At 46.2% G+C, this 1,153,433-nt stretch overlaps 1 protein-coding gene across 1 annotated transcript; it reads right to left on the bottom strand.

The window, feature by feature from the left end:
* Positions 1-277,529: 277,529 nt before the first annotated feature.
* Positions 277,530-1,116,857, bottom strand: LOC138481016 (sodium- and chloride-dependent neutral and basic amino acid transporter B(0+)-like). The gene is made up of 14 exons (XM_069612864.1): positions 1,116,675-1,116,857; positions 1,042,759-1,042,897; positions 890,637-890,768; positions 796,280-796,441; positions 600,853-600,988; positions 597,229-597,361; positions 511,208-511,348; positions 510,870-511,098; positions 459,675-459,800; positions 452,046-452,164; positions 429,801-429,900; positions 362,116-362,225; positions 299,393-299,560; positions 277,530-277,805 (listed from the first exon to the last, which is right to left on the bottom strand). Exons 1-14 carry the CDS (start codon positions 1,116,741-1,116,743, stop codon positions 277,638-277,640), a joined length of 1,932 nt encoding a protein of 643 aa, XP_069468965.1. The 5' UTR covers positions 1,116,744-1,116,857; the 3' UTR covers positions 277,530-277,637.
* Positions 1,116,858-1,153,433: the final 36,576 nt, after the last annotated feature.

Here is a 1,153,433-nt window from a genome sequence, read left to right as displayed (position 1 = left end):
ACTTACATTTGTGTAGTATTTTCCACAATCTTTGTGTCTGTTTTTGAAAAATTTTTTGTAAAGGTTTCGGTATTGACACAGATGTTCTCTTACGTTTTCCACCTAGCTACATTTTGCCGTATTGTGTGTGCCACGGTTTTCAGATGCCGAGTGACGGCTTCTTTCCATGCCAGATGCAACTGCTGGTGACCGGGTGCCTGTCCATTATAATGTTATGGGATGACAGGCCAGGGCGCTCTGTCCCTATGCTGAACTAGTCACAAGGAGCGACTTAATATCATTTATGGTGGTGTAAAACAACGGTGATGCCGCCGCGTTGGAAATACCTGTGCAAACAAATCGAGTGCTTCAACAGAAAGGCATACTTTGTGTACGCGAAATTAACTGCATGTGTCTCTACATGAAAATTTTCAATGTTGGCCTTAGAGTCATTGCTACAAATTATTTGGAAATGGAATTAGTCCGTTCATCTCTGACAGTTGTTTGTTAAATAAAAGTACTTGCCAAATTCCAAAATGTTACCATTTTGTTTTAAAATCATGTGTATCATTTCAAAATATAAAGTACCACATTATACGTCACTGTATGTTTATTTACATATTCAGCGTCACGGTACATACTGTTGCTTTTTCCTTGCTGTCATGGAAAGCGAAGAGGGGCTATGTATGGGACAACCGCCTTTCCTTTCGATGGTGGCCATCTTGAAAAAGGATTTTGTATTGTAATCCGGCCCTCGGCGGGTCGGATTATAACCAGAAATCCTATTTTTCCGTAGCATACGTTAATGCTTTGCACATCTATACTATTATTGTCAAATCTTATTGCGTCTATGTCCTTTACTGTGAAAGGTGGTTCTTAACGCAACATTTACTTTGTTAACGGATGTTTTTCTTTTTTGGTAGAATAGCTAATAAGGCCATTTGTGACCGGAAATGAGGAAAGACGCATCAAACAGTGATAAGGGGGAGTGGGTGTCCGGTGCAAAAATATTGTGCGTTTGTTATTTCTAAGGTTGGGGCAGTGTTTGTCATGCTCCTTCATTACAGTAGTGCTGCTGTTTCTTGGGGAGGAGGGATGGCCTTAGCTGATGTCATTTGTAGATAACTAAAACTTTTGCTGAAAGTATGCAATGTGTACTACATTGTCAATGGCTAACTACCAATACGTGGTTGCGCTGTGCAAGGCAAATGTTGCAGGTGGACGTTCCTAGATCAATGTAAAATCTGTTTCCACATTGTTGACGACACAAACATTTTACTGTTAAGTGTTTACGGATTCAGGGACACGTTACCGTGCTGTACACCAGCATATTGTCAAGTGGTGTTCTCCGCAAGGTGTTTAAATAAGTCAGAAGTTGCTTTACATTATGGTTACGTGGCACTACTGTAAACCGATCATCTTTAGCAAAATGCTTTGCAAAAGGGACGGTATGGTTAAGGTGCTCTACTAAAAGCCTGTACAATTCACTAGAAAAAATTGAGTAAAAAAAAACTTTGTTAAAGGGACGTTTTGGTTAATTTGGCCTACTAAAAACCCATATAATTCACTAGAAAAGAACTTTGTTAGAGGGACGTTATGGTTAAGTTGCACTACTAAAAAAACTTCACAAACGTGACATTATGGTTCAAAGTACAATCGAAAAACCCCTGAAATTCGACAGTTATGGTAGGCTAAGCACCATAACTGCCCGCACCACTGTGCACTGCTAACACTAACACCCAGGACATCAAAGATGACATCACAAATGTCATTGATGACATCACTGATGACATCACATGTGTAGCCCCTTCATTTTTGTTCACTGCCATATCTAGGCCAGGTGGGTTTATTTACTGACAGTCAGAAACTTCACTTTCAAAAGGTATTACATTTATTAATGTTGCTATTCTCACATGTTTTTACAGTACTTTCTTTAGAATTTAATCGCAGCGTTTGATGTACATATACAGTGGAAAAGGCAGGCCTGAAACACAACAATCATTTTTGTGCGTGAATCCAATCATGTAGATTATACACAGTTGCTAATGATACTGCCTCTTGTATGCTTACTTTACTCTCCATATATAAGCCCCACCTTTGTATACATTGTAGTCTATTTATGTTTTGTGTGTAGTACTAGATATATGTAGTAAGTGATGCATTATTAGCAACTTAGTACATGTTTCACAGACACCTCTGTGGTGTATGCTGCAGCCAATACCTACATTTCTGTATGAGTAGGTTCCTGTACTAGAAAGAACACTGCAATGGAATTTTCTTTACAACACTACATTGCGTGATGAAGTATGTACTTTATTACACATGTCCCGATATTCCCTGATATTTTGTTTGCTAAAATTACATTTACAACCACTCGTCTGAAAAGTAAATGCACATGTGATGTCATCAGTGATGTCATCAATGACATATGTGATGTCATCTTTGATGGCCTGGGTGTTAGTGTTAGTTTTTTTGTGAATTTCACAGGTTTTTAGTAGTGCAACTGAACCATAATGTCCCTCTAACTAATTTTTTTCTAGTGAATATATATCTATATATATAATGCTTGGGTATGTTGCCGTACTCAGCTGATGCAATTTCTCAGTGTTAGGTTTCCCTCTGCTGTCCAAATGGCAACGTGCACTGACGAAAATTCTCATAAATGAGCTAATTCCCTTCACCTTAGAGACCCCCAGCAACTTTGTTGGATTTTGAGGTCTTGATTTTTTTTCCAGGAAAGAGTGTGAGCCTTTTTTCCCACTCTTTCATGTATTTGATGTGTGTTTTACATTTATGTTCTTTGATTATGTAGTTTTAGATAACTCCATAGGCATCATCTTTTCATGTGTGTTACACAACACCCTCAGTGCAGTGACACATGAATGTCTTTTTAGACTTCCCACAGGTTTAAATACCTTCTCTGGGATAAACTAAAGAATGTAAAGTGAAATTGTCTTTACTAGTCTTTCCAAATTCCTAGACCCAGCACACCCCATCTTACAATGGAGTTCTTTAGGGGTTATATAGTATCCCCTGCGTCTAAATACTCATGTAGCAGTCAAATACTACCCTTTCCTATTGAAAAGGCTGGTGGCAGTGGTTTTACAATGAACTACCATGATTTGTCCTGAGAGCGAACATCGGTAGCTAAAGATCACGGGAGCCATGTTTTTCAAGATGGCGCCTTAAGCCCCTTTGTTGAAATGGGCCCGGTCTTCTTTTTTTGACAATTCTTTTTGGAAATGTCCTTCTAGTGTCTCTGCGCGCCAAACCAGGTTTGGTCCCTTTGTTCGTGTGCCTTTGGCAGGCTTCAGGACTCAAGACTGCCTCTGGCATCTGAGTGTCTGGGTTGACCAGGAAGTGAGAGAGATGCCCGCAACTCTCCCAGAAGACCCAAATGCACTCTGGTGTGATTGGCAAGCAGACTCTCCGGCAAGGACAGCCACCCTGCTGGGTGATTGACAGCTAGGCTGGAATGAAAGGGAGACAACTGTTTAAAAGGAATGTCTCCAGGACTGAAAGGCAGAGTCGACCACTGGAACGAAAGAACTGAAGACGAGCTAGAAGAGGACGGCTGCTGCAACTCCTAGACCCTTGGTTTGCCCGGTGAAGCCCTGCTGAAGGTCTGAATTGCCAAACTCCATTCGACAGAGAAGTTCCTTCAAGGACGGCTTCTTCCTTTGAGTTGGTGGGACCAATCAACTCATAAGACACCTGGATACCATTCTCAAGGCTGGTTAGGATTAACCAGGGAGAGGGACAAAAGTTTGTGTTCTTGAATCAGCAGCTACTGGAACTGAAGTGACTCCATCTTGTTTGCTTTCTTCAACAATCCTGTGCATTGCAGGAGTCCCCCAACGCCCTCCCTCTTGTCCCCACAACTGAGGCTCAGAAACAGCAAGATCTGCAGGACCTGTCAGAAACCACGACTTTAGCAGCATTTGTTTCTTCAGACAAAAGGTACTGTGCCAACCCGATTGAGAGAACGTCACTCTCGCAGTGAAAGTTTGTGAAACTTTCCCAATTTACAGGCCTAATCAGCTTGTGAACCGACATATGATTCTTTTTCGCCTAAACTACTTCTAAGAAATTTTGCAAAAACTTTACTGTTTGATACCAGAGCTGCTCTTCCCTAGGCAGAACACTAAGCCATTGATTTTGGCCTGGCCTATTGACTTGAATCAAACTCTTCTGGTGAACTGAAACTATTTGCACTGCCTAGAAAGTATATGTGATCTATTGTACTTACTTTTGTCCTTTTTGCTCACTGCTAAGTAACTGAACTGCCATTTTGCTCCTATTTCAGGGGAGCTCAAACTGTCTCAAAAGCTTACAGTTTTATATTGAAGTGTATGGGTATATAATATTAAGTTTCTTTCTGCTATTGAAATGTTTCCTAAATATTGAATACATTTCTAAGTGTTCTACCAAGAAACCTCAAGTATAATTGTTTACTCGAATTATTGTAATTGAAAGTCCTCTGTGTAACTACTTGTACTGCTCACATTCACCCTTGAGATAAGCCTGGCTGCTCAGCTCGCTACCAAAAACTGTGTGGTACAGACTTATAGCAAAGGTTGGTTTGGCTAACACCTGTAGTCCTAATTGTGTGTAGTGGTCCCAGGGGGTACTGCATGCAAATCTGCCTAACACTGGTGTACCGCAGTGAGGATACACTATAGTTATTACATTGAGAGTGCTGCTATTACTTTTGCTCAAATAACCTTCACAAGCTATGCATCACTAGAGAAGCAATTGTTTTATAATGCCAGATATGGATAACTTCAAACAGGAAGCCCTGATCATTCTAACAGTAGGTCAACTGAAAAATATGTGTAAAATCAGGTCTCTCTCTGTTAAGGCAAGAAAAATGAATTGATTGTGAAATTGTTGAATCATCAAAGACTGGGAGGTCGAGCTATAACCCCTATCCCCCCAGCAAATGTGGATAATGTTGATGAGGATGATAATGATTCAGAGTCAGGCTCAGATGTTATTGATGAGTTAGGAGAGTCAGAGGAGTCTCAGGATTTGAGCCCCACTGCACCTCTACTTGCTTTAGGTCCTTAAGCTATAACCAGATGGACCCTACCAGGGCCAGTACTGAGTCCAGAATGTGTCTCTCTTGAAAAAATGAGACTTGAGTTAGAGTTCAAAATAATTCAAATGCAAAGTGAAAGTAAACATCAAGAACTCAGGCTCAGAGAAATGGAACTTCATGAACTTGAAATGAAGAAATTGTCTCTTGAAAATGGTTCTCTCCCAGAGTCTTCTAGGTCTTCCAGTCCTAAGTGGCCTTGCATGCCTAAAAAAATGCGAGTATGTATGAGATGAGACTTGATATTTAGACTGGTTGGCTGTTTTTGAATATAACTATGGGATTCAGGGTTTCACAGGGAATCAGTTGATTCCTTGGCTTTTGTCTAGGCTCCCCAGGTTGCAACTGATGCTTTGATGGAGGTGGGGGAACTTGAAAGATTGGAGTATGAAAATGTGAAACTAGTTTTGATAGCTAGATTTGGGAAAACTCCTTCCCAGTACCTTAAGAGGTTTAGGACCCTCTAAAAGCATGATGGTATCCCTTGGGCTACGTGGGTGTGTGAATGTTTGAAAAACTTAGATGGTTGGGTAAAGGGTTACATTGTTAAAACGTTTGAAGGAATGAAAAATCTATTTTTGTTGGAATCTATTTTTGATGCCTGCTCTCCTGAGCTGAGACAGCACTTGGATGACTCTAAGTAAATTGATCCAAAGAAGTTAGCAAAGGCTGCTGACTTGTGGGTTGCCAACAGGGCCACTCACAAGGATTCTGGGGCAACTCAGAAGAAGGATGAGGGGAAGCAGCAAAAGAAAGATGACAAAGAAAATTCTAATACCTCCAATCCAAAAGAGGGCCCCAAACATAAGAAGGGTCAGCCACCATGGAAACTGAATCTGGGTAGTGAAACCTCTGGTGCCAAACCAGAAGAATAAGTACATTTGACATGTGGTAACTTTCAAGTACTGGCGGAAGACCCCATTGGAGTCTCTGCCAGTGTTTCTTTAGTGTCCCTGGGTCTGTGAGAACAGCAGAATTTAGATATCTACAATTCGTTTCCAGATAACACCAAAGAATATTACAAGGACAGTGTACTTGTAAATGGTCTGGAGACCCCTGTCATTAGAGACACTGGGCCAGCATTACTGTAGTGGATGCATCTTTTTTCAAGTCTGAGGATTTTGCTAAAACACCCAAAAGTCTCACTAAGCTTGCTGGAGGCCCTGTCTAAATGTTTCCTAGACTACAAGCTCTCATACAGTGCAACATTACTGTCAAGATAACTGTTAGTGTACAGACAGAGGTGCCTGGGAGAGTCCTGTTGGGGAATGACTTAAAAACTCTTGGAGTTGTATCAAGCACCCCCAAGCCTCCCAGCAAAAGGAAACAGGAACAGACAAGGAGGGCCATGGAGAGTACCTTAAATGGCTCCCCAGAGGATGTTACAGAAGAATCTATAACACCTAGCCCACAGGAGCTACTAACTGCTATTTCAAGGAAGAATGAGACAAAGGGGAAACCCAATATCTCAAGAAAAGAAAATCAGAAAGCACTACTGTGCTACCAAGAAGGAAATCCCAGAGAGGACTGTCCATGGTCACACCTGTGACTACTCCACCGGCTGAGGCTGAGTGTGAGGAACAACCAGGAAAGGTTGAATCAGCTGCTGAAGATTCAGAGCTGGAAGAAGACCTGACCCCTGTTGAAGATCTGGATCCTAAAGACCATCCTGAGCTGCAGTCTTTACTGGCAGAATGTGACCTCTGTAGGGTAGAGTTCAGCAGAGGCCAGAAAGAGTGTCCTACTCTTGAGGATCTTCACCAACAGGCAGCTTCCCTGCTGGACGAGCAGGAGCCAGGGAAGCATAGGTTGTACTGAGAAGATGGCCTCTTCTACAGTGAACCAACTCAGTCTATCCCAGGGGACTACAGAAGGCTTATATTGCCTCTAGAGACAAGACACCAGTTCCTACAGTTAGCCCACAAGATTCCTTTGGCTGGTCACTTGAGCTTCAATAAGACCAAGGAAAGGCTTTCTCTGTATTTCTACTGGCCTAAGTACGGGTCTGATGTAGGTAAATTCTGTAGGAGCTGTCCCACTTGTTAGATCTCTGGCAAGACTGGAGCCATGAATGTGGCACCTTTGGTCCCCCTCCCAGTAGTGGGGGTCCCTTTTGAGAGGGTGTGAATCAACATTGTTGCTCCCTTAGACCCTCCAACCTCTTCAGGCAATCAATTTATATTGGTTGTAGTAGACCATGCTACTAGGTAGCCTGAAGCCTTACCTATGAAGACTGTTACAGCTCAGGCTGTTGCTAAGGCCCTACTTGGTTTTTTACCAGGGTAGGTTTCCTAAGGAAGTCATCTCTGACAGGGGATCAAACTTTATGTCCCACTACATGCCGGCGATGTGGAAAAACTGTGGAGTAATTTACACGTTCTCAACTGCGTACCATCCACAGACAAATGGACTGGTAGAGAGGTTTAACCATACTATGAAGAGCATGATAGGTGCTTTAGAGGAGCCCCTTAGAAGAAAGTGGACCTTCTACTGCCATGCCTTCTATTTGCTTATAGAGAAGTCCCTCATGATGGAGTTGGATTTAGTCCCTTTGAGCTTCTCTATGGTCATCTAGTTAGAGGCTAATTGGCCCTAATTAAGGAGGGGTTGGATAGTGCTCCTTCCCCCAAGCCAGTGAGAGTCACTGACTATGTGTTAGGTCTCCGTAGGAGGATGACACACTTGATGATAGAAGCATCTGATAACTTAAAAGCAGGTCAGACTCTGGTGAAGCATTGGCATGACCAGAAGGCCAACATGGTTGAGTTTACTAAAGACCAGCAAGTTTTAGTTATGGACCCTACAAGGCAGAGGGCCTTACAGGACAAATGGATAGGACCCTTCAAGGTTGTGGGAAAACTTGGAGTGGTCAACTATCAAGTGGATTTAGGCAATCCCAAGGAGGCCCCCACAGTCTTTCACACCAACCGTCTAAAAGCTTATGTCACCAGACCAGAAGTGGGAGATTTGCTTCTAGCTTCAGCTCAAGAGGAGGAAGAGAGTGAACCTCTACCTGATCTCCTCAGGGGATAACCTTTGAATGAGAAAATAGAAGGAGTTAATCTCTCTTCTAAACTGACACTGGAACAAAAGGAGGAGTGCAAGTTTCTGTTAAATCAGTTTGCCTCCCTGGTTTCTCTATCACCAGGCTTGACCCCTTGGGGCCAGCATGATATTCTCACTGGTGACTATTTACTTGTTAAAAGCAGAGGTTACAGGATTTCAGATAATGTCAGAGGTCAACAAGATGCTTGATCTCGGGGGTAATAGAACCCTCTACCAATCCATCGTCTAGTCCAGTTGTGCTAGTGCCAAAGGCAGGATCCAAGGAGTTGAGATTCTGTGTGGACTATAGAGCTCTAAATGCAGTCACTAAGACTGATGCCCATCATTTACCTAGGACAGATGATCTGGTGGACAAACGTGGTTCAGCCAAGTGAGTCCGCTCGATGAGAAAGGTAGGAGCACCCCATCTGCTTCATCAGAAAAAAGCTTAAGGAACCAGAAACAAGGTGGCCAACCTTTGAAAGAGAATATTTTGCTATTGTGTGGTCACTGAAGATGTTTAGGGCATACTTGTATGGATCTAATTTTGTGATTCAGACTGACCACCAACCCTTGAGATGGTTAATGCAGATGAAGGGGGAAAATCCTAAATTGTTAAGGTAGTCAATCAGCCTACATGGGTTTCATTTTACCATTGACCACAGGTCAGGGTCTAATCACCAAATGCTGATGGTCTCTCCAGAATGTTTGACCGACTGGAGTAAGGATATTCATCCAGGGGTGGATAAAATCCTCCTGTCCCTCCTGTCCCTTAGTCTGGGGGGGGACGAGTGTTAGGGAAAATTCTCATAGATGTGCTAATTCCCTTCACCTTAGAGACCCCCCACCAACTTCTTCGAGGACTTGATTTCTTTCCTGGAAAGACTGTGAGCCTTTTTTCCCACTCTTTCTTGTATTTTGATATGTGTTTTACATTTGTGTTATTTGATTATAGATAACTCCATAGGCATCATCTTTTCATGTGTGTTACACAGCACCCTCAGTTCAGTGACACAGGGTTTGTATTTTTAGACTTCTCACAGGTTTAAATACCTTCTCTGGGATAAACCTCTGTACCCCAGAGAATGTAAAGTGAAATTGACTTTACTAGTCTTTCCAAATTCCTAGACCCAGCACACACCATCTTACAATGGAATGCTGGAGGGGTTACATAGTATCCCCTGTGTCTAAATACTCATGTAGCAGTAAAATGCTAACCTCCCCACTGACAAGTCTGGTGGCAGTGGTTTTACAATGAACTACCATGATTTTTCCCGACCGCAAACACTGGTAGCTAAAAATCACGGGAGCCATGTTTTTCAAGATGGCACCTTAAGCCCTTTGTTTAAACAGGTACCAATCTTCTTTTTTCGCCGTTTGTTTTTGGAAAGGTCTTCTAGTGTTTGTCTCTGCACGCCAAACCAGGTTTGGTCCCTTTGTTTGTGTGCCTTTAGCAGGCTTCAGGACTGAAGACCACCTCTGACGTCTGAGTTTCTGGGGTGGGCAGGAAGTGAGGGAGGTGACCGAAACTCCCTGTGCTTAGTCTCCTAGGAGACCGAAATCGCCTCTGGCGTGATTGGATGGCTGACTGTCCAGCAAGAACAACCACCCTGCTGGGTGAGTGACAGCTAGGCTGGAATTAAAGGGAGAAAACTGTTTAAAAGGCGAGTCTCCAAGACTCTGAAAGGCAGAGTTGACCACTGGAACGAAAGAACCGAAGATGAGCTAGAAGAGGACAGCCGCTGCAACGCCTGGAGCATTGGTTTGCTCGGTGAAGCCCTGCTGCAGGTCCGAATTACCAAACTCCATCCGACAGAGAAGCTCCTTCAAGGACTGCTTCTTCCTTTGAGTTGGTGGGACCAATCAACTCATAAGACATCTGGATACCATTCTCAAGGCTGGTTAGATTCAACCACGGAGAGGGACACCAGTTTGTGTTCTTGAATCTACAGCTACTGGAACTGAAGTGACTCCATCTTTTTTGCTTTCTTCAATGATCCTTTGCAGTCCAGGAGTCCCTCTTGTACCCATGACTGAGGCTCAGGAATAGCGAGATCTGCAGGACCTGCCAGGAAACACGACTTCAGCAGCATTTGTTTCTTCATACAAAAGGTACTGTGCCAACCCGATTGAGAGAATGCCACTCTTGCAGTGAAAGTTTTTGAAACTTTCCAACTTACAGACCTAATCAGCTTGTGACCCGACATATGATTCTTTTTCACCTAAACTACTTCTAAGAACTTTCGCAAAGACTTTACCGTTTGATACCAGAACTGCTCTTTCTTATCCAGAACACTAGCCCATTGACTTTGGCCTGGCCCTTTTGACTTGAATCAAACTCTTCTGGTGAACTGAAACTATTTGCACTGCCTAGAAAGTATATGTGATCTATTGTACTTACTTTTGACTTTTTTGCTCACTGCTAAGTAACTGAACTGCCATTTTGCTCCTATTTCAGGGGTGCTCAAACTGTCTCAAAAGCTTACAGTTGTGTATTTAAGTGTATGGGTCTATAATATTAAGTTGCCTTCTGCTAATGAAATGTTTTCTAAATGATTGTGTAATACATTACTAAGGTCCTCATTACGAGGTATGCCGGTAAGTCAAAAACGATGCCGGTATGGTAATACCGGCTTCGTTACCGTCCCGTCGCATTCTGACACGCAAACCCGGTATTAGCGGCACACTAAACAACGGTCCCGCCAATAGCGGCATAGGCGCGTACGCGCAACCCTTCAGGGAGCAAATACCGGCATGCCGGTAATAGGGGGTAATTCCAACCCACGTATACATACAAATACCGGCATCGCGAAGCCAGTAATCACGGCTGCACGATGCCGGCCATACAGGCATCGCGGACCACCCGCAAACAGCAAGCAGGATACAAGGCAGCTGCTACAGGTGCACACAATCCCCACAGGTGGAGTCAATGGAGGCTGTGCCAGTATAAACTGAGCACACCCACACACCACAACCCCCCCACAGGTGTAGGCAATGTTGGGTGGCCCAGTACAAAAGGAGCACACCTACACACCACCCCCCTTCCTACACCAAAATGCTACCACTAGCGGTTGCAATCATGGCGCTGGAACACATGCCTATACTGCTACAACTACAGCAACAACAGCAACAACAACAACAACTACAGCAGCAACAACAGGCAGCACAGATGAGACGCAGGAGGAGAAGGAGGTTGAGACAGGCCCAGCAATTACCACCAGCGCAGCCACCAGTGCCTCGTAGGCAGCCAACAATCCTCGCACCAGACCCAGCCCATTCAACCTAACCCCTGAGCAGATCCACACCCTGTACCGGTTGGACCGTGACACCATCACCACCATAGTGGACATGATACAGAACGACATTGCCAGCCACATAGAAATACGCACTGCCATCCCCCCACTACTAAAGGTGGTGTCTGTGCTACACTTCCTGGCCCAGGCACCTACCAACACACAGTGGGCCAGCTGCATGGCATTTCACAACCATTATTCTCACGCATGCTGGACCACATGCCTGGCTGCTCGGTGAGTTGCACAACAGGCCCATGGCCATGCTGTGGGGTACTGATGTGTGCAGATGCAGAAGGGGGGGCTACTGTACCCGGGTGGGAAAGGGGGGGGATAGTGCACCTGGGTGGCAATAGCCAGTGATTGGAGAATGCATGCAGATCTAAACATACCTCACCTGAACCAGCCAAACGGAACATGACACATTACTGGGCCACATATCACAAATAATGCATATGGATGACAACAAGTAAGTGGCACAACCAGGGCACCATGGTGATGGCAAGTAATGCATGACTGAATAGGATGGCAACTGTTGCAATGCGGCTAGTGTGCCCATGCATAGTAAAGAATATACAGCATGAATTGGAGGCTAAACATTGTTGCACTACCACAGCACATCTGCCTCAGCATGCATGATTACACCCTGCATCATCTATTGAACCCCATCCAGTGTACCGCACCTCTTTACAGTATACATTGCATATAGGTGACTATTTTGTACACATACTGGGACATTTGCATGCCCACACCAAATAGCTGCTGCCATGACTGTGCTCCCTGAAGGCGGCAGTTCAGAGTGACACACACCTATTTGTATCTGCTTGCAGGTGATGGAGGATATCCCTTGAGGCCGTGGCTACTTACCCCTGTGTGGAACCCGCAGAACAGCCATGAAGAGGAGTACAATCATGTGTACACTCATACCCGTGTTGTGAATGAGCAGACCTTTGGCCTGTTGAAGGCGTGGTTCCGCTGCCTAAGCAGGTCTGGTGGGGCACTCCTATATAGGCCTGAGAAGGTGGCGAAGATCACCATGGCCTGTGTCATGCTGCACAACATGTGCATCCAAAGGAATGTACCACTGCCACCTGACATTGACATGCATGGGCCGGGTGAGGATGAAGGGGATGGAGACGGAGGCGAAGGAGCCCCCTGCCAGTACATGATGCATGGGATGGCCATGCTGTACGCCAAGCACTAATTGACAAATACTTTTGAAATGCAGGGACCATGAAAGTAACGTGCCTGTGACACACTGGCTGCATGTGGACAGGCACACTTGTTTTGTCAGAAGTGCCCCACTGTACACCATCACACATCAAATGTACATGCACAAAAAGAAGTATGTCCAGCCAATGATTTTCTTGCACACAACGGGTGTGTTTTCCAGACACGTGATAATGGGAACATAATCCCCTCACAACCCCCAGTGAACTCCCTCATCCACCCTACAAACCCCAAAAATACCCAAGTAAACTCCCTCACCCACCGTACAAACCCCAAAAATACTCAAGTAAACTCCCTCACCCACCCTACAAACCCCAAATGTCCCCATATGTACAACAAACACTGGTCCCTTGACCAACGTACATTTTCCAAATGTCATTGTCTGCCCTCTCTATTTCTTTGCTATTTTGGGATCCGGGGGTGCCATGGTCAAGCGCCGTGCACTCCTCCCCGTCAACCGCACGGGGCTTGATTGGGCCGAGGTAGAAGGGGTTGTGGCAGTGGAGGTGTCGATGGCCAGTCCCATGCCTGCCCCAAGGTGTGGGTGCTGCATATGAGGCAGGTTTGCAAGCAGGGCCTGCGTAAGTGCCTCCAGACACTCCCTCATGGCACTTGTGGATGCCTCAACAGCAGCAGTGTTGGCTGCGATGGCTGTGGCAATGGCCTTCATGGACTCATTTCCATCTGATATTTGTTGCCGCATCAGTTCAAGCATCGACTCCTCTTGTGCCTCAACCCTTGACAGGCGTGCCTCGAAGGAGTCGTTGGCTGCAGGAGTGCTGGTGACCGGGGTGGTGGTAGGAAGGGTGGTGGTAGGCAGGGTGGTGGTAGGCAGGGCGGTGGTCGGCAGGCTGGTGGATGGCACTTGTGTGGTGTCCACGTCCAGGGCACACTCCTCCTCAAAGAGGCATATGTCTGACTCATCAAGGTCCCAGTCGTGGAGGCAGGGATTGTAGATGCTCTCTGCCTCTGTAGGGGTTGGGATGCTGGTAATGGGGATTGGGGTGGGTGTGCCGGACATGAAGGCACCCTCATTCTCCACCTCTGCATCCACAATGTCTGCGGTGATTGGCGGAGCAGGAATAGAAACGCCTCCCACTATTATGGGTGGCTGCTGCTGGACAGTGGGTGCAGGTGTCTCCTGCAGGGTTACTTCCCGGTGTGGCACACTGCCTGTTGCTCTGGGCAGTTTCTTGGGCTTGGGGGTGGTGGTGGCTCTGGTCCCTTGCCGTGCAGTGGATGAACTTGCACCCCTGTCCTGCATGCCATCTTCCTCATCGGTGCCTGGGGGATAGAAGAGATGCAGGTCATCAGTGATGGTGTCACATGGCAGCAATAATACATTGCGCTGTGATATGGTCATACATTCATACATCTAATTATTGTAGGGGTGTGGCCGTTGGTGTTATGAGGTGGCATGTGGGCAATCAATGCATGGCTGGTGGCATGGCATTGGTATGGTGGATGTGTGGTGAGTTCCATGGGCACGGTTGGGTCATGTTGCACTTGTGTTGCGATTGGGATTGGCACTCAGCATGCATGTGTAGCAGGGTGTGGCACACATTCCTGACTGGATATGTTGATGTGGGCCTGGGACATGCATTGCCTTGGCTAGTCTCACTTACACGTCACTTGTGCCACATCATGGTTTAGCCTACACGGATGTGATGGGTCACTCACCTTCTTCTGTGGATGTTGTGGCGCCCACCTCCTGGTCTCCGATTCCCTTTATGGATTCAGGATCTATAAAGGTACTTGCTGTCTCCTCCCATGCTGTCAACTTCACAGGGCAGTGTGGGCCCCCGCCTGTCGCCATTGCGGCCCTCCTGTTGTCCGCCAGGATCTTCCTCACCCTGAGGCGGAGGTCATCCCATTGCTTCCGACAGTCGCGCACACTCGTTGGGGTGGTTCCCACTGCCGATACCCTCTGTGCGACCTTCTGCCAGACTTCTTTTTTTTTGGTTTGGGCCGCATGCTTCATGTCGGTGCTCCTGATCGTGTTCGTATGCTGGGCCAGGGTGTCAGCGAGCATACTTAGCTCAGAGTCTGAAAAACGCTGTTTTCGCTTCCTGGGGGTCGCCTTCCTGGTAGCCTTGGACATCCTGCTTCTATTCTGCCACAGAACAACACAAAAGAACTGGTGGTTGTGGAGGGTGGCAATGGATTGTGTTTTTAAAGATGGCCGCCGGCCTATTTCCCGTTCCTGTGCGATGACGTAATTTCCGGGTCCGTTTTTTGCAAACACGGTAATACCGTGCCGGTATTACCATGTCGGTATTTAGGGGCTGGTATGAGGCGGTAACACTATGGGTGGGCCCCGCAATGCCGGTATAGGGGGGTTGGTGGCCCTTTACCGGCATGGCGGTATTGCCACTACCGGCATGGGGGAATGCGCGTGCTCGTGCACTCGTAATCACCCGCTGTTAGCGGGTTCATATGAGCACGGACCCGCTCATTTCGGCATGCCGGTAATGAACCCGCTTTTACTGGGCAACTCGTAATGAGGGCCTAAGTGTTTTTACCAAGAAACCTTGAGTATAAGTGTTTACTCAAATTATTGTAATTGAAAGTCCTCTGTGTAACTACTTGCACTGCTCACATTCACTCTTGAGATGAGCCTGGCTGCTCAGCTAGATACCAAAAACTGTGTGGTACAGGCTTGTACCAAAGGTTGGTTTGGCTAACACCTGTAGTCCTAATTGTGTGTAGTGGTCCCACAGTGTACTGCATGCAATTCTGCCTAACATGCACCCCCTTCAACAACAGCTATTGTTTCAACATACGGAAGCCATTTCTCATGGTTAGGTTGCCCTCTGCTGTCCAAATGTCAAAGTGCACCCACTTCAACAACAGCTACCATTTCAACAAACAGAATGAGCATGGTTCTACACGGTCACCTTCATCTTCCACTATCGCAAACATTCAGAAGTTGCTTCTTTCCACCCCCACTTCTCATCACACAGGGCACGGCGGTTCCAGTGTCAATGAACAGCTAATCACTGGATCAACTTTTCAGAGCGAAACACTGTAGGACAAGTGCCTCCTCACAAGCTAAAACTGAAAGTAGGTGCTGTAATTATGCTACTACGCAATCTTATGCCATCACAGGGACTCTGCAATGGAACAAATTTGACAATTACGCATCTACAAAGACACAACATAGAGGCCTGTGTGATAGATGGAAATTAGATACTGTTCTTATACTGCACATACCTCTCATTCCATCTGGTACGTTTAGCCTTTTCAATTAACATTAATAAGTCACAGGGACCTACCTTCCACACCACAGGCACTGGCTTCCTGGAAGCGATCAGTGGTGATTCTGATATTTAAGAAGGGGGACAGAAGTGACCCTATGAATTACCGACCAATATTGACATTTAAGATATGCTAGAACGGCGTATGTTATGCCATGAACAGAAAGTATTATGCTAAATGTTAAGTGCCTGTCTGCCTTTTTTCTTTGTTGTTTGCTGCTGCTTGCCCTATTATTTTCCCTGCTCCTATGAATTTTTCCTGTCTCCTTTGTCACCCTCTATTTAGCTGCTCCCACTCTCTGTCTTAAAAAAAAGGGTTGTGCTTGTTTGTCTGTATTCTTTCTCGGTTTATTTGCAGCATTTCCCTCTTTTTCCCTGCTTTTGTGACTGCTTCTTTCCTCCTTTCTGTGGTTTCTTCACATCACTGCATTTCAAACTCTGTGTGTTGTGCTTGTTTATTTGCATTTCGTCTCAGATTTATGCTGCTTTGTTCCATCTTTTTCCTGCTCCTGCTGCTTGCCTCCTTTCCCTTTCTCCACATGCTTCCTCATATCCCTGCCCTTAAAACCCTGCTCACCAGACTGTCCCTTGTCCCAGCATCCTGAGCAAATGGCAGAAGTATAAAAGAGCTTCCACCAGTACGAAACCTGTGTTGTCCTTTTAGGGCCTTTAAAGGGTCAAGTGCCACTAGCCAGCAAGACATTACTTTTTAAATGTATTTCTTTATATACAGGAGAAACAATGGTCTATAGATCACAAAGAACGTACAATAGATAAGAAATAAGATTTGATGGGAAGCAGTGAGCTTCTTACATTGGGATAAGTTTGGGGGACATCTGACCAGGTCGTGGAGGGGAGGAAATGGAAAATTCATCAGGGACAATACATACGTGGACATACATAGATTAAGGACAAACAACATTAGACATTTTTAAGTGCAGGTAGGTGGTATGACCAACTGCACTTAACCTAATAGGCCTACCACCATGTGCATCGCACCATATACATCTCAGCTTATCCCCACCATATCTATCACATGCAAACACTCAGGATGCACCATGCATCATCCTTGCTCTACCCCATACAACTTCATTAACATGCCACTCAAAACCAACCAACGTACTCGACCGCAACACACACACAACCATGTACTCATCAATAACCCCTCTCTTGTACTCTGCACTACGAACATTGCTGTGCTCACCACCATGCAAAGTGTCGACACAGTATGCATAACATACAAATGGCTTACCTCCACCTCCTCCCACACCTGGATGTTAGTGAACCTTCTAACTACATCATCCAGCATGTTAACTGTACAGAACAGTATGGTGGGGCCGGGCAAAAAGGACGCTCAAGAATCAATCAACTCTTAAATCTATGGAGCCTGGACCTTCTGACATGTAACTTTCCTTTCTTGTGTTTTTCACACATATGTGTTTCCAGAGTTAAGGTTCTCATACAGTTCTCTGATTTCTCAGTAACAGGCGTGTTTATGCATGTAAACATATCTTACGTTTACTTTTGAGACTGTGTTAAGCTTTTGCCATATTATCCTAACTGCAGGTTATATCTCTGATATACTGCAGTTGAAGTTTTGTGTAAAGGTACTGTAAATCATGAACTCCTTGAATTTGGCTCATTACAACATCCATCGAAGCGTCAGCATACACAGTATTTATTTGTGAAGCACAAGTTTGAACGTGTCTGCTCAGTTGGCAAGTTCTTTAGGTACAGGTTAATCAGGACGTGTGTGAGTTCACAGGCTTGGCTACACGCTTCGGGGTAAGTGCCCATCCTAGTCCCAGATTATTTCTCAATTATTTAATGTATCACCAGTGCTTTATGTGGGCCGGGGCCTGCCGGGGCTGGGCCCCGCCAGTCTCCAAAAAGTGGGGCTGAGCCGGGGCCCTGCCGGGGCCCCCGTCCCACCACGCCATGGCAGGACGCATTATCCCGCCACGGCCGCAGCCGCGACGGGAGATGCGCCCGCCAGTGTAACGTTAGGCAAGTGGGCAGAAGTGCCAGCCAGCCACAGCGTCCTGAGGCTGGCTGGCACTTCTGTCAGTCACTGTAACTTCCCTGATGACCCCCCATCTGAGGGGTCATCAGGGAAGTTACAGTTCCTTTGTTTGCCCTCGCCAGGTCACTGACCCTCTGTGAACCTGCAGGCTCCATGATCTAATATGTAGATTATATCACGGAGCCCGCGGGTTCCCAGAGGGTGAAAGACGCCTCGGGCTCTGTGATCTCTGCTCAGAGCAGTGATCACTGAGCCCGAGGTGCCTGTCTCCTTTGGCAAATCTTTATAAAAGATGCCTTGAAATGTGTACGTTTCAAGCCATCTTTTATAAACGTAGAAATATTTCTACGTTTATAACAGACGGCTTGAAACGTACACAATTCAAGGCATTTTTTATAAAGCTTTGTCGACGGACAAAACCACCTTGGGTTTTGTCCGTCCTCAACTCTTTATAAAAGATGGCTTGTACGTTTCAAGCCGTCTTTTATGAACATAGAAATATGTTACAAATGTCTATGTTTATAAAAGGTGGCTTGAAAGTGTAAAAACCATAGTAAGTTACGCACACAAGTGTTCGTAACTTACTATGGTTTGTACACTTTCACACAAGTGTGCGTAACTTACTATGGTTTGTACACTTTCAAGCCACCTTTTATAAACATAGAAATATGTAACATTGCTATGTTTATAAAAGAAGGCTTGAAAAATACACAAACCATACTAGTACGCATACAAATATATAAATGCTCTACTACATTTATATATTTGTTTGCGCACCCTACTATGATTTGTGCACTTTTAGGTTATGCCCACAGCGGATGCCACGCCCCCAAACGAGGGCCCCCCCTCAATTTCTTACCCCACTTAAAGCACTGTGTATCACTCATCAAGCTGTTGATTGTTATTGCCGCAGTTTTCTATTCTGAAAGAAATACATTGACCATGTTTTATGGGAGTACCACGATCCCACTAATCCCCCCTAAAGGTATTAGTAAAATGTAAGCAAACTTTTGCCCCACTTATCTCATTATTCTCATTTGTTTCTTTCTTATCTTAGAGACATCATGCAATGCCCTCACTTCACTGATATTAGTGTGATACTGCCTTATGTTTCTTATTTTTGTAGACATGTGGTTGACCCAACTTCTCCTAAATTATATCCCTAATTATTGGGGACTTAAGTTGAAAATGCATATCTTTGGCAGCTCTCAAGACACACATTTTCCAGCATATTATTTACTTATTTAATTTATATTATTTAGATGTTTTTATAATATGAGAAGCTTCCCCATAGGCAGCGAAATGCAGAACATTACATCAAGAACAACAGAGAGAAAACAATATATAAAATGAACAATTGAGCACCACTAAAACGATTTATTAATTTAGTGGGAAACAGAAACTCTAATATTATGTAAACAAACAGCTGCCATTTTGAATATACATGGCACTCACCTTTATCTGTAAGATGGTGTACAATGGAACAGTCCATCAATAAGGGGACTCTGTCAGAACACTGGACTTTGTGTACTGAACTTTTGACCCCTGCCTGGCAGAGCAATTCACCCCGGGCAACTAGGGAAAAGTGGAACTGGACACTACATTTGAAGGGGAAAGAGATCAGCCTGTGAGACAGAGAGACAGTTGAGAGGATGTGAAGCCCTCAGGGGCTCCAGAGGTCTGCCGATGGCCTATGTTGTAGCCCAAGTCTGTTTCTACCACACCCTGCCCTGTGAGTTCTTAGGGTGGAGAGTGGATGATGCATGAGCAGAGAGAGAGAGCCTGAGGATCACCCTTTCCAGCTCGAAAGTGAAACTGCCTGCACAGGCCCGGTTTATCTCAAAAGCCCTCCGTTGTTATCGTTTGGATGGGAGTCAAGTGAAAACAAAAACATAATATAAATCAATTCCCTGTGTGAAGACAGGAAGTGAGAGACATGTTACGTAGCGACTGTATTAACCCAAGCGTTTTTGTGACTTTGACAAAAACCCACGCTGGGGCTCGTGTTTCCTTCACTTTGCAGTTAATCATTTTAGAGAACCACTAAAAGTAAACCCTTCCTCACCTCGCATATGATTTTACTGGCTGTACATTGCAGGGGTGCTTGAAGGAAGAAGGCTTCTACGCTTCTCAAGGTGCTTAATCCGACGTGGCTAGGGAGAGAAAAGAGCCCACATGCATTTCTGTCCTTCCTGCAGAGGAGGGTGCATAAGTGAAATCAGAGCTGGTATTCATGCCCACGATTGGGGGAAATGTCGAATTGAAGAAAGTCATTGGGCCTCATTCAGCCCTGCCGGTCCAGAAACAACAGTGCCGGTAATCTTACCGGCACTGTTGTATACGGACTGGCATATTACAGGTCTGGCTGCCAGAGCCACCATGCCCAACAGGTCTGACACTGCCGGGCACAGCGGCCACGGTAGGCAGACCATTCACGGAAGCACCGGCACCTTCAGCAACTGGGCCAGTGCTTCTGTGGTCCCCACTCGCACATGGGACTCTATGGGAATGGGGACTTACAATTTTCCCGGCGCCTGACTTTCCGGGCCACCAGGGTTTTAATCCCCTGGTGGCAGCGCAAAGTCAGGTGCCGGTAAATATTTACGGGTCTGGCGGCAACCCACCAGTAGCACAGGCATGGGGCCTTATCACGAGTTGGGCGCTATCCCTATTGGGATACCGCCCAGCTGTATTTGCGTTACCACCCAACCCTCTGGCGGTATTACTGCCAGGTCATGGGTTGGGCGGTAACTGTAATTCCCCATTTCCCCATTGGATCCAATGGGAAATTTTCAGCGCAACTAGCGTGCGCTTACTGCGCCCGAAAATGGGCATTTTTCCAGTGCGTTTTACCCCAACTCTGAGCTGGAAGTAAACACGCCAGACCCATGTTTGGGCAGACCCTTAAATGCGGCGGTAATAGCGTTACAGCCGCATTTAAGGGCTACCACCCATCTCGTGATGAGGCGCTATGTTTATTGTGTTAAAGCTTGCCCATTCTACCCTTACATATAAAAGACAACATTAAAAAAGAGAAAACAGCCTATTTTTCCACCTGCAGCCTATGAAGGAGAAAAAAGGAGAAAGAGTATGAAGAAAAAATAAAAACCTAATTTTACTCAGAGAGAGGCCCGTCTATGCTAATGAAAAGCATTAGGCACCAATTTAAGGAAGGAAATGTGAAATGTAACTTGTTGAATGCATCCCAAGTGCTATAAATAAAGCAAAGACATACAATGAAATGTGGAAGATATGATGCAAGACTAAGCTAATTATCCATGGTGTGTTTGTATTGACAATATAGGAATAGAAGGAAGTGGAGGAGCCTGCTCTGGGCTCCTGCAGCACTTCTTAGGCAGCAAAAAAGTAAAGAAAGAGATTAGACCATAAACATCCAATGAATCCTAATGTGTCCCAATGCCACCTGCTGTTTGCAGGGGCAGCAAGAAAATAAAGGAAATAAAGGAAACAGAAAGAGTAGAGTTAATATAATAGAAAAGGATAGACAAACCCAAATCCACGTGCGGTTTATGGGGATAAATCCAAAATAATCTGTGGCCCATGGCTGCTTCCCCCAAAATAAAGCAACCCAGTATGAGTTCTTCTGCCACCACAGAGGGAGACCCCAGGATACTCCTCGCTGACCACTGCAAGGGGTATCCAACCAAGTAAAGACATTTACAATTCTTTTTTCTTCCTCTCCCCCTCAGGAAGACCTGTTTCTAGGCCCACCCTCACAAGAGCCTGCGAAAAACTCTATCAAAGCCATCTGTGGTCTGCGGGTGTCCTTATTCAAAAGAAACCTTACTTAAGTTGAACATCTCCCACTCATATTTTTCTTCTTTTCTTGGCGGACTGCAGCTGCAATGGGTTTGTTGCATTATTTCAGTCAAGTAGGGAAAACACTCACATTGGCCCTCATTACGACCCTGGCGGAAATGGGAAAACGATGGCGGAAATGCAATACCGCCATCGAATAGCGCTCGGTGCGACTATGACCCGTCACCGCAAAGTCCGAAGCCATTAGCGACACCGTAGTGAACGCCAACGCTAACTGCACTAAGCACGCGCGCGCGCGCCATGCCAAACCGCAAACACCACCATGGTGCAACGGTACGCCAATTCCGACCCTAGCGGACATGTACCTAACGCCATCAGGCATGGCGGAATGGACCATTCCGCCATGGTGAGAAGTACGGCATCGCGAATCAACCGTAAACGGCCCCACTGAGTGCCTGTACACCGCTCCCTGCCCACAAAGTACAACTCCCTGTAGGTGCAAAGAAGTCACAATGCAACCATTGAAAAGTACAAAGCACCCATGCATGCCAACGAACAAAAGCAACACAAGAGGTGCCAATGGGAGCTGCAGGGCACAGATGGCACGAATACAGAAGCCATCCCAATGGACATGACCACAGTCCCCCACCAAGAAACGCACGCAAACACAGGCACCTGTGCCCAGCAACAATCCGAAAACACATCATTCCACCAGTCCACCTGGCTGACCGGCATCTGTTACACAAAACCCAATCCCCCGCCCCTGAGCATGACAACATTCAAACTGTCACATTGGCAGCCCCCATCCCTGACCTCACAGGCTCAGTAGGCAAACGCGCCCAGTACAGTACCACGCAACTAAACCCCGAAGCAGGAACCCAATGCAGATCTCCTCACAATACATCGCCCCACAAATAGGCACATGCCACATCACTTGCAAAGAAAAACGCTACACGGGCCAAATCCGATCAGAAATTTAATGCACAACTAAATCACCAAGCCCATACAGCCATCAGGCCACGAACTCAAAAACACATTCCACCATTGAGGGCTGCATTCGCAAGAAATGACCATCCACCACTTGTGTGACGCCCTGTTCCAGCATGGTACACAGAGCCACATTCACGTACGAAAAGGCTACATGGAAGCGCACACAACCGCAGGGCCGTCCCAATGTGGAGGCACTAGTCCAGCTGAAAGGCCGAAATGTTGCTCCGAGCCACCAGTACTGCGTAAGGGCATGTGGGCCACTGGCGATCGTCCCATAAGATCGTAATGCTGCTCCACCGATTAACACGAAGCAGCAGGTGTTGGGAGTAAAATCCATCTGCAGGAGTGGCATACAGATGGCAGTGGCAAAAGGGGAGGAGATACCTGTCAACCAAAAGAAAAGAACAAGAACAGAATGGCCATCAGAACCACATACGAACAACTCACTTCAATGAGCACACGAAATCCACAGCCATATGCATGCTAGCCCACTCCAAAGGATCATCACCACCCCAAAACCACTTGCGACTTATAACTCTCTATATCGAGGTGTAAACACCATCACAAACGAGTGTACCTGTGCATGCGTCTGCCATAACAGAATCCATCAGAGGGGAATGTTAACGTGCATGGACACAAGTGGCTGAGTGCGCGTCGAGACAGGGAGGGCTCAACAAGGCCAGATAGACGATGGGCCCACTATGGCAGCCCTGCATCACATAGCGTAGGGGAGGCGGATAGACCCCAAGAAGCCCTGTACAAGGGAAACTCTGCATCAAATCACCTGCCCATGCATCCATTCATCATACCCTCATCCAGGAATCAAAACGCCTGAATAATTACTCACATGACATTAGAAACATCCATTGAGTCTGTGCGTAATGCAGCCTGCTAAATCCACAGTGCCCCAGCCCGTAAATCCAGTGTTGTGAAGTAACATGTATTTGGGAATGCCCGGCCTCATCGCCCACGTAGCTATTGCGCATCCCAAACTATTCATATCAATCATTGCTCCCTCGCCATGGGCCCTGTCTCAAGGACATAGAACAAAAGAACGTTATATTTGCAGACAGACCTGTGGGCATCTCCTCGCCGCTAGCTGGAAACCGAAAGCGCCGCCCTTCGAATTCCTCATTTGCAACATCACGTCGAAAAGGCATCTGTGGCCGTTTGAAATCACTAATTATTCCATCGAGTGCGGCTGTGCGTGAAAATGGCAACTGCCTTCACCCACGAATGGGAAGCCACGCCCGTCGTTGCAACTCGGTACAGTGATGCATGAGGGCCCACCGTTACTCGAGTACTACGTTCCACTGACCCTTCACAAGTCCGTTCGCGACTGCACAGATAGTATGGGAAACAATGGGACCACAGCAGAATGAACATATCAACCAATCTTACACGGCCATCGGGTACAAATACATGAATGCAATAGCAAGATACAAATACCCGATTAGCAGCGTCGTGCGCGGGACATGCTCGGCCAAAGGGGAGAGCAGTTGGCACAGGTGGAATCAATCACCACAGGTGGAGGCCATACAGCCTGGAAACACATAAATTGCACAGCCAGTCTCCTCCCACAACCACAGCGAAATGCTACCGGCAGGACTCGCGATGTTGGCCCTGGGGGACCTGATAGCACTGCAAGTGCTCCGACTCCAAGAGGAAGACGAACATCAACTACAACCAGCCGCACGGAGGAGACGCAGGAGGAGGAGGAGGCCAAGGCAGGGCCAGCAAGGCCCACCAGCACAGCCACTACCACCACGCAGGCAGCCCGCAATACCACGCCTCCGAGCACATCCGTTCAACCTCACTGATGAGCAGATCCACACCCTCTACCGTCTGGACCGGGACACCATAGCCGCCATTGTGGACATGACACAGGCTGACCTAGTCAGCATGATAGATAGCCCAACCGCCATCCCACCCCTACTGAAGGTGGTGTCTGTACTACACTTCCTGGCCACTGGCACCTACCAGCACACAGTCGGACAGTTGCATGGCATTTCTCAGCCACTGTTCTCACGGACACTATTCCAAGTGCTCGATGCCCTCCTGCAGCACGCAGACGACTACATCTCTCTACCACGCTCGGAGCAGGAAATAACCAACACAAAAGTGGGATTCCATGCACTTGCCGGCATACCGGGTTGCATTGGTGCCATCGACTGCACCCATGTTGAATTGGTCGTCCCACATGCCATGGAGGCCCAGTACCGCAACCGAAAACAATTTCATTCCCTGAATGTACAAATGGTGTGTGACTCCAACAGGATCATTACGCATTGTTGTGCCCGATTCCCTGGATCAACCCATGATTCCATGGTCTTGAGGAACTCTACCATACCACGCTACATGGAGCGACACGCAGGGAACAGATCCTGGCTACTCGGTGAGTCTCATTGCATGCATGATGATGTGGGGTATGTGATTTGGCAATGTACTGGCAGGAAGGGGGGGGGTGTGCGTACGTATCAATGGCATTCCACATCCTACGTTTCTCGTCCACATACAGGTGATGCTGGATATCCACTGAAGAGATGGCTCCTCACACCAGTCCGGAACCCATGGGACCAGCATGAGGAGGACTACAACCATGCCCACTCACGTACCCGTGTAGTCATAGAACAGGCATTCGGCCTACTGAAGACTCGTTTCCGCTGCCTGAGCAGGTCTGGCGGGGCACTCCTGTACCGCCATGAGAAGGTTGCAAAGATGGTCATGGCATGTGTCATGCTCCACAACATGTGCGTACGTAGAAATGTGCCCATGCCCCCTGACGCAGAACTGCAAGCACCTGATGATGGTCATGATGAGGGTGGGGATGTGGCAGCACCTCATGGAGTCTGCGAGGCACCGGAGGCCCGTGACATCCGTCAGGATCTCATTGATGTATGCTTCTAGCACTCATGCCTGGTGGCTGATACATGGACACGGGACTCGTGGCACTGTGTGTGTCTGGAACATGCACGAAATGGACTGTACGCCTATGATGGCCTAGTACACAAAGATCAATGTCCACACATCTCATTGGTTGATCGTGCACTGTTTATGGCATATGTGATATCATGTTGTACACCCTATCGACCCGCCACCCAAGTGAGCCCAACACACCCCCTCCACCCTCCTACCTCCCCCCCGAACACCAGTGTTCAAAGATGCTCATTGTCAGTGGGCTGTCGCTATTGCATGCCCCCTCTGCGGGTATCAGGGGCACCCCTGCCTGTGGAGCGCCGGGTCCTCCCAGATCTACGTTGGGGGCTGCCCTGGACGGAACTTGCAATGGATGATGTGTCTGCCTGATCACGTCCATGCATGTCCCTAAGGGTTTGCGAGAGCTCAGTGAGCACACGGCGCACTGCGGCAAGTTCGGCACATACGTCTTTGGACGTCGCATGCAGTTCCCCCCTCAGGCTCTCGGTGCTTCTCTCCATTTGGACTCTCAGGCTCTCGGTGCTACTCTCCGTTTGGACTCTCAGGCTCTCGGTGCTACTCTCGATTTGTGCCCTTAGCGTCTCAGTACCTCTCTCCATTTCTGCCCTAAGTGTCTCTGTTGATGTTTCTATGTCTGCCTTGGTGCCCCCACATTCATCGGCATGGCCCTTGAGGAGTGTGGCCATTTGCTGCTGTTGGACGATTAACTTGTCGAGGGACTGTTGCCTCTGCTGGGCCATGGCCATTTGCGGTGGTGTCACAGAGGGGCTGTTGTCCTCATGTTGCCTTGCCACAGGGCTTGGGGGGGATGGCCAGTCGTCGTCTTGTGGGTGCCCCTGCGTGGTATCCTCATGTTGTACGGGATGGGACAGACAGGGGGATTGGGACAGGTCATGGATGGATCTGACTTCGACATCCCCGTTTTCTGTGTCCGAGCATGCTGCCATCAATGGGGTGTCACCTATGGTGCTGCTGCCACCAGAGGCAGTGCCTTCTGTGGCATCCATTGGGGGGACCTGTGGTGGTGGTGTTGTGGGCATGCTGGCTGCTGGGGTGCCTGTTGATGTTCCCTCCTCTGTGCTGCCACCTGATTTGTGCTGCTGCCGTGTCTTGATGCGTGCAGCTGAGGTGGAGGGTCTCTGGCCGTTGGTCTTGGCCCTCTTTGCAGGTGTGCTGGTAGGGGTGTCCTGTAGCTCGTCGTTTGGATCGGACCCTGTGGTGGAGTAAAGGAGGGCGAGGGTTATTGATGGGTCTGTGGGAATTGGAATGGCATTGTATCACATGCTTTGGGGTGGTACCTGAGGGTGATTTGGGTCGGGGACTTGGGGGTGCTTTGATTTGTGTGTGGAGTGAGGGTGCAGTTGTTTGGCAGCCTGCAGTTTGGGTGTGCCTGCTGCACGTGTAGTGCGTGTATTAGGGGTTTTTAATTATTTATGTATTTATTGTGGATTTTAACGTGCGCTATCAGGCCGATGTGTGTGGACGTTCTCCTGGACATGTGTTTCTGTTGCACTATGTGGACGCATGGTACTTCACATGGATGGACTGTGTGGATTGTTATATCTGGCCCACCTACCTGAATCTTCGGATGTCTGCACTCCTTTCTCCATCCCTCCGACTCCCTCAATGCTCTCCATTCCGATGGTGGAGGCACAGATTTCTTCCCAGGGGGTCAACTTGATGGGTGATTCAGGACCTCCCCCGGTGGCTGTGGCAATGTTGCGGTTGGCGGAGAGTATGCTGCGGACGCGTATCCGCAGGTCGTCCCATCGCTTGCGGCATTGCTGTGGGGTGCGGGGTGCGGTCCCCACCGCACTTACACGCTGTGCCACCAGAGCCCATATGGCCTTCTTGTTTGCAAGTGCCGTCCTGGTCATTTGCGTGCTGAAGACGACGGCAGCATTCTCCTGTAGGGTCTCTGTTAGCACGGTGAGTTCCTCGCGGGAGAAGTGGACCTGCCGCTTGCGATCGCACGCTTTCTTCGCTACTTTTCCCATTTTTCTTGGTTTCGCTAGGGTGGTTGACGGGGTGGGGTGTGTCTCAGGGTAGTGTTTTTAGTGGTTGTGTGGTTTTAGTGTATTTATAGGTGTACGCCGGGATGTTTCCCGTTCCGGCCCCGTGTTTTGACTTCCGTTTCCGTATATTTCCGGCCACCGTACTTTCCGGTAGGCGCACACTGCGGTGACCGCTAAGAGGGGTGGCGGTATTGCACCTGGGGCGCCGTACGGCGGCGGTGTGGGCCGTTTTGGGGTCATTTCCGCCATCGCGGACTTTGCACTTCCGCCATGCCGTGGTGCTCGTGCTCGATGGGTCGGAATGGGCCGCAGTTTGCTCCTTCGTGCTATGGCGGAAACGCTATTTACGCTGTGGCGGTCCGGTCAGTCGCTTTCCGCAAGGGTCGTAATGAGGGCCATTATGTTTTGAATTGACTCAGTATCAATGATTCTAAAGGCTGTATATTCAACACAGATTTTTTTTCATACAAAGTCCTTTATTAATGGGAGGTTGTTTGGGAAAGTTAGTTATGATGAAGATAGAGTGATTTTTCTCATGTAAATATTCCTGTTTGAGGTCTAATACTGTTGGTTTATATGCAAAATACAATTTGGAGTTGTCAAAATCTGCATGTGTTATTAGTATTATTTGCATCGGTGTCTCTGCCTTGCTGTTGGTTTAATCTTTCTTTAATTTTCGGTGGAGCTGTAGCTTATATTTACATCAATTATCTTGAGGTTTTCCAACTGTTATTGGTGCAGAATGTTACTTTTCTTTAGTGCTGCATTTTGCCCACGGTCACACAAGTGACAGCCACACCTATAGAAAGAACTCATGTACGCAACTACAGTTGCGGTTTAGCCGCCTCTTGCAGATCACACAGGTTGCTTAAAAATGGTTTCTATCACACGTCTTTCCTGTGAGCTTTAACTCTAAAAAGCACATACTACTTCTCAGATTAATCTTTAATTTCCTATTCGCCCATTCATGCCTACAGAGCATGCTATGCAGCAAGTTAAATGAGAAAAGGCTTACACATATTAGCACAATAGAACTATTACTATTATGTAAAACATCAAGAAAGACGGCCAAAACCATACTGAAAGTCTAATGAGAAATAAACATATGTAGCTATTAACCACATCACTAGAATGCTATATGGCAACAGTCATAGGGTACCACTTTCAGTAATCAAAGGCATCCCTTTAAAAAATGATAGTCGTTTTTGTTCAGACGTTATTAGTTTATTTATTTATTTATTGGGTATTTATTATGCGCCTATACATCAAATGGTGTTTCAAAGCACACCAAGACAAAGAGCGGGGGCTGAGGGGGGCAGGGATGAAGGAAACAAGAACGGTCCTACAAGGCCTTGTGTCATTTGGATCGTGCAAGTGCAGTAACAAGAAGTGCAGGGGAGTTGGGAGGGGGAAAGTGCCGGTCAGAGCGGAAGACGCTAGTGCTAGGGAGTGAAAGGAAGTGCAGGTTGGAGTGGTGAACGCGCAATAGCAGGGGGATAATGGGGGAAAAGGGCCCATGGGTTAGACGAGTGCTAAGGGGAGATCAGGTGGAGAGGTGGCAGAGCCTGCAGAGAGTGCAGGGGAAAGAAGGTCCATGAGCTAAGTGCGAGGAAAAGGTCTGGATGGGCTCAAGAGGTGCAGGCACAGCAGGCTAGTGCAGGGGGAGGGAGCCTGGTAGGGCAAGTGCAAGTAAGGCAGGGGTCAGGGGAGACCAAGAGCAAGGGTAGACTGGTCGTGAAGGGCCTGGTGCCCTATATGAATCTGATGGAACCAAGCAGCCAGTCAATATGAGGCAGTGGGGACATTAGCAGGGGAGAGGGAAGTAGGAAGAGAAAAGGAGGGTCTTGAGAGGCTTACAGAACTTAAGGAGAACCGGGTCAAGTCTGAGAGGGGCACGGAGGCCATTCCTGAAGGAGGCACCTGCGGAAGAGAGAGATATACCCCCAATCTTTGCTTTGAAAAGCGTCTGATCTGCAGAGAGTTGGAGCTAGAAGACCGAAGGCGCTAGCAGGGAGGTATTTAGGGAGCAGGTCCCAGGCCCCAGAAAGCCTTGTGGATGATGCAAAGGGTCTTGAACTTGATCCTCTCAGCAACCGGGAGCCAGTGGAGAGATTTCAGGGCTGCAGAGTTGTGGTCCCTGGGCTTGAGACCAAGGATACGTCTTGCAGTACTATTCTGGATTAGTTGAAGGGGGCGAAGGGAAGATTTAGGTAGATTGAGGAAGAGGCTATTGCAGTAGTTCAGCCTAGAGAGCAGCAGAGCTATGGAGACTTTGTGCTTCTGGGGGATGTTGAGGAAAGGGAGAATGCCTCTGAGGAAGTGCAGCTGTAAGTGGGCTTTCTTGGCATGGTTTGTGATGTGTGGAGAGAAGGAGAGAGAGAGGAGTAGAAGATGACACCAATGTTTTTTGCCTCACAGAAGGGTGAAAGGGTGGCCCATGGAGGGCGGCCAGAGAGTAGGAGGGAAGGAGGGAGCTGGGGTCCCAATGAGAAGGATCTCAGTCTTACTGGCATTAAGGTAGAGATTGTTAGCAGCACACAGCGTCTGTATAGCAGTCAGACAGTCAGGAATGAGAGAGGAAGAAGAGGAGGCAGTGAAGGGAAGCTTAACAGAGAGCTGTGTGTCATCCGCATAGCACTGGAAGTGAAGAGAGAAGGCAGAGATCAAATGGGCTAGAGGGACAAGGTAGATGTTGAAGAGCCACGGTGAGAGGCTAGAGCCATGGGCGATGCAGCAGGTGGAGAGGGTAACAGAGGAGATAAAAGGGCCCAATTGAAACTGGGATGGTCAGTCAAAGAGGAAGAAGGTCAACCAGTCCAGAGCCAGGTCCATGATGCCAAGAGTATCATGGAGCCGGTTTATAAGAGTGGCATGATTGACCATATCAAAGGCAGAGGAAAGGTCAAGAATTATAAGAATAGAAGGAGAGTTGGAATTGAGATTTGAGAGCAAGTCGTCACAAGTGTTCAGGAGTGCAGCTTCCATGCCTCTGGCTGCTGTGAAGTCAGACTGGTGGTCATGGAGGCAGCCAGCAGATTCAGTGTGGTGGATCAGCTGGGAGATGACCATCTTCTCCACAGGTTTGCCCAGTAAGGGGGTAATGGAGATAGGGCAGTAATTAGCCGGACAGGAGGTGGTTGGCTGATGGATTTTTGCGGAGAGGGTGCACAAGGGAGTGCTTGAGGAGGGGTGGGAAAGAGCCAGTGGCAAATGATTGATTGTAGAACTCAGCCAAGGCTGCAGTAAGGGAGGCAATGTTGTCATTGATAGTTCTGCAGGTGCAAGGGACCACCTGTTTGGAGAGACAGGGCCAAGGGAGGCCTGAAAGAGGGAGAGGGAGAAGGGAGCGTTGTAGAGGAGAGTGAGTACAGGATGTCCTGAGTTTTGATAAAGAAGTGAGAGGCCAGTGCAGTGCAGAGGATCAGTGATGGCAGAGGAGAAGTGGAGACTGCAGTAGGATTGGCGTGTTACTTGCAGATTTTGAACAATTCAGCCGTGTTGTTAGTGGCCGCAGAGATGCAAGCTTAGATAAAGGCTTTCTTCTTAGAGTGGAGAGTCTGTATTGCCTTTGGAGCACGAAGCATGCCAGTTTGTCAGAGGATGTGCTCTATGCCTGCCACTTATGCTCATCGGCTCTTCACTTGCGCTTCAGAGAGGCTAGGTCAGAATCATATCAAGTGTTGCGCTTGGCGACGGGCTTCATGCGGATCCTCATGACAGGGGTAAGGATGTCCAGAATGTTGGAGATTGAGAGGTGGAGGTTAGCAAGGGATGTGTCAGTGAGAGAGTCAGTGGCCGGAGTGGGAGGGGGAATGAAAGTAGTGGCAAAAGCAGCAACTGTCCGGTAGATGGTGGCAAGAGTCAGCGAGAGGATTGGAGAGACACCAAGCCTGCAGACGAGGCATTCAAAGGAAGAGTAAGACTGAGTGGGCATGATAGTTGCAGGGACCCATTCAGAGAAGATCAGGGGCATTCCGCCCACAGACCGGTTATGCTTGGGTTTAGATAGGATCTTGTACCCCTCCGGGAGGAGTGTGTCAAAGGTAGTGACAGAACTGGCTGTGAACCACGTCTTGGTGAGAGTGAGGACTGCAAGTTTGAAGTCTTAAAGGAGCTGGCAGATGTCAGGGGAGGGTTTAATGGCAGAATATTGAGGGTAGCTAAGTGGAGTTGATTGACACTTTTGAAGGTCTTCCGAGGAGGGTTAAATTAATGTGGTAGACCGGTTGGTGGTGACAAAGGGATCAGAGGGGTGGAAGAAGGAGGAGTTGGAGGAGAATGGAGGAAGTTGATGAGACACGGAAGACACCCACCATGATGGTGCCATTTTGATATACATCAATGGTGCCCCTAGAGGATGGGACATATGCAAAAGAGAACTTCCTATCGGGTTCCACCATTAATGGGTGAAGAAGAGAAAGGGGAGAGTACTGAGACCATATGAGAAGTCCAAAGGTCCACCTAGGGAATAACAAAAAGAGAATGTCAGTGACAGTCTGCCTGGAAGAAGGGTTAACATAGGAGTCAGCAATGGGCAGGCCTGGAGTGGAGACCAGGAGATCCTTCTTGAACTGTTTCCTTCCAGACTTAAGATGAGGGATAGGATAGGTGATAGAGTAGCAATTAAAGAAGCTAGGGGATATGGAAAGCACCATGGAGGGAGAGAGCAGATAGATAGAACGAGGAGAAAGAGAGGGAGGGAGAAACTGCACAATGTACAATGAACACACCAGGTGGCCTAGCAGGAAGCCACGGAAAAAAGCCTAAACTTCAAACACAACAGCAATGTAAAACTCCTAAATTCAATATTCCTTGCTAGAGGGGGAAAAGGCCAAATCTCAAGACATAACAGCCAATTTCAAAACACCAAGATTCAATTTTCCTAGATAGATTGAAAAAGCCTAACTCTAAAAAAATACACAGCAAATGCAGCACCGCCCAGATTCGGTTTTCCTGGATAGACGGAAAAAAGCCCACATATCAAGACACCCCAGCCAATGCAGAACCAACCTGATTTAATTTTCCTAGATAGAGGGAGGAAAGCCTGAATCTCAGAAAACACAACAGCAATACAGAAAACACCCAGGATCGAGATTTCTTGATAGAGACCTAACTACCAGAAATGGCTAAGATAAAGGCCTAAATACCCAATGCAGAAAACATACATTATGAACGACGTGCAGCAGACTAAAAGCTTTTTGCTGATAGGAGTAATAAGAGAGATGGGAGCGTTTAATAGGGTGCATTGATGGGTGTTTCCCCTGTTCCACCTTGCGTACCTTGTCAGTCGCTACTGGTTGATGGCTGTACTAAAGGCCCACCAGTGAACACTGGCAAACACAATCTGGAGCTGATATGCAGGAGCTGCCCTTTGCCTTGGGGCCCACAGCGGGCTGCAAGGGCAGTGGGGCTGCCCTGCTGGGTTCAATTAAGTGGGGCAGCACACCCAATCAGTGGTAAGGGGTGGAGTGGGAGGCGAGAGGGAAGGAGGAACAGGGAGGCATCTGGCTCAAAAGGCTATGAAGTGGCAAAATGCACAATTAGTTCACCAACACAAGGAACTTACTTTAAAAATGTTGAGCGGGAGCGCAAAGATGTTGAATTACTCACCTGAAGCACATCCTGAAACGAATAAGCCACGCAGAGCGTTGGCTAAGCTACATCCTCACCCGTGTTCAAACAGAAGGCTGCATGCCCAATCAGGGGTTAGGGCAGGGTGGGAGGCGGGTGGGAAGGAGGAAGAGGAAGAGGAAGGGATCAGGCTCAACAGGTCATGAAGCAGCGAAATGCACATTTAATTCACAAACATAAGGACATTACTTTAAACTTTTTCAGCGGGAGCAAAAAGATGTTGATTCACTCACCCCAAGCACATCCTGAAAGGCAGAAGATGCGCTGAGCATCTGCTAAGCATCTGCTAAGCTGCACCCTCACCGGTGTTCAAACAGAGGGCAGCATGCCCAAACTGGGATCAGGAAGGGTGGGAGGCGGGGGGAAGGAGGAACAGGAAGAGATCAGGCTCAACAGGTCATAAAGCGACGATTATACATGCAGTAAATATTTATCCATTCATGAAGCTACAAGGACATGCACTAGTTTATTGCATATAGGCACACAGCACATGCTTATAACCCACTTAGGCAGAGGATGAACACACATACATATCTCTATATTCAGTGAAAAAACTTTGTCAAAGGGACGTTATGGTTCCAAGTAAACCCGAAAAACCCCTGAAATTCACCAGTTATGGTATGCATGTGTGATGTCACTTTGATGTCCTGGGTGTTAGTCTTAGCAGTGCACAGTGTTGGTGCAAGCTATGGTTGCTTAGCATACCATAACTGGTGAATTTCAGGGGTTTTTCAGTTTTACTTGGAACCATAACGTCCCTTTAAAACGTTTTTTTACTGAATTTCATAGGTTTTTAATGGCGCAATTTAACCACAACCTTCCTTTACCAGAGTTTTTTTTTACTGAATATAGATAAACATAGTGTGAATTTGATAGGTGTTTACTAGGATTCTCTTAGTTTATATACATGTAACATAGAACATAGTGAACCCCTAGCTAGTTATGTTGATGTCCGCGGACTGTGCATACGTCCACGGACGGACGCGGTCAACATCAACACTACCCAAAAACTCAAGGGGTATCTTACATTGGTGTATCATGCAATATAAGCACTGAGCAAGTTAAAAAAGCAGCACATGAACACATTATATGTAATAATAAGTAAGAAGTGGAACCTATATATGTAAGACATCAACCGTCCATTTAAATTTCATAGGCACCAGAATGGAATATACCCCAAAACAATATATATATATGCCTCCAACATAATTCCCTCATAGAAACTGCACAGCAAAAAGCAACAGCAGACCTACACAACAGTAACAACAAAACGTACCAAAAACTAGTAAGTAACTTCATTTTTCTTATATATTTCTAAACTTTCTGTATTAGGTACACTAAAAGTAATATATTTTTTTCACACAGAAATGGCCAGTACTTTGGAATGTATTGAAGAAAATTTCCCACGTGATGAAATGAGTTACGGCAGTGATACTAATGGTAGACACAACACTTCTCTATATAAGCCAATTAATAACCATTACTTTATGTGTACTTAACACATTATTTTTTTTTAACAGACCATAGAAACAGTGAAAATAATATACCAAGAGAGACATTAGAAAATGCTCTACAGCGAATGGAACAAAAAATGGATATGCTAATGAAAAATGTCAATCTTTTAAAATATTTTGTGTAGACCCACATAAAAGAAAACATTAAATATCACTGTCCCACATGTACCTGTTCCCCCTCTCCATGTCCCAGTCAACTATCCCTAAACCCTCACCACCAAGAAAAATGTTATGATGAGACTTCCATCCCTTTATCCCCTCCCATCCATCATCTCCAAACCCCTAATTCCCCTGCATTTGTGTGAGTTTCTGCTTCCCCCTCTCTTTCATAAATTTTATATTTGTATATAATAATAAAATATTATGTGTGTTGTTACTTTATTCCTCTGTGTCTTATTTCTTTAAAAAGGCAGTTAAGGTGTCCGTGGACAGTGCGGGTGTCCGGAATGTCTGCAATTAACCAAAATGGAGGTGTCCTAAGAACACTATACCTGTCCGTATTGCCCGCAATCAAAATGGAACTGTTCTTAGAACACAATCTATGTCTGGGATGTCCATGATTAACCAAAATGCAGGTGTCCTAAGAGCACTGTACCTGTCTGTACAGTCTGCAATAAAAATGGAACTGTCCTTAGAACACACTCAATGTCCGGGATGTCTGCAATTAACCAAAATGGAGGTGTCCTAAGAACACTATACCTGTCCGATCTGTCTGCAATCAAGATGGAACTGTTCTTAGAACGCACCCGGTGTCCGGGATGTCCACAATTAACCAAAATGGAGGTGTCCTAAGGACACTATCCCTGTCCATATTGTCTGAAACCAAAATGGAACTGTTCTTAGAACATACTCTATGTCCGGGATGTCCATAATTAACAAACATGGAGGTGTCCTAAGGACACAATACCTCTTCGTACTGTTCGTAATTAAAATGGGAGTGGCCACAGAACACGATAATTGTTCGCATGTCCGTAATTATTTAAATTAAAGTGTCCTAAGAACATACCCCTATTCGCAAATGTCCGCAACCAGAATTAACATGTCTGTAGAGCACTTAACCCATCCGCCTGTCCACAATGTTATGACACACATTCATTTTATTTGGGGTCTTCCACACTGTCCGTAGAACATCTACCCACATGCGCACCATACCTATGGGTCCTACGAACATCGCACCTGTCCCTAACTGTCCGTCGCACATGTATCACACTTTACATTAGTTTGGGGACTATAAAACTGTCCGTAGAACACACGCATGCATGCACACAACTGAACATGCACATTTGGTGTCCTACGGACAGCCTCCCCATTTGCGAACATGTCCTCAATGTCATCATGTGACCGCACCCACGCTGAGCGTGTGTCCTTATTTGCGGACACTGTCCGGGTCCCCGAACATTTTTAAAGTACTTTTCTGAACAATCCATGGTATTTTACAGTAAAGGATCACCATTGCACATGTCCCAGACAATGTCCCTGGCGATCTACATACTTTTTGAGCCTTTTTTTGGTGTTCGATCTGTCCGTGGACAGCGCGGCTGTCCGCGAAGCACGCACCAGCACCCCTATAAAGGGCCACACCCTAGAAATGCTCCTCTTTGTGCTTCTGGCTACAAGACAGAGCATTGCTTCTGACCTGAATTCACTGCATTGCTGCTGACTTCTGCCTGCTGTCCTCCAGATGGCAACCATGGCTGCTTCAGCTTCATCACCACCACCACCTTCCCAAGGGCATGCAGAGGGGAACAGGCGTGAGGATGCAGAGGAGAGTGATTAAGAGGATGAAGAGGATGAGGTAGTGGAAGTCCCTACTACCAGCGCTTGCCGTGAGTCTTGGGTGTGGCGGTTATTTACCAATCTTGATGGAGTGCCAAAAGCTTATGCGAATAAGGTGATCTACAATCCATGCCACATGGTGCTAAGTCGTGGAAGGCCTGGTTCGTATAGCTTTGATACGACAACAATGAAGTGACACCTGAGGTCGTTCCACGGTGGGGCTATTCGTAAGGTTGTACCTTGCAATAAATGTAGTAGGTTGAGTTCCTCTGCAGCATCCTCTGTTTCCGCTCCTGCCACCACAAGAGACACTCCTGTGGGAGAGCGCATCCCTCCAGCTGCCTCGCAGGCCATTGATGATGCTGTTGACCCTTATCTTTTGAGGGTCACAATATTGAGCATGTACTTGGATGCAGTACTCTGCAGGGGGAGAATCTTTGAAGTGCTTTTGAAACTGGGGTGAAGGATCACGAGAAGAACTGCCCACTACCTGAATAAGGCCCACCTACATCTTCCTCTCTCCACCTGCCCTTTCTTATCCCTGTGGTTGGTGTCCCTTCCTTACCCGCCTTTCCCCTCTTTTCCTTGTGTGCCGTGTTTAAAAAAAACAAAAAAAATAAAACAACAAAAAACAAAAAAAGGCTCTTTTCAGAGCCGCCTTTCAAGGTCTAAAAATAGAAGTACCAAATAAATGGTGCAGGGCCCTGTGCATTTTTTAAAGTCTGCGGACAGTCTGCAGACTTTACTTTTTTTGGGGGTGCTGCCCTATCAGAACCATTGCACTTTTCTATGGGAAGAAGGGGTGGTTCTGAAAAGAGCCTTTTGGTGGTGTTTTTTGTGTTTCAAAAACTTCAAATAATTAACACCTACTGCAAAATGTATTAATGTAATTACAAAAAAGGGTTCAATGCATTTTGTATATTTCGCAGAAATATCTGATTGCCAGCATAAGATGCACTCCATCTTTGCAAAAAATGTATATGCTACGAAACATGCCAACATCTCTTAAAAAGCTTGCTTTCTCCATTTGTGGACCAAATGAAGAAGTACGCAGCCACATTTGTCTCTGCACAATATGGGAAAAAATTACTTGGGAATTTGGAAACATGTCCATGACCTTCCGAAGTCCTTCTTTCATTGCAAATTGCAAAGAAATTCCAGACACATGTCCTAAACTGTTCCCTCCACAATGAATAATAATAATGTCTGGATGATGCTGTGTCACCAAACTAGCACAAAGAGGTACCAAATCCAGCCACTTCATTCCACGCACTCCATGCCAGTGCACTTCCACATGAGGGAATCCAAGATGTGCAGACACTCCACAACGTACTGCATGCACCTCAAACCAATTTATCAATGAGTCTCCCAAAATCCAGATAATCTGTTTTCTGAAACACACAGCCATACCTATCTGTTCTTCTCTCAGGAAAAACATTTCTGACAAACTCTCTCCTTACACAACACACCCAGTAAACCTTATTGACCAATCCCTTGCTCTGCTCAGTCTCATTTGCATGCCTCTCAACCCCAAAATCCCTGTGTGTAATACGTGTTGTCCACAGACAACTGTGGTGTCCGCGGACAAATCGAAAAATCTGAACGTGGTGAATGTAAATTAAATAGTTGCCCCGTTTCCCCTTTGAGGTTGGCTCTGAAAATAGCCTTTTTTGCAGCTGCTTGAGAGACACCTTTTATTTTTAAATTTTTTTGGTTTTTCTTCTTCTTATTTTACTCCTAAAATCTTCATATTAGCTTCTCCAAGCAACCCTTATGTTCCAAAACAGCATGGCATTTCCCATAAAAGATAAATAAATGCCCTCTTCTTTAAAATAAACAGCATTACCAGAATCAATGTTCTCATTATTACAAAAGAACATACGAGCTCTAAGCATGGACGCATACATGCCTCGGTTGATTGCACACCTAGTAACGTTTTGCTGAGGACAAAAAACAGAACTATTGTCCCATATTGCCCTGGGTACTGAACCAGAAAAAAATAACTTTGGCATTTTGAAGGACTTTCATTACTGCTTGAACCAAGTGTTCCAAATGTGCCAACAAAGTAGGGGCACTGACATAGCCCAAATACAAAGCACCACAGTGCAAAACCACACATGGGGACTGTTCATCCTGCCCATATCTTCACAAACTTGTACAATTCCCTGCACATTGAAATCAGGCACAGTGCTCTATACCGCCTCCACTCCTTTAACATCAAAATTGTTTGCCACATTCCTGCATTTAGCATACTGCTCCAAACCATGCACAAACATATCTCCAACCACCAACACCCTGACTTTCTCCACCTCTGCCATCTTCACTACACACAGACTCTTTCAACACAAATCCACAACCTCAACACCTGATTGGCTAATCCCTACAGTCCCCTTTCCATGCTGGATTTTGCTGAAAAACCCTAGATGTGGCATGTCACGGTGTCCGCGGAGTACGTAACTCTTAGGCAGTCTACCCTTTCCACTTCACTCACTGTACCATTCCCTCATTGGCTACAGCTAAGCAGTCACACAACCATCCACCAATCACATCCAATAACTCTACATCTAACGCCATCATCATAGTTCAGCACTTCAGATGTACTGTTGATCACTCTGAGTACAATTCTCGTGTCATTGGAAAGCACCTACTACAAAAACCACTGTACAAGTCTCCAAGATTTCTACTTGTAGCTTCAAGCATAACCACATGCATGAATACAAACGCCAGGCATGGATATTTTCTGCACAGCACATGTACAGATCTTGTATAAATGCATATAAACAGGGTAACTGCCACTTAACCTGTATAACCTACAAAATGAACTTACTGTCATTTTTTCCATATGCTATAATCAACTGTCACTTGCAAACCTGTCTGCTCTCCAATTTATCTTTTTTTACACACACAGCTATCTAGAAAAGTGTACTTTTATATTAAAAGATGGGAGAAATAACAGTATAATTGTGGAAAAACACTTTCTAGTGTATTATAAAATTACACGTAGCCAGGATAAGTTCATGCATCTTTATACACTCACACAGATAGACAATATCATTAGAAAGGGTCCCAGCTGAAACAACACCACTACCTTTACATCACATCCTTTGGCTTTTTTACCCACACCTTCACAAATGCATACATTCCATGCTTTGCTATACAGTTTCTGCCATTTAACCTATAAAAATAGCAAAACAAGTACATGATTATCTCCTAACAGCCAATAATACTGCTTTAAGAAACCAAGTGAGTTTCATAGGCTTAGTATTATGCTCATTTGCAAAGCATGTTCAACTAACAGATTCTAAGTAAAATATACAGGCTGCACATAGGCAAAGGAAACTGCATGTACATACTATGTTCAGTTATCAAAAAACACTACTACTACAAAAACATAAAAATCAATGTCTAAATTAACAACAGGGCTATAAGCATACAAAATAACTAACCTCTTTCCTTTACAATTGCAGTGAAGTCCTTTCTCCTGAAAAGCAGCAGCCTTTGAAGTACGAACAACAAATCAGACGAAACCTACTCTTTCCATCCAAAAAAGTAAGTACAATACTACCATAATGTTCTAACTGTTACTCAAACACACTAGAATGTTAGTATTGCAGAACAAAGAACTGTTTTAATTCTATACCATTGGATTTAGTGTTAGTGTTTCGCTTCACCACTAGCTTGCTTTGTATTGTCATCTGAACCCCAGTATAATAACACACAAATACAAGAATAGCCTTCCCAACTTGTTGTAGCTGGCTATTGCACAATCACACACCTCCACATACATCCTTACCATCATATTCAGACAATCATGCACACAGCACACATACATTGTACAACAGCCCAACCCATACTTTCTTTTTTTTCCCAACAGACCCCAAAGAATGCCTACCAAAAAGCAACTCCATAGAAAGAAACTTAGAAGTAGAGCAAATCAAAATAAAAGTGTCCAAAATAAGCATCCATCTCTAGCAGAATGTGTACAAAAAGTTCAAACAAAACAGCTAATACAGTCATTAAGCAAAACAAAACAAGCTTCCAGTACAGAAACTTTGCCTCCTCTTTCAAAATGTAAAACGAAACAGAAAGTGATTAACAAGAATTCAGCTACCACTACTGCTAACACTGCTCCTATAAATCTTGATGTAGTGGCAAGTAACCATACCAAAAAAAGTATTTTACAAAAAATGTTCTGCCACAGAGTCCTTCAGAATCTTATAAAAACAGGAGAGAAATCATGCACAACCCTTAAAATTAATCTTAGAAGCTCTCATAGACAGTGCAATACTTCTCAAAAGGAAGTTATTTATTTTAGTTTTAAACAGAATGAAACCACAAACAAAACTAACTACTAAACTACAAAAAGCCTTCTCAATAAACGGAATGTCAACAAAAATAACTTCTTAAATATCTGTGGAGGTGAAAGGAGTCACACCACAAGCACAGAGAGATATTTTAATGAAGAAGCATACAAACAAAAGAAAACAAACACAATTGTCATACATTGCAGTGGACGAGGGTATGAAAAACTTAATAATACCATAATGGAACAAGAAATGCTGCTTACAAAAATATCCCCAGAAAACTCAGTATCACCTATCCATTCCACTGAACCAAAACATCCAGTGTATAAATGGCTGTGCACGTCAACGTTTAACATTGCCAAAAAATCTTTTAAATCTTTACGCCAGTTCCCCAATCAGTATGTGAAAGGCAAAGCCACATTCAAAATGAAAGTACTACAAAATATGGATACGTATCCAGTGCGCAAATACACAGGACTACAAGGACATTCATTAGCCTGCATTTCAGGACCTATTTGCAAAAGCACCTTCCATCATATCAAAATGATATCAACACATCATTCAACTATAAGAAATCTGGTCCTTAAATTCTACTATGGTAAGAGTCCTGCTTTCGCTCTAGCCAATTTAAATAACAATCGTCTACATGATACAGACAAAGAACTACTCGAAGAAATAGAGCATATCCAGAGAAAATATTTTTGAAGTGAAAGCCACTTACAAAATGCAATAGCTTTACAACAGACTAGCAACAATTCTACAGATGGCAACCTTCTACTACACAAATACAAACAAGAAATACTAAAAGTACCAAACCATGTGAGTGTGTGTTGTCGCAGAACTTTTTTATAAAAGTAGCACAAAAACTGTAGACATAACATAGACAATAGAAGACAATGAAGATTCCAAATGGTTTGAATTACCTCTCTACATTATAGCAGAAAACAAATACGAAATGACTTACCCCTTAATACTTTGCCGTTACTGCACTGCAAAACTTGACAACAACCAAACTACTTTACGTGCTATCACAAATAACTTGGAATTATTCCCACATCCAAAAGCCGTGCAACAACTCAATTTATATGAGAGCATCATAATTCAAACAAGGCACCCATTTCAAGCAATAATACGCCTTCAACCAAAAACAGCAAAATTACCTCCCTCAGAATTAGTGAAAGGCATTTGTGGCAAAGTAGTTTATTTACCATTAGATCTGAAAGAAAATGTACACACTGTAGGAGTGCAACATCCAATAGAGCAATCTTTAATTGTCTTAGTAAATGGTGTACCTACAAAAGACAAAACAAAATTGGCAACAGCTCATAGACTTACATAAAGTTAGACAAGCCTTGCAATATCTAAAAGACAATAATGAATACTAAAAAGAAATTAATATTGAAGAAAAACTGAGGAAAACCACTGAAATAATTCAAGAGTCACAAGTATCCAATATTTTAGACCATTGTACAATTCATCCATTACACTCTAAAAACACCATAGATGATACAATGGAAACATACCAAATGCGACAAACCAAAGGATCACCAATCAGCATATGGGAAAAAAGTATAGAAGCACGTGCACGAGGAAGGTACGATGATAGACCCACTCAGATAACAGCATCAGAATAACGGTCTTTACGAATGTATTCTGAAGATCCCAGATTTAGACAAAATGTGGAATACATATTCCAATTACTCTTTGAAAGTGAACTAGCATCTCTATGCTACAGAGTTGCACACACATTGAAATCAGGTACCCATTTTCAATGTAGATTAGCTACGCAATTACTACAAAAAGTGCAAGAAAAAGATGAGGTTCTACAATCAAGCAATACAAATCTGTTTGGAAACATGCGTGGTACAAGAGAATACTGGTTCCAACGTCACGGAGATGTACTTTGTATGATAAGAAACCTTGGCCCACCCACTTGGTTTGTTACATTAAGTTGTGCAGAATATGCATTGGAAGATTTACTTGATTTCCAACGCATAGCAAACAAAAACAAAACAAACATAGATATACTAACGCTTGGAGAACTCTGCTTTCTAGATCCTGTTAATGTTTCAAGATAGTTCCATCATCACTTCATTGCTATGCTACACTTTATTTGTAATAAAACTGTTCCCCCCTCGGAGAAGTGCAGCACTTCTTTTGGAGTAAAGAATACCAAGCCAGAGGACCACCACATATCCACATGCTTTCGTTGATTAAAGATTCTCCTAAATTTGGTCAAGACAGTGATACCACTGTTTTACATTTTATTGAAAAATATGTCACTTGTGAAATTCCTTCACAAACAACAAATAGTGACCGTCATGCACAAATTTTACAATTTCAAAGACAAAAATGCGGGACACATTGTCGTCATAAATATAAAAACAAAGGGAAATCCTACACCAAATGCCATTTTTGGTTTCCCTAGACCAGTTACAACAACAGGTCAAGTAAACAACTTCATATCTTCAGTTAGACATAGTGTCAAAGGTAAATCACCTAAGAACACATATTACAAAAAAGGACAGAAGAAGAAAAATATATCAATGATTACAATACAATCATTGCCCTCTTATGTAATGCAAGCATAAATGTGCAGTACATTGCAGACAATTCCACTGCAGTTGCACAATATGTCACAGCCTACTTAACTAAAACAGAAAAAAAACAGAGTTTCAAGACCTCTTATCATCTGACAAAACACTGTCACAGAAATTGTATAGCAATGGCATAAAAATGTTCTCTCATAGAGAATGTGGCTGCTATGAAGCTGCAGACCATTTAAACGGCACTGATTTGTATGGAAAATCTGAAAATATAGTATGGCTAAGTCTTGGTCCTGCTAAATGTAGAAAAAGAGTTCTCAAATTGTATGAGGACATAGAAGTAATAGCCAAAAATGATCCCAATAGCCAAGACATTTTGAAAAACAATTTACTAGACACATACTACCCAATCAGGAGTACCACTTTGGAAACCATGTGTCTATACCACATAGCCCAAAACTTCACATACAAAAATAATATAAAACCAGATGAAAACAAAGGTAGATACAGAGTGACAAACTGTGAACCCAGCTTAGTGAAACTTACCAAAAGAAGCTAAATTAATCATATCAAATTGTCATTAAAAACTCCTCAAAATAAAGAACTATATTACATGTCCCTGCTACAACTTTTTAAACCATGGAGAAATGAAGAAGAGTTACTAGATATCTATGACTCCTATGAAGACGCTTTCAAACCAAATGAAAGTACTATAACAGATATAAACTTTACACAGAACAAAACAATGTTGTACCATGAACAGCAGCACAGAGAAGAACTCCAGGCTCAACTAGATGAGGACACTCCCGACAGTAGTCAACCTTCTGTAACAGGAAGCCAAGAACCACTGGGGCAGCCACTAATAGCAAATGTGGCAGAATTAGCAATGACAGAAGTAGAAAACACCCTGTGTCACTGTGAACAAGATACATAAGACTTCACTGTACTGAAATTAAAGCTGAACAATGAGCAGCGTAGCATTTTCCAAGAAGTAACAAAACAAATTGAACATAGTGTACACCATGAAAATAAAAACTGTACCTGCCAAAACTACAAACCTATACTGCTATACGTCAGTAGTCAAGCTGGTTCAGGAAAAACATTCTTAATCAAAATCATCAGCAAGTTCCTTCAACAATTGACAAACAAAAAACGATCAGCTGTTGTAACTGCCTGCACTGGGTTAGCTGCCTACAACATAGGAAGTGTCACTTTACACTGATTACTACTCCTTCCAGTAGAACACCAAAACAAATTAGATAATTACAAACTTTCTGCAGAAGCTGCAATGGAACTACACAGAGTTTTTAAACAAAATACAATGCTACTAATAGATGAAGTGAGCATGGTCTCCAACCTAATGTTGGCTTTGATTCACCTCAGATTACAAGAGTTAATCAAAACAGACTATGAAGAGCTCTTTGGAGGAAAACACATTATTGTTTTCAGAGATCTTCTTCAATTAGCACCAGTGAAAGGTGAACCTATTTTTAAAACCTTATGGCACAAACTCTTCTGTAAAACTGTTGGCAGCATAGGAAATGTCAACCTTTGGAAACATTTCCAATACAGAGAATTAACAGAAAACATCCGCCAGTCTAAAGACCTCAACTGCCCCAACATTTTAATAAGTATTAGAGTTGGTGTGCTATCTCAAGAAGAACAATCAATAATAAAAACCTGGCACATCCATGTATTCTATGGCCATAACTCATGTGCTACTGATGTCATGGAAAAATTAGCACACAAAAATGTCAATTGTATGTCCTTGATGCCAACTCTTGCAAGCTTTTCAAAATTCAATGAAACAATGTTGAAAAAAGAAATGCAACCAATAATTGAAATTTGCTCCACAGACAAACTGGACGTACATGGTATGACACTACCCATGTGTCAACAAGCCACAACAAGACTAAATACCATAGAAAACTCTATCTCCAACACAGCTGGTTTGGAGAAAATATTAAAATTATCTTTAAACTGTAGAGCAATGCTTAAACGTAACCTTGACGTGGAACAAGGACTAGTTAATGGAGCACTTGGTACAATTGTTGGCTTTCAAACATACCCACGTGACAACAACATTCAGTTTGTCAATATTCTCTTTGACAAACTATCAGAAGTTAAAAGGATAGTTTGCTCAACAGCCCGATTCCTTCTTTTCAAAGACATGTATGTACGCAGAGAACAATTTTCTCTAACCCTAGCATACACAGTCACCATTCACAAATCACTAGGTCTTACCCTTGATAAAGCATTGATAGATATTGGTAGCACAGTCTTTGAAGACGGCATGCGCTATGTAGCAGTATCATGCTTACGTACACTTGACATATTATTTCTAATCAACTTTGATGTAAGTAAAGTAAATGCTGATATTCCTTGCATTCTATAATACAATAGACTACTTTCACTGTACACCCCCATCTAAAAACCTATCCTGTTCCACAAAAAGGAAAACGTTGTCACAGAAAACTACTTCAAACAGAAACGATACAGGATCTCACTGCAATTCCTCCAAAGAAAGTAATAGAAGCTAATACTTCATCAATTACTACAACCAAAGAAGAATCTACTGCTCAAAGGAACTCAAGTACTTCTTCAAAGAAGCAACACACACTCTGAACAAATGACTTGGACACAGAACTATCAGATCCATTCAAATGTTCAAATATAACTGGTGTAAATTGCTACGCAAATGTAGCAATAAATATTCTATTCCAATTGTCACCAATTATTGACAACATTTACTTACAAAATACAGACCAATTGTGTTTGCAAATGTTGGTCCTTCATAGAAATGCAACCAACGATCCTGACAACTCCTACAGTGTTCATTGAATAAGACAAGAATTGGACTACTGTGCTGGGATGGTCAAATTCACTATAAACTCACAAGAAGATCCACAAGAATTTCTAATGTACTTACTACAAGTACTGGAAAACAAACAACATACCTATAAATGAAATCTTTCAGATTTCATACATGTGGAAACATACATGCACTCTCTGCAACCATGTGGCACAGGAGCAAATCCCTAATGAACGCTTTGTGTATGTATCCATACCTAACTCTGAATCCATTCCATTTCAGCAACTTGTACAAAATGCAAACCATGGCAGATTATGTACTACCTGCAATTCAGGTAATTGTTCCACCTTACAAATACAGAGGTATAGTAAATACTTAATAGTAATGCTTTTATGTTACAATGCAGATGGTACCAAAAACAACTGCAAGCAGACTGGATTCACACATGGTCAAGTAACATTTGGTAAGAAAACCTTCACAACAATAGTTATAATTTACCACGCAGGAGCCACAACCAATGCAGGTCACTACACTGCATATATAAAAAAGAATTGTGGATGGTTGGTTCTCTAAAACAGAGTTGGTTCTCTAAAACAAATCTTGTAAACGCTTGCTTAATATTCTTAAAACCAAAATTGTATAACTAATGTGTGTATGAACATAAAGAAAACTTGAACTTCAAAACTATGACAGTTAGAATACGCCAACAGGTGTCTAACTGCCCCAAGATTCCGCAACAAGCAAACAGATAAATGAATACCATTAAAATGAAACAAGAAATAAACAGTTAGAATACGCCAACAGGTATCTAACTGCCCCAAAAATCTGCAACAATCCAACAGATAGATGAATACCACTAAAATGGAACAAGAAATAAAGAAATAGAATACACCAACTGCTATCTAATTGCAACAATAGAACACCACTTTCAAATCAAAAACCATACACCTATTCAATTCCTCCTACTGAAATCAATGAAAGAAATATATTGTACCACAACATAGAAAGGTTTTATTTAATCCAGCATGGATTTTTTTTCCCACAAACCCAATGATTTAATCAACAAACACAGGAACTGAGCAAATTGCACGGTACACTGGTTTGAACTATAGTACTTCTAAAGTACTAACTATGAGGGTCGACAAAATACAGAAATGTCTACTATGCAATGCAATACTCATTATAAACTTCCTACACTAACATGTGATTTTTTCTTTTATCACAGTGATAAAAGAAAATGTACCTCCAACTACCCATGTCATGAAAAAACTATGTACAACCACAAAAAGTCAAACAGTAAGCATATAATAATTGGACTCACAAACACCACAGCATAACACACCCATTCAAGCAAACACCTGACCATAAACCACAATCCAAAATGTTTGCTTCCATGGGTATCTGCTGCAATGCTTGTTGACAAATACTACAATCTTGACTGCATGGTCTGGCCAAAACTCTTCATACAGCCTCAACAAAAGAAACAGTAAGTATATAATAATTAAACTCACAAAGACCGCAACATATCACAGCCATGCAAAAAAAATACCTCACCAATAAATACAATCCAAAATGCCTAGAGTCTTCAATACCAACATTCTGAACACAATCAAACAAACTAACACACATCATCTCACTATCCCATAAACACTATTACACTACTACCAATCAGTACTCATATTTTTGAAAACATATCCCCTAAGCAGCCCACATACCACAGTCAGAATCTTTGCTAACATGGGTGTGTTGTGCTGCAGTGGTTGTAGCCAGGGCCTAGAGTTTTGGGTGCATGGCCAGAAGGCCTACGGCACTTCGACCATGCACCCAAGACTCTAGGCCCTGGCCACAACCACTGCAGCATAACACACCCATAGAATCAAGCATTTTAATTGTGGTATATGGGCTACTTATACAGGATATTAATTACAATCAATGCTCTACTAACAACCCAAAACCAATATCATACTAAAGTAAAATAGCCAGTAGTGCATTTTTTATGACCACAGACATGATGAACACATCAGGGACACCTAAACAAATACAGCATTTGACACATCTCTTACTCCCCCACCCTCCCCAAGCACTCTCACACACCAACACACTCCCCAAAATAGTATTTTTCCCCAGTTCGATGCCGCACTCTCTGCGGATATCCATAGATCCAAGATGGTGGGCGTATCAAAACAATGTGACGCACCTCACACTTCGCCCCAGCCAATCAGTGAACGGACATAGATATCACTAATTTTTTGAGACCTACTTTTTGGTTGTTTTAAAAGAAAAACTAACAAACAAAAGCAGGGTTTTGGGACCAAGCCACTGCTCCTGCCACAAATTTGGTGCAAATTCATCCAGGGGTTTGAGCTGTAGGCATGAGCAAAGTTTTTTCCTCATTCACTCTATGGGAAAAAAATACATTTTGGGACCCCCTTATAACATTGCCCCCCCTGAACCAAACCTCACTAATCTTTTCAGAAAAAAATCAGAGTGGGCCATATATTTTTTTTTCCAAAATTTGGTGAGAATTCATCCAGGGAGAGCGAAGTTATAAGCCACCCAAAAAGTGTTCTTCCCATGGGATTAGCAATTTAACCATAACTACATGGCCACTACCGTGAGCCATGTAATTCATATCTTTCGCCAAAGCAGAAACCGCAAGATGCAAAGAAACCATACATTTCACTTGCACATGATCGACTGACACTGACATTGAGAAACCATAAGGAACGCTATAGATGTTGTAGGCCTCTGAAACTAGCAGGAAAGGAGAGGAAAATTCTGGAAACACAGACAAGCTGACATGATCGCCACAGCTTGAGGCAAGCAGAAACAGGACACCTAGCCGAGGACAAAGTGGAAGCAGGGAAAATCCAGCTACCGAGATAGTGAGCCACCTGCAGAAATGCCAGCTAAAATCCTCAAAATTATAGACGAGAAGGCTTCATTTCATGCCCCAGATGGAGAAAACTGTTACCAGAGAACCAGATGGAAGAAGATACAAGTGTTGCCCATGATTTGTTATCTTACTGCACCCTCACAGGCTTGGGTGATCAGAGAATAGCAACATTAAAGAATGCTTCGCACCTCCATGTTCTTTCTCATTACCTTGAAGAGGTACATTCAGTCTGAAAACTGTTCATGGTCCATGGGCTTGGAGGACTCATTCTACCCAATACAAAGTCACCTTTCACGTGGGGATATCACTTGTTGCAAGGGCCAATGGTCTTTCTGCGTCCCTGCAACATTGTAGATGGGTGCTAGTCGAGGTGTTCTTCGGAGGAGCCACTGAATATGGCTAACTAATTACAAATCTAACCTATAGATTCTTTATATATGACTCACCCAAACTGACCAATGCAAATGTCTGATAGGTTTCTGGGACAGAGCCTGGATTTGTGACATCACACCATCATAAAACTGTGTGACACATGCTTAGAAGTTGAGAGCTCTAGTTAAAGCTTGTTTTCCTGGTGTGATCCCTGTTATGTTTATTTGCTACAGAAACTTTGCTCCATGGCTGAGTCTTTTGTTCTTGTGGCTGGGAGGTTTTGAGGGGCCCAAGTGTACTCTGGTGATAATGAAGATTGCCCATGCTGAGGGCACTGGACAGTCTTGATTCTATTAAAGACAAGAAGGCAAGCATTATACTTTTCTTTCTTTATTACTGCCAAAACAGCAATTTCAAATTCAAACATTGTAACACTTTTGTTAAACTTAACAACATGTTTTTGTTTGCTTTTGCACCACCTCGCAGGCTTGCAACTAAAAAGGGGGTGTTAGTTTCTTTCAACTTAAAATGTTTTACAAAACTACAAAACCCCACACCTCTCTGTCTTCCTATAGTTCAGTCTTATCCTGTGTGGCCAATCAGGTCCTGTCCATGCCAAATGTAGTCCTCCTTGCCAGTACCCTTCCTCTTTCTTTGGAAGCAGATGTCTGTACAACTTATAACTTCAAGGGGGTAATTCATAGAATGGAGCGCACAAGTGGCGCACGCGGCTGGCGCACAGTGTGCGCATGCGAATCCCTGTGCCAGCCGCATGCGCTAAAATCCATTTCCGCGCACAGCGTATTCATGGATTCCAGCCACCAAAACCAGCCGTGGCGCACAGTGGCGCGGCGACCCTGCAGCAGCGCCAGTTACGCCCCCAAGAACGCCTCTCGCGCAGGGAAAAGCTATCAAAATCCCCAATCCAGCGCAAAGGGCTGCGCTAACCCTGTACCAGCATGGTAAGCGGGCTACGTGTATCACTGGGGTGCGCGGGAAGTACCTCACGTGATGGGCCCCGTGCGAGCAGGGTACGCGTATTTCAGGGGTGTGCGGGAAGTTCCACACGCGATTGCCGCAGGGTACGTGTATTTCAGGGGTGCGTGGGAAGTTCCACACGCGATTTCAGCAGGGTACGTGTATTTCAGGGGTGCGCTGGAAGTTCCACACGCGATTGGCCCCGTGCAAGCAGGGTACGCGTATTTCAGGGGTGCGCGGGAAGTTCCACACGCGATTCCAGCAGGGTACGTGTATTTCAGGGGTGCGCAGGAATTTACACACGTGATTTCAGCAGGGTACGCGTATTTCAGGGGTGCGCGGGAAGTTCCACACGCGATTTCAGCAGGGTACGTGTATTTCAGGGGTGCGCGGGAAGTTCCACACACGATTCCAGCAGGGTACGCGTATTTCAGGGGTGCGCGGGAAGTTCCACACGCGATTCCAGCAGGGTACGTGTATTTCAGGGGTGCGCGGGAAGTTCCACATGCGATTTCAGCAGGGTACGCGTATTTCAGGGGTGCACGGGAAGTTTCACACACGACATCAACAGGGAACGTGCATATCAGGGGTGCACGGGAAGTTCCACACGCAATTCCATCAGGGTACGTGTACTTCGGGGTGCGGGGGAAGTATCACACGCAACATCAGCAGGGTACGTGTATTCCAGGGGTGCGCGGGAAGTTCCACACGCGATTCCAGCAGGGTACGTGTATTACAGGGGTGTGCGGGGAGCACCACACATGAATTGCACGTGTGGGTCCTCCCAGGTGTTCCCTCTACACCCTCCACGGCCCCTGCAGGTGGCTCACACCACAGGGGCCTACCCTGCACATCTCCTGCAGCCACCCCATCCACCATGGCCATGCCCCCCAGCCAACCCACATGCCAATTTGCACTACTGCCCACCAATGCACGTCCCCCTGCACCCCCAGCCACCAGGGGCACCCTCCACCAGGCCCCCACCCATGTCTCCCACCCCCCACCCCCCAGCACCGTGGGGCACCTGCCAGCAGGCCCCCACCCATGTCCAACTCATGTTCCCCACCACCCCCCACCCCCCAGCAGTGCAGGGGCACCTGCCAGCAGGCCCCCACCCATGCCCAACTCATGTCTCCCACCCCCCCCACCCCCCAGCACTGTGGGGCACCTGCCAGCAGGCCAACTCATGTTCCCCACCACGCCCACCCCCCAGCACTGTGGGGCACCTGCCAGCAGGCCCCCACCCATGTCCAACTCATGTTCCCCACCACCCCCACCCCCCAGCACTGTGGGGCACCTGCCAGCAGGCCCCCACCCATGTCCAACTCAGGTTCCCCACCCCCCCACCCCCCAGCACTGTGGGGCACCTGCCAGCAGGCCCCCACGGATGTCCAACTCATGTTCCCCACCCCCCCACCCCCCAGCAGTGCAGGGGCACCTGCCAGCAGGCCCCCACCCATGTCTCCCACCCCCCTGACCCCCCAGCACTGTGGGACACCCTCCACCAGGCCCCCACCCATGTCATACACCCCCCACCCCCCAGCACTGTGGGGCACCCTCCACCAGGCCCCCACCCATGTCTCCCACCCCCCCACCCCCCAGCACTGTGGGGCACCCTCCACCAGGCCCCCACCCATGTCTCCCACCCCCCCACCCCCCAGCACTGTGGGGCACCTGCCAGCAGGCCCCCACCCATGTCCAAATCATGTTCCCCACCACCCCCACCCCTCAGCACTGTGGGGCACCTGCCAGCAGGCCCCCACCCATGTCCAACTCATGATCCCCACCCCACCCACCCCCCAGCAGTGCAGGGGCACCTGCCAGCAGGCCCCCACCCATGTCTCCCCCCCACCCCCCAGCACTGTGGGGCACCTGCCAGCAGGCCCCCACCCATGTCCAACTCATGTTCCCAAACCCCCCCCACCCCCCCACCCCCCAGCACTGTGGGGCACCTGCCAGCAGGCCCCCACCCATGTCAACTCATGTTCCCCACCCCCCCACCCCCCAGCACTGTGGGGCACCTGCCAGCAGGCCCCCACCCATGTCCAACTCATGTTCCCCACCACCCCCACCCCCCAGCACTGTGGGGCACCTGCCAGCAGGCCCCCACCCATGTCCAACTCATGTTCACCACCCCCCCACCCCCAGCACTGTGGGGCACGTGCCAGCAGGCCCCCACCCATGTCCAACTCATGTTCCCCACCCCCCCCACCCCCCAGCACTGTGGGGCACTTGCCAGCAGGCCCCCACCCATGTCCAACTCATGTTCCCCACCCCCCACCCCCCAGCACTGTGGGGCACCTGCCAGCAGGCCCCCACCCATGTCCAACTCATGTTCCCCACCACCCCCACCCCCCACCACTGTGGGGCACCTGCCAGCAGGCCCCCACCCATGTCCGACTCATGTTCCCCACGCCCCCACCCCCCAGCACTGTGGGGGACCTGCCAGCAGGCCCCCACCCATGTCCAACTCATGTTCCCCACCCCCCCTCCACCCCCCAGCAGTGCAGGGGCACCTGCCAGCAGGCCCCCACCCATGTCTTCCAACCCCCCACCCCCCAGCACTGTGGGGCACCCTCCACCAGGCCCCCACCCATGTCTCCCACCCCCCACCCCCCAGCACTGTGGGGCACCCTCCACCAGGCCCCCACCCATGTCTCCCACCCCCCCACCCCCCAGCACTGTGGGGCACCTGCCAGCAGGCCCCCACCCATGTCCAAATCATGTTCCCCACCACCCCCACCCCTCAGCACTGTGGGGCACCTGCCAGCAGGCCCCCACTCATGTCCAACTCATGATCCCCACCCCACCCACCCCCCAGCAGTGCAGGGGCACCTGCCAGCAGGCCCCCACCCATGTCTCCCCCCCCAGCACTGTGGGGCACTTGCCAGCAGGCCCCCACCCATGTCCAACTCATGTTCACCCCCCCCCACCCCCCCGAACCCCCAGCGCTGTGGGGCACCTGCCAGCAGGCCCCCACCCATGTCAACTCATGTTCCCCACCCCCCCACCCCCCAGCACTATGGGGCACCTGCCAGCAGGCCCCCACCCATGTCCAACTCATGTTCCCCACCACCCCCACCCCCCAGCACTGTGGGGCACCTGCCAGCAGGCCCCCACCCATGTCCAACTCATGTTCACCACCCCCCCACCCCCAGCACTGTGGGGCACGTGCCAGCAGGCCCCCACCCATGTCCAACTCATGTTCCCCACCCCCCCCACCCCCCAGCACTGTGGGGCACCTGCCAGCAGGCCCCCACCCATGTCCAACTCATGTTCCCCACCCCCCCACCCCCCAGCACTGTGGGGCACCTGCCAGCAGGCCCCCACCCATGTCCAACTCATGTTCCCCACCACCCCCACCCCCCACCACTGTGGGGCACCTGCCAGCAGGCCCCCACCCATGTCCGACTCATGTTCCCCACGCCCCCCACCCCCCAGCACTGTGGGGCACCTGCCAGCAGGCCCCCACCCATGTCCAACTCATGTTCCCCACCCCCCCCACCCCCCAGCACTGTGGGGCACCTGCCAGCAGGCCCCCACCCATGTCCAACTCATGTTCCCCACCCCCCCACCCCCCAGCACTGTGGGGCACCTGCCAGCAGGCCCCCACCCATGTCAAACTCATGTTCCCCACCACCCCCACCCCCCAGCACTGTGGGGCACCCTCCACCAGGCCCCCACCCATGTCTCCCACCCCCCCACCCGCCAGCACTGTGGGGCACCCCCCACCAGGCCCCCACCCATGTCTCCCATCCCCCCACCCCCCAGCACTGTGGGGCACCTGCCAGCAGGCCCCCACCCATGTCCAACTCATGTTCCCCACCACCCCCACCCCCCAGCACTGTGGGGCACCTGCCAGCAGGCCCCCACCCATGTCCAACTCATGTTCCCCACCCCCCCTCCACCCCCCAGGAGTGCAGGGGCACCTGCCAGCAGGCCCCCACCCATGTCTTCCAACCCCCCACCCCCCAGCACTGTGGGGCACCCTCCACCAGGCTCCCACCCATGTCTCCCACCCCCCAGCCCCCAGCACTGTGGGGCACCCTCCACCAGGCCCCCACCCATGTCTGCCACCCCCCCACCCCCCAGCACTGTGGGGCACCCTCCACCAGGCCCCCACCCATGTCTCCCACCCCCCCACCCCCCAGCACTGTGGGGCACCCTCCACCAGGCCCCCACCCATGCTCCCACCCCCCCACCCCCCAGCACTGTGGGGCACCTGCCAGCAGGCCCCCACCCATGTCCAACTCATTTTCCCCACCACCCCCACCCCCAGCACTCTGGGGAACCTGCCAGCAGGCCCCCACCCATGTCCAACTCATGTTCCCCACCCCCCCACCCCCCAGCAGTGCAGGGGCACCTGCCAGCAGGCCCCACCCATGTCTGCCACCCCCCCACCCCCCAGCACTGTGGGGCACCCTCCACCAGGCCCCCACCCATGTCCAACTCATGTTCCCCACCCCCCCACCCCCCAGCACTGTGGGGCACCTGCCAGCAGGCCCCCACCCATGTCCAACTCATGTTCCCCAGCCAACATGTCATCACAATCTAGATCCCTGGTCCCTATGGTCAGCCTCCAAATGCAAAACACCCACCCGAGTATTGCATCCACCCACTCATAATTGGCAATTACATGACAGAACACCAATTGCAAGTTCCGAAACAAACACATTTCCCTCACATACACCCAATGGGTGTCAGTGAATCTCAAAACCCATATCATGATATGCATGAAACCAATGAGATGATACTACACATTGAAGTTTGATAAAAAAAATGTATTAAAGGAAACATAAATAGAATCAAAAATAAAGAAACATAAATGGGAATGTACAAAAATGAAAAGAAGCATGTCCGTGAAAAAAAGCAAAACCAAAAATTAAAATCCAAAGTAATGGTGTCCAAAGTCACTGTCCACAAAACAAAATCCAATGGGAAATAAAAAAGAAAGCCATTGCTCCATGGTTAAAATGTGAAAGAAAAATACAATCCAACAGTGAACTATGTACATACTAAAAAGCCAGGGTCCATTATCAGAACAAAAGAAAGGAAACCTATCTAACTACACTAACTAATAAAATTAACTATATACAAAAATGTGGCCAATGTCCAAAAGGTCCAAAATAAATCCCCAAAAAAATGAAACCTAACACTACCTACATAACTATGTACAAGGGCAGCAGGCTAGTTTGACGGCTCACTTTTGGATGTCCCGGGCCAGGGCATCATCGAACTCCTGCTCAATGTCCCGGAGGCTGTCCTCCTCCATGGCACGAGGGTCTGCAGGGCCCTCGCCGTGTCCACCTCCAAACCCCTGCGGATTGCCTCGAGGCACTCGGCCCGCCTCAGGGCCCTCCGCATTGAGTTCTCCGCCCTGACCATTGTGAGCCGTGCCTCTTCCGCCCGCTGCTGCTCCGCATCTATGGCGTGGCCCAACCGCTGCCACACGGAAGACACTCTCTGTCCTGGGTCCTCCTGCCCTCCGGCCGATGCCTGCCCCTCCGATGTTGAAGGCCCCGAGCCTTCATGGCTCCCACCACGTTGCTGCTGCTGCTGTGCCTCTGCCCGTGCACTGCCTCCTGCTGCCTGCACATCCTCCGCCGGCTGGGGTGCAGTCGTTGATGTGGCCACCCCTGCTGGACGTCTGACTCCCGACTGTGGCAGGGATGCCTCCTCCACCAGCCTGGGCGCACCGTCAGAGGCAGCTCCACAGGGCACCCAGGTGACTGATGGGTGGGAAGATGGCACGGAGGACGACTGGCGCGTAGGGGGTTCAGTTGAGGAGGGGGTCGTAGCAAGCCCCATCATACGGAGGAATCCGGCCTGGGTGACCTGTCCCAGCAGGCTGACATGGTCAACGAGCCATTCGAGATGACGTGCAGTCTGCTCATGAAAAGACTGCAGGTCACCTTGCATGGCCCGTTGACGCAATGCCACACAAGTCAGAACAGGCTCAACCCGGACCCGGATAGCCACGTCCGCAGGCAGAGGAAGGCCAGTTGTCGTGAGCTCATCCCCTGCCTGAAAACGGGTCTGGACGTAGGCATCCCTGCTGGTGCAAGATGATGCAGGGACAGGATCAGGGATAGGATTGCACACAGGCACCTCCGCGGGGCCTGTGCTGCCTCCTGTCCCTGGTCCTGCACTGCACCACTAGCACCAGTGGGATCCCCACCTCCAGACCCCGTCTCTGGTGCTTGCACGGCCTCCTCCTCCACCAAACCCCCCACCAACCTGGATGACTCTGTGCCATCTTCCCCTGTTGGGCCCTGTGGGGTCCCAGCTGCCCCTTCGGCTGCTGAGGAGTCCAACTCCAACCTCCGACTCTTGGACCTCCCCCCGGCAGCTGCAGCTTGGGACGCGGCACCGGACTCCTCACTCCCCGACGAGATGACAACATGGGAGGGGAGCCGGGCCTTGCGTCTCCGGCTGGCGGTGGGATCGCCGCCGCTGTGCTCCACAGCACCTTCTCCGCCCTCTTCATCAGTTGACGCTGCAGACAGGGAGAAATAAAACACAGGCATCAGGGCACTGTACAATGGACACATACACACATGACAGTTGTACATGAGTGGCATTGGCAAACCTCAGACATGGCATCACAATCCCCAGCACACATGTCATTTCAACTCGCACACATGAGCCATACCACAGCCATATCGCTACTGCCAGCACCATCCATACACATACAACAGCATGAGCAGGCAAAGGTGAGCCAGACATCACATGCAACACAGGAAGTGCACCACACACACCACCACACTTGCATGCATGTGTACACCTCTGCCAAGTGTCGCAGTGTTCAGATGGGCATCCATGTCACATCTGCCGATCAGGCTTCCACATACCGCTGTCACATGCATCCATGTCGCATCACTGTTGCACCCTTGTCAAATACACACAGATGCACATGTACACAGTGCTGATACATGCAGCTGAAAACAACATACATGCGTGACATCACGGACATGTCTACTTACATACACATTCATCCAAACATGTGTGCCCACACAACTGCATTTGGAATGCAAGCCTACACACACAAGCACCATCCATGTCTCACACATTACAGCCCTCGTATGTGTTAGCCCCACGGCCCTGTACACCCCCACCCATACTCGACCCCATACAAACAGATGTGCAACCTGCACACTACTGAAAATTCACCACACACACATCTCACAATCAGGAAGCATGTACACTTACCGCTCGACTCCAGACGGGTCTGCCTCTCAAGGACCTGGACGTGGAGGGCTGGGGATATGCGTTCCAGGACCCTCATCTGTTCTTCCGACAAGTGGCCCCAGCGCCCCTTGGCATCCGCTGCCTTCAAGAGGCGCCAGGCCTTGTTCAGGGTCCTGGACCTGAAGTCCTCCCAGCGCTTCTTGACATGTTGAAAGTGGCGGACTGCCACCCCCTCCGCGTTGATGGCAGTCACGATGTCAATCCAGATCCGAGTCCGTCCTTCCTTGTCGGCGCGGGAACTTCCGAAGAGGGCATCATACTGCCCCAGGACTTGCTCCACCAGGACACCAACTTCGGTGGCGCTGAAGCTGGTGCCCCTCTGCCTCTCTGGCCGGGGGTTGTCAGTGGTCTCAGATGGTGTTTGCCCCGACATGACAACCCCAGAGGCAGGAGTGGGTGGGCTACTGGGTCCTGGGGCTGGGCTGTGGAGCGATGGAATCCCAGTCGGGAGTCTTCGGTTCCAGCAGGGGTGGTCACAGCAACAGCACCCCTGGCTGATGTGCAGACAGCAAATGGCAGGGCACGTGGGCAGCAGGCAGTCAGGCAGCAGCAGATGGCAGGTGGGAGCGTGCTCGGGGCTCTGGGGGGCAGTAGTTCGGCCTTCTGGGCAGGAGCGTGGTCTTCCATGTGCTTACGCGTGGCCAGCTTAATACGGAGTGATTTGGCACGTGAAAAACCGGCACGTCAGCGTGTAATTCGAGGAAAGGTCCTTAGCGCGTAAGCGCGTCTGCACGCATATGCATTTTCATTGGACAGAAGGCCCCTTAAGCGCAAGCGCCCCTGTGACTTGACGGGTACAGGCGTGCATGGGCATTTCAGCGCGCGTGAAAAACTGCACGTCCGCGTGTAATACGAGGAAAGGACCCATGCGCGTAAGTGACGTGACGCGCGCATGCGTTTCCCTCAGCACGGGTTAAAGGTGAGCAGGCCCAGCAGTTCGCTGTACGTGCCTTTCGTGGAGACCGACGTGTGTTGCTGCTTCCTGTTGTTTCGCGCGCCATCACAACTTCAGAGCTATCAAGGACGCATCTCTTCTTTTGGCGGGGGTATTGGCTACGCATGTTTTTCTGCATCGCGCTAGTCAGACGGTGAGTCGCACACGCTCTTTTTGCCACTGCGGGTGCCCCTGTGTATCGCACCCATTTTCGATGTCATAGTAGCCTGCGTGTCCCACGCGTACGCGTTATTCGTGTTACTGGGTGCCACCGCGTACTGCGGGAGGTTGAATCCACGCACGTAGGCTGCAGGGTTGCGTGCACGGTTTTACTGCAGTTTCGGGGTGCCTGAGCATTGCGTGACCCGTCACCACATCACCGGGGTCACATACAGCCTTGCAGGTGCAGGGGGGCTGTTAACATCTTGCTTCCCACCCCCTTCAACCCAATTGCCCAGGTCAATTGTGGTGTACACCTCCCATTGGCACCACTCCATCTGTGCCAGCACTTCTACATCAGTGCCATGGTTGGGAGGCCACCAAAGGTGAGGGGCGCCTCAGCTGGGTGTCCTCCTCGTGGTGGGCGTGGTCGGGGACGTGGCCGTGGTGACCAGGGAGTAGGGGACTCCAGGGTGTCCAGGGCAGCCACAGAGGGGGAAGAGGCAGGGGTGCGCCACTTGAGCACAATGTTGTGCCATGTGTCGGTGCAGTCATGCCATCACCCCCTGTGGTTCTGGGGGATGCAGCTCCTGCATCTGGCACTGGCACCTGTTCGACCCGGCAGTCCGTTCCATCGACTGCCACGGGCCCAAGGGTAGTGGTAGCTGCAGGTGCAGCTGTGGACACCGCCACCCAGGCTCAGGGTCTGCCAGCGCAGGCTGCGTTGGCACTTGAAGAGCCCTTGGTAGATCTCCAACAGGCCAGGGGGGAAACCATAGGGGCAGGCCGGGCTGCTCAGACCAAGACACGTGTCCCTGGGGCAGTCATGTCATCTGCTGCCCCGAACAGCCGGGTGTTGGCAAGTGCAGGGGCAGATGCACCCAACAGCACCCCGGTTGTGAGTCTGCCAACCAGGACCGTTGCGGTCAATGACCCTGCCACAGCTTATGTTGCTGCGCAGGGTTCATTAGTGGGCACCCAGCTGCCACTGACACAAGTCAGGCCTTTGGTCATCCCTCCACCTGCCACTCCCTTGGCTCATTCCAGCGAACCCGCTGGCCATACTGCTCAGGGCGGCATTAGCCAGCCAGGGTCTGCGCCACAGTCCAAGAGGAGGAAGGTTGCACCTGCAGCACAGGCTGGGACCCCACACACAGCCATGACCTCCTGCATGTCGAGGAAGAAGTCTTTCTGTAAGCAGGAACTGGACTTCCTTGTGGACTACATGCGGGGCCACAGCCGTGACATGCTAGTGGGTGCCAATAGTCAGACTACGGCTGGCCAACATGACACCCACTGGAAGCATGTTGCAGAACATGTCAGTTCATTCGGCCATGAGGTGCGCACGGCGCAAGTGTGCAAAAAGTGTTGGAATGACATCAAGCGCAGCACTAAGGCTAAGCGTGCCTCTAATTACAACTTGACTATGGTGACTGGCGGTGGGCCTGCACCAGAGGAGGAAGAGCTCACTCAGCATGAGGCTCTCGTTGCGGAGTTCATACCACCTGAATTGGTCGAAGTAGTGGGAGAGATGCTGGACATTGATGCGCAGTCCAGTGAGTGTTGATGCGTGTTTGTTGAGGACGTGTGTCTTTCACTTGTGGGATGTGTTGTGCATTATTGCTGCTACATGTGACGTGTACATGGTTCTGATGTGTAAGTAATGCAATGCTTCCGTCATGCATGTCTCCTCTGCCTGCATGCGGGACTCCATGTAGGCATGCTCCCTTGCCCCTCCTCCGCCACTCTGCACCCCAGTTCCACCTTTGCACTGGTCTGCTTCAATCTTGCCAATGTGTAGTTTCTTGTTCATGTGTCCTGTGTAGATGCTAACTTCCAGCGTAGAATCTGCCAGACATATGCCGTGTGGTACAGCCTTAGTACTCGATGCAGGGTATCTCACTTGTACTGTGCATGGGTCAGATGTCCCGCAGGGACATGAGTGCCCATTCATGCTCCATGTGCATTGCACGCATGCCCCTATGTGTCCTTCACTGGATGATCGCTGTAATATAAGTCCTTGGTTACATACATTGCCTGCCATCTCATCAGCCTTCCCATGTCAACTGTGGCTCAGTCCAGCGTTGCACACATGTTTAGGCTCTGACAATCTGTGTGGCTCACAGGCCTCAGCCTGTTCAATGGCCAATGACTCTGTCCAACTCTTGTTGTGTCTTCTTCACACGTGGGCGGCCTCCGGAGTTTTCATCATGTGTCCTGCCTACTGTCCCAGCATCATTTGCAGTGTTGAATCACATTAAGCTGTTGATGCCAGTGAACACTGCCTGTCAATACACAGGTGTATGGTCAGCCTTTTGATACCATGCTAGGCATCCCTGCTTTGGTACTGGGGTGGAGGGGTGCTTGGCTTCTAGATATGGTACACATTGAATGCACAATGCACGTGATGTCTGAATTTGACATTGCACTGCCTTCACAATTCGTGGTATGTAGTGCTTGTACATGTAGGTAGTGAGTGGCGTACACATTTTCTGCACTGCATAGACCCACTTCCATGGAAACTGCCACCTTTCAACAGGTCTGATCACAGAAGCTATTCAAAGTTGACCCAGCATGCATGCCAGGTTATATGTTGTGTGTCACATGTCTGCCGGATGCGTTTGCTCTCGGTGTGTGTGTGTGTGCTTCTGACATGTGTAGTGACCTTTTTTCTCTCTATTTTTCAGGTGATGACGCAATGGAGGCGGAGGATGGTGTTGTCATGCCAGGCACAGGGTTGGTAACACCACATCAACCCGGCACTAGTGGGGGACGTGGGGTGGTAGGCCATGAAACCCCCCAAGTGCTGCAGTCCATCTTGTCTCTGGCTGCCTATGAGTCCAGCCTTGATGACGACCTTGACGTCCATGTGGAGTTGGATGAGCATCAAGTCCATGTGTCAGGGGTGAGTGATTCTGATGTGGACACTCCTCTGTCTGCGACCCCTGCACTGAGGGATCAGACAGTCTTGGTTCCTCCGCCCGTGGTGGATCGGGACGCAGGGTCACCCTCCACACCAGTCACTGATGTGCCTGGGACATCACGTCGACGGGGGCATGTAGTCGTGCAGCCGCGGGCGGTGCCAACACAGCGAGGACCCCCGGTGCTTGGGTCCCGCAGGGGTCAAGCCGGGCAACGCGGTCGCCGCGTGCAACCGCTGTATACTGAGTGGGAGCAAGACATGACTGCCAATTCAGAAAGGCAGGGGGCAGCAATGGAGAATATTGCTGAGAGCATGGAGCGTGTGGCCCGATCTGTGCTCCTCCCCCCTGCTAGGCAGGTGCTTCTCCAGCAGCAGGCGGCACGGTCCACGGCCCGCTCGCTCAGGCTGGGCATGGCGGCCTCAGACAGGGCACGCCAGGCTGAAATGTCTCTGCGTCAAGCAATTGCTGCTCACGCAGAGGCGCACATGGATGCCCTGAGGGAGGAGTATGCTTCCCTCAGATCCACTCTGGGTGTCCTTATGATGTCCCAGAGGCAGCAGGCAGAGCAGAGGTTTGCACAGCTTGAGCGTACCATCTCGGCTGAGCTACAGGCTTGCCGGGAGGTGCAGCGGTTGTCCAGCCAGGCCTTGCAGGAGGAACTCTGTGTTACACGTGCTACCTTGCAAGAGGAAGCACGTGTATCACGTGAGGTTCTGCATGCAGACCTATGTCACATCGCCACACAGAACCAGGCTCATTCGTCCGGCAGACTTGCTGCTGACGAGGGGCAAGCTGATGCTAGGCGTGGCCAGGCTACTGTGCCACGTCCTCCTTTCCAGGATGAGCCAGACTCGGACGACCATCTATCTCCCACATAGGTCGGGCTGTGCAGGCGTTGAGCCCATGGAGGTTTTTTTTTGGGCTCAGCATCATCGCATGTGGATGTTGAGCAGCACCCTGTACCTCCCCCCTCCTGGGTGCCTCCCCTCCCCCCCAGGTCGTATGTGGCCATTTTTGATTTTTCTTTTAGTTTAGTTAGTTTCTGTTTGATAGTTAGTTTAATTAGGTAATGTAGGTTTTCCATTGTTAGTGTAATTAGTTAATAGTTGATTTAGTTTAAAATTGCTAGTCTATTGTGCTTTCATGTGACGGTGCGGTGCTTTGTGGCTTTTGAAGGGATCCACTGTCTGTTCCAGCTGGGCCCTTCAGGCTTGTCTTGTGTATGTGTTTGCTGCTTGGGGTCCTTGACTCACATATGTCACTCCTGCCTCCCTTATCCATGGGCTTGCAAGGATGGTTCGGTGTTACAGAATATTACACAAGGGCTTTGGACTGTCATATCTGTGGCATGTCTGGTGCTGTGTGACTTGTGTTGACACCCCTAGTGGGGATGATTTTGGTGTTATTGTCCACTGTTCAGCTTTTGCTAGATGGGGTGTGTCATGAGTAATGTGTACATTGATTGCTATGCATTGTGTAGTATGTTTCATATCTTTCCTGTACACGTGCTTGTTGCAATTCATGCTGTAGATAGTGTTCCACACTTTGGATGTGAAAGAAGGACTGATGGTGTGATTTGTGATGTGACTCTCTGACATGGTCAAGTAATGAGATGCCTGATGAGACACACACACATGACTTTGAAGCATTAATCATGTGTTTCATGCCCTTTCTGCAGGGGGATGAGCCTCCAGAGCACCTTTGCCAGCAGACATGGGCCATTGGACGACGGAATTCTGGACCTGTTTGTTGGTGCCCACATGCACATTTGTGCACAAGCAGAGGCACAGGGATTGCAGACCCACATCCTAGAACTGCTGACATGTTCCAAGGAACTCCAGGCAAGGTGAGCAGCACAGGGGGGCCACGACACAGCAAAGCTTGCACCAGGTGAGTTGCACATTCAGGCTTAGTCGGAGCACTGAGGGTGAGCTTAGAAGAATATTGGTGTTGAAGCACACAATGCAGCTCAGATGTGTCGGTGGACTGATGGCTGTTGATAGTAGGGTTGTCTGGGACACATGCAGGGGCAGTGGCACATACCCTCCGGTACACCAAGGTCCATTGAGGCACTTGTATCAACCATGTAGCCTTCCGAGACATGGAAAGGGGCAGCTCACAGGGACATACAGCAAGGGACATACTCGGGTGCAGTGTATGTCTTTTCCAAATGCACTGCCAACTTTGTTTCGGTCATGGTGGTACGCAACTTGCTCTGAAGTCTTGGCTTGCTATATGTGTCTGTCTGCTTACCCAGGGAACATTGCATGTTGTGTGAATTGTGACACATTGGTGTTCCATTTGCCACGCACCCACCAGCGGCTGACTTACTGCATTGACTGTGTATGACCCATCACAGGGGTGATGTTATATATGGGTACGAAGCATCTACACCAGGTTGTCTGTTTGTAGAGTAGTTTGTTGCTATGGGGCATGTTTGGTGTTGTGTTTTTGTGTAATTGGCACATACAGGTTGTTGACTGTGGCTCTCTTTGCAGCATTGCAGTGCTCCTGTAACCAGACCTGAGAGTGCGCAGGCAGGAGGCCAGCACTCAAAACCAGAGCTAAGTATCTTGTTGTTTTTCTTTCGAACTGCTCTGCATAGGCTTGCTGGGGAGTGTACTAATGCATGGATGTATGTGTGGTTCAGTTTGGTATGTTTTTTCTCCCTAATCACCCGTGATCCTATGAAATTTTGAACCCTGTACCCTCTACCCGGTGTTCCTGCTTCCCGTACCTATCCAAGCAACGTTCCCTGACCCTCTTTCCCCGCTGGGGTTGCGGATGCCTGTGTAAGCCCCGAACTTGCAGGCGCCAAAACCCTAGAGGGGGTGGTTGGTTCGTACCACTCCTGAGCCTGGACTACAGAAGGCCCTGACAATGATGTCCAAGTTTGTTTGGATTGTGTATGTGTTCATGCAGGTAGTACATTTTCGTGCATTCCCTAGTTTCATGTGTCATTCCTCCTCCCCTCTCCTGCCACTCATTGCAGTCATCCAGTGTGTCAACACCTGTCCGGACTGCATATCCCTGAACCTCCTTCCCCACCAGGGTCTCAGGGGCCTGTGTGAGTTTGACCTTGCAAGCACCCGGGACATGGTGGGGTTGGTTGTTTCGTGACACTCCCGCGCCTGTACAGGGGACCTGTGACAGTACACATCCGTTCATGGTACATCATCCTATGTCATGTACCACACATGTTTCACATCCTGTTGTGACATTGTTTTGCTGTGCTACCTTGGTTGTTGCATCATTGTGGTAGTACTTGGCCTTTGTGAGATACTGATACGTCAAGTCATTTACTGGAGGGTGTTCTGGTTCGTTTTTCTGGCTTGGATTTTGTGATTTTGGACATTGATTATGAGGGTGCAGGCACCTTTTTACACACAAGGTGGGAGATGGTGACGAAGGGTAAAGGTGATCCTGTGGCATGGTGGAATTGAGGTTTGAAGGCTCCATGACCCAGGTGCAGTTGTTCAGTGGGTCATGGTCATTTGTGAGGGAGGGGGGGGTTGTTGTTGATAGTTGCCTTGCCCTGCAGTGTGATGGGAACTCTGACATTGTAATGGTGGTATCCTATGTGCATGTTGTGTTCTGCTGATCAATGCCTGTTCATGTGTTGTGTTTACCTTTCAGGTGCGAGGGGATAGTTGTGGTTTGACATGCTGGGGTGTACACATGGTGAATGTTCACATGTGATGTGTAGAGAACATTAATGGTCACTTGAGTGCACATGCATATGTGGAGTGCATGTCCTTGCAGAACCACACACTTGCACCCTGATGCACTACATGTACTCCCACCCTTGCATATCCATGTGTACACTGTTTGCCTTCTGGTGCCCACTGTGTCCCTGCAGCACATGTTCTGTGACCGATTATGGATCCTGTACATGCCTAATTTGCTGTTTGATGTGGTCTGTCACTTAGATGTGATACTCAGGGTGTGCATCACACACAATGGCTGTTCACTGTGCTGTGCGCTGAGCAGTGTGTTGCAGGAGTAGGATACTGCACACATGAGCTGCAGTGTTGATTTTGCAATGCACAATGTGCATGTAGACAGGCATTCATTGTTATGTTACATCTACGACTCTTGTAATGCATTTGGAAATGACTTATTTTGGGTGGGAGATTTTGTTGGTCAGTCATTTCATCTGATTCCGGGTCAGGCATCATTGTCTGATGCCACTGTACATTTAGGACATGGCAATGTGTACCTTATCGTTACTGTGTTGGTGTATGGGTATTGCTTGCCATGTCATGTTGTGGTTTGGGAGGGTTTGAGTGACATGGCAGTGATGGCCATGGCCTGTTTTGCAGATGTGTGTGATGCACACCTTGCATGTCAGGGTCATCCGCTTCTCAGAGCAACCAGCTGGGGGTAGATCTCTCTCCGCGGCAGGGCCCTCCCTCTGGAACAGCCTTCCTGCCTCACTTGAACTTGAGGGGAACCATCTCCAGTTCTGGAAGCACCTCAAGACCTTCCTCTTTGCTTCTGCTTTCTCTTTGCCTCTCCCTTGCAGAATTCTTCACTGGAACTGCACTGGAGCTGCAACTGGGCCACTCTCACCGACCTCGGTCCCTGGCCCAGCCACTCTCCACTTGCACTGCCTCCCTGGCAACCCCTGCACTGCGGTACTGTCTCTCTATCCCTACAGCCCACCCTTCCCAGCACTTGTCAGCACTTACCTTTGCAGTTGCCACCAGCCGACCTATGTATATCTTTTTTGGGCTACTTCCCCTGTACTGCACTCCCCCCTTCCCCTTGCACTTTTCCCTTCCCCCTACCCCTGCACTTGCACAATCTCAATGACACCTGGCCTAGTAGTACCGTTGTCTGTCTTCCCTTGTTCCTCCCTCCCTGCCTCATCGCACCTTGAAATACTTGTGTATAGGCCATATCATGTCATATGTCATATGTGTGCCTTTTGGTCACACAGGATACCTTGTGTTTAAGTAGCTAGGGATGCAGACGATGTGGCACTTCCATGGCAACTATCTCAGGGTGGTAGGGTTGTGACAGTTGACTGTCTCTTTGTCATCATCGATTGTCACCTGGTATGTGCCAGGCCTGTGTGCACTCCGCAGGGGTGGGAGTTTAGGTGAAAAATGTGGCCACAAGCTGGGTCCGGGCTTCCTCGCCACGTGCCCTGTCCCCTCCCATGGGCAGCGCCTGTGCCTGTGGTTGGGGATGTGGGGGCACCACCATGTCCACCGGGACGCCCTGCCGTGTTGCAACATTGTGCAGGACACATGCTGCCACAATGATCCTGCACACTACTAGTGGTGCATAGAGTAGTTGATCACCAGAGCGGTCAAGGGAGCGGAAACGTGACTTGAGCACTCCGAATTTGCGCTCCACTATGGCCCTGGTTGCAATATGGGCGGCGTTGTATCTTACCTGGGGTGGTGTGGTGGGGTTCCGGATTGGCGTCATCATGTGGTTGCTCAGAGGGTAGGCACTGTCCCCTGGGGAGGTGATAATAGTTGAGATTATTAGGGTTTGGATATTTGTCTGTGTGTGACTTGCATGCAAGTGCAAGGGCATTTATACTGACCCAGGAGCCATATGTCGCCATGCTGCCCAGCTTCCAGGGCCCGGCTCAGGGCGGACATTCTGTATATGAAACTGTCATGGGTGGAGCCAGGATAGTTTGCATAGACAGAGGTGATGATTCCCTTTGCATCGCATACCACCTGTACATTGATGGAATGCCAGTGCTTGCGGTTTCGGTAGATGTGCTCAGGGGCCCTAGGTGGACGTAGGGCCACATGGGTGCAATCTATGGCACCGAGCACTTTGGGGAAGTGTGCCACCCTGAAAAAATCCAGGACAACGGCCTGCCTTTCTGCGGGTGTTCTGGGCATGTATATGTGCCTGCCGACTGAGGGGCGCGCTGTCATGATTGCCAGTACCTGGTGTAGGCAGCGTGACTGCGTGGCCTGTGAGACCCCCCCCACTATGGCAGTGGTCCGCTGAAATGACCCAGTGGCCAAAAAATGCAGGACATTGAGCAGCTTCTCCAAGGGGCTCAATGCTTGGGAGCAAAGGGTGGGGGATGTAAGGTCATCTTCCCACTCCCTGACCAGGTCTAGGATGATATGGGGTGGAAACCTATACCTGCCATAGACCTGGTCATCAGGCATCCCAAAAAGGCTTGTCCGTGGTGCGAAAATGCGTGCCCTGGCTATTCTCCTCCTCCTGCGGTGTCCCACGATCAGTGCTGCGACAAATGGGGCATTCATCGTAGCTGTATATACGCGTTTGTTGTTTGCGCGCACTTTTATGCTGTGCGCGGGGATGCTTCCGCCTGCCTTCGTGTGGCGGACACGTTGTCGCCTGTGCGCGTCTTTTGCCGTGCGCGGTTTTCCCGTATTCGGATCCATGAATACGGGTTGTTCGTGTGCATGTGGGCGTTCCGTGTAGTTCCCTGCAGTACTTCCCCAGTTACGCCTTCTTTTTCACGCGTTGTTCCCCATTCCGCGTGTTACGCCCTCTGTTTCGCCCACTTTGATTGTGTGCGCCGCGCTATGTGCGCTTTTGCTGTGCGCGTAGCGCACGCCGTGTATGCCTGCGTGCGCCATGGCTGGATTGGGCGCACAGACAGCGGGAAACACGCGCAGCGTCTTCCTTGAATTCTCACGCTTGCGCTTCCTTGCGCCTGCTTGCGCATGGATTTTCGGCGCACGTTTGTTCCATGAATCGGCCCCCAAATGTCAACTTTTCAACCAATGGAAACTGGGACGCTCCTCTTTGTCTTCTTATTGATTCAACAGACTTTCCAAACTGTATATACTGGCTGCCAAGTCACTCAGCTCAAGTTGCTTTCTGGTCCTCTCCTACAAACAATGGAGACACAAATATCAGGGCGGGTTCGTAATTCTTATATGCGACAGAACAGTTTATAGTAGCATGTTTTGCATATCCCTGGGTGCGATATAATGCTTGCCTCCTTTTCTTTAATAGAATCAAGACTGTCCAGCACTCTCAGCATGGGCAATCTTCATTCTATGTCGAGACAGGAGGCAAGCATTATGCTTGTTCAAAGCTGTCAATCACTCTATTCGCTATCTGGGAGATAGGTTTGAAATAAGGTTTTGAATGTGCATTTATTCTACAAATCAACAGCCATTATGTCTTGCAATGGGATGCCTGCAGAAAACGCTCTAGAAGCCATTGCGCCCCTTATTGAATGCGCGCCAAACAATGATAAATCAATGCCAGCCCAGTGCATTACCTCTCTAACCCATCTGGCGATCGAGGCCATAGCTACTGCGCGAAAAGGCTTTCTACGCACAATTAAAAGCTGAGTGACCCCTCTCGGCCTAATCTCTGCTGTGACTGCGTCGTAATCTTTAATGCATTGCACCACGCATAATTAGCTATTATTGGGAAAATATGGGTAAGAAATAATTGTAGAATCTGACTTCATCCTATTAGCTACATTAAAGGCTACTCCTTCCGGGTAAAATAAATTCCTGTCCACTTGTAAAGCCTTCAGGTCGGAGACTCTCCTGCAAGCTATAAGGCATAGAAGCAGGGCCAGCTTCACTGAGAGCTGTGATAGGGAAAGGTCTCTATTATCGGGCCAGGCCAGAAACAATAAAAAAACTGCCTGTACATCCCAAAGATTAGAATACTTGGGTTCATGCGGTTTAATTCCTTTCAGTAGCCGCAATATAGGTGGATTCTCCCCCACTGGTCTATCGTCTACCTTCTTGTGGCCCGTCAAGATCGTGCACCTGTACACTCCTATCGTCCTGTAGGCGCCACCCTTTGCAAATCGTTCTGCTAAGAAGTTTATCTGCACTACAGGTGCTGAAATTTGATCCACACGAACTCCTGCGCAGTATGTGCTCCAGCGCTTCCACGCTGCACCATAGCTCCTGATGGTAGAAGGTGCCCAGGAGTCTCTAATGCACTCGGAAGGGAGCTTTGAAATGCCTGGCAGCTGCCATCTTTGCACAAAACTCTGCATGCCATCAGGCGCAGCGTGCCTTCCACTACTAGTGGATGGACTTGCCAGCTCAGGCCCCGAAGGATGTTGATCCTGTGAGGAATCACTGTCAGGAAATCCGTAGAAAGTTCCATCACTACTGGAAACCATGGCTGGGACGTCCACATCGGAACTACTAGCACTAATTCCGTTTGCCCCCTGCAGTCTTTCACTAGCACCCTTGTCAGCATGATGAACAGGGCAAAAGCATAGTGGACCGTGCCTTTCCACTGCTGAAGAAATGTATCTGTTCCTGCTGCCACTGGGTCTATTCTCCAGCTGAAAAACATGGGGATCTGCGTGTTCAGTCCGGATGCAAATAGGTTGGTGTCTAGGGGCCCCACGTGTTCTGCAATTGGTCGAAGATGTCTGATCGGAGTCTCCAGTTGCTGGAGTCTACCAAATATCGCGAATTCCAGTCCGCTACCACATTCTAGGTTTACCTTTGTCTAGGATGTTGGCGATTTCATTTTTTAAGTCTAGAAGGGCGGTTTCCGTTCAGTGTCCCTTACGGAACCCGGATTGTCTTTTACCAAGGATTGCATTAGATTCAATGAATAGTTGAATCTGTTTGTGGGCGGCCTTGTCGAGTAGTTTCAGGAGGAAAGGGACTGTGGTTATGGGTCGGTAATTGTTGGGGTTAGCAGGGTCAAGTGATGGTTTTTTTAGGAGAGGGCGTACCCAAGCCTCTTTAAGGCTGTCTGGGACAATGCCCGTTTTGAAGGAGGCATTGATGAAGGCGGTGAGAAGAGGTGCGAGTGTTTCTCCGCAATCTTTGATGATTATAGGGGGGCATATATCACCCTTACATTGAGAAGGTTTGAGGTGTCTGAGAATGTCAGTGACCTCTGTTTCAGAGATTTCAGTAAATGCAAATTTGGGCACATTTTTTACATTTGCATTAGGTCTTATCTGTGCATTGGCACTTTGCTTTGGTAGTGTGTTGAAGTGATGGGATATTTTGTTTTGGAGGAGGTTTATTTTTGTAAGCATGGCTGATTGAATGCTTGTACACCATGCCTCATCTTTGACAATCTCATCAGGGCATGAAAGAGGTACAGTTAGCTCTTTGAATATTTTGAAGAGTTCTTTAGAGTGGGAGTTGGCATTAGCGATGCGATGGTTGTAGGCTTCAGATTTGGCAAGGAAGATTGCGTTTTTGTATTTTATTGCTAAGGATTTGAAGTTAGCTTTTGTGGTATCGCATGGGTTACGCTGCCAGTTTTTTAGGGCTAAGCGTTTCTCTTTGCGGAGTGTCTGTAGTTCCTCTGTGAACCATGAGTTGGAGTGGAAGGATTTTTTTTCTTTTTTGTTTTCCAATGGAGCAACAGTGTTGACAGCCATAGTGATAGTGTCTTTGAATATTTCTGCGAGGGTGTTAGGGTCATCGGAGAATGGGGGTGCTAGGCAAGGTAGGTTGAGGAGTGCACTGATGTTGTCTGCGGTGAGTTTTTTGGCACTTCTGGCTATGGTCGCAGGTGCTTTAGTAGGCACTTTAACGCCTATTGAGACAGGGATGTCAAATAGGAGAAGGTTATGGTCAGTCCATGGGAGGCTGGTATTTGAGGTGATGGCTGTGTTACAGTTGTGATCTGCAATCCAATCTAGGATGCGTCCTTTAGCATGAGTAGGCGATGTGCTTTTTTGAGAGAAACCTAGGTCCCGGAGGTCTTTGGTTAGGGAGATAGCGGTTTTGTCCTTAGGATCGTTGAACCCCAGGTGGAAGTCACCTATAAGTAGTGTTTTTGTGGATTTTTTTAGGTTGTTTCCTATGAGGTGGTTGATTTGATTTAAGAAATTAACTGTTGGGCCTGGTGGACGGTAAATGGTATGAATATTTATTGTGCTGTTTGGAGAGAGTGCTAATTTGACTGATAGGATGTCAATATTCTCTTCCTCTTGGTGGGGTACGGTTCTGATAGAGAGAGAGTCTTTGTAGATAATGGCTACTCCCCCTCCTGTTCTAGCTGTCCTATCTTGTCTAAGGATGGCATATCCTTGAGGTAGGGCTAGTGAGATGGCTGAGCCGGAAGCTTCTTTGAGCCATGTCTCTGTGATTGCGAGTAGGTCTAAGTTTTGCGTAGTTATTAGGTCATTTAGTTCTAATGCGTGGGCATTGAGAGATCGTACATTGATTAATGCACATTTGCATAGTGCAGGGCGAAGGCAAGGGATTTTTGTGGGTATAGTATGAGCGTCTATTTTATGTGCGGTAGTAACTTGAGGGTAGGGGTTTCCGTTCTGTGTTGTACGAGTGGGTTGAAGTATGTTGCGTGTGGAGGTATTATCACAGTGGTGAGGTGTGTGCACTTTGGGTGTGCGTGAGCTGAGTCTGCAGTTTCTGAGTAGTAAGTGTGCAGGTGATGCTGGGTGGTGTATATGAATGGTGCGGATTCTGAGTCTGTCTAGTCTGAGGCGGAGGTTGGGTATTAGTGTAGTGTTATTTGGAATGTGTGATGGCACGGGCAGGAGGCCCATCGTGTGAGTTCGATGACGCAGGCTGATTTGATGGTGGGGGCTGCGTTTTGATATAGAAGGGTGTAGTGTGGTCATGAGTGTGAGTAGTGTGCTAAATAAGCATGTGAGGACGGGTAGCGAGTACATAGCAAGTGCAATTGCAGTATGCCTAGGTTGCACTGTGAGGAAATGGTGCAGTAGAATGCAGTGTTTGGCAGTGGACTATGGTCAGTGACCAAGGCAGTGATCATACGACACAACACAGTCTAAAAAGTGGTCTGCTAGTGACCATAAAGCACAACACAGTGGTCTGCTAGTGACCATAAGGCACAGCACAGTCTGAAAGTGGTGGTCTGCTAGTGACCATAAGGCACAACACAGTCTGAAAGTGGTGGTCTGCTAGTGACCATAAGGCACAACACCAAGAGTGGTCTGCTAGTGACCATAAGGCACAACACAGTGGTCTGCTAGTGACCATAAGGCACAACACAGTCTGAAAGTGGTGGTCTGCTAGTGACCATAAGGCACAACACAGTCTAAAAAGTGGTCTGCTAGTGACCATAAGGCACAACACAGTCTGAAAGTGGTGGTCTGCTAGTGACCATAAGGCACAACACAGTCTAAAAAGTGGTCTGCTAGTGACCATAAGGCACAACACAGTGGTCTGCTAGTGACCATAAGGCACAACACAGTCTGAAAGTGGTGGTCTGCTAGTGACCATAAGGCACAACACAGTGGTCTGCTAGTGACCATAAGGCACAACACAGTGGTCTGCTAGTGACCATAAGGCGCAACACGCTAAAAACATCACCACACGCAACCTACTGTATGCAGCTCCACCATGAAAAGAATCTGTGGTAAAACACGTTGGGCAAACAGGCACCCACGAGCACAATATGTCGGATTCACCAGCACCATTCACGGATGGTGCTTGTGCATCTGGCTTCCCCATTCCCATTGAACCCTATGGGATTGGGAATGGGGAAGAATTTTTTATAGCACCTGGAATGGGCATTTACCGAGTCTGCAAGGTTGTAATACCCCAGAAATTGCCCATTACAGGCCGCCGGAAAGAAAACAACTCCGGCGGAAGCTGCGCCTGTATTACAGGTTTGGCTGTCTGCCAGGGTCGTAATGAGGCCCACTGGCATTGAGGACTAGCCATTAACCAGTGTCTGGTGTGCATAAACAGGCCACAGGTGCCCCAAATCCACCCAGGTGTCCAACATGAGCATGGAAAAAGCACAAAAGGACCACTCCCTCACCCCACTCCCCTTCCAACACTACCATGCAAGCAGCAGCAGTAATGGAGCTGGAGGCCCTTCATGCAGGGCTACAACTTGAAGAGGCAGAGAGGCAGTGCAGGCGTCGGAGGCGCAGGAAGAAAACAAGGACCATCATGGTCATGCAAAACAACAATGGCCAGCAGGATGCACCCTGCAGGCAGCCACCCAAACAACGCATAAGGCCCACACCCTTCAACCTGAGCCAAACACAGATCCAAACCCTGTACCGGCTAGACAGGGACACCATCACATCCATAGTGGACCTGACCCACGGTGACCTTTTTAGCCTCATCGAGCTCTGTACTGCCACCCCCCCCTTTGTCAGGGTAGTGTCTGTGCTACACTTCCTTGCCACCGACAACTACCAACACACTGTTGGTGAACTGCATGGGCTACTGCAACCCTGCTTTTTGCAGGTCCTCTTTCAGGTTATTGATACACTCCTGCAGCGCGCGTCAGATCGCACTGGACTACCAAGAACACCAGACCAGCTTAATGCCACAAAAAATTGCATTCCATGCCCTTGCCGGCATGCCCAATGTGATTGGTGCATTGGACTGCACACATGTGGAGCTGGTGGCCCGGCATACCTTTGAGGCATTGTACAGCAACCGTAAATTATACCACTCCCTCAATGTGCAGCTCGTGAGTGATGCATGCCACCTCATCAAGATTTCCTGAATCAACCCATGAGTCCATGGTGCTGCCAGGATACTTGGCACGTCACATCGGAGAACATAGCTGGCTGTTGGATGAGTGTCATTACCAAAGCATGTGCACTGTAGAATTGGGGTGCATAATGCACCCCAGTGTACCTGGCTGTTGGGTGAATGCCATTACCAAAGCATGTGTACTGTGGATTTGGTGGGGGGAGGAACAAGTATATGCATTGCATGTGTGCAGTGCAATGTGAGACACACAAATAGCATACCTGAGGTGAAGGGCATGACTGCCATGTGTCAAATGACCATACAGAGCATGCACATGCTTAATAACATCAAAGCTGGAATGCAACTTAAAATGCACTACAGGTACCAGAATGCTTCATACCAATGCCCCACATCCCTTACAAAACACACTGAGCACAACCCACACCATCTGTAGCAAAGTCTAATCATTCTTATGTGAACAACACCCCACCTCCAAACCACTAGCGTACCCCACAGCCGGTGGCCAGTTCTCCTGCCTATTCCAAGTGCAAATACACATACGCATGTTACATGAATGTCAACAAAATAGCTAGAAATATGGATGGATGGGTGATATGACCATCACAGGAGATGCAAATTGACACCAGATCACAACACACATTAGTCTGAGTTGTGGGTGTCGCAGTCAAAGGTTAATAGGGCAAGGTGGTTGTGAATGGCTGATTGGAAAGGGACAGCAAACCACCCATCCACCATGCATTGGGACAAAGCATATTGGCTACTTGGCAATCATTAGCCTGTCATTGCCTTCAAAAGCATATGAATTCCTTCTATGCTACCTCTCTGTGTATACATCCACATCCATCATTTTGCCAGATTCATTGATGCGCGTCAACCACTCACACACAGCACATCATGCACATCAAAAAGCAAGTATGCTTTCACGCATGTACTCATTATGTAAATATGATCCAATGTAATTGTTTGCACGTAAAGGAACGTTATCACCTGTAACAGCTCTGCCTAACAGGTGTGAGGCCCCCGGCAGGGTCTGACCTGTCAGGCACACTGGCTGTGGCAGGCAGATTTTAAATTTCCAGGCCCAATAACAAGCCACCTGGTAATGCCACTGGTCCACTTTCACCCTGACAAGCCAAATTTGCTGTTAGCCTGTGTCATTCCATTGACATTGATACATGCAGACACAAATCCGTAAGATCATTGATTCTCTGCAAAACTGTAAGTAAAATGCATGCACATACATTTTCATTGACAATGCACATGTTACCAGGCTCATCATGACATTTGCTATGTCTTGTGCAAATCGCATGTAATGACTTGCATCAGTACGTGAATAATATACAGTCTGTACCAACATGATACAGGCCCCACAATGATTTTTCCACCTTTCTGTCCCTCCCGTCCAGGTGATGATGGATACCCCTGGATGGCGTGGTTGATGACCCCCATGAGGCAACCACAGAACCAGCACAAACTGGGATACCACCATGCTCACATCAGGATACGTTGTACGATTGAGCAGACATTTGGGCTGTTGAAGGCAAGGTTCTGTTGCCTGAGTAGATCGGGGAGGGGCACTGATGTACAGCCCTGTAAAGGTGGGCAAGATAGTCCTGGCGTGTGCCATGTTGCACAACATGTGTATCAGTCGCAACATCCCACTGCTCTCGGACATGGACATGCACCAACCTGATGCTGAGGATGAGAATGACAGTGTTGAGGAACTGCCATTAGTGCATCCCAGGGATGCCATGGATAGCCGTGAGGCAGGAAATGCACTGTTTAACCACTATTTCTCAGAACATCACACAAGCACATGGCCTAGGACAGCTAACGCAATCTGCACTGCACATGAACTAAATCACTCAGTGACACTAAATATTAATGTCCAGTCATGATTTCAATGCAACACCAAGTGTAGTGTATATAATTGAATGAATAACAACTGTGGAACTACACCAACTACCCAAGCTATCCCCCCCTCTGCTTCCCCAACGATCCCTCCCCATTTCCCCTCCCCAACTATCCCTCCCCACTCTACAACTATCCTCCCCACTTTCCCTCCCCAACTATCCCTCCACAACTCCTGCCATGTTGTCCAAGTAGTCCTTGCAGAAGACACATAGAGGGCACATGTTTGTTGTGGGGCTCTTTGCGTCCCAGATTGCTATCTATTATGCGAATGTGTAAGAGGTGGACAGGCGCATTTAACATCACTTAGGAGGCGTGGAACCTGTGGATAGTGTGTGGGCCTGCTCAGTGGGCCAGCTGTAGAGGAAGGCCTGATGGCACATTGCCATTGTCTCGGCAATGGTGGACATGACACTATTGTCCTTGCGTACCCGCCTGGGCATCTGGATCATGGCAGTTGTGCAACATCCAAGTGCACATGCATTTCGCCACCCATTGGCCTGGACCTTCTCCCGCATCAACTGCGCCTCCTGGAGGTGCTGCTGCACTAGGACAGTTAAGGCATCCTGGCGTTCCTCGATGCGCCGGAGTCTGCCATCCATTTCCCTGACACTGGGGAAGGGGAGGGGGGCGTTGTGGACTCATTGGGTCCTTTGGGCTGAAAACTAAAGGCTCATAGCTGCTGTGGTCCCTGGTCTCCCCTCTGTCGACTCCACTATTGTCAGCTATGTCCTCTGCACTTGATAGATGGGCACATGCATGTGACTGCTCTGCACGTGGTGGTAGTACTGCAGCAGCTGGGGCTGGCGGGATAGCGGCAGCTGTGGTGACCGTGATAGTAGGGGCTGGTGGGATGGCGGCAGCTGTGGTGACCAAGACGGTATGGGCTGGCGAGATGACAGCAGCTATAGTGACCATGATGGTAGGGGCTGGAGGGATGGCTGCAGCTGTGGTGACCCGGATGGTAGTGGATGGTGTTAGGCAGAATCCTGTGCAGTGCTCTTCGGGACCACAATACACAATTAAGACTACAGGTGGCAATACAAGTTTTACCTTTGGTACAAGCCTGTACTACTATGATAAACTGGTAGCAGTAGCAGAGCAGCCAGGCTTATCTCAAGAGTATATGAGCAGTAGCAGAGATTACACAAAGGGACCACAATTACTGTGACTCAAGCAAACACTGACTCAAGGTTTCAGGTAGAAAAATATAAGTAATTTATTTTTAAACCATTTGTTATAAACACAAGACTTCTATTAAATTCAAAACCACACGAAAAATATACTATGACTAACCAATTCACTTTGTACGGTATGACTCAAGGTAAGTACCCTGTGTTTGAATGGACCGGTGTTATGAAACAAGACACGTTACCATGAATATGATTGCGAGCACTTTTTGACAGTTCGATCTACTAAATAAACGCGTATCCGTGACAAGAAATGCTACCGGGTGAAAAAAAACACACTTAGCACCTGAGATACCCAGAGGGAGTTGGAGGCATAAATCATAGGCAATATTATAGTTAGGCAGACAGAATCGAAGAACACTCATAGACAGGAATTCAAGAGTCAAAGGGCTGGAGCCAGGGTCAGGTGACACCGGGTGCCTGTTGTCAAGGATCACACAGTGGGACAGTTCACGATTCAACGTAGCCAAGAGTACTTTGATATTGTCAATGTTCGGAAGCAAAAGTTATAAGAAGGAGGGAAGACAAGGGCAAGCCTTGGAGATGAAGAAAAGGGATTCACCCTAATTCCTCAAGCAGAACACAGTACCTTATTCAATGGAGAAGCTGGTGCCATGGCAGTTGTTCCTGTTGGTTTCCCGCAGATCCACGGTTCCTGGAGCTTCGATGTGAAGGAGGACGACTAGAGGGGTCTGCACCACACAGGGATGAAGCTGGAAACAGTGACAATGAATAAAATGTGCGCTCCTTAAAAACAGGAGAGGCTCTTCAGACGGTTATCTGGACCACTACAGCAGTGTGCAGCGATTTCGACCAAGAAGAAGATCCTCTGGCTGCGGAAAATGAGCTGGTTATCCCCACCAAGCTCAAGGGAAGAAGACCCCGGACTGGATCTTCTCTGGTCGTTGAAGGGTAGATAGCTCTGGACTGCAGCAGGGCTTCACCGGGATGGGGTAGTTGCAGCAGTCGACTTCTTCTCCACTTCTCTTTGCTTCCTTGTAGTTCCAGTGGCGACACAGCCTGGCTGTCAATCACGCAGCAGGGGGGTTGTCCAGCCCGGACAACCACCTCAGCCAATCATGGCAAAGTGCGACTTGGGTTTCCTAGGATACCCTATGCAGGCGTGACTACACCCCCCCCCTCACCACATTCAGCCCACCTAGACACCCAGGCCCCTGGAGAAGGGCTTCTGAGCAGATGCCTGCCAAAAGACGGTGAACAAAGGAGGCAAACCTGGTTTGCCGTGCAAAGTAAGACACAAGAAGGGCTTTAACAAAATGAAATGGTGAATAAACCCGACCGGCCCAAAAGAAAATGTATTTGGTCAAGCGGGTTTAAGTTCGAGGGTAATATAATAGCCTAAAACAATACAATGTTTATCTAATATAATCATGGTAGAATAGTTACGGTATATACCACTGCCACCAGCCAAGTCTAAGTTTCAAAGAAAAGAAAGCAAAAGAAGGTTAGTGTCCTGGTCACTATATTATGTTGTTTTTCACTGTTAATAGTTCAATACTGTAAGTTGTGTTTAAACTGAACATCCCTTTTCCAATCTGTCCTCTAGTTGCGAGTGGGTGTACGAACTAGATCTACACAGACAGTGAAGCGAACGAGAGATGTTGCTTGTCAAACCTTTTGGCAGGGACTTGAGACTGGAGATGCATCGTGCCAATGGGAAGAATATGAAGTGATTGACAACAGAGCTATACCACATCCAGCCATTGATAGTGAATGTCCTCCTGGTAGTTCGGATGCAGTCGGAGATCAATTCACAGAATCCACACCCGCAAAAGCTAAGACCGCGAGAAAGTTGAAGAAATTGTTTTATTCACCCATCGCCGGAGAAGGAACAGATGTTGCAATGGAAGAGAATGAAGTGGACGACAATGAAACACCATCAATATCACTGAACATAGCGGAAGACGATATCAGAGATTCTACCTTTCATGTGAGTGACATGTCCTCATCGTTACAGGCCGAACCAGCTGGGATGCAGAGTGACAGTATAAGGAAAGAGGCCAAATTCATTGTATTCTATAGTTGTTTGATTGATATTATTATTCGGATGAAATGTGGGCATTCGGTTGGTGGGGAAGTATGTGGGGAGCCATTGATTAATGTGACTCGTGCAATTCGAGGCACTAACCTTATAATACATGCCACCTGTACAAAATATCATCCTTTCTCATGGTCTGCACAACCCATGCTGGGGCAACTGCCAGCAGGCAATCTACTTTGTGCAGCAGCTGCACTTTTTAGTGGTTCAAGTTTTAAAAAGTTAGAGTCTTTCTTTCAGTTTGTGGGAATCCATTTCATTGCGAAAACTCAGTTCTACAAATACCAAACCGATTATCTATTTCCAGCCATTAGCGAAGCTTGGAGAATGGAAAAAATGTCTATTGATAGTACATTCGCGGGCAAACGGTTCAGGCTAGCCGGTGATGGACAGTGCGACAGCCCAGGATTTTCAGCCAAGTACTGCACCTACCACTTTCAGGACATGGAAAGTAAGAAAATTGTGAGTTCGGTGGTCGTGCAGGTGTCACAAAGTACATCCTCAGTGGCCATGGAGAAAGTTGGCTTTGTAGCATCATTGCAAGAACTACAATCGCGGGGAATGGTGATCGACCTGATAGCCACGGACAGACACGTTTCAATTGCCAAGACAATGAGAGAAGAGTACAAAAATATAAATCACCAATTTGACGTTTGGCATCTTGCAAAAACAATCAATAAAAAAATGTCGGCTGCAGGTAAAAAAAAAGATATGCAAGGTATTTCACAGTGGTCCAAGTCAATCAGCAATCATCTTTGGTGGAGCTCAAAAACATGTGGAGGGTCGTTGGAAATTCTACTGGAAAAATGGCGGTCAGTAATGCTACACTGTACCAACGTTCACCGTTGGAACACAAACCAACATTTCCACAATTGTGAACATGGCCATTTGTCCACAGAGGAGGCACGGAAGAAGAAGTGGTTGATTCCTTCATCACCCACTCACAAAGCCATTGAAAAGATTGTATTTGATAAAACTATAACAAGAGATTTGAGGGGACTCACGGAATTCTGCCACACAGGAGATTTGGAGGTGTTCCACAATATGTGCCTAAAGTACAGGCCAAAACGATTGCATTTTGGCATGGAGGGCATGATAATTCGGACTCTTCTAGCGGTCTTGGCACATAACCATAATGTTGGCCGTCAACAAAGTAGGACGACCGGAACTTTAGGGACGCTTCACTACAATAAGGCCTTCACTAAAAGAAGTAAACAATGGGTGATCAAACCAGTGTTTGAGTATATGCAATATGAGTTTATTGAGAGACTTATTGTTGACGTCCTAGATAGGCACATAAATGGAGTTGTGAACGAACCTGTGCAGGGGACAACTGCATTGCTACCCAACATTGCCTCTGTTCCATGTCCACCTAAAGAAGAGCTCATTGAGAAATACACATCACGGTTTAAATGATTGTAATTTGATTGTCTGTTCTCTCGAGTCTCCTCATGTCGCAGGCCCATTGAATATGTGTATCTATGTAATGTGTAAATAAAAGTGATTGCTCAGTGTACATGCAATGTGTCTCTCCACCCTTGCCCCTCCCTTCACCGTGCAGTAGTGCGAACCACCCGGGTGTCACCTGTGACTTTGCTCTCGAGTCTCCTCATGTCGCAGGCCCATTGAATATGTGTAGCTATGTATTGAGTAAATAAAAGTGATTGCTCAGTGTACATGCAATGTGTCTATCCAACCTTGTTCATTTGCGCATTAAATTAAACCAAACAGTAATATAAATCATTTTTCAAAAAATATAGAATGTCTCCGTATTTATGGTTCTCTGGGGCTGCAAAGCACGCAGACAAAATGCAAAGATCGAGTGTAAATTTCAAGTCCTGTGAGATGGCCTTACACTGAATGTAGCTAACTAGGAATGTGTGCTCGTTCAAAGTGAAGGTCAGCTGCTTTGATTTTTTGCTCGGGTGCCGGAATGGCCCACGACTCAGTATAAGGTTCTATTGTTATTTGACCTTGACAGGCCGGGACCATCCCGAAAGACTTCTTTTTGGGGGTGTGGTGCAATAACGTAAGAAACGATAATGAATAAAATTTCAGAAACGATAGCCATTTAATGTTCGTTCATTAGAAGAAATAACGTCGGCATAGAAGGAGTGGTATTTCGGGGCTGCCCTACGCACAGAAACAATGGAAAATGCAAATATAATGTAAGTAAATCTTTAGATGAGTTTATACCGCAATTTAAACTTGTTCGTTCTATGTGGCATATTGTTTTGTACCGCGCACTATCTTGAGGAGAACCATCTCCTTTTACGGAAGCACCTCAAAACCTTCCTCTTTGCTTCTGCTTTCTCTCTCTCTCTCCCCTGCTACAACTGGTCCACTGTCTGCGACCTCGGTCCTGGGCCCTTCCACTCTCCACCTGCACTGCCTCCCTGTCAACCCCTGCACTGGGGGACTGTCTCAGTATCCTACAGCCCCCCCTTGACGTATAATACCCAGTTGCACTGTCCTAGCTATGAAATATTTTCCCGACCGAATATATAAAATGGGTTTTTCAACCACCAGTTGCTTCTCCGCGTGAACAACGTTACCACCCTGACCATTTTATGGGACGATCGCCAAGTACAAGTATGCCCTTACGCGGTACTAACGGCTAGATGCAACATACAGACCGTTGTGGTGGCCTAGTGCCTCGTTGTTGGAACAGCCATGCGATTATCAGTGTGACCGAAGAGCTTATTTTATCGTAAACCAACACCCTGTGTACTGCACACGAACATCGCTTGCCTCAAGACGAACTATTTTGGATCGAGAGCAAAGAATAATGCAAATCGCTGAATATTCACTAAACATTTGATGTCCAATAAATGTACTTTGCCAAATGTACAATCTTGCCGTTTGCTTTTAAACCACAGTTTCATATTCCGAATTGTGGCGCTGTATTGTGAGATGATCTAAGACCCTGTGTACAGCAAAGGAACATCGCGTGCCTCAAAACAAACTTTTTGGAACGTGAGCAAATAAAAATGCAAATCGCTGAATATTCTCAAAACATTTGATGTCAAATAAATGTACTTTACCAAATTTACAATCTTGCGGTTTAATTTAAAAGTACAGTTTCATATTCCCAATTGTGGCGCGCTGTGTTGTGTGAGCTCATCTGTGTTGATTTCCGGGTTCTGTGTGGAGTCGCGTAGAAGACGCCTGGGCGCGTTTGCCTACGCAGCTCAGTCACGTCACGGATAGAGGCGGGGAATATGAATGTTTTGATAAAGTCTGTTTCAGGGGCGGGGGATTTTATTTAGTGCCGCAAAAGCAGGTGAGCCAGGGAGATGGGGGGAAATGATAGGATTATCAGAAAATGGCGGCTGATTTCGAGTGCGTTAATGGACGAAAAGTCGGGTAAGGTCCATAGGAAAGTTTTCTACGATCTACCGAGTTATGCTTAAAAACACATGGCCGAACCGTAGGGACAATAAAAAAAAAGTCCCGGAACTATCCTTTAAATGAAGAAGAAGGCTGTAGCTGAGGCAGACGTTTCTGGCAGGTCCTGCAGGCTCACGGTTCCTGAAGCAACTGTCAACTGACACGAAGTAGGAATACTGGCAGCAGAGCAAAGCAACAAATAAAAGGTACGCTCCTTAAAACCCAAGCAGGGTCCGGTCCTCCTGGCTATCCAGTTCACTGGAGCTGCGCACAGCAAAATCGACCAGAGGAGGGAGGCCTGGCTTGCAGTTTGGCAAACTGGTTGGTCCCACCAGCTCAAGAGGAGAAGATTCCTTGCAGATCTTCCGTGTTGTCGAAGTTTGGACAATCGGACCCCCAGCAGGGCTTCACCGGGAGGTTCAGTCGTGGTAGAGGTCCTCTTCTGTCAGCTTCTCTTCGGTTCTCTCGATCCAGTGGCAACACTGTCTTCCGAGTCCCAGAGACCTGCTTTTTATGCAGTTTTACCCCATTCACACAGCCTGGCTGTCAATCACACAGTGGGTGGCTGTCCTTGTGGGACAGTCACCTAGCCAATCAAACAGGAGTGTGACTTGGGTTACCAAGGGAACCCATGGCAGGGGTCGTAACAACTCTCCCTCAAATCCACCCTACCCAGACTTTCAGGCGCCTAAGGAGGGCTTCTGTGCAGGAGCCTGCCAAAGGACGGCGGACAAAGGAACCAAACCTGGTTTGGCACGCAGAGTAAAACACGATAAAGGCCTTACAAAAAGAAATGGCGAAGAAACCCAGCCGGAACCAAATAAAAGTAAATGGGGTCCAACGGATTTAATTTTGAGGCATCTAAGATGGCCTAAAACAATGCCAAGGCAATTTAAAATAACCGTGGTAGCAAAAATAGGGTAGATACCACTGCCACAAGCCAAATCTCAATGAAAAGGGAATGAAACAATGTTCCATGAGAGCCAGACAAAAAGGGATAGCTAGTAACCCTTTCCAGAACTCTATGTAAGATAGTTTGTACTGGGTCTGTGGTTTTAAAAAGACTAATAAAGTCAATGGCAACTTTACAGGTTCTGGGAGACAGTAGTCAGTCCCAGAATATGGATTTTGAAGTGGGAAGTCTGAAAAAGACAACCCTGTGTCACTGCACTAAAGGGCCTGTGTAACACTGTAAAAAGATGATGCCTATGTAGTAGGTGAGGCTCCACAGTCTATGAACACAAAAATGTTAAACAGACAATAGCAAAACACTCACGCTCTATGGTTGCCCACCTTGTTTCTGGTTCCTTCAGTTTCCTACTGATGAAGCAAATGGGGTGCTCTTTACCTTTATCATCCAGTTGACTAAGGAATGCATCTATACTTGCATTGGATGCATCTGTCTGCACAATGAAAGGTTGGTGATAATCAGGAGCTTTTAGGACTCAAGCTTGACAAAGGGCTTTCTTCAGGTTTTCAAAGGCTTGAGTGCACTCCTCATTCCATTTAAACATTTTAGGGAATTTTGGAGAGGAAATTATATTCAAAGAGGAAGCTATGGCCCACAATTCTCAAGGAAATTCCTGTAGTACCGTGTGAGACCTAGGAAGACTCTCACTTGGGTTTGAGTAGTAGGGGTGGCCCAGTTTTGTACAGCTTGTACTTTGCTAGGCAATGGCATTATTTCACCTCCTCCTACCTCATGGCCAAGCTAGACCACTTTACTCTGACCAATTTTACATTTGCTTGCCTTTATGGTCAGATGGGCCTGCTCAAGAGCCTGCGAAACATATCCTAAGTGATCAACATGTTCTTTCCAAGTAGGGCTGAACACTGCAATGTCATCCAAGCATGCCATGCAGAAGTCCTCCATCCCATTCAGAACTTGATTGACCATCCTTTGGGATGTAGCACGTGCAGGTAATCCAAAAGGCATAACCTTAAACTGGTAGAGGCCTGCTGGAGTTGAGAATGCAGTTTTCTCCTTGGCATGGTCTGTCAGGGCTATTTGCCAATAGCCTGACGTTAGATAAAATGTACTGAGGTACTCGGCTGCACCAAGTTTATCCAGCAGTTCATCTGTCCTGGGCAAAGGATGGGCATCAGTCTTAGTGACTGCATTTAGAGCTCTGTAGTCCACACAGAATCCTAACTCCTTGGATCCTGCCTTTGGTACTAGAACAAGTGGACTAGATCATGGACTTGTAGAGGGCTCTATAACCCCGAGTTCAAGCATCTTGTTGACCTCTCCTTTGATGTGGGATCTCACATTTTGTGAAATTCTGCAACCTCTGTTTTTCACAGGTAAACAGTCACCAGTGAGAATATCATGCTGTCCCCAAGGGGTCAAGCATGGTTAAAGTGAAAATAGCGAAGCAAACTGGTCCAACAGAAACTTGCACTCATCCTGCTGTTCAGATGTCAGACTAGAAGAGAGATTGACTCCTTCTATGTTCTCATCCAAAGGTTGGCCTCTGAGTTAGTCAGGTAGATGTTCACTCTCCTCCTCCTCTTGAGCTGAAGCTAGAAGCAATGCTCCCACTTCTGGTCTCAAGACATATGCCTTCAAACGGTTGGTGTGAAAGACTCTGGGAGCCTCCTTAGGTCTGCCTAAGTCCACCAGATAGTTCACCTCTCCAGGTTTGTATTTGTATTTGTATTTGTTTTATTTGTAACGCGCACCATCAGGTCCGGAGGCATCAGGGCTCAATTTAGACATGGTTACATAAGCATGCAATTAAATATATTCAAAACATTATCTGGGATGGAATCATAGACATCTAAATTCTGTTGTTCCCACAAGCCGATGGACACTAAAGAAACACTAGCTGAGACTCTCATGAGTTCTTCAGCCAGTAGGTGAAAGTTTCCACTTGCCATAGGTACTTCTTCCTCTGGGGAGAAGATTAAGGAGACAGTGTGGACCCCTGAAGGTTTACCCTTACATCTGGGATCCCCTTTCACATGGTCAGTTGACCCACAAACATAACATTTCTCAAATGATTTGATGAATGGGTTTTTTTTTCTGACCTCCTCTGGTTTGGGTCCAGATGGTACACTAGCCTGATTCGGTTTCCCTTGTGGCTTACCCTTATGTTGCTTTTTGGGGCCCTCTTTTGGATTGGAGGTATTAGAATTATCCTTGTTATCTTTCTTTGGCTGCTTTCCCTCATCTTTATTCTGAGTTGCCCCAGAATCATTGTGAGTAGCCCTGTTGGCAATCCACAAGTCAGCAGCCTTAGCTAACTTCTTTGAATCTATCTCCTTAGAATCAACCAAGTGCTGTCTGAGCTCAGGAGAGCAAGCATCATAAATTGACTCCAACATAACAAGATTTATCATACCTTCAGAAGTGTTTACTCTGTAACCCTTAACCCAACCATCTAAGTTTTTCAAACATTCACAGACCCAGGTAGCCCAAGGGGCATCATCATGCTTTTTGAGGGTCGTAAACCTCTTAAGGTACTGGGAAGGGGTCTTCCCAAATCTAGCAATTAAAGCTAGATTCAAACACTCATAACCCATCCTGTCCACCTCCCTCAACTCCATCAGAACATCAGATGCAACAGTGGGTAGCCTAGAGAAGAGCCAAGGAAGCAACTGATTCCCTGTACTGTCTTGAATCCCATGCTTATATTCAAACATTGCCAACCAATCCAAAATATCAAGCTTAGCCTCATACATACCAACCATTTCTTTAGACATATGGGGTCTCTTAGGACTGGAAGACCTAGAGGACTCTGGGAGAGAAGCATTTTCTAAAGACAACTTTTTAATTTCTATGGCATGATTCAGCTTCAGTTCCTGATGCTTTTGTTCAGTGTGAGCATTTATACGTTTAAATTCCAATTCAAACCTCATCTTTTCTAGAGCAATGAATTCAGGACTGAGTGCAGGACCTGTAGGGGTCCCAGTGGACACAGGTTGAGGTTGCTGAGCAGGCAGAGGAGCAGTGATGCCTACATTGTGAGACACATCTGCCTCATCTAACTCATCAAAAACAGACACATTATCATCCTCATCATTTTCCACATTTGCTGTGGGGTTAGGTATTTCAGACCCACCCTCCAGACTTTGTTTCTCTAACAACCTTTCAATCAATTCTGACTTTTTGCCCTTAACAGAGAGATTCCTATATCTACACAGATTTTTCAGATAATACACAGTGTAACTAAGGAGAGTCTCCTGACTGTAGCTTTCCATATCAGACATGATTAATATTGCTTTTTAGTGATGTTTAGCATTGTGGTTAGTTGATCCAAGGTAATAGCAGCATGCTAAGTGTAATTACTATTCTTGATCCTCACAGCTGTACACCAGTGTTAGGAAGAATCATATGCAGTACCCTTTGGGAACACCATACACAATACACAATTAAGACTACAAGTGACAGTTCACCTTTGGTACAAGCCTGTACTACACAGTAAAGTGGTCGCGACTTATCTCAAGAGTAAAGTGAGCAGTAGCAATGGTTACACAAAGGACAACAATTGTTATGGTTCAAATAAACACTGACTCAAGGTTTCTGAGTAAAAGAATATACATTTATTTACACATCAGTTGGAAAAAATTCACTAAAGTAAAGCAGTAGAAAAATCACACTCTCAATACACTACACACCACCCAATAGATTCTGGACAGGTTGAGCTCAAAATGAAGTGTGAGCAAAATGGCACTCCAGCAATTTAAAAGGGAGGGAAAGACAAGATTAGACAAATGTAGAGCAGCACCAACAAGTAAGTAAGCATGGCAATCTAGAAATGGCAACTACGGTGAGGAAATCGAATCAACGGGCCTGGGCCAAAGTGAATGGACCAAAGTCTTTGCAGAGGGTCACACAGTTCAGAGTAGTTTGCGGTTCAGAATGAAGTTGGTCAGATGAAAAGTTAATTTAAAGAATAGAGAAGGACAAGCTAGGAAGGCGAAATATTTCAAACACTTTCACTGCGGTCGGACGGAACGAACAACCGGGTTTGAACAGTACCTTAAAGGAAGAAGAAGGCTGTAGCTGAGGCAGACGTTCCTGGCAGGTCCTGCAGGCTCACGGTTCCTGAAGCGACTGTCGGACTGACACGAATTAGGAAATCTTGAGGGTCCTGCACTGCCCAGGGAAGAAACCAGCAGCAGAGCAAAGCAATGAATAAAAGGTGCGCTCCTTAAAACCCAAGCAGGGTCTGGTCCTCCTGGCTATCCGGTTCACTGTAGCTGTGCACAGCAAATTCGACCAGAGGAGGAAGGCCTGGCTTAAAGTTTGGTGAACATGAGGTGATATAGTCGATATGACCTAACAAACACTCTGGCATTGCTTCAGTCAGGTATACATACGCAGGGACAGAGACAGGCAAATGTTTGGGTCTCCGAGCAAAAAGTAAAAGTTAAAAAAAACTGTTCCTGTACTTATCCCAGCCTAAAAGAACATACAACCACCCCCAAAATAAGTGACTACCATTTCCCAGTTTCTCCCTGGATGTCTGTTTTTGTTGACTCATCTGTTACTTGTGTTGGCTGTTCATGTAGTGTTTTTTATAGGAGTATAGTTTATACTGGTATACAAGTATTGTGGTAGTATGATCTGTTTGCATGTTCTAATCTTGAGGTAGAGCTTGGGGTTGATTTGGTTTGACAGTTTTGGTATCCCAGGTGTGTTTCATTGCCTTGAGAGGATAGCTTAGGGGCAACACGCTCGTCTTGGAAGCAAGACAGCGTGGAGCAACACAGGTTCAATCCCCGGGTCCGCGCTTAGAATCCTCTGGTTGTTAAGCGCATTATAAATAACCAATTATAATCACATGTTCCCTTTCACTAGTAATTTGTGGTTATGTAGTCATGGCATGCCTGTGACACTGGTAGGTACACTGGTAGGTAAGAGGAAAGGGGGTGGTGGACGAGGAGGGACGAGGAGGAGAAAGAGCAGTGTTTCCCCTATGATAGTTGACAGGGGTGATCTTCTGCCTTGTTGTTGGTGCCGGTTTATAGCAAAACAAAAGGGTGATGGCTGGAAGGTTTACATTAACTCTAAACCTCTGGCATTGCTCTGGGCAATCCTCCACACCATCATCCTTCACCTGCAAGACATTACAAAAGGGGAAAAACCATGGGGAAATCAGGCTTGTTCCTACCACAAAAGGGGCAGCCCAGCCCAAACTGCCTGGTCACATCCCTTCTGCATGAGAACAAAACCATCCCCAAATATGTTTTGGTGGGCCTCATCAGTGAGGAGGAGCTTGGGTCTCTAGGCTCAGCAGGCACTGAACCCATTTCTACGCAGACCCATCCCACTCAGGGTGACTAGCTGGAAGGTTTAGAATAAATCTTAACTTCTGGCATTGCTTCTGGCATTGCTCTGGGCAACCCTCCAGACCATCGTTCTTTGCCTGCCAAGCAATAAAAAATGAGGAAAAAAAAATGCAAATCAGGCTTGGTCACACCCGAAAAGGGGCAGTACAGCCCGAGCTGCTTGGTCATATCCCTTTTGCACGAGATCACAAGCATCCCCAAACATGTTTCAGCATTGTTGGGGCTCATCACTGAGGAGTAGCTTGGGTGTCTAGGCTTAGGAGGCAAGGGACCCACATCTGAGCATACCCGTCTGACTCGGAGTCTGTAGCAAAATAAAAGGGTGATGGCTGGAAGGTTTAAAATAACCCTTAACCTCTGGCATTGCTCTGGGCGACCATCCAGACCATCATCCTACACCTGCAAGACATTACAAAAGGGGTACAATCATATGCAAATTAGGCTTGGTCCTTCCCAAAAGGGGCAGTCCATCCTGAACTGCTTGTTTAGTTACTTTAGTTTAGTTTATTTACTTATATAGCACGCCTAACCAAAGGGTATCTGGGCCACATCCCTTCTGCATGAAACCAGAAGCATCCCCAAATATGTTTCATCCTTGTTGGGCCTCATCAGGGGGAGCTTGGGTCTCTAGGCTCAGCAGGCACTGGACCCATGTCTGGGCAGACCCGTCCCAATCGGGGTGACTGGCAGGAAGGTTTAGAATAACTCTTAGCCTCTGGCATTGCTCTGGGCAACCCTCCAGAGCATCAATCTTTGCCTGCCAAGCAATAAAAAAAGAGGGAAAAAACATATGCAAATCAGGCTTGGTCCCACCAGAAAAAGGGCAGTACAGCCCAAACTGCTTGTTCATATCCCTTTTGCACGAGATCACACGCATCCCCAAACATGTTTTGCCATTGTTGGGGCTCATCAGTGAGGAGCAGCTTGGGTGTCTAAGTTCATCAGGCAAGGGACCCACATCTGGGCATCCCCTTCTGACTCGGGGTGACTGTAGCAAAACAAAAGGGTGATGGCTGGAAGGTTTAGAATAAATCTTAACCTCTGGAATTGCTCTGGGAAAGCCTCCAGACCATTGTTTTTTGCCTAACAAGCCATTACAAAAGGGGAAAACCCATATGCAAATCAGGCTTGGTCCCCCCCAAAAAGGGGCAGTACAGCCCAAATTGCTTGGTCACATCTTCTGCACAAGACCACAAGCATCCCCAAACATGCTTGAGCCATTCAGCATCACTGATCCTTTGATTTACCAGGGAGCATGAAGCATTGCTCGTGGCCTCAGGAGACAGAGTGCAAGAGGAGGCACAGCCATCAGAGAAGTCACTGACTGATAGCATGGAGGCACCAGCCTACAATGGATGGCCCCATGGAGGCAGAGCCAGTTGAGGCGCAGGCAGGCATATTTCTCACATGGATGTAGGAGTTTGCTTTACTGAGCACAGAGAAGGAACACTATGCAGTGTCTTCTGTCTGGATTGTGGGGCATCGACAAGGATGTTTTCTCCACACAGCTGGGAAAGGGTGCCAAGCAGGAAAGGGTGTAGTTAAATGTGAATGGATATACAACTTTAAGTGTTACTTTGTGTTCAGGTTGATGCATGTTAGATTTGCACATGTGTAGCAAGATTAAATGCCAAAACCATTAAATTAAATATTAAACAAGATCCAGATATGGTATGCTTGAAAGTGCGTAGAATCCGGCAACAAGGAGTTTCATAATATGCCTGTAAGGAAGGGGGCTAGTCATAGAGAACCCACTGTGAAGAAAATATGACAGTTATTAAACATGTATGCACACTGAGACATACACAGGGAATTTATAAATTTACAATGGGGTTTCTTATAAATGGATTAAACATCAGCTGTCAGTGTTTCACAAGATGAATTTTAAGTGACTTTGAGAAACTGATTTATAAGAGTTTCCGAGGCCAGAGGAAGGGTAAATGAGTAACTACAACTTCAGCGGATGGTCAGCTCAGCTAATAAACCGGCAAGGGTTTATGGCCTGGCAGTATCGCGGAAAAGAAGATCTAATCTCTTCTAAGTGCATGAGAGCTTGCAGAAGAGGTCTGTGCATTTATTTCTGACTAACAATAAACGTGAAGTGAAGGACGCCTGAGGCCAGGGTTGACTGAAGCTCCATGTGTTGTAATTGCTTTCAGGATGTGCCGTACGTGCTGAAATGGTAGTCGTTAGAATAGATTTTTTTTCAATGATGCCAAAGCAGGAGTGGGTGAGATAGTTATTGACAGTTCAAAGGGAACCTGTTTATTCTGCTCTCTCTCATGTCATTTGAAGTATCTGTGAAAACCATGTGCGAATGATTAATGTTTATATGTGAATGTATAACTGTATGATGATGTCATGATATACCACGGACAAATCCTAAAAACAGGTGAGTTCTACACATGAGCTGAAGATAGTAGTTAAGATAACGGCGACCAATGTGAATGGGGGAATCGGAGAAAGATGGGATTTCTTTGTGTGGGTTTCAACCAATCATCTGTGGGTGCAGATTGTAGTAAAATAGATGGGAGTGTTTTAACTGTTCAGCAATATATATAATATGCCAACTTGTGTGGTTCAGGGAGACTTGGGTTAGTTTGACTCCATAGGATTATCTAGCTCCTTGCACTTGCTTCTTCAGAGGTGGGTCTGCTCTGGGTTAAGGTGTTTGGAGTCCCGCCCCTACATTATTGGCGACCATGATGGAACACCAGGCTTTCTGAGACTTTGGGGGTCTCCAGTCCGTACAACTCGGCAGCAGCACCTCTCTGCAGGGATCAGTCTTCCGTGCACAGTAAAAAAGAGAGGTGTATGTGTGCCATATTGGTTAAAGGCATATCTTCTTTCTGGAGGCATGGTACGTGGTCCAGCTGTGCAGGATGAATTGACGGAGCACCACATTGCAGTGCTTCAGGTTCACGTCTGTGCACATTTGGGCTAAAGCAAGAGAGGAAATAGGGTAAAAAGAGAGTTTTTCTTTTATTTAAGGAGCTTGGCAAGGGTAGAATTTTAGAGGTGGAAGGTGGTATCCTACCCAGCACCTCTATTGTGAAGTTTGTCCTGATACCCTTCTTGTCTGGTTTGCTGGAGCCCTCACCTAGAGGTGAGGTGGTATCTTACAGAAAGTCCTCCCGTAAATACATTCCTGGATTATACCCTTGGCATTTTTCATTGTCTGTTGACTCTGCGGGTAGAGCCCTCACCTCGCTTTTCTTGGTTAGTCAAAGTAGTGAAGAGGTATTTTCTTGTAGTCAGGAAAAGATGGTGTTGTAGTAGAGAATACTTTACTAGTGATAAAGATAGTGAGCGAAGCTGTGTTGTAGTGGAAAACATTGGGCTCCTTCTATGTTGTGTTAATGTTAAAGGACATTTATACTGCGCACTATCACCACTGGAGTTGTCCCCTGGCGCTCTGGCATATGTGAAAGGTAAGATGGTAGGGAGGGTTAGTGGGGTGAAGAGGGATAAAGGTAGGGTGAGATTAGTGATGTCCTGTTGGCAGCTTCAGTTCGGTTAACACTGTTCGCTGAGCATAGGTGTGGTTTACGGATTGGTAGTCTCCATGTGCTGTTGTGCAAGATTATGGGGCTCATTACGAGTTTGGAGGCAGCCATGGTGCTATTAGCACCATGGCTGCCTCCAAACCGTGCTCCATGACCGGGTTCCTACAATGCAGACTTACCGGGTCATTACGACATAGGAGGACCCGGTAATTCCTCCTTGCAGGAACCATTCCCCATTCCCATTTGAGCCCCCATAGGGCTCAATGGGAATGGGGAGGGAGGTAACAATGGGCACATTACAAGTGTCCCGTTGTTACCTCCCTCTTCCCCTCGCGGGACCCAGAAAAGACATCTGGTTTTACCAGATGTCTGATCCGGGTCCCGCAAAGGGAACCTCGTAATCGGCGCTGACGGAATGAAGCGGGCCGGTCCCGTACCAGCCCCCATCATTCCGTGAGCGCCAGGGTCATAATGAGGCCCTTTGGGCCTCATTACAACTTTGGAGGTAGCCCATTTTGTCCAATTTTAACTCCAGACCATAGGTCAGTTTCGGTATGATTTTCCCTTAAAAAAACATTAGGGCAGGTTTAAGGAAGAATCTGCCGTATTTATGGTTGTTCTTAATAATCTGATCTTCCAGAAGTTTGGCCTTATGAAGGAGGGCCTCAGTAGCTATATTGGACCCTTTATAAGTGGCAAAATTGAAGTCCAGATATCTCACACTTTCAGAAAGTTTCAAGGGCACTCCACCAACAGTACCAACGTGCCCGGTGATTTACATCCTCGCTTTTCTGAAGGAAAGAGTTTTAGTTTTGTTAGGGTTAATGATGAGCCCATTATTTTGGCATAGCTCTCAAAGTTATTTAATAACCTCAGCAGACTGACCCTGGTTAGGTCGAAGATCAAGAGATCGTCTGCATATGCAAGTCAAATGATAGATCAAACTCTCTGGGTAAATCACCCTTTTGACTAAGGCGGATTTGAATCCCACAATTCTCGTAGACTCCACTAATAAGTCTCAAGGGCCCCCCTGGCAGGCCCCACTCAGTCAATTTAGCTCATAATCAACACTGCAATGTCATCCAAGCATGCCATGCAGAAGTCCTCCATCCCATTCAGAACTTGATTGACCATCCTTTGGGATGTAGCACGTGCAGGTAATCCAAAAGGCATAACCTTAAACTGGTAGAGGCCTGCTGGAGTTGAGAATGCAGTTTTCTCCTTGGCATGGTCTGTCAGGGCTATTTGCCAATAGCCTGACGTTAGATAAAATGTACTGAGGTACTCGGCTGCACCAAGTTTATCCAGCAGTTCATCTGTCCTGGGCAAAGGATGGGCATCAGTCTTAGTGACTGCATTTAGAGCTCTGTAGTCCACACAGAATCCTAACTCCTTGGATCCTGCCTTTGGTACTAGAACAAGTGGACTAGATCATGGACTTGTAGAGGGCTCTATAACCCCGAGTTCAAGCATCTTGTTGACCTCTCCTTTGATGTGGGATCTCACATTTTGTGAAATTCTGCAACCTCTGTTTTTCACAGGTAAACAGTCACCAGTGAGAATATCATGCTGTCCCCAAGGGGTCAAGCATGGTTAAAGTGAAAATAGCGAAGCAAACTGGTCCAACAGAAACTTGCACTCATCCTGCTGTTCAGATGTCAGACTAGAAGAGAGATTGACTCCTTCTATGTTCTCATCCAAAGGTTGGCCTCTGAGTTAGTCAGGTAGATGTTCACTCTCCTCCTCCTCTTGAGCTGAAGCTAGAAGCAATGCTCCCACTTCTGGTCTCAAGACATATGCCTTCAAACGGTTGGTGTGAAAGACTCTGGGAGCCTCCTTAGGTCTGCCTAAGTCCACCAGATAGTTCACCTCTCCAGGTTTGTATTTGTATTTGTATTTGTTTTATTTGTAACGCGCACCATCAGGTCCGGAGGCATCAGGGCTCAATTTAGACATGGTTACATAAGCATGCAATTAAATATATTCAAAACATTATCTGGGATGGAATCATAGACATCTAAATTCTGTTGTTCCCACAAGCCGATGGACACTAAAGAAACACTAGCTGAGACTCTCATGAGTTCTTCAGCCAGTAGGTGAAAGTTTCCACTTGCCATAGGTACTTCTTCCTCTGGGGAGAAGATTAAGGAGACAGTGTGGACCCCTGAAGGTTTACCCTTACATCTGGGATCCCCTTTCACATGGTCAGTTGACCCACAAACATAACATTTCTCAAATGATTTGATGAATGGGTTTTTTTTTCTGACCTCCTCTGGTTTGGGTCCAGATGGTACACTAGCCTGATTCGGTTTCCCTTGTGGCTTACCCTTATGTTGCTTTTTGGGGCCCTCTTTTGGATTGGAGGTATTAGAATTATCCTTGTTATCTTTCTTTGGCTGCTTTCCCTCATCTTTATTCTGAGTTGCCCCAGAATCATTGTGAGTAGCCCTGTTGGCAATCCACAAGTCAGCAGCCTTAGCTAACTTCTTTGAATCTATCTCCTTAGAATCAACCAAGTGCTGTCTGAGCTCAGGAGAGCAAGCATCATAAATTGACTCCAACATAACAAGATTTATCATACCTTCAGAAGTGTTTACTCTGTAACCCTTAACCCAACCATCTAAGTTTTTCAAACATTCACAGACCCAGGTAGCCCAAGGGGCATCATCATGCTTTTTGAGGGTCGTAAACATCTTAAGGTACTGGGAAGGGGTCTTCCCAAATCTAGCAATTAAAGCTAGATTCAAACACTCATAACCCATCCTGTCCACCTCCCTCAACTCCATCAGAACATCAGATGCAACAGTGGGTAGCCTAGAGAAGAGCCAAGGAAGCAACTGATTCCCTGTACTGTCTTGAATCCCATGCTTATATTCAAACATTGCCAACCAATCCAAAATATCAAGCTTAGCCTCATACATACCAACCATTTCTTTAGACATATGGGGTCTCTTAGGACTGGAAGACCTAGAGGACTCTGGGAGAGAAGCATTTTCTAAAGACAACTTTTTAATTTCTATGGCATGATTCAGCTTCAGTTCCTGATGCTTTTGTTCAGTGTGAGCATTTATACGTTTAAATTCCAATTCAAACCTCATCTTTTCTAGACCAATGAATTCAGGACTGAGTGCAGGACCTGTAGGGGTCCCAGTGGACACAGGTTGAGGTTGCTGAGCAGGCAGAGGAGCAGTGATGCCTACATTGTGAGACACATCTGCCTCATCTAACTCATCAAAAACAGACACATTATCATCCTCATCATTTTCCACATTTGCTGTGGGGTTAGGTATTTCAGACCCACCCTCCAGACTTTGTTTCTCTAACAACCTTTCAATCAATTCTGACTTTTTGCCCTTAACAGAGAGATTCCTATATCTACACAGATTTTTCAGATAATACACAGTGTAACTAAGGAGAGTCTCCTGACTGTAGCTTTCCATATCAGACATGATTAATATTGCTTTTTAGTGATGTTTAGCATTGTGGTTAGTTGATCCAAGGTAATAGCAGCATGCTAAGTGTAATTACTATTCTTGATCCTCACAGCTGTACACCAGTGTTAGGAAGAATCATATGCAGTACCCTTTGGGAACACCATACACAATACACAATTAAGACTACAAGTGACAGTTCACCTTTGGTAAAAGCCTGTACTACACAGTAAAGTGGTCGCGACTTATCTCAAGAGTAAAGTGAGCAGTAGCAATGGTTACACAAAGGACAACAATTGTTATGGTTCAAATAAACACTGACTCAAGGTTTCTGAGTAAAAGAATATACATTTATTTACACATCAGTTGGAAAAAATTCACTAAAGTAAAGCAGTAGAAAAATCACACTCTCAATACACTACAAACCACCCAATAGATTCTGGACAGGTTGAGCTCAAAATGAAGTGTGAGCAAAATGGCACTCCAGCAATTTAAAAGGGAGGGAAAGACAAGATTAGACAAAAGTAGAGCAGCACCAACAAGTAAGTAAGCATGGCAATCTAGAAATGGCAACTACGGTGAGGAAATCGAATCAACGGGCCTGGGCCAAAGTGAATGGACCAAAGTCTTTGCAGAGGGTCACACAGTTCAGAGTAGTTTGCGGTTCAGAATGAAGTTGGTCAGATGAAAAGTTAATTTAAAGAATAGAGAAGGACAAGCTAGGAATGGCGAAATATTTCAAACACTTTCACTGCGGTCGGACGGAACGAACAACCGGGTTTGAACAGTACCTTAAAGGAAGAAGAAGGCTGTAGCTGAGGCAGACGTTCCTGGCAGGTCCTGCAGGCTCACGGTTCCTGAAGCGACTGTCGGACTGACACGAATTAGGAAATCTTGAGGGTCCTGCACTGCCCAGGGAAGAAACCAGCAGCAGAGCAAAGCAATGAATAAAAGGTGCGCTCCTTAAAACCCAAGCAGGGTCTGGTCCTCCTGGCTATCCGGTTCACTGTAGCTGTGCACAGCAAATTCGACCAGAGGAGGAAGGCCTGGCTTAAAGTTTGGTGAACATGAGGTGATATAGTCGATATGACCTAACAAACACTCTGGCATTGCTTCAGTCAGGTATACATACGCAGGGACAGAGACAGGCAAATGTTTGGGTCTCCGAGCAAAAAGTAAAAGTTAAAAAAAACTGTTCCTGTACTTATCCCAGCCTAAAAGAACATACAACCACCCCCAAAATAAGTGACTACCATTTCCCAGTTTCTCCCTGGATGTCTGTTTTTGTTGACTCATCTGTTGCTTGTGTTGGCTGTTCATGTAGTGTTTTTTATAGGAGTATAGTTTATACTGGTATACAAGTATTGTGGTAGTATGATCTGTTTGCATGTTCTAATCTTGAGGTAGAGCTTGGGGTTGATTTGGTTTGACAGTTTTGGTATCCCAGGTGTGTTTCATTGCCTTGAGAGGATAGCTTAGGGGCAACACGCTCGTCTTGGAAGCAAGACAGCGTGGAGCAACACAGGTTCAATCCCCGGGTCCGCGCTTAGAATCCTCTGGTTGTTAAGCGCATTATAAATAACCAATTATAATCACATGTTCCCTTTCACTAGTAATTTGTGGTTATGTAGTCATGGCATGCCTGTGACACTGGTAGGTACACTGGTAGGTAAGAGGAAAGGGGGTGGTGGACGAGGAGGGAGGAGGAGGAGAAAGAGCAGTGTTTCCCCTATGATAGTTGACAGGGGTGATCTTCTGCCTTGTTGTTGGTGCCGGTTTATAGCAAAACAAAAGGGTGATGGCTGGAAGGTTTACATTAACTCTAAACCTCTGGCATTGCTCTGGGCAATCCTCCACACCATCATCCTTCACCTGCAAGACATTACAAAAGGGGAAAAACCATGGGGAAATCAGGCTTGTTCCTACCACAAAAGGGGCAGCCCAGCCCAAACTGCCTGGTCACATCCCTTCTGCATGAGAACAAAACCATCCCCAAATATGTTTTGGTGGGCCTCATCAGTGAGGAGGAGCTTGGGTCTCTAGGCTCAGCAGGCACTGAACCCATTTCTACGCAGACCCATCCCACTCAGGGTGACTAGCTGGAAGGTTTAGAATAAATCTTAACTTCTGGCATTGCTTCTGGCATTGCTCTGGGCAACCCTCCAGACCATCGTTCTTTGCCTGCCAAGCAATAAAAAATGAGGAAAAAAAAATGCAAATCAGGCTTGGTCACACCCGAAAAGGGGCAGTACAGCCCGAGCTGCTTGGTCATATCCCTTTTGCACGAGATCACAAGCATCCCCAAACATGTTTCAGCATTGTTGGGGCTCATCACTGAGGAGTAGCTTGGGTGTCTAGGCTTAGGAGGCAAGGGACCCACATCTGAGCATACCCGTCTGACTCGGAGTCTGTAGCAAAATAAAAGGGTGATGGCTGGAAGGTTTAAAATAACCCTTAACCTCTGGCATTGCTCTGGGCGACCATCCAGACCATCATCCTACACCTGCAAGACATTACAAAAGGGGAACAATCATATGCAAATTAGGCTTGGTCCTTCCCAAAAGGGGCAGTCCATCCTGAACTGCTTGTTTAGTTACTTTAGTTTAGTTTATTTACTTATATAGCACGCCTAACCAAAGGGTATCTGGGCCACATCCCTTCTGCATGAAACCAGAAGCATCCCCAAATATGTTTCATCCTTGTTGGGCCTCATCAGGGGGAGCTTGGGTCTCTAGGCTCAGCAGGCACTGGACCCATGTCTGGGCAGACCCGTCCCAATCGGGGTGACTGGCAGGAAGGTTTAGAATAACTCTTAGCCTCTGGCATTGCTCTGGGCAACCCTCCAGAGCATCAATCTTTGCCTGCCAAGCAATAAAAAAAGAGGGAAAAAACATATGCAAATAAGGCTTGGTCCCACCCGAAAAAGGGCAGTACAGCCCAAACTGCTTGTTCATATCCCTTTTGCACGAGATCACACGCATCCCCAAACATGTTTTGCCATTGTTGGGGCTCATCAGTGAGGAGCAGCTTGGGTGTCTAAGTTCATCAGGCAAGGGACCCACATCTGGGCATCCCCTTCTGACTCGGGGTGACTGTAGCAAAACAAAAGGGTGATGGCTGGAAGGTTTAGAATAAATCTTAACCTCTGGAATTGCTCTGGGAAAGCCTCCAGACCATTGTTTTTTGCCTAACAAGCCATTACAAAAGGGGAAAACCCATATGCAAATCAGGCTTGGTCCCCCCCAAAAAGGGGCAGTACAGCCCAAATTGCTTGGTCACATCTTCTGCACAAGACCACAAGCATCCCCAAACATGCTTGAGCCATTCAACATCACTGATCCTTTGATTTACCAGGGAGCATGAAGCATTGCTCGTGGCCTCAGGAGACAGAGTGCAAGAGGAGGCACAGCCATCAGAGAAGTCACTGACTGATAGCATGGAGGCACCAGCCTACAATGGATGGCCCCATGGAGGCAGAGCCAGTTGAGGCGCAGGCAGGCATATTTCTCACATGGATGTAGGAGTTTGCTTTACTGAGCACAGAGAAGGAACACTATGCAGTGTCTTCTGTCTGGATTGTGGGGCATCGACAAGGATGTTTTCTCCACACAGCTGGGAAAGGGTGCCAAGCAGGAAAGGGTGTAGTTAAATGTGAATGGATATACAACTTTAAGTGTTACTTTGTGTTCAGGTTGATGCATGTTAGATTTGCACATGTGTAGCAAGATTAAATGCCAAAACCATTAAATTAAATATTAAACAAGATCCAGATATGGTATGCTTGAAAGTGCGTAGAATCCGGCAACAAGGAGTTTCATAATATGCCTGTAAGGAAGGGGGCTAGTCATAGAGAACCCACTGTGAAGAAAATATGACAGTTATTAAACATGTATGCACACTGATACATACACAGGGAATTTATAAATTTACAATGGGGTTTCTTATAAATGGATTAAACATCAGCTGTCAGTGTTTCACAAGATGAATTTTAAGTGACTTTGAGAAACTGATTTATAAGAGTTTCCGAGGCCAGAGGAAGGGTAAATGAGTAACTACAACTTCAGCGGATGGTCAGCTCAGCTAATAAACCGGCAAGGGTTTATGGCCTGGCAGTATCGCGGAAAAGAAGATCTAATCTCTTCTAAGTGCATGAGAGCTTGCAGAAGAGGTCTGTGCATTTATTTCTGACTAACAATAAACGTGAAGTGAAGGACGCCTGAGGCCAGGGTTGACTGAAGCTCCATGTGTTGTAATTGCTTTCAGGATGTGCCGTAGGTGCTGAAATGGTAGTCGTTAGAATAGATTTTTTTTCAATGATGCCAAAGCAGGAGTGGGTGAGATAGTTATTGACAGTTCAAAGGAACCTGTTTATTCTGCTCTCTCTCATGTCATTTGAAGTATCTGTGAAAACCATGTGCGAATGATTAATGTTTATATGTGAATGTATAACTGTATGATGATGTCATGATATACCACGGACAAATCCTAAAAACAGGTGAGTTCTACATATGAGCTGAAGATAGTAGTTAAGATAACGGCGACCAATGTGAATGGGGGAATCGGAGAAAGATGGGATTTCTTTGTGTGGGTTTCAACCAATCATCTGTGGGTGCAGATTGTAGTAAAATAGATGGGAGTGTTTTAACTGTTCAGCAATATATATAATATGCCAACTTGTGTGGTTCAGGGAGACTTGGGTTAGTTTGACTCCATAGGATTATCTAGCTCCTTGCACTTGCTTCTTCAGAGGTGGGTCTGCTCTGGGTTAAGGTGTTTGGAGTCCCGCCCCTACATTATTGGCGACCATGATGGAACACCAGGCTTTCTGAGACTTTGGGGGTCTCCAGTCCGTACAACTCGGCAGCAGCACCTCTCTGCAGGGATCAGTCTTCCGTGCACAGTAAAAAAGAGAGGTGTATGTGTGCCATATTGGTTAAAGGCATATCTTCTTTCTGGAGGCATGGTACATGGTCCAGCTGTGCAGGATGAATTGACGGAGCACCACATTGCAGTGCTTCAGGTTCACGTCTGTGCACATTTGGGCTAAAGCAAGAGAGGAAATAGGGTAAAAAGAGAGTTTTTCTTTTATTTAAGGAGCTTGGCAAGGGTAGAATTTTAGAGGTGGAAGGTGGTATCCTACCCAGCACCTCTATTGTGAAGTTTGTCCTGATACCCTTCTTGTCTGGTTTGCTGGAGCCCTCACCTAGAGGTGAGGTGGTATCTTACAGAAAGTCCTCCCGTAAATACATTCCTGGATTATACCCTTGGCATTTTTCATTGTCTGTTGACTCTGCGGGTAGAGCCCTCACCTCGCTTTTCTTGGTTAGTCAAAGTAGTGAAGAGGTATTTTCTTGTAGTCAGGAAAAGATGGTGTTGTAGTAGAGAATACTTTACTAGTGATAAAGATAGTGAGAGAAGCTGTGTTGTAGTGGAAAACATTGGGCTCCTTCTATGTTGTGTTAATGTTAAAGGACATTTATACTGCGCACTATCACCACTGGAGTTGTCCCCTGGCGCTCTGGCATATGTGAAAGGTAAGATGGTAGGGAGGGTTAGTGGGGTGAAGAGGGATAAAGGTAGGGTGAGATTAGTGATGTCCTGTTGGCAGCTTCAGTTCGGTTAACACTGTTCGCTGAGCATAGGTGTGGTTTACGGATTGGTAGTCTCCATATGCTGTTGTGCAAGATTATGGGGCTCATTACGAGTTTGGAGGCAGCCATGGTGCTATTAGCACCATGGCTGCCTCCAAACCGTGCTCCATGACCGGGTTCCTACAATGCAGACTTACCGGGTCATTACGACATAGGAGGACCCGGTAATTCCTCCTTGCAGGAACCATTCCCCATTCCCATTTGAGCCCCCATAGGGCTCAATGGGAATGGGGAGGGAGGTAACAATGGGCACATTACAAGTGTCCCGTTGTTACCTCCCTCTTCCCCTCGCGGGACCCAGAAAAGACATCTGGTTTTACCAGATGTCTGATCCGGGTCCCGCAAAGGGAACCTCGTAATCGGCGCTGACGGAATGAAGCGGGCCGGTCCCGTACCAGCCCCCATCATTCCGTGAGCGCCAGGGTCATAATGAGGCCCTTTGGGCCTCATTACAACTTTGGAGGTAGCCATGCCCTTAATAAGGGCATGGCTGCCTCCAAAATCGGGTCCGGGTTCCCTGAATGGGGAATTACCGGGCCATTCCGAGTTTGGAGGACCCGGTAATTCCTCCTTCAGGGAACCCGGGCCCGGACCTACTCCATTCCCATTTGAGCCCCCATAGGATTACGACCGGCCAGTTGTTAGCTCCCAGGTCACCTCGCGGGACCTGCTGTGGATGTCTGGTAAAACCAGACGTCCACATTGGGTCCCGCGAGGGAACCTCGTAATAGTGCGGAATGCGTTTAACGGCCCCGGCACCATTATCGGCACCGTTAAACGCATTCCACACAGGTCGTAATGAGGCCCTATGTGTGTTTTTTTTTGTTTTATTATAGTGAAGCGCGTGCAGTTTGCTTTGCTATAAAGTGGCTGTGTTTGTTTAGGGAGTAAGAGGTGCACACAGAGAGTTGAGGTTTTTTAGCAGATGGGGTAGTGGGGTTACCTTGTTTATTTTTTAAAACATTTTTTATTGCAATTGGTTTAATTAAACCTTTACAAATACACAAAAGTAAAAGAATCAGAACAAATATAAAAACACAATCATATGAAAAAACATAGTAATTTTTTAAAAGGGAAAAAAAAGAGAAAGACTCACTTAACCATTACATGTGGAATAATAAGAACAATGGTAATATTAAAAATTCCAACCAAGGCAGTGAGGCAATAATACAGTACCAATTAGAGGTACATTACAATCAGTGAAAATACACTAAGGAACTAGTATATTGAAGACCAAGTAGTACAAATATAGCAAATAGTATAGTTTGGCCCCTACCACACCTAAAGTGAGGAGGGGATAAAAGATATCAACAATTAAACGACGGTGTCTTAGAGCATTTTAATTTCCATGTACACAGTTTATCATTTAGGTCATTATCTCTACATATTTACAGGGCTAGGATTACAAACTAATGAAGCAGACCAACATTTAGTCCTTCGCAGGTCCTTCACAGATGCCCTCAATAACACAGAGTCTACAATTTCAGACTTTTAATAAAGCCACAAAGAGCCAGACCCTCATGTACACTACAAATACTGAGGCATTGCTGCCAGGCCTCCTCTTCATTCAAGCATAGAGCGTTTACATTAAGCGGTGCAAGACATTTAGCTCTAAGGCCCTGTAGTGGGGCACATTCCAGAACTAGGTGCCGTAGAGTCTCTAATTTCCCCATACAGAACCGGCAACTAGAAGGCATCATTCATTATTTGCAACCTCCATAGTTGGATTTCCCTAGTTAGTAGGAGGTTCATTGTGCCCTATGTAAGATTCTCCGGTAGTATTTATTCGGGAATTGAGCCAGAATCTTAGATAAAGAGCCTCTACATCTCTGTTTATGCACCACATGGTTCAGAGAAGGATGGGAATGGAAGTCATCAGTAGTCTGAATTCAGTCAAAATCAAGTAGGGACTTTTTTGACCTTCATAGGATTGCAGACCAAGGTCTCCAGATTCACACCAATGTCACAGAGAATGAGCTCTGATCTTTCCCTTAGGGAAGTTAACACAGTAGAGTAAGTCACGGTTCTCCCCATTAGTGGTACAAAGAGTCAGCGATAGGAGCATCATTTTTGAGAATAAAGTCAGACAGGCCATTGTGCCCTTACCCAGAGGGATGCAACACATAATTCAAATCATATGGCTGGTAACGGGACTGCATTAGGGACACCGAGGATTCTTCACCACATTCTGCCCTCGATTTTGGCCAAGGTTTTATGCATTTTGTCCAATTTTAACTCCAGACCATAGGTCAGTTTCGGTATGATTTTCCCTTAAAAAAACATTAGGGCAGGTTTAAGGAAGAATCTGCCGTATTTATGGTTGTTCTTAATAATCTGATCTTCCAGAAGTTTGGCCTTATGAAGGAGGGCCTCAGTAGCTATCTTGGACCCTTTATAAGTGGCAAAATTGAAGTCCAGATATCTCACACTTTCAGAAAGTTTCAAGGGCACTCCACCAACAGTACCAACGTGCCCGGTGATTTACATCCTCGCTTTTCTGAAGGAAAGAGTTTTAGTTTTGTTAGGGTTAATGATGAGCCCATTATTTTGGCATAGCTCTCAAAGTTATTTAATAACCTCAGCAGACTGACCCTGGTTAGGTCGAAGATCAAGAGATCGTCTGCATATGCAAGTCAAATGATAGATCAAACTCTCTGGGTAAATCACCCTTTTGACTAAGGCGGATTTGAATCCCACAATTCTCGTAGACTCCACTAATAAGTCTCAAGGGCCCCCCTGGCAGGCCCCACTCAGTCAATTTAGCTCATAATCAACCCCGGTCCACACAATCAAATGCGGCTGAAAGATCAATCGAGGCCACATAGGTCCAGCCCTTAGGTGACCTCCAAGCCTCCTCCTGCACGCACTTGAGAACAAGACCATTGATGATGATGAAATGGCCCTTCCTAAATCTGGTCTGAATTGATTAAGAGGATGGGCCATTCTAGCCCACTCTTCAAGATGTGAGAGGATGAAAGCCGAACCTCGTTGTTTCAGATATCTGTGTTGGGTGTCTCTGCCCTTGCTCTGTAAGAGCGTTCTTTTGGTGGTTCATTCATTTGGTTCTGCGCAAGGCGGTGGCATGTCTCTGTGACTGTCTATTGATCTGTAGGCGCTCAAGTGAAGGAGATATCTCAGAGATAATGGCTGGGGTGTGTTTTTTTGCCTAAAATGCTCTCTTCTGTGCAAGAGTAAGAAATATATTTAAAGTGGATAGCTAAATGAGGTGATTCTGGTGAATGCGAGCAAGGTGAGTGATTGTGGGGTAGGCTCAGAAACCAGAAAGGGGTAAAAAGGGAGCTCTTTTGCTGGACATTTTTGTACCACAGATTCCACTTGGGTGCTATCTTTTGTGAAATTATTTTGGGTTGTTTGGGTTGGAGTATGGAGACTCTGCTGTATCGTTTGTGTCAGGCACTTTCTGGTAATTAGGTGAAGATTCTAAAATACCACAGAGAATCGCTGCAGGAAACTAAGGGTAAAATGGTAATTTCATGGCCTACTGAGGAGACCTATGATGAGGGTATATTGGAAAACCTGTATACGTTTTCAACTACAATGTACAAGGGCTCAAAGTTAGAGAAGGGGTTAAACATCTTAGAGCTATGTAAGATGTATGAAAACGGTGGGTAAGCACACAATGTTAAACTCTCAGAGGAGGGTACAGAGTGTAGAGGAGAAGCCAAATGCCTCTACCGGAAGTCCCACCCCCATTTTGCCAATATATTGGAAGCCGGAAATTGCAACATGCTCCTATACCGCAAAGAATTCTTGAAACAAGGTATCCTTTGAGAAAGCCCTCTATGATGTACCCGCAGAGAAATGACAGTCTCTTAAAGGAGGTTCCAGAAGAAGTGTCAAGATGAATGTAAGAGAAGAATGTGGACGTCACATGAAACAGAAATGACACACCGAGAAGAGATTCTGAAGAAGAAAGTATATGGACCTTATAGAATCTGATGACACAGTAAATAGTTGAGTAACATTTCATGTGCAGGAATGAAGATTGCACATGCGAAGAGTACTGAAGAAAATGCAAATCACTTTATAACTGTACAGATGCTGTAACGCAAGAAGACTAATTAATCATATGGCTGGCTATACATAGTGAATAGACTGCAGGCTGTGCCACCTGTTGTATCCTCACCCCGGAGGGTCGGGTGAGGGATCCGCACTCACTCCTGCATGCACGCACGCACACCTGACACACATGCAAGGACGACACGGGACGCGTTGTTGCCTGGTCCGCGTCCCGGCGGGAACTGCCGCAAGGGCGCCGTTTATTCCTATGCGCATGCGCGGGCGGGAACGAGGCTCGCGCATGCGCTGCACACTACGGGGACGTCACACCACCAATATATATAAATATGCACAGAATCTAGATGTATCACGTCGTGTTTTAAGAAAACTAGGACCCCATGAAGAGAAGGGCTGAAAGTGTGCCGCAGTAGAAGAAAACAGCTGACGATGATGGAAGATTCGAGAAAGCTTGTCTGGCCCAATGTCAAGGGTTGGGCCGCCAAAAAACTGGCAGTCTGTTCGAGAAGATAAAATTGAATTTGAGAAGCTAGGCAAGCTCCTGTAGAGCTGTAATTGATAATCACTACAGGTGCCAGGTTTTATTAATTTAATAGTGTTAAATACTGATACATGTTCAGGATGAAAATAGATTTTGGTCAAGCTACACCGAGACTTGAAGATAAGACCATACTCACACTGCCATCTATTCTGAGGTGCAGTGATACTTGCAAGGCCAAGTTCAAAGTAAATTTGAATGGCAGACAGCAGGAGTGATGATGGATGATGGATGGGGTACCAGCTTGCCTGCTGCTAGCGAGTGGAATATTCCAGAAAGGTACACGCATGCCAACCAATCATAGAGGGCCACATAGGGAAGAGCCCTATAGTTTGAGACCCAATGAAACGTTATGTATTTTATGACACGGAAGATGACTTGCACTAGGGGTGGGTATAGCTGTCCACCTGAATTTAGAGACCCAATCACAATGCTGTCCCCATAGAAAGTATACCTAGATGTTCTCATGAAGCCTATCACAACCATAAGTAGGTTTTTATTATTTTGCCAGGTAGTATGATGTCAGTGATGACAAATGTTTGCTATATCACTGTCATTTTTTATGAAAAGTATTGATGACTCTTGAGAGAGATTTGAGCGAACGTCCATTGATGTCCATTGTACTCCCTATTTTAGATAATTTCAATTAAAACAGTTGTTTTTGCCAACTTCCAGAGTCGGTCTTATTATTAGTGTAAGAGTAAGAGCTGCATGCCCATCCATCCCATATAGCGCTACGTCGCTTTAAGGGCCTACGGGTTCAAGGATTTTCTTCTTCACCGCACCATATGGGGGCTATCCTTTATCGCCCACACAGCAGTATAAAGACCCTGAGTTCAAACCTCCATTTTCTTCAGCAGCCACTCCAGCGATTGCGAGGCAGACACAGGTAAACGGCTCCATCAGCTGCAATTCCTAGAAAATGGGATATTGAGGAAAGTGGAATGGTAACTCATTCAATGGTTAGGGCAGAAGAAAAGCAGCTAGAAGAGCAGATGAAGGGTTGAGAATGAGGGAGAAAGAGGAGATTATGCCATTTACAGCTAGGAAAGAGGATAGGTTGCAAATGGCAGTAGAGACATAGGGGCAGGAAAAATTGGAAGAAGCACTGCACTGCGGCCAGTGGAGAAAGAGGTGGTACTGTTATGGCTGCAGAGAAATGAAGGGTGGGAAGAAATGAATAGACAGGCAACGGGAAGGAAGGTGGAGGCATGAGCAAGTTTGTGTTGGATAAATTGATCATCAAAGAGGTCAATATGTGCCTGTAGAACTGGAATATTGCTATGGGTACAGGATTTGAGCTGGCGCCCTATGGTAGTGATGAGTATGCTTCCATGCCTGTAGAAGTATCAGGGGAAGTAAAAACAGGAATAGGAGATGGATGGGAATGTGGACCGGATGTATAGAGAGTACACCATGGGGTCTTAGGATGCACCATGTTACTTTTCATGGACGTAGTAAGTAGCATGGGCCGAGATGGGGGAAGCTCCAGCAAAGCAGCTGTAAATCAGTTTCCATTGTTCCAGAAGGGTCTGGTAAAGGTGTTTAAATATCCCATGGTCACACATGGACCAGAATAATTTGATGAAGACACTCCCTTTGCTCACTGCAGGGCTGGGGAAGTGGATTTATGTTTTAGGGAAACACACCAGTGGTGTCTTGTTAGCCATGGGGAACATGAAAAGCTAATTCACATTGAAGCTATCAGACAAGCTTTGGAGGAGACTGGAGGTCCTGGGAAAGAATAAAATAAACACAGTTCCTTTGCTTAACCACAATAGGCTTTTGCTCATTTTTACATTACATAGAGAGTGGCCTGTAGGGTATCATGAGCTTGGGCCTCAATGGGTAACCAGCATCACCTCTGTGGAGAAGGGCATGAATGGTGTCAGTGCTCCTTGGGTGTTCCTTTGTGTGTGGTGTTGCATTATGCGAGTTGACTTTGTGTGGACCCAGTAATGGCATGAACATGTTGCAATGGCCATGTGCCAGTGCACCTGTGTGTAGATGCATGGATGTGTGTGTGTGGAGGAAGGTGGTGGGAGGTATAGTACTTACCTATCACACACATGTCCTCATTGTGGCCGGTTTCCAACTTCCCATATATGCTGGAGACCCAAAATATGTGGCAGTCGTGGACAGAGCCCAGGAAATTGGCATACATATCCATGAAAAGCCCACTGGTGTTGATGGAGTGCCCGAGGTTCCAGTTCCGGTACATGTGTGTTCAGTTCTGGGGGGGAGAGCATTGTGTGATATGGATGCAGACGATGACACTGATGACCTGGGGGTATAAAATGTGTGTGCCACTTGTCTTTGTCCTGGTTTTGAGGGCATTTGGACATAGCATCGGCTGCACAATATGATGCACGCCATGACCTTGAGCAGGTTGAATGACTATGTTGCCTTGGAGATGTCTGCAGTAATGCCTCTGGTCCTCTTGAAGGAGACAGTGGTGAAGAAGTGCAGGGTGGCCAGGTGCTACAAATGCATCACCCGATGGCATGTGACTGCACGGTGGTGGGCTGCAAATCACCCTCCCACTCCTGCAGTATGTCCATGATTGCATGCATAGCAAAGCAATAACTCCATGTCGACATGCCAAAGAGGTTGACACAGGTGCGGAAGATCCGCTCCCTCCATCTCCTCCTTGTCGGCTGGGGTGCGGCAGCAGCTGCGACAGTGGCATCATGCCATTGCTGCACGCAGAGTGCTATCGCCAAATCACAGGGATACATTCCCTGGGATGGGAGCGTGAAGTGGCACTATATGCCTTACTATCGGGATGTATGATGTCATGTTGTGCGTGCTAATATGAAACGTCACTGTGGTGGTTGGTTTGTTCTTGGTTGTGTGGGATGTCCTGCAGCTGTGTGTGGGGGGGGTTCAGTTGTTTCTTGCTTTCTAGCATTGTGTGTTGGTTGCACGTATGTTGAGGCATTATGTCTGTGTGATGTGTTCTGTGGTGTGTTATGGGACATGTGTTGGGTTTTGTGGTGATTGTGGTTGTTGGGAATCATCTGGTAATTGATTAGCTGAAATATAGATTTTTATAGGTAATTTGGTTTATTTATGTATTTTTGTCTTTACATAACTTCCACCTTTGATGGGAGCTCCACTTTAATGTACACTGTTTTCCTTATCTTCCGCCTTTCTGGATTTTAGTCAAATGTTCTTTTTGTGAATTTCTGTAAGTTAGTTCCACATAAGTTCTGACTCAATATGGGTTTAACTTTGAGTTAACTTTGAATCGTATCTTCTTTAGTAAATTGGACACTAATAAATTTAGTTTTATTTACACTATTTTTTGGAGCTTATTGAATCAGCCCAAACCAATATATATGGGGCTGATTTACTAAGCTAAAATATTGTGTAAGTTAGACTTGTACCGAAAAATGGCTTTAAGTTCTACTTGCACTTTTTTTTTAAGCTTAGTAAATTTAGTCTGACTTAACTTAGTAAATCAGCCCATGCATATTTGTTGTGTTGCTGCATTATTCATTTCACGTGATTATACGTATCAGTGCAGCATTATTACAGTGTATATGCGCACAATGTTTGTTTCTGGAATTGTGCTATTGTACGTTAGTCATGGGTGCACATATGTTGTTTTTTATGTAGGACAATTATTGTAGTTTATGCTTAGCATGCGTGTGTATATCTCTATGCATGCAATTATTGATGTATTATGCATTTGTTTTTATGTGTATTTTTAACGTGGGTGTGGTTATTGCAACCATTTTTTTTAAATGTAGTTAAAAACATTGTTTGATGTTGAAGATTTACGGGTCCATTGCCTGGAGTATTACATATGGCGAGTGCTAACTGTTCCACCATTTGGTGATGGCAAGGTGGAATGGCTTGCTTATTGAGGTGGCAAATGGCAAGACATTGTTGATAAACCTTTTGTTAATTGTGATAGTGTTGCCAAGCCGCCAGATTTTAGTTTAATCCATGCTGGTGGGAAGGATATTGCCCATGAAAGAGGAACGTAAATGTTTTTAATGTTAAGTCTGATCTGCTACTAATAGCAACATTATTTCCAGCAAGAAAAAGTGTTTTTTCGTGTTTGACAGTATGTAAGGTGTTGATGCGGGGAAGTACGAATCGCAGAAATAGTCTCAATAGTGTACATATACATTTTCAGTTGAAGATGAACTACATTTTGTTTTTCACACGAACATTGAGAGCCAAATTGATCATATTTTGTACATGGATGGAGCACTTTCGACAAATGAGGAAATCATTTTTTTAGGCAATATTCTTGAAGGCTTAAGGTATGTTTCACAGTAATGTCCGGCTTCAGTTTATTTTTTATAGCAAATGAATTATGTGTTTCCTTGGCTAAATTATATACTTCCTTGTGTAAGTGTATGTTATTATGTGTACACAGTGGGGGTGTGCATGCTGTGTCTGGTTATGGTAAGGTTGGCTGAATATTGTTACTGGAATTATGTGTTTTGTTGATTGAGTGTGTGTTGGACTGTGTACGCTGTGGGAGTTGAGTACATGTTTGTAATGTGTATGAGGTTGGATTGTGCGTATGCTGTGTGTGGTTATGCTAATGTTGGCTGAATATTATTCCAGGGATGATGTGGTTTCTTGCTTAAGTGTATCTTGTGATGCTTAGTTAGTGTGTGTTTGTTTGTAATTTGTACAAAGTGGGGGATAGTGTGTGTTTGTTTGTAATTTGTACAATGTGGGGGATAGTGTGTATGCTGTATGTGGTTATGCTAATGTTGGCTGAATATTGTTCCTGGAATTATGTGATTTCTTGCTTGAGTGTTTGTTGTGATGCATACTTAGTGGGGGTAAGTGTGTATGCTTTGTGTGCTTATGGTAATGTCGGCTGAATATTGTTACTGGAATTATGTGTTTTGTTGTTTTAGTGTATGTTGCAATGTGTATGCTGCAGTGGTTGAGTGTATGTTTGTCATGTGTATGAGGTGGGGGTCATGTGTATGCTGTGTGTGGTTATGCTAATGTTGGCTGAATATTGTTTCTGGAATTATGTGGTTTCTTGCTTGAGTATATCTTTTGATCCATATCCAGTGGGGATAAGTGCATATGCTGTATGTGAATATGGTAATGTTGGCTGAGTAATGTTACTGGAACGATGTGTTTTGTTTGAGTGTATGTTGGAATGCGTACGCTGTGGGGGTTGAGAGTTTATTTGCAATATGAACGCAGTGGTGACTGGGGATGTCTTCCTATGCTGGGTGTGGTTATAGCTGCGGTGTACGGGTGGCGTGGTTGCTGAGTGTATGTTGCCATATATTTTTAACTTATTGAGTATATGTTGGCAATATGTTTTAAGTAGGAGTGTGTATGAATTTTGTGTGTGGTCCCCATGTTGGCTAAATATTGTTGCTTAAAATGTATTTTATTGCGTGTGTGTATGCATGAAATATGTACACAGTGGAGGTGAGTGCGTACATGTTGGATGTGGTTATAGCTGCTGTGCATATGAGTGGTGTGTTTGCCGAGTGTGTGGTGGCATGTATTTTTCACTTATTTCATATTTTCTTACTGGAAATCTTGTTTGTCAGAGCTCATGCTTCATATAAAGATACATTTTGGGCCCTTAAAGGATAGTTCCAGGACTTTTTTTTTATTGTCCCTACGGTTCGGCCATGTGTTTTTAAGCATAACTCGGTAGATCGTAGAAAACTTTCCTATGGACCTTACCCGACTTTTCGTCCATTAACGCACTCGAAATCAGCCGCTATTTTCTGATAATCTTATCATTACCACCCATCGCCCTGGCTCACCTGCTTTTGCGGCACTAAATCAAATCCCCCGCCCCTGAGCCTGACATCAGCAGACGCGTACCGCCCATTTCCCAACGCCAAAGCACGTTTCGTGTCAACAATCGCTGCGCCTCAGCTAATGAAGTGTCGCCATGGAAATGGCAGGACGCCTCTTTCCTCAATAAGTATAAACACACCGTTTCGCAATACACAGCAGCAGATTGTCGATTCCATTACTCTCTCTGTGTTACTTTGAGTATTCTGTGACTCGTTTCTGTGCTCTGGTCAGCTACCTTCGCCGCTTCTAGGCCTTGTGAACACCTGTACCATCTCTGTAAATTATTTTACTTTCTTTACCACACAATGGCTACAATAATGCCGTATATGTACGAGCCCGAGTACACCGAGCAAGAACTACTGGAAAGGCAAGCACGCGAAAACGATGGGGATTCGGACGGCAGTTGGGAGGACCAGTCAACGGATGAAGAGCCTGGACCATGTCGCATGGACGGCGTCTCCACCTGGTGCACGTGCAATCGGTGCGAGCTAATGCCAACTGAGGAGGAGAACTGCTGCTGCCGTGAAAATTCCGGGTGCTTGGCCTAAATTTCGGAAGGCGAGCCAAGTCCGCAATGCATCACCGAGCTGCCAGAGTTCAGGGAAGCCTGCCTCTCACGGACCGTGTTGAGGATGATGATGGTGCTTATGCACGAACTTCGCGGCACTGTTCGTCCGCGTAATCCGAGTAACGAGTAAGTATACTCTGGTTTTGATGTCAGTGATGCCACTACTATGTCATGGTCGTCTCCCACATATAAAATTACATCTACATATCATTCGAATGCATGTAAATTGGTTCCATATTGTGCATTTTCTAGATAGAATTTTTTTCAAAGCAGAATGACATTTTTTTACCTGAATCGACAGTGATAAGAAAGTTTTGTCATTTTAATACAGTTTGCATCTTTCATTTTCACAGGTGGTACAGGCTGGTGGCCTATCGTTGCTTCACTTGGTGGCTTCACGGGAGGCTCGGACACCGCGTTCGGAGAGTAATACCTGCCTGTGCGGTACTTGCCATTAGACAACATTTCCCCAGCGACAGTGGACAATACCGCAGATTTTCCCTGGATGTGCTGCAACCGCAACTTTACATTGTGTAATGTTTATTATTTATGTTCAATTGAAATTAAGATCTAAAATAAAACCCAACATATATTTTAACAATGGTTGTTTTGATTTTTTAAATGAATCTAGTGTGTCTCCATTGAATAGTCTTCCTGTGCCTTGTCTTGTCACACCACATGTCTCCGGCCAGCATCCTCCCTCACGCTGGCCGCCCACCTTCAATCCACATAACCGTTGAACCCATATGCAGCAGACATACATATGTTATTTTGCGGGTTGGCATCAAGCCTCCCGGCCTTGCCTCCTCCCCCAAAAATACTTACCACACCACTTTGTTCAAGCGTTGGCAATAAAAGGAAGGCCGTTGGATTTTATTGATACAAAACATGGTTATAGGTAAATAATCAATATGGTTGATCATAATAAATCATCCTTTTGGGCACCGGGTACAGAGATGACCACCTCTGGCCCGTGCCGCCTTGCCACCACAGGCCAGCCTGCTGCTGACTAACTGCCTAGGCATCCAGGGTCTCCAGGGTGAACTGCACCCATATATTCTCCTGGGAGGGTGAGGTATTTATAAACTCACCCCCCTGCCTTCCATGTACTAGATCCTGCAGCCTGCCTCTTACATGCAGTTAGATGGCCTCTCCTTGGTGAGGCCCTGCGGCAAACGAGTCTTGTCTGCACGACCACCGCCCTAATCCACACCCCCCCGCCCTATCAAAGGCAGTTCGCACCGGGGTACTTGTGCTGCCAAGTGGAGCTGTCAGGGAGCGATAAAGGCCAAGAGGTGCCAAAGACCATGTACACTTCAAAGTGGTCTATAGAGCATGGGTTGTTGTTCCCATGTCTACCTCCAGACCCCGTGTCTCCTGCCAAGCATCCCCCCTCACGCTGGACGGCCCCCTGCAATCCACATACGTGTTTCTCCATTCACGAGTCTTCCTGTGTCTTGTCTGCACGACCACCGCCCCAATCCACCCCCCGCCCTATCAAAGGCAGTTCGCACCGGGGTACTTGTGCTGCCAAGTGGAGCTGTCAGGGAGCGATAAAGGCCAAGAGGTGCCAAAGACCATGTACACTTCAAAGTGGTCTATAGAGCATGGGTTGTTGTTCCCATGTCTACCTCCAGACCCCGTGTCTCCTGCCAAGCATCCCCCCTCACGCTGGGTGGCCCCCTGCAATCCACATACGTGTTTCTCCATTCACGAGTCTTCCTGTGTCTTGTCTGCACGACCACCGCCCCAATCCACCCCCCGCCCTATCAAAGGCAGTTCGCACCGGGGTACTTGTGCTGCCAAGTGGAGCTGTCAGGGAGCGATAAAGGCCAAGAGGTGCCAAAGACCATGTACACTTCAAAGTGGTCTATAGAGCATGGGTTGTTGTTCCCATGTCTACCTCCAGACCCCGTGTCTCCTGCCAAGCATCCCCCCTCACGCTGGGCGGCCCCCTGCAATCCACATAAGTGTTTCTCCATTCACGAGTCTTCCTGTGTCTTGTCTGCACGACCACCGCCCCAATCCACCCCCTGCCCTATCAAAGGCAGTTCGCACCGGGGTACTTGTGCTGCCAAGTGGAGCTGTCAGGGAGCGATAAAGGCCAAGAGGTGCCAAAGACCATGTACACTTCAAAGTGGTCTATAGAGCATGGGTTGTTGTTCCCATGTCTACCTCCAGACCCCGTGTCTCCTGCCAAGCATCCCCCCTCACGCTGGGCGGCCCCCTGCAAACCGCATAATGCCACGACATATACACGTCATTCATTCACAAACACACCCCTGTTTCGAATTATTTATAACCCACTTCATATTTCTAATGTGAACTTCTTTGCGCTTTGCTATTCAACCCGTGAAGGTGCTGGTTATCTGCTCTTCGTCTCTGTGAACTTCTGTGACCACTTCGAGGAAACTCGTCAGTTTGCAACCTGTGAACTGCTCCCTGTTCTACGACAAGAAACTACTCTGATCCCTGCATCTAACTGTTTGTTCGTCAAGGTAAGGCCATGTACCATAATCATTTTGCGTCCAATTTCTTTTCGTTCAAGACAGTACATGCAAGGAACTAGTCACATGTTCTGAGTTTACATTGGTATTCATAGAGAATTGTTGATCTTTACTTTTCAGAACTTTCCACAATGCCTGCCTGTTCCATTGGCGGTTGCCCTTCGAAGACCCATAATAAATCTGAAGGTACTATAATGCACGTTTTCCCTAAGACAATAGATCAGATAAGAGAATGGGTCCGATATTGCGGATACCACCGTCTGAGCTTGAAAGTAGAGTCCTAGAAGTCTTTGCGGACAAGAGGGGTGATCGATACCGCATCTGCAGCAGGCACTTTAGCTCAGACATGTACTCCACATCATTGCTAATAAAGAAGAACACACCGCGAGCGAGGCGAAAATTGCTCTCAACCGCTATTCCCACTCTATTCGTCCACATCCCTCCACTGGTGAGTCAAGTTTACGTATTTATCTCTCGGCCTTGCGGTAGTGTGTAGCATTAGCTAACAATAATTTCCCCATTTATGTATCCACTCAATATGAAGGCGGAAGATTCTCCATCCGTGTCGTTATTGCAGTCATCAGCCACTTCAAGCGCCTATCGGGTAATCTTACTTAGCTATTCTGCCACTGACTTGTTTTAGGCATGTAAATCAATAGTTTTAATTTATCGTGTAATTATTTTACCTAATGGTACACCCTTGTACTCGTCCTCTAGTCTTTGTTTTCAGTTATAATTATTGTTATCCAAAATAATGCAAGTACTGTCTTTCAGGGAGATGCTGAGGAGTCCAACGTATTGACGACAACCGTTGATGTCACTCAGATGCTCGAGGTACGTTTCCGGACAGTTCCATCGATGGAGATCATCAGATCTTGCATTCTTGTAGCGTGATTGTTACACACAATGGGCCTCATTACGACCCTGGCGGAGTGGGTTTACGCCAGCGGTATTCGCGGCGGACCCGTCCGCCCTACTACGAGTTCCCGTAGCGCCATGGAGCCGTTTTCCGCCTGGTTTTTCCGGGCGGAGAAATCCATGGCGCTACGGGACCTTGTTGTTAATTACGCCACCGTATTTTACGGTGGCGTAATTAACGCCTTCCCCACTCCCATTATACCCTATGGGGCAAAAATGGGAATGGGGAAGGGTAAAATGGGGAATGGGGATTTACCGCCCCGCCAAGGTCGGAATGGGGCGGTAAATCCGCCAACCCCCATGGCGGTATCGGCAGCTTTCCGCCGTGCTCCATGGTGCATTTTGCACCGCGATCTCCGCCAGGGTCGTAATGAGGGCCAATGTTTCTTTCATTTTTAGCCATTAATATGTCCTTCTGTCGTCGCCCTCCTATGTGTTTTCTTTTTTCAATATTGTGTTCATTACTAATGAAAGTCCTATGTTTCAGGGAGTCGATGGAGCATTAGTCCAAGAAGAAGGGGGAGCATGCAGTTACGGGTCGGCGCAACAGCTTGCAGAAGTGTGCACCGCAGTTACATCGTCCCTTGATGTTCTTATGCATTTCGAGGTATGGATACTGACAGTTCGATCAAGCGAAATCATATGACGTGATTACATCCGCTATACTTCCTTCTTTATTAACGCAAGTACTATGTTTCAGGGAGATGACGGAGCTTCTTCTACAAGAACATCACCCCTAGTAGTTGATGCAGATCTCTGGGTGGTGACACTTCCAACGATCGAGCAAATCGAATCATATTTACATATCCATTATTTATTTTAGACAACTGATCATTTGTGCAGGTCTATTTAGATGAGCCGTTGACGCCTGCACAAAGTTTATGTTCTTTTTAACAAAATAGAAAACCATACTAATGCAATTACTGTGTTTCAGGGAGTTACTGAAGCATCATCTTCAATAATATCATCAATGGAAGTCTATGAGGAGCCCGAGGTATGGATCTTGACAGTTCCATCTAACTAGATCAACAATGCGTGAATAATTGTCGTTTGAATGTTCTACACAAAGCGTTCATTCGTGTTTTGCTATTGAGATGTACGTGGGTATTGGTCCCCAAGTACATTTTGTGTTTTCGATATTATTATACATACTAATGAAAGTTCTATGTTTCAGGGAGTCGATGGAGCGTCAGTGCGTGATGGATGTGCTTATCATGAAAATATAGTCGTTGCAGCGCAAGAGGAAGTGGAGACATGCACACACGAGTCGGAGCAACAGCGTCCTGATGTTGAAGTTCGAGGCAAGAAAGTTTCAAAGAAAAGAAAGCAAAAGAAGGTTAGTGTCCTGGTCACTATATTATGTTGTTTTTCACTGTTAATAGTTCAATACTGTAAGTTGTGTTTAAACTGAACATCCCTTTTCCAATCTGTCCTCTAGTTGCGAGTGGGTGTACGAACTAGATCTACACAGACAGTGAAGCGAACGAGAGATGTTGCTTGTCAAACCTTTTGGCAGGGACTTGAGACTGGAGATGCATCGTGCCAATGGGAAGAATATGAAGTGATTGACAACAGAGCTATACCACATCCAGCCATTGATAGTGAATGTCCTCCTGGTAGTTCGGATGCAGTCGGAGATCAATTCACAGAATCCACACCCGCAAAAGCTAAGACCGCGAGAAAGTTGAAGAAATTGTTTTATTCACCCATCGCCGGAGAAGGAACAGATGTTGCAATGGAAGAGAATGAAGTGGACGACAATGAAACACCATCAATATCACTGAACATAGCGGAAGACGATATCAGAGATTCTACCTTTCATGTGAGTGACATGTCCTCAACGTTACAGGCCGAACCAGCTGGGATGCAGAGTGACAGTATAAGGAAAGAGGCCAAATTCATTGTATTCTATAGTTGTTTGATTGATATTATTATTCGGATGAAATGTGGGCATTCGGTTGGTGGGGAAGTATGTGGGGAGCCATTGATTAATGTGACTCGTGCAATTCGAGGCACTAACCTTAAAATACATGCCACCTGTACAAAATATCATCCTTTCTCATGGTCTGCACAACCCATGCTGGGGCAACTGCCAGCAGGCAATCTACTTTGTGCAGCGGCTGCACTTTTTAGTGGTTCAAGTTTTAAAAAGTTAGAGTCTTTCTTTCAGTTTGTGGGAATCCATTTCATTGCGAAAACTCAGTTCTACAAATACCAAACCGATTATCTATTTCCAGCCATTAGCGAAGCTTGGAGAATGGAAAAAATGTCTATTGATAGTACATTCGCGGGCAAACGGTTCAGGCTAGCCGGTGATGGACAGTGCGACAGCCCAGGATTTTCAGCCAAGTACTGCACCTACCACTTTCAGGACATGGAAAGTAAGAAAATTGTGAGTTCGGTGGTCGTGCAGGTGTCACAAAGTACATCCTCAGTGGCCATGGAGAAAGTTGGCTTTGTAGCATCATTGCAAGAACTACAATCGCGGGGAATGGTGATCGACCTGATAGCCATGGACAGACACGTTTCAATTGCCAAGACAATGAGAGAAGAGTACAAAAATATAAATCACCAATTTGACGTTTGGCATCTTGCAAAAACAATCAATAAAAAAATGTCGGCTGCAGGTAAAAAAAAAGATATGCAAGGTATTTCACAGTGGTCCAAGTCAATCAGCAACCATCTTTGGTGGAGCTCCAAAACATGTGGAGGGTCGTTGGAAATTCTACTGGAAAAATGGCGGTCAGTAATGCTACACTGTACCAATGTTCACCGTTGGAACACAAACCAACATTTCCACAATTGTGAACATGGCCATTTGTCCACAGAGGAGGCACGGAAGAAGATGTGGTTGATTCCTTCATCACCCACTCACAAAGCCATTGAAAAGATTGTATTTGATAAAACTATAACAAGAGATTTGAGGGGACTCACGGAATTCTGCCACACAGGAGATTTGGAGGTGTTCCACAATATGTGCCTAAAGTACAGGCCAAAACGATTGCATTTTGGCATGGAGGGCATGATAAATCGGACTCTTCTAGCGGTCTTGGCACATAACCATAATGTTGGCCGTCAACAAAGTAGGACGACCGGAACTTTAGGGACGCTTCGCTACAATAAGGCCTTCACTAAAAGAAGTAAACAATGGGTGATCAAACCAGTGTTTGAGGATATGCAATATGAGTTTATTGAGAGACTTATTGTTGATGTCCTAGATAGGCACATAAATGGAGTTGTGAACGAACCTGTGCAGGGGACAACTGCATTGCCACCCAACATTGCCTCTGTTCCATGTCCACCTAAAGAAGAGCTCATTGAGAAATACACATCACGGTTTAAATGATTGTAATTTGATTGTCTGTTCTCTCGAATCTCCTCATGTCGCAGGCCCATTGAATATGTGTATCTATGTAATGTGTAAATAAAAGTGATTGCTCAGTGTACATGCAATGTGTCTCTCCACCCTTGCCCCTCCCATCACCGTGCAGTAGTGCGAACCACCCGGGTGTCACCTGTGACTTTGCTCTCGAGTCTCCTCATGTCGCAGGCCCATTGAATATGTGTAGCTATGTATTGTGTAAATAAAAGTGATTGCTCAGTGTACATGCAATGTGTCTATCCAACCTTGTTCATTTGCGCATTAAATTAAACCAAACAGTAATATAAATCATTTTTCAAAAAATATAGAATGTCTCCGTATTTATGGTTCTCTGGGGCTGCAAAGCACGCAGACAAAATGCAAAGATCGAGTGTAAATTTCAAGTCCTGTGAGATGGCCTTACACTGAATGTAGCTAACTAGGAATGTGTGCTCGTTCAAAGTGAAGGTCAGCTGCTTTGATTTTTTGCTCGGGTGCCGGAATGCCCCACGACTCAGTATAAGGTTCTATTGTTATTTGACCTTGACAGGCCGGGACCATCCCGAAAGACTTCTTTTTGGGGGTGTGGTGCAATAACGTAAGAAACGATAATGAATAAAATTTCAGAAACGATAGCCATTTAATGTTCGTTCATTAGAAGAAATAACGTCGGCATAGAAGGAGTGGTATTTCGGGGCTGCCCTACGCACAGAAACAATGGAAAATGCAAATATAATGTAAGTAACTCTTTAGATGAGTTTATACCGCAATTTAAACTTGTTCGTTCTATGTGGCATATTGTTTTGTACTGCGCACTATCTTGAGGAGAACCATCTCCTTTTACGGAAGCACCTCAAAACCTTCCTCTTTGCTTCTGCTTTCTCTCTCCCTCTCCCCTGCTACAACTGGTCCACTGTCTGCGACCTCGGTCCTGGGCCCTTCCACTCTCCACCTGCACTGCCTCCCTGTCAACCCCTGCACTGGGGGACTGTCTCAGTATCCTACAGCCCCCCCTTGACGTATAATACCCAGTTGCACTGTCCTAGCTATGAAATAATTTCCCGACCGAATATATAAAATGAATAATTTTAATAAAGATCTGATGGTGAGACTAATTTCATTTTTTATGTTTTTCAAACAGGTACATCGTTCATTATTGCATGTGTCACGAGTACCAGACACCGGCGGATGGGTTTTTCAACCACCAGTTGCTTCTCCGCGTGAACAACGTTACCACCCTGACCATTTTATGGGACGATCGCCAAGTACAAGTATGCCCTTACGCGGTACTAACGGCTAGATGCAACATACAGACCGTTGTGGTGGCCTAGTGCCTCGTTGTTGGAACAGCCATGCGATTATCAGTGCGACCGAAGAGCTTATTTTATCGTAAACCAACACCCTGTGTACTGCACACGAACATCGCTTGCCTCAAGACGAACTATTTTGGATCGAGAGCAAAGAATAATGCAAATCGCTGAATATTCACTAAACATTTCATGTCCAATAAATGTACTTTGCCAAATGTACAATCTTGCCGTTTGCTTTTAAACCACAGTTTCATATTCCGAATTGTGGCGCTGTATTGTGAGATGATCTAAGACCCTGTGTACAGCAAAGGAACATTGCGTGCCTCAAAACGAACTTTTTGGAACGTGAGCAAATAAAAATGCAAATCGCTGAATATTCTCAAAACATTTGATGTCAAATAAATGTACTTTACCAAATTTACAATCTTGCGGTTTAATTTAAAAGTACAGTTTCATATTCCCAATTGTGGCGCGCTGTGTTGTGTGAGCTCATCTGTGTTGATTTCCGGGTTCTGTGTGGAGTCGCGTAGAAGACGCCTGGGCGCGTTTGCCTACGCAGCTCAGTCACGTCACGGATAGAGGCGGGGAATATGAATGTTTTGATAAAGTCTGTTTCAGGGGCGGGGATTTGATTTAGTGCCGCAAAAGCAGGTGAGCCAGGGAGATGGGGGGAAATGATAGGATTATCAGAAAATGGCGGCTGATTTTGAGTGCGTTAATGGACGAAAAGTCGGGTAAGGTCCATAGGAAAGTTTTCTACGATCTACCGAGTTATGCTTAAAAACACATGGCCGAACCGTAGGGACAATAAAAAAAAAGTCCCGGAACTATCCTTTAATATTTCAACATTGGCCAATCTGAAGATATTTGGGCCAAAGAAATATTTCTTTTCCTATGAGAAAACCCCAAAGGTAAAAGCTGTTCAAAGCATGATCAAAGTAAACACATTTCTTACTATGAAGACCTTAATGTAGAAAGTGATGTTTTTCAACAGCCACAGCGTAAAAACTGCTTGGCAGATTTTGACTAAATAAGAAACAACTTAGGCACAAAACTTTGGCTTAATTTCTTTGGTTTTGGGTAAATCCATCCAGTAGATTCTAAAATATTTGACAGAGAAGTGGGTGGCCCATGCTCCTTAAAATATTTGGTACTTTTTACAGCAGAGAGGCTGAGAGAGACTGATAACGTTTGATTTGCTAGACGAATTCGATGACAAACCAAAGGTTTGTTGAATGCCCTCAAACTGGAAGGTTTGGGAACACTTCATCAAAAAATGAAAAAGTTATTAAGAATACATAAAACACAGTTTTCAGGCTACTTCCATTTGAACTTTCCTATAGAGAAAAGGTGCAGTTTTGATCAGCCGTAGCGCGAATCCTCCTGTGCTGATTGTTAGGGAGAATTCTCATTCTATGCCTAATTTCCCTCACCTAGTGAGTCCACCAGCAGCTTTGCTGGATTTCTGGAGTTTATTTTTTCCACCTGGTAAGAGTGTGAGCTTTTTCCCCACTCTTACCTGTGTTTTGCCATGTGTATTTTGACTGTTTTTGTGATTGTGGACTCTGGAGTATACCACTTCAGTAGCCCCACTATCTTGTGTGTTACACAGCACCTTCCGCGCAGTAACACAGGGTTGTCTCTTAGGCTTCCCACTGACTCCATTTTTGGGGCTGACTACTGTCCCCCAGAAAAGGGTAAAGTTGCCATTAACTTTACATAGTCACTTTTAACCACGGATCCAGTACACCCCATCTTATATGGAGTATTGGAAAGGGTTAATTATTAGCCCTTTTTATGTGTGCCTCTTGGAGCATTGTTTTGCTCCCTTAACATTAAGACTTGGCTGGTGGCAGTTGTACCTACCCTAATTTTCCAACCGCGGTTATATTATATAAAACGTGGTAACGTTTTAGGCTATTTTAGTAGCCTCGAACTATAAACCTGCTTGCCCAAATACTTTTTATTTCAGCTCTGGTTGGGTTTAGTCACCATTTCCTTTTGTTAACATCCTTCTTGTGTCCTTCTTTGCACGGCAAACCAGGTTTGCCTCCTTTGTTCGCTGACCTTTGGCGGGCTTCTGACCAGAAGCCCTCCTTTGGCGTCTGGGTGTCTATGTGGGCTGAGTGTGAGGAAGGGGTGTAGTCACCCCCTGCACAGGGTCTCCTTGTAGACCCAAGTCGCACTTTGTTTTGATTGGCTGAGGTGGTTGTCCGGGCTGGACATCCCCCCTGCTGAGTGATTGACAGCCAGGCTGTGTGAATGGGGGATTTTGGCATAAAAGGCAGGACTCTTCGGCTGGAAGTCAGAGTCACCACTGGAACTGCAAGGAACCGAAGACAAGTAGAGAAGAAGACGGCTGCTGCAACCCCGGATCCCGGTGAAGCCCTGATGCAGTCCTGAGCTATCGACCCTTCAACGACAAGAGAAGATCCAGTACGGAGTCTTCTTCCCTTGAATCTGGTGTGATCAACCAGCTCACCCTTTCTTCAGTCAGAGCATCACCTCCTGGTTCGAAATCACTGCTGTGCTGTAGTCGTCTGGATAGCCATCAGAAGAGCGCTCTCCTGATTTAAAGGTGTGCACCTTTTATTCATCGTTGTCTTTTTCGCTGCTGCTGGCCTCATCCCTGGGTAGTGCAGATCGCTACAGACATCCTCCTTCTTGTCCCCATGACTGAAACCGCAGGAACCGTGAGTCTGCAGGAACTACCAGGAACAACAGCTGTGGCACCAGCATTTATCCAACAGAATAAGGTGCTGTGCACATTTGGTCGTTCGCTCCGACTGACCATCCGGAATCGGGGTGAACCCTTTTCCTCCATGAAGATTTATACTTTCTTCCCTCCCTCTTAAAACTTTTCCTTCCATCTGACAATAACTAAGTACTTTTGGCATCTCCAATCTCGAACTGTTCAATCGTGTGATCCTCTGCAACTGAGCATCTGCTCCATTGACGACTCGCTTGCCTAGACAAAAGTATTGCCTGTGATTTTATCCCCCTTTTCCTTGTTTGAAATTCTAAAGTACAAAGTGTGTTTTAACTTTGTGAGCATTTCTATCTGCGGGTACGCGTTTGTATCGCAACACTGGTCTGTCAAATCCTAATGTACTTACCTTGAATTTGCTGGAACAAGTGGAAGTGGTTGTGTGTGGTGTATTTTACATGTGGTTTTGAATGTATAGAAGTGAAGTGTTTTATGAACAGATGGTTTTAAATAAATGTCCTTATATTTTTTTACCTGAAACCTTGAGTCAGTGTTTGCTTGAGTCACAGTAATTGTGGTCCTTTGTGTAATCCCTAGTACTGCTCATTTACTCTTGAGATAAGTCTGGCTGCTCCGCTACTGCTACCACTTTAACAGTGTAGTACAGGCTTGTACCAAAGGTGAACTTATATTACCACTTGTAGTCTTAATTGTGTATAGCGGTCCCTATGGGCACTGCACAGAATTCTGCCTAACACTGGTGTACCTCAGTGAGGATTTGGAAGTATAGTGATTACACTTAGAGTGCTGCTATTGCTTGGGTTCAACTAACCACAAGGCTAAACACCACTAATTCTATTAACTGAGAAATCATGTGAAATATGGAAAGCTACACTGAGGAGCGTCTCTTAAACTACACTGCTGAGGTTTTGAGAACCATGTGTAGGGCAAGGAGTCTCTCTGGTAAAGGAAAACAACCTGAACTGGTTGCTAAATTAGTGGGAAAACAAAGTCTGGAGAGTGGGTCAGAAGGACTTACCCCTTCAGAAAATGTGTATACTGATGTTTCTGATTCTGAGAGTGTTGAAGAAGAAGTAGATAGCCCTTTGTTAGGAGTTCCTACCAACCCCTTGCCTGCTCAGCAACCACAACCTCTGTCCACAGGGGCCCAACAGGTCCTACACTCAACTTCTGAGTTTATTGCACTAGAGAAAATGAGACTTGAATTAGAAGTGAAACATATTGAAGCACAAACTGCCATGAAACACCAAGAATTAAGGCTCAGAGAAATGGAGATGGCTCATGCTCTAGACATGAAGAAATTGTCTTTGGAAAATCTTTCTCTCCCAGGGTCTTCTAGGTCTTCCAGCCCTAAGAGACCCTGTATGCCAAAGGAAATGATTGGCATGTATGAGACTAAACTTGATGTTTTGGATTGGTTAGCAATGTTTGAGTACAATCATGGGAACCAGAGTATCTCAGGGAATCAGTTGATTCCTTGGCTTTTTCTAGGCTTCCCCCTGTTGCAAGCAATGCTGTAATGGAGTTGGCGGAGGAGGATAAGCAGGATTATGAGTGTGTGAAGCTAGCTTTAATAGGTAGATTTGGGAAGACCCCTTCCCAGTGAACACTTATGAATGTTTGAGGAATCTTGTTATGTTGGAGTCTATTTATGATGCCTGCTCTTCTGAGCTTAGACGGCATTTGGCTGATTCAAAGGAGATAGATCCTAATAAACTTGATAAGGCTGCTGACTTGTGGATTGCTAACAGGGCTACTCATAAGGATTTGGGGGCAACTCAAAAGAAGGATGAGGGGAAGCAGCTAAAGAAAGATAACAAGGAGAATTCCAATAATTCCCATCCACAAGAGGTCCCCAAACATAACCAGGGTAAGCCACAAGGGAAACCAAATAGGGCTAGTGTAACTCCTGGTGCCAAACCAGAGCTAGGTCAGGACAGACCCCATTCCAGAGAGCATTTGGTAAATGCTTTAGTTGTGGGTCAACTGACCACACGAGAGGAGATCTCAGATGCCAGGGTAACCCTGCAGGGGACAGCACTACTGCCTTAGCCTTCAACCCAGAGGGAGAAGTACAGATGGCTAGTGCCCTCTTTCACCTGTTTGCTGAAGAACCTTTGGCTCTTCAAGCAACTGTATCCTTAAAGTATGAGGGTCTGGGTAAGAAACCACATAGTGATGTGTATGACTCAATTCCTGAAAACTCTAGGGAGTATTATGTGGACAGTGTTCTTGTCAATTGCCAGGCCACCCCTGCCATGAGAGACACTGGGGCCAGCAGAACAGTTGTGGAAAAAAGATTGATCAGGCCGGAGTATGTTGCTAAGGCCCCCAAAGGTCCCACCAAACATGCTGGCGGACCTGTCCAAATGGTTCCTATTCTGCCAGCTCTCATTCAGTGCAACAACATGACAGTAAGGATCCCTGTCAGTATTCAGAGTGAGGTGCCTGGGAGAGTCCTGTTGGGGAATGATCTAAAAACTCTAGGTGTAGTATCCAGTACCCCCAGGTCTCCCAGTATGGAGAAGCAGAACCAAACCAAATTGGCTAGAAAGGCCACCTTAAGGGACCCCTCTGAGCCTGTGGGAACCTCTACAGAGAACCCCACTACAAGCCCTGGTGTTAGTAAATTGACCTCTAACCCAGACAAATTTCAGGCTAGTATGTTAGGGAAATGGGAGCCCATACCAAGCTCCATCATTGTTCCCCCAGTTCTAAAGTCTCTGACTCCCCCTGATTCTGAGAAAGAGGTGGATAGACCAACTGGACCCCTCTCTAGGCCTAAGAGAGCTGGTAATTCTCAGTGCTGGTGGAAAAGCAGAAAAGAAAAGTCTAAGGCCATAAACCTTCAGACTGTTGGACCTTCTAAAGAAGACTACAACCCAAATCCTAATGTTAGGAGAAAAACTCCTACAGTAGGTAAGGTTAGATCTAGGAGGAAGGGGAAGCATGTACCTTGCTTATCCCCAGCCCCTCCAACCAAGATACCTGAGACCCAAACTGCTCCCGAAAGAGAGATGGTGAGGAATCCTGGAGGCCCCTCTAGATCTAAGGGAATCCTTTATAAGGACCCCTTGAAAAAGCCTATCACAGGTTTAGGAGTTGTACCAACTTCTGAGGGACTGGTCAACTAGATCCCCTATAGATTTAAAAAGAAAGATGTTTCTCAAAGGGTGTGTAGGTCATATAGCTTACAAAGGAAAACCTTTGAGCAGAGAGCAGGAAGTCACCACCCAAATGCTGGTGGTCTCTCTAGGATGTTTATAACCGATTAGAGGTATGAGATCCATCCAGGAGTGGATTCAATCCTCCTGTCCCTTAATCTGGGGGGGGGGGGACGAGTGTTAGGGAGAATTCTCATTCTATGGCTAATTTCCCTTACCTAGTGAGTCCCACATCAGCTTTTCTGGATTTCTGGAGGTTATTTATTCCAACTGGTAAGAGTGTGAGCTTTCCCCCACTCTTACCTGTTTTTGCCATGTGTATTTTGACTGTTTTTGTGATTGTGGACTCTGGAGTACACCACTTCAGTAGCCCCACTCTCTTGTGTGTTATACAGCACCTTCCATGCAGTAACACAGGGTTGTCTCTTAGGCTTCCCACCGACTCCATTTTTGGGGCTGACTACTGTCCCCCAGAAAAGGGTAAAGTTGCCATTAACTTTACATAGTCATTTTTAACCACAGATCCAGTACACCCCATCTTATATGGAGTATTGGAAAGGGTTTAATTCTTAGCCCTTTTTATATGTGCCTCTTGGAGCATTGTTTCACTCCCTTAACATTAAGACATGGCTGGTGGCAGTGGTACCTACGCTAGTTTTCCTACCGCGGTTATATTATATAACGTGGTAACGTTTTAGGCTATTTTAGTAGCCTCGAATTTTAAACCTGCTTGCCCAAATACTTATTATTTTGGCTCCAGTTTGGTTTAGTCAGCATTTCTTTTTGTTAACATCCTTCTTGGGTCTTTCTTTGCACGGCAAACCAAGTTTGCCTCCTTTGTTCACCGAGCTTTGGCGGGCTTCTGACCAGAAGCCCTCCTTTGGCGTCTGGGTGTCTAGGTGAGCTGAGTGTGAGGGAGGGGTGTAGTCACCCCCTGCACAGGGTCTCCTTAGAGACCCTAGTCGCACATTGTGTTGATTGGCTGAAGTGGTTGTCCCGGCTGGACTCTTGAGCTGAAAATCAGAGTCACCACTGGAACTGCAAGGAACCGAAGAGAAGCAGAGAAGAAGATGGCTGCTGCAACCCTGGATCCCGATGAAGCCCTCCTGCAGTCCTGACCTATCTATCCTTCAACGACAAGAGAAGATCCAGTCTGGAGTCTCCTTCCCTTGAGCCTGGTGGGATCAACCAGCTCACCCTTTCTTCAGTCAGTGCCTCCTCTCCTGGGTCGAAATAACTGTTGTGCTGCAGTGGTCCGGATAGCCAACAGAAGAGCACTCTCCTGATTTAAAGGAGCGCACCTTTTATTCATCCCTCGGTAGTGCAGATCGCTACAGACATCCTCCTTCTTGTCCCCATGACTGAAGCCACAGGAACCGTGAGTCTGCAGGAACTATCAGGGACAACTGCAGTGGCACCGGCTTTTCTCCAACAGATTAAGGTACTGTGCACATTTGGTCGTTCTCTCCAACTGACCATCTGGAATCGGGGTGAACCCTTTTCCTCCATGAAGATTTATACTTTCTTCCCTCCCTCTTATAACTTTTCCTTCCATCTAACAATAACTAAGTACTCTTGGCATCTCGAATCTCGAACTGTTCAAACGTGTGATCCTCGGCAACTGCGCATCTGCTCCACTGTAACTGCCGCAGGCCTATTGACTTTAATCTGTATCTTTGAACAAGTCCTCCGACTCGCTTGCCTAGACAAAAGTATTGCCTGTGATTTTATCCCCTTTTTCCTTGTTTGAAATTCTAAAGTACAAAGTGTGTTTTAACTTTGTGAGCAATTCTATCCACGGGTACTTGTTAGTATCGCAACACCGGTCTGTCAAATCCTAATGTACTTAACTTGAATTTACTGGAATAAGTGGAAGTGGTTGTTGTGGTGTATTTTACGTGTGGTTTTTGAATTATGAAGTGTTTTATGAACAGATGGTTTTGAATAAATGTCCTTATATTTTTTACCTGAAACCTTGAGTGAGTGTTTGCTTGAGTCACAGTAATTGCGGTCCTTTGTGTAATCCCTACTACTGCTCATTTACTCTTGAGATAAGTCTGGCTGCTCCACTACTGCTACCACTTTAACAGTGTAGTACAGGTGTACCAAAGGTGAACTTGTATTACCACTTGTAGTCTTAATTGTGTGTAGTGGTCCCTAAGGGCACTGCACAGGATTCTGCCTAACACAGATTTGGACCAAATTTGGAATGAACTCCCCCATGACCTTAGAGAGTCTAATAATATTCTGGACATCAGAAAGAAACTCAAAACTCTTGTGTTTATATGTGATACAGTTTTATACAAACATAGAAAACTTTACACATAATAACATCAAACAATAGTGATCTAAAAATTGTATTAGATATACAAAATATAAAACCGTTATACATAATAATAATAGTATCACAACAGATCAATCCAGACAGAACAGATAAAATCATCTCCTTAATAGTACTGTTAAATGATCATGTGCATTTACATATATTTCATCCATATGATAAGAAGAGAAGGAGAGGGAGAAAAACAACCTTGTGTTCCTACCAGTATACTTAATCATCTTCCCTACTTGCGTTGCCCATCCTTTTACTAAAGGAAGGCACCTCTATACTTCAAAGGGGCCACCCTTGTACTTGTTTTCATGCAGGTGACAGCCTCACGCCACACCTGAAAAAGTGCTAAGTGCAGTTTAGGGTTTAAGGTATTAACACCTTGATACCAAAAGTCTACCTGTTCCATATATTCGATATTGTGGACAAACTCACCAAGATATTTTATGTACAATGCTCTCACCCTACAACATTTTGTAAGCACATGACAAGCCGTCTCCAGATCCACTGGATGTTCACATATCCTACAATATCTTTCTGCTGCTTCCAGACCCATCTCTGAACCACGGACCGCCAGGACGGGTAAGTGATTGAAGCGTAATAGTAAAATAAAGCGCCTCAATTGATCCGATGGGCAGAGATTTAGGTATGGTTGCGCCTTCATGTAGGTATAGAGTATAAAATTAATAAAACTGTAACTTTTCAGGTTACTCAGATGCATAAAATTAATCTGCCAATCCCAAAGATTTAGGTGTCTGCACATGCTGTAAACAGATATTCATTATCCCTGCCCCACTCAGGTGACTAATTGATTTCTTCGAGCACAGTATTAATCTGGGTTTCTAGTTTTACCTGTCTACCCGCCACAGTATCCTCTTTGATGGTCATGAGGAGCCTGTTTGTAGGTCTGTTGTTAAACCTGATGTAAAATTCCACCCTTTTCCTTAAAACCATGGCCTTAAGGGATGAAATACCTAGCTCTAGCCTAATTATGGCCATGGGGATACATTGAGGAAGGCCGAGAATTTTTCTCCAAAACGTACCCTCCACAATTTGTAGCCATCATAGATTCATATTGATCAGGGGGTCTAAACCGTATGTGATCATAGGTGCCAGACATTGAATGTACAACTGACGTGCTGCCCATTTTGAAAAACCACATTGTTCACGCGTGAACTTGTATATTAGTGCTGTAAGTTGGGCAGCTTTTGTTCTGCGCTCCTGGATACATGTGAGGTAATTTCCTTTATGGTCAAATTCAACACCTAGGTATTTGTACGTAAAAGTATATTCAATTTCAATCAGACCCACCGTCATGCGAGGCCTAGCTACTTTACCTGCAGTATATAATAGTAGGTTGGTTTTATTGTGGTTAATGACAAGTTCATTATTCTCTGCATATCGACATAGCTGGTTAGCGGACCTTAGGATCCCACTGAAGGTGTGATCCAAGATCACCAAATCGTCCGCATATGCCAGTATGGGACAATGGCAGGTGCCTATTTTAGGGGGACAGTTGTTAATTCCAACCAGGCATTTGGGTATATCGGACACAAACAAGTTGTAAAGGGTGGGGGCCGTCACACATCCCTGCTTTACCCCTCGCATCAGAGGATTTGGTTTGGTTACAGCACCTTGATTGTCTAATCTTACTTGTACCGTATTATTGGTGTGAAGAAGCTCAAGGAGGTATAGCAAAGATTCCGGGCAGCCCAGTTTCCTCAGTTTGTTCCATAAAAGAGAGCGGTTTACCGAGTCGAAGGCTGCCCTGAAGTCTACATAAAGAGCATATAGTGGAGGGTTGGCATGGACCAGAGCCTTGCTTCTCAACGCATTCATAACGAACAGATTATGTGAGGTAGAATAACCAGCTCTGAAACCACTTTGGAATTGATCTAGTATACCCGCACCCTCAGTCCATTTTTGTAATTCCTTGAGGATGAGAGCAGCAAACAGCTTCCCAGAGCAGTCCAACATAGATAAGAGCCGATAATTCTCTGGTTCAGTTCTGTTGCCCTTTTTAAATACTGGTATGATGATGGCGACCTGCCAAGATAAAGGAATACGCCCCTTGTACAGTATTTTGTCAAACAGAATTTTAAGGAGACTGGCCCAGAACAGTGGGTTATTTTTCATCACTACATTAGAAAGGCCATTCGCCCCTGGAACTTGAGAGGTGTTTAATTGCTTAATTCTATCTTGTAGGTCCTCAATAGAAACATAGAACGGGGGAAAAGGGGTTTAGAGCAGGTCGGGATGTAGGTCTTATTATTAATCCCCACATTCCGTTTTTCCATATGGGCAATCCATTCAGCACTGCCTATAGGGTTCACCATATTAGAAATCTTCTTCCCTTTCACCTCTCCCCTATTACAGACCAAATATTGCGGGTGTTTTTGCTACATAATGTTCTAACCGTATGCTGCCATCTCTCCAATTTCCTGTATTTTTTATGTATTTTTAGCCATTTTTGATAATCTGCCTTCAACTTTCTTGTTTTGGAGGCTGTAACCTCTCTGGAGTGCACCCCCATTCTGACAAATCAAATGTCACCTCTGAGCTTACGCTTCCTATCTCTAATTGCGCGATCATATGTTACCTCTTGAGGCACCTTCCCCACCATTGATCGTACTTTACAGGAACCGTGTATACCAGAGAAATTACTAATCCATCTCTCGATTTCATCGGGTGACATCTGCATAAACAAATTTGACTGTTCGATCCCCCATTCGCCAGAAACTTTAGAGGCCTTCAGCACATTTTTCACCGACCAGGAGATATGATTTAAAGAGTGGTTAGTTATAAGATCACCCAAATTGGCCACATTCACCCTGGGGGTACAAGACCTCAGCTTCAGTGTCAAGGGGTCATGGTCACTCCATTCACATTCCCGCACCTCCATGTCATGGACAATAGTTGAAATCTCAGCACTGGTAAAGATATAATCGAGAGTGCTCCCACTTCTCCCATTTTTCCACGTATGCTTTCCAGGCCTATCGCTTCTTGTACGCCCATTAATTATTTCGAGGTCCCAGCAATCAAAAAAGCCCCTCCAGCACTCCCCTTCGCTATCTGTGAATGCTTGTTTCCGGAGACTATTATTAGACAGATGCTGATTATCACTAGTACCTCCCCCACAATTAATTCGGCAATTTAGATCCCCAGCCACAATGACATAGTATTTATCATTGGTTAGCTTCCAATTGCTCATGAAATCATGCAGGGCATCTTGTATATGCTTTCTGTGCGTTGCACCAGGAGGATTATATATATTAATTAACAGCATTTCTTCCCATATAGCTTTTACTCTGAAGGGCATTGCAGCCGCACATATGTAATTGCTCTCCACTGGGATCACTTTACTGTTGATCTTATTCGACACTCCGATAGCTAAACCCCCATAGGGCCGTCCCCTCTCTCCCTTCCTAGCCAAGGTATGGTAGATAGAATAACCATCTATGGCAGTCAGATGCAACAGCCAGGTTTCTTGCAGTAGAAAAATGGGATAGTTGTTAATAAATGCAAGGGAGCCCTTATCTGTGAGAAAATGTTGATGGCCATGAGTATTATCCAGCTTAACAAAGAATAATCTCATGGTTGATGTAAAACCCTGGGTAGCGAGTCCGCCAACCATTTCAGAGTATTTTGGATGTCCACCAACTGTACTTTCTCTCCCAATGGTTGGTCAGGCCTGCCACCCTTATTCTGAGATGCAGCGTAGTCAGCACTCGGAAGAGAGGGGTCCTCCTTCTCTTTACAGGCATCTACCTCTATACCCACTTGCATAAGACATTTTCTATGAGTACGAATCAGTTGGGATGATGCCATGACACAACAATGGAGGGCAGTGACATTGGGGTTACATACATTAAGTAGTTCCACAAATGAGAAATCTTCCGTACGTATAACACGTAGCTGTGGAATCAGATGTAATTTAGTCAAGACCTCAGATCTTGTCAACCACTTGTCCCTTTTCTTCTGGTTTAAGTTTTTAATAATGCAGATTTTACTTGCATTAGGGTCATCAAATTCCGTTGACTCCAGGGAGTTGAACTGCTCCTCTTCCTCAACTCTCCCATCCCTGCATTGAGTTGAGTATTTTATAGATTCATCATTTGTACTAGATGAGAGAACAGATTCCGGATCTTCCAGGATCGTGCTAGTGGCTTCCTGCGTTATATCAGGTATAATCCAGCTTGTTAGAGTCCCTGCTCCCTTTTTAGTGTGCTTCTTTGTTTTCCGGCCCCTTTTTTTTGCTTTTTTAGATCGAGCGGCCGGAACATTGGTGGCTGGTAAAGGGGAGGCAATTTCAACTGCCACATTTTTGGCAGCCTCACGTCTTAGTTGCTGGCATTGTTTCTTAGTCAAAGGTGCTTTCTTACCAGTCTCCTCAGGTTCCTCCAAGTTACCCGTAGCTAACGGGGCTGCTATATCCCGATCCCCCTTAGGGGCCTGCGGTATTTGCAGCACTTGGTCCATGTCCTCTATAGGGTTAGGAAGCCCTAGCTGTATTATAGAGTTGGTATGGATCCTCCCACACAGTTTTAATAGAATTTTCAAGGCAAATTGGACCAAGGTCATTGAGGCTTGCAATTCAGAAATTGCCGCATAGTTTGAGCCCTCTCTGTCACCACTCACTCCCCTATCAGTGTGCTCCAATTTGTCAGGCTCAATATAAAGGTTTGGAGAAGCCGATAATCGTCCAGCTGTTGGAGCCACCGGTGAAATAGGGGTGGGTTGAATGGGATGAATGCCAGACAGGTTTGAGGTTGAATTTCCTGTTTGTTTGTGGCTAGTTGATTCCCTGGAGTTCTGCTGGTCATTCTGAGCAGCATTCAAAACTTGTGCTTCTACCATTATTGGTCCGTTCTTTCGTGGTGTGAGGGGTTTATTCAGAGATGCCATCGATTTTTGAATTGATAAGCACAGGTCGAGAAGTGAATTATTATCAATATCATTGAAATTGGTGGATTCAAGGGCATCACTGATATTGTGAAGGGGCAGGGGTGCAAAATGAATATCCTCAGTTGCTGTTTTATCAATAGTAGGAGTTACTTTTGGTGGAATTTTCCCAAACATTGCTGGAATAGTGCCTTTATCTGTAGCACGACCCGCCCCATTTGGGGTTCCATTCTTTGTCCCTTTGGATGATGGATTATCCGTGTTCCCGGCCTTGCCTTTACGCAAGTCATACTGGGATTTCACAGACTTTGTTTTTGCCATTATGTTGGATCAGCACTGCAATACAACCACTCCTATAAAGATGCCGTGAACTTAACAAATGCTGATAACAACACACTATTATACTGTCTCACCTGTACGTAAAAGGTGCTCACTCAAAACCCTTATCAGTTTTCGCTGGTACACAGAGCGACCAGAGGGGATCAAAGAGGATTAACCTCTGCAGTCTCCCGTCCAATAATAGTGCCACCAGCGCCAAACAGCCGCACAACAGCCGGCGCCCTTCACTCCTGTCGGGCTTAACGCCGCAAGGGAGGTAGCCTCCGTCCTACGAGGCAGCCCAGAGTCACGTGATCGGGTCACGAGTGCGCCGTAGCCCCGCCTCCTCCAGGAAGCCCATTGGTTCTGCGTTGCCGGCAAGAGCCTTAGTTAGCTCGCAATGCCAGGTGGGGAGAGCAGCTTCTGCTGCTAACGAAGATTCATTTTTCAAGATGCACAATACACTGGGCGGGCGGCAGCCTCCATCCTATGAGGCAGCCCAGAGTCACGTGATCGGGTCATGAGTGCGCTGCAGCCCCGCCTCCTCCAGGAAGCTCGTTGGTTCTGCGTTGCCGGCAAGAGCCTTAGTTAGCTCGCAATGCCAGGTAGTGAGAGCAGCTTCTGCTGCTAACGAAGATTTGTTTTTCAAGATGCACAATACACTGGGCGGGCGGCAGCCTCCGTCCTATGAGGCAGCCCAGAGTCACGTGATCGGATCACGAGTGTGCCGTAGCCCCGCCTCCTCCAGGAAGCGCGTTGGTTCTGCGTTGCCGGCAAGAGCCTTAGTTAGCTTGCAATGCCAGGTAGGGAGAGCAGCTTCTGCTGCTAACGAAGATTCGTTTTTCAAGATGCACAATACCTGTGTTTATGTACTCACTCTTAGGGGAACACTGATTTTGAATGTCACTGCTTATATGGCCTAGCCGTAGGCGCTATGTAAATATGAATACCCATAGCTATAGCAATCACATCAGGCTAGCGGTCGGGAGTGGAAAAGAATACAGCATGTGAAGCTGGGGATTTTGGCTTTGGTTGGGGAGCCATTTACAGGTAGAAAATGTTCAGTTTATCAGGGGAAGACCACGTAAATCTCACAATATTACAGCTGCAATGCGGCAAGATGTTCTCAGAAAGAAATGTGCCTCGCATGAAGCAATGAGTTATAGGGGGTAATGGGAGAGTGTTAGGGAGGAAAAAAACAATTGAGGGGAGTGAGGGGACCTGGAAAAAAGAAGGGGGACACCTGTTAAATGCCTATGAAGATGTTTAAGACTTTTTAATTCTGAGCAGTTTTTTTCCATTATCACAGAAATCGGTGAACCACCACTCTACTGCATGAATTTCTGTTTTTGGAAATGATTACTGTGAAATTAACACAGGAATAACGAGATTAAAAAAAGGTTGAACATCTACAGTGCCTACATCTACTGGGTAGGTGGAAATAGGTGCTTGGTTTCAAATTAATGGTGTGACATGGCTAGCACCATGGCCAGTAGGCCCAAAGGATCGAGATTGGTGCAACATGCAGAGGCCACAGCCGAAGGTCACAGCTAGTGAGACCTCAAAAAATGATACAACATGTTCGGTTGTGGCCACTGGCCATATCTATAGTCCATGGTTAGTGGTCCCAAAAGAAAACAAACTATTGCTTCAACAATTACAGTGGCCACAACACATGCCTAGTGGGCCCAGAGGAAACTCAGTTATAGCAAACCCCTTGAAATTCAGTGAATAACCATTTGTTAAGAGAGAGTTAAGGTGATCAGATTTAACGCAACAAAACCCCTGAAATTCAGCACTCTAATTTTATTCAAGTTCACTCAGAGAAGAAAATGCATCGTAGGAACCCAACAGAGAAAGGGGGTAATCGTCATGAGTATATCCCGTGGTTTCAATGACAGTAATTACTTTGAGGTAATTTACTTAGAAGTGACTGCTTAGAAATTGCTTCAAATAACAGGTATTTGTGGATTAAGGGGTAAAAAGGGGCTGGGGAGGGGTTTGGTGTAGGTGTAGTAATGAAGAGGAAGGGGTGGCATGGGGGATACCCCCAATTTTCAAAATAAAACAATTGAAGTAACATCTCAAAGTAATGACTTTGTAGTAAATTGGCTCAGTGTAATTAATGTCAGCAAAATGACATAGAACCGTCCAGGACCAGCTGGCACCATTTGCCACCAGCGTTTTATACTTTTGTAAGTGCTTCCCTATTGAGGTTTAAGTTCTGTGAAATAAACAACAACTCTGGCATTATATGTCTAATATTTAGGGAAGGATTGCATTTGAGCATCAGGTATTCACCTAACAGGAGTTCTTTCTATTTATCTTTGTTTAGTAAGTGCTTCAATGTTAGGGGAGCAATGTTGCAATATCTCCATGACAGAAAACCATCTCTGTGTGCTTTTAAAATCTTCATTGGACATGTTCAGAAAAGAGCGGGAAAATGTGGGAGGAGCTACTTAATGGTTTGGTGCCTTGAGGGACATTCAACGGATAAGAAGGCTTGCACTTCTCCCATAATGCCCATACCAGGAACAGCCTCAGATTTGAAAAGTGATGCAGACCCACTGGCTGAACATTGCAGTTTGAACGTTTATTCACCTTCCCCTCTGCTTCTCTGCTCTTTTCACTGTTTTTATTCTATTCTCTTCTCCTCTCCCTTCCCCTTCTCTCTCTCTCTCCTCCCCCTCCCCTACTTCTTTCTGTGAACTTACTCTATCAGAATTGTCCCTGGAACTAGTATGATACTAAGAAATGTTTGTCTCCCCACCTTACCTGTCATCTCCCCCTCCCCCTCCAGCACTATCTGAACTGTCTGCAGGCCTAGTATGATAGTCGCTTGTTTTGTTTCTCTCCCTTCCCCTCTCCCTCACCTTGTGTAATTCTCCGGCTCTATCAGAAATGTTGTCAGGCCTAGTACGGTAGTCGCCTGTCTGTTCCCATTTCCTTCCTATCTGTGTCTTAGCACTTGCACTATCTCAAATGTCGCTAGGCCGAGTACAAGAGTTAATTTCACATTCTTGTTGTTCATGGCCTGTAAGAATGTTTTGTATTTTCCCTTGTTCCCTCCCTTGTCGTGAAGCGCTTTGAAACACATTGTGTATAGGCGCTATATAAATAAACAATCATATTATATCAGGAGATGGCGAGGAAGGAACAATGCAATTTATGGGTCTGGGGGTCCATTGGAAGAGGAGGAGGCACTTAGTGAGTGCCCTTGAGGACAGGGAAGAGTTTTGGATTTTCAAGCATTATTGGGGGAATACTGGGGGAATGCAAAGGGGAAAAAGGAGAGAGTGGAATAAAAAAGTAATGTTCTCCTAGTCAGGGGGCAATGGGTCTCTAAGCCGAAAGTCGTGGCTAGCGGGCCCCAATGAAACTATAATACCTGTGAAATTGAGTGAGTCAGTGTTGAACAGACCCTGATGAAGGATACAATATCTGAAACGCGTAGCCCATTAATTGATTGTTTTGACTCTGACTAAAACCATTATTGGTCATGTTTTTATTTTAAGGAAAAGGAAACTTGATGTCATAGAAGTTTAAAAATCGTTGGAATAATGTTTCAAATTAGAAACATTGAGCACACAATGATTTTGATTGAATCTTTTAGATGGTGTATTGAACCATCATTATTGAAAGTGTCACTTTGAGATTATGTTTTGAATCTGAGTAAACTTTACTTTATGAAAATCGGAGCACTGTTGCACTGTGTCTGTTATCTGTGCAGCGAAAGATATCTCCAGTTTGATAATCTACTTAACACGGAAATTTTATTTAATATGTTTTTTACTAATTATGTAAATTGGGAGGTTCATTTGACCCCATGGGAATGCATAGGGGTTGCCTGTTGGTGACAATAGGTTATATGGGTATATTGTTATAGATAGATCTCCAAGGGCCAGGAGTCAATACCCCATTGCACCTGAAATAACCCAATTATACATTACACGAATACATGAACACACATTAACATTTAATGTTTTAACCAGTTCTTAAAAGAACAGGAGTGCCCCTCTACGTATCATTACGTTATATTTTTTCTGGACATCACATATGACACCACTCCTCTGTAACAATCCTGATGGAAAGTACCTACATGGGGTTCTGTTTAGAGTATTGCTAGCAACAATTGAAGACTGATTGTGGGACATCTCATGAACTACTTTTTTTTTTATTTTATTTTTTTAATTTTTTTATTTGATTTATATTTCAGGTGAACCTGTAATTTTATCAAAGAAAGTCTTGAGAATTTGTTTTTGAAATATTTTCCTTTTTCAGATTCTTCTACCAAAGGTGTCTAGGTTCTTTCTAAAAAGGCTTTCCACAGATCAAACACTAGGTGGATATTGAGGTCGTCGCGCGATTTGGCCAATTAGCTTGCTGCAAGAAAGTTGCCTGATTTAACGGATGGTCTCGTTGATCTGTGTGAAAGCCAGTTCAACAAGGGTCGCCATGGCCACCGTCCACCGTGCGGATTCTCCAGAGATTAATCTTTTCCACATATCGTCTTCCTGGGCCAACAGGGGGTTCGTAATCAGTGGTAGCAGATAAATGATTCTGTTTTGTTTGGTGCAGGGACACGTTAGCACCAGGTGCCTGAGAGTTTCCACGCTCTCCGTGTGTTTACATAGTCGGCAGGTTTGGTTTTCCACCATGCCTCGAATTGCGAGTATTTCTTTTGTCTGCAGTATGTTGAGTCTCGCTTTCATGAACAGCACTCTTTTTTTCTTTTCTGGGAATTTGCTGACATACTTGATTGGCACTTTCAGTTTATTGAACGTGGGCGGCAGGTGTTGTAACAGTTTGTTGTCAGCTTCTGCCTGCAACGTCATGATCCAGTCCCTTTCTTCAAGTTTGCGTTTGATTTTATCTGGATTTTCTTTTAGATCTGTTTCTGTACATGATATATCCGATAGACTTTCTTCTCTGATTTTGGCCCAGTTTTTGAAGGCGGTGCAGTTACCAAACTCTAGTTCTTCTTTGATCGAAGCGTATAATGGCAGGTAGTCGGCTAAGATGATTTTTCTGAATAGTCTCATTGCACCGAACTCAGCTATCGATGCCAATGATAGCAGTCCCAGCTCTCTTCTGATAGCCGCAATTGCCGTTGATTTAGGTAGCCCTAAAGCGGCTTTCCAGATCATACCTTCTATCTTGTTCCATATCGTCTGAGGCATGCTAAGTGAAGCCTCTGTTCCAAAGATTAGCGTCGGCACAACTTTCGATTTGTAAAAGTTAATTGCTGGGCTTAGTGAAAATTTGCCAAATTTCCTATCCAATGTTCTCATTTGCGCTACCAGTCTCTTCGCTTTGTCCCAGATTGCTGCTTGCATTGCCTGATAAGTTTTTGAATTGTCTAGGTCAAACCCTAGATATCTGATCTCTTTGACTTTTTCAATTTTGATGTCGTCTAAGTGCCATGACTCTGCTCTTGTTGGTTTTTTCGATTTTTTCTCAAGTGTCATGATTTTTGTTTTATTTTTGTTAATCTCTAGATGATTTGTCGCAATGTATTCTGTGAGATTTGTTAGTTTCCTTTGCAGTCCCACCTTAGCCTGGTCAATCAAAATTACGTCATCAGCATATAGTAGGCGGGGGATGGTGGTTTTCCCTATTTTGGCGGATATGTTCTGATGTTTTCTTCAGCATATTGCAGGTCACCGAGAAAGGCGATAAAGAGCGCTGGCGCAAACAGGCAGCCCTGTTTTACACCTCTTTTTACCTGGATTTCGTCCGATAAGGTGCCCTCTTGATTTAGCTTCACTCTTACAGTTCTGTGCGAGTGTAGTGCGATTAGAGGGTCGAGCACTGATTTGGGGCAATCCCAGGTTTCCAATTTTTTCCATAACAGGTTTCTGTCTATTTTGTCAAAAGCTTTTGACAGATCAACAAACGCCAGATAGATCTTGGGTGCTCCTTCTTTTACTTTGGCTTTTAAGATGTTAATTATCAAGGTGTTGATAGCTGTTGATCCATTTTTTTGGAAGCCGGTTTGCAGATTGTCTTTACACTTTGCTGATTTTTCCCAAATCCTCCACTGGTCCAGAATGATCGAAGAGAAAATCTTTCCCATAATGTCTAGTAATGCGATTGGTCTATAGTTTACTGGGTCTTCCTGACAACCCTTCTTATGAATCGGGACGATAACTGCTTTTAGCCAGGACTCTGGGATTTGTTGCGTTCTTTCGCATTCCTCGAAGATTCTTCCAATCAGTTCTGCCCATTCTTTTGGAAATTGCTTGAGGGTGGTGTTTGTTAATCCATCTGGACCTGGAGCTCTCGATGATTTCAATTTTCTGATTTTTAATTCGATAACTTCTGGGTTTGAGGTAGATATCCAGGTCGTGCTTGCAGTTGTTTTAGTCTGTTCTACTGATTCCTTGGGTTCTTCAAACTCCTTTGATAGGTACTCGATACATTTCGCTTCTGGGACAGCATTTATCGGAGCCGAGTTTGATGTTAGGCTGCTTTTTTTGATTAGTGACCAGAAGTTGCTGGATTTGTTTGTTGCCAGTGTTCTCAGCATTTCTTCAGCGTCTAGTTGGTATTGCGCTGCTCTAGTTTCTTTCTGCCAATTTGCGTATCTTTTTACTTCAGTTTTCCACTCCCGCCAGTCTTGTTCTTTTTTTGAGTTTTTTGCCCTTCTTTTTATTTTGCGCCCTAATTTTCTTTGTTCGAGCAGCTCTTTGTTCTATGCGTGGGCCGTGTGTGGGTGGGGCATCCTTCTGGCTCCTGCCGGTTTCTTGTATGGCAGCAGCAGAGCAAGATAGTTTGGTCTCTCTTTATTCTTGCTTAGTTGGTTAGCTGATGTTTTTTCCTCCCAGACCGATTTTATTTGTTTGAGGTTTGTTTCCGTTAGACATAGACGTGTTTGCTGGGCGTTCGTTCCCACCGTGGCCGAGAAGACCGGTTTCCTTGGTTTCCACCCAGGCCAAGTGCATGTGAGTAGGTTGTGGTCGCTATTAGCCGTTTTTATGACTTCAAATCTTGTTATGTTTGTTGCTATGGCCGCGGAGATGAAGATGTAATCTAACGTCGCTTTAGAGGCCCCTCGTTCCCAAGTTGGAATGTTCAATTGGCTGGGGAATAGGGCAGCTGTATTTTGTAGGTTTCTCGAGCTGATTAATTCCATCCAGGCTTTCCCACGTTCCCAAGCTGCGTCTGACCACAGCCCCTGATTTTCTTTGCTGCACTTTGCATTGAGGTCCCCACATACCATTATCTCTATTTCATCAAACTCTTCATATAGTTGATCGATGGTCGAACTCATCGTTGAGCAGAACTCTTTTACGGTTGTTCGTTGGGGATTCCAGTAGCAATTTATAATTGCCAAAGTGTTGCGTTTTATCCTCTTGGCGTTCTGGGTGGAAGGGGACCATGTGGTAAGGGTCACTAACATTTCATATGATTCTCTCCATTTCTTCGGCATTTCGAGACCCAGACCGTTTTTTATCGCCGTTAGCAGCCCAGATGATGGTCTTCCTAGGGGTCCCCTCGTTGCTGCTGCGATTTCCAAGCAGAATCCATCTAAGGTGGGTTTCTCAAGCAGCCATGTCTCTTGTAGACATATAATGTCGAAGAAACCCAAGTTCACATCTCCCGGCGTAGTTAGGTGATTGTGTCCTCTGGTGTTCCAGGATCCAAGGATCCTTGTCGGGCCGTTTCTCGATGGTCGACGTTATTCCCACTGTTTCGAGACCCGGCTCTGCTTGCTGCTATTTCGTAGTTTTCTTAGACCAGGTAGATGTAAACCAGTCCCACGGGCCTCTTGAAGGTCTGAAGGTCTTTGTTTTTTGGGGGCTCTTCTGGTCGTTCACTTTTGCGATGGAAAGTCTAGTTGGCTGTAGTGTTTGATTTTCTTTTCCACTCCTTCCGCTTGGTCCAATTTCGTGTTGATGACGATTATCATCCACGTTACTTCTTTTGCGCGAGTTTTGGTCTGCGTGGTTCAAGGACCCTCTCTGGTCTCGTGAGTCGTCTCTGCGATATTGTTTGAATTCTTCATGTGCATTTTCTTTGTCTTTCGTCTTGTTCCATCGGTTGTGCGCATAAAGATCTTCTGTTTTTGAGTGATAGTGCGCTTTGTAATTTTTGAGTTTTGTTATTTTCCAGTCTTGCTCCTCTCGTTTGGTCTTGGTCATTTCAGTCAGCTGCAGTCCCATTGCTGCCATTTCCTCAAACGCTGCTTTGTCCATGTGGATGATGCTCTCAGCCTTTACATGTAAATAGGCTTTCGCCGTCCTGCCCCTGTGATAAGGCTCTACCAACTCGATGTCTCTTGACCTCACGTCCCTTAGGGTTTTTGATTTTTTCATGATCTGAAGGATGGTTGGTCGATTTAGGATTAAGTACTACTTTGTGCTAACTTGTTGTTCGAGTTTAAATAAGCGGGTGTAACTCTTGTTTGTCGTTTCCTTTTTCCTCTTTTCTCCCACGGGAGATTTGAGTCTCGGATTACTTCTATCTCTCACACTCTCTTTCCGTCTTGAAGGTATGTTTGCTTTCAGATACGTACCGGTGGACATGATTGCGTCGCCCTTCTTTCCGGATTTGTCCTTTTGTTCCGATTCTTCCCATTTGGCCTTTTCCTCACACGAGGGTCCTTTTTCTTCACTAATGGTTTCTACTTCCCTTGTTTTTTTGGCTGTTACGTTGGAAGTTACGTCTTGTTTTCTGTTATCCGGGTCAGTAGATTCCTGGTGCTGTGAAACATTCATTAGCGGCGAGTCTGTCATAAATTCTTCCACTGTTCGTGGAGATCTTTGGGTGGTGTTCTTCGGGGAGCAGGGATCATCCAGGGTTACGATCTCCTCTGTTTTCCCATCTCTTTTTTTTAGAGTTGTGACCAATTGTTCTGATAGTAGTTTAGTGACTCCAGGGGGTTTGCCGGATGTACTCGCTCTTATTTTTTTTTTTTTGTTTATACAGAGGTTTGTCTGGATCTTTTCTGTTTTGTCTTCTGGGCCTTTTATCCCAATGAGCACTTTCTGGATTCGGGCTTCCGGGCCTGTTGTTCCACTGTGCAGCTTCTGTGTTTGGAGTTCTAGAGGCTTTCCCAAGTTTGCACCTTGAGGTGGTGTAGGGTTTCTAGTTTGTTGTTCTAGTCGTTCAATTTTTCGTTCAAGCGCCTCGATTTTTCTTTCCCAGTTTATTTCCTGGATACTTTTCTGTGTTTCTATGGCCGTTATATAGCTTTCTACATGGTCCATTTTTGCGCTCATATTTCCGAGGATTGCTGTATTGTCCTGTATTTCATTTTTGAATGCTTCATATAGTTTGCAGAAAGGCGCTAGTACAATTGACATTGCCGACATGGTTGCTATCATGTCCGGTTTCTGGTGTGAGGTGTCTTTGTGAATGGCCGCGGCAATATCGCTTAGCCGGCGCTTTTTAGGTGAGATTTGGGTTTTCTCCGCTCTTTTTGACATACTTATACTGTGTGGGCCCCGGTGTTCTATTTGTGGAGTCGGGTCCTGACTTGTTGACGTTCTCCCTGCCTGTAGCTTCCGAGGTGTCCGTTGGAGTTCCCAGTTCCTTGTGGATGGTAAGGCCGCTGTTTGTAGTTCCGTGACCAAGTGCGGCTTCGTCCATACAGGCCGTTGTGCACTGTCATCTGTTAGGTCCACGGGTCTATGGGTTTCCTCCGAGGACAGGCTTGCTATGTGATCTTCTACGGTTGCCTTTGTCCTTTCGTCCTTGTTTGTCATTGGGGTTTTTTGTTTCTTTTTCGGCTCCGAGTTTGAGGTTTCAATGTCCGACGGGATCTTGGGATTGGGGGATTCCATTTGTCTTTCCCAAGGGTGATCCTCTTCCCCACTCTTGGACTGGGCTTTGGTTTCTCTTTTATTGCTATTTTCTGTGCAGGCTGCACCGTTTGTTTTTTTCCCCATCTGTATGGCGAATTTGGTTTGGGTATCGTCTGTTTTTCTTAGTTTTGATCCTGGCGTGATTTCTTTCACTATTTCGAGCATCTCTGTATCTGATACCTCTGAGACCACTGTTAGTTTGCGTTTGTACTGTTGGGTAAAGAATGTTTTTAGGGGGCAGGATAGTAGCGGTGCCGGAAGTTTTGATGGTTTTTTTCTTTTAGACCACTTTCCTTCTTCTCTACTTTTTGGGGTCTGGTCTGTTGTACCCCTTATTTTTTTTTGAGTTGAGGGTGCTTTCTGAGGTGTTTGGTTTCTTTTAGATTTGAGTTTTTTCTTTTTTTGTTGATTTACACCGATTTTTGCACTTTCGTCCTCTGTTTCCTTGGTTGAGTCCTCTTGGTCGCTTGCTCTGTATGCGTCCCCTCGTTTGTTATCTTCTTCAAAGACTTCATCACTATCTCTATCTCTATCTGAGGACGATTCACCGGAACTGATTTCAACTGGTTCCTTGTGTTCCTTTACCTATTTTGTATACACAACTGTTGTGTTTCTCTGGTCTGTGTCTTTGCTCTTATGGTCTGCGTGGATCATTGCCTTAATGTTCAACGTTTTCTTAGGGCAGTCCATATTTTTTGCTGTTCCCCCTGGGGAAAACGATGTCTTTTTTAGTCCTTTCTCCACGTTATTTTGGATCTGTGTATTTGCCTCCACTGGGGCTTGGCTGCCGGGGAGGTTGAAGCCTTTCTCGCAGGGGGTGTTACATGTAAAGGGGGTCCACCCGCTGGCTGCTACATCATCGTTGTTGTGGATCGGGTTACCCACTAGCACCTCCAAACTCCGGCTCTTCCGGACGTCGTCCGCCTCTTCACTCCGCCCTTCACCGCCCGCCCCACAGCCAGAGCCCTGCAAAGGTGGTGACGCCGGTCGTCCTCCGACGACCCTGACGCCACCACCACTCGTTCGTCTGTGGGACGGTTGCTAGGGCCCCTGCTGCGTCGCGGACGATTGGGACGACAACTGGGTCAGGTATGCTCTTTTTCTCTCTCCCGCCCGGCCCGGCGTGGCAGGGGCTCTTTACTACTTCTTCCACCTCCGTCTCCATCTCCGTCTCTGTCTCCACCGACTGGTTTCCTCGCACTCCGCGCTCTGCGGGTGCTGCGTCGGCAGGGGCTGGGGGGGATATGACGGGAGGACTCGAACTCACAATTTCAGGCGCGTTTGCCGCAGCCCACAAAGCAGGTAAGCTTGTTTGTGCTTGCCTCTGATGCGATTTCCTTATAGGCTTACCTCTGGGAGTTCTTACTTTTTCCGCTTTCTTGGCCACTTCCCCCGCGCCCGCGGCCTCCGGTGCACTCATTTTCTGTGTTGGTTTAGACGTTGATTCTCCGCGTTCCTCCGATTCCCAGTAGGTCATCTTGGCCTTTCCCACTGGGGGTGTGGGAGGACGCACTTCAGACTCCATCGCGCTTTTACTCTGCGTCTGCAGCGGACTGCTGCAGACTGCTCTCACCTCGGCTCGCAGCTCCGCTCACCGCTCTGCGGTGTACTGGGCTAGATAAGCACTTCCTGGCACAACGATGTGGTCGGACTACAGGACTGCTGCAGACTGCTCTCACCTCGGCTCGCAGCTCCGCTCACCGCTCCACGGTGTACTGGGCTAGATAAGCACTTCCTGGCACAACGATGTGGTCGGACTACAGGACTGCTGCAGACTGCTCTCACCTCGGCTCGCAGCTCCGCTCACCGCTCCGCGGTGTACTGGGCTAGATAACCACTTCCTGGCACAACGATGTGGTCGGACTACAGGACTGCTGCAGACTGCTCTCACCTCGGCTCGCAGCTCCGCTCACCGCTCCGCTCACCGCTCCGCGGTGTACTGGGCTAGATAACCACTTCCTGGCACAACGATGTGGTCGGACTACAGGACTGCTGCAGACTGCTCTCACCTCGGCTCGCAGCTACTTTATGTATCACACGATGTACTTGTTGAAACAAAAATATTCTACTGAAGTTTTTTTGTTCATACAGCAATCTAATAATACATACTCCTTTGCAATGCCTACAGCATGCACCATAGTGTGCTCTAGCACTTTGAAACATCTCATGTGCAAGATGGAATTACCAATAATGAATGATCCTGGATCCAAATAACCGACTCAAAGAAAATGGCAAAGTTCTACTTTATTATTAGCAAAAAAATAAACTAGGGCAATCTGGCGGGTAATAGGCACTCACAGACAAGTGTGACTATACAAAGGTTTTATACCTCTATAGGTGTCATCTATGATGTCATCCTACATGGCAAACTAAAAATTATTGAAGGGAAGGATTGGTTAATTGAACATATGTACCTATAGTATATACAACTGTTAATAGCTTCATTGGCTTCCCCTTATTTGGTGGGCATGCCTTGAACAACCTCTTAATACATATAATACTGATTATAGCAGACAGAAAAATGGCATCCGGTTGGGCTTTACAACATTGCCTAGCATGTTGCGACATAGACCCCCTGATTGGTTGGCATGCGTTCCCAAACTTGGACTTTCGGCTCATTGGCAGCACGTAAGCAAAACAAAACAGGTGCCGAAAGTAACATCAGACTACTCCTCTCTTTCCCAATTAACCCATTGGCCCTCATTACGACCCTTGCGGAAATCGAAAAACGATGGCGGAAATGCAATACCGCCATCGAATAGCGCTCGGTGCGACTATGACCCGTCACCGCAAAGTACGATGCCATTAGCGACACCGTAGTGAACGCCAACGCTAACTGCACCAAGTACGCGCGCGCGCGCCATGCCAAACCGTAAATACCACCATGGCGCAAGGGTACGCGAATTCCGACCCTAGCGGACATGTACCTAACGCCATCAAGCACGGCGGAAAGTACCATTCCGCCATGGTGAGAAGTACGGCATCGCGAATCAACCGTAAACGGCCCTACTGAGTGCCCGTACACCACTCCCTGGCCACATAGTACAACTCCCCGTAGGTGCAATGAAGTCACAATGCAACCAGTGAAATGTACAAGTCACCCATGCATGCCAACGAACAAAAGAATCACAAGAGGGGCCAATGGGAGCTGCAGGGCACAGATGGCACGAATACAGAAGCCATTCCAATGGACATGACCACAGTCCCCCACCAAGAAACGCACGCAAACACAGGCACCTGTGACCAGCAATATTCCGAAAATCACATCATTCCACCAGTCCACCTGGCTGACCGGCATCTGTTACACAAAACCTAATCCCCCGCCCCTGAGCATGACATCATTCAAACAGTCATATTGGCAGCCCTCATCCCTGACCTCACTGGGCTGCGTAGGCAAACGCGCCCAGCACAGTACCACGCAACTATACTCCGAAGCTGGAACCCAATGCAGATCTCCTCACAATACATCGCTCCCCAAATAGGAATATGCCACATCACTTGCAAAGAAGAACGCTACACGGCCCATATCAGAATAGAAATTTAATGCACAACAAAATCACCAAGCCCATACAGCCATTAGGCCATGAACTCCAAAACACATTTCACCATTGTGGGCTGCATCCGCAAGAAATGACCAGCTACTTCTTATGTGACGCCCTGTTCCATCATGGTACACAGAGCCACATTCACGTACGAAAAGGCAACATGGAAGTGCACAGAACCGCAGGGCCGTCCCAATGGGGAGGCACTAGTCCAGCTGAAAGGCCGAAATGTTGCTCCGAGCCACTAGTACTGCGTAAGGGCATGTGGCCCATTGGCGATCGTCCCATAAGATCGTAATGCTGCTCCACTGATTAACACGAAGCAGCAGGTGTCGGGAGTAAAAGCCATCTGCAGGAGTGGCATACAGATGGCAGTGGCAAAAGGGGAGGAGATACCTGTCAACCAAAAGAAAAGAAAAAGAACAGAATGGCCATCAGAACTACAATCGAACAACTCACTTCAATGATCACACTAAATCCACAGCCATATGCATGCTAGCCCACTCCAAAGGATCATCACCACCCCAAAACCACTTGCGACTCATAACTATCTATATCGAGGTGTAAACACCATCACAAACGAGTGTACCTGTGCATGCGTCTGTGAAAACAGAATCCATCAGATGGGATTGGTAACGTGCATGGACACAAGTGTCTGAAGGCGCGTCGAGACAGGGAGGGCTCAACAAGGCCAGATAGACGATGGTTCCACTATGGCAGCCCTGCATCACATAGCGCAGGGGAGGCGGATAGATTCCAAGAAGCCCTGTACATGGCAAACACTGTATCAAATCATCTGTCCATGCATCCATTCATCATTCCCTCATCCCGGTATAAAAACGCCTGAATATTTACTCACATAACATTAGAAATATCCATTGAGTCTGTGCGTTATGCAGCCTGCAAAATCCACAGTGCCCCAGCCCGTAATTCCAGTGTTGTGAAGTAACATGTATTTGGGAACGTCCGGCCTCATCGTCCACTTCGCTATTGCGCATCCCAAACTATTCATATCAATCATTGCATCCTCGCCATGGCCCCTGTCTCAAGGACATTGAACAATAGAACGTTATATTTGCAGTCAGACCTGTGGGCATCTCCTCGCCGCTAGCTGATAACCGAAAGCGCCGCCCTTCGAATTCCTCATTTGCAACATCACGTCGAAAAGGCATCTGTGGCCGCTTGAAATCACAAATTAATCCATCTAGTGCGGCTGTGTGTGAAAATGGCAACTGCCTTCACTCACAAATGGGACGCCCCGCCCGTCGTTGCAACTCGGTACAGTGATGCATGAGGGCCCACCGTTACTCGAGTACTACGTTCCACTGACCCTTCACAAGTCTGTTCGCGACTGCAAAGATTGTATGTGAAACAATGGGACCATAGCCGAATGAACATATCAACCAATGTTACACGGCCATCGGGTACAAATACATGATTGCAATAGCAAGATGCCATTCCTCGAATTGCAGCGTTGTGTGCGGGACGTGCTCGGCCAAAGGGGAGAGCAGCTTGCACAGGTGGAATGAATCACCACAGGTGGAGGCCATACAGCCTGAAAACACATAAATTGCACACCCAGTCTCCTCCCACAACCACACCCACTCCGAAATGCTACCGGCAGGACTCGCGATGTTGGCCCTGGGGGACCTGATAGCACTGCAAGTACTCCAACTCCAAGAAGAAGACGAACACCAACTACAACCGGCCGCACGGAGGAGTCGCAGGAGGAGGAGGAGGGCAAGGCAGGGCCAGCAAGGGCCGCCAGCACAGCCACTACCACCACGCAGGCAGCCCGCAATCCCACGCCTCCGAGCACATCCGTTCAACCTCACTGATGAGCAGATCCACACCCTCTACCGTTTGGACCGGGACACCATAGCCGCCATTGTGGACATGACACAGGCTGACCTTGTCAGCATGATAGATAGCCCAACCGCCATCCCACCCCTACTGAAGGTGGTGTCTGTACTCCACTTCCTGGCCACAGGCACCTACCAGCACACAGTCGGACAGTTGCATGGCATTTCTCAGCCACTGTTCTCACGGACACTATTGCAAGTGCTCGATGCCCTCCTGCAGCACGCAGACGACTACATCTCTCTACCACGCTCGGAGCAGGAAATTACCAACACAAAAGTGGGATTCCATGCACTTGCCGGCATACCGGGTTGCCTTGGTGCCATCGACTGCACCCATGTGGAATTGGTCGTCCCACATGCCATGGAGGCCCAGTACCGCAACCGAAAACAATTTCATTCTCTGAATGTACAAATGGTGTGTGACTCCAACAGGATCATTACACATTGTTGTGCCCGATTCCCTGGATCAACCCATGATTCTATGGTCTTGAGGAACTCTACAATACCACGCTACATGGAGCGACACGCAGGGAACAGATCCTGGCTACTCGGTGAGTCTCATTTCATGCATGATGATGTGGGGTATGTGATGCGGCAATGACCTGGCAGGAAGGGGGGGGGGTGTGTGCGTACGTAGCAATGGCATTCCACATTATTCGTTTATCGTCCACATACAGGTGATGCTGGATATCCACTGAAGAGATGGCTCCTCACACCAGTCCGGAACCCACGGGACCAGCATGAGGAGGACTACAACCATGCCCACTCACGTACCCGTGTAGTCATTGAACAGGCATTCGGCCTACTGAAGACTCGTTTCCGCTGCCTCAGCAGGTCTGGCGGGGCACTCCTGTACCGCCATGAGAAGGTTGCAAAGATGGTCATGGCATGTGTCATGCTCCACAACATGTGCGTACGTAGAAATGTGCCCATGCCCCCTGACGCAGAACTGCAAGCACCTGAAGATGGTCATGATGAGGGTGGGGATGTGGCAGCACCTCAAGGAGTCTGCGAGGCACAGGAGGGCCGTGACATTCGTCAGCATCTCATTGATGCATGCTTCTAGCACTCACCCCTGGTGGCTGATACATGGACACGGTACTCGTGGCACTGTGTGTGTCTGGTACATGCACAATATGGACTGTACGCCTATGATGGCCTAGTACACAAAGATCATTGTCCACACATCTCATTGGTTGATCGTGCATTGTTTATGGCATATGTGATATCATGTTAAACACCCTATCGACCCGCCACCCAAGTGAGCCCAACACACCCCCTCCACCCTCCTACCTCCCCCCCGAACACCAGTGTCCAAAGATGCTCATTGTCAGTGGGCAGTCGCTATTGCAAGCCCCCTCTGCGGGTATCAGGGGCACCCCTGCCTGTGGAGCGCAGGTTCCTCCCAGATCTACGTTGGGGGCTGCCCTGGACGGAACTTGCAACGGATGATGTCTCTGCCTGCTCACGTCCATGCATGTCCCTAAGGGTTTGTGAGAGCTCAGTGAGCACACGGCGCACTGCGGCAAGTTCGGCACATACGTCTTTGGACGTTGCATGCAGTTCCCCCCTCAGGCTCTCGGTGCTTCTCTCCATTTGGACTCTCAGGCTCTCGGTGCTTCTCTCCATTTGGACTCTCAGGCTCTCGGTGCTACTCTCCATTTGGACTCTCAGGCTCTCGGTGCTACTCTCCATTTGTGCCCTTAGTGTCTCTGTACTTCTCTCCATTTCTGCCCTAAGTGTCTCAGTTGATGTTTCCATGTCTGCCTTAGTGCCCCCACATTCATCGGCATGGTCCTTAAGGAGCGTGGCCAGTTGCTGCTGTTGCACGATTAACTGGTCGAGGGACTGTTGCCTCTGCTGGGCCATGGCCATTTGCGGTGGTGTCACAGAGTGGCTGTTCGCCTCATGTTGCCCTGCCACAGGGCTTGTGGGGGATGGCCAGTCGTCGTCTTGTGGGTGCCCCTGCGTGGTATCCTCATGGTGTACGGGATGGGACAGACAGGGGGATTGGGACAGGTCATGGATGGATCTGACTTCGACATCCCCGTCTTCTGTGTCGGAGCATGCTGCCATTAATGGGGTGTCACCTATGGTGCTGCTGCCACCAGAGGCAGTGCCTTCTGTGGCATCCATTGGGGGGACCTGTGGTGCTGCTGTTGTGGGCATGCTGGCTGCTGGGGTGCCTGTTGATGTTCCCTCCTCTGTGCTGCCACCTGATTTGTGCTGCTGCCGTGTCTTGATGCGTGCAGCTGAGGTGGAGGGTCTTTGGCCGTTGGTCTTGGCCCTCTTTGCAGGTGTGCTGGTAGGGGTGTCCTGAAGCTCGTCGTTTGGATCGGACCCTGTGGTGGAGTAAAGGAGGGCGAGGGTTATTAATGGGTCTGTGGGAATTGGAATGGCATTGTATCACATGCATTGGGGTGGTACCTGAGGGTGATTTGGGTCGGGGCCTTGGAGGTGCTTTCATTTGTGTGTGGAGTGAGGGTGCAGTTGTTTGGCAGCCTGCAGTTAGGGTGTGCCTGCTGCACGTGTAGTGGGTGTTTTTGGGGTTTTTAATTATTTATGTATTTATTGTGTGTTTTAAAGTGCGCTATCAGGCAAATGTGTGTGGACGTTCTCCTGGCCATGTGTTTCTGTTGCACTATGTGGACACATGGTACTTCACATGATTGGACATTGTGGATTTGGCATTGTTTTATTTGGGCCACCTACCTGATTCTTCGGATGTCTGCACTCCTTTCTCCATCCCTCCGACTCCCTCTATACTCTCCATTCCAATGGTGGAGGCACAGATTTCTTCCCAGGGGGTCAACTTGATGGGTGATTCCGATCCTCCCCCGGTAGCTGTGGCAATGTTTCGGTTGGCAGTAAGTATGCTACGGACGCGTATCCGCAGGTCGTCCCATCACTTTCTGCATTGCTGTGGGTTGCGGGGTGCGGTCCCCACCACACTTACCCGCTGTGCCACCAGAGCCCATATGGCCTTCTTGTTCGCAAGTGCCGTCCTGGTCATTTGCGTGGAGAAGACGGCGGCGGCATTCTCCTGGAGGGTCTCTGTTAGCACGGTGAGTTCCTCACGGGAGAAGTGGACCTGCCGCTTGCGGTCGCACGCTTTCTTCGCTACTTTTCCCATTTTTCTTGGTTTCGCTAGGGTGGATGACGGGTTGGGGTGTGTCTCAGGGTAGTGTTTTTAGTGGTTGTGTGGATTTTGTGGTTTTATAGGTGTACGGCGGGATGTTTCCCGTTCCGGGCCCATGTTTTTACTTCCGTTTCCGTATATTTCCGGTCACCGTACTTTCCGGTTGGCGCTCACTGCGGTGTCCGCTAAGATGGGTGGCGGTATTGCACCTAGGGCGCCGTACGGCGGCGGTGTGGGCCGTTTTGGGGTCATTTCCGCCATCGCGGACTTTGCACTTCCGCCATGCCGTGGTGCTCGTGCCCGATGGGTCGGAATGGGCCGCACTTTGCTCCATCGTGCAATGGCGGAAACGCTATTTACGCTGTGGCGGTCGGGTCAGTCACTTTCCGCCAGGGTCGTAATGAGGGCCATTGTCTCTCATCGATCAGGCTAAGTCAAGGCTTCTCCTGTGTAGTTGACCTCCAAGCTTGTTCTCTGTTCTGGGACAACCAAGGAAGTGTAGGCACACCATTATCTTTGTTTTGGTTTAATGGATCGCCCTTGTTTTCAACTTCTGAATCACATTTGAGGACACCAAAAATGTATCCATCTCGACATTTGAGTCACTGCTATGTGATTCAATTGAGTTAGCTGTTAGTACCCTTCTTGGCCTCTGGAGACTTCCTCACGCCATCTTACATAGGTTTTCCGCATATGTTTTACGTAATATGTCTTACGTACATGGCTTCCCTTGTGGCTTGCAATTATTCCTTGAATTGGCATCCTTGATCCCAGGCCAACAGACTGCTCTTTATTCCTCACACACAGCTGCTTTTCCAATGTCTCCTGATTCTGCAGGCCTGGTCTGTCTCTGAGTTAGCTTGCTTGATTTTAATATAAGTCTGACGTCCATCTTTCCATCATGGCCACTCTAGCCATGTTATGTTTTCCTCTGCAGCACGCTTATATCTACCTTGCGTTTCTGCGTTAATGCATTTCTACATTTATTAGTCAGCAGGTTCTTTGCATGTATGATTACTTCATATTTGATTACATGTTTCTCTTGTTACTTCAGTTACATCCTTATTCTTTGAGACTTTGCATATAGTTTCAGTGATTCTCAGTAACTTTCCTCTATGATGTCACTCTGTTCTTGTCAGATTTCACTTATAGCTCTATGATGTCCAATGGTGTGTGCAGGCATCCTTCCAACCTCTCAGTGCGAGGGCACTTTCAATATGATTGTCTGAGTGCATATCGTCTCTCATACATTCAATCTAGTAATTGAATGTATGAGAGACGATATGCTGCTAACATTTCTCTGCTAAAAGCAGCCCAACATGCTGCAGCACATCTTATTACAAGTGAATGGAAATTTGACTGAATCACCTCTGTCCTACGAAAACTACATTGGCATCCTCTCCAGGATAAGATACTGCTCAAGACTCCATGTACCATCTACAAAGCAGTCGCACGCAGCAAACTAATGTACATGTCAGCTAAATTACACATATCTGGTGGCACACCCTCCTCGTGCAGCAAATTGGCCAACCTACTTGAATCACAACCCGTCTGCAAAGAGAGAACCTGCAAACAATCCTTCTCTTGTCCACACCCACCCTCTGGCACTCGATCCCAGTGCCAGCTTGGAATATCGTCACAATTCTCCAATTTCACAAATCTCTTAAACATTGCTTTTTCAACACCTGACTATGGACTAATTCCAGTGGAGGCATAGACCCGATCTCACAGTACAGTACTACTGTTAAAAGCCTAAATGCTGGCTAGCCACATTCAATACATGCTGTTCCCGGGCTAGGTCTGTGCTTTAAACAAAATAAAATGGCTCACAATATTTAATACCCAGTTGGTGTTTTGGTACAGCTTACTGCTATGTGTGCCATGTGAGAGGGGTCCAAGGGCAGTTAGAGTCACTGAGTTAGACTTCTGCAAGAAACAATCATGAATTCTGGACACTGACCTGAATGCCTGATAAACACCTAGGATTTTGCCTCTGTGAAACAGATCATATTGAAATCCCTGTGCATCTGATGTTATTTTGCACAAGGTCCACAGAAACAGGTACCTCTTGCTTACCTCAAACAAATGTGTCTTCATCAAGAATGCAATATATCTTAAAGGAAGAATGTGCTGGGCTAGGTCCATGTCTACAATTACAACATGTATTTATATCGTATTCGGTCTATAACATCTAATTTTCTACTGAATTCAGCAATAGCAATTCTGTATGTGTTTTTAAGAAGAGGTTTAGTGATTTTTTTTATTGTTGTACCTTTATGTGCATTTATTTTGTTTGTGTATTTACCTTCATGTTAATTGTATAATCATTAAATTAATGCAGGAGTATTCAAATATTTATAAAGGTGTAATGTTTCAATACGTTTATGATTATTATCTTCTGTAATGTAACACTTATCTGATCTTCACTCATTTGCAGGAAAAGAGCTACTTTAGTTGTTCTTAAGAATGTACTCTAGTTGTCAAGCACTCTGATAGTATATGGCCTTTACAACTGAGTAACAAAATAAAAGTAATTCAAATTAAGTACAATTAAACTCTTACAGTGCAATGGATGTCCTTCCATAGAAGGTTGTGCTCAAGGTTATTTAGTCATAAAATAAGACCGTGGTGAATCACTAATCAGAGTGGTGAAACACTGCTCATTGTTGTAAGTGCCAAGCACAGACCTGTAGCTGTTTTTCCCATCTGCAAAGCTGTCACCAAGTGCGATTGCGCTCCTCCGGGTGTCAGTCGATAAAATAGCGATTTAGGTTGAGCAGAAGATGTTCACATTTGGTACACCCATACCACAAGACAGTGTGATTACTTTCTGCTCAGAAGTGGCATACCAGAGCAAACGTCTCTGCTCATTGTAAAAGACAGGCATAACTTGTACACATATATACCTAAACCTAGACCCATTGTAAACCAGTATTCAGGGGTGTGACCTAGTAATTAAATTGGTGGTGGTGTGTTTCTGAGAATTTCCTAACAAGGTATGTGGCTCAGCTTAATGAAAAGGAGAGTGTGGTGAGTTGGCATCGTTACTTTATTTTGTACTTTTAAAATGAACTGAATCTATATTTTATTTTGACTGGTGTGTCTTAATAACCTCCATTATGATGCCCTACATGTACAAGATGTATCTCAGTCATAATCACCTTCTTTAAAGTCTCTGACCCTCAGTTGTGCATCAACTCAGCAACAAAGAGAGCAAACCACTGATGAGGAAAAAGGTGATTCCTTAAAGTTCCCCACTTGTCACTTCGACAGAAAGAGATGGGATATGACAAAGATTATGATTCATCACCTTATTTAAGATCCAGACTCTGACACCTCAACTTTGATGATATCAGAGACAACCAGGGAGACCAAGTGAAAGAACAGGAGGGTGCAGCTATTGACAACTCCATGCAATTGACAACTGCCAGCACAGTAAACAGAAGGAAAACTTCAGCCACTCGCCATGCAGCAGTGTATGGTCTTCTGGAAAACGGTTTCAAAAACATATGATAGAAGTAGTACACTGTTGCAATCAGAAAAAGAAAGGGTTTGCTCTCAAACTGCGCACACACATAGAATAATAAGCACAATGCAATTTAAATGAGTGGTTTTAATCAGAGCTGGTGCAGCCTGACACGTGTTTCGAGCTTCCCGCTCTTCTACTGAGGCTGCTTGTGCAAAATTATAAAACATTGATGTACAACAAAAACATATGTTGAGCATGATTCAATAATAAAACAAACAAGCCCCCAGACCCAGGGCAAGTAAGGCAGTTAAGGTATACCAAACCAACACATTGAGTATGTGGTTAAAGTAACAGACAGTTACACCGAATGCACATTTCAAATCAACCCAGTTCAGAGAAAGGAAATTAAAATCACAGAAAGTGCTTAATTCGGTGGAAAAGACATATCACATTGTAAAAAATAATAAGGAGAGGGGGGGAAAAGAGAAAAAAGAAAAAACAACACAATTATTCAGTGAGAGAAGATGCTCATGGTAATCAGCCAGAAATACATGTATAGGGCCACTGACTATTAAAATTATACCTTGATCTTGGCTTGTGTAAAGTCTGGGTACTAGAGAAAAATGCAAAATTAAATTAATTATATCGAGGGGCAAATTTATAAATCGAATACGGTAAAAAAGGTCGGCAATTGTGTTGCAACATAAAAATTGTTTTAATATATATATAATTATACCCCGCTTATCATTGATAGAGGTTGAATAATCTGACAAAGTTAGACGTGGGCTCCCTATAAAACAAAGAAGGGATGGCTATTTGTATAGAATTCTGACTAACTAGATTTCCACCTAGCTCCCTAGACAAGTTCGGGTGGCACAAAGGGAACGTTTCGTAGAGTGGAAAAGCAAAAGAGTCCCTGGGGTAGAGTCCCTCACCAGTCTGGCTTGTTGTATGTGGTAGGGTTGTCATAGGAATTCAGCAGGCCCACTGCCAACAGAATGGTTGAAGCCTATGTTCTCTGCACTTGCCTTCTGGGTAGTGATGAGCATCTGCTGGAATTCTGGTCTGGCAAACAGACAGTGACGTCTTAGCAATGTTGTTTTTTTTTGTCTCCGGCCACCAGAGCTGCCTCAATGATACACATGTAAGATGGCTGACTTTTATTTACACAAAAAGAAATGTGCATCTTATAGTGGAGACTAAGAGAAAACACCAGCTAAAACAGATTCCTCAGATGATGGCTTGCCTATGAGCCAGCTCCAGTCATGCAGATAGTGTGGCATTGGGAAGGTGGATGTAGACCTCACTCTGAAACAAGTGCCTGCATGCATTGCAGATGTTCCTTCATCCTGACTGGTTTTGGCATGACCAACCAGCACAGCCACTCTACAAGTCTTAGTACTATGCCGACAAACCTGAGGATCTTCCTCAATTTCTTTGGCTTTACCAAACAGCGGAACCACTCTCTAATTTCTGTCTCAATTTATTTGCCTCATCTATTCATTTTTAGAAGTAAATCATGAAAGTAACAAAAGGACAACCGTCTGTGATATATACTGATTGCAATCATTTGCTTCATTCCAAATGCATTCACCCACCAAGTGCTGTTGAACAGGTTAACAGACCGTCATTTACTACAAATTAAGCAAATAATTTGAGACAAATTCTATGATAAAAACCTTTTATAATCAGCATGCCAAAATTTCACTTAAATGTTAAAGTACAATATTAATTAGAATTGCAATATCTTTAAACATGATCCCTTAACACCAACACTTTTTACACCTCCACATTTCTTTGCTCATTGAAAGCATAGCTCCTTTCGAGATATCTTTGCAATGTGTATCTCAGGTGATTAGCCATAGACCTAAAAGGTAAGGTACATTTCCGTACTTGTCATGCACAAGTTGTAGCAACTTAACTTAAGGGAATACATTGAGACATCTGAAGATTGTCCATTTCTGGGCATAGACGCTTGTGTATTACATACTATATTGGCATTACTACAAAAGTGGTAAGAACTGCAGGGAGTTCTGTACCCCCAAGTTCATCTTTCACCTGTACATCCGAGATTTGATTGCTAGAACATTAGTTCAGATTAAACCTTATTTTATCCTTGATAGTTCAAATAATAAACCAATGCAAATTAAAAAATAACACAAGCAGGGCCTCATTTGAAATTTTTTTACCGTGGCGCAAAGTGCATTCGATTAGTAGAAGTGCCTTTGCTTAGTAAAAGTACACTTCGCACTGCAATAAAAAACAATTTCTGATACAAAGATATGACTTTGCGCCTTGCACAGGAGATGTAGGAAAGGCCAGCGCATAGAATACGAAGAGGCAGAACATTCAAAATCCTCATTAAACAGGGAAACTGAGGAAGAACATGGGTGTTGGGAGGGAGGCACTGTGCAATTGCCTTGACTCCAAAGGAGAATGATTAACCGGCAACCTTACCACCACCCGTTAACATTCGCAAAGCGCAAGGTGCAATGTTAAGCCCATGCAAGAAAGCGCAAAGCAACCCCAATGAACGTACGATTTCCACAATGCAGGATCCTGCATTGCTAGCATTGATATTGTTAAATGGATGTAGGAGGAGGAGGATGAGCAAGAGGGCCAGAATATTACATCCACAAACAACATTATTTGGGATGACAGACGATGAAGTCTATGGAAGATACCAATCTCCCTTCCATGTCATCCGAGACCTGATCAGGGAGCGGAAGAATGACCTGGTACCACCCACCATGTGCTCACAGGCTGTGCCACCTCTGGTCAAAGTGCTATCAGCCGTACACTTCCTGACCACAGGAATATTCCAGCATAGCACAGCCATTGTGGGGGGTATATCACAGCCCACACAATTGAGGTGTCTTCACTAGATCTTGTTCTGCATCCTAGCTCATGTGCATAGGCACATTCACATTCCATGCACACTGCAGATGAAGGCAGAGAGTGTGCCAAGAATACTATGCATTTGGACACTTTCCCTGGGTACTGGAGACATCAACAGCAGCGCAGCAACCCCATGTCCCCGAGACACAGAGCACACTTATCACAACAGAAAGCATTTGCATTCCAACAATGTGCAGGTGATCTGTAATGCCAAAGGACATATCATGCATGTCAGTGCCAATTACCCAGGATGCACGCATGATAGCCTCATCTTCTGGCATTTCCCCATATACTAGGCCCTTGCATCGGGAGCCTTTGGAAACAGCTTGTGGCTTGTGAGTTTCAACTATCATGCACACACAAGTTGTCATATGACACACAGAAACACAAGAAATGACAAGACATGCAATTAACTACCATTCAGGGGGCAGTGCCTACCCGCTGTCACCATTCCTGTTGACATCCATCAATAATCCAGCCACTCTAGGTGAGGCGCTCTACAAAGCAGCCCACATAGCCACTAGGGGTATTGTCGAGCGAACTTTCAGAGTGCTTAATTCACACTTCCACTCCCTTGACCACTCAGGTGGCGTATTCCTATGTCCCCCGCCTGTATTATGCAAAATCATTGTGGCATGTTGTGTCCTCCACACTATGGCCATATGTCGTGGCATAGCAATCGAAGTGCAGGAGGGCATCTGCCCTCAGCCACAGGCACTACCCATGCCCTTAGCAGGCCGAAGGTCACAGGGACAGGACACATGCAACCAGGTAGTACAAACCTACTTCTTATGAATGACAACTCCTGTGGAACACACACAGTGAAGCCACCTACCTAATGGCCTTCAATGATGCAATCGGCCAACCCAGCTTGCCCATAGCAGCGCCCTGAGAATACACCTCTTGGATTGCCAAACTGAGTGTGCCCCATAAACAAAAATTGTATACTGCAACCTCATTGATATTCTTGACATTAAGTGCACAAACCACATCCACACTTATGTCAAGTTGGCAGAAAATTGTCCATGACACATGGCCCAAAATACCAGAAATTTAAAGACTTCAGCAGGATTGCTCCATCACATGTGTACACCTGAGTCCCATGCGTCAAGGGAAAAAGATTTTTCACCTGACTTACTTTCTGAAGCTGTGTCCCTCTGCACCATTGCAGCTGGTTCTGCTCACCACCACTCACCACTGCTATGTGCGTGCTCTTGCAATGAAGGAAATCAACAGCTGCTCACCCACCCCCTCTTCACAAATGTCTCCCATGCCCCAACTTCTCCCTTGTCCCATCATGAATATTCACATAAACTCTCCCAGAAAGATTTGTAGCTACTCACAGGATATTCAAATATTTAAAATAAATGTAAATAAATGCAAGGTTACAGATCCCTCACCATCAACAGCCCTTGATCATATCAACAAAGCAGAAACATTACACATGACACATGAGAAGACATTTGGGCCTACCAGAGATGCTCCTCACCAGCAATGCAATGCATGCTTTCACACATCACCCACATGCATACTTGACAACTGGATCATCCAAATAGTTGGAAAGTGAGAGTCAGGTGTGTTGCATGTCCATGCGAAATGGACAGGAGTGGACAGCGAACCAAAATAGGGCAGAGAAATTATTCTTCAAGAGGACCCATATCCCACTCCCCTAACAAGCCCAATCCTTTTTGCATGAGAAAACTTAGCAGTGCCACAAAAAAGAGGCCCACGATGCACAAGCCTACCGTGAAATCACCAGACTTCCCTATATACCAGTCCACTCCTGATCTAGAGTGGCTAATCAACATGACACGTCAGGAGTGCAAATGAATTGCCACATGAGAAAGAAGCTACTGCATCAGCCCTCACCAAAAACATGTGCAGAGGAACATTCTGAGGAGAATGACTCCGGGCAGCAAGTTGTGGATGTGCAACCAGTACCACAAATCACATTCATAGCTGATCAAGGAGACATGCACACATCCAAATGTGTAGGAAAATTCACATCTTCAGTGACAGTGACCCAATCATCACCATATTACATCACTCATGCAAATCCTACATGCAAATCCTACATGTGCCACATCAAGCCTTTAAGCAGTGTGTGAGTTTGTGGAAAATATTTTGACTGAGGATTTGCTTTAATCGGAAACATGTTGGGATTGCGTAGAAGTATTCAGTCATTTATTTAATTATTAAGTACTCATTTGCTCACCTACCTTATATTCCTGCGAACTCATAGAATGCGCTGTTTCGGCTTGGTTGTCTGGTTGTCTGATTCTCTTGCCTTGTTGTATTTTATGTGAAAATTGGATTTTTATTGTAATTGAAGTTTATTTATAAACTAATTGTTACAATTAAAAAAAAAAAAAAAAAAAAAAAAAAAACATGTGCCACATCAAGCCTTTATAGGCATGCATATATCGCCAACCAGGAAAATAAATGACAGTACAACCTTATCTGGTGGTACAACTGTGAATCTCTCATCACCTCCACCTAACGCTGAGCCTCTGCATTGGTACTAGGAGGGCTAGTGTCCAGCAGAAAGAATGGGGACTTGGGTGGAAATAGGGTGCTGGAGGGTCCTCTCAGGCACTATGGCCAGCAGATGGGCAAGGTACCTGAAATTACATTGGACATTTATTTGGAACAGCTAATGTAGTGTGTCTGACAGACTGCACATACACATTAATGTAGAAGGGAATGTTCAGCTGTATTTGGGAGGCTGTAGCAGTCCAAAACACCATGTCAGTTGACTCCACTAAGCATGGTCGTATGTCCAGTCCCCAGCTCAAAAATGTGCCCAATACAATGAGCAGTTGTCTCACTGCCCTCGAGAGCACAATGGCCCTGACTTGAGGACAAAAAAAGAATAATACAGTCCAATCTGGATGAGGACAAAAGAAGAATTACACAGTCCATCCTGGAAGAGGAACAGTATCCAATCCACAATGGATGGGGGAAAAATCAAATACAGTCCACCTTGGACGGGGGAACATTCAAATACAGTCCAACCTGTACAGGTGGGGAGAGAAAAAAGCCTGTCCACCTTAAAGGGGAGGGACAAATGGTTAACATCCATGCCCCCTTATTCGGCCCATTACCACCAGGGTGCATGAAGAAAGGGTGGTGGTGGCAAGAGGATAGGGGTGTGTGGGGACATGGCCAATGGCATCACCTGCATGGTTCAAATGGAACCCCCCTCCTGTGGTGGATCCTGGGACAGTGCACTCTCACCATGCAATGCCAAAGCCTGGTCCTCATTGGCTACAGCGTATCGTGAGAGGGATGCATGCATGAGGGATGCAGGAATTGTCTCAAAGCTGAACCATCATCGCAAATTCCTGCCTCAGCTGTTGCATTTCTTCTCTCCTCTCCTGCCACAATAGACAGAGTTCGGCAGTGTGTTAAGCATTTGAAGAGATTACATTTTTGGCCAGGCGATGGATGTCTGACCCGTTGGGCACTTGCATGGAGCAGCTCCTCCTCCCACTCTGAGTTTCCATCAGGCACACATCCACCACGTGTTGGGCATACTAAGCCGAGATGCCGAAGCCCAGGCCATCTCAGTGAGTGTGCTGTCATTGGCTGGTGGTATACAACACTCCAACGGACAACAGCCTCTGTAGCTGGCTCCAGGATGAGCAAAGGCAATTGTGCAGACACTGAAACCACCATTGATGCAGGACCAGGGACTCCTGTCTCTCCTATTCTGACTAAGCAGTATCCAGGAACTCAAGGAGCTCCATGGCATCCAAACTACTAAGTGGCCCTGCGCAATGTCCCTCAGAATGCCCGCCACATCAGATTCAGCAGCATCATCGAAAGAGTTGGCAGGCCTGCTGATAATGCATGGCCTGCAACACATGAACATTCTCACCAGGCACAAAACCCCAGTGAATGGTTGTGCCTTCTCCTCATCCTCATCCACTGACATCTTCTACGTCGGAAGCTGCAAAACGTTAGACAACAATATTCAGAGGCCTACCTTCATGGCTGAACATGCACATGTGAATTATAATGCATACAGACACAATAGTGCCGGCCACACATACATTACACATTGAAACTGACACTTTGAAATGTAAAAGGCACAGATGACAGTCATTTAATGATCTGTGCAATCATGCTTGTGCACATTAGCCCCTGCATCAAGCCAGAGATTGGAGGAGCATGTGACCTTTCATAATTGCAGACATGTATGAGAGTGGAACGTCTAACGGTAGATGGATGGAGGTCTGTGCTTCATTGCTGAGTCCCTGTTCTACTTCAAACATGTCTACTTGCAACATGTTTTAGTACCACATATACATCTGCTGACCAAATCTTCATGCAGGCCTTTGTTTTGCCAAAATCCCCGTCATCCCCTTTGCCACATTGCCCAAGGCCAGATTTGTGGTCACCCATGTTCAGATGCATCTCAACTATGTGCAAGTGCAACATGGACATGACCAGTGTGTACTTGCAAGACCAGTGAACTATTGACACTCCAAATGTGGAATGGACATCACTCAAACCTTTATTGACCAACCACAGCAACTCCTGCCTGGAACACACCCTCATGCGACTTTGGACTGACATTGTCGGGGATCCATGTCCAGTGGCCGCCAAAGCCAGTCAATGGATAACTCTTACGTTTCCTCTGCTTGGTGTCATTCCATGTGAGTCATTATTTGTGTTTACAGTTCACTAACTTAAAGCATGACACGTCTTGCTGGCTATTGCCCCATATAGGTATATTGGCATCAATAAACAATTCTGTATCCAACATTCTTGGATGCACAGCATTTAATGGAAGTGACCATGGAAGCATAACTGTAGAACTCATGGATGGGCGAGAAGGACGCCGGCTGACTGAAACACAACATTTGGCAGCATATCATGTGTATCATGTGTAAATGAAAGCATATATGGCATACACACATGGCACTCTGACATGTATTTTCAATGTTTAGCGTATGTCTGATCATAATTCCAAGCTTTATAGTTATATTTCTTAAATGCGAGCATCATTTGAAATGCATTTGAATTATATTCAGGCAGGCAATGCAAAGAAATTCACAACTCCTGTAACAGCGCTGTGATGCCCCCGGGCTGCTTGTGCACTTTATAAATGTAAAAAAATAAATAAAAATAAAAATAAAAAAACTAGAACAGAGAATTACGTTCAGTTTGGTTTTCCGGGCTGTATGCCAATTATGTCTTTGTTATTGCTAAGGAACACTGTGAACAAAACATAAGCAATGTTTCTGGTACGCACTCCATACAGTCTGGGGAGTGCGCCATGTGCCTTGGCTAATAATGGTAAACAAAAATGACATGTTCTAGTTAATAATAACAATCTTTCAATGAACTACAATATTTCCCGACATAGCCTTTAAGGAAGACAATGGATGTATGTAGGCTGTAGGCTAGAGGTTATTTAGCAAATAACCGTGACACAATAAGGAAGCATCTCATCTTGTAATTAGGTGAAAGGTTCAAGCAAGTTACTGTTGGACTTGCTTTAGACATAAACAAGCAACGCACTCCTGCAAAATACTGACAGTATGATAATGACCTTAGCAGAATTTTGCTCCTGACGCTGATAGGTAGAATATTGCCTCAGCAGACGTCCTGCTCCTTACGCTTTTGGTGGAAAGTGAGGTAAGCAGTGGGCTGTGAGTATGAAATAGGCTGGCGCTGGGAAAGAGGAAGGCTGTTCTTACCGGAGGTGGCGACACACAGCCGGCATATAAACAAAGTCAGGAGGCCACCCAGAAGCAGACTGAAGTCTCCCTTCATGCAAATCAATGCAGAGGGGGGAGGCTCAGGAGGTAAGGGTGATAAGAATCACATCAACTCACCTGATGAGGCTGCATAGGTGTCCATGCCTCCCATGTCAACCACTTGCTCGCTGATGATGAGTCCACAGGTGACCTCTTCAAATGGAGTCAGCTCATCCACATGTGTTGATCGACCCCAGTAGACTAGGCAGAGGCCACACTGCTGCCAAGCTTCTCCTTGGTCTGTCACATGTGGTCCCCCATCCTCTTGTAGACCTCTTCCGCAGTGTGCCTCTCTATAGCATAGGCATTTATCTGATCAATGACCTCCTGCCACATCCTCCACCGCTGGGTCAAAGGAAGGGTACTGTCAGCCCACGTGTAAAGGTCAACCTGGTGTTTGTGGATGTAACCAGTGAGGATTATCAGTTCTGCATCTGTAAATCTCCTCTTCCTTGGTGGCCCCTTTTCCTTGCTTCATCGTGTGGAGCTGCGTCTTACTGCTCTGCAGGCTGGCCCCTCTTGGCCCTAGTGGTCTGTGATGGCACAGCAGCAACACCACGTTTAGAATGTGGACTCTTCTTCTGCCTTCTTCCCCATCCTCATCCTCTCCATCTCTGCCGTGGCCTCCCACTCATGGTGCAAGCAGCATTCACAGCAAGGTACCCGCAAATCTCAACGCCAAATCCATATTATTCCCACTGGATATTGCTGACTCCGTACATGCCTGTCATGATTCCTGCCCCGCATGTCCCCAGCCCTCCAAGATGTCAGGCTGGAGCCAGGCCACAATCACCTACATGGCCCTCAAGGGCCTCTCCATCCCTCCAAAGACCCAATTGGAGTCAAACTTGGTGCTTGCGGCACCAGACTCACTGACTCCCATAGGATAACATTGGGGACTGGACTTGTAGTGCATTGATGGGGACAAGATGGATGCCCCCACGTATTTCGGTTCCCAGAACTGCATGTGTGGTCTAGTCTTTTGGGTGTGGTTCAGCCCAGAGACACCTGGGATACCCAGAGAGTATTTAAGCCAAACCCAGGCTGAGAAACATGCTTTGCGTTTTCTGCACCTGCAGCGTGACAGTCACCATGTTCGGATCGGTCTCCAGTAGGCCTGCATCTTTCTTCTGCGCTCAGCTCCTGCAAGAACAAGAACACCGTTAGGAACAGACTTACCTTGCAGCGCTTCTGCCCATCATTCATCGCTCCTTCTGTTCTGCGGGCATCTTCGGCGGTGTAATTCCCATCGCGGCACGCCGCTTCCTAAGGAAAAGGGAAAAGAACAGAAAAAAGGCATTATTAAGCATTCTGCAAATCTTTGCTTATTTTTAAATACTGTACGAGCTTCAAATGCTTACCTGAATCCCAGACACTCTGAGGGAACTCTGTCTCCGGAACTTCTCATCCATCTGCAAGCGGGAAAAGACACTCCAGGTTAGCGTGGAAACATCTAGATGCCGCATGCCGCGCTTACCCACCGCATTTGTTCTTCATAACCGGCATCCATGCTGAAAACGTTGTGGCCCCTAAAAGACACAGAAAAAGAACTCAGTTCAATGCAAATACGAAAGGGGTGCATTGCGCATCGTGCTCTCACTCACCTTTAGCGCTACTCATCTCAGCAGCACGCCGCCATCCCAGGACACCGGCCATCATCTAAGGAAGGAAAGGAACAAAGTTAGAGAACTGTTCAAAAGACTCATTATACTTACCTGTCGGACTCTTGCCAGTGAAGTAACTAGGCAGCAATGAGCCCGCATCAATCAACGCACCCCTGCGCTGAAAGCAGAATGGAGAGCACACTATCCAAGAAAACAAGGTGAGCTGTGGATCAAAGGGAAGGGTTGGACCCCGGGGAAGAAGGGGTTCAAGCACACAGGGACAATAGGGAGTTACACTCTACCAATCCTGTGTTTCAGGCCCAGTCTCCAGTCGAATAGCCTCCAGGGAAGGGTTCAAGGTCGTAAGATGTCAGAACAGGCTGAGTGACGTCCCCGTGGATACCAGGTGAGCGTTACAATGCCAGGTGATCTGCTTTGTTCCCCCTAGATATCACTGACTCCTCACATGCCGAGGATTACACGTTGTACCCCCTAAATATCCTCACTGCTGTGCATGCAAGGGAGGGAACATCAAATACATCATTACATGCAAGACACGCATTGGACACTTCCTCTGATTTTGTCACTGTTACTACATGTGTGGAGTGTAGATATCTGTGCCTTGCTGTAGCTCCTGCCTTCTGCCATTTCTTACCTCCATTCCTTTAACATGTTCAGCTGCCTTGTAGTGTATATTAAGATGGATTTCTAAACTCTGACCTGATGGGCAGAAGTTTAGGAGGCTACCCTAGTTTAGTGGAACTGGGGAACCTTCTGGACAAGCCAGACCAATCACGGTAGCTTGGCAGGCGGTCAAGACTAAGTCTCAGGAGGGGTGAGTGTGATCGGAAGCCCACAGTGACCACACACAGTAAAACAATACATATAGACAAGTGTATATAAAAAATACATATACATTTATTATGGGCCTCAATAATTAAACACAAATAAACCACAGTAAGATAAAACAGTTACCGCACGCGCCTTTTACTATTTAACATATACAGTTACGTTTCTCCTATTGCTGTAAAGGGGAAAACACAGCCACAACCTGCAACAGAAGAGTGGTTAACACAAATATAGCATTAGGCAGTTCTTCAGAATCGATCCCTAACTTAAGCAGTCCTGTTCTACGAAGTGGGGACCTTATGCTCAAAAGTACATTAGTGCATTGAAAACGTGGGATCGTGCATAAAGAGAGAAAGCGGGTCCTCTTCAGGGAGCAGTAGCAGTTCAGTTATGTGATGAAGAACAGTGTCCCACTATAAGAGGAGGATCTACACTTGCAGGCAGAGCAACCTTCGAGTTTTGGGAATAGCTATGGAGCGCAGGCTAGCCCAGTTAAGGAGAGTATCTTTTTAGGAATTCTCGTGCTTAAAGAACAATGGCTGTGCCGGGGGCCACCAGCAAGTGAGGCAAGTACTCACTGACCCTCGACACAGTCCGGGCCAAACTTTGCCAGTCTAGGCCAGGTCACTTGTAGGTTCACCCTCTGCAGTTATATGTTGCTCTGGCTCTCCGCGGCTGCTGGATGGTATGATCGTCCATGGACGGACAGTTTCCTTTTCTCAGCTCTCGATGAAGAAAAGAGAACAGTCCCAGTGCAGCATGTCTCAGGCTACAGGGGGGCAGGCAGGCAAGGCTACCACAACGACCATCACCACAGAAGGGCAACACAGGGACTGCAAATACTTGCGGGGTGGCACGCTCTCTTAAATCATGACCCAGAGGAGCTAGGGCTATGACCATAAGCTGGAGAGTCCCTAAGTCTTGCGTGGGAACTCGGGATGATGGTTCTCCTATACGATACACTGGGTTCGATCTGGCCAGTTCGCTGGTTGGCCAAGGAACAATTCTGATGAGGCTCTGTGGGAGGGTAATCAGGAGGTGCGCATAGTAGTTGTTCCCACTACTCCAAAGGGTCGAAGTGCCCTTGCAGGCCTTCAGTGATCAATGCAAAAACAGGAGTCTGATGGGACAACAGTGGGTTCAGGGTGCCAAACCTTCCAGCACATCTCCGGTGGTTCGACGGGTTTGGTTTAGCATTTCAGGATACTTGGCTCCTTCTGTTGTTTTGAGTGAACTTCAGGTGATCGACTTGGAATGGATGCAGAGTCCCATCTCTTATCAAAGATTAATTTCATGGTCAAATCTGGGATAGCCAATCGAAGATCTTTTCTCTTGCTTGCATGCCAGATGTGGATCAATTGTGGTCCATGGTGGTCCCAGTCATTCAGGCATACCAAACATACTGGCACCAGTGGTGTGGATTGTGACCAGACAGTTCCAATCCTCTTCCTGGGGACTAGCGCACGTGACATGCAGGAGAAAGTGAAAACTGTGGTTTTTCTGGGAGACTGCATGCCCAAATAAGGAATTCCCAGGACTGCTCGACCAGGGGGAAGGCATAGGGACAAAATGGCCAAAGGACAGAATACAAGACAGTTCATCCTAAGCACCGTAGGCACACTTGTCCAATGACCAAAAAATCTGCAGTGGCTGTCTAGGGCCTTAAATGAAGGGGCACCTATGCGCGGTACTGTAAGGTACTTGGCACATAGGTAAAAAGTTCCCAAGAAATGGCAACATGGTCAAAGACTAAGGGAAACAAAGTTTCACAGTACTGACAGTCTGAATGACGGGTCAGTTTCCCCATAACAGATGAACAAAAGCCCAGAGAAGCAGAGCTGAATGCTGTGCTCCACTGGAAAAAGTCAGGTTAGGTTAGCCAAACAAAAGCAAAAGGTTTTGGGGGGGGTCGAAAAATTGAGGGAAAATTGCACCTAAGGGAAATATTTCCTAACAGTGTGTCACTGGGTGCCGACCACTGGCACTGCCTTTCAGTGCCTGGAATTCCTTCACAGCGGAGGTTCTTCTGTGCCTCTCCTATCGGGCTCTGTTCTCACATCATCTGCCATATTAGAAATTCTAAGCCTCTACACCACCACTACGGCTCCACAGTATGCATAGTCATGGCCCAACGTCACCCCACCAGCCTCAGGTGCACCATGTCTGGAACATCGACCAGCACCCAGAAGGCAAGGCTGAGGGCTGTCAACTTCTCAACTGCAGACCTTGGCATAATGGGTGAGCAGGTCCAGCTAATTATGATGCCTTCTTTGTTCCGGAGAAGCAGCTTGGAACGTGTGAACATGGCTGTCATCAATGTGAAGGGGGGCAGTCTGTTCAGTGGGCCACGCAAAAAAGTGCTCAGATGACCTCAGGATCCCGGAGCTAGGTGAAGGCAATGGCCACCCTTGGTTTAGTTGCGTGCATGGAGGTACGCCTTGCAGATCACCATTGGGTGTCGCTCCTCCTACTTTGAATCCTGTATAAGATAAACCCATGCCCAGGTCCTTGACCTGAAGGCACACATCCAAGCTGCTGGTGAGTACTCACAGGCTAAACATGTCCACAGACATTTGTATCTCCTGCATGGGTGTGTTTGACTTCAGCTAGTTAATGTTTTTTACAGCGTGTGTGTTGCACACTAGTTCACTGGCATGCTGGCTCTTGCTGACAATAAAGGTATGAGATGGCACACATCTCTGAAGTGGACAGATGCAAGCATGTGCACTGTCAGCTTTTGGGGACAAAATGTACTTGTAGGCATGCACTGTGTGATGCTGGCAACAAGGCCTCAGCCAGGAACGGGTGCCAGATTGAGACGTTGAGGCGATGTGAGGCACATTCATGCATGCTCCTCTATGGGTTATTCAATTGGGTGTGATGATGGTATAATCTACAGTTAGCAGTTGAGACTGCCACATGGGCCTGAATGTGTGGTCATGTCATTTCAGTTCATCTAACTATCCACATCCACACTGGGCCCTGTCAGGCCACTGAATGAGGGGACATACTTCCATGTTGGATTGTCTGTGGCACATGTTGATGGATGTCGTTTGATATGTATGTGGATATGTTTCTATGGACACATGTGGTCAGGTGGCCTTTCCGTGGCCAGGCCTGCAGGATACACTTGGGTCACTGCTTCATTTTGATGGTGATGTGAAATGAGTTGTTGTGATGTGTATGTGACCACACATCGATGTGCTATGTTCACATGTACAAGACTCATCATTGTGACTTCTCATTTTGCTTTCACCTGTGAGTCTGGATTGCATGATTTTTCAGAGCATGGGTCTGTGTATGTGAGACAGTTGCTTGTTGATTAATGAGAGCATGATCATTATCAAATTGAAGGTAATACACATGTATTGGCATTGCTGATTGATGCCTATTTCCTTTGTTCAATTTTCAACAGTTGCAGCGGTGGAAGAATATAAGGGTATGGCCAGTGTTGTGGAGATGCATCCCAGGGGCAAGGCCACTAGATGCAAGCGCATCTCACGGTCATGCCCTATTGTGTCCACCGCCTCTGACGGTGATGTGCCTGGGGGAAAACCTCATTCTAATGGCACTGCTGCTGAGGAATAGTGCCAGGGTGCCATTGTCATGGTGAGCATCTTAGCAGCAGGGGGATAGGGTGGTGGTGCTGACATTAATATTCTGGAGCCTCAAAGAATGGAAACTTCATTGGAGTTATCTGTGATGATGGAGGGGGAGAAGGTGGATGAGGTCATTGCAGGCCTGCCCATCGTGTCGGGTGGTGGTACAGAGGTGGATGTGAAGACTACACACCTGGCCCTGAGACAGGAGGCTGTGGCGCCCACTGTTGAGGGGTCAGCACAGCTTCTTGTCCCAGGGCCATCTGCTGCAGCACTGCTCACCTTCACTGATGCCTTCACCCAGATGAGCCCGCACTTTTGGCTGATGTGGCCATCTGGGATGTAGTGCTGCCCCTGCTGATGGGTGGCTTGAAGCTGCAGGCGTCTATGCATGATGCTGTGCAAGGAGCTCATGGGTTGCTTGTAGAGCATCACAGCCAACTGGCAGCTGCACTGATTTCCAGTGGACACTTTGGACATGCCACTGCAATGTCTCGCTCCTCCTCCTACTCCTGTGTGCCCCAGTCAACCTGAACTGAGTCCTCTCTGCCAGATGCCACCAAGACCTCCTGTGTCCCTGTCCCACCTTGGGCTAATCTGGGTGTGCCTGTACCGCTGGTGGAGGTTGTTAGGAAAGATTTCTCTGTAGTGCACCTTTCCTTCCATCTTTATGGAACCCCCACCTATTTTGCTTGAATATTTTATCAGACCTGTACTTTTTACAGTGCAGCGAAGCTTTAAGCTTCACTCCACTGGCATTTGCTCATATGTCATGGGGAAAAAGACATGTTCTATAGGCTATCAGTACTGGCAAACATTGTTTCTCATAGTCGTTTTACTGTGTTACTACTTTTGGTTACTTTTGTATCACTTGTGTTAACTTTTTATGATTGTACAATGCAGCTTACACTGCAGTACAATGCAGTACAATTTTGTTTTGCCCTAGACTAACACTCAGAGGGTTTTTGGTTACTCTAGGTGTGCTAAAAGGATAAACTGGTGACAGCAGTGACTTTTTCCATTTTTTGAGAATTTTCATTTTAGCCTTACCATGTTTCCCACATTTGGCTACTAACTGTGGCTGCTGGTCATACATGGCTGTGCCACAATATTTTTCCCTTGTCTTTTTGCCATCTTGTTCTTTAGCCTTCTTCCTGGTCTGAGAGGCCAGCAAAATCCTTATAAGGAATTCCAGTGCCCGGGAAGCAGAGCTTTTGGCAGGCTACTGAAGGGCTCTGTGTGTTTGCTGACAGAATGTGAGCTGGGTCTGTCTGGTCCCAATCCACAAAGTGGTTTCAGTATGTCCCAGGAGGATAGATCAGCGGCAAAGTGATGACAACATGACACAAAGCTACACAGATTCGATCCTCGGGTCCACACTCTGGGTATTTAAGCCCATTATAAATATGCAACTAAGAAAATAAAAAAAAAAATTAAGCAAATAAAAAACAAACAATTCCTGTAACAGCGCCTCAATGTCTGCGGGCTGTGTGATCGCTTTAAAAATGCAAAATAAATAAATAAATGTCTCTGCCAGTGGTTCTGATTGGACCACTGCCGGGGGTTGTGTGTGGGCTAGTCCTGCTATTGTCTAGTGAGGGCAGCAGCTCTTACCTGGGTTTTAGGATAGGAAAATTATCTCTGCACCCATTCTTCAGAGATCCTGGAGAAACCTGAAGGAGCCAAGTATCCTGTCTAGCTGTGAGACCCACGAAGAAACTTGAGACCTGACTGAAGGAGACCTGGCAACCAACTTCTGCTGCTGTCCTGGAGGAGCCCTGTCTTGCTTGTGATCTTTAGCAGTCCTGTGAAGGAGCTACGACCCTTGGAGTGGAGGGACCATCCATTCCTGATGTCTGATCGGTGCCCGGAACCGTCCTGTGGCTGACCAGCTTTGATTTTGGTCTACCGTTCTGCCGGCCTCACCGTTCCAAGTTTTTGGCCTGAAACTTGGGTAACCCTCAGCTGGCCCTACGAGACTAACCTCTGTGAAATATTGGCATCCTAGCTTTGAGGGGACCTAAGATAGGAGTGAAAGTCAGACCACAGCTGCTGAGTCATTTTGTGTTGCCGTGCTGAGATGACCATCATCTGAAATTGATTACCTGACCAGAGCCCAGTCCTGAGAGGAGTCCTGAATTGATTTCTGCTTCATTTTTTAATTGAGATTCCTTGCAACAGTGAAAGACACCAACCGGAGATCAGCTCGAACCTGTAACCGCTGAGAATCGAGGACTGCGACTTTCAATGGGAAAAAACAAGCTCAGACCCTGTTCCTTTGTCCTGCCAAGTCTGGGGAAGGATTGAAGTACGGGGGTAAGTCACAGAACTTCTAACCTATCCCTATACTCCCATTATGAGTCAATGGGCTTATAATAAAGCTTAATTCTAACAATATTGGCTTTGTCATTGCTTGCTTGTGCAAGACCTCTGAAAGTTGGGGTTACTTTTGATAGTCATTTTTACTTGGTCCCTAACCCTAAAAACACTTCACTGGACCACAGAGATTGGAGGTGGGGAGCATGGTTGCACCGGCACCGTTGATAACGGTGCTGGTGCAATCACTAGTTCTGCTCGCGGGTGCCTCACAGCCCGCCAGGTCAGACCAGGTACCCGCGAGCAGAACACGTAATCCGGCGGTACAGTATGAACGGTGCCGTTGTCTTACCGGCCCCATTCATACCGTAACCACCAAAATTATAATGAGGCCCAATGTTACGACCCTGTTATCTTCTGATGAACAGCTGATCTTGTCTGTGGTAAAAGCATGACCTATGGGAACGGTAGTGAAATACCTTTCAGAAGTTATGCTTACTATTAATTGTAGGGGATTGGTAATAATGCTGAGCTAGGACGCTGGGGCTCTATGGCTAGAGAGACAGGCCTGCTTTGTCGGCAGAATGACCTTGGACGGGTCTGCATTCAGGCTGCTCTCGTCAGAAGAATGTCTTGCCCAGGAACAGCATTTTCAACACATCCATGCTGATTGATGAAAGGCCAGTTTCCCACTGAAAACCATCAAGTCCCACAATCAAACAAACCCCAAATAGCCAAAGATCACCCCCATCCCATTTCCTGCAAGTAGTCTAATTTCAAATATCCCCCATTTCCTTTATTTGAAAACAGCCCCACTGACTCTATGCATGAGCACATCACATCCTGCGGCAAACAACTGCCTCTCTTTTTTGAGAGCACCCTTTTTCTTGAGTGGCGTGCAAATTGGTTGTGCAGTTTTATGTTCACCACCACTTGATGACACAGGCATGAATTCACGCACCCCCACCCTGTTCGGTGGGCGTGCACTGTAGCAGGACTGTGCAAGTCTCAGGCCCTCTAATGGGTAGTTGCAATGAAGTGCCTGCTTTGGCCACACCTTTGTCTGCTATGTAATTTGCAAGCACTTGGATGCACTATTAAATGTTATCATCTATGTAGTTTTGCTTAAGGCATTCTGCCTAAAACACAATTTTGCCACATAGCCAATCAATAACATCCTAACAATTATGCCTAATTTTACTCATGCACATATCCATTCATGTTAGGGTCTTCAGCACAACTTATTTTATTTATTTATTTGTATTTATTTATTCATTTTCTCATTTGTAGCCGCATACAAACGCTGAGGCATCCAGGCACTAGTTACAGTTGCACAAAATGTGCATGAGGAAAGACATTGCAAATCAATTTTATACTATTGAACGAGACAAACCCCAACTTGCTAGGTATGTGGTAGTCAAGGTCGGCATGCGGGAACACAGCAAGGCATGCGTGGGGAACAGTAGGCTTAATGGTGTGAAGTATCCAAAAAACGTATATAGGGACGCTAGTTACAGACGCTGGCAATGTTACAATGAGGAATGACCTAGCAAATCACTCTTGTCACATGCATCAAGACAAACCCCCACTTGCTGGATCCATATAAAGGCACGGTTGGTGTGTGGGATCACAACAAGCATATTTGGGGAACAATCGAGCTGTGGTTGACGCTCTGATAATGAAGGTGTAAGATGTTGGAAATCATGCAATGAGGAGGGCCATAACAACGCATGCTGACTAAGCACACCCAAAGTGACTGGGGGTTACATGAGCTGTGCAGGGTTTTGGCGGCAGAGTAATCTTTGCGTCCACCTCGGTCAATGAAAAGTGCATGGAGGCACAGTACAGCATGCGCCGGGAGCTCAGCGAAGGTAACAATGGCAAATCTACTCTGGCACCCACATCCATCACCAACAGGAGGAGGGCAAGGAGGAATTTGGTGGGCAGTGGGGAGGGGATAGTAATGATGCTGAAGAGACTGGTTTGAAGAATTAGGTGGCAGTAGATTGTCTTACCTGCCAAGAGGAGCGTCGACAGGGGAAAAGGTTTCTGTCATGGCTAAACTTCGACTCCAATGGTAGAAGGTAGCTGCAAAGAGGATGAAAGCACCTCCATGCCCAGACAGGCCAAGGCAGGGGTTCATGGTCTTAAATTGAGGCCTTACTCAAGACTGGCTCCGCCTTCTGGGATCAAGCTGTCCAATCCTATTACTTATAGCTGTTAACCAATAGGATTGGAGTGGGAATGTGCCTGCTGGCCTAGTAAGCCCCTTCAGACAGCGATGTGGCCATCTTTAGATGCAGTCTTGGTTCATCCGAGTGCATTGGAATAGCAGGTGTTGGTCAACTCACTGACAATCTCAGCCAAGCCTCCATCACTAAATAATTGATGGGCCCAGCGGGGCAATGCTCTCCTCAGCATCAGGTCCTCCTCAGGTCCTTGCCGATAGACTCATGACTGGTCTCATATAACCTCTTCTGAAAAAAACAATCTTAGATCCAGATCACCTGTCCAACTACAGGCCCATCACGAACCTCCTGTTTATTGGCAACATATTGGTAAAAGTAGTTGCTAGACCAATACTCGCCATAATCAAACTTCACTTCCTAAAGGACTATCAGTCAGGGTTCTGTCCCAAGAGAAACATTGAAGAAGACACCATCCAAATGGTGGATGATACCCTCCAAATCGTGGCTAAGGACGCCTCATGCTTCCTTGTCCTCCTTGACCTGTAGGCTGCATTTATCACCTTCAACCACTGCATATTCCTCTCTCTCCTTGCCAACAGGATGGAATTATCTGGCCTGAATTGGTTTACCTCCTAGCTCTTGGGCAGATACTTGTTATGCTCTAACCAGCTCCAGGTCTCCTGTGGTGTCCCCCAAGGTTTCATCCTATCACCAATCCTCTTTAACCTTTACATGGAGCCTTTGGGCACTTTCCTCAATTATCCAAAAATAGTCATCCACTAATAAGCGGGGGATACTCAGTTGTGCATGAGAGTAGGTAAGGCAGAGGACATCATTCGTCTCTAGTCATCATACCTAGTCATCATACAGACCTCAGATGTCAACTGCCTTCCTCAAACTAAACCCATTCCCATCGGTCTGTTCACTAAACAACAACTTGTCCAAAAATGGTTCAATTACATGCACCTAGAAGGATTTGAACCACAACTCTCTGACTCAACAACATCCTTAGGCTTCCCCATTGACAGCAGCCTGTCCTTCTAGAAACACATAGCCAAGAAGGCCCAAACAGCCTGTTCCGCATCTCCACCCTTCACAAAATCAAACCCTTCATCCTGCAACTGAACCTCTGAGCAGTAGGGCGGGCCCTTCTGGTCTCGCACATCGATGGGGGACATGTCTTCCTGATGGGGCTCACAGCTGCTCGCTTGTCTCCCCTAAAAGCAGTCCACCGTCCTGCAGCTCGTCTTATTACAGGTGCATGGACATTTGACCGATTCACCCCTGTCCTATGCACATTACCTTGGCTTCCTCTCCAAACCAGGATACTGTTCAAGACTGCACTTACCATTCACAAAGCAGTTATGAGTAGCACACCAGTGTACCTGGCAGCTAAACTACACGCCTGGTTGCACACACTCCTCACACAGCAAATCTGCCAACCGGTTTGAATCACAAATCGTCCGCAAATAAGGAAGCCTGCAAACACTCCTTCTCTTGTCACACCCACCCTCTGGCACTGGATCCCGGTGTCGGCTCGAAATGCCCCCGCAATTCCCCAATTTTGCAAATCTCTTAAAACATGCCGTATTCAACAACAACTGACTAATGGGTAATTCCAATGGATGCGTATAGCGATGCACAGACACCAACTGCCAGGCAAAATACTGGATAACCACAATCTGCACAGCACTCAGTTGCACTTGGGCTACGTCTGCTCATATTGTCTGATGGGCATTTCCCTGATAGGCAGAAGCACCAGCCAGCAAGTGCTACAGCATACTGTACCAGAGCATGTTTTGGAGAGGTTTGAGATGCCAATCAGCCTGACAATCAACATTTTAAGGAGGTTGATCTGTCTTGTAGCTCTTTCTCTGAACGAAAAATACATGCCTCTCATATACTATAACAGATCCTTTGAGGAAATGAGTGGAATCCCCACATCATATCCGACCTCACTTGCCATACCCTGATCCTTTTATACATGGTTTGAAATGTATGTATTTGAAAGTGAGTGAGAAGGAGAACGAGAGAGACGGAGAGAGAAAGAGACAGAGACAGATAGAGAGAAACACATAGAGAGACCGAGAGAGATAGTGAGAAGGGAGGAAGTGCGGATTTGAAAGTCACAAGGTTTGGGAGCAGCCTACATAGATCAGTGGAGAAGGCCATGTTGTGCCTTGTTATGCTTTAAAATTGATTGGTATGCCATGTTGTGCCTTGCTTTATGTGGTTTATGTATCATTTGCCTCATAAACCTGCCCACATTCTAGTTCCACTTTACTTTGCACCTATTGTCTGTGACTCACACACTGCAGGCGACATGCATTAGTACACTCTTCACTGCACACACTAACACCATCTGAACACAACACTACTACAACCGGTTTGCCAAACATGGCCAATCCTCCAACAACCGCGGACCTATCTTTTTGCAGAATGTGGACCTCATTAGTAGCAGAATTACCAGGATATCAACACCTGCTGCTTTCTTCTGGATACACGTACCACAACTCACCTAAAATTATAGCAGCACCAGGAGTCCAGTTCTTTCTAATCTGCACCTATCGACACAAAAGCAAAGCAATCATCCACTGCTCCTATTGTTCCTACTGAAGAAAACCAAACCAATTTCCTATAGGTCGCACATTGTCGACAGACCATGAAAAAGAATGCATTGTGGACCAAACATAGCGTCCAAGACAATGAGTCAGACATTGTGTCGTACAGTTGATTTGCTTAGCTCTAAATTTCATTTATAATGATTTCTGGGTCTAGAAATGGTTCCCTCTTGTTAATAGTTCTTAATTCAAGACATTCTATGCAAGTGTTACCTCTTATTAAAACACTTGTGTCAAAGACTTCGTGGACCAACATTACAAGGTGTATTCACGATATGTCTATTCTTTATAATGCTTGTACAAATGCACTAAAGCAATTTTAACACCTACGTTTGAAGATGCCAGGGACCCATCATCTCTCAGGGCATGCATCCCTTTCGTGACTAGTTCAGATTGTGAACCTTATTTGGATTATATCACAGCACCTTTCATTAGAGGGTTGGTCAAAAGGGTTATGTTTATCCAGCTGGAGACAACTGATTTGCTCCTCTGATGGTCAGAATCTGGCACAGAGCTAGGATTTTGCCTCTGTGAAAAGATGATATTGAAATCCCTGTGCATCTGATATTATTTTGCACAAGGTCCACAGAAGCAGGTACCTCTTGTTTGCCCTGCAACAACCTCTTGTTTGCCTTGCAACAATGTGGCTTCATCTAGTACCGAATATATGTTCACAATTGCTGCATGTATTTAGATCTGATTCGATATACACAATCTATCTTCTTTTTTTTATGTTATTAGGCACTGAATTGAGTTATAGCATTTCTATGTGTGTTTTTTTAGTTAATTGATTTTTTCTTTGTTTTTACCTTTGGGTATGTATATTTATTTTGAGTTTGTATTTGCCTTCATTGCATAATCAGTAAATTAATGCAATAGTATTTAATTCATTATTAAGGTTTACGGTGTATGCAATAAAATGAATAAACCTGATTGATTGAATACCATTCTTAATGTTTCAATCCTTTTACGATTATTCTATTTTTTATGTAATACGTATGGTCAATTGCACATAGAAAATGTAATGGACTTGAGTGAAGGAGCTTTGGAGAGTGCCTTGACAAAATCACTGCAATTCATGCTAACACCCAGAGCAAAGGACACTTTGTATGAGTGCATGACACACGTTGTCCCTTCTAGGCCCTAATGCTGGAAAATATATTATGCAGTCCATGAGAATTGTCTCCTGGAAAGTGGCTGGCCGTAAAGGAATTGTTTGGTCAGAAAATATTATTGTCCCTATGGTTCGGCCATGTGTTTTTAAGTCGATCGATCGTACAAACATTTCCTATGCACCATACCGGAGTTTTTGTCTCTTGAACACAAGCGAAATCAGGCAGCAGGGCACGGCCATCTTGTGATAATCTTATCACTTGCCGCATCGCCCTGGGTGACCTGCCTTTGCAGCACTAAATCATATCCCCCGCCCCTGAGCCTGACAACTCTAGACGCGTACCGCCCATTTCACAATACCAAAGCACGTCTCGTGTCAACATTCTCTGCGCTTCAGCTAATGACGTGTCGCCATGGAAATGGCAGGACGCCTCTTTCCTCAATAAGTATAAACAGACTGTTTCACAACACACAACAGCAGATTTTCTATTCTATTCCTCTCATTGTATTTCTTTGAGTATTCTGTGACTCGTTTCTGTGCTCTGGTCAGCTATCTTCGTTGCTTGTATCCCGTGTGAACAGATACCAGTACCATTGCTATAAATTATTTTCGTTTGTTTACCACACAATGGCAACAATAATGCTCTACCAGTACGAGCTCGAGTATTCCGAGGAGGAATTACTGGAAAGAGAAAGATGCGGAAACGATGGGGCTTCGGATGACAGTTGGGTGGACGATTCAACAGATGAAGAGCCTGAGCCTAGTCGCATGGACAGTGTTTCCACCTGGTGTACCTGCAATCGGTGCACGCTAATGCCATCCGAGGAGGAGAACTGCTGCTGCCGAGAAAACTCTGGATGCTTGCCCTACATATCGCGAGGCGAGCCACGGCTGCAATGCGTTACCGAGCTGCCAGACTTCAGGGCAGCCTGCCTCACACGGTCAGTGTTTGAGGATTTTGATGGTGCTTATGCATGAACTTTGCGCAACAGTTCGCCCTCGTAATCCAAGTAATGAGTAAGTATACTCTGGTTGTGATGTCAGTTAGGCCACTACTATTTCATGGTTGTCTTCTATATTCTCGTAACTTCAATATATCATTGTCATATCAATTTAGTCTGGCAATTCTCTAGTAATAGTCATATAAAAGTCATTCAATATTGTGCAGTGTCTAGTTAGCATTTGTTCTGGCAAAAATGCCATTGCATACAAGAATTGTTGTTGACAACTAAGGTTTAATACACTTATCTTGGTAATTTAAAAACAGTTTGTATCTTTCTCTTTCACAGGTGGTACCAGCTGGTGGCCTATCGTTCTTTTACATGGTGGCTTCATGGGAGGCTTGGACACCGGGTTCGTTGAGTGATACCCGCCTGTGTCGTTGGTGCCATTAGAGAAACTTTCCCCAGTGACAGCGGTCAGTACAGAGGATTTTCCCTCGCTGTGCTGCAACCAGACCTTTACAATGTGCAGTAGTTTTGTGCCATCAAAATAAGAAACAAAATAAAACACAACATATTTTTTATCAATGGTTGTTTCAGTTTTTAAGTGAATCAAGTGTATCTCCATTCAGCAGTGTTCCGGTGCCTTGTCTGCATGCCCCATCCTCCATCCACTATCAAAGGCAGTTCTCACCAGTGGATGTGCGCTGCCAAGGGGTGCTGTCAGGGGTTTGAACGGCAAAGGTGGCAAAGACCATGTACACTTCAAAGCTATCTTTCGCGCAGGGGTCATTGTTCACAAGGTCTCCTCAGACTCTGTGTCTCCAAGCAGGATCCACATGAAGCAGGCCGCTCCCCTGCAATCCACATAAGTGTGTCTCCATTCAGCAGTGTTCCGGTGCCTTGTCTGCATGCCCCAGGCCCATCCATCCCCCCTCCACTATCAAAGGCAGTTTTCACCAGTGGATGTGCGCTGCCAAGGGGTGCTGTCAGGTGCGCGAACGACCAAGGTGCCAAAGACCATGTACACTTCAAAGCTATCTTTCACGCAGGGGTCATTGTTAACAAGGCCCCTCAGACCCCGTGTCTCCAGACAATCTCCCCATGAAGCAGGCCGTGCCCCTTCAATCCACATAATACCAAGACATATACACGTCATTCATTCACAAACACACCCCTTTTTGTAATTCTTTATAAACCACTTGATATTTATCATGAGAACATCTTTGAGCACTGCAAGTCAACTCGTGAACGTGCTACCTGAGAACCCCGGTGACCGATGCTAATCTGCTTGTCGTCGTGCTATCTGTGAACTTCTGTGACCGCTTCGAGTCAACTTGTCAGTGTGTTAGCTGTGAACATCTCCCTGTTCTCCTGCCACTAACTACTCTGCCTGCTGAATCCAACTGTTTGTTGGTCAAGGTAAAGGCATGTATCCTAAACATATCTTCTTCATTTGCAAATTTCTATCTATTTCAAAGTAACGTACTCAGTGGTGCTATGTTCATTGGTCTCATTGCTATTGACTTGAGTTTCATTTGTTAAGTTATCGATATATCAATTTTCATCAGTGTCAATTGGCATCGAATTGCATCCTTCACGAACCGTGTCTATAATATAAGCATGTTTCCTTTTCATGCACGATAGTACATTCAAGGGACGAGTAACGTTCTGATTTTGTCAATGAATTGTTTGTGAAAGTTATCCTAAAATATAGCCGCCCACGCTGCACTGGTTTTGCCGTGGTGCCCAAAAGAAAGCGTGCATTGAACAATGTATGGTCTAATTCCTTCTTTCTCACATTTTTATTCAAAATACATTTCGAATAATGTTCACCTTTATTTTGCAGAATTTACAACAATGCCTGCATGTTCAATTTTTGGTTGCCCTTCGAAGACCCATGACAAATCTGAAGGCACTACAATGCATGTATTCCCTAAGCCTGTTCATCGAATAAGAGAATGGGTCAGATATTGCGGATATCCAGCGGAAGAGCTTGAAAGTAGAGTCAAAAAAGTCGTGGAGGACAAGAGGGGTGATCAATACCACATCTGCAGCCTGCACTTTACCCCGACACATCCTTGTACACAAAGAAGAATCAACTGAGATTGACTCGAAAATTGCTCCCAAACGCTATTCCGACTTTATTCATTCTCATGCCGCCACAGGTGCGTCACGCTTCCGGATTTAGCTTTAGGCCTTGCAGTAATGTGCAGGTAACCAAATGGATTGATTGGTATTTTAGGTGTAAATGTCACTTATAATACTTTCGATATTTATATGATTGTATAGCTTTTTAAATAATGACCATTTTGCTAAACATCAGTCCTTGTTTTTAAAACCCTCATTGAAAATTGATTTATGGGCACATATAACTATGCTATATTATGCATTTACATAAGCATAATTTTCTCGTATTCAGTCTTCTTAAATGCCATTTTTTAATATTAGCTTTTCTAAATCAAATAATACTTTCACTTTACAACTCCGTGACTATCCACAGAATATGAAGCAACAAGATTATGCCTGGACCCATCAACCACTTTGAATGCGTATCAGGTAATCTTACTTAGCTATTCTGTTCCAGACTTGTTTTATGCATGGAATTTGAGATAATGTAATCATAATTACGTATTGTGTAATTCTATTATGAAATGTTTCATTCGTGGTTTGCTATTGATATGTACCTTTGTCGTCTTTCCAAAGTGTGTGTTCAATTTTGTCGGATGTTTCAACACACGCATCCAAGCCCTGCAACATCACTGTGCATTACTGGCAGTGGAAACATCATAATGGCCACCGGAAAGCATGCTGCTGGCCAGAAATCACCAGAAAGTGCGCAGGGAAACATGAAAAATAGGCTGCCATCCATTTTTGCCTATGTCAGTGAGCACAGAAGATCACTGGCTAAAACCACCATGCAGATTCAACCTTCTTGTATGGTGTTCCACATTACTTTACTGCAAGAATCCACATCAGTACAATATCAGCAAGAATCCTATGCTATCAAGCTAAATCCCCTTTGTAAAGATATTAATTCAAGACAGCTGTCAAATATAGATGCAGTACCGGTGCTGGCCACCGACCGGCGCTGGCGATCTAAATTCTGACAGGAGACCTGTGTTTCAGAGGCTAGATATGCCAAGCAACAGAATTCCATCAGAATGCCATATAGAGTGCCACACATTGATTTAATGTGGAAAGAGACTTGATTAAAGATATGTTGCTTATTTTCAGTTTATAATGTTATATTTTTTCCATAAGGAACTCCATTGCAATTGATCAGAACAGTAACCTGATGTAGCTAAGACTTCAAAAGGCTTGCTGTCCTCGGGAATCCTTCACACCTGAGGACTCCACACCAGAAGGCAGGATATCACATGGTCCTGTTGATTAAGAGGGAGGAGATTTTGCCTGCAGCCTGGAGGAATGAACAATGGGGGCTTTGGGATGAATAGAATATGCTAATTTGAGGTGTAACTGTCAACACTGCTCAGGGAGAAAAAAGAAGGTGGGTGAGGTCCTGGTCAATTAAACCTGTTGCAAAAAATAAGTAGCTGGGTCACATCCCAAAATGGACAAATATTCACAGGGTTAGATCCCTTCTGCTGCAAATCAGGTACTCAGTATTAACAGGGTTAGATCCCTCAGCTGCAATTCTGTGGTCTGTAGTTGTTCTCCTCCTAGCGCTTTCTTATCTCAAATTATCATCAGGGAGGCTGTTGAGTAGGTGTGTCTAATTAGACTCAGAGGATTCTGGTAGCTGTAGTGAAAAAGTATTTTTTTGTTCAGGTGACCAGCAACCGACAGCCCTCCAAAGCAAAAGTCCTTTCCAAATTTTGGGGAGGGGAGAGAACCATCTTTATGATTCTCCAAAGTGGGGCACAGTCACCTTGTGGCGCTGCCTCTGGAGCCCGGGACTCCCATAGCATTCAGTACAAAAAAGAAGGTGGGTGAGGTGTGCACTCCCGGTCCTGGTCAATTAAACCTGTTGCAAATGATAAGTAGCTGGGTCACATCCCAAAATGGACAAATATTCACAGGGTTAGATCCCTTCTGCTGCAAATTGGCTACTCAGTATTAACAGGGTTAGATCCCTCAGCTGCAGTTCTGTGGTCTGTAGTTATTCTCCTCCTAGTGCTTTCCTATCTCAAATAATCATCAGGGAGGCTGTTGAGCAGGTGTGTCTAATTAGACTCAAAGGATTCTGGTAGCTGTAGTGAAATGTTTTTTTCTGTTCAGGTGACCAGCAACCGACACCCCTCCAAAGCACAAGTCCTTCCCAAATTTGGGGGAGGGGAGAGTAACATCTTTATGATTCTCCAAAGTGGGGCACAGTCGCCCCGTGGCGCTGTCTTTGGAGCCTGAGACTCCCATAGCATTCAGTACAAGAAAGAAGGTGGGTGAGGTGCGCACTCCCGGTCCTGGTCAATTAAACCTGTTGCAAAAAATAAGTAGCTGGGTCACATCCCAAATTGGACAAATATTCACAGTGTTAGATCCCTTCTGCTGCAAATCAGGTACTCAGTATTAACAGGGTTAGATCCCTTGCTGCAAATCAGGTACTCAGTATTAACAAGGTTAGATCCCTCAGCTGCAGTTCTGTGGTCTGTAGTTATTCTCCTCCTAGTGCTTTTTTCATCTCAAATAATCATCAGGGAGGCTGTTGAGTAGGTGTGTCTAATTAGACTCAGAGGATTCTGGTAGCTGTAGTGAAAAAGTATTTTTCTGTTCAGGTGACCAGCAACCGACACCCCTCCAAAGCACAAGTCCTTCCCAAATTTGGGGGAGGGGAGAGAACCATCTTTATGATTCTCCAAAGTGGGGCACATTCACCCCGTGGCGCTGCCTCTGGAGCCCGGGACTCCCATAGCATTCAGTACAAAAAAGAAGGTGGGTGAGGCGTGCACTCCCGGTCCTGGTCAATTAAACCTGTTGCAAAAAATAAGTAGCTCGGTCACATCCCAAAATGGATAAATATTCACAGGGTTAGATCCCTTCTGCTGCAAATCGGGTACTCAGTATTAACAGGGTTAGATCCCTTGCTGCAAATCAGGTACTCAGTATTAACAGGGTTAGATCCCTCAGCTGCAGTTCTGTGGTCTGTAGTTGTTCTCCTCCTAGCGCTTTCTTATCTCAAATAATCATCAGGGAGGCTGTTGAGCAGGTGTGTCTAATTTGACTCAAAGGATTCTGGTAGCTGTAGTGAAAAAGTGTTTTCCTGTTCAGGTGACCAGCAACCGACACCCCTCCAAAGCACAAGTCCTTCCCAAATTTGGGGGAGGGGAGAGAACCATCTTTATGGTTCTCCAAAGTGGGCCACAGTCACCCCATGGCGCTGCCTCTGGAGCCCGGGACACCCATAGCATTCAGTACAAAAAAGAAGGTGGGTGAGGCGCGCACTCCCGGTCCTGGTCAATTAAACCTGTTGCAAAAAATAAGTAGCTGGGTCACATCCCAAAATGGACAAATATTCACCGGGTTAGATCCCTTCTGCTGCAAAACAGGTACTCAGTATTAACAGGGTTAGATCCCTTGCTGCAAATCAGGTACTCAGTATTAACAGGGTTAGATCCCTCAGCTGTAGTTCTGTGGTCTGTAGTTGTTCTCCTCCTAGCGCTTTCCTATCTCAAATAATCATCCGGGAGGCTGTTGAGCAGGTGTGTCTAATTAGACTCAACAGATTCTGGTAGCTGTAGTGAAATGTTTTTTTCTGTTCAGGTGACCAGCAACCGACACCCCTCCAAAGCACAAGTCCTTCCCAAATTTGGGGGAGGGGAGAGAACCATCTTTAAGATTCTCCAAAGTGGGGCACAGTCACCCCGTGGCGCAGCCTCTGGAGCCCGGGACTCCCATAGCTTTCAGTACAAAAAAGAAGGTGGGTGAGGCGCGCACTCCCGGTCCTGGTCAATTAAACCTGTTGCAAAAATAAGTAGCTGGGTCACATCCCAAAATGGACAAATATTCAAAGGGTTAGATCCCTTGCTGCAAATCAGGTACTCAGCATTAACAGGGTTAGATCCCTCAGCTGCAGTTCTGTGGTCTGTAGTTGTTCTCCTCCTAGCGCTTTCTTATCTTAAATAATCATCAGGGAGGCTGTTGAGCAGGTGTGTCTAATTAGACTCAAAGGATTCAGGTAGCTGTAGTGAAAAAGTTTTTTTCTGTTCAGGTGACCAGCAACCGACACCCCTCCAAAGCACAAGTCCTTCCCAAATTTGGGGGAGGGGAGAGAACCATCTTTATGATTCTCCAAAGTGGGGCACAGTCACCCCGTGGCGCTGCCTCTGGAGCCCGGGACTCCCATAGCATTCAGTACAAAAAAGAAGGTGGGTGAGGCGCGCACTCCTGGTCCTGGTCAATTAAACCTGTTGCAAAAAATAAGTAGCTGGGTCACATCCCAAAATGGACAAATATTCACAGGGTTAGATGGCCTTCTGCTGCAAATCAGGTACTCAGTATTAACATGGTTAGATCCCTTGCTGCAAATCAGGTACTCAGCATTAACAGGGTTAGATCCCTCAGCTGCAGTTCTGTGGTCTGTAGTTGTCCTCCTCCTAGCACTTACTTATCTCAAATAATCATCAGGGAGGCTGTTGAGCAGGTGTGTCTAATTAGACTCAAAGGATTCTGGTAGCTGTAGTGAAAAAGTTTTATTCTGTTCAGGTGACCAGCAACCGACACCCCTCCAAAGCACAAGTCCTTACCAAATTTGGAGGAGGGGAGAGAACCATCTTTATGATTCTCCAATGTGGGGCACAGTCACACCGTGACGCTGCCTCTGGAACCCGGGACTCCCATAGCATTCAGTACAAAAAAGAAGGTGGGTGAGGCGTGCACTCCCGGTCCCGGTCAATTAAACCTGTTGCAAAAAATAAGTAGCTGTGTCGCATCCCAAAATGGACAAATATTCACAGGGTTAGGTCCCTTCTGCTGCAAATCAGGTACTCAGTATTAACAGGGTTAGATCCCTTGCTGCAAATCAGGTACTCAGTATTAACAGGGTTAGATCCCTCAGCTGTAGTTCTGTGGTCTGTAGTTGTTCTTATCAGGATCCTCAGAGGGTTCGGCATAGAAAGTCAGCCTCCACACCCCCTTTGAGAACACATAAAAAGAGACTGCTGAGACCCAGATAGACACACTCATTTTTCCAATACTCATCGATTCCTGCGCAGCACGCTGCCCGACCATAACCAGACAAAGATTCCAGACTCCTGAGACTCCTGATTCCAGACAGACTCCAGAATCAAAATTCTAGAACCCAAACTCTAGAACATTGGAGAAGCTGAGGCCTAATCCACAAGCTGAACTCCTCTCAGTAGGCCTCAGGATACAGCAACCTAACTAAACTATTCAACAGCCGGGTGAGCTGTTTTGCTTCTGGCTTGACCCCTGTGCCAGAACCAGATTCGGGCCCAGAAAGCAGAAGCTATATCCAGAACCCATCAGACCCAGACCAGACCGCTGTGCAGTGCCGATAGCAGACCAGAGAGCATGCTTTGAGCAGAACCTAGAGTGCCTGGGACCGTCCGGTGGTGAGTGAAGTCCAAACCTGACCAGATCAGCGAGAGTGCAGTCCATTTCCTTTCCAGTCCAAAACTAGGAGTGAGTATCCAGCCTAGAACTGTACAGAACTAATCTCTTAGTTTAAAATAATCTTATTTAAACCATTTCAAACTGACCAGAACTGCATAGAAATCGTGTGTCCATTCTGTGATTTCAAATCTGTAAATGCGCCATCTGTCATTCTGAAAATCCACCTCCACAAAAACGTCCGTATCTTTTAAACCACACATCCTAGAAGAAATATAACTGTCATTTTAAAGCTAAGATCCTCAGCTTACAAGCAAACCTAAAACGACATTCCAACTCCTTATAGTTTTTCCGTAATCGCAATATATACATGATAAAAAAGTGCCACGAATTTAAAAAATAGCTCCATTTCCCCACCTGTCAAAATTGCTGTCGTTTGCTTGCAACTGCTGAATTTCGTTTTCAATCTGACAATCATTCATGAATCATTGCTAGTGTTGACCTGTACCAAGCTAAAGTAACTATCACCTACCCTGAGTCTCCTTTAGCAAATTAAAATCATTTTAGCATATTTTTCACTTCATTGCATTCACATTTAAAAGTATTTTGCCTGTTTAAAATCATACCGGTTTTCTCTAAACTTATTGGGGGGAACTGGAACTGAACTGCATTTGATTGTATTCTGGAAACCTGTGTGCCCTCCTTTCCATCTCTTCATATTGCATAGGGGGGGAGTGAGTTGTCACAAGGGAAAAAGTGATCATATTATCTCTTGTTCAAATCATATCAAGTTTATTTCTGTGTTGCATTCTTTCATACCTTGCATTTCCTTGAAACCATAAAAGTATTCTCTGCTACCTTATCCTTTCTATACCAACTCCTCATTGATTAAAGAGAGTGTGCTATTGTAATATCACCCATTGTTGATCACTATTATATTCATAAGTGTGCTATCAATATTAATTTATTCATAAAAGTGTGATATATACATTGTTTAATTCTTCAAATAAATCTTTTAATTTGCAAAACAAACCTACTTCTTGGCTCAGTGAGGTCAGGGGGATTCAAAGGGAGGGGCGTTATATAAGGGTTCATCATCCAGATTTAAGAACTTGACATAAAAATATATAAATAAGGGCTTCCATTGGGCATCCCTGATTAGGCATTGATTTAGTTGGATTGCTGGATTGAAGTCACTTACAGAGTGGGGGCTCGTCCGGGATGGCTGGATTAGAACTACCACTTGTGCAGCTTAATACAGTGTGCTAACTGATAGGATACATAAATCCTGTTGGATCACCACGCTGTGTTACGCTGTAAAAGCACCCCTCAAAAAAGGAACACTCTCAGGAAACGGTCTGTTTTGAAAGATAAAATACAAACTTCTGTAAGTCAGGAAGGAAATCAATTTCCAGAATGACGACATTGGTAGATATCAAAATAGCCAGAGAGCACCTCTTACATAAGCTATTTGTGAGAGGCGAATGGACGGATCAGGACCAGAATGTGTGGTTGCAGGCAATCACACAACAGTGCACTGCAACTGAGTTCGATGTCTGGAGAGATCAGGGTCCCTTACATGTGGCCCTGAGTGAGCTATACATGGCCCCTAAGGCCAAGGATGAGCACAACAGGATTATCAGGATAGCGCATATCTATATTTATATATGGGAGCCATACAGGACAAATGTGCTGAAGGCCAAGATCTGGCAAGTAGGCAGCTGATGGCATTAGAGAAGGCCCAATATGACCTGGACTCTTCTGAGCAGTGACTGCACAGGAGCCAGGAGTCAGAAAATAATAGTAGACAGTATATCATTAAAATAAAAGAGGACATGGGTATCCTGCAACAGGAAAGGGCAGACCAGGATACCAGAATTCTGGCCTTGCAGAAGGAGCATTAAGAAGGTTTGGACTCCCTATTGCAGAGCCAGACAAAGCTGGAGCAACAGATAGATTTCAACAGGGCATGCACAAAGCAGGTAGCCATCCTGCAAAGCCAATTGTATAGAGAAAAAGAGGAGAGCAATACATTGATTTTGAAAGACCTGGATACCCAGGCAGAGTTTGATGAAGAGCGCCAGAAAGCTGGTGCCCTTCAAAGGCAGAGGGACGACCTGGCAGCACAGATGCAGGATTTTACTCAGGAAAGGGATACCTTAGGCCAGGAAGTCTGCCACTTAAAAAGGAAAAAGGAAAAAAAATCACCTGGCCCTCCAGGGACTGGGTGACCTCCAAAACGAGCATCAGACCTTGTTAGAGCACACCAGGAGGGTGGAAGATGCTTTGGCAAGAAAGGAGCAGGCCAGTAAGGATGGGATCAGGAGGTTACCATCCTGCAGCAAAGTCTGGCCCAGTACTCCAGGACTAACCAGGAAGCACAGAGAGAGAATGGAGCTCTCTGCCAGCACAATGATAGGCTCCAGCAACAGTTAGCCATGCAGGAGAGACTGATAGAGTCTAATAAGGCCTTGATTGAGGAACTGAAAGCACAGGCTCTGGCAGGGCAACAGGAAGCAGGGGCTGATAGAGATGAGGTTCTCTGGGAAAGGGAAAAACCTGAGCATAACCTCAGGAGCCCTAGATTACTATCCAGTCAGAAATATGGGGCTCATAGGCCAGTACACCCCAGGAATGGATGGGTGGCATCTGGGTATGGGCACCCAAGTACAGTGCAATTTAGTGGGGAACCCCGGGAGAGTAGGCCCCCTAAGGGCATTCTGAAAACCTCTGCCCAGTTAGGTCAGTGGGGGGGGTACCCATCAAATCCTGGGAGCAAGGAGGAATCAGAAGACTCCTCTGAGCATCCCAGGACACAGGAGACTAGGTCCCCACATTCTGCCGGGCATTCCTAGGCTCGCAGAATCCGGGAAAACCTGGAAGATCAGACGGGCACCTCTGGGATCAGTGCTTCTGAGTCAGAGGATGAATGGAACAGGGTTACCCAAACCAAGAAGGCCAACAAGGCAAAAAGGGCCTTGCTTAAGGACCCCTTAAAACAGATCAAAGCAATAAGGAGCGTCATCACTCTTTATCATAAGAACTCCAAGTATTGTGTTTGGGAACACTTGGAGCTCTTTGAGCAAATGATGGAGACTTTCCATTTGAAAGACAGCAGTAGCTGCTTTCAGAACGTAAAATGGACATTCTCCCCAGAATACTCCAGTTTCTTTGCGGGGCTGGAGGACCAAAACCATTCAAGATGATCCACATATAGGGCGGCCATCTTGAAACACTTTTCTGTTCACCGAAATCCCCAAGAGGCTCGCAAGGCAGCCTACAATTTGCAATGTGGGGAGGATCAGGCCCCACAAGAATTTGTGCAGAAGCTGAAGTATGCCTTTGTGCAGACTACCAAAAGGGTGCACACAAATGGGGTCCCTCACTCCCCTGACTATGTAAGTCCCCGCTACAAGGGAAACCGTCCCATCCTGGGTTATGTGTGGACTCCTCCAGCCCAAGGGGGGGGGGCAGCCAAGCACCTAACCCAGGGAACTTCCCTCCTAACTTCCCACAGGAGGGCAGAAATTCACCAAATCCTGGCAGATTTTTGTTCCCAGGTATTCACCCAGCTTCCAACCCCAAAATCATCCATCCTTCTTTCCCCACTTCCCTGAGCCCAGACCACCTAATCTGTGAGAGGGGAGGCCAAGGGAGGAGGGGTACCCAAATCTTCCCAAGATCTCAAATAGCTACCCTTCCCCGGATCAGCCCAGGGGAGAAAACAGAGCCCGTATCAGCCTGAGTGGGTTTCACAGTTAGAGCGCCAGGTCCAAAATATGGCACAGGAGCTGAATCGAGGGCTCAGCAGAACCCTCAGATGGGCATGCCGGTGCAGAATGCCCCAAACTCTGGGCCTGGTGCTCCAGAACAATGACGCGGGCAGCACCCCGATAACCCACTGGTTCCCAGGGAGGAGGCACAAGGGGAAGGGGGGTGTAAAGCCTCGGAGGAAGCTTCCTTCCCCACTTGTGAACAGCCCCTGGAAACCCAGGAACCAGAAACAAAATCTCCTACCCCTGAAAGTCTGCCACTCAAGGAGCAGAGAGGAGGTAGGAGAAACAAAGGACCCAAACAGACCCACTTTGAGGAGGAGGTACAGATCTTCCAATTTGAGGGAGAGGGATCCTCAGAGGATCCTGGGAAAAGGATCTTCTCCTTCAGAGATTGGGGAACTCCTCCCAAAGAAAAATGGGTCGAAAGGGATTCACATCCAGACTGGGTAGATGTGGGGACTGAGCTAGCGGCGCCCATCATCTCATCCCAGAACCAACAGCATCAAAATCCCCTGATTCAAACCCATTCTGGTGACTGCCTCCAAAAAGGGGGGGGGGGCGGCCCAGAACCGGAACCAGGGGAACCCAAAACTTCTCAAATCTCTAGTTGCCAACTTTTTCTTTCAGATTCCCAAGAATCTCCACAGAATTCTTCCCAAACCTCTTCTCTTTCACTGTCCAAAACCAGAAAATTAGCCCACCAGTTGTCCAAAAATGTGCATTATCTGTGCCCCCTTGATGAGAAGGAGGGTAGATACTATGCCCCGGTACAAGTACATGGGCAGGGTACAATTTTGGCACTGGTGGACACATGTCCCAAGCTACCCTTCTGTCCAAAAAGGCTTTCGATGAGCTAAATTCAGGAAGGGGGGAGAACTACCAAATTCCTCTCACCTCTCTTCCTGGATAACTTCAGAACTTTGACGGGAAGGAAATTCCCATTGCGGGGACTGTGGATTTGGACATTAGAAATGGGTAACACAAGTTGAAACACCCGGTCATAGTAGTGACTCCAGAGGGCACCCATTGTTTACTAGGGAATGACCTCCTGAGAAGGTTGTCACCCCTAATAGATTGCGTAAACAAGGTCCTCTGGACCCAGACTAGCCGACCACTAAAATTAAAACAGAGTGTCAACCATGTTAGTTTAAACAGCACGTGCCACATGGTTGAACAAAAATCTGACCAAGTATAATTTCACTTCCAGAAAAACCAAATTCCAGACGTGACAGTAATATCAGTAGGACAACAGACTGGTGATGGGGGGTCCTCTCTATTTCTGCAAATCAACCTTCCTTCCAGTTTAAGGTGGTATTCCACACTGGAAGGAAACACTCTGAAATTCTTTACCAATCCACAATGCGATATTCCGATATTCCCATTCCAATAGTCCAGAAATAAGTGAAATCAGCTCAGAGCCTGGCTGATATTCAGCAAATTGGAGAGCAGTTGTTCATCACTGTTCAGTTAAATGATGGGAAGGACTCTGTTCTCGCCCGAGTGTGTGTGAACAACGGTAAGAGCTTCGTCAGCGAAGCCATGTTCCTCCAACTCCCAAAAGATCCAGCCATTCCCACATTCAAACTGATAGACAAATGGGAAATGGATCTGGAAACACCCAATTCCAAACATCTCCTGCCAAGCAGGTGTATGCTCAAAATCTCCATTGGCAACAAGAGCATAGTCCATAATTGTTGGGTCGTGCGAGACGTCACTGCCACCTTTTACTTAGGCAGTGACATCCTCAATCGCTTTGCCATTAGTTTGCACCTAATAAACTTCAAAGCTTGGTCCCGATTAGCGGATAATCCCATGGGCTTTGATGATCCAGAGAAAGCATTTAGGTCAGCTCAATTGCTACATTATGCAGTTGAAATTCAGATTAAAGAGGAAGTCACCATCCCAGAAAGGACCCGACAATTCTCCCTGGAAGTGAAAGTTAAAAGAGGAAAAAAATTTAAAAACCCTGATGCTTATATTCATCCAAATGCTTCTCTCCAACAGCAAGGGTTGGGGGTAAACCCAACACCATTAGTCAACATAGAACATGACACCATTCCAATAGAGGTGGATAACAGCGACTTAAAGAGTATCACTCTAGCCGCAGGCACCATTATTGGAATGGCGGTTGATGACCAACATTTTTCCATTGATTTAGGAAATGAACTGTTAGGACCAATCCCTAAGGACTGTTTTGACAGTGACAGTGATGACAAAACAACACCAGACCAGATCTTCACCCGGCATGGGGGGAACTTCCTGGTGTACACTTCCTGCCCTTATGGTAATGAAGATGTGACTCGTGACTTCAGGAGGGATGAGGTGATTTTCCAGGTCCATGTGGGCTGCCTCTCCCACCTGCAGCCACCAGTCCAAATCAGCACTCTGACCAGGTACTTCTCCACCCAGTTGGAGGAGGCCGCTGAGATAGCGAAACCAGAAGTCTTTCCATGCTTCAGGCAGATGGTTGAAGGGAGAGTGAACCTAGCTGATGCCTGTGTGACTCTGGAGCAGAAGCAAAAGTTGAAACAAGTTTTCTTGGATTTTCAAGATCTCTTTGCGGTGGACTCATATGACTGTGGTCGCACCGACATCCACACGACAACAATTCCCACGGACCCTGCCATGACTCCAGTGTTGTGAAGCAATATCGCTTGCCTCTCGCATCCATGGAATCCCTTACTGAAATAATTAGAACCTTGAGTCCCGGGGGATAATCCGTCCAGTACACAGCACCTTCAATAATCTGGTGCTGGGAATATTGAAGCCAAACGGCCAGTGGAGACTCTGCGCTGACCTTAGGGAGCTCAACAAACGGGTCCATACTTCCCGATAGCCTCTTCTCTACATTGACCAAGGGCTGGCCCAGATCGAGGGGTCACAGGTATTCACTGCAATAGACCTGACCAATGGATACTGGACTGTGCCTGTCAGTAGAGAGGACTAATACAAGCTGGCTTTTACCTTTGGGGGCCAGCAGTACACATGGACCCAGATTCCCTTGGGATACCTCAACTCCGGCAATAAATTCAACATTTTCCTACACAAGGCCATGCCCGACCTGGGTGCGAGGGGTAACCTGGCTTATGTAGATGATGTCCTCATCAAAAGTTCAACTGTGGAGGAACACATAGAGGAGATCCGTTATGTTCTGACACAGTTGAGGGCCGCCAGAGCAAAACTTTCCTTTCAGAAAGCACAGTGGTGTAGAACCCGTGTTAATTTCTTGGGGCATGAGATTACTCCTCAGGGTCTATGTCCCCAGGAAAAGAAAGTGGAAGCACTTCAGAAACTGAAAGACCCCACAACTCTGCGGGAACTAAGGAGCCTCCTTGGACTGACTAATTACAGCAGAACGTTCATTGAGGGCTACGCAGAGATCACTAGACTCCTGATTCATCTTTTGAGGGGGGGTCAAATGGGAATGGGGTCCAGAACAAGCCGAGGCAGTAAGACAACTCAAAAAAAGCGCCCTGCCTTGCTTACCCTGTCAGAAACAAGGAGTTTTTCTTGGAGACAGGGTTCTCTAATACATGCTTGACTGCAGTATTATATCAAAAGCGTGACAAGGTCAATAAAGTAATCTCCTATGCGAGCAAAACGTTATCCTCTGTGGAGGACAAATTCAACGATTGTGAGAAGGCACTCCTGGCAACGGTTTGGGCATTGAAGAATTACCGCCCGTTTATCCAGGGGAAACACATCATAGTGGAGACTCCACACCAGCCTCTGCAATATCTCCAAAGTGACAGAATCCGGGCCGGAAATGTGAGTAATTCCCGAATTACTTCCTGGATTCTGTCAATGTAAGGCTTTCCTGTGGAGGTCAGATATGGCCAAAACACGAAGAGTCCCCTTGCGCAAGGTCTGGCTGACTTGCATGATTGCGCTAGAGAAAACTGTCTCAAGGATGAAAGTATAAAAATCAAGGACAACATGGAGGCATACCTTAAATCCCCACACAAAGTCTTTGAAGAAGATAAGTATGAGGGAATGCCCACTGTCTATGTGTATGGATGCTCTTACCATGTTGACAACAACGGGGAGAAAGAACTTGTGGCCGGCGTAGGGAATGCATGGGTGAATGAGTCCCGAGAACCCTCCACTGAGTACAAGATTGGTCCCCGAAGTAGTCAGGTGGCAGAGTTGATGGCTGTGCATCAAGCCATCCTCACTGTTGTCCAAAATCAACTCCACGAACTGGTCATAATCACAGATTCAGATTATGTACGGAACGGGTTCGTGGAGCACCTGGTTAATTGGAAAACCAGAGGCATGCTATGTGCTAATAACAAGCCCTTGAAACATGGGAAGTTAATCCAAAATATTGATGATCTGGTCACCTCGAATGGATGACCATCTACTGGAAAAAGATCAAGGGTCATTCCAAAGTAGAGGGACCAGACAAAACTGGAAATGACTTAGCTGATCAGCTGGCCAAAACTGGGGCCATCGAAGGGGATCTAATAGAAATTGAGTCCCTGTTGGGGGAAATCCAGGTCACTGGCATCACTAGGTCCCAGACAAATGCTCACAATGATCTTTCAACTGCACAATGGGGTAAGGAGACTCCAGATGCTGATTTGATTACGGCTCAGAAGGGGGATCCAATAATTGGTAAGTTTTACCAACACATTGAGGACCCTGAGAACTTTCCCCTGACGGATACCGATTACATTGGGAAAGAGGACCTCAGACTGTTGATGAAATGTCCAAAAAATGTTCTGAATCCAAGACGGTTTGTTGGTAAGGAAATCCCAAGCTTGTCATGATTAGTGGGTGGTTCCTACCTCATTCCGAAGCCTGATGTTAAGTCACACCCATGATGCGGCCACAGCCGGTCAAAGGGGGTTTCAGACAACACTTGAAATCTTAAGAGAGGTTGCATACTGGCCACACATGGGGCAGGACCTCGACCAATACTTGAAGGGGTGTCTTGTGTGTGCACAATTACAGCCAACATCCCACACACACCGAGCTCCTCTCCAAAAGAGGGGGATGACACTGCCATGGTCAGATTTACAAGTCGACTTTAACAGACCTGTGATTCACTCCTCTAAGGGGAATAAGTACATGTTGACGGTGACATGCTTATTTACTAAATGGGTGGAATGTGTCCCGGCCCCAAACTGCAAGGCAGAAACAGCAGCTGCCCTGATGATCAATCACATCTTTTCGCGTTTTGGACTTCCCAAAAGGATTGAGTCAGACAGACAGAGGTAGCCATTTCACCAGTGAAGTAATGACAAAGATGTGGGAGATACTGGGGGTTAAAAGGAAGCTACACATTACTTACCAGACAGCCTCTTCTGGTGCAGTAGAACGTTACAACAAAACCATTGTGAGCATCTTAAAAAAGTTTGTGGCAGATTCTGGGCCAAGTTGGGATATTCGATTACCTCTCGTCCTAATGGCCATCAGATCTACCCCTTCATCTGCAACTAAAATGTCACCATTTGAGTTGATGACTGGACGCAGGATGGTGCTTCCCCAGCATCTGTTATACAGGACCCAAGAGCAGACATTGATCAATGCCTCCACAACTCATGAGTATGTTGAGAATTTAAGGAAACACCTTCAACATGCTTTTCCTATGCTCAGCGAAATCTAGAAAGATGAGCCGATAGCATGAAGACCCACTATGATCTGAAGACCACGAGAAAGGAATACAATGTAGGAGACCAGGTTTATCTGTACAATTAGTTGTTTTTATCTGAAAAATAGTTGACACGAACGGAGTCTGCATTACGGTCTGCATTACGCCAAGAGAATGGAAATGCAGAATATAACGTAAGTTTCCCTTTAGAAGATTTTATACCAGAACTAGTCGAAATACAATAGCTGATCGTTATTACTGGGTTACATTGTACTTGTTCGTTCTGTGTGGCATATTGCAATGAAGTGCTAGTACAACCTTTGTGTGTTGGTCTTTCTACCGGGCACATGGGCCGTCCAGCATCAACACACATGTAGACCACCACTTGTTTCCCCTGTTTCTACGCTAATAAATCATTACATTGTGTGTGCACCTCGAATTGTTGCCTCAGTTTACGCATTACGTTTAGAGCTAAACATACTCCATTGCACTATCCTCGGAAGCAAATAGCAGCGTACTTTGATATTCCACGTTGTATTCTCTTGGTTCACATTGTGTCACCTCTTCGTTAATAAATAACATTATTAATTGTAATAAAGATCGGCTCCTGAGACACATTTCTATTTTTATGTTTTACAAACAGGTACATCCTGCCATTCTGCGATTGTCATCTATTCCAGACCCCAACTGATGGATTCTTCAACCGCCAGCAGCAGCTACATGTCAATCACTGGATTTATTTGACTATTTTTTGGGAAGATCGACAAGGGCCAATATGGCCTACGCTGCACCAGCGATTAGGAGCAACATAACAACCTTTACAGTGGTCTAGTGCCAAGTTGAGGCACCAGCCTTGCAATTCACTCTGCGACCAAAGTGCTTCATTTACCCAAAACGAACATCCTGTGTACCAAAAAGGAACAGCGCATGACTCACGATAAACATTTGCGGATTCGTGGATCGAGAGCAATGAAAAAAAGTTCAAGTTTGATTGAATATGTCAGATGCCGAATGTTCTCAAAATATTTAATGTGAAATAAATGTACGTTACCAACTGTACAGTCCTGCTCTTTCCTTTTAAAGTACAGTTTCATATTCCTAATTGTGATGCGCTGTGCTGTGAGACGATGTGTGTTGTTTTCCGGGTTCTGCATCAAGTCACGTAGGTGACAACTGGGTGCGATTGGCTACGCTGCCCAGTAACGGTACGGAGAGAGGCAGAGAATATCAATGATTTGGTGATGTCAGGCTCAGGGCAGGGGATATGATTTAGTGCCGCAAAGGCAGGTCACCCAGGGCAATGCGGCAAGTGATAAGATTATCATAATATGGCCGCACCCTGCTGCGTGATTTCGCTTGTGTTCAAGAGACGAAAACTCTGGTAAGGTGTATAGGAAATGTTTGTATGATCAATCAACATATGGTTAAAAACACATGGCCGAACCATAGGGACAGTAATATTTCTGACCGCACCATTCCTTTAAAACAAGGCTCAGAGACTCTGATTTTATCATTTTTGTAGACGATATGGATATCTTACTACTCCCGGAGACATGTGCATTGGACACAATACATTTGACAGGTTTTGAGGCTTACACAGACAAAGCAGCAAAGTCTGCTCGCGGCAGGAGCCGTGGAGGTTTCACAATATACTGGCACATTCGCTAAAATTGAAGGAGCATCGGTTTCTCTATACCTACCCAACTCTGCTGATAGTAGATGTGGTAGTAGCAGATTGTAATGCCTGGTGCATAGACAATTTCGATAATGCAATTGGTGATAGCAATACCCAGGGACTGCCCAAAGCTTTGCTGGAGGTCTTAGAGGATGTCAGGAGCCACAAAGATCGTTCCCTAAATATTAGATTTGTGATAGGTGGCATTTTTAACCTAAAAATAGGAAATTACGCAGGGACCACTGATAGTACTTTAGATGAGGACATGGCATTTTGTATCTACCCACCATGCCTGATAGAGGCTACCACAGACACTGTGGGCAGACAGTGTATGGTCATGCAGATCAGGATGGGATTCAGAGCAGTGAATGGGATATTTGTGTCTGATACCCCGGGTAAACACACTTTTGTGAAAAAGAAATATCACTTTACAATCAATTACATCATCCTGGGTGCAGAGGACAGGCACTGGATAAGGGATTTCCAGATAGTCCCTAGGGTTGAAATCGCTCATGACCCGCCTCTTCTAGCACTAGGGCTAGGGAATGTGAGACAAATTACTTGGGTGAAATCACCAGACACAGCTATGTATAAAACGTTTCAGTGGGGTATGGTGGACCCCGATTATTTAGTATCCAGGGCAAGGTAGTCAGCGATAGATAATTTGACAAAATGCTTGAGTCCAGAGACCCCTATGAAGAGTAAATGGTCAGCTTGGGCAGACATAATGACCTGCATATCTGTAACGCTCACTTGATTCCCGCAGAGGCGCCGGTCTTGACTAGGCGAATACCGTATCTTCAAAGGTGATGTGTAACACACGGTTGGCTCTTTGGGCTGGACCTCTGTGCACTGTATGTCTGACTCGAAGAGTAAGATGTCTGCAGATAGAAAATATGGGATTAATGAACTGGGGTTATTGGGTGTCTCTCTCTTCTTCCCTTTCTCTCCTCCTGTAGAACCCCAAAGGTTAACGCTCTCACCTTAGGTAAGTGAACGCCGAGCTCTCCATCTGCCTCGGGGCAGGGTGCCGTAACCAGTTTCTTCACTGGATAAGGGTGCAGGCCTCTTGACCTCAGAGGACTGCTGTCCGTCGTTTACTGCACGAACGGTAAGTTCCGAGTATTTCAAATGTCTTTAAAAGTCTTTTGTAATGATGTCTCTTGTTTTGCAGGGTTCCGGCGATGGCGGATGATGGGCTGAAGTGAGTTGAGGATGGAACCCGTGTAAGGAATAGAAGCGCCTGGAAGCACGTAAGTGAGCGCTTGTTGCCTGCTTCACGATGCGCACTAACTGTCCTTTTATCTTGCAGGTACAAGTTCGGAGCTGCTGAAGGGTGCCGGAATACCCACTGGGTTCGGCGTGGGAAGGAGTAATGGCACGTGAGTAATAAAGTTACCCAATGTCTTTAAACGCACCTTCTTTTGTCTTTCAGATGCGGGATGCAGCGCCGAAGGCCTCCGGAGCGTGCGAAGAGTTGGTAAGCCTTTGTCTTTCAGATGCCGGAATGCAGCGCGAGGCGTTGGTGACAGCCGATGGACCAGGTAAGAGAAGCGCTGTCACTGAAGACCATAGTGCTAACCTGTTCTTTCTTGTCTTTATAGGTGTTGCTGAAGACTGGATTCAGGATGGTAAGCCTTTTTCCCTTAGGCCCAGGATCAGATGCAGAAGACACGATGAGCGTTCTGCTGCAGAGGATGCAGAATAACGCAAAGCAAGATTCATCCATCGGGTGTGGTTTAAATAGCCTCCTGTAGTGCTTAGGTGTCTCCTTCCACAGCCTCACCTAGGTAAGAAAAGAGTTCCTGCTTTCCAGAAGAGTTCCAGTGTTCTGAACCTAGGGAGTGGCTCCTGCCCCACCCAACAGGAAAAGTAGTCCCAAACAGAAGAGGATTAGAGGCTCAACTGGCAGGTAAGTAAGCAGCATGGTCTGCTGCAGGTAAGTCCACCCAAGCATTATGAGCCCGGCGCTTCCAGCGCTGGGACTGGGCATATTTATGAGCCTGGTGCCACTGGCGCCAGGACAGGGTCCAAAAGGTCCCAATTGGGACTGGTTGGCACTCGGAACCTGGGTTATGGGTCTGCTTCCAAGGGAGTTGGGTAAGTCCTGACCTTTTGGAAGCAGAGATCATGACAGCACCCCCCCTCAAGGCCCCTCCCAAACCGGGCTTCTCTGGGGGTTTGGGCTTGTCAGGAAATGTTCGATGAAATCTTTTGATTAGACGAGGAGCGTGGACATATTCTGCAGGTTCCCAGGATCTTTCTTGGGGGCCGTAGCCTTTCCAGTCAATTAGGTAAAATAGTTTAGATTTGGAGATCTTGGAGTCCAGGATGCTTTTGACTTCAAACTCGAGTTCTCCATCAACTAGGATAGGTTTTGGAGATTTAGTTAGTCGGGTTTGAGGTTGCACGGGTTTTAATAGAGAGACGTGGAAGACCGGATGTATCTTCATGTGAGGGGGCAAGTCCAACTTGACCGCTACTGGGTTTACTATGGTAGAGATGGAATAGGGACCAAGGTATCTTGGGTTGAATGTGCGTGGTCCTTTTAGAGGTAGATATTTGGTGGATAACCAGACTTGATCTCCTACTTGATATTGGGGGGCTTCCTTCCGATGTTGATCTGCTCCTTTCTTGTATTGTTCCTTAGCCCTTTGAAGGTGAGAAACGGCTTCCGTAAAGGCTTGGGTGATTGTAGAATGCAGGTAGTCTACTGTTGGTGTTCCAAGATCTTGGAGTGGATCCAACTCCGAGGTTCGAGGGTGACTGCCGTATAGAAGAAAAAACGGGGTTTTCCCAGTTCCCGAGTGGACAGAGTTATTGTAAGCATATTCAGCTATCCAAAGGATATCTTTCCAAGTTTTTTCAGTTTGTTGCAGCATGCAGCGTAAATACTGTTCCAGAGTTTGATTGGTCCTCTCGGTTTGTCCGTCGGTTTGAGGGTGGTGACTGGTCGATAGTCTCACATCAATTTGAGCCAACCGACAGCAACTTCGCCAAAAATGAGAAATAAATTGACTACCTCGATCCGAAATTAGAAATGAAGGAAAACCGTGCAGTCGGACGATGTTTTTGAGAAATTCTCGGGCCAGAGTTGTTGCTGTTGGCAAGCCTTTGAGTGGAATGAAATGCGCCATCTTGGAGAATAAGTCCACGATTACTAGGATCGTATTGTATCCGGAGCATGGAGGTAGATCGGTGATGAAGTCCATAGAAAGCGTATGCCAAGGGCGAGGTGGGATGTCAATAGGGCGTAAGAGGCCGGCTAGTTTTTCCTTTTGACTCTTGTTTTGGGCGCATACTCCACAGGACATTATAAAGTCTCTGATATCTTTTCTCCAAGACGGCCACCAGAAGTAGCACTTGATCTTTTCTGAGGTTTTGGCCATACCGGGATGTCCTTCCATTAAGGAATCGTGATAACAAGAGATTACCTTTTTCTGTAAATCTGTGCTGGGCAGGTATAATCGTTCTTGGAAATACAATAAGTTGTCCTTCACTGCAAAGTCCTTTCCCTGCAGATGCCAATTCTGTATGTCTGCTGGAGTTACAAGTTGCCTGGCTTTATCCTTAACTTCCTCTATGGATTGTGTGGCGATTACACCCAGAATTCTTTGTTCGGGAATGATAGGTACAGGTTTAGGGTTGATCAAGTGTTCTTCCACTCCCATCCGAGAAAGGGCATCAGCTTTACCGTTTTTTGTACCAGGTCGATAGGTAATTATGAAGTCAAACTCGGCAAAGAATAGTGCCCAACGGAGTTGTCTAGAGGATTGGGCTTTTGCGGTTTTCAAATATTGCAGGTTTCGGTGATCCGTAATCACAGTAACGGTGTGTCGGGCCCCCAGAGGATAATGCCACCAAGCCTTAAAGGCAGACTTGATAGCCAGAAATTCCTTGTCAGTAATAGTGTAATTGATTTCAGGAGGCGAGAATTTGCGGGACCAAAATGCCACGGGATCCAACTGATTGGTTACTGGGTCCTTTTGTGATAGAACTGCCCCCATGGCAAGGCTCGAAGCATCAGTTTCAACGATGTAGGGGAGTTCGGGGGGAGGATGTTTTAAAATTGGTGCAGAGCTACATTTAGTCTTCAAATTCTGGAAAGCTTGCTCCGCCTCGGTAGACCATTCAAAACGTTTGTTTTTCTTTAACAAGGCGGTGATGGGCTGGACTATTCGAGAGAATTCGGGGATAAACCTGCGGTAAAAGTTAGCGAAGCCTAACATGCTTTGAACACCTTTTACGGAGGATGGTGATGGCCATTTGAGAATTGCATCGACCTTCTTTGAATCCATACGCACTCCGCTAGGTGATAATATGAATCCCAAGAACTCAACTTCAGTCACGTTGAAAACACATTTTTCCAACTTGGCGAAAAGTTTGTGTTGACGCAATCTCTCGAGGACCATTTTCACATGTTTCCGATGTTCAGATTCCGATGAATAATAAACGAGGATGTCGTCAATGTAAACAACAACACACACATCTATGAGCTCTCTGAGGACATCGTTCATAAAATATTGAAAGGCGGCCGGGGCATTGCAAAGTCCGAAGGGCATGACCTGATATTCAAATAGCCCATACTTGGTGCGGAAGGCCGTCTTCCATTCATCGCCCTCTTTTACTCGTACCAAGTGGTAGGCTACTCTAAGATCCAGCCAATATACTCTAAGATCCAGCTTTGTATATATGCTTTTCTGACTTGGTCCAGGAGTTCAGGGATCAAAGGTAACGGATATCTATTCTTAACGGTGATCTGGTTCAGGGCGCGATAATCTATACAAGTTCTAAGGTCCCCTTCTTTTTTTGGAACGAAGAACAAAGCTGAAGAAGCAGGGGACTTGGAAGGACGAATAAACCCATTCGCTAGGTATTGATCCAGGTATTGTCGGAGGTGAAGGTTCTCAGGCTCGGTGAGGGCATAAATTCTACTACAAGGAGGAGTAGATCCAGGTATCAGGTCTATCTGGCAGTCATAAGACCTATGAGGAGGTAGAGAGTTAGCCTGATCCTTCCGGAAAACATCTTGGAATTCTAGGTATTCGGGAGGTAACTGGGGAGTCTCCGAAGAAATTGCTGCCAGTGCAACACCAGGTGGAGGGTGACAAGTAGAGACACATTCTGGAAACTGAACCGTTCTTGCTCGCCAATCAATCTGAGGATTGTGTTTCTCTAACCAAGGTATTCCTAGAATAATCTGGAACTGAGGGGCCTTGATCACATCGAACACGATCTTCTCATGGTGTCCATCTTCACTTACTAGCGTCACTTCTTGAGTGGTATGCGTTACTGGTCCGGAGGCTATCTCCGTACCATCCACCGTAGTAATGACGTCCTTTACAGCCTTGGGACAAAGAGTAAGATTCATCCTCAAAACCATTTCATGATCCACATAATTGCCGATGGCACCGCTGTCGACGTAAGCTTCAATCGCATGTAATCGATCCGGATGATCAGGGCTAATGAGGACCATAGGTATCACGAAATGCGAGGTCACGGAACTGGTTTTAACGCTCGGCAAGAGGACCTCTATTCTTGTCGGGCGAGGTTGTTTCCCTGCTCAGAGTTTGTGACCTTGGTAACTGCAGCTCCTACTGCCTTCTTGGCTGGTTTCACCGGACAGTCTCGAAGAAAGTGCCCTGAGTTTCCGCAATAGAGGCCTAATTGCAACTGTTTTCTCCTTTCCCGCTCCTTTTGTGTTAGTGGTCCTTTCAGGCCCCGTATTTGCATGGGTTCCCCAGAGTCTACTCCTTTGGAAGAAGTTGGTGGTTTGGAAAATACTCGAGCATCAAACTTGGAACGATCGGCCTTCCTGTTCTGCAGTCTGTGATCTATTTGAACGACTAAGTCTATATAGTCCGAACAGTCTTGCGGGGGATTCACTACTTGGGCTAACACATCTTTGAGCTCTCCACGTAGACCTCTATAAAACAGCGTAATCCTTTTGTCCTCAGGCCATTGAGTTTCCACTATCAGTCTGTTGAAAGACGCAATATAAGCCAAAAGGTCTTGATTACCCTGTCGCAATGAAAGAAGCTCATTATCCAAGGCCTGCCCCTGTGAATGTCTTGCGAACAGTTTTTCCATACTGAGCTGAAAAGGTTGAAAATCATGGAGAACCGGATCATCTTGATTAACTAGAGGGATCGACCAGTCTGCCGCATTGCCACTAAGGTACGAAAGCACGAAAGCTACTTTAGCTTGATCAGTTGGAAAGGCTGCTGTCCGGCATAAGAAATGCAACCGGCACTGATTAATAAATACTGCAAACCTCTTTGGGTCACCAGAAAATCGTTCGGGCGGAGCCAGAGGTACATTCCCAGGTAGGTTGATTTGCACTGGATTCATAGAGGATGTTGAAGGAAGATTTGCCCCTGATGCGGGTAATGGGGTCTGTCCGGCTTGTGACTGTAGCAATTGTCTAGCGAGATCGTCTGTTCGCTCCTTGGAAATAATCAGTTCCCTTCTTAGAGCGTTCGTTTCCTGACGGGCTGCATGCACTTCTGCTCTTAGTTCCCCAAGTAACTGGGCTAGCTGGTCGGTATCCGAGGTTTCCATAGCGCCTGGGCGGGAGTTTTGCGGTAGGCTTTGCGTTCTGTAACGCTCACCTGATTCCCGCAGAGGCGCCGGTCTTGACTGGGCGAATACCGTATCTTCAAAGGTGATGTGTAACACACGGTTGGCTCTTTGGGCTGGACCTCTGTGCACTGTATGTCTGACTCGAAGAGTAAGATGTCTGCAGATAGAAAATATGGGATTAATGAACTGGGGTTATTGGGTGTCTCTCTCTTCTTCCCTTTCTCTCCTCCTGTAGAACCCCAAAGGTTAACGCTCTCACCTTAGGTAAGTGAACGCCGAGCTCTCCATCTGCCTCGGGGCAGGGTGCCGTAACCAGTTTCTTCACTGGATAAGGGTGCAGGCCTCTTGACCTCAGAGGACTGCTGTCCGTCGTTTACTGCACGAACGGTAAGTTCCGAGTATTTCAAATGTCTTTAAAAGTCTTTTGTAATGATGTCTCTTGTTTTGCAGGGTTCCGGCGATGGCGGATGACGGGCTGAAGTGAGTTGAGGATGGAACCCGTGTAAGGAATAGAAGCGCCTGGAAGCACGTAAGTGAGCGCTTGTTGCCTGCTTCACGATGCGCACTAACTGTCCTTTTATCTTGCAGGTACAAGTTCGGAGCTGCTGAAGGGTGCCGGAATACCCACTGGGTTCGGCGTGGGAAGGAGTAATGGCACGTGAGTAATAAAGTTACCCAATGTCTTTAAACGCACCTTCTTTTGTCTTTCAGATGCGGGATGCAGCGCCGAAGGCCTCCGGAGCGTGCAAAGAGTTGGTAAGCTTTTGTCTTTCAGATGCCGGAATGCAGTGCGAAGACCTCCGGAGCACGCAAAGAGTGGGTAAGCCTTTGTCTTTCAGATGCCTGAATGCAGCGCGAGGCATTGGTGACAGCCGATGGACCAGGTAAGAGAAGCGCTGTCACTGAAGACCGTAGTGCTAACCTGTTCTTTCTTGTCTTTATAGGTGTTGCTGAAGACTGGATTCAGGATGGTAAGCCTTTTTCCCTTAGGCCCAGGATCGGATGCAGAAGACACGATGAGCGTTCTGCTGCAGAGGATGCAGAATAACGCAAAGCAAGATTCATCCATCGGGTGTGGTTTAAATAGCCTCCTGTAGTGCTTAGGTGTCTCCTTCCACAGCCTCGCCTAGGTAAGAAAAGAGTTCCTGCTTTCCAGAAGAGTTCCAGTGTTCTGAACCTAGGGAGTGGCTCCTGCCCCACCCAACAGGAAAAGTAGTCCCAAACAGAAGAGGATTAGAGGCTCAACTGGCAGGTAAGTAAGCAGCATGGTCTGCTGCAGGTAAGTCCACCCAAGCATTATGAGCCCGGTGCTTCCAGCGCTGGGACTGGGCATATTTATGAGCCTGGTGCCACTGGCGCCAGGACAGGGTCCAAAAGGTCCCAATTGGGACTGGTTGGCACTCGGAACCTGGGTTATGGGTCTGCTTCCAAGGGAGTTGGGTAAGTCCTGACCTTTTGGAAGCAGAGATCATGACAATATCCCAGTAAATTAGAAAATCTGTTGTGGCCAGGAAACCCGGTCCAAAATGTTCAGCATGGTTTAACGGTAAATGCAAGCTGGCAAAAAAACAGCACTCTTAAAGGCACTAAGGTGCCAAAACAGTTCCCCTGTACATATAACCGAAGCCAGGGCATTGTATAAGTGCACATGCGAAACACTTGTATATAGGCGCGTTACAAATTCCATATCATCATATCACATTAAAATCCAGAAATTCAGAGCAAGTGGAGCTTGCCTGGCTTAAAATTGAGAGGGCTGCTTTGTCGGGCAATACAAGGGACTAGTGGAAGGTAATTGTAGATGGCCTGCGTCCCAAGAACACACCAGCAAAGGGGCATGTTGAACAGGTGGGCAAAGCAAGGTGAATTGAGCATTTCTCTGCATTATACGAAAATCGTGACCTCAATAAGGTCGATTGCACAAGAGGCAGAGTGGCCCCCTGTAACATTCATAATGCGAGCCCAAGTATGGTGGTGTCAATGGACGAGGTTGGGATGGCTTTCGCTGGATCTGCAAGTGGCATAGCGGCAGGATGGGATTCTGTTCCAATAGAATTCTTTAAACATGAGAAGGTGATTTGGGTGCCGACTGCTACCTTGGTATTTCACATAATACTGCACTTGAAGATTTTCCCACACTCATGGAAGGAGCCGGTCATTGTTCCAATTTTCAAAAAGGTAGACAGAGCTGACCCAGCCTGTTACTGCCCAATTTCAATTATTGACATCTCAGGCAAGTGGTTTGGGTGGCTCAACATCAAAAGATTATGACTTATGTCGCTGAGAATCAGTTCCTCTCAGAGTACCAATATGGTTCAGAGAGAGAATTTGAACAGTTGACCAGATAGTAAATCTATTTTTGGTTTTTGATGAGTATGGATGCGCCCACAAAGGCACTATCGACTTAGCTTTTATGGACCTCTTGTCTGCTTTCGATTGTGTCAACCAGGGTAAGCTCTGAAGCAGTGGAGTAACTTTGCTGAAAATGTTGAGGGGGACATGACGTCGGAAGAAAAGGTGCCCCAACCTAAAGAATGGGGACAAAATGGTCTGCCATGAAAGTTGGGGGGGACAAATACCCCTGTCCCCCCTAAAATTACGCCCATGCTCTGAAGCGTGTTGCATTCCATTGGAATGCTAGGCGAGCTGATAAAGATCTTGGTTCACATGCACACCAGTATGACAGCAAAATTAAGGATGGGAAATCAAGGCCAAGAATGAAAGGCATTTAAGATCTCTCGTGGAGTGTGACATGGTTGTGTCCTGGTCAATCTTTGCATACATTCATTACCGAATGTCTTAGGTGACTTGGTGAGTGATGCCTCGAGGATAGCTAACAAAAGGGTGTGTGCATTCCTGTATGCGGATGACGCAGTCCTGGTGGCAAGGACTAAACACACCGTTTAGAGATTGATACATGGATTTAATGACTACATGAAAGAGCAAGGTCTGGCAATCAACGTAGGGAAATCAAAGGTGACATGTAAAGCATCAAGCCATAAAGGCATCTCAAATTAACGGCTCAATCCTGAGATTCGGTACGAAATTGGGGGGCCTGTCCATGGATCACACCCTTTGAATTTACACAGCAAAATCAATACCTCTGCTGACACGTGGTGCGGCTGTGTGGGGTCAATATCAAACAATAAAACCTGGATAACCGAACATGTGTTCCTTTGGAATATCAGGGGTGTACCACAGGACTGCCCAGGGCACTTGCTGCATAAAGAACTTGAAGTAGATTACGTGGGAGATCTCATAGCAATGCAGCCTTTAATCTAGTGGCTGCGTCTATGGGAGAGGCCCTAATTGTCAATAACCAGAGCCCCGGAGAGGGATCTCATGGTCACAAATTCTTGTGCTGCTTCGACTTGGCTGAAATATATCAAATCATCTTTACACGAGTTTGGTTATGGGCATTTGTTCTGTGATGAACTGCGAACAGGTAAGGGGTATAGGGGAGAGTTAATAGATCACCTTCTCTGCTAATAGAGCGAGAATAAGGAGTAAGAGTGAATTTCAAGAACAAAGCGTACAATTTTATTACTGCAATCTGAACCCCAAAATTGTAAGGCCAGCCTACGTCCAATGGTTCTTCACCCCAAGGAAGAGGACAGTGATTATGGCTTTTAGAGCAAATCTTTTATTCACTGGGGAAAGGTTTTTTTTCCACCAATAAATTGCACTGAGAGGACGAGTTGCCCTTGCTGTGAGAGTGGCAGAAATGATCTGCTGAACGTTTTGTTTCTCTGCCCTACTTTAGCAAAGCTATAATCCCAGCATTAAGAGTGTCAAAGCTTAGACACAGGCAATTACCACTCAGATTTGCATTGTCAGTCCCAGACCAGCTGACAGCCCATAATGTATATTTATATATTGAACGGGCTCTTATGTTACGTATTCAATTTTTATGCTTTGATGAATGATTTTAGCTTACTTTTGTAGATCACAAGATTATGATCGTATCTAAATGAATTTTAATATCGTATTGTATGTTATTGTTTGTTCTTTGATGTGATTTTTTTTATTTCCGAACAAAGATTTTATCCACTACTAATACTTATCTTATTTTCACTCATTTGCTGGAAAAGTGCTACTTTAGTTGTTCTTAAGACTGTACTGTATTTCTCAGTTATGTTTGTCATGTTTCAAGTCTGTCCATCCATCACACCCTCTGATGTCTGCAGTGGTATTTGGCCCAAGACACCGAGTAACAATAACAAATAACAAAATAAAATTAATTACAATGATGTACAATAAAACTCTTGCATTTCAAATGATGTCCTTCCATAGAAAGATGTGCTCAACGTAATTTAACCATATTATAACACAGTGATGATTTTTTCAATTAAGTGCCAAGCACAGACCTTTGCCTAGACAGTAAGTGTTTCCCATCAGCACAGCTGTCACCGAGTACAATTGAGCGCACCCGGGTGTTAGTTGCTAATGTAGCGATTTAGGCTGAGCAGAAGTCGTTCATATTTGGTACAGTCATAACACAGGACAGCGTGCTTCCTTTCTGCTCAGAAGTGGCAAACCACAGCAAACTTGTAATGGACAGGCATAACTTTAATGCACAAATATTCCTTCACCTAGACCTATTCCCTACCTGTATTGAAGCGTGTGATTTAGCCATTAATCTTGGTGATGGTGTGCTTCTGAGATTTTCCTAACAAAGTATGTGGCACAGCTTAGTGAAAAGGCGATTGTAGGCTAGGTGGCATCATTACTTTATTTTGTACTTTAAAAAAAAACTGCATCTATATTTTATTTTGACTGCTGGGCCTTAATAACTTCCATTATAGTGCCCTAAATGTATACGATGTATCTCAGTCATAATCACCTTCTTTAATGTCTCTGACCATCAGCTCTGCATCAGCTCAGCAAAAAAGAGAGTAATCCACTGATGAGGAAAAAGGTGATTCCTTAAAGATCCCCGCCTGCCACTTCCTCAGAAACAGATGACTATGACAAAGATTATGATCCATCCACTTATAAGATCTCGACTCCGACACCTCAACTTTCATGATATCAGAGACAATGAGGGGGACCAAGTGACAGAACAGGAGTGTGCAGACATTGACAACCCCATGCAATTGCCAACTGCAAGCCCAGTAGACAGAAGGCAAGCTTCAGCCACTCGCCATGCAGCAGTGTATGGTCTTCTGCAAAAATGATTTGATTGATTGATTGATATTTTATTTCTATCGCGCTCGTACACAAGTGTTTCAGAGCGCAACAAGGCAAGGGAGGGGAACAGGGGAGAACACAAGCTCTCCTAAACATCTGTGAAGATCTGCTCACCAACCTTGACTCTAACATTCCATCTGTCCTCATCCTCCTCGATCTCTCTTCTGCCTTCGACATGGTCAACCATACCATCCTGCTCAACCGTCTCTGTGAAAACCTGGGTATCACTGATCAGGCTCTGGCCTGGCTGACCTCTTTCCTCTCAGATCGACCCTCCCAGGTCCAACTTGGGTCCTTCCTTTCATCTATCTTCCTCTCTACCTGTGGTGTTCCCCAGGGGTCTAACCTTTCGCCCTGGCTTTTCAACCAATACCTGGACACTGCATTGCCATTTTCTGCTCAAATTTCCAGTGCTACGCTGACGACACTCAACTCATTTTCAAGCTGCCCTCCCCCACCTCCTCTCCCTCTCTCATTTCTGATTGCCTAACTGCCATTCAAGATTGGTGTGCCACCAATGATCTTTGTCTGAATGCCAGCAAGACGGAGATCCTCCTCATCGGCACACCTTCACCATCCTTTCCCCTCACTCTCTGGCCGGCCTCCCTTGGCCCTCCTCCTACCCCCACCTGCGAGGCTAAGAACCTCGGGGTCATCTTTGACTCCACCCTTTCCTTCTCCGCCCACATCTCTGAGGTCACTAAAAAGTCAAATTTCCGACTGCACCTCCTCAGAGGTACTCTGCCTTTCCTCTCCTTCCCCCAGAAGCTCATGGTATCTCAAGCTCTGGTTCTCTCTAGCTTGGACTATTGTAACAGCCTCTTTCTAAATCTACCTGCCTCTACTCTCCGCCCTCTGCAACTAATCCAGAACAGGACTGCGAGACTTGTCCTAGGCCTCAAGCCCTGGGATCGTATCTCACCAGCTCTGAAATTTCTCCACTGGCTCCCAGTGGATGCAAGAATTAAATTCAAAACCCTCTGCATTGTCCACAAGGCTTTCCTGAGCCTGAGTCCAAAATATCTTCAGCTATCCCTCCGCAAATACCTCTCCTCTTGAGCTCTTCGCTCCTCTACCTCCAACTCACTCAGGGTCAGTCGTTTTTCTAAGAAACGAGCTGGGGGTAGATCTCTGTCTTCGGCTAGGGCCTCCCTCTGGAACAGCCTCCCTGCCACTCTGAAACTTGAGGAGTGCCATCTCCGGTTCCGGAAGCACCTCAAGACCTTCCTCTTTTCTTCTGCCTTCACTCCCCCTCTCCCCTGCTGATCTGTTCTCTGTTGGCACCGTGCACCTGGCCACCCTCTGTCTTTTGGGCCCAGGTACCTGCTCATCCTGCCACCCTCCCGCACTGCCTCCGGGCCACCCCTTACACTGGGGTCTGTATCTGTACCCATGCAGCCCCCCCTTTTTCTTCCTACACTTATCAGACCTACCCTGTGTGCTGCCTTAAACCTAGCACTTGCAAAATGCTGGCTGCATTACCACTGTTTGTTGCCTTTATTATTTATTGTTATTTATCTGTCTCTCCTCTGCTTCGCACTTTCCACCTCTGCCCCCTTCCATGCACTTTTCCCCTCCCCCTCTCCCATGCACTTGCGCATTCTCAATGTCACTGGGCCTAATAAGGTCGCTGTTTTGTTTCAAAAACATATGCTAGAAGTAGCACACTGTTGCAATCAGTCACATCAAGAGCAAAACACCCTTCACTCAAGAGCACCCATACATCATCCACTGCAAAGTACACTGAGCAGACCCCAAAAAGGAGGAGAGGTAAGGTCATGTCAGAGCCCCCAAAGAAATCCTGAATGTGGAGTCATTTTATGTCAGACAAGCAACAGTGCCATCTGGCCATCCGACATATATGCAAGAACAGTGTCCTATGAGTAAAGCCAGCTACCCATTTGGACACTGCCTCCCTCGTGCTGGGCAAACGAAATAGGGGCAGAACATCCTCCGAGCATCTCTTCACTGCAGGCAATAGGCACATTTGTATCACCATCCCGTGCCACTGCACTGGAGGATCTTGTGAGTACACATTCTTTCCCAAACGCTGACGTTACACTATCTGTTCTTTTTTTCGTTCAATGCACATATCCACTGTTGTTGAGGCTTTTATATGTGTCAAGGAATATCACAAAAGAAAAAAAACGATCTATTCATCGAAAATCTTGGTGTAATTTTGGACATAGTAAATCTTGGGCTTTAGACAGCACCTTGACCTCGTTGATCCCCAATGGTGGGAAATTCTGAGTCACCGCTATTTCCTGCAAACTTAAGTACCAAGCAGCTATGTGTAAGTTTTGGAAGCAGCTGGAATGGCACTGAACCACTGTGAGGAAAGGAAGTACACCTAACAATGAACGTGTGGCCCAGTGCCCAGGGCACCGAGTTAGTGGCCATCTCAGGGGACGGGATCACTTACCCCATACCTCTCCCCAGCAAACCCCTGGAGAGCAGTTAACACATTCCATTTGCCAGCCGGCCACATTGTGTGTGGAAGGATTTGACAGCAGCTCCCACAGGGGAGTTGATATTTGAGAGAAAGTAAAGGAGGCCGTGGCACATTGGCTCACTCCTCGTAATTTGCACATCTAATGCTGTAGCTGCTCTGAGAACAGGAAAAACCACGCACATGCCTTGCTTTTCCCATGTCCTGCTCATAAGTGTGTCTCAGAAAGTCTGCACCCTCTTTAGGCCTTCCTACAGTGTTACGAATATGTTAGGGAAGCTGCAATCACACCACCTGCTGGAACCTGGCATCACTGTTTTGGTGACTTGCGGAAATGCAACCTTCCATAAACTGGAGCATATGAATAAACAGTGCAATGCATTGACCAACGACTGCAATAGCCAAAACCAGCAACTAAACCATGCCTACCTAACAGCTACGCAGTAGCAAATGTGGGGAAACGTTGTTTTTCTTTCTACAGCCACTTGAAAAAGTCCCCAAGAAGTTTTAACGTCTATGCTAACTCACTCAGCAAGGTGCTGCCGCTGGTGCACCTGTTGGAATTAGTACTCTCCAATACAGTATATGCATGTGAACTGTCTGCCAATGCAGAAGCAAAGCATCTGGCTGTGAATCTGACCTCAGCATTCCAACAGCACGCAAGCATTTTTGGGATCAAGTGGATTGAGGAGATTCTCCTGGAATTGTTTTGCCACGGCTTTGAAGTCAAGGTGGCAAGTTTTAAACACGCTGTCTTAGCCATTTGTAAGAATGAACTAAGTAGATGTTTAAAAACCTTGCTTCAATAAGAGAGAGACAATCCATTACAGGATTTCACCATTGCAAGAAGTTTATCGGACAGTGTACGCTCATTCTCCACAGCTCCCGACACCAGTTTAGGAGGCACAAAGGGGACCTTTCGGAGAGGTATATGATATGATATGATGTGGCATTTGAAAAGTGGAGTCCTTCCCCAGCCTGGCTTGTTGTATGTGGAAAGGTTCTCATGAGTAGTCAGCAGACCCACTGCCAACCGGATGGTTGATGCCTGTTCTCTGCACTTGCCAACCACGTAGTGATGAAGATCCGCTGCAATTCTGGTCTGGGAAATGGGCACTGCAGTCATATGTACATTTTCAATCAGACGTGGAAAGCCCTGGCTGCCTCCCAGATAGAATGCAGGGTGAATGGGTTTTTAGCATTGTTCTATTTTTTTTGTCTCAGTCCACCAGAGCTGCCTCAATGATACATGAGTAACATGGTTCACTTACCAAAAATGAATTAGCTTCTTGTAGGTGGACATACAAGAGATTTATCAGACGATGGCGTACCTATAAGCCAGCTGCAGTCATGCAGATAGTGTGGCGTGGGGAAGGGTGATGGAGACTTTGACCTTGACAGTAGTGCTTGTGTGCATTCCAAATATTTCCTTCATCCTTAATGATTTTGTCTACCGACCAATAGATCTACTCTACAAGTATTAGTACTGTGCTCAGAAACTTGAGATCCTCCCTCAATTTCTTTTGCTTTACCAACCAACGGATCCACTCTGCATGTTCTGTCTCAATGTATTAGCCTCCTCTATTCATTTGTTAGATGTAAATTTTGAAATGAAAAAAATAAAATCACCTCAACTCTTTGTGAAATATACTAATTGAAATATTTTACATCATAGCAAATGATTTCACCCACCAAGTGCTGTTGAACGGTCACTATACAGTAATTTGCTACAAATTGAGCCCAACATTTCTGACGTATTCAATGATAAAACCCTTTTGAAATCAGCAGGACAATACTCCACCTTAGACTTGTACAAACTTGTTGAAACTTAAATCAGGAATGTATCACCTAGTTTGGTGTACCTATCTTTTCTTTTAAAACAAAGTCAAAAGATTAAGTCCAATATTAATTAGAATTGTACTATCTTTAAACACTATTCCTTAACAGTAACACTGTTTGCATACCCACCAACCATCTACCTTTGCTTATCAAAATCATGGCTCCTTTAGAGATATCAATGTTTATTTCAGGTGATTAGCTATAGACATAGACCTGAGAAGTGTCGTACATTTCCGTTCTTGTCATGCCAACATTGTAGTAACTTAATTAGAGGGAATACATTGAGACATCTGAATACAGGAAAATGGTAGTATTGAGTGTCTCTCAGCAAATACAGGTATGTAGAGATGGCACTAGAGGCACGTGGGTACAAAAGGAAAGTGTCTTTATTAAGTTGCAAGGCAAGTTAAGAAAGGGAGGCAGGAGCTAGGTAATATACATCCTCTCCAGTCAGATCTCCGCTCCTGAGTCCCTGTCAGTCCTGGAACCTTGATGTACTGTGCGGTTCCAGGCTACCTCATCACATTCTATGACCTGCATTGGTGCACACAAGGCAAGACACATACTACAAAAACATACATTTATCAGTGCAATTTGTGATTTGAAGAGTTTCATTTATGGGCATAGATGCTCATGGGTACTATACTATATTGGCATTGCTAGAAACATTGCTAAGAACTGTAAGGAGTTCTTTATCGCCAAGTACATCTACTTTGGGGCCTTTCAGACGTACACCCGAGATTCCTTGGTCCTTTGAGATTGGAACAGTGAAGATACGTTTCTTCCAACTTCCTTTCCCTGTTACAGCATCCCATCCATGTGTGTCTTGTCATTGCTATGTGTCTGCTCAATGAAGACTTTCCTGGCTCACGATAAATGCCTCTATTTCAGATGTTCTCTCTCATGATTTAACAATGCAAGCGCACAGTTGTTTTAGAACATCAGAATTGATTTGAAGGATGTTGGCATTTCTTTTATTTAAAAACGCGCCCACTGACTCTATGAATGTTCACATCACAACCTCAGGCAAGCAACTAGCTATCTTTTTTGAGAGCACCCTCTTTCTTGAGTGGCATGCAAATTGGTTGTGCAGTTTTGTGTTCAGTACCACTCGACGAAACAGGCATGAACTCAAGCACCTCCACCGTGTTCGGTGTAAGTGCACTCTAGCAGGACTGTGTGAGTCTCCAGCCCTCGAATGGGTAGTTGTAATGATGTGCCTGCTTTGGCCACACCTTTGTCTGCTATGTAACATGTGTGCACACGTATTCACTATTAAATGTTAGCATCTTTGTAGGTTTGCTTACGCCATTCTTCCTAAAATGCAGTTTTGCCCCATGATCCATTAATAATGTTAACATCGTAACCATAATGCAAAATTGTACTCATGCATACATCTTCATGTTAGGGTCTTCAGCCTAACGTTACCACACACGTAGTTAAGATACTCATTTGAGCACTCTAACTAAATAGAACCATTCTATTCATATAAAATATTATTTGGGAGACTGCCCTTTACCCTGGTTAACGTGCCTGCAACTAAGATGCATTTTCCAATAACACTTTTTGAACATCAGCACACATACTTTGACATCTCCAGTGGTCACATGTTGTTACCGAGCACCATCATATTATAGCTCACCTTTACAGGCCGATTCATGGAATTAATGTGCGCCGAACATTCCGGCGCAGAGGTGCCAAAACGTGCGAATCGCAGTGCAAGTGCGAAAATCGCAGGGAAACCAGCGAACATCGATTCATGGAAGTCCGTGATCGAGAAAAACATTGGATGTGCGCTGAAAAAGTGCGCGGCGCATGCCGGCGCACAGGTCATCCAATGGCATGCGCCACGGCCACAGCGAAATTGCGCATAGCGCGGCGCACATATCAAAAGTAGGCGGAACATGCGGCGTAACACTCGGAATGGGGAACAACGCGTGAAAATATGGGCGTCACGGGGGAAGTACAGGAGGCAAGTGCGCGGAACGCCCACCCGCTCGCCGACAACTCGTATTCATGGAATCGAATAGGACAAACCAGCGCACGGGCAAAGACGCGCACAGGGCCAAAAAAGTCTGCCACAAGAAAGCAGGCGGCAGCGTCCCTGCGCCTGAAATAAATGTGCGCTAACAAAACGCACCTATATATAGCTATGATGAATGATCCATACTGTGGCCCTCTAGGACAAATGAGGTGCAACGGGGTACCGACAAACACGGACACCCGCTGTGTGAAAAATAGCATGTGCATGTATTTCGGGGTGCGCGGGAAGTTCCACACGTGATTGGACTGGATACGTGTATTTCGGGGTGCGCGGGAAGTTCCACATGCGATTGTCCTTGGTACATGTATTTCGGGGTGCGCGTGAAGTTTCACACGCGATTTCAGCAGGGTACGTGTATTCCAAGGTGTGCGGGAAGTTTCACACGTGAATTTGCAGGGTACGTGTATTTCGGGGTGCGCGGGAAGTTCCACAGGCGAATCCAGCAGCCTACATGTATTTCGGGGGTGCCGGGGAGTACTACACGTGAATTGGCCGTGTGGGTCCTCCCAGGTGTTCCCTCTACACCCTCCACGGCCCCTGCAGGCGGCCCACACCACAGGGGACTACCTTGCACCCCTGCACATGTCCCGCAGGCAGCCCATCCACCATGGCCATGACCCCAGCCAACCCACATGTCACCTTGCACTACTGCCCATCAACGCATGTCTCCCAGCACCCCCACCCCCCAGCATCCAGGGGCACCCTCCACCAGGCAAACACTCATGTCTCCCTGCACCACCCGCCCCCCAGCATCCAGGGGCACCCTCCACCAGGCCCTCACTCATGTCTCCCTGCACCCCCACCCCCCAGCATCCAGGGGCACCCTCCACCAGGCCCCCACTCATGTTCAACTCATGTCCCCCTGCACGCCCACCCCCCAGCACTGTGGGGCACCCTCCACCAGGCCCCCACTCATGTCTCCCAGCACCCCCACCCCCCAGCATCCAGGGGCACCCTCCACCAGGCCCCCACTCATGTCCAACTCATGTCCCCCTGCACCCCCACCCCCCAGCACTGTGGGGCACCCTCCACCAGGCCCCCACTCATGTCTCCCTGCACCCCCACCCCTCAGCATCCAGGGGCACCGTCCACCAGGCCCCACTCATGTCTCCCAGCACCCCCACCCCCCAGCATCCAGGGGCACCCTCCACTAGGCACCCCCTCATGTCCAACTCATGTCTCCCTGCACCCCCACCACCCAGCAGTCAGGGGCACCCTCCACTAGGCCCCCACTCATGTCTCCCTGCACCCCCACCCCCCAGCATCCAGGGGAACCCTCCACCAGGCCCCCAACCATGTCTCCCTGCACCCCCACCCCCCCAGCATCCAGGGGCACCCTCCACCAGGCCCCCACTCATGTCCAACCCATGTCTCCCTGCACCCCCACCCCCCAGCATCCAGGGGCACCCTCCACCAGGCCCCCACTCATGTCTCCCTGCACCCCCACCCCCCAGCATCCAGGGGCACCCTCCACCAGACCCCCACTCATGTCCAACTCATGTCTCCCTGCACCCCCACCCCCTAGCAGTCAGGGTCACCCTCCACCAGGCCCCCAATCATGTCTCCCAGCACCCCCACCCCCCAGCATCCGGGGGCACCCTCCACCAGGCCCCCACTCATGTCCAACTCATGTCCCCCTGCACCCCACCCCCCAGCACTGTGGGGCACCCTCCACCAGGCCCCCACTCATGTCTCCCTGCACCCCCACCCCCCAGTATCCAGGGGCACCCTCCACCAGGCCCCACTCATGTCTCCCAGCACCCCCACCTCCCAGAATCCAGGGGCACCCTCCACAAGGCCCCCACTCATGTCCAACTCATGTCTCCCTGCACCCCCACCACCCAGCAGTCAGCAGTCAGGGGCACCCTCCACCAGGCCCCCACTCATGTCTCCCTGCACCCCCACCCCCCAGCATCCAGGGGAACCCTCCACCAGGCCCCCAACCATGTCTCCCAGCACCCCCACCCCCCAGCATCCAGGGGCACCCTCCACCAGGCCCCCACACATGTCTCCCTGCACCCCCACCCCCCAGCATCCAGGGGCACCCTCCACCAGACCCCCACTCATGTCCAACTCATGTCTCCCTGCACCCCCACCCCCTAGCAGTCAGGGTCACCCTCCACCAGGCCCCCAATCATGTCTCCCTGCACCCCCACCCCCCAGCATCCAGGTGCACCCTCCACCAGGCCCCTACTCATGTCCAACTCATGTCCCCCTGCACCCCCACCCCCCAGCACTGTGGGGCACCCTCCACTAGGCCCCCACTCATGTCTCCCACCCCCCACCCCCAGCAGTCAAGGGCACCCTCCACCAGGCCCCCACTCATGTCTCCCTGCACCCCCACTCCCAGCATCCAGGGGCACCCTCCACCAGGCCCCCACTCATGTCTCCCAGCACCCCCACCCCCCAGCATCCTGGGGCACCCTCCACCAGGCCCCCACTCATGTCCAGCTCATGTCTCCCTGCACCCCCCCCCAGCAGTCAGGGGCACCCTCCACCAGGCCCCCACTCATGTCTCCCTGCACACCCCCCAGCATCCAGGGGCACCCTCCACCAGGCCCCCACTCATGTCCAACTCATGTCTCCCTGCACCCCCACCCTCCAGCAGTCAGGGGCACTCTCTACCAGGCCCCCACTCATGTCCAACTCATGTCTCCCTGCGCCCCCACCCCCCAGCAGTCAGGGGCACCCTCCACCAGGCCTCCACTCATGTCTCCCTGCACCCCCACCCCGCAGCATCCAGGGGCACCCTCCACCAGGCCCCCACTCATGTCTCCCTGCACACCCCCCAGCATCCAGGGGCACCCTCCACCAGGCCCCCACTCATGTCCAACTCATGTCTCCCTGCACCCCCACCCTCCAGCAGTCAGGGGCACCCTCCACCAGGCCCCCACTTATGTCTCCCAGCACCCCCACCCCCCAGCATCCAGGGTCACCCTCCACCAGGCCCCCACTCATGTCCAACTCATGTCCCCCTGCACCCCCACCCCCCAGCACTGTGGGGCACCCTCCACCAGGCCCCCACTCATGTCTCCCACCTCCCCCCCACCTCCCAGCAGTCAGGGGCACCCTCCACCAGGCCCCCACTCATGTCTCCCTGCACCCCCACCCCCCAGCATCCAGGGGCACCCTCCACCAGGCCCCCACTCATGTCTTCCAGCACCCCCACCCTCCAGCATCCAGGGGCACCCTCCACCAGGCCCGCACTCATGTTCAACTCATGTCTCCCTGCACCCCCACCCCCCAGCAGTCACGGGCACCCTCCACCAGGCCCCCACTCATATCTCTCTGCACCCCCACCCCCCAGCATCCAGGGGCACCCTCCAACAGGCCCCCACTCATGTCCAACTCATGTCTCCCTGCACCCCCACCCCCCAGCAGTCAGGGCACCCTCTACTAGGCCCCCACTCATGTCTCCCTGCACCCCCACCCCCCAGCATCCAGGGGCACCCTCCACCAGGCCCCCACTCATGTCTCCCTGCACCCCCACCCCCCAGCATCCAGGGGCACCCTCCACCAGGCCCCCACTCATGTCCAACTCATGTCTCCCTGCACCCCCACCCCCCAGCAGTCAGGGGCACCCTCCACCAGGCCCCCACTCATGTCTCCCAGCACCCCCACCCCCCAGCATCCAGGGGCACCCTCCACCAGGCCCCCACTCATGTCCAACTCATGTCCCCTGCACCCCCACCCCCCAGCACTGTGGGGCACCCTCCACCAGGCCCCCACTCATGTCTCCCACCCCCCACCCCCCAGCAGTCAGGGGCACCCTCCACCAGGCCCCCACTCATGTCTCCCTGCACCCCCACCCCCCAGCATCCAGGGGCACCCTCCACCAGGCCCCCGCTCATGTCTCCCAGCACCCCCACCCCCCAGCATCCAGGGGCACCCTCCACCAGGCCCTCACTCATGTCCAACTCATGTCTCCCAGCACCTCCACCCCCCAGCAGTCAGGGGCACACTCCACCAGGCCCCCACTCATGTCTCCCTGCAAACCCACCCCCCCAGCATCCAGGGGCACCCTCCACCAGGCCCCCACTCATGTCCAACTCATGTCTCCCTGCACCCCCACCCCCCAGCAGTCAGGGGCACCCTCCACCATGCCCCCACTCATGTCTCCCAGCACCCCCACCCCCCAGCATCCAGGGGCACCCTCCACCAGGCCCCCACTCATGTCCAACTCATGTCCCCCTGCACCCCCACCCCCCAGCACTGTGGGGCACCCTTCACCAGGCCCCCACTCATGTCTCCCACCCCTCCACCCACCAGCAGTCAGGGGCTCCCTCCACCAGGCCCCCACTCATGTCTCCCAGCACCCCCACCCCCCAGCATCCAGGGGCACCCTCCACCAGGCCCCCACTCATGTCTCCCTGCACCCCCACCCCCCAGCATCCAGGGGCACCCTCCACCAGGCCCCCACTCATGTCCAACTCATGTCCCCCTGCACCCCCACCCCCCAGCACTGTGGGGCACCCTCCACCAGGCCCCCACTCATGTCTCCCTTCACCCCCACCCCCCAGCATCCAGGGGCACCCTCCACCAGGCCCCACTCATGTCTCCCAGCACCCCCACCCCCAGCATCCAGGGGCACCCTCCACCAGGCCCCACTCATGTCTCCCTGCACCCCCACCACCCAACAGTCAGGGGCACCCTCCACCAGGCCCCCACTCATGTCTCCCTGCACTCCCACCCCCCAGCATCCAGGGGAACCCTCCACCAGGCCCCCAACCATGTCTCCCAGCACCCCCACCCCCCAGCATCCAGGGGCACCCTCCACCAGGCCCCCACTCATGTCCAATTCATGTCTCCCTGCACCCCCACCCCCCAGCATCCAGGGGCACCCTCCACCAGGCCCCCACTCATGTCTCCCTGCACCCCCACCCCCCAGCATCCAGGGGCACCCTCCACCAGACCCCCACTCATGTCCAACTCATGTCTCCCTGCACCCCCACCCCCTAGCAGTCAGGGTCACCCTCCACCAGGCCCCCAATCATGTCTCCCAGCACCCCCACCCCCTAGCATCCAGGTGCACCCTCCACCAGGCCCCCACTCATCTCCAACTCATGTCCCCCTGCACCCCACCCCCCAGCACTGTGGGGCACCCTCCACCAGGCCTCCACTCATGTCTCCCTGCACCCCCACCCCGCAGCATCCAGGGGCACCCTCCACCAGGCCCCCACTCATGTCTCCCTGCACACCCCCCAGCATCCAGGGGCACCTTCCACCAGGCCCCCACTCATGTCCAACTCATGTCTCCCTGCACCCCCACCCCCCAGCAGTCAGGGGCACCCTCCACCAGGCCCCCACTTATGTCTCCCAGCACCCCCACCCCCCAGCATCCAGGGTCACCCTCCACCAGGCCCCCACTCATGTCCAACTCATGTCCCCCTGCACCCCCACCCCCCAGCACTTTGGGGAACCCTCCACCAGGCCCCCACTCATGTCTCCCACCTCCCTCCCCACCCCCCAGCAGTCAGGGGCACCCTCCACCAGGCCCCCACACATTTCTCCCTGCACCCCCACCCCCCAGCATCCAGGGGCACCCTCCACCAGGCCCCCACTCATGTCTTCCAGCACCCCCACCCTCCAGCATCCAGGGGCACCCTCCACCAGGCCCGCACTCATGTCCAACTCATGTCTCCCTGCACCCCCACCCCCCAGCAGTCACGGGCACCCTCCACCAGGCCCCCACTCATGTCTCCCTGCACCCCCACCCCCCAGCATCCAGGGGCACCCTCCACCAGCCCCCAACTCATGTCCAACTCATGTCTCCCTGCACCCCCACCCCCCAGCAGTCAGGGGCACCCTCCACCAGGCCCCCACTCATGTCTCCCTGCACCCCCACCCCCCAGCATCCAGTGGCACCCTCCACCAGGCCCCCACTCATGTCTCCCTGCACCCCCACCCCCCAGCATCCGGGGGCACCCTCCACCAGGCCCCCACTCATGTCCAACTCATGTCTTCCTGCACCCCCAACCCCCAGCAGTCAGGGGCACCCTCCACCAGGCCCCCACTCATGTCTCCCAGCACCCCCACCCCCCAGCATCCAGGGGCACCCTCCACCAGGCCCCCACTCATGTCCAACTCATGTCCCCCTGCACACCCACCCCCCAGCACTGTGGGGCACCCTCCACCAGGCCCCCACTCATGTCTCCCAACCCCCACCCCCCAGCAGTCAGGGGCACCCTCCACCAGGCCCCCACTCATGTCTCCCTGCACCCCCACCCCTCAGCATCCAGGGGCACCCTCCACCAGGCCCCCACTCATGTCTCCCAGCACCCCAACCCCCCAGCATCCAGGGGCACCCTCCACCAGGCCCCCACTCATGTCCAACTCATGTCTCCCTGCACCCCCACCCCCCAGCAGTCAGGGGCACCCTCCACCATGCCCCGCTCATGTCTCCCAGCACCCCCACCCCCCAGCATCCAGGGGCACCCTCCACCAGGCCCCCACTCATGTCCAACTCATGTCCCCCTGCACCCCCACCCCCCAGCACTGTGGGGCACCCTCCACCAGGCCCCCACTCATGTCCAACTCATGTCCCCCTGCACCCCCACCCCCCAGCACTGTGGGGCACCCTCCACCAGGCCCCCACTCATGTCTCCCAGCACCCCCACCCCCCAGCATCCATGGGCACCCTCCACCAGGCCCCCACTCATGTCTCCCTGCACCCCCACCCCCCAGCAGTCAGGGGCACCCTCCACCAGGCCCCCACTCATATCCCCCTGCACCCCCACCCCCCAGCACTGTGGGGCACCCTCCACCAGGCCCCCACTCATGTCTCCCACCCCCCAGCAGTCAGGGGTACCCTCCACCAGGCCCCACTCTTGTCTTCCTGCACCCCCATCCCCCAGCAGTCAGGGGCACCCTCCACCAGGCCCCCACTCATGTCTCCCAGCACCCCCACCCTCCAGCATCCAGGGGCACCTCCACCAGCCCCCACACATATCCAACTCATGTCTCCCTGCACCCCCACCCCCCAGCAGTCAGGGGCACCCTCCACCAGGCCCCCACTCATGTCTCCCAGCACCCCCACCCCCCAGCAGTGCAATTGGCCTGGGCACGTGTATTTCAGGGGTGCGCGGGTAGTCTTACATGCGATTTCAGCAAGGTATGTGTATTACGGGTCCGCGTGAACTTCCACACGCGATATCAGCAGGGTACGTGTATTACGGGTCCGCGTGAACTTCCACACGCGATATCAGCAGGGTACGTGTATTACGGGTCCACGTGAACTTCCACACGCAATATCAGCAGGGTACGTGTATTACGGGTCCGCGTGAACTTCCACACGCGATATCAGCAGGGTACGTGTATTACGGGTCTTGCATAAACTTCCACACGCGACTGGGCCTGGGAGAGTGGGGTACGTGTATTCCTGGGGTGGGCGGGAATATTTACACGCGACTGGGCCTGGGAGAGCGCGTTACGTGTATTCCTGGGGTGGGCGGGAAGATTTACATGGACGCCTACAACGCGCCAAAAAAAAAGGTCCAATCCGGAAACACGTATGCCAGCATGAAGCAGGCGCACGTCCGGCGCAGCATAAAAGTGTGCGCAAACAACAAACAAGCTCAGACGCCAGGACAAATATACCGTTCCTAGCAGCAGTGGCCGTGGGATACCGCAAGAGGAGGAGGAGGATAGTCAGGGCCAGAAACTTTACACCCAGAACCAGCCTTTTTGGTATGCCTGATGACCAGGTGTATGGGAGGTACAGGTTTCCACTTCACATAATACTCGACCTGGTCAGTGAGTGGGTGGATGACCTCACATCACCCACGTTGTGCTCCCAAGCACTCAGCCCCCTGGAGAAGGTCCTCAATGTCCTGCACTTCTTGGCTACCGGATCATTTCAGCGGACAAGTGCCATAGTGGGGGGGGTGTCACAGGCCACACAGTCACGGTGCCTACACCAGGTGTTGGCCATCATCACTGCACGCCCATCAGTCCGCAGGCACATATACCTGCTCAGAACACCTGCAGAAAGGCAGGCTGTCAGCCAGGATTTCTACGGGGTGGCACAATTCCCCAAAGTGCTAGATGCCATTGATTGCACCCATGTGGCTCTACGTCCCCCCAGGGCATCTGAGCACATCTATAGAAACCGCAAGCACTGGCATTCCATCAACGTCCAGGTAGTATGTGATGCCAAGGGAATCATCACCTCAGTATATGCCAACTATCCAGGGTCCAGCCACGACAGCTTCATTTACAGGATGTCAACCCTAAACCGGGACATGGAAGCTGGGCGGCATGGCGATGCATGGCTGCTTGGTGAGTATAAATGCCACAGCACACGCATGCATGACAGATACAGAGTAATGTCACTACCCCACTAATGATCCCCATCACCACCTCCCCAGGTGACAGTGCCTACCCTCTGAGCACCCACATGATGACGCCAATTCGGAACCCCATCACGCCTCCCGAGGTAAGATACAACACAGCCCATATTGCAACCCGGGGCATAGTGGAGCGCACATTCGGAGTGCTCAAGTCACTCTTTCACTCCCTTGACCGTTCTGGCAGGCAGCTGTTATACGCTCCCCCAGTAGTGTGCAGGATCATAGTGGCAGCATGTGTCCTGCACAATGTTGTAACACGCCAGGCCTGGCTGTGGACATGGTGGTGCCCCACATCCCCAACCACATGCACGCCCGCTGCGCATGGGAGGGGAAAGGGCACGGGGTGAGGCAGCCCATACGCAGCTGGTGGCCAATTACTTCACATAGAAATCACAGCCCTGTGGAGTGCGCACAGCCCTGGCACATACCATCTGACAATCAATGATGACTCAAGCTGACAATTATGATGAATGAAGGGACAGTCAACTGTCAGAACCATAGCAGCCTGAGATTGTTCACCTGGAAGTGTCACAATGTGTGCATCCCTACCTACAAAAAACACCACCAATGCAGTTTCATCAAAAGACACACTTCTATGCAGCAAAAATGAATACCCACTTGCAAAATACAACATGAGAACAGTGCCATGTCACCCAACCCCTCCCCGGCACCGCCACACAACACACCATGGCATGTCATGCTATGTGAGAGCAAACAAATTAATCCCCACAGCATGACACAAGTGTCACAAAGTACAGTGTCCCTAATGGAAACTGGCCACACATGAAATGCTGACAGTAATGCAGGACCAACAACACATATTACCAAATATTTAGCAATAATACTAATCACCTACACAACCTCCAACCTACCATAAACATGACAGTACGGATTTAAAAAATTAGTAGTCTCACTACCTGATAATGCCAGCACTTCGACTACTTCCAACTGTACAGTGTTAGCGCTGCGCAAAAGTGTAGGTGCACTGCTTACAGCATGGACTCCATTTCCAAAGTAGACCGCCTTGTGAAGACATGAGGAATGGACCTGCAAATTAGGAGGATGAGATGGATGCAGAGGCACATATCAATACACCATGCAGTGTACAATACAACAACTATATGCACTAGGAATGCATACACAGTATTGACTACAGACTGCCCACACATCAAATGGGAGTCCAACATCACTGTGTAAGTCAATGTCACTTGGGCACACCCTTTGCAAGCCCATGGAAACGGGAAGCAGGAGGGGTGTGTGTCACACAAACCCAAGCATCTAACCCAAATTCAGGACAAGCCTGCATGTGCCCAGCCACAATATAGCGTATGCCCATGGGAGCCACACAAGGCAACACAATGTAACAAAAATCAAAAATCAAAAATCAAAAATCAAAAATCAAAAATCAAAAATCAAAAATGGCCATGTATGGGCCATGGGGGGTGGGGGAGGCCACCCAGGAGGTCCGAGGACAGGGTGCACACCAAAACCCACCTGTGTGGATTTTGGGAAAGAAAAACACCTCCATGGCTCATGGCCTGCACGGCTACCCTATTGTGAGAGAATCGCTGCTGTCGCTCTCTTCAACCTCTGCAGCTGCATCAGGAGGTGGTGGCACTATGGGAGGCAGCCCATGCAAAGCCCTAGTCTGGTCCTCCATGGCAGCAAGCATGCGGGTGTGGAAGGTCTGGTTCTGGAGGATAATCGTGCGGAGGTCCCCATGCAACAACTCACGGGATGCCCGGACCTCCTCCCTAGTTGCCTGCATCTCAGCTGAGAGCGTACGTGTGAGCCGCTCCAGCTGCTGTTCTGTCCTCGTTTCAGTTGAAGCCTCAAGCTCAACAAGAGTCACCCTGAGCTGATGGAGTTCCACCCTCAGGGCTTCCCTGTGGCCCTGGGAATCAATAGAAATGGCTTCCCGCTGAGTCTCCAGTGCCGCCCGTCTGTCCCTGTTGAACGCCAACATGTCCTCCCTGTGTGACTGGCAAATGGAGTCTGTTGCCTGCTGTAGTTGTTCCATCAGCCTTTCTTGGGGGACAATGGAAGTGGCCACCCTATCCATGGCCTGAGCCATCATCTCAGATGATGCTGCCTGTTGGTTTGCCATACCGTATATGGATTGCTCCCATGCGGTATTGCCAGGTGGCGTACGGCCACCGCATCTGTGGGCACCACACCTGTCTGGGGCAAGGCGAACTGCGCCTTGCTGTGCCGGCACTGCCTGAGGCTGCAGGACTGCATTCCCCCTCTGATCTGCTCGCCCAGGAACAGGATCAGATGTTTCCGAGTGTGACCATGCATCCGTAACCACCAAAGGCGGACCTACCAACACTGACATCCCCATTGAGGGTTCTACCCCTGGTGCAGGTGGGTTGGACAGTACAGAATCCCTCCCAGAAACACTTACCTGCGACCGCACATAGGTCTCATCATCCGAATCGACAACTGAATAGAGCTCGGGGGAGGTGCACCCAGAGACACCCCTTGAGCTAATGGTCTGCAGCAAGTGTGGGTTCTCACCCACCACCACACCACGTCCCTCACTGGTGCCCGGTCGGGCCTGAGACCCCTCCTGGGTCTGCACCATCTCCACAACCCCAGCAGTATCAGGTGCGTCATCCCCTGCAAAGACATGAAAGAAACGAAATGGGATCTGGCAATAGCACAATGGCACACAATTAGGGCTGAGAAGCAACAGAACCAGTACTTCATTGACACATGTCCCACATGACTATAACCCTCCCATGCATGCACCGTCACTGCGTATGAAGGGGAGGCAAATGGCACACATGGATGACACCAAGATGGAAGACCAACACATTTGCTGCATGCTGGCTAGCAGTGCCATCACACATTGGCCTGTGATTGGCATGTCCAATAAACATACATGATACATGCCATCACACAGATGGCATGTACCCTAGCCATGTCACACATTTGACAATAGGACTGAGAAATGCCTAGTGAAAGTGGTGGAATGCAAACAATCAGCCTAAATGAACACAGAATAATACGCAACAATGTTGTGGCAAGGTGACACTTCAAGGGCAACTGGTGTGAGCTTGGGCTAAATGTCTACTGTTGCCAGAAGGGATACTGCAATACCCAAATCCTGGTGCGCAGAATGTATTGGATGAAGCACATGGGTGACCCAAACCACTCAGGCACACACACCCTCACCTGGCATTCAATCAGAAGCCCTCACACACACACCATGCACATGGATGACACACACATGCATGTGCACTCACCGGACAATGCCTCGTAATCTGGCAGGTCTCCCACGTCTTGGATCTGTCCCTCCGTGACGTAGGTCCCAGCAACATACTCATGTGGAGTGAGTTCAATGTCCTCTGCTGGAGACCCACCTCCAGTCACTAGAGTAGCGGCATGACTTGAGGCCAGCTTTTTCTTTTCCCTGCGCTTCAGGTCATTCCAGCGCTTGTAGCAATCATTAGCTGTGCGCCTCACGAATCCAAGGGCACTTATGATGTCCGCGATGGTCTGCCAGTGTGCCAGACGTTGTGCAGGTGTGGTCTTGCATCCTGCAGTAATCACCATTTCGCTGTCATGTGCGGACACATACTCCACAAGTGCATCAAGTTCGGCCTGATTGAAGCTGGGCTTCCTTGGCGGGCCGGACTGTGTAGCCGTGTCTGGGGCATCAGCCTGTACTGGACAAGCACTCTTCCTCTTCCGCTTGGAAGGTGGTGGGGATCCTGAGTGTCCTACGCCGCTCTGGACACTAGGGGCAGGAGCACTGGTGGACTGTGGACTAGGAGTGTGGGAATCAACACTCACCATGGGACTTGGTGCAGGCATTAGCTGAAGTGTGATGTAGTCAGCGGGAACGTCAGCAGGATGGACTGGGACCAACACTGTCCTGGCTGGGAGACTCAGATGTGGGGTGGATGGAGCCGCAGCTGCCCCTACAGCCTCCCCACCCTGCCTACTCGGGGCAGCAGATGACATTTATTTATTTATTTATTTATTACATTTATATAGCGCGCACGGCAGCCCAGGGGCATTGTGGCGCTGTTACTTGTAGATGCGCTTAGTTACAATGAGTACAGGTTGTGCCTTGGGTTACAGTGAGGCAGGATCCTGTGTTCAGCGATAGGAGGTATCATACATCATACATGAGAGCTTGAACATATGGTGTTGGTTAGGTGAACAAGGAAGTTTTCAGGGCTTTGCGGAAAGCAGTCAGTGAAGGTTCAGATCGCAGAGAGGTGGGAAGGATGACTGGAAAACTGGTCTTGGGCAGTGATGTGGGTGAGCTATTACTCAGAAAGTATATAGAATTGATATTTGGCAACACAAAGAGGATCCTAGAGTTGGAGCGGAGTAAATATTGTGTGATGTCATCTTTGCTGATAATAATGCCTTCACCTCCGTAGAGGTAGCGGAAAAAAGTAACTTCTTTAGGGATAACTTCACCCGCACTTGGCCTTTGGGGGACACACAATCTCCCTATGGCCTCTTAGTGGCCCTGTTATAGAAAAAAAACATCTGACAATTCTTGCCAGTGATGACAGAGGATAGTAATATGTGCACAACTTGCTAATTCTAGGGTTTCTAAGATAATATACTGCATCCCAGCACCAACTGGCACCAGTTCAGAAGCAAAGACCTTTGGAATAGATGGGACGCATGCTTTTGGAGAAAACAAGCTGTGGGAACGTGAGCATGTCACGGTATAGGATCTGGCCCATGTCAGAATCCCGGCTCTGCGCGGCATCACCTTTCCTCTTTGATCTCCTCCTGCGCCTCCTTTTGGATTTGCATTTCAGCTGGTTACTGGTGCCACCAGGAGACCTGCTCCCCAGAGCCGATGCCATCGACCCTCTCCCGCGGAGCCAAGAGTTTCTCTTGTGTGGGTGAATGCAGGCAGCAGCGCGGGTCCCCTCCGTTCGCTGCCGCGGGTCCCTCCGCTCAGATTTGCGCCGTTACTGAAGGCACTTGGCTCTCCGCCGTTACTGTAGGCACTTGGCTCTGATGAGTGCTGAGCCCGGGAGCTCGTCGGCTGGCACGCTGGGCGTGCACGCTCGCCATGGGGGGTTGCAGAAATGCACCGTGCACCACCACCGCACAGCCACACGCTGCCCAAGTGTCTGCCAGCTCCCAGCGAGGCGGCTTCCCTCGCGCAGGGCTGCGAATGCACCACGTGGCCTGATCCACGTGGCCTGATGACACCAACGTGCACCGCCACACGTGGCCTAGACCTGCTGACCTGGAAGTCAGCCATGGAGCCACCCTGTGCCAGGTCTGGTGCCACAATGGGCTGGTCCAACAAGGGCTGAGCAGGGATGGTGTCAGCCACGTTACCCTCAACCAGGGGGGGGGGGCATGGGTGTCCCTGACTGGTCACCCACACGTGGGGGGCTAGGGACACCCTGCAAGTCCTGGCCACGTCCCCTATCGTATCCACCATGGCCACCTCTTGAGGCTCGGCCACCTTTGCCACCCTTACCGCGTGCTCGCCTCCCAACCATGGCACTGATGTTGTTGTGCGTATGGGAGTTGCAGTAAACTATTGTCCTGGGCAATTGGGGGTCAAAGGGGTAGGGTACTAGATGGAATTCGTACCCCAGTGCTCTAGCAACGCTGTATGTTACCCCTGGGGGAAGATGACGGGTCATGCAACTCATAGGCACCCCAAAAAAAGGAGATAATGTGCACGCAACCCCTCCTAGACAACGTGCGTGGAAAAATAAACCTGCACTACGCTGTGGCACCCAGAAACACAAAAATGAACGTATGCGTGTCACACGCTGCCTAGAATGACCTCTGAAGGGGTACACAACACACGGGGCAAGCACAGATGTTAAATATGTGCGCAACTCACCGTCTGCCTGGAAAAATAGCATGAAAAAGACGCACATGTGCGCGTTGGCAACACCCCCGCCAAAAGAAGAATTGTACGCTGTCTGAGGAGACAGGACAACAGAAGAAGTGAACGCTGTTTGAGGAAACAGGCCCAGGAAAAAGACAAAAAGAGAAAAAGCTGTCAGAGGTAACAGGGAGTACGAACTTGGAACGCCGTGAAGTAAATCGTGTGTGAACCGTCAAGAAGTACAGATTTCACCCACTCGCTCTCCACGAAAAGCACGTACAAGGAAATGGCGTTCTACACGTACCTTTTAAACATGCCCACACGTCCAGCGTCACTTCCGCGTGTACGCGCTAGGGCCCTATCCTCCAATTACACGAGCTGACACTCTGACGTGCAGTCATTGGACGTGTAACATGCACCCGTGTACAGGGAAACGCCCGCGCAATGACGTCACAGACGTGCATACGCGCTGAGGCCCTTTCCACCAATCACACGCTATGACACTCTAACGTGCTAATTTTTTCTACGTGTCATGGAAAACGCACATGCGCGTTACGTCATAGACGCGCCTACACGCTGGGGGCCTTTGGGCCAATGAATTCGCGTACGTGTGCTGACGCGCTTACGCGCTAAGGCCCTTTTCTCGAATTACACGCAGACGTGCTGGATTTTCACGTGCCAAATCACTCTGTATCAAGCTGGCCACGCGTAAGCACACGGAAGACCACGCTCCTGCCCAGAAGGCCGAATTACTGCCCCCCAGAGCCCTGAGCACGCTTCCACCTGCCATCTGCTGCTGCCTGATTGCCTACTGCCCATGTGCCCTGCCATTTGCTGCCTGCAAATCAGCCAGGGGTGCTGTTGCTGTGACCACCCCTGCTGGAACTGAAGACTCCCGACTGGGATTCCATCGCTCCACAGACCAGCCCCAGGACCCAGTTGCCCACCCACTCCTGCCTCTGGGGTTGTCATGTCAGGCACTGCAACATCTGGCACCACTGGCAACCCCCGGCCAGAGAGGCAGAGGGGCACCAGCTTCACTGCCACCGGAATTGGTGTCCTGGTGGAGCAAGTCCTGGGGCAGTATGATGCCCTCTTCGGAAATTTGCGCGCCGACAAGGAAGGATGGACTCGGATCTGGACGGACATCATGACTGCCATCAACGCGGAGGGGGTGGCAGTCCGACTATTCCATCATGTCAAGAAGCGCTGGGAGGACTTCAGGTCCAGGACCCTCAACAAGGCCCGGCGCCTCTTGAAGGCAGCGGATGCTAAGGGGCCCCGGGGCCACTTGTCGGAAGATCAGATGAGGGTCCTGGAATGCATATCCCCAGTGCTCCACGTCCAGGTCCTTGAGAGGCAGACCCGTCTGGAGTCGAGTGGTAAGTGTACATGCGTCCTGATTGTAAGCTGTGCATGTGGTGGTATGCCAGTAGTGTGCAGGTTGCACATGTGTTTTAATGGGGCCAAGTAGGGGGGGGTGTACAGGGCCGTGAGGCTAACACATGCGAGGGCTCTCATGTGTGAGACATGGATGGTGCTTGTGTGTGTAGGCTTGCATGCCAAATGCAGATGTGTGGGCACACATGTTTGAATGAATGTGTATGTAAGTAGGCATGTTCGTGATGTCACACATGGATGTTGGTTTCAGCTACATGTATCTGCACTGTGTACATGTGCATGTGTGTGTATTTGACAAGGGGGCAACAGCGATGCAACATGGATGCATGTGACACCAGTATGTGGAAGACTGATTGGCAGATGTGACATGGATGCCGATATCAACACTGCAACAGTTGGCAGAGGTGTACACATGCATGCAAGTGTGGTGGTGTGTGTGCATGTGTAGTGCACTCCCTGTGTTGCATGTGATGTCTGGCTCACCTTTGCCTGCTCATGCTGTTGTATGTGTATGGATGGTGCTGGCTGTTGCGATATGGCTGTGGTATGGCTCATGTGTGCGAGTTGAAATGACATGTGTGTTGGCGATTGTGACGCCATGTCTGAGGTTTGCCAATTCCACTCATGTACAACTGTCTTGTGTGTATGTGTCCATTGTACAGTGCCCTGATGCCTTGTGTTTTATTTCTCCCTGTCTGCAGCGTCAACTGATGAAGAGGGCGAAGAAGGTGCTGTGGAGCACAGCGGCGGGGATTGCACCGCCAGCCGGAGACGCAAGGCCCGGCTCCCTTCCCAGGTTGTCATCTCATCGGGGAGTAAGGAGTCCGGTGCCGCATCCCAGGCCGCAGCTGCCGGGGGGAGGTCCAAGAGGCGGAGGTCGGAGTTGGACTCCTCGGCAGCAGAAGGGGCAGCTGGGACCCCACAGGGCCCAACGGGGGAAGATGGCACAGAGTCATCCAGGTTGGTGGGGGGTTTGGTGGAGGAGGAGGCCGTGCAAGCGACAGAGACGGGGTCTGGAGGTGGGGATTCCACTGGTGCTAGTGGTGCAGTGCAGGACCAGGGACAGGAGGCAGCACCGGCTGCCGTGGATGTGCCTGTGTGCAATCCTGTCCCTGATCCTGTCACTGCATCATCTTGCACCAGCAGGGATGCCTATGTCCAGACCCGTTTTCAGGCAGGGGATGAGCTTACAACAACTGGCCTTCCTCTGCCTGCGGACGTGGCTATCCAGGTACGGGTTGAGCCTGTCCTGACTGGTGTGGCGTTGCGTCAATGGGCCATGCGAGGTGAGCTGCAGTCTTTTCATGAGGAAACTGCACGTCATTTCGAATGGCTCGTTGACCACGTCGGCCTACTGGGACAGGTCACCCAGGCCGGATTCCTCCGTTTGCTGGATCTTGTTCCGACCCCCTCCTCAACTGAACACCCTATGCGCCAGTCATCCTCCGTGCCATCTTTCCACTCATTTGTCACCTGGGTGCCTGTGGAGCTGCCTCTGACGGTGCGGCCAGGCTGGTGGAGGACACAACCCTGCCACAGTCGTGAGTCGGGCGTCCAGCAGGGGTGCCCACATCAACAACTGCACCCCGGCCGGTGGAGGATGTGCAGGCAGCAGGAGCCAGGGCACGGGCACAGGCACAGCAGCAGCAGCAACGAGGTGGGAGCCATGATGGCTTGGGGCCTTCGACATCGGAGGAGCAGGCATCGGCCGGAGGGCAGGAGGACCCAGGACAGGAAGTGTCTTCCGCGTGGCAGCTGTTGGGCCATGCCATAAATGCGGAGCGGCAGCGGGCGGAAGAGGCACGGCTCACGATGGTCAGGGCGGAGAACTCCATACGGAGGGCCCTGAGGCGGGCCGAGTGCCTCGAGGCAATCCGCAGGGAGTTGGAGGAGAACATGTCGTCATCCCTGCGGACCCTCGGGGCCATGGAAGAGGACCGCCTCCGGGACATTGAGCAGGAGTTCGATGATGCCCTGGCCCGGAACATCCAGAAGTGAGCCGTCGGACAAGCCCGTAAATAGTTCTTTAGTGTTAAGTTTCCTTTCGGTTTTGTTTTGTTTTGGGGCGCTTGGACAATGCCCCAACTTCTTGTATATAGTTCTTCATTAGGTAGGATTTTATTTTATACGTTTCATTTAAAGGATAGGGCACATGGACCCTGGATGTTCACTTTGTGCATAGTTTGACAATGGATTTGGATTGTTGATTTTTTTTTTCCATGGATCAATGTTTTTTTATTATTTTTGCACCTTGGATTTATTTTCTCAGACTGACACTTTGGAGACTTGCTTTTGGATTGCTTTTCATTTGGATTTCATGCGTCTTTTTCATTTAAGGGACATGCTGGATTTCATTTATTATTTCCATTTTCTTCTGTTCCATTTCATTGCCTTGCTTTTCTGTTTAATACATTATCATTTGGTACTTCAATGTGTGGTATTCTCTCTTTGGTGTCATGCATGTCGCAATGTGTGTTTTTTTATTCACATGCTGTCATTGTGTGGGTTTGACGGATATATGTTGATGTGCAGACTAGCCATTTGGGATGCATCATGTGCTGGTGATTTCTTTGTGGGGTGGATGTCATACCTGGTGGTGTGTTCGGACTGGGGTGGCGTGGGCAGTGTATTGAGGGGGGATGGGGGCCATGATTATGGATCATCATGAGGTGTTGGGGGGACATGTATGGGGGCCTGCTGGCAGCTGCCCTGCACTGCTGGGCGGTGGTGATGCAGGGGGACATGTGTGGGGGCCTAGTGGAGGGTGCCCTGCACTGCTGGGGGGTAGGGGTGCAGGGGGACATGAGTGGGGGCCTGGTGGAGGGTGCCCCGCAATGATGGGGGGTGGGAGTGCAGGGGGACATGAGTTGGACATGAGTGGGGGCCTGGTGGAGGGTGCCCCTGGATGCTGGGGGGTGGGGGTGATGGGAGACATGAGTGGGGGCCTGGTGGAGGGTGCCCCTGGATGCTGGGGAGTGGCGGTGCTGGGAGACATGAGTGGGGTCCTGGTGGAGGGTGCCCTGCAGTGCTGGGGGATGGGGGTGCTGGGAGACATGAGTGGGGGCCTGGTGGAGGGTGCCCTGCACTGCTGGGGGGTGGGGATACAGGGGGACATGAGTTGGACATGAGTGGGGGCCTGGTGGAGGGTGCCCCTGGATGCTGGCGGGGTGGTGCAGGGGGACATGAGTGGGGGCCTGCTGGCAGGTGCCCCACAGTGCTGGGGGGTGGGGGTGCTGGGAGACATGCGTTGTTGATCAGTAGTGCAGGGTGACATGTGGCTTGGCTGGGGGGAATGCCCATGGTGGATGGGCTGCCTGCGGGACATGAGCAGGGGTGCAGGGTAGTCCCCTGTGGTGTGGGCTGCCTGCAGGGGCCGTGGAGGGTGTAGAGGGAACACCTGGGAGGACCCACACAGCCAATTCACGTGTAGTACTCCCCGGAACCCCTGAAATACACGTACCCTGCTGAATTTGCGTGTGAAACTTCCCACGCACCCCTAAATGACATGCAAAGGGGTACGCGACACCCGCTGTGTGAATAATAGCGTGTGCGTGTATTTCGTGGGTGCGCGGGAAGTTCAAAAAGCGATTGGGCCTGGGGGAGCGGGGTATGTGTATTTCAGGGGCTCGCGGGAAGTTTAACACGCGATCAGGCCTGGGGGAGCGGGGCACGTGTATTTCAGGGGCTCGCAGGAAGTTTAACACGCGATCGGGCCTGGGGGAGCGGGGTACGTGTATTTCAGGGGCTCGCGGGTAGTTTAACACACGATCGGGCCTGGGGGAGCAGGGTACTACTCACTGTCTGCCTTGCGTGTAGAAGAACGCGTAGCCAACACCCACCCGCTGTGAAGTAATAGCGTGTGAACCCCAATGCCTGCAGAACACACGCACCGCACCCCGCGAAAAGCACGTACAGAGCAATGGAAATCCACGTGGGATCTTCAAGCCCTGCCAGGGCAACGCCCATGCACGATACGTTACAGACACGCTTATGCGCTAAGGGCCTTTGGTCCAATGGAATCGCATATGCGTGCTGACGGGCTTACGCGCTAAGGGCCTTTCCTCGAATTACACGCTGACGTGCAGAATTTTCACGTGCCAAATCACTCTGTATCAAGCTGGCCACGCGTAAGCACATGGAAGACCACGCTCCTGCCCAAAAGGCCGAATTACTGCCCCCCAGAGCCCTGAGCAGCCTCCCACGAGCCATCTGCTGCTGCCTGCTTGCCTGCCGCCACCATGCCCTGCCATTTGGTGCCTGCACATCAGCCATCTGCAGGGGTCCAGTTGCTGTGTCCACCCCTGCTGGAACAGAAGACTCCCGACTGGGATACCATTGCTCCACAGCCCAGCCCCAGGACCCAGTTGCCCACCCACGCCTGCCTCGGGGGTGTCTATGTCGGGCCAAACACCATCCGAGACCAATGGCGACCCCCAGCCAGAGGGGCAGAGGGCCACCAGCTTCAGTCAGAAGGAAGTTGGTGTCCTGGTGGAGCTTGTCCTGGGGCATTATGATGCCCTCTTCGAATCATCACGCGCCGACAAGGAAGGACGGGACAGGATCTGGACGGACATCGTGACTGCCATCAACGCGGAGGGGGTGGCAGTCCGACTATTCCATCATGTCAAGAAGCGCTGGGAGGACTTCAGGTCCAGGACCCTCAACAAGGCCCAGTACCTCTTGAAGGCAGTGGATGCTAAGGGGCGCCGGGGCCACTTGTCGGAAGATCAGATGAGGGACCTGGAATGCATATCCCCAGCGCTCCACGTCCAGGTCCTTGAGAGGCAGACCCGTCTGGAGTCGAGCGGTAAGTGGCCAAGCATTGCTGTGTGAGACAGGGCATGTTGCAGTGTGCTGGTTGTCTGATACTTGCCTGTATGTGTGACATAGGCCATGTATGCGTGTGTGTGTGTGTGCATGGACATCATGGTCATGCATGTGAGACCAGTAATGTGTGAAGCACACGGTTGGTGTATGTGTTTAAATGCAACATGGGGAGCCCTATGCGGAATGGACACATGAGAGCATGCCAGTCTCTGTTCCTGGACATGGGTGGGGGTGAGGGATGGGTGCTGATGCCATGTACATGTATTGTGTCCATGTCTGTGTGTCTGACCTGCGTGTCTGTGACTTGTGAATGCCATGGATGCATGACACATGTCTGTGACAATGTTCAGAATCACTGATGCAGCCTAGTTATCCTTGCATCCACTGTGTCTGGGGTGTACGAGTACAGATGGATGAAAGTACAGTGAAGTGTGTGCATGTGATAGGCATGACCCATGATGCATGTGAGTTCAAAAACAACATTGTATGTTTCAAGAGTCCCTTGGACATGTTTGCTAATGTCCATAGCATGCGCCATGCCTGTTACTGCATGTGTTTTGCCTGCACTGACCCATGTGTTGTGGAGGGACATGATGGAAGTGATCTTTGACAGTGCCACTCATCTGCTATTGCTTCCTGTCTAGGGGACCATTGTACAGTACCCTGATGCTTGTGTTCTATGTCTCCCTCTACACAGCGCAAAGTGAAGAAGAGGGCGGAGACGGCGCTGTGGAGCAAAGCGGCGGGGATGCCCCCATGGATGCAGCGGAAGGGGTGGGTGAGCCCCCACTGGGGCTTGCAATGGCGGAAGACGGGGTGGAGCCATCCAGGTTGGTGGTTTGCACAGAGGAGGAGGAGGCCGCTACTGAGCCGCACATGGGGCCTGGTGGGGGGCATCCCTGCTGGTGCAAGTGTTGCAGTCCAGGGGCAGGGGCAGGAGGCAGCACAGGTCGCCGTGGAGGTGCCTGTGCATGTCACTGTCCCTGACACTGTGACTGCACCACCATGCACCAGCAGGGATGCCCCATCCCAGGCCCGTCCGCAGGTAGGGGGGATTTCCATGTCATCTGACTCCCCTCCACCTGCGGACGAGGGGAACCCTGGCCGTATGGAGAAGGTCCTGATTGGTGTCGCGTTGCGCATGGGTGTCATTAGTGATGAGGTCCGTGCTTCCCGGGGGGAGCATGCACGTCATCATGAAGAGCAGCGTGCTAACGTGGCCCAGTTGGGAGCGGCCATGGTCGGGGGTTTCGTACATGTGTAGGGCACTCTGGCGACCCTCTCCTCCTCTGTGGAGGCTATGCGCCAGTCGTTCTCCATGCCGTCTTCCAGCCCAGATGCCACCAGGGCCCCCTGTGGACCTGCCCCGACCAATGCAGCCAACTCGGTGTGGATCCCATCCCTGCCACAGTCGGGAGTCGGAGGTCCAGCAGGGGTGGACACACCAGCAACTGGACCCCAGCAGATGGAGGATGTGACGGCATCATCGGGCAGGGCACGTGCACAACGGCGTCGGTGGATTCCATCAGCCTGGATGCCGTCGTGCTGGCACAGGCAGTTGCGTCGGAGGCAGCGGCAGGCTCGACGTCGGAGGCATCATGGCTCGGGGCCATCAATATCAGGGGGGCAGGCATCGGCTGGAGGGCAGGAGAACCCTGGAATGGGAGTGTCTTCCGTGTGGGAGCGGTTGGGCCAGCAGATGAGTGCGGAGCGGCAGCGGGCAGAGGAGGAACGGCTCACAATGGTCGGGGCGCTGAGGCGGGCTGAGTGCCTCGAGGGTATTCACAGGGATTATGAGCTGGACACTGCATTATCCCTGCGAGACCTCGGGGCCAGGGAACATGCCCGCCTCCAAGCCATTGAACAGGAGTTCGATGATGCCCTGGCCCATGACAACAACCAGTGAGCCGTCGGACTAGCCCCCTGCCCTTGTAAATAGTTATGTAGTTAGTGTTAGGTTTCCTTTGGTTTTTTATTTTTTTTGGACCTTTTGGACAATGGACCACATTTTTGTATATAGTTTTTTTATTAGGTAGTATTATTAGATAGGTTTCATTTCTTCAGTTGGGATCATGGACCCTGGATTGTTTATCTGTATATAGTTGACTGTTGGATTTTATTTTTTTATTTGGAATTTACCCATGGAGCAATGGTTTTCAGTTTTGTTTTTCCATTGGATTTACTTTTTTGAACTGTGACTTTGGACACCTTTCCTTTGGATTATGATTTGTGGTTTTTCATTATTGTACGGACATGCTGCTTTTGGTTTTTAATTCCCATTGTCGTTTGTTTATTTTTGATTCCATTTATGTTGCTTTTAATACATTTTTTTCATCAAACTTCAATGTGTAGTATCATCTCATTGGTTTCATGCATATCCTGATATGGGTTTTGACATTCACTGACACCCATTGTGTGTATGTGAGGGACATGTGTTCATTTACATACTTGCCATTGGGGTTGTATCATGTAATTGGCATTTCTAAGTGTGTGGATGCAATACTTGGGTGGGCGTTTGGCATGTGGAGGCTGCCCATAAGGGCCAGGGATCTAGATTGTGATGACGTGTTGGCTGGGGGACATGAGTGGGGGCCTGCTGGCAGGTGCCCCGCAATGCTGGGGGGTAGGGGTGCAGGGGGACATGAGTGGGGGCCTGCTGGCAGGTGCCCCGCAATGCTGGGGGATGGGGGGGCAGGGAGACATGTGTGGGGGCCTGGTGGAGGGTGCCCTGCACTGCTGGGGGGTGGGGGTGCAGGGGGACATGAGTTGGACATGAGTGGGGGCCTGCTGGCAGGTGCCCCACAGTGCTGGGGGGTGGGGGTGCTGGGAGACATGAGTGGGGGTCTGGTGGAGGGTGCCCTGCACTGCTGGGGGGTGGGGGTGTAGGGAGACATGCGTGGGGGCCTGGTTGAGGGTGCCCCTGACTGCTGGGGGGTGGGGGTTCAGGGGGACATGAGTTGGACAAGAGTGGGGGCCTGGTGGAGGGTGCCCCAGGATGCTGGGGGTGGGGGTGCTGGGAGACATGAGTGGGGGCCTGGTGGAGGGTGCCCCTGACTGCTGGGGGCTGGGGGTGCAGGGGGACATGAGTTGGACATGAGTGGGGGCCTGGTGGAGGGTGCCCCTGGATGCTGGGGGGTGGGGGTGCTGGGGGACATGAGTGGGGGCCTGGTGGAGGCGGCCCCTGACTGCTGGGGGTTGGGGGTTCAGGGGGACATGAGTTGGACATCAGTGGGGGCCTGGTGGAGGGTGCCCCTGGATGCTGGGGGGTGGGGGTGCTGGGAGACATGAGTGCGTGCCTGGTGGAGGGTGCCCCTGACTGCTGGGGGGTGGGGGTGCAGGGGGACATGAGTTGGACATGAGTGGGGGCCTGGTGGAGGGTGCCTCTGGATGCTGGGGGGTGGGGGTGCTGGGAGACATGAATGGGGGCCTGGTGGAGGGTGCCCCTGACTGCTGGGGGGTGGGGGTGCAGGGGGAAATGAGTTGGACATGAGTGGGGGCCTGGTGGAGGGTGCCCCTGGGTGCTGGGGGGTGGGGGTGCTGGGAGACATGTGTGGGGGCCTGGTGGAGGGTGCCCCTGGATGCTGGGGGATGGGGGTGCTGGGAGACATGTGTGGGGGCCTGGTGGAGGGTGCCCTGCAATGCTGGAGGGTGGGGGTGCTGGGAGACATGAGTGGGGGCCTGCTGGCAGGTGCCCTGCACTGCTGGGGGGTGGAAGTGCAGGGGGACAGGAGAGGGGGCCTGGTGGAGGGTGCTCCTGACTGCTGGGGGGTGGGGGTGCTGGGAGACATGAGTGGGGGCCTGCTGGCAGGTGGCCCGCAATGCTGGGGGGTGGGGGTGCAGGGGGACATGAGTGGGACATGAGTGGGGGCCTGCTGGCAGGTGCCCCGCAATGCTGGGGGGTGTGGGTGCAGGGGGACATGTGTGGGGGCCTGGTGGAGGGTGCCCCTGACTGCTGGGGGGTGGGGGTGCTGGGAGACATGTGTGGGGGCCTGGTGGAGGGTGCCCTGCACTGCTGGGGGGTGGGGGTGCAGGGAGACATGTGTGGGGGCCTGGTGGAGGGTGCCCTGCACTGCTGGGGTGTGGGGGTGCAGGGGGACATGAGTTGGACATGAGTGGGGGCCTGCTGGCAGGTGCCCCACAGTGCTGGGGGGTGCGGGTGCTGGGAGACATGTGTGGGGGCCTGGTGGAGGGTGCCCTGCACTGCTGGGGGGTGGGGGTGCAGGGAGACATGTGTGGGGGCCTGGTGGAGGGTGCCCTGCACTGCTGGGGGATGGGGGTGCAGGGAGAAATGTGTGGGGGCCTGGTTGAGGGTAACCCTAACTGCTGGGGGGTGGGGGTGCAGGGGGACATGAGTTGGATATGAGTGGGGGCCTGCTGACAGGTGCCCCACAGTGCTGGGGGGTGGCGGTGCTGGGAGACATGCGTTGTTGATCAGTAGTGCAAGGTGACATGTGGCTTGGCTGGGGGGCATGCTCATGGTGGTTGGGCTGCCTGTGGGACATGAGCAGGGGTGCAGGGTAGTCCCCTGTGGTGTGGGCTGCCTGCAGGGGCCGTGGAGGGTGTAGAGGGAACACCTGGGAGGACCCACACGGCCATTTCACATATAGTACCCCCGGAACCCCTGAAATACACGTACCCTGCTGAAATCTCGTGTGAGACTTCCTGCGCACCCCGAAATACACGTACCCAGGACATTCGCATGTGGAATTTCCCGCGCACCCCTGAAATACACGTACTATGCTGAATTCACGTGTGAAACTTCCCGCGCACAGCGAAATACACGTACCCTGCAGGATTCGCGTGTGAAACTTCACGTGCAACCCGAAATACACGTACCCAGGACAATCGCGTGTGGAACTTCCCGCGCACCCCTGAAATACACGTGCCATGATGGAATCCCGTGTGAAACTTCACGCGCACCCCTGGAATACACGTACCCAGGACAATCGCGTGTGGAACTTTCCGCGCACCCCTGAAATACACGTACCCTGTTGAATTTGCGTGTGAAACTTCCTGCGCACCCCAAAAATACACGTACCCTGCAGGATTCACGTGTGAAACTTCACGCGCACCCCGAAATACACGTACCCAGGAGAATCGCGTGTAGAACTTCCCATGCACCCCTGAAATACACGTGCCCTGATGGAATCGCGTGTGAAACTTCACGTGCACCCCTGGAATACACGTACCCAGGACAATCGCGTGTGGAACTTCCCGCGCACCCCTGAAATACACATACCCTGCTGAATTTGCTTGTGAAACTTCCCGTGCACCCCAAAATATATGTACCCTGCAGGATTCGCGTGTGAAACTTCACACGCACCCAGAAATACACATACCCAGGACAATCGCGTGTGGAACTTCCCGCGCACCCCTGAAATACACGTGCCCTGATGGAATCGCGTGTGAAACTTCACACGCACCCCTGAATTACACGTACCCAGGACAATTGCGTGTGAAACTTCCTGCGAACCCCTGAAATACACGTTCCCTGCTTGGCGTTTGCTGTTTGGCAGCCCTATGAACTGGTCCAGGGTTAGCGCAGACATTTGCGATGAATTGGGGGTTTTGATGGCTTTTCCTTGCGCAAGGGCGTTCTTGGGGGCGTAACTGGCGCTGCTGCAGGGTCGCTGCGCCACTCTGCGCCACGGCTGGTTTTGGAGGCTAAAATCCATGAATACGCTGTGTGATGAAATGGATTTTTTCGCACGCGGCTGGCGCAGTGTATTGCACGGGAACACTGTGCGCCAGCCGCGTGCTCCACTTTTATGCGAAATTCTATGAATTACCCTGTTAGTGTGTCATTCTTGAAGTTCTCATTAATGCCATCACGATGTTGGGATATGCAAAAAAAACATGTATTACACCATGAATGCATTAGGGATGATGAAGTGTCTATATAATTTCGGGCACATATGTGGAAGGAACTTGATCTATGATGTTTCAGTTGATGAATTTAGCGTTATGTTTTTTCATCCCATTAATTCCCAGTAGTATAGTTATTCTAATGTGTAGACTTATATGTTAATACATTGTCATAGTTACTATTACATTGGCTTAATTTGCAGCTATGTTTTCTTATTATGTTTTGTGTACATTTCTGATTATAGAATGCTAGACAAAGAAAGAGAATATATTATCCTAATGCATAAATAATATTACATTTATATTTTCAGAGTGGTTTACATATCCATTTGAACTTATTTACATTTTACATATGATGTAGGGCGTGACTGCACACACTCTATATTAATATTACAATGTATCAAATGCTTCTTGAAAGGGCAGTATCTCAGAGGATTTGCAATCAAAACCACTTTATATCGTTTGTAACTTCGATTTGGTTATTTTCCCTTATTGTGTAAGTTGTATTGCACTTCAATTAATGTACTTTAATTATTACCATCATTACTCATTGATTACTATATGAGGTGTCGAATTATCATATTTGTATTCGTTTTAATGTACAATTTTGATTCAAATGTCCCTTTTTTAATAATGTGTTATTTAAGCAATACGCCCTGAGCGGCGGGAGCATGACCGACTCAGGTAATGCCCCAGGGCCCATAGTTATAGGCCCAAGCGAAGCGAGGGCCTTAACGAAGGCCCCAGGGCATTGCCAGAGTCGATAATGCCCCCGCCACAAGGGGCATATAGCTATTAGTACCCCAGCCCACAAAAATTGTGTGACCGGGGCACTAAAAGCTTTTTTTTTGTCCCAAAACGCTGCAGCGTTTCTGGAAAAAAAAACAAAAAAGACATCAAAGAAAATGGCCGCCATGGAAAGGAAAAACGGAGTCATTTTTTCCCTTTCCATGGCGGCCATCGGGAGCGGACACGCTGGCAACAGAAGCGTTTCCAGCGCGTCCGTTCCCGAAAAAAAAGAAGGTAAGTGTGGTTGGTAGAGTGGAAGGGAGGGGAAGGTAAAAAAAAATAAAAAAACGTACCTGGGTACCCGTCGGGGGATGAGGGGATGATATGAGCCTCCAGCCGTGTGGAGGCTCGGAACGGGGATGGCCCCGCTCCAAGTCTCCACACGGCAGGAGGCTGCCATCATCCCCCACGGGGATCAAAGGATAGAAGGTAAGTGGGGTGGTGAGGGCAGGGAGGTGGGAGGAGGGAGGGAGGAAAAAAAAAAAGCCAAAGCTTTACCTGAGTGCCCGGCGGGGGGCGAAGCCAGCCTCTCAGCCGTGGGGAGGCTCTGAGCGAGGATGGCCCGGCTTCGAGCATCCTCATTGGCTGAGGGGCGTCCACGCCCCCCGCCAGGGACAAAGGCCTTGGAAACCCAGACAGGGTTTCCCGGCCTGGTAATGACTCGGCAAGGGCCAATCAGAATGGCTCTTTCATTCTGATTGCGCCCTCGCCGGGTACTAATTATATTTATTTAATGGATTTTTTAATACAGTTGCTTAGTTCTACAATAACATAGACTTACATCTACAGCCAGGGTTCCGTCACTTTAATTTAGTTCCAAAATTGTTCCAACCTGTTCGTAACTGTCTTTAGTAATTTTGTAGTCTATGTGTTTCTCCCGTGACGCATGTGTGGAACACTGTGAATAGTCAAGTGCTCAGATTTTCATAGAAAGAAGATGCAGAGAGGTGCTAAATTTAGCTCTATTATGCAGTGCTGAGAAACACCTTCAAGCAGACATCTTTATCATATCAGATATTTTTCTATTTTACAAAAAATCCTTTTTGTCATTTCATAATAATCAAAAATATGTTGTTCCTATGTGGAATTGACATTTATACTATATAGAACTTTTTATTTCTTTGGCACTTTATTTGAACAAATCTGTTCCATTCTGGGCACGTTATTTTATATTATTTTCTTTCTCAATTATGGAGGTATTTTTCATAATCAATCTATATAGATTTGTTGATTAAAATCACATTTACCTATTTTGATATTCCCATTTCCGCTTTAAGAGTAAAGTAAATATAAGTACTCTTGATTTATGACAGGCTAGGCCTGTCTATGAATACACACTTTTACTCTGATGTACTATATTATTCGTATTCTAATACTAAATTGAGTGATTTTATTGATAATAAATAATCATGGTATTTTCTTTAACTAATTTGTTTTCTTGACTTTTGAAGGTTACACTATTTTGAACCATGCATCTGTATGGATATTTGGTTCCTCCATGACTAATTGATCTGATAAGCCCTTGCATTTAGTAAGCATGCTCAAGTTAATACATTGTTGGGTGATTTTCTTTCCTATAATCCTACTCCAAAGTTGCTATAACTAAATAGTAAACATATTCCTTTCATTAATCAATAGTAGCTAAGGTGTATTGTCTCAAGCAGAAGGATCAGATAGATCTGAAATGTTTTGTGATATCATGTTATTTCCGTAAGAATTTCCCTGACATATTGAGCATCTGAAGACACCCCCAGAATAATATTTTTTGTTAACTTGTGATGTCCTTTCTGTACAACTTTTTGATATGACATTTTTGCTTGAACTTACTTTGAATACCTGATACAAATTGCAAGCTTGAAAATATTTAGAATTACCCTGTGAGGGTTCAATCAGAAAGAAACAACCATTCTGATTGGCCACTGCAGAGGCATTACCTGGCCGGGAATCCCTTGGCTGGGATTCTGCTGCCATTGTACCCGGCGGGGGGCGTGGTAGCCCTTCAGCCAATGAGGAGGCCTGAAGCGGGGCCATCCCCGCTCTGAGCCTCCCCACGGCTGAGAGGCTGCCTTCGCCCCATACCGGGGACTCAGTTAAGGCTTTTTTTGTTTGTTTTCCCTTACCTCCCTCCTGCCTGCCCTCCCCACCCCTCCCCACTTACCTTCTGCCTCCTTTGTCCCCGGTGGGGGACGATGGGAGCCTCCAGCCATGTGGAGGCTCGGAGCGGGACCATCCCAGCTCTGCGCCTCCACACGGCTGGAGGCTTCCATCGTCCCCCGCCGGGAATGCAGGTACGTTTTTATTTATTTATTCATTTATTTCCCACTCCCTCCCTTCCTTCCGCCCAACCCCACTTACCTTTTTTATGGGAGTGGACACGCTGGGAACACTTCTGTTTCCAGCGCATCCGCTCCTGAAGAGCGCCATGGAAAGGGAAAACAAACTCTGCTTTTCCTTTCTCGGTAGGCATTTTCTTGGTCGTTTATGTTTTTTTGTTTCTGTCCGGGACAGAAAAAAATGCTTTTAGTGCCCCGGTCAAGCAAATCTTGCGGGCCAGGGTACTAAAGGTAATATGACCCTCGCAACAGGGGCATTAATGTTAGGAAAGATTTCATAATTGTATGTCATTTTCCCTCCATGTGGCAACCCCCAAACTTTTTGCTGTTGTTTTACACCCTGATCTAGACTTTGCCAGAGAAGCGCAGTCTTCTGCCGCACTCCTCTGGGCTTTCGCTCAATTCTTATGGGGAAACTGACATGCCCTTAAGACAGTCAGTACTGGGAGACTTAATTTCTCTTAGTCCTTTCCTCATGTTGCAGCTTTTGTGCAACATGAAACAAGAGTGCACGGTAACTTACATTACCGCGCTCTTGAGTCTCTAGTCATTCCAAAGGCCCTAGAAACTCTCGCTGGACTTATTATGAGCTGTGCAAGCGTGTCACGGACGGGACTGGTGGCAGCTATCATTTCTCTTGTGTTTTGAACCCTTTTTCACCATGTTATCCGCGCTTACTGCGTTTGGCACAAATGAGTGGCCTGACTCCAAAATGGCCATGCCACGAGGTTCTTTGTCCTGTCCGCTGACTGTCTTGCCCATTCACCTCCCCCCAGGTTGAGCGGACCCGGGGCAGTCCTTATTTGGTCATGCACTTTCCCGCTAAACCCCAAAGCTTTCGCGGGCTTCTGCATGCCTTGTGTGTGCCTCCAGGATGTGGGCTGGGATGTCTGGTCCCAATACACAACAGAGTCTGGAGTGTCCTGAATGCCTGGGACCACCGTGGTCCGTGATAGGTCCACGTATGGTGTGAGTGTTTGTGAGCAGATCTCCCATTGGGGCTCTCTGTTTTGGCACGAAGGGAACTTTGGATAAGAGGAGGCTGAAAACACCACTGCCATGTCGATCTCCTGCGTTCACACCGAACAAGGGATAAGGAGCCAAGTATCCTGCAACAAGAAGCTGAGTCAAGGAACCGCTAGTGACCCGCTGAAGGTTTGGCATCCTGAACTGCTGTCATCCTGCGAGACCCCTTTGCATCTGATCGTCCTAGAAGGTCTGTGAAGGCGCTTCCACCCATTGGAATAGTGGGATCAACTATTCCCGGCACCTTCATCAAACCCTGCAAGTAAGCCTCTTCGGAAGTGTCCCTGGGCCAACCAGTGTGCTGACCAGTTTACGCAGGATGCTTTGCTCTGTCACCGCCGCCGTTTTGGGGAAGCCCTCGAAACTTGGTTTACTGCTTGCTCTGCCTCCACGGCACCCTCACACTGAATTTTGCACACTTGGCATTCCCAGGACTGAAGTGAGACGAGTGCGCCCGGACCAGAGTAAACGCGGTTGCCGTGTTGCCCTGCTGTGGTAACAACCTGGGCATGTCCGCTGCATTTGGGACACCCTCGACCCTGCATCCTGCTACGCAGAATCTACACGGTGTCGAGACGTCCGGATCATCGCAGGTGAACCTGCCCGCAACATGAACTGAACTGGAGAAGTCTGGTCTGTCTGTGTCGGGGACTGGTGAGTAGTCCATACCCCAACCGGTGGCCCCTTGCGCAGGAGCCCATTTATTTTCTACCGCTGTTGCGAAATAGCGACTCTATCCCCCACTCTCACCATACCTCTGCCCACAAGTGTAGGCCTTGCTTGAGTAGTGGGGACTTGTTCTGCATCGCTTCATTCACCTTCCTGAACTGCCTGATATCCTTGAAGCAGCCCTCTTTTGTCCATTGGCACCAGAGCGCGCAGGTACTTTTGAGCATAAGGCTCCTCTCTTCGCAGGGCTCGGATTTCCTCCTAGTTAGGTGTATTTCAGATGTCGAACTGGGTCTAATGATTACGTGCACTGCCTGTTCTCCTCCCCATCTTGGTTTTTACATATTATGTGCTCCTAACGCCTTAGACCCCTCGGTCTTGTATATATATTGTATTGATTGTGATGTGTTGGTTTACTTTAGTATTATTGTGATTCTTTGCTATGGTCGATGCTACAAAGGCCTTGTAATAAATGTGTCTATATTTTTAATATAACACCTGTCTGGAGTAATTTGTAAGTGTCCTTGCTTTGGGCGCTCATTGCAGGCTTTCAGTCACCCTCACCCCTCTTGAGACTTAGTCTTGACCGCCGCCATCGCTAGCCTGATTGGTGTGGCTTGTCCAGAGGTTACCCTGTTCCAAGAATCTAGGCTGGCCTTCTGAACCTCTGCCCCTCCAGGTCCGAGTTCAGAAATCCATCTTAGCAAATTGGTGTACAGCGGTGGGATACGACTGAAGGTATCCAGTTTTGCGCACGAGCAAAGGCATCTCAACTTATTCCTACCAGGACACATAGTGAATTGTCGTAGTATAACTTTTTAAAGGCCATAGCCTTGTCTAACAGTATGGAAACAAGTACCTTGTTAAATGCAAATGCTTCTAAATCCGAAACATTGAAAAAGATGTGTGCTGAGAGAGGTGTCTCCTCTCAAGGCACCAAAATGGAAATGATCCAAAGAATCATGGTGTGGCAAGAAGCTCAGCTTAGCGCTATAGCTTCAGAGGACAGTGCAGAAGGAGGTGGTGCTGCTCTCACTGGTAGAATGACAGTTCTGCCGCTGCACTGATCCACAGCGACAATGAGGACAGGGAGGATGAAATGTCCAATGTTTCCTCTGCCAGTGCTGATGGGGAAGCCATACTTGAATTCAAGAAGCAAGAGCTGCTGTTTAGGCAGAAGGAGCTTGAGGTCAATATGGCAAAACTCCAGGAAGAGCTTGAGTTGAATAGGGCCAAGCTAAAGATCGAACAGGCAGAAAAACAGAAAGACAGGGATCAACAGTTGGAACTGGCCAAGCTCCAAGTTGCCAATGGATCCAAGGGTCCTGGACATGGGTCTGGGGCCTCCTCTCATCCAAGGTTTCCAAAAGATCTGCTCAGTGTGTATGAGGAAAATAATGACATTATGGACTGGCTGAATACATTTGAGTATGCATGTGAAGTTCAACAAGTTGACAATGCTGATAAAATTGCCTGGTTATTTAGCAGACTGCCCCATTCTGGCTGCAATGCCATTATGGAAATGTCGAAAGCTGAGAGAGCACATTTTGCAATGTTGAAGCAGACTCTCATTTTAAAGTTTGCAAAGACTCCTGCCCAATACTTAAAAAGTTTCAGAGAGTATAAGAAAAAAGAAGGTGGTACTTGGGTATTTTATGTAAATGAATCCTTAAAAAACTTGACTGGCTGGGTCGAAGGTTATAACGTTTCTAACTTTAAAGGTATGATAAGTCTTGTCATGCTGGAACATATTTTTGCATCTTCTTCCCCTGAGCTTAAGCAGCATTTGGCAGATTCAAAGGAGATAGATCCTAAGAAGCTTTTCATTGCAGCAGATTTATGGGTGTCACATCGAGTGTCCCATAAGGACAAGACTCATCCTGGTAAGCAGGAGGAAGGGAAAAAGTCCAAAGATAAGGAGGGTGGGGAAACTGATAAATCTTCTTCCCAAAAGGGCCAAAAAAAGAAAAATAAGTGTAAGACACAAGAGAACTCACAGGGTAGTGGAGGTCAGCCTCCAAAACAGAACTCTAGTTATAATAAGCCTCCCTATGTAAACAGACCCAATGGATCTTGTTTTGCTTATGGAGCAACTGACCATGTGAAGGGGATCCCAGATGTAAGGTCAAAACCTTGGGCGTCGACTCTGCTAATCTGGCCTTCTCCTCCTACGAGGAAGAAGAGATTACCGGAGCATCCTTCTCCTCCGACTCCTTCCCCAGTGGGCTAGAAGCTGAGGTCGTTTTAGTTTCCCTGGGTTCCTGGGAGCCTAAAGTTGCAGAGGCTTATGCTAGGATTCCAGATAACACCAAGCACTACTTTAAAGACAGTGTGCTGATCAATGGAGTAGATACTCCAGCTCTTAGGGATAGTGGGTGCAGTCAAACTGTAGTGGGTTCTACCTTGGTAGACTCAGAGGAAGTTGCCAGAGCTACTCTGATGCCCTCTAAAATTGGCTGACGGACCACCTCTCATGTTCCCAGTAATACCTGTAAATCTTACTATCAATGGTACAGCAGTCAGGATTCCAGTGAGCATTCAGAAAGTGTCCCAGGAAAGGTCTTGTTGGGCAGTGATCTCACAGATTTAGGGCTTGTGGGAGATACTGCTGACAGACCCTGCACAAGGTCTCAAACGAGGGCAGCACTGGCCAAGACCAATGCTCTGCCTCAGCCAAAGGGTAAACCCAAGGCTAAAGGAGTCAAGAAACCAAAAAGAGGGAAAGAAAATATTCCCCCTAACTCGCCTAACACTGCGCTGGAGGTAGTTGATCAATCACCCGGACCTGGCAAGGTGGTGATGATGCCTGAAGTATTTGACCCCAATGACCATCCTGAACTAAACAATTTGTTAGTAGAAGGTGGTCCTGACAGGGAAGAATTTAGTAAAGGCCAACGTGAGTGACCATCTCTGGAAGGCCTAAGGAGACAGACCTGCTCCCAGCTTGAGGGTGAACCTCCTGGGAAGCATCGGATTTATTGGGAAGGTGGACTCCTGTATAGTGAGCCCACAGAGTCTACAGAAGGAGACCATAGGAGGTTGGTGGTTCCCCTTGCTGTAAGATCCTTCCTCCTGCAGCTGGCACATGAAGTGCCCCTTGCTGGTCACCTTGGTATTAAGAGGACCAAGCAAAGTTTATCCATGCACTTCTACTGGCCCAAGATGGGGGTGCAAGTAGAAAGTCACTGCAGGAGTTGTGCCTCCTGCCAATTATCTGGCAAGAGTGGTTCAACAATCCAAGCTCTATTGGTACCACTCCCAGTTGTGGGAGTACCATTCGAGAGGGTAGGGATTGACATTGTTTTTTTTTTTTGACCAAAGATTTTATTGATTTTCAGCTTACAACAACATTACATTCATCTCTCGACGTTGACATTGTTGGTCCCCTTCACCCCCAAACACCCTCAGGCAATAGGTTTATCCTGTTATTGGTCGACCATGCCACCAGATATCCTGAGGCCATCCCATTGAAGACTGTGACTGCCAAGTCAGTCGCAAAAGCTTTACTCAGCATCTTTACTAGGGTTGGCTTCCCTAAAGAAGTTGTGACAGAGGCAGCAACTTTATGTCAAAGTATATGCAGGCTACGTGGAAAGAATGTGGGGTCACCTACAAGCTCTCTCCCGCATACCACCCCCAGACCAATGGTCTGGTGGAACGGTTTAACAGAACGTTAAAAAGTATGATTGGGGCTCTGGAAGAACCTCAGAGAAGAAAATGGGATCTTCTTTTACCATGCTTACTGTTTGCCTACCGAGAGGTACCAGAGGAGGGTGTTGGCTTCAGCCCCTTCGAACTTCTGTTTGATCACCCTGTGCGGGGACCCTTAGCCATAGTCAAGGAGGGATGGGAGTAGCCCACTCCCCCTATTACTATCAACGTAGTAGACTATGTGTTAGGGCTCAGAAAAAGGATGGTACTCCTGATGGGTCTGGCTAGTGACAAGTTGAAGGCAGGACAAGCCCTGGTGAAAAATTGGTATGACCAGAAAGCTTCCCTCATCAACTTCACACCTGGTCAGCAAGTCCTGATCATGAATCCCATAAGGCCTAGAGCTTTACAGAATAAATGGTCAGGCCCTTACACAGTGGTGGAGCCCCTGGGTGAGGTCAACTATTTAGTGGACCTTGGAAGGCCTGGACTGGCTCCAAAAGTGTTCCACATAAATAGGCTGAAGGCTTTCATCCCAAGAGTTGAAATCACAGCACTGCTATTGGCTTCAGATGTTGAGGAAGAGGAGCCTGAACCTCTCCCTGACTTGTTTCAAAGCAGTCCTTCAGATAGCTCCTTTGAGGGTGTCCGAGTGGCCCCTCACCTGACTTCTGATCAGCACGCTGAGGTGAAAAGTTTGTTTAGGCAATTTTCCCCCTGTTTTCACAGTCCCCTGGTTTGACACATCGGTGCAAACATAACATAGACACAGGAGACAGTGTACCTACCAAAAGTAGGGGATACAGGATGTCAGACAAAGTCCGGTCTTACATTAAGACGGAGGTCAACAAAATGTTAGATCTTGGGGTGATTGAACCCTCTAGTAGTCCTTGGTCCAGCCCTGTGGTTTTGGTTCCAAAAGCAGGTACTTCCGAATTGAGGTTCTGTGTGGATTACAGGGCTCTGAATTCTGTCACCAAGACAGATGCCCACACCTTGCCTCGAAAAGATGAGCTGGTGGATACCTTGGGTGCCTCCAAGTACCTCAGCACGTTTGACCTCACTGCAGGCTATTGGCAAATAGCCCTCGCAGAACATGCCTAGGAGAAGACAGCATTCTCAACTCTGGAAGGTCTTTATCAGATCAGGGTAATGCCTTTTGGGTTGAAGAATGCACCTGCTACTATCCAGAGGCTTGTGAATCATGTGTTGAATGGGTTGGATGAATTCTGTCTTGCATATCTGGATGATATAGCAGTTTTCATTGCCACCAAGGAAGACCATGTGAAACACCTTGGGATTGTGTTACAGGCTATTCAGAAAGCCCACTTGACCATAAAGGCCAGTAAATGCCAGATTGGACAAGGCTCAGTGGTTTACCTTGGACATGAAGTAGGTGGAGGGAGGATACACCCTCTATCCAGTAAAGTACAAGCAGTACAAGACTGGCCTACCCCCACCACACAGACCCAAGTGAGAGCCTTCTTAGGACTCACTGGGTATTACAGAAATTTCATGGCCGACTATGGCACCATAGCTGCCCCTCTGACTGCTCTCACCACTCCGAAGAAACCCAAGAAGGTAACTTGGACTGAACAGTGTGAGAAGGCCTTCAATGGCTTAAAAGACTCCTTGTGCCAGGCCCCTGCACTCAGGGCCCCTGATTACCAAAGACCTTTTATTGTGCAGAAAGATGCCTCTGACACTGGGATAGGAGCTGTACTATCACAAGTAGATGAGAAGGGTAAGGAACACCCGATTGGCTTCATTAGTCACCAGCTTAAGGACAGAGAGCTCAGATGGTCCACAGTAGAGTAAGAATGTTTCTCTGTTGTGTGGGCCCTACGGAAGCTGAGGCCCTACCTCTATGGGACCCACTTCACTGTGCAAACTGACCATAAGCCCTTAAAGTGGCTGATGAACATGAAGGGAGAGAATACAAAGTTGCTTAGGTGGTCCATAAGTCTACAAGGCTTCGACTTCACTATTGAGCATGGGCCAGGTGTCCAACATAGCAATGCTGATGGGTTGCCCAGAATGTTTAACTGACCTGAACAAGAAACTCATCCAGGGGTGGATTAGTTCCCCCTGTCCTTAGTCTGGGAGGGGCGAGTGTTAGGAAAGATTTCATAATTGAATGTAATTTTCCCTCCATGTGGCAACAACCCAAACTTTTTGCTGTTGTTTTACACCCTGATCTAGACTTTGCCAGAGAAGCGCAGTCTTCCGCCGCACTTAAGGCAGTCAGTACTGGGAGACTTTGCTTCCCTTAGTCCTTTCCCCATGTTGCAGCTTTTGTGCAACATGAAACAAGAGTGCACCGTAACTTACATTACCACGCTCTTGGGTCTCTAGTCATTCCAAAAGCCCTAGAAACTCTCGTTGGAATTATTATGAACTGTGCAAGTGTGTCACGGACGGGACTGGTGGCAGCTATCGTTTCGCTTGTGTTTTGAACCCTTTTTCACCATGTTATCCACGCTTACCGCGTTCGGCACAAATGAGTGGCCTGGCTCCAAAATGGCCATGCCACGAGGTTCTTTGTCCTGTCCGCTGACCGTCTTGCCCCTTCACCTTCGCCCAGGTTGAGCCGACCCGGGGCAGTCCTTATTTGGTCATGCACTTTCCCGCGCACCCCTGAAATACACGTACCCTGTTGAATTTGCGTGTGAAACTTCCTGCGCACCCCGAAATACACGTACCCTGCAGGATTCACGTGTGAAACTTCACGCGCACCCCGAAATACACGTACCCAGGAGAATCGCGTGTAGAACTTCCCGCGCACCCCTGAAATACACGTGCCCTAATGGAATCGCGTGTGAAACTTCACATGCACCCCTGAATTACACGTACCCAGGACAATTGCGTGTGAAACTTCCCGCGAACCCCTGAAATACACGTTCCCCGCTTGGCGTTTGCTGTTTGGCAGCCCTGTGAACTGGTCCAGGGTTAGCACAGACATTTGCGATGAATTGGGGGTTTTGATGGCTTTTCCTTGCGCAAGGGCGTTCTTGGGGGCGTAACTGGCGCTGCTGCAGGGTCGCTGCGCCACTCTGCGCCACGGCTGGTTTTGGAAGCTAAAATCCATGAATACGCTGTGTGATAAAATGGATTTTTTCGCACGCGGCTGGCGCAGTGTATTGCACGGGAACACTGTGCGCCAGCCGCGTGCTCCACTTTTATGCGAATTTCTATGAATTACCCTGTTAGTGTGTCATTCTTGAAGTTCTCATTAATGCCATCACGATGTTGGGATATGCAAAAAAAACATGTATTACACCATGAATGCATTAGGGATGATGAAGTGTCTATATAATTTCGGGCAGATATGTGGAAGGAACTTGATCTATGATGTTTCAGTTGATGAATTTAGCGTTATGTTTTTTCATCCCATTAATTCCCAGTAGTATAGTTATTCTAATGTGTAGACTTATATGTTAATACATTGTCATAGTTACTATTACATTGGCTTAATTTGCAGCTATGTTTTCTTATTATGTTTTGTGTACATTTCTGATTATAGAATGCTAGACAAAGAAAGAGAATATATTATCCTAATGCATAAATAATATTACATTTATATTTTCAGAGTGGTTTACATATCCATTTGAACTTATTTACATTTTACATATGATGTAGGGCGTGACTGCACACACTCTATATTAATATTACAATGTATCAAATGCTTCTTGAAAGGGCAGTATCTCAGAGGATTTGCAATCAAAACCACTTTATATCGTTTGTAACTTCGATTTGGTTATTTTCACTTATTGTGTAAATTGTATTGCACTTCAATTAATGTACTTTAATTATTACCATCATTACTCATTGATTACTATATGAGGTGTCGAATTATATTTGTATTCGTTTTAATGTACAATTTTGATTCAAATGTCCCTTTTTTAATAATGTGTTATTTAAGCAAAACGCCCTGAGCGGCGGGAGCATGAGCGACTCAGGTAATGCCCCAGGGCCCATAGTTATAGGCCCAAGCGAAGCGAGGGCCTTAACGAAGGCCCCAGGGCATTGCCAGAGTCGATAATGCCCCCGCCACAAGGGGCATATAGCTATTAGTACCCCGGCCCACAAAAATTGTGTGACCGGGGCACTAAAAGCTTTATTTTTGTCGCAAAACGCTGCAGCGTTTCTGGAAAAAAAAACAAAAAAGACATCAAAGAAAATGGCCGCCATGGAAAGGAAAAACGGAGTCCGTTTTCCCTTTCCATGGCGGCCATCGGGAGCGGACACGCTGGAAATAGAAGCGCTTCCAGCGCGTCCGTTCCCGAAAAAAAGAAGGTAAGTGTGGTTGGTAGAGTGGAAGGGAGGGGAAGGTAAAAAAAAATAAAAAAATGTACCTGGGTACCCGCGGGGGATGATGGGATGATATGAGCCTCCAGCCGTGTGGAGGCTCGGAAAGGGGATGGCCCCGCTCCGAGTCTCCACACGGCAGGAGGCTGCCATCATCCCCCACGGGGGACAAAGGATAGAAGGTAAGTGGGGTGGTGAGGGCAGGGAGGTGGGAGGAGGGAAGGAGGAAAAAAAAAGCCAAAGCTTTACCTGAGTGCCCGGCGATGGGGCGAAGCCAGCCTCTCAGCCGTGGGGAGGCTCGGAGCGAGGATGGCCCGGCTTCGAGCATCCTCATTGGCTGAGGGGCGTCCACGCCCCCCGCCAGGGACAAAGGCCTTGGAATCCCGACAGAGGGTTTCCCGGCCTGGTAATGACTCGGCAAGGGCCAATCAGAATGGCTCTTTCATTCTGATTGCGCCCTCGCCGGGTACTAATTACATTTATTTAATGGATTTTTTAATACAGTTGCTTAGTTCTACAATAACATAGACTTACATCTACAGCCAGGGTTCCGTCACTTTTATTTAGTTCTAAAATTGTTTCCAACCTGTTCGTAACTGTCTTTAGTAATTTTGTAGGCTATGTGTTTCTCCCGTGACGCATGTGTGGAACACTGTGACTAGTCAAGTGCTCAGATTTTCATAGAAAGAAGATGCAGAGAGGTGCTAAGTTTAGCTCTATTATGCAGTGCTGAGTAACACCTTCAAGCAGACATCTTTATCATATCAGATATTTTTCTATTTTACAAGAAATCCTTTTTGTCATTTCATAATAATCACAAAATATGTTGTTCCTATGTGGAATTGACATTTATACTATATAGAATTTTTTATTTCTTTGGCACTTTATTTGAACAAATCTGTTCCATTCTGGGCACGTTATTTTATATTATTTTCTTTCTCGATTATGGAGGTATTTTTCATAATCAATCTATATAGATTTGTTGATTAAAATCACATTTACCCATTTTGATATTCCCATTTCTGCTTTAAGAGTAAATTAAATATAGGTACTCTTGATTTATGACAGGCTAGGCCTGTCTATGAATACACACTTTTACTCTGATGTACTATATTATTCGTATTCTAATACTAAATTGAGTGATTTTATTGATAATAAATAATCATGGTATTTTCTTTAACTAATTTGTTTTCTTGACTTTTGAAGGTTACACTATTTTGAACATGCATCTGTATGGATATTTGGTTCCTCCATGACTAATTGATCTGATAAGCCCTTGCATTTAGTAAGCATGCTCAAGTTAATACATTGTTGGGTGATTTTCTTTCCTATAATCCTACTCCAAAGTTGCTATAACTAAATAGTAAACATATTCCTTTCATTAATCAATAGTAGCTAAGGTGTATTGTCTCAAGCAGAAGGATCAGATAGATCTGAAATGTTTTGTGATATCATGTTATTTCCGTAAGAATTTCCCTGACATATTGAGCATCTGAAGACACCCCCAGAATAATATTTTTTGTTAACTTGTGATGTCCTTTCTGTACAACTTTTTGATATGACATTTTTGCTTGAACTTACTTTGAATACCTGATACAAATTGCAAGCTTGAAAATATTTAGAATTAGTATCCTGTGAGGGTTCAATCAGAAAGAAACAACCATTCTGATTGGCCACTGCAGAGGCATTACCTGGCCGGGAATCCCTTGGCTGGGATTCCGCGGCCATTGTACCCGGCGGGGGGCGTGGTAGCCCTTCAGCCAACGAGGAGGCCCGAAGCGGGGCCATCCCCGCTCTGAGCCTTCCCACGGCTGAGAGGCTGCCTTCGCCCCATACCGGGGACTCAGGTAAGGCTTTTTTTTGTTTGTTTTCCCTTTCCTCCCTCCTGCCTGCCCTCCCCACCCCACCCCACTTACCTTCTGCCTCCTTTGTCCCCGGTGGGGGACGATGGGAGCCTCCAGCCATGTGGAGGCTCGGAGCGGGACCATCCCAGCTCTGCGCCTCCACACGGCTGGAGGCTTCCATCGTCCCCCGCCGGGAATGCAGGTACGTTTTTATTTATTTATTCATTTATTTCCCACTCCCTCCCTTCCTTCCGCCCAACCCCACTTACCTTCTCCTTTTTTATGGGAGTGGACACGCTGGGAACACTTCTGTTTCCAGCGCATCCGCTCCCGAAGAGCGCCATGGAAAGGGAAAACAAACTCTGCTTTTCCTTTCTCGGTGGGCATTTTCTTGGTCGTTTATTTTTTTTTTGTTTCTGTCCGGGACAGAAAAAAATGCTTTTAGTGCCCCGGTCAAGCAAATCTTGCGGGCCAGGGTACTTAAGGTAATATGACCCTCGCAACAGGGGCATTACTGTTAGGAAAGATTTCATAATTGTATGTCATTTTCCCTCCATGTGGCAACCCCCAAACTTTTTGCTGTTGTTTTACACCCTGATCTAGACTTTGCCAGAGAAGCGCAGTCTTCTGCCGCACTCCTCTGGGCTTTCGCTCAATTCGTATGGGGAAACTGACATGCCCTTAAGACAGTCAGTACTGGGAGACTTCATTTCTCTTAGTCCTTTCCTCATGTTGCAGCTTTTGTGCAACATGAAACAAGAGTGCACGGTAACTTACATTACCGCGCTCTTGAGTCTCTAGTCATTCCAAAGGCCCTAGAAACTCTCGCTGGACTTATTATGAGCTGTGCAAGCGTGTCGCAGACGGGACTGGTGACAGCTATCATTTCTCTTGTGTTTTGAACCCTTTTTCGCCATGTTATCCGCGCTTACTGCGTTTGGCACAAATGAGTGGCCTGACTCCAAAATGGCCATGCCACGAGGTTCTTTGTCCTGTCCGCTGACTGTCTTGCCCATTCACCTCCCCCCAGGTCGAGCCGACCCGGGGCAGTCCTTATTTGGTCATGCACTTTCCCGCTAAACCCCAAAGCTTTCGCGGGCTTCTGCATGCCTTGTGTGTGCCTCCAGGATGTGGGCTGGGATGTCTGGTCCCAATACACAACAGAGTCTGGAGTGTCCTGAATGCCTGGGACCACCGTGGTCCGTGATAGGTCCACGTATGGTGTGAGTGTTTGTGAGCAGATCTCCCATTGGGTCCTCTCTGATTTGGCGCGAAGGGAACTTTGGATAAGAGGAGGCTGAAAACACCACTGCCATGCCGATCTCCTGCGTTCACACCGAACAAGGGATAAGGAGCCAAGTATCCTGCAACAAGAAGCTGAGTCAAGGAACCGCTGGTGACCCGCTGAAGGTTTGGCATCCTGGACTGCTGTCATCCTGCGAGGCCCCTCTGCATCTGATCGTCCTAGAAGGTCTGTGAAGGCACTTCCACCCATTGGAATAGTGGGATCAACTATTCCCGGCACCTTCATCAAACCCTGCAAGTAAGCCTCTTCGGAAGTGTCCCTGGGCCAACCAGTGTACTGACCAGTTTACGCAGGATGCTTTGCTCTGTCACCGCCGCCGTTTCGGGGAAGCCCTCGAAACTTGGTTTACTGCTTGCTCTGCCTCCACGGCACCCTCACACTGAATTTTGCACACTTGGCATTCCCAGGTCTGAAGTGAGACGAGTGCGCCCGGACCAGAGTAAACGCGGTTGCCGTGTTGCCCTGCTGTGGTAACAACCTGGGCACGTCCGCTGCATTTGGGACACCCTCGACCCTGCATCCTGCTACGCAGCATCTACACGGTGTCAAGACGTCCGGATCATCGCAGCTGAACCTACCCGCAACATGAACTGATTTGGAGAAGTCTGGTCTGTCTGTGTCAGGGACTGGTGAGTAGTCCATACCCCAACCGGTGGCACCTTGCGCAGGAGCCCATATATTTTCTACCGCTGTTGCGAAATAGCGACTCTATCCCCCACTCTCACCATGCCTCTGCCCACAAGTGGAGGCCTTGCTTGAGTAGTGGGGACTTGTTCTGCATCGCTTCATTCACCTTCCTGAACTGCCTGATATCCTTGAAGCGGCCCTCTTTTGTCCATTGGCACCATAGCGCGCAGGTACTTTTGAGCATAAGGCTCCTCTCTTCGCAGGGCTCGGACTTCCTCCTAGTTAGGTGTATTTCAGATGTCGAACTGGGTCTAATGATTACGTGCACTGCCTGTTCTCCTCCCCATCTTGGTTTTTACATATTACGTGCTCCTAACGCCTTAGACCCCTCGGTCTTGTATATATATTGTATTGATTGTGATGTGTTGGTTTACTTTAGTATTATTGTGATTCTTTGCTATGGTCGATGCTACAAAGGCCTTGTAATAAATGTGTCTATATTTTTAATATAACACCTGTCTGGAGTAATTTGTAAGTGCCCTTGCTTTGGGCGCTCACTGCAGGCTTTCAGTCACCCTCACCCCTCTTGAGACTTAGTCTTGACCGCCGCCATCGCTAGCCTGATTGGTGTGGCTTGTCCAGAGGTTACCCTGTTCCAAGAAACTAGGCTGGCCTTCTGAACCTCTGCCCCTCCAGTCCGAGTTCAGAAATCCATCTTAACAAATTGGTGTACAGCGGTGGGATATGACTGAAGGTATCCAGTGTTGCGCACGAGCAAAGGCATCTCAAGTTATTCCTACCAGGACACATAGTGAATTGTCGTAGTATAACTTTTTAAAGGCCATAGTCTTGTCTAACAGTATGGAAACAAGTACCTTGTTAACTGCAAATGCTTCTAAATCCGAAACATTGAAAAAGATGTGTGCTGAGAGAGGTGTCTCCTCTCAAGGCACCAAAATGGAAATGATCCAAAGAATCATGGTGTGGCAAGAAGCTCAGTTTAGCGCTATAGCTTCAGAGGACAGTGCAGAAGGAGGTGGGGCTGCTCTCACTGGTAGAATGACAGTTCTGCCGCTGCACTGATCCACAGCGACAATGAGGACAGGGAGGATGAAATGTCCAATGTTTCCTCTGCCAGTGCTGATGGGGAAGCCATACTTGAATTCAAGAAGCAAGAGCTGCTGTTTAGGCAGAAGGAGCTTGAGTTCAATATGGCAAAACTCCAGGAAGAGCTTGAGTTGAATAGGGCCAAGCTAAAGATTGAACAGGTAGAAAAACAGAAAGACAGGGATCAACAGTTGGAACTGGCCAAGCTCCAAGTTGCCAATGGATCCAAGGGTCCTGGACATGGGTCTGGGGCCTCCTCTCATCCAAGGTTTCCAAAAGATCTGCTCAGTGTGTATGAGGAAAAGAATGACATTATGGACTCGCTGAATACATTTGAGTATGCATGTGAAGTTCAACAAGTTGACAATGTTGATAAAATTGCCTGGTTACTTAGCAGACTGCCCCATTCTGGCTGCAATGCCATTATGGAAATGTCGAAAGCTGAGAGAGCACATTTTGCAATGTTGAAGCAGACTCTCATTTTAAAGTTTGCAAAGACTCCTGCCCAATACTTAAAAAGTTTCAGAGAGTATAAGAAAAAAGAAGGTGGTACTTGGGTATTTTATGTAAATGAATCCTTAAAAAACTTGACTGGCTGGGTCGAAGGTTATAACGTTTCTAACTTTAAAGGTATGATAAGTCTTGTCATGCTGGAACATATTTTTGCATCTTCTTCCCCTGAGCTTAAGCAGCATTTGGCAGATTCAAAGGAGATAGATCCTAAGAAGCTTTTCATTGCAGCAGATTTATGGGTGTCACATCGAGTGTCCCATAAGGACAAGACTCATCCTGGTAAGCAGGAGGAAGGGAAAAAGTCCAAAGATAAGGAGGGTGGGGAAACTGATAAATCTTCTTCCCAAAAGGGCCAAAAAAAGAAAAATAAGTGTAAGACACAAGAGAACTCACAGGGTAGTGGAGGTCAGCCTCCAAAACAGAACTCTGGTTATAATAAGCCTCCCTATGTAAACAGACCCAATGGATCTTGTTTTGCTTATGGAGCAACTGACCATGTGAAGGGGATCCCAGATGTAAGGTCAAAACCTTGGGCGTCGACTCTGCTAATCTGGCCTTCTCCTCCTACGAGGAAGAAGAGATTACCGGAGCATCCTTCTCCTCCGACTCCTTCCCCAGTGGGCTAGAAGCTGAGGTCGTTTTAGTTTCCCTGGGTTCCTGGGAGCCTAAAGTTGCAGAGGCTTATGCTAGGATTCCAGATAACACCAAGCACTACTTTAAAGACAGTTTGCTGATCAATGGAGTAGATACTCCAGCTCTTAGGGATAGTGGGTGCAGTCAAACTGTAGTGGGTTCTACCTTGGTAGACTCAGAGGAAGTTGCCAGAGCTACTCTGATGCCCTCTAAAATTGGCTGACGGACCACCTCTCATGTTCCCAGTAATACCTGTAAATCTTACTATCAATGGTACAGCAGTCAGGATTCCAGTGAGCATTCAGAGGAGTGTCCCAGGAAAGGTCTTGTTGGGCAGTGATCTCAGAGATTTAGGGCTTGTCGGAGATACTGCTGACAGACCCTGCACAAGGTCTCAAACGAGGGCAGCACTGGCCAAGACCAATGCTCTGCCTCAGCCAAAGGGTAAACCCAAGGCTAAAGGAGTCAAGAAACCAAAAAGAGGGAAAGAAAATATTCCCCCTAACTCGCCTAACACTGCGGTGGAGGTAGTTGGTCAATCACCCGGACCTGGCAAGGTGGTGATGATGCCTGAAGTATTTGACCCGAATGACCATCCTGAACTAAACAATTTGTTAGTAGAAGGTGGTCCTGACAGGGAAGAATTTAGTAAAGGCCAACGTGAGTGCCCATCTCTGGAAGACCTAAGGAGACAGACCTGCTCCCAGCTTGAGGGTGAACCTCCTGGGAAGCATCGGATTTATTGGGAAGGTGGACTCCTGTATCGTGAGCCCACAGAGTCTACAGACGGAGACCATAGGAGGTTGGTGGTTCCCCTTCCTGTAAGATCCTTCCTCCTGCAGCTGGCGCATGAAGTGCCCCTTGCTGGTCACCTTGGTATTAAGAGGACCAAGCAAAGTTTATCCATGCACTTCTACTGGCCCAAGATGGGGGTGCAAGTAGAAAGTCACTGCAGGAGTTGTGCCTCCTGCCAATTATCTGGCAAGAGTGGTTCAACAATCCAAGCTCTATTGGTACCACTCCCAGTTGTGGTAGTACCATTCGAGAGGGTAGGGATTGACATTGTTTTTTTTTTTTTTGACCAAAGATTTTATTGATTTTCAGTTTACAACAACATTACATTCATCTCTCGACGTTGACATTGTTGGTCCCCTTCACCCCCAAACATCCTCAGGCAATAGGTTTATGCTGTTATTGGTCGACCATGCCACCAGATATCCTGAGGCCATCCCATTGAAGACTGTGACTGCAAAGTCAGTCGCAAAAGCTTTACTCAGCATCTTTACTAGGGTTGGCTTCCCTAAAGAAGTTGTGTCTGACAGAGGCAGCAACTTTATGTCGAAGTATATGCAGGCTACGTGGAAAGAATGTGGGGTCACCTACAAGTTCTCTCCCGCATACCACCCCCAGACCAATGGTCTGGTGGAACGGTTTAACAGAACGTTAAAAAGTATGATTGGGGCTCTGGAAGAACCTCAGAGAAGAAAATGGGATCTTCTTTTACCATGCTTACTGTTTGCCTACCGAGAGGTACCAGAGGAGGGTGTTGGCTTCAGCCCCTTCGAACTTCTGTTTGGTCACCCTGTGCGGGGACCCTTAGCCATAGTCAAGGAGGGATGGGAGTAGCCCACTCCCCCTATTACTACCAACGTAGTAGACTATGCGTTAGGGCTCAGAAAAAGGATGGTACTCCTGATGGGTCTGGCTAGTGACAAGTTGAAGGCAGGACAAGCCCTGGTGAAAAATTGGTATGACCAGAAAGCTTCCCTCATCAACTTCACACCTGGTCAGCAAGTCCTGATCATGAATCCCATAAGGCCTAGAGCTTTACAGAATAAATGGTCAGGCCCTTACACAGTGGTGGAGCCCCTGGGTGAGGTCAACTATTTAGTGGACCTTGGAAGGCCTGGACTGGCTCCAAAAGCGTTCCACATAAATAGGCTGAAGGCTTTCATCCCAAGAGTTGAAATCACAGCACTGCTATTGGCTTCAGATGTTGAGGAAGAGGAGCCTGAATCTCTCCCTGACCTGTTTCAAAGCAGTCCTTCAGATAGCTCCTTTGAGGGTGTCCGAGTGGCCCCTCACCTGACTTCTGATCAGCAGGCTGAGGTGAAAAGTTTGTTTAGGCAATTTTCCCCCTGTTTTCACAGTCCCCTGGTTTGACACATCGGTGCAAACATAACATAGACACAGGAGACAGTGTACCTACCAAAAGTAGGGGATACAGGATGTCAGACAAAGTCCGGTCTTACATTAAGACGGAGGTCAACAAAATGTTAGATCTTGGGGTGATTGAACCCTCTAGTAGTCCTTGGTCCAGCACTGTGGTTTTGGTTCCAAAAGCAGGTACTTCCGAATTGAGGTTCTGTGTGGATTACAGGGCTCTGAATTCTGTCACCAAGACAGATGCCCACCCCTTGCCTCGAAAAGATGAGCTGGTGGATACCTTGGGTGCCTCCAAGTACCTCAGCATGTTTGACCTCACTGCAGGCTATTGGCAAATAGCCCTCGCAGAACATGCCTAGGAGAAGACAGCATTCTCAACTCTGGAAGGTCTTTATCAGTTCAGGGTAATGCCTTTTGGGTTGAAGAATGCACCTGCCACTATCCAGAGGCTTGTGAATCATGTGTTGAATGGGTTGGATGAATTCTGTCTTGCATATCTGGATGATATAGCAGTTTTCAGTGCCACCAAGGAAGACCATGTGAAACACCTTGGGATTGTGTTACAGGCTATTCAGAAAACCCACTTGACCATAAAGGCCAGTAAATGCCAGATTGGACAAGGCTCAGTGGTTTACCTTGGACATGAAGTAGGTGGAGGGAGGATACACCCTCTATCCAGTAAAGTACAAGCAGTACAAGACTGGCCTACCCCCACCACACAGACCCAAGTGAGAGCCTTCTTAGGACTCACTGGGTATTACAGAAATTTCATGGCAGACTATGGCACCATAGCTGCCCCTCTGACTGCTCTCACCACTCTGAAGAAACCCAAGAAGGTAACTTGGACTGAACAGTCTGAGAAGGCCTTCAATGGCTTAAAAGACTCCTTGGGCCCCTGATTACCAAAGACCTTTTATTGTGCAGAAAGATGCCTCTGAGACTGGGATAGGAGCTGTACTATCACATGTAGATGAGAAGGGTAAGGAACACCCGATTGGCTTCATTAGTCACCAGCTTAAGGACAGAGAGCTCAGATGGTCCACAGTAGAGTAAGAATGTTTCTCTGTTGTGTGGGCCCTACGGAAGCTGAGGCCCTGCCTCTATGGGACCCACTTCACTGTGAAAACTGACCATAAGCCCTTAAAGTGGCTGATGAACATGAAGGGAGAGAATCCAAAGTTGCTTAGGTGGTCCATAAGTCTACAAGGCTTCGACTTCACTATTGAGCATAGGCCAGGTGTCCAACATAGCAATGAGGATGGGTTGCCCAGAATGTTTAACTGACCTGAACAAGAAACTCATCCAGGGGTGGATTAGTTCCCCCTGTCCTTAGTCTGGGAGGGGCGAGTGTTAGGAAAGATTTCATAATTGAATGTAATTTTCCCTCCATGTGGCAACAACCCAAACTTTTTGCTGTTGTTTTACACCCTGATCTAGACTTTGCCAGAGAAGCGCAGCCTTCCGCCGCACTTAAGACAGTCAGTACTGGGAGACTTTGTTTCCCTTAGTCCTTTCCCCATGTTGCAGCTTTTGTGCAACATGAAACAAGAGTGCACCGTAACTTACATTACCACGCTCTTGGGTCTCTAGTCATTCCAAAAGCCCTAGAAACTCTCGTTGGAATTATTATGAACTGTGCAAGTGTGTCACGGACGGGACTGGTGGCAGCTATCGTTTCGCTTGTGTTTTGAACCCTTTTTCACCATGTTATCCGCGCTTACCGCGTTTGGCACAAATGAGTGGCCTGGCTCCAAAATGGCCATGCCACGAGGTTCTTTGTCCTGTCTGCTGACTGTCTTGCCCCTTCACCTTCCCCCAGGTTGAGCCGACCCGGGGCAGTCCTTATTTGGTCATGCACTTTCCCACAAAACCCCAAAGCTTTCGCGGGCTTCTGCATGCCTTGTGTGTGCCTCCAGGATGTGGGCTGGGATGTCTGGTCCCAATACACATCCTGGGTGCCAGAGAGTCTGGAGTGTCCTGAATGTCTGGGAACACCGTGGTCCGTGATAGGTCCACGTATGGTGTGAGTGTTTGTGAGCAGATCTCCCATTGGGTCCTCTCCGTTTTGGCGCGAAGGGAACTTTGGATAAGAGGATGCTGAAAACACCACTACCATGTCGATCTCCTGAGTTCACACCGAACAAGGGAGGAGGAGCCAAGTATCCTGCAACAAGAAGCTGAGTCGAGGAACCGCTGGTAACCCGCTGAAGGTTTGGCACCCTGAACTGCTTTCGTTCTGCGAGACCCCTCTGCATCTGATCGTCCTAGAAGGTCTGCAAAAACGCTTTGACCCATTGGAATAGTGGGATGAACTATTCCCGGCACCTTCATCAAACCCTGCAAGCAAGCCTCTTCGTAAGTGTCCCTGGGCCAACCAGTGGGCTGACGAGCTTACGCAGGATGCTTTTCTCTGTCACCTCCGCCGTTTCGGGGAAACCCTTGAAACTTGGTTTACTGCTTGCTCTGCATCCACGGCACCCTCACACCGAATTTTGTACACTTGGCATTCCCAGGTCTGAAGAGAGACGAGTGCGCCCGGACCAGAGTAAACGCGGTTGCCGTGTTGCCCTGCTGTGGTAATAACCTGTGCACGTCCGCTGCATTTGGGCCACCCTCAACCCTGCATCCTGCTACGCAGAATCTATACGGTGTCAAGACATCCGGATCATCGCAGCTGAACCTGCCAGCAATGTGAACTGAACTGGAGAAGTCTGGGTCTGTCTGCGTCGGGGACCGGTGAGTAGTCCATACCCCAACCGGTGGCCCCTCGCGCAGGAGCCGTTCCTTTTCTACCACTGTTGCAAAATAGCGACTCTATCCCGCACTCTCACCCTGCCTCTGCCCACAAGTGGAGGCTTTGCTTGAGTAGTGGGGACTTGTTCTGCATCGCTTCATTCACCTTCCTGAACGGCCTGATATCATTGAAGAGGCCCTCTTTTGTTCATTGGCACCAGCGCATGCAGGTACTTTTGATTATAAGGCTCCTCTCTTCGTAGGGCTCAGACTTCCTCCTAGTTAGGTGTATTTCAGATGTCGAACTGGGTCTAATGATTACTTGCACTGCCTGTTTTCCTCCCCATCTAGGTGGTTTACATATTACGTGCTCCTAACTCCTTAGACCCCTCGGTCTTGTATATATATTGTATTGATTGTGATGTGTTGGTTTACTTTAGTATTATTGTGATTCTTTGCCATGGTCGATGTTACAAAGGCCTTGTGATAAATGTGTCTATATTTTTAACATAACACCTGTCTGGAGTAATTTGTAAGTGTCCTTGCTTTGTGTGCTCATTGCGGGCTTTCAGTCACCCTCACCCCTCTTGAGACTTAGTCTTGACCGCCACCATCGCTACCCTGATTGGTGTGGCTTGTCCAGAGGTTACCCTGTTCCAAGAAACTAGGCTGGCCTTCTGAACCTCTGCCCCATTCAGGCCGAGTTCAGAAATACATCTTAACAATTACCGACACAGGTTAATTCGCTCAGGCTATAATTATGGGCCCTGGGGCATTAACTGAGTCGGTAATGTCCCCGCCGCTCAGGTCACATTGCTTAACTATGTGTTACGAATCACATGATTGATGCCATTAAATATCAATAATCCTTGATGTATTGTATATATATTCCAATGTTAGACTAACAATTTTGAAATATCTGTTGAATATTTTGCCATGGTGGGCGCAACACTGTTCTTACGTATGTTCTGTAAAACATTACATATAATATACCAATCAATGGAACCACACAACAACCTCTGCATAGAGCTACATTCTTGACTTCTTCAGTCCGGTTAACACTAATATGGATTCAGCAGTTTTTCTTCTTCATTTTTTTAGGCTCTACCAACCAGCATAGCTACTAATGCCTTGTTGCAGTGTCCTGCGGCCCCCTTTCACTACCTTCTTGCCTAGTCAATTAGAAGAAAGTAAAGTGGTTCAGGAGCTTATGCCTCTACATTACACCTTCAAAAGCTAATTAGTAATCTCACACCAACTGTATGTGCCTATATTCCTCATTGCTTTGTCACATGTGATCTACCTAAATTCCACCATACCCTAAATTCTACCACCACCAGCAGGAATTTAGACTGATAGTGGTGGTAAATTGGCCCCACAAGTCAATGGTATCACTGGCACAAGATGTGCTGGAATAGGCATAATGGGTTGCTGAGTTGGTTTGCTGGCCAAGGGACAGTGGAAATGGATGTCCCTTTGCACGAAAATGTCCAGGGGTGAGCAGGACTGTCACCTGACTCTCATTTCTGGCCACTGTCATTGCTGCAGGAGGGTATTGTACTAACTGCATTGGTCACACATCATGTGCGTTCCTTGAAAACATCACAAAGCGACAGCGACAGCATATAGTGCTTGCACATTGAGGAGGTGTCGAAAGAACTCTAACTTGGGTTTCCTCTATGAGATCTCCCCAGGAAGAGGTAGCATTTTACACTGCCTGTACTCCCCACAGGCACAGCCTGCAGCAAGTTGAAGTAGTCCCACACCTATGACCAGATGGGCAGTTATGTCATGGATGTGGATGTCTTCTGACCTTACTTCACCCTCTTGAAGAAGGATTAAGCCCAATGAACCCCCCTGGATGAGCAGGCAATGCTGCAGTAGCCCCAGTCTTGTCCTCTTAAGGCTATGTGTGTGACCATCTCAGGTTCCTCTGTCTAATGCTTTGCGGTCTTCTCCCGCACCACTACTTCCTCTCCCTTCTTCCCTCATGTGGTTACCGCCACATTTTGAAAATGGAGTATCTCCTCCTCCCAGCCATCACCAATGCCAATGGGCCTCATTAGGACCCAGGTGGTAAGGGGTTTACGGCGGCGTAAACAGCGCCGACCCTTACCGCCTGATTCCAAGGTCCCTTAGCGCCATGGAGGATTTAACACCTGCTTTTAGCAGGTGTTAAAATCCATGGCGCTAAGGGACCTTGTTGTTAATTACGCCACCGTAATTTACGGTGGCGTAATTAACGCCTTCCCCCCTCCCATTATGCCCTATGGGGCAAAAATGGGAATGGGGAAGGGTAAATGGGGATTGGGGACTTACCGCCCCGCCAACCTCGGAATGGGGCGGTAAGTCCGCCAACCACCATGGCGTAAACATAGTTTACGCCATGGTGGTAAAGGTACGACCCAGGCGGTAACTTACCGCCTGGGTCGTAATGAGGCCCAATGTGCTTGTATTTGTATTTTGTATTTTGTTTATTTATATAGCGCGCCTGTCCCAAAGGCATCTGGGAGCATTTCTTGAGGTTACAGTGACATAGTATACAGCAAACATATAACAACAAACATTTCAATTACTTACAAGATAATTACCAGATATTCACAAGGTGTTAGTCAAAACGACAAAGCCTAGCAACGCCAAGCAGCAGAAAAGCACTGTGGGTTCTTATGGTCAATGTGACAGGTGGAGGATTTGAGGGTCCTGCGCTATGAGCCACATTTTATCTTTACTCTTGAAAGAGTGGAAGGAGGATTCAGCTCTGAGTGGATTGGGTAGCGAGTTCCACAACTTAGTGGTGAGGAGCGGGAAACTCCCCCCCGCCCCCCTGCTTTCTGAAGCTTGAACTTCAGTAGTGAAAGACGGTGTGCTTGGGCTGCTCTATGTGGGCGGATGTAGGTGTGGAGTGTGAAACGGTTCACCTGGGTATTTTAGAGCCTGGGTGGCCAGGGATTTGTGTGTGAGTGTGAGAGTTTTGAGGGAGATTATTTGGGAGACCGAAAGCCAGTGTAGGCTTCGTCTGGTGTCAGAGATATGCTGATTCCTCTGAATATTTAGTGCTGCCCTGATAGCGTTGTTTTGAGTTACCTGTAACTTGCTTAGGTTCCATTGACTAGTCCCTAGATAAAGCCCATTGCAATAGTCGGGTTTCGACATGATGAGGGTTCTGGCAAGTATGGTGCAGTTGGCCATGGTAAGGAAAGGTCGACATGCTGTAATAAGTTTACATGTGTAGGCTGTTGATGAGATTACTGCATTGGTTTGTCTTGTAAGAGATAGGGTTGAATCAAGATAAATGCCTAGGGTTTTTTCGAGTCATTGGATACCTTAATAGTATTGCCAGCACATAGGTGTGTGAAAAGGAGTAAGGATAAAAAGGAGAGACCCAGAAATAAGGTAAACAGGAATTTAACTCAGAAAAAAGATCACACATGCAACACAATAACCTTGAAAGTGGGTTTGTTGAACACGCGATCACTAAACAAACTTGCAGACAATGATCTTGACCTTGTCAAAGACAAGAATTTAGACCTCATGTGCATTACGGAAACATGGTTGAAGGACCCCATTGATCCAACCGGTTTAAATGCTGTGCCAGAAGGTTACGTGTTGCATAACAAAAATAGAGAAAACGGACTAGGGGGTGGAGTAGCTATAATAGCTAGAGAGTCACTAAAACTCTTTAAAGCTAATTTTGAATTCACGGGGTGTGAGTCCATCCGTTTGAAGCTGACTCACACACCAAATAACTGTATAAACATTATTGTGGTATACAGACCCCCTTCCTTAGTCTCTGACTTTGACAAAAAAGTCTCCTCACAAGTAAGCAAGCTTGTTTCTAACAACACATATACCTTACTAGTGGGGGATATGAATCGAAGGAAGGGGAATACAGCTGATAAAGAAGCCACAGTATTGGAAAATACCATAAAAAACATGGGATTCCAAGTAATAAACAATGAACCCACTACCCAGCAGGGGAACCAGCTGGACTGGGTGTGCAACAATAACTTACTATCCTCAAGGGTAAAAATAGAGCCTTGTATCTGGTCTGACCACAGCCTGATCACATTCGAGATACAGCTAAACCCTCCCAGCAAACAACAAGAGAATCCGTATATGGAAGTGTGGAGCAGAAATTTTTAAAAAATAGGGTCAGAGCAATTGAAACCATTCCTACAGCAGATCATCGAGTCATTCACTGATAATGATGACTGAGCTAAATGGTATAACGAGGAAACTAACAAACTTAAACAGGCAAAACGAGCCAAAGAAAGAACATGGCGCCAGAATCTGACCCAGGAAAACACAGAGAACCGGAAACGCTCTGATCAATCTTCTAGGAAGGGAGTTAAGGAAGCAAAAACAAACTATTACAATAAAGAAATTGAAGCGGCCCCTAACTCGACCAGCAAATTATTAGATATTCTTAAGGGCATCGAAAAACCCAAGCTGCTCTCACCACCGCACAATCCCACCAAGGAAGATTGTGGAAGGGTGCAAGAAGCTTTTGCCGCTAAAATCTTAAAAAGCCAGAAATAATATATCAGCAAGGGCAGCTACTAGCTTAGAAATCCCATTGGGAGAATTCCCTACACAGGAAAATAAAGAGAAATTTACTTTCTCAACGGGTTCAGAGGAGGAACTATTCCTGGTAATGTCTAAAATGAAGCCCACATCATGTGCGGAAAACATTCCACCTACAAAGATCATCCTGGAGCATAAAGAACGTTTTGTGCCCATTTTTACCAGGATAGTTAACTGATCCTTCAGTGAGGGAGTAGTTCCCAAAGCAATCAAGGAGGTCACGATAACTCCTTTGGATAAAAAGGCAGGTTTAGACCCAAAATAACCCAGCAATTTATGTCCCATCACAAATTCCAACTTCATCCTGAAGATCTTGAATAAAATTGCAACTAACCAACTGCAAAAACACGTGGACTCTGGAGATACTACATGAGCAACAATCAGGCTTTTGGGCAGCCCACAGTTCTGAGTCAGCTATGCTCGATTTACAGACCCATATGTTGGAACTGATTGATAAAGGCAAATCCGGGATACTTATGCTGCTCGACCTTAGCGCAGCTTTCGACTTGGTTGACCATCAGCTACTCCAATCAGCGCTTGACAAAATAGCCGGCTGTTCTACTACAGCGCTGGAATGGCTAGCCTCTTTTTTAAAGGATAGGGAAGCAAGAATACATTGGGGCGGTAAATTCTCGGAGGCAGGTCTGATTATGTTTGGAGTTCTTCAGGGAGCCAGTTTATCCCCATTATTATTCAATCTATACATGAGAAGTCTTTGTGATTTGCTAGAAAACATCAGTATATTTTTCACAAATTATGCAGATGACACTCAGCTTATTTTCAAATTGAGTGGAGACCATGGCAGCGACAGCACCAAAATAGCGGAAGTCTGCAATGTTATTGACATCTTTGTGCCAAAACATTGGATGTACCTTAACAACACTAAGACAGAATTTATGATCTTCGGGTCTCGCCAGGCAAGATCCAAACTTGGAGTTGAGTACAAAGCTTTGTCCATTAAAGAAGCCATCATTCCGGTATTGCCCCAAGTAAAAATGCTGGGGATGATGGTAGAAGCGTCAGTTGGCTCGGAAGCACAGGTCAACTACCTGCACAAAAATAATGCATATTACCTGCGTCTATTAAGAGCTATAAGACTATTCATCAATGAAGAAAACACTGCAACGATTGCGAAAGCAATTATAATGTCACGCTTGGACTAAGGAAATGCCTTGTTGCTTGGAGCCACTAAGAGAGAGCTTAAAAGGTTCCAAGTAATGCAAAATGACGCAGTCCGCAGTGTAAAGAGAATTAAAAATAGAGACCATATATTGGCAGGAACAAAGGAGCTTCATTGGCTCAGAATAGAAGACAGAGTCAAGTTCAAGGCTATGACGACAGTCCATAGATGCCTCTTTTGGAGAGGCACCAAGCTATTTTAAAAAACAATTCTCATTGCATGTTCCCCAGAGATGCTTGAGATCAGCAGATGCAGGTCTTTTGAATATACCCGGCGTAAAGTTGGTGTCAGGACGTGGCAGATTTTCCCAGTCCAGGCCGCAAAATGTTGGAACAAGCTACCAGCTGCCCTGAGACAAGAGGATAACTATCTCAGCTTCAGGAAAGCATTGAAAACATTCCTAGTCCAATAAACCGTCAACTTCCAAAGTAATACTCGCGGCCTTGCTAGGTCAGCGAGATTTTTGTGGTGCTAACTGTAAATTATGCATTACCGGTTCTGCCGCGCCCTGATGCCTGTGGACTGGCGAGGATTCAGCGGAGGCTGAAGGGGAGAAGACACTCATTGATCTGTTTGACAGGAAGGATCTAATCCATGTAGTGGTTTGTGAGAAAAGTCGGCTCCAGATTTTAGATGATGGCAAAGAATTTGATGGCTAACCAGATCAAATGCTGCCGATAAGTCTAGCAGTAGTAAGAGGGCCAGCTTGCCGTTATCTTTAAGGTCCTCAATTTCAGTTTTTAAGTTGATAATGGCTATTTCTGTTCCATGCCTCGGTCGGAAGCCCGATTGTTTGAGGCCGAGGAGTTTATTGGATTCTAGATATTCCTGGATCTGCATATAGGCAGCTCGGTCCAGGATTTTAAGTAAGAAGGGGACGGTGGTGATGGGCATGTAATTAGTATGGGTGCTCGGGTCTAAGGACGTTTTTTTGAGTAGGGGATAACCCATGCGTCCTTCAGGTTATCCGGTACAATGCCTGTGTTTAAAGAAGAGTTTATGAGGGCGATGATGAAAGGAGCTAATTCATATGCAGCCACCTTGATGATGGTGCCACGGGCACGTGTCACCCTGGCAGTTGGATGGTTTGAGTTTACTGATGTTTTCTACTTCTTTAATAGATAGTGACGAAGAGGTAAAAGGTTTATGGGTGTCAGGAGGGGAAGGACGTTTTTTTCAGTAGGATTACTATACTGTTAGTCAATCAGTAAACTGCTTTTTTGGCATTGATTTTGGTTTGTAGTGTGATGATTTTGTCGAGGAGCGCTTTTTGTATATTGGAGCACCATGTACTATCTTTGCTATAGGTGTCAGGTGGTGATGATGATTCTAGTTCTTTAAGTATCTTAATGATCTCTTTGATGTTTGATTCCGCTTGCAAAATTTGCTTGTTATAAGTTTTTGCCATGGAAAATTGCCTCTGTAATTAAGGGCTGCTATGATAAGGCTGTCCTTATTTGCGACTTAAGGAAGGCTTTTCCAGTGGGCCTCAGCGTTTCTCTTTTCCTTGCGTAGTGCTCTCAGGTGTGGCATGAACCATGTGTTGAGGTATGCACAAGGTTTGGGTTTCCGATGTTTTTTTGGGGCAATAGTATTCATGGCTTTAAGTATGGGTTGATTGAAGGTATCAACTAGGACTGTGGGGTCTGCGCACAACACCGAGGCATTGTTTAGTATAGGTAAGATTAGTGGGAGCAGTTTCTCCCTTGTTATGTCCCTTTTGTTTCTCGTGCTGATGGATGGTGCAATGTTCTGTCTAGAACATTGGTTGTTGGCTTTGATGTTAAAGGTTATCATATGGTGATCTGATCAGGCGCAAGGTGTGTTTTACACTATGTTGATGTCGCAGTTCAGATCGCCCGGCCAATCCAGGGTTCTCCCTTTGTTGTGAGTGGGTTCCTGAATGCGATGGGAAAAAACCAAATCAGTTAGGGTACTGGCAATGTCCAAGGCTTTATGGTCATTGGGATCTTGGAAGCCAAGATGGAAATCACCTAGTAAGATAATTTGTGAGTTGGGCTTGGTGTTAGCTGCTAGGAGGGAGGTGATGTCATCTGCAAAGGAGGAAACAGGTCCTGGTGGCCTATAGATAAGGTGCAGGGTGATGGTTTGGTTAGGTGAGATAGGCAGTTTGATGGACAGTAACTCTGCTTAAGGAATATGCTGATTAGGGTTGAGTCTAAGGCCAAGGGAGATTCTGAAAATGAAGACGACACCTCCACCTTTGGATTGGTTAGTATTTCGGTTGCATCTAATGATGGAATGACCATTAGGGATGGCGAGCGAGAGTAGTGGTCCAGCTGCTGCGTGTAACCAGGTCTGCGTAATGGCTAGGAAATCTAGATCTTGGGCTGCGATGAAATCTGAAATATCCAGCGCATGGGCAAGGAGGGACCTGGCATTGACAAGGACACACATAAGCATGGTACCTTTGACAGTGGTAGGATTAGTATTGTTGATGTTTGAAACTTTGAGAGGGCGTTCTTGATACCTATTAACTTCGGTCTTTGTGTGTGATTGCCAAGTATTGAGGGATTTGGCAGTAGTAGTGAGAGGGTGTGATCGACGGGCTGCGGGAGGGAATCTGGAGCCTAGTCTGAGGTTCCTGAAATGCAAAGCGCAAGGTTGATTCGGGGTAGGTTTGGCCACAAAATGTTCCAACCATAAGGCAGGTGAGTTCAGGTATGGGTTGCTGGGTAATACAGTGATCATGGTGCTGATGATGTGCTGTAGGCAAGGGGGCAAGAAGGTGGAAGGGGGAATGCTCTCTGACAGTGGCGGACTAGAGCTAGTAGTGCGTGCTGAGCACAACATAGTGAGACTAAATTTCACAGTGATGGTGGGCTGGATTGATATAACCCTGCTGATGTCAGGGAAAGATCAGGCCAGTGTTAGTGTGGTGTAGAGTAGCAAAGGTGTGCAACATATTAGATAAGGCATGTACATAGAGAGATAGGATCTTGGCATGTGGGCAGATCAATTTAGGTCAAGTGGGAAGCGCCACATGCAGACAACATATAAAGTAAAATCATGAGAGGTACAATCATGCATCCGCCAGTCAATTAGGTGCACAAAGGGCCTACAAATGCAGTGGGGGCGGATAAATATAGAGCAAATAGGGCACACCATAGTAGTGGATCGGGAACAATAGAACAAATAGGATCAGATAAGGCATACAGATACTATGGAACACATCAAATACGTTCTGCTAGTAGAACATAATAGGTCAAAAATGCTCAGATAGGGTGTACTGATACAATGGAACACATCAAGTACGTTCTGCTAGGGCATGCAATAGGTCAAGTTGGCTCAAATGGGGCATACAGATACAAAGGAGCAGAACAATTAGTTCAGCTGGGACATACAGTATGCAATGTGACAGATCAAATTCGTTAAGCTAGGGAACGCAATGTGCTGAGGGACAGTTCAGCACAGTTCAATGGGACATGACAATGGGGAACATCTTTCAAATGTCTATGAGTTAGGAATTTTGGGGTTAAACATGGATGTCACAACGGAGCGGGTAATTTGTCGATGTCACCTATTACACGGGCTTGCGGGCTGCAGTGGAAAGTAAAAAGTCACCGGAACCGGAAGCAAAACAGGAAGGATTGAGCGCTGTAGGATGCAGGGGCTCTCGCGGTGTGCTGGGTACTGTAGGTATAGGAGCCTACATTCCGTGGGCTAAGCGCAGTAAGCCTAGCTCCTCCAGAGCAGGAGATAGTGCGCAAGCAGTTGCCTTGTGGAAGGTGCAGGCAAGGTGATAATGCACACGAGGGTGGGGTTGTTAAGATGGATGGACGCTCACCTTTAAAATATAGAATGGTGGCTGGCGGCTTACTGCGGCAAACAGGTGCAAACAGGGCCTTTTTCTGGCCTTGTTTAGTGGCCGGCGCTTCCATCTGCCGGCAGAACCTGCTACTTAATATGCAGCCAGGTTGCTAAGGAACGAGGTAAACAGAGCCTCGCTTTGGCGCCGCAAAGCGCCCGACTTTTTGAGATTAAGTAACAAAGGGCTGATGTGTTTCACAACGAGCTGGACATGCTGATGGTGCGTGATGGGAGCAAGCAGGCTTCAGAACTCAATAAAAAGGACAATATAGCTCCGGTTTGCCTCACCATCGGTGTAGATGCTAGGAGGTCAGCAAAGGTACTTGGAGTGCAGCAGAATTCCATGGTGCTGTTGCATGCAACGAGAGTGGCACTCCAGAAGGGGTGGGGGGCTCCTGCTCTCTCCACCTCACGATGAAGGTGAATCTGTGGGTCCGGGGGTAACGGGGTCTTTTTCTGTCCTTGTTCACTGGACGGCGTTTCTGCCTGCCGGCGGAACATGCTACTTAATATGCAGCCAGGTTGCTAATGAACAAGGTAAACAGAGCCTCGTTTTGGCGCTGCATCGCGCCCAACATTTTGGGATTCAGTAAAAAAGGGCTTATGTGTTTCAGAACGAGCTGGACACACCGATGGTGCATGATGGAAGCCAGCAGGCTTGAGAACTCAATAAAAAAGGGCAATATTGCTCAGGTTTGCCTCATCATCCGTGTAGATGCTAGGAGGTCAGCAAAGGTACTTGGAGTGCAGCAGAATTCCACAGTGCCATTGCATGCGACGAGGGTAGCGCTCCAGAAGGAGTGGGGGCTCCTTCCCTCTCCACCTCACGATGAAGGTGAGTCTGCTTACTCACCTTCTGCAGGTACTGCCCAAGTGACTCTGCCTTTACCACAACCTCCTCGAGATTGGTAGACATATTATCCTAAATGCTCCATATCCCTCCTCCTAAGCCACCATCCACCCTACCTCAAGCACTTGCTCCCTTTTCTCAACCACTTACTCCTACTCCTGAACCACTGCCTCCCCCACTTCATCTCAACCTTTGTCTCCCCTTTCGTCTCCGGGCCTGTCGCCCCTGCGGGCTGGCATCCTTAATGTCTGTATTGGAGGTTAAGGAATACAAAACACAAATGCACCTAAGATCTCAATGTGGAAAACACAAAACAAGTGACAAAGCCAAACAAAAGAATTCTTGTAAGACTCACAGGATGGGAAAGGTTTCTTGATACACACAAACATTAGCTAAGGTGACTGGGATGTGGAACTAGAATGCAATCACTTGGCCAAACAAAGGAGGTCAGGAGACATTCCTTTTTCTGGCTGTCATCTATTTTAGCGAGCAACCACAATTTTTAAGCCTGTCCAATATAGAAACGTAACATTTTAATGAGGCAGAATTCAAGAGGAAGTACCTTAAATCTAGACAACTGACCATTTCTGTGATTTACAGCACCATAAAAACTGCAGAATTCAATCTTTAGATGTACAGTTCTATTTATTGAAACACTTGTATTTACAATAACGTCTTATTTTCAGCCTAAATGCAGAATGTAAAGTAATAATAGCATAGTAATAACATGTATGTTAAAAATATGCCTGGTTGTCATAGACAACTAACGAACAGTTGTTAACTTGTACGATTTCCACTGGCTTGTCCTTCTCCTCATCCACCATGTGCTTGTACCTTTCACCACGGTTGCATTGTAGTGCAGGACCCCACTTGTCAGTTGGTGAAATGCACTGTGACAGGCGCTAAAATGATGGGGAAAAAAGTTGTTAGATTACATTCAAATAGCTTTGTCTATTGTGCAAATCACATAGCGTAAAAGTGGTTGGCTGATGGTCAGTGTGAACATAAAAAGTTGCTGCTTTAAGAACATCTCCAGTCGTGCTCATAGTGGTTTGGGGACTCTCCTTCACTCTAAATCTGACAAGAGCCATGTTAAAAACAAGATACGCAGAGTTGTAGAAAAACTACATTTCATATGTCTCGTTTAATGGGCAGACAAGAAAAAACATCAGGCATAATGCAAATTCATTTTTTTTCTAAAGAAATAAAAGGCATACGTCAATAATCATACAGGCAATGAATAATAACAGTGCTGACTCTCATACTTTCACTTAATGGAACTTGTACCACTTCATTTACCCACTAGAGATACTATACCACTGTAGCGGGCTAGATAAGGTACATCCGGGGTTGCTGTTAGTTGGCCAGCCGAAGGTGTAGCAGGAGAGCTTTCAGAAAGTCCCTGGTTCCACTTAGAGGGTTTAACGCAGCTTCCCATTATGCAATCGTAATTACTATTGCGTGATTCTGCTCTGATAACTGGTAGGTTTACCACTTACGCAATGCCAACCAATCAGTCATTCAATGTGGTACACCAGTGTCCTAAAATCCACTAACCATTTTCGATAACATGGCTCCTAGTGAGTGTTAGGGAGAATTCTCATAAATGTGCTAATTCCCGTCACCTTAGAGACCCCCAGCAACTTTGCTTGATTTTGAGGACTTGATTTCTTTACCTGGAAAGAGTGTGATCCTTCTTTCCCACTCTTTCATGTATTTTGATGTGTGTTTTACTCTTGTGTTCTTTGATTATGGAGTTTTAAGATAACTCTATAGGTTTCTTTTCATGTGTGTTACACAGCACCCTCAGTGCAGTGACACAGGGATGTCCTTTTGGACTTCCCGAAGGTTTAAATACCTTCTACTGTTTCCCAGAGAATGCTAGGTAAATTGACTTTACTGGTCTTTTTAAATTCCTAGACCCAGCACACAATATCTTCCTATAGAGGGCTGGAGGGGCTTACTTGTATCCCCTGTGTTTAGAAACTCATGTCGCAGTCAAATGCTACCAGTTTCTATCAAAATGGCTGGTGGCAGTGGTTTTACAATGAACTATCATGATTTTTCTCAATCCACGAACAGCGGTAGCTAGAAATCGCGGGAGCCATGGTTTTCAAGATGGCGCCTTAAGCCCCTTTGTTAAACGGGTCCCGGTCTTCTTTTTTCGTCATTTCTTTTTGGGAAGGTCCTTCTAGAGTTTGTCTGTGCGCGCCACACTAGGTTTGGTCCCTTTGTTTCTATGCCTTTGGCGGGCTTCAGGACTGAAGACCGCCTCTGTCGTCCGAGTGTCTGGGGTGGGCAGGAAGTGAGGGAGGTGCCCGAAACTCCCTCTGCTTAGTCTCCTAGGAGATCCAAATGCCCTTTGGCGTGATTGGCTGTCTGACTGTCTTGCAAGGACAGCCACCCTGCTGGATGAGTGGCAGCTAGGCTGGAATGAATGGGAGAAACTGTTTAAAAGGTGAGTCTCTTGGACTGGAAGCCAGAGTCGACCACTGGCACTAAAGAACCGAAGACTAGCTGTCAGATGACGGCTGCTGCAACTCCTAGACCGTTGGTTTGCCCGGTGAAGCCCTGCTGCAGGTCCAAATTGCCAAGTTCATCTCGACAGAAAAGCCCCTTCAAGTATGACTTCTTCCTTTGCGTTGGTGGGGCCAATCAACTCGTAAGTCACCTGGATAACATTCTCTGAGCTGGTTAGGATTAACCAGGGGGAAGGACACAAGCTTGTGTGCTTGATGACAGCTACTCAAACCGAAGGGACTCCATTTTGTCAGTGTTTTCCAATGATCCCGTGCAGTGCTGGAGTCCCCCGATGTCCTCCCTTTTGTCCCCACGACTGAGGCTCAGAAACAGTGAGATCTGCAGTAACTGCCAGGAACCAACTTCTTCAGCTGCATCGTTTGCTTCATATTAAGGTACTGTTCCAACCCGATTGAGAGAACGCCTCTCTCGCAGTGAAAGATTGTGGAACTTTCCCAACTTGCAGGCCTAATCAGCTTGTGACCCAACATATGATTCTTTTTCATAAAAACTACTTCTGAGAACATTGGCAAAGACTTTGCTGTTAACTACAAGAACTGCAGTTTCCTATCCAAGACACTAGTTCACTGACTTTGGCCTAGGCCTATTGAACTGAATCGAGTCCTCTAGTGAACTAGAACTATTTGGACTGCCTAAGAAAGTATTTGTGATCTATTCTGTAAACTTGTGCCTTTTCATTCCCATTGAAAGTAAATTAAATGCCATTTTGCTCCTATTTCAGGAGAGCTTAATTTACTCAGAAACGTATTGGTTTGGTATTGAAGTATATTTGTGTATGATATTAAGTTGCCTCCTTCTAGTGAATGTTTTCTAAATGATTGTGTAATAGATTAATAAGTGTTTTACCAATAAACCTTGAGTGTAAGTGTTTACTTGAAACACTGTGATTGTAAGACCTCGCTACCACAAACTGTGTAGTACAGACTTATACCAAAGGTTGGATTTTGCTTACACCTGTAGTCCTAATTGTATGTGGTGGTCTCAGAGGGTACTACATGCAATTCTGCCTAACACTGGTGGCAAGCAGTGAGGATGAAGTATAGTTGTTACATTGAGAGTGCTGCTCTTACTTTTGTTCAAATAACCTTCACAAGGCTAAGCACCACTAGAAAAGCAATTGTTTTAAAATGCCAAATATGGATAATTTCAAACAGGAAGCCATGATCATTCTAACAGTAGATCAACTGAAAGATTTGTGTACAGTGAGGTCTCTCTCTGTTAAAGGCATGAAAAATGAATTGATTGAGAAATTGTTGAATCATAAAATACTGGGAGGTAGAGCTATAACCCCTACCCCCTCAGCAAATATGGATAGTCTTGATGAGGATGATAATGATTCAGAGTCTAACTCTAATGTTATTGATGAGCTAGAAGAGTCAAAGGAGTCTCAGGATGTGAGCCCCATTGCACCTCTACCTGCTTTAGGCCCTCAAGCTATAGCCACAAGGACCCTACCAGGTCCAGTAATGAGTCCATAATTTGTCTCTCCTGAAAAAATGAGACTTGAGTTAGAGTTCAAAAGGCTCCAAATGCAAACTGAAAGTAAACATCAATAAATCAGACTCAGAGAAATGGAAATTTATCATGCTCTTGAAATGAAGAAAGTGTCTCTTGAAAATGTTTCTATACAAGAGTCTTCTAGGTCTTCAAGTCCTAAGAGGTCTCGCATGCCTAAAGAAGCTGTGAGTATTTAATAGGTGAGACTTGATATTTTGGATTGGTTGGCTGCTTTTGAATATAACTATGGGATTCAGGGTTTCACAGGGAATCAGTTGATTCCTTGGCTTTTGTCTAGGCTCCCGCAGGATGCAACTGATTCTGTAATGGAGGTGGGGGAACTTGAAAGATTGAAGTATGAAAATGTGAAGCTAGCTTTAATAGTTAGATTTGGGAAAACTCTTTCCCAGTACCTTAAGAGGTTTAGGACCCTCAAAAAGTATGATGGTACCCCTTGGGCTACCTGGGTGTGTGAATGTTTGAAGAACTTAGATGGTTGGGTAAAGAGTTACAGAGTTATCACTTTTGAAGGAATGAAAGGAATGAGAAATCTATTTTTGTTAGGATCTATTTTTGATGCCTGCTCTCCTGAGCTGAGACAGCACTTGGCTGACTCTAAGGAAATTGATCCAAAGAAGTTAGCAAAGGCTGCTTACTTGTGAGTTGCCAACAGGGCTACTCACACGGATTCTGGGGCAACTCAGAAGAAGAATGAGAGGAAGCAGCAAAAGAAAGATGGCAACGATAATTCTAATACCTCCAATCCAAAAGAGGGCCCCAAAGAGAGAAAGGGTGTACCACAAGGCAAACTGAATCAGGCTAGTGAAACTTCTGGTGCCAGACCAGAGGGAAGTCAGCAGACACCCCCATTTGTCAAAACATTTGGAAAATGTTATGCTTGTGGGTCTACTGACCATGTAAACGGGGATCCCAGATGTAAGGGTAAACCTTCAGGAGTCCACACTGTCTCCTTAGAATTTTCTCCAGAGGGAGAAGTACAAATGGCAAGTGGAAACTTTCAATTACTGGCTGAAGATCCCTTTAGAGTCTCTGCCAGTGTTTCTTTAGTGTCCCTGGGTCTGTGGGAACAGCAACATTTAGATGTCTATAATTCAATTCCAGATAACACAAAAGAATATTACAAGGACAGTGTACTTGTGAATGGTCAGGAGACCACTGCCATTAAATACACTGGGGCCAGCATTACAGTGGTGGATGAATCTTTTTTCAAACCTGAGGATGTTGCTAAGGCACCCAAAGGCCTCACTAAGCTTGCTGGAGGACCTGTCCAAATGCTTCCTAGACTACCAGCTCTCATCCAGTGCAACAACATGACTGTCAAGATACCTGTTAGTGTACAATGTGAGGAGCCTGGGAGAGTCCTGTTGGGGAATGACTTAAAAACTCTTGGAGTTGTAACAAGCACACCCAGGCCTCCCAGTAAAAGGAAACAGGAGCAGACAAGGAAGGCCAGAGAGATTACCTTAACTGACTCACTAGTGGATGTTACAGAGGAATATCTAACACCCAGTCCACAGGAATTACTAACTGCTATTTCAAAGAAGGCTGAGACAAAGGGGAAACCCAAGATCTCAAAGAAAAAGTCAGAAAGCACTCCTGTGCTACCAACAAGGACATCCCCAAGAGGACTATCCAAAGTCACACCTGTGACTACTCCACCAGCTGAGGCTGAACGTGAGGAACAACCTAGAAAGGTTGAATCAGCTGCTGAAGATTTAGAGCTCGAAGAAGACCTTAGCCCTGTTGGAGATCCAGATCCTAAAGACCATCCCGAGCTGCAGTCGTTACTGGCAGAAGGTGGCCCCTGTAGGGAAGTCTTCAGCAGAGGTCAAAGAGAGTGCCCTACTCTTGAAGGTCTTTGCCAACAGGCAGCTTCCAAGCTGGACAGGCAAGGGCAAGGGAAGCATAGGTTGTACTGGAAAGATGGCCTCTTCTACAGTGAACCAACCTAGTCTATCCGAGGGGACTACATGAGACTTATAGTGCCTCTAGAGACAAGACACCAGTTCCCACAGTTAGCCGATGAGATTCCTTTGGCTGGTCACTTGAGCGTCAAGAAGAACAAGGAAAGGCTTCCTCTATATTTCTACTGGCCTAAGTTGGGGTCTGATGTAGATAAATTCTGTAGGAGCTGTCGCACTTGTCAGATCTCTGGGAAGAGTGGAGCCAAGAATGTGAACCTTTAGTGCCTCTCCCAGTGGTGGGATTCACTTTTGACAGGGTAGGAATCGATATTGTTGGTCCCTTAGTCCCTCCAACCTCTTCAGGCAATCCATTTATATTGGTTGTAGTAGACTATGATACTAGGTATCCTGAAGCCATACCTATGAGGATTGTTACAGCTCAGGCTGTTGCTAAGGCCCTACTTGGTATTTTTACCAGGGTAGGTTTTCCTAAGGAAGCTATCTGACAGGGGGTCCAATTTTATGTCCCACTACATGCAGGCCATGAGGAAAAAATGTGGAGTGACTTACAGGTTCTCAACTGCGTACCATCCCCAGATGAATGGATTGGTAGATAGGTTTAACCGTACTACGAAGAGCATGATAGGTGCTTTAGAGGAACCCCTAGAAGAAAGTGGGACCTTCTACTGTCTTGCCTTCTATCTGCTTATAGAGAAGTCCCTCAGGAGGGAGTTGGATTTAGTCCCTTTGAGCTTCTTTATGGTCATCCAGTTAGAGGTCCATTGGCCCTATCTAAGGTAGGGTTGGAGAGTACTCCTTCTCCCTAGCCAGTGAGAGACACTGACTATGTGTTAGGTCTCCGGAGGAGAATAACACACATGATTAGAGAAGCATCTGATAACTTAAATGCAGGCCAGGCTCTGAAGAAGCATTGGCATTGCCAGAAGGCCAACATGGTTGAGTTTACTCAAGACCAGCAAGTTTTAGTTATGGTACCTACAAGGCAGAGGGCCTTACAGGACAAACGCATGGGACCATTCAAGGTTGTGGGAAAACTTGGAGAGGTCAATTGTCTGGTGGACTGAGGCAATCCTAAGGAGGCCCCCAGGGTCTTTCACACCAACCGTCTAAAAGCCTATGGCTCGACACCAGAAGTGTGAGCTTTGCTTCTAGCTTCAGCTCAAGAGGAGGAAGAGCGTGAACCTCTACCTTATCTCCTTAGGTGACAACCTTTAGATGAGAAAATAGAAGGAGTTAATCTCTCTTCTAATCTCACACTGGAACAACAGGAGGAGTGGAAGTTTCTGTTAAATCAGTTTTCCTCCCTGTTTTCACTATCACCAGGCTTGACCCCTTGGGGCCAGCATGATAGTCTCACTGGTGACTGTTTACCTGTTAAAAGCATAGGTTACAGGATGTCAGATCATGTAAGAACCCACATAAAGGAAGAGGTCAACAAGATGCTTGATATCGGGGTAATAGAACCCTCTACCAGTCCATGGTCTAGTCCACTTGTGCTAGTGCCAAAGGCAGGCTCCAAGGAGTTGAGATTCTGTGCGGACTATAGAGCTCTAAGTGCAGTCACTAAGACCGATGCCCATCCTTTACCTAGGACAGATGAGCTGGTGGACAAGCTTGGTTCAGCCAAGTACCTCTGTACATTTGACCTAACGTCAGGCTATTGGCAAATAGCCCTGCCAGACCATGCCAAGGAGAAAACTGCATTTTCAATGCCAGCAGGCCTCTACCAGTTTAAGGTAATGCCGTTTGTATTAAAGACTGCCAGCATTCTACACACTACGATCACTGAGACACATTCTGCCATTTATTGCAAATGAGGATAGAGCAGTGGTTGTAGGGACACTTGTAAATGCGCGACTAGATTACAGTAACGCATTGTTGTCAGGAATACCCGCATTGTTGTCAGGAATACCAGCGTTCCAGCTGCGCGGTTTGCAGGTGGCCCAAAATGCTGCGGTTAGATTAGTGGGCAACGTATCAAAAAGTGCACCTATCACTAATTTGAGAAAATCCTTACACTAGCTAGCGGTGAAAGAGCGAATAGAGTTTAAAACTCTCTGCCTGGTTTTTAAATGTGTAAATACATTTGCGCCAGGTTATCTATCCAACAACATTAAGACCTATACTCCTAGCCAGCAGCTACGCTCAGGGGAAAAGAATTTACTCCAATTTCTGCAGTCAAGATATGTGAGCAAAGGAGACCGTAGATTTGGGGTCTATGGACCTAGACTATGGAATAAGCTTCCGGGATATATCAGAGAGGATACGACACTTATGACATTCCATAAGGCCTTCAAAACCCATTTGTTCTGTTGAGATTTCCCATGGTAAATAGTTTTAGGGGCAATTTACTTACTATATCGGAGAAAGGCACTGCAAAGGCTAAAGTTTCCATCCGCGCCCAAATACGATTCAGTTTGTCCGGTGTGCGATACAAATGTTTCAAAATTCAAAAATTCAAATTCAAAATTCAGAATGCATCTGCAACATTCCAAAGGATGGTTAATCAAGTTCTGAATGGGATGGTGGACTTCGGCATGGCATACTTGGATGACATTGCAGTGTTCAGCTCTGCTTGAAAAGAACATGTTGACCACTTAGGATATGTTCTGCAGGCTCTAGAGCACACCTACCCGACCATAAAGGCAAGTAAATTTCAAATTGGTCAGAGCAGAGTGGTCTACCTTGGACATGAGGTAGGAGGAGGTGAAATAAGGCCACCGCTTAGCAAAGTACAAGCTGTAAAAGAATGGGCCACCCGATTACTCAAACACAAGTGAGAGCCTTCTTAGGTCTCACTGGTTATTATAGGAACTTCATAGAGAACATTGAGCCCGTAGCTTCTTCATTGAAAGTGGTCTCCTCATCCAAATTTCCTAAAAAGGTCAGGTGGAATGAGGAGTGCACCAAGGCATTTAAAGTACTTAAGAAAGCCCTCTGTCATGTTCCAGTCTTAAGAGCTCCTGACTATAGCCAAACCTTCATTGGACAAACAGATGCTTTCAATACAGGTATAGGTGCAGTTCTGAGTCAGCTGGATGAGAAAGGTAGGGAGCACCCCATCTGCTTCATCATCAGAAAGCTGAAGGAACAAGAAACAAGGTGGGCAACCATTTAAAGAGAATGTTTTGCTATTGTGTGGTCACTGAAGAAGTTTAGGCCATACTTGAATGGATCTACTTTTGTGATTCAGACTGACCACCAACCCTTGAGATGGTTAATGCAGATGAAGGGGGAGAATCCTAAATTGTTAAGATGGTCAATTAGCCTAAATGGGTTTGATTTTACCATTGAACACAGGTCAAGGTGTATTCACCAAAATGCTGATGGTCTCTCCAGAATGTTTGACCGACTGGAGTAAGGAGATTGGGAGTCAAAAGACAGCTGCATCTGGCTGTTCTGCATCAGATGTTTCTGTATCGGACATCATATGCACTATTCTGTGAAGGGAAACTGTGGCGGATTGACACTGGGCATATGTTGTTCATTTATATTTATGTATTTGTCCTTTTTATTTAGTCAGTGTGCAGAAATGAAAGCAGCAATCCCTTTCCCGTTGCCACTATTGCATCACAGTAGCTTTGTGGAAGTAAGAGGTGAACCACAAAGAAATGCGCAGAACCGGAGTAATGTGCATCTGCTTTACTGTCTTAGAAAGGGGTCAATCTCTATGTTAAAGAGACTTTTTTGAAGAACTGTTATTATTGATAATAACACCTTAGGGCTTCTGCTGAGCACTGCTCTTTTACTTTGATGTGGGGCAGTCTGTGGGACATTGGATGACACCTTTTTCCACCTCCTTTTCATATTGTGTCCCCTCTGTGTAATGTCTCCCAAATAAACCACTTACAGAGTGCCAGTGTCACTTTAGCCTGTGATCATGGCATACACTAGCCTCTGTTCTTGGCACTCTGATAGGACACACCTCCCTTGTACCGGATGCTAATGTGGGGCATAGAAATGGGAGATGCTGATGAATTTCCACCCATTAACACAAAGCCTGTATTCCTAGTTCTATTGCAATTTATACTTTTTCAGGTTGGAAAGGTTTTACCATCCCTTCCCCGGAATGTTAGCTAATATAACATCACTGATTTCTTGTTTATCACATATTGTGGGATATTTCAACTCATGCCAATGCTCCACATTACATCCCTTTGCAAAAGGGGGAAAGAAAACTGCCAAAATGGAGGCAAAACTGCGCATGGTTCAGAAATCACAAAGAGGCTGCACCACCTTGCCATACACAGGCAAAGTTGATGCCAAAGCAAGAATTCCCTGCAAGAGAATGCCAGTGGGTGTTGTTACCTTTCACATGAATCAAGGCCACAAAAGTGGGCTAAAATCCCAAAATGCCCTTAAATAGAGCTTCCTACTCAATGGCAACCTTCAAAGTGCTGTTTTGGCACTAAATTCAGTCCTTTTCCCAGTGAGCTATTGAATGGAAAAGTTGCTGAAATCACAGATTCTACTGGTGGCTCAGAGAAAGCCGGGCCTCCCTGCCTGACAGCTGCTTAAGGAAATTAGCTGTCAAACCCAGCTTAAAGTTGTTCTTTTTCTAGAAGAAATTGCAAAATCAGCCTATTTAAAGCATTTTTGTGAAGGGCTAATTCTTTTAAATGTCTGAATCCCTTATAAACTGTGCTTATACTTTATGTGGGTGAAATTAAAAGACTTTAATTTAAAGGAAGCCAGTCTGGAGTTAATCAACTATTTAATTCTAATCTGACAGCCCAGCCTGGGAAAGATTCACATTTCAGTTTGACAACCCCTTGCTACAGGAAGGCTAATGGCTGCTTAATGGTTCCCGCATATTGACAACAAGGAGCACAATGAGACTTCATTAGACATTTGTCTTGTGGCTGAGCCAAGAACAAAGGACAGGCCCTGCAGGGGAGGGACAGGATGATTCCTCTACACCCCACCCTGATCAAAAGGATCTGACAGCTGTTGTTTGTTGAAAGGAAAAAAAAAACCTCTGAACTTCTTGTTGTTTACATCTGTATTTGTGATTAAGTTTGAAACTATTTAACTGTGCAACTTTAAGGAGTATAAATCTATAAATTGGTAGATGTTAACCTAATTTTAGGCCAATGCTTTTAAGACATTGATAAAATCTGTACCACTTAAGGAACCAAAGTTACGAAAAAATCCTTATGGTAGCAGAACTATTAATGTTGCAAGCCTAAGATTGTATGTACATGATCCACTGATAAGTGCCCAGAGTTGTACCGAATTAAAAATTATGAATCCAAACTGTTATGATTAAAATTGATGAAATCCCATAGAATGAGAAAGACAGCTCTCACCGAGATGGGAAGTGGACACCAGGATATACCATAGAAAATGTAATGCATGTGTCTGATTTTAGTAGAGGGCATAATTGTAAAAATGTGTATTTATGGGAAAGCTAAATTGTGGTCAAAATCAATGTGGGAGTTCCTAAATCGCATCATAAAGATTACAGCTCTGTTCAGACCGCCAACCAGGACAAGGCAAGTGCCTGTGGCCACTCACAGCCATGGGGCGTGTTTTGAAATTCCGCCCACACCATAAATTTAGGTGATGGCATTTGATAGTATAAATACAGGAATTCCACAACACATAGGACACACTGCTTCCAGAACCCATCCAGATTTCCACGCAGCACCTTGTTCCAGAATTCTTCATCTTGTAGCGGACTCCAGACTTCTTTGATGAGATCCAGATTTCCTTGCAGAATCTAGACTTTAGCATTGCTGAACTATTGCTAGCTAAACCCAATTTCAAAACATCCAAAACTTAAAAGAATAATTCTGATTCAGATTGGCTTGCTACCATTAAGGCCTGCCCGCTGAAACTTGCATCCTGTCATCTGCTGTGTCCAGTGACCAGAAGGGCCCATCCAAATCCAGTCTGAGGCGCAGTCAAAAAATTGCACAGAACCGCGTCGCTGATCCAATCCCTCCAGAGGTGCCCTGCTGCCGGTAGACCTGATCCGATCCAATGACCAGAGCTGACAGTCCAATTTAATTACAAAGGACTGTAAGTATTAACAAGAAGAACAGTGACCCATAGTATATGTGCACTGTATTATCCCAATCTCCACCCATCCCATATTTAAATTCAGAACCCTAGTTCGAATCCTTCTTGTGCTGATTTTTCTCATCTGTGTTACAAAACCTAACTCCTGAGTGATTTTGAGTAACTAAAGTAAATCCCAGAACGAAATCGAGTATCCACCACGTGAATGGTTGCGCTGGCCACGTAAATGTGAAGATTCATGTGTGGCCTCCTCTTTTTCATAGTCATTAATATAGTGTAATAAAACGTATCTGTCATTTTTAAAACCAAATTCCTGTTCCATTTTTGCACCTATTTTGCAAAAACGCGTCTCCTAAAACCTCTATAACTTCTTCAATTTTAAAGATAGAACGACATTTCAACTCTCACTGATACCTAAGACCCTTAGCTACATCCACAACTAACAACTGCATATTTGACACGTTTTTCTCCAATATCCCATAGTAAAAGTTTCCTGCGAATTTGCAGTTTTCAAAAGTTTACACGTGTCTTTTTCCCACTTCAAAGCGCTTCTTCCATTCCATCTTGATATAAAGTGTGACCTGTTGTTTATATTATAGCTTATGTGTGTTAGGAACTGTTTAGTGTTGCTTTCCTTTGCATTTTTCTCCATTTAAGCATTTTTGCACCCTTTTGCATTATTTTACAAAGCGATTGTCACCTGTCAGTTTAAAAGTGTCACTTTCCAAAAACGGTTTTCTCTCTTGTTTGGGGCGGGAAGATTGCATTTAAGCTCTAGATATTGTCTTTCACTCCTGAATACCTGCCGATTACTCACATTGCGTAGGTTTGCTCATTTGTACTTCCGTACTTTGCAGGGAGATCTATTAACTTAAACGCTATCTGTGCACAAAACAAAACTGTTCTTTTTCTGTGTTTTCTACTCTGCATCATTATAAGTGAATTAAATTGCTTTGTTTATATTTTTTTATTGTATTGTCACCGGCAGGTGATTGCTGTCCCATATATATATCAAACTTATGTGTGATTTGAATATTAAATAAAAAAATAAATATTTACCTTTACAAACTAGCCTGATTCCTGGTTCAGTGTGACCTGGGGGTATTTTGAGAAGGGTGTGATATGAGTAGTATGTCATTCAGAATATTGAACTTATAGTAGACACAAATAAATAAGGGTTGAATTGCGCACTATATGCTAGGTGAGACCTGGGTGTGTGCCTGATTGAAATCCCTTACAATATGTTTGATCATTTTCAATATCCTCTTTAAGTATGCATCGCAAATCTTCTGTTTTAGGATTAGCTCTTTGGATTCAGTTAGTCTGTGTAGCTTTTCATGAAACTTACACTACTACAGCTCATTACAAGTGATACATCGGGAAAATAATTGATTTAGGTTAATATATAAAGCTTCTTTCAAGGTTTCTAACATTCAGCCAGCTACAGAAGAATACATCTTACAAAATGTAAGTAAAAGTCACTGAACATATGTTGTCAGCAACTGAACGAAATACCCAAATGAATACATTCCGAGGGGATTCCATTCTTTGGGCACCAGCAAAGCTTTCATAACTGAGCATCCAAATTGTTGAGGTTTGCATTTTCCTATGGAAAATAAATACCTACCCTATATTGAATGGAAACATATTGCCCTTAATTAACGTCAAAGGGGTTTACAAAGTACATCTCACGTATTTATTAAGGGATTTCATGACAGAAAATGACAAAGTGTGCCTGTAGCTTTTTCTCCTGTGCCTAATTTTCCTCTAGCCTCCAATAGAAAGCCCAAGTACATGGTTTTCTCTGCCTTATCGAGGAGGCACAGTTATAGGCCCATTAGAATGTGCTGCAAGCACCCCCACTATCATCACCTGTACTCACCATAGTACTTGTTTTTTTAATTATTTCTGTAACAGTACAGTGATTAATTAGACGTATAGAAGAGTTTATGGGTGCAATTTAAGAGCCTGACACCACATCATTATTATTATTATAATAATAATAATAATTATTATTATTATTACTACTACTACAGCAGCAGAAGCATACAACCACTAAAGTCAGTCAACAAAGTGGATTGTAATATAAACCTTTTCAAATTAGCAATTATAAGAAATATAATCAATCCTATGTCTTCTTTGTGTATTTGATTGGGTGGGATTTTCTTTGGTGAAGGACTGTTCCTAACCCAAGAATTGTTTACAGGATGTCAAAGAAGCATTTCAATGAAACCACTTCAATTTGAAACTAGCCCACCAGGGGTGCTCATGCTCAATTGCTGAGACAAACACTGTAGCTTTGGTCCTTCCCCAACCTACGGCCTGTTCCATGCCTCTAGTAATTATCCAAGTACAGAATCTTCAAACCCGATGCGAGGAAGAGGTTGGCATCGAAGTGAACTCTCATCTCCCATTCTGGGCCTGTCAATTTCGTATAAACACAGAAACTGGGCCTCATTACATGGACGGCGGTAAGGGTTTACCGGTACCGGTAAGGGTACCAGTGTCGGTAAACCCATTCCGCCTTACTACGAGATCCCTTTGTGGGACCCTACCTTAACGGCTGGTTTTACCAGCCGTTAAGACGGGACCCGCAAAGGGACCTAGGAGGTAATTACGGTACCGCAATTTGCAGTACCGTAATTACCACCTTCCCCATTCCCATTGAGCCCTATGAAGGCAAAAATGGGAATGGGAAAGGGCCATGGTGAATGGGGAATTACCGCTCCCACACACCTTGGAATAGGGCAGTAATTCCGCCATTCACCATGGCGGACTCGGTAAAATACCGGCGGCAACCATGGCGCTAACAGCGCCATGGTTACCGCCGTCTGTGTAATGAGGCCCACTATGTTTTATGGATAGTGAAAGTGAAACCTGGGCTCATGGGAACATTATGGCAGTTGACACATCTAACATGCCTTGAGGAGCACCTTTACAGTTTGTACATGTCAGCCACTGAGCAATTCGACATAGGTGAGACATGTACAATTTGCTATATCACAACATATTTGTCTTTGCTACCGCAATCTTTTTACCTCTTGTCCATCTTAATTGATGGCAAGGTCTTGCTATTTTCAATGGGTATCCAAGTCACAGATTACACACACACACACACACACACTTGCATTTTTAACATGAGAGAGGCTAGTTGTGCCAGGCCGGCCTGCAGAGAGTACACTATAATACATTTTGATTTAAACTAATGCATGATAAAATAAAGTCATGACAGCAGAGAGTCAGTAGTGTAAGAATGTGAATGTACTGGTTTAGTTTCACATACTTTGCCTGAAGAAAGATTTTGTATTAATCTTGACAAGCCATAAGCTTTGGAATTACTTTGTTTGATAATTATTCTCCCTGACATTCCACAGAAATAAACCTTTTTGCTAAGAGAAGAAAATTAAGACATCCATGTGAATAGCAAGAGAAGAACTGTATTTCTATTTGATCACCCACTGCCACCACCATATCAGGGATTGCAGCCTGCTGAGTGGGCTGCTCAGCTTGCTTAAGAATCAGATTTGGCCGTTGTCAGTTGGAAGCAGAGCCACGAAAGTCCAATGTTGGTGTAACATTTGCCCAAAATGATCCAGAGAAGGAAACCATTTTCCAAATATGACTAGAGATATTGGTATATAGTGTACAGATGGATTTCACAATTCTGGCCTGGTGGACAGATTTCAGAAGGCCACATTTATTGTGGTGGACAGGGGAACTCTGTGAGTTTAGCCAAACCCAATCAGGACAAGCGTGGAGAGTGGTCAAGGGTAACTCTCAAGAAATGTGAGTGGGGTGAGTGGTTCACAATGAGACCACACACTGAAAAACACAATGGGCCTCATTACGAGTGTGCCGGTCTGGTAACAACGGTGCCGGTAGGCCTACCAGCACCGTTGTTACTGGACCTGCACACTCCGAGTCTGAGGGTGGCTGCCGTCCCACACACCAGTCCTGGCCTGGTGGGCGGGACGGCAGGTGCCCGCAGACTTTCCGGAAAGTACCAGCACCATTATCAGCGGTGCCAGTGATTCCATCACCCCATTCCCATTCAGTCCAAGAGGACTCAATGGGAATGGAGATTAACATTTTTCCACTGCCTGACTTCCAGGAACACCGCCGTCCCACACACCCGTCCTGGCCTGGTGGGCGGGACGGCAGGTGCCCGCAGACTTTCCGGGAAGTACCAGCACCATTATCAGCGGTGTCAGTGATTCCATCACCCCCATTCCCATTCAGTCCAAGAGGACTGAATGGGAATGGAGATTAACATTTTTCCACTGCCTGACTTCCAGGAACACCAGGGTCATAATACCCCAGTGTTTCCGTGGAGCCAGACGCTGGAAAATTGCATGAGTCCAGCAGTAGCCTGACGGTTTTACCGGCACGGCTACCGCCAGAATCGTAATGAGGCCCAATGATTCTACTTAGACAGGTATGTACAAATACACTATATTTATTATAGCCCCCAAAACACAATAGGAAAATGAATAAAGCAGGTAATGTTATCACACAACATATATACAGTCACCTTTGGTTATGGAAATGCACTCAATTCACCTAAACATCTGAAAGGGAAGGTAAGTAGTTATGCAAGGAGAGAACAAGTACACATGAATAGAAGCCCTAATTTTACGAGTCCATTTTATTTATTTAATACTTATATAGCGCCAGACACAAACAACCCAATGGGCATCAGGGAGCTAACGAAACACAAACAAGACACATAACACTATTCTTCAATTCAGTAATACGAAAATGGCAGATCATGTTTTGACAAAGCCTAAAACATGCTCAGGAAAATAGATCGGTATTCAAGGCATACTGGAAAAAGGTCTGTGATTTACACCCCCTTAGATCCGATGGCAGAGCATTCCAGAGTTTAGGTGCTATACAGTGGAAAGCAATTTGGCCAGTCACAGTTAATTTCAGGGATCACTGCGGGGTGTACTCAAGCATGTACACCAGACTTACTGGCACCAATTTGTGGATTGTGATCAGACAGCCCCAACCCACTTTCTGGGTCCACACACAAATGGCATGCACTTGCCCACAAAGTCAACACGTTTCCTGGGCCATATTAGGGATTTCCTGATCTGGGAGGGCAGGAAGAAGGCCAAACAACACTATGGCCAAAGAACAAGTGAAAAAGCTCATGACAAGGCCATCTTTGGACACTAGTCACTGTTAGTAGCCAAACGGGGTAAACGTGAATGTGCATACTAAACATATAGCAACAAATAGTAAAAATGTATCTGCTAGCACCATCTTGTCTTAAGGCACATTTAAAAGTAACCAATTAACCAAAAATCCCACAGTGAAACGGATAGGGTGATACAAAAGTAACCCCATTGCACGGATTTCAAAGATGCTGTGTTCAATGTTAAAAAGTAATCAAAGAAGGTAAAAAGTAAAAGACAAAAGGGAAACATAGTATCCCAGTACTGACAGTCTGAAGGACTAGTCAGTTTCCCCATGACAACATTAGCAATAAGGCCATGGAAGTGAAGCTGAAGGCCTCACTTCTCTGTAAAGAGTCAGGACAGGTAAAAAACAAAGGCAAAATGTTTAGGCGGTCAATAGAACATGGAGGAAAAATTGCCTTAAAGAGCTATCTTTCCTAACATAAGTAGCAGAAATAATGTGTTTCCAGGATTAACATAGTAAACACTACGTCAGAGATAGACCGGTTTATAATGATAGTATCGAATGCAAAAGCATAGAATGCAAAAGCCTAAAAAAAATGTATTGAAAAAACTACATGGACGGCGGTAAAATGGGGGTGTCCCCCAACCCCTGTTTTTTTTACCCGTTAAAACCAATTATAATAAAAAAAAACCTTTACTTACGAAAAAAATGCATTTTTTCGAGGCTTTTGCATTCAATGCTTTTGCATTCGATGCATTGTGTTCGATGGAATCAACAGATAGCAGATAGACCAATTAATTTCTTAACAGGCTTGAAACCCCACCAATTAGCTTGGGGGATGGGGAGTTGCTTTAATAGTCCAAGCTGTGAACACTTGTTGTAGTCAAGACCCCTGTCAAGGTTTAGATATGTTTATTTTTGTCTGTCCTATAAGGACTGGAGATTTCTCTCGAGCAGGGCTACCCGCTATTTGACTATGGATGGATTATTGAAGGAGAACTATTATTTAACTGCGCACCTGTAGGTTTGCTACTACTTGAAAAACAACTTGATGAAATGTTTAAAACTGTGTACATTCAATTTTAGTGTTTCATAAGGAAATGAAGCACAAACTGTTGATATGAAATTAAAGAAGGGATTAAGTTATATCTGCTGGTCGAACAACCTATATTTTGATTTTTATTGCAAGTGAAACAGACTTAAGTTGATTTTTTCTCTTTTACATTTAACAGTATATATCCCATGCAGCATTGCATTCTTGTTAACTTTAGTTGTCCCGAATTCATGTGTTCATGCGGCACTATTGATTAGTAAAGCTCCGGTAAAGAGAACATCTCCACACCCCATTAATATTCCAACTACATCAATGAATCAAAATAAGTAGAGCTGCTGAGTTTACCTAAGAAAATGTGCGTTGTTTTGAAACTCCAAACATAATACTAAATGCAAACATTATATTGGCAATTCAGGCCAAACTATCGTCTTGTTTTTGTAAGCTAATTTGAAAGAAGATTCTTACAGTGATTTATCTGTATCTGCATCAACTGTAAAGTGCAACTTCAAAATAAGCAGATAGCCACAAAGGTCCTTGAACTGTGACATTGGAATGCATTATGGTACAGAGAAAGAATGTGTGTCGAGTCTGTGAGGCTTTGGAACTTAAGAATAGATTGCAAACTCATGCTTTCATCAAATGAAACTACATTTAAAGAGATAATACTGCCAAACTCATAATGACGCCCCAGTTTGTAAATCTGAAAGAACTATTGGTGTGATTAAAAGCAACTCATGCAAAATGTATGTAGACATTTATTTATTTATTTATTGTGCATTTGTAAGGCGCTTAAACATCAAGTAAATTGTGTTTCAAAGCGCCCCAAATAACAATATGAAGGTCTGCAATGATCATTGCATGAGAGTATCAATTTATCCAAAAATAGTTGTTCTGGTAGTGCACAGTGCTGATTCAGTGGCTAAACTCTCTGATCCAACTTCTGGTAGTGTCTTTCTGCTCAACAATTTTCTACATCTTGAACATTCTTCAGAATGATCAGCGACTATGCTTATCTGAGATCAGGCTTTGTTTCCTTGAGTACTTTACACCGAATCCTAGGGTTTCGGTAAACATGACATACACGAGGAAACCAAAAAAGATGAGGTTTTATCCTTGCTTTTCAGGTATCTTTCGTAAACTTGGCAAATTTGGATTCTGACATACAAAACCTCCTAAATGTTGTTGGGGGGGGGGGCTAGGAAAGTAAGTGGAAAGGCTTTGCTGTCTGGGTTTTCTTGGGCATGCCTTCAACATGCTCAGGCTCACCATGACACTGGTTCCTGGTCCCAAAGAAAACACAAATAATTCGGTAACCATGGCATTACTGAGTAAACCCCCCCAAACAAATCAAAGCTGTTTTGGTCACTTTTCAGGGAGCTGTTGCAAGAAAATAGGCAAATTCGAATTAATGACATATAACCTCTCCCGAACATTGTTGGGGGGCAAGGTAAGTAAGCAGAAGGGATTTTCCAGCTGTATTTTCTTGGTAGGGCTTTAACATGTCCAGGCTTACCATTGCACTGTAGAAGACTCAAATGTCGGACCAACATGCTGTGGGTCCTTAAGCAATCTGCTCAGAAACACAAGCCTAGGGTTTGGTCAAGTGAAATGCATTCAATTATTTAAACAAAAGAAAGAATCTCCATTTATGGAAGCAACCAGTTGCTTCAAAATATGATCTATTACCCTCCCACCAAAAAGCACCCAGATGTTCCTCCCTCTGGACAATAGCGATAACACATCTTAATAAAAAGAGGACTGGCTGCTCTTAATGAAAGGAAACAGACGTTTGCCCCAGGACAGAGCGAATGAAGCATGTGAGATATGAAGTCCCTTGGCTTTGAAGACCCAGCAGATTGGCCTACAAAGAGTAGACATTTTATTTTGAAATCAGTCAACCCAAGAGCAGCCAAAGGTGAGAGAGAGACTTACGCCCTGCCCTGCTTTGAAATGCAATACTGAATTAGGTTTGGCATGCAACACTGTGTCCTGTTTTAAGCTGTAGGAAACATGCTGGAAATGTCTTCCTCTTCTTGTATCAGTGTGTTATTTTCCCAAAGCTAAATGCCTGTTAACTGCAATCTACCTAAGTGCTATTGTATGTACTCACTCACTCCTTTGGGGGAAGGTGGAGAATATGATGTCAGTTTACTTTTGTGCTCGCTGATTTCTTCATGTTATATTATGTTGAGGTTTCATTATAATGTTCTTTGAAGCGCATTTGAAGCAGACAAAAAACTGCAGGCAGCAACCCTCTAAACACACAAAAACAACAGGCAGTAGACCTGGAAATATAATCTGTTACCTGGACCATAAACCCCTGTTTTGATCCAAAATTTGCATGATGCCCTTTATTAACAGTACAAGGTAACTGTAGCCCACGGTGAAAAGGCTAGTCAAAGGCTGGGATATCTAATGTAACACTGATAAGCGCCCATCCTCAGCATAAGAGGATTCCTGCCTCACACACCAATATAACTATTACCTTAAAGGACCTTGTAGGGCTCAGGAACCCCAAGGAAGGCTAGACTGGGATTCTGATTTTAAGGAAGCTGTGGTTGAAATCCCACTCTCAGTAAAATGTGCCCCTATTTCCTTCCTGTTTTCCCATTCATAGATCCTGGCCAATCATGGCCGTTCAGGGCTTAGGGGGGTAAGTAGAGGGGATTTCCATGCTGCACTTTCTGGGCATTGTTTTCACATGCCTTGGCTCGGAAGTCTGTCCATAGACACGTGTTGGGTCCTTAAGCACTTTACAATCAAGCCTAGGGTTTTGGTAAGCATGAAATAAATGAGGAAACCAAAAAAGGTGTTTTTTTGCTTGCTGTTCAGGAAGCTTTTGCAAATTTGGCAAATTTGCATTTTTGACATACAACCCCTCCAAAATGTTGCTGGGCACCTAACGAAGTAAGTGGAAGAGCTTTGTCGTCTGTGTTTTCTTGGTCATGGCTTCAACATGCTCAAGCTCACCATTCAGCAAGTAAATTCCAGAAATCTCCCCCTCACCCCCACCAGCGCAGCAAACACCTCCTCTTCAGCTATGCCTCCTCTTGGCAATTTGTCCCATAGTATACAGTTGAGTCCCTTGCCAGATTCAGTCCAATTGTACACATACCTATTACATATTTTCCTTCTCAGGCCTTCCTGTGCATCTTACCTATCCCTTGCCCTCATCTGAACTAACTACCCAACCTTTCTTCTCCCTACCACTGCTGAATGTTACATCATACTCCTCCTTTGGCTCTGAAAGGCAAAGCACTTCAACGCCATGAACTATGGCAGGAGGTGCTATACAAATGCAAGATAATATAACGCAACATAACATGTGCCATCTCCAGGCACTACCAGCGTATTCCACTCGGGAGAACATCTTTTTGTCTTTTATTCTGCACTTAAGAGCAGCTTTAATTCGGGTCCCCATCAAGCATGTCCACTGCTGTTGAATTTTGGATGTTGCTTACATTCTGAGCCTTCTTGACTAAACTCATTTCTGCAATACCTTCATAGAATTGTATGGTCTGCCAAAATCCTACTAAAAACATGGCAGCCCATTCTAGCCCTTAATTCAGTAGCAGGCAGAGTAGAACTTCTTAACATTTTCTTTCCATAGATTTCAATTGACTGTTTATATGCAATGACCAATGGAATGTTTATTCGATATATCTATTTTCACTTTAAATCATGAGTTGCAATTCATTTCTACATGGTTTCAATGGCATCTTACCTTTTATGTGGGCCTTCATTTGTTTAATGTCCCAATTGCCTTGGACCTTTATTTCTTGCATATCCCAGCAAAGAGTTTTGATTTATCTGTGTGTGTGTTGTTTGCATTAACAGGGAGGGATGTTGTCAAAGTTTCTGTACAGAACATGAAGTACATACCTTCTCTATTGATCTATACCCACAGTGACTTCTTCACTGTTAATGTTTAGATGGTTTTGTTATTTTTGCAGCTAAAACCATTTTTGTTTCTTAAAACTGGCAGGTTTATTCAAGGACTATATATTTCTAAATGGAGATGGTAATTCCAAAGGATCCACATCAGACAAATTATTGCTAGGTAGACATTTTCCTAAAGCAAGAGAAAGTTCAACTCTATAATCCAGGTGCTCATACTTTCTCATACTAGGGCCAACAGACCTGCTACAAGACCCTTCTGTTCAACCACCGGACATGATTACTTAACTTTACACTAAGGGGTTTTGGCATACACGAGCTATTATCCCCTTTCAGAAATTACAGCTTTTATAAGCATTTACCTTTTATTTCTCAAACTCACCTGACACAGGTCTCCATCACTTGTAGCAATGGTTGTGACGACACATATGGGGATGGGGAGGAGGCAGAAAGCAATAATGGACCAACCCATCGCTGTTCCCCAGGTCGGGTATTCAGTGGATCCGTATTTGGGTGTTTTAAACGTGACCAGAGACCAGAGTAAAATTATCTGTTGAAAATGTAAGAACTATCAATAACTGTAGACAGTACATAACACATTTCAGAATGTATGTTAAGCAAATATGTTCTCTTTCATAGAGGACAATTTCATTTTGCAGAACATAAAGAAAAGAGTGTTACAAATTAATCAATAGTTGACATTTGCACAGTTGGCCCAGATAATGTAAACGTGACCATGTGACAAATTGACTTCTGCTCTGCATGAGCACAAGGATGAGTACAGGCTAAAGCGCCCACCTAGCCCTCACACTTCGACAAACCAAAACCCAAACCCAATTATAACAGTAAAACAGGCATACTTAAGAGATATACCTCCCTTGCTTTTTGTGGTAATGTGGGCCAAGGGAAGGCAATACTCTCAATAGGGGTGTGATTGTGGTTCAGTTGCAACCTAAACAAAGTATAGCTATAACAGTCCAAAATAAAGGAATGCCCAATCACGGTTCTATACAAATATATTCTTTATTTAAACACATCGTACACAATAACTAACTAGAAAACACTGACAAAACCCACCCCTGTATAAAGATCACAGAATATGCAAGATAGGAAATTACAGCACTCTAGGTAATGAGACGGGAGAAAAAGCATTAAAAAGTCACATTGTTCAAAGGATATGTTCTTGAGTTGCAAGAAGGGAATAATGTGACCTGGCCAGTCTTCAGGGCCGAAAAGGACTAGGGAGGAGGGCAGTTATCATCAAATAATATCTTTTTCATTGTCTTGGTGGTTTAGCAACGGCAAATGAGGCTTCTCAGTGCTGCTTGCCAAGGACGTCATTTCACCGAAATGCCAGGGGTAGTGGAAGTGACATCACACAACCTATGATGACATCACAGGAAGTGATGTCATTTGACCTCACCCCAAAGTGACATCACTGGACGAGATGGAACATAACTTTCACCCATCAACAAAACTGTAAGTGGCATCACATAGCATTATTTCTAAGTACACTACGAAAAATATGGTTACGATATCACTGTAAAGTGATATACAGTTTATACAAGAATGGATTGCCATATGTATTGTTCATATCAGTGCGTATAGGACCATATTACCAAATCACTGTGAATGCAAGCAGACGTCCAATGCCAAATGATAATGATGTGTTATTATATAGCACTTACTCTTGAGCGCTTCATATAGAACAAATATACATTCATTATCACCCTAACTGTGTTGGTACTCATTTATCAATCTCAGCAGGATGAAAGGCTGAGTTGACCTTGCTGGGAGTCGAACCTGCAATCTGCAGATCACACACACATTGCTGCAGTCAGCGCTCAACCCACTGAGCTATTTTACGGGCTATAGCTATCATAAAACCAGCCACTCCAAAAGCAAAGAGCCATATGCTGCTGGCCACAGCCCATGAGCCTCAATTAAAAAAAATATATGTCATTTTTTTGCATTATTTTAGGGGTAGCAAGTAATACCACAGGGGTAGGAAGGGAGATTGGCAACCCCTGATTGACGTCCATGCTGCTTGGTGATTTGCATTAGTTTGGAATGCAGCAGTCACGGTAATCCAGCAGTGAGCCGGCCTCTAAGTGGGTCGAACTCGAAGAAGGCTCAAGCAGTGCGGATCATGGTGGTCAGCAGGTTCAGCTTGACTGCTGAGCTTTGATGGCGGACGGGCTGATGACGGGATGCGCAGCAAGGCATTTTGATGTGAATCAAAGCATGCCGTTTTGCATGAACACCAACAGCAGTTTGGTAGTCAACTCGATTGGTGATGAAGAGACTGGTGGTACAAATGGCATTTGGAGCAATACAGTAGCACTTCTCTCTACGAGGCAAGGCAATGATGTGCTTTAGATGGTGGTGTGCAGCGGCAAACTTGTTTGAATGGGAAAAGTATGCTTCAAAATGTGATGTGTGCCAAAGGCAACTCTGGAGAGTCCTTGTGGTTCGAACTGGGTAGAAATAACAGGATTCACATCACACAGCAGTTTCACAACTAAATGGCAGGAATCCTTCCTTTCCTGACTCTCAGGAGCTGTGAGTCCCAACTGCAGAGTCTCAGGGACAGGATGAGTCCTTTTCTGAAGCTCCCAAACATGGATGAGTCTGGCACACACCTTTGAGGGGTCCTTCAACATGGTGAGGACCTGGGCAGCAGTTTAGCTATCGCAGTTGCAGGTATTGATCCAGCAGCAGGTTCACACCAAATGGTCGCTGGGGAGGGTTAGGGGACAGAGATTGTCTCTGCCTTGGAACATCTGTATTAAACTGAAAAATTGCAAGACTTTGGAAAGAACTGCTCTCTCAAAAGTGACAAACATAATTTCTTTCAAGGGTTTAAAGGATAGTTCCGGGACTTTTTTTTTATTGTTCCTATGGTTCGGCCATGTGTTTTTAAGCATAAATCGGTAGATCGTAGAAAACTTTCCTATGGACCTTACCCGACTTTTCGTCCATTAACGCACTCGAAATCAGCCGCCATTTTCTGATAATCCTATCATTTCCCCCCATCGCCCTGGCTCACCTGCTTTTGCGGCACTAAATCAAATCCCCCGCCCCTGAGCCTGACATCAGCAGACGCGTACCGCCCATTTCCCAACGCCAAAGCACGTTTCGTGTCAACAATCGCTGCGCCTCAGCTAATGAAGTGTCACCATGGAAATGGCAGGACGCCTCTTTCCTCAATAAGTATAAACACACCGTTTCACAACACACAGCAGCAGATTTTCGATTCCATTCCTCTCTCTGTGTTACTTTGAGTATTCTGTGACTCGTTTCTGTGCTCTGGTCAGCTACCTTCGCCGCTTCTAGGCCTTGTGTACACCTGTACCATCTCTGTAAATTATTTTACTTTCTTTACCACACAATGGCTACAATAATGCCGTATATGTACGAGCCCGAGTACACCGAGGAGGAACTACTGGAAAGGCAAGCACGCGGAAACGATGGGGATTCGGACGGCAGTTGGGAGGACCAGTCAACGGATGAAGAGCCTGGACCATGTTGCATGGACGGCGTCTCCACCTGGTGCACGTGCAATCGGTGCGAGCTAATGCCAACTGAGGAGGAGAACTGCTGCTGCCGTGAAAATTCCGGGTGCTTGGCCTACATTTCGGAAGGCGAGCCAAGTCCGCAATGCATCACCGAGCTGCCAGAGTTCAGGGAAGCCTGCCTCTCACGGACCGTGTTGAGGATGATGATGGTGCTTATGCACGAACTTCGCGGCACTGTTCGTCCGCGTAATCCGAGTAACGAGTAAGTATACTCTGGTTGTGATGTCAGTGATGCCACTACTATGTCATGGTCGTCTCCCACATATAAAATTACATCTACATATCATTCGAATGCATGTAAATTGGTTCCATATTGTGCATTTTCTAGATAGAATTTTTTTCAAAGCAGAATGACATTTTTTACCTGAATCGACAGTGATAAGAAAGTTTTGTCATTTTAATACAGTTTGCATCTTTCATTTTCACAGGTGGTACAGGCTGGTGGCCTATCGTTGCTTCACTTGGTGGCTTCACGGGAGGCTCGGACACCGCGTTCAGAGAGTAATACCTGCCTGTGCGGTACTTGCCATTAGACAACATTTCCCCAGCGAAAGTGGACAATACCGCGGATTTTCCCTGGATGTGCTGCAACCGGAACTTTACAATGTGTAATGTTTATTATTTATGTTTAATTGAAATTAAGATCTAAAATAAAACCCAACATATATTTTAACAATGGTTGTTTTGATTTTTTAAATGAATCTAGTGTGTCTCCATTGAATAGTCTTCCTGTGCCTTGTCTTGTCACACCACATGTCTCCGGCCCTGGGAGGGTGAGGTATTTATAAACTCACCCCCTGCCTTCCATGTACTAGATCCTGCAGCCTGCCTCTTACATGCAGTTAGATGGCCTCTCCTTGGTGAGGCCCTGCGGCAAACGAGTCTTGTCTGCACGACCACCACCCCAATCCACACCCCCCCGCCCTATCAAAGGCAGTTCGCACCGGGGTACTTGCGCTGGCAAGTGGAGCTGTCAGGGAGCGATAAAGGCCAAGAGGTGCCAAAGACCATGTACACTTCAAAGTGGTCTATAGAGCATGGGTTGTTGTTCCCATGTCTACCTCCAGACCCCGTGTCTCCTGCCAAGCATCCCCCCTCACGCTGGACGCCCCCTGCAATCCACATAAGTGTGTCTCCATTCACAAGTCTTCCTGTGTCTTGTCTGCACGACCACCGCCCCAATCCACCCCCCGCCCTATCAAAGGCAGTTCGCACCGGGGTACTTGTGCTGGCAAGTGGAGCTGTCAGGGAGCGATAAAGGCCAAGAGGTGCCAAAGACCATGTACACTTCAAAGTGGTCTATAGAGCATGGGTTGTTGTTCCCATGTCTACCTCCAGACCCCGTGTCTCCTGCCAAGCATCCCCCCTCACGCTGGACGCCCCCCTGCAATCCACATAAGTGTGTCTCCATTCACGAGTCTTCCTGTGTCTTGTCTGCACGACCACCGCCCCAATCCACCCCCCGCCCTATCAAAGGCAGTTCGCACCGGGGTACTTGTGCTGGCAAGTGGAGCTGTCAGGGAGCGATAAAGGCCAAGAGGTGCCAAAGACCATGTACACTTCAAAGTGGTCTATAGAGCATGGGTTGTTGTTCCCATGTCTACCTCCAGACCCCGTGTCTCCTGCCAAGCATCCCCCCTCACGCTGGACGCCCCCCTGCAAACCGCATAATGCCACGACATATACACGTCATTCATTCACAAACACACCCCTGTTTCGAATTCTTTATAACCCACTTCATATTTCTAATGAGCACTTCTTTGCGCTTTGCTAGTCAACCCGTGAAGGTGCTGGTTATCTGCTCTTCGTAAAAGTGAACTTCCGTGGCCACTTCGAGGAAACTCCTCAGTTTGCAACCTGTGAACTGCTCCCTGTTCTACGACAAGAAACTACTCTGATCCCTGCATCTAACTGTTTGTTCGTCAAGGTAAGGCCATGTACCATAATCATTTTGCGTCCAATTTCTTTTCGTTCAAGACAGTACATGCAAGGAACTAGTCACATGTTCTGAGTTTACATTGGTATTCATAGAGAATTGTTGATCTTTACTTTTCAGAACTTTCCACAATGCCTGCCTGTTCCATTGGCGGTTGCCCTTCGAAGACCCATAATAAATCTGAAGGTACTATAATGCATGTTTTCCCTAAGACAATAGATCAGATAAGAGAATGGGTCCGATATTGCGGATATCCACCGTCTGAACTTGAAAGTAGAGTCCTAGAAGTCTTTGCGGACAAGAGGGGTGATCGATACCGCATCTGCAGCAGGCACTTTACCTCTGACATGTACTCCACATCATTGCTAATAAAGAAGAACACACCGCGAGCGAGGCGAAAATTGCTCTCAACCGCTATTCCCACTCTATTCGTCCACATCCCTCCACTGGTGAGTCAAGTTTACGTATTTATCTCTCGGCCTTGCGGTAGTGTGTAGCATTAGCTAACAATAATTTCCCCATTTATGTATCCACTCAATATGAAGGCGGAAAATTCTCCATCCGTGTCGTTATTGCAGTCATCAGCCACTTCAAGCGCCTATCGGGTAATCTTACTTGGCTATTCTGCCACTGACTTGTTTTAGGCATGTAAATCAATAGTTTTAATTTATCGTGTAATTATTTTACCTAATGGTACACCCTTGTACTCGTCCTCTAGTCTTTGTTTTCAGTTATAATTATTGTTATCCAAAATAATGCAAGTACTGTCTTTCAGGGAGATGCTGAGGAGTCCAACGTATTGACGACTACCGTTGATGTCACTCAGATGCTCGAGGTACGTTTCCGGACAGTTCCATCGATGGAGATCATCAGATCTTGCATTCTTGTAGCGTGATTGTTACACACAATGTTTCTTTCGTTTTTAGCCATTGATATGTCCTTCTGTCGTCGCCCTCCTATGTGTCTTCTTTTTTCAATATTGTGTTCATTACTAATGAAAGTCCTATGTTTCAGGGAGTCGATGGAGCATTAGTCCAAGAAGAAGGGGGAGCATGCAGTTACGGGTCGGCGCAACAGCTTGCAGAAGTGTGCACCGCAGTTACATCGTCCCTTGATGTTCTTATGCATTTCGAGGTATGGATACTGACAGTTCGATCAAGCGAAATCATATGACGTGATTACATCCGCTATACTTCCTTCTTTATTAACGCAAGTACTATGTTTCAGGGAGATGACGGACCTTCTTCTACAAGAACATCACCCCTAGTAGTTGATGCAGATCTCTGGGTGGTGACACTTCCAACGATCGAGCAAATCGAATCATATTTACATATCCATTATTTATTTTAGACAACTGATCATTTTTGCAGGTCTATTTAGATGAGCCGTTGACGCCTGCACAAAGTTTCTGTTCTTTTTATCAAAATAGAAAACCATACTAATGCAATTACTGTGTTTCAGGGAGTTACTGAAGCATCATCTTCAATAATATCATCAATGGAAGTCTATGAGGAGCACAAGGTATGGATCTTGACAGTTCCATCTAACTAGATCAACTATGCGTGAATAATTGTCGTTTGAATGTTCTACACAAAGCGTTCATTCGTGTTTTGCTATTGAGATGTACGTGGGTATTGGTCCCCAAGTACATTTTGTGTTTTCGATATTATTATACATACTAATGAAAGTTCTATGTTTCAGGGAGTCGATGGAGCGTCAGTGCGTGACGGATGTGCTTATCATGAAAATATAGTCGTTGCAGCGCAAGAGGAAGTGGAGACATGCACACACGAGTCGGAGCAACAGCGTCCTGATGTTGAAGTTCGAGGCAAGAAAGTTTCAAAGAAAAGAAAGCAAAAGAAGGTTAGTGTCCTGGTCACTATATTATGTTGTTTTTCACTGTTAATAGTTCAATACTGTAAGTTGTGTTTAAACTGAACATCCCTTTTCCAATCTGTCCTCTAGTTGTGAGTGGGTGTACGAACTAGATCTACACAGACAGTGAAGCGAACGAGAGATGTTGCTTGTCAAACCTTTTGGCAGGGACTTGAGACTGGAGATGCATCGTGCCAATGGGAAGAATATGAAGTGATTGACAACGGAGCTATACCACCACCAGCCATTGATAGTGAATGTCCTCCTGGTAGTTCGGATGCAGTCGGAGATCAGTTCACAGAATCCACACCCGCAAAAACTAAGACCGCAAGAAAGTTGAAGAAATTGTCTTATTCACCCATCGCCGGAGAAGGAACAGATGTTGCAATGGAAGAGAATGAAGTGGACTACAATGAAACACCATCAATATCACTGAACATAGCGGAAGACGATATCAGAGATTCTACCTTTCATGTGAGTGACATGTCCTCAACGTTACAGGCCGAACCAGCTGGGATGCAGAGTGACAGTATAAGGAAAGAGGCCAAATTCATTGTATTCGATAGTTGTTTGATTGATATTATTATTCGGTTGAAATGTGGGCATTCGGTAGGTGGGGAAGTATGTGGGGAGCCATTGATTAATGTGACTCGTGCAATTCGAGGCACTAACCTTAAAATACATGCCACCTGTACAAAATATCATCCTTTCTCATGGTCTGCACAACCCATGCTGGGACAACTGCCAGCAGGCAATCTACTTTGTGCAGCGGCTGCACTTTTTAGTGGTTCAAGTTTTAAAAAGTTAGAGTCTTTCTTTCAGTTTGTGGGAATCCATTTCATTGCGAAAACTCAGTTCTACAAATACCAAACCGATTATCTATTTCCAGCCATTAGCGAAGCTTGGAGAATGGAAAAAATGTCTATTGAAAGTACATTCGCGGGCAAACGGTTCAGGCTAGCCGGTGATGGACAGTGCGACAGCCCAGGATTTTCAGCCAAGTACTGCACCTACCACTTTCAGGACATGGAAAGTAAGAAAATTGTGAGTTCGGTGGTCGTGCAGGTGTCACAAAGTACATCCTCAGTGGCCATGGAGAAAGTTGGCTTTGTAGCATCATTGCAAGAACTACAATCGCTGGGAATGGTGATCGACCTGATAGCCACGGACAGACACGTTTCAATTGCCAAGACAATGAGAGAAGAGTACAAAAATATAAATCACCAATTTGACGTTTGGCATCTTGCAAAAACAATCAATAAAAAAATGTCGGCTGCAGGTAAAAAAAAAGAAATGCAAGGTATTTCACAGTGGTCCAAGTCAATCAGCAACCATCTTTGGTGGAGCTCAAAAACATGTGGAGGGTCGTTGGAAATTCTACTGGAAAAATGGGGGTCAGTAATGCTACACTGTACCAACGTTCACCGTTGGAACACAAACCAACATTTCCACAATTGTGAACATGGCCATTTGTCCACAGAGGAGGCACGGAAGAAGAAGTGGTTGATTCCTTCATCACCCACTCACAAAGCCATTGAAAAGATTGTATTTGATAAAACTATAACAAGAGATTTGAGGGGACTCACGGAATTCTGCCACACAGGAGATTTGGAGGTGTTCCACAATATGTGCCTAAAGTACAGGCCAAAACGATTGCATTTTGGCATGGAGGGCATGATAAATCGGACTCTTCTAGCGGTCTTGGCACATAACCATAATGTTGGCCGTCAACAAAGTAGGACGACCGGAACTTTAGGGACGCTTCGCTACAATAAGGCCTTCACTAAAAGAAGTAAACAATGGGTGATCAAACCAGTGTTTGAGGATATGCAATATGAGTTTATTGAGAGACTTATTGTTGATGTCCTAGATAGGCACATAAATGGAGTTGTGAACGAACCTGTGCAGGGGACAACTGCATTGCCACCCAACATTGCCTCTGTTCCATGTCCACCTAAAGAAGAGCTCATTGAGAAATACACATCACGGTTTAAATGATTGTAATTTGATTGTCTGTTCTCTCGAGTCTCCTCATGTCGCAGGCCCATTGAATATGTGTATCTATGTAATGTGTAAATAAAAGTGATTGCTCAGTGTACATGCAATGTGTCTATCCAACCTTGTTCATTTGCGCATTAAATCAAACCAAACAGTATTATAAATCATTTTTCAAAAAATATAGAATGTCTCCGTATTTATGGTTCTCTGGGGCTGCAAAGCACGCAGACAAAATGCAAAGATGGAGTGTAAATTTCAAGTCCTGTGAGATGGCCTTACACTGAATGTAGCTAACTAGGAATGTGTGCTCGTTCAAAGTGAAGGTCAGCTGCTTTGATTTTTTGCTTGGGTGCCGGAATGGCCCACGACTCAGTACAAGGTTCTATTGTTATTTGACCTTGACAGGCCGGGACCATCCCGAAAGACTTCTTTTTGGGGGTGTGGGGCAATAACGTAAGAAACGATAATGAATATAATTTCAGAAACGAAAGCCATTTCATGTTCGTTAATTAGAAGAAATAACGTCGGCATAGAAGGAGTGGTATTTCGGGGCTGCCCTACGCACAGACACAATGGAAAATGCAAATATAATGTAAATAACTCTTTAGATGAGTTTATACCGCAATTTAATTACTATACAGTAGCTTTAAAGACGGGTTAAGTTGTACTTGTTCGTACTATGTGGCATATTGTTTTGTACCGCGCACTATCTTGAGGAGAACCATCTCCTTTTACGGAAGCACCTCAAAACCTTCCTCTTTGCTTCTGCTTTCTCTCTCCCTCTCCCCTGCTACAACTGGTCCACTGTCTGCGACCTCGGTCCTGGGCCCTTCCACTCTCCACCTGCACTGCCTCCCTGTCAACCCCTGCACTGGGGGACTGTCTCAGTATCCTACAGCCCCCCCTTGACGTATAATACCCAGTTGCACTGTCCTAGCTATGAAATAATTTCCCGACCTAATATATAAAATGAATAATTTTAATAAAGATCTGATGGTTAGACTAATTTCATTTTTTATGTTTTTCAAACAGGTACATCATCCATTATTGTCTGTGTCACGAGTACCAGACACCGGCGGATGGGTTTTTCAACCGCCAGTTGCTTCTCCGCGTTAACAACGTTACCACCCTGACCATTTAATGGGACGATCGCCAAGTACAAGTATGCCCTTACGCGGTACTAACGGCTAGATGCAACATACAGACCGTTGTGGTGGCCTAGTGCCTCATTGTTGGAACAGCCATGCGATTATCAGTGCGACCGAAGAGCTTATTTTATTGTAGACCAACACCCTGTGTACTGCACACGAACATCGCTTGCCTCAAGACGAACTATTTTGGATCGAGAGCAAATAAAAATGCAAATCGCTGAATATTCTCAAAACATTTGATGTCAAATAAATGTACTTTGCCAAATGTACAATCTTGCCGTTTGCTTTTAAACCACAGTTTCATATTCCGAATTGTGGCGCTGTATTGTGAGATGATCTAAGACCCTGTGTACAGCAAAGGAACATTGTGTGCCTCAAAACGAACTTTTTGGAACGTGAGCAAATAAAAATGCAAATCGCTGAATATTCTCAGAACATTTGATGTCAAATAAATGTACTTTACCAAATTTACAATCTTGCGGTTTAATTTAAAAGTACAGTTTCATATTCCCAATTGTGGCGCGCTGTGTTGTGTGAGCTCATCTGTGTTGATTTCCTGGTTCTGTGTGGAGTCGCGTAGAAGACGCCTGGGCGCTTTTGCCTACGCAGCTCAGTCACGTCACGGATAGAGGCGGGGAATATGAATGTTTTGATCAAGTCTGTTTCAGGGGCGGGGGATTTGATTTAGTGCCGCAAAAGCAGGTGAGCCAGGGCGATGGGGGGAAATGATAGGATTATCAGAAAATGGCGGCTGATTTCGAGTACGTTAATGGACGAAAAGTCGGGTAAGGTCCATAGCAAAGTTTTCTACGATCTACCGATTTATGCTTAAAAACACATGGCCGAACCATAGGAACAATAAAAAAAAAGTCCCGGAACTATCCTTTAAGTCCAACTGATGATTCAAAGAAGTGGTAGGAAACTACGTCTTTTAAAATAAAAATACCTCATGTGATTGGGCTAAAGTTAGCCTGATTTAGGGGTCCAATCCCTATTCTTGGAACAAGTTAACCTTGCCTTCAGACATCACACTGTAAGTGTTTTGTGCTACAAGAAGTGGTGGGGACAGGAAAGACAAATAGAACCATAGAGAAATAAGATGGTAGAGCCTTCCTTCAGCTGTAAAGAGCCCCCCTCTCTACACTAAACTCCCCAGATCCTTCTAAATAGAATCAAAGGCTTTTGATATGCAGCACTCTGGTGTGAGGCCTTGAGGCAAAAGACACATTTTGTCTTTTAAGTGATGACATGTAGGTACATTTGCAACTAATGACCTGCTCCTATATAATGCTCTACCTCCATATCTGGGGACCACTGTAAACTATATGGATCCAATGGTCTTTGACTGTCTCAAACAGCACACACTGTGGATGTTAAAGATATATTCCATTAAAAACTAGTATCCCACTGGTACTATTCGATCCTGCTGAAAGAAATTACAAATGTGTCCATTTGCATAACTTAATTAACATTTTGAAATAAAAGACTACCATATTCAAATTTAGCCAATATTAAAGATTGTGCAACTTAAATTGAGCCACCAAGTGTTCCTTAAGAAATTCTGTAGTCAGTACCTGCTATTACACAGACTGGTCTGGGTGGGGAGCACAGCACTCACTGTACTGCACCTAAATCCTACCACTCGTATTACCTTACATAGCATAGCACACTGACATTATCCAGCTGGTAAGGAATTCCAATCAGTGCTGTGTCCCATGTGAAGGTGGTTCCCCATCTGCTGCTCTATCTCAAATGGAGGTATTTTCCCACTTAACAGGTATCTCAAATCTAAGTGTTATGTACTCACTGCTTAGCTCTAATGTAGGATTTTCTTCCCACTTTCCAGGTATCATTCTAAGGGTCTTGTACTCACTGTTGTTTCCCAAATGTAGGCGTTTTCCCACTTAACAGGTATATCAAATCTCAGTGTTTTGTACTCACTGCAGTATCTCAAATTTCGGATTTTATTCCCACTTGCCAGGTATCATTCTAAGTGTCTTGTACTTACTGCTGTATGTTAAATGTAGGTTTTCCCCACTTAACAGGTATCTCAAATCTAAATGTTTTGTACTCACGGTTTGTACTCACTAAATGTTTTGTCCCGGGAGGATAGCTTAGGGGCAGCATGCTCGCCTTGGAAGCAAAACAACACAGAGCAACACAGGTTCGATCCACGGGCCCGCACTTAGAAACCTCTGGGTATTAAGCGTGTTATAAATAACCCATCATAACATATCATATCACTGCTGTGTCTCAAATTTGTGCATTTTCCCACTTAACAGGTATTTCAAATATAGGTGTTTGGTACTCACTGCTGTGTCTCAAATGTGGGTGTTATTTCCACTGGACAGGTATCTCAAATCCAAGAGCTTTCTACTTGCTGCTGTGTCTCAAACTTGGATGTTCTTCCCACTTAGGCTATTGGTGTTTTGTACTTGCTGCTGTATCTCAAATTGGGTCACCTTTACCCACTTGCCGGCTGTCTCAAGTCTGGGTGTTTCTACCTACTCCTGTGCCTCGGATTCTGGCGTTCATTTCCACTTAAGTCTAGTTGCACCCACATCCTCCAACTAGTCCTTTAAACTCCAGGTATTGCTGCCTAGTTGTGCACTCATGATCAGACCTCCTCTACCTGCCCCTTCCCTATGCCAGCGGCACCGTCCATATGTGTGTTAACTCTCAATTAAGGGGCATCCTACACACAAGTTAGATACCACGCCCCACAACGTCCAAATGAGAGCTGCACGCTGGTGAGCCAGTAGGCCTAACGATGCACATTCCACCCAACACCAACCCTCCTTCACACACAGCAAAACCTCCCCAACCTCCATCACATCAAGCTGTCCCTTCCCCTCTCCTCTACATTGTCCAACTGCTCCATTTCTCCCCTGCTTCAACCTCCACTTAGATCTTGCTCGACCCAAACCAGAGACGCACGTTGGAGACCTAGAACTGAACACATTGACCCTCTGAGCATCTTGCACCGGTCACCTCCACAGTCCAGCCAAACCTCTCACTCCAACCCAGCCATACCTCTTTGTGCCTGCACACACATCTCACCTCTCTCGAACAACATTGCCCCTCCCCCAATTCTCACTTTCTTCTCTTAGTGCAGCATGACCAGCCCCCCATGCTCACCCACACCCTTAGGACACCAGAAAGACAAGAAATGGCCTAGGCCCCTGTGACCGCAAGCCCTACTTAGCATCACCTGTGCTCCACCCCAGATCTCTATCCTTGCCCCCCTTGCTATAGTACCCAATCTATCCCTCATGCTCCCAACACAGTTTTAGCACTATTCCCCTACTCCCCTCTCCTGTCTACCTCCACCCCCATACGCTCCTCTGGCCCCGCACCCATCACGCGCCACTACCACGCCCCTGCCATCCCTACTCCTTCAACAACCCCAACTACAACGATCTGGGCAAGCGCATGCCCTCAAGTACAGCCCATTTCTTCAGCAAACACGCCACTTCTTCCTCTGCTACAAGAAACACCTGCCCCCCACTACATCCCACCAAATCTCCTACATTCTCATCAACGCCGGGCCGGTCTCTAAAAACAAATTTAACTTTGTTGATCTTATCTTGGATGGATGAGAACCCAGACATCTATTTCATCACAGAGACCTGGTTTGCTATAGACTATGAATCCATTGCTCACAAGGCCTTCCCCCCTGGCTACAACCTGACTGTTCAGAACTGATCCAGAAAAGGTGGGAGACTAGAAATGCTATACAAACAACACATTTGAGTAAGGACACCTTAGCCAGCACCACAGATTATGAATCCCCACTTGTAAAATGCCAACTCTCACCCTTCACATCCCAGATTTTCCTACTCATTTATAGACCCTGTTCCTAAAAAATAAACTTTACAGACACACTCAGCAATGCTCTGTCAACTACCTTCAACCTAATTCCAACACTCACCATTCTAGGTGACTTCAAAATGTGGTTTGACTCTGCTTGAAACCGAATGACCCACTTTCTCACAGGTAACCTTTTTTCTACCCACCTTCACTGCAGGTCACACCCTTGATGCAGTCTTCAGCTCCACAACCATCATATCCAGTCTGCCTCCATGCCCCCTAACATAGACAGATCACTCAGCAATCTTCTTCTCCACTGGCCCGCTCCCAAGGCCACGCCCGCCCTTCAACTTCCTCCACCCCGCTGACCTCACTCAACAAAACTGCCCCATCAATACTAACAAGGGCCTACAGATCGGAAATCATAAAAAACATAAAAGCATTTCATGGGAACAGAATCTTGAACTCTTGCAACCCAAGATAGGAAGTGCACAGAATCATCTCTGAATTCAAATCGTCAGATAGCACACACCCACCTTCACTTAACTCCCAATCCCTATGCGATGCCTTTTTCAAACATGTTCACAACATCTCTGTCGACAGACACACTACCATCATCTGCAAAATAGCAATAATGCTCCTGCCCGTTCCATGCCCACCTCCAGTTCGTGGTCCCAACTCCCTCCCGATCCAATACTTCATCTCTTTCACCCCAATCTCAAATAATGAGTTCCTCTGACTCCTAACACAATGTTGACTGTCAGGATCTCCTGAGGACCCTTGGCCACCCACTCTCCTCAACAACATCCTAACTTCAACCTAATCAGGTAGTATTGCACGATCAATCCTTAACCAATCCCTCACATTGGGAATCTTCCGGGAAGCCTTCAAGACCTCCTATATCAAACTGCTCCTCAAAAAACCTATGCTCTACCCCCTCATTCCCCAGAACTACCAGCCCATTTCTAACACCAGTTTCATGGCCAACTCATTGACCACACAGCATACAAGCAACTCTGCAATTTCACTGAAGCCAACAACCTTCTTGACCCTGCCCAATTAGCTTCAGGCCCCTCAGAGAACTGAGTCCTCTGTTGAATCCATGTGGGATGACCTAAAAAGAACAGCCGGCATGGAAGGATGTGCTGTACTCATTCTCCTTGAGCTCTGTGCTGCCTTCAACACTATTGACAACTTCATTCTGCTACATCGGTTACACTCACCAGGAATCAAAGACACTGCCCTCACATGGATCTTCTCCTTCAGCTCTAATCATTCCCAAATCTTGCTCCTTCAAATTTTCACCTCTGCATCCCACCCAATGCTGAAAGGGGTCCCACAGGGAGCATCCCTATTCCCCCTCCTCTTCAATATCTATCTCAGCCTACTCTCGCAGTCATCTGTTCCCACAATTTCACCTGCTACAATTGCGTAGCCGGTACCCAGATTATCCTTAAAATCCCAAAATCGCCAGTCTCCACCCGTCCAGATCTGTCATCATGCCTCTCAAATAACAACCACTGGACGACGACCAACCATCTCATCCTCAACTCGGGAAGACATAAATCTTAGTCAGTGGGAAAACCGCACTCCTTGCTGAACCTATCCCCTGTCCTCACTCTCTATGCCCCCACTGCCCGGCAACCTCCACTTCAGTGAAAAACCTTGGATGCACGCTGGAAATGGATTTATCCGTTTCCCACCACATCAACTCCACATCCAGAACCTGTTTCCTCTCCCTACTCATCCTCAGGCATATCTTCCCTTCTCACCTATCCTCAGCAAATCTCTGCCATCCTCACCATCATCCTCTCCCGCTTAGTTTATGCAAACTGCCTTTATCTAGGGGCACCATTGTTCCAAATAAGGTAACTGCAAATAATCCAAAACACTTGTGCCCACAAGCTCATTGGCGCCCTCCCAGAGAACACATCAGCTCCACACTGAGAGTCCTCCACTGACTCCCTGTTGGTTGATGAACTACCTTTAAAGCCATGTGCATTGATCACCAAGTCATGCACAACACAGGCCCAGAATTCCTCCAAGACAAACGTACACACTACCAACCCTCCAGGACACTCAGATCCAGCACAGCCTTTCTCCTGGTTATCCCCAATATAACTACACAAGACTGGGCGAATCCTCCTTCTCTGTCCAATCTCCCACCATCTGGAACTCTCTGCCCCTCCAAATCCGGAGCATTGCCATTCACCTCGAATTCAGAAAGGCCCTCAAAACCTGGCCTTTTCCTTCGGCCTCTTGAAACTCTCCCATTCTATGCTGTGATTGCCCCTCGCACACAAGTACTAAACACCTATTCTTCCAAACCATTGCAGATACCAGCAACATTTGCAATGGCACACCTTGAGAAACCTGCACTCTCTTCTCACCCCCACACAGATGATCATACATCACCCCATATCTCTCTGAGCCATACTCCTATCCCTGCCTGAACCCCTAACTCTATAACCGATACAAACTGCTTACCAAACAATGCTGGTAAAGCTGATGCACCTTAGATGTGTCCACTTAAAGCTGCAGGGACAGAAAGCTCATTCAAACGGACCACTTGGGATAGCAACGGTAGCAGGACCAGTTTGAACTGGTGACAGCTATGGTCGTACACTCAGCTTGAAGCCCCAACCTAATTATCCAGGGACTTACTCAAGTGCACAGAACGTTCAACCCATAAGTGGCACAGGTAGTATGGAGGAAATGTGCCAGTTCAATTGAGGCTACTGGGCACGGAACACACTTTAATAGCTTCAGAGATAAGAATAGAGGGTTCCATATGTTAAAATTGCAACAAAAATGGCCGTGGATGCAAAATACTGTGTCAAAAAGGCTGTGGTTTTGCCTCCGCAATCCATGTAAAGGAAGCGGGGGACACCGCAGCAAACCCCACACCCATTATACCATTTAAGGGAAGCAGGGGACACCCCCGTAACCCTCACAACCCTTAAATGGAATAGTTGGGTATATCTTTACTGGGTCAAACCACAGCATTTTCGACGCAATTTTTTGCACATGCAACATTGTTACTGCACTATTATCACTGCATACCGAATAGAGATGAACTTAATCGAATCTTTCAGTTGGGAAAGGGAATGATACTATTGGTCTTAGCCGTAAGTGACAAAATCTATTAAAATGTAATTTAATTGATTTCCTATTGCACCCAAAGAAGGCCACGAGCCAGGTCCTCCACAAAAGGTAGTATGCTAACCCCACCAAAAGATGCACTTGAATGATCAATCTATCATGCTGAGAGACCTAAGAAAACAACACACAAGGAAAATCTGTACGAGACTAAGGTATGTATAAAACGCACAATGTCTGTGGACACATGCTGCAGGCATGGCTCCCCATCTATCCACTTCAGAATGCAGCTATGACTATGCAAATTTGGTCTAGCAGCTTGCATAGCCGTCCACACTGAAACCCCTGATGTGCCTAAACACCTCTGTCATTACAGCGACAACCTATGTAAACATGTGGTCTACCTGGGCACCCATCGAGTCTTCTGCACTAGCACTCTATCCTGAAACTGCCAGCAGCACCTGCCCATGTGCCTGACCTCTGGGCTGTTTACTGGGGCCCAGGCAGCCCTTCTGAGTCCTAAACTGGCAAAATGCACATACGCATCTTAAAGTTAACTCCTAGAATCTCCCATACATTGACTTCGGTCCCTGAGGGCGTTCCAACCACAAAGCGCATTGAGGCCATATACATGGGGAAATGGCGCTATATAAATGACGACTGCAATACGATGCAAGCATTTGTTGCAAAAGATTGCCTCATTTTGGGGTGAGGGTTCTTGATGGGCAAACAAGCGGATGCTAACAGACATCAATGGTACACCTTGTCTTACTGTTTAGTAAGAAGGATGAAGTTCAACACAAAAAAATATATAAAATTCCACACCTGTCTGGATCTCGGTGTGTTGTATTGTGCGGTGCTTAAAAACCTAGCCTTTTTGTCCCCCTTTTCGAAAAGTCAAATCAGGGTGTGTTGTATTGTGCTGTGCTTGAAAGCGTCGCCTTTTCCCCCTTGTAGGAAAGTCGAATCTGGATGTGATGTGTTGTATTGTGCTGTGCTTGTGAACAGCATTTTTCCCCCTTTTGTAAAATTTGAATCCGTATGTGTTGTATTGTGCTGTGCTCAAATACTTAGCCCACAACTTGGAGCATGCAACTTGGCCGCGTGCGCTTCCTTGCTTCTCTAGCCACGTGCTCTCCCTTGCATAGTAGGTCCCCGCATCCTGTTCTGTTCCCCCCTCCGGCATTTCTCTTCCTTCCTCTCGCATCTTAACCCTTCCCTCTTCGATATATTGTGTACTATTCTCACACTGTCTCGTGCTCCCCTGTTTTTCTGGCATTACTTTGCATTGCCTGCATTATTTTTCTAGGTTTCTGTTGTGCTCTGTGCCTTGTTGACTGTATTGACTTTGTGTTTGTTCTCTAGGTTTCTTGATATTGTGATGCTATCCATGGTTTGTGGCATGACATTGCAATTGCCTGCATTCTTCACTCCTAGGTTCCTTGTTGCCCTCTGTGTTTTGCTTTTGGTCCTGTATTGTATCTATTTTCTTTACTTCCAGGTTCCCTATTGTGCTGTGCGCTTTGCCTTAGTTCTGTACTACATCTGCATTCTCTACTTCTAAGTCCCCTGTTGTGCTCTTTTCTTTCTGATGGTTCTGTTCTGCATCTGATTTGTAGGTCTGCTGTTCTTGTTCTTTGTTGTGCCCACCACATCAGTACTTTCTGCTCCAATTTTCAATGTTATGCATATGTCACTTAGCTCTCTTTCAAGCTCCCTTCAGCCACCTCTGCTTCTTCTCTTATACCAAACTGTCTGGTCGCATTTCAGGAATTGTGTGCTGCCAATGATCTCTGCCTTAATGCCAGTAAGACTGAGATCCTCCTCATTGGGACACTCGCTCCCTCCTTTCCTCTATCTCTATGGGTGCCCACTCTGGATCCTCTTCCTGCTCCTTCCTGTGAGGCTAAGAACCTTGGTGTCATCTTCGGCTCCGCCCTCTCCTTCTCTCCTCTCATCTCTGATGTAAGAAGTCAAACTATCAGCTGCAACTCTGCCGAGGTATTCTTCCTTTTCTCACTTTCCCCCAGAAGCTCACTGTCTCCAGAGTTCTGGTCCTCTCTAGGTTGCACTATTGCAACAACCTCTTTCTAAATCTTCCTGTCTCTACTCTTCAACCTTTACAACTTATCCAGAACAGGACTGAAAGATGTGTCCTTGGCCTCAAGCGCAGGGATCATATCTCTCCAGCTCTGAAATCTCTTCACTGGCTCCCCTTGTCTGCAAGGATCAAGTTCAAGACCCTTTGCATCGTCCACAAGACTTTTTGGGGCCTGGGTCCACTTTACCTCCAACTTTCTCTTCCAAAACATCTTCATTCTGAAGCTCTCTGTGCTCATTTACCTCCAACTCTCTGATGGGCAGAAGCTTCTCCAAGGAGTGAGATGGGGCAGATCTATCTCCTCGGCTGGAGCCTCCCTCTGGAACAGCCTACCTGCCTCTCTCAAACGTGTAATGTGTAATAGGTTATTTATAACATGCTAAATACCCAGAGGTTTCTGAACACGGACCCGGGGATCGAACATGTGTTGCTCTACCTTGTCTTGCTTCCAAGGCGAGCACATTGCCACTGAGCTATCCTCTCAAGACAGACTTGAGCAGAACCACCTCTGGTTCCAGAAGCAACTCAAGACCTTGCTTTTTGCTTCCGCTTTCTCTCTTCCCTGTCCCTTGCTTATGCACCTGACTGTTCTGCGCACTGGTCACCTGGTGACCCTCGGAACATTGGCCCAGGCTATTGCATGTCCATTCGTGCTCGCACTGCCTCCGGGCTGCCCAGCACTTAAGGGTCTGCATCTGTAACCCTAGAGTCCCTTCTCTCTGCACTTATGAGCCACCCACTGGCTGCACTTGTGAGTTAACTGCACTTCCCCCTTCCCCCTGGCACTTCTCCCTTTCCCTCTTCTCCGCACGTGCATGATCTGAATGACACAAGGCCTATTAAGATCATTATGTTGGTCCCTGTTTGTTTCCACCTCCTTGTCTTATTATACCTAGAAACTCTTGTGTACAGGTGCATTATTAATGCTGCATCATGTCATATCATATCACCAATGGTAGGGGGTGTCTGCCAGAAATGCAAATTTGCAATGTTCAGAACTCCTGCAAGAAATAGCTACATTTTCATCCTTTATGGATCAGATGTTTCATTATACAGGCAGCTATCTAGGCTTGATTGTTTATGCAAAATGTTTAAGGACAAAGAGCAATGTCTTTGCCTCAGCAGTGGCCAAGCCTTTCAATCTTCCAGAGTGTCATTGCGAGTCTGGCATGTTGAAACTATCCTAAAAAAAACAGGCAGTCAGAGCCCTTCTGCTTACCCCTAGGCAGATGAATTGTCAGATTCTGTAGACAGAACACCAGGAAGAAAATATGGGCATTTTAAATGAAGGTGGGTTGTAAACTATGGGTGCTCTGGGAGTAAAGTCCCAGACTGGACTTCCTGCAGGCCATTTATGGGGATGGTTATAGTGGTGTGTGAGGAAGGACTTCTCTTATGCTGAGGGTCAGCTCTTATGGGAGTTAATCTGCATAATCCAGATTTTATATAACCCTCTCGACTTGGACTCCAGTTACCATGTCCTGTTAATAGAGGGCAGCGTGTGCACCTTAGGATAAAATGAGGGTGCAGAATCTGATACTCGAAGGGGCTTTGACAGACAGTTACGCAAAATGGCATAATTAATATTATGACAGAATATGTAGTGACTAGCAAAAAGACAGTGAAATTAATATGAGAGAATTCAATTAGAGTGTATAATTAGAGTGTGTAGGTATATTGTATTTGTATATATATATATATATTCAGTAAAAAAAACTTTGTAAAAGGGACGTTATGGTTAAGTTGCACTACTAAAAACCTATGAAATTCAGTGAAAATAACGTTGTTTAAGAGACGTTATGGTTCCAACTAAAACCGAAAACATCCTGAAATTCGCCAGTTATGGTAAGCTAAGCAACCATAACTCACGCGACCACCGTGCACTGCTAAGACTAACACCCAGGACATCAAAGATGACATCACAAATGTAATTGATGACATCACTGATGACATCACATGTCTGGCTCCCTCTTTTTTCCTTTACTGACATATCTAGGCCAGTAACAGTCAGGAACTAAACATTCGAAAAGTACTATATTTGTAGTCATTCACTTGGGGTTCACTCATATGAAACATATAAATGGGGGAAACACAGACTTGGAAGACAGCAATGCTTTCTATGTATGAACATGATCAGTGAGGTTATGAACACTTTTATAGTCCTGCTGTTTTTTTATTGCTGTACTTTCCCTGGATATGCTCATATTTGTATACATTGTACTCGCACTACTTTCCGTAGGGTCCAGTCACATTATGTGATAGTGTTAGATAGGGAAGTAGTAGTTTTGAAGCAGAGCAATCATTTCTGTGCATGAAGATAATCAGTTAGGTTATGACGATTGTCTGGTGATACTGCTGTTCTTTTGTTTACTTCATTTTTCATGTATATGATCATATTTGTATGTGTTGTCTGCAATAATGCAATTATGTACTAAGTGGGTTTTATTAGGTACTTATTACATGTTTACAGTATGCAGAACTCTAATAAGAAAGCATTTATAATTTTAGTATTTAACATAGCAATATTATTAATATTGCACCTCCATCATGTCTGCTGCATGCTATACCTATGTTTCTACATATGCACCTTAGTATACTGGTAAAAACTTTGTAATAGAATACTGTTTGGATTAATGCATTGCTTAATGCACTACGTACCTCATGATATTTATTCCAATGATCCTTGACACTTTTTTTATTAACATTACAATAAGAATCCCTTGTACAGGCTTTTCATGAAAAGTAAATGCACATGTGATGTCATCAGTGATGTCATCAATGACATTTGTGATGTCAACTTTGATGTCCTGGGTGTTAGTGCATGGTGGTGGTACGAGTTATGGTTGCTTAGCTTACCATAACTGGTGAATTTCGGGGGTTTTCGGTTTTACTTGGAACCATAACTTCTCTTTAACAAATTTTTTTCACTGAATTTCATCGATTTTTAGTAGTGCAACTTAACTGTAACGTTTCTGTAACAACGTTTTTTCACTGAATATTGATATAGATAATATACATTTGATGAATGTTAACTAGGATTCCCTTAGGTTATAAACATATAACATAGAACATGCTGAACCCCCTACCTGCGCTAGTGGTTCTGATGCCTGCGGACCATGCGCATGTCCGCGGGCGGACGTGGTCAACAGCAACACTATCCAAAAACTTAGGGGGTATCTTACATTGTTGTATCATGGAATAAACACACTCAACATGTTCAAAAAGCAGCGCATAAATACAATACATTCAATAATAAATAAGAAGTGCAAACTGTATATGTAAGAAAACAACCGTCCAATTACATAGCATATGCAATATAATGAAATATACCAAAACAAAATAAATATGCTTCCAACAGAATTACCTCACAGAATCTGCACAACAAAAAGTAACAGCACAACTACGCAGCAGTAACCGCACAACTTAGCAAGAAACTAGTGGGTATACTACATTTATTGTATATAAATATATACACTTTTTGTATTAAGTACACTAAAATTAATATTTTTTTATTTTTACACAGAAATCTCTAGTACTTTGGAATGGCTGGAAGAACATTTTCCTCTGGATGAAATGAGTGAAGACAGTGATACTAATGGTAGACTGTCATGATCTCTGCTTCCAAAAGGTCAGGGTTTTCCCAACTCCCTTGGAAGCAGATCCACAACCCAGGTTCCGAGTGCCAACCTGTCCCAATTGGGACCTTTTGGACCCAGTCCTGGCGCCAGTGGCACCAGGCTCATAAATATGCCCAGTCCCAGCGCTGGAAGCGCCGGGCTCATAATGCTTGGGTGGACTTACCTGCAGCAGACCATGCTGCTTACTTGCCTGCCAGTTGAGCCTCTGATCCTCTTCTGTTTGGAACTACTTTTCCTGTTGGGTGGGGCAGGAGCCACTCCCTAGATTCAGAACACTGGAACTCTTCTGGAAAGCAGGAACTCTTTTCTTACCTAGGCGTGGCTGTGGAAGGAGACACCTAAGCGCTACAGGAGGCTATTTAAACCACACCCGATGGATGAATCTTGCTTTGCGTTATTCTGCATCCTCTGCAGCAGAACGCTCATCGTGTCTTCTGCATCTGATCCTGGGCCTAAGGAAAAAGGCTTACCATCCTGAATCCAGTCTTCAGCAACACCTATAAAGACAAGAAAGAACAGGTTAGCATTACGGTCTTCAGTGACAGCTTTTCACTTACCTGGTCCATCGGCTGTCACCAACGCCTCGCGCTGCATTCCGGCATCTGAAAGACAAAGGCTTACCTACTCTTTGTGTGCTCCGGAGGTCTTCACACTGCATTCCGGCATCTGAAAGACAAAAGCTTACCAACTCTTCGCACGCTCCGGAGGCCTTCGGCGCTGCATCCCGCATCTGAAAGACAAAACAAGGTGCGTTTAAAGACATTGGGGAACTTTAATACTCATGTGCCATTACTCCTTTCCACATCTAACCCAGTGGGTATTCCGGCACCCTGCAGCCGCTCCGAACTTGTACCTGCAAAATAAAAAGACAGTTAGAGCGCATCGTGAAGCAGGCAACAAGCGCTTACTTAAGTGCTTCCAGGCGCTTCTATTCATCACACGGGCTCCATCTTCAACTCACTTCAGCCCGTCATCCGCCATCGCCGGAACACTGTAAAACAAGAAACATCATTACTAAAGACTTTAAAGACATTAGAATTACTCGAAACTTACCGTTCGTGCAGTAAACGACGGACAGCAGTCCTTTGAAGTCAAGAGGCCTGCTCCCCTTATCCAGTGAAGAAACTGGTTACAGCACCCTGCCCCGAGGCAGATGGAGAGCACGGCGTTCACTTACCTAAGGTGAGAGCGTTAACCTTTGGGGTTCTACAGGAGAAGAGAAAGGGAAGAAGAGAGAGACATTCAATAACCCAGTTCCTTAATCCCATATTTTCTATCTGCAGACATCTTACCCTTCGAGTCAGACATACAGTGCACAGAGGTCCAGCCCAAAGAGCCAGCCGTGTGTTACACATCACCTTTGAAGATACGGTATACGCCCAGTCAAGACCGGCGCCTCTACGGGAATCAGGTGAGCATTACAGAACGCAAAGCCTACCACAAAACTCCCGTCCAGGCGCTATGGAGACCTCGGATACCGACCAGCTAGCCCAGTTACTTGGGGAACTAAGGGCAGAAGTGCATGCAGCCCGTCAGGAAACGAATGCTCTAAGAAGGGAACTGATTATTTCCAAGGAGCGAACAGATGATCTCGCTAGACAATTGCTACAGTCACAAGCCGGACAGACCCCGTTACCCGCATCTGGGGGAAATCTTCCTTCTACATCCTCTATTAATCCAGTGCAGATCAACCTACCTGGGAATGTACCTCTGGCTCTGCCCGAACGATTTTCTGGTGACCCAAAGAGGTTTGCAGTATTTATCAATCAGTGCCGGTTGCATTTCTTATGCCGGCCAGCAGCCTTTCCAACTGATCAAGCTAAAGTAGCTTTCATGCTTTCGTACCTTAGTGGCAATGCAGCAGACTGGTCGATCCCTCTAGTAAATCAAGATGATCCGGTCCTCCATGATTTTCAAGCTTTTCAGCTCAGTATGGAAAAACTGTTCGCAAGACATTCACAGGGGCAGGCCTTGGACAATGAGCTTCTTTCGTTGCGACAAGGTAATCAAGACCTTTTGGCTTATATTGCGTCTTTCAACAGACTGATAGTGGAAACTCAATGGCCTGAGGTCAAAAGGATTACGCTGTTTTAAAGAGGTCTACGTGGAGAGCTCAAAGATGTGTTAGCCCAAGTAGTGAATCCCCCACAAGATTGTTCGGACTATATAGACTTTGTCGTTCAAATAGATCACAGACTGCAGAACAGGAAGGCCGATCGTTCCAAGTTTGATGCTCGAGTATTTTCCAAACCGCCAACTCCTTCCAAAGGAGTAGACTCCGGGGAACCCATGCAAATAGGGGGTCTGAAAGGTCCTCTAACACAAAAGGAGCGGGAAAGGAGAAAACAGTTGCAATTATGCCTCTATTGCGGAAACTCCAGGCACTTTCTTCGAGACTGTCCGGTGAAACCTGCCAAGAAGGCAGTAGGAGCTACAGTTACCAAAGTTACAAACTCTGAGCAGGGAAACGACCTCGCCCGACAAGAATAGAGGTCCTCTTGCCGAGCGTGAAAACCAGTTCCGTGACCTCGCATTTCGTGATACCTATGGTCCTCATTAGCCCTGATAATCCGGATCGATTCCATGCAATTGAAGCTTACGTCGACAGCGGTGCATCGGCAACTATGTGGATCATGAAATGGTTTTGAGGATGAATCTAACTCTTTGTCCCAAGGCTGTAAAGGACGTCATTACTACGGTGGATGGTACGGAGATAGCCTCCGGGCCAGTAACGCATACCACTCAAGAGGTGACGCTAGTAAGTCAAGATGGACACCATGAGAAGATTCTGTTCGATGTGATCAAGGCCCCTCAGTTTCAGATTATTCTAGGAATACCTTGGTTAGAGAAACACAATTCTCTGATCGATTGGCGAGCAAGAACGGTCCAGTTTCCAGAATGTGTCTCTACTTGTCACCCCCTCCACCTGGTGTTGCACTGGCAGCAATTTCTTCAGAGACTCCCCAGTTACCTCCCGAATACCTAGAATACCAAGATGTTTTCCGGAAGGATCAGGCTAACTCTCTACCTCCTCATAGGTCTTATGACTGCCAGATAGACCTGATACCTGGATCTACTCCTCCTTGTAGTAGAATTTATGCCCTCACCGAGCCTGAGAACCTTCACCTTCGACAATACCTGGATCAATACCTGGCAAATGGGTTTATTCGTCCTTCCAAGTCCCCTGCTTCTTCAGCTTTGTTCTTCGTTCCAAAAAAGGAAGGAGACCTTAGAACTTGTATAGATTATCGCTCCCTGAACCAGATCACCGTTAAGAATAGATATCCGTTACCTTTGATCCCTGAACTCCTGGACCAAGTCAGAAAAGCATGCATATATACAAAGCTGGATCTTAGAGGAGCTTACCACTTGGTATGAGTAAAAGAGGGCGATGAATGGAAGACGGCCTTCCGCACCAAGTATGGGCTATTTGAATATCAGGTCATGCCCTTCGGACTTTGCAATGCCCCGGCCGCCTTTCAATATTTTATGAACGATGTCCTCAGAGAGCTCATAGATGTTTGTGTTGTTGTTTACATTGACGACATCCTCGTTTATTCTTCATCGGAATCTGAACATCGGAAACACGTGAAAATGGTCCTCGAAAGATTGCGTCAACACAAACTTTTCGCTAAGTTGGAAAAATGTGTTTTCAACGTGACTGAAATTGAATTCTTGGGATTCATATTATCACCTGGCGGAGTGCGTATGGATTCAAAGAAGGTCGATGCAGTTCTCAAATGGCCATCACCATCCTCCGTAAAAGGTGTGCAAAGCATGTTAGGCTTCGCTAACTTTTACCGCAGGTTTATCCCCGAATTCTCTCGAATAGTCCAGCCCATCACTGCCTTGTTAAAGAAAAACAAACGTTTTGAATGGTCTACCGAGGCGGAACAAGCTTTCCAGGATTTGAAGACTAAATTTATCTCTGCACCAATCTTAAAACACCCTCGCCCCGAACTCCCCTACATCGTGGAAACTGATGCTTCAAGCCTTGCCATGGGGGCAGTTCTATCACAAAAGGACCCGGTAACCAATCAGTTGCATCCCGTGGCATTTTGGTCCCGCAAATTCTCGCCTCCTGAAATCAATTACACGATTACTGACAAGGAACTTCTGGCTATCAAGTCTGCCTTTAAGGCTTGGCGGCATTATCTGCTGGGTGCCCGACACACCGTTACTGTGATTACGGATCACCGAAACCTGCAATATTTGAAAACCGCAAAAGCCCAATCCTCTAGACAACTCCGTTGGGCATTATTCTTTGCCGAGTTTGACTTCATAATTACCTATCGACCTGGTACAAAGAATGGTAAAGCTGATGCCCTTTCTCGGATGGGAGTGGAAGAACACTTGATCAACCCTAAACCTGTACCAATCATTCCCGAACAAAGAATTCTGGGTGTAATCGCCACAGAATCCATAGAGGAAGTTAAGGATAAAGCCAGGCAACTTGTAACTCCAGCAGACATACAGAATTGGCATCTGCAGGGAAAGGATTTTGCAGTAAAGGACAACTTACTGGATTTCCAAGAACGATTATACCTACCCAGCACAGATTTACAGAAAAAAGTAATCTCTTGTTATCACGATTCTTTAATGGAAGGACATCCCGGTATGGCCAAGACCTCAGAAAAGATCAAGAGCTACTTCTGGTGGCCGTCTTGGAAAAAAGATATCAGAGACTTTATAATGTCCTGTGGAGTATGCGCCCAAAACAAGAGTCAAAAGGAAAGACCAGCAGGCCTCTTACGCCCTATTGACATCCCACCTCGCCCTTGGCATACGCTTTCTATGGACTTCATCACCAATCTACCTCCATGCTCCGGATACAATACGATTCTAGTAATCATGGACTTATTCTCCAAGATGGCGCATTTCATTCCGCTCAAAGGCTTGCCAACAGCAGCAACTCTGGCCCGAGAATTTCTCGAAAACATCGTCCGACTGCACGGTTTTCCTTCGGTTCTAATTTCGGATCGAGGTAGTCAATTTATTTCTCATTTTTGGCGAAGTTGCTGTCGGTCGGCTCAAATTGATGTGAGACTATCGACCAGTCACCACCCTCAGACCGACGGACAAACCGAGAGGACCAATCAAACTCTGGAACAGTATTTACGCTGCATGCTGCAACAAACTGAAAAAACTTGGAAAGACATCCTTTGGATAGCCGAATATGCCTACAATAACTCTGTCCATTCGGGAACTGGGAAAACCACGTTTTTTCTTTTGTACGGCAGTCACCCTCGAACCTCGGAGTTGGATCCCCTCCAAGATCTTGAAACACCAGCAGTAGACTACCTGCATTCTACAATCACCCAAGCCTTTAAGGAAGCTGTTTCTCACCTTCAAAGGGCTAAAGAACAATACAAGAAAGGAGCAGATCAACATCGGAAGGAAGCCCCTCAATATCAAGTAGGGGATCAAGTCTGGTTATCCACCAAATATCTACCTCTAAAGGGCCACGCACATTCAACCCAAGATACCTTGGTCCCTCTTCCATCACTACCATAGTAAACCCAGTAGCGGTCAAGTTGGACTTGCCCCCGCACATGAAGATACATCCGGTCTTCCACGTCTCTCTATTAAAACCCGTGCAACCTCAAACCCGACTAACTAAATCTCCAAAACCTATCCTAGTTGATGGAGAACTCGAGTTTGAAGTCAAAAGCATTCTGGACTCCAAGATCTCCAAATCTAAACTATTTTACCTAATTGACTGGAAAGGCTACGGCCCCCAAGAGAGATCCTGGGAACCTGCTGAATATGTCCACGCTCCTCGCCTAATCAAAAGATTTCACCGAACATTTCCTGACAAGCCAAAACCCCCGGAGAAGCCCTGTTTGGGAGGGGCCTTGATGGGGGGGTACTGTCATGATCTCTGCTTCCAAAAGGTCAGGGTTTTCCCAACTCCCTTGGAAGCAGATCCATAACCCAGGTCCCGAGTGCCAACCTGTCCCAATTGGGACCTTTTGGACCCAGTCCTGGCGCCAGTGGCACCAGGCTCATAAATATGCCCAGTCCCAGCGCTGGAAGCGCCGGGCTCATAATGCTTGGGTGGACTTACCTGCAGCAGACCATGCTGCTTACTTGCCTGCCAGTTTAGCCTCTGATCCTCTTCTGTTTGGAACTACTTTTCCTGTTGGGTGGGGCAGGAGCCACTCCCTAGATTCAGAACACTGGAACTCTTCTGGAAAGCAGGAACTCTTTTCTTACCTAGGCGTGGCTGTGGAAGGAGACACCTAAGCACTACAGGAGGCTATTTAAACCACACCCGATGGATGAATCTTGCTTTGCGTTATTCTGCATCCTCTGCAGCAGAACGCTCATTGTGTCTGCTGCATCTGATCCTGGGCCTAAGGAAAAAGGCTTACCATCCTGAATCCAGTCTTCAGCAACACCTATAAAGACAAGAAAGAACAGGTTAGCATTACGGTCTTCAGTGACAGCTCTTCACTTACCTGGTCCATCGGCTGTCACCAACGCTTTGCGTTATTCTGCATCCTCTGCAGCAGAACGCTCATTGTGTCTGCTGCATCTGATCCTGGGCCTAAGGAAAAAGGCTTACCATCCTGAATCCAGTCTTCAGCAACACCTATAAAGACAAGAAAGAACAGGTTAGCATTACGGTCTTCAGTGACAGCTCTTCACTTACCTGGTCCATCGGCTGTCACCAACGCCTCGCGCTGCATTCCGGCATCTGAAAGACAAAGGCTTACCTACTCTTCGTGCGCTCCGGAGGTCTTCACACTGCATTCCGGCATCTGAAAGACAAAAGCTTACCAACTCTTTGCACGCTCCGGAGGCCTTCGGCGCTGCATCCCGCATCTGAAAGACAAAACAAGGTGCGTTTAAAGACATTGGGGAACTTTAATACTCACGTGCCATTACTCCTTTCCACATCTAACCCAGTGGGTATTCCGGCACCCTGCAGCCGCTCCGAACTTGTACCTGCAAAATAAAAAGACAGTTAGAGCGCATCGTGAAGCAGGCAACAAGCGCTTACTTACGTGCTTCCAGGCGCTTCTATTCATCACACGGGCTACATCTTCAACTCACTTCAGCCCGTCATCCGCCATCGCCAGAACCCTGCAAAACAAGAAACATCATTACTAAAGACTTTAAAGACATTAGAATTACTCAAAACTTACCGTTCGTGCAGTAAACGACAGACAGCAGTCCTCTGAAGTCAAGAGGCCTGCTCCCCTTATCCAGTGAAGAAACTGGTTACAGCACCCTGCCCCGAGGCAGATGGAGAGCACGGCGTTCACTTACCTAAGGTGAGAGCGTTAACCTTTGGGGTTCTACAGGAGAAGAGAAAGGGAAGAAGAGAGAGACATTCAATAACCCAGTTCCTTAATCCCATATTTTCTATCTGCAGACATCTTACCCTTCGAGTCAGACATACAGTGCACAGAGGTCCAGCCCAAAGAGCCAGCCGTGTGTTACACATCACCTTTGAAGATACGGTATACGCCCAGTCAAGACCGGCGCCTCTACGGGAATCAGGTGAGCGTTACATAGACAATGCACTTCTCTATATAAACCACTTATTATCCATTACTTTATGTGTACTTAACCATTAACCATTTTTTTTACCGGCCATACAGGCATTCCATATACAGAAACAGAGACCTTAGGAAATCATCTGCAGCAATTGGAGCAAGAAATTGATGTATTAATGTCAAATTTCATTCTTTTAAAACACTTTATGGAGGACCATATAAAAGAAAAAAATAAATATCACTGTCCCACATGTACCTGTACCCCTTCTCCATGTCCCACCCAACCATCCCCAAAAACTCCCCAGCAAGAAAAAAGTTAAGATGAGACTTCAATCCCTTCCTCTCCTACCACCATCATGTACAAACCCCTAATTCCCCTGTATTTGTTTCAGTTTCTGCTTCCCCTCTATTTCATATTTGTTATACTTTTATGAAATAATGAAATATATTAAGTGTATTGTTACCATATTCCTCTTTGTCTTATTATTTTTAAAAGGCAGTTAGGGTGTCCGGGATGTCCGTAATTAGCCAAAATGGGGCTGTCCTAAGCACATGATACCTGTTTGCACTGTCCTCAATCAAGATGGAAGTGTCCTTAGGACACAAAAGATGTCCGCCTGCCCGTAATTAAGCAAAATGGGGGTGTCCTAAGGACATTTTACCTGTTTGAGCTCTCCGTAGTCAAAATGGGGGTGTCTGCAGAACACTAAAGACGTCCGCATGTTCGTAACTAGGCAAATTAAAGTGTCCTAAGAACATTCATGACGGAATCTAAGATGTACAGCCACTCCACAGCGATCTGCATGCACCTCCAACCAATTTATCCACAAATCTCCCAAAATCCAGACAATCTGCTTTCTGAAACACACAGCCATAGCTATCTGCTCTCCTCTCAGGAAAAAGACTTTCTGACTAAGTCTCCGCTCACACATAGCACCCAGTAAAACCTTTTGACCAATCCCTTGCTCTGGTAAGTCTCATTTGCATGCCTCTCAACCTCAAAAAAACTGTATGTAATACGAGCTGTGTGCGGACAACTGCAGTGTCCGCGGACAAATCGAAAAATCTGAGCGTGGGGAATTAAAATTGAAATAGTGTGCCCCATTTCCTCTTTGAGGTTGGCTCTGAAAAGAGCCTTTTGTTGGGTTTTTTTTTGCAGATGCTTCACAGATACCTTTTATTTTGTTTATTATTTTTTTTCTTATTTTCCTCCAAAAGTCTTCACATTAGCTTCTCCAAAGCAACCCTTAAATTCCAAAACAGCATGGCATTTCCCATAAAAGATAAAGACATGCCATCTTTTTTAAAGTAATCAACATTACCAAAGTCAATGCTGTCATTGTTGTAAAAGAACATGCCAGCTCTAAGCATACAAGGAAGCATGCCTCGGTTGATTAAGCACCTAGCAATATTTTGCTGAGGACAAACAACAGAACTATTGTCCCATATTGCCCTAGGTACCAAACCGGAAAAAATTACCTTGGCATTTGGAAGTAGTTTTATTACTGCCTGAAACACGTTTTCTAAGTCTTTAACAAAGTAGGGGCACTGACATAGCCCAAATGCAAAGCACCACAGTACAGAACAACCACATGTTGACTATTAACCCTAGCCCTATCTTCACAAACTTCTAACATTGCCTGCAAATTGAACCCAGGCACAGTGCTCCACACCACCTCCACTCCTTTTACATCACAATTGTTAGCCACATTCCAACATTTAGCATACTGCTCCAAACCATTCACAAACATATCTCCAAGCACCAACATCCTGACTTTCTCCACCTCTGCCATCTTCACTACACACAGCCTCTCTCAATACAAAGCAGAACCTCAATACCTGATTAGCTAATCCGTAAAGTCCTATTTCCATTGCAGATATGTTGAGAAGCCCCGTATGTGGCACGCCATGTCCACAAACAGCCACGTTGTCCATGCAGCGCGTAACACTGGGACAGCCCTTCTACACTTTCCACTTCACTCTCTACACCATTCCCTCATTGGCTACTCTTAAACAGTCACACAACCATCCACCAATCACATCTAATAAATCTACATCTAACTCCATCATCACAATTCATCATTTTAGATGTACTGTTGATCACTCTGAGTACAATTGCGCTGTTACTGCAAAGCACCTACAGCAACTACTACTAAACTCTCCATCATTTCTTTTTGCAGATTCATGCACATCCACATGCATGAACATAAACTACAGGTATGAAAATGTTCTGCACAGTACATGTACATTTCTTGTATAAATGCACATACATGCCAACATTCAGAGCCACCTGGCAGGGAGATTTCCACAGGGAAATCGGGAGACCTACATTTCCCCATAGAAATGCATTGGGGCTACAGTAATTTTACATGGGAGAATGTGAAAAATAACTATATTTTTCACCGAAAAATTGGGAGTCTCCCACCTAAATCGGGAGGTTTGGCATGTATGAATGCATATAAACAGAGTAACTACCACTTACCCTGTATAACCTGTAAAACAAGCTTACTGTCATTTCTCCCTTCTGCTCTGATCAACTGTCACTTGCAAAGTTGTCTGCTCTCCAAATTTGTATTTACACATATTATTAACTGCAATGTGCAAACTGTTAATTTCTTCATTCATTCTATCATTTGTGTACTCACTGCCACCTATTTATCCACATTTCAACCGTAATAGCATTTAATGCAGTATAGTGCATAATATGTACAAACAATTTTCTTTCTATACATTCTGTATATTTAACATATATTCTATCATTTCAACTTCCTTTGCAAATGATTATAATACTAATCAAACACAACACACACAGCTATCTAACAAAGTGTCATTTCATGTTAAAAGATGAATGAAATAACAGTATAATTATGGAAAAAGGCTTTCCAGTGTGTTATAAAATGAAACTCACCCAGGATGAGTACATGCATCTTTATTTATGCACACAGATATCCAATATCATTTGAAAGGCTCTCAGCTGAAACAACACCACTGCCTCTACAACTGTTCTTCCAATTTAGACAGCTCTCTCATTCCAGCTGGTTGCCCATTCCGTTCTAGAATTTACAACAGCATTCCAACTATGCACAGGTGCATTCATGTCTATCACATCATCTACAACTATGTACACTGTTGTGAAGCAACACATACAACATCTCCCCCATTCCCTTCAGTCTGCAACACAAGCACCAGATCCTTCCTTGCAACCCTTACTTTATTTCAGACTCTCCCAACTCCAAGCACCACAGAATCACCCAGCACTTTGGTAATGACCTACTAAGTAATAAGCTGTTGACCCAATCAAATCCTTCTGCTTTATTTCCCAGACTTTCACAAATGCATACATTGCATACTTTTCCGTACACTTCCTGCCATTTACCCTGTAAAAATAGCAAACCTAGCATACAATTATTTCTTCTATCTCCTAACATCCAATAACATCACCTGTGCTCTGCACACTTACTATTGCACTCATTTCTGAAGCACATTCAACTAACAGATTCTAAATGAAATATATAGAATGCACATAGGCAAAGGAAAGTGCATGCACATGCTATGCAGAGTTATCAGAAAGCACTACTACTGCAAAAACAAAGAAATACATGTCTACATTAACAACAGTACTATTAACACATATATATACTAAATTCTTTCTTTCACAATTGCACTGAAGACCACTGCCCTGAAAAGCAACAGAGTCTGAAGTATGAAGGAGAACTCTTAAGAAACCTACTCTTTCCATCCAAAAAAGTAAGTGCAATACTGCCATAATGATCTAACTGTTACTCAAACACTGTAGAATTCTAGTATTCTAGAACAAACAATTGTACTAACCCTGCAACATTAGATTCAGTATTAGTGCTTCCCCTCACCAGCTCCCTACTTTGTATTGCAATCTGAACAGCAGTATATTAACACACAAATACAATAATAGCCTTCCCAAACTGATGTAGCATCCCATTGCACAATCACACACCTCTACATACATCCTTACCATCATACTCAAACACTCATGTACAAAGCACTCATACACTGCACAAGATCTCAACCCACACTTCTTTTTTTCTCCAACAGACCCCAAAGAATTCCTACCAAAAAGCAAATCGTACAAAGCAATGCAAATGTAAACGAAATCAAACTAAAACCCTCCAAAATAAGCATCCACCTGTAGCAGAATGTGTACAAAAAGTTCAAACAAAACATCTGATACAGTCATTAAGCGAAACAAAACAAGCTTCCAGTACAGAAACTTTGCCGCCTCTTTCAAAATGTAAAACGGAACAGAAAGTGATTAACAACACTGCAGCTACCACCAGTGCTAACACTGCACCTATAAATCTTGGTGTACCGCCAAGTAAGCATACCAAAAAAAAAATCTTTTACAAAAGCTTTTCCGCCACTGAGTCCTTCAGAACCTCATAAAAACAGGAGCGAAATCACGCCAACCCTGAAAACCTACCGTAGAAAATGAATCCTAGAAGCTCTGATAGACAGTGCAATCCTTCTCAAAAGGAAATTATTAATTTTAGTTTTAAACAGAATGAAACCACTAACAAAACTAAGTACTGAACTACAAAAAAGACTTTTCAATAAACGGAATATCAACAAAGAAAGCTTCACAAACATCTGTGGAGGTGAATGGAGTCACACCATGAGCACAGAACCATATTTCAATGAAGAAGCATACAAACAAATGCAAATAAACCCAATTGCCATACATAGCAGTGGAAGACGGTATGAACAACTTTATAATACCATTATGGAACAAGAAACACTGCTCACAAAAATATCCCCAGAAAACTAAGTATCAACTCTCAATTCCACTGAACCAATACATCCAGTCTACAAATGGCCGTGCACATCAATGTGTAACATAGCCAAAAAATCTTTCAAATCTTTACGCCAGTTCCTCAATCAGTATGTGAAAGGCAAAGACAAAATCATAATGAAACTATTACAATATATGGACTCCTGTCCAGTGCGCAAATACACAGGACTTCAAGGACATTCATTAGCCTGCATTTGTGGACCTATTTGTAAAAACACCTCCCACCATATCAAAATGATATCAACACATCATTTAACTATAAGATATCTGGTCTGTAAACTGTACTACGTCAAAATTCCTGCTTTAGGACTAGCCAATTTAAATAACAATCTTCTACATGATACAGTCAAACAACTACTCGAAGAAATAGAGCATATCCAGAGAAAATATTTTGGAACTGAATGCCACAGACTAGCAACAACTGTACAGATGGCAACCTTCTTTTACATACATACAAAAAGAAATATTAAAGTTTAAAAGTACATCTGCTGAAGTACCAGACCAAATAGTACAAAAACTGTAGACATAATGTACAATCTAGAAGATAATGAAGATTCTAAATGGTTCCAATTAGATCTCTATTTCATAGCAGAAAACAAATACAAGATTACTGACCCCTTAATACTTTGCAGTTACTGCACTGCAAAACTTGACAACAACTAAACACCTTCACGTGCTATCACGAATAACTTGGAATTATTCCCATTACCAAAACCCCAGCAATATCTCAACTTATATGAGAGCATTATAATTCAAACAGTGCACCCATTTCAAGCAATAATATGCCTTCAACTAAAAACAGTAAAACTATCTCGCTCTGAATTAGTGAAAGGCATTTGTGGCAAAGTAGTTTATTTGCCATTAGATCTCAAAGAAAATGTACACACTCTAGGAGTGCAACGTCCAATAGATCAATCTTTAATTATCTTAGTAAATGGCGTACCTACAAAAGACAAAATAATTTGGCAACAACTCATGGACTTACATAAAGTTAGACAAGCCCTGCAATATCTAAAAGACAAAAATGAATACTACAGAGAAATGAATATTGAAGAAAACCTGAGGGAAACCACTGTATTCAAGAGTCATCAGAAACTGGTTAATTTCAACTCTAGATCCTGCTACAGAATCCAATATTTTAGACCATTATACAACTCATCCATTACACTCTAAAGACACCATAGATGATGCACTGGAAACGTACCAAATGTGACAAGCCAAAGGATCTCCAATCAGCATATGAGCAGAAAGTATAGAAGCATGTGCCTTTCCTCTACTCTTTCCTACTGGGAAAGAAGGAAGGTACGATGATAGACCCACACAAATAACAGCATCAGAATGCCGCTCTTTACGAATGTATTCTGAAAACCCAGGATTCAGACAACGTGAAATACATATTCCACCTTCTCTTTGAAAGTGAACTAGCAACTCTATGCTACGGAGTTGCACACAAATTGAAACCAGGTACCCATTTTCAAAATATATCAGCTACGGAATTACTACAAAAAGTGCAAGCAAAAGATGAGATTTTACAGTCAAGCATTACAAATCTTTTAGCAAACATGCGTGGTACAAAATAATACTGGTTCAGACGTCACAGAGATGTACGCTCTATGATAAGAAACCTTGGACCACCCACTTGGTTTGTGACATTAAGTTGTGCAGAATATGCGTGGGAAGATTTACACGATTTCCTACACATAGCAAACAAACACAAAACAAGCATAGATATAAAAACACCAGGAACACTCTGCTCTCTAAATCCTGTAAATGTATCAAGATATTTCCATCATCGCTTCATTGTTATGCTACACTTCTTTTGTAATAAAACTGTTCCTCCCCTCTGAGAAGTGCAACACTTCTTTTGGAGAAAAGAATACCAAGTCAGAGGAGCACCACACAGGCACATACTTTTGTGGATTAAAGATGCTCCTAAATTCGGTCAAGACAGTGATGCCACTGTTTTGCACTTCATCCAAAAATATGTCACTTGTGAAATCCCTTCACAAGCAACACATAGTGACCTTCATGCACACATTTTACAATTTCAAACAGACAAGTGTGGGAAATATTGTCATTGTAAATATAAAAACAAAGGGAAATACTAAACCAAATGCCGCTTTGCTTTCCCTAGACCAGTTTCAACAACAGGTCAAGTAAACAACTTCATGTCTTCAGTTAGACATAGTGTCAAAGGTAAATCACCTAAGAACACATATTACATAAAAAGAACACAAGAATCAAAATACATCAATGATTACAATGCAATCATTGCCCTTCTATGGAATGCAAACCTAGATGTGCAGTACATTGAAGACAATTCCACTGAAGTTGCACAATATGTCTCAGCCTACCTAACCAAAGCAGAGAAAACTGAGCTTCAGGACCTCTGGGATGACATATCATCTGACATGACATATCATCTGACAGAACACTATCACAAAAATTGTACAGCTTTGGCATAAAAATGTTCTCTCATAGAGAATGTGGCTCCTATGAAGCTGCAGACCGTTTAACCGGTACTGCCTTGTATGGAAAATCTGAAAATATAGTATGGTTAAGTCTTGGTCCTACTAAATCTAGAAAAAGAGTTCTCAAATCATATGAGGACAGAGAAACAACAGCCACAATTTATCCCAACAGACAAGACATTTTGAAAAACAATTTACTGGACACATACTACCCAAACCTGAAAACCATGTCTCTATACCACATAGCCCAAAACTTCACATACAAAAATAATATTAAACCAGATGAAAAGAAAGGTAGATATGTAGTGGCAGATTGTGAAGGCAGCTTAGTGAAACCTACCAAGCGCAGCTTAATTAATCTTATCAAATTGTCATTAAAAACTCCTCAACATAAAGAACTGTATAACATGTCCCTGCAACAACTTTTTACTAGATACCTATGACTCCTATGAAGACACTTTCAAAGCAAATGAAAGCACTATAACAGATGTAAACTTTACGCAGCACCAAACAATGTTGTACAATGAACAGCAACACGAAGAGGAATTCCAGGCCCAACTAGATGTGGACACTCCTGACAGTAGTCAACCTTCTGTAACAGGAAGCCAAGAACCACTTGGACAGCCACTAATAGCAAATCAGGCAGAATTAGCCATGACAGAAATAGGAAACACCATGTGTCAGTGTGAGCAATCTACAGAAGACTTTTCTGTACTGAAATCACAACTAAACAATGAGCAGCATAGCATTTTCCAAGAAGTAACAAAACAGATTCAACATGGTGTGCAACATGAAAATAAAAACTTTACCTGCCAAGACCACAAACCTATACTACTATGCGTGACTGTTCAAGCTGGTTAAGGCAAAACATTCTTAATCAAAATCATCAGTAAGTCCTCCAAAAATTGACAAACAACAAACTGTTAGCTGTTGTAACTGCCCCCACAGGTTTAGCTGCCTCCAACATAGGCGGTGTATCTTTACACCGATTACTTCTCATTCCAGACTATTACAAACTTTCTCCAGAAGCTGCAGTGGAACTATGCAAAGTTTTCAAACAAATGAAAATGCTGCTAATAGATGAAGTGAGCATGGTCTCCAACCTAATGTTGCCTTTGATTCACCTTACATTACAAGAGGTTCTCAAAACAGACTACGAAGAGCTCTTTGGAGGAAAACCCATAGTTTTTTCGGAGATCTTCTTTAATTAACACCAGTGACAGGTGAACCTATTTTTAAAACCTTAGGGAACAAATTGTCCAGTAAAACTCTTGGCAGCATAGTAAATGTCAACCTTTGGCAACATTTCTAATACAGAGAATTAACTGAAAACATGCGTCAGTCTGCAGACCTCACATAGGCCAACATTTTAAAAAGTATTAGAGTTGGTGCACTATCTCAAGAAGCACAATCTATATTAAAAATCAGGCACATCCATGTACTCTATGGCCATACGCATGTGCTAATGATGTCATGGAACAATTAGCCCACAAAAATATCAATTGTATGTCCTTGATGCCAACTCTTGCAAGCTGGTCAAAATTAAATGAAACAATGTTAAAAAAATAAGAAATGCAACCAATAGTTCAAATTAGCTCCACAGACAAACTGGACGTACATGATATGACACTACCCATGTGTCAACAAGCCACAACAAGGCTAAACACCTTGGAAAACTCTATCTCTAACGCAGCTGGTTTGGAGAAAATATTAAAATTATCTTTAAAATGTAGAGTAATGCTTAAACATAACCTTGACTTGGACCAAGGACTAGTTAATGGGTTGTTGGCTTTCATACATACCCACGTAACAACAACATTCAATTTGTCAATATTCTCTTTGACAAACTATCCGAAGTTAAAAAGATAGGACGCTCAACAGCCCGCTTCCTTCTTTGAAAAGACATGAATGTATGCAGAGAACTATTTTATCTAATTCTAGCATACACAGTCACCATTCACAAATCACAAGGTCTTACCATAGATAAAGCTTTGATAGATATTGGTAGCACAGTCTTTAAAGAAGGCATGAGATATGTAGCACTATCACGCTTACGTACACTTGATTGACTATTTCTAATCAACTTTGATTCAAGTAAAGTAAATGCTGATATTTCTTGCATTCTAGAATACAATAGACTGCGTTCACTCTACAACCCCCATCTAAAAACCTATCCTGTTCCGAAAAAAGCAAAACATTGTATAAGAAAACTACTTCAGAGTCAAACTATGCACGATCTCACAGCAATTCCTCCAAAGAAAGTAAAATAAGCTAATACTTCATCAAGGACCACAAGGAAAGAAGAATCTACTGCTCAAATTAACTCAACTACCTCTTCAAAGAAGCAACGCACACTCTGAACAAATGACTTGGGCACAGAACTGTCAGGTCCATTCAAATTTTCAAATACAACTGGTGTAAATTGCTATGCAAATGTAGCAATCAATATTCTATTCCAATTGTCATCAATTATTGGCAACATTTACTTACACGGTACAGACCAATTGTGTTTGCAAATGTCAGTCCTTCATAGAAATGCAACCAACAATCCTGACAACACTTACAGTGTTTCTGGAATAAGGCAGGAATTGGACTACTTTGCTGGAATGGTCAAATTCACTATAAACCCACAAGAAGATCCACAAGAATTTCTAACGTACTTACTACAAGTACTAGAAAACAAAAACATACCTATAAATGAAATCTTCTAGATTTCATACATGTGGAAACACACATGCACTCTTTGCAGGCATGTAGTACAAGAAGACGTTCCTAATGAACACTTTGTGTGTGTATCCATACCTAACTGTGAATCCATTCGATTTCAGCAACTTGTACAAAATGCAAACCATGGCAGATTATGTATTACCTGCAAATCTGATAATCGTTGCACCTTACAAATACAGACACATAGGCCCTCATTACGACCCACGCGGTAAGTAATCGAAATTACCGCCATGGCGTAATGAGCGTTAACGCCATGGTCCGATGGCGATAAGAGCGCCATATTACGACCCATCGCGCACGAGCATTATGCCATGGCGGTAATGTAAACTGCGCCATGGCGTTAATGCCCCCAAAACGGCACCTACCGGCATCGTATGCCGCGCAAGGTGCACCACCGCCACCCCGACCACCGTTCATAGCGGTGACCGTAGTTAGCGGTCACCGCAATTAGCGGTGACCGTAGATAAGTGGAACCGGAAGTAGCGTCACCGCGGCGGAACGGGAAAGAGCACGGCGGCCATCTTTAAAAACACAATCCATTGCCATCCTCCGCAACCACTGGACATCCGAGCCTGGGACCCGGCAAATACCATCATCAACCTTCTTCCTGCAAGAAAATGCCTAAAGTGGTTAAAAAAGCCTGTGACCGCCAGCGGCAAGACCGCTTCACCAGAGAGGAGCTCACCATGCTTGCGGAGACCCTCCAGGAGAACGCCGCAGTGGTATTCTCCAACCAAATGACCAGACCGGCCATAGCCAAGAAGAAGGCCATATGGGCACTGGTAGCTCAGCGGGTTAGTGCCGTGGGAACAACACCCCGCAATGTGAGACAGTGCCGCAAGCGGTGGGACGATCTCCGGCTCAGAGTCAGGAGCATACTATCGGCAAACAGGAACCTGGCCACGGCAACCGGGGAGGATCGGAGTCCCCTATTAAATTGCAGCCCTGGGAGGAAATCTGTGCCTCCACCATCGGAATGGAGAGCATAGAAGGAGTAGGAGGAATGGAGAGAGGAGCCCCGACATCAGGCGATGCAGGTAGGTGGCTCAAATCAAGCCATGCAAAATTCACCAAAGTCCATTCATGTGAAGTACAATGTTGCCCCATAGTGTAAATGCAACACATCAGCAGGAGACTGCCCACAGATACATCCGATCTCCACCCTGTACACATGCAGTATGCACACCCTAACTGCAGGCACCCACATACCTCCATGCTACTTCCACACAAAAGGGAGACAACCTGTTTTCCCCTGCCTCAAATGTGCCGCATGTACTAACTGATAAGATGTCAGTCGTCACAATGCCCGCCCAATGTCCACAGACCCATCAATAACACTTTCCCTCCTTTGCTCCACCACAGGCTCAAATTCCGACCTTGAGGATGAGGACACCTTGAGGATGAGGACACCCACCAAGAGGGCCAGGACAACTGTGCCAACACCACAACCCTCCACCTCTGCCGTCCCGAGGAAAACCCCACAGCAGCCAAAATCCATGCCAGGAAAACAGGACAGGGCACTGACAGCCACCCCAGCAGGCAGCACAGAAGCAGCAGCAGCAGCAGACATTACCCAAATCGTGCCCACAGAAGGGACAGGCTCTGCTGCAAGCAGCACTATTGGGGAAACTGCTGCCATCGCAGCCTCCTCCGATAGCGAAGCAGGGATCATTGAGGAGTTTGATGTCGGAAGCCCCACTGCCCACCCTCATTCCCCCTACCTGTCCCTAAGCAGCCAGCATGCGGGTGCTACACAGGGGCAGTCAGAGGATGACAATTGGCCAGGCTCTCCATCCCCGCTGCAGGAGGTGAGCAGCCCAATGGGAATACCACTGCCATTAGCTATGGGCCAGAAAGAACAACTAAGCCTGGAGGAGATCGTCACCCGGCAGCAGCAACTATCCTCGCTCCTCAATGAGCATGTTGCAGAATGTGGGGGGTCAACGGCAGCAATGGAGAAATGTGCGGAGACAGTGAAGGCTGCTATAGAGTCCTCCACAAAGGACATCTGCGCAGAACTCGCCGCTGTGCGGCACGTCATCACTGAACTTGTGCAGACAATTCGGGACATGCGTCCAAATGAGCAGGCAGGAACCTCCTCGGCTGCCAGCTCGACACCAAGCAGCCCCATCCGCCGATCGGGGAGGAACCTGCGCAGCACAGGCAGGGGTGCCCCGGGGGCCAGGGGAGGGGGCTGCCAATAGTGGCCGGACAGTGGAGAAATCCTACATCAGACACTGCTGCACAGACTTACTCACACCTTTGTAGGGATTCCAGGGGGGAGCGTGGAGGGGGGAGTGGGTGTGTTGGGGAGTTCAGGGGGGAGGGGGGAGTGGGTGTGTTGGGGAGTTCAGGGGGGAGGGGGGAGTGGGCGTGTTGGGGAGTTCAGGGGGGAGGGGGGAGTGGGCGTGTTGGGGAGTTCAGGGGGGAGGGGGGAGTGGGCGTGTTGGGGAGTTCAGGGGGGAGGGGGGAGTGGGCGTGTTGGGGAGTTCAGGGGGGAGGGGGGAGTGGGTGTGTTCAACAAAATCACTTTCACAATACACTTTTCATATTTGCACAAATCAGATGTGTTGACATTGCTCATTGCGTATGTGTGATTTATTGGTAAACAGTCCCCAGTGTCCATATAACAGACGCACACAGTGCCACAATCGTCATCTCCAGGTGACACCCCCCATTCGCGTGTGCTAGAATAATTGGTTGATCAGAGTACTATGCATTTCACGCCCCTCCTGTGCATCGCCGCCTCCATGAGGTGCTGCCGAATCCCCACCTTCATCATCCTCATCGACAGGTGGTTGCAGTTCAGCATCAGGGGGCAGGGGCACATTGCGTCTGACGCACATATTGTGTAGCATGACACATGCCATGACGATCTTTGCCATCTTCTCATGGCGGTACAGGAGTGCCCCACCAGACCTGCTGAGGCAGCGAAACCGTGCCTTCAATAGGCCAAATGCCTGCTCAATCACCACACGGGTACGTGTATGTGCACGGTTGGAGTCCTCCTCGTGCTGGTTCTGTGGGTTCCGGACTGGTGTAAGGAGCCACCTCTTCAGGGGATAGCCTGCATCACCTGTATGTGGGCGAGAATGTATGTGTCAGTCATGACGTCTATTTCAAAACATGACGTGCCACCATGGCTTGCATCCAACTGTTACTTCGGACCTCTTTTGAATGCACTAATTGATTCACACTATGCGACCAGTATATGCTCATGGCTCCTATGGAATGTGGTGCATGCCATCAACCAATGTATGCAGGGGGGTCAAGTGCCTTGTGAGTGTCCATCCACTGTGTTCGTTCATGCCGTTTGTTTTGGTGGCCTGGCACGTGTCCTGTGAGGTCAACGCTCACATCATTGCAACATTGCTGTCAGCATCATCATGACCCCAGTGAGCAATACTGATGTTGATAGGGACATTTTGTGGGCCTTGCTGTCTGTGTGATGGTGTGTTGATGTTTCTGTCCGTCATATGCCTCATTCGTGCACAGTTATGGGGACAGGCCTTTCAGTGGATGGTGTCTGGTGACGTGCATGTAGGTGCATTTCGTTGAGGTCATTGTGGTGTGAATTGGTACAATGCACTTGCAGATGGTTGTGTCAATGTTGGGGCACACCTTCATTCACGTGGTGGGGCTGCATACATCGGGCATTAGGTTTAGTGGTGTCAGCTGAGGTTTGTGCTGCTTTAGAGTATGATCTGGCTCCGTTGTCTCTGCTACTCACAGCCAGGTGGGGTATTCAGTAGGGGTGGGATGGCGGTTGGTGTTTCTATCATGCTGTTTGTGTATCATGTATACGATGGTGTTGATGGTGTCCCGGTCCAAACGGTACAGGGTGTGGATCTGCTCAGCGGTGAGGTTGAATGGACTGGCTCTGATGCGTGGGATTGTGGGCTGCCTGCGTGGTGCCACTGGCTGTGCTGGTGGGGCTTGCTGGCCCTGCCTTGCCCTCCTTCTCCTCCTGCGTCTCCTCTGTGCAGCCTATTGTTGTTGTTGTAGTTGAAGTTGTAGCACTTGCATTGCTATCAGGTCCTCCAGCCCCAACATTGCTAGTCCTATTGGAATCATTGTGGAGTGTGACTGGGTCTGGGAAGGGGTTGGGTGTGCTCTTTTTGTACTTCCTGACTCTGTATTGCCTCCACCTGTGCTGATTCTGTGCGCCTGTGGCAGCTGGATTCACTGCACAAGGCCCTTTACGGTTGGTTTGCGATGGCGTAATTAGCACCATGGTGGTAAGGTACTTAACGGGCTGGGTGATGGCGTTAGGTGCATGTCCGCTTGGGTCGGCATTCGCGTACCTTTACGCCATGGCGCTAAGTACGGTGTGGGAGGTCGCGTGCGCGCGCCATTGGCGCAGTTAGCGGCAGCGTTAACTACGATGCCGCTAATGGCATCGTAGTTAACGGTCACGGGTCATGATAGGACCTAGCAGAAAACGATGGCGGTAACCATTTACCGCCATCGTTTTTCACTTAGCGCCAGGGTCGTAATGAGGGCCATAGTAAATACTTAATAGTAATGCTTTTACGTTATAATGCAGATGGTACCAACACAACTGCAAGCTGACTGGATTCACACATGGACAAGTGTCACTTGGTAAGAAAACCTTCAAAACAGTAGGTATAATCTACCACGCAGGAGCCACAACCAATGCAGGTCACTACACTGCATATATAAAATAGAATTGTGGATGGTTCGAATTTAATGATACTACCATTACTCTAAAACAGAGATCACCAGCAAATATTGTAAACGCTTACTTAATATTCTTAAAACCAAAAATTAATAACTAATCTGTGTATGAACATAAACAAAACTTGAACTTCAAAACTATGACCAGTTAGAATACGGAAACAGGTATCTAACTGCCCCACGATTCTGCAACAAGCAAACAGATAAATGAATACCATTAAAATAAAACAATAAATAAACAGAATACGCCAACAGGTATCGACTGCCCCAAAAATCTTTAACAAGCCAACAGATAGATGAATACCACTAAAATGGAAAAAGAAATAAACAAATAGAATACACCAACTGCTATCTAATTGCAACAATAGTACCACCACTTCCAAATCAAAAACCATACACCTGTTCAATTCCTCCTACTGAAATCAATGAAAGGAATATATTTTACCACTACATAGAAAGGTTTTTTTTAATCCAGCATGGATTTATTTCCCACAGACCCAATGATTTAATCAACAAACACAGGAACTGAGCAAATGGCACAGTACACTGGTTTGAACTATAGTACTTCTAAAGTACTAACTTTGAGGGTCGATAAAATACAAAAATGTCTACTATGCAATGCAATACTCATTATAAACTACCTACACTAACATGTGATTTTTTCTTTTATTACAGTGATTCAAAAAATGTTTGCTCCAACTACCCATGTCATGAAAAACCTGCATACCACCACAAAAAGTGAAACAGTAATTATATAATAATTGGACTCACAAACACCACATCATAACACACCCATTCAAGCAAACACCTGACCATAAACCACAATCCAAAATGTTTGCTCCATGGGTATTTTATGCTGCAGCACTTGTTGCCAAACACTACAATCTTGACTGCATGGCCTGGCCAAAACTCTTCATAAAGCCTCAACAAAAGAAACAGTGGACCTCATTGCGAGTTTGGAACTAGCCATGCCCTTAAAAAGGGCATGGCTACCCCCAAACTCGAGTCCGGGTCTCGGTTCCCTGAATGGGGAAAAACTGTGCCATTCCGACCTTGGAGGATCCGGTATTTCCCCATTCAGGGAACCCATACATGGTCCATCCCCCTTCCCATTTGAGCCCCCATATGGCTCAATGGGAATGGGGAGCATGCTAACAATGGGCCTGTTAATGACGGGCCCATTGTTAGCATGCTGGGCCGCTCACGGACCCGCTTAGGACGTCTGGTAAACCAGGCATCCTGAGCGGGTCCCGGGAGCGGCCCTCGTAATAGGGCAGTAAGGGATTAATGGCTCTGGCACCTTTACCAGTTCTGTTAACCCCTTACTGCCCTCCTCGTAATGAGGCCCAGTAAGCATACAATTATTAAACTCACAGACAGCAACATAACACAGCCATGCAAATGAACACCTCACCAATAAATACAACCCAAAATGCCTAGAGTATTCAATACCAACATTCTGAACACAATCCAACAAACAAACTAACACACATCATCTCACTATCCCATAAACACTTTTACACAACTGCCAAATAGTACTCACATTTTTGAAAACATATCCCCTAAGCAGCCCACATACCACAGTCAAAATCTTTGCTAACATGGGTGTGTTATGCTGCAGTGGTTGTAGCCAGGGCGTAGAGTCTTGGGTGCATGGCCGAAGGCCTACGGCACTTCGGCCATGCACCCAAGACTCTAGGCCCTGGCCACAACCACTGCAGCATAACACACCCATAGAAGCAAACACCTACCAAATGACCACAACCCAAAAACATAACACATCCACCTCAAAACCTATCCACTTCAATTAACATTCTAAAATAATAATTACAACCAACGCACAAACTCTTCAATATATACTCTCTTCACCCAATGATCTACTAACGACCCAAAACCAACATCATAGTAAAGTAAAATAGCCACTAGTGCGCCCAGTGTTAGTATGTCCGCGGACAACTGCGGTGACCACGGACACCGCAAACACATCAAGGCCTTCTCCCACCTAAACAAATACAGCATTTGACCTATCTCTTACTCCCCCACCCTCTCCAAGCATTCATACACACCAACACACTTCCCAAAATTGGATTTATGCTCACTTCCACGCTGCGCTGTCCGCGGATCCAAAATGGCGGGCACATTGAAACAATATGACGCACCTCACTCCTCATCCCAGCCAATCAGAGAACACGTCGCGTGTTTATGGACATGACACAAGCTGATTAGCCTATCGGTGTTCTGTCCGCGGAGCGGACATAGATATCACAATTTTTTTTTTCTAACGTTTTGCTCGTTTAATAAAAAAAAGGATGGATTTACACCAAATTAACAAAAGCACACTTTCGGGACTAAGCCGCCGCTCCTTCCATAAATTTGGTGAAAATCCATCCAGTGGTTTCGGCTGTAGGCGCGACAGAATTTTTTTCCCATTATGTCTATGAGGAAAAAAGACATTTTGGGACCGCCTCTATAACTTTGCCCCCCCCTTGACCAAACCTCACCAAACTTTGCAAACAAGAGTGGGCCATATACATCTTTTGCAAAGTTTGGTGAGGATTCGTCGAGGGAGAGCAAAGTTATAAGCCACCCAAAAAGTGCTCTTCCTATGGGTTTAGCAACTTAACCATAACTACATGGCCGCTACCGCCGGCCATGTAATTCATTGAAAAACTTTGTTAAAGGGACGTTAGTTATGGGTACAAGTAAAAGCGAAAAACCTCAGTAATTTTCCAGTTATGGTAAGCTAAGCAACCATAACTCGCGCCACCACCGTGCACTGCTAAGACTAATACCCAGGACATCAAAGATGACATTATGGCAAAAACACCAATTTCTTTGCTTCTTGCAGCCATGTCCCATCCCATCCTCATCACCCCTCACCTCCCCTGAGATTATTTGATAGGTTTCACAAGTGCAGTGTTGTGTTTTTTAATAAGTTTTTACTGTGATGTCCACGGACACCGGCCATTGTCCGTGAATCCAAGATGGCGGGCGTTTCCAAAAATCTGACAGACATCATGCTTTTCACCATCCAATCAGTGGACGCGTCAGATGTCCACGGACACCATGTTTCCTCCTAAGCCAATTGGAGCACTGTCTGCGGACCGAACAGGGAACTGGGTCCGCAAACCGAACCAAGATATCACACATTTTTTTGGATCTACTTTTTCGTCATTTTTAAAAAAAATACCAGACGGATTTACGAAGGTACACTTTCGGGACCAAGCCGCCACTCCTGCTGCAAATTTGATGAAAATCCGTCCATCGGTTTGGGCTGTATGCATAAGCAAAGTTTTTCTCAATTCAGTCTATGGAGAAAAAAAAAGACATTGGCTCCCCCCTATAACCTTGCCCCCCCACCCCCCGTGACGAAACCTCACCAAACTTTGTGAAACAATTCAGAGCGGGCCATATACTGATTTTGCAAAGTTTGGTGAGGATTTGCCCAGGGCGGCAAAGTTATAGGGGGGACCCAATTCTTTTTGGGAAGTTATAAGCCACCCAAAAAGTGCTCTTCCTATGAGATGAGCAACTTAACCATAACTTTGCTCATGCATAATATATGTATTTGTATACAAGTGGTGAGGGTTAGGCTTTAAATTGGACCTTGTAGATGCAGAATCCTTGAGCTCATCACAAATAATCCAGTAGGAAACCAGACAGCAAATGTATAGACAAGGTTTATTTGCATACAGCGGTGTAGCTGTCATGAACCAATGCCAGGATAGGTACACCCCCACCTGTACTTCAAAGGATATAAATCGAAGGTCAGACATCAAAAGGATACGTTATGAAGATATCCAAATCTGTGGATATCTGAGCCCAGACTCTGAGGGTCTACTACGGAGAGACTTGATCAATATCAGACCTTCCAATTGATAAAACCCTCTGCCTGATATGAGTTACAGGCAGAGCGAGTGATCAATGGAAAGGGCAAGGAACAGGCGTAACCACCAGGCTGTGAGAAACTAAAAAACACTATGAGAATGATGTGTGTGCAGTTCAATCCATTAACACCCCATCTCACCCCACACTAACCTGTTGGTGTAGTCCAGATAGCATCCACGTAGAACTCCAAGTAATCCTTATCGGAAATCAACGTCAAGGAAGGGAAGGTTAGTGAGGGATCCATCCTGAACGGAACGAGGGTCATGCTAGTGCCAGTTTGGTGCACCCCTGGATAGTGTCCCAAATGTCATGTGCACTATAGGTATAACAAGAGAACAAAGTCCAGAGTGGAATGAGTTCTAATCCTCCCTTGGAGAATCATTCACCATCTGAGTAGGAAGTTCCAATGCCCTTGAAGAAATTAATCCTTGAATCCAATACCAAAATTATTTTAGGCACGACCCCAATACTGCTTGTGGAAGAATGCCAACAAGGATGCCAAAAAGAAACAGAATACATCAGGCACAACCCAATACTGCTTGAGGAAACTGCTGGAGCAGAAGGCCAACACGTGCAGCTGCTGGTTCGGCTCCTTCCCAAATAATGAACAACAAAGGCAGCGATCCAAATGCTGCCCATGGAATGCTTACTTGATGATTCTGGTCGGGATACCAACTCGGGATACACGTTCGAGGAAGAGGCAGTGCACAGAACACTGCTGGGAAGAATGTGAGCAGGAACGTCCAGCTTGAACTGGAAATAGACAGGAGAGGGTTTCCAACGAGTCCCTGTCCACGGCAAATAGAAAGAAATCCGGAAAGGCTGAAGGCTAAGGGAATGACTCTACGAGCCAAGGCTTCAATGTAAAGCCAAACGAAACAACAATCAGAAGCAGTGATCAGCTGAAGTCGTACGCCTAAGTATGTGTGACGACAAAGTCATGTGATCGGAACAGAATCACATTATTTTAGCAGCGTATCCACTGCTGATGCTGCCGCCTACTAGAAAGTGCATCGAAGAGACGCCAGTGGGAGTAGAATGGTCTAGCCGTTCTATGTGCTACGTGCATAGTTTGTTGACAGGTAAGCGCTGGAGCTGCACAAACTTATGCTGAAATCAAATGAAAGGGGTGGGATGTCCCAATGTCATGTAACCAGTAATATCTGGAGGGTCCTAAAAGGTGACTGTGCAAAACTGTATGCAGATTGGTGAAACAGTGTGGAATTATATAGGGAATATATGCGAAGCCACAAACCCACAAGCCAAGAGACTATGCTGACATCTGGGGAACGGGGTGGTGTGTCCAAATGACATGTAGCCAGTAATGTCTGGAGGGTCCTAACAGGTGACTGTGGAACATTTGGTGCAGATTGGTGAAACAGTGTGGAATTGTATAGGGAACATGCGCCAAGCCACAAACCCATAAACCCACACCGAAATTTTGACTTTTGCTGAAATCCGGGGAAAGGGGTAGGATGTCCTGATGTCATGTAGACAGTAATGTCCGGAGGGTCCTAACAGGTGACTGTGCACAACTTGATGTAGATTGGTGAAACAGTGGGGAACTGAATTCAGAACATACCCAAAGCCACAAAGGCACAAACCCAGAGGCTTTTGCTGAAATCTGGGCAAAGGGGTTGTGTGTCCAAATGTCATGTAGCCAGTAATGTCCTGAGGGTCCTAACAGGTGACTGTGCAAACTTTGGTGCAGATTGGTGAAATGGTGCAGAATGGTATAGGGAACATACGTGAAGCCACAAACCCACACCAAAATGTTCACTTTTGATGAAATCTGGGGAAAGGGGTGGGGTGTATTGGTGCAGATTGGTATAATGGTGTGGAATTGTATAGGGAACATACGCAAAGCTACAAACCCGACAAATCCACAAATGTTTACTTATATATATATATATATATATATATATATATTGATTGATAAAGAAATGTTCATATGACACATTTAGTCTACGAACAATAAACATACTATCAGTACACCCTTAGCTTTGGAGAGCAAGCATATACACTATGATTCAGGATTTGTACAATTACAGAAGTCCTACTTATGCTATGTAATCCCTGACTGTAACAGTCTCTTCATTATACATAATAAAGCCTGATTTGGCACCAGGTGCCCACTTGACTCTTTTTCCATTTCTCAGGTGGTGTGGGCCTGCTTCAATGATGACATTGAGCCAGAAATGGGGCCTACCTTCACCCTGTACTGAGCCCTATTTAACAGTTGTATGTCCTTATGGACTCCCACTTGCATGCCAACCAATTAACTTAATCGCTGTGCCACACCCCTAAAGTTAGCTGTCGATGCTGTTGTGTCATCTAGTATTATGGCTGTGGCTTTGCTCCGTCCATGGCTCATGTACGTCCATGGCTAATGCAAAAATAAAATGCTATCAGCTTTCACACAGACTTTTCTTCGGTGTTGTGTTTGTGTAAGAACAGAAAAGTAAGAGCGCTTGTCTACTGAAAGAGCTGCTTTGCCAGTTAAATTGGAGGCAAAGCTGGAGGCCCCCTGGGTAAAGAGAACACTAAAGAAGAGTACACCAGTGTTTCTGGTGGAAATATTTTACTTGAGGCAGTTTTATAGTGTAAACAGTTTTCTAATTTTGTTTTATTTCACTGTTTCCAAGGAATTGAGGATCCTTACCTTACCCTGCCATCCTGCTTCCATTATTTCCTGCACCTACCCTCCAGCTATCCCTCAGCACAACTCCTTAGCAGTCCGAGAACACAGCAACAGCTGAATCCAGGAGAGGCAGGTATGAGGTGGTGTAATGCTTAGCTTATACCCTGCGGAAGCGTCCAGGTCTCTCATTGTGTGTTCCAAACCTCTCTCCACCCAAAAGCCTATGCAGTGCAGTAAGGTGACACTCTGCCGTGTTTAGGGTAGGAGGGGCTGGAAGTACGGTTGTAGTCTGAACCCCAGGTTGTGGTAGCATCAGCAGTGGACTGGACCCCTTGGATGGAGGAGATGATGAAAACTATGGCTGCTAGCTTTCTCGACTAGAACCAAAAGCACAATTATATCCCTGCTATTAAACCTCTCACTACCCCTTAGCCCTACGTTCCCTAGGGCAAGGCTAGACTCAGGGTTACGCTTTCTTAAGTGCTAGGCTCTTCTGCTTGCACTAGTTGTCAGTTACCTCACTGGTTGTTGCTGGCCCAGGCCTACAGTGGCTGCTAGGTGCTTGAGGTGAGCTCTTTTAATGTGCAAGGAATGTCTGTGGCTATTGTCTTTAGCACTTTCCGGTTTCACTGTGCTGTTCAGTTAATTGTGTTTCTTTCTTTTGCTGTTTGCGCTTTCCTTGTGTTTGTGCTGTGCTTTCTCTAAGAATGTCTGTGCCTATTGTATTTAGTGCTTTCTGCTCTCCTTGTACTGTTCAGCTTGTTTTAATTTCCACCTTTTGCTATCTGAGCTTTGCTGGAGCTGGGTTTACTCTAATGGCTGTTATGTTCCCTTGCAGCGTGAACACTTATGAACTCCGTCTCATGCTGTGAGCGTGGACTATATGTCTTGTGCTTAAATGTTGCTAAATAGTACAGAGTTGAATAATACCTCTTTTTGTCTTTGAAGGTGGTGGTGAGCGCAAGCAGTTGAGACAAACCAACTGGGATTGCGGATGGGACCAACCAGCTGGAATGCTTGCGGTAGCCAGTAAGTATGAAGTCTTCTGCCCAGGATTAACAGTCTTTTCTCCTTTTTCCTTGCGGGTGCCGGCCACGGCTGAAATCAGAACCGGTCTTGTTGCAGGAGCACAGTAAGTGTAGTGCTGCTCAGGAACAGATGTAACATGGAGCAAAGGGCGAGCGCCCCAGGGTGTGGCTTTTATAGCCAAAGATCAATTCCCTGGGAACGGGAGCACATCATGTGGATACTGGCTGTGGGGACACTTGCCAGCCATATTGAAAGTCTGGCAGAGTCTGAATAGTGCGTTCCTCTTGGAGGGGTGTCAAGCATCTTGTATTAGAATGCTGTGCACATAAACAGTCCAGTAGTGCATCACACGGCTCCTCCTGTGCAGGAGAATTTATGGATGTCATATGTGGCAGGAGTCCACATTAGGGTAATGAGAGTCCTGGAGGGAGCCCTGGACTCAGTAATAATGACAGCACTCCCTGTTAAAGCACCCTCAATTGTTTTACTGCAGGGTCTTGGTTTCTCTGGATGATTTAGATGAAAGCGGGCTATCAGCCGTGACGCATGTACATTTGAATCGAGTTCCCAAGTTCTATCTAAGACCCCATGCCCTTTCAAATCGACCAGTTAGTACAATGTTGTGTCACATGTTTCGAATCCAATATATCACATACTTTGTGCTCAGGGTCATTATTTCCAGATTGTATTGAGGTGGCTGTGTCATAAAATTGCGGGTCCCCGGCTGCACTGGTTTTAGCAGGGAGACATGAAGCACCGGGTGTATGCGTAAAGATGGCAGTAATGACAATTTAACTGCCACTGGGCAAATCCGTGTAACAAAGGGGTAGAGGCCTATATTTCTTGAGTGGAATTTCTTTGTGCCCTTAAGTTGCATGCTCTTGGATGCTAACCATTCCCTATCTCCCACTTCATATACAGGGCTACTTTCTCTTTTTTATCTGCAAACCTTTTGTAGGAGTACTTAGCCTTCTGCAAGTGTGTAGCAGCCTATTTGAATGTGCGATAGACAGTGTCATGTAGAGACGTGATTGCTAGCATTTGCTAGGGCTTCAGGTGGGTAATATGTGGAAGTTTTTGAATGACTACCGTGAACTACAAAGAACGTTGAAAACTCAGTTGATGTGCACAGTGTTGTTGATAAATGCGTATTCCACTACCTATAAGCGATCAACCCAGTTCTTATCTCTGAATGCTAACATGCAACAGTCTCTAGGTGGGTACGTCTCAAGCAAATATCAAGAAGCTCCTGGTAACACAGAATGGAGCGGTGCGCGGTATCTGCGGACTTAGCCGCCGTTCACAGGTCTCTGAATCCTGCAGAAAATTGCACAGACTCCCAGTTGAGCACTGTATCTGGTTCAAGGTTTCTGTCCTAGTGTTTAAATGCTTGGCAGGTGAAGCCCCGCTATACCTTTCCTCTAGAATGAAAAGAACTCCTTTCCGATGGACTCTCCGTTCAAACAATAGGATAACTCTAGATCAACCACGTGTCATCTTAAAACAGATTGGTGTGACTGGTTTCAATGCCTGGGCTCCCACTCTTTGGAGTGTATCTATATTTCACTTTTAAAAAATGCATAAAAACATTTCTCTTTGATTGAAAGTCTGACTAATATAGGCACATGACCGCAGGTTTCCTTAAGGGTTTTCCCCTTAAATTTCATGGTTTAACTCACGCATTTCTTTTTTATGTCTTTATGTTTGTCAGTTTTGTGAGCACCCTGAGTCCTTCTAGCGAGAGGCGCTATACAAAAAACCTTTAGATAGATAGAACAATAACTAAGATTTTAGTTCTGAATTGACACCAGCAGCAAGACATGGGCACCCCATTACTAGCTAAAACTGGTGGCCCCTACCATCAGATAACTTACTCAAACTACTTAGAGCCTTGTTACCATTTACAGTGTGACTGCCGTTTGCCAGTCATGTTAAAAGACTACAACCACAGCTGCTGAGGTGAGTACTAACATGCAACACCCACACTCATCAGTTGATGTTAAGATATTTTCTTTGACTTTGAACTTTTGTAGGGATGTCATGTATAGCATGTCTGAATGCTACAGGCTGCTGTTGGTGCCCACACACACATGCACTCAGGAGCAAGTTATGCCTTCCTTCATTGCTCGCAAATAAGAGTCTCCTCCCCTGCGCTTTGGCGGAAAAGATCCAGCGGCAAAATGAACCATTGGTTGCCATGTGTTTTCTTTTGCCGGGCTTGTTGACCCATGTACAGCATTGCAGAACAATGAAACAGTGTGGGAGCGGATGGTCCAAATTATTGTGGTGCAGTGTTCAATTTACAAGCACAAGCATAGTTGCCATGGGCAGGAAGGTTTAAAAGCCAGCATTTCCGTAGTAAGCTGTTTTATGTTATTAAAATGTAAAGGGTGGGTTACTGTTAACACTGCACCGAGCGACTATGAGAGATAAGGAGAGCAATGCAGCATATGAACAAGACACTGAAAATAACAGCAGATACACATATGAAACGCAGGTTATATTTAAAAAAAAACATGATCATGCTGCCAAAACCGAGAGAGCCGTTACATATGGAGTGGGAGGCTGACTTCAGTCCGATGCAACACAAACCATGTGTGATGTCACTGCGAAATGGTGAGCTAGCACACGCCAGGATCAGTAACCCCAAAACCGCAGAAGTCTGGACCTCTCAAAGCTATGCCTGCGGACCGCCGGGAGCTGGCACATATAACTGTGTCCTGGAACTCAGGGACTAGACAGCTAAAAGGCATGATGGAATGGACAATGGTAAGTTGTTAGCAGAGAGTGAGGAAGGTGAACCAACAGTTGGAACGCTGATAGGTGTGGGCTGGACTGACACCATGTATGTCATTGTCACAGAGGGGATCTTGACCATGCTTCTGATGTAGGGAGAGAGAGGTGCTACCAGTTTTTATGAGGTGAGCTGCACAAATGTGACAGAGTGTGGCTGGAGGGAAGAAAGGTGCCTTGAGTACATGGCTAGGCCGAGCACAGCACACCAGCAAGTACTGGTTGGTGAAGAGTATCTGGTATCATGGGGCAACAAAGAAAATCCCAATAAAAATTGTGGCGGGTAATTGGCATGTTGGCAATACATCGTTAAAGCACAGGTCAAAGCAACAAGCATGGTGGTCCGTGAGGAGTACAACAGCCTGCTACGGCTGGGAACTGGAGAGTGGAGGTGGTGGAGGTGATCCTTGCAACCCAGTGTTGCAGTGGAATTCTGGTCTGGGCGCCTGAGCGCTGGCATGACCAAGTGCGGTTAACAACTCTGCAGGAAAGAGAGGCTGCAGCAGCCACCATTTGCCGGGGCTGGGGCATCACTATAGTGGTAGCGCTTGGCCTTCTCCAGGCGGCTCATTTAACATATCATTGAGTCCCTGGCCTGCATGATCAATGAGGGCATTGAGCGGCCCGTGACAGAGATCCATTTCAAGTGGTTAGACCATGATGCAAGTGAAGACTGAAGACCGAATGCGAGAGGCTGCGTTTGCCAAGGGCTGGATGTCTCTAGGATGTCTCTAAAAGAGGTGGTGCGAGACCGCTGCAACACGGGGAAATGAGGAAAACTTTGGACTGTGGTTCTACCCAGGGGCTGTGCCTGTGAGGACGTCTGGCAACAAGCGAACCTGCTAACATGTGTGACACCCGATAAAATAAATGTCAATTAGTGCACACCTGATACATTTATAGAATATCTACAAAAAAGTCAATTGTTTAGTGGATATATGTCTGACACAAAGCCGTAACTAAATATAAAACATGTAGTGTCCAATCTATGAACACTCCGGTCCCCTGCAAACCTTAGTGCTGATGTATTAGCCAAATGTATATTTTCAGTTAGCAAAATTAAAGTCAATACTAAACATTTCCAATAATCAGAATTTCATCCATATTTTCCAATTTTCATTAATCATCATTCTTTTAACTTTCAACTAATAGCCAGTAGTACTCAATTCGTTTGGGGATGTGTTCCCCTTCTTCAGGAGAAAAAAAACTGCAGAAGAAAACACAAACAGACCCAATCTCGTATGTATAGCCTTTCTTATGTACATATTTTTGCATATTGCCATGATGATAGTCATCCACCACATTATAAATCCACATTGTCAACATGCCAAAAGGTTTACAAAGTCCAGCGATATACCATGAGCATGCCTCCTAAGATTTGTAAATACTTGTGCAGAACCAAATATCAGTGACAACAGAAACTAACAGCCGGCTACACTGTGTCCCTGGTATATTTAGAACCTTCTACTGTTCACCATCCAAATCAGTGCGGGGGAGAGGCAGAACCTTAGAGCGTACCTGGCCTAATTAACTGTTTCAAGCCGGTCTTGGAATTCAATAGAAGCAAACTAATTAATGAAAAATGTAATCAAATGGTCAACCAAAGCAATAACACCTAGGTAGTGTTCAAACGTACAATATTAATGTAGAATCAAAGCTCACCTGAGCCTTCAAGGAAGTTCCCATAGACTCAGACCATAACTGCTGTGGATGCTCAGTCCCAGAGTTCTCAATAATCCCAGCACACAGATAGGTTACCTGAGATGTGATTTCTACAACAAGAACAAAAAATGTTGTACTGTTTAGAAATCCGACCTAAGCCTACTAGCCTAGCATCGTCCAACTGCCACAATTTATATAGATCAAATCGTGATAGTTCCATATAAAACTCTATGTTCTCTCCCTCTCACCTTCGATCATAAGATCAACAGTGGATATCGCTGCCGCTATTCGTGTGTTCCAGTAACACTCGAGTTCCACTGACGCTTGCAAAGAAAATATGTCTATTTCATCTTGACATTCAATGCAATCTACATAGGTTTGGTTATACAATACATAATATGTAGAATCCACTCTGGTTTAGTTGAAATTCAACATCTACTTTGTTTAAAAATGGCTACCACATTAGTAAATGATGGAAAACACGACTAGAATTATGGACTCACATGACTTGTGTAGGCTCACATGACTGTTCTAGGAAGTACTTTCTCTGCAAGTGTCAGTGGAACTCGGGCGTTATTATCCTACCTCTCTCTCGAAGCCTGAAAGGAAAAAGTTCAAAATAATGGCTGGTCGCCATTCCAGACCTATCCATATCTGACACCTATGTCATTGCTTCTTCCAGGCTGACTGTCTCTTTGTCGTTCCCTCTCCGGACCTATGGACTCCCTACATGGTCTCGGTCCTCTTGCTTTCTCTTCATCGCACATTAATGGTGGCACCAGATGGGAAGTACTCTGGGCATTTTTCACATCCTTTAGGTGCATCATTAATGTCTATCAGAATGGCACTGTCATGGCCCAAGGTTCTCAGCTCAACCTCTTCCATCTCTCTTCAATGTCCTTCCTTCTCCTGCCACTCCTCTGTCTGCCTCCCCTTTTGCCCCTTCTCCATCACCGATGGGTGTGCCACATGTATCCTGTACACCACCATGGAAGACCCTCAAATGTGGCAACCAGCTTCCCCTAGCTACCTTCAACTCTTGCACTGCTGTTAAACACTCCTCTGATATCTGTCGCATTTTGAAGACTTTGACCTTGATGTTCTCGCTCTCACTGAGACGTGGTTCACTGCCAGTTCTGTCACTGTTTTTGACACACTCCTCCATGAGGTATACACAATCCTCTCTAAGGCCAGGCCTAACTGGTCCGGAGAAGGAGTGGCCCTGATCTTCCCTGAATAAGTCCTTGCTGCTATCATTCCCACTCAGAGCTACTCTCCTTCAAATGCTTCATCTGCAGGTTTGGTGTCTCTCCAACCATTTTGTTGACTCTCGCCACCATCGACAGGACTCCCGGTCCAGTGTCCCTCTTCATCTCAAAGTGGTTGGAACTCACCTCTTATCTTCTTGTCTCCACCTCCAAGCTCTCCTCCTCAGAGACTTCAATATTCACTTTGACTCTCCTGACTCAGCCAATGGAATCTTCTGCAGCATCTGTGGCTTTCTTTCCCTTACCATTCATCCCTCCGATGGACCTATCTTTGATGCTCTCATCTCAGCAGAAATCCCCATCTCCAAACCTCTCACTGCAACTCTCTTCTAGTCTGACCATGCTCTCATGTCCTCTCAACTAGATCTCTCAGGTCTCCCAGCTAAGCCTCTACCTGCACTACCAGTCTCCTTCTCCATCATTCGACAGAAGCGAGTGTCAGTTGCTGCTTTTGCCGCCACTTTCATTCCCCGCCCCATCCCTGCCATTGAATCCCACACTAACTCTGCCCTTGCTAATCTTCACCTCTCTATCACCAATACCCTGGACATCCATGCCCCTGTCATGAGGATCAGCATGAAGCCTGCCTCCATGTACAATGCCTGGTATGACTCCGACCTAGCCTCTCTGAAATGCAAGTGCAGAGTTGCTGATTGGATGTGGCAGCCATCAGGCACATCCTCTGACAGATTGGCCTGCCACCTGCTCCATAGGCAATACAACCACTTGAAGAAGAGGACCCATATCCAAGCCCGCATCTCTGGGGCCACTAACAAGGAGGGTGAACAGTTTAAAATATGAAAGGAACTACACTGGCCTCCCACTTCATAACCAAATCTCAGGACATCCTGTCCTCTCTGTCTCCTACTCACCTCCCTCATCCCTCCCCTGTTTTCAGATCTCCCTTGGCCCCCCTATCCTCTTCCCTCCTATACTACACTCCTCTTTCTCACGCATAGCACTGGATGCGGTCCATAGACAAGTCCTCTCTAAGAAAGTCTCCTCCAAATTGGTGCTCCTCTGCCCCTCCTATCAAGGAGAACATTATCTCCCTTGTGCCAGCCTTGGCCGATTGCATCCTCTCCTCAGAAAGCCCTCTGCTGACCCCTCCTGCCTGGCCAACTACTGCCCTATCTACATGTTCACCTTCATGGGCAAACTCCTGGAGAATCTGGTCATCTCCCAACAGATCCAACACTCTGAATATGTTGGATGTCTCCAGGACCACCAGTCTGGCTTCAGAGCTGCCAGAGGTATGGAAATTGCTCTACTGAACACTTGTGATGACCTGCTCCCAAATATAGATTCCAACACTCCATCCATTCTGATTGTTCCAGATCTTTCATCAGTCTTCGACATGGTCAAACATGCCACCTTGACAAATTGGCTCTGTGACACCCTTGGCATTACAATCCTGGCACTGGAGTGGTTGACCTAATTCCTCCCTGACTGACCTACCCAGGTCCAACTGGGCCCTTTTTTCTCCCCTATCACACTCTCCACCTGCAGCGTGCCTCAAGGCTCATTGCCCTCGCTTTGGCTCTTCAACATCTACCTCGCCCCTCTGGCGCACCTGATCTCCTCCTTCTCTCTTCACTTCCAGTGTTATGCAGATTACACATAGCTCTCATTCAAGCTTCCCTCTGCTGCCTTCTCTTCCTCCACTCTCACCCCTGACTGTCTGACTGCTATTCAGGCATGGTGGTGCTGTCAATGATCACTGTCTTGTGGGGTGCATTTACAGGGCCTAAATAGAAATCCCTGTCACCTGAAAAGCTACATTAAACATTGCCACCAAAAACGGCTGTGCCTTGCTTTCACTGGCACATGTATGGCAAGCATTTCAACACTGCAAACCAGAAGAAGGCCCTGTGTTTGCTTCCATGCCATCTGGATGACAAAAAGTAAAACATTGCACCAATAACTGCTCTGCATTTGCTTTTATTCCCATTGAATGACAAAAAGTTAAACATTTCCCCAAGAACGGCCCTGTGTTTGTTTTATTCGATCTGAATGCCAAAAGGTTATGCACTACATCAAAAAATGGCCTTGTCTTACTGTTAATTCACATGAGGGGCAAGGATCTTAACATTGCAACCCGACACAGCTTTGTTTTCCCTTTCATGTGAACAGCAGTGCTCTAAACACTGCAAATGAAAAACGGCTTGGCTTTTTCTTCTATTCAGTGTCCATTTAAAGAACCCAGTGGAGGGGGAATACCCCCCTGTGTCCATGGACCAACAGCAAATGCAAACCCTCTCAAAGGGACAGATTAAAGAAGCCCATAACCTTCAGAACAGCATTTCAACCATTAGATGAAAAATATGGCTTGCACACATGTGAAAAAGAAGAAAATGACTTCAAAAGCCACTGTGAAAGGATAGCTCTTCTCGCACAGAAATGTCAGTGAAAGATTCTGTGAATGGGGTGTTGACTAAAGCCATGTACATTATGTTTTCTTCCACAAGACTTCAATCACCTTGGAAGAGGCTCAGAGGACCGGAAAAACAGTATTTTGGCTCTGGAAACTTCTCAATTGAAAGCCTTGTCTCCCACTGGAAGTCACACCTATACGTGAACTATTCCACAATGACATATGATGTAGCTGAGGGGGCTATAATTCCCTGCTCTGCCAGACTGATGGGAGGACAAAGAAAGCAAGTGTGACTAGAGCTTCACCAAGAAGTGTGAGTTCCTCCTGCACCTCCTACCAAGGACCAAGTGACAAAACTTCAAAGGGTGCAATAAAAATCGTTGGTCACCGGATAGGCCAGGGGGAGACAGTTGGCTGTGGGGGATGAAGCACCGCTCTCCCATATCTGACAGATCCTCCAAATTGATATTAAAAGATTTATTCATTTTAGGCATTTTTCCCAGCACTCAGAATAAGAAATCATTTTGTTGTATGCTATTTTTCTATGTAATTTCCAGGGGGTTATGAAGAGACTAAGTGCATGTTCCTAAGACTTTGTGGACTGAAATGGCTAGTAAAGAATTGTTTCCGGTAGATTTAAAAATTGGGGAAAATATGAAAATTGGTATAAAGATGGAAAATGAGATTATGAACATGCTTAATCATTTGCAGAGTTATAACTGTTATGGATTTCATGGAAAGGACAACAATGTGCCAAAGGGCCATGCACGGAGTCGTCGATCTACTTGCCTAATTCCCTATGACCCACTTAAACCGCATACCTATTTCTTATGGTGGTGGCTAGTATAAGTTTGAAGTTATGATACAGAGCTCAGTTTTACTAAAAAGCAGACCTGAGAACAAAGAACTGTATTAAATGACAAACATGCAGATGGTGCTCTCTCCCCTTGAACCAATAAGGCCAGGGCGCGGATAGAGGAATGGTGAACTGTCCTATCCCACGGTAGGAGTAATTCTAGAGTACTCTCCCTAGATTGCAAAGTGAATGATGTAATTTGGTTTATATACGGGGGACTGTACTAGACAGAGGGACACAGACAGAAGTTTATGGGGAGACAGGAGAAGGAGGACGGAGAGGAGGCAGCAGATCCCATCCAACAGAGTGCAGAGACCAGACCCCTTGCTTAGCTGTCCAGAGTGTCCTGAGATGCAGCTGGCTTTCCAGAATCCCATCCAGGCAGAGCGCAGAGACCAGACCCCTTTCCCTAGCTGTCCAGAGTGGCCTGAGATCCAGCTGGCTGTCCAGAATCCCAAACCAAGTCTTACTTTGTAAGTAGCAAATAACCCCAGCCCTAAGTTGCATAAGCCCTTCCTTTTATAGCATTGCATCCCATTGAAACCCCATTGAAAATCCCATTGAAATTTCAAAATTGTTGCCAGTATAATTCATTCAAGTTCCGATAGTAGAATCTGTATTAGCCTGTGTATGTTAGTGTATTCCCTGTGATAAATCTCTCAGTTGTCTGTATAAATCCTTAGCATTATTTTGAAGTAAATCAATTAATTCCCTATTGAAATTCAACGTACCAGTTGGTTAAAATTCAAAATTAACCCCCTTGTGCCTGGTTTATTTCTTTCATAACTATACTCATTAAGTATAGCCTCAACAGAATTAGTTTCTGTGTAACTGAAAACCGAACTTGCTGGCTGCACTACCACTGTTTGTTGCTTTTTATTATTATTTTTTATTTTTTTATTTTTTTCCTTTGCTCAGAACTTTCCACTTCTCTGCCCCTCCCATGCACTTTCCCCTTTCCCTCTCCCATGCACTTGCCCATTCTCAATGTCACTGGGCCTAGTAAGATAGTTGTTTTGCTCTCCCTTGTACCCCTCCCTTCCCTTGCCTCATTGTTCTCTGAATTACTTGTATACAAGCGCAATACAAATAAAATGTCAATATCAATACCAATACATGCTTATGTGGTTGGAAAGCGGCAGTACATTTCTATAAAACATAACACGCAATCAGATAACTTACAGCTAAAAGTAAAGGAGAAATGATGAACCAGCATGCTCTCCACCACAGCCAGAACATCCAGTGTTTCTTTCCAATCATCATCTCTAGATCTCCAATAAATCGATTTCCACCTGCAGAAAGAACCAGTTGGTACATTTATAGGGTGTGGTGTAGTTCGTCTTATAACTTGGATTTCATTATATGCAATTCAATGTATGCTTGATAGGAAGGAAGAACCTGTACCCAAAGTGAGTCAACCAAGTGAACTACAGTAAACACATTGATTATTTCTTTACACGCCCAGACTATTAATATGGATGCTTTAATGAAACATTGAGATATAGTTAAGGAACTGAGGAAGAAAGATAAAAGAACAACGCACCTTTTTGGCAGGTTTAGTGCAGGAGTCGTCAACCTTTCTGTAATGAGAGCTACTCTGCATTAATTACTATGTTCCTAAAATACTTGTCTAAATGAAACACAAAGGGTTCTACTGATCTCTTTAGCTAGCATAAGTCTGGTCTTTCTATTAGCTTTGGCATAATTTCTCTTTCATAGCTTGTAATAGGCAAAAATGTGCGATTTTCATTAGATCAGACTTGTTTTGAGTAACATGTGAACAAATGCAACATAGTAACCAATTGATAAATTGTCTTCTTGATCTTTCTTTGTTCACATATGATTCACACATTTTACACTACATATTTATTAAAAAGAGTGACAAGAAATAACTTTCAACATTTGAAACTGCACTTAATGATTGTTTGTGAAATGTATGAACAGCAAAAAAGTAAACAAAACAAATAACACTTTAATTCAGTAATATTTCATCAAAGACAAATTGGATGTCCATTGGTTTCATCTCCATAATATTGGACACGGTAACTTTGGCCGTGACATTTTGATTGTTGCGATTATATTTCAGAGCTTTCAAGTTTCTTGTCACCATGCTTTGAATTCTGTGACTTGTAGTTTTCCTAAATTTGAAATAGGAAATTAAAAACTACAAGTCCCAGAATCCAAATAGAAAAAACCGGGACTGGTTGGACTTCTCACACATGGTTATAGAAAAATTGAGGGCCTATACGTAAGCATATAGGTATATATAATGATGACAGCAGTATGTAAGGGTAGTGGGATAAGGGGGCAAGGGGGTACATTTTTAGGGGAGGCGTAGGGGAACACCCTCATTTAAAAAACACCCACTTTCAAAATTCGGTAGGTGAAACAACATAGAGATGACTAATTCTCTCGAGGGCCAGGAACCAACAAGTCTGTTAAAAATTGGTTAATAATATTTTTGATAGAGTACCCCTTACCGTAAGTTATAAGAATATTGAAAGCCACAGAAGAGTTCATTTATATGGCCACAGAACTTCGAGGTGTCTTGCAATATCCTTTTTACACAGAGTAGGGATATTTTATTTATTATACTACATAGCCATACAATGTCATCATCTTTTATAACTGGCAACTTGCTTATTGTATTGTAATATATCCTCCAGCTGCTGATACTTGTAATCCATGTAGAATTTGTCTTTGGATTAGACAAAAAAAACAAGTAATATCCAGCTTCTAATATGTTTGAAAAATTGTTTAGACAGTTTAACAAAATGCATCTAGAGGGGCGTGGCCAGCAGCAGAGCTATGTAGCTCCTGCAGCCACGGCAAATATCCTGTGGAAACAGCCTGCTACGAGTGGCAATCCTGAAGAAAACATATATTTTCCAGAAGATAAACACATTGGGCACAACCAGACGAAATTCCGGCTCAAATCATAAGCTCCTGGGTGAGTTCAGAGCCGAGTAAAGCAAACTACGCGGCCGCGGCCACACCGGCTGTGGAGCACCTCCAGCCAACAGAGCGAACCAGGCGGGAACCCGCCGAGCACCACGGAGAGCTGGCCTAACAACCCGCCACACACATACAAGGGGAACCAACCTGTCATCCCGATAACGTCTGCTGGAAGAAGCGGAACTGTGCTTTATCCGCATGAGAAGTGTGGCGTTCCCACTGGGGTGTGGAATCCTGTGCACTGCCTTGCCTCCAGACAACATTAATTCAGGACGGAAGCAGAAGACCAGAACGGAAACAACATCCAGAAAGCTACTCCAAAATGGCCGCCCACCATGCCTTTTCTTGTTTCCTGGTACTCCACCTCTGAGATCAGTGGATGTAACGCGGATTGGCTGTCCACTGTCTCTTATAGCCAATAGTGAGCCGGCAGGCTCAAGCCGGCCCACCTTCCAAAGGCACACCGCCCAAGGCTACTCTTCCTGTCGTGAGCCTGCCTGGAGCCGCAGGAGCCCAGGGCCAAGATCACTGCACCCCCTCCCCAGGGACTGCCTGCAGTTGCTGCCACACCTTGAGCTCTCTAGACTCTTTCTGCTTGCCTCACCTCGCTTCCAACTGCACCTGGCGGACCTCAATGCCAAACAATGTAAGACTCTATAAATTACTGCCTCAAATAGCATGTGACCTGCCCCATGCATATATCTTTCTCCTGTGGGGTCTTAGATCAACACTTGTTTGCCAAAATCCTGTAGCACTGCTCATAGGCTCCTTGTTCCACTCTTTGTGCATAGTAGACATTAGGAAATTGAAATTAAACATCATAATCACTGCTCTCCAGTTTAAGCGCTACTGCAGCAGATCTTACCTATCTGTACAGACCGCCAGTATAGTCAAACCTTGATGTCATAGCTGCTCTTACATGTATACTGTATCTCAGTATTTTGGTATCCTTGCCCAGGCTGTGAATTTCGAAATTAGACAGATTGCATAGTTGCGCACACATGTTTGCATATTGTGTTTTTGCCCTGGTTGTGAATTTTGAAATTAGACAGACTGCCTAGTTGCTCACACATGCCTGCATATTGTGCTTTTGTCCTGGTTGTGAATTTCGAAATTAGACAGATTGCATAGTTTCTCACACGTGCCTGCATATTGTGCTTTTGTCCTGGTTGTGAATTTCGAATTTAGACAGATTGCATAGTTGCGCACACATGCCTGCATATTGTGCTTTTGCCCTGGTTGTAAATTTCGAATTTAGACAGATTGCATAGTTGCTCACATATGCCTGCATATTGTGTCTTTGCCCTGGTTGTGAATTCCGAATCTAGAAAGATTGCATAGTTGCTCACACATGCTTGCACATTGTACTTCCCCAGGTTGTGATATCCGAACGTTGTCCAGCAACTACCCAACCCTATGCTATGTTATGTATTTTAACTACTGCCCATTCGTGCCTCGCAGATTTGTGCCTTACTAGTGAATGGCATCCGGACTGTATAGATTCTGCCACACTTGGTAAAATGCACCTAGCATTTTAACGTGCCTGCTCTTAGTCATATAGTTATCCAACACCCAATAACTTAGACTGCCTGAAATCTTAGTCTGCTCACACTAAGTGGCATCAATAGTCACTAGGGATAGCTCTGCACTATGTCAAGCTTACTTAACATCTATGTTATATTGTTCATGGCCACGTTTCATGCCCCCAGTACCCAGAAGTGCCATACTGAAGCTCCCCTTTGCAAATCAATTCTCGCGCATCCGCTCCTACCCACCACTCCTAAGGTATTCAACTACTATGGCCATAACAGCCCTTTGCACCAAGCCATACCAGCCTATACCTCTCAGCCCACTCCAACTTACGAGAGAAACCTCAAATTACGCGCCAGACTTAATAAACTTTATGAACCACTTAGAAGATCCCTTTCTGCTATAAAGCGTACAATGAAAGGCCAGCATACCAGGATATGTATTGGTCCCAATCCCTCCCATTCTTTACCAGCGAGCATAAGTACCCAAACTTTCAAGCTTAAGACAAATATCAACTCATCAAATTCTGCCCTAACTAAAATGGACCCTGAAGGACATTCCCTCAAGGGAGCACTCCTTAATGCAAAATCCCTAGTGGCACACGCCATCAACCTAGCTGACCTAATTACAGAAGCCAATCTAGACTTTATTGCTATAACCGAGACCTGGTTACACAGCGCAGCAGGTCCTTCACTCATGCTGGCCATTCCCGACGGTTATACCATATCTAGGCAAGACCGAGAAGGCTCCCGTGGAGGTGGTATCGCCATTATATCCAAAATAAACCTATCATTACGGCTAGCCCCTGCCACAATCATGCAATCCTGTGAAACCCTCACTGCGAAAATCCCCATACACAATACCCAAACTCTATCTATTCACCTAATTTACAGACCACCGGGTCCACTTGGAACCTTCGAGGAGGATCTGCACAGACTTCTGTCCAACAACACCAAAACTACCTCACAATTGCTGATACTAGGGGACTTTAACCTTGGCTTCAATGACCAAGCAGATGCTCATGCATCAACTATTGCCAACACCCTTAACACCTTAGGACTAACCCAAAAAGTCAACACCCCTACCCATGTGAAGGGCAGAATACTTGACTGGATCACTGACGCCAACTGCTCAGCCATAGTCTCCTCTATTATGTCCCTATCTTGGACTGACCACTCCCTGGTGTCCTTTAACCTACTAACCACTAAACCAGCCAGTTCAGTCCTACAGGTGGCTCCACCCTGCCCCACTAGAAACAAAAAGAACATTGCAGTGGACAATATTATTCCCCTGATTCTTCCAACCTTAAATGCACTACCAGACAACCTCGACCCTAGTGCATTGGTCAACGAATACAACAATATCATGCGTACCACTATGGACAAAGTCGCCGCACTTAAAATGAGAACAAGTAAACCCAAGACACATTTAAACAAGTGGTTCATGCCAGAACTTAAGGCCCTTCGCCTAACCAAAGAAAATGCGAATCAGACTGGAAACTATGCCCAACCGAGGAGAACAAAGTTAATTTAACTAACATTTCCCGCCACTACAAAAATGAAATCTGCCTAGCAAAGCGTAACTCTTACAATGTTCGCTTTGCCAATTCTAACCCAAGCATGAAGGAACTTTTCTTCATCCTGAAAGAACTTGAGTCTGCCATTGCCACGCCAGATACCTGTATTAAGGACCAAACCTGGTGTACAGATATCCAAACTGCCTTAGCAAATAAAATTACCACGCTGCAAAACAAAATACAACTAAAAAAAGAATCCTTAAACCTCCCAAATAAGCCGTCACTCAACAACACCACCAACGACCCTACCAACAAATTCTCCTTCACTAAAACTACCACCTTAGAGGTAGAAAAACCATCCTTTCCCTTAAACCTTCGAATTGCAAAGGTGACATCTGCCCAGCACAACTAATAAAAGACGCTGCCAGAGACCTCTCACCGTTCATTTCCAAACTGATAAACGCCTCCTTCGCCACAGGTAACATCCCGGCTAACCTAAAACAATCATGGGTGCTCCCGCTTCTCAAGAAGCAGACTCTAGACCCCCTCATCCCCACCAATTATCGGCCCATTACTACGGTACCTTTCTTACTGAAAATACTAGACAAGGTTGCCTATACGCAAATTCAAAGACATCTTGAATTACATAATCTGTTGGGAGCTAGACAATCTGGTTTCCGTCCACTACACGGAACTGAAACAGCCCTCATTGATTTAAAGACCCAAATAGACGAATAGATAGATCAAGGTAAGACAGCACTCCTCCTTCTACTTGATCTCTCAGCTGCCTTCGATTTGGTGGACCACAAGGTCCTCTGCAAACACTTGGACACTGCTGCACACTTCTCCACCTATGCCACTAAATGGATTGAATCCTTTTTGAGTGAGAGAACAATGAGAGTCTTCTCCCCTTCGGCAGCAGCTGACCCTTCACCAATCACGTGCGCAGTCCCTCAAGGATCCTGTGTCTCACCGACCTTATACAACATATTCACTAAACCCCTCTTCGATGATCTGGACCTTCTAGGTATCACCTATACTAATTATGCAGATGATACACAGATTCTCCTCCCGCTTTCTGGGGATCATAGCAAGGACAGGGAGTTGGTGAATAGGGTGTACCTCATTATTCAGGCATGGATGGCCTCCCATGGCCTCTGCCTGAACGTTGATAAGACTGAGTTGATTATCCTGGGCACGCAAGCCAATATCAACAAGTTAGGCAAGGACTACTCCATGTTTAACATAGACGGCAATAGCATTAAGGTTTTGAGAGAAGTAAAAACACTAGGTTTCTATCTCGATTCCACTATGTCTTTCACCAAACAAGTGAACTCCTTAGCTTCCAATACAGTTTACACCTGTAAATTAATAAGAGCAGGTAAACCCTTCTTATCCAACGATAGCTGTATGATCCTAGCGAGAGCCTTAATATTATCCCGACTTGATTACTGCAATGGCCTTTACAGTGGTGCTAATAAAACTTTCATCAAAAGGCTACAAATCTTACAAAATAATGCCCTCAGAGCTGCTCTAGGCATAAATAAAAGGGAACATATCTCCTCTATCAGACACCAATAGAAATGGCTCTCCGCCGACAATAAAATCTATCTAAAAATGTCCTCCTTGACGTACAAAGCCCTCAATAACGCTGCTCCTAGCTACCTGATGGACAAAATAAAAAGAAAAATCTCCAGTAGGCCCACAAGAACACCTAACTCCAACTGCTTGGCAATTCCTAGATTCAAACTTGCTAAAATTGGCAGCACCAGTTTCCCTGTGCTAGCAGCTAAATGGTGGAATGCCCTGCCACATAACTTGAGAACAGACCAACCATTCTCACACTTTAGAATCAATCTGATCAAACACCTCAATGACAAAAATATGTAAGGTACCGACAGACATTTGTGTTAGGATACGTTATCTGAATGTATATGTATTATTAGAGATATCACAATTGTAAATAATTCTAGTAACACTTCATATAACTGACCGCTTCGCTTGATCAGATATGCTCCCTGTTAAGTCTGTACATACCTTTCTCTTTATCACTGTAAATTATGTAACACTGCAACTCTATGTAGCATTGTAATGATTTGTAACACTGTAATTTTTGTAACACTGTAAGTTTTGCATATTCTCTTCACTGCGCCCGGTTACCCTTGGGTCTGGCGCGCATTACAAATAAACAAACAAACAAACAAACCAGGGTGACACCCAGACGTTCCCTGCACCTGCAAAGGCCCCTTACCCGTGGGCCCGCGGTTTGGCAGAAAAGAGTGGACCCGGCGAAAATTGTGGGCTAGCAGACGCACCTTGCAGGGGTCCTCCCCCATCCCCCATGCTCATAAAGGGCCTGCAGGAGAGGGAGTGCAGGCGGCGCACAGAACCACGAACAAAGAGAGGAGCAGCCCGGTAGGTGCATGACTCATGCTCTGTTTGCTGAAGCCCATATAAACTATCCTGGGGAGCGCCATAGACCTCTCCGAGACTGCGGCCTGTGGGTACACGTGACCAGGATCCGTACCTGCGTGGGCCTGCAGTACAAACAGTGCAGACATCTTGCGGTGGGGGCATATCTGCCTGCCAGCCTATGCATCTGGCAATTGCCTGGTGAAGCTGAAGTTACAAACCAATATCTACCATAGGGAGCCGAACACTCCCCATAGCAATTACACCGCAGTTACACCGGGTAAGAACAACCCACCCGACGATCCAGTCAGAAAAGGTAGAGAAAAGACCATGACACCAAGCTAAAGGCACTGGAACACTGAAAGGGGGTCCAGGCACTACCCTTGCAAAACGGTAATCCACACTACTCCTGATACACTAGAGCAAGACAAGGAGACAAGTGACCGCACGGCCCTAATCCGAAGGAACATTTGCACAACCTGCTCCAGGCTTGAGGGCACCACCGACCCAAGAAGGCACAAAAGAGATATCACGCAAGCCGGCCTTAATACCAAAACAGCGCGACCGTCCAGTCAGAAGCATCTCACCACGGACAAGGACAAACCCAGAAAACTAATCTCCCAGAGCAGGATAGACCAATTTACAACGCCGGCAACAAATAGCCAGTTTGAACAAGACCAACCAGACATCATGGCAGAAGCAGAGAGCACAATATCACTAAAAGACATTTGGCGGCCATAGCAGACTTGCGTGCCTCTATGGAGCAAAAAATAGATGGCATCAGCATGGACACCTCCTGCCTCCGGCACGATCTCCAGAAACTGACATCTCGTACTGGAGAGGCAGAGCAATGCATATCTGGGACGGAAGACGGGCTACGGAATGTAGAACAACAGTTGGAGAGAGTTGCGACCCACCTAAAAACCATGGAGGAGAGGGTGGATGGGAGTGAGGCAAGATCCAGGCGTAATAATGTAAGGATCCTGGGATTGCCAGAGAAAGCAGAGGGCCCGAACATGGAATTATTCCTGGAGAAGTGGCTCACAGACATGTTTGAAGCAGAAACATTTTCCAACTTTTTCTCAATTGAACAAGCCCACAGTTTGCTGACGTCAGCCCAGCACCAGGTGCCCCCCCACGCACGGTGATAGCTAAGCTATTGAATTATCAAGACCGCGATGCACTGCTCCAGAGGGCACGGGCAAAAGGCACCCTCACATACAACAGATCGAAAATAGCATTTTTTCCAGATTACACCAAGGAAGTGCAAAAAGCAAGGCAATCGTTTGATCAACTAAAAAACAGCTGCAAACCCTGAATGTGAAATATGGCCTACTATTTCCAGCCCAACTTAAAATATACTATAAAGGCACGGCGGTCCACTTCACTGACCCTAAAGATGCGTGGAAGTGGAAGTGCAAAACAGCACATTGAAGGAGATTGGACTATGGCAGGAGGCAACAAAAACAGAGCCCCCCAAGCCCGGCCAAGATATGAACCGCCAGACCAACAACCACCAGCACCAGCACCAGACAACGTTCCACAACCGCAAGAGGGGGAGGACTGACACTTGAAGCATGAACAATCGAGAACCCTCGAGGCCCCGATGCGCGGGGTGTAAGGTACTGTACATTGTCGAATTCTCACTTACACGACCATAATAGCCACAAAGAGACACATAGATAAGCGGCCAGCCCAGGTGGAAGCCCTCCCTTCCCCCTGGAAGGTCCCCCGCGCCTTTGCACCGGAGTGCGGTGGGAACTTACACGCGAAAGGCTGCTAGTGATTGGTTCTTGTTTAACTTGTATTTGAGTTACAATGGGGCGACAGATGCTTCAGTTGGGGTAAAGTATAGGGAGGGGGGAGTTGGGTATATGTTTAGATTTTTAAAGGATGGACAAACTCAATGGAACACCAAATCCCTCGGGAAACAGGCTTTGTTAACATACAGGCCATTGTTCCCTACCATGGTGCGAATGAAAGCAGTGCCCCTATCCCGGAGAGCATTGCTGTTATCTACAGTCATGAAGGCCTAAATGACTTCGCAAGACACTAAGACTCGAGCTTTAAAGCTCCTTACCTGGAATGTGAATGGTCTAGGAAACAGTCTGGAGAGAAAACTAGTGCAACAGTTCCTGAATAGGCACAGCCCAGACATAGCCTTCCTAACTGAAACCCACCTAGCAGGAACAACCAATGCACTATTCAAACGCTCCAACTACTGCACAGCAATACAGGCAGGCTTCAAGATGGGAGCCAGAGGAGTAATAATAATGATACACAAAAGGCTTCCTTTCACCCTTACAAAAGCAACACAGGACACTGGGGGCAGATTCACGTATGTCGCAGGTACATTCTGGAACAAAACAATCTCCCTATTGGCGATCTATGCCCCATCCACACTGCAAGCCATGCTAATAGAAGACATCACGCCTTTGATGGTTAATGACACTTCAAATATCTTTATCCTGGGGGGAGACTTCAATGATGTAATGGACAACATACAAGATCACACACACCTACGCAGTAGGGACCCTAATCGCCGAACTAACCTAGCCACATTTGCCAAAGCTTTTGGTATTAGGGACGTGTGGCGGGACCTACATCCTGGGGAAAAGGAATACTCCTATCACTCTGGGGTACATGCATCACTGTCGCTCCTAGACTACTTCTTTATAATGGCACTAATAATACACACGGCGACACAGGCAGAGTACCTCCCAAGAGGCATCTCAGATCACCCCCCCCTACTCATGTCAATCACGACGTATAAACCAATCCCGCCACCGGTATGGAGACTGAATAATTACCATCTAGGCTCCCTGGAATTGATAGAACGTCTACAAAACGCTAGCACAACATACTTCGAGCTAAATGAGGGAACGGTAGACTCCCCTATTACCCTATGGGTAGCTTACAAACCCATGATTCGCAGAGAATCATCTCCTGGACTGCAGCACAAAGGAAAGCACACCTGGAATCATTAAGAGAGGCAGAGGCAAATGTTAAACTGGCAGAGGAGACACACCTAATCCAGGATAGTCCCGATACAAACAGAGCTTTGATCCTGGCTCAGAAAAAGTTACAAAACATTGCATTAGACAATGCCAAACAGGCACACAGGGCGATGAGAGCCATAATTTATGAAACAGGCGATAAAGCCGGGAAGATGCTAGTGTGGCTTGAGTGTAGAGATGAGGGACACAATCAAGTAAGAGATATCACACACCAAAATGCTGAATCGTGACTAACAGATGCAGATATCGCATCTGTTAGTTGCAAAATATTATGAAAGGCTATACAGGGCATCTGAAGCTCCCCCTGAAGTCTCCATATTGGAAGAGATTACCCTTCCCTCTCTAAACGCTGAACAAGTTGCAGGGCTAGAAATGGAAATCACAGAAGATGAGATAATAGCAGCCATGATGCAGCTCCAATCCGGGAAGACACCTGGACCGAATGGCTTTCCCATAGAAACCTGGAAAAAGATAGGTGGGAATGAACTGGCCCCACATCTACTCAAAATGTACCAACAGGCCTAAGGCAAGGGTAGACTACCAGTGGATTTAAGGAAGGCAACAATAATTGTAATACCTAAAGCAGACAAACCTCCAGATAAATGTAGCTCATAAAGACCAATATCTCTAATCAACAGCGAGATGAAAATATTGGCAAAACTGTTAGCAACGCGTCTACAACAAGTCATAACATCCTTAATACACCCAGATAAATGTGGCTTCATGCCCGGTAGATCTACAAGAATGAGCATATGAAGACTACACCTAGACATTGAACGCGCCCAGACCCTGAACACCCCCGAGGGAGTACTCGCAATAGACTTCGAGAAGGCATTCGACTCAATCCATTGGGAGGCACTCTGGGCGATAATGCGTAAAATGGGGATTGGCGAACGATTTTTATCCTGGATCCAACGGCTGTACAATGCACCGATGGCCGAAGTCAGGGTAAATGGCTGGACGTCACAATCCTTTGCCCTGGGGAAGGGGACAAGGCAAGGCTGCCCACCATCAGCCCTCCTCTTCGCACTGGCCATGGAGCCATTGGCCAGTGGCTGAGGGACACATGCACTTGGAAAGGCATCCTCGGAGGGCCAGAGTAGGAAGACAGTCTCACTATACGCCGACGACCTACTGATATACCTGCGAGACCCCAAAACAGCATGCCCAGTGGTAACACAGCTGCTACAAAAATATGCAGCCTTTAGTGGCCTGAAGGTGAATTGGTCCAAATCCATACTATTTGCACTAAACCAACCAGGTGCTGAGACCCCTGAGTCTTGCCCATATAGACTTGCCCATGAACTCTTTCGATATCTGGGTGTCCAGATCACAAGAAACCTTAATGACTATACATTCAATAACCTGTGACCCATTACAGAACGATTCACAAGAGATGTGCAGCACTGTATGTCTTTACCCCTGACCCTCTTAGGGTGGGCTGTACTGTTTAAAATGTTAACACTTCCCCGCTACTTGTACATACTACACAATGCTCCATTGCACATACCAACGAAGATGTTCCAGGAAATAGACTGTGTTCTCAGGCAACTCCTGTGGGGCGGCGGGCACCCGAGAATAGCTCTCCAAACACTACAAAGGTCCATATAGGAAGGAGGCATCGGTCTACCGAGGCTACAGACATACTCCTGGGCCAGCCAGATGTCGGCGATAAATGACGCACTACACGTCAAATCAACATTACCACATGTGAGAGTGTTACCCCCTATAGAGTTATATGCTGCAACACCCAGATCTTCCCCTCGAGGCATGACATCGCAAACGCCCCATATCTGAGCAGAGTCCCACACCTTTATAGGCTGGGGGAACAAAGTCACTCCACTACAACCACTATGGAATAATAGGAATCTCCCCGAAGTGATTAAAGTACGGAAATGGCCAGTGTGGATGAGACATGGCATAGAAAAAGTAAGAGACATTATAGTAGAACTATCAGACCCTTTGGTGAACTAATCTTCACCTTCAACCTCCTGGAGGCAGAGAGATACCACTACACACAGCTCCAACATGCTCTACAACAGCACCTCCCTACCCTCTCTGACATGTCAGACTGTACCCCATTGGAACGGAACATAGTTATAGAGCATATTCAGGCTAAAGTCACCACAGTTATGTACAGTGTTATCACCTCCTTTGCCACACCAGAACTGGTACGATTGAAGTCAAAATGGAAAATTGAAGTGGGAGAGATCATGTCGGAGGACAGGGTCTGGATCCTAATGTACCCCCCGTGAAGTCACCATATCGGCCAGGCTACGCCTAGCACAACTGAAGATATTACACAGAGTCTACTACCCGAGGGTAGCCTTGTACCGCTGGGGTAAAATAGCTGAACCTAACTGTCTATGCTGCCCGGGGGAAGAAGGAACCTTCTTTCACATACTATGGGAGTGCCCAGTAATCAGGCATTTTTGGCAGCAATGTTGCGATGTCTTATCAAGGGTCCTGAACCAGACGATCCCCAGAGATCCCAAACTGCTGTTACTGGGAGTAGACAGTGAGATAGATATGTCAAAATACGTAAAGCTCTGCCTCATGACTACAACAGCGATAATCAAAAGAAACATAGCACGGCTATGGGGGGCAGCGGAACCGCCGCAGGTAAACCAGTGCATTACGGACATACAAATTTGCATTGCAATAGAAAGGAGTGTTTACAGGGCCAGAGGTTGCCCTGAAAAAGCAAATAAGATATGGCAACGCTGGGAAGACACGGTGTGAACTCCTGAACTTTTAATAGCATAACACCATAGGATAAGGGATATGGACATTGCTAAAGAAAACCTGCTATAGAACAAGATACTATTACACTGTATATTGTATATTGTATACGGTATGTGATCCATCTGAGTGTGTTTTCCATCCAACGTTATTATTATTATTATTGTTTTTGTTTTAAATTCTGGCCCCGGAAGGACCAGTGGTTGTATGCTATAAAACCAATAAAATGTGATATAAAAAAAATGCATCTAAAAAAGTTACAAACTTTTTGTTTTGTGCTTTAAAATAAGCAATTACATGCACCTTCTTGCTCGCATGTGATAACTCCATCAGTGCAGGAAATAAACATATTTCCATTAACCTTATCGGTTAATGGCTGTAAAGTGTCACAGAAATCGATTTACGAGAACGGAATTTGAAAAGCCTGTCACAGCTTTAATGAAGTGCTGCACTGGTATCTGGAATTCCGCTCGACACTGACTCAAGCAGCATACATTGTGGTATCACAAGTGAAGCACATGAACTGAATGCAGAGTATTGATGATGTCTCCCAGTTTCTATGTGCTTCAGAGCACCCCATGTGTGATTCAGGTTAATGGTACATTTAGTGGTTTTAGCATTTTATTCTTCTACGTGCGTGCAAAACTAATAAGTATCAGTTCTAACAATAAAAGTAACACATCCCAACCATAATTAACTACACTCGATACATATGAAATTGTAACATCGCGCCCAGTTTGCCACACTCCCTGTCATCAATATGGCACGCACAACATGAACCCTTTGTGCTCCTGCAGACCTTTCCTGACCATCCCAACACCATCAAGCAGAATACTGAGATTCATTTTGAGTTGCCCAAGACAAAGGGGGCAGGGTGGTTATTTGGTACCCATTTTTCGACTCGTAAATAGCCTATTGAAAGTGGCAAATTTACCACTGAGGTGCATTTAGCCAACGTACATGTTGAATATACATTTTCATCATCATGAGCAGCTTTATTTTAATAGTCGTCATAAAAGCAGCATACAAAAGATAGAACAATCGATATGTAAGATATTATTATAAAATGTCAATTCATTTGACATGAGCCCCTTACTCTCACCAACTCACCCTTCCCCATTTCCGGCAAAAGAGATCAGGCGAGACCAGCTTCCCGGTCATAGCTGCCAAAAATCGCAACTCCTTACTGCTAACACAGATCCGAACAGTCCTATTGGGCTTTCCCGAAACACCTCAAGACTACTATTCTCCGAGGACAAGCTCCTTTTCTGAACGTATTACCTTCCATGTCCAATAACCCCATGTTCCACTATGCTATGCAACCAGTGCCTTGATGCAGACTTAACAAATGCACAAATAACTAAAATAAATAAATTATATAAAAATACGTTTGAACAAGATAGAACATTATTAAAAAGTGTGAAAAAAGAAATCAAAAGGTGAAAAACAGATTCATATGCGACATACACATACCATAGCTAGTAAAAAAAATCACTAATCCTTTAACCTCTGCGTAACCATGCTTTATATTTAAAGCTAGAACCCGAGAAGAAAATCATAGGTTCAGTTGTCATTTTGCAGAAATGCAAAGCATCACTGACATGTTTGTTTTTTTAAAAAGGATACCTTCAGATCTTCTTGCACGGTGTAGAATAGGATGTGACAAATAGTTTTTTCGTAAACCCACGAAGAATAAGCAGCAGTCATTGGATGCAACATTGCATACATTCATAACACTTCCTATTGGTAAAATGTCAAATCTGAATTTCATATGTAAACACCTTGCATAATGGAGAGTATATGAGATCCAGATACTGCTCAAATTCGAGCAGCTTTTTTACTTTCCAATGTTCATGTAATAGCCCACACCACTGACAATCAGCAATGATTTACTTATTACTTATTTTCGTGCTGCTAGCATCCACTTTGTCTCAAATTGTTTTTAGTGCTTTTTTAATATTTTTAAGTGTTTACTAGATGTTTTTACAAAGCGTCCTTATTTGTATTACTTATAGTATTCGTGTGTTGGAATCCTTGCTCCTTAATGTGTTTGTACTGTTGGTAGACTCAGGGCCTCATTACACAGACGGCAGTAAACATTGGCGCTATTAGCACCATGGTTGCCGCCGGTATTTTACCGAGTCCGCCATGGTGAATGGCGGAATTACCGCCCTATTCCAAGGTGTGTGGGGGCGGTAATTCCCCATTCACCATGGCCCATCCCCATTCCCATTTTTGCCCCCATAGGGCTCAATGGGAATGGGGAAGGCGGTAATTACGGTACCGCAAATTGTAATTACCTCCTAGGTCCCTTTGCGGCTCCCGTCCTTAACGGCTGGTAAAACCAGCCGTTAAGGTAGGGTCCCACAAAGGGACCTCGTAGTAAGGCGGTAAGGGTTTACTGGCACTGGTACCCTTACCAGTACGGTAAACCCTTACCGCCGTCCGTGTAATGAGGCCCCAGTGTTGCCAACATCCATTGGTAACTTACCTGGAAAACATGCAACTTGAATCAGAAGCCTTGTTAAGGCTCTGCGCGCACGGGGCTGCTATTGACTCCATTACCCAGCAGCATTGTAGTCCTTGGCTGGCCATTTATTCGCAGCTCACCCGCGAACGCGCCATAGCCGAACCGGTATGTGCAAAGTTGAGTCCATTGGGAGTGCATTGTGCTATGCGTTTCATTTGCTCGCACTGATGCCTTTCCCTTGCAGAAACCTTTAGGTGACTGGCTTTGCTCCACTTAGCAGCGCTATGTCTCATAATGACCTCATTAGACAAATCCATCTGAATCGCTAGAAAAGATTACAAGCTGAACGACATGATTCGGATTTAGATGCCGTTCCTCTCTGCTCTGATAGGGTGTGGGGCAGTCCTGCATTTTCTGAGCTGCCTGTAGCATTTTCGAATACACTACATTACACTCCAGCATTACCTCCTGTGGATTCTGGCCCCACCTTGCCGTCCCCCGGGTTGTATGAAGCCGTGCCAAACATTCCGGCGACAACTCCACCATTTGTGGTTAGCGGCGTTCTTTTGCTGTACACATTTGAATCTCCCTGTATGCCTCTTAATTGTAATACATTGCTGAAAACTGCCTTACTTAATACTTGCTCTCTAGTCGGCCATTCGACAGAGATCGTGGATTATATCTCATTACATAAACTTGACGTTATGCTCATTACAGAAACTTGGCTCACTGAAACCAATTTACACTCTCTACAACTGGCTACGCCAAAGGGTTATAAAATCATGCACATGAACCGACCAGTTCAGAGAGGTGGTGGTGTAGCTATTATCTTCAGGGAAATATTGTAGCAGCCTGGCACTAGATGGTTGCGAGGGCATGATGGTTAAACTGAGGGTTAGCCCGAGCACTACGGTCAGCTTCCAGGTACTTTATCGCCCCCCACCCTGACTGATCTGCCAGACTTTCAGGAACAGCAGTGGCCTTCTTTGGTGCCCATACCAAACGACATACCCCTATGTTGGTGGCTAGTGACTTTAATTTGTGGACAAATGAACCTCGGGATTCAGAGGCGGTGACCCTCTTGAAGCTTCTAGAGGGCTTGGGGCTCAAACAACACATATCGGTCCCTACCCACCAAGCAGGCAATATACTCGATTGAGTCCTGTGCAGCAATCTACATATTACACCCATAGATATAAGTGCCTGCTGTTGGTCAGACCATCACACTATATAATTTTATATTCAGTTATCTAACTATGCGTCTGAAATTACACGGTCAAGCCCTGTGCCTAGCCTCCACAGAGGCACTCGGCCTCCCTCATAGGCAGCTTTTAGCTTATTGGTTTCTCCCCAGCTGAAGTACATTAGAGATGAGTGTACTCTGGAATCATCCATTGCTCAATTGCACCAGATATTAAATTTGCCTACAATAAACTACAACCCCTAAAAAGCACAATACAGAAGGTTGTCCATCCGCTAATCGCTGGTTTTCTCCGGAGGTTTTGGTGGCTAGACAAACCAAACGAGCCGCAGAAAGAGAATTGAGGAAAAACACTGATATAAACAAGGAGTCAGAGAAGGCATATAAAGAGACTACCAGGGCCACTAAAAGATGAAGTCTGGAAAATTGTATCCTTGAAGCCAAATCAAGCTCCAGGGAGCTCTTTCAAATCCTGAATGAGTTAAAGGGAAAAAAACAAGAATCACAATTACTGGTGGATGACACCTGGTGCCAGAGGCTGCACGACTGCATGGCCTTAAAAGTTAGCCAACACCTAAGTAGCATCTCAAAGAATATGCAAACTCCCCTCAGGATTTCTTGGTGCGAAAGAGCCTGAGACTGATTGCTTCTCCTTTAACTATGTTACAATCGAGGAACTAACTGAAACAGTAGTCAAGATTAAACCCACTGAATGTAAAGGGGATATTTTCCCCTCAACCTTGTTTAAGGAATTTTTCCCCAGTTTCGCCTCTCTAGTAACATCCATTATGAATTGCTCTTTTTAGGAGGGGAAGCTCCCTGACTGTATCAAAGTGGCATGGATTCCCCTCTATTGCAAAAGGAGGGTCTCGACCCCTTGGCTCCCTTAACTACCGTCCAATCAACAATGTTCATTTTCTATGGAAAATCTCAACAAGGTAGCATGTACCCAGTACAATACCTTTGTCAAGGAAAATGATCTTCTGTCCAGTAGCCTGTATGGTTTTAGAAAACATCACGGGACAGAAACAGCACTGTTGGAGGTTAGATCCACCATGGCTGAAATTGTTGACCGAGGCAAATTGGCTGTTCTGCTCTTGTTAGACCTGTCCGCTGCATTTGTCCTCATGGACAACAATAAGGTTGCGGACAGGCTAACTAAGGATGGTAAATGTTCGAAACTTGCTGCCAACTGGTTTAGACCCTTTCTGTGTCACAGGAGAGCCAAAGTAGCTGTGGGTGATCACAAGTTTAGAGAGGTTTTACTGTGTAGTGGGATTCCACAGGGATCAAGTGTATCACCTCTTCTTTATAATCTCTATTCTATACCTTTCTATGACCTGCTGGATAGCATGGGTATCAAGCATGCAAACTACGCGGATGACACACAGATCATCCTGGAACTATCCGGTGATTATGAGGCTGACTTGCTTCTTATTAGTAGGGTGTTTGACACCATCAAAGACTGGATGGACAATAACTCAATGATGCTGAATAACAGAAAAACAGAGCTCCTTGTTGTGGGAAGTCCACCCAAACTCAAGTCTGTATGCCCTCTATATGAGTCCTTCCTCAATGGAGGAGTCAGAGTTCCGGTATCTAGTCAGGTCAAAACCCTTGGAGTCATTTTTGACTGCCATCTTGATTTTAAAAAACACTTCTCCTATGTACCGCAAATTGCACACATATGACCCAGCTATTGTGGCAGATCAGGCCATACGTCAGAAAAGAATAATGCTTTGTCAGCTGCAGGCACTGTTAACTGCAGGCTCGTCTACTGCACCGTGCAAGCAAATATCAAGAAATTGCAAGTGGCCCAGAATGGGGCGGTTAGAGCTGTATGTGGCATCAGACGACGGGAGCATGTCTCAGATGCCTGGAGAGGACTGCATTGGTTGCTGATTCAGCATAGGGTTTGCGTCAAAGCTTCCTGCACAGTCTACAAATGCCTGGCAGTTAATTCCCCTTGCTACATTATAACCCAATTTAGAAAAGAGGTTTGTCAACCTGAGTGTCAGTGCATGGGGTCCAAGAGTTTGGCACAAACTGTGTGCGGCAATTAGGCAACTACCATCATTGGCACAGTTCATAAAAGCCCTAAAAACCTACTTATTCGATGGTGGAGGTCTTTGAGTTCTCACTGTTTGTATATATCTGGTTTCTGACATATCTCCCTCAATGCATCTACCTTTACATGTTCTATGTCTGTCGATCTTGTTAGCACTCTGAGGCCTGCGGGTGAGTGGCGCTCTACAAAAATGCTATAGAATAGAATGATATGGTCTTGGAGCCTCTCCTTGTATAGGTTTTTGATTAGTGTGTTTGTTTTGCGATTGATGCTAGCAGGAATATCACACAGATAGATTAGATCAAGCCTATTCAAGGAACACTTAATGTGTCTGCACCAAGGCAAAGTAGACCGCACATCCTGATGAGGTACATCCAATAGGCTGTCCCGGTGTTTGGATAGAGTTCAGGATGACCACATGTTAGTCTTGGGAGGATAGCTCAGGTGCAACATGCTCGCCTTGGAAGGAAGACGACACTGAGAAACAAAGGTTTGATCCCCGGGTCCGTGCTTAGAAACCTCTGGGTATTAAGCGCTTAACCCTTATGTTCCTTTGAGGTAACACATTGTACGATGGAAGGGATGCAGAATAACTCTTACACTAAATAACAAGACCGACTCAGGAAGTTGACAAAATGTCTCCACCAACTGTTTTTTTTTTCAGTTGTCTAAAACAGACATCAACGAACGTTCAATCGTACTCTCAATCATTTTGCATAAAAAAACACACTTAAATACTAAAAAGTCATAAGTGACGTCATACTAGGTGGCAAACTCAGAAAACCTATGTGGGATTGTGATAGGTTCAAGATGAACATCAAGTATACTTTCCTTAGGGGATAGGTTTGTGATTGGGTCTCTACAGTCAGGTGGAAAACTTATGCCCACCCCTGGTGCAAGTCATCCTCATCAGTTACTAAATACACGGTACACCATTGGCTCTCAAACTATAAGGCCCTTCGTTATATTTCCTTCTACAATTGGTTGGCACACTCATGCCCTTCTGGAATGTTCGGCTCACTAGCAGCACGTAAACTGATACCCCAAGTGCTGGTGGGTGGACTCGACCATGTCTCACCACCCAATCAGCCCTATATGTCTCATTACTCGTGCCTTCTGCCATTCAGATTGTCTTTGAACTTAGCCTTGCAAAGTATCAATGCTCCAGAGAATAAAAGGGAGTATAGGCACATCCTTATCGTAGCTCAGGTCTGCACAACTGTTCCTATTTGCATCCTCGACTCAAGTGACAGGAGACAGTATTTTGGCCTGTTTTGCAGCATTTAAGTGTCTGGAATAAATAAATATAAATAAACTTGGCACTCATGGTGGTGCTTCCTTGCACCTTAACAAGGGCTGATTCAGCTTCTCATGTCCACTGTTCTTCAAGGATCGATAACCAGTTCTTGGCTGCTCCATCCTTTGACACCAGGCCAGAAAGCTATTTCAGGCCTTTCCTTGATCTTCAGCTGTTTTCTTGCTGAGACACAGCTCTGAGATCCTTCTTTCTTCATGGGTCTGAGCTTACTAAATATGTGACACTGATATCCAGAATTCTATGTAATGGCGGCACCGCCAACAGTCTATTCACCATGTATAGCCAGCCTTTATGATTACATAACCTATTTGCGTTGCAGCATCTGTAGAGTTATAAAATGGCTTGATTTTTCTGTAGTATTCTTCACACATTCAATCTTTGTTCCACAAATAAAAGTCTTTCGATTCTTTATTCGTCATCAGATTCTATGCGGTCTATGCATCATCTTCTTCGACCAGTCTTCTCAGTGCATCATGCTCATTTCTTGTGACGTCACCAGCCACATTTCTTCCCATCTTCATATTCCTTCGGGAACCTCCTCCAAGAGATTGTCATCTCTGCGGGGGATACATCATGTATGGTCTTCTCAATGGATACCTTGTCTCAAAGACTCTTTGTGGAATAGGCACCATCACTGGCATTGTGCATGTTGCAATTTCCGGCTTCTAACATATAGGCAGAATGTGGGTGGGACCTCCTGCAGAGGCATTAATCTCCTCCTCTGCACTCCCCCCTCTGGTTCATTCATCGACCACTCTTTCACCAGTCTCCACACCTTGGTATACTTTCTTAAAGAAGTGTCTCTTTGGAGTCCAGATCTTCACTACTCCCTTCAGGGATCCCACTGATTTTACATGTTCATCAACACTCCAGGTCATGTGGCTGCACTGTCCATTTGAGCTGCAGTAGATCCATCATCCCACATACTTCCTGTGATTCCTTGGATGCAGAACCTTTTTTCCTCAGGTGCTAAGATGCTGGCCCCCATATATTTTCTGATCCCTTCCTCTGTCACCTCCTTGGGTCCAACCCCTGATTCGATATTGATCATGATATCCATTCCTACTGCCTTCTTTGCTGTCTTCTTGCACTGCGTGCTAACTATCCTAATCTCACAGAATCCAAACATTATAATCACCAATACTGCTCCCAGGAGTTTGAAGATATTCGCCATCCATTGTGGAACCCATGCGAAGATAGACGCACGCCAGCTGTCATTTGCAATGTCTTCTGTCACATCTTCCATCTTGTCGTGGAGCTTTGTCAGCAATGTTATAGCCTCTGTGAAGGTTCCGTTCTCGTCATCATGAGAAGGTATGAATGTGCAACATGAGTCTCTAATTTTGGCGCAAACTCCTCCATCCATTGCTGTGATCATATCAAGGACATATCTGTTCTGGAGGGTCATCAATCGTATTGTCCTCAGTTCTTCCCTGATAGTATTGAATCCCTTAATGGTGGTGTTGATCGTCTGCAGGAGCTCCCAGCGAGTGATCTGTAACCACTTTGCATTTGCCATTGTCTAGATTCCTGGCATAAAGATAGTCATGAAGATGGAAGCAGTCATTCTGAACAGCCTGTGCTCATATGGAATTGCATCAAAGGCTTGTACTGATTTAGCAGACAAATAATTATCCCTCCTTGTACGATTGAGGAACTCAAGTGATCTTCTCCTCTTCAAATGGGCACCTGCTTTTGGAAGCTCTCCAATATTCAGGTCGCTCTAAGGAATAACTAATGCTGGAACGTGAATAAGCACTATAGAACACATCCCTCCCCAGTCCTTGTGCACCTTCAAGTAGGCCCTGGACCCACAAGCCCAATAGTGGTCCATTAGAAGTACTGTCCCATCCTCCATGCCTGGTCCATCAAAAATTCGGCCGCACTTTCTAGAGGTACTATCTGCAATGGTCCTTCCTTATCGTCGACCCATGTCAACAACTTCACAATTTTTGACCAATGATTCTTGCACTCGTTCTCTGCAGTATCTATAAATGGTTCATAGTACCCGGTTAGTGCTGGTGCTTTGCATACAATCAAGCCTTCAGTCCATGACATCTGGAGTCAGAACTGTTCCTTTTATTTGCAATTGACCTCTTTCCCAGCATCTCCATATTTCTTCTTTATTTTTTCCTTGACAATCCAGCATCTTGTTTTCTTCCCTCCGAGTTCCTGCTCCACTCATTCCTAACTGTTCATATCTGATCACTAGATCCTTTGTTTATTTCTTCCTACTTGTCTTCAAATCTTGCACATAGTTATCTTCTCTTTGAGATTTCTTTCTATTTACCCATATCAGGGATGCTGTCCTGGCTTGGGAGTGTCCTCTTGTCCGGCAGAGTGCGAGAAGTGTCAGGCAATGAGCTATTTTCACTGGTACTTCTGTAGCTATGAACATCTTAGAGGTTCCCATGGTATAAGGTATGAGTGTACAGACATTGCAACTCTCCTTACATGTTCTCTCTCCCACATTTTTCATGTGCTGATACCACATATTATTATGCAAGTGTGTTGTACTGTCCAGATATGTGTTGATTCCATTATTATCTTCCTCTGCACTTCTCCTGTGTCTTCCCCTTAAAATGTTAGCAGCCCATGGAAACAACTCTATGCTGGGGTGACAACGCAAGGGACCTTGGCTCCTTGGTAACAGGCTAATCTACTAGGGTTCCTGTAGTGGGGAGAATCAAAGGGAGTTCTGCCTTTTTTGGATCAACAATATAAAGAAAACGTGACTCATAAGAAACAGGAAAAAACAAAGCATAACTGTGAATATTTATATTGCAAACAAACATAATAATCCCCAGCATTTGTGCCACTCTGGAACTTCTTTTCTGAAAACCTGTTATCCTCAAAATTTCTAATTTGCTGCAATTTAAGTAAGAAAAAACACTTTACTCAGGTAACTGTAATAGGTTTGGCAGCTGCAGTAATTACTCTACTATTGCCACGAGCAGCCTTCTAATCAAAGGGCCATTCTTAAGATCCTGTAAAAAAAGTGTAGATGTCCACATCTCTTCTAACAAGGGCTGGATAAGCTCAAAGAATAAACACAAAAATAGCAAGCACGATATGATGCACATTACTTTCAGGGAGAACCATAAAATCAGCCAAACAAATATTCAGTGAGAAACTAATCGGGTACTGTTCACGTTTCCAATTCTTAAGTGTTGTCATTTAAGCATAATCACAATATGTTGGCATTTCTCTAAAGTTCATTTTTCAAAAATTCCTGTGGCTCAAGCAAAAGGATTGCACGCTTGCTATAATATCTATAAGGAATGTCCAAGCCACAGTCCAAATGCAAATCTCTATTTATTAATCTACTGGTTTATTGTCCTTTTTCTTTGTCATCGATCGAGTCTGCACATGCTGAAATTCTTCGTCTTGTCTTGCTTCTGTATCGATGGCTGGGGGTGCTACGGTCTCGCCAGTGTAGAGCTTAACAGCGTTCAGGTGAATCCAAGCTCATCTGCCTTGAACTTTCACTGCTGAGGGAGTAATATTCTCTAGTACATGCGGTCCATTGAGCATTGGCTCGTGCCAATTCCTAGTGGAGTTTCTGATCAGCTCGGTGTCACCAGCAAAGAGCTTTGGAGCTGATGAAAGTTCAGAAAATCTGGATTGGTTTCATCTGTGTTCTGAGACCGACCCACGGGCGCTTGAGTTGATCTGAAATGACAGAGATACTAGCAGTGATACATGTCAAATATTCATTCAATTCATTTCCTAACATTTTTGCTGTACTGTGGGCATCACTTCCACTCCTCAATGGAGGGGTTAAAGGTGTTCTCATTCTTCTTGCTGTCACTAATTCATTGGGTGTGAGGTGGTGGCTCAAACCAGGCTGATTCCTTAGGGCATCTAAAGCAAAGGGCAGGCAATATAGCCATCCCTTTGTCAATGTTAACTTGATCTTGGCAATACTTTCTTTAATGAGGCTGTTGAGTTAGCTGGGTCTGTGGCTCAGTGGACTAATGCATCCACTACAGGGACCTGTGTTTGACCTCATGGTCACAGGTTCGAATCCTGGCAGGTCCACTCAGCCCTTCATCCTTCCAAGGTCAATAAAATGAGCACCATTAAGTTGGGTAACAATAAACATCTGTTATGAGCGCCAAGATGCCCCTTCGGGGGTGAACGTGTGCTTTACAGATACGCCTGTTATGTTATGTGAGTCTCTCACATATCCCGTTCGCTTGCGGTTGATAAGCAGAAGAAAACTTGTGCTTAATGCTCAATAATAAACCTATCTGTTCATTGACAAAATGTGGCCCATTATTGGATACCACAACTTCACACACTCCCCATCTTGGAAAGACTGCACGTACTAAAATCCTAGCTGCGCAAGTGGCATCAGGGTGTGTACAAGGACCTGTTTTGTTCCACCTTGAGAAGAGACACACCACCACTATTAAATACCTGTATCCATTACACACTTGCAGCATATCGACATAATCGATATGTAAATGCTGAAATGGACCATTTGGTGGAAGATTTAATCCTCTAATCATTTGCAGTGCATGTCCAGTGGTGCACCTTTGACATATGATGCAATTTACTACATTAAATGCAACATGTTCTAACAGGTTTGGTAGAAAACAGTCTTCTGCAATTATTTCAGCAAGACTCTCCCTAGTTATATGCACAGGGTAGTGAAGCTGCTCAAGCGCAACCCTTAACAAAGCTACTGGCATCATCGGCTTTCCAGTGTTGTCCTGTTGCCATAATGCCTCACTGGGGGATGAAGAATACCCCCTTCATTTCTATAATTCCTGTTCTTCCTGTGGTGTATTTCCTTGAATCTCTATCAATTGCACTCTCGGTAAATGATTAAATCCTTATTTCACTATCATGATCATGACTACTTTTTCCTTAACATTTGGAGTATAAAAACTTGAAATGTCTGGTGCATAGGCAACCCTCTTGGCTTCTGCATCTGCAGCTTCCTTCCCACAAGAAATAAAGTCAGTTTGCTTAGTATGCACTGCACATTTAACTATCGCTATGGCTACTGGGAGTTGTAGTGCCTTAATAAGCCTGTCCAATAAGGATGCGTTCTGCACCGAAGTGCCAGCTGCTCGGACGTAGCCCCTCCTTTTCCAACATGCTAGCTCTACGTGTACGGTTGACGTCAAATAGGCAGAGTCACTGTACACTGTCACGTCCTGCCCATCATTATTCTTGAGCGCGACAATCAGCGCTGCCAATTCTGTCACTTGCACCAAAAAGTGAGACATAGTCTTGCACTTGCTACAACTTCAAACTCGCTATTTTCTCTGTGTCTGACTACAGCTGCGCCAGAATGCCTTTCTCCAAGTGTTTGATCAATTTTCAAAGATCCATTAATAAAGAGAATTTCCCCTCATGACAATGCATTCTCCTTTACGAGCGGTATATCATCATAAAATTCGATATAATTCGTGCAGTCATGCACATGCTCATGCCTCTACCAGTTGCTTAGTTAAAAATCTGGGAAGGTTCACTATTTTACATCAGACAATTTTAATCTCTGGGTTTGAGATCATCATTTCATATGCCGAAGCTCCCTGGGATGTCAATCTACCCTTGGGTATCTCTAATGTGGCAAAGAAAGCATGTTCTACAAAGGGCGCCATAGGGCAGCCAATCACAATACTTGTAGATTTCTCAATTGCAAATGCGGCAGCTGCCAATGAGTGTTTGCAAGGAAAGTTTCCCTTCATAACTGGGTTTAGAATCCCACTGTAATATGCTAGGGGCTTATACCCCAATGTGGTCCTCCATGTAAGCACTGCAGTCATGACTGCCCCATTTGTGTGTAAAAACAATAAAAACTCCTCTGCATAATTGGGAATTCATAAAACAGGAACTGTACAAATTGCTTTCTTTAACTCTTCAAACCCTCCTTCCATTTCCTCAGTTCATTCTATGTTCTCCTAGTTCACCTGTGCTTTCTTTAGAGCCTGTAAAAGGGGTCTTCTGTACAAACTATAGTCAAACCTCCAGGCTCTCACATAATTACACAGTCCCAAGAACTGTAGCATCTGCTTTACCGAATGCGGTTTTGCAGTCTTCATAATTAGCCTAGTATGTTTCAGACAAGTCTGGTGGAACATAAATAAAGTCAAGTCTTGTGAGTCTTGGTGCAACGGGATTGAGAAAAACACAGTTTTCAAATCGATCACCATGAAATATCGAGCTTCTACTGGGGTACTGCATAGTATCATCACCGGATAAGGAACTAAAGGAAACACTGCCTCTACAATCTGGTTAATCATTCTCATATCTTGGAAAAATAGTCCATAGGCGCCCTTCTGCGAGAACGAACACGGCCCATTGACCTGTTCTTTGGAAAAGGTACCCACTTGAGAGTCGCAGCCACACTTTAGCTCATTGTACCTTTCACAGATGGGAAATATCCATTTGCATATCAGTCTTTGTACCAGCCCACATGGGTAGTCCAACACCCAAATGCTATGGCAATTCCCTTCTGAACAAGAGTACCAATGGCAACCCCATACAAGTGTTTCAGCCTTGTTGGGCCTAATCAGTGAGGTGGTGCTGTGCCTCTCTGAGCACAGTGAGCAAGGGGTCCACATCTGGATCCCCAGGAAACTTAGGGTGACTAAACCGAAGTCGCTTAAACAATGAAAAAATAGTCCATGGGTGCCCCTCTGCGAGAATGAACACGGCCCATTGACTTCTTCCTTGGGAAGGTACCCACTCGAGAGTCCGCAGCCACACCGGTGCTCACTGTACCTTTCACAGATGGGAAATATCCATTTGCATATCAGTCTTTGTTCCACCGACATGGGCAGTACAACACCGAAATGCTATGGCAATTCCCTTCTGAACAAGAGTACCAACAGCAACCCCATACACGTGTTTCAGCCTTGTTGGGCCTCATCAGTGAGGTGGAGCTGTGCCTCCCTGAGCACAATGAGCAAGGGCTCCACGGCTGGATGACCCTAGGAAACTAAGGGTGAATAAACCAAAGTCCCTTTAACAGTGAAAAAATAGTCCATAGGTGCCCCTCTGCGAGAACGAACACGGCCCATTGACCTGCTCTTTGGGAAGGTACCTATTTGATATGCAAATGGATATTTCCCATCTGTGAAAGGTACAGTGAGCTAAAGTGTGGTTGAGGACCCTCGAGTGGTACCTTCCCAAAGAACAGGTCAATGGGCCATGTTCGTTCTCGAAGAGGGGCACCTATGGATTATTTTTTCAGTCTCATATCTTGTATAAATCACCACAGCCCTCCCTTCACATGGTACACCGCAATGTTACACAATAATTCTGATGGTACCAGGATACCTTGTTCCATCAGTGCTGAGATAGTCTTAAAAATCCCTTCATCTGCCTCTCAAGACATTGGGTACTTGTATGCTATGGTATTGGCTTGAACTTTATTGTAACCTCCCATATCCCTTTCAATAGGCCTTTGTCACAAGGGCATGTAGTCCAGAAGGCGCTTGTCACTTTCTCCAAGTCTTTGTCAAAAAGTGCTGGGCACTGCCGTATTATCGCCATGAGCTATGGGTTCTCTCTTTTCTCTATTCTAATCTAATATGTGATACTCATGAAGAACATTACCTCATCATCTGTTGGGTTATCTCTAAACATGTCATTGTCAGTGACTTCAGTCAATGTTCTTCAATAGCTATCACAGTCCTCCATGATCGATCCTCATCATTTGTTCATTCGAGCGTCACCATTTCCGCTCGTACTATGGTTGCATCTAATTTTATGGTGGTGGTCTGTCCCCCCTCTTTGTCCATGGGTAACTGTGGTCTAAACAAAAATTCATCGGGTATTCTCATAGTCTTTCCACTAAGCCAGGTAGCCATGTCAACAGAATGCTCACCCCATAAAGAAAAACCTTGGGCTCCATTGGAACTCCTTGCAGAGCCATTTTCCCTGTAAATGCCAATATAAATTCATCCACATTCATATAATGTATCCCAGGAGTGGAACACACTATCCCTTCATCAGTAAAAGAAATCATCATGTTAAGGGTTGTCATCAAATCTCTTCTCAAAATGTTAACTGGCATCTGTCGTGGATACAATAATGGAACAGACATGTCACACTCTCCTATAGAGACTGATAAGTCATCAGTAAAAGTAACTCGTCTCGTAGCTTCAGAGAACTCTTGAGCATTCATGGCACTTCCCAATAATGGGTATTCTCTCTCTTGTAGAAAGGACCGTATAGGTCTCTCTCTTGTAGAAAGGACCCAGTGTCTAATAAAAACAAAAAAGATATGCCTCCTATAGTCACATCAACCTTTAGTTCCTCTTGAGGGTCTGGTGTCACTGATAGTACTGAACACATCAAGTCGCCCTGTGCGCCGTCCTATTGTGGATACATACAAACCCTTGTACCCGTGAAAGGATTTCCTGCCACCACAGTGACACCCCCTATTGTAGGTGTCAATAGCTGTGCCATGTTTGCATTCTGCTATATCTGCATAGGGACGTGCTGCAATTGTCTTTGCGGTGGATTCATCTGCGCTTGCTGTGGTAGCTGTGCCAGTTGCATTTGCAGCACTTGTGCCCGATACACTGTCTGATCTTGGGAGAACCCTTTGTTAGCTTGTGAACTATATGCTGGAGGATATGCTTGACCCCCTCTTGAGAATTAGCCATTCTGTACATACTGTTGGCTTGCTCATACGCGTGCAGTGTGACCTGTCATCCCACATGTCCAACATATAGGAGGAGCTTGTCTGACTAGTCAGCCTTGGTTGAATCCTACTTGCACATTCTGATTCTCATTCTGTGTGTTCTGAAACCCACCCTGATTATTTTGGAACCCACCCCTTCTTCTATACCCCATGCCTCTACTTTGTGGTACAAACCCACACCGTTCTTGGTACATCAGATGCTGATTAATCGCCTGTGATGTACCCGTTGCTTGCTGTACTCCCAGCCTTTCTCTACTTGCCAATAGCGCCCGTTCTATGGCAAATTTTGATAATTTCTTCTGAACTAGTTTAGCTTCCTTGAGTTTCCTAACCACTTCTAACTTATGTTTTTCCCCTAAAACAGCTGACAGTGATGCACAATTGATAACTATATTTCTGAACATGGTTTTGCTTCCATTGCCACTTGCTTTTTCATTTTCCTCTGTACTTGCTCGGGAAACCCCTGACATAAAATGTGATAAAGTAGTGCTACCATTTTTTCCCACGGTTCCCTCCTTTCAAGAGTCCAACACTCTTGAATGCCATGAATGTAAGCAAGAGGATCCTCATCTCCTTTCATTTTACATGTCATGATTGCACCCATGTCTGACGTGTCAGTATACTGTACCGAGATCCCTCCAGACATCTGCTCTACAATTATTGAACAGCGCTCCATTAAGCACTGTGTTCTGTGCTGTCACACTCAAATAACCTGCTCTCTTCCATATGTTATCAGCTCTTTCCCCAGGAATAGCTGCTAAGAGACATTTAATGCCCCCTATTGCCAGGATATTTCCTCCTGTTATTTTTTCGAACTCATAAATCCATTTTCTCACACCCACTCTTAAACTGGGGACTTTACACCTTGTTTGTTTGTTTTATTTATTTGTGTAGCGCATCGAACCCAGAAGTATCTGGGCACCTTGGAACAGATACAAGAGTTGCATAGCAGGCATGATCATACATTACAGAGAAATACAATGATGCAGTAATTGGAGCAATACGATGCAAGCGAGGAAGTACAATAACGTAGTGATTGCATCAATTGGATACAGGCGAGGAACAGATATAATACAGACATGATAATTATATTTGTAGTACAATAAGAACTAGTAAAGTGTACCATACCATACCTAAGCGGTGGTGAGGTTCTATCGTCACGTTAGTTCTGCTCGGTTAGCCAACTAATAGATTTTCTTCTGAAGTTAGGGAAGGATTGGGTCAGCTTCAGGGATGGTGGGAGTGTGTTCAATAGCTGGGCCGCAATGACTGGAAAACTGCTCCGTCCAGACTTTTTTGGTTTGTACCTGGGGACTACCAGGCATGAGGTATTAGTCGAACTTTTGGTCTGAACTGAGGATCTTGTGATGAATTAGGTATAGCGGAGTTGCATGGTTAAGGGATTTATACGTGATAGACATCGTTTTAAGCTGGATCTTTTCCTTGATGGACAGCCATTTGTCCATTTCTTTTTGCTGAAATATGTTCTCTCCTAGGCATGCTCATGGCAGTCCTCAGAGCATTATTTTGTAGTTTGTTGGTAACATACGTATTAGTGCTCAAGTAGAGTCTGTTACAATAATCCAATTTAGACAAGATGAGGGCTCTAGCTAAGGTGAGACAACTCTCTGTGGAAAGTAGAGGTTTTCAGGCCCTTATCAATTTACCAGTATAGGCTGTGGCCAAGGCCGTGGCATTACCTTGTTTATGTAGGTTCAATGTAGAATCAAGATAGAAACCTAGAGTTCTTACCTCTTTAGCCACTGGGATATTGTTCACATCGATATTGAAGGAAGTATAATTGTGTTAAGTTTATTTAGGTTTGCTTGGGAGCCTAGAATCAGAAGCTCAGTTTTATCATCATTCAGGCAGAGGTGACCATCCATTCCACAATTATTAGACACATTTTGTTCACTAGCAGTATGTCAGTATCATAAATGTCTGTTAGAGGGAGGAGGATATGGGTGTCATCTGCATAGTTAGTGTAGGTGACACCCAGATGGTCCAGTTTATTGAATAAAGGCTTTGTGAAGATATTGTACATGGTCAGTGACACGCAAGAGCCTTGGGGGACTACACATGTAATGGGAATATGGTCTGCTGCTGCTGATGGTGAGAAGACTCTCATGGTCCTATTGTTTAGGAAAGATTAGAGTCATATAATTGCATTCTGAGAGAAATGGGCTGCTGAAGCGAGGTGGTTTCATAGTACTCCATGGTCGACCAGGTCAAAAGCGGCTGAAAGGTTCAACAGAAGTAATAATGCCATTTTCCCATTATCCTTGAGTTCGTCAATCTGGGTTTTCAAATCAATCAATGCTGTTTCGGTGCTGTGTAGAGGTCGGAAACCAGATTGCTGAGTCCCAAGGAGATGGTTCGACTCTAAGTATTCCAGAATCTGTATGCAACCCTGACTAGTATCTTCAGTAAGAACAGGACCCTGGTGATTGGCCTGTAGTTCGTAGGAATAGTTGGGTCCAATTATTGTTTTTTGAGAAGGGGTAGAACCTAGGACTCCTTTAAGTTGCTAGGTACAATGCCTGAGGTGAATGAGGCATTGATTCATTTGGCTATGAATGGTGCCAGGTCTCTGGCGGTGTCTTTGATTATTTGAGCCGGACAGCTATCTCCTTGGCACCTTGAAAGTTTAAGGGATGCAATATTTTTTTTAACCTACTGGACGGAGACTTTAGAGAATTTGAGGCATTGAGATGGCTTGGTTGATGGCTTTTGGGTACTCCAAGGCATATCTACATTTTGCAGGTTTGGAGTAACTAGGTTTTGCAGGTTTAGGCGTTTGTCAGCAATCTTAATTTGAAGTGTAGCTATTTTGTTGGTAAGAACATTCTGAATGTTCGTACTCCATAGTTTGTCCTTTAGGCAAGGATCCTTTGGGGGAATGGTTGTCTCCATTTCTCTGAGGATAACGAAGAGCTCTTTAGTACTAAAGCTAGCTTGATTAATTCTGTTGTTATATGTCTCACATTTGGTACAAAGTATCTCTTCTTTGTATTTTGCCGATAAGTTCAACAAGTTAGTTTTATTCTCCACAGATGGGAGATGTTTCGAAATGGTTTCCAATTTTCTTTTTTCTGCGCATAGAATTTTTAACTGAGGAATGAAACAAGAGTTCAGGTGAGCTTTTGGTTTGCCTTTACTCATTTTAAGTGCACGATGATGTCCAATGCTTTAGTCATAGTAGAGTTGTAGGTATCTACTAGCATGTTTGGGTCGGTTATGTCCTCTAGGGAATTCAAAATAGGGATCACATGTGGAAGGATGGCGTCTGCCATAATGTTCTGTTTGTTCCTCGTGGGGCATGGGGGCACTATTAGGTTAGTTTTAGTTTTAGGGTTTTGACTGAAAGAGTAAAAGACAATAGATAATGGTCCGTCCATGATTGGGGTATGATTGATGTGATTACCGTATCACAGTTGAGATCAGCTACCCAATCTAGGGTCCTTCCTTTGATGTGGATTGGCTGAGTAACTTTGTGGTTAAAGCCATGTTCTGTAAGGGTGTTGGCTATTGCTAGAGCTTGGGGATCGTTAGGGTCATTAAATCCAAGATTGAAGTCTCCTAGTATTAATATTTTTGAGGAAATGTTGGTATTGTCCGATAGTAATGTCATCATGTCTTCCTCAAAGGTGCCAATGGGTTCTGGGGGACTATATATTAGATGGATAGTTATGGTGCATGAGTTCGAGATTGGTATTTTAGCTGTGAGTAATTCACAAGATGAGAAAGTTAGCACAATAGCTAATCTTAGGTCTAGATTGGATTTTGCTATGATGGCAATACCACCACCTGTAGAATCTAATCTGTCAGTTCTTATGATTGAGTAGTTATCTGGTACAGCAAGTAGGGGTGAAGGGCCTGCTGCTGCATGCAACCAGGATTCTGTTATAGCCAGGAAGTCAAGGTTTTCAGCTGTGATTAGATAAGCGAAGTCGGCCGCATGAGCTACCATTGATCTGGCATTAATTAATGCGCTCTCATGTAGGGACATTTGTAGGACTAGCACTTAATTTATCCTGTTTCGGTTTCTTATTATAGTTACTCGCAGTTTTATTTGAGTCTTTGCTAGGTGCGGTACGATTTTTAGGAAAGGTTGGTGGTGAGTTTGTTGGGGTGGCCTAAAGCAGGAGCTCATATTGAGTTAAGAGTCTAGAGCGGAGTCTGTTATTTCTGACTTTGGTGGGGCATGGAAGTCTAGTTAATGTCGACTGGATATGGGGGCCATTAGAGCCCGGGATGGGGTTGGTGCCACTTAAATGAACTGTGTTGAGAATTTTGGAGTCTAGGCAAAGCTTAGGTAAAAAATTGGTTGGCTTTATTGATGAGTCCAGATGGTTGTAATTAAGCAAGGGTAGAAAAGGTGTGGCCTTAATACCTTGTAGCAGGTAATTAGAGCTATTCATGGTGGGGCTGTGGTAATACGCAGGTGTTCGGTATCTATATGGAAGGTATTGTTGGGATCCAGGATTGAGCCTAAAAGCAGTAACAGTAATACTAGCAAGGCATACATATTCAGTGGGGACAACTAGGGCGTCCTAACTCACATGTCTAAACAATTTAGGTAGGTACAGTGTCCGAGACGGAGAACATAGGGCAAGCGTAATGCAATATTGCTTTAGGTATGAGCAGAAGCAGTCTATGAAAGACCTAGGTTCCGGTATAACTAAGCAGTGTTGAGGCAATAGGACTCTAGGGGTAAACTTGGTAGTATACAGGCTGCAGAGCTATTATAATGGGCTTATAGTCATACTGGCAACAAACATACAGAAATCCTAGACAGTGATAGTTATGTTTAAGTCTTCAAACAGTGAAAGGCAATAATAAAATAGCATGGCTCCTCAATGAGCTCAATATCAATCTAGCTTACATACGATCTGGAGCATGCTAGGTAATGCAAGGACTGGTATCATTAGAACTATATTAGGGGACAAGGTAACATTTTGGCAACGTTAAAGAAAAAGACCTAATGCAGCATCAAGTTTGTAGCAAGTGACTCATGAAAAAGGAGCTGATAACAAGTTAGTGACTCAAGTAGGGCTGTGAGCAAACACTGTGAGACTTGTGCATGGTTGTAATCATAAGCATACTATACAGAACAGTACATAGAGAGAAGGCGTGTGACTGTAGCGAATAGTGCTAGACACATGTAGCGATGCAGAGACCAAACAATGATACAGTAAAAGCGTGCACGCAATTGTTCTGTTGTGGTTGGGGATTGACTAGTGGGCCTAGTAATGTGGATGCGTAGGCATGCTAGCCTTTTTAGTTGGTGCTGATAGGTCCATACAGTCTTCTCCAAAGATAACAGGCGGTAGGGAGTGGAGCTCGTGAATAATTTGTTATGCAGTCTGACAACGTACATGCCATGGAGAAGTTGTAAAAAAATGGATCGATTTATTAATGTTTTAGTCATTTGGTATAAACAGCTTAGCAGGCACATTAAGAAATCCTCTTACCCTGTAGATGGAGGGAGTGGGGAGCAGGGTTGCTGGCCCCTCTGCTCCTCCGGTACCGAAAGGCACAGACAGGCCTATGCCTTAGTAGGGTGCCTTGTTAGGGGGCCAGTTTGCACCTCCCGGCTGCATGCCCTACAGGAAGTAGGTGCTCTGGGCCAATGCTGGCGAGGCTCGTCATGGAAGGTTGCCAGGCAACCATATAAACATCCATGTCAGCGGCCGTTTTACGCTGCTCCTTGTGTGCTTACAGAGAAATGGGGCAGAAATAAGGCCAATAGTGCTTTTAGGTACACACAAATGTGTCTGAGCCAATTATTCCGAGGTGCTGAAGCGGGATATGCACCCTCTTACCCTGCACCCTTAAATGATCCTTGTCCATCCGCGGCCATGGAATATACTGTGGTCTCACTCCTCCTTTTTCCAATAAGGGAAACTATGTAAACCCTAACCAGCCATCAGTTCCCATTGTCTGCTTATCCAGTAGGGACAATGGTTCCTGACCGTCTCCTCCCTGGCAGCAACCTCAACCTGCTCACATATGGCGATGATACTCTCTTCTCAGTATATGATCGTCCTTTGGGGTGCACTGGATATGCTATGGGATCTGGAGTTCTATCCTTTGGTTGCTCTAGATCAGACCATCTTACTTCCTTGTCTGCCAGCAGGCTTCCCTCGGGGGCACATGCACCTCACCCCTCTTCTCCATAGAAGGATTCCCTTTCCTTGTCTGACATATCTAGACCCCAACTAGCGTGACTCTCGTCTCCTTCACCTTTATCTAAGGTCAGTCTGATTAAGAATAAGGCTCTATGCTCGAGACTAAACAGATTTTCCTCTTCGCCTTGTGATTGAAAGACCAATGTGTGATCTCCTTTCACTCAGCTTCCTGATTTACTACCTTTCATTAATTCTTGATTCTCAATTCTACCTCCAATGCTTCCTATATCAAAGTTCTCTTCTAAGGCTACTCTGGATGGCCCTGACGTTGCTCCCTGTTACAGGAGAGACTCCTCTATACTGCCCCATGTTATTGCTGGACTTGGTTCCATTACCTCCTTTTGAATGCAGTCAATATTGTGTTCCCGCTGTCTTCTCTTTCATTTCAATTCTTCATCTGATTGCCTTTGCTTTCTTGCCTCCATCTAACTCTTTCCCTCTTCCTGTCTTATCTCCTCTCTCCTTGCGCATGCTCTCCTTTCTTCCTCTTCTCTTTTCCTTTCTTGTCCATCCCATTCATCTATTGCTCTCTGCCTGTTGTCATGCTTCCTTTGCTCCTCTGCTTTTTCTTCTTTCTTTTTTTGCTCCTCCTGATACATCTGTTCCCATTGCCGTCTGCTTTTTCTTTTATGCTCATCTTCCTTCAATCTTTTTTGTGTTCCTTGTCTTTTCTATCCTGTTTGTTCTGATCTTCTCTTTGCCTTACTTCCTCAATGCTCTTCCCATCTAGCTTGAGTAATATCTGTCCTCCCATCCATTTGTTCTGTACGAGCGCTACCTCATCAGCTTTATCCTTCTCTCCTTTCCATCTCTTAGGGGCTGATTAATGGAATTATTTGCACTGAAATACAGGGATTTGTGCACCATTCTGCCCGCAAATCCCTGTTTAACAAATGGGGATTTGCAGGCAGATTGGCGCAAATAATTCCATGAATCAGGCCCTTAATCTCTCGTTCTTCCTCTGTCGATATATTCGATTGCTTGATTTTGTTTGTCCTGTAAGATCTTAAAGATCTCCTCTTTTCTCTTACTCTCTTCTGGACTATCGTCACTGCTATACACAGGCAGTTCGTATATTGGATTACTATACCCTGTCACTGCTTTCATTTCCTTTAAAGGTTACAATGCTACATCTTCCGTACTATCACCATTTACTTCTGGCGAGGTAAGCGGAGTAGAAGGCTAGACACCTTCCCCCTTACACTGATTAAGCATCCACTCTTCAGGTGCCAGATCCTTTCTTGCTTCCTGCTACATTTACCAGAGCTCTAAAATAGCTAACCTTATCTTCAATTTTAGCTCACCTGGTATCCACAGGGACCCCACCCAACCGGGTTACTCGCTGGTATGCTTCTCGGCTTTGCCCAGATGTGGTCTGCGGGGAAGGTTCTGCCTGAAAATACAGGAGGACTGTGTTCAAGGCTGACTGACCGGGGTAAGTATCCTCCCTCCACCCCCGTATGATTTCAGCCCCTCTGGGAACCTCTCCTCACCTCGTGGTAGAGTTAGGTGTGCTCTCCGTCCTGCCTTCTTTGCAGGGGCGCGTTGTCTTTCATGGGCGTGTGCGGTCCAGTTACTTCACTGACGCCGGCCCGTTTGATATTGTTCAGGTAGGTCTTATTGCTGTTCTTTAGTTTTGTTGCTATCCTGCATGCCTTTCTTTGTTTAAAAATGTCTCTTTTTTTCTCCGTTAGGTATGTGGAGCTTCAGCGCGGAAAACTGGCTTGGTTGAGCCCTGCTGGTAAATGATGGCGTATTAAGAGCGCTATGATATGCGCAGCGCTGCAAAGTTTTGCATTGCTAACCTGTGTTTTCCTTCCTTGTAGGTCACGGTATTCTTCAGCGCGAGTGGAATGTCCGGAGTGGTGCCAGCAGAGAGGCGACCAGCCAGTTAAGCCTTTTGAGCAGTTCGTAACTTGCAAATGTCTCTACTGCTTTCTTTAATGTTGCCTCTATCTTCCTCTTTCAGGTGGTTCTCCCCGGGAGGCGTGCAAATTCATGGAAGCTGTTCTCAGTAGCTGCGATTGGCTAAAGATGAAGACTGCAGGTAAGATGCTGCTGCTAATAATGTTCCTTTTGCGACCTTGCAGGTTCTGCTTCTCCGACTCACACATGCTTCTCAAACAGGAAAGTTAAGAAACGACAGTTGTATCCGCCCAGCAGGGCCTGACACAAATGGGCCCCCGCACATCTTCACCTGGGCCTGGTCAGGATGCCAAACAAAGATTTGAAAGCAGGCAGGGCCGAGTGAGTCCATCTTCTTTGTGATGTCTTGAGTACCATCGAAGTTGGGTAAAAATAATATTTACTACTACTGCGGTTTGAAGTGGCAGGAATATATCATGAAGCGCCATATAAAAGGTCACCATATTACTGATGTCATCCAGCACACAATTGCCTTGGGCCATAGTCTGAATGTGAGGACAGCCAGGGAGCGAGCATTGAAGTATTACGCAATGAAACAGGATTTTTGTTTTTTTAGCAATGACTGTAGAAATCTTTATCTGCATCAAGTCATAAGGCAATGACGTGTGTGAAGGGGAACGTGGTATGTAACATCCCTGGTTGCCCCTGAGCTCGCTACATTATTCTCCACCTCTCCACCTATAAACCCAGTTAGCCAGCGCGGCATCCACACAAGGCACAATTGATATTCACATAATGCATGTTTTGCAGAACTTTCACCTGCAAATTGAAATACAAACGCAATCATTAGTGCAGATTCCACGAGAAGCTTTCACAGTCTATCAATTAGATTTCCCTTTCCAGCAGCATCTAAATCAATTTAATATGATTAGTTACTTTGGCAGATTACATGCTGCCGTACAAAACCTTCACACGCAGAAATGTGGGGTAATTCAAACAGGCGGTAATGGATTATGGGACTGTTCCCAGCGTCTAGAAACTTCAAATTATTTTATTCTCTATAATTTGTCATTATGCACCTCAATCTGAAAGGCACGGCTGGTGCGGTGGCAGACACCGGTGATTAAAACAGATCACATCCCTTTAGCAGACGCAGAGATTGGGCCAGAATAATTTTCACTGCATACTGTAACAAGACCACACACAGCTCTGATTGCACGTCCTCGCTTTCAGATGATTTTTCGAAGTGCACCTAAAGGTTAACTGCTCTACACAGCCATACCTAGCAGTAATCATTCATCACACTCTTAAATCTTAGACATCGGTTAAATGCATGGGATGCCGACGAGTAAATCAGCCAATCAGAACAGCTGCTTGACCATGTCTGCCAGCTTCACAATATTATTGGTGGCACCCAGAGGGGCTGGAGGTGAAAAAACAGACACATGATTGCAGTTTGGTTGCATTTAAAGAATTCTGCATGTTGTATCAAAGATTACTGACCACTCTTTTGTTTTACTGGGTCAGGTGATGCATTCATATGGCTGGAATGTTGAGCTCTGACTATAAATAGTTTGTCCACGAATACAAGATTTTACTGCTACTACATACCCGCCCCTAGTGGTAATTGTCCTCCTTTTAAGTAGTGCTGAGAGAAATTTTAGCTGGTCCGACCGTCCGGATACACTTGAGAAATTTGCACAGGTTGTGCTTTTTGCAGATTCCTGACAGGCGTTCCGCCGGGGTAAACATGTTGCAAGCTCCGCTGTTTCACGTAGGGTTTCAACAATGTTTAGTGCCACTGGGCATTCGCTCAAGGGCATACATTCGGAAAGAAAGCACAAAACAGTACACCAAAAGATTCCGGTTTTGCATTATTCGTCTGCTGACACGTACATTTGTGCATGCTTCTTCACGACAACATCACACACACATGCACAGGACACGGGACTTACCTTAGGCTTGTATCTGTCGAGTAGAGCCTCTGTCTTTCTCTCCCTCGTTCAAGATCTCAGCCAGCACGATGAGAGCATGCGTCACTGCCTGGCTGCTCCCTTCGTTCTGGAAACAAAATGCAGGCTGAGGCTGCTGTGCAGGGGCACGTGCAGTTTGTTCCCCGGGCACGTTCCAAATGCGCAGGTGCTGGGCAAATAAATGTACCTTTCAGTCTGCAGAAGAACTTTTACTTTGGCATGCATGCAGAGTGACGGCTGCAGCAGCCTCACAGCCTGCAGATTTTTGCAAGGTTTGTGCATGACCCAACAAACACTTGTATTCTGGGGGGGTAAATGCCATTCTATCCCCCACCCTAAATATGTGGGGGGATTTGTTCCCCCTGTTTCTTCCATGTCCTACGCCCATGTTGACCGTGTCTCCCCACCCAATTAGCCCTACATCTCTATTCACTGGTGCCTTCTGCTATTCCGATTGTATAGGCACATACTTATCGTAGCTCAGGTCTGCACATCCACTCCTATTTCCATCCTCAACTCACAGGACAGGAGACTGTATTTCAGGCTGTTTTGCAGCATTTAATTGTCTTGAATTAATAAACTTGGCACTCATGATGTTCCTTACTCGCACCTTGATAAGGGCTGATTCAGCTTCTCACGTCCACTGTTCATCAAGGATAGATAACCAGTTCATGGCTGCTCCATCATTTGACAACAGGCCAGACAGCTATTTCAGGCGTTTCCTTGATCTTCAGCTGTTTTCTTGCTGCGCCACATCCCTCACATCCTACTTTCTTCACGGATCTGAGCATACTAAATATTTGACACCTATGTCCAGAATTCTATATAATGGTGACACCGCTTGTAGACTCTTTCACTACGTATAGCCAGCCTTTATGATTTAACCTACTTACGTTACAGCATCTGTACAGCAATAAAATGGCTTGCATTTTCTGCAGAATTCTTCACACATGCAATATTTGTTCTGCATATGAAAGTCTTCTCTATTCTTTACTTCGTCATCAGATTCTAATAGGTCTATGCATCTTCTTCTTCGAACATTCTTCTCAGTGCGTCATGCTCATTTCTTGTGACGTCACCAGCCTCGTTTCTTCTTATCTTCATATTCCTTCAGGAACCTCCTCCAAGAGATTGTCATCTCTGCGAGGGTACATCACATAAGGTCTTCTCAATGGATAACTTGTCTCAAAGACTCTTTGTGGGATAGGCGCCATCACTGGTGTTGCGCACGTAGCAATTTTCGGCTTCCAACATATAGGCACAATGAGGCGGGACTTCCTGCAGAGGCATTCACCTGCTCTTCTACAGCACACTATAAATAACTAATTACAATTACAATTCTAATCCAGTATAAGTCCAGGAAGTGCTCCAATTCACATGCTACATCAATCCTTGGCATGATATTTATGCAGGGCAGGCTGAACTGAACCATAGCCAAGTGTACTTGTGAATTTACAAACTGCATTGCAGGTTTTCCGAGTATGGACTCTGCTCTTACCATTTGACTAGCCTGAGAATATGTGTTCAAGAATCTCAGCCCTACGTAGTCAGACTCTTTGACCTGATCAAGCAATGTGTCACCATTGGCCTATCAGAACAGCTTAATTAGTTCACATTGTTTTTGCAAAGACTGAGGGAAGACAAAGAAGTAACTACAACATCCTCCATAAACAGTAGATGAGGAATCATGTCAGCTACTAAAATTGGAGCATCTGTGGGTACTTTGTCTAGAATGCTGAACAAAGTGTTTATGAAAGGATAAACCAGTAATGGAGCCTGGATGCAGCCCTGGTGCACACACTTGTGGATGGGTGTTTGTCAAGTCCCCCACCATGGTCCAGCACATGGCTGCCGTGTTGTTAGTATATTGAGTATTTCCCGTAGTTTTCTAGGCAGAACACCATAAAAGGCAGATTTAAGTCCTATGAAGCAGACCTATAGGCTGGTTTGTCTACATTTTATTTTCTACAAGCAATTTACAGGCAGGAAGATTCAGTAGCTTTTTGCAATTGAGTTTTCTAGAATGCTGTTGACATTCTGACATGCCTATTGAGTAAGAGGGGAGGTATCTATTTCAATAAAGAGAAATAGGTAGGCAGGGATGTTTTGGATTAATTCGTTTTTAACAAATGAAAGTCTTATCCTGGGCCCACAAACATTTTTCAATCAATGGTGCATGTGTGCCCAGGGTAAACGAAATATACATATGATGATGTGCGTTTTTTTAAAAAGTCTTTATTTCTATACCTGTAGCATTGAAAATTGAGGTGGCTAGTATATTGATCATGTTTTATCATTGACACTGGAATTTCATTGATGTATATCTTGGTTAATATTGAAATTGTTTCAGGTATTTCTATTTTATTAGTAAATAGACCTTGTGTGCAAGCCTGTGTGTTTCTCCTCCAGAAAGTGAAGGGGGCTGTAGGGAATCAATACTGTTAAACTGGGGTTCTAAGATTCATAAAATGAACTTTATCAAATAAAGAAAAATTGTGCTCACTTGGTTTGTGGTGGGAGGAAAGCTCCCCTGAATTAGATGGTGCCTGATTAAATCATTCTACAATAAAACTACAAAATGGAGATTCAATTTCTTTGATGGAGTTGTGTGGTGGTGATATTTTGAAAGAAATGGTAAATGCATGTAAGCTTTCAGGTCACAAGACAACACTATACTCCATTGAACCCAAAGATCAGCACTGAGGACACTACAGACAGCCAGCTAAAGTGCAGAGAATGGCCATGCAAAAGAAGTGAATGTGCCTAAAAATGTACTGAAAGTTGGGACAAAGGTTGATCTGGGTAGCTTGTACACCTGTAAATCCTTTTATAGTATAATAGCATTTAGGAAAGATTGTATAGCTGAAGTGCACATTTGCGCTGTCTGGAACTCCCTGAAAATTGAACTAAATTGCTCTTTTTTGTCATGTTACGCTATCAGGAATTTTTTTGTAACACACAATATCACCAGCTCTCACTCAAAATACCATATGCTTCTGCTATTTTAGAAAATATTTAAGGGCAACAACCCTGTCTTGGGCTCAGCATTGGTAAGACTATAAGCCTTTCATAGTGCCAGGGCATCTGGGCATGATGAAACCATTGCCAAACAAAAGACAGAGGACAATGCCTTCTATTATATCCCCCGTGCTCCAAGCATCCACAAATGGACAGGCTCTACTGAAAATAAAAGCTGGAAGGTAAGAAGCAGCACTTTTAATTGAGGGTGTGTTTCCTACTATGTCTACCTTGTGAGCAAAATCCATAGCCAAGCTTGCTCACAGTTCCTGAGGCCTGCCAGGACATTTATGGGGATTTGCATAGTTTAGATATTGTATATCTTTCTTGACTTGGGCTGCAGCTGCCTTGTCTGGGTAATGGAGGTCAACAAATGAATCTTAGGCCAAAACATGGGTTTAGTGTCTGGCTAGCATATTCCAATGTCACATGTTCCTTGAGATCACCCCGGCTAGAGTAAGTGCTCTGACCTTAATGGGAGACTCCCCCCAAGCTCTCGGCTTACCTAAGATCTAGCACCCTTCTATGCAACAGGGAAGATCAGCTACTGAAATGGAGCCCAGAGGATGTCTCCTCTCATCTCTTTCCAGTACCGATATTATGCCCTTGCTACATTGATTCAAAACTGGACTCAGGGAGCTCAGAGTGCATTTCCCTTCCCAACTCAATTGCACAGCTTTATCAATGTACAACCCTTCCACCTGTTACCTTACTCAAAGGTTCTGCAACACGTCCACGTTTCCTGTCGCACCTTGCACATATGTATAGGCATAGGGAGGTTGCAAGGCAGAAATACTTCAGGGAGAGAGGCAAAATGCATTGCATAACATAGTGTTGATAACTTGCATTTCATTGTACCAATGTCTCAGAGACAACAATGACTAACTTTGTAAAGAAGAAGAAGGTATTTACTTATCAAAATTCTTTGTTACATTCCCGCTAGAATGACACAATATTCCAACGTATTTGTCATCTTCAAAATGACTCTCGGGTTATCTCTCCAAGTTCACATAGAATTCAAACACATTTGTCTGTCTGGTAAATAACAAGTCTACATTAACACACTAAACATGAGATTTCAAATACATGTCAACACATTAAGCCCTGTCCAACCGCACATGGGGTTTAAATCACTTTTCTTTTGACAAAGGCTCGATACAACCTTATCATTTCTGCTAAAGAAAACCAAAGTCCAAATACAATGCTCATATAGGGGAACAATATATGTAAGCATTCAAACCCTACTCCATGGTAAATCAATAAAGCATCAATAAAGCAATCATTGCATTTCAGGAAATTCATCATAATACAATGCACAGCGCAATTCACTGTATCAATCAAAAAGAGACCAGAATGATTGCAAATTTGTCAGACAAGTAGTCCCCATTGCAATATTATCCCAATCATGACTCAAAGGTGCATTCTAGAACATACACCCCGTGCTCCCCAGGACAGGATCTCTGCATAACACTGTCACAGCAAGCTAGCCAGCCAGCTGCATAGGTGCTGTCATAGTATTTATAGGGTCTATAGCTTGAAAATTCGGTAACCATCAAAATGCTGTCATTCGGCGAGCAGGCCCTCTTCTGCTGATTCTAAAACTGTATAGCTTGGAAGTTCCTTCCCTCATTTGAGTGATGTAGGTAAATAATTTGCAAAGTACCTCTTCTGTAGCAAGTTGCTAAATGATCAGTCCATAGCAATTTGCCGACATATCTTTGTTGGACTTAAGTCAAGGACTCTAAATAATACTTGTGTTGGTCCTGTCTCTAGGCAGTCTGTGTTTATTTCCTTAATATGGAGAATAGAGTGGATTTTACCAGTGTAGCATGTATGCATATGGGGTTCTTGCACTGACCTGCTTAAAACTACATATGTAAGCATGTTTGCCTGGATGCATGTCTGAATGAAGAAGCTGTTTATACTGTTAAGCACTATTCTATAATACAATTGTTACATAAATCAATGAATGAAAGGTAAGCTATAAAAACACTTCTTGCTATGTAGCTACTTTGCAATATGAGGCGAATACAAGCCTCTAAGGGCATAACGCCCTTTGAGTACACTTCTGCTAGTTTCTAGCACTACATTGATAGTCTAAATATTAGGATATTGCAGTATAGACTGCCCTTTCAAGAATTAATCACACTCTTTGCTTCAAGACATTACATTCTATTCAGCCTTATCTAGCTAATGCAGGTGTACTATTGTGAGGGGAATTCTGACATGAAATGGGATCTCAGGTGCTGCTCCTACCCGGCAGGGCAGAATGGGAGAAATCCCATGTCACCACATATAGATCTATTTTCTGTTGCTGTTTTTTACAGTTTATTTGCCTGATTAGGAATCCTACATATGACACATTATGGCTGCTTTATGATGCTGAAACTTTATACATTAAAGCTAAATGACATATTGAAATGTCACATGCTATAACTTGATATAAAATGATTTAACCAGATATTACAAGTAGGAAACGACCTTTTGTCCCAGGAAAAAATAAAAAATGGGGGTGAATAATGGAAATTAAACTAAAAATAGAAGTGAAAAACAAGCAAAACTCAGGCCGATACCAGTTGACATTTACTTTGCTTTGGGAAGAGAACACATAGATAACAGCAGACAAACATTACACAACATGTCCTTACAGCTTAAAAACATCACATAGCATAGGATAACACAGTGTAGACAATACAGCACACCGTGCAATTACTCATCATATTATATAAATAATAATGCAGGCTAGCAAAAATATCACCTCAAAGGTAGCATGGCCCTCGAAATATTTCCGAATGGGTGTCACCCCTACACCCACACGTCTTTCTCTCACATATGCTCTGTTTCTAACTCAGACGGGTTTTGCGAGTTACACAAGCATGCTCATTACGAATGCATATATGATAAACAGGTGTTGATGGATTGCATAATACGTTACTTGACGTGTTGCAGGGTCTGCATAATAGGTAACTTGACTGCACCTTATAATTGCCTCCTTGGTTTCTTCAGAATAATACCTGACATTTCATTGGAATTGAGGAACAGCAAGACTTTTTTCAGTCTAGGTTATTAACATGCCTCGGATGCTTATTATTTAAACACACTATACATGTTATTGTGGTTCATCGTAATGATCCAGTGCTGTATGCCAGAGACTGAGATGCGCTCTCCACATACTGTCATTGACAGTGATCAGTTCCTTAGAGATAAGGTAGTTCACTGATATCCTCTAAAGAGAAATGGGAACTGAAAGAATGCCAGACAGGACAACCTTGGACAAGCAGCAAATCATTATATAGTAGAAGAAATACCAGTGAGGCAAATCCCTTCTAGCACACATCGGATCCAGGTCAGAGGTGCAATTATCTAGCATGAATCCTTTTTTCTACTCTTGCACAAAGCAAGAACCTTCATCAAACACTCATTTATTCACAAAGTTCAATTAAGTGGCACCTATCTTTGCATTCTGGTTTATTAAGCACAGGCTACGAGATCAACGTGACAGATGAGGAAGAATCTCAAATGGTTATGTGTCGCTTAACAAAGCACAAACCTAGGTTACTTCGGTATCCAGAAATTACACTTAACTATCTGCAACCTTGCCCTCTGGAATAGGTCACATTGAGTGCATAGGAATAGTATGTGATCGCTCATCCCTGAATCCCTGAATCCTTAAGTGTGCCAGATAACAGGGTATTTTCCAGGATATATTCAGCTGGGCGTTGGGCCATACCATCTGCTATCGTTTAGGCAGCTGAGCTAAAGGCCAGAGCAAAGACCAGTCATTACTATATTCTGTGCCACCTCTACCAACTGGCATAGGTCACTGAGATTACTGACTCTTAAAAATGCATTTTGTTGGCTAGGGCACTTTCATTGAAGAAAGATTAATACAACAAACTGGAGCCATCAAGCATAGAAAAAAGCAGAGAAAAAAAGACCCAGAAAAGCAAGCCCCTGTTCACTTTCCATTGCAGGGAGTCTGCACTAAGTCAGGCTGCACTGCAATCGAAGTCGTCAATGAGAGAAAGATCATTTTTTATTTTTTAGTCGCTTCGGGGAGAAGAGCAGGAGTAGGAAGGTGAAAGGGAAGGAAGTGCTAGGGCAGTTCAACAGAACTCCTAACTATAATTTCCATAGCAGTGAGTAATGACTGAGGTAGCTGGAAGTGCAGTGGCAATGAGCAATGAGCACTGGGAGTGGTAGTTATTTTTTTATTTTGTGGGCCACTGGGGAAGGAAAGCAGGAGAAGAGAAGAGAATGGGAGGCAATTGAGGAGGAATTTTGTCAGCCACTCTGACTCGAAATGCGGGCATGGCTTTGGTAAAAAACCTCCCACATTCAGAACTCCCTGATTGGCTGAGATGGCATGTTCTGGTGCAAATTGTCCCAATGCATCAGGCACACATCAGTTAAGCAACATTACAGTTATTAATTTATTGTTTTGAAAAGCACCAACCAATACACAGATTATTTGTCGCATCCCAAGTGCAAGGAGGTAAGAGCAGGTGGAAGGGGGCTACAATGCCCGATCTTTACGTGTCCACGCCATTGAAATCCACAATCTTATCATCGAACATAAACTTGACCTCCTGGTAGTCAGAATCCTGGCTCCACCAAGCCTCTGGCCCGCTGCTGACACTTGCCATCCCACCAGACTACACCATACTCAGAACTGACAGATCCCACTGACACAGTGGTGGCGTTGCCATCATAGCTAAAACATCTCTCCAGCTAAGAGCCTGTCCCATTGATAATACTACAGGCTACGAAATACTCTTAGCGAAATTTGCCCCTAATCAAAAAACCATTGTCAACATTGTGGTAGTCTATAGATCACTCAGCGTCATTAGCCATCCTGAAACCGACATCCCTCTATTGCTAGCTCCGCTGATCAAACCTAAAATCAAATGTGTCATCCTAGGAGACATGATTCTCGGGTTCAACGACCCACAAGACCGTAAAGCAGAAGCCTTACAGTCTGCATAGAAAGACATGAATTTTACTCAACTGGTAAACGATCCCACCCATATCAAAGGTAGAACCCTCGATTGGATCATTTCCCTCAACATTAACACAACCATAGACTCAATCACCCCTCTAGACTGGACCGATCGCCACAACGTCAAATTCACCCTCACTTCTGAAGAACCAACCCCCTGCACATCCAACACCTACGAAATGAGAAATCTGCGCAAACCTGACAACCTTGTCCCAACACTTAGCAAATCACTAGACACCATATCAGTCACCAGTGATAACCCATGTACACTTGCTGACTTCTACCATAAATGTATCATCCATTAACGCCCTAGCACCCCTTACCACAAAAACGAAACGCTCAGACAAACAAACCTGCTTCTGGTTTAACGACGGCGTAGATAAACTAAGGAGAGCCAAACGTTCTTTAGAGCACACCCACAGAAGACATCCCTCCTCTGAGTCGCTGTCAACCTACCACGCAGCTAATAAAACTTACAAAACTGCCATCATTAATCACAAAGTCAATGCCTACAACACAAGGATTAGCAACGCTGCCTCAGACTCCAAAGAACTGTTTGCGATCCAACGAGAACTGGAAAACCCCACCGCAACCACAGAAATCACCAACTCCAGCAAAGAATGGTGCACTACCATTCAAGACGCCCTTGCTGCCAAGATCACCCTTCTGCAAAATAAAATTCTCCTAAAAAAGCAAGTACTAGCTGATAAACCAACTCTTAGCGACTCTCGCAAACCCTACCACCAAACTCAAGGCCTCGAATTGCAAAGGTGACACTGCGCAAGTAATTAAGTCATGCGCCAATACTCTTGCCCCCATCATAACCAACTTTGTCAATGCAGCCTTCAACACCAACCGGGTCCCAGCCAGCATTAAAGAAGTCTGGGTTAACCCACTCCTAAAAAAAATAAACACCATAGACCCCACCGTGCTCACCAACTACTGACCAATAACGACAGTCCCCTTCCTTCTAAAAATCTTAGACAAAATAGCCTATACTCAGGTCCAAGCCCACCTAGAACATATTTAACTCCGGGAACACGCCAATCCGGCTTCAGGCCTAACCACAGCACATAAACGGCCCTCCAGGACCAAAAAATCCAGATTGACTCCATCAGGGACACAGGTAAACTCTGCATCCTCCTGCTAATGGACCTCTCAGCAGCGTTCGACCTGGTGGATCATGATAAAGTTGTTCCACTTGAAGATTTCAACTTCTCCAAGGGCGCTACCTCATGGGTAAAATCATTCCTAGACGAACGAACCTCCAGGGTCTCTATAGGGAAAGAAGCGGCAGATACCATTCCAGTTCCCATCTGTGTACCACAAGGATCATGGCTATCACCCACACTGTATAATGCATACACTAAACTCCTCTTTTCAGCTCTTGACAATATGGGTGTCATCTACACAAACTTTGCAGATGACACCCAGATCCTCATTCCTCTCACCCGGAACTACGCCCAAGACACACTGACCATCAACAATATCATACAAGGCAGCTGCCACAGGTGCACACAATCCTCACAGGTGGAGTCTAAGGAGGCTGCGCCAGTATGAACTGAGCACACCCACACACCACAACCCCCCCCCAGGTGTAGGCAATGCAGAGTGGGCCAGTACAAAAGGAGCACACCCACACACCACACCCCCCCCAGGTGTAGGCAATGCAGAGTGGGCCAGTACAAAAGGAGCACACCCACACACCACACCCCTTCCTACACCAAAATGCTACCACTAGCATTTGCAATCAAGGCGCAGGAGGACATGCCTATACTGCTACAACTACAACTACAGCAACAACAACAACAACAACAACAACAACAGCAGCAAGAACACGCAGCACAGAGGAGACGCAGGAGGAGAAGGAGGGTGAGACAGGCCCAGCAATTACCACCAGCGCAGCAACCAGCGCCTCGTAGGCAGCCACCAATCCCTCACACCCGACCCAGCCCATTCAACCTAACCCCTGAGCAGATCCACACCCTGTACCGGTTGGACCGTGACACCATCACCACCATAGTGGACATGATACAGAACGACATTGCCAGCCACATACAAATACGCACTGCCATCCCCGCACTACTGAAGGTGGTGTCTGTGCTACACTTCCTGGCCACAGGCACCTACCAACACACAGTGGGCCAGCTGCATGGCATTTCACAACCACTATTCTCACGCATGCTGAACCAAGTGCTGGATGCCCTCCTGAAGCACGCAAGCACCCACATATCCCTACCACGGACTGCCCAGGAGATGGCCGAAACCAAAGTAGGCTTCCATGCACTGGCAAGCATGCCCAATTGTGTCGGTGCCATCGACTGCACCCATGTGGAATTGGTAGTCCCCCATGCCACAGAGGCGGTGTACCGCAATCGCAAGCAATACCACTCCATCAATGTGCAAATGGTATGTGACTCCAGCAAGATCATCACTCATTGCTGCGCCCGATTTCCTGGATCCACACATAATGCCATGGTACTGCGCAACTCCACGCTACCCTGTCACATGGAGCGACATGCTGGACCACATGCCTGGCTGCTCGGTGAGTTGCACAACAGGCCCATGGCCATGCTGTGGGGTACTCATGTGTGCGGATGCAGAAGGGGGGGTAGTACACCTGGGTGGGAAAGGGGGGGGTAGTACACCTGGGTGGGAAAGGGGGGGATAGTACACCTGGTTGGGAAAGGGGGGGATAGTACACCTGGGTGGCAATAGCCAGTGAGTGTAGAATGAATGCAGAGCTAAACACTCCTCACCTGACACAGCCAAACTGAAAATGACACAACACTGGGCCACATATCACAAATGATGCAAATGGAAGACAACAAGTAAGAGGCACAACCAGGCCACCATGGTGATGGCAAGCAATGCATGACTGAATAGGATGGCAACTGTGCCAATGCGGCCAGTGTGACCATGCATAGCAAAGAGTATACTGCATGAATTGGAGGCTAAACATTGTCGCACTGCCACTGCACATCTGCCTCAGCATGCATGCTTACACCCTGCATCATCTATTCAACCTCATCCAGTCTTCCACACCTCTTTACAGTATACATTCCATATAGGTGACTATTTGGTACACGTACAGGGACATGTGCATGCTCACACCTAATAGCTGCTGCCATGATCGTGCTCCCTGAAGGTGTCAGTTCAGAGTGACACACACCTATTTGTATCTGCTTGCAGGTGATGGAGGATATCCCTTGAGGCCGTGGCTACTTACCCCTGTGCGGAACCCGCAGAACAGCCATGAAGAGGAGTACAATTGTGTGCACACTCGAACCCGTGTTGTGATTGAGCAGACCTTTGGCCTGTTGAAGGCACGGTTCCGCTGCCTAAGCAGGTCTGGTGGGGCACTCCTGTATAGGCCTGAGAAGGTGGCAAAGATCACCATGGCCTGTGTCATGCTGCACAACATGTGCGTCCGAAGGAATATACCACTGCCACCTGACATTGACATGCATGGCCCGGGTGAGGATGAAGGGGATGGAGATGGAGGCGAAGGAGCCCCCCTGCCAGTACGTGATGCACGGGACGGCCATGCTGTACGCCAAGCACTAATTGACGAATACTTTTAAGACACAGGGACCATGAATGACTTTTGTCAGTCAGACACTGGGCCAATGTGAACATGCACAAAGGGAATGTTGTAGTTTGGACACTGACACTGTAACACATTAAATGGATGCACACCAAAAATTACAATGTCCAGCCAGGGATTGTTCTCCAGAAAACTATATTAACTGTAAACTAAAACTGTATTATATGAAAGTGCAAAACTGTGCCCACTCCCCCCTCCCACAATCCCAAAACAAACTCCCTCACCCACCCCACAGATCCCAAATGTCCCCATGTGCGCAAAAAACAGTGTTGTCTTCACCAATGTTACTCCTCACATTTTTTCCAATTTTCAGAAAGTCACTTTTTGGTGACTTTAGGGTCTGGGGGTTCCATGGCCATGCGCCGTGCGCTCCTGCGCGTTAAGCGCACAGGGCTAGATTGAACAGAGGTGGAAGGTGTTGACGTGGTGGATGTGTCAATTGTCAATCCCCTTGCAGACCCATAGTGTGGCTGCTGCACTTGCCTGATGTTGGCTAGTAGGGCCTCGGTCAGTGACCCCATGCACTGCCTGAATGCAGACGTGGACGCCTCCACGGCAGCTGTATTTGCAGCAATGGCCGTGGCTATGGCCTTCATGGCCTCATTACCGGCAACGACCTGTTGCCGCATAATCTGCAGCATCTCGTCTTGGCGGGCCTCCACCCTTGCAAGACGGACCTTAAAGGTGGTTTCTGTCGCAGGTGTACCGGTGGCTGGTGGGGTGGTGGAAGGCAGGGTGGTTGAAGGCAGGGTGGTGGAAGGCAGGGTGGTGGAAGGCAGGGTGGTGGAAGGCAGGGTGGTGGAAGGCTGGGTGGTGGAAGGCACCTGCGTGGGTCCCTCGTCCTGTGAACTGTCGTCCGCGAAAATGCCGATGTCCGAATCTCCCAGGTCGGAGTCATGGAGACATGGGTCATCCAGGCTCTCTGTCTCCACAGGGGGGGAGGGGGTGCCAATGGGTGTTGGGCTGGGCAATCCCAAAGATTCTTCGGCCTCTTCGACCACCTCTGTGGACACGACGTCCGTGGTGGCCGGTGGTACAGCTGGCACTATCGCAGCAGGTGCACCCTGCAGAGATGATGCCTTGTGTGGCACACTGGGAGTGGTCGCAGGCAATTTTTCAGAGGAGGGGGTTGCGGTGGCCCTGGTCCCCTTGCGTGCACTGGATGTGCTTGCCCCCCTGTCCTGGGTTCCACCTTCCTCATCGGTGCCTGGGGGATAGAAGAGATGCAGGTCATCAGTGAGATTGCCAAATGGCAGCTGTGATTTGTTGCAGTGTAATATCTTGATACATTCAGGCATGATTTCATTTCTGTTGTGTGGCATTTGGTGTACTGAGGGGACATGTTGGCAATGATTGCATGGCTGGTGGCAATGGATTGTCTAGGTGGGGGGAGGGGACATGGGCATGGATGGGTCATGTTGCACCTCTGTTGGGTTTACATACTTCACGCAGCATGCATGTGGTGCAGGGAGTGGCAATCAGTATTCTGTTGGTGAGTTGATGTTGCCTTGGGTAAAGGAATTGCCTTGCCTAATTGGACTCCCACCTCACTTGTGTCACATCATGTTTTGTTATTGGTGGATGTGATGGTTCACTCACCTTCCTCTGTTGTGGTAGCTGCCCCGAACTCCTGCTCTCCGATCCCCTCTATGGATTCTGGATCGATGAATCCACTTGCAATCTCCTCCGATGTGGTGAGTTTAACAGGGGAGTGTGTGCCACCGCCTGTCGCCATTGCGGCCCTCCGGTTCTCCGCAAGGATCTTCCGGACACGGAGGTGGAGGTCGTCCCAGCGCTTTCTGCAATCCCGGACACTCCTTGGGGTGCACCCCACTGCTGTTACCCTCTGCGCAACCTTCTGCCACACCTGTTTTTTACGCATTTGGGCCGCATGCTTCAGGTCTGTGCTTCGGATTATGTCAGCATGCTGTTTTAGGGTGTCCGCTAGCATTGTCAATTCTGCATCTGAAAAGCGCTGCTTCCTCTTCCTTTGTGGCCTTTGACATCCTGGTTGTGTTTTGGCACTCAACAACACGGGTGTAGTGGTAGTAATGGAGGATGGCAATGGATTGTGTTTTGAAAGATGGCCGCCGGCCCATTTCCCGTTCCTGCACGATGACGTAATTTCCGGGTCCGTTTTTTATGAACACGGTAATAACATGACGGTATTACCGTGCCGGTATTTACGGGTTAGTGTGAGGCGGTAGCGCAATGGGCGGGCCCCGCGATGCCGGTATAGGGGGCTTGGAGGCCCTTTACCGGCATGGCGGTATTGCCACTACTGGCATGGGGGAACGCGCATGATCGCGCACTCGTGATGACCCGCAATTAGCGGGTTCATACGTGCACGTACACGCTCATTCCAGCATGTCTGTAATGAACCCGGTTTTACCGGGCAACTCGTAATGAGGCCCAAGGAGTTTACATTGACGTCAACCTCACCATGACAAAACACATACATTCACTTTCCTCTGCCACTGCTCACACCGCAAAACTTATAGCACTAAGCCGGAAATTCCTGACACCCTCTAAATGCATCACCCTTGCCAGGCCTAGATTTTATCTAAGCTCGATTATTGTAATGTCCTACTACTTGGAACCTCTAATTCCAACCTTAACAAACTCCAACTCATACAAAACAAAGCATTACGAGCTGCCCTAGGCATACAAAAATTCAACCACATCTCCAAAATGAGAAGAGACACCCATTGGCTACCCATCAAAGCCAGAATCATTTTCAAAACATTATGCATCGCATTCAAATGCCATCACGAAAAAGCACCCATCTACCTGAACAAGGCCATTGCGAAAAAAGAACGTGCCCGAGTGCTCAGATCCAATAACCAACTGCTAATGACAACACCCCGTTATAGCAAATCCAGAGCTGGGGGCAGCAGCTTCCAATGCCTAGCCCCCAAACATTGGAACTCCCTCCCGATCAGCATCAAAAAAGAAGACTCACTCACAGCCTTTAAAAAAACTGCTAAAAATGTGGCTATTCAACCAATACCAAGAAGACTCACATCCCTCTAACTGCAAATACTGTCACACACTGACTGTATGTATGCATGCTGCAACCCCTCAATAATGTATATATTGTACTAATGAACTTAGCAGCGCTGTATAAATGTAAACCACTGCATAATGCTCAAGTCTGTCTATATCTGATATTATTGTACTTACTTTTATTCTAAGCTGTCTGTAACCTCGCCGTGATACCTCTGGGTCTGGGCGTGTAACAAATGTAATGAATAAATACACCTTAGAACCCTTTGAACATTCAGGAACATTTAAGAGTGAGCAAAGGAGGAGAGGGGAAGTGTACTGGCCAGAAGACCAACCATCCTGATCAATACCATTGCAAATAAGTGGCATCATTTTGATGGCTCATGGCTGCCAACAAACTTGCTATCATTTAGTCAATTAAGCATGACAATTCATGTGGAGTTGGTTTACTCTAGATTAGATGCAATAAAGGAAATCAAGTAAAATCTACCAGTTAGACCTGATCATCAAAGGTGTCAAAAGGCGTCAAAATGGATTTGAACTACGACTGACAGCAGACCAACTATAATAGAGGGATAGGGCCTCTTTGCGAGTGCTGGGCTGCAGTAAAAATGTGGTGGTAATTGCATTACTACATTGCAGAATTCTGAGTTGGGCCATAAAGTGGTGGATGTACCCCCCAGCATGATGCTGGAGATAAACCCTCAACTTTATGGTGAAAAAACAGTGAATTCACTGTTTGGAATCATTGCGTACATTAACTCTGCCAAAAATGCACATGGTGTTCAATGGACTTCAACATTGGGGATTGACGCTGCCATACTATGCCACAGAACTGGGTGGCGGAAACAGTAAACAATTTTGCAATTTGTAATTTGCCCTTTGTAAAGCACCTTTTCCCATTGGTATGGTTTCAAATCGCTATAGTTGAACGTCCTCGGGTGGGCCGAAGTCCAAGGTATGAGAAACTCATCAGAGGAGTTTAGAATGTGTGTGCATTTTAGCCAATACGAAGGTGGGTAGGGGTGGCCAAGTGGGTACTAGCTACCCATAGTGAGCTGGCATGTGGGTGGGTGCTGTGAGTTTGTCTGGAGAGTATGCAAGTCCAGGAGACTCAGGAAGTGTCCAGCTAAACCACATTTTTGTCATGGAGATAGCTGCATTCTTATAGGAGAGGTGTTGTGTTATGTGTCTTAAAATAGTGTATGATAAAAAATGACTGCGGGTGTGTTGGTCTTCCCATCGTCTATCTTCCAGAAGCATGGAGTGTGATACTTACCCATGTGTTCTGGCTGGTTTCTTCGTTTTGTAGATGTGGTGTGGATTCAATCCTGTGATCTGCTTTAGTTTAATTTCTCTGTTGCTCTGTACATTTCATTTCGCCATCCTACCTGAGAGGTGGTTGAATAACCCAATGTGTGGCATGGGTTCATCAGGAAGCAGGAGGGAAAAGCCAGGTCTTGGTGGCCCTACGGAAAGCAAGGTGAATCTTCAATGCATCAGACAATAAGGGAAATTGAGTCCCAGATTGAGGGTGCTTGAACAGAGAATGAGGATCCCCCTATTCTTGTCGATTTGAAGGGACGGATGACAAGGAGGAGTGCAGTGCCTGATTGCAGGTTTCTGTAGGGTTGGCAGCGGGTTAGTTTCTGTTGTAGGTATTCTGGGCCTGTCTTGTGGAGAGCATAGTGTGTGATGCACATGGCTTTGAATGTGGCCCGCCACCTGACAGGGAGCCAGTGGAAGACACAGGGGTCAGGCATAATGTGCTCTCTGGGGCCAAGGGGAAGGAGGAGCCTATCTGCAGTGTTTTGAACACATTGGAGCTTTTTGTGTTGGTATGCGGGGACACCCGGGTAAAGGGTATTGGCATAATCTAGGCGGGAGAGGACGATGAGTCTGAGAGGTGTAGATAACATGATTTGGAAGCAGAGTTAATGTGGTGAGAGAGTTTCAGATCAGCATCTGTGGTGCATTCCTGGTTCTTTACTGCATTGGATGTGACAGGGAAGACCTAGGGAGTATTGCCAAGGGGTGGGTTGGGGGTAGAGAGCTATTTTCCTGCAGATCATGGTTTCTGTTTTTCCAGTGTTGAGGAGGAGGTGGTTGACTGTCATCCAATGGTCGATATCTGTGAGGCAGGATTCTAGGTTGGGTGGGAGGACTTAGTGATCTTAAAGATGATCTGGGTGTTGTCTGCGTAGTTGTAACAGGTTAGGATATGTGAGCGAATAAGGACAGAGTGGGTGCTCATGTAGCGGTTGAAGAGTAGGGCAGAAAGGGAGGCCCCCTTCATGACCCTGTTGGAGACAGGGGAGGGGGCCGAGGTGAAGGGTGGAAGGAGGGTGATTTGTGACCTGCTGGCAAGGAATGAGATCAACATTCGTGATGTGTCCCTTATGTCCAGTGAGTGGAGTCTATCACTGAGGATGCAGTGGTCGATGGTGTCAAAGGCTGTTGAGGGGTCCATGAGGATAAGTGCAGCACAGCCTTCTTTATCTACAGATATTTTGAGGTCATCCCAGATGGAGATTAGGGATGATTCGGTTCCATGGAAGGGTTCTGAAGTCAGACTGGGTTGGGTTGAGGAGGAGGTTGGCTTTGGTGAAGAGGCGAAGCTAAGTTTGGATAAGAAGTTGGAAATAGGTCTGTAGTTGGCTGTAAGGAGAGGGTGAAGGAGGGGTTTGATGTGTGATGTATTGAACCCTCCTCGGAATACAACTGAGGAGAGGGAGGATTTAATGATTGATCTTGCAATGCCGCCTGCACAGGTTGAAGTGAAGATTTCTTTGAGGAGGGCGGAAGGGCACAGCTCCATGGTGATTCCGATGGGTGGGTGCTAGCAAGTAGCTACAGGAACACGGGTCGAGTGATGAGCGATGAAGAGGAGAAGATAAGGCGGGAGGTGGGTGTCTTATAGGGGATAGTTGCGGCGTCATGAGATCGGGGCCGTAGTGCTGCAAGTTTTGCACTAATGGTGCAGGTTCTTTCTACCAAAATGTTGTAGAAATGGTCTGAGATGGCATCACAGAGTGCTTGGGAGTTGGCAGAAAGGGGCATACAGTAAGGGTCCTTAAATTCTGTAATTACATAGTGGTGTTCCTTGCTACTATTACAGGCGTTTGAGATTCTATTCTAATAGAAGGATTGTTAGACTTGGATCTGATGGGCGAAGGCAGCTTTATTATTGGGAGAAGGGTCACCTGCCATTTGCGTTCCAGGGATTGGTTCAGCATTTGGAGGGCTTGGGGAGAAGGTGTGAACCATTTAGGGGAAGGACCTTGTCTGTTGGAGACTGATCTGGAGGGGGTGAGATGTGGCGGATGGAGGGCAGACATCCCTGGACTGTCAGATTTGGGAGAGTGCAAAGCAGGGAGTCTGCTAAGTCTGGAGTTACTATGGCCTTGCTCCACTGCGGGATGTGAGTGGATGGCCCTGTGTAAGTCAAGCAGAGAAGAGGGATGGGAGTTGAAAATGAGAAGAAGATGGCTACATGGTCCGACCATATGAGTGGTTGGGGGAGGAGCATGGAGATAAGGTTGGAGGAATTGAATATTGCCTCTACGGTATGTCCGGCGGTGTCTGTGGCATGGGATACTAGTTGGGTCATGTTGAGGGCTTCACGGATGGCCAGGAGTGGAGATATCATGGGGTTGTGTGGGCATAGAACCATATGTTGAGGTCTCCTAGCATGGCGAGGGAGGGGTGAGTGATCAGGATGGCAGCTAAGGAGTCGCTTAGAAAATTACCAAAGAGTCCGTTGTAGCTGTGAGGTCTGTAGCTGAGCAAGAAACTGTTGGTAATAGGTTGGTTGATGAGGAATTTCACAAGGAGGGATTTGCAGTCTGCATTGCAGTCTGCATTGCAGTCATGTTCCTCTAAGTGTGAGAAAGGGAGGTGTGATTTGAAGAGGATGGTGATCCCACCTGCTTTGTTACTTCTGTTATGAGTGATGAGTGTGTAGTCAGACGGGAATACTTTGTGTGAAATGGGGCAGAAGTCATCAGAGAACCAGGTTTCTGGGATGAAAAGGATGTCTGGGTTTTCAGAGGAAGTTTGGTTGTATATGTTGTGTTGGTTTATGGTGACATATCTGGCATTAATCATGATTAAGGAGAGTATGGTGGGGGCAGGGGCTGTTGGCCCCTGAGAGGTGGGAAAGTGAGGGCCTGAGGTGGTGTTGAAGGAGGGCAGGGAAGGGGATCCCCTGGTGGAGACCGCGAGGGGTAGGTGTGCAGTATGAATAAAGGATACGGTCATGAGTGCAGTGAGGGGAGAGATAGGCTGGAGGTAGAAGTAGAGTGGCTGTTGAGGGAGGTTGTGGTGTCTCTGAAGCTAATGTGGGATTGGGAGGCTTTGAGTGTGATGTAAGAGTGCTCTTGATGTACAGTTCCTGGGGGAGATCGGGAGTGAAGTAGGGGAGAGGAGAAGGAGTATCAGATGGGATCGCAGATGTGGAATTGGAGGCGGGTAGGGGGTGGAAGAAGGTGCAGGGCGGTGGATGGAGTTGCTTAGGGGGGATGTTGCTGACAGGAGGTGTGAGGCAGGGAAGGGTGTAAGGACGGAGATGACACAAGGTTGCTGATTTTCAGGAGATTGTCAAGATGGCTGAAGGGGGATAGAGCCGGGGAGTTAAATGAAGAATTGAAGAGGGATTTCACTGGGTTGGGAGAGTTGGGGGTGTCATAAAGGCATAGGTGAGGGGAGCAGGAAGGGATCTTCGGTAGTTAGGGAGAAGAGTGCATAGATGAGAGGATATGGGTGTTGTGGGGTCTATGTTTGAGTTTTTTTTGAGTGCCTGTGGCATGTGTGAGGGTCAGCTGGTCGGCCGAGCAAGGGGTGTTGGTGAGGGAAGCCCAAACGGCATTGAGGGATGTGAACACTGAGGCGTGATGGGGTTTGATGCATCAGAAATGTGAGGCGGACATAGTTTGAAGGGTTTTCCAAACAGTGCTATTTTATCAAACCAACATGTAAATCCAATACCTTACTTTCCCTACTCTAAGGTGGATGTCCCTGCCTAAATAGTGTAAGGGAAAACACTCTAACGTAACATTTTTGGCCATTGCACCGGGTAAGTGCAAGGGGCCATGGGAATGTAGGGTTGCAGTTTCAGTCCCTAAGTGCACGGTAGGTCCGGAGGCAGTGCAGGGGGGACTCGTCATGGAGGAGCCTGGTACCAAGTGAGACTCTGAGGTAGGGATGTAACGGTATAACGGTATACCGTTAAAGATACCGTGAACCACTTAATTGAACAATAATAACCGTCACATTGTTTATACCGGTATACCGTTTATACCGTTAAGTGTGCTTTTCAATCTGATTTGGAAAGGCTGCAGTAAGCAAGTGCTGCACTGTCTTGGTCTTGCACTGTTGGATATGCCGTCTGCCAAGTAGTTTCAGTTGGAGCAGTTTTTAATGCCATTCCATAAACTACACGTGCCTGACATAAAATCAATATGTTAGCAATAGGAAGAATAAATACAGTGCCAAGAAGGAAAAGGGTTTACTTTGGGATGGGGGCTTTGGAGTTTATATATTTATAATGGATAATGTTTGCTAAACATATGACAATGGGGGATTTCCCTGCTTCCATCATTGAATTTACATATAATAAGTCACACCACAGAAGTCACTCATCTCTGTGGGTATTCCCTGCTGCCATACCAAAGGGTAACATGTCCGTGATTACTGATCACCTTTAGGCCCGCAAGTAAACTAAAGGCTGTAACGTAAAGAGAGAGTGTGTGTGTGTTTGTATGCGCACAAGCTTATACTACCATCAGTCTCCACTGATCTGTGACATGCCGTTTATCAAGATGGCAACATGTTCATCTTCACAAGTAGCCAGTGGGGGAGCTAATAGCCTAAACGACCACTTAAGAAGAGCTATTAAGTTTGCTTTGCCAGTCACAGAAGGGCTCCCCCCCTCCTCCTCTTCCACACGTGTGTTTGGTGGAAGCAAGGGGTGGCATTTCAGTGGAAAGTATGTTGAAAAGCCCAATTCTGTCCCTTGGTGCCTAGTTTTGTTTTGTGATGATAAATCTGACCTTTTTAGAAAATATTTGTTAAGATTAGTTCACTCCACCTGTTATACCGCGATAACCATTATATACCATCATTTGGCAAGAAGGTTATTGTATTGTCATAAAACTAATACCGTGACACCGCTACTCTGAGGGTAACCAAGCAACCAGTCACTGCAGCAGACAGATAGTTCAGCAAAGGGAGATAGAGAGAGAAAGCAAAGGTCTTGAGATGCTTCCAGAACTTCAGGTGGTCTGGCTCAGGTTTGAGTGGGGCAGGGATTTCATTCCAGAGTTAGGCACCTGCAGAGGAGAGCGATCTACCCCCCCACTCTCTGCCTGGAGAAGCGTCTGATTATCAGAGAGTTTGAAGTAGCTGAGCAAAGGGCTCGAGTGGGAAGGTATTTAGTAAGAGAGAGTAGGATGAAGCGAGGGTCCCGGCCCTAGAAAGCTGAGTGCGAGATGGGATTGCAGGTGTGGCATTGGAGGCAGGTAGGGGGTGGAAGATGGTGTAGGGAGTTGGATGGATTTGCTGAGGGGGGATGTTGATGACAGGAGGTGTGAGGAAGGGAAGGGTGTAAGGACGGAGATGACTCAGGGTTGCTGATTTCCAGGGGATTGTCGAGATGGCTGATGCAAGATACAGCCGGGGAATTGAATAATTGAAGAGGGATTTCACTGTGTTGGGAGCATTGGGGATGACAAAGGTGTAGGTGAGGGGAGCAGGAAGGGATCTGTGCTAGTTAGGGAGAAGAGTGCAGAGATGAGGGGACCTGGATGTTGTGGGGTCTGTGTTTGAGCTTATAGAGGAGCAGCCAAATGCCTCTGCAGGAAGTCCAGCCCCCCTACTACCTGTATGCTGGAAGCCTGAAGTTGTGCTATGTTTGACACCAGCAGTTGTGACATTCTGTGTTGAGTCTTCGAGAAAAAGGTATCCACTAAGACAGCCTTATTGAATGTATCCCCGAAGAGACGATAATCTCTTGGAGGAGATCCCCTAAGGAATATGAAAAAGAGCAAAAAGAGGAGCTGGTGACATCATGAAAGAGGAGTGTGACACGATGAAAAGAGTGGCTGAAGAAGATAATGTATAGACCTTATAGAAGCTGATGACGAAGTAAAGAATCGAGTAAACTTGCACATGTGAAGAGCACTGCAGAAAATGCAACCCGTTTGATAATTGTACAGATGCAGCAATGCAAGTGGACTAAGTGATCATAGAAGCTGGCGATACATAGTGAATAGACTGCAGGTGAAGCTGCCATTAGTTAGCTCAAGCCCATGAAGGAAAAGCTGAAGCTGAGTCGCAGCAAAGAATTAACTGGAGATCGAGGACTCGAATGATGACGCTGTCTGGCCTGATGTCAAGACTGGAAGCAGCCAAGACCGGATATCTATTCTTGAAGAACAGTGAAGCCGAGAGGCAGAATCATTCCTTGTTAAGGTGCAGGAAAAGGACACCATGAGTGCTAAGTTTGTTAATTCAAGACAATTAAAGCTGCAAAATGGGCTGAATTGTGGTCTCCTGTCACATGAGTCGAAGATGGGAATAGAGTCCAGAACTTTTGATAAACGTGTGCTCACAGTCCATTCTATTCCCAGATATGATAATACATTGCAAGGCCAAGTTCAAAGACAGTCTGCATGGCAGAAGGCATGAGTGATGAGAGATGTGGGGCTAATTGGGTGGAGATGCTGGAGTATGAGCTTACGTGCTGCTAGTGAATCAAATGTTCCAGAAGGGCACAAGCATTGCCAACCAATTGTAGAAGGCCATATAACTAAGGTTCTTATAGTTTGAAAGACAATGAAGCACTTTGTACTTAATAAGTGTTGAAGATGACTTGCACTAGGGGTGGGCATGAGCTGTCCACCTGACTGTAGATGGCCTATCACAATCCCAGTCTTTATAGAAAGTATATTTAGAGGTTCCCCTTGAGCCAACCACGATCCCCCATAGGTTTTTGTTATATGCCACATAGTATGACATCACATATGACACATTTTTAGTATAAAAGTAATGTTTTTTATGAAAAGCTTTGAGAGAATGCTGTGTGACATGCGTTGGTGTCCGTTGTAAATCCCTGTTTAAGATAATTGATAGTAAAACAGTAAAAAGAATGTGCCTTCTTCCTGAGTTGGTCTGATTATTGGTGTACGGAGTTATTCGGTTCCCATCCACCTGCATGAAACTCTGCCTAAATAAGGACCATAAACACACGTGGTAGCAGTGGTAGGATGGATCAGACCCATCAACCTCTTAGCTCCAGATTTTCAGATGATCGAACTGTGTGTGCCTTGTCTTGCCCATATCTTCCATTTTATGGCGACCTACTTCATAAGCTAGTACCCACCTCTAGATTATATGGTGTAGACCCGGACATCTGAACCCATTTTACCCACTCCTACAATGTTAAATGTTAAAGGTATTTGTACCGCACACTGTCACCAACGGAATTGGTCCCCAGGCGCTCTGGCGGATCTGTAAATGATAAGGTGGGGTGGGGAGGGTTAGTAAGGTGAAGAGGGAGTAGGATAGTGAGAGGAGTGGTGTTCTGTTGGCAGCTTCAACTCGATATACACCAGATGCTGAGCTTTGGTGCGGGTATCGGGTCTGTGATAGGCCACGTGTGCTGTTGGTCTGGCTTATGTGTTGTTGCAGTGTTGTGAAGTGCGTGCGGCTTGTTGTGCGAGAGATGGTTGTGTGAGTTTGAGTGAGATAAGTATGCAGAGTTTGAGCTTATATTGGTTAGTGGGTTACCTGACTTTTGGCATGCTAGCCTTTGCAGTTCTGTCCCAGTGTGGCATCAGTTGACCCCCACAACTCTATCTGGATGCGGCGTGGACCAATGTCCAGAATTCTATCTGAGCGTGGGTAAGCCAACATTCACAGTCCTATCCAGATGCGGCGCAAGTTAGCATCCAGAAATCTGTCTAGGTGTGGGCATGCTATCATTCGCAACCCCATCTGGATGCTGTGCAGGCTGGTGTTCACAATTCAAGTGTGGCACACGCCATCATTCAAGTTTCATCTAGGCACGGGCTTGCTATCCTTCAATCAATCCCATCTAGATGTGATGCAGGCCAGTGTCCACAATTCTAGGTGTGGTAATGACTGAAATATGTTAGGAATGCTGTAGTCCCACCACCATTAAAACCATCTGAAAAATGAAATACCTCCTTGGTCAAATGCAACCCCCCATATGCTGGATCACCTGTGCGACAAGTGCAACACAGTGACTGGTGACTGCATGATTCCTATGTAACACCTACACAGTGATATATGCTGGACACCATTTGTTCTTTACTGCAGTCTTATGAAGAGTCCACCCTTTGGGTTAGCCTGTACACTAGAGCAATCAGTGATGTGCATCAACAGTTTTTTGTTGGAACTAGAACTAAACATGACATGCCTGGTAAATTCAGGAGCTAGACAAGAAACTGCTCTCAACCTTTAGATAAGAGAGTCTCCACAATTCGGAATACCTTCTGCCTTTTTTCTTGGCCCATGTTTTACAATAAACGTGGCAACATTCAAGCAGCATGTGCATGAGGAGGAGGAAATAATATTGCGGGTTGTCATTTGTCAGAGGACGTGTTATCCATGTGTGCGTATGCACTTTAGGTATATTTAAAAGCCCGGATGGAACAAGAAGAGATGGCCAAAAGTCAGAGATCATCAACCGTGTGAGACTCCACTGCAGAAAAGAGGATTATGAAACTGTGAATGCTCATTTTCCTCAACCTTTGGCACGGTGTTTTCATTTAGTGGAAACATATAAGTAGATGTTGGATAGTCTCCTCCAGTATGCATTGTTGTGTGCATCAAGAATATCACAAGAAATAAGTGGGTTCACTTCACATCAGATGGTTGTGGTGCAAGTGCTCTACTCATGCTAAGTGTACAATTATGTGATCCATTGCCATTCTGGCTTGGAGAACGGTCATTGTGGACATCTATACTTCTTCAATTATCTGTGGAATGCCTAAGATGCCCCCCAGCTAGTGTTCAGTGTGATTGTGTAATTAGCACTGCTGGGATCATTGTCTCACACCACAAGAAACTCCTTAATGACACCGGCGAGAGAGCTTACTTTCATAGGTGTAAGCACATTGCTAATGACTACAGCCGAAGGAAACAACAGACTCATCATCTGGAAGAACACACAATTGAAACTTCAGATCATGAAGATTTGTGTGATCGGTAATTACCATCACTCGGAAATGGAAGGCACCGGTAAAGGTGGTTGTGACTTTGACTCTGACAGTAGTGACTGATGGTAAACTTACATAGCCATTCAACACTTAGTCCAGTCAGCTACTCTGAGGCACCTGAGCACATTGCACAAGTAAACATTTTGATTCCCCCCTTTCTTAATTTTATTTGGCTCTACCAATAAAGGGAGCCACTAACCCTACCTAAAGATTAAATCATTTTCATCTAGACAGGTGACACACATACAAAAATGTGGATAGGACAATGACAGTACAATGATGTCTGTTCTCATTAAAGTACACTATTTTACATGCTAGAAGAAACATTTATTTGGCTCTACTACATAGGCAAGCAATTGCGCAAGCCCTAGTACCACACTCTCTAAATGGATTTCGAGCCCCAATCTACAGCACCTGAGTGTGACATGTGTGCATATCACTCTTTTTCATTACTGGAAATGCGTGTCTCAATCAGAAAGAAAATGAGACAAATCACTTATTAAAATGGCAACCTTAAGCAGCCTTAAATTCCTGATTCCCAGCACCACTCAAGAAGATGACAACTACATGAAAGGCAGCACACTGTGTATAAAGCCTTCAACCATTACTGAATCCTACATTGTTGTGTTTATTCGCCAAGGTAAACAAACCATTTGTGAATACAAACAAAATACAGTCAGATATTAATTGTAGTGCTTTCTAAAATAATTATTTACACAATGTAGATCGTTTTCAGTCGGTTATCATGAACATTCTTTGTTTGTTTGTTTATTTGTATAGCGCACAAAAGCCAGAGGTATCTAGACGCTTGAATTTAAGAGATTGGTTACAATGGTTACAGTAATTCAGTTACAGAATAGGAAACGTAAGAGATACATTACAACAATGTGGAAAGTGCAAGGTAAATACATCATAAGCAAAGTGCAAAAGAGAGGTACAAGGTGATGACATCCATTGAGCTGTACCCCATGTTACAAGGCGGCAGCACACACAGATGCGAGAGTACAATAAAAGGCAAAATACATGGGGCCTAGATTCTGAGGTGGATTTGGCTCAATCTATTTGGCTCGACCAACCAGACGAGCCACTATATAAGTCCTACTCGCACACTCACAAACTGGGGGTTCGGCCTCAATCTATTTTCCTGTACCAGGAGGTACTCACAATGCTAAACAGAGTACACATGGCAGAAGCAAGGCAGCAGATAGAGGCAAATCTTGTATGATGATTCTTGAATCGTGTGTATTTAGACTTTCTGCTGCGTTAAGCCCAACCGAGTGTGTCTGCCTGTCCTAATATATCACACAGCATGTATGGACCCAGCCCCTTCTCCAGGCTCCACACAATTTTATCTTTAAGATCTACATGCACACATGTTGAATTTCAGGGAAAAAAGATATTTCAACGCCAGGGATATTTAGGCTTTTCCAGTCCCTGAGCTGAGTTAGCATTGACTTTGTGTTTGCTGTTTGCATCAAAAGCTCCCTGTATATTGTTTGTTCTCAGTGATTTTGCCAACACATTAACTTTGCATGAAAGCCAGAATGTGTGCACAAACACAGCCTTAAAGGGCTGTCACTCACCTTGATTTAAATAATACCTGGGTCACCCTATGTCAGAAGTAGCACCACGTGTTAGTGTATTTTTGCACATTTTTCATATCTTCCTTCACACAAAGAATCACCAATTCAATATGAAGTGCCTCCACTCTATGTACCCCCACTCTATTATCTGCATTATAAGAATCAGAGGGGAAAACTATGAGTTCCTGCTAATAGGGAGAGGTATCGAACCTTTGCAGCCCCAACCTTAAACCCCCGACCCAACATGCCCTGCCACTAGTTGAGGCCTGAGCATTTTGTTAGAAGCATGGTTGAGATGTCTGGCTGCATGCAATTCTTTGAGGCAGAAACAGGGCAAAAGTCACAAAACAATATATACGAGGACTAATTAGCATACACAAGACAATACCAGGCCATTTTAGCAAATGGAGGATATACCTGGGCTCTTGCGAAAAATGATCGACAAAGCAGAATCTGTTGTTTGCGTTTTGTGAACCAACAGTAATCTACATGCAAAGTAATTGCTGTGGATGAAATGCTGAATATACCTAGGAATGGTTGAGATGGACTCCCCTAGATCACCAATGCCACCCGTCACCTGTGGAGTCCTGCAGGGTTCCATCCTCTCCCTAGTGATCTTCAATCTACACATGGAGCTGCTGGGAGCCCTCCCAGCCACCCACAACATCCAGCAATATGCTGACGACGACACACAGCTATACCTCAAGATCAACTCCATCAAGGACATTGACAGGCTCAAAGCCTGCCTCTCACTGATCCAGTCTCGGATGTCCAGTGCATACTTCAAGCTCAACCCCACCAAGAACGAATTCCTACTCCTCACCAACCGAACACCCAGACATAGAAACCTGGATATCAACCATGAACCCTGAGGGCTCACACCAGAGCTCACCTACAGTGCCAAGTCCCTTAGGTTCTACATCGGCAAATGCCTCTCTTTCAAGTCACACATAGCTAAGAAAACTCAGACAGCCTGGTATAAGCTCTCCCTCCTGAAGAATGTCAAGTCCTTCCTCCCTCTGTACAGCTTTAGATCCACCATACAAGTACTGATCCTATCCCACCTGGATGGGCCAATGCCCCCCTTAAAGGCCTACCATCGTCATCCCTTCTGCCCCTGAGATGTGTCCTATACCAGCTGCATACAGTAATACATAGAGGTCAAACCAGCGGAAAGAAAAAAAAGGTTCACTCCAGGAACATCAATCCACTGTGTGGATAGGGAAAAAGACCCCCCCCCCCCCCAGGCTGCTCCACAGATCATCATACATAGAACAAACAATTGATTTGCAAATTTATATTTATTTATTACAAAATAGAATCTTAAAAAAGTATTACATTGTCTAAAGCTCTAGTACAATATACAGAAATATATCTTGCAATTGGCTAAAAAAGTGCATACTGTTTAAAGTGCTAGTATCAGTTACCCCCTGGATTTATTAACAGGATTGTGGAATCAGCCCCCATACAGGGTTGAGATTATGGTAATTACCTTTTCTCCCCTTCCTCTATTGAACGTCATATGATTTGTTGAAACCAACTGACATGGGAGAAGTCCCTCTTGCTGCATTTACAGATCATCTAAAACATTTTTTTAACCAGTATGTAACTGTTATTCACAATGTGTTTCTCTTCGTTTCTTCTTTTTTTCCTTGTTTCCTTCACCCCTTGCTTTAGGCGAAAAAATGTGTTTATTTTCAAATATGTGTACACATATAGAAAGGAAAAAAACGTTTTAATTACATCTGGGTACGTTCAGAAAAACACAGATGAGCGATCCAGAATCCATGAAATTGAAGGGAATGCTATGCCCTGACGAAGAAGGACATCACCTGCATGTCTTGTTAGATGTGTTATTTCCATCGAAACTACTATTCTGCAATGGTGCCATATTATTCACATTTATTATTTAGTTTTTTTCGCTTTCATGACACCTTAGTAGTTGACGCACAGCATCTCATAGTTAGACACCCTTTTTTGGGAACATACCTGTGTTCTGACCCTCACCACATATATACTGCAGACCCCCTCATCCCCATCCTCTCTTATATCTGTGTACAGTTTTCTGTACACCTCACTTACCGGTTTAATGTAAAGTGCTCTGAGGCCTTTCGGCTAGTTTGGGCTATACAATAATGTTATAATGTTAAAAAAAAAGATAAGTACAATAGGAATCCGTGACCCACTCCAAAATAGCCCTGTGATTTCTATAGACAGTTATATCATGTACAGGAGTGTGTCTGTGTCAAAGGATGCTGTATGTTCAAAATTATAACCGAATATTTGCAATATCAGCTTGTAGCTTTCCAAAAGTGACATTATACTCGGTCAGATCAGTGGGTCAATGTTTGGGTGTGAAGGAAGGCAAAAAGCTTTTTATTTGCTCATGAGTGCCTAGCTGTATGCAGCATTAATAATTTAGATGTTATTACTAAAAACCGCATATCCATCATTGTATTCATTTGAACCTGTGCACTACTTACCATAAATCCACATGATTCCTACCAGCTCCAGAACAGCGACCATAAGAACAGCCCATCCTCCACAATACGTGTCTATCAGGTTCACCCAGTAAATGCCGGACTACAGAAGAGAAAAGGCATTGCAACATCAAGCAGTTCATTCCATCGCCAGTAACCTTGCTACTGCACAGTTTTAACACATCCATTACTTTTTCAGTAGACATAAATCAACAAGTTCGTGTGAAAGCACCTATTTCATGAACACATGTTTAGCCAATGTGCATAGGATCATCACTGGGGAACCTCAAAAACTGTAACACGTAACTGGTGATACGCACACACACAAACAGCCATGGCATTCGTCTGCAAATTGGAGATTGGCCCACATTAATATAATGGTATTCATGATACTTCACAGGGGTTTCGGATTTACCTTATCTGTACGCCCTCTATAGGAAGTTGTCAGAGCACAAAGACGTGCGCCTTTCCTGTATCAACTCTCTAGGCCCAGCCCTCCCAGCACTGTTTCTTTCTCTGCCAAAATATTGCTAGACAATAGCAACTATAGCATTACTCTTCTGCTGGCCCAACTACAAAGCACCCTTCGCCTCACTCAGGCCCTGAGGAAGGGTACACTCTTTGAGGTTCACGCCTACTGAGAAGGGGAAAGAGAAACATTGCCCTCGGTCAGACCTCTTCTGGTTGGCTACATCTTCCTGCACCCAATGTTATCTCACTCACCAGTGTTCCTGGTGATAGCAATAACTCCAAATAGATTCCTCCCTTTACAATAAGAAGAACAAATCATGACTGCAGCTGCCCTTCCCATTGTGCACCTTTGTTGAAGGGACCTGCTCACTGTCAAAGCTGTCATGAGCAGAACAAAATGCAGATGACAAAAGGCACATTTTCTTTTGTTAACAAGCTATTTCTTAAGAATGAGTTTATAATCAATTGTCACAGTGATGAGGCATTTCCAAATGACCCTCCTCACTCCCACCCCTCAGGTTACCTACCCAATCTTCTGCTACAAAGACAATTAAATTGCAAAACACAAAAACGCCCATTTTAAGTATTGATGCATATACAAGATCTCTACAAGCTTTGCTTTTATGCAGATAGTCCTATGCTCTTAACATAATGCATAGCAGCAAGCTGAATGTTTGTGACAAACACTATTTTTACCCAGGCAACCTTACAGACAATTGCTTTTAGTTTGCGTCTTAAAGTGCAAAGGGTACAGTGGTGTAGAATAGGCCATTTTCAGACTTGCATTACTATGTATTCTAGGGCCAGAGAATTCCAATTGAAGATATGTAAATTAAACCACAATTACATTATTTTACATTTTATTTTATTTTATATTATTATGAGTTATCACTATAATGCAATATTATGGTTGTCTTTGAAAGTAAAAACATACATGTGTGTATGAAGTAAAACTTGGAAAATATGTGATCAAGTGCTTATATTGATTGCAAAGTCGGTTAACATCCAGGCTTCACTATTTAACCAAAGTGTGTGATCTGGCGCAAAATGGCGAATAATTTAATAATACGGTGACTTAACTGCAAACATCTAAGTCCTTAGAACCGATTATGTTCTCACTCTCACATTGGAGCAGGTTTAATGATTTCTGTGACAACATGCTTGTGCTTCTCCGTTAGCAGAGCTTGAGACAGTAACATAGATTTGCGTTATTGTTGAACAGGCTCTCCCTCCATCCCATAACACTTCGTTTGACAGGGAGGTATTGCTGCCATGCGAGCCATGCTGAGCCCCCCCCAACTCAGCAACAAATCAAGGGCCGCGCCACACTCTGGGCCGGCGTAGATTATCACACTTACGCCATACGCACAAACGTGCTGCTGAAGGGACATACTGCAAACTGCACTAGGAGAAAGATATAAATATGTGTTTTAATGCAATATACAGCACACTTTCTGAGAAAAATTGGCTAAAAAGCCAGAGTGTTTGCAATTGTTTTGTAGGGTAACACCAATCCAATAGATGCAAGTCACCAACAGTGCACAGAAACACATTTCCACCTGGCTGCACAATGCAGACCAGTGTAGATATGTAATAACCATATAGTAAAGCTTGCCAGGCCACATTTAGACATATCTAGACTGGTTGAACCAAAATTCCAGTCAAAGCAATAACACTCATCAAGAATAGAACACACATTCAAGCCTGTGTCTCTGTGGACTCTAACAACACGGCCAAACTCTTTAAAATCTGAAAAGAACTGGCCAATACTGTTGTGGTCTTTACCTCTCCTGTTCCCTCCCAGCCCCTCTGTATGGTTCTGTCATCTCACTTCTCTGCTTAAACTCAGGACATCCTGTCCTCCATCTCCTCTTCCTCCCCCTCTTCCTCTCTCGGCCCCCCTTTGGCTATCTCTACCTCTCTTCCTCCTTTCTCCTCTTTCTCTCTGACAACACCTGACAAGGTTTCTAGACAAGTCCGATCTATGAAAGTGTCATCCAAACAGGTGCTCTCCTGTCCCGGACAGAACGGCACCTACCCGCATAGTTTTCACGGAAGCACTGGCACTGCCTGTGATTCTGTGGTCCCCATTCCCATAAAGTCCAATAGGACTTTATGGAAATGGTGACTTAGCATTTGCAGGCACCTGACTCCCCAGACCATCGGGGTTGTAATCCCCTGGTGTTACCAGGAAGTTGGGTGCCGTAATGAGGCCCATCGTTTCTTTTTAAGTCACTCTGACTTCATAAAGAAAGTCTTTCCATTAAGAACCAAACAATAACGGAAATCATTTCTTTGTGAAGGCAGAGTGACTTCAAAAAGAAACTATTTCTCCAGCCTAGGGCCTTCCATGCCATGGGGAGGGTGCAGCCCTCAGACTTCAAAAACAAAGTTTCTTTTTGTGGTCACTCTGCCTTCATAAAGAAATTATTTCTGTTACAGAAATAATGTCTTTATGAATGCAGAGTGAATTCAAAAAGAAAAAAAAAAGTTTTTTGTTTGTGAAAAAAAATATTGTTCTTTTTTTTCTACAAGTGGGGGCCCCTCCCAGGACATATGCTGGCGGGCACATCCCCCACCGCACCGAGGGGGCTGCGCGCTCCCCTGTTACACCAGTACAGAGAATGTAATATAGCAGTTATGTCATGTTATGTTATTTAGACTTGCATCACACACCTTCTACTGTTTTGATGCATTCTTGGAGATTCTTGGAGCTTCATTGTCTGAAAGAAGTGGGTTAAGGAGCTAACACAGAAGCATGGAGGAAGGGAGCAAATTTGCTTTGCTGCAAGGAGACCTGAAAAGATAGGGCTTTCTGTGGTGTGTACGTTTCAGCTATGTTGTTAGTTTTTTGGAGTAGTGATTAATGTACGATCCAAGTTTCAAATAGTTTAAGTGGTCGGTTACCTGTGGTGTACCTGCGGTGTTGTTTAAGGAGTGTGGTGAGTTGTTTTGTTCGAGCTGTGCTTATTTAGTGTGGTGTATAGTGACGTTTAGCATTTACATGTTTCTTCAGGTGGGGGACGTTCCATTATCTAACTAACCTGTGTTGTTTTGTTCTGTAGTTGTGTAACGAGATGTCTATGTTAGAGTGGGGTGTAAAATGATGTTGAGGTGGTTATTGTACTACGTCTTTCTGAACAAACTACCCAATAACTAGGGACAACCTTTTTCACTTTGTCACAGTTGGTCGCAAATATGTGTTCATCTCCAAACAACACATTCTTCCACCTCCGCTGTTATGCCTTATTATGCCATGTTGCGGACCACAGTTTCTATAGAGCTGCCTGGAACCTCGCTTCTGACTGCCCTTTGACATCTCAAACACATTCCAACCAAGTCTTACTTGGGAATATGGTGAAATGCACATGGACCATGAATTAGCAATTGAAAAAGCTACCATTTGAATCATTCATCTTCCCCAAATCCCACGTTTCGGCGTAGTTGCTTCCCTGGCAGAATAAATGTAAAGCTTTGCCAGCGTATCATTTTCCTCTCAAATCTCATTGCATACCTTTGTCAAACGATGACTACAAGCAGATGGGTTTATCCCAATGGCTCTTCTGGGGTTGTCTAATTCTCAAACCTATTAAGATGTATTGAACATTTTAAGAATATCTTGAGTTTTCCAATGTCAGGTGTAAATAATTAACGATTTCTTTTTTTTAGGCACATAGCAAAGGAAAATTGTATGTTCACAAAATGTTGGTATGCATGGGTGTTTATGTGAACATGTTTATGTACGTAGGTGCTTGCCTTTGTGAGTTTGTGAGCATTGATATGATGGAAAACTAGGGTCAACATGTGCATACATTTTATTTATTTAGTTCATATAAAGTGCTATACGCCCATAGGCCTCAAAGCTCTGCACAAAAAAATAAACATAGCATATAGAACATACAATAAATTAACAGAGCAAATAAACAACAAACAACAAAAAAGCATCTGTGGGAAGTCTATAAACAGCAAACATATGCAAAAAATAAAGACTCACACTATTAGTCTTACATTTGAGAAACCCATTGGTGACAAAATGCAAGATTTGATTTAGGCACTGGCAGCATGAAAGGTGGGCAGTGTGAGCATATCCTCAGGAACCAGGCCTTTTTGTGGGCACTAGCAGCATGAACATATCCATTTAAGGGACAATGTTGGCATGTATTGTTGAGATGAGATTTGTTAATTTCCTTGGGCATAAAAGGCATTAAAAAGGGACCTCATGATTTAGGTTTGGGCAGGGTGTGCTTGACAGTAAACACACACAGTATTCAGTGACTAATGTGTGTATAGTTGTCCACGGTGGGCTCGAGGAGCCCAGTGGTGTCAACTTGAAGATGGCAGGGGTTCCAGTTGTCATGGATCAATAGCTCAATGGGAGGCTAGAAGATGAAAACATTATCTGTACCGGTTATGATGATTTGATGCAGCAAGTCAGTCTCAAAAGTACAGCATCGGTGGCTTCTGCTTCACTGCTTAACAGGGTTCTCTGGCCGGTTTGATGCAGTGAAGCATTGTGCAAACTACAGGTTATGAAGAAGCAGGATGGCATCAGCATCTTGACAGTTGTTCAGTTTCAGAGTGATTGGCTCAATGTAGCTCCAATACGCAAATACTGGTTTCTGCACCAGCATTGCAAAAGTGACATGTGTTCGCTCGCAGCATTCTCTGCATCCTTTCATCAGGCAATTTGAAGAAAATGGTGGCTTGATCTGCTTTTCCCAGTTCAGGGAAATACTCCAGAGTTGCTCACCTGGCCAGGGACACCTCCTGGATGGTGCTCGCTGGGTAGCTGTAGTGTTCAGAATTATGCAGTCTTCCTTCAGCAGTCACCTGTCTTGTCTCCTAGAGGTGGTTAGAGAGAGACCTGCCAGCTACCCTGAATATCACGCTTTAACCCTTTGCAGAGAGATCTGTCTGGATCCACCTTCTGTTCCAGGATTAGCCAAAAAGATATATAATCCCATATGTTCTTAAATCCTAGAAGAGGGTTGATAATTACACAAACCGTATGTTCAATGCCAATCCATGTCTCAGTTTCAGAGTCCCCCCCCCCCCTCTTCAGTATCATACCCGGAGCCCTTAATTCACAGTGGTGAGGACGGGAGGACCTGGTGCATAGTAAAATACAAGATGGACACATTCTTCTTCATGTAGTTGTCTCGGCTCTTGACATCCCTAGGTCTCCCCTCATCCTTGTCTGTGCCAGATCAAAGTGTCTCCATGTTAATTATCCCCTTTAAATTATTTTCTCCTTGTCCTCCAGCTTTCCGTACAGACCTACCTCCTTAGGAAGCCAGCCTCTCCTCCTGAGTGAGGAATCACAAACCACATTAGGAATGCAATAGGTTCCCAGGTTGTAGCCACACCCATCTGTTGTGGGGGCCGCTTCACAGGTTGAGGCCTGCATAAAGTATCTACTTTATCTTCTTTCATTCAAACCCTCAGTAAGGGATAAAGAATCTCAGCTAATTCGATGCCAGCTGATTAACTGAATACCCTCATGAATAACCATATCTAACTTGGCGAGACAAATATAGCTTCTGTTTTAGAACTGTCCCCAATTTCGCAATGCACAGAAGCCCTGCCAACAGATCCATGGGGTTAATAATTAACAATTGATGCCTGTTTGTTAACCATCCAATGGATGTCTGTTTTTATTCCAAAAAATCCCTGTGTTGAATGCCTATATTATAATAACCTATTTTGTAGACATGTGAAAAATAAATCCAATTTGGGAACTACTAGCACTTTTGCATATTTTCAAGTTCACAATAAGCTGGGGCACCTTTTAAAAGTGTAGCCCCATTGCTGCTAACATGAATTTAGTTTCAGAAGACAGTTTGTAATCCAACACCATAATTTACCTCACCATTTAATACTTTATCAATAAGGCAGGGATGTCTTTTGGGGGTTGCCAGGGGTTTCCAGGGGTCACAACTATTCTACTTAATGATGCAATGAATGGTGACTCCTTGTGGCTGACACTATATTACAAAATAGTTCATCTTTGAGCATGGTTAATATTAAACTAGTAAACAGCCAAAGGGACAGCCCATTCTACCTCCTGTATGTAGTGACTCTCGTGGACCAAAGAAAGCTTTATTGTATCTAAATATTTTGATGTGCAGGAGTCCCTCGTTGACGGTAATCTCCACTAAACATGTAGATTATATTGAACTCATAGAAACTAACACCAAATGCATTACTAGGGTGCATTGCGATACCTCCCATGTGGTGAATTACATCCTTACATTTGCTCCCTTTTTTCTGCATTTGGGTTATGAAAAATGTCCTCATTTATCTGATCAAGATTTAATTTGCTGACTCTTACTCCATACTAAGAACCATCTATCGATATTAAAATGTATGCTAATATCCAGGTAATTTGCACTGATAGACGAAGGAGGGTTGAATGTCTAAATTCCAATGCAAACCTTGACATTGACATTGATGTTAATGAAGGGAACGGTTGGCACTGGCTACCTCATCTTTTGCAGGGCAAGTCCTTCGTTTTTCCCTAATTTAGAGAATGATGACCTTAGCATTGCTTTCTGGAATTCTCGGGGTCACCTCCATTTTCTGGAAGAAAGACACAGTCTTGGTGTATTTAGTACACATGATATAGTTATGACCCAGGAGACATGGCTGACAAAACCAATATATGGTGATGGTTTCACTCCCTTTTTCAGGCCAGCAACTCGAGGCCACTTTGGTGGACCATTTAGCAGCCTCATTGTGGGACTGCAAAATGTCCTTAGGGTCGAGGAGGTATCCACTTGTAGTTGTCCTTATGCTCTTATAGTACGTGTGAACGACAATATCTCTCATTGTTTACTGTTAATAAACATTTACTCTCCTCCAGGTGGGCCATTTGCAGAGGGTGTTAAGTAATATAATTAAGTAATATGTTAAGTCTTGGGAGGATTGCTCAGGGGCAACATGCTCGCTTTGGAAGCAAGACGACACAGAGCAACACAGGTTCGATCCCGGGTCCGCGCTTAGAAACCTGTGGGTATTAAATGTGTTATAAATAACCTAACATATCATATCATATATAGATGGGGCGATCGTGACGACTACAAATACATTTAAATCACTATCCATCACAATTGGTGGTGACTTAAATGACCGCTGTGGCCTTACAGAAGACACTTTAATAAATAAATTGGTAATGAATAACCAGTTTCCGGATGTACAATTAATCAAACCCTCTGGTAAGAAGAAGGGAAGCGAGTGCTTGCATTATATGGCATTGCATGATTTTGTAATGTTAAATGGCAGGGTGCACAGTGATGTTCCAGGAGGTCTTACTGGGGGCCCGGTGCTAAGAGGTCTCACATTGATTATTTCTCCATAACTTATAATGACTACCCCAATGTCATTGCCCTTAATATTGTGAAGACCTCATTAAGTGATCACTTCACTCTGAGTTTTCTCTTGCAATTTAAGAAGACCAGACTTCATGAAGTTAAAATAAGTGAGGTATTGACTAGGTATTGACTAACCAGGGCAAACATAGAACATACTGGACTAATTGCACCATCTTTGCACTGAATGAACATGTAGCCTAACACATATGGAAGACCCTTGGTGGATCTTCAATTGCTCTTTGGATACTATCTACAATTGGATTCTTGCTCAGACTCAATATTTAGGTCCTATGGGTTGTTGTAGAGTCGGTGCTGAGCAATTAGGAGATAAGGATACAATGTATGATGCCACTATTGCTTCTCAATAGTTATCTTGATCCGCAATATCAGGGTACTCTTGAGGGAGGACTTTGGTGGATCTGATAACATGCAATCAAACATAGGTAGGCTGAAAAATAAATACAGGAACTGGCTTAAGCGATGCAGAGCACCTTCACTTAATGTTAATTGGCAAATCTTGAATCACACTTTGGCCCATAACGATAGTCACAAATGTTCTTATATTGTCAATAAACATACTGACAATATTAATAATGCATTCATTAATCCAATGGATGAACATACATGGCTAGAATTTTTAATACAATCATTCTATAATAAAGAGCGGGCCAATTAAAATCTTATATTTGCAAATACTATGCCTTATGGCCTGGAAATCTCTGCAGCTGAAATTCCTGCATCAAATTCCCAATGCACTTCTAAAGGCCAACCAGGAGGCCTGGTTGCCCAATTTGCATACACTATTTGAAAAGGTTTTGGCAGATGCAGTGGCCCCTTATTCCTGGAACAAATCTATGCTTATCCCGGTGTACAAAAGGGGAGACAAACTAGACTCCAGAAACTATCGTCTACCAGCAATGTCAAATGCCCTACAATTTGGATTTTTTGGTCTATCAGGAAGTTTATAATTGGGCTTACACTAATAATCACTTGCATTTCTTATAGACAGGCTTTCACAAAGGATAGTCCACCAGCCATAACATATACTTATTGAAGTTGATAGATCGACACTAGAGAACAACCCCCCCCCCTTTTTGAATGGTGAATTCCTGCAGGGTTTATTTATTTTATTTTTACATTTATTAAGAGCACAAATCCCTCGGGCATCACCGCGCTGTTACACCAATCCAAGATGAAGTCTGGATGCTTTGTGAACAAGACAGATTTTCAGTGCCTTTCTGAAGGTCAACTAGGAGGGCTCTTCTATTAGGTGTGGTGGGAGGGAGTTCATTAGTTAGCGGTCACTGATGGGAAGCTAGCACTCCCTCTCTTTAACCTTTTGTATTTGTGTTCGATCAGCCTGTGGGCGTATGCTCTTCTGACATATCTGTGGGATTGGGCTTTTTGGAATCTTTGTGCAAGGTATGGTGAGGCGAGTTACTCAAGTCGGTTTGCTTATTTTATAACAACACCACTGTGCAACTATGTCTAGATAGTTTACGAACTTTGTCAAAATCTATGATTACTAATTAATGTTGGTTTGAAGCAGGGTTGCGCTCTTACACCCCTGCTATTTAACTTACATTTAGTTGACATGGCAGGAGCACTATCTCAGGCACGCATATTCCCCCTAGATCATTGGACGGCATATACCATGGTTGGGCTATGCCGATGACATTGTCTTATTACATGCACTCTGAGGCAAATAACTCAAGGAAAACAAAACATTATTTTCACTAAAGGGAGAGCTTCCAAGGTTGATAAGTGGATATTGCAGTTTGTTGAATTTGAAAGGGCAAACGTGCATCCCTATCTGGGAGTGATTATTGCTGATAAGCAAACTGATCTAAAAGATCAACAATTCAGACTCACAAGATTCTTGAGTAAGGCATGTGGAATACCACACTGTGTCAGTCGTCATTGTGGCTATAGCCTTGGAAGTCTATTATTAATCTATCAGCAGAGCCTGGCCCCTTTGTTAGTATATGGTATCGACATGATCCACACAACTAGCTTGGATCAGTTTAATACAATAGAAGGGGTCGTTTGGCTGGCACAAGGCACCAGAGCTCCCTAATAGTGTCAGGATGCAGTCTATTAGGCTGGAACTTGGCATTACTTCATTGAGCACCATGGATACATTATAAAGATTGTTATGCGTGTTAAACGGATCATCCATGGTGAACTAGCCTCAAATCTCTTCGTAAGCGAGATACTTGAAAGAACAACATAAGGATGTTGTGCGTCATCTTAAAAAATTAGTAACAATCACTAAAGGTGGCTTGACTAGTGAGGCATCTTTTCAGATTCTAAAAAAAAAAATAACCTTACTAAAAGAGAGAAGAATTGGGGTTATCTTCAAAATATCTCAGTCACTGAAAAAGGTAAAAACAGGCAGGATTTAATTTCTGTAAAATATGCTCCTGGCAAACTGCAAAAATATCTTTTGAAGTTCCCATCGTCTAAATTAAGACATACATAGATGTTACTACAATTGAATCAGCTCTCATGATTAGTGACCTTGGGGCAGAGACTGGGTATCCCTAATGATAATAATGTCTTTCGAATTTGCTCTGTAGCTGGAGTTAATGAGACCACTTGTCATTTACTTACATGTGATAAGCTTGTTGGGAATTGCTATTTCAATCTTAGTAGATTTGTTTGAAAGTTTGACACAATAGATCTGACCATTTCTGGGTATGCTGCATGAGTGGTAAGAATCTGGCTCTTACAATAGCTATTCTTAAACTACAGAATCTGGTATATTAAAAATATTTAAAATATTTAAAACCATGGTGAAATTGTGATAAAATGTAAACTTGTTTGAATAATATTTATATTTACCTCGTAATTATTCTGTAAAATGAATTCCAAATGATGGGTGAATCTTTCCTTTTTCAATTTGATATAATACTAGCGAGAAGTACCCATTCTCCGAATGGGTTCTGTGGACAGACATAACAACACTCTCATCAATTGTTTAAAATCAATGATACTATAGGTCCATGTTCTGATTCGCCTATCGCTCCTGGGCGTATGTGGCTGGCTGACATACCCTGGAGCAGACATTGGGGGTAGTCGAGAGTTGGTGTGCTGCTGCATACTGGGACCTACTATGCTTTCTCCCCACCTTTTACCTCACCCTGACGTGGTGCAGATCGTTGCGGTGCATTGCGGTGCAAATGCCACACAAACCGTGCATTATAGGGTTGAGGATCAGGACCTTCTGCGACCACATTGATGTTTTGTCGATTTCAGGCAACAGTCTCATGTGTGACGATGCTGAAATCTGGGGAATCCTAACAGATTGGTGAAATGTTGTGGAATTATCTGAGGAACACCGCTTTGCTAAGCCACAAACACATTTTGACTTGTGCTGAAATCCAGGGAACAGAGTGGGGTGTCCAAATGTCATGTAGGCAGTATTGTCCAGAGGGTCTTAACAGGTGCCCATGCACATTTGGGTGCAGGTTGGTGAAAAGGTGTGGAATTGTATAAGGAACAGCACTTTGCCACAAACACAGCCAAAAACCCACATTTTCACTTTTATAAATATAGATAGGAGATTGATTCTATCTATAGAATTGTTTTTTGAGTATGAATTTTACTGAGGAATTTTGTATTGAATTGATTTATAATATTGTTGCATTTGTAGAGTGTAAAGTTTATGGGGGGGTCATTACGACCTGGGCGGTAAGGGATACCGGGCACCGGTAAGGAGACCGGTGCCGGTAATCCCTTACCGCCCTATTCCAAGGTCCTTTGGCGGGGACTGTAAGGAATGTGTGATCTGACCACTAAGGGACCAGGGTGCTAATAACGGGTTTGCAAGTCGCGAGCCCATTATTAACGCCCTCCCCATTCCCATTGAGCCCTATGGGGGCTCAAATGGGAATGGGGAATGGTTTGTACAATGGGGACTTACCGGTCTCACCAGAGTCGGACTGCACCGGTAAGTCCCCATTGAAAAATACTGGTGCCGGACCCGTTATTGGAGGCAGTCAAGGTGCAAATAGCACCATGACTACCAGCAATCTCGGAATGAGGCCCAATGTGTTAACTATATTACACTTTAAACAACAAAAGAAATTGTGGGAAATCTAAATGTACTATTTGAGCCGATGAGTGATCTGGCAGAAATGTTAGATGAGGAGGATACCATCCGGGATATACCCCCATTTACCCCGCCCAAACATAAAATATATTATAAATTTGCATTAGAAAATGCACAGTTATTTATGTAATTAGTATATGGGCCTGTAATGGAAGACTCAACCCTGATATTTGACCGCTCCCAACCTTTTGAAGTAATAATACATCTAGTGACATTGACTATATCTTCATTAGCTTACAAAATTGGAAACAAGCCAAGCGCATGGCAATTGTTTCACGAACACTGTGCAGTGACACTCATTATGGATGTAAATTGAAAGATTTCAAGCCCTGCTTGTCTTAGGCACAAGAAAAAGACTAATATGGGAGACCTTTGATTTAAATGATATCCTAGCAGCCTACTTCCCCACACTTTGGAGACAATATTGGGTTCAAACCAGGCAGAGACCTATACCATAAGGTAAACCCATGATAATATCATACCCCACCTGGTACCATTCTTTAACAAACTCGTTCGGACCATCAGGCTCCTCTAGACATCTAGTGAAGGTTGGTTTCACAAAGGCCACAACTGATAAAGATCCAAAATCATCCTGGCAGCTAATTTATCAAGGTAAACAAATGGAGGAAAATTCCCTTCAAATGGACCCAACTGAGAATGATTGGTTGAGCCATTTCTCTTGCATCTATGAAGAGGATAGACCGTTTTTCTTGGGGAATACGGAGGACATGATTGGTTACATCTCATTGACTGAATGATGTGTCCCATTGGTATTTACTCTCCTAGAGGTGCACAAGGAAATTGTCAGCCAGTCTAGAGGTTAAACCCCAGACCCAACACAATTCCTATGGACTTATATATATGAATGAACCAAGGATTTAGCCCCCTTTTTTCTTGTTATTATTCACTGCTATTATTGATAGTGGAATCCCCCCTACAACTTGGCAATTAGCCAAGAGTATTCCAATATACAAAAAGGAGTGAGGTGAGTGCCCTTGCAACTACTGCACAATCTCACTATTAGATGCTAGTACTAAAATCTAGGAGAACATTCTGGAAAACAAGATTGGAGGATTGGGTAAATAGCTCTGGTGTCCTAAGCCATGTCCAGGCTAGATTTTGGAAGGGGATAAGAACAGCAGATCAGGCTCTCCAGGTTCTTTGGACCACAATGTCCAATACCCCTGGCCATTGATAATGCTGACTAGTGATGATGGGAGTTGTAGGTCAAAACATCTGGAGAACCAAAGATTGTAAACCCGAAAAACCACACAGGACAAGGCTGTGGTGTTGTGGGATACAGGTGCGCAGGAGACTCTGCCCATTGATACGTAATACATTGCATCTACGTCCACGCATCCAAACCTTTAAGAACCGATGATCAGACACTTGCGGCAAAGCCCTCACGGGACAAGGACGCAGTGTTGTGCGATGCAGGTGCGCAGGAGACGCTGCCCTTTGATACGCAATAATTTGCACCTACGTCCATGCATCTAAACCTTCAAGAACTTGCGATCAGACCCACTGCAGCAAAGCACTTACAGGGCAAGGCTGCAGTGTTGTGCGACGCAGGTGCGCAGGAGACACAGCCCGTCGATACGTAATATGGTGTGCCTATATCCACACATCCAAACCTTTAAGAACCGAGGATTGGGCCTGCTGCGGCAAACCCCTTGCGGGACAAGGCTACGGTGTTGTGCGATGCAGGTCTTTGGCAATTAAGGTCTAGCGGTGCAGAGTGCGAATGCATGGCACAGCTGTCGACCATCAGCGGGAAGGGGGAGCAGCCACTACTGCTCTCTACTAAACTTCCCAGCCTTTCACGTACTTCCACCTAACCATCTGACATAATCATACTCTATCTGTGGCAACCCTAGGTTCTCCCCTCCAGTGGTTAGCCATACATTGTGTTTTGTAACCTTTTTGTAGGTCCCCTCATTTGCTTTTACTATTGTACTGTGATCTGTGTCCCTTAGGCTCTCTCCCACTCTCCAGGTCCCCCCTCAACTGTGGTTACTGTTGTACTGTGATCTGTGTCACACCAGGCTCCCTCCTTTTCTCTATGTCCCCCTTCTTCTTGGTTACTGTTGTTCTGTGAACTGTGTCCCATTAAGCTCTCTCCCACTCCCTAGGGTCTCATCCACTGTGGTTTCTATTGTACTGTGAACTGTCCTCACTAGGCTCTCTCCCACTCGCTAGGGCCCCAGACAGCTGGTGTACCATTTTTACTGTTGAGTGTACTTGTCTGCCCCTTCTGTGTGTTCACAACTGTGTGACCCCCCCGTGCACATCCTGTGTTGCGCGGTTCTAAGCCGGGCATTCCTCCTCGCACCCTCTATGGTGCTTTCCTTCTCTCCTATCTTCTCCAACTGCTACTCTATCTCCTATCCTATCTCTCTCACTAAGTCAGGAAGGAAGAAGTTCAAGAGGGACAACCTGGTCTCTAACCCAGGCCTCCCTATCGCTGATACCGACATCAGTGCTTCCTCCAGACAAACTCTGACCAACATCCTCTTTGTCGTTCCCCATCCAGACCTCCTCGAAGAACTCCTCAACTGACCTGGATGTCCTCATGTTCACAGAGACATGATTCACAGCGAGCTCTGTCATGTTTTTTGCCACTCTACTCCCGATGGCTACAAGATCCTATCAAGACCTACCACCAGCCCTCCCAGAGGTGGAGTAGCACTGATCTTTCCGAAATTGGGTCCCTGCTTCTATCCTTCCTACGCAGGCCTACTCCTCCTCTAAATGCATGGTCTGCAGGCTCTATTTCTCTCCTGGCCTCTCTCTGACTGTTGCCACCATCTACAAGCCACCTGGCCAGGTTGCTCTGTTCCTCTCACAGTGGGCTAACCTCTCCTCTTCTGTCCTGGCCTCTACCTCTCAACTTCTCCTCCTCTGAGACCTCAACATCAACCTGGATGCTTCTAAACCCTCCTCTGGGCTCTTCCGCAACCTCTGCAACACTTTGTCTCTTTCCATTCTACCATTTGGTCCGACACACTCTGCCGGGCATAATTTGGATGTTCTCATCTCCTCAGATATCCCCCTCTTAAACTCCTCTCTCTTGGACTGACCACTTTCTGCTCTCCTCTCACCTGACGCTCTCTGTCCCCCAGGCTAAGCCCACCCCAGCACTGCCACCTACCTTCTCAGTCATTCGGCCCATGAAGTATGTGTCAGTGGAAGCCTTTGTCACTACTTTCTCTGCTACTCCTATGCATGTGGCTGACTCACACTCTGACACAGCCCTCTCTAACCTGCATCTTTCTATCTCCAACACTCTGAGCTTCTTTGTCCCTGTCATGAGAATCCATCTGAGACCTACCTCCAAGTGCAACTGTTGGCATGACTCTGATATTGCCACCCAGAAATGCAAGTGTAGAGTTGCTGAGAGGAAGTGGAGGGCATCAGGCGCATCCTCTGACAAACTGGCCTGCCTCCTGCTCCAAAGCCAATACAGACTTTCTGTCCTGTCCAAAAACTGAGCCCACATTCAAGCCTGTGGCTCTGCGGCCTCTAACAACATGGCCAAACTCTTTAAAATCTGGAAGAAGCTGGCCAATCCTTCTGCAGTCTCTGCCTCTCCTGTTCCCTATGAGGCCCTATGTATGCCCCTGGCTTCTCACTTCACCACTAAAATTCTTGACATCCTGTCCTCTCTCTTCGCTTCCTCTCACTCTACCTATTTTAGCCCCCCTCTGGCTGCCTCTCCCTCTCCTCCTTCCTTCTCCTCTTTCTCCCTGACTACAATTGACAAGGTTTCTATACACGTCAGATATATAAAAGGGTCATCCAAGCAGATGCTACCCAAAAGGACCACATTGACACCCTCACTCTAGTCTTGGCCAATTTCTGCAATCTCTCTTTTGCCACTGGAACTTTCCCCTCTCTCCTCAAAAACTCTCTTGTTCACCCCCTCTTTAAAAAGCCTGCTGCCAATCCTACCTGTCTGGCAAATGATTGCCCAATCTCTATCACTGCTTTCCTGGTTAAACTCCTGGAAAAGCTGGCCACCCCCAAGCTTACTCTCCACACTGAATCTGTTTGTTGTCTCCATGATCATCAGTTTGCCTTCAGAGCAGCCAGAGGCATGGAAACTGCTCTCCTGAACGCCTGTGAAGATCTGCTCACTGAACTCGATTCAAGCCTTACTTCTGTCCTCATACTCCCTGACCTTTACTCTGCTTTGACATGGTCATTCATGCCATCCTGAACAATCGACTCTGTGAGAACCTGGGCATCACAGATCAGGCCCTGGAGTGGTTGTCATCCTTCGTCCTGGACAGACCCTCCCAGGTCCAATTTAGGTCCTTTCTCTCCATCACCTTTCTCTCCACATGTGGTGTTCCCCAAGGCTCTAGCCTCTCACCCTGGCTCTTCAATGTCTAATTGGCCCCTTTGAGCAACCTTATCTCTACCCTCTCCTCTAACTTTCAGTGTTATGCAGATGACACTCAGCTCTCTTCCAGGCTCCCCTTAGCCTCCTCTCCTCTCTCACTCATTCCTGACTGAGGAATCAGGATTGGTGCATCCCAAATCAGGATTGGTGCACCTTCAACGATCTCTGCCTTAATGCCAGAAAGACTGAGATCCTTTTTATTGGGACCCCTGCTCCTGCTTTCCCTCTCACACTCTGGCCACCCTCCCTAATCCCTCTTCCATTGCCTTCCTGCGAGGGAAAAACCTTGGTGTCATCTTCAAGTCCACTCTCTCCTTCTCTCCTCACATCACAGACCTTGCCAAGAAGGCCCACTACCAGCTGCACCTCCTTGGATATATTCTTCCATTTCTCACTTTCCTCCAGAAGCTCACTGTCCCCAGAGCCCTGGTTCTCTCTAGGCTGGACAACAGCCTATTTCTCAATGCCTTCCTCTACTATCTGCCCTCTGAAACTAATCCAGAACAGGACTGCAAGACTTGTCCTTCGCCTCAAGCCCAGAGCCGTGCCTCTCCAGCCTTGAAATCTGTCCACTGGCTCCCGGTGGCCGCAAGGATCAATGTCAAGATCCTCTTCAATTTCCACAAGGCTTTCTGTGGCTGGGGCCCTCACTAAAACCAACTCTCCAAAACACCTTCCTTCTTGAGCCTTTCACTCAGCCACCTTTAACTCTCTGAGGGTCAGATGCTTCTCCAGGCAGAGCGTGGAGGGTATATCTCTCTCCTCTGTAGGTGTCTCCCTCTGGAATGGCCTCCCTGCCCCTCTCAAACTTGAGCCAGACCATCTGAATTTCCAGAAGCAGATCAAGACCTTCCTTTCCCCTCTTTTTTTCTCTGTCTCTCCCCTGTTGAGCTACCTGTTTGCTGCACTGACTGGTGGACTGCTACCCTCAGAGTCCACCGGGTACCAGGCTCCTCAATGATCAGTTGCCCCTGCACTGCGCCGGGGCCTACCAAGTACTTAGGGTCTGTAACTGTAACATTATAGTCCCCTGCCTCTTTGCACTTACCCAGAGCCGCGCTGCCCTGACTGCACTTACTCAGAGCAATGCTGCCCTGATTGCACTTCCCCTTTCCCTCTCCCTGGCACTTCACCCTTCTCCCTCGCCCCCAGCACTTTGCGTTATCACACTTGCACAATCCGAATGACACAAGGCCTAGTAAAATCGTTTGTTTTGTCCTCCCTCTGTCTTCCCTCCCTTGTCTTGTCCCGCCTAGAAACACATACAGGCACGTTATAAATGACTTATCATATCATATCTATTCCAGACAAATATACTAAATGCCATTTACCTAATGTTTGTATATCTCAGGTCCACTTTTGATGATATCCCGATATGTAAACTATGACAGGCATTAATGAAAAAGAAAGTACCCCTATCCCTTTTAAAATCCATAAATGAGTTTTGTAGCAAGAGTAGGGCAGTCGAGAGATGGGATTTGGATGGGGAATTTACTAATTCATTTCCTGTAGCAAAGGGAGTTAGACAGGGGTGTCTTTTGCCCCCCGCCCCCCACTCTCTTCACTCTTTTTTTGATCAGTACAGGAAAATGTACCCAAGCAAACAGCAGATGCCCCACTACTGGGCAAAGAAAAGATAAGTGTTCCAATGTCTACAGGCAATGTGGTGAAGAGACCTCTCACACTCCATCTGGATTAACTACATTTATGGCAGTTTTGGTTAAAAATTTTAAGCAACGAGGCCTAATAATAACCAAAGAAAACATTTACTTATGGGATATGGGAAGACTCATCACCCCTATTTACATATACATATTAACTAAGAAGAAACCAGGATAGAAAAGGTTACATTTTTCAATTATTTAGAAATTGGACTTGCCCGGATCGGAAAATGGAACCATCAGAAAGACAAAGCAAATTTGATTTTGGGGATACACTGTAATCTTGCGCTTTTCTCAGTCTTTTGGTAACAATTTTCTAATTTCCGGCCCTTGAAATCTATCGAGCTCAATTGCAGCAAGTTATGGGGCAGAGATGTGGGGACATTTGAAAACAACTTCAGTGTTGATTACAGAAAATAATGTTATGATGAAAATGCTCTTTGTCCCAGCAAGTACACCAGATATACCATTACATTTGGAACCCGCTCTTACACTCTGCTCTGAAACCATTGCTCTATTGGGTATGACTGTGTTCGAGCACTACCCTAGATACGTTTAGGGCCGCCACATTAGATCTTTTGAAATATTCTCGATATGTTCACTCCCTTGGTTTAGAAATATCAAGAACCATTTAAAATTATTTAACTTGGGGGATCTTTGGGTAAATCCAACTAGCATATCAATTAGCCATAGGCAATCTGTCATTGATGTATGTACTAAGTATTGCATGAATATCTATGTAAGTAAATGTTTGTATCTGTCCACTGGATACATATTTCTATCCATCACGCCGGGCAACTCCTTGGAGGATTACCTTTCTTACACTGCTAGGCTTATTCAGAGATCCCTGTATGCAGAAATGTTCCTTGGCATACTACCCATTGAATTGGTTTAGGTTCGTGGGATAATGAAAACTCCTCTGATTACCCATATTGCCCAGGATGTGCGGAAACACTACAACATTTTAGTTTCCTCTGCCCCATGTACGGTGATAAAAGTTGTACACATTTAAAATCCTGCCTACTCAATAGAGGAATATGTACATTTAACGTTGCAGAAGAACTCTGTAAAATGTCTTGCACAATTGATGTTTACTTCGCTGTTACAACCTATTTGGGAAAGGCCGGGTGAAGGAGATATAGGGCCTCATTCCGAGATTGGTGGAAGTCATGGCGCTATTTGCGCCATGACTGCCTCCAATAACGGTACCGGAACCGGTCTCGTTCAATGGGGACTTACCGGTGTAGTCCGACCTTTGCGGGACCGGTAAATCCCCACTGGAAAAAACCATTCCCCATTCCCATTGAGCCCTCATAGGGCTCAATGGGAATGGGGAAGTAGCTAATAACGGTACAGCAATTTGCGGTACTGTTATTAGCTCTGAAGTCCCTTAGCGGGTCCCGTCCGTAACGCCCGGTAAAACTAAGCGTTGAAGGAGGGACCCGCTAAGGGAACTCATAGTAGGGCGGTAAGGGATTACTGGCACCGGTCTCCTTAACAGTGCCCGGTATCTCTTACTCGTAATGAGGCCCATAGACTGATAAGGAAATTATCAAATACTTGGACTTTGTGAATCATTGGCATAGGCTCCCGAAAATGACTAAAGACGTAGGGTCTTCAGTCAATTCCTATTGTATATGAAATTTGACAAGTATGGAATTGCTGTGACCTTTTTACATTGTATATGAAATTTGTGAGTATGGAATTGCTGTGACCTTTTTACATTGCCCTGTTCCAACCTAACAGGGCACAATTTTGTGGAGAAGAGACAGAATGATAAAGACTTGATGAATTATAGCAAAGTATTTGAAAATGTTAGTGATGCAGGGATCTTAGTCTAGTCTATTTTACATGCATATGAAATGTACTGTCAAAATTTGGGAAGCATTACCCTCTTGTGCCTGTCAGAAAGAAGGCTGGTTCAAGATTGCAGACAGAAGAAAAGGGCTCTCAGGATGGGAGTAAAAAACATTCACCATAAGTCAGAAATTGTTGTTCGCTTTCTAAAACAAGAAAATACAATATGAATCTCCCGTAAGCAGACAGAGTATGCACAAGGTGAATGGGATGAGTTAAATGATGCAGTGAAAAATAAAGAGAGCTCAGCATTTTGCAGATTACTGAACCTGGGAACTACAAAGGTCAAGAATATTATGCATAGTAACATCCCTGGTGGAGTTTGGTTAGAGCATTTCTCTGAACTGCATAAAGAAACACAATGTCCTATGTTGGGACTGTTTAGTATCCCAATTGGAAACGAATTTTGTAATCTACATGTTACTGTACAGTAGGCTGCAGGAGCAATTATCAGCCAAAAAACAGGTCCCGATAAGATTCCAATATAACTGTTTAAATCACAGTTAGATGTTTGGTCCCTGATATCTCTGCAAAAGAACTAAAAGCAGTCTTCTTCACTTCTGGGACAATGCAAGAGGGGATTTAAATATTGTCAACCCTTCCATTAGACACTTCCTTCCTCTATAGACTTCCAGTGGAATGGCATTACAACTGACTTTAACAACTAACTTTTATCATGTCTCACTTTTGTCCCAAGCCAGACTGAACCCCTTACAGGTAAAGGCAACTGGTTGGGTTAAAACAATTAGAATGATTTTCTCTGACCCAGTGGAAATGCAAAACCTCATGCACATTTTATTTTTTCTCACCCCTGCATAGACTATACCATGTAAGGTTACTCAGAGGTTTTGGTCCAAATTACTGGAAACCTGCAATGATTCTGTTGCTGAAGCCTGTTGACATTATTGGCACGAAGGCGGAGCTAAGGCGAGATCAGTTCTGCAGGGAAGACTGAGCCCTGTGTTCCTCTTGCGAACTGAATGCTATATTTTGAGTTCTGAGATCTTAATTCCCTGGGAGCACTGTCGGCTCGGCATCGGCTCTCTACTACCAGGACCTGGAAGCATCCAGCGTTCTGAGCTCCTCCCTCGCTTGGGACCACATAAGAACAGTACACGTGCCCGAAAGCAAGCAAGAAGGCGGAGATAAGGCAAGAGCAGTTCTGCAGGGCAGACTGAGCCGTGTGTTCCTCCTCTGACCCATGTGCTATTCTTTGAGTCCTGAGATCTTAATTGCCTGGCAGCACTGCCGACTCAGCATCGGCTCTCTACTACAAACGCCTGGGAGCATCCAGCGTTCTGAGCTCCTACCTCGCCTGGGACCACATAAGAACAGTATGCATGCGGAGTTAAGGCAAGAGCAGTTCTGCAGTTATGTGGCTTGCAGGCTGAGGCTGGCTAAAAACATTCAGTATTTCTGAGTCTCGACCCTAATCACATTTACTCAGTTTGCTTGAGTATTCTAATTTATTTCTTCTCTAATGACGAACTCCAAGCAGCACTCCTGCCACTTACTCATCATGGTGCCACGTAACGGAAAGTGGGTGCATTATCAGCGAGATGCTAATATGTTCCACGGCTCAGAAAAGGACAACCAGGAGAAGCATTGTAAGGAGGATGTGACACAACCAAAAATGATTGCCTTCCTCGAAGCTGTGGGTTCTGTGGGTGGAGAGGGGTTTAACCCAGTTGAACTACCTCCTTTTGAAGCCATTTCCAGCAGCAGCAAACAGTATAATCAATCCATCAGCACGTTGAATATCTCCCCCACATCAGATAATACAGCTGGAGGTAAGTTAGACACCCCACTGGAGTGCATTTCCCGCCTCACATGTACGCCTTCCTGGTAGGTACCTTGCAATGTCATGGTGTTTGGTCTAATTTGTGACTTCTCCTACACTGTCCCAGGTCAGTTTTAAACTCTTCATCCCTATCCCTTCCCACTGGTCAAGCCACCCTTTGTCTCAGACCACTTGCAGCTCAGGGGTTCCTGTACTGTTTTATTTAGTTGATGTCCTGCTGTTCCCTGATTTCTAAACATCTATCACCCCAGGAATCTTGGCCAATCTCTTCCCTGTACACCCCCCACCCCAAACCTTGACTGACTTTCCAGTGCAATTCTGTTGATATCAAGTGTTGCATTGGGCATGGCCCCTTCTCTTTTCTCTGTTTGATTATAAAGTTTAGCTATGCATCCACCTTTTCAGAGACAGAGTCAGGTACACCTGATACACGGATGAGATAATGAGAGCAAAGTAGTGCAGTGTAATTGCATCACATGTGCAACAGGAAATATTTTCAGAATTTTACAATTTTCGCAATGATTACGGTACATCGAATATACTTTTTTTGTGAATTGATTCAACTTTACCTCAGTGACACAGACAAGACCAAGGAGAAATAGCACAATGCAACAGGAAGTGGTGATGAGAGTGCGGAACCTTCTCATCAGTTTTGGAACAGCGTCTTGAATCGACGTTGTAAGTGTTTCTGCAGAGAAGAAGAAGAAGATGATCACAGGGAGTAAACAAAACGTGTACATGAACTGATCAAAAAAAAATCTGTTTAAATGTTCAAGTAGTGATTAATATAATTGCTTGAAAATGCTAATTTTCGTAACTAAGGGGATGTGTTTTTAAAGATGCAGGGTAAATAGTATGCACAAAATTTCTTTTCTCAATCCTCGTGAGAGTAGGAATCAATTTTGAAAACAATACAAATCACATTCTCATGAACCATTATGACTATCAGAAAAATTAACAAGCCTGGGTTTTAAAGGTAATTTAGTCTTATCAATTGACATGTAAGGTGCCAACCCACTCATGTGACACTTTAACTTTGATAAGGTTTTCAAGGTAGATTTTCAATGCATACACGGTCAAGTCCAGAATTTCGATTTAAATTCAAGTACTAGTACATATTTCCGACTAAATAAAATCAGAAAAGTACTGTTAAAGAAACAATCTATTTAGTAGATACTCAAACACATTCATTTCATAGTAATACCTCATGCTCTAAACATTATAAACACAAAAATTGCATACAGCTTGTCCCACTTCTTGAATTTCGAAAGAAGATTGCTTCCCTGTACAAAAAAAAAAAAAACCTATTGGCCTAAGAGGACATTGGCATGTGTCACAGTTGATGTATAATATTCACAGTTGTTGGCTCCCTTCTTTGGTGACAACTGTTTCAAAATCCGCACTCGGGTATTTAATCCATGATAGTACACAGAACTGATATGTCTTCCAGGTCCCAGATGGGGGTGACACTGTGTTCTAATGTTACTTGAGCAACCCTCTTTAATTGTTTCTTACCATTCCATGGCTTCTAAACAGATCTAAATGTATGCATTGCTTAGTTCTACCGAGTTTTAAAGAAACCTAACTTCTAATGGTCTCATACACATTGAGTATCCCTGGCATCAGGTGCTTCACATCACTCGATGCATCCACTACACTTTGGATCACTATAGAGATGTGTCTGCATGTTTGAAATCCTTATAACTCGTACAAGAATATAGAAAGCATTAAGAAGAATACTGTAATGGAAATATAATGTATTATTAACTGTGGACGAATGATATAGACAGATAACAGGAAGCCCACTGCAGGGAGAAAACAAGATATATTTTAGAAATACATTGCACACAATATGCACAGATTAGCTAATGAACAAGCAGCTCATCGTTACATTCATATGACCTGAGTGTGGGTGATCTATTTTTTCAGTGGTTGCGTGTAGCTCCCTTGCTGCCAAAATGCCCTCCCTCTCTCCCCTGTTGTTAGCTCCCTGCTTCTCGGCTTCCCTCATTATGTCTTGTCCATATGATTATAGAGCGCTCTGTTGCTTCCCGAAGCTAGGTCTGCACTCAATAAATACCATCATCATAATAATAATAATAATAATACCAATATGGCACTGTCAGGGGCAAAGGGTGCACAGCATTTCCCACCTGCGTTCAAAGGGCTTTGCAGCTGCAGTGGTTCAAGGGCACCCTGCAAGGAGTACAATTACCAGCACAGCCATTGATGCATCAGCGTTTTGTGTGCACAGAAAATGTGTGACACCATGAAAGGCCCCAGAACATGCTGGATAAAACAGTTCGCTGTGAAGTAAACAACGCTAAAAAAAATAAGGCTCCATTGAACCTTGCTGTTTGTGTTTTTTCACTATTCCCATGCTCTTGTGTCTACCCATTTTTGGACCGGCTCTGTCACCATGCCATGGCCCTTTAGTCTGATTTGTGTGCTAAATCTTTGCCTGCTAACTGGCTGGCCCAGCCACCACCCTGTACCACTCAGTGGTGGCTTGTATTCCAGCTACCACCTGCTTACTTGCTTCCTATCATCCTGCACAGATCAGCTCAGGCCTGGCTGCTATCCGACAATGCCCTTCTTCCTGGTTTCAGCCTGTTCTCATTTTTGCCGCCTCAGTTCTCTTCTCCCTGGTCCACACTTCCTGTGCCATTACCACTGTATTCTGTGTGGCCTTGCTACCCCTTTTACCATTAACCAGTGGTGCAGCTGGGCTATCTAGCCAGGGCTGGCCTGCATATTGGCCCTCACAATAAAAGGAGATACATTTGTTTTATGGAGGCATTATCGAGAGGCATAAGTTTGAATTACTGTAGGCTATTTTATACTTTTAGCTAGTTAGGCACAATTCCACCCAATGCCCATTTCGATTCTATTAGAATAAAAAGTGAGGTGAGCTCAGCAAACATCTGTAAAAAAGGTTACTACTATAATTACAGGACACCCAACAAAAGAAACAGTTTTATTCTCTTCTGCTTGTCGTCATTGGGTAACAAAAGATTTGAGGTGCTGCAAAAATTGCAAACCATTTTTATAGGCCTAACAAGCAGACATTAGGAAAATAAACTAAGCAATTTCAAGATAATGGGGTTTTATTTTGTGATTCTGTTCACTCCCCTGGAAAATTTTATTTCAAACTGTGGTTGTTTACTCCTTGAGACCAGATAATCCCATTTCATTCCAAAACACTTTGACATTCACATTTGCTAGGAAGACATGTCACAGTCAATGGAGTAAATTAATTACATAACTGAATATCAGTAACATTGCACATTTAAGGTTCCCAGATTACTTCATATGGGACACCATGCTCCAGGGGCAGACTTTCATTACCCCACTAATTGAAACTTGTAGTTATGAGAGGCTTCAACTGAATTCAATAGATTTTAGTAAAACCTAACTAAAATCAACATTCAGGGTTACATTAGGGTGTTCCAGTGATAATGACTAATTTGGTACCCTTACAAACTTTTATATATTACATGCTGAAGTTATCCTACAAGTGGTATTTGTGTTATTGACTGCGTAAAGGTAAAAACGAATGTGAGTTCAGTGTGAGGAGATGCAGAGAGAGTGAGCTCATAGTTTTGGTGCTACAGTTTTATTCAAAATAAAAGGGGGTTGGAAAAGGCCTCACTATCCCTATTCTATGAGGTGTTTTCCTCCCTCAACCAAAACTAAAGGTCTGTCCAGTGTCAAGATGTCCAAAGCAAAGTGTCCTGTGTGCGAAAACCTATCCTCGTCCTCACATTCTACAAAACAACTCTAACATGTGAAGGGTAATGTCTTTGGCCTTGTAAGTGCCCAAGCATTCAAGGTCAAAAGAAATGTATAACTCCAACACAGAAGTTCCCAATGCATAAGGGTCGCAGTTCCAGGGGACAACTCCCTTCCTCAGGTTTCTCTTAAGGATACAATTCCCTGTTCCAGGGGACAACTCTTTTCCACATGTTTCTCCCGAAGACACCTCAAAACTCCCAGGTAAATGAACCCTCCTATGTGCTTTTTGTTCAACAAAATACTTGTATACAAAAACAAACCAATTTAGATGTAAACCCCAACCTCGTAGGATTCCTGGTGTATTCTCCTGCCAGGTTCTTTTCCACTTGGGGTAACTTTGCTTTCAGACTTGACTTTACCTGGTGTCTTCCCTGGCAGGGCTTTTCATATGATTTATTTTGTAGACTTTCCAGCTTGACTGTGCCTGGTATGCATTCCTGCCAGGGCTTTTTGTGTGATTTACTCCACAAACTTGTAGACTTGCTTTTGCCTGGTTAACTCTCGTTTCAATGTTTTTCATCTGATTTTAACTTTAATTGCTTTCACCTGGTTTACTCCCCTGCCAGGGTTTTTCATTGGGTTTACTTCATATAATTGTAAACTTGACTTTGTATAATTGAAAACTTGCTTTCATCTGGTTTACTCTCTTGCCAGGGCTATTCATCTGATTTACTTTATACAAATGCAAACTTTACTTTATACAATTTGAAAACTTGTTTTTTCCTGGATTCGTATCCTAACAGTCAGCACCACGCCTGAACAATCTACCTATTACTGCTAAGATAATGATATTGCACAATTCATTTCTGCTAATAAATGGACATTTGCTGTGTTTGTTAATAATATAGTTGCATTTAATGATGTTCTCATTAATTAATGCATGTTTAGACCATATTCTGCCAAAGGGACACGTGTGCAGGGTGCCTTTAGGACCATAACCACTGCAGTGGGTAACTTAACACATGGCAAGTATCCGAAAATAGCATGTATCATGCCCTACAAAAGTTTGGCTAACACTCTATTCTGGCCTTTGTCACGATCTCTGACAAGTTAAATAAGAGAGTTCTGATTTTGGCTTTTAAAACCAACGGTAAACCTGTAAACATGTAGTCAGTGCTCACTCAGTGCCTCACTATTCCTGTTTTTTGGCTTGCTGCAGCAAGTAAAGGAAAAATAAATGTATCAGATACATTTTACCACAATTTAACTCGACAGAGATCCCGACAAAGTCCTGTGAGCTCTAGCTGCAGTGAGTATCAGATAGTTATTTCGTTTTTTGTATAATAACAGACAGCAAATTACTAATATTGTAGGCATGCAACCTCTGTAATATAGCCATAGAGCCATAGTTAGTATCTTTGTTCTGCCAGGTGACATGAAGCCAATAGATGTTCACATTTATTACCGAGCTGTAAAGCAGATAGGATGACCAGGGAATTGTCCTCCTGTCGGTAGTTGACATTAGAGTCCCACTATTTTTACAGGTTAATAATTTCTTTTAACTTCTAATCTGATAAGATTTTTTTGGGAGTCAATAATTGTTATATATGTTCATTGTAGATTCCTTGACAACAATTTCAACTAATATTAATGGCAAAATATGAATGTTGATATCCCCTGAAGAATATCCAGCATATGAAATCATAAACATGCACATGTAGGGTCAACACGTAGCCAGCAGAGATGTGTGAGAGTAGCACAAGAAATGGGAAAATATAACAGTTAATAAACGTCGCCTTAGGCATCACAAATGAACATTGTGAAGAAATGAATGCAGTTGTAATACTCTGAATCTGACAAGAGTTTAATGAAGCTCTGCATCTCTCCAGAGGAAATTTTGACATTGTAACAACCTGTAAATTGATTACTTGCTGTATTGTTGACATAATGGTGAAATTAGTAGACTTTGTTTAGAGTATTTTTAATGGTATAATTAACAATACATTTTTAATTTTATAACTGATTTTTTGCCAATGTGTTGTTGTCTGTATAGGTTGACTCAGAAATTCTGTATCAGAGAAGTTAGCTTCCCCTGGTTCACAATGTGTTTAGCCCCTGCTCCAAAAACCACATAACTAGGAGAGTTTCTACCCTGGTGGCAGTTGTAAACTAAAGCCATACCTGAATTAAATATATGGTGGCTGGTAACTCACACACTTGTTAAAGCCACACTAAATTGATATCAGATATGTTTCAGCCCTTTGAGCTTAGCTCAGCTGTAAAAGGGTCATGTCTATTCTGGTGAGACAACCTGGTAATGCCAACTCACAGGACAGAAGACCGAATGGCTGGGCCTCACCTTTGATCTTTTTTGGGGTCTGGTAGCAGCTCTCTCAAGCTGGATAGCCTCTCAGCAGGGACTGGCCTGGGAAACAGGCATCAAAGGGTGCACCCATCATAAAAAGATTAGCTGCACACTAGGGTGCTGCATACCAAAAGGGCATTTGATGATATTGACAAGGGAAGGAGCGGAGTTGCTATAGATAGATTCTTCCATCTTGTTTTCTCTCTATATCTATTTTTGCTTCCTGTCCCCTCCACTTGCTTTTACGCAAAGCACTCTGGGTTTGCAGTCAACGGGCAAATGTCACTTGTCTCAACACCAGAATTGGCCCACTTAAAGCAGACTTGCTTTAGTCCAATAACAACTGGGTTGACTGGGAAGACTGAGTGTCCAAAGCAGATGCAAACTCTGTTCTCTATCCATCCCCAAAGCACAATGGCTGTGTCCAGCTGTTGGAACAAGACGTGCATCTCTGCCAGCTTCATTGCTGCATAATACCTCATTATGGCAAAGGACCCCTGAATGTGTGTGGTAGCCTCCCTTATGTTGGGAGCTTGAGAACAAGGACTACACTTGTCCTTGAGACTCCACAGTGGGACTCACAGGACCCTAGAGCCAAGACAGCCAGGAATCCTGTGTTTTCACTGTTGAACTGCTGTGACCCCATAGAACAGCACATCTAGTCATCATTTTCGCCATCAAACCCACTGTCGAACCGCCCTTGGTGGCCGTTGTGACCCATTTTTCTTCTAGCATTGACTCGAACTACAATGAACTTCAGCTCGACCCCAGCTGAACACTTCTCCCCATCTGGAAAATGGGACTGTCACAGTCGAGCCACTTTCAACTACCCAAACAGCACCAAGAAGCATGGTACATCATTATTGAACTACCACGACCAGCGAAAGGTACTACTGATTGGTGAATGGGCCCTTGTTCCATCTTTGGGCTCTAGAAGTAGGCTAGATCACCATTCTTCCCTTTTCTCACCAGACCATATTCGTTTTGCTTATTTATTGCCTTTTGTTCCCTGTTTCAGTACCTTGAGTGTTGAATCCTTCGATACTTGAATATTCACTCTTCTTTCCACAGAGTGGGTCTTCTGTAGTGTTTTTCTTTTTAATTACTATTGCATATGGTGTGTTTAATTAAAACAATATTTTTCATACAACCTTGACTGGACCTTCCCTTTAGTTTGGACTGTTACGCGTTGTTTTTTTTTATTTGCTAGAGGCTCACATTCACGTCCCACTTGAGAATATAGCCTTCCCTCTGCCCATGCTACCACTAAAAGCAAATCCCTTTAGTGTGTCTGTTTTACCCATTTGATTGGCATCACTCTTGTTTTGTAGAAGTGAGAGGGCTGAGTAGGTAGTTTAGAAACTTGTCATCCTTGTACTCTTGCTGGCCAAAATGTATTTAGTCACAATTATACAGGGCCATATTAATGAAAACATTTATTTTTCTTGATATGTCCTGCTCCTGCAGTTTCTATGCTTTGTGACACACTTTGTGACACACTGGGACCACATAGACGAATCTGATACCCGTGTCATTGGTGCAATTCCTTGGCAGGTGTTTTCTTTTGTGTGCCAGCTAATTCCAAACACGATTTAACGAATTTCATTCGGCAGGGGAAGAGGCTGCAACATTCTGGCGTGCACAACAGAGATGAATAACAGCAGGTATGAAGGAACAGGCCGAGAAAATAAGGAGTCTCCACATTTGATAACCCTGCTGGCATCTCTGCTAAGTGTACACAACAAATGTACAGGCTTTCCAAAAGGTGGTGGGTAGGACATTTATGGTATTGGTAGTTTTCTTCCCAGGGTTATTATGACTGTTTACAATACATGTGTGAGGACAATTAAAGTATTATCCGGCTTTTATCCAGCTGCTCATTTATAATTTGAGGTACTTGACAATATGGATAAATGGTGTTTAAAAAGAAAATACAGTGTAGTTTCTACAGCTTTCATGATCAAAGATATAAAACATTTGCATTGCTTTTCTTATAAAAATGCTATGTTTGCATACTTGAATATCTACAACTATACACACAATGATTCTTGTTTAGATCGAGGAGTCTGTATTATAATAAAGATCGGCTAATACTTACCAACAATAGCAAACTGTGAGTCAAGCCCCAATGTCAAGAGCATGCAGAAAAACAGAATGGACCACAGAGGAGAAATAGGCAACCGGGATAAAGCCGCTGGATAGGCAATAAATGCCAACGCAAACCCTAAGAGACAGACAGAAAGTTGAAACATGATGTATCAAAGCTTACATACTGTTATTTTGCTCTAGTGCTACCAACATAAAAAAGCATAGGTTTATCCAGCCTAGAGAATTCAGTTCCTGAAGTTCAGATCTTTTGTTATAAAGGTAGATTTCAAGGACATAACGATTTGCAGTAGCAGCGTTTCCAATATCAGTATAATCCCTCTGGTTCCCACTAGATCATAATAGGCATGCAGATAGACCCCCACGCTTCTTAGTGTATATAGTAAAGTATTCCAGGGACCTTGAAGAAAAATATTGAATGTCAAGAAGATTTAAGTGTCTATTTATATTTTAAGATGCTTCATGGCTGCATGAAGATACTTCCTAAACATTTGTGGGATATGGGAATTGACACGAACAGTGAAGTATTAGTTTCTCTGGATTTGCCATTGTAATCGACATAAAATGCTGGGAATTAATTGGAACTCAGCAAATGAACAACTATCCCACAACTTCAAGAACAAATGCACAGTTCTCTCCTCCTGGCTGGCATGTTGGGGTCAACGTTGTCCCCAACTTTGCCCAGGATCAACATCTGCAGTATGTAGATTCATGTCCAATCCCTCTAAACTGTCACTTGGATCACCCGTTTGTTTCTCTTTCAAGTGACTGCTGCTCATTTGAGGACTGAAAGATTCTATCTCTCTCGATTCAGATTCTATCTCTTTCTGCTATGCTCTCATAAATTGACAGATCTTCTATTAGCGTTGTATTAATAAGACCTCCTTCTTTCTTTGCAAATTAGCTTGCAGCACTATTCATTTAATGATGTTTAATTGTTGCAGCAATGCTCGGGTCACTTCCTACACTTCCAGTGTACGCACCTTCGCCATAAATGTTTAGCAAGAACTTGTACAAAACTCAGTTTATTTGCAGGCAACTTTCGTATGCATCTGTTCTGTCTTCTGAAACATTTGTTTGCCCTTCCACATTCAAATGGTATGTTTCCTCCTTCCAGGCATCATGTAAATGTACTTTTGGTACAGCTCGCTTTCACAGAAAAGTCTGTCACATCAAACATCATTTGATCTGGCTTTCTTGAAGAAAACAGCTGTTTCTTGATCAACTGGGACACAAAAATGAGCTGCGTGCTAACGAAATGTAACTTTTGACTGAAAAAAATGCTTACATTTATGTAAAGAAACTTGTATATACAACAAGAACATGTAATAAAAAAAGAAAAATGTAAAACAATACTATACACATCGATTCATCAAAAACAATAGCTACCAGATGTCTATCAGAACAAATTAGGTGAAAACAGAAAATCAATTTTAGAAAAACAGTTAAATAGCACACAGCTTGAGTGAGAGGATTAAACAAAACACTGTTTTTTTTAAGTGAGTTTAAAATAAATGTACTGATGGCTGAAAAATGCTTACTATGAACAAACAATGTTCTGAAAGTAAATGAACTGCGTGATTTCCGACCGATCCCTGGCTAAATGAACCAGGCCCTAATTTCTTTCCTTTTATTACCTAAAGTAAAACAATATAATCAGTTGTTCTTCAAATAAAAGGATTACAATCCAAAAATAAAGACAAGAGGCCTCATTATAAGTTTGGAAAAGTGGTGGCAATTCCGTTATAGCCACATTTCCCGCACAGCCAAACTACATCCAGCATAGCAAAAAACAGCCGGTATTAGTGGCACTGGTATTACCGGCAATTCCCTTCCATGGAATGGGGAATGACGGCTGTTGCCGGCACCTGCAATATCCTAGTAATACCGGGACCAGGTGCCAGTAGCGGTAGGTATGTTTGCCGGTATACCGCTGGAATTAGTGACAGAATGCCTGCAAACCTCTAAGGAACGCCAAGATGTTCAACTAGATGGGGGTTTAAAGTGAGGATGACTTTGCATTGAAGCACAAAGGTGTAGAATTCTGCCTCTCTGGTCACCCTGCATCAGAATGACTCCAGGCAGGCAATGATAACCATACTGCATCATTTCCTAACCCTCCAGTATCCGAGAATTCTGTATAGCCCTATTTGAACCGAGTTGAGCCATGAAATATTGGTATCTATAGGATCTGCTCGAATTTCAGTTTTAAGGTTTTGAGCGATTTCGATTTCAGATACAAACGGTTTGAATCTTTTGAGTCGAACCCTTATTGTTTAGATAGACTCAAATCTGATTCGAGCTGGCTCTCCCATCCCTAAATAACATCAGTTCTAAATTGAGAAAATTCTCAGATAATATGGTACAGAGCAAATACTTTTTGCCATAATTATATTATCTTGAATGGTTTGCACTGGAAAGAGAAAGAAACAGACTGTTCTTTGAACTATGTTTGCTGCGTAACATAAAAGGAAATGGGTATACTATATTATGTTAAATATTACACACAAAATATAGTAAATTGAAACGTCTGCTTAAAATGGAATCTAGTGGAAACATTTTCAAATGATAAGAATTGTGGCAAAACCTGTTTTCCCAATTCCCTAATATACAGGCAGCACAATAAGTGCTAAATTCCTTGGCTCCATTTTTTTGCACATGGTCAAAGCTTTGATAATTCAGTCTCTGGATGCAACATGTGGTCTGCAGTGTTATACTCACATTTCTTCCTACTAAAAATAGGTACATGTATTAGAACTAATTAGATAATTACTGGTGAACTTTTAAAAACACATGTTCAACAATATTCAGAAAGGTGGATGGAAGTTTGGAAGTAGCTAGGACTTCTTTTTTTTTTTTCAATTTCACCTTGACTTTGTAACATATGATTTGTTTGAAGAGCAAATCGGGAGGCTGGCTGCATGATAAGAGGTTGGGAGGCTGCCTTGCCGCCCGCAGGCTATTCTGTCTTTTTTCAATACAGGAGAATGGGTTTGGTGCCCATTTTCGATAAAGCAAGAAGTGTCAAATTGATTTTGATGATCAATCAAAGTTTAGTCCACTCCGCATTTTGAGCTAGAATACCCGCACCACCTGCTATGTGGAGGGTGAGTATGTCGATATTCGAAGAGACAGATGTATTTTTACTTCTGTGCACCCTTCTTTTGGAGGTCTATGTCTGTTGGAATAGAAGTGCGGTCAAAGGTGGGTGGGCATGTCCAATCTGGGGTTTAATTATAGGTGCGAGAAACGTTTTTCAGCTCTGTGAATTTGGATCTAGCCTAGTTTCCAAACATATTTTGTTAGCTCATGTAAAGGGTTGATTATTAATGTATGCAATCCACAAGGGGGATGGAAACCATTGAAGGTGCTCTTACAGAATGGTCTTGGAATGTCCCTGATGGGGAAGTATTAATTGCTGGGGATTGTAATGTTTATTGTGAACTAGCAAAGGAGGGAATAAGGTAGGAGCTAATGGAGAGGGTGATGTAGACCCCGCTAAGCATGGTAGGAGATGGGTAGATTTCATGAATATGTGTGTACTTAGATATTTAGATCCCATTTCTGGTACCCACCCTAAGGATCTTTGGACATGGATATGTGATACCTAGATTGGACTAGATTGTTTGGGATCCATTTTGTAACAAATCTGTTTTTGTCTTTTGTGCACATGGAGAATGGGTCCAGTGACCACAAGATGTTGCAGGTTGATCGAACGCAAAGAGATGGGGTAACCCGGTCATGCCTTGAGGGTTCTCATGCAGTAATCTTTCAAGTTTATAGAATTATTTGGGCTCAAGGTAGCATCTGTGCTATTAATAATTAATTAGCTGATGCCACTATTTTGGACTCCTTGATACCCTTCTTAGGGATTGAGGAACTAGTTACTTGTTGGCCTTCCATTGCTTATAGAATTGTGGCTGGTCCTGTTAAACTTAGCCTGGATGGCAAGGATCATCCTGGAAAGATCTCTGATGCTGTCATAGTCACAAAGAAGCATGTGGCGGCCCAGAATAAACAAGCAAAAATGTATGAAAGATGGTTCAATCTCCCTTCCCTATTATAACCAGAAAGTGTCTAATATCCGTACTAAACAATAAAACTGGATGGTTACATATAGGAATTCTGCCAGAACTACTAGTTAGCAGTTTACATTCAACCTATTAAAGACCAACAATAGCAAACGTTTCTGGCAGTTGGTAAAACGTCTATCTTCTTCAAATTCGCCAGATTACATTAACCCCATAGTCAAGAAGGATAGGGAGCTTTACATCCCAGAACTTTATGGACCGAGGCCAGTGTATACAGACACCTTATTTCCTATGCAGTCTCTCTCTTTCCCTGTTGAAATACTTTGGAGTGTGGAGGATGTTGGGTTGTAATTATGAATTTAAAGCATTCCAGAGCACCCAACCCTGACAGCTTATCTAATATGGCTGTTTGTGACCAACCAGTTATGTGGGCACAGATTTATTTGACTTGTTTCTTAAAATCCTGAGGGCTGAAAAGATCCCCTTTCTTGGAAATAAATCACTCCTGGTTCCTGTATTTAAGAGAGGTGACTGGGGTAATCTAGAGAATTATAGTCTTTTGGCCAATGTACCAGGAGTCCTCTGTCAAAGGTAATCACAGGGGAGAAAGATAATCACAAGAAGGGAGCGTTCAGCAGTCAAGAAGTAACACATACGTATTGGATGCAAACAGCTGGGAGACACGGTTCAAACAGCCCTCTGTAACTGAATTGAATTAAATGACCTTGGCGACGCCTGTTGAGGCTATACCTTTTATACACAAATTACAAAATTACCATGCAACATTTTATTTTCATTTTTGGGCCAGGTCACAGGCACTGATTGGTGGACATACATCAGACCCCTATAGTATTCTTTACCTTAAGTGACCCCTTTTGGATGAAACATTTCTTGGAGCAAAATCACATCAACAACCCTTTTGATGTCACAACCTTTCCCACACCGTCCGCAATTATGTTATTGTGCTGATGAGCCAAACCAATACTCAATTGTCATTGGTTGGCACTGTCCAATATACAAATCGATAACTTGCTGCATACTGATTGGGCATGGCATCTCGAGATGGCATGGGGCGAGACCTTCTAACGAGTCTGACCTATGATGTGCCGCATGGACATCAGCGAGGACACTTTACAATGTTGCACCCTCGGAACTCCAAAACCTCCCTCTTCTGATTGGTTCCCTGTTGCGTGCCCCATGACCACTACCCCATTGCGGTAGACCCGTCAGCTCCCTTCTCACACCTTGATGCCAGGTGTGCTTGTAAAAAACCATGAATATATTTTAATTAGCTGTATTTGATTCGGTTTTCCCAGTCAATTCTCTTTGACACCCAGGTGCCTAGCTCTGTGGTGTTGAAAGTATTAAATAGAGAGGCTCCGATAGAACTGCGTTCTCCTGGCAATTTTGTTCTTGCAATATTACTGTGCACTGTTTCTGCTCAGTCTACAAAACTGAACATTGCTGTCACAAAAAGCCTGCAGCCCTTTATTATGAGCTTTCTACAAAAATGCTTTCCAAACATGGGCCTAAAAACATGGCCTCTCTAATGTTCATATATTGCTCAAAAGCATTCTACCACGATACCCGATAAGACACTTTGCACCCCCACTCCTATGCCCACGCTGCACCAGCTACCCCATAACTAAGCAAGTTACTTACACTCCTTTCCATTCCCCCATGTGACATTTTGCTCTGTGCCAGCTCCTCTGTCATAATACACTATATTTATACTACCTGAGCCATGCACAATGGCCTCACCCCTCCCAACATCATCCACCACGTGACATGTGCGTCATCACGTAACTTGCGTAACTAGTACGTGCGCCCCCTTGCCAATACTTGATCTGGACCCTTGCAACACCATGCTGGATTTCCCATGTAAGATCTTCTGTTCCCTTTCATTAAGGGAGTTACAGGATTGGTTCACTCAGAAAAAGATTTTATCGGTGCAGCAATCATGTTTTCGGTAAGGGGATGGAAATGGAGCAGAATATCTGGACTCTCTAATATTTAGCACTTAACACTATACAGATGAAATCCTCCCTATACACCTCCTTTGTTGATTTCGCAAAGGTCTTTGATACCGATGATCAAAATAGGCACTGGGGTAGGCTGTCCTCTTGGGGTTTAAATCTAGAGGTAATTTTTTGTATTAAAGATCTGACAGGAAGGAACAAAATCTGAATTAATATGACTACGTCTGCTCCTTTGGGGAAAGGCTTGAACAATGGAGCATTCTTGCAACTATGCTTTTTAATGTGTTTATTGGTAATTTACCCCCAAAACTTCAAAATTGTGGAAACACCCCCTCTAGGATTGGCTCCCATCTGTTTGCCTGGCTTATGTATGCCAATGATACGGCCCTTTTGGACAGTGCCCCAATCGGGCTCCAGTGCTCAGTGACCGCATTATACGATTATTCCCAGGGCAATGGCCTTCAAGTGAACACACTAACAACAAAAATCATGATTTGGATGAAAAAAGAAAATATAAACATTTCCGTTGGGAATACAAAAATGATAAATTTGAGGTGGTCTTGGGCCAGCATATCTGGGTGCTTTGTTGAACTCAGGATATTCTGCAGATTCACTTAAATAGTATGTTCAAACCAAGGCTGTCTGCAAATTCGGATTGATAAAATGCACATCTGAGGTTTTCTCTGTGGAGGGAATGCGGCAAGCTTATAATATTGTCATTGTTTCCAGTATCCTGTATGACCTTGCACTGTATGAAGATAGTGAGTGAGCTCAGGTGGCTGAAAATATTGCAGGGAAAAACATTGCATGGAACCTTGAGCTTTCCCGTGTCCCTATCGATTCAAGTATGACTCAGTGTGGCTAGTATTAGAAAATAAATAAACCATTGTCTTCTCTGGACCCTACAGTTGCACAATTCATGCGGACAGTAAATACATTTCATGCTGAAGTGTATTGGGAATCAGACCTTTCTATTCATACTATGGTTTATAAACACATTTTAAAACAGATTGCGTATGCATGGGATATGACTCAAAACCTGGAATATGAATAGGGAAAATCTTCTCTTCTTTTATATAGAAAGCAATCCTTCCCTGTTGATTCACCATTCCTTTATTTGATTTTGTTTAGTGATATAAGGTTGAAGTATTCTGGCTTGAAGATTCAACCCTTTACCTGTATTGGTAGTGTTGGTCCCTAGGCTGAGAATACCAAGGTCAAAACGTTTGTGTCCAGCTTGTGGTAATGAACAAGGGTCTCTTAGACAGGACCTCACACAATGCAGATCTTTGGAGAAGATCTACTTTAGGGGATTATGCCTTTTGTGTGAGTTCCTGAAGCTATTGAGGGAGACCAATCATGGTCGTAATTTTTTTGCATGACCTCTAAGGTGTTAACTCAGGCAAAAAATTATAAGTGGGCACGTTTTGCAGATATATTTGGTACATAAACTTGGTAATAAATAGGCAAATAAATAGGGAGTAATCACTTTTTGCATCATATTTCACGTGTACAAATTGAATGCTAGCACTGAATGCACTTCATATGAATAGCCATGAGGTCAGGTAACTGAATGGCCTTACAAAGATGGTTGAAAATCTCTTAAAGAAATTGTAATTTTACAATTATCTATGTATTAATGTGTTGTGATAATTTGTATTTGTTGTTGTGATCATTTGTTTTTACGATGAATTTATGATCGTATTGGATTTTATGTGTTTTATAAGTGCTTAAGGTTTATTGTAAACCACATAACACTTAACAAAAAAAAAAGAGTTGTTTGCTGGTGCACAATTTACTACACACAGAAGACCACAGAGAAGGCAGGGGGATGAGGTCAATAGAAGTCTGGGTTTAAAGTCACGGTAGGGTGACGGAGGAAAGGGGCAGGAGAAGCACTAACTGAAGCTGATGTAATAGAAAACCATTTTGTTTGTCGAGCCATTTTCTTGGCTTATTGTGCTGGTAGGTTAGCTACTGCCAGGTCCTTTGTTTTCCATTTGGGAAGTATGGAAGGCCTGCAGGACTTGAGATTAAAGTACAGCATTATTTAAACATTATTACGATATGCATAGCAATTTAGCATATAATAATATGTGTAGAACATATTGTGAATATAAAAAGGAAATACACAATGTCAATTATAATTGTAGCTTTAATTGTATGTTCATAAAAATGTATAAATAAATATATCCTACACATGATGTTTTTAATGATTTTCTTTTTTTAAGTGTAAATAAGTGTATGTGCATTAATGTAAAAAAATTCATATTGTTTTTAAAAAAAATATTAATTATTTTGTGTTATACATTTAAAATTATTGTGTTCTATGGTACACTTACTGTATTGTAATAGAAATGTTGTGTTAATTATAAACGGTTGTTTTTCTAATCTCTCTTTTTTTTATAGCTCCACTGCTACCCCCATACCACAATCATAAATCCCTAGGTGTGTCCCATTTGTGCTGCACTCCATTGCTTATGTGCTAGGCTTGATCTATTCATATCCAATACACTCAAAGGTATATAGATCATTATATCTGATTAGTAATATTATTTTATACATTTGTACAATTATTACGTTTTTTTATTTTAATTTTCTTTTAATTGTTTTGATTACTTCTAATATTAATTTAATTTTAATAACACTGTATTGGCCAAGCATTATATCAATGTATTATTATTCTTATTATTTATTTATTAGTATAAAACCGCCAATGTGGCAATCTAGACAACATACGATTTCTATTCATCTAAGAATGTCATTTCACAATTGCATAATTATTTTTGTTGCAATTCATTTCTGTAGACTTCGATAGTGTTCCACATTTTTACCATGTGATATAACATCAGAAAACCATTGCCACAAAAAAATTCTTCCCATAAGCAGTCTAGTTGTCCAAGATTAGAGTTGCATTTTCCAACAGCCCATAATATGGTCCTCCTTACAAAACCAGACTTTCACAGTATAGAATCAGGTGTTTGGTAGTCTCAGTCATCATATCACCACACAGCCATGACCTCAAGTGTATTAGCAAGATTAAACTCGACTCCCATGTATTCAAATATGATTTGGTTATTAGGAAAATCAAAAAGGTAACAAGGATAATAATAGCACTTGCGATCTTGTAGGAGATATTTGCCATTATGTGATGTAGTCGTTAAGTCAACCCCTGTTTGCATAAAATCATGAGAATAGCATGCACGTCACATGTTCTGCCTGAAGGGCCAAAGAGAGGTGTGGGAGGTATCTATAGTGAGGAGTGAGCACCACGTATGACCTTAATCCATAAACAACTTAATTCACTAGCCACCCAGTCCACTGACAGAGATTTCACTGGCTGATAGAACAATATGTAATAGAGTTACTTTGTCACTGTTTATCAATTTCCTGTACAGTATCATGCATCATAGTTTTGATAGTCCATGGATGCTAAGAAGGCCAATTTCAGCAAAGATGTATTAAACTGGGGTGTGAGTATAGCAACTGGTGCCTGCTTTAATGCACAGCCCTTCAAGTTTTTAAATTTGTCAATTTGTTTAACACCCAAAACATCTGAACAATAAAGTAACAGTGGTGGTATTTTCGATGTGTATACTTGTAAGGTACAATCTATTAAATACCCACTATTTCCCCGAGCAAACCTTAGAGTGGCAGCTGATAATTGTCAACATTTAATCTCAACTTAATCTAAAGGGCATACCCAAGACAATTTACTGTCTACTGTGACAGTAAGGAAGTCATATATAGTGGCCATTTCAGGCTGATTAGCCTCAAAATGCTGTGTCTGGCCCTTCTGTCTGCCAGAGGAATTAGGTTTGAATTTCTTTTTGCTTTATTGGTGTTTGTGGTAGCCCATTGTTTTTGGCAAAGAAAGCAAGTTTATCAAGTTGGAGGGGGAGACAGTTGACAGTGAAATCAAGCAAAACAAAGTCATCCGCATATCCGAGCCATTGTAGCCTGGTCAAGCCAAGTCTACGTGGGGAAGTAGTGAGACCGTTGAGTGAATGAGGAAGCTCAGGAAGTTATAAGTTAAACAACAATGGTGCAAGTGTACACCCTTGCTTAAGGCCTACATACAATTGTATGGTGTCAGTGACCTAAACGGTTGCAGATATCCCTACCTATTTAGGTAACGTATTTAATTATTAGGCGTGCTATAGCTCAAAAAGCTTTTCACACCACAAAATACCAAAAATACATTATATAGAATACAAATAAAATAGTCTTTACATCTGCATAATCAATATATACATTCAAATAAGTTAACCAATCATAAAAATGTATAACATTTATCATACCATTATTTCCAACAATGGAACCTTAATGCATCATTACATCAACCATATCCTTAATCGAGTTTGGATATCAATATTACAGTTTCATCCAAAAATGTCATTAAAGTTATCATGAGGGCAAGATTTGTTCCGAACATGCATGTACCCCAAAACATCTTAGTCACCAACAGGTCTCTGGTGTATACAAAGTGTGCCAAGTACTCCATGTGCTTGTTTTTAAGTGACAGGCACTGGGTAAGTAAATACCTTATGGTCTTCACTGTTCTCACATTTAAACATAAACAACAGTTCTGGGCTTCATGAGCCAACTTTAAATGAGGAGTCAGTACAGCCAAGCAAGTTAATTGGTTAAAACTTGCCAGCATAAATTGCTTCCTGAGACTGGGGTTCAGGAACTTAAGTAGGTATGGTTGCATTCTATCCATAATAGAAGTTTCTTCAAAGAAATCTTATATAGTCTTCACCTTTTAACAGCTGAATGCTGTGAAAAAAATCTTATGTTTTTCAATTTTTCCACCAGTAACTTGTGTACGATATGTAGATCTATTGCACAGTCTATGAACCAGTCTATTTCCTCAATGAAAAGACGTCAACTGTCCCTAAATCTACTTAGGACATTACCACAGTGATTATCAACCTCCTTACCCAACAATCCATAGAACAGAATTGTTGTATTTTGTGTGGACCTTCTGATATTTAACATCATGTGCAAGGAAGTTAGTCCCAGCTCTGGTCAACACAAACCCATGAATACAGCCCACAGGATATGTCTTAGGATGGACTCATCTCGTCTGCTAAGATAACCTTTCCTGATTCCATCACAGGCACCCAGTCCATATTGGATTGCTGGCACTATGCTTTGCTTGTAAATCAATGCAAGCCCACTATAGGTGAAGGTGTTGTAAGTCTTAATGAATAACTTGATAGTTCCCAACTTCCTATTGGCTTTGAGATCAATAATAGCGATGGGGGCCTCCTCTGAATGCCTATTTGAGAGGAGCGAACCCAGATGTCTATATCCAGCTGCTGTTTCTATAGTGTTTAACTCAAGCTGCATGTTAGTCAGTTTGCCACGCTTCTTTACCCTGAAGTGCACAATGTGAGATTTATTAAATATATTGATACATCATTCTCATTAGAATATCTCATCAATGCTTTTAGTGATCTATACAGACGAATCTGAATATGATCGAGTATGATTGTATCATCTTCATTTGCAAGCCTATAAAGGTGCACATTTCTCCCTTTAGGTAAGCAGTGTTGGATCACACATACAGCTTCAACAAGTCGGCTCTACATAGATTAAATAGCAATGGGGCATGAACAAACCTCTGCTTTAACCCTTTGTCAGTGTCAATCAATTAAGTGAATTTAGCCAGTTTGCCCAATGGTTAATAGATTATTATCCGTAACCCATTAATTCAATTGGGATCTCACTTTATCTCATATTCTATAACTCCTACTTTCGGTAGGCACACTATCTCCAGTGTCAATGTCATCTTTGCACCAAGGTGACAAATCTGGAGTAAGTGAGAACAAGGGAGAGCATTGCCTAAGCAAAGGTTTCACTTCACCTTGCTGCTTAGAAGTCAGTTGAGGGGAAAAATTGACCCCCTCAATGGACCCATCTGAAGGACTGCCCTGGAACAAATCAAGGAGAGGTTCAGGTTCCTCTTGCTCCCTGTCTGAAGCCAGGAGCAGAGCAGCCATTTTAACCCTAGGAATGAATGCCTTCACTCTATACACGTGAAAAATTTAGGAGCGTGAACAGGTCTCCCAAGGTCTGCTAAATAGTTTAGTTCACCTCACCAATTTCTCCACAACTTTGTAATTGCCTGACCATTTGTTCTGCAAAACCTTATAGGATTGATGATTAGGACTTCTTGGCCTGGAGTAAAAAGAATTTCAAGAAGCCTTCTGGTCATACCAATGTTTTACCAATGCCTGACCAGACTTCAAATTATCATTGTCCCGAGCAATCAGTAAGGCCAACCTCTTCCTCAAACCCAGTAGATAGTCCACCACATTGGTAGTGACAAGAGGAGCGGAGATCTCCAATCCTTCCTTGACTATAGCAAGGGCCTTCCTGACAGGATGGCGAAAGAGAAGTTCAAAGGGGCTGGAGCCAGCCCCTTCTTGAGGTACCTTGCTGCAGGCAAAAAGCAAGCATGGCATCAGGAGAAACCACTTTCTCCTTTGGGGCTCCTCAAAAACTCCTATCATGCTTTTGCGAGTTCTATTGAATCTCTACACTAAGCCATTTGTATGTGTGTGATAAGCCGATGAAAACACAGGAGAGACTCCAAACTCCTTCCACATGGCTTGCGTGTACTTGGACATAAAGTTGCTACCTCTGTCGGACACAACTTCTTTAATTAAGCCAACCCTAGTAATGATGACCTGTAATGCGCTAGCAATTGATGGCTTCTGGATATCTGGTACCCTGATTAAATAGTACCAGAATTAACATGTTGCATGAGGATATTGGAGGGTCAGGGGAACCAATAAAATCAATCCCTACCCTCTCAAAGGGTACCCACTACAGGGAGGGGTACAAAGGGATCCTGAATCTTTGCACCACTTTTACAGAAATCTGGCAAGTGGCACAACTCCTGCAATGGCTTTCTACCCGAGCTCCCATTGTAGGCCACTAGAAGTGCATGGATAATCTCTCCTTGGTCTTCTTAATCCCAAGATGACCTGCAAGGGGGACTCCATGAGCCAATTGCAGGAGGAAGGTTCTCACCTGAAGGGGAAACACCAACCTCCTATGGCCTCCTTCAGAAGACTCTGTGGGCTCACTATACAGGATCCACCTTCCCAATAGATTCTATGTTTCCCAGAAGGTTCGCCCTCAAGCTGGGAACAGGCCTGTCTCCTGAGGCCTTCCAATGCTGGGCACTCACGGTGGACCTTACTAAACTCTTCCATACATGAACGCCCTTCTGCAAGTAAACTCTGCAATTCAGGTTGGACATGTGGTTTGAGAACTTCAGGTAGCCCCTCTTCCCCATCAGTTTCAGGGGCTTGGCCAACTGCCTCCACCTTTGTGGTAGGTGCGCTAGGGGAATATTATCTTTCCCTCTTTTCTATTTCTTTCCTACTTTTGCCTTGGGGTTCCCCTTTGGTTTAGGCTGGGCCTTGGAATTGGCCAAGGCCACCTTGCTCTGAGACCTAGTGTGTGGACGCTCTGCATTGTCACCCACAAGACCTAAGTCTCTGAGTTCATTTCCTAGTAGATCATTTCTTGGGACTTGCCTCTGCACGCTAACAGGTAGCCTTACTACTCTACCTTTCAGAGCTAGTGTTACAGGCATAACTGGAAACCTGAGAGGGGGTCCATCAGTCGACGCAGTGGGCATCAGAAGAGCCCTGGCCAGTTCCGTTGAATTTACCAAAGTGGAATCCATTACAGTTCTGATGACCTCAGTGTCTACACCATCTACCAGCATATTATCATTAAACGAATGCTTCATATTATCAGGTATGGAGGCATAGCCCTCAGCAAATATAGTTTTCAAGGTTTGCAGGGAAACTAAAACTACTTCAGACACTATGCCACAGTGTAGGGAGTCTAAATAGAAAGATGACCTGTGAGTACCTCATCATGAGAGAAAGACAGATTCACACAGTGGACCTCTGGAGCCTTACATCTGGTGTCCCCCTTCACATGGTCACTGGCTCCACAAGCTACACAAGATCCACTGGACTTCTGGGCATAAGGAGGCTTAGAGTAACCAATGATGTGCTTAGGGTTGTTAGTCCCACTACCCTTTTCAGCATCTCATGACTTACCATTGTTAAGCCTTTTGTGGGCCTTCTGGGATGAATATTTATCAGATGACCCACCCTCTTTCTCTTTCAGCTTCTACCCCCCTCCTGCTTACCAGAAGCAGGTTTGCCATTGTGACGCACCCAATGGGATACCCACAAGTCAGCAGCAATGGCTAAATTCTTATGATCTATCTCCTTACATTCAGCCAAATTCTCTTCAGCTCAGGGGAACAGGAGGCAGAAATGTGTTCAAGCATAACCAAATTGATTATGCCACTAAGGTGGTTCCCTTGTAGCCCACAATCCAGCCACTCAAGTTCTTCAAGGACTCAGTACCATATGAAACACAAGAATTACATTATTTTTTCTTGTACTCCCTGAATCCCTTCAAGTATTGGGCAAGAGTCTTCCCAAACTTTAAGATGAGAGCTTGCTTCAATTTTGCAAAGTCTTTTCTTTCAGCTTTTGACATTTGTTAATGGTACTGCACCCATAATGGGGTAGCCTGTGCATCAACTATGCAATCTTGTCAACCTCAGCCACTTCTTGCACCTCACAAGCATACTCAAAAGTTGTCAGCCAATCCATGACATCATATTTTTCATCATACACACTGAGCAGATCTTTGGGGAACCTAGGATGAGAAGATGTACCACAACCATTCCCTAGAACCTTGGGAGGACCCTTGTGAAGCCTATATGATAGCAAGCTTCAGATGGTGATCTCTATCCTTCTGCCTCTCAGTTCTCTCAAATTCTACCTTTTTCATGTTAAACTCAAGCTCTTTTTGCCTGAGCTTCAGTTTCTCCTTCTTCAACTCCCACATAAATTCAGCCTCATAATTTGTTAGGGGGACATTGGTAGAATTCTCCTCCTCCTCCTTCTCCTCTTTCCTCTCAATAGTGGTAGTCACAGTAACACCATTACTGCTACTGGAAGCAGCCCCAGCACCTCCTGTATCACCACTGGAAGGCAAAGGAACTATCCTACTTTCTTCTTGATCTATTATCCTCTGTATCAATTCAGCCTGGTTTCCTGAGGATGGAAGCCCTCAATCTATACGCAACACTCTCAACTGTTCTACTTTAGATGCATTCAAAGTGTATGTAGTGACTGTTTTCATATTCCTAAGTGTAGTAGGTAACTGTATTTTACCAGAAAACCCAAATCACAGTGCTTCTGTGTAAATATCGTCCAGGTACTACACCAGTTGACAACACCACTGTACACCAATTTGTCACTTTGGATTTTCCAAACTCTGGCCTGGTGGACAGATATTTAGGAGGCCACCCTACTTTTAGTGAACAGGGAGCAGCAAATTATGGGAGTTTAGTCAAACCAATCAAGGTAGCATGGAGCAAGACCAATCCTAAATCTCAGGAAAGGGTAGTGGGACCAAGGGTCGACAATGAGTTCACAAAGTGAAACACCAAGCATTACACTTAGACAGCAAATATCAAAAATACTCTATGAAAAATGACTAATAGTAGGTAATAATATCACACATTACCAAACACTATGAAACATATATACAATCACTGTAGTTGATGCTGTGTAATCAATTCATCACCCTAATACCTGAAAAGGAAGGTAAGCAATTAGATAGAGCACCAACTGTCCACAGGAATTACAATCCCAATTTATAAAATCCAACCCTAAATTGGTAGAGGGTTTCCAAAGTTTCCAGAGTTTTAGGAGTTGGGGTGAAGTTAAGAGAGGTGTCCTGGGAATGTGAATATGGGTACAGAAGACAAAAGTTCAATGGTGAGTAAAACCTTTTTCTACCTTTTGGAGGGCTTTAGGTTACAAGTATTTCCAATGCCAAAAGTTATAGAACAATTCAAAAGTTCTTCAAACTTTTAAAGGATGGAGATAGGTGTACCACTAAGCTTCGGAAATTACCACCTGCACTCTGATTTTTCCTCAGACTTGGCAGGTGGCTGGAGGGTTGCCTGACGTACGTTTCCTCACCTTTGGTTCTGGTCACTGTTGCCTAGGAGCTGCTGTTGCAAGAGAAGTTCTGGTCTTGTCCAAGCACTGGTGCAACCAGTTCCTGTGGATGAATGCAGCAAACACCAATGCAGACCTCCTCTAAGCACTCAACAAGATGCAGTAATGATGATTTGAGGAATGGTCACTGATGCACGGCGACATCAGTCATCACTGATGATGTGGTCGAAGAAAGCCTTCCATCTCAGGACCCGTACATGGTAGAGAGCTGAAATATCGCAGGTAGGCTAATTGCTGGACAAGCTGAAGACCCCTGGAGTTCTGAGCCGAAACACAGAACAACAATGCTTCTACTGTGACAGTCCAAACTGGAGTTGGTCAGCTCACCAGACGGTCCAGGGACACTTCTGAGGACTCTAACTTGCAGGGCCATATGAAGATGTTGAGACTGGTTGTTCCCACCGGTTCCAAGGGTCGAAGCACCAACAAAGGTCTTCTGAGATCAGTAGCCAGACAGGGCTCCACCTGGGCAGAAGCAGAAAATTGGTCACTAGGCCTCGTCTGGAATCATCCTTGGGTCTTCCGTGGTCTTCACAGCTATGCAGGATACTTGGCTTTTCTTTAGATGTGGAGAAATGGTGGCAGAGCCACTCTTTTTATCCTAAATTGAGGTAAGTGCTGAAATTCAGCCCAACCAATAGAAGATCTGCCCCAAACACACACCCACCTGTGGTCCAACCAGGGACCACTGTTGATGGAACTCATGGTATACTCCACACATACGGAAACCCATGTTTGGATTCGAACCAGCCATCTAAACCCACATCCTTGCTTTCCACACACATGCCCTGCAGCACGATCATAAAAGGATTTTCCAGACCTGGCAAGGCAGGAAGAAGGAAAAAAGACAAGACATCCAAAGAACAAACGAAAAACCTTGTGGCACTGCCATGGCAGGACACTAGCCACAGTTATTAGCCAAATGTGGTAAACGCAATAAGGCTAACAAAAGTACAGTAAAAACCATGAAAAAGTAACTGCTGCCACCAGTGTGTCTTTAGGCACACTTGACAGCAACCAAACATAATCCTCTTTGAGTGTAGTCTTGCGTGATACAAAAGTATCCCCATTACACTGCATTGTAAGATGCTGTATGCAATAGTAAAAAGTTACCCAAACAGATAACAAAGTCAAAAGACTAAGGGACACATAGTTTCCCAGTACTGACAGTCTGAAGGACTAGTCATTTCCCCCATAGCAAGTGAGCAAAATGCCAGTGGAGTGAATATGAAGGCTTCACTTCAATGTAAAAAGTCACAACAAGGTGTAAAAACAAAAGCAAAAAATGTGGGGATCCATAGAATATGGAGGGAATTTTGTTCAAAGAGATAACTTTCCGAACAATGTGCAGCCTTGTTTGTGATATACCTGCTCTTTTCCCCTCTTGCCCCAGTCATTCTTGATCACCAAAACCCAGTCCTCTATCTCCTCCACAATGTGCAGATCTGCTAAATCACCCCTATTCAAAGTACTGCTCAACCGACGATTCAAAGCACCAATAATATGTTGAGACCAATTAAGATGATTCCCCTGGGCGTTAACTTTTTTCTTGCCTTCCATTAGCACTTCAATTGATTAGTTCCTGATGTTTATACAGGTGCTTATCAATGCGTTATCACTATGCAAGATTGCTTGCACTGACATATCCTCCACACATCCTACGCCAGCGAAATAAATGAACAGATAATCCAACATGGCATGAACTTCCCCAATCGCCAAGTGGGGTTGCCCAACAGCTCACCCCTAACCCTACCATGCAACATGACAAGCTCTTGGCCAAATACTTAACAGTTGAATACCCAATTTATATCTGTCTGTTGTTAACTCTGAAAAGTGCTCTGTTTTGCATCTGTGCTGTTGTTTACTTTTGTAAAGTGCTTGTTGTATATCTGTATTGTTGTATACCTCTGTAAAGACCTCTGTTGCTTCTCAAAGCTAGGTCCATATCTAATAAATACAATAATAATAATAATAATATTAATAATAATAATCTCCATTTCCACATTTCAAGGAGGCCAGCAGAATCTCTTCCAGCCTGTGTTTATAATAGACATTATCATATGGCTTACCACAATGTACATTGAAGTCACCCCCAATAACTAAGAACGTTTGGACTGTCGTGATTATTTGACACCAATATTTCCTCGATACAGTCTAGTATTTCCTGCAAACAAGAGCCACCTCTAGGTTTATAGACACTTATCAGTAAAATGTATCTTCCAATGCTGAGTTTGATCATTGCTGTAACTATATAGGGACTGGGTCTGTGCGTGTTCAATTCTTTATATTTGAGTGTATATATAATATGCATAATCAAACCCCCCTTTGGACAACCTCTTTCCCCCTGTGTGGCCTCAATAATGATCAAACTCATCCAGGTGAAACTTGTTTGTAAGCCATGTCTCATGTAGGAGGACTATATCAGCCTCCCAACATTTTTGACAAGTTATCATAAATTTATCAGATGTCTAAATCCATGTATTCCATGATCGGATATGGAGAGCACTATACCCCAAGTGAGGGATTACTTTTTATCTTCTGGACAAGTGCTTCAGGAAGCCACGCCAGTTACATTCTATCAACTGCTTGAGCTTCACCAGTCACATTCTCTATTCCTTAATTAGCCTCCCTTCGCCAGTGCATGTCACTCTTATCTCAGGTCGCTTGACCACATCTAGGGCTTGTGAAAAACCTGAGGGCATCCTCACATCTACTCCTCTTGGGTCCTCTTCTCAGGTGGTCAGGGAAATGCCATCACTTTTAGATCCTAACCCTGGGGCTGGAAATGAGAGGCAGGATCATCTGCATGGAGGGTCCTTGGGGATTGGTGAGGGGATGTGTCTTTGAGTAATATGCAGTATTCCTCATTTCCATTCCACAATGAACCCTCAATCCTATCTACATTTATGGAATATTGCAACCCTTTTCTCTCTGCCCGAGAAAACACTAAAAGATATCACAAATACGGGAACACTAGGAGAAGGGTGAAGAAGAGGAGGTCAGCAGGTGAGACAGGGTATCCCCCTTCCCCTTATGAGAACCAAATCTCACTCTTCATTTTCATTTATGAGCTATTGCAAAACACTCCCCTCATTTCCCCTAATTTAATCCAATATAGTACTGAGACAAGGAAGAGGTGACTAGGAATAGTGAACACTAGTAAGTCTTTTCACCAATCTAGTACTGAGATGAGGAAGAATGTTGTAAATGTCAGGCATGTCCCAAGGGCTCCTCTAATTTTGACCAGGCAATTACAATTTGGAACTCACACCTGCAACTTGTCAAGTGGTTGCATGTGTATAAAAAGGGAGCAGACCAGCAGCAAAGAGACTAGCAGGGAATCCTGTATGCAAGGAGGCAGCCCTGGTGGGTCATGCAGGAGAGCCAGGATGCTGGCAGATGACCCCAGGGAACTGTGGAGCAAAGGGCTAGATGGGCTGCGAGAAGGTCACAGGTAGGGAAGCCTCAATGGTCGGAGGTACGTAGCCAGAGCTGCGGACACAGAAGATGCAAAGTGACCGACAGCGTTGTGCGGAGAGGAAGCGGAGCTGCCAACAGATACAGAGAGAAACAGAAGTGCGAGTGGGGATCACGGTTGAAGGAAGACATGCAGGTGGAGCCGAAAGCGCAGTTTACTGGAGGAGATGCAAGGGACCAGTGTGTGAAGAGGGAAAATCACTCGAGCTGGGGTGCTTCTTTGGGCTGTGGGGGAATCTTAAAAGATGTCAAATGAAAGAAAAAGCATGCACACGATGAAACAAACCCAAAGCAACAGGCTGAGAAAACATTACGGAAAATATAACCTGCAAGCAACAGAGTAAAAGATCACAGGTATTGAATACCAAATTCAATGAAAGCTTTTGGGAAAAGATATGACCTGATGACAAATGTGTGTGAAATTCAGATATTGCCAATTTGAATGCAAAGCATGAGCCATATAAAACTCGGGGGGAAGCAAGTATGGTAGATTGCAAGAGAGCATGAAAGCAAGGTGGTGAAGAAACAAAACCAACATGAAGTGAACTAATGCAAAAATACAGTGTGGCAAGATCAAAGACTGGAAAATGATTTGTGACACATTGCAGCAAAGACAAAATATTGACAAGGAGAAACCAAGCGCATGTGAGCCTTCACACAGGCACAGATACACAAGAACCTGTGTGGGCTGGAGATCCTAATGCTCCTGGTTGCGTGACTTGTAGTGGGTGGACCGTGTGGTCTTACGACTGCGCCTAGACCAGGGAACCCCAATTCGAAAGCCAAAGAAGTTGCTGAAGTGAAACACGAGAAAGCAATCTGATTGAACTGTTAAATGAATATAAAGTCGATCTGGAGCCGTTCTGATTGAGGATAAGTACAAGTTGACTGTTGTGAACTTGGACAAGGGAACCCCAAGTTTTTATGGAACTGTCTGAAACTTGGGGAATGGGAACCCTGAGGTTTTGTGGAACTGCCTTGAGCTTGGGGAAGGGAATCCTGAGGATTTGTCGAACTGTTTTAAACTTGGGAACGGGAATCCCAAGACATTTGTGGAGCTTTCTTGAACTTGGGAAGGGGAGCTGAAGAATAAGCTAGGAGCTGGAAGAAGCTCAGAACTTTATTTTAAAGACTATTTCTTTTATTGCTGACATCCCTACACATTGTTTACCTTTAGTTGTGAGGGAAGTATAGGTTTTGGACACAGGTGGATCTTTAAGTTAAACTTTCTGACTTCGACTTTCCTTAGTTTCTTTAGGTAGGGAAATCCCACCTTAGTATAGGGCAAGTTAGGCCTCTGTTCATCCTGACATTTGAGTTAATAAAGCAATTCTGGTTGAACTTTGAATCTGTTGTCTGTGTCTTGCTTCATGATGCCTTTACAGGATACATCATCTTTCCCTGTGAACATATCCTATACCATATTTATAAAGGTTTCATTGTATGTCAGGATAAAAGCAGCAATCTGCATTGATTGACTATTTACACGCAATACTCTAGAATTACTAGTTTTGAAGATCTCTACATAGTCAATATCAAGACTCTTAATATGGGTACTATGGCAAACAAAGAAAGCATTGTATTCCTGTTGATTGCTCCTGCTTCATGAGAGCCAAAAATGTCTTGTATCATAAAACTGCCAGGACTGGATATCCTTACGCAGATACTTGTTAAGCCTAGACGATGGTATCGGTACATCCACCAGCTGCACTGTTACTGAAGCAGCTTTTTCCACATCTCACTCCAATAGTGAAAATGGAGGAAATTCCAGGGTCTCATCCCTCCCCACAGCGTGTTGGGATGACATTGAGAGTATGACATTTAGAGAAACACTTGTTTGCAGGCGCGTTATAAATGCCATATCATATCATATCATGCTTTCCTCCTCCATCTCAGGATCTGCTTCCTTACTTTTACTCAATGAGTCCAATTTATTTTGTATTAGCAAGCCATGTAAATCATTTTTCAGCCGCCTTCTTTTTTTATTGTTAATCTTTTTTTCCCTTTTTACTACTTTTAGTATATGTGGGCCTGAGTTTGCAGTAGGAGCTTACCATTACATTTGTGTTATTATGTAATAGCATTAACATTCTTATCAGGCCCAAGGGTATGTCCCAATTATATAATTTAAGCCATAAAACCTCACAATTAACTGTAACAAAGAGGCTGCTGAAATCGATATTCACCTGTTAGGGAGATTTCTCTGTAAGGCTAATCTCCCAAACCTAGTGAGTCCCCCAGCAGCTTTGCTGGATTTTTAGGGGTTTATTTTTTTCTCTCCTGCTAAAAGTGAGATTCGTTTGCTCCCACTCTTAGACATGATATGAGGTGTTCCTTTAACTTTCCATGGGCCTCATTACGACCCAGGCGGTAAGTTACCGCCTGGGTCGTACCTTTACCGCCATGGCGTAAACTATGTTTACGCCATGGTGGTTGTCGGATTTACCGCCCCATTCCAAGATGAGTGGGGCGGTAAATCCCCATTTCCCTTTTACCCTTCCCCATTCCCATTTTTGCCCCATAGGGCATAATGGGAGTGGGGAAGGAGATAATTACGCCACCGTAAATTACGGTGCCGTAATTATCTCCAAGGTCCCTTAGCGCCATGGATTTTAACGCCTGCAAAAAGCAGGCGTTAAACTCACCATGGCGCTAAGGGACCTTGTAATCAGGCGTTAAGGGTCGGCGCCGTTTACGGCGCGGTAAACCCCTTAACGCCTGGGTTGGAATGAGGCCTCATGTGTTTTATGGGCTATGGGGTCTTTTACTCCATAGGGTCTCATGTATTTTTTTGATGTGGGTTACACAGCACCCTCCGTGCCGTAACCCAGGGGTGTCGTAGCGACCCCCCAACATAGACTCCATACCCTGGGACTGACTACTGTCTCCCCCGGCATGTAAAGTCACCATTGGCTCTGCTATTCCCAAATTATGAACAGAAACCAGTACAAACCATCATATTGTGGACGTACTGGTCGGGGCAATTTGATTGCCCCGGGGTCTGTTGTTCGAAGGGGCACGTCTCCGTCCCCCCTGATCGAGTTTTGGCTGGTGGCAGTGGATACTGCTTTTTATATTCGACTGCGAATATATCTTTATGGGATTTTCCCATTGTTGGAGGCTACCAACTTCAATTATTTATTTCTTATAGCCTAGAACATACCGCCGGTTTATTTATTTAATATTAATTCGCCGGTTGGTATTTTTTGCCAGGACTCGATTCTAAAATGGCGTTTGTGTTCTCTTCTGTGACTCCAACCCAAGTTGAGCCCTTTGTTCCACTTTCTGGAGGGCTTCTCCACAGAAGCCTCCAAAAGTTGTGCCACTCTGTCTGGGTACCACAGGGGGTGTTGGAGGGGGTTTAGGCACCCTGGACTGAGTTACCTTGGTAACTCAAGTCGCACTCTTGTGTGATTGGCCCAAGTGGTGAGCCAGCCGGCTCACCACTTAGCATGTTTGATTGACAGCTAGGCTGAGTCAATGGGGGTGTGCTGCATAAAAGCAGGGCTTTGGGGACTGGAACTTCAGAAGTCGCCACAGGACCTAAGAATCCGAGGAGGGAGAAGCTGAGCCAGCCTGCAACGATGACACCACTGGTGGAGCCCTGCTGAACCGTCTCACTACTTTTCCCAACGACAGAGGAGATCTCCAGCCCGGAGAGTCTTCTTCCTTCGACTGGTGGGGATAACCAGTCTACCTTCTTTTCGCCTTCCTGGAACATCTTGTGGCCGCCTTGCCTGTGCCAAGCACCCCGGCAACCGGGATACAATGTTTTCACCACTACCGCGAACCGAAAGGGTAATACCTTTTTACCGGAGAACTCTGTGGCTGGTTTCTTCCCTGGCAGTGCAACGACCTTCACCCTTCCTCCACGACGAGATCTTCTCTTCCTCTGGACGACGCTGCGACTTGCACCCACTGCCAGGAACAACTGCCCCCGCTGAAGGATCCTCTCCATTTAAGGTGCCGTGTTCCACCTGGCTTCCCTTGCAACCGTTTGAACGGGGTGTATTAAATCCTCGTCTCTCGAACCTGGGTTAGCCTGGGACACCTTAGCTAACTTTTCTACACTGAACTAAACCTTTTTTGAACTACCTCCACAAACTTCGAAGACTCTAACTGTCTGATCTTGGGCATCTTCCGCCCGGCTCCCTTGAAAGTGGGCCTGGCGCCTAAACTTCCTTGCTCATCAGTAGACTGCACCTTCCTAAACTTGCTGTGGTTCTTTAAAAAGTGTTTAGTGTGTATGCTTTCATAATTCTGCTTTTCCCTCCCTCTTTATTTAACTTGTTGGAGTGCCATCGAACGTTAAGCGCACACCTCTGTCTGGAAATAAGTGGTGTTAACTAAGACTTGTCCAACAAGTAATCAGGGATGTACATATGATAGTAGTGATTGTGTTTTGAACTTATCTTACCAATTTAGTGCTAGTATGTTTTATAAGAGTGTGTTAAATAAATAAGTATATACTTTTACACCCAAGCTCTGGTCAGTGTTTGCTTGTGCTACTGTATTTCTGTACCTATTTTGTATGCTCTGTATACTGCCTAACTCTTCTTGAGGGAAGTCTGACTGCTCAGCCACAGCTACCAAGTGAATCTGTGTGGTACAAACTACTGCCAAACACCTGTAGTCTTAAATCTGTTGCAGTGGTCCCTAAGGGAACTCCGCAGGTTCTGCCTAACACTGGTGTACAGCGGTGGGATGTGTATTGAGTATACATTTTAGTGTGCTTAAAGATACCCTAATGCAACTAACCACAAAGCTTAGCACTAAAAGAAGTATTTTCTAAAAACCTGTTAACTATGGAAAGTTATAGTCAAGAGTCCCTTGCTACAAAAACTGCTGATTGTTTAAGAGTTCTCTGTAAGCATAAGAATCTCCTGACTAAAGGCAAGTAAATGGAGCTAATAGAAAGGTTGTTAGCAATCCAAAGTCTGGATGGTGGTTCAGAGGATCCTACCACTCCAGCAACTGTAGATAACGGCAATGATATTGATATGAATGTTAGTATTGATGACTTGGAGTCAGAAGCAGAAGAGGAGGTGGAAGATGTTAGAGTTGTCTTCCCTGGGCCTCTACCTGCCCTGCCAGCTGTGCCTACTGGACCCTTACCAGGACCCACACTTAATCCTCAATATATGGAACTAGAAAAAATGAAGCTTGAATTAGAATTCAAAAGAATTAATGCTCAAACAGAACAATGGCACCAAGAACTAAGGCTCAGAGAAATGGAGCTCAACCATGAGCTAGAAATGAAAAAAATGTCTGTGGAAAGTGCTTCTCTCTCCGAATCCTCTAGGTGTTCCAGTCCCAAAAGACCCTGGATGCCTAAGGAGTTGGTGGCTATGTATGAACCTAAGTTGGATGTGTTGGACTGGTTGAGTTTGTTTGAATATAATCATGGACTCCAGAACATTACAGGAAATGAGTTACTTTCCTGGTTGTTCTCTAGGCTCCCCCCTGTTGCAACTGATGTGGTAATGGAGTTGGGGGAGGAAGATAGGAAGGATTATGAATGTGTGAAGCTAGCTTTGATAGATAGATTTGGGAAGATCCCTTCACAGTACCTTAAGAGCTTTAGGACCCTCAAAAAGAATGATGGTACCCCTTGGGCTACCTGGGTGAGTGAGTGTTTGAAGAACTGAGAGGGATGGATTAAGGGTTACAAGGTGAACACTTATGAGGGAATGGGAAATCTTGTAATGTTGGAGTCAATTTATGATGCCTGCTCTCCTGAGCTCAGACGGCACTTGGCTGATTCAAAGGAATTAGATCCTAGAAGACTAGCTAAGGCTGCTGACTTGTGGGTTGCCAACAGGGCTACTCACAAGGATTCAGGGGTTACTCAGAAAAAGGATGAGCGAAAGCAGCCACAAAAATGGAACCAAGAGATTTCTAATACCTCACAACCCAAAGAGGGCCCCAAACAACAAAATAACCAGGGTAAGCCCCAGGGTAAACCACAACAGGCTAGTGTACCCTCCCGTCACAAACCAGAAGGAGGTCAGACCAAGCCACACTTTCAGAAAGCATTTGGAACATGCTATCTCTGTGGGGCAACTGACCACATCAAAGGAGATCCCAGATGTAAGGGTAAACCTACAGGGATCAGCACAGTCTCCTTAGCCTTCACTCGTGAGGAGGAAGTACAAATGGCTAGTGCTCACTTTGAAGTCTTTGCTGAAGAACCTTTGGGTCTTCAAGCAAGTGCAACAGTAGAGTCCATGGATCTGGTTAGTGATCAGAATAGGAGTGTGTACAACTCCATACCAGAAAACTCTAAAGTTTATTATATGGACAGTGTTCTTGTCAATGGCCAGGATACTCCTGCCAGGCGAGACTCTAGGGCCAGCAGAACAGTAGTGGATGAAAGCTTTTTCAGTCCTGAGGATGTTGCTAAGGCACCCAAAGGTCCCACTAAGATGTCTGGAGGCCCTGTCCAAATGGCTCCAATTCCATCAGCCCTCATTCAGTGTAATGGCATGACAGTGTTGATTCCTGTCAGTGTTCAGACTCAGGTGCCTGGGAGAGTCCTATTGGGGGATGATCTAAGAGCTCTAGGAGTAGTATCCAGTACCTCCAGGCCTCCCAGTATGGAGACCCAGAACTAAACCAAATTGGCTAGAGAGGCCACATTAAGGAACCACTCTAAGCCTGTGGGAACCTCTACTGAGAACCCCACTACAAGCCCTGGTATTGGTAAATTGACCTCTGACCCAGGCATATTTCAGGCTAACATGTTAGGGAAATGGGAGCCCCAACCAAGCTCCACCATTGTTCCCCCAGTTATAGAGTCTGTGACTCCCCCTGCTTCTCAGGAAGAGGTGGATAGACCTACTGGAACCCTAACTAGGCCTAAGACAACTGGTAATTCTCAGTGCTGGTGGAAAACCAGAAAAGAAAAGTCTAAGGCCATAAACCTTCAGACGGTTGGACCTTCCACAGAAGACTCCAACTCAATTCCTTGTCTTAACGGGGAAACTCCTACAGTAGGTAAAGGTAGATCTAAGAGGAAGGAGAAGCATGTACCTTGCTTGTCTCCATCCCCTCCAACCAAGAGGCCTAAGACCCAACCTTCTCCCAACAGAGAGGTGGTGAGGACCTCTGGAGGCCCCTCTAGATCTAAGGGAATCCTTTATAGGGGCCCCTTGAAAAAGCCTATCACAGGTTCAGAAGTTGTACCAACTTCTGAGGGAATGGTCAACCAGATCCCCTATAGTTTCAAAAAGACTGATGTTCCTCAAAGGGTTTGTAGGTCATATAGCTTACAAAGGAAATCCTTTCATTTGACCATAGGACATAAGTTAGGGTGTCACCACCAAAATGCTGATGGTCTCTCTAGGGTGTTTGTAACCGACTAGAGGTATGAAATTCATCGAGGAGTGGATTAAATCCTCCTGTCCCTTAGTCTGGGGGGGGGCGAGTGTTAGGGAAATTCTCTGTAAGGCTAATTTCCCAAACCTAGTGAGTCCCCCAGAAGCTTTGCTGGATTTTTTGGGGGTTATTTTTTTCTCTCCTGCTAAGAGTGAGATTCTTTTGCTCCCACTCTTAGACATGATTTGAGGTGTTCCTTTAACTTTCCATGGCCCTCATTACGACCCTGGCGGAAAGCAACTGACCTGACCGCCATAGCGTAAATAGCGTTTCCGCCATTGCACGACGGAGTAAAGTGCGGCTAATTCTGACCCATCGGGCACGAGCACTACGCTTTGGCGGAAGTGCAAAGTCCGCGATGGCGGAAATGTCCCCAAAACGCCCCTCACCGCCGTCGTACAGCGACCTAGGTGCAATTCCGCCACCGGACATAGCGATCACCGTAATGAGCGGCAATCGGAAAATACGGTGACCGTAAATATACGGAAACGGAAGCAAAAACATGGTCCCGGAACGGGAAACAGCACGCCGTACACCTATAAAATCAGAATTTTCACACAACCATTAAAAACACTACCCTGAGAGACATCCCAACCCGTCATCCACCCTAGTGAAACCAAAACAATGGGAAAAGTAGCGAAAAAAGCGTGCGACCGCAAGCGGCAGGTCCACTTCTCACGTGAGGAACTCACGGTGCTCACAGAGACCCTCCAGGAGAATGCTGCCATCGTCTTCTCGACGCAAATGACCAGGACGGCACTTGCAAACAAGAAGGCCATATGGGCTCTGGTGGCAAAGCGGGTAAGTGCGGTGGGGACCGCACCCCGCAACCCACAGCAATGCAGAAAGCGATGGGACGACTTGCGGATACGCGTACGGAGCATACTATCCGCCAACCGTAACATTGCCACAGCTACCGGGGGAGGATCGGAATCACCCATCAAGTTGACCCCCTGGGAAGAAATCTGTGCCTCCACCATTGGAATGGAGACCATAGAGGGAGTCGGAGGGATGGAGAAAGGAGTGCAGACATCCGAAGAATCAGGTAGGTGTCCCAAATAAAACTATGCTAAAACCACAAGGTCCAATCATGTGAAGTACCATGTGTCCACATAGTGCAAAAGAAACACATGTCCAGGAGAACGTCCACTTACATTGGCCTGATAGCGCACATTAAAAGTCAAATTAAATAAATAAATAATTAAAATTCCTAAAAACACCCTCTACACGTGCAGCAGGCACCCCCTAACTGCAGGCTGCAATACAACTGCACCCTCAATCCACACAAAAATGAAACCACCTCCAAGGCCCTGACCCAAATCACCCTCAGGTACCACCCCAATGCATGTGATACATTGCCATTCCAATTTCCACAGACCCATAAATAACGCTCGCCCTCCTTTACTCCACCACAGGGTCCGATTCAAACGACGAGCTCCAGGACACCCCTACCAGCACACCTGCAAAGAGGGCCAAGACCAACGGCCAAAGACCCTCCACCTCAGCTGCACGGATCAAGACACGGCAGCAGCACAAATCAAGTGGCAGCACACAGGAGGGGACTTCAACAGGCACCCCAGCAGCCAGCATGGCCACAACACCACCACCACCACAGGCCCCCCCAATGGATGCCACAGAAGGCACTGCTTCTGGTGGCAGCAGCACCATAGGTGACACTGCATTAATGGCAGCATGCTCCGACACAGAAAACGGTGATGTCGATGTACGATCCATCCATGACCTGTCTCAATCCCCCTGTTTGTTTCATCCCGTACACCATGAGGATACCACGCAGGGGCACTCACAAGACGACGACTGGCCATCCCCCACAAGCCCTGTGTCAAGGCAACATGAGGTGATCAGCCCCTCTGTGACACCACCGCAAATGGCCATGGCCCAGCAGAGGCAACAGTCCCTCGACCAGGTGATCGTGCAACAGCAGCAACTGGCCACGCTCCTCAAGGACCATGCTGATGAATGTGGGGGTACCAAGGCAGCCATAGAAACATGTACAGAGACACTAAGGGCAGAAATGGAGAGAAGCACCGAGAGCCTGAGAGTACAAATGGAGAGAAGCACCGAGAGCATGAGAGTACAAATGGAGAGAAGCACCGAGAGCCTGAGGGGGGAACTGCATGCGACGTCCAAAGACATATGTGCTGAACTTGCCGCTGTGCGCCGTGTGCTCACTGAGCTCTCACAAACCCTTAGGGACATGCATGGCCGTGAGCAGGCAGAGACATCATCCGTTGCAAGTTCCGTCCAGAGCAGCCCCCAACGTAGATCTGGGAGGAACCTGCGCTCCACAGGCAGGGGTGTCCCTGATACCCGGAGAGGGGGCTTGCAATAGCGACTGCCCACTGACAATGAGCATCCTTGGACACTGGTGTTCGGGGGGGAGGTAGGAGGGTGGAGGGGGTGTGTTGGGCTTACTTGGGTGGCGGGTCGATGGGGTGTGTAACACAATTTCACATATGCTATAAACATTTCACAATCATCCAATGAGATGTGTGGACATTGATCTTTGTGTACGAGGCCATTATAGGCGTACAGTCCATATTGTGCATGTTCCAGACACACACAGTGCCACAAGTCCCGTGTCCATGTATCAGCCACCAGGCGTGATTGCTAGAAGCATGAATCAGTGATAATCTGACGAATTTCACGGCCCTCCTGTGCCTCGCGGACTCCTTGAGGTGCTGCCACACCCCCACCCACATCATGACCATATTCAGGTGCTTGCAGTTCTGCGTCAGGGGGCATGGGCACATTTCTACGTATGCACATGTTGTGTAGCATGACACATGCCATGACCATCTTTGCAACCTTCTCATGGCGGTACAGGAGTGCCCCGCCAGACCTGCTGAGGCAGCGGAAACGACCCTTCAGTAGGCCTAATGCCTGTTCTATGACTACACGGGTACGTGAGTGGGCATGGTTGTAGTCCTCCTCATGCTGGTTCTGTGGGTTCCGGAGTGGTGTAAGGAGCCATCTCTTCAGTGGATACCCGGCATCACCTGTATGTGGACAATAAAGGATGTTTGAGGAATGACATTGCTACGTAAGCACCCCCCCCTTCCTGCCAGGTCATTGCCGCATCACATACCCCACATTATCATGAATGAAATGAGACTCACCGAGTAGCCAGGATCTGTTCCCTGCATGTCGCTCCATGTAGCGTGGTATTGTAGAGTTCCGTAAGACCATGGAATCATGGGTTGATCCAGGGAATCGGGCACAACAATGTGTAATGATCCTGTTTGAGTCACACACCATTTGTACATTAAGAGAATGATATTGTTTTCGGTTGCGGTACTGGGCCTCCATGGGATGTGGGACAACCAATTCCACATGGGTGCAGTCGATGGCACCAATGCAACCCGGTATGCCGGCAAGTGCATGGAATCCCACTTTTGTGTTCGTAATTTCCTGCTCCGAGCGTGGTAGAGAGATGTAGTCGTTTGCGTGCTTCAGGAGGGCATCGAGCACTTGCAATAGTGTCCGTGACAACAGTGGCTGTGAAATGCCATGCAACTGTCCGACTGTGTGCTGGTAGGTGCCTGTGGCCAGGAAGTGGAGTACAGACACCACCTTCAGTAGGGGTGGGATGGCGGTTGGGCTATCTATCATGCTGACAAGGTCAGCGTGTGTCATGTCCACAATGGCGGTTATGGTGTCCCGGTCCAAACGGTAGAGGGTGTGGATCTGCCCATCAGTGAGGTTGAACGGATGTGCTCGGAGGCGTGGGATTGCGGGCTGCCTGCGTGGTGGTAGTGGCTGTGCTGGTGGGCCTTGCTGGCCCTGCCTTGCCCTCCTCCTCCTCCTGCGTCTCCTCTGTGCGGCCGGTTGTTGTAGTAGTTGGTGTTCGTCTTCTTCTTGAAGTTGGAGTACTTGCAGTGCTATCAGGTCGCCCAGGGCCAACATCGCTAGTCCTGCCGGTAGCATTTTGGAGCGGGTGTGGTTGTGGGAGGGGGTTGGGTGTGCAATTTATGTGTTTTCAAGCTGTATAGCCTCCACCTGTGGTGATTCATTCCACCTGTGCAAGCTGCAATCCCCTTTGGCCGAGCACGTCCCGCACACAACGCTGCAAATCGACGCATGGCATCTTGCTATTACAAACATGTATTTCATCCCAATGGCAGTGAGATATTGCTTCATATGTTAATTCTGCTATGGTCCCATTGTTTCACATACTATCTTTGCAGTCGGGAACAAACTTGTGAAGGGTCAGTGGAATGTAGTACTCGATTAACGGTGGACCCTCATGCAGCGCTGTACCGAGGTTCACCGACGGGCGGGGCGTCCCATTTGTGAGTGAAGCCAGTTGCCATTTTCACACACTGCCGCACTAAATGGATGGATTTGTGATTTCAAGCGGTCACAGATGCCTTTTCGACGTGATGTTGCAAATGAGGAATTCGAAGGACAGCGCTTTCGGTTTCCAGCTAGCGGCGAGGAGACGCCCACAGGTCTGACTGCAGATAGAAAGTTCTATTGTTTAATGTCCTTGGGACAGGGGCCATGCCGAGAATGCAATGATTGATATGAATAGTATGGGATGCGCAATAGCGTAGTGGAGGATAAGGCAGGACGTTCCCAAATACATGTTACTTCACAACACTAGAATTCCGGGCTGGAGCACAGTGGATTTTGCAGACTGCATTAAGCACAGACTCAATGGAAATTTCAAATGTTATGTGAGTAAATAATCAGGCGTTTTTATACCGGGATGAGGGAATGATGTATGGATGCATGGACAGATGATTTAATAGAGAGTCTGCCATGTACATGGCTTTTTGGAATCTATCAACTTCCTCTGCGCTATGTGATGCAGGGCTGCCATAGTGGGACCATCATCTATCTGCCCTTGTTGAACCCTCCCTGTCTCGACGCGCCTTCAAACACTTGTGTCTATGCACGTTACTAATCCCATCTAATGGATTCTGTTTTAACAGACGCATGCACACAAACACTCGTTTGTAATAGTGTTTTCACCTCGATTTATATAGTTATGATTCGCAAGTGATTTTTGGGTGCGAATAATCCTTTTGGTGGGCTAGCATGCATATGGCTGTGGATTTAGTGTGATCTTTGAAGTGAGTAATTCAAATGGAGTTCAGAAGCCCATACTATTCTTTTTCGTTTCATTTGGGTGACAGGTATCTCCTCCCCTTTTGCCGCTGCCATCTGTATGCCACTCCTGCAGATGGCTTTTACTCCCGACACCTGCTGCTTCGTGTTAATCAGTGGAGCACCATTACGATCTTATGGGACGATCGCCAATGGCCCACATGCCCTTACGCAGTACTAGTGGCTAGGAGCAACATTTCGAGCTTTCAGCTGGACTAGTGCCTACCTAATGGGACGGCCCTGCGGTTCTAGGCGCTTCCATGTTGCCTTTTTGAACGTGAATGTAGCCCCTGTGTACCATGGAGGAACAGGGCGTCACACAAGAAGAAGCTGGTCATTTATTGCGGATGCAGCCCACAATTATGAGATATGATTTGGAGTTCATGACCTAATAGCTGTATGGGCCGGGTGATTTTGTTGTGCATTAAATTTTGATTATGATATTGACCGTGTAGCGTTATTCTTTGCAAGTAATGTAGCATATTCCTATTTGTGGAGCGATGTATTGTGAGGAGATCTGCTTTGGGTTCGGCCTTCTGAGTATAGTTGCGTGGTACTGTACTGGGCGCGTTTGCCTACGAAGGCCAGTAAGGTCAGGGATAGGGGCTGCAATTATGTCTGTTTTGATGATGTCATGCTCATGGGAGGGGGATTAGCTTTTGTGTAACAGATGCCGGTCAGCCAGGCGGATTGGTGGAATGATGTGATTTTCAGAATATGGCTGGTCACAGGTGCCTGTGTTTGCGTGCGTTTCTTGGAGGGAGACTGAGGTCATGTCCATTGGAATAGCTTCTGTATTTGTGCCATCTGTGCCCTGCTGCTCCCATTGGCCCCTCTTGAGATGTGCCTGGCTGCTCAGTCACTCTGCCAACTTGTGTGGTACATGCTTATGCTGATGGTTGGTTTGTTTACTGGCAAGAGTACAGGGCTGGTGCAGTCTCACTCAGGATACTGCTTTGTATGTTGCCTTACACTGGTGTCAAGCGATGGGGGGCCTGTTTTTGTTTGTCTCAGTTTTCAGTTCATGTTGCTGTACTTGAAGCTTCACATGCCTGTGCTGCATCAGTACGGCAATGGTGCCATGGCTAATATGGATGGCCACTCACAAGGCACTTGGAGCCCCTACATTCACTGGTTGCATTGTGTGACTTCATTGCACCTACGAGGAGTTGTGCAATGTGGCCAGGGAGTGGTGTACAGGCACTCAGTAGGGCCTTTTACGGTTGGTTTGCGATGCCGTACTTCTCACCATGGCGGAATGGTACTTTCCGCCATGCTTGATGGCGTTAGGTACATGTCCGCTAGGGTCAGAATTCCCGTACCGTTGCGCCATGGTGGTAATTACGGTTTCGCAGTGCGCGCGTGCGCGTACTTGGTGCAGTTAGCGCTGGCGTTCACTACGGTGTCGCTAATGGCATCGTACTTTACGGTGACGGGTCATGATCGCACCGAGCGGTATTCGATGGCGGTATTGCATTTCCGCCATCGTTTTTTCGATTTCCGCCAGGGTCGTAATGAGGGCCCATGTGTTTTATGGGCTATGGGGTCTTTTACTCCATAGGGTCTCATGTTTTTTTGATGTGGGTTAAACAGCACCCACCGTGCCGTAACCCATGGGTGTCGTAGCGACCCCCCAACATAGACTCCATACCCTGGGACTGACTACTGTCTCCCAGGGCATGTAAAGTCACCATTGGCTTTGCTAGTCCCAAATTATGAACAGAAACCAGTACAAACCATCATATTGTGGACGTACTGGTCGGGGCAATTCGATTGCCCTGGGGTCTGTTGTTCGAGGGGGCACGTCTCTGTCCCCCCGATCGGGTTTTGGCTGGTGGCAGTGGATACTACTTTTTATATTCGACCGCAAATATATCTCTATGGGATTTTCCCATTGTTCGAGGCTATCAACTTTAATTATTGAATTCTTATAGCCTCCAACATGCCGCCGGTTTATTTATTTAATATTAATTTGCCGGTTGGTATTTTTTGCCAGAACTCGATTCTAAAATGGCGTTTGTGTTCTCTTCTGTGACTCCAACCCAAGTCGAGCCCCTTGTTCCACTTTTTGGCAGGCTTCTCCACAGAAGCCTCCAAAAGTGGTGCCACTCTGTCTGGGTACCACAGGGGGTGTGGGAGGGGGTTTAGGCACCCTGGACTGAGTTACCTTGGTAACTCAAGTCGCACTCTTGTGTGATTGGCCCAAGTGGTGAGCCAGCCGGCTCACCACTTAACATGTTTGATTGACAGCTAGGCTGAGTGAATGGGGGTGTGCTGCATAAAAGCAGGGCTTTAGGGACTGGAACTTCAGAAGTCGCCACAGGACCTAAGAATCCGAGGAGGGAGAAGCTGAGCCAGCCTGCAATGACGACACCACTGGTGGAGCCCTGCTGAACCGTCTCACCACTTTTCCCAACAAAAGAGGAGATCTCCAGCCCAGAGAGTCTTCTTCCTTCGACTGGTGGGGATAACCAGTCTACCTTCTTTTCGCCTTCCTGGAGCATCTCATGGCCGCCTTGCCTGTGCCAAGCACCCCGGCAAGCGGCATACCACGTTTTCACCACTACCGCAAACCGAAAGGGTAGTACCTTTGTACCGGAGAACTCCGCGGCTGGTTTCTTCCCTGGCAGTGCAACGACCTTCATCCTTCCTCCACGACGAGATCTTCTCTTCCTCTGGACGACACTGTGACTTGCACCCACTCCCAGGAGCAACTGCCCCCGCTGGAGGATCCTCTCCATTTAAGCTACCGTGTTCCGCCTGGCTTCCCTTGCAACCATTTGAATGGGGTGTATTAAATCCTCGTCTCTCGAACCTGGGTTAGCCTGGGACACCTTAGTTAACTTTTCTGCACTGAATTAAACCTTTTTTGAACTACCTCCACAAACTTCGAAGACTCTGTGTAACTGTCTGATCTTGGGCATCTTCCGCCCGGCTCCCTTAAAAGTGGGCCTGGCGCCTAAACTTCCTTGCCCACCAGTAGACTGTGCCTTCCTAAACTTGCTGTGGCTCTTTAAAAAGTGTTTAGTGTGTATGCTTCCATAATTCTGCTTTTCCCTCCCTCTTTATTTAACTTGTTGGAGTGCCATCGAACGTTAAGCGCACACCTCTGTCTGGAAATAAGTGGTGTTAACTAAGACTTGTCCAACAAGTAATCAGGGATGTACATATGATAATAGTGATTGTGTTTTGAACTCATCTTACCAATTTAGTGCTAGTGTGTTTTATAGGAGTGTGTTAAATAAATAAGTATATACTTTTACACCCAAGCTCTGGTCAGTGTTTGCTTGTGCTACTGTATTTCTGTACCTATTTTGTCTGCTCTGTATACTGCATAACTCTTCTTGAGGGAAGTGTGACTGCTCAGCCACAGCTACCAAGTGAATCTGTGTGGTACAGACTGCTACCAAGTGGGTTTACTGCCAAACACCTGTAGTCTTAAATCTTTTGCAGTGGTCCCTAAGGGAACTGCACAGGTTTCTGCCTAACATCACCACATATACAGTTTGCCTTAACACAACCACTAAGAATAATCTACAGTTAATACCAGTCCAACGAGTTCAAATAGGTGCCAATGACTTTACATACTCCAGTTTGGTTAATTGGGATTATTTTATTTTCAGAGGGCCATTCGTTTGATTCCTTTAATAAGACTCTGGTAAATATTTTAGAATGGGGATCCAACATCGTTAAAGTGCTGTAATTTCTGGGATTATGACGAGGGACTTTGTTATATGCCCGAACAATTATACTATTTAAACCTGTTGATGGTATATTATCCCTGTGGCTTAGTGTAATGAATAATGAATGGAACATCCTGTTCCAGCAATTGGAACTTCATTTTATTAAGGTGTTGCCCAGTCCATCTAGGCCAGGGGCACCCAGGTTTTTTTGGTGGCTTGAAAATTGCTACAATTTTATCTTCCCCGCCAGTGTATATCCACCTGTATGTGATATCAAGTAGTCTATCCTGTGCTAGATTAGGAAGCCCAATGGCATCCCTAATATGGGTCTCCCAATCCAATTTGGAGGCACTTCCCAAAAAGCCCTCAGCAGAAGATTTGGTGTTCACTAATTTCCAGAAACTACGACTATTGTTATGCCTAGCACTAGTACCAAAGAGTTCCACTACTTGATGACTCCTGTTCTGCAGTGTGTTCTTAACCATTGGCAGTAGCTGTTTTCCATCTGCATTACAACCATGTAATAATCAGTGCAATCAGAGAAGCTCTGGCTAATGCAGTTGAGTTCCTATTTATGCCTCTGTTAATTGTGATTGTGAATCAATGTCCTCATAGGCTTACATGAGTTTGCAACAGTTATGCACTATTTATTTAAGAACTTAACATTTTATTTCTAATTAATATGAATTTGGTTTTGTTTTATTTTATTTCACTTGAAATATTTCTATTCCTCTGTTAATCTGGATTATATTGGCTATCTGTTTTTTTTTAATATTGTTCATATAACACAGAAGAAAACGCAGGTCATGATTTGTAAGCCAAATGACAGATCAAAGCAGAAGTCCCATAAGTGGTATTTGAACAACGTGGCATTGACAACTGCCTTGGAATCCAAATATTTGGGCATCACAATGACTGGCAAATTGAAGTGTGAGACCAATAATGTAAAACTCAAAAGTAAACTGCAAATTCTAACTGCTCAAGCCAGAATATTAACACGAAAATATGGCAAATTCACACTAAGACATACCATGTCATACTATCAACAAAAAGTAATCCCCATTATACTGTATGGTGTAGAAGCTCAAATTCCCAAAGAGCAATGTTGGTTTACCCAAATGTACTCCACTTCCACTAATTCGATTCGAGGTTGGCTTAATATCAATTTACGCTCATGTTCTATGGAAAATGTCATCATTCTTAAGGAAGTGTTTGCTAAACATCAATCCCCCAAACACTTTGGGAATCATAGCCCAGTACTTAATGACATCACAACACACATTCGCAAAAATGTAGTTAAAGTATACTCTGAATGCCTTGGCGGATGCTTCTGTTGATCTGGACCTATTATTATTTTGTTTGTTATTTGTATAATCTGTTTTAATATATTAGCTTATTATTAATATTATCTTATTTTGTTCTAATTTTTTAGATTCATGATTTTGTATTAACTTGCATTATTATTTCTGGTCAATATTAATTTTATTTTATATTCATGTTTAATTGATCATGTATTCATGGCTACATTTTGAGACATGGAATAGATGTAGTAAAAGGAGTCACAATGGAGAATGGAGGATAAGAGAGGAGAATTGCAATATATTATGGAACATTAAATGAAAAATTAGAAATAGGAAAAATGTCCTGGGAATTTAAAGCAGTGCACACTTTCACAACATTGGCAAAAACAGTGCTTTGTCGATTTCGGCTTTCGCACACATTTTGCTCCAGCCAGACCTAGCAGCTAAGTGAGATACACAGGAATATTTAACAAATGTACAACATAGATATATGTTCTCAACAATTGTATAGTTCCTAACACACCCTGACTTCTGAAAGTGCATAGTGCATGCATGCCAGCATTGTCTTTCCCTTCCAGGCAGATAGATAAATCAATCCATATCTAATTCCATTTTCTGAAATGCCTAAATGACAAAGTAGCAAGCAAGAGCAATCAAGAAAGTACCCACCTACAAGACAGCCAGCAGTATGGCTTATTATGGGAATCTGAGTCTTTGGAAGATGTCTACTGCAGCAGTCTCCTTCTGGTGTGCCTGGTGCACCGACTTGTGATGGAAAAGCCAGTGAAGAAGGCATCATACATTTTGAATCATGGCAGAAACAAGTGGCATCTTCTGAATGGCACTGTAGTGCAGACGTCGGTAATCAGGTTTCACTGGCACATGTAGGGCAACTTCCTGTAATATTGTCACAGACCGGTTTGATCTTCTCATTTCAATAGTTGTATGGGAAGTGCAGAAAATCATATGCCTGGCTGTAAATAGCTACCACTGCTAGCTTGGCACCTCTCCCAACTAACCCAAGCACACAGAGAGTGTCCTCCAGTTTGCCCACATACATCATATACAAAACTGAGACCAGAAGCTACATAACTTTGGAAGTACCCCAGCCTCCCAACAAGTACTGGGTCATGAACCAATCAAGGTGGAACAAGCATCTCTGAGATAGGAAAGCCTAAATCCAGAGGAAGGACCACTGCCCAAGGAGAAACATAAAATAGGTTCCCAGTAGACCAAAAACACTTTGCAACCCCACTTCTCAAATCGAGATGATTTTTACCCAAATAGAGTCTATGCAGATGTGTCAGCTATGAGACTGCTTCATAGAACAAACAGGCTATTAAATCCAGGCAGATGTCCAAGGGAGGCTACAACACCTATCCGTGGGAGAATATGCACCCCAAGACCCTAAGCAGAATGACTCCCAGTTACTCAACAACAGAGCAGAAACCCCACATCTGCCTGAAAGCCATGCCAGCAGTCTACTTTTGTGTACTGTAGGAAACAGCCAACCCCTATAGGATCCAACCAAGAAGAATACTGGCTAGTCCATGGAACCACACGATGAAGGCTGCAAGTCTGCATTCAGACCCCCACCCTGGTACAAAGTCCAGACGCATTCTTATGAGGTATTTGCCGAAGGCCTCCTGGACAGTGTGATCACCTCTATCCTTCCTTCTGACATATCTGAGCATCAACAACTCTGTTGCACCATCCTGCCAAAGGCTTTAGACAGCACAGGAAGGATGGAGGAAGAAGTGGATCTTTCAGAAGCAACGGATTTGGCAGCAAAATCATGGGAACCATGATAGATTGGTACCACACCAGCTGAATCATGAGCATTGAGGCCAAAATGAAACCCACACCATCCGTGCAGCTCTGTGTACTGCCCTTTAAGAGAAGCCCATGGAAAATGACAATGGAGGAAGGCATACAAGAGTCCTATGAGCTGGCTCCCAGACAGGGCTATCACTCCCTCCCAAACCAGAAGCACCTTAACCGAAGAACAGTAGCATGTGGGCCAATAGTACCAAGGAGTACTCCCATGTCCCTCTAAGAGAGCTGGAATTCCTCCTGTGACCAGCAAAATGCAGAACAATGGCACACCCTCATCCAATGGTCTACCCATAAATAGTGGATCCCTTGAATGAAGATGAGTGGACATCGACATTCACCCTACCCCTCCCCTCACCAGGGTGAACCCCCGTCCATGAAGGACTTTTTTATTTATTTTTGGTCCATGGCCAGAGTTATTTTTCTTTTTCTTTTTGGTTCCCCTTGATTCTGCGTGGACACTTTTTGTTGACTTGTTACATTCCCTTGGCCCGGATGTGGGCTTATCTATTTTGTTTTACTTTCCAAGGTGGATTTATTCTTTTCTCAATTTTCTGGGTCCCTCAACATGTGCAGTTTCACTTTCGGGGGCATGGTTGATGCAGTTGGGGACAAGCAGCCATGCACAGTGACATCAACTGCCATGGTTGTATCATGGAAAACAGGAGGGCATGTGCAGGTAACATTGTGCTAAGTGATTCTTAATGAATGTGTGTTTGATGCATGATTGTGAAATATGGCTGTTTTAATGCATTGTCCCATGTTGTTGTAGTGCTACAAATTCATGCAGTGACTGCACTCCATGGAAGGTCCACCATGCACCCTTTTGCATCCGTAGTCCGCCTGCCCTCTGCCAGGCACTGGCCCTCCTCTCACACATTTGGAGGCACAGTTTCTGGTGGAGGTGATGACGGAATCACACCATGCTGGCTCAGTCAGCAGGTAAACATGTGCCATGTCTTGCATGTTGTGTGGGTGTTATTGGTCACCATGGAATTTGCTTGCAGTGCACATCTTGGCATAGTGGTGGCTTAACCTTGTATGATGGTGAATGTCTGGGCAGATGTGTGTCTGTATACATGCATGTGTGTGTATGTGCAGTTACACTTATATGTGTGTGCATTGTTTGTGTGAATGATGCCATACTTCGAAGTGAATGGATGGCACTATACACACTTTGCCCATTGGCAATGTTTCATTGAGTCTGGATGTACAGCTGATTGATAGCATGCATTCACTGCGCATCTGCATGACTAACCGTGATGATGTGCCCTTTCTGCCTCCCTTCCCCTCCACCTGTCCACATGTATCCTACCATGCCCTGCAGGGGTCTTCCCTGTGCACACTTCTCTTTTTTTTATCAACATTTTTTATTGGTTTTTCTACATGCATAATCATTACTAATAACACTTTACTTCAGAGAAAGAAAAAACAAAAAACAAATAAAAATTGTCAAGCACTTCAGGCGGGTTCTTGTAGGCCATTCTATACATGTCTGATGCCCCCAAGTCGATGTGCATAGTCTGTTGCGGAAGTAAAGTCTCTGTTGAGCCTTGGGTGTCTCATCGGGCATCCTCCCATTTCTGCCATATTTTATGCGCCTTCTGAGGGCACCCCCTCGCTGTATATACTCTGTGCTCTATCGCTGCACATGTGTCCACATCTATGGGCCATTGTTCATAGCTTGGTGTTGTTTCTGATCCCCACAGTTGCGCAATATTCCATCTGAGTACTGCCATGGCTGTCGACCAGAGTAGCCTCTCATAACGGGACAAGTCGCTTTCATCTGCTACTCCCAATAGCAAGTGTTTTGGTTACCTTAATGCCGGTTTGCCCATGACTCTTGACAGTTTATCGCAACATTTTCGCCAGAGCTGTTGTACGTTGTCACATTCCCATATAATATGAAAAAAGGTCCCTTCTCCCCTTTTGCAGCGTAAGCATTGCGGGTCTGGAGCTCTACCCCACTGAAACAGTGCTACTCTCGGGTAGTAAATGAGGTGCAGGATCTTCAGTTGGACCAGTATGAGCCTTGACAATATGGTTGCCTCACGGGGGTGCATCAGCGCCTCTGTCCACTCCTCTTTTAGTAGTGTCCCCACATCTCGTTCCCACTTGACTTTTAGGCTGGTTAGTACCAGTGTGGCAAAGGATGTGATCGCATTATACATTATTGAAGTGATTTTGTGCTTGATTCGTTCCTGGACTATGTTGCGTTCCACCAGGGTGTATTCTGGCATATCTCTCATGTTCTGTATGTTAGATTGCAGTGCGTGTTTTATTTGGGTATAGTGGGTATCTTTCTGTATGTGGGAGGGAGAACTCAGAATGTAGTGTCTTGAACGGACTGTCGTGCCCTTTCGCACTATGGGCCTCATCCCGAGTTGGGCTGTAGCGGTAACGGTATTACCACCGCATTTAAGGGCTAGCCCTACCACGAGTTGGGTGCTAAATCGGCTGTTTTATCTCCAGCTTTTTTCTTGGAGGTGAAAATCCCTGTTTTCGGTGGTATTACAGCCGGCTGTATTAGCCCGCAGTATTAGCACCAAAAATTCCCCATTGGATCCAATGGACCCAATCAGGAATGGGGATTTACCGTAAAGGCCCAACCCATGATTCGGTGGTAATACCACCGGGCCAGTCGGTGCTAGGGCTAATATAGTCAGCGGTATTACAGCCGGGAATACAGCCCAACTCGTGATGAGGCACTATATCTCCAATCCTTGTTATCCCTTGCTGCTTCCAGGCTGGCCATTTGGGCAGTTTGTTTATTTCTGGGAGGAGTCTAATGTTCCATAGCGGCTGTATCGATGTTAGTTTCGAATCCCACCTCATGTACTGGTGTGTTTCTGCCCAGATTCTGGTGATTTGTGCCGACCTCGAAGAGGATGTCACACCGCCCAGGCTGCGGCACAAGAGTTCTAACAAAGATGTTGAACCATCAGCGTTGATCCCTCTGATGTGTGGCAGATTTGCATCCCCATGTAGCAGATCGTTCACCACCGCCATCTGTCCAGCCCATTAGTATTTTTGCAGTCTTGGCAATCCAATTCCTCCCTCCCAGATGGACCTCTGAAGTGTGGGGAGAGCTATCTGTGGGTGACCTCCGCACCACAGTAGTTTCCGGAGGATACAGTCAATTTTAAGGAATTTGTGCTTTGGGACGTGAAGTGGTGTGTTTTGCAGAATGGACAGAAACTTAGGGAGGGCAATCATTTCAAACAGGACCGCTCTACCTAACAGTGACGGTGGCAGGGAGGTCCAATGCCAGAGTCAATGGCAGGTATCCTCCACGAATCCTGTCGTGATGGGGTGTAGGTTCCTGGGTATGTAGTCTGTGGGTTTTTTTGTGATTTGTATGCCGAGGTATTTAAATTGTTCCGTGACTATGCGGTAGGGGAAGCTAAATGGCATAGAGATGACTGCGTTTCCTACGGGAAATAGTGTGTCGATTTGGACCAATTTACCTTAAGTCCACTAAAGGCCTCGTATCTCTTTAACATATGTGTGACTCTATGGAAGTAGTTGTTCGGGTCCTTTCGGTAAATTAACAAGTCATCTGCATAGAGAGAGACTCTGTCTTCCACACGTGTCTGACCACTGGAAGCCTTCCCAAAGTGGAGTGTTACGGAGGAGTATGGTCAGAGGTTCTATGGCAATCGCAAAGATCATGGCTGACAGGGCAGCCTTGCCTCGTGCCTCTACCTAACATAAAGGGGTCCGATTGCCAGCCATTGACCCTTGTTCTGGCTCTAGGGCAATTATATAGTACTTGCACCCAGCTCATAAAGTACTGACCAAATCCTATACGGCGCATTATTTCCCAGATTGCCTCCCAGCGTACTGAGTCAAAGGCCTTTTCAAAATAAATTGCCAATAGTGCTAACGGACCTGGGAGCCTGTCTGCCCTTTACAGGGCTGAATGTAACCTGTAGAGGTTCATACGGGTTGATCTTTGGGGCATAAACACGCATTGATCCGTATGAATCAATGAAGGGATGACTTGCTGCAGGCGGTCTGCCAGCACCTTAGCTAATATTTTTGTTTCGCTGTTTATCAGTGAAATAGGTCTGTAAGAGCTCCAGAATTCGGGGAGTTTATCCACCTTGGGTAGTACTATTATTGTGGCTTCCCTCAGGTCTGGGGACAGGGATCCCAGGTCTTGTGCATGTTGGTACATGCAGAGTAGGTGTGGGGCTATTACGTTCGTTCCTACTTTCCACCACATCTCGACCGGGAAGCCGTTTGGACCTGGCGACTTTCTGGAATTTAATTCAGACATGGCACTCAGCCCCTCTTCCTCTGTGATTTCCTTCTCTAAGAGGTCCTGCTGTGCCCGGTCCAAATCGGGGGGAGTCAGTTCATCCAGGATCGAGGTGTCCGCAGGGGTGGTGTGTGTCTTATACAGATCGGCGTAGTAGGTTGCAAATCCTCCCGCTATGTCTTGGTCTGACACTAGTGGATTTGGGACTCCTGTCTCAAGCTTCCTAACTTGACTATGGCCCTGCTCTCTGCATTCTAACCATGGCAGCATCTTGCTTGCTTTGTCTCCTGTTTAGTATATCCTCGGCTGCATCGTTCTATGTGCCTGCCTCACATTGTCTAAGGCTACAATTTGTAGGTGTTTCTGTGCTAGCCGTAGGGCTCGGTTTGTGTTGGGCGCGTCTTGGGCTATGTGCGTCCATTCTGCATGTGTTACCTACTGTTCTGCCTCGTGTATCTTTGCAAGGTGTTGCTTTTTGAATGCTGTAGTCCATGAAATATTCTCACATCTGAGCACAACCTTGTACACCTCCCATAGCACCCCGGGGTCTGATGCAGACTCTGCGTTTAGTTCAAAGTATGCTTTGGTTGTTTCTTGGAGCTTGTCCACTAGTTCCTGAATACCCAAATAATAGTTGTTCAGGCGCCAGCAGGGAGGGGGGGTTGGTCTGGATGTATTGAGTGCTAGTACCAGGGGGGAGTGATCAGAGATTCCCTTGGGAAGTAGGTATGCCTCGTGAGTTTTGTGTATGTCAATTGACGAGAGAAAAAAGTAGTCTTATCTAGAAAGTGAGGCGTGCACCCCAGAATGAAAGGAATACTCTCTGTCATTAGGATGAAGGTCTCTCCTTGCGTCCCGCATGCCCAGGGCATTCACAAATGTAGCTAGTTTAGTGGAACATGCTGGGATTTCTACCGCGTAAGTGCGAGCGATCTAGTTCAGTGTTCATGACTTCATTAAAGTCGCCTCCCATAACCATAATGTTGGACGTGTCTTCTGTGATCAATGGGGAAATGTCTGTGAGTAGTGAAGATAGTAGGGTGGGAGGGGCACAGATTGCCAGCCTTGCTATGGATTGTTCCCATAGTGTTCCTGTCGCGTATACATATCTGCCGCCCGTGTCTTGGGTGACGGCATTAGAAGGAAGGGAAGCCTCTTGTGTACAAGTATCAGGACACCTTGGGAGCCCATGGTAAAGCCTGCATGTAATGCAAGCCTATAGTTCGTGTGCTTGAATAGGTGAGTTTCAGTCAGAAATACTATGTCCGGGGTGTGTCTATTTAGGTATTGCGTGACAAGTCGGCATTTGACCCCCATTGCCGAGGCCGTTAACATTCTATGTCATGAACTTGAGGGTTCTGGGGGTACCAGTGGCAGCGCTACATGTTGCCATGACCATTTGTGGTAGGAGACGTGTGTGCAAGGGGAGACGGCCTAGTGGGCATTCACTGAGCTTAGTTTGTGTGCGTAGCCCTCTTATCTGCTGATGTTGTGTGTTGTGCTTGATGATTCCATTTCTTATCTAAACTAACCAAACCCCTATCCCCCTACCCTATACTCCTCCCAACCAGAAGCATTGGTCACCCGAAAATCAAAACTTTATAATTGTCCACTGGACAACTTACATGCACTAAACTGAGCTATAGCTCGGGTAGTTGCCCCCTACAATGAGTGGGTGGGGGGACGTTACCTCTCGTGCTATACTGGGAGAAAAAGCATGAAGGGAGCTAAAGGGGGGAGGGCGGAAAGTCAGGGTTGGTGGCCTCCACGTGACCCCATCGTGAGAGCATGTCACGCCTTGTATGAAGTGTCGGAACATCTTGCGGGTCAATTGGCAACTTAGTTTCTGTTCCCCAGGGTTGTGGCGAGGCTGAGCCACCAATGTCTTCCAGTAGGTCTTGCGATTGCGCTTGTGCTTGTGGTGGAATCAGACGTTGGTCAGCTGGCAGTCTGCGGTGTCTGCTCCTGTTGCTACGAGGTGTCGACCAGTCGCCATCTATGTGTTGCTCGGCCCAGCGTCATGCTTCCTTCGGGTCGTTAAAATGGACTGTAGTTCCTTTGTGGTAGATTTTGAGCTCGGCTGGGAAGAACAGGCCATATTTCACTCCCATTGTATGAAGTTGTCTTTTAAGCTGGTCGAAAGATTGTCTGGCTTTCTGCACTTCCCTCGTGTAGTCCGGGAAGAAGGTCGATTCTGGAGCCTTTGAACGTGATTGTGCCCTTTCCACGTGCCCGCTGTAGTAAAGTGTCTCGATCCCTGTAATTTAGAAGCTTCGTTATTACGGTGCGTGGAGGAGCGCCGGGCACTAGCCATCCCGTGGGCATGCGATGTGCTCTTTCAATGGAAAAAAACCTGGAGAAGGAGTCTGGTTCGAACAGATCTGTGAGCCATTGTTCAAGAAAGAGCTCCATGCTTGGGCCTTCTGTTTTTCTGGGTATGCCGAGTATGCACACATTATTGCGCCTGGATTTGCCCTCTCCTTCCTCAATTCTGTCTTTTAGGGTTTTGAGCTTGGCTGTAATGCCCTGGAGCCGCTGCTGCATGTTGTGTAGGCCATCCTCTGCATTTGAGATGCACTGTTCTGCCTCTCCGGTGCGCGCTGCTAGTTTTTGCAGGTCATGTCTGAGGAAGGAGACGTCCATACTTATCCTGTCCGTCTTCTGCTCCATTGAGGAGCGGGATTCTGCTATGGCGGCCATGACGTCTTTTAAAGAGAGCATGTGTTCTGGCTCCATTTCAATGGGAGTCGGTGTTTGAAGCTCATGCGTTTGTGTCAGGGGTATTGTGTGCTGGTCTATTCTGTTTAGTGCGGGCAATTTCTTTAATTTATCCTTTCCCATGCTCGCTGCCAGGTCTCGACGCTGCACAGGTGTTCTTTGTTGTATTGCTCACTGTCTCTGCTGACTGGGGAGTGGCGTGCCCTGGTCCAAAGTCCCGATCTTGGACCCCGGGATCACGGAGGGGCAGCTCGTCCACACTTCCTTGTGTGTTTCTCTCTTTTGTTTTGTATCAGATATTGCCGTCCTCGGCATTCCACTTGTGCAGCTGGGACTGTTATTGTCCCATGTTTTATGGATCCTTAGATGCCACTATGTGTCGCGGACCTCCTTTCCCTTGGGGTACACATAGGGCCTCATTACACGGACGGCGGTAAGGGTTAACGGTCACCGTTAATGGCAACGGTGACCGTTAACCCTTACCGCCATACTACGAGGTCCCTTTGCGGGTTGGAGGATTTAACGCCTGCTTCTTGCAGGCGTTAAAAACCAACCCGCTAAGGGACCTCGGAGCTAATTACGGCACCGCAAAATTGCGTCGCCGTAATTAGCGCCTTCCCCATTCCCATAGAGCCCTATGGGGCAGAAATGGGAATGGGGAAGGGCAATGGCGGAAGGGGGATTTACCACCCCTCCAACCTTGGAATGGGGCGGTAAATCCCCTTTCCGCCAAGGCGGTGCCGGTAATTTACCGGCATGGTCCAGGGTGCTAATAGCACCCTGGATTACCGCCTTCCGTGTAATGAGGCCCATAGTCACAGTTCTTGCCTTAGTTGCAGGGGCCTTATGGAAATGTACTGGATTATCTGTCCAGTTCAACACCACGCCACCTCTAGTCCCGTACATGTATGCTGGGTCCGGGCTTCAGCGATCTTATAGCTGTTTGGCTTAATTCACCCAGCCGATGTTGGCCGCTAATTGCGCACTGGTGGCATCGCTCAACGCAACGGTATACGGATAGGCTTCCTGGACTACATTGTCCAGTCCCTCTTTTCAACTATGTTGGCGGGCAAGTTCTGGATGGTCACTTCTGCTCACAGGGCCTGTTTTCCACCATTTGGCAATGTGGCACACTGCTTGTCGGGTTCCCCACACACTACGCAAGGAGGCAGCATCTCAGAGGGCCTGGAAAGGGCAGCACCCAGTTGGTATATTCACTCTACTTGGGAGTCACTTTTCTCACGGGCAGCCCCAGGACGACACAGAACTTGCTCTGCTCTGTTTTCCTGCCGGTCCTGGCCTGTCCCACACACCCAGGCTTATGATAGCCCACCCCGCTGACAGCTAGTGGTATTGCATACCTCGTAATGGCCGGCTTCTTCCGAGTGCTTGTTGAGCTGGTGCGCCGCCTCTCGTGCTCGGGAGAAATTCTCCCGGCTCAGATGGCTCAACTCATGCTGCCCCCTGCGGAGGGTGCGTGGTTGCTGCTTGCGTTTATGTGGTCCACCGTCCCTCCGACCCCACATGGGCCAGACCGTGTCAGCCTTGTGAGCTGGTGTCAGGGCACTGCGGTGGAGACTGCGCAGGGCCTGCTGTGTATGCTCAGCACTTAGGTGTCCGCCTGCAATCATCCCCAATCGGCCTTGCCGCTCTCTCGCTTGTGAGCGTGGGCCGCAACAGGGGCTGGAGGGACTCCGGGAGAGAGATCTCGAGCCTCGCAGAGTTTTTGCTTGTGCTGCAGGCTTGTACGCCAAAATGGGAGCGCACACCACTCCACTTCCACCGGTACGGCCAGCTGGTCCGCGGCGTGCTGGATCTGCTCTGCAGCTTTGTTGTGATGGCGGGTCTCCACCTCCGTGGGCCCTATACAGTAATGATTTTCGGCTACACCTCCGCTCCCCAGGGCATCACGGGTCGTATCAAATGCGGTCTCCCCACCAGGATAATATGTTGGCGGGTGTTGCAGCTCTGTTACGCCCTCTGTGGGTGCTCGGCGACAGAGCCCTTAGCCACCACTCCGGGTCCCTCGAGGTGCTCGCATGCGGGTCCACACCAGTGCCTAGGTGTATCTCACTATGGGCATCCCGGGCCTCCGATGCTCCTCAGCCCACTTCGTCTCAGCTGCAGCCGCATCCCCGATGTCGTCCCAGCGTATCTACCTTACGCTCTGGGTCACGGGTGCGAAACTCCTCTCGCGGCCATCTTGATTTTCCAACCGGCCCCGCGACCAACTTTTCGGACATCCCAGCTCGGCCCCTCAGCTACCAGTTTTCGCTCAATTATGCCGTGAGTATTCAGCTCCCATCAATGTTATTTTGATGCAAATTCGAGATGTATGTCAGCCTGAAACAGAATGTATGCGGGTGTCACGGGAGCCAAGGGGACTCACGTCCTCATCGCTAGGCCGTTGGCAACACCCCCGTGCACACTTCTCTTTGGGCTTTGCCACTTCACAATCCACTCCCTTCTACAATTCCATGACCTGCTCAGACATGCCTCTGTTCCACATGTACAAAACACATTGATTCTCATGTATCATGATCCTCCGCTGCAGTGCTTCATGATGTAGACTCTGAATGATAATTCTGACATCTTGTGTGCATTAACTCAACAGGACATGTTTGTCACACTTGCTGCATGTCGGGTTAGACAAATATGCGCATGTGTTCCTGTGACTGACTGGTTCTGTGCTAGACTATGAGGACACTTTTATTACAGTGTTTGTTGGTTAGCGGCACCAGGTTGTGTTACATGTCCTTTGGTTTTGATTCCTTCTTCATGTCATATGCCACTGTCAGTGAGTGAACATTACATTCCCATATTGTGGACCCATGCATGTGTATGATCGTCCACTCCCAAAGCTTGTCTTCATCTGTTCTGCCTTTGTGAGTTTCAAGTGCACCATGGAATCCATGCACACTTTCTGGGACAGCCTAAATCAGGGTGTGTGGGGTATTGGATGTGAGGGAACAGCTGCATGTTGTCCGTAGGTCCATTTGCAGTGGTGTACTACTGGGGTGTATGTTGTTTGGTGTTGGGTGTGTGTATATGGTAAGAGTGCCTTCTTTGCTGGGGTCTAGTGTCCATGGGTATTTGAGTGATTTGCATGACATGGTGTGTGTTGCAGTTTTTTTCTGATGTAGAGCTAATGATTGACCTTTCACATCTGCCCATTCTTTGCGAGTCTGCCCTTCACTGTCACCCATTTTTGTCCTTCATGTACCACTATATGTGGTTCTTGTCCATCTGTGTTCATACTTACCCATAGGGCTCAATGGGAATGGGGAGGATGCAAACAACGGCCCATTAATGACGGGCTCGTTGTTTGCATACTGGTCTGCTCGTAGGACCCGATGAGGACGCCTGGTAAAACCAGGCATCCTCAGCGGGTCCCGCGAGGAGACCTCGTAATGGGGCGATAGAGGGATAACGGGGCCGGCATCTCTACTGGCCCTGTTATCCCTCTACCGCATACCTCGTAATACTACCAATACTACCCACCTCAATACTGCTGCTGCAAGTATCTCAAATTGCCCATGATCAGTACTCATTCTGGTTAACAGAACACCTCAAATGTTCAAACCCTCTTAGAAGACACAGACATAAACATTAAATATGTCGTAAACAAGAGGCTAAATATTCTGAGGAACTTGTAAAAGTTTAAGTGCTGGTTTCCAGGCCAGCAAAAAACAGGTGTCCTGATAACAAGTGGATGCGTGGAAGAACAGGCGTTAACACCTCAGGTACCGTTTTTCATTCGATGCTGCAGTCAAACTAAAACATTTTTACCTGAAAGGTTCATGTTGGAAGTTTATTAGCCCAACTATCAAACAGGGCACCTATTTGTTATAAGCCTTATAACAGGCATACATGGTGACAAAAAGCACTGACAGTAGGGGAAGAGTAGAGGGGGGGAAATAAGTGATTTCCATTAGGGCAAAGGAAGAAAAAGAACAAAAGTAAGCTTGGGTATTAAGTGGGCAGATGATAGAGGGCAATAACTGTGAAGACTAGTGGACAGAGCAGGGAACATAGCAAAGGTCTACAAAGAAATAAAGGATTGTAAGTGCAAAACAAAGCACCAGTAGCACATTTTATGTGGGAAATGATGCAAACGCAGTAAGGCGAGTGCAGGAGAGCTATGTGAATAGTATGGCAGCTGAAAGATGTATTAAAAGCCCATCACTTTTTTGGTTATAGTTTGTCTCCTTGTTTGAAAGAGGGTATGCCCAGACATGAATTGTCCCGGGAGGATAGCTCAGGGGCCGCGCTTAGAAACCTCTGGGTGTTTAAGCGCGTTATAAATACGTAACTAAGACAAAAAAACTATTCCCGTAACAGCGCCTCGATGCCTGCGGGCTGTGTGAGCGCTTTATAAATGTAATGTAATTAATTAATGAGTCCCTTGTCCGCAGCGCCATAGGGAATCAATGATGAGGTCCACCAAGGCTGAACCTTGTCTGGGGTTGCTTGTGTTTCTTTGCAGAGGGGATACGGCCTAGCAGTTCGGGCTGGGCTTTTCAAATTGCTGGTAGTAACTGACTGATTTGTATATGGCTTGACACCTTGTGCAATGGTACAGATTGGCTACAAAACAGTGGTGTGGAATGTTCCCCAGAGAATTGCCAGTGGTTCAGATGTATTCAAAACCTTGCACCCATCATTATTTTGGTTATAGTTTGTCTCCTTGATTGAAAAAGGGTATGCCCAGACGTGGGTCCCTTGCTCACTGCTCCATAGGAAACCAATCTGCACCTCACTGAGGAGGCCCAACAACACTAAAACACGTCTGTGGTTACTTGTGTTTCCATGCAGATGGGACCTGGCCTAGCAGTTTGGGCTCGGCTGCTACCATTGGTGGCAGTACCTGACTGACTTGCATATGGCTGGACCCCTTTTGCAATGGCACAGACAGGCTAAAAACAGTGCTGTGGAAGGTTGCCCAGAGCAGTGCAAATGGTTTAGATGTATTCAAAACCTTCCACCCATCACTGTTTTGGTTTCATCTGAAAGAGAGTCAGATAGCAGAATTAAAGATGGATGGAAAGGGAGCAAAGGCAGAAACCAAGGAGAGAAGGGCAGTAACACAAATGAGAGAAAACCAGACTCACTCTTTCATGACTAACAATTAGATCCAAACTAATTCTAACTGCCGACAAAATAGCTTTGAGACAGTTGTCCCCTGATATGGTAAATACACAAACAATGTCATGGCACAATGCAGATAAGTCTCCCTTAGTAATTTCATACATGCAAGAAAGATTGAGTGGTGCGTTTCAAATGTAGCATCCCTTTTTTTAAATTAAACTTACCACTCTCTACCACTGCTTCAACAGGCTTTTCTGAAACATGAGCCATGTGTCCAAGGATGGAAAAGATGGCAAATCCAGCAAAGATGCTGGTGCAGCAATTTGTGACACAAACTAAAATGGCATCGGAGTAGCTGTTGTTGGAGAATTTATTGTAGGATGACAGAGCTATGAGGCCACCCCAAGCAGTGGACAGGGAAAAGAATATTTGTGTGGCAGCATCCTTCCAGACCTTTAATAGGAAAAAACATTGACAAAATACATTAGGATTTTATTTTTAAAGGTGCTTCAGTGTATCCATTAAGTCTTATGTGGTAAAAGTGACCATGCTCAGAACTCACCTCTGCCTCCTGAAGTTTGGTAAAGTTCGAATTCTTTCCTATGTAGAAGTCAATTCCTTCCTGTGCCCCCTCCAGGGTGACTCCTCTGATCAGTAGTATCAGCAGGACAACATATGGAAAGAGTGCTGTAAAATATACAACCTGCCAACGAAGATACAGACACGTCGAGTGCATTATGAACTGTAACCCAGTATCCAACAATCACAACATAATCCTAAAAATCAACTACATAAAGGCTCTTACAAAATGGAGCCTCATGGAAAACCCATACCCTGAGATGGCTGTCTTTATATTTGATTTACTGTCAGATATTTCTTTCACAATGCATGCGTTACTTTGTTGCAAGCTGTGCTGTGGTCCCACCAGTTGTTTGTTTGGCCAGTGGCAGAGCAGCGAAGGGGTACAGAAGGGTGTCTGCCGCCTCTGTGGAATTTTCCATATCCCAGTGTGCCCCCCACTCTGTTCCCTTGCTCCAGAGTGAATAGGACATGTTTTGTTATGTTATGTTAAAGGTTCTCATACCCTGCACTGTTGCCAGCTGGTTGGTTTCTTGGCACTCTGGAGGATATGTGAAGCAAGGGTCGATGGGGGAGGTAAATTAGTAGGACTAACGGGGAGAAAAGAGCAAGAGAGATGTGATGGCTGTTGGCAGCTTCAGTTCGGTTGACCCCATTCGCTGAGCATAGGTGTGTTTATTCGGCTGGTAGCCACCATGTACTTTTGGGCGAGGCTATGTGTGCTTTGTTTCGTTGTTGTAGTGTAGTGAAGTGCATGCGGTTGATGTGCAGTAGAGGCATGGTTGTGTTTAGTTCAGAGTTTGAGAAGTCTAAGCAGAAGTGTTTTAGGAGGGTTTTTTAGTGCCATTACTCTATCCTACCCCCTCTGTTTCGATTGACTATGGCCCATGTACATACATTCTGGTGTGTTACAATGACCACTCATGTTGTGAGCAGAAGAGTGGGTTCCCAATAGGGCTATTCATTACTAGTACCTTTTCTACCCCGAGTGTTCACACTGAGTAGCGCCCATATCCCTTCCCCTTTAGTATATTTTGGTGTGCAGCAATTACCACCACCATGGATTTCTCCTTGGGGATGGGGGGCTTCCCTCTGCCATAAGTTCCGAGATTGGGACACCACTCTCTCCTCTTTTTCCTCTAAGGTCCTCCATCAGTCCGATTAAGTCAGACCCATTACCCTCCCACGCTTCCCGTTTGACCCTCTATAGGGAAGGGTACAGCTAGGTGGCAATCCCATTCAGGTGCCTCTCTTACTCCTACTCCACTCCTGTCCAGCCTACTCCCCAGTCCTTCATCCAATATCTGTGCCTGAACACCGGACCTAAAATTAGTGGGCTTCATTAACTGTGCCGTGGGCCATCTACTGGAACCCGCACTCGGCCACGTCCACTGCAGCATCAATCATGTCATCCAAAGCGGCCTCACCGTCAGTTATGAAGGCCTTTGTTTCCTCCTGATACTCCACTGGTAGGTGATTGGTTAGCCTGGACATTCTGAGCCAGAACTCTCTATCAAATCTGGCTGTCACTGCCATTGCATTGCCTGCTCTGACTGCCAGTGATACCGCCAAAGATATCTTTCTTCCCATGGCTTTGAGGTTCCACCCTTCCTTGTCTGGCAGGGCTGTTAGTGAACATTTACAGTTGACTTTGCTATAATCGAATGGAAGGACATCGTCCTGTGGTGACGAACCTCCTGGAGACTCAGTTCTCCTTGATTTTTCAAATAGATGAGTCTCCCATTCATCTGTCTCCTGGTCGGATCCGTCTCTGGGGAGTTCGCCCTCCAGTGGTTCATTGTATTGTATGTCTAGGAGAAATCCCTGAAAGGGATATACCTGTCATGAGGTTCATCTGAGTCGTCCTGCCAGTCGGAAACTGTAACAGTGGAAGGAGCTCTCCAGTACCGAGTCCTAAGTAGCGAGGACCTAGGTGGAGATGGAGAATGTCCCTGCTTCTGCGGTGCAACTGGTGGCAAAGTGTGCCTGGGTGATGTGCTGTGGAGTGAGCGATGTCTGAGGTGGCTACCCACTGATGGTGACCAAAGAGGAAGATGCACTGAAGGTGACCTGCTACGGGAGGTTTGATGAGCTGCAGGCGACGTGCTCCTGCGATGGGTAGAGGCCTCTTGTCTCGCCAATGGGGTTGTCAACCTAGCCCTCTGCTTCCTTTAAAATTCGCTGATGATCCTCTGCATCAATTACAACAAACATGAAATGCAAAGAACCACTGTGAATGAAATACTCCTGGGATGCAAACCTTGGGAAAGATGGTCACTAGAGATTCTCCATTTTGTTGTAAACTGGAATGCAAACTTTATTTTTCGGATTTGTTCAATGCCCTACCTGGTTACCCCGGCTCAGCGATGGATGCTTCGCAGGCCAGGGTGTATCATAGTTCCTCCAGAGATATGTTCTCCATCAGAGGTGGATTTAACACTCACCAAGCAGACAAACGGCAAGTGGGCACCTGTACCCTGCCCTACCCCCTTCCCAGTCTCTCAGAGACAAGCAGACCCAGCCCCTACTCCACATTTCCATTTCCTCCATTTCTGGGCCATTGGAGACAGGACCATAAAATGATCTCGGGGCACCAGTTAAAAAGTGGCCCACAGTAGCAAATGGATAATCATTCCTTTTGTCACACTGTTTGAACATTACCCAACGGGGAGTTGTTTGATAAAATGTGATGCAAATTGTGTATTTTAAAGAATATTTATTCAGCAGCACTGGTCAAAAATACCAGCCATAGTTAAGTAACTCATCAACTTGGGCCAAATTGTCCAAAAAGTGGCCCACGCTGACCCACAAACTGTCCCACACCAGCATTTTGCGTTTTTTTGGTTCGACCATGGGCTTATTGCCCTATAGACCAGTCTGAGCCTCAGTGGTGAGAAGGTTCGACAGACGTGCCTTCAACAAGGAAGAAGGAGCTACATGGCCACTGGGCCTATATTTAGCAGGCTGCTGGTGGTCATGGTTTGCACTCTGTAAATGTTCCCGAAGGCGCGTGCATGCTCAAAGCCGGGAGACACAGCAAAGAAGATGGAAGTTTCGGTCTGCTGCATCAGATCCCATAGGCAGCCAGGAAAACCAAGTGTCACCCCTGTCTCTCCCTTCCTGCCTGCTTGCATTGCACACTTCACCAACCCATGTTGCTGTGACCTGGACCCCAGGGGTTTAATGGCCCAGCCCTACAACCATCCCTTGCGGACCTGTCCTGATTTCGTGGCATTTCTTCACCTTTTTAGCCTCTGCTGCACCACTCCCCCTTCCGGTTCACTGGTCGATTATCTCATTCCCCTGGCACCCTCTCCCCTTTTCTAGGACTTTGTGTACCTCTCTGAAACCCCACCCCCACCCATATTCCCGACCAGCGGGGTTACTTTGGCTGGGCCCACAACATAGGTCCCCTGGGGCCATGCCCAGATGTATCTGTCCAAGCTGCACCCCTTCACTATCCGTTCCCAGGGCTTGGGGGTTTCCTTTCCCAGGCTTTGTGCCCCATACTGTAAACCATCCTCCCCTGACCCTCCACCACATAGGGGGCATCACCTTCCCTTGACAAAATAATTTTGCAGGACACTTTAGGCCTGATGACAATGGCACATCGGAAGCAGTTTGTGGCACGCACAGTTGGCATCATACAAACATACCTATTAAGGTATCATTTGTGGAAAAAGGCAGTTAGCTTAAACACAGCACAGTAAAATAACACATTAGGACTCCGATGCATTGACAGTTAGATTTTTCTTTGTGGCTTGCCTGGGTTTTTGAAGCCCTTGTACAACAAAATACATGCAGACTCCCTAATTCTTATGGTATGGCTTGACATGACTTGACATGAGAAACATCACAGAACATATTACAAAAAGTGACATACATCTTCAGTACTCTGTGGCATCATTGGTTTTAACGTTACAAGGTTTTAATGGGTAAGGCAAGAGGAGTTTGTTGTGCACTATATGAATCAACACTATTTTTTTAATATGTAACAAGGTAGCTCAGTGGGTTGAGCTATCGCTTCTGTGGTGTGTGTGAGATCTGCAGGTCAAATACTGTAATACTGGCAAGGCCAACACAGCCTTTCATCCTTCCGAGGCCTATAAATTAGTGCCAACTTTGGCTGATAATTATATGTGAATATGTTTTATGTGTAGTGGTTTGGGGAAAGCAGCATTTATATAATCAATAATGATCATTAAGCAGAGTTTTCTGACTCATGAGCGTAGATTGTATTCGATAGGAAAATGGGCTCCCAATGTTGGTAGTTTGAGATGGCATGATGTGCCCAGGATTACACACTTTGTTTAAGTTGCGAAACCAGGATTGTCTCCCACCCAGCGATGTAAGATCTTGATCACATATCTTCTCAGGTATACTTCATGTTAGTGTTTGCTAAGGTTTACTAATACAAATGTTAAATAATTATTTGTCTTGCAATGCCTTGAAAAGTACACAAATCACATAATACATTGACCTGACAATGTATTGTATATACATCATGGAAATGGGTCAAGCAAAAAAGAATGTGATATGTTTATTTTTCCAATCCTGGATGCAAGGTTTTCATGTGTAAGCCAAGAGAATTTGATGTTATGTTATGTTATGTTACTTGGAATTTATATAGCGTTCTAAATATCATTAGTATGACCTCAAAGCGCTGGTAGGTTGAATGCCCTTGGGCACCGTAGTTCAGGTCAGTAGAGAGGGATAGTGTAGTAGGGTGCGTGGGTGCACCAGATATGTGTGCAGCTGATGTAATTGTCAGAGGGTAGCTGCATCCTAGCATTAGGCGTGGTGTTGGGGATATCAGTTAGATGTGTGCAGTCTGGTGGGTGGAGACCTAGACTGGGCTTTGGCTGCGTTAGGCCTGAAGGATGCATATGCGAGCAATTAGCCGGAATGTGCTCAGCTAGCTGCGTTTTATAGGGTGATGAGGCGATCATGGGGTCGATTTCGTATGTGGACAGCCAGGACGAATTAATCAGGGGTATAGCTGTGTTCTAGTTGAATGATGGTGTCCGAGACCAGGCACATGAGCAGGAAGGCAGGAAGCAGAGTGGCATACGGACATATAGAGACCGAGGGCTGGGCTTACAGCGATAGGAGGTGATACGGATATAAAGCAACAGGAAGGTTACTGGGAAGCAGGTTAACATTTACATTCGTAATTCATCCGCTCTGTCCGTTCCGTCCGCTCTGTCCGTTCCATCCACTTTGGACGGAATGAACAAAGTGGACGGAATGAACACTCTGTCCATTCCATCCACTCCATCCACTCTATCTATTCAGTGCACTCTGTCCAGTCCAGTTACTCTTATTCAATCCATCCATTCCCATCCATGTCCGTTCACTCCACTCTGTCCATTTCATCCATTCTGTCCACTCAGTCCTCTCCAACCAATCCATCCACTCTATCCATTCCATCCACTTCGTCCACTCCATCCATTCTGCCCACTTTTATTTATTCTATCCATTTCATCTACTCTATACATTCCATCCATTTCACTCACTCCTCACATGTTGTGCACTATAGGAATGGGCAGTATATTATTAATATGTAACACGGTAGCTCAGTGGGTTGAGTGCTCACTTCTGCACTGTGTGTGTGATGTGCAGGTCGAAGACTCAAATACTAGCAAGGCCAACTCTGCCTTTCATCCTTCCGTGGTCAATAAATTAGTACCAATATTTATTCAGTGATAATTGTATGTGAATATGTTCTGTGTGTAGTGGTTTAGCAAAAGCACTATTTAAATAACCAATAATTATAATTAACTAGAGTTTAGTGACTCTTGAGAGTAGATTTAATTTAATAGAAAAAGTTGCAAACTGAATTTCTTTTATGGGCTCCCAATGTTGGTAGCTCAGGCATGATGAGATTGCATGATTTGCCAGGGGTTATACACTTTGTTTATGTAGCAAAACCAGTATGTTGTCCCAGGCAGAGATGTAAGAACTTCACCACATATCTTTTGAGATTTAATTCATATCAGTATTTGCTCAGGTTTGTGAGTCAAAAGGTTAAATAATGATTTTCTAGCATTGCCTTGAAAAGTACATAAATCACATAATAAAGTAACCTGACAGTATATATACACATTGTTATAGAAACAGGTCAAGCAAAAGAGATTATACATTTATTTTGCCCATCCTGGTTGCCAGGTTTTCCACTGTAAACCACAAGAAGTTTGCGGTGTGCAGTATATGAAAGGACACTGTATTATTAACATATAACGACTGTATAGTTTGAATGCATTACTTTTATTACATCTGTGATGTTTAATGATTTTTGACGCATGTGGGGTAAGGTCATAGGGACCTTGCATAAAATGGATCTGCATGCCATGGGAATGATCCTGTGATGTCACATCATGTGACGTCTTCCCATTGCCCATTGCCCAGGTCTCCGTGATAACCTGGGTATTAGGATGGCGAACAGATAACTGCCGTGAGGTCCCATAATGACACTGGGGGATATGAGTTATGATGACATGGTGCAAACAATGAGGCCAAAAGCCTGTGTGCTTTTACAGGTCCTCAGTCCCAAGGAGGGGAACCAAATAGAAGAATTCTCATTCTGAATTTTGTATTTGCTGGATAAGGGGAGTGCTTTTATTTCTTTTTCCCTTCTTTAAAAACCTGTAGCCCCCGGAAATACAGATGCATACATACATGTGTTGCTCGTGATTGACAGATGCGTCTTTTTTCCTGTGACCCGCGAGTGTGTACACAATTGGGAAATCTGAAATATAAAACACCAGCCATGCAACGTGTCTCTATAGCCCTTAGCAGGATTCTCATTTTTTTCTTTATGTATAGTTTGTGTCTATGCTTTGCGGCACTGGGTAGGATGTTGTGGTACTGGGGTTTTCTAGAGACTTTTAAAAAGTAACAATGGTTTTCATAGACTGGCAACTAGCTTCTAGAGTCCTATGTATTGTTAGCAAATCCTTTAAATAGCTGTCTGTGACCTGTGGCTCTCAAGGTGTTTTGTACTACAAGCCCCATGATCCCTCACCATCAACTATCTTGGGCATGGCTGATGGGAGCTGTGGTCCAAAATATCTGGAGAGCCTCAGGTTGCCTTAAAAGATGCATTATATGAGAGCGATGCCAGGGCTGCCGCCATCACTTTTACTGTGGTTATCTATGTTTTTTCCAATGCATGGTATGTACCGTGTTTGTCTGTGGGGTAGAGGAGAGGCCACAGGAGCCCCGACTATGTACAATGGTGAGGGCATGCTGTAGAAAGGTTCCACGGGGGCATCTACGAAATCTTTGCAGAAGGATTTTGCAAACAGCAGAAGGTAATCACGTTTATCTCCAGAAAATGGTTTGAAAAAAAGGTTTTAGTGAGCTGAAATGGTTGAATGTGCCATTGTCCTGCACATGCCCTAAGCCTATTGTTAAAGGAGCCCACGCGACATGGCTGGGATGCCTTAAATTCTGAGAGCTTCCCAAAGGGGGCGCTCTGGATCCTGGCTGGATTCAAACTTCCCGCCGCTCTCCAAGCTACACTTAGGAAAAAAGAACATGGGAAATAGCCGTCCACGGGAACTGGGGACACCCCCGCTGTCTCTACACTATGGAGAGCCCTGTAGCCCTTTGTTGAGGGAGTGTACCCCAGAATCAAGTCCCAGGGGTGCAGGCCTGCACGCACGCTTCAGTGAGCTCATTCCCATCTGCACCCGCGCTCCTTTTAATTGGCTGCGCGCTGCTTTTTATGAACTAGGCATCAATGGGCATGTGGGGCTTGGGCGGGCACCTGGTGCTTACCCTGCCATTGCGCAGTCCCGCGAAACCGCCGAGCGTTGTCTACTGCGGAGACCCTTGCAGTCCGCTATACAAAAGCGTGTTGCACTAGCGCAATCCCCTGGGAGAAGGCTTGGGAAATCGGGCCCGTAGTCTCCCAGATAATTGCGTCGCTTCCCAGCCCCGCGCGCGCCCCTGAGACGGACGCCCGTGAGTGCAGCCAGCCTGAGCCAGCCTGGAAAGAAACACGCCACCCACACCCACCCGGCTGCTTCTTCAGCGCATCCCCTGAACAGCGAAAGACCTGCTTTGTTCGTTTCGGTACTGGCAGGTTCAGATGCGATCAGCAGGATGTCTCGACGCCGAGTAGATTCCGCGACAGCAGGAGTCAGGGTCGAGGGTGTCCCAAATGCAGCGAACACGCACAGGTTTGTTACCACTGCAGGGCAACTCGGCAACCGCATGTATTCCGGTCCCAAAGCACACGTCTCACTTCAGACCTGGGAATGTCAAGTGTACGAATCGTGTGAGAGTGCCGAGGACACGGGATTAGCAGTAAGCAAGACGTTGGGGACAGAGCAAGGTTCCTGTGTAGGCTGGTCAGTCCACTGGATGGCCCAGGCACGCTTCCGAAGGCTTACGTACAGGATTTGGTGAAGATGCTGAGAATAGTTGTTCCCACTATTCTAAAGGGTCGAAGCGCCAGTACAGGCCTTCTCGTTCGATCAAAGGCAGAGGGGTCTCACAGGACTACAGCAGTGCAGGGTGCCAAACCTTCAGCGTGTCACCAGCGATTCCTCGACTCAGCTTCTTAGTTGCAGGATACTTGGCTCCTTATCCTTTGTTCGTGAGAACTCAGGAGATGGACATGGTAGTGGTGTTTCCAGCCTCCTCTTATCCAGAGCTCCCTTCGCACCAAAACGGAGAGGACCCAATGGGAGATCTGCTCACAAAACAGTCACACCATACGTGGACCTATCACGGACCACGGTGGTCCCAGGCATTCAAGACACTCTAGACTCTCTGGCACCCAGGGTGTGTATTGGGAACAGACATCCCAGCCCACATCCTGGAGGCACACACAAGGCATGCAGAAGCCTGCGAAAGCGTTGTGTTTCACGGGAAAGTGCATGACCAAATAAAGACTGCCCCGGGTCGGCTCGACCTGGGGGAAGGTGAAGGGGCAAGACGGTCAGCGGACAGGACAAAGAACCTCGTGGCATGGCCATTTTGGAGGCCAGGCCACCCATTTGGGCCAAACGCGGAAAGCGTGGTTAACATGGCAAAAAGGGGTTCAAAACACAAAGAAACGATAGCTGCCACCAGGCCCGTCCGTGACACACTTGCACATTTCATGATAAGTCCAGCGAGAGTTTCTAGGGCCATTGGATGACTAGAGACCCAAGAGTGTGGTAATGTAAGTTACGGTGCACTCTTGTTTCATGTTGCTCAAAAGCTGCAACATGAGGAAAGGACTAAGGGAAATGAAGTCTCCTGGTACTGACTGTCTTAAGGGCATGTCAGTTTCCCCGTAAGAATGGAGTGAAAGCCCAGAGGAGTGCGGCGGAAGGCTGCGCTTCTCCGGCAAAGTCTAGATCAGGGTGTAAAACAACAGCAAAACGTTTGGGGGTTGCCACATGGAAAGAAAATTACCTACAATCATAAAATCTTTCCTAACACCCAGCACTTGTCTGCACTTACCCTGCACTTGCCACCAGCTGGCTCTTATTATTTATCCTGTTATTCTACTACCCCTGTACTGCACTTCCCCTCTCCCTTCCCCTTGCATTTTCCCTTCCCCTCTGCCCATGCACTTGCACGATCTGGATGACACCTGGCCCAGTAAGATCGTTGTCTGTCTTCCCTTTGTCCCCCCTCCCTGCCTCGTCGCGCCTTGAAACACTTGTGCATAGGCACGTTACAAATGCCATATCATATCATATCATATCACCGATCAGACCCTGGCTTGGCTGACCTCTTTCCGCTCTGATCGACTCTCCCAGGTCCAACTTGGGTCCTTCCTCTCCCTGGCTGTTCAACCAATACTTGGCACTTCTCGGCCACCGCATTGCCGCTCTCTGCCCCAACTTTCAGTGCTATTCGGATGACACTCAGCTCATTTTCAGGCTCCCTTCCGCCACTGCTTCTCCTCTCATTTCTGACTGTCTGCTATCTAGGAGTGGTGTGCCGCCAATGATCTCTGCCTTAATGCCAGTAAGACTGAGATTCTCTTCATCGGCACACCTGCTCCCTCTTTTCCTGTCACTCTCTGGCCGGCCTCTCTTGGCCCTCTTCCTGCTCCCACCTGTGAGGCTAAAAACCCTGCGGTTATCTTTGACTTCACACTCTCCTTCTCGGACGTCTCTAAGAAGTCACACTACCACTGCACCTCCTCAGAGGTATTCCTCCTTTCCTCTCCTTCCCCCAGAAGCTCACTGTCCCCAGAGCTCTGGTTCTCTCAAGGCTGGACTACTGCAACAGCCTCTGTTTAAATCTGCCTGTCTATACTCTCCACCCTCTGCAACTCATACAAAACAGGACTGTGAGACTTGTCCTTGGTGTTAAAATCCCAGGGATGGTATGTCTCCAGGACTGAAATCCCTGCACTGGCTCCCAGTGGCTGCGAGGATTAAGTTCAAAAACCTCTGTATTGTCCACAAGCCTTCTGGGGCTTGGGGACTCTATACCTTCAACTCTCTCTTTGTAAATATCTTCCTTCTCGAGCTCTTTGCTCATCCGCCTCCAACTCCCCCAGGGTCAGTCACTTCTACGAGCAACAAGTTGGTGGTAGATTTATTTTTTCGGCTGGGGCCTCCCTCTAGAACAGCCTCCCGGCCTCTCTGTCGCGCTCTGAAACACTTGTGTACGAGCGCGATACAAATAAAATATCATATCATATCATATCATATCTGAAACTTGAGGAGAACCATCTCTGGTTCCGGAAGCACCTCAAGACCTTCCTCTTTGCTTCTGCTTTCTCTCTTCCTCTCCCCTGCTGAACTCCTGGCTGAAACTCAAACTGCACTGGTCACCTGGCTACCCTGTAATCTCGGGCCGAGGTCCCCTCCCCGCCAGTTTCACTCCTGTGCTGCCCCCCTGGCAACCCTTGCACTTGGATGCTGTTTTCTGTATCCCAACAGTCCCCTAGCAGCACTTGACACTTGATGTCTGCACTTACCCTTGCACTTGCCACCATCTGGCCGTACTTTTTATTTATTGTTTTTTATTTATTTTTACTGTTGATCCCATGTACTGCACTACGCCCTCCTTCCCCTCGCACTTTTCAATTCCCCCCTCCCCTGCATTTGCGCGATCTCAATGTCACCTGGCCTACTAAGATCGTTGTCTCTGTCTTCCTTCTCTTCCCCCTCCCTTGCCTCGTCACGCCTTGAAACACTTGTGTATAGGCGCGTAATAAATGCCATACCATATGATATCATGTTCACAAGGCCCCCATTTTTCTTCGTTTATCTTTTTAAGACTTGCCCTGCCACGCACCCATGTGTGTCAGTCATCAAACATTGGATCCAACTAACCTTCTTAGAGCCATTTTTCTAGGCAATTGTGTGGTCTTTATAAGCCACTTATATCCTTAGTTTTCAAACAAGTTCATTTCCAACATTAGTTTCAGGCTTGATCATCAACGTTACGATCGGGAGCACAGCCTGCTCCGGGAGCCCAGCTGTCTCCAGTTAGTCAGACCCCTAATCAGAGGTAAATATAATAAAGACAACTTAAAAAAATATAACTTTTGTCCTGAAAGTAAACCATTGTGTATGTGTGACCGCAATTAACTCCGCCCACCCTAAGCTCCGCCCCGATGACTCACCTAGCTAGGGCCCTTTGTCATGTGCTGCCCAGTGGGCCCTTTGCCTTAAATATGCCACTGTTCTCAATTCCCGAATCTTAAGGTGCAGGTGAGCTGAGAAACGCTATTTGCTGCAGGACTTATGTTTTGCTTTATAACTAGCTTCTCTTAAATCGATTTTCTGGCGTATGGAGAGCCATTTGCAGGCTTTCCTGGTAGTGGAAATGTGCTCTCGTCTGGGAATGTTGAGGGCTGCGCGCAGAGCGTTATTCTGTAGTACTTGTAGTTTGTTGAGTGCGGATTGATTGGCACCTAGGTACAGGCTGTTGCAGTAGTGCCGTCTGGATTGTATGAGGGTTCTGGCGAGGGTGAGGCAGCAGTTGGCTGATAGGAAGGGTCTACTGGCCCTAATGAACTTGCCGGTGTATGCAGAGGCTGAGACAATCATATTGGTTTGTTTGGAAAGGTTGGTGTTGGCATCCAGATAGAAGCCGAGGGTTTTCACGCTTTTGGCAATAGGGATGGTGTCACCATCAATCGTGATGTTATTGTAGCTGGGATTGAGTTTGGGTAGGGTGTTAGGGGAGCCAACGATAAGGAGCTCTGTCTTCTCATCGTTCAGGCAGAGGCCATGTGAGGCCATCCATGCCTGAATGATGGAGAATATTTCGTTGATCCGGGCGACATCTGCTTGGTAATCACCTGTGATGGTGAGGAGTATCTGGGAGTCATCGGCATAGTTTGTGTAGGTGACACCCAGATGGTCCAGTTGGTCAAATAGAGGCTTTGTAAATATATTTTACAAAGGGGGGGAGACACAGGATCCCTGTTGGACTCCGCATGTGATGGGGATGGGATCTGCTGCAGATGTTGTTGAGAACACCCGCATGGTTCTGTTTGCCATGAAGGATTGTATCCATGTGATGGCAAAAGGGGAGGAGTGGGCTGCGGTGGCTAGGTGACTGCAGAGGATTTTGTGGCTGACCAGGTCAAAGGCCGCTGAGAGGTCTAGGAGGAGTAGAATTGTGGCATTGCCTTTGTTTTTAATTTCATCAATCTGGCTTTTGAGATCAACAAGGGCAGTTTCTGTTCCGTGTTGAGGTCTGAAGCCAGATTGTTGTATTCCTAGTAATTGGTTGGATTCCAGGTATTCCTGAATTTGGATGTAGGCAACTCTGTCCAGGATTTTTAGGAGGAATGGGACTGTGGTGATGGCCTTGTAGTTGCTAGGTATGGCTGGATCAAGGGATTGTTTTTTCAAAAGTGGGAGAACCCATGATTGTTTTAGGTTGCTGGGTATGGAATTATTGGTGAAAGATAGGTTAATTAGTTTGGTGATGAAGGGGGAAAGCTCTCTAGCTGCATCTTTTATGATTTGGGCGGGGCAGCTGTGTCCTTTGCAGTTTGAAGGTTTTAAAGAGGTGGTGATTTTTTGAACTTCCGTAGTGGTAACTTTCGTAAACGTGAAGGCCAAACTGGTGTGGTTGGGCGTGGGTGGGCTGGGGTTGGTGATCTTGTTATTGTAGAGTTGTTGGCGCTTGTCCTCAATTTTGGTTTGGAGTCCTGAGATTTTGTTGTTGAGGGCGTTTTGGATGCTAGTGCTAGAAGTGATGCTTCTATCGTTCTGAGGTCCATATTGAGTATGCTTGGGTAATACGGACACACTTTGGGGGCAATTCATGGATTATTTGCGCCGAAAAAAACTGGATTTGTGCGCCATTCTGCCCGCAAATCCCTGTTTAACAAATGGGGATTTGTGGGCAGAATGGCGCACAAATCCCGTTTTTTTCGGCGCAAATAATCCATGAATTACCCCCTTTATTTATAGTACTTCAAGCCACAAAGTTGTATCTGAGATCAATCTTTATTTTTTTATTTATTTTTTAATAAAGTTCCTAATACAGTACCTGAGATCAGTTTCTAAGCGCAGATCTGGGATTCGAACCGCTATTATTCTGCAGGGTCTTGCTTCCAAAACCAGGCATTGCCCTTGTGCTATCCTCTGCTCACAGTCGATACAAACATTATTTTCTATTATGGTATTCACTTTGTGCATGGTAGCGATTAGTGCCTTAGAGAAATTTCAGAAACATATTTCATTTTGCTTGCTGGTGTAGTTTTCCCCATATCACTGCAGTATTTTCCGTCTGAAAATACTGCGGCCAAAAATGCAGAATTTCAAAATTGGTTTCACATTATTCAACACCCCTTTAACAGATTCTGAAATACCAATATCAGGTAAGAAATATCTGTTACCTAACACCCCCACTGTGCTTAAGCAATCACTCAACGACACTTGTGAGGTACAGTTACAATTCCAATATTTCTCAATAGCTTTTGTCATTCCAATGCATTGGGCACAGAGTATAGGGTGCCGCGCACTATTGCTCCTAAATAATCACTGTAATAGAATGTGTTAATTGACGAATGCCTGGCAACAACTTGTCATCAAGGTTTTATTAGCTCAATTTGAATTGCATTTCTCATTTTCGAAAACGAACCTTTGAACCGCGCATTTCCCGACCATTGGGAGCTGCAGGACGCTGCGCCTGTGCCTGGAGTAAGCGCTGGGAGTAGTCATCACTCGCGCACCCACAGGCAGTCACAGACTACTACTCGCTTCCTGGAGGAGGCGGAGCTTTGTGGCTCACGTGACCGCTCACGTGATATCCTCTGCCACAAAAGCAGAGACAGCGCTGCCGAGCGGCGCATTTCTCATTTTCGAAAACGAACCTTTGAACCGCGCATTTCCTGACCATTGGGAGCTGCAGGACGCTGCGCCTGTGCCTGGAGTAAGCGCTGGGAGTAGTCATCACTCGCGCACCCACAGGCAGTCACAGACTACTACTCGCTTCCTGGAGGAGGCGGAGCTTTGTGGCTCACGTGACCGCTCACGTGATATCCTCTGCCACAAAAGCAGAGACAGCGCTGCCGAGCGGCGCATTTCTCATTTTCGAAAACGAACCTTTGAACCGCGCATTTCCCGACCATTGGGAGCTGCAGGTCGCTGCGCCTGTGCCTGGAGTAAGCGCTGGGAGTAGTCATCACTCGCGCACCCACAGGCAGTCACAGACTACTACTCGCTTCCTGGAGGAGGCGGAGCTTTGTGGCTCACGTGACCGCTCACGTGATATCCTCTGCCACAAAAGCAGAGACAGCGCTGCCGAGCGGCGCATTTCTCATTTTCGAAAACGAACCTTTGAACCGCGCATTTCCCGACCATTGGGAGCTGCAGGTCGCTGCGCCTGTGCCTGGAGTAAGCGCTGGGAGTAGTCATCACTCGCGCACCCACAGGCAGTCACAGACTACTACTCGCTTCCTGGAGGAGGCGGAGCTTTGTGGCTCACGTGACCGCTCACGTGATATCCTCTGCCACAAAAGCAGAGACAGCGCTGCCGAGCGGCGCATTTCTCATTTTCGAAAACGAAACTTTGAACCGCGCATTTCCCGACCATTGGGAGCTGCAGGTCGCTGCGCCTGTGCCTGGAGTAAGCGCTGGGAGTAGTCATCACTCGCGCACCCACAGGCAGTCACAGACTACTACTCGCTTCCTGGAGGAGGCGGAGCTTTGTGGCTCACGTGACCGCTCACGTGATATCCTCTGCCACAAAAGCAGAGACAGCGCACCCTCGCGGCGTTGAGCCCGATAGGAGTAGAGGGCGCCGGCTGTTGTGTGGCTGTTCGGTGGCGTGGTGACGGCGCATACCCCTACACCTGATCCCCACTCAAAATAGTTGCTGGGATGAAATCATTCCTTGCAGCTCCAAATAAGCCGGAGACGGGGTTGAGAACAAGGCTGCAGGTAAGGCAAAGATTGGCGTCACTCCCCACTGAGAGTAATGAAAATCCCCAAAAATCGCAAATGATGATACAGACTCGTCTACCTTTCTGTAAAAAGCGAAAAAGCGGTTCTGTGGGGGATATTACAGACATGGGGAATATTAGCCCCCCTATAAGATCAAAATTAGACACTCTCTTATTAGTACCAAATACGCCGACTCAACCAATGGCCTGTACGGTTCCTTCACTCGGGGAGCCAACACCCCAGACAATCGGAAGTCAAGCTCAACCTACAACACTCAAAAGGTCATTAGATCATGTAAAGGGATGTTCGCACCTTAGTGGGAAGCCAGATGGAAACCACCAATGTGAGAGGGGCACTCCTCCTAATGATTACATTATGAGCCCAGCTGAGCCCCATCTCCAACTGGAAGATAGACCAGGGGAGACCTTGGATAACCTAGACAATATGGGACTTGAGGAAATAATCGAAGGACAGGTTCCTGAAAGCAACCTAGAGGCGAGAGAGGCGTTACCGGGACCTCCTAGCGAAGAGACCCCCTCTTCGGGTGAACTATGTGATGACCTGATACAAAGATCTAATCAAACAGGCATTGAACTTGAGGTAAGTATGGAAGGCTCACAAGAGGTTGGGGAAAAGCCATGTATAAGTACCTCCCCTAAATTACCAAGAGAATCAGCAAATAATCTGGAGGTGGAGAGAGAAACACCCAATTACATGAGCAAGGATCCTCAAGCGTTTGAGGACTTTGGAGATCACTGGGACGATCATGAAATGGACCAATGGGAAAAAGCCCACGTTGATCCTATAACTGTCAAGGAGGGGAAAATACCACAATTGAACCCAAGGGGGTCAAATTCAGAAACTTTTGACATTTTTCAACCTTATAGAGAAGAAAGCTGTGTTCCCTTAACTAAGGTCAAAAGTATTCAAAGAACAAAAGATGGAAACCAGGTAGCCCACCAAGACTCAAAACGGAAAGAAGTCACCGAGAGGGGTTGTACATACGGGCACTTTGAAAAGTTATCAATGGAAGTGCCCGTTTGTAATGAGAACTACCCTCCACAGAATTGCCTAGATAGGCGAGGTCCAATGGAAACGGAAGGGATGACCCTCCCAGGTACTCCGGGGACTAGCAGCAACTTGATGCAATCACCTATAAAATTGACTAACTTAAGCCTGGCAAATAAAATCAAGCATGATATCATGATACTGACGGGGAAAATTGAAAGGGAAAAAAGGAGAAGCTTTTCCCTAATAAATGAGAGGATGGCCGCTCTGGACAGGGATCAAACCAAAGGGGGACCCTGTATGATGGATGATGTGGAGACTACCTTGAACTCCCAGTCACCCATCAATCAACTGGAAAAGACCAACTTCCAGAAAACCAAATCCATTTCAGATAGGAGACATCAAGACCCTAAGGGACATTCTATGGTCAACGATCACAATAGGGCATCGGAAATGACACAGACCTCGATAATGGATGAGATAATGACACCGCCAGCTTTCCTTCAAAAAGATCAAATAATACAACTTATCAGTGAGGCCTGTGCAATCGAGAGAGCTAAGGACAGTGAACATATTCAAAAAGTGGTGATGACCTCATTGAATATTTCGCTGGCTCCTTTTCTGAAACTGTATGAAGTCATTAAAGATTCAGTCCAAGAGGTAACCACGACGATTCTGCAAATTAAGGAAGCAAATCGGCAAACGGGTCTCTCTCTACAGAATTTAAACTCAAGAGTAGATAAAGAAGCAGAACAAACTCAGACTTGGCAAAATCGGTTGGGTGACTTGGCCAGAAGGGACGCTAGTGATAAATCACTCCTTATGGAAGCAGTATTAGAAGACTGTAAATGGATGAGATCCCAGCACAAACAAAGTAAATTGGACCTGCAAGTTGTAGAGCAGCCTAACCGAGGTAACGGGCCAATGAAATTGAAACAAGGAAAAGTCACTAAGCCCATCGAACCAGAACAGCGATGTGGAGATGTAATTCTTATCTCCCCGAGCAGTAAGGAGGGCAAAAAACAAGACAATTCACCCATAAAAGAGCAATTGAGCTTTGCTATCTTTGCAGGTAGGGGTAATAAATTCAAGGAACATCAACCTGAAACCGTGCCTGCAAATAATTTTAAAGAAAAGGGGAAAAAAACTAAAAACGAAATACTTAAACGAAAGGTGAATGGATCAAGAGCATTCCTGAGGAATCTAAGAACACCACCGAGAAGGGAAAACCCACAGTGTACCAAGAAGTCAAGAAGAGAACTCGTGATGGGTGTCTTGGATTGCACAGAAGCCGCGGGGGAAACTGCGTCTAAAACATCTGTGGCATCAGCAGATAAAAAAATGGAGGACTTGGAACAATCAGCAGTTTTGAGTGATTTAATTGAACTACTCTCAAATAACAGCGATGAAGAGGGGTGGGGAAACATCACGCCGTCAGAATGTCAAACAATTGACAACTGGGATAGGGATGAGCTGAATTGCCATCTGAAGGACAAGCAGACTGAGAAAAAGGATCGATCTAGTAAACCTAGGGAAGAAACAGAAAAAAGTATGATTTCGCCTTGGAATGATTATGACATGGAAATAGAATACTTGAGGTTTAAAACACTAGAAGAAAAAAGGAGGGAGTTGGCTCATAAGGGAAAAACCGTCCACTTTGAACCAAGGAAGCATAGTCTAAAACAAAGAAGTCACAGTAGAGAAAAAGATAGTATGGGCAGTAAGAACAGTAGAAAGTTGTTAACTGATAAGCAAACACCCTCCTCCAAAGACCACTTTGTGAAACTGGGAACTACATCGAAGGGGCCGAGGAAGGTCCTTTTGAATAGATGCTACGTGATGTTTCTATGCAAACAAACTCCAGCGCTCAGAGCGATTTCAGCTGACGATATAAGAATTGTGGAATTCCCAAAAGAAGGCAGGATGGATCAAGTAATATTACATCTCGTCTCAAAGGAAGTAAAACAAAAATTCCTAAAGGCTAAAGATTGCCTGAAACAAAAGGGCTATCGACTGGAGGACGTAGATTGCAGTAGTCAACTGAAGAATCCAAAAGAAACAACAAGGGGCAAAGGGAGACCCATGGAAGTGGGGAGGGAGGACGGCAATAATAAAAAATATATGGTGAAGGACTACAATAATAAAGGACGAGATATGGAGGAATCGGGGAAAAGGCCCAGAAAACTAAGTGACAAAGTGAAGGAGGTGGAAATAAAGAGTGATACTAAATGTCAGAAAACAAATGCCACCTCCCTGAAGTTCTCAGATGAGAATTTGAAAAATCTGAGATTTACGGTGGACAACTCGGAAAACCCAAAGAAGGGTAATTCTACATTGAACAAAAAAGGCCTGAAAGCGAATGAGCGGCCTGAACCAAAGAATACGAGCACCACTAAGAAGAAGCAATAGAGTGAGGAGGCCCAGCAAAGATCGGTCTCCTGCGCCTCATGGAATACCCGAGGCTTCCAACACTTATTCTCTAGGGAAAGTGATTTCCTGGCTGACTACGACCTAATTTCGATCCAGGAGTCGTGGCTGCGCGAAGTACCTATGTGTGAAGGCTATGAAGTCTACTTTAATCCGGCTAAGAAAGGCCCTAGAGGTAGACCTTATGCAGGACTCATGGTATTAAAGAAATTGGACTCGTCACTACAAGTTTTGGAACATGTGATCCCAAATCCCTATGTGCAGATATTAACAATCAACCTTAAAGAAGACACTAAGGAGAATTCTGAGAACATGACAAATAATCACCAAAAAAAAAAAATGACGACGATGACCCTAATTAATACCTATTGGAGTGAAAATATGCCGAACCAGAAAATGTATCTAAAAACCATCATGAATGCAATAGATAAATCTATGATTGAAGACAAAGAACGGCTAATTTTACTAAATGGGGATCTGAATATCAAACTCCTTGACAAGAAAGGTAAAATAAGAGATATAGAAAATCTACGAGGTAAAGAAAGTCTCTGGACAAAGGAAATGTGTACTCGTGATATGAGGATGTTAAATAGTCAGACCCAAGGTGATCTAATGGGTGCGAATACATGGCATAGCGGTAAAACAGGGGCCTGTTTAGATTACTGCTTTGTCGGAAACAACACGCTACCCTGGATCAAAACATTTACAATAATCAAACAAGCAAACAGCGATCACAGCCTCTTGACAACTGAACTAGCATGGAATACCACATTACCATCATCGATGAAAAAATAGAAGGAAACAGAAGTATCCTGGGGAAGAAACCGACTGAGACTTAAAAACCAAGTTATACCGAAACTAGTGAAAGACTTTAAAGAAGCGGGTAACAAAGGCGATGAGACAGTAGAATATAAATGGCTCCTGGAAGCTTTTGTAGTTAAGTATGATCCAGCAAAAGTGAATAAAATTGAAAGAAAGCATGCGTACGATGATTCTGTGGTCACTAAAAGGAAGCAATATAGAGCAGAACTTAAACGTATTAAAAAAGAAAATTCCCCGGTGAAAGAGATTCTCCTGCAGAAATGCCGGCAAACCTATAAAAACTGGCTACGCTCGACCCGCTTCTTAAGAACTCAAAGAGACGCGGAAAAAATGCTGGCGGCACTATCTACCAACAACTCAAGAAGTACCTGGGACTTAATTAATAATAGAGATCTAAATCAGTCGGCAATTGGTGTAAATCAAGTCTCAGAGGAGGACTGGTATCGGCACTATAATGCATTGTTTAAGGGGAAAACCATGGGTACACCTCCAGAAAAAAGAAATACGAGTTCAGCATGGGATTTTGAATTCGATAAAGAAGATATACGGATGCTTATTAAAAAGCTCAGCAGTTCCAGGGCAACTGGTCCGGATGGCATTTCCAACAAAAAGCTAAAAGAGAACTGCGGAGATTGGACTGATTTGATTTATGCCCTTTTCAAAAAAATAGCAAAAAAAAGGCAAATTCCATCAACATGGACGGAGGCGTATATAGTTCCGATCTTCAAAAAGGGGGATCGATCTAACCCCAAAAATTATAGGCCTATAGCCTTGTTAGACTCTATTGGGAAACTCTTTTCGGCCGTTCTACTAATGAACTTAAAAAAATGGGCCATAAGAATCAACATCCTAGATGAAAGACAAACCGCCTTTATAAGTGGGGTGGGGACATCTCTAAACCTGTTCTTGTTAAACCTTTTGAAAGCTAAGGCTTTGAAAGACAATGCAACAACTTACCTGGCTTTTATTGATCTTCAACAGGCGTTTGATAGTATCAATAGAGAGCGACTATGGTCGAAATTGAGAAATTGGGGATGCCCGAACGCCCTGTTGGCAGCAATCCAAGCGCTGTATACTAATACCTCAATCCAGGTCCAAATTACTGCTAATGGAGGGTTCTCTAGAAAAATCTATACCACTCGGGGAATCAAACAAGGATGTGCTCTGGCTCCCTTTCTATTTGTTCTCTATATGGCGGATATGAAGACATCCCAAGAAAGGAACCGTGCGTTCCCTCCAAAAGTGAACGGTATGGAAGTCCCGTGGATGTTATACGCAGATGATGCGGTATTTGCAGATCAGACCCCTATTGGTCTGCAACGTAGAATTGAAGCTTTCAACAAATACCTGAAAGAAAATGACATGCAAATTAATGTAAAGAAATCAATGATACTGTGCATGAAATCGAATCGTGGAAAAAAACCTGCAGGGAAACGACAGATATGGATGCTGGATCAAGAGAAACTTGAAGAAGTGGATACTTCCATCTACCTGGGTATTAAGATAAATAAAAATTGCAATGAACAAGCACAATACACCCTTATTCGAGAGAAACTCGCAGTGCTAACTAATCAAGGAATCCTACTGCACTATAGATATGGAAAATTTTCACTGCAGCCAATTATCACATTTTATAAGCAAAAGGTGGTTGCAGTGTTAACATATGGAGCAGAGGCACTTCTGTCTTTAGGATGGGAAAGCTGGAATCTGTGCGAGGCCTACTTTTGGCGAAGGATCTTACATCTTCCGAATTCACTGCCCTTAGTTCTGATAAGATCGGAACTTAGACTTCAATCTATGGTTTCAATCACGGTGTGGAAATCTCTTTCATTATTTCGGAACTGTATTTTGGACAAACCGGCGCAGCCATTTAATGTTCTAGCAAGACCTGGTATGCCCAATGAAGATATAATTTTTCAAGAATGGAAGAAGAGATGTGAGGATACCTTAGAACATCTAGGTATCTCACTGGAAATTCTAAAGTCTAATCCTGACAAGGCCAAAAGAATCCTGCGGGAAAAAGACTGGGAGGAAACCCAGGTCACTAAATTGGCAAGAAACTGGGCTCACAACATCGTCTGGGAACGCAAAGCATTAAATATTCTCCCACCATATCTTCAGAAATTTCCATCTAAATATTATAGAGATCTGCTATTACGATGTAGATTAAATATCTGGCATTCCCGAGAGGTTAAGCTGAGAAGACGGCTCATTGAAAAAGCATCAGCGTTCTGCAGGTTCTGTAAAATGAAGGACCAACTTGAATCAGTGCGACACGTGATGCTAACATGTCCGGTTCTGGTACCAAAGCGATTAGCGTTTTTGGGCAACTATATAAACAACATCACGATGGAAACAGAAGAAGAATACTGGGAACGCCTTCTAACAGCGGATAAGGTGGGTCGAACTATTGACGCACTAAAGTTTGTAGAATCCCTAAATCTGGACCAGGAAGAACCGGAACTGGAGGAGAGATAGGAGCCCTAAAGACTGCTGGGTACATCTGTTATGGTAAAAGGCTTTCATTGGAGGGATAACTAAACCGATTGGAACTCACATAATACTTTAGTAGAGGAACTTTGGACTCTTGTTTCTCGGACCCTTATTTGAGGTTATTTGAGGTTTGTTAAAGGTTTACCTATGATTAACCAATAAAACAATAAAAAAAAAAAAAAGAATTGCATTATACATGCAATATGCAAGTAGCTTTAATAGCTATATTATTTATGTTGATATGTGTGTATTTGTGCAATTCTCTTCTATGCCCCTTCGATGGCCCATAATGGTATGTTAGATTTTCTTTTCCTTTTCATTCTGTTTCAACATCATATTGTGTTTATGAATTTTATGGTACCAACATTTTTTTTTTGCATACAATTTCACATTTTTCTTTCTTCATTTTGATATTTTTTTGCTTGACCAATACCTGTCCTTGTCCATCTGATTCACAGAAGCAGTTTATAATGGTGCAATCCCATTGGAAACCGCTCTGTGAATTAGGCTCTATGGGCCTCATCACGAGTTGGGCGGTAACGCCGGCGCTACTAGCGCTGGCGTTAATAGCCCTACCGCCAAACCCCCCGGTGCTAATAGCTCGGGATCACAGGTTTGCCGGAACGGGTATTGCCCATTCCCCACTGAGCCCATTCGGCGATTACCCATTCCCCATTCTCCCCACCTCAGAGCTGGGGAGAAATCCGCCGAAGCCCTGATTTGGCAGACCCTTAAATCCGGCGGTAATAGCGCTACTGCCGGATTTAAGGGTTACAGCCAAACTCATGATGAGGCCCCATGTATGGAATATGTCAATAACTGCACAACCTTGAGAACGACCAGGCATTCAAACGCGTGCCGGCTGACCATAAGTTTAAAGGAACCAACACAATTTTGAATGGAGTCTGTTAATGCATTTAAGGACAAACTTTAGCAAACAGTACTTTAATACTACTGGACTTTTTGGCTCAGCGCAAATTGCAAAACACCAACTTCTAACACTATGAAAATACCCCAACAGGTTACCACAATATATTGCCAAGGATTATAAAATGCCACCAAATCCCACCATAATAAAAAAAATACCATGAAGTAATACATATAACCTCAAAATATATCCAACATTCCATATTTTCAATGTCTTTTTTTTAATTCCTTTGGTTGGTCGTAAGGCTTCCTGTGAGCTGTGATCTAGGTAGCATGACCCCACCGGGCTCGCAGCTCATAGGGTGGCTGTGGTGCCAAATGCCAGCTGTTGAGTTCTGCAGACCCCCTCTCTGGAACTGGAAAAGTCCAGCTTTTTCTCCGGGCTGTAGAGGGGGTCTGCAGGATGACGGCTGGTCTTTCAGTGCTCACACTTTGTGCAAAGTAAAGTGTGAACACTGGAAACCAGAGCGGCTCTCCCAGTGCCCACCACCAAAAGGCTATCCCCATGGGGTGTGACCAAAAAAGTAGAACACAGAGGACCCAAAAGTGTTGTATTTTGAAACGAAAATCAGTATGTGTTCCCCAATAGTAAAAGATCCCAGTGCAAAGTTGCACAATACAGAGATATACATGGCCCATAGCTTGCTAGATACAGAGCAAAGCTTATCTTATCTATTTCTTAACTGACGAGTAACTAAAGGTCATGATGACTGTGCCCTTGACACTTGAGAAGTAGACAGAATCCTTACAGTAGACAGGTTCCTGAGAGTTGGCTGCTGCTCAGTGTTCAAACTCACACAAGTGTTTGAGCAATGGAGTGTGGTGACACTGGCGAGGCATTGTGAATACTGCAGTAGAAGCGCAGGAGGGGGCATAGAGAATAGGAAGAGCTTTGGGTGCAGGAACGTGCGGCTCATAAACTCTTCCCATGAAAGGGTACTCCACTCTCAACACTGAAGAGGCCCGAAATTGGGCAGGAGGATGTTCCTGAAGTAACTCTCCAATTCAAAAATAAACTACAATAAATCCCTTATAATACATGATAGACTGCAAAATCAGTATAACAGCCTGGAAGTCCTTTATTATTACAGGCTAGGTGTCACATCACAATTTTACCTGTAACATTACAAAGCCTGCTCCATCAGCCAGCAAAGAGCACGATACCACCTATAACTACAGCATTTAATTGAAGGAATGTCAACCTTATGAAATTCCTTTTTTGTAATATATTGTGCTATGACACTTAACAGTCATGCATTTATAAATAACTGTTTATGGTACAGCGTTTAATGTGTGCACTGCTGGAGTTTAACACATGTGAGCAACACATCTGCATGCTATTACTTAATTTGAGCCACTAACGAAAACCATAAAACCATCTGTTCAATGCATTTTATTAAACTACTTAAACTATTATTTGGTAAAATATTAGAATCTGCCTATTAGAATTTTTTATTCTATTATTACTATTAGGGTATTTATTGTGTGTCGACCTAGCTTTATGAGGCCTAACAAAAGGGGGCTCCCTATACCACGGGGACTGAAAGGAGCAGTAAAACATGAACTACCAAAAGTGTTCCCATGTGGAAAAGTTAGATGTGATTTAGAATGTATTCAGCATTTGAGAATGCAACCAGACTTATTCATCAAATTCGTCATATACATGGTAGAGATACAGTGCATGATTTGACAAGTAATTTGTGGACAATTTTGATCCACCAATGAAAAAATCAATCCAATGTTTTATGTAAAAATTGTTTTATTTTACAAACTTCAAGAGGTGATTGATTATTTAAACATTTATGATTGAACCAAACAAAACAATAGCTATAACAAGACATATTTGAAAAGAGTCTAATAAATAAACAAACTCATATTTACAATAGTCAATTTCAAGTTAAGAGTAGGACAAAAACAAAAAAAGTTGTCTAACGCACATTAGGGCAGAAGGTGAGAAGTTGATAGCTGGAAACATAAATAACAATTTGAATGCAAAAATTAAGAACTAAACACATGAATGGTAATTACAATGCAACAACTCTTGCACCATTACTAGCTTGCTCTGACTAGCATCAATACACATGCATGATTAAACATATGTTTTCTCCAGAGACCGAACATTGGCCAACCTTTGAATTATTTTGAATTGTACGCGAACTGCTGTTATAGTAACATGGATAGACTAATTAACGTAAGCGTAATGTGCCAACCACTACCGTTATGACACGGGGATATCAGTAGTTAGGCATGAATGTGAATAGCAGGCTATGCGTTTCGGTGACTATGTAGTGGACAACAAACTTCATCAGGACAAACTGTCTCTGCTCAGCCCCTATAACAATATAATATTGAATGCAACATGATGTATTCAAACAACCAATAGTCAAACTGTCCAAAGATCCGATTGAACCAGTGTACCATGTACAGAACACCATATTGATTACTACCATGTGAGGTGGAGCAGGAGATCCCAGAGTGAACCACTGTTGGGATATGTGCGGTGCACCGTGCCCACCACCAAGAGGTTATCCCCATGGGGTGTGACCAAAAAGTAGAACACAGAGGACCCAAAAGTGTTGTATTTTGAAACGAAAATCAGTATGTGTTCCCTAATAGTAAAAGATCCCAGTGCAAAGTTGCACAATACAGAGATATACATGGCCCATAGCTTGCTAGATACAGAGCAAAGCTTATCTTATCTATTTCTTAACTGACAAGTAACTGAAGGTCATGATGACTGTGCCCTTGACACTTGAGAAGTGGACAGAATCCTTCAAACACTTCAAGAAGCCCAAATTTGAAGAATGAAAGTTTCAATGGGAACACTAGAGTAAAACATGGGAAAGGACAAATTGAAATGAAAGCCCAGAATAGCTTCCCTGTGGAACTCAGAGATAACTTACGAATTCACCCACAGATTTACCTGTTCCTCTAAGAGCCACTTAGAGGTAAGGGAGAGCACTGTGAACCCTAGTGCGGTGGTCCGGTTGGTAAAAAAACAAGTTAATGGTAGCGCGCAATCATGTAAACAAATGGAGCAAAAAGTACTGCGGCGCTGAAACAAAAGAAGAAGAAAGATGCAGAAGCCACATTGTAACAAACACTAGCCTCATGAAAGAAGATGACAAGAGTTGACGTCTGACGACTTAACCTGGGTGAAAAAGCATAGCCCAAGATACACACCTCAGTAACAATCTCAAAGGGTAGAATGATGCGACGGGTATCCGCGGTATAAAACAATGTACAAAGTTACGATGCCCACGAAGTGCACATGAATGTGCAGGAACCGTCTGAATAAAAAGAAGGTGGGACATGGGTTATGAAAACAGCTACTAGTCAAGTAGAGCAAAGTGAAAGCTACCGGGAAAGGGTACCGGTATGCTGACCTGACGTTGTGTGGGCTGCAGTCTCCACAATACAAGTTCAACCAAAACAAGGCCACACGTTGCATTTAGTGTGTCACATAATAGCGCTCAATAATGCTGCTGCTATATAGTGCGGCAGGAGAGGGGGCCACATCACGTGTAGCGTATCGGAAAACTTAATGAAGACTGAGCAAGCTACAACTGTGTGGTCAGAAGCCCTATTCATAAAGAAAGAGGACTAAGATGGTAGTCAGAACCACTAGAGGGTGTACAAGAAACAGAGTAAAAAAAATGCATAGCTATGTAGTCCAAAAAAAGAGGGGATGAATACCGTGCTACCTTCAATTGGAATTGTAGGCCCTAAAGGGAGCCCAGTGTAAGCAGTAAAACAAGGGCAGTGGAAAATTACACTGCAGTGAAAAAATGTGTAAGACCTAATAAAAATATTAGGGTGGAATATGAATAACCCACAAATTTGGGAAGCAACAGAACGCTTTACAATCTAGTCATTGGAAGCCCTTCCAAAAGGGCTGGCACCATCACGGGGGGAGAGGACAAAATCTTGAACATGATTTATAAGTAATAATATAACCCAACCTTTTTAATAGGGATATTGCAGGCCACCTAATATTCCATGACCTTATAAAGGAGCTTCTCCTTCTACCTCGTTCCTGCATCTGGTCCCAGAACGCCTCAGTGACTTGCAATATCCTAATAATGAATGCTAGGGGTTACTAAATGCCATATATGCATTTCAGGCAGAAGGAATACATAAAGAGATAATAAGGCAGAGAATGAGGCAGAGATTGATTAAAAAGATTAGAAACAACCATATTCAAACGCAAAACAATGTTCCGCTATAGCCTTAGCCTATATAGCCTTATACAGTGCGCGAAGGGTCATTATCATGGGATGATGACCCATAAACAAGGCATGACATGAGCCTAAGCCGAGGTCCTTAAGTTGCACAAGGATCAATATCTCACGCAATAATGACCCCTCCTAAAGTATATAACTCAATTAGCACATAGCAGTAATAGGAATACATGTTGTAAAATTTTGTGGTGAATGCAAAATATTACTTTAATAGCGAGTACATTAAATAGACAAACTGAGTTAGCATATTAAATGTGAATTTATTTTGCAATATTTAAATAACAAGGTTGTCTTCATGACTTCAATATTGTAATTTCAAAATGGTTAAACTAAAACATGTATACAATGAGCATGCATTAGGTGTCATGTTAAAATAAACAGATTCTCTACAAGAAAGTGAAAGCATTTCCTCATGTTTTAGCTTTCTGTTTCGTACATTAAATAGCATTTCACAGCTAAAGAAAACTCCTTCTTGAGAAGAAGTCTATTTCTGAAAGAAACCTTGCCTGGAAATTGCATTTTTGTTTCCCGGTCTTCTTTTGAGCACAGTATGTTCACAATGAAGTCAATTACAGTGGGTATTGACTACACTCTGAACATTCTAATTGGATGAGTCACGGTCACCATTGACCTGAATGTGCTACTAACCAGTAAACAACCACACTACACTGTAGAAGAATTAACATATTTTAGTTTATTAATGAGGGTAATTATCTGTCCAGCTCTATCTACCCTATACTATAAAATCATAAGTGACGGTTTTGTGTAACTTTTTCATGTAACGTTTTTTTGTAACATTTTGTGTAACGCTTGAAATTGGTGTCAGCGTATGCCCTACAAACATGGGACTGGTGTCATTCTGTTCCACATTTAGCCCACCTCAATAGTATACTGTCCAAATGTGCAATTCTCAAGGCGTTTGGCATGTATTTACTGCTGAAGTTCTGTATGACTGACAATTTTGTGTAACTTATTTTGTAACACTTTCTCTTGGGGTCATTGTACATCCTACAGACATGGGTCTGGTGTCATTCCATTCCACATTTCACCCACGTTGATGGTATGTTGTCCAAACTGCCATTCCTGAGGTGTTTGAAGTCCATTCACTGGAGTTCATTCACTGATGAAGTTGTATATGAAGTGATGCATAAGTGATCATTTTGTGCAACGTTGCATGTGAGTCTGGTGTAATTTCCTCCCAAATGCACCCAACATTGCTGGCATACTATCCAACTTTTGGATTACCCAAAATGGGGGTGGGGTTATGTGATACTGGAAATGCATCGGAGGGACAGGGCCTCCGTATCCTTGTCCTTTACTACCTTTTTATCGTGTGTTCTGTCATATTTTCCACGCAGGAATTCATGTGGGACTCCTGGCGGTGCAGCTCTCTCTCTTTTGGTTTGGTGAACAGACCCATGGGATAGCCTTACAGCGCCCATGGGTGGGGGGTACAACCCTGTGCCCCTAGTGTATGTTTTTGGCACCTGTGGGTGGCCCACAGAGCAGGGTATGGGCTGGTGGCAGCTCCATGCTGACTTTGACAGGTGCGCTGAGTATCCTCCATTTTGGGATCCCCAGGCCCTGCCATTGGAATCAGTTGATTCCTGATGGAAAACAAGATTGCCCCTGTGGCCTCCTGCTTTCTATTACCTATTATCTTGTTTTCCCAAAGTCCTGGGAAGCCCTGACTCTGTCCCTTCCCCCTGACCAGCTGTTGGGTGGAAGTTCCATATATGGTGTTGTTGTGAAGTCCAGTCCAGACTGACTGGAGCCTTCCCAGTGACTGTATGATTGTGGGTAACTCCTATGGGTGGGACCTGGGTGAATGGAGTCTGTGACCAATATGCACTTCTTGTTGTGGCTGCCTGGTTTCTGGTATGAGAGACAAAGACTGAGACAGCCCTGCCCGAAACCGGCCTTATTGCAGTGTGTAATGTTGAATGGCTGGGTACTTGTCCCAATACACATTCCTTGTTGTGAGTGTCTGAGAGGGAGGAGGATGGCCTGAATGCACTGTGTGCCTGATTGGCTGACTGACTGCATGAATGCCCTTCTGTATGATTGGCTGCTGAGAGTGACCCAGCAGTGTGGATGAGAGACAAGATAGTATATCTGGGGACCTCTCACCACATTGTTCAGAAGCTGTGTCTACACTTGAAGAATAACTGGAACTGCTGATCCTCGACGCCCAGCTGGAAGACGAAGACTTGCTGTTGCATTGCTTCGACCTGATCTGAAAGCTGCCAAACTCGTCAAGGACTGATCCGAGAGAGGACCTGGTAAGGCGCCCTCTTCCCGTGCTCCGAGGGACCATCGAGCACCGCTAACCTTTGCCGAAGCTCCCTGGAAGTCAGACCCTCGAAAGGCTGCCGACCCGAGATGGACCGCTGAGGAGGATAAAGCAAAGCACCCGGACTTCGCCACTGTCGAAGTCTATTGCTGTCGACCAGGGTTCGCAGGTTTGTGTAACCGCTGGAGGCCCGTTGAAGTTGTGTTGCCCAGCCATGGGGACCACTTGACGCCATGCCGCCAACGACCGGAGCCACCTGCTCCTTTGCCTAAGAACATTTGAATCCAAAGACTCCCTTGTCCACAACGTCGACCGCTTTGTCCCGCCGCAGAAAGTCGAGGACGACCAACGCGCTGAGGAGAATCCACCGGTGGGTTTCCCGCCACCTGAAGGCCACAAAGACTTGGACGACTCAACGTCCTTGTTGGGCCACAGTCCTTCTGAAACTCTTTGCGGTCCTGAACAATCCGTCGCTGAGGTGCCCCGCACACCTCATCCTCGCAGGACTTCGCTGACGAGAACCGCCTGGATCGACATCGGGGTCTCGGCACCCTTGAACTTCTCATTGCCGCAGTCGACGACAAGTTCACCATCTTCGATGCCTCTCGACGATCCGTGGCTCCTGCTTTAAAGGGAGTCACTCAAGAAGGATCCTTCGGCGCGTCTTCGAAGAACTCTACTCTACCAGGTACATTGGGGGGTGTAAAACCTTAATAGGAGGAAATAAGGCTTTTGAATAATATATGGACTGGGCTTGTGCTATATATCTTTATTTTACAGGTTGCCCAGGTGGGGGTATCTCCAGACAGAACTGTGTCTATCGGTAGAGGCCAGCATTCTGCCTATTGTTTCAACCATCTTATGTTCCTTCCTATCTCTATTGCTGGTTTCCTCGTTATTGATCTGTGTGACATTTTAACCGTACAGTTGATGCACTTTAATGAGATTTGATAACATTGGTGGCACCACTTTAGAATTGTATATATTTATCATTGTTGATTTTCGAGTACAAAGTGCGTTATTGTGATCGTGTACATACCTTTGAATAGTAATTATATAAAGACTGTGTTTTCAGTAATACAGTGTGTGGACATTCCTTTGTGGGGGTTCGGGACTAGACTGTACTTAAGAACCAGCCTGCAACACCTCCTGAGAAGCTAGGCCTTGATTGCTCGACCATGTTACCAATAATGGAGAATCTTGTCTGGGGTCCTCTGTGCCTCTCCTCTACCATATAGAGAGCGGAGGTACAGACACCCCCCTCCAGTCTTTACAGGGTGCGAATTAAGTGAGTCATTGGTGGAGTATCCCTACAAGCACACAAGCCGCTGAGTCCAATGCACAGCAGTTTACAGGGGTGGGGACGAGCGATGCAGAGGCACCCAAATCATTATATAAAAATGTGCAGTCCTGGCAGGAAGGTTTGACTCTGCCCACATCCTATTAGTCTGGGATTTCCAAGGTAATATGTGAATCCTTGCGTGACTTCTAAGGAGTCCTAAAGTCACACTGTTCCTCTTTGTGGAGAGTGCGAAAAAAAGCAAGCAATACCAAACACTACAGCCATCTTTCTAAACTCCCTAATTAAATATGAGTTACTATGCAATCTCTTCAAGATACTAATGTACAATAATATCATTAAAACACAAACAATTTACCAGAGCTCAATTTAAATATGTTTTTCTTTTCTATAACAGACACAAAAAATGCCAAACAAAACCCAGCATCATGCAGCACTCTCCACTGAAACAATGCATATATCTTGCATGATCTTGCAAAGTACAACCACATCAACCACCAAAACACGTGCCCTTCTTCTACCTTCATCAAAACATAAATGCAACAAATTACCTTACAAAAGAATTTCAACAAGAAATGAAACCCCAGCAAACAACAGATCTAGAAATCACATCTTCCAATGTCAATGTAGTCTCAATAAATGTAAAAATTCTATTTTACAACAAATTGTTCTGCCGTGGAGTCCTCACCACTCTCATAAAACAATCTGAAAAGTCACATTCCTCACTAGTCAATCATTAAAGAAAACTGGTCTTAGAATCAAGAATCGACATAACATTTAAATGAAAAAGAAAAACATGTATACTACTTTTAAACAAAATGAAAAACTGACATTACAAATAAAACATGTGCAATGTCAATGTAGATAACATCTGAAACTTTTGTGCTAGTGAATGGTGTCACATTGCCAGCATAGAACCATACTTAAATGAAGAAGCCTTCAAGCTAAGAACAATCCAATTTTAATAGATATATATGTTAGAGGATATGACATAGTGTTAAGATGGATTTCTAAACTCTGCTCTGGTGGGCAGAAGTTTAGGAGGCCACCCTCGGTTTAGTGAAACAGGGGAACATTCTGGACAAGAAAGACCTATCTAGGTAGCTTGGCAGGCGGTCAAGAGTAAGGGCCCGATTCACAGAATTAAGCGCAGGGTAGGCGCAAGCGCCGTATGCCGAGAAGGATCGTGCGCCGGGCAATTGCACAGCATGCGTATTAATAGATTAACCTGAGACATCACTAGCTGTGGCACAAGGAACATCAAGCTGCACCAGTAACACCCCCAACACGCACACGCAGCAAAGCAGGCAAAATGCCCAACACAGTGCAAGCCCCTGCATCATCCATGGTCCAGCATACAGCCCCCCAGACAAATCACGTGAAAATCCATTGCAGATGGGGCACGCGCATAGTTTCCACGTGCTTTGGCTGGGGTGCGTCGGGTGTATGCGATGAGTTTCCACGCGACTTGTCTGGGGTGCATCCGGGCTACGTGATGAGTTTCCACGCGATTTGGCTAGGGTGCATCCGGTATATGCGATGAGTTTCCACGTGACTTGTCTGGGGTGCGTCCGGGGTACGCAATGAGTTTCCATGCGATTTGGCTGAGGTGAGTCCGCTGTACACCATGAGTTTCCACACGATTTGGCCAGGGTGCGTCCGGGGTATGCGATGAGCTTCCACACAATTTGTCTGGAGAGCGTCCGGGGTACGCAATCTGTTTCCACATGACTTGTGTGTGACCACCCCCACAGGCAGCCCACACCACATGGGAACCCCCTATCACCCGTGACCATCCCCGCAGCCAGCTCACACCACATGGGACCCCCATCACCCATGACCACCCGCGCAGGCAGCCCACACCACATGGGACCCCCATCACCAGTGACCACCCCCGCAGGCAACCCATTCCACATGGGACCCCCACCCTGCCAGTGACGGCAAGCTGCAGGCAGGCCCCACCTCATGTCCCCCCACCCCACCAACGAAGGTAACCTGCAGGCAGGCCCCACCTCATGTCCCCCACCCCACCAGTGACGGCAACCTGCAGGCAGGCCCCATCACATGTCCCCCCACCCCACCAGTGATGGCAACCTGCAGGCAGGCCCCACCTCATGGGACACCCCCTACCCCACCAGTGACGGCAACCTACAGGCAGGCCCTGCCTCATGTACCCCCCACCCCACCAGTGATGGCAACCTGCAGGCAGGCCCCGCCTCATGTGACACTCCTACCCCACCAGTGATGGCAACCTGCATGCAGGTCCCTCCTCATGTCTCCCCACCCCACCAGTGACGGCAACCTGCAGGCAGGCCCCGCCTCATGTCTCCCCACCCCACCAGTGATGGCAACCTGCAGGCAGGCCCTGCCTCATGTCCCCCCCACCCCACCAGTGACACCAACCTGCAGGCAGGCCCAACCTAATGGGACACCGCCCACCTCACCAGTGACAGCAACCTGCGGGCAGGTCCCATCTCATTGGACACCCCCCACCGCAAAACACTTTGGACCAATATACATCAAAGCAGCACATGTGAAATCAAATGCCACCACCTGCTGCACACTCCCGGTGCACCTCAACACCCATCCATTGGTCATGCTCCCAAGTACATGCCCCATCGCATCAGAATCCCACAATCACACATACATGCATGTGTGCACACACATGAACAACATTGGTTAACAGCAGGGACACAGAACTGAGTGAAGGAAGGGTGAAACTTGCACTAAACCATCAAGACCAGACACCATTTTGAATTCAACGGGTAAAAATATATTAAAAAATCAGTATTAAAATCATACTCAGTAAAAACAACACATAAAATCAGCATGAATAAAATTAAAAAACAAAAGAACGTGAACATTGAAATAAATTGGATGTCAAAAATGAAAAACTCAAACATTTGGTCCATGTCCATTAATGTAAGTCAAAATAAAAACACAAATGAATAGAAAACCATTCCTCCATGGAGAACTAAAATTGATCCCGGAAAAATACAACTATTTACAGACAACCAGCGTCCATTGTCCCAAAACATGTTTTAAATCCTTAAAAAATAAAATAAAAAAGAACTATGTACAAAATGTGGAGCAAAGTCCTGGAACTCCAAAATAAAGTGAAAAATAGATGAAACTACACATAAATAACGATATACAATGGCAGCGGGATAGTCCTCCTCACCATGCACTGTCTCAGTCTCTGCCAGGGCATCATCGAACACTGCATCTACTTCCACTAGGTGGACCTCCGCTTCCCCCTCGAGGTCTTGCAGAGGCTCCACCATGCTCCTCTCGAACTCCCTCCAAGTCTCCTTGAGGACCTCTGCCCGCCTCTCTGCCCGACGGGGGTTGGGACAGATACACAGGGGGCCCTGGAGGTATCTGGGCCGGAAGACGGCAGGGAGGACGACTGGCTCACAGAGGAGGAAGACGAGGATGGGCCACATAAATTGCCAGCCCACAGACCCATTGCGAGACCATGAAATGTGCTAGCCAGTTCAAGCGAGGACAGACCTCATCATGATGACGTGCAAGCCCCCGATTGGAAGCCTGCACCTCATCACGGATGTGGCCTCTACGCCTTGTGATACCGGCTAGCAACGGTTCCACCCGGTTCCGAATGATTCATCTGCTGGTATTGGTGTTAATGTTTGTGTGGATACATCCGCCACCTGCTGATGGGTCCAGCCTAAGGCATGCCCGCAGGTGCATACAGAAGCAGTCACAGTCCCATGGGCAGACATTAGCACAGGCACCTTCACAGCGACCTGCGCTGCCTCCTGACCCTGAGTCTGGACTGCAGCAGTCACACCTACGTCATCACCCCAGCCGGGCCCCATGGACTGGGCTGATGTGGCCTCCTCCTCCGCCTTATCCCCCGCCAACCTGGAAGCCTCCCCACCATCCTCCTCAGTATTTTGCTTCTTTGTGGGCTCATCTGTCCCTCCCACTGCTGAGGAGTCCTCTACCACTTTCGCCCTCTTGGACCTACCCTCAGCAGCTGCGGCGGTGACTCTGACGCAGCATCAGGCTCATCGCTCCCAGAAGATGACAGTACCTGGGAGGACGACTGGGCCTTGCGTCTGTGCCTGGTGGTGGCATCCCTGCTTCCTTGCTCCACATCGCTTTCTCTGCTCTATTCTCCCATCGTCACTGTGGATGTGAACACAGATAACACAAACATCAGGGGACTGAACATATGTGTGTTTGGCACAATGCAAATGTACATCAGTGGCACTGTCAAAGGTCACAACCATCATCACCGTCCACTACACACCGGGAAGTGGCATTCACATACATGCACAATCATGTGTGTCATGCAAAACAGACATTCACATCCATGTACAAGGCACTATGAGCACTTTAAATGAATGTACCCACCTCACATGCATGATGGGACTTAGACATCTCATTCACACACATCATCTGACAGTCATGCAACAGCCCATGCAGCCATCACATCAGAGTACACATGAGGCCGAATAGGCAGCATGAGTCAATCACACATTAAAATCATACATCCATGAGTGTTGGCCAGTCACACACTCATTTCCCTTACACATGCACATGTACACCTTGCATGTCTGTGATGTTGATGAAAGCACACATGTGTAACATCACTCACATTCCCCAGTACAGACACATTCATTGAAACATCTGCATGTAGCTACATACTTGTGTGCATCATACATTGCAACCCAAACACCAATGCTGTCACACATGTGTGAATGGACTCACACTGTTTGGGACATGTACACAGACTTCTGTACAAGCGGCATACCAGACATGAGGCCAAAGTGCACAGTCCAACCACACATCAACATGCACATGCACCATGGTGTACGAGAACACATGGACACTTACCAGTCGACTCCAGAAGGAGCTCCAAATCCCAGACTGGGTGTACAGCGCTGGATGGAACCTCTTCAGGACCCAATAGTTGTTATTGGTCAACTGGCCCGGCGCCTCTCCTGGTCCTCACCAGTCTTGACAAAGCGCTGGGCCTTGGTGTGGGTCCTGGCCTTGAAGTCTTCCCAGCGCTTGTGGAGATGTCTGTAGTCGTGGGGTGCCACCCCCTCTGCGTTGATGGCACCCACGATGTCCGCCCAGATCCTCCTCCGTTCTTCCATGTCGACTTGTAATGGTCTGGGGAAGAGAGCATCATAATGCCCCAGGACTTGCTCCACCAGGATGCCAACTTCCCTGGCTGAGAAGCTGACAGCCCTCCGGTTCGCGGCCAGGGGGTTGCCACTTGCCTCAGGTGATGCTGGGTCAGACATGGCAACCCCCGAGGCAGGTGTGGGTGGGCAAGGTGGTCCTGGGGCTGAGCTGTGGAGCAGTGGTATGGCACGTCGTCGACCGGCAGAGTGGGCAGGCAGCAGCAGATGGCTCGTAGGAGGCAGCTCGCTGCACTTGGAGGCAGGTAAATTGGCTGGTCGGCAGGAGCGTGGGTCTTCCTCTGCGGAAGCCTTAAGTTCTGGTGGTGAATCAGATATGGATACCTCTGTGGTGTTGTAGGTGAGTGCATCGACTGTGGGTGCTGTTTCATCCCAAACATCTGGAGGGGGGAGACCCCTCACAGAGCCATTCAGTGTTGGGACTTCCATCTGTGGTGGTTACGGTTGCAGGTTCACACTCCACAGTATTGACTCCTTGGCCTAGGGCAGCAGATCAAGGGAAGGATGCAGTCCTGCAGCCACAGATGGCGTCATCACATCAAGGGCGAGGTACCCTTGGCTTAGGCAGGCACTGGGTCCGCCAACACGGTGGCCATGTGTTATCTGGTGATACTGTGTGGGAGCAGTCCATGTATGCTGTTGCACAACAACAAGCTGCTTCACATGAGATGTTGGCTCAGGGCATGGATAGGGTGGCCAATTCCATGATCTCCCCAGCAAGACAGGTGGAGCACCAGCATCAGGTATTGCATCCACATGCTGCTCACAAAGGCTGAACAAGGTGGCCAGCAACAGGAGCCGACGGGCAGAACTGAGGGCTTTGCGTGCATTATTAGCTGCAGAGGGTCGGGCCAACAGGGAAGCCCTGAGGTCAGAGTATAGGTCCCTCAGGACTACACTGGCTGCACTCGAAGCATCCAGCAGGAGATGGTCTGAACAGCAGATGCAAATGATGACTCGTACCATCATGGAGGAACTGCGTCCATATCACGAGGTGATGCATGGAGACCTCTGGGCCATCATGTTGAAGATGCAAGCATCTCACTCCTGCATGGCAACTGCCATGGAGGATCAGACCAGGGCTATACGTGGTTATCCTCCTTTTCCACTACCATATTCTGATGCAGCACCAGAGGGTGGTGACAGCAGCGACGGGTCTCCCACTCCATCATAGCCTTGCAGCCCATTAACCCATGGAGGGTTCTTTTTTAACATCAACACATGTGGGTGCTGACATGCACCCTGCGCCTCCTCCCTCCTGGGTGCCCCCCCTGGATCCCCTATGGGCATTTTTGATGTTCCTTTGTTAGTTTTTTTTGGTGCATTTATGTGTCAGTGTGTTGCTTTGTGTGGCAGCTGAGGGGATCCACTGTAGGTTCCAGCTGGTCCCATAGAGGATTGTCTCGTGTTGGTGTTTGTGCCTTGGGTCCAGACACATATGCCACTCCTGATTCCCCTTTCCATGGGCTTGCTAGGAATACAGTATGTGAAAGTAACTTACACAGTGGCATTGAGCTGCCTTTCTATCTGTGGGCAGTCCCAAGTCTGACCTGTGTATACACCACTAGAGGGATTCATGATTGTTTGTCCAGTGCATGGTTGCCATCATTTTATGTTTGTACATTGAGATGCATCCTTTGTTCATGTTCCATCTTCATGTATTGCCTTCACTGTATCCATTGTTGTTAACCTTAATGCTGTATTAGCTTCCCTGGCCCCCTTTGGTTGGCAGTGCCACACGAATTTAGACGGGTGCAATTTAGTGGGTGGCATGTGCAAATCATGACACATTGAGGCGCATGTGCATTTGGGTATGGTCATGGTCAGACAGATTAACTCTTGGGTCCTGTGTTTCTGGTTTGTTTTACTGGCCAATTGATGTTCCCGTGTACATGATTATATTGATGAGTGAGCTATTTCTGGACTTTTTAGGTTGATTGTTACACACTTTGTGACGATTGTTACACACTTTGTGACAGTAGTGTTATGTGTTGGCCATGTATTTCTCTGTTTAGACATTGCCTGCCATTGCATGGTATGTCAAGCAGGTGACATGAAGTGTGGAAGGGTTTAGGTGACATACCAGCATTTAGATGTGTTCTTTGTCATGGTGTTTGTGTCATACTCCATCTTCCATGTGTTCCTTTTGTACACACCAGATTGAGATACTTTTAGTACTAAGGGATGCACACAATGTAGCACTTCCGAGGACACATTCTCAGGGTGTTAAGGTTGGGACAGATGATTATCCCTTTGTCATCATCGATTGTCACCTGGAATGTGCCAGACCAGAGTGCACTCCGCAGGGGTTGGATTTTAGGTGAAAAATTCTGTCACAAGCTGGGTACGGGCAGCCTCGCCATGTGCCCTTTCCCCTCCCATGAGCAGCCATTGTGCATGTGATTGGGGATTTGGGGGCACCACCATGTCCACCGGTACGCCACGCCATGTTGCAACATTGTGCAGGACACATGCTGCCACAATGATCCTGCACACTACTGGTGACACATAGTAGGTCACCACCAGAGTGGTCAAAGGAGTAGAAGTGTGACATTAGAACTCTGAATGTGCGCTCCACTATGCCCCTAGTTGCAATATGGGCTGCGTTGTATCTTACCTGGGGTGGTGTGGTGGGGTTCCGTATGGGCGTCATCATGTAGGTGCTCAGAGGGTAGGCAGTGTCCCCTGTAGAGGTGAGATGGGTTGGGATGGGTATCATTGCAGGCACCAAGGAGAAGGGCATTCTGTGGTTTTTACCAGCTCTTAAGGATTGGACCCGCAAAGGGACCTTGGAGGTATTACCGCCTTCCCCATTTCCATTGAGCCCTATGGGGGCAAAAATGGGAATGGGGAAGGGCCAATGGTGAATGGGGAATTACCGCCCCGCCAACCTTGGAATGGGGCGGTAATTCCGCCATTCACCATGGCGGAATCAGTAAAATACCGGTGGCAACCATGGTGCTGCTAGCGCCATGGTTACCGCCTGTGTCGTAATGACCCCGTTGGTGTAGACAGCCTGACTGCGTGGTCTGTGAAATTCCCTCGACAATGGCAGTTGTCCGCTGAAATGACCAAATGGCCAAAAAATGCAGTACATTGACCACATTTTACAAGGGGCTCTGTGCTTGGGAGCACAGGGGTGGGTGATGCAAGGTCATCTTCCCACTCTGTGACCAGGTCTAATATGATATGAGGTGGAAACCTGTACCTGCTATAGACCTGGTCATCAGGCATCCCAAAAAGGCTGATTCTGTGTAAAAAAATGTGTTCTCTGGCTATCCTCCTCCTCCTGTGGTGTCCCGCGATTACTGCTGTGAAAAATGCGACATTCATCGTAGCTGTATAGCGTGTTGGTTTTTCGCGCGCCCTTTTTATGCATTGTTTTTGATGTGCAATGATGCTTACGCCTGCTTTCGCTTGGCAGAAGTGTTTCCGGATTAGTGCGTCTTTTTCCATGCGCAGGTGAGCACTGTTCAATTCCATGAATACGTGTGGGCGTTGCAAGTATTTTACTGTGGTACTTCCCACACAATGCCCACATTTACGCTTGTTGTTCCCCATTCCACGTGTTCCGCACCCTTTTTAGGTAACTGCGCTAGACGGTATGCGCCTTCGCTGGGCGTCTCTTGCAAGGCATTTGTGGTGCTGCAGTGACGTGTTGGGCCCACGCAGATTCAGCGCAAGTCTCTGCTAAGCCAATCGTTATGTGTTCCATGATTCAACAAATGGGCGTTTGCGAGCGATTTGCACGCAAGCACCCGTTTTTCAGCGCTATTTTATTCTATGAATCAGTCCCTAAATCTTAGGATGGGTGAGAGTGATCGGAAGCCCACAATGAGCACGCACAGCAACGAACCACAAATTACTCTTAGACAAATGTATTTGAAAAATATCTATACATTTATTGTCGGATAGATACAAGTAACTTCAAATGCAAAAACAGTTATTGCACTAAATCCTTATACTATACAATATATATACATTACATTTCTTAATACAATTCAGTGATACAATGCAGCTACAACCTGTACATAGAGGGTTGGATTAGCACAGTGATAGCATTAGGCAATTCTTCGCAGTGTTTCCCTAACTTTGAGTTCAGCCCTAAGAAGGGTAGAGCCTGGTGGCAACAGTAAAGTTTTGTGTAAAAAAGCACGATTGCGCAGGTGAAGCAAAAAGTGGTTCTTCTTGGGAGGGCTGTAGCAAGTGAGGAAGGGGCTTGAGGTGATGAAGAATTGATTCCCACTATTCGAGTAGGCCCTGCCCTTGGCGACAAAGCGCTTTTCAAATGGTAAGAATAGCTAGGCAGCACAGACTAACCCAGCCAAGTTCAAATACCCTTTACGGGATACTCGTGCGTAAAAGTGATTGGTTATGCCAGGAGGCCACCGGTAAGTGATGCAAGTACTCAACGACCTTCAGCACCTTCTGGACCAAACTTTGCAAGTTTAGTCGAGGTCACTAGTAGGTTTGAGTCTTGCAGTTTTGCGGTGCTCCTGCTTTGAGCAGCTGCGGGGGAGAACAATCATCCGTTACGGGACAGTTGACGTTTATCTGCTTCCAAAGGAGGTATGAAGGACATTCCAGTACAGCAGGCTTCAGGGCACAGAAGAGCAGAACAGCAAGGGATCTATAGTGACCATCACTACCAGGTAGAGATGCAGGAATGATGGATGTGGGCAGCATTACACACTCTCCTAATTCGGGGCCCAGAGGAGCTAGGCCTGCGGAATTTGGTGGGAGAATTAATGGGACCAAAACCAAGCGATACCCAAGTCCCGAGTCTGCACTCAAGATGACAGCGGTGCTGCGGGTTACCCTGATGTAGAGCTAGACAGTTCACTGGATGGCCCAGGAACACTTCCGAAGGGGCTCGATTGGTGGCTAAACCGAGGGTGCCGGAGGAAGATGTTCCCACCACTACAAAGGAGTGAAGCACCTTGGCAGGACTTCTTGATCGAAGATGAAAGCGGGGGTCTGACGGGACAACAGAGGGCGAAGGGTGCCAAAACCTTACAAAGCATCTATGATGGTTAAAGTAGTCTGTTTCTTCATGTAGGAGGCTTGACTCATTCTGTAGTTCTTTGAAAACACAGGTGATCAAACTTGAATGGATGCAGAGCCCCTTCTCTTATCCAAGATTAGCTTCACACCAAAATCAAGGACTTCCAATCAAAGATCTGCTCTCTTGCAGGCATCCCAGTCGTGGACCAATCACGGTCCAAGTGGTCTAAGTCATTCAGGCACTCCAAACACCCTGACACCAGTAGTATAGATTAGGACCAGACAGTCCCAGCCTGCTTCTTGGGCCCATACATGTGATGGGCAGAAGCCTGCGAAAGAGATCGGTTTTCGCAGGAGGGTGTATGCCCAGATAAGGAAAACCCGGGTTACTCAACATGGGTGCAGTCAAGGGACAAAATGGCCATGGGACAGAACAAATGACTTTGTGGCTCTGTGATTTTCGGACCTGGTCACAGCCTTGAACTAAACGCGTTTAGTACGATAGTATTCAGTAAAAAGAAGTAAGATATTATAAAAATGTATTGCTGCCACCAGTTCGTCCCAGGCACACTCGTACAATCACAAAAAAATTCTTTGAGGGTGTCTAGGGCCATAAAACAAAATGGGACCCCAGCACACAGTACTGGAAGGTACATTGTGCATGGTTAAAAAGTTACTAAGAAATGGCAACATAGTCAAAGACTAAGGGAAACATAGTTTCCCAGTATTGACAGTCTGAAGGACCTGTCAGTTTCCCCATAGCAAGTGAACAAAAGCCCAGGGGAGTTCAGCTGAACTCTGGGCTCCACTGGAAAAAAAGAAATAAACAAAGTGTCCATATTTCATGGGCACTCCCGTTCCTTGCACACCTGTATTTACTGAAACGGATTTTCAGTCAACATTCAAACAAGTATATATCTTATATGAATAATTTTGATATCAAGGTAAATGGTATTCTTCATCAAGAAATACATTTTTCAGAATCTTTGTGATTATTTGATCAATAGTTTACTCAAAGTGTCTAACTTTAGACATCTATTTATATAATGGTTTGTATTAGACATACAACAATTACATACATAGGCCCTCATTACGACCCTGGCGGAGAGGGGTTTACGCCAGCGTAATGCATGGCGTACCTCTCCGCCAGACTACGACATTCCGTAGCGCCATGGTGATTTTTACGCCTGCTTTTTGCAGGCGGAAAAATCCATGGCGCTACGGGACTTGTTGTTAATTACGCCACCGTAATTTACGGTGGCGTAATTAACGCCTTCCCCACTCCCATTATACCCTATGGGGCAAAAATGGGAATGGGGAAGGGTAAATGGGGATTGGGGACTTACCGCCCCGCCAACCTCGGAATGGGGCGGTAAGTCCGCCAACCCCCATGGCGGTGTTGGCAGCTCTGCGCCATGGTCCATGGTGCAAATTGCACCATGGACCTCCGCCAGGGTCGTAATGAGGGCCATAGACAATTTATAACATAGTTATGTTTAACATTTGTTCAATCGGCACAACCATTTTTTACAAGTGTTTTTTACAAAAATAAATACAAATCAAAAGAGCTTGACGCGTTTCGAGATTGAAATCTCTTCTTCAGGAGCAAAATATCTTTTGTCTTCCATTTTCATATTGAACACATTTCTATAAAGCAAATTAAAAAAATCCCCTATTAGTCTAGATTCTCTGTTTCTACTTGTTAATTAATTATTGTCGGTACTTAGTGATCATAATGAGTACTTCACCTCAAATGGTTCCTCTTAGGGATCGCCGACACAGTTTTGTGGTATTAGTGTTCAATGCTTAGGAGTAACCTGTGAAACATACATTCACAGTGCGTTACTCTGGGGATCTCACACTCCTGTCTAGTCTCTCGATTAACTTTATCAATGTGAGCAAGCTACCTTCATGCTTTCCTTAAGATTTAGTAAGGGTGACGTCATTTCTTCAAAGTGCATCCACTTTAAACGTGAGTTTAAACGTCTTCTGTTGCTTTTATACTGTATGGCGGGTCTCCTATAAGGGAGATATTGAATTAAGCTCTAGTGCTCTTATGGTATTTTGGTTTAAAATTCTACAGGTTGAATCCTGTGTCCCTGTTTAGTACTCACCAGCACACCGTGGTGTCGGTATGAAAAGTTGTTGCATGGATACGGAAGAGCCTCTTTTTCTTATGCAGGTGTGTTGGAATCTGTTAGTGCAACGAACGCATAGCGTATTAAGAATGCACTCTGTTTTATTGCCTTTGCCTAAATACATGAGAACTATAAATCATTAAGAGTCTATCTGTATATTTGACACATATCTACACTCACCCCCATAAATGGGCGAGGATTTCTGACTTCTGCTTTTGATGCCGCCAACATAGCATTACAGTGGTGACCCTGATTGCCTTCACAGTACATCGCGTGTCCCTAAGAGCGAACGTAATGATTTGTTTCAGAACAAATTAGTTATAGTACTCTGGATATAAATCGTGTTCTTCTCAACTGCTTATATGATGTATTCTTACCTTATTGTAATTTGAGTTGCAGTCTCCCGAACCGAAGCGCATTCACCACATTCGTTCTCTGTTAAGGATCATTGCTAAGCAACGTTTTCCTTTTCTGTTCAGCGTGCGGGCGCATGGCGTTTGCATGTTCTAATAGCAGGGCCTCTGGGATATGGATTCAATGTCTATCACAGCTCTCTTAAAGTTTCTGATAATGCAGCTTTTCAAGTACTCACTATGTTAGCTATTCTGTATTAATATGGGACCACTTTTGGTCTAATCAGGTGCTACCAGCGCTTGGCCTTATAGGATGTGAAATATATGTCTATTGTAGCTCTCTTAAAGATTTCCCAAGTGATAATAATATTGGCTATTCTGTGTTTAGTACTAAATTATCTCTTCTCTTTCACTATTGTTTCTTAATGATATGTCATACGACCTTCATTGCGAGTTCGCAGTGATAGAAACAACCTTACTGACATTGATAAAGTTAGTTGTTTTCCGTGCTACATTGCTCAAGAGTGAAGTATTTATGATGGAGTACACTGTGAATCACATTATCAAAATACATTTATAAAAATATCATCCACATTCTAAATGACATGACATTCATTCTTTTAATCAATGTACGAGCATTTCTAATATATACTCAGGCGTTTACCAATTTCTGTAAATCCTTATGTCCACCCATTGCATAGGGGTTTTAACGTTATGTAGACTACCCTTTCCCTTTCAAGGATACTGTTGTTTACATATTTATGTGCATGTTAAAACGTTTAGATGTTGTGTAAACATTATTATTATCTACATTTTCAGCTGCTCATCATTTCCCTTTTTCACAGTTGTATGGGAATTTATGTCATTCTGATGGTGACAACACCTATTTTTCAAGTTAGGTGACCCTTTCATGTCTATTCACCTGTTTATGCGTCATTGAGTATTAGTTTTATATTTGGTTTCATTATTGGCTTCAATGTATCTCCCACAATGGTTCACCGCTTTCGCCTCATGTTTTTTAGAGGAAGACTGCTAAGGAGAATTCCTCATTCATTCCTCACGGTTCTAATGCGTCCACTTTGATTGTAGAATTACAAATTTGAGTTGGGATATTGAATGATGTTTCGCCTCAAAATGTCTGTATACAGGTGATTTCTCATTCTTCATACGTATATTCGACTTGTGTTCTGAAAGTTTCTCCTTCAATTTTCTCGAGGTTTGGCCAACATAATATTGTCCACAAGGGCAAATAAATCCATTAATTACATATGGTGTAATTGTGCAATTCAATCTTTTGACCAGTGTATGGATGTCTTATGATGTTACCTTTTTGGACATTGTTGCAATGGTAGCAAATGAGACAAGGGAATGTACCTTTCTTGGGCTTGTTAAGGAATAGTTTTTTATTCTTCTCCACTCTTTCGGCCTTCACCACTGCATCACGTAGATTCTTATCTCTTGTAAAAGCCATTAAAGGTGGATTTGGCAACAGTTTTCTTAATTGTGGATCTAAACTGGGGATTTTCCAGTTTTTCTTCAAGGTTCTTGATATTTGCATGCTTTGTTGTGAGTACTGTGTTAGATCTATTAAAGGCAGGTCTTCCTTCAGTTTACCTCCAATTTAGTAAGCTAGACCTTTTTTTTCAATTGGCACTTTTTTGCAGCTTCTGTTAGGATTTTTTCTAGGAAACGTCTTTAAATCTTTGGATTTGGTCTTCTGCAACTTCCTTGTATGTGTCTTCATCCAATACAATTTGTCTGATCCTTAATAGTTAACTTAACGGCAAATAATTTTTTAAGTGTTGTGGATGGTGGCTAGTGTACTGTAAACTGTTGTTTACATCACTCAGTTTCCTGAAAATTGTGGTATGTAATTTATTATGTTTCTCCTAAAGAAGAGATTTCAATCCCGAAACGCGTCAAGCTCTTTTCATTTTGTAACGCTAACCTGGTATCCACGGGGATGTCACTCAGCCTGTTCTGACCTCTTATGACCTCAAACCCTTCCCTGGAGGCTATTCGACTGGAGACTGGGCCAAACACAGGATTGGTAGAGTTTAACTCCCTATTTTCTCTGTGTGCTTGAACCCCTTCTTCCCCGGGGTCCAACCCTTCCCTTTGATCCACAGCTCACCTTGTTTTCTTGGATAGTGTGATCTCCGTCCTGCCTTCAGCGCAGGGGGGGCGCTGATTGATGCGGGCTCGTTGCTCTGTCATTGCAGGACTTCTTTCCTTTCCTTCCTTAGATGATGGCCAGCGTCCGGGGAAGGCGGTGTGGTGCTGAGATGAGTAGCGCTGAAGGTGAGTGAGAGCACGAAGCACCCCTTTCGTATTTGCATTGAACTAAGTTATTTTTCTGTGTCTTTTAGGTGCCGCAACGTTTTCAGCATGGATGCCGGTTATGAAGAACCAATGCGGTGAGTAAGCGTGGTATGCAGCGCCTCTTGATGTTTCCACGCTAACCTGGAGTGTCTTTTCCCTCTTGCAGATGGATGAGAAGTTCCAGAGACAGAGTTCCCCCAGAGCGGCTGGGATTCAGGTAAGCGTTTGAAGCTCGTACAGTATTGAAAAATAAGTGAAGATTTGCAGAATGCTTACTAATGCCTTTTTTCTGTTCTTTTCCCTTTTCCTTAGGAAGCGGCATGCCGGGATGGGAATGACACCGCCGACGATGCCCGCAGAACAGAAAGAGCGATAACTGATGGGCAGAAGCGCCGCAAGGTAAGGCTGTTCCTAACAGTGTTCTTGTTCTTGCAGGAGCTGAGCGCAGAAGAAAGATGCAGGCCTACTGGAGACCGATCCGAACACTGTGAGTGTCACTCTGCAGGTGCAGAAAACGCAAAGCATGTTTCTCAGCCTGGGTGTGGCTTAAATAGTCTCTGGGTATCCCAGGTGCCTCTAGGCTGAACCACACCCAAAAGACTAGACCGCACATGCAGTTCTGGGAACCGAAATGTGTGGGGGCATCCATCGTGTCCCCATCAATGCACTACAAGTCCAATCCCCAATGTTATCCTATGGGAGTGAGTGAGTCTGGTGCCACAAGTGCCAAGTCTGACTCCAAGTGGGACTTTGGAGGGATGGAGAGGCCCTTGAGGGCCATGCAGGTGGTTGTGGCCTGGCTCCAGCCTGACATCTTGGAGGGCTGGGGACATGAGGGGCAGGAATCATGACACATTTTTATTTATTTTTGTAAAAAAACACTTGTAAAAAATGGTTGTACCGATTGAACAAATGTTAAACACAACTATGTAAGACATTGTCAATGTATTTAATTGTTGTATGTCTAATACACACCATTATATAAATAGATGTCTAAAGTTAGACAATTTGAGCAAACTATTGATCAAATAGTCACAAAGATTTTGAAAAATGTATTTCTTGATGAAGAATACCATTTATCTTGATCTCAAAATTATTCATTACACGTCCACGGTAGTGGCCGTGTAGTTATGATTAAGTTGCTGTTTCCATAGGAAGAGCATTTTTTGGGAGGCTTATAACTTCACTCTCCCTGGACGAATCTTCACCAAACTGCAAAAAAAGTATATCGTGCACTCTGAATGTTTTTGCAAAGTTTGGTGAGGTTTGGTCTAGGGGGAGCAAAGTTATAGGGGGGTCCCAAATGTTTTTTTTCCCATAGACTGAATGGGGAAAACACTTTGCTCATGCCTACAGCTCAAACCGCTGGACAGATTTTCACCAAATCTGCAGCAGGAGCAGCGGCTTGGTCCCAAAAGCGTGCTTTTGAAAATTTGGTGAAAATCTGTCTGGTGCTTTTTTTTAAAAAATGACCAAAAAGTAGGTAAAAAAAATAGTGATATCTATGTTCGGTCCGCGGACACTGTCCTGATTGGCTAATCGACTTACGTCATGTCCGCAGACATGCAGCGTGTTTGCCGATTGGATGGTGGAGAGCGTGGCGTGCGTCAGATTTTTGGAAACGCCCGCCATCTTGGATCCGCGGACGTCCGCGGACAGCACGTTGACAAATGGAGGGGAAATACAATTTTGCCAAGTGTGTTGGTCTGTAAGACTGTTGGGGATGGTGGGGGGTAAGAGATGTTCAAATATTACATCTATTTAGGGGGTAGGCACCGCTGTTGTGTTCGTTGTGTCTGCGGACAGCCGCGCTGTCCTCGCTGTCCATAATCAATGCATATGGGGATGTCTTAAGGACACTATACCTGTCCGTACTGTTCGCAGGCAAGGTGATACTGTTCTACAAACATACACGGTGTCCGGGATGTCCGTAATTAAATGAAAATGGATATGTCCTAAGGGCACTATACCTGTTCTTACTGTTTGCAGGCAAGTTGAAACTATTCTAAGAACACACGTGGTGTCCAGGTTGTCCGTAAAAAAAAAAAATTATGGAAGTGTCCTAAGGACACTGTACCTGTCCGTACTGTTCGTAGGCAAGTTGAAACTGTTCTAAGAACACACATGGTGTCCGGGTTGTCCATAAAAAAAACAAATATGGAGGTGTGATAAGGACAAAGTACTTGTCTGTACTGTTCGTAGGCAAGTTGAAACTGTTCTAAGAACGCGGATGGTGTCCGTGGACATTAAAAAGGCTATATGGCATGGTTAAAATGTTTGATTCTATGGGTGTGATCTATGGGTGTGATATGCTGCGGTGGTTGTGGCCAGGGCTTAGAGTCTTGGGTGCATGGCCGAAGGCATAGGCCTTGCACTCAAGACTCTAGGCCCTGGCCACAACCACCGCAGCATATCACACCCATAGATCACACCCATCGAATCAAACATGGGTGTGATCTATGGGTGTGATATGCTGCGGTGGTTGTGGGAAGGCCTACATTATTGGGTGCATTTGGTGGTTGTGGTGAGGGCCTAGAGTCTTGGGTGCATGTGCTGGTTGTGGTCAGGGCCTAGAGTCTTGGTTGTATGTGGTGGTTGTGGCCAGGGTCTTCGCAAGACCAAAGTTATAAGTACTGAAGTTATAAGCTTTCATGGGTGTGATATGCTGCGGTGGTTGTGTTATGGAGTAGTATTTATGAGTTATACTTATTGTAGTATACTTACTGTTTGGTTTGGTAACTGCAGTACATATATTCTTTGTCAATTTCTGTGATAAAAGAAAAGATCATGTTAGTATTGGTAGTTTGTAAGGATTTATAGCATTGAATAATAGACATTGTTATTTATTTTGACCCTCATATTTAGTAGATTACAAACCAGTGCAGTGTGCTATTTGCTCAGTTACTGTGTTTGTTTTTGTAATCATTGGGTCTGTGGAAAAAGAAAATCCATGTCGGATTAAAAAAAAACCTTTTTTTGTTATGCTACAGTCTATTTGTTTGCTTGTTTTCAGAGTTCACTTGTTTCTGGCTAATGTTCTATCTGCTGGTTTGTTACATAATTTTGGAGCAGTTAGATACCTGTTGGCGTATTGTAACTGTTTATTTTTTGTTATAATTTAGTGGTATTTATTTATCTGTTTGGGCGTTATAGAATCTTGGGGAAGTTAGATATCGTTTGACGTATTCTAACAGTTTATAGTTTTTTAATTGAATTTTTGTTAATGTTTTTGTTAATTAGTTATAAAATTTTGGTTTTAAGAATATAAAATAAGCATTTGTAAGATTTGCTGGTAATCTTTGCTTTAGAGTAATGGTACTGTCATTACATTCGAACCAACCACATTTCTTTTTAATATATGCAGAGTAGTGACTTGCATTGGCTGTGGCTCCTGCGTGGTAGATTATACCTATTGTTGTGAAGGTTTTCTTACCAAGTGATACTTGACCATGTGTAAATGCAGTCAGTTTGCAGTTGTTTTTGGTACCATCTGCATTGTAACGTAGAAGAATTAGTATTATGTATTTACTATGTGTTTGTATTAGTATGGTGGAGCTATTATCTGAATTGCAGGTAGTACATAATCTAATATGGTTGCATTTTGTACAAGTTGCTGAGATGGAACGAATTCACAATTAGGTATGGGTACATACACGAAGCGTTCATTAGGGATTTGTTACTGTGTCACATTGTTGCAGAGAGTGCATGTATATTTCCACATGTATGAAATCTGGAAGATTTCATGTATAGGTATGTTTTTGTTTTCCAGTACTTGTAGTAAGTACATTAGAAATTCTTGTGGATCTTCTTGTGAGTTTATAGTGAATTTTGCCATTCCAGCACAGTAGTCTGATTCTTGTCTTATTCCATGAACACTATACGTGTTGTCAGGATTGTTTATTGCGTTTCTATGAAGTACTAACATTTGCAAACACAATTGGTCTGTACTGTGTAAGTAAATGCTCTCAACAATTGGTGGTAATTGAAATAGAACATTCATTGCTACATTTGCGTAGCAATTTACACCAGTTATATTTGAAAATTTGAATGGACCAGATATGTCTGTGTCCAAGTAATTTTTTTCGGAGTGTTTGTTGCTTCTTTGAAGAAGTATCTGAGTTACTTTGAGTAATGGGTTCTTCTTTGGTTGTGGTAATTGATGAAGTATTTGTTTCTTTTTGTCTCTTTGGAGGATTTTCAGTGAGATCCTGTTGCATTTCTGTTTGAATTATTTTTCTTTTACAACGTTTTCTTTTTTGTAGAACAGGATATGTTTTTAGATGGGGTGTATAGAGAACATAGTCCAATGTATTCTATAATGCAAGGAATATCAGCGTTTACTTTATTTGCATCAAAGTTGATTAGAAATAGACCATCAAGTGTACGTAAGCGTGATAGTGCTACGTAGCTCATGCCTTCTTTAAAGACTGTGTTACCAATATCTATCAATGCTTTGTCTCGGGTAAGACCTTGTGATTTATGAATAGTGACTCCATATGCTAGAGTTAGCGAAAATTGTTCTCTACGTACATAAATGTCTTTGAAGAGAAGAAATCAAGCTGTTGAGCGGCCTATGCTTTTTATTTCTGAAAGTTTGTCAAAGAGAATATTGACAAACTGAATGTTATTGTCATGTGGGTATGTTTGAAAGCCAACAACTGTACCCAGTGCTCCATTAACTAGTCCTTGCTCAACGTCAAGGTTACGTTTAAGCATTACTCTACACTTTAAGGATAATTTTATTATTTTTTTCCAAACCAGCTGTGTTGGAGATAGAATTGTCTAAGGTATTTAGTCTTGTTGTGGCTTGTTCACACATGGGTAGTGTCATACCATGTATGTCCAGTTTGTCTGTTGAGGAAATTTCAATTATTGGTTGCATTTCTTTTTTCAACATTGTTTCATTGAATTTGGAACAGCTTACTAGAGTTGGCATTAAGGCCATACAATTGATATTATTGTGTGCTCATTGTTCCATAACATCAGTAGCACATGAGTTTTGCCCATAAAGTGCATGGATGTGTCAGGTTTTTAATATGGCTTGTGCTTCCTGAGATAGTACACCAACTCTAATTCTTTTTAAAATGTTGGCGTAGGTGAGGTCTGTAGACTGTCGCATGTTTTCTGTTAACTCTATGCATTGGAAATGTTTCCAAAGGTCGACATTTCCTATGCTACCAATAGTTTTCCGGCCGTGTTGTGTCCTAAGGTTTTAACAATTGGTTCACCTTTCACTGGTGTCAATTGAAGAAGATCTCTGAAAACAATAATGTGTTTTCCTGCAAAGAGCTCTTCATAGTTGGTTTTACGTACTTCTTGGAATCTGAGGTGAATCAAAGCCAACATTAGGTTGGAAACCATGCTCACTTCATCTATTAGTAGCATTTTCATTTGTTTTAACACTCTGTGTAGTTCCATTGCAGCTTCTGTAAAAAGTTTGTAATATTCTAATTTGTTTTGGTGTTCTACTGGTAGGAGTAGTAATCGATGTAAAGTCACACCCCCTATGTTCTAGGCATCTAAACCTGTGGGGGTAGTTACAACAGCTCACAGTTTGTTTTTTGTCAATTGTTGAAGGAACTTGCTGATGATTTTGATAAAGAATGTTTTGCCTGAACCAGCTTCACCACTAACGTATAATAGTATAGATTTGTAATTTTGACAGGTACATTCTTTATTTTCATGTTGTACACCGTGTGCAATGTCTTTTGTTACTTCTTGAAAAATGCTACGCTGCTCATTGTTTAGGTTTGATTGTAGTGTACTTAAGTCTTCTGTATCTTCATACTGACACATGGCGTTTTCTACTTCTGTCATAACTAATTCTGCCTCATTTGCTATTAGTGGCTGTCCAGTGGTTCTTGGCTGCCTGTTACAGAAGGTTGAATACTGTCAGGAGTGTCCTTATCTAGTTGAGCCTGGAGTTCTTCTTTGTGTTGCTGTTCATTGTGCAACATTGTTTTGTACTGTTTAAAGTTGACATTGGTGATAGTGCTTTCATTTGCTTTGAAAGTGTCTTCATAGGAGTCATAGTTATCTAGGAACTCTTCTTCTTTTCTCCATGGTTTAAAGAGTTGTAGCAGGGACATGTAATATAGTTCTTTCTGTTGAGGAGTTTTTACTGACAATTTGATATGATTAATTAAACTTGGTTTGGTAAGTTTTACTAAGCTGCCTTCACAATTTGTCACTATGTATCTACCTTTCTTTCATCTGGTTTTATATTATTTTTGTATGTGAAGTTTTGAGCTATGTGGTATAGACACATGGTTTCCAAAGTGGTACTTCTGTTGGGTAGTATGTGTCTGTTAAATTGTTTTTTAAAATGTCTTGGCTGTTCGAGTCATTTTTGGCTATTGTTTCTATGTCGTCGTATGATTTGAGAATTCTTTTTCTAGATTTAGCAGGACCAAGACTTAGCCATGCTATATTTTCAGATTTTCCATACAAAGCAGTACCGGTTAAATGATCTGCAGCTTCACAGCAGCCACATTCTCTATGGGAGAGTATTTTTATGCCTAAGCTCTACAATTTCTGAGACAGTGTTTTGTCTGATGACGGGTCATTCCTGAGGTCTTGAAGCTCTGTTTCTTCTGCTTTTGTTAAGTAGGCTGTAACATATCGTGCAACTGCAGTGGAATTGTCTGCAATGTACTGCACATCTATGTTTGTATTCCACAATAGGGCAAGGATTGCATTGTAATCATTGATATATTTAGCTTCTTCTGTTCTTTTTATGTAATATGTATTTTTAGGTAATATACCTTTAACACTATGTCTAACTGAATACATGAAGTTGTTCACTTCACCTGTTTCTGTAACCGGTCTAGGGAAACCAAAACGGCATTTGGTGTAGTATTTCCCTTTGTTTTTGTATTTGCTACGACAATATTTGCCACATTTGTGTGTTTGAAATTGTACTATTTGTGCATAAAGATCACTATTTGTTGTTTTTGATGGAATTTCACAAGTGACATAGTTTTCGATAAACTGTAAGACATTGGCATCACTGTCTTGACCAAATTTAGGAGCATCTTTAATCCATAAAAGCATGTGGATATGTGGTGCTCCTCTGGCTTGGTATTCTTTTCTCCAAAAGAAGTGTTGCACTTCTCTGAGGGGAGGAACAGTTTTATTACAAATAAAGTGTAGCATAGCAATGAAGCGGTGATGGAAATATCTTGAAACATTAACAGGATCTGGAAAGCAAAGTTCTCCAGGTGTTAGTTTATCTATGTTTGTTTTTTTTGTTGTTTGATATGCATAGGAAATCATGTAGATCTTCCCGTGCATATTTTGCACAACTTAATGTAACAACCAAGTTGGTGGGCCAAGGTTTCTTATCAAGCAACATACATCTCTGTGACGTCAGAACCAATACTCTTTCGTACCACGCATGTTTGCTAACAGATTTGTAATGCTTGATTGTAAAACTTCATATTTTTCTTGCACCTTTTGTAGTAATTGCGTTGCGTAGCTGACATATTTTGAAAGTGGGTTCCTGGTTTTAATGTGTGTGCAACTCCGTAACATAGAGTTTCTAGTTCACTTTCAAAGAGTAGGTGGAATATTTTTTACACATTTTGTCTAAATCTGGGATCTTCCGAATACATTCATAATGAGCGGTATTCTGATGCTGTTATCTGAGTGGGTCTATCATCGTATTTTCCTCCTTTGCCAGTAGGAAAGAGTAAAGGAAATGCATGTGGTTCTATACTTTTTTCCCATATACTGATTGGTGATCCTTTTGTTTGTCGCATTTGGTACGTTTCTAGTGCATCATCTATGGTGTCTTTAGAGTGTAATGGGTGAATTGTATAATGGTCTAAAATATTGGATACTGTAACAGGATCTAGAAGTTGAAATGGATCAGTTTCTGGTGACTCTTGTATTATTTCATTTGTTTATGTTAAGTTTTCCTCAATATTTATTTCTTTGTAGTATTCATTATCGTCTTTTAGATATTGCAAGGCTTGTCTAACTTTATGTAAATCTACCAGTTGTTGCCTAATTTGTTTGTCTTTTGTAGGTACATCATTTACTATGACAATTAAAGATTGTTCTATTGGACGTTGCACTCCCATAGTGTGCAGATTTTCTTTTAGATCTAATGGTATATATACTACTTTGCCATGAATGCCTTTCACCAATTCAGAGGGAGGTAATTTTGCTGTTTTTGGTTGAAGGCGTATTATTGCTTGGAATGGGTGTACTGTTTGAATTATGATGCTCGCATATAAATTGAGTTGTTGCAGGGGTTTTGATAGAGGGAATAATTCCAAATTATTTGTGATAGCACGTGAAGGAGTTTGATTGTTGTCAAGTTTTGTAGTGCAGTAATTGCAAACTGTTAAGGGGTCAGTTATTTCGTATTTGTTTTCTGCAATACGGTAGAGAGCTAAATCAAACCATTTGGAATCTTCATTGTCTTCTATTTTGTATGTTATCTCTATAGTTTTTGTGTTATTTTTATCAAAAGGTCTGCGGCAATACACACACACATGGTTTGGTAATTCAGCGGATGTACTTTTGAATTTTAGTATTTCTTTTTGTATGTGTGTAGTAGAAGGTTGCCATGTGCAGAATTGTTGCTAGTCTGTTGTAAAGCTATTGCATTTTGTAAGTGGTTTTCACTTCCAAAATATTTACTCTGGATATGGTTGATTTCTTCGAGTAGGTCTTTGGCTGTACCATGTAGAAGATTTTTATTTAAATTGGCTAGTGCTAAAGCAGAACTTTTAGCATAGTACAGTTTATAGACTAGATTTCTTATAGTTGAATGATGTGTTGATATCATTTTGATATGATGGAAGCTGCTTCGGCAAATAGGTCATGAAATGCAGAGCAATGAATGTCCTAGCAGTCCTGTGTAATTGCGCACTGGACAAGTAACCATATTTTGAAGCAGTTTCATTTTGATTTTGTCTTTGCCTTTCACATATTGATTGAGGAACTGGTGTAAAGATTTGAAAGATTTTTTGGCAATGTTGCACATTGACGTGCATGGCCATTTGTATACTGGATGTTCTGGTTCAGTCAAATGGAAAATTGATTCTGAGTTCTTTGGAGATATTTTTGTAAGCAGTATTTCTTGTTCCATTATGGTATTATTAGGTTTTTCATAACCTCGTAAACTGCTATGGATGGCAATTGTGTTTGTTTGATTTATTTTGTTTATATGCTTCTTCATTGAAATATGGTTCTGTGCTTGTGGTGTGACTCCATTCACCTCCACAGATATTTAAGAAGTTATTTTTGTTGACATTCCGTTTATTGAGAAGCTTTTTTTGTAATTTAGTAGTTAGTTTTGTTAGTGGTTTCATTCTGTTTAACACTAAAATAAATAATTTTCTTTTGAGAAGGATTGCACTGTCTATCAAAGCTTCTAAGATTAATGTTCTACAGTAGTTTTAAAGGGTTGTGCATGATTTGTCTGCTGATTTTATGAGATTCTGAAGGACTCTGTGGCGGAACATTTTTGTTAATATACTTTTTTTGGTATGGTTACTTCCTGCTATATCAAGATTTATAGGAGCAGTTTTAGCAGTAGTGGTACCTGTATTTCTGTTAATCATTTTCTGTTTTCTTTTACATTTTGATAGAGGAGTGAACGTTTCTATACTGGAAGATTGTTTAGTTTTGTTAAATGACTGTATTAGCTTTTTTGTTTGAACTTTTTGTACAAACTCTGCTAGAGATGGATGCTTATTTTGGAAATGTTTATTTTTATTTGCTCTATTTCTCCATTGCTTTCTAAGGACTTGCTTTCTGGTAGGCATTCTGTGGGGTCTGTTGAAACAAAAGAATGGAAGACATGGGTTGTGCTGTTGTGCAATGTATGTGTGCTGTATGCATGAGTGTTTGAGTATGATTGTAAAGATGTATCTGGTGGCGTGTGATTGTGCATTGGGCAGCTACTATTAGTTGGGAAGGGTACTCTTCTATTTGTGTGTTACTATACTGCGGTTCAGATGATAGTAAAAAGTGAGCTAGTGGTAAGGATTAGCACTAATAGTAAATCAAATGGTGTAAAATTAAAACTATTCTTTGTTTTGTAATACTAATATTCTAGGGGCTGAGTTATGTTATTTGTGCTCTGAAAAACCCTCTTTATTAAATGGTGATTTGTGGGTAGAATGGTACACAAATGTTCATTTTTTTGGTGCACAAATTGCATGAATCACTCGCACAGTGTGTTTGAGTAATATATTTTAATAATACAATGATAAATATAACAAGTTAAATTATAACAGTAACAGTGGAAACAATTTAAAATTGAGAATCAGACCAAGAAAACAGTAATTAGACCAATTAAAGTGAAGGGAATAAGGTGTGTAGTGCAGTAGAAGTGAGAGGGCAGGGTGGGGAAGAGGAGGAGGAGGGAAACGGATGGGTTAACGGTGAGAATGGGGGAGAGGGAAGGGGAGGGAGATGATTAAGGAGATAAGGTAAGGGGGAGGGTGAAGAAGGTGGGAGGGGTTTCATGTTGGGGAATGGAGAAGGAGAGATTTGAGTAAAGTTTAGAATGAGGAAAAGGTAAAAATAGGAGTGAGAGAGGTAAGGAGTTCCAGTGCAGGGGGGGCTAGGAGATGAAAGGAGCGGAAATGGGGTGTGATATAAGGGGAAGGAGGAACAATGGGAAGAAAGTGGCCAGCAGAGTGAAGGGAGTGGGAGGGAGTGAAGAAAGAGAGGAGAGAGGAGAGATAAGGGAGAGTAAGATTGTGGAGAGATTTAAAGGCTACACAGAGAAAGTATGGTAGTATTGTACTTACTCTTTTTTGTGGAATTAGCAGGTTTCTTTGTAGTAGGTGTTTGTAGTTCAGATGTTGTTGTTTTCCAGAGAGAGTGGTCTTCACTGCAATTGTAAAAGAAAGAAGTTAGTAATTTTGTGTGTTTATAGCAGTGATGCTAATTGAGAGATTCATATTTATGGTTTTGTAGTAGTATTCTTGTTTGATATCTGAACATAGTGCATGCATGCAGTTTCATTCGACTATGTTCAGCTTTCATATTTCATTTACAATATCTTAGTTCAACATGCTTTGCAAATGAGTAGAATATTAAGTGTATGACAATAACTTTTTTAAAGCTGTGTTATAGGATGTTAGGAGAAAGAAGAAATAATGATATATTTATTTTGCAATTTTTATAAGGTAAACGGCAGAAACTGTATAGAAAAGCATGGAATGTATGCATTTGTGAAGGTGTGGGTAATAAAGCAGAAGGATGTGATTACAGGTATTGGAGTTATTGCAGCTGGGAGCTTTTCAATTATAGTGTGTATGTGTGTGAGTGTATGAAGATGCATGACCTTTTACTGGCTGTGTTTAATTTTATAATACACTACTAAGTGTTTTACACCATTATATTGTTATTTCTCCCATCTTCTAATATTATAATTTATTAGATAGGTGTGTGTGTAAAAAAAAAATAGATAGTAGACAGGTTTGGAAGTGACAGTTGATTATATAAAATGAGAAGAATTACAGTAAGTTCATTTTATAGGTTATACAGTTTAAGTGGCAGTTACTCAGTTTATATGCATTTATAAGAGTTCCACATGTACTGTGCAGAAAATATGCATACTTGTAGTTTGTATTCATGCATGTGGATATGCATGCAGCTGCAAGTATAAATCTTGGAGACTTGTAGAGCAGTTTTTGTTGCAGGTGCTTTCCAATGATATGAGACTTGTACTCAGAGTTATCAACAGTACATTTGAAGTGCTGAACTCTGATGATGCAGTTAGATGTAGAGTTTGTGGATGTGATTAGTGGATGGCTGTGTGACTGGTTAGCTGTATCCAATGAGGGAATACACAGAGAGTGAAGTGGAAATGGCAGAAGGACTGTCCAAGTTACGATATGTCCGCAGACATGGCAGTAGTCCGCGGACATAGCGTATTACATACGGGGATTCTGGAGTGTAGAGGCTTGTAAGTGTGAGCAGAGAAATTGATTGGTTAGTAAAGTTTAGTGGGTGTGTTCTTTAAGGAGAGAGTTTGTCAGAAACTATTTTTCCTGAGAGAAGAACAGTTAGCTATGGCTGTGTGTTTCAGAAAAAAGATTGTGTGGATTTTGGGAGACTCATGAATACTTTGGTTGGAGGTGCATGCACAACACTGTGGAGTAGCTGCAGATGTTGGATTCCGTCATGTAGAAGTGCACTGGCATGGAGTGCGCGGAATGAAGTGGCTAGACTTGCTACCTCTCTGTGCTAGTTCGGAGACAGAGCATCATCCAGACATAATTATAATTCATTGTGGAGGGAACAGTTTAGGACATGTGTTAGGAATTTTGAAAGAAGGACTTGGGAAGGTCATGGACATGTTTCCAAATTCCCAAGTAATATTTTCTCATATTGCACAAAGACAAATGTGGCTGCATTCTTCTTCATTTGGTCCGCAAATGGAGAAAGCAATGTGCAATGTCAATAAGGCTGTTTTTGCCTTTCTAAGAGATGTTGGCATGTCCTCTTTTCACAATGAAAATATTATGTTTCGTAGCACATACATTTTTTGTAGAGATGGAGTCCATTTTACTTAGCTACAGGCCCATGTCGAAAAATACAATATCCTGGGCACCCGTCAGTCGGGCTATAGGGCACGTCATGGGACTGAGGCAGCTATGCTAGATCTCAAATCTACCTTAGCTAGCATAGCTGATAATAATCAAGCTGCCCTGCTCATGTTACTTGACCTCTCCGCAGCCTTCGACCTAGTTGATCACAGCTTACTGGTGTCAAGGCTCGGAGAGGTCGCCAAGTGCTCCGCAAATGTATCCAGATGGATTGCCTCCTTTCTGGGTCCCAGAATGGTAAGGGTTTGCGTGGGCGATAGCCAATCTGCTCCAATTTCTCAGACATGCGGAGTTCCGCAGGGCTCCTGTCTATCGCCCTTGCTTTTCAATCTATACATTCGTCCTCTTCTTGACCACGTAAACAAACTAGGCGTGCAATATACGAACTACGCCGATGATACTCAAGTGGTTATACAGCTGAGTGGCCTTTATAGCAGCGATTCTGCAACCCTCAACAAAATATACAAAGCTATACAAGACTGGATGGCCTGCAATTCTCTTGCCCTCAATGATAAAAAAACTGAAATTCTCATTGTGGCATCTAAAAACACTAGGGCGAAACTAGATCCCGACTATGCTAGCTTCCATATTGCTGATAACACCATTCTCGTTCAGAAGAAGGTTAAGACATTGGGAGTTGTTCTTGACGAAGATCTCTCAATGAAATTTCACGTCTCCAGCATTAAATCAAGTTGTGGTCTCATAAATAAGAGAATAGGGTATATTCGCCCATTCATATCACAAGAGAACTTCGCTCTTATTTCTACCGCACTAATTAATTCTAGATTGGATTATTGTAACAGCCTCCTAGCGGGCACCACAGCTCTCAACATCCAATCATTACAAGTGGCTCAGAATAATGCTGTGCGCAATATCTTTATTCAGTCCCGTCGCACACACATTTCCACTTTCAGGAAAAAACTTCATTGGCTCCCCATTAAACACCGGATAACCCACAAGATACTAACCACGACTCATAAATGCCTAACTCTCAGCAGTCCCACCTACCTGTCAGACCGTATAAGCATTAAGCCAAACATTAGGAACCTTTGGTCATCCTTGGCCATCATTCTCAAACAGCCCAAAATTAGGACAGCTAAATTTGGTGGCACAACTCTTGATGCACAGGGACCCCTGTTCTGGAACAAACTTCCAGCCCAGATGCGGCAGGTTCAGAACTATTCCGTATTCAAACGCGCCGTAAAAACCCACTTGTTCAACATGGAATAACTCCTTGACCTTGCTCCTTCTCTGCTCTATACAGGCTTCTCTATATGTTTGTCTGTCCTGTTAAGTTTCTATGTGCGCCCTGAGGCCTACGGGCATGTTGGCGCTTTATAAGAATTAAAATAAATAAATAAATAAAATTATGCTGGTAATCTGATTTTTCTGAGAAATGTACAAAATGCATTGTGTCCTTTTGTGCAATTACAGCCATCTTTTATGCAGTAGGTGTCAGTGTCGGATTGGCTCCTGTGCCTTTCGGCCCGTGGCTGGGCCGAAATCGTCCCTGGGGAGTGGAGGCCAGTTTCTGGCCATTCCTGGCTGGTTTGAAGAAAAAAATAGAACAAAATATATTTTTTTTCTCATTTCTTTTTTCTTCAAAAAGTCATTCATCCTTCTTAGGTCGATAAATGAGTACCAACACAGGTTGGGTGATATTGTATGCATATTTGTTCTATATATAAGAGCTTAAGCGTAAGTGCTATACAATAACATATTATCATTTGCTCTTGGACGTCTACTTAGATTCACAGTAATTTAGTGTACTTAGGAACAATGCTATTTGATGACACTTGCTGTTTTGTCAAGGGGTGAAAGGTCATGTTTCATCGCTTCCCGGGATGTCACTTTGGGGTGGGGTCAAATGACATCACTTTCGGTGATGTCATCAGAGGTCAAGGGTCGTGAGGCGAGGGGTGGGCCACTTTTTTTTTGGTGACCGGGCCTATTTCTTGTCCCAGTCTGACCCTGGTAGGTGTTGATTATTTCAAGTTTTTCAAATACAAAAAAACACCACCAAATGTCTCTTTTCAGAGCCACCACTTCCTCCCAGAGAAAAGTGCAATAATTTTGATAGGGCAGCACACCAACATTTTTGATGGTCGTGAACTGTCCGCAGACTTCTAAAAAAAATGCACAGGAGCCTGCTCAATTTATTTGCCACTTCTATTTTTTGACTGTGAAAGGCGGCTCAGAAAAGAGCCTTTTTTTATTTTTGTTGTTTTAAATCTTTTTGTTTTTTTTATACACGACACACTAGGAGAGGAGGGGAAAGGAGGGAAAGGGGGGGACACCAACCACGGGGATAAGAAAGGGCGGGTGGAGAGAGCATGATGTAGGGTGGGCCGGTCTTCTCGTGCTCCGAGACCGTAGTCTCGAAAGCACTTCGAAGTCTCTCCCCCCTGCAGAGTACTGGGTTGCAGTACATACACAAAACTGTGACCCTCGAAAGGTAAGGCTCATCATCATTGTGAATGGCCTGTGAGGCAGCTGGAGGGATGCGCTCTCCCACAGGGGTATCTCTTGTGGTGAGAGGAGTGGAAACGGAGGATGAAGTAGAGGAACTCAACCTACTACGCTGCTCGCAAGGTACAACCTTGCGAACTGCCCCACCGTGGAACAACCTTGGTTGTCGCTTCATAGTAGTCGTACCAAAGCTGTACGAACATTTGTGATGTCATCTTTGATGTCCTGGGTATTAGTCTTAGCAGTGCACGGTGGTGGCGCGAGTTATGGTTGGTTAGCCTACCATACTTACGAATTTCAGGGGTTTTTCGGTTTTACTTGGAACCATAACGTCCCTTTAACAACGTTTTTTTACTGAATTTCATAGGTTTCTATTAGTGCAACCTAACCATAACATCCCTTTAACAAAGTTTTTTTACTCAATATAATATATATGCTTGTTAGAATGTTGACTGAAAATCTGTTTCAGTAAATACTGGTGTACAAGGGACGGGAGTGCCCATGAAATATGGACACTTTGTTTGTTTCATATTTATGTTGTTCAGCCATATTTAGCTATCTATTGGTTTGAATCCATCTATTGGCTTGATCTGTGGGTGTAAGTGGAAATTACTGTATGTGAGCCCCAATGCAAAAAAAGAAAAAACACGCCCTTTTTGGGACAATTAATAACTTTGAACCACTGGGCATATTTGCACCAAACCTTCCAATTTATTTGCTCCTGAGTCAGAAATATTTTGGAAAATGTCATGCTGATTTGTTAATCAGGCCATACGTTATACGTCACAGAATTCTTAGCAAGTCAGTGGATCAAAGGCTTCACCCAAATTATAGGGCGTTGCCTAGTGGTCACTTTTTGTGGCTCAGGTTCAGTTCCATGGCTCAGGCAGAGATGGGCCCTCCTCTGGTCCCTCCAAGTCATCCAAAGTGGCCAAAGGGACTGCCCTGTGGCAAGTGTCAGTGGCCACTTTACCCACATGGCAAGTCTTTTGACAGGGATTGGCCATATGTCAGAACCTTTGGTCTTTTTGGGTGACTTGGCAAGGCCTGGGGCATGACTGAACACTGTGCCCGATGTGGTCATGGTCAATGGTCTACATCCTGAAATTGGGTCATAGTTACCAAAGGGCCAATTTGCAGCCCAAATCCAATACCCATGATAGGTAACTTGTCGATCATGGGACAGGGCTTTTGGTTAACAGTTGCCAATACCCACTCTGGTAGACTACCCAGTAGAGTACTCATTGGGCTTGACATATGTGAATTCATCCTTTATGTCATATACGCATTCATTTGTAACATCATCAGTGATGTCATGAATGGCATCATTTGTAATGTCGTCTGTGATGTCATGGGTGACATCATCAGAAGTGTAGCCCAGTGACTAAGTTATTTTTTGTAAAAGTCAGTATCCACTTTATTTCGGAGAACACATTTTCATAAAAGCAAACCAATTCACAATAATCAATCTTCATTAAAACAAAATTGTTTTAAGAAAAAAATCTCAAAATGAATTAAAAAGTTCACATCGTATACAATGGAAACATTGTTCACAAACATGGTCTTCAATTTGACTTCCTCCTTTTACACATGAAGTGTAGCAGCAAATAAAACATGTCCCTAAAAAGATCCATGTTAATCATCAGCGGTTCCTAGAGGATTGTGGTTGTATTATGAATGTGGGCAGGCAAGGATGTTCACTAACTGATGCAAGTGCCATAGACTCAAAATATGATATGCATAAACCAGAAAAAAAACACTTGTACACTAATGTTTAAATAGCATTAATCATTAAAAAATGATTCAACAAAATATGAATAATGATTTTAAACAAACCAAATCTTCCAGCAGAATTAGGTTGACTGAACGTTTATATGCATAAGCCTGGTAGTAAAGGTTTGTGGGGTTACTGTTTACTAAATCAGTGTTAGTGGCAATTGTTTGCTTCTCATTGGGCAAGCCTATTTCAGATACCTGGCCACTCTTGAGGTTATGTGGTTAATTACACCACTAACATTCATATTGTTTGTTTTCCATAATAATTTTCAACAAACAAATCTTAGACCTGGGCAAACACATATGAATGAGTGACATCCTATCTTGAATTGTGACAATTAGGGCAGCATTCTCTGTTTATGGTACCCCAGTAAGAAGTCAAGGTTTCAAGGGCTATGGTTCCCAAGTTGAACTTGATGTTGGCTCTATGATATCCAAATAACCTTCAATATCAGTAGATGAGTGTAACTCTAAAAACCAAAAGAGCAAACTGATTTGCCTATAGCTCATACATAACCAGTTGCCTAGGAAATGTTTCAGTAAATGCAAATTACTGCAGCTTGTAATTAGGGCCAGGTTTTTCCCATGTGAATCATTTCTAGGCTTGTCAGCAGTTCCATCACAACTTTAAACCAGGGCAATGGCAAAGCCTGTAGAAGAAATGTTACTTCGACCAGAGCTCTTTTAATATCTATTAGTGGTTGACAGCCATACTTCAAAAAAATCATAATTGTCTGTCTGCTCCCGACATTAGCCTATTATGGATAAGAGGAGCATCAGAGGTCATCACTGGTGCCATTCCATGCCTGTCATTTGCTGGACCTGCTGGTGTTTTGGATAACAGGATGGTGTCCTCAGTGAACAGCAATGCTCCTATCGCCCCCCCCCCCCCAAGGACGTTGCATAATCTTCAAGTGCAGTTTTCTGGTAGCAACATTATAAACATACAAAGAAAATGGAGGGAGCGCACCTCCCCCATGCCTAACTCTGTAAGTAACTGGGCAATGTTTTGTCCGCTATTCTACACATGCTCCAATGCACAACAGTGTAGTTGTCTGAATACACACACTTTTTTTTGGTAATTCTTATTTTATTCATGTTAATAAACCAACATATGTTAACAATTGGAATACTTCATTCTATATAGGTACAGTACATATCAACGTCCATGGAACACTTCATCTCCCTCATATTTTGTTTTGATTGCTAGTTCAGAGATCAAAGTTCAAAGCACACACTGCAAATAACTGCCCCGCACCAACAACCTATGCCTCCTCATAATTCATTAGAGATCACAGATTCACATAGTTGTAATCATCACTGAGTACAGGTGTCGGCTTTCAGATAAGGCATTGCAAATCCCCTGTCCTCCCACTATAATAAAGGTACCAAGTAAATTCATCAGGATCATACAGCAAGGCTTAATATAATACAACAATCTCATTTTTAATGTCAAATATATACCTACTTCCAACCTTCGAACATAACAAGATAGACTGAAGAAACATAAACAACACAAAATAAAATAATGCAAACCCACAGCTAAATTCATTGATGTTTGTAACCAAACTGATCTCCCTGCTACATTTATATCTCAGTGGGCCAAAATTGGCAGCTTCCGAGCCTATGGCAGCCCTTCAGTGTGCTAGCCCTCTGGACGTGGCCATGATCACCAGTCCTCACCCCTGGTTGAGCAGTAAGAACATCACCCAGGCAGGATAAAAATCGTCCTCCCTATCTAGCATTCTAAAAATAGCCCACTCATGTGAGGCCGCTTTAATCATCTCTGTGTCCCACATGTCCACAATAGGGCATTTCTCAGTTTTCCATATCCTCAGCACTACCTGCTTGGTAACCAGCAGCACAGTGTTTACCCATCTCTCCTCCATATCTGTGCAAGCATTCAGTTCTGACGGGTCATGCAGAACGTACAGTATTTGCTGCTGTGGAATTGCCCTTCCCAGAGTGTATTCAACCCTCGAGAGAATGCAGGTCCAATAACTCTTCTGCTTCGGACATGACCAGTGAATGTGCAATAAATCACCCCCTGGGAGACCTCACCTCCAGCAACTATCAGTCTTGGCTATCCATGCTTTCATAATCTTGTGAGGTGTCGAGTACCAGTTTCAGAGTATCTTATAATGTATAAATCTAAGCTGTGTTTCTCTGGCAACCCTTTCAAAACTACATAGTACATTTACTAACCTGGTCTCTGCTGGATTTTCTTCTAACAACCCAGTCAATTTCTCTATATTCCCTCTTTGTTCAGGGCATTACATGGAACCTCCAACAGGATTGCATACAGCTTGCTAATCAGGCCTCTATCCCCCATCCAGGACCTCACAAACTTGGCAATAGGTGAGCTCCTAGGCAGCGAGTTGTGCAGTCCTTTTGTGGCAGATAGACACTGCCTTAATTGGCCATTCCTCCACCTCTCCTTAGCTGTCTAAGTATCTCCTCAAAGCTCTTAGGATGGTTCCCCTCCCAGATGTCTTCAATGCACCATTGTTCCACACTGAGGCCTCTAAATGCCAACGCTCATCAACCCTGATTCTGTATGCATCCTTTCCCATGCTATCAAGATGGTTCCTTTATAGGCCCGCACAGCATTTGTTGGTCCCCCAGATCTAGCTTCAGGATTGGTATACACCACCCCCCCCCCGCCATAAAGGCCTCCTCTGATGAGAGCCCCTCAGCTGGGTTTGCTGTATACAGTAGCTTATAAATGGTCCTGAATTCGTTTAGGATCTCAGTGGGGTTTGTAATACATTTCCCTGAAGTTGGGCACTAAATCCCAGCAATCCCCTGCGGATCTCCCCTCTGCTTCAGCTGGGCTGCTTTCTCCCACAGCTATTAATGTGCTCGTTTCAATCTAAAAAAGGATTATCCACCTTTTTAGTGAAGTTATTATTTAATTAGAATTTCACCGTACAGAGTTCTAGTAGTTTGTATCTAGTAGGTATTATTTCATATTTCCTCATCAGCACGGCAACCTTCCTTTCTATAGATGTCATCTTTCTACTATCCTCCTTCTTCTTGAAGGCACTTTGCTGGATTAACCTCCCTCTGATTTAGGCTTTCCCCACTGCGCAACCCATCGATCGAGCTTACTGAGTCAGCCTTAGTAAGCAGGTAGTCCCTCATCAAACCCAGCAACTCCTCTTTCTCTGTGGGAGTGTTTAAGAGGCATATATCCATCCTCCATGTGTTAGCTCTTTGTTATTCTAACTGCATGGCAAGCTCCATAGAGATGGCACAGTGATCTGAAATGCCTCCTGGCAGAATATTTATGCGATACACAAAGTAGTCATGAGAGTGTCTGTGCCATATACAGAGGACATAAAAGTATAGTCCTGCACTGTAGAATTGGTGAGTCTGCAGGGGTCCTCTAGGCCATGAGCTGAGAACACCTGTTTAATTATTCCCCTGTTCCTGTTCTGCACCTCCACATGCCTATCTATTTTGTCTATATAAGGATCTGAAGGCAGGTTCGAGTCCCCAGCCAGAACCACTGTCTGCTTGCTCATCTCTGCAAGTACCCTATGCAAGAATGAGAGGAATGTCTGCCTCTCTGCAGATGGGGAATATATTGAACTACCACCATCACACAGTACCCTGAATGCATCTTTAGTGCCACAAATTCCCCTCTCTGTCCCACCATATCTTGGAGACCCTGGTAGGGATAAGCCCACTCACCAGGATAGCTACCCCCAATCCTTTTCCCTTCTTTCCTACAGCTGTGATGTACCTTCCAACCTCAACCACTCTTCAGCTTATCTGCCTCTACTACCTTGATGTGAGACTCCTGTACCAGGGCCACATCTGCCCTTTGCGCCTTCAGAATTGCAAAATCATTGTCTGATTAATATAGCTACTGAGACCGTTCACATTCAGGGAGATGATTCTGAGATCTCTATGCACGGGAGGTCTTGATATGAGGGTTCTCCTCACAGGCCATGTACCAGTCCATTCCTGGGGCTCATATCCTCTGGTGTACACATCGCTCCCTCTGCCCCTAATGCGCTTGAGATCAAGTAACTACTGCATAATAGCTGTGGCACAACAACAAACCCAGAAACATACAACATCAAGAAAAGAATAGTCAGCTCAGCATGCAGAGGGGCCTCCCCTTCTTTGATCCACCCCTCCTCCTCCGCCCATGTTTTCCTGGTCTTCATCAGCACCCACTTTGTCCCCCGTTCCCTATCGGACCCCCCACAGTAACCATCACATTCCCCCAAGCTTATCCCCCTTCATCATTATATATATATTCTAGACATCCTGTACACCCAGATCTTCGCACACCCCTGATAATACACCGCATTATCCACCCACCTTTTTATTTCCACCTTGCCCATTCACATCAGATCACCTGCAGCATCCAAACAGATTTCCTGGCCCCTCTCCCAGGATCTGCCAGATCATTAAGTTTGTAGGTGTAAGGTATCTGTAAGGTATCTGGCACAGCATCTCAGCTAGTTGAATACCTTGGGTGTGGCTTGATCGGAGACATAGTGGCCCGGTAACAACGGTGCCAGTAAGCTACCGGCACCATTGTTATTGGATTGGCACACTCTGAGTTCTGAGTTCTGAGTTCTGCAGGCAGGTGCCTTTCCGCCCGCCAGGTCTGACCTGGTGGGCGGAAAGGCACCCGCTCCCAGATTTTGATGGTAGCACCGACACCATTATGAATGGTGCCGGTCCTACGGTACTCCCCATTCCCATTGACTCCTATGGGACTCGAATGGGAATGGGGAGTAATTATTCCCGGCGCCTGGCTGTAATGCCCCGGTAATTCCCCATTGCCAGGTACCGGGAAAAAACGGACTCAGACCGTTGCAGGTATTCCCACAAAGCCTCTGGATTTATGGTATGTAGCAATAAGCATTGTTGCAGGATCCACCAAGTCATACCTGATTTAATGATTCCTCACCAAGAGCCTGAGTGCCAGGAATCTTCTCCCTGTGTTCATTGCGGCTCTGGAGTAATCTGGTGCTATATATATTTTGTGGCCATCCCATAGAAGCAGATTTGTATTTTAACCCAACATCAAGACCTGTTTCACGTACTGACAACTATAAAAAAAACTAGATATCAGAGGCTTATTCGCTTTCTAAGAAGATGTATCCCTTCTCACTCTATGTGCTCTTTGTATTTCAAGAGATGCCCTGAATTCAACATGCATTGTTGCACTAATCCATTTCTCTAAGAAACTGAAATTGCCCCCCTTTGCTTTCTCTGCGAATACGAAAAACCAGATATTGCACCGCCTGCTACGATCCTCCCGATGAATCTTCACAGCACTCAGTTCATCTATCTGCAACTGCAAGGAGAAGACACAGTCTGCAAATTCTTCCACCCGTCCGACTCTCTCCTGTACTTCCAACAGCGTATCAGTGAACTCCTCATCTCTGCCTTCATCTGCAACACCTCTACATGTGTGTCTCATACTCTAGAGTCAATACCAGAAATAGTTTCACTAATCTTTGCAAACTGCTGCAGGAGTAGGTCTATATTAGCTGCCTCTGGTGAACTCTTGTGCTATCCCATGGTGTGAAGTATGGCCTCAAATCCAGGCAGCAGGCTCTTTGATTACCTTTCCAAATCACCCACAGGCCACACAAAGTTTGCACCCACTCTCTCCTCCTTTGCCAGTTCTCCTTTCAATGGTCACCTTCAACGCTATGTATTCACTTTGCGGCCTTAAGAAGACAGGGGGTGCTCTTTGCAATCACGTCATCCCCTGCTGCACCATATGGCTTCTTTCGCGTGCATTCCAGACATCCAGCAAGAAATCGCTGCAGCATAGTTGAAGTATTTAACCTTCTTCATCACTCTTCTTCAAGACGCGGCTAGAGACCTATCCCCGTTCATCACAATACTGATCAACTCCTCATTCTCCTCAGGCACTATACCAAGCAACCTCAAGGAATCTTGGGTCCTTCCCCTCTTTAAGAAGCAAACTCTGTACCCGCTGATACCAACAAACTACAGGCCCATTACTACAGTGCCCTTTTTACTAAAGATACTAGATAAAATGGCCTACCTTCAGATCCAAAGATTACTGGAGCTGCACCAAGTCCTACGCACTAGGCAGTCAGGTTTCAGACCTCAACACGGTACTGAAACAGCACTTATTTTTTTTTATTTATTTATTTGATTTATATTTCAGGCCAAGACCTGTAATTTTATCAAAAAGATCTACTCATTTAGCCCTTCCAGATTCTCTGGAGAGTTGGCTTTCAACAGATCGAGGTACATCTTTTTATAAACAGTGAATACGTTTCAAGTGTCATTGTTCAGAAGCTCCTTAGGTTTGTACTAATGAGGCGTCTCCGATGAGGAGAATTTCATTTATTTGTTTGAAAGCCAACTCGATTAGGTTTGTCATGGCCATGGTCCACCGCGTAGCTTCACCTGAGATCAATCTGTTCCATATGTTATCCTCTTCGAAGATCCAGGGATTTGTAATCAGCGGAGATAGATAAGTGATTCTGTTCTGTTTGGTGTATGGACAGTTTAAAACCAGGTGCCTAATCGTTTCCACGGTATCCACGTTTTTGCATAACCTACATACTTGGTTTTCCACCAAACCTCGGATGGCAAGTATTTGCTTTGTGTGAAGTGTGTTTAGTCTCGCTTTCATAAACAAGTGTCTTTTCTTCTTTTCTGGAAATTTGCTGACGTATTTTATAGGTACCTTTAATTTATTGCATGTAGGTGGAAGATGCTGTAGCAATTTGTTATCTGCTGCTACTTCTATTGTTTTAATCCAGTCCATTTCCTGCATTTTCCGCTTGATTTTGTCTGGATTTTCTTTTAAATCTATTTCCGTGCACATTATTTGCGACAGTCTTTCTTTTCTAGTTTCGGCCCAATTTTTGAATAACATGCAATTCCCGTTTAACATTTCTTCTTTAACTACAGCGTAGATCGGGAGGGAGTCTGCCAGGATGATTTTTCTAAATAACCTCATTGCGCTAACGTCGACTATCGAGGCCAAAGACGTTAGCCCAAGTTCCCTTCTAATGGCCGCAATTGCAGTTGATTTGGGCAATCCCAAAACAGATCTCCAAACCATACCTTCTATCTTGTTCCAAATGTTCTCCGGAATACAAAGAGAGGCTTCCATACCGCTTGTTAGCGAGGGCACTACTTTCATTTTATAGAAGTTGATTGCCGGAGTTAAGGTGAATTTACCAAATTTCTTGTCTATTGTTCTCATTTGCGCTATCAGGCTCTTCACTTTGTCCCAGAGTACTGTTTGCATAGCTTTGTCTGTTGTTGTATTGTCTATTTCAAACCCTAGATATCTGATATTTTTTACTTTTTCAATTATTATGTCATCCAGATACCATACCTCCTTTGTTGTTAGGTTCTTTGTATGTTTCTCAAGGGTCATGATTTTTGTTTTATTTCTATTTATCTCCAGAAGGTTTTCATCTGTGTATTTTTTCAAGTTTGTTAATTTCCGTTGTAAACCCACTTTGGTCTGATCGATGAGAATCACGTCATCCGCGTATAGGAGACGGGGAATAGGAGTTTTCCCTAGTTTCGGAGGGAACGTTCTGATCTCATTTTCCGAATATTGCAAATCTCCCAGAAAGGCGATAAAAAGTGCGGGCGCAAGAGGACAACCCTGTTTTACGCCTCTTTTTACTTGAATTTCCTCTGAAAGAATTCCCTGTTGGTTTAATTTCACTCTTACCGTTGTATTTGAGTGCAGGGCAATTAGTGGATCTAACAGTGATCTTGGGCATCCCCACCCATTCAATTTTCCCCAAAGCATATTTCTGTCCACTTTGTCGAATGCTTTTGACATGTCCACAAAAGCCAGATATATTTTTGGTGCTCCTTCTTTGATTTTTGCTTTGAAAATGTTTATTATCAGAATGTTGATTGCTGTCGTTCCATTTTTCTGGAAGCCTGTTTGTAATATATCTTTCGATTTTGCTGACCTTTCCCATATCCTCAGATGGTCCAGGATGAGGGATGAAAAGATCTTTCCCAGAATGTCTAATAAAGCAATCGGTCTATAATTAGCGGGGTCCTCCCGACTACCTTTCTTATAGATTGGGACGATGACCGCTTTTAACCAGGTATCTGGAATTTGATGGGATTGTTCACAGGTCTCGAAAATCTTTCCAATCACTTTTGCCCAGTCTTTTGGGAACTCTTTTAGGATGGTGTTTGTCAATCCATCCGGGCCGGGTGCTCTGGATGATTTCAAGCTTCTTATTTTTTTTTCAATGTCTACCACATTGGCTATCGACACCCAAGGCGTGTTTATTGCAGGTTTCAGGACTTTTGTCAGGTTCTGAGGTTCCTCAAATTCTTTCGAAATGTACTCTATCCATTTTGCTTCTGATACTGCATTTGTTGGTGTTAGATTATATGATGCGTTACTTTTTTTAATTACAGACCAGAAGTCGCTAGATTTGTTGGTGATCAGATTTTTCATAATTTCTTCTGCGTCCAACTGGTATTGTGTTGCTTTTGCTTGTTTTCTCCAGGCAGTATATCTTTTTACTTCCAATTTCCAGTTTAACCAGTCTTGTGCCTGATTTGTTTTTTTGCCTTTCTTTTTAGTTGCCGCCCTAGTTTCCTTTGTTCTACCAGTTCTTTGTTGTATGCGTGGGCGGCCTGTGGTAGAGGCTTCTTTCTAGCGACTATGGGTTTCCGGTATGGTACTAAGAGTGGTAGATAGTCCGGTTTCTCAGTTGTTTTTGTTTGTTGATTTGCTCTTATTTTTTTATCCCATGCTGATTTTATTTGTTGAAAATTTGCCTCCGTTATGCGTAGACGGGTTTGTTGCACATTTGTTTCAAGTGTGGCTTTGTATACCAATTTAGTTGGTCTCCGGCCATTCCACTTACAAGTAAGTAAATTATGGTCGCTGTTGTTCGTTTTCAGCACTTTAAAGCTCACTATGTTTGCTGCCAATCCGGATGATGCAAAGATGTAATCTAGGGTTGCTTTTGACTCTCCCCTTTCCCAAGTCGGGATATTCAGTTGGCTTGGGAAGAGTGTCGCTATGTTTTGTAAGTTTCTAGAGCTTGTTACTTTCGTCCAGGCTTTTCCCCGTTCTTGTGTTGCGGTTGTTTCTGTTCTCTCTATTTCTTCATTGCAATTGCCGTTTAAATCGCCGCATATCATGATCTCGATATCATCGAAATCTTCATAGAGCTGATCAATAGTCGCGCTCATTCTTGCACAGAAAGCCTTTGTTGTCGTCCGCTGGGGGTTCCAATAGCAATTTATAATTGCTAGGGTGTTTCTTGTGGTGCCATTACCCTTTTCCATGGGGGGAGACCATGTGGAAAGGGTCACCAGCATTTTGTATGCTTCACTCCATTTCTTTGGAGGTTCCAGTCCTAAGCCGTTTTTGATGGCTGTGAGCAAGCCGGACGATGGTCTTCCTAACGGACCTCTAATTGCTGCCGATGTTTCCAAGCAGAATCCGTCCAGCGAGGGTTTCTCAAGTAGCCACGTCTCTTGAAGGCATATTATATCAAGTGAGCCCAGATTTACATCCCCCGGTACTGTTAAATGATTATGCCCTCTGGTGTTCCATGAGCCTACCTTGTAGTGGTTTTGTTCGGACCGTTCCTCTAGGGCTGAGGCCGAAGACGAAGTCTCGGGACTCCGCCCTATTTGTTGCTATTTTTGTGATTTCTTTGACCAGGTGGATGTAAACCAGTCCCACGGTCCTCTCGGCGATCTTGATTCTTGTGTTTTAGCTAAACTCTTTTGAACCATTATTTCTCCTCCGGAATGCTTGATTTGTTGTGGGGATTTCTCATTTTCTCTGCTTCTATTGGTAGGTTTCCGTTCCTGTGGGTCACTGCTGCTTTCTTGGAGGCTACTCAGACGTGATTTGATGTTTCCCCACTTTGAGGCCCCCTCCCAATTCAGCGGCCCGTTTCTTCGGCTATGTTTTGGGTCTTCACGAACGTGCTTGATGTCCCTCTTTTCGTTCCATCGCTTCTGAGAATACAGCCTTTCCGTTTTTGAATGGTAGTGTGTGCTCTGATCGTTCATTTTTGTTGGATTTCTGCTTTGCTCCTCCCGCTGTGGGTGTGTTAGCTCTCTCAAGTAGAAGCCCATGTCTTTCAGCTCTTCAAACACTGATTTGTCCAGATGCGTTATACTCTCCGCTTTTACATGTAGAAATGCTTTTGCTGTCTTACCCCTATGGTACGGTTCGACCAAGTCTAGGTCCTTTGTTCTGAGGTCCCTGAGAGTTTTCGATTTTTTCAGGATCTGCAGAACCGTTGGCCTATTTAGAATTAAATTGTCTTCTTTGATGACCTGTTGCTCCAGTTTGAACAATCGGGTTTTGCCTCTTTCTTCTGTTGTCATTTTCCCATTTCCCCTCCCTGGAACTTGTTTTCGCGGGGTACTTCTGCTTCTTCGCCTCACTCTTTGTGGTGATGCTTTGTTATCTTTCTGACTTTTCCTGTTATAATCACTAACATCTCTTTTTTCGGGCAATTTTTCCCTTCGCGAGGACCCACATTTCTTCATCGTTACTCAGCGACCTTTCTCCTTCTTTGATGTTTATTTCATCATTCTTTAACTTGTCTATCGTGGCGGCTGTTAACACCTGTGTCTTTGTGGTAGTTTGGATTTGTTTATCATGTTGTGATATATTCATCAATGCTGAATCTGAAATGAATTCTTCCACCGTCCTAGGTGATCTCCGATCTGAAGGTTTCTGGGGGGACTGGGCGTCAAGAGTTTGGATCTCATCTTTCTTCATCTCTGTTTTGTTTGGACTTTTGGCTAAATATGGTGGTTTTGCTCTAGCCTCCGAGGAGTGTGTATGTGAAGCTCTTGGTGTAGCTGATTTATTTTGAGTCGATGGTGGATTTACTGAGCACTTCTCTGTAATGACCTCCAGGCCGTTTAGCTCATAGTCTAATTTTTTAAATTTGTCTACCACATGCTTGTCCCCTTTTAAGTCTGGTGTTGTTTCCGGGTTATTTTTTTGTTTCTCCAGCAGTTCGATTTTCCTTTCTAGGGTCTCGATTTTATTTTCCCACAGGATCTCTTGAATACTTTTTTGTGCTTCTACTGCTGTTATGTAGCTTTCTACATGAGCCATTTTTGCTATCATATTAGAGAGCATTGCTGTGTTGTCCTGGATTTCTTCTTTTAGTGCTTCATATAGCTTGCAAAAGGGTGTTAAAACAATAGACATTGCCGACATGATTGTGGTCATGTCCGGTTTTTTGGTTGAAGAATCTTTGTGAATAGCCATGGCAATGTCGCTTAACCGTCGATTTTTTTGTGATGACTGTGGTTTTTCTGTTTTTTTTGGCGTCTCCAAAGTTTGAGGACCCAGGCAGTCCATTTGAGAGATGTTAGCCTGATCTGTTACTTGTTGGCCCTGCCCGGTAGCTCTCAGGTCTTGATTTGTGACTTTGTTACTTGTTTCAGTCTCTGGGGAGGTTTGAAGTCCTGCAGTCTGGTGGGGTTGCGTCCACGCCAGCCGTATGTCTTTTTCTTTGTTTATTTGAGATAGATTTTGTTTTTCCTTCACAGGCTGGCTTAGGCTACGGCGTACTCCAGTCGCCTCTGACTCCCCTCCATTGATCCCTTCTGCAACTGTTTTTTTTATGATAATTGGATCCCGGGAATTGTTTTCTCGGTCCAACTGAGTCTCTATACCTGGAGACTCTAAGTTACTGGTCTGAATTTGAGTGTCACCCTTGGTTGTGACACTAATTTCACTTTTGTTCTTGTTTCTATTTATTACATTTTCTATGTTGTTTTCATGTTTTTTCAACCCTCCGACCTTTGATGGGGTTTCCGCTGTTTTTCTTACTTTCGACCCTGGCATAGTTTCTTGCAACACTTCTAACATTTCTGCGTCAGATACCTCCGAGTCCACTGTTAATTTTCGTTTGTACTGTTGCGCAAAGAAGGTTTTTAAGGAGCACGATAATAGTGGTGCTGGCAGCTTTGTGGTTGCGAGTTTTTTTGTTTTTATCGCATTTCCTTCCACTCTACTTCTCTGATTTTGGTTTTTCAAAGTCTTCTTATTAACTTGAGGTATGGACTTGTTTCGCGGGGTCTGATTTTTCTTCGATTTCATTTTTTTCTTTTTTTGTTGGTTACGGCTTGTTTTTACTTGTTCGTAATCTGTTTCCTTAGTTGAGTCTTCCTGATCGGTTTGTCTGTTATTTGTGCCTGTTGTTTCACTGTCTGTAAAGACTTCGTCACTTTCTGATAGTGATTCCGCGAAGCTTATCTCTCCTGATCTCTTATTGACTTTTGGAGTTTTTCTGTCCAGTTGTCTCCTCTTTGATCTGGTGGATTTGCTTTGATCAGAAATCTGCTCTTTATAAGTTGAGTGGATCATCGCTTTGACGTTTAGTGTATTCTGCACCAAGTCTGATTTGTTTGTTGTGGTTTCACCAATTTCACCAATTTCACCAGTCTTTTGGCAGCACTTATCGATCTGAAAGCCCAGGTTGACGAGCTGAGAGACCAAGGAAAAACTGTCTTGCTCCTCCTTCTGGATCTCTCAGCAGCATTCGGCTTGGTGGATCACAGAGTGCTCTGGAACTATCTAGAATCAGCAGCACTCGCCACAAGCCACAGCATAGATCAAATCATTCCTAAGCGAGAGAACAATGAGGGTCTTCTCTACCTCAGCAGCTGCTGTTCCTGCACCTATCACATGCAGTGTGCCCCAGGGATCGTGTGTCTCCCCCACCATGTATAACATTTTTACTAAGCCCCTGTTTGATGATTTAGACTATCTTGGCGTCACCTACACTAACTATGCAGATGACACCCAGATTCTCATCCCACTTTCTGGGGATTACAAACTGGATTTGGCCTTGGTGAATAAGATATACCCCATCATCCAGGCATGGATGGCTCATCATGGTCTACGCCTGAATGATGACAAAACTGAACTCATCATACTGGGGACCACAAACAACATCAAGAAACTTAGTCAAGACTACTCTTCCTTTGCCATAGACGGCCACCCCATTAGAGTAGCTAAGGAGGTAAAAACACTTGGTTTTTACCTTGACTCTAGCCTTACCTTAGCAAAACAAGTGAATGCTATGGCCTCTTCCACAGCCTACACTTGTAAGCTACTCCGATTTGCTAAACCGTACCTGTCCTCAAACAGTTGCACCACGGTGGCACAAGCACTCGTGTTGTCCAAATTGGATTATTGCAACGCTCTCTATATAGGTGCAAATAATTACATTACACAGAAAATACAAATCCTACAAAACAATGCCCTTAGAGCAGCATTAGGTATCTCAAAAAGAGAACATATGACAACAATTAGTAAGCAATCCAATTGGCTATCTACAATTGATCAAATTAAACTTAAAACTGTGTCCCTAACATTTAAATGCCTTAATAACCTAGCTGCTAGCTATCTCACTGAGAGGTTTAAAAGAAGAGCCACATCAAGACCGACGAAAACAGCCTACATGAATTGCCTAGTTGTCCCCTCATTCAAAATGACTACAACTGGAGGGAATAGATTCCCTGTCAAAGCTGCACAAATATGGACCTCCCTTTCACCCACCTTAAGGCTTGACCAAACCTACCAACACTTTAGAGTAAACTGCATCAAGTGGAACAAAGGGAACAAGCCTTAATACTCCACCATATCCCATCTCTGCTATGTAAATATGTAAATGTATTACCAGATGTTTTGCCAATGTTCTGTACCACTGTGATTGTGTAACCTGTAACTTGTAGGCCTAAAGCATTCATGTCCTTGCGCCCTAATACCTTTGGCTCTGGCGCGTGCTACAAATAAATAAACAAATAAATAAACAAACCCTCAATGAGTACAAGGAGCGCTCAGACACTCCCCCAAAATGGCCACCACCATGGTCCTCATCCTCCTGGACGGTCTGTGCACTATGCCTTGGACATCCCTGTTATCAAGTCTTCAGCCAGCTCAACACTTCAATCTCCCCACTGAGATCCCCTTTACTCTATTTGTTGGCCCATGTGGATGTACTGTGCGGCACCCCATCTGATATTGGTGGGTCTCACCACTCGCACCAAGCAGGCTGTTGCCCATTCCCTGCACTGAGCCACTTTGCTCCTCCACCGCCTAACTTGTGGCTGCTCTGCCCAGCTGCCATCTCAGCCGCCTGCACCATGCACCCCAGTACGGTTTGCCTCTGCACCACAGAACAGGGTGAGCATCTATACGGCGGACCGACCCGCCATCTTGTCCGTGTCGTTGTGAGGAGGTCCCCCATCTCCTGCCACGAAACAGAAACTGTCAGCTGGATAAGCGCTGTTCCAAACCAGGTGAGTCACGAAGGGTTAATGTATTCATTCCCTCTTGGATGCTCGGTTGAAGTCATTAAGTGGGATAACCCGGGTGCGGCAAAGTCACTGATAGAGGAGTCCCAGTATCAGACAGCCATTTTAGTGGGCACCCAGCGACCTCCTCACTCTACCACCCCCAGAATATATGCAGGGAACAACACTGTGGGAATATATATATTCCAGTATTTTACACAAATGTATCTGTCTCAAAGGTGGTCTTCAAATCAATATAAATCATATAATGGCCATTATTACCTGATAAGAAGTATTTTTGAATTTGTAGATTATTAAAATGGAAGACTCACACCTCTTCTAAAGCCAGTTTCTGAATGGGTGAATATGTTATGTGCTGGGCTCCAAACTTCCATCTCACTAGCAATATTTTATTGTAGACCTTTGAAAGTGAAAAAACAAGGAACTAGGTCTATAATTGTCAGGACCTCATGTGGCTCATTTTTTATATGTGTATAAATACAGAGGCCTTTAAAAAATTTGGAAATTGGAAGCAACTGTTCACATTGCTAAACAACGTATGCAAAAAAAGGTGTACAGATCACATTATCTGAATTAAATACTGAATGGGCATATAAGTTAGGCATTGAACCTCATCTACATTTGGATCATACATCAAATGGGTAATTACTGTGCAGAGCTAACAGTGGAGACCATCTGCACACAAGGTGAGGCCTGAAGTAAATCTGATTGCAGCACTCAACTTCACTTGTCATGAAATCACCTTTCTTATGTTTGAATCATGTGCAACCATGACCATTGACAGTGGTTACTTTGGGGCATATCATGCCCCTGGATACTCAAGCCATTTGGACTGGCCAATGGGGATGGACTGTGGTAATAGCCAGTGGCTACATTTACTAGAGATTTAATTCTGGTTGTTCTACAGGCTGGTCTAAGACCCCAAAGTGGTCACTTTGCAAGGACTATGGGCAGAGCTAGTGCCCACTTTGCTCAGGGCAGGGCGAAGCCAGCCTCCAGATTTTGGGGCACTAGATGAAAGTTGTGAAAGCTGCTCATGAGTGTGTTCATTAACCCATTGGGCTTTTGTCCTCTCCCTTCCTTATTCTCTTTCTCTGAACACAGGTGTATGAATAGCTAGTATAACTTTCTTTGGCCCATTATATGCTACTGCCATCTCAACACAGAATCTATTTTTGTGACAAAGTGATGGTAATAATTGGAGGAGTGAGACATTTAAAAGCTGTGCCCAACACCAAAGCCTTAGGCTTCAGCATTGGGGGTATCTACAGGCTTTTGTCCCCTGAGTCTGTACATGTGTTGCTGCTATCGTATTACTGGCTATGTTACTGTGAATACTCTGCTTTACAAGGTGAGAAAGTTACCTCACAGCCCACTTTCCTGGAATCCTGGGCTGGGTGTCACAGCAGAGTGCTGCATTCTGTCTCAAAGAGGGAGCAGTTAAGTCCTCCAAAAGCAGAGGCTGGAGATGTCCATGGCCAAGAGCAAGGGCTCTGGTCATTCCCTGGGCTGCCGCAAACTGCTTCTTTTGTTCACTGGAAACTCAATGTAAAGACTTGCTATAGCCTGTGGCCATTTCCAGTGACTTTTGCAGGGCATGTCATTTGGACATGGCCATGAACTGTCAAAAAACATGCAGTGGCCACTGGTCATGGACTGAAGCACACCAATTGTCTGCATTTCCCTGGGCATGCAATCCAGTCAAGTCACAGGCTGTGCCTAGCCCCCAGAGTAGATACTGTAGATGGCCTGCACCATGGCGTCTCACCACACTGCCCAGGGCATGGGCTTCAGCCATAACTGGCTGTCACAAATAACCTGGAGTGGCAACTGACCACTACTTGAAGCCACTGGCTACATGTCTAGTGTCCACTTTGCGCAGGGCAGGCCTGTCATGGCCATTGACCCTCAAGCCAGGGGTTGCCCCCAGACTCGGAATGTGGCCCAATGTCATCACTGCTGATGCAAGCAGTATACGGTATTCATTCCCCGTCTTCATTGGCTACCCCTATGTACATGCTATCAGTCCTCTATAGTACCTCAACCGATTGGGCTCAGCTAATCTACTCCAACCCCCCAACAGGTGGTCTCCTGCGCTGCCACCTTGAGTCCCGAATATATGATTGGCTATCATTTAGGAATGCTACCCTCCCCATGAATCAAATCATTTGATGTGCACCTTGTCGTTGACAGGAGCTCAGTGGATACTTTCAAGGTCAAATTAGACCTCTGGAATAACAGAGAGTTTCTTGTGATCCCAGGCATACAGATGCCCCCACCATGCCTCGCCGGCGCAGAAACAGATTTGTTGGCATCACCCCTGGCAATCCTAGTACAAATCAGAGGGCATCATGCACTTCACTCGCCCCTTGTCAGCTGCCCCTCACCAGCACTTCACCTGGGCCTTTCCAAGACCACACTGATCAGCCAACTTGTGAGGGATTTAGGAGTTCTGTTTGTGGCCATCTGCCAGTTCAAATAGGAAGACAATTCTAGTGCCCTAAATCTGGACTGGGCTGTTTTGGCAGTTTGTGACCGGTACCCCAACTACCATGGGTATGGCCTTCGAGACCGGCGCAGCACTGCCAGTGCTCAGATATTCGCATTCATTTCTGGTTTCGCAGGCCTGCAACATGATACGATTAAGGTTGAATTCTCCTGCTGGGAAAGAGTGGATCGGAGATATGTCTCAGGACTCGTTGCCATGATACACAGCTGTGTTTCGCCACACGCTGTGGCAAGCTATGCCTTGCTGGACTAGTTACTACATAACTATATTCTATTAATGAACACATGCATGGCCCCTACATCTAGGTTTAGTCAGACTTCATAATCCACCACGCCTTGGCACCCCACGTTACACCTACTCCGCATATTTAACTCCCTCTGCCCCCAACAGCCTCGTACATCCATTCCCACATATTTTCAATATATTCTTTTTAACCTAAATCGCTTGCGGGAGTCCTGAGAGCTGGACATGCATCCCAACAAGATCCTTATAAACACAATGTGCTCATGTTAAACACAGCCCTTATGACACTTAGATTGTATGGGACATAGTCCAACTATAGCAAGACCCCGAACAAGGTAATGTATTGCAATTTTTCTTTTTGTTTCCATTTTAGACAAAAGAAAGTATATATTTGGTAAATGAGCCTAAGCAAGCATAAGAAAATACAGTTTAGAAGTTAAGTATGCTTATTAATTCCATCTTGTAGAACATATAATATCTAAGCATTTAGACATAAAATGGTAATGGTAATGCTAAATCCAGCCACAGTAGCAGAGTGTAGGCTCAGTTCTCGGGTCTTATTGGATACATATTGATAGTTGCATCCTTTCTAAATTCTATGTCAAGACCAATGGCAAGCATTATGCTTCTCTTTCTGTTTATTTCTACCCAGGCAGCTCTATATAAACGCTGTAAACAGCACAACTCAACATCAAATCACTCAAAAAACATATTTACCAAAACTGGGCAGGAATATATAGCCCTAACAGTTCAGAAAAAAACACATGATCAAAATATCCAATCACTCATTGTTATCCCTTAAAACCGTGCAACCTCTTTTCTCCTTCCACTATCTTTGCAGCTAAAAACTGCTGAAACAAACAAAATAAACCAAACTTCTCAACATCTTCCCCTGAAGCATCTTTGCTGAGTCGATCCTTCGTCATGATAGCTTAGCTTTGACCCATAAGAGAAAATGCACTACAACAATCGGGGGGGGGGGTAATGTCAATTAGTTACCAAACAATCAAATTTTCTCTGGAACGATTTCACATTTCTGAAACCCCTTCCATTGACATAGCACTACAGCCTTATCCCATTCATAGAACCAATTGCGTCAGTACGTGCTAGCCATTCTAAACTATCTGACGCTGCTATCTGGCTGAGCCCATCAGGGGTGGAATAATGCTTGTCACTGTGTCTTTAATAGAATCAAGACTTTCTTTAAAGTTATCTAGGAAAATCTTCATTCTATATCACGACAGGAGGCGAGTTTAAAGCTTGTTTAAAGCTTACTTACCACCAAAGATGGTGGTTGCTCAATTGCAATTGGCCTCAGGTAGAAGTCTCTAAATGTAGACTCCATGGACCAATCTGCTGCCTTCATGATGTCCTCAAGATTTGCCCCACTTGAAAGGCCTTAGAGGTCATCGTACCTCAAGCCAAAGGTGCTCCAAATCATGAAAAATCATGTTGTTTTTTTGTGATTTGAAGTTGAGTTGTGTAGTTTACAGTGTTTGTATTGAACTGCTTGGGCAGACATAAACAGAAAGAGAAGCATCATGCTCGCCTCTGTGTCATGACCACTGTGAGGGGGCACAAGTTGTGCCACAAGCAGGCTCCCACCAGAACCCTGAGGGCCTTAAAACCACTGCAATAGCGCCCCTTGGAGCCAGCCCTGGCGCATTTGACACCAGGCTCATATGTAGGAAGGAAGGGCTGTTCAAACTAGGTCCCATTTATGTACATGGGCCTCCTTTAAATCCAACATGGAAGCACCCACACAGTCTAGTTCTAAGAACCAAGCAATGCGGTCTAGTGTTTTGGGTGTGGCAGGCCTGGAACAACATTCCCTGGTACTACTTTACCTGGGCTATATAAACCACACCCTGACTGCAGAACACATTTCGTATTATATTCAACCAGCAGCGTGACGCTCACCGTGTCCAGCTCCTGGTCTTCAGCATCTTCCTGTAATCCTGCAAGAACAAGAACAAGATTATTCTGTTTTACAGGAGAAAACACCATCCAGCACTCAGCATCTCAACTGGGCTGCAATCTGTGGGAAACCGAGAGAAGAAGAAACATCACTCACCTGTGATTACTAGCTTAAGGACTTGCAGCGAACAGCTACCACAGCTGCTGTTCGAACATTGCGACCTGCAATAACGAGAAAGGGAAAAACAATATTAGAACACGCGCTTCCAAAACATCGAATTCCATCAGTCTTACCTGAATTCCATTGCGCTATGCCACGCTTTCATCCGGCGCACCACAGCAAAATCTGCAAAGGAAAAGAGACATATTCAGGTTTGCTTTCAATATTAAACAACCGCACAGCTCTGTACGTATCTTAACAGATTCCGGGGGCCTGTTTTTCATCGCGCTCTCATCCACTCGCAGCACCACAGCGGCCTGTGAGGAGAAGAAGAAGAAAACACAGGTTAGCTTTGAAAGACAATAAAGGCACTGCGCTTTGCGATTTCTCTTACCTAGAAACGAGCCTCTCCATCCGGCACGGCAGCATCAAGACCTTCGCACCTGAAAAGAAGGAGATAAAGACATTAACAAATTCCCACCAAAAACAGAACAAAGACTTACAATTAACAAACCTACCTGCCTACCAGCAGATTCGGGGTCACAGCAGGCCTGGGCCCAAGGAAGGCGTACTGCACCAGTGAAGCAACTTGGGCAGCTCGCCAACAAACATCAAGCGTCCCTGCACAAGAAACGCAGGATGGATAGCTCACCCGACAAATAACTAAGATTCATTATTCAGCAGTGGGCAACTACACATCCAGGGTTCCAGATCCCAGAGCCTTCCAGACGCCCCTGGGGATATCAGGTGAGCGTAACACTCTGTGTCTTTAATAGAATCTTAGACATACCTTCAAGTTATCTAGGAAAATCTTAATTCTAAACTATAAAAGTCTATGCAAGGTAGCTAGAAAGAAGGAAGAGTGTATTATCTGTTCTATTTTGAAAGTGGGTATTTCTAATATAAGTTGTGCAGATTTAATGCAACAAAACCCTTGAAATTCAGCGGATGTGGGAGTCATGACCAGCTAAACTATCTGGCGCTGCCACCTGCCTTTAACTCTGCACGCTCCCATTGATGCCCCCCATAATGCCATGCCCCCCATAATGCCATGTCGTATGTCATTGTGAATCCCTTCTCTTATAATATGTATGTGCTTATGGGCTTTGCAACAGGAAAGCACAGAGTTAAGCTGGTCATGACTTCCCACATCCGCTGAATTTCAAGTATATATTTGGTAAATGCGCCTTAAATCTGAGTACCTTACATGCAAGTAAGTTTTTTCAGTGAATTTCAAAGGTTTTGTTATACCATAGTTTGTCAACGGGCCACTAGCCATGGCCTTCCACTGTGTCCACTGTACATGTTCCCTCAATATGTTTCTTTTGGACCCACCCCACTAGCCAGGGTCTTCAGCTATGCCCACTGTATATTTTAAAACACTACTGGGCCACGAGCTATGGCCTTTGGCCATAGTCAGTGGCCACAGCCTACGGCCGTGTCCACGGTACATGTTCCCACAATATGTTTCTTTTGGACCCACTAGGTGGCCATGGCCTTCTGCCGTGGCCAGTATACATGTCTTTCAGGGCCCACTAGTCAGGGCGTTCGCCCGTGCCTACTGTATATTTTAAAATACTACCGGAGAACTAGCCATGGCTTTTGTGTACACTGTACATGTTCCCCTAATGTGTTTCTTTTGGAACTGCTAGGGCGCCATGGCGTGAGCACGACCTTCTTGTTCACTGGCTGAATCATATTGCATCCCTTGACATTTTGGCCCAATAGGTTACCCCACACCTCAATGTAGCTGTAAAATTCCAACTTTTATGTTTAAACTTTTTTTCCCAGATACTATCAATGGACTACAAATAACCCCAGATATTTCTTAAATATTTGTGGTTATTATAAATTACATTAATGATATTACTTTGAATATGCAAAAACATTTGATCTCTGAACTTGGTCCCCAACCGCCCTCACCCGCAATTCCTCAATTTCACATGGTGTCCTCTTCCACACCCCCACCTCTAGCCTTATGTTATTTCATCCTTCTGTTCTCCCCTAAATGGCATTTTGCATCTTTTCATTTTTGGATAACTTCGAACATTACCCTGAAAATTGCTAATATTCTCTCATCGAGCAAACAAATGTGGCAGCTTTATCATTTCCTAAAAGCCTCTCTACGACAAATTACCATAGGAGATATAGCTATCATTTTGGAAGCAGGGGGCACCTCGTTCTCCATCAAATATTTAAAAAATGACTGGATGCAATAAACCATGCCCCCCCCCCCCGAAATCGAGTCAATGCTTCGTGGTTAAGTTATTTCGTACCTGGCCAAATCCGTCCAGTGGTGTTCGCGCGCAAGCAGAAATGTGAAATGTTTTCGTTTATGAGAAAAAAGAATGGGCAGAAGGCCAAAACTGTGTTTTTTTTTATTTCTAGATAACTATTTTGTAACTGATCTTTCAGGGGGCTGGTGTGTGTGTGTGTGAATAGGGTGGGGGGCATCAGTACAATTTTTTTTGCAATGTTTAAGGTAAATCCATCATACACGTCAAAAGTTGTTAGTAATTTATTTTTGTGCTGCCCTATGTATGTCAATGCTTAACTATAGCGCGGCAATAGCCCCACTATAATATGCCCAAATATGTATTTCAGTTTTGCCAAGATGAAACACATTTTCATGATTCCTTTATCCACAATATATGCCAGAGGGTGAAAGAGGTACTGGGAGGTGAAAGGCGAGACCTGTAGGACCACAGGAACACACAGCTGAGATGTCAACAGTAGTGATGTTGAAAGATCTTGTAGATCTCAATGCAACTAGCATCATCCTTGGCTTGGGGCTATGCTATAACTGTGGCTTGACAATCGACAGATGACAAAACAACAAGGACAATGTCCTATGTGTGCCAGATGCAACTGAAGAGGGGTTTCAGGGGGCCTCATTACGAGTGTTACCGGACCGGCACACTCTGAATTCTGCAGGCGGGTGCCATCCCGCCCACCAGGTCAGACTTAGACGGAATTACCGGCACTGTTGCGCACAGTGCCAGTGCTTCCATCCTCCTCATTCCCATTTGAGTCCTATGGGACTCAAATGTGAATGGGGATTTACGAATGCCACCGCCTGACTTCCCGGACTGCCGGGAGTGTAATGCCCCGGTTATTCTGGCTAGTTTGGCAGCAGTAAATCATCATGAGTCTGGCAGCAGCCTGCCGGTTTAACCGGCACGACTACCGCCGGACTCGTAATGAGGCCAAATCTGTTCACGATAGGGCACTTGGACTGAGTTGGTTTCGACCACCCATTTACTAATTAAGGTTTCCTTAAGAACTGCATTGCTGCTGTGAGAGTGTATCTGGTAGTGTAGACCTTGCTCCATCACGTTTTAAAAAATAAAATAATAAACACACAATTACAATTACCTTTTGTATTGAGTCTCGTGTTCATCCTTTGGTGTGTGACACGATTACTGACCGTGATAAAATGAATGCTGTCAATAAAAGCAATTGAATTCAAGGCCGCCGCCCTCCTTGTGCAATGAAACACAGCTCATTATTATTTGAAATGACAGCCCAAAAGATTATCACCTGTGACCTGGTCTTAACAATATAAAAACATAATTAGCGGCTTCAGTGTTAGGAATGTGTTATTTCTGGATTGTACACATTCAGGTATCGATAAAGAAAGGATTTGTGCTGGGGGGTAGACATACATGTTCCTTAAAAGTAACTACTATTTAGTATGGGGCTGCAACATTTTACTACATGTAGTAAATCCATCTCTACCCCCAGACATCATTTGTTTCTGTGAATGCGTTTTCAAGCCACAGTGTGTTTACTGCTTTGAGGTAATTACCACCAATGCTGTTTGCCACTGGCAGTTATTCCATCCTAGCAGCATTAGTGCTGAAGAGGAGAGCTCCGAGATTAATCTCAGAGCAGTCATGTGCAGCCGGCTATTTGTTTGGATCTCTATGCCCTGCTTCTTCTGAACAGTACGTTTCCTACATTTGAAATCTGTGTTCTCAGCGAACCATTTTCAAAAGTTCATATTTGACACACGCTCTGCTTGCAGGTTCGGCGTAATTGCTAGGATTGGCCGTCAAAATGGTTGGTGAATCTGTGCTCGTCAATAAGTCGAATCGTATTCAGTAATTGAGGTACAATCCAAAGCTAACGGCTGATAAAGTAAAACATGTTACCTTTCCAGAAGATTTGATTCCTTTCCACAAAGCTGCTGCAACTATAGTCCATGCCAGGAGGAGGCACAATGCCAAGTGCCACACAACATCTCCCGTTTCATTGAGTCCATTGGAGCGGTGAAGTGCCACTTTGCTGAAAGTGGTAATGCAACAGAAAAGTTACATTACATAAGGTTGATTGCATATTTTTTTTTGCAACATGTATATGCACTTTATCCTTCTTTGACCCACAAGCATAGCACCTCTTTTTGTGTGGAAACTAATTTTGCATATGGTTGCCCCAATTGTCCTCCTTTGTGTAACACACTTGGGGGTGGACTGGGAACCAAACGAGGCCCTGGAAATAAGGTTCAAATGGCCCCATATTACACATGTTCCACAATAACACAACCCTTTTCCTATGAAAAAATTTGGAAGTACCACACAAAAGAGGCCAACGGTGCAGAGGTCCCCCAGGAAAGCTCCAGAGTTCCCAATAGTCCTGTCCACCCCCAGTGCATGCAGCAATATAAGAAAATGCATAACTTACACAGCAAGAAATATTCCCAATACTTTAATTAACACGATTGAAAAGGAAATTCATTTGGTTATCAATAATTCAATCTGTTTCCATAAATTGTGGACAGCATGCATAAAAAAAGCAGAATTCCCTGTTAAAATGTAGGACCAACACTGATCAGTAGCGATCCCGTGAACCGCTTTGACCGTTCTGTTGCAATGCATGCAATCATTCGGTAGCACTTCAGAACACTGCGTCAAAAGCACAGTTTCTACCTCCAAGTGACATATCGTACAAAGTCTCTGGTCATGAGGAATCTTTAGCCGAGGACCAGGTACCACTAGCGAAGGCAGCAGGTTAAAATTAAGTAACTTATGATATCTTCGCAGCCGCGTATCTACCATGTGTATCAGATGTTTAATGGAGATAAATAAGGAAAACTGTGTTCGCGGTTTTCTAGCAATGTTTTCTTATTAGCGAGATGCTTAATGCTCTCACATCTACTCCAAATAATTGCTTTCTTAATTAACTCCTTTTTCACAATGGTGCTATGTTTACTAACATCCATGGGCCTTGAGTCAAGGAATCGGGAGTGTACCAGTCAATTGCGTTGCAAATGGGCGAGCTATAAAGAACCTGTGAGTCGCGTCCAGCAGATCTTTCTGCACACCCTGTGTCACATGCGAGTACAAGTTGTGAACATCACGCAACTTGGGTCGTAAATAATATTCCAGGGGGCTGCCTAACAGCTAGTACCCACTCCCACCACCATACCATCGATCAAGGCAGCAGTTATCTCATTGGTTGCCCAAGCGGGCATCGAATGAAACAACTCCAATAGCGGAAGAATACAACTCAAGAAACAGACCTGAAGAAGAGCATTGGCTCGTAACACATGACGGCTGGGCTTATATTCATGACAGCTATTCATTTATTTCAAGTTGTAAATTCAGTTCTAGTGAGTACATTTGTTTAGTTGAACCAAATTCATGTCGGAAACAATATCATTCACTAATGCTATTACAGATTTAATACCACCAACATACTTCCAATGTATTTTTAGTTTGTGAGATGCGCCCGGTGTGGCAGAGGGCTCCCACTTCAGTTGACATCCATGGGCCACTCAAGCTCCTCATGGAATTTGAAGCAAGATAAAACAAACTCCTTCAATTGACTATCCGAGATGTTGATAAAATGAGGCCTAACATCAAAACATGACAAGAGGGTAGAGGGCTCTGCATTCCTTATTTTATGGTAAAACATACATCGCCTGATCTTCAAGATTGTGTCAATAGACACAAGACTCCATTCAAGTCTTATTGCTTCAGCCAGCAAAGAGCTCCGAAGGGCCCAGATGGAATGCCACAACTTCTCTATGAATTGTTTGAGCCAACCCGTATGCTTGTGAATCATTGAATCTAGACCATATACTATTGAGGGAATGATGGAAGCTTTGTATATTTTGATTATTCCTTCATTGGAAAAACTGCCATATTTGTAAATACAGTTTTTAATCCGTCTAAATATGCTACATGCCTTTGGGTTAATGTAATTCCTTAACAACAGGGCAGTAGGATGATAACTGTGCAGTAGTTCTCACAGCATCTGGATGACGTATCTAAACGGTTGAAACATTCAAACCATTTTCACCTCATCAGTGCTTGTTTTGGTACTCCATTGAACCTCAAACTACTGCTGCATTGGGATTGTCAAACCAGCTTGCTGCTGCATCATGCAAGCAAAGAACATCACCAGTTTGGGTCATACAATCTTCTCGTCGCTGCAGACAAACTCGAACCACTTCCTCTTTGAATCCTGCATCGTATTACTAAAGTCACCTCATCAAACAGAGAGTCCTCAACTCGAACCGCTTGAGCATTTCATCGCTCATTAGCCCAAACCAGCGGCTGCCAACATCTCCAACTGACACAACTCGTGATCTCACTCTGGTGAGTCAGCCGAACTGCATGATTTGAACACTGCATTGAAACTGCAACAAGCTCCTTCTTCAAACCAACTCAAGGCCAGCTCGCTGCTTAACCCAGCACAGGTCGCCACACGCTTATCTGGTTTGACCCACACCGCAGTACAGTTCAAAGCCTTGCTTGACACTTGAACTGTAAAAGACCAGTGAAAAGGTACTTTTGACTCACACCTGCCACCCTTGTCCAACTTTAGGCCCTGGAGACTGGTTAGGTCACTTTTGCACCATTTTTCACTGAAAGACATATCCTTTTAAATTAATAGTGGTTGCTTATTGCCTATTCATTTCATTACCCAGAGTGCTGCATCTTTCTATCTTTTGCATATTTTGTGTTTTCTCTTGCAGGGGTGGATTTTACAGTGTTTTGTATAGTTATTTGTACATTTATTTGTTTAATTGGAGTATATATATATATATATATAATGCAGCCTGATTGGGCGTTCCTTTTATTTTGGATGTTTGACTTTGTTGCTTGGGTTGCTAATTGATCACATTCACACACCTTCTGAGAGTATAGTCTTCCTTCAGCTTGTTTTTCCACAGAAGGCAAATTATGTATATCTCTTAACTGTGCCAATTGTACCTTTATGAGTGAGATCTCTGTTGATTTGTAGAAGTGTGGGGGCTGAGTAGGCATCTTAGCCACTATTCAGCCTTATAATCCTGCAGAGCAGACGTCATTTCATCACAGAGGGTTCATCCTAATGGTCAAAGGTTCTCTCAAGAGGAAAGCTTTCAGGCATTTCTTGAAATATATGTGTTTTTCACAGGCTCTATATGATTTCATCGAGGAGATTTGCTAGAATCCAAATACATCTTTTTTGTTCTTCTTTTTAGCCATTTGTCTGTACCTATATGCAGGGGGAGAACCCCTGAGCACACCCTTACCCCCACATTAATTATTACCTTTACCCACTCCCCCCCATATATTTGCATCCAAATTTGACTGAAATAATTCTATGGATTTGGCATCGACCAAATCTCCTGCGATCAAACCTTGTTATCCCTTTTTCTTCTTCTCAGAAGGGGGTGGGTAGAGATTTCAACATATATGTATCTCATTCAGCATATAATTATTAGAATACATCAGTATGTGATTTATTACTTTAACTCTGTGAAAGAACTTAATACAAATACTTACTGCCAATATTGTTCACTTGGGGATTCCACGTGTTCAAATGTTGTGGTGTTCTTTATGCAAGTAGAATTACTCTCTCGCACCCATGTTAAATTCCTTGTAGTCGTAAAATTATCATCTAAAATCACGTTGCATGAACCTGCACAAAAAGAAGTACTGAAAGTGTTATATTAAATATTAATCGTGCAATGGCTTTACTTGGGTTGAAGAGTATTCATCTGTGAAATCCTTAAAAAAAACATTGATGGTGAAGCACAACAGGGGACTTGCAATGCAGGGGTGTTTTCAATCAATTGCTTTCTAGGAACATCATTTTGACAGATTTAAGTAAACTTTGAATACAAGATTCATGCAGCTGTGCTCTTCTGGTACACCACTAGTCATTTCATTTCTTGAAACAATCCAGCAAAAGACCCTTATGGCAACTCCAGTCAATCAGAGTAGCAGGGGATCAAATTGACCACTGTCATGCTTTAAGGTGACAACCAGATCATCATTTTATATTGAATAATTAGTGAGGACCTATGGAAGACAGTCATGGCACTGAAAAAGGATAGCAATGGTTTGTATCAAACTAAGAACTGTTGTCATCAAGCATCTCTGGCCTCCTTTATATTGCTTGACATTTCAAGACCAGACATCACCAATTGACATAGTACAACACAAATAAAATAAATATAACTTGTGGAGACTAAACTATTCAAACCTGCATATATTATTGAATCAGGTCACATTGCCACTGAAAAGTTGAAATACTGAAACATATTGGCACATCTGGCAGGACGGCACTCTGTACAGTGGCAATGTTGGCATTACTGAGCAAATCCAATCCAAGTGTGATGTTTGAATAGCAATACTGGCATATATTAGCACAGCCAGCATAACAGTGTCTTCTCACAGTGTAAATGCTAGAAATGCTGGAAATAGTTAAATGTAGTGTGTTTTTGGTGTGGTAATACTGGCAGACATTTTACACACTCATCAAGACAATGTATTCTTACAGTGGCAATTCAGCATATATTGTGGGCATACACATAACAATGTTAGAAAATGTGCCTGATTACAGCTGGTGACTTGGCATCTATTGGAATTTTCCAGAATTTACCACACATAACCAATTGTAAATTGTATGGATTTTTACCCAGTTTTATTTTTTAAGAAACATTTAACATGTTTGCACATTATTGTAAAACGTTCTTGGGGGTAAAATCTCCTGGAAGCTCACCTTGTTAGTTTGTGATTACTCACTATGTTGTGCTGCTCACACTGATTACTGGGAAATATGTATGTTACACCAGGTTTCTTTCTTCTCTCCCTATTGTCTTTTTTTCCTTTCTATGTTTTGTGTTCTAGGTAATTAACTAATGGCCTGCTGTTTTCAAAGCACAAAGACACGATTCTTAGAAATGTAGAAGAGATAGGTGAGGCAAAAAGTATGTTTTGCTGGTATTGCAGAATGACTCAAAGATCATTGGTGTCCTGGATCTTGTCAGGAATCATATTTCCAGAGTTTGACATTTAGAAAATAATATATTGATGCATGTATTTAAACCACTTGGAGTGGGAGATCTTGATTGTATGCTAGTGAGGTCTATTAGGTAGCAGACCCACCAATGTTTTTATATCATTAGGATGTGTAGTTGCTGGGGGATGGGGGAATGCAAACATTTTGTTTAAATAGAGTGAACATTGTTACAATTTTCTCTGAGATTCCAACATTACGTCTACTGTCCTCTTTTGACATAGACAAAATTGAGTTTCTTAATCTTTAAATGGCTGACAGTCGCATTTTACATTTTGGCTCAAGGATGGTTCTTGACCGAGTGTTGTCAGATAGAGCCAAATTAACTTCTTTGGGCTTTAACATAACAAACTTTGAAGTGATGGAATCTGTACAAGCAGGGGAGGGGTTCGGAGGGGATTTTAGAATTACAGTGGATGCTCACGGAAGACACTCAAGGTTTGCTAACAATTGCGTGGATTGGAAAACAACCAATAACATAGATTGATCTTCAGTTACAAGCGCCCTTTGGCGTAAGCAAGATGCATAATGAAGGTGAGGTACATAAATTGCCTGGAGTAGTTGAGGGGGTCAAAGCAATATGCCGCAGCGAGTGGGATGGTAACTGCTTAAAACTTATCTCATGGATTTCAAGGGGTCACTCCCAATTAAGAAAGAATGCCCAGCTGGTAAAAGGTCTAAGGAAAGCGGATTTCATTTTGATAAAGGAGACCTGATTACTTAGTGCTCCTACACTAGACGGTTATGAGTTTTTTTCGGCAAGCTGCTAAGCCCAGTCTTGATGGACGTCCATCTGGTGGGTTGATTACCGCAGTTTGATCCTCTTTGGGTCTTGCTGTGTTCGATTCCCTATCTCTGCCATTTGGTGCCTTGGTAGAGGCCTTGTGCAATAAAGCATTGGACTGTCACCTCCTCTTGAGTAACATGTATTGGCATACAGGGGTAGCTGTTCTGTAAGAGCTGTTTTCCCAAATGTAAGAATGCATACAGAATTGGCAGAGCAGGTCTAACACAGGGAATTACATTTTGGCTGGAGACCTGAATGCAAACTGCTTAGTCGCAGGAGTTGATCTGCATCTGGGGGATTTAGTAGTGGAAAGAGAAAAATGATGCTTACGCTAGTGCTGGAAGAAAGTGATAGTGTATGTTGAACTCACTGGGTCTAACTGTTCTAAATTATAAGCTCAAAGGTGGTTCTGGAGGTCTCCCTACTTGGCATAGGGGGATACACAAGTCCAACATTGCTTGTATTTACACAGATTTCGACTTGTTGGGGAAGTGTATTCATTTTCAAATTGTACACAATGACATCAGTGATCATAGCATGGTACTGGCGGATTTTAAGGTTAAAAAACGAATTCATACTTAAGGGGGGCCACTGGACTTGTTTACAAATGCAAGGGGAAACAGACTGGGGTGGTCCCCAAAGAACACTTAGAGTCTAAATCAATACTTAAATACTCTGCTGAGGCATATAGACCTAATCTGAAAAATTGAAGTATTTTGTACACATGAATTTGATGGGTTACTTAACGCTTTCGAACATGAAGTAGTCAAAAAAAGATCAACCTACTGTAGGAAAATTATTTTGTAGCTAAGTATGCATTTGACGAAGAACTGGCAGGGAAACAATCCCAGATGAGAAGGGACATCCGTATGGCAAGGGACATGAACAGGGACTTGGTGTCTTATCAAACTATTAAAAAAGCCATAGGGCGACCATTTGGCAAAGGGACACAAAATCAATGTTGGACAAAATCAATGTTGGATGCTAGGGCTTTCTGGCAGTTGTTGAATACAGGGGATGTGGGGCTTGCAATAAACCAACTCAATGCTGTATCAGAACAAGAGTGGGTGCCGTTCTGTGGAAAGCTATATGGCATTAGTGAGGAGCTTGAATCAGCTACTGCGGGTTGGGATATGGTGAGGCAGTATGAGGACTCACCACTGTACCCTCCTGACTGAATTTGACTCTATAGTGTCACATGTAATGTCCTGCAGCAACTCAAGAGCCTCTGGGCAGAATGCTCTGATTAACAGCATTTTCAAGGCTGACCCTGGTACTTGGGGGAAGAACTTGACTATAACATTTGCTGTTATAGTCAGTGTTGGTGGGTTCCCCTCTACATGGGAACTGGCTATAGTAGTTCCTAACTATAAGTGGGGTCCCCGAAATGAAACTCTAGACCAATTTCATTGATTGATGCAGTTTGCAAACTAAATGGAATGGTTATTCGTTTGTTCCAACAACAAGCATGGGCAAAACGTGAGGGGAGAATATTTGTGGCATCTATAGAACTCTCTAATGCTTTTGACAGGGTGGACCATAGGAGGTTGTGGGCAGAACTACATGAGTGGGGCCTTCCAGGGAGCCTATTGAAAATATTTATGAGTCTACACTCCAGATCCGCAATCAAAGTTAGACTTAACAAACATGGTGACCCCTCATGCAGAATAGAAGTACAAAAAGGTGTAAGACACAGATGTATTTTGCCCCCCTGTCTTTTAACTCATGTAGCTGATATCAGGGACCATTTCAATAGGTTAGCCTTTGCACCACCAAAAATAGGGGCAACTAGGGTTCTCTGGTTATCATACTCTGAGTATTTTCTTCAATTTTGTGTCACCAAAAAAGGTCTCCAGAGGCTCTTGAATGGTTTTGTGGAATATGCTGAGTTGAATGGGTTGATGATTAACCCCTCCAAGATTAAAATAATCCGTTTACAAGAGGAATGAGGCAGAAATACCTGGTATGGTCTTTGGGAGAAAATTGGCTGTGCTCTACAGACTATGGGCCTCATTACACGGTAGGCGGTAACCATGGCGCTATTAGCACCATGGTTGCCACCGGTACCGTACCGAGTCCGCCTTGGTGGATGGCGGAATTACCGCCCTACTCCAAGGTGAGCGGGGGCGGTAATTCCCCAATCCCCATTTACCCTTCCCCATTCCCATTTTTGCCCCATAGGGCATAATGGGAATGGGGAAGGTGCTAATTACGGTACCGCAAATTGCGGTACCGTAATTAGCTCTGAGGTCCCTTTGCGGGTCCCGTCCTTAACGCCTGGAAAAACCAGGCGTTAAGGGAGGACCCGCAAAGGGACCTCGTAGTAAGGCAGTAAGGGTTTACCGGTACCGGTGCCGTTACCGGTACCGGTAAACCCTTACCGCCTTCCGTGTAATGAGGCCCTATATTCTTTATTTGGGTTTTCAGATTTTTGCACAGTGAGTGTGAGAACCTTTGGGAGGGTTTGAAGTCAAAAGCAGCTGCACAGTCTATTCAGCTTGTGAATGTGGAAGGTAGGTTCGGTAGATTTTCTATAACACAAGCGGTTAAGTTCTCAGAGAAGAATATTATTCCCAAACTGGTGTATGGTGCAGAAGGGCTAAGTGAGACAACTATGTCTATCCTTGAAATTATTGAGGCGCTGATGTGGAGGCTTTGCCTGAAGGTCCCCAATCTGACTCCAATGGCGGCTATGAGTTTGGCTTAGTTTCATTGAAAGCACATGTGTATGTTCAGTAAAATAATAAATCCAAGGGCTGATACACTGTATGAAGTAATGGGAACATATTTAGCACAGAACTCTACCTTGGGTAAGCATAAAGATGCCTTGGTCTTGTTTGGTATAGACTGTGACAAGATTTTGAGGGATCTGGCTCTAGACAGAGACACGCTGGTAGAAAATCTGGACAAAGTGAAAAAAACACTCTTTGATAATAAATATTGGGGTGAAACAATAGAAAGATTTCACAAATATTCCCCTTTGAAACATTTATAAACAGAAAACAAATAAAGAGGAACAATTGCGTTTATTCTATTTTAATTCCCCAGTAAATATCTCTGTCACCTCCTTCTAAAGTTCAGATGGAATTTATTGGCATCAAAGGAAGTGCTTTTAAGGCAAGGCCTAGCCCAAGTGGACGACTCAGCGTGTCGGTTTTGTTGAACGCCCGGAAAAGTTGAACCAATTAGACATATCTAATGAAATGTTGAGTGTTGGATTCAGAACAGAGGACTCATATGGGGAAGTTGTGTGGTTCTTTTTGCATGCTTCCATTGGATGTTCTGCGGAATCAATGTATTTGTGTGAATAATACCAAAGAGGGTTTGGAAATTGCATCCTTCGTGAAATACTTAAGTCTAACAAAATCTCAACTTGTTGAATAATTATGCTATCTGGACTGTTGGACTGCTCAGGATCTTTTAAAATTTGGGTTGAATGCAAATGTAATGAATTTTAGTTTGAGGCAGTTTCTGTTTTTTCTTTCTTCTTTCTTTTTGTTTTTTTTAAGATGATTTGTTGTATACTGTTTTTTAGAGGATTGTAAAGGTTTGAATAAACCAAAACAATAAAAAATACAAAAATAAAACAATATATTAATATTAATGCTTCAAAGTGAATCCGAGACAGGATACATTTGCGAAAACAGAGGAAAATAGACACGACAATATACAAGTGTGGCTCCTATACTAGGTGTGACTTTAAATTTTCTTTGGCTACAGCAATCTCTAATTGCGTTATGTTTGTAGAATTTAACTTAGGTTTCATATCATGCATCATAGGGCACAATGTATATGTTATAATTGTGTTATGTATGGGAAGGGATGGGGATTACATTCTAATTTGATATTTGTTTGCCAACGTAAGATATGTATTACATATTTGAGCAGTAAGAGATGATTCAGAATGTAGGACCATGTTGTCTGTGGAATTAGGCAGAGAGCCCAACTAGCAAATGAATACAAGAGGCAAGGCTTATAGAGCAAAAACAGCAGTTGGAAAAAACAGCCACACACAGTCTAGAAATAATATTCAAAGATCAATTTATTGAATGTTAAACTTCAAAAATATGAAGTTCAAAGAAGGAGAACATTTTTTACCTGTGTCTTGTCTTGGTAATGTTCTCCCTGTGTGCTTGTACGGCCGGCATGAACAGACAAAAATGCATTAGGAGTCTTTTTTGCCTGTGTGGCACTAAGAGATGATTAAACATAATTCATATGCTTTCGGTAGATGGGAGATGTTTCTAGCTGAAGGATATAATGTACTGGAGGATAAGTGACAAAATGCATGTTGTACATGGATCGTATGCTGATTAAAATGTTTCTGCTTGTGAGAAGACCACGGATGAAGTGTGCCACCAGCAAAATATTGTTTGTGATATACAGTGTTATAATGCTTCTCGGGATGATAGGTCAGGGGCAACACACTCGCTTTCAAAGCAAGACAACACTGAGCAACACAGGTTCGATCCCTGGCTTAGAAACCACTGGGTATTAAGCAAGTTATACATAACCAAAGATACAATACAGTGTCACAATGATTGTGCAGTGAACAAGCAATACAAACACAGTCGTTTAAGGATACTAAACAATATAATGGTCATTTCTTAATTGTCTCCTATTTGTTTGAATTTAATTGTTTATAAAAGAAATGTATGTTTATAAAAGAAATGTATACAAAATAAAACCTAATTCATAAGGTTTTGGATATACAACCTGTTAGGCCGAATCCTATGCAGTGCCCTTAGGGACCACTGCACAGAGTTAAGACTACAAGTGGTAATACAAGTTCACCTTTGGAACAAGCCTGTACTACACAGAAAGAGTGGTAGCAGTGACTGAGCAGCCAGACTTATCTCAAGAGCAAATGAGCGGTAGTAGAGATTACACAAAGGACTACAATCACTGTGACTCAAGCAAACACTGACTCAAGGTTTCTGGTTAAAAAATATAAGTACATTTATTTTTAAACCATCTGTTCACAAAACACTTCACTTATAGTAATATATAAACCACACTTCAAATACATTACACATAACCAATTCCCCTTGTGCAGAACAATTTAAGGTAAGTACCTTAGGATTTGACAGACTGGTGTTATGAAACAAAAGACGTTACCGGGAATACATATGCAATCACTTTTTGACAGTAATGACAGTTTGGTCTTACTAAAGATACGCGTACCGGCGGGAAGAAATGTAACTGTAGTCAAACACGCTTAGCACATTAATTAACACAAGAGAGTTGGGGATAAAAATCATAGGCAATACTTTTGTCAAGGCAGAGAGAATCAGAGGGCACCTTCTAACACGAAGATAAAAGTCAATAGGCCTGCGCCAGTGTCAATTGGAACAGGGTTCCTGTTGCCGAGGATCACACAGTTAGAACAGTTCACAATTCAAGATTGCCAGGAGTACTTGGATATTGTCAGAAGAGGAGGCAAAAGTTATAAGAGGGAAGGAAGAAAAGGACAAGTATTGGTGAGGAAGAAGGGTTCACCCCAATTCCTCCAAGTCGGACACAGTACCTTATTCTTTGCAGAACGCTGGTGCCACGGCAGTTGTTCCTGGTAGTTTCCTGCAGACTCACGGTTCCTGGAGCTTCAGTCGCGGAGACAAGAAGGAGGATGTCTGGAGTGATCTGCACTACCCAGGGATGAGGCCAACAGCAGCGACGGTGAATAAAAGGTGCGCTCCTTTCAAACAGGAGGGGCTCTGCAGATTGCTATCCGGACCACTACAGCAGTGTGCAGTGATTTCGACCACGAGGATCCTCTGGCTGTGGAAGATGAGCTGGCTGACCCCACCAGGCTCAAGGGAAGAAGACTCCGGACTGGATCTTCTCTGGTCATTGAAGGGTAGATAGCTCAGGACTGCAGCAGGGCTTCACCGGGACTCAGGGTTGCAGCAGCCGTCTTCTTCTCAGCTTCTCTTCGGTTCCTTGCAGTTCCAGTGGCAACTCTGACTTCCAGCTCAAGAGTCCTGCCTTTTATGCAAAAGTCCCCCATTCACACAGCCTGGCTGTCAATCACTCAGCAGGGGGGTTGTCCGGCCCGGACAACCACCTCAGCCAATCATCACAAAGTGCAACTTGGGTCTCCAAGGATACCCTGTGCAGGGGTGACTACACCCCTCCCTCACATTCAGCCCACCTAGACACCCAGGTGCCAAAGGAGGGTTTCTTCGTAGAAGCCTGCCAAAAGACAGTGAATAAAGAAGACAAAACTGATTTGCCACGCAAAGTAAGACACAAGAAGGACTTTAACAAAAAGAAATGGCGACTAAACCTTACCGGAGCTGAAATAAAAAGTATTTGGGCAAGTAGGTTTAAGTTTGAGGCTACTACAATAGCCTGGAACAGTACCACATTTATATAGTATAATCACGGTAGAAAACGTAAATCCCAGCTGGAACCTGCTTCTGCTACAAATTTCTTTAATATGTCCACAACAGACCTATTACAGCGTTCAACTCCCCCAGAAGAAGCAGCTCGATATGCAATATGTAATTTCCTTTTCAGACCCAGTATTTGCCATACCTTACTCATTAGAGCACTTGTGAAATGACTCCCTCTGTCTGATTCTATTCTTTGTGGTAACCCAAACCTTGAAAACACATGATTCACCAGTAATGTAGCTGCTGTTTGCGCACTACAATCTGGTGCAGGAATACACTCAATCCATTTCGACATCAAACACACCACACTCAAAATATAACGGTTCCCCCTGCTCAACCTCTTTACAGGCCCTACATAGTCTATTTGCATATCTGACCATGGAAGAGTTAAGCCTCTTTTCATTAATGGAGCTCTATGCATTGGTGAAGCAGGTTTAAATTGGGCACATACTAGGCATCCTCTAGTATATAATTCCACATCTTGGGACATATGTGGCCAGGAGGCATAATTATTTAGTATTTCCAATGTTTTTTGTGAACCTCTGTGGCCTGCAGTTATTGCATCATGTGCATGGTGTAGCATTTGCCCTCTGAATGAAAGGGGTCCCACACACTGTATCTGTCTTGTTTTATTATCGTTTTTTCTTCTTTAATAGCACTCTTCTTTTCCCACACAATCATTTTCTGTTAAATGGTTTTGTTCAGGATCTATCAAATGATTATAATAGATTCCCAAAATTCGATCATCCTTTTGTGCCTCAATTAGATCTTGATCTTGTTTATCATAACTCCATTGTACCACTGGCTGATCTATCTCCTTTGGTGCTTTAGAACGTGTTACTGCACCAATTTGTATTTCACCAAGTAAATGTTCAGTAGGTAGCAATTCTCCCATCACAGCCCCAATTTTAGCCAGCTGATCTGCCTTATCATTCCCCTCCTTATCCCCTCCTGGAGTTTTTAAATGCCCAAGAATGTTCCTTCAGTATATTGTTAAATCATTCTCTGACACCAATTTGTCTATGGCTTGTATAATTTTTCCATGTTTAAGTGGCTTTTTACTGTATGTAATCATGCCTCTCACTTTCCAGCCAGGTAAATATTCCACAAAGCTATTTCCTGCATAGTCAGAATCAGTCACCAGGACAATTTCACTAAATTTATTATCAACTACAGTAGCAATTGCTTTATAAATGGCTGCCAATTCCGCTACTTGATTGCTCCTAGCTTCAATTCTCATCCCTATACTGGGGACGCCTTCACATTTCAACCAGACATTTCCTATTCCTGACACTAATTGTTTATTACTGTCATTTTCAATGTGAAAAGCACAACCATCAACATATCCAGTTGGCAAATCCTTTCATGTCAACAAATTTAACACTACCCAATTAGAAACACCAAAACATATACAAACCCTGCTCAGCATCAAACGTAGCCGAGGATACTGAACGCGGCTACAAAACTCACTTGTAGCCACGGGTGCACATACTTTTTTCTGCAAGTCACAAATAAAGCTAAATTGTCCTGGAAACCTTCAAATCAAATAAGTGAACAACCAAGTACATGAAATAACATACACAAATCAAAATATGTACTGTATCATTCACATACAAGTATGATTATTGCACAGAAAATGTATATTTATAGAAGCAGCTTTAAATATACCCATGGCTCCAGGCGCAACTAATGAAATGCAGATTAGTATCGATGCGTCCAAGCACGTGCTTGTTTATACACTCGGATATACAAGAGCCCTTCTTAGAAGTCTGTTGATAGCCGCAGCTATCCGCAAAAACTTTGAATTCAAATTTTTATTTCCACTAGTCCAAACTCCGCAAAATGTCCCCAGCATGCCTACCAGCCCCCCCTCACTCCTCAAAATCCTCCTCCACTCCCCCAGTCTCTTCTAAGCCCCCAAAACACTCAATGCATATAACATGCCTCCCCACCCATAATTTGGCATAGCCGTGACTACCACACGTCCACAAACACATGACGTGCCATTTGCTCTAATATAGCCGCGGCTACAATTGGGGGAGGTGTCTACATGCGACTAGCAATGCTGCACCCTGGACGGCTGTTCGTTAGCCACAAATACTAACAATAGCACCGTCCACCAATTAGAAAGTACAACACACACACATCATACATACCCTACTCAAACAAACTACTAGAAATTCAAAGTAGGAATAATTTTCCTGGAAACAGACAAATACTGCAGATATCATGGCTGCTTCCAAAACTGTGTGGCTGATTGAAAACATTTGGCTATTAGTTCCACGTTTTTCCAAAATTGTTAAGGACACCCAGACATCATACTAATTAATTGTGGAGACAATGATTTGGGGAATGTACAAGGGGTGTCCCTTACTTTAATGATGAAACAAGACATGGAAAAACTAATGGAGCTATTTTCTCACACCATCTTCATCTTTTCCAATCTGATTCAGAGGCAAAAATGGGGATGGACCAAACTCCCCACCAAAACTCCCCAAAATGTCTGCAGCATGCCTGCCAACCCCTCCCCCCACTCCTCATAATCCTCCTCCACTCCCCCAGTATCTTCTAATATGTTTTTTGACCTACAAATAACTTTTTACTGTGTTTCATTTTCTCATAACCTCGGCTATAGCCGTGATATCTCTCGCATCGAGAGAAAAACTAGATGGCGGTCGTTTCATTTCTGAAAACCATGATCCTGCAATGCACCATGGGAGATATAACTATAATTCTTGTGGGGACAGGGGCATCCCCTTCTCCGTAAAATTTTAAAATAACCACTGCAGGGAATAACCCCAAACCACAAAAGGACCTGGTCCAAATCTGTCCAATGGTTTAGGTTGTGCGCTTCCGCTTAAAATGACCATTTGCATCGATGGGAAAATGAATGGGAAGTAGGCCGTACTTTTTGAAGAAAAAAGTTGACGCTATTAACTTTTTCATTTTTTAACAAATCTTTATGAAACGTTGCAGCATGGGGGGCCCACTGACTTTTAATCACTTCCGAAATTCCAGCCAAATCCGTTACTCAAATCTAAGATTATCAAGAATTTTGAGGGGTTCCTATGCGTCTCCGACTCACCTTAACTATAGGGCAGCTTTCACCACCCTATAATATCAATATATATATATTACACGGCCCACGGTAGTGACCGTGTTATTATGGTTAAGTTGCTAATCCCACAGGAAGAGCACTTTTTGAGTGGCTTATAACTTCCCTCTCCCTGGATAAATACTCACCAAACATTGCATAAACCGAATATGACCCACTCTGAATTGTTCTGCAAAGTTTGGTGAGGTTTGGTCCAGGGAGGGCAAAGTTATAGGGGGGTCCCAAAATGTCTTTTTTTTCCATAGACCGAAATGGCAAAAAAATGTGCTCACGTCTACAGCCAAACAGCTGGACGGAATTTCACCAAATTTGCAGCAGGAGAAGCGGCTTGGTCCCGGGACCGTGCTTTTGTAAATTTGGTGAAAATCCGTCCAGTATTTTTTTTTAAAATGACCAAAAAGTAGGGCACAAAAAATGTGTGATATCTATGTCTGCACCTATTGTTTAATCCGCTTGCGTCATGTCCGCGGACATACGACATGGTCGCTGATTGGCTGGAATGAAGCGTGAGGTGCGTCACATTGTTTTGATGCGCCCACCATCTTGGATCCTCGGACAGCGCGGCGACGAACGGAGGAGAAATACAGCTATGAGGAGTGTGTTGGTGTGTAAGAGTGCTTGGGGAGGTTGGGGGAGTAAGAGATGGGTCAAATACTGTATTTCCTTAGGTGGCATGGGCCCCTGATGTGTTCTTCATGTCCGTGGTCACAGCGGCTGCCCGCTGACATAAAACATGGCCATATAGCATAGTTAAAATATTTGATTCTATGGGTGTGATCTATGGGTGTGATATGCTGCGGTGGTTGTGGCCAGGGCCTAGTGTCTTGGGTGCATGGCCTATATGTAGATAGATCAAATATCTATCAAATATCCGCAAATCTACAGTTTGTGTACTGTTTGATTTGTATAGTTTGTATGTGAAGTTTTGGCTACGTCATGTGATTAAGATTGTAGAGTTTGGTAACAAGCACTGCAATATAACATATCCATGGAAATAAACATTTTGTATTGTGCTGTATGGTTAGATGTTTGCTTCAATGATTGTGTTATGGAGCAGTATGTGTGAGTTGTATTATAATATACTTACTGTTTGATTTTTTGTGATAGGATATATTTTTTCATGACTTGGGTACCTGGAGCAGATATTCTTTTTCAATTTCTGTGGTAAAAGAAAAGATCATGTTAGTGTAGGTAGTTTATAAATTCTTATTGCATTGCATAATAGACATTTCTGCTTTATTTCAACCCTCATATTTAGTAGTTTACAAACCAGTGTACTGTGCAATTTGCTCAGTTTCTGTGTTTGTTTCTTAAATCATTGGGTCTGTGGGAAGAAAATCCATGTAGGTTTAAAACAAAACCTTTTTTTATTATGATGCCGTACATTTCTTTCTTTGTTTTCAGTGTTTACTTGTTGTTTCTGGCTAATGTTCTATCTGTTGGCTCGATGCAGATTGTTAGATACCTGTTGGCGAATTCTAACTGGTTATAGTTTTTTATTTATATTCTCAAGTTTCTCATCTATCTGTTGGGTTGTTGCAGATTTTTGGGGCAGTTAGATACCTGTTGGCGTATTCTAACTGTTTATTTCTTGTTATAATTTAGTGGTATTGATTTACTTGTTTGGTTGTTGAAAAATCATAGGGCAGTTAGATACCTGTTGACGTATTCTAACTGTTTATTTCTTCTTATAATTTAGTGATATTGATTTATTTGTTTGGTTGTTTCAGAATCTTGGGGCAGTTAGATACCTGTTGGCGGATTCTAACTGTTTATAGTTTCCTAATTGAAGTTTTATTAATGTTTATGCACAGATTAGTTATCACATTTAGCTATTAAGAATATTAAATAAGCGTTTATACGATTTGCTGAAGTTTTGTATTTATATTCTCAAGTTGCTCATCTATCTGTCGGGTTGTTGCAGATTTTTGGTACAGTTAGATACCTGTTGACGTGGTCTAACTGTTTATTTCTTCTTATAATTTAGTGGTATTGATTTACTTGTTTGGTTGTTGCAGAATCTTGGGGCAGTTAGATACCTGTTGGCGTATTCTGTTTATAGTATTCTAATTGAAGTTTTATTAATTTTTATGCACAGATTAGTTATTAAATTTTGGTTTTAAGAATATTAAATAAGCGTTTATAAGATTTGCTGGTAATCTCTGCTTTAGAGTAATGGTACTATCATTACATTCGAACCATCCACAATTTTTTTTTTATAGTGTAGTGACCTGCATTGGTTATGGCTCCTGTGTGGTAGATTATGCCTATTGTTGTGAAGGTTTTCTTACCAAGTGATACTTGACTATGTGTGAATCCAGTCAGCTTGCATTTGTTTGTAGTACCATCTGCATTGTAACATAGAAGCATTAGTATTACGGTTTTATTATGTGTTTGTATTTGTAAGGTGGAGCGATTATCTGAATTGCAGGTAGTACATAATCTGCCATGGTTTTCATTTTATACAAGTTGCTGAAATGGAACGGATTCACAGTTAGGTATGGATGCATACACAAAGCATTCAGTAAGGATTTGTTCCTGTGCCACATTCTTGCCGAGAGTGCATGTATGTTTCCACATGTATGAAATCTGGAAGATTTCATTTATAGGAATGTTTTTGTTTTCCAGTACTTGTAGTAAGTACATAAGACATTCTTGTGGATATTCTTGTGAGTTTATGGTGAATTTCACCATTCCTGCACAGTAGTCCAATTCTTATTCCATGAACACTGTAAGTGTTGTCAGGATTGTTGCTTGCATTTCTATGAAGGACTAACATTTGCAAACACAATTGGTCTGTATTGTGTAGGTAACTGTTGTCAACAATTGGTGGCAATTGGAATAGAATATTTTTTGCTACATTTGCATAGCAATTTACACCAGTTATATTTGAACATTTGAATGGACCAGATAGTTCTGTGTCCAAGTCATTTTTTCGGAGTGTGTGTTACTTCTTTGAAGTAGTACCTGAGATACTTTGAGTAGTAGATTCTTCTTTGGTTGTAGTAATTGATGAAGTATTAGCTTTTTTACTCTGTTTGGAGGATTTGCAGTGAGATCCTGTTGCATTTCTGTTTGAAGTAGTTTTCTTTTACAACGTTTTGTTTTTTGTGGAACAGGATAGGTTTTTAGATGGCGGTGTACAGTGAACATAGTCTATTGTATTCTAAAATGCAAGGAATATTAGCGTTTACTTTACTTGCATCAAAGTTGATTAGAAATAGACCGTCAAGTGTACGTAAGCGTGATAGTGCTACGTAGCTCATGCCTTCTTTAAATACTGTGTTCCCAATATCTATTAATGCTTTATCTAGGGTAAGACCTTGTGATTTCTGAATGGTGACTGTGTATGCTGGAGTTAGAGAAAAATGCTCTCTGCGTACATACATGTCTTTGAAAAGAAGGAATCGAGCTGTTGAGCGTACTATCTTTTTTACTTCTGATAGTTTATCAAAGAAAATATTGACAAACAGAATGTTGTTGGCACTTGGGTATGTTTGAAAGCCAACAACTGTACCAAGTGCTCCATTAACTAGTCCTTGCTCCATGTCAAGGTTACGTTTAGGCATTACTGTACAGTTTAAAGATAATGTTAATATTTTCTCCAAACCAGCTGTGTTGGAGATAGGGTTTTCTAAGGTATTTAGGGGGTAATTCATAGAATTCAGCGCACAAGTGGCGCACGCGGCTGGCGCACAGTGTGCACGTGCGAATCCCTGCGCCAGCCACGTGCGCTAAAATCCATTTCCGCGCACAGCGTATTCATGGATTCCAGCCACCAAAACCAGCCATGGCGCACAGTGGCGCAGCGACCCTGCAGCAGCGCCAGTTACGCCCCCAAGAATGCCTCTCGCGCAGGGAAAAGCCATCAATGTACCCAATCCAGCGCAAAGGGCTGCGCTAACCCTGTACCAGCACGGCAAGCGGGCTACGTGTATCACTGGGGTGCGCGGGAAGTACCTCACGCGAATGGCCCTGTGCGAGCAGGGTACGCCTATTTCAGGGATGCGCGGGAAGTTCCACACACGATATCAGCAGGGTACGCGTATTTCAGGGGTGCGCGGGAAGTTCCACACGCGATTTCATCATGGTATGTGTATTTCAGGGGTGCGTGGGAATTTCCACACGCGATTGGGCCCGTGCGAGCAGGGTACGCGTATCTCAGGGGTGCACGGGAAGTTCCACACGGGATTCCATCAGGGTACGTGTATTTCGGGGTGCGCGTGAAGTTCCACACACGATATCAGCAGGGTACGTGTATTTCAGGGTGCAGGGGAAGTCACACACGCGATTTCCGCAGGGTACGTGTATTTCAGGGGTGCACGTGATGTTCCACAGGCGATATCAGCAGGGTATGTGTATTTCAGGGTGCAGGGGAAGTGATACACGCGATTCCAGCAGGGTACGTATATTCCAGGGGTGCGCGGGAATTTCCACACGCGATTGGGCCCGTGCGAGCAGGGTACGCGTATTCCAGGGGTGCGCGGGAAGGTCCACACGCGATTCCATCAGGGTACGTGTATTTCGGGGTGAGGGGGAAGTTTCACACGCGAATTCAGCAGGGTACGTGTATTCCAGGGGTGCGCAGGAAGTTCCACACTTGATTCTATCAGGGTACGTGTATTTCAGGGTGCGGGGGAAGTTTCACACGCAAAATCAGCAGGGTACGTGTATTCCAGGGGTGCGCGGGATGTTCCACACGCGATTTCAGCAGGGTACGTGTATTTCTGGGTGCGGGGGACGTTCCACACGCGATTGGGCCCGTGCGAGCAGGGTACGCGTATCTCTGGGGTGCGCGGGAAGTGCCACACACGATTTCAGCAGGGTACGTGTATTTCGGGGTGCGCGGGAATTTCCACACGCGATTTGTCTGGGTACGTGGATCTCAGGGGTGCGCGGGAATTTCCACACGCGATTTGTCTGGGTACGTGGATCTCAGGGGTGCGCGGGAAGTCTCACACGCGATTTGGCAGGGTACGTGTATGACAGGGGTACGCGGGAAATTCTACACGAGATTTGGCTGTGTGCTCCCAGGTATTCCCTGTACACCCTCCACGGCCCCTGCAGGCAGCCGACACCACAGGGGACTACCCTGCACACCTGCTCATGTCACCCAGCACCCCCACCCCCCAGCCACCATGGGCAGCCCCCACCAGGCCCCCACTCATGTCTCCCACCACCCCCACCCCCCAGCATCCAGGGGCACCCTCCACCAGGCCCCCACTCATGTCTCCCACCACCCCCACCCCCCAGCATCCAGGGGCACCCTCCACCAGGCCCCCACTCATGTCTCCCACCACCCCCACCCCCCAGCATCCAGGGGCAGCTCCCACCAGGCCCCCACTCATGTCTCCCACCACCCCCACCCCCCAGCATCCAGGGGCACCCTCCACCAGGCCCCCACTCATGTCTCCCACCACCCCCTCCCCCCAGCATCTGGGGCACCCTCCAGCAGGCCCCCACTCATGTCTCCCACCACCCCCACCCCCCAGCAGTGCAGGGGCACCCTCCACCAGGCCCCCACTCATGTCCCCCTGCACCTCCACCCCCAGCATCCAGGGGCACCCTCCACCAGGCACCCACTCATGTCCCCCTGCACACCACCCCCCAGCCACCAGGGTAAGCACCCACCAGGCCCCCACTCATGTCTCCCACCACCCCCAACCCCCAGCATCCAGGGGCACCCTCCACCAGGCCCCCACTCATGTCTCCCACCACCCCCACCCCCCAGCAGTGCAGGGGCACCCTCCACCAGGCCCCCACTCATGTCCCCCTGCACCCAGGTCCTCACAATCCCCAATCATGTGCGTTATGGTCAGCCTCCACAGCCAAAAGGCCCTACCAAGTAACCCATTCACCCACATGGAAATGGAAATTACATGTTACACCCCCAATGTTCATAAAGCAAATGAACCCATGTCCGTCACACACAATGGTTGCAAATGAATGGGAAAACACCCAACATGACATGCATGAAACCAATGAGATGATACCACACAGTGAAGTATGAAAACAAAATTGTATTAAAAAAAATTGAATGCAAATGAAATGAAACAAACTACAATGGCAATGAAAAAAAGATAAGCTGCATGTCCGTCCAAAAAAATCAAAACTACAAATCCAAATCCAAAAAAATGTTGTTCAAAGTCACATTAAAAATAAAATCAATCCGAGAGATGAAAATAAATGCAAAGACCATTGCTCCATGGAGAATAAATCGAAAATAAAAAAATAAAACAATCCAATGAAGAACTATGTACAAAACATCCAAGGGTCCATCAGCCCAACTGAACAAAGGAAACCTACAAAAAACCCTAACTAAAATGCAACTATATACAAAAAGTGGAGCTGTGTCCGTCGACTCCAAATCATAAGACGAAACAAATGAAACGTAAAACTAAAGAACTATATACAAATGCGGCGGGCAAGTCCAGCGGCTCACTCCATGGTGTGCCGGGCCAGGGCATCATCAAACTCCTCGTCTATGTCCCGGAGGCGGTCCTGTTCCATGGCCCCGAGGGTCCGCAGGGACGACGCCATCTGCTCCTCCAACCCCCTGTGGATTGCCTCGAGGCACTCGGCCCGCCTCAGGGCCCTCCGCATGGAGTTCTCCGCCCTGACCATCGTGAGCAGCGCCTCTTCCGCCCACCGCCGCTCCGCACCTATCTGCTGGCCCAACCGCAGCCACACGGAAGACACTTCCTGTCTTGGGTCCTCCTGCCCTCCGGCCGATGCCTGCCCCTTGGATGTTGATGGCCCCGAGCCATGATGCCTCCCACATTGACTCTGCTGCTGCCTCCGACGCAACTGCCTCTGCCAGCACGACGGCATCCAGGCTGATGGAATCCACCGACGCCGTCGTGCACGTGCCCTGCCTGATGATGCCGGCACATCCTCCATCTGCTGGGGTACAGTTGCTGTGGTGTCCATCCCTGCTGGACCTCCGACTCCCGACTGTGGCAGGGATGGGATCCCCACCGAGCTGGCTGCATTGGTCAGGGCAGGTCCACAGGGGGCCCTGGTGGCATCTGGGCCGGAAGACGGCAAGGAGAACGACTGGCGTATAGTCTCCACAGAGGAGGAGAGGGCCGCCAGATTGGCCGACACATGCAGGAAACCCCCGAACATGGACGATCCCAATTGGGCCACATCGGCACGGTGCTCTTCGTGATGACGTGCGTGCTCCTCCTGGGAAGCACGCACGGCATCACGAATCACAGCCATGCGCATTGCGACCCCAATCAGGACCTTCTCCATACGGCCAGGGGTCCCCTCGTCTGCAGGTGGAGGGGAGTCAGATGACATGGACATCCCCTCTACCTGCGGACGGGCCTGGGACGGGGCATCCCTGCTGGTGCATGGTGGTGCACCCACAGGGTCAGGGACAGTGACATGCACAGGCCCCTCCACGGTGACCAGTGCTGCCTCCTGCCCCTGCCCCTGGACTGCACCACTTGCACCAGCAGGGATGCCCCCACCAGGCCCCATGTGCGCCTCAGTGGCGGCCTCCTCCTCCTCTGTGGAAACCACCAACCTGGATGGCTCCTCACCGTCTTCCGCCGTAGCAGGCCCCTGTGGGGGCTCACCCACCCCTTTCACGGCAGCCGTGGGGGCATCCCCTCCGCCATGCTCCACAGCGCCGTCTCCGCCCTCTTCTTCACTAGCCGCTGCGTAGAGGGAGACATAGAACACAAGCATCAGGGTACTGTACAATGGTCCCCTAGATAGGAAGCATTAGCAGATGAGTGCCACTGTCAAAGTACACTTCTATCATGTCCCTCCACAACACATGTGTCAGTCCAGGCAAAACACACACAGTGACAGTCATGGTGCATGCCATGGACATTTCCATACATGTCCAATGGACTCCCGAAACATACAATGTAATGGAACTCACGTGCATCATGGGTCATGCCTATCACATGCACACACTTCACCTCAGTCACATCCATCTGGCCCCGTACACCCCAATCACAGTGGATACAAGGATGACTAGGCTGCATCAGTGAATCTGTACATTGTCACAGACATTTGTCATGCATCCATGGCATTCACAAGTCACAGACACGCAGGTCAGGCACACAGACATGGATACCATATTTGTACCAGGCATCAGCACCCATCCCTCACCCCCACCCATGTCCAGGAACAGAAACTGCCATGCTCTCAAGTGTGCAATCTGCATAGGGCTCCCCATGTCGCATTTAAACACATGCAACAACAGTGCGGTTCACACATTTCTGGTCGCACATGCATTACCATGATGTCCCTGCACACATACATGCGTACATGGCCTATGTCACACATACAGGAAAGTATCAGACAACCAGCACACTGCAACATGCCCTGTCTCACACAGCAATGCTTGGCCACTTACCTCTCAACTCCAGACGGGTCTCCCTCTCAAGGAACTGGACGTGGAGCGCTGGGTGTGCGCGTTCCAGGACCCTCATCTGGATGGAACTCATTCGGCCCCGCCCCCCTCCACGAGGCGCCGGGCCTTTATGAGGATCCTGGACCTCAAGTCTTCCCAGCGCTTCTTGACCTTCTGGATGGTGCGGGTTGCCACCCCCTCCGCATTGATGGCAACCACACAGTCAGCCCAGATCCTCTCCCGTCCTTCCTTGTTGGCGCGGGATGATCCGAAGAGGGCATCATACTGCCCCAGGACTTGCTCCACCAGGACACCAACTTCGGTGGCAGTGAAGCTGGTGCCCCTCTGCCCCTCTGGCCGGGGGTTGCCACTGGTGCCAGATGTGGATGTGCCCGACATGGCAAACCCAGGGGCAGGAGTGGGTGGGCAACTGGGTCCTGGGGCTGGGCTGTGGAGCGATGTTATCTGAGTCGGGAGTCTTCTGTTCCAGCAGGGGTGGACACAGCAACTGGACCCCTGCAGATGGCTGACATGCAGGCACCAAATGGCAGGGCACGGTGGCAGCAGGCAGGCAGGCAGGCAGCAGCAGATGGCACGTGGGAGGCTGCTCGGGGCACTGGGGGACAGTAATACGGCCTTCTGGGCAGGAGTGTGGTCTTCTGTGTGTTTTCGCGTGGCCAGCTTGATACGGAGTGATTTGGCACGTGAAAATCCTGCACGTCAGAGTGAAAATCGAGGAAAGGCCCTTAGCGCATAAGCGCGTCAGCACGCCAATGTGATTTCATTGGACCAAAGGCCCTTACAGCGTAAGCGCGTTTGTGACGTTTTGCGCACGGGCGTTGCCCTGGCAGGGCTTGGAGATCCTGCGTGCCTTTACACTGTTCTGTACGTGCTTTTCGTGCGGTGCGTGTGTTTTCCATCCGTTGGGGTTCACACGCTATTACTTCACAGCGGGTGTTGGCTACGTGTTCTTCTACACGCAAGGCAGACGGTGAGTGGTACCCCGCTCCCCCCCAGGCCCGATCGCGCGAACCCGATCGCGTGAGAAACTTCACGCGAACCCCTGAAATACACGTAGCCCGCTCCCCCAGGCCCGATCGCGTGCGAAACTTCACGCGAACCCCTGAAATACACGTAGTCCGCTCCCCCAGGCCCGATCGCGTGAGAAACTTCACGCGAACCCCTGATATACACGTAGCCCGCTCCCCCAGGCCCGATCGCGTGAAAAACTTCACGCGAACGCCTGAAATACACGTAGCCCGCTCCCCCAGGCCCGATCGCGTGAGAAACTTCACGCGAACCCCTGAAATACACGTAGCCCGCTCCCCCAGGCCCGATCGCGTGAGAAACTTCACACGAACCCCTGAAATACACATAGCCCGCTCCCCCAGGCCCGATCGCGTGAGAAACTTCACGCGAACCCCTGAAATACACGTAGGCCACTCCCCCAGGCCCGATCGCGTGAAAAACTTCACGCGAACCCCTGAAATACACGTAGCCCGCTCCCCCAGGCCCGATCGCGTGAGAAACTTCACGCAAACCCCTTAAATACACGTAGCCCGCTCCCCCAGGCCCGATCGCGTGAGAAACTTCACGCGAACCCCTGAAATACACGTAGCCCGCTCCCCCAGGCCCGATCGCGTGAGAAACTTCACGCGAACCCCTGAAATACATGTAGCCCGCTCCCCCAGGCCCGATCGCGTGAGAAACTTCACGCGAACCCCTGAAATACACGTAACCCGCTCCCCCAGGCCCGATCACGTGAGAAAGTTCACACGAACCCCTGAAATACACGTAGCCCGCTCGCACAGGCCCAATTGCTGTATGTTGCCACTTTTGTAATGCGCAGGGACGCTACCGCCTGCCTTCGTGTGGCGGACGTGTTTCGGCTTGTGCGTGTCTTTGGCTGTGCATGGCTTTGCCCTATTCGATTCCATGAATACGTGTGGTTCGAGTGCGTGTGGGCGTTCCGTCTGCTTCCCTGCAGTACATCCCCAGTTACGCCCTTATTTTCGCACGTTGTTCCCCATTCCGCGCATTACGCCCCGTGTCCCGCCCACTTTCTGGTGTATGCGCCGAGGTTGTGCGCTTTCACTGTGCACGTCGCGCACGCCTTTCGGGATGTTGCAGTGACTTGTGCGCCATGCACCGGTTTGGCACACATCCCAGGGTGTACACGCGCAGGGACTTCCATGAATCCCACGCATGCGCGTGCGCCTGTTTTTTTCCGCTTGCGCCTGCTTGCGCCTGCTTGCGCCTGCTTGCGCGTAGATTTTCGGCGCATGTTTGTTCCATGAATCGGCCCCTTAGTCTTATTGTGGCTTGTTGACACATGGGTAGTGTCATACCATGTACGTCCAATTTGTCTGTGGAACACATTTAAATTATTTGTTGCATTTCCGTTTTCTGCATTGTTTCATTGAATTTTGAACAGCTTGCAAGAGTTGGCATCAAGGACATACAAGAGACATTTTTCTGTGCTAATTTTTCCATGACATCAGTAGCACATGAATTATGGCCATACAGTGCATGGATGTGCCGGGTTTTTCAATATTGATTGCACTTCTTGAGATAGTACAGCAACTCTAATACTTTTTAAAATGTTGTTGTATGTGAGGTCTGCAGACTGGTGCATGTTTTCTGTTAATGTTAACATTAGAAATGTTGTCAAAGGTTGACATTTCCTATGCTGCCAACAGTTTTATGGCAGAGTTCGGGTCCCAAAGTTTTAAAAATAGGTTCACTTTTCACTGGTGTCAATTGAAGAAGATCTCCGAAAACAATAATGTGTTTTCCTCCAAAGAGCTCTTCGTAGTTTTTTTTTAGTACTTCTTGTAATCTGAGGTGAATCAAGGCCAACATTTCACTTCATCTATTAGTAGCATTTTCATTTGTTTTAACACTCTGCGTAGTTCCATTGCAGCTTCTGTAGAATGTTTGTAATATTCTAATTTGTTTTGGTGTTCCACTGGAAGGAGTAGTAATATGTGTAAAGTGACACCGCCTATGTTGTAGGCAGCTAAACCTGTGGGGGCTGTTACAACAGCTGACAGTTTGTTGTTTGTCAATTGTTGAAGGAACTTGCTGATGATTTTGATTAAGAATGTTTTGCCTGAACCATCTTGACCACTGACATATAGTAGTATTTGTTTGTAATTTTGGCAGGTATATTCTTTATTTTCATGTTGTACACCATGTGCAATTTATTTTGTTACTTCTTGAAAAATAGTACTCTGCTCATTGTTCAATTTTGATTGCAGTACAGTTAAGTCTTCTGTATCGTCTTCATAGTGACACATGGTGTTTTCTACCTCTGTCATAGCTAATTCTGCCTCATTTGCTCTTAGTGGCTGTCCCAGTGGTTCTTGGCTTCCTTTTATAGAAGGTTGACTACTGTCGGGTGTGTCTTTATCTAGTTGGGGCTGAAGTTCTTCGTGTTTATTGATTGATTGATTGATATTTTATTTCTATTGTGCTCGTACACAAGTGTTTCAGAGGGCGACAAGGCAAGGGAGGGGAACAGGGGAGAACAAAATAGCAATCTTACTAGGCCCATTGACACTGAGAACGCACAAGTGCATGGGAGAGGGGGGAGGGGAAAATTGCATGGAAGGGGAGAAGTGGAAAGTGTGAAGCAGAGGATAAACAGATAAATAACAATAAATAAATAATAAAGGTAACAAACAGTGGCAATGCAGCCAGAAATTTGCAAGTGCTACGTTTTAGGCAGCAGACAGGGTAGGTCTGATAAGTGCAGGAAGAAAAAGGGGGGCTTTATGGGTACAGATACAGACCCCAGTGCAAGGGGTGGCCCGGAGGCAGTGCGGGAGGGTGGCAGGTTGAGCAGGTACCTGGGCCCAAAGGACAGAAGGTGGCCAGGTGCATGGTGCCAAGAGAGAACAGATCAGAAGGGGAGAGGGGGAGCGAAGGCAGAAGAAAAAAGGAAGGTCTTGAGGTTCTTCCGGAACCAGAGATGGTTCTCCTCAAGTTTTAGAGTGGCAGGGAGCCTGTTCCAGAGGCAGGCCCCAGCCGAAGACAGAGATCTACCCCCAGCTTGTTTCTTAGAAAAACTAATGACCCTGAGGGAGTTGGAGGTAGAGGATTGAAGATCTTGAGCGGGGAGGTATTTGCGGAGGGATAGCGAAAGGTATTTTGGAGCCAGGCCCCAGAAAGCATTGTGGACAATGCAGAGGGTTTTGAATTTAATCCTTGCATCCACTGGGAGCCAGTGGAGAGATTTCAGAGCTGGAGAGATACGATCCCAGGGCTTTAGGCCAAGGACAAGTCTCACAGTCCTGTTTTGGATTAGTTGCAGATGGCGGAGAGTAGAGGCTGGTAGATTTAGAAAGAGGCTGTTACAATAGTCCAAGCTAGAGAGAACCAGAGCTTGGCATACCATGAGCTTCTGGGGGAAGTCAGAAATTTGACTTTTTAGAGACCTCAGAGATGTGGGCGGAGAAGGAAAGGGTGGAGTCAAAGATGACCCTGAGGTTCTTAGCCTCGCAGGTGGGGGTAGGAGGAGGGCCAAGGGAGGCCAGCCAGAGAGTGAGGGGAAAGGATGGTGAAGGTGTGCCGATGAGGAGGATCTCCGTCTTGCTGGCATTCAGACAAAGCTCATTGCCGGCACACCAGCTGTTCATTGTACAACATTGTTTTGTACTGTGTAAAGTTTACATCAGTTATAGTGCTTTCTTTTGCTTTGAAAGAGTCTTCATAGGAGTCATAGATATCTAGTAACTCTAGTAACTATTCTTCTTTTCTCCATGGTTTAAAAAGTTGTAGCAGGGACATATAATATAGTTTTTTATGAGGAGTTTTAAATGACAATTTGATATGATTAATTAAGCTTCGTTTGGTAAATTTCACTAAGCTGCCTTCACAATATGTTACTCTGTATCTACCTTTATTTTCATCTGGTTTTAAATTATTTTTGTAAATGAAGTCGTGGGCTATGTGGTATAGAGACATGGGGCCTCATTCCGAGGCTGGAGGTAAGGGTTAACGGTCACCGTTAATGGCAACGGTGACCGTTAACACTTACCACCATATTCCGAGTTCCCTTTTGCGGGTTGGCATTTAACGCCTGCTTTTAGCAGGCGTTAAAAATCCAACCCGCAAAGGGACCTTGGAGTAAATTACGGCACCGTAATTTACGGTGCCGTAATTTACTCCTTCCCCATTCCCATTGAGCCCTATGGGGGCAGGAATGGGGATGGGGAACCGGTATGGTGAATGGAGAATTACCGGTCCCTCCAACCTTGGAATGGACCGGTAATTACTCCATTCACCATGCCGGATTTCCATGGAGTAAATAGCTCCATGGTTGCTTACCATGGTGCTCTTTACTCCATGGATAGCACCAGCCTCGGAATGAGGCCCATGGTTTCTAAAGTGGTACTCCTGTTTGGGTAGTATGTGTATAGTAAATTGTTTTTCAAAATGTCTTTGCTGTTGGGATCATTTTTGGCTATTGTTTCTATGTCGTCGTATGATTTCAGAACTCTTTTTCTAGATTTAGCAGGACCAAAACTTAGCCATACTATATTTTCAGATTTTCCATACAAAGCAGTACCAGTTAAATGATGTGCAGCTTCATAGCAGCCACATTCTCTATGAAAAAGCATTTGTATGCCTAAACTGTACAATTTCTGAGACAGTGTTTTGTCCAATGATAGGTCATCCCAGAGGTCTTGAAGCTCTTTTTTTCTGCTTTGGTTAACATATCGTGCAACTGCAGTGAAATTGTCTGAAATGTACTGCACATCTATGTTTGCATTCCATAAGAGGGCAATGATTGCATTGTAATCATTCATATATTTTGATTCTTCTGTTCTTTTTATGTAATTTGTGTTATTAGGTGATTTACCTTTAACACTATGTCTAACTGAAGACATGAAGTTGCTTACTTGACCTGTTGCTGTAACTGGTCTAGGGAAACCAAAGCAGTATTTGGTGTAGTATTTCCCTTTGTTTTTGTATTTGCGATGACAATATTTCCCACATTTGTGTCTTTGAAATTGTACCAATTTGTGCATGTAGATCACTATTTGTTTCTTCTGATGGAATTTCACGTGACATATTGTTCGATAAACTGTAAAACAGTGGCATCACTGTCTTGAGCACATTTAGGAGCATCTTTAATCCATAAAAGCATGTGGATATGTGGTGCTCCTCTAGCTTGGTATTCTTTTCTCCAAAAGAAGTGTTGCACTTCTCCGAGGGGAGGAACAGTTTTATTACAAATAAAGTATAGCATAGCAATGAAGGGATGATGGAAATATCTTGAAACATTAACAGGATCTAGAGAACAAAGTTCTCCAGGTGTTAGTATATCTATGTTTGTTTTGTTTTTGTTTGATATGCGTAGGAAATCTTGTAAATCTTCCCATGCATATTCGGCACAACTTAATGTAACAAACCAAGTAGGTGGCCCAAGGTTTCTTATCATACAACGTACATCTCCGTGACCTTGGAACCAGTACTCTTTAGTACCACGCATGTTTGCTAACAGATTTGTAATGCTTGATTGTAAAACCTCATCTTTTTGTAGTAACTGAGTAGCTGATATATTTTGAAAGTGGCTACCTAATTTAAATGTGTGTGTACCTCTGTAGCATAGAGTTGCTAGTTCACTTCCAAAGAGTAGGTGGAATATGTATTCCACATGTTGTCTAAATCTGGGATCTTCAGAATACATTTGTAACGAGCAGTATTCTGATGCTGTTATCTGAGTGGGTCTATCATCGTACCTTCCTCCTTTGCCAGTAGGACAGAGTAGAGGAAAAGCATGTGCTTCTATACTTTTTTCCCATATGCTGATCAGTGGTCCTTTGGTTTGTCGCATTTGGTACGTTTCTAGTGCATCATCTATGGTGTCTTTAGAGTCTAATGGATGAATTGTATAATGGTCTAAAAAGTTCAAATTGACCAGTTTCTGGTGACTCTTGAATTATTTCAGTCGTTTCCCTCAGGTTTTCTTCAATATTAATTTCTTTGTAGTATTCATTGTTGTTTTTTAGATATTGCAAGGCCTGTCTAACTTTATGTAAATCTACGGGTGGTTGTTGCCAAATTCTTTTGTCTTTTGTAGGTACACAATTTACTAAGACAATTAAAGACTGCTCTATTGGACGTTGCACTCCTAGAGTGTGTACATTTTCTTTCAGGTCTAATAGTAAATAAACTATTTTGCCACAAATGCCTTTCACTAATTCGAGGGAGGTAATTTTTCTGTTTTTGGTTGAAAGAATTTTATTGCTTGAAATGGATGCACTGTTTGAATTATGATACTCTCATATAAATTGAGTTGTTGCAAGTTATTTGTGTTAGCACGAGAAGGAGTTTGGTTGTTGTCAATTTTTGCCGTGCAGTAACTGCATAGTATTAAGGGGTCATTTATTTCATATTTGTTTTCTGCTATAAGGTAGAGAGCTAATTCAAACCATTTGGAATCTTCATTGTCTTCTATTTTGTAAGTTATGTCTTCAGTTTTTGTGCTACTTTTATAAAAAGTTCTGTGGCAACACACACACACATAATTTGGTACTTCAGCGGATGTACTTTTAAATTAAATGAATTTTATAATTTCTTTTTTGTATGTGTGTAGTAGAAAGTTGCCATTTGTAGAATTGTTCCTAGTCTGTTGTAAAGCTATTGCATTTTGTAAGTGGCTTTCACTTCCAAAATATTTTCTCTGGATATGTTCTATTTCTTTGAGTAGGTATGTGGCTGTGCCATGTAGAAGATTGTTATTTAAATTGTCTAATGCTAAAGCTGTACTTTTAGCACAATGCAGTTTATGGACTAGATTTCTTATAGTTGAATGATGTGTTGATATAATTTTGATATGATGGAAGATGCTTTTGCAATTAGGTCCGGAAATGCTGGCTAATGAATGTCCTTGTAGTGCTGTGTGTTTGCACACTGGACAGGTATCCATATTTTGTAGGAGTTTCATTTTGAATTTGTCTTTCCCTTTTACATATTGATTGAGGAACTGGTGTAAAGATGTGAAAGATTTTTTGTCAATGTTACACATTGACGTGCACGGCCATTTGTATACTCGATGTTTTGGTTCAGTCTGATGGAGAGGTGATACTCAGTGGTCTGGGGATATTTTTGTGAGCAGCGTTTCTTGTTCCATAATGGTATTATTACGTTTTTCATACCCTCCTCCACTACTATGTATGGCAATTGTGTTTGATTGATTTTGTTTGTATGCTTCATTATTGAAATATGGTTCTGTGCTCGTGGTGTGACTCCATTCACCTCCACAGATATTTAAGAAATTATTTTTGTTGACATTCCGTTTATTGAGAAGTCTTTTTTGTAATTTAGTAGTTCGTTTTGTTAGTGGTTTCATTCTGTTTAACACTAAAATAAATAACTTCCTTTTGGGAAGGATTCCACTGTCTATGAGAGCGTCTACGATTAATTTTATACGGTAGGTTTTAAAGGTTGTGCATGATTTCTCTCCCGTTTTTATAAGATTCTGAAGGACTCTGTGGCAGAATTTTTTTTCTAAAATACTTTTTTTGGTATGGTTACTTGCAACTACATCAAGAATTATAGGAGTAGTGTTAGCAGTAGTGGTAGTTCAATTCTTGTAAATCACTTTCTGTTTCATTTTACATTTTGAAAGAGGAGGCAAAGTTTTTGTACTGGATGCTTGTTTTTTTCGCTTAATGACTTACTGTCGCTTGATTCATGCAATTTGTGCACCGAAAAACAGGGATTTGGGCACCATTCTGCCTGCAAATCGCTGTTTAACAAAAGGGGATTTGTGGGCAGAATGGTGCACACATCCTCGTTTTTCGGCACACAAATTGCATGAATCAAGCGACAGTGTGTTTGAGTAACAGTAAGAATATTATGGTAGTATTGTACTTACTTTCTTTTTTGGTTTCTTCTGAATTGTTGTTTGTACTTCAGATGCTGCTGCTTTACACGAGAGTGGTCTTCACTGCAATTGTAAAAAAAGAAGTTAGTAATTTTGGGTGTTTATAGCACTGATATTAATTTAGACATTGATTTTTATGTTTTTGTAGTAGTATTCTTGTATTCTTGTTTGATAACTGAGCATAGTATGCACATTAACTTTCCTTTGCTTATGTGCATTCTGTTTATTTTACTTAGAATCTGTTAGTTGAACATGCTTTACAAATAAATATAATAGTAAGCGTATAAAGCTCACTTGGCTTCTTAAGGCTGTGTTATTGGATGTTAGGAGAAATAATGATAACCTCCCGCCATCTGTTATTTGCCTGCCCAGGAATCACCCAGGAACCAACCTGCAAACAGAACAACATCTGACAAAAATTCTGGCAAACAAGACCACTTACGATGCAGAGACATGGTGGAAAACTCTGGCAAGTGTGACAAATACACGATGGGCAACAGGGGTAGCTCTTTTTTCAGATTTCTGATGATAGATAAACACAATGAACAACAAGAATGAGAGCGAGTAAGTTAAAAGACTGAAAGAACATATGGAATATATGGACTTGTTCGAAGCTTTTTGTAAAAATTGGAATGCAATTAAACAAAAATAAATAAATAAATAAAAAATAATGATATACTTATTTTGCAATTTTTATAAGATAAATGGCAGAAACTGTTTAGAAAAGCATAGAATGTATGCATGCATTTGTGAAGGTGTGGGTAATAAAGCAGAAGGATGTGATGTACAGGGAGTGGTGTTATTTCAGCTGGGAGATTTTCAATGATAGTGTCTATCTGTGTGAGTGTATAGAGATGCATGAACTTATCCTGGCTATGTGTAATTTTATAATACACTACTAACTGTTTTTCTACTAGTATACTGTTCTTTCTCCCATATTTTCATATTATAATTGTTTAGGCAGTTGTGTGTGTAAAAAAATAATTTAGATAGCATATAGGTTTGGAAGTGACAGTTCATTACAGCAGATGGGAAAAATAATAGTAAGTTCATTTTATAGGTTATACATGTTAAGTGGCAGTTACTCTGTTTATATGTATTTATAAGAGTTGTACATGTACTCTGCATCAACTATGCATACCTGTAGTTTTCTATTCATGCATGTGGATATGTCAGCAGCTGCAAGTAGAAATCTTGGAGACTTGTACAGTAGTTGAAAGAGGCTGTGTGTAGTGAAAATGGCTGAGGTGGAGAAAGTCAGTGTGTTGGTGCTTGGAGATATGTTTGACATGGTTAACAGCAGTATGCTCAATGCAGACATGTGGTAAACAATTTTGATGTTAAAGGAGTGGATGTAGTGTGGAGCACTGTGCCTGATTGCAATGTACAGGGAATTGTACACGTTTGTGAAGATATGGGCAGGATGAACAGTCCCCATGTGGTAGTTTTGCACTGTGGTGGTTTTCATTTGGGCTATGTCAGTGTCCCTACTTTCTTGGCAGATATGGAACACTTGGTTCAAGCAGTAATGAACATCCTTCCAAATGCCAAAGTTATTTTTTCTGGATTAGTACCTAGGGCAATATGGGACAATAGTTCAGTTTTTTGTCCTCAGCAAAACATTGCTAGGTGTGCAATCAACAGAGGCATGCGTGCTTTCATGCTTAGAGCTGGTATGTTCTTCTGTAATAATGAGAATATTGATTCCAGTAATGCTGTTTATTTTAACGAAGATGGCATTTCTTTATCTTTTACGGTAAACGTCATGTTGTTTTGGAATGTAAGGGTTGCTTTGGAAAAGGTTATGTGAAGATTTTAGGAGTAAACAAAGAAAAAAATAACAGGTGTCTGTCAAGCATCTGCAAAAGAAACAAAAAAAATGCCAAACTCAAAGGGGAAATGGGGCACACTATTTAAATTTAAATTCACCACGCTCAGATTTTCGATATGTCCGCAGACATGGCGGTAGTCCACGAACATCACGTCTTACATACAGGGATTTTGGGGTGGAGAGATATGCAAATGAGAACGAGTAGAGCAAGGGATTGGTCAATAAACTGTCTGGGTGTGTTGTGTAAGGACAGAGTTTGTTAGGAAATCTTTTTCCTGAGAGAAGAACAGATAGCTATGGCTGTGTGTTTTAGAAAACAGATTATCTGGATTTTGGGAAACTCATGGATACATTGTTTGGATTTGCATGCAGAACGATGTGGAGTAGCTGCAGATCTTGGATTCCCTCATGTGGAAGTGCACTGGCATGGAGTGCGTGGAATGAAGTGGCTGGACTTGGTACCTCTCTGTGCTACTTTGGAGACACAGCATCATCCAGACATAATTATAATTCATTGTGGAGGGAACAGTTTAGGACATGTGTCTGGAATTTCTTTGCAATTTGCAATGAAAGAAGGACTTGGGAAGGTCATGTACATGTTTCCAAATTCCCAAGTAATTTTTTCTCGTATTGCGCAGAGACAAATGTGGCTGCGTTCTTCTTCATTTGGTCCACAAAAGGTGCAATGTCAATAAGGCTGTTTGTGCCTTTTTAAGAGATGTTGGCATGTCTTCTTTTCACAATGAAAATATGTTTCGTAGCACATACATTTTTCGCAGAGATGGAGTCCATCTTACTTATGCTGGCAACAAGATTTTTCTGAGAAATGTACAAAATGCATTGCAACCTTTTTTGGAATTACAGCCATCCATTTTGCAGTAGGTGTTGACCATTTTAAGTTTTTCAAACACAAACAAACACCACCAAAAGGCTCCTTTCAGAGCCACAACTTCCTCCCAGAATAAAGTTCAATGGTTATGATAGGGCAGCACCCCAAAATTTAACATGTCCGCGAACAGACTGCAGACTCCAAAAAAATGCACAGGCCCCTGCTCCATTTATTTGCCACTTCTATTTTTAAACTGCGAAAGGCGGCTCTGAAAAGAGCCTTTTTTTGGGGGGTTTGTTTGATTTTTTTTTTTTTAAACACAACACACTAGGAAAGGAGGGGAAAGGAGGGTAAGGAAGGGACACCAACCACAGGGATAAGAAAGAGCAGGTGGAGAGAGGAAGATATAGGGTGGGCATTATTTAGGTAGTGGGCAGTTCTTCTCGTGCTCCTTGAAGTCTCGAAAACACTCAGAAGATTCTCCCCCCTGCATAGTAATGCATGGCAATACAAACACAATATTGTGACCCTCGAAAGGTAAGGGTCAACAGCATCATGGATGTCCTGTGAGGCAGTTGGAGGGATGCGCTGTCCCACAGGAGTGTCTCTTGTGACAGGAGCGGAAACGGAGGATGTTATAGAGCAACTCAACCTACTATGTTTATCACAAGGTACAAACTTGTGAACGGCCCCACGTGGAACGACCTTAGGTGTCGCTTCATGAATGCCGTACCAAAGCTGTACGAACCAGGCCTCCCTTGACTCAGTACCATTTTGCACTGGTTGCAGATGACCTTGTTCACACATGCTTTGGCACGTCACCATGAATAGTAAACAACCTCCACACCCAAGACTCACAATGAGTGCTGGTAATAGGGACTTGAACTACCTCATCCTCTTCATCCTCTTCATCCTCCTCCTCTACATCCTCAGGCCTGTTCCCCTTTTCAGGCCCTTGGGGACTTGGTGGTAGTGGAGGGTGTGGGGGTGCTGATGCCGAGGCTGAAGCTATTTGAGATGCTATCAGGAATCAGGAAGAAAAGCAGCAAAAGCAGGAAAAACAGGTCAATCTGTTAGGTTACTCTGCAGTGCTGGATAGACAATGCTCTGTCAGGTAGCCAGAAGCACAATGAGGATCAGCTCTGGGGTGTGGCCTTTTATAGGGATGCTGATGCGCTGTCCGCAGACAGATTGAACACCCCAAAAAGGCTCAGAAAAGTTCAAAAAAGTATGTAGAAAGCCACGGTCATTGTCTGGGAAATGTGCAATGGTGAATCTTTACTGTAAAATTGTTTGGATTGTCCAAAAAAAGTATTTTTAAAATGTTCGGGGACCCGGACAGTGTCCGCAAATCAGGACACACGCTCAGCGTGGGTGTGGTCACATGTTGACACCGCGACCATGTCTGCGAATAGGACATGTGTCCGCAGGAGACCAAATGCATAGGAACGGTCGTGCGCATGCTCGCGGGTGTTCTACGGACAGTGTTCGGGTCTTCAAACTAATTAACAGTGCGACACATGTGAGACGAACAGTTACGGACAGGTGCAATGTTCGTAGGACTTATGGGTGTGGTGCGCATGTGCGTAGAGGTTCTACAGACAGTACGGACAGGTATAGTGTCCTTAGGGACCTCCTTTTCTGTTAATTGCGGGCATTCCGAACACCAAATGTGTTCTAAGAACAGTTCCATCTTGCTTTCGAACAGTACGGACAGGTATAGTGTCCTTATAACACTTCCATTTTGGTTAATTGCGGACATTCTGGACACCAAATTTGTTCTAAGAACAGTTCCATCTTGCTTGCGGCTAGTACGGATGGGTATAGTGTCCTTAGGACACCGCCATTTTGGTTAATTGCGGACATTCTGGACAATGAGTGAGTTCTAAGAACAGTTCCATATTGCTTGCGGACAGTACAAACAGGTAAAGTGTCCTTAGGACACCTCAATTTTGGTTACTTGCGGACATTCCGGACACCGAGTGTGTTCTAAGAACAGTTCCATATTGCTTGCGGACAGTACGAACAGGTATAGTGTCCTAAGGACACCCCCATTTTGGTTAATTGCGGACATTCCGGACACCGAGTGTGTTCTAAGAACAGTTCCATATTGCTTGCGTACAGTATGAACAGGTATAGTGTCCTTAGGACACCGCCATTTTGGTTAATTGCGGACATGCTGGACACTGAGTGTGTTCTAAGAACAGTTCCATATTGCTTGCGGACAGTACGAACAGGTAAAGTGTCCTTAGGTCACCTCAATTTTGGTTACTTGCGGACATTCCGGACACTGAGTGTGTTCTAAGAACAGTTCCATATTGCTTGCAGACAGTACAAACAGGTATAATGTCCTTAGGACACCCCATTTTGGTTAATTGCGGACATCCCGAACACCTGCACTGTCCGCGGACACCCCAACTGCCTTCGATATAACATGTATGAAAGAGACGGAGAAGCAGAAACTGACACAAATACAGGGGAATTAGGGGTTTGGAGCGGATGGATGGGAGGGGATGAAGGGATGGAAGTCTCATCATAACGTTTTTCTTGGTGGTGAGGGTTTGGGTATGGTTGAATGGGACATGGAGAGGGGGAACAGGTACATGTGGGACAATTATATTTATTTTTTTCTTTTATGTGGTCCTCCACAAAATGTTTTAAAAGATTGAAATTTTCCATAAGAATATCCATTTTCTGTTCCATGCGCTGCAGAGTATTTATAATGTCTCTTTTTCTATATTATTTTCAATGTTTGTATGGTCTGTTAAAAATAAATATAGATGTTAAGTACACATAAAGTCATGATTATTAATTTGCTTATATAGAGAAGTGTCTACCATTAGTACTGGACATTTCTGTGTAAAAATAATATATCACTTTTAGTGTACTTAATACAGAAGGTTTAGAAATATATAAGAAAAATGAAGTTTACTTACTAGTTTCTGGTAGGTTTTGTTGTTACTGTTGTGTAGGTCGGATGTTGCTTCTTGCTGTGCAGTTTCTGTGAGGTAATTATGTTGGAAGCATATCTTTTTTGTTTTGGTATATTCCATTTTAGTACATATGCTATATACATGGACGGTTGATGTATTCCACTTCTTATTTATTATTACATATAATGTGTTTGCTGCTTTTTGAACTTGTTCAGTGCTTATATGGCATGATAGAACAATTTGAGATACCCCCTTAGTTTTTGTGTAGTGTTGATGTTGCCCCCATCCGTCCGCGGACAAACGCACAGTCCGCGGACATCAAAATCACTAGCAGGAGGTTCAGTATGTTCTATGTTACATGTATATAAAGAAAGGGAATTCTAGTAAACATCTATCAAATTCACACTGTGAATATGTATATTCAGTCAAGTAAAATTTGATAAAGGGAGGTTATGGTTAGGTTGCGCTATTAAAAACCTATGATATTCAGTAAAAAAAAGGGACTCTATGGTTCCAATAAAACCGAAAAACCCCTGAAATTTGCCAGTTATGGTAAGCTAAGCAACCATAACTCACGGCACCACCGTGCATTACTAAGACTAACACCCAGGACATCAAAGATGACATCACAAATGTCACTGATGACATCACATGTGCATTTACTTTTCATGAAAAGTCTATACAAGGGATTCTTATTATAATGTTGACAAAAAAGTGTGAAGGATCATTGGAATACATATCATGAGCTATGTAGTGCATTAAGCAATGCATTGATCTAAATAGCATTCTATTATGAAGTTCTTTACAGTATAGTAAACTACTCATGTATAAACATAAGCATTGTGTGCAGCATACATGATAGAGGTGCAATATTCATAATTTTCCCATGTTGAATAGTGACATGATAAATGCTTTCTTATTAGAGTTTTGCGTACTGTACAACATGTAATAGGTAGCTAATAAAACCCACTTACTGCATAATTTCATTAATACATACAAAACACAAAGACAGAACAACACATTCAAATATGAGTATATAAAGGGAAAGTGAAGTACACAAAAAAGCAGCAGTATAACCAGAAAGTGTTCATAACCTAACTGATTACCTTTATTCACAGAAATGATTGCTCTGCTTCAAATCTACCACTTCCCTATGTATAACTATCACATGATGTGACTGCACCCTAAAGAAAGTAATGCAAATACAAATATGAGTATATCCAGAGAAAGTACAGTAATAAAAAAATAGCAGAACAATAAGAAAGTGTTGATAACCTTACTGATTGTCTTCATACACAGCAAGTATTGCTGTCTTTCAAGTGTATATTTTCGTTATGTATATGTTTCATATGCTGTGAGTGGACCTTAAGTGAATTATTGTAAGAACATATTTGAAGTAAAAGTCTACAAATGTAGTACTTTTGAATTGTTTGTTCCTAACTATTACTGGCCAAGATATAACAGTAAAGGAAAAAAGAGTGAGTCAGACATGTGATGTCATCAGTGATGTCATCAATGACATTTGTGATGTCATGTTTGATGTCCTGGCTGTTAGTCTTAGCAATGCACGGTGGTGGCACGAGTTATAGCTTAGCTTACCATAACTGGCGAATTTCAGGGGTTTTTCGGTTTTACTTGGAACCGTTACGTCCCTTTAACAAAGTTTTTTTTACTGAATTTCATAGGTTTTTAGTAGTGCAACTTAACCATAACGTCCCTTTAACAAAGTTTTTTTACTGAATATATATATGTAAAATGTACCCAGCAGCACTTTCGTTAAATTTGCGATCACCTCGATATTTACCGAAACTGCTGCTGAGATTGCAATCAACCCATTTTCTTCAAAAACAGGCATATTTCAGACAGTTCATGACACTTAAGTGTTGTACACTGCACTGATGCCCAGGCCCACTTGAGAATAAGAGTGCTGCCTGGGCGTCAGGAAAAGGCATATTGAAGCATACTGTTTATCATGCTCACTGTGCCTTGTTGAGAATCGGGCCCTCATTGTGCTCAATTCTTTGTCATCTCTCATTCCTTTTCTTCTGTAACTGAATATATTCTGTAATGGTTAATGCCCTAAAATCTAATGACATAATATTATATGTTTTCCTTTGGCTTTTCTGGCTACAGGAGCAGGATATCATGCACACCATTCACTTGAAGGCACTTGACATATTATGTTCCACATTCATTATGCTATGTTTTATTACTGCACTGCATCACTCTCAGTGCATTGAGGTCATTGCAGTCTCAAGACATCGGCGGTAAGGGGTTAATAGGTGGCGGCGCCGTTAGCCCCTTACCGCCTAATTACGGGTCCCTTTGTGGGTCCCCAACTTAACGTCTGGTTTTACCAGCCGTTAAAAAAGGAACCCGCAAAGGGGCTTTCGAGATAATTATGGTACCGCAATTTGCGGTACCATAATTACCGCCTTCCCCATTCCCATTGAGCCCTATGGGGACAAAAATGGGAATGGGGAAGGGCCAATGGTGAATGGGGAATTACCGCCCCGCCAACCTTGGAATGGGGCGGTAATTCCGCCATCCACCATGGCGCAATCGGTAAAATACTGGCGTCAACCATGGCGCTAATAGCGCCATGGTTAACGCCTGGGTCGTAATGACCCCCATCATCTGCATGAACCTGCTCAGAGGCACTGCATAGGGCACCATGCAGAGAAGCTTGAATAACAGCTGCAAAATCTTATATTCATGATTTCACTTATTGATCTGGACAAAGCGAACAGATACAATATCTTTGAAATAAATGAATGGATACAAAAAAATGTAAATTGACCCATAGGTTTCCAGAGCAACTGCTTCAAAGCAGTGTAACACAGGTTTTCAAAAATATAAAGAATATTGTGAAAATACGAAACGTTCATCAAATTAATTTCCATATTTTAGGACCAGACCAATACAGCATGTGATGGAACAACAACATTGACTTCATTTCAATTGAACACTTCAAGGAAATAAGCATGTAGAAAACCAAACAGCCTGCCCACTTCTCCGTTGTACAGGCTACATTGATGTTATTATGTTATGTTAACAACTCCTCATCAGAGGAGTACCCTCGCCTCACAGCAACCTAAACTCAAAATTGAAACATGGGTTTGAAAAAGATGAAAGCAAATACACACTAGGCCTGACACACATTTTAAAGTGTCTGTTAAATAGAGGGGGCAGAGCAATGTTTGATTACGGTGATGGATCATGGGAGTTGTTGTCCAAAAACGTCAGGAGAAGCACATGTTGCAGGCCCTCATACAAATGACAAATTAGTTTTCCCATTGCTTGTTTTTGTTGGTTTTGTAACAGTGTAACTGTGTCAATGGTAACAGAAAAATAAAAAATGCGCTCTGAGCAGCTATGGGCCTTCCCTAGCATAATATACAGTGACAGCAAGTCCGGTGTTTTGTAAGGGCACCACCCCCTTACTTTTTTGTGAAGAGATGTACATTTAGATTAACATATTAAAAGTACATCTTTAAACTGATACAGCGTCAGCAACGCTAGATGCTTTCATTTGCATGGGAGACTGTGCTGCCTACCTCCGAGCGTGAAGGTTGCCTGCTACATATTCTGTTTCATTTGTCATGGGGAAAACACAGGGTGCCACCCAAAATACATAGATTGCAATATTAGTATGCCAGCGGGGACAACGTCTGGCTCCACAGCCTCCAATATTGTGCAAACAGTGTGTGCTAGCAGCGTGCTGACTGACAGAGAGCAACAGGCGGGCCATCTGGCTTTGCATATCATTTGGTGGTGGTGAGCTGAGGATGCAAACAGGTATTTGTAGTAGTTATATATGCACATAAGTTTGTGTGTTTGTATGCATGCTTGCATGTAAGGGGTTGTCTGAATGCATGTGTATGAATTTGTCCACATGTGAATGTGCGCATGGGGAAATGTGTATTGAGTATCTGTGTAAATCCAGTGCTAGCTGGTGGGTGATTTTCACTGGCAGGCACTACGCACAATATTTGGTGGCTGGTGCTCAGATGTCTCTTGCACCTTTCGGTGTGGTGTCCTCAGAGGTGGAAGGTGACTTGGAGAGTGTTGAATTCGGCACACTCATTTGGGTGACATTTTTCTAACCAAGTCTGTTCTTGATTGCTGTATGCCTTATAGTTTCAATGACAAAGTATACCATCTCCATTTTGATTGACAAATGCTTTTGACTCAGCTCCTGAACAGTTTTCATGCTCTTTTCTTGCCCTGAAGAAGGCCATGGTGACTGTGTTATTTTATCACACTGCTGGCCAAAACTTGAGATGGCATGAGCCAATTAAGAATCCAGAACTAAGGTTGTATAATTACATGAGTCTCACAACAAGCATTATTCAGATACACGGTTGTTAATTGTCTCGTTCGCAGAGGCATTGCTAGTGTGGGTCTGAAGGGCTATAGCGCGGGGTCTTTTGGTTGTAGCACCGGATTGAAGCTCAGAGGCTACAACCAAAAGGCTAGCTAGCCCTGAATCATGACAGTCCTGACAGTAACCTAGCCGCAGACCTTTTCCAGACCTAGCAATGCCCCTGCTTGTTCACCACGTTCTACAGGGTAATGGCACAGAGTGTTTATTCAGACAGCACATGTAGGACTTTAATTCTGCAACTGTCCTTTGTTGTATTTTAATCAGTATGCTTTATCAATGTAAGTATGTGTTTGGTACAAGTGTTGGTATGAGTATTGATGCATGAAGGGTGGTTTGAGTGTGTATCTCACAGCAATGCGATTCACACCCTTGCCTTGTTTGGGGTAACAACATTGAAGTGTTTCATTGCTTTTGTGTGTCCATTTGTGATAATTTGTTGAATTGTAATTTATGTTTTCAAATATATTTCAATACATTAACATTTTTAGTATGGATTGTATTTTTTGTAGCTTTTCATATAAATTGTTCTTGAAATATTGCAGTGGTTGCCAGGGGTGGACTGGGAACTAAAAGAGGCCCTGGAAATAATTACTGGGGACCAAAAGAGGCCCTGGAAATGAAGCTCAAAGTGGCCCCGTGTTAGACATTTTCAGCAAGCCCAATGCTTTTCCTAAGAGAAAATTTGGAAATACCACACAAAAGAGGCCCAGGGTGCAGAGGCCCATCGGGAAATCTCCAGAGTTCCCAATAGGCCAGTCCACCCCTGGGGGTTCCTCCTTTTTGTTTGTCTGGTGGATGAGAGGAGGGCCGATGATTATGGCAGGTGGGTAGGTGGAGAGAGGGACGTTCCTACACTAAAACATAACTATTTACTGTGGGAGTGATCAAAGCAAGGAAAGTCAAGTGTGGCCCTAGCCAAAATATACCAGTACTCCATTTAAGGAGTGTTTTTGTGGGCTACTGGCATATATTAGCATAGCCAGCATGGGCATCTTTTCTTAGAGTGTCATGGCATTGCTTTACTGGCTTACTGGATTTATGGGCAAAGGTAACAAGATCATTGTTTGGAAATGGCTATGCTGCCTACATTGGTGGAGCCAGTGAGGACATGTTTTCTTAAGTGGACGTCCATTGTTTTAATGGTATTATGAACGAAGCTAAGATGTGTGATCTTCCATGGCTAAACTGGTCAACACAGTGGCATTGCATTGTTACTGACATTATTGGCAAAGCAAACCTGAGCATGTTCTTATGTTAGAATATTGGCGTATAGTGATGCCGCCAGTGTGGAAATGTATGGGCGCAGCCAGCAGGAAAATATATGTTTTCCTTGCATATAGTTTCAGCAAAAGCATTAGGAAAATGCATTGTGAAATGATCCACAGGACTGTTAGTGACTGGTACCCTTTAGCCACTTAATTTATATGCGGTATGTGTGTCTTCACATACTAAGTCCTGATAAAAACAATCATGTTTTGTTTGTGTGAAATAAAACATGTTGCATGCTGTTTAATAATGTAAAGTATTGTCCACTCCCAGCACATTTTGTGGTTTCCTTATTCATACTCTATTTTGGGTACCTATATGTGTGTGTGTTACGTGCGTCATGTCATACTCTGCATATGGTACATGGCAATTCTATTGTATGATATGTTAAGCTTATCTGTGTATCTATTTTACATGTGCTAAGACCTTATACAAATGCATGTAGTTTGTCTGAATATTAAGTGTACTGGTCCATGCATATTATTTTGAGTTTGCTATCCTTCATCATGGGATGGCTTTATATCCATGTGTATCACGTGCAAACAATCTTATAGTAGAAACTGTTTGCTGCTTGAACATGTACAAATGAATAATCTTTTTTATTTTAAAAAGTGAGCATAGCAAGTTTGGCATTTCTTATTTTCACATTTGTTTGATGAGGCGCCAGTTCAAGAAAAGGCCTAGCTATTTGGCGACACACTCGAAAAATGAGAGATGACTATTTCTATATTTGCCTCCTGGAATTGTGGTCTTTTTTAGGTATACGGAATACCCAATGCAAACAAGCATTGGCAAATCCATCAGGTTTGGTGTTTGTGTTTAGCAAAACAGAAAGGTGATGGCTGGAAGGTTTTGAATAAATCATAACCACGGGCAAAGCTCTGGGCAACCCTCCAGACCATTGTTTTTCAGCCTGCCAAGACATTACAGAAGGGGAAAAACCATATGCAAATCAGGCTTGGTCCTACCCCAAAAGGGGCAGTCCAGCCCGAACTGCTAGGTCACATCCCTTCTGCACGAGACCACAAGCATCCCCAGACATGTTTCGGCCTTGTTGGGCATCATCAGTGAGGAGTAGCTTGGGTCTCTAGGCCCGGCAGACTCGGGACCCACGTCTGGGCATACCCGTCCCACTCGGGGTGACTTTAGCAAAACAGAAAGGTGATGGCTGGAAGGTTTTGAATAAATCATAACCACGGGCAAAGCTCTGGGCAACCCTCCAGACCATCGTTTTCCAGCCTGCCAAGCCATCACAGAAGGGGAAAACCATATGCCAATCAGGCTTGGTCCTACCCCAAAAGGGGCAGTCCAGCCCGAACTGCTAGGTCACATCCCTTCTGCACGAGACCACAAGCATCCCCAGACATGTTTCGGCCTTTTTGGGCGTAATCAGTGAGGAGTAGCTTGGGTCTCTAGGCCCGGCAGACTCGGGACCCACGTCTGGGCATACCCGTCCCACTCGGGGTGACTTTAGCAAAACAGAAAGGTGATGGCTGGAAGGTTTTGAATAAATCATAACCACGGGCAAAGCTCTGGGCAACCGTCCAGACCATCGTTTTTCAGCCTGCCAAGCCATTACAGAAAGGGAAAAACCATATGCAAATCAGGCTTGGTCCTACCCCAAAAGGGGCAGTCCAGCCCGAAATGCTAGGTCACATCCCTTCTGCACAAGACCACAAGCATCCCCAGACATGTTTCGGCCTTGTTGGGCGTCATCAGTGAGGAGTAGCTTGGGTCTCTAGGCCCGGCAGAGTCGGGACCCGACATCTGGGCATACCCGTCCCACTCGGGGTGACTTTAGCAAAACAGAAAGGTGATGGCTGAAAGGTTTTGAATAAATCATAACCACAGGCAAAGCTCTGGGCAACCCTCCAGACAATTGCCAGTGGTTTAGATTCATTTGAAACCTTCCACCCATCACTTTTGTGGTCAGTTTGTTTCTCCTTGTGAGAGAGTGTATGCCCAGACGTGGGTCCCTTGCTCGCTGCACCACAGGGAACCAGGCTGTACCTCACTGAGGAGGTCCAACAAGGCCGAAACATGTCTGGGGTTGCTTGGTTTTCTGTGCAGAGGGGACCTGGCCTAGCAGTTCGGGCTGGGCTGCTACCTTCGGTGGCGGCAGCTGCTGAGTGATTTGCACATGGCTGGTCCCCTTTTGCAATGGCGCAGACGGGCTAAAAAACGGTGGTGTGGAAGGTTGCCCAGAGCAATTGTCAGTGGTTTAGATTCATTTGAAACCTTCCACCCATCACTTTTGTGGTCAGTTGGTGTTTGTGTTGGCATGGGATAAGCATTTGGCAGCCACTGCCGTAATGGCACTACCTGGTCAAAAGATGGTTTTAGCTGTGCAATGGTGTGATTACTAGGTCATATGATAGTAATTACTGACAAATTCCTATAAACTAGCCACAAATATTGACTTAATAGGACTTTGGTGAAAGAGGCCACATGATCTCTTGAGGATGTGCTTTGGGCGGGGTGTTGCAGCTAGGGGGTGGGAATAGACATAGGGATCTGCATGGCTGCCAGCAGACAATGGGTGGGTAAATAAAATATTTCAGAGATGAAATAGACTATTGATTGGACATGTTCTAAACTTATGAACCAAAATATTGTCATAAGGCAGCTCAGATGCTCAGAGTTCACATAGTAATTAAGAAGGGGGGAGAACCTAGAGTCTATAGAAAGTACAAAACAAAAACATAACTATTTTGCTGAAATTAAAAGATATAGAAGAGCAAGAAGACAACAATTTACTGGGTACACTAAAAAAGTGTGTTTTTGGGACACTCAAGAAACAAATCAAATGAAATTAGTAAAAGGCAAAGAGGGAGAAAAGGAAACAGATACAGCCAGACACAAACTAAAAGGTGCATTTATCACGTTTTTGCTTAGCGTGTTGGAAGCGGCCACTGCTCTGCGAGAGAGCGAGTAACTGTTGGTGCTGTTTGACTTGCGGTCGGGCGTGGTCTGACGTTGGGACGTAGGAGTGGCTGTGAGTGCTGGGTCCGTTCCTCTAACGCCGCATAGCCGGAAGCGGTGACCCGCGGTGCTCGGCGAGACGCGGAACGAAGGACGTGACTGAGAGGACCGTGGAGGAGCTGAGGAGAGGTCCTGGTCGGAACGGGAGGAGGCAGAGACCAGAGACCTGAGGGTGAGGTGTGAGGCGAGGTGTGAGGCGTGTGCGGTAAAGGTGAGAAATTGCGAGTGGCGAGTGGCGAGTTGAGAGCTGGGGGATAGTGTTCTCCCTCTACCGCCTCGCAACGCCTACCCCCTCCCGCAATGCCTATCCCATCCCGGGTGAGCGAGTGAGCAGGAGGCCGCACGCGGGAAGATTGAGGCAAGCAGGGCTGACTTGGCAGCCAGAAGGCGAGAAGTGGGTTTAGTGCGCGGCTAGTTGCTGCGGTACTGGGTGACAGGTGCCCTCTTTGAAAGGAGCTCCCCCCCCCTGAAAAAGGCGGTCTCGGGTTAGTTAGGTAACTACAGTGATCGCCATTAGAACATCCCGTGGCCTTTGAAGGGCTTGGAGTGGACACTGAGAAGAAGGGGAACAGTGAACTTCTACCGGAGACTGCGGGCTGTAGCCTTTGATCCGGGCCTGCAAGTTCCCCGGGTCTTTATACTGGTGGGGGGGGGTACCAGTAAAGGTGGGAAATACCACATAGTTACCTCACCAGTGCAGCTCTAGAGGTAAAACCTTTCCTGCCCTCTAGTAGCAGCCCTTACTACCTTGCTCGCCTGGACTGACCTGCACATACGGGAAATAAACTCTTGAACTGAATTGAGCCATAACATAGACATGCAGCGGGGAAGAAGAGCACCCCACTCGATTTACAATCTACGTAAAAATAAATCTCAACCCATAAAGGAACCCAAGGAATCCCACAAGAAAAGGGGCAAACCCAAAAAGAATGCCAAATATGCTCTCCCGGTGGCGCAAGGGGCTATAACTGAGTTCTTTCCTGTGAACCCACCCCGGCCACAAATTCCACTGTAATCGAGGAAACACCGGCACCGATAGAGAGTGGCGGCATTTCTTTAAATACCTCCAATTTTGACGACATAGACAACAATTCCCTCTTAGACCTTTGTCTAACGATACAGAGAGGGATGCGAACACAAACGCCCCTGAGGTCACCCAGTGGCATAACGCCATTAAAAGAAAACAGCATGAATAGTGTCTCGGGGGAGCATACCAGTGGGGGAATTAGCGGACGTCTGTCTGCTTCTCCGAATCTGGTAATGGCGTCAATGGAGGATGAACCGGATAATGTGATGGAAGATAATATTGAATCACAGCCAAGCTCATTACAGATAACTGAGCTACAATCATCGGTGGCTGCTCTCCAATTTGCCCTTAAAATACCCCTACAAATGTCAGGGCATATTTTGCCCAATACTAATACCATCACATTGGCCTTAGAGCAAAAGGATCTCCCCCGAGAAGAGGCAGAAATTAATCTATCTGATGCTTTACAGACAGTAGAGGAGATTGACGAGCAGGATGATGTGGCGGTGGGGGGTGAACCACACTATGTGCCCAACAGTGACAGCATAATTGAGGAAATCCCTGTGGAGGCTGACGATCCAGAGCATGAGCAAAGCCCCCGGTGCCCTCCCTCACGGAAACAACGAAGACTGGCAAAAAAGGCACTTAAAAATAAGTCAGCTGCAAAAGGGGCCCAACCACCTATAACAGTGCTCAAACCGGCACCAGAGACCCGCTCAAAAAAGGCCAGGAAAAGACTGGTGAGAGCAACTCAAAGGGCGGCAAAGGCTAAAGGACCACTAATAGACTGGCTGATACCGGAAGAGAAGACAATGGGAATGGACCCAAATGATGATTCAGTTATGACCTTTGAGCCTGAGTTGGAAACCAGTATGTATACGCAGCCGGAGCTTCTCCCTGAAATACGGGTGGTGGAAGAACCTGCCGAGCCCTTACCATTGGACCCAAAGAAGGCAGTGAAGGACATAAATATGAATCGTATCTGTTTCATTAAGAACTTGTATCCAAGTGACAAAAATCCCTGGTTATCACGCTCGGAGCTATTAGCAAGATTATATCACATACCTCAACTTCGTGTCCTAAAATCTGAGGATTTCCTATTTGTAGAACCCCTGTCGGGCCCCAACCCTAATGTCTCTGCCTTACATTGCATTTTTCCGACTACGGCGCAACTCATCAGAAAATACAAAGAAGATCTGAATGCAGTGGACATTGACATTGATGTGGACCCGCTGGAGAAGGTACCCTCGGTCGATCCAGAGGACACCATGGTAACAGCTCCTGTGGCTAATGTGCTCAAATCGGGGGGAGCGGACAATCCTGCGCTAATGGAAATACAGCAAGTCCTGAAGCCCCTTTTAGAATCCATCCCGCAAATGCTACAGAACCATTGATGTTTGTCTTTACTTTCTTGGAACTGCAGAGGCTTTTCCCATCTCTTGAGGTCGGAAGGCTCAGTAGACTTACTGTCCCAACACAGTTGTATATGTCTACAAGAGACATGATCTCTCGACCCTTTACTATTAGATGGTTTTGTTATACATCAAGCATTTGCTAAACGGGGCAGCAAGGGGCGTCCATATGGTGGTCTACTTACGGGGGTAACGAACACATTTCTGTCCCGAAAGATTCAATGCAAATCTGAGGAACTGCTATTGGCAGCAGAGGTCGAATATCATAAGGAAAAGGGTTCGGGAAGGTTCCTTTTAATCAATCTGTATAACCCCTCAGGAGAATTGTTTCGGGACTCACTGCAAGAGGCAATACAAGATCTATTGTCTACATGGCTGTTAAGAACGGGCAATGTTGCGGTGGTGGTTATGGGTGACTTTACTTGCCATATGCTGGACGAGACTTTGATATCTTCTAACTCTGACCTCAATGCAAGATGCTGGATGTCCCATGGAAAGAGGGAGGCTGAAGGATTAGGCTGGCTGCAATTGTTTGGAGCCAGGGATATGGCTATGATCAATGGGCGTACTACGGGAGATCGGCCGGGGAGACACACTTGGGCGAATGGATCATCAATGAGCACATTAGATTATATATTCATGTGCCCCGTGATGCAGAGTAGAGTAAGCGATATGATAGTCAAGCCTAATAAATGGAGCGACCACGCGTCGCTACAGTGTATCTTTAGTATACCTATATCATCTCCCTCTCCTGCTAACATGGGTATCATCCAAGCTAACCAGGCAGGATCTAGAATAGTGTGGTCTGAGAAGAACATAAGATTGGCCACTGAAGCTCTGGAACCCATCTTAGAGCGGGGCTTCTGTGACTTCAAACTTATGACGGCAAATGAAATTGAGGATTGGATATCGGGATTCTCAGGTCAGCATGCCACGGCCAACAAAAGACATATGTTAAAAATTGGGGGTGCTATACTTCCCTTTAATAGGGAAATTAGGGATGCCAAGAGAGGGCTAACAAAGTCAATCAGAGGCCTGAAACACATGAACTTATCTGGAGCTTTATACCGCGAAAAATTAAGAAATATCAAAAATTGCTATAAAGCGAATATTAAGAATATTAAGACAACAGAGAAAAATACCAGATATCAGCGGCTGATACAAACGATTTGTACTAGAAATTCTCGTAGCATTTGGTCATTACTCAATGAGAATAGAGAGAAGGCAAAAGGCCCTTTAATTAACCCTATATGTGAGGAGACATGGGTAAAATTCCTACTAAGCCCAAATTCAGGGGGAGTGGAACCCATGAGCAGAGTATTGGAGAGGGCTCCTATCCACCCGCCTTTCAATGTATCAGTAGAAGCAATACTGAATAAAATAGCTACCCTCAAGTCCTCCAGAGCCCCTGGCCCTAATGGGCTAGCTAATGTAGTGATTAAGAACCATCCTCATTTCTGGGCCGATTTGTTCTCTCTACTATTCAATAAGATTCTAGTGCAGGGGATAATTCCCTGGTCCTGGCAGACAGCGATTCTTATTCCTTTATTCAAAAAAGGCAACCGTTCTGACCCTAATAACTACAGGCTCCTATCCATGCTTGATATCTCAGGTAAACTTTTTGCCTCGCTATTGCTTTGTGAGATACAGAAATGGGTAGAAGATGCCAAAATACTCAGCAGATTCCAATGTGGCTTTAGACAGGATTTTTCCACCTCACATAACCTCTTGGTCATGAAAATACTCCGTACACGGGCGCTCAGTAAAGGGCAGCCCCCGTTGTACGCTCTTTACATCGATTTCAAGGCCGCATTTGACTCCATCCCACGGGAGAGGTTATGGATTAAGCTAGAGAAATTAGGATGTCCGCCAGGGTTATTATACTACCTTAGATTACTCCATCAAAATACTACGGTGCGCCTGAGGTTAGATCAGGAAGGAAATATGACCAGAAATGTGATCCAAGATAGGGGGGTAAAGCAGGGTTGTGTCACTGCACCCCTTATTTATAATCTATATGTGTACGATATTCCTGTAGTATTAGCTGAGGTTGATAATTGCCCTCCTAAAATTGGTGATGCATCGTGTGCTGTATTAGCATATACGGACGATCTGGTTGTCTTTGACAATACCATAGGTGGTTTGAGGCGTTCCGCTACTGCCCTATGGGACTATGCCATAACAAACGGATTGACCATCAATCTGGACAAAACAAAAGTCCTTAGATTCTCGAGAAGAAGAGTATCGCGAGTAAACTTGATAGTACACGAAAATCTTATACCCTATGCTCCATCCTATCGCTATCTAGGAATCGAAATTGAGCCTCTTGGCGATTACTTACTATGTAGACAGGGTCGCATTACTAGGGCGATGCAAGCTATAGCATTTATTCCTGCCTTCACAAACAAGCAGGGTGGCTTTACCCTCTGGGGAACGCGTCACCTTTATATTCAAGTGTTTGCCCCCATGATTATATATGGCCTGGAATCATTGCACACTTTAGACCTAGCATGGCTGCAAGTGCTGGAGGGCAAGTTCTGGCGACGGATATTGGGGCTATGGCCCTGATTAGACTTGAACTGGGTCTTCCCTCTTTGAAGGCTATGGTATTGAAGAAAAGAGCAGGGTTTTACCTTAAGATGATAGGTGGCACTATGAACCCCTTACTAACTGTGATACATCAGGAGGTGACCAAAAAATACACTACCTCACCCCTACACAAAGACATGACCAAATTCCTCGTAGATATTGAATGGACACATAGAGGGGCTACTATCACCAAGGAAACCCTAAATGCACTAAGAAAAAAAGTAGACCTCTGGGATTGGCTCGAGAACTTTACACATATAGGCAGCCTTAAGACACAGCAATTTGTGAAATACAGATTATTCAATTTTATGAAACCACAAGCCTATCTATACCTATGCCCCTCGAGAAGACTTAGACGCTTCATTATATTGTTCTGATTGGAGCAATTGCCTACTTTGTACATCAGAGGAGCATGGGATAATATCCCGGTTGCTGAGCGTATATGCCGTCTGTGTAAATCCTCAGAATGTCTGGAGACAGCTAGACATCTTCTTACGGAATGTCTATCTTTGAAGAACACAATCTTACGCTATCTGGGTGAATTTGCGCACGACCCTACAACTATATGCGAAATGACATTCTGGCGTTATTGCACTAACACCTGCAATATGCATCTATTCATTGCATTATATAACGTTTGGCAACAGGTAGAAATTAGCCTGGCCCGTGGACTGTAACTATTTCAAATTCTAGGGATATTAAGGAACACACTGAGTACTCCTTATGAGATAGATATTGTTTAAGGTCTAAAAATACTCACTTTAATGACATCCGAGATGCAGGTTGTCCTATGTATTACACTTAGATATGAACTCTTGTAAATAGTTTAAGGAAAGTTGTTTAACTGTCCTTTTTAGTTGATTTTATTTTATATGGTTATTAATTCATGCTTTTTGTATATTTATGAATTATGTATAATGTCTGTAATTTGTAATACGTGTAAAGTTTGAATTTATTTTCAATCTATACCACATTAAAGAATTATTAAAAGGTGTAGTCTCAAGATCAATAAGAAATGATAATACAATAATCAATCTATATTTTAATTAACTTAGTGATGCACATTTACTAAGGGAAGGTCTATCCTTTGCCCTAAATGTATTCCTCCAACCAGTAGAGATCTATGTAGATCTATAGCAATTATGTCACATATTAAAGTAAAAAAATGTTTTCTGAATGAACGAGAAAGAAGGACAGAAGACTTTATCCTGGCAAAAGAAATATCTTCGCAATCTCTTTCGGAGATCTAGAACACATGAGAGCACCATTAGTCTAAAGAATGAAAATGCACCAAGTGAACTTAGATTGCTTAATGCATTGAATATTACCCAATGAGCTAGTAGAGAATATTTTCTAAAACTAAGATCAGGCTTCATTCCAACTTTACCAAATGAAAATGTGATTGACAAATGTTTTAACACATTGGGCCTCATTCCGAGTTTGGAGGTAGCCATGGTGCTATTAGCGCCCTGGCTGCCTCCAAAACCAGGTCCGGGTCCGGGTCTGGTCTGGTTCAATGGGGACTTACCGGGGCATTAAGACCTGTTCGGACCCGGTAAGTCCCCATTCAACCACCCATTCCCCATTCACATTTGAGCCCCCATAGGGCTCAATGGGAATGGGGAAGGCGCTAATTATGGGCCAAGGAATTAGAGGCCCGTAATTAGCACCCTGGTCCATTAGCGGGACCCTTACAGGACGTGTGATCAGACCACACATTCTTTGCGGCTCCCGCTAAGGTACCTCCGAATTGGGCGGTAAGGGTTTAATGGCACCGGTCTCTTTACCAGTGACCATTATCCCTTACCGCCCAAGTCGGAATGAGGCCCATTGTTATTGAAGTATGAGAATATGGGGGATTACAAAAGCATTAGAGAGTACATGGCACCCTAAACGTGCACCAAAGTACAAGCTGTGAAGGTCCTTGTAAAATGAGCACACAGCTTGTAAGGCAGCAGCCACATACACACACTCACAAGAAATTCCCTTGTGCAGTCCCAACAAAGCATGAGTAGACATGCTTTATTGAACCATAGCATATTCCACATAAAGCTGAACATAACCATGTGCCATAGTGAAAACAGCTGCATTTAACATGAATTAGGGAAATATAACACATATTAACAATAATAATGAACAAAAGTAACCCTTTACACTAAACTAAGCACACATTACATATAGGCCTCAAAATCTAGTTAGCCACCTCACAAGGATGAACATCCTCATCCCGCAGCACAAAATATCAGCCAAACCTTTGCAATGAAGCATATACACATCTCACTGTAACTTCCAGAGCACACAGTTAAATGCTGCACAGGCATTGGCTACGACAAGGGGGCAAACCAGTGCCCTAACCTGAGATGCAGTAGCGAGGTCATAAGAGAGCAACAAAGAGATAGCAGACCTCAGTGCTAAAAGGACAGAACACTGCATACTGATTGGTCAAAATATATTGGTCACATTGAGTTCTCAAGTGAGCATTCAAAAGACATATAACAAATTGTGTTGCTGAGCTGTATATAAAAATGTAATACAACAGAGGCCATAAGCCTATGAGAGCAGAGCAATACCTGCTGGAAGATATCTGTTAAGACAGAGTGAAGAAGGCGCACCGCTGTCCTCTGCAGGATAAAGCACACACTAAGGTTCCATTTGTTAAGGAAGAAGTTATGTAGAAGTACATTACACATGAAGTAGGACTGATTAGGAATAACTGATTTATTTTCCATAAGCTCACACATAAACCTCACCACATGTACATAATAAAAATAAACATACCTACATGAAGTCACAAATTATATAGATACACGTACATATAAGCAAGTAAATACATACACATATCCTTGTCGTTGTAAGAGAATTAAGTTGCAAGCAGCTAAGTCCCCGCATGAAAGGTCAAAGGCAGGCTAGATGAAATCATGAGAAACGGAAACCAGGCAAGTAATGTTCCAATGACGAGTTGCTAAGTGTATCAGAGACAAATGGTTCATAATGATGAAAATGGTTATATATATATTGCCAAACCGCTTAGGTCAACAGGAGAGGACATCGGGTTGCAATCTCAATGCCACACTGCCACACCTCAAAACAAGGATTGGTTGAAGTGTATATAATCATTCACTCCACTCAATTGCACACTTGTGTTTGGCTGATACATGTTTAAAAGAGATTCATCCAATTAAAAAAGCTTGTGAAAGGAGATGAGCTTAATGCAAATGAGTTAAACTTTTTAACAATCTAACTTAGCCACGAGGTTTGAGTAAACCAATAGAGTTAGGAAAGTATGGAAACACCTATAGGGCAAATGTTGTGGGCGAATCAGAAGCCTGGAAATTGTTATTGATTTGTAACATGTGTTGTCTTTTTCTTACTGTAATACACAATAAAACTGGCTATTTTTCAGAACACAAACACATGTCTTTTGTAGATGTTTCCCTGCCTATGCAGTTATAATTCATTGTTGTTCATCTCATATAGCGTGCATTGTTTTTTGGCTCTTGAGTCTAAAGAATGAAAATGCACCGAGAACTTAGATTACAAACTTTATTTCTGTCTATTTATACAATAGCAAAAACCTGTATGGCATTCATTCTAAAACAATGTTCTCAAGTAGTATATAAATACATTATTTCGCAAATAAATGTATTCGGCCGTTAGGCCATCAAAGTACATCCAAATCACAACAAACCAATTACTTAGAATCAAAAATCCATCATATCATGCATGTCAAATAATAAGACATTGATTTTGAACCCCAAATCTTCTTGATTCCATATCACAGGTCAAGATTCCACAGGCCTGAAGACACAATGTTTCTCATTAGTCTTCTCCCGAGAGGTGTAATATTCGCGCCACATAAGGCAGAGTTGGACGGAATATTTTCAAATGGGCCAGCAGCTCTAGAATATAAATATGGACTAATTACAATCCTGCTATTTGCAGTCCAGCCATGAGTCCTGCCTCTACCCAAAACACCTTTTGCCACTCTTTAGTCCCAAATTTCCAATTTTACAGAGACACAGGGGTTGCCACCCTCATTCCATAATCTGAAGCAGCTTGATATAGCTTCCCTGGTCACAAAAGCACAACCCTTTATGGTGTGGAGCCAGTGCAGGCATTTATTTAAGAATGCGTCCCTTGGTTCATGCTGGCCGGAAGGCAGTTTAGATACCCCATGAAGAAAAACTGTGTCCCTTCCTGGCACTCCCTGGTCTTGGCAGATGGTCGGGTTTTCCCTGGGGTAGAATCTGCATGCTCTGTTTTCCATCATGCATGGGCCTTGGGTTCCCACAATGCTTATATCCCGGAGACTGTCCTCCCGTACAGTGGGTATGTTGTTATGGATAGGAGCCTTAATGGTTTTGCTAAATATATTTAGGTGGGCAAAATGATGATTAGATTCGCAGTGGGTAGTTATGGAGGTGAGGAGTAGAGCCCTTTTGCATCCATTGGCTCGGCGTGGCTCTTCTCCGTGGGTCCCGCTCCTCACCTCCAGTGAATTTCTAGCCGAACCCGTAGCAGTTTATCAATATCTGCAAGTTCAAAGAGCACTTGTTTGCAGATACATTCCTGGACGGTGTCGTACACCTTAACAGATGGTCCAGAATTAGATTCAGTGCATTGGCCCATTAGCTTAGGGGCACTAAGTGGGGTTAAACGGGGAAAAGAGCTGTTCCCTGGTGAAATGGTGATCATATTCTCACTTCAGTTTCTACTGGTAAGACTAAGAGCAGGTTTATCTTCTTGTGCAATATCGGTCTCAGAATCCATATGGGCCTTTAGGCCAAGGTGGCCAACTTTCACTGCAGAGATGGACGTGGAATACACCCTTGGTGTGATTAAACACAGACAAGGGTTCGGGACCAACATTTTTTTTCTGAAGGATGGACTTGAATGGTGACCCTACCCGTATCAAGTGGGGGTAACAACTTGCAAAAGAGGCTGATCTAGCATCTTCCATTACCAGTGCTGATCGCAGGTCCATCCCAAGGTTGGCCAGTCTGATAAGGTGTAAGAGTAAAAAAGGGGAATGTTAACAGTGGAAACCAAGGGGGCAACAGAGAGATTGTGATACATGGAGGTCTCGGCCAGGGTTAATGTTAGAAGTGCATTTCCACTCCCGGTGGCTTTATTTTTGTCATGAACTGGGCATGGAGGGGTTCCTAAATTGATCAACAGGCCTTCATTTATAGCCAATTCATCTAGGTTTTTAACTGTGGAGTTTTCTTCAGGACACACACCACCAATCAGACCACTCAGACTGCTTTTTTTTCACCTTCATGATACACTCCTGTGAAGTTTATTGCCCCCCCACAAGGCGTCTTGATTAAACCCCAGGAACTAGTGGATTTCGTCAGAGAGTATGCCTCCCCCGTGATTTTGATGGGACTGTGAGCTTTTCCTACAAAGACAGTTTCAGTTTCAATGTCACACTCCCCATGTCGAAGTGGTCAGTTACCCAGTTTTTGCCTTACTACTGTCAGGATCTTATGTTTGGACTTGGGTTCTTCACAGGCCTTCATGATTGGCAGGGGGATAAGATGTGTACAGTGGGGATGTGGGGGAGTGCATTGGAAAGGGAGCTCCATCGTCTACATACAAAAATGTTCAGTGTTGCACACATGCTGGGATCCAATATGGTCAAGTACCCTACTCCAATCCCCAACCCTGTTCTTTCCAGCTCTCAACTCATGGTACAGTCCCTTGATTGAAGTCCAATGCTTGGGCTCACAGTTGAAGCCTCTTCCCTACTCATCCTGCTGTCATGGAATACCCCTGCAGGGGCGCAACACCCCATGCCCTTGACCCTGTGAGCTTCAGCCCTGGCAGGTTTTGCTGCCGGTGATGAAGAGGAGGGGGCCTGGCCTATTACTCTGGTGCTACATCAATGGAGTCTCTCCTGGGACAAAAAGCAGCAGTCCCAGCGGGAGCGCAACACCCTGTGCCCTCGACCCCACGGGCATCAGCCACAGATGGCCTTGCTGCCGATGATGAAGAGGATGGGGTGTGGCCTAGTGCTCCAGCGCTACAGTCAATAGAGTCTCCCCTGGAACAATAAACCGCAGTCCGAGTGGGAGCGCAACACCCCGTGGCCTTGACCCCACAAGTTTCCTTGATTAGATTATTTGATGCATTGAATATTGCCCAAGGAGCCAGTAGAGAACATTTTCTCAAGCTAAGATACAGCTTAATTCTAACTTTACCAAATGAATGCAGTATCAGAGGAAATTATAAAACCAGATAGAAATACTTGAAACAACTGCCATTTTTTAAATATAGTATGACAAAAGAGCAACAAGAAATCTCGAGCAAACTTCAAAATATTCAAAAGAATTGGAGAAAGGGGGCAACATAGTTGTTTTAAATAAATAAGAGTAAATAAACATTGCAGAACATAATTTATATAAAGAGGGAGAATATCAATTTTAAGACTGTCAGCCTTTTGGACAGTGATGGCGCCCACTTGAAATCTTTTGTAAGAGATCCTTTTGTGAGGTGTCGGCCAACAGAGATGCTGCAACTTTAGGGAATATCACAGAGACTGGCCTGTGCTTTGACAAATCAAAAGTTTAAAGCCCCTAAGTTACACTTCTCTGTAAGATTAAATAATCGGTTCAAGTTTGAATTTTTGAAACACATATTTTTTTTAAGAGAATAGTTCAATTCACTATTAGAGAACAATAATGTTTATGGTAATTGCACAAACTTAATGAATTGACACTTAATTTTCGATTAGTTCTTTCATTCAGTATTTTCCTGGGTTGTATGATCTGAGACCCACAGGAAAAAATGTGTGATCACAAATATTTAGATTCTAATTAATTGGGTGTGTTGCCGGTAGTCGTTGTTGCTATTTGATCCTCAGTTTTGTTGATTGAGTTTCCTGGTATGAAGCTGGTTTTTGAGTGGTCCTCTGATTGGGTTTATTGGTGTATAGTCCTTGTTGTTAAGAGATCCTTTGATTGCATTTATCGGTATTGAGCATCATTCGATTGGTTCCTAGAGGGTCCTCAGATTGGTAGAGGACAATAGTCCTAGTTGTTAGAGAGTCCTCTACAAGGTCCTCAAGTGCTCATCGGTATTGAGAATCCTTGGATTGGTTCCTAGACGGTCCTCAGATTGGTAGAGGACAGTACTGCTTGTTATTAGAAGGTCCTCAGGTATTCAAAAATTTATCTAATTAACAAACAGTGGGCAGCCCCAACATTGTGACTCAACACCTGAACCAAGATTTTAATTTAAACCAAACCATGCTAAGAAACTTTGAGCAGAGAGAGGAAGAAACTGACTAGCACGAAATCCAACAGCAGCCCAAGGTGAACACAATCTTTCATTAAGGAAATTATTTCAGACTCAAGAAAGACTTCTGAAACAGGAACTAGCATGCTGGTGGAAAATTAAATCATTAGATAAATACCTACAACTTGGAAGAATAGCACACAGACTCTGAATCTGCATTTTCCCTCCATTTGAAGACAACGACACACAATTTTAGATTGGGAACAATTGCCTACCACTACTTCAAATGAAATGATCCATAGACTGATCAACCATGCAAAAGCTAAACATATACGATTAATAGAAGAAATTACTCAGGTTAAAGAAAATATAGAGAAACTGAACATTCCAGAGAAAACCTTCAAAAACCATGAAATTCTAGATGAGATAATTGACAAATATTCAGCAGAAATCAAAATAAAAAAAACAGAGACAGTTCCTACGTGACGAGCTACACTATAAATTCAAAAGAGTCTACACATTCAACAAAAGACTGACGGCTCAAACTAGAGGACAAGAACCCAATACCAAAAATACCAAGTAAACCCTCAACTACCCCACAAACATCAGACACTGACATTGTCAGTGACAGCGAACTTGAAGACAGAAGTCCAGCACAACAAATACAACCGGTCAAAGAAAGTCAAACTTTAAACAAAGATAGACAAATCACCAAAAAAGGCTCTTCTTTTTTAGAGGAGTTCCAACAATAAAAATTGATGAGAAATTACCAAAGAACATCAAATCCAATAAACCCTACCTTGATACCTCCTCCAGGACAAAACGAGGCAAGAGAGGAGGGAGACGTAAACAATCAAGGAAAAACAGGAATACAAATTCGCTCCCAAAACCCATTACCACAACGCAAAACCTAGTAATTAATTTATCAGGAGAAGAACTGTCAACAGCCCTTACCCAAGCACTGAACATAGGACTTAATTTCAGTCCCAACAACAACTATGACTACTTCAAGACAACAGTAGGTATCTACCTGTTTTGTAGGAAACTGAAACTCAGGAAATTCTTTGCAAACATTGACGAACGGAAAAAAGATCCTACAATTCTAGCTGTACCCTCAGAACTTTCATTCGACCATGTAGAGAAAAAAATAGATCTCCTTAACATCCTGGAAGAAAGTGATCAATTTACCATCAGAAGATTTACAGAAGAACAGAATATAGAAATGGGCCTAGCAAACAGCACCAAACTGAAGGATAAATTGACCTTCATACCAACAGACAATGTAATTAACACCTTTTTCAGAGTAGTCCAAAAACAATTGAGAGATGACTATCTGAACGCAAAGAAGGGGAATAGAATAAACAGTCACCCAACCAATCTAACATCCGAACAAACCAAGGCGCTCAAAGAACTCAGTAATAATGATGACCTAACTGTAAAATCATCCGATAAAGGAAGCAACATTGTGGTCCTGAAAACAAGCGACTACATCAAAATGGCACTCAAACATCTTGATGACAAACAGTGTTATGAGCAACTTACCATCAACCCATTAACACAAATAGGCACCAAATGGAGAATAATGGACAGTCATTGGAGAGACCAGTCACTCTTCACAGAAGAGGAATTTCAATGCATGAGTACACCGTATCCCATTATTCCGACCATTTACTTTCTACCAAAAATTAATTGAAAAATCATCAATCTACCATCCAGCAGGCCCATAATAAATGGAATTGGATCTATAACAGAACATATATCTGAGTACATTGACCATCAGTTACAACCATTGGCTACATCATTATCTTCATACATCAGAGACACTACTCACATCATCCAGCAAACAGAAGCTATACCTTGGGACACAAACTTTTGGCTGATTACAATGGATGTTACAGCACTATATACCAGCATACTACATGACAAAGGACTCACCACTACCGAATACTTCCTAAAAACTCGATCTGTTTCTTTCAATGACCACAACAATATGATTCTCGAAATGTTACAATTCACACTCCAAAACGATGTTTTCATGTTCAAACAATCACTATACCGACAAACCCAAGAGACGGCAATGGGTGCGAAATATGCCCATTGTATGCTAATCTGTATATGGGCCACTATGAACTTCAATATGCGTGGCAACATCCATCTTTCGCTCACATCAATAACATTGTATTTTGGGCCTGTTACATTGATGACATCTTTCTCATATGGAATGGTACAATCTAAGCCTTTCAGGAATATTTCAGATACCTTAATGACAACAATTACAACCTTAAACTCATGACAGAATACAGTCAAACCAGCATCCATTTTTTGGATGTCACACTCTACATTGAGAATGACATGATTCACACAACGCTTTACACCAAGCCAAACTCAGTCAATAGCGTGCTTCACGCGTCAAGCAACCATCCTCAGCATGTGATCCACAATATTCCATTTGGCGAAATAATTAGGGTAAAGAGGAATTGCACAAAGGAGGAAGAATTTCAAAAACATGCAACTCAAATAATCGATAACTTCAAGAAAGGAGGTTACCCAACAGAACTATTTAACAAAAGTTATCGTAAATCTCTCACAAGATCAAGACAGACATTGCTACAAGTGAAAATCAATAAAGACAAGAACACTACAAACATGGAGCGCAAAACCAATTTTGTAACAACATATAGTACCACCAACAAAGCAATTAGAAAAATCCTCAATAGGAACTGCAATATCCTAAAATCAGATTCTGACTTACTCTCAACATTAGGAATGTGACCTACATTGACATTCAGAAAAGCCAGAAACTTGAAAGAAAAACTGAGTCCCTCACATTTCGAAAGCAAGACAAGTACACCTAGCAAAGATCCGAACACCATGCGGCTACAAAAACCAGTCCAAGGAAACTATAAATGTGGCCAATGCTCTATTTGCCAATTCTCAGACAATGGGAAGACTACATTACAAAACCTAATGGCTCTAAATACACCATCCAACAATTAATCAATTGCAATAGCAAACTAGTCATCTATGGCATCAATTGTATATGCAATCGACTCTACATAGGAAGTACCATACGCCATCTTAAAACAAGGATAAGTGAACACATCAGAGCGATCCAAAATCAGGACATGAAATCACCTATAGCTACTCATTTCCATGAATTCCACATATTGGACCAAATCAAGGATCTCAGAATCTTCAGAATTATGAAACTTAAACCACCACGGAGAGGACGTAACACCAAACTCCTCTTAAGAAGACAAGAAACCCATTGGATTTGTCTTATGGACATGTGCAACACAGGATTGAACACAGACCACAAACTATTCCATTTCATACAGGCATAACCCATGACAACCATTCATGTATATCAAACACTCATACATATGAATACATCACAACTATAACCTTTTCCCCCCTCTGATCCATTCACTCCATTTCTCCTCTTCTCCTTTTCCTTCTCTCCTGTCTTCCTCATCTCTGCCATATATATTCATCACTTCATTAGCATAAGAATCTCGCCATTTGCGGAAATCAGGCCAGTATGTCACCTAGACCGATGTCAACACTCCGATTTACAGGTATCAATGTTCCATACAACTAGAGTTCCTGACAAGTCTAGACCTTTGCTTATCCAAAGTCTAGTCGACCTAGCAATATACCAGTATTGTACAACAATTGTGCAATGTTCCATACAACTAGAGTTCTTGACAAGTCTAGACCTTTGCTTAACCAAAGTCTAGTCGACCAAGCATCATACTAGTATTGTACAACAATCCGAACCATCAACACACAACCATCTCTACACCGGTATCTATCCTCATACATCCATTTAGCTGACTATTTGTTCTCAGACAAGATCTTGGCTGCCAATTATGGGCACCTGACATCATTATATCAAGAGTCAACACTTCAGCAATATATAACATGAACAACTATATCATACTTGCATACCAGTATTAACTTGCAGCAGTGATATCTTATGTTGCAAAAAACAAAGGTACTAATAATGCTAACAAAAGCAACATATGTCCAGGCACTTAAAAGTTCACCACCAAGATGGCCGACTATCGCGCACGCAGGGCGTAATGACGTCATCACATTTAGTTAAAAAGCATGATGTCATCGCACCGACACCATCAAACATAAATTCACGCTATTTACAGCGGCCATCTTTGCTATCACACCATGGCAATCGGACCATGGAAACGGACTGAGCAGCAACACTAATGCTTGCCTAGGTAAGACCCTTTTTTATAGGAGTTCCTTCTTGAATTCCAGTCCCTAAAACCTTTGCCCGTAAACTTTACAGCCTACTTGCCTACACCAGAGAGCTGCCAAAGCGATCCCTCTACTTTCTGAATATCACTCACCTACTTATCTACTCAAAAAAAATTCTTTAAATACCTCCTAATCCCTTGAAGATTAGAATGACATCGAAATGTACTTAAATTGTACAGCCCAGATGAGAATGTACTTTAAGGGCAAAATTCCTAGAAACACAAAGTGTTTTTTTTTTACATTCTATAGGAGCACAACCTCTGTTTGACTAGCAATAACGGAAAGGAGACCACACGAATCATCATTTACAACGCTTAGGATACACACTAATGTAAGAATATACACCCTGAGCCCAAGACAACTCAACCTGTAATTGAGAGTAAACAAACTAACACACCGCTGTACCTCTATCTTTTCAGGGAATACTTTACTTTCCTAAACACAAATAGAAATTAGGACCTATTTTCCACAACAAGACCAAATCACCTCCTGAAGAACCACTCAAAACCCAGACAGGGGAAACACGTGTCGAGGACCTGAGGACCTTGCAGAGTACTTTCTAATAACAAGGAGCACTGTCCTCTACCAATCTGAGGACCCTCTAGGAACCAATCCAAGGATTCCCAATACCGATGAGCACTTGAGGACCTTGTAGAGGACTCTCTAACAACTAGGAGTATTGTCCTCTACCAATCTGAGGACCATCTAGGGACCAATCCAATATTTCTCAATACCGATAAATGCAATCAAAGGATCTCTTAACAACAAGGACTATACACCAATAAACCCAATCAGAGGACCACTCAAAAATTGGCTTCATACCAGGAAATTCAATCAACAAAACTGAGGATCAAATAGCAACAAGGACTACTGGTAACACACCGAATTAATTGGAATCTAAACATTTGTGATCACATACTTTTTCCTGTGGGTCTCAGACCATACAACCCAGGAAAATACTGAATGAAAGAACTAATCGAAAATTGAGTGTCAATTCAATAAGTTTGTGCAATTACCATAAAAACTCTTTTTCTCTAATAGAGAATTGAACTATTCTCTTTAGTTTTGGCAAAGCTTTTTTTAAGTAATAAAAACAATGTTTTGTTTCAAAAATTCAAACTTGAACCGATTATTTAATCTTACAGGGAAGGGAGAATATCAACTAACACAAGAGAGTCCATGGATGAAACTCATGAAACTTACACTAAATTACAATATTGGTATGATGAAGGTCTAATCAATGAAAAAAGTCCACGAATGTTTGAGTGTCAAACATCCAATGAAATCCTTTATTTATGTTTTACCTAAACTACACATATAATATGCACATTTGCCATCAGGCAGACCAAGAGTAAATGGGATTGGCTCAGTATTAGAAATTATCCCCCAACTAATAGATCATTTTCTCAAACCATTGATACTTACATTTTCTTTGTACATTAGAGACAGTATGCAGGTACTCCAACAGTTAAAATTAATCACATGGAACAATAAATATTGGCTGATAACTTTAGGTGTAGTTTTATTATATATATCAATAGACCATGACCTAGCTCTTAAAACAATCAAACACTTTTAAAACAAAAATTCAGCCTTATGCGTTTTAGAAAAATAAATGCTTGTGAACTTGACAAAACACATACTCCTTAATAACTATGTTTTATTTAATGAGAAGAAATACAGAAAATGCAGAGGAGAAGCAGTGGGTTTGAAGTGCCCCCCTCTGTAGCAAACCTAGCAATTGGTTTCTTAGAACCCCCCGTCATTGTACTTCATAAAAAAAGACATTACAAATTAGCAAAATACACTGAGAATATTTTACTAATATGGAATGGCTCAGAACCCCAAGCAAATTTGTTCAAAAAAAATCCGCACACTATTACATTTACATTAACATATGACAAAACACAAATATTGTTTTTGCATCTGCAAATCAGTAAAAATAACAACGAAATTCAAACCAATATTTTTCACAAACAAAACTGAAGGAAATACAATCCTAGCTGTGACAACTTCTCACAACAAAAGTAAGTGTAGTAGAATACCGCCAACAGAAGAGTTATTACATGCAAAAACAGATTGTACACATAATGAATTGTTTTACCAGCAATGTAAAATCTTAAAATGCAATGCAAATTTCTGGGAAGACCGTATAGATTCCAAGAGGCTGTCCACTGTCAGGGAATCTGGGTATGTGTGAAGGGTAGAAACCATAAGTACACAAGAAGGGACTCATCCTGATGGCAGAGTGGTAGGTGTTATTATAGGAAAATTCTGCCATTGGCAACCAAGAGGACCAGTTGTCTTGCTCTCATTTACAGAAACATCGGAGGTATTGTTCTAGGGTGGCATTTAACCTCTCTGTCTGGCCATTGCTTTGGGGGTGAAATCCAGAAGAAAGTGCCCTCTGTATCCCCAGATGGTTGCACAAAGTAGTCCAGAACCAGGATGTAAATTGTGACCATCATCCGCGAGCACAGTTCTGGGTAGCCCGTGGAGTCGAACGATTTCTCTGAGAAAAACAGTCGCCATTTCTGGAGCCGTGGGAAGACCTGTGAGAGCCGTGAAATTAGCCATTTTACTAAAGGAGTTCACTGTAACCATGATGGCTCGATGGCTTTCCGACAGGGGGAGATCCACAATAAAGTCAGTTGACACGTGCTCCCAAGGCTGTGAGGGTAACGGAGGCTGTTGCAACTGTCCCAAAGGTTTGCTTGACAGAGACATAATGGCTGCACAAACCGGACAGGAGGAAACGTATCGTTGTACATCTTGTGACAGGGTTGGCCACCAGAAGAGTCTCTTCACCAATTCCACCATGTTCTTTAATCCCTTATGACCTGCCAGTGGCGATGCATGGCACCAGGTTAGCACCTGCGTCCACAAATCACAAGTAGGGATGAATAGTGCCTTCTTATGGTACAATAACCCATCCTTCTGAATCAAATTGGGGTTTCTCCTGTTTTCATTCTGGATCCCATCTTGGACAGCTTGAAAACACCTGGAAACTCTGGCTATAAACCTCTTGTTAGCCAATCCCTTCCACAGTGGATCTCTTGGGTGTCCTCCTGGGTTCGGGATAGAGAGTCAGCCAAAGTATTTTGTGAGCCAGGGATGTAGGTGATCTGGAAATCAAACTGTGAGAAGTAATAAGCACACCTGGCATGGCGGGTGTTGACACATTCCATTTGTTGGAGCACCCGAAGGTTTCTATGATCAGTTCTGATAATGAAGGGCTCAACAGACCCTTGCAATAAATGTCTCCATTCCTCACATGATTTCTTAATAGCCAACAATTCCTTTTCCAACACTGAATAGTTCCTTTCATTGGGTGTCAGTGACCTGGAATAGTAGGCGATTGGGTGTTCCAAACCTTCCTCCGTGTTTTGGAGAAGGGCGGCCCCTATTGCACCATCTGAGGCGTCAGTCTCCAATATAAAAGATTGCAACTGATCCGGTTGAACCAGAATTGGAGCTGACGTAAACAATTCCTTGAGATGTTGGAAGGCTTGGATGGCTGAAGAATCCATATGAAACTTAATTCCTTTCTTTAGTAAGGCGGTGATCGGAGGAACAATCTTGGAGAACTGGGGAATAAATCGCTGATAAAAATTTGCCAGACCCAGAAACTTCTGGACCTCCTTGACACTCTTTGGTTCAGGCCATCGTAAGATTGCTTCGACCTTACTTGAGTACATCCGGATACCTTCACTGGACAGAATAAACCCCAAATAAGAAACCGATTCTGCATGGAATTGACACTTTTCAGGCTTCACAAAAAGTTGGTTCTCTTGGGGGCGTCTCAATACCTCCTTCACAACCTGGGTATGTTCTGTGGGATCCACAGAAAAAATAAGAATGTTATCAAGATAGACGACCACAGACAAAAATAAAAGGTCCAAAAATATCTTGTCCATATATCTCTGGAATATAGCTGGTGCATTGACCAGGCCGAATGGCATCACCCGGTATTCGAAGAGACCTAGGGGGGTCCTAAAAGCGGTCTTCCATTCATCTCCCTCCTAATCCTAATGAGGTGGTAAGCCCCCCGGAGGTCTAACTTGGTGAAGATGGTCGAACCTTGTACTGCCTCCAAGATGTCCCGGATCAAAGGCATAGAGTACCTATCATGAAGGCCATTTTCAAGGTTTTCCTCGAGGTATTCCTTGAGAGCCTTCCTCTCAGGAAGAGAGAGAGGAAACATTCTTCCAAAGGGTACTATTACTCCCTCTTGTAGCTCAATTGATTAATCCTCGGGTCTATAGGGTGGTAACAGGCGAGGAACCTTGTCCTCAAATACTCCAGGAAAGTATTGGTAGGTTACAGGAACACTCTATATCACGGTTGATGGAAGCGTGACATCCTGACCCACTGGTTATTCTTGTGAAGACTGCCTGAAGCAATTCTCTTGACAATACCCAGAATCCAAACTTAATGTATTAAGAGACCAGTCAATGTGGGGATTATGTCTCCTTAACCAGGATATCCCCAGAATTATGGGGAAGTGCATGGCTCTGATGACATCGAATCTAACCAACTCTTGGTGCTTCCCCATCAGCACCGGTATTGTTTCGGTTTCCAACACAATGGGAGCAGATGTAAGTGGAGAGCCGTCTACTGCTTCCACCGGAATGGCTCTGTGTTTGTTCAATACAGGTACTCCCTGTTCCCTTGCCCAGGTGACATCAACAAAATTTCCTGCAGCTCCACTATCCAGCATAGCTAAGACTTCCACTGTCTTCTTGGATGCCAACTGCAGCTGGACAAGGAATACCATCAGTCTGGAATCGTCAGCCTCCCCCGATGTCGCCCCTGCACAGACTCAGGGGAAAGCGTTTCCCTTCTTCCTAGGAGGCACATCCAGACAGTTGCAAATCAGGTGTTTAGAGGAACCACAATACATACAGCGGCTTAATTCTCATCTCCTCCTTCTTTCTTCTGGTGTGAGGGGGCCCCGAGCCGACCTGATCTGCATTGGTTCTTCGGAGGTAGGTTCTGTCTTGGCAATTTCCTTTGAAGAAGGAGGGAGGTCTTGCAAAGGAGAGTATCCTCTTTGCCGTCTCTTCTCCATACATCTCTCATTTAGGCAAAATTCAATCTGTAAAGTCAGAGTTACAAGTTCCTGAAGAGAACCAGGTCGGGGAACTCGTGCCAACTCATCCTTAAGATCTTCATGAAGTCCTCTTCTAAATATGGTCTGTTGTGCCGAGTCTGGCCAACCAGAATTGGTAGCCAACTTCTGAAACTTAGAAACATAAGTCTGCACATCAGAACCCCCTTGTCTGACATCGAGCATGGCTTCGTATGAAGCAAATACCACCTCAGGTCGGTCAAATCTTGATTGGAACTGCTGCGAGAACTGGTCAAAATTCAGTAATGCTGGGTCATTAGTCGTTACCAACGGAGTGGCCCAGGCCAACGCATTTCCTACCATATTGGAAAGGAGGAATCCCACCTTAGCCTTATCAGTCTGAAAGGCCCTTGGTCTGAAAGTGAAATATACCCGGCAGGCATCCATAAATTCCTTCCAAGACCTGGGATTTCCGTCATACTTGGCAAAAGACAGTGGCATGGGCGGTAGATCTCCTCTCTCCTCACTGCCGCGCGGCCATCTCTGCCTGCATATTCTGCATTTGAACAGTTAATCCTTGAATGGCAGCCACCAGTTCCTGATATTGTTCCAGGGAAGCATAGGGGATTGTGGGCGTTGTATACTGTCATGGCTGGTAATGTCTATGGAACTCTCCCATGACCCCTCCTCACCTGTCTCTTCCGATGAAGTATTCCTTGTCTGCGAGGTCTCTCTCCTTCGGGAAGTCACTTTCTTGGTCTTCTTCTTGACCTTTACCCTCTTATCGTGCAGATAAGGATGGGCTAAGCTGGAGGCCACCTTCACAGGGAACAAGTTCCTAACCAAAAGGGACCCCCAGAAAGCCTGCCTCTGTTTCAGGGGAAAACCTTCTTTGGCACCAAAAACCCCAATAGACTCTGACAACTCTGGAGGAAGACTCCACTTCTGAAGAGGCTGGTATTCCGAAAGGCAGGCGGAGGTGTGCCACGGCAAACCTCAATGTTGTTAAACGGCCCAGATGGATTGAACCATAAGTATGATAAAGGCAAGTGAAAATGATGGAGATGAAAGAATGAGAGAGTGAGTAAGAAGATTGCTAGAGTTGGAAGGCCAGGATGGCTGCAGAGCGTGCAGGAGCACAGGCGGAGTAGGAAGGTCATGGTAAACCTGGAAGTGAGCTGTGAGAAAGGTTGAGAAAGCAAGAGGAGCAGAAGCTCTGAAAAGCCGGTCACAGGAGAGAAGGAGTATGCAGCAGAGAGACGTGCCGAAAAAAAGGCGGGGAATCTCCGAAGCGGAAGGAGGAGGAGAAATCCAGGGAGCGGCGACCAAAGCTGCCACGGGAAAGGTAGGCGAAAACTCACTGCTGGAGGGAAGACGGGCAGTTAGGAGAACCAGAACGCCAGCGGGTACCAAGGAGCGATACAACGCACAGGACGTAGGCTTCTACGTGTCGTTAAAGAAATGCTGTGTGCGGCGGCCATCTTGGTGGAAGGCTAGACTGTGCCTGACATTTCTGAAGGGCAATCACAACGTGCGATGTGCAGAAACCCATTGATGCCATACCTTCCAGGACTGGGACATGACAGTAGCTGAGGCAGTTGTTCCTGGCAGTTCGAGCAGATCTCGCTGTTCCTGAGCTTCAGTCATGGGGAAAAGAAGGACGACGTCGGGTGGTTCCTGCACTGCACAGGAAAGAGGCAAAAAGCTGTAGCAAGACGTCGGTTTAAGGTGTGAGTGCCTTAAAGTCCACAAGCTGGTTTCCTCCCTCTGGCTGTGAAGGAGTTCCCCCCTTCTCACCTGGGTCCATTCTTTGCTGGAGTCCTTGGTCGCTGCCTTCTTGCGGACGGACCTGGTTTTGAACAAGACTGCCTGACTCTCTTCCAACTCCAGAGTGCGTAGTTTCCGGGACGCGGATCCGGGCAACTAGAAAAGGTGCAACTAGCACACAAGTCCAGGAAATAGGAGGAAAGGAAAGGGCAAGGAACGGGTAGATAGACAGGTACAAGGAAACAATACCGCGAGCTACGGGACACACGTCGGATCACTACTTAGCAATAGCATTGAGACACGCGGAGCCGCGGAAGGCGTGGTCTATTAATAGAATACGTTACGTCCAGCGAGTGGAGCGAGAAAGGGGTTTCACGCTGGACAACCATGTTGGGAGTGTTATGGAGTGCACGCCCCGTTGTGACAAGGACCTGGAAGTCCAAAAGGGACGTGTTCTGTAGTTCATAACACTGGCTATCCGGTTTTCAACAGCACTCTGATGAACATTTGACCAGATGGGGACGGTGTGCAGATGGCTTGCGAGTTGGTTGTTCCCACCAAACTCAAGGGAAGAAGTTAACCTTGAAGGGCTTCTCTGTCGTCAGAGTTTCAGGCAATTGGGACCTGGAGCAGGGCTTCACCGGTCATCCAGGAGTTGCAGCAGTCCTCTTCCTTCCTCTCCTCTTCGGTTCTTTCGTTCCAGTGGTCGACTCTGCTTTCCAAGTCCCAGAGACCTGACTTTAAACAGTTTTCCTCCGTTCATTCCAGCCTGGCTGTCACTCACACATCAGGGTGGCTGTCCTTGCCGGACACCCAGCTGGCCAATCACACCAGAGTGTATTCAGGTCTCCTAGGAGACTAAGCACAAGAGTTTCGGGCACCTCCCTCACAGCCTGTCCACCCCAGACACTCAGGCTCCAGAGGAGGGCTTCAGCACTGAAGCCCACCAAAGGCCAACAAACAAAGGTACCAAACCTGGTTTGGCGCGCAGAGACAAACCCAAGAAGGAGTTTCCTAAAAGAAATGGCAAAAAAAGATGACCAGAGTCTGTTTTTATAGCTAGGTCTTGGGCGCCATATTGAAAAACATGGCTGGCCCGATTTATAGCTACCGTTTTTAGCGGTCTGAAAAAAATCACAGCGGTTGATCTAAACCACTGCCACCAGCCATTTAAAGTAGGAAAGGGTCACATTTCACTGTTACATGAGGGTTTTGACTCAGGGAAAACTAGGCAACCCCTCCAGCACTCTATAGGAAGATAGTGTGTGCTGGGTCAGTAAATTTAAATAGACTGGTAAAGTCAATTTAACTTTACATGCTCTGGGAGACAGTAGTCAGTCCTAGAGAAGGTATTTAAACTTTGGGAAGTCTGGAAGACAACCCTGTGCTACTGCACTGGAGGTGCTGTGTGACAAATAGAAAAAGATGATGCCTTGGAGTTGTTTTAAAACCCCATAATCAAAGAACACAAAAATAAAACACACATCAAAATACATGAAGGCTCACACTCTTTCCAGGCAAAAAATCAAATCCTAGAAATCCACCAAAGTTGCTGGGGGGTCTCAAAGGGTAAGGAAAATTAGCACATATTGAACATTTTCCCTAACACTCGTCCCCCACAGACTAAGGGACAGGAGGATTTAATCCACTCCTGCCTGAATCTCGTTACTCCAGTCAGTCAAACATCCTGGAGAGACCATCAGCATTTTGGTGGTGACACCCAGACCAGTGTTCAATGGTAAAATCAAACCCTTGCAGGCTGACTGATCATCTCAGTAGTTTTGAGTTTTCCCCTTGCATTTGCATCAACCATCTCAAGGCTTGGTGGTCAGTATGAATCACAAAAGTAGATCCATACAAGCATGGCCTAAACTTCTTCAGTGACCACATAATAGCAAAGCACTCACGCTCTATGGTTGCCCACCTTGTTTCTGGATCCTTCAGCCTCCTGCTGATGAAGCAAATGGGGTGCTCCCTACCTTTCTCATCCAGTTGACTAAGGACTGCACCTATACCTGTATTTGAAGCATCTGTCTGTACAATGAAAGTTTGGTTATAGTCAGGAGCTCTTAGGACTGGAGCTTGACAAAGGGCTTTCTTTAGGCTTTCTTTAGGCCTTCAAAGGCTTGAGTGCACTCCTCATTCCACCTGAACATTTTAGGGTATTTGGGAGAGGAGATCACATTCAAGGGAGAAGCTATTGTCCCATAGTTCTCAATGAAGTTCCTATAGTACCCAGTGAGGACTAGGAAGGCTCTGACTTGGGTTTGAGTAGTAGGGTTGGCCCAGTTTTGTACAGCTTGTACTTTACTAGGCAATGGCCTTATTTCACCACCTCCTACCTAATGTCCAAGGTAGACCACTTTACTCTGACCAATTTGACATTTACTAGCCTTTATGGTCAGACGGGCCTTCTAAAGAGCCTGCAAAACATATACTAAGTGGTCGACATGCTCTTTCGAAGTAGGGCTGAACGCTGCAATGTCACCCAAGTATGCCCTGCAGAAGTCCTCTATCCAGGGGAGTTGCTAGGTCTGGAAAAGACCCGGGGCTATGCTGATGTCAGAACTGTGAGGACTGGGCGCTAGCTAGTCTTTTGGCTGTAGCTCCTGAGATTCTATCCGGGGCTACAACCAAAAGATCAGGGGCTATAGCCCCCTTAGCTCCCCCCTAGCAACGCCCCTGCCTCCATCCCATTCAGAACTTGATTAACCATCCTTTGGAATGTAGCAGGTGCATTCTTTAGTCCAAAAGGCATTACCTTCAACTTTTAGAGGCCTGCTGGGGTGGAGAATGCAGTTTTCTCCTTGGCCTGGTCTGTCAGTGCTATTTGCCAATTGCCTGAATTGAGATGAAATGTACTGAGGTACTTGGCAGAACCAAGTTTATTCACCAGATCATCTGTCCATCTGTCATACTTCATCCTCCTTTTGGATCCCATCTTTCCTCTCTGCTAAAGAAACTGAACTGTCTCCCTGTTGCCAGCTGGATTTTGTTCAAATCCTTGTGTTTAGTGCATCGTGCCTTTTATGGCATGGGCGCCCAGTACCTTCAAGCCAGGTTTGTTCAATACATCCCGACCCGTCTGTTGAGATCTCAATCTGTCCTTCTTGTCGCAGTTCCCCGCTATCGACTGTCGTGCAAGGGAAGTCATGCCTTTTCTGTGGCTGCTACAAGAGCTTGGAACAATCTTCCTATTACTCTTCGTGCTACTGAAGATCACCTCACCTTCCACAGGCTGCTCAAAACTTCTCTCTTTTAGCTAGGTTTTCTGATGTGGTTATGTTACTTGTTCTCCTTTCATTCGCCAATACCAAGACGCCTCCGGGTGTACGTGCACTTTACTAAATTTCCATAACATGACGTAAAGGGTGTGCATCAGTCTTGGTGACTACATTAAGAACTCTATAGTCCACACAGAACCTCAACTCCTTGGATCCTGCCTTTGGTACTAGAACAACTGGAGTAGACCATGGACTAGTAAAAGGCTCTATTACCCCGAGATCAAGCATCTTGTTGAACTCCTCCTTTATGTGGGATCTTACATGATCCAACATCCTGTAAAATCTGTTTTTGACAGGTAAACAGTCACCAGTTTGAATATCATGCTAGCCCCAAGGGGTCAAGACTGGTGACAGTGAAAACAGGGAGGCAAACTGATTTAACAGAAACTTGCACTCCTCCTGTTGTTCAGGTATCAAATTAGAAGAGAGATTTACTCCTTCTATTTTTTCATCTAAAGGCTTGACTCTGAGTAGGTCAGGTAGAGGTTCACTCTGCACCTCCTCTTGAGCTGAAGCTAGAAGCAAAGCTCCTAATTCTGGTCTTGAGACATAAGCTTTTAGACAGTTGGTGTGAAAAACTCTGGGAGCCTCCTTAGTATTGCCTAAGTCCACCAGATATTTGACCTCTCCAAGTTTACCCACAACCTTGAAGGTCCTATCCATTTGTCCTGTAAGGCCCTCTGCCTTGTAGGTACCATAACTAGATCTAGCTGGTCTTGAGAAAACTCAACCATGTAGGCCTTCTGGTTATGCCAATGCTTTACCAGAGCCTGACCTGCTTTCAAGTTATCTAATGCTTCTGCCATCATGTGTGACATTCTCCTCCGGAGACCTATCACATAGTCAGTGACTCTCACTGGCTTGGTGGAAAGAGCACTCTCCAACCCCTCTTTAATTAGGGCCAAGGGGCCTCTAACTGCATGGCCATAAAGAAGTTCAAAGGGACTAAATCATACTCCCTCCTGAGGGACTTCTCTATATGCAAAAAGAAGGCATGGCAGTAGAAGGCCCCACTTTCTTCTAAGGGGTTCCTCTAAAGCACTTATCATGCTCTTCATTGTACGGTTAAACTTCTCTACCAATCAATTTGTCTGAGGATGGTAGGAAGTTGAGAACTTTTAAGTTACTCCACAGTTTTTCCACATGGCCTGCATGTAGTGGGACAATAAATTGGATCCCCTGTCATAGATAATCTCCTCAGGAAAACCTACCCTGGTAAAAATACCAAGTAGGGCCTTAGCAACAGCCTGAGCTGTATCAGTCCTCATAGGCATTGCTTCAGGATACCTAGTAGTATGGTCTACTACAACCAGGATAAACCTGTTTCCTGAAGATGTTGGTGGGTCTGAGGGACCAACAGTGTCGATTCTGACCCTCTCAAAAGGGACTCCCACCACTGAGAGAGGCACCAAGGGTGCCACATTCTTGGCTCCACTCTTGCCAGAGGTTTGGCAAGTGTGACAGCTCCTACAGAACCTATCTACATGAGACCCCAACTTAGGCCAGTAGAAATATAGAGTGAGTCTTTCCTTGGTCTTCTTAAAGCTCAAAACTCCTTCTGGGATAGACTAATCTCCGGTCAGGAAGTTATGCTCCCCACGGCAATTGTAAAGGTCTTAGAAAATTGCTTGATACTCACAAAGTACAGTTCAAATGCCGTATAGTGGGTGAGCTTTTCTTGGCCGATTTGCAAGGCTTATGTTTTTAAAGTTCCTAATGTTCTTCTCTCATTTGATTTTGTAAAGGTTTTCTTAGGAAAGCCATAAACAAATAAATAATAATAAAAAAAAAAAAAAGTATCTCATGGGATAACTGTAGGAACTGGAGTCTGCTTTCAAGAGGCACTAATAGTCTTCTGCAGTCCCCTGGGATAGAAGAGGCCATCTTCCCAGTACAAGCTATGCTTCCCTGGCTCTTGCCCATCCAGCTGGGAAGCTGCCTGTTGGTGGAGATCTTCAAGAGTAGGATACTCTCTTTGGCCTCTGCTGAAGTTTGCCCTACAGGGTCCACCTTCTGCCAGTAAAGACTGCAGCTCAGGGCGGTCTGCAGGATCCAGATCTCCAACAGGAGCAAGGTACTCATCCAGTTCTGATTCCTCAGCAGCTGAATCAACCACACAAGGTTGTTCCACACACTCAGCCTCAGCTGGTGGAGGGATCACAGGTGTGATCTTCGACAGTCCTCTCGGGGATGTCCTTGATGGTAGCAAAGGAGTGCTGGCTGGTTTCTTCCTCGAGGTTTTAGGTTGCCCCTTTTCCTCCTTCCTCTTTGAAATTGCAGTCAGTAAGTCCTGTGGACTGGGAGTTATAGTTTCCTCTATAATGTCCTCTGGAGAGATCCTTCAGGTACTCTCTGTGACCTTCCTAGTCTGCTCCTGTTATCTTTTGCTGGGAAGCCTGGGGGTGCTTGATACAACTTCAAGAGTTTTTAAGTCATTCCGCAACAGGACACTCCCAGGTACTTCACTCTGCACACTTACAGGTATCTTGACAGTCATATCATTACACTGGATGAGAGCTGGTAACTGTGGAAGCATTTGGACAGGGCCTCCATCAAGCTCAGTTAGGAATTTGGGTGCCTTAGCAACATCCTCTTCCTTGAAAAATAATTCATCAACTACAGTTATGCTAGCCCCAGTGTCTCTGATGGCAGGGGTCTCCTGGCCATTCACAAGAACACTGGGCCTCATAACCAGGATGGCGATAAGGGGTTAACGGCGCCGTTAAAGGTGCTGGAGCTGTTAAACCCTTACCACCCTATTATGAGGTCTCCTCGTGACACCTGCTCTGTATGCCTGGTTTTACCAGACGTCCTTAGCGGGTCCTGTGAGCAGCCCAGCATGCTAACAATGGGCCTGTCGTTAACAGCTCCCCATTCCCATTGAGCCCTATGGGGGCTCAAATGGGAATGGGGATGGTCCGGGTTCCCTGAATGGGAAAAATACCGGGCCCTCCGAGGTCGGAATGGCCCGGTATTTCCCAATTCAGGGAACCTGGACCCGAGTTTGGAGGTAGCCATGCCCTTATTAAGGGCATGGCTACCTCCAAACTCGTAATGAGGCCCACTGTCTTTGTAATACTCTTTAGTATTGTCTGGAATAGAGTTATACACATCTAAGTTCTGCTGTTCGCACAGACCCAGGGATACTAAAGACACACTAGCTGACAGTTTCATGAGTTCCTCAGCCAGTAAGTAAAAGTTTCCACTTGCCACTGGTACTTCATCCACTGGGGAGAAGTCTAAGGAGACAGTGTGGACCCCTGAAGGTTTACTCTTACATCTGGGATCCCCTTTTACATGGTCAGTTGACCCACAAGCATAACATTTACCAAATGTTTTTATGAATGGGGGTTTGTTCTGATCTACTTCTGGTTTCTCCCCAGAAGGTACACTAACCTGATTTGGTTTCCCTGGTGGCTTACCCTTGTTATGTGTGTGGCCCTTTTTTGGAGTGGAAGTATTAGAATTCTCTTTGGTATCTTTCTTGTGCTGCTTCCCCTCATCCTTCTTCTGAGTTTCCTTAGAATCCTTGTCAGTAGCTTTGTTGGCAACCCACAAGTCAGCAGCCCTTGCTAACTTCTTGGGATCAATTTCCTTAGAGTCAGCCAAGTGCTGTCTCAGCTCAGGGGAGCAGGCATCATAAATAGATTCCAACATAACCAGATTTCTCATACCTTCATAAGTGTTCACTCTGTAACCCTTAACCTGTCATGACCGCAGCCTCCAAGGAGTCAGGTTTAGCCCAACTGCCTCGGAAGCTGGGTCACAACTTCATTTTCAGGCACCCATCGGCTCCCATAGGGGCCTTATGGACCTTGTCCTGGCACCAGTGGCGCCAGGCTCATAAGGGGACCCAGTCCCGGCACAGGACGTGCCGGGCTCATGATGTAAGGAATGGTGCTTGGGTGGACCTACCGGCTGCAGACCATGCTGCTCACTCACCTGCAGGATGAAATCCTCATCCATCCATGGCTGGAACTACTTTACCTTCTGGGTGTGGCCAGCACCACTCCCTGGGACTGGATACTGGAACTATTCTGGAAGCTGGGACTTCTTACCTGGGTGAGGCTGCTGTGGAAGGAGACACCTAAGCACTCCAGTAGGACTATTTAAACCACGCCCGATCAGAGCAACGTGCTTCGCGTTATTCTGCAATAGCAGCAGGACGCTCACCGTGTCAGCTCCAGAGAATCTTCAACTTCTGCATTTAGGGAAGAGAAATCCGTAATCTTACCTTCTGAAATACCATCTTCGTCTTCTGCAGCATCTGAGAAGGGAAAAGAACACCAGGTTTGCACGAGATAAAAACCAGCGCAGCACTTACCCAATCCATCGGTGCATCTCAAGCCAGGGCTGCAGCTTTCCATTTTTCGGCACCCTGTGGAAGCAAGGACATTGGTTAGTAACCATCGTGAAACTTTCCCTACCTGCGCTGCATTCTTCTCGCCTCCGCCGACGCTGCTACTCGCATCTGCAAAACAAAAGGACATCATTAAGAAATACAGAACTCCATCCATACGCACGTGTTTTGGGCAGCTCTCATCTTTCTCACTCCTCGGCGCATTCCTCGACATCTATTTTTCTACCCAGCTGCTTCTGCAACCTGAAAAAGGAAAAGAGACATTAAGAAGTGCTTTAAACTTCGAATTGACATTTTCTACTTACTTGCCTGCAATACCTTTGCCATTCCATCGCTCTCCGGACCTCCATATTCAAGCAACCGCCGTTCGTGCTGCTAACGACGGCCTAGCTCCAAATCTTCATCCTCTGCAACCAAGAGGCTGGACAATTAACCAGTGAAGTAACTGGCTTCGGCGCCCCTGCACAGACGCAGGATGGAGAGCTCCGCTTTCACCTATATAAGGTGAGCACATTTAGCCTACGAACTACTTGGGGAGTACCAGGAAGGGGAGTCAGCTTGCCCAGTCAGGCTTATATACCCTATTAACCCCTTGCTCTCCTGATTGCAGACACCTCACCCTTCAGATCAAGATCTCAGTGAGGAGAGGGCCTTTCCAGGGTGGCATTCGAGGCCTGCGCGTGACCCTAGAAGACTCCGAGAACCCCCAGCCCAGACCTGCGCCTCCGAGGGATTCAGGTGAGTGTTACATAACCCATCCATCTAGGTTTTCCAAACATTCAGTCACCCAGGTAGCCCAAGGGGTAACATCATGCTTTTTGAGGGTTCTAAACCTCTTAAGATACTGAGAAGGGGTCTTCCCAAATCTTGCTATCAAAGCTAGCTTCACAGTTTCCTACTCCTTTCTGTCTATATCCCCCAAATCCATTACCACATCAGTTGCAAGCGGGGGTAGCCTAGAAAAAAGCCAGGGAATCAGCTGATTCCCTGTAATGTCTTGAATACCATGGTTATATTCAAAAGCAGCCAACCAATCAAAAATATCAAGCTTAACCTCACACTTACTGCATCTTTGGGCACGTGAGGCCTCTTAGGACTGGAAGACCTAGAGGACTCTGGGAGAAAACCAGTTTCAAGAGACAACTTTTTCATTTCAAGTGCATGATTCAATTCCATTTCTCTGAGTCTAATCTCTTGATGCTTTGTTTCAGTTTGAGCTTGGACTATTTTAAATTCTAACTCCAGTCTCATCTTTTCAAGTGAGACAAATTCAGGACATAGATTTGGACCTGATGGGGTCCCTGTGGTCAAAGGTTGAGGCCTATGAGCAGGTAGAGGTAAGACAGGGCCTACATTCTGAGACTCTTCTGCCTCATCTAACTCATCCACAATAATAGAGCTGGGCTCTGACATGTTGTCATCCTCATCAACTTTTTCCACATTTGCTGCAGGGGTGGGGGTTTCAGACCCACTCCTCAGACTTTGGTATTCTAACAACTTTTCTATCAATTCAACCTTCTTGCCTTTTACAGTGAGATTCCTAGCTTTACACATATCTCTCAATTTATCAATAGTTAAATTCACTAGGATCTTCTGCCTGTAACTTTCCATATCAGTCATGATAAAACATTGCTTTACTAGTGCTGCTTTGCTTTGGGAGGATTATTTGAACAAAAGTAAAAGTAGCACTCTAAATGTAACAGGTATACGTTATCCTCACCGCTGTACACCAGTGTTAGGCTGAATCACCTGCAGTACCCTTGGAGAACACTACAGGAAATTAGGACTAAAAGTGTAAGCACAATTTCACCTTTGGTACAAGCCTGTACTACACATTAAAGTGGTAGCGATGGCTGAGAAGCCAGACTTTTCTCAAGAGTTTAAGTGAGCAGTAGAACAAGTTACACAAAGGACCAACCAATACAGTGATTCAAGCAAACACTTACTCAAGGTTTCTCGGTAAAAGAATATACATGTATTTACTCAGTCAGTTAGAAAACATTACACTAGCATAAGCAGTTCAATATCACACACTAATACACCACAAAAATCCAACCGGTATGTAAATGAACAAGTTTAGCTCCAAAATGAAGTGGGAGCAAAATGGCACATCAGATACTTACTAAGGGAGGGAAAAGACAAGGTTATAAGAATAGACAGCCCAAATACATTCATAGGCAGGGCAAAGGGTTTCAGTTAAATACAACCAGCAATTCTTCCCAATAGGCCTGGGCCAAAGTCAATGATTCAGAGTATTTTGTATAGGATAGCACAGTTCTGGTATATAACGGTTAAGTCTTTGCAACAGATTTTTAAAGAATTTGGCTAGGCAAAAAGTTTGACGAATGTTTAGGGAAGGACAAGCCTTCGGAGTTGAGGAAAGTTTCATGCACTTTCTCGATGGCCGAAAAGATTTCCGGACCGCATTTGCACAGTACTTTGTCAATGAAGAAAGCTGTAGCTGAGGCAGTAGTTCCTGGCAGTTCGAGCAGATCTCGCTGTTCCTGAGCTTCAGTCATGGGGACACAAAGGAGGACGTCAGGAGGTTCCTGCACTCCCCAGGGAAGAGGCCAAAAGCTGTAGCAAGACGTTGGTTTAAGGTGTGAGTGCCTTAAAGTCCACAAGCTGGTTTCCTTCCCTCTGGCTATCTTGTTTTCAACAGCACTCTGATGAAAATTCGACCAGATGGGGACGTGTCCAGGTGGCTTGTGAGTTGGTAGTTCCCACCAAACTCAAGGGAAGAAGTTAACCTTGAAGGGCTTCTCTGTGTCAGAGTTTCAGGCAATTCGGACCTGCAGCAGGGCTTCACCGGTCATCCAGGAGTTGCAGCAGTTCTCTTCCTTCCTCTCCTCTTCGGTTCTTTAGTTCCAGTGGTCAACTCTGCTTTCCAAGACCCAGAGACCGGTTTTTTAACAGTTTTCCCCATTCATTCCAGCCTGGCTGTCACTCACACAGCAGGGTGGTTGTCCTTGCCGGACAGCCAGCTGGCCAATCCCGCCAGAGTGCATTCAGGTCTCCTAGGAGACTAAGCACAGGGAGTTTTGGGCACCTCCCTCACATCCTGTCCACCCCAGACACTCAGGCATCAGAGGAGGGCTTCAGCATTGAAGCCTGCCAAAGGCCAACGAACAAAGGGACCAAACCTGGTTTGGCACACAGAGACAAACATAAGAAGGACCTTTCCCAAAAGAAATGGCTAAAAAAGATGACCAGAGTCTGTTTTTACAGATAGGTCTTGGGGGCCATATTGAAAAACATGGCTGACCCGATTTTTAGCTACCATTGTTAGCAGTCTGAAAAAAATCATGGTAGTTGATCTAAACTACTGCCACCAGCCATTTAAAGTAGGAACAGGTAACATTTTACTGTTACATGAGGGTTTTGACTCAGGGGAAGCTAAGCAACCCCTCCAGCACTCTATAGGAAGATAGTGTGTGCTGGGTCAGTAAATTTAAAGAGACTAGTAAAGTCAATTTAACTTTGCATGCTCTGGGAGACAGTAGTCAGTCCCAGAGAAGGTATTTAAACCATGGGAAGTCTGAAAGACAACCCTGTGCCACTGCACTGAAGGTGCTGTGTGACACACAGAAAAAGATGATGCCTTGGAGTTGTTTTAGAACCCCATAACCAAAGACACAAAGTAGAACACACATCAAAATACATGAAAGAGTGGGAAAAACAGGCTCACACTCTTTCCAGGCAAAAAAAAATCAAATCCTAGAAATCCAGCAAAGGTGTTGGGGTCTCAAAAGATAAGGGAATAAGGGACATTAGCACATACTGAGAATTCTGCCTAACAGAGAGTGAGAGACATGGATGGGGGCAGCGGGAAGAAAAAGCTCTTGGAAAACTCTTTCTCTTCCTCGCACCAACTGATAAGACAGACACATACATGTGTATTCATCAATGCCAGAGGCGTTGCTAGGGGGGCTAAGGGGGCTATAGCCCCTGATCTTTTGGTTGTAGCCCCGGATAGAATCTCAGGAGCTACAGCCAAAAGACTAGCTAGCCCCCAGTCCCAACAGTTTTGACATCAGCTTAGCCCCGGGCCTTTTCTAGACCTAGCAACTCCCCTGATCAATGCCAAACATGTATCATGGATAAATAAGTGGAACATTTCTTGAAACACAATTAATCCCTTTAAAGCGCCCATTACTGGGTCATTTGAATGACAAAGGTTGAGGCAATATATGAAAGTACTTATGTTTGAAAAAGCAAAGGATTCTGCTGCATGGTACAGAGTGGCAATACCTTGGAAGCGTGAAGCAGAAAAACAAAGGGATACAATGAGGAATGAAAACTAGAGTGGAAATTAAGAAATAAAACCAACACAAATAATGCCTTTATGTCATGGAAATGGCAGAGACTCCTGTGCTTGTCAACCTGGCTATACCACCACCATATATTAACATGTATGGGGGTACATATGACAAAAGATTAGGTATTAGACGCCACCCTTTACCTAATACACTGTTTCTAGATACACATGGTGAAAATATGCAACAGATTTGCTGATGCATGCCTCCCCACCACAAACCACAAGTAAAAATACAAATGGGGAGGGAATGGGGAGTTTGACACCTCCTATTTCTCCAGCTGGGACCATGGAATTTCAAGATTCTTTGATTAGCGGGAATTTACTCCTGCGGAACCACTAATGAACTCAAATACTAAAGTGAAATCTCGCTCGTATTTTGCACAAGAACAATAGAGTGGCAACAGAACTAGTTTGAAGGAACAACCCCAGGTCAGACAAAGAAAACTTTTATCTCAGGAAGGCAGAATACGCTATTCGACTGACAGGGAGGATAACTCATGCTATGGTGATGACCAGGGATCAAGAACCGAGAACCGAGAGGGACTGGTATTCATCCACTCAGTGAAATCTACAAAGTGGCTGATGACATTAAAGCTAAGGTTCATAGCCCAAGGGCAGTTTGGGATTTAATGACTATTAAGGAAAACATGTCCCAATACAGATAAAGACATCACACCGTTTTTAGACCATCTTCTCACATTGTTACAAGTGCATCGTCCAAATTTGGCGGATAGTAAAACATTACTTCAGAAGTTATTACTTGCTCCAAAGTATAGAGATTCAATGATGAAGTGGGAGTGGGGGATGTCTTGGCTCAGCCACCCACTTGACACAAGCATAGGAAAGGAGCAGCATTTAAAGAAGGTGACAAGGGGGACAATGAGTGCATTGCAGCACTCATACCAGATATTCAAGATTTCTTTTCCAAACAGACCTCCTTTTCAGCTCTTAGAAGCGTGTTGCTTTAGCAAGGAGTATTCGGCCTAATCATTTATGGATACAAGTAGAGAAGCTTTTGATACAGCAAGAGAGAAACTAGGTCAGCAGATGACCCAACATGTTGTTTTTATTTTAACTCATTTTGTTAAACACCTTCCTGCATCAATAGCACACATTTTGTCTCCAGAGTTCCAGAATTATTTTAAACATTTTTTTATAATGGACTTGACTCATGTATTTCACACAATTCACCTACATGACAAATCACAGCATTTTGTTTACAATTCACCAATTCAATACATATTGAGAAAGGAATAAAGTACAAGGGTAGAAGATATTGTGCATAAACATGCGTAGCAAGCATGCCTTTTATTTTTGTGAATAAAGCTATTATTTATTTTTGCTCTAAAAGCAGGATGAACTGTTGCCTAAGTCTGCTACCAAATATGTTTCAGCATCGTTATATGATATCTAGGACTCATCTGTTACACAGAGTGTTCTAGTAATACTGTAAAATAACCACAAAAACAGCTATGACACAAACGTACAGCAATGTCTTATTTTTAGACCATAGTGTTATGGATGGCAAAAAACAATATGGGCCTCATTATGAGTTTGGTGGTATCTTGGCAGTAAATCCACTTAGATACCACCAAGCACAATTACCATTACCAACACTTGGGGGGTAATTCATAGAATTCAGCGCACAAGTGGCGCACGCGGCTGGCACACAGTGTGCGCATGCGAATCCCTGCGCCAGCCGCGTGCGCTAAAATCCATTTCCGCGCACAGCGTATTCATGGATTCCAGCCACCAAAACCAGCCGTGGCGCACAGTGGCGCAGCGACCCTGCAGCAGCGCCAGTTATGCCCCCAAGAACGCCTCTCGTGCAGGGAAAAGCCATCAATATACCCAATCCAGCGCAAAGGGCTGCGCTAACCCTGTACCAGCACGGCAAGCGGGCTACGTGTATCACTGGGGTGTGCGGGAAGTACCTCACGCGATTGGCCCCGTGCGAGCAGGGTACGTGTATGTCAGGGGATCGCGGGAAGTTCCACACGCGATTTCCGCAGGGTACGCGTATCTCAGGGGTGCGCGGGAAGTGCCACACGTGATTTCTGCAGGGTACGTGTATTTCAGGGGTGCGCGGGAATTTCCACACGCGATTGGGCCTGTGCGAGCAGGGTACGCGTATCTCAGGGGTGCGCGGGAAGTGCCACACGCGATTTCAGCAGGGTACGTGTATTTCAGGGGTGCGCGGGAATTTCCACACGCGATTGGAGGTACGCGTATCTCAGGGGTGCGCGGGAAGTGCCACATGCGATTTCAGCAGGGTACGTGTATTTCAGTGGTGCGCGGGAAATTCCACACGCGATTTCAGCAGGGTACGTGTATTTCAGGGGTGCGCAGGAAATTCCACACGCGATTTCATCATGGTACGTGTATTTTGGGGTGCGTGGAAAGTTTCACACGCGACATCAGCAGGGCACGTGTATTTCAGGGGTGCGCGGGAAGTTTCACACGCGATCTCATCAGGGTATGTGTATTTCGTGGTGCGGGGGAAGTTTCACACGCGACATCAGCAGGGTACGTGTAATCCAGGGGTGCGCGGGAAGATCCACACGCGATTCCATCAGGGTAAGTGTATTCCAGGGGTGCGCAGGAAGTTCCACACGCGATTGGGCCCGTGCGAGCAGGCTACGCGCATTTCATGGGTGCGCGGGAAGTTCCACACGCGATTCCATCAGGGTACGTGTATTACAGGGGTGCGCGGGGAGCACCACACGTGAAATGCACGTGTTGGTCCTCCCAGGTGTTCCCTCTACACCCTCCACGGCCCCTGCAGGTGGCTCACACCACAGGGGCCTACTCTGCACATGTCCTGCAGGCACACCATCCACCATGGCCATGACCCCCAGCCAACCCACATGTTAACTTGCACTACTGCCCACCAACGCATGCCCCCCTGGACACCCAGTCACCAGGGGCACACTCCACCAGGCCCCCACCCATGTCTACCAGCACCCCCACCCCCCAACAGTGCAGGGGAACCCACCACCAGGCCCCCACCCATGTCTCTCAGCACCCCACCCCCCAGCAGTGCAGGGGCAGCCTCCACCAGGCCCCCACCCATGTCCAACTCATGTTCCCCACCACCCCCACCCCCCAGCACTGTGGGGCACCTGCCAGCAGGCCCCCACCCATGTCCAACTCATGTTCCCCACCACCCCCACCCCCCAGCACTGTGGGGCACCCTCCACCAGGCCCCCACCCATGTCTCCCACCACCCCCACCCCCCAGCAGTGCAGGGGCACCCACCACCAGACCCCCACCCATGTCTCCCACCACCCCCACCTCCCAGCAGTGCAGGGGCAGCCTCCACCAGGCCCCAACCCATGTCTCCCAGCACCCCCACCCCCCAGCCACCAGGGGCAGCCTCCACCAGGCCCCCACCCATGTCTCCCACCACCCCCACCCCCCCAGCAGTGCAGGGGCACCTGCCAGCAGGCCCCCACCCATGTCCAACTCATGTTCCCCACCACCCCCACCCCCCAGCACTGTGGGGCACCTGCCAGCAGGCCCCCACCCATGTCCAACTCATGTTCCCCACCACCCCCACCCCCCAGCACTGTGGGGCAATCACCACCAGGCCCCCACCCATGTCTCCCAGCACCCCCACCCCCAGCACTGTGGGGCAGCCTCCACCAGGCCCCCACCCATGTCTCCCACGACCCCCACCCCCCAGCCACCAGGGGCAGCCTCCACCAGGCCCCCACCCATGTCTCTCACCACCCCCACCCCCAGCAGTGCAGGGGCACCCACCACCAGGCCCCCACCCATGTCTCCCACCACCCCCACCCCCCAGCAGTGCAGGGGCATGTCCAACTCATGTTCCCCACCACCCCCACCCTCCAGCACTGTGGGGCACCTGCCAGCAGGCCCCCACCCATGTCCAACTCATGTTCCCCACCACCCCCACCCCCCAGCACTGTGGGGCACCCTCCACCAGGCCCCCACCCATGTCTCCCACCACCCCCACCCCCCAGCAGTGCAGGGGCACCCACCACCAGGCCCCCACCCATGTCTCCCACCACCCCCACCTCCCAGCAGTGCAGGGGCAGCCTCCACCAGGCCCCAACCCATGTCTCCCAGCACCCCCACCCCCCAGCCACCAGGGGCACCCACCACCAGGCCCCTACCCATGTCTCCCAGCACCCCCACCCCCCAGCAGTGCAGGGGCAGCCTCCACCAGGCCCCCACCCATGTCCAACTCATGTCTCCCACCACCCCCACCCCCTAGCACTGTGGGGCACCTGCCAGCAGGCCCCCACCCATGTCTCCCAGCACCCCCACCCCCCAGCCACCAGGGGCAGCCTCCACCAGGCCCCCACCCATGTCTCCCACCACCCCCACCCCCCCAGTCACCAGGGGCAGCCTCCACCAGGCCCCCACCCATGTCTCCCACCACCCCCACCCCCAGCAGTGCAGGGGCACCCACCACCAGGCCCCCACCCATGTCTCCCACCACCCCCACCCCCCAGCAGTGCAGGGGCAGCCTCCACCAGGCCCCCACCCATGTCTGCCAGCACCCCCACCCCCCAGCCACCAGGGGCAGCCTCTACCAGGCCCCCAACCATGTCTCCCACCCCCCACCCCTCCAGTCACCAGCGGCAGCCTCCACCAGGCCCCCACCCATGTCTCCCAGCACCCCCACCCCCCCAGTCACCAGGGGCAGCCTCCACCAGGCCCCCTCCCATGTCTCCCAGCACCCCCACCCTCCAGCCACCAGGGGCACCCACCACCAGGCCCCCACCCATGTCTCCCACCAACCCCACCCCCCAGCAGTGCAGGGGCAGCCTCCACGAGGCCCCCATCCATGTCTCCCAGCACCCCCACCCCCCCAGTCACCAGGGGCAGCCTCCACCAGGCCCCCACCCATGTCTCCCACCACCCCCACCCCCCAGCCACCAGGAGCACCCACCACCAGGCCCCCACCCATGTCTCCCACCACCCCCACCCCCAGCTGTGCAGGGGCAGCCTCCACCAGGCACCCACCCATGTCTACCACCACCCCACCCCCCAGCCACCAGGGGCAGCCTCCACCAGGCCCCCACCCATGTCTCCCACCACCCCCACCCCCCAGCCACCAGGGGCAGCCTCCACCAGGCACCCACCCATGTCTCCCAGCACCCCCACCCCCCAGCAGTGCAGGGGCAGCCTCCACCAGGCCCCCACCCATGTCTCCCAGCACCCCCACCCCCCAGCCACCAGGGGCAGCCTCCACCAGGGCCCACCCATGTCTCCCACCACCCCCACCCCCCAGTCACCAGGGGCAGCCTCCGCCAGGCCCCCACCCATGTCTCCCAGCACCCCCACCCCCCAGCCACAAGGGGCAGCCTCCACCAGGCCCCCACCCATGTCTCCCACCACCCCCACCCCCAGCAGTGCAGGGGCAGCCTCCACCAGGCCCCCACCCATGTCTCCCACCACCCCCACCCCCCAGCCACCAGGGGCAGCCTCCACCAGGCCCCCACCCATGTCTCCCACCACCCCCACCCCCCAGCCACCAGGGGCAGCCTCCACCAGGCCCCCACCCATGTCTCCCAGCACTGTGGGTCACCTGCCAGCAGGCCCCCACCCATGTCTCCCAGCACCCCCACCCCCCAGCACTGTGGGGCACCCTCCACCAGGCCCCCACCCATGTCTCCCACCACCCCCACCCCCCAGCAGTGCAGGGGCTCCCACCACCAGGCCCCCACCCATGTCTCCCACCACCCCCACCCCCCAGCAGTGCAGGGGCAGCCTCCACCAGGCCCCCACCCATGTCTCCCAACTCATGTTCCCCAGCACCCCCACCCCCCAGCACTGTGGGGCACCTGCCAGCAGGCCCCCACTCATGTCCAACACATGTTCCCCACCACCCCCACCCCCCAGCAGTGCAGGGGCAGCCTCCACCAGGCCCCCACCCATGTCTCTCACCACCCCCACACCCCAGCAGAGCAGGGGCAGCCTCCACCAGGCCCCCACCCATGTCTCCCACCACCCCCACCCACCAGCATTGCAGGGGCAGCCTCCACCAGGCCCCCACCCATCTCTCCCACCACCCACACCCCCAAGCAGTGCAGGGGCAGCCTCCACCAGGCCCCCACCCATGTCTCCCACCACCCCCACCCCCCAGCACTGTGGGGCACCTGCCAGCAGGCCCCCACCCTTGTCTCCCAGCACCCCACCCCCCAGCACTGTGGGGCACCCTCCACCAGGCCCCCACCCATGTCTCCCACCCCCCAGCAGTGCAGGGGCACCCACCACCAGGCCCCCACCCATGTCTCCCACCACCCCCACACCCCCAGCACTGTGGGGCACCTGCCAGCAGGCCCCCACCCATGTCCAACTCATGTTCCCCACCACCCCCACCCCCAGCACTGTGGGGCACCTGCCAGCAGGCCCCCACCCATGTCCAACTCATGTTCCCTACCACCCCCACCCCCCAGCACTGTGGGGCACCTGCCAGCAGGCCCCCACTCATGTCCAACTCATGTTCCCCAGCACCCCCACCCCCCAGCACTGTGGGGCACCTGCCAGCAGGCCCCCACCCATGTCCAACTCATGTTCCCCACCACCCCCACCCCCCAGCAGTGCAGGGGCACCCACCACCAGGCCCCCACCCATGTCTCCCAGCACCCCCACCCCCCAGCCACCAGGGGCACCCACCACCAGGCCCCACCCATGTCTCCCAGCACCCCAACCCCCCCAGTCACCAGGGGCAGCCTCCACCAGGCCCCCACCCATGTCTCCCAGCACCCCCACCCCCGAGCCACCAGGGGCAGCCTCCACCAGGCCCCCACCCATGTCTCCCAGCACCCCCACCCCCCAGCCACCAGGTGCAGCCTCCACCAGGCCCCCACCCATGTCTCCCACCACCCACACCCCCAAGCAGTGCAGGGGCAGCCTCCACCAGGCCCCCACCCATGTCTCCCACCACCCCACCCCCCAGCACTGTGGGGCACCTGCCAGCAGGCCCCCACCCTTGTCTCCCAGCAACCCCACCCCCTAGCACTGTGGGGCACCCTCCACCAGGACCCCACCCATGTCTCCCACCACCCCCACCCCCCAGCAGTGCAGGGGCAACCACCACCAGGCCCCCACCCATGTCTCCCACCACCCCCACCCCCCCCACCACTGTGGGGCACCTGCCAGCAGGCCCCCACCCATGTCCAACTCATGTTCCCCACCACCCCCATCCCCCAGCACTGTGGGGCACCTGCCAGCAGGCCCCCATCCATGTCCAACTCATGTTCCCCAGCACCCCCACCCCCCAGCACTGTGGGGCACCTGCCAGCAGGCCCCCACCCATGTCTCCCAGCACCCCCACCCCCCAGCCACCAGGGGCAGCCTCCACCAGGCCCCCACCCATGTCTCCCACCACCCCCACCCCCCCAGTCACCAGGGTCAGCCTCCACCAGGCCCCCACCCATGTCTCCCACCACCCCCACCCCCACCCCCAGCCACCAGGGGCACCCTCCACCAGGCCCCCACCCATGTCTCTGTTAGGCGGAAACCTGTGCAGTTCCCTCTGGGACCACTGCAAAAGATTTAGGACTACAGGTGTTGCGATGAACCCACTTGGTAGCAGTCTGTACCACACAGATTCAATTGGTAGCTGTGGCTGAGCAGCCAGACCTCTCTCAAGAAAAGTTGGCCAGTATAGGGAGTATACAATATAGGGTAATCCTCCGCAGCAAAACGAGTAAACACGCAACCAGGCTTTAGTATAAAGATAGTAAGTTATTTATTGATAACAGAACGTCTACGAAAAATACTAAAGCGAATCACGGCAAACAACTCAAAATACAATTACTCTGCAGAATGGAATAAAGCTCAATCCCCCGAAACACAATATCGACAACTCTAGGTTTCTACGGCACCACTTATTTTCAGACAGAGGTGTATACCTCAACCCAGATGACACTCGAATATTTAGTGAGGAAGGGAGAGAAGAGAAAGGCAGGTAATGAAGTCAACACGGTTCATACTGAAGCGGGTAAAAATGCAAGGCAAGAAGGCATTAATCACACTAGATCATACAGTTCGGCGGCCAGGCCCACTCGGTGAAAGGCAAGGCACGATGTCCTGGAAAGTCTCTACGGGTGATGCATTCAAGTCTCGTTTAGCAAATTGGTTAGCGACAGGTTGAACCAGTTCAGAACAAAGAGTGAATAAAGCTTGGAGGCAACCCAACGGAACGGAGAGGAATCAGATACCTCACACGAACCGATCGAAAAGGGAAGCCAGGCGGTTACGGTACCTTGTTGTGGAAGACAGCTCCGACGGGGGCAGTTGTTCCTGGTGGTGGATGCACGACGGGTCTTGGCCAAGAGAAGAGATGCTCTCGTCGTCGAAGAGAAGATGTCCGGTGCACCACCAGGGAAGAAACCAGCCGCGGAGTGCTCCGTCACAAGGCACCACCTTTCGATCACGGTGCAGGAGTAGTGGCTATCCGGTTGCCGGGTGCTCTGCACGGGCAATTCGACCACTGCGTCCTGGGCGACCAAAAAGCACAAAGAAGAAGAAGACTGGTTGTTCCCACCAGCCAGGGAAAGAGCCTCTCCGGCAGGGAGATCTCTTCTGTCGTCGGGAGATTGTGAGACGATTCCGCAGGGCTTCACCGGAGGTGTTGTCGTGCAGGTCGACTCAGCGTTACCCTCGTCGGATTCTTTAGGTCCAGTGGCAACTTCCTGAAGATCCAGTCCCAAAGCCCTGCTTTTATGCAGACGTCCCCCATTCATTCAGCCTAGCTTGTCAATCAACACATGCTAAGTGGTGAGCGGGAAGGCTCACCACCTGGGCCAATCACTTCAGAGTGCGACCTGGGTTGGCAAGGCAACTCGGTCCAGGGTGTCTAAACCCCCTCCCACACCCCTGAGGTAACCCAGACAGAATGGCGCCACCTTCGAGGGTCTCTGTCCAGAGGCCCGCCAAAAGTGGAACAAAGGGCTCAACCTTTGGTTTAGGAGTCACAGAGAAAAACACAGACGCCATTTTACAACCCGAGTTCTGGCAGAAAATACCACTCGATAAACCTATTTAAGATAAGTAGATCGGTGGTACGTTGGAGATTAACGAAAAACAGTATCAATCTTCAACAATGGGACGGATCCCATAGGGTTATGCTCGGGGCCGAACATAACAAGTAGTTTCCACTGCCACCAGCCAAAACTCGACGAGGGGGGACTGGACAGTGCCCCCTCGAGTAACAGATCCAGGAGTAATCGTATTACCCCTACTAGCACGTCCACAATAAGATGGTTGGTACTAGCTCTGTTAGCAAATTTAGGTCTAGTAAAGCCAATGGTGACTTTACATGCCCGGGGAGACAGTAGTCAGTCCCCGGGTATGGAGTCTATGGTGGGGGGACCTGCTAGGGCGCCCCCGTGTCACGACACGTAGGGTGCAGAGTGACACACATAGAAAAACTTATGAGACCCTATGGAGTAAAAGACCCCATAGCCCATCGAACACATTGACAGCTCAAAGGAATGACACACATACATGTCCAAGAGTGAGAGGAAAAGGGTCACACTCTTGGCAGGATGGAAAAAACAAACTCCAGAAATCCAGCAAAGCTGCTGGGGGACTCACTAGGTTAGGAAATTCAGCCTAAACAGAGAATTCTCCCTAACACTCGCCCCCCCCAGACTAAGGGACAGGAGGATTTAATCCACTCCTGGATGAATCTCATACCTCTAGTCGATGATATACATCCTAGAGAGACCATCAGCATTTTGGTGGTGACACCCTGACCTGTGCTCAATGGTGAAATCGAACCCTTGCAGGCAGATTGACCATCTCAGTAGTTTTGGGTTTTCCCCTTTCATTTGCATTAACCATCTCAAGGGTTGGTGGTCAGTCTGAATAACAAAAATAGAACCATACAAGTACGGTCTAAACTTCTTCAGAGCCCACACGATAGCAAAGCATTCTCTTTCGATTGTTGCCCACCTTGTTTCAGGATCCTTCAGCTTGCGGCTGATGTAGCAAACGGGGTGCTCCCTACCTTTCCCATCCAGTTGACTGAGTACGGCACCTATCCCTACATTGGAAGCGTCTGTCTGCACAATGAAGTGTTGGCGGTAATCAGGAGCTCTGAGTACTGGGGCTTGGCAAAGAGCCTTTTTCAGGTTTTCAAAAGCCTGATTGCACTCCTCGTTCCATTTAACCTTTTTAGGGAATTTGGGCGAGGAGATGACATTCAGCGGAGAAGCTATGGTCCCATAGTTCTCTATGAAATTCCTGTAATACCCGGTGAGGCCTAGGAAGGCTCTCACCTGAGTCTGAGTAGTCGGTGTTGTCCAATTTTGCACAGCTTCAATCTTACTGAGCAAAGGCCGTATTTCTCCACCGCCTACCTCATGCCCAAGGTAGACTACCTTACTCTGTCCAATTTGGCATTTACTCGCCTTTATGGTCAGATTGGCTCGTCCAAGAGCCTGCAAAACATCTCTCAGGTGGGTTACATGTTCGTCCCAGGAATTGCTGAACACTGCTATGTCATCCAAGTATGCCATGCAGAAGTCCTCCATCCCGGTTAGAACTTGGTTTACCATCCGTTGAAACGTAGCAGGTGCATTTTTTAGTCCGAAAGGCATTACCGTAAACTGGTATAAACCAACGGGGGTAGAAAATGCAGTTTTCTCCTTGGCATGGTTGGTCAGGGCTATTTGCCAATAGCCTGACGTCAAGTCAAATGTGCTGAGGAACTTGGCGGCGCCAAGTTTATCCACCAACTCATCTGTTCTTGGCAAAGGATGGGCATCAGTCGTGGTGACTGCGTTAAGAGCTCTATAATCCACGCAGAATCTAAGTTCTTTAGATCCGGCCTTTGGTACTAACACAACTGGGCTAGACCATGGACTAGTAGAGGGCTCTATTACCCCGAGATCAAGCATCTTGCTGACCTCACCTTTGATGTGGGTTCTTACGTTTTCTGACATGCGATATCCTCTGCTTTTGACAGGCAGACAGTCACCAGTGAGTATCTCGTGCTGGCCCCAAGGGGTCAAGCCTGGTGAGAGCGAGAACAGAGAGGCAAACTGATTCAACATAGACTTGCACTCTTCTTGTTGCTCGGGTGTCAGATTGGAGGAGAGATTTACTCCTTCAATTTTTTCATCTAAAGGTAAGCCTCTGAGGAGATCCGGAAGAGCTTCACTCTCTTCTTCTTCCTCGGCCGATGCTAGAAGCAACGCTCCTACGTCAGGTCGTGAGACATACGCTTTAAGTCGGTTGGTGTGAAAGACTGTCGGAGCCTCCTTGGGGTTGCCCAAGTCCACCAGATAGTTAACCTCACCGAGCTTACCCACTACTCGGTAGGGTCCCATCCATTTATCTTGCAAGGCCCTCTGCCTTGTGGGGATCATAACAAGAACAAGCTGGTTTTGAGCGAACTCAAACATGTTAGCCTTTTGATCGTGCCAGTGCTTGACCAATGCTTGTCCAGCTTTCAAGTTATCGCTTGCTTCTGTCATCAGGTGCGACATTCTCCTCCGGAGACCTATCACATAGTCAGTCACTCTGACTGGCTTGAGGGAAGGAGCACTCTCCAACCCCTCCTTAATCAGGGCCAATGGACCTCTGACGGGATGACCATAGAGCAGTTCGAAGGGAGAGTAGCCTACTCCCTCCTGAGGGACTTCTCTATAAGCAAAAAGAAGGCATGGCAATAGAAGGTCCCACTTACGCTTAAGGGGTTCTTCTAGAGCACCTATCATGCTCTTCATGGTTCGGTTGAACCGTTCTACCAACCCATTGGTTTGTGGGTGGTAAGCCGTTGAGAACTTGTAAGTTACTCCGCAGGTTTTCCACATGGCTTTCATGTAGTGGGACATAAAATTTGACCCCCTGTCAGAGATAACTTCCTTAGGAAATCCGACCCTAGTAAAAATACCAAGGAGGGCCTTAGCCACAGCCGGAGCTGTAACAGTCCTCATAGGAATTGCCTCAGGATACCTAGTAGCATGGTCTACTACAACAAGTATAAACCTGTTGCCTGAGGAGGTTGGAGGATCAAGGGGACCAACGATATCAATCCCTACTCTCTCAAATGGGACTCCCACAACGGGAAGAGGCACTAACGGTGCCACATTCTTGGACCCAACCTTACCAGAGATCTGGCAGGTATGGCAGCTTCTGCAGTGTTTTTCTACTTCGGCCCCCATTTTTGGCCAATAGAAGTAGAGTGAGAGCCTTTCCTTAGTCTTCTTGAAACTCAAGTGACCAGCCAAAGGAATCTCGTGGGCTAACTGCAAGAACTGTGGTCTGTTCTCTTGGGGTACTACAAGGCGTTTGTAGTCTCCAGGTGCAGACTCGGTCGGTTCACTATAGAAGAGGCCATCTTCCCAGTGCAACCTATGTTTCCCAGGCTCTTGCCCTTCAGCCTGAGTTTCTGCCTGACGGCGAAGACCTTCCAGAGTTGGACATTCTCTCTGTCCCTTACTGAAGTCTGCCCGCTGGGTCCACCTTCTGCCAGTAACGACTGCAGCTCAGGATGGTCAACAGGATCCAGATCTCCAATGAGTTCCTGGCCTTCCATTAGCTCTTCTTCAGAGTCTAATTCTACCATACAGGGTTGTACTTCCCCCTCAGCCTCAGCTGGAGGTGGAGTTACGGGTGTGACGTTGGACAACCGCAGGGAAGTCCGTGTCGGCTGCATCGGAATGTGGGCTGTTGGTTTCGGTTTAGAAGTTTTAGGTTTCCCTTTTACTTCTGTGTTCCTAGAGACAGCGGCCGCCATTTCCAATGGAGCAGGAGTGATTTCTTTCTTCATCATCTCCCCGAGAGTACCGCGCAGGGTCCTCTCTCTTGCAGGTCTGGTTAGCTCCTGTAACCGTTTACTAGGAGGTCTGGGAGTATGCGATACAACTCCGAGAGTTTTCAAATCGTTACCCAACAGTACGCGTCCTGGTACCTCACTCTGTATGCTGACAGGTATCTTTACAGTCATGTCGTTACACTGGATGAGAACTGGTAATTGGGGAAGCATCTACACAGGCCCTCCAGCTAACTTGGTGAGGCGTTTGGGTGCCTTAGCAACATCCTTAGCCTGAAAAAACGATTTATCCACCACAGTTATGCTGGCCCCAGTGTCCCTAATGGCAGGCGTCTCCTGACCATTCACCTGGACACTGTCCTTATAATACTCTTTAGTATTATCGGGGATAGAATTATAGACATCTAAATTCTGTTGTTCCCACAACCCCAGAGATACTAAAGAAACGCTGGCTGAGACTCCAATGGGTTCGTCAGCTAGCAGTAGAAAGTTTCCACTTGCCATTTGGACTTCCTCCTCTGGAGCGAAGGCTAAGGAGACAAGCTGGACCCCTGAAGGTTTACCCTTACATCTGGGATCTCCTTTCACGTGATCAGTCGAGCCACAAACAAAGCATTTCCCGAATGCTTTCTGGAATGGTGGCTTGTTCTGACCTCCTTCCGGTTTGGCACCAGAAGACACACTATTCTGCTGTGGTTTTCCCGGCGGCTTACCCTTCTGGTTTTGTTTGGGGCCCTCTTTGGAATGGGAGTTATTCGAATTCTCCTTTGAGTCTTTTTTAGGCTGTTTTCCCTCGTCCTTTTTCTGAGTTGCCCCAGAATCCTTGTGAGTAGCCCTGTTGGCAACCCACAAGTCAGAAGCCTTAGCTAGAGCCCTGGAATCTAATTCCTTCGAATCAGCCAAGTGCTGTCTGAGCACAGGAGAACAGGCATCATAAATCGACTCCAACATAAAAAGATTTTGCATACCCTCGTAAGTGTCAACTTTGTAACCCTTAATCCATCCCTCTAAGTTTTTCAACCCTTCACTCACCCAGGTAGCCCAAGGGGTACCATCATGCTTTTTGAGGGTTCTAAACCTCTTAAGATACTGGGAAGGGGTCTTCCCGAATCTAGCTATCAAAGCTAGTTTCACACTTTCGTAATCCGTCTTATCCACCTCCCCCAATTCCATTACCACATCAGTCGCAACAGGAGGAAGCCTAGAGAACAACCAGGGAAGCAACGCATTCCCGGTGATGTCCTGGAGCCCATGATTGTATTCAAACAGTTTCAACCAATCCAACACATCCAATCTCGGTTCGTACATACCCACTAATTCCTTCGGCATCCGGGGTCTTTTGGGACTGGAGCTCCTAGAGGAACCAGAGGAGAGAGAAGCATTTTCCATAGACAACTTTTTCATTTGTAACTCATGATTAAGCTCTATTTCCCTGAGTCTTAACTCAGCTTGTTTCTGCTCAGCCTGGGCATTCATTCGTCTGAACTCGAGCTCTTGGTTTCGTTCAGATTGAGCCAAGAACCGTTTATATTCGAATTCGAGCTTCATTTTTTCAAGTTCAAAATAAGCAGGGTTACTTGTGGGACCTGGTATGGGCCCCGTAGGCACAGTTGGTAAGGCCGATAGAGGAGCGGGGGAGACAGTTTTGCTAGCCTCGCCATCCTCGTCAGCCTCTTCATCGCTATCATCAGAATTACGATTCAGATCAACACCATTACTGTTATCTACAGTTGCTGGAGAGTTTGGTTCCTCTGAACCAGTACCCAGACTTTGGTTCGCCAGCAATCTCTCTATTAGTTCTAACTTCTTGCCTTTTACAGGAAGATTCTCTTGTCTACAGAGAGCTCGCAGACTCTCAGTATTTTTATCCGACAAAGACTCTTGGCTGTAAATTTCCATTGTAGACATGTTTTTTGAAAGTTACTTTTGTAACGTTTTGTGGTTAGTCGTCCTACAGCGTCGAAAAACACTCTAAACTGTATACTCGATACTAATCCCACCGCTGCCACCAGTGTTAGGCGGAAACCTGTGCAGTTCCCTCTGGGACCACTGCAAAAGATTTAGGACTACAGGTGTTGCGATGAACCCACTTGGTAGCAGTCTGTACCACACAGATTCAATTGGTAGCTGTGGCTGAGCAGCCAGACCTCTCTCAAGAAAAGTTGGTCAGTATAGGGAGTATACAATATAGGGTAATCCTCCGCAGCAAAACGAGTAAACACGCAACCAGGCTTTAGTATAAAGATAGTAAGTTATTTATTGATAACAGAACGTCTACGAAAAATACTAAAGCGAATCACGGCAAACAACTCAAAATACAATTACTCTGCAGAATGGAATAAAGCTCAATCCCCCGAAACACAATATCGACAACTCTAGGTTTCTACCGCACCACTTATTTTCAGACAGAGGTGTATACCTCAACCCAGATGACACTCGAATATTTAGTGAGGAAGGGAGAGAAGAGAAAGGCAGGTAATGAAGTCAACACGGTTCGTACTGAAGCGGGTAAAAATGCAAGGCAAGAAGGCATTAATCACACTAGATCATACAGTTCGGCGGCCAGGCCCACTCGGTGAAAGGCAAGGCACGATGTCCTGGAAAGTCTCTACGGGTGATGCATTCAAGTCTCGTTTAGCAAATTGGTTAGCGACAGGTTGAACCAGTTCAGAACAAAGAGTGAATAAAGCTTGGAGGCAACCCAACGGAACGGAGAGGAATCAGATACCTCACACGAACCGATCGAAAAGGGAAGCCAGGCGGTTACGGTACCTTGTTGTGGAAGACAGCTCCGACGGGGGCAGTTGTTCCTGGTGGTGGATGCACGACGGGTCTTGGCCAAGAGAAGAGATGCTCTCGTCGTCGAAGAGAAGATGTCCGGTGCACCACCAGGGAAGAAACCAGCTGCGGCGTGCTCCGTCACAAGGCACCACCTTTCGATCACGGTGCAGGAGTAGTGGCTATCCGGTTGCCGGGTGCTCTGCACGGGCAATTCGACCACTGCGTCCTGGGCGACCAAAAAGCACAAAGAAGAAGAAGACTGGTTGTTCCCACCAGCCAGGGAAAGAGCCTCTCCGGCAGGGAGATCTCTTCTGTCGTCGGGAGATTGTGAGACGATTCCGCAGGGCTTCACCGGAGGTGTTGTCGTGCAGGTCGACTCAGCGTTACCCTCGTCGGATTCTTTAGGTCCAGTGGCGACTTCCTGAAGATCCAGTCCCAAAGCCCTGCTTTTATGCAGACGTCCCCCATTCATTCAGCCTAGCTTGTCAATCAACACATGCTAAGTGGTGAGCGGGAAGGCTCACCACCTGGGCCAATCACTTCAGAGTGCGACCTGGGTTGGCAAGGCAACTCGGTCCAGGGTGTCTAAACCCCCTCCCACACCCCTGAGGTAACCCAGACAGAATGGCGCCACCTTCGAGGGTCTCTGTCCAGAGGCCCGCCAAAAGTGGAACAAAGGGCTCAACCTTTGGTTTAGGAGTCACAGAGAAAAACACAGACGCCATTTTACAACCCGAGTTCTGGCAGAAAATACCACTCGATAAACCTATTTAAGATAAGTAGATTGGTGGTACGTTGGAGATTAACGAAAAACAGTATCAATCTTCAACAATGGGACGGATCCCATAGGGTTATGCTCGGGGCCGAACATAACAAGTAGTTTCCACTGCCACCAGCCAAAACTCGACGAGGGGGGACGGGACAGTGCCCCCTCGAGTAACAGATCCAGGAGTAATCGTATTACCCCTACTAGCACGTCCACAATAAGATGGTTGGTACTAGCTCTGTTAGCAAATTTAGGTCTAGTAAAGCCAATGGTGACTTTACATGCCCGGGGAGACAGTAGTCAGTCCCCGGGTATGGAGTCTATGGTGGGGGGACCTGCTAGGGCGCCCCCGTGTCACGACACGTAGGGTGCAGAGTGACACACATAGAAAAACTTATGAGACCCTATGGAGTAAAAGACCCCATAGCCCATCGAACACATTGACAGCTCAAAGGAATGACACACATACATGTCCAAGAGTGAGAGGAAAAGGGTCACACTCTTGGCAGGATGGAAAAAACAAACTCCAGAAATCCAGCAAAGCTGCTGGGGGACTCACTAGGTTAGGAAATTCAGCCTAAACAGAGAATTCTCCCTAACAGTCTCCCACTCCCCCCACCCCCCAGCCACCAGGGGCAGCCTCCACCAGGCCCCCACCCATGTCTCCCACCACCCCCACCCCCCCAGTCACCAGGGGCAGCCTCCACCAGGCCCCCACCCATGTCTCCCAGCACCCCCACACCCCAGCCACCAGGGGCAGCTTCCACTAGGCCCCCACCCATGTCTCCCAACACCCCCACCCCCCAGCAGTGCAGGGGCAGCCTCCACCAGGCCCCCACCCATGTCTCCCACCACCCCCACCCCCCAGCCACCAGGGGCAGCCTCCACCAGGCCCCCACCCATGTCTCCCACCACCCCCACCCCCCAGCCACCAGGGGCAGCCTCCAGCAGGCCCCCACCCATGTCTCCCACCACCCCCACCCCCCAGCACTGTGGGGCACCTGCCAGCAGGCCCCCACCCATGTCTCCCAGCACCCCCACCCCCCAGCACTGTGGGGCACCCTCCACCAGGCCCCCACCCATGTCTCCCACCACCCCCACCCCCCAGCAGTGCAGGGGCACCCACCACCAGGCCCACACCCATGTCTCACACCACCCCCACCCCCCAGCAGTGCAGGGGCAGCCTCCACCAGGCCCCCACCCATGTCTCCCAGCACGCCCACCCCCCAGCCACCAGGGGCAGCCTCCACCAGGCCCCCACCCATGTCCCCCAGCACCCCCACCCCCCAGCCACCAGGGGCAGCCTCCACCGGGCCCCCACCCATGTCTCCCAGCACCCCCACCCCCCAGCACTGTGGGGCACCTGCCAGCAGGCCCCCACCCATGTCTCCCAGCACCCCCACCCCCCAGCCACCAGGGGCAGCCTCCACCAGGCCCCCACCCATGTCTCCCACCCCCCCACCCCCCAGCACTGTGGGGCACCCACCACCAGGCCCCCAACCATGTACAACTCATGTTCCCCAGCACCCCCACCCCCCAGCACTGTGGGGTACCTGCCAGCAGGCCCCCACTCATTTCCCCTATCACCCCCACCCCCCAGCACTGTGGGGCACCTGCCAGCAGGCCCCCACCCATTTCCAACACATGTTCCCCACCACCCCCACCCCCCAGTAGTGCAGGGGCAGCCTCTACCAGGCCCCCACCCATGTCTCCCACCACCCCCACCCCCCAGCAGTGCAGGGGCAGCCTCCACCAGGCCCCCACCCATGTCTCCCACCACCCCACCCCCCAGCAGTGCAGGGGCAGCCTCCACCAGGCCCCCACCCATGTCTCCCACCACCCACACCCCCAAGCAGTGCAGGGGCAGCCTCCACCAGGCCCCCACCCATGTCTCCCACCACCCCACCCCCCAGCACTGTGGGGCACCTGCCAGCAGGCCCCCACCCTTGTCTCCCAGCACCCCCACCCCCTAGCACTGTGGGGCACCCTCCACCAGGACCCCACCCATGTCTCCCACCCCCCCACCCCCCAGCAGTGCAGGGGCAACCACCACCAGGCCCCCACCCATGTCTCCCACCACCCCCACCCCCCCACCACTGTGGGGCACCTGCCAGCAGGCCCCCACCCATGTCCAACTCATGTTCCCCACCACCCCCACCCCCAGCACTGTGGGGCACCTGCCAGCAGGCCCCCACCCATGTCCAACTCATGTTCCCCAGCACCCCCACCCCCCAGCACTGTGGGGCACCTGCCAGCAGGCCCCCACCCATGTCCAACTCATGTTCCCTACCACCCCCACCCCCCAGCACTGTGGGGCACCTGCCAGCAGGCCCCCACCCATGTCCAACTCATGTTCCCCAGCACCCCCACCCCCCAGCACTGTGGGGCACCTGCCAGCAGGCCCCCACCCATGTCCAACTCATGTTCCCCACCACCCCCACCCCCCAGCAGTGCAGGGGCACCCACCACCAGGCCCCCACCCATGTCTCCCAGCACCCCCACCCCCCGGCCACCAGGGGCACCCACCACCAGGCCCCACCCATGTCTCCCAGCACCCCCACCCCCCCAGTCACCAGGGGCAGCCTCCACCAGGCCCCCACCCATGTCTCCCAGCACCCCCACCCCCCAGCCACCAGGGGCAGCCTCCACCAGGCCCCCACCCATGTCTCCCAGCACCCCCACCCCCCAGCCACCAGGGGCAGCCTCCACCAGGCCCCCACCCATGTCTCCCACCACCCCCACCCCCCAGCAGTGCAGGGGCAGCCTCCACCAGGCCCCCACCCATGTCTCCCAGCACCTCCACCCCCCAGCCACCAGGGGCAGCCTCCACCAGGCCCCCACCCATGTCTCCCAGCACCCCCAGCCCCCCAGTCACCAGGGGAAGCCTCCACCAGGCCCCCACCCATGTCTCCCAGCACCCACACCCCACAGCCACCAGGGGCACCCACCACCAGACCCCCACCCATGTCCCCCACCACCCCACCCCCCAGCAGTGCAGGGGCAGCCTCCACCAGGCCCCCACCCATGTCTCCCAGCACCCCCACCCCCCAGCCACCAGGGGCAGCCTCCACCAGGGCCCACCCATGTCTCCCACCACCCCCACCCCCCAGTCACCAGGGGCAGCCTCCACCAGGCCCCCACCCATGTCTCCCAGCACCCCCACCCCCCAGCCACCAGGGGCAGCCACCACCAGGCCCCCACCCATGTCTCCCAGCACCCCCACCCCCCAGCCACCAGGGGCAGCCTCCACCAGGCCCCCACCCATGTCTCCCACCACCCCCACCCCCCAGCAGTGCAGGGGCAGCCTCCACCAGGCCCCCACCCATGTCTCCCAGCACCTCCACCCCCCAGCCACCAGGGGCATCCTCCACCAGGCCCCCACCCATGTCTCCCAGCACCCCCAGCCCCCCAGTCACCAGGGGAAGCCTCCACCAGGCCCCCACCCATGTCTCCCAGCACCCACACCCCACAGCCACCAGGGGCACCCACCACCAGACCCCCACCCATGTCCCCCACCACCCCACCCCCCAGCAGTGCAGGGGCAGCCTCCACCAGGCCCCCACCCATGTCTCCCAGCACCCCCACCCCCCAGCCACCAGGGGCAGCCTCCACCAGGGCCCACCCATGTCTCCCACCACCCCCACCCCCCCAGTCACCAGGGGCAGCCTCCACCAGGCCCCCACCCATGTCTCCCAGCACCCCCACCCCCCAGCCACCAGGGGCAGCCTCCACCAGGCCCCCACCCATGTCTCCCACCACCCCCACCCCCAGCAGTGCAGGGGCAGCCTCCACCAGGCCCCCACCCATGTCTCCCACCACCCCCACCCCCCAGCCACCAGGGGCAGCCTCCACCAGGCCCCCACCCATGTCTCCCACCACCCCCACCCCCCAGCCACCAGGGGCAGCCTCCACCAGGCCCCACCCATGTCTCCCAGCACTGTGGGTCACCTGCCAGCAGGCCCCCACCCATGTCTCCCAGCACCCCCACCCCCCAGCACTGTGGGGCACCCTCCACCAGGCCCCCACCCATGTCTCCCACCACCCCCACCCCCCAGCAGTGCAGGGGCACCCACCACCAGGCCCCCACCCATGTCTCCCACCACCCCCACCCCCCAGCAGTGCAGGGGCAGCCTCCACCAGGCCCCCACCCATGTCTCCCAACTCATGTTCCCCAGCACCCCCACCCCCCAGCACTGTGGGGAACCTGCCAGCAGGCCCCCACCCTTGTCTCCCAGCACCCCCACCCCCCAGCACTGTGGGGCACCCTCCACCAGGCCCCCACCCATGTCTCCCACCACCCCCACCCCCCAGCAGTGCAGGGGCACCCACCACCAGGCCCCCACCCATGTCTCCCACCACCCCCACACCCCCAGCACTGTGGGGCACCTGCCAGCAGGCCCACACCCATGTCCAACGCATGTTCCCCAGCACCCCCACCTCCCAGCACTGTGGGGCACCTGCCAGCAGGCCCCCACCCATGTCCAACTCATGTTCCCTACCACCCCCACCCCCCAGCACTGTGGGGCACCTGCCAGCAGGCCCCCACTCATGTCCAACTCATGTTCCCCAGCACCCCCACCCCCCAGCACTGTGGGGCACCTGCCAGCAGGCCCCCACCCATGTCCAACTCATGTTCCCCACCACCCCCACCCCCCAGCAGTGCAGGGGCACCCACCACCAGGCCCCCACCCATGTCTCCCAGCACCCCCACCCCCCAGCCACCAGGGGCACACACCACCAGGCCCCACCCATGTCTCCCAGCACCCCAACCCCCCCAGTCACCAGGGGCAGCCTCCACCAGGCCCCCACCCATGTCTCCCAGCACCCCCACCCCCCAGCCACCAGGGGCAGCCTCCACCAGGCCCCCACCCATGTCTCCCAGCACCCCCACCCCCCAGCCACCAGGGGCAGCCTCCACCAGGCCCCCACCCATGTCTCCCACCACCCACACCCCCAAGCAGTGCAGGGGCAGCCTCCACCAGGCCACCCACCCATGTCTCCCACCACCCCACCCCCCAGCACTGTGGGGCACCTGCCAGCAGGCCCCCACCCTTGTCTCCCAGCACCCCCACCCCCTAGCACTGTGGGGCACCCTCCACCAGGACCCCACCCATGTCTCCCACCACCCCCACCCCCCAGCAGTGCAGGGGCAACCACCACCAGGCCCCCACCCATGTCTCCCACCACCCCCACCCCCCCCACCACTGTGGGGCACCTGCCAGCAGGCCCCCACCCATGTCCAACTCATGTTCCCCACCACCCCCATCACCCAGCACTGTGGGGCACCTGCCAGCAGGCCCCCACCCATGTCCAACTCATGTTCCCCAGCACCCCTACCCCCCAGCACTGTGGGGCACCTGCCAGCAGGCCCCCACCCATGTCTCCCAGCACCCCCACCCCCCAGCCACCAGGGGCAGCCTCCACCAGGCCCCCACCCATGTCTCCCACCACCCCCACCCCTCCAGTCACCAGGGTCAGCCTCCACCAGGCCCCCACCCATGTCTACCACCACCCCGACCCCCACCCCCCAGCCACCAGGGGCACCCTCCACCAGGCCCCCACCCATGTCTCCCACTCCCCCCACCCCCCAGCCACCAGGGGCAGCCTCCACCAGGCCCCCACCCATGTCTCCCACCACCCCCACCCCCCCAGTCACCAGGGGCAGCCTCCACCAGGCCCCCACCCATGTCTCCCAGCACCCCCACACCCCAGCCACCAGGGGCAGCTTCCACTAGGCCCCCACCCATGTCTCCCAACACCCCCACCCCCCAGCAGTGCAGGGGCAGCCTCCACCAGGCCCCCACCCATGTCTCCCACCACCCCCACCCCCCAGCCACCAGGGGCAGCCTCCACCAGGCCCCCACCCATGTCTCCCACCACCCCCACCCCCCAGCCACCAGGGGCAGCGTCCAGCAGGCCCCCACCCATGTCTCCCACCACCCCCACCCCCCAGCACTGTGGGGCACCTAGGTGCCAGAAGGCCCCCACCCATGTCTCCCAGCACCCCCACCCCCCAGCACTGTGGGGCACCCTCCACCAGGCCCCCACCCATGTCTCCCACCACCCCCACCCCCCAGCAGTGCAGGGGCACCCACCACCAGGCCCCCACCCATGTCTCCCACCACCCCCACCCCCCAGCAGTGCAGGGGCAGCCTCCACCAGGCCCCCACCCATGTCTCCCAGCACCCCCACCCCCCAGCAGTGCAGGGGCAGCCTCCACCAGGCCCCCACCCATGTCTCCCAGCACCCCCACCCCCCAGCCACCAGGGGCAGCCTCCACCAGGCCCCCACCCATGTCTCCCAGCACCCCTACCCCCCAGCCACCAGGGGAAGCCTCCACCAGGCCCCCACCCATGTCTCCCACCCCCCCACCCCCAAGCACTGTGGGGCACTCACCACCAGGCCCCCACCCATTTCCAACACATGTTCCCCACCACCCCCACCCCCCAGTAGTGCAGGGGCAGCCTCTACCAGGCCCCCACCCATGTCTCCCACCGCCCCACCCCCCAGCAGTGCAGGGGCAGCCTCCACCAGGCCCCCACCCATGTCTCCCACCACCCCACCCCCCAGCAGTGCAGGGGCAGCCTCCACCAGGCCCCCACCCATGTCTCCCACCACCCACACCCCCAAGCAGTGCAGGGGCAGCCTCCACCAGGCCCCCACCCATGTCTCCCACCACCCCACCCCCCAGCACTGTGGGGCACCTGCCAGCAGGCCCCCACGCTTGTCTCCCAGCACCCCCACCCCCTAGCACTGTGGGGCACCCTCCACCAGGACCCCACCCATGTCTCCCACCACCCCCACCCCCCAGCAGTGCAGGGGCAACCACCACCAGGCCCCCACCCATGTCTCCCACCACCCCCACCCCCCCACCACTGTGGGGCACCTGCCAGCAGGCCCCCACCCATGTCCAACTCATGTTCCCCACCACCCCCACCCCCCAGCACTGTGGGGCACCTGCCAGCAGGCCCCCACCCATGTCCAACTCATGTTCCCCAGCACCCCCACCCCCAGCACTGTGGGGCACCTGCCAGCAGGCCCCCACCCATGTCCAACTCATGTTCCCCACCCCCCCCCCCCAGCAGTGCAGGGGCACCCACCACCAGGCCCCCACCCATGTCTCCCAGCACCCCCACCCCCCAGCCACCAGGGGCACCCACCACCAGGCCCCACCCATGTCTCCCAGCACCCCCACCCCCCCAGTCACCAGGGGCAGCCTCCACCAGGCCCCCACCCATGTCTCCCAGCACCCCCACCCCCCAGCCACCAGGGGCAGCCTCCACCAGGCCCCCACCCATGTCTCCCAGCACCCCCACCCCCCAGCAACCAGGGGCAGCCTCCACCAGGCCCCCACCCATGTCTCCCACCACCCCCACCCCCCAGCAGTGCAGGGGCAGCCTCCACCAGGCCCCCACCCATGTCTCCCAGCACCTCCACCCCCCAGCCACCAGGGGCAGCCTCCACCAGGCCCCCACCCATGTCTCCCAGCACCCCCAGCCCCCCAGTCACCAGGGGAAGCCTCCACCAGGCCCCCACCCATGTCTCCCAGCACCCACACCCCCCAGCCACCAGGGGCACCCACCACCAGACCCCCACCCATGTCCCCCACCACCCCACCCCCCAGTAGTGCAGGGGCAGCCTCCACCAGGCCCCCACCCATGTGTCCCAGCACCCCCACCCCCCAGCCACCAGGGGCAGCCTCCAACAGGCCCCCACCCATGTCTCCCAGCACCCCCACCCCCCCAGCAGTGCAGGGGCACCTGCCAGCAGGCCCCCACCCATGTCCAACTCATGTTCCCCACCACCCCCACCCCCCAGCACTGTGGGGCACCTGCCAGCAGGCCCCCACCCATGTCCAACTCATGTTCCCCACCACCCCCACCCCCCAGCACTGTGGGGTACCTGCCAGCAGGCCCCCACCCATGTCCAACTCATGTTCCCCACCACCCCCACCCCCCAGCACTGTGGGGCACCTGCCAGCAGGCCCCCACCCATGTCCAACTCATGTTCCCCACCACCCCACCCCCCAGCAGTGCAGGGGCACCCACCACCAGGCCCCCACCCATGTCTCCCAGCACCCCCACCCCCCAGCCACCAGGGGCACCCACCACCAGGCCCCACCCATGTCTGCCAGCAGCCCCACCTCCCAGCCACCAGGGGCAGCCTCCACCAGGGCCCACCCATGTCTCCCACCACCCCCACCCCCCCAGTCACCAGGGGCAGCCTCCACCAGGCCCCCACCCATGTCTCCCAGCACCCCCACCCCCCAGCCACCAGGGGCAGCCTCCACCAGGCCCCCACCCATGTCTCCCACCACCCCCACCCCCCAGCAGTGCAGGGGCAGCCTCCACCAGGCCCCCACCCATGTCTCCCACCACCCCCACCCCCCAGCCACCAGGGGCAGCCTCCACCAGGCCCCCACCCATGTCTCCCACCACCCCCACCCCCCCAGCCACCAGGGGCAGCCTCCAGCAGGCCCCCACCCATGTCTCCCACCACCCCCACCCCCCAGCACTGTGGGGCACCTGCCAGCAGGCCCCCACCCATGTCTCCCAGCACCCCCACCCCCCAGCACTGTGGGGCACCCTCCACCAGGCCCCCACCCATGTCTCCCACCACCCCCACCCCCCAGCAGTGCAGGGGAACCCACCACCAGGCCCCCACCCATGTCTCCCACCACCCCCACCCCCCAGCAGTGCAGGGGCAGCCTCCACCAGGCCCCCACCCATGTCTCCCAGCACCCCTACCCCCCAGCCACCAGGGGCAGCCTCCACCAGGCCCCCACCCATGTCTCCCACCACCCCCACCCCCCAGCAGTGCAGGGCCAGCCTCCACCAGGCCCCCACCCATGTCTCCCAGCACCCCCACCCCCCAGCCACCAGGGGCAGCCTCCACCAGGCCCCCACCCATGTCTCCCAGCACCCCCACCCCCCAGCCACCAGGGGCAGCCTCCACCGGGCCCCCACCCATGTCTCCCAGCACCCCCACCCCCCAGCACTGTGGGGCACCTGCCGGCAGGCCCCCAGCCATGTCTCCCAGCACCACCACCCCCCAGCCACCAGGGGCAGCCTCCACCAGGCCCCCACCCATGTCTCCCACCACCCCCACCCCCCAGCACTGTGGGGCACCCACCACCAGGCCCCCAACCATGTCCAACTCATGTTCCCCAGCACTCCCACCCCCCAGCACTGTGGGGCACCTGCCAGCAGGCCCCCACTCATGTCCCCTATCTCCCCCACCCCCCAGCACTGTGGGGCACCTGCCAGCAGGCCCCCACCCATTTCCAACACATGTTCCCCACCACCCCCACCCCCCAGCAGTGCAGGGGCAGCCTCCACCAGGCCCCCACCCATGTCTCCCACCACCCCCACCCCCCAGCAGTGCAGGGGCAGCCTCCCCCAGGCCCCCACCCATGTCTCCCACCACCCCCACCCCCCAGCAGTGCAGGGGCAGCCTCCACCAGGCCCCCACCCATGTCTCCCACCACGCACACCCCCAAGCAGTGCAGGGGCAGCCTCCACCAGGCCCCCACCCATGTCTCCCACCACCACCACCCCCACCCCCCAGCACTGTGGGGCACCTGCCAGCAGGCCCCCACTCTTGTCTCCCAGCACCCCCACCCCTTAGCACTGTGGGGCACCCTCCACCAGGCCCCCACCCATGTCTCCCACCACCCCCACCCCCCAGCAGTGCAGGGGCACCCACCACCAGGCCCCCACCCATGTCTCCCACCACCCCCACCCCCCCAGCACTGTGGGGCACCTGCCAGCAGGCCCCCACGCATGTCCAACTCATGTTCCCCACCACCCCCACCCCCCAGCACTGTGGGGCACCTGCCAGCAGGCCCCCACCCATGTCCAACTCATGTTCCCCAGCACCCCCACCCCCCAGCACTGTGGGGCACCTGCCAGAAGGCCCCCACCCATGTCCAACTCATGTTCACTACCACCCCCACACCCCAGCACTGTGGGGCACCTGCCAGCAGGCCCCCACCCATGTCCAACTCATGTTCCCCAGCACCCCCACCCCCCAGCACTGTGGGGCACCTGCCAGCAGGCCCTCACCCATGTCCAACTCATGTTCCCCACTACCCCCACCCCCCAGCAGTGCAGGGGCACCCACCACCAGGCCCCCACCCATGTCTCCCAGCACCCCCACCCCCCAGCCACCAGGGGCACCCACCACCAGGCCCCACCCATGTCTCCCAGCACCCCCACCCCCCCAGTCACCAGGGGCAGCCTCCACCAGGCCCCCACCCATGTCTCCCAGCACCCCCCACCCCCCAGCCACCAGGGGCAGCCTCCACCAGGCCCCCACCCATGTCTCCCAGCACCCCCACCCCCCAGCCACCAGGGGCAGCCTCCACCAGGCCCCCACCCATGTCTCCCACCACCCCCACCACCACCCCCAGCAGTGCAGGGACAGCCTCCACCAGGCCCCCATCCATGTCTCCCAGCACCTCCACCCCCCAGCCACCAGGGGCAGCCTCCACCAGGCCCCCACCCATGTCTCCCAGCACCCCCACCCCCCAGCAGTGCATGGGCAGCCTCCACCAGGCCCCCACCCATGTCTCCCAGCACCCCCACCCCCCAGCCACCAGGGGCAGCCTCCACCAGGCCCCCACCCATGTCTATCACCACCCCCACCCCCCCAGTCACCAGGGGCAGCCTCCACCAGGCCCCCACCCATGTCTCCCAGCACCCACACCCCCCAGCCGCCAGGGGCACCCACCATCAGACCCCAACCCATGCCCCCCACCACCCCACCCCCCAGCAGTGCAGGGGCAGCCTCCACCAGGCCCCCACCCATGTCTCCCAGCACCCCCACCCCCAGCCACCAGGGGCAGCCTCCAACAGGCCCCCACCCATGTCTCCCAGCACCCCACCCCCCCAGAAGTGCAGGGGCACCTGCCAGCAGGCCCCCACCCATGTCCAACTCATGTTCCCCACCACCCCCACCCCCCAGCACTGTGGGCCACCTGCCAGCAGGCCCCCACCCATGTCCAACTCATGTTCCCCAGCACCCCCACCCCCCAGCACTGTGGGGCACCTGCCAGCAGGCCCCCACCCATGTCCAACTCATGTTCCCCACCACCCCCACCACCCAGCACTGTGGGGCACCTGCCAGCAGGCCCCCACCCATGTGCAACTCATGTTCCCCAGCCAACATGTCATCACAATCTAGATCCCTGGTCCCTATGGTCAGCCTCCAAATGCAAAACACCCACCCGAGTATTGCATCCACCCACTCATAATTTGCAATTACATCACAGAACACCAATTGCAAGTTCCGAAACAAACACATTTCCCTCACATACACCCAATGGGTGTCAGTGAATCTCAAAACACATATCATGAAATGCATGAAACCAATGAGATACCACACATTGAAGTTCACCAAAAAAAATATGTATTAAAGGAAACATAAATAGAATAAAAAATGAAGAAACAGAAATGTGAATGTCCAAAAATTAAAAGAAGCATGTCCGTGAAAAAAAGCAAAACCAAAAATAAAATTCCAAAGTAATGTTGTCCAAAGTCAATGTCCACAAAACAAAATCCAATGGGAAATAAAAAAGAAAGCCATTGCTCCATGGTTAAAAAGTGAAAAAAATACAATCCAACAGTGAACTATGTACATGGGAACAAGCCAGGGTCCATTATCCCAACAAAAGAAATGAAACCTATCTAACTACACTAACTAATAAAATAAACTATATACAAAAATGTGGCCAATGTCCGAAAGGTCCAAATAAAATCAAAACAAAAATGAAACCTAACACTACCTACATAACTATGTACAAGGGCAACGGGCTAGTTTCACGGCTCACTTGTGGATGTCCCGGGCCAGGGCATCATCGAACTCCTCCTCAATGTCCCGGAGGCGGTCCTCCTCCATGGCCCCGAGGGTCCGCAGGGCCGTCGACGTCTCCACCTCCAAACCCCTGCGGATTGCCTCGAGGCACTCGGCCCGCCTCAGGGCCCTCCGCATGGAGTTCTCCGCCCAGACCATTGTGAGCCGTGCCTCTTCCGCCCGCTGCCGCTCCGCATCTATGGCGTGGTCCAACCGCTACCACACGGAAGACACTCTCTGTCCTGGGTCCTCCTGCCCTCCGGCCGATGCCTGCCCCTCCGATGTTGAAGGCCCCGAGCCTTCATGGCTCCCACCACGTTGCTGCTGCTGCTGTGCCTCTGCCCGTGCACTGCCTCCTGCTGCCTGCACATCCTCCGCTGGCTGGGGTGCAGTCGTAGATGTGGCCACCCCTGCTGGACGTCCGACTCCCGACTGTGGCAGGGATGCCTCCTCCACCAGCCTGGCCGCACCCTCAGAGGCAGCGCCACAGGGCACCCAGGTGACTGATGGGTGGGAAGATGGCACAGAGGACGACTGGCGCGTAGGGGGTCCAGTTGAGGAGGGGGTCGTAGCAAGCCCCTTCAGACGGAGGAATCCGGCCTGGGTGACCTGTCCCAGCAGGCTGACATGGTCAACGAGCCATTCGAGATGACGTGCAGTCTCTTCATGAAAAGACTGCAGGTCACCTCGCATGGCCCGTTGACGCAACGCCACACCAGCCAGGACAGGCTCAACCCGGACCTGGATAGCCACATCCGTAGGCAGAGGAAGGCCAGTAGACGTGAGCTCATCCCCTGCCTGAAAACGGGTCTGGACGTAGGCATCCCTGCTGGTGCAAGATGATGCACGGACAGGATCAGGGACAGGATTGCACACAGGCACCTCTGCGGTGGCCTGTGCTGCCTCCTGTCCCTGGTCCTGCACTGCACCACTAGCACCAGTGGGATCCCCACCTCCAGACCCCGTATCTGGTGCTTGCACGGCCTCCTCCTCCACCAAACCCCCCACCAACCTGGATGACTCCGTGTCATCTTCCCCTGTTGGGCCCTGTGGGGTCCCAGCTGCCCCTTCTGCTGCTGAGGAGTCCAACTCCAACCTCCGCCTCTTGGACCTCCCCCCGGCAGCTGCGGCCTGGGACGCGGCACCAGACTCCTCACTCCCCGACGAGATCACAACATGGGAGGGGAACCGGGCCTTGCGTCTCCGGCTGGCGTTGGGATCCCCGCCGCTGTGCTCCACAGCACCTTCTCCGCCCTCTTCATAAGTTGACGATGCAGACAGGGAGAAACAAAACACAGGCATCAGGGCACTGTACAATGGACACATACACACATGACAGTTGTACATGAGTGGCATTGGCAAACCTCAGACATGTCATCACAATCCCCAACACACATGTCATTACAACTCGCACACATGAGCCATATCACAGCCATATCGCAACTGCCACCACCATCCATACACATACAACAGCATGAGCAGCCAAAGGTGAGCCAGACATCACATGCAACACAGGAAGTGCACCACACATGTACACACACCACCACACTTGCATGCATGTGTACACCTCTGCCAAGTGTCGCAGTGTTCAGATGGGCATCCATGTCACATCTGCCAATCAGGCTTCCACATACCGCTGTCACATGCATCCATGTTGCATCACTGTTGCACCCTTGTCAAATACACACACATGCACATGTACACAGTGCTGATACATGCAGCCTAAAACAACATACATGCATGACATCACAGACATGTCTACTTACATACACATTCAGCCAAACATGAGTGCCCACACAACTGCATTTGGCATGCAAGCCTACACACACAAGCACCATCCATGTCTCACACATTCCAGCCCTCGCATGTGTCAGCCCCACGGCCCTGTACACCCCCACCCATACTCGACCCCATACAAACAGATGTGCAACCTGCACACTACTGAATAATCACCACACGCACTGCTCACAATCAAGATGCATGTACACTCACCGCTCGACTCCAGACGGTCTGCCTCTCAAGGACCTGGACGTGGAGCGCTGGGGATATGCGTTCCAGGACCCTCATCTGTTCTTCCGACAAATGGCTCCGGCGCCCCTTGGCATCCGCTGCCTTCAAGAGGTGCCGGGCCTTGTTCAGGGTCCTGGACCTGAAGTCCTCCCAGCGCTTCTTGACATGTTGTAAATCGCGGACTGCCACCCCCTCCGCGTTGATGGCTGTCACGATGTCAGTCCAGATCCAAGTCCGTCCTTCCTTGTCGGCGCGGGAACTTCCGAAGAGGGCATCATACTGCCCCAGGACTTGCTCCACCAGGACACCAACTTCGGTGGCACTGAAGCTGGTGCCCCTCTGCCTCTCTGGCCGGGGGTTGTCAGTGGTCTCAGATGGTGTTTGCCCCGACATGACAACCCCAGAGGCAGGAGTGGGTGGGCAACTGGGTCCTGGGGCAGGGCTGTGGAGCGATGGAATCCCAGTCAGGAGTCTTCGGTTCCAGCAGGGGTGGTCACAGCAACAGCTCCCCTGGCTGATGTGCAGGCCGCAAATGGCAGGGCACGTGGGCAGCAGGCAGTCAGGCAGAAGCAGATGGCAGGTGGGAGCGTGCTCGGGGCTCTGGGGGGCAGTAGTTCGGCCTTCTGGGCAGGAGCGTGGTCTTCCATGTGCTTACGCGTGGCCAGCTTGATACGGAGTGATTTGGCACGTGAAAAATCTGCACGTCAGCGTGTAATTCGAGGAAAGGCCCTTAGCGCGTAAGCGCGTCTGCACGCATACGCATTTTCATTGGACAGAAGGCCCCTCAAGCGCAAGCGCCCCTGTGACGTGACACGTACAGACGTGCATGGGCATTTCAGCGCGCGTGAAAAACTGCACGTCCGCGTGTAATACGAGGAAAGGGCCCATGCGCGTAAGCGCGTGTGGAAAACTGCACGTCCGCGTGCAATACGAGGAAAGGGCCCATGCGCGTAAGCGCGCGTGAAAAACTGCACGTCTGCGTGTAATACGAGGAAAGGGCCCATGCACGTAAGTGACGTGACGCGCGCGTGCGTTTCCCTCAGCACGGGTCAAAGGTGAGCGGGCCCAGCAGTTCGCTGTACGTGCCTTTCGTGGAGACCGACGTGTGTTGCTGCTTCCTGTTGTTTCGCGCGCCATCACAACTTCACAGCTATCAAGGACGTATCTCTTCTTTTGGCGGGGGTATTGGCTACGCGTGTTTTTCTGCATCGCGCTAGTTAGACGGTGAGTCGCACATGCTCTTTTTCCCACTGCGGGTGCCCCTGTGTATCGCACCCATTTTCGATGTCATAGTAGCCTGCGTGTCCCACGCGTACGCGTTATTCGTGTTACTGGGTGCCACCGCGTACTGCGGGAGGTTGAATCCACGCACGTAGGCTGCAGGGTTGCGTGCACGGTTTTACTGCAGTTTTGGGGTGCCTGAGCTTTGCGTGACCCGTCACCACATCACCGGGGTCACATACAGCCTTGCAGGTGCAGAGGGGCTGTTAACATCTTGCTTTCCACCCCCTTCACCCCAATTGCCCAGGTCAATTGTGGTGTACACCTCCCATTGGCAGACACTCCATCTGTGCCAGCACTACTACATCTGTGCCATGGTTGGGAGGCCACCAAAGGTGAGGGGCGCCTCAGCTGGGCGTACTCCTCGTGGCGGGCGTGGTCGGGGACGTGGCCGTGGTGACCAGGGAGTAGGGGGACTCCAGGGTGTCCAGGGCAGCCACAGAGGGGGAAGAGGCAGGGGTGCGCCACTTGAGCACAATGTTTTGCCATGTGTCGGTGCAGCCATGCCACCACCCCCTGTGGTTCCGGGGGATGCAGCTCCTGCATCTGCACTGGCACCCATATGACCCAGAAATCCGTTCCATCGACTGCCACGGGCCCAAGGGTAGTGGTAGCTGCAGGTGCAGCTGTAGACACCGCCACCCAGGCTCAGGGTCTGCCAGCGCAGGCTGCGTTGTCACTTGAAGAGCCCTTGGTAGATCTCCAACAGGCCAGGGGGGAAACCATAGGGGCCGACCGGGCTGCTCAGACCAAGGCACGCGTCCCTGGGGCAGTCATGTCATCTGCTGCCCCGAACAGCCGGGTGTTGGCAAGTGCAGGGGCAGATGCACCCAACAGCACCCCGGTTGTGAGTCTGCCAACCAGGACCGTTGCGGTCAATGACCCTGCCACAGCTGATGTTGCTGCGCAGGGTCCATTAGTGGGCACCCAGCTGCCACTGACACAAGTCAGGCCTTTGGTCATCCCTCCACCTGCCACTCCCTTGGCTCAATCCACCGAACCCACTGGCCATACTGGTCAGGGCAGCATTAGCCAGCCAGGGTCTGCGCCACAGTCCAAGAGGAGGAAGGTTGCACCTGCAGCACAGGCTGGGACCCCACACACAGCCACGACCTCCTGCACGTCGAGGAAGAAGCCTTTCTGTAAGCAGGAACTGGACTTCCTCGTGGACTACGTGCGGGGCCACAGCCATGACATGCTAGTGGGTGCCAATAGTCAGACTACGGCTGCCCAACGTGACACCCACTGGAAGCATGTTGCAGAACATGTCAGTTCATTCGGCCATGAGGTACGCACGGCGCAGGAGTGCAAAAAGCGTTGGAATGACATCAAGCGCAGCACTAAGGCCAAGCGTGCCTCAAATTACAACTTGACTCTGGTGACTGGCGGTGGGCCTGCACCAGAGGAGGAAGAACTCACTCCGCATGAGGCTCTCGTTGCAGAGTTCATACCACCTGAATTGGTCGAAGGAGTGGGAGAGATGCTGGACTTTGATGCCCAGTCCAGTGAGTGTTGATGCGTGTTTGTTGAGGACGTGTGTGTTTCACTTGTGGGATGTGTTGTGCATGATTGCTGCTACATGTGACCTGTACATGGTTCTGATGTGTAAGTAATGCAATGCTACCGTCATGCATGTCTCCTCTGCCTGCATGCGGGACTCCATGTGGGCATGCTCCCTTGCCCCTCCTCTGCCACTCTGCACTCCAGTTCCACCTTTGCACTGGTCTGCTCCAATCTTGCCAATGTGTAGTTTCTTGTTCATGTGTCCTGTGTAGATGCTAATGTCCAGCGTAGAAACTGGCAGACATATGCCGTGTGGTACAGCCTTAGTACTCGATGCAGGGTATCTCACTTGTACTGTGCATGGGTCAGATGTCCCGCAGGGACATGAGTGCCCATTCATGCTCCATGTGCATTGCACGCATGCCCCTATGTGTCCTTGACTTGATGATCACTGTAATATGAGTCCTTGGTTACATACATTGCCTGCCATCTCATCGGCCTCCCCATGTGAACTGTGGCTCAGTCCTGCGTTGCACACATGTTTAGGCCCTGACAATCTGTGTGGCTCACAGGCCTCAGCCTGTTCAATGGCCAATGACTCTGTCCAACTCTTGTGTCTTCTTCACACGTGGGCGGCCTCCAGAGTTTTCATCATGTGTCCTGCCCACTGTCCCAGCATCATTTGCAGTGTTGTAATTTGAATCACATTAAGCTGTTGATGCCAGTCAACACTGCCTATCAATACACAGGTGTATGGTCAGCCTTTTGATACCATGCTAGGCATCCCTGCTTTGGTACTGGGGTGGAGGGGTGCTTGGCTTCTAGACATGGTACACATTGAATGCACAATGCACGTGATGTCTGAATTTGACATTGCACTGCCTTCACATTTCCTGGCAGACACCATGTAGTGCTTGTACATGTAGGTAGTGAGTGGCGTACACATTTTCTGCACTGCATAGACCCACTTCCATGGAAACTGCCACCTTTCAACAGGTCTGATCACAGAAGCTATTCAAAGTAGACCCAGCATGCATGCCAGGTCATATGTTGTGTGTCACATGTCTGCCGGATGCCTTTGCTGTCGGTGTGTGTGTGTGTCGTGTGCTTCTGACATGTGTATTGACCTTTTTCTCTCTATTTTTCAGGTGATGACGCAATGGAGGCGGAGGATGGTGTTGTCATGCCAGACACAGGGTTGGTAACACCACATCAACCCGGCACTAGTGGGGGTCGTGGGGTGGTAGGCCACGAAAACCCCCAAGTGCTACAGTCCATCTTGTCTCTGGCTGCCTATGAGTCCAGCCTTGATGACGACTCTGACATCCATGTTGAGTTGGATGAGCATCAAGTCCATGTGTCAGGGGTGAGTGATTCTGATGTGGACACTCCTCTGTCTGCGACACCTGCACTGAGGGATCAGACAGTCTTGGTTCCTCCGCCCATGGTGGATCAGGACGCAGGTCACCCTCCACACCAGTCACTGATGTGCCTGGGACATCACGTCGATGGGGGCATGTAGTCGTGCAGCCGCAGGTGGTGCCAACACAGCGAGGACCCCCGGTCCTTGGGTCCCGCAGGGGTCAAGCCCGGCAACGCGGTCGCCGCATGCAACCACTGTATACTGAGTGGGAGCAAGACATGACTGCCAATTCCGAACGGCAGGGGGCAGCAATGGAGAACATCGCTGAGAGCATGGAGCGTGTGGCCCGATCTGTGCTCCCCCCTGCTAGGCAGGTGCTTCTCCAGCAGCAGGTGGCACGGTCCACGGCCCGCTCGCTCAGGCTGGGCATGGCGGCCTCAGACAGGGCACGCCAGGCTGAAATGTCGTCTCTGCGTCAAGCAATTGCTGCTCACGCAGAGGCGCACATGGATGCCCTGAGGGAGGAGTATGCTTCCCTCAGATCCACTCTGGGTGTCCTTATGATGTCCCAGAGGCAGCAGGCAGAGGAGAGGTTTGCACAGCTTGATCGTACCATCTCGGCTGAGCTACAGGCTTGCCGGGAGGTGCAGCGGTTGTCCAGCCAGGCCTTGCAGGAGGAACTCTGTGTTACACGTGCTACCTTGCAAGAGGAAGCACGTGTATCACGTGAGGTTCTGCATGCAGACCTACGTCACATCGCCACACAGAACCAGGCTCACCCGTCCGGCAGACTTGCTGCCGACGAGGGGCAAGCTGCGGCTAGGCGTGGCCAGGCTACTGTGCCACGTCCTCCATTCCAGGATGAGCCAGACTCGGACGACCATCTATCTCCCACATAGGTCGTGCTGTGCAGGCGTTGAGCCCATGGAGGATTTTTTTTTTGGCTCAGCATCATCGCATGTGGATGTTGAGCAGCACCCTGTACCTCCCCCCTCCTGGGTGCCTCCCCTCCGCCCCGGGTCATATGTGGCCATTTTTGATTTTTCTTTTAGTTTAGTTAGTTAAGTTTCTGTTTGATAGTTAGTTTAAATAGGTAATATAGGTTTTCCATAGTTAGTGTAATTAGTTAATAGTTGAGTTAGTTTAAAATTGCTAGTCTATTGTGCTTTCATGTGACGGTGCGGTGCTTTGTGGCTTTTGAAGGCATCCACTGTCTGTTCCAGCTGGGCCCTTCATGGTTGTCTTGTGTATGTGTTTGCTGCTTGGGGTCCTTGACTCACATATGCCACTCCTGCCTCCCTTATCCATGGGCTCGCAAGGATGGTTCGGTGTTACAGAATTTTACACAAGGGCTTTGGACTGTCATATATGTGGCATGTCTGGTGCTGTGTGACTTGTGTTGACACCCCTAGTGGGGATGATTTAGGTGTCATTGTCCACTGTTCAGCTTTTGCTAGATGGGGTGTGTCATGATTAATGTGGACATTGATTGCTATGCATTGTGTAGTATGTTTCATATCTTTTCTGTACACGTGCTTGTTGCATTTCATGCTGTAGATAGTGTTCCACACTTTGGAGGTGAAAGACGGACTGATGGTGTGATTCGTGATGTGACTCTCTGACATGGTCAAGTAATGAGATGCCTGATGAGACACACACAGATGACTTTGAAGCATTAATCATGTGTTTCATGCCCTTTCTGCAGGGGGATGAGCCTCCAGAGCACCTTTGCCAGCAGACATGTCCCATTGGACGACGGAATTCTGGACCCGTTTGTTGGTGCCCACATGCACATGGGTGCACAAGCAGAGGCACAGTGATTGCAGACCCACATCCTAGAACTGCTGACATGTTCCAAGGAACTCCAGGCAAGGTGAGCATCACAGGGGGGCCACGACACAGCAAAGCTTGCACCAGGCGAGTTGCACATGCAGGCTTAGTCACAGCACTGAGGGTGAGCTTAGACGAATATTGGTGTTGAAGCACACAATGCAGCTAAGATGTGTTTGTGGACTGATGGCTGTTGATAGTAGGGTTGTCTGGGACACATGCAGGGGCAGTGGCACATACCCTCCGGTACACGAAGGTCCATTGAGGCACTTGTATCAACCATGTAGCCTTCCGAGACATGGAAAGGGGCAGCTCACAGGGACATACAGCAAGGGACATACTCGGGTGCAGTGCATGTCTTTTCCACGTACTTCATGATAAATGCACTGCCAACTTTGTTTCGGTCATGGTGGTACGCAACTTGCTCTGTAGTCATGGCTTGCTATATGGGTCTGTCTGCTTACCCAGGGAACATTGCATGTTGTGTGAATTGTGACACATTGGTGTTCCATTTGCCACGCACCCACCAGCAGCTGACTTACTGCATTGACTGTGTATGACCCGTCACAGGGGTGATGTTATATATGGGTACGAAGCATCGAGCACAGATTGTCTGTTTGTAGAGTAGTTTGTTGCTATGGGGCATGTTTGGTGTTGTGCTTTTGTGTAATTGGCACGTATAGGTTGTTGACTGTGGCTCTCTTTGCAGCATTGCAGTGCTCCTGTAACCGGACCTGGGAGTGCGCAGGCAGGAGGCCAGCACTCAAAACCAGAGCTAAGTGTCTTGTTGTTTTTCTTACGAACTGCTCTGCATAGGCTTGCTGGGGAGTGTACTGATGCATGGATGTATGTGTGGTTCAATTTGGTATGTTTTTTCTCCCTAATCACCCGTGATCCTATGCAATTTTGAAACCTGTACCCTCTACCCGGTGTTCCTGCTTCCCGTGCCTATCCAAGCAACGTTCCCTGACCCTCTTTCCCCACTGGGGTTGCGATTGCCTGTGTAAGCCCCGAACTTGCAGGCGCCAAAACCCTACAGGGGGTGGTTGGTTCGTACCACTCCTGAGCCTGGACTACAGAAGGCCATGACAATGATGTCTAAGTTTGTTTGGATTGTGTATGTGTTCATGCAGGTTGTACATTTTCGTGCATTCCCTAGTTTCATGTGTCATTCCTCCTCCCCTCTCCTGCCACTCATTCCAGTCATCCAGTGTGTCAACACCTGTCCCGACTGCATATCCCTGAACCTCATTCCCCACCAGGGTCTCAGGGGCCTGTGTGAGTTTGACCTTGCAGGCACCCGGGACATGGTGGGGGTGGTTGTTTCGTGACACTCCCGCGCCTGTACAGGGGACCTGTGACAGTACACATCCATTCATGATGCATCATCCTATGTCATGTACCACACATGTCTCACATCCTGTCGTGACATTGTTTTGCTGTGCTAGCTTGGTTGTTGCATCATTGTGGTAGTACTTGGCCTTTGTGAGGTACTGCTACGTCAAGTCATCTACTGGAGGGTGTTCGGGTTCGTTTTTATGCCTTGGATTTTGTGATTTTGGAAATGAGTGTGGATTCTGAGGGTTCAGGCATCTTTTTACACACAAGGTGGGAGATGGTGACGAAGGGTAAAGGTGATCCTGTGGCCAGGTGGAATTGAGGTTTGGAGGCTCCATGACCCAGGTGCAGTTGTTCAGTGGGTCATGGTCATTAGTGAGGGAGGGGGGGTTGTTGTTGATAGTTGCCTTGCCCTGCAGTGTGATGGGAACTCTGACATAGTAATGGTGGTATCCTATGTACATGTTGTGTTCTGCTGATCAATGCCTGTTCATGTGTTGTGTTTTCCTTTCAGGTGCGAGGAGATAGTTCTGGTTTGACATGCTGGGGTGTACACATGGTGGATGTTCACATGTGATGTGTAGGGAACACTGATGGTCACTTGAGTGCACATGCATATGTGGAGTGCATGTCCTTGCAGAACCACACACTTGCACTCTGATGCACTACATGTACTCCCACCCTTGCATATCCACGTGTACACTGTTTGCCTTCTGGTGCCCACTTTGTCCCGGCAGCACATGTTCTGTGACCGATTATGGATCCAGTACATGCCTAATTTGATGTTTGATGTGGTCTGTCACTTAGATGTGATGCTCAGGGTGTGCATCACACACAATGGCTGTTCACTGTGCTGTGCGCTGAGCAGTGTGATGCAGGAGTAGGACACTGCACACATGAGCTGCAGTGTTGATTTTGCAATGCATAATGTGCATGTAGACAGGCATTCATTGTGATGTTACGTCTACGACTGTTGTAATGCATTTGGAAATGACTTATTTTGGGTGAGAGATTTTGTTGGTCTGTCATTTCATCTGATTCCGGGTCAGGCAGCAGTGTCCGATGCCACTGTACATTTAGGACATGGCAATGTGTACCTTATCGTTACTGCGTTGGTGTATGGGTATTGCTTGCCATGTCATGTTGATGTTTGGGAGGGTTTGAGTGACATGACAGTGATGGCCATGGCCTGTTTTGCAGGTGTGTGTGATGCACACCTTGCATGTCCGGGTCATCCGCTTCTCAGAGCAACTAGCTGGGGGTAGATTTCTCTCCGCAGCAGGGCCCTCCCCCTGGAACAGACTTCCGGCCTGACTTGAACTTGAGGGGAACCATCTCCAGTTCTGGAAGCACCTCAAGACCTTCCTCTTTGCTTCTGCTTACTCTCTGCCTCTCCCTTGCAGAATTCTTCACTGGAACTGCACATGAGCTGCAACTGGGCCACTCTCACCGACCTCGGTCCCTGGCCCAGCCACTCTCCACTTGCACTGCCTCCCTGGCAACCCCTGCACTGCAGTACCGTATCTCTATCCCTACAGCCCTGCCTTCCCAGCACTTGTCTGCACTTACCTTTGTAGTTGCCACCAGGCGACCTATGTATTATTTTTTTGGGCTACTTCCCCTGTACTGGACTCCCCCCCACCCTTCCCCTTGAATTTTTCCATCCCCCTACTCCTGCACTTGCACGATCTCAATGACACCTGGCCTAGTAGTACCGTTCTCTGTGTTCCCTTGTTCCCCCCTCCCTGTCTCATTGCGCCTTGGAATACGTGTGTATGGCCCATATCATGTCATATGTCATATGTGTGCCTTTTGGTCACACAGGATAGCTTGTGTTTAAGTAGCTAGGGATGCAGACGATGTGGCACTTCCATGGTAACTATCTCAGGGTGGTAGGGTTATGACAGTTGACTGTCTCTTTGTCATCATCGATTGTCACCTGGTATGTGCCAGGCCTGTGTGCACTCCGCAGGGGTGGGAGTTTAGGTGAAAAATGTGGCCACAAGCTGGGTCCGGGCTTCCTCGCCACGTGCCCTGTCCCCTCCCATGGGCAGCGCCTGTGCCTGTGGTTGGGGATGTGGGGGCACCACCATGTCCACCGGGACGCCCTGCCGTGTTGCAACATTGTGCAGGACACATGCTGCCACAATGATCCTGCACACTACTGGTGGTGCATAGAGTAGTTGCCCACCAGAGCGGTCAAGGGAGCGGAAACGTGACTTGAGCACTTCGAATGTGCGCTCCACTATGCCCCTGGTTGCAATGTGGGAGGCGTTGTATCTTACCTGGGGTGGTGTGGTGGGGTTCCGGATTGGCGTCATCATGTGGTTGCTCAGAGGGTAGGCACTGTCCCCTGGGGAGGTGATAATAGTTGAGATTATTAGGGTTTGGATATTTGTCTGTGTGTGACTTGCATGCATGTGCAAGGGCATTTGTACTGACCTAGGAGCCATGTGTCGCCATGCTGCCCAGCTTCCAGGGCCCGGCTCAGGGCGGACATTCTGTATATGAAACTGTCATGGGTGGAGCCAGGGTAGTTTGCATAGACAGAGGTGATGATTCCCTTTGCATCACATACCACCTGTACATTGATGGAATGCCAGTGCTTGCGGTTTCGGTAGATGTGCTCAATGGCCCTAGGTGGACGTAGGGCCACATGGGTGCAATCTATGGCACCGAGCACTTTGGGGAAGTGTGCCACCCTGAAAAAATTCAGGACAACGGCCTGCCTTTCTGCGGGTGTTCTGGGCATGTATATGTGCCTGCGGACTGAGGGGCGCGCTGTCATGATTGCCAGTACCTGGTGTAGGCAGCGTGACTGCGTGGCCTGTGAGACCCCCCCCACTATGGCAGTGGTCCGCTGAAATGACCCAGTGGCCAAAAAATGCAGGACATTGAGCAGCTTCTCCAAGGGGCTCAATGCTTGGGAGCAAAGGGTGGGGGATGTGAGGTCATCTTCCCACTCCCTGACCAGGTCTAGGATGATATGGGGTGGAAACCTATACCTGCCGTAGACCTGGTCGTCAGGCATCCCAAAAAGGCTTGTCCGTGGTGCGAAAATGCGTGCCCTGGCTATGCTCCTCCTCCTGCGGTGTCCCACGATCAGTGCAGCGACAAATGGGGCATTCATCGTAGTTGTATATACGCGTTTGTTGTTTGCGCGCACTTTTATGCTGTGCGCGGGGACGCCTCCGCCTGCCTTCGTGTGGGCGGACGCGTTGACGCCTGTGCACGTCTTTTGCCGTGCGCGGGTTTCCCGTATTCGGATACGTGGTAAGACTGTAGGTCCGAGTGTCATCGCGTGTGATCGGAGGGGAGTGAGCGTACACGCTATTGGCCTGGGTACGTGTGTTTCGGGGTGCGCGGGAAGTTCCACACGCGATTTGCCTGGGTACGTGTGTTCCTGGGTGCCTTGAACTTTCACACGCGATTGGTGGAAATCCACGTGTGTTCTGTCATCACGTGCAATGAGGGAAACACCCGCGCGCGTCACGTCACAGATGCGCTCACGCGCTAAGGGCCTTTGGTCCAATGAAATCGCATATGCGTGCTGCCATGCATACGCGCTAAGGGCCTTTCCTCGTATTGCACGCGGATGTGCAGTTTTCCACACGTGCTTACGCGCATGGGCCCTTTCCTCGTATTACACGCGGACGTGCAGTTTTTCACGCGGGCTGAAATGCCCATGCACGTCTGTACGCGTCACGTCACCGGGGCGCTTGCTCTTGAGGGGCCTTCTGTCCAATGAAAATGCGTATGCGTGCAGACGCGCTTACGCGCTAAGGGCCTTTCCTCGAATTACACGCTGACGTGCATATTTTTCACGTGCCAAATCACTCCGTATCAAGCTGGCCACGTGTAAGCACATGGAAGACCACGCTCCTGCCCAGAAGGCCGAACTACTGCCCCCCAGAGCCCCGAGCACGCTCCCACCTGCCATCTGCTTCTGCCTGACTGCCTGCTGCCCACGTGCCCTGCCATTTGCGGCCTGCACATCAGCCAGGGGTGCTGTTGCTGTGACCACCCCTGCTGGAACCGAAGACTCCCGACTGGGATTCCATCGCTCCACAGCCCTGCCCCAGGACCCAGTTGCCCACCCACTCCTGCCTCTGGGTTTGTCATGTCGGGGCAAAAACCATCTGAGACCACTGACAACCCCCGGCCAGAGAGACAGAGGGGCACCAGCTTCAGTGCCACCGAAGTTGGTGTCCTGGTGGAGCAAGTCCTGGGGCAGTATGATGCCCTCTTCGGAAGTTCCCGCGCTGACAAGGAAGGACGGACTCGGATCTGGACTGACATCGTGACTGCCATCAATGCGGAGGGGGTGGCAGTCCGCGACTTACAACATGTCAAGAAGCGCTGGGAGGACTTCAGGTCCAGTACCCTGAACAAGGCCCGGCGCCTCTTGAAGGCAGCGGATGCCAAGTGGCGCCGGGGCCACTTGTCGGAAGAACAGATGAGCGTCCTGGAACGCATATCCCCAGCGCTCCACGTCCAGGTCCTTGAGAGGCAGACCCGTCTGGAGTCGAGCGGTGAGTGTACATGCATCCTGATTGTGAGCAGTGCGTGTGGTGATTATTCAGTAGTGTGCAGGTTGCACATCTGTTTGTATGGGGTCGAGTATGGGTGGGGGTGTACAGGGCCGTGGGGCTGACACATGCGAGGGTTGGAATGTGTGAGACATGGATGGTGCTTGTGTGTGTAGGCTTGCATGCCAAATGCAGTTGTGTGGGCACACATGTTTGGATGAATGTGTATGTAAGTAGACATGTCTGTGATGTCACGCATGTATGTTGTTTTTGGCTGCATGTATCAGCACTGTGTACATGTGCATGTGTGTGTATTTGACAAGGGTGCAACAGTGATGCAACATGGATGCATGTGACAGCGGTATGTGGAAGCCTGATTGGCAGATGTGACATGGATGCCCGTCTTAACACTGCGACACTTGGCAGAGGTGTACACATGCATGCAAGTGTGGTGGTGTGTGTACATGTGTGGTGCACTTCCTGTGTTGCATGTGATGTCTGGCTCACCTTTGGCTGCTCATGCTGTTGTATGTGTATGGATGGTGGTGGCAGTTGCGATATGGCTGTGGTATGGCTCATGTGTGCGAGTTGTAATGACATGTGTGTTGGGGATTGTGATGACATGTCTGAGGTTTGCCAATGCCACTCATGTACAACTGTCATGTGTGTATGTGTCCATTGTACAGTGCCCTGATGCCTGTGTTTTGTTTCTCCCTGTCTGCAGCATCAACTGATGAAGAGGGCGGAGAAGGTGCTGTGGAGCACAGCGGCGGGGATACCACCGCCAGCCGGAGACGCAAGGCCCGGCTCCCCTCCCATGTTGTGATCTCGTCGGGGAGTGAGGAGTCCGGTGCCGCATCCTAGGCCGCAGCTGCCGGGGGGAGGTCCAAGAGGCGGAGGTTGGAGTTGGACTCCTCGGCAGCAGAAGGGGCAGCTGGGACCCCACAGGGCCCAACAGGGGAAGATGGCACGGAGTCATCCAGGTTGGTGGGGGGTTTGGTGGAGGAGGAGGCCGTGCAAGCACCAGAGACGGGGTCTGGAGGTGGGGATCCCACTGGTGCTAGTGGTGCAGTGCAGGACCAGGGACAGGAGGCAGCACAGGCCGCCGCGGAGGTGCCTGTGTGCAATCCTGTCCCTGATCCTGTCCCTGCATCATCTTGCACCAGCAGGGATGCCTACGTCCAGACCCGTTTTCAGGCAGCGGATGAGCTCACGTCAACTGGCCTTCCTCTGCCTGCGGACGTGGCTATCCAGGTCCGGGTTGAGCCTGTCCTGGCTGGTGTGGCGTTGCGTCAACGGGCCATGCGAGGTGACCTGCAGTCTTTTCATGAAGAGACTGCACGTCATCTCGAATGGCTCGTTGACCACGTCAGCCTGCTGGGACAGGTCACCCAGGCCGGATTCCTCCGTCTGATGGGGCTTGCTACGACCCCCTCCTCAACTTGACCCCCTACGCACCAGTCGTCCTCTGTGCCATCTTCCCACCCATCATTCACCTGGGTGCCCTGTGGAGCTGCTTCTGACGGTGCGGCCAGGCTGGAAGAGGAGGCATCCCTGCCACAGTCGGGAGTCGGACGTCCAGCAGGGGTGGCCACATCTACGACTGCACCCCAGCCAGCGGAGGATGTGCAGGCAGCAGGAGGCAGTGCACGGGCAGAGGCACAGCAACAGCAGCAACGTGGTGGGAGCCATGAAGGCGCGGGGCCTTCAACATCGGAGGGGCAGGCATCGGCCGGAGGGCAGGAGGACCCAGGACATAGAGTGTCTTCCGTGTGGCAGCAGTTGGGCCATGCCATAGATGCGGAGCGGCAGCGGGCGGAAGAGGCACGGCTCACAATCGTCAGGGCGGAGAACTCCATGCGGAGGGCCCTGAGGCGGGCCGAGTGCCTCGAGGCAATCCGCAGGGGTTTGGAGGTGGAGACGTCGACGGCCCTGCGGACCCTCAGGGCCATGGAGGAGGACCGCCTCCGGGACATTGAGGAGGAGTTCGATGATGGCCTGGCCCGGGACATCCACAAGTGAGCCGTGAAACTAGCCCGCTGCCCTTGTACATAGTTATGTAGGTAGTGTTAGGTTTCATTTTTGTTTTGATTTTATTTGGACCTTTCGGACATTGGCCACATTTTTGTATATAGTTTATTTTATTAGTTAGTGTAGTTAGATAGGTTTCCTTTCTTTTGTTGGGATAATGGACCCTGGCTTGTTCCCATGTACATAGTTCACTGTTGGATTGTATTTTTTTTTCACTTTTTAACCATGGAGCAATGGTTTTCTTTTTTATTTCCCATTGGATTTTGTTTTGTGGACATTGACTTTGGACAACATTACTTTGGAATTTTATTTTTGGTTTTGCTTTTTTTCACGGACATGCTTCTTTTAATTTTTGTACATTCACATTTCTGTTTCTTCATTTTTTATTCTATTTATGTTTCCTTTAATACATATTTTTTTGTGTGGTATCTCATTGGTTTCATGCATTTCATGAGATGTGTTTTGAGATTCACTGACACCCATTGGGTGTATGTGAGGGAAATGTGTTTGTTTCGGAACTTGCAATTGGTGTTCTGTGATGTAATTGCAAATTATGAGTGGGTGGATGCAATACTCGGGTGGGTGTTTTGCATTTGGAGGCTGACCATAGGGACCAGGGATCTAGATTGTGATGACATGTTGGCTGGGGAACATGAGTTGCACATGGGTGGGGGACTGCTGGCAGGTGCCCCACAGTGCTGGGGGGTGGGGGGGGTGGGGAACATGAGTTGGACATGCGTGGGGGCCTGCTGGCAGGTGCCCCACAGTGCTGGGGGGTGGGGGTGCTGGGGAACATGAGTTGGACTTGGGTGGGGGCCTGCTGGCAGGTGCCCCTGCACTGCTGGGGGGTGGGGGTGCTGGGAGACATGGGTGGGGGCCTGGTGGAGGCTGCCCCTGGTGGCTGGGGGGTGGGGGTGCTGGGAGACATGGGTGGGGGCCTGGTGGAGGCTGCCCCTGCACTGCTGGGGGGTGGGGGTGGTGGGAGACATGGGTGGGGGCCTGGTGGTGGGTGCCCCTGGTTGCTGGGGGGTGGGGGTGCTGGGAGACAAGGGTGGGGGCCTGGTGGAGGCTGCCCCTGGTGACTGGGGGGGGTGGGGGTGGTGGGAGACATGGGTGGGGGCCTGGTGGAGGCTGCCCCTGGTGGCTGGGGGGTGGGGGTGCTGGGAGACATGGGTGGGGGCCTGGTGGAGGCTGCACCTGCGCTGCTGGGGGGTGGGGGTGCTGGGAGACATGGGTGGGGGCCTGGTGGAGGCTGCCCCTGCACTGCTGGGGGGTGGGGGTGGTGGGGAACATGAGTTGGACATGGTTGGGGGCCTGCTGGCAGGTGCCCCTGCACTGCTGGGGGGGTGGGGGTACTGGGAGACATGGGTGGGGGCCTGCTGGCAGGTGCCCCACAGTGCTGGGGGGTGGGGGTGCTGGGGAACATGAGTTGGACATGGGTGGGGGGCTGCTGGCAGGAGCCCCACAGTGCTGGGGGGTGGAGGTGGTGGGGAACATGAGTTGGACATGGATGGGGGCCTGCTGGCAGGTGCCCCACAGTGCTGGGGGGTGGGGGTGCTGGGGAACATGAGTTGGACATGGGTGGGGGCCTGCTGGCAGGTGCCCCACAGTGCTGGGGGGTGGGGGTGGTGGGGAACATGAGTTGGACATGGGTGGGGGCCTGCTGGCAGGTGCCCCACAGTGCTGGGGGTGGGGGTGCTGGGAGACATGGGTGGGGGCCTGGTGGTGGGTGCACCTGCACTGCGGGGGGTGGGGGTGGTGGGAGACATGGGTGGGGGCCTGGTGGAGGGTGCCCCACAGTGCTGGGGGGTGGGGGTGCTGGGAGACATGGGTGGGGGCCTGCTGGCAGGTGCCCCACAGTGCTGGGGGGTGGGGGTGGTGGGAGACATGGGTGGGGGCCTGGTGGAGGCTGCCCCTGCACTGCTTGGGGGTGTGGGTGGTGGGAGACATGGGTGTGGGCCTGGTGGAGGCTGCCCCTGCACTGCTGGGGGGTGGGGGTGGTGGGAGACATGGGTGGGGGCCTGGTGGAGGCTGCCCCCGCACTGCTGGGGGGTGGGGGTGGTGGGAGACATGGGTGGGGGCCTGGTGGAGGCTGCCCCTGCACTGCTGGGGGGTGGGGGTGGTGGGAAACATGAGTTGGACATGGGTGGGGGCCTGCTTTCAGGTGCCCCACAGTGCTGGGGGGTGGGGGTGATAGGGGACATGAGTGGGGGCCTGCTGGCAGGTGCCCCACAGTGCTGGGGGGTGGGGGTGCTGGGGGGTGGGGGTGCTGGGGAACATGAGTTGGACATGGGTGGGGGCCTGGTGGTGGGTGCCCCACAGTGCTGGGGGGTGGGGGTGGTGGGAGACATGGGTGGGGGCCTGGTGGAGGCTGCCCCTGTTGGCTGGGGGGTGGGGGTGCTGGGAGACATGGGTGGGAGCCTGGTGGAGGCTGCCCCTGCACTGCTGGGGGGTGGGGGTGGTGGGAGACATGGGTGGGGGCCTGGTGGTGGGTGCCCCTGGTGGCTGGGGGGTGGGGGTGCTGGGAGACATGGGTGGGGGCCTGGTGGAGGCTGCCCCTGGTGACTGGGGTGGTGGGGGTGCTGGGAGACATGGGTGGGGGCCTTGTGGTGGGTGCCCCTGGTGGCTGGGGGGTGGGGGTCGTGGAGACATGGGTGGGGGCCTGGTGGTGGGTGCCCCTGCACTGCTGGGGGGTGGGGGGGTGGGGAACATGAGTTGGACATGGGTGGGGGGCTGCTGGCAGGTGCCCCACAGTGCTGGGGGTGGAGGTGTGGGGAACATGAGTTGGACATGGATGGGGGCCTGCTGGCAGGTGCCCCACAGTGCTGGGGGGTGGGGGTGCTGGGGAACATGAGTTGGACATGGGTGGGGGCCTGCTGGCAGGTGCCCCACAGTGCTGGGGGGTGGGGGTGCTGGGGAACATGAGTTGGACATGGGTGGGGGCCTGCTGGCAGGTGCCCCACAGTGCTGGGGGGTGGGGGTGCTGGGAGACATGGGTGGGGGCCTGGTGGAGGGTGCCCCACAGTGCTGGGGGGTGGGGGTGGTGGGAGACATGGGTGGGGGCCTGCTGGCAGGTGCCCCACAGTGCTGGGGGGTCGGGGTGGTGGGAGACATGGGTGGGGGCCTGGTGGAGGCTGCCCCTGCACTGCTTGGGGGTGTGGGTGGTGGGAGACATGGGTGGGGGCCTGGTGGAGGCTGCCCCTGCACTGCTGGGGGGTGGGGGTGGTGGGAAACATGAGTTGGACATGGGTGGGGGCCTGCTGGCAGGTGCCCCACAGTGCTGGGGGGTGGGGGTGATAGGGGACATGAGTGGGGGTCTGCTGGCAGGTGCCCCACAGTGCTGGGGGGTGGGGGTGCTGGGGGGTGGGGGTGCTGGGGAACATGAGTTGGACATAGGTGGGGGGCTGCTGGCAGGTGCCCCACAGTGCTGGGGGGTGGAGGTGTGGGGAACATGAGTTGGACATGGATGGGGGCCTGCTGGCAGGTGCCCCACAGTGCTGGGGGGTGGGGGTGCTGGGGAACATGAGTTGGACATGGGTGGGGGCCTGCTGGCAGGTGCCCCACAGTGCTGGGGGGTGGGGTGCTGGGGAACATGAGTTGGACATGGGTGGGGGCCTGCTGGCAGGTGCCCCACAGTGCTGGGGGGTGGGGGTGCTGGGAGACATGGGTGGGGGCCTGGTGGAGGGTGCCCCACAGTGCTGGGGGGTGGGGGTGCTGGGAGACATGGGTGGGGGCCTGCTGGCAGGTGCCCCACAGTGCTGGGGGGTGGGGGTGGTGGGAGACATGGGTGGGGGCCTGGTGGAGGCTGCCCCTGCACTGCTTGGGGGTGTGGGTGGTGGGAGACATGGGTGGGGGCCTGGTGGAGGCTGCCCCTGCACTGCTGGGGGGTGGGGGTGGTGGGAGACATGGGTGGGGGCCTGGTGGAGGCTGCCCCCGCACTGCTGGGGGGTGGGGGTGGTGGGAGACATGGGTGGGGGCCTGGTGGAGGCTGCCCCTGCACTGCTGGGGGGTGGGGGTGGTGGGAAACATGAGTTGGACATGGGTGGGGGCCTGCTGGCAGGTGCCCCACAGTGCTGGGGGTGGGGGTGATAGGGGACATGAGTGGGGGTCTGCTGGCAGGTGCCCCACAGTGCTGGGGGGTGGGGGTGCTGGGGGGTGGGGGTGCTGGGGAACATGAGTTGGACATCGGTGGGGGCCTGGTGGTGGGTGCCCCACAGTGCTGGGGGGTGGGGGTGGTGGGAGACATGGGTGGGGGCCTGGTGGAGGCTGCCCCTGTTGGCTGGGGGGTGGGGGTGCTGGGAGACATGGGTGGAAGCCTGGTGGAGGCTGCCCCTGCACTGCTGGGGGGTGGGGGTGCTGGGAGACATCGGTGGGGACCTGGTGGAGGCTGCCCCTGGTGGCTGGGGGGTGGGGGTGGTGAGAGACATGGGTGGGGGCCTGGTGGAGGCTGCCCCTGGTGGCTGGGGGGTGGGGGTGCTGGGAGACATGGGTGGGGGCCTGGTGGAGGCTGCCCCTGCACTGCTGGGGGGTGGGGGTGGTGGGAGACATGGGTGGGGGCCTGGTGGAGGCTGCCCTGGTGGCTGGGGTGTGGGGGTGCTGGGAGACATGTGTGGGGGCCTGGTGGAGGCTGCCCCTGCACTGCTGGGGGGTGGGGGTGGTGGGAGACATGGGTGGGGGCCTGGTGGTGGGTGCCCCTGCACTGCTGGGGGGTGGGGGTGGTGGGAGACATGGATGGGGGCCTGGTGGAGGGTGCCCCACAGTGCTGGGGGGTGGGGGTGCTGGGAGACATGGGTGGGGGCCTGCTGGCAGGTGCCCCACAGTGCTGAGGGGTGGGGGTGGTGGGAGACATGGGTGGGGGCCTGGTGGAGGCTGCCCCTGGTGGCTGGGGGGTGGGGTGTTGGGAGACATGGGTGGGGGCCTGGTGGAGGCTGCCCCTGCACTGCTGGGGGGTGGGGTGGTGGGAGACATGGGTGGGGGCCTGGTGGTGGGTGCCCCTGCACTGCTGGGGGGTGGGGGTGGTGGGTGACATGGGTGGGGGCCTGGTGGAGGGTGCCCCACAGTGCTGGGGGTGGGGGTGCTGGGAGACATGGGTGGGGGCCTGCTGGCAGGTGCCCCACAGTGCTGGGGGGTGGGGGTGGTTGGAGACATGGGTGGGGCCTGGTGGAGGCTGCCCCTGGTGGCTGGGGGGTGGGGGTGGTGGGAGACATGGGTGGGGGCCTGGTGGAGGCTGCCCCTGATGGCTGGGAGGTGGGGGTGCTGGGAGACATGGGTGGTGGCCTGGTGGAGGCTGCGCCTGCACTGCTGGGGGGTGGGGGTGGTGGGAGACATGGGTGGGGGCATTGTGGAGGCTGCCCCTGGTGGCTGGGGGGTGGTGGGAGACATGGGTGGGGGCCTGGTGGAGGCTGCCCCTGGTGGCTGGGGGGTGGGGGTGCTGGGAGACATGGGTGGGGGCCTGGTGGAGGCTGCCCCTGATGGCTGGGGGTGGGGGTGCTGGGAGACATGGGTGGGGGCCTGGTGGAGGCTGCCCCTGGTGGCTGGGGGTTGGGGGTGCTGGGAGACATGGGTGGGGGTCTGGTGGAGGCTGCCCCTGCACTGCTGGGGGGTGGGGGTGGTGGGAGACATGGGTGGGGGCCTGGTTGAGGCTGTCCCTGGTGGCTGGGGGTGGGGGTGGTGGGAGACATGGGTGGGGGCCTGGTGGAGGCTGCCCCTGCACTGCTGGGGGGTGGGGGTGGTGGGGAACATGAGTTGGACATGGGTGGGGGCCTGCTGGCAGGTGCCCCACAGTGCTGGGGGGTGGGGGTGATAGGGGACATGAGTGGGGGCCTGCTGGCAGGTGCCCCACAGTGCTGGGGGGTGGGGGTGCTGGGGAACATGAGTTGGACATGGGTGGGGGCCTGGTGGTGGGTGCCCCACAGTGCTGGGGGGTGGGGGTGGTGGGAGACATGGGTGGGGGCCTGGTGGAGGCTGCCCCTGGTGGCTGGGGGTGCTGGGAGACATGGGTGGGGGCCTGGTGGAGGCTGCCCCTGCACTGCTGGGGTGTGGGGGTGCTGGGAGACATGGGTGGGGGGCCTGGTGGAGGCTGCCCCTGGTGGCTGGGGGGTGGGGGTGGTGGGAGACATGGATGGGGGCCTGGTAGAGGCTGCCCCTGGTGGCTGGGGGTGGGGGTGCTGGGAGACATGGGTGGGGGCTTGGTGGAGGCTGCCCCTACACTGCTGGGGGGTGGGGGTGGTGGGAGACATGGGTGGGGGCCTGGTGGAGGCTGCCCCTGGTGGCTGGGGGTTGGGGGTGCTGGGAGACATGGGTGGGGGCCTGGTGGAGGCTGCCCCTGCACTGCTGGGGGTGGGGGTGGTGGGAGACATGGGTGGGGGCCTGGTGGAGGCTGCCCCCGCACTGCTGGGGGGTGGGGGTGGTGGGAGACATGGGTGGGGGCCTGGTGGAGGCTGCCCCTGCACTGCTGGGGGGTGTGGGTGGTGGGGAACATGAGTTGGACATGGGTGGGGGCCTGCTGGCAGGTGCCCCACAGTGCTGGGGGTTGGGGGTGATAGGGGACATGAGTGGGGGCCTGCTGGCAGGTGCCCCACAGTGCTGGGGGGTGGGGGTGCTGGGGGGTGGGGGTGCTGGGGAACATGAGTTGGACATGGGTGGGGGCCTGGTGGTGGGTGCCCCACAGTGCTGGGGGGTGGGGTGGTGGGAGACATGGGTGGGGGCCTGGTGGAGGCTGCCCCTGGTGGCTGGGGGTGGGGGTGCTGGGAGACATGGGTGGGGGCCTGGTGGAGGCTGCCCCTGCACTGCTGGGGGGTGGGGGTGCTGGGAGACATGGGTGGGGGCCTGGTGGAGGCTGCCCCTGGTGGCTGGGGGGTGGGGGTGGTGGGAGACATGGGTGGGGGCCTGGTGGAGGCTGCCCCTGGTGGCTGGGGGGTGGGGGTGCTGGGAGACATGGGTGGGGGCCTGGTGGAGGCTGCCCCTGCACTGCTGGGGGGTGGGGGTGGTGGGAGACATGGGTGGGGGCCTGGTGGAGGCTGCCCCTGGTGGCTGGGGGTGCTGGGAGACATGGGTGGGGGCCTGGTGGAGGCTGCCCCTGCACTGCTGGGGGTGGGGGTGGTGGGAGACATGGGTGGGGGCCTGGTGGAGGCTGCCCCCGCACTGCTGGGGGGTGGGGGTGGTGGGAGACATGGGTGGGGGCCTGGTGGAGGCTGCCCCTGCACTGCTGGGGGGTGTGGGTGGTGGGGAACATGAGTTGGACATGGGTGGGGGCCTGCTGGCAGGTGCCCCACAGTGCTGGGGGTTGGGGGTGATAGGGGACATGAGTGGGGGCCTGCTGGCAGGTGCCCCACAGTGCTGGGGGGTGGGGGTGCTGGGGGGTGGGGGTGCTGGGGAACATGAGTTGGACATGGGTGGGGGCCTGGTGGTGGGTGCCCCACAGTGCTGGGGGGTGGGGGTGGTGGGAGACATGGGTGGGGGCCTGGTGGAGGCTGCCCCTTGTGGCTGGGGGGTGGGGGTGCTGGGAGACATGGGTGGGGGCCTGGTGGAGGCTGCCCCTGCACTGCTGGGGGGTGGGGGTGCTGGGAGACATGGGTGGGGGCCTGGTGGAGGCTGCCCCTGGTGGCTGGGGGGTGGGGGTGCTGGGAGACATGGGTGGGGGCCTGGTGGAGGCTGCCCCTGCTGGCTGGGGGGTGGGGGTGCTGGGAGACATGGGTGGGGGCCTGGTGGAGGCTGCCCCTGCACTGCTGGGGGGGTGGGGGTGGTGGGAGACATGGGTGGGGGCCTGGTGGAGGCTGCCCCTGGTGGCTGGGGGGTGGGGGTGCTGGGAGACATGGGTGGGGGCCTGGTGGAGGCTGCCCCTGCACTGCTGGGGGGTGGGGGTGGTGGGAGACATGGGTGGGGGCCTGGTGTTGGGTGCCCCTGCACTGCTGGGGGGTGGGGGTGGTGGGAGACATGGGTGGGGGCCTGGTGGAGGGTGCCCCACAGTGCTGGGCGGTGGGGGTGCTGGGAGACATGGGTGGGGGCCTGCTGGCAGGTGCCCCACAGTGCTGAGGGGTGGGGGTGGTGGGAGACATGGGTGGGGGCCTGGTGGAGGCTGCCCCTGGTGGCTGGGGGGTGGGGGTGGTGGGGAACATGAGTTGGACATGGGTGGGGGCCTGCTGGCAGGTGCCCCTGCACTGCTGGGGGGGTGGGGGTACTGGGAGACATGGGTGGGGGCCTGGTGGAGGCTGCCCCTGCACTGCTGGGGGGTGGGGGTGCTGGCAGACATGGGTGGGGGCCTGGTGGAGGCTGCCCCTTGTGGCTGGGGGGTGGGGGTGCTGGGAGACATGGGTGGGGGCCTGGTGGAGGCTGCCCCTGCACTGCTGGGGGGTGGGGGTGGTGGGAGACATGGGTGGGGGCCTGGTGGTGGGTGCCCCTGGTGGCTGGGGGGTGGGGGTGCTGGGAGACATGGGTGGGTGCCTGGTGGAGGCTGCCCCTGGTGACTGGGGGGTGGGGGTGCTGGGAGACATGGGTGGGGGCCTGGTGGTGGGTGCCCCTGGTGGCTGGGGGGTGGGGGTGGTGGAGACATGGGTGGGGGCCTGGTGGTGGGTGCCCCTGCACTGCTGGGGGGTGGTGGGGAACATGAGTTGGACATGGGTGGTGGGCTGCTGGCAGGAGCCCCACAGTGCTGGGGGGTGGAGGTGGTGGGGAACATGAGTTGGACATGGGTGGGGGCCTGCTGGCAGGTGCCCCACAGTGCTGGGGGGTGGGGGTGCTGGGGAACATGAGTTGGACATGGGTGGGGGCCTGCTGGCAGGTGCCCCACAGTGCTGGGGGGTGGGGGTGGTGGGGAACATGAGTTGGACATGGGTGGGGGCCTGCTGGCAGGTGCCCCACAGTGCTGGGGGGTGGGGGTGCTGGGATACATGGGTGGGGGCCTGGTGGTGGGTGCCCCTGCACTGCGGGGGGTGGGGGTGGTGGGAGACATGGGTGGGGGCCTGGTGGAGGGTGCCCCACAGTGCTGGGGGGTGGGGGTGCTGGGAGACATGGGTGGGTGCCTGCTGGCAGGTGCCCCACAATGCTGGGGGGTGGGGGTGGTGGGAGACATGGGTGGGGGCCTGGTGGAGGCTGCCCCTGCACTGCCTGGGGGTGTGGGTGGTGGGAGACATGGGTGGGGGCCTGGTGGAGGCTGCCCCTGCACTGCTGGGGGGTGGGGGTGGTGGGAGACATGGGTGGGGGCCTGGTGGAGGCTGCCCCCGCACTGCTGGGGGGTGGGGGTGGTGGGAGACATGGGTGGGGGCCTGGTGGAGGCTGCCCCTGCACTGCTGGGGGGTGGGGGTGGTGGGAAACATGAGTTGGACATGGGTGGGGGCCTGCTGGCAGGTGCCCCACAGTGCTGGGGGGTGGGGGTGATAGGGGACATGAGTGGGGGCCTGCTGGCAGGTGCCCCACAGTGCTGGGGGGTGGGGGTGCTGGGGGGTGGGGGTGCTGGGGAACATGAGTTGGACATGGGTGGGGGCCTGGTGGTGGGTGCCCCACAGTGCTGGGGGGTGGGGGTGGTGGGAGACATGGGTGTCATGATGCCTACCTCTAAGGAGCCAGGCCAGGCCCAGCAACCCCAAAGGCAGACATCATTTTCCCCAGGGAAGTCTCAGCGGGCCCAAGTCGGGGCCCTTTGGACTCAGTCCTGGCGCCTTAGGCGCCAGGCTCCTAGCGGACCCCAGTCCTGGCGCCTTAGGCGCCAGGCTCATAGAAGAGGATATGTGTTTAAGTGCTTGGGTGCACACTTACCTGATGCAGACCTTGCTGCTTCATCCAGGCCCTCTTGAGGCCTGAATGGGACTACTTAACCTGTAGGACTACTTCACCACCCGGGTGTGGTCGGGGAAGGATACATACCTGATTGGTGGAAGGATACATACCAGGAACTTCTTCCAAGGCTATTTAAACCCCACCCGAACAGCCACACATGCTTCGTGTTGTTCTGCACCTAGCAGCTGGACGCTCACCGTGTCAGCTCCTGCATCCTGACTTCAGCCACGCCTGCCAGCACCCTGGAACACCTGCAAGGGGAGAAAGGAAGAGAATAGGAGAAGAAAAGCCCTTACCTGCTAAATCTGCATCCCGGAGTCATTTCTCCAACGGCCCTGAAAAGGAAGACATCATTTTAAAGGCATTTCGTTTCGATCGCTGCAGCGCTGCATTTTACTCACCTTTGCAAGGCGCTTCCATCTTCAGCAGTGATCTTCTGGATTCAGCTACGCCCCGGCGCCTAGAGGAAAAAAGACAAGAACAAAGGTGAGAGGGAGAAAAGGAATAAGGAAAGCTCAGTTTCCTTTTAAGTCTTACCTGTTGGATTATTCCCACTGCATTTCGGGTCCTGCCGCTTCCTGGCATCTCCGGACCCCGGCCCCTATGGGGAAAAAAGACAAAGGCCCTCATTACGACCCTGGCGGAAATCGAAAAACGATGGCGGAAATGCAATACCGCCATCGAATACCGCTCGTTGCGACTATGACCCGTCACCGTAAAGTACGATGCCATTAGCGACACCGTAGTGAACGCCAACGCTAACTGCACCAAGTACGCGCACGCGCGCCATGCAAAACCGTAATTACCACCATGGCGCAACGGTACGTGAATTCTGACCCTAGCGGACATTTACATAACGCCATCAAGCATGGCGGAAAGTACCAATCCGCCATGGCGAGAAATACGGCATCGTGAACCAACCGTAAATGGCCCAACTGAGTGCCTGTACACCACTCCCTGGCCACATTGCACTACACCTCGTAGGTGCAATGAAGTAAAATGCAACCAGTGAAATGCACAAGTCACCCACGCATGCCAACGAACAAATGAATGTAGGGGCTCCAAGTGCCTTGTGAGTGGCCATCCATATTTGGCATGTCACCATTGCCGTACTGATGCAGCACAGGCATGCGAAGGTTCAAGTACAGCAAAATGAACTGAAAGATGAGACAAAACAACAACAGGCCCCCATCGCCTGACACCAGTGTAAGGCAACATTCAAAGCAGTATCCTTAGGGAGACTGCACCAGCCCTGTACACATGCCAGTAAACAAACCAACCATCAGCATAAGCATGTACCACACAAGTTGGCAGAGTGACTGAGCAGCCAGGCTCATCTCAAGAGGGGCCAATGGGAGCTGCAGGGCACAGATGGCACGAATACAGAAGCTATTCCAATGGACATGACCTCAGTCTCCCTCCAAGAAACGCACGCAAACACAGGCACCTGTGACCAGCCATTATCTGATAATCACATCATTCCACCAATCCACCTGGCTGACCGGCATCTGTTACACAAAAGCTAAACCCCCGCCCCTAAGCATGACATCATTAAAACAGTCATGATGGCAGCCCCTATCCCTGACCTCAGTGGGCTTCGTAGGCAAACGCGGCCAGTACAGTACCACGCAACTATACTCAGAAGCCGGAACCCAATGCAGATCTACTCACAATACATCGCTCCACAAATAGGAATATGCTACATTACTTCCAAAGAATAACGCTACACGGTTAACATCAGACTAAAATTTCAATGCACATCAAATTCACCAAGCCCATACAACTATTAGGTCATGAACCCCAAAATATCTACATTACTGTGGGCTGAATCCGCAATAAATGACCAGCTACTCCTTGTGTGACGCCCTGTTCCTTCATGGTACACAGGGGCTACATTCACGTCCAAAAAGGCAACATGGAAGCGCCTAGAACTGCAGGCCCGTCCCATTAGGTAGGCACTAGTCCAGCTGAAAGGTAGATATGTTGCTCCTAGCCACTAGTACTGCGTAAGGGCATGTGGCCCATTGGCGATCGTCCCATAAGATCGTAATGGTGCTCCACTGATTAACTCGAAGCAGCAGGTGTCGGGAGTAAAAGCCATCTGCAGGAGTGGCATACAGATGGCAGCGGCAAAAGGGGAGGAGATACCTGTCACCCAAATGAAATGAAAAAGAATAGTATGGCCATCAGAACTTCATTTGAATCACTCACTTCAATGATCACACCAAATCTACAGCCATATGCATGCTAGCCCACTCAAAAGGATTATTTCCACCCATGAATCACTTGCCAATCATAACAATATAAATCGAGGTGAAAACACTATTACAAACGAGTGTTTGTGTGCATGCGCCTGTTAAAACAGAATCCATGAGATGGGATTAGTAACGTGCATAGACACAAGTGTTGGAAGGCGCGTCGAGACAGGGAGGGTTCAACAAGGGCAGATAGACGATGGTCCCACTATGGCAGCTCTGCATCACATAGCGCAGGGGAAGGGGATAGATACCAAAAAGCCATGTACATGGCAAACTCTCTATTAAATCATCTGTCCATGCATCCATACATCATTCCCTCATCCCGGTATAAAAACGCATGATTATTAACTCACATTACATTTGAAATCTCCATTGAGTCTGTGCGTAATGCAGCCTGCAAAATCCACTGTGCTCCAGCCCGGAATTCTAGTGATGTGAAGTAACATGTATTTGGGAACGTCCTGCCTTATCGTCCACTACGCTATTGCACATCCCATACTATTCATATCAATCATTGCATTCTCGCCATGGCCCCTGTCCCAAGGACATTAAACAATAGAACGTTATATTTGCAGTCAGACCTGTGGGCGTCTCCTCGCCGCTAGCTGAAAACCGAAAGCGCTGTCCTTCGAATTCCTCATTTGCAACATCACGTCGAAAAGGCATCCGTGGGCGCTCGAAATCACAAAATCATCCATGTAGTGCGGCAGTGTGTGAAAATGGCAACTGGCTTCACTCACAAATGGGACGCCCCGCCCGTCGGTGAACCTCGGTACAGTGCTCGCCCAAAGGGGATTGCAGCTGGCACAGGTGGAATGAATCACCACAGGTGGAGGCTATACAGCCTGAAAACACATAAATTGCACACCCAACCCCCTCCCACAACCACACCCACTCCAAAATGCTACCGGCAGGACTAGCGATGTTGGGCCTGGGGGACCTGATAGCACTGCAAGTACTCCAACTCCAAGAAGAAGACGAACACCAACTACTACAACAACCGGCCGCACAGAGGAGACGCAGGAGGAGGATGAGGGCAAGGCAGGGCCAGCAAGGCCCACCAGCACAGCCACTACCACCACGCAGGCAGCCCGCAATCCCACGCCTCCGAGCTCATCCGTTCAACCTCACTGATGAGCAGATCCACACCCTCTACCGTTTGGACCGGGACACCATAATCTCCATTGTGGACATGACACACGCTGACCTTGTCAGCATGATAGATAGCCCAACCGCCATCCCACCCCTACTGAAGGTGGTGTCTGTACTCCACTTCCTGGCCACAGGCACCTACCAGCACACAGTCGGACAGTTGCATGGCATTTCACAGCCACTGTTCTCACGGACACTATTGCAAGTGCTCGATGCCCTCCTGAAGCACGCAGACGACTACATCTCTTTACCACGCTCGGAGCAGGAGATTACAAACACAAAAGTTGGATTCCATGCACTGGCCGGCATACCGGGTTGCATTGGTGCCATCGACTGCACCCATGTGGAATTGGTTGTCCCACATGCCATGGAGGCCCAGTACCGCAACCGGAAGCAATATCATTCTCTTAATGTACAGATGGTGTGTGACTCCAACAGGATCTTTACACATTGTTGTGCCCGATTTCCTGGATCAACCCATGATTCTATGGTCTTGAGGAACTCTACAATACCACGCTACATGGAGCGACACGCAGGGAACAGATCCTGGCTACTCGGTGAGTCTCATTCCATGCATGATAATGTGGGGTATGTGATGCGGCAATGACCTGGCAGGAAGGGGGGGGGATGCGTACGTAGCAATGTCATTCCACAAACATCCTTTCTTGTCCACATACAGGTGATGCCGGGTATCCACTGAAGAGATGGCTCCTTACACCACTCCGGAACCCACAGGACCAGCATGAGGAGGACTACAACCATGCCCACTCACGTACCCGTGTAGTCATAGAACAGGCATTCGGCCTACTGAAGGCTCGTTTCCGCTGCCTCAGCAGGTCTGGCGGGGCACTCCTGTACCGCCATGAGAAGGTTGCAAAGATAGTCATGGCATGTGTCATGCTACACAACATGTGCGTACGTAGAAATGTGCCCATGCCCCCTGACGCAGAACTGCACGCACCTGAAGATGGTCATGATGAGGCTGGGGATGTGGCAGCACCTCAGGGAGTCCGCGAGGCACAGGAGGCCCGTGAAATTCGTCAGAGTATCATAGATTCATGCTTCTAGCACTCACGCCTGGTGGCTGATACATGGACACGGGACCTGTGGCACTGTGTGTGTCTGGAACATGCACAATGTGGACTGTACGCCTATAAAGGCCTCGTACACAAAGATCAATGTCCACACGTCTCATTGGATGATTATGAAATGTTTATAGCATATGTGAAATTATATTACACACCCCATCGACCCGCCACCCAAGAAAGCCCAACACCCCCCCTCCACCCTCCTACCTCCCCCCCGAACACCAGTGTCCAAAGATGCTCATTGTCAGTGGGCAGACGCTATTGCAAGCCCCCTCTCCGGGTATCAGGGGCACCCCTGCCTGTGGAGCGCAGGTTCCTCCCAGATCTACGTTGGGGGCTGCCCTGGACGGAACTTGCAACGGATGATGTCTCTGCCTGCTCACGTCCATGCATGTCCCTAAGGGTTTGTGAGAGCTCAGTGAGCACACGGCGCACAGCGGCAAGTTCAGCACATACGTCTTTGGACGTCGCATGCAGTTCCCCCCTCAGGCTCTCGGTGCTTCTCTCCATTTGTACCCTCAGGCTCTCGGTGCTTCTCTCCATTTGTGCCCTAAGTGTCTCAGTAGATGTTTCTATGGCTGCCTTAGTACCCCCACATTCATCAGCATGGTCCTTGAGGAGCGTGGCCAGTTGCTGCTGTTGCACGATCACCTGGTCGAGGGACTGTTGCCTCTGCTGTGCCATGGCCATTTGCGGTGGTGTCACAGAGGGGCTGATCAACTCATGTTGCCTTGCCACAGGGCTTGTGGGGGATGGCCAGTCGTCGTCTTGTGGGTGCCCCTGCGTGGTATCCTCATGGTGTAGGGGATGAAACAAACAGGGGGATTGAGACAGGTCATGGATGGGTCCTACATCGACAGCACCGTTGTCTGTGTCGGAGCATGCTGGCATTAATGCAGTGTCACCTATGGTGCTGCTGCCATCAGAAGCAGTGCCTTCTGTGGCATCCATTGGGGGGACCTGTGGTGCTGCTGGTGTGGGCATGCTGGCTGCTGGGGTGCCTGTTGAAGTCCCCTCCTGTGTGCTGCCACTTGATTTGGGCTGCTGCCGTGTCTTGATCCGTGCAGCTGAGGTGGAGGGTCTTTGGCCGTTGGTCTTGGCCCTCTTTGCAGGTGTGCTGGTAGGGGTGTCCTGAAGCTCGTCGTTTGAATCGGACCCTGTGGTGGAGTAAAGGAGGGCGAGCGTTATTTATGGGTCTGTGGAAATTGGAATGGCAATGTATCACATGCATTGGGGTGGTACCTGAGGGTGATTTGGGTCAGGGCCTTGGAGGTGGTTTCATTTCTGTGTGGATTGAGGATGCAGTTGTTTTGCAGCCTGCAGTTAGGGTGTGCATGCTGCACGTGTAGAGGGTGTTTTTAGGATTTTTTATTATTTATGTATTTAATGTGACTTTTAAAGTGCGCTATCAGGCCAATGTATGTGGCCGTTCTCCTGGACATGTGTTTCTGTTGCACTATGTGGCCACATGGTACTTCACATGATTGGACATTGTGGATTTAGCATTGTTTTATTTGGCCCACCTACCTGATTCTTCGGATGTCTGCACTCCTTTCTCCATCCCTCCGACTCCCTCTATGCTCTCCATTCCAATGGTGGAGGCACAGATTTCTTCCCAGGGGGTCAACTTGATGGGTGATTCCGATCCTCCCCCGGTAGCTGTGGCAATGTTACGGTTGGCTGATAGTATGCTCCGTACGCGTATCCGCAAGTCGTCCCATCGCTTTCTGCATTGCTGTGGGTTGCGGGGTGCGGTCCCCACCGCACTTACCCGCTGTGCCACCAGGGCCCATGTGGCCTTCTTGTTCACAAGTGCCGTCCTGGTCATTTGCGTCGAGAAGACGACGGCAGCATTCTCCTGGAGGGTCTCTGTGAGCACGGTGAGTTCCTCATGGGAGAAGTGGACCTGCCGCTTGCGGTCGCACGCTTTTTTTGCTACTTTTCCCATTTTGTTTGTTTTAACTAGGGTGGCTGTCGGGTTGGGATGTGTCTCAGGGTCGGATTTTTAATGGTTGTGTTGGGATTCTGATTTTATAGGTGTGCGGCGTGCTGTTTCCCGTTCCGGCCCCATGTTTTTACTTCCGTTTCCGTATATTTACGGTCACCGTATTTTGCGATTGGCGCTCATTACGGTGACCGCTATGATGGGTGGCGGAATTGCACCTAGGGCGCCGTACGACGGCGGAGAGGGGCGTTTTGGGGACATTTCCGCCATCGCGGACTTTGCACTTCCGCCATGGCGTAATGCTCGTGCCCGATGGGTCATAATTGGCCGCACTTTACTCCATCGTGCAATGGCGGAAACGCTATTTACGCTATGGCGGTCGGGTCAGTTACTTTCCGCCAGGGTCGTAATGAGGGCCAAAGACATTGAATGAGCGAATGCAAAGACATTACCTGAGCGCGCATCCAGAACTGTTTCACTTCGGGTCGGCACTATATCTCCGGCACTCCGAACCCCGGCCCCTAAGGGGAAAAAGACATAAGCATTAGCGCTTGCTGCAATTGGACAACAAACATTATTATTAAGCTTGAACTTTTGAACAGAACTTTTACAGCGCCTTACCTGAACAGTCAAGCTTACCTGAACTCCCATCAATCCTCAATCCAGTGAAGTAACTGGGTTTCAACGCGCCCCTGCATCAGAAGCAGGATGGAGAGCTCATCCTTCCAAACCCTAAGGAGGGTATCCAACGAGCCAGGGAAGCCAGAATAGAGGGGCCCTTCCTGTCCATCTTCAGAGTTCTGCGCCTTCGACGCCGCGCCTCCGTGGGAACCAGGTGAGCGTTACAGAACGCGAAGCCATACCACAATTTCCCACCTGGGCGCTATGGAGACTTCCGAGACAGATCAGCTGGCCCATCTTTTAGGGGAATTACGGGCAGAAGTGCACTCAGCCCGCCAGGAGACTAATGCTCTCAGAAGGGAACTAATCCTATCCAAGGAAAGAACTGATGATCTGGCCAAAAGGTTATTGCAGGGCCAGGCAGAGCACACTCCTTTACCTGTTTCCGGAGATATTTCTACAACAATGGGTTCGAATAACCCGGTACAAATCAATCTACCTGGACACATGCCTTTGGCCCCGCCGGAACGTTTTGCGGGGGATCCCAAGAAATATGCCGTTTTTATGAACCAATGCCGTTTACACTTTTTATGCAGGCCCGGGGCCTTCCCCAACGACCAGACCAAAGTAGCCTTTGTACTATCTTACCTCAGTGGCTGTGCTGCCGATTGGTCTATTCCATTGATAAATCAGGATGATCCCATTCTCCGGGATTTCCAGGGCTTCCAGGCCAGCATGGAAAGATTGTTCGCTCGACACTCGCAGGGACAGGCCCTTGACAACGAACTGCTATCCTTACGACAAGGTAATCAGGATCTTTTGTCCTATATCGCCACCTTTAATAGACTAGTTGTGGAAACCGGATGGCCTGAAAATAAAAGGATCACATTGTTTCATCGTGGCCTGCGCGGAGAGCTTAAAGATGTTATAGCTCAGATAGTAGATCCACCCCAGGCCTGCGCAGACTACATAGACTTAGTGGTTCAACTTGATCACAGACTTCAAAATAGAAAAGCAGATCGGCTCAAGTATGAAACCAGAGTACCTATCAAGACCCACGTTGACTCCAAGAGTACTGACGTTTCCAAACCTATGCAAATTGGCAGTGTTAAAGGACCATTAACGCAGAAGGAACGAGAGAGAAGGCGACAAATGCAACTTTGTCTGTATTGCGGAACTTCCGGTCACTTTCTTCAAAGTTGTCCAGTTAAACCACCCAAGAAGGTGGTTGGAGCCACTGATAACGAGTTATTGACACCTGGTTCGGGAAACGACCTAGCCCGACAAGCGTAGGGGTCCGCTTGCCGAGCTTGAAAACAAACTCTTTGACCTCGCATTTTGTCATGCCAATGGTGCTTGTGAACCCAAAACAGCCTCAGCAGTTGCATGCTATAAAAGCATACATAGACAGTGGAGCTATTGGAAATTACATAGACCGTGAATTGGCTTCCAGGATTAAGCTTCCTCTCCGCCCGAAAGTAACCCAAGATGTAATTACTACAGTTGATGGAACCGAAATAGCCTCAGGGCCTGTAACGCATTCCACAGTTGAAATCACTCTGGTGGGTCAGGACGGACATCGGGAAGCAATCGTGTTTGATGTGATCAAGGCCCCACAATTTCAAGTACTTCTTGGAATCCCTTGGTTAGAAACACATAATCCGAGAATAGACTGGCGAGCAAAGAAGGTAACTTTTCCTGATTGTGAACCAACCTGGTACCCAAGGAATCCAGCTATGGGTCTAGCCTCTGTAACTTCCACCCCTGTACAGCTACCATCTGAATACCAAGAATTCCAAGACGTTTTTCAGAAAGAGCAGGCTAACACCTTACCTCCCCATCGATCTTACGATTGCCAAATCGACTTGGTACCCAATGCACAACTACCTGTAGTAGGATTTATGCTCTTACTGAACCTGAGAACCTGCATTTGCGCCAGTATTTGGATCAATACCTGGCCAATGGTTTCATTCGCCCATCAAAGTCACCAGTCTCTTCCGCTTTGTTCTTCGTACCTAAAAAGGAAGGAGACCTTAGGGCCTGTATTGACTACCGCTCCCTAAATCAGATAACGATTAATAATCGTTACCCTTTGCCCCTGATACCTGAGCTTATCGACCAAGTAAAAGATGCTCGTGTGTACACCAAGCTAGATCTCCGAGGAGCTTACCACCTGGTACGTATAAAAGAGGGCGACGAGTGGAAGACTGCATTCCGCACCAAATTTGGGCTCTTCGAATATCAAGTAATGCCCTTCGGTTTGTGCAACGCACCTGCCGCCTTTCAGTACTTCATGAACGATGTTCTTCGGGAACTTATCGATGTTTGTGTCATCGTTTATATTGACGACATCCTGGTGTATTCCTCCTCAGAATCTGATCACAGAAACCATGTTAGGGCAGTTCTTGAGAAATTGCGCCAGCACAAATTATTTGCCAAGCTCGAAAAATGCGTTTTTCATACCACAGAAGTGGAGTTTCTCGGATTCATCCTGACACCTCAAGGAATCCGAATGGACTCGCGGAAAGTGGACGCCATTCTCAAATGGCCATCTCCTAGCTCTGTGAAGGGAGTGCAAAGCATGCTTGGCTTTGCCAATTTCTATCGAAGGTTCATCCCGGAATTTTTTCGAACTGTTCAACCCATCACAGCTCTCCTAAAGAAAAACAAACGCTTTGAATGGACTCTTGAGGCTGAACAAGCCTTTCAGGACCTGAAAACCAAATTCACCTCTGCACCTGTATTGAAGCACCCGCGCCCAGATCTCCCTTACATCGTGGAAACCGATGCATCCAGTTCGGCCATGGGAGCTGTCCTGTCGCAAAGAGACCCAGAAACTAACCAACTACACCCTGTAGCCTTTTGGTCCAGAAAATTCTCTCCACCTGAACTCCATTACGCAATTACCGACAAAGAACTACTGGCTATTAAATCAGCTTTCAAGGCTTGGCGTCACTATCTTCTCGGTGCAAGACACACCATCACCGTAATTACGGACCACAGAAATTTGCAGTATTTAAAGACGGCCAAAGCTCAATCTTCGCGACAACTCCGATGGGCTTTATTCTTTGCGGAATTTGATTTTGTAATTACCTATCGCCCTGGCTGCAAGAATGGTAAGGCAGATGCCTTATCCCGGATAGGCATGGAAGAACCCAATTCGAGTTTAGAACCTGTGCCAATCATACCGGAACAAAGAATTCTGGGCTTGACTTCATTGCAAACCATTGAGGACATCCAAGCTCAAGAAAAACAGCTTTTTGACTCTTCTGCCTTACTGGAATGGAGTCAAAAGGGTCCTCAATACACCGTTAAGGATGATTTACCCTACTTCCAAGAGCGGTTATTTCTGCCAAGTAAAGAATTGCAGGAACTTGTCATTACCCGTCATCATGAATCATTAATGGAAGGACACCCCGGTATCGCGAAAACAGAAGAAAAGATCAAACGCCACTTCTGGTGGCCTTCTTGGAGAAAAGACATAAAGTCATTTGTGTTGTCTTGCGGAATCTGTGCCCAAAATAAGAGTCAAAAGAAAAGGCCAGCCGGCCTACTTCAACCTTTGGACATTCCACCAGCACCGTGGCACACCTTGTCAATGGACTTTATAACTGACCTGCCTCCTTGTGGTGGTTACAACACGATTCTCGTAATAGTGGATCTATTCTCCAAAATGGCCCATTTTATCCCTTTAAAAGGATTGCCGTCAGCTTCCACCTTGGCCAAGGAATTTATGGAAAATATGGTGCGGTTACATGGTTTCCCTTCCATATTAGTCTCAGACCGTGGAAGTCAATTTATCTCCCACTTTTGGAAGAAATGTTGCCAACTAGCACAAATAGACGTGCGGTTATCCACCAGCCACCACCCCCAGACCGACGGACAAACCGAGAGAACCAATCAGACTCTCGAGCAATATCTGCGGTGCATGTTACACCAATCCGAGTTGAATTGGAAGGACATCCTTTGGATTGCAGAATATGCATACAACAATTCAGTGCATTCTGGAACCGGACAGACTCCTTTTTATACCCTGTATGGTCACCATCCTCGGACCTCTGACCTAGATCCACCTCTGACCCTGGAGATGCCTGCAGTAAATCACCTACATTCCACTATAACCCAAGCCTTCAAAGAAGCTACAACCCACTTACAGCAAGCCAAGAAAAAGTATAAAGAAAACGCTGATTTGCACCGAAGTAAAACTCCTCCTTACCAAGTAGGAGATCAGGTATGGCTAGCAACTAAACATCTACCCCTCAAGGGTCAGCGAACTTTTAATCCCAGATTCATTGGGCCTTACCCCATCAAAGCTATTATCAACCCAGTGGCCTTTAAACTCGATTTACCATCCAACATGCGGATTCATCCCGTTTTTCACGCATCTCTTCTAAAACCAGTACAACCTGGAACCAGACTGTCTGAGCCCCCAGGCCCTGTCCAAATTGATGGAGAATTAGAATTCGAAGTGAAAGACATTTTAGATTCCAAGATAGTTAAGTCGAAACTCTTCTATCTTGTTGATTGGAAAGGATATGGACCTCAGGAAAGATCTTGGGAACCCAGTAACTATGTTCACGCACCACGATTAATTCAAAGATTCCATCGAAGATTCCCACACAAACCAAAACCCCCGGAGGAAAAGACCTTGGCAGGGGCCTTGAGGGGGGGTACTGTCATGATGCCTACCTCTAAGGAGCCAGGCCGGGCCCAGCAACCCCAAAGGCAGACATCATTTTCCCCAGGGAAGTCTCAGCGGGCCCAAGTCGGGGCCCTTTGGACTCAGTCCTGGCGCCTTAGGCGCCAGGCTCATAGCGGACCCCAGTCCTGGCGCCTTAGGCGCCAGGCTCATAGAAGAGGATATGTGTTTAAGTGCTTGGGTGCACACTTACCTGATGCAGACCTTGCTGCTTCATCCAGGCCCTCTTGAGGCCTGAATGGGACTACTTAACCTGTAGGACTACTTCACCACCCGGGTGTGGTCGGGGAAGGATACATACCTGATTGGTGGAAGGATACATACCAGGAACTTCTTCCAAGGCTATTTAAACCCCACCCGAACAGCCACACATGCTTCGTGTTGTTCTGCACCTAGCAGCTGGACGCTCACCGTGTCAGCTCCTGCATCCTGACTTCAGCCACGCCTGCCAGCACCCTGGAACACCTGCAAGGGGAGAAAGGAAGAGAATAGGAGAAGAAAAGCCCTTACCTGCTAAATCTGCATCCCGGAGTCATTTCTCCAACGGCCCTGAAAAGGAAGACATCATTTTAAAGGCATTTCGTTTCGATCGCTGCAGCGCTGCATTTTACTCACCTTTGCAAGGCGCTTCCATCTTCAGCAGTGATCTTCTGGATTCAGCTACGCCCCGGCGCCTAGAGGAAAAAAGACAAGAACAAAGGTGAGAGGGAGAAAAGGAATAAGGAAAGCTCAGTTTCCTTTTAAGTCTTACCTGTTGGATTATTCCCACTGCATTTCGGGTCCTGCCGCTTCCTGGCATCTCCGGACCCCGGCCCCTATGGGGAAAAAAGACAAAGACATTGAATGAGCGAATGCAAAGACATTACCTGAGCGCACATCCAGAACTGTTTCACTTCGGGTCGGCGCCATATCTCCGGCACTCCGAACCCCAGCCCCTAAGGGGAAAAAGACATAAGCATTAGCGCTTGCTGCAATTGGACAGTGAACATTATTATTAAGCTTGAACTTTTGAACAGAACTTTTACAGCGCCTTACCTGAACAGTCAAGCTTACCTGAACTCCCATCAATCCTCAATCCAGTGAAGTAACTGGGTTTCAACGCGCACCTGCATCAGAAGCAGGATGGAGAGCTCATCCTTCCAAACGCTAAGGAGGGTATCCAACGAGCCAGGGAAGCCAGAATAGAGGGGCCCTTCCTGTCCATCTTCAGAGTTCTGCGCCTTCGACGCCGCGCCTCAGTGGGAACCAGGTGAGCATTACAATGGGTGGGGGCCTGGTGGAGGCTGCCCCTGGTGGCTGGGGGGTGGGGGTGCTGGGAGACATGGGTGGGGGCCTGGTGGAGGCTGCCCCTGCACTGCTGGGGGGTGGGGGTGCTGGGAGACATGGGTGGGGGCCTGGTGGAGGCTGTCCCTGGTGGCTGGGGGGTGGGGGTGGTGGGAGACATGGGTGGGGGCCTGGTGGAGGCTGTACCTGGTGGCTGGGGGGTGGGGGTGCTGGGAGACATGGGTGGGGGCCTGGTGGAGGCTGCCCCTGCACTGCTGGGGGGTGGGGTGGTGGGAGACATGGGTGGGGGCCTGGTGGAGGCTGCCCCTGGTGGCTGGGGGGTGGGGGTGCTGGGAGACATGGGTGGGGGCCTGGTGGAGGCTGCCCCTGCACTGCTGGGGGGTGGGGGTGGTGGGAGACATGGGTGGGGGCCTGGTGGTGGGTGCCCCTGCACTGCTGGGGGGTGGGGGTGGTGGGAGACATGGGTGGGGGCCTAGTGGAGGGTGCCCCACAGTGCTGGGGGGTGGGGGTGCTGGGAGACATGGGTGGGGGCCTGCTGGCAGGTGCCCTACAGTGCTGAGGGGTGGGGGTGGTGGGAGACATGGGTGGGGGCCTGGTGGAGGCTGCCCCTGGTGGCTGGGGGTGGGGGTGGGGGTGGTGGGAGACATGGGTGGGGGCCTGGTGGAGGCTGCCCCTGGTGGCTGGGGGGTGGGGGTGTTGGGAGACATGGGTGGGGGCCTGGTGGAGGCTGCCCCTGCACTGCTGGGGGGTGGGGGTGGTGGGAGACATGGGTGGGGTCCTGGTGGTGGGTGCCCCTGCACTGCCGGGTGGTGGGGGTGGTGGGAGACATGGGTGGGGGCCTGGTGGAGGGTGCCCCACAGTGCTGGGGGTGGGGGTGCTGGGAGACATGGGTGGGGGCCTGCTGGCAGGTGCCCCACAGTGCTGGGGGGTGGGGGTGGTGGGAGACATGGGTGGGGCCTGGTGGAGGCTGCCCCTGGTGGCTGGGGGATGGGGGTGGTGGGAGACATGGATGGGGGCCTGGTGGAGGCTGCCCCTGGTGGCTGGGGGGTGGGGGTGCTGGGAGACATGGGTGGGGGCCTGGTGGAGGCTGCCCCTGCACTGCTGGTGGGTGGGGGTGGTGGGAGACATGGGTGGGGGCCTTGTGGAGGCTGCCCCTGGTGGCTGGGGGTGGTGGGAGACATGGGTGGGGGCCTGGTGGAGGCTGCCCCTGGTGGCTGGGGGGTGGGGGTGCTGGGAGACATGGGTGGGGGCCTGGTGGAGGCTGCCCCTGGTGGCTGGGGGGTGGGGGTGCTGGGAGACATGGGTGGGGGCCTGGTGGAGGCTGCCCCTGGTGGCTGGGGGGTGGGGGTGCTGGGAGACATTTGTGGGGCCTGGTGGAGGCTGCCCCTGCACTGCTGGGGGGTGGGGGTGGTGGGAGACATGGGTGGGGGCCTGGTGGAGGCTGCCCCTGGTGGCTGGGGGTGGGGGTGGTGGGAGACATGGGTGGGGGCCAGGTGGAGGCTGCCCCTGCACTGCTGGGGGGTGGGGGTGGTGGGGAACATGAGTTAGACATGGGTGGGGGCCTGCTGGCAGGTGCCCCACAGTGCTGGGGGGTGGGGGTGATAGGGGACATGAGTGGGGGCCTGCTGGCAGGTGCCCCACAGTGCTGGGGGTGCTGGGGAACATGAGTTGGACATGGGTGGGGGCCTGGTGGTGGGTGCCCCTGGTGGCTGGGGGGTGGGGGTGGTGGGAGACATGGGTGGGGGCCTGGTGGAGGCTGCCCCTGGTGGCTGGGGGGTGGGGGTGCTGGGAGACATGGGTGGGGGCCTGGTGGAGGCTGCTCCTGCACTGCTGGGGGTGGGGGTGCTGGGAGACATGGGTGGGGGCCTGGTGGAGGCTGCCCCTGGTGGCTGGGGGGTGGGGGTGGTGGGAGACATGGGTGGGGGCCTGGTAGAGGCTGCCCCTGGTGGCTGGGGGGTGGGGGTGCTGGGAGACATGGGTGGGGGCCTGGTGGAGGCTGCCCCTGCACTGCTGGGGGTGGGGGTGGTGGGAGACATGGGTGGGGGCCTGGTGGAGGCTGCCCCTGGTGGCTGGGGGTGGGGGTGCTGGGAGACATGGGTGGGGGCCTGGTGGAGGCTGACCCTGCACTGCTGGGGGTGGGGGTGGTGGGAGACATGGGTGGGGGCCTGGTGGAGGCTGCCCCCGCACTGCTGGGGGGTGGGGGTGGTGGGAGACATGGGTGGGGGCTGGTGGAGGCTGCCCCTGCACTGCTGGGGGGTGGGGGTGGTGGGGAACATGAGTTGGACATGGGTGGGGGCCTGCTGGCAGGTGCCCCACAGTGCTGGGGGGTGGGGGTGATAGGGGACATGAGTGGGGGCCTGCTGGCAGGTGCCCCACAGTGCTGGGGGGTGGGGGTGCTGGGCGGTGGGGGTGCTGGGGAACATGAGTTGGACATGGGTGGGGGCCTGGTGGTGGGTGCCCCACAGTGCTGGGGGGTGGGGGTGGTGGGAGACATGGGTGGGGGCCTGGTGGAGGCTGCCCCTGGTGGCTGGGGGGTGGGGGTGCTGGGAGACATGGGTGGGGGCCTGGTGGAGGCTGCCCCTGCACTGCTGGGGGGTGGGGGTGCTGGGAGACATGGGTGGGGGCCTGGTGGAGGCTGCCCCTGGTGGCTGGGGGGTCGGGGTGGTGGGAGACATGGGTGGGGGCCTGGTGGAGGCTGCCCCTGGTGGCTGGGGGTGGGGGTGCTGGGAGACATGGGTGGGGGCCTGGTGGAGGCTGCCCCTGCACTGCTGAGGGGTGGGGGTGGTGGGAGACATGGGTGGGGGGCCTGGTGGAGGCTGCCCCTGGTGGCTAGGGGGTGGGGGTGCTGGGAGACATGGGTGGGGGCCTGGTGGAGGCTGCCCCTGCACTGCTGGGGTGTGGGGTGGTGGGAGACATGGGTGGGGGCCTGGTGGTGGGTGCCCCTGCACTGCTGGGGGGTGGGGGTGGTGGGAGACATGGGTGGGGGCCTGGAGGAGGGTGCCCCACAGTGCTGGGGGGTGGGGGCCTGCTGGCAAGTGCCCCACAGTGCTGAGGGGTGGGGGTGGTGGGAGACATGGGTGGGGGCCTGGTGGAGGCTGCCCCTGGTGGCTGGGGGGTGGGGGTGGTGGGAGACATGGGTGGGGGCCTGGTGGAGGCTGCCCCTGGTGGCTGGGGGGTCGGGGTGTTGGGAGACATGGGTGGGGGCCTGGTGGAGGCTGCCCCTGCACTGCTGGGGGGTGGTGGGAGACATGGGTGGGGGCCTGGTGGAGGCTGCCCCTGGTGGCTGGGGGGTGGGGGTGCTGGGAGACATGGGTGGGGGCCTGGTGGAGGCTGCCCCTGCACTGCTGGGGGGTGGGGGTGGTGGGAGACATGGGTGGGGCCTGGTGGAGGCTGCCCCTGGTGGCTGGGGGGTGGGGGTGCTGGGAGACATGGGTGGGGGCCTGGTTGAGGCTGCCCTTGCACTGCTGGGGGGTGGGGGTGGTGGGAGACATGGGTGGGGGCCTGGTGGTGGGTGCCCCTGCACTGCTGGGGGGTGGGGGTGGTGGGAGACATGGGTGGGGGCCTGGTGGAGGGTGCCCCACAGTGCTGGGGGGTGGGGGTGCTGGGAGACATGGGTGGGGGCCTGCTGGCAAGTGCCCCACAGTGCTGAGGGGTGGGGGTGGTGGGAGACATGGGTGGGGGCCTGGTGGAGGCTGCCCCTGGTGGCTGGGGGGTGGGGGTGGTGGGAGACATGGGTGGGGGCCTGGTGGAGGCTGCCCCTGGTGGCTGGGGGGTGGGGGTGTTGGGAGACATGGGTGGGGGCCTGGTGGAGGCTGCCCCTGCACTGCTGGGGGGTGGGGGTGGTGGGAGACATGGGTGGGGGCCTGGTGGTGGGTGCCCCTGCACTGCTGGGGGGTGGGGGTGGTGGGAGACATGGGTGGGGGCCTGGTGGAGGGTGCCCCACATTGCTGGGGGTGGGGGTGCTGGGAGACATGGGTGGGGGCCTGCTGGCAGGTGCCCCACAGTGCTGGGGGGTGGGGGAGGTGGGAGACATGGGTGGGGCCTGGTAGAGGCTGCCCCTGGTGGCTGGGGGGTGGGGGTGGTGGGAGACATGGGTGGGGGCCTGGTGGAGGCTGCCCCTGGTGGCTGGGTGGTGGGGGTGCTGGGAGACATGGGTGGGGGCCTGGTGGAGGCTGCCCCTGGTGACTGGGGGGTGGTGGGAGACATGGGTGGGGGCCTGGTGGAGGCTGCCCCTGGTGGCTGGGGGGTGGGGGTGCTGGGAGACATGGGTGGGGGCCTGGTGGAGGCTGCCCCTGCACTGCTGGGGGGTGGGGTGCTGGGAGACATGGGTGGGGGCCTGGTGGAGGCTGCCCCTGGTGGCTGGGGGGTGGGGGTGCTGGGAGACATGGGTGGGGGCCTGGTGGAGGCTGCCCCTGCACTGCTGGGGCGTGGGGGTGGTGGGAGACATGGATGGGGGCCTGGTGGAGGCTGCCCCTGGTGGCTGGGGGTGGGGGTGGTGGGAGACATGGGTGGGGGCCTGGTGGAGGCTGCCCCTGCACTGCTGGGGGGTGGGGGTGGTGGGGAACATGAGTTGGACATGGGTGGGGGCCTGCAGGCAGGTGCCCCACAGTGCTGGGGGGTGGGGGTGATAGGGGACATGAGTGGGGGCCTGCTGGCAGGTGCCCCACAGTGCTGGGGGGTGGGGGTGCTGGGGAACATGAGTTGGACATGGGTGGGGGCCTGGTGGTGGGTGCCCCACAGTGCTGGGGGGTGGGGGCGGTGGGAGACATGGGTGGGGGCCTGGTGTAGGCTGCCCCTGGTGGCAGGGGGGTGGGGGTGCAGGGAGACATGGGTGGGGGCCTGGTGGAGGCTGCCCCTGCACTGCTGGGGGGTGGGGGTGCTGGGAGACATGAGTGGGGGCCTGGTGGAGGCTGCCCCTGGTGGCTGGGGGGTGGGGGTGGTGGGAGACATGGGTGGGGGCCTGGTGGAGGCTGCCCCTGGTGGCTGGGGGGTGGGGGTGCAGGGAGACAGGGGTGGGGGCCTGGTGGAGGCTGCCCCTGCACTGCTGGGGGGTGGGGGTGCTGGGAGACATGGGTGGGGGCCTGGTGGAGGCTGCCCCTGGTGGCTGGGGGGTGGGGGTGCTGGGAGACATGGGTGGGGGCCTGGTGGAGGCTGCCCCTGCACTGCTGGGGGTGGGGGTGGTGGGAGACATGGGTGGGGGCCTGGTGGTGTGTGCCCCTGCACTGCTGGGGGGTGGGGGTGGTGGGAGACATGGGTGGGGGCCTGGTGGAGGGTGCCCCACAGTGCTGGGGGGTGGGGGTGTTGGGAGACATGGGTGGGGGCCTGGTGGAGGCTGCCCCTGCACTGCTGGGGGGTGGGGGTGGTGGGAGACATGGGTGGGGCCTGGTGGTGGGTGCCCCTGCACTGCTGGGGGGTGGGGGTGGTGGGAGACATGGGGGGGGCCTGGTGGAGTGTGCCCCACAGTGCTGGGCGTGGGGGTGCTGGGAGACATGGGTGGGGGCCTGCTGGCAGGTGCCCCACAGTGCTGGGGGGTGGGGGTGGTGGGAGAAATGGGTGGGGGCCTGGTGGAGGCTGCCCCTGGTGGCTGGGGGTGGGGGTGGTGGGAGACATGGGTGGGGGCCTGGTGGAGGCTGCCCTTGGTGGCTGGGGGGTGGGGGTGCTGGGAGACATGGGTGGGGGCCTGGTGGAGGCTGCCCCTGCACTGCTGGGGGGTGGGGGTGGTGGGAGACATGGGTGGGGGCCTGGTGGAGGCTGCCCCTGGTGGCTGGGGGCTGGGGGTGCTGGGAGACATGGGTGGGGGCCTGGTGGAGGCTGCTCCTGGTGACTGGGGGGTGGTGGGAGACATGGGTGGGGGCCTGGTGGAGGCTGCCCTGGTGCCTGGGGGGTGGGGGTGCTTGGAGACATGGGTGGGGGCCTGGTGGAGGCGGCCCCTGCACTGCTGGGCGGTGGGGGTGCTGGGAGACATGGGTGGGGGCCTGGTGGAGGCTGCCCCTGGTGGCTGGGGGGTGGGGGTGCTGGGAGACATGGGTGGGTGCCTGGTGGAGGCTGCCCCTGCACTGCTGGGGGGTGGGGCTGGTGGGAGACATGGGTGGGGGCCTGGTGGAGGCTGCCCCTGGTGGCTGGGGGGTGGGGGTGGTGGGAGACATGGGTCGGGGCCTGGTGGAGGCTGCCCCTGCACTGCTGGGGGGTGGGGGTGGTGGGAGACATGGGTGGGGGCCTGGTGGTGGGTGCCCCTGGTGGCTGGGGGTGGGGGTGCTGGGAGACATGGGTGGGGGCCTGGTTGAGGCTGCCCCTGGTGACTGGGGGGGTGGGGGTGCTGGTAGACATGGGTGGGGGCCTGGTGGAGGCTGCCCCTGCACTGCTGGGAGTTGGGGGTGGTGGGAGACATGGGTGGGGGCCTGGTGGTGGGTGCCCTTGCACTGCTAGGGGTGGGGGTGGTGGGAGACATGGGTGGGGGCCTGGTGGAGGGTGCCCCACAGTGCTGGGGGGTGGGGGTGCTGGGAGACATGGGTGGGGGCCTGGTGGAGGCTGCCCCTGGTGACTGGGGGGGTGGGGGTGGTGGGAGACATGGGTGGGGGCCTGGTGGAGGCTTCCCCTGGTGGCTGGGGGGTGGGGGTGCTGGGAGACATGGGTGGGGGCCTGGTGGAGGCTGCCCCTGCACTGCTGGGGCTGGGGGTGCTGGGAGACATGGGTGGGGACCTGGTGGAGGCTGCTCCTGGTGGCTGGGGGGTGGTGGGAGACATGGGTGGGGGCCTGGTGGAGGCTGCCCCTGGTGGCTGGGGGGTGGGGGTGCTGGGAGACATGGGTGGGGGCCTGGTGGAGGCTGCCCCTGCACTGCTGGGGGGTGGGGGTAGTGGGAGACATGGGTGGGGGCCTGGTGGAGGCTGCCCCTGGTGGCTGGGGGTGGTGGAAGACATGGGTGGGGGCCTGGTGGAGGCTGCCCCAGCACTGCTGGGGGTGGGGGTGGTGGGAGACATGGGTGGGGGCCTGGTGGTGGGTGCCCCTGGTGGCTGGGGGGTGGGGGTGCTGGGAGACATGGGTGGGGGCCTGGTGGAGGCTGCCCCTGGTGACTGGGGGGTGGGGGTGTTGGGAGACATGGGTGGGGGCCTGGTGGAGGCTGCCCCTGCACTGCTTGGGGGTGGGGGTGGTGGGAGACATGGGTGGGGGCCTGGTGGTGGGTGCCCCTGCACTGCTGGGGGGTGGGGGTGGTGGGAGACATGGGTGGGGGCCTGGTGGAGGGTGCCCTACAGTGCTGGGGGGTAGGGGTGCTGGGAGACATGGGTTGGGGCTTGCTGGCAGGTGCCCCACAGTGCTGGGGGGTGGGGGTGGTGGGAGACATGGGTGGGTGCCTGGTGGAGGCTGCCCCTGGTGGCTGGGGGGTGGGGGTGGTGGGAGACATGGGTGGGGGCCTGGTGGAGGGTGCCCCTGGTGGCTGGGGGTGCAGGGGGACATGCGTTGGTGGGCAGTAGTGCAAGTTGACATGTGGGTTGGCTGGTGGGCATGGCCATGGTGGATGGGGTGCCTGCAGGACATGTGCTGGGTAGGCCCCTGTGGTGTGAGCCACCTGCAGGGGCCGTGGAGGCTGTAGAGGGAACACCTGGGAGGACCCACACTTGCAATTCACGTGTGCTGCTCCCCGCGCACCCCTGTAATACACGTACCCTGATGAGATCGGTGTGGAACTTCCCGCGCACCCCTGGAATACACGTACCCTGCTGATGTTGCGTGGGATACTTCCCCCGCACCCTGAAATACACGTACCCTGATGAGATTGCGTGTGTGACTTCCCGCAAACCCCCGAAATACACGTACCCCGCTCAATCGCGTGTGTAACTTCACGCGCACCCCCGAAATACACGTATCCCGCTCAATCGCGTGTGTAACTTCCCGCGCGCCCCCGAAATACACGTACCCCGCTCAATCGCGTGTGTAACTTCCCGCACACCCCGAAATACACGTACCCCGCTCAATCGCGTGTGTAACTTCCCGCGCTCCCCCGAAATACACGTACCCCGCTCAATCGCGTCTGTAACTTCCCGCGCACCCCCGAAATACACGTACCCCGCTCAATCGCGTGTGTAACTTCCCGTGCGCCCCCGAAATACACATACCCCGCTCGCACAGGCCCAATTGCTGTATGTTGCCACTTTTGTGATGCGCTGGGACTCTACCGCCTGCCTTCGTGTGGCAGACGTGTTTCAGCTTGTGCGTGTCTTTGGCTGTGCGTGGCTTTGCCCTATTCGATTCCATGAATACGTGTGGTTCGAGTGCGTGTGGGCGTTCCGTCTGCTTCCCTGCAGTACATCCCCAGTTACGCCCTTATTTTCGCGCGTTGTTCCCCATTCCGCGCGTTAAGCCCCGTGTCCCGCCCACTTTCTGGTGTATGCGCCGAGGTTGTGCGCTTTCACTGTGCGCGTCGCGCACGCCTTTCGGGATGTTGCAGTGACTTGTGCGCCATGCACGGGTTTGGCGCACATCCCGAGGTGTACACGCGCAGGGACTTCCATGAATCGCACGCGTGCGCGTGCGCCTGTTTTTTTCCGCTTGCGCCTGCTTGCGCCTGCTTGCACAAAGATTTTCGGCGCACGTTTGTTCCATGAATCGGCCCCTCGGTCTGGTGGAATTACCACCAGATAACAAGTGGCGGTATTGCACTGTTAGTCCCCATTTATCGAGTCCATAGGACTCCATGGGGATTTCGGGGGAGTAAATCCAAAATGCTGGAGATAATTCTGCCACCTTATCTCCAAACCCATAGTGCTGCCGTGCGGTAAAGCAGTGTTAATGCAATGGTAACTGTATTACCAGCTTTTTTGACCACACCACCAAATCCATAATAAGACCCATATATATATATTCACTGAAAAAACTTTGTTAAAGGGACGCTATGGTTAAGTTGCGCTGCTAAAAACCTTTCAAATTCAGTGAAAAAACTTTGTTAAAGGGACGCTATGGTTAAGTTGCGCTGCTAAAAACCTTTCAAATTCAGTGAAAAAACTTTGTTAAAGGGATGTTATGGTTCCAAGTAAAACCGAAAACCCTTGAAATTCGCCAGTTATGGTAAGCTAAGCAACCATATCTCGCGCCACCATCGTGCACTGCTAAGCCTAACACCCAGGACATCAAAGATGACATCACAACAAGAGAACAAGAACAAGAGCAGACCCACTGAGTACATAGGACATATCTTACCTGAAATAGTAAGTGTACTTAATTTTATTCATATATTTATAAACTTTCTGTATTAGATAAAAAAATATATTATCTTTTTTTTTTTCTCACAGAAATGTCTAGTACCCTGGAATGGCTAAAGGAGCATTTCCCACATGAAGAAATGTCACAAGATGGTGAAACTAATGGTAAACACTTTATAATATAAACCATTTAATTATTATTTAATTATTATTATTTTGTGTACATTTAACATAAATATATATTTTTTTTGTACAGATCATACCAAAATAGAAAATACTTCAGAAAAACCTGTTATGAATAACACTTTTCACAGTATAGAAGAAAAAATTGATTTATTGTTGACTAATTTTGATAAATTGAAAACCTTTGTGGAAGATCATTTTAAACCAAAAACCTTGTACCATTGCCCCACATGTACTTGTCCCTCCTCACCATATCCCAGTCAATTATCCCCAAACCCTCTCCATAACCCAAAACGTTTTGATGAGACTTCCATCCCTTCTTCACCTAATAACAATCATGTTGAAACCCCTAATTCTCCTGTTTTTGTTTCTGTTTCTGCCACACCTTCTCTGTCATAAATTATTAATATATGTTAAATAAAGTTTAATTTTTATATTGTGTTGTAAATAGTTTCGTTTTTAAAAAAAAAAAAAACAATGTAGGTGTCCGCAGACAGTGCAGGTGTTCTGAAATGTTCGTAAATAAACGAAAATGGAGGTGTCCTGAAGAACATTATACCTGTTTGTACTGTTCGCTAGCAAGTTCAAACTGTTCTAAGAACACACGTGGTGTCCTGAAATGTTCGTAAAGAAACTAAAATTAAAGTGTTCTAAAGAAAACTATATCTGTCCGTAATGTTCGCTATGAACTTGAAACTGTTCTAAGAACACAATTGGTGTCCTCAAATGTTCGTAAATAAACGAAAATGGAGGTGTCCTGAAGAACACTACACCTGTTCATTGTGTTCGCTAGCAAGATGAAACTATTCTAAGAACACACGAGGTGTCCAGAAATGTTCGTAAAAAAAAAAAATTAACAGGGTAATTCATAGAATTTCGCAGAAAAGTGTTGCAAGCGGCTGGCGCAGAGTGTCCGCGTGCGATTGTCTGCGCCAGGCATGTGCGCTAAAACCGATTTCCGCGCACAGCGTATTCATGGATTTTAGGCTCCCAAACCAGCCGTGGCGCAGAGTATCGCAGCGACCCTGCAGCAGCGCCAGTAACGCCCCCAAGAACGCCCTCGCGCAAGGAAAAGCCATCAAAATCACAAAATCATCGCAAAGGGCTGCGCTAACCCTGGACCAGTTTACAGGGCTGCCAAACAAGGAACGCAAAGCGGGTAACGTGCATATCAGGGGTACGCGTGAAGTTATACACGCGATTAGCCAGGGTACGTGTATTACAGGGGTATGCGGGAAGTTTTACACGCGATTCGGCTGGGTATGTGTATTACAGGGGTGCGCGGGAATTCTCACATGTGATTTGGCCAGGTACGTGTATTACAGGGGTGCGCGGGAATTATCACACGCGATTTGGCTGGGTACGTGTATTACAGGGGTACACGGGAAGTTTTACACGCGATTCGGCTGGGTACGTGTATTACAGGGGTGCGCGGGAATTCTCACATGCGATTTGGCCAGGTACGTGTATTACAGGGGTGCGCGGGAATTATCACACGCGATTTGGCTTGGTACGTGTATTACAGGGGTGCGTGGGAAGTTACACACGCGATTAGGCTGGGTGGGTCCTCACAGGTGTTCCCTGTAAACCCTCCACGGCCCCTGTAGGCAGCCCACAAAACAGGGACTACCCTGCACACCTGCTCATGTCCCCCTGCACCCACACCCCCCAGCAGTGCAGGGGCAGCCTCCACCAGGCCCCCACTCATGTCTCCCACCACCCCCACCCCCCAGCAGTGCAGAGGCAGCCTCCACCAGGCCCCCACTCATGTCTACCACCACCCCCACCCCCCAGCCACCAGGGGCACCCTCCACCAGGCCCCCACTTATGTCTCCCACCACCCCCACCCCCCAGCAGTGCAGGGGCAGCCTCCACCAGGCCTCCACTCATGTCTACCACCACCCCCACCCCCCAGCCACCAGGGGCAACCTCCACTAGGCCCCCACTCATGTCTCCCACCACCCCCACCCCCCAGCAGTGCAGGGGCAGCCTCCACCAGGCCCCCACTCATGTCTCCCACCACCCCCACCCCCCAGCAGTGCATGGGCAGCCTCCACCAGGCCCCCACTCATGTCTCCCACCACCCCCACCCCCCAGCAGTGCAGGGGCACCCTCCACCAGGCCCCCACTCATGTCTCCCACCACCCCCACCACCCAGCAGTGCAGGGGCAGCCTCCACCAGGCCCCCACTCATGTCTACCACCACCCCCACCCACCAGCCACCAGGGGCACCCTCCACCAGGCCCCCACCCATGTATCCCACCACCCCCACCCCCCAGCCACCAGGGGCACCCTCCACCAGGCCCCCACCCATGTCTCCCACCACCCCCACCACCCAGCAGTGCAGGGGCAGCCTCCACCAGGCCCCCACTCATGTCCCCTATCACCCCTACCCCCCCGCCACCAGGGGCAGCCTCCACCAGGCCCCCACTCATGTCTCCCACCACCCCCACCCCCCAGCAGTGCAGGGGCACCCTCCACCAGGCCCCCACTCATGTCTCCCACTACCCCCACCCCCCAGCCACCAGGGGCACCCTCCACCAGGCCCCCACCCATGTCTCCCACCACCCCCACCCCCCAGCCACCAGGGGCACCCTCCACCAGGCCCCCACCCATGTCTCCCACCACCCCCACCCCCCAGCAGTGCAGGGGCACCCTCCACCAGGCCCCCACCCATGTCTCCCACCACCCCCACCCCCCAGCCACCAGGGGCAGCCTCCACCGGGCCCCCACTCATGTCTCCCACCACCCCCACCCCCCAGCAGTGCAGGGGCACCCTCTACCAGGCCCCCACTCATGTCTCCCACCACCCCCACCCCCCAGCAGTGCAGGGGCACCCTCCACCAGGCCCCCACTCATGTCTCCCACCACCCCCACCCCCCAGCAGTGCAGGGGCACCCTCCACCAGGCCCCCACCCATGTCTCCCACCACCCCCACCCCCCAGCAGTGCAGGGGCAGCCTCCACCAGGCCCCCACTCATGTCCCCTATCACCCCCACCCCCCAGCCACCAGGGGCACCCTCCACCAGGCCCCCACTCATGTCTCCCACCACCCCCACCCCCCAGCAGTGCAGGGGCACCCTCCACCAGGCCCCCACTCATGTCTCCCACCACCCCCACCCCCCAGCAGTGCAGGGGCAGCCTCCACCAGGCCCCCACTCATGTCCCCTATCACCCCCACCCCCCAGCCACCAGGGGCACCCTCCACCAGGCCCCCACTCATGTCTCCCACCACCCCCACCCCCCAGCAGTGCAGGGGCAGCCTCCACCAGGCCCCCACTCATGTCCCCTATCACCCCCACCCCCCCGCCACCAGGGGCAGCCTCCACCAGGCCCCCACTCATGTCTCCCACCACCCCCACCCCCCAGCAGTGCAGGGGCACCCTCCACCAGGCCCCCACTCATGTCTCCCACCACCCCCACCCCCCAGCAGTGCAGGGGCACCCTCCACCAGGCCCCCACCCATGTCCCCTATCACCCCCACCCCCCCGCCACCAGGGGCAGCCTCCACCAGGCCCCCACTCATGTCTCCCACCACCCCCACCCCCCAGCAGTGCAGGGGCACCCTCCACCAGGCCCCCACTCATGTCTCCCACCACCCCCACCCCCCAGCAGTGCAGGGGCAGCCTCCACCAGGCCCCCACTCATGTCCCCCTGCCCACAGGCCCTGACAATCCTCAAGCATGTGCCTCATGGCCAGCCACCACAGCCCAAAGACACAACCAAGTATTACATGTGCCCATGATACTACTCCAATGGAAACAATGTAAATCAACACATGTGTCTCACACACACACAATGGTTGCAAGGGAACCTGAAAACCCATATCATGACATGCATGAAAACAATGAGATGAAACCACACATTGAAGAATGAAAAAATCAAAATAATGTATTAAAAACAACAGCAATGGCTATCAAAATCAACCAAAATACACAAGTAAAATAATTAAAAAAATTAAGCAGGCTGTCTCTTTTCAAAATGAAATCAATAAATGACAATACGAAAAAATATCTTCCAAAGTTCAAGTCCATGAAAAGTAAATGAAGGTAAAAAAGAAATAGAAAACCATTGCTCCATGGCAAAAAATATTCATAGTTAAAAAAATATCCAAATCCAAAGTCCAACTATGTACAAAGTATTCAGGGTCCATCATCCCAAGAGAAGAAATGAAACCTACCAAAAAACCTATCTAAAATGGAACTATATACAAAAGGTGGAGCAGTGTCCGTCGACTCCAAAGAAAAATAAACTGCAAAGGAAACCTATCACTAAATAACTATATACAATGGCGGCGGGCCAGTCCAGCGGCTCACTTAGTGGTGTTCCGGGCCAGGGCATCATCGAACTCCTCGTCTATGTCCCGGAGGCGGTCCTGTTCCATGGCCCCGAGGGTCCGCAGGGACGCCGACATGTTCACCTCCAACTCCCTGCGGATTGCCTCGAGGCACTCGGCCCGCCTCAGGGCCCTCCGCATGGAGTTCTCCGCCTTGACCATCGTGAGCCGCGCCTCTTCTGCCTGCCGCCGCTCCGCATCTATGGCGTGGCCCAACCGCTGCCACACGGAAGACACTTCCCGTCCAGGGTCCTCCTGCCCTCCGGCCGATGCCTGCCCCTCCGATGTTGAAGGCCCCGAGCTATCGTGGCTCCCACCTACAGCCTCCTGCTGCTGCAGCTGCTGCTGTCCATGTGCCCTGTCCGATGGTGCCTGCACATCCTCCTCCAGCTGGGGTGCAGTTGTTGACGTGGCCACTCCTGCTGGACGACCGACTCCCGACTGTGGCAGGGATCTGTTGTCCACCAGCCTGGCCGCACGGTCGGAGGCAGCTCCACAGGGCACCCAGGTGACACATGGGTGGGAAGATGGCATGGAGGACGACTGGGGCATCGGGGGTTCTGTGGAGAAGGGGGTCGGAACAAGGTCCAGGAAACGGAGGAATCCAGCCCTGGTGAGCTGTCCCAGTGGGTCAACGCGGTCAACGAGCCATGCGAGAAGACGTGCAGACTCATCATGAAAAGACTGCAGGTCAGCTCGCATGGCCCGTTGACGCAACGCCACCCCACCCTGGACAGGCACAACCTGGTGCAGGATAGCCACATCCGCAGGGAGTGGAAGGCCAGGTGTCGTAAGCCAATCATCTCCCTGAGAACGGGTCTGGAGGTAGGCATCCCCGCTGGTGCAAGGTGATGCAGTGACAGGAGCAGGGACAGGATTGCACACAGGCACCTCCGCGGCGGCCTGTGCTGCCTCCTGTCCCTGATCCTGCACTGCACCACTAGCACCAGTGGAATCCCCACCTCCAGACCCCGCCACTGTCGCTTGCACGGCCTCCTCCTCCACCAAACCCCCCACCAACCTGGATGACTCCGTGCCATCTTCCCCCGTTGGGCCCTGTGGGGTCCCAGCTGCCCCTTCTGCTGCCGAGGAGTCCAACTCCAACCTCCGCCTCTTGGACCTCCCCTCGGCAGCTGCGGCCTGGGTCACGGCACCGGACTCCTCACTCCCCGACAAGATCACAACCTGGGAGGGGATCCGGGCCTTGCGTCTCCGGCTGGTGGTGCGACCCCTGCCGCTGTGCTCCACAGCACCTTCTCCGCCCTCTTCATCAGTTGACGCTGCAGACAGGGAGAAAGAAAACACAGGCATCAGGGCACTGTAAAATGGACTCATACACACATGACAGTTATACATGAGTGGCATTGGTAAACCTCAGACATGGCATCACAATCCCCAACACACATGTCATTTCAACTTGCACATATGAGCCATACCACAGCCATAATGCAACAGCCAACACCATCCATTCACATACAACAGCATGGGCAGCCAAAGGTCATCCACACATCACATGCAACATAGGGAGTACACTACACATGCACACACAACACCAAACTTGCATGCATGTGTACACCTCCGCCAACTGTCGCAGTGTTTTGATCGACATCCATGTCACACCTGACAATCATTCCTCCACATCCTGTGCCATGCAAGCCAACACACACAAGCACCATCCATGTGTCACACATGAGACTCCTTGCATGTGTCACCCTCACGGCCCTGTACACCGCCCCTACTTGGCCACATAAAAATACATGTTCAACCTGCACACTCCTGGCACACCACCACACGCACAGCTTACAATCAGTGTGCATGTACACTTACCGCTCGACTCCAGACGGGTCTGCTTCTCAAGGACCTGGATGTGGAGCGCTGGGAATATGCGTTCCAGGACCCTCATCTGATCTTCCGACAAGTGGCCCCGGCGCCCCTTAGCATCCGCTGCCTTCAGGAGGCGCCGGACCTTGTTGAGGGTCCTGGACCTGAAGTCCTCCCAGCGCTTCCTGACACGTTCGTAGTCGCGGACTGCCACCTCCTCCGCGTTGATGGCAGTCACGATGTCCATCCAGATCCGAGTCCGTCCTTCCTTGTCGGCGCGCAACCTTCCGAAGAGGGCATCATACTGCCCCAGGACATGCTCCACCAGGACACCAACTTCGGTGGCAGTGAAGCTGGTGCCCCTCTGCCTCCTTGGCCGGGGGTTGCCACGGGTGCCAGATGTTGCAGTGCCCGACATGGCAACCCCAGAGGCAGGAGTGGGTGGGCAACTGGGTCCTGGGGCTGGGCTGTGGGGCGATGGAAAATCAGTCGGGAGTCTTCGGTTCCAGCAGGGGTGGTCACAGCAACAGCACCCCTGGCTGATGTGCAGGCAGCAAATGGCAGGGCACGTCGACAGCAGGCAGTCAGGCAGCAGCAGATGGCAGGTGGGAGCGTGCTCAGGGCTCTGGGGGGCAGTAATTTGGCCTTCTGGGCAGGAGCGTGGTCTTCCGTGTGTGAACGCATGGCCAGCTTGATACGGAGTGATTTGGCACGTGAAAATCCAACACGTCTGCGTGTAATTCGAGGAAAGTCCCTTAGCGCGTAAATGCGTCGCCAGCGCATGCGCGTCTATGAAGTCACGTGCACGTTGAATTGGGCACACGTTGGAAAATGTTGCGTGTGAAAAAAATGAAAGACACGTCCGAGTGTCAAAGCGTGTAATTGGTGGGAATGGGCCTAGCGCGTACACGCGGCAGTGACAAAGCGTGTAATTGGTGAAAATGGACCTACACGCAGAAGTGACAAAGCGTGTAATTGGTGGAAATGGCCCTACACGCAGAAGTGACAAAGCGTGTAATTGGTGGAAATGGCCCTAGCGCGAACATGCCGCGTAAGTGACGCTGGACGTGTGGGCCTGCATAAAAGGTACGTGTAGAACACCATTTCCTTGTACGTGCTTTTCGTGGAGAGCGAGTGGGTGAATTCTGTACTTCTTGTCGTTTCACACGCGATTTACTTCACGGCGTTTCAAGTTCGTACTCCCTGTTACCTCTGACAGCTTTTTCTCTTTTTTCTCTTTTACTGGTTTACCTGGGCCTGTTCCCTCAAACAGTGTTCCCTTCTACTGTTGTCCTGTCTCCTCAGACAGCGTACAAATCTTCTTTTGGCGGGGGTGTTGCCAACCAAACGCGCTCCTTTTTCACGCTCTTTTACCTGGCAGACGGTGAGTCATGCATGTATCTAACATCTGTGCTTGCCCCGTGTGTAGCCTACCCCTTCAGAGGTCATTCTAGGCTGCGTGTGACACGCATACGTTCATTCTTGTGTTACTGGGTTCCACAGCGTAGTGCAGGTTTTTCTTTCTGCACACGTGGTCTAGGAGGGGTTGCGTGCACGTCATCTCCCTTTTTTGGGCCTCCTGTGCGTAGAGTGACCCGTCATCTTTCCCCAGGGGTTATATTCAGCCTTGCTAGAGCACTAGGGTACAATTACCATCTGGTACCCAACCCCTTTGACCCCCAATTGCCCAGGACAATAGTTTACAGCCACTCCCATACGCACATTAACATAAGTGCCATGGCTGGGAGGTGAGGATTCCGTAGGGTGGCAAAGGTGGAAGAGCCACAAGTGGTGGCCGTGGTGGATCCGGTAGGGGACGTGGTCGTTACTTGCAGGGTGAGCCTGTCCCCCATGTGTGGAGGACCAGTCAAGGGCACCCATAATCCCCCCCCCCTCCCGTTGAGGCTGATGTGGCTGACACCATCCATGCTCAGCCCTTGTTGGACCAGCCCATTGTGGCACCAGACCTGGCTGACTCCATGGCTGACTTCCAGGTCAGCAGGCCTATGACACGTGCGCTGGTGCACGTTGATGTCATCATGCCACATGGATCTGGGGCAGCAAGGTCATCTGCTGCCCCAAGTAGACAGGGCGGAGAGGCTGCAGGGGCAGCTGCGGCTCCATCCACCCCAGCTCTCACACACCCAGCCAGGACAGTGTCGGTCCCAGTCCATCCTGCTGACATTCCCCCTGACACCATTACACTTGAGCCAATGCCTGCACCAACTCCCATGCTGAGTGTGCAATCCCACACTCCTGATACAGAGTCCACCAGGGCTCCTGCCCCTAGTGTCCAGAGCGGCGCAGGACACTCAGGATCACCACCACCTTCCAAGCGGAAGAGGAAGAGTGCTCGTCCGGCACAGGCTGATGCCCCAGACACGGCTACACAGTCCGGCCCGTCGAGGAAGCCCAGCTTCACGGATGACGAACTGAATGCACTTGTCGAGTATGTGTCCGGACATGATAACGAGATGGTCATTGTTGCAGAATCCAAGACCACACCTGCACAGCGCCAGGCACACTGGCAGACCGTTGCGGACATCGTGAGTGCCCTTGGAATCGTGAGGCGCACAGCCAATGATTGCTATAAGCGCTGGAATGACCTAAAGCGCAGGGCAAAGAATAAGCTGGCCTCAAGTCATGCCGCAACTCTAGTGACTGGAGGTGGCTCTCCAGTAGTGGACATGGAACTCACTCCACATGAGTCAGTCGCTGGGACCTACGTCACGGAGGAACAGATCCAAGGCGTGGGAGATCTGCCTGATTACGAGGCATTGTCCGGTGAGTGCACATACATGTGTGTGTCACCCATGTGCATGGTGTGTGTGTGAGGGCTTCTGTTTGTGTGCCAGGTGAGAGTGTGTGCACCTGAGTCGTATGGGTCAGCCATGTGCTTCATGCAATACATCCTGCGCAGCTGCATTTGGCCATAGCAGTATCCCTTCTGCCAACAGTAGACATCTAGCCCAACAGCACGCCAGTTGCCCTTGAAGTGTCACCTTGCCACAACATTGTTGCTTATTTTTCTCTGTTCATTCAGGCAGATTGTTTGCATTCCACCACTTTTACTAGGCATTTCTCAGTCCTCTAGTCACATGTCTGACATGGCTATGGTAAAGTGGAGTGACTTTGTTACCTGGATATCATTTGTTCACACATGTCCCTGTGCAATTGGACCATTTTGGACTGGCAGCTCCAGGTGAAAAATCTGACCTGTTTGAATTAGAAAAGCTATTACATGCGGGAACTGGACTGAATGAATAGGTGCTGCCCTCCTCTCCATCTTCACTCAATAGCAATGGTACATGCCATCTGTGTGATGGCATGTGTGTTTCACCTGGCAATCACAGGCCAATGTGTGATGCCACTGCCAGGCAGCATGCAGAACATGTGTTCATCTTCCATCTTGGTGTCATCAGTGTGTGCCATTTGCCTGCCCTTCATATGCAGTGAGGGTGCATGCATGCGAGGGTTTTAGTCATGTGTGACATGTGTCAATCAAGTACTGGTTCTCTTGCTTCTCAGCCCTCATTGTGTGCCATGGTGCTAATGCCTGTTTCCATTTCTTTGTTTTTATGTCTTTGCAGGGGAAGACGCACCTGATACTGCTGGGGTTGTGGAGATGGTGCAGACCCAGGAGGGGTCCGAGGGCCGACCAACCACCAGTGAGGGACGTGGTGTGGTGGTGGGTGAGAACCCACAAGTGCTGCAGGTCGTGCTCTCAAGGGGTGTCTCTGGCTGCACCTTCCCCGAGCTGTACTCAGGTGTTGATTCGGATGATGAGACCTACGTGCCGTCGCAGGTGAGTGTTCCAGGGAGGGATTCTGTTCTGTCCCACCCACCTGCACCAGGGTCAGAACCCTCAATGGGGATGTCAGTGTTGGCAGCTACGCCTTTGGTGGTTACGGATGCAGGGTCACACTCCGCGACATCTGATCCTGTTCCTGGGCCAGCAGATCAGAGGGGGAATGCAGTCCTGCAGCCTCAGGCAGTGCCGGCACAGCAAGGCGCAGTTCGCCTTGCCCCAGACAGGTGTGGTGCCCGCCGACGTGGTGGCCGTACGCCACCTGGCAATACCGCATGGGAGCAATCCATTTACGGTATGGCAACCCAACAGGCAGCATCATCCGAGATGATGGCTCAGGCCATGGATAGGGTGGCCACTTCCATTGTCCCCCCTGAAAGGCTGATGGAGCGACTACAGCAGTCAACCGACTCCATCTGCCAGTCACACAGGGAGGACATGTTGGCGTCCAACAGGGACAGGCGGGCGGCACTGGCGACTCTGCAGGAGGCCATCTCCATAGAGTCCCAGGGCCACAGGGAAGCCCTGAGGCAGGAGCTCCTTCACCTCAGGACGACTCTTGTTGAGCTTGAGGCTTCAACACACCAAAGGACAGAACAGCAGCTGGAGCGTCTCACCCGTACGCTCTCAGCTGAGATGCAGGCAACGAGGGCGGAGGTCCGGGCATCCCGTGAGTTGTTGCATGGGGACCTCCGCACACTCATCCTCCAGAACGAGACCTACCACACCCGCATGCTTGCAGCCATGGAGGAGCAGACTAGGGCCTTGCGTGGGCTGCCTCCCATAGTGCAACCACCTCCGGATGCAGCTGCACAGGGTGATAATAGCAACAGCAGTGATACTCCCACAATAGGGTAGCCGTGTGGGCCATGAGCCCATGGAGGTGTTTTTTTTTCCCAGGATCCACACAGGTGGGTTTTGGTGTGCACCCTGTCCTCGGACCTCCTGGGTGGCCTCCCCAACCCCCCCGGGCCCATCAATGGCCATTTTTTATTTTTTTTTATTTTTATTTTTATTTTTATTTTTATTTTTATTTTTATTTTTATTTTTATTTTTCCCCATTTTTTTGGGACAATTTGTTGCCTTCCGTGGTTCCTGTGGGCATACGCTGCATTGTGGCTGGGCACATGCAGGCTTGTCATGTATTTGGTTCAGATGCTTGGGTTTGAGTCACACACACCCCTCCTGCTTCCCGTTTCCATGGGCTTGCCAAGGGTGTGCCCAAGTGACATTGACGTACATGGTGACATTGGACTCCCACTACATGTGTGGGTAGTCTAGTCAATACTGTGTATACATTCCTAGTGCATATTGCTGTTGTGTTGTACACTGCATGTTGCATTGATGTGTAACTCATCATCTGTGTCTACCTCCCAATTTGCAGGTCCCTTCCTCATGTCTACACAAGGCCCTCTAGTTTGGAGATGGGGTCCATGTTGGCAGCAGTGCACCTACAACTCTACATGGCGCCAACACTGTACAGTTGGAAGTGGTGGGAGTGCAGGCATTTCCAGGTGGTGAGACTACTAATTTATTACATTTGCGATGTCATGTTAATGGTAGTACCTGCTCAAGTTTGTTGTTGGTCCTGCATTACTGTGAGCATTTCAGGTGTTGCAAGTTTCAATTAGGGACACTGTACATTGTGACACTTGTGTCATGTTGTGGGGATTAATTTGTTTACCTGCAAATAGCATGACATGGCACGGTGTGTCGTGTGGCGGTGCTGGGGATGGGTTGGCTGACATGGCACTGTCCTCTTGTTGCATTTTGCAAGTGGGTATTCATTTTAGCTGCTTGAATGTGTTTCTTCACAAAACTGCCTTGGTGGTGTCTGTGTGGGTAGGGATGCACACATTGTAACACTTCCAGGTGAACAATCTCAGGCTGATATGGTTTTCACGGTTGATTCTCCAGACATTCAGGATCAGTGTCAGGTTGAGTCATCATTGATTGTCAGATGGAATGTGCCAGGGCAGTGTGCACTCCACAGGGGTGTGATTTCTATGTGAAGTAATTAGCCACTAGCTGTGTACGGGCTACCTCCCCCCGTGCCCTTTCCCCTCCCATGCGCAGCGGCTGTGCATGTGGTTGGGGATGTGGGGCCACCACCATGTCCACGGCCAGGCCCCGGCGTGTTGCAACGTTGTGCAGGACACATGCTTCCACTATGATCCTGCACACTACTGGGGGAGCGTACAACAGCTGCCCGCCAGAACGGTCAAGGGATCGAAAGCGTGACTTTAGCACTCCGAATGTGCGCTCCACTATGCCCTGGGTTGTAATGTGGGCTGTGTTATATCTTACCTCGGGTGGCGTGGTGGGGTTCCGAATTGGCGTCATCATGTGGGGGCTGAGAGGGTAGGCACTGTCCCCTGTGGAGGTGGTGATTGGTATCATTGGTGGGGTTGTGACCTTGCTCAGTATCTGACATGCATGCATGTGCAGTGGCATTCATACTCACCAAGCAGCCATGTATCGCCATGCCGCCCAGCTTCTAGGTCCCGGCTTAGGGTGGACATTCGGTAAATGAAGCTGTCGTGGGTGGACCCGGGATAGTTGGCATATACTGAGGTGATGATTCCCTTGGCATTACATACTACCTGCACGTTGATGGAATGCCAGTGCTTGCGGTTCCTATAGATGTGCTCTGATGTCCTGGGGGGACGTAGAGCCACATGGGTGCAGTCGATGGCACCTAGCACTTTGGGGAATCGTGCCACACCGTAAAAATCCAGGGCGGCAGCATGCCTTTCTGCAGGTGTTCTGGCCAGGTATATGTGCCTGCGGACTGATGGGCGTGCAGTGATGATGTTCAAGACCTGGTGTAGGCAGCGTGACTGGGTGGCCTGTGATACCCCACCCACTATGGCACTTGTCCGCTGAAATGATCCAGTGGCTAAGAAGTGCAGTACATTGAGGACCTTCTCCAGGGGGCTGAGTCCTTGGGAGCACAGGGTGAGTGATGTGAGGTCATCCTCCCACTCACTGACCAGGTCCAGTATTATGTGTGGTGGAAACCTGTACCTCCCATACACCTGGTCATCAGGCATCCCGAAAAGGCTGGTTCTGGGTGTGAATATTCTGGCCCTGACTATCCTCCTCCTCCTCCTTTGGTAGCCCACGGCCACTGCTGCTAGGAACGGTATGTTCATCCTGGGTCTGAGCTTGTTATTTTGTTAGCGCGCAAATTTATGCGTTGCGCGTGTTGTAGGCGAGCGTGTGACCCGCGCACCCCTGAAATCCAGTACCCAGTCCAATAGCGTGTGGAAATTCCCGCGCACCCCGGGATACAGGTGCGCTGACGTACTTGCGTGTGTAAGTGCCCGCGCACCCCTGAAATACACGTACATAGGCCAATCGCGTGTACGCGCACTTTTGTCCAATTACACGCGATGACACTCTGACGTGCTGTACAATTACACGCAATGACACTCTGACGTGCTGTCCAATTACACGCGATGACACTCTGACGTGCAGTCTTTCCACGTGTGCTCCGTCATCACGTGCTGTGTGGGAAACACCCGTGCGGGTCACGTCACAGACGCGCTTACGCGCTGAGGGCCTTTGGTCCAATAGAATCGCGTATGCGTGCTGACGCGCTTACGCGCTAAGGGCCTTTCCTCGAATTTCACGCTGACGTGCAGGATTTTCACGTGCCAAATCACTCTGTATCAAGCTGGCCACGCGAAAACACACGGAAGACCACGCTCCTGCCCAGAAGGCCGAATTACTGCCCCCCAGTGCCCCGAGCAGCCTCCCACGTGCCATCTGCTGCTGCCTGCCTGCCTGCCTGCCTGCTGCCACCGTGCCCTGCCATCTGGTGCCTGCACATCAGCCATCTGCAGGGGTCCAGTTGCTGTGTCCACCCCTGCTGGAACTGAAGACTCCAGACTGGGATTACATCGCTCCACAGCCCAGCCCCAGGACCCAGTTGCCCACCCACACCTGCCTCTGGGGTTGCCATGTCGGGCACTTCCACATCTGGCACCAGTGGCAACCCCAGGCCAGAGGGGCAGAGGGGCACCAGTTTCACTGCCACCGAAGTTGGTGTCCTGGTGGAGCATGTCCTGGGGCAGTATGATGCCCTCTTTGGATCGTCCCGCGCCAGCAAGGAAGGACGGGAGAGGATCTGGGCCGACTGTGTGGTTGCCATCAACGCGGAGGGGGTGGCAACCCGCGACGTCCAGAAGATCAAGAAGCGCTGGGAGGACTTGAGGTCCAGGACCCTCATGAAGGCCCGGTGCCTCGTGGAGGGGGGCCGGGGCCGCATGAGTTCCATCCAGATGAGGGTCCTGGAACGCGTAAGCCCAGCGCTCCACGCCCAGATCCTTGAGAGGGAGACCCGTCTGGAGTTGAGCGGTAAGTGTCCAAGCATAGCTGTGTGAGACAGGGCATGTTGCGGTGTGCTGGTTCTCTGATACTTGCCTGTATGTGTGACATAGGCCATGTATGCATGTATGTGTGCAGGGACATCATGGTAATGCATGTGCGACCAGTGATGTGTTTAAATGCCACATGGGGAGCCCTATGCAGATTTTAAACATGAGAGCATGCCAGTCTCGCCTGACCTGCATGTCTGTGACTTGTGCATGCCATGGATGCATGACACATGTGTGTGACAATGCACAGATTCACTGATGCAGCCTAGTTACCCTTGTATCCGCTGTGTTTGGGGTGTATGGGGCCAGATGGATGTGACTGAGGTGAAGTGTGTGCATGTGATAGGCATGACCCATGATGCATGTGAGTTCCATATCATTGTATGTTTCAAGAGTCCATTGGAAATGTATGGAAATGTCCATGGCATGCACCATGCCTGTTACTGAGTGTGTTTTGCCTGGACTGACCCATGTGTTGTGGAGGGACATGATGGAAGTGTACTTTGACAGTGGTACTCATCTGCTATTGCTTCCTGTCTAGGGGACCATTGTACAGTACCCTGATGCTTGTGTTCTTTGTCTCCCTCTACGCAGCGGCTAGTGAAGAAGAGGGCGGAGACGGCGCTGTGGAGCAAGGCGGCGTGGATGCCCCCACGGCTGCAGCGGAAGGGGTGGGTGAGCCCCTACAGGGGCCTGCTACGGTGGAAGATGGTGAGGAGCCATCCAGGTTGGTGGTTTCCACAGAGGAGGAGGAGGCCGCCACAGGGGCACACATGGGGCCTGGTGGGGGCATCCCTGCTGGTGCAAGTGGTGCAGTCCAGGGCCAGGGGCAGGAGGCAGCACAGGTCACCGTGGTGGGGCCTGTGCATGTCGCTGTCCCTGACCCTGTGAGTGCACCACCATGCACCAGCAGGGATGCCCCGTCCCAGGCCCGTCCGCAGGTAGAGGGGATGTCCATGTCACCTGACTCCCCTCCACCTGCGGACGAGGGGACCCGTGTCCGTATGGAGAAGGTCCTGATTGGGGTTGCGATGCGCGCGGGTGCAATTCGTGATGATGTGCGTGCTTCCCGGGAGGAGCACGCACATCATCACGAAGAGCACCGTGCCGACGTGGCCCAATTGGGATCTTCCATGTTCGGGGGTTTCCTGCATGTGTCAGCCAATCTGGCGGCCCTCTCCTCCTCTGTGGAGGCTATACGCCGGTCGTTCTCCTTGCCGTCTTCCGGCCCAGATGCCACCAGGGCCCCCTGTGGACCTGCCCTGACCTATGCAGCCAGCTCGGTGGGGATCCCATCCCTGCCACAGTCGGGAGTCGGAGGTCAAGCAGGGGTGGACACCACAGCAACTGTACCCCAGCAGATGGAGGATGTGCCGGCATCATCAGGCAGGGCACGTGCACGACGGCGTCGGTGGATTTCATCAGCCTGGATGCCGTTGTGCTGGCAGAGGCAGTTGCGTCGGAGGCAGCAGCAGAGTCAACGTGGGAGGCATCATGGCTCGGGCCATCAACATCGGAGGGGCAGGCATCGGCCGGAGGGCAGGAGGACCCAGGACATGAAGTGTCTTCCGTGTGGCTGCGGTTGGGCCAGCAGATAGGTGCGGAGCGGCGGCGGGCAGAAGAGGAGCGGCTCATGATGGTCAGGGTGGAGAACTCCATGCGGAGGGCCCTGAGGCGGGCCGAGTGCCTTGGGGCAATCCACAGGGGGTTGGAGGAGCAGATGGCGTCGTCCCTGCGGACCCTCGGGGCCATGGAACAGGACCGCCTCCGGGACATAGACGAGGAGTTTGATGATGCCCTGGCCCGGAACACTACGGAGTGAGCCGCTGGACTTGCCCGCCGCCTTTGTATATAGTTCTTTAGTTTTAGGTTTCATTTGTTTATTCTTATGATTTGGAGTCGACGGACACAGCTCCACTTTTTGTATATAGTTGCATTTTTGTTAGGGTTTTTTGTAGGTTTCCTTTGTTCAGTTGGGCTCATGGACCCTTGGATATTTTGTACATAGTTCTTCATTGGATTGTTTTATTTTTTAAATTTTTTATTTCTTCTCCATGGAGCAATGGTGTTTGGATTTATTTTTTTTCTGTCGGATTGATTTCATTTTTAATGTGACTTTCAAGTACATTTTTTTTGGATTTGGTGTTGTTAATTTTTTTGGACGGACATGCACCTTTTCTTTTTTTCATTGGCATTGTAGTTTGTTTCATTTCATTTGCATTCATATTTTTTTAATACAATTTTGTTTTCATACTTCACTGTGTGCTATCATCTCATTGGTTTTATGCATGTCATGTTGGGTGTTTTCATATTCATTTGCAACCATTGTGTGTGACAGACATGGGTTCATTTGCTTTATGTACGTTGGTGGTGTAACATGTAATTTCCATTTCCATGTGGGTGAATGGGTTACTTGGTAGGGCCTTTTGGCTGTGGAGGCTGACCATTACGCACATGGTTGGTGATTGTGAGGACCTGGGTGCAGGGAGACATGAGTGGGGGCCTGGTGGAGGCTGCCCCTGGTGGCTGGGGGGTGGGGGTGGTGGGAGACATGGGTGGGGGCCTGGTGGAGGGTGCCCCTGCACGGCTGGGGGGTGGGGGTGGTGGGAGACATGGGTGGGGGCCTGGTGGAGACTGCCCCTGGTGGCTGGGGGGTGGGGGTGGTGGGAGACATGGGTGGGGGCCTGGTGGAGGATGCCCCTGCACTGCTGGGGGGTGGGGGTGGTGGGAGACATGAGTGGGGGCCTGGTGGAGGGTGCCCCTGGATGCTGGGGGGTGGGGGTGATAGGGGACATGGGTGGGGGCCTGGTGGAGGGTGTCCCCTGCACTGCTGGGGGGTGGGGGTGGTGGGAGACATGAGTGGGGGCCTGGTGGAGGGTGCCCCTGCACTGCTGGGGGGTGGGGGTGATAGGGGACATGGGTGGGGGCCTAGTGGAGGGTGCCCCTGGTGGCTGGGGGGTGGGGGTGGTGGGAGACATGGGTGGGGGCCTGGTGGAGGGTGCCCCTGCACTGCTGGGGGGTGGGGGTGGTGGGAGACATGGGTGGGGGCCAGGTGGAGGCTGCCCCTGGTGGCTGGGGGTTGGGGGTGGTGGTAGACATGAGTGGGGGCCTGGTGGAGGGTGCCCCTGGTGGCTGGCGGGTGGGGGTGGTGGGAGACATGGGTGGGGGCCTGGTGGAGGGTGCCCCTGGTGGCTGGGGGGTGGGGGTGGTGGGAGACATGGGTGGGGGCCTGGTGGAGGGTGCCCCTGGTGGCTGGGGGGTGGGGGTGGTGGGAGACATGGGTGGGGGCCTGGTGGAGGCTGCCCCTGGTGGCAGGGGGGTGGGGGTGATAGGGGACATGAGTGGGGGCCTGGTGGAGGCTGCCCCTGCACTGCTGGGGGGTGGGGGTGGTGGGAGACATGGGTGGGGGCCTGGTGGAGGCTGCCCCTGATGGCGGGGGGTGGGGGTGATAGGGGACATGAGTGGGGGCCTGGTGGAGGCTGCCCCTGCACTGCTGGGGGGTGGGGGTGGTGGGAGACATGAGTGGGGGCCTGGTGGAGGGTGCCCCTGCACTGCTGGGGGGTGGGGGTGGTGGGAGACATGAGTGGGGGCCTGGTGGAGGGTGCCCCTGGTGGCTGGGGGGTGGGGGTGATAGGGGACATGAGTGGGGGCCTGGTGGAGGCTGCCCCTGCACTGCTGGGGCATGGGGATGGTGGGAGACATGAGTGGGGGCCTGGTGGAGGGTGCCCCTGGTGGCTGGGAGGTGGGGGTGATAGGGGACATGAGTGGGGGCCAAGTGGAGGCTGCCCCTGCACTGCTGGGGGGTGGGGGTGGTGGGAGACATGAGTGGGGGCCTGGTGGAGGGTGCCCCTGGATGCTGGGGGGTGGGGGTGATAGGGGACATGGGTGGGGGCCTGGTGGAGGGTGCCCCTGCACTGCTGGGGGGTGGGGGTGATAGGGGACATGGGTGGTGGCCTGGTGGAGGGTGCCCCTGGTGGCTGGGGGGTGGGGGTGGTGGGAGACATGAGTGGGGGCCTGGTGGAGGGTGCACCTGGTGGCTGGGGGGTGGGGGTGATAGGGGACATGAGTGGGGGCCTGGTGGAGGCTGCCCCTGCACTGCTGGGGGGTGGGGGTGGTGGGAGACATGGGTGGGGGCCTGGTGGAGGGTGCCCCTGCACTGCTGGGGGGTGGGGGTGGTGGGAGACATGGGTGGGGGCCTGGTGGAGGGTGCCCCTGCACTGCTGGGGGGTGGGGGTGGTGGGAGACATGGGTGGGGGCCTGGTGGAGGGTGCCCCTGCACTGCTGGGGGGTGGGGGTGGTGGGAGACATGAGTGGGGCCCTGGTGGAGGATGCCCCTGCACTGCTGGGGGGTGGGGGTGATAGGGGACATGGGTGGGGGCTTGTTGGAGGGTGCCCCTGCACTGCTGGGGGGTGGGGGTGATAGGGGACATGGGTGTGGGCCTGGTGGAGGGTGCCCCTGCACTGCTGGGGGGGTGGGGGTGGTGGGAGACATGAGTGGGGGCCTGGTGGAGGGTGCCCCTGCACTGCTGGGGGGTGGGGGTGATAGGGGACATGGATGGGGGCCTGGTGGAGGGTGCCCCTGGTGGCTGGGGGGTGGGGGTGTTGGGAGACATGAGTGGGGGCCTGGTGGAGGGTGCCCCTGGATGCTGGGGGGTGGGGGTGGTGGGAGACATGGGTGGGGGCCTGGTGGAGGCTGCCCCTGGATGCTGGGGGGTGGGGGTGATAGGGGACATGGGTGGGGGCCTGGTGGAGGGTGCCCCTGCACTGCTGGGGGGTGGGGGTGATAGGGGACATGGGTGGGGGCCTGGTGGAGGGTGCCCCTTGTGGCAGGGGGGTGGGGGTGATAGGGGACATGAGTGGGGGCCTGGTGGAGGCTGCCCCTGGTGGCTGGGGGGTGGGGGTGGTGGGAGACATGAGTGGGGGCCTGGTGGAGGCTGCCCCTGGTGGCTGGGGGGTGGGGGTGGTGGGAGACATGAGTGGGGGCCTGGTGGAGGGTGCCCCTGGATGCTGGGGGGTGGGGGTGATAGGGGACATGGGTGGGGGCCTGGTGGAGGGTGCCCCTGCACTGCTGGGGGGTGGGGGTGGTGGGAGACATGAGTGGGGGCCTGGTGGAAGGTGCCCCTGCACGGCTGGGGGGTGTGGGTGATAGGGGACATGGGTGGGGGCCTGGTGGAGGGTGCCCCTGGTGGCTGGGGGGTGGGGGTAGTGGGAGACATGAGTGGGGGCCTGGTGGAGTCTGCCCCTGGTGGCTGGGGGGTGGGGGTGGTGGGAGACATGAGTGGGGGCCTGGTGGAGGGTGCCCCTGAATGCTGAGGGGTGGGGGTGGTGGGAGACATGGGTGGGGGCCTGGTGGAGGGTGCCACTGGATGCTGGGGGGTGGGGGTGCTGGGTGACATGAGCAGGTGTGCAGGGTAGTCCCCTGTGGTGTGTGCTGCCTGCAGGGGCCGTGGAGGGTGTACAGGGAATACCTGGGAGCACACAGCCAAATCGCGTGTAGAATTTCCCGCGTACCCCTGTCATACACGTGCCCAGCCAAATCGCGTGTGGAACTTCCCGCGCACCCCTGAAATCCACGTACCCGGCCAAATCGCGTGTGGAACTTCCCGCGCACCCCTGAAATCCACGTACACGGCCAAATTGCGTGTGAAACTTCCCGCGCACCCCTGAAATCCACGTACCCTGACAAATCGCGTGTGGAACTTCCCGCGCACCCCTGAAATACACGTACACGGCCAAATCGCGTGTGGAACTTCCCGCGCACCCCTGAAATCCACGTACACGGCCAAATCGCGTGTGGAACTTCCCGCGCACCCCTGAAATCCACGTACCCTGACAAATCGCGTGTGGAACTTCCCGCGCACCCCTGAAATCCACGTACTCGGCCAAATCGCGTGTGGAACTTCCCGCGCACCCCTGAAATCCACGTACACGGCCAAATCGCGTGTGGAACTTCCCGCGCACCCCTGAAATCCACGTACCCTGACAAATCGCATGTGGAACTTCCCGCGCACCCCTGCAATCCACGTACCCTGACAAATCGCGTGTGGTACTTCCCGCGCACCCCTGAAATCCACGTACCCGGCCAAATCGCGTGCGGAACTTCCCGCGCACCCCTGAAATCCACATACACGGCCAAATCGTGTGTGGAACTTCCCGCGCACCCCTGAAATCCACGTACCCTGACAAATCGCGTGTGGAACTTCCCGCGCACCCCTGAAATCCACATACCCGGCCAAATCGCGTGTGGAACTTCCCGCTCACCCCTGCAATCCACGTACCCTGACAAATTGCATGTGGAACTTCCCGCGCACCCCTGAAATCCACGTACCCTGACAAATCGCGTTTGAGACTTCCCGCGCACCCCGGTATACACGCACACGTATTTTTTGTCAGCGGGTGTCCGTGTTTGTGGGTACCCCTTTGCACGTCATTTGTCCTGGAGGGCCACAGTATAGGACATTCATCATGGCTGTATATAGGTGCTATTTGTTGGCGCACCTTTTGGCGCACATTTCTTACAGGCGCAGAGACGCTACCGCCTGCTTTCTTGTGGCGGTCGTGTTTGTGCCTGTGCGATGGTTTGAGCGTGCGCTTTTTTGCCCTATTCTATTCCATGAATACGTGTTGTAGGCGAGCGTGTGGGCGTTCCGCGCACTTGTACCCTGTACTTCCCCCGTGACGCCCACATTTTGGCAAGTTGTTCCCCATTCCGAGTGTTACGCCCCGTGTTCCGCCTACTTTTGCTGCGTGCGCCGCGCTATGTGCGATTTTCGCTGTGGCCTGTGCGATTTTCGCTGTGACCTGGCGCACGCAGTTAGATGGCCTGTGCGCCAACGTGCGCCGCACACTTTTTTATCGCACATCCGATGGTTTTCTCGCGCACAGCCTTCCATGAATCGATGTGCGCTGCTTTTCGTGCGATTTTCGCACTTGCACTGCGATTTTCGCTATTCCACTGCGATTCGCACGTTTTTGGCCACTTGCGCCGCGCTAATTATTCCATGAATCGGCCTGTAAGTGTCCTAAAGAACACTATATCTGTCCGTAGTGTTCGCTATCAAGTTTAAACTGTTCTAAGAACACAATTGGTGTCCTGAAATGTTCGTACGTAAATGAAAATGGAGGTGTCCTGAAGAACACTATACCTGTTCGTAGTGTTCGCTAGCAAGTTCAAACTGTTCTAAGAACACACGCGGTGTTCTGAATTGTTCGTAATTAAACGAAAATGGAGGTGTCTTAAAGAACACTATACCTGTCCGTACTGTTCGCTAGAAAGTTGAAACTGTTCTAAGAACACAATTGGTGTCCTGAAATGTTCGTACATAAACGAAATTGGATGCGTCCTGACAAACACTATATCTGTCCTTACTGTTCGCTAGCAAGTTTAAACTGTTCTAAGAACACATGCAGTGTCCTGAAATGTTCATTTCACGTGTGACGCATTTTTAATTACTTCAGGACCCGAACAGTGTCCGTAGCACATCAACGCGCATGCGCTAACCAATCTCTGTGCCTTTGGTGTCCTGCGGACATGCGCTTCCTTCAGGGACTTGTTAGCAAACGGATCATATGACTGCGCCCACGCTGATCGCGTGTTCTGAATGCGGACACTGTTCGTGTCCCCGAACAATTTAAAAGTACATTTTCAATTAATCCATAATATTTTTCAATAAAATCTCACCATGGCACAAGTCCCACATAGTAATCCTGAGTTTCTACATACCTTTTGAAACTTTTCAAACTTTTGTTTTGTGTTCGATCTGTCCGCGGACAGCGCGCATATCCGCGGACCGTGCAAAAGCACCCCTATAAAAGACCACGCCCTAGAGCTTATTCTCATTGTGTTTCTGGCTATTCTTCAGAACACAGCGATTTTTGCTGCCACCTGCAGATTACACCATCATCGAGATGGCATTCATGGCTGAACTACTGCCACCTGGTGCTGCACCTGCTTCAGCACCACCCCCAACCCCTCCACCACAACCACCTCCCCAAGGGCCTGAAGAGGTGAACAGGAGTGAGGATGTAGAGGAGGAAGAAGAGGATGATGAGAATGAGGTAGAGGAAATCCCTACTACCCGCACTAGGCGTGAGTCTTGGGTGTGGCGGTTATTTACCTTTCATGGGAATGGTCCTAAGGCTCGTGCGAACCGTGTTACCTGGATTGAGTACTCAGTCGCGGGAAGCATGGTAAGTACAGCTTTGGGACCACTACTATGAAGCAACACCTGAGGTCATTTCACTCTGGGACTATTCGCAGGGTTGTACCTTGCGAAGAACATAGCAGGTTGATTTCCTCTACTTCATCCTCTGTTTCTGATCCTGTCACCACAAGGACCACCTCTGTGGGACAGCGTCTTCCTCAAGCTGCCTCACAGGCCATACAGAATGCTGATGACCCTTACCTTTCGAGGGTCACAGTTGTATGTATGTACTGTGATACAGTACTCTGCAGGGGGGAGCGACTTTGTAGTGCTTTTGAGACTATCGTCTCAGAGCACGAGAAGATCTACTCACGACCCAAATAAAACCCACTCTACATCTTCCTCTCTCAGCTCGCCCTTTCTTATCCTTGTGGTTGGTGTCCCCCCCTTACCTTCCTTTCCCCTCCTCTCCTAGTGTGTCATGTATAAAAAAACAAAAAAACCTTCCTTTCCCCTCCTCTCCTAGTGTGTCGTGTATAAAAAACCAAAAAAAATACAAAATAACGAAAATCAAAAAAAATATAAGGCTCTTTTCAGAGCCGCCTTTCACAGTTAAAAAATAGAAGTGAAAATAAATGAAGCAGGGCCCTTTGTGTTTTTTAGAAGTCCGCGAACAGTTCGCGAACATTTAAAAAATTGGGTTGCTACCCTATCACAAACATTGCAATTTTCTCTGGGAGGAAGTGGTGGCTCTGAAAAGAGCCTTTGGGAGGTGTTTGTAAGTCAAAAATTATAAATGCTTAACACCTACTTAAAATGGATGTTGTAATTCCAAAAAAGGTCGCAATGCATTTTGTACATTTCTCAGAAAAATCTAATTGCCACCATAAGTAAGATGGACTCCACTTCTGCGAAAAAGGTTTGTACTACGAAACAGAATATTTTCATTGTGAAAAGAAGACATGTCAAAATCTTTTAGAAAGGCACAAACAGCTTTATCAACATTGCGCCTTGCTTTTTCCATTTGTGGACCAAATGAAGAAGAACGAAGCCACATTTGTCTCTGGGCAATCCGTGAAAATATCACTTGAGAATTAGGAAACATGTCCATAACCTTCCCAAGTCCTTCTTTCATAGCAAATTGCAAAAACAATTCCAGCCACATGCCCTAAACTGTTCCCTCCACAATGAATTACAATTATGTGTGGATGTTGCTCTGTCTCCAAAGTAGCACAGAGAGGTAGCAAGTCCAACCACTTTATTCCAGGTACTCCATGCCAGTGTTCTTCCACATGTGGGAATCCAAGATCTACAGCTACTCCACAGGTTTCTGCAGGCACCTTCAACGAATATATCCATGAATCTCGCGAAATCCATACAATATTTTTCCTAAAACACACAGACATAGCTATCTGTTGTTCTCTCAGGAAAAACAGTATATGAGAAACTCTCTTCTGGCACAACACACCCACTAAACTTTCCTGACCAATCCCTTTCAGTACTCATTCTCATTGGCATGACTTCTGAACCCAAAAATCCCCGGATGTAACTCCTGATGTCCGAGAACTACCGTCATGTCCGCGGAAATATCGTAACATGAACAGCCCTTCTACCATTTCCACTTCACTCTCTCTGCCATTACCTCATTGGATGTAGCTAAGAAGTCACATGACCATGCACCAATCATATTCTAGACCTCTACATCTAACTGCATCATCATAGATCAGCACTGCAAATGTACTGTGAATCTCTCTGAGTACAAGTGTCATATCATTGGCAAGCACCATCTACCAGAAATACTGTACAAGTCTCCAAGATTTCTACTTGCAGCTCCATGCATATCAATATGCATGAACACAAACTTCAGGTATGCATATTTTCTGTACGGTAGATGAACACATTTTCAAACAGACTTTTAGCTTGTGTAATCTGTAAAATGAATTTACTGTATTTTTTTCAATTTCCTAAAATCAACTATCACTTATAAACCTTTATACTATTCACTTTCTTTATACACACACACTCAAATCTTGTTAAACTAACATGTTTTAAATGAAATATATAGACTACATATATTCATACAAAATTGCATGCAAGCACAATCTATGTTTAAATCTTTAAAAAAAATACTTATACAATTTCATATTTTTTTGTTTTTATTTATTTATTTACTTAATTACTTTAATTTAGACATGACATTGAGGCCCTATTACCTAGAACAGCTTAGTTACAGAAATAGTGGTATTCACTGGTATATTATAAATTTCACAAGACATAGTAAAGATATTTTTTGCTACAGTTAGTCATTCAGTACAATTTGTTCATTAAGAACATATCATATGTACTGAACTGATGCAATGTATCTTATGTAAATAAATTAGTTTAATGGTTTTGAAGAAGGCGCTGAGGATTTCAATTAAAAAAATCAATATCTAAATTAAAAAACACTATATACAAACAAAATTACTAATTTGAATCGGTTACAATTGCAGTGAAGACCAGTCTCCTGAAAAGAAGCAGCCGAATTTGAAGAACAAAGAATAACTAAGAAGTTACCTGTTAATTTAAGAAAAAAAGTAAGTAGAATATCACCATCATATTTGTATTATTACTCAAACATACTGTAAAGTTAATACAAGCTATGTCTGTGCCTAAAAATAGAGATTGTGTACCATTTTGTCCAAAAATCTCCATGTCTTAAACACCGATTTAAAGCCAGAATGGCCCACAAATTCCTATTTTTGGACACACAAATGACCCAACTTAACCGCTACAATTTTCATATTATAGAACAAACAACTGTTTTAATTGTATACGGTAGATTTACTATTTGTACTTTTCCACACCAATAGCTTACTTTTTTTTGTCATCTGAACCGCAGTTTAGTAACACATAAATTCAAGAATACCTATCGCTACTAGTTGTAGTTCCCAATGCACAATCACACACAATTACATACATCTTTATCATCTTACTCAAACACTCATGCACACAGCACACATACATTGCAGAGCACCCCAACCCATACCTTCTTTATTTTTTTAACAGACCCTAAAGAATGCCTACCAAAAGTCAAGTCCGTAGAAAGCAACACAGAAGTAGAGAAAATGAAAATAAAAGTGTCCAACATAAGCATCCATCTCTAGCAGAATTTGTAAAAAAAGTTGAAACAAAACAGCTAATACAGTCATTTAGTGAAACACAAAAAGTTTCAAGTACAAAAACTTTGCCTCCTCTATGAAAATGTAAAACAAACCAAAAAACATTTAACAGAAAATCAGCTATCACTACAGATAAAACTACTTCTTTAAATCTTAATATAGTGCAAAGTAAGCATACCAAGAAAAGTATTTTAGCCAAAATGTACCGTCACAAAGTCCTTCAAAATCTTATAAAAACAGGAGAGAAATCAGGTTCAATGCTTAAAACCTATCGTAGGAAATTAATCTTAGAAGCGTTGATGGACAGTGCAATTCTTCTCAAAAGAAAGTTATGTATTTTACTGTTAACCGAAATGAAAACACTAACAAAACTAATAACTAAATTACAAAAAAGACTTCTCAATAAGCGAAATGTCAACAGAAAGAACTTCTTAAGTATCTGCGGAGGTGAAAGGAATCACACTACGAGCACAGAACCATATTTTAATGAAGAAGCATACAAACAAAAGCAAACAAATACAATTGCCATACATAGCAGTGGTCGAGGTTATGAAAAAGTGAATACCATAATGGAAGAAGAAGTACCCCTTACAAAAATATGCCCTGAAAACTTAGAATTACCCCTCCATTCAACCGAATCAGAACGTCTAGAGTACAAATGGCCATGCACATCAATGTGTAACATTCCCAAACAATGTTTCAAATCTTTACGCCAATTCCTCAATAAATATGTAAAAAGCAAAGACAAAATCAAAATTAAATTACTGCAAAATAAGCATACTTGGCCAGTGCGCAAGTACACAGGACTACAAGGACATTCATTGGCCTGCATTACAGGACCTACTTGTAAAACCACTTTCCATGATATCAAAAGGATATCAACACATCATTCAACTATAAGAAATCTAGTCTATAAACTGTACTATGCTAAAAGTCCTGCTTTAGAACTAGAAAATTTAAATAACACCCTTCTACATGGTACAGCAAAAGACCTACTTGAAGAAATTGACTATATCCAGAAAAAATATTTTGGAAGTGAAAGCCATTTACAGAATGAAATAGCTTTAAACCAATTAAGCAACAATTCTACACATGGCAACCTTTTGCTAAACACATACAAAAAAGAAATCCTAAAATTTGAAAGTACATCAGCTGAAGTACCAAACCATGTATGTGTATGTTGCCGTAGAACCTTTTTATAAAAGTAACACAAAAACTGTAGACCTATCATATAAAATAGAAGACAATGAAGATTCTAAATGGATTGAATTAGCTCTCTACCTTGTAGCAAAAAACAAATACGAAATAACTGACCCCTTAATACTTTGCAGTTACTGCACTACAAAACTTGACAACAACCAAACTCCTTCACGTGCTATCACAAATAATTTGGAATTATACCCACTACCAAAACCCCGACAACAACTTAATTTATATGAGAGCATCATAATTCAAACAGTACACCCATTTCAAGCAATAATATGCCTTCAACCAAAAACAGCAAAATTACCTCCCTCTGAATTGGTAAAAGGTATTCGTGGAAAAGTAGTTTATTTACGATTAGATCTAAAAGAAAATGTGCATACTCTAGGAGTGCAACGTCCAATGCAGCAATCTTTAATTATCTTAGTAAATGGAGTACCTACAAAAGACAAAAAAATATGGCAACAGCTGGAAGATTTACATAAAGTTAGACAAGCCTTCCAATATCTTAAACAGAATAATGAATATTACAAAGAAATTAATATTGAAGAAAACTTGAAAGATACAACTGAAATAATTCAAGAAACACAAGAAGCTGGTCAATTTGAGCTACTAGATCCTGCTACAATATCAAATACTTTAGACCATTACACAATTCATCCTTTGCACTCTAATGACACCATAGAAGATGTACTGGAAACGTACCAAATGTGTCAACGAAAGGATAGCCAATCAGCATATGGGAAAAAAGTATAGAAGCACGTGCTTTTCCTCTACTCTTTCCTACTGGCAAAGGAGGAAGGTATGATGATAGACCTATTCAAATATCAGCTTCAGAATACCACTCATTACGGATGTATTCTGAAGATCCCAGATTTAGACAAAATATGGAATACATATTCCACCTACTCTTTGAAAGTGAACTAGCAACTTTATGTTACGGAGTTGCACACATATTAAAATCAGGATCACACTTTCAAAATATGACAGCTACACAATTATTAGAAAAAGTGCAACAAAAGGATGAGGTTTTACAATCAAATATTACAAATCTATTAGCAAATATGCGTGGTACTAAAGAGTACTGGTTTCGACGTCATGGAGATGTACGTTGTATGATCAGAAACCTTGGCCCACCCACTTGGTTTGTTACATTAAGTTGTGCAGAATATGCATGGGAAGATTTACATGATTTCCTACGCATATCAAATAAAAACAAAACAAACATAGATATACTAACACCTGGAGAACTTTGTTCTTTGGATCCTATTAATGTTTTAAGATATTTTCACCATCACTTCATTTCTATGCTACATTTTATTTGTAATAAAACTGTTCCTCCCCTTGGAGAAGTGCAACACTTCTTTTGGAGAAAAGAATACCAAGCCAGAGGAGCCCCACATATCCACATGCTTTTATGGATTAAAGATGCTCCTAAATTTGGTCAAGACAGTGGTGCCAATGTTTTACAGTTTAATGAAAAATAAGTCACTTGTGAAATTCCATCAGAAGCCACAAATAGTGATCTTCATGCACAGATTTTACAATTTCAAAGAAATGTAAGTTGTAGCAGGGACATGTAATATACTTCTTTATGTTGAGGAGTCTTTAATGACAATTTGATATGATTAATTAAATTTGGTTTAGTGAGTTTAACTAAGCTGCCTTCACAGTTTGTCACTCTGTATTTACCTTTTTTTCATCAGGTTTTATATTGTTTGTGTATGTGTAGTTTTGGGCTATGTGGTATAGACACATGGTTTCCAAAGTATTACTTCTGTTTGGGTAGTATGTGTCCAATAAATAGTTTTTTAAAATGTCTTGGCTGTTAGGATCATGTTTGGCTATTGTTTCTATATCTTCATATGTTTTTAGAACTCTTTTTCTAGATTTAGCTGGACCAAGACTTAGCCATACTATATTTTCAGATTTACCATACAATGCAGTACCAGTTAAACGATCAGCTGCTTCATATGATCCACATTCTCTATAGGAGAGCATTTTTATGCCCAAGCTGTATAATTTCTGAGACACTGTTTTATCTGATGACAGGTCATTCCAGAGGTCTTGGAGCTCTGTCTTTTCTGCTTTGGTTAAGTATGCTGTGACATATCGAGCAACTGCAGTAGAATTGTCTGCAATGTACTGCACAACTATGTTTGTATTCCATAAGTGGGCAATGATTGCATTATAATCATTGATATATTTTTCTTCTTCTTTTCTTTTTATGTAATATGTATTTTTAGGTGACTTACCTTTAACACTATGTCTAACTGAAAGACATGAGGTTGTTCACTTGACCTGTATTTGTAACTCGTCTAGGGAAACCAAATCGGCATTTGGTGTAGTATTGCCCTTTGTTTTTGTATTTGCAACAACAATATTTGCCACATTTATGTCTTTGAAATTGTAAAATGTGTACATGAAGATCACTATTTGTGGATTCTGATGGAATTTCACAAGTGACATATTTTTCAATAAACTGTAAAACAGTGGCATCAATGTCTTGACCAAATTTAGGAGCATCTTTAATCCATAAAAGCATGTGGATATGTGGTGCTCCTCTTGTCATTCTTTTCTCCAAAAGAAATGTTGCACTTCTCCAAGGGGAGGAACAGTTTTATTACAAATAAAATCTAGCATAGCAATGAAGCGATGGTGAAAATATCTTCACACATTAACAGGATCCAAAGAACAAAGTTCTCCTGGTGTTAGTATATCTATGTTTGTTTTGTTTTTATTTGATATGCGTAGGAAATCATGTAAATCTTGCCATGCATATTCTGCACAACTTAATGTAACAAACCAAGTGGTTGGGCCAAGGTTTCTGATCATACAACGTACATCTCCATGACGTCGAAACCAGTACTCTTTAGTACCACGCATATTTGCTAATAGATTTGTAATATTTGATTTTAAAACCTCATCCTTTTGTTGCACTTTTTGTAATAATTGTGTAGCTGTCATATTTTGAAAGTGTGATCCTGATTTTAATATGTGTGCAACTCTGTAACATAAAGTTGCTAGTTCACTTTCAAAGAGTAGGTGGAATATGTATTCCACATTTTGTCTAAATCTGGGATCTTCAGAATACATCCGTAATGAGCAGTATTCTGAAGTTGATATTTGAATAGGTCTATCATCATACCTTCCTCCTTTGCCAGTAGGAAAGAGTAGAGGAAAAGCACGTGCTTCTATACTTTTTTCCCATACACTGATTGGTGATCCTTTTGTTTGAAGCATTTGGTATGTTTCCAGTGCATCTTCTATGGTGTCATTAGAGTGCAAAGGATGAATTGTATAATGGTCTAAAGTATTTGATATTGTAGCAGAATCTAGTAGCTCAAATTGATCAGCTTCTTGTGTTTCTTGAATTATTTCAGTTGTATCTTTCAAGTTTTCTTCAATATTAATTTATTTGTAATATTCATTATTCTCTTTAAGATATTGTAAGGCTTGTCTAACTTTATGTAAATCTACCAGATGTTGCCATATTTTTTTGTCTTTTGCAGGTATTCCATTTACTAAGGTAATTAAAGATTGCTGCATTGGACGTTGCACTCCTATAGTATGCACATTTTCTTTTAGATCTAATGGTAACTTTTCCACAAATCCCTTTTACCAATTCAGAGGGAGGTAATTTTGCTGTTTTTGGTTGAAGGCGTATTATTGCTTGAAATGGGTATACTGTTTGAATTATGATGCTCTCATATAAATTAAGTTGTTGTAGGGGTTTTGGTAGTGGGTATAATTCCAAATTATTTGTGATAGCACGTCAAGGAGTTTGGTTGTTGTCAAGTTTTGTAGTGCAGTAACTGCAAAGTATTAAGGGGTCACTTAGTTCGTATTTGTTTTCTACTACAAGGTAGAGAGCTAATTCAAACCATTTAGAATTGTCATTGTCTTCTATTTTATATGATAGGTCTACAGTTTTTGTGTTACTTTTATAAAAAGTTCTGCGGCAACATACACATACATGGTTTGGTACTTCAGCTGATGTACTTTTACATTTTAGTATTTCTTTTTTGTATGTGTTTAGCAAAAGGTTGCCATGTGTAGAATTGTTGCTAATTTGGTTTAAAGCTATTTCATTCTGTAAATGGCTTTCAATTCCAAAATATTTTTTCTGGATATAGTCAATTTCTTGAAGTAGGTCTTTCGCTGTAACATGTAGAAGAATGTTATTTAAATTTGCTAGTGCTAGAGCAGGACTTTTAGCATAGTACAGTTTATAGATTAGATTTCTTATAGTTGAATGATGTGTTGATATTCTTTTGATATCATGGAAGGTGGTTTTACAAGTAGGTCCTGTAATGCAGGCCAATGAATGTCCTTGTAGTCCTGTGTATTTGCGCACTGGACAGGTATCCATATTTTGCAGTAGTTTAATTTTGATTTTGTCTTTGCTTTTTACATATTGATGGAGGAATTGGCATAAAGACTTGAAAAATTGTTTGGGAATGTTACATATTGACGTGCATTGCCATTTGTACACTAGACGTTCTGATTCAGTTGAATGGAGGGGTAATTCTAAGTTTTCAGGTCATATTTTTATAAGGAGTACTTCTTGTTCCATTATGGTATTATTAACTTTTTCATAACCTCGACCACTGCTATGTATGGCAATTATATTTGTTTGCTTTTGTTTGTACGCTTCTTCATTAAAGTATGGTCCTGTGCTCGTAGTGTGACTCCATTCACCTCCGCAGATACTTAAGAAGTTCTTTCTGTTGACATTTTGTTTATTGAGAAGTCTTTTTTGTAATTTAGTTATTAGTTTTGTTAGTGGTTTCATTTTTTTTAACACTAAAATAAATAACTTTCTTTTGAGAAGAATTGCACTATCTATTAACACTTCTAAAATTAATTTCCTACGATAGGTTTTAAGCATTGAACCTGATTTCTCTCCTGTTTTTATAAGATTTTGAAGGACTTTGTGACAGAACATTTTGGCTAAAATATTTTTCTTGGTATGCTTACTTTGCACTATATCAAAATTTAAAGAAGCAGTTTTATCTGTAGTGATAGCTGATTTTCTGTTAATAGTTTTTTGGTTTGTTTTACATTTTGATAAAGGAGGCAACGTTTTTGTACTTGAAACTTCTTGTGTTTCACTAAATGACTGCATTAGCTGTTTTGTTTCAACTTTTTTTTACAAATTCTGCTAGAGATGGATGCTTATGTTGGACACTTTTATTTTCATTTGCTCTACTTCTGCGTTGCTTTCTACGGACTTGACTTTTGGTAGGCATTCTTTAGGGTCTGTTGAAAAAAATAAAGAATGCATGGGTTGGGGTGTTCTGCAATTTATGTGTGCTGTGTGCATGAGTGTTTGAGTAAGATGATGTATGTAATGGTGTCTGATTGTGCATTGGGAACTACAACTAGTAGGGATGTGTATTCTTCAATTAATATGTTACTAAACTCAGGTTCAGATGACAGAAAAAATAATAATACTTTAATGTGATATAGATTGAAAATTCAAACTTTACACATATTACTTTTACATAATCAAAATACAAAAATTAAATTATACAATTTATACAATTATATAAGTATAAAAAGATAAGAAAAATCAGGTATATACAAAAGAAAACTTCATAATAAAATAAAAACATTCTAAATCATTTCAGTCATTTAAATCAGGATGTCCATCACTTTTTCAATCTGGAGCCATACATTATATAATGCAATAAAAAGATGCATGTTTGCTGTATTGGTACAGTATAACCAAAATTGATTTTCCGGTATGGATCCCAGATTATGGGCAAATTCTCCTAAGTATTTAACAATTGTGGGTCTCATTATAGTGCATTCAGTTAATAGATGCTTGGCTGTCTCCAGACTTTCAGGTAGGTTACATATACGACATATTCGTTCAACAATTGAGATCTTTTCCCTAGGTCCCACATTACACAGGGTCGGAAGTTGCTCCAGACGGAAGAGAATAATAAACCGTTTTAGCCTTGTGGAAGGGCATAGGTACAAATATGCCTGAGGTTTCATAAAGTTGTAGAGTCGATACTTTACAAAGGCACAGGACTTTAGACACCCTAGATGAGAAAAGTTCTCTAACCAATCCCAGAGATCTATCTTTTTCCCCAGTGCTGTCATGACCTCTTGGGAAATAGATGTCCCTCTGTCTGTCCAGCCAATATCTCTCAGAAATTGAGTCATACTTTTCTGAAGAGGAGAGGTAGTATCTTTTTTACTTATTTCTATCTGCATGGTAACCAATATAGGGTTCAGATAACTATTCTTCATCTTGAGATAAAGGCCCACCCTCTTTTTCAGTACCATTGCTTTAAGTGAGGGTAAACCCAACTCCAGCCTTATGAGGGCCATAGGAACACTAGGGGATAACCCCAGAATGCATCGCCAAAATTTTCCCTCCACCACTTGCAGCCAGGCTAAATCAGAAGAGGTTAGTGCTTCCAGGCCATACGTAATCATAGGCGCAAACACCTGTATATACAGGTGTCTCGTCCCCCATAATGTAAAACCAGCTTGCCTCCTGGTAAATGACGCAATTAAAGCTGTAACTTGCTGCGCCCTAGTTCTCCTATTTTGTCTACAGAGAGAGTAATCACCCCCTGGTTCAATTTCAACTCCTAAATATCGATAGGAAGGGGAATAGAGTATATTATTATTCTGCACCCAAAGCTCGACACGAGAGACCTTTTTCTTCGTGAATCTAATCACTTTGGTCTTGTCTAAGTTCACAGTTAACCCATTGATCTTTGCATACTCCCATAGTGCTACCGCTGAGCGCCTAATACCCGCAATAGTGTTGTCGAAAATGACCAGATCATCTGCATATGCCAGTACTGCACATGTTGTATCTCCTACTTTAGGTGGGCAGTTATTCACTTCGGCCAACACTATTGGGATATCGTATACGTACAGATTGTATACCAGAGGAGCAGTTACACATCCCTGTTTTACCCCCCTATCTTGTCTCACTTGTCTAGTCAAGGATCCTTCTTGGTTTAGTCTGAGGCACACCATGGTGTTATAGTGCAGCTGTCTTAAGTAGTACAGCAGACTAGGCGGGCAGCCCATAACTTCCAGCTTTTTCCACAGCCTGGCTCTAGGTATAGAATTGAATGCTGCCTTAAAGTCAATATATAGGGCGTATAATGGGGGCTGTCCTTTGGTAAGTGCCCGAGTTCGTAATGTGTCCATCACCCACAGATTATGCGTGGTAGAGAATCCACGCCGGAATCCACTTTGGAACCTACTAAGAATATTAGTCTGTTCAGCCCAATTCTGTAATTCCGTGAGCAATAAAGCCGCAAAAAGTTTTCCTGTGGTGTCCAGCATGGAAAGAAGCCTGTAATTATTTGGATCCATACGGCATCCCTTCTTAAACACCGGCACCAATATCGCCTTTTGCCATGAAAGGGGAATCATCCCCTGAGCTAGTACCTTTTTAAAAAGTGTTGACAGGAGAGAAGCCCAAAACGCCGGGTGGTTCTTAATGACTATATTGGCTAGTCCATTCGGGCCAGGAGCTCTAGAGGCTTTCAAGGATGCTATTTTATTCAGTATGGCCTCTTCCGAGGCCTCAAAAGGTGGAGGGAAGAGATTCTTCCCTCTAGATATTATGGGTACATCTGCCTCTCCAGAGTTACGGGCCAGAAGAAATCTTACCCAAGTTTCCTCTCCAATAGGATTATCCAGCTGACCCTTAGCCTTCTCTCTGTTATCTTTCAGAAGCTGCCATATATTACGCGAATTTCCAGCGCAGATAGTGTAAACCAACCTCTGATTTCTAATATTCCTCTCTGCATTTCTGATGGTTCTTATACTGGCTCTATATTTGTTTTTAGCTTTTCTAACTTTGTCATAGTAAAAGGAACCTGCTATATTCAGTCTCCTATACCCCCGTAATTCTGCTCTTAACCTTCTCTTAGCATCACGAATATCCTTATTATACGGCTGAATAGTACCTCCGGGATTTGTCATAATGTTTTTCCTTGAGGTCGCATGTAGTCCTGAGAATTCCAGGATCCATTCCTCTATTTCATTTACGGTCAGCTGTTCAAAATGGGGTAGGGGAACCTGGGCCTGAGATGAGAGTGCTTCTGTAGCCTTTTTAATATTTCTCTCTGACCAGATAATTCTAGTGCCTGTGCAATTGGTTTGTATATTGCCTATATTACACTTAGTTACAGGAGAGAGAGAAAATTGAAGGGAGCACTCGAGAACCGCATGGTCACTCCATTCATTGGGTATGATTCTCATATCATTTACTATAGGCAACATTTCAGGACACATAAATATGTAATCTAGGGTGCTGTATGATGTGCCATTGGACCATGTCTGTTTCCCTGGCCTGTCACCCATTGTTCTACCGTTAATCATATATAAATCCCATGTCTCAAAGAATTGCAGCCATCCCAACCCAAATAGTAAATCTAATGTATACAATTAAAACAGTTATTTGTTCTATAATATGAAAATTCTAGCGGTTGAGTTGGGTAATTTGTGTGTCCAAAAGTAGGAATTTGTGCGCCATTCTGACTGTAAATCGCTGTTTAAGACATGGGGATTTTTGGACAGAATGGTGCACAATCTCTATTTTTAGGCACAGAAATAGCATTAATTAACTTTACAGTATTTTTGAGTAATAATACAAATATTATGGTGATATTCTACTTACTGTTTTTCTAAAACGAACAGTTTAATTCTTAGTTCTTTGTTCTTCAAATTCGGCTGCTTGTTTTCAGGAGAATGGTCTTCACTGTAATTGTAAAAGAAACAAATTAGTAATATTGTTTGTATATAGCATTGTTTTTAATTTAGATATTGATTTTTTTAATTGAAATCCTCAGCGCCTTCCTTAAAACCATTAAAACTATCTTATTCACATAAGATACGTCGCACCAGTTCAATACATATGATATGTTCTTAATGAACAAATTGTATTGCAATGAGTAACTGTAACAAACAAAATATCTTTAGTATGTCTTGTGAAATTCATAATGTACCACTGAATACCACTATTTCTGTAACTAAGCTGTTCTAGGTAATAGTTCCTTAATGTCATGCTTAAATTAAAGTAATCAAATAAATAAATAAATAAATAAATAAATGCAATTGTATAAGTATTATTTTTTGAGATTTGAACATAGAGTGTGCATGCATGCAATTCTGTTTGAATATATGTAGTCTATAAATGTCATTTAAAAAATGTTAGTTTAACATGATTTGATAGTGTGTGTATAAAGAAAGTAAATAGTATAAAGGTTTATAAGTGATAGTTGATTTTAGGAAATTGGAAAAAAGACAGTAGATTCATTTTACAGATTATACAAGCTAAAAGTCAGTTTGAAAATGTGTTCATGTACTGTACAGAAAATATGCATACCTGTAGTTTGTGTTCATGTATATGGATATGCATGGAGCTGCAAGTAGAAATCTTGGAGACTTGTAGAGTATTTCTTGTAGATGGTGCTTGCCAATGATATGATATTTGTACTCAGAGAGATTCACAGTACATTTGCAGTGCTGATCTATGATGATGCAGTTAGATGTAGAGGTCTTGAATGTGATTGGTGCATGGTCATGTGATTTCTTAGCTACATCCAATGAGGGAATGGCACAGAGATTGAAGTGAAAATGGTAGAAGGGCTGTTCATGTTTTACGATATGTCCGCGGACATGGCGGTAGTTCCCGGACATCGGGAGTTACATCCGGGGATTTCTGGGTTCAGAAGTCATGCAAATGAGAATGAGCACTGAAAGGTATTGGTCAGAAAAGTTTAGTGGGTGTGTTGTGCCAGGAGAGAGTTTCTCAGATACTCTTTTTGCTGAGAGAACAACAGATAGCTATGGCTGTGTGTTTCAGAAAACAGATTGTTTGGATTTTGGGATATTCGTGGATACATTGGTTTAAGGTGCATGCAAAAAGCTGTGGAGTAGCTGTAGATCTTGGATTTCCACATGTGGAAGTACACTGGCATGGAGTACGTGGAATGAAGTGGTTGGACTTGCTACCTCTCTGTGCTACTTTGGAAACAGAGCAACATCCAGCCATAATTGTAATTCATTGTGGAGGGAACAGTTTAGGACATGTGTTTGGAATTTCTTTGCAATTTGCTATGAAAGAAGGACTTGGGAAAGTCATGGACATGTTTCCTAATTCTCAAGTAATATTTTCATGGACTGCGCAGAGACAAATGTGGCTTCGTTCTTCTTCATTTGGTCCACAAATGGAAAAAGCAAGGCGCAATGTTAATAAGGCTGTTTGTGCATTTCTAAGAGATTTTGGCATATCATCTTTTCACAATGAAAACATTATGTTTCGTACTACATACACTTTTCGCAGAGATGGAGTCCATCTTACTTATGCTGGCAATCAGATTTTTCTGAGAAATGTAAAAAATGCATTGCGACCTTTTTTGGAAATACAGCATTCATTTTGAAGTAGGTGTTAAGTATTTATAATTTTTGACATACAAACACCTCCCAAAGGCTCTTTTCAGAGCCACCACTTCCTCCCAGAGAAAAATGCAATGGTTAAAATAGGGTAGCACCCCAATTTTTTTAATGTTCGCAAACTGTCCGCGGACTTTTAAGAAATACAAAGGGCCCTGCTTTTTTTATCTTCACTTCTATTTTTTAACTTTGAAAGGCGGCTCTGTAAAGAGCCTTCTTTTTTTGGGATTTTTGTAATTTTGTATTTTTTTTTGTTTTTTTAGACACGACACACTAGGGGAGGAGGGTAAAGGAGGGTAAAGGGGGGGACACCAACCACAGGGATAAGAAAGTAAGAGCTGAGAGAGGAAGATGTAGAGTGGGTTTTATTTGGGTAGTGAGCAGGTCTTCTTGTGCTCTGAGACGATAGTCTCAAAAGCACTCCGAAGTCGCTCCCCCCTGCAGAGTACTGTGTCACAGTACATACATACAACAGTGACCCTGGAAAGGTAAGGGTCATCAGAATTCTGTATGGCCTGTGAGGCAGCTTGAGGAAGATGCTGTCCCACAAAGGTGGTCCTTGTGGTGACAGGATCAGAAACGGAGGATGAAGTAGAGGAAATCAACCTACTACGTTCTTCGCAAGGTACAACCTTGCGAGTAGCCCCAGAGTGAAATGACCTCAGGTGTCGCTTCATGGTTGTGGTCCCAAAGCTGTACGAACAGTGCTGCCCGTGACTGAGTATCATTTTGCACTCATTGCAGATAACATGGTTCGCACGAGCCTTAGGACCATTCCCATAAATGGAAAATAATCGCCACAGTAGGGATTTCCTCTACCTCATTCTCGTCATCCTCTTCTTCCTCCTCTGCATCCTCACTCCTGCTCCCCTCTTCAGGCCCTTGGGATGGTGGTGGTGGTGCAGGGGTTGGAGGGGTTGGGGGTGGTGCTGAAGCAGGTGCAGCACTAGGTGGCAATTCTGCAGCCAGGGATGCCATCTCGGCAAGGTGCTGGAGAAATATATGTGCTCTGAAGAATAGCCAGAAACACAATGAGAATAAACTCTAGGGCGTGGTCTTTTATAGGGGTGCTTGTACGCGGTTCGCAGACATGCGCACTGTCCGCGGACAGATCGATCACAAAAAAGTGTTTAAAAAGTTTCAAAAGATATGTAGAAACTCAGGATTACTATGTGGGACTTGTGCCATGATGAGTTTTTTATGGAAAAATATTGTGGATTACTCGAAAATCGACTTTTAAATTGTTCGGGGACACGCACAGTGTTCGCATTCAGAACACGCGATCAGCATGGGCGCGGTCACATGATCCCTTCGCGAACATGTCCGCAAAGGAAGCTCCTATCCGCAGGACACCAAATGCACGGACATTGGTTTGCGCATGCGCGTTGATGTTCTACGGACAGTGTTTGGGTTCTGAATTAATTAAAAGTGTGTCACACATCAAACAAACATTTCTGGACATCGCTTGTGTTCAAGAACAGTTTAAACTTGCTAGCGAACACTACGGACAGATATAGTGTTCTTTAGGACACTTCCATTTTCGTTTGATTACGAACTTTTCAGGACATCAATAGTGTTCTTAGAACAGTTTAACTTGCTAGCGAACAGTACGGACAGGTATAGTGTTCTTTAGGGCACCTCCATTTTCGTTTAATTACGAACATTTCAGGACACCGCTTGTGCTCTTAGAACAGTTTCAACTTGCTAGCGAACAGTACGGACAGATATAGTGTTCTTTAGGACACCTCCATTTTCATTTAATTACGAACATTTCAGGACACCAATTGGGTTCTTAGAACAGTTTCAACTTGCTAACGAACAATACGGACAGGTATAGTGTTCTTCAGGACATCTCCATTTTCATTTATTTACGAACATTTCAGAACACCCTCCTTCTTTCATTAGCATCTAAATGATAGTTCCTGGGCAGAGAGCAAAAGGGAAGGCACCTTTGTTTGGGGCAAACTGTGGAATGTGCCTTTGAAGTCCATTGTGGCTGGCCTCACTTCACTGTAAAACACTTTGTTCAAAATTGTCTTTTGCTAAAATAAACATAACATTTTCAACAAAGATACACACAGATCTCTTAATTCCAGTCTTTTTAAAACATAGAAATTGAATTGTAGCAACCTATATTGCTTCTGATGGCAAGTCTCTTCTTTTCCACAATTTGATCTTATTGTACAAGTTTAAACTAACAATATCAGTAAATGACAGCTCTGACACAGGCGAGCGGTGGTACTGTGCCCATATTCTGACATATTTTTCCAGGCAAGCTCCTTTTTGAATGGGGACATTTTTGTGATGAAATGTGCTTCTCCTGACACTGTGCTACGGGGATTCCTTAAATAAGGTGAACACCCCACAAGGATGTTGGATCTTCTCTGCTGTTTGAGAATCATGATTTTGCAATTTCAACAGCCAAGGAAAAACAGATTTTAAAGCACTTATGGGTTTTCCTGGCAATGCAACACTGCCTTTTCAGCTAATTCCATGTCACTCTGTGGGCAGCCCAATGACAGGTTTTGGCAGTGTTTTACCACATTTTTCCGGTTTCCCTTGCGCACTTGTCAAAGATTTTTAGCACGCATTCTGTTGTTTCTGATGAAAGCAGCACACAGTGTTGTTGCAGGGCTGAGCCTAGTGGGTCAGAACATCCCACATAAAATAATGATTATCGAAGACTGGAAAAGAAAAACCAGTAACTCCACTTGGAAGATATGTAACACGTGCCTTCAAGTAGTAAATAAATACTTATATTTGGGGGTCAGCATCACGGATTTCCTTGTATTTGGTTTGCTTGCTTTGGTTCACAGAAAAGTTGGAGCTGTTGACATAGAGGCAGGTAGTCTAAGGAAAGGCGTCATACAATTGTATTGAGCCAGTACAGTTCTCGGTGACCTTTATGGCATGGGAACCTCCTCTAAAAAAAGATCCTGACCAATCAATTGAAGGTATTAATCAATCCAAATCTTCAGTTGTGGCTTTAGGAGATGTGAAAGAGTATTTTATTTTATATTGAATATTTTATTGCTTGTATTATCGTGTATATCTGTGATGTTTTTGTATGTAGTGATTAAAAGGTTTATATGTAATCATGAACACTTTAATAAATACACAAAAAGAAAATAAAGTGGTTTATTGGTTATTATTGCCTTGCATCTATCTACAAGACTAAAACATAATTTTGTTTACTAATAGAGATTATAAAATCATACCTTTTGGGTATATGCTGCAGTTCTCATCTGCCCAATCGAAGCAGTCAGACCAAGGGAGTATTGCTTGAAACGAGGCAAACAGATAATACAAACTGTATGCAATGATAATGTTGTAATAAATGGCCACCATTGTTGAAATAAGCACCATAGTGAAACCAACACCTGCAAAATGAAAGAAGATAATCAGGACTTGAATAAGATATTAACGTATTAGACAGTTATGCTCGGCTTCAAACATTCTCAAATCAAAGTTGCTGATTCTTTAAATGAAAAAAACACGATCTGAAATTAAAGGGCATGATGCTAGCAGAACACTTAGAGTTACCTGGGAACATTCTGAATCCCGCAGTAACATGGCTATTGTATCTAAAGCAATACTCTAGTCACAAAACACTGGCAATGGACCAACAGATTCACTTCAACTTTCAAAACACATGTGAACAGTTCTGAAAATCAGGGGCTGGCCTAATTTATGGGGCATATGCTGTGCAATTAAAAGGTTTTCTGTGGCTGATCTGAAGAGGCGCCTGCCAGTATGAACTGTACGCACACATATGCTAGTGTGTGTATTTCTTTTTCATTCTGAATAAAAAATGTGACTACATACACACAGGCAGACATTGGTGGGATGTTAAGTTTAACGTTGCGCTAAACCAAGTTGTGTACGACACCACATTGAATGAAGCTGCATTCCCTACGGAGTTTCCACCTTCTCTCAGAGAAGCTAGTACCTTTAGGAAATCCAAGTGCTCATGTGTGTCAGCTATTGCTCTGAGCCAAGTCATATGCAAGCACTCGTTTTGTGAAGCTGCACACCCCAAATACTTATCTCCATTGATCAATATGTGTTAATAAATTGGGCAGGGATGTGCAGTGTCCATGTGTGTCAGCTATTGTGCTCAAAAGCATTCATGAGCATTGATTGAATGAAGCCATCCCAGGGCATATTCTTCATCCATCCAAGCAGGAGGCATGTTGCTTCTCACTCCCTCTCGCCCCCTTCTACTATGGCCACTGCCTGAATGATCAGCAAGATCCTTCACAATGTTTTCTCCAGCATGCCACAAAGACTCTTCCTGTTCCCTCAAGGTGTTCTTATACATTTAAAATCAAATTCAGTGCTTGAGCTGTTGTGCTCAACCAAGTCATGCACGAACGTGCATTCAATCAAGGACGTCATTTAGGGGTCGCCAGGGGTCGCAACTGCGACCACTGAGGTCTCCCTTGCTAGCCCTGTGGTCTCCCTCGCTACCCCTAAAAAAAGTATGAAAAAAAAGCTCTCTTTTTTTTTATTGCAACCTCCTGGGCTGTGGCCAGCACCATGTGCATTTTTGCTTACGGAGTGGTTGGCTTTCATGTTCAGGACTCTTAAGTGAACATTTTCTTTAAAAAGAACAGGGGTTCCACAAGTCGAACACTTGCAGCAGTGACCCTAAATAAAAAAGAATAGGAATACCAAATAATGTGTCTTTCTGGAATTCTATTTAATAATTGCGGGACTCATTAAAGTATTATTTCAGGCACACTTCAGGGGGTGAGTCATTGATTTAGTCTGTTCTTAAACACCTCAACTCAGCCTTTCATCCTTTTGAGGTCGAAAAATGAGTACCAACACAGGTTGGGTGATAATGTAAGTATATTTTTTCTATATAAAGCACTTAAGCATAAGCGCTATATAATAACACATCATTATCATTCGGTCATGGACGTCTTCTTGCATTCATAGTAATTTGGTAATATGGGTCTATACACACTGATCTTAACGATACATATGGCGATCCATTCTTGTATGAAATTTATTTCACATTGTAGTGATATTGTAACCATATGTTTCGTAGTGTACTTGGTAACAATCTATGTGATGCCACTTCCTGCTTTGTCAAGGGATTAAAGGTTGTTTTGCACCGCTTCCGGCGATATCACTTTGGAGTGGCGTCAAATGACAACACTTCCTGTGATGTCATTAGAGGTCAAGGGTCATGTGATGTCACTGCCGCTACCTCTGGCATTTTGGTGAACTGACGTCCCTGCATTCAATCAAGACACTCTAGCACAAAAATTGCTAATAAGTTGCCCTATCAACGCTTGCCTAGCCTGCCTTTCTCAAGGAAGAGATTCAGATCAGTTTTTAAAAATGTTTGCAAAAAATATCAAAATAAAACTGTATTCTGTTTGGCACTGCCTTAAGAACAGTGCCTAAAAGCCACACCTAACTAAAATGCTCCCGCTCCGAAACATGCTAATGTGTTACTTAATTAATGATGCACACGGTACAGATGCGACAGGAAGCCATTGCAGTGAAGATCAGGTTACAGCTTTACGTTGTGCTTTTCCAGTTCTAGGTAAATCACCTCTCATCATCAGGATTAGGACATAGGGGCTCGTTCGAGTTTGACAATGCAGGTAAAAGTGGTGGTAATTCCGTTATCATTTTTTGGTGGTAACGTAATTTACCTCCATTGGTGGTAATGGAATTGCCTCAATTTCTTGGGTGGAATTGATACCGGCGGAATTCCCTATTGGTAACTCTGCTGATTTATGAAGGAAAAGTGAAGGATTTACCTCCAGCATAATGCTGATGGTAATTCTACCAAAAATCCCAATGGAATTACATGGATCCAAAAAGGGGGACTAACACCACCCTACCACCACTTGTAACCCAGTGGTAAATCCATGGGGCAAATAGCGGTAACGGTATCAATTTTTGGCAGTAATTTAGCAGCCTTACCACCCAATTACCACCCAACTCGGAATGAGCCCCATAGTAATGAACCAGCAGCACCCACGGGCATCCATTCATTTAGGCTCTCAAGATCAGCGGATACTCATGGAACACACACATTCATTTAACATGTCCAATGTTCCATGCATCAGCCAATTCTTGATATTACACCTCTCTCTAGTCATTGTGAGTACAACAAAACTGGGCCAAGAGCAAGAGAGTAATCTACCTTGAAACGTAACTAGATGTCAAGGGCAGGCCATATCGGCCCCATCCTAACGCCACCACTATAGGGGAATGTGATAGCAGCAGCCCCCCAGCACCACTATGCAACTTGCACAGCAATAGGACTTGTGCTCCTGGCTTTCCCGTGCATACCAGAATTCAGCCAGACCATGACAAGTGTCAACCTATCTATTCATTGGGCCTCATTACGACCCTGGCGCTAAGTGTTTAACGGCGCCGTAAAAGGCTGCAGCGACGTTAAACACTTAGCGCCTTACTAGGAGGTCCCTTTGCGGGACCCAACCTTAACATCTGGTCTACACCAGCCGTTAAAGTAGGGACCCGCAAAGGGACCTTGGTGCTAAGTACGGTACCGCAATTTGAGGTACCGTACTTAGCGCCTTCCCCATTCCCATAGAGCCCTATGGGGCGAAAATGGGAATAGGGAAGGGCCATGGTTCAATGGGGAATTACTGCCCCCGCCAACCTCGGAATGGGGTGGTAATTCCCCATTGAACCATGGCGGACCCGTTACAACACCGGCACTAACCATGGTGCTAATAGCGCCATGGTTTAGCGCCGGTGTTGTAACGAGGGCCACTATCTTAGGCGCAGGACTCATCCAACTGCCAAAGCATAAACTCCTTCAAGTACCAACTGCTGCTTCGGGGCCCTTGGGATACTGCCAAAGAAAACCCTTGATCTCTCATGCCTGACCTGCGCATCTGCTAACTCTATCCACTAACCACTCAAATGCGCATATGCAACCTCCACACACGCAAACAAACTAAGACACTCACAAGTGGCTTCTTGATGTCACACTCACCAGATGTCAAACAGTACACCGCTCACTGCCAGCAACTTGCATACCCCAGGCCGGTCAATGCAGCCTAGCCCCATGGGCACATAAGGTCAGCTTTCTGAACACAATCACCCCCAGGCTCTTAAGCGGAAACACCTACACATCCACCCTATACAGGGCTCAGGGTTCTTCCAGGATACCGCCATGAACATACGTTCAGAGCAGTCTAACAGTCCCCTTCTCATCCCGACTGACCAGACAGTACCCGCTCTCTTTCAGTGCATTCAGAGAACCTGCAAATAGCAGCAGTGCTCAGTACAAATCCTGATAGCAAAACATGCATGCATGTGGTTATTATCGTAAAACAGTTGCCTTCCAGGCACAATACTTACATACCTATCAAATTAACGTTTATGCATGCAGAATTCCTATCCGCAATCACATTTTTCTAACAAATGCTTAACATGTTCTCTAAAACATGAGTCAATTCCAGTTCCCAGTACATTTGTAAATACCCGACTTCTTCTATATTTCGAAACACACATCAGGCAAATACAAAGCACCTGAGATATGATTTCCTGCTTCCTCCCACTAACTCAACCTGCCCTCCTCTTTCAGAGCCGCCAGAGCGCCAGGGGACCACTCTGGTGGTGATAGTGCGCGGTACAAATGTCCTTTAACATTAACATTAAAATGATACAGTTCGCCTGAAAGATGTCTAAAAGAATGGGGGTGGGGCTGAGGGGAGCTGCCTGCCAAAGGTGTAACCCGTTCGTCCCTTAAAAATGATATCATCAAAGTGTACACAGCCAAGTTCAAGGGGTGCAGCAAACGACGCACCAGAGAAGGCACTCCCTCCCACCACGTAATAAAAAAAGCAGTGCAACTTGTAACGTCGCATTCTGCCTGCTTTTCTTGTGGCTCTGCCAGCCCAGCAGGCATGTCATCTCATTGCTCTTTCAGGCACACGATTGCCTCAGTTCACTTGCTCCGTGCCAGCGTCGCAGCGTCAGTGTTTACCCTCATCCTGGCACAGTTTCGGGTTATTTAACATAATCTATTTAATCACGATTCGCAGTGCTCCTCGTTCAGCTGTTGAGCAATGTCAAAGGTCAGTCTCGTGCGCAGAGATTAAACGCGTCTGAAAATGCACCAAATACAATGCGGCACGTAAATCGGCGAGTAAAAGCAAAAGACTTCGACATAGTATTATTGAGCATGAGGGTCTGTTGAACTCACTGTGGGTAGTGGTCGAAAAGGGCATTGCTCGATAACACCAAGAGACTTGTTTTTGCCTACAAGAGAATGTTAAGGGTGAGTGACAATTTTGTGGGATATTACAACGCAGCAAGTTAATACGTATGGTTATGGGAAGTGCAACTATAATTAATGATGAAATACTGTGTGCACTACTTTAGTGGCAAAGATGTAAGGATAAAGTTGTCAGTCATAATGGGCCTCATTACACGGTAGGCGGTGGACCAAGGTGCTATTAGCACTATTATATGCACTGTCTATTAGCGCCATGGCTCATGCCGGTAAAATACCGGCACCGCCTTGGTGGAAAGGGGAATTACTGCCCTATAACAAGGTTGGCGGGGCGGTAATTCCCCCTTCCCCCATTGTCCTTCCCCATTCCCATTTTTGCCCCATAGGGCTCTATGGGAATGGGGAAGGCGCTAATTACGGTGCTGCAAATTGCGGTACTGTAATTAGCACCCTGGTCCCTTTGCGGGTTGGTTTTTAACGCATGCTAAAAAGCAGGCGTTAAAGTACCAACCCGCAAAGGGACTTCGTAGTAAGGTCGGTAAGGGTTTACCGGTACCGGTGCCCTTACCGGTACCGGTAAACACTTACCACACTACGTGTAATGAGGCCCATAGATAAGAACCGTTAGTAAAGTCACACTATCTCATAGTATATTCAATTAAAGAATGTAACAACGCAGTCGTAAGGGGAAAGAAATACACTTGGGTTATTAGGCGTGTGCTTATATTTTCACGGGAATACAAGCAAACGGTAATACTGTTCCTGTCACCTGATATTCCGGAATTACCCGGATATTACAGGTGGCAGGAAGGATGGTAAATCTCAATTTCATGGATCCCATGCTTCATGCAGGGGATGCTGGTATTCCCAGCACCGGCACTTCTGGTACCAGTGATGCGGCTGTTTTTTGCTGGTGGGGGCCTGATTTACCTCCAGCTTTTGTCTGTAGCTAAATCAGGTAACCCCCACTGGCAAACTTGTACTCTGCCGGTCTGGAAAAGTGCTGGTATACAGAGATAATGGCACTTTTGTTCCGGACCAGCACAGGCCTCACTATGGGTCCGGCGATAACCCTGCAGGTTCTACTGGCGGGCTGCCGCTGGACTCATAATATTTTACCGGCTCCTGACTTTCCGGTACCACGGTCTCATTACGAGTCCAGTGGGCCGGGGAGTCAGGCACCGGCAAATTGTAAGTCCACATTCTATGGAAGTGGGGACGAGGAAGCACCGGCACTGTTAGCAACGGTGCTGGTGCTTATGTGAACAGTCTGCCTAACCTGGTTGCAGCGCCCAGCAGGTTCAGACCTGTCGGGCACAACGCCACGACAGGCAGACTTAGAGTTTGCCGATCTGGAAACAAGGGTGCCAGTGAGCTTACCGGCACCCTTGTTTCTGGACTGGCAAACTCATAATGAAGCCCAATGATCCCCTAGACTTAATGAACACAGTGCCTGGAAGCAAATCAGTACTGCCAGTAAAAACTGGATGACAGTAAACTTGCAACAAAAAAATTACACATGTATCATTGAAAGTTGGAGATACTGTGATTATCAGTGAAAGAAAGATCACCTCATAGGTGGGCACAGATTTGGTCAGATCTTCAACCAGCTTTTCCAGGTGAACGTTAGGTCAGGTTGCCCTGAACATAAGCACACGAGAGCAGACAAGCAGGTTACTATGCACTGTCCCACGTTACCCTAATCAAGGTGGCAAATGTATGCCTGGGCAACAATAGTGGCAGTTATCTGCACCCTCCAATCTTTACCAAAAGATATTTTGTTCTGAAAGTCTTAGTGCAATTGATGGAAAATTACATCCTGGCATAGGGAGGGGCCCAGTTAGTACACCCCCTCGTGAAGCTACGTCTCAGCCGTACATATTGGCCTCTGACACCAACCAAAGCTTGCAGCATTATCTTGCACTGAGTCGTGAAGGCCTTCACATACTGTGAAATGGCGGCACAATACCATTCCCACACACTACCATACCCTTCACTAGGGAGTAAATACTGCCCTCTATAATAAATAAGTATTTGTTTTTCTTTTTAAAAATAATTTAATGATGTTTTGTCCGCATCACAAAAACCACACGTTAACACAACAAAAGGGATGGACCAAAAAGCATCCTCTCGCTCCCCATTCCATAGCAACAAACCAGCGTGGCCCACAATGCCTGGCTGGTTTCTGGGCATCAGTACATATCCCAATAGAGAACATGCCATTAGTGTGCATTGCACAAAATGACAAGAAACTGTAATTGTAATTGTTTATTTGTATAGCGTGTATACACAAGTGAAGTGCTTCAAGGCAGGAAGGGATAACAGGGATAACAGTCTCAATTCTTAGGCCTTGAAGATTCTGAATGGACTAATAACAATAACTCTGTGTTTCTGTCTGCCATTTATGCCGTTTTGCTGTGGAGCACTTTCGTGTTTGCTGGAAACTCATTGGGAGTCCTCTTTCTGTGTCTGCAAGTGGAGGCGGAGACAGCACCAGCTACAAAAACTCCAATGGAAGTGGAGTGCAGCATTGTGCTGCTGTGTGTTTGGTGTTCGTGGTGCAGGCCTGCAGCGGCAAGACATTCACTTTGTAATTAAGCAAGGAAAGCCGCAAGACTTCTACCCCCCCACTAAATTTCATGCTACTTTTTTGCTATTTGTTCATGCGTTCAACGTTCGCCCTATCAAAACTTGTTGGCGTTCACACGGATAGCTTTACCTAGCTCAATCTTCTTTGTTTTGGTTTACGGCCCTGTGGTAGCAGGAATAGGTGTTCAGAATGCTTTCACCACCTTTTTCATTTTTTCTTTTTCCTTTTTTGTTTGATTGTGATTACCTAACTTTATCCATCGGACTCCAGGTTGCATTGGTCTGTACCTGGATATAGGTGCGGAGGGGTACTTTCTGCCCCACCTGGCTTTTTTCTGGCCGCTGCAGTAAAGCTCTTTGACATAACCTTGGTTGACGAGTACAACAAAATCATGGCAACTTCACTAGACCTAATTGCCCTGCTTAAAAATGAGACCAAGTAAGCCTAAAACCCATCTAAACAAATGGTTTACCCCATACCTAAAAGATTTAAGACAAAAAAAGAAGCTGCAAGGTCGCCTGGCGACTACTCCCCTCAGCAGATAATAAATCCAAATTTAATAAGATTTCCACCCTCTATGAAAAAGAAATTTGCCTAGCCAAAAAAGAATCCTACAACAATAGGATATCTCAAACTAACTCCAGCATGAAGGAATTTTTCCTATCCTTAAAGAGTTAGAAACCCCTACTTACACGCCAGACATCTGTACCAAAGACATCTGGCATCCAACATGTGCTTTCTAATAAAGAAGCTACTCTCCAAAACAAAATAGCCCCAAAAAAAGCATCCTTGAACTTATCTGTGAATCCACCAACTCCTAACATTCCTACTACTAACACCCAATGTTCTCCTCCTAAGACTCTCATCAACTCCTCACCCACTCGCTTCAACTTATCTAAAATCTCAATCCTGGAGGTTAAAAAAATCATACTCTCACTCAAACCTTCCAATTGCCAGGGAGACTTCTGCTCAGCCCAGTTTATCAAGGACACTGCAAGGGATCTAGCTCCCTTTGTCTCCAAACAAATCAACGCCTCATTTGCATCTGGCACCATCCCCACCAACCTCAAAGAATCCTGGGTACTCCCCTTGCTAAAAAAACAAACACTTGACCCATTCATACCCAGTAATTACCGGCCCATTATGACCGTACCGTTTCTCTAAAAAAAAAGCACTTGGAACTACACCACCTCCTTGGGGCATGCCAATCTTGTTTCCGGCCACAACATGGAACAGAGGCAGCTCTCATCGATTTGTAGACTCAAGTCGATGAACTAAGGGACAAAGGAAAATCAGCCCTCCTTCTCCTCCTCGACCTCTCGGCTGCATTCGACCTTGTGGATCACAAGGTCTTATGCAGTCATCTTGACTCAGCAGCTCATTTCTCCAGGGAGGCCATAATCTGGATCAAATCATTTCTGAGCAAGAGAACCATGCGGGTATTCTCTCCTTCAGCAGCTGCTGACCCCATCCCATCACTTGCGGTGTTCGCCAGGGATCATGTGTCTCTCCTACATTATACAACATATTCACTAAGCCCCTCTTCGATGATCTGGAAAATCTCGCTATCACCTACACCAACTATGCGAATCATACACAGATTCTCCTCCCACTTTCTTGGGATTATGATGAGGATTTGGTCTTGGTGAATAGGGTGTATCCCATCATTCTGGCATGGATGGCTACTCGTGTCTGTGCCTGAATGATGACAAAACAGAGATCATCATCCTGGGTACCCCTAATAACCTTAAGGAACTAGGACTAGAATATGCTTCCTTTATAATTGACGGAAACCTTATTAAAGTTGCCAATGAGGTAAAAACACTTGGATTTTACCTCGACTCATCCCTCTCCTTCACCAAACAAGCCAATACCTTGGCCTCCACTACTGTTTATACCTGCAGACTTATAAGAACTGGCAAACCCTTCCTATCTAATAACAGTTGCATTATCCTGGCCAGAGCTCTCATTCTGTGAAGGCTCCACTATTGTAATGTCCTCTACTTTGGCTCCATCGAATCAATCATCAGAAAAATCCAAATACTTCAAAACAATGCCCTTAGAGTGACCCTTGGAGTGGCCAGGAGAGAACATATCGCTGAAATCAGGCGACAAAATAATTGGCTATCCACTAATGACAAAATCAAGTTGAAAATTGCTTCACTTACCCATAAATCCCTGAATAATGCTGCACCTAGCTGTCTAATAGAGAGATTCCACAGAAGGACTTCCACTAGACCTTCCAGACTAGCCCACACCAAACGGCTCCACATCCCCAGTTTCAAAATTTCTAAGGTAGGAGGCAGCAGCTTTCCAATTAAAACAGCCCAGCTTTGGAACTCACTGTCACTCTCTATCCGTGAAGACCAATCATATCAGAGCTTCAGATCTAACTGCATTAACTGGCTCAAATCTACCGATCACTCAACTGTCTCAGATCTTCGGATCCCCAAACACTGTCTATTATATGCATAACTTCTATAATGTATAATTTGTTATGATACCTGCTGATACCTTGCTCTTCTCTGCCCATCTCATGTATATATTAGTAATGTATTTTCTCCTGTTTTACTGTGTAACTATGTAATGTAGGAAGGTAATGTTTATATGCTGCGCTAGTGTGTAAGCTGTGAATTTCCTTGTAACTCTTGCGCCCTGATACCTGCGGATCTGGAGCCTAATACAAATGAATAAACAAACAAACATATCACTGATTCCAAAAGAGCGAAGGCGAGACTACTACCGCCATACTACTGCTAAAACAACATATTCTAATAAGACTAATCCTGGGAAGATTTCTGAGAAGATTTCTGACACTTTGTTTCCCCTCCCAGAGAATCGAAGGGAGTGAGGGGAGTGAGGAGAATGAGGAAGTGCCTGTGGGCTATTAGAGCCTTTGCATTTCCACTCAACCTCTGGAGCTAAATCATTGTTTATCATTCGGCATATTTTCTTCACCCGCTGAGCAGTGTTGGCGACTGCGCAGGAACTTTTTCCCTCTTTGAGCCACGTTGCAATTCAAGCAAACTTGGATCACTTCAAAGCATTGTATATAATTCAGCAAATTTGCTTTACCCGCTGTGCAGTATTGGCAACTGTGGAGGAACTTTTTCCCTCTTTGAGCCACGCTGCAGTTCAAGCGAGCTTGGATCACTTCAAAGCATTGTATATCATTCCGCAAATTTGCTCTACCCGCTGAGCATTGTTGGCAACTGCAGAGGAACTGCTTCCCTCTTTGAGCCACGCTGCCTTTTGAAGTTTAGTTTCAATCAATCACTTCTTCCCATTTCTAGTTTTGCAGTGGCATTTATGACATGATTGAAACCTTCCACCTGTGAATTGTGCCTTGACTTGCTTTCCTTTTTATTCCTTGGTGTTTCTTCTAGGGTGTCCAAGGAATTGTCTCATTTCTCTTTTTTGTTCTTTCCTGAAAGCCGCTTCTGTCTTTGAGTGTTAATCAGCTAGTACAGCAGTAACTATAATGTCGATGTGGACTGGTCTGCGCAGCCAAGAACAGCACCAAGAAGATAGTGTTTACATAAATGCCCTTGTTGAAATTAACCTGTGTGCACACAGTTCTGTTGAATGTTTAGACTCAAATAATACTGAGTTTTTTCAAACAAAGCAGTGAAACGCCACTTTAACAGATAGAGTTGGTTATTAATGCAAAGGGTCGTCTGAGCAAACCCACCTCCAAGGGCCATAAAAAGCGTGACGTGAAAAATCCGATTGATGGGTGTAGCGGCACCCCCTCCCACTGTTCACCGATCACTGACCAGTGCATTTCTTATTATTTTCCTAGATTGATGGGGACAAGTACAGACATTTAACCTACTATTGCAATTAGGAAAACAGCCACCATTGATTGCATACAGATGCAGAGTTTAAACGATTTAAGTTTAATTGAATTTTTTGACTCACTGGCACTCCCCCTGGCCCGTATGAATGATGAGAATATAACACAACAGACATGTGATGTGTCGCGCATCAGTTCCCCTACAGAACTAACCAACTATATTGCTGAAGAAATGCGAAGATGTTTGTCTAATTAATTAAGATCTCTAATTAATTAAGATCTCTTCTCTAATTACTCAAATCAACCCAGTGAAGGTGTAATGCATTACACTCCAAGGGAGGCTGATGATTGCATACAATTATCTTCCCCTAGTCTATCTGACTTAAACATGGTGCTCAGTCCTTTTGTCCAACTATATGATAACATTTGGCAGGAGGTGAAAGTAAACTCTACAATGTGTGCCACTATATACACAAAAGTTGAAGATCTTGAAATGTGCATTGGTCGACTAGCAGCTAAAAACAAATTAAGCATCTTCTTACACAACAGGTAAAGGTTGACAATCTGCCACAGGCAGAACACATAGAACCAGATAACATTGATGTGTCTATGATTACAGATGACACCCATTTTCTAAAATGCCCTCAAACACTGTCTCTGCCTGAGGTAGCTCCTGAAATTGGTGTTTGCCCTTAAGGCTCGCTCACAACTGGTTCCACAGAAACAACCACTTGACCTACCAGAACAGTTGGTGAAAAGATCTACTAAAAGAAAACAAAAACAAAGAATCAGAAAGTAATAAAGAATAAAAAGCAATTCTTCCTTAAAATGGCTCAGAAGGCTGTCTATTCTTGATTCTTTGCAATGTCAGACCACCCAAATTAAACCCCTTGCACCAGTCTTGACCCCTGTTCGAGAGGAATGTGGGTCTGATTTGTTATCAGAACTACCCACACCCCCCTATCATGTTCTCCAAACTAGTACTATGAGACAAGGCAACATTCCAACTCTAACAAAAATGTTGGCACAGTGTGAATCCGTCTCATTGCAGATAACCAAAACAGTTGTAAGTACAATAAATGAAGGGTATATAGGAACTGACTGTCCGACACTAGGAATAGAGACAGACACGTCATCGAAGTCTAGCAAGGATGTTTTACGTACAAACAACTTTTCCTTTGGAATTTACAAAACCTTTGTCTGAACCTGCTTTATGCTTACCAACTACTGAAGTATTTTCTCAAGAAAAGGATGTGTTTCTTTCCTAATCACAAACAATCCAACCCTTCTTGAAAAAGGTTGCTCCAGCATTCAAAATAAGACTATTCCTAGCTAGGGTGTGAATTCGAGCACAGAGCAAATATAAGTGGCAAAGAACCATTATTTTATCCCACTACTTCTGATATAGATAGATCTAATGATTCTAGTAACCAACAAAACACCAATTTAAAGTGACAGGGTGCGTGTCAACAAGGCGCTGCCCGTCAGCCTTAGCTGTGAGAAATTACAACACAGTACAGTATGTTTGATCCGTTGACTCTGGGAACAATCCCTAGTGAGATTGTACAAGCTGCTCATTTAGTCACTGGCGCATCCGATATGAAAACTAACTCTTCATCTCATCAAATATCTGTACCATCTACTGAAAGTGGTGCTACCGCGAGGGCGGGTTATGAAAGACACTACAATCTTGGGGCACTCCTAAACAAACTCTACATACCACCTGAACGCAATCAAGTCATGGTGAGCAATGGTGTTCTGAACACCTGTGCCCATAAACAACATATAAGTAATCCAATTTCTGGTCACCAGTGTGATTGTACTTTGGTTCAGTTAAGATCAACTTATGACAAAATGCTTGCCAGGTTAGACAAACACAATCGCCCCAATTCAACTCCTTCAGAGCAAGTAAAGTTATCAAATTTTGAGCCGGGGATACACAGTTCTAATAAGTCTACCTCAAGGCCATTACAACAAAGTCGCCAACTTTCTGATGCGCAATACATCATTTCGATGAACAGCACACTAGGCACATCAATTCCAATATGCCTAAATTGCATGAATATTTTTATTAATATTAGCAGAAGTAACCTCATTGAATTCTATATCTTCAGCAGATATTGAAAGGGTAGACTTCCCCCGACAAATCTGATATATCAAGCATGCACAATCATCTCTGCTCAAAACTAGTGCTTGATCTAATTTTGGCAGAGGGAACTTCACTCTTTAATATGGGATTTTCGGTGGTGCAACTTAAGGTAGAACGCAATGAGACTGAGCCCATGCTTGAGATAACCAACCCCTTCACTATCTTATACGTTGGGAGGGGGAAGAAAAGGTTTGGGCCCTCATCTGGAATTAGCTAGTGCAATTAAAGGGCTTTCTCATAATGGCAATTGGCGGTTTCAACAATGAAAAAGCCAGCCTTCTGCCAATAACTCTAATGGGGAATTGAAGGTTATTTCATGGAAAACCAAGGGACACTCCCATCTTTATACTAATCTGGCAGTGGTAGAGACATTGTGCAATGCACAATGTATAATACTACAAGTGACCTGGCTTGCAACCAAATCAGCTCCTGATGGGTACCAAGTTTTCTGTCAAACTGCAAAACTTGGTGGGAGAGATAGACCCTATGGAGGCTTAGTGACTGCCGTACAATCAGACCCCTCCTAATAGCAGGTCACATTTCTGTTCAACCTTACGGTATCCTGGCAGTAGAACTGGAGTGCTTCTCCAATGAATTTCATGTCCTCCTATTGAATATCTAATGGCATCCGGGAGTGGGTAAATTAGACAACTTACTCTCGTCTATTGTTAACCTTGTTTGCGATTGGAGGGTCCGAAATGGCATTCGATGTGTTTTGCTAGCGGGAGACTTGAACACTTAATGTTTTCCTGTCCCAGCTGACAACACGTTAGGTAATTTTAAATTGGATACCTGTCCTCAACAACTGGGCAATGGTTTAGAATGGAGTACCACCCTCTCCTCACTTAACCTTTTTTCCCTCTACAACTAATTTAGAAGAAAGGAATTAACTCATTATACATTGTTGAGAGGTGCAAGCAAAAGTATGATTGACTATATTTTTGTCGACCCGGTGCTGTTAGAAATATCTTCTGATTTTGCAATAACCACAACGGATTGGAGTAACCATTGCATGCTACATGCCCTTATACATCTGCCATCTCTGCTTCTTGAAAAGGGAACCTTGGGTCCCATGAATCTAAAAGTTTGTCCTGGGGGCAATGCTGTCCGTTGCATTGAACTGAATGTCGATAAAACTGCACAATTATTGTGAGAAGTAATTATTACCACCATATATGAATGGAAACTTAATACATTCAATGTTATACACTATGATTGCTTCATTGAGTCCCTGGGTTCAGGAGCTAGATACCCCTCAACTCAGGGTCTAGGTTCGAAAGGGAAAAAACATCTACACATTTATGATGCACTGTTGGCACAAATTAAATCAATCATGAGACATATTTTAAGAGATATCAAGCGTCAAACTATCTCGACTGATGTAAAACTTAAAGCAGTTAAATTAGTCAAACAAAAATACAAGAAATTCTTGCACAACACTCTCTTATTGAATCTAAAGAGTTGTTTTGCCGATTTTGCCTTCAGGAAGGAGCTGTTGAGTCAACAAGACACCTATTGTGGTTATTGTCTTCTAACTACAAAGAAGCCATTATACTTGCTAAAAAAGACTCTTACAACAAAAGGATCATACAAGCGGAATCTAATACAAAAGAACTTTTTAAGATCCTAAAAGAACTGGAATCTCCTATCGCCCCTGTTATCAAATGTATCACAGATGCACTATGGTGCACTAACATTCAGAAGGCGCTATTAGATAAAATAGCTCTGCTACAATCTAAAATTAATGCGAAAAAATGTTTGCTACTCTCTGACCCTGAATACAAACAACATCCTAATAAGACCTCCACCTTTGAGCCTACCTGTAAACCATTTAGTTTCTCACCCCCGTCAACTTGAGAAGTGGAAAATATCATTAGGAAACTCAAACCACCGATTTGCCAAGGTGACGCCTGCCCTGCTCCGATCATCAAAGCAGCAGCACATGACCTTGCCCCATTTATTACTAACCTTATCAATGCCTCCTTCAAAACTGGAGTAGTGCCTGATAACTTAAAAGACGCCTGGGTCATTCCTCTAATCAAAAAACCGACTCTTGACCCAACCAAACCGTCTAATTATAGACCTATAACAACGGTACCCTTTCTTCTAAAAATATTGGATAGAGCAGCCTACCTGCAAATACAGGCGCATCTAGAATCTAACAATCTATTGGGACTAAGGCAATCCGGTTTCCGACCAAGACACGGCACGGAAACTGCCTTGATAGATCTCACCACTCAAATTCAAGTACTAAAAGACAATGGTAAACTAGCACTCCTCTTACTGCTCGATCTGTCAGCAGCTTCTGATTTGGTCAACCACCAAACACTATGCCACCATCTTAAATCTGCAGCATATTTCTCTGACTCAGCCACCTCTTGGATCAGCTCCTTTTTGGCGAACAGAACTACGAGGGTCTTCTCTCCCACTGACTCTGCTGAACCTTCCCCGGTACCTTGTGGGGTTCCGCAAGGATCCTGTGTGTCCCCCACGCTTTATAATGTCTTCACAAAGCCCCTATATGATATCCTTGACTATCTGGGTGTCACGTATAGTAACTATGCGGACGACACCCAGATACTCATTCCCATCTCTGGAGACTATGCAATTGACAGCAAAACCGTTAATGAAATATACTCAGTGATACAGGCATGGATGGCGCAACATGGTCTTTGTCTTAACGATGAAAAAACAGAGCTGCTTCTCCTTGGTACACACGCTAAATTAAAAAAAACTAAACACTGCCTTTAAATCATTTACTATAGATGGCAACTCCATTACCGTCTCAAACAACACTAAAACTCTTGGCATTTACCTCGATGCCACCTTATCCTTCTCCAAACAAACTAACGCAGTAGCAACATCATCCGCATATACTTGCAAACTAATCACCGCCTGCAGGCCGTTCATCTCCACACCTAATTGCATCACACTTGCTAGAACTCCAGTTCTGTCCAAAATCGATTATTGTAACACCCTCTATTTAGGTACTAGCCACAAAAACATTAACAAGTTACAAGTAATTCAGAATAATGCCATCAGTGCTGCCTTTAACATCCCCAAGAAGTCGCATATCTCTAAGACTAGACGTAACCTGCGCTGGCTCCCTCTAGAGCACAGAATATCTCTCAAAACTTTTGCCCTAACACACAAAGCCAGGGCTAACCTCGCTCCAGCCTACTTTACTAACTAACTGACCTCCCACAAGTCCTCAAGACCACTTAGAGCGGCTCAAGCAAACACAATGTCCATACCGAGATTCAAACTCCATAACTCGGGTGGTGCTAGCTTCCCTGTACGGGCATCAAAGTTATGGTACACACTCCCTGCTTCCCTCAGATCAGAACCCTCCTTCCACTTATTCAACCGTAACACTAAGCGCTGGCTTCAGGATCTGAATACAATGACAGCTTAACTTCCTTGATCTTAGGTCTGTCGTCTGCCCTACTGTATTTACTGTAAATGCTGTACTGTATTATTTAACTGTATCTTCCTTTATTTACTGTATGTAAATGTAATACTTATATATCTGCAAAACCTATGTAGGTGTCCAGTTAAAGTACCAAATACAAAAGGATTGAATGCCAAAGGGTTGACTCAACTTGACCTAAAATAAAAGGGTTGCATTTTTTTTTAAAATATATATTTTTGGGGGTTTCCGTTTTGGGAAAAAAAAGTGTTTTTTACCACAAAAAAAGGGGGTTCGGGGGGTGACCCCCCCAAAAAAAAATGTTTTTAAAAAAATAAAAAGAATCAACCCTTTGGTTTTCGGTCCTTTTGATTCGACCCTTTGGTCATTCGATCCTATGCATTTGAAACTTTGACCTAGAACCACATATGTATCGTCCTTATCTAATATGTAACTGTAACACTCTGCAACCTGTACTTCAAATAATGCGCCCGGATGCCTAGGGGCCTGGCTGCGCTTTATAAATAAAACAAATACAAATACAAAATATTATCCTTTTGTAAGTAACTGAACACAATACGGGAATGTTACTTGACAAAAATGTACACTAATCATCAATGGGCTAACGAACAACAAATATGGCATCGATGTCTGATTGGCTGTAACAAATCTGAAACCCTAGCCAGCCTGAGCTTCCTTTTTTAAATCTATGAATTTGAATGAGGGTTATGTTAAACCGAATACCGAGCTTGACATGGTAGCACTATAGTATGAAATAATGACTTTTGTGTTTTTTACAAATTACACATTTTATTTTTAATGTATAATTAATCAAATTAATTTACAAATGTTTTAGTGACTTTAATTCTCTTTTCTACTGAGTAGTTTAAAGTGTTTTGTATTTGTTCATGTCAATTTCTTTTATCCCTGTTTTTGTTCCTCGATTTTTCTTGTTTTAAAATGTATTGATGTACTGGTTTGTAATGCTTTTGATTGTATAGTGGACGTATTGTAAAGGTTATTTAACCATAAACAATAAAAAATAAAATAAACTGGGCCTCTTTACGAGGCTGGTGGTAGCCGTGCCTGTAATACAGGCACGGCTGTCACCGGTATTTTATTTTTTCCAGCAACGAGAAATTGGCAATTACCGGGTCATTACGGCCTTGCCGGACCCGATATTTGCCCATTCCTGGGCACCGGGAAAAATTCTTCCCCATTCCCATTGAGCCCTATAGGGCACAATGGGAATGGGGAAGCCGGATGCATCGAACTGTTATGAACGGTGCCAGTGCATCTGACATGCTGTGATCGCAGGTGCCGCTCTGCCCGCCAGGTCCGACCTGGCAGGCAGAAAGGCACCCGCAAGCACAACTTGTAGTTTGCCGGTCCGGGAACTACGGTACCGGCAAGCTTACCAGTATGTAGTTCCCAGACCGGCAAACTTATAATAAGGCCCAATAACTACTAGTAAGTGCTTGAACAAAGGTGAAGGGAGAAAATAAGAAAAGGGGTGGGGAGAAGGAGGGAACAAACATATCATGAACTACAGAGCTGTTCTGGCGAACAATTTAGATTGCTTGGAAGTTGGTCATTCAATGCGCCTATGCATGAGTATTTTGAGCATGACAAAGACTGGGGTCGGGGGTACTGTGAATTATTTTCTTCCCCACAGCTAGATATTTTTCACCCTCAATCTCTTTGTCCCATAACCCACTATCTCAGTTCCAGTGTCAAAGAATAGGACTGTCCTCAGCTGAAGGCAGGCATCAGAGCTTACCAGCAAAGCCTTTCTACCAGATATTTTACCCCAGCAGGGTCTAGCTGGGGGGCAGTGCCAACAAGCAGTGTGCATATTCCCTTTATCAGTTCCACACTTCAAACAAGCATCACACCTGTGCACCTTGTTCTTTATCATGCAGTGTGGTGTCCAATGACCATTATTTTGTTTGCCTCAGTCTGCCCAATATGTTGTTTACTTTCAGGATACTTAAAGATATATTCCCCATTCCTCTTGCATTATGTTGATATCCAAATCATTATTCCAGTTCTGCAAGCCTTTCCCGAATGGCCAGATACTGTGGGCTTTTCACAATCTACAGACTGTAGCAGGGCGAAGGCTCTGCCTGTTACATGAAAAGCAAATAGCACAGTATGAGTAACATCAGCCTATCTGCCATTGTTTTAATCATTTGCGCATACTTGTTCGTCCTTAGGGTCAGGGTTGGTTTTAGTATATTTTCTCAATACAGTTGGCTAAGCAGTAAAATCCCTCTACTGACAAACTCATTGAGCCATAGATTGATGGCTTCCCGTCTTAGTGTTAGGTTTTTTCCAGATATGGGCCCGGTTTGTCCTATAAAAGGTTCATCTGTAGCTATGTGAAGGATTGCCATCTGGCAAGAGAGTAGAAGCACCGGCTTTTTTGAATTTTATTAGGTGATAAAAAGAAACAGGTAATTAAAAATTTGAAAGGGAAATATGCTGATCAGATACCCCTTACATAAACTCCTTGACAAACCATAGTGCACACCTGTGCCCTGCTGCATCAATAGTCTGATCTGCAACACCTGTTCCCCAGTGACACAGAGTAGGTTCTCAGGTCACAGGTGACCATCTGACAGCAGCAGTGAAAGCCCTGGGTCTGCAGCACAGGAGCAGCATTTAAGGTATCCACCTTGTAACAAACCTTCTATTGAGAAGGGGGTAGGATTAGTGTAGACAGAGGAAGATCTTTACAGCTGGAGGAAGGTTCCATCATCTTGTTTCTCTGCAACTCTATCTTTCTTTACTGTCCTCTTCACTTCCTGTAGCACAATACATTGTGGGTGTGATGCTAGGAGGCAAGTTACACTTATTTCAAGAACAGGGAGTGGCCCCCTAAAGCAGGCTAGCTTTATTGCAATCACCTGAGGGTTTTGCCTCAAAAGAAGTTGTATTCTCAGATTCACATTGGAACAAACACCAAACAAAGAATTATGTTAGATCTCAGTTAGAAGAGTTGACTTTCCAAAGCCCTCCAACATTCAGGTAAATACCGTTCGTCCAAGGCTGTTTGATATCCCTCACCAGGGCCCATTGGGGTAAACCTGCAGCTGGAACAAGAACTGCATCTCTGCCATTGAGACTGCTGACAAGACCCTCATTATTGTGAAGGGCTCCTGGAAATGTGCCCCATCCTCACTTGTGTTGGGAGCCTGAGAACAAGGACTACATTTGTCACTGAAACCCCACAGCACTTGAGACGCCAAAACGGCTAGGCTCCCACATTTTCCTAACATTGAACCAATCAATCTATTCTTGAGTCAGGTTCACCACATCTCGAACCATCAGGAACCTCTGGAGCTACCTTTGGCACTCACCTGTTCTTCAAATAGCTGCTCTAATGTTCAAATCTGTTCGCTGCCACACCACGCTAGCTAAGCACATTGTTGGGTTGGCATGAACTACAAGCTCTTTGTTGCATCTGCTGCCTTCGTACCGCGGCTTGTCGCAATAGCATCTTCGCTGGCGATATTCATCAACAGTCTAACCCTGGTGGATCATCGGGCCATGACCATCAAACACAGCTTCAGAACCACTCAATCCAAACTGTGCATCTATTCTCCAGCATATTCAGTGTGTTAGACAATCAAACTGACCCTGGTGGCCCTCACCATCTTCAGCCCCTCGAGCGCTTCATCAAACCGACCATGTAGACCAGCGCATCCAATCACCAGCATATTTGCGGACAAACTGACTTTTGAACTGACCCTGCTGGCCATCACGATCCCCACGTCTTCAGATATTGTCATGATCTCTGCTTCCAAAAGGTCAGGGTTTTCCCAACTCCCTTGGAAGCAGATCCATAACCCAGGTTCCGAGTGCCAACCAGTCCCAATTGGGACCTTTTGGACTCAGTCCTGGCGCCAGTGGCACCAGGCTCATAAATATGCGCAGTCCCAGCGCTGGAAGCGCCGGGCTCATAATGCTTGGGTGGACTTACCTGCAGCAGACCATGCTGCTTACTTGCCTGCCAGTTGTGCCTCTGATCCTCTTCTGTTTGGAACTACTTTTCCTGTTGGGTGGGGCTGGAGCCACTCCCTAGATTCAGAACACTGGAACTCTTCTGGAAGGCAGGAACTCTTTTCTTACCAGGAACTCTTTTCTTACTTAGGCGTGGCTGTGGAAGGAGACACCTAAGCACTACAGGAGGCTATTTAAACCACACCCGGTGGATGAATCTTGCTTTGCGTTATTCTGCAACCTCTGCAGCAGAACGCTCATCGTGTCTTCTGCATCCGGTCCTGGGCCTAAGGAAAAAGGCTTACCATCCTGAATCCAGTCTTCAGCAACACCTATAAAGACAAGAAACAACAGGTTAGCATTCCGGCATCTGAAAGGCAAAGGCTTACCTACTCTTCGTGCGCTCCGGAGGTCTTCACACTGCATTCCGGCATCTGAAAGACAAAAGCTTACCATCTCTTCGCACGCTCCGGAGGCCTTCGGCGCTGCATCCCGCATCTGAAAGACAAAACAAGGTGCGTTTAAAGACATTGGGGAACTTTAATACTCACGTGCCATTACTCCTTTCCACATCTAATCCAGTGGGTATTCCGGCACCCTGCAGCCGCTCCGAACTCGTACCTGCAAAATAAAAAGACAGTTAGAGCGCATCGTGAAGCAGGCAACAAGCGCTTACTTACGTGCTTCCAGGCGCTTCTATTCATCACACGGGCTCCATCTTCAAATCACTTCAGCCCGTCATCCGCCATCGCCGGAACCCTGCAAAACAAGAGACATCATTACTAAAGACTTTAAAGACATTTGAATGACTCGAAACTTACCGTTCGTGCAGTAAACGACGGACAGCAGTCCTCTGAAGTCAAGAGGCCTGCGCTACCTATCCAGTGAAGAAACTGGTTACAGCACCCTGCCCCGAGGCAGATGGAGAGCTCGGCATTCACTTACCTAAGGTGAGAGCGTTAACCTTTGGGGGTCTACAGGAGAGGAGAAGAGGAAAGAGATAGGGACACCCCAATAACCCCAGTTCATTAACCCCATATTTTCTATCTGCAGACATCTTACTCTACACGTCAGGCATACAGTGCACAGAGGTCCAGCCCAAAGAGCCAACCGGGTGCTACACATCACCTTTGAAGATACGGTAGTCGCCCAGTCAAGACCGGCGCCTCTGCGAGAATCAGGTGAGCGTTACAGATATTGCCTTAAAATAGCAACACGCTTGTGTTTGACCTCTGCTTAACACTGTTCCACGTCTATACCAACCGGACCACTATACTTGAACTGTGAACTGCGTCAAACTGCACAAACAGTACCAAACTGCTTGATTCACCATTGTCAAACCACCAAGAAGGTACGTTTGACCCATAACCTCCCTCCTGGTCCATTTTGAGCCCTAGAGACTGGTTAGGTCACGTGCGCACATTTTACCTCAAGCCATATGCTTTTTGAAGAAAATTGTGGTAATTGAAATTGCCTGTCACCCCGGTATTCTTGCCCAGTGCGCTGCATCTTTTCTTGCATATTCTCTGTTCTTTCCACAGGGGTTGGCTTTTGCACAGTTTTCCATTTAGTTTTCTTGCAGATACTGTGTATAATTGAAGTATTTTTTTGTAATCTACATTCAACAGGGAAATGGGTCTGTAGTTCCCAAACATTTCAATATCTCAGCCTTTTTGATGGATCACAGTAACCACCAATTGTTTCATATCTCCTGCAAATGTTTTTCAGAACATATTCTCAGAAAACATCGGTGTAGAATGGAACTAGCTCAACTTTTAGTTCCCTGTAGATTCCGACAAGAACTCCTGTCAAAAATGGCATATGGGACCATGTTAAAATGCCCCCTCCTATTATGATCCTCTGACATTGTTAAGGAGAATGTTCATTTTAGTGCTTAAGTCCTCGCACCTTAGAGACCCCAAGCTCTTTTGCTGAACTTGACCACTTTTTAATTTTAATCCTGGAGTGAATGAGACCTTTTTCTCACTGTCTCATGTGTTTTGACTTGATCTGGATTATGTGTTTCCTTTGTTTTTGGAGTCTGACAAACTCCATAGGCATCTACTTTTTGTATGGTGACACACAGCACCTTCAGTGCAGTGTCACAGAGAAATTCTTTAGATTTCTGATAAGCTTTAGATACATTTTCTTGTGTGAACTACTGTTCCGAAGAATAGTAAGTGAAATTGACTTTACTTACCTTTTCTCTTTGTAGGTCCAGCACACACCATTGTATGTGGAGTGCTGGGGGTAACTTAGTAGCCCCTTATCCAACCCACTCATGTAACATTTCTTATGTTACCCTCATTACTTTAAATGGCTGGTGGCAGTGGTTTAATCTTCCTACCATTTTGCTTTTCTACTGTAGGCTGAACCCTCAGCTGCAGTATACCGCCCATGGATGATCATTTTGTCAAAATGGCCCAGTCTTCTTTTTTCACCATTTTCTGTTTGTGAGGGCTTTCTTCAGTTTTACTCTGTGTGCCAAGCCAGGTTTGAGCCCTTTGTTCATTTTACCTTTGTTGGGCATCAGTACTGAAACCGGCCTCTGGCTCCAGTGTGGCTGGAAGTGCAGGAAGTGAGGGCGGTTCCCAAAACTCCCCTGTCCTTTGTCTTAAGGAATGCCTGAATTCAACCAGTCCTGATTGGATGGCTGTCTTTTCAGGACAGCCAACCTACTGTCTGAGTGACAGCTAGGCTGTGCATGAATGGGAGAAACCAGCTTAAAAGGCGAGGGTTTGGGATTGAAGACAGGGTCAACCACTGGGAAGAACAACCCGACGAAGAAACCAAGAACAAAGCTTGCAGCATCCTCCTGGACCTTTGAATTGCCCGGTGAAGCTCTGCTGCTGTGTTGAAACTCCTTTTTCTGATCGACAAGAGAAGCTCTGGAAGGGATAACTTCTTCCATGGAGACAAACTCACCTGGACCATCTTCCCTGACTGGCTGTACTTATTTGCTACTGCAGGAACCGAGTGCCAGGGGTCGAGAAATCCGTAGTCGAGTGCGACATCTGTGATCCAGCCAGAAGCTCCAGGAGTCTCCCCAGGACCCTCCAGAAGCTGGACGACTAGAGCTCGAGTCCCCTCACCAGAGGTCAGGACTCAAGGAGTGAAGGATTCCTAACCGGTATACAAGATCCGCAGTGGTGCTGTTTACCGAGCGCTGAAACCGCAAAGTGCCGCTGACCTGAAACGAGCCTGTAGCTGCCGCTAACCTCTGAATTGCTGCCGCAGGAGTCCTCAGACGTTCTCCCTCTTGTCCCCACGACTGAGGCCCAGGAACCCAGGATCTGCATCGCTGCAACCAGACAGAAGCCAGCGAGACCACTCTTCTTCTAACCAAAGGTACTGTCTGACTTGGTGTACTTACCTCAGTGTCTTTCAGCTTTGCTATTCTCAGTTGAGACTTGCAGTAGCTACTTTGCTAGAGTTGATTTCAGCTCTACCCTTCACAAGTGTAACAGCTTGTGACCCTATAATGATTTTTCTGCAAACAAAATCTCTAACTTTGTGCAAGACTTTGCTATCTAAGAAGTGCTTCAGCTCTATAGACTGTGCCCCAATTGACTTTGTCTGTCCTGGCTTCCTGCAGACTCTTCTAGTGCATTTGACTTTGATACTTACTGTCCCTCATAGGTGATAATGTGATTTTAACTATTATTGCTGGGAAAGGTTTTTATCTAGATGTCATTGGAAGATGTACATGCTCATTTGCTCTGAGAACCTGTTTAACCCTTAATCTTTCCTTTCTACAAAACCTCAGAATCTACAAAGTGTACTAGTGATATATAAATGCCATTACTGTCCTAGTTAGTGAAGATCCCTCATGGTGTACGAAGTGTATAAGAAGCATCTCTAAAAAGTATTTACTAGCTTTGTGGTGATTCTGGAAAAGTATTTTAAAGTATATTTGATTGTTACATACATTGCCCTTTTTAAAGAATGCTTATTTAAAAACTGATGTTAAATACATTAATAATTATTTATAACAAAAACCTTGAGTGTAAGTGTTACTTAGCTACTTGTATTTGTGGATTTCATCAAACAGCTGTGCAGCCCATATTTACCCCTCTTGAGATAAGCCTGGCTGCTCAGTCACACTACCAACTTGTGTAATACAGGCCTATACCAAAAGATGGGTTACCTAATACCAAGAGGACAAGGGTTGTTTAGTCTCCGACAGGGTTACTACACCAATTCTTGCCTAACACTGGTGGCAGGCTGTGGGATAGACACATAGTGGTTAAATTGATTATTTGCTGTACTTGTGCCCAACTAAACCAGCCACAAGGCTAAGCTCCATCAAAAAGTGTTCTTGCTCGCTATTTATCTCTGCTGCTGCTGCAGAATGAAGTGTTAATATGTGGTATGCAACAAATCTAACTTCCACATGAAATGCAACTATAATTTGGTGTCTCCTACAAATGCCTAATCATGCTTTACATGTCTTGGATGTGTTTCCTAATCATTGTTTATGCAAATTCCCACACACAATGTTAATGTCAGATAACTGCATGTGTGTGCCACTTGTTGGCTTGATGAGCCAAAAGTTGTTCTGTGTAGCTGTTGGTGTCAAGCTAGCCAGGCTCTTGTAGTCCATATTCTGGAACTAAATAGCTCAGAGCTCCTACAAATGTCCACCCATGTGTGTTTGTGTGTAAAGGAGATGTGTTGTGTGCTGTTTGCTTGTCACGCTGACCACACCGAATGAATGTTAGAATGCTCATGAATGATGTTTATCTGTCAGTTCTGGGAATGTGGAATACTGTGTGGATGCTTTGAATGTGTGTTCTGTTTTCATAATGCTCAGCTCAGTTACTAAAGCTACAGGCGTGAGTCTCTTTGCCCTTAATGTACTTTAAAGGCTTCATGTTAGTGGGATGTTAAAGAATTTGCAAAGCTTGGATATTTAAACATAGAATGTATACAACCGACAATTTGACATTTTTCAACCAGATAAGATGGTTGATGAACATTGCTTTGCAAGCAAGGCAGCCAATCTTGAAATCAAACCTTACATCCAATGGAGGCCAGTGGAGCGAAGACAAAAAGGAATCAAACTTTCTTTTACCTGGTACAAGTCTGGCTACATTATGAAGAGAGGGTCTGAGGGGCAAAGAGTACACTGAGTGGCTGAAAAGAGTATTGCATTGCCGTCATCAATGTTAGAAAGCACCAAGACCTGAAACACAGTGCACAATATCTCTGCTGGACTAGAAGGTTCCAATGTTCTAAGTAAAGATAGCTGAATGTGTGCAACTTGCCATGTTTTAATAGTGTGCTCTTTCAGAGTCAGTTTGTTATTGATGTGGAAAACATATATGAACATACATTTCAGGTGGACCATCATGGGAAGAGGAGGTGGCCAGCCAGGGTTGAATAATAGATACACACAAATGTGGGAGACCCAATACTCAGAATTAACATGATCGAATAACCTGTCATCTGGGGAGCTTCCTACTCGGGAGGGTCTATAACCACATGCTTCCTCGTTGTACCTTTTACAGCTGGGGGCTATCTATTTGCAAATAAATTATCCTCTAAAGTAAAGTACCAACAGCAGCCCCAGACACATGTTTCATCGTATTAATTGTGAATAATAGTTCATTGGGGCTGGCAAAAAGAATACATTCGTTTCTCGAGGCATTCATTATTAAGTTAACAAGAGACATCTACGCTTCAATATCTTCCTAGCACAGCCTAGGAGTAACAACGCCCTCTTGAGAAGACACTTTCAAGTAGCATTGGAAGTCATTGGCGTATTCATGAATGGTAATGTTATTATATCTACAAAACGTCATCCAAAGGCTCGATATAAGTATAAAAGGAAGTTAGGGACAGAATATAAACTTCGGGCACCCCATTTGGCAATAAGTTGTACCAAATTGCATGGCCTGCAACCTAGGGCACAAACAGGAATGTAGCGCGGTACGGGGAAAATGTTGTTATAATTGCACAAACAGGAATCAAACCAGTTCAAAACATAAATGACAAGGTCTAAAGGATTGGTTAAGATCTGTAGAGGATCTTTGTGTGAGACTATATTGAATTCTGAGGACAGCTCTAATAGAACTAAAGAACAAGCTTCTCTGGAATCAAGAATGTGATTAATTTCATCTGAAACTTGGGTAGTGCCGGTTTCAGCGCTATGATGGCTTTGGAAACCAGATTTATATGGTTGTATAAGGTTATGATCAGATATGTGTTCCAATACGTGCTGGGTTTAGACATTTTCCAAGATTTCGCCAGATAAAAGGAAGCTGTGCAAACGGGTGATAGTTGCTCCAAATATCAGGGTCGAGTGTAGGCTTTTTGTATAAAGGGGAAGTGAGTCTGCCAGAAAAACAGGCTCACACGCCAATTTCGGATGTTGACAGAGACAGCTTTATGATTGCCTTGCAAGACAGGAACACAGCATTATATGTCTACAGTGAAGCTAACCTTTTTAACCAGACCTTCCTTCCAGAAGCCTGATCTTTATAGGTCACTAATCATCCATCAGATTTGAAATCTAAGAATACTCAGGAAACACTCACTATGCCTTCTGACAAAAATATCCTGCCTCCCACAAACACAATACATCCTTTCATTCACTTCTAGACCTTTGATATCAACTTTCGGTTACTGTGTCACATGGTGAGTCCTCCTTGAATGCATGCCGCCAAGGGGAGTACATACCCCTCTTATCATCTAGTCATTCACACTTACTCAGAGAACTGTTGTCTGTATTGGGCACAACCATTTTATGATATGATATGATGATATGATATGGCATTTATAACGCGCCTATACACAAGTGTTTCAAGGCGCAACGCGGCAAGGGAGGGGGAACAGAGGGAAGACAGACAACGATCCTACTAGGCCAGGTGTCATTCAGATCGTGCATGTGCATGGGAAGGGGAAGGAGGAGAAGTGCAGGGGAGAGGAGGGAGAGGAGAGTGCAGTACATTATATGACAATAAATAAACAATAAGTAAAAGTACGGCCAGCAGGTGGCAAGTGCAAGGGTAAGTGCAGACAACAGGTGTCAAGTGCTGGTAGTGGGACCGTAGGGGTACAGAAAACAGTCACCAAGTGCAGGGTTGCCAGGAAGGCAGTGCAGGAGTGCAACTGGCGGGGGAGGGGACCTGGCCGCGAGATCAGAGGGCGGCCAGGTAACCAGTGCAGTTTTAGTGTCAGCCAGGAAATCAGCAAGGGAGAGGAGGAGAAAAAGCAAAGACGCAAAGAGAAAGGTTTTGAGGTGCTTCCGGAACCAAAGATGATTCTCCTCAAATTTCAGGGAGGCAGGGAGGCTGTTCCAGAGGGAGGCCCCAGCCGAAGAAAGAGATCTGCCACCAACTAGTTGCTTGGAGAAGCGACTGACCCTGAGGGAGTTGGAGGCAGATGAGCAAAGAGCTTGTGAAGGAAGGTATTTAGGAAGAGAGAGTTGAAGCTAATGAGGCCCCAGTCCCCAGAAGGCCTTGTGGACGATGCAGAGGGTTTTGGACTTAATACTTGCAGCCACTGGGAGCCAGTGCAGAGATTTCAGTCCAGGAGAGATGCGTTCCCTGGGCTTGAGGCTAAGGACAAGTCTTGCAGTCCTGTTCTGGATAAGTTGCAGAGGGTGGAGAGTAGAAGCAGGCAGATTTAAAAAGAGGCTGTTGCAATAGTCCAGCCTGGAGAGAACCAGAGCTCTGGAGACAGTGAGCTTCTGGGGGAAGGAGAGGAAAGGAAGAATACCTCTGAGGAGGTGAAGCTGGTAGTGTGACGTCTTAGAGACGTCAGAGATGTGAGGAGAGAAGGAGAGTGTGAAGTCAAAGATGACTCCGAGGTTTATAGCCTCGCAGGTGGGAACAGGAAGGGGGCCAAGAGAGGCCGGCCAGAGAGCTAAAGGAAAGGAGGGAGAGGGTGTGCTGATGAGGAGAATCTCAGTTTTACTGGCATTAGGGCAGAGGTCATTGGCGGCACACCACTCCTGGATAGCAGACAGACAGTCAGAGATGAGGGAAGTAGTGGAGGAGGCCGAGGGTAGCCTGAAGATGAGCTGGGTGTCATCCGTGTAGCACTGAAAGTTGGGGCAGAGAGCAGCTATATGGTGGGCCAGGAGTGCCAGGTATTGGTTGAACAGCCAGGGAGGAGGTTAGATCCCTGGGGCACACCACAGGTAGAGAAAAAGATAGCGGAGAGGAAGGACCCAAGTTGGACCTGGGGGGTTCGGTCAGAGAGGAAAGAGGTCAGCCACGCCAGAGCCTGACCAGTGATACCCAGGTTATCATGGAGACGGTTGAGCAGGATGGCATGGTTGGACAGTATAAAAGGCATAAGAGAGATCGGGCAGGATGAGGACGCAAGGGGTGTTAGAGTCAAGGTTGGAGAGCAGGTCTTCACAAATGTTCAGGAGAGCAGTTTCCGTGTTTCTGGCCGCTCTGAAGCCAGACTGATGGTCATGAAGACAACCAACAGATTCAGTGTGGAGATTAAGCTGGGAGATGGCCAGTTTCTCCAGGAGCTTGCCAAGGAAGGGAGTGATAGAGATTGGGTGATAGTTAGCCGGGCACAAGGGGTCGGCATAGGGTTTCTTAAGAAGAGGGTACACAAGGGAGTGCTTCAGGGGTGATGGGAAGACTCCACTGGTGAAGGAGTGATTGCAGAAATCAGCCAGGGTAGGAGCTAGAGAGTCAATGTGGTCCTTGATAGTTTGGAGGAACAGGGGTGGATCTGTTTAGACAAGACTTTCATAGATCGGACGTGTCTAGCAACCTTGATTGAGGAGAACAGGGGAAAGGCAGAGATGGAGGGAGGAGAGGTGACTGCAGAAAGGCCAGAGGGAGATCAGGGAGTAGAGGGGGGGGCGAGGACAGGATGTCCTGAGTTTTAGAGATGAAGTGAGAAGCCAGTGCCATGCAGAGGGCCTGGGAAGGGACAGGAGAGGTAGAGACTGCAGCAGGATTGGCCAGTTCCTTGCAGATTTTAAAGCATTCAGCTGAGTTGTTAGATGCCGCAGAGACACGGGCTTGGATATGAGCTCTCTTCTTGGTTAGGACAGAGAGCCGGTATTGCCTTTGTAGCAGGCAGCAGGCCAGTTTGTCAAAGGATGTACAAGCCATTTCCTCTCAGCCAACCTGCACTTGCGTTGGGTGACAAGGTCTTAGTCGTACCAGGAGTTGCACTTGGCTTTGGGCTTCAGGCGGATTCTCATGACAGGGCCAAGGATATCAAGAGTATCCGATATAGCAGAGTGGAGCGTGGAGAGGGCAGTGTCAGGGTGAGAGTCAGCCAAAGGGGGAGGAGCGGGAGAGAAAGTGGCGGCAAAAGCCTCAACTGACACACGCTTCATGGGTCGGATGACCGAGAAGGTGGGTGGCAGTGATGGAGGTGGCTTGGCCTGAGGGGTAGGAAGGTGAGGTGGGAGGAGAGAAGAAAGTGATCACTCCAGGAGAGAGGAGTGGAGAGAGGGACAGATAGGGGAAGGTCTGAGGAGATCAGAACATCCAGAGTGTGCCCTGCTGAGTGAGTTGGGCCAGAGGGAAGAAAAGTGAGTGAGAGAGAGTCACAGAGGTTGTGAAAGAGTCCAGAGAGAGGACAGGCAGTATCCAGGTGGATGTTGAAGTCTCCAAGAAGGAGCAGTTGAGTGGTTGAGGCCAGGAGTGAGGAGGAGAAGTGCGCCCACTCAGAGAGGAAGGAGGAGATTTGACCAGGTGGCCGATAGATAGTAGCCACAGTAAGGGAATGGCTAAGGGAGAGAGAGAGCCTGCAGATGAGGCATTCAAAAGAGGAGTAGGCCTGCGTAGGAGTGACAGAGGCAGGAATCCACTCTGGGAAGATCAGGGCTACACCCCCTGCAGAGCGGTTGGACCTGGGCACTGAGAGGATCTTGTAGCCGTCAGGTAGGAGTGTGTCAAAGCTGGTGACAGAGCTGGCCGTGAACCATGTCTCGGTGAGACCACGGACATCGAGGTCAAGTTCTTCCAGAAGGCGGCAGATATCAGAGGAGTGTTTGACATCAGAGCGAGAGTTTAGAGTGGCAATATGGAGAAGATTGCCATCCTTGAAGGACCTCCGGGGAGGATTACAGGTCCACGGTACACCCTTCGGAGGTGTAGAGTGTTAGGGAGAATTCTCTTATAAGGCAAATTTCCCAAACCTAGTGAGTCCCCCAGCAGCTTTGCTGGATTTTTGGGGTTTGTTTTTTTCTCCTGCTAAGAGTGAGACTCTTTTCCTCCCACTCTTAGGCATGATTTGAGGTATGTCTTTGACTTATTGTGTGCTTATGGGCTATGGGGTCTTTTACTCCATAGGGTATCATCTGTTTTAGTGTATGTGTTACACAGCACCCTCAGTGCAGTAACACAGGGGTGTCATAGTGACCCCCAAACATAGACTCCATACCCTGGGACTGACTACTGTCTCCCAGGGCATGCAAAGTCACCATTGGCTTTACTAGTCCAAAATTGTGATCTGAACCAGTACAAACCATCATACTGTGGAAGTACTGGAAGGGGTTAATTAGATTGCCCCTGGGTCTGTTTCCAAGGGGGCACTGTCCAGTCCCGCCTTGTCGAGTTTCTGGCTGGTGGCAGTGGTTACCACGCGAGATTTTCCCATTTTAAACGCACCACTTTTTCTGGTGCAATGTTAAAGATACCGCTGGTTTATTTATTTAATATAAAATCACTGGTTGGGTCTTTTCGCCAGAACTCTTTTCCAAAATGGCGTTTGTGTCCGTCTCTGTAACTCCAACCAAGGTCGGGCCCTCTGTTCCACTTTTTAGCGGGCTTCTCCACAGAAGCCCTCCAACTGGTGCCACTCTGTCTGGGTTCCACAGGATGTGTGGGTGGGGGAATTGGCACCCTGGACTGCGTTGCTTTAGCAGCTCAAGTCGCACTCTGTTCTGATTTGCCCAGTGGTGAGCTGCCCGGCTCACCACTTAGCATGTATGAGTGACAGCTAGGCTGTTGAATGGGGGTTTTTCTGCATAAAAGCAGGGCTTTTGGGACTGGAACTTCAGAAGTCGCCACAGGACCTAAGAAATCCAAAGAGGGGAGAAGCTGAGCCATCTGCAACAACGACACCACCGGTGGAGCCCTGCTGCAACAACCTCACCACTTTCCCGACGACAAGAGAAGATCTTCTGCTGTAAGAGTCTTCTCCCTTTGAGCAGGTGGGGACAACCAGTTCGCCATTCGTCTTCCAGGACGTCCCTTGGTCGAATCGCCAGTGCCAAGCACCCCGGCGGCCGGAATAAAAGGAACGCACCTTTCGACCGAACAAACTCCGCGGCTGGTCTCTTCCCTGGGCAGTGCAACGACTCCAAGTTTCCTCCTCGACAAGATCGTCTCCTTCCCTGGTCGAAACCATGAACTGCACCCGCTGCCAGGAGCAACTGCCACCGCTGGACCTTCCTCACTCTTTAAGGTACTGTGTTCCACCTGGCCTCCCTTTCTGCGGATTGCTAAAGGTGACCCTTAAATCCTTGGCTTTCCAACTGGGTTGGCCCCCAGACCTTCTAACTTTATCTTTCGCATCAAACCAATCTCTTTTGAACATTTCTGCAAAGACTTGAATGCTTTTTAAACAATGTGATCTTGGGCACATTTTGCCTTGCTCCATTTAAAGTGGGCATGGCCTATGAACTTTGGCTCTACAGTAGACTCTGCCTTCACTAACTTACTGTGGTCTTAGAAAAGTGTTGGGAACTGTTTTATTTTCTTGACCTGCCCTTTTCTCTCCCTTTAACTTAATTATTGGAGTGCAATCTAAGATACGCGCTCACATCTGTTTTTACAAATAGTGGTGTTTTGACCTAGACTTGTCTGATAATTATTAAAGGAGGTGTGTATACTTTATCTGACTGTGTTTGAACTTGCTTTGATTTAGAGTGCTTAGTGTATTTCCTAAAGTGTGTTTTAAATAAATAAATATATACTTTTGGTACCAAGCTCTGGTCAGTGCTTGCTTGCTCTACTGTGTTTTTAGCCCTATTGTGTATCCTCTGTATACTGCCCTACTCATCTTGAGAGAAGTCTGACTGCTCAGCCCCAGCTACCAGGTAAATCTGGGTGGTGCAGACGGCTACCAATTGGGTTTACTGCTTATTCCTAGAGTCTTAATCTTCTTGCAGTGTTCCCTAAGGGAACTGTACAGGATTCTGCCTAACATAGAAGGAGCCAGAGAGAGGCAGGGGGGAAGAAGAAGGCAAGGCAGCCAAGGAGGAGGTGGAAGGGGAGGCGAGGTGACCATGGAAAGGAGAGAGGGGACAGCAGTAGAAGAAAGGAAATTGATGGGGCGTGGGAAGCATCTATCAAAGAGGTGAAGGTTGGCCTGAGGGCCCTGGACCAAGACGGTCCCGTTCAAGTAAACATTAATGATGACCTTAGAGGAATGGAAGGAGGCCAGGAGGACGTCCCAGCGGGTGCCTCCATTAATGGGAGAAGAGGAGAAAGGAGAGAGCACAGAGACCATATGAAGAGTCCATAGGTCTGGCGAAGGAACGACAAAGAGGATGTTGGTGAGAGTTTCCTTAGAGGAGGCACTGGTGTAGGTGTTGGTGATAGGGAGGCATCGGTTGGAGACCAGGATGTCCTTTTTTAAACTTCTTCCCACCAGATTTAGTGAGGAGAGCAGGATAGTCAATAGAGAAGCAGTTAGAGAAGATAGGAGAGACAGAGAGCACCATAGAGTACGTGGGAGAGGAGAGGATGGAAGTGAGAGGGGGTACTAGAGAATGACAGAGTGAGCAGCGAGAGGCAAGCAAGTTGTGCAATAGGACAAGATGACGACAATCAGGATTACATGAGTTTACAGAATGCACTTTTTAAGACAGGAGAAAAACACACCTAGATTTGAGAATCCTGAATAGAGGCAGAAAGGCCTAGGTTTCGCAATGCAATTTAAGTACTGAGACAGTGCATATTGTAACAGGAGAAAAACACACCTAGATTTGAGAATCCTGAATAGAGGGGGAAAGGCCTAGGATTCACATAGGTCTAAAATACCATGTCTTAAATTCCTTCAAGACATAACTTTTCCCACAAGTCCAAACTTAAGAGAAGAGGGTACCTTTCAAAGAGTTAAGGAGACATGTATAATGAAGCATAATGAGAAAAGTGATGATGGAGATACACTTTTCCAGACTTTTGTTGAAAAGAACAACTGCAGCTTTTTTGACAGTTCTAGCTCAACTGTAACTACTTTCACCAAGAAATAACTATACGCGTGAGTAAACGTATACAAAGAGTGGGAGGTTGTTTTCTTTGGGATGGGGTTCCCGGAACCTCCAACCAAATAATGTTAATTTTCTAAATCAAATAGAAAAGAAACAAATTAAGTACATAGCACAATACTAACTTCACCCTTTTGCCAAAAATAAAACATGCTTGGTAAAAACATTTCTTTTTTTTTCTTTTTTTTTTCTGAAATTAAACACAAGTTAAAAAGAAAACAAGCACATATAAAACAGCATTCAATATTTAATACATTTTCTCTCTGCACACCAACCAACTTTTTAACTTCTCTGTCACTGCCTCCTGATTGTACCCATTTATTTTCTCTTTTTGTGTTCAATGGACTTTATCTGTTTCTACATGCTCAAGCTGCCTGATCTCATGTCTGGGATGGCATGGTTTGATTTGATTTACATGGACAAACTGCTCTATTGCCGTTTCACCTTCATTTTTCAAAATTTTATAAACTACAGGAGAGACCTTATCTATAATTCGAAATGGCCCCTGCCAGGCTGCTAGAAATTTAGAATTTTTCTGTTTACTTTTTCCAAAATGAAACTTGTACACCTGATCTCCTACACTGTATTCCTTTACTGATGTCTTTTTGTCATAATAAGACTTTGCACTGTCAACAGCTCTTTCCAGATTTCTCTGCACAAAAGCAAATGCATGTTGCAAATGCCTCCTCAGTTCATCAATATATTCATGAACTGTGGATGCACTCACACCTGTCTGCTCATGTGTTCTGTATAGTAGGTGTTGTGGTAACACCATTTTCCTACCTGTCAAGACCTCATGGGGGCTAACAACTGTTGCTTTGGCAGGAGTTGATCTGATTGCCATCAAAACCAACGGTAAACGTAAATCCCAGCTGGAACCTGCTTCTGCCACAAATTTCTTTAAAATATCCACAACAGACCTATTGCTTCTTTCAACTGTACCTGAAGACGCTGCCCGATATGCGATATGTAGTTTCCTTTTCACACCTAGTATTTGCCATACCTTACTCATTAGAGTACTTGTGAAATGACTTCCTCTGTCTGACCCAATTCTTTGTGGCAACCCAAACCTTGAGAACACATGGTTCACCAGCAATGTGGCTGCTGTTTGCGCACTACAATCTGGTGCAGGAATGCATTCAATCCACTTCGACATCAAACATACCACACTTAAAATATAACGGTTTCCCCTGCTCGACCTTTTTAAAGGACCTACATAGTCTATTTGCAAATCTGACCATGGGAGAGTTAGGCCTCTTTTCATCAATGGTGCTCTATGCATTGGTGAAGCAGGTTTAAATTGGGCGCATACTAGACATCCTCTAGTATATAATTCCACATCTTGGGACATATGTGGCCAGTAAGCATAATCTTTTAGTATTTCTAATGTTTTTTTGTGAGCCTCTATGGCCTGCAGTTATGGCATCATGTGCATGGTGTAGCATTAGCCCTCTGAATGAAAGGGTACTTCCCACTGTTTTTTTTCCTGTTATGGACTCTCTAATCATGAGTCCATCCTGTAACCTAATTCGTGTTTTGTTCTTTAATAGCACCCTCAACTCTTCTTTTCCCATACAATCATTTTCTGTTAAAGAATTTTGTTCAGGATCTTTCAAATGATTATAATAGATTCCCAAAATTCGATCATTCTTTTGTGCCTCAATCAAATCTTGGTCTGGCGTGTCATGACTCCACTGCACCACCGGTTGATCTACCTCCTTTGGTGCTTTAGAACGTGTCACTGCATCAATTTGTATTTCACCCATTAAATAATCAATAGGTAGCAATTCTCCCATCACAGCCCCAATCTTAGCCAGGTGGTCTGCCTTATCATATCCCTCCTTATCCTCTCCTGGTGTTTTTAAATGCCCACGAATTTTTCTCCAGTATATTGTTAAATTATTCTCTGACACCAATTTGTCTATGGCTTGTATCATTTTTCCATGTTTAAGTGGCTTTTTGTTGTATGTAACCATGCCTCTTGCTTTCCAACCAGGCAAATACTCCACAAAGCTATTCCGTGCATAGTCAGAATCAGTCACCAGGACAATTTCACTGAACTTTTTATCAACTGCAGTAGCAATTGCTTTATAAATGGCTGCCAATTCCGCCACCTGACTGCTCCTATCTCCAATCCTCATCCCTATACTGGGGACGCCTTCACATTTCAACCAGACATTTCCTATTCCTGCCACTAATTGTTTATTACTGTCATTTTCAATGTGAAAAGCACAACCATCCACATATACAGTTGGCAAATCCTTGCATGTTTTTTCATCAAAAGCTTTGTGTGGTGATTGTTCAAATTCCTGCAAACTAGTTTCCACTTCCATTTCATTTGGTATTTGTTCAGCTGCGCAGTCATGTAAGTCAGCTAACCCTTGAGCAATTGGGTTCTTTTTATTTTGTCCATATCTCACTTCTACGGGAAAACCTTGTAATGCCAGCGTCCATGAAGTGATTCTGGACTGCGCTAGATTACCTGATCTAATTCTTTTACTCTCTAAAAATTGCAAAGGTTGATGATTTGTTTCAATAATCACCTTTTCTCCCTGAACAATGGGGCGGAAATGTTGTAGCGCCCACACGGTGGTTAATAGGGCCTTTTCACATTCATTAAATTTCATTTCAACTTGGGAAAATGCCTTACTTGCATAGGCAATGGTTTTGTGATTCAAATCGTGTTTTTGTGATAACACTGCTGACATACAATGTTCAGAAAAACCTATTTCTATAAAGAAATCCATGTCCTTTATGGGGTATGCTAAACATGGTGCCTTTACAAGACATTCCTTTAATTTAGCCCCTGCATCAGACTGCTCTTTTTCCCATTTCCAGGGAGTATTCAGTTTAAGCAGTTTAGTCAATGGTTGAGTGATTTCTGCATAATTTTCAATGAACTTTCTGTTATAGTCTGTCATCCCTAATAAACTTTTTACTCCTTTCACATTTTTAGGATCTTTTAACCTTTGTATGGCCTCTATTTTCTTCTTTTGTGGATTTAGCCCATGTTCAGTCACTTCATGCCCTAGAAAGTTCACTTTTTTCTTGCACCATTGTGCTTTTTGCAAAGATACTTTGGCGCCTGCTTTCTGCAATTGGCCAAGTACATGTCTTATTTCATCAAAATGACTTTTCAGGCTTTCATTTTTTATCAGGACATCGTCCACATAAACTATTGTTCCTCTTTCTGCTGCATCCGGCCTTTCTCAAAAATATGCCAAATTCACTCCCACTATTGATGTACCCGAACGGAGCTCTAGGCCAGGCATATTGAGTCCTGTCAAATGTAAAGGAAAATAAATGTTGTATCTCCTCTGCCAATGGCACGCACCAATATCCAGAGGTGAGATCTAATGTGGTAAATACATTTGAACCATGTACCTGAGCTAGGCCCTGATCAATGAATGGCAGTGGCCATCTAGATACTGGTACTCTTTTATTTAACTCTCTCAAGTCTGCACATAGCCGCCATTGACCATTTGGCTTTAACACACCTAAAATAGGTGTGTTGGATGTGCTATGAATGGGCCTGATGATTCCCCGCGATTCCAAATTTTTAATAATCTCTGCCAATGATTCTAAACATGCCAGCGGTAGTCTATACTGGCGTACAAACATTGGATTTCTGCTACGCCCTTCTGGTAGTGTGGCCACATGTAAATCAGTTAAACCACAATCATAAGCATCTTTTGCAAATACATCCTTAAACTCCATAAATATCTCCCTCAGATTGTCCCTATCCTCATTGCTTTCACACGCATCCGCTAAGGAGATCTGCTCTTCTACCATTTTGGAAAATTTTGGAAAATCTTCTGGTAAGGGAATCTCAGCGCTTTCCTCTAACTGTGTGGCTGTGTCTTTTTGTAAAGCTGCCACTTTTAAATATTTTGGCATATCAGCTTCCACTTCAATGGGCTGATTTTCTGTTTCATTTTCATTTAAATTAAATATTATGCAATCCTCTTGATGGCAGCACACTGTCTCATTTGAATCATAAGGATACACAGAATGAATTTTAAATATTCCTTTGGGCTGAGAGTCCAGGTGTTCTGGCAACTCACCCTTGGCATCTACATACTTTTCAGGGATATTTCCAATCACCATGTTATTTAAATCTGCCGTATAATGTGATTTTTGTATGGCCATTCCTAATGGGGAGTTTTCCTCTAAATGAATATCCTGACAACCTTTATTATTTACCATAATTTTTACAGATCCTTCACCAATGTCTACCAATGGAATGTATTCATAATACAGGCCTTGCTGTTTTATGGATTCATTCAGGCATACAAATGCATCAGAGCCTTTCATCTGCTGTCCATGTTTGCATTTCAGTGTTATTGCAAACTGTTTTGTAAATGCAGGAATAATAGTATCTTTCCTCATTTGTAATTTGATTGCATAAGGAACCAGTTGTGCACAATGATAAGCCCTTCTTTTGTCTTCAAATTCAGGTGCCGGACCACCTAGGCGTGACCATATTTTTTGATTAAGGAAATCTAACACCATACACATTCTGTGCATGATGTCATTGCCCATGTAAAATTCATTTTGTGATCCACTCACTATCCATACATTATGGTAAATTGTTTTCTGCCCAATGCTAATTTTAAGCATGCATCTGCCTGCAATTCGGTTTTCAAAGTCTGGACTGTCCAACCCAGAAACATATTGGTTTTTAATCCTAAATTTCGGGATTTCTTCCCTCTCCATTATTTTTTGCAACAATTTCTCATTAATGAAACTCCTTTCATGTCCAAGCGCTAAAGTGGCTTTTATTGTTTTAAAATAGTCATTTATACCAACATGAACCCATGGTTGCTCATCTTCCATGTGTATTTCTGCCAGAGTGGTAATGTGTTTTTCTGATTCTGTTTTAGGAGCAATATTCTGTTTGCATGTTTTCTCTTTTAAATAAAAACGTAATGTGTGCTCATCTATGGCAGTCTGCCAATTTTTCCTTGGGTCCAAGTATATTTGTACAGTGATACTAGGTATGCAGCTATTCTGGAGATATACCTCCACAGCATCATTTGTTTTGGCAACGGTGTGACATTCATTTATATTGCTGTTTTGTGATTTTAGTTTCTTAGGCCTCAATGTTTTTTTGGTTAAGGACCACAGCACTCCATTCATCCCATCTATGAGAGGAGACAATCTTTTCAGGCAATCTGTCCCCATCAGAAATGGAATTTCACAAATAGATGTGATCAATACCTCTTGTTTCATTCTGTGCTTTCCTATTTTTATGTCAACCTCAGTTACACCTATGATGGGCACCTCCTCCCCATTAAAGTTATGCACTGGATCTTGATTTTCCTTCACTGTGATCTGACTCTGTGGGGGTCTCCCTTCATTGATACTCTTTACCAGCTCCTTGGACATAATTGTGGCCTGTGCGCCAGTGTCAATCATAGCAAAGGTGTGGCATTTTTCTTCTACAGTGATGGGTGCATAATATCTGTCCTCAACTTCCTCTAATACACATAAGAAGTGTGAATTCTTACTGATTTCAGGGCTCACCTTTCTCAGGTCTTTTTCACTTTTGGCTAAGCACATTGGTAAATGGAAAGACATTTTTCCCTCCTTTTTACCCATTTCTGCGCGAGAGACTTTATTCATTTCTCCATGATCAGAGGTTTTTTGGAGTGTGGCCACTGTTCGCCCACCCATCTGGGTAACATCAGAGACCACATTACAACCTTCGAACTGAACATGTGTAACAACATCATTCAGCAATTTGTCATTTTTTTATTCTGTGCATTTGTGATCATTTAGTGTGATACCAGCCCTTTCAGCCTCTTCAAAAATATGTGGCTCAAAGAATTCTTCAGGTGATTGACTTTTACCCTCCTTTTGAGTATTTCCTTTTTCTGTCTGTGTTTGGTCATTGTTTTGCTTGCCCAGGGAAGGAGCTATAGAATCCCCACTTACTCCCTGTTCACTGGTATTCCCCATGCATGAGTCATTTTCCTTAAATCTGTCCCTTTGTTCTTTTGGAATTCCTAATGTTTCTTTTTCATTTGTACAAATCTTTACTGTTTTATTTAGCTCCAGGTTAAACCGTACCTCTTTTTTAGAAGTATTTGCACTTTCTGTCACAAGTTCATTTACTGGCACTTTCATTTTTAATCCATTAGGCATCTCAGAGTCGTTATGCAAAATTATATCAAAGCAATCTGTCATTTTGGCACTGCAGTTATCATGAGTACTTAGTCACTTTTCGGAAGCCCCCCGGTCCTTGCTATGGCCATCAGCCCCCTCTTTGGAAGGTTGTTTTTGCGCTGTATAGAGCTTTCCTATTTGCTCAGCTAACATTTTCACTTGGGCCTCATGGCACTGGAACCTTTCCATCTCTCTAGGATCCTCTTTCTGTGGCCTAGGTCGATATTGGTTGTTTTCCCCCTGATTGGATCTATTCTGATAGCTCTCAGGTGATTGATGTCGGTTGGGATGGTTTCTGAACTCTTGATTCATTTGTGGAGGGGAGCGGGTTGCACCCATCCTTTGATCATAGTCCCCTGGTGGGGAATCATTGTACTGACGTGGATTGTAGTTCACGTTTTGCCTCATGTCCTGTCTCTCAGATTGTGGGTACTGGCCCCTATGTTGATTTCCATTATCAGTAAATAGATCCACATATCGGGGTCTATCCTGATTACCATACATCATGGTGTTGGGATCAAATCTGCTCTGTGTCCCCAATGACTGGTAGGGACCATCATTTCTTTGATCTTGATTTTGTCTCTGGTTATTGTTCATACCTGCCATATCAGGCCGATATCCTACCCGGGGTCTGTCCCCTAAATACCTAGGGCTGATGTAGCTCTCTACATTACTAGGATCATGTGATTGGAACATTGGTACAGGAAATGGCGATCTTTGTTGATTACCCCTTTGTTCAGGTGTCACATTATTTTTACCTTGGCTTTGAGCAGACTCCAGGGACATTTTGGCTGACCTGATTTCCATTACTGTGGCTGAGGGTTCTTTAGATTTAGGTCTAGTATCTTTCATTTTATCACTTTCTCTACCCTGACAATAGAGTACCTCATATAGTTTTGTGCTTTGATGTACAATCCATTCAAGGGACTTGTCACGGTCAAATTCACGGACCAATTGGGATATGATGTCTTTCTGTAGCCCATAGAAGTATGCAGTTTTAAACTCATTGGAATTTGAGTCAAAAGATACATCAAAGCGAGAAAATGCTCTTTTTAAATCTTGTAAAAATTGGCGAGGGGATGTATTAGGTCCAGCAGTAATTGTGTAAGCGACTTTCTTTGCCTCCTGCAATGACTGAAAAGGAGAAAAATGACGCCTAATTTATTTTTCAAACTCCAACCAGGTCATATTCTGCTCTTCATTTAATCCCCTTATGATGCTGGCCGTCGGGGCATCTAAAGTTAAATGAAAATATTGTCTGTACTGTTCCTTAGGTATCTGGAGTGCTTTAAAAATGTCATGCACCGCTTCTAAGTGATCCTCAATGCAGCATTCACCTCCCTTTTTAAATGGTTTGATCAGGGCTTTAATGGATTTCATTATTTTTATGGGGCTACTTGTTGCAATGCATGGAATTGCACTATTTTGTGATTCAATCCTGTTTTCAGGTGTATGAGATTGGTGGCTGCCCCCAATGGGAGTATCAAATCCCCCAAGGGCGCTGCAACCAAGTTCAGTCACCGGCCCAGTCACTGGAGCACTAGCTCTTTGGGCAGAGCTAGAATTCACCTCCACTCCATTGAATGTGGTACCCTGCCGCCTCTCCTGGGACCTGGGAATGCACATTTGCTGTTCTAAGTCCTTACACTTTTTAAGGAGTCTGTTTGCTTCATTTTGCAAATAGTTGTTTTCATCACTCATCTTATTAATCACCTCCTGCATGTCACACATTTGCATTTGGCATTCATTGAACTCTTTATTTCTCTTGTTTTTTTTCTTGAATCATTTTAATCATTTTTTGTTCTGCACTCTGGAGATCACATTCTTTTTCACAATGTTCTTTTTGTAAAATCTGCATTTCTGAAACAACCTCATCTTTATCCTGTCTAATGTGGTCCACTAAGGCTTTTAAGTGTACCAATTCTTGCTCACTATCCTCAAATTGTTTCTTGCTTTTGGATAACTGAGCATCAAAGTCTCTGCATTTTAATTGCATGTCTTTTTGGCATACATCCAATTCTGCTCTTAACATTTCCTGATTTTTACTTGCCCCATCTAATTCAGTCTTTAACCTGTTAATTAGCTGGGTATCATTCTCCTGCATTCGCAGGGACTTATTCAAAATAAACCATATTTTGCTGCATAGCCGTATTAAACAGTCTTTCTCTGCACTTTTATCGGCTGCATTCAATAATCTTGTAAGGCAGACCTGAATTATGCTGCCTTCTGCAAAAATATTGTCTAGTTTTTCTTTCTGCACCTCACCCTGAATGCGGTCACGCCATTCTAAGGTGCTGTTCGACGACCACGTCCCATGTGCAAACAACTTTGCCTCTAAATATTGCACTAGGTCTGAAAATGTGGTTTCCCTTTGTGACATTCTGAAATTCGTTTTTAGTGGCACATTGCTATTATACAATGGGTTCCCTTTAATGTGCAAATGGCAGTGTGAGACACGCTTGCCACGCCCACTAGGTACTCTATGATCACTTTCCCGGCCAGCAACGCACCATAAATATGTTGGGTATTTTGTGGATATTTGGGGCTTTGCGGTATCTTCTTACCGCCAAAATACCTTTAGCAATAATCACTCTCTGTATTCATATTGGATCACACATAACAATAATACATTGCATTATTTCAGAATTCAGACCTATTTAGATAATGTGCGCGATAATTTGCGTGGTTGGTTTATTTGTGGCCCCAATATCCAACATCCCTTGTTTTTTATCTAGATTGTTCTTGATCACTAGAGAGACCTCAGGCCTACATTTTAGGGATACCACATTTTCAGTGTTAGTGTTGTGTGACACCATGGGCTATTGTGGTATTTTTGTGGTAATTTCCACTACCTTATATACGGTATGGAACTATGTCCAGAGAGTCTCTCTTCCCGTTGGCTCATGTACCTCCAACAAGCTATGCTACAGTCACTCACAACTGTCCATACTGAATATAATCATGCACACATCTGTTTTAAAATGACAATTGCACTGTTTAAAAATCTACCCACGTTTAAACCTTTTCCCATGCAAAATGAAAGAGAGAAATAATACACACTAGCTATCTGTTTTCAGATATTTTTGTATTATAGAAATTTCCTTTAAACACAGTTTAACCCTTTTTTACAGAAATAAATGAAATGGTACAACATTATTTGTGATAAAATGAACAGAGAACTGTGAGAATATATTCAATTGGTAACATTGCATATGCTGATAAGGGACTGGGACTCCCTCGAATACACTGACTGAACAGTTTCGCACACTTTCGCACAGCTCCCACACTTCTGTAATTACCTTATCTGTTCAGCATGAGTTTTCTCCGGCTATTCTCTTTCTGAATTTGGCTCCCTTGAAGATTAACCCCAGTGAAAACAAGCGTCTGTCGTTCTCAAACCGGGGTTATTGCCTGGAATTCTCAGCTTTTGCAGCAGGAATGCTTCAGCCAGGAAACAGGTCCTTCTCCCAGCTCTGCCAGATCTCGATTGTTCTCCCCCTCTCCTCAAGCTTCCCCAGCAAAACTCTAATCACAGCCTCTAGCATGATACTTGCTATGACGCTGCTCCAATCAGAATCAATCATGTCATCTCCTCCCTCACTACACAACGGCTCATTTCTATAGTAAAAATTTGTAACCAACTGATTTCCTGTTCCTTCGAGCTCTTTGCTTCCTGTAGTTATGTGGACAGAACAGCAGAGAAAAAAAAAATGAATGTGCGTTTAAAAGTTCACTTTCAGAGTAGGCCTAATTCTGCAGTGGAGACCCATTTTTATTAGTGGGTTATGTTAAATGCAGTTTTATTAGTCAGGTTAGTTATTAATAAGGTTAGTTATTAATTTTCAAATGTGACTCTTGCACCACAGGCATTTCAGGTGAAAAATAGTGTGCATTTTTGAATGTGCACATGTGCTTTTAACTGTAAAAATAGATTTGCATCTTATATGTAAAAATCGTTTTTGACTGAATAGCCTGTCTTTACTTATATGTCCATGTTACTCTGGCAACACATATAGCAATGCACCACACCCATGTGGTGGTGCTGCATCAAAAGAAAATTGCTACCTGTGCAGTAGTGCTGTACTCTGTGTTGTAACACGCCAAATATCCTTACAGTTCAGACAATGATTTATAGTCCAAGAAAGAAAACCTGGTTTAGCTAGAGAGATTTGGTTAGTATGGGATTATGATTTGACATTTTAGTTACAGTTGTTCCTCTGAATGCATGTATTGTTCATTATAGCAAGGTTATCTTCTAATTTAGATTTGTTTTTAGCAAAGCTCTAAACTCAGAATTAGTTATTTATTGACATTCAAGATGGCAGATTACTTTGGCATTGGCAAATGTTCAAATCTTTTCATAATGTGCATGTTGCAATACACCCTGCTACAGTCGTAATGTGCGTAGAGAAGACAGAAAAGAGTTTGCCAATCTCTTCACCTCCTGTATCTGATTTATCTCTTCTGCTTTAGTAGATAAATCAGGGTCAGTAAAATCAGCTGTGCTTAGCATTGGCTTTCACCTGTCCATTGCTTTGGGCACAGCCAGAGTAAAGAATGTCATGCACCTAATATAGATAAAACATGCCTGTTGAAATCATGGGGCCTCCATGTTTTCTGTTATCCCTTTTCTCACTCTGCCTGGCTGGTTATACAAACACCCACATTTCTGTTCTAAGGGATTCAGCCGATATGTCTTTTGTGTGTTTCCAACACAGGTGCTCCTCCCAGCTCTGCTTTTCATCATACTTTTTGGTGCACATTAGAATGCACAGAAATTGTCATCAAACATATACCTTCTCTACCCATCTTGAAAGGCAGTCTAGCCACAGCTGCTATTGACGATACCTCTGCAAATCTTACAATCTTGCCTTCTGAGGCATAAAAAAGGTGAAATCCCCAACTGGCTGTTTTTCCTAGGGTCAGATTTGTCAATCTGCAGTCTCAGATTCCATACATGTGTCTTATGCTTCTAGCGTGTTGTGCTAACATCCTGTTGTGTCTTGAGCGTATGGACCCTGTGTGAGTGATGACAGAGAGTGGAATTGAATGGTGTTATGCCTGGGACAATCGGAATGTGAAGCATTTGAGGATTCTGTGAGGTCCAGTTGAGAGGAATGTGAAGTTACAAGGATGGACGACCGATGGTTGCAAACCCATAATACCTTTATTCATTAATTTGATAAAGAAGACATGAAGAATAAAGATCCTGACCCTTTAGTAACCTGACTCATTGGTGATTTGTTTAACCTGATGTTTGAATTTAATAATGTTGACTAAAGGTCAATTGTGAGACTCACAGCTGGCAAAAACTTTCTGTGTCCACTTTGTAGGCAAACCAATATCAATTACTCTGTTTTTTTCAGTCGGGTAGATAACCCCACATTTGCCACAAGAGTAGTGGCTATAATGAGGAAAAGCCCCAACTTCGTGTGATACTTGGTTGCATTACTTTTTCCACTATGATGTAATTTTCTTCTTTTAAACACATATATAGAACATTTAAATTCTGTGTTTGATTTACCAAAAATCCTCCAGTTTTTGTTGATAATGCTTTCTATCTTATAAGAAGATGTGTTAAAAATCACCAAACGAGTGCTGTCTTCTTTCTTAGGTCTGAGTTCCAAATAGGGCTTCTCTATGTTATTATTGAATGCCTGCTTAACTGCTCTTGTTATTGTTTTTCAGCAATATTCTCTTTCTCTTAATGTGTGGCTTAAGTCCGCAGCTTCCTGTTTGTAAATCTTGTTGGTGCTGCTGTTAAGTTTCAATCTGAGAAATTGCCCGAATGGCAAGTTTTCTTGGAGGTATTAGCATGGTGGCTTTGAAAATACAATAGTGCATGCCTATCTATTGGCTTATGTTACAGTTTTATTCATAGTCATCCTCCCTCATGGTATAATGTTGTATCCAGAAAAGTAATCTAATTATCACTGATATTGTGAGTGACAAGTAATTATCAAATTTGTTCATTGATCCAAACCTAGAAGGCTTCAGCTTGAGACCTTGAGTCCTTTGTGATTAATCTGATGATGTCATGACTCCCTTCCCCGAGTTACCCTCAGCTCATGTGGCCATGGGACACCAGTCGCCAGCTGACCCTCATCCTTGGGATGGCTATATAAGGGAGGACCCCACAGGGAGGCTTTTTTAAAAGATGTTCCTTCTCTTCTTGCATATTGCACACTCTCCCTCAGACCCATGCCAGGTGTACTTCATGCATTCCCCAACATCAGACAATGAGTGATATGTTAATAGCTAAGATGAGGAAGAGTCAGGGAGCAGTAGAAATTGCACCCAGCATGATCCATTGTTAGCGTCCTCAAGATTATACTAAAGGCACTGTGACCACAAATGAGACGAGAAAGAGAAACAGAAGGATGAAGATGACTGGAACGATTCGCAAACTCAGCAGTCTAGTTTTTGAAAGTTGCTCCATTCTGCCGAGGAACTTTAAATTCACATCAGCTGACAGATGGTGTGAGGGAGAAGTGCAGGAGCTGGGTAATGCCGCAAGACATGAAGAGACCTGACAGCAGGCTACAGGAGAACATTCCATAGGAAGAGAAGCTGAGGCGAACCCCGACAGCGTAAGAGGAAATCGAGTGAAAGAGGGCTTTCTAACTGTGTGGAACTGAATGTGGCGAAGGTACAGTGGCTGACGGGATGCACACTGAGCCAACCAGCTGCACAGAGACGAAACAAAGAGGTGCAAGAAGCAGTCAAAGTGCCTGGTAAACCCAGGGAAGATGGACGGGGTACCAGGATGCATAAGAATGCATGGCACTCCATGAAAGTAACAAGAGAAATCCTGAATGAAACCTGTGAAGGTTTTAGTGTGGTCTTAAATCATACCACAAACGGGTCACTGGGCCCATACTTGAAAAGATGGAACTACAACAAATACAAGCCTGAATATTGAAACACATTTTGTGAAACCGCAGGTGATAAGCCAACAGTAGGCAAACATCACTTTGTGAGCAAACAGAAAGATAACTGCATATAAGTCCTGGCAGGAGAGTATACCTGGCAAAGTAAAGCATTTGTGAGCGACTCCATGTCAAGTGGTTGAAAGATTACATAGAAGTCCTGGCAGGAGAGTAGACTAGGCAAAGTCAATTGTTGAAATCCTGGCAGGAGAGTGTACCAGGGCAAGTTAAATGTTTGAAAGACTGCCTCCAAAACCTGGCAGGAGAATAGACCAGGTAAAGTCAAAAGGTGGGTAATACACTACAGTGGGAGAGAAGCTCAAGGAAAACCAATGCCCTTGAGATTGTGAGTTGTTTTCAAGGTGGAGAGAAAACCTGGCAGGGGCGTATACCAGGTGACATGCAAGTCTGGTACCCGCACTCAAATTGCAAATATTGGAAAGATAAACTCAAAGAAGATTCATGCCTTTTTGATTTTTAGATGTCTTGAATATAAGGAGGAATCCGGGGAAGGGAACCATTCCCTGGAACTGTGAGCACACTGAGTGGAGGGAGTTAACCTTTTGGGGTCACAAAGAACTTAGTTAACATTTACTTTGGAACTCTTAATTTTGGGGAAAGGAAACCAGGGATGGGGAGCCATTTCCTGGAATTGTGGATGCACCAAAAGGAGGTAGTTGCTGTCATGCACCCCCGTGTATGGCAATGTTCTAATCATGCCTCCTTTGGTACCGATGCTGGGTTGCTTCCCAACCCAAGATGGCAGCCGTCAGTTCCCGTCTGCATCGTACAGTGACATCAGCACGGGTACGTGCATTCTCTCCATCATCCACCCAGAAATAAGTAGCCTCTAGTCCTGGGCTGGGTGTGTTGCAATTGTTTATTTTGCGGAAAGCTAGTTTGTTTCTATTTGTTGACCCCTGCTTGGCGCTCCTCACCTAGGACCCCTGGTCCTCTTGCTGGTTCTTGTTTCTTCCCTCACCCTGGTTCTCCTGTCTCCCGGTGGCCTTGGCTTCCCCCCTTACTGCTCTGTCCTCTTTTGCCTTAAGTGGATTTTTCCGCGTCTGTTCCTGCTTCTTTCCCACTGACTGCTCTGTCAGCTGCTCCTCCCTAACTGTGAGCCTTAGCTGTTCTCACGGGTTTGCCCGCTCCAGACTCCCGCTGTATGCATGTTGGCCTTCCAGTCAGCTGTTCCTCCTCCAAATCCTCAAGCTGCATGGAGCTCACTCAAGGTTCCTCCTGCTTATTCAGCTTCAGTCTCCCTCCGTGTTTGCTCTTGGGACCGTGTTTCCTTTGCTGCTCTACACATTGAATCTTCCTTCTTCTGCTGCTATGACCACAAGTGTCTTTCTGTGAATTCACTCTGGGACTTTATTTTTCTACTGATCAACTCTTTGGATCTTCAACTGGTTCTACCCATCTCCTGGAAGGCTGCTCCTTCACCTTGTTTTTTTTTTTCCCCTCTAGGGTTTTTTTCCCTGAGAACTAGCTCGCTGGGTGGCCCAGGTGCCCACCTGATTATTTTATCTTTTTATTTTTTATTATTAGGCTTGATTTGGTTTTAACATATGAAAACATTTTTCTTTAGTTGTTGTGTTAAAGTTATGAACAATTGTTGACTGATAATAAAAAATAAAAAATGTTTTGTGTTAAAAGTTTCTAGCAACAGTTTCACCAGGGCTAGGGTTAATCCAATTTGTTTGCTTCTTAACAGTTCCAGTCACCGGTCCTCACTTGTTCTTCCCACATATTTCTTGGTAAATTCAGTCATCAGTTGTTTTCTTTTTTCATCCATTTTTGGACAGAATAGCACTAAGTGTTTTAGTGACTCAACAGAGGCTTTAATCTGGCATAGTTTGCAGTGGGCTTTCAGGTTTTGTTTTTATAGAACCAATTTGGGAAGGATTCTAGATACTTCTTTTTGCCGTGGCCTAAAACCAGTAAGACACAAGCACACAGGATACGACCCACCTTACAGTTATCCATCCTGATGAGGGCCTACACACGAATGGCTATAGATTCAGCCCCCTATAAGGCTAAAACACCTTTGTGTTGACTACATGACTTCAAGTCCCAGTGTTTTATCAATGTGCATCTCAGCACCATGTACTGTTTTTGTAGATATAATGTTATAACCCATGTTATACTGTCTATGGTATCAGGGTATGTACGTTCTTCTGTTTGAATCACAATCCTAGGCAGTCACCTTGGGTTAAAACTATTTGCACCATTTGTTGATTTCCTTTTGTAATTATTGAGCTTCCTGTGTTAAATCTGCTGTAAATGCATGTCACTCTGTGGCTTACATTAAGTCTTTGAATAAGTAATTACTACATTTAAATGTGTTAATTAACCATAGGGCAGGGGAGTTGCTAGATCTGGAAAAGACCCGGGGCTACGCTGATGTCGGAACTGTTGGGACTGGGGGCTAGCTAATCTTTTGGCTGTAGCTCCTGAGATTCTATCCGGGGCTACAACCAAAAGATCAGGGGCTATAGCCCCCCCAGCCCCCACCCCAGCAACGCCCCTGCCATAGGAGTGGGTTGTTTAGGTGTCCTTGACCCTATTCACTTGTTTTTGATTGACTATTGAAGTATCCAAATACAAGTCTTGGATCGCTTCTAGAACTGGTATCGGACATCCCCAGTGAATCAGTTTCGTCCACAGTTCAGGTCGTTCTACTGTGTCGAAAGCTTCAGTGAGGTCAATAAAGGCCATGTAGATTGTTTTCCCTTCTATTCGTCTGTTTGTGCCTTCAAGATGCTGATCAAAAATATGTTTAAAAAGGGACCAACTCCCTTGATAAATCTGTTTTGCCAGATGTCTGGGAGGTTATTTCCTTTACTCCACTTACGCAAAGCTCTTGCGATGAACGAGGCAAATACCTTGCCCATAACATCCAGCAATGCTATGGGCCAATAGTTACTTGGGTTGTGATCTAGAACCTTTTTTAAAAATCGGAATTATAACTGCGGTTTTCCAGGAGGTTGGAGACCTCAACCCCTAAACTTTTTGCTATTGTTTTTAACCTCGTTCTTGACTTTGCCAGAGAAGTGCAGCCTTCTGCCGCACTCCTCTGGGCTTTCGCTCCTTTTCTTATGGGGAAACTGACATGCCCTTAAGACAGTCAGTACCGGGGAACGCTGTTTCCCGTAGTTTCTTCTATCGTTTCGCAGCTTTAGTGCAACACGACACAAGAGGGCACTGTAAGCTAAGTTACAGCTCTCTTGGGTCTCTAGCCTTCTACAGGCCCTAGATACTCTTTTAGGATGGTATTTGATCGGTGCAAGTCATTCAGGGACTGGAATGGTGGCAGCGATCGTTTTGTATATTTTGAGCTCCTTTTGGCGTTCTGAGCACGTTTTTGCACTGAACCCAAAATGGTGGCCTGGCTCCCAAAATGGCCAGACCACGAGGCTCCTTTGTCTTGTCCACTGACCGTCTTGCTCCCTTCACCTTCCCCAGGTCGAACCGACCCGGGGCCTTCCTTATTTGGGCATGTACTTTCCCACGAAACACGGATGCTTTCGCGGGCTTCTACATGTCGTTTGTGTGCCTCCAGGGTGTGGGCTGGGATGTCTGGTCCCAATACACATCCTGGGTGCCAGAGAGTCTAGGGTGGTGTGAATGCCTGGGACCACCGTGGTCCGTGATTGGTCCACGTATGGTATGTGTTTTGATGAGCGGATCTCCCATTGGTTCCCCTCCGTTTTGGCGCGAAGGGAACCGTGGATAAGAGGGGGCTGGAAACACCACTACCATGTCGATCTCCTGAGTTCTCACGAACAAAGGAATACAGGAGCCAAGTATCCTGCAACCAAGAGGCTGGACCGAGGAATCGCTGGTGACCCGCTGAAGGAATCCTCCTTTGCACTGCTGTTGTCCTGAGAGCCCCTGTCCTCCTTTGATCGAACCAGAAGGCCTGTACTGGTGCTTCGACCTTTGGAATAGCAGGAACAGCTATTCCCGGCATCTTCAACCATCTCCTGCCAAGTAAGCCTTCGGAAGTGTCTCTGGGCCATCCAGTTGACTGACCAGCTTACAAAGGAGTCTGGCTCTGCAACCGCCGCCAGGTTGTGCAGTATCTCGAGTCCTTGTCACTCTCCCACGCTTCGTGCACTTGGCGTTCCCAGGTCTGAAGGGAGGAGTGTACTTTTGACTCAGATACGCACGGCCGCTCTGTTGTCCTGCTGCGGCAACAAACTGTGCCGGTTTCGTCGATTGGGACGTCTTTTTGCTCTACACGACTACGAGGCGTTCCCTGCTCTTCTGAACCTGCCAGCTGCTGAAACTAACGTGGAGAAGCCTGGGACTGCTTGCTTCGGGGACCGGTGAGTAGCATAGCTAGGATCTGGTCGCCCTCCTGCAGTAGCCCATTGCTTTTCCCCGCTGTGTAAAACAGCACCCTTTTTGCCGTACTCGCGCTCTGCTTCTGCCCGCTGTGGAGGCTGCGCTTGAGTTGCGGACCCTGTTCTTCTTCTGCTGTGCACTAACCCAAACTGCCTGACTTCCTTCGAAGAGCTTCTCCTTTTGCCCGTTGGCACCAGCGCGTGCAGGTACTTTGAGCACAAGGCTCCACTCTTCGCAGGGCTCGGACTTCCATCTAGTTAGGTGCCTATGAAGGCGAACTGAGTCGAAAGCATTATCGCACTGCCTGTTTTCCTTCCCTTTCAGGTGGACTACATATTTCGTGCTTTAAACGCTTGCGACTGTGTATTTGTATATATATTGTGTTGATATGGTATGTGTTGGTTTAATATTGTGATATTGTGCTTTTCTCGCTACGGTCGTTGTTTTAAAGACCTTAAAATAAATGTGTATATATTTTTGATATAATACCTGTTTGGAGTAGTTTGTAAGTGTTCTGGTTTTGTGTGCTCATTGCGGGCTTTCAGTCACCCTCACCCCTCTTGAGACCTAGTCTTGACCGCCGCGATCGCTACCTTGATTGGTCTGGCTCGTCCAGAGGTTACCCTGTTCCAAGTAATTAGGTTGGCCTTCTGAACTTCTGCGCCGCCAGGACAGAGTTCAGAAATCCGTCTTAACAATGAACGAGGCAAATACCTTGCCCATAACATCCAGCAATGCTATGGGCCAATAGTTACTTGGGTTGTGATCTAGAACCTTTTTTAAAAATCGGAATTATAACTGCGGTCTTCCAGGAGGTTGGAGACCTCTTTTTATCCATGATGTTAGAAAATAGTAACAATAAGATCTTAGCCCATCAGTCTGGATTTTCTTTTAGCTGGGAGTTTGTTAGGCCGTCCGGCCCCATCGCTCCAGACCACTTTAATTTATGTATTGTTTCTATGATGGTTTCATAGTTTATCTGGAATGAGTGCCAAGTGCTTTGATCGTTTTTTGTTCGGGAATTTTGATGGAATTTGGGTCAAAAATGTCAAAAAATGACAGGTCCAACTTTTCGATGAAATTTCATTGGATACTAGTGTATCTTGTGGTGTGCCGAGATTTCTGATTATTGTCCAAATTTTAGCAGTATTATTCGACTTGATATAGAACAGCATAATCTCAGCATCTTCTTGTAACATCATCTTCTTATGATTTTTCCGCCAGTTCCGGTATTTTTGTTTTTATTTTGTTGATTTTGTTTTGAAGTCAAGGAGATATTTCATTTTTTTGTGCTTTTATCTCTTTATCTTTCTTTTTCCTATGTTCTACCATTGCGAGGTCAAAAGTATGATGAAGGGTGAATCTTGGTTTGTTTATTCTTCCTTTTTTGCTCTCAAAAGCTTTCAACATAGCTGTGTAACCAACTGTTACCCGTGATTTTCTTTGCACTTTTAGGTTGATGGCAGCTTCGAGGTTTATCTGTAGGTGTAATAGCTGATCTGGTCTTATCCTCAGTTTATTATGTCCTGGGAATAATTCAGGATCAGTGTTGTAAGTCGATATTTTACGATGAGTATTGCAAGACCATGTTTTCCCTAGAAGATTGTGATCACTTTGTAGTTTCTCTTCCACATACATTGTAATGGGGTGCCTTATTATGTTCTCAGATCTTTTTTCCTCTCTTTGTTACTGTTCCAGGTTTATCTCCCAAGTGGTTGTCCATCATGAGTTGTAGATTTCTTGACGATATTGTCATGCCTGGACGCCACTGGTAAACTCTCCTGTGACCCCTCCTCACCTCATCTTCAGTTCCTCTCTTCTTGACGTTTAGGAGGCTTGCTCTTCTTCTTGCGCAAGTAAAAACAGGCTCCCCCGGAGGCCACCTTGGCAGTATAATGAACCCCTAACCAAAGGTAACCCCAGAGAGCCCACCTCCAGAACAGGGAAAAAGTACATGGCACCAAAAAACCCTGTGGTTGTATGTCCTTGGTATGACTTGTAGGATAACCTTGTAACTACAGAAAATACAGAGTACCAAAGTCGGCAGCTCCAACAGATTCAGACTGAAGAGATTAGGCAATGGAGTCAGATTGCAGCGTGTTGTTGTGGTCCAAGGTCTGATGAAGTACTGAAGTAATAGCACGGAACGTTGATATAAGGAAAAGAAATGCTAGAGCGGCTGCAGAGCGTGCAGAGGCACCAGGGAAAGGCAGACACAGACACGGACGAGGACAAGAACTCCTTCCATGTAGTATCAGCGAGAAGAATAGCGGAGGAACTGATGAAGGTAAGGCAAAAGGGCGTACCTGTAGGACGGGTACCAGACGAGATGAAAACTTGTGTGAAACCAAAGCCACGGAGAGCAACGAGTGGTGGAGGAACGTGTAATGAAATGAAGGAAGCAAAGGCAGGCAAAGCCAGACAGGAAGCGAGGAGAGAAACTGCTGAGGAAAACACAAGCACTCAGGAGTGGGGAAAAACAGCTAGGAGAGCTGCAGCTGGTACCAGGAAGAATGATACTACGTGCCGAGCCGTCGCTATGGCACGTTGTTTTAGCATCCCTTCTATGCGGCGGCCATGTTGGGAGAGGACTAGACCGCATGTAGTCTTCCCCAGAAAGCCATCTCCAGGACCTGATGTAGGACTGTTGACACAGTGCATCCTCCAAGAATGCCACAAGTGCCAGGGCTGCTGCATGACAGGTATTACTCACCTCCAATTTATGCCCCTTTTTCTTGTGGCCGGTGTTTTGGCAGGATCATCATCAGTATCATAGCCATCTGTATTCTAACACTGAGCATTTAGGTGTCCACAAAGCATAAAGTGGGGATTATGCCATTTTTTTATTTGTCCACCCACATCGCTATTTGTTCCGGAAAATCTGATAATTCCTTTTTTGCAGGATTCCAATATAGATTTATGACGGCTAATGTTATTGGTTCTTTATTAGATGTTTTGAGTTTACCCACGACCGAATTATGTAAGCATTTGGGTTGTTTGTTTCGATGATCTCAAACTCTAAGGTGTTTTTGATTGCAATGAGTAGGCCAGACATAGGTCTACTATTGGGCCTTTGAGTGCTGAATCGAGGTATACAGTGTAACCCTCTTTTATTGGGGGTATCTTGTAGCCAGGTCTCTTGTAGACAAATTATGTCATCAGTCAAACTTGCTGAATATTTGTGGGCGAAAATATGGGCAAACCCCCTTATGTTCCAGCTTGCCAACATTAAGGGGGCATTGTTGTTTGTGTTTTATTCGTTTTTGTGGCAAGCAACCCAGCCAACCATCTCCAGTTTTCTTCGGAGCCCTCTTCAGATGTCTGACAGTTTGGAACTCTTTTTGGGCAGGTGATCAATTGCTCTTGCTCTAATCCCAATTTGAATTCTGAATCACGATAGCGTGCCCTCTGATTTTTGTTATCATGGCTACATGCTCTTTTTCCAGATTTTAATTTCTCTGCTGTCCATTGTTTCACTTGTTCTACAATTAGTGCCTCTTTGTTTGCTTCTGTTAGATCAAAACCCATCGGTCTCAATCTCTGTGCTTCCTCCAATAGGAGATGCTTAATGAGTGAACTGGCTAGATGGATGATCACCCTGTCCATTCTGTCATCTTGAGGGAATTCAACGGTTACCAGATCTTCACTCGTCAATACTCTGAGAGCTGGTAGGTGGTGGAATAGCCTAATTACATTTTCTCTATTCATAAATAGGCATCATCTGCTGGAATTATTCTTTCTAAACTTATGCGCAGGGTCATTTTAGGTTGGCCTCCTTGTCTCCCAGTTGACAGTCTCCTTGTCTGCAGATCAATTTCAGTTTTTGGGATTTCATTTCATTGTATTAATCTCAGTGGGGCTATCACATAGTTATCTGTTGCAGTGAAAGTGTTTTGTAGCTTCTGTGTGTTACTTTTCATCTACAGTTGTTACGAGATTGGTTTAGTGCTAGGTTCTTCTTTTCTCTTTCGAAATTCAAGTGACCTCTTCCTTGGCAATTTCCTTTGATCGTTAACACTACTTCTCTCTGGATTAGATGAATCTCTGTCTACTTTTTCCATTCTTGATGGGTGTTTTGTGTGTTCGTGTGTTGTAATTAATAATCTTGGAGTGTCATCGCCCAGGTCATCTTTCTGTGTTTTTTAAATTGGTTTGACTGAAGGATCTTTTAGATCATTAAGTTCCATCCATCTCACTCGAGTGGTGGTCTTTATTGATTTGACACGTAGTTGGCTATTTCCAGACGTTTGCCTGACAGGTCAACCGGTCCACCTGAGCTTTCTTGTCACTTCAGAATCATCGTCACTTTCAGACGATGCAGGGTCACATGATGATTCTTCATCTTTTGTTGATATTATGTCTGAGTGTTCGATCGACGAGACCGTATAAGTTGAATGGTCCATAAGGTCTATCATTGCTGTATCAGTTTCTGATGCAATGTCTCAGAATTGACCAACCCCTTTCCAGCTTCAGGCGTAAAACCTTGCACTGGCTGCGCTCTAATGACATCTTATCTGCCAGTCAGCGCCCAGACCAGTTAACCTGACTAACTTGTACTGCCAGCACCATTGTAAATAACCTATTCTCCTCTCCCACTATGGTCTATATCTTTATCTAACCTGCACTTTCACCGTTCCCTGTACGGATATGCAATGTGATCTGCCTACATCTAAGATTTAAATTGACTTTAAATTACATATATATGTAATGTGACTTTGCCTTCTCTGATTCCTTGTATGTATTTGCAATCTACCTTGTCTGTAACTAAGATGTAAATTAACTCTGACTACCTACATGTAACATGCCTGTGTCTGTAACTAAACTGAAAATGTATCTATGCATTCTTTGCACCCAGTTACCTGTGGGTTCGGTGCGCCATATAAATAAAACAAACAAACAAAATAATCCTGGCCCTCATTCACCTCTAGTTCCACAGCTTTTTTTTTTAATTGTTTTGTTTGTCTTGGGGAGTGTTATATGGTTTTGTAGTGAACGTTTATCGTAATCTGGGTCACAATCCCTTGAAACTAACATGTCTGTTTTAAATGAATTTGTGAGGTCTTGGTTACGCACTTTTTCCTATCTGGTGATTTGAATGCTCACTGCCTCCACCCAGGGTAATGGGAAGGGACCCAATCTGAGGGGTGTGTGTGTAGAGGGATGAGGCATTTGGATGAGGGGAAAACCTGGGTTGTATTTTGTGAGGTTTTGGAATTTAAAATTCGCAAACGGAGTGATTGAGGGGATGTCCAGCTTAATCCAACCTGGAAGAATGGGGCCAAAGCCTCATGTATTGATTGCTTAGTTCTATCATGTGAGTTATTCTTCAGGTGACATTGTATATAAAAAGGAGAGTATAACTATCTGAAATTATTACTTTTAATGTAACATGTATCTCTAAATAGGTTATAATTACCTTTTCTGGTTAGGTTATTAGGGCACTATAAAGAAGTGCTTTGCGAGTGAAGTAGGTAAATAAAAAGATGCAAGTAAGTTTGTTTCTGAAAGGAAGTACAGCCACCAACCACAATACCCTTTCCTAAAAGAAATGCCACAAAATCAAAGTGCATTCATGCTACTTTGATGCACCAGTCTCCTGGCATCTGAAGCTCTTGCTCTTCTGCAGCACAGGGCAGGTTCAACTGTCACATGCACATTCCTGTCAGCTGCTGGACACAAAGTCCTTGCATGCTGAGGTAGTATTTAATCTCCTGCACCAATGATCTAAAATATAGTAATTGACGGCCTAATACGTCTGGTGCCAGGGTACGCTCTGTATTACACCACACCTGGTAATGGAAAGGTGACTGATAAGAGCACACAATTATTAAAGCAACATCAATTTGCTATCATGCAAGTGTCAACCCTGTTAGCCAAGGCCCAGTGACGTCAGTGAAATTTGGATTCATGGCTATCCTGACTGTTTCCACTTTTGCCAGTGAGGCAGTAGCTAGGATGCTGTCTCTACTTATTTTCAGGAAGGAAGGATAACACCTCCTCCCAAGGCTTAGAAACTCTCAGTAGGCAATCTCTCAGGAGTCGGTGCTTTAAAGGCATCACTGACATAACAAGGGCAACCCGCACATCATGGTGCTACACACTATAGATCATTTGATTGCAGCAGACATGGGTAAGTGGTGAGGTTAGAGCAGTGAGAGAGCGAAGGTAGTACTGAGAAGGAGTCCCACCATCTTGAAGTCCTGTCAGGGCTCTCTTTTTTTCATCCCCTCAATTTCCTGCAGGACACGGCATTCTGGGTATTATGTCAGAAGGCCGACCTGGTTATGTTATGGTGACTTATAAGAGAATATAATTATTAAAGCCACAGCAATTCAATATCATGCACGTGTCAACCCTGTGATTCCAGGACCAGTGATGTCAGAGCAATGTGGATTTCTGACTACATGACTGTCTCCACCATTGCCAATGAGACAATAGAAAATATGCCACCTCTATTGATTTTGAGGGAGGAAGGGAAATACCTCCCATCAAGGCTCAGATCCACTAGGTAAAAGGCCTCCTGTTTATCAGTTCTTCAAAGACAGAATTGAGATTAAAAAGCCAGCCTCACACCATTGTGCTACACACCAGAGGTCCTTTGAAGTAAACAGGAATGGGAAAAGACGAGAGTTAGAGCAGCCAGAGATGGAAGGTAGTCCTGAAAAGGGGTCCCACCACATTGTTTTTTTTATCTGGGCTCTCTTCCTTCCTGTTCCCTCCATTCACTAAAGGACAAGAAATTCTGGGTATGATTACAAAAGGCAAGGGTTACTTGTTACAGCAGCAGGGATTAAACTCCATATTGATTGTATTGGACCAGTCCCCTGTGCCATTTTGTCTTTATAAGGAAAAGGTTCCAAGTTCCAAATTGATTCAATTTTGCACATTAGTAAGCAGATGAATGCACTTTACTACCTTTGCTTGCCGTGCAGTCCATTCCAGAGTCCTCTGCCATAGTGGTGTAGTCAGAAGGCATTTAAGGCAGCAGAAAGCTCTGCTTCCTAATTATCCCCATTGCACAATGGGAGTGAACCGCTGCTGGACTAAACCGAACATGGTGACTGCACTAGAACCAGGACCTTGTCACTGGAGGTGAAAAACCCCTGCAGGTACCAATCAGGCTCCCAGGATTTGGAGTGTATCAGAAGGCCACACTTTGTCTTTGAAACCTTTGATATGTACTCATGCTACCAAGGAGCAGTTGGAATCCTGTTTTGCCACTTTTAACAGTCTTTGTGCCACTTTGACCACATTCCAATTCTTCAAACTGCACGGACACACATTAATGTTTTGGCACTCTTCTAACCGCCTGCTCCATTTTGTGCCACACAGCTTGATCTATTGCCATGGAATGTCTCAAATACCCAAACCACAGGCTCAACATTCGAGGAAGCAACCAAATCGAGTGCTGACTCAACCTGCTGGAAGACATGGAACTGGCTGTTGCGAATGCGACCCAACAGAAGCCATAGTGTTGTGATAGACTCTTAAACACCGCCTTGATCTTTGGGGAGCTTGCACCACCACACTGACTCAATGCCAACCACCAGTGGAAATGCATTAACACAAGACATACACATTTAGCTTCATGTTTGGGATAACTGTTGTTTTAGTACTAGTGTGGAGCTGAGTAGGAGGTTGTAGTCATACTCATACCTATATTCCTGCAGAGCAGTAGTCAATTTCTCACACTCATGTAGTGTGTGTTCTCTGTCTGTTGACTTCACTCAGCTTTTTACCACAGACTAGGGGAAACGATCTGAATGAAAGCATCATAAAAACAAAAAAGCAGACCAGTTGGTAGCAGATTATCTTAATCTTAAACTGCTTCTGAAAATTGAGCAATTGCATTTAGCAACATCTTTGCTGCTTAATCAAAGAAGAATAGAGCAACTAGGCTTTTCCCTGATCCACATTATCTGAAAGCACATTCACTAGGAAAACAATAAATCAGACTATTGCCTGTACTCTGCTGCATAATATACAAATATAAATGTGCCTACTGCATTTCTTTTTATGTTGCACAACAAACATGGTTACAAAAAAAAGTCGGATTCATTTTTTCTCAAAAGTAAACATTTGTAGATAAAATGGATTATGACAAAACATTTTTGTGCCATTTCATATTAAATTAGATGGTTTTACTGCACAAAAGAACATTTAGATAATCTGGACACAAATTTTGAAACAGGAAAGGGATCTTTTAGCTCAGCACCGTACAATGTTGATTGACCCAGGGTGATTATTGATAAACTCTGATTGTAACAAAAGGAAACAAATGGAAGGCTACAGGAAAAGGTTTCCACTGGCTATTTTAATAGTTTCTAAACAAAAGTTGTATGTGCAATTTGAACTTTATTATCCTGTTTAAGGAAATCCCAGAGATTACCCTTTCCTAAAGAAGATAAATGCAATCTCTACATCATGGAAAGGTTATTATTTGGTATAAAGGTTTGCATTCCCCTCCACACATCTGGTCCAAGGTTTCTTGAGAGAAAGAAAAGAAGGATAGTGATCCCAGGCATGGCCCACTATTAAAAACTAGGTTGTGGGTAAAGGTACTAATTCAGTTATCATGAACGGTTATATGTCTTGTCTGCTCATGTAGTGATTAAAGACGAGTCAACCAAGAATGTAGGGTTATATATAGAAGAGGCTAAAGTCTCCAGGTGTTAGAGGCACAGCAGAATACACGGCACCATTAGACCAACAGACACCTTAGAAGTATGGCCTTGGGAAATTATCCTAATATTGCTAATGGGAGTAATATTGCTTTTAATTTCAGTGCAGCGTTCTGCTCGTTGTTGGTCAGAGAGTCTTTCCTTACTTGCTGCCTACAGGGCTGTCATGTGTGGGATGTATTAACGCACTTATGCTCTGCCCTGCGGCATCACTGTGTCCTGGTGGTGCCAGAATCATCAAAATGGCTGTAAAACACCTATGCGCGCCAAAACCTATGGAATTTGCTCAGAAAGATGGCTGCCAAAGCTACCATGCATGTTGTCAGTGGTGGAACAGAGACCTCACTCCTGAAACATGTCATTGGGCTTCCCAACCAGTAAAAACAGAGAATGCAGAAAAGCAGTGCTTGCTGAATAAATCCGGAATCTTGTTTTTAAATCTTTTCTTGGTTGCTGAAAATACAGAATGCTGGTCCAAAACACCCACAAACATCCAATCTTCTTGCTGAGTGTCACATTTTACTGAATTCAAGAAATCATTGTGAAATTGCTATATCCTGGAAAGCTAAATTGGTCATCAAAACACCCACAGCACAAGTTTGCCTGCCTGTGGGATCTGTCAGAATCTGGGCGCAGTACCAACGGCCGCCTGAATGACTGTTTCAAAAGCCTGCATTAAAACTGTAAACTTGTTCCATTAAGATCTAATGTCTGAAATCTAAGTGACCTGTTATCAAGAGTAAGGAAGGGAGCAGAGATTGCTTCTGAGCTGCAAGAAGGAGAAGGAGGCGGGGATGGACAACTTTTGTTGATTCACAATGGACAAAAAGCATATTTCTAAAAAGACTGATAATTTATTGTGTTTATTGTGTGTACAATTGTAAAAAATATGGAAACCCCAGACTTCTGAACCTAATTTTTGGCTGCACATATTTAGCCAGAACTCTGTGCTATGTTCTGGGAAGTAACTGTAGAAAATGTGGTTTTATACCAAACGTAATTATGCCAAAACCATGAAACTTCACACGCTTATGCCCAGTACAATGCACACAGTTGTACATATTTTTGGATAAACTAGATATTGTGTTCCTGCCCAAAAGGGCAGAATTCAGTCAAAAGCTGACACAAGATCCTACAATGATGGGGCTTGGAAGAGCATTTGCTCCACAAAATATGTGATCTAGATATGTTATTGTTATAAAGTTTGCAAAATTGTAAATATAAAGCCAAGGGGAGGATCCTCTGACTCATAAACCCACACCATCATGGTGACACCCTGTTTTCTCATCCAATCAAGGGAGAAGGGAGATTCTAACCTATAGCCAAACTAGGGGGCACACTTAGGATAATCCAGCATACACACCCTTTATCAAATGCATAAATAGAGAAAGCTGAGGACTTAGAAAGAGACACAGATTCACCCACTACCCCAATCCTGGCGAAGCACCCTGAAGGAGATCCATCAATATTCCTTGCTCCAGACTCCAGAAACTTTGCAAGCAGAAAGGCCCATTCCATTAGTTGAACCATTTTCCACTAGGCCTTGAATTTCCAGAACTAGAATCCCACCGCCAAAGGGGAACATCAAAAAAAACAGCCGGACTGTGCTGTAACTGCCTGCCTGCCAAATAATTATCTGCAGATCCATGGAAGATTAAACCCCAATCCTGTGCTGTGCGGTGACCAGAGAGCCTTGCTGATTGCAGACCGCGTGCAGTCCGGTGTGCCCCGCAGTGTGATCCCTGACCAGAATCCCTGATGGTTCCATTCAAACCTATCTAGTGAGTATCCATAGTATAGGACTGTCACTATCCTATGTACTGTCATAGCTATCCCTATCTAAATCCATCCTATCTTATATCCAGAACTGCATTGTTAGAATTATTTTGAATTGCCTGAACTCTTTATCTTATCCCTACTATCTTCCTTCTGTACTAGTATTGTTACACATATCTTTGCACTGATATTTCATCTGAAGAAAGCAAGCTCCTCGGCAGGCAAAAACTTGATCCAGAGGCGTACTGGTCTAGTGGCTGTGCTCCCGTGTAATATTTGTTTCTTCATAGTCTGACCCTAGTGTAAAGAAATCCTGTTTGTCTTTTGAAAGCGCATCCCTGTTTTTCCCATTCTTTTGCCTCTCAGAAAAACGACCTCCACAAAAATGTCCAAAACATCTTCAAATCTTATGCTAGAAACAAAATTAAAAGCTAAAATCCGCGGCTAACATCCGCAGCTTTCCATAGAACCAAAAACCGCATCTCAAGTCCTTATAGTTATCCCGCGATCGCGATTACCGCACTCGGAAAAGTTTGCTGTGAATTTTGTCTTCGGAAATTCCTATAACGTGTAAAATAGCTTTCCATTGCACCCGACCTGCACATGCTTATTGGTGTCAAATCATTAATAGTGTTTGTCCGCAACCATATAAAGGGGCTTCCATTAGAATTTACATAATTTCAGTGATTTAGCCCATATTTAGTGTTTTACCCATTCCATTCTAAGACAACTTTAAAACCAGTTTGACAGTTTGCCAATCAATTATGTTTCTCTCTTGTGTTTGCTGGGGGAAATTGGGATTGATACATTTGCTTGAATTCTGCATTCCTGAAACCTGTTTTCACTCCTCCTATCTCTCTACATTGCATATTGGGGGGTTGAGGGGTGTGCAGGGGGAAAGAGTAACTACATTGCTATTTGATGTGAACACACACCCACAAAAGTATTATTGCTGTGCTGCATTGTTTTTTGCTCATTATTACTCCTTGTGATTAAAAAGATTGCTTAGTGTGACATCACCCCATTGGTGATCATTGTATAACCATTAAACATAGTGTGATTACATTGTGAACTACATAAATAAATATTTTAAGCCTGATTCCTGGTTCAGTGTGACTGGGGGGGTTCCAAGGGAGGGCCATGATATTAGTGGTACATCGTTCAGAATAAAAGAACTTTTTTAAACACAAATAAATAAATAAGGATTTCAGTTTTGCATTACACGCTAGGCATTGACTTAGGTGAAGTGCCGGATTGAAATCACTTACAGATTGGGGGTTCGTCACGAGATTTCTGAATTAGACATACCACTTGTGAGAGTCTAATACAGCGTGCTAACTGACGGGGTAAATAAACCCTGTTGGGCAACCACACTGTGCTACACTGTGAAAAACACCCATCAATAGAAAAGCAATAAAGAGTTGGCTTGTTTTGCAAAAATAAAAGAATTCCTGTAAGTCAGAAAGGAAGTTAATATTTCTGGAATGGTGACCCCAGTAGAAATTAATATGGAAAAAGAACATGTACTGCACAAATTATTTGTCTGGGGTGAATGGACAGAGCAGGATCAGAATGTTTGGTTGCAGGAAATCAAAGAACAAGCCACTGCCACAGGACTAGATAAATGGCAGGACCAGGGTCCATTACACATGGCACTTAGTGAATTGTACATGGCCCCTAAGGTAAAAGAAGAACAAAATAAAATTGCCAAAATATTGGCATATCTGTACCTCCACATTAGAGTGATACAGGAAAAATATGCCAAAAACCTAGATCCAGCAAACAGGCAACTACAATCATTAGAAAAAACCCAAACTGATTTGGACCCTGCAGAGCAAAGGATACAAAAGAGCCTCAAATCAGAAAATGAAACCAGACAGTACCTGATGAAAGTAAAAGGAGATCTGGATATCCTGCAGCAAGAGAAAGTAGAGCAGGATACCAAAGTACTGGTGCTGCAAAAAGAGTGCCAAGAAAGTTTGGACTCTCTACTACAGAGTGTAACGCTCACCTGGTATCCACTGGGACGTCACTCAGCCTGTTCTGACCTCTTGCGAACTCGAACCATTCCCTGGCGACTACTCGACTGGAGACTGAGCCTGAAACACAGGATTGGTAGAGTTTAACTCCCTATTGTCTCTGTCTGCTTGAACCCCTTCTTCCCCGGGGTCCAACTCTTCCCTTTGATCCACAACTCACCTTGTTTTCTTAGAAAGTGTGCTCTCCATCCTGCTTTCAGTGCAGGGGCGCGTTGATTGATGCAGGCTCGTTGCTGCCTAGTTACTTCACTGGCAAGAGTCAGACAGGTAAGTATAATGAGATTTTTGAACAGTTCTCTAACTTTGTTCCTTTCCTTCCTTAGATGATGGCCGGCGTCCGGGGATTGCGACATGCTGCTCAGATGAGTAGCGCTGAAGGTGAGTGAGAGTGCGATGCACAATCTGACCCTTTCGTATTTGTATTGAACTGAGTGCTTTTTCTGTGTCTTTTCGGTGCCACAACGTTTTCTCGACCGTGGATGCCGGTTATGAAGAAGAAATGCGGTGAGTAAGCGTGGTATGCGGCGCCTCTAGATGTTTCCACGCTAAACTGGAGTGTCTATTCCCTCTTGCAGATGGATGAGAAGTTCCGGAGACAGAGTTCCCCCAGAGCGGCTGGGATTCAGGTAAGCGTTTGAAGCTCATACAGTCATAAAAAATAAGCAAAGATTTGCTGAATGCTTACTAATGCCTTTTTTCTGTTCTTTTCCCTTTTCCTTAGGAAGCGGCGTGCCGGGATGGAAATGACACCACCGAAGATGCCCGCAGAACAGAAGAAGCAATAAATGATGGGCAGAAGCGCCGCAAGGTAAGGCTGTTCCTAACGGTGTTCTTGTTCTTGCAGGAGCTGAGCGCAGAAGAAAGATGCAGGTCTACTGGAGACTGATCCGAACACAGTGGGTGTCACGCTGCAGGTGCAGAAAACACAAACCATGTTTCTCAGCCTGGGCATGGCTTAAATAGTCTCTGGAGATCCCAGGTGTCTTTGGGCTGAACCACACCCAAAAGACTAGACTTCACATGCAGTTCTGGGAACCAAAATATGTGGGGGCATCCATCTTGTCCCCATCAATGCACTACAAGACCAATCCCCAATGTTATCCTATGGAAGTGAGTGAGTCTGGTGCCACAAGCGCCAAGTCTGACTCCAAGTGGGTCTTTGGAGGGATGGAGAGGCCCTTGAGGGCCATGTAGGTGATCGTAGCCTGACATCTTGGAGGGCTGGGGACCTGAGGGGCAGGAATCATGACAGCACTCCCCCAAAGGCCCCTCTCAAGGTAGCTCTTCTGTCTGGTCCTGGTTTGTTTGGATGGTTTTGATGAAATCGTCTAAGCAAGCAAGGTGCATGCATGTACTCACAAGGCTCCCATGTTCTGTCTTGTGGACCATATCCCTTCCAGTCTACTAAGAAGTATAATTTGGATCTGACATGCTTTGAATCCAGGATGTCCATGACTTCGAATTCTGGCTCCCCGGCGACTACTACTGGCTGTGGTGGCATTGCTACCCGGGTCCCAGGTTGAACAGGTTTAAGGAGAGACAGTGGAACACAGGATGAATCTGCATGTTTGACGGCAAAGCTAGTCTGACCGCCACAGGATTTATCACGGAGGTGACGGTGAATGGACCCAGGTATCTTGGACGGAAAGTTTGGGTTCCTTTAATGGACACGTGTTTAGACGCCAGCCAGACTTTTTCTCCCACTTGGTAGTTGGGGGCCTTTGCTCGGTGTTGATCAGCAAACTTCTTTTGCCGATTCTTAGCTTGAAGTAGGTGTTCATCTGCCCTTTTGAAGGTTTGAGAAATGGTCGTGTGCAAGGTTTTGACTGCTGGCATTTCCAGGGTTGTAGAACCATCCAACTCAGAAGTACGTGGGTGCCTGCCATACATTGAATAAAAGGGTGTCTGCCCAGTGCTGGTGTGTAGGGAATTATTATAAGCATATTCAGCTATCCATAATAGGTCGAACCAGCTTCCTTCAGCTTGGTGTAACATGCAATGCAGATACTGCTCGAGCGTCTGATTTGTCCTCTCAGTTTGACCATCCGTTTGGGGATGGCGACTGGTGGATAGCGGGATGTCGATCTATCCCATAGAGCAGCATTTTATCCAGAAGTCAGATACACATTGAGTACCTCGGTCTGAGTCTAAAACTGAAGGAAACCCATGGAGCCGTACGATGCCTTCCAGAAATACCTTTGCCAGAGTGGAAGCATTTGGGAGCTCCTTAAGAGGAATGAAATGTGCCTATTTTTTTGAAAATAGGTCCACAACCACAAGAATAGTGTTAAACCCTTCACTGGGTGGTAGGTCAGTAATAAAACTGAGGGACAACGTGTACCAGGGTGCTGGTGGGATTTCCAATGGTTGTAATAGCCCAGCCGGTTTCTGCTTGGATGACTTGTTTTGAGCACACTCTCCACAAGATAGGATGAATTGGATAATGTCTTTACGCCACGTGGGCCACTAATAATTTCATTTTACCTTGGCTAGTGTTTTAGCAATTCTTGGGTGGCCCTCGATCAAGGAATCATGATAACCGGACATGACTTGTTCTCGTAGTTCTTGGTTTCGTAAGAATAAACGATTCCTGAAGTAGGGCAACTGATCTTTTATCATGTGATGTTCTCCTTGTGCACTCCACGCTTGTAATTGTTCCGCACTCATCAGGTTTTGGATTTCTTCATGTGATTCATTCTGAGTTATGGTTGCTGTGATTCCTAGGAGCTTGTCACTTGGGATGATTGCTATTGGGTCAGGTGTCTGATACCCTTGCTCTTCCACCCCCATACGGGAAAGGGCATCAGCCTTCCCGTTTTTCATCCCTGGTCGAAATGTAATCACGTAGTCATATTCAGCAAAAAAAAGAGCCCAACGTAGTTGTCGTGAGGATTGGGCCTTTGCCATTATTAGGTACTGGAGGTTCCGGTGGTCAGTTATTACGGTGATTGTGTGTCTGGCGCCCAAGAGGTAGTGCCGCCATGCCTTAAAGGCTGACTTAATGGCCAGGAGTTCTTTGTCTGTGATAGCGTAATTGACTTCAGGGGGTGTGAATTTACGTGACCAGAACGCAACAGGGTGTAACTGGCCCATTTCGGGTCCTTTTGTGAGAGGACGGCTCCCATAGCCAGGATTGAGGTGTCCGTTTCCACCAGGTATGGGAGATCAGGGCGAGGGTGGCGTAAGATTGGGGCAGATGTGAATCTTGCTTTGAGTTCCTGGAAAGCTTCCTCGGCTTCTGTCGTCCACTGGAACTTTTTGTTGCTTTTCCTTAGCAATGACGTAATGGAATGCACGATTTGCGAAAATCCTAGGATGAACTGGCAGTAGAAGTTTGCAAAACCCAGCATACTTTGAACCCCCTTGAATGAATTTGGGGATGGCCAGTTCAGGATAGATCTACCTTGTGTACATCCATTCGGATTCCATTCGGGCTAAGAATAAAGCCCAGGAATTCCACCTCAGAGATGTGGAATGAGCACTTCTTGAGCTTGGTGCAGAGCTGGTGTTGACGGAGTTTCTCCAATTCGGATCGCACGTGTTTAACGTGGTCCTGCTTTGATGCAGAATATACTAGAATATCGTCGATATACACTAGAGCACAGACATCAATCAATTCCCGTAGGACATCGTTCATGAAGTATTGAAATGCTGCAGGTGCATTGCAAAGGCCAAAGGGCATTACTTGATATTCGTACAAGCCGTATTGGGTGTGAAAAGTGGTTTTCCATTCGTCCCCCTGTTTTACGCGAACAAGGTAATATGCCCCCCTCAGGTCTATTTTTGTGTAGATTTGGGCATCTTTGACTTGATCAAGCAATTCCGGGATCAGTGGCAGGGGGTAGCGTTTTTTTACGGTAATCTGGTTCAGTGCGCGATCGTCGATGCACGTTCTCAAGTCCTCCTCATTTTTCGGTACAAAGAATAGAGGACTGGCTGCTGGAGACTTCGAGGGACGAATGAACCCGTTGGCCAGGTATTGGTCTAGATAGGCCTACATGTGCTGGTTTTCTGGTTCCATGAGTGCGTAAATTCGCCCACAAGGGATTTGTGCGCCGGGTATCAGGTCGATTTGGCAATCGTATGGTCTATGAGGTGGCAGGGTATTAGCCTGTTCTTTCTGAAAGACATCTTGAAAGTCCTGGTATTCACTTGGTAGGTTGCTGATTGCCACAGTCGCAAGCGTGGAGGTTCTGGTGTCTATTGGTTGTTTCTCTTGGCGATAACATGTGTGGGCGCAAGTCTCGGGAAAGGCCATTCTTTTGCTCGCCAATCGATTCGAGGATTGTGAGCTACCAACCACGGCATTCCCAAAATCAACTGGAACTGTGGTGCCTTAATGAGGTCGAAAATGGTAGATTCTTGGTGTCCATCCTGGCACAGAAGACTTAAAGCTGTAGTGCATTGGGATACTGGACCAGAAGCTATTTCCGTGCCATCAACAGTGGTAACAGTGTCAGTGGTTGACTTAGGGTGTAAAGGATGCCCCATCTTTGCTGCAAGATCCTGGTTGATGTAATTCCCAACGGCTCCACTGTCAATGTATGCTCTTACTGCGTGCATCTGAGATGGTTGTTGGTGATTGATCAAGATCACAGATAGTGTAAAATGGGAGGTCTGTAGTTCACTTTCTTCGCTCGACAAGTGGACCCCCTACACTTGCCGGGCTGGGGAGGTTTCCGATTCCTTGATGGTATCTTCCTTGTCCCTATCGTCCTCCTCAGTGGCTTCACAGGGCACTCTTTAAGGAAATGACCTGACCTTGCACAGTACAGACATAACTGCTGCTGTCTCCTTTTATCCCTTTCCGCTTTAGTCAAGTTGTGCGGGCAATATTGTCCTTTGAACGCACAGACATAGGGCGAGGGTCTGGTCTGGTTCGATCTGCTCTTTGGTCCTGCAACCTATGATCCAGTTGAACAACAAGGTCAATGAATTCTGAGCAGTCTTTCGGGGGGTTCACTACTTATGTGAGAACATCCTTGAGCTCCCCCCGAAACCCCGATGAAATAACGTGTTTCTCTTCTCCACTGGCCATTCTGCTTCAACTATGAGTCTATTGAACGTGGCTATGTATGTTAATAGGTCTTAATTCCCTTGGCGTAGGGACAGAAGTTTGTTGTCTAATGCCTGCCCATGAATACGATGGGCAAACAGCTTTTCCATCTCCTGCTGAAAGCCCCTGAAGTCATGCAGCAAAGGATCGTCTTGGGCCACAAAGGTACAGACCAGTCTGCGGCGCTGCCACTCAGGTATGATGGCACAAAAGCGACCAGTAATTCGTCATTCGGAAAGGCCCCTGGTCTACAAAGGAAGTGCAGGCGGCACTGGTTCATGAACGTTGCAAACCTCTTGGGATCCCCCGTTAATCATTCCGGTGAGGCCAAGGGAACTGCCCCAGGAAGGGTTATCTGAACGGGATTGGCTGATGGTGCTGGCATCGAGGGCACGCTTCCCGGCAATGGTGCATGCCCTGCTTGTTATTCAAACAAAGAAGAGAGATAGAGGGGTATGTATCACCAGCATACCCTCAAAATCAAGGGATTGACCCTAACACTTTGAAACACAAAGCTAGTGATAAAAGTTGCTACCATCTCAGGGTGGAAACTATCCCAGTACCAAATTCACTAATGGTGATGAGGAAGACCACTCTTTAAACACAAATTTGTAAATAAATATACATATTTTATTATTCCAATACACACAAATATTAAGAACACCGTCCGGTGTATTATTAAAGTGCTTCTTTAGTCTCCTATCGTAAAAGACTAGAAGACACGTTCACAGTAGTGTATGCACACCTTCACCCCTTCAATCGGTAAGTCAGTTAGTTCAAAGTCGTAACCGTTAAAGTGTACTGTGCTGTGTTGATTTCCACACTGGGTCATACCTTACTGAGCACACCTCATTGAATCTCATTCCATTCACTCTATTCAGCATTCATTATCACAAACTCATTCCACAACCACAAATCGTGCCCAACATGTTTCTTTCCGATTTCAGTGTCATGTAGTTAATACTCAGAAATTCTTCAGGGGCTTGTGTGAGTGGTTAGTAAACATGCATTCCATATCTGTCAATGTGATAACCTAAAACCAAGCGTTATATACTAAAAACATTTTGTTTTCAATAATTCTTATTGGAGTTCTGCAGGTGTCTTCTCTCCAAGGGTTTATGGTACCCTTACCGTCGGTCTACCTGGAAGGGATTCTCCACCTATCGAGGAGCAATAACAAAGAATAGGAGTATCAGTAACCTATTCTGCTGCTCAGCTCATATGACTACTATTGTTCAATAATAGGAATCATGGCTCAAAGTCTACTAAACCACCACTGCCGTCCAAAAACACATCTATGCATTCTGCAACAAGCTAAACATTATCACATCTTATAACATTCCTTTCTCTTTAAGAGGCTCTGTTGGTGTCTCTTAGGGGCAGGGGCAGCCTCTAATCTCCCCTTTCATGACCGGTAATCAAAAGGGCTAGTATAATGCACTCACCCCTGCTTGTGACTGGAGAAGTTGCCGGCTTAAATCATCAGCGCGTTCTTTGGCTACTATCAGCTCTCTCCTCAGGGTTTTGGTCTCCTGCCTGGCTGCATGTACTTCGGAAAGTAGCTGCCCCAACATGTGGGCTAACTGGTCAGTTTCTGATGTTTCCATGACGCCCAGGTGGATTTTATTTATTTATATATTTAATATGCATGTAACAATTACAGTTTTACATATACAGCACATGAAATCACATGGTTTTGATGTGGATTTTGATGTGAGGCTTTGTGTTCTGTAACGCTCACCTGGTTTCCACGGGGATGTCACTCAGCCTGTTCTGATCTCTTACGACCTCAAACCCTTCCCTGGAGTCTACTCGACTGGAGACTGGGCCTGAAACAAAGGATTGGTAGAGTTTAACTCCCTATTGTCTCTGTCTGTTTGAACCCCTTTTTCCCCGGGGTCCAACCCTTCCCTTTGATCCACAGCTCACCTTGTTTTCTTGGAAAGTGTGCTCTCCGTCCTGCTTTCAGCGCACGGGCGCGTTGATTGATGCAGGCTTGTTGCTGCCTAGTTACTTCACTGGCAAGAGTTCGACAGGTAAGTATAATGAGTCTTTTGAACAGTTCTCTAACTTTGTTCCTTTCCTTCCTTAGATGATGTCCGGCGTCCTGGGATGGCGACGTGCTGCTGAGATGAGTAGCGCTGAAGGTGAGTGAGAGTGCGTTGCGCGATGCAACCCTTTCGTATATGTATTGAACTGAATTCTTTTTCTGTGTCTTTTAGGTGCCGCAATGTTTTCAGCGTGGATGCCGGTTATGAAGAAGAAATGCGGTGAGTAAGCGCGGTATGCGGTGCCTCTAGATGTTTGCACGCTAACCTGGAGTGTCTTTTCCGTCTTGCAGATGGATGAGAAGTTCCGGAGACAGAGTTCCCCGAGTTCCCCTTGAGCGGCTGGGATTCAGGTAAGTGTTTGAAGCTCGTACACTCTTTAAAAATAAGTGAAGATTTGCTGAATGCTTACTAATGCCTTTTTTCTGTTCTTTTCCCTTTTCCTTAGGAAGCTGCGTGCTGGGATGGGAATGACACCGCTGAAGATGCCCGCAGAACAGAAGAAGCGATCAATGATGGGCAGAAGCGCCGCAAGGTAAGGCTGTTCCTAACGGTGTTCTTGTTCTTGCAGGAGCTGAGCGCAGAAGAAAGATGCAGGCCTACTGGAGACCGATCTGAACACGTTGTCACGCTGCAGATGCAGAAAACACAAACCATGTTTCTCAGCCTGGGCATGGCTTAAATAGTCTCTGGGTATCCCAGGTGTCTCTGGGCTGAACCACACCCAAAAGACTAGATTGCACATGCAGTTCTGGGAACCGAAATATGTGGGGGCATCCATCTTGTCCCCATCAATGCACTACAAGACCAATCCCTAATGTTATCCAATGGGAGTGAGTGAGTCTGGTGCCACAAGCGACAAGTCTGACTCCAAGTGGGTCTTTGGAGGGATTGAGAGGCCCTTGAGGGCCATGTAAGTGATTGTGGCCTGGCTCCAGCCTGACATCTTGGAGGGCTGGGGACATGAGGGGCAGGAATCATGACACAGAGCCAACAAAATATCAAACAGCAATTACATTTTATTAGAGCATGCGCAGAGCAGGTAGTCACCCTGCAAAACCCCCTAGACCAAGTAAAAGAAGAAAATAATACATTAATTCTGAAAGACCTTGACTCCCAAACTGAATTTGATGAAGAGCGCCAGAAAGCTGGTGCACTCCAAAAACAAAGGGATGACCTGGCTGCACAGAGGTGTACTCTAATTCAGGAAAGGGACACCTTAGGCCAGGAGGTCAGTTATTTAAAAAACAAGATGGAAGAAAATCACCTGGCCCTTCAGGGACCGGGTGAGCTCCAAAAAGGCTATGAAAAACTGTTAGAGCACACCAGGAGGGTGTAAGATGCTCTAGCAAAGAATGACCAGGCCAGTAAGGACAGGACTCAGGAGGTAACCCTCCTGCAGCAAAAATTAGCCCAATACTCAAAAATTACAACAGAAGCACAGAGAGACAATGAGGCTCTCTGTAAGAGAACTGACAGGCTCCACAGACAGGTAGCTATGCGGGAACAACTAATAGAGACTAGTAAGGCCTTGATAGAAAAACAAAAGAGTCAGGATCTTGAATATCAACAGGGAGTAGGGGCTGAGAGAGATGAGGTCCGCTGGGAGAGGGAAACTCCTGAGCATAACCTCAGGAACCCTGGTACCAGAGACTTTCATATCTTCAGTTCCATTGACTCTGTCAACCCCATGTCCACTGGCTCACATGAGCTAAGGGCCACAGGGATGGTAGACTGCAACCCAATTGGAAATATGGGGCTCATAGATCAGCGCCTCTCAGGAATGGATGGGCGGACCTCTGTGTATGGGTTCCCAAGTGCTAGGGCCATCTTCTCTGATCAGGGAGACCCCAATGAGGGGAGGATCAGAGAAATGGATCCTCAAAAGTATAACTTACCCAGAGATCAGATGGTACAATTTGGTGGGGAACTCCATGAGAGTAGGCCCTCCAAGGGCATCCTGAAAACCTCTTCCCAGCTAGGACAGTGGTGAGGGGGGATACTCATCCAATCCTGGAAGCAAGGAAGAGACAGAAGACTCTTCTGAGCGCCACAGGACCCAAGAAACTAGGTCCACACATTCTGCCAGTCATTCTCAAGCTCACAGAATTCGGGAGAGCCTAGAAGACCAGACAGGCACCTCTGGTAGCAGTGCGTCTGTGTCAGAGGATGAGTGGACCAGAGTCACCCGAACTAAAAAAGCCAGCAAGGTGAAGAGGGCCTTGCTCAAGGATCCCCTGAAACGGATAAAAGCCATTAGGAGCGTCATCACGCCCTATCATAAGAATGCAAAATATTTGGGTTGGGAGCACCTTGAGTTATTTGAACAAATGATGGAAACTTTCCATTTGAAGGACAGCCAAAGCTGTATTCAATATGTAAAGTGGACATTTTCTCCTGAGTACTCCAGCTTCTTTGCAGGGCTGGAGGATCAGAATATTTCCAGAAGGTCCATCTATCGGTCGGCCATCCTGAAACATTTTTCTATTCACAGGAATCCTCAGGAGGCTCGCAAGGCAGCCTATAACTTGCAATGTGGGGAAGATCAGATCAGGCTCCACAAGAATTTTTTCAAGAGTTAAAACATGCCTTTGCGCAAACCACTAGAAGGGTGCGCACTGACAGCAAAGCATTTGTAAACACTTTCTTCATGCTCTCCCTAAGTATATCATGACCCAGCTAGTGAGGGACTTTAACAAGAAAATATCACTAGACTGGGTCATTGAACAAGCCACGCGCATTGATGAGGTGCAAAAGCCAGTGGAAAATAAAAATAGTGGAAAAAGCCCCAAAACAACCAACACCCCTGCTGCTGCTAAAGTGGCAGAGGTGAAGGTTGCCCCCATTTAGATTTGGAGATGGGGGGGCCTAAAAACCTGTCCGCACAGAATCAAAGCAACCCCAAACCCAGAAGGCCCTCGGGCCAATCACAAACAGGGAGCCAGGGAGGTAATCCCCCAAAAGGGGCCCTAACTCCCTTGACTACATCAGCCCACACTACAAGGGTAATTGACCCATCCTGGGATATGTGTGGACTCCTCCAGCCCAAGGGGGGATCCAACCAGACAGCAGCTAACCCAGGGAACTTCCCTCACTTCCCCCAGGAGGGCAGTAATCCCTGAAATACCGGACAAAATGTCCTTCCTAGGTACCCGCCAAACTTTAACTCCCAAAACAATCCATCCTTCTTTCCCCACTTTCCTGAGCCCAGACAGCCCAATCCAGGAGAGGGGAGGCCAAGGGTGGAGGGGTACCCAAACTTTCCTAACCCGTAGTATTTTGGGTGAAGGGATAGCTACCCTTCCTGGGATCAACCCAGGGGAGAAACGAGGACCCTGTATCAGCCAGAGCAGGTGTCACAACCAGAGGGCCAGGTCCAGAACATGGCACAGGATCTGGGTCACATGCTGAGGGCTCAAAGGAACCCTCAGATGAGCATGGTGGCTCAGAATGCCTCAAATCCAGGATCTGGTGCTCCAGAGCAATGACGGGGGAAGAACCCTGACAACCCACCGGTTCCCAGGGAGAAGGCACACGGGGAAGGTGGGTGTAAACCCTTGGAGGAAGCTTCCATCCCCACTTGTAGAAAGCCCCTGGAAACCCAGGAACCGGAACCAAAATCTCCTGCCCCGGAAAGTCTGCCACCTAAGGAGCAGAGGGCGGATAGGAGAAATCAAGAGCCCAAAAGAGAGGATCCTGCGAAAAGGATCTTCTCCTTCAGAGATGGGGGAACTCCTCCCAAAGAAAAATGGGTCCCAAAGGATTCAAATCCAAACTGGGTAGATGTGCGGACCGAGTTAGCACCGCCCATCATCAAACCCCAGAATCACCAGCACGAAAATCCCCTGGTTCAAACACATCCTGGTGACTGCCTCCAAAAGGGGGGGGGCAGCCAGAATCAGTACCAGGGGAAACCAAAACATCCCCTATATCTAGCTGTCACCTTTTTCTTCAAGATTCCCAAGAAACAAAACAGAATCCTGCCCAACTCACCTTCCTGTCAGTGTCCAAAACCAAGAAACTAACCCACCAGTTGTCCAATAATGTACATTATCTTTGCCCCCTTGAGGAGAAGGAGGGAAGATTCTATGCCCGGTCCAAATACAGGGGCCGTGTACAATTTTGGCACTGGTGGACACTGGATCCCAAGCTACCCTTCTGTGAAAAAGGGCCTTTGATCAACTGAATTCGTGAAGGGGGAGAAATAACAAATTCCTCTCACCCCTCTTCATGGACAACTTCAGAACTTCGACAGGAAGGAAATTCCCATTGAGGGGACTGCAGATTTGGACATTAAACTTGGGCGACACAAGTTGAAGCACCCGGTCATAGTTGTGACTCCAGAGGGCACCCCTTGTTTACTAGGGAATGACATCCTGCGTAGGTTGTCTTCCCTCATAGATTGTTTAAACAAGGTCCTCTGGACCCAGACTAGCCGACCAATAAAAGTGAAACAGAGTGTCATCCATGTTAGTTTAAACTGCACATGCCACATGGTTGAACAAAAAACTGACCAAATAGAATTTCACTTCCAGAATAATCAAATCCTGATGTGACAGTAATTGCAGTAGGCCAACAAACTGGTGATGGGGGGACCTCTCCATTTCTGAAAATCAACCTTCCTTCCAGTCTAAGGTGGGATTCCACAATAGAAGGAAACACTCTGAAATTCGTTACAAATTCAAAATCAGAAAATCCAACACCTATAGTCCAGAAAGATGAAAAATCAGCTAAAAGCCTGGCTGACATTCAGAAGATTGGAGAGCAGTTGTTCATCCCTATTCAGTTAAATACAAAGGGGAGGACTCTGTTCTCACCTGAGTGTGTGTGAACAATGGTAAGAGCTTCATCAGTGAAGCCATGTTCTGCAAACTCCCAAAAGATCCAGCCATTCCCACATTTAAACTGTTAGACAAATGGGAAATGGACCTTGAAAACCCCAGTTCCAAACATCTCCTGCCTAGCAGGAGTATGCTCAAAATTTCCATAGGAAACAAGACTATAGTCCATAATGATTGGGTCGTGCGAGATGTCCCTGCTGCATTTTATTTAGGCAGTGACATTCTCAATCACTTTGCCATTAGTTTGGACCTGATAAACTTCAAAGCTTGGTTCCGATTAGCGGGTAATCCCGTGGACTTTGATGACCCAGAGAAAGCGTTTAGGTCAGCTCAATTGCTGCCTTATGTAGTTGAAATTCAGATTGGAGAGGAAGTCACCATCCCAGAACGGACCCGACAATTCTCACTGGAAGTGAAAATTAAAAGAGGACAGAAACTGAAAAACCCTGACGCCTATATTCAGCTTAATGTCCACTTCCAACAGTAAGGATTTGGGGTAAACCCAACACCACTAGTCAATATAGAACACGACAACATTCCAATAGAGGTGGATAACAGCGACCTAAAGAGTATCACTCTGGCCGCAGGCACCATTATTGGAATGGCGGTTGATGACCGACATTTCTCCATAGATTTAGGTAATGAACTGTTAGGACCAATCCCCAAGGACTGTTTTGACAGTGATAGTGACGATGACGCAACACAAACAGGATCTTCACCCAGCATGGGGGGAATTTCCTGGTGTACACTTCCTGCCCTTATGGCAAGGGAGATGTGACATGTGACTTCAGGAGGGATGAGGTTATCTTCCAGGTCCACGAGGACTGCCTTCCCCACCTGAAGCCATCAGTCAGCTGATATAGCAAAACCGGAAGTCTTTCCAGGCTTCAGGCAGATGGTTGAAGAGAGAGCCAACCTAGCTGATGCCTGTGAGATTCTGGAGCAAAGGCAAAAATTGAAACAAGTTTTCTTAGATTTTCAAGATCTCTTTGTAGTGGACTCATATGACTGTGGTCACACCGACATCCACACACCAACAATACCCACAGACCCTGGCATGACTCCAGTGTTTGTGAAGCAATATCGCTTGCCTCTCGCATCAATGGAGTCCCTTACTAAAATAATTAAGAACTTTGAGTCCCGCGGGATAATTCGTCTAGTCCACAGCACTTTCAATAATCCGGTGCTGGGGATTTTGAAACCAAACGGCCAGTGGAGACTCTGCGCTGACCTAAGGGAGCTCAACAAATGGGTCCATACTTTGTGATGGCCTCTTCCTTACATTGACCAAGGGCTGGCCCAGATCCAGGGGTCACAGTTATTCACTGCAATTGACCTGACCAATGGGTGCTGGACTGTACCTGTCAGTAGGGAGGACCAATACAAGTTGGCCTTTACCTTCGGGGGCCAGCAATACACATGGACCCAGACTCACTTCAAATACATCAACTCTGGCAATGAATTTAATATTTTTCTACACCAGGCCATGCCCAACCTGGGTGAAAGGGGTAACCTGGCCTATGTAGATGATGTTCTAGTCAAAAGCTCAACTGTGAAGGAACACATAGCGGAGATCCGTTATGTCCTGCCACAGTTGAGGGCTGCCGGAGCAAAACTCTCCTTTCAAAAAGCACAGTGGTGCAGAAACTGTGTCAATTTCTTGGGTCATGAGATTACTCCTCATCGTCTCTGTCTCCAAGAAAAGAAAGTGGAAGTACTCCAGAAATTAAAAGACCCCACAACTCTGCAGGAACTAAGGAGCCTCTTTGGACTAACTAATTACAGCAGAAAGTTCATTGAGGACTATGCAGAGATCACAAGACCCCTGATCCCTCTTTTGAAGGGGGGGTTCAAGTGGGAGTGGGGTCCAGAACAAGCCGAGGCAATAAGACAACTCAAAAGAAGCCTCTCACAAGCACCTTGCCGAGCTTACCCTGTCAAAAACTAGGAGTTATTCTTGGAGACAGGGTTCTTTCAATACATGCTTGACTGCAGTATTATATCAAAAGCATGACAAGGTCAATAAGGTAATCTCCTATGCAAGTAAAACTTTATCCTCTGTGGAGGAAATGATTGTGAGAAGGCACTCCTGGCAACGGTATGGGCATTGAAGAATTACCGCCCGTTTATCCAGGGGGAACACATCATAGTGGAGACTCCACACCAGCCTCTGCAATATCTCCAAAGTGACAGAATCCGGTCCGGAAATGTGAGTAATTCCCGAATTACTTCCTGGATTCTGTCAATGCAAGGCTTTCCGGTGGAGGTCAGATATGGCCAACACAAGAAGAGTCCCCTCGCGCAAGGTCTGGCTGACTTGCATGATTGTGCCAGGGAAAACTGTCTCGAGGACGAAAGTCTTAAAATCAAGGACAACATGGAGGCATACCTTAATTCCCCACACAAAGTCTATGAAGAAGACCAGTGTGAGGGAATGCCCACTGTCTATGTGGATGGATGCTCTTACCATGGTGACAGCAACGGGGAAAAAGAACTTGTGGCCGGCGTAGGGAATGCATGGGTGAATGATGCCCCAGAACCCTCCGCTTGGTACAAAATCGGTCCCCAAAGTAGTCAAGTGGCAGAGTTGATGGCTGTGCATCAAGCCATCCTCACTGCTGTCCAACACCAACTCCGTACGGAACGGGTTTGTGGAGCACCTGGTTAACTGGAAAACCAGAGGCATGCTATGTGCTAATAACAAACCATTGAAACATGGGAAATTAATCCAAAATATTGATGATCTGGTCACCTCGAATAGGATGACCATCTACTGGAAAAAGATGAAGGGTCATTCTAAAGTAGAGGGACCAAACAAAATTGGAAATGACCTAGCTGACCAGCTGACCAAAACCGGAGCCATCCAAGGGGATCTACTTGAGATCGAGTCCCTGTTGGGGGAAATCCAGGTCACTGCTATCACTAGGTCCCAGACAAATGCTCACAATGAACGCTCAACTGCACAATGGAGTAAGGAGACCCCAGATGCTGATTTGATTACGGCTCAAAAAGGGGATCCAATAATTGGTAAGTTTTATCAATACATTGAGGACCCTGAGAACTTTCCCCTGACGCATACTGATTACATAGGGAAAGAGGACCTAAGAGTGTTGATGAAATGTCCAAAAATGTTCTGAATCCAAGACGGTTTGTTGGTGAGGAGATCCCTAGCTGGCCATGACCAGTGGGTGGTCTCCACCTCTTTCTGAAGCCTTATGCTAAGTCACGCCCATGATGCAGCCACAGCCGGTAATCGGGGGTTCATAGGAGACTTGAAATCTTAAGAGTGGTAGCATACTGTCCACACATGGGCAGGACCTCAACCAATACTTGAAAGGGTGTCTTGTGTGTGCACAATTTCCGCCAACATCACTCACACACCATGCTCCCCTCCAAAAGAAGGGGATGACATTGCCATGGTTAGATTTACAAGTCGATTTTATCGGGCCCGTGATTCGCTCCTCTAGGGGGAACAAGTACATGTTGACCGTGACATGCTTGTTCACTAAATGGGTGGAATGTTTCCCGGCCCCAAACTGCAAGGCAGAAACAGCAGCTGCCCTGATGATCAATCACATCTTCTCGCGTTTCGGACTACCCCAACGGATTAAGCCAGACAGAGGTAGCCACTTCACTAGCGAAGTGATGACAAAGATGTGGGAGATACTTGGGGTCAAAAGGAAACTACACATTGCCTACCGGCAAGCCTCTAGTGGTGGAGTTGAGAGATACAACAAGACAATTGTGAGCATATAAAAAAAGTTTGTGGCAGATTCTGGGCCAAGTTAGGACATTCGATTACCTCTTGTCCTGATGGCCATCAGATCTACCCCTTCTTCTGCAACAAAAATAAATGTCACCGTTTGAGCTGATGACTGGACGAAGAATGGTGCTTCCCCAGCATCTGCTCTACAGAACCTGAGAGCAGACCTTAATAAATGCCTGCACAACTCATGAGTATGTTGAGAATTTGAGAAAACACCTTCAACATGCTTTTGCCTATGTTCAGCGGAATCTAGAAAGACCTGTAGACAGTATGAAGACCCAGTATGACCTTAAGACAACTAGAAAAGAATACCAAGTAGGAGACCGGGTCTACTTGTCCAATTTCCAAAGGAACCAGGCCAAGCTGCGCAAATTTCTTCCTAGCTGGTAGGGTCCTTTTGAAATTGTAGACAGAATCTCACCAGTCGCCTACAAAATCTGTATCGCCAAAGGCAGTTTGGCAGAAGGGGAAGATAAGTGGGTCCACATCAACTAGCTGAAGTGTTGCCATCCTAGGCATACCCTCCAGCAACTAGAGGATTCATCTGGAAACCCAGAGGGGGACATTCCAGCCCCCTTGAAAATTCTGACTGTAAAAACCATCCCATCTGTTATAATCAGTAATAATTATAAGCGGGAAAGATTGTCATTTATATGTCAAATGTATGCGTCTGCCCCACTACATGAATAGTGGTGGGGAAATGTCCACAAATATGATTTGTTTTGTCATCATAGGACTGAAACCATGGAAATGAGACCATGGACTGAAACCTAAGCATCAAGGAGGACCACTCGGGGACTGGAAGGGAAGACTCAAGGGGCCAAGGGTATCGCTCCATACTCTCATCCGGAACCGGCGAGGTGAACCTGTTGATTCAGCACTGATGGGAGAAGCAGACAAATTTTCCACTTGGACCAAAAAGAAAAACTGAACATCCCAATATCCCGACTTCCCCTTGATGAGCGGTCAAAAGTCAAGTCGCGAGGGGGGCTTTGTGGGATGTATTAACCCACTTATGCTCTGCCCTGCGGCATCACTGTGTCCTGGTGGTGCCAGAATCATTAAAATGGCCGCAAAACCCCTGTGCACGCCAAAACCTATGGAATTTGCGCTCTACAAAGTACAGAAAGATGACTGCCAAATCTACCATGCGTGTTGTCATTGGTGGAACAGAGACCTCACTACTGAAACATGTCATTGGGCTACCCAACCAGTAAAAACGGAGACTGCAGGAAAAGCAGTGCTTGCTGAAAGAAATCCGGAATCTTGTTTTTAAATCTTTTCTTGCTGAAAATACAGAATGCTGGTGCAAAACACCCAAAAACATCCAATCTTTTTGCTTGGTGTCACATTTTAATGAATTCAATATCCTGGAAAGCTGAATTGGTCATCAAAACACTCACAGCACAAGTTTGCCTGCCTGTGGGATCTGTCAAAATCTGGGCTCAGTACAAGCGGCCGCCTGAATGACTGTTTCAGAAGCCTGTATTAAACCTGTAAACTTGTACCATTCATATCTAATGTCTGAAATCTAAGTGACCTGTTATCAAGAGGAACCTAGGTTGTAACTACTTAAACTTCATGGTTTAGAGTCTGGAATCAGTGTTCTAGCTGCTCGTTTTAAAATTACAAGTTTATTTAAACAAAGAAAATTGCAACAAAATTACATTTCAATTAAGCCTGACTCCAAGCCAAAACCAGTAGAACCACTTCCCCCCACAGTGCCAGGCACCTCCCTTCTGCTCTCTAGACCATGAACTCACACCCTTGTGTTGATTAAGAGGGGAGGGGAACTTGGGCTGCTGTGGAAAGAGCACAATGTACTTCCCCCAAGGCATGGAGATGCTAATCAGGAAGGATTGTAAATGGCCTCTGCCAGAAGGAGATTACTTCTGAGATGCAAGAAGGAGAAGGAGGTGGGAACAGACAACTTTTGTTGATTCACAATGGACAAAAAGCATTGTCTAAAAAGACTGATAATTCATTGTGTACGATTGTAAAAAATATGGAAACCCCAGACTTCTGAACCTAATTTTTGGCTGCACATTTTAAGAGGAGCCAGAACTCCGTGCTATGTTCTGGGAAGCAGCTGTAGAAATTGTGGTTTTATACCAAATGTAATTATGTCAAAAGCATGAAACTTCACACGCTTATGCCCAGGTACAATGCGCACAGTTGTACACATTTTTGGATAAACTACATATTGTGTTCCGGCCCAAAAGGGCAGAATTCTGTCAAAAGCTGACTCAAGATCCTACAATGACGGGGCTTGGAAGAGCATTTGCTCCACAAAATATGTGATCTAGATATGTTATTGTTAGAAAGTTTGCAACATTGTAAATATGTATTATACTAAAAGTAGATTTCATGTTCAAAAGCCAAGGGGAGGATCCTCTGACTCATAAACCCACACCATCATGGGGACCCCCTGTTTTCTCCTCCAATCAAGGGAGAGGGGAGATTCTAACCTATAGCCAACCTAGGGGGAGCGCTTAGGATAATCCAGCATACGCACCCCTTTACCAAATGCATAAATAGAGAAAGCTGAGGACTTAGAAAGAGACACAGATTCACCCACTACCCCGATCCTGGCGAAGTACCCTGACGGAGATCCATCAATATTCCTTGCTCCAGACTCCAGAAACTTTGCAAGCAGAAAGGCCAATTCCATTAGTTGAACCATTTTCAACTAGGCCTTGAATTTCCAGAACTAGAATTCCACCACCAAAGGGGAACATCAAAGGAAACAGCCAGGCTGTGCTGTAACTGCCTGCCTGCCAAATGATTATCTGCAGAACCAGGGCAGATTAAACCCAATCCTGTGCTGTGCGGTGACCAGAATGCCTTGCTGATTGCAGAACCGGTCCAGTCCGGTGTGCTCTGCAGTCTGATCCCTGACCAGAATCCCTGATGGTTCCATTCAAACCTATCTAGTGAGTATCCATAGTATAGGACTGTCACTAGCCTATGTACTGTCCAAAGCAATCCCTATCTAAATCCATCCTATCTTGTATTCAGAACTGCATTGTTAGAATTATTTTGAATTGCCTGAACTCTTTATCTTATCCCTACTATCTTCCTTCTGTACTAGTATTGTCAAACATATCTTTGCACTGATATATTTCATCTGAAGAAGGCAAGCTCCTCAGCAGGCAAAAACTTGATCCAGAGGTGTCCTGGTCTAGTGGCTGTGCTCCCGTTTAGTATTTGCTTCTTCATAGTCTGACCCTATTGTAAAGAAATCCTGTTTGTCTTTTGAAAACGCATCCCTGTTTTTCCCATTCTCAGAAAAACGACCTCCAAAAAAAGTCCATAACATCTTCAAATGTTATGCTAGAAACTTTAAATGTCTGCTTGTAGCTAGCGTCCACAGCTTTCCATAGAACCAACAACCGCATCTCAAATCTCTATAGTTCTCCCACGATTGGCAACAGTTTGCCACCAATTTTGTCTTAGGAAATTTCTATAACGTGTAAAATAGCTTTTCATTGCACCCAACCTCAAATTTCAGTTTGCACATTGCTTACTGGCGTCAAATCATTGCTAGTGTTTGTCTGCAACCATATAAAGCGGCTCCCATTAGAATTTAAACAATGTCAGTGATTTAGCCCATATTTAGTGTTTTACCCATTCCATTCTAAGACAACTTTAAAACCAGTTTGACAGTTTGCCAATCAATTCTGTTTCTCTCTTGTGTTTGCTGGGGGAAATTGGGATTGATACATTTGCTTGAATTCTGCATTCCTGAAACCTGTTCTCTCTCCTCCTATCTCTCTACATTGCATATTTGGGGGTTGAGGAGTGTGCAGTGGGAAAGAGTAACTACATTGCTATTTGATTCGAACACACACCCACAAACGTATTATTGCTGCATGCATTGTTTTTTGCTCATTATTACTCCTTGTGATTAAAGAGATTGCTTTGTGTGACATCACCCCATTGATGATCATTGTATAACCATTAAACATAGTGTGATTATATTGTGAACTACATAAATAAATAAATATTTTAACTTTGCAAACCAGCTTGATTCCTGGTTCAGTGTTACCGGGGGGGGGTTCCAAGGGAGGGGCGTGATATAACTTTTAGACACAAATAAATAAGGATTTCAGTTGTGCATTACACGCTAGGCGTTGATTTATGTGAAGTGCCAGATTAAAATCACTTACACACGTGACTTACCCGCCGGCATAAATGTGCCAAGCAGGAAGGCTGCACAGCTGATTCCGAAGGTGATGCTAGGTCACTGGCCGCTTTTTTAAAAAATGATTTGCTGCTAAATAAATAGTTTATATCCCATACTCAAAACATCCCTTGTTGTTGTTATGGTTGTTGGCTTTTAATTTTTGTGCAGCGCTCTCCTCATTGTTGGTGAGGGAGTCTTTCCTCACTTTCCGCCTAAAGGACTGGCACGTGCCTTACCCGCCACCATAAATGTGCCAGTAGATAAGACAGTGCAGCGGGTGAGCACAGCAGACACGCCTTTTATGTGCTGGCTGCATGTAAATAGCAAACCCGGCAGTGCTCATCCGTGCTCAGGAGGGGCCATGGTCTGCTGCTGACTTTACAACTTCTCACAAACATGGGGTAAGTCAATACTATCGGGATAGTCTTTTTTGGCACTGACTCCTCTAAATACTGCATTACCTCTAGTTTTTTACCAGCCCTCTTCTTCAGAAGTGCCTGCTCCTTGTCTATCAGGAGATTATACATATTGTTTTCTTGCAAATGCACATTCTTTGGTGGTTCATGCTGCACCATGTAATGACTTGCATGTGGATCATTCACACAATCTTTTCTTTGGTACTGAAACCTGGTTTACAGACTCTTCTGGTCCCGATATAGTGCATCTCTTTCCAGATAATTATCATATTGTTCATGTGGATCATATTCCCCCCAATCCCGGGGAGGTGGGTTTTGCTATTATTCATAAATCATATATATAATTATCTGTTTTCCCTCTGATACATACAAGAAAAATTTAAGCTCTGCTTGTTCGCTGCACACTATCTACACACATAATAGTAGTTTATTGCACTCCATAATATGATTCTCTTTTTGGGCCCTTATTCATGGATTTGGTTTCAGACTTGCATCAGACATGTACTAGCCTGCTGATTGTTGGTGATTTTAACCTGGGTTCTAAACATCAGACCAGGTCATCTTTAGTGCCTTATCTGACGGTTTAGAGGACTTTGGTTATGCCCAATTAATTCATGATCCTACACATCAAAATGGCAGTATGCTTGACCTTGTTTTCTCTAATCCCTTGTTTGTGGTGATCTATCCTATATTTCCCATCATCTGGTCGGACCACCATGTAGTCCCTTTTAATATTCAAGCACAGGTGGCTCCATCAGTATCCATCTCTGGAAATTCCTAGACGTAACTGGCGTGCAGTGAATAAGGACCATCTGGCTGCATGGTTTATGGCTAAGGGGGATTAAGCCCTGACAGGTGAACTGACTGCACTTATACAAGAAGTTGCCCTGTGTGCTAATGAGGTTGCCCCGATTTGTCTGGTTAAATCTCAAAAACATCAGTCACAACCGTGGTTCTCAGATGATGCCAGGACTTTGCGGTTAAAGTGCAGACAGGCTGAGCGTCAGTGAAACATGGGCTTTCTATCGGTTGATAGGATAGAATGTTGCACTACATCTTCTGTTTACTGTGGTGCTGAGGCCAAATGCACCTTTTATCAGAAGAGGGTTGCAAGTGCTTCTAATCAACCTAAGGAATTATTCTCTCAGGCACGCTCCCTTTCTTCCTCTGCTAATTCTTCTACTGTGGTTCCCTTTCAAGCTCTTTGTGATTGTCAGTCTTTTTTTTTTGTTGTTCAGAAAATTACTGATATTCGGGCAGGTACATCTGCCTCTGTGCTCATTGAGAATATTTCTAATCATGAAATAGCTACACACTACTGGTCTGTCATTCCTGTTGTTTCAGATGAAGATATTCTCCAAGCCACTATGAAACTTAACGGCATCTCCTTTGAACCTTCTCTATTTGAACATCTGGAAGAAAATCATGCCTATGATTGTTGCTTGAGTCACTAAGGTGGTAAATTGCTCATGTACCTCCAGTTTGATCCATATGGAGCTGAAACAGGGACTGGTGTTTCCCCTTCTTAAAAAAACCTTCTTTGGATCCTGCTAATTTTTGACCTATCTCTCGTCTATCATTGCCTATGAAACTTATTGAGTCTTTAATCTCTCCTTTACTTAGCCAGTTCCTGGAAGACAGTGTTTTTCAGTCCGTTTCAGTCTGGCTTTCATCCAGGCCTGGGTACAGAGAGTGTCCATGTCTCGGCCCTGGTTGATCTGGTGCGGCTGTCCGATCAGTGTGGAGTTGGGGCCTTGGTCCTATTAGATCTGTCGGCAGCATTCAACACTGTTGACCACCCCATTCAGTTGCACTGCCTCGTCCAAATTAGCATTGCCGGCTCTGTGCTATGGTATGGTATGATAATGTTTATTATATATTCAAAGTGCTCAAGTGCTGGCATGGTTTTCTTCTTTATTGTCTGATAGGACACAGATATTCTCTCTTTTTCCTTTTCGCTTAGTTTCTATTTCTCTTTCTTGTGCGGTACCACTCTCCCATTCTCTTCATTGTATACATGCAACCTTTATTGGGCCTCCTCCACTCCCATGGCTTCCAATGCTATACATATGCAGATGACACACAGTTTCGATATACTGATATATCATCACAGTGCAGGAGTTGTCTGGGGGCTGTAGCAGTGTTGGATGGCCTCGAATTGGCTTTAATTTAATCAGGAAAAACAGAAGTCCTTGTGGCTGGTCCGCCGTCTACAACTGCCCTGTGGACCACCTCTTTCTGGCCTTCTACACTTGGACCCTTTCCTACACCTGTGTTGTTGTGTGGGTCCTGGAGTGAAGTTGTCCTCCTCCATCTATATGGCAGCTCATATTGGAGCAACCTGTCAGGCAGGTTATTTTCAGTTGAAAATATTACGGAAGGTCCTTCCTTTTCTTCCCAAGCATTTTCATCGCCCGGTGGTTGCCTCCCTGGCTGTGAGTCGCCTTGATTATTGCAACTCATTGTATCTGGCACAGCTTTGTATTTAATTGAACGTCTACAGTGACTTCAAAATCTGGCAGCTCGAGTAGCCACTGCATCTCCTTATGGTAAGCATGTTATGCCCATTTTGCGGACTAGTCATTGGCTCCCTGTGAGCAAATGCATTTAGTTTAGATCTCTCTGTGTGGTTCATTGGGCTGTTTATGGTCAGAGCGGAATTTCTTAGAGCCAAATTTCAGGTTTATGTCCCTAAGCGGGCACTTTGTTCGCAGGATGGCTTTCTCCTTGTTGTTCTATGGTATAACCTTGTTAGAAATGGCAGCTGCACTTTCTCAGTAGCGGCAGCCAAGCTGTGGAACTCCTTGCCACATGTTAGAGTCCTGAAAAACCATCTTTCGTTCAGGCGTGTGTTAAAAACTCTTTTATTTTAGTGTCCTCCATGTATCACCTCTTTAATCAGATAAATAGCGCCGAGATGCCTCTGGCGAATGTGTGCTTTAAAAATGTAATAACATAACATCTCTTGCATGATTCTGTGTGGTGAAAGGCAAATGACATTCCAGCCAAATGTTTCTGTCTTGGTACTGGAGATGCACAGATGGTGTAATGTAATGTAATCGTCATTTGTATTGTGCCTTTTCCCGCTGGTATGGCCTCAAAGCGCTGTCGAGGACCGAAGCCCAAAGTATGCGAAATTCGTCCGAGGTGTTTAGAATGCATGTGTGCATTTTACCCAATGCAAAGGTAGGTAGTGGTGGCAAATCCCCTGCTAGCTACCCATGTGGAGCTGGCATGTGGATGGGTACTGTAAGGTAGTCTGGAGAGTATGTGAGTGCAGGAGACACAATATGTGTGCCGCTAGACTCAATTTCTATCTTGTATTCTAGCAGAAGCGTGCTGGTGGGTAGACGTGCCTTCGGCTCTCTTCCATGAGCATGGATTGTGATAGGTACTCCTGTGTCCTGGCTTGTTTCTCGGTTTCGTGGATGCAACTGAATTTAGAAGGGAGTGAATTCAAAGCACGGCTAAATTCTATACAGTGGCAATATGCAAAACACAGCTGAAATATGTACAGTGGCTATACTAAAAAATGTAGCTTAATTTAGAACAGGGCTATAATCCCAATGCAGCTAGATTTAGAAGGGGTGGGTTCAAAGCTTTGTTTAATTCTATCCAGTGGCTATACTCAAAAAGCAGCTAAATGTAACACTGTGGCTGTGCTGGAAATGCAGCTGAATGTAGGTGGTGGAAAATTCAAGGCAAGGCTAAATTCTACCGAGTGGCTATATTGAATATGCAGCTACGTGTAAAACACTGGCTATAATCTCAATATAGTTAGATTTAGTGTGTGCAGGAGCATTTGTGACTCTGTAGTGGATGGAGGTTGAATTAGCCTCATGGACCATGATTTGTATTCGTCAAGAGTGGGGCATTGCAGTTCCACCGAAAACAGGTAAACAATGATAACAAGAATGAGAAATTTTTGATTTATTGATTAAAATCCCCATAAATAATAGTGGATTTATATGCCAGGTAAAAGAGTTCTGATGGCAATAAAAGGGGTTGGAGTTCAACGTTAAACAATGATGAGAACACCAACGTTTGACTACAGAATAAAATCCCAAAAAAGAATAATGGGTTTAAAGGCCAGGTAAATGAGTTCTGATAACAATTGAACTTCCAAAAACAGTACACTAGGCACTGGTCGAAGTGTACAAAAAGAAGTAGTGGAACTATGTTCCCTGCTGGCCTGTCACTGCGCCCCTACAACATCATTGCCACACCCCCTTCCATACGCCATACCAACCCCTAAACAAATGGCCCTGCTGTTGGAGGGAACGTTCAGTGCAGTTCACTGAAAGTGCAAGTTTCAACTTCTTCCTACACTTTTATTTTAAAACAAATTCTTTCTGAAACAGTTTCTTTTTAAAATAACTGTATAGGAACAGTAAAACTTAATATTAAATGTAGAGGGGCACCACTCACAACCACTCCCACCCACTTTGACCACTGACACTATGCTCTTTTAATTACTGATGGCAGAACGTCTTGTCCTAGAGCTTTTTAGAGAAAGAGAATGTACTGTCAGTATTGCATTTGGCTCAAATACTATTTTGTTTCGTAAACAGGCTGTTATGCCTCACTAAAACACTAGTTAAATTAAACACTCAAGAAGCAAAAACATTTAAATGAAGATAGAGATAAAGCAGTATATTCACTTTATCTGGGACTACAAAGGTGTAAAAATCAAAGCGGAGCACAATCCGGGGTTTGCGAGATGACTGCATTATTTGGTCTCCGGCAGCAACAAGCATAAGCTCCCAGTAGGGGGTTCTTGCTTGATTACTTCCATGAGAGCAAAGTTAACAGAAACACACAAAGCTGGTCCAGTTTGGAAAATGGATGCCTCTGAGTCCTTGAAAATCAGGACTTTGAGTCTAATTTGCAGAATATGTATAAAATAAAAACGTTACTATACTTTTTTTTTATTATGGACACTGTTTTTAAAGCATAACATTTTTGAGAGAACTTCCCCATTAATGTAAGGAATGTAACACATTAAAATGGGCATTCTTCCTAGTTGTCCTTTAAAAAGACAAGTCTCCTATCACTTTAATTAGGATCAGTAGACCATCACCTGTAGTGATATAAAAGGGTGCCCCAGTTTACCACTGCAAGGAAGCAAACAGAGTCAAACTATGAAAAGCTGTGCAAAAGAGAAAATTGGAAAAAGACCACAAATGAATCAATTTTGATTCCAGAGGCTGTGAAACCAAGGTACATGTATACCTCTTTATTGTCTCACATTACTTGCATTCTTGAAACTGGAAAAAAGAAAGTACTATGCAAACAACAACATTTTAATTGATCATCCCCCATAGGTCTCCAAAGATTGCTGAACTCTCTTTCTGAATATATGACTTAGAAATCCACTCATCCAACACAAAACGTGTTATCTACAATCCAACTGGTGCATTTAAATGGTTTATTCATGATGCTTTATTAGATGTAGTTGTGAACTGAAAATACCTAGGGGTCAATATTTAAGGTAAATCATCCGTAACATTTACTAAAATTAATCTTTTGCACACATTCTTGGCTCTTGTTACTCAAATGAAAGATGATACATACAAAATACGGTGTTTATCGCCCTGCATCTCATTAGATTTCATACATGGAAAATTGTGCCTTATTTACCTTATGGAAGTGAAACATACTCAACCTCGATCAAATGCGACAAGGTGTGGCAAACTCTATGGAGACAGGTTCTTAATGTGCCTAAGGGCTTACCTATTTCCATCATCCATGCTGAGTGGAGCTGAATTCATTGCAAATGTCCACTGATTGGAAATTTCTGTCTTTACACTAAGACACTATACCCTCCCTCCACTTCTGTCTTTAATATGTTAGCCGAAATAAAGGAAACACTGTCTTGGACTGTGCTAAATAATGCTTAAAATGTACTTCAACATCTAGGCCATATTGAAATCCACTTGGTTGAAGTATTTTGCAAAATTAAAAATTAAAGGGAGCTTAAACAGTTAGATATGTTCTATACTAAAATCCTTAAGTATGAAATAGAAGCTGTACAGATTTGCACATGTAGAAGAATAATTTTTGGGCAACATTCCATTAAATCTTGTATAATCATTTAACAGAAAATGGTGAATTAACTTTTTAAGATTTAGTTTTAATTTGCAACTGACTTAGGATATTATTGATTCTAAATCAAAGGTTTCTACAATCTCCAAAGTTTGCAGTTTCTGTAATGATGAATTATCTACAGAAACCCTACAACATGTTGTTATGATTTGCCCTGCTCTATACTCCAAACATGCATTACATTTCTAGAAATGTGTAGAGATGTTTAAACATATGTCTCCGGATTCCATTTGGAATCTTATTATATGTGGCAAACTTCTTGGAGCATTGTAGAATTGCATTTTCTAGCAGACACATTAGCATTTTAGACACATATACAATTTATGTTTTCTGTACATTTTAATCAGATTTATTGTCTACACCTGGAAGTCAATAATTTGAATTTAATTTGAATTTGTACTTTTTATTTAGTTTCTTTTTCTTTTTTTAAGTTGTATTTAGCCACACTTTTACAGCTTTTTACAAAGATGAGAGGTTTAAAAAAGTTACAACAAGAACTGATAACAATTACATCATTACGAATGTTCAGTTCATCTACTTCATGGAATACATAAAAGAAAAAACAATTTTTTAACAATTTTTTAACACATCATTACCATACGTATGCAAATACCAAAATGATATAAGTTCAAAAGTTAAGATTAATTACGTGTAGAGAAGAAAATGTAAAGCAAACTAGCCGACATCCGCAAGCTAGAAGCCCTGGCTTTTTTAATTATTATCAATTATACAATAGGATGTGGGTAATTCCATCTGCAGAAGGGTGATCTGCTAACCAGAGCTCCCTTTCCTAAGCTCCATGCCAAAAGCATGGTGTGCACCTCAGCCCTTTTACCTCACTACCCTCATCTGCAGCACCTGCTCTACAGTGGAGCTGAACAGGTTCAGAGGACACAATTGCCCTTTTGACAGCTGCTGTGATAGGCAAGTCACTTCAACACTGAGGCTACCTTTAAGGTCTGCACCTCTGTTCTTAAAACCCCATATTTATGAGTAGTACCCTCCCGGTGGTCGTTGTACACTTTAAATATAAGCCAGACCTTAGTAATGTTACCGTAGATGAAATTGCTCATAATCATTACAGCCATATCAATCTGGTATCATCCATGCATCACCACTGTGGGCCCATCCCAGCTGTACATATTCATTTGGTGGTAGGGTAACATGTCCCTTTTTTATTATGTATACATAACCCTTACACAGATTAATAAGAATAAAAGAGGAAACAAGAAATGGATATAATCAATCACAAAAATCAATCACAATGGTAAGCTGTTCAATGCCACAATTACAATAAAACATGTATCACATATTAATAAAACATGTTTTAAATTAGAAGCTGTATTTACCATAAGTTAAACAAATTCAGTCTATATATATGTCTAATGATCCCATTTGATAGAGTGGCAGAAATTCCAGAAGCTGGCCTAACCCAAAAAGCATCAGTATTTAGCAGATCTTGATCATGCAAAAAACTTGAAAAAGGGAGCGCCTCCCTTTAATGAGACAGACACTCAGAAGGAAGCTGTCCAGGGGACAGGAATCAAAGTGCACACCGTTTCCAAAAGAGGTAGCTGCACAACAAGGTGTTGCACACCAACAGGCCATTTGGAATGGAAAGAGTGGGATTAGTGTAGAAAGAGAGCCATACATAGCTACAGCAGGATTCCACCACTGTGTTTCTTTCTGTATCTCTCTTTCCTTAATGTCTCTACCAATTGTATTAGCACAAAGCATTTTGGGTATAATGTCAGAAGGGATACACAACACAAGGCTAAGGAGTGAACCTCTCAAAACAGGCCTGCTGTAGCCCAATCACTTATGGGCTTTTGTTTTTAAAAAAAGGGTTTACTTACTCCTTCATTGATTCACTCTGGAACCTGAGAAATAATTCGTTAGACCTCTATTTGGAGAGTTGAATTTACAAATCCCTCTACCAATGAGGTGGAGGCTGAGTGTCCAACGCAAGTGCACAATCTGTTCCTACCCAATCCCAGGGCACATTGCAGATGACCTGTAGCTGCATAGCTGCAACAAGGCCTTATTGCTGTGAAGCCAGCAATAAGGCTTCACAGGACCTCATTGTGGTGGAGGACTCCTGAATGTTTGGGACAGCCTACTTTGCTTGGGAGCCCGAGAGCACAGAGTGAACTTGTCTATGAGACTTCCAAATAGCACTCACAGAATCCTGAGAGCCAAGACAGCCCATTCGCTATTTTTCATTGACGCAAACCTGTGAAACTGCTTTGAATCTGGGTTCACCACATTTTGAATTGCATGACCCGCTGGTGCTGCTTTTGGCACTCAACATAAACTTCAAACCAACGTTCTTGCAATTAAAGCCAGCTCAACACCACACTATGTCCTTGTAGAGACCGTCACCTGCTTGGCTTGAATAATTTGGTAATTGCCGGAACAAACCAATTTGAACCACAGGATTGTTGCTCATCAGTTTGAACAAGAAGTTACTGAATGTCTTGAACCGGCTCAAGCCCGAACCAACGCTTCATCGAACCACACACCGGAACATCATGGCCACTACTTATTGCTGACCTTCAACTCAAACCACTGGAGCACCACGCATCGACCCTAACCAGGGTTTACCACACATCTCAAACCAACTTTACTTCAAAACGATCCTGGTGGTCACTCCCACCTGCATCACCAAACAACACCCTTGAATCGCAATGAGTTCCACTGCATTCTAACTGACTCAATGGTAACTTGCTGCTTGGGCCAGCATGATTTGCTGCACTCAAACTAAGCTCAACTTGTCCATGTTGGACCTTGTAGATTGGTTAGGTCACTTGCAGATTTTTCATCCAAAGACATATCCTTTTCAAAGTACATTGTGGTTGTTGCCTTTCACCCATGTCTTACTACCCAGAGTGCTGCATCTTTCTATCTATTGCATATTTTGTGTTCTTTAAACACGGGTGGGTTTTGTATAGTGTTTCTATGTATTTCTTCTTGTAGATGGTGTGTTTAATTAAATGATATGTATATTTATAGAACCTTGATTGGACTTTTCCTTTATTTTGGATTGTTATACTTTGCTGTTTTGGTTGCTAATGGATCACAGTCATACCCCTCTAGATAGTTTTGCCTTCCCTTGGCCCATTTTACCACAAATGCAAAGGATCTATATCTGTTAACTGTTTCACCTTTAATATTGAGATCACTGTAGGTTTGTAGAAGTGTGAGGGTTGATCAGGTGGTTTAGTCACTGCTGACCCCTATACACCTGCAGAGCAGAAATCATGATGTCACACACTGCCAATCCAGACATGGTAATGTAAGTTCTATAAAATGTTAGTGATGCTTAAAGTCACAAAACGCAGCACTCTGCATGGATGCATTCCAAGAATATATAAATGTATGATCCTAAACCCTGAACTTTGTAGAGCATCATGACAGGTCAGGCCATCAGTGTTAAAAGATTTCTCTATTTAATGTACTGCACCTTTAAAGATTCTGTTACAAGGAACATTCTATCATAGCAGGAATAGCTCAAACATGCTTAGAATAAAGTGCAGGGTCTACTTAATGAAACCAAATGTTGAGGGGGATTAGGGTTGGCAACGTGTATTTGGAAAAGGTTGGGGGAAACTTCTATCGTTCGTTACTTTGTATTTACAGTTTAAGGCCATGAAGTGATGTGCACCTTATCACATGAATTGATCAATCGGGGAAGCAGGAATTAGGACTCGGGTTTCCAGTCTCTATAATCAGCAAGTTACCCACAGTTCGAATCTCATTTCAATCTCCTTACGGAGGAAGTATGTTTTAAAAAAAACAGCATACGGTTTAGTGCATTGTACGTACCTCTTAGAATTGGCACAGCCCTCCACATTAAAATTGGCCCCGAGCTGCAAAACTGCCCAGCGGAGCATTCCAAGAAGAATAGTGGCAAACCACACAGTGCCAGCATGATTGCATACGGAATGAGAAATGCCCCTAAAAAACAGAATAAACAATTGATCAGATCTGACTTCATTTTTTAAAAAAATCTATGTAAAAAATGTCATAAATCTCAGCTACCAACGACCATGGTTCATGTTCTCCTCTGCAGTTTGGAAGTACTGGAGCAGAATTACACACACATGCAGTGGAACAAGCTATTCTTATTTTGCACCGCCCAATACAGTTCATGTAAACTGGCCAGTTGAACCTAATACAAGGAATAGGATTCGTTTTTTTTTTAATAGGATTAACAACTAGTCAATGATTAAAGTACATTTGCGAAAGGGAACATGAAAGTGGTGCATGTGTGACGCATTGGACAAAGTGCGAATGGAGTGCAAAGCCATTCACACTGGCACTGATGGCATTGGACCTTTAGGAACACGATGTCCTGCTTGTGCAAATGTGCATTAATCTAGTACCTATTATCCTCAGACTTGAACAGCAAAACCTTGACAAGGCCAAAATACATCCGTTTCCTGGTTCGTGGCATTGGGCAGTTTGATAATAACATTTATAAACATATTGTTTGTGTGCGTTTCTTGCTGCAAATGTTGTTGAAATACGTTCCTGTACTGGTCCAAAAATCCCATGTGCCTACGCACTTAATGTAATCCTGCCCTCCCCTCACCAAGAACCAGAGTTACATATGCGCTGCTGCATCTAAACGCTGTTGAAGGGCCACGCAACTGGCGATGATCTCATCGGAGCCAGTGTTCAGACCCCCAAGAAGTCGTCACCAAGCTTCGAATCCCCTCATGTGTTCTCCGCTGAGCAAGAGAAGATGTTGCACATAGCTTGACTGAAAACAGTGTACCGCTTTATTAACTTGAACCAACTAGAATGTCCACACAGCGCTTTACCAAACATAGGACATTTTTATCTGTTACCAGGTATTTTAACAAGTACATTAACAGGCAGGTTCTCTGCAGGTACATGAATAATAGATGAACTACAATATAAACAGGGTTAACCTGAAAAAGCAGGTTCCATTTGAGCTCATAGAAAGCACACTCACAGATGAAATCCTTAGATGAATGGTTGAGTCTTTCTAACAAAGCTTACTTAAGGTTTTGGGGTAGTAAGCCCAATGCTACCTTTATGAACTTGCAGTGATGAACGTGTCTGAGGCTTCAACCTGAACCTAGTGTTTTCTTGTATGTAAGTCCAAATGTTTCAGTGTTCTGGCAAATCACAGTGCTACAATATACACGTTGAACCAGTTCCCCTGAACATTTCAAGTGTTACAATTCTGCAGGTGAGACGGTTCACTTTAAATGGACTTCAACACCTGGCAGTTATATTTTTCTGTTGACAATCTGAAGATTACTTGACACTGCAGTAGCAATGTAACATGCACCTATACAAGTGCTGTTCAAGTAGAGTTGCCCACCAAAGTTGGGAGAGGAAGGGGTGCAGGAACCACCCTGGTGCTGTTCAGAGCCTCCATTCTGACTGCAAGTCTCTGCGGAGTTCAAGGAAGTAATGCAGGACATTCTGTCTTGCACTTAATGCTTGTTGTGTTTTTAACACAGTGCGCGCCCAATGCTACAAGTAATATTATGTAGCACTGCACTGGCTTAGACACAGGCATGAAGAAGTAATAGTGGAAATAACTTAAGTATGACTCATACAGACTTGCAAAACCACATTCCTGAGCAGCTTGCAGAACCACATTCCTATGAAGGGAGTGCCACGCATACTTGCTAAACATAGATTCCTGTGCAGGGAGTGGCGTACACTCATCTAAAATAGCTTCCCCTGCTTCAAACGGGCTTCTGGACCTGGAAGCTACTCTTAGGTGGTCTTCTATTCCAGGAAACACACTGGAGTTTAAAGGGCTTGCAGAGTTTCAGGGAATAACACCTTGATCCCATGTGCATGGGTAAAAGCAGCTGAGAATTCACAAAGACATACTGACCTTTATTTTTTTTATAACAACACAAACATGGAGAAAGAAGTCCAAAATGTGTAAGTGGACCCCCATATATAAAAAAGCCTTACATCTGCACATAGGGGAAGCTTTATAGCATTCTAAACATACAATTAGCAAATAACATGCATTCATGGCAAAAACCTAAGATCCTCTGAGATACCAGCAGACATCTATCTAATTAATTTACAACAAATAACTTTAGATATATTCATAACTTAACATGGTCCCTAAAGAACCAATGGGAAGATCCACATGTCCTTCCCATACCATTTCATTCAAAAGTCTATAAGCCTATGACTTTCATTCAAGTGATCCTTACATGCATTCTTAAGCTTAACAGGGGAATCATTCAAACTAAAATACTTTATAACCTTTGTAAACATTATTATTATTAGGATTTGTAGTGCGCAGACTATGGCCCGAAGGCATCTAGGCGATAGGCAGGAGAGAGCAGTTTTACTGACACAGAGCCATAAAAACAAAAAAGACATTCCTAGACTTCAACAAATTACAATGTTTAAAAAACAAAGTTTCAAAGAGAGTATCTACTCCTGGAAAGAAATTGTCATGACTAAGCAAATATATGTCTAATTCAAGACTTTCAGATGCTACAAGCAGTTGTTAACATATATTGCATAGAAGTATAAAATCAGTACATTTTGCTGTAATCATTATGTTTTAGGGGTATTCAGATTAAACATAAAGGGAGATTACCAAACCAATGAACACCCGAGACACTATCTTCACCTGGCCTAGTCAGTGAAGGAGATGGTCAGAGGCGTTCACTTGCATCACAACTAGAAAGCCCACAAACACTTACATGACAAAAGTCATATGTGCTGTTCAAGTAGAGTAGCCCACCAGAGATGGGAGAGGAAGGGGTGCAGGAACCACCCGGGTGCTGTTCAGAGCCTCCATTCTCACAGCAAGTCTCTGGGTAGTTTAAGGAAGAAATGCAAGATATTCTGTCTTGCACTCGATGCTTGCTGTGTGTTTAACACAGTGCGCCCGGTGCTACAAGTAATATTATGTAGCACTGTATTGGCTTAGACAAAGGAATGAGGAAGTGATATTGGAAAATACGTAAATATGACTCATACAGACTTGCAATTCCACATTCCTGAACAGGGAGTGTCACTCAAACTTGCAAAAACCACATTCCTGAGCACCTTGTAGAACAACATTCCTAAGCAGGGAGTGCCACACACACTTTCTAAAAATAGATTCCTGAGCAAGGAGTGGAGTACACTTCCCTAAAATAGCTTCCCCTGCTTGAAACTGGCTTCTGGACCTGGAAGCTACTCTTAGGTGGTCTTCTTTCCAGGAAACACACTGGAGTTTAAGGTGCTTGCAGAGCTTCAGGGAATAACACCTTGATCCCATATGCATGGGTAAAAGCGGATGTAGATTCACAAAGACACACTGACCTTTATGTTTTATAATAACACAAACATGAAGAAGTACAAAATGTGTAAGAGGACCCCATATGTAAAAAGCCTTACATCTGCAAATAGGGGAACCTTTATAGCAGTCGAAAGATACATTTAGAAATAAACATACATGCGTAGCAAAAACCTAAGATCTGCTGCGATACCAGCAGACATCTATCTAATTAATTTACAACAAATAACTTTATATATATTAATAACTTAACATGGTACCTAAAGAACCAATGGGAAGATCCACATGTCCTTCCCATACCATTTAATTCAAAAGTATATAAACCTATGACTTTCATTCAAGTGATCCCTACATGCATTCTTAAGCTTAACAGGGGAATCATTCAAACTAAAATACTTAATAACCTTTGTAAACATTATTATTATCAGGATTTGTAGAGTGCGGACTATGGCCCAAAGGCATCTAGGCGCTAGGCAGGATAGAGCAGTTTTACTGACACAGAGCCATAAAACAAACAAAAAAAAATCCTAGGCTTCAACAAATTACAATGTTTAAAAAACAAGGTTTCAAAGAGAGTATCTACTCCTGGAAAGAAATTGTCATAACTAAACAAATATATGTCTAATTCAAGACTTTCAGATGCTACAGGCAGTTGTTAACATCTATTGTCTAGAAGTTTAAAATCAGTACATTTTGCTGTAATCATGTTTTAGGGGTATTCAGATTAAATATAAAGGGAGATTACCAAACCAATGAACACCCGAGACACTATCTTCACCTGGCCTAGTCAGTGAAGGAGATGGTCAGAGGCGTTCACTTGCATCACAACTAGAAAGCCCACAAACACTTACATGACTAAAGTCATATGTTCTGTTCAAGTAGAGTAGCCCACCAGAGATGGGAGAGGAAGGGGTGCAGGAACCACCCTGGTGCTGTTCAGAGCCTCCATTCTCACAGCAAGTCTCTGGGTAGTTTAAGGAAGTAATGCAAATCATTCTCGCCCTCATTACGGTACTGGCGCTAAACCATGGCGCTATTAGCACCATGGTTGGTGCCGGTATCGTAACGAGTCCGCCAATGTTCAATGGGGAATTACCACCCCATTCCAAGGTTGGCGGGGCGGTAATTCCCCATTGAACATTGGTCCTTCCCCATTCCCATTTTTGCCCCATAGGGCTCAATGGGACTGGGGAAGGCGGTAAGTACTGTACCGCAAATTGCTGTACCGTACTTACCTCGAGAGTCCCTTTGTGGGTCCCTATTTTAACGGCTGGTCTAGACCAGCCGTTCTGGTCGGGTCCCGCAAAGGGACCTCGTATTAAGGCGCTAAGTGTTTAACGGCGCCGCAGCCTTTTACGGCGCTCTTAAACACTTAGCGCCAGGGTCCTAATGAGAGCCTCTGTCTTGCACTCAATGCTTGCTTTGTGTTTAACACAGCGTGCGCCCAGTACTACAAGTAATATTATGTAGCACTGCATTGGCTTAGACACAGGAATGAGGAAGTGATAGTGGAAAATACGTAAATATGACTCATACAGACTTTCAATTCCACATTCCTGAACAGGGAGTGTCACTCAAAATTGCAAAAACCACATTCCTGAGCACCTTGCAGAACAACATTCCTTAGCAGGGAGTGCCACACACACTTTCTAAAAATAGATTCCAGAGCAAGGAGTGGAGTACACTTCCCTACAATAGCTTCCCCTGCTTGAAACTGGCTTCTGGACCTGGAGGCTACTCTTAGGTGGTCTTCTAACTGGAGTTTAAGGGGCTTGTAGAGCTGCAGGGAATAACTCCTTGATCCCATATGCATGGGTAAAAGGGGCTGTAGATTCACAAAGACATACTGACATTTATTTTTATAACAACGCAAACATGAAGAAAGAAGTCCACAATGTGTAAGAGGACCCCATATGTAAAAAGCCTTACATCTGCAAATAGGGGACGCTTTATAGCATTCTAAAGATACATTTAGAAATGAACATACATGCATTGCAAAAACCTAAGATCTGCTGCGATAACAGCAGACACCTATATAATTAATTTACAACAAATAACTTTAGATACATTAATAACTTAACATGGTCCGTAAAGAACCAATGGGAAAGAAAAAAAGGTCCTTCCCATACCATTTTGTTTAAAAAGTCTATAAGCCTTTGACTTTCATTCAGGTGATCCTTACATGTATTCTTAAACTTAAAAGAGGAATCATTCAAACTAAAATACTTAAACGTTTACAAATTCCTAGGCTTTTACAAATTACAATGTTTAAAAAACGAAGTTTCAAACAGCATGCTTACTCCTGGAAAGACATTGCCATGACTAAATGCACAAATATGTGTAATTCATGATTTTCAGATGCTTCTAGCAGTTGTTAACATATATGGTCTAGAAGTTCAAAAGCAGTACATTTTGCTGTAATCTTTATGGTTTAGGGGTGTTCAGATTAAACATGAAGGGAGATTAACATATCAATGAACACCTGAGACACTATCTTCATCTGGCCTTGTCAGTGAATTAGATGGTCAAAGGCTTTCACTAGCATTGCAACTAGAAAGCCCACAAACAATTGCATGACTAAGTTCTGTTCAATTAGAGTAGCTCACCAGAGTAGGGAAAGGGATGGGTGCAGAAACCACGCTGTTTGTGTTCAGAGCCTCCATCCTCACAGCCAATCTCTGGGCGTGTGCTGTGTTAAACACAGCGCAAGCTTTGCGTGCAAGACTGAATGCCTTGCATTAGTTCCTTGAACTCTGCAGAGAGTGGCTGTGAAGATCGAGGCTCTGGACAGCACCAGGTGGCTCCTGCACCCCTTCCGATTCCTACTCTGGTTGACTGCTCCCCTTCAACAGAAGTGACGCCAATAGTGATGGATATTGTGACCTTTTGGAAAACTTGGCTTGACAATGTACGTGTGCCAGATGATGTTAATTGATTTATTATCAAGTTCTGAAGGCAGTGTCCTAGAATCTGATAAAGATGAAAGGTCAGTGGCAGACCACTCTAGAGTCTCTTTTGGCTTATTTCTTCCCACCGCAACTGTTGAACAAGCTGTTTCCAGGTATGTTCTTGATGAACCTGCTTTGCCTGGGCATGTTTCTAATACCCTTACCAAAGATACTGTGGAACTTCTTCCTCCTGTTGATAATGATGAGTTTGCATTTTTACCTACCAGCACTTCTGAGAAACAAAGTGGCTGGGGATTTCCAGACCTATAGCCTGCCTGATCCTGGAATGCAGAACACGTCATCAGAGAGTGGGGCCGTGGTTGATTCTGATAGGCTCTCTGAGTTTTCAGAATCTCCTCCCACAAAGAAGGCCTGTCCTTATATGTGCTTGGACGCTGTTCAGGTTTGTTATGTTACTGATTTCTACACTTTGTTTGGTGACCTCTCTTCAACAGTAAGTACGGACATTTGTGATGGGAATGCATGCTCTTTTAATGTTGGCCATTGTGGTTGTGATGGTTTGTGCTTTTGCATTAATCAAGCAAGATGCAGACTTCATACTCTTGGTCTTGTTGAGGCTATGCCTGCAGACTTTGATTGCTGTGCAGGTCAGAACCTTGATGGTCAACATGGAAGAAATTACCCAAAAATTGTCTTCCAGATGGCCAGAGTGTCCTGAGAGAAATTATATTTAAGTGTACTGATATTATTACTCTATATCTGGCCTGCATGTTTGAAATTGAATTTCAAAATGAAAGAGGTTAAAATGTTGGCTAAACAGCTGAACATGATATATATCGTAATGTAGATAGCTTGGGTTTGAATTAAGGGATGTGATTATGCAACTACCAGAGGAAGACTTAAAGGGCTGTTAGGAAGTACAACAGCCCTTATGTCAGAGCTTCTACATCTTCTCCTTCTTCAAATGTGCTCACAATAAAAAGTGCAGCTTTTGCATCAATTACAACTGTTGCTGGTGAGGTACAGGCAACTGTTTCAAATTCTTTCTGTTGCTGGATGCCAATTCAAGGCCAAGGCTTCTGAACTATGCATCAATCAAACGCTTGGGCGTACAGACTGAAATAATGGCTGTGACAACTGGTAAAGGAGCCCCTGATAATACAGAAAGTATAGCAGCCTGTCACACAGACAGGTATTTAGCCACCATTGGAACAACTGCCGCCATGATTGGCTGAGTACCTGCTGCCAAAATACCATGATATAATATGATATGGCATTTATAACACACCTAAACACAAGTGTCACATTGTGAATGCCATTAATACAGGCATTTATGACTGTGTGATTAGATACAAACCATGCCAGCTGAATAATGATGGTTGGCAGGACATCCAGGAGTGCATTGGTGCAACTGCAGCAGCTAGCAACAAAGGTGGTACATTAATTGTGTGCAGGAACCCTGCTTTTGTTGTTTGTGGCCTTGTTCAAATGAAAATATCAGGCACTTGTTAAGTGAAAAAAACAGTATGATTTTTGATTCCTTGCAAACAATCTTTAATACATACTACAACTTATTTAAGTGTATGTCAATTATGAGTAGTCCACGCAATGGCTGTGGTGTGAAAGGTTGAATTATTCTTATAAGTAGTCACTTCCCACAATGTGGACTTCTCCGAGATTCTCGGAGATGGCTGGCCAAACAAGCAGAGACATATCAGCATAGAGCTTTTTGAGAGCAATATTGGGTGAAGAAGCTTGCCAAAATAGAAATATGCATTATACTGTCCAGGTTAAGTCCAAGAGTAAATGTATTGCCCCAGCTGTGGGTGATAAGGCTATTGAGGATACCTATGATACAATGAGAGCGAACAAGATGCACAATTTAACTAGCATGTATCTTTTACATGTTAGAAATGACTAGCCATCCTCTCTTCTTTATCAGAGTTATGATGATCTTGATAGGGCATTGCTTGATATGAAGTATTGAAATACTAAATTATGTGTGTTTTTTTTCAAACAGGAGGACATTGGTTACAATTGTGTGCATCTAAGAGTGTTTTAACACCACTTATGTCTCAGACATATGCTTTGACTTGTTCACAGTTTATCTCTTATACTTTGAATAGTGAACCAGTGTATTAAATTATGTGATTCAATTAAAGACGACCAGATATATTTGATGTGGTCTCAGTCGGAGGGTCTTCCAAATATGATTCAGATTTGGACACCTCAGACCTGGGTGGGTTTACAGAAGTGGATGATTATTAACTTATCCTGGTTGCTGATGATGCAAAATTCTGTGATGCTGTTGCTGAAGATAGTCTCCATTGGACAGATTTTAGCAATGAAGAAGTGCTACAGGTTGCTGAACGGGGGGGTTGTGATGACGAAGAACTCTAAAAGCATAACATTCCACTCTCACTACCTCATTCCAATTTATGCCCATCCCACGTATACATATTATCACTTGTAGCTCTGGGTGCTGTGTGGTTTAATCACAGCCCAAACCAACATAACTGAAAGGCCACTGGAAAAATGAAGTGCCAGCCTTCAAAAACGTCCACACTGAAAATGAGACGAATAATGCAGACTGTGTGTGTGTTTCTGAAAGCAACACAAGGAAGAGTTGTGATAAAATGGAAATGCCGAGTGAAAGGAAAGTACAGTAAATCAAAAGGCCTATCCTTCATTACAAAGGGAAAGGTCCAAATAAAAAAGCAGCCTTTTATTTGCATTTACATGATAAGCAGGAATTTCAAATATTGAAACAAAAATGGCCATTACATGTGTGTTTCGTTGTTTTAAATCAAGACACAAAAAGAAAAGTTCCCCAGCTAAAATACATTTATCAGGGAAAAGACCTTTTGTGTGTTGGCGAGATGCAATGTATGAACATGTATAATATGATTCAACTGCAAAATACCAGCAACAATTGAAAAGGCTAATGTGTTTTGTTGGGTCACATGTAAATCTCATATAGGCCTGAGACAGACCATGTTTCTTTTTGTTGGGAAGATTTTCAAGGCCTCCCTGGCTCCTTACCTGGAAGGGAAATCTCTATGACGCTGTTGTACACCAACGTATTTACAACAGGGCCAAATCAACACTGACCCAGCCCTGGTTGGTGAAAATGCTTTGCAATATAAGGTTTTAGATCAAAATTGTGGTCAATTTAAGATTACAGGACAAAATGCCAGATGTCAGCAGGGCCTCATAACATGACAGGACAAAGTTCAAGAGAAATAAAACTTATATTGCGAAATCGGAGTTAAGATTGGCATACATGCTGAAAATGTCCCACTAGTTTAAATGGACTATCAAAATGAGTGACTTTCTCAGCAATGATTAGTCACACTGTGTTCATTTGTATGTCATTTTAAAGATACTTTCAAGGTGATAAAATGTAACCGCATGTGACATATGGAATTGCAAATAGAAATTGAAAATGTGTTTCTGGCTGCCCAAAAATGTCCTGAATCTAAGAATTGGTGTGCTGATGGGACATAAAATTAGGTGTCTGGATATTAAATGCCATATTCATAACTATTATACTTTTTGTGAAAAGTGAGCAAAATCCTAGAGCACAGGTAACAAGGTGCCAAAATGAAAGTAAACTTAACCAATCCATCAAGAGAGGAGGGATTTTAATATATATGTATCATTGCATTTATTGATAAAATACATGTTGTCATGTAAGGACATTTTGGGTAAAATTGTACATGGAAAAACATGTGAATTTCAAATGGGAGTTGCAATATTTCTGTTCTGGACTCTTGAATCAATCCTTAGAGAGACGCTGGACTTTGGGGGTGGAAAAACATGTAACTGTCCAATACTGGTAGCACGATCATAAGTTAGCACCGCCTAATGCCCATTTTCCAGAGGAGGTCCTTAGAGAGTAAAAAGGTCTTGCACTATGGAAGAGGGAAGAGCTGCCTAAACAAAAAATCACCAAAGGAGTTCTGCTGAAACATCATCTGGGAGGAAATATTGGAAAAGGCCTGGAGAATCCCATTGCTAGGGATGCCAGAAAACAATGTCTGTGATACTCACCTGGAGCAATAGACAGAGGATTACTGTGGGATCCCGTTGACTGAAGGGCTGGGCAGAATCCTTTTTTCTCCCCAAAAGCAAAGCTCTGTTCAGTCTCCATGAGTGCCAAGCCCAGAGATTTCCAAAAGTAGATGGTCCAAAAAATTCAGCATGGGGATCTATTTAATTAACCTATTCCCTTTCATTAGTGGGTTCCTTTCCATTAGTGGGGGGTGGGGAGTTGTGTAGAACCTTAGCATATTTCACTGTATATTAGTTGAATTAACTCCCAAATAGACTTATGCAGGGAGGAGCTTGGAAGAATTTTAAACTTTCACCCTCTCTCTTAGCGGGAATAATGTTATAGCTGCCTAAAGTAATTGGGGTATCTTTGCCATCAAAATGAAATTGATATGTGTCATCAACCGCAAATCTTGCCTTTAAAACAAGAAGGTGTTTGTTCCATTCCCAAACCTTGCCTTTCAAACCAAAAGATACTTGTCCCTAAAAGAACATTCCCAACTGAAACCCATTCCCAAACCCTTGCTTTTAAATAAAAAGTGTACTTATCTTAAAAGGAAATTCCCAACTCAAACCCATTCCCAAAAAACATGTTTTTAAATAAAGGTATACATATCTTAAAACAAAATTCCCAATGGTCGCCACTCTTTCAAATAAAAATAAAATAAAAGTAATGTATTACTGTCTACATCCCCAACATGGGCTTTTAAGTGAAGGAGAGTCTGAAAAACAAAATTAATAACCATCCCTATTTTACTGTCCAAATTCCCCAACACAGGCCTTTAATTGAAGGGTGGGGGGTCTGAAAAACAAAACGTCTAACTGTCCACAGTCCCTAGACCTGGCCTTTGAACAGAAGGTTGCTGCATGTAATTGATGCTTGGGATTTTGGTGCTGGAGGGAGAATTGCTTTGCAATAGCGAGACCTCTTGTATCCATCACTGAACCTGCAATGTATGTATTGTTTTAAAATCAAACTGTGTTTACTTTCTAAGCTACATTTTGGTGAAGTAAGGTGTGCCTGGGTATTGCGAAAAAGAAAGTCATTGTGTGTGAAGCTTTGTTTTGTGCCACAAGGAAGTTGGTTTGTGTGATTAAACAAATACATATATATATATTCTTTCTACCCCACTGCCTGGTTCTTGGCTCAATGTTGGCACCGGGCAGGGGGGAATTTATGTGGCTCTATATATGATTTGATTGGTTATTTATAACACGCTTAATATGCAGAGGTTTCTAAGCACAGACCCGGGAATCGAACCTGTGTTGCTCTGTGTCATCTTGCTTCCAAGGTGAGCACTTTGCCCCTGAGCCAAGACTATATAAGTCATTTTTAGGGCCAGGGCTACAAAAACATAAGCATATTGTTGTTGGGCTCCTTGATTGGGTGTGGGGGGACTCTCAATGTAACACTGCATTGAGGGCAAGACAGAATGTCTTGCATTAATCATTTGAACCGCCAGGGAGTGGCTGTAAGGATGGAGGCTCTAAACTGCACCCAGGTCGCTTCTGCACCCCTTCCTCTTAAGTGTGCGTTCATTTTTAATAAAAGGTCTCTGCCAATGGCAATGTGTGGCACGACAGTGTTGCTGGTTGCAAGTTTATTAAATAAAATAAATACAATAATTATCTGTGGCTGCCTGGGCCTGACTACACAGGCAGAGGGGTGCGTCCCTTCTTACGCAGTTTTTCATTCTAATACTGCACAGAGCTTGTAGGGCTCTGCACAGTTAGTGAAATCCACATAATGTAGGAGGCTGACGGGGTGCTAGAACTGTGGCCCCTCCAGTATTAAAGTATGTGCAAACGGCACAGCAGAGACACACAAACAGGATCTTCAGTCTGCATAGTAACATAACTTTCATTTCATTGGCTGTTTTTCAGCCAATGAAATGTGTTATGTGACTGCATGGGTGGGGCCATGTTGTCGCAACAGCCTTTTCATTTCTTGGACGTGGAGTGGAACCCAGAGGTATCTCAGACAGCAGAGCCACATGCGTGCAGTGCGGCCTTTTCTTGGCCGTTGTGAGCCGGTAAGTATGTGCCACTGCCCAGGCCCCAGTCTGTGCCACGGCTGGCCTGGACTACTACTCCATTTAATGGACCAGTAGTCCTGTCCACCAGCAAAACAGCAGTCCTCCAAACTGCAGTCCCCCATTCCGTGCAGTTTTCGATGCTCCCCTTCTCCTCCTTCTCCCCAGTCCCTCTTATGACAGTAAGGTCATGGAGGGAGGAGGGAGGAATGGCGAGCACTGGCGAACTGAAGTCTTGTGTGCAAAAGTCACCTGCAGGAGGCACAGGGTCGAAGCTGAGCACAGAAAGATCATGGCAGGCCCGGGCCCAGTCTGTCCCGCAGCTGAACTACTGGCATTTTGTTTAATGGACCAGTATAGGCCTGTCTAGCTGCAGTTCAGCAGGCCGTCAGTGCCTCCATTCCCTGCCTGAGAGTGACCCTGTCAGCAACTTGCAGACACTGACAGGGTAACTCTCCGGCAGGGACTGCAACTCTGCACTATGCAGAATAGTTTGACGCTCTCGTCTCCCCAGCCCCTCTTGTGACAACATGGTCATGGAGTGGGGGGTGTTGGGGGAGAGTGCCTCCGAATTCTTGTTCCATTATGTGTTATCAACCCCGGCTGAATTGATATGATATGATATGGCATTTATAACATGCCTATACACAAGTGGTTCAAGGCGCAACAAGACAAGGGGGGAACAGGAGGACAAAAACGGCGATCTTACTAGGCTTTGTGACATTCAGATTGGATAGGTGCAGGGGAAAGGAGAGTGGAGAAGGGCCGGGTGGTGAAGAGTGTGAGACAAATTAAACAGAAAAGAGAGTGCAGCCAATGGGTGGCAAGTGCGGGTGCTCGGAAGTGCAGCCAACGGGAGGCTAATAAGTGCAAGCGAGTGGATTGTAGGGTTATAGATACATACCACAAGTGCAGGGGGTGCCAAGAGGCAGTGCACATTGCAACTGGACATGCAGTGACCTGGGCCCGAATTCAGAGGGTGGTCAGGTGACGAGTGTGTGGATCAGACAGGAGATCATAAGGGGAGAGGAAGAGAGAAGGCAGAAGCAAAGAGAAAGGTCTTGAGGTGCTTCGGGAACCGGAGATGGTTCTGCTCATGTTTCAGAGAGGCAGGGAGGCTGTTGCAGAGAGAGGCCCCATCTGAAGAAATTGATCTGCCCCTAACTCTTTGCTTGGAGAAGCGACTGACCCTCAAATAGTTGGAGGTGGATGAGCAGAGGACTTGAGAAGGATGATAGTAGTGTGAGTTGGAGGTATTGTGTACGCAGGCCCCAGAAAGCCTTGTGGACGATGCAGAAGGTCTTGAACTTGATCTTTGTTACCACTGGGAGCCAGTGAAGAGATTTCAGTGCTGGAGAGATATAGTCCCTGGGCTTGAGGCCAAGGACAAGTCTTGCAGTCCTGTTCTGGATGAGTTGTAAAGGACGGAGAGTAGAGACAGGTAGATTTAGAAAGAGGATATTTGAGTAGTTCAGCCTAGAGAGGACCAGAGCTCTGGGAGACAGTGAGCTTCTGGGGGAAGCGAGGAAAGGAAGAGTACCTCTGATGTGATTCCTCAGCAATGTATTTAATTCTGAATGCCTGCTCATTCGGATCCCATACAACTCCTGGTGGTCTGTACTGCCTCACACCCATGATAATGTCATTGGGCGCATATCCAAGCTGTACCAAGTTCTGCTGCATCCATTTATAGTAATTACTGCTTCCATTGATCCATAATACTTGTTAGAGGGTGGAGAAATTGAGGGGGACAAATAAAGCAGGAGAACACTACGGAATAAGGATGGACAGTAAAGAGTAGCACCTATGTGCTTATTCATATGTATAAATACATTGAAAACAAAAGTGGCAATAAACATTATCTTATATCCGGTATTTCCTTTTCAGATATATGAGTGATGCTGTTTTCTTGTGGTTGTTCCTGAGAGGGAGCCAAGAGAACCTGACTCTGCGCTGTGGGACACATGAGTGGCCACTATTGTTTTAATCTGCATGGGGCAACACTGCAGCACACTAAACTATGAGTGAGGTTTTTGTGAATAGTATACTTTGGGTGAATCTCTTCTAGGAACTGACATTTTTAGAAGAAAAAAAAACTAGGTGCCAGGCATGATACTGTGGCAGGATGTCTTCTGCAATGGTGTGCTGCCCTGAGTTTTTTTATTTTCTCTAAGTGAAGGTGTTTTCTCTTTAAGAAAGTGTTGCCAATGTGTGATGCTAAACAACCACCTGCACATCAAGAGGTCTGGTCTGATCTGCATACATCTGGTGCACGGTGAAACACCTATATGCTTGAATGATGCCATGAAGCCTTCTTAAAGTAGTTAATGTGTAAACTAGATGACTTATTCCAAGGCACTAATAAGCCATCTAATTTACACATCCCTTGGCATCTTTTTATTTTTACCTTGGGCCCTAGACACTGGTTTGAACCCACTTTGCTGCCTTTCTCAAACAGAAATCTTGCAATAATTATTCTTATCTGCAAATAGTTCCCTCTTGCATTGGAATGCCCGGAGTTTACAGTCTATATATCACTGCCTGCATTTCCTTGCCTTACAGGGGTGGCTGCAACTGAGTTTTAGTAAGTTATCTTTTTGCAAAGTACATATTTTTTTCAAGTGTGGGTATTTCTTTCATTTGGTACTTACCATATGATTTTGTTGAGAGGCTTCTGGCTTCCAAACACTGTCCTATGTTGCTTGAAGAGTTTAGCCTGCCCTCGATCCACAATACCAAAGCAAAAGCAAATGAGATGTACAATTTGCATTCTTCCAGTTTTACCCTTATGACTACACATTACAAGCTTGACAACAGAGACCAGTCTCTAAGTACGGGCCCGGGATTCAAACCTGTGTTCAACTCTTCGCAGTCTTACGCAAATTAAAAACCCCTTGTCCACAAACTTCCTTAGTTCAACCTGACAAAGCGTGGTGCACCACTATTCAAACTGCTCTAACTAACAACATCAATTTACTCTGTAAAAAAATAAAGACTAAGAAAGCCCTACTCCCTGCCAAACGTACGGGCCAGTCCATCATAATACTGCCCAAGCCTAGCCCCCCACCTCCTCTCCGAAGCCAGTCCCTAGCTTGTCCTTTCAACCTGTATCCCAAGTAGCTGTTCTGAATACCATCCAGGCCCTCCAGCCCTCCAAATGCAAAGAAGATACCTGCCCTGCCAACATCATAAAGCTCTGCGCTCCCAGCCTTACTCTCATCATTACAGAATGTGTTAACTACTCATTCAATTCATGCAAAATACCCACTACTAACTACTATTAAAGCAGTTTGGGTAATACCCTTACTAAAATAAAAATCCCTGGATTCGACAGTAGCTACCAACTATAGGCCCATTACCACAGTACCCTTCCTGCTCAAAATCCTAGACTGTTTCCCTTACTTAAAATGCCAGCAATTCCTAGAACAACACTCTCTCCTTGGCGTTGGACAATCTGGTTTTTGACCAAAACACAGTACTGAAACTGCCCTTATCGATCTAAAAATGCAACTTGACAGCATTAGAGATGCTGGCATTGCTGCCATCCTACTTTTCCTAGACCTCTCAGCTGCATTTGATCTTGTGGACCACAACCTATTCTGCCAAAACCTTTCCGGGATCTTCCACTTCTCACCCGAGGCAGTCCGATGGATCAAATCCTTCCTAAATGACGGTGGGCCTCATTACACGGATGGCGGTGGACCAAGGTGCTAGCACCTTGGTCCACGCCGGTAAAATACCGGCACCGCCTTGGTGGTGTTAGGGAGAATTCTCTCTTTAGGCTGAATTTCCTAACCTAGTGAGTCCCCCAGCAGCTTTGCTGGATTTCTGGAGTTTGTTTTTTTTCTCCTGCCAAGAGTGAGACTCTTTTTCTCCCACTCTTGGACATGATTTATGGTGGTCCTTTGACTGTTAATGTGTTTAATGGGCTATGGGGTCCTTTACTCCATAGGGTCTCATGTGTTTTTACTATGTGTGTTACACAGCACCCTCCGTGCAGTGACACAGGGGTGTGATAGTGACACCCCACCATAGACTGCATACCCTGGGACTGACTACTGTCTCCCAGAGCATGTAAAGTCACCATTGGCTTTACTAGTCCCAAATTATTAACAGAAACCAGTACAAACCATTATATTGTGGACGTACTGGTCGGGGCAATTCGATTGCCCACGGGGTCTGTTAGTCGAGGGGGCACGTCTCCGTCCCCCCTGATCGAGTTTTGGCTGGTGCCAGTGGATACTACTTTTTATATTCGACCGCAAATATATCCCTATGGGATTTTCCCATTGTTCGAGGCTACCAACTTTAATTATTTACTTCTCATAGCCTCGAACATACCGCCGGTTTATTTATTATTATTTGGTATTTTTTGCCAGGACTCGATTCTAAAATGGCGTTTGTGTTCTCTTCTCTGACTCCAACCCAAGTCGAGCCCTTTGTTCCACTTTTTGGCGGGCATCTCCACAGAAGCCTCCAAAAGTGGTGCCACTCTGTCTGGGTACCACAGGGGGTGTGGGAGGGGGTTTAGGCACCCTGGACTGAGTTACCTTGGTAACTCAAGTCGCACTCATGTGTGATTGGCCCAAGTGGGGAGCCGCCCGGCTCACCACTTAGCATGTTTGATTGACAGCTAGGCTGAGTGAATAGGGGTGTGCTGCATAAAAGCAGGGCTTTGGGGACTGGAACTTCAGAAGTCGCCACAGGACCTGGGAATCCGATGAGGGAGAAGCTGAGCCGACCTACCACGACGACACCGGTGGAGCCCTGCGGAACCGAATCACCACTTCCCGACGACAGAGAAGATCTCCCGGCTGGAGAGGCTTCTTCCCCTGACTGGTGGGCACAGCCAGTTTACCTTCTTTCCTTCGCACCCCAGCCCGTGGTTGAATTGCCCGTGCCAAGCACCCCGGCAACTGGATAGCCACTTACCACTGGACCGCAAACTAAAGGACCGCTCCTTTTACCTGAGAACTCTGCGGCTGGTTTCTTCCCTGTCAGTGCAACGGACTCCTGTCTTCCTCCCTGACAAGATCCTCTCTTCCCCCGGACGAAGCACCAACTTGCATCCGCTGCCAGGAACAACTGCCCCGCTGGAGTGTTCTCACCACTTTAAGGTACCGTGTCCGCCAGGCCTCCCTTTCTAAAGATTGCTACAAGGTAATAATAACCCCTTAACCTTCTGGACTTGGCTGGCCACCTTGACCTTCTAACTGGTCCCTTTCTTTTGGTTCAACTCTTTTGAACCTTTGCAAGACTCTTGTGCACTGCAACCGTGTGACCTTGGACACATTTCGTTTGATCCTCTTAAAGCGGATCCGGCCTTCTGAACTCTAACTTCACGGTTTTACTTTACCTTCTCTCTTGTTGTGTTCTTGAAAAAGTGTTGGGATCTGTTTCAATTTATTCTCTGCTTTTCTCTCCCTTATAAAACAAATTATTAGAGTGCCATCTGCATTAAGCGCTCACCGCTGTCTGAAAATAAGTGGGGCTTTACTTAAGACTTGTCTAATATTCTTCTAAGGGAGTGTATATCTTTTAGAGACCGTGTTTTTGAATTGCTTACTATTAGTGCCTGTGTGTTTTTCTAGATGTGGTTTTAAATAAATAATTATATCTCTTTTACACCAAGCCCTGGTCAGTGTTTACTTGTTCTACTGTGTTCTTTTGACCTATTGTGAATACTCTGTATACAGCCTAACTCTTCTTGAGGGAAGTCTGACTGCTCAGCCACAGCTACCAAGTGAATCTGTGTGGTACAGAGTGCTACCGAGTGGGTTTACTGCCAAACACATGTAGTCTTAAATCTTTTGCAGTGGTCCCAGAGGGAACTGCACAGGTTTCTGCCTAACACTGGTGTTCAGCGGTGTTCAGCGGTGGGATTTGTATTGAGTATACACTTTAGAGTGCTTGTTGAACACTTTAGGACAACTAACCACAGAGCTTAGAACTAAGAAGCTGATTTTCTAACTATGTCTGCTATGGAGAGTTATACCCAAATATCATTGTCTGCGAAAACTGCTCAGTGCTTAAAAGTATTGTGTAGACATTAGAATCTCTCTGAGAAGGGCAGGAAAATGGAACTTATAGAAAGATTGATAGAAAACCAAAGTATGGGTGGTACAGAGGAATCTACCCCCCCCCCAGCAAATGTAGAAAACAGTGATGGTATTGATCTGAATCAAAGTCTTGATAATGAGTCAGAAGAGGAAAGTGAACCTAATGAAGTTAGCCACTCTGAGCCTCTAACTGTCTTACCTACTGTACCTACTGGGCCTATACCAGGTCCTACATGTAACCCTGCTTATTTTGAACTTGAAAAAATGAAGCTTGAATTAGAGTACAAACGTTTTATTGCTCAATCTGAAAGAAACCAAGAGCTAGAGTTCAGAAGTATGAATGTCCAGGCTGAGCAGAAGCAAGCTGAGTTAAGACTCAGAGAAATAGAGCTTAATCATGAACTAGAAATGAAAACGTTGTCTGTGGAAAATGCTTCTCTCGCCTCTGGTTCTTCTAGGAGTTCCAGTCCCAAAAGACCCCAGATGCCTAAGGAATTAGTGGGTATGTATGAACCTAAGTTGGATGTGTTGGATTGGTTAAAAATGTTTGAGTATAATCATGGGCTCCAGGACATCACAGGGAATGAGTTACTTCCCTGGTTGTTCTCTAGGGTTCCCCCTGTTGCAACTGATGTGGTAATGGAGTTGAGGGAGGTGGATAAAAAGGATTATGAATGTGTGAAACTAGCTTTGATAGCTAGATTTGGGAAGACCCCTTCCCAGTACCTTAAGAGGTTTAGGACCCTCAAAAAGCATGATGGTACCCCTTGGGCTACCTGGGTGAGAGAAAACTTAGAGGGATGGATTAAGGGTTACAGAGTTAACACTTATGAAGGAATTAAGAATCTTGTAATGTTGGAGTCAATTTATGATGCCTGCTCTCCTGAGCTCAGATAGCACTTGGCTGATTCAAAGGAATTAGATTCCAGGAAGTTAGCTAAGGCTGCTGACTTGTGGGTTGCCAACAGGGCCACTCACAAGGATTCTGGGGCTACTCAGAAGAAGGATGAGGGAAAACAGCCAAAAAAGGACTCCAATGAGAATTCTAATAATTCCAATTCCAAAGAGGGCCCCAAACAAAACCAAACGAGTAAGGCACAAGGGAAACCGAATCAGGCTAGTGTACCTCCTGGTGCCAAACCAGAAGGAGGTCAGAACAAGCCACCATTCCAGAAAGCATTTGGTAAATGCTTTGTTTGTGGCTATACTGACCATGTGAAAGGAGATCCCAGATGAAAGGGTAAACCTTCAGGGGTCCAGCTTGTCTCCTTAGCCTTCGCTCCAGAGCAGGAAGTACAAATGGCAAGTGGAAACTTTCTATTGCTGGCTGATGAACCAATTGGAGTCTCAGCCAGTGTTTCTTTAGTGTCTCTGGGTCTGTGGGAACAACAGAACTTAGATGTCTATAATTCTATCCCAGATTATACTAAAGAGTATTATAAGGACAGTGTCCAGGTGAATGGTCAGGAGACTCCTGCCATTAGGGACACTGGGGCCAGCATAACTGTGGTGGACAAATACTTTTTTCAGGCTGAGGATGTTGCTAGGGCACCCAAATGCCTCACCAAGTTAGCTGGAGGGCCTGTGCAGATGCTTCCCCAATTAGCAGTTCTCATCCAGTGTAATGACATGACTGTGAAGATACCTGTCAGCATACCTGTCAAGCTCATTGAGATATCTTACCAGCTATGCCGCTGTGCAGCCCAAATAACTATACCCTTTATCCTGCTTAATTTTAAATTAAAGGCTAATGTGTTTTTAAAGTCCCACTGCCTTTCGTCCAATACGCCAGCGAAATGTGCAGCAATGCAACTCTGCCTTAATATCATTTCCCACATATTTCCATAGGATGCATGCATACGTGCTAATGTAGGAAACCCGGCCCGGGCAGGCGCTGAGCGGTGCCGGACGCAGATATGGCGCTCGGGCAAGAAGCAAGCGCGCATGGACTCGCGTCTTGCTGAGGTTCCAACACATGTGTTTCATTTGAAAACCCACCCCGCGCTTGGCGCGGAGCCCTGGGGGCTTTAAGCTATTCCCTCCTTTCCTGCAGCTCTCTGGCCGGCCTCCCTTGGCCCCCTTCCTGCCCCTACCTGCAAAGCTAAAAACCTCGGGGTCATCTTCGACTCCACACTCTCCTTCTCTCCTCATATATCTGACGTCTCTAAGAAGTCACACTACCAGCTGCACCTCCTCAGAGGTATTCTTCCCTTCCTCTCCTTCCCCCAGAAGCTCACTGTCTCCCGAGCCCTGGTTCTCTCAAGGCTGGACTACTGTAACAGCCTCTATCTTAATCTGCCTGCCTCCACTCTCCGCCCTCTGCAACTTATCCAGAACAGAACTGCGAGACTTGTCCTTGGCCTCAAGCCCAGGGACCGTATCTCTCCAGGACTGAAATCTCTTCACTGGCTCCCAGTGGCTGCGAGGATTAAGTTCAAAACCCTCTGCATTGTCCACAAGGCCTTCTGGGGCCTGGGGCCTAAATACCTTCAACTCTCTCTTCCTAAATATCTGCCTTCACGAGCCCTTCGCTCATCCGTCTCCAACTCCCTCATGGTCAGCCGCTTCTCGAAGCAACGAGCTGGGGGTAGATCTCTCTCCGCAGCAGGGGCCTCCCTCTGGAACAGCCTTCCTGCCTCCCTGAAACTTGAGGAGAACCATCTCCGGTTCCGGAAGCACCTCAAAACCTTCCTCTTCGCTTCTGCCTTCTCTCTCCCTCTCCCTTGCTAAACCTGCTAAACTCCCCACTGAAGTCTGCACTAAACCTGCATCTGGGCCACTCTGTGACCTCGGTCCAGGGCCCAGCCACTCTCCACTTGCACTGCCTCCCTGGCTCCTCCTGCACTGTGGGACTGTCACTGCATCCCTACAGCCCCCTTCCCAGCACTTGCTCTGCACTTACCTCGCACTTGCCACCAGCTGGCCCTTTTATTTATTATTTATTATTTTATTACGCTACTTACCTTGTACTGCACTTCCCCCCCCACCTCCTCCCCCTGCACTTTCTCCTTTTCCCCTTACCTCTGCACTTGCACGATCTGAATGACACCTGGCCTAGTAGGATCGTTTGTCTGTCTTCCCCTTGTTTCCCTCCCTCCCTGCCTCGTCGCGCCTTGAAACACTTGTGTATAGGCGCGTTACAAATACCATATCATATCATATCAAAGTGAGGTGCCAGGAAGGGTTCTGCTGGGTAATGACTTGAAAACTCTTGGAGTAGTGTCAAATACCCCCAGACCTCCTAGTAAAAGGTTACAGGAGCTCACCAGACCTGCAAGGGAGAGAACCATGAGAGGTACTTCCAAGGAGATGATGAAGAAAGAGATCACTCCTGCTCCACTGGAAATGTCAGCTGCTGTCTCTAAGAAACTAGAAGACAAAGGTAAACCTAAAACCTCTAAAAAGAACCTCACAGCCAGCACTCCAGTGCAGCCAACAAGGACTTACCCTAGGTTGTCCAAAGTTACACCAGTAACTCCCCCTCCAGCTGAGGCTGAGAGGGAGGTACAACCCTGTGTGGTTGAACTAGACTCTGAAGAAGAGCTAGTGGAAGGCCAGGGACTCATTGGAGATCTGGATCCTGTTGACCATCCTGAGCTGCAGTCTTTACTGGCAGAAGGTGGACACAACAGGGCAGACATCAGTAAGAGACAGAGAGAATGTCCAACTGTGGAAGGTCTTCGCCACCAGGTAGATGCTCAGGCTGAAGGTCAAGAGCCTGGGAAATATAGGTTACACTGGGAAGATGGCCTCTTCTACAGTGAACCAACCGAGTCTACACCTGGGGACAACAAACAACTTGTAGTACCCCAAGAGAACAGACCACAGTTCTTGCAGTTAGCCCATGAGATTCCTTTGGCTGGTCACTTGAGTTTCAAGAAGACTAAGGAAAGGTTCTCACTGTACTTTTATTGGCCAAAGATGGGGGCTGAAGTAGATAAATACTGCAGGAGCTGAAACACCTGCCAGACTTCTGGTAAGGTTGGCTACAAGAATATGGCACCTTTAGTGCCTCTCCCTGTAGTGGGAGTCCCATTTGAGAGAGTAGGGATTGACATTGTTGGTCCCCTTGATCCTCCAACTTCCTCAGGCAACAGGTTTATACTTGTTGTAGTAGACCATGCTACTAGATACCCTGAGGCAATTCCAAGGAGGACTGTTACAGCTCAGGCTGTGGCTAAGGCCCTCCTTGGTATTTTTACCAGGGTTGGGTTTCCTAAGGAAGTAATCTCTGACAGGGGGTCAAATTGTATGTCCTACTACATGAAAGCCTTGTGGAAAACCTGCAGAGTTACTTACAAGTTCTCAACCGCATACCACCGCAGACAAATGGATTGGTTGAAAGGTTCAACAGAACCATGAAGAGCATGATAGGTGCTTTAGAGGACCCCCTTAAAAGAAAGTGGGACCTTCTACTGCCATGCCTTCTTTTTGCTTATAGAGAAGTCCCTCAGGAGGGAGTAGGTTATTCTCCTTTTGAAGTTCTTTATGGTCATCAGGTCAGAGGTCCATTGGCCCTGATCAAGGAGGGGTTGGAGAGTGCTCCTTCCCCCAAGCCAGTCAGAGTGACTGACTATGTGATAGGTCTCCGAAGGAGAATGTCACAAATGATGGCAGAAGCAGGTGATAACTTGAAAGCTGGACAAGCATTGGTCAAGCACTGGCATGACCAAAAGGCTAACATGGTCGAGTTTACTCAGGACCAGCTAGTTCTCGTTATGATTCCAACAACGCAGAGGGCCTTGCAAGACAAATGGATGGGACCCTTCAAAGATGTGGGTAAACTTGGAGAGGTCAACTATCTGGTGGACTTGGGCAACCCCAAGGAGGCTCCAACAGTCTTCCACACCAACAGACTAAAAGCGTATGTCTCCAGACCTGATGTAGGAGCTTTGCTTCTAGCATCATCAGAGGAAGAAGAAGAGAGTGAAGCTCTTCCTGATCTCCTCAGAGGCTTACCTTTAGACGAAAAGATTGAATGAGTAAATATCTCTTCAAATCTTACACCTGAGCAACAGGAAGAGTGCAAATCTATGTTAAATCTGTTTGCCTCTCTGTTCTCACTTTCACCAGGCTTGACCCCTTGGGGACAGCATGACATACACACTGGTGACTGTCTGCCAGTCAAAAGCAGAGGATATCGAATGTCAGAAAATGTAAGAAGATGCTTGATCTCGGGGTAATAGAGCCCTCGACTAGTCCATGGTCTAGCACAGTTGTGTTAGTACCAAAGGCAGGATCTAAAGAACTTAGATTCTGTGTGGATTACAGAGCTCTTAATGCAGTCACTAAGACTGATGCCCACCCTTTGCCAAGGACAGATGAGTTGGTGGATAGACTTGGTGCTGCCAAGTTCCTCAGCATATTTCACTTGACGTCAGGCTATTGGCAAATAGCCCTGACAGACCATGCCACGGAGAAAACTGCATTTTCTACCCCAGTTGGCTTATACCAGTTTAAGGTTATGCCTTTTGGACTGAGAAATGCACATGCTACTTTTCAAAGGATGGTAAACCAGGTTCTGAATGGGATGGAGGACTTCTGCATGGCATACTTGGATGACATAGCAGTGTTCAGCAATTCCTGGGAAGAACATGTGGACCACCTGAGATATGTTTTGCAGGCTCTTGGAAAGGCCAATCTGACCATAAAGGCAAGTAAATGCCAGATTGGACAGAGTAAAGTGGTCTACCTTGGACATGAGGTAGGAGGTGGCGAAATAAGGCCTTTGCCCAGTAAGATTGAAGCTGTGCAAAATTGGACAACACCTACTACTCAGGCCCAGGTGAGAGCCTTCTTAGGTATCACTGGGTATTACAGGAATTTCATTGAGAACTATGGGTCCATAGCTTCTCCACTGAATGTCATCTCCTCTCCTAAATTCCCTAAAAAGGTTAGGTGGAATGAGGAATGCAATCAGTCCTTTGAAACCCTGAAAAAAGCTCTTTGACAAGCCCCAGTACTCAGAGCTCCTGACTATCACCAAACTTTCATTGTGCAAACAGATGCTTCAAATGTAGGAATATGTGCAGTCCTCAGTCAACTGGATGGGAAAGGTAGGGAGCACCCCAATTGCTTCATCAGTAGAAAACTGAAGGATCCTGAAACAAGGTGGGCAACCATTGAACGAGAGTGTTTTGCTATTGTGTGGGCTCTGAAGAAGTTTAGGCCATACTTGTATGGTTCTACTTTTGTCATTCAGACTGACCACCAACCCTTGAGATGGTTAATGCAAATGAAAGGGGAAGACCCAAAACTATTGAGATGGTCAATCTGCCTGCAAGGGTTTGATTTCACCATTGAGCACAGGTCAGGGTGTCACCACCAAAATGCTGATGGTCTCTCTAGGATGATTGTCATCGACTAGAGGTATGAGATTCATCCAGGAGTGGATTAAATCCTCCTGTCCCTTAGTCAGGGGGGGCGAGTGTTAGGGAGAATTCTCTCGTTAGGCTGAATTTCCTAACCTAGTGAGTCCCCCAGCAGCTTTGCTGGATTTCTGGAGTTTGTTTTTTTCTCCTGCCAAGAGTTAGACTCTTTTTCTCCCACTCTTGGACATGATTTATGGTGTTCCTTTGACTGTTAATGTGTTTTATGGACTATGGGGTCCTTTACTCCATAGGGTCTCATGTGTTTTTACTATGTGTGTTACACAGCACCCTCCGTGCAGTGACACAGGGGTGTCATAGTGACACCCCACCATAGACTCCATACCCTGGGACTGACTACTGTCTCCCAGGGCTTGTAAAGTCACCATTGGCTTTAATAGCCCCAAATTATTAACAGAAACCAGTACAAACCATCATATTGTGGATGTACTGTTCGGGGCAATTCGATTGCCCCGGGGTCTGTTAGTCGAGGGGGCACGTCTCCGTCCATCCTGATCGAGTTTTGGCTGGTGGCAGTGGATACTACTTTTTATATTCGACCGCGAATATATCCCTATGGGATTTTCCCATTGTTCGAGGCTACCAACTTTAATTATTTAATTCTCATAGCCTCGAACATACCGCCGGTTTATTTAATTAATATTAATTCGCCGGTTGGTATTTTTTGCCAGGACTCGATTCTAAAATGGCGTTTGTGTTTGTTAAGCGGAAACCTGTGCAGTTCCCTCTGGGACCACTGCAAAAGATTTAGGCCTACAGGTGTTTGGCAGTAAACCCCCTTGGTAGCTGTCTGTACCACACAGATTCACCTGGTAGCTGTGGCTGAGCAGTCAGACTTCTCCCAAGAAAAGTTAGGCAGTATGTGGAGTATACAAAATAGGGCAATTTACACAGTAGAACAAGCAGACACGGAACAGAGCTTGGGTGTAAAGATATATAGGTATTTATTTATAACAACACATCTATGAAAAACACACTGGCACTAATACGGCAAACAACTTCAATTACAATTACTAGAAGTATCTCAATCCTTTAACAATATGTCGACAAGTCTAGGTTCATCGGCACCACTTATTTGCAGACAGAGGTGAATGCTTTAACCTAGATGGCACTCTAATATTCATTAGGATGGGAGAGAAAAGGCAGGGTATGAAACCAACTTGGTACCAACACTTTTACGAAACAATGCAAGGCAAGTAAGGCAGGGTATACTGTAGATCACAAAGTTCAGAGGCCAGGCCCACTCGGAGAGAGACAAGGCGCTATGTCCAAAAAAAAGTATCACAGTGGAAATGTACTTCGAGTCTTGGTCGCAAATTGTCACAGAAAGATTGGACCAGTTCAGAACAGAAAGTTAAGAAGGCTTGGAACCAATGAAGAGGCAAGGATTAAGACACCTCACCCTAACCGTCACAAGGGAAGCCAGGCGGACACGGTACCTTGGATGTGGAGAGACAGCTCCGGCGGGGGCAGTTGTTCCTGGTGGTGGATGCAGGTCGGGGCTTTGCCAAGAGATGAGATGTTCTCATCGTCGAAGGAAAGTTAAAGATCGTTGCACCACCAGGGAAGAGACCAGCCGCGGAGTGCTCCGTCACAAGACACCACCTTTTGTTTACGGTACAGTTGTTAGTGGCTATCCGGTTGCCGGGGTGCTCAGCACGGGCAATTCGACCACTACGTCCTGGAACAAAGAAAAAGCAAAGGGGACTGGTTGTGCCCACCAGTCAGGGGAAGAAGACTCTCCGGCAGGGAGATCTCCTCTGTCATTGGGAAGTGGTGAGTCGGTTCAGCAGGGCTCCACCGGAGGTGTCGTTGTTGCAGGTCGGCTCAGCTTTACCCTCGTCGGATCCTTAGGTCCTGTGGCGACTTCTGAAGATCCAGTCCCAAAAGCCCTGCTTTTATGCAGCAAACCCCCATTCATTCAGCCTAGCTGTCAATCAAAACACGCTAAGTGGTGAGCGGGGTGGCTCACCACTTGGGCCAATCACACCAGAGTGCGACTTGAGTTGACAAGGCAACTCAGTCCAGGGTGCCTAAACCCCCTCCCACACCCCATGTGGTACCCAGACAGAATGGCACCACTGTGGAGGGCTTCTGTGCAGAAGCCCGCCAAAAGTGGAACAAAGGGCTCAACCTTTGGTTCGGAGTTACAGAGGCGAACACAGACGCCATTTTAAAAACCGAGTTCTGGCAGAAAATACCAACCGGTAAATTTATTTAAGACAAATAAACCGGCGGTATGTTAGAGACTAAGGAGAAAAAGTATTAGTCCCCAACAATGGGAAGAATCCCATAGAATTATATTCGGGGTCGAATATAACAAGTAGTTTCCACTGCCACCAGCCAAAACTCGACGAGGGGGGACGGGACAGTGCCCCCTCGAACAACAGACCCAGGGGTAATCGAATTACCCCTACCAGTACGTCCACAATAGGATGGTTTGTACTAGTTCTGTTAGTAAATTTAGGTCTAGTAAAGCCAATGGTGACTTTACATGCCCTGGGAGACAGTAGTCAGTACCAGGGTATGGAGTCTATGGTGGGGATCCTCTAGGACACCCCAGTGTTACGGAACGGAGGGTGCGGTGTAACACACATAGCAAAACATATGAGACCCTATGGAGTAAACGCCCCATAGCCCATAGAACACATTGACATTCAAATGAATTAACCACATTCATGTCCAAGAGTGGGAAAAAGAGTCTCACTCTTGGCAGGATGGAAAAAAACAAACTCCAGAAATCCAGCAAAGCTGCTGGGGGACTCACTAGGTTAGGAAATTCAGCCTAAACAGAGAATTCTCCCTAACAGTGTTCTCTTCTGTGACTCCAACCCAAGTCGAGCCCTTTGTTCCACTTTTTGGCGGGCTTCTCCACAGAAGCCTCCAAAAGTGGTGCCACTCTGTCTGGGTACCACAGGGGGTGCGGGAGGGGGTTTAGGCACCCTGGACTGAGTTACCTTGGAAACTCAAGTCACACTCTTGTGTGATTGGCCCAAGTGAGGAGCCGGCCGGCTCACCACTTAGCATGTTTGATTGACAGCTAGGCTGAGTGAATGGGGGTGTGCTGCATAAAAGCAGGGATTTGGGGACTGGAACTTCAGAAGTCGCCACAGGACCTGAGAATCCGACGAGGGAGAAGCTGAGCCGACCTACCACAACGACACCACCGGTGGAGCCCTGCGGAACCGACTCACCACTTCCCGACGACAGAGAAGATATCCCGGCTGGAGAGACTTCTTCCCTTGACTGGTGGGCACAACCAGTTTACCTTCTTCTCTTCGCACCCCAGCCCGGCTTGTGGTCGAATTGCCTGTTCCAAGCACCCTGGCAACCGGATAGCCATTTACCACTGGACCACGAACTAAAGGACCGCTCCTTTTACCTGAGAACTCCACGGCTGGTTTCTTCCCTGGCAGTGCAACAGACTCCTGTCTTCCTCCCCGACGAGATCCTCTCTTCCCCCGGACAAAGCACTGACTTGCATCCGCTGCCAGGAACAACTGCCCCCGCTGGAGTGTTCTCACCCTTTTAAGGTACCGTGTCCGCCAGGCCTCCCTTTCTAAAGATTGCTACAAGGCAATAATAACCCCTTAACCTTCTGGGCTGGCCGCCTTGACCTTCTAACTGGTCCCTTTCTTTTGGTCCAACTCTTTTTGAACCTTTGCAAGACTCTTGTGCACTGCACCCGTGTGACCTTGGACACATTTCGTTTGATCCTCTTAAAGTGGATCCGGCCTTCTGAACTCTAACTTTACGGTTTTACTTTGCCTTCCTCTCTTGTTGTGTTCTTGAAAAGTGTTGGGATCTGTTTCAATTTATTCTCTGCTTTTCTCTCCCTTATAAAACGAATTAGAGTGCCATCTGCGTTAAGCGCTCACCGCTGTCTGAAAATAAGTGGGGCTTTACTTAAGACTTATCTAATATTCTTCTAAGGGAGTTTATATCTTTTAGTGACCGTGTTTTTGAATTGCTTACTATTAGTGCCTGTGTGTTTTTCTAGATGTGGTTTTAAATACATAATTATATCTCTTTTACACCAAGCCCTGGTCAGTGTTTACTTGTTCTACTGTGTTCTTTTGACCTATTGTGAATACTCTGTATACTGCCTAACTCTTCTTGAGGGAAGTCTGACTGCTCAACCACAGCTACCAAGTGAATCTGTGTAGTACAGACTGCTACCAAGTGGGTTTACTGCCAAAGACCAGTAGTCTTAAATCTTTTGCAGTGGTCCCAGGGGGAACTGCACAGGTTTCTGCCTAACAGGTGCAAAGGGGAATTACCGCCCTATTCCAAGGTTGGTGGGGCGGTAATTCCCCATTCCCCCATTGCCCTTCCCCATTCCCATTTTTGCCCCATAGGGCTCTATGGGAATGGGGAAGGCGCTAATTTCGGTACCGTAATTAGGTCCCTGGTCCCTTTGCGGGTTAGTTTTTAACGCCTGCAAAAAGCAGGTGTTAAATTCCCCAACCCGCAAAGGGACCTCGTAGTAAGGCGGTAAGGGTTTACCGGTACCAGTAAAATACCGGTACCGGTAAACCCTTACCGCCTACTGTGTAATGAGGCCCGGTACCTCCAAGTATTCATTGACAACCTCTCAGCCGACCCTATACCTCTCCCTCTTGGTGTCCCGCAGGGCTCTTGCCTCTCCTGAACCTCTACAACGCCTGCACTAAACCCCTCTTTGACATACTTGACACCCTACGCATCACCAACAAACTTTGCGGACGACACACAAATTCTCATCCCCCTCTCTGGTAACTACACTAATGACTCTAACACCATTAACAAAGTCTTCTTCATCATTCAGTCTTGGATGGCTACCCATAACCTTTGCCTCAATGATGAGAAGACAGAGTTACTCATTGTAGGCTCTACCACTCGTCACATAGCTCTCAACCACTCTTATGCCTCCTTCACCATTGACAGCTCTACCATCCCTGTGCTCAAAAATGCCAAAACCCTGGGAGTTTACCTCGATGCGGAATTAACCATGGCAAGGCATGTCAATGCTCTGGCATCCTCAGCCTCCCACACTGCAAAACTTTTCTCATTAAGCAGACAATTCCTGGACCCAAGCAACTGCCTCACGCTCTCCAGAGCCATTATCCTAAGCAAAATAGACTATTGTAATGCCCTATTCAAGGGCACATCCGCATCCAATATAGCTAAGCTACATCTGCTTCAAATCAAAGCCCTCTGGGCAGCTCTTGGTCTCCGCAAATCAGACCACATTTCTGCAACTCGACGAGAAGTCCATTGGCTACCAATAAATACACTGATTGACTTCAAAACCTTGACTATAATGCACCGTTGTATGTACAATGAAGCCCCCATGTACTTGAACCATTGTATTACAAAGGAACAGCACTGTCGCTCACTCCACTCATCTGTCCAGCTCTCCCTAGCTCTTCCACGTTTTAAACTAGCCAGAGCAAATGGGGTTAGTTTCAGCACCACAGCCCCTGCCCTGTGGAAAGCCTTACCTCCACACTTAAGAAAAGAGCCCTCCTACTGAGCATTCAAGTGACTGTTGAAAACTTGGCTGCTCGATAATTTTGCCTAACACTCTAAGCATGAACTGTCTCCCACTTTGCCCGTACTACTTCCTACCAACGTAATGTTCTGTAAAGTTTTTACTCTGTTATTTACTCTGTTATTACCCTGTACAAACACTGTGATACCTGTGTGTCTGGGCGTTACACACATGTTAAAATAAATACAATAAAATCCCTCCTGCGTGAGACCAGAAGCATCCCCAGACATGTTTCAGCTTCATTGGGCGTCATCAGTGAGGAGTAGCTTGGGTATCTATGTCTAGCAGGCACGGGTGCCAAGTCTGGATATACCTGTCCCACTCGGGGTGACTATAGCAAAACAAAAGAGGTGATGTCTAGAAAGTTTAGAGTTCATCTTAACCTCTGGCACCTCTATAGGCAGCCCTTCAGATCACCTGCCTAGTCATTACCAGAGGGGAAAGTACAAATGCAAATCAGGCCTGGGGCATTCCAGCCACAACTGCTAGGTCACATCCCTTCTGCACAAGACCACAAACATCCCCAGACATGTCTCAGCCTCATTGGGCATCATCAGTGAGGAGTAGCTTGGGTCGCAAAGGGCCAGCAGTAATGGGACCCACGTCTGGGCACACCTGCCCTACTCGTGGTTACTATAGCAAAACAATAGAGGTGATGGCTGGAAGGTTTCGAATTAATCTTAACCTCTGGCACTGCTAATTAGGCACTTGACCATGTTGTTTCCTAACAATAATTGAGCAGCAGAATATACATATGTGTGAATGTGTCTTTGACTATGCACATTTGTGATTATGGGAGGATCTGTGAATATGAGTATATGGAAATATATGAGCGTGCAAAAACATAAGCATGTAAGCGGCATTCCCTAATGTGTTCGGTTTGGAGGCTCACCCAGATAATACATGGTCAGAACTAAAAGACAAAAAGGAGTAGTAGCATAAAGTGACCTCTAGATTATTAACATACCCCAATGCTGAAACATAACAATAGTAACAGACCATGGACCTGATTTACAAAAGCATTTTTCAATTGGAAAGTTCCATTTAGTCATTCTTGCCTGCATAATTTTCCCTCTTGCATTAGAAAACCCGGAGTGTATAGTATATATATTGCTGCCTGCAGGATGCAACAAAGCAGGTTCAGAAGTCACAGGTGCCCTGTCTGACAGCTGAGGATAGGTTTAGCATCTAAACTACTGCTCCACAACCACATAATGTTGATGAACTATAATCCTGGTGGCAGTTCATTTATAAACATAAGACATATCTGAGTTTTGGTGGCTGATAATTCACCTAATTATTAAAGCCACATCTGATCTGTATCATACACATGTCAAATGGGTGAACCCAAGCTGGGCCATGGACATGCTGTGTGTAATCTGCCTAGACTGGATGTCTCTTTTGTAACCAGAAGGACAAAAACAAGAGGGAGCTGCCACTCGTGATCCTTTCTGAAGTCCAGTAATACTCATTATTACAATCATTATTATTATTATTATTATTGGGTTATTTACTGAGCACAGACCTAGCGTTGGGAAGCAACAGAACACTTTATAATCATAGGGGGAAGAACACAGTGAGGAAGCACAGAAACAAGGGAGTGGGGATCTAACAACAAGGAAGGGAGGGCAATTGTCAGCAATGGGTCTACAAGTAACCAGCAGAGGAAACAATAGGGTTTCAACCAGTTTCCTGTATGGTGGGGAGTGTATGGTGTATCCTTGAAGAGGAGGGTCTTGAGCTCCTTCCTGACCTGTAGAAGTGAGGGTGTGAGTCGGATATTGAGAGGTGCTGACTTTCTCAGTGCGGTAGCTTGGAGACATCAGGGTGACTGTCTTGCAGACAATGCAGCAGAATTTGAAGAGGATACAGACTTGAAGTAGGAGCCAGTGCAGTCTGATCAGGGTCGGGGTGATGTGGTCGAATTTGTAAAGTAATTTGCTGAGTAGTGCTACAGCATGCAGGACACGTATCTTGAGAGCCAGGGTAGTTACTGGAAGGCCGTACAAGAGGACATTGCCAGGTGGGAGAGGACTAAGGCTTGTCAGCAGATCTGAAGTTGTTTTCTTGGATGAAAGGCTTGATTTTCCGTAGGTGAGAGAGTTGGTAACAAGACATTTCATCTTCCTTTCTATGTGCTGTTTGAAGGAGAGGTGTCTGTCGTTATCAAACCCAAGGAAGTTGGTGCTGGTGACAAGCTGGGATGTGAAGCCCTCGAGGTGCATAGCATAGAGCCAGGTCTAGATGTACGGGTGTTAAGTGTTGTTGGTCAGAAGTTTGAATTCAGTCTTGGAGGGGTTGAGTTTCAGGTAAGCACTTCACATCTATGCCTAAATCAATGAGAGACAGGCTTTGCATCTATGTATGTCTTTGATGAAGAATATCTTGAGGAAGACCTGTGTGTCATCTGTGTATTGGTGGATGGGGATTGTGTGTGGAGCGAGGAGGGTTCCAAGTGGTTTGATGCAAAGATTTAAGATCACAAGGGAGAGGATGGATCCTTGCGGGACTCCACAGGAAATAGTAGGGATGGTGATCTATCAGATTCTATTTGTACAAACTGGTGTTGATTAGCAAGGTATGACTTGAACCAGCTGAGGACACTCTTGCCCATCCCCTGGCAGCAATGTTGATTGTCTGTGAGTGTCTGGTGGTCTATTGTGTCAAAGGTCAAGGAGAATCAGGAGGCAAGGATGGTCATCATTAAGGATTTTAAGGGCATCGTTCATCACCTGGATGGTAGCCATTTCTGTGCTACATCTGGGTCTCATGCCAGATTGGTAGGACTGAAGGTGTTTGTTGGCCTCAATGTGTTTGAGGTGGTACATGGCTTCTGATTTCTCAAGGATTTTACCTAGGAAGGGAATATGGGTGATGGGGTGGTAGTTGTTGAGGTCAGGTCATCAGAGTCCAATATTGTTTTTTTGAGAAGCGTGATGATTTGTCCAGTCTTGAGGGATGAAGGGAAGTTGCCTTGAGCTAGGGAGTTGTTGATGATTGCCTGATATGGGAGGATTGCTTCGGCTGGAATTGTCTTGAATACAGTGGCAGGGAGGGGGTTGTCTGAATGCAATGTGGACTTGAGGGATGCTAGAATGGCAGAAAGGTCTTCCTTAGTGAGTGTCTTAAAAGTTGCCCAGGTTGTTGTGGTTTTTCGAGATGGGATGTGTAGTGTGCTGTCAGTTGTAGTGTTGTTGTCTACCTGTTGGCGGAGAATGGTGATCTCATTTATGAAGAAAGAGTTAATGGCATTGAGTCTCTCGATGAAGTGCGGTACAGGTGAGTCAGGCAGAGGTTGATTCAGTGCTTGATGGCTTTGAAGAGGGCTCTGCTTTAATTGTTGTACTTGTCTAGGGTGTTTTGGTAGTAGATGGCATTGGCAGGGGTGATCAGTCATCTCCGTGTAGCACAATGTTCTTAGTGCAGGGCGATGTTGTATGCATTGCAGGATTTTCGCCAAGTCTTCGCTTATTTTCTGATGGTTCGTTTGCGGAAGTTAAGTTCTTGAGTGAAAGTAAAGTGTAAAAAGTGAAAGTTTTAGGCTTGAGGGTGCGTTGTTTCACTGAGGTCTGCCGGTTGATGTTGTTTGTGAGGGTGCTGTTGAGTTCTTTGTGGAGTGAGTAGCAGTCCTGGTTCATCAGAGGTAAATCAGCATATGTGAAGTGGAGTTTGCCATGGTCTTCTGTGAATGATATGAAGGCTTGTTTGCAGGATTTCCGATGAGCTTGCTCGACTGATGTGGTGTGGCTAATGCCAAAGGAGATTGCCATATGGTCTGGCCAGTCAAGTGGGATTGGATATCTGTGATGGAGGGTGGGAAGGACGGTTATGATGAGGTCAAGGAAATACCTTTTCTGTGAGTTGAGTCTTTTGTGTCCTCTGTGAGGTTAAGAGTGTTGAGTAGGCAGTGTAGAGCCACTTTCATTGACGTAGTTGCTGGAATGTCTGGAATGTTGTAGTCACTGAGGAAAATATCGTTGGCTTGCATGAGAGACATGGTGGTGGCCAAGTCTGTCAAGTCACCAATGAAGGAGGTTTTGGGCTTGGGTTGTCTGTAGATGAGTTGAAAAGTGACTTGTTACATTGGTGAGAGCGAAAAGTGGCAGGAAAAGTTTTCAAAAGAGAAAATGAGGGCAACGTCCTGTTGGGTGCATGGCCATAATGCCTTTTGATCTGATCTTGTTGGATGGTCTAGTTACAGAATTCAGCCGCTGTTGTGTATGAGGACATCTAGAAGGTGGGTGTAAGTAGATGTCATCCAGGTCTCATTAATGAAGATGTCATCCAAGTCATGTGTGGTGATGTGGTTGACAATGTCTGCTGCATGGGTGATTGCTTAGTGGTCATTGGTGAGTTTTCTTGTAGTTGTGGATGATGGAGTGCTGATGGGGCCTATGGTGAAGTGAGTGCAATTGCTGTGATGCAGTGTCCATGATGTTGCTGGTTAGCGGCATGGTTGGCGATCAGTGGTGGTGGCAGAAATGGGCTGTTGGGAGAAGGGAGTGAACCACATATTCAAGGGAGCTTGCCTGATGTTAGAAGAGCAGGGATTCTGCTCCTGGTTCCTCTTGGTCTGAACACATCCGAACAGGAATTGCCCTTTTCTCTGTTTGCTTTTTGTTTCAGACACCCGAGCGAAAGACGCCCTTGATTTAAGAGTTAAGAAAAGAAATGAAGGGGCAAGGCAAAACGGGTGGGTGGGGCTTAGGTCACATGACCAGAAGCCTCCTCAAGGTTGTCTGCCTGGAGCTGGCCTAGAGTCTTTAAATAGCATGAAAACAGGTGGTGGGGGGAGCAACTGAGTGGCAGGTCCTGGTCACTCGACTAACAGCTTGCTGAAAGTTACCTGCATGTAGCTTGCTTGGAGTCCTTAAGTAGTTACCTGGAATGGACCCAAACAAGTAGTGGGTGGAGTAACTGAGTGGCAGGGCTTAGTCACATGACCTGCAGCCTCCTCAAAGCTGTTGGCCTGGAGATGGCCAGGATTCTTTAAGTAACTGCCTCTAAGGAGCTGTAAAGACGGGTTTGGGGTTATCTGTGATACTACATACTATGGTTGGGGGAGACAGAGATACCCCGGCCAAAGCTTTCAAATAGTAGGAATGGATGAGCAGCCAAGGCTGAATCTCGCAGGGAGGTGAAGCAGACTGGTTCTTAGGTACAATGAATCCCTAAACCCGCACAAAGGAATGTCTACTTACAATGTTATCTGCTAATGCAAGTATTTTATCAAATAAAGATTAAGTTTAGGTGCATATATATGCATAAATCAGGCTGACTTCGTACTCAGGAAACAATTTAGCGCACTATACACAGTACTATGTGTACCACAGTTAATTCTTAGATTCAGCAATAATGCACCAACTGCTATACGTCATAGAATGCACTAAAATACTAAGCTCAGTTTGAACCTCAAAATAAAACTGTAGAAATACAGGCAATTATTTCAGAACACTGGCAGAATGCTTTTAGAGTACAAGGGCAGCACTGTGTGGAAATCCCATCACCTGGGCCACCTGCTATAAAAGGTAAGTTATGCTTTGCTTTTAAATTAATACCCAGTCCTTATGTGTTTATTACTTTTCTGTTCTTATATCTCCTCCAAGTACTTGGGAAGCAGCAAGGATGTTGGGCTTGGGATGAATCTGCAACCCTTGTTACCACTGCAGGAAGAAGTCCTTCTTCCTCGTCACAGAATCTTGGCTGCCTTGGTAGGCGAAGTGGTGGAGTCTCTCAGATTTACTCGATGATGCCCCTTGAGAATGGACTAACACTAGAAGAAGTTGCTGGGTTGTTGCTGTCGAGCAGGAGAAGGGAATCAAGCAGTGACGGAAAGACAGCATTGATGGTCTGTCATGGTGGTCTCATTGGTCGGATTACTACACAGGCTGTGGATGTCCCACGAAGCTAAAACTCAGCTTGGACTTCGACAAGGCTAGGGAGATGCAGAACAGTCCTTTGTTTTCTGTTGATGACCTTCGGTGGCAGCGAGTGCAGTTGCAGAAGTAGGTGTCAGGTTTTGTCGGTTCGTGGTTTACCCTTGTTCGGTTCTTCGGTGCTGCAGCCACAACGCAGATGAGAGGATGGCTTCTGGTGAGTTGAGTGGGGAAATTGACATTTGTGAGGATTCAATGCCACTTGAAGATTCTTTGGTCGGTTGGAACGTGCTAGGGCTAGCAGCACTAATCTAGGGTGCCCCCTTCTTCTGGGTGATACAATGAAGTATGGCTTTCCAATGGTCACAGACAGCCTATGGACCCTGTACAACACTTGTGGAATTCTTCGGTACAATGCTTCCAGTCACACCTCTTCAGGACCCATGAATATACCTCTGTAGGATGGAAGGCACTCAGGTATAGCATCCAGGACACTTCAGGTGAAGAAAAGCTGTTGCATTATGTCCCCTCATGGCTATGGGAAGAGGATGCCTGTCCACGTCCTCTCTGATCAGTCCTTGAATCAGCACAGGAGCCTTTGGATTTGGTGAAGATTTACAGCAGCATAACCTCTTCCTCAAGCTGGATTCAGGATACAGGCTTCAATGAAACCTCCAATCTTCTGAAGCAGGGGTAAGTGAGGGGTCTTCTGATACACACAAATCCCCCCATTCACTTAGGCTGAGCTAGGCTCAGACAGCCAAATCACACACTAGTGCATTCATCATGCAGCACCCAATCAGCTCACAGGCATTCAGGCCATTCACCCAAAACCAGACACCCAAAACAGTGGATGTGTATTGGGGGCAACTCCCAGCCTTTCAGAGCACACAATGTGTTCATTCATTTCCAGACAGGGCTGGTTTAGGCAGGACAAAAGGCATTGTGACACACAACCACAACCAAACACCCATAACACAGAAAATGAGTTGACTCCTCTTTCTATTCATTCAGGTACCACCCCTAGGGTGTACCCAAAACCAGCATGTAGGCAAGGGGTAGTCCCAGAGCCAGGCATGGTCTTTCCACCCAACATCCAATTGAGGGAAAGGAACAGAGTCAGGGCTTCTCAGGCTTTTCAGAAACAGGAAGGAAAGCCACTGTTAGTAGCCATGTTAGCCTTTTTCAGGAATCCATTGATTCCTATGGCAGGGCCTGGGCGTCCCAAAATGGGGGAGATCTGGAGCTGGGGTACCAAGGTGCACCCCTACACATGGACGCTATGGGGGTATCCCATGTGGTTTGTTCACCAAAAATGAATAATGAAGACCTGCACTGCCATGGGTCCAAACTGGACTGCTTTGCAGAAATAATCAGAAACCACAGACTAGGTGAGTAGTGGGACAAGGACGAGGATGCCCTGTCCCTCAACAGCATTTCAAGCATCACAGGCACAAAAACAGGTGGTGTGGGGGTCAACTGAGTGGAAGGGCCTGCTCATGTGACCAGCGGCCTCATTAAATCTGTCTTCCTGCAGCTGGCCTGGCACCCTTAAGTAGCAGCATTGAAAGCATGTAAACAAGTGATTGGCGGAGCAATTGAGTGGCAGGGCCTAGTCACATGCAGGAAGCTAGGAGAGAATACCTAGCTAATCAGTCGCTCTCAATATGTCCCCATAAGGGTTACTAAATGTCTTCTTGATGGCCTTTTGATCACAATTTTGTATTCAGCATTGACAAAATATACTTGAGTTCATTAGGAATAAGCACATTGGAGTCATTCAAGTAATCAAAATTGTATATTGTACTTGTTCAATAATAACTTCTTATATGAACAGAGGTCGGCATATTGCAGGTAAATCAATCACAGGTTCATGTGCCAATTCATTTCGGAGAAAATTCTCCTTCTTCAGGGTGAACCTTAATGTTCATTGTTTAAATTACACAATTAAACATCATATTTCAAATAATTTTAAGATTGCAGTTAGAAATGTGAAAATAATTTGCAAATACCATCATTGTTCATTATGTCACAGCTTTTAACGTAGAGCATTGGAGAGAAAAAGATTTGAACATATATTTGGTCAGTGTCTTGAACGAATGTTGAATAAAAAAGCTTACATTCCTGTTACCTTATTAGTGTCTTCAATTTGTTCACACTGATTTGAGTAAAGCTGGGGAATTCAATATTACATATTTAAACTCATGGTGTAATGTCAGTATAGTATCTGAAGACTAGACGCTTTCCTTACCTCAGTATCGCATAAATTATGTTTTGAGCACGATGTGAAATTTGTGTTGTATCTTAATATTCTGTGCTGTCAATATGGCAGTCTATCCGGTAACTAATGCAAAACAAATGAATACCATAGGTCTAAGATTGTGCAAACGGCGTATACTGCTCTCTGATCCTGTATTGTTATGATCTTCCCTGCAACAGCTTCTGAATCCAGTGGCGTACGTGTGCACGCGCTTCTGTTGCAGCTAATCCCGTTACTATGGTAACAGGACTCTTTTATAGAATTCCTGCGCCTATTGACATAGCGAAGACTCACGTCTTCTCCCAAAGATCATATAACTAAATTTAAACTAACATGTTGTCAAACATTTGTGTGGATAGTAAGAATCTGTTGTGCAACCTGAATTTAGAAAAAGGTGGGGGTTATAACTTAAACAACGGTCTTGATACTGACGGCGTTGATTGACAAGGAAACCAGACGCCTCAGTGAGACTTGCGCTGTGGCTGTAACTAACGGTCAAATAAGATGGCTAGAAATGTATTCTGGTTATCTTTTATAATCACAACCAGACCTCTGTGTGTAGTATACATATGGGCTAGTTGTTGCAAAATGGTGTGCAATAAAGTAATGTGGAGCAATGTATATGAGTTAATATGGAAGTAATGTTGCCATTAGGTTACCATGGTGACCTGGTGCTCAATGAAGAAAGCGCACTCAAATGGTTCCTGCCAGTGAATACCATTGTATTGAAGAGATTACTAATTAAGTATAACTGGAGGTTTAATGATGTTAATTATTAGAAAGAATGATCAATAATGCTATACATTCATGTATAAATCTCTACGTTGGAATTATGGGCATTGTGGCGTCAGAGAGGGACCCCCCTACATAGCGCCTCATGTCCCGGCCACCCCTGTGAGTGGGAGGATGGGATGGCCCACTGTGAAGTGTGTGTGCTATATGGACGGAGAAGGGGTGTATGCTCCCCTTCTCTTAGATCACAAAATTGCAATACACAATTGTATTATGTTCTAGGTATGGTAGCATATCATTCCCATATGTGATACCATGTGGCAGTATAACACCTACTCCATGTCCAGCAAATATGTTTCAAGCAAAATTTACAATTCAATTGTTTAATCAATTAGCCCCCATTGGTGCACTCAGAGATGGTGTTATCAGAAATAGCAATTAGAGTATATCTCAGTTGTCAAATATAGCAATGGAAGTTTATCTCCTCGTTGAGTCCATTCATGTCTTCATGCAGGTTATTTTTGGGAACTACATTGAAAATTTGAAACCTAATTTGTGTTAGATCATGTCTTTTATCTTTCCAATAGCATGCCATCGCTGAGTTGAGGTTGGAGTTCCGAATGCATGACCGATGTTCGTTCCAGCGTGTCTTCGCAGGGCGTCTAGATTTCCCTACATAGTATAAACCACATGGACATTTCATTGTGTATATTATGTTGCTGCTGACACAGGTTCCGAAGTTCCTAAGCGTTATCTGCTTCCCAGTGCGTGGGTGATTGATGCTGTTGGTGCATTGTAAACATGGAAAGGTTCCTGTACGCTGTGTCAGAGGTTTCTTAATGGGAGGACTTGTTTTCACCAACTCGTCTCTCAGGTTGCGGCTCCGTTGGAAGGCAGAAATCAGAGGTTCTTTGAATAGATGTGAACCCTTGTGTCGCTATTGAAAATTTCCCAGTGTTTTTTTACAATGACTTGATTTTTTGACTTTGTAATGAATACTTGGAGACATAAACTAAGGAATTAAGTTGTTTTTTTATCCTTGGCTGGTACATTCAAAAGTGTCTCATGATCCATCTCTTTTATTTTCTGAGCTGCAATCTTTATGTCTCAAGGTTTGTAGCTTCGCACAAGGAATTTCTCTCCCATTTCTGTTTGTGCTTTCATATAGTCTGTAGGATCACTGACTATTCTTTTCACTCGAAGTAACTGACAATACAGGAGGTTGCGAATAAGACTTGGTTGGTGAAAACTCAAGCGATGCAACAGGTTGTATCTATCTGTTGTCTTGCGAAACAAATTGGTGTTGTAGCCATCATTAGTGACCTGGATTTTTACATCCAGGAAGTTGATTTCTAAGTTGGAAACGTCATTGGTGAATTGAATCCTGCCATCAACATGTGTTTCTTCCACCTATGGATACGATCCATTGATGATATTTTCGGCATTTGGTCTGCTTCTGAGGCCGACGTCCACACTTTTTTCAAGTACTTAAAATATGTAGTCGGCAGGATCCAATTTCCAATTTAGAGATCAACTTCCTGGATGTGAGGAAACAACTTAATTCCTTAGTTTATGTCTCCAAGTATTCGTTACGAAACAGAAAAATCAAGAACATTGTAAAAAAACACTGGGTTATCTTCAAGAACGACACTAGGGTTCAACATCTATTCAAAGAACCTCTGATTTTTGCCTTCCAACGAAGCCACAACCTGAGAGACGCGTTGGTGAAAACAAGGCCTCCCCTTAAGGAACCTCTAACACGGCATAAATAAATTGGGCACCCTGGCGCCGGGGATAAACTTTCATTGCTATATTTGACAACTGAGAAATACTCTAATTGATATATCTGATAACAACATCTCTGAGTGCACCCATGGGGGCTAATTGATTGAACATTGAATTGTACATTTTGCTTGAAACATATTTGTTGGACATGGAGTAGGTGTTATACTGCCATATAGTATCACTTATGGGAATGATATGCTACCGTAACCTAGAACATAATTCAATTATGTATTGCAATTTCGTGATCTAAGAGAAGGAGAGCACACCCCTTCTCCATCCATATAGCACACACACTTCATAGTGGGCCGTCCCTTCAGCCCCCTTACAGGGGCAGCCGGGACATGAGGCGCCATGTCGAGGGGTCCCTCTCTGATGCCACCATGCCCATAATTCCAACATAGAGATTTATACCTGAATGTATAGCGTTATTGATCATTCTTTTTAATATGTAACATAATTGAACTTCCAGTTATACTTAATTAGTAAGCTCTTCAATACAATGGTATTCACTGGCAGGCACCGTTTGAGTACGCTTTCTTCATTGAGCATCAGGTCACCATGCAACCTAATGGCAACATTAATTCTGTATTAACTCAACATACATTGCTCCGTAATACTTTATTGCACACCGTTTTGCAACAACTAGCCCTTGTGTATACTACACACAGAGGTCTGGTTGTGATTATAACAGATAACCAGAATACATTTCTAGCCATCTTATTCGAACATTAGATACCGCCACAGCGCAAGTGTCACTGGGGCGTCTGGTTTCCTTGGCAACCAATGCCTTCAGTATCAAGACCATTGTTTAAGTTCTAACCCCCACCTTTTTCTAAATACAGGTTGCACAACAGATTCTTACTATCTACACAAATCTTTGACAACCGTTAGCTTAAATTTAGTTACATTATCTTTGCGAGAAGACGTGAGTCTTCGCTATCTCAATAGGCGCAGGAATTCTATAAACGAGTCCCATTACTATAGTAACGGGATTAGCTGCAACAGAAGCATGCACACCTGTACACCACTGGACCCAGAAGCCGTTGCAGGTAAGATCATAACAATACAGGATCAGAGAACAGTATACGCCATTTGCACAATCTTAGACTTATGGTATTCATTTGTTTTGCATTAGTTAGCGGATAGACTGCCATATTGACAACACAGAATATTAAGATACAGCACAAATTATGCATACCGCTAAAAACATAATTTATGTGACACTGAGGTAAGGAAAGCGTCTAGTCTTGAGATAATATACTGACATTAAACCATGAGTTTAAATATGTAATTTTGAATTACCCAGCACTACTCAAATCAGTGTGAACAAATTGAAGACACTAATAAGGTAACAGGAATTTAAGCTTTTTTATTTATTACTTTTTCATACACAATAAAAATGTTCAAGACGCTGACCAAATATATGTTAGAATCTTTTTCTCTCCTATGCTCTACGTTAAACGCTGTGATACAATGAACAATGATGGTATGTGCAAATTATTTTCACATTTCTAACTGCAATCGTAAAATTATTTGAAATATGATGTCTAAATGTGTAATTTAAACAATGAACATTAAGGTTCGCCCTGAAGAAGGAGAATTTTCTTCGAAATGCATTGGAACATGAACCTGTGTTTGATTTACATGTGATATGCCGACCTCTGTTCACATAAGAAGTTATTATTGAACAAGTACAATATACAATTTTGATTACTTGGATGACTCCAATGTGCTTAGTTCTAATGAAATCAAGTATATTTCGTCAATGCTGAATACAAAATTGTGATCAAAAGACCATTAGTAACCCTTATTGGGGCATATTGAGAGTGACTGATTAGCTAAGTATTCTCTCCTAGCTTCTTGCATTACTGTACTTTGAGCCCAGGTGTCTCTGGACTTTTTTCAGTCTGCTCCTTTAAGATTATGCACTAACCTAACCTGTGTATTGACTACCGTAAGGGAACATCATAAGAAAAGAAAGAAACATTTGTGTGGATCCCACCCATCCACATCGTCATTTGAGGGCCTAGTCACGTGACCATCTGCCTCCTCAAAACTGTCTCCAGCAGGAAAGTCTTCAGCATGAGATATCCTTGAAAACAGGATTAAAAGGATGTACCTGAAACTAAATAACTAACTTCACATCAGGATGTTGCATACCAGAGGGCCTTTGATACTATAGGCATGAGAAGGGGGCAGAATGATTGTATTCCAGAGGGAGGTCAGCATAGATAGAGAAGTACTACTTTTCTCTGATCCTCTCCTTCCTGCCTCCACACTTCCTTTAGCACAAAGCACCCGAGGAGCGATGCAACCAGTCAAAGCCACTTGTCACAAGGACAGGGAATGGACCCGTTATAACATGCTTGCTTTCCTCCAATCCTGCATGGCCTTCTGCCTATAAAATAGGGGTTTTCCCACACTTCTTTGATTCACTGTTGGACCATCCAGTAGTTCAGAAATAATTAATTTCCACCTCTTTAGGAGACCTGATCTGTCCAAGCCCTCAGGCATTGAGTTGAAGGAGGACTCCAAGGCAGAGGCAAACACTCCCTACCCACTCCCAGAAAACATTGAGGATGCCTCTGGCTGATGGTCAAAGCTAACCATTCCGCTTGCAAACCTCCCTAGGCTCGAAAAGCAGAAATCAAAAGAATGCACCTTGTCCCAGAGTGCTGTGCAGTGCGTCACAAAGCATCCTGAGAGCTAGAACAGCCAGTCTGTTACCACAGTTGAAACACTTAGAGTCATCTTCCAACCACATTTAACACACCTCTAACCAACGTGAATGTCTGGTGCTGTTTTTTGCACTCTCTTGACCTTCAAACTGCTGCTGCAACACCTTCAAAGTGGCTCTCTGTTAGGAAAGATTTCACTTTACTGCACATTTCCTTTCACCTTTATGGACCCCTTTTGCTTTTATTTGTTATACTGACCTGCTCTTTTTGCAGTGCAGTGAAGCCTTAAGCTTCATGGGGAAACTGACATGTCCTTCAGCTGTTAGTACTGGGAAACAGTGTTTCCCTTAGTCGCTCTACTGTGTCACTACTTCTGGTTTCTTTGTATCACTTGTGGTAGCCTTAGAATTGTACAAAGCAGCTTACACTGCAGTACAATGGGGTACACTGTTTTGCCCTAGACCTCACTCAAGTGGTCATCTCCCTTCGTTCCGCTGACCACTTTCTCCTCACTGTTTCTCCCTCCCCTTGTGCCTCCTCCCGTTTCTGCTCCTTCCAACTCCTTGCCCCCCTCCACTGGAACTCCTTACCTCTCTCAATCCGCTCTATTCCTACCTTTTCCTCATTCCGCATATCCCTTAAATCTTTCCTTCTCCATTCCCTGCCATGATACCCCTACCCCTTCTCGCTCCCCCCTCCCACCCTTTCCCTCTTCCCCTTAATCCTCTCCCTCCTCTTCCCCCTCCATCCCCATCCTCACCCCTTCACCCCTTCCGTTTCCCTCCTCCGCCTCCTACCCATCCTCCCTCTTCCTCCCAGCTCTACTCCACTACTCATCTCCCTTCTGTCTAATTGCTCTACATACTGTTTTGTTGGTCTGATTCAAAAATGTGTAATTTGCTTCTACTGTTGCTGTTATTTTGTTACTGTTGTTGTTAAATTGTGCAGCGCTTTGGTGTAAAGCGCTATATAAACTTAATAAATAAAATACACTACAATACAAATGATTTTTGGTTACTCTAGCTGTGCTAAATGGATACACTTGTGGCAGCAGTGACTTTTTACCACTTTTTGGGACTTTTCATTTTTGCCTTACCGCGTTTACTGTGTTAAGCTACTAACTGTGGCTAGTGTACAAACATGGCCGTGCCACATGGTTTATCGCTTGTCCTGTGTGTTAGGAAAGATTTTGTATTGTATGTAATTTTCCCTCCATGTGGCAACCCCCAAACTTTTTGCTGTTGTTTTACACCCTGATCTAGACTTTGCCAGAGAAGCGCAGCCTTCCGCAGCACTCCACTGTGCTTTCGCTCAATTCATATAGGGAAACTGACATGCCCTTAAGACAGTCAGTACTGGGAGACTTTGTTTCCCCTAAGTCCTTTCCTCATGTTGCAGCTTTTGTGCAACATGAAACAAGAGTGCACGTAACTTATATTATCATGCACTTGGGTCTCTATTCATTCCAAAGGCCCTAGAAACTCTTGCTGGACTTATTATGAACTGTGCAAGTGTGTCACGGATGGGACTGATGCCAGCTATCGTTTCTCTTGTGTGTTGAACCCTTTTTCGCCATGTTATCCGCGCTTACCGCGTTTGGCACAAATGAGTGACCTGGCTCCAAAATGGCCATGCCACGAGGTTCTTTGTCCTGTCTGCTGACCGTCTTGCCCATTCACCTTCCCCCAGGTCGAGCCGACCCGGGGCAGTCCTTATTTGGTCATGCAATTTCCTGCGAAACCCCGAAGCTTTTGCGAGCTTCTGCATGCCTTGTGTGTGCCTCCAGGATGTGGGCTGCGATGTCTGGTCCCAATACACATACTGGGTGCCAGAGAGTCTGGAGTGTCCTGAATGCCTGCGACCACCTTGGTCCGTGGTAGGTCCACGTATGGTGTGAGTGTTTGTGAGCAGATCTCCCATTGGGTCCTCTCCGTTTTGGCACAAAGGGAACTTTGGATAATAGGAGGCTGAAAACACCACTACCATGTCGATCTCCTGAGATCACACCGAACAAGGGATAAGGAGCCAAGTATCCTGCAACAAGAAGCTGAGTCGAGGAACCGCTAGTGACCCGCTGAAGGTTTGGCACCCTGAGCTGCTGTCGTCCTGCGAGACCCCTCTGCATCTGATCGTCCTAGAAGGTCTGCGAAGGCGCTTCGACCCATTGGAATAGTGGGATCAACCACTCCCGGCACCTTCATCAAACCATGCAAGTAAGCCTCTTCGGAAGTGTCCCTGGGCCAACCAGTGGGCTGACCAGCTTACGCAGGACGCCTTGCTCTGTCACGCCGCCGTTTCAGGGAAGCCCTCAAAACTTGGTTTACTGCTTGATCTGCGTCCACGGCACCCTCACACCGAATTTCGTACACTTGGCATTTCCGGGTCTGAATTGAGACGAGTGCGCCCGGACCAGAGTAAACGCGGTTGCCGTGTTGCCCTGCTGTCATAACAACCTGTGCACGTCCGCTGCATTTGGGACACCCTCGACCCTGCATCCTGCTACGCAGAATCTACATGGTGTCGAGACGTCCTGCTCATCGCATTTGAACCTGCCAGCAATGTGAACTGAACTGGAGAAGTCTGGGTCTGCCTGCGTCGGGGACCGGTGAGTAGTCCATACCCCAACCGGTGGCCCCTCACACAGGAGCCCCTTTCTTTCATACCGATGTTGTGAAATAGCGACTCTATCCCGCACTCTCACCCTGCCTCTGCCCACAAGTGGAGGCCTTGCTTGAGAAGTCGGGACTTGTTCTGTTCACCTTCCTGAACTGCCTGATATCCTTGAAGAGGCCCTCTTTTGTCCATTGGCACCAGCACGTGCAGGTACTTTTGAGCATAAGGCTCCTCTCTTTGTAGGGCTCGGACTTCCTCCTAGTTAGGTGTATTTCAGATGTCGAACTGGGTATAATGATTACTTGCACTGCCTGTTTTCCTCCCCATCTAGGTGGTCTACATATTACGTGCTCCTAACTCCTTAGACCCCTCGGACTTGAATATATATTGTATTGATTGTGATGTGTTGGTTTACTTTAGTATTATTGTGATTCTTTGCCATGGTCGATGTTACAAAGGCCTTGTAATAAATGTGTCTATATTTTTAATATAACACCTGTCTGGAGTAATTTGTAAGTGTCCTTGCTTTGTGTGCTTATTGAGGTCTTTCCGTCACCCTCACCCCTCTTGAGACTTAGTCTTGACCACCGCCATCGCTACCCTGATTGGCCTGGCTTGTCCAGAGGTTACCCTGTTCCAAGAAACTAGGCTGGCCTTCTGAACCTCTGCCCCTCCTGGTCAGAGTTCAGAAATCCATCTTAACACTTTGGCCATCTTGTTCTTTAGCATTCTGCCTAGCCTGTGAGACCAGGAAAATCCTTATAAGGACTTCCAGTGCCTGGGATAGCAGAAGCTTTTGGCAGTCTACTGGAGGGCTCTGTGTGTTTGCTGGCAGGATGTGGGCTGAGACTGTCTGGTCCCAATCCACAAACTGGTTTCAGTGTGTATGAGTCATATGCACGAGTGTTCCTGCCAGTTGTCCTGATTGGGGTGTGTGTGGGCTAGTCCTGTCATTGGCTAGTGAGGCCAGCTTCACCTACCTGGCTTTTAGGATAAGAAGAGGACCCTTGAACCCATTCCTCAGAGATCATGGAGAAACCTGAAGGAACCAAGACTTCTATCTAGCTGTGAGACCTGCAAAGAAACCGAAGACCCATCAGAAGGAGGCTAGCTACCAACTTCTGCTGCTGTCCTGGAGGAGCCCTGTCTTGCTGAAGATCTTTAGCAGTCCTGCGAAAATGCTGGGACGCTGGGAGAGGAGGGACATCCATTCCTGACATCTGCTCTGTACCCTGCAAAGAAGAGCCTTCAGAAGTTTCCTGGGACCGTCCTGTGGCTGGCCAGCTCTGAGTTTGGGCTAGCATGCTGCTGATGTCAACGTTCTAAGTTTCGACCTGGTACTTTGAATACTTTGAGAACTTTGTGTAACCTCAGCTGGCCCCACAAGACTCATCTCTGTGAAATGTCAGCGTCCTAGCATCAAGTGGACCTGAGATAGGAGGCAAAGTCTGACTGCAGTATTGAGTCCCATTGCATCGTGGTGCTGTGGCGTCCGCTGTCCAAAATTCCTTACCTGATGCGAGTCCCATCCTGAGAGGTGTCCTACATCAAGCTTTACTGCATTCTTCATTCGAGAGTTCTTGAGTCAGTGTAAGAGACCAACCAGAGATCAGCTAGAACCTGCAATCCCTGCGAATCGAGGACTGTGACTAACAGAAGGAAAAGCAACCTCAGACCCTTTTCCTTTGTCCTGCCGGTTACATGTCTTTATATCGAAAATCATATATCGAGAGTATTGTATAATGAAAAACATATAACGAAAACATATTTCTCAAAATGCTATTTAGTACATGAAAGCAGTTCATATAACGAAACCTGTATAGTGAAATACAGAAATATTGATAGTAAGCAAAGACCACTGAGAAAAGGACCCTAATAAGGAAGTATGTTCAAATACATTAGCAACAGAACAAACGAAAGTTGAGATTCGATAGATTACCTTGATTAGATTACTCACAGTGACGGAAGAAATTGAATCATAAAACAAAACAAAGCTGTTGCACTGCACGGGTGAGTTTCATACAGTCGGAATGCAGTAAAACAACGATATGTCAAACATTTTAGCAGGCAATGGATGATTTGTCATGATTCAAACATAGATTTTTATTTATTAAAACAAGCGCTTCATTCATTTTAGAGTCTGGCATGATGAGTGAAAATGTGGAATAAACTGTATCCAAAAAAGGGAAGAAACAGCTGGTTTTAAAAGGATTTATACTGAACAAAGAGAAGCAAAACTACAAAAACATATTCTGGAAATGTGCTGATTAGCACATCGGAAATTGCAATGGAAGAGCTGTAATACATGGGGAGAAAATAGTTCATGAAGTAACACACAACCACCTACCAAACAATACAAAAGTGGCAAGTAAAATGAAATTACAGAAATGAAAGCACAAGTAGATTGTAATGAAGAAAGCCAAGTGGCTCGATAATAAGACGTGTTTGCAACGATTTGCTGTTGACGTGGCCATCCAAATGCCAAATATGAAACTTCTACAGAGACAATTGTCCAAACATAAACAACAGAAAACACGTTCCCCCCACCCCACAACGCAAACATTTCAAGAAGTAAAAATACCAACAGAAATGTTAGTAACGTCAAAAGATTAACACTTTTGCTATTGGATAAAGAAAACAAAGAAAAAAGATTGCTAATCTTTAGGACTTCAAAAAATGTAGAGTACTTGAAATCAGCCAAACAAAGTGTTAGGGTTGTTGTCTGAAGGACGAGAGGTGTTAGGGTTGTTGTCTGAAGGAAGGGAGGTGTTAGAGTTGTGTTCTCCTTTCGGTTTAGTAACCTCTTGGTATGTATGCTGGGTGATTGATGTATGAGGTCATGCTTGGACTGTTTGGGTATGACTGAGTGGAATGCTGTGTGTGGAGGTTCCACCCAGGACAGTTGACAAAGATGTAGCCTGGGTGGTGGGAGCCGGTGGGTGTCCCTTCTGATCCTGTAACTGAATCTCCTGATGTCACCTTATTATTTATTAATTAGTGACCTAATGAAGATATTCTGGCATCCAGCGTATCCTTTCAATATGTTGGCCTCACTTAAGGTCAGAACATAAATTGGCGATGATGCAAAACCAGAGAAGAACCCAGAGGCAGGTACCTGTCTGGATGAATGACAGGGAGAGAGGAGAAGGAGACTGCTGTGGGGGGGTGGGGTGCAGAGCAAGAGATAACTCAGGGACTGAGCAGAGGGAGCCCAGTGCCCCCATGATATGTCCCACCACCCAGCAAGGCTCAGGGAGGCTGTCCTGGTAGTCTTCCAGGAGGCAGCAAAGCAATGGCTAGAGACTGTCCCAATAGGGATGCGAGAGCGGTAGTGTTTGAGCCTTCCATAGGCAAGGACTGTTAAGGGAGCATCTAGAAGAGGAGAGAGTTACCCAACAGAGAAACAGAGTGTCTGCCTGGGCTGCTCCCAGGGTGAAGTTAAGGAGTCTGACAACGTTCTGCAGAGACTTTTAGCAGAGCAAGCTGTTTTAAGGGTGTCAGTGTCAGCTACAGCAACAAGGAGCTTTAAAAGCGTTTGCCGGGCTGGCAAGGTCCTAAATAGTGCAGAGACCATGAAAGCATTTGTGGCGCAGTTGTTTAAGAGCATCACTGTTGTGGAGGCACTTATATGAAAAATGTAAGAAGGAAAAGGTTATGTCGTACTGGTTGGGCCTTGTGGACCATAGGTGGAGCAGACCAGGGTGATGGTTGGCAGCCGGAGCTCTTTCTCTCTTCAATGCTGGTGCCTCAATGGTGATGTCAGCGGTGAGCTGGGGGAGCTGGCGACCCATTGGAATTTTCGGCGTTTGTCCAGCCTGCTGGCCTCTGACATCGGAGAACTGTTACCGGGTGCACAGTGGCAATCCCCATTAGAGGAACACACCTCAGGATGTTTTCCTGTGTGCGTAGGGGTGATCCCTTCAATGTTAGAGAAGTTGTTTCTGTTTTCATGTCCACTTAAGAAGTTCATACCGGCTCTGCAGATGCCCATGATTAAGACTGCTGTGTGTTTTTTGTCCACTTGCATTGAGGCACAATTTGCTCCCACGATTAGTTGACCTCCCCGACCATTGTTTTCACTTGTCATCTGGATGTTTAATGTTTGGCTGAGTCGGTGGATACTATCAAAGGGATCACTCCAGCAAGTCATGAGAATACGGCGGTGGTGAAGGCCAAGAAGTTTTGTCAAGTGTGTACGGAACCGTGCAGAGAGAACACAGCACAGGTTCCATGTCATTGTTGTGATGAACATGGGGGACGGTATGCAGTAGAAGTTGGAGCAGTTGATGGATTGACTTTTCATGTTTATCATCTTGGAAATGTTTAAGAATTCCTTTGTGCGCTGAATCATTGTTTCTAGAACTCATTAGGGAGTTTTGTGGTATGTTGAGCGAAACAAGTGAATGTGATTTGTACTGTTGTAAAGGTTTATTTGGCGTGAGTGCAGTTAATGAGTGAGTTAGTCAGCACTATTTACTACATTATTAGAATGACCTTTTTGAGGCTTTGCAGCTTTTATGGACTCTCTGGTGCTTAGATTATTTACGGAATATTGTAACTTGGACTTGTAAGCTTCTGTTTGTAAAAGTTAGATCAGCTGATGAAAGAAGGATTCTCTTTTGAAAACATTTAATTTAAGGAAATGTTTTGGAATGCGTGGTTGAGAGGTACATTGTTCAGGGTATGTGTTTTAGGACACTATGTAAGTGCGTGGAGGAGTGCACATTTGATGTGTTTTGCAGTGTTGATGTGTGGTGAGGTGAGACTGTGGTGTCTCAGTTGATGGGTGTGTGTGAGTATACACCCATGCATGTGTAAGTGTGTCTACCCAGTGATGGTATGCAGTGAGCTGTAGGTTAGGTTTAAGGTTGTGAGGTGACCCATTGATTGTGTGTTGGCATGGTGCATATGCTAAAATGTTAGGTGTTTAGTGTTTTAGCATGGGTTTTGTGTTAGCCCATTGATGGAGCAGGTGTGGGGCAGGGCCCTGTCTGCACGCTGTTCGCGGCGCAAGAATGTGGGGACGTCTTCTTTTCTTGTGGTCAGTGTACGGGGGGTAAGGTTTTCCAATTCACCTGGACGGGAGTTAGTGGAGTTAGGCTGACTTCTGAGAGTTGTGCTGTGTCTTTTTGTGTTGAGCATCCATGAAGATATTTGGTGTAGCAGACTTGGGGTCTGATGTCTGGCTATCATTTGCCAAGTCAGTTTTGGATTAATATTTTGATTTCAATTTGCTTTACAGTGGGTGTCGTCCATCATGACACTGCACTGTGATCACAGGGCTCTTTTCATTTGTTTTACTAAGCTGCCAGAGGTTTTCGTGAAGGTAGTTGTGTAGGTGTTGGGTTGAGGCCTAATGTTGCTGTTGGCCCAGTTTAGAACGGCTGTCAAACTGGGATTGTTGTAGGTTGTTTATTGTGTGTAAATTCTCTATGTGTGTGGTTGCCCTCTTGTGTATGTTGTGTGGGTGAGCTTTAGTGTGTGTGGTGAGAGTGTGAGTGGTGCTGTGCCCCTGTTGTTCTGGTCACATTTTCTTGGGTTGAGTGTTTGTTAGTTAGTTAGTTTCCTCGGTTAGCTGCGATGGGACTTGGGCCAGTCCCGATGTGGGGAGTTTGTGCATTCGGGTGGCAGCCCCATGATTTACCTGTGGCAGGGGTGAATAAAAGGAACCTATAGTTTTTTAAGGTTGTAGTTGTGTTTGTTTGATAGCTCAAGGTGGGGTTGGTTGTGCTCAGAAGTGGTAGTTCCGAGGTTCCCTAGTGGCAGTGAGGAGCGGAAGGTGGTCTGTGTTTTGTGTTGTTTTAGGGATGTAGCTGAGGTGGTCGGGTTCCATTTGCTTGTTTAGTTATGCTTGATTGTACAATTCCCGGGTGTTTGGAACTGTGTGTGTGTGTGTCTGATTGGTGAGAGTTTGTGTATTTTGTAGGAGGAGAGGTGTTGGGGTTGTTGTCTGAAGGAAGATATGTGTTAGGGTTGCTGTCTGAAGGAAGGAAGGTGTTAGGGTTGTGTTCTTCTTTCATGTTAGGCTGTTTAGTAACCTCTTGATATGTATGCTGGGTGATTGATGTTTGAGGTCATGTTTGTTATGTTTGGGTATGACTGAGTGGAATGCTGTGTGTGGAGGTTCCACCCAGGACAGTTGACAAAGATGTAGCCTGGGTGGTGGGAGCGGTGGGCGTCCCTTCTGATCCTGTAACTGAATCTCCTGATGTCATCTTATTAAAGTGACCCAATGAAGATATCCTGGCATCCAGCGTATCCTTTCAATCAGTTGACCTCACTTAAGGTCACAACACAATGGCATGTTGACGCAACATTTAAAGTCTGCCCAAAACCCTTCTCTGAGTTTTACAGTATGCACGGAATTCTAGAAGACATTTTGGTACCTTTAATATATTTACTAATGCCATCGAAAAACCGAGGACACTTTTAAGCAAATGTATAGATTTATAAACAAATGCGACAGAAACAATAGTTTGTGATTTGGAAATACAACAAATCACACCATTATAAGAAATCTTCTGAACAAGTCAAATTCAAGGTTGTTTTTTTTCATTTTACGGAATCATTGTGGTGCAAAATTCAACATACTGGAATGCAAAATAGATATACAGCTGATTTGGAATTTCATCACAGCTTCAAATTACTTTTTGCATTAGCTTTTGTAGAATTGACTCATGTTGAAGAATACTCTGCACTTTTGATTGAAACAGATTTGTTTAAACAAAATGAACAATATTTAGAACCACTTTTAGATTATTTTGACTCGACTTGGATTAGACAATTAACTGGAAGTGGAACACGTAAAAGGTCCCGATTTGCAAAAAACATATGTAATTGTTACACTGCTGTACTACAAGAACCAATAATAAAATCGAAGGGTTGCACAATGGAATCCAGCTGTCGAACAAAATGTGCAATCCTGATTTGTGGTGTGTTTTGAAACATTGAAAAAATGAACAATCAAATCAAGAAATGCAAATTGCACAAATAATATCAGAGAAAAATATATCACAATAATCAACAAAGATTAAAGGACTGTGTGTTGGCATTTGAGAAACAGGATAAAATTGCCTATCGGAACAGTGTTGCTTTTAATGTTGTAGAGGAGCAGCCAAAAGCCTCTGCAGGAAGTCCTTCCCCTATTTTGCCTATATGTTGGAAACCGGAAATTGCGGCTTGTGCAATACCAGAAAGAGTACCTATATCGTGAGAAGCCTTTGAGACAAGGTATCCACTGAGGAAACTGTACGTGATGGATCCCCGGAAAGAAGATGGTCTCCTAGGAGAGATGCCCGAGGAAGTTTGAAAACATGGAAAGAAGAAGCTGATAACGTCAGGAGAAATAAGTGTGATGGACTAAGAAGGATAACCAGAGAAGAGAATGCATAAACGATATAGAATCTGATGGCAAAGTAAAGAATTGAGAAGACGTTCATGTGTGGAATGAACATTGCACGTATAAATAAGCATTGCAGAAAGTGCATGTCATTTTATAACTGTACAGATGCTGTAACACAAGTAGACTAAGTAATCATAAGGCTGCCTAGACGTATTGAATAGACTGCAGGCGGTGCTGCCAATGTATATATGTATATAGAATCTGGAAATTCAATGCTATCATTTTAGTAAGTTCAACCCATGGAGAAAGGAGGATTGACAGCTGTGTCTGTGTCGCAGCAAAGAATCAGCTGAGGCTCGAAGATGGACCAAAGGAAAACTGCTTGGCTTTGTGTCAAAGTCTAAGAGCAGCCAAACCTGGTTAATCAGTCATCGAATAACAAGTAAGCGTGAAAAGCGGAAGCATTCCTTGTTAAGTTGCAAAGAGAGATCATTATGGGAGCCAAGTTCTTCATTAAAGACAAGTAAATGCTATGAAATGGGCCGATTCACAGTCTCTGATCACGTGTGTCCAAGATGAAAATAGACATGGGCATGCAAGCCTGAACCTTGATAAGAACGTGCTCACACTCCCTTATATTCCCACAGATGAGAATCTACTACAAGGTCAAGTTCAAAGACAATCTGAATGGCAGACAACATGAGTGATGAGAGATGATGGGCTAATTGGGTGGGGAGGTATGGTCAAGGCCATCCACCAGCACCTGGAGTACCAGCTTACGTGCTGCTAGAGAATTGAATGTTCCAGAAGGGTACACGCGTGCCAACCAATTGTAGAAGGTCATATAACAAAGGACATTATAGTTTGAGAGCCAATGAGGTGTTGTTTTTCTAATCACAGTCGAGGATGACTTGCACTATGACTTGCACTAAGGGAGGGCATAAGTTGCTCACCCGACTATAGGGACCCTATCACAATCCTATCCCATATAGAAAGTATTAGAACACTGAGTTTTGTGGAAAGAGTGGCCCTGGAGAGATTGTGGGTGTGCGCTACTGAAGCAATGAGAACCTTGGTAAGTAAGAGCATAAATTTAAACCTACTGTGGGCGATATACTAACTAATACGTGGTAACATTGGAATGCTTATTAACAAATATGTTGCATTTATGCTTATATTAACACTCACCTTTCCTTTGTTTTTGTTTCTATCTAGTCCCTGTCTTTTCCACTTGCCCCCTCGCTGTGTTTTTCTCCTCCCCTTTGCTTTTTCTACAACAAGAATTGCTTATATAAAATGCTTGCTGTATCAATTACTATAGTTTGTACGCCCTGAAGACGGCCTAGTCAGGTTGAAACGCGTGTTGGCGTGACAAAGTGCATTTTTTTTAATGTATATCTGAAATTTGTTGAGATAACTTCTAATCTAAAAACCTTACTAATTAAAACAACACTGTTGAGTACTATGTCTGTATGAGCGCAGTCAGTGAGGTAGCACCTTTTCAGAATACCCCATATAGAAAGTATACTTACCCCATATAGAAAGTATACTTAGATGTTTCGAAGCTGTGACCCTCATGGTGTGATGAGATGTTCAAGTTGTGGGGGTTAAAAATCATATTCCTTGGTGAGCTATCAAGCCAAGTAGGTGATGTGGGTTATAGGTCAAAGGATCGTCTACTAAAGGATCGAATGGTCAAAGGATCGACACCAAAGGACCGAAAACAAAAGGATCGAAAAACATTTTTTTGGGGGGGGTCCCCCCCCAACTCCTGTTTTTTGTGGTAAAAACCACTTTGTTTCCCTAAACGAAAAACCCCCAAAAAAATGTAATTAAAAAAAAATGTGATCCTTTTGTTTTCGGTCCTTTGGTGTTGATCCTTTGACCATTCGACCCTTTGTAGTCGACCCTTTGACCGGACACCGGTGATGTGCTAGGATTGATTTTATATACTCTGGTCTGGTGGACAGATGTATAGAAGGCCAACCTATATTGTGACAGGGACATCTCTGGGGAGCTGTAGCCAAACCAGTTCAAGGTAGCAGTGACAGGAAGTCTAGGTTTTGTTCTTCAGAGGTGGTGAGCTTGTAAAGGGTCCACAATGAGTTGACACAATGGGAATCACTGATTACACTTAGACATGATGTATATAAATAGAATGATTATTTATTGGCCAAATACACTGTAGAAAAATGACAACTAGCTAGTAGAGTTATCACACAACACTGGCAAAACAGATTACAAATACACCTTCAGTTATCAGAGGGCATAATATACATAACAGAAGTAGCCTCAACTTTCAGAGGTCTTGTGCAAGTAAGCAATGGTAAAGCCAATATTGTTAGAATAAAGTTTATTATAATCCCATAGACTTATAATGGGAGTTTAGGGGTAGGTACGAATCACGGTAACTTTCCCCCTGTATTTCGATTCTTCCCAAGACTTGGCAGGACAGGTATACAGTGTTTGTATAGAAACAATTTGTATTGAATGCTCTTTCACTGAATTCTTTTATTGAATTACACATATATCGAATCTTGAAGTTTTTTAATCTTGAATACTTTTGAACAATTAAAAAGTTTTTACATTTTAACTAATAACTGGTCCCACCAGCTCAAGGGAAGAAGATTCCTTGCAGATCTTCTCTGTCATCAAAGTGTGGAGATTCGGATGCGCAGCAGGGCTTCACCGGGAAGTTCAGTCGTGGTAGTAGTCCTCTTCTTTCAGCTTCTCTTCGGTTCTCTCAATCCAGTGGCGACTCTGCCTTCCAAGTCCCAGAGACCTGCTTTTTATTCAGTTTTCCCCCATTCACACAGCCTGGCTGTCAATCACACAGCACGGTGGCTGTCCTAGCGGGACAGTCACCTCAGCCATTCATACAGAGTGCGACATGGGTCTCCAAGGAGACCCTGTGCAGGGATTCTCAAACCCCTCCCTCACATACTGTCCCCCTCAGACATTCAGGTGCCTAAGGAGGGCTTCTGTGCAGAAGTGTCACACTTACCTGGGTCTCTGCGGGAACAATGGATTCCTCCAGATTCTTCCTCTCGTAACCCCGGGACTGGGAAGCAGACCTGCAAAAAGAATGGGTGTTTAGGGGGTTTTCAGTAATTAGACTTCCTAAAACCTCCCTCCGCCCTCCCAATGTCCCAATGGAGTGTATTTCCTTGGTGGAGTGTGGCTCACCTTTTGGTTTAGTATGGCGCTCTCTCCCTCCTGCATCTGCAGGGGCGCAGAAGTCTGGGTTTCAGAGCTATTTGCTTCACTAGGTTCAGGCAGGTGTAGGTGCGAAAAGCACTCTTCGGGGTTTGCCCAGTTACAGCACTGGGTATGACCGTGAGTTCAATGAATAGGCTTAAGTCCAGGAGCCCACAGGTAAATCCAACTGTGAGTGGAAGGTAAGTTCAATGGAGACCAGTTACTTCACTGGTTTGCATGTGGGTTACAAGGTGAGTGGTTGATAGGGGACACGCTGAGCGTTAATAATGAGTTTGTTGTCTTTGCAGGTCTCAGAACGGGCTGCCAGCTGGATGCGGCCATGGAGAGAAGAGTTCCGCTTGCCTCGCCTCTGTAGGTAAGTTTCTGTGGTCGCGTGGGAGACTGAGGTTTAATTTGCATGCGCGCACTTACTAGTTCTCACTTGTTTTATTATTTCTTCCGTAGATCGGGTCCGGAGAGCTGAAGATCGGGTCCGGGGCGCTGCAGAACTGAAGATCGGGGCCGGAGTGCCGAGGAGCAGAGCCGAGAAAAAACCTGCCTCGATTGTGAAGAAACAGCTGACGGGAGATCTCTGGATATCTGAGCGGCGAGGGAGTGAAACAGGTAAGGATGTTCCGAGCTGCAGAGCGGCAGAAACAGATAAGGATCCAGGCTGCGGTGAATGTGTGTTCAAGGCTACAGAAAGCACACAAAGCATGGACCAATTCTTGGGTGTGGCTTATATAGTCAGTCACACCCACACACTAGAGTGTGCTTCACAGTTTCTCAAGTTCCTGGATGTCCCACAGGCATCCATGTTGGAAGCACAGGAAGTGACTAGGAAACAAGGCTTATGTGAATGGTGTTCGTTCTAATACTCCCTCAGTGCATGTTTTGCTTGCCAGGCTCTCACCCATCTAGCATCTACTTGTGTCTGAGGCTTTTCCCCATGAGTTTGTGTTACTGAGGTGTGGGTTCCCATGCTAGTACCCATGACAAGAAGCCCGCCAAAAGAACAAAGGAACCAAACCTGGTTTGACGTGCAGAGTAAAACACGAGAAAGAACTTTACAAAAAGGAATGGCAAATAAACCCAGCCGGATCCAAATAAAAGTAAATGGGGTCCACCGGATTTAGGTTTGAGGCTACTAACTTAGCCTAAAACAGAACCAAGGCTATTTACATAGACCTTGGTAAGAAAAAAAGGGTAGTTAGCACTGCCACCAGCCAAATCTTAAAGAAAGGGGAACTAAATAATGTTTGATGAGAGACAGACAAAAAAGGATAACTTTTAACCCTTTCCAGCACTCTGTAAGATCGTTTGCACTTGGTCTGTGCTTTTAAAAAGACTAATAAAGTCAAGGGCAACTGTACATGTACTAGGAGACAGTAGTCAGTCCCAGAAAATGGAGTTTAAAGTGGGAAGTCTGAAAAAGACAACCCTGTGTCACTGCACTAAAGGTGCTGTGCAACACACAGTGAAAAGATGATTCCTATGGAGTAGGTGAAGCTCCACAGTCTATGAACACAAACATGTTAAACACACAGCAAAACACATGTAAGAGTGGGAAAAAAGACTCACACTCTTACCAGGTGAACAAAATAATCCTAGAAATCTAGCAAAGCTGCTGAGGGGCTCAGTAGGTAAGGGAAATTAGCCATTCTGGAGAATTCTCCCTAACAAATACCGACACTCTGTCTGCAACAAGAAGAGAGCCAACATCCAAGACGGTATCTCTGCAGCATCAAACAACTCAGCCAAACTCTTTAAAATCAGCAAGGAGCTTGCCAATCCTGCTGCAGTCTCTACATCTCCTGTCCCCTCCCAGGCCCTTTGCATGGCCCTGGCTTCTCATTTCATCTCTAAACTCAGGACATCCTGTCCTCTATCTCTTCCTCTCCCCCTCTTCCCTCTACTCCCTGCTCTTCCTCTAGCCCTTCTTCGGCCCTCTCTCCTCCCTCCTTCTCTGCCTTTCCCCTTCTCTCCCCAGATGAGGTTTCTAGGCAAGTCTGATCTATGAAAGTCTCATCAAAACTGGTTCACCCATGTTCCTCCAAATCCATCAAGGACCCCATTGACACCCTGGCTCCTGCTCTGGCTAACCTCTGCAACCACTCCTTTGCCACTGGAGTCTTCCCTTGCTCCCTGAATCACTCCCTTGTGCACCCTCATCTTAAGAAACCCTCTGCCTACCCTTCCTACCTGGCTAACTATCCCCCAATCTCCATCACTCCTTTCCTGGGAAAACTCCTGGAAAAGCTGGCCATCTCCCGGCTTAATATTGACACTGAATCTGTTGGTTGTCTCCATGACCATCAGTCTGGCTTCAGAGCTGAAAAAACCCCAGAAACTGCTCTCCTGAATATCTGTGAAGACCTGCTCTCAAACCTTGATTCCAACACCCCCTGTGTCCTCATTTTACTTGATCTCTCTTCTGCCTTTGACACGGTCACCCATGCCACCCTGCTTAACTGTCTGCATGATAACCTGGGTATCACCAATCAGGCGCTGGCTTGGCTGACTTTGATCCTCTCTGAACGACCCTCCCAGGTCCAATTTGGGTTCTTCGTCTCCTCTATCTCAATCTCTCACTGTGGTGTTCCCCAGGGGTCTAACCTCTGTCCCTGGCAGTTCAACCAATACCTGGCACTTCTTGCCCACCGCATTGCCGCTCTCTTCCCCAACTTTCAGTGCTATGCAGATGACACTCAACTCATTTTCGCTGCCAATGATCTCTGCCTTAATGCCAGTAAGACCAAGATTCTCCTCATCGGCACACCTGCTCCCTCTTTTCCTGTCATTCTATGGCCGTCCTCTCGTGGCCCTCTTCCTGCTCTCACCTGTGAGGCTAAAAACCTTGGGGTCATCTTCGACTCCACACTTTCCTTCTCTCCTCACATCTCTGACATAGCAAAGAAGTAACACTATCAGCTGCACCTCCTCAGAGTTATTCTTCCTTTCCTCTCCTTCCTCAAGAAGTTCACTGTTTACAGAGCACTGGTTCTCTCCAGGCTGGACTACTGCAACAGCCTCTTTCTAAATCTGCCTGCCTCTACTCTCCGCCCTCTCTAACTCATCCAAAACAGGACTACAAGACTTGTACTTGGCCTCAAGCCCAGGGATCGTATCTCTCCAGGACTGAAATATCTGCACTGGCTGCTGGTGGTGGGGAGGATTAAGTTCAAAACCCTCTGCATTATCCACAAGGCCTTCTGGGGTCTGCGGCCTTCTACCTTCAACTATCTCTTCCTAAATATCTTCCTTCTCCAGCTCTTCGCTCATCTGCCTCCAACTCCCTCAGGGTCAGTTGCTTCTCCAAGCAACGAGTTAGAGGTTGATCTCTTTCTTCGGCTGAGACCTCCCTCTGGAACAGCCTCCCTGCCTCTCTGAAACTTGAGGAGAACCATCTCCGGTTCCAGAAGCACCTCAAGACCTTCCTCTTTGCTTCTGCTTTCCCTCTTCCTCTTCCCTGCTGATCTCTGGGCTGAAACTGAAACTGCACTGGTTACCTGGCTACCCTCTGATCTCGGGCCTAGGTCCCCTACCTGCCAGTTGCACACCTGTACTGCCCCCCTGGCAACGCTTGCACTCAGGGACTGTTATGTATCCCCTCAGCCACCCCCAGCACTTCAAACCTGATGTCTGCACTTACCCTTGCACTTGCCACCAGCTGGCCACACTTGTATCTATTGTTTATTTATTACTGTTATCCTATGTACTGCAAAGCCCCCTCCCCTTTCCCACTGCACTTTTCCCCTTGCAAGCTCCCCTGCACTTGCGCGATTTGAATGTCACCTGGCCTAGAACGATTGTTGTCTCTGTCTTCCCTCTGTTCCCCTTCTCTTGCCTCGTCACGCCTTGAAACACTTGTGTATATGTGCGTTATAAATGCCATATCATATCATATCCTATCATGTGGTAGCGAAGAATGCTATGCAAGCAGTTCTTTAGAAAGGAGGAGAGCTGGGAGGTTGGATTTAAATATTGATCAAGTGGGCATAGTGAGGGGAAGGAGAGGAAGAGCACTCCAGAGTAAGGGAGCGAGGAGAGGAAGAGAGCGGAAATGAGAGGGAGCCCAAGGGGCACAAGAGGTGGCAAGTTGGTGAGCCGAGGATGATCATAGAGAGCGAGGGGGAGAGTAGGGAGTGAGGTAGGCTGATAGGTAGGTTGGAACAAGTCTATGTATAGTTTTGAAGATGATGAGAATGAGTTCATACTTCTCCCTCTGTCTCATAGATAACTAAACTAACTGACGACGGGTTGGGGAGGTGGAGATGAAGCATGTAATTTTGAAGAATGTATGGACAGCAAAGTTGAGGACTTTGTTCAGAGGTGAAATAGCATAGTTGGGAAGGCCATAGAGTTGACAGGCAGCGTGATTAGATCAAGAGAGTACTAAAGAGGAGACTAGGTTCTTAGCAGTGTTGAAGAGATGATCTCTAATTTTTCTGCTGTTGAGGAGATTAAGGCTGGCCACAGTGGGAGATATGGAGATGAGATGTTTTGAGATGGGTCAAAGACGACACCAGGGTTGTAAACTGAAGCAGATTAGGGAAGGTAGTCTGAAGAAAGGAATAGAAGAGGGGTAGAGGAAGAGATTGCTAGTTTGGATGGAATTGGGGGATTTCATTCTTACTGGAGTTGAGCATGAGTGAGTGAGATGCCATCCAGTATTTGATGGCAGAGGGACAGTTACACATTTTTGACCGTGGTGCATCAGATAAGGAGGGAAAGGAGAAGAAAATCTGAGTGTCATCAGCAAAGAGCTTATAGGAAATGCCATAGGGGGAGAGCAAGGTGCCAAGAGCAGAGTTATAGAGGATGAAGAGAAGTGGGCCCAGGACTGACCCTTTGGCAACACCAACAGTAAGGGAGGTGAGTGGGGAGGTAAGGCCATACCAGGACACCTGTAAGTGTCTGAGGGTGATATATGAAGCAAACCAACTGAGGGTCTTGTCCCTGATGCTTAGGAGAGATGGTGTTGAGAGAAAGTTAGAATGGTTGATGGTATCGAAGGAAGCAAAGATGTTGATAAGTATATGATTAGATGAACGTTTAGCCTGATGAGTGGAAGAGATGTAGTTGCCCACTTTGAGGAGAGCTGACTCAGTAGAGTGCAGGGATCAGAAGCCAGATTGAAGAGGATTCTGGAGATTGTGTGTGTTAAGGAACTCAGTGAGTCAGTTATAATCTATACACTTTAGGATTTTGGAATAGTGAGGTAGAAGAGAGACAGGATGAAAGTTGGAGGGACAGTTAGGATCTAGGCCAGGTTACTTAAGAATAGGGATGACAGTAGCCAACTTGTAGGATGATGTAAAAGTGGCACTGTCATGAGAGGATTTGAAGATGGAAGTAAGACCTGGAACATCTTTGAGTTTCACTATGTGTGGGGATAGATGGTTGATGGGCGCACATGAAGGTTTAGCCCTGAGGAGAAGGTCAATACTCTCATCAGGGTTGGTGGAGGCAAAGGAAGACATTGCCACAAAAGAGAAGGGCAGCAGTGGGGGTGAAAGGTGATAGGTGGTGGGGATAAAAGGTCATTTCAGAGGGTATTTTGAATGTTGGAAATATTTGAAGAAAGGTAGAGGGCTATATTGCTAGCAGAAATAGTAAAGGAGATTGAGGAGGGTTTAGGGGGACGAGAGAATTGAGATAAGAGATTTTTGGAGCACCTAGGTTGAGAGGGTTGAGATGCAATGAGAGAGAGACAGAAGTCACTTTTGGCAGAGGAGTAGTTTTGGAGACCAGTCAGGTAGAGTTGAAGTTCTGAGCATTGTCTAGATCTTTGCAAAGTGCAAAGGGTTCTTCCTCATTGTTGTATTCAGAGTGCGGATGGTAGGTGTAATCCAAGGCCATGGAGGGGAAGGTTTAGGAGTGAATGAATTAAGAGGGAAGTGAGAGTAGAAGGGAGCATTAAGAGCAGCTCTAAAGTTAGTCTTTCTCAGTAGAGAGAATGGTGCATTTTTGCGTTGGAGGAGAGAGTGTGGTGTAGGTCAGAGTGGAAGATAGGGAATTTAGAGAGGGAGACTTGTGCTTTATAGTGGAAGTGAAAGATGGAGCAGCGGGCTAAACACAGGTGTGAACATTGAGGCAAAGACAATGGAATGATCAAAGGAAAAAGGAGCAGGGCAGATATTAATGGCAGAAAGTTGTGAGGTGATGTGAATAAGGTCAAGGAAGTTACCATTTGAATGGGTGGGCAAAGAGTTGACAGAAGAGAGTGGCAGCTAAGGGAAGAGAGCTGGAGTCAGTGGATAGAGGAGTGGAGAGAGAGGGGATGATAAAGTCACCAATGACAATGATGTGATAATGGGGAGGAAGGGAGTCAATTACTTCGGGCAGGTGGACAACATATTGACCAGTGGGACCAGGCGGCTGATAAAGAGGTATAATATGAATGCCATAGTGAGCAGTGATTGTGGAGATGATGTATTTGAAAAAAAGAATTTGAAATAGAAGGAGACAGTGGAGGAGAGATAGGAAGTTTGGAAGATGCAAACATTCCTGCACCACCACCCCTGCCAGTTGGGTGGGGCGAGTGGGTGAAGTTGCTGGCAGGGTCATGAAGGGCATCAAGGGTTGCAGAGTGTGAGGGAGAAATCCAGGTTTCTATAAGGGCAATGTGGTCAAGAGAGGGAGATTGGGAACAAAGGAAGTCAGAGGTAAAGGGGCTCTTGTTACAGACACAGTGTGCATTCCAAAGAGAAATATAAAGAGAGTGAGATGTAGAAGCATACTGATGTAGAGTCTGCGTAGGGGAGATGTGCTGGGGCAGATGCAAGTAGAGGAAGTGCGATGAAAGTTAGGGTTGGAGGTTTTGTGAATAGAGAATAGGTTAGCGAGGGTGGCATCGAGGACAAGAGATGATGGGGTAGGAAGAGAGTTGAAATAGCTTTGAGAAGAGGAGAATGAAGAAATAAGTAAGAGAGAAAGGAAGAGGTAGTAAACGAAGTGCATGGTGAGGGTGGGGCTTAGCAAAGACATACTTGGTATTCAAAAACAAGTAGCAGGACACAGCAAAGCAATAGCTCAAAGGTGAAGATTCAAAAAGGCTGAAGGAAAGGCTGGAGGCTGGACCCTAGATGTTTTGCACTTTGCCGAGTCGCCCCAGAACAAGGAGTCAAGTACTGGAAGTTATGAGAAGCATCCAATGGCAGGAAGGGGAGGCAGGACCAACAGCATGCAGATACAAAGCAGGGTTGGTCGGGAGATAGAGTCCTGACTTGGCTGCCTAGTTTGTCACTTGATGATGGTGCAGATGGCTGAGGGGAGTGGGTTGGATGGAGAATTGCACATTCAGATTAGTGGTTTTGGGGTGAGAGGTCACGTGTGAAGTCTGTAGATCAATCCTCAATGCTTCTTGTAGGTCCTCTGCAGGCAGCCTCATGTAGATGGAATGAGTGCTTCTGATGCTGTTGTGATGAGCTCAGTGTTGTTAGCTGGTTTAATCCCATTTTGGAGATGGAAAGTCCTTTAAAAGACAGCAGTTCTGGGATCAGAGGTCACATGAGCAGTTGTAGATCAATCCTGGTTGCTTCTTGTAGGTCCTCTGCAGGCATCCTCAGGCAGATGGAATGAGTGCCTCTGCTGCTGTTGTGATGAGCTCCATGTTGCTCTCACCCCCGTTGAAGCCCATTTTAGAGGTGGAAAGACCTTCCATAGATGGCGGTTATGGGTTCAGAGGCCATGTGAGTAGTCCATAGATCGATCCTAGATGCTTCTTGTAGGTCTCCTGACCTCTGCAGGCAGTCTCAGGGAGATGGAATTAATGTCTCTGGTGCTGTTGAGATGTGATGTTAAAATGGCTTTCTAGAATCTGGCTTGGTGGACGGATTGTAGGAGGCCATAATAGTTGTGGTGAACAGGGAGCTCTGAGAGTTTAGAAAAATCCCAAGCAATGGAGAACAGTCAAGCCTTACTCTCAGGAGGCTGAGAGTGTGATCAGGGGCCCTTAATGACTATACACAAAGTTTCATAACATAGTTCAGCTTAGGCAGCCAGTTATAAAGATACAGTTATTTATTTAGGCCTTTAAAACACACTGAAAAATGAAATTATCAGGTAGTAATATCACACAGTACTCTATAAGACGAATATATACAATCACCAGTATGTTAATACACAATACATAGCTAAATAACTAAACATGTGAAACAAGTAAGTAATGCAGATGTAGTACAAATGAAGAGATCCAGTCACATGTTCAATTCCTTATACTTTAGATGTCCAACCCTAAAATGTATGATGCCTTCTGCCCAAAAGTCACAGATTCCAGCAGAAGGTTTCTCACAGGTATGCCTTCTCAAAATGGATGCAATAGGTTTGTGGGGGAAGTTGAGAATAGGCTCAAACAATTTAAAGGTTCAACAACAATTTATCAGAAAACAGGTACTTTTTCTGCTCTATTTATTTATTTATTTATTTATTACATTTGTATAGCGCACAGCAGCCCATGGGCATCGAGGCACTGTTACTTGTGGGGAGCTTAGTTACAGGGTAGGTACAGCTGGGAAATGCATTTATACATACGTTTGTACATTGATACATTGGAATGCAAAATCGAATTGTAAGTATATTTGAGCTTGTCCAGCTGGGCAGGTGATTAAGGTGTGTATTAGGCGAAGAGAATTGTTTTCATGATTTTCTGAAAGCCATGAGGGATGCCTCGCCTCAAATGGAAGGGGGTAGGGAATTCCAGTGTGTGGGAGCGAGGTAGGGGAAGCTAGCGCCACCTGCTCTTGCTCCCTTTATCAAGGGTATACAGAGCATGTTAGCGTAGGGTGTTCTTGTTGGCCTTGCGGAAGTAGAGAGGTGGATCCTTTGAGATAGCTAGTTAGGTGCGGATAGGTGGATGCACTTATGGGTCAGTGTCAATGCCTTGAATATTATTATCTCTTTTATTGACAGCCAGTGGACTGATTTTCTGGCAGCCGTAATGTGCTCCCTTTTGAGGATGCCTTGGGCTGCGTGGAGCACATTGTTCTGGATAACAGATTTTTTGTGGATGTCCCCAAGAACAGTACATTGCAATAGTCTAGGCTCAAGCCAGTAATGGCTCTGGCTATGTTGGTGCAATTCTCTTTGGACAGAAATGGTCTGAAGAGTCAATGAGTTTAGCATGGTACGCAGTTGACGAGGCAACTGTGTTGACTTGTCTATTCATGGATAAGTTGGAGTCCAGATAAACACCAAGGTTTTTGATTGCATCAGATACTGGGATTTTAATAGAGTCAATAGTGAAGTGGCTAAACTGGGTGTCGAGATTTTTTAGTGTGTCAGGGGGTCGAACTAGCAGGAGTTCAGTCTTGTTAGAGTTGAGACATAGGTTGTTGGCTGCCATCCATGTCTGAATAGTGTTGTAGATGTTGTTGAGGGCAGATGAGTCTGTGTCATAGTTACCTGTGAGGGGAGGAGGATCTGGGTATCGTCTGCCTAGTTGGTGTAAGAGATACCTAGTGCATCAAGGATGAGGAAAAGAGGGCGAGTAAAGATGTGGTAAAGCATGGGGGAGAGGCAGGATCCTTGGGGTACTCTGCATAGGATGATGGTGGGTGAGGCGGTTGCTGAGTCAGAGAATACTTGCATGGTCCTGCCTTGCAGGAAGGAGGTTATTCATGCTGTGGCATCAGGGGAGAATTTAGCAGGGGAGGAGAGGTGGTGGCACAAGACATTGTGGTCTATGAGGTCAAACACAGCAGAGAGGCCAATGAGTAGGAGTAGGGATGGTTTACCTAGGTCTCTGGCATCATCTATCTGTTTTTTTAGATCCAGTAGGGCAGTTTCAGTCCTGTACCTAGGGCGAAAACCAGATTGTCGTAGTCCTAGGAGTTTGTTTTCCTCAATGAAGGGTTGCACCTGCAGGTAAACTGCGTTGTCCAGTATCTTGAGTAGAAATGGGACCGTCGTGATGAGCCTCTAGTTGTTTGGAGAGGTAAGGTCCAACATGGGGGCAGACCCAGGCTTCCTTGAGGCAGGAAGGGACTTTCACTGTGGAAAAGGAGGCATTGACGAAGGCTGTTAAGAATGGGGCGAGAGTCTCAGCACAGTCCTTGATGATTGTGGTAGGGCAGGAGTCAGCCTTGCAGTTGGATGGCTTTATGGATCTCATGATGTTGATCATGTCTTTGTCCTGTATGTACTTGAATGAGAACAGTGAGGATGAGTCCGGGGGAGGGTGAGGAGGTGGTGGTATGAGTGTTGGGGAGTGAGTCTTTAGTGACTTGTATTTTAGTTTGGAGCGAGCTCAGCTTGTTAAGCATAGCTGTTTGGATTTCATCACACCATATTTTATCCTTAGTGAGGTTTTGGGGGGCAGGGGGAGGGGTCTCTAATTCTCTGAGGATGGAGAACATTTCTTTATTAGTAGATTTAGCTTCTGAGATCCTTGATTCAAAGGATTTAGCTTTAGCATGATTAATTTCCTTCTTGTACTCTTTGGAGCGGACATTGAAGTCAAGTTTGTCTTTGTCAGAGTGGAAGATTTGCCATCGTACAAGGGCAGCCCGTTTTTCCATGCAGAGTGTGAGAAGGTCAGGGGTGAACCACGAGTTGGAGTGGCTAGTGGCTTTGGTTTTGCGCAGTTTGAGTGGGGCTATGGTGTTGATGGCTGATTTGATAGCGGCATCGTAGGATAATGCGAGAGCTTCTGGGTCGGTGGAAAAAGGTGGTCTAAGGGCCAGGCCCTGGAGGAAGGGTAGAAGCCTTTCCTTAGTGAGTTGACGTGAACTTCTTGCTAGGGCTGTTGGAATGGGGCTTGCGGAGAGGAGTGGGTGGTGGGGATGCTGAATGTGATGATGTGGTGGTCGGACCATGGTGTAGGGGTGTTGCCTGTGATGATGAGTGGGCAGTTATGCTGGGCAACCCAGTCTAGGGTTCTGCCTAGTGTGTGGGTGGGGTCGGAAATAGAGTTCCTGAACCCTATGGTCTCAAGGGCAGAGGTAAGTGACTTGGCTGCTGGGTCCTTGGTGTCATTAATGCCTAGGCTAATGTCACTGAATAGGATGACTTTGGTGAACTTCTTGAGGTTATCTGTTAGAAGGTGAGTGAGGGAAGCCTGGAAGTCACCTAGAGGGCCTGGTGGGTGGTAGATAAGGTGTATCACAATGATGCAGTGATGAGAGAGATTACGTTTAATTTGGAGTTAGTTGCTGTTATTGTTCATGGATTTCTCATTTTTTCTGACAGTCAGGCAGTCTTTGGCAATAAGTGCTAATCCCCCACCTTTGGATAAGCGATCTTGCCTGGTGATAGAGTAGCCTGTCGGAAGGGCAAGAGAGAGTGCCGGGCCTGAGGCTTCGTGCAACCATGATTCAGTGACCATGAGGAGGTCTAGGTTGTGAGTGATGATAAGGTTGTGTATGTCCAGGGCATGTGCGTTAATGGATCGGGCATTGTAGTAATATATATATAGCACTTTATAATATATATAACGCTTTACTAAATGTGATGGCATTTTTTTGTTGTGTTGCCAGCAGTAATGTGGCACACACATATAGTCATTTTTATGTTGCCAGTATATTATGTGAATATGTTGCTGGTGGCATGCACAGTACAGAATTCATAACGCAGCAAAAGCTCAATGTGAAACTGCAGAGAATAAAGTGCACCATTTTTTTCTCTTGAATACCTCATACATAGAAGACTACATCATTTATATAACTGACTAACTTTAATTAACATTTACTAAACACTAACTCTAACTCTCTTAACATTATAATGTAGTTTCATGTTCAAAATGAGGTGAAAATACATATTTTGGAATGTGTTTTTAAATGTGCACTGGCATTTTTTTTCTCTTTCTGTGTTAGTGCAGAAAGCAGAGAGGAAGGTAACAGGAAACCAAAAAGATACAGTTATTATGCTCTGAAGCTCTCATTGTTTGGAACATGGGGGTGGTAACATAACACATTTTCTGCTAATATGATTGGAAGAAAGTGTCTGCAGATATGCCACGTCAAATGTGGGAAGTCTCTGTGTTTTTCTAATGGGAAAACTTACAGAGAGAAGGCAGTTTGTGTTGACTGGGCTCTGATGACAGAAGTTCATGGTGTCACTGAGCACTGGCTTGAGAATTTCTTGCTGCACATTCCAGACACCTAAGATTACAGGAGTAGTTTGTGCCGACTGGGCCTGTCGTTCTGAGACAAGCGAAGCAAGGCTGTGTGGGAGAACTTCAAACAAACATTCTTGGTAAGCAGATAAGTTAAGTGAGGTCACTGTGTACGGTCGTGTGGATGACTTAATTAGAAAGTGTGTAGGCAGAATAGCAAAGAAAATCCCCTGCATGTTACTTCATCAGGTTTAGAATGTTAAAAATCAATTCATGTTTTTAAAAGACTTGCTTGCTCTGTTTCTTGTTCTTTTGTTACAGAAGATGGTGCAATGTTCATGGTAAGAACTGATAATTATGAAATAAATTTGTATATAATATAATCAGAATATAAAAACAAATTGTTTAGTGTCATGTTTGCATTTGGGACTTTATATGAAGACACAGGAGAGATTCATTCTCTTTGGTAGTACATTTGTCAATTTGCCCATGCAGATCGAATAACAACCAGAATAAGCAGTGATAAAATAGGTGTGTGTGCGTGTGTGTCCTCCTTGCATGTTGTTTGGAGGGAATCTAATATAACATATAGATTACTGGAGGTCCATGAGCCAGTAATGCCTACGGGCGCATAGATCGCTGGTGTAGATAAGCCAGTGATACTGGCCACAAACTGTAGGTGGCGCTCTATATAAAAGTGTTGGGTTTCATTGTAGGCATAGGTCCAAGGCTCATTATAGATCACTGGGAGGTATTCTAGTAGAAAGTAAGGTTTTGTTTATGATGGGGTCATAATGTAGGGAAGAAAACTATGCTCACCACTAAGTACCACAAATGACATACCAACACTAAATACCACAAATAATACATATATTAGATTCTCCAATATAATATAACAAGGTATGGTCACTTGAATGATGTGAGGCCAAACCCGATCTGAATGCAAGTATAATTTACCACCAAACTACTGCTCATATTTTGGCGGTAAGAAAAATACCGCCAAACCCCAAATGTACACACAATATTCTATCGCATTGATCATGGCACACTTGAGATGTAGTTCAGGGGTGACTGGGTGAGGTGGAGTGGGTGGGGTGGAGATGTAGAGTGGGGCGGTGGGAGCATTAGTGGTCTAGCTCTTGGGGGTGATGGTGGTTCCATGTGTGGCTGGTGGAGGTACAGTGCTATTGCATGTAGGACATTGATAATGCAATTCATAATAGGGGCAGACGAATGTGGCATCACAGTATTAGCATTGGGGAACCCATTTTCAGGAGTGGCAGACACAGATACAGTGGCATTCATGGCAATGCAGTTTACAATGGGGGTAGAAGAATGTGGCATCACAGTATTAGCATTGGGGCACCCATTTTCAGGAGTGGCACACACAGATACAGTGGCTCTCTTCCAGACCCAAGGCTAACCCAGCGGCAGGATATATGACCCAGTTTCGATGACCAAAGGTGAGTAAGATGGAGATAGCAGACAAAAGGCTTTGTTCCCAATGTTATCCTATGGAGGACAAGGGACATAGGCAGAGGTAAGCTCTATCACCCTTCTAACTCTGATTTTCCCCTGGGATTATGCTTGGTAGACTGTGGTTCGCTGGGAGAGTATTCTTCCATTTTGTGTTCCAGTAAGATGTGCCCATGGGTTGCAGGTTCGAGGATTCTTCTGGGTGGATGCAACTGCAAGATACAATCCCTGTTCGCGAAGAATGCCGATTCCAACAATGCAGACCTCTCCAATACATGTCACGGAATGGAGAAAGCTGAGTCCCACCAATGACCACCATTTTCAGGTGACAATAGGCATCCTTCCAGTTGCAGTCACAGGAGCTGCTCCATTTCCTGGAAGATCAGAATCTGCACATTGCGGAGAAGGTGACTTGTGGGACAAGCTGGCGATCGCCAAAGTTCCATGCTTGAATGCAGAAAAACAACGGTTCTGGCGAGATAGCTCACAATGGAGCTGGACAGTCCACCGGGCAGTCCAGGGACAAGTTTGAAGTCCATGAGGTGCTGGATCTTCGAGAAGGCATTGGCCCTCATTACGACCCTGGCGGAAAGTAACTGACCTGACCGCCATAGCGTAAATAGCGTTTCCGCCATTGCACGACGGAGTAAAGTGCGGCTAATTCTGACCCATCGGGCACGAGCACTACGCCATGGCGGAAGTGCAAAGTCCGCGATGGCGGAAATGTCCCCAAAACGCCCCTCACCGCCGTCGTACGGCGCCCTAGGTGCAATTCCGCCACCCATCATAGCGGTCACCGTAATGAGCGGTAATCGCAAAATACGGTGACCGTAAATATACGGAAACGGAAGTAAAAACATGGGCCCGGAACGGGAAACAGCACGCCGTACACCTATAAAATCAGAATCCCAACACAACCATCAAAAATCCTACCCTGAGACACATCCCAACCCGTTAGCCACCCTAGTGAAAACAAGAAAAATGGGAAAAGTAGCGAAAAAAGCGTGCGACCGCAAGCGGCAGGTCCACTTCTCCCATGAGGAACTCACCGTGCTCACAGAGACCCTCCAGGAGAATGCGGCCGTCGTCTTCTCGACGCAAATGATCAGTACGGCACTTGCGAACAAGAAGGCCATATGGGCCGTGGTGGCACAGCGGGTAAGTGCGGTGGGGACCGCACCCCGCAACCCACAGCAATGCAGAAAGCGATGGGACGACTTGCGGATACGCGTACAGAGCATACTATCAGCCAACCGTAACATTGCCACAGCTACCGGGGGAGGATCGGAATCACCCATCAAGTTGACCCCCTGGGAAGAAATCTGTGCCTCCACCATTGGAATGGAGAGTATAGAGGGAGTCGGAGGGATGGAGAAAGGAGTGCAGACATCCGAAGAATCAGGTAGGTGGGCCAAATAAAACAATGCTAAATCCACAATGTCCAATCATGTGAAGTACCATGTGTCCACATAGTGCAACAGAAACACATGTCCAGGAGAACATCCACATACATTGGCCTGATAGCGCACTTTAAAAGTCACATTAAATACATAAATAATTAAAAATCCTAAAAACACCCTCTACACGTGCAGCATGCACACCCTAACTGCAGGCTGCAAAACAACTGCATCCTCAATCCACACAAAAATGAAACCACCTCAAAGGCCCTGACCCAAATCACCCTCGGGTACCACCCCGATGCATGTGATACATTGCCATTCCAATTTCCACAGACCCATAAATAACGCTCGCCCTCCTTTACTCCAACACAGGGTCCGATTCAAACGATGAGCTTCAGGACACCCCTACCAGCACACCTGCAAAGAGGGCCAAGACCAACGGCCAAAGACCCTCCACCTCAGCTGCACGGATCAAGACACGGCAGCAGCACAAATCAAGTGGCAGCACACAGGAGGGGACTTCAACAGGCACCCCAGCAGCCAGCATGCCCACAACAGCAGCACCACAGGACCCCCCAATGGATGCCACAGAAGGCACTGCTTCTGGTGGCAGCAGCACCATAGGTGACACTGCATTAATGGCAGCATGCTCCGACACAGAAAACGGTGCTGTCGATGTAGGATCCATCCATGACCTGTCTCAATCCCCCTGTTTGTTTCATCCCGTACACCATGAGGATACCACGCAGGGGCACCCACAAGACGACGACTGGCCATCCCCCACAAGCCCTGTGGCAAGGCAACATGAGGTGATCAGCCCCTCTGTGACACCACCGCAAATGGGCATGGCCCAGCAGAGGCAACAGTCCCTCGACCAGGTGATCGTGCAACAGCAGCAACTGGCCACGCTCCTCAAGGAGCATGCTGATGAATGTGGGGGTACTAAGGCAGCCATAGAAACATCAACTGAGACACTTAGGTCAGAAATGGAGAGAAGTACAGAGACACTAAGGGCACAAATGGAGAGAAGCACCGAGAGCCTGAGGGTACAAATGGAGAGAAGCACCGAGAGCCTGAGGGGGGAACTGCATGCGACGTCCAAAGACGTATGTGCTGAACTTGCCGCTGTGCGCCGTGTACTCACTGAGCTCTCACAAACCCTTAGGGACATGCATGGACGTGAGCAGGCAGAGACATCATCCGTTGCAAGTTCCGTCCAGGGCAGCCCCCAACGTAGATCTGGGAGGAACCTGCGCTCCACAGGCAGGGGTGCCCCTGATACCCGGAGAGGGGGCTTGCAATAGCGTCTGCCCACTGACAATGAGCATCTTTGGACACTGGTGTTCGGGGGGGAGGTAGGAGGGTGGAGGGGGTGTGTTGGGCTTTTTTGGGTGGCGGGTCGATGGGGTGTGTAACATAATTTCACATATGCTATAAACATTTCACAATCATCCAATGAGATGTGTGGACATTGATCTTTGTGTACGAGGCCTTTATAGGCGTACAGTCCATATTGTGCATGTTCCAGACACACACAGTGCCACAAGTCCCGTGTCCATGTATCAGCCACCAGGCGTGAGTGCTAGAAGCATGAATCTATGATAATCTGACGAATTTCACGGCCCTCCTGTGCCTCGCGGACTCCTTGAGGTGCTGCCACATCCCCACCCTCATCATGACCATCTTCAGGTGCTTGCAGTTCTGCGTCAGGGGGCATGGGCACATTTCTACGTACGCACATGTTGTGTAGCATGACACATGCCATGACCATCTTTGCAACCTTCTCATGGCGGTACAGGAGTGCCCCGCCAGACCTGCTGAGGCAGCGGAAACGAGCCTTCAGTAGGCCGAATGCCTGTTCTATGACTACACGGGTACGTGAGTGGGCATGGTTGTAGTCCTCCTCATGCTGGTTCTGTGGGTTCCGGAGTGGTGTAAGGAGCCATCTCTTCAGTGGATACCCGGCATACCTGTATGTGGCCAAAAAAGGATGTTTGTGGAATGACATTGCTACGTACACATCCCGCCCCCCCTTCCTGCCAGGTCATTGCCGCATCACATACCCCACATTATCATGCATGAAATTAGACTCACCGAGTAGCCAGGATCTGTTCCCTGCGTGTCGCTCCATGTAGCGTGGTATTGTAGAGTTCCTCAAGACCATAGAATCATGGGTTGATCCAGGAAATCGGGCACAACAATGTGTAATGATCCTGTTGGAGTCACACACCATTTGTACATTAAGAGAATGATATTGTTTTCGGTTGCGGTACTGGGCCTCCATGGCATGTGGATCAACCAATTCCACATGGGTGCAGTCGATGGCACCAATGCAACCCGGTATGCCGGCAAGTGCATGGAATCCCACTTTTGTGTTCGTAATTTCCTGCTCCGAGCGTGGTAGAGAGATGTAGTCGTCTGCGTGCTTCAGGAGGGCATCGAGCACTTGCATTAGTGTCCGTGACAACAGTGGCTGTGAAATGCCATGCAACTGTCCGACTGTGTGCTGGTAGGTGCCTGTGGCCAGGAAGTGTAGTACAGACACCACCTTCAGTAGGGGTGGGATGGAGGTTGGGCTATCTATCATGCTGGCAAGGTCAGCGTGTGTCATGTCCACAATGGCGGTTATGGTGTCCCGGTCCAAACGGTAGAGGGTGTGGATCTGCTCATCAGTGAGGTTGAACGGATGAGCTCGGAGGCGTGGGATTGCGGGCTGCCTGCGTGGTGGTAGTGGCTGTGCTGGTGGGCCTTGCTGGCCCTGCCTTGCCCTCCTCCTCCTCCTGCGTCTCCTCTGTGCGGCCGGTTGTTGTAGTAGTTGGTGTTCGTCTTCTTCTTGAAGTTGGAGTACTTGCAGTGCTATCAGGTCCCCCAGGGCCAACATCGCTAGTCCTGCCGGTAGCATTTTGGAGTGGGTGTGGTTGTGGGAGGGGGTTGGGTGTGCAATTTATGTTTTTTCAGGCAGTATAGCCTCCACCTGTGGTGATTCATTCCACCTGTGCAAGCTGCAATCCCCTTTGGGCGAGCACGTCCCGCACACAACGCTGCAATTCGACGCATGGCATCTTGCTATTACAATCATGTATTTAATCCCGATGGCAGTGGAATATTGGTTCATATGTTCATTCTGCTATGGTCCCATTGTTTCACATACTATCTTTACAGTCGCGAACAAACTTGTGAAGGGTCAGTGGAATGTAGTACTCGATTAACGGTGGACCCTCATGCAGCACTGTACCGAGGTTCACGGACGGGCGGGGCGTCCCATTTGTGAGTGAAGGCAGTTGCCATTTGCACACACTGCCGCACTACATGGATGAATTTGTGATTTCAAGCGGTCACAGATGCCTTTTCGACGTGATGTTGCAAATGAGGAATTCGAAGGACAGCGCTTTCGGTTTTCAGCTAGCGGCGAGGAGACGCCCACAGGTCTGACTGCAGATATAAAGTTCTATTGTTTAATGTCCTTCGGACAGGGGCCATGGCGAGAATGCAATGATTGATATGAATAGTATGGGATGTGCAATAGCGTAGTGGACGATAAGGCCGGACGTTCCCAAATACATGTTACTTCACAACACTGGAATTCCGGGCTGGAGCACAGTGGATTTTGCAGACTGCATTACGCACAGACTCAATGGAAATTTCACATGTTATGTGAGTAAATAATCAGGCGTTTTCATACCGGGATGAGGGAATGATGTATGGATGCATGGACAGATGATTTAATTGAGAGTTTACCATGTACATGGCTTTTTGGAATCTATCCAATTCCCCTGCGCTATGTGATGCAGAGCTGCCATAGTGGGACCATCGTCTATCTGCCCTTGTTGAACCCTCCCTGTCTCGACGCGCCTTCAAACACTTGTGTCTATGCACGTTACTAATCCCATCTAATGGATTCTGTTTTAACAGACGCATGCACACAAAGACTCGTTTGTAATAGTGTTTTCACCTCGATTTATATAGTTATGCTTCGCAAGTGAATTTTGGGTGGGAATAATCCTTTTGAGTGGGCTAACATGCATATGGCTGTAGATTTAGTGTGATCATTGAAGTGAGTAATTCAAATTAAGTTCTGATGCCCATACCATTCTTTTTCATTTCATTTGGGTGACAGGTATCTCCTCCCCTTTTGCCGCTGCCATCTGTATGCCACTCCTGCAGATGGCTTTTACTCCCGACACCTGCTGCTTCGTGTTAATCAGTGGAGCACCATTACGATCTTATGAGACGATCGCCAATGGGCCACATGCCCTTACGCAGTACTAGTGGCTAGGAGCAACATATCGACCTTTCAGCTGGACTAGTGCCTACCTAATGGGACGGCCCTGCGGTTCTAGGCGCTTCCATGTTGCCTTTTTGAACGTGAATGTAGCCCCTGTGTACCATGAAGGAACAGGGCGTCAAACAAGAAGAAGCTGGTCATTTATTGCGGATGCAGCCCACAATAATGTAATATATTTTGGAGTTCATGACCTAAGAGCTGTATGGGCTTGGTGATTTTGTTGTGCATTAAATTTCTATTATGATATTAACCGTGTAGCGTTATTCTTTGCAAGTAATGTAGCATATTCCTATTTGTGGAGCGATGTATTGTGAGAAGATCTGCATTGGGTTCCGGCTTCTGAGTATAGTTGCGTGGTACTGTACTTGGCGCGTTTGCCTACGAAGCCCAGTGAGGTCAGGGATAGGGGCTGCCATTATGACTGTTTTAATGATGTCATGCTCAGGGGCGGGGGATTAGCTTTTGTGTAACAGATGCCGGTCAGCCAGGTGGATTGGTGGAATGATGTGTTTATCAGAATATGGCTGGTCACAGGTGCCTGTGTTTGCGTGCGTTTCTTGGAGGGAGACTGAGGTCATGTCCATTGGAATAGCTTCTGTATTCGTGCCATCTGTGCCCTGCAGCTCCCATTGGCCCCTCTTGAGATGGGCCTGGCTGCTCAGTCACTCTGCCAACTTGTGTGGTACATGCTTATGCTGATGGTTGGTTTGTTTACTGGCAAGAGTACAGGGCTGGTGGAGTCTCCCTCAGGTTACTGCTTTGAATGTTGCCTTACACTGGTGTCAAGCGATGGGGGCCTGTTGTTGTTTTGTCTCATATTTCAGTTCATATTGCTGTACTTGAACCTTCACATGCCTGTGCTGCATCAGTACGGCAATGGTGACATGGCAAATATGGATGCCCACTCACAAGGCACTTGGAGCCCCTACATTCATTTGTTCGTTGGCATGCATGGGTGACTTGTACATTTCACTGGTTGCATTGTGTGACTTCATTGCACCTACGAGGAGTTGTGCAATGTGGCCAGGGAGTGGTGTACAGGCACTCAGTAGGGCCATTTACGGTTGGTTCGCGTTGCCGTACTTCTCACCATGGCGCCATGCTTGATGGCGTTAGGTAAATGTCCGCTAGGGTCAGAATTCGCGTACCGTTGCGCCATGGTGGTAATTACGGTTCCGCATGGCGCGCGTGCGCGTACTTGGTGCAGTTAGCGTTGGCGTTCACTACGGTGTCGCTAATGGCATCGTACTTTACGGTGTGGGATGTATTTACCCATGCATCCGAGCCATACCTCAAAACTGTGCAGTACTAACATGGAAAACATCATGATGGCCAGAGCTTCCCAGAAAATGCACAGGGAAATGCATGAAGAATAGGCTGCCACTCATTTTTGCCGATGTTATGGGCACAGAAGGACACTGCCTAAAACCACCAGTGGACTACCCACACAGTAGTCTGAAACCATTGGGAATGGCAATGCTGATTGCCAAAAGCAAACCCATAACTGTGGAGAATTCATTTTCTTAAATCCCAAAAAGGGGTGCAGTACCAGTACTCACCACTATCCAAAAGCCGGCGTTTTAAAACCACCAGATTTTACTTTTTTGTAGAAAACTGAATAAATGAACCCAAAACAGGCCAAAGAAAGACTTACTGAGAGGTGGATCCAATGTAAAGTTATATTCTGAAGTGACTTGAAGGTTTATAACAAGACTGGCTGAGCTGGGGATTTCAGCAGTTTAAGTAAATTTGGACTGAAAGACATTAAAAATCTCAAGGTTTAAGAGAAATGAGTGACCTACTTTGAGTGTCACATAGGTTGCAATTGTTTAAATGTCATAGTTTTGAACTTAGAATCAGCATTCTAGCTGCATATGTAAAAAAAATTGTCTTGACTTAAACTGGGAAACAAAAAGTGACATTTTATCTGAAACCTGGCTTAAGGAACTGAATTCTGCCTGGCAACTACCCCATCAGGAGTGAAACTTGAGTCACAGCTGTGTTCCCAGGCCTAGCTGCCCTTTTGCTGCTCACACCAAAAGGGATATGACAATTACCTGGGCTCTGCAGGAAATTGAACAAAGCCCTGTCCTGACTCAGGCAAATGTTTTATTGGCGGGAGTCGTAAATGGAGCTTCCTCTTGGCAGAAGCTGGGAGGGGCAGGGTCTCTGAGCTTGCCAGAAACTGGAAAGACTGGTTTCTGTACCATGTGACATGAAAAGACACACCTCTATAGCCAGAATATGGTTTTAGAAAAAGATGAATAACTCATAGAGCGGACATGTGAAAATTGTATAAATGACACCATAATTCTTGTGATTTTTCTGCCCACATTTTAAGACGTGCTAGGACCCGGTGGTATGTTCAGGGGGGTTTTAGCGGAAAAGAGGATATTACTCAAAATGTGTGCATGTGAAAAATCTGACACTTCATCAACTAATGTCCATACTCCTTGCGCACATGTGTGTAAATTTGGGTTAATGTCAGAAATTGCAAACCAGTTAAAAAGTGCAAAATATCGCCATTTCTGAATGCAAGCCCCCAGGAAGAGCAAAGTTTGGACAGGGTATATCTCCTGTGATATGTGATGTGTGCATGTAATTTTAAACCAATGTTTACCTGTGCAAATATGTCTTTTGTTATCAAATATAGAATGTGTGCAATTTGACTGGGGAGTGTCCTCTCTGCAAGCCATAAAATGACATCGCTCTGACTCACAGTTCCTTCCCCAATCATGGGAGAGGGGAGAATTGGGCCAATGATAAGTGGAGAGGGGCTGGCTAGTGATGCTGCTCACACACACCCATTTTCAAAACACATAAAAGCAGAGAGACAGGACAGATAGGGACTTTCAAATCCATTTGCAGCTGGAAGCTCTGCCGGGAAAATCCATACTTTACCTCCATCAATCTCCAGAGAAAGCTGTGCAGAAAGATCCAGACTTTAAATCCCTCAATCTTCAGAATCCAGAGAGAGAGCAGACCCAGATCACTGTGAAGTGCAGAGACCAGAGTCCCGTCTAAAACCTGACCAGATCCATGGCGAGGCCCATTTCACTCAAGAATATAGTGTGAGTACCTAGAAAACTGTGCAGAACCAATCTCCTAGTTAAAATAATATAATTCAATCTAGTTTAATCTAAGTAGAACTGTCTCCTAACTGTCACCTGTCATTTGCATAGCTGTCACCTGTCATTTTCTAGTTGCAAGCTGCACTTGTCTTTTTGAACTTTAAAATTTCAAATCTGAAAAACGACCTTTATTTAATCGGTCATATCTCCGTGACCGTTTGTGCTAGAGACTTGCAGTAACTTTCATCTGGAAGCTGAGATCCTAGGCTTTCTTAGGACCCCAAATAGTGATAGTCCTTGTAGTTTCTATTTTGCCGCGATTTGAAAATTTCTCCACTTGCAAAAAGATAGCTGCTTTTGCTTTCCTCTGAAAAAAAAATCGTTTGCCTCATAAAAACTATCCCTGCATCACTGCTAGAGTGAGCCTGAGCTAATATTAACTTGATTTCACTCACCCTGAACCTCTAAAAGGAATTAAAAGCATTTTAGCATATTTTTTTTCTTCATTTCCAGCACATTTAAAAGCATTTTGCCTGTGTTTTCAACTTCTGTAGTCTAAGTTGCTGGGTGAACTGAATTACATTTGAATTGCATTTCTGAGAACTGTGTGCTTCCTTCCATTTCCTTGCATTGCATAAAAGGGGGGGGTGAATTGTACAAGAAAGTGATTACATTGTCTTTGCTGAAATCCTATCAAGTTATTTTCTTTACTGCATTTCATTCCACATTGCATCCATTTGAAACCATAAAAGTATTGTTGCTATCTTATCCATTTCATGTTAACTCCTTAGTGATTATAAAGAAGTATGCTAGTGCCAGATTCTCCGTTGTTAATCTTTATCATATCAGATTAAGTGTGATATTCAATTATTAATTTATTATAAAGCGTGATATATATATATATATATATTGTTTAAATTATCAATTAAACCTTTTAACTTGCAAAACAGAACTACTTCTTGGCTCAGTGGGGTCAGGGGGATTCTGAGAGAGGGGTGTTATATAGGGGTAGTCATCCAGAACGCATGAACTGGACATAAAGATATATCAATAAGGGTTTTCATTCAGTATTATAGACTAGGCGTTGACGTAGCTGTAGTGTTGAACTGAATCCTCTTACAAATTGGGGGCTCGTGCCGGACGTTTGGGTTAGATCTACCATTTGTGCAGATTAATACAGCGTGCCAGCTGACCAGATACACATATCCGGTCGGATCACCACGCTGTGTTACGCTGTAAAGCATTCCTCAAAAGGGACACTCCAAGAAAAGTTCTGTTCTGCAAAAATAAAATACAAACTTCTGTAAGTCAGGACAGAGACCAATCTCTAGAATGACGACCTTAGTAGACATGAAAATAGCCAGAGAGCACTTCTTACATAAGTTATTTGTGAGAGGTGAATGGGCTGAGCAGGGCCAGGAGGCCTGGTTGCAGGCCATCACGCGACAGGCCACTGAAACAGGGTCAGACTTATGGAGAGATCAGGGTCCATTACATGTGGCCCTGAGTGAACTATATATGGCTCCTAAGGCCAAAGATGAACACGACAAGATTGTTAGGATAGCGGCATATTTATATTTATATATGGGAGCCATACAGAATAAATGTGTTGAAGGCCATGATCTGGCAAAAAGGCAACAGATGGCGTTAGAGAAGGCCCAATCTGATCTGGACTCTTCTGAGCAAAGGCTGCACAGAAGCCAGGAGTCAGAAAATGAGACCAGACAGTACATCACTAAAATAAAGGAGGATATGGATGTGCTGCAAAAGGAAAAGTCAGAACAGGATACCAGATTTCGGGCCTTGCAGAAGGAACACCAAGAAGGTTTGGACTCCCTACTGCAAAGCCAGAAAAAGCTGGAGCAACAACTGGACTTCAACAGGGTATGTGCTGAGCAGGTAGTCACCCTGCAAGGCCACCTAGATAGGGAAAAGGCAGAAAGCAATAAACTGATTCTGAAAGACCTGGATACCCAGGCAGAGTTTGATGAAGAGCGCCGGAAAGCTGGTGCCCTTCAAAGGCAGAGGGACGACCTGGCAGCACAGATGCAGGCTCTCAGTCAGGAAAGGGACACCTTAGGCCAGGAAGTCTGCCACTTAAAAAGAAAAATGGAAGAAAATCACCTGGCCCACCAGGGACTGGGTGACCTCCAAAAAGAACACCAGAACTTGCTAGAGCACACCAGGAGGGTGGAGGATGCTCTAGCAAGAAAGGAGCAGGCCAATAGGGACACAGCTCAGGAGGTAACCCTCCTGCAGCAAAGACTGGCCCAGTTCTCCAGGACCAACCAGGAAGCACGGAGGGAAAATGAGGCTCTCTGCCAGCACAATGAGAGGCTCCAGCAACAGGTAGCGATGCAGGAGAAACTGATAGAGTCGAGTAAGGCCTTAACAGAGGAACTGAAAGCACAAATGCAGGCTCTTGCATTGCAACAGGGAGCAGGGGCGGATAGAGATGAGGTCCGCTGGGAAAGAGAGATTCCTGACCATAACCGCAGGAGCCCTAACACCAGGGGCCTTCATCTCCCCCAGTCTCTGGACTCTACCACCCCCATGTCCCCTGGCGCACATGAGCACAGGGCCACAGGGATGGCAGATTACTATCCAGCTAAGAGTATGGGGCTCATAGGCCAGTACCACTCAGGAATGGAGGGGTGGGCATCCGGGTATGGGCACCCAAGTACAGTACAGTTCAATGGGGAACCCCAGGAGAGTAGGCCCATCAAGGGCCTCCTGAAAACCTCTGCCCAGTTAGGTCAGTGGAGGGGGTACCCATCAAATCCTGGCAGCAAGGAGGAATCTGAAGACTCCTCTGAACTGCGCAGGACACAGGAGACCAGGTCCCCACAGTCTGCCAGCCATTCCCAGGCTCGAAGAATCTGGGAAAACCTGGAAGAACAGACGGGAACCTCTGGGAGCAGTGCCTCTGAGTCCGAGGACGAATGGACAAGGGTTACCCGAACCAAAAAGGCCAATAAGGCAAAAAGGGCCTTGCTTAAGGACCCCTTAAAGCAGATTAAGGCGATCAGGAGCGTCATCACGCCTTACCATAAGAACGCTAAGTATTCTGTTTGGGAGCACTTAGAGTTGTTTGAACAAATGATGGAGACTTTCCATTTGAAGGACAGCCAAAGCTGTATTCAATATGTAAAGTGGACCTTCTCCCCGGAATACTCCAGTTTCTTTGCGGGGCTGGAGGACCAAAATCATTTAAGATGGTCCACCTATAAGGCGGCCATCTTGAAACATTTTTCTGTTCACAGAAATCCTCAAGAGGCTCGCAAGGCAGCCTACAATTTGCAATGTGGGGAGGATCAGGCCCCACAAGAATTTGTACAGGAGTTAAAGCGTGCTTTTGCACAGACCACAAGAAGGGTGCGCACGGATAGCAGAGAATTTATTAATACGTTTTTCCATGCCTTGCCCAAATATATCATGACCCAGCTCGTGAGGGATTTTCATGAGAAAAGATCTTTAGACTGGGTCATTGAACAGGCTACCCGGATATATGAGGTGCAGAAACCGGTAGATAGCAAAAATAATGCCCAGAAAAACCCCAAAGCCAACAGCACCCCTGCTGCTGCCAAGGTGGCAGAGGTAAAGGTCACCCCCGTTTTAGAGTTGGAGATGGGGGGGCCTAAAAACCTACCTGCACCTAATAATGCTAGGCCCAGAAGGTCCTCGGGCCAGTCACAGACAGGGAGCCAGGGAGGCAGCCCCACAAATGGGGTCCCTCGCTCTCCTGATTATATAAGCCCCCGTTACAAGGGAAACAGACCCATCCTGGGTTATGTGTGGACTCCTCCAGCCCAAGGGGGGGTATCCAGCCAAGCACCTAGCCCAGGGAACTTCCCTCCTAACTTCCCACCGGAGGGCAGAAATTCTCCAAATCCTGGGCAGAACTTTTTCCCCAGGTATCCACCCAACTTCCAACCCCAAAATCATCCATCCTTCTTTCCCCAATTCCCTGAGCCCAGACAACCTAATCCGGGAGAGGGGAGGCCAAGGGTGGAGGGGTACCCAAATCTTCCCAACCAGGGGTACTACCAAAGAAGGGATAGCTACCCTTCCCGGGATCAGCCCAGGGGAGAAAACAGGGCCCCGTATCAGCCTGAGCGGGTTTCCCAGTTAGAGCGCCAGGTTCAAAACATGGCGCGGGATATGGGTCACATACTGAGGGCTCAGCAGAACCCTCAGACCGGCATGCCGGCGCAGAACGCACCCAACTCTGGACCTGGTGCCCCAGAACAATGACGGGGGCAGCACCCCGATAACTCACCGGTTCCCAGGGAGGAGGCACAAAGGGAAGGGGGGTGTAAAGCCTTGGAGGAAGCTTCCTTCCTCACTTGTAAACAGCCCCTGGAAACCCAGGAACCGGAAACAAAATCTCTTGCCCCTGAAAGTCTGCCTCCTAAGGAGCAGAGGGGGGGTAGGAGAAACAAAAGACCCAAACAGACTCAGTTTGAGGAGGAGGTACAGGTCTTCCAATTTAAGGGAGAGGGATCCTCAGAGGATCCTGGGAAAAGGATCTTCTCCTTCAGAGAGGGGGGAACTCCTCCCAAAGAAAAATGGGTCCCTAGGGATGCAAATCCAGACTGGGGAGATGTGGAGACTGAGCTACCGCCGCCCACTATCTCATCCCAGAACCAACAGCAAGAAAATCCCCTGGTTCAAACCCATCCTGGTGACTGCCTCCAAAAAGGGGGGAGCGGCCCAGAACCGGAGCCAGGGGAACCCAAAATGGCTCTGATCTCCAGTTGCCAACTTTTTCTTTCAGATTCCCAAGGCTCTCCAAGGAATTCTGCCCAAATCTCTTCGCTAGCGATGTCCAAAACCAGAAAGTTAGCCCACCAGTTGTCCAAAAATGTGCATTATCTGTGCCCCCTTGAGGAGAAGGAGGGAAGATACTATGCCCCGGTACAAGTACAGGGGCAGGGTACAATTTCAGCGCTGGTGGACACGGGATCTCAAGCTACCCTTCTGTCCAGAAGGGCCTTTGACGAACTGAATGCAGGAAGGGGAGAGAATTACCAAATTCCTCTCACCTCCCTTCCTGGACAACTGCAGTACTTTGACGGGAAGGAAATTCCCGTCGAGGGGACGACAGACTTGGACATTAAAATTGGGCGACACAAGTTGAAACACCCGGTCATAGTTGTGACTCCAGAGGGCACCCCTTGTTTACTGGGGAATGACCTCCTGAGAAGGTTGTCACCCCTAATAGATTGTGTAAACAAGGTCCTCTGGACCCAGACTAGCCGACCAATAAAATTAAAACAGAGTGTCAACCATGTTAGTTTAAACGGCACATGCCACATGGTTGAACAAAAATCTGATCAAGTAGAATTTCACTTCCAGAATAGCCAAATTCCAGACGTGACAGTAATAGCAGTAGGACAACAGACTGGTGATGCAGGGTCCTCTCTATTTCTGAAAATCAACCTTCCTTCCAGTCTAAAGTGGTACTCCACGCTGGAAGGAAACACCCTGAAATTCTATACTAATCCACAATCAGAAACTCCCACTCCTATAGTCCAGAAAGATGTGAAATCAGCTCAGAGCCTGGCTGATATTCAGCAAATTGGAGAGCAGTTGTTCATCCCTGTCCAGTTAAATGATGGGAAGGACTCTGTTCTCGCTCGAGTGTGTGTGAACAACGGTAAGAGCTTCATCAGCGAAGCCATGTTCCGCCAACTCCCAAAAGATCAGCCATTCCCACCTTCAAACTGATAGACAAATGGGAAATGGACCTGGAAGCACCTAATTCCAAACATCTCCTGCCAAGCAGGTGTATGCTCAAAATCTCCATTGGCAACAAGAGCATAGTCCACAATTGTTGGGTCGTGCGAGACGTCCCTGCCGCCTTTTACTTAGGCAGTGACATTCTCAATCGCTTTGCCATTAGTTTGGACCTAATAAACTTCAAAGCTTGGTCCCGATTAGCGGATAATCCCATGGGCTTTAGTGATCCAGAAAAAGCATTTAGGTCAGCTCAATTGCTACCTTATGCGGTTGAAATTCAGGTTAAAGAGGAAGTCACCATCCCAGAAAGGACCCGACAATTCTCCCTGGAAGTGAAAGTTAAAAGGGGACAAGAGTTGAAAAACCCTGATGCTTACATACATTTAAATGCTTATCTCCAACTGCAAGGGTTAGGGGTAAACCCAACGCCATTAGTCAACATAGAACATGACACCATTCCAATAGAGGTGGATAACAGCGACTTAAAGAGTATTACTCTAGCCGCAGGCACCATTATTGGAATGGCGGTTGATGACCGACATTTTTCCATAGATTTAGGAAATGAACTGTTAGGGCCAATCCCCGAGGACTGCTTTGACAGTGACAGTGATGACAATACGACACCAGACAGGATTTTTACCCGGCATGGGGGGAACTTCCTGGTGTACACTTCTTGCCCTTATGGTAAGGAAGATGTGACTTGTGACTTCAGGAGGGATGAGGTGATTTTCCAGGTCCATGAGGGCTGCCTTTCCCACCTGAAGCCTCCGGTCCAAATCAGCACTCTGACCAGGGACTTCTCCACCCAGCTGGAGGAGGCCGCTGAAATAGCCAAACCAGAAGTCTTTCCAGGCTTCAGGCAGATGGTGGAAGAGAGAGTCAACCTAGCTGATGCCTGTGTGACTCTGGAACAAAAGCAAAAGTTGAAACAAGTTTTCTTGGATTTCCAAGATCTCTTTGCGGTAGACTCATATGACTGTGGTTGCACCGACATCCACACAACAACAATCCCTACGGACCCTGGCATGACTCCAGTGTTTGTGAAGCAATATCGTTTGCCTCTCGCATCCATGGAGTCACTTACTGAAATAATTAAGAACCTTGAGTCCAGGGCAATAATCCGTCCAGTCCACAGCACCTTCAATAATCCGGTGCTGGGAATTTTGAAGCCAAACGGCCAGTGGAGACTCTGCGCCGACCTCAGGGAGCTCAACAAACGGGTCCATACTTCCCGATGGCCTCTGCCCTACATTGACCAAGGGCTGGCTCAGATTCAGGGGTCACAGGTATTCACAGCAATAGACCTGACCAATGGATACTGGACCGTGCCTGTCAGCAGGGAGGACCAATACAAACTGGCTTTTACCTTTGGGGGCCAGCAGTACACATGGACCCGGACTCCCTTCGGATACCTTAACTCCGGTAATGAATTCAACATTTTCCTACATAAGGCCATGCCAGACCTGGGTGCGAGGGGTAACCTGGCTTATGTAGATGATGTCCTCATCAAAAGTTCATCTGTGGAGGAACACATAGCGGAGATCCGTTATGTTCTGACACAGTTGAGGGCCGCCGGAGCAAAACTTTCCTTTCAGAAAGCACAGTGGTGTAGAACCTGTGTTAATTTCTTGGGGCATGAGATTACTCCTCAGGGTCTCTGTCCCCAGGAAAAGAAAGTGGAAGCACTTCAGAAACTGAAAGACCCCACAACTCTGCGGGAACTAAGGAGCCTCCTTGGACTGACTAATTACAGCAGAAAGTTCTTTGAGGGCTACGCAGAGATCACCAGACCCCTGATTCATCTCCTGAAGGGGGGGGTCAAGTGGGAATGGGGTCCAGAACAAGCCGAGGCAGTACTACAACTCAAAAGAAGCCTCTCACAAGCGCCCTGCCTAGCTTACCCTGTCAGAAACAAGGAGTTCTTCCTGAAGACGGGGTTTTCTAATACGTGCTTGACGGCAGTATTATACCAAAAGCATGACAAGGTCAATAAAGTAATCTCCTATGCGAGCAAAACTTTATCCTCTGTGGAGGAAAAATTCAACGATTGTGAGAAGGCACTCCTGGCAACGGTGTGGGCATTGAAGAATTACCGCCCGTTTATCCAGGGGGAACACATCATAGTGGAGACTCCACACCAGCCTCTGCAATATCTCCAAAGTGACAGAATCCGGGCCGGAAATGTGAGTAATTCCAGAATTACTTCCTGGATTCTGTCAATGCAAGGCTTTCCTGTGGAGGTCAGATATGGCCAAAACAAGAAGAGTCCCCTCGCGCAAGGTCTGGCTGACTTGCATGATTGTGCCAGAGAAAACTGTCTCGAGGACGAAAGTCTAAAAATCAAGGACAACACGGAGGCATACCTTAATTCCCCACACAAAGTCTTTGAAGAGGACAAGTGTGAGGGAATGCCCACTGTCTATGTGGATGGATGCTCTTACCATGTTGACAACGACGGGGAGAAAGAACTGGTGGCCGGCGTAGGGAATGTATGGGTGAATGAGTCCCCAGAACCCTCCGCTGGATACAAAATTGGTCCCCGAAGTAGTCAGGTGGCAGAATTGATGGCTGTGCATCAGGCCATCCTCACTGCTGTCCAGCATCAACTCCCCGAACTGGTCATAATCACAGATTCGGATTATGTACGGAACGGGTTCGTGGAGCACCTGGTTAATTGGAAAACCAGAGGCATGTTATGTGCTAACAACAAACCCTTAAAACATGGGAAGTTGATCCAAAACATTGATGATCTGGTCACCTCGAATGAGATGACCATCTATTGGAAAAAGATCAAGGGTCATTCCAAAGTATAGGGACCAGACAAAACTGGAAACGACTTAGCTGATCAGCTGGCCAAAACCGGGGCCATCCAAGGGGATCTAATTGAGATTGAGTCCCTGTTGGGGGAAATCCAGGTCACTGCTATCACTAGGTCCCAGACAAATGCTCACAACAACCTTCCAATTGCACAATGGAGTAAGGAGACCCCTGATGCTGATTTGATTACCGCTCAGAAGGGGGATCCAATAATTGGTAAATTTTACCAGCACCTTGAGGACCCTGAGAACTTTCCCCTGACGGATACCGATTACATTGGGAAAGAGGACCTAAGAGTGTTTATGAAATGTCCAAAAATGTTCCGAATCCAAGACGGTTTTCTGGTAAGGAAATCCAAAGCTGGCCACGATCAGTGGGTGGTTCCTACCTCATTCCGAAGCCTGATGTTAAGTCACGCCCATGATGCGGCCACCGCCGGTCATAGGGGGTTCCACACAACATTGGAAATCTTAAGAGAGGTTGCATACTGGCCACACATGGGGCAGGACCTCGACCAATACTTGAAGGGGTGTCTTGTGTGTGCACAATTTCAGCCATCATCCCTCACGCACCGTGCGCCTCTCCAAAAGCGGGGGATGACACTGCCATGGTCAGATTTACAAATCGACTTTGTAGGCCCTGTGATTCGCTCTGCTAGGGGGAATAAGTACATGTTGACTGTGACATGCTTGTTTACCAAGTGGGTGGAATGTCTCCCAGCCCCAAACTGCAAGGCAGAAACGGCAGCTGCCTTGATGATTAACCACATCTTTTCCCGTTTTGGTCTACCTCAAAGGATTGAGTCAGACAGGGGTAGCCACTTCACCAGTGAAGTAATGACAAAGATGTGGGAGATACTGGGGGTCAAGAGAAAGCTGCATATTGCTTATAGACCAGCTTCTTCTGGGACAGTAGAGAGATATAACCGGACAATTGTGAGCATCTTAAAAAAGTTTGTGGCAGATTCTGGGCCAAGTTGGGATATCCGATTACCTCTGGTCCTAATGGCCATCAGATCTACCCCTTCATCTGCAACCAAAATGTCACCATTTGAGTTGATGACTGGGCGCAAGATGGTGCTTCCGCAGCATTTGCTCTACAGGACCCAAGAGCAGACACTGATAAATGCCTCCACTACTCATGAGTATGTGGAGAATTTAAGGAAACACCTTCAACATGCTTTTGCTTACGCTCAGCGGAATCTAGAAAGATCGGCTGATAGCATGAAGACCCACTATGACCTGAAGACTTCCAGGAAGGAATATCAGGTGGGGGACCGGGTCTATCTATACAACTTCCAAAGAAACCAGGCAAAACAGCGGAAATTCTTGCCTACATGGAAGGGACCCTTTGAGATCATCGACAAGATCTCCCCTGTGGCCTACAAAATCCACATCCCCAAAGGTCCTTTGGCAGCGGGGGAAGACAAGTGGGTCCACATAAACCAGTTGAAGTGTTGCCATCCCAGGCACACTCTGCAACAACTGGAGGAATCCTCTGGAATCCTAGCGGGTACTGTCTCAGACTAATTCAGTTCCAACCATAAAACATACAACGGGCCTCATTACGACCCAGGCGGTAAGGGGTTAACGGCAGCGTTAACAGCGCCGACCCTTACCGCCTGAGTACGAGGTCCCTTAGCGCCATGGCGCTTTTAACACTTGCTTTTAGCAGGTGTTAAAATCCATGGCGCTAAGGGACCATGGAGTTAATTACGCCACCGTAATTTACGGTGGCGTAATTAACGCCTTCCCCACTCCCATTATGCCCTATGGGGCAAAAATGGGAATGGGGAAGGGTAAATGGGGATTGGGGACTTACCGCCCCGCCAAGGTCGGAATGGGGCGGTAAGTCCGCCAACCACCATGGCGTAAACGTAGTTTACGCCATGGTGGTAAAGTCGCGGCCCAGGCGGTAACTTACCGCCTGGGTCGTAATGAGGCCCAACATCTAGTCTCTAAAATATTGTGATTTGCATGAAACTGTATCTTAGTTATACTGTTTTTTATCAAAATAAGAATGTAATGTTTCGTTATCATGAAATGCATATGCTGCCCCACTATCTCAACAGTGGTGGAAAAACGTCTATGAATAGGTATTGCCGCTCTTCCTTTGTCGTCCTAGGAGAAAGAAAACCTGGAGACGGGACAAGGAGGACGATCTGGAGACCGGGAGCAGAGATGCAACGGGCCCGGGGTACCGCCCAATTTTCCCATCAGGACCGGCAAGGAGAACCGATCGATCCGACCGGAAGGAGAAAAAGATGCTGAACTGTGCCATCTATTGGAAGAAGATGAGGAAACATCCCAGGTCTTGCGAGTCCCATTCGCGAAATAGAATGGCCATCGCAAGAGGGGGGCTTGTGGGATGTATTTACCCATGCATCCGAGCCATACCTCAAAACTGTGCAGTACTGACATGGAAAACATCATGATGGCCAGAGCTTCCCAGAAAATGCACAGGGAAATGCATGAAGAATAGGCTGCCACTCATTTTTGCCGATGTTATGGGCACAGAAGGACACTGCCTAAAACCACCAGTGGACTACCCACACAGTAGTCTGAAACCATTGGGAATGGCAATGCTGATTGCCAAAAGCAAACCCATAACTGTGGAGAATTCATTTTCTTAAATCCCAAAAAGGGGTGCAGTACCAGTACTCACCACTATCCAAAAGCCGGCGTTTTAAAACCACCAGATTTTACTTTTTTGTAGAAAACTGAATAAATGAACCCAAAACAGGCCAAAGAAAGACTTACTGAGAGGTGGATCCAATGTAAAGTTATATTCTGAAGTGACTTGAAGGTTTATAACAAGACTGGCTGAGCTGGGGATTTCAGCAGTTTAAGTAAATTTGGACTGAAAGACATTAAAAATCTCAAGGTTTAAGAGAAATGAGTGACCTACTTTGAGTGTCACATAGGTTGCAATTGTTTAAATGTCATAGTTTTGAACTTAGAATCAGCATTCTAGCTGCATATGTAAAAAAAATTGTCTTGACTTAAACTGGGAAACAAAAAGTGACATTTTATCTGAAACCTGGCTTAAGGAACTGAATTCTGCCTGGCAACTACCCCATCAGGAGTGAAACTTGAGTCACAGCTGTGTTCCCAGGCCTAGCTGCCCTTTTGCTGCTCACACCAAAAGGGATATGACAATTACCTGGGCTCTGCAGGAAATTGAACAAAGCCCTGTCCTGACTCAGGCAAATGTTTTATTGGCGGGAGTCGTAAATGGAGCTTCCTCTTGGCAGAAGCTGGGAGGGGCAGGGTCTCTGAGCTTGCCAGAAACTGGAAAGACTGGTTTCTGTACCATGTGACATGAAAAGACACACCTCTATAGCCAGAATATGGTTTTAGAAAAAGATGAATAACTCATAGAGCGGACATGTGAAAATTGTATAAATGACACCATAATTCTTGTGATTTTTCTGCCCACATTTTAAGACGTGCTAGGACCCGGTGGTATGTTCAGGGGGGTTTTAGCGGAAAAGAGGATATTACTCAAAATGTGTGCATGTGAAAAATCTGACACTTCATCAACTAATGTCCATACTCCTTGCGCACATGTGTGTAAATTTGGGTTAATGTCAGAAATTGCAAACCAGTTAAAAAGTGCAAAATATCGCCATTTCTGAATGCAAGCCCCCAGGAAGAGCAAAGTTTGGACAGGGTATATCTCCTGTGATATGTGATGTGTGCATGTAATTTTAAACCAATGTTTACCTGTGCAAATATGTCTTTTGTTATCAAATATAGAATGTGTGCAATTTGACTGGGGAGTGTCCTCTCTGCAAGCCATAAAATGACATCGCTCTGACTCACAGTTCCTTCCCCAATCATGGGAGAGGGGAGAATTGGGCCACTGATAAGTGGAGAGGGGCTGGCTAGTGATGCTGCTCACACACACCCATTTTCAAAACACATAAAAGCAGAGAGACAGGACAGATAGGGACTTTCAAATCCATTTGCAGCTGGAAGCTCTGCCGGGAAAATCCATACTTTACCTCCATCAATCTCCAGAGAAAGCTGTGCAGAAAGATCCAGACTTTAAATCCCTCAATCTTCAGAATCCAGAGAGAGAGCAGACCCAGATCACTGTGAAGTGCAGAGACCAGAGTCCCGTCTAAAACCTGACCAGATCCATGGCGAGGCCCATTTCACTCAAGAATATAGTGTGAGTACCTAGAAAACTGTGCAGAACCAATCTCCTAGTTAAAATAATATAATTCAATCTAGTTTAATCTAAGTAGAACTGTCTCCTAACTGTCACCTGTCATTTGCATAGCTGTCACCTGTCATTTTCTAGTTGCAAGCTGCACTTGTCTTTTTGAACTTTAAAATTTCAAATCTGAAAAATGACCTTTATTTAATCGGTCATATCTCCGTGACCGTTTGTGCTAGAGACTTGCAGTAACTTTCATCTGGAAGCTGAGATCCTAGGCTTTCTTAGGACCCCAAAACGATAGTGATAGTCCTTGTAGTTTCTATTTTGCCGCGATTTGAAAATTTCTCCACTTGCAAAAAGATAGCTGCTTTTGCTTTCCTCTGAAAAAAAAATCGTTTGCCTCATAAAAACTATCCCTGCATCACTGCTAGAGTGAGCCTGAGCTAATATTAACTTGATTTCACTCACCCTGAACCTCTAAAAGGAATTAAAAGCATTTTAGCATATTTTTTTTCTTCATTTCCAGCACATTTAAAAGCATTTTGCCTGTGTTTTCAACTTCTGTAGTCTAAGTTGCTGGGTGAACTGAATTACATTTGAATTGCATTTCTGAGAACTGTGTGCTTCCTTCCATTTCCTTGCATTGCATAAAAGGGGGGGGTGAATTGTACAAGAAAGTGATTACATTGTCTTTGCTGAAATCCTATCAAGTTATTTTCTTTACTGCATTTCATTCCACATTGCATCCATTTGAAACCATAAAAGTATTGTTGCTATCTTATCCATTTCATGTTAACTCCTTAGTGATTATAAAGAAGTGTGCTAGTGCCAGATTCTCCGTTGTTAATCTTTATCATATCAGATTAAGTGTGATATTCAATTATTAATTTATTATAAAGCGTGATATATATATATATATATATTGTTTAAATTATCAATTAAACCTTTTAACTTGCAAAACAGAACTACTTCTTGGCTCAGTGGGGTCAGGGGGATTCTGAGAGAGGGGTGTTATATAGGGGTAGTCATCCAGAACGCATGAACTGGACATAAAGATATATCAATAAGGGTTTTCATTCAGTATTATAGACTAGGCGTTGACGTAGCTGTAGTGTTGAACTGAATCCTCTTACAAATTGGGGGCTCGTGCCGGACGTTTGGGTTAGATCTACCATTTGTGCAGATTAATACAGCGTGCCAGCTGACCAGATACACATATCCGGTCGGATCACCACGCTGTGTTACGCTGTAAAGCATTCCTCAAAAGGGACACTCCAAGAAAAGTTCTGTTCTGCAAAAATAAAATACAAACTTCTGTAAGTCAGGACAGAGACCAATCTCTAGAATGACGACCTTAGTAGACATGAAAATAGCCAGAGAGCACTTCTTACATAAGTTATTTGTGAGAGGTGAATGGGCTGAGCAGGGCCAGGAGGCCTGGTTGCAGGCCATCACGCGACAGGCCACTGAAACAGGGTCAGACTTATGGAGAGATCAGGGTCCATTACATGTGGCCCTGAGTGAACTATATATGGCTCCTAAGGCCAAAGATGAACACGACAAGATTGTTAGGATAGCGGCATATTTATATTTATATATGGGAGCAATACAGAATAAATGTGTTGAAGGCCATGATCTGGCAAAAAGGCAACAGATGGCGTTAGAGAAGGCCCAATCTGATCTGGACTCTTCTGAGCAAAGGCTGCACAGAAGCCAGGAGTCAGAAAATGAGACCAGACAGTACATCACTAAAATAAAGGAGGATATGGATGTGCTGCAAAAGGAAAAGTCAGAACAGGATACCAGATTTCGGGCCTTGCAGAAGGAACACCAAGAAGGTTTGGACTCCCTACTGCAAAGCCAGAAAAAGCTGGAGCAACAACTGGACTTCAACAGGGTATGTGCTGAGCAGGTAGTCACCCTGCAAGGCCACCTAGATAGGGAAAAGGCAGAAAGCAATAAACTGATTCTGAAAGACCTGGATACCCAGGCAGAGTTTGATGAAGAGCGCCGGAAAGCTGGTGCCCTTCAAAGGCAGAGGGACGACCTGGCAGCACAGATGCAGGCTCTCAGTCAGGAAAGGGACACCTTAGGCCAGGAAGTCTGCCACTTAAAAAGAAAAATGGAAGAAAATCACCTGGCCCACCAGGGACTGGGTGACCTCCAAAAAGAACACCAGAACTTGCTAGAGCACACCAGGAGGGTGGAGGATGCTCTAGCAAGAAAGGAGCAGGCCAATAGGGACACAGCTCAGGAGGTAACCCTCCTGCAGCAAAGACTGGCCCAGTTCTCCAGGACCAACCAGGAAGCACGGAGGGAAAATGAGGCTCTCTGCCAGCACAATGAGAGGCTCCAGCAACAGGTAGCGATGCAGGAGAAACTGATAGAGTCGAGTAAGGCCTTAACAGAGGAACTGAAAGCACAAATGCAGGCTCTTGCATTGCAACAGGGAGCAGGGGCGGATAGAGATGAGGTCCGCTGGGAAAGAGAGATTCCTGACCATAACCGCAGGAGCCCTAACACCAGGGGCCTTCATCTCCCCCAGTCTCTGGACTCTACCACCCCCATGTCCCCTGGCGCACATGAGCACAGGGCCACAGGGATGGCAGATTACTATCCAGCTAAGAGTATGGGGCTCATAGGCCAGTACCACTCAGGAATGGAGGGGTGGGCATCCGGGTATGGGCACCCAAGTACAGTACAGTTCAATGGGGAACCCCAGGAGAGTAGGCCCATCAAGGGCCTCCTGAAAACCTCTGCCCAGTTAGGTCAGTGGAGGGGGTACCCATCAAATCCTGGCAGCAAGGAGGAATCTGAAGACTCCTCTGAACTGCGCAGGACACAGGAGACCAGGTCCCCACAGTCTGCCAGCCATTCCCAGGCTCGAAGAATCTGGGAAAACCTGGAAGAACAGACGGGAACCTCTGGGAGCAGTGCCTCTGAGTCCGAGGACGAATGGACAAGGGTTACCCGAACCAAAAAGGCCAATAAGGCAAAAAGGGCCTTGCTTAAGGACCCCTTAAAGCAGATTAAGGCGATCAGGAGCGTCATCACGCCTTACCATAAGAACGCTAAGTATTCTGTTTGGGAGCACTTAGAGTTGTTTGAACAAATGATGGAGACTTTCCATTTGAAGGACAGCCAAAGCTGTATTCAATATGTAAAGTGGACCTTCTCCCCGGAATACTCCAGTTTCTTTGCGGGGCTGGAGGACCAAAATCATTTAAGATGGTCCACCTATAAGGCGGCCATCTTGAAACATTTTTCTGTTCACAGAAATCCTCAAGAGGCTCGCAAGGCAGCCTACAATTTGCAATGTGGGGAGGATCAGGCCCCACAAGAATTTGTACAGGAGTTAAAGCGTGCTTTTGCACAGACCACAAGAAGGGTGCGCACGGATAGCAGAGAATTTATTAATACGTTTTTCCATGCCTTGCCCAAATATATCATGACCCAGCTCGTGAGGGATTTTCATGAGAAAAGATCTTTAGACTGGGTCATTGAACAGGCTACCCGGATATATGAGGTGCAGAAACCGGTAGATAGCAAAAATAATGCCCAGAAAAACCCCAAAGCCAACAGCACCCCTGCTGCTGCCAAGGTGGCAGAGGTAAAGGTCACCCCCGTTTTAGAGTTGGAGATGGGGGGGCCTAAAAACCTACCTGCACCTAATAATGCTAGGCCCAGAAGGTCCTCGGGCCAGTCACAGACAGGGAGCCAGGGAGGCAGCCCCACAAATGGGGTCCCTCGCTCTCCTGATTATATAAGCCCCCGTTACAAGGGAAACAGACCCATCCTGGGTTATGTGTGGACTCCTCCAGCCCAAGGGGGGGTATCCAGCCAAGCACCTAGCCCAGGGAACTTCCCTCCTAACTTCCCACCGGAGGGCAGAAATTCTCCAAATCCTGGGCAGAACTTTTTCCCCAGGTATCCACCCAACTTCCAACCCCAAAATCATCCATCCTTCTTTCCCCAATTCCCTGAGCCCAGACAACCTAATCCGGGAGAGGGGAGGCCAAGGGTGGAGAGGTACCCAAATCTTCCCAACCAGGGGTACTACCAAAGAAGGGATAGCTACCCTTCCCGGGATCAGCCCAGGGGAGAAAACAGGGCCCCGTATCAGCCTGAGCGGGTTTCCCAGTTAGAGCGCCAGGTTCAAAACATGGCGCGGGATATGGGTCACATACTGAGGGCTCAGCAGAACCCTCAGACCGGCATGCCGGCGCAGAACGCACCCAACTCTGGACCTGGTGCCCCAGAACAATGACGGGGGCAGCACCCCGATAACTCACCGGTTCCCAGGGAGGAGGCACAAAGGGAAGGGGGGTGTAAAGCCTTGGAGGAAGCTTCCTTCCTCACTTGTAAACAGCCCCTGGAAACCCAGGAACCGGAAACAAAATCTCTTGCCCCTGAAAGTCTGCCTCCTAAGGAGCAGAGGGGGGGTAGGAGAAACAAAAGACCCAAACAGACTCAGTTTGAGGAGGAGGTACAGGTCTTCCAATTTAAGGGAGAGGGATCCTCAGAGGATCCTGGGAAAAGGATCTTCTCCTTCAGAGAGGGGGGAACTCCTCCCAAAGAAAAATGGGTCCCTAGGGATGCAAATCCAGACTGGGGAGATGTGGAGACTGAGCTACCGCCGCCCACTATCTCATCCCAGAACCAACAGCAAGAAAATCCCCTGGTTCAAACCCATCCTGGTGACTGCCTCCAAAAAGGGGGGGGCGGCCCAGAACCGGAGCCAGGGGAACCCAAAATGGCTCTGATCTCCAGTTGCCAACTTTTTCTTTCAGATTCCCAAGGCTCTCCAAGGAATTCTGCCCAAATCTCTTCGCTAGCGATGTCCAAAACCAGAAAGTTAGCCCACCAGTTGTCCAAAAATGTGCATTATCTGTGCCCCCTTGAGGAGAAGGAGGGAAGATACTATGCCCCGGTACAAGTACAGGGGCAGGGTACAATTTCAGCGCTGGTGGACACGGGATCTCAAGCTACCCTTCTGTCCAGAAGGGCCTTTGACGAACTGAATGCAGGAAGGGGAGAGAATTACCAAATTCCTCTCACCTCCCTTCCTGGACAACTGCAGTACTTTGACGGGAAGGAAATTCCCGTCGAGGGGACGACAGACTTGGACATTAAAATTGGGCGACACAAGTTGAAACACCCGGTCATAGTTGTGACTCCAGAGGGCACCCCTTGTTTACTGGGGAATGACCTCCTGAGAAGGTTGTCACCCCTAATAGATTGTGTAAACAAGGTCCTCTGGACCCAGACTAGCCGACCAATAAAATTAAAACAGAGTGTCAACCATGTTAGTTTAAACGGCACATGCCACATGGTTGAACAAAAATCTGATCAAGTAGAATTTCACTTCCAGAATAGCCAAATTCCAGACGTGACAGTAATAGCAGTAGGACAACAGACTGGTGATGCAGGGTCCTCTCTATTTCTGAAAATCAACCTTCCTTCCAGTCTAAAGTGGTACTCCACGCTGGAAGGAAACACCCTGAAATTCTATACTAATCCACAATCAGAAACTCCCACTCCTATAGTCCAGAAAGATGTGAAATCAGCTCAGAGCCTGGCTGATATTCAGCAAATTGGAGAGCAGTTGTTCATCCCTGTCCAGTTAAATGATGGGAAGGACTCTGTTCTCGCTCGAGTGTGTGTGAACAACGGTAAGAGCTTCATCAGCGAAGCCATGTTCCGCCAACTCCCAAAAGATCAGCCATTCCCACCTTCAAACTGATAGACAAATGGGAAATGGACCTGGAAGCACCTAATTCCAAACATCTCCTGCCAAGCAGGTGTATGCTCAAAATCTCCATTGGCAACAAGAGCATAGTCCACAATTGTTGGGTCGTGCGAGACGTCCCTGCCGCCTTTTACTTAGGCAGTGACATTCTCAATCGCTTTGCCATTAGTTTGGACCTAATAAACTTCAAAGCTTGGTCCCGATTAGCGGATAATCCCATGGGCTTTAGTGATCCAGAAAAAGCATTTAGGTCAGCTCAATTGCTACCTTATGCGGTTGAAATTCAGGTTAAAGAGGAAGTCACCATCCCAGAAAGGACCCGACAATTCTCCCTGGAAGTGAAAGTTAAAAGGGGACAAGAGTTGAAAAACCCTGATGCTTACATACATTTAAATGCTTATCTCCAACTGCAAGGGTTAGGGGTAAACCCAACGCCATTAGTCAACATAGAACATGACACCATTCCAATAGAGGTGGATAACAGCGACTTAAAGAGTATTACTCTAGCCGCAGGCACCATTATTGGAATGGCGGTTGATGACCGACATTTTTCCATAGATTTAGGAAATGAACTGTTAGGGCCAATCCCCGAGGACTGCTTTGACAGTGACAGTGATGACAATACGACACCAGACAGGATTTTTACCCGGCATGGGGGGAACTTCCTGGTGTACACTTCTTGCCCTTATGGTAAGGAAGATGTGACTTGTGACTTCAGGAGGGATGAGGTGATTTTCCAGGTCCATGAGGGCTGCCTTTCCCACCTGAAGCCTCCGGTCCAAATCAGCACTCTGACCAGGGACTTCTCCACCCAGCTGGAGGAGGCCGCTGAAATAGCCAAACCAGAAGTCTTTCCAGGCTTCAGGCAGATGGTGGAAGAGAGAGTCAACCTAGCTGATGCCTGTGTGACTCTGGAACAAAAGCAAAAGTTGAAACAAGTTTTCTTGGATTTCCAAGATCTCTTTGCGGTAGACTCATATGACTGTGGTTGCACCGACATCCACACAACAACAATCCCTACGGACCCTGGCATGACTCCAGTGTTTGTGAAGCAATATCGTTTGCCTCTCGCATCCATGGAGTCACTTACTGAAATAATTAAGAACCTTGAGTCCAGGGCAATAATCCGTCCAGTCCACAGCACCTTCAATAATCCGGTGCTGGGAATTTTGAAGCCAAACGGCCAGTGGAGACTCTGCGCCGACCTCAGGGAGCTCAACAAACGGGTCCATACTTCCCGATGGCCTCTGCCCTACATTGACCAAGGGCTGGCTCAGATTCAGGGGTCACAGGTATTCACAGCAATAGACCTGACCAATGGATACTGGACCGTGCCTGTCATCAGGGAGGACCAATACAAACTGGCTTTTACCTTTGGGGGCCAGCAGTACACATGGACCCGGACTCCCTTCGGATACCTTAACTCCGGTAATGAATTCAACATTTTCCTACATAAGGCCATGCCAGACCTGGGTGCGAGGGGTAACCTGGCTTATGTAGATGATGTCCTCATCAAAAGTTCATCTGTGGAGGAACACATAGCGGAGATCCGTTATGTTCTGACACAGTTGAGGGCCGCCGGAGCAAAACTTTCCTTTCAGAAAGCACAGTGGTGTAGAACCTGTGTTAATTTCTTGGGGCATGAGATTACTCCTCAGGGTCTCTGTCCCCAGGAAAAGAAAGTGGAAGCACTTCAGAAACTGAAAGACCCCACAACTCTGCGGGAACTAAGGAGCCTCCTTGGACTGACTAATTACAGCAGAAAGTTCTTTGAGGGCTACGCAGAGATCACCAGACCCCTGATTCATCTCCTGAAGGGGGGGGTCAAGTGGGAATGGGGTCCAGAACAAGCCGAGGCAGTACTACAACTCAAAAGAAGCCTCTCACAAGCGCCCTGCCTAGCTTACCCTGTCAGAAACAAGGAGTTCTTCCTGAAGACGGGGTTTTCTAATACGTGCTTGACGGCAGTATTATACCAAAAGCATGACAAGGTCAATAAAGTAATCTCCTATGCGAGCAAAACTTTATCCTCTGTGGAGGAAAAATTCAACGATTGTGAGAAGGCACTCCTGGCAACGGTGTGGGCATTGAAGAATTACCGCCCGTTTATCCAGGAGGAACACATCATAGTGGAGACTCCACACCAGCCTCTGCAATATCTCCAAAGTGACAGAATCCGGGCCGGAAATGTGAGTAATTCCAGAATTACTTCCTGGATTCTGTCAATGCAAGGCTTTCCTGTGGAGGTCAGATATGGCCAAAACAAGAAGAGTCCCCTCGCGCAAGGTCTGGCTGACTTGCATGATTGTGCCAGAGAAAACTGTCTCGAGGACGAAAGTCTAAAAATCAAGGACAACACGGAGGCATACCTTAATTCCCCACACAAAGTCTTTGAAGAGGACAAGTGTGAGGGAATGCCCACTGTCTATGTGGATGGATGCTCTTACCATGTTGACAACGACGGGGAGAAAGAACTGGTGGCCGGCGTAGGGAATGTATGGGTGAATGAGTCCCCAGAACCCTCCGCTGGATACAAAATTGGTCCCCGAAGTAGTCAGGTGGCAGAATTGATGGCTGTGCATCAGGCCATCCTCACTGCTGTCCAGCATCAACTCCCCGAACTGGTCATAATCACAGATTCGGATTATGTACGGAACGGGTTCGTGGAGCACCTGGTTAATTGGAAAACCAGAGGCATGTTATGTGCTAACAACAAACCCTTAAAACATGGGAAGTTGATCCAAAACATTGATGATCTGGTCACCTCGAATGAGATGACCATCTATTGGAAAAAGATCAAGGGTCATTCCAAAGTATAGGGACCAGACAAAACTGGAAACGACTTAGCTGATCAGCTGGCCAAAACCGGGGCCATCCAAGGGGATCTAATTGAGATTGAGTCCCTGTTGGGGGAAATCCAGGTCACTGCTATCACTAGGTCCCAGACAAATGCTCACAACAACCTTCCAATTGCACAATGGAGTAAGGAGACCCCTGATGCTGATTTGATTACCGCTCAGAAGGGGGATCCAATAATTGGTAAATTTTACCAGCACCTTGAGGACCCTGAGAACTTTCCCCTGACGGATACCGATTACATTGGGAAAGAGGACCTAAGAGTGTTTATGAAATGTCCAAAAATGTTCCGAATCCAAGACAGTTTTCTGGTAAGGAAATCCAAAGCTGGCCACGATCAGTGGGTGGTTCCTACCTCATTCCGAAGCCTGATGTTAAGTCACGCCCATGATGCGGCCACCGCCGGTCATAGGGGGTTCCACACAACATTGGAAATCTTAAGAGAGGTTGCATACTGGCCACACATGGGGCAGGACCTCGACCAATACTTGAAGGGGTGTCTTGTGTGTGCACAATTTCAGCCATCATCCCTCACGCACCGTGCGCCTCTCCAAAAGCGGGGGATGACACTGCCATGGTCAGATTTACAAATCGACTTTGTAGGCCCTGTGATTCGCTCTGCTAGGGGGAATAAGTACATGTTGACTGTGACATGCTTGTTTACCAAGTGGGTGGAATGTCTCCCAGCCCCAAACTGCAAGGCAGAAACGGCAGCTGCCTTGATGATTAACCACATCTTTTCCCGTTTTGGTCTACCTCAAAGGATTGAGTCAGACAGGGGTAGCCACTTCACCAGTGAAGTAATGACAAAGATGTGGGAGATACTGGGGGTCAAGAGAAAGCTGCATATTGCTTATAGACCAGCTTCTTCTGGGACAGTAGAGAGATATAACCGGACAATTGTGAGCATCTTAAAAAAGTTTGTGGCAGATTCTGGGCCAAGTTGGGATATCCGATTACCTCTGGTCCTAATGGCCATCAGATCTACCCCTTCATCTGCAACCAAAATGTCACCATTTGAGTTGATGACTGGGCGCAAGATGGTGCTTCCGCAGCATTTGCTCTACAGGACCCAAGAGCAGACACTGATAAATGCCTCCACTACTCATGAGTATGTGGAGAATTTAAGGAAACACCTTCAACATGCTTTTGCTTACGCTCAGCGGAATCTAGAAAGATCGGCTGATAGCATGAAGACCCACTATGACCTGAAGACTTCCAGGAAGGAATATCAGGTGGGGGACCGGGTCTATCTATACAACTTCCAAAGAAACCAGGCAAAACAGCGGAAATTCTTGCCTACATGGAAGGGACCCTTTGAGATCATCGACAAGATCTCCCCTGTGGCCTACAAAATCCACATCCCCAAAGGTCCTTTGGCAGCGGGGGAAGACAAGTGGGTCCACATAAACCAGTTGAAGTGTTGCCATCCCAGGCACACTCTGCAACAACTGGAGGAATCCTCTGGAATCCTAGCGGGTACTGTCTCAGACTAATTCAGTTCCAACCATAAAACATACAACGGGCCTCATTACGACCCAGGCGGTAAGGGGTTAACGGCAGCGTTAACAGCGCCGACCCTTACCGCCTGAGTACGAGGTCCCTTAGCGCCATGGCGCTTTTAACACTTGCTTTTAGCAGGTGTTAAAATCCATGGCGCTAAGGGACCATGGAGTTAATTACGCCACCGTAATTTACGGTGGCGTAATTAACGCCTTCCCCACTCCCATTATGCCCTATGGGGCAAAAATGGGAATGGGGAAGGGTAAATGGGGATTGGGGACTTACCGCCCCGCCAAGGTCGGAATGGGGCGGTAAGTCCGCCAACCACCATGGCGTAAACGTAGTTTACGCCATGGTGGTAAAGTCGCGGCCCAGGCGGTAACTTACCGCCTGGGTCGTAATGAGGCCCAACATCTAGTCTCTAAAATATTGTGATTTGCATGAAACTGTATCTTAGTTATACTGTTTTTTATCAAAATAAGAATGTAATGTTTCGTTATGATGAAATGCATATGCTGCCCCACTATCTCAACAGTGGTGGAAAAACGTCTATGAATAGGTATTGCCGCTCTTCCTTTGTCGTCCTAGGAGAAAGAAAACCTGGAGACGGGACAAGGAGGACGATCTGGAGACCGGGAGCAGAGATGCAACGGGCCCGGGGTACCGCCCAATTTTCCCATCAGGACCGGCAAGGAGAACCGATCGATCCGACCGGATGGAGAAAAAGATGCTGAACTGTGCCATCTATTGGAAGAAGATGAGGAAACATCCCAGGTCTTGCGAGTCCCATTCGCGAAATAGAATGGCCATCGCAAGAGGGGGGCTTGTGGGATGTATTTACCCATGCATCCGAGCCATACCTCAAAACTGTGCAGTACTGACATGGAAAACATCATGATGGCCAGAGCTTCCCAGAAAATGCACAGGGAAATGCATGAAGAATAGGCTGCCACTCATTTTTGCCGATGTTATAGGCACAGAAGGACACTGCCTAAAACCACCAGTGGACTACCCACACAGTAGTCTGAAACCATTGGGAATGGCAATGCTGATTGCCAAAAGCAAACCCATAACTGTGGAGAATTCATTTTCTTAAATCCCAAAAAGGGGTGCAGTACCAGTACTCACCACTATCCAAAAGCCGGCGTTTTAAAACCACCAGATTTTACTTTTTTGTAGAAAACTGAATAAATGAACCCAAAACAGGCCAAAGAAAGACTTACTGAGAGGTGGATCCAATGTAAAGTTATATTCTGAAGTGACTTGAAGGTTTATAACAAGACTGGCTGAGCTGGGGATTTCAGCAGTTTAAGTAAATTTGGACTGAAAGACATTAAAAATCTCAAGGTTTAAGAGAAATGAGTGACCTACTTTGAGTGTCACATAGGTTCGAATTGTTTAAATGTCATAGTTTTGAACTTAGAATCAGCATTCTAGCTGCATATGTAAAAAAATTGTCTTGACTTAAACTGGGAAACAAAAAGTGACATTTTATCTGAAACCTGGCTTAAGGAACTGAATTCTGCCTGGCAACTACCCCATCAGGAGTGAAACTTGAGTCACAGCTGTGTTCCCAGGCCTAACTGCCCTTTTGCTGCTCACACCAAAAGGGATATGACACTTCCCTGATTGAATTACCTGGGCTCTGCAGGAAATTGAACAAAGCCCTGTCCTGACTCAGGCAAATGTTTTATTGGCGGGAGTTGTAAATGGAGCTTCCTCTTGGCAGAAGCTGGGATGGGCAGGGTCTCTGAGCTTGCCAGAAACTGGAAAGACTGGTTTCTGTACCATGTGACATGAAAAGACACACCTCTATAGCCAGAATATGGTTTTAGAAAAAGATGAATAACTCATAGAGCGGACATGTGAAAATTGTATAAATGACACCATAATTCTTGTGATTTTTCTGCCCACATTTTAAGACGTGCTAGGACCCGGTGGTATGTTCAGGGGGGTTTTAGCGGAAAAGAGGATATTACTCAAAATGTGTGCATGTGAAAAATCTGACACTTCATCAACTAATGTCCATACTCCTTGCGCACATGTGTGTAAATTTGGGTTAATGTCAGAAATTGCAAACCAGTTAAAAAGTGCAAAATATCGCCATTTCTGAATGCAAGCCCCCAGGAAGAGCAAAGTTTGGACAGGGTATATCTCCTGTGATATGTGATGTGTGCATGTAATTTTAAACCAATGTTTACCTGTGCAAATATGTCTTTTGTTATCAAATATAGAATGTGTGCAATTTGACTGGGGAGTGTCCTCTCTGCAAGCCATAAAATGACATCGCTCTGACTCACAGTTCCTTCCCCAATCATGGGAGAGGGGAGAATTGGGCCAATGATAAGTGGAGAGGGGCTGGCTAGTGATGCTGCTCACACACACCCATTTTCAAAACACATAAAAGCAGAGAGACAGGACAGATAGGGACTTTCAAATCCATTTGCAGCTGGAAGCTCTGCCGGGAAAATCCATACTTTACCTCCATCAATCTCCAGAGAAAGCTGTGCAGAAAGATCCAGACTTTAAATCCCTCAATCTTCAGAATCCAGAGAGAGAGCAGACCCAGATCACTGTGAAGTGCAGAGACCAGAGTCCCGTCTAAAACCTGACCAGATCCATGGCGAGGCCCATTTCACTCAAGAATATAGTGTGAGTACCTAGAAAACTGTGCAGAACCAATCTCCTAGTTAAAATAATATAATTCAATCTAGTTTAATCTAAGTAGAACTGTCTCCTAACTGTCACCTGTCATTTGCATAGCTGTCACCTGTCATTTTCTAGTTGCAAGCTGCACTTGTCTTTTTGAACTTTAAAATTTCAAATCTGAAAAACGACCTTTATTTAATCGGTCATATCTCCGTGACCGTTTGTGCTAGAGACTTTCATCTGGAAGCTGAGATCCTAGGCTTTCTTAGGACCCCAAAACGATAGTGATAGTCCTTGTAGTTCCTCTGTAATCGCGCCAGACGCATCCGCGAATTTTGCCGCGATTTGAAAATTTCTCCACTTGCAAAAAGATAGCTGCTTTTGCTTTCCTCTGAAAAAAAAATCGTTTGCCTCATAAAAACTATCCCTGCATCACTGCTAGAGTGAGCCTGAGCTAATATTAACTTGATTTCACTCACCCTGAACCTCTAAAAGGAATTAAAAGCATTTTAGCATATTTTTTTTCTTCATTTCCAGCACATTTAAAAGCATTTTGCCTGTGTTTTCAACTTCTGTAGTCTAAGTTGCTGGGTGAACTGAATTACATTTGAATTGCATTCCTGAGAACTGTGTGCTTCCTTCCATTTCCTTGCATTGCATAAAAGGGGGGGGTGAATTGTACAAGAAAGTGATTACATTGTCTTTGCTGAAAATCCTATCAAGTTATTTTCTTTACTGCATTTCATTCCACATTGCATCCATTTGAAACCATAAAAGTATTGTTGGTATCTTATCCATTTCATGTCAACTCCTTAGTGATTATAAAGAAGTGTGCTAGTGCCAGATTCTCCGTTGTTAATCTTTATCATATCAGATTAAGTGTGATATTCAATTATTAATTTATTATAAAGCGTGATATATATATATATATATATTGTTTAAATTATCAATTAAACCTTTTAACTTGCAAAACAGAACTACTTCTTGGCTCAGTGGGGTCAGGGGGATTCTGAGAGAGGGGTGTTATATAGGGGTAGTCATCCAGAACGCATGAACTGGACATAAAGATATATCAATAAGGGTTTTCATTCAGTATTATAGACTAGGCATTGACGTAGCTGTAGTGTTGAACTGAATCCTCTTACAACGGTGACGGGTCATAATCGCACCGAGCGCTATTCGATGGCGGTATTGCATTTCCGCCATCGTTTTTCGATTTCCGCCAGGGTCGTAATGAGGGCCATTGTGACTAACTGGTCCCACTAGTCCAAGTGCGACAGCACTGCGTAGGGTCTTCGGAGACCGGGCAGATGAGCAGGGATTCACTGGGCCAGTCACTGGAGAGGTTGCTCGTCCACTGAAGAAGCCGTCTTCAGGCCACCAATAGACTGCTCTTCTTTCAAGGACTCTTGGCTCTAACTTAGATCTGAAAAATAGCTGCAGGAGACTTCCTCTTATCCAAAACGTGAGCTGAAAGCAAGCCCACCAAAAGTGTCCCTCATCTGCATATTTGTTTAGATGGCTCAGTGGTTAGTGTATGTATTAGCATGTTTGTATATGTGTGTATTTGTTCATGATTCTGATCACTGTTGCCTAATAGTAGTGTAGGAATTTAGAAATCGCTATGCATCCCAGATCTCCTGCAGGGCAGTAGTTATTTTGTCACATTCATAACTATATGCATCTGAATAAATAATATGTACACTGCTACTTATTATCAGATCTCATGAGCAGGCTACAGGTGCACTGTGTATGATGCCTGTTAGCAGTGATGAAGAGATATGTATTAGCTTCATTAGGGGGCTGGCCAATAAAGATGCTGTGTACAGAAAAACTGACCAATGTCTCCTTTGGAGATTCTTTTGTATTAGAATCAAGAACAGAATTAATTAATTGAGTGTGTGGTGCATGTGGTGTTACATGTTTGATGTGTTAAATTGGTGACATTGTGCTTCTACTCACGTTGTATGACCATTGCAAGCCTATCCACTATAATTAGAAGAAAAAGAATCTAGAAAAGAAAAATCTCGATTGAAAAGTAGGAAGATTGTTTCATAGGTTTTATGATGGATAGCTTGATGGAGTGTTAGTCCCTTGCTTTCTTAATCAATTAGGATTGTGCTCACTTCTTTAGCACAACTTCAAATTCAGGAATTCAGGGCTGAACGGAACCATCATATGTTTGTCCCCCAATGTAGCTGGCACTGTGTCTAATCCAATTTAAACATCTAAGAAACACAATGATCCACCAATGACATTTCCTGATTTATAACATACCCACCATGTGACGAATGTTAATTAAATCAGGGCACAGCCAGTGCAATATATTCAGTTGATACACATCCACTGGAGGTTGGAGGTCTAATGTGTACAGTTTCAAGGTTCGGCAACCTATGCAGACACATTCAATAGTTATTAAACTGTAGTCCTAAATTCAATGAGGGATAGCCGTCAAGTGGGCACACTGTCAATGGGTTGAAAACAATAGGTACACATTCACTGGAGATCACCGTCAATGGGTAGGCTATGCCCCTTCGAGGAATCAGTCTATTAAATCAATACTTGATGATATGGGAACTATATGGGCAATTTCAGCTGGTGCCAAGCATATGTAAGTGACTAGATACACCCTGCCAGTCAAGTGGCACAGTGAGTAGAGCGCTCGCTTTGACATCCATGCAGAGCTTGTTAACGTTCGAATCCCAGCGTGGCCAAACTCAGCCTTTCATCCTTCCGAGGTCGATAAATGAGCACCACACACCGTGTGTAATAATAAGCAGCGCTCAGATACCTGAGGGTTCGTAGCGCTATATAAATGCTAAATTATTATTATTATTATTATCTTTGCGAAGCAAGACAGTGTTTCATCTTTAGCAAGGTAGCAATTCGTTTGAATGAACCACCTGTCCATTCAATTTATTATAGTGCTATCGAACTACATGCCACTCCTTTACATGCCGCTGCCTTTGCAGTAGGTACTCGAATAGGTGTATTTCTCATGATGTTTTGCTCCTCTCATCGTCTTTTCCCCTACCTTTCGCAAGGATGCTGAAGTCACTTACTGCTCAGCCATTCAGTAGCTACTTTCTGCTCTCACGGCCAATTTCCCTCAAAAGATGAATGTTCTTGACACTACAAACACTACACAAACATGATTTCATTTTAACCTCGTAGTGGAAAAACAATGCATCAAGGTGCATCAAGTTGAGAGAATTAGGAAGGTGAATTACTCTGTGGATCCAAAAATCAGACTTAAGTGAAGGTACATACAAATTCTATTAGATGGGGGCCAAACATGATTTCTCGCAGTGAGAATTCACCAACTGCAGAACATTGCTTACTCTACTTAAAGAATGGTTCAATCCTCCTGCAGTTATAACATTCATCCCAGTGTCACTTGAATTTTGTGAACATTTTTTAATTGTTTCTTGCAAAAGTTCCAAAGTATACACAATATTTTGCATTCCTCACCTTTGCGTTTCTTTCCTCCCTGAAGTTCTTTGTAGCTCGGCATGACTTAAATATTTCCCTCTGATTATTCTTCTGGATCTTTGTAATTCCACAAAAACGTACTCTCCTTTCAACATCTGCCCTTTAAAAATACTGACACTCTTCCCTAAAGAGAAGTGACCTGTCCCTCTCCAATTTGTTTAATACTTAATTACCTACAAGAGTATATAATTTGTCTTCTAATTCCTCTAACCTTATCCAGAGGAGCCCCAACACATTGTAAGCTCTATTTCAGCTTGCCATACCTTTTGCCCTATTAAGAACTGTTTTCAACGTGCACTGGTGTCTTCTTATATTGCATCCATTAGAAATGCCATATCATATCATATCATCCGGGTTAGCTGAGTATGTGGTCATTGAAAGTTCAATTTGGCCACTGGAGTATGTCTGCCGGTAGGAATATTGGGGCACGGTTGGTTTTATTGTGACAACCAGATGCGACTGGCTGGAGGTATTCCTAGCTCTACCTCTCAGGGCTTTTCATGTTAAAATTAACACTTTGTAGTCGCATTGGTGTTTTTTTGTGTGGCCTTCTCAGTTAGTTGATCGTGTGGTCTTCAAATGCCAATATGGCTGCTCAATTTGGGTTTCCAGCAGGCACTGCTGCATGAAGCTTAGGATCACTCGGGCCAAGCAGAACATGCAGTGGGGACGGTGCGAGGATAGACTTTATTTCAGTTTCTGATATTCTCAATCCGATTAGTGAGTGGGCACATGCCATCCTACTTAATGGAAGACAATGGTAAGAAATCTAGACCCCTTACTCTAAGATCAGCAAATACAAATCTGTTGAAGTTGCGTTGCAAGTCCAACAAAGCACACAACAGAGCTTTTTCCATTGCGGCCCCCCTCACTTGGAATGCTTTAACTCCCGCTCTGAGAAACATCATCTCGACAGTAGACTTCAAGAAGAAATTAAAGACTTTTCTCTTTTGCTAGAGACTGATGGCTAATGGTCGGCCCCATACTGCTGCGGAATTACGTTTCATGCTATGTTCTATGTTTTATGTCTGCGCCCTTAAGCCTTTGGGACTGGGTGCACAACATAAATGGATAACTAAATAAAAATTAAGAACTCTTTGCTTGCTGTACTGGTATGTGTTTTTCATTGCTGTGTCTGATACAGCTGATCATGTGGTCTTTCAAAGGCCATTAGCCATTGGATGTAGTTGTGCAGTCCAGGCTATTGGAATAGGTTTGAGGTCAGTGTGCAATCAGATCATGCAGGAGGCCCGGTTGGTGATATTCCAGACGGCAGCTCCCAGCACATTGCATGTAAAAAAAAAGTCCCTTCCTGGCAGTGCTGAAGTTTTTGTTGTTGTTGATGCAGCCTGTCTGGCAAATCAGAGGCTCTTCATAAGTACAATACGGACATGTCATGGATCTCTTGCTCTGGCTGCTAAGGGGTGACTGAGTTCACTATAGATGAGCACATTGTGTAGGTGGCCCAGCGGCGGCTAGGAGCCAAAACCCAAAACCATGCAGGCTAGGAAAATATATCGGGTTGAGATGGATGTTAAGTAGGTTAGTCTCAGATGTATAGTGTAGAAGACTTGCATTCAATACAATACATATAAGACAATTACATTAGCAATAAGCACAAGGGGATGGGTGGGATGCCAGCACCCCTTGACATATATCCAGTTGAAGTGTTAAGAACACATTGATTATGTTATGTTATGTTATTTTATTAAGAACCATGGCACGCATTTTCTCCTTAACAAAGGGAATGCCATTCCCATGAAGGAATCGGCTATCAGAGGGCCTTACAATGTGCGGTGTCCATGTAATACTGCTGAATAAAAAAGTAATTCGTCAATGTCATGCACAAATACCAAAAATGTCACACGCACTACAAAGGAATGTCAAATATTCCGTTCTACTATTTCCTTGTTTGCACAACGTTAATGTTCAGTCAGGCTCACTAAATAAATGTTTAACTAAAATGCACAAAAAGAACAGGGTCTTATGAAAAGTCTAAAAGTGTAACTACAGAATCCGCATAGACACATAATGAGGCTGCAACTGTAAACTCGTAAAGCTGAGAACTGATCATTAAAACAGTGAGAAGGGGAGGGACAGTTAATACAAGTGGTAGACGAGAAAGGGGCTATGGACATAGGATGAAATGAGAGGAAACTAAGAATGAGTTAGGTGAAATAGGCAGATTCTAGGATAAGTTAGAAACAGCTTTCGTACCGTGCTATTTATTGACACGTTCTAATTAATAGTGGTATATAATTGAGATTTCGTTTACTCTAAAATGTGATCTTGCATTCTTTTTTTTATCAATAATTGTTAATTTAAGCAGTGAACAAGACCCCACCCTACTGAGCATAATCACTTTTCATATTCTCTGTTCCAAAAAGCGTATTGAGGGGATTCAATGTGCAGAGTTGTGCTGTACAAGCCATTAATCGTTAAGTATGTATGTATGCAATAATGCTACTAAACAAAACACACATATGGCTTAAAATGTCCTCAAGCGCCTTAGGTTAGGGGCACATTAAGTATGACAGAAATTAGCAGTTGAATGAATTGAAAGCTCAGAAAAATTATTAGATTGTTTAATGTATTACAGATACTGGAGATCATCGAAGCCAACCTTAAAAAGGCACACAATAGGATTAAGACTAAACTGGTGGCATCACAATAACTCAACACAAGTGCCCAATGGGGGAACCCATGATGCAGAATATTTTGGAAACAGCAAGGTTTCTAAACCTCAGCCAGAAGCCCTGTATGGAATGGCCCCTATCTGGTTGCTTTATTGAATGCCCTACTGCTTCCGTCTGTCTTCTATGTCGTAAAATGCAAGGCACATGAACTGCCCATTTCTAATGTTGCCCATGGAAACTCGCTAGCTGAGGAACCAGCTAGAACTGTGCAAGGCCCTTTAGCTCTAAATGATGTCCTTGGATGTGTTTTTGCAAACCAGGACCCTATTGCCACCATTTCTAGTTTGACACTGTTGGAAGATCTAGCTCCCGAACAAGAGAAAGCTTCTTGGTCTAGCATAAAGTGTAAGGATAGAAGTGATACCACCATATGGTGCAGTCCTGATAGCTGCCTAGTAGCGCCTGGATCACTTTTACACTTCCTTGTCCGACTGACCCATTCAGCAACCTATACTGACAAGACGAGCATGATTGCTGTTATTAAACGTGATTAGTTTGCACCTCAATACACCACTGTAGCTCAACATTATTGTAGCACATGTCCAATCTGCTTAGTGCACAGTATAGGACAGGCTGTCAAGACATTGCCTTCAACATACCCGGCCCATGAAGGCCCTTTTGGTAACATCCAAATAGACTTTATCCAGCTCCACACAAGCCCATCCTATGGATATTGTCTAGTAGTAGTTGATGTGTTCTTCAGGCTACGTGGAGGCGTATCTCTGGAGAAAAGCAGATGTAATTTCTGTTGCAAACTGTTAACAGAACCAAATTCACTAGCCAGGTTATTATAGATGCAAAGCTTTAAATATTACACAACATCTACACTGTGCTTATCGCCCCCAGTCCAGCGGTACTATAGAACAAAGATACAGGGAGATAAAAATTATGCTCACCAAGATTTGTCATGAGACTGGCCTCAAGTTACCAGAAGCACAATCCATGCCCTGCCCACATTTGCAGCAGTGCCAACCAAATACACACGTTTTTCATCCCATGATATTCTGTCAGAGTGACACCTAGGTATGGCTGCAATCCTTACACAATCTTCTACATCCCCAGTAAAGGCTGCCATAGCAACCCATTTCCAACTAAAGGAGGTTTTCCACCTATACACCTATATGCCCAAAACAAAGTCAGCATGTCAACCACAGCGATGGGGCCACATGAGGTTCTCCTCCTGAGCAAGGCTGTATTTGTGGATGCATGTCTCTTCGTGTAAAAAGTCCTGCCTCCACCTGAACATCCCAATCTCTTCACTAGCACCTGTACTGGAGACCACATCTCCTTTGCCAACTACTGCAGATACAGTCCAGCTCCAGGCACCAGCTCCAATATCCGCTTCAACTGATACTCCTGCCTCATACGGACTGGGTTCACATGCTGCTGAAGAAATGTAACCCAGGGAAAGTCCTGTTGAGCTGGAGACAGAGACAGCAGCCTTGCACAGGTTCATTCTACAACCTCACTAAAGTTGGTAATTTGTATGCATTTGTGATTTCAACAAAAGACTCTGTTTGTACAAAACAGCACACACTCCTGTGTCTGACATGTTTATTGAGGAAGTTGCAGAAGGTGTGACTATATAGAGAAACAGACACTGCAAAACACTTCTATGCTCCCACGTTTTCTGCATTTCTCTGTACAACGTTGTGATTGGAGTGCTTTTGCTGGTTGTTGGAATATCCATCCTGGTACATATGCTCAAATTCCGACAATGCAAGCATAAAGCCGACTCTCTCACTTGTACTTCCTGATGACTACTATTGTTTGTGGGTAGCTCTGTTTTGTCATGATGCTGGGAAAGGAGGTTGCCTGTCATCTTCTGGAAATTCAGAAGAAATGTTGTTGGCCAACTGTTGCTGCATCTTGTTGTGTACCTGAATATAGACTAAACAGCAACATGATAATACACCACATGAAGTAATGTTTGAATGAATGTGAGGCTTTCAATTGAATAATGCCAGCTCATAATTTGATCTTGTCCTGACAAAGTATGTAATTAATTTCAAACATAACAGGGACACATGTTTTATTCACAAATGAAATTAGCTGACAAAAAGTAGCTGCTGTGTTTGTGCTGCCATCTGAAAGGCAATATCATAAACGGCGTAACTTGTATGTTATTATTTTACAAGGGATTACAAAATATTGGTTGCTAAACACATGAGAGGATGATTATACTTATGAGTGGAAGAATATTTTAAGTGTTACCAAAAACAAAATAAAGCTAAGTAGCACATTTCTGTTACGGTGGACATAATATCTAATGTATCTTTTTATTGTACTGGGAACCTACCCTGTGCACTTCGTTTTACCTAAACTGTATGTTTATGCAGAACTCTGCTTTCTCTGGGACAAGAAATGAGCACACCTCATTACTTTTAATGTGAACAAGGTATTAAAAGAGCTCGTGGCAGATATGTCTTCACTTGAGGTTTTGTTCCACATTATGAGGACAATACACTAAATATGCGTTATAATGGATTCAGCTCAGTTTCATGGATTTGGATTTTTATGACGATAGGAATGTCAATACTTTCAGGGTCTGGTGGATCAGTAAATGTATTCTTAACAGCAGAGGCCTCAAACAGGAGGCCATCACTTCCAACCCTGCAAGAACAATAATGCCTCATGCAGAATGCAGCTGTTCCACAAAAAAACCTATTAAAAGGTCTTATATTCATGACAGCATTTGTCTCTGTTGATACCAGGGCCCTATCAACTCATGTAATTCAAAACAAGTAAAATGTGCTGCTCCAAAACAATGTATTTTAAGTCGCAAGTGGGAATTACATTTTCCACTGTAACTTATAAACTGGCAAACAGTTAAAAATAAAAATAGACCTGAATTTAGTGGATTAAGTACACACACATACATACATATCAAGGATATTCTAAAATGTATGAATTATTAATACATTTGCATTTTTTTAATAACCCCCGTATTCATGCAGTAAGAAGAATGTAAAGAATGCCTTTGGATTCAGAATATGTTTTGGGAATTTGAATATACACTTATTAATGGCACCTGTCCACCCCTGGAATTGTAAGGGTCATAAATATTCCAGTCCAATTTTCTTTTTACATTGATTATGGGAGGGCGAGCAGGCGAGCTCATAGCTAGCACATACCCTTGTGACAAAGAAAACTCAATAAACCAATCAAACAAAGAGGAAGATCCCAGTTGGTGTAAGTGGAAAAACAATTTCTGCATCAAATCATGCTGGATGAATGCATGTGCCGCGCATTCAAACAAAACACATAATTAGAGACTCGAGTTTTGGGAAATCACAAAAGGAACAGGACCTGTTTAACAGGAAAAACATGGCTTGGGGTTCCACCTGGATGTAGCTGGTAGGAATTCTGCTTACGAAGGCCCTTTCCAGATGGGGCTGAATACCAAAGCATTTCCAAAGACAGACCCAGTTTATATAAGAGGGATTTTGGGAACAGGTGGACGGGCTGAAAGGAAGACCCTATCTGCAGTGTTTTTGGAAGCAGGTTGATATTCTTTCCTGTCCTAGTGTCAGAACCTGGTTCAATTTACAGGACTTACCCAGGATCTGTCATTTATTCTTAGGAGCCACGGAAGATATTGTCCTTAACCCCTCCCTGAAAGTTGAAACCTAGTACTGAAATAAGGAACACCAGACCAGGTGTTCCACATTCCAGGGTAGCGGCGGCTTATCTGATGCACCTCGGGGATAGTTCCTGGCAACCTGGGTCAGGAGATGTAGCATGCAAATCAAGAAAATGAAGAAATGTTAAAGACCAAGGTGTAATTAAGTAAGTAATCCCCCCTCCCCCCACCCCAGGACCTAAGCATGTTACCTTGACATTGCTGGCACGGGTTGAAACCACCAGGGAAAGGACTTCCTACTGTTTGATTCATACAGGAAGAGGTAAGAGAGGTAAGGGAACAGATCAAGAAGGGGAGCGTAGTGTTCTCTTAAACAAATGAAAACACTAAATACATAGAAAAGAGCTTGGCATAGTGTGGATCCTCGAAGAGTAGGGTTGCAAGACACTGGTTGATTTGATCCTCCCTCTTTTATGCAACCCTTTGCTAACAGGAGTGTAGGCTCCCTGTTGTAACCCAACGCCCTGCGTCGGTTCCACAAGGTGGCCATCTTGCAAGGGACCAAGATGCAGTTAGGAGGCCTCCATCATGAAGTGGGCCCTCTATGGGACGTAATTGTTCTGACGCAACAGCTTCCGCACCCCAATGGCAGCCATCTTGGATTGGATCAACCTAGCCTGATGAGACAGCCATCATGAAGAGGGCTTGCCATGGGACTTAGTTGTATGGCATGGGGAACTGCTTCAGGGCTGCCAGATACTGGTGGGTCCTCTGTGGCCGCCACAACCTTTCCAGAAGGAGGGGTGCAAGGGACATGGAAGACAATGCTTCCTAATACCTAGGCCTTTGAAAGACAAATCAGAAATGAGTAGAGTAACCAAACAGCATTTAGCTGTATATAGTGAGGACTATTTAAATCCCAGATAGAAATTAAAAGGATTTTGGTGGGACCCTGTTTGCAAGACACTACATTGAAAAGAGTCTTACCCTGTAAATGAAACTTAGTGGGCGTATTTAAAATAGTTGGTTCTTGGATTTATAATTGTGTAGGCCATATATGTCTCTCACAATAATTAACTCCTTGGGTTTTCACAGAAGAAAACTATATCTTGGTTTGCGAGTTAAGTGTACGATATATCTTAAAGATCTGCAGGGAGTGATACATATTTTGATCTGTGAAAACCGTAATCAATATAAAAGCAGCCTGGTGAGAGTTGTCTACTCATAGACGTGAAATAGAAAAAAAGAAGTGTGTTCCTTCCCCTCATTCCAATGAACATAACATCAATTCAAATAATCAATGTGATTTTTCCAAATATCATTACACAGAAATAGAGAGGTTCTACATTCAGTGTGCCACCCCACCTCCCCACCGGGACAATTACAACACATTTGTTGATTCCTCTTCAATTTCAATTGTACAACCTCCTGCTTGTATGATACTTTAATGCATCAATGTATATTGACTCTCCCAAAAAAAGGCTTCCACCGCTGATCTCCAGATTTTTCTTACAGAAGAAATGCTAATCGTTCTGAAACAAAAACTGTTTACTTAGAGTGTAATATACCTGCAACACAACTCCTGAATTTTAAGGAAAAGTATTTTAAAATATCTTTAACTTAACTCTTAATTATTAGCACCATAGGTTGCTCCTACAATTTTGCAATAAAATTAATTTCCCTCTTTTAATGAACTCTTTCCTCTGGTTATGTGCTGTTTAAAGCCGAGATTGACATATTTAGTTTGGAGCATTCAAAGTTGTTAGAATAGTCATTTACATTTCATTATGTACATATGCATGGATGTCTGTGTGTAGTGTGAATATAATTTAAGTGATACAACAGAAGGCAGGTTTGATGACATTTACTGTTATATTATTTTAAATAAAACAGAATATTCAGATTAAAAACAGCCTGTTTATCTTCCCAGGTTATATGGTATGTTTGCCACGGTGGGGGGGTAAGGTTTGCAATTAACATGGGTCTTTACTTTGTTTCAATATTTATGGGTATTAGTAAATATAGAGGTATGGGAGGAACCACTAAGAATGTCATTATTCAGGGAGTTTCTTTTGGTTTTAAAAAAAGGATCTCCTTTGGTGAGTCAGGATTTACCACATACCACAATATTTATTTTATTGGCTGAACTTGTACTTATATCTGGCTTGCAATGGACTGGTCAGGGTCTTCTTACATGGGTTATGTTTTGCCTACTACCAAACACTAAACTGCATGTTTCCAACACTGCCCCCATTTAAGATCATTGATAATGAAGGTGTCTGGCAATGTCTTTACAGTGAATAGTGATTGATTTTAATAAGGTAAATAAGCATGTTTGAGTTAAATGAAGACATTTCAAAACCCTAAAGGAGGGCTACTGTGAGGGAAACAAGAATTTGAAGTACATAATATTGAGAGTATTTTGTCACATATCATAAAAGCTAATGTCCAATTAAGTTGGACATCTTGAAACAAATGTATTCATCTATAACTTTATTTCAGTATACCACCTTAAAGTACAAGATAATACATATCTTCAGTTAAACAATTAATACAATTGCACACATTCACAACCCCCTATGGATAAAAAGAAATGTATTACATTCATATCATGAATAAATAGATTAAAATCGGACATCATAAAATATTTCCTACATATAATATAAACTACCTTTTGCCCATGATACTATCACTCCTCCGCCATGCTTTACTAACATAAGTAGACACAGAAACAATAACATTGGTGGAATTTGCCAATTTACATAATTCTTCAGTAACAACCAAAGATTGTATGCCTTTATTTACCAAAGAGGGTTTTAAACGTCCGTTCCTAATGTCAGCGTACATGGGATACTGAAAGGAAAGTGCTGGAGTGTTTCAGCTTTCCCACAGGAGGATGGACAGCAGTCAGTATAACCATTGCACCAACAAGCTATTACGGAAGCAATAGGCAGTGTGCCTAGTTGGAGCTTTATATATAAAGCTCTCTGTTTTGGATGATCAATTAGACATAGATATTCTTCCAATAAATTATATAGCTCAATCGACAAGTGCACGTAACCAGTTGATAAGTGTTCATACTTGCGTATGTACTGACCAGTTATGAAATGTGTGTTGCCTTCTAAGAAAATTTACCTACTCTTGTTGGTGATACCAACTGGGCTGGACCAAAGTTCTAATACATTTAACAGCTCCAAAGAGTCCTTGATATACTTCAACCATGGGATAGCAAGGACATTTTGATAGTTGAAGTGGTTTCTTGAGGCAGTTCTGTACCTAACAAGGGTTTCACAAGAGCAGATACATACCCAGAAGAGCAATGATTTCAAGATAGGACTTGTCATTAACGGATGTTAGGCCAAGTTACATTCATAAAGGGATAGTAGGGGTGTTCTTAGGGGGACAAACAGGTATTTTGAGAACATTATTTTCAGTCATAGTCATGGGTTGCGTCTTGCAAAGGCCCCATATTTCTGTGCCCTAGGTAGCAGTTGCAATCACCTGAGCTCTATAGATTGTCACCACTGAGGTTAGTATATTGTTACCAAATGCTTTTGAAAAATGAAAAATTCCGTTGCACTTCCTCCCAAATGACAAATAGACGTTGTCAATATGTTTGCACCATTTCCGATCCACTGAGAGCTTAATCCCCAGATAATCAAAGTATGGGACATCATCTATGTTTGTCCCACCTATGTTAAGAATTATTCGTCTGCAAAATCCCTTTGATTTTCCGCAATTCATCACTTTTGTTTTATCTTTATTAATTTCAAGGCTGTTGTATGTTAAAACTATGCGAAAAAGAAAAAAAGACATGATTTCAATGTATGTTTTTATATTCTGCTGCGTTTGCACAAATAGAAAGCAGATTGCTTCATGCGATGAATCTAAAAGGTAAGCATAAGTGATAATGCCTCCCTACTTTATCAATTGCGACAAAGGACTCAAGGCCATTGAGTTACTTTTTTTTCAGCTGCCAGCTTATCTGTCTTGTAACTAGGTATTCGACATTGGGTTCTCACAATGCAGTACATTGAATTATTGAGTTTCACATTCATAAGAACATATACGTTTCCACTGTATGTGTATGAAAATATATATGACAACGTAAAATATAAAACTTCTTCAATCCTGAAGGATGGTGCTAGCTCATTACAGGGATTTTAGTATTTCTATTGCAACATTCTGGAATAAAGAGTTCTTCTTGAGCTGACCTAACCAGAACTGATCTCTGTGTCTTATTTACATTTCAACAGCACATCATTCATTGGTCTACGTGTATGTGAAATACCACATTTTGTATCTATTTTAGCCATCACCTTTCTCGAACGAACACTCGTTATGCAAACAATGCTTAAATTATGATACATTCCCTACTAATGTATATTCCTACACTCTCCCTGTTTATTATAGTAGTCTTAATCCTTGGTGGGATTATTTAAAGAACTTTCATTAGTTATTTCACACAACATGCCTACCTGCCCTCTAGGTAAGCAAGCACCACCTCCTTGGAATTGCGAGTAGTATCAACCATTTAATAAAACATACCTTCATTTCAGGACTAAATGATGAGCCAAAAACCAGTGGTCTTGACATAACATTTTCAGAAAGAACATGTATAAATCACCTCATGCAATTTGAAATGAAGGTGGCAAACGTTTTTAAAACAAATGCTTCAGCAGGACACTTTAGTTAAAGTGGTGCATCAGAATCAGTCTGTGGTGTGCACAATTTTGTACCACATTATACATGGTTTAACAAACATTACATCCAGTGACCAATCCATCCCTGAGTAGGACTGACAGGACCAGCCCGACAATTCCCAAACCCACTGAGACAGCAACGAATAAAAAACAACTATTCTGGACTACATCTTCCAACATGCATCAGACTTAGAGATCCAAAACCCAGGGCGGATTCTGAAGTGCCTTTCAGGGATTCAGGGAAATATATGTTATGGCAAAACACTAGCACCTCCAGAGAGACTCCTTAGTCAACATGTGCTGTTCATCTACTAAGGAAACAATACTAACGTATGCAACACCAGCCCCCAGCAGCAATATTTGTGAAGGAAAATGTTTTTCATCCTTGCCTGCCACTGCATGATTTATGAGAATTACTTAATTCCCTTTTTACAATGGTAAAAACAATGTTGCACAGGTGGTAACTAACTAGAGGTTTTCCTGTCCACTGTGATGGTCTTTTCAACATCAGGAACCCACAAAACGAACTTATGTGTAGGGTGACAGGAATAAGGCCCCAACGCAAGAGCAAAGCAGCGAACAAACACCATCGCTAGCACTTGGAAACCAACCGAAAGAGATTGAAGACGGTGGAAATCCTTTTGAAGACTTCCTTACCCTGGCTTGGAATTGTGAGATCATATTCCAATCAATTTAAATGTTTGTCTCAGCCAGTAGGACAATGGTTGGGACTATATTACAGAGGCTAATAAACACACACAGGGGCCCTCATTACGACCCTGGCGGAAATCGAAAAACGATGGCGGAAATGCAATACCGCCATCGAATACCGCTCGTTGCGACTATGACCCGTCACCGTAAAGTACGATGCCATTAGCGACACCGTAGTGAACGCCAACGCTAACTGCACCAAGTACGCGCACGCGCGCCATGCAAAACCGTAATTACCACCATGGCGCAACGGTACGCGAATTCTGACCCTAGCGGACATTTACATAACGCCATCAAGCATGGCGGAAAGTACCAATCCGCCATGGCGAGAAATACGGCATCGTGAACCAACCGTAAATGGCCCAACTGAGTGCCTGTACACCACTCCCTGGCCACATTGCACAACACCTCGTAGGTGCAATGAAGTAAAATGCAACCAGTGAAATGCACAAGTCACCCACGCATGCCAACGAACAAATGAATGTAGGGGCTCCAAGTGCCTTGTGAGTGGCCATCCATATTTGGCATGTCACCATTGCCGTACTGATGCAGCACAGGCATGCAAAGGTTCAAGTACAGCAAAATGAACTGAAAGATGAGACAAAACAACAACAGGCCCCCATCGCCTGACACCAGTGTAAGGCAACATTCAAAGCAGCATCCTTAGGGAGACTGCACCAGCCCTGTACACATGCCAGTAAACAAACCAACCATCAGCATAAGCATGTACCACACAAGTTGGCAGAGTGACTGAGCAGCCAGGCTCATCTCAAGAGGGGCCAATGGGAGCTGCAGGGCACAGATGGCACGAATACAGAAGCTATTCCAATGGACATGACCTCAGTCTCCCTCCAAGAAACGCACGCAAACACAGGCACCTGTGACCAGCCATTATCTGATAATCACATCATTCCACCAATCCACCTAGCTGACCGGCATCTGTTACACAAAAGCTAAACCCCCGCCCCTAAGCATGACATCATTAAAACAGTCATGATGGCAGCCCCTATCCCTGACCTCACTGGGCTTCGTAGGCAAACGCGGCCAGTACAGTACCACGCAACTATACTCAGAAGCCGGAACCCAATGCAGATCTACTCACAATACATCGCTCCACAAATAGGAATATGCTACATTACTTCCAAAGAATAACGCTACACGGTTAACATCAGACTAAAATTTTAATGCACATCAAATTCACCAAGCCCATACAGCTATTAGGTCATGAACCCCAAAATATCTACAAACTGTGGGCTGCATCCGCAATAAATGACCAGCTACTCCTTGTGTGACGCCCTGTTCCTTCATGGTACACAGGGGCTACATTCACGTCCAAAAAGGCAACATGGAAGCGCCTAGAACCGCAGGCCCGTCCCATTAGGTAGGCACTAGTCCAGCTGAAAGGTAGATATGTTGCTCCTAGCCACTAGTACTGCGTAAGGGCATGTGGCCCATTGGCGATCGTCCCATAAGATCGTAATGGTGCTCCACTGATGAACTCGAAGCAGCAGGTGTCGGGAGTAAAAGCCATCTGCAGGAGTGGCATACAGATGGCAGCGGCAAAAGGGGAGGAGATACCTGTCACCCAAATGAAATGAAAAACAATAGTATGGCCATCAGAACTTCATTTGAATCACTCACTTCAATGATCACACCAAATCTACAGCCATATGCATGCTAGCCCACTCAAAAGGAATATTTCCACCCATGAATCACTTGCCAATCATAACAATATAAATCGAGGTGAAAACACTATTACAAACGAGTGTTTGTGTGCATGCGTCTGTTAAAACAGAATCCATGAGATGGGATTAGTAACGTGCATAGACACAAGTGTTGGAAGGCGCGTCGAGACAGGGAGGGTTCAACAAGGGCAGATAGACGATGGTCCCACTATGGCAGCTCTGCATCACATAGCGCAGGGGAAGGGGATAGATACCAAAAAGCCATGTACATGGCAAACTCTCTATTAAATCATCTGTCCATGCATCCATACATCATTCCCTCATCCCGGTATAAAAACGCATGATTATTAACTCACATTACATTTGAAATCTCCATTGAGTCTGTGCGTAATGCAGCCTGCAAAATCCACTGTGCTCCAGCCCGGAATTCTAGTGATGTGAAGTAACATGTATTTGGGAACGTCCTGCCTTATCGTCCACTACGCTATTGCGCATCCCATACTATTCATATCAATCATTGCATTCTCGCCATGGCCCCTGTCCCAAGGACATTAAACAATAGAACGTTATATTTGCAGTCAGACCTGTGGGCGTCTCCTCGCCGCTAGCTGAAAACCGAAAGCGCTGTCCTTCGAATTCCTCATTTGCAACATCACGTCGAAAAGGCATCCGTGGGCGCTCGAAATCACAAAATCATCCATGTAGTGCGGCAGTGTGTGAAAATGGCAACTGGCTTCACTCACAAATGGGACGCCCCGCCCGTCGGTGAACCTCGGTACAGTGCTCGCCCAAAGGGGATTGCAGCTGGCACAGGTGGAATGAATCACCACAGGTGGAGGCTATACAGCCTGAAAACACATAAATTGCACACCCAACCCCCTCCAACAACCACACCCACTCCAAAATGCTACCGGCAGGACTAGCGATGTTGGGCCTGGGGGACCTGATAGCACTGCAAGTACTCCAACTTCAAGAAGAAGACGAACACCAACTACTACAACAACCGGCCGCACAGAGGAGACGCAGGAGGAGGAGGAGGGCAAGGCAGGGCCAGCAAGGCCCACCAGCACAGCCACTACCACCACGCAGGCAGCCCGCAATCCCACGCCTCCGAGCTCATCCGTTCAACCTCACTGATGAGCAGATCCACACCCTCTACCGTTTGGACCGGGACACCATAATCTCCATTGTGGACATGACACACGCTGACCTTGTCAGCATGATAGATAGCCCAACCGCCATCCCACCCCTACTGAAGGTGGTGTCTGTACTCCACTTCCTGGCCACAGGCACCTACCAGCACACAGTCGGACAGTTGCATGGCATTTCACAGCCACTGTTCTCACGGACACTATTGCAAGTGCTCGATGCCCTCCTGAAGCACGCAGACGACTACATCTCTTTACCACGCTCGGAGCAGGAGATTACAAACACAAAAGTTGGATTCCATGCACTGGCCGGCATACCGGGTTGCATTGGTGCCATTGACTGCACCCATGTGGAATTGGTTGTCCCACATGCCATGGAGGCCCAGTACCGCAACCGGAAGCAATATCATTCTCTTAATGTACAGATGGTGTGTGACTCCAACAGGATCTTTACACATTGTTGTGCCCGATTTCCTGGATCAACCCATGATTCTATGGTCTTGAGGAACTCTACAATACCACGCTACATGGAGCGACACGCGGGGAACAGATCCTGGCTACTCGGTGAGTCTCATTTCATGCATGATAATGTGGGGTATGTGATGCGGCAATGACCTGGCAGGAAGGGGGGGGGTGCGTACGTAGCAATGTCATTCCACAAACATCCTTTATTGTCCACATACAGGTGATGCCGGGTATCCACTGAAGAGATGGCTCCTTACACCACTCCGGAACCCACAGGACCAGCATGAGGAGGACTACAACCATGCTCACTCACGTACCCGTGTAGTCATAGAACAGGCATTCGGCCTACTGAAGGCTCGTTTCCGCTGCCTCAGCAGGTCTGGCGGGGCACTCCTGTACCGCCATGAGAAGGTTGCAAAGATAGTCATGGCATGTGTCATGCTACACAACATGTGCGTACGTAGAAATGTGCCCATGCCCCCTGACGCAGAACTGCACGCACCTGAAGATGGTCATGATGAGGCTGGGGATGTGGCAGCACCTCAGGGAGTCCGCGAGGCACAGGAGGCCCGTGAAATTCGTCAGAGTATCATAGATTCATGCTTCTAGCACTCACGCCTGGTGGCTGATACATGGACACGGGACTTGTGGCACTTTGTGTGTCTGGAACATGCACAATGTGGACTGTACGCCTATAAAGGCCTCGTACACAAAGATCAATGTCCACACGTCTCATTGGATGATTATGAAATGTTTATAGCATATGTGAAGTTATGTTACACACCCCATTGACCCGCCACCCAAGTAAGCCCAACACCCCCCCTCCACCCTCCTACCTCCCCCCCGAACACCAGTGTCCAAAGATGCTCATTGTCAGTGGGCAGACGCTATTGCAAGCCCCCTCTCCGGGTATCAGGGGCACCCCTGCCTGTGGAGCGCAGGTTCCTCCCAGATCTACGTTGGGGGCTGCCCTGGACGGAACTTGCAACGGATGATGTCTCTGCCTGCTCACGTCCATGCATGTCCCTAAGGGTTTGTGAGAGCTCAGTGAGCACACGACGCACAGCGGCAAGTTCAGCACATACGTCTTTGGACGTCGCATGCAGTTCCCCCCTCAGGCTCTCGGTGCTTCTCTCCATTTGTACCCTCAGGCTCTCGGTGCTTCTCTCCATTTGTACCCTCAGGCTCTCGGTGCTTCTCTCCATTTGTGCCCTAAGTGTCTCAGTAGATGTTTCTATGGCTGCCTTAGTACCCCCACATTCATCAGCATGGTCCTTGAGGAGCGTGGCCAGTTGCTGCTGTTGCACGATCACCTGGTCGAGGGACTGTTGCCTCTGCTGTGCCATGGCCATTTGCGGTGGTGTCACAGAGGGGCTGATCACCTCATGTTGCCTTGCCACAGGGCTTGTGGGGGATGGCCAGTCGTCGTCTTGTGGGTGCCCCTGCGTGGTATCCTCATGGTGTAGGGGATGAAACAAACAGGGGGATTGAGACAGGTCATGGATGGGTCCTACATCGACAGCACCGTTGTCTGTGTCGGAGCATGCTGGCATTAATGCAGTGTCACCTATGGTGCTGCTGCCATCAGAAGCAGTGCCTTCTGTGGCATCCATTGGGGGGACCTGTGGTGCTGCTGGTGTGGGCATGCTGGCTGCTGGGGTGCCTGTTGAAGTCCCCTCCTGTGTGCTGCCACTTGATTTGGGCTGCTGCCGTGTCTTGATCCGTGCAGCTGAGGTGGAGGGTCTTTGGCCGTTGGTCTTGGCCCTCTTTGCAGGTGTGCTGGTAGGGGTGTCCTGCAGCTCGTCGTTTGACTCGGACCCTGTGGTGGAGTAAAGGAGGGCGAGCGTTATTTATGGGTCTGTGGAAATTGGAATGGCAATGTATCACATGCATTGGGGTGGTACCTGAGGGTGATTTGGGTCAGGGCCTTGGAGGTGGTTTCATTTCTGTGTGGATTGAGGATGCAGTTGTTTTGCAGCCTGCAGTTAGGGTGTGCATGCTGCACGTGTAGAGGGTGTTTTTAGGATTTTTAATTATTTATGTATTTAATGTGAGTTTTAAAGTGCGCTATCAGGCCAATGTATGTGGCCGTTCTCCTGGACATGTGTTTCTGTTGCACTATGTGGCCACATGGTACTTCACATGATTGGACATTGTGGATTTAGCATTGTTTTATTTGGCCCACCTACCTGATTCTTCGGATGTCTGCACTCCTTTCTCCATCCCTCCGACTCCCTCTATGCTCTCCATTCCAATGGTGGAGGCACAGATTTCTTCCCAGGGGGTCAACTTGATGGGTGATTCCGATCCTCCCCCGGTAGCTGTGGCAATGTTACGGTTGGCTGATAGTATGCTCCGTACGCGTATCCGCAAGTCGTCCCATCGCTTTCTGGATTGCTGTGGGTTGCGGGGTGCGGTCCCCACCGCACTTACCCGCTGTGCCACCAGGGCCCATGTGGCCTTCTTGTTCGCAAGTGCCGTCCTGGTCATTTGCGTCGAGAAGACGACGGCAGCATTCTCCTGGAGGGTCTCTGTGAGCACGGTGAGTTCCTCATGGGAGAAGTGGACCTGCCGCTTGCGGTCGCACGCTTTTTTTGCTACTTTTCCCATTTTGTTTGTTTTAACTAGGGTGGCTGTCGGGTTGGGATGTGTCTCAGGGTCGGATTTTTAATGGTTGTGTTGGGATTCTGATTTTATAGGTGTGCGGCGTGCTGTTTCCCGTTCCGGCCCCATGTTTTTACTTCCGTTTCCGTATATTTACAGTCACCGTATTTTGCGGTTGGCGCTCATTACGGTGACCGCTATGATGGGTGGCGGAATTGCACCTAGGGCGCCGTACGACGGCGGAGAGGGGCGTTTTGGGGACATTTCCGCCATCGCGGACTTTGCACTTCCGCCATGGCGTAATGCTCGTGCCCGATGGGTCATAATTGGCCGCACTTTACTCCATTGTGCAATGGCGGAAACGCTATTTACGCTATGGCGGTCGGGTCAGTTACTTTCCGCCAGGGTCGTAATGAGGGCCAGGGTCTTTTCGGCAGGGAGCTGAGGAGATGAGTTTGCTGACGAAGCCAGTGATCAGCATGGCAGGGGAGCCCCGTATGCGAGTAGAAGGGCATTCTCTGGTGAGGAAAGGAAGTCTCTTGAACCCCAGAAGAGGGGTGTGATCCAGTGAGGGAAATGGAGTCCCCTAAAACCCAGAAGAGAGCTTTGGTCTAGTGAGGGGGCAAAGCCCCCCTGAAACTCAAAAGTGTGGACAGTTCCAGTGAGTGGGAGAGGAGTCCCCCAGAAAACCCCAAATGTTGTGTCTGCTCCAGTGAGGTGCTGAAGAGCCCCTTGAACTCCAGAAGAGATATATACTCCAATGAGGGGGAGATGAATCCCACTGAAACACAAAAGTGGTCTGCTCCACTAAGTCAGAGAAACATCTCTCTGAAACCTAGAAGAAAAGAAGTATGCTTCTGTGAGAAAAAGGTGAACCACTGGCATCCCAGAAGAGGTGTGGGGTCCAGCAGAAGAGGAGAGCCCTGTGAATCCAGAATAAGGGTGTGCTATAGTGAAGAGTGAGAGCGACTGAGTGAGCAGGGCACTGTATCCCTGGGAGCTATCCCTAGGTGCTGACTAGTGAGCAGGGCACTATACGCCTAGATGCACACAAGTGAGCATGACACTACATCCCTGTGTGTGGAAGGGTGAGCAAGTCACAGTATCCCTTGTTAAAGGCAGAGGGTGAAAGCCTCCTAGCCCTGGAATAGAGGAATACTTAATAGAGGGAATGATAGTGCTAGTGTAGGGGAGGACTTTTAGGACACTTGAAAAAGAGCCTGTCCTGACATTCCTGATGCCCAGGTGGCTAAATGCATGCACACTCCCAATTTATTTATGTAATGCCATCATCAGAAGTGACACCACATAAAATGATATTACAAGAACTGTCATATGTAGTGGTGTTAAAAGAAATTGGTATGACCATGTTAAGCAAGGAGACAAAAAACTTTGAGGCGTGCAAAATATAAATGGTCACTATTAATATTCATGGAGATCCATGGGTTTTTACTCATTCTGGCCTGTGGGGTAAGAGGAATAGGAAAGACACCATCTCATTTCAAAATGTTTGCTCATAATCGAATAACTATTTTAGTATTGGCTTTAAAGGCCATGTGGAATATAGCGCCTTGAATGAGAGAATCAAATAATTTCTTATATCACTTATCCTGTGAGTATATATTATATTATCTTCAATTATAGGTGGCAAAGGATGGATTGTGACACATGCTTAAAGGCAGTGCAGACTGAAGTACTTAAACAAGCAACTGTAGTGCTTAACAGTGCAACATGTTAGGGGGGAGTGGCCAGCAGCCATGAAGTAAGGACATGCTCTCTCTAAGCTCTCGATAGATCCCTTATGGTTGCCAAGCTCATTAAATAACAGAATCCTGGCAGATTGTGAGGTGGATACCGTGATTGTTAAGAAGCTGTGGGCAGAACACCTGACATAGTGACCTGGCAGTGCAGAGATCCGGTGTCGAGGAAGAGAGGTGACTGCAGCCTAGATGGCGCCCTGACTTTAGAGGTCGGTGGAGCGTGGCAACGCATTTGTGGGTGCATTGGCATATGGGCGAGAGGAGGATCTTCGCAGCAGGCTGGCAAATGCTGTGATCCGGGCAAGTAGATATCCAGCTGCAATGGGAATGCACTAGAATTCGGAATGGGAGGCTATCCGAGGATGAAGAGAAGAGGGGGATACCATGCATGAATCCTATGATCCAAGACAGAGCAGTGAGAGGCTTGGTGCATGGGGAGGCTGGAGAGGTGAGGAGACAGCATAGAGGTGCAAGAAATAAGTTGGCAGTCCTGTTGGACGGCAGGGGTTTGGGGCGATCATCTGGGCAATGAGGCCCCACTGTGGGAGGTGAATAGAACAGTACCCCCACCCACCAATACTGATGGTGTGCACCAGGCCCCAGGGAGAAGGCTTCTCATACTATGGTGAGATGGAACCCCATGAGGCACACTGTGGGCCAAAATAAATCACAGAGACATTTGGGCACTACTGGAAGATGATATTGTGTCGATCCTGGGTTAAGCGTGTTGCTGATTTGCAGTTACAAGACATATACTGCGCAATGGAGCTTGTTGGCTAACCCTGCCTGATTCCAGACCAGAGAGACATAGGCAGGGCGATCGAGGTCTTTGCTCACAGGGCTTTGAGAGAGCTGCTTCCCCTACACGTCCAGGGGGCAATGGGGCTGTTAACTCCAACTGTGTTACTGGAGGAAAACCAAATCCTGAAGGCCATAGCAGCACTGATTGCATCAGTGGAAACAAAGATGGATGAAGTAAAGATTGATGTAGGTTTATTCAGGCAGATGCCCGTTCCTTTGCAGAGAGGGTGGAAGTGGCTGAGCGGAACGTGAAACAGACAATGAGCACAATAAAATGAACTATGTACGCTGTTGCAGGATCGGACAAGGAAGGTAAATACCTTGGAGCACAGGGCAGAGGATGCTGAAAGGAGGGCCCAAAGGAACAATATCAGGATACTGCCCCCCCCCCCTCGGCAGAAGAAGACAGGGATGCGACTACTTACATGGAGAACAGCATACATGCTGCTGCAGGAGGTTGGGCCTGGAGCACTAACACAGCAGTTCACAGTTGAAAGGACACATGGATCGTTGGCTAAGAGGCCACGACCAGGAGCACCCCACGGATGATGATCACACATATCCTGAATTTTAAGGATAGGGGACAGATTTTGGTGTTCCCTAGGGAAGGTGGTACCATATACATGGTGTCTTCTGCACTGGCTATTTCCCCAAACTACACTGCGATGGTGCAACGCTGAAGGAACATGTTTGGACCAACAAAGGAATGGCTGCGGCAGCACAGCCTGAAATCAATGCTGATCTATCCCACTAAACTGAAGGTCCTATACAATGGGAAATCCCACTTCTTTGAAAGCCCAGAGGAGGTAAATCAATGGATGGACACCAAAAAAATGGATCCAGTAAGCGATAAACAGGACATTAACCACTAACTGGAAGACTAGAATATGATATGCATGACACCCTAGACTGAAACAGAATGTAAATCCGCAGTACAGGACAAGATTTTGCGCACACGGTTAGGGGCTCGTGTAGGAGGTACACATTTGTTGAAGTTACTTTTTGGTTGTGGTGCTCCTGGTTTGCTTACCTCTATCCCCAACCCCCTGGCATCTTGTTTAATTTGGGAGTGCCTTTGGTACTCAGCTGCCAGCCACTACCCAAGTTCAAGGTGGGGATGGAAGAGCAGGTAGGCTCGAAGAGCATGGTACTAATGAGATATGTTTTTGTATGGTTGGTTTTACAGTTGTGTTTTTTTTCTTGATGATGGGTTGCGGTCCAAGAGTTTTGAAAATGGTGAGGGACCCTTTAGGCATGGACATGGGGAAAATCTGGGATGGATCATAGACCTCGGATTTATGCATTTGAGTGGGAAGGACTGTGATACAATGTATTTTGGTTGTTAGCAGGATTGTTGTTCCATATGCTGTCAAGGGTGGGTGGGATGCCTGGTAGAAGGAGGGTGACTGCTAGCGATGCAGTTTCATGGCTAATAAAGTGAATGTGTTTTCTTGGAATGGTCGGCGCTGATTAGCTACATTAAGCTCAACAGAGTGGGTTTGCATCTATGAAGGAAGCGTGTGGGGCTAGCGCTACTTCAGGAGATGCATCGAATGGCCAAAAAGCAGTCGCTTGTGTTATGGAGGTGGGGTGGGGTCGGTTAGTCAGTGACCTACTCGACATACCCTAGGGGGTTCATAATATGGGTGGCACCTACAGTGCCTTTTAAGCTATGGGAAGCATGCACCGATGATGAAGGTACAATGGTATTTGTCCATGGGTATGTGAACAGAGAAGTGTGCATCATGAATACTTACACACCCAATCATAACACCACTCGTTTTTTCCACTCCTTGTATTTGCGTCTGGCTCCTTACCGCAGTGTCATGAAGATTTGGAGTGGCGATTTTAACTGCACTCTGGACCTGAGGCTGGTCAGATCTGATGCTAAGCACATATTGCCCAGCACTGCTTGCAAGAGTCCTTAGGACATTATTATCTGATATGGAGCAGGTGGATGTCTGGAGGTGAAGGAATGGGGGCTTACTCATACTTTTCATGGACACACAAGACTTACACATGCACTCATTACCTATTCACGGGACGGGAACATTTGTGTGAGTTCATCAACACAACCTACATGGGCAGCACCACACCCTGTTACATGCCACATGGAGGGTACACTCAGACCCAGATCCTGTTCCAACATGGAACCGAGGGTGGAAGCATGGATGGACAAACAATTTAGAGACCACTTGACAGATAAGATAGTTGAATTCTTTGAGGTGAACACTAGTAGCGTAGAGGGTATTGACACTCTACAGGAAACATTTAAAGTGTTCATGAGGGGGAACGCAATTGCCAAGAAGGGGGGAGTCTTTGCTGGATAAATTGTCCAAAACTTAGGTTGATATAGAAAAGGTTGGTAAACTCAGAGATATTGGACAGTGATGTGGAAAGGGAAATCATGACTCTTAGCAGAGGTGCATTGGGGCAAGGAGGAGATAGGATAAACATGATTTTGCTGTATACACAGATAGGCTATATGACCAGGGAATTCACAAGAACTGGGGGGCCAAAGAAGTGAGTAACTGTAGTGTGATTTAGTTAAAACCAAATAAGGTCTGATTTCCAAAACCCAGCAACTAGCCTGTTTTTTGGATAAAACTACTGTGGTTTAGGGCAGACTTATTTTTTAAAGTAAAAGAGAACTGCTGAGAGTTTCACCACTCGCAGTGACAAGGCTGTGAGGGAAGACAGACAAGGATAGAGTTGAATTTCTGAGTGTCCCTTCCTACTACCCGTGTCTGTCCCTATGTAGCACTGATGTGACGCCTACAAACAGAGGACAGGATAAGAAGAAAAACTATTTACTTCTAATTATTTGTAAAACTTTTAGCCTTGTCTGAATCGTGCCCATCCACCACTCTCTTCCACTATGTGTCTGTATTGGAAGAGACAAATAGCCAGAAAAAAATTGGTGTCTTAGTGGTTAAGAATGCAAACATCCACTGGGTTGAACAAAACTTTATTGTCCCAGGGATTGTGTGTAAACCATGTGCACCGAAGTTTAAAATTAAGTATTAAAAGAAAGACACAAACACAAATTACAGAAACTCAAAAGTTGAGTTTTGGACCAACAAAAAAGACGACAAAACCCACTCCACTATGCGTTTTCTTAGATTTTGTTATTGCTGCATCTAGTGGGGTGGGGTAAAAAATTGCTCATATCATAGAAAATTGCATTGGTGTCTATAAATTGTAGCAATTACTGTCTACCGGTTTCAGCGGCAACATGGGTGTTGTGGCCACTTTCTTCAGGACAGTCTTTTGGTGTTCAACAGTAAGGTAGATCTAGTCTGTACATACCAAAGATTGAAATTCAAGTGGAGGTCAGGGGTATACTTTACCGCCTCCTTAGTGTGTCTTGGGGCTGGGACAGACGGGTGACCCTGTGTAATAAAGCAAAATATACACACCTCACCTTTTGGTTATTAACTGCCAATTAATGGCTGATGAATCAACAGTTATGTTAGTGTTATTCATTTTACTAATACACAATGAAAGGCATGGTATGGTTCTTGCCTCTTATTATCATCCTCGCTTTGATACTTTACATGTTTGCCTCTAATCCATTTGGACAATGGCCATCATCAAAAGAACTTTCTTTGCATGTTATAGCCTGCACAGGTTTTTAGTGATCTATACATTCTGTTTTCAGTGGTCAATAGTAGCCAGAAATCATATCTTGCCAATTTAAATCGGGGAGACCCACTAACCTGTATTGTGGGGATGGATTGGTTTTATTGGCTCATCTGAGTGCAAACAGATTATTTCCCCGAAAATCAGATAACGAATCCTGTTCCTAACGAGAGGGAGAGATGGGAAGAGCAAGCAGGGACTGCCTTTACTTTTTATTTCTTAATTTCTAAAATGACTGGATATAAACACAGTAGGTCTTAGTGTTATCGACGAAAGGGTTGCTTTAACCTAATCCCAAAAGCTTTTGATGTGAGTCACTAGTCGCAAGGCCACAAACACCCTGCATTTTTATTTACTGTTCGTGGGTCCTAGGGCTTAACTAGTTATTTTCACAGCGCCGGCTGAGTCCTGGCTCTCCCGTACTCGTCGACTCGATCCGCAGCCCCCATGTGTGAGACCGTGTATGCAATAGATCACAAGTCATGTGATGGCTACCGGGAGCGTCATATATCATTGGATGGAGCGTATATGCGTCACTCGGAAGTCAGGCACCGTTCTCTCAAGTGTAATGGTGTTGAAATGATGGAATTAGAATCGCCATCTGCTTGCTATTGAGAAGGTGGCGTTCGGTGATTAAATGGAGATGAAATCCACATATCCAGTCGAATTTCAATTGATGCCCGTGTGTTGATACTCATGCGATCTCATAACCCGGAAGTAGGGAAATTTCCATTGGAGTTGGTGATCACGTGCCCTGAAAAAATCATAGCTACCATAATCATCCAAGGCTATTGAACATGAGATGTTTTTTCAGTGAACTTGAACGATTCACATTTAGGTCAAGTATTACAAACAGAATTGTACCGATTATGTATATGTGAAACAGGTGCAGTTCATGTTGTTTTGAATGGTATACATTGGGGGCATCTCAATATTTTGGCTGAGTTATACGTGTCCACAGTGACTCAGCTGGTCATTGCTAAAGTTTGCCAGGGGATATTTTCATTAAGCCCAAGTTAGTCAGTTTTAAGGCGGAAAACCCATTTCTGCTCTCTTGTTAAGAGCAAATTGGCCATATGTCCACCTCTTCTTGGACAAGTCACTTTCTCTATTATAGTCCATGAGAGTTCATGGCCTTATGTTTGTGTAGTTTGTAATGCTTGACCAATGGAGCATTTTCCCGTTCAGTTCTTACGCACGACTGATGCTCTTGTATCCGTTTTTTGACGGTTCTGGTGGTCATGCCTATGTATTTTTTATTACATGGGCAATTAATCATGTAGATGACATTCGAGGTGTTGCAATTTGTCAGCGACTGTTGTCGCCACAGTGTTGTTAATCCAAGATCTAATGTTTGGGATCTTTTTGTAAGGGAGCATATGTTACATTGGCCACATGGTGTGTGTCCAGATGCCGATGTTGTTTCCCAAAGCGTGGTTTGAATGGGAACTTCCTGAGGTGGCATATAAGAGTGTATGAGGGTATCTCTGAAGTTTTTTCTCTTTTTAATGGCGAACCGTGGTGTGGGGAGGGTCACTGTGCCCATATTTAATAGTGGCCAAAGTTTTACAATTTCTCTCTTTATTTGGTTCACCTTGTTGGAGTAGCTGAACACAGCCGTGATCCTTTTCTCACCTGTCGGGCTTGCTTTCTGCTGTAAAGTAATAGCTCTTGGGATATTCCTGGCCCTTTTTCTGGCTGTTTTGATTGTTTTTCTCAGATATCCACATTCCGATAGTTTATTTGTCAAGATGTTAGCTTGGATGTCATATTCTTGTAAAGTCGAGCAATTACGCCTATAGCGCAGAAATAGTCTGAATGGCATTTTCGCGTAAACTCCTCGGATGAAAGCTTGTATAGTCTAATAGTGCATTGCGGTCTGTGGATTTCCTAAAGACCGTCGTAGTCAGTTGTCCCACCTCTGTTCTGATTTCCAGGTCTAGGAAGTGTATCACCTCTTTTGAGATGTGATGGGTGAATTTCAAGAAAGGATTTCGAGAGTTCAACCAATCCAGAAATTCCATAAAGGAGGTTTTTGTCCCTGTGTAGATTGCCAAGATATCATCAATGTATCTCGTCCACAGAGAAATCTGTGATCTGAAGGGATTGGTTGGTGTGTAGATGTTTAGCTCTTCAAATTTTGCCACATAAAGATTTGCCAGAGATGGAGCAAGGGTGGCACCCATAGCGGTCCCCGGACATTGTTGGTAGAAGGTCTCTTTATGTAGGAAAAAATTCCGAGTTAATGCCAGTTCTGCCATTTGCATGATTGTTTCTATTGGTACATCCGGCGGGGTCCCCAATTCTTGTAGCACTTTTTCCACAATTTGTAATGTGGCTGTTTGTGGGATGTTAGTATATAATGCTTCGATATCCAATGTAACCAGGAATTGTGTTGATGGATCAAATGTGACCTCGTGAAGCAACCTCAGGGGAACATGAACGGAATAGTTCAAGATCCCGTGACCAATCGAGTGATAGACGAGTTTAGTTCGCCAACACGAACCAGAGAGGGCAAAATGCCAATAGGAAGGCCCCTTTTTTATACCGCGGCCAAAGAGGAGGCGGTAATTTGCTTTCTGACTTTGAGAACATTCAGGCATGTAATTGCTCATTTTACTATAGCTGGTAAGATAGCTATAGCTCAGTGGGTTGAGCGTTCACTGCTGCTATGTGTGTGTGATCTGCAGTTTGCAAGTTCGAATCCCAGAAAGAGCAACTCAGCCTTTCATCCTTCCGAGATTGATTAATGAGTACCAACACAGGTTCAGTGATGCTGTAGCTATATCTTTTCTATATAAAGTGCTTACGCGTAAGTGCTACATAATAACACATCATTTGGCCTTGGACATATGCTTGCATTCACAATAATTTGGTAATATGGGCCTCTACACACTGTTATTAACGATACATATGGTGATCCATTCTTGTATGAAATGTATCTCACATTACGGTGGTAAAGATTTAACAACAGCCCAGTTTACCTGGTGCAAAGTTGGCCACATGTCAAGCCTGCATGGATTAATTTTTCAGTCTTCAGAGGTCGGTTAAATACATACCATTGGGAGGGTTCACAAGTGTGTATTTAAGTATTTAGAGTAGCTCAGGGAAAGCAGCACACGCACACTGCCTCCAGGACTCTGGGCACTCATACATGCAAACAAACATTCTGAACAACATGTTATGGAGATAGGAAAGATAGACACATACAAAGCATTCATTGTGGCACAATGGAATCAAGGGGCACTTTATGTGCTATGGTCAAACATTTCTACACTGTACACAACCTTTTAGGCACAAGTCAAGTGACCAAGGACACCGAGATTGAATGTCTTCTGATGATCGTAACAGAGACAATGGCAGAAAAAAAACGTGCTATAATTGCAACTTGCAAAAAGCAAAATACAAAGTCTGAAATGGATGCTTATGCTACTCTGCTTTTTGGAGGTTTTTGTCTGCATTGTGAATTGGAGGTGTTTAAGAACAGACTAAATCAGTGACTCACCCCCTGAAATGTGCCTAAAATAAACCTTTAGCTATTATTGTATAGATTTCAGAAAGACACATTATTTGTTATTCCCATTCTTTCTTATTTAGGGTCACTGCTCAAAGTGTTACAGTTGTGGAACCGACTATTTTTTTAAGAAGCCTGAGCAAGAAATCCAGCCACTTCAGAAACAAAGACCCACATGGCGCTGGCCACAGCCCAGGAGTTTCAATTAAAAAAAAAACATGATTTATATTTATGTGTAGCAAGGGCTACCACAGGAGTAGCAAGGGAGACCTCAAGGGTTGCAGGTGCGACCCCTTGCGACCACCAAATGATGTAGATGCATTAGGAACCCTCTGCATGGTTTATGCAAATTAAGGTATAAAATGTCTCTCTTTTTTGAGTATATACTACTTAGCCGGACAGATTCAGTTTGTCACTTAGTGACTGTCGAATGAGTCGACTTTGGACATGACACTGGATGGACAATGGGAGACTCCTTGACTACCCAGATATGCTGCAGCTGGTTAGGAAACTATGGTTCAGGGCGCAAAAGTTACTTGCTATCTATGAGCCCCATTCCCCTGATAGTCCCCTTGCCCATATCTATGGACAGGGATGGGGTGACCTTCAGAGTAGAACGCACAGGGAGGACAAGGGAGTTGTCACATGGGGAGACATGTTCCGAGACGGTGTGTTGTTGGAGTACTGGAACATGATGATGGAGCATAGAATACATGTGGGCCAATTCCTCACTTTCATCTGGCAGGGGTTCCCGAATGATTTGCAGAGGGATGTTCCTTTGGCACTGTTATATGACTTGACTGAGTGGGGACATGGAGAATTTAGACTATATGGGGGCATAAAGGCAAGGCTGCATAGAGGAGACCTCAAGGTGAAATCCGCATGGGGAGAGGACCTGGGCAGAGAACTAGAGGAAACAGAATTGGCAAACACACAAATATACACAAGGAGGGTATCTAGGAATGCCCGGCTTAAGCTCATTCAAGTGTACATGCTTCACGGGGCTTACAAGACACCATATAGGATAGCAAGGTGCTTCAGGTCGGCATCTCTCTGTTGCCCTAGGTGTGTGAATGACGAAACATGCATGATGCATATTTTCTGGATGTATAGAGTGGTGCGACAATTATTTTCGACAGTTAGAATTAGAATAGTGAGGGGTGGATTACTAGGTTCACATGGACACCTGTGGAGTCCTTACTGGGTGTGTGCCCCGGCCCAAACACTGCTAAACATGTTACCAAGATGATTGTTTAGCCTTCAAATCAGTTAAATGTTGGATTGCCATGGCATGGAAGTCTTCAGTGGCCCACAGTTTAATCCCTGGTGTAGCAGTCTCAGGTAATGGCCAATGGCTGAGACCACAGGGTGGTACAGGTCTGCGTTTAGAAGTAGTGAGAGATGAATGACAATATTATGTCTTGGAACGCTCTTGTGCAATCGATGTTCTCTCCATCCGATGATATGCCACCATGCGGATCCGGTGGTAGTTAAGGGGTTAACAGGAATAGATGGGGCTTTGATCCCTGACTGAGACAGTACGGGGCCAATAGTGGGATGTGTCACAGAAATTGAGGAAGGAACAGGATTCCGGGATAAGGCCAATGATGTGATATAATATTGACTGATAGTAACGTGTACAGCAAGCTGGTATTCTGTATGTTGTTCGTGTTCACTGCAGTTGATGAAAATGTAATACTGTAACTTGGCCACGGTATAACAATGGCTGTATCGAAGTATAATTGTTCTGTTGCTTAAAGTGTGAATAAACAGATGTAAACAAACAAAACACAAAACGCAACAGCATACACAAAGCGCTTTAGTGCTCAGAGAGACTCCAAAAGACCAACATTAGCTTTGTAGCAGAAAACAGCTGTGTGTAGCAATGGGACACGAGAAGTAATGCCTGTGACACTGAGATGATGCATGGTTGGTGATGACTGGTGATTGTAGAAATGGGCTGTTGGGAGAGAGAAGCAAAACATATATTTGAGAGAGTTTACCTGATGTTCGTGGAACTGGGGTTCTCGGGTATTTCTGATCTGAACAGGTACAAACAGGAATTGGACCTTTTCTTTGTTTGTCCTTCACTTCGGATGCCTGGGCAAGAGACACCCTTGATCCAAGAGTTAAAAACAGACAGGAAGAGGAAGTGATAAGAAGGTGGGTGAGGTCTAGGCCATGTGACTTAGATCCACTTGCACCTGCTCACCAACTGCAAAGGAAAAGAGGCTGGAGGGCTACTTAAGTAGGGGAAAAGGGCAGCAAAACAAGAAGGCACCAACATATTAGCAGTGATTGACAGGTGGGTGAGACTTAGGATATGTGACCTAGATCCACTTGCACCTGTTGACCAACTGCAAAGAAAAAGAGCCTGGAGGGCTGCTTAAGTAGGGAAAAAGGGCACCAAAACAAGAAGGCATCAATAGATTAGCAGTGATTGACACGTGGTTGTGGATTAGGCCACGTGACGTAGATCCACTTGCGCCTGCTCACCGACTGCAAATAAAAAGACGCTGGAGGGATGCTTAAGTAGGAAAAAAGAGCTGAAAACTAGAAGGTGCCAACAGATTAGCAGTGATTGGCAGGTGGGTGAGACTTATACCATGTGACCTAGAACCACTTGCACCTGCTTACCAACTGCCTCTGTTGATTCTTCTGTGCCGTCATCAGGAGAACTTCGCACAGAAATACTTTTGATTTGAAGAGTAAGGCCTCTGTGCACCTCACTTAGACCTCACATTTCTTAACATGCACTTTCTGCTATGCCGTAGATATCTGGTTCCTCTGAAGCCACATTCAGGTGTCTCCTAGACCGCTGGTATCTCAGCATTCAATTTCCGTCTCTCAGAGAACTCCATGAAACCAAACTGGTGCTATCAACCACCAGATCTGGAAACCACCTTCTGTAGCAATGACTACTGCATGCACCATATATTTTTAGACAAAGTCACGCAGTCATTTCATTAAAGCTTCTTGGTGACAAATTTGAAAAATAAAATGGCTGTATCAAAATGTGGTGTACTGGAAGCTGAAGAGGTCTTTCAGATTAGAGATAAGCCTTTCTTCCAGAACAAGAACAGGCTATTGCTTCAACTGGTTACACTAGTGCCCAGAAGGACAGAACTAGCCCTGATGATAGACTCTAAATCCAAAATGCATCAGCTACCAAATCTGCTGCTTCAGTACTAAAGATGGCACTATGCACTCTATTAAACATTGTCACCAAGAAGCTTTAATGAAATGATGGTGTGACATTGGCAAAAAATATATGGTGGATGCAGTAGTCTTTACTACAGAAGGTGTGTCATCAGAACTGGTGGTTGATATCATCGGTTTAGTTTCACAGTTCCAATTTCTCGAAAAGGTGCATTTTGGATAAATGGTAGACCCCATATATCGTTTAAAAATGTATAGAATCTATTTTGAGACATACTGCCCACCACACCCACCCGTGTCTCTCATGTACCTCTGACAGGCTTCATACTCTTATATCAGGGTCTAGATTAGAATGTAGCTTCTTCAGAAAAAGGGCCACCATGTACCAAGTAGCAATTTCCCTATCTCTGCAGGGAGCTTCTGGTCTGCTGCTGTTGCTTCTCTTGGGATCACCCAGTCTCATTTTAGTACTTTTCATGTGTGTGCACTGGAGTTATTCCTTCGGATTTGCTAAGGTCACTAGAGTGTTGTGTTGGAGATTGGGTTTGGCTCGTTCCCTTAGTTTCTCTTAGTTTCCTCTTAAGTTTGTAATATGCAACTTCTTTACATTGACATTATTTATTACAGAATAGCAGTCACCTCTTCTTTTCTGTGGCTTTGTACCTGTGGTGCGACATTGGAACTATCTTGGATTCCTGTTTGGAGCAGGTCTTCGCTCCTTGACATTCCATGTCCTAGCTTGGGAAATGGACTGCTGTGGCATCTCTGCCAGACTGCATGGCTCACTATCACATTGTTCCTTGAATCTTCTTTCTAAGATTGGGAACCATTGCTAGCACACTCTGAAAGCTTTATGAATTAGAGAGCAGGCTAAAAGCACTTCTTCAAATTCCACTATTTCGTCACACAGTTGGTTTGGATGGGCTCTTATGGAATCTGTGAGTTACGTGCATCTTTGGGAATTGGTCTTCAACATCTTTGGTGGGAACATACCACACCTTGGTGGGGTTCAGAAGCCTGTGGGATCCCACTCTATCCACCCTCTGGGAGGCACATTGTGTGGAGACTGTAAACACACAGTGCCTTGTGGCTTGCCCCCAGACATGTAAGGGTGGAGAGATATGCCAATTCTCCAATCTGTGCATGTTTTGTTTTCATGTAAAAGTGATGATGATGAAGAGTTCTGTCAATCACCACACTGAGCATGTCTTGGTTTATTTGAAAATGACTCAGACTAGGAGGCTGAATGGTGGAATCTATAAAGCGATCGGAAAGGGCAATACGGAGAGGAAAGCGTACAAAACCAACAAAAAGGCAGTTTGGCAGACAACGCAGCAAAGTAAAGGTGTCCAACTTGTGTGGCCGTTTAGCTTCACACAAGTTGATTTAAAGTGCCTAGGGAATAGAAAGGAACACAGCCAAAAGCTTCCTTTAATAGTTTAAATTAGCACACATCTAAATGGCACCATCAAAGGGCCAATGGAAGATGCTGCCCAGCTCCAGTTCTGATGTGAGCCACCAATTACAGCATAGAGGTTGCCCAATTTAAAGTTGTAAGTTACTTGTCAGACATAAAAGTCTCTTGGCTTTCATTTTACAGAAGTGCGCACATGACATGCAGCGACGTGCTACTAAACTTCAACAATAATGTATAGAATGATAGCACCTTTTAGCCACGACTAGACACATTCATTTTTTAAAGCACATGAAACACACTAACAACTTTGGCATTCACATTTTTAAATCAATTAAAACACAGTAGAGAAATTGAACTGCAAACAACATGTGTTTGCCTCAAACAAGAGCCCATAAAGAAAAGCCCAGATTGTCAGGGTTTGTTTAGGACACGCATCTACGAGAGTCAAAGGTGTTATCACAGAGGGCACCTGAGTAGACGTGGTGTGCCTGAGGAGCATGGGCTCCCCTTATCCCATACACACAGACACACACCGACAGCTCCTCCACGCTGAGCATAGTCTTTCGCTCCTTATGCCATACACACAGACACACACCAACAGCTCCTCCACGCTGAGCATAGTCTTTTGTTCCGATATTTAAAAGGACAAATTATGTATTTAATAAATATAAGGACAATGTTACAATTCCTTAATTTAAAACCTAGGAGTTGTGCAAACTTCACTGATTCAGTCAACATATACAATGGGTGTATCATCTTAAACTCAAATGAGCCAAGTATCTTAAACATCACAACATTTGTATTATACAAAACATATACATTAATTTATGAACATACATGTTATATATATATAATCCACACTGTAATGTAATTATTGACTTAAAGACTGCTGGTAATTCTAATGCTGGGCGTGATGGGCCCTGGTCATTCTGGTTTCATAAAAAATCTAATGTTCGATAATGCAAAATGTATAATCTATCTCATAAAGTAGGTGAAACGAGTCAGGGTCCAGACTTGACGAGACTCGATGCTGAAAAAGCATTTACTTGTGTCTAATGGATCTTCCTGGTGAAGATACTAATAGCTAGAGGCCTTGAACATCTGGACCAAACACTACCATGTCAGGGTTCACAGTTAATAAAAGCCAACCGGAGTTGTTAAACCTATCATCTTCTTCAGCAAAAATGATCAATGCACTGTGCAGCACTCAAATAACACTACCCTGTACACACTATAAGAAAGGTCATTTCCAGATCACACATCTGGGAGTTAAATTAAGTAATATGTATGGGAGACTACTTTGTGCCAATTAGTATAATCTATTGAATCAAATTGAAAAGGATTTCCAGAGGTTGAAGGGATTCTGCCCTTTTTGGATTAATAAATGCTCCGGAGGGAATTCTGAAGGAACTACAAAGAATATTTGAGTAGTCTAACTGTATTAAAACCACAGATAATCCTTTGGTACTTATTAAAGTACCTAGGGACAAAGGTTGAATAGTCTTTCCATATATGATGAACTATTGTTCGAACAGGCTGTCTAAAAGAAATCATTAGATGACTTCATGCCAAAAACCTGCAAGAAGGCCTTCTTTGGGGTTACAAGGGGTGCAAAGACAACACGGGCCACATAACCTATTTCTAAATACAAGCATTAGCATTTTAGATCTGGCATGCAGTTTCACCCTAACCATGAGTTTACTCTGAGTGACCCAGATGATGAATTTGAGATGTGGAGATTCTTTGGATTGAGGATGACATGCTCAGAGGGCCACATTAAATATTTACATCAATACAAAGAGAACTTTATTATGCAGGAAAGCGATGGGTTGGAGTACAGGCTTAAAAGACCCCAATCATTCACAGACACTGGTAGGGTTTGGTTCAAGATTTGAAGAATTCTGGCAAACTGTGATATTATACAATTGGTAAAAGTATCAAATCCCTATATACTACAATCTGTAAATACTTAAGAGGTTCCCAAATGGATATTTTTCTGTGAGTGATACATGGCCCAAATAACAAAATGAAAACATGCCACAACACCATGTAGATCGATGTGGGCCATAAAATGATTATGGGAAGATTCTTCCAAAGAATGTTGAGGCAAGTGATGAGCACATCTCATTATTTGCCCAAGCAGAGAAGGGTCCAGGATATGGGTAATCCAGGAAAAACCTTACCAGGGAATCTTTTCTTTGTTTTGTGCTATAGATTATGGCTGAACAGTGCAGAATATGATTTATGAACTCTTCTGTTAGCAAAGATTTAGAACATTTGTGGTTTAGCTTCGGGTTAGCCATTAGGCGAAGGACTTTTGAAGATGTGTATTTGGATCTTTCTGTTGACCTTTTCTACAGTGATTTGAAGAATAGGGTTTCCCTGGAGGGACAGGAACTTCTTAAGGTTATGAACTTTATGATCTAGAGAATAACCACTGGAGGTGTTGGAGACCAGAAAAATACCCCACTCTTAGCTGTTCGATCCCTGACACTGTTTTATCATGTGTAGAGCTTTATCTAGTTCCTATAAACATTTTGGACAAGCCCACTGCTTGATATACTGCAACATAAACATACTTTTGAACCACAATCTTCTAGAGACATGCAAATCATTACTTAGCTGCCCTACCATATGGAGATAGAATGTTCACATTGCAAATAATTGAAAATAATTATATTTGCAAGGATTGATGTAACCATGATTAAGTTGTGTTCGGAGGATCTAGCACCTTCCTGCACCCCTCAAGTGCTTTACAATTAGGCAAGACTTCTCTAAGCACTAGAGCACTGAAAAAGCTTTTTTCATGCAGAAATATTCACACACAGGCGTGGCCAGGCACTAAATGAAGATAGTTAGTATTTAAATATAAGGTGTGAATAACCATTAACTGAACACATTTGTAAAATGGTAAATTGTACTGTATTGAGTTTTTCTCAAAGCAAGGTAAACAGCAGTAGCTCTGTGCCAAAAGGGATGTGGCCTGCACTGTGACCTGCACTAAAAGTTTATCGCAAAGCATGCAGTGGTGCGTCTCTGAGGCTAGCTCTGGCAGAGCACACAAAGTGGCTGAGCAGCTGTTTCCTGTCCGTCAAAAGTCCATGCAGACTAAGAAAAGGGGAGTGTGCATGCTCATGCACACAATGTAACATTATGTGAAAATAAAGTTTTAAGAGCAATTACTGGACTAGATAAAATATGAGTATATTGAGTGAAATATGGAGAGTATGACGGGAAAATGTGTTTATATATACATGTTTTTAATATAGCAAAATGATGATAAACAGGAGCTACAATGTATTCTTGCATAGCTAGCAGTGTGCTTAGTATTTTGTCCTGAATGGAAACCCCGCCATGCAGGCAGGAAGACTGCAGGGTCCCTTGTAAGGAAAGAAGGACAGTTTTGGATGAGCCATGCCAGTATCCAGTATCCGAGTTAAACAGTATATAAGACTCCTCTTTGGCACCAGTCTGCAGGAGCCAGCCACAGAAGAGGGACAGAATGTCAGTTGGGGAGCAGAGTTCTTTGCCCCCTCATCCTCATTTCTGTACGATTAAACGTGTTATCCTTGCAAGATGAAGACTCTTGGCCTTAATTCCCTAGAGGGGAGAACTGTAATCTGGTGTGAGCGTGATTAGGGGTACCCGTATACTTAAGGGGTACCCCTGTAAATTGGGCTACCTTTCAGCTGCAGTATTGACGAGACGTTGGTCGTTTGGACTTTATGTGAATAATGCTTTTTTGGGATGTGACCCCCCTTACCCAGCAACTTTTGACTATTGACACCACTATTAATTAAAGTCTCTGGCAAATAATCCTTGCCATTGAGCCTATCAGACCTTTTCAATGTCATTGCTGATTGCCCACCCACCTACAAACAGGTATTGGTGTTTCTGCCCATAGAAATCAAATATTTATAGGTACATATTTAATATTGTTTTATTTTAGTGTTTAATGCACAGACTTAGCTCGAGAGAAGTGGAGTCTTGTACAGAGTGTGGGTAGCTGGCATTTGGGCTGGCATTTTTTAACAGTACTGTGAGGTTTGTGTGTCAGTATGTACATCCATTGGAATTAGTACTTGATGAGGTGTTGTTGAAAAAGCCGTGTTTTGAGAGATTTGTGAAATTGTAAAATTATGGGTGCATTTCGAACCGACAACGAGATCGAGCTCCACAGGGTGGGTGCATTACAAGAGAAGGATTGTTTGCGAGTCCTCTCTTTACGGACGAGTTGTGATTCAAGCTGGTTGGTTGATTTGCTGTGTGATGAACGTGTACCACCAGATATGTGGAGCCTAGTTTCCAGGTACGCTGGTGTGCTACTCGTGTCGGATTTGTGCATTATAAATGCAGTCTTGAACAGTATCCTGTCTTGGAGTGAAAGACAATGTAGATCGCGTAGGATGGGGGTAATTTGGTTAAATTGCCATGCTCCCATAATAAGATGTGCTGCAGCGTGATGGACTGATTTTAGGGGAGCCAAGTGAACAGCTGGGATCCCTGCCTGGAGAGCATTTCCCCTATCAATGTGCGAGACTCCAAAGGCCTGCATTATGGTCCGGAAGTCCTGTGGTGGGCTGAAGGATTAGATTTTTTGAAAGGTAGAGATTCTAAGCCAGGCTATTTGTACTTTCTTGGCTACCAGTTTCTGGAAGGAAACATTGCTGTCAATGGTGAAGTCTGAGGATTTTGTTGAGTTTGAGAGTTGTGGTTCAAATCCTTCTTGCCACATTTCATTGAACCATTGTTGGAAAGTTTTTTTTTTATCGAGTGTTCGATGAAGATGAATTCAGTCTTGGATGGGTTTAGTTTGAAGTAACAAGTCAACATCCAGGACTGGATGAAGGTTAGTTAATTATGAAGACAAATGATGTCCTGCATGCTATTTACTCACATGCAAAACTGAGCATTGTCTGCGTATTAGCTGATGGCTATATTGGGATCTTTGAGGAGAGTGCCCAGAGGCTCCATGTAAAGGTTAAAAAGGATAGGTGAGAGGATGGGGACTTGGGGGATTCTGCAGGAGACCTGGAGCTGGTTAGAATGCAATGTTTTCATCTAGACAACCAAGTGTCTGCTTGAGTGGAATAAGGTAATCTAATTCAGGACATTGTCAGTGAATCCCATCCTGTCAGCAAGGGGGGAAAGAATGATGCAGTGGTTGACGGTGGGTGTTGAACGCAGCTGAGAAGTCAAAAGGGAGGAGGAGGCATGAGTCGACCATATCCATGATTTGGAGAGCATCATCCACCAGCTGGATGTTGGCAGTCCTGATTCTACACTTTGGGCAGAACCCTGACTGATAGTCATTTAGGAGGTGGAGTTGTTCAATTCTAGCGAGTAATTGTGTAACAACCACTTTGTTCAAGATTTTGCCATTAACAGAGGTTCGTAATGGGCCTGTAGTTGGCCAGGTCGTCTGGATCGAGGGTTGTTTTTTTTCAAAAGAGGTCATATGAGACTAGTCTTGAAGGTGTCTGGCAATGATCTTTCTGCCAGGAAGGCATTTATGATGCTGAGGAGTGCATTGAAGCCGGGCCCATCAATTGTTTAATGATGGAGGCTGGAATTATATCATCAGAGTAATAAGTAGGTTAGATGGAGGCAATCATTTTTAGGAGATCCGGTGGATAGTGAGGAGAGAATTCAGTCCAGAGGGGCAGTATGTGTGCCGGGATGTAGGGGATTACAATGATGTGAGAGGTTGATTTGATGGTCTCTCAGATTTGTTCTACTTTTTCAATAAAAAAAGTGTTGATACGGTTGCATTTCTCCTGAGTTGCTTGTACCTCAGGGTCGAGGGAGGGTTTTGTAGAATGCTTTACTACTTCAAATAGGGCTTTGCTCCTGTAAGAGGCTGCCGCAATGCTGGCGGAGTAGTAAGAAGCTTTGTCCTTGGTATTCAGAATACTATGTTTGAGCACAGAGATTTGAGGTTGTCTGCATATTAGCTGATGGCTATATTGGGATCTTTGAGGAGAGTGCCCAGAGGCTCCATGTAAAGGTTACAAAGGATAGGTGAGAGGATGGGGACTTGGGGGATTCTGCAGGAGACCTGGAGCTGGTTAGAATGCAATGTGGTCATCTGGACAACCTAGTGTCTGCCTGAGTGGTATAAGGTAATCTAATTCAGGACATTGTCAGTGAATCCCATCCTGTCAGCAAGGGGGGAAAGAATGATGCAGTGGTTGACGGTGTTAAATGCAGCTGAGAGGTCAAAAGGGAGGAGCAGGCATGAGTCGACCATATCCATGATTTGGAGAGCATCATCCACCAGCTGGATGTTTGCAGTCCTGATTCTACACTTTGGGCAGAACCCTGACTAATAGTCATTGAGGAGGTGGAGTTGTTCAATTCTAGCGAGTAATTGTGTAACAACCACTTTGTTCAATATTTTGACATTAACAGAGGTTCGTAATGGGCCTGTAGTTGGCCAGGTCGTCTGGATCGAGGGTGTTTTCTTTCAAAAGAGGTCAGATGAGACTAGTCTTGAAGGTGTCTGGCAATGATCCTTCTGCCAGGGAGGCATTTATGATGCTGAGGAGTGCATTGAGTGCCGGGCCCATCAATTGTTTAATGATGGAGGCTGGAATTATATCATCAGAGTAATAAGTAGGTTAGATGGAGGCAATCATTTTTAGGAGATCCGGTGGATAGTGAGGAGAGAATTCAGTCCAGAGGGGCAGTGTGTGTGCCGGGATGTAGGGGATTACAATGATGTGAGAGGTTGATTTGATGGTCTCTCAGATTTGTTGTACTTTTTCAATAAAAAAAAGTGTTGATACAGTCGCATTTCTCCTGAGTTGCTGGTACCTCAGGGTTGAGTGAGGGTTTTGTAGAATGCTTTACTACTTCAATTAGGGCTTTGCTCCTGTTAGAGGCTGCCGCAATGCTGGTGGAGTAGTAAGAAGCTTTGTCCTTGGTATTCAGAATCCTACGTTTGCGCACAGAGATTTGAGGTTGGTGAGGTCTCCCAAATTATGTTTTTTGCACCACCATTTCTAGGGCTCTGATGGAGCATTTGCTGGAGGCATGAGTCGACCATATCCATGATTCGGAGAGCATCATCCACCAGCTGGATGGTGGCAATCATGATGCTACACTTTGGGCAGAAGCCTGACTGATAGTGATTTAGGAGGTGGAGTTGTTCAATTATAGCAGGTAATTGTGTAACAACCACTTTGTTCAAGATTTTGCCATTAACAGAGGTTTGTAATGGGCCTGTAGTTGGCCAGGTCGTCTGGATCGAGGGTTGTTTTTTTTCAAAAGAGGTCATATGAGACTAGTCTTGAAGGTGTCTGGCAATGATCCTTCTGCCAGGGAGGCATTTATGATGCTGAGGAGTGCATTGAGTGTCGGGCCCATTCATTGTTTAATGATGGAGGCTGGAATTATATCATCAGAGTAATAAGTAAAAAAGTAGGTTAGATGGAGGTAATCATTTTAGGAGATCCAGTGGATGGTGAGGAGAGAATTCATTCCAGAGGGGCAGTGTGTGTGAGAGGGTGTAGGGGATTACAATGATGTGAGAGGTTGATTTGATGGTTTCTCAGATTTGTTCTACTTTTTCAATAAAAAAAGTGTTGATACTGTCGCATTTCTCCTGAGTTGCTGGTACCTCAGGGTTGGGTGAGGATTTTGTAGAATGCTTTAGTACTTCAAATAGGGCTTTGCTCCTGTTAGTGGCTGCCACAATGGTGGTGGAGTAGTAAGAAGCTTTGTCCTTGGTATTCAGAATCCTACGTTTGCGCACAGAGATTTGAGGTTGGTGAGGTCTCCCAAATTATGTTTTTTGCACCGCTGTTTCTAGGGCTCTGATGAAGCATTTGCTGGAGGCTAACTCAGGGGAGTATCATGGGGGCAGATGGTTTGGTCTTAGCCCGGCTGGATTTCTAAGGGGGCATGAGTGTCCATCAGTTTCACAGCAGAGTTGCTGAATGATTCCAGGAGACTGGAGGCATTCCCTGTGGTGGAGAAGTCTGCAAAGCTTGCTTCTAGCTCATTGACTGGGAAGGTTATGAATGGACAGCATTGTGTCAGGGGGCATTTAGCCTACCCTTTGTGAGCCATAGACGAATGGGTGATTGATAATGGAATGGCAGCGTGGTCAGACCAGTCAAGTGGGATAGGGTCTGCACAGGTGATGCAGAGGAATGATGTGAAGAGTATGTCTAGGGTGTTGCCTTTGTTGTGTGTGGGGGAGAGTACAATTCGCTTAAGGTCCATGGAAGTGGTCAGTGCAAAAAGCATGCTTTGTGTGTTGTTGTCAGCCTGTGACTCTGGGATGTTAAAATCACAGAGAAAGACGATATTTGGCAAAGAGAGAAAGTTGGAGATGTCTGCAACGAAAGAGTCACTCCTGTGAGGTGGTCTTTAGATGAGGTGGAAGTTGATGGATTCCTTGTGTGATAGAGGGAACCAGCAGGTGAGTGATTCAAACGAGCTTAGAAGAGGTGATGATGGAGCACGGTCAATCACTCCTGAGGATGATTGCCACTCCACCTCCTGCCCTGCCTGGTCGGTCAGCATGTTGGATGCAGTACCCTTGGGTAGGAGGACATCAAAAACATGTGGGAAAAATCAGGTAAACCATGTTTCAGAGAAGAACCGGGCATCTAGGTTGTTGTGCGAGATGAGGTCAGCAATCTCTGCAGCAGGAACAACTGCTGAACGAGCATTGATCAACAGGAGAGGGCATGCATGTGGTCCATGGGTGTTGGATGGGGAAGGGCAATATTGATGCGGTACTGGGGTAGCTTGCCGGGGCTGCCCAAGGCACTTGGCCATTCAAACACTAGTGAGAGTGGGAATGGGCTGTGGAGGTAGGAGAGACATGGTGATGTATTTTGGTGAGTAGCAGTAGTAGCGATTATTTTGCAGTTGAAATGCCGGATAGCGGGTCAGTTCCTTGGCCCTAACAAGCCCAAACAGGCTTAAACAGGTGAGGTTGTTGTCTTTGCACATCCTTTGCTCAGGACACCAGTGATGAGGACGTTTAAGGAGGACTGATTAAATAGGTGGTGGGCAGAACAACTGAGTGTCAGGGCCTAGTCGCATGACCAGCTGCCTACTCAATGCTGTCTTCCTGTAGCTAGCCTACATTCTTTAAGTGTAGAGACCTGGAAGGCGTGAAAAATGGAGGTGGGCACTGCAACTGAGTGGCAGGGTCTGGTCAGATGACCAGCAACCTACTCAATGCTGTCTGCTTGGAGCTGGCCTACAGTCCTTAAGTACAGGCTTGCAAGGCGCAAAAACTGGAGGTCAGCGGAGCAACTGAGTAGCAGGGCCTGGTCACGTGACCAGCAGCCTGCTCAATGCTCTACAGTCATATAAATATATGATTTAGTCTGATGCCTCAAAGCCTGTATTCTACATTCTACAACTGTATTGTATATAAGTAATGTCTTAGCTCTCCAAAGAAAGTCCCACTGGCATGCCCCACTCGAACATTAGAAAGCCAAACCTTAACTAAAAAGAAACACCTGGTTCACACCTCAGCTTCTCAAATCTTGTGTCAAAAAGTGTACCTCTGAGCTAGCATGGAGAAGAAAAACCTCCCCCGCCTCCAAAGCCCTCTTCCACTCCCTCCCCAAAGTCTATAGAAGGGAAATCCACACTGCGAAATCTAGCAGCTACAACTCCAGGATCAGTAACGCCAATTCCAACTCATGGGAACTATTCACGATCCTCCAGGAGTTAGATATCCCCTCCCCTGCCAGACCTGACAGTGGAGAGCGCCTGGTGCAACAAAATCCAAGATGCCCTCACTGGAAAAGTCAACTCCCTCAAAGAAAAATCATCTCCAAACAACAAGCAATGCTAGCTAAACCACCACCAACCACAGCCACCAGCGCTTTACTGACCCACACTTGCACCCCTTTCAACTTCCACCCTGTCTCCGTCCCTGAAGTCATCAAGATCATCATTAGTCTCAAACCCTCTCGTTGCCAAGGTGACACCTGCCTAGCTTCAATTATCAAAGACTGTGCTGAGACACTTACTCCAAACATCTTGGCCATCATGAATGCTTCTTTCGACTCCAACTCGGTGCCAACCTCCTTCAAAGAGGCATGGGTCCTGCTGCTGCTCAAGAAGCCCTCCTTTGACCCCTCCATACCTACAAACTATTGCCCCATTACAATGGTACCCTACCTCCTGAAGATCCTGGATCACGTGGATAACATCCAGGTTCAACATTAACCTGAGGAGAAAAATATCTTGGGTGTCTGCCAATCAGCACGGAATGGAAACTAACTTACTTGACCTGAAAATTCAACTTCATGCCATCATGGACACTGGAAAATGTGCCTTCCTGATGATGCTGGACCTCTCTGCAGAATTTGACTCGATAGACCACCAAACACTCTGCTCCAAACTCGCCTCTACAGCAAACGTATCCACATCTGCCAACAGCTGGATTAAATCATTCCTATCCAACAGATCCTCACGAATATTCATTAATGACTTTTCTGCTGCACCCACTTCTGTCACTTGCAGAGTTCCCCAAGGTTCCTGACTCTCCCACACTCTTAACAAAATGTACACAAAATCCCTCTTCAACCACCTTGACCTCCATGACATATAATATACGAACTACGCTGATGACACGCAGCTCCTTATCCCCCTTTCTGCTTCATACACTCAGGACTCAGCTACCATCAACTCTGTGTATGAAGTCATACAAAACTGGATGGCATCTCACCAACTATACGTCAATGACAATAAAACCAAAATCCTCATTGTCGGCTCCCACTCCACGCTACACAACATAAATCCTGCTTACAATGAGTTTACTATCGACGGAAACCGAATCCCAACTCTTCTGCAGCCAAAACCCTAGCCGTATATCTGGAATCAACTTGTGACCTCTCACGTCAGGTGAACTCTATCGCTTCATCATCAGCCTACATCACCAAACTGCTCCAAGCCAGTAAGCTTTTCGTCTCAACAACTAACCGCCTTTCTATTGCAAGAGCAATCACAGGAGTTAAGCTTGATTATTGCAAAGCCTTATTCGCCGGCACCCCCGAGTGCAGCTTGAACAAACTACAATCTATTGAGAACAATGCTCTCTGAGCAGCTATATGTCTCTCCAAATGTGACCACATCTCAGAAGTCAGGGGAGATGCCCACTGGCTACCTATCGATGAAAGGATCAAATTTAAAACACTATCCATAATCCACTGATGCCTTTCCAACACATCCCTGACATACCTCTCACGCTGTGTGGAGAAATACTCCCCCGTCCGACCTCTCAGATCCACAAACTGTCACCCCCTCAAGATCCCCAACTTCAGTCACCTCTTGGTTGGGGGGCAAGAGCTTCCCAGTCGTGGCTGCCAAACTTTAGAACAATCTCCCAACAGTGCTCAGAAAAGAACCAGCCGACTGGACCTTCTGCAAAAAATCTAAAGCCCTGTCTCTTCAACTAACACAGCTCCTCCTAGGACTCGTCACTCATCCTGATACATTTCCCCTTTTATTCCCCCCTTCTTTTTTCCTCAATGAAACTAGCACCCGAGGGTTTTGTGCACTGCAATAAATGCAAAAATAAATAAATTAACTATATTCATGTCTGTGATCTGCACCACCCTCTGAGTACCACTGCAGACCGCATCTTGTGACCGCTACTGTTTTCCTCCCTCCTTTTCAATTCACCATCCCTCGATCTTTCCCTTGTGACTCCCGTTTCCCTCCTTCTTGGCCCCTCCTATGTCACTCCTCAATATCTCTCTTTCCCTCATTTCCTGCAGGCCTCTTTCCAATGCCTCTACAAGAGTCAAAACTGTTCGCTTTGCCAATGCTCTTTTTGATCAACTTGAAAATTCACGTGCAGTTGCTCAAACCTGCCAAATTGCACAGTGAGTTCAAAAGAGAGCTTTAATTATTTGCCTTTGATTTTCCATATGTTACATGGCATTTAACATATTAATGTTTAAATACTTTTCTTTACATAAATATGTTCAAAGGTAGGGGTGGAATGTGCAGAGAACTGCACGGTAGCTGTACAGTGTAAAATTGCTTTATACGGTACCTCCTCCATTCTTGAATGCGAGATAAGGGAACCTCCAGACGTTTCCCAATCCAACTGCATAGCCTACCATTGACAGCAAATAATCAGATTTGCTGGCCCACTGTTCACGTGCTTCTTCACTGGGTGAAACATGGCCGTCCTAAAAATGAAAAGATGGAACATATCAACTTTTCGGTAGGTTATTGCTATTATGTCTTTGTGGCTTAAAGAACCCAAAAACAATGTATGCACACTACCACATGTTAGGTGTGTCATTAGATCGCTTGGCAGAGGTGGAAAATGATGAGAGGGAGGTCCTTGTGCTGGGCCCTCCTACCCAGCTCATCTGGCCACTTTCTCAAATGGCAGTATGATGGTTTGAAGCTGTAAGCACAGACTAAAATAATGTGAAAATGAGTCCATAGTGGCCTAGCCCAGCAGCGTGATTCTTGAATAGGCTCTGGCGCTGCCCTCTGTCACTCACTGTCATGTAAAGTGTCAGTCAATTACTTTCTTTTAGTGGGTGACTCACTAATAGAAAGTCATTGACTCTGCCGCTCTGCTCACTCAGTACAATCCACACATGACCCTCTGGGTAACGAGTGTCGTTTTGGTAATTTAACAGTCCACTGCTTCAACTGAAATGTGGAAGTGATGTTTATTTAAATGAGCTTGTAAACTTATCTAAGCTTATCTAAGCTATATATATATATAGCAGATTTACTCAAATGTAGGGTTCCCCGTAATTTGATGGTGGCCCCTGTTGCATTTACACTGTAACATAAGTGGGTCTCCACTGCCAGATTTTGGTTTTTACAATGCAGAGTGCAAATGTAAAGGGCAAAAGAGTGCGTACACGCTGTCTTTTGCCCTTCACTTTTGGACTCTGCAGTACAAAGTGAGTGAACGCTGCCTGGCATGCTGGCTTTCCAGGCTGCAGTTACTTTTGATTGTGTCCACCGCTTACCATGATCGCACGGCAAGCAGCGCTCATAGTTGCAATTAAACGCTTTCTGACATGCCTGCATGTCAGACAGTGTTTAATTATCATTGTGAGCACTGCTTAGCATGTGGCAATGATTAGCAGTGTTCACAATTATAAATACATGCTATCCGACATGCAGCCATGCCAGACAGGGTTTACTTGTAATTGTAATCGTTGCCTGCCAAGCATTGCAGGCAACGTTTACAATGGGTGCGGACCCATAGGTAGGGATCTTCAGCATTTGTATGGCAGAGAGGAAGGAGGTGGCAGAAATGCAAGTTGCGTTCTGGCCCTCCTCTCCACCATACAAATGATTAAACATGGGTGGGCATTATTGGAAGGCATAGAAGACTTACGCAAGGCTTTTATGCTTTACATTAACGTAAACCCATTTGATGATTAGCACCGCTGTGTTTCTGAACATTACTTGGTTTAACTATGTGTGAAGTGTTTAACACATGTAGTATTCTTAGGAATGCTCTAGGCAGTACATACTTCCTGCTTATGCGTTTAAAAACCTCATAAAACACAGCTCCGGTGCCCCCATTCTCACCACTTTTGACATGTAATGCATACAAGTATCCGCAATCACCCTTCTGTGCATTTACATTTTTAACTGTACCAGTGTGATTTGCACGCCCAACAGCAGTGTCAGGGTGATTTCAGGAGTCATGCATCCTAAGGCAGAACTACATCCTCGATACATTCATAATTTATATTTAGCTATTTTGTAATTATGAAAACCCATTTTAAAACAGTTAACACTGTGTGACTCCCATACATGTTTCCTCAAACTGACAGACGTGTTTAATTAGGTTTGTCAAAAAATACAGTTTCATCATAATATTCCATATGTTCATGTCTTCTTTTAAAACCTGACTCTGCTTATAAACCAGCTAGTGGGTCTTAGTGAAACCAGGAAATGAACTACAGATTAGACATGAACATGGGTTGAAATATGAAAAGCTGAAGCAGTTGGGGCGAAAACAACTGAATGTATGATTTATCATAGGGCAGAAATCACTGTGTCTAGTGCTCAAGAGGAAACCCCAATCCATGATTTCGAAATATTCGCACAAAAAACATTTAAATAAAGATAGTATAAATGGAGGCTATTGGCATAGTCAGTGGTTATTATGGAGGTTATTATGGAAACTTGACGTGGCTGGTTCTCGAGGGCTGGTCTTGCAGACCCCTGGCATGGGACATTCTTACTGGGTCCTCGTGTGTCCTTACGGACATTTCTGCCAGTCCTCCTGCGCTTAGGATGCCTCAGGGGCTGTCCCTTGGTATTTAAATCTTCTGACCTAAAATCGAGCTCTGAACGCATATGGTTTGTCTTTCAACAAAGCTGTGCATTTGTGCACCACATTTGCACTTAGGAAGCAACCGTCCCTCTGCCAAAAAGTGTTACCACAATCCCTATATGTACAAGGGCGGCAATTGCAGTGCTATGAATGCTGGTACATAATTTAACTGCCACGGAGCAAAGTTAATGTAATATAGGCGTATTAACTTATATGAGCTAGCAAAAGACTAACAAGATGGGCGATGGTGTTGTGACTATACAACTAAGAATATATATGGATGAATACTTTGTGCTCTTTCAGGGTGTCTGATTTTGTGATAGTCTCCTGGGGTGCACTCTGCCGCATACACAGTCGGTTTCATAGTCGCTGCGTGACTGCCTTCTGCTACGCCTAATTTAAGGTTTACCAGTGTCAGGTTTGGTGAAACTCATGCAATGTAGAACAATGATCACAACATTACAATGTTCCTCATTGCGGGCTCTGCTGTGAACCATTGCAGGTGGGGCGGGGTGGGTGACATCTTTACGGATTGGCTCGCAACCACCCATGTTAGCACAAGCAGCATCCTCATGACATATGGAGAACGTTGAAGGCGGCCATTGTTATAGAGGATTTTCCCATCCCTGGTAGATATCTAATCAAGAAGGGCTACTGGCAAGCAACTGGTGATGCCACTGTTCTGGAGAGGAGCACAACAAGAGATTGTTGGTATGTTGGACCTCTTTGTTGCACTTCAATTGTTCTTTGTTAGTTATTTGGCTTTGCAGAAACCACTGGTGTATTGTGCTCTCTGGGAGGTGCTCTGGCTCCTTTGGGTACCACAAAGGTATACAACCATTGTTTACTCTGAACAGGTCATCCAAATTGGATGCCTGTTCAGCATGCTGGCAGGTGGCAGCTCTTTTGGGATTTTTAGACTGCTACATTCTACTACAACCATTTTACCTATTCATGGAAACAAAGCCTAATTAACTATCAAAGGTTCCATGGATCCTCCCTGTCCTTTTGTGTAAGCACTACAGATTTTGACAGCAATTAACATAATTAACATACTAACAATGCTTACTTCAAACAGGCCCACGTGGGGCCTGGCTTCTGAGGTTAACAGAGGAGACAGGTAGCCTAACTACATGCACTGTGGCAACCTGAAACCAACTCCCACCCTTAAGGATCAATGGACAGTGAAATATCATGTCTGGAACTGCGTGCCTCAGAAGCCATCCCTGCATGGGGACCCCATTTGGAAGGTAGGAGTATTTGATTTGATGGAGACAGAAAGTCGGTTCTCGCTCCAGCTACAAGGGAGACCTGCCCCTTTAATCCGGAACCACAGAGAGCTCCATTAACTGGAGAGATCCTTTAATCCACAACAGACAGGAAGATGGGTGGGACTTGGTATAACATGTTTTCACCCCTTTACCTTTTCTGTTTCAAAGCACTCTGGTTATGACTGCATGCATGCAGGATGTTGTTGTTGGGGACCCATGATTGGCTCATTACGGTAGCCTTAGCCTGCACACACTAATCACTATGGCCCATTTGGCTTTAAAAGATGGCTCAGCCCCTTTTATGGGCACATCATTTGAAGACTTTGCAAGGAGTAGCAAGACTAACTCATCTTTGGACCCTGGCTGAAGGTACAGTCTGCCTCACAACTTTCACCAGTGAAGGAGGTTATATATTCAAACAAAAAATCAGGATGTGAGAACCACACTTTTGAGATTCAGGATAATTTAATTTAATCTCTGAATTTTGGTGATGATACATATAATATATCAATTTTTAGCATAATAACAGACAGACAGACAGTTGTACTTTTGATATGTAGGTGTACCACTAGGTACCACCCTCAAGAGTGTGGAGGGTGCAAGCCTTCTGATGGTGCCAGATCACTTGGATACACAGTTAACAAGGGTTTACAACAGAAGAGTGAATGCAGTCCAGGACCTCAGTTGGTCCATGCCTGGGTCTGTGGTGTCAGAATGGGGATTTACCGGGACATTCCTACCTAGGCAGACCCGGTAAGTCCCCAGCCATTCCCCATTCCCATTCGTGCCCCCACATGGATCAATGGTAATGGGGAAGGAGGTAATAACGGGCCCGCAAATAGCGGGCCGTTATTAGCTCCATGGTCCCTTAACAGGTCCCGCTAAGGGCGGCTGTTAAAACCAGCCGGCCCTAGTGGGACCCGCTAAGGGACCTCGGAATGTGGCAGTAGGGGGTTAACGGTGCCATTAACCCCCTACCTCCATACACGTAATGAACCCCAATGATTCCTGACCCCGAGCCGTCGTGTAGGCCAGCCTGCAGCCATCCATCCAGCCTCACTTGCCGAACTGCCTGTGCCTGATACCCGCAGCTATTTACCCTCTTGAACTCTGCTGCAGAAGCTGGAAGGCACTCGGAAACCGACCCGACCCTGTCGGGCACCAAGAACATCTGGGGCACAAGGTACATTGTGGTTCTGTCCGCCTGGTCTTTCATCAAAGTCCCCTAGTGACATTGTACGGGCCATTGCTCCCTTTGTGTTGAAACTAAGTATGCTTGAACTATTGTGATTAATTACTTTACTGACTACCCTCCTATCAATATCCAGAATGCACCCATTTTCCTTCTTTGAAACTGTCTGTCCACTGCATTCCTTTAAAGGTGGATTGTATATTGTAGTGTGCTAGAACTGTCTCTTGTGATAATAAAGAAGTAGATATTTTTATACAACTTTGACTGAACAGTTCCTTTTATCATTGGGTAATTATTGCAATTTCGCTGTGTTGCAACTAACCAGCGATCCATGACCTTACAGAGATAAGCCTACTGTTCCATCCGTGTTACCAAAACTGGACAAGGAGGTTTATAATTTACTTGTTTGTCCCATCTGTTTGGATCCCTTCTGGTGTACTAGAGGTCTGTGGCTGATTGATGGTATAGAACCTGCTATTCATCCCTGGACCACTGGTGCCCCAGAAGTTGATTTGTAACACTGGGCAACCAGCAATCATGACAGTGGACATTTGACTCAAAGGAATCACAGGCTTCCTTTGACTCTAAAAATGCATCATAGGCATCTGAGCTGAAATGTACCCTAATCTAATGGTCATCTTTCCATGATTCTCTGACATTGTCCAAGGGCCTTGAGTTATGTCCCCTCTAAACAGCGGTCTTCGGCTGCAAATCCTGTGCTTTCTTTGTTGAATCACAATTTTTGATGACTTTGAAACTTTGACATTTCCCATTCTTCATATACAAAAGGTCTTCCTATTGATGCTGGCACACTGGTTTACATTAAGCCCAAGCTGTGTTCTATTCATGCTTGCAATGACTCTTATATTATGACATTTCTTTCTCTCTTTCCTGTAACCACTAGGCTTTCCTTCTGCGTGTACACTGTTGGCTAACTCTAAACACAGGTATTTGGATTCACAAAATTAGCACATGAGCTCTTGAATGACTTGCGTGAAAGTCAGAGCCCTGAAACTAAGTTTCCTAAACTGTCGCTTACCTGTTACACACAACATTACAACATTTGTAATAAAAAATACAAAAGCATATATAAAGAATATTTGTACAGATATACTGTTTAAATATTCCTTTGTTGTATGCTTTTGTATTTTGAATTGCACCTTTTTACCACTCTGCCACACATTTACCCCTGGAAGTATCATACATTTGGGGAGATTACTTGCAACCAAGATGTGGGTAGGTCATTTGTTCCCTACAAGTAGGGCATAGGAAAATTATATTAACACCGGGACAGGAACAGGCTTGCAAGATCCTTGGATACATCTAATGCAAGACTAGCAGAGCCTCCACAAAATTGCTCTTTGGGCAGGTGTCTCATTCTGTGATGTTGAATTTCTCCCTAGTTTCAACAAACTAAGAATTGATTGTATTCAGCCTCATTTCAGAGAGAAAACCAATCACTGAAGTCAACGAAGTTAAATTTTCTTTGGATACTTTCCCAGCTTTATTTCATATGTGGATTCAGACATTGAATCCCAGATACCGTTCATAGTCAGTTAATACTACCCAGGCATAGTCAGTACGCCCTACTCCGGCAGGACAGACTGCTCTTTGAAGGGGTTTGGAGGGTGGCTCTCATACTTAAGGATTCACTATCGATCAGACAGATAAACTCCCATAAAGGAGGCAATTCGGATGCCCTCACCATGAAACTCTCCCTCTCACCAAACTGCATGATTGCCATCCACGTCATTTACCGGCCGCCCGGCCCACTACGGGACTTTCAGGATAACCTCCTCCATTTATTAGGCAACAACCTGAAAAACATCACTAAATCCCTACTACTGGGGGACCTAAACCTTTGCCTCAACAAACCAAAGGCCAAACAAGCTAAATCTCTTTCCAAAGTGCTTTAGGACTTGAGTTTCGAACAACGAATCCCTAACCTCACTCACTCCAAAGGACGCACCCTAGACTGGGTAGCAGACCATAACTGCAATGTTGACATCAGTTCCAACACCCCTTGTCCCTGGATGGACCACCACCTTATGCACTTCTCCATTCCTGCCACCCAAACAAAATCACACCCATCACGCGGACGCCACCTGCCTTAGCTAGAAGCGCGCACAAACTAACTAAAAACGGTATGCCTACATATTATCCCCACCAAAAATATCGCCGTATATATGGTTGTTTTGGAATGGCCATAGGTGATATTTTTGGGGGGATACATTTTGGGTTTTTTGGGAGCAGGGGTTGTGAGGTTGTCCCCCGCTCCTTTAAAAATGATGCAGAGATTGTGGGGGTGTACCCGCAGGTTCCAAGTCTTAATATTGCTGCAAAAATATGGCAATATGTTTGTATGGCGATATTTTTGCAGGGATATTAACACATGGAACCCTAAAAACAATATCCTTGCAACCCTAGAGATCTCTGCCCTCAAGCCCCCCTTCTCCAAGGATCCCGTTACCCTGGCAGAACTTTACAATCAGGCAATCAAAGAAGCAATCAAAGTGATTGCCCCTCTGAAAAAAAAGAAAGCTAAAAGAAAAATACACACCAACTCTTGGTTCACAACAGAACTCAAATAATTACACTCCCTCAAACGCATAGCGCTCAATAACTGGCAATCTAACCCTAAGGACATCACGCTACTGGCCTACAAGAAACTTGACGCCCAGTACAAAAAAGACATTATAGCAGCGAAATCTGCTTCTTATAACACTAGAATTTCAAATGCCAAATCTGATTCGAAAGAGCTATTTGCTATATTTAAGGAACTAGCCACCCCAAACACCAGCACCCATCATATCGTAAAAGATGATCCTGGTGTTCAAGAATACAGGCAGCTATGCTCAATAAAATAGAACTTCTACAGACTAAAATCAAATCCCACCTAGCGGCCCTGCCCAAACCTGATCTGCCCACTCCACCATCGGATAACTCTCACGTCACGCATGAAAAAACGCTTTTCACCTTCAGAGATGTGTCTGAATCAGAAGTACTAGCCATCTTGAAAAGCCTAAAACCATCCAACTGTAAGGGTGATGTCTGCCTAGCCAATCTAATCAAAGATTGTGCAGACACACTAACACCTTTTCTGACAGCATTTTTTAATTCCTCTTTCGCCTCGAATACTGTCCCTTCATGCCTGAAGGAGGCCTGGGTTCGTCCTCTGCTGATGAAACCATCCTTAAACCTGGACTCGCCAAACAACTACAGACCCATCACCACTGTGCCCTTTCTGCAAAACGTTTTGGACAAACTGCATCCAATCAAATCCAACTCTTCCTCGAATCCAACAACATCCTAGATAAAAGGCAATCAGGTTTCCATCCGGGTCACGGGACTGAAACTGCCCCACTAGACCTAAAGAACCAACTAGGTGAAATAATGGATGAAGGAAAGCTTGCACTTCTCCTCCTTCTAGACCTGTCTGCAGCGTTTGATCTTGTGGGCCATTCAGAACTCTGCAGACAACTCATCAACTCAGCCCAATTCACCTGAGAAGCTACTATCTGGGTTACCTCATTCCATGAAGTGAGAGCCATGAAAGTATTCTTAGAGCAGGCCTGCACAGCTCCTACCACCATATATCGCAGAGTCCCACAGGGCTCCTATACTTCCCCGACACTGTATAATCTCTTCACCTTACCACTCTTCAACTCGGGATAGCATACACAAACTATGCCGATGATACCCAAGTTCTTCATCCCTCTAACTGGCTCATATCAAACAGAAGCAGAAACACTTCGCACAACCTACGCCACCATCCAAGCTTGGATGGCAGCCAACGGATTATGCCTCAAAGGGGATAAAACTGAGCTCCTCTTAGTAGGACCCAAGGAAATTCTCAACAAGCTTGACAAACAATACAATTGCTTTATCATTGACACCAATGATACCAGCCTCCCCTGGACAGACCACAACCTTCTCCAATTCGACATCCCAGTCTCAATATGCACTAAAGTGCTTACCACAGCACCGGCGACCTTAGTCAGAAGTGCCAAAAAACTCACTGCGGACAACGTCAGTGCTCACCTTAACTTGCCATGCCTAGCGCCTCCGTTATCTTCAGACCCCAACATCCTTGCAAAAATATTCACAGACACCATTACCATGGCTGTCAACACCGTTGCCCCACTAGAAAACAAAAAAGAGAAAAAATCCTTTCACTCCAATTCCTGGTTCACAGAGGAACTCCAGACTCTGCGCAAAGACAAACGCCAGGCGCTCAAAAACTGGCAATGCAATCCCTGTGACGCCACAAAAGATAACTTCAAATCCATAGCCAAAAAATACAAAGAAGCCATCTTCAGTGCTAAATCGGAAGCCTACAACCACCGTATCTCTGCTGCAAACTCCCACTCTAAAGAACTCTTCAGTATCTTTAAAGAATTAACTGTACCACCCACATGCCCTGATGAGATCGTCAAAGACGAAGCCTGGTACACAGGCATACAATCAGCCATGCTTGCAAAAATAAAGCTCCTCCAAAACAAGATATCTCACCACTACAAAACTCTACCTAAGCAGAGCCCCCCTGCACAGACACAACCAAATGTAAAAACTAGCAACATGCCCAAATTCGCATTCACCAAAATCTCTGAAGCCGATGTCATTGACATCCTCAGACACCTCAAACCTTCACAATGTAAAAGGTAATGAATGCCCCCCTAAAATCATCAAAGATTGCGCAGAACCGCTCTCTCGGCATTCATTAACGCCTCATTCAAAACGGGCATAGTCCCAAACAGTCTGAAAGAAGCATGGGTGTGCCCTCTCTTTAAAGAAATAATGCTAGACCCCGCTAACCCCAATAACTACCGACCCATAACAACAGTTCCATTCCTTCTAAAAATACTAGACAAGGCCACCCACAAACAGATTCAACTATACCTGGAATCGAACCCGATCCTAGGAAAAAGACAATCTGGGTTTCGCAAGGGGCACGGAACAGAAACTGCCCTTCTAGACCTAAAAAACAAAATCACCAACATCCTTCACAAAGGCAAGCCCGCGCTTCTCCTTCTCCTTGACCTCTCAGCAGCGTTTGATCTGGTAGATCACACTACACTTACCAATCATCTGACACATGCAGCACACTTCTCTAAGGACGCAGCGTCCTGGGTGACCTCATTCCTAGAGGGCAGAGCTATGAAAGTGTTCTCTAACACAGCTCATGCAGCACCATCCATCATTCACTGCGGTGTCCCACAAGGCTCATGTACTGCCCCCAAGCTCTATAATCTTTTTACCAAGCCTCTTTTGATAAAATGGACGCACTTGGGATCACATACACAAATACGCTGATGACACACAGGTTCTCCTTCCCCTGACGGGGCATTATTATCAAGACGCCACTACCCTACAACAAATTTACTCCACCATACAAGCGTGGATGGCTACTAACGGCCTCTGCCTGAACGGGAACAAGACCGAAATCCGCATTCTAGGTCAGAAATCCACTCTCTCCAACCTCAACCCGTTGTACCTCAATTTCAACATAGACAACTGTGACATCCCAGTATTGTCCTCAGTCAAAACACTGGGGGTTCACATAGGCGCTACCCTTTCTATGGACAAACAAGTCAGCGCCATAGCCTCAGCCTCCGCACTGAGTACTAAACTCATCAACGCAATAAAACCATTCCGAACTAAGGATAACTGCCTCTCCATCGCTAGAGCAACCATAGGAGCCAAACTAGATTACTGTAAGGCGCTCCTAGCCGGCACCTCCAAAAAAAAACTATGAAGGCTTCAAACAACTCAAAACAACGCTCTTAGAGCAGCCCTCAGCATACCGAAAAGAGACCACATCACTCAAGCCAGGAAGACAGCCCACTGGCTCCCAGTCAAGGACCGCATCTCTTTCAAAATTCTCACTACCACGCACAAATGCATCAACCTCTCAGCACCCTCATACCTATCTGACACCCTATGTAGATCTCAATCCACCAGACCGACCAGACTACAATACACCAATCAACTAACGATACCTCGCATCAATCGGACAAAGGCAGGAGGCATAGGCTTCCCCTTCCTAGCACCTAAGCTGTGGAACTCTCTCCCCACTGACCTCAGAGCTGAAACATCTCCCTTCTCCTTCTGCAAAAAACTCAAAACTGCTCTATTTAACTAACCCTGCTCTACTAGTTACCTGTCCCGCAATGTATATATGTAACAAAAGAATCATATCGTCCAATGTAACTCTGACGGACTTGAATTGTATGTAACTAAGAATAAGCAACACTGTAACAAGCGCCACTATTCCTTCGGTCTGATGTGCGCTCAACAAATACAAATAAATAAATAAATAAACTCCCAAATTCATGTCTCAGCAGCAGTTAACACACTTGGGGTATACATTGATTCCACGCTCTCAATGACACGCTACGTCAGCGCCATTGTGTCCTCAGCCTCCTTCACAACTAAGCTAATAAATGCAGTCAAACCACACTTATCCGACACAAACTGCCTCTCCATAGCCAGAGGCACTGTTGGAGCTAAATTAGACTACTGTAACATCTTATTTTCCGGCACCTCTTCCAAAAATATTAACCACCTTCAAGTCATTAATAATAATGTGCTAAGAGCAGCTCTCAGCATTCCCAAAAGAGAGCCCTTTGCCAGCGCCAGACAAAAGGCTCACTGGCTTCCAGTCAAAGAATGGATACTATTCAAAACCATGTCCATAACCCACAAATGCCTCTCACTCACAGCCCCCCCCCCCATATCTGGCAGAAGGAATTACCAAAGTAACATCCTCCCGACCTATCAGGACTCACCACTCCAACCAGCTCAAAGTCCCCACCATCAAAAGAGCCAAAGCAAGCAGGAAGGACTTGCTTCACGTTTCTTGCCCCCAAGCACTGGAACGCCCTCCCCACTACCCTGCAAAACAAAACATCCTATCTAGCATTCCCCAAATCGCTCAAAACTGAGCTCTTCAACTAACTCACCCAGTACTCTCTGCCCACTCACCCTGCATCCCTGAGGAGGTCTCTGGCTGCCTCTATTGTGTTCTTTTTTTACATAAAGTTGTTTGCTTGTAGGGCGGGACTCTCTCTTGTTGCCACTGTTTTGTCTTTGGATTGCTCACCTGTTTGGCAAAAGGTTCAATGTAACCAAAATCCACAGACAGGTGCCCCTGTCTTTTTGCTTTGTAATTAAATAAGCACTGCTGTAACAGTGCCACAATGCCCCAGGACTGCTTTGTGCACTTTATGAATTCAAAAAATGTAATTAAATTAAATTAGTTTAGTTTAGTTTAGTTTAGTTTATTACTTGTATTGCGCACCAAACCCGCAGGTAGTCGGGCGCATCATAAAAGATAACTCACAGCTTAGTTGTACATGGTATACAATACAATACAATATGCACTATTACAATTTTTACAATTTACCTATATAGGGAGAATATTTATACATTATATACAAAAATGAGTATATACAAAATCTTTGCAAGCAACCATACTGAGTAGGATCTGGAATAATAGAGGGTAGGATCTAGGAGAGGAGGGCGAGCGCCAAATCACGCTTAGCCATCAGAGTCTTTGAACATTTTTATAAGGGTGTGGCGAAATTTTGTAAAGGATGGTTCTAGTCTGAGTAGGGTAGGGAATGAATTCCATAGTTGGGTGGCCTTGACCTGGAAGCTGTTGCCTCCCACTTTGGCCAATTTGAATCTGGGGGTCAGGAGGCAATTAGTATTTGACTGTCTGGTTAGTCTTGTCTCAGATTTAGTGATGATTCTGTCCATAAGATATCTGGGGGCCACTTTGTTTACACATTAATGTGTAAGGGAGGCGACTTTAAGTTTTATTTTGTCCATTGTCGACAGCCAGTTGTAGGCTCTTCTGGTGTCCGAGATTTGGTTTCTCCTGGAAATTCCGAGCGCGGCTCTAAGGGCGTTGTTTTGCAGGAGTTGGATTTTATTAGTTATTTGCTTACTGGCCCCAATATACATGGCATTGCAGTAATCAAGTCTTGATAATATAAGAGCTCTAGCAAGGGTGATGCAGCTGTCATTAGATAGGAAAGCTCTGCCCGCTCTGATTAATTTACAAGTATAGGCAGTGGCCGAGGACAACGTATTTACCTGTTTGTTAAGCGTTAAGGCAGAATCCAGATAAAAACCTAATGTTTTTACTTCCTTAGCAGTTGGAATGATGTTATTGTCGACGCTAAAGGAGGAGTAGTTTGGGCTAAGTTTCTTTAACGATATTTGTGTACCCAGGATAAGGATCTCTGTCTTGTCATCATTCAGGCATAGTCCATGAGTGGCCATCCATGCCTGGATGATGAGGTAAACCTTGTTTACCAAGGCCAAATCCTTTTCATAATCACCAGTAATAGGTAGGAGGATCTGCGTATCATCTGCATAGTTAGTGTAGGTGATACCCAGAAGATCCAAATCATCGAAAAGGGGCTTAGTGAAAATATTATACAAGGTAGGCGAGACGCATGAACCCTGGGGAACACCACACGAGCTAGGGATAGGGTTAGCTGAGGCAATGGGAGAGAATACTCTCATGGTGCGATCACTGAGGAAGGATTGTATCCAAGCTGTAGCTTCTGGGGAGAAGTGTGCTGCCGAGTCCAAGTGGCTGCACAGGACCTGGTGATCGACCAGGTCGAACGCGGCTGATAAGTCCAGAAGCAGCAGGAGAGCTAGGTCGCCTCTGTCCCTGAGGTCATCAATCTGTGCCTTCAAGTCAATTAATGCAGTTTCAGTCCCGTGTTGGGGCCGGAAGCCTGATTGTCTAGATCCCAACAGGTGATTAGATTCTAAATGTTTTTGGATTTGTAGATAGGCTATTTTATCTATGATTTTCAAGAGGAATGGTACCGTGGTAATGGGTCGGTAATTTGTAGGAATTAGTGGGTCTAAAGTTTGTTTCTTTAGTAGGGGGAGCACCCAGGATTCCTTAAGGTTAGTGGGGATACTGTTGGACCTAAATGATGCGTTGATCAGTTTAGTGATAAAGGGTGATAGTTCTCTGGCTGCATCTTTTATGAGTTGGGCAGGGCACTGGTCACCTTGGCAGTTAGAGGGTTTGAGAGAGAGTATAGTCTTTTCTGTCTCGAGAATAGTAACTTTTGAAAATTTGAATCGTGTTAGTGTGTCGGAAATAGTGGGCAGGGTTGAAGTGGTAATGTTGGGCGGGTTTATTGTTAGTGAAGCTTTTTTATTCTTAATTTTTGTTTGAAGAGTAGCAACTTTGCCTGTCAGTGCTTGTTGGATATTCGAGCACCAAAGTTTGTCCTTAATGCAGTTGTCAGGTATGGGGATGGGTGCTTCGAGTTCTTTGAGGATGGCAAAGAGTTCCTTAGTACTGGAGTTAGCTTGGGCTATTCTTGAATTGTAGGATTCACGTTTGGCTAAGAGAATTTCTTTCTTGTAAAGAGCAGAGATAGCGCGCAGATTAGTTTTATTTTCTTCGGAGGGGTGAGCTTTCCATAGTGATTGGCAGGATCTTTTTTTGGTGCGTAGTGTTTTTAAGTGGGGTGTGTACCAGGAGTTGAGATGCGCCTTAGGTTTGCTTTTTCTAATTTTGAGTGGCGCGATTGTGTCCAGTGAGGTGGTCATGGTGTTATTGAAGATTTTGGTCAGGGCGTCTGGTCCCAGGTTTTCTGGGAGGGCATTAAGGGTGGGTAAGATGAGGGGGAGTAGTTTATCGCAGGTGATGTTTTTTTTGTTGCGAGTAGGGACTGATGGAGCTAGTGGTGTGGGCAGTGCAGTAGTTTTCTCAGTGTTAATAGTAAAGGTTATCAGGTGGTGGTCTGACCATATCACAGGCGAGTTGGAAGAGATAGTCACATTGCAATTATGGTCCGCTATCCAATCCAGAGTTCTTCCTTTGGAATGTGTAGGGTCTAGTACTTTTTGGGTGAGACCTTGTTCTGTAAGGATATTTGCCACAGTAGAGGCATGTGCGTCTTTTGGGTCGTTATGCCCTAAGTTAAAGTCTCCTAATACGATTACCTGGGAGGAGTTTTTTAGATTGTTTGATATGATATTAGATAAGTCATCTTGGAAGGTACCAATGGAGTTTGGAGGTCTGTATATTAGGTGGATAGTAAGAGTTTGGGTACAATTTAAGTTAAGTTTGGCTGATAGGTTCTCGCATGAATTGGTATCAAGATGTGGTATGAGTCTGATAGGTAAATTAAAATACTATACCCGGTTCTGACAATTGCAGTTCTTGTTCTATGATGCAGGCAGTAGCCATGATCTTATATGTTAACATTAGTATTTCATTCACTCCCCAATAAGAAGAAAAGGTTTAGCTGAAGACCTTGGTACTGTATTTATACATTAGCATCTCTATGCCATTTCCCCCAGGGTACAGAAGGCTTAATGATGCTATGATTCCCAAGAGAAAACATCAGCTAGTGGAGACCTAACTGCAGTTAGTAAAAAGAGTCAAGCTGAAGGAACAGGATAGCTTTGAGCACACCTGAGAGCCCTAAGAGGCCTATGTTCTCTAAGAGATACATGTGGAAATGTGTGTGAATTTTGATCCCTAGTATAAAGACTCATCTACTAAGAGTGAGGTGAATCAGGTAAAAATAAGAAAACTCAGGACATTGAGCCAAAGTACCAGGATTTAACCTTCAGTCTCATAGATTTCCCTTCAAAGATTAGAACAGTGGACGCTTATCCCCAGAGGGATAAATGCCAATTCTGATTGGCTAAACATTCTAGAAAGTGCATCTGTTTTCTTAGGTCTAGTAACCTTATTCTCAAAGGAGAAGTCAAGCACTTTCAGACTGATGGGTCAACGGATCTCCCACTTTAGGATTATAAGCCATTTCAAGAGCTTATGATATGTTTGGACCTGAATGATAAGTTATTTTAGCATCTGAACTCTCAGACAATTACAGAGCATTTTTCTCATTTGTGACCCACCTATGCTCTATGTCACATATGTGGTGGCTGATTAATGCAACATAGTGCTCTCTGGCTTTTTCATCTATCTGTGCTAGAACTACACCAAATCCTTGGTCAGCCATTTGATCAGTTCAATGTTGACTCTAACCTTGTACTTTTAACACATTGGCACAACATGGGACATTTTTCATTCCTCAAAATTATTCCTGACATGATTTTATTCAAAGAAGGTTCATAGGGAGTTTGTCTTCCAACACAGCCATGGGGTTGTTATGGTTCCATATTTAGCACAGTATTCATGTAACACAGGAGAACATTACAAAGGTGTCAACCTGATTCTAGAGTATTGGTGGCTCCAGTCAAGGGCTGTTTTGATGTTACACTGGGGAGGCTGTACTTTGCTCCACCAACTTCCTGTATGAGGTAAATCACAGTGCTGTTCCCCACCTAGCATTAAGACATCCTAATGCTTAACTTTGCTCTCTGAAGAGTCTTCTCTGCAATACCCTTTGAAGTAGCTCACCACAACTACTGTTAAAGATATCTTTGTTGACGGGATACGTGAGCAAAAAGCTCTCTAACCAGAAAGGGCATCGTCCACCAACTTCTGAAAAATTGCAGACACATTAGATAAACTGAAAAGCATGATCCTGTACTGGTGCAAGCCCTCAGATGCTGAGAATGATACCATTTCCTTGCCACTCTCTTAAGACAATCTGTGAATACCCTGAGTTCAAATTGAGGGTATACATGTACCAATTTGGTCCAATTTATACCAACCCCAAACTCATCTGTTCAATGTATAGAGAGGGAACATCTGTCTGAGGAACAGGCAATACCTAAAATTGGTGGAGGCCTGTGATTTAGGAATTAGAATGACAGGGCTTGAAAAGGGTTTGCGGGAAGATTCAATCACCCCTCCATACAATGTCTTGCTGACTTCAACCAAGATGTCACCCTGAGCAGTATCTGAATGTCTTCAAGGCATGTTCTTCATATGCATATCTGCTTCAGTATCTATGATATGGTTATGCCATTGAGGTAAACCTAAACTCAAGGGAAACAGGGAAGCAACTAGGTTGGACAAAGCTCTGCAGTCTTCCAGTTGCCTGGGTGTCAGCAGTGGAGAGAAGGTTATACCTTGCACTGCACGATCTTTAAGACTGTTTCGCAGTAGGTCCGGAAGAGAGTCATTTCTTTCCCCTTTTACCTTCTTATATGAGACTAGGATCAGTGCAAACAATTTACCACACTTCGGAAATGCTTTGATCCTCTTAACATGCAACACACTTTGGGGTTACTTAGACATTCCAGTGTACACCAAATAGCCAACATTCCCTGTCTAAGGACAGTGTAGGAGCCAGACAATTTGTCTTTCAAAGCAGTGACCTTTGTACGGTCCATCACAAGAACCTCCCAGCCCTCCTGATAACCACCTAAATCACCTTATGCTTTAATATTTAGCATCTCAAAGACCTTGACGTTATCCTCCTAATGGTAGTAAGAAGTGGAGAAGTATTAAGCTACTCCATATTCTGTCCAAATATCGTTAACATAGGGAAAATACAGTTTGATGCCAGAGTAACCCATGTGAAAATCCTAAAGGTACCCCTGGCTATTACTGGGCTAAAAATGTATATCTTGGACCTTTGAGCTTAACATACCAGGCTATGCTGTGCACAGCCACCATGATGAACTTGTTCCCTGAACCAATAAACATGAGTAGAGGACCAAGGATGTCAATACCTTCCACCTAAAAGGGCACCTGTGATGAATCAACTTCTGGGGAACCACAGTGAATATTGGTTTCTAAACCATCAATCAGACACACATCTCTAATAAACCTCCTTGTCCAATTTTGGTAATGTGGATGGAACGGCAGGCTTATCTACTTTAAAGGTCGTGGATCGTTGGTTAGTTGCAACACAGCAACCATGCAATTATTACCCAATTATAAAAGTACTGTCCAGTCAAGGTTGTATACAAATATCTACTTTATTATTATCACAGCAGACAGTCTATCAACACTACTAAATACAACCCACCCTGTGAAGGAATGCAGAGGGCAGACAGTTTTGAAGAAGGAAAAGAGATACACTCTGGATTCTGACAGGCAGATAAGATGGAGCTAATCATCATTGGAAATAAAACAAAACTCAGCAACCTGCTACAGCACTACAAGTTCTTCATCACTGATGGCAACACCATCCCAGTTGCCAACGAAATGAAAACCCCAGGAGTCTATAATGATTCCACACTCACTCTAAATAGACAGGTCAATGCTGTCAACGCTTCATCTGCTTAGAGCCAGATGCCCTTTTCTCTCTACGATAAACTCTAGCACCCTGGCAAGGGCTTTGATACTCTCCAGGATTGATTACCGCAACTCTCTCTTTGCTGGGACCAGCGCTAGAAATATCAAAAAATTACAAACAGTACAAAACAATGCCATAAGAGCAGCACTAAATATCCATAGTCACAATCACATCTCATCCACTAGAAGGAATATCCACTGGCTCCCTGTCCATGACAGAATTAAATTCAAAATCTTGATGTTGACGCACAAATGCAATGCTAATAAGGCTCCTAAATACCTTAGCAGCCTCATTTGCAAAGTCAATAATAACAGACCAACCCGCTCTGCCTATACTAACCTACTCTTCACCCCCCGTTACAGAAGACAGAAAGCAGGAGGCTCAAGCTTCCCGGTTATAGCTCCAAAAGTGTGGAACGCCCTCCCCTACAATCTGAGAAATGACATGACTTTCTGGTCATTCAGAAAAAAACTTAAAACCCTGCTCTTCAGATCTGACCTCTTGCAATAGTCCCTTATCCCTTCATTCTAGTAGAAACTAGGAGAAGGATCCGCAACAATATCTAAATATGTAGAATGTGTGATTCTTGCTCTTGAACCTAATGTAAATTTGCTGGTTAAAATGTTTTGCTCTGAGTGTCTAATGCTTTATATGTAAGGTACTGTGTAACCTTGCAATGTAATTGGCTGAGTGTTTAATGCTCTATATGTAATGTACTGTGTAACTTGCAATGTAATGCCTCTAAGACATCAAAGTTGTAACCATATCCTTAAGCAGTAATCAGCGCCTAGTTGCCTTTGGGCTATGTGCGCTTTACACATAAATAAATACATACATACATACATAAATACATACATACATACATAGTTGGTATGGTTAATAACCAGAACAGTTTGTTAAGGTTTCTTGACTTCAGCACAAAAGTGGAAAGGGGTCTTAAAATGTCTCTAGGGGTCTTCTGGGAACGACCCAAGGGCCAGAACCACAATGTACCTTTTGCTGTTGGTGGTCTTGGTGCTCAACATGGTCGAGTCGGCTTCAAGGTGCTTAGCAGGCTTCGGTGACACAGTTTGAGATTGGAGTCAGCTGCGGGTATCAGGCGGCAGGACGGTTCGGCAAGCAAAGCAAGACAAATGGCTGCAGACTGACCTACATGGCGGCTCAGTGCTAGGAATCGTTTCAGTGGTGATTGGCGTTTCTGAAGCACTGGTCAAGAAGTCGCTGAGGTCTTTAAGTGACTGCGGCTGCGGATTGAGGAAATTGAGAGTCTCGAAAATGTCCTTTAAGGCAGACAGTGGCGGATGCTCATCGAGGAACTTCTCCCAGCTTCTGCAATGAGCTTGTGTTGTCCCATAAGGTGGGCGGCTGAGAGCTGGGTTACAGACAGCTGCCTTGTCTTTGGTTTTAGGTTCAGAGACCTTTTGGTACTTCCTATTCAGGAAGATTGCTGTAGAGTCTAGCAGGGCACGCTGTGTGCTGGCTGTGTACCAGTTCTGGAGTGGCTGGAGGTCCTCTGAGCTCTTATTCTCCCTCTGTTCCCTGGGACAAGTTTATTTGAGGGATCTTGCTTACCTCTATGCATGTACTGGCCTTCCGTCACATGCAGCATGTGTAAGCCAGAATGTACCTACAGCCAGGGTCCAAGATTTATTTCTTCTTTCTTACTTCTTGTTAAGTATTCAGATGATCTGCCAAAAGAGGGGCTAATCCCTCTTTTAAAGCATAGTGGGCCACAGTGATGCAAAGCCTACTTTAGTTATTGGGGGCTGAGATGACCAGGCCCCCATCCGATCTGCATCCATGCAGAGGGGCGGACCAGAGGGGGCACCCTCTATCATCCAGATCACCGGTTGAGCCATTCTGCTCCTAGCGGACCGCAGGGAGCACCCTGCGGCCTCCTGTGCTTGGGGACACCGGAGCCACAGATCCATCAGCCCAGGTCCTGGGGGCACCCAGGCCGGGGCAATGCCATCGCTGTGATCACACGGCAGTATCATTCAATATAGACAGTGTTGCCCAGCAGGGGCACCGTCTTCAGGCCGGGCCACGTGGCGGGCCCACGGCACGCTGCGCCGCACCAGCATGGTGCACAGAGGTGCAGGAGTCAGGTTCACATCGACTGACGAGCCGGAAGCGGCTCGTTCTCTTTATTCCCTTGGTCACATGGTTCCACCATGTGATCAGGACAAACACACTAGGAGATACCATGTCTCCCAACAGGGTTACCATGCAACACTCCTCCTTTTTCATAACAACAAATTAATGAAACACCAAAACCTAATATATACACTAACACTCCAAACCATAAATCCCACACACACGCACCCTTTATTAACCTGGGTGAGTGGGTCCAACATCACTGAACGGCACCGGTGAGAGCTCCTGGCACGACATTAACCATTCCATATATATGAAAGTACACTCTATGACATTGCCCACTGACTGGGCCATTTTCAGCAAGTCTGTGTCTGCAGGCTCCCAGTCTTCATGGGGATTTCGATGTTGTCAATCTTGCGTACTCGTGTGTCGGCAGGAAACCAGATAGTGCCCTCACCAGTGTTCATCTAGGACAGTCGCCAGACCGTCAAAAACTGGCAAAGCCGCATCTGGTTGAAGCCCAGGGGCTACATCGGCCTGGTCCATAGCTTGTAATATTCGGCTAGCCAATGGACGCACAGTTCAGGGTGGGTACACACGCTTCTGGACACCTCGGGGCCATGTTGGTTATGTTCATCAGTGGGGTAGGCTCCTACTGCAGTGCACTGGCGGCCGAACACCAGACAGCTCCTTTAACTTCCCCCCTTTCTCGGGGCTGCTGGCAAGATGACACTGATGCAGTGTCATTCACGTGGCCTTTTTCCCTGTTGCTGTGGGGCTACAGGGCATTCTGTCTTCCCTCTTCAGGGTACCCCCGGCTTGCCTGTACATATGTTAATTTATATGCCTCCCCACCCCGCGTGATGATGGCAGCGTGCGCATATGGTGGCAGACGCCGGAGGTGCTGTTGGGAATGCCGACCTTGCCACTCTCATCCTCCTTGATGCCATGGGCTGGGGACTGTTGTCAGCCAATGGGACACTGGTGACCAGTTGCCTGGGTCACTTATCCTATTCCGCTCCCCCAGTCAGGAGTTTCTGTCACCTGGGAGGGCGCACAAGCACTCAAAAGAACTGCAACCGCCCTCTTACTCTTGAGAGTCACCCCCTTTGGCTCTGGGGTGGCGACTCCACGTTCAGCCCACTGGCATTCACCTGCTCCTGCATGGTGGGCAAAATGCGATGTTGCTCGTGCCTGGAGTCTGCAGGCCACCCGTCGGTCCTCCTGTGCGATCTCCTGCAAACCTGACCACCATGAGGCCCAGGATGTAGTGGGGCCATGTGCAGTATCAGCCGGAGACACCAGGAGGTCCACAGGAATGTTCCTTCTCACCCTCCTTTCATGGGCGACTGATGGGCTGTGGTGCCCATGGTTGGTGGGCCTTCAGGGCTGATGACATCTGGAGGCGAGGGCCCTCCTCTCCTTCACTGCACCAGGGAATACCGCGTGCAATGGCCTGGCACCACAATGCCTCCACTGTTGCGATGGCCCTGAGCGGTCTCTATTCCTCTTTCCATACCAGCCAATGTATTTTTATTTATTTTTTATACTCCGCCCAGGTTTGCCTTTGGCTACGCCCCCCTTGCTTTTTGATGCAGGCCCATCGTGGGGCTCCATTACCTTGTTTTTTAAATGTGTTCTCGCTCTGCTCCGGAGCACATATCTTTATTCGCGGGCCCAGGTGGTGATGGGCCAGCCTCCTATTGGGGGCCACTTCTACTGTTGGGCGGCCCCTGCGCCACTCTTGGATCGGGTCCGCCTCAGCTGTTCGGCAGCCCCATTTTTTTCTGCCTCCTTTCCTGCTCCTCGGAGCAGGCTCAACATCACGGTGCGGGCCTCTGGTTGTTCCCTTCCTCTGGGGGACGGGCACTCACCTCTCTGCAGCAGATGCCATGTGTCAGCCGCTCAATGTCTCGCGGCCTGTGGGTGGGGGAGGGGCAGCTCCTCTTCATTGTGGCCGACACTGCCGGGCAGAGATCTTCCTCACAGGGGGGGTGGGCCGTAGATCCACCGACCAATCGGTGTGGCAGACGCCGCTCACTTTCCCCCGTGTCCGCGGATGTTGGGGCATTGCGGGCGGCGAGCTGCTTCACGGGGGCTCAGCTCCTCCCTGCGGCATATGTTGCTTCCCTTTTCCTGCGGCCAACACCGCACTTCACACAACGGGGCCCATTATCCTCATCACCATTGTTGGGGGCCTAGATCACCAGGCCCCCACCCAATCTGCATCCATGCAGAAGGGTGGACCAGAGGCGGCACCCTCTAGCATCCATCAGCCCCGGTCCTGGGGGCACCCAGGCCGGGGCAATGCCATCGCTGTGATCACACGGCAGTATCATTCAATATAGACGGTGTTGCCCAGCATGTGCACCATCTTCAGGCCGGGCCACGTGGTGGGCCCACGGCACGCTGCGCTGCACCAGCATGGTGCACAGAGGCGCAGGAGTCAGGTTCACATCGACTGACGAGCCGGAAGCGGCTTGTTCTCTTTATTCACTTGGTCACATGGTTCCCCATGTGACCAGGACAAACACACTAGGAGATACCATGTCTCCCAACAGGAGTGACATGCAACACTAGTGAACCAATCCTGGGGTCCCTGCCAACAATCTTTTGTATGTATTAGGTCATAATCAGAGTGCTTTGCAACAGGAAAGGTAACGTTTTGAAAACAGGAACTAGGTGTGCCCCAGAACTAATATGGTGGAACACTTCTCTAACAGAAAGATCTCTGGGCTCACTCCTGTGTGCTACTAGGTCCCACCCATCTTCTTGTCTGATGTGTTTAAAGAGTCTCTGTGGTTAATGGTCCTCCCTGTGTGGTTCCTGTAAAAGCGGCAGGTCCGCCTTGAAGCTGCTGAGAAACCAGACTATCTTGCTCCCGCAAACCACATTCTCTTACCTTATGAATGGTGACCCCTAGTGGGGTGGCCTACTGTAACAATAGACCCAAACATGAGAGTTCACTGCCATCGATACTGAGAGGTGGGAGCTGGCTTCAGGTAGACACAGTTACCTATGAAAGGTTGTTGGCATTCCTGTCTCCTTTGTTATGCTCTGCAGTCAGGCCCTGTGTGGGCCTGTTTGAAGTACCCCGTGTTGGTAAGAAAACCTCAGCCACTAGTTGCAGGGCCTAACAAAATAGCAGGACTGTTCCATGTGTTAGGGAGAATTCTCCAGAACTGCTATTTTCCCTTACCTACTGAGTCCCTCTGCAGCTTTGCTGGATTTCTAGGATTTATTTTTTCACCTGGTAAGAGTGTGAGCCTTTTTTTCCCACTCTTAGATGTGTTTTTGGCTATGTGTTGTACATTTTATGTGTTCATGGACTGTGGAGTCTCACCTACTCCATAGGCATCATCTTTATACTGTGAGTCACATAGCACCTTTAGTGCAGTGACACAAGGTTGTCTTTTTCAGACTTCCCACCCTAAACTCCATTTTCTGGGGCTGACTACTGTCCCCCAGAACATGTAAAGTTGCCATTGACTTTATTAGTCTTTTTAAATTCACAGACCCAGTACAAACTATATTACAAAAAGTACTGGAAAGGGTTAATAGTTATCCATTTTTGTCTGTCTCTCAAGGAACATTATTTCGTTCCCCTTTCTTTAAGATTTGGCTGGTGGCAGTGATATCTACCCTATTTTCCCTAGCGCTGTCTACTTAAATACCCTTGGTAATATTTTAGGCTAAGTTAGTAGCCTTGAACTTAAACCCGCTGGAACCCTTTTATTTTATCTCGGTGCCGGCTGGGTTTATTCACCATTTTTTTTGTAAAGGACTTTCTCGTGTTTTATTCTGCGCCAAACCAGGTTTGGTTCCTTTGTTCGCCGTCCTTTGGCGGGCTACTGCACAGAAGCCCTTCTTAGACACCTGAATGTCTGAAGGGGACAGGATGGGAGGGAAGGGTTTGAGACTCCCTACACAGGGTCTCCTTGGAGACCCGTGTCACACTCTGTATGATTGACTGTGCTGACTGTCCCGCAAGGACAGCCACCCTGCTGTGTGATTGACAGCCAGGCTGTGTGAATGGGGTAAAACTGCATAAAAAGCAGGTCTCTGGGACTAGGAAGACAGGCTCGCCACTGGATTGAGAGAACCGAAGAGAAGCTGACTTCTACCATGACTGAAACTCCCGGTGAAACCCTGCTGCGGGTCCGAATCTTCAAACTTCGACAACAGGGAAGTTCTGCAAGGAATCTTCTCCCCGGTGGCCTGGAGGGTTGCCCAGAGCAACACCAGTGATTAAGATTCATTCTAAACCTTCCAGCCATCACCTCTTTGTTTTTGCTTTGTCACCCCGAGTGGGACGGGTATGCCCAGACGTGGGTCCTGTGCCTGCTGGGCCTAAAGACCTAAGCTACTCCTCACTGATGAGCCCCAACAAGGGCGAAACATGTTTGGGGATGCTTGTGGTCTCGTGCAGAAGGGATGTGACCTAGCAGTTCGGGCTGGACTGCCCCTTTTGGGGTGGGGCCTAGCCTGATTTGCATATGGTCTTTCCCCTTCTGTAATGGCTTGGCAGGCAAAGAACAGTGGTCTGGAGGTTGTCCAGAGCAATGCCAGTGGTTAAGATTCATTCTAAACCTTCCAGCCATCACCTCTTTGTTTTTGGACTGTCCCGCATGGACAGCCACCCTGCTGTGTGATTGACAGCCAGGCTGTGTGAATGGGGTAAAACTGCATAAAAAGCAGGTCTCTGGGACTAGGAAGACAGAGTCGACACTGGATTGAGAGAATCGAAGAGAATCTGACAGAAGAGGACCTCTACCACGACTGAACCTCCCGGTGAAACCCTGCTGCGGGTCCGAATCTTCAAACTTCGACGACAGGGAAGATCTGCAAGGAATCTTCTCCCCTTGAGGTAGTGGGACCAACCAGTTCGCCAAACTGCAAGCCAGGCCTCCCTCCTCTGGTCGAATTTGATTTGCTGTGCACAGCTACAGGGAACTGGATGGCCAGGAAGATCAGACCCTGCTTGGGTTTTAAGGAGCGCACCTTTTATTTGTTACTCTGCTTCGCTGCTGGTTTCTTCCCTGAGCAGTGCAGGACCCTTCAGTCTTCCTCCGTCTTGTCAGTCAGACAGTCGCTTCAGGAACGTGAGCCTGCAGGATCTGCCAGGAACGTCTGCCTCAGCTACAGCATTCTTCTACTCTAAAAGTACTGTGTTAACCCAATTGTTCGTTCCGTCTGACCGCAGTAAAAGTGTTTGAAATCTTTCACCAATCCGACGGCTTGTCCTTCTCTACTCTTTAAAGTAACTTTTCTTCCGACCAACTTCGTTTAGAACTCTTGGCAAAGACGTAACCGCAAAAAACTTTGAACTGTGTGATCCTCAGCAAAGACTCTAGTCCATTGACTTTGGCTCAGGCTCCTTCACTTGATTTCCTCACCGTAGTTACCTTTTCTAGATTGCCCTGCTTACTTGCTGCTTAGTTTTTGTCTAACCGTGTCTTTCCCTCACTTTTAAATTACTGGAGTGCCATTTTGCTCACACTTCATTTTGAGCTTAACTTGTCCAGAATCTATTGGGTGGTGTGTAGTATATTAAGAGTGTGATTTTTCTGATGCTTTTACTTAATGAACCGTTTTACAAATGATGTGTAAATAAATGTATATTCTTTTACTCAGAAACCTTAAGTCAGTGATTGCTTGAACCATAGTAAATTGCTGTCCTTTTTGTAACTATTGATACTGCTCACTTTACTCTTGAGATAAGTCTGGCTGCTCAGCCATCACTACCACTTTACTGTGTAGTACAGGCTTGTACCAAAGATGAATTTGTACTGTCACTTGTAGTCTTAATTGTGTGTGGTGTTCCCAAAGGGTACTGCATATGATTCTGCCTAATACTGGTGTCAGCAGTGAGGAACAAGTACAGTGATTACACTTAGAGTGCTGCTATTACCTTAGATCAACTAACCACAAGGGTAAACATCACTAAAAAGCTATTTTATTCATGTCTGATTTGGAAAGCTACAGTCAGGAGACTCTCCTTAGTTACACTGTAGATTATCTGAAAAATCTCTGTAGAACAAGTAATCTCTCTGTTAAAGGCAAAAAGTCAGAATTAATTGAAAGGTTGTTAGAGAAAAAAAGTCTAGAGGGTGGGTCTGAAATACCTAACCCCTCAGCAAATGTGGAAAATGATGAGGATGATAATTTGTCTGTTATTGATGAGTTAGATGAGGCAAATATGTCTCACAATGTAGGCCTCACTGCACCTCTGTGTGCTCAGCAACCTCAACCTTTGTCCACTAGGACCCCACCAGGTCCCACACTCAGTCCTGAAATCATTGCTCTAGAAAAGATGAGGCTTGAATTGGAAGTTAAACGTATAAATGCCCAAACTGAACAAAAGCATCAAGAACTTAAGCTCAGAGAAATTGAGCTGAATCATGACTTAGAAATGAAAAAGTTGTCTTTGGAAAATGCTTCTCTCCCAGAGTCTTCTAGGTCTTCCAGTCCTAAGAGACCCTGTATGCCTAAAGAAATTGCTGGTATGTATGAGGCTAAGCTTGATATTTTGGATTGGTTAGCAATGTTTGAATACAACCATGGGATTGAAGACATTACAGGGAATCAGTTGCTTCCTTGGCACATCTCTAGGCTAACCACTGTTGCATCTGATGTTGTGATGGAGTTGGGGGAGTTGGATAGGATGGATAATGAGTGTGTGAAGCTAGCTTTAATTGCTAGATATGGGAAGACCACTTCCCAGTACCTTAAGAGGTTTAGGATCCTCAAAAAGAATGATGGTACCCCTTGGGCTACCTCGGTATGTGAATGTTTGAAAAACTTAGATGGTAGGATTAAGGGTTACAGAGTAAACACTTATGAAGGTATGAAAAATCGTGTTATGTTGGAGTCAATTTATGATGCCTGCTCTCCTGAGCTCAGACAGCACTTTGCTGATTCTAAGGAGATAGACCCAAAGAAGTTAGCTAAGGCTGCTGACTTGTGGGTTGCCAACAGGGCTACTCACAAGGATTCTGGCGCAACTCAGAAGAAAGATGAGGGAAAGCAGCCAAAGAAAGATAACAAGGAAAATTATAATACCTCCAATCAAAAAGAGTGCTCCAAACAGCAACATAAGGGTAAACCACAAGAGAACCCGAATCAGACTAGTGTACCATCTGGACCCAAGCCAGATGGAGGCCAGAACAAACCCTGATTCATCAAGACATTTGGGAAATGTTACGTTTGTGGGGCAACTGACTATGTGAAAGGGGATCCCAGATCTAAGGAAAAACGTTCAGGGGTCCACACTGTCTCCTTAGCCTTGTCCCCAGAGGAAGACATACCTATGGTAAGTGGAAACTTTCACCTACTGGCTGATGAACCCATGAGAGTCTCAGCTAGTGTTTCTTTAGTGTCCCTGTGCTTGTGGGAACAACAGAAGTTAGATGTCTATAATTCATCCCAGATAATACTAAAGAGTATTATAAAGATAGTGTTCTTGTGAATGGCCAGGAGACCGCTGCCATCAGAGACACTGGAGCCAGCATAACTGTGGTTGACGAAACGTTTTTCAAGGTGGAGGATGTTGCTAAGGCACCCAAACGCTTAACCAAGTTAGCTGGAAGCCCTGTGCAAATGCTTCCCCAGTTCCAGTTACCAGCTCTCATCCAGTGTAATGATAGGACTGTCAAGATACCTGTTAGTGTGCAGAGTGAAGTGCCTGGGAGAGTCCTGTGGGGTAATGACCTGAAAACTCTTAGAGTTGTGTCTAGCACCCCCAGGCCTCCAAATAAAGGGAAACAGGAGCTCACTAGGCCTGCAAGGGAGAGGACCTTGAGAGGTTCTCCTGGGGAAGAGATAGAGCAAACTATCACCCCCACTCCACAGGAGTTGCTCACTGCTATTTCTGGAAAGAAAGAGGCAAAGAGGAAACCCAAGACCTCCAAGAAAAAGACAGATAACACCCCTGTGTTACCAATCGGGACATCCCCAAAATTGTTCAAAGTCACACCTGTGACTCCTCCACCTGCTGAGGCAGAGTGTTAGTTATACCCCTGTGTGGTTGATCCAGTCTCTGAAGAATCAGATCTGGAGGAAGACATTGTTTTAGTTGGAGATCTGGACCCTGTTGACCATCCTGAGCTGCAGTCTTTACTGGCAGAAGGTGGGCCCAATAGGCCAGACTTCAGCAGAGGACAAAGAGAGTGTCCTACTCTTGAAGGTCTTCGACAACAAGCAGCTTCTCAACTTGATGGGCAAGAAGTTGGAAAGCATATGTTGAGCTGGGAACATGGCCTCTTCTACAGTGAACCGACTGAGTCTATCCTTGGGGACTGCAAAAGACTTGTAGTGCCCCTAGAAAACAGTCTCCAGTTCCTACAGTTGGCAAATGAGATACCTTTTGCTTTATCATTGACAACTCCCAAATTCCTGTCTCAGCAGCAGTCAACACACTTGGTGTATACATTGTTTCCACGCTCTCAATGACACGCTAAATCAGCACCATTGTGTCCTCAGCTTCCTTCACAACTAAGCTAACAAATGCGGTCAAACCACACTTATCCAACACAAACTGCCTCTCCATAGCCAGAGCCACCATTGGAGCTAAATTAGACTACTGTAACATCTTATTTGCTGGCACCTCTTCCAAAAATATTAACCGCCTTCAAATCATTAAAAATAATTTGCTAAGGGCAGCTTTCAGCATTCCCAAAAGAGAGCCCTTTGCCAGCACCAGACAAAAGGCTCACTGGCTTCCAGTCAAAGAATGGATACTATTCAAAACCATGTCCATAACCCACAAATGCCTCTCACCCACAGCCCCCCCATATCTGGCAGAAAGAATTACCAAAGTAACATCCTCCAGACCTATCAGGACTCACCACTCCAACCAGCTCAAAGTCCCGACCATCAAAAGAGCCAAAGCAGGAGGGACTTGCTTCACGTTTCTTGCCCCCAAGCACTGGAACGCCCTCCCCACTACCCTGCAAAACAAAACATCCTATCTAGCATTCCCCAAATCGCTCAAAACTGAGCTCTTCAACTAGTTCACCCAGTACTCTCTGCCCACTCACCCTGCATCTCTGAGGAGGTCTCTGGCTGCCACTATTGTGTTGTTTTGTTACCTAAAGTTGTTTGCTTGTAGGGCGGGACTCTCTCTTTTTGCCACTGTTTTGTCTTTGAATTGCTCACCTGTTCGGCAAAAGGTTCAATGTAACCAAGAACCACAGACAGGTGCCCCTGTCTTTTTGCTTTGTAACTAAATAAGCACTCCTGTAACAGCGCCACAATGCCCCACGACTGCTGTGTGTGCTTTATGAATTCAAAAAATTAAATTAAATTAAATTAAAATACTACACCCGGTTCTGACAATTGCAGTTCTTGATCTCTGAGGCAGGCAGTAGCCATGATCTTATATGTTAACATTAGTATTTCATTCACTCCCCAATAAGAAGAAAAGGTTTAGCTGAGGACCTTGGTACTCTATTTATACATTAGCCTCTCTATGCCCTTTCCCCCAGGGTACAGAAGACTTAATGATTCCCAAGAGAAGACATCAGCTAGTGGAGGCCTCACTGCAGTTAGTAAAAAGAATCATACTGAAGGAACAGGATAGCTTTGAGCACACCTAAGAGCCCTTGGAGGCCTATGTTCTCTAAGAGATACATGTGGAAATGCGTGTGAATTTTGATCCCTAGTATAAAGACACATCTTCTAAGAGTGAGGTGAATCAGGTAAAAATAAGAAAACTCAGGACGTTGAGCCAAATTACCAGGATTTAACCTTCAGTCTCATAGATTTCCCTTCAAAGATTAGAACAGTGGAGGCTAATCCCCAGAGGGATACATGCCAATTGAGATTGGCTAAACATTCTAGAAAGTGCATCTGTTTTCTTAGGTCTAGTAACCTTATTCTCAATGGAGAAGTCAAGCACTTGCAGACTGATGGGTCAACAGAGCTCCCACTTTAGGATTATTAGCCATTTCAAGAGCTTATGATATGTTTGGACCTGAATGATAAGTTATCTTAGCATCTGAACTCTCAGACAATTAGAGCATATTTTCTCATTTGTGACCCACCTATGCTCTATGTCACAGATGTGGTGGCTGATTAATGCAACATAGTGCTCTCTGGCCTGTTCATCTAGCTGTGCTAGAACAACACCAAATCCTTGGTCAGCCATTTGATCTTTTCAATGTTGACTTTAACCTTGTACTTTTAACACATTGGCACAACATGGGACATTTTTCATTCCTTAAAATTAATCCTGACATGATTTTATTCAAAGAAGGTTTGTAGGGAGTTTGTCTTCCAACAAAGCCATTGGGTTGTTTTGGTTCCATATTTAGCACAGTATTCATGTAACACAAGAGTACATTACAAAGGTGTCAACCTGGTTCTCGAGTATTGGTGGCTCGAGTCAAGGGCTGTTTGAGTGTTACACTGGGGAGGCTGTACTTTGCTCCACCAACTTCTTGTATGAGGTAAATCACAGTGCTGTTCCCCACATAGCATTTAGACATCCTAATGCTTAACGTTGCTCTCTGAAGAGTCTGCAATACCCTTTGAAGTAGCTCACCACAACTACTGTTAAAGATATCTTTGTTGACAGGATACGTGAGCAAGAAGCTCGCTATCCAGAAAGGGCATCGTCCACCAACTTCTGAAAATTTGCAGACACATTAGATAAGCTGAAAAACATGATCCTGTACTGGTGCAAGCCCTCAGATGCTGAGAATGATACCATTTCCTTGCCACTCTCTTAAGACAATCTGTGAATACCCTGAGTTCAAATTGAGGGTAGCCAGGTACCAATTTGGTCCAATTTATAACCAACCCCAAACTCATCTGTTCAATGTATAGAGAGGGAATATCTGTCTGAGCAACAGGCAATACCTAAAATTGGTGGAGGCCTGTGATTTAGGAATGAGAATGACAGGGCTTGAAAAGGGTTTGCGAGAAGATTCAATCACTCCTCCGTACAATGTCTTGCTGACTTCAGCCAAGATGTCACCCTGAGCAGTATCTGAATGTCTTAAAGGCATGTTCTTCATAGGCATATCTTCTCCAGTATCTATGATATGGTTATGCCATTGAGGTAAACCTAACTCAAGGGAAACAGGGAAGCAATTAGGTTGGACAAAGCTCTGTAGTCTTCCGGTTGCCTGGGTGTCGGCTGTGGAGAGAAGGTTATACCTTGCACTGCACGATCTTTGAGACTGTTTTGCAGTAGGTCCGGAAGAGAGTCATTTATTTCCCTTTGTACCTTCTTATATGATACTAGGATCAGTGCAAACAATTTATCATGCTTCGGAAATGCTTTGATCCTCTTGACATGCAACACACTTTGGGGATACTTAGACATTTCAGTGTACACCAAATAGCACACATCCCCTGTCTAAGGACAGTGTAGGAGCCAGACCACTTGTCTTTCAAAGGAGTGACCTTTGCGTGGTCCATCACAAGAATCTCCTAGCCCTCCTGATAACCAACTTAATCACCTTATGCTTTAATATTTAGCATCTCAAAGACCTTGAAGTTATCCTTCCGATGGTAGTAAGAAGTGGAGAAGTAGTAGGCTACTCCATATTCTGTCCAAATATCGTTAACATAGGAAAAATACAGTTTGATGCCAGAGTAACCCATGTGAAAATCCTAAAGGTACCCCAGGCTATTACTGGGCTACAAATGTATGTCTTGGACCTTAGAGCCTAACATACGAGGCTACGCAGTGCACAGCCACTATGATGAACTTGTTCCCTGAACCAATAAACATGAGTAGAGGACCAAGGATGTCAATACCTTCCACCTAAAAGGGCACCTGTGATGAATCAACTTCTGGGGAACCAGGGTGAAAATCGGTTTCTAAACCGTCAATCAGACCCACATCTCTAATAAACCTCCTTGTCCAATTTTGGTAATGTGGATGGAACGGCAGGCTTATCTACTTTAAAGGTCATGCATCGTTGGTTAGTTGCAACACAGAAACCATACAATTATTACCCAATTATAAAAGGACTTTCCAGTCAAGGTTGTATACAAATATCTACTTTTTTATTATCACAGGAGACAGTCTAACAACACTACTAAATACAGCCCACCCTGTAAAGGAATGCAGAGGGCAGTTTCGAAAAAAGAAAAGAGATACACTCTGGATTCTGACAGGCGGATAAGACGGAGCTAATCATCATTGGAAATAAAACAAAACTCAGTAACCTGCCACAGCACTACAAGTCCTTCATCACTGATGGCAACACCATCCCAGTGGCCAACGAAATGAAAACCCCAGGAGTCTATAATGATTCCACACTCACTCTAAATAGACAGGTCAATGCTGTCGCCCCTTCATCCGCTTACATGGCTAAACTGATAAGAGCCAGCTGCCCTTTTCTCTGTACGATAAACTCTAGCAACCTGGCGAGGGCTTTGATACTCTCCAGGATTGATTACTGCTTCTCTCTCTTTGCTGGGACCAGCGCTAGAAACATCAAAACATTACAAACAGTACAAAACACTGCCATAAGAGCAGCACTAAATATCCATAGTCACAATCACATCTCATCCACTAGAAGGAATATCCACTGGCTCCCTGTCCATGACAGAATTAAATTCAAAATCTTGATGTTGACGCACACTTGCATTGCTAATAAGGCTCCTAAATACCTTAGCAGCCTCATTTGCAAAGTCAATACTAACAGACCAACCCGCTCTGCCTACACTAACCTACTCTTCACCCCCGTTACAGAAGACAGAAGCAGGAGGCTCAAGCTTCCCGGTTATAGCTCCAAAAATGTGGAACACCCTCCCCTACAATCTGCCAAATGACATGTCTTTCTGGTCATTCAGAAAAAAACTTAAAACCCTGCTCTTCAGATCTGACCTCTTGCAATAGTCCCTTATCCCTTCATTCTAGTAGAAACTAGGAGGAGGATCCACAACAATATTTAAATATGTAAATTGTGAGATTCTTGCTCTTGAACCTAATGTAAATTTGCTGTTTAACATTATATGCTCTGAGTATTTAATGCTCTATATGTAATCTACTGTGTAACTTGCAATGTAATGCCTCTAAGACATCAAAGTCGTAACCATATCCTTAAGCAGTAATCAGTGCCTAGTTGTCTTTGGGCTATGTGTGCTAAATAAATAAATAAATACATACATACATACATACATACATACATACATACATATATAAATAGTTGGTATGGTTAATAACCAGAACAGTTTGTTAAGGTTTCTTGACTTCAGCACAAAAGTGGAAAGGGATCTTAAAATGTCTCTAGGGGTCTTCTGGGAAGGACCCAAGGGACAGAACCACAATGTACCTTTTGCTGTTGGTGGTCTTGGTGCTCGACATGGTCGAGTCGGCTTCAGGGTGCTTAGCAGGCTTCGGTGACAGAGTTTGAGATTGGAGTCAGCTTGTGGGTATCAGTCGGCAGGACGGTTCGGCAAGTAAAGCTAGACGAATGGCTGCAGACTGGCCTACATGGCAGCTCAGTGCTAGGAATCGTTTCAGTGGTGATTGGCATTTCTTAAGCACTGGTCAAGAAGTCGCTGAGGTCTTTAAGCGACTGCGGCTGCGGATTGAGGAATTTGAGAGTCTCGAAAATGTCCTTTAAGACATACAGTGGTGGATGCTCATCGAGTCACTTCTCCCAGCTTCTGCAATGAGCTTGTGTTGTCCCATACGGCAGCCAGGTGACAGTTGGGTAGTAGACATCTGCTTGTCCTTGGTTTTAGGTTCAGAAACATTCTGCTACTCCCTATTCAGGAAGATTCCTGTAGAGTCTAGCAGGGCACGCTGTGTGCTGGCTGTTTACCAGTTCTGGAGTGGCTGGAAATCCACTGAGCACTTATTCTCCCTCTGTTCACTGGGAGAATTGTATTGGAGGGATCTTGCTTACCTCTATGGATGTCCTGGCCTTCCGTCACATGCAGCATGTGTAAGCCAGACTGTACCTTCAGCCAGGGTCGAAGGTTGATTTCTTCTTTCTTACTTCATGTTAAGTCTTCAGATGATCTGCCAAAAGAGGGGCTAATCCCTCTTTTAAAGCCTAGTGGGCCACAGTGATGCAAAGACTACCTTAGTTGTTGGGAGGCTAGATGACCAGGCCCCCGCCTGATCTGCATCCATGCAGAGGGGCGGACCAGAAGGGGCACCCTCTAGCATCCAGATCACCGGATGAGCCATTCTGCTCCTAGCAGACCGCAGGGAGCACCCTGTGGCCTCCTGGGCTCTGGGGCACCGTAGCCACAGATCCATTAGCCCCAGTTCTGGGGGCACCCATGCCAGGGCAACGCCATCGCCATGATCACACGGCAGTATCATTCAATGTAGACGGTGTTGCCCAGCATTGGCACCGTCTTCGGGCCGGGCCACGTAGCAGGTCCACGGCACGCTGCGCCGCACCAGCATGGTGCACAGAGGTGCAGGAGTCAGGTTCACATTGACTGACGAGCTGTAAGCGGCTCGTTCTCTTTATTCCCATGGTCACATGGTTCCCCCATGTGACCAGGACAAACACACTAGGAGATACCATGTCTCCCAAAAGGGGTGACATGCAACACTCCTCCTTTTTCATAACAACAAATAAATGAAACACCAAAACCTACTACACACACTAACACTCCAAACCATAAATCCCACACACACGCACCCTTTATTAACCTGGGTGAGTGGGTCCAACATCACTGAACGGCACCGGTGAGAGCTCCTGGCACCACCTAACGCATTCCATATATATACGAAAGTACAATCTATGACGTTGCCCACTGACTGGGACATTTTCAGAAAGTCTGTGTCTGCAGGCTCCCAGTCTTCATGGGGATGTCGATGATGGCCATCTTGCGTACTCGTGTGTCGTCAGGAAACCAGTTAGTGCCCTCACCAGTGTTCATCTAGGACAGTCGCCCCACCGTCAAAATCTGGCAAAGCCGCACCTGGGAAAGCCCAGGGGCCACATCGGCCTGGTCCATAGCTTGTAATACTCAGCAAGCCAATGGGCACAAAGTTCGGGGTGGGTATACATGCTTCTGGACACCCCGGGGCCATGCTGGTTATGTTCAGCGGTGGGGTAGGCTCCCTACTGCAGTGCACTGGCGGCCAAACACCAGACAGCTCCTTGCACTTTCCCCCTTTCTAGGGGTTGATGGCAGGATGACACTGATGCAGCGCCATTCACCTGGCCTTTTTCCCTGTTGCTGTGGGGCTACAGGGCATTCTGTCTTCCCTCTTCAGGGTACCCCCAGCTTGCCTGCACATATGTTAATTTATATGCCTCTCCACCCCACGTGAGGATGGCAGCGTACGCATATGGTGGCAGACGGCGGAGGTGCTGTTGGGAATGCAGTCCTCGCCACCCTCACCCTCCTTGATGCCATGGGCTGGGGAATGTTGTCAGCCAATGGGACACTGGTGACCAGTTGCCTGTGTCACTTATCCTTTTCCACTCCCCCAGTCAGGAGTTTCTGTTACCTAGCAGGGACACACAAGCACTCAAAAGAGCTGCAACCCCCCTATTCCTCTTGAGAGTCACCCCCGTTGGCTCTGGGGTGGCGACTCGATGTTCAGCCCACTGGCATTTGCCTGCTCCTGCATGGTGGGCAAAACGCGATGTTGCTTGTGCCTGGAGTCTGCAGGCAACCCGTCAGTCCTCCTGTGCGATCTCCTGCAAACCTGACCACCATGGGACCGGGATGTTGTGGGGCCATGTGCAGTATCAGCCGGAGACACCAGGAGGTCCACAGGCATTTTCCTTCTCACCCTCCTTTCACGGGCGACTGATGGGCCTCCACGCCCAGCTGCGGTGCCCATAGTTGGTTGGCCTTCAAGGCTGATGACATCTGGAGGTGAGGGCCTGGGCCCATGGGGAATGCCGGCCCTCCTCTCCTCCACTACACCAGGGTATACCGCGTGCAATGGCCTGGCACGACAATGCCTCCACTGTGCACGATGACCCTGAGCGGTCTCTATTCCTCAGCTGTTCCACGGCCCCATTTTCTTCTGCCTACTTTCCTGCTCTTTGGAGCAGGCTCACCATCACAGTGCGGGCCTCTGGTTGTTGCGGCCGACGACGGAGGGCAATTCCCCTCCTCTGGGGGAAGGGCAGCTCACCTCGCTGCGCTGCCCGGCAGAGTTCTTCCTCACGGGGGTGTGGGCCGCAGATCGACCTACCGACCGGCGGGGCGGACAACGCTCACTTTCCCCCACAGCCATGTATGTTGGGGCATTGCAGGGGGGGCGAGCTGCTTCACGGGGGCTCAGCTCCTCCCCGCGGCAGATGTTGCTTCCCTTTTCGTGCAGCCAAAACTGCACTTCACACAACGGTGCCCGTTATCCTCGTCGCCATTGTTGGGGGCCTAGATCACCAGGCCCCTGCCCGATCTGCATCCATGCAGACTGGCGGACTAGAGGGAGCACCCTCTAGCATCCATCAGCCCCGGTCACACGGCATTATCATTCAATATAGACGGTATTGCCCAGCAGGGGCACCGTCTTCAGGCCGGGCCACTTGGTGGGCCCACGGCACCCAGTGCCACACCAGCATGGTGCACAGAGGCGAAGGAGTCAGGTTCCGGAAGCGGCTCGTTCTCTTTATTCACTTGGTCACATGGTTCCCCATGTGACCAGGACAAACACACTAGGAGATACCATGTCTCCCAACAGGGGTGACATGCAACACTAGGTAACCAATCCTGGGGTCCCTGCCAACAATCTTTTGTTTGTGTTAGGTCATAATCAGAGTGCTTTGCAACAGGAAAGGTAAAGTGATGAAAACAGGAACTACGTGTGCCCCAGAACTAATAAGGTGGAACACTTCTCTAACAGAAAGAGCTCTGGCCTCACTCCTGTGTGCTACTACGTCCCACCATCTTCTTGTCTGATGTGTTTAAAGAGTCTCTGTGGTAAATGGTCCTCCCTGTGTGGTTCCTGTAAAAGCGGCAGGTCCGCCTTGAAGCTGCTGAAAAACCAGACTCTCTTGCTCCCGCAAACCACATTCTCGTACCTAATGAATGGCGACCCCTAATGGGGTGGCCTATTGTAAAAATAGACCCAAACATGAGAGCTCACTGCCATCGATACTGAGAGATGGGAGCTGGCTCCAGGTAGACACAGTTACACCTGAAAGGTTGTTGGGTTTCCTGTCTCCTTTGTTATGCTCTGCAGTCAGGCCCTGTGTGAGCCTGTTTGAAGTACCCCCTGTTGGTAATATAATCGATGCCACAAGTTGCAGGGCCTAACAAAATAGCAGGACTGTTCCATGTGTTAGGGAGAATTCTCCAGAATTGCTAATTTCCCTTACCTATGGAGTCCTTCTGGAGCTTTCCTGGATTTCTAGGATTTATTTTTTCACCTGGTATGAGTGTGAGCCTTTTTTTCCCAGTCGTTCATGTGTTTTTGGCTATGTGTTGTACATTTTATGTGTTCATGGACTGTGGAGTCTCACCTACTCCATAGGCTTCATCTTTTTACTGTGTGTCACATAGCACCTTTAGTGCAGTGACACTGGGTTGTCTTTTTCAGACTTTGCACCCTAAACTCCATTTTCTGGGGCTGACTACTGTCCCCCAGAACATGTAAAGTTGCCATTGACTTTATTAGTCTTTTTAAATTCACAGACCCAGTACCAACTATCTTACATAGAGTACTGGAAAGGTTAATAGTTATCCCTTTTTGTCTGTCTCTCATGGAACATTATTTCGTTCCCCTTTCTTTGAAATTTGACTGGTGGCAGTGGTATCTACCCTATTTTCCTTACCGCTGTCAATTTAAATAGCCTTGGTACTATTTAGGCTAAGTTAGTTGCCTCGAACTTAAACCCGCTGGACCCCTTTTATTTTAAAAACAAAAGGATTGTGGGGGTAGGGCCCTATTCAGGAGTGCGCACACCTGGAAGTCTTAGTGGATGATAAGATCAGATATTGGTAAAGCTGCTGTCGTGTGGATGGTAAGGTGATCTCCCACTGTCACCTGGACTAAGACAAATTGTAAGGGGTAACCATCTACACAGGCTGCGCTTGTTACCTGTTGTATGCTCACTAGGTGTGATAAGTTTGAACAGGGTGGATGAGGAGTGTTCACAAAAAGACACAACTGATTTATGGTGCAATTGATTAGTAAATCAAAGAGCCCAGCTTTAATTCCTCAAGTCAATAATAGGACATATTGATTTAAAGAACAAATGAAAAATTCTTGGTACACATGGGTACACATTTCATGTGAGAAGCTTGATACTAAAAACAGATAAATACCGGGCAGTGTCCTGCCGGGCAGTGTCCAAAACAAAGTCCATGCATATAGTGCCAAAAATACAGAAAATGCCATACAAATGCCAAAAAATGCAGAACATGCCACAGATGTCAAGACATACAGAAAATGCCGTCAGGAAATACAAAAAAATGCCAACACGTGTTTCAACCTATGAGGTCGTCATCAGGGCATATAAATACATATAGTACATTGGGCTATAGTGCTGATGCTGAAACCTGAACTGTGTTCATTCTAGAAACCTGCCATGCATTTTTTGGCATTTGTATGGCATTTTCTGTATTTTTGGCACTATATGCATGGACTTTGTTTTGGACACTGCCCGGCAGGACACTGCCCGGTATTTATCTGTTTTTAGTATCAAGCTTCTCACATGAAATGTGTACCCATGTGTACCAAGAATTTTTCATTTGTTTTTGGGGCACTTTAAATCAATATGTCCTATTATTGACTTGAGGAATTAAAGCTGGGCTCTTTGATTTACTAATCAATTGCACCATAAATCAGTTGTGTCTTTTTGTGAACACTCCTCATCCACCCTGTTCAAACTTATCACACCTAGTGAGCATACAACAGGTAACAAGCGCAGCCTGTGTAGATGGTTACCCTTTTATTTTAACTCGGTGACGGCTGGGTTTATTCGCCATTTTTTTTTGTAAAGGACTTTCTCATGTTTTACTCTGCGCCCCAAACCAGGTTTGGTTCCTTGGTTCGCCGTCCTTTGGCGTGCTACTGCACAGAAGCCCTTCTTAAGGCACCTGAATGTCTGAGGGGGACAGGATGGGAGGGAGGGGTTTGAGACTCCCTACACAGGGTCTCCTTGGAGACCCATGTCGCACTCTGTATGATTGGCTGTGGTGACTGTCCCGCAAGGACAGCCACCCTGCTGTGTGATTGACAGCCAGGCTGTGTGAATGGGGTAAAACTGCATAAAAAGCGGGTCTCTGGGACTAGGAAGACAGGGTCGCCACTGGATCGAGAGAACCGAAGAGAAGCTGACCTCTACCACGACTGAACCTCCTGGTGAAACCCTGCTACAGGTCCGAATCTTCAAACTTCGACAACAGGGAAGTTCTGCAAGGAATCTTCTTCCCTTGAGCTGGTGGGACCAACCAGTTCACCAAACTGCAAGCCAGGCCTCCCTCCTCTGGTCGAATTTGCTGTGCACAGCTACAGTGAACTGGATGGCCAGGAGGATCAGACCCTGCTTGGGTTTTAATGAACGCACCTTTTATTTGTCGCTTTGCTCCGCTGCTGATTTCTTCCCTGGGCAGTGCAGGACCCTCCAGCCTTCCTACTTCTTGTCAGTCCGACAGTCGCTTCAGCAACCGTGAGCCTGCAGGGTCTGCCAGGAACGTCTGCCTCAGCTACAGCTACCTTCTTCTACTCTAAAAGTACTGTGCTAACCCGATTATTCTCTTTCCGTCCGACCTCGGTGAAAGTGTTTGAAATCTTTAGCCAATCCAAGGGCTTGTCCTTCTCTACTCTTTAAAGTAACTTTTTTTCTGACCAACTTCGTTTAGAACTCTTGGCAAAGACTTAACCGCAAACTACTCTGAACTGTGTGATCCCTCTGCAAAGACTCAGGTCCATTGACTTTGGCTCAGGCCCCTTGATTTGATTTCCTCACCGTAGTTGCCTTTTCTAGATTTCCCTGCTTACTTACTTGTTGGTGTTGCTTAGTTTTTGTCTAACCTTGTCTTTCCCTCACTTTTAAAATACTGGGGCGCCATTTTGCTCACACTTCATTTTGAGCTTAACTTGTCCAGAATCTATTGGGTGGTGTGTAGTATATTAAGAGTGTGATTTTTCTCATGCTTTTACTTAGTGAACCATTTTACAAATGATGTGTAAATAAATGTATATTCTTTTACTCAGAAACCTTGAGTCAGTGATTGCTTGAACCATAGCAAATTGCTGTCCTTTGTGTAACTATTGATACTGCTTACTTTACTCTTGAGATAAGTCTGGCTGCTTAGCCATCGCTACCACTTTACTGTGTAGTACAGGCTTGTAGCAAAGGTGAATTTGTACTGTCACTTGTAGTCTTAATTGTGTGTGGTGTTCCCAAATGGTACTGCATATGATTCTGCCTAATACTGGTGTCAGCGGTGAGGATCAAGTACAGTGATTACACTTAGAGTGCTGCTATTACCTTAGATCAACTAACCACAAGGGTAAACATCACTAAAAAGCTATTTTATTCATGTCTGATGTGGAAAGCTACAGTCAGGAGACCCTCCTTAGTTACACTGTAGGTGATCTGAAAAATCTGTGTAGAGCTAGGAATCTCTCTGTTAAAGGCAGCAAGTCAGAATTAATTGAAAAGGTGTTAGAGAAACAAAGTCTGGAGGGTGGGTCTGAAATACCTAACCCCTCAGCAAATATGGAAAATGAGGAGGATGATAATATGTCTGTTATTGATGAGTTAGATGAGGCAGATGTGTCTCACAATGTAGGCCTTACTGCTCCTCTGCCTGCCCAGCAACCTCAACCTTTGTCCACTAGGACCCCACCAGGTCCTACAATCAGTCCTGAATTCATTGCTCTAGAAAAGATGAGGCTTGAATTGGAATTTAAACGTATAAATGCCCAAACTGAACAAAAGCATCTAGAACTTAAGCTCAAAGAAATTGAGCTGAATCATGACTTAGAAATGGAAAAGTTGTCTTTGGAAAATGCTTCTCTCCCAGAGTCTTCTAGGTCTTCCAGTCCTACGAGACCCTGTATGCCTTAAGAAATTTTGGTATGTATGAGGCTAAGCTTGATATTTTGGATTGGTTGGCAATGTTTGAATACAACCATGGGATTCAAGACATTACAGGGAATCAGTTGCTTCCTTGGCACTTCTCTACGCTACTGACTGTTGCATCTGATATTGTGATGGAGTTGGGGGAGGTGGATAGGATGCATTATGAGTGTGTTAAGCTAGCTTTAATTGCTAGATTTGGGAAGACCCCTTCCCAGTACCTTAAGAGGTTTAGGACCCTCAAAAAGCATGATGGTACCCGTAAGGGCTACCTAGGTATGTGAATGTTTGAAAAACTTAGATGGTAGGGTTAAGGGCTACAGAGTAAACACTTTAGAAGGTATGAAAATTCTTGTTATGTTGGAGTCAATTTATGATGCTTGCTCTCATGAGCTCAGGTAGCACTTCGATGATTTTATGGAGATTGACCCAAAGAAGTTAGCTAACACTGCTGACTTGTGGGTTGCCAACAGGGCTACTCACAAGGATTCTGGGGAAACTCAGAAGAAGGATGAGGGAAAGCAGCCAAAGAAAGATAACAAGGAGAATTCTAATACCTCCAATACAAAAGAGGCCCCCAAACAGCAACATAAGGGTAAACCACAAGGGAAACCGAATCAGGCTAGTATACCATCTGGACCCAAGCCAGGTGGAGGTCAGAACAAACCCCCATTCATCAAGACATTTGGGCAATGTTATGTTTGTGGGTCAACTGACCATGTGAAAGGGGAACCCAGATGTAAGAGTAAACCTTCAGGGGTCCACACTGTCTCCTTAGCCTTCTTCCCAGAGGAAGACGTACCTATGGCAAGTGGAAACTTTCACCTACTGGCTGATGAACCCATGAGAGTCTGAGCTAGTGTTTCTTTAGTGTCCCTGGGATTTTGGGGACAACAGAATTTAGATGTCTATAATTCCATCCCAGATAATACTAAAGAGTATTATAAAGATAGTGTACTTGTGAATGGCCAGGAGACCCCTGCCATCAGAGACACTTGAGCCAGCATAACTGAGGTTGATGAAACATTTTTCAAGGTGGAGGATTTCGCTAAGGCACCCAAATGCCTAAGCAAGTTAGCTGGAAGCCCTGTGCAAATGCTTCCCCAGTTACCAGCTCTCATCCAGTGTAATGATATGATTGTCAAGATACCTGTTAGTGTGCAGAGTGAGGTGCCTGGGAGAGTCCTGTTGGGTAATGACCTGAAAACCCTTGGAGTTGTGTCTAGCACCCCCAGGCCTCCCAGTAAAGGGAAACAGGAGCTCACTAGGCCTGCAAGGGAGAGGACCTTGAGAGGCTCTCCTGGGGAAGAGATAGAGGAAACTATCACCCCCACTCCACAGGAGTTGCTCACTTCTATATCTGGAAAGAAAGAGGCAAAGAGGAAACCCAAGACCTCCAAGAAAAAGACAGATAACACCCCTGTGTTACCAACCAGAACATCCCCACGATTGTTCAAAGTCACACTTGTGACCCCTCCACCTGCTGAGGCAGAGTGTGAGGTACAACCCTGTGTGGTTGATCCCGTCTCTGAAGAATCAGATATGGAGAAAGACATTGTTTTATTCGGAGATCTGGACTCTGTTGACCATCCTGAGCTGCAGTCTTTACTGGCAGAAGGTGGGCCCAACAGGGCAGACTTCAGCAGAGGACAAAGAGAGTGTCCTACTCTTGAAGGTCTTCGACAACAAGCAGCTCCTCAACTTGATGGGCAAGAAGTTGGAAAGCATATGTTGAGCTGGGAAGATGGCCTCTTCTACAGTGAACTGACTGAGTCTATCCCTGGGGACTGCACAAGACTTGTAGTGCCCATAGAAAACAGACTCCAGTTCCTAAAGCTGACCCATGAGATACCTCTGGCTGGTCATTTGAGTTTCAAAAAGACCAAGGAAAGGCTCTCCTTATACTTCTACTGGCCTAAGATGAGTTCAGAAGTTTACAAATTCTGTAGGAGCTGTCACCCTTGCCAAACCTCTGTCAAAAGTGGAGCCGAGAATGTGGCACCCTTGGTGCCCCTCCCAGTGGTGGGAGTTCCTCTTGAGAGGGTGGGCATTGACATTGTTGGTCCCATTGACCCTCCCACACCTTCAGGAAACAGGTTTATCCTGGTTGTAGTAGACCATGCTACTAGGTTTCCTGAAGCAATACCTATGAGGACTGTTATGGCTCAGGCTGTGGCTAAGGCTCTACTTGGTATTTTTACCAGAGTAGGGATTCCTAAGGAAGTGATATCCGACAGGGGATCCAATTGTATGTCCCACTACATGCAACCATGTGGAAAAACTGTGGTGTCACTTACAAGTTTTCTACAGCCTACCATCCACAGACAAATGGACTGGTAGAGATGTTTAATCACACTATGAACAGCATGATAGGTGCTTTAGAGGAACCCCTTAAAAGAAAGTGGGACTTTCTACTGCCATGCCTTCTCTTTGCTTATAGAGAAGTCCCTCAGGATGGAGTTGGTTACAGTCTGTTTGAACTTCTCTATGGCCATCCAGTCAGAGGTCCATTGGCCCTGATCAAGGATGAGTTGGAGAGTGCTCCTTCCCCTAAACCAGTCAAAGTGACTGACTCTGTGATAGGTCTCCAGAGGAGAATGTCACACATGATTTCAGAAGCTAGTGATAACTTAAAAGCAGGTCAGGCTCTGGTCAAACATTGGCATGACCTGAAGGCCAGCATGGTGGAGTTTACTGAAGACCAGCTTGTAATAGTTATGGTGCCAACAAGGCAAAGGGCCTTGCAGGCCAAATAGATAGGACCCTTCAAGGTTGTGGGCAAACTTGTAGAGGTGAACTATCTGGTGGATTTAGGCAGACCTAAGGAGGCTCCCAGAGTCTTTCACACCAACCGTTTGAAGGCATATGTCGCGAGACCAGAAGTGGGAGCTTTGCTTCTAGCTTCGGCTCAAGAGGAGGAGGAGAGTGAACCTCTACCTGACCTTCTAAAAGGACAACCTTTAGATGAGAACATAGAAGGAGTTAATCTATCTTCTAATCTGACATCTGAATAACAGGATGAGTGCAAGTTTCTGTTAAATCAGTTTGCCTCCCTGTTTTCACTCTCACCAGGCTTGACCCCTTGGGGCCAGCATGATATTCTCACTGCTGACTGTTTACCTGTGAAAAGCAGAGGTTACAGAATGTCATAACATGTGAGATCCCATATAAAGGAAGAGGTCAACACGATGCTTGATCTCGGGGTTATAGAGCCATCTACAAGTCCATGGTCTAGTCCAGTTGTTCTAGTACCAAAGGCAGGATCCAAGGAGTTGAGATTCTGTGTGAACTGTAAAGCCCTAAATGCAGTCACTAAGACTGATGCTCATCCTTTGCCCAGGACAGATGAACTGCTGGATAAACTTGGTGCAGCCAAGAACCTCAGTACATTTTATCTAACGTCAGGCTATTGACAAATAGCCTTGACCGACCATGCCAAGGAGAAAACTGCATTTTCAACCCCAGCAGGCCTCTACCAGTTTAAGGTTATGCCTTTTGGATTAAAGAATGCACCTGCTACATTCCAAAGGATGGTCATTCAAGTTCTGAATCGGATGGAGGACTTCTGCATGGCATACTTGGATGGCATTGGAGTGTTCAGCCCTACTTGGAAAGAATATGTTGATCACTTAGGATATGTTTTGCAGGCTCTTGAGCAGGCCCATCTGACCATAAAGGCAAGCAAATGTCAAATTGGTCAGAGCAAAGTGGTCTACCTTGGTTATGAGGTAGGAGGGGGTGAAATAAGGCCATTACCTAGCAAAGTACAAGCTGTACAATACTGGGCCACCCCTACTACTCAAACCCAAGTGAGAGCCTTCCTAGGTCTCACTTAGCACTATAGGAATTTCATTGAGAACTATGGGACCATAGCTTCTCCTTTGAATGTAGTCTCCTCTCCAAAATTCCCTAAAAAGGTTAGATGGAATGAGGAGTGCACTCAAACCTTTGAAAACCTGAAAAAAACCCTTTGTCAAGATCCAGTCCTAAGAGCTCCTGATTATCACCAACCCTTCATTGTGCAGACAGATGCATCCAATACAGGTATAGGTGCAGTCCTTAGTCAACTGGATGAGAAAGGTCGGGGGCACCCCATTTGCTTCATCAGTAGGAAACTGAAGGAACCAGAAACAAGGTGGGCAGCCATAGAGGGTGAATGTTTTTGCCATTGTGTGGTCTCTGAAGAAGTTTAGACCATACTTGTATGGATCTACTTTTGTGATTCAGACAGACCACCAACCCTTGAGATGGTTAATGCAAATGAAAGCCAAAACTCCTAAGATGGTCAATCTGCCTGCAAGGGTTTGATTTCACCATTGAGCACAGGTCAGGATGTCACCAGCAAAGTGCTGATGGTCTCTCTAGGATGCTTATAACCAACTAGAATGAAGAGATTCATCCAGGAGTGGATTAAATCCTCCTGTCCTGTCCCTTAGTCCGGGGGGCGAGTGTTAGGGAGAATTCTCCAGAACTGCTAATTTCCCTTACCTACTGAGTCCCTCAGCAGCTTTTCTGGATTTCTAGGATTTATTTTTTCACCTGGTAAGAGTGTGAGCCTTTTTCTCCCACTCTTACATGTGTTTTTGGCATGTGTTGTACATTTTATGTGTTCATGGACTGTGGAGCCTCACCTACTCCATAGGCATCATCGTTTTACTGTGTGTCACACAGCACCTTTAGTGCAGTGACACAGGGTTGTCTTTTTCAGACTTCGCACCCTAAACTCCCTAAACTCTATTTTCTGAGGCTGACTACTGTCCCCCAGAACATGTAAAGTTGCCATTGACTTTATTAGTCTTTTTAAATTCACAGACCCAGTACAAACTATCTTGCATAGAGTACTGGAAAGGGTTAATAGTTATCCCTTTATATCTGTCTCTCATGGAACATTATTTAATTCCCCTTGCTTTAAGATTTGGCTGGTGGCAGTGGTATCTACCCTATTTTCCCTACCGCTGTCTATTTAAATAGCCTTGGTACTGTTTTAGGCACGTGTTCATGACTCCATCAATCTTCATTTGGAGGAGAAGCTAATGCAAAAACCTGACTGGCAACAGAGCGCCTGCCTTGTCACCAATTTTTAAACATTGTTCCAGGAGTCCCGGGCTCAAAAGGCAGCAGCAGGGCCATCATGCCTTACAATGGAGAGCCACAACCATGGCTTTCCCCCTCCCAAATCAAGGGGAAGATTTGTGCTATGGAGGGAGTTGTTTCCAGCCACCTGCAAGAAAAATTAAGAGCAAAAAATACAAGTACCAGAATCCTTAGAGTCAATTAACTTGCCACACCTGAAAAGGAAATGAAGACACGCCTGAAAAAGCAAAGAAACACAGCCTCCCTGAAGATTGATGGAGTCATGAAACGTGCATTTTTGAGGAGAAGCTAATGCAGGAAAACTTTTCTGGCAACAGAGCGCCTGCCTTGTCACCAATTTTTAAACATGATTTCCCTTCTTGCTCCAAGCTTTTATTTCCTCCCTGGATAAGCTTTTTCTGACTGCTACCTGAAGTGCATCCAGCGAGGATGGACCTTTACAGAGGCCTAAGATCTTGTGACCGAGCACAAGGTTTATCGGGTCAGGATTGCTGTAGGCGTCTTCACCCATGCCGATGCACGACAGGGCATCCACCTTACTGTTTTTTACTCCAGGGTGGTAAGTTATCACAAAATCGTACTCCATCAAGAACAAGGCCCAGCGAAGTTGTCGGGATGACTGAGCCTTGGCGGAATGTAGATATTGTAAGTTCCAGTGATCGGTTATTATGGTAGTTGTATGTTTGGCCCCAAGCAAGTAGTGCCTCCATTCACTGAGGGTGGCCTTCATTGCAAGTAATTTCTTATTGGTGACCGCATAATTCAGTTCTGCTGGGGAGAATTTTTGTGACCAGAAGGCTACCGGGTGGGGCATCCTGTTTCCAGGTTCTGTTGAGACAATACAGCACCCATGGTGACGCTTGAAGCATTGGTTTCAACTATGTATGGCAGGTCAGGCTTTGGATGTTGTAGTACCGGGGGCTGAGGTGAATTTATTTTTCAAAGCTCAGAACGCTTCTTCAGCTGCAGGTATCCACTCGAATCTCTGGTCTTTGCGCAGTAGAGATGTAATGGGGTGTACCAGATGGGAGAATCCTGGTATAAAACGCTGATAAAAATGTGCAAAACCAAGAAAACTCTGTACCCCTTTTAGGGATGTGGGTGAAGGCCAAGTGAGGATTGCTTCCACTTTTCTATTGTCCATCTTGATGCCCTGCGGAGAAAGTACATACCCTAGAAATTCCACCTCGGTGACATGGAACAAGCATTTTTCGAGTTTAGCGTATAAATGATGTTCGCCTAACTTATGGAGTACGCCCGTACATGTGATACATGTTCTTGAAGAGTAGACAAATAGATTAAGATGTCATCAATGTAGACTACTGCGCATACATCTAGAAGCTCCCATAGCATGTCGTTCATGAAGTGTTGGAACGCAGCTGGGGCGTTGCAAAGCCCAAATGGCATTAACTGGTACTCGTACAGACCGTACCAGGTGCGGAATGCGGTCTTCCATTCGTCGCCTTTTTTCATGCGGACTAGATGGTAAGCGCCTCGGAGGTCTAATTTTGTGAAGATTTTTGTCTGCCTTACCTGGTCAAGTAGTACAGGGATCAAAGGCAACAGGTATTTGTTCTTTACCGTAACTTGGTTCAGTGCCCGGTAGTCAATGCATGTTCTTAGGTCTCCTTCTTTTTAGAGTACAAAAAAGAGTGGAGAGGCTGCGCGTGACTTTGAGGGTCTGAGGAAACAGTTGGCCAGATATTGGTCCAGATAACTCCTCAGATGTCCATTTTCCTCTTCAGTTAAGGCGTAGATCCGGCTACAGGGTACTTGCGCTCCCGGTATTAGGTCGATCTGGCAGTCATAAGCACAATGTGGTGGTAGAGTGTTAGCTTGCTCTTCAGCACAAACATCCTGGAACTCTTAGTACTCCATAGGCAGGATCCCCATTAGACCTAGTCCAGATATCGTCTTTTGTGAGGCTGGCAGCGGATCTTCCAAAACTCGTTCCTTGCTATAACAGGAACTGCATTCCTTGGGAAAGTTCAATGTTCTTGCTCTCCAATCAATGCGTGAATTATGCAATTCCAGCCAAGGGATGCCGAGAATCATCTGAAATTGAGGCGTGGCGATGAGGTCAAATATGATACTCTCCCTGTGACAGCCTTGACAGAGGAAAGTGGTCTCTGTGGTGCATTGCATTACAGGGCCTGAAAGGAGCTGTGTTCCATCCACAGCTGTTACATTTTCGATGGCGCCTTTAGGATGGGCCGATAAGCCCATCTTACTAGCGATTTCTATGCCCAAATAATTTCCGACTGCCCCACTGTCCACAAATGCCTTGAGAGCGTGCAACTTGGCAGGTTGCTGCAGGTTAACCATGACCACAGGGATGGCAAAATGTGAGATCTGATGAACCTGTTCTATGCACGACAAACCAACCTCTAAGTCTGCCGGGCATTGGAGTTTTCTGCTTCCTTGCCTTCTTTGATATTATCCATAGCTCCCACTGCCTTTCGTGGGGGTTTTGATGAACAAATTCGGAGGAATTGCCCTGACTGGCCACAATATAAGCAGAGTTTTTCTTGGTGCCTCCGTTCATGTTCTGCCTTGGTAAGTGGACTCCGGAGACCGCCCAGTTGCATGGGCACAGGATGAGCCTCGGTGGGTTGTCGGATCGGGTTTTCCTTGGGTCGAATGTACATGGAACTATTCTCTAAAAGAGCACGACCGGCCTTGTGGTTCTGTGGACGATGGTCTAATTGCATTGCTAGATCAATGTACTCAGCACAGCAATCTTGGGGGTTGACTACTAGTGCCAGAACGTCTTTTAATTCTCCACTCAACCCTCGATAAAACAGTGTGATGCGTTTTTCTTTGGGCCAACCTGATTCAGCAACCAGACGGTTGAATGTGGCTACGTACGGGATGAGATCCTGACTGCCATGTCGGAGAGAGAGTAGCTTATCATCTAAAGCTTGGCCTTGTGTTCGATGAGCAAATAACTTTTCCAGTTTGCCCTGTGCGCCGGTATAATTGCTAAGCAAAGGGTCATGCCTATTTTACAATGGAACTGACCAGTGCTGCATGTCCCCCAAGGTATGAGAGGACGAAAGCTACCCTCGCCTGATCGGCCGGGAATAACTCGGGTTTACATATAAAGTGCAAGTGACATTGATTCATGAACATTTCAAACTTCTTGGGGTCTCCCAGAAACCTCTCAGGGGAAGCCAAAGGAATATTGCCTGGGATGACCACCTGAACCAGAGCCACGGGTGGCAATGTTGGAGCCTGTCCCTGGGGAATCCCACCTGGCTAAGGAGTTAAACCAGCTTGTGTCTGCAGTAGCTGTCTAGCTAAATCATCAGTCTTATCCCTATTTACGACCAGCTCTCTCCTTAAGGTGTTAGTCTCCGAGCGTGCCGCATGTACCTCTGCCCGCAACTCCCCTAGTAACTGTGATAGCTGGTATATCTCTGAGGTCTCCATCGCTCAGGCAGAGTGGTAAAAAGACGGCTTTGTGTTCTGTCACACTCACCTGTGTCTCTGCGGGAGCGATGGAGCCTTGACCTCTTTCCCTGTGTTCTCAGTGCCCAACCAGGTCGGGGGATGTCAGCCTGTCAAAGGAGAGGGAAAAATACTAAGATACTGGATGGAATTCACCACTGGGCCCCCCCCTCTAATCCCAAGTGTAGGGGAAGTTTGATTAAGCTTTCAACCCTGGCTCACCTTGAGGTTTAGTTGGGTGAGCTCTCCATCCTGCAGTTTGCAGGGGTGCAAATCTCAGGAACAGATGGTCCTGGTGCCCCTCCTGAAAGCCTTTCCTTGTGTTCTTGTGAGTGGTCTTGGAGCCACTCGTGTTCAGAGTTGGGTTGCTGCTCCTGGTTACAGCAGACCACCCAGGGATGCTGCGGGACGCGTTGAGGACCAGTTACTTCATTGGTACTCCTGAGCTGACTGACTATGCAGGTAAGTGTCTATAGTTCTAGCCGTAATTGGCTCAGATTTCGACGGATGCAGCTATGCAGGTAAGTGTCATTCAGACTTTGCACAGAGTTAAAGAATGCAGAGCACTGCAGCGCGAGTCTGATTTTTTGTTCTCCATTTTCCACAGGTGCGGAAAGTTCATGAGAGAAGGAGTAGACAGTACGCTCTGGCTGCTTTAAGTTCCAGTGAGTATGCGCTGCGTTGGGCAGACACAGACTTGATAACCGATAGAGCAAGTGCGCTACCTGACTTTCTTGTTTTCTTTTCTTCGCAGAGGCTGAGATGTTGGAGCACTCGAGTGATGATCCAATCGCCGAAGACTGCAAATGCGTACGCACGTGGGTTGGAAGTTATTCAGAAGACTTGAACTGGAGCGCAGTGAGCGTGTTGCTCGCAGAGTTTACAGAAACAACACGAAGGTCAGAACAGTCTTCAGCGTGGCTTATAAAGCCAACCACGCCCGTTGACTAGACCCCGCACAGTGTGTTCAGGAACACATCCTCAATGACCATGTGTAAGGTACAGGAAGTGGACAGAATGGCCATGTGTAAGATGCAGGAGGTGAACAAGAAGGGGACAGGAAGTGATATTACCCTAAACCCAGACAGGCATGAAAACAAGGGTGCTAAATGAATGGTGTCATGGGGGTGGAATCCATATACCTCATGGGTGCAGAAGGGAGGACATGCTTATGTGCAGTGTATGCCAAGCCTGCCAGGCCCTTACCCACCTTGCCCCAGCCTGGCACCCAATATTCATGACACATACATGTGTACCACCACCCTACTGAGTGTCTGGTTCATCATATTGGTAAAGTACAGGCTGTGTCCATCTGCATTTCCATGCTGGGAGCCTGGCTTGTAGTGGATGTCCGTATCTTTTTTGGAATTTCTTTTTATCATTAAGACGTTTGGTTTATTACAAACCCTTGTCACAACTCATCAATAAAAATAAAGAAAACAAAGGAATACAGGCACGTCCATAGTTTGTATGATAAAATGTATCATTGTATCCATGCTTAGTTGTCAGTTCAGACTCTTCTAAAAACCTCCTTTCGGTAATGTATTAAACATAAAATGGCATAGTAGGTGGCTCCTTGGTAGAGGAGCATCCACAGAACTTCTGTATCTTCGTTGTAAAACGGTGTCCCCCATTTTCCTAGATGATAAGTTCTTAAATCAGTTAAGCCTCTGCAGAATAACGTTAGATGATTTAATGTTTTGATTTCTCTGAGCCTGGCGCTTAAGCGACACTCGGCGGAAGAGGCTCAGCTATAGATTCACAATAGTTGGTTTGTTGGAAGTAAGTTCAATCTGAACCACGTACATTGCTTCCTATACCAACCATTAGGAACTTTGACAAGATATTTAGGCAGCAAATTCCTGGTTTTATTTTCTTCTCTCATTGCAGTTGGAAGCTTGAACTCATTTTTATCCTCTTGGGTCTTTATCCAGTCACCCCACCAAAGATTCAATTTGACCTCGACAAGATTACTGGTTAGTTCGTCAGGATCCATTTACAGATGTGTCAAGTGAGCACAACATCTGTTTTCCCATTTCAACAAGCCGAGACTACCATTCTTCACGGCTTCGTCCAAGATTCGCTAAGGCCGGGCAGGGTATGGTATTGTACATTTTCTGTAAAGCAACAGAGATTTCCATAATGATCTTGCAGCTAGCGAGGTCAGCCCTAATTTGTATCGGATGACAGCAGTAGGAATTAATTTTGACAAACCGAGGAGTTTTCTCCTGAAAATTCCTTCCAGTGTGGTCCAGATTTCGCAACAGAGTACATATAAACCCCATAATACTAGCGTTACATTAGGTTATAAAATGTAAATATGGGCATCAGTGAACATTTTTCAAATTTCTTGTGGATTAATCGACCTTGGGCAATTAGAATCCTATGTTTTGTCTTCAAGGCTGTCTGCTGTGAAAGGTCTGCCTTGCTATTGTTGATCATGGCCCCTAATTAAAATGCTTCATTAATGATTGTCAGAGGTTGCTTATCCAGGTATCTAATCCCTGTAAGGATATGGCCTATACACACATTTAAGATTCTGCCCTTGCATGGCCATATACCATCTAAGAGGCTAGTTGTCTGGTTTGATTGTAAAGTGAGAACCAAAGATGTAGGGTTTCAGCTTCTTCACCACCCCAATCGACTAGATTCAGGGATAGAAAGTAAGATTGGACAAGCAGAAGCTAAAAGCAGTTCCTGGATAGCCAGCATTAAACAGGGAGCAGTAGCTACCACTGAGTAACAAGGAGCTTGTAGGCAGCGTTCCACAAATCTAACTTAAAAATAAAATTCAAACGTATCATTATGTCTATTTTTTACGTGCTCTTATGCTTTAAATGAAATGCTAGATGTGTCCTAATGTTTATTTATAGATTGTCCTAAACCCACATAGTTATATTCACGTAGGTGTGTTTGTTCAGCATCAGTTGGCCTGGGGAGCCAAATGTAGCTCCTGGTAGCTGTTGTCATCAAGCAAACCAGGCTCTTCTAGGCTACAAGCAGGAGCTAAATAGCTTTCCACTCCCTCAATTTCGAACCCTGAGATTTCAGGCTAGATTTCCTGAATGTGATAAAACTTTGTTTGCATTCAAGCGCAGGAAGAACATAAAAGATACCCTTATTTAGGCCTTAGGCAAAGCAACATAACCCCTAAAAATGTTACAGCTTTGTGGGGGTTTAATCATGTGGTGGGACACTTCCCATGTGGTAATTGTGTGTCTTGTGCCTTCATATGGAAACATACAGAACTGAAATTTGAGAGCTTCACATGGACAATCAGAAATGTTACGAACGGTCAGACAAAAAGTTGCATTTATTTGAGCAGTTGTCCATGCAATAAAAGGTATATTTGGATGACAAGCCACAAAGACACCATTAGGATTGGTGAACATCATTGAAGAATTAAATCTAAAGCCTTGAATGCAGCAATGGTTGCACATTATGTTGAATATGGGCACTGTGATAAAGACCTAATATGGGTTGTGTTGCAGACCACATACCAGAATGATTGCTGCCGGTCTACAGTGGGTCTTCTGTGCCATCTGAAGCAAAAAATTGATCCTCAAATCTCAAAGTCACATCATTGGCCTGAATGACAATTTCAAGTGGGCGCTACTGTGAGTCTTTGCCATATCTCTCTCTACTTTAACCTGTGCTTTGTTTGCATTCTCAGCCATTGAATATGAGTCTGTGGTATGCTGTAATGCATTTTGTTGATTTACTTTTCGGCCTTAGTTGTGTGTGCTTTTTTTGGTCTTTATTTGTGTTTTTTTTCATTCACTTTTAATTTGGATACTCTTACGGTTTTCATTCATGCAAACATAGTGTGCATGTCTACTCAACATACTGCCTTTATATGACACGACTGTATATTCTATTTGCTCTGTTTATTACAGAGAACATTGGGATCAGACATCCCTTCTTTTTAAAAAAGTTTATATGGGTATTTTATCCAGATTGCACTATATTGTGCTAATTTTCATTCAGCACTAAAGCGTATGTATTTGTGTGGGATCCTTAAGCCCATGTGCTAGTGCTGCTCCAGTGGTCAATGGAAGTGGAAATATGCATTTGTAATATATTCTTCAGTTGAAATTCACCTTCCAAAATGACGCGCAGCATTGCTGCACTTATATTTATATCCCATGACACACGGCCGGCTACTTCCGCCTGAAACTCGACCTGCATTCAAATTGCAGGCAGCATTTTTTTCAATGCTGATGTCTACTGCTATACAGCAGTCTCCCACAGTTTTGCAAATATTGAGTAAGGACCTGGGTAGTTCATTGATCTGTTGCTCTGTGGGATGTTTCAACCCACTCATCCAAGACCTGCAACATCATTGTGCATTACTGGGAGCAGAAACAACAGAAGGGCCACCGGAAAGCATGCTGCTTGCCAGTAATCATCCAAAAATGCACAGTAAAAATCTGAAGAATAGGCTGCCACCCACTTTTGCCTATATTAGTGAGCACAGGAGGTCACTGCCTAAAACCACCATTGGGCTACTCACACAGTAGCCTGAAACCATTTGGGAATAGCAATACTGATTGCCAAAAGCAACCCAGAGCTGTTGGGAATTAATTTTCTTGATGTCAAAAATTGCTAAAATCATGGCTCACAAAACAATTAAAAAGATCCCACCTCCTTGTTGGGGGGTCAACATCATTCTCCCGCGAGAATCTACATGAATCTGAGGTCCACAGAAGTGCATCCATAATTGAACAAAGTATATTTTGAGGATTGCTTACTGGTAAGGCAGCTGTCGAAAATGGGTGCAATACCGGTGCTTGGCAGTGACGGGCACTAGCGATGTAAATTCTGACAGGAGACCTGTATTTCTGAAGCTAAACAGGAACCTGAGTTAGCTGAGACTTCAAAAGCTGGCTGTCCACGGGAAGCCTTCACAACTAGTATTCTCAGCAACAGCACAGGAAATCACAGAGTCATGTTGATTAAGAGGGAGGAGATTTCCTTGCAGCCTGGAGAAACAATACAAAGGATTCTTTCAGCTGAATAGGATATGCTGATTTGGGTGTGCCTGAACAACACTGCTCTGGGGGAAGGCAAGACATCTGATCTCTGAGTCAAGCCAAGTTTCTAGGGGCGGGGACAAACCAATGGGTGTACTGAAGTAAAAGCAAATGTATGTTTTATGAGAATACTGATAACTAATCATACCAAGCAGAAAAAAATGTACAATTTGGAGATTCTTAATATGAAAAATCCACTCACAATTTGAGACTAAGCTGGACGCTGTGGCATTTTCTGAGGCAAAGCCCCGTAATTATTAATATTGCAGACACAGTGTTTAAGCTAGAAAAATGAAAACTTACCGTCATATGCCCAGTGAGGGTGTGTAGCTCCGTGTAAGTTTTGAAGCAAAATGAATATTGCAAAACCCACAAAAAGCGCAAAATGTTGTCTTTTCTGAACCCAAGCTCGCAGAAACATGTGACTTGAACCGAACTGTACCTTAAGCAATCTGTCATGCAATTTGGGTAAGATTAACAAGTGAGGTATATTGTAAATATGTGTTTTATGAAAAAGAAGATATGCTGTACGGACACAAAGGGGAGTGTCCTTTCCTTGAGCCATAGACATGACCCCTGATGACTCATTCTGACTCACAACTCCGTTCCCCAGTCAGGTCACAGTATATCCTTTAACCTATCAGAATCCTTAGTGGGTTGGGCATAGAAAGTCAGCATTCCCACCCACTTTCAAAAGACATAAAAAGAACCACTGCGACCCAGATAGGGACACTCATTTTTCCACTACTCATCGATTTCTGCGCAGCACGCTGCCCGTCCATATCCAGACAAAAACTCCAAACTCCTGAGGCTCCAGATCCTAGACTCCAGGTAGGCTCCAGATAGACTCCAGAACCAAACTCTAGAACTAAACTCTAGAACCTTAAGCAGGGGCCAAACGCAAAAGCTGAACTCTTTTCAGGGGCCCCAGAATCCAGCAACCTAACCAAACTATTCAACAGCCAGGCGAGCTGTATTATTCTGGCTAGAACCCTCTGCCAGAATGATATCCAGACCCAGGAAGCAGAGCTGTACCCAGGACCCGGCAGACCCAGACCAGACCACTGTGCAGTGCCGAGAGCAGACCAGAAGCCCTGCTGTGAGCAGAACCAGTGCCATAGACCGTTCTGTGGCGAGAGAACCACAGCCCAAACCTGACCAGATCTGTGACGAGGTCCATTCCCTTCCAAAACTAGGAGTGAGTATCTAAAACTGTCCATAACCCATCTCTTAGTTTAAATTAATCTTATTCAAACCATTTCAACCTGTCCAGAACTGCATAGAAATCGTGTGTCCATTCTGTGATTTCAAAGCTGCAAAAGTGTCATCTGTCATTCTGAAATCTTGACTTCATTTCTGAAAATCTACCTCCACAAAAACCTCTGTATCTTTTGAACCATATGTCCTAGAAGCGAGGTGTCATTTTAAAGCTAAGAACCTAAGCTTTCCAACAAACCCAAAACGACCTTCTAACTCCTTATAGTCTTTCCTTAATCGCGGTTTACGCACTCGGAAAAAGTGCCGCGAATTGCAGTTTGGCTCAATTTCACCACTTGTAAAAATAGCTGCTTCTTGCTTTCCACTGCTGAAATTCGTTTACAACCTGAAAATCACTCCTGAATCATTGCTAGTGTTGACCTGAACTAATTCAAAGCAGCTATCACCTACCCTGAATCTTCTATAGTGAATTAAAATCATTTTCAATATATTTTTCACTTCATTGCAAATCACATGTTAAAGTATTTTTGCCTGTTTAAAAGCATACCGGTGGCTCTAAGTTTGCTGGGGGGAACTGGAATTTGAACTGCATTTTGACTGTAATCCTGAAAACTGCGTGCTCTCCCTTCCATCTCTTTATATTGCATAAGGGGGGAGTAAGTTGTCACAAGGGAAAAAGTGATCAGATTATCTCTTGTTGAAACCATATCCAGTTTATTTCTGTGCTGCATTCTTTCCATCATTGCTTTTCCTTGAAACCATACAAAGTATTCTCTGCTACTTTATCCTTCCTATTCCTACTCCTTTCTGATTAAAGTGTTGTCGCTATTGTAATATTACCCAGTACTGATCACTTCATATATTCATAAGTGTGCTATCAAATATTAATTTATTCATAAAAGTGTGATATATATATTGTTTAATTTTTCCAATAAACCTTTTAATTTGCAAAACAAACCTACTTCTTGGCTCAGTGAGGTCAGGGGGATTCAAAGAGAGGGGTGTTATATAAGGGTTTATCATCCAGATTTAAGAACTTGACATAAGAAATATATGAATAAGGGCTTCCATTCGGCATCCCAGACTAGGTATTTACTTAGTTGGAGTGCTTGATTGAAGTCACTTACAGAGTGGGGGCTCGTAACGGGACGTCTGGATTAGATCTACCACTTATGCAGCTTAATACACTGTGCTAACTGACAGGATACATACATCCCGTTGGATCACCACGCTGTGTTATTCTGTAAAAGCACTCCTTAAAGGAACGATCTAAGGAAACGGTCTGTTTTGCAAAATAAAATACTAACTTCTGTAAGTCAGGAAGGAAATCAATTTCCAGAATGACGACAATGGTAGACATCAAAATAGCGAGAGAGCACCTCTTACATAAGCTATTTGTGAGAGGTGAGTGGACTCAACAGGACCAGACGGTGTGGTTGCAGGCAATCGCACCCCAGATCACTGCAACAGGGTCAGATACATGGAGAGATCAGGGTCTCTTACATGTGGCCCTGAGTGAACTATATATGGCCCCTAAAGCCAAAGATGAGCACGAAAAGATTGCCAGGATAGCGGCATATTTATATTTATATATGGGAGCCATACAGGACAAATGTGCTGAAGGCCAAGATCTGGTAAATAGGCAACTGATGGCATTAGAGAAGGCCCAATCTGACCTGGACTCTTCGGAGCAGAGGCTGCAGAAGAGCCAGGAGTCAGAAAATGATAGTAGGCAGCATATCATTAAAATCAAAGAGGACATGGGTATCCTGCAACAGGAAAAGGCAGACCAGGATACTAGATTTCTGGCCTTGCAGAAGGAGTACCAAGAAGGTTTGGACTCCCTACTGCAAAGCCAGAAAAAGCTGGAGCAACAACTGGACTTCAACAGGGTATGTGCTGAGCAGGTAGTCACCCTGCAAAGCCACCTAGATAGAGTGAAGGCAGAGAGCAACAAATTGATTTTGAAACACCTGGATACCCAGGCAGAGTTTGATGAGGAGCGCCAGAGAGCTGGTGCTTTTCAAAGGCAGAGGGACGACCTGGCGGCACAGATGCAGACTCTTACTCAGGAAAGGGACACCTAAGTCCAGGAAGTCTGCCACTTAAAAAGGAAAATGGAAGAAAATCACCTGGACCTCAGGGACTGGGTGACCTCCAAAAAGAACACCAGAACTTGCTAGAGCACACCAGAAGGGTGGAAGATGCTCTGGCAAGAAGGGAGCAGGCCAGTAGGGACAGTAACCAGGAGGTAACCCTCCTGCAGCAAAGACTGACCCAATACTCCAGGACCATCCAGGAAGCACAGATGGAAAAAGAGGCTCTCTGTCAGCACAATGATAGGCTCCAGCAACCGATAGCCATGCAGGAGAGACTGATAGAGTCTAGTAAGGCCTTGATTGAGGAACTGAAAGCACAGGCTCTTGCATGGCAACAGGGAGCAGGGGCTGACAGAGATGAGGTTCGCTGGGAAAGGGAAACACCTGAGCATAACCTCAGGAGCCCTAGTACCAGAGGCCTTCATCTCTCCCAGTCCTTGGACTCTGCCACCCCCGTGTCCCATGGCGCACATGAGCCCAGGGCCACGGGGATGGCAGATTAATATCCAGCCAAAAGTATGGGGCTCATAGGCCAGTACGTCCCAGGAATTGATGGGCGGGCATCCGGGTATGGGCACCCAAGTACAGTGCAATTTAGTGGGGATCCCCAGGAGAGTAGGCCCACTAAGGGCATCCTGAAAACCTCTGCCCAGTTAGGTCAATGGGGGGGTACCCATCAAATCCTGGCAGCAAGGAGGAATCTGAAGACTCCTCTGAGCATCACAGGACACAGGAGACCAGGTCCCCACATTCTTCCAGCCATTCCCAGGCTTACAGAATCCGGGAAAACCTGGAAGATCAGACTGGCACCTCTGGGAGCAGTGCTTCTGATTCAGAGGATGAATGGACCAGGGTTTCCTGAACCAAGATGGCCAATAAGGCAAAAAGGGCCTTGCTTAAGAACCCCTTAAAACAGATTAAGGCAATCAGGAGTGTCATCACGCCTTATCACAAGAATGCCAAGTATTCTGTGTGGGAACACTTGGAGCTCTTTGAGCAAATGATGGAGACTTTCCCTTTGAAAGACAGCAGTAGCTGCATGCAGTACGACAAATGGACATTCTCCACAGAATACTCCAGTTTCTTTGCGGGGCTGGAGGACCAAAATCATGCGAGATGGTCCATCTACAGAAAAGCACTTTTCTGTTCACAGAAATCCCCAAGAGGCTCACAAGGCAGCCTACAATTTGCAATGTGGGGAGGATCAGGCCCCACCAGAATTTGTGCAGCAATTGAAGCATGCCTTTGCACAGACTACCAAAAGGGTGCGCGCGGACAGCAAAGAATTTGTTAACACTTTTTCCATACCTTGCCCAAATACACCATGACCCAGCTAGTGAGAGATTTTCATGAGAAAAGGTCGCTAGACTGGGTCATTGAACAGGCCACCCGAATCTATGAGGTGCAGAAGCCCATAGAAAATAAAAGTAATGCGCAGAAAAGCCCCAAACCGACCAGCAACCCTGTTGCTGCCAAGGTGGCAGAGGTAAAGGTTGCCCCGTTTTAGATTTGGAGATGGGGGGGCCTAAAAACTTGCCTGAAAAGAATAATTCAAAGCCAAGAAGGCCCTCGGGCCAGTCACAGACAGGGAGTCAAGGAGGTAGTCCCACAAATGGAATCCCTCACTCCCCTGATTATGTAGGTCCCCGCTACAAGGGAAACCGACCCATCCTGGGTTATGTGTGGACTCCTCCAGCCGAAGGGGGGGATCCAGCCAAGCACCTAACCCAGGGAACTTCCCTCCTAACTTCCCACAGGAGGGCAGAAATTCCTCAAATCCTGGGCAGAACTTTTTCCCCAGGTATCCAACCAACTTCCAGCCCCAAAATCATCCATCCTTCTTTCCCCACTTCCCTGAACACAGACAACCTAATCCGGGAGAGGGGAGGCCAAGGGTGGAGGGGTACCCAAATCTCCCCAACCCAGGGTACTACCAGAGAAGGGATAGCTACCCTTCCCGGGATCAGCCAGGGGAGAAAACAGAACCCCGTATCAGCCTGAGCGGGTTTCACAGTTAGAGCGCCAGGTCCAAAATATGGCACGGGATCTGGGTCACATGCTGAGGGCTCAACAGAACCCTCAGATGAGCATGCCGGTGCAGAATGCACCAAACTCTGGGCCTGGTGCTCCAGAACAATGACGGGGCAGCACCCCGATAATCCACTGGTTCCCAGGGAGGAGGCACAAGGGGAAGGGGGTGTAAAGCCTTGGAGGAAGCTTCCTTCCCCACTTGTAAACAGCCCCTGGAAACCCAGGAACTGGAAACAAAATCTCCTACCCCTGGAGGTCTGCCACCCAAGGAGCAGAGAGGAGGTAGGAGAAACAAAGGACCCAAACAGACCCACTTTGAGGAGGAGGTACAGATCTACCAATGTGAGGGAGAGGGATCCTCAGAGGATCCTGGGAAAAGGATCTTCTCCTTCAGAGATGGGGGAACTCCTCCCAAAGAAAAATGAGTCCCAAGGGATTCACATCCAGACTGGGTAGATGTGGGGACTGAGCTAGCGCCGCCCATCATCTCATCCGAGAAGAAATATCATGAAAATCCCCTGGTTCAAACCCACCCTGGTGACTGCCTCCAAAAAGGGGGGGGGCAGCCTGGAACCGGAGCCAGGGGAACCCAAAAAGTCTCCCATTTCTAGTTGCCAACTTTTTCTTTCAGATTCCCAAGACTCTCCACAGAATTCTGCCCAAATCTGTTCTCGTTGCACGTCCAAAACCAGAAAAGTGGCCCGCCAGTTGTCCAAAAATGTGCATTATCTGTGCCCCCTTGAGGAGAAGGAGGAAAGATACTATGCCCCGGTACAAGTACAGGGGCGGGGTACAATTTTGGCACTGGTGGACACTGGATCCCAAGCTACCCTTCTGTCCAGAAGGGCCTTTGATGAACTAAATGGAGGAAGGGGGGAGAATTACCGTATTCCTCTCACCTCTCTTCCTGGACAACTTCAGAACTTTGACGGGAAGGAAATTCCCGTCCAGGGGAATGCGGATTTGGACATAAAAATGGGCGACACAAGGTGAAACACCCGGTCATCGTAGTGACTCCAGAGGGCACCCCTTGTTTACTAGGGAATGACCTCTTGAGAAGGTTGTCACCACTAATAGATTGCGTAAACAAGGTCCTCTGGACCCAGACTAGCCGACCAATTAAATTAAAACAGGGTGTCAACCATGTTAGTTTAAACGGCACATGCCACATGGTTGAACAAACATCTGACCAAGTAGAATTTCACTTCCAGAACAACCAAATTCCAGACATAACAGTAATAGCAGTAGGACAACAGACTGGTGATGGGGGGTCCTCTCTATTTCTGAAAATCAACCTTCCTTCCAGTTTAAGGTGGTATTACACACTGGAAGAAAAAACTCTGAAATTCTTTACCAATCCACATCAGACATTCCCACTCCTATAGTCCAGAGAGATGTGAAATCAGCTCAGAGCCTGGCTGATGTTCAGGAAATTGGAGAGCAGTTGTTTATCCCTGTTCAGTTAAATGATGGGAAGGACTCTGCTCTCGACCGAGTGTGTGTGAACAACGGTAAGAGCTTCATCAGTGAAGCCATGTTCCGCCAACTCCCAAAAGATCCTGCCATTCCCACATTCAAACTGATAGACAAATGGGAAATGGATCTGGAAACATTTCCAAACATTTCCTGCCAAGCAGGTGTATGCTCAAAATCTCTATTGGCAACAAGAGCATAGTGCATAATTGTTGGGTCTTGCGAGACGTCACTGCCACCTTTTACTTAGGCAGTGACATTCTCAATCGCTTTGCCATTAGTTTGGACCTAATAAACTCCAAAGCTTGGTCCCGATTAGCGGATAATCCCATGGGCTTCGAGGACCAAGAAAAAGCATTTAGGTCAGCTCAACTGCTGCCTTATGCAGTTGAAATTCAGATTGGAGAGGAAGTCACCATTCCCTAAGGACCCGACAATTCTCCCTGGAAGTGAAAGTTAAAAGAGGACAAAAATTGAAAAATCCTGATGCTTATATTCATCTAAATGCTTCTCTCCAACAGCAAGGGTTGGGGGTAAACCCAACACAATTAGTCAATATAGAACATGACACCATTCCAATAGAGGTGGATAACAGCGACTTAGAGCATTACTCTAGCCTCAGGCACCATTATTGGAATGGCGGTTGATGACCGACATTTTTCCATTGATCTAGGAAATTAACTGTTAGGACCAATCCCCAAGGACTGTTTTGACAGTGACAATGACGACAATACAACACCAGACAGGATCTTTACCCGGCATGGGGGGAACTTCCTGGTGTACACTTCCTGCCCTTATGGTAAGGAAGATGTGAGTTGTGACTTCAGGAGGGATGAGGTGATTTTCCAGGTCCATGAGGGCTGCCTTTCCCACCTGAAGCCTCCAGTCCAAATCAGCACTCTGATCAGGGACTTCTCCACCCAGCTGGAGGAGGCGGCTGAGATAGCAAAACCAGAGGTCTTTCCAGGCTTCAGGCAGTTGGTTGAAGAGAGAGTCAACCTAGCTGATGCCTGTGTGACTCGGGAGCAGAAGCAGAAGTTGAAACAAGTTTTCTTGGATTTTCAAGATCTCTTTGCGGTGGACTCATATGACTGTGGCCGCACCGACATCCACACAACAACAATTCCCATGGACCCTAGCATGACTCCAGTGTTTGTGAAGTAATATTGCTTGCCTCTCGCATCCATGGAGTCCCTTACTGAAATAATTAAGAACCTTGAGTCCCGGGGGATAATCCGTCCAGTACACAGCACCTTCAATAATCTGGTGCTGGGAATATTGAAGCCAAACGGCCAGTGGAGACTCTGCGCTGTCCTTAGGGAGCTCAACAAACGGGTCCATACTTCCCGATGGCCTCTTCCCTACATTGAGCAAGGGCTGGCCCAGATCCAGGGGTCACAGGTATTCACTGCAATAGACCTGACCAATGGATACTGGACTGTGCCTGTCAGTAGGGAGGACCAATACAAACTGGCTTTTACCTTTGGGGGCCAGCAGTACACATGGACCCGGACTCCCTTCGGATACCTCAACTCCGGCAATGAATTCAACATTTTCCTACACAAGGCCATGCCCGACCTGGGTGCGAGCGGTAACCTGGTTTATGTAGATGATGTCCTCATCAAAAGTTCATCTGTGGAGGAACACATAGCGGACATCCGTTATGTTCTGACACAGTTGAGGGCCGCCGGAGCAAAACTTTCCTTTCAGAAAGCACAGTGGTGTAGAACCCGTGTTAATTTCTTTGGGCATGAGATTACTCCTCAGGGTCTCTGTCCCCAGGAAAAGAAAGTGGAAGCACTTCAGAAACTGAAAGACCCCACAACTCTGCGGGAACTAAGGATCCTCCTTGGACTGATTAATTACAGCAGAAAGTTCATTGAGGGCTACGCAGAGATCACTAGACCCCTGATTCATCACTTGAAGGGGGGGTCAAATGGGAATGGGGTCCAGAACAATCTGAGGCAGTAATACAACTCAAAAGAAGCCTCTCACATGCGCCCTGCCTAGCTTACCCTGTCAGAAACAAGGAGTTTTTCTTGGAAACAGGGTTCTCTAATACATGTTTGACTGCAGTATTATATCAAAAGCATGAAAGGTCAATAAAGTAATCTCCTATGCGAGTAAAAACTTTATCCTCTGTGGAGGAAAAATTCAACGATTGTGAGAAGGCACTCCTGGCAACGGTGTGGGCATTGAAGAACTACCGCCCGTTTATCCAGGGGGAACACATCATAGTGGAGACTCCACACCAGCCTCTGCAATATCTGCAAAGTGACAGAATCCGGGCCGGAAATGTAATTCCCAAATTCCTTCCTGGATCCTTTCAATGCAAGGCTTTCCTCTGGAGGTCAGATATGGCCAAAACAAGAAGAGTCCCCTCGCACAAGGTCTGGCTGACTTGAATGATTGTGCCAGAGAAAACTGTCTCGAGGACAAAAGTCTAAAAATCAAGGACAACATGGAGGCATGCCTTAATTCCCCACACAAAGTCTTTGAAGAAGACATGTGTGAGGGAATGCCCACTGTCTATGTAGATGGATGCTCTTACCATGTTGACAACAACGTGGAGAAAGAACTTGTGGCCGGCGTAGGGAATTGAAGTGGGAGAATGGGACAAAAGAGTCCCACCAATCCCCTCACGCCCCTGGCCTAGAGGATCGCGGCCCAGACACTCGCCACGAGAGGAGTTTGCCTATCTACCAGACGACCAAATACCCTGGTACAGGAACATACGGATGTGCCCACCAGCCTGCCCACCAGCCTGCCCTGCCCAAGCCGACACCTGCAGCATGGATGAACTCGACTGAACCATTCAACAGTAAATAAACACATCGTTAGAGATGCCATGATGACCTAGCCAACGGTCAGAACACCCGTGCAAACATAAACATGCACACTGGACACTCCCACACCAATCCACACGAAGAACATATTCAGTGCTATGACGTAGGTGACGGACACACCCACTGACGCGCATCTTTATTATTTTTCACATAGGTTTTTCAAAATGCAGAAACGCAAGACGCACAACGAACTCATCTAAAATGCTTGCTGACGCTTCTCCTAACCCATGCATTGCAATGAGAAATATAACGAAGACATGATACTGGGGATAAAGCAATATGATACCGTAACTTAAAGCGCCGTGCATCAAACATCCCCACCTATGCACCAGGCCCAAGTAGGCCGCAAGCACGCAAGCAAGAGCCTCCACGAACATTGAACGAGCAAGAGTACAATTGCTGACCCTGCAGAATGAGCCCGGCGAGAACAGACAGCCAAGGGAGTAATGTTCCAAACTCACATACCACAAGCCAAAGCCAAGGTCACACCTGCAAACTAAGACAGACACACAGTGGAAAATGCAACATTAAATGTGCAGAATTCTGCCTCAACCACGGTCTCTCCTCACGTGACCAAGCCGAACCTGACAGGGTGCCAGACCCAGGAGGGAGGAGGCGCCTGGGTCCCACGTGTGAGACACAGGCAGCAACAATGAAGCGACTCAATGGACATCTGCGGCGGTGGGAGTAGTCTGCTCTCAAGCATATGAACAAATCCATGCATTGTCTGCACAAACACATAGTTACACATTGTTGCAAATGACAGGTGCACCGCGAGCTGGGAACAACGATGGTCCCAAGCTGGGGGGCTCGCGAGTGGACCAATCAGAACATGGGGCAATTATCACTGACGCCATTAACATTAGCCAATCATCAGGGGTCTTCATGTAACAATTTTCATGTATCTAATAGAAGGGACAACCCAAGTATACCACCTGACTGACTCTTAAACACAAACAGTGTTCTCTATACGTATGCTATACTAACCCTACCACTCGAGGAACCAATCCAGAGTGACGATAGGTTTTTTTGCTAACTTTCCCAGGTGACGCAAGTAGCGCGTCATACTGAGGTAAAAAGGGCCTGCGAGCCCCACGAATTTCGAGAGAGTCAGGACGGACGCGTACGATCCTTGACCCATCCCTGCCATTGTTTAATAAACAGCAGAACCACCTTGCTTCTTGCGTGTGCCTCATACTCATTTTTGGGATACGCGGGAGGAGTTGGGGCCTCCCTGCCCGGGGGTCCGCGGACGGCCCAGCAGACCCCGGGAGAATTTCCCCCCCGACAGAATGCATGGGTGAATGAGTCCCCAGAACCCTCCGCTGGGTACAAAATTGGTCCCCGAAGTAGTCAGGTGGCAGAGTTGATGGCTGTGCATCAAGCCATCCTCACTGCTGTCCAACATCAACTCCACGAACTGGTCATAATCACAGATTCAGATTATGTACGGAACAGGTTCGTGGAGCACCTGATTAATTGGAAAACCAGAGGCATGTTATGTGCTAACAACAAACCCTTAAAACATGGGACGTTAATCCAAAATATTGATGATCTGGTCACCTTGAATGGGATGACCATCTACTGGAAAAAGATCAAGGGTAATTCCAAAGTAGAGGGATCAGACAAAACTGGAAATGACTTAGCTGATCAGCTGACCAAAACCGGGGCCATCCAAGGGAATCTAATAGAGATTAAGTCCCTTTTGGGGGAAATCCAGGTCACTGCTTTCACGAGGACCCAGACAAATGCTCACAATGATCTTTCAACTGCACAATGGAGTAAGGAGACCCCAGATGCTGATTTGATTACGGCTCAGAAGGGGGATCCAATAATTGGTAAGTTTTACCAACACGTTGAGGAACCTGAGAACTTTCCCCTGACGGATACCAATTACATTGGGAAAGAGGACCTCAGAGTGTTGATGAAATGTCCAATAATGTTCTGAATCCAACACGGTTTGTTGGTAAGGAAATCCCAAGCTGGTCATGATCAGTGGGTGGTTCCTATCTCATTCCGAAGCCTGATGTTAAGTCACGCCCATGATGCGGCCACCGCCGGTCATGGGGGGTTTCAGACAACACTTGAGATCTTAAGAGAGGTTGCATACTGGCCACACATGGGGCAGGGTCTCGACCAATACTTGAAGGGGTCTTGGGTGTGCACAATTTCAGCCAACATCCCTCACACACCGTGCGCCTCTCCAAAAGAGGGGAATGACACTGCCATGGTCAGATTTACAAGTCGACTTTATCGGGCCCATGATTTGCTCCTCTAGGGGGAATAAGTACATGTTGACAGTGACATGCTTATTTACTAAATAGGTGGAATGTCTCCTGGCCACAAACTGCAAGGCAGAAACAGCAGCTGCCCTGATGATCAACCACATCTTTTCGCGTTTTGGACTACCCCAAATGATTGAGTTAGACAGAGGTAGCCGTTTCACCAGCGAAGTAATGACTAAGATGTGGGAGATACTGGGGGTTAAAAGGAAGCTACACATTGCTTACCGGTCAGATTCTTCTGGTGCAGCATAACATTACAACCAAACCATTGTGAGCATATTAAAAGTTTGTGGCAGATTCTGAGCGAAGTTGGGATATTCGATTACCTCTTGTCCTAATGGCCATCAGATCTACCCCTTCATCTGCAACTAAAATGTCACTGTTTGAGTTGATGACTGGACGCAGGATGGTGCTTCCCTAGCATCTGTTATACAGGACCCAAGAGCAGACATTGATCAATGCCTCCACAACTCATGGGTATGTTGAGAATTTAAGGAAACACCTTCAACATGCTTTTCTCTATGCTCAGCGAAATCTAGAAAGATCAGCTGATAGCATGAAGACCCTCTATGACCTGAAGACCACCAGAAAGGAATACAATGTAGGAGGCCGGGTTTATCTGTAAAATTTCCAAAGGAACCAGGCCAAACAGCGGAAATTTCTGCCAACCTGGAAGGGACCTTTTGAAATTGTAGACAAGATCTCACCAGTCGCCTACAAGATCCGCATCCCCAAAGGCAGTTTGGCGGAAGGGGAAGACAAGTGGGTCCATATTAATCAGCTAAAGTGTTGCCATCCCAGGAACACTCTGCAGCAACTGGAGGAGTCCTCTGCAATCCCAGAGGGGGCTGCTCCATATTAATACATTTCCAACCCTAAAATATCCCACATATAGTCTCTAAAATACAATGATAAGATTGCAAATGTCTCCTGATTTATAAAAATGTATATGTTCACCCCACTACATTAATAGTGGTGGGGAAATGTCTATGAATATGTTTCTGCCACTTTTGCTTTGTCATCCTAGGAGAGATGAAACCATGGAGACTGCCCAAGGAGGACGACCCGGGCACCGGGAGCAAAGATCCGAGGGGCCTGGAGTACCGCCCAATACTCCCATCAGGACCGGCAAGGAGACCCGATTGATCCACCCTGATGGAGGAAAAGATGCTGAACTTTGCCATCTGTGGAATCAGAAGAAAATGAGGCGAACATCCGAGTCATGCGAGTCCCATTGATGGAAAATCAACGCCATCGCAAGAGGGGGGCTTGTGGGATATTTCAACCCACTCATCCAAGCCCAACAACATCATTGTGCATTACTGGGAGCAGAAACAGCAGAAGGGACACCGGAAATCATGCTGCTTGCCAGAAATCATCCAAAAATGCACAGTAAAAATCTGAAGAATAGGCTGCCACCCACTTTAGCCTATATTAGTGACCACAGGAGGTCACTGCCTAAAACCACCATTGGGCTACAAACACAGTAGCCTGAAACCATTTGGGAATTGCAATACTGATTGCCAAAAGCAACCCAGAGCTGTTGGTAATTCATTTGCTTGATGTCAAAAATTGCTAAAATCATGGCTCACAAAACAATTAAAACGATCCCACCTCCTTGTTGGGGGGTCAACATCATTCTCACGCAAGAATCTACATGAATCTGAGGTCCACAGAAGTGCATCCATATTTGAACAAAGTATATTTTGAGGATTGCTTACTGGTAAGGCAGCTGTCGAAAATGGGTGCAATGCCGGTGCTTGACACTGACCGGCGCTAGTGATCTAAATTCTGACAGGAGACCTGTATTTCTGAAGCTAAACAGGAACCTGAGTTGGCTGAGATTTCAAAGGCTGGCTGTCCCCGGGAAGCCTTCACACCTAGTCTTCTCAGCAACAGCACAGGAAATCAGAGGGTCCTGTTGATTAAGAGGGAGGAGAATGTCCCTGCAGCCTGGAGAAACAAGACAAAGGATTCTTTCAGCTGAATAGGATAAGCTGATTTGGGTGTGCCTGAACAACACTGCTCTGGGGGAAGGCAAGACATTTGATCTCTGAGTCAAGCCAAGTTTCTAGGGGCGGGGACAAACCAATGGGTGTACTGAAGTAAAAGCAAATGTATGTTTTATGATAATACTGATAATTAATCATACCAAGCGGAGAAAAATGTACAGTTTGGAGATTCTTAATATAAAAAATTCACTCACAATTTGAGACTAAGCTGGACGCTGTGGGATGTTCTGAGGCCAAGCCCCATAATTATTAATATTGCAGACAGTGTTTATGCTAGAAAAATGAAAAATTACTGTCATATGCCCAGAGAGGGTATGTACCTCCGTGTAAGATTTGATGCAAAATGAATATTGCAAAACCCACGAAAAGCGCAAAATGTTGTCATTTCTGAACCCAAGCTCGTAGAAACATGTGACTTGAACCGAACTGTACCTTAAGCAATCTGTCATGCAATTTATGTAATATTAACACGTGGGGTATATTGTAAATATGTGTTTTATGAAAAAGAAGATATGCTGTATGGACACAAAGGGGAGTGTCCTTTCCTTGAGCCATAAACATGACCCCTGATGACTCATTCTGACTTACAACTCCGTTCCCCAGTCAGGTCACAGTAAATCCTTTAACCTATCAGAATCCTTAGTGGGTTGGGCATAGAAAGTCAGCCTTCCCACCCACTTTCAAAAGACATAAAAAGAACCACTGCGACCCAGATAGGGACACTCATTTTTCCACTACTCATCGATTTCTGCGCAGCACACTGCCCGGCCATATCCAGACAAAAACTCCAGACTCTTGAGGCCCCAGAACTTAGACTCCAGATAGACTCCAGATAGACTCCAGAACCAAACTCTAGAATTAAACTCTAGAACCTTAAGCAGGGGCCAAAACCAAAAGCTGAACTCTTTTCAGGGGCCCCCAGAATCCAGCAACCTAACCAAACTATAAAACAGCCAGGCGAGCAGTATGATACTGGCTAGAACCCTGTGCCAAAACCATATCCAGACCTAGGAAGCAGAGCTGTACCCAGAAACCGGCAGACCCAGACCAGACCGCTGTGCAGTGCTGATAGCAGACCAGAGGCCCCGCTGTGAGCAGAACCAGTGCCAGAGACCGTCCCGTGGTGAGAGAATCGCAGCCCAAACCTGACCAGATCGGTGACGAGGTCCATTCCCTTCCAAAACAAGGAGTGAGTATCTAGAACTGTCCATAACCCATCTCTTAGTTTAAAGTAATCTAATTCAAACCATTTCAACCTGTCTAGAACTGCATAGAAATCGTGTGTCCATTCTGCGATTTCAAAGCTGCAAAAGTGTCATCTGTCATTCTGAAATCTTGACTTCATTTCTGAAAATCTACCTCCACAAAAACATCTGTATCTTTAGAAGCGAGATTTAACTGTCATTTTAAAGCTAAGAACCTTAGCTTTCCAACAAACCCAAAACGACCTTCTAATTCCTTAGAGTCTTTCCGTAATCGCGGTTTACGCACTCGGAAAAAAAGCAGCGAATTGCAGTTTGGCTCAATTTCACCACTTGTAAAAATAGCTGCCTCTTGCTTTCCACTGCTGAAATTCGTTTTCAACCTGAAAATCACTCCTGAATCATTGCTAGTGTTGACCTGAACTAATTCAAAGTATATTCAGCATATTTTTCACTTCATTGCAAATCACTTGTAAACGTATTTTTGCCTGTTTAAAAGCATACCGGTGTCTCTAAGCTTGCTGGGGGGAACTGGAATTTGAACTGCATTTTGATTGTAATCCTGAAAAAAGCTCTCCCTTTCATCTCTTTATATTGCATAAGGGGGGGGGGTGGGTGAATTGTCACAAGGGAAAAAGTGATCAGATTATCTCTTGTTGAAACCATATCCAGTTTATTTCTGTGCTGCATTCTTTCCATCATTGCTTTTCCTTGAAACCATACAAAGTATTCTCTCCTACTTTATCCTTCCTATTCCTACTTCTTTCTGATTAAAGAGTTGTCGCTATTGTAATATTACCCAATACTGATCATTGTTCATATTCATAAGTGTGCTTTCAAATATTATTTATTCATAAAAGTGTGATATATATATTGTTTAATTTTTCCAATAAACCTTTTAATTTGCAAAACAAACCTACTTCTTGGCTCAGTGAGGTCAGGGGGATTCAAAGAGAGGGGTGTTATATAAGGGTTTATCATCCAGATTTAAGAACTTGACATAAAAAATATATGAACAAGGGCTTCCATTGGGCATCCCAGACTAGGCATTGACTTAGTTGGAGTGCTTAATTGAAGTCACTTACAGCTCCCCATAACGGTAGGTGCTAGCACATTCTGTAACATGTTTATACTTTTGAGCTTACAACCTGAGACCATGGCAGCATTTGTACTGGCTGATGCGGCTGAGGGGCACATAAATATTGCAAATTAGAACATACTTTATTATTGCTGTCAAAATAATTGTATGTCTACTTCCCTTATCCCCATTGTCTACCCCTCAATCATTCCTTTCCTAACATCTCCCTTTAATCTCTCGCTGTCTTCTGCTTCTTTCCCCATCTCCTTTAAACATGCTGTAATCATTCCCATTTTGAAACAGCCCTCTCTGAATCCCTCCTCTTCTTCTAAATATTGTCTTATTTCCCTTCTGCGATTTCTCTTGAAACTTCTTGAACCGGTTCCTTACTCCCAGATTTCTCACGTTAACCATCACTCTATTATTCCCCTGACCCAGTCTGGTTTCGGTCCGCTCGGTCCACAAAAATCACTCTTCTTCATGCCACCAACTCTCTCCTCTCTGCTCACCACCCTAAATCCTCTTCAATACTCATCCTCCTTGATCTATTAGCAGCCTTTGAAAATGGTGGACCATCCTACCTTATTTCTTTTCACTTTCCACTTCTGTCATTAATTGGTTCTGCTTTTATCTCTCCAATCATTCTTTGCCCGTATCCTGTGCTGGGCACACCTCTTCTCCCCAACTGCTTCAATATGCTTTCCCCAAAGGCTCAGTTCTGGGCCCCCTGTTTTCTTTCTATCTATACTATATACCTCTATTCTCTATGATTAAATCATGCAACCTTGCTTCTCATTTCTAAGTGAATGATTCACAAATCTGTTTCTCCTTTTCTACATTTTCTGACTCCATTCATGCCTCTGTCTCATCCAGGAGCACTGTCTTCCAGAACTGGATGCACTCCCACTTCCTTCACCCCAATCCCTCAAAAACAGACATCCTTTACTTCCACCTCACTCTTTCACTCCCCTTGTTCCCCTTCAGGCCTCCACTTTCCCCCTTCTGTCCTCCCTTTCACCGCCTCCGCCCACAACCTTGGTGTTATCTTTGATCCCACTTGAACCTTTGCCTCTCATATACCCTTGACTGCCGACACTTGGCGCTTTCTTCTTTTCAATGTCTGCAAAATACATCCTTATCTATCCATTCGTGCCGCTAAATTTCCTATTACCTCTTCAATTCTTTCTCAACTTGACAATTGATTTGCTGTGCTCTTTGGCCTTCCTTCCTCACACCTCACTCCTCTACGCTGGCTTTTCAATTCGCAATTTGTCTTTTTTTTTTACTTCCTGCTCGTTCTTCTGTTACCCCCTCTCTTCTCTCTGTCTCTATTCTCCCCTTACATCTCTTGACTCCTCTTTCACTCTTCCTGCATTTTTAAGTGCTATCATAGCCTGTCTCCCCATCTTGCTCCTCTTGTTTCTCTATATTCTGCTTCATGTTCTCTTCACTCTCAAAATCGTCACCTCTTTACCTCTCCTTGGCCTCCTTGTGCTCCTTCAGGTGTCTCTTCTTGCCCCCACATAGTGCAACCCTCTGCCACCTGACATCCGTGCTTCCCCCTCCCTTCACATATTTCGTTCGCACCTTAAGGATCATCTCCTGGCCGCTTCTCTGTTGTCCTCTCAGTTACTGTTTCTCACGCTGATTCTTACTGGATTCATTAGTTCATTATTTTGTACCGTTTTCTGCTTTTTTGTACAGCGGCTTGGCGAAGGTGTTTAATAAATTCAAATTAAATACAAACGCAAATACATAGACAACCTTTTACATCTATATACTTGGCATATTATATCTGGATATAGTGTGTGTGTGTGTGTGTGTGTGTGTTATCCTTAAATTCACTTTGCTAATGTAATTTTGTCAAACGTGCACCCACAAGAGTTCCCACCGTTGTTACAGGTTCTCAGGTTGCATTGCATAGGGCCTGGAGACATTCATAATCAGTTCAAGAGGTGGCTGGAATCGATTGGAATGCTCCCCACTCCAGTTCCAGACATGCTTTGAATCGCATATGCCAACAAGTGAACCCACTCACAGGCTCAGCCTCATTGTATGATGCATTAGATAGTAGCATTAGATACTAATACCTCAAAGTTGAATTACCATTACCCCCGAGGTAAGGGTTATTCACCCCTTATTATGGGTGTGTGTTACTAAAGTCACAAAACACTGCTTTGGGGAGTGACGGTATTCGTTGATCTAGTAATACCACCAGCACCAATACCGCCATTGTGAGTGGAAGCAACATCTACACTCACAAGCATGCAGAATATTTGACTATATGGGTTGCAGAAGTCCCAATGAGGCGAGTGGAAATGCGACCAATGTTGCCAATACCGCCATATTTATAGTGAACCTTTACGCAACTGGTGTAACGGAACAGCCAGCCGGGCCAGTTGAGCTGATTGTCCGTTTTGAACGTCGTTACTCATTTCAGAAATAAAGGTGAGTGCAGTTAGACATCCTTTCATTCCATTAGCGTCCATTTCATGGCGCTGTGTTGTGCCACTTAACAAACACCCAGCGGGCTACTCTCCATGTTGCTATGCATGGTACTCCGCGGATTTTGTCGATAGTGCATAGCGTGTCACGCAGATTGCAGCCCTAGAACAGAAACCGGAAGCACACTGTAGGACTGTGCGCCACACACTCGATGGCATTCTCTAGCGTGAGTTATTTTATTTTTAGAGCGTCTGAAGTCGCACTGTTCTGAAAAGAACTGCTCACATACTATTGCAGGTATTGTGACACATAGCAGGTATGGCCAGAAAGTACCTAGTCACTCATATATATATCAGTGAAATGCCATGGTATTATAATGCCTTTTATAAGACCTCACGCTCCCATTTCTCTGCCTGGAATCTGCAAGAAAAGCGTTTTGGGGTTGGTTACTATGGAGAGAAATGCCAGATACTACCGTTATAGAAACACGTACTTACCCTATTCTTCAGGTACTAACATATTTTCCAGATACTCATACCAGAAGTGTTCTGAAAAGAACAGTGACTTCACGATAATATCGACCAATCGCAGGGCATGAAATGCATCGTAAAAAGTCCTACTCACCAAGTCAAGGCTGCCGGTCGTTTGGCAGCATGTCAGATTTTTAGGAAACGATCTGGTTTTCTTGGTCATGGCTCTGTTATGCTGCTCTACTCTGCAAATTAGGAAGCCGAGATCGGATCTGTACAGTTGCTGCCTTTCTCACAGACTACAGAGTGTGTGGGGACTGGCGTGTTCGTGTTGAAATGCGCGGTTAATGATTTAGAGCGAAGAGTCCTTGAACATGGAGGCGTTCGGCCAAAACACCTCTCTTAACGGATTCTGCTTCAGAAAACCTGCAATGCATAAGCATGGCCCCGCCCTTGCCACCCCTCCCCAATCCCTCGTTGGCCGCCGTGCAAGGAGTGTGTGCTTCACGTACTGAAAAACACAAGGAACACCAAAGACCATTCCTGGTTAAGGCACCCAAACATGTTGAAAATGGGATGCATGCATAGTCTGTTTTCCATTCTGCAATATCGCCAGCAACACACACGACAGGCATTGGTAAACACCGATTATTGTGGCTTTTATATAGTTACAACCTGCCAGGCATTACCCTAATGCATCCAATGACTGCAACAATTTACAAAGATCTTGGCCTCAAACGGCCAGGAACTAACCTGCCATGGCTATGGCATGCTATGGTGCTCACATACTATTGCAGGTATTGTGACACATAGCAGGTATGGCCAGAAAGTACCTAGTCACTCATATATATCAGTGAAATGCCATGGTATTATAATGCCTTTTGTAAGACCCTAAGCTCCCATTTCTCTGCCTGGAATCTGCAAGAAAAGCGTTGTGGGGTTGGTTACTAAGGAGAGAAATGCCAGATACTACCATTATAGAAACACGTACTTACCTTATTCTTCAGGTGCTAACATATTTTCCAGATGTTCATACGAGATGTCAGGTTTCAGATCATATGCTCAGGTAATAACACAATGTTCCTATTTTTGCCAACACGTGACCTGTGTTGTAATTTAAGCCTCTCGTGGGCTTGCGCACTTTTGCGTGTTAGGCACACGTGGCCCACACCATGTGATGCCTGTAATAAAAGGGGTGCATGGCTTACCGTGAGCCAGTTTTTCCACCAAAAGTGCCGACTCCTGTGTGCATGCAAATGAAATATGCAGGAGGGAGCCGGCAGGGCCTGACCCCATAACATCCGCTGTGTTAATGAGAGCAGCAGGCTGCCGCATAAGAGGAATAACTCCCGCCCGGGGGAGATATGCATTGGCGGAAGGCAGCGTCTGATGCAGTAAGTGAATGCTTGCTCCCGCCATCGAATGGAGGGAAGCAGCGCACTTTCTTCTGCAGGTAAAACATACAGAGCCCCTGCCAGAAAATGTCTGCCTGGCGGAGAGCAATTGATGTTCAGCTACCGCCACTGCTGAATGATGAATAAAGTGGCCACATGGTAATGCCGCAGGGCTGGCCTCCTTTGCCGGCTATCATCATACTCCTGCCTGGGGGATAGAAGGAAATGGTACAGCTGCTATTGCAGCACAGGGCAAAGACTGTTCATAAACACAACCTCAATGGCACCATTGGGCAGCCCCTCGGTTTACCACCAATTACTGGACACTTTAAGTGTGGTAGGTGTTTCCCTTACAAAAAACATGAATAAACAGAAATCCAATGGAATGAATTGGGAACTTGGATGCTACACCAATTGCAGAACAAGCAATGTCAGATATGGGATCACATTTTCATGTAATCTCTTATACATTGGGAAAACAAAGAGAGATAAGGCAGAGAATCTGCAAACACAGGTCATGTGTTAAAAACAAAGTACAAGATAAACCGCTTGTTGAACATTTTTTGCAAAAACAGCAGACTGAAAAAGAAATGTTTTGGTTTGTGATTCAGGAGGTGGACCCCAACCCGATGGGAGGTAATTGTGATGCTGCACTAAGTAAAGTAGAACAACGATGGATTAGAAACCTGAATACTGGAGAAAATGGTCTAAACATTTGCATCGAATGGAACACTCTGCTGATTGTGTAACTTCCACATCAGGTACAGGTTAATAATCCCCTTGCTGTCAGACTTTACATATAACTGGACAATCCAGGTTTTACATCTGAGTTACTGTGAATCATATGTTATCATCAACTCTTTTTCCTGGCCACCGCTGGCAGAATGACACTAAAAAGTAGAAAGGTATACCGTTTAATACCCACCGATACACATTGCTCCATTATAGGGCATACACCACACTTTAATGCGCTTGTGAGATACCCTGAATTAGATCAGCTGTTTCCATCCCTTAGTTTTCACTGACAACAACCGGAGCAATATGACACTTAAATTCAAAATGGCACACGGTTATTTCGACATAAAGGATCTAGAAGTATATATTGCATTATAGAGTTTGTGCTACACTTATAGGCGCATGCGCTAAACCCTGAATGAGATTAGCGGTTCATGTTTGGGCCAGCACTTTCAGCACACACTGTTGTTTCGTGTCAATCCTTGGGGTCATGCTGACTCATTAATATAGAAAGGTACATACATAAATATACTTTGTTAGACCAATAGGTTTGTGCTATACACCAATGCGCATACGTGATTCCCCAAATGAATTGAGCGGTCTAGATCTCACACTGTAGAGGCTTGCCGGACATGTGATTCCCTGCCTAGCTCTCAATAATTTTCTGGTGTTCGACGGTCTGCAAATCCAATAGGCCACAAAAGACACTGGGTGTATTAGCACAGATACGACGTAGGTATATTTACATTTAGATGCTTTGAGATACCAAGCAAGTTGCTTGCTTGTCGGGATGCACCCTTACCTATTGAATAGATCTAATGTTGACTGAACAAGATGTGAGGAACCCGTGAATGCTTAGTTCCTCTATGGTGATGTCCTAACCACAATTTTATGTGCGTGTGGAGGTTTTGAGCACACCATAAATCCCTAAAAGAGTGCTTTGCTTTTTTACATCCATAGGGTGCTGCAATTCAAGCAGGTCATACAATGGGACTTTGCTGAATCATGGAAATATGCCTCATTGATGGTAGCAGAAAGTTAGCTGTTGTTTGTGGAGCATACAAAGAAAATAAGGTAACAAATTGATGGATTTCCATAAATACGATGGCAGATTTAATTATATAGATTTGCATAGTAGATTTTGATTGACTCGATATTTGATAGGGAGTCACACAAAAACGAAAATAAAAAGGCAGAGGATTATTTGTTTAAACATGGCAAAAGAAAGTAAAGCCAAGCTTCCCTCACTGATAACTTCTAATTAGGAGCACATATAATAAATAAGGTATAAGAACATTAATATATGAGTGCATGTGGGACACACGTGATACATGTGTTTGAGAACTGGGTAGTACGGGTATCTCACTGTTTCTACAACTGTATTTCTCCGGATCTACATTAAAAAAATGAATTCTGAAAAGCTTGAGTTTCAAAAGTACAAAGCCGACTTGGTCACAGTTTGAAACTCAGGCTTTTCGGAATCTCTTCATTTGTCCCCTTCTTTCCATTCAATGGGCACCCCTGCACCCACTGAAGACCATAATGTCAAACTAAGGGCGCGGGGACACCCCGGCAGCCCTCGCTCACCCAATTCGATATTATTGTCTTTGTCATTTTTGTACTATGACGAATGCGCAGAAAATGCACATTCAGCATATTTTCCCTGTTGTTCTTGGACAATACCTATTTCTCTAGTTGGTGATACAGGACACATTCCTACCACTAAGATTTGAGAATAAGAAAATAAGAAAAAGAAAGAAGAAAAAAAAAGTAATTGTTGGATAAATTATGGTGTGTCAGGGGCACATAAGTAGGTTGTTGTTATTTGTTTCATATCCTGATGAAGGCCTTAGCTTTCAATGAAAGAATAACCATCCGTAACTGGCCAAAACACAACGTGTCGACAGTACTGTTTTGTTTGTAATAACCAATATTTAAAGATTGATAACCCAGTCTTGTACTTTGAAGTATTTGTCATCTGTCTCTTCGATTCCACTGATGTTGACATAGAAAAACAAACACACACTAAATGGATTGTTCAATTTTGTCCTAAACCAGACCGGTTAATTTTGTATATAACCAATGTTTGAATTATATGTGGGAATTAGTTATAGATTAAGCAGAAGGATGTCAATCGAATATGTACTTACTTTAGCACTGTTGCACTTTAACTAACCCCATAAGCACTTTTTTATTGGATGATTTAAAATATATATATATATTTGTGGAATTCTTTGGTTTTTAAACTATCTATTGTGAATAATACAAATCATTTTTTCTTGAAAGTTTACAGTGATTGTCTATCTCATGGTCCCGGAAGTGTGAGTGTAAAAATGTGGTGTCCCCCTTGTAACCCTGACCATACACAACTGTTTCTGATACTGTTTTTTCATTTAATTACTGGATGGCTCCTGGCCATGAAATGGTGCCGGAGAGCCCAAGCTTTTATGCTGCTTGCTACACTGGTGGTGTGAGTAATTATGGTGATGATGGCCGTTCTTAATGACGGCTGCCTAGCTCCTTGCAATAGATTTAAGAGCAAGATTTTGGGGATGGTGCCTGCCTATCAGTTGGGCTAGTGCTCATAAAGTCTGTGACTCAGATCAATTAGTCGCAATACTCGATGACCCCACTGCTATCCCTTTTTTATGTTTACCCTTTCATTGATGACTCATGCATCAGGCCATTAAAACCCTCATAACTGCTTTTAAACTGTGTGCACATGTAGTCAGCATGCTAACTTCTGTGTTAGAGTCAGGATCTGGTGGGTTTTCCTGGTCCCTGTAAAAGAGAGGAGATACCCTATAATATATAATATGTGTAATGAATAGCATTTACGAGGCAGTTTACTGTAATGCAGGTGTGCTCTATTGTGGTGATGCCCATTTCTCTCAAAAAGGTTTTACATAGTCTAATGTATTCATCTGTGCACCTCTCTTCGCATTCCAAAAGGACAATTACTGTACAGTGAATGTACCAAAGAGCAATATGATGTTTGCAAAGGTACCTCATTGTATGGGCTATTTGTCTTAGCCACCACCACCCACCCAAACCTGTGTTCAATTGGACCCACTTAGCAATGTGGCCAGGCTCCCAATGCCCGACCATCATTTTCCTGAGTTCACAGATCTTCCCAAATAATCTCACTCTTGCCAATGCAACCTAAGGTAAAACCTGGGGAGTGCGGGTGGGGGGGGGGGGGCAGTTGAATAACAGAGGCTGTTCAGGCATTTCAATTTATTTTTATTACAAGCAGTTTACAGAATGTAAGACGGTACTACAGTAGCCGCTACTCAATTACTGCCCTTGTGCAATAGCCTGTGATGTGGTAATGGGTACTTTAACAGCCCCGCAAACCAGCCAGCTGTAATAATGGAGACAATGCCTCCAGCATTGGACATCACAATGGACATCACATGTCTCAGCCGACACACCACCAAGTTGCATCACAGTGAATTGTGCACTTGGCTGTGCGTACTTTTAACAAGGTCACTGTCCTTGTTTGTACATTAGTCGTGTATTTTTCCCTGTCGAATTTGACCTCCCAACCCCACATCTAACCCATCCCCACCTCCTCACCCTGCCACTCACCAACTCCAATCTCCTACCCCCAATCACACAACATATATACATACACATGCAAAAAGAAAAATTGATAAAAACTACCCCAGGGAAAAAATGCACAATTAATGTGCAAACGAGCAAAGTGACCTTGTGAAAAATATGGCATCTGATGCGCTTACATGATGTACACTCCTCATCCAAGCATTGTGTTCAGTGCAGATTACCGATTTTAGTGACCAGGCTCCGAAGTGGTGAACAATATGCAAGTAGTTCTTGCCATCCAGCCTGCTTGTGAAAGAGTTACATACTGCATAGCCCGCCAATGTCCGACCTTTGAGTAGCAAATTAGATGCAAGGTGTGAACATTAAGAACACTGATAAAACCCATCCTTACAGGAAAATGACTGTTTGCAAAGGCAGATGGGGCTGCCAAGTTGAACTTAAAAAGAAAGAAATGTTATTAGTTGTTAACACATGTGGCAAAATGTGCTTTTGCTGATTGAAGAAAAATTGGCCTATTTAAATGTAAATTGTTGGGTGAAGGCTTGATTACTTAGCAATGTAAAAGATTTGTTGCTGGTAAAAGTACACCTATGGGCTGTTTTGATTCCACAGATTTTGTTTAAGTCAAGATTTAAAATGAGAGAATGAAGGCTACAACTCATAGGCTAAATTGGCAAGCTATAAAACAAAAAAACCAAAAAAACCTGCTCTTCAAGTTACAGCACTGTCACTTCCTTCAGGACGAGAGGCATACCATGAACTCTTGTCACAGGAAAGCACTAATTGCCAGCTTGAAAGACTTTGAATGGACCAAGACAAAGGGATTTTACATGCTCATCAAACATTTGTCTTTGCTCCAGGCTAGGACAATAGCAGTCCTGGGACTCTCCCCCGTCAAGTGTGAATGGCAAAAAAACTTCAATTAAGAGAGAGGCCCCCATCCTGCTTGAAAGAAACTGCCAGTTGGTGTAGCTGGGAAGAAATAATAATGACAATGGCCCTCATTACGACCCTGGCGGAAAGCAACTGACCTGACCGCCATAGCGTAAATAGCGTTTCCGCCATTGCACGACGGAGCAAAGTGCGGCTAATTCTGACCCATCGGGCACGAGCACTACGCCATGGCGGAAGTGCAAAGTCCGCGATGGCGGAAATGTCCCCAAAACGCCCCTCACCGCCGTCGTACGGCGACCTAGGTGCAATTCCGCCACCCATCATAGCGGTCACCGTAATGAGCGGCAATCGGAAAATACGGTGACCGTAAATATACGGAAACGGAAGCAAAAACATGGTCCCGGAACGGGAAACAGCACGCCGTACACCTATAAAATCAGAATTTCCACACAACCATTAAAAATACTACCCTGAGACACATCCCAACCCGTCATCCACCCTAGTGAAAACAAAAACAATGGGAAAAGTAGCGAAAAAAGCGTGCGACCGCAAGCGGCAGGTCCACTTCTCCCGTGAGGAACTCACGGTGCTCACAGAGACCCTCCAGGAGAATGCTGCCGTCGTCTTCTCGACGCAAATGACCAGGACGGCACTTGCGAACAAGAAGGCCATATGGGCCCTGGTGGCACAGCGGGTAAGTGCGGTGGGGACCGCACCCCGCAACCCACAGCAATGCAGAAAGCGATGGGACGACTTGCGGATACGCGTACGGAGCATACTATCCGCCAACCGTAACATTGCCACAGCTACCGGGGGAGGATCGGAATCACCCATCAAGTTGACCCCCTGGGAAGAAATCTGTGCCTCCACCATTGGAATTTAGACTATAGAGGGAGTCGGAGGGATGGAGAAAGGAGTGCAGACATCCGAAGAATCAGGTAGGTGTCCCAAATAAAACAATGCTAAAACCACAATGTCCAATCATGTGAAGTACCATGTGTCCACATAGTGCAACAGAAACACATGTCCAGGAGAACGTCCACATACATTGGCCTGATAGCGCACATTAAAAGTCACATTAAATAAATAAATAATTAAAATTCCTAAAAACACCCTCTACACGTGCAGCAGGCACCCCCTAACTGCAGGCTGCAAAACAACTGCATCCTCAATCCACACAAAAATGAAAACACCTCCAAGGCCCTGACCCAAATCACCCTCAGGTACCACCCCAATGCATGTGATACATTGCCATTCCAATTTCCACAGACCCATTAATAACGCTCGCCCTCCTTTACTCCACCACAGGGTCCGATTCAAACGACGAGCTCCAGGACACCCCTACCAGCACACCTGCAAAGAGGGCCAAGACCAACGGCCAAAGACCCTCCACATCAGCTGCACGGATCAAGACACGGCAGCAGCACAAATCAAGTGGCAGCACACAGGAGGGGACTTCAACAGGCACCCCAGCACCCAGCATGGCCACAACAGTACCACCACAGGCCCCCCCAATGGATGCCACAGAAGGCACTGCTTCTGGTGGCAGCAGCACCATAGGTGACACTGCATTAATGGCAGCATGCTCCGACACAGAAAACGGTGATGTCGATGTAGGATCCATCCATGACCTGTCTCAATCCCCCTGTTTGTTTCATCCCGTACACCATGAGGATACCACGCAGGGGCACCCACAAGACGACGACTGGCCATCCCCCACAAGCCCTGTGTCAAGGCAACATGAGGTGATCAGCCCCTCTGTGACACCACCGCAAATGTCCATAGCCCAGCAGAGGCAACAGTCCCTCGACCAGGTGATCGTGCAACAGCAGCAACTGGCCACGCTCCTCAAGGACCATGCTGATGAATGTGGGGGTACTAAGGCAGCCATATAAACATGTACAGAGACACTAAGGGCACAAATGGAGAGAAGCACCAAGAGCCTGAGAGTACAAATGGAGAGAAGCACCGAGAGCCTGAGAGTACAAATGGAGAGAAGCACCGAGAGCCTGAGGGGGGAACTGCATGCGACGTCCAAAGACGTATGTGCTGAACTTGCCGCTGTGCGCCGTGTGCTCACTGAGCTCTCACAAACCCTTAGGGACATGCATGGACGTGAGCAGGCAGAGACATCATCCGTTGCAAGTTCCGTCCAGGGCAGCCCCAACGTAGATCTGGGAGGAACCTGCGCTCCACAGGCAGGGGTGCCCCTGATACCCGGAGAGGGGGCTTGCAATAGCGTCTGCCCACTGACAATGAGCATCTTTGGACACTGGTGTTCGGGGGGGAGGTAGGAGGGTGGAGGGGGTGTGTTGGGCTTACTTGGGTGGCGGGTCGATGGGGTGTGTAACATAATTTCACATATGCGATAAACATTTCACTATCATCCAATGAGATGTGTGGACATTGATCTTTGTGTACGAGGCCATTATAGGCGTACAGTCCATATTGTGCATGTTCCAGACACACACAGTGCCACAAGTCCCGTGTCCATGTATCAGCCACCAGGCGTGAGTGCTAGAAGCATGAATCTATGATAATCTGACGAATTTCACGGCCCTCCTGTGCCTCGCGGACTCCTTGAGGTGCTGCCACATCCCCACCCTCATCATGACCATATTCAGGTGCTTGCAGTTCTGCGTCAGGGGGCATGGGCACATTTCTACGTACGCACATGTTGTGTAGCATGACACATGCCATGACCATCTTTGCAACCTTCTCATGGCGGTACAGGAGTGCCCCGCCAGACCTGCTGAGGCAGCGGAAACGACCCTTCAGTAGGCCGAATGCCTGTTCTATGACCACACGGGTACGTGAGTGGGCATGGTTGTAGTCCTCCTCATGCTGGTTCTGTGGGTTCCGGAGTGGTGTAAGGAGCCATCTCTTCAGTGGATACCCGGCATCACCTGTATGTGGACAATAAAGGATGTTTGAGGAATGCCATTGCTACGTAAGCACCCCCCCCTTCCTGCCAGGTCATTGCCGCATCACATACCCCACATTATCATGCATGAAATGAGACTGACCGAGTAGCCAGGATCTGTTCCCTGCGTGTCGCTCCATGTAGCGTGGTATTGTAGAGTTCCGTAAGACCATGGAATCATGGGTTGATCCAGGAAATCGGGCACAACAATATGTAATGATCCTGTTGGAGTCACATACCATTTGTACATTAAGAGAATGATATTGTTTTCGGTTGCGGTACTGGGCCTCCATGGCATGTGGGACAACCAATTCCACATGGGTGCAGTCGATGGCACCAATGCAACCCGGTATGCCGCCAAGTGCATGGAATCCCACTTTTGTGTTTGTAATCTCCTGCTCCGAGCGTGGTAAAGAGATGTAGTCGTCTGCGTGCTTCAGGAGGGCATCGAGCACTTGCAATAGTGTCCGTGACAACAGTGGCTGTGAAATGCCATGCAACTGTCCGACTGTGTGCTGGTAGGTGCCTGTGGCCAGGAAGTGGAGTACAGACACCACCTTCAGTAGGGGTGGGATGGCGGTTGGGCTATCTATCATGCTGACAAGGTCAGCGTGTGTCATGTTCACAATGGCGGTTATGGTGTCCCGGTCCAAACGGTAGAGGGTGTGGATCTGCTCATCAGTGAGGTTGAACGGATGTGCTCAGAGGCGTGGGATTGCGGGCTGCCTGCGTGGTGGTAGTGGCTGTGCTGGTGGGCCTTGCTGGCCCTGCCTTGCCCTCCTCCTCCTCCTGCGTCTCCTCTGTGCGGCCGGTTGTTGTACTAGTTGGTGTTCGTCTTCTTCTTGAAGTTGGAGTACTTGCAGTGCTATCAGGTCCCCCAGGGCAAACATCGCTAGTCCTGCCGGTAGCATTTTGGAGTGGGTGTGGTTGTGGGAGGGGGTTGGGTGTGCAATTTATGTGTTTTCAAGCTGTATAGCCTCCACCTGTGGTGATTCATTCCACCTGTGCAAGCTGCAATCCTCTTTGGCCGAGCACGTCCCGCACACAACGCTGCAATTCGACGCATGGCATCTTGCTATTACAATCATGTATTTCATCCCGATGGAAGTGAGATATTGGTTCATATGTTCATTATGCTATGGTCCCATTGTTTCACATACTATCTTTGCAGTCGCGAACAAACTTGTGAAGGGTCAGTGGAATGTAGTACTCGATTAACGGTGGACCCTCATGCAGCACTGTACCGCGGTTCACCGACGGGCGGGGCGTCCCATTTGTGAGTGAAGCCAGTTGCCATTTTCACACACTGCCGCACTACATGGATGAATTTGTGATTTCATGCGGTCACAGATGCATTTTCGACGTGATGTTGCAAATGAGTAATTTGAAGGACAGCGCTTTCGGTTTCCAGCTAGCGGCGAGGAGACGCCCACAGGTCTGACTGCAGATATAAAGTTCTATTGTTTAATGTCCTTGGGACAGGGGCCATGGCGAGAATGCAATGATTGATATGAATAGTATGGGATGCGCAATAGCGTAGTGGACGATAAGGCAGGACGTTCCCAAATACATGTTACTTCACAACACTAGAATTCCGGCCTGGAGCACAGAGGATTTTGCAGACTGCATTACGCACAGACTCAATGGAAATTTCACATGTTATGTGAGTAAATAATCAGGCGTTTTCATACAGGGATGAGGGAATGATGTATGGATGCATGGACAGATGATTTAATAGAGAGTCTGCCATGTACATGGCTTTTTGGAATCTATCCACTTCCCCTGCGCTATGTGATGCAGGGCTGCCATAGTGGGACCATCGTCTATCTGCCCTTGTTGAACCCTCCCTGTCTCGACGCGCCTTCGAACACTTGTGTCTATGCACGTTAATAATCCCATCTAATGGATTCTGTTTTAACAGACGCATGCACACAAACACTCGTTTGTAATAGTGTTTTCACCTCGATTTATATAGTTATGATTCGCAAGTGATTTTTGGGTGCGAATAATCCTTTTGAGTGGGCTAGCATGCATATGGCTGTGGATTTAGTGTGATCATTGAAGTGAGTAATTCAAATGGAGTTCTGATGCCCATACTATTCTTTTTCATTTCATTTGGGTGACAGGTATCTCCTCCCCTTTTGCCGCTGCCATCTGTATGCCACTCCTGCAGATGGCTTTTACTCCCGAATCCTGCTGCTTCGTGTTAATCAGTGGAGCACCATTACGATCTTGTGGGACGATCGCCAATGGCCCACATGCCCTTACGCAGTACTAGTGGCTAGGAGCAACATTTCGACCTTTCAGCTGGACTAGTGCCTACCTAATGGGACGGCCCTGCGGTTCTAGGCGCTTCCATGTTGCCTTTTTGAACGTGAATGTAGCCCCTGTGTACCATGAAGGAACAGGGCGTCACACAAGAAGAAGCTGGTCATTTATTGCGGATGCAGCCCACAATAATGAAATATATTTTGGAGTTCATGACCTAATGGCTGTATGGGCCTGGTGATTTTGTTGTGCATTAAATTTTGATTATGATATTGACCGTGTAGCGTTATTCTTTGCAAGTAATGTAGCATATTCCTATTTGTGGAGCGATGTATTGTGATAAGATCTGCTTTGGGTTCCGGCTTCTGAGTATAGTTGCGTGGTACTGTACTGGGCGCGTTTGCCTACGAAGCCCAGTGAGGTCAGGGATAGGGCCTGCCATTATGACTATTTTAATGATGTCATGCTCATGGGAGGGGGATTAGCTTTTGTGTAACAGATGCCGGTCAGCCAGGTGGATTGGTGGAATGATGTGATTATCAGAAAATGGCTGGTCACAGGTGCCTGTGTTTGCGTGCGTTTCTTGGAGGGAGACTGAGGTCATGTCCATTGGAATAGCTTCTGTATTCGTGCCATCTGTGCCCTGCAGCTCCCATTGGCCCCTCTTGAGATGAGCCTGGCTGCTCAGTCACTCTGCCAACTTGTGTGGTACATGCTTATGCTGATGGTTGGTTTGTTTACTGGCAGGAGTACAGGGCTGGTGCAGTCTCACTCAGGATACTGCTTTGAATGTTGCCTTACACTGGTGTCAAGCGATGGGGGGCCTGTTTTTGTTTGTCTCAGTTTTCAGTTCATGTTGCTGTACTTGAAGCTTCACATGCCTGTGCTGCATCAGTACGGCAATGGTGCCATGGCTAATATGGATGGCCACTCACATGGCACTTGGAGCCCCTACATTCATTTGTTCGTTGGCATGCATGGGTGACTTGTACATTTCACTGGTTGCATTGTGTGACTTCATTAAACCTACGAGGAGTTGTGCAATGTGGCCAGGGAGTGGTGTACAGGCACTCTGTAGGGCCTTTTACGGTTGGTTCGCAATGCCGTACTTCTCACCATGGCGGAATGGTACTTTCCGCCATGCTTGATGGCGTTAGGTACATGTCCGCTAGGGTCAGAATTCCCGTACCGTTGCGCCATGGTGGTAATTACGGTTTCGCTTGGCGTGCGTGCGCGTACTTGGTGCAGTTAGCGTTGGCGTTCACTACGGTGTCGCTAATGGCATCGTACTTTACGGTGACGGGTCATAATCGCACCGAGCGCTATTCGATGGCGGTATTGCATTTCCGCCATCGTTTTTCGATTTCCGCCAGGGTCGTAATGAGGGCCAATGACTCCCATTTGTCTTAAGACTATAGTAAAGAGAACTTTAAAAATACTTATATCTCAGCTGTCAAAATTGGTAAAAAGGTGGAATTTTCACAGCGTAAATGTGGAATTGTGAGATGTGTTTCAAAACTTGGTAGAATGTCGTGACACACTCTGGACAGAAATGGTGATATATGTTGTATTACCAGAAAAACATTCGTGTTGCAAATGTCACATTTTGTACATACATCCCTGGGGATGATTTGCAGCTGTGCATAAAATTGGGGACTTGTGGGACAAATCTTTAATGTGCAAAATTACCAAAATGTGTCAGAAAGGCGAAGCAAGGTCACACAGACTGGAGGTTTGGACTAAACTGTGCTGCACACAATATGTAACCTGTGTATTTGATTTACTAAGAGGTGGCAACTACATAAATATCTGTTTTTGGCAAAATCAGATTTGCAGTAAAGAAAATGTGGGAGTTTCTAGATACAGTAAAAGTCACCTCATAAACATGACATCACTTTTCTGATATCCAACCAATTGTGAGCAAGGCGGAGACTATGCCCTTGACCAATCATATTGTTAGGGGCCTGGGTTGTGAATCCTGCCCCTGTCACATACTGTAATGATGTCACTTGGCATTATAAATAAGGGCCCTTGACTAGCACTCAAGACACACACTGATTTCTGATTCCTACGCCAGCGTCCTGTTCCTGTCTGTTCCTGTCTTCATCTTGCATCTATCCATCTAACTCCAGATCCCAACCACAAGGCGAAGCAATTGCTGGTCCTACTTCAGCTAGGTCTCAACTTTAAAATAATCCCCATAAACCAAGGGAAGCGCTGTGGTGTTTTTGGGAAGCATCCTGAATTTACCTGGCTTAATGCCACTCACTGCTATCCTGCTATCCCAATGCCCTATAGAATCCAGTAACCAGAACTGCCAGTCCAGAAGAACTATCCTTTGGTATCCAGTCCCTTCCCAGCTGACTCTATCCTGCTGAGTTATCCGGCTGACCTGTGTTAGACCAGACCTGTGTGGTGACCAGAACCGCTGACTGTCCAAAACCTAAACTAAAATTGGACTGCGAGTATCAATAGGAACTATAGAAACATAGTAAACCTTGCCTTGCTTTGTTCCATCCCAATCTCTAAGTCATTAAATCCTTATCCTGATAACTGTAATATTGTCACAATCAGTCTTGAAACCTTGCTTTGATTCCTTGTGCTAGCACCAATATCTTTAATAATTTTGTCTTGTGAAATCCTAAACCCTTAATCCTCCCTCGGGTAATCGGACTGAGTCCGCCAGGGTGGGCGCGGAGGTGCTAGGGTTGATTCCGTGGATCAACTCTAGAGCTTACTGTGTCTCAAGCTGGTAGCCTAGCCTGAATGCCCTAGCGCAAAGTGAAACTGTCCTTGTAAAAATTGATTTCTGTTCCTTTTTCGCGCCTTTATTTTCCAAAAACGCACCTCACTAGATCTTGCATAACTCACTCAATTTAACAGCTAGAGACCTCATTTCACTTTCATATTGTACATAGGATCCATAACTACCTCCATCCAGATTTACAATATTTCACCCATTTTTATTAAAAATCATTTGGTTAATTTCAGGCGGGAATGAGCATTTTTGCAAAGTTTTGCACTTGGTATTTTTACTATCAATTATTTTAAACCTTCCAATCATTTTAGAATTGTATGCTTTTGCTCAATCTATTGCTTATGATTGCTTGTAACTTTCCAGTGTTGCTCCCGTACAGAATTGTACTTATTTAAGGATTTTTGCACACATTCATTGTTTTATTCAGCCATTTCCGAGTGTCACTTTAACCTTGCAAGGGTCCAAATCCGTTTTTCTCTCTTGTTTGGGGAGGGAAGGTTGGATTTGAATTCTGTTTCTTATTCCTCATTCCCGATTACCTGCTGCTTCCTTATATATATTTAGAATGAATTATTTGGGGGTTAGGGATATTGCAGGGGGAAATCCTAACTTCAGTGCTATCTTTCCCAAAACTCAAAGTTTTCTCTATTCCCTGGTGTTTGTAGTTGTGTTATTAGAAGGTTAAGCTAAGTGCATTGCTTACATTCATATTGTTCTTATCACCCCATTGGTGATTACTGCCCCATATATTAAAAAGTGTGTGATTTTCTTGAATTAATAAATAAATAAATAAATAAATAAATAAATAAATAGTACCTCTACCTACCAGCCTGGTACCTGGTCCATTGTGACACACGGTATTTGAAAAGGGAGTGTGATATGAGCTGGTCTTTACCCCTAGAATTTAGAAGAGAGAAATGATGGCTCAGAGTATTCCTAGACAAGGCTTTGAAAGAAGAATCAGTATCAGAGCAAACTGGTCAACACAATGTTTCCCTTACAAGAGACCAATGTCCTGGCATCCTGGCTGAATCTTACGTGGTTTTCTGCATAGTCAAGGATAAGGAAGGCAAATTACTTTTATTTATCATGCTCACATACTGCCTCATAGCAACCTTCTGATTACTGTCCTTCATATACCTTGAAGCAGTTGGTTGAGCTAATTTCAAAGAAGGCTGAAAGACCAAAACCTCAGAACCCATCTCTTGAAACATCTTAGCGTTTGTGGAAATCTGTTCCACCACAACAGGGCAGACAAATGAAACCAAAGCCCAATTAGTTGTGCTGGTGAAAGTAGGCAATTTCAGGATTTCAATATCTTTTGAAGAAATAATACACAAGTCTGGTATATGGTGGAACATCTCAAGAAGCCAAGTCTGATTTAGGAAGGGGCTAGCAGCCGTAGTAAAAGTCTCAACAAATTTAATATATATTTTGAACAAGCAAACCAAGATGGTTCAGAAGGAAAATCCGGCTTGCATGTCGATTTTAATTCCGAAACAGCTACAGGAATGAGACAAGGATCCCAGATGGAACTGATTGCCTCCTCAGCAACAACAGCTAATGAGTGCAATACTAGAGAAGGGAGGGCCTGGATTTCTAATAGAGTCCACTTCTCTATGCAAAACAGCTGATTGGCTGTTATTAGAGGGCCGAATACGGCCTGAAAATTCCTCACCAATGGAAGTTGATATTGGATGCTGTTGTACATTCATATCAGTGTTTCTGGCCTTAACAACATCACATTGGGTTGCAACCGATTGGCTGCTTTTGGAAGCTTTTGAAGAAATAATTGGTGTTTCTAAAACCAGTACTTTAGTCACCAAACAAGTCTGATCAACAAGTGTGGACTGTGGAAGAGAAGGCTGGGGAGCAAAAAGCCATTTGTCCAGAAGACCTGAGAATTGGCTAAGGGCCCCGTGCACGTCCCCCTCTGATGCACAGATAATGGAGCAGGGGCCTTCTCCTTTATCCCGAGGTTTTGACTGCTTCTGGGAAAGACCCATAACGGGCTGCTTGTCCAATGCTGTGATTAAATGATCCTTCATGGTTCTCTTTTGATTTCTTTTCAGTTGTCTTCACTTGCGGCCTGCCCCTGGAACGTTATGTAGAGTCAGGGTTGATTCGCTGCTATTTATCTTATCAGCACTCCGAAAAATTTGTGAGGAGCAAAGAGCCATCCATGTCCATGACCTGTATTTGGGAATACTTGTCTGGAGACTTCAACAGAACGGGGAGAACTGAGTCTGTGTCATTATATTCTATTACGAGAGAGAACAAAGTCTCATTACTAGTACCCAACTCCACCTGTTCGTCCGAGAGTCTTGCACTGTTTTTTAAGATAATGTCCACTGGCCGTGCTAAGATTTTATTCATATTGGCCTGTTCTTGCACTATGGAAGAGCATAGGCCAAACACTGCATTGATAGTGACAGCAATAGCATTCAGATTAGAGATGAAGGGAGTTGTGTCATGTGAGGAGTAAAGTGAGGCCGATGAAGGGCTTGAACATTATAATCATAATTATGATTGTTCTTTTATAATGCACTTAATACCTGAGACGGTTTCTAAGTGTGAGACCGGGATTAGAACCTGTGTTGCTGTGTGTTGTCTTGCTTCCAAGACAAACGGTTTGCCCCTGACCTATCCTCCTGGTCTAGCTGGCATCTAGTTATTCTGTCAAACTCGTGTTTATACCTGCCAGATCCAGAGTAGCAGAAATATTAGAGCAGGCAAAATTATCTACATAATGTGTAATTAGTGCATGGATCTGAGGGTTATTTTGTTTGTCATTTGCTCTTTGAAGGTTAATACACAAATTCAACAAGGGATGGTTATTGTCAAAGCCAGCTGATATTGTGGGGGAGCTTGCTGACACAATGTCTGGCTCTATCGTTTGCTCACCGGGAGCAGATGGTTTAGGGACCAGAGGAGCATAATATCCCATAATTGTTCCTTTCCCCGGTGTGCTGGCATTCGATGGTAATGCTCTTTGCTTAGGTCTATGGCATTTCTGAGAGCCCCCCCTGTTTCGATTGCACCTGGTTGGCCCCTGAACGCAATGAAAGACGATTTCTGAGCGCATATGAATGAGGCAGTGGCAGCTTAACTGCTGTAATTCTTGTTGAGCACACCATTTGCTGTGCAATACTGTCTTCTGTAGAGTCCAAAAATATATGTGAAACGCTTACAGGAGGGCTCAAAAAGGCCCAATAATAGCTGCCAAATGCCAGGTATGCACAAACATAGGTTGTCGTACATGTTATATGTCACATGAGAGAATTTAATGAGACTTGCTTATTACCAAGTTCGGAATCAAGCTGAAGTAACAAAGTTGAATGGCAAACACTCCTGCTTACCTAAGAACCTGCGCAGAAATGTGCTAGTCAGAAACGCAAAGCATCCCAAGTCCCGAGATCAAGCACCCAACACCAAACACCAAAGCACTCTGGCATTCTGCATGCTCTGCACAAAGGGGAATATTTGTTAGATAGCTGCCTCCTCCTTAGTTAGAAGCCACTTTAGAAAGACTGCAGCAGAAAGCAGTGCAGCACAGCAGTCACTTAGTTGCCCTTCATCCAAACACCAAAACACTCTGGCACTCTGCGTGTCCCACGGAAAGTGAAGTATTCATAGGAGTGCCGCCACCTGCTTAGTAAAAGCCACTGCAGAAAGACTGCAGTAGAAAGCAAGGCAGCACAGCAGTCACTAAATTGCACTTCCCCCAAACACCAAAACACTCTGGCACCAGATAGTCCTTCCATTGGCTATATTTTAGGTGAAGGATCCACCTGAGACAAACTCCAAAATGATTATAGAGAATACATGGCATCCCTAAAGTTAACTATTGGCTAATATACTGGGTAGCACAGCATGAATAGTTTTCATTGGTCGGTACCTTGTTCACCAACCTTGGATTTGACAAGTCATCAGCACATGAACTAAAATGAGAGTTAGGGGTGAGAAGTTCAAGACCTACATTTTTCCAATTAAATAAGATGCTATCCCTTAAAATTAGTATTTGACTTTGCTAGACACCTTGATTCTGAGAAACTGAGGGGAGTCGAGTCGAGCCAGGTGCTGAGAGTGTGTCTTGCCCTAATGAATAGACACTGGTTTTGAATTATGGGTCACATGTGAGGAGAACATGTTCTGAATTATTCTGTCCCATCTTTCTTGAGATGTTAGCTACTATGCACGCAAATGTTATTGCTTTTACAACCACTAGTATGAGGTTATAGCTTATAATTTGTTGGCAGCTGGCATTCGAAGGATGGTTGTTCTTTAATTAATCTAAGAGAAATATGTCCTCTAATTCTTATCTCATGTTCTCTTCTGGACCATTGAAGCCCTCCGTTAATTCTCCATAACATTAAAGAGGGGCCACAAAGCCACTGCCTGCATCCTGCACACATCTGTGCTTAAGTGGATTCAGCAGTTCTGGGTTTTGAGAGCAGTGTCAAACTCATATATTTCAGGAAAATGTGCTGCTTTTTTGCCTTATGAGTCTGCAGCCTTATTGCTGCGGGAGACTGGATCTGCACCTTTACTGTGGGCTGCCTACTTCACCACGGCGACGGGCGGTGGGACTGGTAGTGCGTTTATGAGCCTGTTCAATAGCAGCGCATGTCGCAGTGGCATGCTGTCTGTGCATAAGTAGTCACGGCTCTTCCACCTTGACAGTCCTGCGTGTACTGTTCACGTAATGTAGGCAGGGTCAGAATACACTGTTACTTCCTCACCCTCATGCGTTTTATAAATGCAACAAATTCTGCTGCTTGCGCTGAAAATTGCAAAGGAAATCTCCCACAGGCCACTATCTCAAAGCTGCCATAAGCTTTGCTTTCATCACTGCGGTTCCCGTGTGCCTTTCACCTGTGCTTAGGTCAAATGACAATGACCCGTTAATAAAGAGGAGCTCCCTCTTTAATATGTCGTATGTTGTCATGATATTTCGTATATCTGGTGCAATCATGCATGCAGTTTCCTTCTTTTACTGACTCAGCTATGTATCTCGCTGGGTTCAATACTCTGCACCTAACAATTTTGGTACCTGGATTTGATATGATCACCTCATAACCAGAGGCTCTTTGTGTGGTTAATGTGCTTCCAGGCTTCAAACAAGGGATGTTCTACATATAACATTACTGTGCAGGCCATCGTAATACTTTCCGAATTTTCTATTGCAAAGGCTGCTGCAGCCAGTGATTGTTCACAAGGGTAATTACCTCTCATGACTGGATCTAAGATCTCGCTGAAAAGGCTAGTGGTTTGTGTCCCAGTGTAGTTTTCTATGTGGGGACTGATCTCATTACTACTCCTTTTGAATGAGAGAACAAAAAGAAAGCCCAGTCTCAACTGAACAGATGGGCTGGAGAATCTGCACTAAATAGCTGAAATAGTCAAAGTAAATGGCCAAACCTTGCTTTATTACCAATCCACAGAAAACAGAGACAGCATACAAACAAATCTTTTCTTTTTCTTGATCCTTCCTGTGTCAGCTGGCCACTCTCTGGCCTGCTCTCTCCTCCTACCATCATGAGGAGCTGGCTGAGGAGGGGGAACAACTGCATGCTACCTCATTTGAGGTTGGCCCATGCAGGCCCCTTATGAAATCATGTATGCCTTGTGAATGATCTGCTCGATGAGCACCACCTATAAGCGCCGCTGTGTTGGAGCTGCTGTTTTTCCATTTTTCAACTGGTAAGCCCAAGTGGGCTATTGCTTTTGGATTTCTCTGTGTAATTCATGAAATTGCATCCCAAGCCATTTGTAAATGGCTGCCACCTTTGTCTGGCAAAGGAGTGCCTCGGCCCTTTACCATTGAGCTGCAACAACATGCTGCTGATCCCTACTTGGGCGGTCTCACAGAACCAGCCCCCAGCACAAAGGCCCACCCTAGAGCCCCTCTCTGGCCAGCACAAGGGCCTCACCACCATGCATCTTTATCTGTACATGTGTCCTCTGCTGATGCCTGCTATACTCCCCTGCTGGTAATCGCTACCCTGAGCACCTCTCTTTCTCCCCTGCTACATGATCGATTCCACTTGCATTGATCACAGTTACTGGTAGCCTCCTACCTCTTTACCTGTGACATCCACTCTGCGCTCATGCTTGGACCTCAACCACTTACTTCCGTCAACCCCCTCCTCCCGATTTCTCCCTCTAGTCTCTGTTATTGCCTCCCATTTTATCCCTACTGTATGACTGCCACCTTTATCTTAACTATGTCTCATCACACCTTCTAGACTTTCAGAATGAATGTTTTGCATCTGTTTGCTGATCTCAAAATCCACCACTGTGCCTGTAGTTATTATATTGTCCTCACCTGCGTCTTATTTCAGCTGCTGCATTGTCGTTGTTGAAATGTTGACTGGTTTGGGCAAAAACCAGATCTCGATGTTTTCTAATTTCAGCAGCTGCATTGTAATTTTTTGCCATTTGACTAGCTTGTATAAAAATCAAATATGGATGTTTTGTACTTTCAGCTGCCACAATGTAATTGCTGGTATTTCGACTGGCTTGTGCAAACATCAAATCTGGATGTTTTCTAATTCCAACTGCTGCATTATAATTGCATTTAACTGGTTTGTGTACATTCAAATCTACTGTCTCTATCATCTCTCCTGTATGGGCTGCTAGGCTGCCTGGTGAATTCCTCTTGCACAGTGTAGTCATCTTCCATCTTCCCATCCCACTGCCAATGTACTCATGGGCCTGTCTGCCTCCCCAATCTACTCTAACGGTTACTCTATCACCTATCCTACCTCTGTCTCGAAGTCTGCAAGGAAAAGGTTGAAGAAAACACACCTGGCCTCCCACCCATGCTTCCCCATTTCCGATACCTACGTCAATGCCTCCTCCGGACAGACTTTCAATAACATCCTGCTCACTGTTCCTTCTCCTGACCTATGGACCCCCCATATGGACTCTATCCTATCCCCTTTTTCCTCCTTGCCCATTAATGGTGGAACCAGGTGGGAAGTCCTCTTGTTATACTTCACATCATCCAGGTGCATCATTAATGTCTACAAAAATGGCACTATCATGGTGAAGGGCCCTCAGCCCAACCTTCTCCTTCTTGATACGCATCTCTCATTTCTCATTACCTTCCTCCCATCTCCCTCCAGTCCTCTGACTGCCACCTCTTTGGCCCCTCTCCTTCCCCCAATGGGTGTACCAGATCCCTGTAAACCACCTCGGAAGAGCTTTAAAGGTGGCTACCCTAAATTTTCGGTCTGCTGTTAAACACTCCTCTGACATCTGTCACCGCCTTGAAGACTTTGACCTCTCACCAAGACGTGGTTCAATTCCAGCTCTGTCACTGCTTTTGACACTCTCCTCCCTGAGGGCTACAAGATCGCCTCCAATCCTATGAGGTGGAGTGGCCCTTGTCTTCCCTGATTGGGTCCCTACCACTATCATTCCCCCTCAATCTTACTCCTGCTTTGACTCCATCGCCTGCAGTCTGGATTTCTCTCCTACCCTCTCCCTCACCCTCACCACTATCTATAGGCCCTCTGGACCTCCCCCCTCTCCTCTCTCCTGACGACCGCCTCACCCAAACCTCTCTTCCTTGGTGACTTTAATATTCATCTTGACTCTTGGATGCGGCCTCTGCACTGTTCTGTGACCTCTGTGACTCTCTTTCCCTCAGAATTCTTCCCTACAGCCCAATCCACTCTGCTAGACACACCTTAGATGCCCTCATCTCAGCAGACATCACTCTCCCTAACCCTATGACTACCCCTCCCAGCTCCTAGTCTGACCCCTCTCTCCTCCCATCTGCAGCTCCCTGGCCCCCCGGCGTTGCCTCTGCCTGCACTGCCCGTCTCCTTCTCCATCATACGACTGATGAAGCATGTGTTAGTCGCTGCATTTTCTGCAACCTTTGTTCCTCCTCCCACCCCTGCTTTTGACTCTCACACTGATTCAGCACTCCATCTCCAACACTCTGGACATCCTTGCCTCTGCCATAAGGATCCACATGACTCTGACTTGGCCGCTCTAAAATGCAAGTGTAGAGCTGTTGCGTGGAAGTGGCAGGCCTCAAGCACATTCTCTGACAAACTGGCCTGCCACCTGCTTCAAAGGCAATGTCGTCTCCCCATCTGCTCTAAGAAGGGGGCTTATATTCAAGCCTGCATTTCTGGGGCTACCAATAACAGAGCTGAACTCTTCAAAATCTGCAAGGAACTTGACATTCCTGCCACAGTCTACTCTCCTACTCTTCCCTCCCAGGCCCTCTGTACTGCACTGGCCTCCCACTTCTCCAAACCTCAGCATTTTCCTGGCCTCACTCTCCTACCATATTCTCTTCCTTCTCTCCCATTGTACTGGAGGAGGTTTCTAGAGCAGTCCGCTCTATGAAAGTCTCCTCCAACCAGGTGCTGCCCTGCTCCTCCAGAACTATCAAGGACAACATCTCCTCTCTCTCCCCAGCCTTAACTGATTTTTTGTAACAACTCCCTTGCTGCAGGCTCCTTCCCCCAACCCCTCATGCATTCCCTTGTGCACCATCTTCTAAAAAAGCTGTCTGCAGACCCTCCTGCCCAGCTAACTATCGCTCTATCTCCATCATTCCTTTCCTGGGCAAATACCTGGAGAAGCTGGTCATCCCCAACTGACCCTTCACATCGAATCTGCTGGCTGTCTCCATGATCACCAATCTGGCTTCAGAGCATCCATAGGCATAGACACTGCTCTCCTGAACACCCATGAAGACCTGCTCTTAAATCTTGATTCCAACTCTCCCTCCGTTCTGATCCTTCTTGATCTTTCCTCTGCTTTTGACACAGTCAACCACATCATCCTCATAAATTGTCTCCATGATACCCTTGTCATCTTGGACCGGGCACTGTCCTGGTGGACCTCCATCCCTTCTAACTGACCTTCCCAAGTGCAACTTGGCCCTTTCCTCTCTGCCACCTCACTTTCTGCCTGTGACGTCCCTCAGGGCTCTATCCTATCGCTGTGGATTTTTAGCATCAACCGGCACCTCTGGCCAACCCGATCTCCACCTTCTCTCCTCACTTCCATTGTTATGCTGATGACAGCTCTCCTTTAAGCTTCCCTCCTCGACCCCCTCTTCTTCCACTCTCATACTTGACTGCCTGACTGCCATTCAGGCAGGTGATCTGATAATTATCTCTGCTTTAATGCCAATAAGACAGAGATCCTTATCATTGGGACACCTGCTCCGTGCTTCCCTCCCTCTCCCAGGCCACCCTCCTTGGCCCCCTCCTCCCATCACCCTCTTGTGAAACAAAAAACATTGGGGTCATCTTCGACTCCTCTCTCTCCTTCTCCCCCTAACATCACAGACCTTGCCAAGAAGTCCAACTTTCAGCTCCACCTCCTCAGAGGCACTCTTCCTTTCCTCACCTTTCCCCAGGAGCTCAACACCTCTAGAGCCCTGGTTCTCTCTAGGCTGGACTACTGCAACAGCCTTTTCCTCAATCTGCCTATTTCTCCCCTCCGCCCTCTTCAACTAATCCGGAATGGGACTGTGAGACTTATCCTTGGCCTCAAGCACAGGGACTGCATCTCTCCAGTCCAAATATCTCTACTGGCTCCCGGTGGCTGCAAGGATCAAATTCAAGACCCTCTGCATCATCCACAACGCTTTCTGGTGCCTGGGCCCCACCTATATCCAGCGTTCTCTCTATAACTACCTCCCTGGCAGAGTCCTTCGGTACTGTGGTTCAAACTCTCTGCAAATCAGACCTTTCTCCAAGCAGAGAGTGGGGGGTAGGTCATTTTCTTTGGCAGCAATCTCCCTCTGGAACGGCCTTCCTACACCTCTCAGGCTTGAGTTGGATATCCTTAAGTTCCAGAAACTTCTCCAGACTTTCCTTTTCTCCTCCTTCCCTCTCTCCCTTCCCTGCTAACGTCCCCATGTCACTGCAAATGGTGCCTGATCCCTTATGCGCCTTACGGGGGCCTGGCCCCCCTCTTCCAGTCTTACCCATAACCCCTTAACCAGCACTTGCCCTCTGACACCCCTCCCTGACTATCCTGAATCTAGTCCATCCTGTCCTCGCACTAGCTGACCTTTACTCCTAGTTCCTCTGGCACTTGCCCTCCTGGACTCCACTCAGCACTTTCTCAGCCCCTGGGGCCCCAGCCTCTTGCATTTCTGCCCTCCGTCCACCCTTTTTTCCCACCCCTTCCCTGACCTTCCCCTCCCCTTGTACTTATTGTCACTGCACATGCATGTCCGGAGTGTCCAGACTTTTACCCAAATGTTGAAAGAGTGAAAAATCTTGAAAATTGCAATAAGTATTCTTGGTTAATCATTAATTACTGGGAAAATCCCTGTGCCTGTTGATATCCAGAGGTAAGGTCTTTTTATCCACAACACGGCTGTGAGAATTTCCGGTTTTGAAAAAGGCCAGGTGGCAAAAAACGTGTTAACTGGAGGACACAATAATGATTAAGCAACCTTACCTGGTGCAAATTGTGTGATGGCAATTTATTCTGTTTCAAATGAAACAGAGTAGTGGGTCTACTCAAAGCCTGCATGCAATGCGACAGGACACTCGACTTTGAATTAAGTTCCTTACCAACCTACTGATTCCAAGTCGCAGAAAGATCCACCTTATCAAAACCCAGACCAGTGAAAATAAACTTATGAAAAAGATCTGTGAGCTTTCCTCTTTCGAAAAGCATGACAAAAGTTTAAAAACAGAAACTATGTCACCATTGACGTCATATTAGAATCTTAGTTACAAAAACCTACAGGGTACGGGGATTGGTCAAGGGAATTGTCTACCTACAGAAAATATATGGGTTAGTCCTTCAATTGGTTATATATTATGTGATGGTTTCACCTGAGACCACCTCCAAAATTATAATAGAGAATACATGTGATCCTTAAAGTTAACTCTTTGGTGGCATAGAATGAAGAGTTTTCATTGGTCGGTACCTTGCTCACCAACCTTCGCAAAATGACAAGTCATCAGCACATTAACTAAAATGGGAAGGAGGGGTGAGAATTCCAAGACCTACGTTCTTCCAATTAACTAAGCCGATTTCTCTCAACCCTAATCTATGATCTAAACATTCTATTGTATTTGACCTTGCTGGGCACCTTGATTCTGAGAATATTTGGGGAGTCGAGTCAGGTGCTGGGTCGTGTCTGAGCCTAATGAATAGACACTGGTTTTGAATTATGGGTCACGTGTGAGGAGACCATGTTCTGAATTTTTCTGTCCTGTTTTTCATGAGATTTTATCTAATATGAAGACAAATGTTATTACTTATCCAACCACTAGGGACTTAGTCGATCTGTTCCTTATGAGGTTTTAACTTATAATTGGTCGGCACCTGGGATTCAATGGCTGGTTCTTCTTTAAGTAATCTAAGAGAAATATGTCTTATCTCATGTTCTCTTCTGAACCATTCAAGCCCTCCCTTAATTCTTCCATAACATTGAAGAGCAACCATGCAGCCACTGCCTGCCCCCCACACAAATCTGTGCTTCTGTGGATTCAGGAGTTTTGGGGTTTGGAAGCAGTGTCAAAAACTCAGATATTTCAGGAAAATGTGCTGCTTTTTTGTCTTCTAAGTCAGTGGCCTCGTTGCTGCGGGAGACTAGATCTGCACCTTTAGTGTGGGATGCGCACCATGGCAATGGGAGCTGCAGTGTGTTTATGTGCCTGTTCAATAGCGGCGCATGTTGCACTGGCATACTGTCTGAAGCCACACCTCATCCACCAAGACAGTCCTGCGTGTACTGTTGACGTAACATAGGCAGAGTCAGAATACACTGTTACTTCCTCGTCCGCATGTGTTACAAATGCTGAAATGAGTGCTATAAATCTTACTGGGTTCAATATTCTACAACTAACAATTTTGATTGTTGGATTTGATATGATCACCTCATAACCCGAGGCTTTTTGTGTGGTTAATGTACTTTTAGGCTTTTCAAGGAAAGCAAACAGGGCATTTTCTACATTTAAAGTTAATGTACAGCCCATCATAATACTTGCAGGCTTTTCAATTGCAAAGGATGTTGCAGCCAATGATTTTTCACAAGGGCAATGACCTCTCATGACTGGATCAAAGATCCCACTGTAAAATGCTAGTGGTCTGTGTCTCAGTGTTGTTTTTGTGTAAGGACTGATGTCATTACTACTCCATTTGAATGAGAGAACAAAAAGAAAGCACACTCTTAGCGGAACAGATGGGCTGGGAAATCCTGCACCCAATAACGGAAATAGTCGAAGTAAATGGCAAAACCCAGTTTTATTACCGATCCACATAAAGCAGAGACGGCATACAAACAAATAGTTGTGAGCTCTCATTCTTCTGAAGCGTTTCAACATTTAAAAAACAGAAAATATGTCACCATTGACGTTACATTACAATTTCTGTTACAAAAACCTATGGTGTACATGGATTAGGCAAGGAAATTGTCTACATATAGACAATTAATGGCTTTGTCCTTCCATTGGCTATATTTTATCTAAATTGCTCCACCTTAGACCACCTCTAAATTGATAATAGAGAATACATGTCATCTTTAAATGTAACTATTGGCTAATGCAACATATACTGGGAGGCACAGCATGAAGAGTTTTCATTGGCCGGCACCTTTCTCACCAACTTTTGGAATGACAAGACATCAGCAATAAACTGAAAAGGGAGTGAGGGGTGAGAAGACCTGCATACTTCCAATTAAATAAGCCCTAGGCCATGAGACAAATTATTGCTTATATTAGTTGCCTTTTTTCTGAGAACATCGGGGGAGTCGAGGCAGGTGCTGGGTAGCGTCTGGCCCTATTGAAACGACACTGGTTTTGAGTTATGGGTCATGTGTGAAGAGACCATGTTCTGAATTATTGTGTACTGATTTTCTTATGATTTTAGTTACAATGAATGCAAATGTTATTACTTTCAACCACTAGGGACTTGGTCGATCCGTTCCTTATGGGGTTTTAACTAATAATTGGTCAGCACCTAGCATTGAAAAGCTGGTTGTTCTTTAATTAATCTAAGAAAAATATGTCTTGTGCCTTGGGAATCCTTATCTCTTGTTCTCTTCTGGACCGTTCCTGCACTCCCTTAATTCTTCCACAACCTTGAAGAGGGGCAGCACATCCACTGCCAGCACCCCACACAAACCTGTGCTTCAGAGGATTCAGTAGTTTTGGGTTTTCATAAGGCTTCAGGACCTCTATTCATTTCAATGCGTGTCACGACTTCCATTTTAACAAGGATGGCTGCCTTATATTGCTGCGTTGCTACGTTAGTAAACTACCTACGTATATAGTTTGTGTTGAGGTTCATCTTAATCATTGCTTGGGGTAGATTCTTTGTGTCCTTTTGGTGCAAGTGATGTTCTTTGTGTTTAAATGCATGTTTATTCATGGTGAGTGCATATTTGCTTCATTTCTATTGCATGCGTGAATGTCAGTCTAACAGCACGTTTGCTTACTCTTGCCATCTTCAGTTGCATCAAGTCCATCTCCTCCAGTATTGATCTAGGATAAGGCTGGTACAGTCGCCTTAGTCCATAGTGTTTCTCTCCTTTGCTATATTGGGGCAGGGGAGGGACAGTTGACATTAATGGCATATTCATCTGTCTCTCGACATACCTTGTACATTTATTGGCATTTGAATACTCATTCATACCTCCCATGAGTTCACACTTAGACCATTTTCCCAAGTAAACACCCTGAGGTTAAGGCAGGCATTCAAAATCGTTCAGGGTAACATTTATCCATGGCAATATCAGATTGAGACCGGGCAAGGTTTTTTCCTTCATTTCGCATTTAATAGAAATATTGAAAATCATTTGGGTTTTAGGGTATTTAGAATGAATGTGCACACATATCAAAGTGCTGACGTGCAACATATGGGTAAGACTTAGTACTGATGATAGAGCCCCTATTCACACTTATACGATTAAGTTGACCACTATTTCATTGTTTTTTGGAAACATTATGTTGTTCCTATTTATAGTTTTGTCACCATTAATATATGATTTTGTGGATCTCGGTCTGCCACACTAGTTGAAGATGGTGACCAGGAACACCAGAACAACATATTCTGTGACATGCTAGTACTTTGTTGGAAATGTTAACATATTAGTAAGTAGGAATATTACAGAATGTCCCTGGTACATTCTCGTCATCTTTCCAGATGTGCTGCCAGCCTGCTGCCTATTATGGGTATTGCTCTGCTTGCTTTCCCGCTGGGTATGTGTCACCTTGATCTCACCTAACGTGGTGGCATGCTGTCTGTTGGTGCCTCCTGTTGCCCTGGCTTTGCCTCTGCTGCAAGAGGGGAAGAAGGGGTTTGCTTCCTATCATCCTGTCCTGTGCCCTGGAAGGCTGAGTGGCCCCTTCCTCTGCCAGCCCACCCAAGAACTCTAGGGTGAAGACTCTCTTCAAAAACCCCTGAACTTTGTCTAAGGTGGTGAAAGTTCTGGCAAATTTTGCCACGTCTTTTTGCGAAAGCCTAAATGAATACCAAGCCTTTTGCCATCACCGCAGCCTCTGATTAGGCCAATTCCCCAAGCTTGGGATCAATCTTCGTCAAAATCGACCTCCTGCACTCCAGAGCAATCGCATCGTTTGCATTGCAGAGGAAACAAATGGCTCTCTGTGCAAACCCCACAGGGATCTGCGGTTGGATGGCAATGTTACCCTCCTTAGCCTCTTCTGCCATCTGCAGGATCCTCACCAGGGGTCCCTCAGTGTCCAGAAGGTTATCTTGACAGGCCCTCATGACTATTCGATTCCTTTCTTGATGTGCCTGCCATATAAAGCCATAATAGCTGGGTCTGTGGCTCAGTGGACTAATGCATCCACTACAGGGACCTGTGTTTGACCTCATGGTCACAGGTTCAAATATCGGCAGGTCCACTCAGCCCTTCATCCTTTCGAGGTTGATCAAATGAGTACCATTAAGTTGGGTAACAATAAACATGTTATCAGCCCCAATATGTCCCTTTGAGGGTGAATGTGCGCTTTACAAATACGCCTGTTATGTTAAAGGTGAGCATTCACAACATCAATCTCTGGTCTCTCATCTACTTTCCCTAGGAGCTTTGGTCTGGGACACTTGGCCTTGAGTTTATGTCTGGCATCCTTTTTCATATGCATATGGAGCGGTTTGCTCAAGTTGATTGCCGCCTTGTCGGGAGGCTCCCACTCCAAGGACCTCAGATGGATTAGGAATTCTGGGTTAAATCAGTCATCTGATGGTTCTTCCCTGATATCTTCCTTGCTCCTTTTTCAATCCCTGCTGGGTTCTTCCCCACTGAGGGTAGAGGTGGTGGAGCACTGGGCGACGCTGCCACTGTAACCCGGTGACATGGATGACTGTTCACCCTGCTGTTCTTTCTCCAGACTGGAGGGCTTGTCTCAGCGCAATCTTACGCTCTGTGGCAGCATGTTCTGTAAACTAGAGCGTGCATGCTTGGCCTCTCTTTGCTCCGCTTATGGTTGACCAAGGACGGTTAGGGTGCTCGTTTCTCTGGAGGTTGTACTCCTTCTTCTTTTGGAGACTTCCCCTGAGACTGGCTTCCTTCTCGCTCTTGCTGAGGTCTGGATGAAACCGCCTTTGGGCTTTGGGAGAAAGCGATCCAGTCGACAAGTGTACCCAGCTTCCTGGTGAGGGGTCCCAGCCCCACAAACACTGCCTACCTCATCAGCTTAGCAAGATTTATTTTTGCTTGGGCTTCTGCCGGTCAAATACTTCTGGAGACTGATGTACATGATTACCTAGGACCTGAGCCTGTGACGTTAGGCTCAGAGTGTGAGAGTTTGCAACTCCTGACATGGGTGATTCTGACACCAGAGTTATCCAGTTTAGCTGTAATATTCTTATCTTAACATATAATACTGTTATTGAGGCGGTGGGCCTCCCGTGTTGAGTGGAGCCATCACACTGCTATGGAAGCTAATGTGCTCTGTCTGACTGGCACCACATGGAAGGGAAGTGTGTCCCTCCGACACCTCACTTCTGAAGTGGCAGCTACTTCCAGTCACAGCATAAGTGTTGCCCAATGCATGTCTCAGATCGCCAGTTTCACACACCAAAACACCTTCAAGTGACCCCCCCACCGACTACGCACAGCTTTCTTGACTGTTCTGCACTTATACTTTTATCCAATGTGCAGCCATACATGAGCGCAATGTGAAAATAGTACTTATCTTCTGCTTGAGCAGTAAAGAAAGAGGACGTTAGGACGAGGATCTATGAGAAAGAGCAGTGGAGTAGGACTACAAAAAGACTATCTTTGAGTAAATATAAGCCTCTGATCTTGACATAGAATTTCTCGAGTTCAGTAGCGTCTGAATTGAAAGAGTATGTATACTGAAGCTGTGCCGCAAACGGTATATATTGGGCCTCATTACGAGTCTGGCGGTAGTCGTGCCGGAAAACCTGGCAGGCTACTGCTGGACCGGTAATACCATTCCGCCTCCATGATTGCCGGAATCACCGGGGCATTACAACCCCAGTAACCCAGTAATTCTGGAGGCGGAATTCTGTAAATCCCCATTCCCATGGAGTCCCATAGGACTCCATGGGGATGGGGACCATGGAAACACTGGTTCCGTCTATGACAGAGCCGGTGTTTCCATGTCTGCCTGCAGGCTGGTGGTGTTACTTTCACCAGGACTTGGAATCAGCCGGTCCGGAAACAAAGGTGGCGGCGGATTTACCGCCACTGTTGTTTCCGGACCGGCTGACTTGTAATGAGGCCCATTGTGCATTTGGGTAGGGTTAACATCTGACAGCGAGTATATGGGGCATAAGAGTTTTAAAGTTGTTTGCAGCTAGTCTAATCACATTTGGATCTGAAAATCTTGATTGTGTGATAATCAGTGGTTGAAATGTGTGGGAGCGGCTGGACGCACCTTGTGTTGTTCGTGCCGTGGTTTACCTCCCTGGCCTTGCCCTGAACAGCTCATTCAATTGGTCATGTATTTATTTATTTATTTATTTATTTATTTATTTAGTTATTTATTTATGCATTTTTAAAGCACCTAAACCTTTAGGCATCAGAGCACTGTTCTTACCAGTTACATTTCCTCTGCTTAAGCTTATACTTTAGACTTTGAGAGCACATTATAACCAGATGGCTCCGAATAGCAGGTTACATAATGCGGTCGAGACGAGGCGTCATCATTAGGCAAATTACCAGGTTTTCAGAGATGTTTGGAAGACCCAATAGGATTTCTCTGCTCTTAGGGCAGGGGGTGGGGGAGAATGCCAATGTGTGGTTTCCGTGACTACTAGCAAGTCAAGGTTTTGCGAGGTGATGAGGTCATTAATATATCTAAGGCATGGGCTGGGATGGATATTGCATTTATGAGGGCTGCTATTAGGAGTGGAAGAGGTGAGGGTATTGCTGATGGTTGGGTGCACTTTGTGGCCTGCTTGAAGGGGTGGCTCATGGGGGAGTGGGGTAGTGGTGGTCAGGGCCTGTCTGTTGAGTGGGGCAAAGGGCCATCCAATGCAATTGAACATCTCTCCCCCCCTACGGACACCGCACTGCAGGTATGCTGTTTTTCTCACCGGTTTTAATTTACAATCTGCAGAGAAGAAATGATGGGCTGTGTCATAGCCACGGATTTCATCTGTACACTTTAATTGTGCATTGAAAAGCCCCAAACCATACACACGATGGATGTTCAATGCCCTCAATCAGTGGTTGAGTGGGGGAAAAAGTAGTGGAACTGTGGAAATGTTGTTGTTGTAGGAGGCTTCGTAAATTTCACCTGGATACAACTACTTTAAGAGGAGTCTAAGCAATGATACAATGAACAACACAGACCTGGATTCTTAATGCAATTTAGGATTTGAATTTGGAAGTTAAGGGTTGCCCTGCTCTGACAGAAAGTATTGTCCAGACAAGGGAAAGATGAGAGTAATTGGTTGTTCCCTACCATTGGCAGTGACCAGATCGCAGGCCCCAGGCACACCTAAATATAAAGCTGAATTGTGGGCTCTGATATAGGAGGCAGTGGCCAGCCCAATTGCTGAAGACCCTTAGAATCCAGCATCGACCAATCAAAAGGGAGCTTCAGCGGAGGAGGACCCCAATAACAAGAGCCAAGTCATCTGTACAAAAAAAGAGACCAGTAATAATAACCAGACATTGGGCCTCAGTACAAGTATGGCAGTAAGGCAACAACGGTACCGGTATCGATACCGGCACTGTTGCTACCGTACTGCCATACTAGGAGTTCTGCTCGCGAGTGCCCTTGCAGCCACCGGTGCACCAACCTCCCCATTCCCATTTGAGCCCTATGGGCTTAAATGGGGATGTACCGGACCCGGAACCCGTGAAAGGGCAATTACTGGGCCAGAATAGCCCGGTAATTGGCCATTCGCGGGTGCCGGACCCGGATGTGAGTTTGGAGGTAGCCCGGTAAAACTGGCAAGGCTACCTCCAACCTCGTAATGAGGCCCATTGTAATTTCCACAACCACAAGTAGAAAAGGTGGTAAAAGCCTGGTTTTGCACATATGATATGCAGGCTATTGAGGACATTCCTATTCTCAAACAATACAAACTACCTTTATAGAGAATAAAGTTACCCTAAGATCCTGGCTGCCCTTAGGTCGTCTCACAAGCTTTCTGATGTAGTCCAAGTGCTTTTGATGGTTCCAAACATGGAGGGGAACCATCCATAGCTCAGAGATGGAATCAACAGAAAAGCTGATTCAGCACAAACAAACAGCTTTGGGGACAGCCGATATGTAAGTAAGATTCTACCCCATTCAGCCTGAAATTATAACAAATGACAGTGGTATGGGTTGGGGTGTCACTTGTTCAACAATATCAGCCTGGGGAAAGTTGGGAAATAGTCCAAGAAAACCTACAACTGGAATGACCATCATCTTTGTACTATGGCATTCCCAGACTCTTCTGAGAGGAAATCTGGTAGTAATAAGAAGATACTATACTGGATCAAAGGTGTAGGTCAACACTCAAGGGTATTCGAGGATTCAACTATTTTGTCAAATTGACTCAGACCTAATGGGTTCTTTTTAGGCAATGCACAGCTAGAGGACACTAAAAATGGCAAATCTTAAATGAGGCAGATGTTTCCATCATCCCTGACATTCAGCCTCTATGTTCACATGCCCACAGTGAGCTGAAAGAAGTTTGGCAACATTTCCTAAATCTTGATCCAAATACCATGGGCCTCATTACAACCCAGGTGGGACGGGGTTAACGGCGCCGGTAAAGGTGCAGGCAGCGTTAACCCTGTCCCGCCTGATTACAAGGTCCCCTCGTGGGACCCGGTTTGCACGTCTGGTTTCATCAGATGTGCAGAGCGGGTCCCGCGAGAGAAGGAGGGAACAAACAATGGGCCGCTCATAATCGGCCCGTTGTTTGCTCCCTCGCTCATTCCCATTCAGCCCTATGGGGGCTGAAATGGGAATGGGGAAGGTCTGGGTCCGGGTTCCTAGAAGGAGGAATTACCGGGCCCTCCGAACTCGGAATGGCCCGGTAATTCCTCAGTCTGGGAACCCGGACCCAGTTGCGGACACGATTTCAGCAGCAGCCATGCTGCCAATAGCGGCATGGCTACCGCCGAGGTCGTAATAAGGCCCCATGACTCTTGTGCATGGGTGAAAGATGCTCTGGCTATGAGATGGACAAATTACTCTTCTGCATGCGTTTCCATCAATGTTGATTATTCGCTTGGTTCTATCCAAATGCAGACTGTAAAGAGTATTTGATTCTGGTGGCACCTATTTGGAACAGACAATCATGCTTCCCCATTCTAAAGGTTTATAGGGTAGAACTTCCACTTCTTCTGGCAGCAACTGCTCCCCACTCTTCAACCTGGACCTAATCTAATGTACAAGGCTGTGGTCAAACTCAAGATGGGGATCTGAAAAAAGGAAAGCAGAGATTATTTAACCTTTGAGTGTCACAGACAGTTAGAAGAGCTTCTAGGAGATTGTCTACTGGGTAAACTTACACCAGAAACTGGGTTTCTGTCAATAAAAGGAGCATATCAAAGAATGTATACCTTATGTCTTCCAATCCATCGAAAGCCCTTGACTTATTATGGAATGTTTCCATGAGTATTTAGCAGAGGAGAATTTGAAGCTTCCATGATCGGCTTTTAGAGCTGTCAGACAACCCTCAGGTAATACTTAAGTGATGGAAACCTCCAGTTTAGGATGATGATGGGGTTTCCACTCCTAATTAATTCCTGCAAATTTCAATTACATTGGTGGGGTAACTCTTTCAATCTGTTAATGTCTTTCCTGTAATACCTTGAGTTTAGTACCAATTTAATCAATTCTGTGAGTGGAAGATGTTGTGGCTCTTGTTTGCAGTCAACCATACTTCAGGATCTTCCCAGATGCCATGATATTAGGATGGATGTGATTTGACTGTGGCAGAATTGCTTGCGGTGGAATTGACCATGGTCAATTTAACTGTGAATACAATTTTGCCGTGACCAAATCTGGCAAAACCTTTAGCACCCACCCCCCACCCCTGTACGCCCGCCCATGACTCCCACTTACCTTTTGCTTCTTCACTTCCTTCTGACCCTGCAGAATCAGTTCTGTCCCTCTTACGCGGCTCAGATCCGATGCTGCAGGGACTGCTTTTCTCTTTTTCATTTTTTTTCTCGTCCCCTGCTTCCAGTCCTAAGGAATCAGGGGACACCCCGCTACCCCTCAAGTCAATCACTACCAAACATGGGAACGGGGGACATCCCTGCAACCCTTGCTCCCCATGTCTGGTATTGATTACCAAATTTGTTCAAATTTTAACGATAAAATGGTACTGGGCGAATTCGGCCAGATTTACCATGCAATCAATTAAATTCGAACAAATTGTGCAATAACTTCTTTATAACTATATAACCATATAATTATATAACTATAACTATATAACTATATTATGGCCAGAGCTAATGTTTTCCCCAAAATGTAACTTCACAAAAGAAGTAGTGTTACCTTCTTTGGGAACTGGGGAATCTCCTGATGATGGGAACCACCTGATGGATGTTAGCTGTATGGTATTTTAATAGTGGGACAGGACAGATGCATTTACTAAATATGCCAACTTGTCTGTTACACATAGTAGAAGCAGGAAGGTACAACATTCTTCAATCACTACTTTCAAGACCATTATCTGACTTACTCATACTAAGACATGCAACACTCCTCGGACACCATTCGATTTGGAGCGACCAACTCGGTGGGCAGCAGCATCATGGACAGGGCCCTATAACTCCCATGCAGGGTGCACACATGCGTGCTCATAACTCATTAGAAAGTGCACTTTGATTTGTCAGATATAAAGGCTTGTGTGGAACAACGAGCCAAGGTGAATACTTTGGAGCCTTTCACTGGGCGGCTGACTTTGTGATAAACTTAAGATTTCCCATGTATTCTTTGTAGGCTTTGTTAAAGACGGCGGAGGATATCGCCACACGAGGGGATTGTAATAAGGATGGCAACCCTTGGACAATCCACAGATTGCAAATGGTAATAACCCTTATACTGGGTATCATTCTTCCTTACAACACTCTCAACCCTACCTACCACCACGGTGCTAACCAGTAACCATTATTGAGGGCATGTCGGTTGCCAGTGTTCGGTATATACCAACAACATGATTGCAACATGAAACCGTTCTGTAATAGAGGTCTGGGTTTATCCTCAGTTGCGGGTATTGTGAAAAGGGTGTGGACCTAGTATGATGGAGATAGTCCTCCTAGGACTTTCAATTAGGCATCCCTCAAGATGGCCACTAGCCTGTGCACCGACAAATCCTAGTTTTGGCTGAGCAAATGTACAATCAAAGAAAATTGTTTTGTTGTGAATAGAATGTTCCATACCACTGTGCACGCATGCACATACCTACCAAATATATGGCTGAAATATGCTCATATATAGTTTTTTAGACACACATTGTGCCTAAAGATATTTGTAAAGATATTGTGTTGCATATGTTAATTAAACATGTTTTGTTTCTGGTTTCCTTTTGTATTACAACACTGATGGCAAAGAAAACTCAATTGTCAGTCTCTTGTGAATGCATTAAAACGTATGCCCTTCTCCCTGACACTGCACTCATCTCCACTGGTCTGTGGGGAATAAGTTCAGTTAGCGATTTTAATGAAGCCTCTCTCTTGGATGCGGTTTCTGTTTTGCAAAGTGTGCACTCTCTGGAGGTTCCTCCTGTGTCAGTTCAACGCTGAGTGTGATACTTAAGCAAACACGAGGACATTAGATTGTGACCCGTAGATCCTTATTTTTGAATAGCTATGCCCAGCCCGCAAAAGTATTTGTCAATGCTTAACAGTGCTCATCGAGGCCAGAAGTATGCAATTTACATACAGTGAGAAAGGCCACATTGCACAATTCAGGCTCT

Source organism: Ambystoma mexicanum, chromosome 5p (assembly GCF_040938575.1).
Source record: "Ambystoma mexicanum isolate Mex_15411 chromosome 5p, UKY_AmexF1_1, whole genome shotgun sequence".
Classification (NCBI taxonomy): Eukaryota; Metazoa; Chordata; class Amphibia; order Caudata; family Ambystomatidae; genus Ambystoma; species Ambystoma mexicanum.
Note: the sequence above shows the minus strand (reverse complement) of the source record. Positions and strands in the feature narration are given on the sequence as shown.

Coding starts and splice junctions, on each gene's coding strand:
- LOC138481016 (XM_069612864.1), bottom strand. CDS start 1,116,743: ATGACCAAGAAAACCAGATCGTTTCCTAAAAATCTGACATGCTGCCAA. Junction 600,989..796,279: donor CTGCAGCATATACCCAAAAG/GTATGATTTTAT, acceptor CTTTTTGTGCAG/GTTCATGCAACGTGATTTTA. Junction 597,362..600,852: donor CCAAGTGAACAATATTGGCA/GTAAGTATTTGT, acceptor TACCACTTTCAG/CAAAGTGGCACTTCACCGCT.